The 1,153,433-nt window shown below is 36.7% G+C and overlaps 42 protein-coding genes and 6 long non-coding RNA genes across 73 annotated transcripts in view; 18 read left to right on the top strand and 30 right to left on the bottom strand.

Moving 5' to 3' along the window:
* Nucleotides 1-13,757, bottom strand: part of LOC126965160 (uncharacterized) — an 18,231-nt gene extending 4,474 nt beyond the window's left edge. The window contains exons 1-2 of the long non-coding RNA XR_007729482.1: nucleotides 13,550-13,757; nucleotides 4,997-5,164 (exon numbers count right to left, since the gene is read on the bottom strand). This is a non-coding gene — a long non-coding RNA (uncharacterized LOC126965160). The remainder of the gene's footprint in view (nucleotides 1-4,996; nucleotides 5,165-13,549) is intronic.
* A 2,807-nt stretch (nucleotides 13,758-16,564) lies between these two features.
* On the bottom strand, nucleotides 16,565-22,164 carry LOC126965141 (2-iminobutanoate/2-iminopropanoate deaminase-like). The gene is made up of 3 exons (XM_050808609.1): nucleotides 21,820-22,164; nucleotides 19,078-19,304; nucleotides 16,565-16,859 (listed from the first exon to the last, which is right to left on the bottom strand). The coding sequence occupies exons 1-3, from the start codon at nucleotides 21,897-21,899 to the stop codon at nucleotides 16,717-16,719; spliced, it is 450 nt and encodes a 149-aa protein (XP_050664566.1). The 5' UTR covers nucleotides 21,900-22,164; the 3' UTR covers nucleotides 16,565-16,716.
* A 4,642-nt stretch (nucleotides 22,165-26,806) lies between these two features.
* LOC126965107 (E3 ubiquitin-protein ligase rnf146) lies at nucleotides 26,807-42,349 on the bottom strand. Of its 3 annotated transcripts, XR_007729458.1 has the most exons (7): nucleotides 42,082-42,349; nucleotides 41,876-41,964; nucleotides 40,991-41,144; nucleotides 38,919-39,110; nucleotides 28,943-29,093; nucleotides 28,731-28,805; nucleotides 26,807-27,746 (listed from the first exon to the last, which is right to left on the bottom strand). XR_007729458.1 is itself a non-coding variant. In XM_050808572.1 (6 exons), exons 1-6 carry the CDS (start codon nucleotides 42,107-42,109, stop codon nucleotides 27,719-27,721), a joined length of 639 nt encoding a protein of 212 aa, XP_050664529.1. In that variant the 5' UTR covers nucleotides 42,110-42,339; the 3' UTR covers nucleotides 26,807-27,718. The 3 variants fall into 3 exon arrangements, 2 of the variants coding, with proteins under 2 accessions (XP_050664529.1, XP_050664528.1); XM_050808572.1 differs by lacking the exon at nucleotides 28,731-28,805 and having other exon boundaries at nucleotides 41,876-41,961; nucleotides 42,082-42,339; XM_050808571.1 differs by lacking the exon at nucleotides 28,731-28,805 and having other exon boundaries at nucleotides 42,082-42,338.
* Nucleotides 42,350-48,453: 6,104 nt separating this feature from the next.
* Nucleotides 48,454-49,289, bottom strand: LOC126965138 (gamma-aminobutyric acid receptor-associated protein). The gene has a single exon (XM_050808606.1). The coding sequence runs from the start codon at nucleotides 49,053-49,055 to the stop codon at nucleotides 48,702-48,704; it is 354 nt and encodes a 117-aa protein (XP_050664563.1). The 5' UTR covers nucleotides 49,056-49,289; the 3' UTR covers nucleotides 48,454-48,701.
* Nucleotides 49,290-49,546: 257 nt separating this feature from the next.
* LOC126965106 (clumping factor B-like) lies at nucleotides 49,547-57,578 on the top strand. Of its 2 annotated transcripts, none has more exons than XM_050808570.1 (4): nucleotides 49,547-49,792; nucleotides 50,021-50,257; nucleotides 50,948-51,112; nucleotides 57,321-57,578. In XM_050808570.1, the coding sequence occupies exons 1-4, from the start codon at nucleotides 49,679-49,681 to the stop codon at nucleotides 57,456-57,458; spliced, it is 654 nt and encodes a 217-aa protein (XP_050664527.1). In that variant the 5' UTR covers nucleotides 49,547-49,678; the 3' UTR covers nucleotides 57,459-57,578. The 2 variants fall into 2 exon arrangements, with proteins under 2 accessions (XP_050664527.1, XP_050664526.1); XM_050808569.1 differs by having other exon boundaries at nucleotides 49,555-49,795.
* A 3,871-nt stretch (nucleotides 57,579-61,449) lies between these two features.
* LOC126965045 (translation initiation factor IF-2-like) lies at nucleotides 61,450-93,047 on the bottom strand. The gene is made up of 11 exons (XM_050808481.1): nucleotides 92,952-93,047; nucleotides 87,971-88,057; nucleotides 86,393-86,516; nucleotides 83,075-83,208; nucleotides 78,940-79,068; nucleotides 76,554-76,677; nucleotides 75,900-75,999; nucleotides 72,110-72,261; nucleotides 68,946-69,046; nucleotides 63,441-63,549; nucleotides 61,450-62,022 (listed from the first exon to the last, which is right to left on the bottom strand). The coding sequence occupies exons 1-11, from the start codon at nucleotides 93,030-93,032 to the stop codon at nucleotides 61,943-61,945; spliced, it is 1,221 nt and encodes a 406-aa protein (XP_050664438.1). The 5' UTR covers nucleotides 93,033-93,047; the 3' UTR covers nucleotides 61,450-61,942.
* Nucleotides 64,725-67,905, bottom strand: LOC126964999 (zinc finger BED domain-containing protein 4-like). Its single transcript, XM_050808395.1, has 2 exons — nucleotides 67,101-67,905; nucleotides 64,725-66,534 (listed from the first exon to the last, which is right to left on the bottom strand). Exons 1-2 carry the CDS (start codon nucleotides 67,318-67,320, stop codon nucleotides 64,829-64,831), a joined length of 1,926 nt encoding a protein of 641 aa, XP_050664352.1. The 5' UTR covers nucleotides 67,321-67,905; the 3' UTR covers nucleotides 64,725-64,828.
* A 48,713-nt stretch (nucleotides 93,048-141,760) lies between the features above and the next one.
* On the top strand, nucleotides 141,761-143,925 carry LOC126965057 (uncharacterized). Its single transcript, XM_050808503.1, has 2 exons — nucleotides 141,761-142,047; nucleotides 143,006-143,925. The coding sequence occupies exons 1-2, from the start codon at nucleotides 141,761-141,763 to the stop codon at nucleotides 143,874-143,876; spliced, it is 1,158 nt and encodes a 385-aa protein (XP_050664460.1). The 3' UTR covers nucleotides 143,877-143,925.
* Nucleotides 143,926-151,145: 7,220 nt separating this feature from the next.
* Nucleotides 151,146-185,357, bottom strand: LOC126964949 (nucleoprotein TPR-like). Its single transcript, XM_050808283.1, has 14 exons — nucleotides 185,052-185,357; nucleotides 170,417-175,303; nucleotides 169,303-169,502; nucleotides 166,629-166,718; nucleotides 164,410-164,533; nucleotides 163,808-164,319; nucleotides 163,287-163,415; nucleotides 162,994-163,098; nucleotides 162,398-162,539; nucleotides 160,381-160,480; nucleotides 158,787-158,938; nucleotides 155,930-156,030; nucleotides 153,324-153,426; nucleotides 151,146-152,122 (listed from the first exon to the last, which is right to left on the bottom strand). The coding sequence occupies exons 1-14, from the start codon at nucleotides 185,212-185,214 to the stop codon at nucleotides 152,043-152,045; spliced, it is 6,888 nt and encodes a 2,295-aa protein (XP_050664240.1). The 5' UTR covers nucleotides 185,215-185,357; the 3' UTR covers nucleotides 151,146-152,042.
* Nucleotides 185,358-185,485: 128 nt separating this feature from the next.
* Nucleotides 185,486-187,340, top strand: LOC126965187 (uncharacterized). The gene is made up of 3 exons (XM_050808628.1): nucleotides 185,486-185,735; nucleotides 185,814-186,114; nucleotides 187,029-187,340. The coding sequence occupies exons 1-3, from the start codon at nucleotides 185,593-185,595 to the stop codon at nucleotides 187,338-187,340; spliced, it is 756 nt and encodes a 251-aa protein (XP_050664585.1). The 5' UTR covers nucleotides 185,486-185,592.
* Nucleotides 187,341-191,094: 3,754 nt separating this feature from the next.
* Nucleotides 191,095-207,753, top strand: LOC126965058 (cAMP-dependent protein kinase type I regulatory subunit). Of its 2 annotated transcripts, none has more exons than XM_050808504.1 (7): nucleotides 191,095-191,337; nucleotides 192,314-192,475; nucleotides 194,155-194,355; nucleotides 195,074-195,293; nucleotides 198,830-198,952; nucleotides 199,845-200,031; nucleotides 202,864-207,753. In XM_050808504.1, the coding sequence occupies exons 1-7, from the start codon at nucleotides 191,164-191,166 to the stop codon at nucleotides 202,946-202,948; spliced, it is 1,152 nt and encodes a 383-aa protein (XP_050664461.1). In that variant the 5' UTR covers nucleotides 191,095-191,163; the 3' UTR covers nucleotides 202,949-207,753. The 2 variants fall into 2 exon arrangements, with proteins under 2 accessions (XP_050664461.1, XP_050664462.1); XM_050808505.1 differs by lacking the exon at nucleotides 191,095-191,337 and adding an exon at nucleotides 191,512-191,675.
* A 905-nt stretch (nucleotides 207,754-208,658) lies between these two features.
* LOC126964958 (ATP-dependent DNA helicase Q4) lies at nucleotides 208,659-213,049 on the bottom strand. Its single transcript, XM_050808311.1, has one exon. It carries the CDS (start codon nucleotides 212,598-212,600, stop codon nucleotides 208,707-208,709), a length of 3,894 nt encoding a protein of 1,297 aa, XP_050664268.1. The 5' UTR covers nucleotides 212,601-213,049; the 3' UTR covers nucleotides 208,659-208,706.
* Nucleotides 213,050-218,988: 5,939 nt separating this feature from the next.
* Nucleotides 218,989-227,511, bottom strand: LOC126964975 (xylosyltransferase oxt). The gene is made up of 4 exons (XM_050808341.1): nucleotides 226,788-227,511; nucleotides 225,348-225,490; nucleotides 223,003-223,160; nucleotides 218,989-221,288 (listed from the first exon to the last, which is right to left on the bottom strand). Exons 1-4 carry the CDS (start codon nucleotides 227,378-227,380, stop codon nucleotides 219,483-219,485), a joined length of 2,700 nt encoding a protein of 899 aa, XP_050664298.1. The 5' UTR covers nucleotides 227,381-227,511; the 3' UTR covers nucleotides 218,989-219,482.
* Nucleotides 227,512-237,091: 9,580 nt separating this feature from the next.
* LOC126965012 (protein ecdysoneless homolog) lies at nucleotides 237,092-243,038 on the top strand. 2 transcript variants are annotated; one of them, XM_050808421.1, is made up of 3 exons: nucleotides 237,092-237,470; nucleotides 239,032-239,234; nucleotides 241,363-243,038. In XM_050808421.1, the coding sequence occupies exons 1-3, from the start codon at nucleotides 237,269-237,271 to the stop codon at nucleotides 242,614-242,616; spliced, it is 1,659 nt and encodes a 552-aa protein (XP_050664378.1). In that variant the 5' UTR covers nucleotides 237,092-237,268; the 3' UTR covers nucleotides 242,617-243,038. The 2 variants fall into 2 exon arrangements, with proteins under 2 accessions (XP_050664378.1, XP_050664379.1); XM_050808422.1 differs by having other exon boundaries at nucleotides 237,324-237,470; nucleotides 239,115-239,234.
* On the bottom strand, nucleotides 242,575-247,663 carry LOC126965091 (dehydrogenase/reductase SDR family member 4). Its single transcript, XM_050808554.1, has 7 exons — nucleotides 247,647-247,663; nucleotides 246,902-247,059; nucleotides 245,679-245,856; nucleotides 244,426-244,503; nucleotides 243,886-244,032; nucleotides 243,172-243,306; nucleotides 242,575-242,912 (listed from the first exon to the last, which is right to left on the bottom strand). Exons 2-7 carry the CDS (start codon nucleotides 247,027-247,029, stop codon nucleotides 242,742-242,744), a joined length of 837 nt encoding a protein of 278 aa, XP_050664511.1. The 5' UTR covers nucleotides 247,030-247,059; nucleotides 247,647-247,663; the 3' UTR covers nucleotides 242,575-242,741.
* Nucleotides 247,664-257,083: 9,420 nt separating this feature from the next.
* Nucleotides 257,084-262,772, bottom strand: LOC126965146 (THAP domain-containing protein 1-like). The gene is made up of 4 exons (XM_050808614.1): nucleotides 262,454-262,772; nucleotides 259,433-259,602; nucleotides 258,787-258,918; nucleotides 257,084-258,713 (listed from the first exon to the last, which is right to left on the bottom strand). The coding sequence occupies exons 1-4, from the start codon at nucleotides 262,513-262,515 to the stop codon at nucleotides 258,328-258,330; spliced, it is 750 nt and encodes a 249-aa protein (XP_050664571.1). The 5' UTR covers nucleotides 262,516-262,772; the 3' UTR covers nucleotides 257,084-258,327.
* Nucleotides 262,773-263,032: 260 nt separating this feature from the next.
* LOC126965099 (U6 snRNA phosphodiesterase 1) lies at nucleotides 263,033-270,921 on the top strand. The gene is made up of 5 exons (XM_050808563.1): nucleotides 263,033-263,355; nucleotides 263,432-263,574; nucleotides 267,006-267,189; nucleotides 269,626-269,788; nucleotides 270,739-270,921. The coding sequence occupies exons 1-5, from the start codon at nucleotides 263,282-263,284 to the stop codon at nucleotides 270,919-270,921; spliced, it is 747 nt and encodes a 248-aa protein (XP_050664520.1). The 5' UTR covers nucleotides 263,033-263,281.
* A 4-nt stretch (nucleotides 270,922-270,925) lies between these two features.
* Nucleotides 270,926-272,636, top strand: LOC126965020 (zinc finger CCCH domain-containing protein 3). Its single transcript, XM_050808439.1, has one exon. The coding sequence runs from the start codon at nucleotides 270,926-270,928 to the stop codon at nucleotides 272,468-272,470; it is 1,545 nt and encodes a 514-aa protein (XP_050664396.1). The 3' UTR covers nucleotides 272,471-272,636.
* A 2,114-nt stretch (nucleotides 272,637-274,750) lies between these two features.
* LOC126965026 (tether containing UBX domain for GLUT4) lies at nucleotides 274,751-286,642 on the bottom strand. Its single transcript, XM_050808449.1, has 8 exons — nucleotides 286,475-286,642; nucleotides 286,207-286,399; nucleotides 284,437-284,653; nucleotides 283,719-284,103; nucleotides 282,865-283,059; nucleotides 281,994-282,156; nucleotides 278,341-278,524; nucleotides 274,751-274,894 (listed from the first exon to the last, which is right to left on the bottom strand). Exons 1-8 carry the CDS (start codon nucleotides 286,553-286,555, stop codon nucleotides 274,795-274,797), a joined length of 1,518 nt encoding a protein of 505 aa, XP_050664406.1. The 5' UTR covers nucleotides 286,556-286,642; the 3' UTR covers nucleotides 274,751-274,794.
* A 2,909-nt stretch (nucleotides 286,643-289,551) lies between these two features.
* On the bottom strand, nucleotides 289,552-306,078 carry LOC126964967 (glutamate receptor ionotropic, NMDA 2B). Its single transcript, XM_050808325.1, has 16 exons — nucleotides 305,845-306,078; nucleotides 298,822-299,214; nucleotides 297,886-298,025; nucleotides 297,556-297,771; nucleotides 297,243-297,480; nucleotides 296,849-297,162; nucleotides 296,513-296,757; nucleotides 296,245-296,446; nucleotides 295,856-296,170; nucleotides 295,493-295,770; nucleotides 294,987-295,089; nucleotides 294,236-294,384; nucleotides 293,384-293,604; nucleotides 291,469-291,572; nucleotides 290,945-291,171; nucleotides 289,552-289,854 (listed from the first exon to the last, which is right to left on the bottom strand). Exons 2-16 carry the CDS (start codon nucleotides 299,198-299,200, stop codon nucleotides 289,818-289,820), a joined length of 3,168 nt encoding a protein of 1,055 aa, XP_050664282.1. The 5' UTR covers nucleotides 299,201-299,214; nucleotides 305,845-306,078; the 3' UTR covers nucleotides 289,552-289,817.
* Nucleotides 306,079-312,692: 6,614 nt separating this feature from the next.
* LOC126965037 (YTH domain-containing protein 1) lies at nucleotides 312,693-314,258 on the bottom strand. The gene has a single exon (XM_050808465.1). It carries the CDS (start codon nucleotides 314,071-314,073, stop codon nucleotides 312,751-312,753), a length of 1,323 nt encoding a protein of 440 aa, XP_050664422.1. The 5' UTR covers nucleotides 314,074-314,258; the 3' UTR covers nucleotides 312,693-312,750.
* A 2,935-nt stretch (nucleotides 314,259-317,193) lies between these two features.
* On the top strand, nucleotides 317,194-319,016 carry LOC126965067 (ganglioside-induced differentiation-associated protein 1). The gene is made up of 5 exons (XM_050808517.1): nucleotides 317,194-317,451; nucleotides 317,527-317,719; nucleotides 317,805-317,984; nucleotides 318,055-318,255; nucleotides 318,339-319,016. Exons 1-5 carry the CDS (start codon nucleotides 317,323-317,325, stop codon nucleotides 318,638-318,640), a joined length of 1,005 nt encoding a protein of 334 aa, XP_050664474.1. The 5' UTR covers nucleotides 317,194-317,322; the 3' UTR covers nucleotides 318,641-319,016.
* Nucleotides 319,017-319,113: 97 nt separating this feature from the next.
* LOC126965064 (acyl-coenzyme A diphosphatase FITM2) lies at nucleotides 319,114-320,593 on the bottom strand. Its single transcript, XM_050808510.1, has one exon. The coding sequence runs from the start codon at nucleotides 320,393-320,395 to the stop codon at nucleotides 319,307-319,309; it is 1,089 nt and encodes a 362-aa protein (XP_050664467.1). The 5' UTR covers nucleotides 320,396-320,593; the 3' UTR covers nucleotides 319,114-319,306.
* A 1,298-nt stretch (nucleotides 320,594-321,891) lies between these two features.
* On the bottom strand, nucleotides 321,892-323,435 carry LOC126965164 (uncharacterized). Its single transcript, XR_007729486.1, has 3 exons — nucleotides 323,272-323,435; nucleotides 322,792-322,907; nucleotides 321,892-322,127 (listed from the first exon to the last, which is right to left on the bottom strand). It is a non-coding gene; the product is annotated as an uncharacterized LOC126965164 (long non-coding RNA).
* An 11,959-nt stretch (nucleotides 323,436-335,394) lies between these two features.
* On the top strand, nucleotides 335,395-350,763 carry LOC126965074 (chromodomain-helicase-DNA-binding protein 1-like). The gene is made up of 6 exons (XM_050808527.1): nucleotides 335,395-335,943; nucleotides 336,644-336,787; nucleotides 337,951-338,085; nucleotides 338,974-339,120; nucleotides 344,361-344,485; nucleotides 345,601-350,763. The coding sequence occupies exons 1-6, from the start codon at nucleotides 335,560-335,562 to the stop codon at nucleotides 345,623-345,625; spliced, it is 960 nt and encodes a 319-aa protein (XP_050664484.1). The 5' UTR covers nucleotides 335,395-335,559; the 3' UTR covers nucleotides 345,626-350,763.
* A 2,365-nt stretch (nucleotides 350,764-353,128) lies between these two features.
* On the bottom strand, nucleotides 353,129-377,947 carry LOC126964961 (vacuolar protein sorting-associated protein 8 homolog). 4 transcript variants are annotated; one of them, XM_050808318.1, is made up of 10 exons: nucleotides 377,625-377,945; nucleotides 376,471-376,653; nucleotides 369,605-370,417; nucleotides 367,510-367,841; nucleotides 366,788-366,911; nucleotides 364,421-364,574; nucleotides 361,246-361,457; nucleotides 358,501-358,671; nucleotides 356,630-357,571; nucleotides 353,129-353,620 (listed from the first exon to the last, which is right to left on the bottom strand). In XM_050808318.1, exons 1-10 carry the CDS (start codon nucleotides 377,748-377,750, stop codon nucleotides 353,249-353,251), a joined length of 3,429 nt encoding a protein of 1,142 aa, XP_050664275.1. In that variant the 5' UTR covers nucleotides 377,751-377,945; the 3' UTR covers nucleotides 353,129-353,248. The 4 variants fall into 4 exon arrangements, with proteins under 4 accessions (XP_050664275.1, XP_050664276.1, XP_050664277.1 ...); XM_050808319.1 differs by having other exon boundaries at nucleotides 353,452-353,630; nucleotides 377,625-377,947; XM_050808320.1 differs by having other exon boundaries at nucleotides 353,452-353,620; nucleotides 357,073-357,571; nucleotides 377,625-377,947.
* Nucleotides 377,948-378,338: 391 nt separating this feature from the next.
* LOC126964964 (WASH complex subunit 5) lies at nucleotides 378,339-401,995 on the top strand. Its single transcript, XM_050808323.1, has 11 exons — nucleotides 378,339-378,613; nucleotides 378,690-378,792; nucleotides 378,875-379,066; nucleotides 380,268-380,479; nucleotides 384,630-386,047; nucleotides 386,774-387,033; nucleotides 389,587-389,714; nucleotides 391,197-391,598; nucleotides 393,116-393,342; nucleotides 399,592-399,742; nucleotides 401,763-401,995. The coding sequence occupies exons 1-11, from the start codon at nucleotides 378,489-378,491 to the stop codon at nucleotides 401,905-401,907; spliced, it is 3,363 nt and encodes a 1,120-aa protein (XP_050664280.1). The 5' UTR covers nucleotides 378,339-378,488; the 3' UTR covers nucleotides 401,908-401,995.
* On the bottom strand, nucleotides 401,114-404,932 carry LOC126965084 (leukocyte receptor cluster member 1 homolog). 2 transcript variants are annotated; one of them, XM_050808544.1, is made up of 3 exons: nucleotides 404,815-404,932; nucleotides 404,603-404,743; nucleotides 401,114-403,188 (listed from the first exon to the last, which is right to left on the bottom strand). In XM_050808544.1, exons 2-3 carry the CDS (start codon nucleotides 404,623-404,625, stop codon nucleotides 402,345-402,347), a joined length of 867 nt encoding a protein of 288 aa, XP_050664501.1. In that variant the 5' UTR covers nucleotides 404,626-404,743; nucleotides 404,815-404,932; the 3' UTR covers nucleotides 401,114-402,344. The 2 variants fall into 2 exon arrangements, with proteins under 2 accessions (XP_050664501.1, XP_050664500.1); XM_050808543.1 differs by having other exon boundaries at nucleotides 404,603-404,920.
* Nucleotides 404,933-414,288: 9,356 nt separating this feature from the next.
* On the top strand, nucleotides 414,289-434,900 carry LOC126964969 (golgin subfamily A member 6-like protein 22). Its single transcript, XM_050808332.1, has 5 exons — nucleotides 414,289-416,888; nucleotides 419,984-420,159; nucleotides 422,396-422,603; nucleotides 424,683-424,826; nucleotides 433,836-434,900. Exons 1-5 carry the CDS (start codon nucleotides 414,555-414,557, stop codon nucleotides 433,995-433,997), a joined length of 3,024 nt encoding a protein of 1,007 aa, XP_050664289.1. The 5' UTR covers nucleotides 414,289-414,554; the 3' UTR covers nucleotides 433,998-434,900.
* LOC126965100 (uncharacterized) lies at nucleotides 428,353-433,116 on the bottom strand. Its single transcript, XM_050808564.1, has 3 exons — nucleotides 432,622-433,116; nucleotides 431,201-431,380; nucleotides 428,353-428,863 (listed from the first exon to the last, which is right to left on the bottom strand). The coding sequence occupies exons 1-3, from the start codon at nucleotides 432,712-432,714 to the stop codon at nucleotides 428,420-428,422; spliced, it is 717 nt and encodes a 238-aa protein (XP_050664521.1). The 5' UTR covers nucleotides 432,715-433,116; the 3' UTR covers nucleotides 428,353-428,419.
* A 1,454-nt stretch (nucleotides 434,901-436,354) lies between the features above and the next one.
* LOC126965139 (chromosome transmission fidelity protein 8 homolog) lies at nucleotides 436,355-464,213 on the bottom strand. The gene is made up of 2 exons (XM_050808607.1): nucleotides 464,066-464,213; nucleotides 436,355-436,700 (listed from the first exon to the last, which is right to left on the bottom strand). Exons 1-2 carry the CDS (start codon nucleotides 464,083-464,085, stop codon nucleotides 436,379-436,381), a joined length of 342 nt encoding a protein of 113 aa, XP_050664564.1. The 5' UTR covers nucleotides 464,086-464,213; the 3' UTR covers nucleotides 436,355-436,378.
* On the bottom strand, nucleotides 436,551-464,210 carry LOC126964983 (general transcription and DNA repair factor IIH helicase subunit XPB). 4 transcript variants are annotated; one of them, XM_050808358.1, is made up of 16 exons: nucleotides 464,066-464,210; nucleotides 462,605-462,672; nucleotides 460,510-460,660; nucleotides 459,175-459,315; nucleotides 456,645-456,839; nucleotides 454,406-454,554; nucleotides 451,218-451,366; nucleotides 449,268-449,434; nucleotides 448,078-448,248; nucleotides 447,321-447,541; nucleotides 445,432-445,615; nucleotides 441,450-441,793; nucleotides 440,068-440,210; nucleotides 439,596-439,679; nucleotides 438,544-438,776; nucleotides 436,551-436,700 (listed from the first exon to the last, which is right to left on the bottom strand). In XM_050808358.1, the coding sequence occupies exons 2-15, from the start codon at nucleotides 462,660-462,662 to the stop codon at nucleotides 438,585-438,587; spliced, it is 2,349 nt and encodes a 782-aa protein (XP_050664315.1). In that variant the 5' UTR covers nucleotides 462,663-462,672; nucleotides 464,066-464,210; the 3' UTR covers nucleotides 436,551-436,700; nucleotides 438,544-438,584. The 4 variants fall into 4 exon arrangements, with proteins under 4 accessions (XP_050664315.1, XP_050664316.1, XP_050664319.1 ...); XM_050808359.1 differs by having other exon boundaries at nucleotides 436,562-436,700; nucleotides 438,570-438,776; XM_050808361.1 differs by lacking the exons at nucleotides 436,551-436,700; nucleotides 464,066-464,210 and adding an exon at nucleotides 463,372-463,389 and having other exon boundaries at nucleotides 438,551-438,776.
* Nucleotides 464,214-473,357: 9,144 nt separating the features above from the next.
* On the bottom strand, nucleotides 473,358-601,999 carry LOC126965095 (uncharacterized). 2 transcript variants are annotated; one of them, XM_050808558.1, is made up of 5 exons: nucleotides 601,871-601,999; nucleotides 521,033-521,148; nucleotides 486,286-486,391; nucleotides 480,649-480,829; nucleotides 478,690-479,097 (listed from the first exon to the last, which is right to left on the bottom strand). In XM_050808558.1, exons 2-5 carry the CDS (start codon nucleotides 521,103-521,105, stop codon nucleotides 478,831-478,833), a joined length of 627 nt encoding a protein of 208 aa, XP_050664515.1. In that variant the 5' UTR covers nucleotides 521,106-521,148; nucleotides 601,871-601,999; the 3' UTR covers nucleotides 478,690-478,830. The 2 variants fall into 2 exon arrangements, with proteins under 2 accessions (XP_050664514.1, XP_050664515.1); XM_050808557.1 differs by lacking the exons at nucleotides 521,033-521,148; nucleotides 601,871-601,999 and adding an exon at nucleotides 506,002-506,472 and having other exon boundaries at nucleotides 473,358-479,097; nucleotides 480,645-480,829.
* Nucleotides 602,000-602,293: 294 nt separating this feature from the next.
* LOC126965115 (uncharacterized) lies at nucleotides 602,294-798,254 on the top strand. The gene is made up of 5 exons (XM_050808580.1): nucleotides 602,294-602,788; nucleotides 792,237-792,343; nucleotides 794,751-794,867; nucleotides 796,356-796,494; nucleotides 798,107-798,254. Exons 1-5 carry the CDS (start codon nucleotides 602,715-602,717, stop codon nucleotides 798,240-798,242), a joined length of 573 nt encoding a protein of 190 aa, XP_050664537.1. The 5' UTR covers nucleotides 602,294-602,714; the 3' UTR covers nucleotides 798,243-798,254.
* Nucleotides 738,376-745,928, bottom strand: LOC126965167 (uncharacterized). 2 transcript variants are annotated; one of them, XR_007729489.1, is made up of 3 exons: nucleotides 745,851-745,928; nucleotides 742,749-742,948; nucleotides 738,376-738,885 (listed from the first exon to the last, which is right to left on the bottom strand). It is a non-coding gene; the product is annotated as an uncharacterized LOC126965167 (long non-coding RNA). The 2 variants fall into 2 exon arrangements; XR_007729490.1 differs by lacking the exon at nucleotides 738,376-738,885 and adding an exon at nucleotides 741,554-741,754.
* A 12,387-nt stretch (nucleotides 798,255-810,641) lies between the features above and the next one.
* LOC126964992 (U3 small nucleolar RNA-associated protein 4 homolog) lies at nucleotides 810,642-826,345 on the bottom strand. The gene is made up of 11 exons (XM_050808384.1): nucleotides 826,123-826,345; nucleotides 825,666-826,045; nucleotides 824,696-824,877; nucleotides 823,310-823,500; nucleotides 821,006-821,161; nucleotides 820,530-820,842; nucleotides 819,605-819,788; nucleotides 817,679-817,893; nucleotides 815,227-815,400; nucleotides 811,546-811,620; nucleotides 810,642-810,869 (listed from the first exon to the last, which is right to left on the bottom strand). Exons 1-11 carry the CDS (start codon nucleotides 826,221-826,223, stop codon nucleotides 810,750-810,752), a joined length of 2,091 nt encoding a protein of 696 aa, XP_050664341.1. The 5' UTR covers nucleotides 826,224-826,345; the 3' UTR covers nucleotides 810,642-810,749.
* A 2,587-nt stretch (nucleotides 826,346-828,932) lies between these two features.
* Nucleotides 828,933-830,434, top strand: LOC126965155 (uncharacterized). Of its 2 annotated transcripts, none has more exons than XR_007729474.1 (3): nucleotides 828,933-829,245; nucleotides 829,381-829,553; nucleotides 829,669-830,434. It is a non-coding gene; the product is annotated as an uncharacterized LOC126965155 (long non-coding RNA). The 2 variants fall into 2 exon arrangements; XR_007729475.1 differs by having other exon boundaries at nucleotides 828,934-829,245; nucleotides 829,408-829,553.
* Nucleotides 830,435-832,635: 2,201 nt separating this feature from the next.
* Nucleotides 832,636-848,765, top strand: LOC126965102 (type 1 phosphatidylinositol 4,5-bisphosphate 4-phosphatase). The gene is made up of 4 exons (XM_050808565.1): nucleotides 832,636-832,785; nucleotides 833,036-833,205; nucleotides 835,599-835,808; nucleotides 839,573-848,765. Exons 1-4 carry the CDS (start codon nucleotides 832,743-832,745, stop codon nucleotides 839,858-839,860), a joined length of 711 nt encoding a protein of 236 aa, XP_050664522.1. The 5' UTR covers nucleotides 832,636-832,742; the 3' UTR covers nucleotides 839,861-848,765.
* LOC126965113 (tubulin polymerization-promoting protein homolog) lies at nucleotides 848,753-880,832 on the bottom strand. Its single transcript, XM_050808578.1, has 4 exons — nucleotides 880,689-880,832; nucleotides 858,269-858,414; nucleotides 853,725-854,006; nucleotides 848,753-852,131 (listed from the first exon to the last, which is right to left on the bottom strand). The coding sequence occupies exons 2-4, from the start codon at nucleotides 858,404-858,406 to the stop codon at nucleotides 851,943-851,945; spliced, it is 609 nt and encodes a 202-aa protein (XP_050664535.1). The 5' UTR covers nucleotides 858,407-858,414; nucleotides 880,689-880,832; the 3' UTR covers nucleotides 848,753-851,942.
* Nucleotides 880,833-933,649: 52,817 nt separating this feature from the next.
* LOC126965152 (uncharacterized) lies at nucleotides 933,650-937,632 on the top strand. 3 transcript variants are annotated; one of them, XR_007729470.1, is made up of 6 exons: nucleotides 933,650-934,617; nucleotides 935,013-935,213; nucleotides 935,417-935,500; nucleotides 936,107-936,175; nucleotides 936,556-936,626; nucleotides 937,404-937,632. It is a non-coding gene; the product is annotated as an uncharacterized LOC126965152 (long non-coding RNA). The 3 variants fall into 3 exon arrangements; XR_007729469.1 differs by having other exon boundaries at nucleotides 933,656-934,613; XR_007729471.1 differs by lacking the exon at nucleotides 933,650-934,617 and adding an exon at nucleotides 934,657-934,942.
* A 14,319-nt stretch (nucleotides 937,633-951,951) lies between these two features.
* Nucleotides 951,952-958,466, bottom strand: LOC126965166 (uncharacterized). The gene is made up of 2 exons (XR_007729488.1): nucleotides 958,188-958,466; nucleotides 951,952-952,911 (listed from the first exon to the last, which is right to left on the bottom strand). It is a non-coding gene; the product is annotated as an uncharacterized LOC126965166 (long non-coding RNA).
* Nucleotides 958,467-959,594: 1,128 nt separating this feature from the next.
* On the top strand, nucleotides 959,595-1,053,402 carry LOC126965022 (RNA-binding protein Pasilla). 7 transcript variants are annotated; one of them, XM_050808442.1, is made up of 10 exons: nucleotides 959,604-959,748; nucleotides 959,824-960,032; nucleotides 960,404-960,466; nucleotides 998,849-998,995; nucleotides 1,017,709-1,017,863; nucleotides 1,030,012-1,030,165; nucleotides 1,035,856-1,036,025; nucleotides 1,042,313-1,042,661; nucleotides 1,048,466-1,048,615; nucleotides 1,048,771-1,053,402. In XM_050808442.1, exons 2-10 carry the CDS (start codon nucleotides 959,915-959,917, stop codon nucleotides 1,048,989-1,048,991), a joined length of 1,527 nt encoding a protein of 508 aa, XP_050664399.1. In that variant the 5' UTR covers nucleotides 959,604-959,748; nucleotides 959,824-959,914; the 3' UTR covers nucleotides 1,048,992-1,053,402. The 7 variants fall into 7 exon arrangements, 6 of the variants coding, with proteins under 6 accessions (XP_050664400.1, XP_050664398.1, XP_050664401.1 ...); XM_050808443.1 differs by having other exon boundaries at nucleotides 959,595-960,032; nucleotides 1,035,856-1,036,016; XM_050808441.1 differs by having other exon boundaries at nucleotides 959,595-960,032.
* An 886-nt stretch (nucleotides 1,053,403-1,054,288) lies between these two features.
* LOC126964988 (putative inactive tyrosine-protein kinase Wsck) lies at nucleotides 1,054,289-1,059,485 on the bottom strand. The gene has a single exon (XM_050808374.1). It carries the CDS (start codon nucleotides 1,059,168-1,059,170, stop codon nucleotides 1,056,987-1,056,989), a length of 2,184 nt encoding a protein of 727 aa, XP_050664331.1. The 5' UTR covers nucleotides 1,059,171-1,059,485; the 3' UTR covers nucleotides 1,054,289-1,056,986.
* Nucleotides 1,059,486-1,062,146: 2,661 nt separating this feature from the next.
* On the top strand, nucleotides 1,062,147-1,074,694 carry LOC126964981 (uncharacterized). The gene is made up of 5 exons (XM_050808356.1): nucleotides 1,062,147-1,062,323; nucleotides 1,062,430-1,064,151; nucleotides 1,065,620-1,065,766; nucleotides 1,066,315-1,066,521; nucleotides 1,072,017-1,074,694. Exons 1-5 carry the CDS (start codon nucleotides 1,062,302-1,062,304, stop codon nucleotides 1,072,379-1,072,381), a joined length of 2,463 nt encoding a protein of 820 aa, XP_050664313.1. The 5' UTR covers nucleotides 1,062,147-1,062,301; the 3' UTR covers nucleotides 1,072,382-1,074,694.
* A 3,780-nt stretch (nucleotides 1,074,695-1,078,474) lies between these two features.
* Nucleotides 1,078,475-1,093,750, bottom strand: LOC126965031 (hippocampus abundant transcript 1 protein). Its single transcript, XM_050808455.1, has one exon. It carries the CDS (start codon nucleotides 1,093,599-1,093,601, stop codon nucleotides 1,092,150-1,092,152), a length of 1,452 nt encoding a protein of 483 aa, XP_050664412.1. The 5' UTR covers nucleotides 1,093,602-1,093,750; the 3' UTR covers nucleotides 1,078,475-1,092,149.
* A 10,889-nt stretch (nucleotides 1,093,751-1,104,639) lies between these two features.
* Nucleotides 1,104,640-1,107,399, top strand: LOC126965129 (AP-2 complex subunit sigma). Its single transcript, XM_050808596.1, has 4 exons — nucleotides 1,104,640-1,104,761; nucleotides 1,104,831-1,104,980; nucleotides 1,105,072-1,105,245; nucleotides 1,105,417-1,107,399. The coding sequence occupies exons 1-4, from the start codon at nucleotides 1,104,759-1,104,761 to the stop codon at nucleotides 1,105,516-1,105,518; spliced, it is 429 nt and encodes a 142-aa protein (XP_050664553.1). The 5' UTR covers nucleotides 1,104,640-1,104,758; the 3' UTR covers nucleotides 1,105,519-1,107,399.
* Nucleotides 1,107,400-1,111,721: 4,322 nt separating this feature from the next.
* On the bottom strand, nucleotides 1,111,722-1,136,270 carry LOC126965011 (putative phospholipase B-like 2). 2 transcript variants are annotated; one of them, XM_050808420.1, is made up of 13 exons: nucleotides 1,136,186-1,136,270; nucleotides 1,126,444-1,126,572; nucleotides 1,125,457-1,125,571; nucleotides 1,124,356-1,124,450; nucleotides 1,123,399-1,123,557; nucleotides 1,121,974-1,122,094; nucleotides 1,120,209-1,120,313; nucleotides 1,119,474-1,119,580; nucleotides 1,118,453-1,118,569; nucleotides 1,114,794-1,114,953; nucleotides 1,113,830-1,113,977; nucleotides 1,113,160-1,113,304; nucleotides 1,111,722-1,111,922 (listed from the first exon to the last, which is right to left on the bottom strand). In XM_050808420.1, the coding sequence occupies exons 2-13, from the start codon at nucleotides 1,126,467-1,126,469 to the stop codon at nucleotides 1,111,826-1,111,828; spliced, it is 1,395 nt and encodes a 464-aa protein (XP_050664377.1). In that variant the 5' UTR covers nucleotides 1,126,470-1,126,572; nucleotides 1,136,186-1,136,270; the 3' UTR covers nucleotides 1,111,722-1,111,825. The 2 variants fall into 2 exon arrangements, with proteins under 2 accessions (XP_050664377.1, XP_050664376.1); XM_050808419.1 differs by lacking the exon at nucleotides 1,136,186-1,136,270 and adding an exon at nucleotides 1,126,677-1,127,138.
* Nucleotides 1,136,271-1,137,508: 1,238 nt separating this feature from the next.
* Nucleotides 1,137,509-1,152,599, bottom strand: LOC126965002 (uncharacterized). 2 transcript variants are annotated; one of them, XM_050808400.1, is made up of 7 exons: nucleotides 1,152,268-1,152,599; nucleotides 1,151,257-1,151,355; nucleotides 1,150,761-1,150,929; nucleotides 1,147,985-1,148,714; nucleotides 1,146,442-1,146,976; nucleotides 1,138,782-1,138,887; nucleotides 1,137,509-1,137,806 (listed from the first exon to the last, which is right to left on the bottom strand). In XM_050808400.1, exons 2-7 carry the CDS (start codon nucleotides 1,151,348-1,151,350, stop codon nucleotides 1,137,581-1,137,583), a joined length of 1,860 nt encoding a protein of 619 aa, XP_050664357.1. In that variant the 5' UTR covers nucleotides 1,151,351-1,151,355; nucleotides 1,152,268-1,152,599; the 3' UTR covers nucleotides 1,137,509-1,137,580. The 2 variants fall into 2 exon arrangements, with proteins under 2 accessions (XP_050664357.1, XP_050664356.1); XM_050808399.1 differs by having other exon boundaries at nucleotides 1,152,377-1,152,599.
* Nucleotides 1,152,600-1,153,433: the final 834 nt, after the last annotated feature.

Here is a 1,153,433-nt window from a genome sequence, read left to right as displayed (position 1 = left end):
TCTCACGTGAGATTGGATGATGGGGGAGGGGGTTGAATAAAATCTCACGATATCTCACCAGGGGGGGAGGCAGGGACAGAAAATTATTAAAAAAACACCTCACGTAATTATGGACGCCCCCTAAAGAATCATTAAGAGGAAAATTTAAAGAAATATACATTTTGAGTGTTGCATCTCAATATATTCTTGATAATGTTCTATCTGTTCATAAGTACATTAAGGAATTTGCTAGAAACTGTGACAATAAGGAACAAACATAAACTTGCTATGCCTACTACTCGGTTAAGCTGAGTTAGTAAGTATTTTATTGGGCGATGTATAAGCTTTGTGCTAAAACAAATGTGTTACTTAATTTAAAAGAATTGTTAAAAAACTTTTGTGTGGGACAGGTTATTATAACATAAATTATTTTCTTAATGATACCAGTGACTGGGAATTAAGCGGACATCCTCAGGCTCTTTAATTATAAATGTTTATTGTAACGATTTTACATTGTAATCCATATTTTTATTAAAAAAAATGCCCACTGTATTTTCGCCTGTTCTTCTCAGGTCTGAGGCAGACTATTTTGACTGGGTGGTAGGTTTTGACGTTCAATAAGTGATTTTGAATAAAAATATTTTAATTTTACGCAAATGAGTTTTTTATTATACTAGAGGGGGCGAGTCGCTCAACCGTAAAAACCACCGCCCGTGGGCACACTTGTCATTATTAGGTACTCTGGTACTAAGGATGCGTTGCCAGCATAAGATATGACAGTTCTCTCTTTTCTAAGTAATTAATTCTCTTTTCAGTAGTTAATTAGACATTAATTATTACGACCAGTTAACAGTTAGGTACCCTCTAACTAGTAGTAGGTGCTACTAATTATAAAGTACATTGAGCCCTATAAGGTAACCTCGAGCATATTTTATTTTATACATAAGCCAAAGTTGGCAATCAATAGGTATTTCGTGAGCTATAATAGAAAATAATTCACAAAACACGTTGAACACGAGGTTAGCGACCGAAGTGTTAATAGCCAACACACAATGGGCAGTTGTCGTTACCATTCCATATTAATTTTATTTTTGGGGTTATATTTGCCTAGACATAAACAGCAGGTAAATGACTTTGTTCACTCTCTCATAGCCCCGACGTTTTCATGTAGGTTTTTTAGACCTATAGCGTGCTAAGATAAGAGATTGAATTATAAAGAAATAGGCTAGAATAATGCTCTTTAATTTTATTTAGTCATAAACTTATAAACTTGTTAACATTATGTTAAAAAGATATATTAAAAAAAAATCCAAACAGGTACCTGAATGAATAGGTACATGAATGACATGAATAGATACCTATCAGGTACCTACCCAAGGGCGTGCTTATCATATAGGCGATTGAGAAGTGACTACCTTGTTGTGAACCTAAATAAATATAGCACTAGTGTTAAAGTTAATTTGGTTTCGTTATTTTATAACCAAACTCTTATTTAACACCCACTCATAAAAATTCTCCTTGCGCTAAATACTAAAAACCCACGGTAAGCAATCTTTTCATATTCCATAGCTCAACTACGACTACTTAGACCCACAGTGCCCTACCTTACTTTCTAGTAAATGCACGCCCCTGTACCTACCCATCTAATAATCACAGCATACAGATTCTGGGTTCTGTGTTAATAATGATGCCTTCAGGCCCTTCAGCGGACCTATGATTTCTTTAAATTCTGCTGGAAGTTATCCTGGGACATAGATACCCATCTACCTACATTCTGTCTAACTTTGACCCAGTTTCGAAAAAAAAATAGGTCTCAAATCGACATTTGTACTAATATAATAGACAAGTCGATATAAAAGCTCATTTAATCTGATTTATTGTTATAAGTACCTACCTATTACCAAATTTTAATAAAACTGGGTAGATAGAAAACCATGACATGGGTCCCACCTTCAAAAAAAGCGCGTACTCCTTCCTTAAAGGCCGGCAACGCTGTGTGTGATTCCTCTGGTGTTGCATGAGAATGTGGGCGGCGGTGATCAGTTAACACCAGGTGACCCGTACGCTCCTTTGCCTATCCTATAAAAAAAAACCAAACTAAAAGTAGAAAATTACCTTCAATAAGCTTAAATTAAGAATAAGTATCATAGTTAAAGAAGAGATTGTCTTATGTATGACGCGTGTATTCCTTCCTTTATGACTGATGTCATGCGCTCGACGTATTACTACATAGACACCAGGAGAACATAAATATGGTAGCGGTGATAGTAATGTCTTTCGTAGCGGTTGTAACCATGTGGCATCCGAGCAACATGTTCCAGGACTTCATATGCAATTTAGAGGTTTTATATAAATTTTGCATCGGATACAGCGATTCTGTTGATTGAGTTTTTGGACGTCTAATTAAATTTGAAAATCTGCAGCAGTCGCACAGTATCAACAACATCAAAAACAGATTACTATCAATTATGATACAGTATTCCAAAGATATATGGACCATAAAAATACCAAACTATTTATTTCATACTTTAGTTACCATAAGTCTCTTGTATTATTTATCGAAAATGTAAGCTCTGAGTCTGAATAAGTCTATGTAATATATACGAAAAAAAATCTAAAATAAGTAACAAACTTTGTATTACTATGATCATTATTAAAACCTACAATTATAGTCTTCCGAAATTTTACATTCGTTTCATTATCTTGATGCCAAAAGTTTTGAAGGTTTCACTTCTACCATGTCTTGCGTTTTATTATTAGATCAATCTATTGTTCAAGAGCTTTGTAATCTCTACCTAAGTACAATAGAAATATAATACATTCAAATAAAATTTGAAAACAAAATTTTATGCTCGATAAGGGACTTGTACCCGCGACCACTCGCGTTCCGTGTGAGCGCTCTTTCCAACTGAGCCGAGGTTTCGAGTGCCGCATCGTTCATAGAATTTTGTTTTCAAAAATTTTATTTGTGTAATTTAACCCAGAATTGAGGGTTATCACTTTAAAAACATAACAAATTGTTTAGGTATACTTAAGTTTTAGATTACTAATGCTGCACAGTTAAGTATTTCTCTAAAATATTGTAGTAGATAATTCGGTATAATATGTCAAAGTTCATTATTATACATAGATATGTATAGCTTTAATGAAAATATTCTAACACCTAAAGGCATTTACTTAGCAGACAATGAAGTAGTCACGCAACTGTGTTTCGTGCAATTTTACACCTTCACCTTCGGAGCATTGTAATTATGTTACTTTTAGACGACAACAAAGAAACATTTCATGAAAATGTCGCTTTTTACTCGACACACATTTATTACTGTGGCATTATACGGCAAGTTTGTGCTTAGTTCTTGCATATCTAAACATAACTTTAAAAATAGCGTCCTTTCTCCTCCACTTTCCATAAATTACTTTGTTCTTGATTTTTTTTAAATAGACGTTTCATTGTGATTTAATGGCTAGGTTTGTCGTTAAAAATCCTCAATTGTGAGCGATATTCATACGTTTTAATAAATAAGGCACTTTTTCTCACCTTTAACGCACAAAAGATAAAGAAAGTTTGGGGACATATTTTTTCAATGCTACATTAGGGCAATAGAGCTTGCAGGATACCTCTGCTGTTACACTTTTGTTACGCATTACCTATTAGGTATAGCGTTCCCGAAGGTTTCCATGTCGTATCGCATTTATTTGTACCTTTTTATTTATGGAAAAGGAGGACAAACGAGCGCACAGGTCACTTGATGTTAAGTGATCACATTTTCTTGCTACACCAGATGAATTACAGCAGCTTTGCCAGCCTTTAAGGAAGGTGTACGCGTTTTTTTGACCTACCCATGTCATATAGTCTCGGAAACACCGCACAAGGAAGCTCATTCCATAGCTCGTTTATACGTGGAAGAAAGTTCCAAGAAAACCGCACTGTGGAGGAACGCCACACATCCAGATGGTTGGGATGATATTCTAATTTGTGGCGTGTCGTTCAAAGGTGATATGGGCAGGAATCAGGTCAATCAGCTGTTCGGAACTCTTTTCGATATAAATGCGACACACCAATGAAGCGACCTAGCCCTTCACAGAGCAGCTCTGCGTAGCAGGCCGTCAAATGGTTTGAGCTATTATTTTTTATATTATGATATTGTTAATGAATAAATAATTATTTTTAAATCTTGTTTCATTATTTTATATTTCTTCATCTATTTATTACCTTCATTTGAAGAAGTTATTCAATGTAATTACTTTCTGCTTTAATAACAAAAAAGTAATATAAACTTACAAAAAGGTAATTTTAATTACTTACATGTTCCGATTCATGCTATAAATAACTTTTGTAAAATTGATTCCAGTTTTTTTTTTAAAACGAATTGTAGACAGTTAAATTATTAATTACATTGCTCTGATAAAGTTAATAATTAGTTTTATTAAAGGTAAGCGTATACTAATAAGAGCGAATAATTAACAATAAAAAAACAGGTATAGACAATGAATTTTTTTTACATCTCTATTAAGAAACGTATTAACTATTGATTAAAGTATTAAAAATATATATTATTTATATTTTATTGTTTAATATATTTTCCATGGGTAAAAAAATTCATATCTCTAGAAATATTTACTTTATCGTGAAAAGTTATACTTAGGACCTTTTTTATTTGTATTTTAATAAAGAATAATATAAAGTCCGTTCAAAATAACAATTCCTTGTAATTGTCTAAACAATTTCGATTTAAACAACATGGCACTTGGTTGCCTTATATTATGTTGGTTATATATTGTTGGTTTATATCACGAGAAGGGCATTTTGAAGAGGATCGCATAAAAAATTGAGGTGGAATAGTTTTTGGTACTCATGCGCCGATTTCTCCTCGACAAATAATTCCTTATAGTCAAAGCAGAATAAAGTCAATTATTTAGACTTTGACTAACACTTTATGTCATTAGGTTTGACAAGCCCAGGAGTTCGGGACTTCGATGTTTGACTATAAAATATATTTTGTATCTCATTCAATACCTTTTTCAAGCGATTCGGAGCTCACGCGGGAGTTCAACATGCCCTCATCGCCAGCTGTTTGTGAATTATCAATTAATTTGTCACAAATAGGAAGCACGTTCATCATGTCACTCTCTGTTACACCGTCAGCTTTTTTTTCTTCTTTTTCTGTGTTTGATTCTGCAGTTTCTGAAAATCAAATTGACAGTTATTAAAAAGAAAATGCAATTAAAAAGTATACGTAAAATTATTAAATTGATTGATCGCAAAATTAATGGTCAAATGTAGGTGGGGCCAAGATCACTGGTCATAATATATTCCTGGACTGATTTTGGATGTACCTACTCATAGGGGCCCAAGTGAAGAGTTGTCCAAATACAGATCTTGTGGTATTAAATGTATGATGGCGAAAGACAGCTGACGAACAAAAGAGAAGACAAACCTAAGATATATACAATAACAAAATTGCTTACACTTCTTAACATAGAAAAGAAATTAAATTTTATTTCATAAGAAACATTGTACTTAAGATGTTAACATAATATTATTGATAATCCAATATGTTTCGTCAATTGACATGCAAAATATGTTGATAGCATTTTCAATTTTTGGAACGAAGTTCCTTAAGATATTTTATGTTGTCAAACAAAAATAAAGAGACATATTTTGTTATTTTGATTGATAATTTGGATTACGATTTTTTTTATTTTACGTAATTTATTATTTCCTAAAATACTGAATTTCGTAAATACTTTCGTGTAGTTAATAAAAACTAATCTGCAAAATTTAAGAGAAAAACCAAGAAAACCTACATAAAATTGAACACATTTTTTTTACAAATTGTGTCGATTCTACATTAGCCGAAGGAACTTCGTTCCTACCTGGTGGTCCTACCCACGACACCACATCTTTTTTAAATAGAGGTCAATTAGAATCTAGGTGGCCGGCTCCAGAAACCGTCATGATACGCTTCTTCTGTCCAATAAATGAATGCCCTATGCTCACCGAGTTGGTCCATATGACCAATCCATATCGTAAAGCTGAAACCACGAATGCATGATATGCAATTAGCGCTGTTATATCACCTATTGTTTTTGATACGCGTTTGAGGACTAATACTGGCAGCTATTTCAGTCAACGGATCAGCCTAGCTATCCAACACGGAAATGCTGCCAGTATTCTTGGTACGCTTCCACGTAATGATAGTTTTAATTTTATGTAGTCATAGTATTGTAAATATAGTTATAATATTTGTTTTGTATGAATAAATATTACTTATTTACTTATTAGACTTATTTAAATGTTGATCTGATCACCAACCATCAATTCCGACGTAAAACAAAACTAATGGCTAAAACATTTCCGGCCTTACAAATAAACTTGGTATAAAGTTATAAGTATAACTGATGATAAACAAAGAAAATGCAAAATGTTTACATTATCGTTGACAACACTGTCAATACAATGATAATTCTGACGTTGTCCCAATGATAAGCTGCCTTGCAAATAAACGCGGGAAACGTTATACGTCCGAACAAACCAATCATAAGCAAAATGTCTATTTGTAAACATTTTACATATTCTTGGTTTATGCTTAGTTATAACTTTATGCCAATTTTATTTGTAAGGCCGTTCATGTCGGGCTGCTGCAATTACGTCTTTTTAAAGCCATGTTGCATAATGAAATTGAAACTGGTAATTACTTTTTAAATGGCTATAAATAGATACAGAACGAGCTGCACGGTTATTATGATGTGGGAATTGCTTTTTACCTTCTATATTGGTTTAGAATATTTTTGTTATCACTTTAATGCCACTGCTTGTGGCGGCGACGTGGGGCGGGTCATTCCCTTCCCTAAAATATGGTCGAGGGAGGCGATGGCTGGTCCATGCGTCATGCTCGTGAACGGGCGCTACTTGTGGTGGCTGAATGATCTTGCTACCGGAAGGTCTGCTTGATGTTTTTTTTTATTTCTTTTATTTGATTAAGTATTTTAAAATTAAGGTTATTATTAGAGATGAAACGGATAGCAGTTTGGCCAAATACCGGATACCGGATATTTGGCCAACCATATGGCCGAATAGCCGAATATCCGGCGGAACTTAGCCGTTTGGTGTATCGCACACACAAACACAGACTTGCGTAGGCGGAGCGCGAACTATCGAGTAGACTCGGTTAGATTCGGTTCTTTTCGTTAATGAACAAGTTAGCAACCTCTCAATGTAGAGAAATTTGTATTTATCCGCCATAATTTGCCTTTAGTGCAGTATGAGTACTAATTAATTAATTTTTTTCTATTACATTCATTTACTTTGGTGTGATTAAAAATTTACAACTAAAACTAATTATATTTCCTAAGTGATACTAAAACTAACTAAATAAAGCAAATAATTACTTAAAAATATTTTTTTTATACAGATTTTTTTTAATTCGACCTGATGCCTATCCGGCCGAATAATAGGTAGTTATCCGGTATTCGGCCGGATAGTGTTAAGGCCGCCGGATAGGCCGGATACCGGATAGTTACCGGATATCCGTTTCATCTCTAGTTATTATAGTATATTTTATTTAATAAAAGGCTAGCACCTTTATTTATTTCTATCTTATCTCAATAGTACTTGTGTTTATAATTATTAATTTACTTCATTTTGACTTGGTCGTGTAAGCCATTTAACTAGTTTTTGACGTTTGAGTATTTTTGTTGCATCACTTTGATTATATTGTAATTGAAATGATTTGTAAATTTAATTGAAAATAAGAACTTGCAATACCATTCTGTTTTGAAATGAGGAACCTTAGAGTTCCTTGCTCGTTCTTCTATAAGGATATCTGCCTTGCGAATGTTAGCTGTATGAAAAAATTACATATTTCAAGTGCTATGCAATTTACCTACGAAAAAAATGTTTGATTTCATTTGCTATTTGGTAATATGACTATGGATATAGTTTGGCTAGGACAATAATTGGATACTTTTATACCTAAATTTGTAAGAGTGTCAACCGCTATACATTGGAACTAGTGCCCGCCCCTCCCTCTCTTGCGGTTCTCCTGCCCGTGTATGCATGCCTGGTTAAGCATATGCAATGGTGGTTAACTAACTCTATGTAAAATGTTTCAATTTGAATAGCTTTTGATCCCAACCACCTAGAAACCCGAACTTTAAGCTTTGATTTTCAAGACTTTAAGCTTTGCTCATTAAATCCTTTCCAAAGATATATTATTAGGCTCTGTACCCACCTGGGAGATGCGGTTGATGAGGAATAAAATGCCATCTCTGTGCTTTATATGTATAGATTTCACGCGGGCAGTAAGGTTAATTTAATATCAGAGTATTTCTATCATCATTTTAGTTCTAATGATTTTGTAGAACCTTATACTTAGTTTAATTTATTGTCTAAGCAAGCATTAAGTTGTGTGAAATATTTAAATGCTACCTACGGAAATATAATACTTTTAAATATCATTGTCCGCTTCATTTTATTCAAACACAGGCTAAACGATCATACTGTTACAAGTGGACATTAATAATAGCCGTTAACTTACGCAATTTGCGTAGTCTTCAATTCTTTGTGTACAAGAAACTCAACGCCCATAATTTTAAATCAGTTAGAGTATTTTACAGTGGCTGTAATATGCATAACAAAGTTTGTAAGTTCTGCATCCAATATATATTCAAAGTTATATGCGTTTTAAATATCAAATAATTCATATATTTTTTTTTTTCATAAAATCTACATCACATAACATAACTTATTTGCTAAAGTATTGTATGACAAAACATGGGCCAACAGAGATTTTATATTATTTAGGCAAGACAAAATTCTTAAATAGCTTCCTAAAGATAAACTGAAACAAGAGAAACAAAGTGAGTACGTTTAACATTAAATTTTCTTCCGTGTGTGTGTGTGGGGTATGTGTGGGTATGTGGGGTTGTGGGGTATGTGTGGGTATGTGTATATCTTATGTGGGGCATTTGGGTATTATGATGAGAATTTTATAGACGGATATGTAATCACAACATTAGTTATTTTGACTATCGTAATTGTTTGATATTATATATTTAACATATTGGATGAAATATATAATATATAAATTGGATGTATCAACCTTTAGAGCTTGAATTCATTGTTTGTATAACGTTCACGAACATGATTAGATACAGTCATAATTTCTTATCTCATCAAACGAAAACAATGATTTATTAACGATAACAGGACGACCAGGCACCACAAGCAGCACCCATTCACGAGTTGCCGCATGGACCAGCCATAGTTCTCGACTCACATATTTATAAAATAGGACAGGATACGAAACAGCCGCAAGCCATTTTAGTGAGCATTACGGCATTATTATCAATTGTAATTTAAATAATATTTTACTTAACATTCTTATGCCATTAGTCGGCATCAGGTCGCGTGGCAAATGCTTGTTACCTCCACAAATTTCCTCCGCTGTAAGTCCCTGTGAATACTAATTAGTGTTGTAAACGTGCAGTATTACTGATGAGCTTTATATATCTGATTTAATATTTTAAGCGACTCTGAAGGAGGGAACCTCGCGATAAGAAAAAGTGGTATGTTAGGTAGACAACTGTGCCGTAAGTTATTACATGCGATACTGCTTCCGGCTTTCATGGCACTTAACATTTCCACGACAACGACAGCCGTGACATTCTCGGACTTAATGCAATTTTAATTATGCTAAAAACACTTAAATTAAAAAGGCATAAAAGGCATTTATTTTCTCAAAATTTATTACTTTAGAATTATTATTGATTTCATTTCTAATACACTGGATACCACTACTGCTTCGGAAACAAATGGCGATCTGAGAGTAAAAAAGCGGCGCACGAAACTCTTCCAGCATTCTTTTCCCAGATTTCAATATCTTTCCGGATCACCTAATGTCCCCATCTGAGCTATTATAGTGTTGTATATAGTGGCGAAATTTACTTTTTCTCGTTCTTCGTTTCTCATTAAAACACGGATAAAACTACATTGTTTTTTAAATTAAGACCTAGCTAGATCGTATTATCGCACCCGAAATCACCTGTATACTAAATTTTATGAAAATCGTTTGAGCCTTTTCCGAGATTCAGATGATATATAGTCAAAACAAAATAAGGGCCACTTGATTTTTTTGACCTCGTTAGCGATAATTTATTTTTTATGCATTCTTAAGTAGCTGATTATTTATCGTGGTGTTACCTTATTTCTTTACACACATTATTTTAGTATTCCACCTGCATAGTTGTTTAAAGTGGGTAGTTTTTGATAATTTATTGGAAACACTTGAGCCTACCCGATTTTAAGACGGATTTCAACTCAGTCAAATTGACGATTCTGTCAAAAACATTGTAAGTTTTGTTTAACGTCGTAGCTGAATTAACATTTTAAGAAAGTTATGCCGAGAATTCAACGTCATATGGACTTGCGTTCATCATTAATCAACCTTTAAACCTCAAGAATTCATGAGAATACTGTAAAAACGTGGTGGCCCTTACTTTGTATTGACAGCTATGCAACAAAAATACTCAATAGGGTAAGTTAAAGTTTTTTATTAGTTTAAAAAACCAAAAGAGTTACTTTAGTTTAATCCACACTCACAGGTAGATAAAAGCTATTATGGGGGCATTATATCAACATTACGAAAATATATCCACAATTAGCGCCCGTTCGCGAGCATGACGCGTGGACCAGCCATCGTTTCTATCACACATATTTAAGGGAAGGAAACAACTCGCCCCAAGGCGCCGTCACAATTCAAATTCAAATATTTTTATTCAAAATAGGATGTCACTCATTGAAAGTCAAAAACTACCACCCATTCTAAAATGAATGCCTCAGATCTGAGAGAAACGGGCGCAACAAACTCAGCGGGCTTTTATTTTTCATCGAAAAAATATGTTTACAAAGTAATATTGTACAATTAAAGTTATTATTTAATAGCCTGAGGGCGGTCACTCCATTCCCAATCTGTGGTATCATTAAGAAAGTCATTTATGTTATAGTAACCTTTACCACACAAATGTTTTTTAACAATTTGATTTGAATAACGTGATACTTTTGTTTTGAACATTTTCTGGGATCTTGTTGTAAAAGGATATACAACGCCCCACAAAAGACTTACTTACTCGACTTAGCCGAGTATTAGGCATTATAAGTTTATGGCTGTTCCCCTGGTGTTAACATTATGGTTATGACAGTTTCTAGAAAATTCTCTTATGTGCCTATGAACATATATCATCAAATGAAGAATGAACATACATATATCAAAATAATACAAAGAAGCTAGGCAATAATGAAGAAGAAAACTTCTAAATAAACACATGCTTTCTAACGGACATGCATATTATTTCAGTTATTTCTGTATTATAGGGCTTTTTTCCTGATTCATTTAGGAGAAATAATAATAAAAATAATTTTCCATAAAATTAAGACGAAGGACCAACAGAAATGTGCAACTATTGTTTATATAGATACTTAGGTACATGGAATAGACAGGTTTAATAAGATCTTGAATTAACCTTACGAAACATATTGTGTGTCTAACGGCCGTTCCCAATATTCAGTCTATCCTGTCTATATCAAGTAAGCTTGAGATAAAAATCGTAACTATCGTTGACTTTTCTGTCCCAGTAAACTTATCGACGGTAACTCACCATATACGACGATATATGGGACGACGTATAGCTTACTAGCGATAGAAGTTTGTACGGAAATTGTAATTCACGCGTCCCAATATAAGGCGATAAGAATGACTTATCGGGTATATTGGGACAGCTTCAGATTATTGACTGCTAATTACTGACAGTAGAAGGTAGTAATTTATCTCTATCTGTAGATAGTATATTGGGAACGGCCGTAAGTGCTTTATCAAATACATAATACATACCTACTCAAATTATCTACAAAACGTGTAGCCTTACCTGAAGAAAAAAACTCGCAGTAAGCCTATTGTTTAGTTACTCATGTGGTTTAAGATCGCCAAAAATAATCAAGTAAAAATTTATCTTATGCTCTGTACTTGTGATTTCAGATTTCGACAATAATAATTAATAATAGTATATTAAGTATTCAAATTTCATAGTGTATAATATATAAGATAAAGGAGTAAGTACGGAAACTATGCCTTTTTGTTTAGATATATACTTACGCGCGAATTGTGCGTTAGGGTTGTCCTCTCGTTTTTGTTAAATTAAAAAGTTTTTATTTAGTTTTAGCGCTCTCAGCTAGTAAGGCCTATTTTTTAACTACCTAGTTAGTGTTTGTTCATTATAGCATTGGGGTTGTCACTTTTAATTATAAAAAAAATGGAAAGGTTGGTTGTTACAGGTTTTTTACTAAAACGTTACATCGTAAAACACAACACGCACCATATTTCCTTCGACTCTACTTAAAATAGTCACTGATGTTGAATAAATAGTGGATATTTCACACGTTTCACAACAATAATAGCTTATTTTTATAGACGCAAATAAAAGAAAACAAAATATCTGTGCAGCACTGTCAAGTTTGTTTAGCACATCGGGTGTGCTGACTTTGAATAAACTGGCACGCATGGCGAAACAAAAAAACCTAATCACTTTATCTCATTTCTTTACATAAGACTCGCATAAGTTTTTCTTTTTCTCGTGTGAGTGAGACGGAAGTTATCATTTAGTCTAGTTACTTACTATACTTGTCTATGGTTTCTCTAATGATCCAATAATCGAAAATAATGTGATGAGTAGTTTTGGCAGTCCTGTCACGTTACTCGTTTATACATACTAACTGCGAAAATAAATCCCGACCTACATTAAATACTGTGCCCATTATTGAGGTAAATTTCTTAGAAAGTTTCTAACAAATTACGTGTTTGCGGTTCAAATAATGTTTTCGGTACTTCTTTTGGAAGGAATGTGATATAGATTAATATACTCGTAGACTCGAGAAAGCTTTAATGGAATAATTAAGATAAAAAAAAATCAATTTAGAGGTTAGGTACTTTGCATTTACGCGCCATTTTCTAATTAGCTTTTAACAGAAGGTTAAGCTAGCGTGATAGGTGCAAACGGTAGGTATGTATTTTTAGTGCGTAAGCAAATCAGAAGTTTGATAGCTTCGCTTGGAAAAATATAATATAGTTCACCTATTTTATAAACAAGTAATTAGGTGTCGTAGCACGCACAATAATGAGTATGTAGGGTTTGGGAATAATTTTCTAATACTTTACTGCAATTTTAGACTGTATAATATATATATTTTTTAAATTTTAGTAGGTATTATCGGCTAAATTGAATCGCGAGTTATTTTCCTGCCGAAATATTATACAAGTCGGTCGAAATTAGCTTGAACATACATTTCCTAAGTAACTGTTATCATTTTATTAGACACGGACAGTCAATCAATTGTCATACAATCTTTTTCATGGAAATATAAAATCAACTCATTTATGATTTTAAAAGAGTTAATTTTGTCGGCAGTACATACCTACTTAGTATTTGAGTTATAACAATAAACAATAATTTACCCATAATATAAGTTAACAACATTTAACTGTTTAAACAAGCAGTGGCACAGAAGTCGGAATACCTGTTGCGTTCGGTTGCAAGTCAGCGACGACGGGACCGCTGCTGTTGCAGCCCATGATGCATGGTTAAGCTGTCATTGAAACACAACCTGTGACGTAGAGGAACCGGCAGGAGGCCACGGCAGGAGGGCACGCCAGGAGGGCAGGCAATTGCAACCATCCACTCGCAAGCAGCACTCATACCAGACTGCGCACTTCACAGATTGTATCGCAAAGGTTTCACGGGAGGAGTTGCCCGCCAACTCGACCTCGCACCCCCTTCGCGTTTTTCAAATTAAACGAATGTAAAGCATTCTTCCACATTGACGTAATTACTTAGTTTAGGATTTGTTTTACAACCTTCATGAATAAATTCTTTGTTTGTAACGTAGTACTAATAATATCGAAATGCTAAAACCGTTTAGTGTTATTAATATCGTATTAACTACCTACATAAACGAAACAAAAAAGGTAGTATTTTGTTATTTTCACAGCATTATAGGTACGTAATTATACACTGGCCTTCAAAAGTAAGTATCACACTTTTAAAATTGGGATAACGTTTTAAGTTCACAAGATATACTTTCGAAATAAAAAGGACACCAAAGAGAATTTAATTTTGTACATAAATACTTTATAGTCGGTAACCTTCTTTTAAGAATTGGCTGAAAAAAAAACTTCAAAAACAAAACCATTTCTTTTTCAAAGTGGACGTTTCCGAATTACAATTTTACCATTCACATTTTTCTTTCTGTTTTAAATTTTTTCAAGATCGATGGGTCTTGTTTTAAAAATTTATGCTAAAAAGCACATAACGTTTATTTATCATGTCTCTTTCAGTTGAAGAATGTGCTAGGATCATGGCTTTTCTGGAACTAGGCATCAGTATGCGTCGCACTGCAAGAATGGTGGGTGTGACGGTACGAACGGTCCAGAAGGTAAAGCGAAGGCACGAAGAGACTGGACACCATCTGAGGAGACCTTGTAATGGCAGACCCAGGTGTACCAGTGCCCGAAAAGATCGTTATATTATTTCCACTGTGTTAAGAAATCGCCACCAAAATGCAGTTCAGCAACAGCTACTTCAGACCCGGAGGGACTACACGGACGGACTGGTGACAGTACAGTGAGAAGAAGATTTGCTGAAGCAAATTTGAAACCCCGAAGACCAGCGAGTGGCCCAAAACTCGAGAGACAGCATCGAGTAGTGAGACTGCGATATGCCCATGAACACATGCAGTGGGATGAAGAAGAATGGTCAAGAATTTTGTTTGCAGATGAGTCTCGATTCTCCCTTTACATTTCTGATGGAAGGCGAAGTGTTTACAGGCGACCTGGTGAGCGATACCTTCAAGCCTGCATCTCAGAAAGAGTCCAATACGGTGGAGGCAATGTACATGTATGGGCTGGCTTATCTTCAGAAGGTCGCACAGAGCTAGTAGCCATAGAAAATGGCACCCTCACTGGGCAAAGATATGCTCAAGAGATTCTCAATGAGTATGCAGGGCCGTATTTAGCAAATATGGGTGATGGATCGATGCTGATGCATGATAATGCCCGGCCACACACGGCCTGTATCGTACAAGAGTATATTCAGGAGGTCGGTATCAGCGTGATGGCTTGGCCATCAAGAAGTCCTGATCTCAACCCGATTGAACACGCCTGGGATGAGCTTGGGAGGCTAGTCAGAAATCGCAGACCACCACCTACTACCCTCAGGGCACTAAAGCAGGCCCTGGTAGAAGAATAGGAGAATATTCCCCAACATCGCCTCCGTTCAGTATGCCAAACCGGCTCGAGGAGGAGGAGGCAATACCAGTTATTAAAAATTAAACAACATGTAATACATTTTAGTTGAATTTTTTACACTAAACTAAAAATGTCAATTTTCATTGTTTTATCTTTTTTAAGTTAAAAATGTTACTAATGTATAATTTTAGTTTCTAAGAATTAAAGCCTATAAAATTTGCAACAAAACGTTTTTAATCTTAAATCTCTACCTTCTATAGTTAAGAAAAAAATTTAATTTGAAAAGTGTGATACTTACTTTTGCAGGCCAGTGTATTATTAAGGGGCAGTGGTGCTGATATTATTGATCCTGTCTTTTTCCTTCGTTTAACATGGGACCTCTCTTGAGAGGCAATTCTGAGAGTGATCTCAATTTAAAGACCCCAATTCATCGGTAACTTAATGCCCACTTCTAGGCAAAATAAATAAATAGTACATCTCGTAGGCACTGGAGTTCAATTTTATATAAAAACGAAAACTTATAGAAAAATGGATTATTTAGATGCTAAGACAGCTTGTCCTCAAGGCTTTTTGCTTTAAATATGCAGATCTCAGTAAAATGCTCATTTCATTACTTTTATTTAAGTACAACCACAGACGAATAAAAAAAGGACTCCGCGCCATGATATTAAGAAGTGAAGCAACATTACGCTAGCGTGCAGTTACGGGGAATACCAGATAACATACATTTGCTGCCTAGTTTGTTTTGGTCTTTGATTCCCTTTTGGTTCACGACACACACTTCTGACAACGTCCATACTTTCAGATCTTTTTGTTGCATTTGTACTGCAGGGAGAGACCACGGGATTACATGTTTGTGCTAGCCTAAAACCATCCTCCCTATTAACATTTTTAGGATGCTTTTTAATTTCTATAGCTTCTCTAACAAGCCGTGGGATGTATTGGCGTTCAGCAGAAATCACTCGTGGGTTTCGTTTGTACCGGCTTTAAGCAAGTGTTCGGCTATTGCAGATTTTTTAGGAACGTTATTGACTGCGTTGATGTGTTCCTTAACGCGTTGAGAAATAGCTCTTTTTGTTTGTCCGATATAAGAGCTTCCGCAGCTGCAGACGACAACCCTGATTCTGTTAAACTTTAAGCTTCGTCATCTTTTCAATGTAACTGTAAATGGTTGTAATAAGTTTTTGAATCACATCATTACACTCGCATAGGCAAAAAAAAAGCATTTATTTTCTGAAAATTGATTCCTTTAGAATTCCTCTTCATCTCCGACTATTAAAACAAAAACGCATATTCTATAAAGTTTTATTAAAACAACAAAAACATTAATACAAGCAAATCAACAAACTGAATTTGGATAAAAATATTATCAGCATTTTCCATGACGTTCTTGTAAATCAATGTCTAAAGACCTTGTTTGGTCTAACATTAACAATTACAATTAAACTTTGGAACAAGGACAGGGTCCGGCTTCAGCGATGACCAGATCGCCACTCAGTGCTATAGCTTCAATTTCGACTGCAGCTCCAAGGGGTAGCTTAGCTACCTGGTAAGTGGCCCTCGCAGGACAGTCTCTTGGGAAATCTGGAAAAGAACACGTAGGGGTATTAAGGTTGTTTCCGTTGACTCCATTGAGCATTAGTCAAAATAATGCAATGTCATGGGTTCGGTCCTTGTTGCGAATCTATATAACTATACATATATTTTAATATACAATCGCTTATGAAATGCTCGCAGAATACCTTTATTTATTTATGGATGATGTAGCTACTTTACTCAATAACTTTTGTTTTGTATTAATATAATGTAACGGAAAAGATTTGTAAAACGATGAAAAATGTAAATCTTGATTTAAAAGAGTGGCCATGAGTTTCTTGATACTTCTTCTCATTAGCTCAACCCTTTACGTTTTAAATTCAAAAATAAATAATGTAAACAAACGGACCGTTGCCGAGTTATATTGTCATAAATACGGCTGATTCGGGCTCTTCCGACGAATCATCTTTGTCTAATACAGACGACAGCGATTAGAATAGGATATCCAAAATTTGTATATTACCTATACTCAAATAAAAATGTTTTGAACCCCTGAAGCTTTGTTTACGTTCTTTATCTCATCTCGTTGGCCTTAGGCATAGGCCTGCGATAGCGCAGATGACACACTTTTCGAGTCTGCGGCACACAAAAAGTCTGTATTGCGCGCAAAATGTATTTGACAGATATTACACAGACTCGACGACGTACATTTGCGGTCATTTTGTCAGCAGAAGTGTCAAGAGCAGGATTGCCGATTGCAGTGTATTATTTCGTAATAAAGATATATGATTATTTCCGATCCTAGGTACCAATTTCGCAGTCCCACTATTATGTAAAATTTTAAATTCTTATAGCGTAGCTGATATTGACATATTTGATTCCTTAGCCAAATTCCACAAGACCATTTGCAGCATCATTGGTAATCTTTAATAATGTTATAATTTGAAAATTTAGAGTTTATTCCGCCCATTCTTCTCAGGTCTTAGGCATTCGTTTTGGAATGGGTGGTAGTTTTTGACTGTCAATAAGTGATGTCACATCCTATTTTGAATAAGAATATTTGAATTTGAATAATGATTGGCAATCGGCAGCTATTGGGTACCTGCCTACTTACTACCTTTGTCCCTGAAATGCAGTTCAGATAAAAAACTTCTCGCCGAGCTCAGTTTTCCTTTGACGTTAAGAAATCGGGCGGCCGGCGATTATTGATTTGTGTGCATTATTTAAAGTAAAACGAACGTCTTGGAAGTTGGTGTACATCGTGTTCAATGGGCTGCCCATAACGTGACGTTTTTGGAACGAAGTTCCTTATCGCGCATTGGGAAAGGGGGCTAGACGGAAAAAATTAAGACCAAAAGTTGTAACGACACTTTTTGCTATAGTTATAAGCCGTGCGACATGCGCGTGTTTCTCTGTCTGCCTCTCTCTCGCTCGAATCAACAACAAAATATAATATTACCATCGATGCAGTTTTTTCAAGACATTTAAATAAAATAGAATCCCAAACATGATTCCTACTTCAGTTACCACAAGCCAATTATTACAAAAATTGACCCTACTGATTAAGTTATTATTATTATAGTTATTACATTATATTTGTTAATAATAAACAAATATTATTATAACGTAAAAAAAATTATTACAAATCCTTCACTAATTAATCAAAAGGAACTTCGCTCCATCCGTTGACACCTCTTAAGTTTTTTAGCAACAAAACCCCCTGGTGGTGAGTGGTGAGGTTTTACACTAACCCGTCCAATCCCCGCAATGACTGAAGTGATATTCACAGGACTCTCAATGGCAGATAGCTTTTGTTACAGGTCCTAATTTACACTACTTTTATATAAGACTATGAAATAGGTTTCCGGCTATAGTATAAATCCAATAAAATTTGTATGTAGCGTATGAAAGATTTCCAAGTAAAAATCCCAGTTAATTTATAACAGTGGGAGGCTCCGTTGCCCAGGATACCGGCTATATTATAGGTACCACGACGGCTTTTTCTGCCGTGAAGCAGTAACGTGTAAGCATTATTGTTTCGGTCTGAAGGGCGCCGTGGCTAGTGAAATTACTGGGCAAATGAGACTTAACATCTTATGTCTCAAGGTGACGAGCGCAATTGTAGTGCCACTCAGAATTTTTGGGTTTTTCAAAAAACCTGAGCGGTACTACATTGTAATGAGCAAGGTATCAATTACTATCAGCTGAACGTCCTGCTCGTCTCATCGACATTGTGCGCTCGTCATTGATACGTTTAGAGACTCACATTCTGCATACACTTGATTGACAACTTGAAAGTCATCCATGTCGCGAAGGAGGATGGTGGTCTTGACGACGGCAGCGAGCGAGGAGCCTCCAGCCTCCAGGACGTGCTTCATGTTGTTCAGCACTTGTCGCGCCTCCGCCTCGGCGCCGCCGCAAACCAACTGCGCCTGCTGGTCAAGCCCCAACACGCCGGAGATGTACAGCGTGTGTCCTGTCAGTATGGCTTGGCTGCAACCAACAATCTCACTTTAGTTACCACCCTATACGCGTGGCTAATTAACAGTAGTAAAGCTCTGTTCAAACTGAGGCGAATAACGCGCGGGACGCGGGACGCGTTTTAGAGTAATTCACTCGCTCGCTAAGCCTCTCAAACTAACGCGACTTCCCGCGTGTCATGTTTGGTTCTTCAATGGAGTACATCATGCATTGTGAGATTAACCAATTCCGCCGGGCGTCCCGCTCTTGTTTCGCTTCAACTTGAGCGACTACTCGCGTCAATTTGAACACGTCCATACAAGTTAGCTGAAACAATCGGCGCGAGCGACTTCCGTCCCGGGTCCCGCGCGTTTTTCGCCTCAGTTTGAACAGAGCTTAAGAGGACGTGGTTCTGGTCAGTCTGCGCGCTTGCTCGAGTCTCCTGAACCGGTCCGCGATCTCGCTGTTTCTTGTCACAACTATACCTACCTTTGCGTATGTTACTAATAATTCTAATAATTAAAATTTTATTGATAAATGAATTGCTACCAAAAAGGCTTTCATAATGTAAATCCTCTTGACTTCGATTATAACTTTATATTTTCTTTATGTAACTTTATTGTAATAATTTCCTTTAATAAAATTTAAATGAGTCTTGGCACTTTAAAAAATATATAAGTATTTTAAAAATATTATTATATTTATTAACTAGGTTACACATACTAGCTAATAACGGCCGTTCCCAATATTCAGTCTATCTCCGGTTGTGGCCTACTTGAGATAAAAATCGTAACTATCGCTGACTTTTCTGTCCCAATAAACTAATCGACGGTAGCTCAACTTATCCGTACACGTTGTTTGTCAATGGGACGACGTATAGCTTACCAGCGATAGAAGTTTTTATGGAAATTGCAATTCAGGCGTCCCAATATAAGGCGATAAGAATGACTTATCGGGTATATTGGGACAGCTTCAGATTAATGGCAGCTAATTACTGACAGTAGAAGGTAGTAATTTATCTCTATCTGTAAATAGTATATTGGGAACGGCCATAACTATTGAGATATTTTATAGAATAGACTTAGATGCATAAACTTACAATATACTAGCGTACAGTCCACCTGACAACCCTATAATGCGTGACCGTGCCTTAGCTAGTTTAATATAAAAATTATTAAGGAGCTTATTCCATGCGTGGCTGACTGTTTATGGCTTGTCAATCATATCGGATACAGTAACAAAAGATTCGCTTTTTATGAAGAGGAGGATGATCGTTTGTCAAACGCACGGGTCACTTGATGTTAGGTAAGTGATCAACGCCACCCACACTGTCTTGCAACAACAAAGGAATCACAGTAGCCTTACCAGCCTTTTAGAAAGATGTTTTTTAAGGTATCGTCCCAGAAACACCACACAAGCGAGCTCATTCCACAGATTAGTTGTATGTAATAGAAGAAGAGTTAATTGAAAACCACATTGTGGAGAAATGCCAAACATCTAGATGGTGTCGATGATATCCTAATTTTGTGGCGTGTCATGCAAGTTGGAATTTAGCTGCAGGAATCAGGTCAAACAGCTCTTCGGAACACTCCCCGTGATAAATGCGGTAGAAGACACAATGAAGCGACGTCTCTATGCAACTCCTATCTAGCCGTACAACCAGCATTGGATCCCAAAAAATTCGAGCAGCTCCGCGTTGCACGCGGTCAAATGGTTGGAGCTGATACTGAGGTGCGCCAGACCAGAGATGACAGCAATACTCCATATAAGGCCCGACTTGCGCTTAGTACAGCGCTAGAATGTGTGCCGGCTTTAAGTATTGCCGTGCTCTATTTACGACACCTAGCTTCTTCGAAACCAACTTGGCTGTGCCTCCCAGACCGCGGAATCGGCAATCGCGCGAGAATTCGAGACCCAGTATTCTGATACTTGGTGAGGCATGAGAAATGGAGTTATTTTGTGTTTAACGCGCAAACTTAAGTCTTTTGGGGGTTAATTGGACAAGGTAAATTTTTTCGCGAACTTAGCTTAACTTTCCATACTTATCTTGCTATACCTCCATTTGAGATTTTCTTCTCTCTTGTAAACTTTGTTCGTTTTTAAGCTACTACTTATATTAAAAGTCTAGAGCATGTGTAAATAAAAGATATACTTAGATATTATATTTCAGCATGGTTTCTTTCGTGGTCGTAGTGTCGACACTAACTTATTGACTTTCACAAACATAGTATTAAATGCAATGAATGGTAATCATCAAGTTGACGTAGTATACACTGATTTTTCCAAGTGGTTTCATGCTTAAGTCAATAGCTTCATTTAAAAATGCTGTAACCATACATTTAAAAACTTGTAACCTTTAGAAAAATATTGTTACTTGTACCTACCTCACTAATTTTCATATCTGCATTGGCTGTTTTAAAAATTACGAATCTTTAGATTTAATATCCTATTTATGTAATCAATTTATGAATGTGACCGTTTGTTTCTATTGAATAAATAAATAAATTATGATTATGAGCAATGAATAATGATGTAAATATTTCAGTACCTGTAAGGTCCAACTGGTTTATATATTTCAGGAGAGGTGACAATAGTCTTAGTCACTTTATGAGCAACGGTGTCGGACATTTTAATTAACTATTTATTAACGACACGTTTATTCAGCTGCACGTTGAATTGAATTATAAATTATCGTTACGTCACAGATAAGGTCAAGAGTCCACGACAATTCGCTCGATAATAAAAGAAACAGTAAGTAATTATGATTAGGCAGTTACATCAACTCTGTTAGTTCCATTAAAAACGATTCTTATCAAGAACTTATTAAATGACTAATGTAAATTAAAGATATTATTATTCTTGATAATCATTTGAAAATCTTAATATTGCATTTGCAAGATGACACTAACTTTTTATTACAACAGCTTGTCAATCATAGATGTAGGTAGGTATTTTGTCAACTTAGTGTTTTTACTTTGACCATCAAAACATTAAATAGCACGCTTTTAGCAAGCTAGACTTGTATCTACCAATCTATAAGATATATCTACATATATCCTTAGGAGTTTTTGAAGCAAACCTTCTCTATGCACACCTGACTTGGGGAGTAAGCTGGTGAATGCGTGACGAGATCGTTACGAAAAGTGTGATCGGGATCGAGCGGAACCAAATCCCTATAAGGGATGGGACCAATACTGAATCTGAATGTGAAAATTATTTCAAAGAGTGGCAAAGAGAACTACATAAGATATTGAAGGGAGAACGAAAATATTGACTACAAACGCAATAGAAAAGTTAGCCAGTATAATCCAAACTTAAAAGTTTTACAACACACTGTAAAATCCGCCAAAATATGCTAAATAAAATATGCTTAGATAATTTATACGTCTAGATTCGAGATAGTATCTTGCTGTTAGACAACCAATAAAAACAGGCTGGGTCTAATACCTCATGTGTGTGACAAGCTTCGTCTTACACCCGCGATTTGTATGACACTTTGTGTTAACGTGCGTGAATTGCTCAAAATAGAGGTTAGCTCTAAACTCAATTTTTTGTTGATATTTTCACAGCTACAGTCTATCCACGGACGAGTAAAAAAAGAAGAACTCCGTGTCACTTTACATAGCAGTGAGACACCAAAACAAGCCGGTAAACGTGTAAATACATAGCCCCACGCAAACACACTAATACAAGCCGATCGGCCGCCATTATGAGATTTGCCATCGTCTGTGACAGATCAGTTTGCGTCGCAATAAAATATTTTAAAATGCCGTCGTGCGTTGTGAAAAAGTGTAAAAACAATACTATAAAAGTATTTATTTTATATTTGATTATTTAAAGGAGAAACAATTGTGTAACTGGTACACCCCGTAACCGCACACACACTAGCTTAAAGATGCTTCACCTGCGCACTTCACATATCACGGCGCGAAGTCCTTCTTTTTTATACAAGTCCGTGAGTCTATCTAGACGTTTAAAATGATCTAAGTTATGTAGTATTTACATTCTCTTAAGGGTTTTTTTAATGTAGATTTTTGACGCATTTACTCCATTTTGGGTAAATGCGTCTACTATGAATAACTTTCAAACAAAAAGTTTTTGAGGTTGAAACGATCTTTAGTAGCTCTTTTTAATTTCAGACTTCACGTAGTAAGTAGTAGGAAGGATACACGGGCATCAGCTGGTTGGCGAGGATTTTTGACTTCAAGGATTCCGGGACTAAGTGTTGTTGGAATGCATTTATGAGGTTGAGATGTTCATCATTCCGATTGCCTCATCACTTAGGTCCTCAAGTCGCGGTAATGGTGGTTTTTCCATTATGCGAGTACTCTCTGTTTGCTTCTTGGATTTCTTTTTTCCTTTGGCCTCTCGAGGCAGGGCTTGATTTGCCGAGGCCATGGGTATGGAGTCGTCTGCCGGCTCTGGATCGCCTCTTTCTGGGCGCAACAGCTCTTCATGGTTATTGCGGGTATCTTCAAAAAACTCACTGCGGGTAGTTTCATATTCCTCAACTTTTGCCTCGATTTGTGGGAGGGGCGGCGTGGGCGAGGCAACAGGTTTTCTGGAGCCGGTGCGCGTTACCGTGCTTGCCCGTCTGTTGCGAGCCTCTTTTTTGTGACCCAGCAGCTTGTGTTGCTTGCCGGGTGGGGTCCACTGCAGTTAACGCAGGTGGCGGGTTCCGTCAGTGGACGGCTGCAGTCTCTGGCTGGGTGCGGTCCGCCACATCGTACGCAAGCTTGCTGCCGATGGCAGCCGTGCGACGAGTGTCAGAAGCCCTGGCAACGGTGGCACTGTGCTGGCCCTTTCATCGAGCGCCACGGTTCTACCTTGATGCCCGCCATATTGAGTAATTCAGTTATCTCATATATGGCGGGGGTAATTTCAGGAGATCTCTTCAGGATTATAAAATATATACATCCTGGCCGGCCTCTTCTTGCTTGCACTCGCCGGCAGTACTCGGGACTGTACCCCCGTGAGCGCAAAGCGTCTTCAATTTCTGCTGGTTCAGTGTCGACCGGCAGGCCCCGAATCGCAAACTTAAGTCTGCGATCTGCCGGCAACGAGTAACTGAACCAGGGGAGCTTCACGATTTCCTCTTGGCTTGAGAGGTACTGCTGTACCACTCTGTACTTTGCTTCGTCCGCTGACAGGAAGCGAACCCCTTTGCCGAAAGGGCGGGCATTTGGGGCCTGACCCAACTTCTCGCGCAGGATCTTGAAGTGATGGATCCAGTTGGGCATTTCTTCAACCACCAGCGGCGGCATTCTTCCCTTTCGGGTGGTGGCGGCGGCCGTGGGGACAGTCTGCGTCTTCATTTGGTGGCCGGGAGACGGTACAACTGCGGCGAAGCTCGCAGTTGGGGATGCATTATGTGGTGGCATCTCAGGTGAGCTTGCCCGTATAAGGGTGTGCTCACCTGTTGATGAGTACTGGCTGCAGGTCGATGAAGGTGCGCTGTAGGTCTGCATCTCCTTGATCGTGATATCCTCTTGACTTGAGAGGTACTGCTGTACCACTCTGTACTCTGCTTCATCCGCTGGCAGGAAGCGGATCCCTCTGCTGTATGGACGGGCATTTGGGGCCCGACCCAACTTCTCGTGCAGGATCTTGAGGTGTTGGATCCATTTGGGCATTTCTTCAACCGTCAGCGGAGGCATTTTTTCCTTTCGGGTGGTGGTGGCGGCCGTGGGGCTGGTAGTGGCCGTGGGGGCAGTCTGCGTCTCTATTTGGCGGCCGGGAGACGATACAACTGCAGCGAAGCTCGCAGTTGGGGATGCATCTCTGCTGTGGCGGAATCTCAGGTGTGCTCGCCCGTATACTGGTGTGCTCATCTGTTGATGAGCGCTGGCTGCAGGTTGATGGAGGTGCGCTGCAGGTCTGCATCTCCTCGAGGATGCTCTCCACACTAATAGAGGAATAGCGGTCGTGAGCAGACGCGCATATTCCGCCTTAACACCCGCGACCTCGACCCCTAGACTAAAGCGCGCGACTACAAATTCGAGCATGCTCTGGCTAAACAACATAATGTTGTGTGCTAGGGTTTCGGTCTTGGGCTTCAGGGGAGCGCACTGTATGGTCTCGACGGGCGTGTCGTTGTGGGTCTGCTGGGGCGTCTTGTTGGGCGCAACGCGCGTTTTAGACGCGGCGGGCGCTCGCGGCGGTTCTGCGCTGATGTGCTGCGCGGAGGCGATCGGCGTCGTGTCCATCGGCGATTGGGGTCGCACGACGGACGGAATCTTTTTCTTTGACTCCTTCAAACCTTCTGACCTGTACTATTAACACTGACCTTTATAAATGCCACTGGACAGGCTGTTCCATATGTTTCACAGCAAATTTTTTGTGCCTATTTGTAGCGCCACTCGCGAGCGTCCAGAGAACTAATTTTGTCGTATAATACAAATGGCTGCGAAGGAACGTACAGTACTCTGAAATATTTTTGCATTTTGAATTAATTTCGCTCGTTTTCCGTGTTATTTATACTTCAAATCAACGTAATAAAGTACACAATTTTTTTTGGAAAATAAAAAGTTCTATAGTATTGTACGCTTTTCTCGGAGCCGTTTAAATTCTACGTCAAAACTAGTTCTCTGGAAGCTCGGGAGTGGCGCTTCAAATAGGCACAAAAAATTGCTGTCAAATATATGGAACAGTCTGTCCAGTGGTATATAAATTATAAACAGGTCAGTGAGATAGCCGATTTCATCCCCACCATCAAATTGCCAATATTATAAGGGCCTTGAGTAGACGCTTTAGGAAGGTCCCACTGCTAGTAACCGAGCCATAACCTCGCTAGATTAAAATAGGTCACAGACCACAGAGTATAATTATATAATACAGGGTAAAGGTATAGGTACTCTGTGGTCTTAAACACCAAAAAAAGAAAAACAATATTGATTATATTTATTTACAAAATTTAAGTTTCGCATTTTCGATTAATTTTGAAAGGTGTGGTTTACTGATGCTTATCTGATCATATTACAGCTAGAAACCTTTTGAATTGTCTCAACCTTAGCAGATTTAATTATAATTTGTTTTGTTCAATAACCTCAATTTTCAAGATAGTTCGTTCAAAATAGTTTTATATTGGTCTATTTTTATATCAAACCATTTCCGGATTAATGTATGTAATATTCTAAATATTTATTTCAGCAATGCAGAGAATATTTTCACTATCGAGGATATGGATTGGTGCATCAAGTTTAGCAACAAAGCCAATATCAGCTACCTACAGTGCAATACAGAATGTTATAGGTCCAGATAAGTTATTGTCTGTACAGTCACCTCTTCTCAATTTCGCTTGTAATCTAAAAGTACGGGGTAAGGTGAAGAGGCGCTGCAAGGCTTGTTATCTAGTTGCAAGAGATGGGCGCCTTTATAATATGTGTGCTGAACGTCCCAGGCACAAACAAGTTCTCCGAGCTCCTAAACCACTTAATACATGGATATTGACTCATGCCAGTCAAAGTAAAGTGAGGCCATGGTGAAGTGAGTGTTTTAATAGATTTAAGGTATTTTAGTAAATAAAATAGTGTTGAAATGTTTTAAATTTTTTTATTTAACATTATTATAAATTATTGTATTTAACAATACTCTAATACATATTTCAACAAATTTTAAACTAAAAGATGGCAATTTGAGACTGATGCTAATTTTGACCCAATGCAAAATTTTGGTTTGCACAACTTCAAATATCAATCTAACCTAATAAACATTCAAGAAGAAAAGCAATCAAAGGCATCATATAAAATTATGAATAACTTTACTGGTTGCTTGTTAATACGTAAATATTTGTAGAAACACAAAAATAAATTGAATATTAACCAATAAAGGGTTCCTAATTACAATTAGGACAACCTAGATTTCATAATAGTAACTAGAACTATCTGAAGCTTGTATTTAGTGAAAACATTTTGTCAAATAGATGCAAATAAATTCGAGCAGGCACTTACGATGCCACATAGGTACTTGCAGCACTGGGTACTACACTTACACCTCAACAATTCCAGGCTATAAAATCAAAATTCCTTGCTACACTAGGAAGATTACATTAGACTCATTTGCTATGCCCACTATACAGACTCCTTTAATCTGTAGGTATATTAACTACTATTACAATCTATGATAACTAAAATTATTATACATTTCTGGAATACAAGATTTTCAGGATTACAGCCAAATTATGTGGCACACAATGTGACAATAGAGAGCAATATATTTTTCTAAGCCTCTTAGTCACAAACCGCTGCTTGCATACGGCTTCGGGGTAACTGTGTGCAGCCTGCAAGCAAGACAGGTTACTGGGAGGCTCTAATAAGTAAGTTACATAAAGTGCATTAAATTAGTTGTAACAGCTGTTTTTTAATTGATTTCGCCCCCATTCATTTTATAAAAATACCCTTCATTAAACCGGCATGATACTATTGCACATCTTCTGCTGTCGCCTGAGATTATTGTTCTTCCTCTAAACTGACAAATCTGTTAAAAAAATAATTATATCAATTACACAAATATAATTTTAAGTTAAATATTACAGACACATAAAGTCGAAATAGTCTACAGATCAAAGTTCTGAATTTTTTAAGTCTTCACACATCCAAATGGAGATGATGATACTTTAAGTTTGTGCATGTGGTGCCAAGGTGGAATTGGGCAGCAAGGATCAGGGTAAACGTCAAAGAGACTCTACGCAGTGTCAAATGATTGAGCCGTTCAAAGTACTGGACTCGCAAACTATATCATTTGAGAAGCAAGGTCCACTTACATGCGGTCTAACTATTATTAAGAGTAGGCTGGTTGTATTCACAAGTACACTGGCGAAACTCGAATGAAGGACTTCTCCCTGTGCTATAAACGATTGAACACATTGCCGAAAGCCATATTGCTGGTGGCCAACTGGCGACCTATAAGTTTAAACTTACCCTGATTTTGGAGAGAAGGAAGTTATATTATAGCATATATTTTGGCCTGTAGCCGGACACATGGACAAAGGCAATCCTCAAGCCTAATTTTTAATATGGGTGGAATAAGCCAGTTAATATCGAAGTCAACTCAGGGGCACACATTCTTAGCACAATGGAGGAAATGCCATCTGCCCTCTCATATTCTTAACATTGACCGAAAACAAAACTCGTTGAGCAGTAACTCTATTTCAGGTGTTAGGCGACGGGTCATTGGTATTTTACAGCAAGGATGTCTGATAGGCAGTACAGTCATTTCAAGGAGGGTGTTGTTGGAGCAGAATATTCAAAGGGGATGGCATGTGGCTACCCAAGTCTGGGAACCACTCAAACTTTTCAGATAGGCCATACATCAATGCAAAAATAATAATAGTGAATAAAACATTAATGACCATATCTAGGCTAAATTCTTATCTATCTAATATGGTTTATAATAAAGAATAAGATAAAAAAAATTATAAAATAAGCCACTCTGCTTTTGATTTAAAGTTTCACTACTCACCTTAATTTATTTTCTTATAATTTTGTTTTGTTGCTTACGCAGACAGTACAAATTCAGTAGTGGTCTTAGTAGTTACTATAAATATTTATAAGTTGTTAGTTAATTCAGTCGTATTATATTAAAATTTCAAATTGATAGTTTTAATAAAATATTTGTATTAAAAGATGGCCATATTTCTTTCATTTATGTCAGAAATAACCATATTATTTTACCTCAGGCTATCAGAAATGGCATCTACATTATCCATGTTTTCTGGGCTACTGTCACTGTTGTTTGTTAAGTCGACTACATTGGTATTAGTGTCATCATCAATAACTATTATCTCTGCTGGTTTCGTACTCAATTTTCGAATTCCTGCAATTCCTGAAACAAAACATTTAGTAAATATTTAAATCCAAATAAATCGACACAAATGAACAGCTTCAAATTCAATTTACATAATTACTCCTATATAAAACATTTTGTTAAATATAAGATCATAATTATGCCTTGTTTTTAACCGACTTCAAAAAGAAGGATGTTATCAATTCGATCGGTAGGTATTTTTTTTATGTATGTACACCGATTCCTCTGAGATTTATGATTTACGTAATTTTTCTTTAGTTCGATGCAGAATAGATGCCGTTTGACCCAGTAGTTTTCATTGAATTAACATTTTTTATGAAAATTTTTGTTTACCTCAATGATGTTTTTTGTGTACATATATTATTATTATTTCATTATATATTATAATTATTAACTGACACTAAAAACAACGGCTACGACTTAAAACCTATCAATAGGTAGAACATATAAATAATAGTATTTTATTAATATTAAAGGTAAAAGTGAATTAAATTAAATTTTTTGTTATTTGGTACTTTTCAGTTTTTGAAGTCGGTTTTTTTAAACGTAGTTTTTTTATATTGATAACAAGCATCTATATACAAACATATATATTGACACGGGAGTGGGTCAGGGATTGGAAATAATACTCCGCTTATAGGAACGAGTCTTTATTTGCGTTCACTTTTTCTGAACTTGCACTTGCCGGTCTGCCGCTGTTCCTTTTGTGGGCGGCAGTACCTTCAACGCGTCATACTGCACCGAACACTAGGTCTCTTCTATCTTCTTCTTCTTGGAACACTTCCACTTTTCACTACTTCTTCTTTTCTTCTTCTTCTTTACACTTTCGAGTCAGAACTAGAACTGCCGTAGGCCACGCTTAGTACGGCTTATATACCCCCGGATCTGTTCCATTTTCAAAATGATTCCCCCATTCCATCTTTAAATTTAAATTGTACTAGAAAATTCTTTTAACTATTTTTATCCTGCTTACACATTTTCCATCCCTTTTTTCTGTTCGATTTGATCCTGAACTTACTAGAAATTTCCATTAACTTTACAAAACCCAAAAAATTCCATACACTGGTAGGTGTATCGAACCCGGGTCTACAGCGTCTAAATTAACACTTTTCCGCTGAGCTACGAACATTGCTGACGGAGCTGTTAAATTAACAATGTCTTGAAATTTGATAACTCTCGTCATATACTTCAAAGCGTTACTACGCAACACTACCCCCTCCCAAGACATGATCGTCCCGATCATCGTTGCTTCCGTAGTACTTAGCCACCCGATCGACATGTACGATTTTCGGGGGACTTCGAGGGGTACGCTGGATCCTGAGAGTCACATCATTTATACTTGTGATTACTTTGTATGGTCCCTCCCAACTTGGTTGGAGCTTCGGAGACTTCCCCTTTCGCCTTACAGGATTGTGTAACCAAATCAGGGTTCCCTCTTCAAAACTAGGAATTAATTAGCTCTTCGATCGTAGCGGGTCTTCATCCGTTCACTTGCCTTAAGCCCAGTTGTTCTAATTTCCTCGTAGATGTCAACCATCTTTTTCCGTAACTCATCCACATATTCTGTAATACTTTTCGGAGTATCCGGTGGACAGCCTGAGAGTAAATCAGCTGGCAATTTCAATTCCCTTCCAAAATTGGCGTACGCAGGAGTCACCGTTGTCGTCTCGTGTATTGCGCTTCTATACGACATAAGAAACAGTGGAATGTACTCATCCGAGTTATCCTGATGACTGTCCACTACTTTTGCCAGATGTCGCTCCAATGTTTGGTTAAACCTCTCCACCATCCCGTCCGATTGTGGATGATATGGCGTAGTTCTGGTCTTATGGATTCCCAAGATCTTGCAAACTTCTTGAAATACTTGTGACTCGAAGTTCCGCCCTTGGTCACTGTGTGTTAAACCTAAGTTTGTTGAAAACTAAGTTAGATTCAATTATGTTGTTCTTTCCACTACCGCTAGATGCCGCTAGCCTACCGCTAGCAGGTGCTAACATTGTTTTGCGTGATTTTGTATAGCAAACTGTTTGAGCGTTGATTAGGGAGATACAGTCCTTAATAGTGCAGTTTATTTTCAAAGTGTGTGTGTGAGTATACGGTTAACATTGGTCCTTCGAGCCGGATCTTTAACAGTGAGTACTAGTGAACTAAGACAAAAGTGAAGTGAATAAACTAATGACTTAGAACAATTATTATTGCGAATACTGGACATTGCATAAAATAGTTACTAAATTTCGTAAATTTGGACTTAGAAAATTTCGATTCAGTTTTAACTTAGAATTATTTGGTGTAATATTAACTTAGAAAAATATCGTTAATTTTTGGACTTAGAAAATTTCAATACAGTTTTAACTTAGAAAAATTTGGTTCAATTTTAACATCAAAAAAATTTGGACTTAGAAAATTTTGATTCAGTTTTAACTTAGACAATTTTAATTGGAACGAACTTTGAATTTAAAATTATTTAAGTTTTAATAAGACAAAATGAGTGATACATTGTTGGAAGAGCAAGGAATTTTGAGCAAACAAATACAAAGTTCCGTTTCTAATTTTAAAAAGACACCAAAAGAGAGATTTTCGTGGATATATATACAAACAAAACTAATTTTGTAATAAATCTAAATTTATTAGAAAAGAATTTTGCTAAGTTCTATGAAAATCATATACAAATATTACGGTACGGAGATAATGATGAATATATGGATTCTTATTTCGAAGTTGAGGATCTTTACGCAAGCACGAAAGAACTTATGAAAAGTAAACAAAAAGAATATAAATCATATAAAGATACTCCCGAAACGTCACAATTACAATCACAAACGCTAGTCACACCTGATACGCCAAGAATTAGACTACCTCCAATTAAGTTACCTATTTTTTCTGGGAATATTAAGACATTCACTGTCGAAACAAACACAAAATGCACGTACTGCACTAACAACCACTACATTTGTCACTGCACAGAATTTACACAATTGAATGTAGAACAGCGCAGAGAATTTGCTAAGAACAATGGCTTATGTTTTAACTGTTTGGTCAAGGGACACTCGATCAAGAATTGTAGACAGAGAACTTCGTGTAAAACTTGCAACCATAAGCACCACACATTATTACACGATGCGGCTTTTCACACTGCATCAGTAGAACTTGAATCACCACAAATCACTAGTATGAACGCTTCAACAAGTGGTAGACAAGTTCTTCTAGCAACAGCTCAAGTTCGAATTTTTGATAAAAATGGAAGTCTAATTACGCTAAGAGCACTCGTTGACCAAGTCTCACAAGCTACATTCATAACAGAGTCAGCTGTTCAACTTCTGGGCTTAAAGAAGATATCACTTGAAGCTAATGTCACAGGAATAGGAAATACTGCGCAAAAATCAAAGAAAATTGTTAAATTTAATATTCACTCACCACTTGATTCCATACCTATTAAGCACGTTACTGCTCACGTTATGAAGAAACTCACTTCGCTGTTGCCTACGAAAGCAATAAATATTACACAAATATCCGGCCTTACTTCTCTCAATTTATCAGACCCTCGCCTTCATGAACCGGGTCCTATCGATCTATTACTCGGCGCAGAAGTATATGCCTTTATTTTACTTGAAGGTTTAAAAAAATTTGAATCTCTTATCGCTCAAAATTCACGTTTAGGATGGTTAGTGTCAGGCACAACCAAGACAAAAACTGATCTATCCCCAAATACGATTACAGTTAACACTACACTCATCGAAATGGATCAGTTACTGAGGAAATTTTGGGAGATCGAAGAGGCCTCAACACAAGAAAAACCTTTAACGTTGTTAGATAAATATTGCGAGGAGCACTTTAAAGAAACACATAGTAGAAATGGAGAAGGTCGATATATAGTTCGACTACCCTTTAAAGAAGGTTATGAAGAAAGATTAGGAAATTCTTTTGAAATTGCAAAACAAAGATTGTTTCACATAGAGAAGAAATTTGCTAAGCAATCCACATTTCAAAAGGAGTACAAAGACTTTATGGATCAGTATCAATCACTTCATCACATGGAAGATATAAATCCTAGTGAAAACATAACACATCAGAAAGTATATTATCTACCTCATCATGCCGTCATTCGTGAATCTAGCAGTACAACAAAACTCCGAACAGTTTTTGATGGATCGGCTAAACTAATAAGCGGAACATCTTTGAATGATGAGTTGTTAGTAGGACCGCCACTTCAACAAGATTTAAGAAATGTCATACTACGATGGCGAACACATAAAATAGCGCTGATTGCCGACGTAAAACAAATGTATCGGCAAATATTAGTTTCTCGAAAGGATATTGATTATCAGCGCATTCTTTGGCGATCCTCCCCTACAACAGCTATACAAGAAAAACGTTTACTTACAGTTACTTATGGTACTTCATGTGCACCTTTCCTTGCTATTCGTACTCTGAAACAACTTGCACAAGATGAACGTGCTGATTTTCCTGATTTAGTTGAAATTATTGACAAACACTTTTATATCGATGACCTGTTGTCGGGTGCCAATAGCAAAGAACAAGCTTTAGAATTAAAAAATAGAATAACGAGACTTATGTCTAAGGGTAAGTTCGAAATGCACAAATGGGCATCAAACAGTCCTGAGGTTTTGTCAGACATTTCAGATTTACATAAAGCTAAAACTACTAGTATTGATATAACAATGGATGATACAATTAAAGCCTTAGGAGTTAAATGGGATTCTAATCATGATGTATTTGAATTAAATATTAAAATATCTGCAAAAAATTTACCTTTCACCAAAACCACAGTTCTGTCTGATATAGCTCGAGCTTTTGATCCATTAGGGTTTTTATGTCCTATTATTGTAACAGCAAAAATATTTTTGCAAAAACTATGGGTCACTGGTATTAGTTGGACTGATGAACTTCCATCTGATCTAGCCGCAGAATGGTCAAATTATAAATATCAATTATTGAGTATGAATACAATTCACGTAGATCGCTGGATTAAAACTCAGTTTGATGATTATGAGCGGATTGAAGTACATGGGTTTAGCGATGCTTCTACTTTACTTTCACTGAATCTAAAGCGTATGTGTCACTTCTTATAGCCAAGTCTAAAGTAGCCCCCGTGAAACAAGTATCTTTACCCCGGTTAGAATTGTGCGGAGCAGTTCTTTTATCAAAGTTAGTTGAAGGAGTAAAGAAAAGCTTAAATATTAATAATAATTCCCTTTATATGTGGACAGATTCTACGATTGTTTTGTCATGGTTACGTAAACTACCAAGTTCATGGAAAACTTTTGTGGCTAACCGCACTACAGAAATTTTGAATGTTACTAGTAGTGATCAGTGGCATCACATAAAGTCTATGGATAATCCTGCCGATTTAGCAACACGTGGTGTTCATCCAAATGATTTGAAAGATTGTCATATGTGGTGGCATGGACCACGGTTTTTACATAATTCAAAATTTATTCCTTTAATGACCAGTGATATTCCTGTTACTGATATAGAAAGTAAGCTACTTAATATTAATGTTCATGCTCATATTCAACAGAACGATGAAGTACTGGTTTTTTTAAATAGTTATTCTAAATTATCGAAACTTGTTAGAGTAACTGCTTACATATTTAGATTTATAAAAAGGTGTAAATATCGTTGTGAATGCAAGAGAACACCAGAAAAATTAGACTTATTTCCTCAATATTTGACAGTTACAGAATTAAGAAACGCTTTGAATGTTTGTATTCGTATTTCACAAAAGTTTCACTTTTCCGATGATATTCACAATCTGCGGAAAGAAGGCAAAATTTCTGAAACTAGTAAATTAAAATCTTTGACACCATATTTAGACCAGAATAATATTTTGCGTGTTTCTGGCCGTCTTCGTAATGCCAAAATTAAGTATGACACCCAATGTCCAATTGTCTTATCAGATAAATGTCATTTGGCCACACTGGTTGCGCGTGACGCTCAAATTCATGCATTACATGGTGGACCGCAATTAACTTTAAATATTGTTCGACAGAAATTTTGGATAATCGGTGCAAGAAATTTCATTAAAAGGACCCTTAGAAAATGTATCACTTGTTTTAAGTACTCTTCTGCACCTATTAATCAACTCATGGGTCAACTTCCTGTTTGTCGTGTAACTCCAGCAAAACCATTTCGCATTAGTGGTCTTGATTATGCTGGCCCTATTAATTTAAAGCTTTACCCCGGGAAATGTAAAAAAACCACTAAAGCATATATTTGTCTATTTATCTGTACTGTTAGTAAGGCGATTCATCTGGAATTAGTGACCGATCTTTCCAGCGCTGCATTCATTGCTGCTTTTCGGCGTTTTACCGCGAGACGTGGTCATTGTAGCGACCTCTGGTCCGATTGCGCCACTAATTTTATAGGTGCTTCTAAAGAGTTAGATATTATGTTTAAAAATCGAAAGTCAGAATCGATCGGAGAAATAGCTGAACTTTTAGCAAATGAAAAAACTAATTGGCATTTTATACCTCCGGGTTCACCACATTTTGGCGGTTTATGGGAAGCGGGCGTTAAATCTATCAAGGTTCATCTTAAACGCGTTATCGGTCAGACGCTATTGACTTTCGAAGAATATTCCACCTTATTATCGCAAGTGGAAGCTTGTGTTAACTCTCGTCCTTTATCACCTATAAGCGCCTCTATTGATGATGAACTTCCCATCACTCCTGGTCATTTTTTAATAGGAGAGGTTCCAGTCACGGTTACAGAAGGAAGTCTAGATAATATAAATATTTCTAGATTGGATCGTTGGCAGATGATTCAAAAACTTTTACAAAATTTATGGGCTCGTTGGAGCACTGAATATTTGGTAACCCTACAAAACCGATATAAATGGTCTAAGAAAAATTCAGAACCAGAAATTGGTTCTATTGTTTTAATTAAAGATGAAAGACTTCCTCCTGGGAAATGGCTGTTGGGTCGAATAATTGAGAAACATCCCGGAAAAGACGGATTAACTAGAGTAGTAACCCTTAAATTTAAGAACAACTTATTTAAGCGACCAGTCACCAAGATTTGCCTGTTACCTATAGATTAGTAATTAAGTTTTCTTGTTTATCATTCTTTAAGTTTTTATGTTTAGTTTTAGTTACCTCTATTTAAGGACATGTTGTCCTTGGAGGCCGATAATGTTAAACCTAAGTTTGTTGAAAACTAAGTTAGATTCAATTATGTTGTTCTTTCCACTACCGCTAGATGCCGCTAGCCTACCGCTAGCAGGTGCTAACATTGTTTTGCGTGATTTTGTATAGCAAACTGTTTGAGCGTTGATTAGGGAGATACAGTCCTTAATAGTGCAGTTTATTTTCAAAGTGTGTGTGTGAGTATACGGTTAACACTGTGCATCTCCAAAGGCACACCGAATCTGCAGAAAACTTCATTCACCAGCTTCGTCGCAACGGTAACTGCTTCTTGATTCGGTAGAGCAAATGCTTCCGGCCACTTCGTGAAATAATCCATCACCACCATTATGTAACGGTTTCTAGCTTTGGTGACTGGAAACGGTCCGGCTATATCCAGAGCTACTCTCTCCCACGGAGCCCCAACATTATACAATTTCATAGCTCCTCTGCTCCGGGTCTGAGGTCCTTTGACAGCTGCACAACTCTTGCATTTACGGCACCAGTCTTCCACATCATCACGGTAATGCAAGCAGTAAAATCGTTCTTTAATTTTTATGAGAGTTCTTCTTATTCCCAAATGTCCACCTGGAGAACCATCGTGATAAGCTCTCAGGATCTCGTTCACCTTCTCCCTGGGAACGACCAATTCCAGATGGCAATCCTTTCCTTGCGGGGTTTCCCATTTCCGGCAGAGCAGCCCGTCATGCATCACCAAACTGTTCCATTGTGCCCAGAGACTCTTAGTAGCCGTACTGTGTCTAGCCACTTTAGACCATTTTGGTTTAAGTGATCCACTTGCAAGCCAATGTAAAAGTGGTTGAAGATCCTTATCATTTTCCTGAGCTCTCATCATTGCATCGTTGCTCCAGTTCTCGTCGATCGAATCTGTTCTGATCAGCCGGATTATAAAATTATCTTTCTCCTCCTGACGAATGCAATGTTTGCATTCCATCGGACATGGTCTTCTAGATAACGCATCTGCATTTCCATGACTTTTTCCTTCTCTACTCTTGATTTGAAAAGTGGCTACTGGCAAGTCGATCTGGACCCTAAAGACAAGGATAAAACGGCTTTTTCAACCGGAAAAGGGTTATGGCAGTTCAAAACAATGCCCTTCGGATAAGGCTCTGCGTTCAGGTCGTAGTCCACTTTTGTGGGCGTGGGTTCGTATCCCACTTCTAACACCAATTGACACGGGAGTGGGTCAGGGATTGGAAATAATACTCCGCTTATAGGAATGAGTCTTTATTTGCGTTCACTTTTTCTGAACTTGCACTTGCCGGTCTGCCGCTGTTCCTTTTGTGGGCGGCAGTACCTTCAACGCGTCACACTGCACCGAACACTAGGTCTCTTCTATCTTCTTCTTCTTGGAACACTTCCACTTTTCACTACTTCTTCTTTTCTTCTTCTTTACACTTTCGAGTCAGAACTAGAACTGCCGTAGGCCACGCTTAGTACGGCTTATATACCCCCGGATCTGTTCCATTTTCAAAATGATTCCCCCATTCCATCTTTAAATTTAAATTGTACTAGAAAATTCTTTTAACTATTTTTATCCTGCTTACACATTTTCCATCCCTTTTTTTCTGTTCGATTTGATCCTGAACTTACTAGAAATTTCCATTAACTTTACAAAACCCAAAAAATTCCATACACTGGTAGGTGTATCGAACCCGGGTCTACAGCGTCTAAAGTAAACACTTTTCCGCTGAGCTACGAACATTGCTGACGGAGCTGTTGAAATTAAAAATGTCTTGGAGTTTGACAACTCTCGTCATATACTTCAAAGCGTTGCTACGCAACAATATATTTACTCATTTGCATGAAATATTTTATATAAAATGTTTTTTACTTTGAACACAATTATACAAATTGTATATAGATTTCGGATGGAGATCCTTCGATTTTTTCATGACAATAAGGAACGAGAAGAGCAGGATGTTCAGCAGTCAGTTTCAGTTCTACCACCTAACAATTCGAAATTGCGACCTTATGTGGTACATCCTAAGGTCGAGAATGCTTACTATAGCGGAAACAACGTGTTTACTTGTTCTTTTTAATGCTTCTCTGTTCCACATCATTGGAGAATAATGCTTAGGTATAAATAAAATGCAAGGCACACTTTTTGATTCGTTAGTGACTGACCAGTCGAATTGAACAGTCAGTGTGATATAACAAGCTATAGAACCGTGTGTTATTGGTATTGATGTGTAACAATTTTTTAGTAGTTAAATGACATGTAACATTATTAAATAATATATAAAAAAGTTATTATTATCCACGGACGAGTAAAAAATAAAGGACTCAGTGTCACACCTTGTCACCTTATAACAGTGAGGCACCAAAACAAGCCGGTAAACGTGTAAATACATAGCCCCACGCATATACTTACAGTAACACAAGCCGATCGACCGCCATTATGAGATTTACCACCGTCTGTGACAGATCAGTTTGCTTCGCAATAAAATGTTTTAAAATTGCCGTCGTGCGTTGTGAAAAAGTGTAAAAACAAATACTATAAAAGTATTTGTGGATAACTGATTATTTAAGGGAGAAAAAATTGTGTAACTGGTATACCCCGTAACCGCACACACACTAGCATAAAGGTGGTTCACTTGCTAATATCACGGCGCGGAGTCCTTCTTTTTTACTTGTCCGTGTTATTATCATGTAGATATGACATTCACAATCAATTTACCTTTAGTAGGAAGTTTGTTCGAGTCTCGTTTAACTTTTCGTTTTCGTCTTGGATCTGTTTGACGAAATTGATACATATTTGTAAAATCCACACAATATACTGATCCAGCAAGTAAAAGTTTACATTCGCTTTTTCCAGCGTTGTAATCTGCTTCGAGATCTTCATTGCTTCTCTCATCATACTTCCACCACCCTAACGACATTTTAATTAATTAATATTTATAAGGTACTTGCAACTTAGTTATATGATACTGTTTTATTGTTAGATGCTATCCACACTTTCAGATACACACTAGTTTTTAAAACTATATTCGATTTCAGACGGAAGACGTCCACTGCTGGACAAAGGCCAGGCCCAAAGATCGCCGTGACGATCGATCTTGCGTTGCCCTCATCCAGCATTCTCCTGCGATCTTGACCAGGTCGTCGGTCTTACGGTACGTGGTCGCCATTCGATCGTCCATCAAGCTATGTGCCCTACCCACTGCCACATCAGTTTTGCAATCATCTGGGCTACGACAATGAGCTTCCTCATAAAGCCCATAATTAGCGATCATGTCTGTTTTTTTTTTATGAAAATAAGGGAAGAGACGAGCAGGACGTTAAGCTGATGGTAATTGATACGCCCTACCCATTACAATGCAGTGCCGCTCAGGATGCTTGATAAACCCAAAAATTCTGAGGGGCACTACAATTCCGCTCGTCACCTTGAAACATAAGATTTTAAGTCTCACTTGCCCAGTGATTTACTACCTACGGCATCCTTCAGACCGAAACACAGTACTGTTTTCACATTACTGATTCACGGTAGAAATAGGTGCCATTGTGGTACCCAAAATCTAGCCGGCATCCTGTGCAAAGAATCCTCCCACTGGTGGTCTGTGTTCCGTATGTCGTCACAACTATATTATTTTGATTTAAATAATGTTTAGTTAGTAGAAGAAAGTGTCTTAAGCTCCTGATCACAATGTGTCTGCAAATTGCAAGGTAGAAATCTGTATGTATTAGACTTCTGTAATAGGTGTGGGAATGTAATTCAGATCAAGCAGAACATAGCACTTGATTACAGAATTGAGTAGCCGCCAGTTGAATGCTCTTAATTTTAATAAAAAATAATTTTGTAATATTATATATTTATGTATATAAAGGAAGGCCTAACTTAAAATAGATCAGGGGATATAAGGCTGGGATAGATTTGTGTGGAGTGCCGTATGTTCTACATTGCATTTACAACAGAAATATGTGACAATAGAAAAAGTTAAAATAAACAAACAGACAAAACCACAAACCAAAACAAAGTCATAACACAAGTATAAATAATCTGTGATTTCCTACAAGCCATTCTGTATCTCAATTACTATATTGTTTCACAACTCCATCATTTGAAACTAATTGACTGTATTTACTTTCAGACTAAGCATTTACGAACAATTTACATCATTTGTTTCTTAGAAAACAATGTAACAGAATCAATATGCTTTTCAACAAGGTGTCACATGTGTCATATGGATACTTAGCAGTTTTTTGTAGTTGTTTAAAATTTATCATTTAATGTTTGGTTCTAGAGAAATATCTTTTTAGATAGATATTTTAAACATATGTTGATTATTTTGTTGTTGTATTTTCTACATTATGTTACAATACAAGCAAAAAAAATATGATTATTACCACTCAAACTTGAGTTTTAATGAATTTACCCTCTCTTAATCAAAATTAGTTATAATTTCACGAAAAACATTCCAAACCATAAACATCACATTTTAAGGAATTTCTGTTTAAAGTTTAATAAATATTAGTGTATTCCATACATGTAGGTTAGGCTACTAAGTCATGTTATCATTTAAAGAGTGACAGTACAGTTGCCATTTTTTTGTCGGTCCATTGTCCGTCAGCTTAGTGTTCTTAACTCAATTTCGACATGATTGTGGTTTGGAACAATTTTCTAGAATTACATCCAATTATTCTTAAGAAGAACAAGCCAAATATTTCCTTTCAATATCTCTCTGAAGCTCGACTTAAGATTCTACTCCATATTATATAATGCAGTAGAATTCTAATTAATTTTATACAAACCATCTTTCCCTTCATAATACCACTGGTGGACACCAGCTTCTGCATGTGTTTCCTCTTCATCGCCCATTTCATTAACAAGTACAGGATTGTCTAAATAGTCTTCTGGAGTCTCTGTACGACACATAGGACACTTGTGACTTCGTATAATAACACCCTGAAAAATTCTATACTATATTATAATGATTTGCATCTATAACGAATATTGTTGTTATACTAAGGACAAATTATCATATTAAATAATTATTAAAACTTTCGTGAGTCATTATTAAATTATTTATTAATACGGCTTTACTCACATTTTTGGCAGTGTCGGCACCGACTAGTTTATATTTTTAATTATCATATTGCTACCACCATACCACTTATCATTATGTCATAGTATTTTATTATTTCGTTTAATAGTATTTACATTTGATCTTTTTTCATAAAAAATTGTTCAGTAGCTTGTAGACTAATCGTAATTGACGACCTGTATAGTCGAGTGGTTAGCGATCCTACCTACTAAGCTAGAGGTCCCGGGTTCGAATCCCAGTAAGGTGCAAGCATTTATATGATGAATATGGATGTTTGTTTCCGAGTCATGTATGTTTAAATGTATTTATGTATGTTTATATGAATTTATGTATGTTTAAGTAAGTATATTGTATTAAATATATCATTGTCTTGTAACCCATAACACAGGCTATATATGCTTAACTTGGGGCAAGATAATTTGTGTAAAAAGTGTGTCAATATTATTATTATTATTGTCATTAACACTGAGGCTTCATTTAATGTCCAATATGTGCTTGTAATTTAACACTACAGTGGTTCATTAATAGCTACAATAGTTGGACCATTAAATCAGTTTTTTAAAGTTTTAACATGCAATACTACAAAATTTACCTTAACACAGAGAAAACAAAATATATGGTCGCATGGGAGTTTTGCTGGATGATTCAATTTCTGCATACAAACTGCACAGTCTTGATCTGCTAATAGAAGAATTATAGAAATACATTAATGAGAAGACGATAATGTAGGTATATCGATGTAATAGTTTGACGAAAAATTGTTTTTCGTCAAACTATTAAACAATGGGGTAAACCTACCTATCGCATTCTTTGAATCCGATTCCATTGTAATTTGTAGTGTTGCTCTTTTCTGTATTTATCCCTATAGAGTGAGTGAGTCTTCCACCATTTTTATGATTATTAATAATTTAAATCAAAACAAAATTGAAATTGAAATTTTAAGCCAGCTGTTAATGAGTATTTCAAAGACTATAATAATATATAAGGAAGGAGTATTTTTTAATTTTTGTAGGTACTTAAGTAGGTAAACCGTAAACAGTGTAATATTTTTATTTTTTACGTTAGCAAAGAATATAAAATTGACGTTAGAATAAATTTATTTGGAGATTTTGGCTCGCACTTTCTGTGCATCCGCCAGCTTCAATTCCTTTTTTAAATTATTTAATAACTGTGTGTTTTCTTACATGTTCCACATTGAAGTGGTTTTATCTCTTTGGGTTTTATTTATTCTAACGAATCACCCTTTTTTATTAAGATTAGGGGAATGTAAATACACTTAAATCCTAGGACCTATTGTTCCCCCTGTTGCGCAAGCGCGCTTGCCCTCAACTCCCTGTATTATCGAGCCTACTAGCTAGGAAACGTGCCCTGCCCTTACTGTGCCGAAGTTTGAATTATATCCTCAAGACCTATTACTTTTACGAGACGTAGGATCCTCAGAGGGTTTAGAGATTTATTTTAGGGCAGGGCACGTCCTCTGCTTTGAGTAAAAGTACTTTAAGACACCCCAGCCTGATTCTAGCAATGGCCAGACCAGTAGGAATGGCCTGGTAGTAAGGACCAGTAACTGGCTGATTCCAATTCCTATTGATTCCTTAGGAAATTGCAGATAAGAGATTCTCTGACACCACAAAGGTTCTGGGCCTATGAAAGTAGATGATGCTCCATGTTTAGCTAGCCAGTCGCCTATCTCGTAAACTTCTTTGCTTTTGAGCCCTGGTATCCAGGCCAGGGTAATTTTGTTGCTCTGGCAGAGCATATCCAGTTTTCTTCTACATTCCCACACTAATCGTAGAGTTATTGTGTAGGACGTCAATGCCTTACAGCTGCTTGGCTATCGGACATTAAAACAAGGTCCTTGAATTGGTAATTCCTGTCGAGGTTATTTGTAGGCACCTGTCTATCGCATGTACCTCCGCCTGGTATATTGTTGATAATAATTTACCTGAGGCATTCAGGGTTTTTGATTGCTGGGCCTAAGACTCCAGCACTGGTACCGTCCTGGAGCCATCTGTACACCACTTAATGGTATGACTATCTATTTAGGTGCACCGTAGTATCGCAGTAGTCTTCCTTGTTGCTAAGAATTAGCCTGAATTTCCGCTAAAATCAAAATATTTGGGGAATTCTGTCATGCCGCATAAACAGGTGTGTGAGCACTTTGCCAGTATCTTAAGGTCACGCTGGCTCACATTTATGCCTGTTATAATCCCGCTATTTTTTATTCTGATTGTGGCCATCCTGGCGGCCGTTGTTACTGCTGCAGAGGTGGAAGATCTAACTGTGTATCACTGTGAAGCAGACGCTAGCCTTTGCAGTTTTGTAAGGCAGTTTCGCCGCTACGTTAGATGTCTTATTTGCCCACACCACACAACGTATGTGATAATGGGCCTAGCTACTAATAAATACATTTCACGAAGGAAGAATCCCAGAAGAGAGATAGCCCTCAGTTCCTTCCAGCTAAACTTTTGTAGACCATGAGTGCCCGGGTGTATTTAGATAACACCTCCTGCACGTGATTGCGGAAATTGAGATTGCTACCCAGGACCATTTTGAGCGTTTTCCATTCAAGTAATTTATCTACCATAATATGCTTGAAGTTAGTTTTCCTGCTATGCGTAAAGGGAACTTTGCACGTTTTAGAAACACTCAACTTCAGGTCTACATATTTTCATCTGATTACTATGGACCCTGACCACTATGACTAGTACATCGTTAGCATAGCGCATGTTATGCCTTACATTCAGTGAGGGAATGCAGCAGCCTATCAACGACATCTGTCCAGAACAGTAGGGTAGTTCAAATACACAAGAATTTTGTTGTTTGATATGGATGAGATAAACGAACTTTCAGCCTAGACTTTACTCCGGCAGTCATCGGCTAAATCCTGAGAATATATTATAAAGGGGAAATTGTCACCGTACACCACAGCTTCATTAGCAAGTGTGTCGGCTGTTTCATTGCCTATTATGCAACAGTATATACACAAAAATTATTGAAAGACCTTTTGGAGAACATTCGTGAACACTTCTAATGTTGCTCATTGGTATCACAGAACTTTAAGCGGGGCAGGCGCGCCTCAAATATGAGCGACGGCTAATATTTCACCGCAAATAGTTTCACCGGCTGACAGCCGAACATTTATTGTAATGACGTACGAAACCCCGCGAAAACGTTGAATTTTACCATCTTGCACTATAATAACGTGTCAAAAAAGAGGTCAATTCTGTGCCGGGAAAGGGTCTTTTCACCAGTAAGTGCAAAAACCTTCAAACACAAGTGATATTTGTAATTATTAAATATATCAAAATTCGTATCGATAAGGTTGTACCTAATTGTAAAGAATGTCCATATTAAGTATGTTTGTAATGTAAGTATCTAGTTTTGAGTCGGCGCTAAACCAGCAATTTGATTTATTACGTAAATTATGATGCGCGGCTGCGGCGGCACTGTTAGTTACTCTATTGGCATAAAATAGAAATACAGCATTAATTTCAATCGTTCACTATTCGTTCACGAATATTATCTATGGTTCCGAACTTCGTCGATGTGTCCGAAAACAAAATAGTGTAGGGTCATTACCGATACATCGTTTAGATTTCGTTCGTTTACGAAGTTTCGTTTTGGAGAACGAGAGTAGACACCTGAGCTGAAATAAGTGTCAAGAATGAAGAAACCCATTCATCGTTCTACAAATTATTTTACTGTGTACTAGAGTATATGATAAGTGATGCAACCAAAGTACTCAAACGTCAAACACACAATGCCTTAACTGCATTCAAATCTTCTTCTTGAATTGTCGGGGACTCAGTGCTCTGTGAACGGCTGGATCACTTGGCGTTGCGTAGAGACGTCGCTTCAATGTGTGACTTCTACCGCATTTATCACGGGGAGTGTTCCGAAGAGCTGTTTAACCTGGATCCTGCCGCTGAATTCCACCTTCGCACGACACGCCACTAGTTAGGATGTCATCCCCACCATCTGGATGTGTGGCGGTCCTCCACAGTGCGGTTTTCAAGGATCTTTCTTCCACGTACTACAAAGCTGTGGAATGAGCTTCCTTGTGCGGTGTTGGACGATACGACATGGGTACCTTCAAAAAAAGCGCGTACACCTGCCTTAAAGGCCGGCAACGCTTCTGTGATTCCTCTGGTTTTGCAAGAGAATGTGGGCGGCGGTGATTACTTAACACCAGGTAACGCTCGTTTGTCCTCCTATTCCATAAAAAAATTGGTTTAGCTATTACTGAGATTAGATTGTCTGTACCTACAGACAAATCAAAAAAAATATAAAAAATAATTGTTTTGAGTAAAGGCCGGCCATGTCATGGTCAGGATCCCGTGGCCGTCCACTGTTCTGGGCATTTTAATACGACAGCAAGCAAAACACACGGTATCCTGCAGGTAGATGGAGCCACAACCTGAGAGTTGAACAAGACATGCCAAAATTTACGAACCTTACGTTACTCGTACGGTTGGCTTAGTTGGTAAGAGCGCTTGGACGGAACCCGAGAGGTCGCGGGTTCGAGTCCCGCATCGTTCATAAATTTTGGTTACAAATTTAATTTGCATAATTAATCCCACATATGCTATTACTTTAGAAATAAGAAACTGTTTAGATTTGACATCTCAAGTCTATTTCCTAATAATATGTAATTATTGGGGTGAGCAGGTTATCAACTGAGAGATGGAGCCACCACCTGAGAGTTAAACAAGACATAGGTGCCAAGATTTACAAACCTTGCGTCACTCGAACGGTTGCCTCATTTGGTGAAGCGCTTAGACCGAACACGAGAGATCGCGGGTTTGAGTCCCACACCGTTCATAAATTTTGGTTACAAATTTAATTTGTACACGGTAGGTATCATTTAATAATGATATCTACCGTATTGTAACGTTTGTTGCTAATGCAACACAATCGTTATAGTAGGTACCCTTCACAAAGCCTATGATTATGTAAGAACGTGGTGTTCCCGGCATGTGCGTGCGACACAACCACCGCGCTCGGTAGATCTTCCCTGACTGGCTGTTCGACGCTCGCCCGACGCCCGGTTTCACCCGCACTCGCATCGCACGCCGATTACACCCGAGCTAAGACGAATACATAATCATCTTCGTACTACTCGTTTCTTCTGCTCAACGTAAAACTATAAATATATTTAAATTAAATTAATAGCTTTAATTTTAAAAACATGACACAGAGTTTCTAAAAATAGGCTCATCCAGCCACCACAAGTAGCGCCCGTTCAGCCAGCGCCTCCCTCAACCATAATAATTTACGGATGGAAACGACCCGCCTCCCAACTCTATTACCAGGGAAATCCTCATACAATTGCTTCAAATCCCAAGCCAACATAGGTACATAAGAACTTTTTTCATTGGGAGCCTCCAGTGTATATATATGAAAGTCTTGAGTATAAAAAAAATACACCCTTATGTCTCTTGCCCATCTTGTTTTGCCAGTAAGTACTTGGTAGTAAAGTTATACCTAGTCATCAACTTGGCATTCAAAGCGAACACAGCACTATTGAACTGCTGCATAGAGAATTATATGAGAACTTTAGGAACACCCTGGAGAGAGAGATAATATTGGTATTGTGTGTACAACAAGTTATTTACAAAGAAAGGCACACATGATATACAACCTAGCACCAGAGATGCAAAAATTCCGGCTTGCAAACTTAATATTCTAGCAATAGTTCTTGTAGATATCAGCTACTAAAAATACTTATACAACTTTGATGTGCATTATTTTCACCCAGAGAGTGAGTTAAAGCAGTCTGAGGAGATGTTTAAAAGCTAAATATTATGTATCATATCCTGTCAGTTCTCATAAAAGGAAAACAAATAGAATTATAGGTTTACCAGTGGAAGCAAGGTTATCTTACTCCAGAGAATGAGTTACAGCATTCTGAGTAGATGTTTCCACTGAGAAACACACTCTCTACATCAAAATAATCAGTTCTGATGAACTGAATGCAATACTAATTGCAGATTTACCCCAGTGGGAGGCAAGTTACAGAGAGGCAGAAAGAGAGTTACAGAGCTCATAGTCAATGTTTCACTCTCTACATCACATAATATGCTGTCAGTTAACATAAACTGACAACAAATCTGATTGCAAATTTACCAGTGGGAGGCTTCGTAACCCAGGGTACTGGCTAGGTGATTACCCCAACAGTTTTTTTGGTGTCGCAAGCACACTTGTGTTTTGGATTGAAGGGTGTAGTGGCTAGTGAAATAACTAGGTTATTTTTTCTTTTAAAAGGAGAATAATGTCCAATGGGTTACCTGATACTTAAACTAAGTGCTTTTGAATCTTCAAATCTCCCGTAATACTGAAGGAATCACAGTAGTAAGTGTTGTTAGCATCTTAGGAAAGTGTACACACCTTGCTAACCATGCTTATGAGACTTCAGGCGCCTCAAAGAGACAAGCATAATTCCAGTACCAACCAGTATTTTGTTGTTTGGTTTTACAACATTCCTTAGGGCAGGGACTATCATTTAACATCATTTGAACATCTGGCTCAATACATCTCATAAAATAAAACTTCTTAAAAAGCCTGCTGACTTAAAAAATAATCTCTGACTATTAGACCCCATTAAAATTTTTTATTTGCTTGCATAAATGCAAGAAAATTAAAAATTTTAAGATTGTTTAGGACCTGTCATTTTAAAGATAATAATATGGAACACAATAAACCACAACTGCACCACTAACACCGAGATGAACACTGAACAGAAGAATGTTGAATGTACCAATACTGAGCAATAAAAATTGTTAAATACATTTTTACATAAATAGAACCACACAATACTTTAAAAACCAACTCACTATATAACATGCTTTGTCTGTGGGGACAAAATTATATTATTATTTATTCATGAAACATACAATACTCATAATATTAAAAGATTTATATTTAATTTTATCTAGGTATGAACACATCATGGTTGCAGCCTTGCAACCTGTGGTGAAACTTCTTTCAAATTATTATTATTAGCAGACTGTTTATTATAGCACATTTCAATAAAACAATATTTTACATGTTCCAAGTTTAGTCATGCAATATTGTTTTATAGATATCAAGTCCCTAAGAGACAAATTTGAGATAGTAGCTTTGTTTTGCAATGACACTAACTGGAGCAGAAAAATGAAAAACAATTAAGATAATTTATTATTTATTCAAATATTATACATACTCAACTTAAATTTAATTTTTAAACAAGTGTGAACTAGTTTCTAAATATTAACATGAAATAATATGTCATATGTGAAATTTGCAAATTATTCTAATTTATCACCATTATTAAAAACAAAACAAACACCAATAATTATACATAAGCCTTAAATCTAATCTTGTATTATCATGAAAAAACAATACAAGTAATAAGTAGGTAATTGAAAATATACAAATCAATATCCATACACATTTTCATCAGAAAAAGCAATGTAAAGGAAAAAATCTTCGTCATGATGTTCCTGGTACAGAGATCCCATCGTAGCAGATGTTGGTGGGATTACATTATTAACAAAGAAAAATAATGCATCTTCAGGCCGCAAGTGAATCCTCTTCCTGATAAGAAAATAAAATTGTCCCACGGTCAAATCCGAGGGTACTAGGTACTTCCTTTTGTCGAGGTCTCCAAGTCTGGCCTTTGGGGCTTTCTCCACAATTACTGGTACTCTGTCAGGATACTTCCTGCGTATTTTCTCGCCCTCAGTCTTTCGTCTTTCAAATGAATGTTCTTCTTTGTATTGGAACTTCATCTTTACAGAAATTTACGCTAGTAGAGACCAAAATATGAAATTGCGACTTGTTTTTTGTTTTTGCGTTATTGTTCTAATTAATACACCAAAGATTGTCAAAAAACAAAGTTAATCAATGCAATGACGCACTTGCTGCCGTCATGTATACCAACAAAATATGACAGTTTACACTGACAGAGAGTATTTACTATTAGCTCTACTCTAGGCAACGACTATCGACTAATAAAAAAGATAAGGTAAGCAAACCAATAGTCTCGTATATGGAAGGTGTTCATCTAATAGTTTAATAGTAGTACCTATGCTATGACACTTCCTAATCCTTCCCCTATAATTTATATATATTTTTTTTATTAATTTATGACGGCTTTGGACACAAGTTCTTTAAGCTCTACTCGTTTTTTATATATCACAGAGTAAATATATTCCACGACCCAAATCTCAAACCCGAAGAAATACGAATGCAAACGAAGCGAGCTTTCGTTGATAGATTTCCGATGCTTTGAGATTTTGATAAACTTGTTGTCTTGTGTGACGTTTGTTAAAACTTGAGGTTTTGTGTAATGAGAAGTGTGGCGGTAGTTTGCTTATAATTTACAAGTTACTGTTGGTATCTGTAAAAGAAAATGCGTAAAAGGAAATCGCTCAAAAAAGGCGATGACGACTCAGGTTCTGAAGGTGGCGGTGAACCAGAAGAATTTCAAGACTCAGGAGAAGATTGGACGCCGGACGCTGACTCGGTTGTAAGCTTGTGTTCTTGTATATTTTTAAGAATTATTGGATTCAGTTTTGTATTTAACATAATCATAGATTATGAAAAGAATAAATTTTATTTTATATAACTAAGGGCATTGCTGTTTAATTTTAAGGACCTTTGGAGGTTAGGATGAAAACCTTGAACTTAAATATTAATTTTATCAAACGTATACATAATAATACGATTACTAGAAAGGGAAATATATTTTCAGAATGAACCATCAGTTCGAGGACGGAAACGGACTACAAAAGCTACACTGAACAATTCCAAGAAGAAACGTAAAAATTCAACATCTGATGAAAGTGAAGGTGAAGGAGAAGAAGATGAAGAAGGTGATGACGATGAAGCAGAGCTTGATGAAGAAGAAGGTTCTGATGATGAGAAAAATGGGTCTGATGGAAATAAATCGGATTCCAGTCAGTCTAAAGACATACCAAAGCACTTCCATGTATGTTTTTTTCATTTATTATACAGTGTAATATGAGAAAAAGAAATATGTTCAAGTCCATTGTACAGTTTTATGCTTGTTCATTGACATATTAATATCTCCAAATGTTTTAAGTTTTCTTAAATGTTAATTCCGCCAATATTTGTCCTTAAACAATTTGACATGTGTTTCGCCTCTGCAAGAGGCATCCCCAGGACATGTTGGCTCGCCAAAATCTGGCACGAGACTCATTGAGTCTTAAAACATTTGGATAGTTATGGATTTCTGCAAAGTAACACCTACTTCAATAAAATATTAGTATCTACTAGACTCACCCCTCAATGGTTTATATACATTTACATATGTCCACATGGAAATCATTTCCTTTTCCATGTCCTTAAGTGTTTTTTCACCTGTCATAATTTTGAATTATTATTCCTACTAAACTACATTTTAATGCATACAACAACATATCATGTCAAAGGTGGGCAACAAATCTTCAAGACTTCTGATAATGCATCTGTTCATAGACATTCACTTCAAATGTGCCCTAAATGGTGCGCTTGCCATATAGGAAAAAGCTAATGTAAAAAAGACTGAATTATAGAATTTATCATAATGATTTATGAATTTGTTTTGGATGTCTGTTATATGTATATCATTATTATTTTTCTTAAACATAATTTTAATTGATAACTATTTAATTTATAGAGTGGGAATTTTGTTCTACTAAAATCTGATGTAAAATGGGATGGTGACAAGATTACAACAAAATTAGATGAGCTTAACTTGTGGAAAATTGATGGAAAAGCATTGCTTCAAAAGTTTATTCCCATGGAATCTAATGGGAAGATCCTACATAAGTGTACATGTGTAGTAAGTATCTTAACATAATATAACAAAACTGTTAATATGTGGACTGGATCTGGACATCATTATACTTAATACACCAGGCTGCCAGATTTGTTACATCTGAATCTGAACCAGTGGGAGGCTCCTTTGCACAGGATGCCGGCTAGGTTATGGGTACCGCAATGGCGCCTATTTCTGCCATGAAGCAGTAATGTGTAAACATTACTGTGTTTCGGTCTGAAGGGCGCTGTAGCTAGTGAAATTACTGGGCAAATGAGACTTAACATCTTATGTCTCAAGGTGACGAGCGCAATTGTTGTGCCGCTCAGAATTTTTGGGTTTTTCAAGAATCCTGAGTGGCACTACATTGTAATGGGCAGGGCATATCAATTTCCATCAGCTGAACGTCATGCTCGTCTCGTTCCTTTTTTCATAAAAAAAAGAATAAGATTTGGGCATGTTGAGATTTCATTTACTCTTTGTTTATTTCCATTAATATCAGTTGTTCGTTTTTATTTGTAAAATTTATAATATTATACCTACCAAGTGATTAACACATGTTTTACAACTGATGAAATGATGATTATATAGTTAATAAATGAAATAATATGTAACTCACTTAACTGGTATTCTGGATAAAGAAACCCACCTGTTGAACTGTTTAAGGGGGGCTATTTGTAAGCTACCAGAAACATAGCTTTTTTGCAATTTATGAATAACATTGTGAATTGTGAATACTTTGTTCTATTGTGTGTATATACCATGGGAATCTAAATAATATATTGAACAACAAATAATCACCAGAAGTGGTATAGCCTCAAACATGTCACCTCTTAATGACAATTGTAACAGTGTAAGTGAAATATAGTAGATATAGATTATTTCAGTAAATCTATGTTGTGGAGACTTCCACAACGTGTAACTATATGTGTTTTCAACTACACTGCTGTTTTTAAATAAAATATATGATGTTTGTGGTCATTTACACTATGAGAATCTTAATTAATATGATTGCTGCCATTTTGCACAATTCACACAATATTCAGAGAGTTCTACATATATGCCTATACAGGCAACAGCTCGCTGGCTCACTAATACAAGGTTCTATGTTAATTTTAATGAATTTTAGTAATTGGACTTTGAAATTTTTGACTTTAGTAAAATGTATTTTATGGTAGCCTTAAGCTTATGTGACATTTTATATTGTAATTTAAGAGTATGAAAGGCTTTTATAATTTAAAATATTATTGAAATTAAAATAACATGGAACTTTGGAATAAAAAAAATATTTATTTAAAAACCAGAACTTAGAACATTGATCCTCTGAAATAATACAAAGATTAAATTATAAATTAGAAAATAAGGGATGAGACAAGCAGGGTGTTCAGCTGATGGTAATTGATACACCCTGCCCATTACAATGCAGTGCCCCTAAGGATTCTTGAAAAACTCCAAAAATTCAGAGCGGCACTACAACTGTGCTTGTCACCTTGAGACATAAAATGTTAATTCTCATTTGCCCAGTAATTTCACTAGATATGGCACCCTTCTGACCGAAACATAGTAATGCTAACACATTACTGCTTCATCTACAGGATCTACTTAGTTACTTACTTAGGACTGTTGATAACTTGCTGAACCCCAATATTTGCATAATAGGAAATTGACTTGACATGTCGGTCTTGCAATCCTTTACAATTTGTTATGTTATAAAGTGATAACCCTCACTTTTTTTCCCTCAATTATACAAAAATAAAATATGAAAACAAAATTGTATGAACAAACGGTTGGCTCAGTCTTATGTGCCTATGTACATACATACATGACATTATCAGGAATAGATTGAGAGGCAACAGTTAAGATTCTCTAGGATCTTAGGTTTTAAATATAAAATCAGAAAATCTTTTATGCCATAGTGACAAAGATTTCTGAACAGTATTGGATATTGAACACACATGCATTCTGCGATCTTTCCCAGGCATCAAAAATATAATGGATTAGCTCAACACCAACATCCGTTGTTGAAGCCAAATTGTTTATCATAGTAATAGTAATGCAAGTAGGTTTTTGGCTTAAAATAATTTTTATAAAAATTATGCTAAAGGTCGGCAAATTTTATATGTATTTTTTTAATTATATTAGTTTAGTATTAAGTTGTTTAGTCACATGAACTAATTAGATATAAATGATCATGTCTTAGTAGCATTAAAAAACAATATCTGTGAAGTAACTTTATTATTACAAAAAAGTAAGCTTATTTGGCCAAAATCAAACTAAAAGTAAATTTTATTATGCAATATTTAATAAAGTTAAAAGGTAAGGTAATAACTTATTTTTTGAATATTGCCTCCTAGTACTCCTTGTCTACTGTAGGCATCCATCTATACATAAGATAAAGATAGCCTTTATTTCTAGACATTAGTTATGTAGTAACATGTTTATTTTTTTTTTTTTTTTATTTGCTTTGCTTGTCCACTGACATAGGCCTCCTCTAGGACCTTCCAGTGCTCTCTCTCCCACGCTTCTCTACTCCAAACTGGTCCAGCAACCTTCTTTATGTCATCTTCCCACCTTAGTATCTGTCTGCCTCTCTTTCTCTTAGCATCTCTCGGGTACCAATGGATGAGTTTCTGTGACCACTTGTTTGGGCCTCTGATCATATGACCCGTCCATTTCCACTTAAGTTTTTTCACAGTTTTTGTTATGGGGATCACCTTTGTTTTTTCTCATATGTCCGTTAGTCTTTCTCTGTCCTTTAATTTTATGTCCAATAGGCTCCTCTGCATGGTGTTTTGGCATACTTCCAGTTTTCTCATATTTTTGCTTGTAAGGGGCCAGGTTTGGCATCCATACGACATACATGGTGTTATGCAGGTGTTTAAAATCTTGCCTTTTTCTAGTGCTGGAATCTCCTTACTTTTCATGATCTCCTTCAATGACCAGTAGCGTTTCCAAGAGTTACCAATCCTTTTATTGATCTCTTTATCCATTTGATCCGTTGGGGATTGTCTGGCCTAGATATTCATATTCATCCATATACTCTACGCTTGTACCTCTTAATTCCATTTGTCATGACTTTTGTTTTAGATGTATTCATTGTCAACCCAACTTTTGTGCTTTCCTCATCTAATTGTTTGATCATTTCATGTATCTCTGTGGGATTCTCACTCAATAGCACTATGTCATCTGAAAATCATAAATGATGTAGATATTCTCCATTTACGATAATACCTTTTCTTTCCCAGTTAAGAATTCTGAAGATCTGCTCTAATACTGCTGTAAATAGCTTTGGTGACAAAGGGCCCCCTTGCCTAACTCCTTTCTGTATCTCAAATTCTTCACCAATGGATTCCAATTTTATTCTTGCATTGCTGTTTTTGTATATTTGCTGTATTATATTAATATATTTTTGTTCTATACCTTGGGTTTTAAGTGCTTCCCAGATGCTGTGGTGTTTTAAGGAATCAAACGCTTTATTAAAGTCAATAAATGCTACATAATATATCTTTCTAAATTTATTATACTTCTCAATAATCTGCTTTAGTGTATGTATATGGTCCATGGTTGAATAGTTGCTTTGGAATCCCGCTTGCTCAATAGGTTGGTTTTCTTCAAGTATTCTGGTCATGTGTGCTAAGATTATTTTTGAAAATATTTTATATAAGTTAGGCATAAGGCTTATAGGTCTGTAGTTGTTCATCTGCTCCTTCTCTCCTTATTTATGTAGTAGGTTTTTATCTAATTGTAGTTGTTTTCCATTGCTTTGGTATCTCCTCAGATATTAATATATTATTGAAAATATCCACTACAGAGTCTAATGTGGCCTCTAGAGATGATTTTAATAATTCGTTCGTGATTCTATCCTGGCCTTCTCGTTTTTTTGGGATAACACAGCTATAACTACCTCTTGTTTCATTATGGGCGGAACATTTTGTACTGTTTTGTTTCCATCATTGGTGAATTTTATTGGATTGTCATCTTTATAGAGCTGTTGATAAAACTCTGTTGCAATATTAATTATATGTTTTCTTTTTGTTATAACGTTATTGTTGTTATTTTTTAGTTTTGGAATCCAGGTTAATGAGTCTCTTATTTCTCGAAGGGCTTTTTTCACCCCACCTGTTTTTTCTATATGAAATCTGATTCTGTCAGTTCTTATCATGTTTCTGTGTTTTCTTATGTTTTTGTTTATTTCTTTGCTGATGGACGCAATTTCTTTCTGATATGTTTTCCTATCTTCCAGTAGTTTTTTTCTGTTCGTCATAAGTTTCCTTGCTTGTTCTCCAATTTTGTCTTTTTTCTGTGGATTTGCTCTAAGTTTATTGCCCAGACTGATAAGCTATTCTTGTAAGGCCTCATATTTGTCCTGTACAGATTTCTTATTAATTAGTTTTTGTAGATTTTGTTTTGTTAACTCCATTATTTCTGCTGGTATCTCTTGTTTCAGGAAGTTAGTAGGTGTTATAGTTGGTCTAATTTTCTTTGTCCCAATATTAGCAAGTGCTCCACGTACCATTCTATGATTGGTATTGAAATTCATGTGGTTGATTGTTTCAACATCTTGAAAGGTTATCTATACATAGACCGTATATTATCTAATTAAGTCCTGCATAATACAGGTATTTTTGAGTTTTGGTACAGTCAAAAAATTTGTGTTTACATTACTTCGTGTTTTCTGGGGTCTTACATTAGCTACAGTGTTTGATTTTGCAGTATGTGATCATTTAACTCACTTCAAATTGTGACTTCGTAAATTGAAGCTCTGTCACTTTGGAAAAAGGAACCAGATAATATTTTAGCCTCGAACAGACTTCTTGAAAATTAAAGAAGTCATTGCTACTCGTTTGTATGATACAATAGGGTTTAGCTGAATTATGTCACTAGCTATATCATTTTCACTTCTTCCAGCAGTGTTCTCCTTCCTTGGTACAGGATAAAACATTATCTAGATCAAAGCTGGAATAATAATACTGGAATTGTACCATTTCTGTCTTCATCAAGATTTTTCTTTGCAGCCGCCTTTTCTAGTTTGTGCCTGTTTATCTTCTCTTGTAAATCTGATGTTAATTTATGTCCTTTTTTGTATTTTATATCAACCTCCTCACACAAAAAACATCTACCTTTTTTTGGTTTGTGGAAATATATATTGAAGTTATTGCAGAATATATGTCGGTAAACTTGTTCTATATATAACATAGAGTGTTGTTACACTACAAATAAATCAAAACCAAAATGAAATCGTTCTATGTTTAACATAGAACTTAGTTAATTCATTTGTAAATTAAAAACAACACAGTAAAATTGAATATTTTGTAATAAATGTGCTGCCATCCAGTGGTTTCACCTTTGCAAAAGTATAGCTAATGACACATAGAACCTTGTTGCATTAATAGTTAAAAAAAGTGCTAAAATTGTAACATAGAACCTCGAGGATTAACATTTCTAATATCTTATTTAAATTTCTTTGGGTACTTACACACACAAGTAATAATATAAAATTGGGGGCTTGGTCTGTCCTTTTATAACTCAAGAACTGCTTGATTGATATTGATGAAAATTGTTTAATATAGGTAATTGTAAAGGTTAAGATTTAAATGCAAATAAAATATTTGTTCTTATTATAAATGTAACATGATGCCAATAGAAGCGCGAATGGCTGTACATAATGGAGTGCTTGTCGCCACGTTAATGTATGGAAGTGAGAGTTGGGTATGGCAGAAGAAGCATAAAAGCAGAATTAACGCAGTTGAGATGCGATCACTGCGTAGTATGTGTGGGGTAAGACTGACAGATAGAATTCCGAATGCGGTAATACGAGCGCGCTATGGTTTGAAAGAGGATGTTGTGACAAGGACTGAAAAAGGAATGCTTAAATGGTTTGGACACGTGGAGCGAATGAGTGAAGAAAGAATGACGCATCAAATATATAAGGCAAGTGTGTGTGGGCAAGCCGGTCGCGGGAGACCTCGTAGAACATTCGTCGATCAAATTCCGAAGGTCCGAAGCACCCGCAACCGGCGAGCATGTATGAAAAGAGTAATGAATGTAGAGGAAGCGCGTGAGGTTTGTAAGGATTGAAGCAAATGGCATTCTATTGTCTCTGCCTACCCCGACGGGAACAAGGCGTGAGTATGTGTGTGTGTGTGTATAAATGTAATGTTGTCCACTAGTTTTAAATTTGGATATAGGTTAGATTTATAATATTGTATTAATGTTTATTATTTTCTTGCAGTATTCAGGATGGAATGTTGACAATCGTGATAATTACTATCCCATAACGGAAATACTAGACCGCAATCCTCCAACTGACTCAAAAGAGATATGTGTAGCATTAGATCTAAATGATCTTATTCAAGTTAAAGACAAGTGAATTAAATAATATTTGAACTAGTTAAGTCTAAATGTATCAAGATAAATTTGTTTGGCATTTCATTCCAGATTACAGTGTAATTCATTTTTTTTTAATGGGAAATAAATAATATTAAATTAATGGCTTATTTTATTTTTAAATCTAAATTGTCAATAATGAAACCTTCTTTTTGGTGCTATTAGAAAAAAAAGGTAAATTGAGTAGCTTATCAGATGGTCTTGGTTTCTTCAAATGATATGAACCTTTTTTATGTTTAAATTTGTTAAAGCAATTAAATCTGTATTATTGAGCTCATGTCCTTTGAACAACTATGGAGTAATGTAAGGGTAATATTTGGGGTATTCAACTATTTTTAATTTATTTTTATCCATCAGAGCGGATGATGGAAAGAGAAACAACCAGCAGTCCATGGACATCAGTAATGTCTATTGATATGTGCGCCTTTGAAATGGGTGTATGCACTAATAACAGTTTCCCCAAGTGGGTGTGCAATGTTGGAAGTTTCTAGTGAAACTTTTGTTATGGTATCCCAGATGTAAACAATGTTGACATTTGATATAATGTCTGGTGTTAAAATTGTGCTGGCAACTGTACCACTTCTCCCTGTAAATTATACAGAGTTATACATTTCTACACTTCGTTTTCGTGGTTTCCGAGGTTCTCGAGGGTGCAGAGAACGATTTTGTGATCATTTTTGAAATCCAAGAGGGCTGCTGCACACAATTGTTCTCAAGGATGCAGAGAACGATTTTGTGATCATATTTGCAATCCAAGATGGTCGCCGCACAAAATTATGATTTCAGCAATATGCATATCGAGTCCTAGGTTCTCGAGGGTGCAGAGAACAATTCTGTGATCATTTTTGAAATACAAGATGGCTGCCACACACAATTATGTTTTCAGCAATATGGATATCGTGTCCGAGGTTCTCGAGGTTGCAGAGAACAATTTTGGGATCATTTTTAGTCCGAGATGGCTGCCGTGCAAGATTATGATCACAAAAACATGGGTATCGTATCCGAGGTTCTCGACAGTGCAGAGAACGATTTTGGGATCATTTTTGAAAACGAAGATTAACTCACTTGTAGATTTATAATAATGTATCGATAAGCGAAATTAGCATGTAGTGTTTACCTTTAAATGATTTTGCATACCCTGCACATGTAATTTAAATTGTTAATTGTTTAAGAAATATTTTTATGTAAAATCGCTGGTAGACCAATAAATAAATAAAAACACACCACCAAGGAATTTGTCCATTGGAGAAGACTTGATCTCTGATAATTCATATGAATGTGATCTTTTTACTATGTGTCCCACCCACAGGAGATGGGGATGGCTGAAAACCAGCGCTGCATGAAAATATTTCAAGCAGCATAAGCTGAGCCTACTCCCTTTTGTCCTAATGTATGTTTATAAGCTGATATTGTATACTTAGATTAAGGGCAATAATCAAGGCAATTTTTTTATTATTATTATCAAATGTAAGATGCTAGTACTAGGTAGCGCCCACCCAGAAGTGTGAGTACGTATTAAAAGACATTTATTTTCTCAAAATTGATTCCTTTTGATGTCATTTCTAAAATACTAGATACTACTATTAGGTCAGGGAAAAGTCTTCACATGATATAGGTGTACTTGTAATAAAAGCTTTTTGGCTGTACTATTTGTATCTAGTTGCTATTGATGACATAAAAATGTTTCTATTTTGTTCTAATATTTCATTGATTTGTTTTTCTTTCAGCCAGAATGAGTGAATCTAATGAACAAATAAGATACTTTTTAAAATTTGCAACGAAAGTCGCGAAGATTTTTGGATATCATACTCATTTGGATGTGTGTTTTTTTTTTATGGAATAGGAGGACAAACGAGCGTACTGGTCACCTGGTGTTAAGTGATCACCGCCGCCCACATTCTCTTGCAACACCAGAGGAATCACAAGAGCGTTGCCGGCCTTTAAGGAAGGTGTACGCGCTTTTTTTGAAGGTACCCATGTCGTATCGTCCCGATGTGTGGTGTCACGTTTCTCCACAGGGCGGTATAAACGAACCAACCAAACTGTGCGATGTGCCCATGGCTAGACCGGCAACACCTGTAATTCCATATAGATGTAAAGCCATTCCTTTACAAGGTGTTTGTTCGAAGTAAATCTATCGAACAGCATTATATTACAAATATTGCTTAGTAAATACTATTAATTACTTATAACCATGTGTTGCCTTTAGTAAGGCAGTACGCGAGCAACCATTGATCGGTCCGGTCCTAGTTACCATTAACCATTTGTCTATAACCATTACAGGACTGCTCCGAGTAACCATTTTAACCAATTAGTAGTAGAGATCCGCGTACTCACAAGTAGAACCAATAATTATAGTTATTTAGCAAGTGTCATAGATTAATTTAGTATCTTAAGTAAATAAATACTTTTACCATAAAACCCATATATCTACCCCTAAGAGCACCCCTTTTCATGGTCCTTCGAGCCGGCTCGAATGTACCAACTTAATTATGCTTTTTGACTGATTCAGAAGTGTTATGACGAGCCCTTTATTCCAGTAGTTTGTGAGGTAACCTACATGCCTGACTATCAACGTTGTAGCAGGTTTGAACTCCGCTGGGTGCAAGGCGAGAACTTCACTATTTTCTCGCTGCTCTTCGTTGTACGGGGTTAAATAAAATTAGTGAATGGTATCAATGGTTTTCATTGGCATTGATATGCGGTGGCTTGAAGTTCAGTACTGTCTCGCCTTACTAAGTAGGTATACAAGCTTTTTAGATGCCAATTCGGCCTTCACTTCTGTGACCCCAGAACTAAATGTAACTCGACATATCGACGCGAGGATGTCTGTATTTGTATTCTACCTCTAGCAATTAAGGGTGTTAAGTGTTCTCATATCGAAGACACAAAGGAAGACTGTTAGCCCTCACACAAATCTTCCTACCTACTTTGTTCAGTTTAAACGTTAATTCGGTCCCATTCTCAATTCGACGTAGTTCCTGAAACACATTCAAAGCCACAAGCATCACATTTTAAGGAATTCGTGTTTAAAGTTTAATAAATATTAGTGTATTTATACATTGTGTCCCATACATGTGGGTTGGGCTACTAAGTCATGATGTCATATATAAAGAGTGACATGAGGGCTGCCATTTTTTGTCAGTCCGTTAATATGAATCACGTGACCAGTTTTGTGTTCTTAACTCAATTTCGACATGATTGTGGTTTGGAACGTTTTTCTGGAATTACGTCCAATTTTAGACACAAGTTTGTCCACAGAAGTGATATAGGTCACTATCACGCAGTCGGTTTAAAGTGGGAGCATGCACCGTTGATAACAACCTTGATGCTAAGTTGTGACCACCTATGAGTGAGAAATACAACATTTTCAGTTCAACAATCCTGACGGAAACCCTACGAGCAATCTGTAATCAGCTGGTGGGTGATGATCGGTTCTAAAACATTGCCGAGAAGAGGGTTGCGCTTGGACCGTGGCAGCGGAACCTAGCGGAGATCGTTTTAAAGATTTGATGTATCAAAGCAACAGAGGCCATTTCGAATATTTTATTTTCCAAGACCTCGATATTTTCCATCTTACCGAAAATAAATTTATTCTTAATGTTAAACATATATTATCCTTAATGTTAAATTATGATCCCATTCATAACAGCCCCTTGAAAAATTATCTCTTTAAAAAACCCAATCATACCCACACACATAAACTACACATGTCCCCACGAGCTCCTAGACAAACGCAAACCAAAATTTAATATGAGAAGGTACTATAATTTTTCTCTCTTTGCTATATCTATGTAGGCTATTATGAAGTTTTTTGTTTTGCCTTTATAATATAACATATCTGTCGGTCAATGTTTGGTATTATATTATCTAGCTAATAAGTGATGTGCTGTAGATTTCATGAAATACAAAAAAAGAAATATCTGTATATTGCCAATCGTGATGAGCATAAAGGAACTTAAATAAAATAAACATTATAATTATTACTGTTTACTTTTCATGTACCTTATAATATAAAACTTGTCATAAATCATACACGAGCGAATACACAATATTAAATCTTTACATCAAAATACTAAGATTACCTTCTGCGCTATTTATACTGTGGCATGTTGTCTATCTCTGGTGAATAACATTAAAAACATCTGATAAGGTATTTTAGTATATAATCATTCCTAATCCGTGGAAATCCAAAATTTTTATCAAGAGAAATGTTATCCAAACCGCCGTAATTAATTCAATGAAATATGTTTAATGTTTTTTATTACAGAAAATAACTATTTAAATGTTATACATATTAAAAAAAATATATAATTTCAATCAATGTTTAATGATTTTTATTAAAGAAATTCACTTTTTAAATGTAATATTCAAAATGTACATTTGATAAGTTTTATCACTTATTTCCAATACTTGAATATAACAACTTCATTTATTTTTTAATTTTTACAATCTGTATTGGTTTATTTAGAACCTCATATAGTTGTGAGACCTCCTCGGTGGTCGACCTCTGGCCCGTCCCCGGCCACGGAATCCACTCCCACTATCTGAAATGTTAAATCATGGAAAGTGAAAAGACTGTTGCTGAAGTAAAATAAGCTCGAGTATCAATATCTATTCCTACAGTAAATATATGAATATGAATTGCTATTAGAGTATATCAACTACCGACAGCCGTCTTCCCGAACAGATACGACTTAGGGACCTTCAAGAAAAAAGCATACTCCCACCTTAAAGGCCGGCAACGCATTTCTTGACACACCTGTTGTTGCAGATGTCCATGGGCGGTTGCCTCACCTCTCCCCATCCCGTGAGCCTCTTGCCCGATTGCCCTCTCTCATATAATAAAAAAAAGAGTGTGGTGCACCGCATACTACTCATAACGGTTAAAAGGCCGACAGAGCTACGCATAATTTTCGAGTACACATTAACTGACTATATTTTTAACGATATACTTAATATAGTAATATCAAATTAATACAAACACCCACACGTGCTGCTAACTACCATTTGTGCAAGTGTACGTAAAAGCCCGAAGTCTGTGCAGGCATATTATTGCAGTAACACGATAAAATATAACAAACTAGCTGACCCAACAGACGTTGTTCTGTATATAATTAATAAAATAATGTTTTTATATGAATCTGTCAATAATATATCATAACATCAAAAATTACTTCGTAAAATATGCACCCTGCTGTCGTAATGAAATTGTTTCACAGCAGAACTGTCAAACAGTGCATCAATAAATTCTCTCATAGAGATTATGTATGGACACATCAAAGGAAAAACAAATTTGTTGTTTTTATTTAATTTTGCAGCATTTCCCTATTTATTCACCTTTTAAACCTTCTCTGGACTTCCACAAATAATTCAAGACCTAAATTTGCCAAATCGGTCCAGCCGTTCTCGAGTTTTGGCGAGACTAACGAACAGCAATTCATTTTTATATATTTAGAATATAACAGAAACACGTGTTACTAATTAACATTTGTGCAAGTGCATGTAAAAAGCCTGCAGTCCTCAACCAGCATGTGTGCAGGCGTATTATTGCAGTAACATAATGAATTGTAACAAATAACAGAAATACGTGTTACTAATTAACATTTGTGCAAGTGCATGTAAAAAGCCTGCAGTCCTCAACCAGCATGTGTGCAGGCATATTATTGCAGTAACATAATGAATTGTAACAAATAACAGAAACACGTGTTACTAAGTAACATTTGTGCAAGTTTTTTTTTTAATAAAAAAAGGGACGATACGAGCAGGACGTTGAGCTGATGGTAATTAATACGCCCTACCCATAACAATGCAGTGCCGCCAGTCACCTTGAAACATAAGATTTTAAATCTTATTTGCCCACTAATGTTTACACATTACTGCTTCGTGGCAGAAATAGGCAAGTGTGTGTAAAAGGCCTGTATTATTTCACAAATGCGACAAACAAATGTTGCATGTAACGTACCGGCAGCGCGCATCCAACGCGTCTGCGGGTGAGAGGTGGCGGGAGACCGCGAGGGCCCTCGCCGTGGCGTAGAGCTAGCCTCCGCTTCTCGATCTTCCTCCTGCACCTGCTGCGAAAACAACAGCTAAACGTTTCACATCACATCTCTCATGTTTTCAAAGTGATAGATAGAAAGTGGTAGATTTTGACGTTCAATAAGTGATTATAAATCCTATTTTGAATAAAAATATTTGAATTTGATAACCCTATGTAGTGGGCTGGACATATAGCAGGATGTAGAGACAATAGATGGACCTCAGAGGCGACTATGTGAGAAGGGCCAATAGGAAAAAGGAAAATAGGAAGTCCTAGGAAAAGGTGGATAGAAGACATTCAAGCGACAGCAGGACACTTATGGAAAAAGATAACAATGGACAGAGAGGCATGGAACAAGCTGGAGGAGGCCTATACCCAAGAAGGGGTTCCAATCAATAATGATGATGACAGTACAGACAATAAAAATTATATATATATATATATATATATTTCTTATCTGTGTAAATAATGCTAACAATAAGTAATATTTATTATAATAGATGTAATCATAGATATAACTGTAATATAACTGTAAGAATGTAATTTAATAGTAGATTGGAAATAAATAGGTTTTATTATTATTATAATAACCCTATGTATATGCTTTTACAACAAGATCCCAGAAAATGTTCAAAACAAAAGTGTTACGTTATTCAAAAGAATTGTTAAAAAACGTTTGTGTGGTTACTGTAACATAAATGACTTTCTTAATGATACCACAGATTGGGAATGGAGTGACCGCCCTCAGGCTATTAAATAATAAGTTTAATTGTACAATATTACATTGTAAACATATTTATTCGATGAAAAAAAAAGCCCGCTGAGTTTGTTGCGCCCATTCTTCTCAGGTCTGAGGCATTCATTTTGGAATGGGTGGTAGTTTTTTGACTTTCAATAAGTGATGGCACATCCTATTTTGAATAAAAATATTTGAATTTGAATTTATGGCGATGTGTCACTCGAAGGGTTAGTTGGTTAGAGCACTGGCACGGAACGCCAGAGGTCGTGGGTTCGAGTCCCGCATCGTTCATAAAATTTTGTTTGTGTATTAATCAGGGATGTTGCAGATGCCGATATTTTCACATCCGCGGATACGGATGCGGATGCGGAGTTTAGCAGGCTCACATCCGCGGATGCAGATGCGGATGCGGATGTATAAGATATTATGTAAATAAAGTCTATCCATGAAGAATTAAAACAATGACAACGTAATTATTAACATTTTTATTGTAATCAAACATAATTAAGTACTTATTTTTATGTTAAAAATATAAGTCATGTATAATGTAACTGAACACCTTCTGTTTTTTATATCAGTAGTTGAATTTAAAAATAGGAGCATTATACTTGATGAAGAGTAGTATTGCCGCCTTTTCTGGTTCTAGTCTGTTACGCAGAGGTTCGTAAATTAATCCCGCGCTACTAAATAGTTGTTCGCTAGGAACACTGCCCGGTGGAGCAGATAAAAATCTTCGTACTATCGGCGATAATACCTTGAATTCCCCTCGATGTACACTCCACCAGTTTAAAGGATTTTCACTCACATTTATTCTTTTTTTAGTACGGTAAGCAAGTAACTCTTTTTTTAATACAGCTTCAACGCTACTATTTTCTGGCTCATCTTGACTTTCGTCTTCACTCGACGAATCTAACATCATAGCCAGGTCGTTTTTTAAGCATGGCTTTTTGTTGAAACCTGAAGTCCCTGGTCCTAGTTGTTCTGTTTCATTTTCCATGCAATCAGTTATTTTAGCCCTTTTGGCATTGGTATTAACTGATTCAAAATTGTCATTCTCAATATTTATCATTTTTAAAATGTCATCTTTAATCTTTTCTTCAGTCACCGGTGTGAAAAATTTGTGCTTATAGCGAGGATCTAAGTAGGTAGCGATGGTATATAAATTGTTTTCTCCCAAGCTAGAAAACTTTGTAGAAAGTTCGTTTTTCAAAGTCGTTACAGCCTGACGAATCGGATCAAACTCTTGCGATCTTGTTAAATATAAATAGTCATCAACTTTTTTTTCAAGCATTTGTATTATCGGTATCACAGATGAAATAAGAGCAGAAGAGCTGCTCAGTTCCCGTGTTGCTTCCTCAAAAGGTCCCAGTAATTGAATGAAACTTTCAATCATTTTCCATTCTTCTGGTAGAATAGGGTCAATTTCATTATCATTCATGTAAAGGCTCAGAGCATCCTTTATCTTTGAAAAACGCTCGAACATGTAGAATGTACTGTTCCATCGTGTTACACAATCTTGAAACACTTTCAGGTGCGGTTGATTCAGTCTGTCCTGAATTGATTGCAGTTGTTTCTGGGCAATGGTAGAGTGATTGAAATGGGTCGTAATTCTCTTACATTTTTGTTTTAGTATTTTTATGTTTTCTTGAGAACCTAAACAACTACGGATAGCCAGTTGTATCTTGTGAACAGTACAGTCTATATCATTTAATGCTGCTAATCGCGCGGCTCGTTTCATATTAGACCCTTCATCTCTGATTAGGCAATGCAGTTGTTGTTTTTTAATGTTCCATTCAGAAAGCATGTTACTGAATTTTTCAGCAACTATGTCACCAGTGTGACGGCCGTCAAATGTCTCACATTTCAATATTATCGATGATCTATCAAAGTTTTCTGCAATTCCATGGCAAGTCAGGCTAAGCAAAGAAGCGTTTGAGCTAGGATCCGACCAAATGTCAGACGTAAACGACATGTTATCAAAATTTTCGATTAATCCTTTAACTTTTTGAGCCACTTTGCTATATAATTCCTTGCATACAAAATCTGTAAAAAAATTGCGTCCCCTAAAGTTATATCTTGGTGCTAATTCTTGCATCAGTCTACGAAAACCTAGCCCTTCAACAAAATTAAACGGCAAATTTTGAAGTGCAATCATTTCTCCAATGAGTTTATCAATTTTTTTAGAATTCAAGTTATTGACGTCCCACTTCTTTTCTTTTAGAACCATTTCCTCTAATGAAAGTTGTTTCTTTGATTCTTGCAGAGGAGTGGTAACTTTATCTGAAAAATACACAAATAAATAAAAATTTTCGTTGTAAAAAACTATTTACTTAAAAGTAATTAAAAAGTGAGGACATTTTAAAACACCAGAAAACCTTTCTATCAAATGTCCAACTTATATTGCAAAAAATAAAAATAAAAGGAGTTTATTCCTTATAAATATTTATAAGAAGGAAGGATCCCTAATGTTTTCTGGCATTAACATTAAATATAGCGTGAAGCTAAACTACACTAAAAAGAAAAGGTACACTTTTTGATAGTGATAAAATTTTTGCAATCAGCCGAATAGTTTTTGAGTTAAGTAATTCACTATTCATATTTTAATATCATATTAAAAATATACATTTATGTACAGGTTGTTTTATTTTGAAACAATAAAAAAGTAGATAAATGAATTACATATATTAGTCTTTTTACAACTGACGTTTTATATGACAGCAAATAACTATAATATTGAGTGGAAACTTAGCCAATAAACCACAACTAAAACTATTCTTTTATTAAACTAACCAAACAATGCCTCAAGTAAATATTAATTAATTAAAACTATTAATTATGAAACTTACTTGCGTCAGATTTCATCTGTTGTAATTTTTTTTCTTTACTAATGTTCTCAAATGTAGAAAATTCTTCTGAGTGCATCGACTTAAGATGGTTTTTTAAAGACGACGTGGTGCGGCCCTTGCGAGAGTAGCTTTTTTTGCATATTTTACAATCAGCTTTATCCTGGTCTTCTTTATTTGGTTCAAAATAATCCCATACATTACTTTTGGTCGGTGGTGACATTGTTGACTAAATAGTTAGATAGATAAACTATCAATAACGGGAATCACACTGGAAAAATAACGAATTTCGTCATAAAACGATATTTTTTCCTACAATAAAACGTATTACCGGCGTAATATAATAGAAGTTACCCTGTGATCTTATGGATATTAGTCTTAAATAATATAAAGTTTTCTTGTAAACTCTTCTTATTTACACACTGTATCACAATAACATTAAAAATACCTATTTATCTTTATGATACGATAAGTAGTTCACTTTCACTTCACAACGCAAACAAACACGTATTTATTCACTTCCACTTGCAAGGAAAGGAACAAACAAATGATGCACTAGCGAAAACAAACAAACGTGTCGAATCTTGTCACTAATTTCTTCGCTCCCATTGGTTATTGTCACGTGCGACCGGCACGCGTCAATCACCGGCCCCGCCCAATTTCTTTCTTGTCGCTACTTGTATAATATTCGCATCCGCATGAACATTCGCATTGATTAATGCGGATGCGGAAGCAGATGCAGATGTCCAAAACAATGCGGATGTTCCGCATTTGCGGATGCAGATGCGAATGTTCGCAACATCCCTGGTATTAATCCTAGAAGTGAGAGTTATCACTTTAAAGACATAAAAATTTTTAGATTTACAAGAGCGACATTTCAAGTCGTAGGTTCGAGTCCCGCATCGTTCATTACATTTTATTTGTGTGTCACATTACTCAATAGAAAAGTATTATATGAGTAGAAGAATAGCACTTAATTAAAATAGTATTCAAATAAAATTTTAGAAACAATATTTTATGAACGACGTGAGACTCGAACCCACCACCTTCGCGTTCCGTGCGAGTGCTCTTCCGACTGAGCTAACCGTTTAGTGACGTACCGTCATAAAACCTTGTATGATTTATTCAACTCTCAGGTTGTGGCTTCACCTACAGGATCTACTTTACAGTTGATAACCTGCACAACCCCAATATTTGCATATTAGGAAAGTGACTTGAGGTGTCGCTCTTGCAAATCTAAACAATTTGTTATGTTTTTAAAGTGATACCACCCCACTTCTAGGATTAATACACAAATAAAATTTGAAAACAATATCGAACGGTTAGCTCAGTTGGAAGAGCATTCGCACGGAACGCGAGAGGTCGTGGGATCGAGTTCCGCATTCGTTCATAAAATTGTTTAGAAAAGTATTATAAATTGAAGATATTCTTGGGCATGTGTCCTCCACCTCCTTAGTCCTTTCATCTTCGTAACGGGTTGTCTTGCTGTTTTAAGTATCTTGAGAGCATACGGGATGACTAGTAAATTATGACATGACAGTCAGTAATATACTCTAATACTGATGAACTAACAGATGTCGCCTACACTGTTCACTTTATCGTTCAGTTACTGAATGAATCAACGAACCAATCGTGCTTCTATTAAACAAGTAAAAATAGTCCCGAATATACTCGAACAGTCTTCTTCGCGGGTCGGCCATTGCTACTCAATAATTCAACGAACATTCGAACATCCGACGTAGTTTACACCACTTCGATATTGAGCGCATTGACGTTTTCTGATTTGTTCTGTATTATATATGTATTATATAATATGTATAATATGTATTATATAAAAAAATTACACACCTGCTGGGGCGTAGTCGGTTCGCTTCCCTGCGAGCTGACTGCAGAGGCCTCTTCTACATTACGCGATTCTTCGCTATCACGAGATTCACCACTTTCGGCTTCTGAAGAATCGTTAAATTGGTTAAAAATTTAAGTTAAAGTTGCATATTAATTAATTAAGCATATAAAGTTGGAACGTTAACAACCTAATACAATCACAAAAACGGGATTAAAATAAATATAAGTAGTGTGACGGGTACGTACCTAATACAATCACAAAAACCGTATTAAAATAAATATAAGTAGTGTGACGGGTACGTACCTAATACAATCACAAAAACCGTATTAAAATAAATATAAGTAGTGTGACGGGTACGTACCTAATACAATCACAAAAACCGTATTAAAATAAATATAAGTAGTGTGACGGGTACGTACCTAATACAATCACAAAAACCGTATTAAAATAAATATAAGTAGTGTGACGGGTACGTACCTAATACAATCACAAAAACAGCATTAAAATAAATATAAGTAGTGTGACGGGTACTTACCTAATACAATCACAAAAACCGTATTAAAATAAATATAATTAGTGTGACGGGTTCGTACCTAATACAATCACAAAAACAGCATTAAAATAAATATAAGTAGTGTGACGGGTACGTACCTAATACAATCACAAAAACGGTATTAAAATAAATATAAGTCAAAGTCAAAAAAAATCTTTATTCACTGTATAACTTTATAAGTTATTTAGTGCAGGTCAGGATAAAGTACAAAAGTTACAATAGCATTCAAATGAGTATAACTATATTCATTCACAAAATTTAGAACATTAATTCCAACTATCTTTATCATTCAAATAATCTTTCACATTATAATCAATGATATTATAGTATTAAAAGAGGTAGATATGTCACTAGCGCGCCGAAAATCAATCGCCTAAATTATTAAATCGAAAACGGTACGCACGCGTTTGTTGTTGACAGAATTGCTTACAATTTGATATATGTACACCATTAAAATGCAGTCTTGTGTTATGGGAAGATGCAGTAATTACGAAAGTAAAAAGAAATCATAGATTTACATTCCACAGTTAAGAAATCATGAATTATAACATTTTATTTGATTTCATTAATTCTCTAACAAAATAAATATGACGCCATGACATCGCCGATCGCCGCCAAGCCGAGTCAAGCCGAATAGCGCAACGTGACTCGAGTCTCGAGTGCGGAAATACATTAACGTACAGAAATGGCGAAATATTGATGCTGTCTGTTTCGGGATGATCGAGGTAGTATATTCGCTGGCGATAATTGCATTTACTATCCTTCTTTGCTAACTGCAGAAGAATCAATGGATCATTTTCTGTTTCTCCCATTATCTTATTGTAATAAACCCTCAACAAAAATACATTCATCAATAATATAAGATACAAAAAATAATAATTGTAAATTTAAAACTTTGTGGGAGCCGTCGTTAGTAAAATTGTAAAAATGGCACCAATACTGTAAATAAATTTCGGTTTTGTTTTGTTATGTCTGTATGTTTTTCATTATTTAAAGTACAAATAATATATAAAATCAATCAATGACACTTTATTTACCTAATTTCGATGTAGTTTTAAGACTTTTACTACATGAACTCATGAATGAATCGTATTTCAGTCATAAATTACGGTGTACGGTAAAAAAATCATATCTGATGGATGATTCTGTATTTATCTATTCAAATACGAAGCAATTAGCAAATTAGATTTATCTCTTTTTCGCTTGCGATAATTGCATTTACTATCCTTCTTTGACATGTAATCGTAATGTAGTGTGCTATTGCAATGTTAAATTATTCATGTGTGCGTTAGCGTATTATATATAAACCCCGAGTGTTGTCTAGGTAACCAATATATACTTTTTAAATATCATTGATTATAATTAGATGTTAATTTATTTTTTACGATACATTTAAATTTTTTAATAGGTGATATTTTAATATCATCTGGGAGTTTATTATAAAATATAACACAATCCACTTTAAAAGATTTAGCAATTTTACGGAGCCTAGTAGATGGAGAATTGCGAGTTTATGTTTGTTTCGAGTACTGACATTATGTACATCACTATTCTTTTTAAATTTGCTACTATGTTAATGAGCGTATAGGAGGTTCTCGTATATGTACTGGCAGTGTACTGTCATAATATTAATTTCACTAAACTTTTCTCTCAATAAATGCCTTGAACGCATTTTATAGACTGCTCGAATTGCCCTTTTCTGCAGCACAAATATGCTGTCAATATCTGCAGCCGCACCCCACAATATAATTCGTAAGACATGACACTATGAAAGTAGCTGAAATATACAAGTCTAGCCGTTTCAACATCTATCAGCTGCCTATTTTTTTCTATCGCAAATACTGCAGTGCTAAGTCGATTACATAAGTTTTTCATATGAGCACCCCATTGTAGCTTAAAGTCTAATGTAATGCCTAGGAATGTTGTAGTTTCTACTACATCAAGTTTGTCATTATAAATTTTTATAGGTGTTTGTTGGTGCTCTATATTTGGAAGTGTAAACCTTATACATTTTGTTTTCCTTTCGTTTAAAAGTAAGTTATTAACATTAAACCAATTTACTACTTAAGCAATGTCGTCGTCAACCTGACAGATTTTTTTTTGCTTGCTTTTATTTTAAATAACAAAGATGTATCGCCAGCAAACAGTATAATATCATGTTTATTTTGAATAAGATATGGTAAATCATTGACGTAAACCAGGAACAAAAAAGGACCCAAAATTGAGCCCTGTGGTACACCCATTGATATGATAGAGCCAGTTGATCTTTTTCCATTAATGTCTACTCTTTGGATCCTATTACACAAGTACGATTTTATTAAATCTAGAGAAACATCTGTAACCCCATAGTGGTATTTTTTTTTAAGTAAGGTTTCATGATAGACGCAGTCGAATGCCTAGGATAAATCACAAATCACTCCTAACGCATCATATGAATCCTCCGAAGCATCCAAAATATTTCTTATTAACTCGATACTAGCATCTGTGGTTGAAAGACCTTGAGTAAAACCATATTGTTTATTATGCATGAGGTTATTATTGTAAAAATGGTTAATTAATTGCATTGACATATTTTTTTCGAAAATCTTGCTAATTAGTGTGACGGGTACGTACGCGAGTGGCCCTGCGCCGGCAGCGCGGCGGCCAGGTCGGCGTGCGTGTCGTGGTGCGCCGCCTCCGCGAACGTGAAGCGCGCGCCCGTCGCTCCCGAACCCTCCTCCGCCACGTTCGCGCCGCCCACCGGCGATACCACAGCTTCGCCGAACCTATCGCGAACATAATAGTACATAGGGAATGACGTCTAACAAAATATATTGTTGTGTTCTTTCCAGAACTTAACTTTAGTGCATTACTGCAGCGGCGAGCAAAAGACTGTACTTTCCCCGGGGCGTAAAAGAATAGGGGAGTCCCAGGCTCATGGGTGTCGTAAGAGGCGACTAAGGGCTTTTTAGAGAGAGTCACGCTGCCGTCTTATGACGTCAGCATAATCGGGCCAGACTCGTCCGGGTTAAGTACCACACTCGCACAGAATACCGGCGTGAAGTAGCGGCCTAGTGCCGCTATGTTTCGCATAGGTTAGTGTCGAGGACGGGAGGCCACCCCCCCCCCCCCCCCCAACAAAATATGAGAGCGGTCTTGAAAAAGAAATTACCCCAGGAGGGTACCGGCTCTGCCAGAGCCGGAGAATCCCTCCCCGAGCACTCTCGCTCGGGCTGCCCTTCGTATTCTGGGGAGGGTACAGAACCGCGCATGACCGAGGACAAACGAGGCAGTAACACCACGGCACCCCGCACCACGCTCAACGTGGACTTTTGCAATATCAGGGGAATTCACTCCAATTTAAACGCCGCCCACCACCACCTTGAGACGGCGCAGCCGGCTTTGTGTATCCTTACGGAGACGCAGATGTCTCGTAATAGCGATACGTCATATTAAACGTACCCCGAGTACAAAATTGAGCACAATTTTTTGCCTCATGCCGGGGTATGTGTGTACGTTGGGGAGGATATCTGCTGTCACCGTCTCGGCAATTTTGAGGGTAGGGACCTGTCTACTCTCTGGCTCCGCGTAGATTTAGCGGACCGCGTCCGCATCTATGCGTGTGTCTACAGGTCCCATAGTGGTAACGCAGAAACCGATCAACTCATGGGCTGCGTTCAAGCGGCAATTGACGACGTGCTTGCACAGATTCCCTCCGCTGTCGACGCCCCTCTCGGAACGTCCGACCATTGCGGTCGGGTTGCGGCGCTGGGCACAAAGGATCCGAACTGCAAAGCTCTTAAGAGGAAATATAACCGTGCCTCCAGATTTTTTAAGCGGATAATCGCCCGTGCGAAATCGAAGCACGTCGTCAAAATCGGCGAGCAGCTTTCCAATTACCCCACCGGAACACGCAAGTTCTGGTCGTTGTCGAAAGCTGCTCTTGGTAACCTCAACCAATCGTCCCTGCCGCCGTTGCACATGAGAAATGACACCCTGGCCCATACGGCAAAAGAGAAAGCTGACCTCCTTTGCGCTCTTTTTGCCTCCAACTCGACTCTTGACGACAACGGAAAAACACCGCCGACCATCCCGCGGTGTCAGAGCTGTATGCCTGAAGTACAGTTCAGACAGAAAACTGTCAGGCGAGCTCTGTTTTCGTTGGACGTCAGGAAGTCGAGCGGGCTGGATGGCTTTTCTCCAATCGTGTTTAGAACGTGTGCCCCTGAGTTAACGCCGGTGCTAACGCGTTTATTCCGGCACTCTTATTCCAAAGGCGTAGTTCCCTGACTCATGGAAGTCAGCCCTTGTCCATCCGATCATTTAGCCTCAGCCTATTGTTATTACCTCCCTGCTCTCCAAAATCATTGAGAGCATAATCAGCCGCCAGCTCTTGGTATATCTAGAAGGTCACAGTACGGCTTTCGCCATGGTCGGTCGGCTGGAGATCTTCTGGTATACCTAACACATAGATGGGCGGCGGCTATTGAAAGCAAGGGGGAAGGACGACGGAGCGGGTTGCTCGAACCCGAAGCCCGTGAATGCTGGAGTGCCCCAAGGCTGTGTGCTATCTCCCACGCTGTTTCTTCTGCATATCAATGATATGTTGGACACCTCCAACATAATGATGCCGTATACACGGGCCATGCAGGTCTCTCTCGGGAAATCGTCGACCAGTGCCGGGAGAAACTTGTGCCTTCTATCGAGTCCTCTCTTGAGAAGGTCGCGGAATGGGGTAAATTTAACCTTGTCCAATTTAACCCCCAGAAGACTCAAGTTTGCGCGTTTACCACTAAAAAAACCCCATTTGTCGCATCACCGCTCTTCGACAACACTTCCCTAAAAGCCTCGCCTAGTATCGGAATACTGGGTCTCGAAATCTCGAGCGATTGCCAATTTCGTGGCCATCTGGAGGGCAAAGCCAAATTGGCTTCGAAGAAGCTGGACATCATCAATAGAGCACGGCAATACTTCAAGCCGGCCCACATTCTAGCGCTCTACAAAGCGCAGGTCCGGCCACACATGGAGTATTGCTGTCATCTCTTGTCTGGCGCACCCCAGTATCAGCTCGATCCATTTGAGCGCGTGCAACGCAGAGCAGCTCGAATTGTCGGGGACCCAGAGCTCTGCGAACGGCTGGATCACTTGGCGTTGCGTAGAGACGTCGCTTCATTGTGTGTCTTCTACCGCATTTATCACGGGGAGTGTTCCGAAGAGCTGTTTAACCTGATTCCTGCCGCCGAATTCCACCTTCGCACGACTTGCCACAAGTTAAGATATCATCCCCACTATCTGGATGTGTGGCAGTCCTCCACAGTGCGGTTCAAGAAGCTTTCTTCCGCGTACTACAACGCTGTGGAATGAGCTTCCTTGTGCGGTGTTTCCGGGACGATACGACATGGGTACCTTCAAAAAAAGCGCGTACACCTTCCTTAAAGGCCGGCAACGCTCTTGTGATTCCTCTGGTGTTGTAAGAGAATGTGGGCGGCGGTGATCACTTAACACCAGGTGACCCGTACGCTCGTTTGTCCTCCTATTCCATAAAAAAAAGAGGCATGGATTGGACGAACGTGTAAATGAGGGTCGAGTCTTTACTTTTGATGCGGTGAAAATTTTTGAGTTGTTACACTTGTATCCATTTGATTGTCTTTTGAGCATTTAAGTCATGTGTTTTTTTTAAACGTTATGCTTCATTAAAATTGTGCATTTTAGCATTTAATAGATGAACCATAGCGTTATAGGCTTAGCGTTCTTGGCGAGTTCGCCGAAATAAGCTAAAAAAACGATGTTTCATTGAGTAAAACTGGAGCAATTTCGATTTATCTCCAAGAAGGTTGTCAAAATAATGTTCAAATTTTCAAGCACCGTTGAGTAAAATATACAAATCTACGATAAATATTCTAATACAAAAATACTTTTATGCAGGGTAGGTACGTAAACTCATCGCTATAAATCCGGCTCAAAGGACCATTATAATGCTTTATGTCGTGATACGGATCTCGTAAGAGTAGTATATTTTAGTGGACTGTATTCCAGTATGTTCGTAGCACTGGTTGATCTTGTACCTATTTATTTAATATAATATATATTCGGTATGCGGTGGTTAAAAAAGTCTTCACTCGTGTCTTGCTAGATGTATGTTGAATCAATCTACATTGGCTAATTACTTTTTCTCATATACGGTAATCGGTCTTTATGCACATGTCCTCTCTCCCCGCACGGCCCTCGCCAGATGCATTGTATCAGCCGCGGCAGTTGTGATGAACAAATAATACATGTTACTGATTGACATTAAAAACTTTGTCAACATATTGGCGTCATTGTACTATCGTAATAGAAAGTATTACAATAATTGGCACTGCAAAAAAGTTGTATATTTTGAAGATATTCTAAATAACTATAATATAGTTATAGTATCACATACCCGTCATTTCGTCTAGGAACATATAAAGTCGGCGTGGAAGGTACTATACTGTCGTCTCCGTCGTCAGCTCCGTTACCGCCAATCGATAGAGTGCCGCTTGCTAAAATAAAGATTGGAGTTATTTCTACATTCAAGTCAAAAACGCTACATGGCTACAATGGTTTATTGACTACTATTGTATAGAAGGTAAACGACTATTCGTTGCAAGCATTTTTCAAAGTTGATAATACTAAGTTAATACCGTCATATCAGTAGTGAATAATCAGAACCGTTCAAATCGGGTTTTTAAATATAAATTTCTTTACGGGCATTTAGCATGGGGATACCCGCATAACAGTCACACCAAAGAGATTTGCTAATGACCGCTGTATGTCCAATACCTACTTAAATCTCTTTGCCGTAACGCATTTGACGTTCTCCCGAAAGAATCATACAGCCGAAAAGTTTTCACATTGTGTGCACTATCTACGACAGACAGTTTTTCTTTTCTATAAACATTTTAACTGAAGCAAGCTTTTAATATAAGTATTAAATATATTATCACATATAAAATTTCAAGATGCTCCAGAAGACATTCATAAAAATATATGAATATAGCCCTGTATGGAATCGAAACTGGATCCTGAGTCAGAAGGAGATATGCAATGGACTCACGCTCCGTGCCGCTGCTGATGGCCTCTATCTGCTGTTGCTGCGCGGCTGGCTCACTGTCAGCAGCGCTGCCTGCTTCACCCGCCTCGCTCGCCTCACCCGCCTCGAGGGACTGAGCCGGGGAATCCTACATAAAATATTTATCACTGTAGATATATAGTCAAACAATTCTCATGACCCGTGGTTTTGCAGTTGTCCATGGGCGGTCTTCTGGTTTACACATCTCTCGCAGAACTTTGAAACATTTGTCACGATGAAACATTTCACGATTATGTTAGAAAATACTCCATATGTTTTTAAAAAAAACTTGTAAAATGGCATAAGCTCTAGCTATTTTAATAATTCAGACCGTAAAATAATTACAGTATGAAAAATTGTTAATGCTAAATAGGATAGAGTTAATACTTATAGCAATAATGATAAAGATGAAGTAGCTTGTGTTTTTGAGATGCCTTTTTTTTTTACTCCAACTAAAGCTAAATATCGGTGCTACTGGCTATGCGTCCTAGTTTCAACATTTTTAGTCAAAACTTTAAAATCTTAAAGTCATCGAAGATCTGTGGGGTATGTCAGTTAAAACGTTTTCATCAGTAATTGAAGTGGTTGTCCAACATTGAGCAAATATATTGAATACTTGTGTATGGGTGTCTTCCCCAACCTGATGAAACTTATTAGAATAATATAACATTATTTAAGTCAGGGACCACCGACCAACAACTACCTACAGCAATTCTACCTGTGTTTAGTAAAAATCTTTGAAAAACACTAATACTTAATCAATTGCTTTCACACCTTACGGTAAATAATCTACTACACCCCAATTAAATTGGCTTTACCAGGGGAAAGTCAACCATGGATAATGGAATGACACTTGTTAAAAATTTGTTTGACTCTTGGGAGTATTCCATTATGCAATAGCTATTTTCTGTCATCTTTCGAAGGCTTTTGATTGCGTCGATTTTAGTATCCTTTTATTGAAGCTTAAGTTTTATGGTCTTTGCAACAATTCTTTGAAATTAATGACTTCTTACATAAAGAGTCGTAAACAGTTGGTAGAGATTTGCGGTATACAATGAAAAGGCTCCAATGTAGAGATAGGTGTGCCACAAGGTTCGATCCTTGGCCCATTTCTCCTTTTAGTCTATATTAACTATCTTACATTTACGGTAGAGAAACTCGTGGATACATATAGTTTTAAATGGCACGGCATTTTTATTCAAACTAAAACGGAGAGGCTTTCAACAGACAAAGAACAGATCAGACAGTTGACTGATGTGGATACAGCTAGTTTGGTCTATTTTGCGTACTTCCATAGCATTACGTCATACAGTTTGTTATTGTTAAAAGCTATGAATATAATGTATGCAAGAAAAAATATTACTGAATTCAAGACGATTGTGGTTTGAATTCGTTTGATTCAAGAAGAAAAAATATTGTTGTTAAACTGTAAGTGCCGTTCAATAAGTTAGCTAGAGTTAAAGGCTCTTTCATAGGTTTTGGTATTCAATTTTACAACAAAATACCACAAGTATACTAGACTGACTTACTGAGAACAAATTCAAGAAATATATTAATGCTTCTTTGACAAAGAATGTTAATATTAATTAGATTATATAGAGGATAATAATGTGTGGTTGTTGTCTGGTTCTGTGCAGGCCACCTAAAATTGTATAATATCATATTAATTGGCTAAGTTGTTAAATGATTTAAATGCTGGACTGGGAGTTTTTCATCAGTTCTTGTCCCCATGTCAAAGCCTCTTTACGAACTTACGATGTAGCTTCATGAAGTGTTGTTGCAATAATTTATCGTCACTCTCTACGACAAATAAATACATTTCTATTTCTTATATATCTTCTTCTTCTCAATCGTTCACTCTTGTCAGAGTGGTTGTGGTTGCCAAGATGACGCAACATTAGTCGCCGTTAGTCTCCACAGTTATGGGTCGCACTGCCTCCCTCGCGATGCTCCTCCACTTTTGACGGTTTGCAGCATTGCGGGAGCACTCCACAACCGGGGGGTAAGGGGGAAATCGATGATAACATGTTATCGGCCCCAACTATCAACCTCACCTGCTCGTGGTACCCCCTGCTAGACAACAGACGAGGCTACGGCGACCGACCAATGGCGGTATATCCATACACCTGGCCAGGAAACTGGCTGGTAGAGGTTACAGTGACCTTGGAGTATAAATTACTCCAAAAATATTTGGCGCAGAAGGCAACGGAAAACCACTGCGGCTACTGTCCCATGAGAGCTGCAAAGATGAATATACAAGTCTTCTATATCTAGAAGGACTAAATGCTTCTTTTACTACAATAATTTGAAGTTTACCAAATCTTATATAAATAAAATTTCAGGATTGTTAAAAAATGTTTTTGTAACTCACTTGGTACATAGTTCCTGAGCATCGTTCATCATCTTCCTCGGAGTCAACCACAACCACTCCTTCGTCATCTTGATCACATCGCGACGACGTCGGTACCTGGTATTCAACTTCTTCTGACCTTTCGAATCCCTGGGAGTAAATACATATATGACATTATCATAAAATAAATAAAAACCAAATACCTTTTATTGATATTATAGTTACTCTTTACTCAAAGAATATATAGGAAAACTAGCTGACCCAGCAAACGTTGTATTGCCGATATTAAAATCGCGATACAAAAGTAATTGTTGTTCGTAGATGGGTGAAAATTTTGAAGTTGTATGTATTTTTTAATGCTGACTCATAATCAAACAAATTAAAAAAAAAATGTCGTGTGGACCACTTTTAACATTTAGGGGGATGAAAAATAGATGTTGGCCATCTTAGACCTACTCAATATGCTCACAAAATTTCATGAGAATCGGTCAAGCCGTTTCGGAGGAGTACGGGAACGAACATTGTGTCACGAGAATTTTATATATAAGATGTACATGTAAAAAATTATGTAATACTAGCAGACCCTGCTGATACTGTATTGCCATACAACGTTTGCTGGTATATAAAGCAATTAAAAAAAAAATCAATAATTAAAATTATACCAAATATATCGTACTACAATTATTGTATTCGATTGCCATCTTGCAACCCTATAGCGGTTTTGTGGATGCAACAGAATAATATGAAAATCGCGATACAATAATAGTTGGAGATCGTAGAAGAAGAAGTTTTATGTATTTTTCAATGTTGAATTATAGTAAAATAAAAATAAAAAAAATTGTCAAAAACATAAAAAAAATTTTTTGGGGTGGGTCACCCAGACCTATCTTCGGATGAGTTTGGTAACAAACACCGGGACACGAGAATTTAATACATATGATTACATTGCTTAGCTTAAACATTATTTTTCTACTCTTGTCACATTTGCTACTTTATCAACATACATGTTTCAAGTCTACTCGTATCTCTAATATATTTAGTTTAGTTCTAAATAATCAACGGAACTGCTAGGTCTGTTCTGAAAGTGACTGTTTATTTCCTGAAATAAATATTTTTTTTACTTTACTTTATTTGACAAACCAACAATATACCAAGGCTACTAAAGCTCTAGGCTTTATAATGAGAATTTTCGCTGATTTCAAAAAGGCAAAAACATTTAAAAATTTTTTGTGCTTACGTACGCAGCATCTTAGAATATGCACCACAAATTAGGAATCCATGTTATAAATATATATACAGAATAGAACGAATACAAATGAAATTTTTAAAATTTTTATGCTACCGATTACATGTCCCTTATAAATCTGGAGATTATTTAGACGTCTGCAAAAAATTTCACTTCTTACCTCTATCATACCGCCGTGAAATTGCGGTTATTTTGTTGCTTATAGCCATTACAACTAATAAAATAGATTGTCCAGATCTCTTATCGAAAAAATCTTTTTACACACCTTCAATTTTAGCCCGTAAATATGCTCCTATCTTTATATCCCCCGTCAGCACTAACTATCGTCAAAATTCATTCATCGTACGTCTCAGAAATAACTTCAACAAATTATCAAAACAATTAGATCTTGACTTATTCTGTAGCAGCCCTGATTTTATTAAGCGTCAATTAGGAAATGAGTTCTTTGGTCAATTTGGTGGTCGAGCTGTTAATATGTGATTAGATAATTAATTCATTAGTGTTAAGCTTTTGATTTGTATACGTAACTCTCACTTTGTTTTTGATTTTTATTTTACATAGCTACTCGCGGGAATCTGTAAATGGCTTTCTGTTATTTTATCACGTGACTATTGTAAAATATTCAGCTGTAGATTCTCCAACAATATAAATAAATATTCATGCACAAATGTAAAAATATCAACAAGGAGACATAAAACTAAAAGACACAATGCAAAAATATCAATAGCTGTAACATAGCTGTACATTTTAGAAATGAAATGAAATTAAATTTATTTATGAAATTTTATTTGCAGGAAACATTGTACTTAAGGTGTTAACAATATTATGGATAATCCAATATGTTTCGTCAATTGACATGCAAAATATGTTACAAAATTGTCTAAACACTAATCGTACTGTTATATTGAAACATGTCGGATTTCACAATGATATCAATAATATTTATAAAATGAAATTTTAAGATATTATAATATGAGACGTAAATAACTTTATAATTCATTTAGTACCTATGTATAATATTAACAAATTCAATGTCATAAAAGTATATTATATTACATATATTATTATCAAATAGACTAATTCATTTTGTATTGAAAAATTCATTTAAACTATAGAAGCACTTATTTGTTAACCACTGATGCAGTCTTCTTTTAAAAACTTTGAACGGTAAATCTTTCAATTCATTGGGCAATTTATTATATATTTTCACAGATAAAGATTTAGAGAAATACAAATTATTTAAAGTAGTGAAAAAAAGAATTTTAATTTCTACAAATTAGCTCCCTTACGCAGGCAGTCAGTGACATTACGACGAAAGTACGTTGACTTGGAATTCAGAGTTCAGAGTCACCTTAGGCGAAGAAAACAAAGATGTTTGGTTCCACTGCGAACGTCTGGATTCGCAAAAAGTCATTTTTCAGCTGCGGCGCCAAAGTTATTCAACAACCTCCCTCCGGGGGCAACTAATGTAATCCTATGTGCTCAAAACCCCTCTCGAAAAAAAAATTAAAGTTGGATATGAAGATATATTTGCTAGTCTGCTCTTTTGAAAAATTTTAATGTCTTTATGACAAGATTTACTATGTACAAGTAACTATACTTCAAACTTAATACAATAACACTGTTGCACTAATATTACTTATATTTTATATATATTATTCTTTTTTTATAACTTTTCTTATTGTTTCTTATATATGTATGATAATCCAAATAAAACTAATAACAATTAAGTTTAGTTAGGTAAATAATTCATAAGATTAAAATTTTAGATTAAATTTGAAAACTTTAATATTTTATTTTTTAACAATTAGGCCGAGGACTTTTGGACAGCCCTAGCACAGGCTTAGGTCTAATTGGGCTGCCAGTTGCAATCACCAGCCTTAAGTTTTAGTCTAATGCTTTGGCCTATAAATTATGGTGTAAATGGTTTTCACTTTTATAAGTCTCTAAATAAATAAAAAAATTAAATAAATTGAGTTCCTGATCATTTTGAGTACCCAAGTGTATTAATTTGGCGACAAATACGATTGATGCAGGAGTGATAAGGTAGGTTTTTACCAGTGGGAGGCTCCTTTGCACAGGAAGTCGGCTAGGTTATGGGTACCACAACGGCGCAATTTATTCCTGATAATACCGTGTATGTATGTACATAGGGCACATAAGACTGAGCCAACCGATTGTTCATACAATTTTATTTTTGTATAATTGAGGAAAAAAAGTGAGGGATATCACTTTATAACATAAAAAATTGTTAAGATTTGCAAGAGCGACATCTCAAGTCAATTTCCTATTATGCAAATATTGGGGTTCAGCAGGTTATCAACAGTCCTAAGTAAGTAACTAAGTAGATCCTGTAGATGAAGCAGTAATGTGTTAGCATTACTGTGTTTCGGTCTGCAGGGCGCCGTAGCTAGTGAAATTACTGGGCAAATGAGACTTAACATCTTATGTCTCAAAGTGACGAGCGCAATTGTAGTGCCGCTCAGAATTTTTGGGTTTCAAGAGTCCTGAGCGGCACTGTATTGTAATGGGTAAGGCGTGTCAATTACCATCAGCTGAACGTCCTGCTCGTCTCGTCCCTTAATTTCATAAATATATATATATATATATATATCTTGTAATAGATTTAATTTACGAGTATTTTGTTTTAATTTTTAAGTCTTGTTTTTGCCTATTGTAAATATCTATTATGAAATACTGTGAATACCTTTAAGTAATAGATATACTAGAAGAATGTTAATATTGTGTAAGCAAATGTCATGTATACCTATTGTTAGCGTTCCAATAAATAAATAAAAAAAAGATTAGTACAGCTACGATAAATTAAATTAAATTAACATAGAAAGTGTACATAACGTCTTAAAGAGGATGGTTTGAATAAAATGTTTGAAATAGTATAATGAGAGTTACCTCAACTCGAGTACGTTTCGCAGCAAGCGGTCTTGCTTGGAGACGTCGTTTCTGCGGTCGAGCGTCCGCCGGCTGAGACGTGCTCACGTTGGACGCCGCGCCCGGGCCACTCGCTGTACCACCCACAGTGCCCGCTGTAGATTACATTACAAAGTATAATAATAATAAATTCTTTATTGCCATACAAACCATTACAAATGAACAATTAGGATACGCGATGAAACAAAAGGCAAAAGGAAAAGGCTCAGATTCACCTGACATGGAATCATGGATTTATGTTGGAACTATAATGTTTTACCCAGCACAATAATGGACGGAATTCATGAAAAACGTTCAGACAAACCACATGTCGAAATTGAGCTAAGAAGACAAAACTGGTCACGTGATTCATATCAACGGACTGACAAAAAATGGCAGCCCTACTGTCACTCTTTAAATAACATCATGACTAAGTAGCCCAACCCACATGTATGGAATACACTTATATTTTATACTTTAAACACGAATTCCTTTAAGTGTAATGTTTGTGGCTTGGAACGTTTTTCAGGAACTACGTCCATTATGCCTATGATTTCATAAATAAACTAGGATGCCGCAGTCGCTCGTCGTACCGCTTCGCTGCGGCGTATATATAAGCGAAGCGAGGTAATCTAAGTATAATCTGTGTATAAAAACAAAACAAGATATGATCAATCTGCTCAATTTTTAAATAAATATAAGCAGCGCGTGCTAATTTAGAATAATTTGTAAATCATGTTTGTTTTTCATTATAATAATTGAATCAAGTCGAAATTTAAAACTCTGTCTCGACAATAACCTAGAAAAATTCGAAAGCTTTCTATGAGTTAATTTTTTTTAATCGGTCCAGAAATGGCCGAGAAACAATTTAACATAGAAATCAATTGGAGTCACCCTGTGGGAGCTCCGCTCAGCTTCGCTTCGGTCAATAAATAAAAAAAGCCTTTGACAACATTAACAACTTAAAACAACATTTCTTGAAATTAACTATAAATTAAATATTTATTACAACTACACTGGCCTTCAAAAGTAAGTATCACACTTTTAAATTTGGGATAACGTTTTAAGTTCACAAGATATACTTTCGAAATAAAAAGGACTCCAAAGAGAATTTAATTTTGTACATAAAAACTTTATAGTCGGTAACCTTCTTTTAAGAATTGGCTGAAAAAAAACTTCAAAAACAAAACCAATCCTTTTTCAGTGGACGTTTCCGAATTACAATTTTACCATTCACATTTTTCTTTCTGTTTTAAATTTTTTTCAAGATCGATGGGTCTTGTTTTGAAAATTTATGCTAAAAAGCACATAACATTTATTTATCATGCCTCTTTCAGTTGAAGAATGTGCTAGGATCATGGCTTTTCTGGAACTAGGCATCAGTATGCGTCGCACTGCAAGAATGGTGGGTGTGACGGTACGAACGGTCCAGAAGGTAAAGCGAAGGTACGAAGAGACTGGACACCATCTGAGGAGACCTTGTAATGGCAGACCTAGGTGTACCAGTGCCCGAGAAGATCGTTATATTATTTCCACTGTGTTAAGAAATCGCCACCAAAATGCAGTTGAAGTCCAGCAACAGCTACTTCAGACCCGGAGGGACTACATTAGTGACAGTACAGTGGGAAGAAGACTTGCTGAAGCAAATTTGAAACCCCGAAGACCAGCGAGTGGCCCAAAACTCGAGAGACAGCATCGAGTAGCGAGACTGCGATACGCCCATGAACACATGCAGTGGGACGAAGAAGAATGGTCAAGAATTTTGTTTGCAGATGAGTCTCGATTCTCCCTTTACACTACTGATGGAAGGCGAAGTGTTTACAGGCGACCTGGTGAGCGATACCTTCAAGCCTGCATCCCAGAAAGAGTCCAATACGGTGGAGGCAGTGTACATGTATGGGCTGGCATATCTTCAGAAGGTCGCACAAAGCTAGTAGCCATAGAAAATGGCACCCTCACTGGGCAAAGATATGCTCAAGAGATTCTCATTGAGTATGCAGGGCCGTATTTAGCAAATATGGGTGATGGATCGATGCTGATGCATGATAATGCCCGGCCACACACGGCTCATATCGTACAAGAGTATATTCAGGAGGTCGGTATCAGCGTGATGGCTTGGCCATCAAGAAGTCCTGATCTCAACCCGATTGAACATGCCTGGGATGAGCTTGGGAGGCTAGTCAGAAATCGCAGACCACCACCTACTACCCTCAGGGCACTAAAGCAGGCCCTGGTAGAAGAATGGGAGAATATTCCCCAACATTGGCTCCAAAACCTAGTGTTCAGTATGCCAAACCGGCTCGAAGCTGTAATCAGAGCTCGAGGAGGCAATACCAGTTATTAAAAATTAAATAACACGTAATACATTTTAGTTGAATTTTTTTACACTAAACTAAAAATGTCTATTTTCATTGTTTTATCTTTTTTAAGTTAAAAATTTTACTAATGTATAATTTTAGTTTCTAAGAATAAAACCCTATAAAATTTGCAATTAAACGTTTTTAATCTTAAATTTCTACCTTCTATAGTTAAGAAAAAAAATTAATTTGAAAAGTGTGATACTTAGTTTTGCAGGCCAGTGTATATTAACTATAATAAATAAATTAGGTAGTAGTTGCCTCTACGGCTAAGGCATCCCCTAAACCTTTCCAATACGCTCTATCTCTGACTCTTCTCATCCAGTCCGGTCCAACTCTTTGAGTAAAAATATCACTCCATCTTCTTTTTTGTCTCCCTCTTTCTCTAGAGCATAGTTTCTCAACCTTATTTTGCTCACCGCCCACTTTGAGAATATGTTATTCTAGAGTATTTTCATGTATTTTTTTGCCTTTTTAGACTATATTTTTCAATCTACCCACGCCCCATCTGCGCTAACTCAATGCCTCCTAATTTTCTCTTGGTCTTCTACTGCCCCCCCGAAAGTCTCAAACGCTTTTTTTTATAGAATAGGAGGACAAAAGAGCGTACGGGTCACCTGGTGTTAAGTGATCACCGCCGCCCACATTCTCTTGCAACACCAGAGGAATCACAAGAGCGTTGCCGGCCTTTAAGGAAGGTGTACGCGCTTTTTTTGAAGGTGCCCATGTCGTATCGTCCCGGAAACACCGCACAAGGAAGCTCATTCCACAGCTTTGTAGTACGAGGGAGAAAGCTTCTTGAAAACCGCACTGTGGAGGACCGCCACACATCCAAGGTGGGGATGATATCCAAACGCTACGTTATCGCCCACGTTGAGAACCTATGCTCTAGAGCCTTCCATTTCATAATAACATAATATAAGTGGTGTGTTCCATCACTCACCAGAGCCGGGCGCGGTGGGAGGTGGCTGCACCCCAGCCGCAGCGGAGGCGGGCGTGTTCGCCGCTCCGCTCGCTCCGCTAGTTCCGCTCGGCTGTTCGATGCGGGGCAATACTAGAGCCACCGCCTGAAATTGACAAATAGATCGCATTTAATTCTTTTATCTACACCCATGCTTTAAATCCTCTATTAAAGATTCTGAAACAATGATCACATTGATAAGATAGTTAATAAGATATAGGTTTTATTAAGCGAATTTCAAAGAATTTTAATAATATTAAGACTATTAAGATACTATATTGTACTTTTGTTAGAAGTAATCTGGAATATGCTTCACAAATTTGGAATCCTACATATAGTACGTATGTTGACCGTCTAGAAAGTGTTCAGATGCGATTTTTAAGATACTTTTATCTACACCCATGCTTTAAATCCTCAATTAAAGATTCTGAAACAGTTAACTTATTACCAACATTAAAACACCCAATGTTCTAATAACCATTACGTCATCCAAACGAGTGTTGTAATGTTGTACTGAATTTCATAACAACACTCGTATGTTTTTTTTCGATCCCTTCATGCGCAAAGAGTTTCAACAGACAGCCACATTCTTATTGCTCGATGCGTGGTATCTGTGTGAATTAAAAAAAAAAAGAACATTTTCGTTAACGAGCGTTCCACACTACCAGATCGTCGCGCGCCGTAAAATAAAAGTAGGTTATTCGAATGCCCGCCATTTTCATTTTTATTGTTTTGTTTACGAAAACTAGCGATTCAAGTTATGACAGCACACCGCCAGATATTTTAAGCGCTGCAATAATACTTAGTCTTAGTTTATTTGCATATAATCAGTAATGGATGATATTAGTTTACTACTAGGACTAGCTGTTTTAATGTTAGCAGTAAGCTGTTTCAGAATCTTTTAGAGGATTCATATTGTGGGTGTAGATAAAGTCTTATATGCAACTGTTGATAATTACGTATTAAAACACTCATGTGATACTATTATCACACTAGACTCCGCCTCGTGTGATAAACCCACATTCGTGTTTAAATACCCCTTATTACACAACAGTTGCATAAATAACTATTAAATGACAATAAGGTACGAGACGAGCAGGACGTTAAATACATTCACCAATTCGTACAATGCAGTCCCGCTCAGGACTCTTGAAAAGCCCCGAAAATTCTGTGAGAGGCTCCTTTGCACAGGAAGCCGGCTAGATTATGGGTTCCACAACGGCGCCTATTTCTGCCGTGAAGCAGTAATGTATAAGCATTACTGTGTTTCGGTCTGAAAGGCGCCGTAGCTAGTGAAATTACTGGGCAAATGAGGCTTAACATCTTATGTCTCAAGGTGACGAGCGCAATTGTAATGCCGCTCAGAATTTTTGGGTTTTTTGAGAATCCTGAGCGGCACTGCTTTGTAATGGGCATGGCGTATCAATTACCATCAGCTGAACGTCCTGCTCGTCTCATCCCTTATTATCATTAAAAAAATCTGTGCGACAATAGAATATTGAGCTCATCACCTTGGGACATAAGATGTTAAGTCCAGAAATCATTGATGTTTCTACAAACCTGCTGATGAGTTTGCGAAAGCGTTGCCGATTGCGTTGTGCTGTCGCTGGAACCCGCGCCACTCACATCTTCACTGGTGTCCAAATCCTAGAAAAAAAGTAAAAAAAACGTCAACTTAAATACAGTAGTCAAAATATTAATACAATTTTCGTGAAATTTAAATTCCCTGATAATTTGAACAACATACCTTAAATTTTGTCTCCCGACATATTGTTCGAAAAATCTATTTTGATATTATTCGAGGCTCTTTGCAGTACAAATGCTAACAACACATTTATTCGAAGCTTGTGTGAAGATTACAATAACTCATTAGGCAGCTTTCATAGAGTTTCGTTACCCATTTCAAAATATAAATCCAATATTGCTAAATACTTTTAATAATTTTTTTTTTCAGATAAGGGCCAAGTGTTTAAGGAATAAATCTTAGAAGACTTAATTGAAATCTATCCAGTGGTATTCCGTGATGCTCAAACAAATGAAAACCTTTATCCTTTTATTTATACAGGTTGGGGAATAAGCGAATGTGACAATAATTATTATTCTCGACCATTCTGGTCTTTGAATTTGAGCGCCCGACAGTCGACACCAAAAAATCGCCACTTTGATTAAGAAATTATAAATAAATGATCTAAATTGATTTTTCTTTAAGAAAAATATTTTAAAGCCACAATTCTTAAGGAATTTTTTTTTTTTTTATGGAATAGGAGAACAAACGAGCGTACGGGTCACCTGTTGTTAAGTGATCACCGCCGCCCACAATCTCTTGCAACACCAGAGGAATCACAGGAGCGTTGCCGGCCTTTAAGGAAGGTGTACGCGCTTTTTTTGAAGGTACCCATGTCGTATCGTCCCGGAAACACCGCACAAGGAAGCTCATTCCACAGCTTTGTAGTACGTGGAAGAAAGCTCCTTGAAAACCGCACTGTGGAGGACCGCCACACATCCAGATGGTGAGGATGATATCCTAACTTGTGGCGTGTCGTGCGAAGGTGGAATTCGGCGGCAGGAATCAGGTTAAACAGCTCTTCGGAACACTCCCCGTGATAAATGCGGCAGAAGACACACAATGAAGCGACGTCTCTACGCAACGCCAAGTGATCCAGCCGTTCACAGAGCACTGTGTCCCCGACAATTCGAGCTGCTCTGCGTTTCACGCAGTCAAATGGATCGAGCTGATACTGGGGTGCGCCAGACCAGAGATGACAGCAATACTCCATATGTGGCCGGACCTGCGCTTTGTAGAGCGCTAGTATGTGGGCCGGCTTGAAGTATTGCCGTGCTCTATTAATGACGCCCAGTTTCTTTGAAGCCAACTTGGCTTTGCCTTCCAGATGACCACGAAATTGGCAATCGCTCGAGATTTCGAGACCCAGTATTCCGATACTAGGCGAAGCTTTGAGGGAAGTGTTGTCGAAGAGCGGCGATACGACAAATGGGGTTTTTTTAGTGGTAAACGCGCAAACTTGAGTCTTCTGGGGGTTAAATTGGACAAGGTTCAATTATCCCCATTCCGCGACCTTCTCAAGAGAGGACTCGATAGAAGACACAAGTTTCTCCCGGCACTGGTCGACGATTTCCCGAGAGAGACCTGCATGGCCAGTGTATACGGCATCACCAGTGCTGTCGTCTGCATAGCAATGAATGTTGGAGGTGTCCAACATATCATTGATATGCAGAAGAAACAGCGTGGGAGACAGCACATAGCCTTGGGGCACTCCAGCATTCACGGGCTTCGGGTTCGAGCAATATCCGTCGACAACGACCTGTATGCTGCGCCCAGTGAGGAAGGTGGAGGTCCACTTGCACAAGCTCTCGGGAAGCCCAAATGATGGAAGTTAGGAGAGGAGCGCCTTGTGCCATACACGATCAAAGGCCTTCGCTATATCCAGGCTAACTGCCAGGCCTTCCCCCTTGCTTTCAATAGCCGCTGCCCATCTATGTGTTAGGTATACCAGAAGATCACCTGCCGACCGACCATGGCGAAACCCGTATTGTCGGTCGTTGATCAACTGGTGACCCTCTAGATATACCAAGAGCTGACGGCTAATAATGCTCTCCATGATTTTGGATAGCAGGGAGGTAATAGCAATAGGCCTGTAGTTTGCCGGATCCGAACTGTCTCCTTTTTTTTGGATCGGATGGACAAGGGCTGACTTCCATGAGTCAGGGACTACGACTTTAGAATAAGAGTGCCGGAATAAACGCGTTAGCACCGGCGTCAACTCAGGGGCACACGTTCTAAGCACGATTGGAGAAATGCCATCCGGCCCGCTCGACTTCCTGACGTCCAACGAAAACAGAGCTCGCCTAACAGTTTTCTGTCTGAACTGTACTTCAGGCATAGAGCTCTGACACCGCGGGATGGTCGGCGGTGTATTTCCGTTGTCGTCAAGAGACAAGTTGGAGGCGAAAAGAGTGCACAAAAGATCGGCTTTCTCTTTTGCCGTATGGGCCAGGGTGTCATTCCTCATGTGTAACGGCGGCATGGACGGCTGGCTGAAGTTACCAAGAGCAGCTTTCGACAGCGACCAGAACTTGCGTGTTCCGGTCGGGTTACTGGAAAGCTGCTCACCGATTTTGACGACGTGTTTTGACTTTGCACGGGCGATTTGCCGCTTAAAAAAAAAATAAACGCATAATATGTTAGAATCATATCTATCCATGGTTTGTTTAATCACTGGACAAGGTTATATCTCTTTTTACAACTCTTAATAAATAAGACAGATATATTCATACTATCTGAAATCAAAGCCACGTTACAAGCCCAACAGTGAGAATGAGAATACTAACTGTGTGAATAACTAAGGCTGCGGAGACGTGATAATTATCTATCACTGTATAACTCGAAGGAAAGCGCGATTCCACTACTCCGAGTAGTGGAGTGAGTATATTAAACGGTACAGAGACAGAGCTTCATACAACCACGTGTAATGGTTGCACTGCTACATTGATCCGGGCATGTATGATTGTCCAGTAGCCGCTTGTTGCATAGAAGCGGCGAAAACCGGTAAAAACCAGTTGACGATTGCACAGACAGTTGACAATAGCAGAGTTAGTGCGACACTCGTATTTATTTATTAATTGCAAGCTTGAATATTTTAACATAAAAAGTGGTATTATATTATAAATATATGTTTACTATACTGTTTGCATGATTAATGCGAAAAAAATAAAAATGTATCATGTTTAATTATCCCAAGACTACAATAGGTAAATAAATATTTGTTATTAATATTTGTATGATCCTATTGTTTATGGGAAGAGAGTACATCATGTTTTCACCATTTTATTGTTATTGCAAGGATTTGCTTAACATTTGTTTGTGGATTGGTTGGTATACACACTAAAGTACCCCTTTACTTGTATAATAAACTTGAATGGCTGGGGCAACGCAGTGCTAATAATATAAAGACCAGATCTGCCTCGCAGATATTAGCGGTGCCCCGGCATCATTCGCAGCGTTCAGGGGTAGTTTTCGATACAGTGCTACTAAGTGCTGGAATAATTTACCGCCACCATTAAGACTATTAAAAAATGTCCAAAATTTTAGATTGAAATATAAAAAAACTATTTTAGAATCATTATATAATAATTACTCTTGATGTGCAATGTATCTTATAAATTAACACAATTCTGTATTTTTATCATTATTTAATTATTCACCAATATATTTATATCTCATTTATAGCACTTAATGCCACCTTTATTAAATTATATACAGATACAGATTTAATATTATTACAATTATTTATTTATTTTTATTTTATTACACTACTTACTTTTATACCTACGCAAATTAATTTGCAATGGGAAGACTAAAAGAACTTTTTACTTCAAATGTCACGAGGGGCTGCTGAACACCAGTGTTGTGTTGGTGTCTTCTGCACTCACACAACAATATACTGAGTCAGCTCCTTTTAGCAGGGAATCACGCTCACACTGTTATTTTTATTTATTTATTTTTCATTTTTTATAATATTTGTTACGTTATTTAATTTAGTATTTTAAGATTTAATATTATAAATTATTGTTTTTTGTGTGAGGGTTTTTTATTGCTAATAAAGTGTGTTTCTATTCTATTTCTATTCTATATAACTATATAGGTGGGTTGGTATTTGTTAAGCCCACTTGTTACAAGGTCCCTAGGTCTTCAAATATTGTTATAAGTAACGTTTATAACACTTCCCGATATCTCATAGAGCTAAAATGTTGTCCACATACATAATTTTGTTTGCAATTCAATAACATGATATTATACATAATCTGCTGCTGCAGCCAGGATTATCTCTTCAATAGGAAACTCCTCAACGGTTATAATAGCACAGTCACGGAATTTTGTATGTAAATTATTTTTTTTTATATCTAATCACGTTTTTACTACGAACTGCTGCTGGTGGTTGCCATCTTACGAGGGATCTCCTTGCGAAGATGCGGAACATTGTATGTAACTTCAATTTTATTTTAAAAATAATAATATTTAGTGTTAATTCCGCCAATCTTTACAAAAATCACTTTGACGTGTATTTAGCCTCAACACGAGGCATCTTCAGGAGCTATTCTAGACATAAGCTGTAACGAGACTTCTATTAGTTTTCATAATTTCGATTTTTCTTTGTCAATTGAACCTTACGTTAAGACGGTAAGATATAATTTATATTAATAATGTTTATAATGTTAATGCGGACACTTTTAAGTAGCCATAACTTTTGTATGAAATCTTGTATCTAGGCTTATTTAATATCGATGATCAAACCGAATAAAACATGTTTTGTTTAATTTATCTTAACTTTTTATGACAACCCAAACAAAATATGTAACAATTTTGCCCGCTCTTAAGAAGCATAGTCTCTGTACCGTTTATTTACTCATTATACTCACTACAATTGCAAACTTGTTAGTAATTGCTAATTTTCTCCCCTCGGTGAACAAAGTATAAAACTATATATAAAGTAGGTAGGTTCAGTTGCATATGTTATCTTACCTGGGTAGACTCGGGCGGCGCGGGCGCGGCGGACGCAGCCACCGCGGCGCGAGTCAGCGGGCGGGAGGAGGAGGCGGGCATGTACTCGGTGGTGTGCGCGTCGTGCGGCGCTACACCTACATTATGTTACCTGGGTAGACTCGGGCGGCGCGGGCGCGGCGGACGCAGCCACCGCGGCGCGAGTCAGCGGGCGGGAGGAGGAGGCGGGCATGTACTCGGTGGTGTGCGCGTCGTGCGGCGCTACACCTACATTATGTTACCTGGGTAGACTCGGGCGGCGCGGGCGCGGCGGACGCAGCCACCGCGGCGCGAGTCAGCGGGCGGGAGGAGGAGGCGGGCATGTACTCGGTGGTGTGCGCGTCGTGCGGCGCTACACCTACATTATGTTACCTGGGTAGACTCGGGCGGCGCGGGCGCGGCGGACGCAGCCACCGCGGCGCGAGTCAGCGGGCGGGAGGAGGAGGCGGGCATGTACTCGGTGGTGTGCGCGTCGTGCGGCGCTACACCTACATTATGTTACCTGGGTAGACTCGGGCGGCGCGGGCGCGGCGGACGCAGCCACCGCGGCGCGAGTCAGCGGGCGGGAGGAGGAGGCGGGCATGTACTCGGTGGTGTGCGCGTCGTGCGGCGCTACACCTACATTATGTTACCTGGGTAGACTCGGGCGGCGCGGGCGCGGCGGACGCAGCCACCGCGGCGCGAGTCAGCGGGCGGGAGGAGGAGGCGGGCATGTACTCGGTGGTGTGCGCGTCGTGCGGCGCTACACCTACATTATGTTACCTGGGTAGACTCGGGCGGCGCGGGCGCGGCGGACGCAGCCACCGCGGCGCGAGTCAGCGGGCGGGAGGAGGAGGCGGGCATGTACTCGGTGGTGTGCGCGTCGTGCGGCGCTACACCTACATTATGTTACCTGGGTAGACTCGGGCGGCGCGGGCGCGGCGGACGCAGCCACCGCGGCGCGAGTCAGCGGGCGGGAGGAGGAGGCGGGCATGTACTCGGTGGTGTGCGCGTCGTGCGGCGCTACACCTACATTATGTTACCTGGGTAGACTCGGGCGGCGCGGGCGCGGCGGACGCAGCCACCGCGGCGCGAGTCAGCGGGCGGGAGGAGGAGGCGGGCATGTACTCGGTGGTGTGCGCGTCGTGCGGCGCTACACCTACATTATGTTACCTGGGTAGACTCGGGCGGCGCGGGCGCGGCGGACGCAGCCACCGCGGCGCGAGTCAGCGGGCGGGAGGAGGAGGCGGGCATGTACTCGGTGGTGTGCGCGTCGTGCGGCGCTACACCTACATTATGTTACCTGGGTAGACTCGGGCGGCGCGGGCGCGGCGGACGCAGCCACCGCGGCGCGAGTCAGCGGGCGGGAGGAGGAGGCGGGCATGTACTCGGTGGTGTGCGCGTCGTGCGGCGCTACACCTACATTATGTTACCTGGGTAGACTCGGGCGGCGCGGGCGCGGCGGACGCAGCCACCGCGGCGCGAGTCAGCGGGCGGGAGGAGGAGGCGGGCATGTACTCGGTGGTGTGCGCGTCGTGCGGCGCTACACCTACATTATGTTACCTGGGTAGACTCGGGCGGCGCGGGCGCGGCGGACGCAGCCACCGCGGCGCGAGTCAGCGGGCGGGAGGAGGAGGCGGGCATGTACTCGGTGGTGTGCGCGTCGTGCGGCGCCGTGGGGCCCACCTGCGCCATGGGCCGGATCGACGCCAGCGGCGTGTCGCCCCCGCGCCCCCTCGCCGACACGCTCTGCGGGGCTACATTCCGATTTATTCACTTTACATATTGACATATCACTACAGCCTCCATGCGTCCTTTTAGAGCTTAAATGGAACTTTATTGCTGTTACTTTTGACATTTATCTGACCGCCTGTAGCCTTCTAACTAAAAGAGCCACAGTTTTTGCAAATTCGTTCATTAATTCGAATATAAAATGAATATGATTGAATTAAATTTTAATACTATTTCATTGATGTACAATAAACAACTAAACTCGCCTATTAAGATATATCCGAGCAGCGTTGTATATACGTATACATTAACTTATATAGATAACATTGAAACATTCATTCAAATTATCAGATTATTTGGTGGCTGGCTCAGTGGTCGTAATATTTAGTCTATTTTGTTTACGCTCATTAGAAGTAGCAATACTACGTCACGCGCGAGACGGGCGCGAACACGAGAAAAGAACACTTTGTTTTCGCAATTGAAATTTTTAGCAAAATGTTTGAATACGTCGAATCAGTTACTCAATTGTTTTAATTTAATGGGGCAATTATCTGAAATACGACACTCTATCCTTTTTAAGTTTTGATATGCTGTTATTTGGACAGTTTTTCACTAAACACTTTGTCGTTGTAAAATAGAACTGACTTCTTTAGGCGAGGAGCACTTTTTTGGGATGGGTATAAAATATTAAACTCGCGTCAGGACACGTTGCCTGATCGCAAATTCGAAAGAAAGTCGTTGAAATTATGAATGAAAGATTTATATTTCTAACTAAATATAATCATACGGTCATTGGACCGGTGGTTGAATCATTGTGATTGAGCCGAAACACCGCGACGTCGAAGGATCGAATCCCAGACGTGAAATATTTTTACAGTTTATTATGGATGATAGCTGATTTTTCTAAGAGATAATCTTTTAATCTAAGATCTTTTAATCATTTTTTGTGTACGATTGCGCAATTAATGAATATTGTATTAAACCACATAAATGCTAGTACTTTTATACTAATAAAAAAGCGAAATTATTCCCTATAAATTCCAAAAAGCACAGTGTTAATGTTGAAGTTTTCACTTCTGCCGTCACTCCCGTAGTGCAACCCGTATTTTTTAGTGTGATTGTGAGTTTAGTCTTATATTGTACGTCAATGGACTAGTTGCACAAGATCACATATATTAATACTTACCAGCCATTGGTTTGATGTTCGCCGTCGGTGGTTCTGTAGTTGACTTTTCTATCATTATTTGCTGCTTTGATCCAGAGGCCTGACTAGCCAACTGTTTTTGCAGCAAAGTGACTTTTTGCATCAAGGCTTCGATTTCACTTTTTTTCTCAGCTTGAGCTTCCCCGTGTTCTTTTTCAAGACGTGCCAAGCGTCCTTCATATTGCGACTTAATCAACGCTAGCCGATCATCTTGATCATCTCGGTTGCTTTGCCCAACAGATTCAATCTTACTGCGTGCCTCTTCCAAGTCTCGACTAAGGGAACTCTTAATTTCAGTCAGTTGAACGATTTTTGATTTAGCATGCTTTAAAACTGCTTTAGCTTTCTCTTCTTTATCCGAGTTCGCGGTTCTAAGAACTTCTAACTCTTGTTTTAGTTGTTCATTATTAGTTTTTTCTAAATCTAGTTTCGTCTGAACTTCTTTTAGCTGTTCTTCTATTTGCTTATCGCTATTTGTCGCACAAGCTCCAGCAGTAGCAGAGTCACTCTCATGCTTTTTCTTCTCTTCTTCTATTGTTTTGACCAGTTCCTCATATTGTCCTTTGTATTTTTTTGCTATTTTACGTATTTGCATTTCTTTATTTCGTATGTCAGTAAGAAATGATTCTTTATTAGACAAATCTTCGGCCATTTTAGTTTTCGCGTCGTTAATAGATGTATTTTCAGTCTTTATTCTTGTCAGTTCTTCGGAAAGCCTTGCCATATCTTCTTTAATAATTCGGAGTTCTTCTCGAAGTTTGTTATTTTCATCTTTAAAACTGTTCTGTTGATGCAACATTGATTTATATTTCTCTTCCAATTTTCTTTTCTCAACTTCGATTGAACTGAGCGCTTCCTTAACTTTTTTATTGCTTTCCTTTTCATTAGTTAACATTTTAGCTAAAGTTTCTCGTTCATTCTGTAGGCGTTTCCAGTCTTCTGGGCTAGTTTTATTTGCACGTTCTACTAATGAATTAACTCTAGATCTCCAACGAGCACAATCACTTTTAAGAGATTTATTTTCTGTATCTAAAGCTTCATTCTTAGAGGTTAATTCATTAATTTTTTCATGCAATGGCGCTATTTCGTCTTGCAATGATTTAACTTGACTGGCAAATTCCTCTAAACGGGCAGACAGACTCGCCCTTTCGTCCCTCAAGAATCTATTGCTATCAGTTATAGCATTGAATGTATCTAGCTTTCTTAATATATCGGACTGTCTATCAGCAGTAGCCATTGTCATTTCAAACCGTTCCCTTTCTGATACTAAAGCCAATCTACATTCATCCAATTGCTTTTCATTTATTTCTAGTTGAGATTTCAGCCTATTTGTTTCAGCTTGTAATACACCAAACTTAGCCAAAAGAATATCTTTTTCCTTCCTTAAATAGTTGACAATTTGCAATAACTGTTCACAAGACTTCCCATCATCTTCACTAGCAGAAATATTTATGGTGAAGTCATTAGCAGACTCATTCATACTTTCTGAAAATGATCTAGACATACTACCTGATAGCTGTTTTCCCAATGCTTGTATTTGATCATGTAACAAAGTATTTTGATCACTAAGATCTTTTAAGCGCTGTACTATTTCTTCATTTTCTATAACTAAAACCTTTTCCTTTTCAATCAAAGCTGCTTTTTGCGTTTCAAGTTTTTGAATTACTCCATTCTTTAGGGCTACCATTTCACTCAGTTCATTCTGTACTCTAGATAAATCTTCTTTCACTTGTGACAATGTCTGTAAATCAGTAGAATGAAGCATTAACTCATGGCTATATTTCTCCTCCGATTTTCTAACTGCTTCTGAGAGATTATTAATTTCAGTACGAGCAAGATAAAGATCACGATGGCATGCTTCACATTTTGCTCTTGCATTCGTCAGTTCTTCTTTTGTAGCTGCAAGCTCATTTCTTAAAGAAACATTGACATTTGGATATTCCCCTTGAGCCTGTAGTGATATTTCAGCTTCAAGCTCAGCACATTTATCTTTCAACACATGCAATTGCTTAGCTTCGACTTCAAGCTTTGTGGTTGTTTCCAATTTATAGCTTTCATATTCTCTTTTTATGTTTTCAAGTTGTTTTTCGGTTTCTTCTGCAATATCACATTTCTGTTTAATTTGTTCTTTGGCTTTATTAAGCTGATCAAGTAATGAACTTCTTTCACCATTCATATCAGACAGTTTATTTTCAAGTTCCCTAATTTTTTTAATTGTGTCAAGGGTATCATCATTTGCCGGCGATAAAGCAGACTTGAGCTTCTTTACAAGGTCATCATTTAATTTATTTTTTTCATCTAAGCTATTTCTTAGTTGTTGAACCTCTATTCTTAATTTGTCAGCAGCATCTTTTTCATCTTGAAATCTGGTTTTAGCAGTTTCTGTTTGACGTTCAAGATGAGCAGATAGCTCTCTGAATTTATCTTGTTCTTCCTGTAATCTCTTTTTCAAGGCTGCACATTCCTTAGTGGTTGCATCCAGTCTTGATTCGATTTGCATGCGACTTTCTGCATCTTTTCTTTCTAAACTAACTTTTATTAGTTCTAGATTTTTTTGCAACATGCATTGCCCTTGCCTCTCTCTGTTCAACGCTTCCTTTTCAGTTTGAAGTCTCAGCTCAATATCTTTAAGTAATTTATTACTTGTCTTCAAATTTTCAATTTGTACCTCAGCAGCTGCTAGTTTTCCTTGAGTTGTTAATGTTGTGTCTCTCAATTGTTGCAAGGAAATTTCTTGCTTGGCGATAGTAGTATTATAGGCCTTATTTTTTTCTTCCAATATCGATATTTGTTTTTTGTATGTTGCAATATTCGTCTGTAAATTTTTTAAACGTTCATTGTTGTATTTTAATGTAGAAGCGCTCTTACTATTAGCTTCAGTTAGCTTTGCTATCTCCTTTCTCATACTTTCAGCCTGTTCAAATAGCATCCCCTCTGTTGTAATTTTCTCCTCTTTATATGATTTAAATTCTTCCTTCAACATTTCTAAATGTTTTTCTGTCTCTTTCAATTTAGTTTCTATTTCTACTTCATTATTTTCAATATTCTGTGATGTTGTTTTTTGAGTTATTTCCAAATAGGTTGGTATATCGCTTTTTAATCCAGGTTGTTCTGAGGCAGAGTCTTCAAGTCGTTTTCCTTTCATTTGATCATGATACAACTTTTTGAACATATCTCTTTGTCTGATAAGAGCATTAACCATTTTGGTTTGTTGATCTTGTGCTTCTGTCAATTGAACAACTTTTTGTTTCAAATTCTCAATTTTATCTTCAAATGAACCACATTGAAATTGCTCCTTTTGCTGTTCTAATTCTTCCTGCTTAGCAGATAGCTCTCTTATCATGGTTAGAAGTTTTTGATTATTACTTTGTAGCTCTTGGATATCTCTAAATGTTATTAGTGTTTTTGATATATTGCGAGAACTATCCAAATCAGTCGAGCCTGAAGTAGTACTCTGTGAAGTTTCATGATCACCATTAATGACAGTATCTCTGCTGTGTTCAATTTCCTTCAACAAGAAGCACACCTGTCTACCTAAGTCTGCTAATTCACCTTTAAGCTTGGTGTTTTCTCGATTATAGTGACTTGCAATCTTAGTTGTTTCACTATAATCATCTTTAAGTCTATTATATTCAATAGTTAAAGATTCAATTTGTTGAGACAAGGCATCCTTGCTTTCCATAGCTTCTAAATATTCAGCTTTTTCTTTCTTTAAAAGTGGTGCTTTTTCCTCAAGTTCTTGGGTTATGGAATCCATTGCAATATTGAGTTGTCTATTTTTTTCTTTTTCTTGAGCAAGTTCATCAGACATTTTTACTAGTTCTGAATAAATTTGTGTCAAGGACATTCCGGATTTAATAAGCCTACTTGTGGTAGCTGCAGAAGGTGCTAGATTGCTCAGAGCAGTTTCTAAATTTTGTGTGTTAGAAGCTTTTAGTAAATCATTGTTATGTTTTAATTCCGTCTCCAGGGAATTTATTTTTTCATTTTTCTTTCTTATTAATTCTTTCTGATCAAATTCTACTTGTTTATATATGGTTTCTAATTCACTATATTTTTCACTAGCTTCATTAAGTTGTTTTTGTAATTCTGCTATAGTTTCATTTAGCTCTTTTGTTTTCGCTTCAGAATCCTCATGCATTGTTTTAAACAAATCTGCTAATTTCGCTTTTGCGTCTAATTCCATTTTGTAGTTATCTGCCATCCTATTTTCAAAATCCTCCCGTTCTTTTAACCTGTGTGTTAATTTTTCAACTTGGTTGGTAAGATCTTTGTTTACTTTGTTGAGCTCGTTAATTTGATCTGTAGCAATATTTAATTGTTGATCTTTTGTGGCAAGCTGTGTTTCTAAATCTACAATCTTGCAAGTGTTGTTAAGTCGAACTGTTTCTAATTCAGATGTAAGCCTATTAACTTGCTCAGTTAAACTGTGAATTTGCGAATTTAATGAAGTCCTTTCCTGTTCTATTTGTTTCTCGCGATTCTGAAGTACATTTTCTTTACTTTTAATTTCATCTGCTAATGCCCACGCTTCACATTTAGAATCGATTGCAACACGCAATTGTTGAGAAAGTGACAATTCGCTCGCAGTTAGCCTTTCAATTTCCAAATTATGCCTGTCCACAACTCGTGCTAGATCATTTTTTTCATCCACTGCAGTATCTCTTGCACTTTTCATAGACATATACTCATTTTCCAAAACTATAACTTTGCTCTGTGAAATTTGAAGTTCTCCGGTAATTATATTAAGCTTATTTTCCAACTCACGAAGTGTCTCTTCAGAAAACAATAACTTTTTGGCAGCATCTTGATATTTAAGGTTGCTCTCTAAAGTGGTATCTTCTAAATTCTTGATTTTCTCATCTGTAATTGTTATTAACAAATAAAATATTTGTTTAAAACATAAATAATAAAGCTGTTTAATAACAATAATAATTTTGTATCACATAAAAAAACAGTTGATTAGGTATTTTCATATTTTATTAAAAGTTTTAACAAATAAAAATCAATACTATTATATACAATTTGTTATTTTAAAGTAATATCATTCACTTTAGATATTAATTATACAAATTAAATTTGTAGCAAAAATTTATGGACCATGCTGTCTCTCGGATTTCATCCCAGAGTTCTTACCAAGTGAGCCAATTGTATGATTGGATATTCATGTCTATTGTAGTGTACTATAACATTTCTAATGTAAAAAGAGACTGAAGACAGAGTTTGGGGAACCCTACATTGCATGTTGCATGCAAGCAAATGGTTCAGATTGATACTCTGTTGCATAATCTTGTTGGTTGCACCCGCAATACAATTAATTGCAAATGTGGTATTTATTTTGTTATGCCTTGAATTAACAATGTAGGTAGGTAATACCTAATACTTACACTGCATATAATTGATTTATATTTTTTAGCTCTACTTTTATACAGAAATAGTGAAACATCATTTAGGGCCTAAATGATGTTTCTCTATTATTGCATATCTGATTATTGCATAAACTTGATCGAGACAGGCAAGTGATCAAAATTTAGAAATTAAGAATACTGAAAATAGAAATGGGTAATGTTTTTAAGTATTGGCTTGCTTTAGATTGATTTAAGTTTAGAATTTAAAAAACAAGAAATTTTGATTATCTCTCCCAGTTTGGTGTGCCTTAGATCCATAAGTATCCTCTAATTTGTTATTTTAGCAGTAAATTTGATTTCATCCATCCACCTCTTCATAGGTATTCCTCCGGTCTCTTACCATTTTTTTCTTGTTGCTTGTCTGGACTATCTCCACTTCCTAGTACTATAAGAGAATATTATGAGCCTAGTATTGCTTTGATCCCAGATCTACTGATTTTTTCCCTAAATTTAGATCTATCATGAACCTCTTCATAACTTGTCAATGTTTCACAGCCATAATTTAGGCAAGTACATGGAGGTATGGTATGTTTTCTGGTTGATACTCATAGTTGGATTTTTGCTTTTTATAATTTATTTTAATTCCCAATATTTATTTCAACCATGTGCATCAATTTTTCAATTTCATTTTCCATTTGGTTGTTGGGGAAATATTATTTGGCTGAGGTGGGCTAATATAAGTAATATTAGCCCACCTCATATATATAACTCTGTTCTCTATTTACTGTCCATCTTCTGATATTTCTAGTTCCTATCTGTTTGTTATTAATTTTAGTTTTCTTTGAAACCAGCTCTAGGCCTTACTCCTTGCTCACCAGATATTAGCTCTCAGCATCATTCAAGTATTTAGGATTTTCTTCAAAAAGGATAATGTCATTTGCAAATCTTAAGTGGGTAAGGTATGATCCTATCTTTTAATCCATGCCCAATTGTGGGCCTACTGATTCTAGTATGACAAAGCTTATTTGCTTCCTTCATATTTTTGTAAACTCAGCCTTGACTGCTTGGTTTTTTTTATATGGAAAAGGTATACTTTATTTTGTCAAATGCTTTTATATAACCAATGATGGCTATGTACAAAGGTTTTTGGAATTTGTAATAATCTTGACAGTTAATAACTTCAACAGTGTGGATGATATTGATTGTACTGAAGTTCCGTCTGAAGCCAGGTTGTGCAGTTAATTATTTTTCATCAAGAGTCCCCGTTATACCCTCCAACATCTCTTTTGTAAAGACCTGGACACATTTGACTGTATAGTCACGACTGTGACTTGTTAATTCAAAAGTTACAAAAATACTTCAGAATTCATTGTATGACAAAACTGGTAAATCTACATAGTAGATACTTCGCGTTATTTAAGAAAACTCAAATACTTTTTAACAATAAAAGACATTACGGTTAATATCCAATTGTTTAAGATGAAAATTTGCCGAAAACTTACCGATCTGTGACTTGGTACTTTCAAATGAAGTTTTCGCTGCAAGGTATTCTTCACACTTCTGATTTATGTATTTGTTGATTTTTCCAGCAACATCGTTTGATACTTTCGAAATTTCCCTTTGAGAAAGAATAAGACTTATGTGGTTCCCATCGCCGGCTTCCATTTTATAGGAGTCTCTATCAAAGTTCACACTTAGAGACTAATTTAATTTTCATAAAATGTTCAAAAACACAAGTATTGTACATAATAAATTCCTATCATAAATATAAGAAATACACAGTTAAAGAGAGAAAATATAGTTTTAATTTTTAATAAAATTTACACTATAGCATAGCGTATTCAGTATAGACCATTTTTTTTTTTTATTTTTTTTAATATTAATTCGTTCTTTCGAACAGGCTATAGCCAGGGGCCTTACTGCCTTGTCGTTAGTATTTTCATTTCTTTGGTATTTATTATTTGTTTTACAAAAAGTCCAATCCAGTTTTCTCATTTCATCTTACATTATTTCCATTTTCCTTTTCCAATTATGTATATTCGATAGCGAATATTTATAGTAGTTTCTTTCATCAAATCCAATCCAGTCTTAAAGTCATCAGTTATTTTACCATTTCCGTTAATGTATAATTCTCTAAAGAATATTTTCCATGTTTTCCTTTTAGTAAGTCCAAATCCAGTAATATAGTCTCTAATAATTTTCCCCTTTTCTTAAAGTCAAATCCAGTGTAATTTGCATAACTTTTTAGAATAATACCTACCTATTTACATTATCTGTTCAGTTCGCGAATTGCGCTATGCTATTACTAGTTGTATATGTACAAGTTATAACGTATTTACATAATTATAAACAAATTTACAACGTATGTATCTACAAATTACAATGTATTTACAGTACTACATACAAATTTATACAAGGACATATAAGTTGATGTGTCCTTTAATAGATCTATTACTGAGAGCGGGATTATATTGGGTGCACCATATATTTCCAGTAGCTCATCCATCAGCACAAGGCGCTGTATGCCAAAGGACGAACAATCAAAAAAGATGTGATCCAGAGACTGATCTTGTTGCTTATTACAATGGTCACAAAAAGGAGAGGAGACAATTTTTTTGCGATGAAGATGAAAATTCAATCGATAGTGACCAATACGCATTCGTGTTATTGTAGTATAGAACTTTCTGTGAGCGTTATTTTTAAACTTACAAAACCAGGGTGTGCTATTAACGGGATTATCTAACAAAGTATACGAATGAGCCTTATTTTCAACTTCTGTACAATTGTACCAATATCTTCCCCAAAGAAGAGTCATACGCTGTTTTAGATTACTTATTATATCTGTATATGGTATGTTAATGTCTAGATCTTTGCAATCAGGATATAGGGATAGATCGGATATATTAATGATAGTTCTAGCTAGAAAATCAGCGCTTTCGTTTCCTGCTACTCCTATATGGGACGGGACCCAAACGAAATCCACTTTAATATCGATTAAACATAGTTCGAACCACAATTCCTTTATAGCAAAAATGATGTAATTGATGTTAGCACTCATTTTGTTATTTGACAAACTTTTTAACACACTCATACTATCACTAACTATTACCCACTTCTTATTAAGTTGATTTTGTTTCTTAATATGCTTTAAAGCAAAAAGAATAGCAACGGCTTCAGCAGTAAAAATACTGGCATATCTATTAATTTTAAAGCCAATACCCTTCCTAATTTCAGGAAGGTAGATTGCAAAAGAAACATTATTATTGTTTTTTGCGCCATCCGTATAAACAAATTTACAATTAGACCATTCTGACAATAATACATGAACCTCCTCTTTTGAAGTTAAATTTGGATCTATTACAACATTAATTGCAGAATATTTACATCGAAAAGAACCTGCATGGCAGGGAAGTATATCATTATTCCGATGAATATTTAAATCTTGTAGAAATTTAAAAAATGAAGAAAAATCTTGCAAGATAAACAACTGTCTCGGAAATGAAGACGATTGATAAGCAATAAGATTCTTAAGAAGATTGTTCGTCGGCAAGCTATAGAGCTTTAAAATAAATCTTTCTTTAAGATAACTAAATCTAATACACAAAGGAGGAAGGTTGGCCTCGATTTGCATAGCAGCTATTGGGCTAGTTTTAAGTGCACCCAATATTGTACGCATACATTTATTTTGTATTTTATCCAGACTATTAACAATTTTGCTGTCTGCGGCGAAACAATGAAAGCCATATTCAAAATGACTACGAATAAGCGATTTATACAAAATTAACAATATTTTAGGGTCCGCTCCCCACGACGTTGCACACAAAGATTTTAATACATTATAAGCTTTATTCGCTTTAATTATAACACTATCTGTATATTTTTTCCAAGAAAGTTTTGGAGTAAATGTTACACCTAGAAATTTTATGTCACATGAAATAGGCAGTGGAATGCCATTGTATAAAATGGGAGGTAATATGATGCGTTTACGACCAATCACAAAGACTTTTGATTTGGTTGGATTTACATTTAAATTAAGATAAGAAAAGTATTGATATAAATTTACAAGTGCTTTATTAATAGTAGCGGCTAAATTAATCAGATCAACTCCCGATACATAGACGACTAAGTCATCTGCATACTGTAGGTTTACTATATTTGGCCCCAAAATAAGGTTCAATCGTCTTATGTACATAATAAAAATTAAAGGAGACAATATTCCCCCCTGACAAACACCTAGAGAAGAAAGTCGTGGTCCATACAAATGTTTATTAAATTTTACATATACTTTTCTGTCAGTCAAAAAGGATTGCATCCAATTTATTATTTTACCTGGTATCCCTAACATTGATAACTCGTCACAAAGCACGGCAATATTTACACTATTGAAGGCACCTGAGATGTCAAAAAATACAGACAAAAGATATTGATTACTTGCTAAACATTGATGCGCATCAAGCTGTAACTGCGCTATACTCTCCCTAGAAGACCGACCTTTGCGAAAACCAAACTGATTATTAGGCAAAAGACAATTTTGTTCTATAAAGAACTCGAGACGTTGTTTTAGAAGCTGCTCAAATATCTTCCCAACACAAGACGTGAGAGCTATAGGTCTATAAGAGTCAGGTAACATTTTATTTTTGTCTGGCTTTAAAACTGGGATTAAACAGTCTGTTTTCCATTCTGCAGGAATAGTATTCTCCTTCCATAGGCGATTAAGATTATTTAAAAAGATGTTGAGACTGTGGCAATTAAGTTTTTTGAGTAAAATATATGGAATGGTATCAAGACCGAAAGATGTATCTCTTCTAGTAAATAAAGCGGATTTTAGTTCTTGTAAAGAAAAAGGCTCTATCAAATATTTATTACTATCATTAACAACATTTACATAGTTAGTTAACTCATTTGATACAAAGTCAGAAGTATACTTTTGTAGAAAATCTGGAATCCAACTATCATTCAACACACTGTCAGGAATGTAAGTTTTGTTAAATTTGCGCATGTATTTCCAAATTGAAGACAAAGGAGTACAACGATTAAATGAATTGCACAAGCCTATCCAGCTATTTCTTCTTTCACTTTTTAAGATAAGTTTTTTTAAAGCCCGCAATCTCTTAAACTCCACATAATTTTCATCAGTGGAGTTGTTTTTAAAATTAATGTAACCATTTTTAGCATTTAAAACTGCTTCTGTACACCTCTGATTCCACCAAGGTGACCAAGGATATTTAAAAGATTTTTGTGAACAAGAACTAGTAGCATTATTACTATTAGAACTTTTGGAAAACAGACAGCTAGGGATTGACTGCTTGGCAGCAGAAAGTAAAATATTACAAAAGGAATTAAAAGCATCTATTGAAGATAAAGTGTCAAATTTAACATCATCCAAATAAGAAACAACTAAGTTACTATACATATTCCAATTCACCTGCTTATAATTAGGGTGAGTGGGCAAATGTAGATTATTACATAATGTGTTTTGCAAACTAATACTATCACTACTTACTGCCATTTTTATTATTACAGGGAGATGATAACTACTGCCCAGAGGACTGTCAATAACTGACCAGTCACATAAAAGAGCCAAAGATGGAGTTACCAAAGTCAAGTCAAGAGCATTAGGACGCCAAGATGGAGATCCTATTGTGGTAGCTTGACCATTATTCAGAATAACAAGACCATTCTCATCTATAACCTCTAAAACATCTTTACCTCGAGGCAATGTATCAACACATCCCCACAACATGTGATGAGCATTGAAATCACCTGCAAATATCATTGGCTCTGGAATGGACTTAATTAAACTGTTTAAATTGTTTTTATTAAATGGAGGATTTGAATTGGAAGGACTGTAAAAACTCACAATACTCAGTTCTTTGTTATTAATTTTAATTTTAATGCAAACATTTTGTAGAGCACTATCATAATATGTATTTATGTTAAAAAATGTGATATTATTATGAATAAAAATTGCTACACCATTGTGTTTATTACCACAATCATTCCTTATTGTGTTATAGCCTTTTATTAAAAAATACTGATGTGGTTTTAACCAAGTTTCCGAAATTATAGCAATATGGATATGATTTTCATATAAAAACCTTGTAAAAATAAGCCTATTACTAATAATACTTTGAGCGTTCCACTGCACTATATTCAATGTATCCATAATAACAATTAACTAGGTGTCTTTTTTCTAAAAGTGTTATTCAGAATTTCCTTAATACTATTTGAATTTATAGTTAACTTATCTTTATTTGTACAAATTTGTAAAACTGCTTCAACCAAGAGGTTCATAAATTTGTCAGATTTTATAAGATTGCTCAGGTGTGTGTCAATATACTTTGAGTTTAATTGAGGGAAAGCAGATTCATTGAAGAGATCTGAGTATCTAACACTACGGGACTTCACTTTGTTTTCTTCAATTTTTTGTTTTTTCAGAGGACAGGTAGATGAGATAGCTATGTGATCTCCACCACAGTTGGCACATTTTGTTAAAGTTTTTGGACACATTTTAAAATTGTGATTGTCAGAACATATGGAACAAACTTCATTGTTTCTACAAAATTTAGCAATATGGCCAAATTTCATACAGCGTAGACACTGTTTAATAGGGGGTACATATACATTAACCTCATGCCTCCAGTGATCAAGTGTTACATACTCAGGTAACAACGTTGATGCAAATGTGACTGCAACAGTTTGCGTTGGAACAAAGGAGACAACACCCTGTGGGTCCTTTACTCGCCGCATGAACCTTCTCACAGCAATAACTTTTTTACTCGATGCAATTAATTGATGAATTTTTTTGTTGGAGTAATCAGTGGGAACAGAAGTAAGAACTCCAGTGACCTCCGTTTCAGAAGCCGGAATTGAGGCAACCATATCCAACTCGCTAAGTAACTTTTCATTTTTTAAAAATACATTCGCATTGTTAGGCAGGTCAAAGGTAACACCAACTTTAAAAGCATTAACGGACCTCAGGTGCAACACACCCGATACGCAATGCCTCCTGATTCCATTTGACAGACCCAACCTGTCCTTGTCTGATATTTTGACTTCACCCTGCTTGCGATTGAGAAATACAATAAATTCCTTCTTATTTGAATTTTCGTCGTATAACCTATAATAATTTGTCGCTCTATAAGGGGTATACTTCTCTTTATCCTTTCTTCTTACAATGAGACGTTCAGTCACCTCCGCGTCAGATACCGAGGATTCGGATAGGGGAAGTTCGTCTGCTGGTTCTGCGTCGCTCTGGCCGTTCTTCGGCCTTTTACCTGTACGCTTCCCCATGGCGATGGGGAAGCGCACTTAACAATTTATATATACAAAATTCGAATATTTATAAACCAGGATAAACAATTTACAAGTATGAAAAATATATGCACTATGAACAATAATTTAAACAATTTTTTTTTTGGATAAGCGCGCCTTCCTTCGTTCACTCGTTCCCGCCAAAAAAAACCTCAGTATAGACCAACTACCATAACACTTATCAAACGTCAAAGTCAAACACATACCTACACGGTACCTACACCACAGAACACTTTTACTCTAGACACACACAAAGACATAGCTAAGAGACATACTAGGTAAGGTATGCTCAGACTTTACTTACGTAAAACTTAGCTGAGTGTAAGCCTAGCATAATCTTACATTTCCATTTTATAGGCATTGGACAGCTGAAATTATGAAATTATTTGAATGCTGGTCATTCCCGTGTGGTCCCATTGCAATTTGGTCTAGGTCTAACAATGTAAGTATATCCACGAGAAAACCATAGAAGTCTTTAATTTGCTAGTATGTGCGCGACAAGTTTACGAATAAAGCAATATTTATTGGAAAGGATATACTTCTTAGGTAGTTTGATGAGAGTATGATTAGGTTCTGATTATAGAATCCATGGCAAAGTAACGGAACTCTTCAATTCTTTTAGGCAAATTAACGATACTCAGGCAAATATTTTTTACGCTATCCGAATATTTGAGTCACCTACCGTTACGTCGTTATAGTCAAGTAATTGTCGTGGCCGAAAAAGATGATCAATGGAACTCCTTAACGACATACAGTAAGGATGCGATCTGTGGCAGAATTTCTAACTGTCTGTAATCAAATTGCAGTGCGCTTATGTTCATTGCTGCATTATAAAATTTAGTAAATTTACATATATTTAGGTATACGTTTACATAGGCAAATAGTTAGTGGACTTCAGATTTACTTAAAAATTAGAAATTAACGAAAAACAACCGACTAAACACACTATTTCAAAACTATTTATTACTTTACTTTATATTTATTATATATTATGTGCACTAAAAAGTAAAAAAATAATTGCGTTTTCTTATACAATCTAATTAGTTTATTTATATTGTAGCTGTACCTACAACCAATAATATCAATTAATACAAATGTCTAATATCTAACTTGTAACGTAGCATTATAGATCGTAGAAATATTAATCATGCATAATAACTGTAATAAGCGTATGCCGAAAGATTCGCTCTGATAAGAACCATTTCATAATGCTGTACATCAAAGCATTAGTTTTAGAGCGAGATAGAACACATAATATTATTCTCAATTCTTATTGAATGAAACGTTTTACTATTGGTTAAAATGTAAGCTTTAGTATTGGTGCGTATTTTCTGAAATTGTAAATATTTTTAAGTAACAATTGTAATTGGGTAACTAGTTTTAAGAATTTGGTATATATATATATATATATATATATCATGTAACTTCAAATAAAAAATATCTTCCACATATTCCTCACAGTCAAGCAGTTGTTTTATTTAATCGCCAAACGCTCACTCTCTAAAATATAATTCTAGTTACAATAATTGTTATTTTTGGAGACGGTGTCAGCCACGGTAGGTTTAAAACCTATGTAGGTGAGATGTACTTGTGTTGCCCGTGCAACGTGACAGGGCGAAAGGCGAGGGTGGGGCCACGGCGGGAGGACACCGATTCCAAAAATAACAAAAATTGTAACTAGAATTAGTAATTAATTGGCTTATATAAGAATACCTTAATACATATTTTTTTTTACTTTATATTGGATATTATATCAATGATATTTAAAAGTATAGATATGTTACGCAGACAACATTCGGTGTTTGAAAATGATACACTAACGCACACATGAATAATTTCACATTGCAATAGCACACTACATCACAATTACACGTCAAAGAAGGATAGTAAATGCAATTATCGCAAGCGAAAAATAGATAACTCTAATTTGCTAATTGCTTCGTATTTGTATAGACAAAATACAGTTATATCATCAGATATGATTTTTTACCGTACACCGTGATTTATGCCTAAATTGCGATTCATTCATCAGTTCGTGTAGTAAAAGCTACAAAGAAGTAAAACTGCATTCAAATTAGGTAGATAATGTGTCATTGATTTCATAAAAAAAAAAATTAATATTGATTATAATATATAGCCACATTGATGATATTAATTATTTATACATAAAATAATAAAATACATACAGACACCAAAACAAAACCGAAAGGTATCTACAGTAAGGGTCCCATTTTCATCCATTTTTACAATTTTACTAACAAAGGCTCCCAAAAAGTTTTAAGATTACAATTATTATTTTTTGTATCTTATATTATTTATGAATGTCTTTTTGTTGAGGGTTTATTACAATAAGGTAATGGGAGAAGAAGAAAATGATCCATTGATTCTTCTGTAGTTAGTAAGGGATATAGTGAAAGGGACAGTGTTACTGAAAAAACTCCTACGTAAACAAATAGCACTCACTATCTACATCCGCTACCTACCCTAAAACTTGTTTTAGCAGTTTGATAGTTCAGCTACCTATATACGCACTTGTTTATTAAAAATTATTACTTCACTGCAACAATGACTTTTTTACATCATTTCCTAAAATATTCTACCTCGATCATCCCGCAACAGACAGCATCAATATTTTGTCATTTCTGTACGTTAATCTATGATCGGCTTGGTGGCGATCGGCGCTGTCATGGCAACATATTTATTTTGTTAGATAAATAATGAAATCAAATAAAATGTTATAATTCATGATTTCTTAACTGTGGTATGTAATGCTATGATTTTTTTCGTAATTAGTGCATCTTCTCATAACACAAGACGGCATTGTACCAATATATTGTAAGCAAGTCTGTCAACAACAAACGCGTGTGTACTGTTTTCGTATCGAGAGAACAAGTAAGACAAAAGGAACCAATTGACTCAATTTAGGCGATTGATTTTCGGCGCGCTAGTAACATATCTACCTCTTTTAATAATATGTGGTGATATTCAATTTCAAATTCAAGTATTTTTATTCAAAATAAGCTATGAAATCACTTATTTAGAGTCAAAAAGTACCACCCATTCGAAAAATGCCTCAGACTTGAGGAGAAAGCTCACAATAAACTCAGCGGGCTACTTTTTTCATAAGAATATCGTTACAATATTATGCGGTTTACCAGCTGCGATTTGATCTACAGACATTGCGCAGTCGAATGTACATGCGACCACTCCGGTATTGAAATCGCATTGTATTGCACGTCGCGTCGCGCTGCTGTAGCCGCATTACAGTTGCACTAGCCGGCTGGCCATTTAGATATAGCCAACCGGCCCGGCTAACCGCTGCGGTAAAACGCATAGCACTTATCACCGGCCTGAAATTTATTATTTAATAGCTTGAGGGCGGTCGCTACATTCCAAATCTGTGGTATCATTATGAAAGTTATTTACGATTTACTTTTTTTCCGTGTCGGCTGTCAAGCAGTAACGTTGCTATTGTCTTGTCCTTGAAATTTGAATTATTTAAAGTAACTAAATATAAAAAGAACTAGTATAAAGTGTAAATTTATATTATAATTACAACTGTAAATGTTATCCATTTGAAATAGTGTTTGTTTGTGTGTAAAAAAAGTGATTAAAGAATCCGGCAATCGATCAGCTGATGGAACTACCTTCAAGGTTTGAAAGTTAAAACGCTAACTAACTGTTTACGAATTTTGTTCCGTACTTTATTTTATTTTAATTACATTAATTATTTTTATTTGATTTTGAACACTTTATCAGGCCAATTTCACTAAATAAGGACAATTACTTCATAATGTTATTAAAAAATATAATAAATTCAGTGGAGTTTGCTTTAAAGTGCCATCTAGTGACACCTGAGATATCTAACTGATACGAAATCGACACGGGTAATCGTTGACCACATCACAATGACCAACAAATGCAACACGTGTGGAAAATTCTTCGCTAATACAGATGGCGCTAAATGCAACAAATGTAGCGAAACGTTTCACAAGCAATGCATGATGCGAAAACGAATAAGCAATGGATGTGCACTACATGTAAACCCAAGCCCTGCAGACCGGTACAGAAAGATCGCGTCAGAGACGAAGACCTGTACCTGGATTCGGAGCAGAAAGAGTCGTCCTCGCTTGTCCAGGAAATTAAATTACTTCGCACCGAGCTGACCGGCTTCAGACAGGACATGAGTCGAATATCGTTACTAGTCAACGAGTTCAGTTCGAGACTCGATAGTATCGAGACGCGACTTTCTCAGCTAGAGTTGAATTGCGCAGCAGTACAGGTAGATGATTATAGTGTGCAAAATCAAGAGCTTACTTGTACTTTAAATGAATTAAAAAAGAAATTGAATGATTCCGAGCAGGAAAAGTTATTGAATGACGTGGAGATTACAGGAATACCTGAGACCGGCAATGAAAAATTGACGCACATAGCAATTAAAATGGCTCAAAAGGTCGGCCTGGTCATTAACGATCGCGATATTGTTCATACGGCGCGGCGCGGTCCAAAGCGTCCGGTGGAAGAGGGGGGGACTGCACGGTCTCGTCCGCTTGTGGTCTGCCTGACTCGACGACACTTACGTGACGAATTGCTTCATGCTGCGCGGGTTAGGAGGGGAGCTGACACTAGCGGGACTGCAATAGGTGACCAGGCGCGACGTTTCTATATCAACGAACATCTAACGTACGAAAACCGGAAACTATTCCATCTTGCTCGTGAGCAGCTTGGCCGTAATAAAAACTGGCGTTTCGTCTGGACTAAAGGCGGACGAATTTTTGCTAGAAGAAATAGTACTTCCAAATCCTACCAAATCCGTTCGGAACAGGACTTAAAAAAGGATTTTGTCTAAAAAATTTATTGGTTCATACTGTGTCATAAATTATTTTTAAAAACGTTTTTGTATGGTTTTACATTAGTATATATACATTTAAAAACTTGTATACATTACACATATTATAGTACTTTAATCTATAAATACGCTGTTTATATATTGAAAAATAAATACATTTTTTTGTTATCTTTATTCGTATTTCATATTAAAAACGCACAAATTTTGAGATTCATTAATTGTAGCATTTACTATTTTATATTGTATTTTATTTTAAAACTATGTTCTGTATTTGAGTTAATTTTCTTCATTTATTATTGCATTAACTATAATTCGTTTTGGTTATTAATGAGTAAATATAATGTAGTAGTAGTCCTCGTTTCTTTTATAGAACTTCGTATGTTATGTTTACGAAATGAAAATGAAATCATTACGAACTATGACAGCAGCGCGCTCCGCAAAAGAAATATTCATTCGTTTAAATTAAATTTATTTAGTTTATTAATTAATCAAATTGAGTTAATTATTAAGTCGTATAAACTAACACAAAAGGGAAATAGTCATTTGCCTATCATATATGTTACACGTCTTGTCTCTTATATAGGTATGTATTGTGATTATTTTATTTTTATTTTTTATTGCCATTTTGTAGCATTACATCGTTTCGGTCATATATGTATTGCAATGGGTATATATTTTCATTATATAAATGGGTCCTAAGAGAATGAAGGTTGGTCTAATCAATCCTTGTCCACTGAGTACAGGACATGAAGACTTTGTGGCTGGGTTACTACGTAATGATTTAGACGTATTGGCTGTTAATGAGACTTGGTTAGGAATAGGAGAGGAAATGCGAGCTCCACGTATATCTGGATATCGCCTTCGTCACATTCCTCGTCCTTCAGAGGTTCGCAGTCGGGGTGGTGGAGTTGGATTTTATATTCGCCGGGAAATTAAGGCACATGTTATCAAGCATCCTATTGTAGCTTCAGTTGAGCAAATGTGGATAAGCATTCGCGTTAACTCCAGGAAAATAGCCATCGGTACAGCTTATCGCCCACCCTGGTTGTGTGCATATACATTTATAAATGCCCTATGTGATACCATCTCAACTCTATCACAGCATGACTACATTGTTCTACTCGGCGATTTTAATATTGATTTTCTAAAAGTAAATGAGGCAAAACTTCTGGCTCTGCGTGACCTCTTGGCCAGCTTTTCTCTTCAACAGTATGTTACTGAGCCCACTCACTTCACTACCCACAGTGATACCCTATTAGATTTTATCTGTACAGATGCAAATGTGTCACATGTTTGGGTCGATCACATTCCTTCTCTCAGTTCTCATGCATTTGTTGCGTGCGAACTTGATGTGCCCAAACCTAAACGTAAAATTAAACTTATTAAGTATAGACCCATCAAAGATATAGATCCAGCTCAGTTGCATAGCTGCATGTCATCTATTAACTGGAATGAGGACGTGCCGTCTGGTGTAAATGAGTTTGCTTCCGTTATTACCTCAAATTTGTTACAGGTTTTTAACACCATTGCACCAATTAAAATAGCTAGAATTAAGGAACATTGCTACCCCTGGGTCACATATAACATACGTTTAATGATGAAGCGACGTGACGAGGCTTATAAGAGGGCGCATTTAAGTAAACATCCTGGTCATTTGCTGTACTATAAGGATCTTAAGAAAGTTGTATCGAACGCATTAATATCAGAAAAACAGGCATATTTTAATTCATATATAAGCACTCATATAAATAACCCTAAAACTATGTGGAAACACATTAAACAAAACGTGATGTTTGAGAGTAAACATGACGAAATTCTTCCCCCCAACTTATGTGACCCAGAGAGGCTATAAACCAATATTTTTTAAACGTTCCAGGAGGAGAGGGTATATCTCGGACATACATAGATTCATTCAATATGAACAGATTCGGATCTTATTCTTTTACTATTCAACCTGTAACAGAGGTTGAAGTTGCAAATACCTTTCGAAAATTGCAGTCAAACGCAATTGGTCCCGATGGAGTCTCACTGAATATGCTGTTGTTATCTCTTCCTTATACACTAAGTCCACTTACCAAACTAATTAATAAATCAATTGCTTCAGATATATTTCCGGATATTTGGCGTAATGCACTAGTAAGGCCTATCCCCAAAAAAAACGACCCGCTCGAAATTAACGAATTACGACCCATTAGTATTTTGCCTTGTGCTCCCAAAATTTTGGAGAAGATTGTACATAGTCAACTTCTGACCTATTTAGAAAAAAACAATATTCTACCTACATTACAGTCAGGTTTTAGGAAGCAACACAGCACAACTACAGCCCTAATAAATGTTATAGACGATATACTTTCTTCACAAGATAAAGGGGAAGCTACTGTTATGGTTCTATTAGATTTTTCCTAAGCATTCGATTCCATTAATTTTGATCTTCTCTTAGCTAAATTGCGATTCTACGGCGTAGAAGAAAGAACTTTGCGGTGGTTTTCGAGCTACTTACGTGACAGACATCAATTCGTTGAAATTACTAACCATGACGGAAATGTGACCACTTCGCGGCCTCTCCCAATTAAAAAAGGGGTACCTCAGGGGTCTATCCTAGGTCCCTTATTATTTACTCTGTACACAGCGGACGTGGTTCAACATATCAAATATTGTAAATTTCATATGTTTGCTGATGACATACAAATTTACCTGTCTTTCAAGCCGTATGATAAGGAAGCCTTCAATACAATTACCTCAGACCTTAATCGGATCTTTGACTGGTCGAAATCCAATGGATTGCTATTAAATTCGAAAAAAACGAAATATATGGTTATAGGTACTCGGCATCAAGTTAAAAAAGTAGTAACTGGTAAACCCAACATTAAAATTAATAATGAACAAATAGAGAGGGTAACCGAGGTCCGAAATCTTGGCTTGCTCGTAGACGAAAACTTACGTTTCGAAAAATATATACTTCAGATTGTTCGTAGTTGCTTTTATAGACTGAAAGTACTATACCGAATCAGAAACTCAATAAAAAAAGACCTACGTGTACTCCTCTGTGAATCTTTGATTCTTTCCAAATTTAATTATATGGATGCAGCCATAGGTCCACGCTTATTGGAGCGTACTAAACGTCTCATACAACGTGTTCAAAACGCTTGTGCAAGATATTGTTTCTCCATTCCGCGGCGAGACCACGTTACCCCTTATTTAAATAGAGAGTCATTATTAAAAATGGGGAGTCGTATGAAATTGCACTTTGCTACCTTACTATTCGGTATAATAAAGAACGAAATCCCTATTTATCTATTTAAAAAGTTAAAATGGAGAAGTGATGCTAACATTCCACATAAGACCCGCGCTTCGCACGATTCTTTAAATATACCCATCTTCCACACAACCGCATTTCGTGGTAGCTTTCGCTACGCAGCCACTAAGTGTTGGAATAACCTGCCACCACCACTTCGAAATTTGCACTCAAAGGAATCTTTTAAGAATAACTACAAAAAGCTATTATTGCAAGAGCAAAAACTAAATTAAATACATCGACTGTAGTGAGGATGGGTATCATAATGGATATATTTTATCTATATAATATTAAATTACTCATGCATTTTTTATATATATTTTTATTATATACTTGTCTAGCTAGTGGGGATGTACGTAAATGCGTGTATACGCATCACTACTTGATCTAAATATTTTCTTTTCAGATTTATAAATTTATTAAATTCTGAGCTTTGTTTATTAGATAGAGGATACGATAAATATTTAAATATTATAATTATTTGTTTCACTCATTACTGCCAAAATAGCTTTCACGGAAAAAAAAAATATAGGAAGTTCATAATATCAGTGTTAGGAAAATACGTCCTAACGTTTGCTGAGAACTTTCCTTTTTGCGAATCGCGCTGCTGCCTGGTTTGTTATCATTCTACATAGTTAGTTTTAAAGCATTTATATATCTTTCTTTATTGTTTTTTAAACATTTGTATTGTTATTTTTCTTTTCTTTATACAATGTTAATTGTCATATCTATTGTACTTGTAAAAAATTTGGTGGCAATTTTTCGCAAATAAAAAATTTATTATTATTATTATTATATTATTATTATTATTATTATTATTAATATTATTATATAGTTACCTTTACAAAACCACACACGTATTTTATCAATTTTGAACATTTGGTGAGATCTTGTTGTAAAGGCATATAGTACATCACCCCACAAAATACTTACTAACTCGACTTAGCTTTGGATGATTAATCAAGTGGATTTGAAATACGCTTCCACTCGAAAGCGACAAACAACCCCATAACCTGAACCAGTTATAAAGCTTGATCTTTGTTCTGAGATATATAATTTGAACTAACTGATTTTGTTGAATAATGAAAATAATAAAAAAAATGGTTATTTCGATATTACAGACACTGCAATTTTATTTATATGTATAGATGTGGAATTTCGCATTTTGACGTAATATCCGATGATGAAATTCAGCTGCTGATATTAACCCGAACAACTCCTCTGAGCACTCCAAGTGATAAATAGGGTAGAAGATTTAGAGAGAGAACACACATCTCTACGCAACGCCAAAGAATCAAGCCGATCGGAGATAACTTGATCGTTGATGATTAGAGCCGCTTCACTAAGTACCTTTAAGACGTCGACATTTTAAGAGACCAATTTGGCCTTCTCTTCTAAGTGACCACGGAATTTAGCGTCGCTGGATATATCGATGCCGAGTATGTCGATACAGGCTTGTGCAGTTAGAGGAGTGATTTAGAATCAAGGGGATACGAAAAAGGGAGATCATCATTAGCGGTGAACGGAGAACCTATTGTGGAATTATTTATACCGTATAACTATACTACTATCATTATATTATAAATATATTAGTTAATGCCCTGTGCTGCCCCGGGGCGTGAAAAGAATAGGGTAGTCCCAGATCCAAGGGTGTCGTAAGAGGCGACTACGGGCTTTTTGAAAGTGGGAGAGTCACGCTGCTGTCTTATGGAGTCAGCACAATCGGGCCAGACTCGTCCGGGTTACTTACCACACTCGCACAGAATACCGGCGTGAAGTAGCGGCCTAGTGTCGCTATGTTTCGCATAGGTTAGTTTCGAGGACCGGAGGCCATTCCCCCCGCCCTTCTACCCCCACCCCCCAACAAAATATGAGAGCGGTATTTAAAGAGAAATTACCCCAGGAGGGTACCGGCTCTTGTAGAGCCAGAGAATCCCTCCCCGAGCATTCGCACTCAGGCTGCCCCTCGTATTCTGGGGAGGGCACAGTACCGCGTATATCACAGGACAAACAGGGCAGGAACACCACGGCACCCCGCTCCACGCTTAATGTGGACTTTTGTAACATCCGGGGAATTCACTCCAACTTAAACGCCGTCTACCACCACCTTGAGACGGCGCAGCCGGCCTTGTGTTTCCTTACGGAGACGCAGATATCTCGACCTAGCGATACGTCATATTTAACGTACCCCGGGTACAAAATTGAGCATAATTTCATGCCTCATGCCGGGGTATGTGTGTACGTTAGGGAGGATATCTGCTGTCGCCGTCTCGGCAATTTTGAGGGTAGGGGCCTGTCTACTCTCTGGCTCCGCGTAGATTTAGAGGACCGCGTCCGCATCTATGCGTGCTCATGGGCTGCATTCAAGCGGCATTTGATGACGTGCTTGCTCAGATCCCCTCCGCTGAAATCGTAGTCTTGGGTGATTTCAACGGGCACAATGCCGAATGGCTTTCATCACGTACCACAGACTACGCAGGGCGATCTGTGCATAATTTTGCATTGGCGTATGGTCTGTCCCAATTGGTTGTGTCGCCGACGCGGCTCCCGGATCTGGATAGCCACATGCCGTCCTTATTAGATCTTCTGCTGACTACACATCCCGATGGTTACCAGGTCTCTGTCGACGCCCCTCTCGGAACGTCCGACCATTGCCTGGTCAGGAGTGTAGTGCCTATCCGACGCCAACGTCGCAGACCACCAGCGAACCGCCGCGTTTGGCACTACAAGTCAGCAGATTGGGATAGGATGCGTTCCTTTTTTGCATCCTACCCTTGGGGCAGGGTTTGTTTCCCTTCGGATGATCCTAGTGCCTGCGCCGTTGCAGTAGCCGAAGTGATATTGCAGGGCATGGATATTTTTATACCAAGCTCTGTAGTACCGATCGGTGGCAGATCACAGCCCTGGTTCGATGCGTCAGTTAAAGCAGCACCTGACTGCAAAAAACAGGCATATCGAACTTGGGTTGCGGCGCTGGGCTCAAAGGATCCGAACTGCAAAGTTCTGAAGAGGAAATATAACCGTGCCTCCAGATTTTTTAAGCGGCAAATCGCCCGTGCGAAATCGAAGCACGTCGTCAAAATTGGCGAGCAGCTTTCCAGTTACCCGACCGGAACACGCAAGTTGTGGTCGTTGTCGAAAGCTGCTCTTGGTAACTTCAACCAGCCGTCCATGCCGCCGTTGCACATGAGGAATGACACCCTGGCCCATACGGCAAAAGAGAAAGCCGATCTCCTGTGCACTCTTTTTGCCTCCAACTCGACTCTTGACGACAACGGAAAAACACCGCCAACCATCCCGCGGTGTCAGAGCTCCATGCCTGAAGTACAGTTCCGACAGAAAACTGTTAGGCGAGCTCGTTTTCGTTGGACGTCAGGAAGTCGAGCGGGCCGGATGGCATTTCTCCAATCGTGCTTAGAACGTGTGCCCCTGAGTTGTCGCCGGTGCTAACGCGTTTATTCCGGCACTCTTATTCTAAAGGCGTTGTCCCTGACTCATGGAAGTCAGCCCTTGTCCATCCGATCCAAAAAAAGGAGACAGTTCGGATCCGGCAAACTACAGGCCTATTGCTATTACCTCCCTACTCTCCAAAATCATGGAGAGCATAATTAACCGCCAGCTCTTGGTATACCTTGAGGGTCACCAGTTGATCAACGACCGGCAGTACGGCTTTCGCCATGGTCGCTCGACTGGCGATCTTCTGGTATACCTAACACATAGATGGGCGGCGGCTATTGAAAGCAAGGGGGACGGCCTGGCAGTTGGTCTGGATATAGCGAAGGCCTTTGATCGTGTATGGCACAAGGCGCTCCTCGCAAAACTTCCATCATTTGGGCTTCCCGAGAGCTTATGCAAGTGGAACTCCAGCTTCCTCACTGGGCGCAGCATACAGGTCGTTGTTGACGGTTATTGCTCGAATCCCAAGCCCGTGAACGCTGGAGTGCCCCAAGGCTGTGTGCTATCTCCCACGCTGTTTCTTCTACATATCAATGATATGTTGGACGACGCCAACATGCATTGATATGCAGACGACAGCACTGGTGATGCCGTATACACGGGCCATGCAGATCTCTCTAGGGAACACGTCGACCAGTGCCGGGAGAAACTTGTGTCTTCTATCGAGTCCTCTCTCGAGAAGGTCGCGGAATGCGGTAAGTTGAACCTTGTCCAATTTAACCCCCAGAATACTCAAGTTTGCGCGTTTACCACTAAAGAAACCCCATTTGTCGTATCACCGCTCTTCGACAGCACTTCCCTTAAAGCCAAGCCTCACCTAATATCGGAATACTGGGTCTCGAAATCTCGAGCAATTGCCAATTCCGTGGCCATCTGGAGGGCAAAGCCAAACTGGCTTCGAAGAAACTGGGCGTCATAAATAGAGCACGGCAATACTTCAAGCCGGCCCACATTCTAGCGCTCTACAAAGCGCAGGTCCGGCCTCACATGGAGTATTGCTGTCATCTCTGGTCTGGCGCACCCCAGTATCAGCTCGATCCATTTGACCGCGTGCAACGCAGAGCAACTCGAATTGTCGGGGACCCAGTACTCTGTGAACGGCTGGATCACTTGGCGTTGCGTAGAGACGTCGCTTCAATGTGTGTCTTCTACCGCATTTATCACGGGGAGTGTTCCGAAGAGCTGTTCAACCTGATTCCTGCCGCCGAGTTACGATATCATCCCCACCATCTGGATATGTGGCGGTCCTCCACAGTGCGGTTTTCAAGGAGCTTTCTTCCTCGTACTACGAAGCTGTGGAATGACCTTCCTTGTGCGGTGTTTCCGGGACGATGCGACATGGGTACCTTCAAGAAAAGCGCGTACACCTTCCTTAAAGGCCGGCAACGCTCTTGTGATTCCTCTGGTGTTGCAGGAGAGTGTGGGTGGCGGTGATCACTTAACACCAGGTGACCCGTACGCTCGTTTGTCCTCCTATTCCATAAAAAAAAATATAATTTTGAGCTAATAATGGTATTTATTTATATAGGTAGGATAAAAGGGGGTAGTGGGGGTCACTTAAGCGAGAACTCAAATAAAATTCCAATTATAAACAAACTATTTATTGCATCCGCCTTTAAACATTATTTACTTTATTAACTATTATTAGAAATGATTTTCAGACACTTTGGCAATCAACTTTGGATATTATTAAAGTTTAAAAAAAACATGGTAGTCACCCTGGGGGAAATCGGAATCAAACAAAGTCTAGCAGATATCACAGACATAACCTTCAGATGAGTCCCACCCAGTGCATTCCGTGTGAGCCCATAGCCCACATGAGGTGCATCTGAACCACATCTCATTATTTCTTCCAAAATCGTTGCACACCAGGCATCTGTTTCCAGCATCTTCTGCGTCGTCATCTTCATCGTCCTGGCATAAGTTGTCAATGCCAACATCTTATACAGAAGTTTCGTTACTTCCCTGCAGTACCTGGCGCTTCACCTTTTCAGTGCCCTTCTTCTGTATTAATTTTTTCCCTGACCTTTACCTTTCCACCTCTTTTCTTTTTCCTTACTCCCTGCTTTCTTCATATTCTTATTTTCTTTTTGACGTTAAAATTGTAGCGTATTGCTTCTTTCGGCCCTTTCTTGTATTTATAATTTGTGTTTTCTCTGGCAACTTAATTAAATAATTAAAATTTGTTCTAATTTGTTCACTAATTTGTTTTGAAGTGCTCGGAATTTCGTTTGATGTGTTGGGAATCGTGCTAGTAGCTGCATGAGATTCATTGCAGTCTTGGATTGCAATTGTGTCAGATTGTAGAATTTCAGCAGCGATGAAACCATCTTCTGTGAATACTTCCGGATTAAATGGAACTATTCCAGTAGCTCTTATCCCCGATTCTCCTTTAACAATAGACGCAACGCAGAACAGTATTATAACCTGTAATCGCAAAATTTGCTGAGAATTTGGTAAAAAATCGTCTTGAATGGTTCATTGAAAATCGTGGAATACTACCCGAATCACAGTTTGGATTCAGGAAAGGTAGGAGCACTTTGGATAGTGTGGGTACAGCTATTGTAGTCTTTTTAGACTTGCAATCAGCTTATGATAATGTCAATCTGCATATACTTCAATATAAAATGAATAAACTTGCTTTTCCGGATATTCTAACAAACTTTATTATAAACCTTCTGTCGGGTAGAACAATAAAATTTGACCAATGACCACACAAGTCAAAGAAGACTTGTGTGGAAAGGACTTCCACAAGGATCTGTACTCAGTCCGATACTTTTTAACTTTTATACTCATGACTTGGAATCTTCACTTCCGAACTCTATTAGCATGCTTCAATATGCTGATGATTTGGTAATATATGCCATGGGTAACACATTTAGTTCATTATGTAGCCGAATATCAAATTCCTTAGATTGTTTAAAACTTTGGATGGATGGAAATGGTCTCAGCATTTCACGTCTTAAAAGTTCGGTAGTAATCTTCACGCGTCAACGTTTACATCCTCCAATTTCCATATTTTACAATAATCGTCGAATACCAACTAATAACCATGTCAAGTTTTTGGGAGTCGTTTTAGATTCAAAACTGATAGGAATGGCTCATTGTGAATACGTAGTTACTAAATGTGAAAAGCTTCTTAATTTAATGAGATGCCTCTCTGGTGTTTGGTAGGGTGCACATCCGTTTTCCCTGAAGCTAATTTACAATGCTACAGTACGTAGTATCCTTGATTACAGAACCTTCTTGTTAGAGCCCTGTAATTTAGCAGGTCTAAGAAAACTAGATTCTATCCAATCAAAAGCTATGAGAATAATAACTGGAGCCATGAAATCTAGTCCTTTGAATGCATTACAAGTAGAGTGTAACGAACCCCCGCTTTATTTAAGGCGCCAGTTTTTGTCTGATCGTCTATTTTTTCGTGTTTTGCAATTTTCAAATAGCCCCTTGATAAGCAAATTAAATTCTCTCACGGATCTCATTAAATCATCAAGTTATTGGAATAACAAGTCACTACTTTGTTTGGTAAAAAGTTATTTGAGGTATAAATCGATTCACTACCCGATACATCGATCTCCAAAGCTTGATTTATTTAAATGTAAATATGAAGCCTTATCTACCATTCCGACTGTTCATAAAGATTCATAGACTGTTGAAAAATATAATGCCAATAATTATTTTAATTCTGTTGTTCAAGAAACCTGGCCAGGATGGCATCATATTTATACCGATGCGTCAAAACACAAGTCAGAAGATTTTGTAGGAGTAGGAGTTTATCATGCCCAATATAATATTGTCCAAAAAATAAAATTGTAGCGTATTGCTTCTTTCGGCCCTTTCTTGTATTTATAATTTGTGTTTTCTCTGGCAACTTAATTAAATAATTAAAATTTGTTCTAATTTGTTCACTAATTTGTTTTGAAGTGCTCGGAATTTCGTTTGATGTGTTGGGAATCGTGCTAGTAGCTGCATGAGATTCATTGCAGTCTTGGATTGCAATTGTGTCAGATTGTAGAATTTCAGCAGCGATGAAACCATCTTCTGTGAATACTTCCGGATTAAATGGAACTATTCCAGTAGCTCTTATCCCCGATTCTCCTTTAACAATAGACGCAACGCAGAACAGTATTATAACCTGTAATCGCAAAATTTGCTGAGAATTTGGTAAAAAATCGTCTTGAATGGTTCATTGAAAATCGTGGAATACTACCCGAATCACAGTTTGGATTCAGGAAAGGTAGGAGCACTTTGGATAGTGTGGGTACAGCTATTGTAGTCTTTTTAGACTTGCAATCAGCTTATGATAATGTCAATCTGCATATACTTCAATATAAAATGAATAAACTTGCTTTTCCGGATATTCTAACAAACTTTATTATAAACCTTCTGTCGGGTAGAACAATAAAATTTGACCAATGACCACACAAGTCAAAGAAGACTTGTGTGGAAAGGACTTCCACAAGGATCTGTACTCAGTCCGATACTTTTTAACTTTTATACTCATGACTTGGAATCTTCACTTCCGAACTCTATTAGCATGCTTCAATATGCTGATGATTTGGTAATATATGCCATGGGTAACACATTTAGTTCATTATGTAGCCGAATATCAAATTCCTTAGATTGTTTAAAACTTTGGATGGATGGAAATGGTCTCAGCATTTCACGTCTTAAAAGTTCGGTAGTAATCTTCACGCGTCAACGTTTACATCCTCCAATTTCCATATTTTACAATAATCGTCGAATACCAACTAATAACCATGTCAAGTTTTTGGGAGTCGTTTTAGATTCAAAACTGATAGGAATGGCTCATTGTGAATACGTAGTTACTAAATGTGAAAAGCTTCTTAATTTAATGAGATGCCTCTCTGGTGTTTGGTAGGGTGCACATCCGTTTTCCCTGAAGCTAATTTACAATGCTACAGTACGTAGTATCCTTGATTACAGAACCTTCTTGTTAGAGCCCTGTAATTTAGCAGGTCTAAGAAAACTAGATTCTATCCAATCAAAAGCTATGAGAATAATAACTGGAGCCATGAAATCTAGTCCTTTGAATGCATTACAAGTAGAGTGTAACGAACCCCCGCTTTATTTAAGGCGCCAGTTTTTGTCTGATCGTCTATTTTTTCGTGTTTTGCAATTTTCAAATAGCCCCTTGATAAGCAAATTAAATTCTCTCACGGATCTCATTAAATCATCAAGTTATTGGAATAACAAGTCACTACTTTGTTTGGTAAAAAGTTATTTGAGGTATAAATCGATTCACTACCCGATACATCGATCTCCAAAGCTTGATTTATTTAAATGTAAATATGAAGCCTTATCTACCATTCCGACTGTTCATAAAGATTCATAGACTGTTGAAAAATATAATGCCAATAATTATTTTAATTCTGTTGTTCAAGAAACCTGGCCAGGATGGCATCATATTTATACCGATGCGTCAAAACACAAGTCAGAAGATTTTGTAGGAGTAGGAGTTTATCATGCCCAATATAATATTGTCCAAAAAATAAAATGCCCATCTAACACGTCAGTTTTTACTGCTGTCTTGGCATCGCCAAAGCATTAGAATATATTTTACTTTGTAAACTTAATAATACTTTAATTTTATGTGATTCCAAGAGTGCTTTACAGGCTCTTTTGCGATTTCCCTTCAAATCAAAACCACTTGTCCGGCGCACCTTGCAAGGTTTCATATTATAGATAGTCCACAATGTGAATGCGGACATGACTTTGAGGATCTGGATCACTTATTATTTTCCTGTCCTAAATATGACCGAACTTCCTTTTTAGATAGTTTGATACCCATCCGTGTCCCTTTCCCCACTTCTATAAAAACCCTCTAAAAAAAATTGTATATTATACTTTCTAGATATATTTATAGCAATAATATTAAATTGTAAATAATGTATTCATCTATTTTTTTATATATATTTATTTACCTTAACATTTATCTTATCAAATATCAAAATTCTCGTGTTGTACATTTTTGTAACGTGATTCGATTCCCTACCTTAAAATAAATAAAAACACTTTAAAGTAGAACATGCAAGAAAATTTGCAATGAGAATCAATGAAAGAAAACTTGAAGCTGGCGGATGCATGGAATGTGCGAGCCAAAGTCTCCAAAAAGGAGTGAATTAAAAAAAGAAGACCTCTATGACAAGTATTGAAGGAGTAACAAATACCTGCAGTACAAGAACAATATTTACTACTACACGCTGAGGTGAGCATAAAAATAAAAGCATAAAGGAAGTATACCATAGTTTATTCACTCTGAAATTCCTATCTCCATATGCAACTGAACTGCTATTGCACACTTAAAATGAATGGTTCTAGCTCAAAACGACAACCTAACTGAATGTTTTTATCAAATTAATAGATTTGGCTTTATGTTTAATATTAGGTTAGGTACCTATCTTCCTAGAACCATCACGGCATTTCCTAACATTTTGTATCTAAATAACAAAATGTTACTAAATCATGTAATCCATAAATAAAACTAGGTGATATTCAATTTCAAATTCAAAATAAGCTATGAAATCACTTATTTAAAGTCAAAAAGTAGTACCGATTCGAAAAATGCCTCAGACTTGAGGTGAACGGGCACAAGAAACTCAGCGGGTCACTTTTTTCATAAGAATATATAATATCGTTACAATATTATGCGGTATACAAGCTGCGATTCGATCTACAGACATGGCGCAGTCGAATGTATGCCGAGTATGTCGATACAGGCTTTGGCAGTTAGAGGAGTGATTTAGAATCAAGGGGATACGAAAAAGGGAGATCATCATTAGCGGTGAACGGAGAACCTATTGTGGAATTATTTATACCGTATAAATATACTACTATCATTATAATATATTATATTATAAATATATTAGTTAATGCCCTGTGCTGCCCCGGGGCGTAAAAAGAATAGGGTAGTCCCAGGTCCAAGGGTGTCGTAAGAGGCGACTACGGGCTTTTTGAAAGTGGGAGAGTCACGCTGCTGTCTTATGACGTCAGCACAATCGGGCCAGACTCGTCCGGGTTACTTACCACACTCGCACAGAATACCGGCGTGAAGTAGCGGCCTAGTGCCGCTATGTTTCGCATAGGTTAGTGTCGAGGACCGGAGGCCATTCCCCCAGTCCTTCTCCCCCCACCCCCCAACAAAATATGAGAGCGGTATTTAAAGAGACATTACCCCAGGAGGGTACCGGCTCTTGTAGAGCCGGAGAATCCCTCCCCGAGCATTCGCGCTCGGGCTGCCCCTCGTATTCTGGGGAGGGCACAGTACCGCGTATATCACAGGACAAACAGGGCAGCAACACCACGGCACCCCGCTTCACGCTTAATGTGGACTTTTGTAACATCCGGGGAATTCACTCCAACTTAAACGCCACCCACCACCACCTTGAGACGGCGCAGCCGGCCTTGTGTTTCCTTATGGAGACGCAGATATCTTGACCTAGCGATACGTCATATTTAACGTACCCTGGGTACAAAATTGAGCATAATTTCATGCCTCATGCCGGGGTATGTGTGTACGTTAGGGAGGATATCTGCTGTCGCCGTCTCAGCAATTTTGAGGGTAGGGGCCTGTCTACTCTCTGGCTCGGCGTAGATTTAGAGGACCGCGTCCGCATCTATGCGTGTGTCTACAGGTCCCATAGTGGTAACGCAGAAACGAATCACCTCATGGGCTGCGTTCAAGCGGCATTTGATGACGTGCTTGCTCAGATCCCCTCCGCTGAAATCGTAGTCTTGGGTGATTTCAACGGGCACAATGCCGAATGGCTTGGATCACGTACCACAGACTACGCAGGGCAATCTGTGTATAATTTTGCATTGGCGTATGGTCTGTCCCAATTGGTTGAGTCGCCGACGCGGCTCCTGGATGTGGCTAGCCACATGCCGTCCTTATTAGATCTTCTGCTGACTACACATCCAGATGGTTATCAGGTCTCTGTCGACGCCCCTCTCGGAACGTCCGACCATTGCCTGGTCAGGAGTGTAGTGCCTATCCGACGCCAACGTTGCAGACCACCAGCGACCCGCCGCGTTTGGCACTACAAGTCAGCAGATTGGGATAGGTTGCGTTCCTTTTTTGCATCCTAACCTTGGGGCAGGGTTTGTTTCCCTTCGGATGATCCCGTTGCAGTAACCGATGTGATACTGCAGGGCATGGATATTTTTATACCAAGCTCTGTAGTACCGATCGGTGGCAGATCACAGCCCTGGTTCGATGCGTCAGTTAAAGCAGCATCTGACTGCAAAAAACAGGCGTATTGAACTTGGGTTGCGGCGCTGGGCTCAAAGGATCCGAACTGCAAAGTTCTGAAGAGGAAATATAACCGTGCCTCCAGATTTTTTAAGCGGCAAATCGCCCCTGCGAAATCGAAGCACGTCGTCAAAATTGGCGAGCAGCTTTCCAGTTACCCGACCGGAACACGCAAGTTGTGGTCGTTGTCGAAAGCTGCTCTTGGTAACTTCAACCAGCCGTCCATGCCGCCGTTGCACCTGAGGAATGACATCCTGGCCCATACGGCAAAAGAGAAAGCCGATCTCCTGTGCACTCTTTTTGCCTCCAACTCGACTCTTGACGAAAACGGAAAAACACCGCCAACCATCCCGCGGTATCAGAGTTCCATGCCTGAAGTACAGTTCCGACAGAAAACTGTTAGGCGAGCTCTGTTTTCGTTGGACGTCAGGAAGTCGAGCGGGCCGGATGGTATTTCTCCAATCGTGCTTAGAACGTGTGCCCCTGAATTGACGCCAGTGCTAACGCGTTTATTCCGGCACTCTTACTCAAAAGGCGTAGTCCCTGACTCATGGAAGTCAGCCCTTGTCCATCCGATCCAAAAAAAGGAGACAGTTCGGATCCGGAAAAATACAGGCCTATTGCTATTACCACCCTACTCTCCAAAATCATGGAGAGCATAATTAACCGCCAGCTCTTGGATACCTTGAGGGTCACCAGTTGATCAACGACCGGCAGTACGGCTTTCGCCATGGTCGGTCGACTGGCGATCTTCTGGTATACCTAACACATAGATGGGCGGCGGCTATTGAAAGCAAGGGGTAAGGCCTGGCAGTTGGTCTGGATATAGCGAAGGCCTTTGATCGTGTATGGCACAAGGCGCTCCTCGCAAAACTTCCATCATTTGGGCTTCCCGAGAGCTTATGCAAGTGGAACTCCAGCTTCCTCACTGGGCGCAGCATACAGGTCGTTGTTGACGGTTATTGCTCGAATCCCAAGCCCGTGAACGCTGGAGTGCCCCAAGGCTGTGTGCTATCTCCCACGCTGTTTCTTCTGCATATCAATGATATGTTGGACACCGCCAACATGCATTGCTATGCAGACGACAGCACTGGTGATGCCGTATACACGGGCCATGCAGGTCTCTCTAGGGAAAACGTCGACCAGTGCCGGGAGAAACTTGTGTCTTCTATCGAGTTCTCTCTCGAGAAGGTCACAGAATGGGGTAAGTTGAACCTCATCCAATTTAACCCCCAGAAGACTCAAGTTTGCGCGTTTACCACTAAAGAAACCCCATTTGTCGTATCACCGCTCTTCGACAGCACTTCCCTTAAAGCCAAGCCTCGCCTAATATCGGAATACTGGGTCTCGAAATCTCGAGCAATTGCCAATTCCGTGGCCATCTGGAGGGCAAAGCCAAACTGGCTTGAAAGAAACTGGGCGTCATAAATAGAGCACGGCAATACTTTAAGCCGGCCCACATTATAGCGCTCTACAAAGCGCAGGTCCGGCCTCACATGGAGTATTGCTGTCATCTCTGGTCTGGCGCACCCCAGTATCAGCTCGATCCATTTGACCGCGTGCAACGCAGAGCAACTCAAATTGTCGGGGACCCAGTACTCTGTGAACGGCTGGATCACTTGGTGTTGCGTAGAGACGTCACTTCATTGTGTGTCTTCTACCGCATTTATCACGGGGAGGGTTCCGAAGAGCTGTTCAATCTGATTCCTGCCGCCGAATTTCACCTTCGCACGACACGCCACAAGTTACGATATCATCCCCACCATCTGGATGTGTGGCGGTCCTCCACAGTGCGGTTTTCAAGGAGCTTTCTTCCTCGTACTACGAAGCTGTGGAATGACCTTCCTTGTGCGGTGTTTCCGGGACGATACGACATGGGTACCTTCAATAAAAGCGCGTACACCTTCCTTAAAGGCCGGCAACGCTCTTGTGATTCCTCTGGTGTTGCAGGAGAGTGTGGGCGGCGGTGATCACTTAACACCAGGTGATCCGTACGCTCGTTAGTCCTCCTATTCCATAAAAAAAAATATAATTTTGAGCTAATAATGGTATTTATTTATGTAGGTAGGGTATTTATAATTTGTGTTTTCTCTGGCAACTTAATTAAATAATTAAAATTTATTCTAATTTGTTCACTAATTTGTTTTGTAGTACTCGGAATTTCGTTTGATGTGTTGGGAATCGTGCTAGTAGCTGCATGAGATTCATTGCAGTCTTGGATTGCAATTGTGTCAGATTGTAGAATTTCAGCAGCGATGAAATCATCTTCTGTGAATACTTCCGGATTAAATGGAACTATTCCAGTAGCTCTTATCCCCGATTCTCCTTTAACAATAGACGCAACGCGAAACAGTATTATAACCTGTAATCGCAAAATTTGCTGAGAATTTGGTAAAAAATCGTCTTGAATGGTTCATTGAAAATCGTGGAACTACCCGAATCACAGTTTGGAATCAGGAAAGGTAGGAGCACTTTGGATTGTGTGGGTACAGCTATTGCAGTCTTTTTAGACTTGCAATCAGCTTATGATAATGTCAATCTGCATATACTTCAATATAAAATGAATAAACTTGCTATTCCGGATATTCTAACAAACTTTATTATAAACCTTCTGTCAGGTAGAACAATAAAATTTGACTAACAACGGGATCAAAGTAGACTTGTGTGGAAAGGACTTCCACAAGGATCTGTACTCAGTCCGATACTTTTTAACTTATATACTCATGACTTGGAATCTTCACTTCCGAACTCTATTAGCATGCTTCAATATGCTGATGATTTGGTAATATATGCCATGGGTAACTCATTTAGTTCATTATGTAGCCGAATATCAAATTCCTTAGATTGTTTAAAACTTTGGATGGATGGAAATGGTCTCAGCATTTCACGTCTTATAAGTTCGGTAGTAATCTTCACGCGTCAACGTTTACATCCTCCAATTTCCATAATTTACGATAATCGTCGAATACCAACTAATAACCATGTCAAGTTTTTGGGAGTCGTTTTAGATTCAAAACTGATAGGAATGGCTCATTGTGAATACGTAGTTACTAAATGTGAAAAGCTTCTTAATTTAATGAGATGCCTCTCTGGTGTTTGGTGGGGTGCACATCCGTTTTCCCTGAGGCTAATTTACAATGATACAGTACGTAGTATCCTTGATTACAGAACCTTCTTGTTAGAGCCCTGTAATTTAGCAGGTCTAAGAAAACTAGATTCTATCCAATCAAAAGCTATGAAAATAATAACTGGAGCCATGAAATCTAGTCCTTTGAATGCATTACAAGTAGAGTATAACGAACCCTCGCTTTATTTAAGGCGCCAGATTTTGTCTGATCGTCTATTTTTTCGTGTTTTGCAATTTTCAAACAGCCCCTTAATAACAAAATTAAATTCTCTCACGGATCTCATTGAATCATCAAGTTATTGGAATAACAAGCCACTACCTTGTTTGGTAAAAAGTTATATGAGGTATAAATCGATTCACTACCCGATACATCGATCTCCAAAGCTTGATTTATTTAAATGTAAATATGAAGCCTTATCTACCATTCCGACTGTTCATTATCTTGCAAATATTGAAAAATATAATGCCAATAATTATTTTAATTCTGTTGTTCAAGAAACCTGGCCAGGATGGCATCATATTTATACCGATGCGTCAAAACACAAGTCAGAAGATTTTGTAGGAGTAGGAGTTTATCATGCCCAATATAATATTGTCCAAAAAATAAAATGCCCATCTAACACGTCAGTTTTTACTGCTGAATGTGTTGGCATCGCCAAAGCATTAGAATATGTTTAACTTTGTAAACTTAAAAATAGTTTAATTTTATGTGATTCCAAGAGTGCTTTACAGGCTCTTTTGCGATTTCCCTTCAAATCAAAATCATTTTTTCCTATTATAGCAGACATTAGAAGCAATCTTTACGAGTGTTCAACAAAAGGTCTTTCAGTCACTTTTGTTTGGATACCTAGCCACTGTGGCATAATAGGCAACGAAACAGCCGACATACCTACTTGCAAATGAAGCTGTGGTGTGTGTTGTGACAAATTCCCCTTTAAAATATATACTCAGGATTTAGCTGTTCTTTCTGGTCTTTATCTCAGGGCCTCCTGGGGTAAAGTCTGGGCGGAAAGGGGCCAATTTAAAGGCAAAAATTATTGCGAAATTCAACAAATAAATCTTAACAAGTCATGGTTCTCTGTCATTAAACTTGATAAAATCATTACCACCATATTGATAAGAATGCGCCTTGGACACACCACTTGTCCGGCCCACCTTGCAAGGTTTCATATTATAGATAGTCCACAATAAGAATGCGGACATGACTTTGACGATCTGGATCACTTATTATTTTCCTGTCCTAAATATGACCGAACTTCCTTTTTAGATAGTTTGATACCCATCCGTGTCCCTTTCCCCCTTCTATAAAAACTCTCTAAAAAATTGTATAGTATACTTTCTAGATATATTTATAGCAATAATATTAAATTGTAAATAATGTATTCATCTATTTTTTTATATATATTTATTTACCTTAACAATTATCTTAACCATATCAAATAACAAAATTGTCGTGTTGTACATTTTTGTAACGTGATTCGATTCCCTACCTTAAAATAACTAAAAACACTTTCAAATAGAACATACAAGAAAATTTGCAATGTGAATCAATGAAAGAAAACTTGAAGCTGGCGGATGCATGGAATGTGCGAGCCAAAGTCTCCAAAAAGGAGTGAATTAAAAAAAGAAGTCCTCTATGACAAGTATTGAAGGAGTAACAAATACATGCAGTACAAGAAAAATATTTACTACTACACGCTGAGGTGAGCATAAAAATAAAAGTATAAAGGAAGTATACCACAGTTTATTTAGTCAACAAACTACTTCCTCTGTAGTATTATTTAATAAACATGCCTCTATTGGGCAAAATTGTAAAATAATCGACATACAAGCCCCTATTGGGGAATGTATTAGTACTAATGTACAAAAATATAACAATTAAGATTTTTCTTCAATTAATTTAAATTAAGTTATTTGACAAGGGAGGACAACTCTTGCAATATCATACAAAATAGGCAACATTCACCAAATATAAATGTTACTGCTATAGATAATCATAATATAAAGCTCATAAATATTGTTCACCAGAATATACAAGGTATCTCAAGTAAGGAATTAGAAATTGAACTGTTTTTGAGCTGCTGTAATATAGATATATTATTTATTACAGAACATTGGCGTAAGAGTCATCAGCTCCAGTTTAGTTTTAGAGAACATAAAGTAGTCAGTTCGTTTTGTAGAAGTAGGGCAATACATGGAGGTTCCCTAATTATTATTAATAATAGATTAAAATGTAAAAATAGAAGAGATATTGTTAATCTCTCTATAGAACAACTAATTGAGATAGCTTGTATAGAACTAGAGCAATTTATTATTGTAAGTGTATACCGCCCCCCCACTGCATCATATGAACAATTCCAACATAGAATGGGGGAGGTACTATCAAAATTTAGCAAAACTAGCAAGTCAATTATAGTGTGTGGAGATTTTAATATAAACTTGCTTGAACCTTCGGCCAATTGTACTAGCCTTAAAAATTTATTTCAAAGTTTTAATTTGTTCAATGTATTTTGGGAACCTACTAGAATCACTTCTACAACAGCAACCTGTTTAGATAATATTTTTACAGATGTTACTATTACTAGTAAACTCATAATTAATAATCTTCAGTCCGACCATAGTGGGCAACTTATAAAAGTAAATACAAGATTGGACAATGTCAGACCAAAAAAGGTGACGATTATACCAGTTACGGGTAGCCGTCTTGAGAGGTTTAGAGAGAGCAACTCGAATTGTCGGGAACCCAGTACTCTGTGAACGGCTGGATCACTTGGTGTTGCGTAGAGACGTCACTTCATTGTGTGTCTTCTACCGCATTTATCACGGGGAGTGTTCCGAAGAGCTGTTCAATCTGATTCCTGCCGCCGAATTTCACCTTCGCACGACACGCCACAAGTTACGATATCATCCCCACCATCTGGATGTGTGGCGGTCCTCCACAGTGCGGTTTTCAAGGAGCTTTCTTCCTCGTACTACGAAGCTGTGGAATGAGCTTCCTTGTGCGGTGTTTCCGGGACGATACGACATGGGTACCTTCAAGAAAAGCGCGTACACCTTCCTTAAAGGCCGGCAACGCTCTTGTGATTCCTCTGGTGTTGCAGGAGAGTGTGGGCGGCGGTGATCACTTAACACCAGGTGACCCGTACGCTCGTTTGTCCTCCTATTCCATAAAAAAAAAAAATTTGAGCTAATAATGGTATTTATTTATGTAGGTAGGGTAAAAGGGGTTAGTGGGGGTCACTTAAGCGAGAACTCAAATAAAATTCCAATTATAAACAAACTATTTTTTGCATCCGCCTTTAAACATTATTTACTTAATTAACTATTATTAGAAATGATTTTCAGACACTTTGGCAATCAACTTTGGATATTATTAAAGTTTAAAAAAAAACATGGTAGTCACCCTGGGGGCAATCGGAATCAAACAAAGTCTAGCAGATATCACAGACATAACCTTCAGATGAGTCCCACCCAGTGCATTCCGCGTGAGCCCATAGCCCACATGAGGTGCATCTGAACCACATCTCATTGTTTCTTCCAAAATCGTTGCACACCAGGCATCTGTTTCCAGCATCTTCTGCGTCGTCATCTTCATCGTCCTGGCATAAGTTGTCAATGCCAACATCTGATACAGAAGTTTCGTTACTTCCCTGCAGTACCTGGCGCTTCACCTTTTCAGTGCCCTTCTTCTGTATTAATTTTTTCCCCGACCTTTACCTTTCCACCTCTTTTCTTTTTCCTTACTCCCTGCTTTCTTCATATTCTTATTTTCTTTTTGACTTTAAAATTGTATCGTATTGCTTCTTTCGGCCCTTTCTTGTATTTATAATTTGTGTTTTCTCTGGCAACTTAATTAAATAATTAAAATTTGTTCTAATTTGTTCACTAATTTGTTTTGAATGGAATGAAGGTATAAATCGATTCACTACCCGATACATCGATCTCCAAAGCTTGATTTATTTAAATGTAAATATGAAGCCTTATCTACCATTCCGACTGTTCATAAAGATTCATAGACTGTTGAAAAATATAATGCCAATAACTATTTTAATTCTGTTGTTCAAGAAACCTGGCCAGGATGGCATCATATTTATACCGATGCGTCAAAACACAAGTCAGAAGATTTTGTAGGAGTAGGAGTTTATCATGCCCAATATAATATTGTCCAAAAAATAAAATGTCCATCTAACACGTCAGTTTTTACTGCTGAATGTCTTGGCATCGCCAAAGCATTAGAATATGTTTTACTTTGTAAACTTAATACTACTTTAATTGTGTGTCTTCTACCGCATTTATCACGGGGAGTGTTCCGAAGAGCTGTTCAATATGATTCCTGCCGCCGAATTTCACCTTCGCACGACACGCCACAAGTGACGATAACATCAAAAATATAATTTTGAGCTAATAATGGTATTTATTTATGTAGGTAGGGTAAAAGGTAGGGTAAAAGTGGGGGTCACTTAAGCGAGAATTCAAATAAAATTCCAATTATAAACATACTATTTTGTGCATCCGCCTTTAAACATTATTTACTTAATTAACTATTATTATAAATGATTTTCAGACACTTTGGCAATCAACTTTGGATATAATTAAAGTTTAAAAAAAACATGGTAGTCACCCTGGGGGCAATCGGAATCAAACAAAGTCTAGCAGATATCACAGACATAACCTTCAGATGAGTCCCACCCAGTGCATTCCGCGTGAGCCTATAGCCCACATGAGGTGCATCTGAACCACATCTCATTGTTTCTTCCAAAATCGTTGCACACCAGGCATCTGTTTCCAGCATCAATTATTAAATCATCAAGTTATTGGAATAACAAGTCACTACTTTATTTGGTAAAAAGTTATTTGAGGTATAAATCGATTCACTACCCGATACATCGATCTCCAAACCTTGATTTATTTAAATGTAAATATAAAGCCTTATCTACCATTCCGACTGTTCATTATCTTGCAAATATTGAAAAATATAATGCCAATAATTATTTTAATTCTGTTGTTCAAGAAACCTGGCCAGGATGGCATCATATTTATACCGATGCGTCAAAACACAAGTCAGAAGATTTTGTAGGAGTAGGAGTTTATCATGCCCAATCAATAAAATGCCCATCTAACACGTCAGTTTTTACTGCTGAATGTCTTGGCATCGCCAAAGCATTAGAATATGTTTAACTTTGTAAACTTAAAAATAGTTTAATTTTATGTGATTCCAAGAGTGCTTTACAGGCTCTTTTGCGATTTCCCTTCAAATCAAAATCATTTTTTCCTATTATAGCAGACATTAGAAGCAATCTTTACGAGTGTTCAACAAAAGGTCTTTCAGTCACTTTTGTTTGGATACCTAGCCACTGTGGCATAATAGGCAACGAAACAGCCGACATACCTACTTACAAATGAAGCTATGGTGTGTGTTGTGACAAATTCCCCTTTAAAATATATACTCAGGATTTAGCTGTTCTTTCTGGTCTTTATCTCAGGGCCTCCTGGGGTAAAGTCTGGGCGGAAAGTGGCCAATTTAAAGGCAAAAATTATTGCGAAATTCAACAAATAAATCTTAACAAGTCATGGTTCTCTGTCATTAAACTTGATAAAATCATTACCACCATATTGATAAGAATGCGCCTTGGACACACCACTTGTCCGGCCCACCTTGCAAGGTTTCATATTATAGATAGTCCACAATAAGAATGCGGACATGACTTTGACGATCTGGATCACTTATTATTTTCCTGTCCTAAATATGACCGAACTTCCTTTTTAGATAGTTTGATACCCATCCGTGTCCCTTTCCCCCTTCTATAAAAACTCTCTAAAAAATTGTATAGTATACTTTCTAGATATATTTATAGCAATAATATTAAATTGTAAATAATGTATTCATCTATTTTTTTATATATATTTATTTACCTTAACAATTATCTTAACCATATCAAATATCAAAATTCTCGTGTTGTACATTTTTGTAACGTGATTCGATTCCCTACCTTAAAATAACTAAAAACACTTTCAAGTAGAACATACAAGAAAATTTGCAATGTGAATCAATGAAAGAAAACTTGAAGCTGGCGGATGCATGGAATGTGCGAGCCATGGTCTCCAAAAAGGAGTGAATTAAAAAAAGAAGTCCTCTATGACAAGTATTGAAGGAGTAACAAATACCTGCAGTACAAGAAAAATATTTACTACTACACGCTGAGGTGAGCATAAAAATAAAAGCATAAAGGAAGTATACCACAGTTTATTTAGTCAACAAACTACTTCCTCTGTAGTATTATTTAATAAACATGCCTCTATTGGGCAAAATTGTAAAATAATCGACATACAAGCCCCTATTGGGGAATGTATTAGTACTAATGTACAAAAATATAACAATGAAGATTTTTCTTCAATTAATTTAAATTAAGTTATTTGACAAGGGAGGACAACTCTTGCAATATCATACAAAATAGGCAACATTCACCAAATATAAATGTTACTGCTATAGATAATCATAGTATAAAGCTCATAAATATTGTTCACCAGAATATACAAGGTATCTCAAGTAAGGAATTAGAAATTGAACTGTTTTTGAGCTGCTGTAATATAGATATATTATGTATTACAGAACATTGGCGTAAGAGTCATCAGCTCCAGTTTAGTTTTAGAGAACATAAAGTAGTCAGTTCGTTTTGTAGAAGTAGGGCAATACATGGAGGTTCCCTAATTATTATTAATAATAGATTAAAATGTAAAAATAGAAGAGATATTGTTAATCTCTCTATATATCAACTAATTGAGATAGCTTGTATAGAACTAGAGCAATTTATTATTGTAAGTGTATACCGCCCCCCCACTGCATCATATGAACAATTCCAACATAGAATGGAGGAGGTACTATCAAAATTTAGCAAAACTAGCAAGTCAATTATAGTGTGTGGAGATTTTAATATAAACTTGCTTGAACCTTCGGCCAATTGTACTAGCCTTAAAAATTTATTTCAAAGTTTTAATTTGTTCAATGTATTTTGGGAACCTACTAGAATCACTTCTACAACAGTTACCTGTTTAGATAATATTTTTACAGATGTTACTATTACTAGTAAACTAAAAACTAAAATACAAGATTGGACAATGTCAGACCAAAAAAGGTGACGATTATACCAGTTACGGGTAGCCGTCTTGAGAGGTTTAGAAATAATTTGGTAAATACAATACCATTTTTACACTGTGGCGAAACTGCTAATTTTCACTACAACTTAGTCTTCAATTCCTTCTTTGAGGAATTTGACAGGATTTTTACTCCAGTAACGGTGACAGTAAACAACAAACATAGTTTTAATGATTGGGCAACAATGGGTATCCACAAAAGTCGTAAACGCTTATATGACTTTTATTACGAGAAACATTACAATAATAGTGAAGAATTTAAAATATATGTAAAAAATACTCCAAGCTCTTTAAAATAGTTTGTCATGAAGCGAAAACACGTTTCATTGCAGATAAAATTAAAAACAGTAATAATAAAGTAAAAGCGACTTGGAGTGTAATTAACAATGAAACTGGTAGATCGAATTGCCGTAACACCTCTATCTGTTTAAATATTAATACACGCGTTATAAATTCGGAAATAGAAATTGCAAATGAATTTGATAAATACTTCTCCGAAATCCCGATTGTCACGACCAAATACCTTAACTCTTCGCCAAAAGCAGCATATGATATGCTTAAATTACACGTACCAGTATCTTCTACTGACTTGAAATTCAAGTATGTTACAGGTAGCGATATAATAAAAATCTTCAAATTAATTAACCTAAAAAATACAAAAGACCTATGGGGCCATTCGACTAATATTGTTAAATACATACTTGACATTATAGCACCTGAATTAGCAATAATATTTAATGAATGCATAGATGAGGGTGTGTTCCCTGACCTTATGAAATACAGGAAAGTTATACCTTTGTTTAAATCGGGCAGTTCTTTTGACCCTGCTAATTTCAGACCTATTTCAGTGCTGCCTGTTTTTAGTAAAATTTTTGAAAAACTTTTGCTTCAACAGCTACAAATGCATTGTTGTAAATTAATGAACAAAAATCAGTTTGGTTTCACTAGGGGGACAACAATCAATGCGGGTACTAGACTCATTGAGCACATCTTTGACGCCTGGGAAGAGTCACAGGATGCATTGGGCATTTTTTGTGATTTGTCAAAAGCATTTGACTGCGTCCACCATGAAACTTTACTCCTAAAACTAAAGCATTATGGAGTGAAAAATAGAGCCCTAAATCTGTTAAAATCATATTTAAGCGAAAGAGTTCAGATAGTCGATGTAAATGGCAAACGGTCTTCGGGTAAACCTGTGGGAATAGGTGTTCCACAAGGTTCTATTCTCGGTCCTTTCTTGTTTCTTATATATATTAACGATCTACCGTTTGTGGTAGATGATAGCCATGAGATTGTATTGTTTGCTGATGATACTTCACTTATTTTTAAAGTGAAGCGACGTGCGGATATTGATGACGAGGTAAGCAATGCACTCTCAAAGATAGTACGTTGGTTTGAGACGAATAATCTGCACTTAAACAGTAAAAAAACAAAGTGTTTACGGTTCATTACACCAAACACAGCGGAGGTACAAACCAACGTACTTATAAATGACCAGAGATTGGAACTTGTGGACACTACGGTCTTCTTGGGTATCACGTTAGATAAAAAGCTTCAGTGGGGTCCACATATTACCCATCTAGCAGATAGACTCAGCTCTGCGGCATATGCAGTTAGAAAGATTAGAGAGTACACGAATGTTGCGACCGCTAGATTAGTGTACTTTAGTTATTTTCACAGCATCATGACGTACGGTATATTACTATGGGGTCATGCTGCTGACATTGATATAGTGTTTGCTCTGCAAAAGAGAGCTGTTCGTGCTATATATCAGCTTGGTTATAGACAGTCTCTCAAAGAAAAATTTAAAGAAATAAATATTATGACTGTTTATTGACAGTACATTTATGAAAATTTAATATATGTTCACAAAAATCGTCACCTTTTTGCTCTTAATAGTGATTTTCATTATAATAACACTAGAAATAAGGGATTGCTTGTAACTAATTCTAGTAGGCTTCATAAGATACATAATAGCTTTAAGGGTAAATGTATACACTTCTACAATAAAGTCCCAGCCACTGTTCAGGCATTATCTATAAATAAATTTAAATGTTTTATAAAGAAATGGCTCTGTCGTAAATCCTATTACTCCACTGCTGAATATCTAAATGATCGGACAGCCTGGGACTAGATTGTGATTATTTTATAGCGACTGTACAATATTGTATATTTTTATTGAAAAGAGCGCAGAAAAAAGAATGCTGGGAGAGTTTCTTGCGCCGCTTCTTCTCTCTCAGAGCGCCATTTGTTTCCGAAGCGGTAGTAGTATCTAGTAGTATAAGAAATGACATCAAAAAGAATTCTAAAGGAATCAATTTTGAGAAAATAAATGCCTTTTATGCCTTTTTATGCCTTTATTCACTCTGAAATTCTTATCTCCATATGCAACTGAACTGCTATTGCACACTTAAAATGAATGGTTCTAGCTCAAAACGACAACCTAACTGAATGTTTTTATCAAATTAATAGATTTGGTTTTATGTTTAATATTAGGTTAGGTACCTATCTTCCTAGAACCATCACGGCATTTCCTAACATTTTGTACCTAAATAACAAAATGTTACTAAATCATGTAATCCATAAATAAAACTAGGTGATATTCAATTTCAAATTCAAAATAAGCTATGAAATCACTGACTTAAAGTCAAAAAGTACCACCGATTCGAAAAATGCCTCAGACTTGAGGAGAACGGGCACAAGAAACTCAGCGGGCCACTTTTTTCATAAGAATATATAATATCGTTACAATATTATGCGGTTTACTAGCTGCGATTCGATCTACAGACATTGCGCAGTCGAATGTACATGCGACCACTCCGGTATTTAAATCGCATTGTCACGTCTGTACGTCGTGTAAGCACGCGGCGCACGCGGCTCATAGTGGCTGTAGCCGCATTAGTGTCGCCGCACACGAGCCACTCGCCACAGCCACAAACGCCGCCACGAGAAGCTATAAGCGGCTACAAAGGTAGCTGAAGCGCGCGACAGCCACTTGTGGCCGGTGGTCGACACTTGCGGTCGGTGGCTGCTACTTTTTTTAACCCTTACGTGCAGTATCATAATGGACTCTGACGAAGAAGGTTTAATTGCGCTACTTTTGATAAAAAGACGTCGTCGTAGAAGACGAAACCGTAGTTATTGGATACATCCAATTTTAACGAATGTACACAAATGCAACGAACATTTCGATAATCTTCTAAACCATCCTAAAAAGTTTTTCAAACATTTTCGTTTAAGCATAGGTACGTTTTGGGAACTACATGCTCTATTATATGCTGGATTAAAGCACCACGATACCAACATGCGGAAAAGCATCGCACCTGCGGAAAGACTAGCTATCACATTAAGGTAAGTGGAAATAATCACTAGCATAAAACTCCACAGAACACTATGATAAAATAATCTATACTTTATTTATAATCACTATGCATTGTTTTTTCTACTAGAGAATAGCTAGTTAACAAATAAAACACGTAGGTATTTGTATTTAGTTATTGTGTGTTTATTATAATTTGATATCACTCGTCATCATCACGGAACATGTCTTCGATAACAGAACTGTTGTCCATAGACTGGTCAGAATAATATGAATGAGTTGGAGAAGGCTGAATTATAGGTGAAGACGGGATAGATGTAGAAGCGTTTTCTGTAGAGTATGACATGTCAAGCATAGACTTGTCGGAATAATGTGAATGAAGTGGAGAAGGCTGGGCAGATGTAGAAGCTTTTTGTGTCTTTTTGTGTATGTTGGCATTTCCTGAAGAATAACCATAATATTGTGCCGAATAGGTTTCATAATTTTGATTATGAGTGTACTTTCTAATTAACTGTAATATTTCTGATTGAAAATCAAGTTTACAATTTTCGTCAATTTTTTTTACATGTGGAAGCAGCGACATCAGAAATTGCTTATCGGGGTCATTTTGGTCGCTTATTTGATCATGTTTACGTTTTAAATTTTCCGAAAGTGTTCTGAGAATTTCATTTTCTGATTTTTCGGCCCTTTTTATATTAATGTTTCTGTTTATTTTCGGGCGAGATGTTTCCGCATCATTAGTTGCATTAGTAACATCGGTAGGCGGTCTCACTTCTTTTAAGGAATTCAAGAACGATAGATGATTGAAATAAATGTACTGTTTACTGCTTGTTGCTGCCGAACCACTCGCAACGTTCTTGTTTTTTGCATTTTCTCTATTAAAACTGTCACGAAGACTCTTCCACTTCCTCTGTAATTTAGTTACTGTAACAAAAAAAAAAAAATTAATTTATTTAATTTATTTAAAAAAATATATATAATTTGTTTCAGGTATCTAGGAACTGGATGCTCGTTTGAGGATTTTGAACTCTCTTACCACCGTGGGGCCACTACAGCAAGGAAAATAGTACAAGAAACATGTCAACTAATTTGGAACTATTTAAAAGCCGTTTGTATTCCAGAACCGACCCAAGACATGTGGAAAGAAATTGCCAGCGGATTTCTTCAAAATACTAATTTTCCTAATTGTTTAGGCGCCATAGATGGGAAACATATAAGAATTATTCATCCATTCGATACCGGCTCCTTGTACTTTAACTATAAAAAATTTTTTTCAATAGTACTTCTTGCAACTTGCGACTCGAATTTACTTTTTACGTTCGTGGATGTTGGGGCATACGGTAAAGCATCCGATTCTACAATATTTAGAGAAAGTGAACTGTGTAATAAAATACACAGAAATACATTAAATATCCCCTCACCACGACAGGTCGGTAATCGACAACCATTGAACTATACATTTGTTGGTGATGAAGCATTTGGCCTCAGTGAAAATATGATGAGGCCATATGCTGGAAAATATTTGGACTTAGACAAAAAAGTTTTCAATTATAGGTTAAGCCGTGCCAGACGTTGCATTGAGTGTACCTTCGGCGTACTAGCAAACAAATGGAGAATATTACATCGCCCATTAAACACTTCTGTTCATTTCTCAGAAGACATTGTGAAAGCTTGTTGCATTTTGCACAACTTTATTCGCAAAAGGGATGGTTTCAATTTTCGGCACACTTTGAAAATAGTGGGACTCGAAAATATACAAAATACAGGCTGGCCAGTAACACGAGCGTCTACTGCAAGAGATACGTTAAAAGATTATTTTATGTATGAAGGAGCAATACCGTGGCAAGAAAATAGAATATAAATATATGGTTTTATATTATTTTATTAAACTTACCTTCAATGTTCTTTTCTTTGGCAGTTTTATTCGAAAAATCTCCCACAAACAATTCGCAGATTTCTTCCCAGGCCTTCACTTTTTCTCCTCTATTACTATAACTATCACTTTTTGAATCCCAAATCGCAGGACGGGATTGTATCTCTGATATAAATAATTCTATATCCATATTTATCTACATATATGAACTACAGACTACGTGCGTGCGTTACCGTCGACTTACACAGGTTAACTGAGGCAAGGGAGAGAGGGGCGCGGAATCGCGCGAGTGGCGTGTGGCGGCTTTTTGTGTCGGCGTTTAGTGGCCGGTGCGAGCCACAAGATGCAAGCTGCGACGATTTGTAGCGTGTGGCCGCCACCGGCGCCAACCGTGTGCGGCGAGTCCATATAAAATGTATGAAAATTACAGGAAATATGCCAGTGGCGGCGTTTTGTGGTTGTGGCCGGTGGCCCGTGTGCGGGAGCCCTTACAGTTGCGCTAGCCGGCTGGCCATTTAGATATAGCCAACCGGCCCGGCTAACCGCTGCGGTAAAACGCATAGCACTTATCACCGGCCTAAAATTTATTATTTAATAGCTTGAGGGCGGTCGCTCCATTCCAAATCTGTAGTATCATTATGAAAGTTATTTATGATATACCTTTACAAAACCACACACGTATTTTATCAATTTTGAACATTTGGTGAGATCTTGTTGTAAAGGCATATAGTATACACATCACCCCACAAAATACTTACTAACTCGACTTAGCTTTGGATGATTAATCAAGTGGATTTGAAATACGCTTCCACTCGAAAGCGACAAACAACCCCATAACCTGAACCAGTTATAAAGCTTGATCTTAGTTCTGAGATATATAATTTGAACTAACTGATTTTGTTGAATAATATTATCATATAACTAGCTGACCCGGCAAACGTCGTTTTGCCATATAAATTATTTTTAGAGCTAAACCGTTTCTTGGACATTGCAACATAACTTGTTTTTATACATTCCTTATTACATCTGCTAACTGCCAATAAAAGTCCCGTCAAATTCGGTCCAGCCATTCCAGAGATTAGCTGGAACAAACAGACAGACAAAAATTGTAAAAAATGTTATTTCGGTGTATGTACCGTATACATATACATATACATATAGTAAAAAATGGTTATTTCGATATTACAGACACTCCAATTTTATTTATATGTATAGATGTGGAATTTCGCATTTTGACGTAATATCCGATGATGAAATTCAGCTGCTGATATTAACCCGAACAACTCCTCTGAGCACTCCCCATGATAAATAGGGTAGAAGATTTAGAGAGAGAACACACATCTCTACGCAACGCCAAAGAATCAAGCCGATCGGAGATGACTTCATCGTTGATGATTACATCCGCTTCACCTCGACCTTTTAAGAGACCAATAAGTTGGCCTTCTCTTCTAAGTGACCACGGCATTGACCGTCGCTCGATATATCGGCGCCGAGTATGTCGATACGACACGATTTAGAATCAAGGGGATACGATAAAGGGAGAACATCATTAGCGGTGAACGCAGAACCTATTGTGGAATTATTTATACCGTATAGGTATACTACTATCATTATATTATACATATATTACTTAATTAATTATATTTTTAGCTAAAAATGGTATATATGTTACGTAAGGTTATGTTTTATTATTTCCGTACTGCTTTTACAGCCTTTTATCACCTTATATAATTAATTCAATTAAGCCTTAATTAAGATATCACGATGTCTACTCTCACTGTCTGTCTACTGTCATTCATGCAAAACTTACAAATTTATGATGATCACAACCACAACGGACGTCTTGGAAGGTTGTGACTAATATCCCAAACAGAAACTGAATAACTATATATTATACTAGCTGACCCGACAGACGCTGTTCTGTAGATAATAAAAAAATACTGCTTTATAGGAATTTTCGATAATATTTCAAAACATCAAGAATAATTTCGTAACGTATGCTCCCTGTTGTTATAATGAAATTGTTTCACAGCAGAACTGTCAAACCGTGCGTCAATAAATTCTCTCACAGAAAATATGCCCATACAAAACAAATAATGGAAATAAATATAATTATGGGTCCCAAATCGAAATAAAAACTATCCTATATATATATATATATATATATATATATATATATATATATATATATATAAATAATGAATTCAAATTAAAGATTGGTAAGAGAAACATAAAAACAGATTCTGAAATTGCAGAGAAGTTTTTTACTGATATGCAGGTCTCTACGTCAAAATATCTAAATTCCTCACCTATATCTGCAATGAAACTGCTGCAGAAAAACGTATCTTTATGTAATATAAACTTTAAATTTAAGCATGTTGATCGCATAGAGATTATTAAAACGTTTAGACTAATTAGCGTTAATAAAACTAAAGATCTCTGGGGAATCTCTGTTAACGTAGTGAAATCTGTAATAGAAATTGTAGCCACAGACTTAGCTTTTATTTTCAATAAGTGTGTAGATTGCGGTATATTTTCAAACCTAATGAAACAGAGCAAGATCACTCGTCTATTTAAGTCGGGAGATAAAGCTGAACCCACCAATTTTAGATCCATATCAGTACTACCAATCTTTAGCAAGATTTTCGAAAAAATTATGTTAACGCAATTAATTAACCATTTTTACAATAATAACCTCATGCATAATAAACAATATGGTTTTACTCAAGGTCTTTCAACCACAGATGCTAGTATCGAGTTAATAAGAAATATTTTGGATGCTTGGGAGGATTCATGTGATGCGTTAGGAGTGTTTTGTAATTTATCCAAGGCATTCGACTGCGTCCATCATGAAACCTTACTTCACTTTTACTCAAATTTCACCACTATGGGGTTAGAGATGTTTTTTTTTGAGATCCTTACTTGCACTAAATAACTTATAAAGTTTTACAGTGAATAAAGATTTTTTGACTTTGACTATATTAAGATAATTAACAACACATTTTATTTTTATCCATAATAGTTTTGTTTGTGATCTCAGATGTGCACGGTATTTTTCATTTGCGTAACACATCCCTATATATTCTTCAACCTATAATTTCAATAGACCGTTTTACTTAAATGCTCGCAAAATGATGCGTACACATCAATGATATTTAAAAGTATAGATAGGTTACGTAGACAACATTCGGTGTTTGAAAATGATACACTAACGCACACATGAATAATTTAACATTACAATAGCACACTACATTACGATTACACGTCAAAGAAGGATAGTAAATGCAATTATCGCAAGCGAAAAAGAGATAACTCTAATTTGCTAATTGCTTCGTATTTGAATAGAAAAATACATTTAATTCATCAGATATGATTTTTTACCGTACACTGTGATTTATGCCTAAATTACGATTCATTCATGAGTTCATGTAGTAAAAGCTATAAAGTAGTAAAACTGCATTGAACTTAGGTAGATAATGTGTCATTGATTTCATAAAAAAAATATTTATTATAATATATAGCCACATTGATGATATCAATTTATACATAAAATAATAAAAAATATACAGACACTAAAACAAAACCGAAAGGCTCTATCTACAGTAAGGGTCCCATTTTTACAATTTTACTAACGAGGGCTCCCAAAAAGTTTTAAGATTACAATTATTATTTTTTGTATCTTATATTATTTATGAATGTCTTTTTGTTGAGGGTTTATTACAATAAGGTAATGGGAGAAGAAGAAAATGATCCATTGATTCTTCTGTAGTTAGTAAGGGATATAGTGAAAGGGACAGTGTTACTGAAAAAACTCCTACGTAAACAAATAGCACTCACTATCTATATCCGCTACCTACCCTTAAACTTGTTTTAGTAGTTTGATACTGCAGCTAGGTAGCTGTGTAACTTGTTTATTAAAAATTATTACATTTCGTATTACATTCATTGCAACAACGACTTTTACATCATTTCCTAAAATATTTTACCTCGATCATCCCGCAACAGACAGCATCAATATTTTGTCATTTCTACGCGTTAATCTATGATCGGCTTGGCGGCGATCGGCGTTGTCATGGCGACATATTTATTTTGTTAGATGATGATGATGTCATGATTTCTTAACTGTGGTATGTAATTCTATGATTTTTAACTTTCGTAATTAGTGCATCTTCCCATAACACAAGACGGCATTTTAATGTTGTACCTATATCAAATTGTAAGCAATTCTGTCAAAAACAAACGCGTGTGTACCGTTTTCGTATCGAGAGAGCGACTACGACCAAATGAACCAATTGACTCAATTTAGGCGATTGATTTTCGGCTCGCTAGTGACATATCTACCTCTTTTAATACTATAATATCATTGGTACCTACACATCGGCTCAACGAACGCCAACAAATTGGGTTTGCCGGCCTTTATTAGTCCAGTTTGGACGACATAGCGAACGCCAACGATTGCTCGTTGTCGGATGCCGGAAGTGAATTACGAAGCGTGGCGGTAACATCAAAGGAATTGAACCATTTGATCGAATTCAGTGTGGGTGCAGGAAGTCGCTCAATTGAAGCAAGAGAGCATTAAGGAGCAAGGCTGGCCAGGTGCTCCGAGACGCTTTTATTAATAACTTTACTTATTATCATAATAAAAAACATTGTTTGCGTACAAAGTACACATGTCAGAAGTGAAACCTGCATGGTGCATGAACCTCTAAGCTGCATAATATGAATTCCTGGTACGTGTTGCTAGGATGACACATGATTCCAACCGCTATGAAGGACATTCCTACCACCACTAATATATATATAATAATATGTTCTCCTGGTGTCTATGTAGTAATACGTCGTGCGCTTGGAGTCTGAATATATTAAGGTATACTCGCGCCATACTTAAGACAATCTCTTTTTTAACTATGATCGCCTGGTACCAAAACATTGTATTATGCTTCCTATCTCATTATCTCCTCATGTTAAATATTATGAATTGATGTGACTGCTCTTTTCACTGTCGCTTTTTCGTTTCAACGATGATAAAGAAGTTTTCACTTCAATAGTATGCATATTTCTGTCTCATTATTTGCCGGCTTCATCCTACACATTTTTGTATTTGTGTCTCTTACCTGACATTTTCCGATTCGAAATCACAACGATTCTAAAGAAGTTTCACTTCAATAATCGTCAGCTTTAACCAGGCCAGCTGAACATAGCACACCGTGTTCCGCCCTGTTACCAAAACACTGCATATTGTTATCCTTATGAAACGTGAATACATGGCAGTTAACCTACGTTACGAGTTTCATACCAGTCTTTGATCAATTTGCTATAAATTAATTTCAAATGTTATTATTTATTATTATTAATAGTGCCTACATTATCAGTAGTATAATATCATTTTTAACCGGGCATTAACCAATAAGTGATTTGGAACTAACCAAGCAACATCAACGGAAGATATTTTATCTGACATCGTGTACTGGTTTAGCGCTAATAACCTATTGTTAAATAGCAAGAAAACTAAATACATTAAATTTACCGTAAAATGTCAAAAATGTAAATGCAAATGTTTTACTAAACGGAGAGGTGATAGAACCGGTGGAATCTGCTATATTTCTTGGCATAACTCTAGATTCTAAATTACAATGGGGAATATTGAAGGTTTGGCGAACAGACTTAGTTCTGCAGCATATGCGGTTAAAAAGATTAGACAATTAACTGATATAGATACGGCGCGACTAGTACACTTTAGTTATTTCCATAGTATTATGTCCTATGGTATATTGCTATGGGGCAACGCTGCCGATATTAATACAATTTTCATAAGTCCTAAAGAATCATTGAGAGCAAAATTCAAAGAAATTAACATCTTGACTGTTGCTTCTCAATATATTCTTGATAATGTAATGTATGTTCATAGGTACATAAGTGAATTTGCCAGAAACTGTCATAACCATAATGTTAACACCAGGAACAGACATAAACTTATGATGCTACTCGTACTACTACTCGGCTAAGTCGAGTTAGTAAGTCTTTTGTGGGGCGATGTATATGCTTTTACAACAAGATCCCAGAAAATGTTCAAAACAAAAGTATAACGTTATTCAAAAGAATTGTTAAAAACGTTTGTGTGGTAAAGGTTACTATAACATAAATGACTTTCTTAATGATACCACAGATTGGGAATGGAGTGACCGCCCTCAGGCTATTAAATAAGTTTAATTGTACAATATTACTTTGTAAACATATGTATTCGATGAAAAAAAAGGCCGCTGAGTTTGTTGCGCCCATTCTTCTCAGGTCTGAGGCGAATATTTTGGAATGGGTGGTAGTTTTTTGACTTTCAATAAGTGATGTCACATCCTATTTTGAATAAAAATATTTGAATTTGAACAACCATCAGTAAGTATTCAGTCTGAGAGATCTTGAATATTTGAAAGCCACCCGACTGGAACAGTTATTGCTCACTGCAAGTGGTAAAACTTTGACGAGTAATTCTTTATGATTGAATGTACAAAGGACGAAACCAAAAAGTCCAATGGGCAAAAACCAAGTCTCGCTTTTATCACGCGTTGACTTGAATAGAACATTTCTGTTACTGCTGACATTGAAAAAGTGTTCAGAGAGTGCTACTTCATGATAAAATGCAACCATTTCAAGCTAGCAAGTAGGCCCCCCACAAGATGGACCGACAATCTGGTCTAGATCGCCGGAATACGTTGGATGAGGCCAGCGCAGGACCGATAGTCGTGGAGATCTTTGGGGTAGGCCTTTGTCCAGCAGTGTAGATCATCCGGCTGATGATGAATTTTAAACAAAGCCATACCACTATTACTAAAATTACTAGCTAGCTGCAACACCTCGATTTGAGAGACGCAATATTTATTTAATTACGAATGCGGCCTGGATTTTATAATATACTTTGTAGATGTATAGGGGTAACTGACAGATTTTCAGGTCCTTTTCATCATGTTTCAAAATAATCTTTCTCTGACATAGAGCCCTATAGTAATCTAGAACTCCATGCCGAATGTATATTGACAATAATTAACGGAAATTATATGTCACAGAGCACAATAACCGAAAAGAAATTGTTTGACTTTGAATATTATACTTTCGAAGATACATCCGACCTGTTTAAACAACAAACATTGTTTTATTTAACAACATAATTCTACATTATCAACTAGCACTGAATTAGCTGCACCTACCGCCAGAAGTAACGAGAGTCGGATAATTTAAATTGAAAGGAGTGAAATAAAAAAAGAACAGAGCACAATTATTTATTATTTCTACGTAATACAATAAACTGGAAATGTTCAGAATTATTATAAATATTAAATCTTATACAATAAACAGTATAAACAGTAAATGACAACTTATTAATCAGACTACAAATAAGCAGTTACATTAAAATTATCTTTATCTAATTGATTATGAGATTTTGTCGCAGAATTTCTTTTTAGTATTCAGGATAAAATGACAATAGTTGAAATAGCTCATAAGTTTCTCATTTGATATTAAATGAATCACCTTACAGATCAACAAACTGTTAAAGGAGCTGGTCTATATCGTTGTGAAAGTCCAGGAACTCTTACAAAATCAGTAGTTTGAAAAAAAAAATTAGAAATAGTATGCATACTATGTAAATTATTTTTCGTTATGCCTCACTTACTATTGTTGGTGTTGCCATAATTCCGTTACAATGAGTAGAAAATAAATCAATAATCTATGGTAGTAAATATAATAATTATTAATAGATATTTACATTAAAAGTATTGGCAAAATTAAAGTATTACCTTTGTTGTTTAATTTATTATTGTATAAACAATTCTTGCTAATTACACGCAATCGCTAATGTGTAGCTTCGAAGATTATATTCAGGATTTTCATAAAAATGTTCTTGAGCCATCCTTTAAATCCCTCCAATTCGTTAATGATATTCAATTTCATAGGGCTTCCGATCAATCTTTGATAAACTTTAAAACACCAATCACTATTAAAGATTCCACATAAACTTCACAATATAAATCTAATTTGGATGATAAGTACGCCAATCAGATGAAACACTCCGTCGTCAATAAAAAATGATGAGCTTAACTAATCGATTACAATTCTTAGTAAATAGAAGTCTCTTAGGAAATATTCACATCTCGTAATAACTCATTAGAACCTCATGTAGTTGTGAGAGCGCCTTGGTGACCGCCCTCTGGGTCGTCCTCGACCGCGTAATCCACTCTCACTATCTGAAATAAAAATAAATATCCTCAATATGTTAGCAAATACAATACTTACAGTTATAACAACATTCGTTCTACTCTTTTTTTATGAAAATAAGGGCGCCCTACCCATTACAATGCAATGCCGCTCAGGATTATTGAAAAACCTGAAAATTCTGAGCGGCACTACAATTGCGCTCGTCACCTTGAGACATTAGATGTTAAGTCTCATTTGCCCAGTAATTTCACTAGCTACGGCGCCTTTCAGACCGAAACACAGCAATATTTACACATTACTGCTTGACGGCAGAAATAGGCGCCGTTGTAGTACCCATAATCTAGCCGGCTTCCTGTGCAAAGGAGCCTCCCATTGGTAAATTATTAAATATAAAAAATATTCTACTCTTTACAACCCTAAGCTATGTCTAGGTCAATATAGGTACTTGTATTGTAAAGTGAATGTTTTAGTTTGAGTGGTCGGGTCGATAAGGTATGTCTTAATAATTAGTTATTTATGCAACTGTTGTGTAATAAGGGGTATTAAAACACGAATGTGGATTTATCACACGAGGCTTAGAGTATCACATGAGTGTTTTAATACCTAATTATCAACAGTTGCATACAAGACTTTATCTACACCCATAATATGAATCCTCTAAAAGATTCTGGAACAGTTAGCTTACTGCTAACATTAAAAGTTAAAGCACCAGTCCTAGCAGTAACCTAATATCATTCATTACTGATTATATACAAATAAACTAAGTATTAATGAAACAATTAAGTATTTTAGTAGTTATTTACATTTTGTATAGTGCAATAATTAAAATTCACTCGAATATAATGTTCTTTTGCAGCGTTTAAAATGAATCGCTCAAAAATATCGAAGAAAAATGGCGGGGATTTGAATAACCTACTTTTTTTTACGGCGCGCGACGTTCTGGCAGTGTGGAACGCGCGTAAACGAAAATGTTCTTTTTTTGAAATTCATACAGATACCACGCATCGAGCAATAAGAATGTGGCTGTATGTTGAAACTCTTTGCGCATGAAGGGATCGAAAAAAACATAAGAGTGTTGTTATGAAATTCAGTACAATATTACAACACTCGTTTGGATGATGTAATGGTTATTAGACCATTGGGTGTTTTAATGTTGGCAATAAGCTAACTGTTTCAGAATCTTTAATAGAGGACTTAAAGCATGGGTGTAGATAAATGTTGTTAACTAACCTGCGGCACGCATCCACCGCGAGTGTGCGGGCGCGGGCGACGCCGGAGACGCACGCTGCGGCATCGAGCTAGCCTCCGCCTCGCGACCTTCCTCGGCTACCTCCTGCATTAAATACATATTGACATAATAGATTAATATTATTCATAGTTGTATGTGAAAAATGTAATCAAAGAAATGTCACCAAATACTATGTGTTGAAAAAAAAAACCAAAACCTTTCTTCTAATCTCATACTAAATGTATGGGAGTGTTTTATATCAAACTTTTGGATAATACTCGTTTGATTTTTAAAACGCTATTGATTTTATTTCATATCAGTTTAAAGTTTATAATAGTTACAAAATAATGGCCTGCGGGCCTACCATGAACTCTTATTACGATTCAATTGACGACCTAAAATGAACTGCTTTGCTGTTTCGTACCACGACGTTATTAGAGTTATCTAATTTAGGTTGACGTCAAATCAATTGACTGAATCGCAATGATGTCAATTGAATGTTAAAAATTATTTATTTAAAGAAAACCAACAGCTAATACAATTTCTTTAGAAACTTAAATAGTAACAGACAGCCAATTACAGGTTTTCACTAATAGAAGTAATATAAAAACCATTACAATAAAGATACTTTAAAAAAGATAACAAAAAACAATACTTTATTAAAAAAGTTGAGGGTTATGCACTGCTTTGCCTTGGAAATGCTTGTAGCAAAATATGTCAATATCTAATAATCAACTAACATCATTCACTGTTCTACACGCTGGCACCATATATGAGTTTTGCCTATAGTTGCTACTAACAGCAGGAACACCAAGAGGAGGGCTATATCTAAGAGATTTTTGAGGTACATTAAAATTAACTTTATACAGCAGATCTGGGCAATCAACATGATTGCTTATAATTTTTAACATAAATAAAAAGTCAGTTATATTTCGCCGTTCTTTAGGTGGTAAAAATGTGAAACTTTTTACACAAATCAACATAGTTGTTAGAATAGGATGGTACCTTAAATCTAAAACAAAGGTATCTTAAAAATCGCCTCTGAACACTTTCTAGACGGTCAACATATATGTAGGATATATGTAGGATTCCAAATTTGTGAAGCATATTCCAGATTACTTCTAACAAAAGTACAATATAGTATCTTAATAGTCTTAATATTATTAAAATTCTTTGAAATTCGCTTAATAAAACCTAATGCCTTTGAAGTCTTATTAACTATCTTATCAATGTGATCATTGAATAGCAACTTAGAGTCATGGTAAACTCCGAGATCCCTCGTACCATTGCATCTAGAGAGCATCTGACCTCTTAATGTGTAATTTGTTTGTAGGATGTTAATCTTACGGGTATATGTGACTACTGAACATTTTGATGTATAAAGTTCTAGTTTATTAATAAGACAATACTCCTCTAAGCGGTTGAGATCCTCCTGAAAGGCAATCATATCAAGGATAGATGTTATTGAAGAGAATATTTTCATATCATCAGCGAAGGAAAGTAAATTGGAAGACTTAAAACAGGAATCTATATCGCCTACATAGATAATAAAAAGAAGTGGACCAAGTAGTGCTCCCTGGGGAACACAACTAGGAACTGGAACCCTAATAGACATGTAGTTATTTATATAATGCAGCTTGAGAACGATTATCTATGTATGACGAGAACCACCGTAACAAGTCGCCCCGTATTCCCGACTGAGGTAGCTTACATATTGATGTATTGTAGTCAATGTTATCAAACGCCTTACTATAGTCGGTGTAGATTACATCTACTTGCATACCATTATCCATAGCGTCTGTAATAAAATTGTTGAGAAGTAAAAGATTAGAAACAGTAGATCTACCTTTCAGAAATCCATGTTGGAAGGGGCTAAAGGTGTTTTTTAAGTTAGCATACAATTGCTTATATATGATCCTCTCAAAGACTTTAGTGATGATGCAAAGTTTTGAAATTGGTCTATAATTCGTAATTTCAGACCGAGACCCTTTCTTATGTACTGGTGTAATAAATGCCGATTTCCGTAACTTAGGGACAGAGCCAGTAGAAAGTGATTTACTGAAAAGCATGGAGATAGGAAGAACAATAGTGGAAGAGCATTTTCTAAGAAAAAATGACGAAATGTAATAAGGGCATGGAGATTTAGTTATATCTAGCCTATCAAGTAATAATTTTATTTAATGCACATTAATATCAATATTTTGAATATCAGAATTAATATTTAAATCAGAACCAAGAGTCAAGTCTCCGTTATCTGATATATAATAAGAGGGTATGCTTCTATTGTTATGTGTCGTGGGGTTAAGAAATGTTGTTTGAAAGTATGTTGAGAACGCATTACAGATAGTTTTCCACTTGTTGTTCAGCTATTATTAATGAATGTCATTAGACTAGGCATACAATGAGATTGTGAACTACTTTTCACAAACCTCCAAAAATGTTTTGGATTTTTTATAATTGAATCCACAGTTAATTTCATATACTGTTCATAGGAAATACAATTTATCTTATTAAAAGTTGCTGGTAGGCCCTCTGGCCACACAATTTATTTTTAAACGTGATTATTTCCTTATACGCCAGAACACAAAGTAATTCTAAAATAACAGACCTGCTGGGGCGAAGACGGTTCGCTTCCCTGCGAGCTGACTGCAGCGGCCTCTTCTTCATTACGCGATTCTTCCCACTCATTAGATTCACCACTTTCAGCACCTGAAGAATTGTGTGAAATCGATTAAACAAAATACTTAAATTTAAATAACTTATACGAATTAATGTGTCCTGTGTCTCACAAGTTGCATGTACATTGTATGGCAGTATATAAGTAGTGTGACGGGTACGTACGCGCGTGGCCCTGCGCCGGCAGCGCGGCGGCCAGGTCGGCGTGCGTGTCGTGGTGCGCCGCCTCCTTCCTCCGCGAACGTGAGCCAAGTATCCTGTGTGTACTCTGTCTCACAAGTTGCATGTACATTGTATGGCAGTATATAAGTAGTGTGACGGGTACGTACGCGCGAGGCCCTGCGCCGGCAGCGCGGCGGCCAGGTCGGCGTGCGTGTCGTGGTGCGCCGCCTCCTTCCTCCGCGAACGTGAGCCAAGTATCCTGTGTGTACTGTGTCTCACAAGTTGCATGTACATTGTATGGCAGTATATAAGTAGTGTGACGGGTACGTACGCGCGTGGCCCTGCGCCGGCAGCGCGGCGGCCAGGTCGGCGTGCGTGTCGTGGTGCGCCGCCTCCTTCCTCCGCGAACGTGAGCCAAGTATCCTGTGTGTACTCTGTCTCACAAGTTGCATGTACATTGTATGGCAGTATATAAGTAGTGTGACGGGTACGTACGCGCGTGGCCCTGCGCCGGCAGCGCGGCGGCCAGGTCGGCGTGCGTGTCGTGGTGCGCCGCCTCCTTCCTCCGCGAACGTGAGCCAAGTATCCTGTGTGTACTGTGTCTCACAAGTTGCATGTACATTGTATGGCAGTATATAAGTAGTGTGACGGGTACGTACGCGCGTGGCCCTGCGCCGGCAGCGCGGCGGCCAGGTCGGCGTGCGTGTCGTGGTGCGCCGCCTCCTTCCTCCGCGAACGTGAGCCAAGTATCCTGTGTGTACTCTGTCTCACAAGTTGCATGTACATTGTATGGCAGTATATAAGTAGTGTGACGGGTACGTACGCGCGTGGCCCTGCGCCGGCAGCGCGGCGGCCAGGTCGGCGTGCGTGTCGTGGTGCGCCGCCTCCTTCCTCCGCGAACGTGAGCCAAGTATCCTGTGTGTACTGTGTCTCACAAGTTGCATGTACATTGTATGGCAGTATATAAGTAGTGTGACGGGTACGTACGCGCGTGGCCCTGCGCCGGCAGCGCGGCGGCCAGGTCGGCGTGCGTGTCGTGGTGCGCCGCCTCCTTCCTCCGCGAACGTGAGCCAAGTATCCTGTGTGTACTGTGTCTCACAAGTTGCATGTACATTGTATGGCAGTATATAAGTAGTGTGACGGGTACGTACGCGCGTGGCCCTGCGCCGGCAGCGCGGCGGCCAGGTCGGCGTGCGTGTCGTGGTGCGCCGCCTCCTTCCTCCGCGAACGTGAGCCAAGTATCCTGTGTGTACTGTGTCTCACAAGTTGCATGTACATTGTATGGCAGTATATAAGTAGTGTGACGGGTACGTACGCGCGTGGCCCTGCGCCGGCAGCGCGGCGGCCAGGTCGGCGTGCGTGTCGTGGTGCGCCGCCTCCTTCCTCCGCGAACGTGAGCCAAGTATCCTGTGTGTACTGTGTCTCACAAGTTGCATGTACATTGTATGGCAGAATATAAGTAGTGTGACGGGTACGTACGCGCGTGGCCCTGCGCCGGCAGCGCGGCGGCCAGGTCGGCGTGCGTGTCGTGGTGCGCCGCCTCCTTCCTCCGCGAACGTGAGCCAAGTATCCTGTGTGTACTGTGTCTCACAAGTTGCATGTACATTGTATGGCAGAATATAAGTAGTGTGACGGGTACGTACGCGCGTGGCCCTGCGCCGGCAGCGCGGCGGCCAGGTCGGCGTGCGTGTCGTGATGCGCCGCCTCCTTCCTCCGCGAACGTGAGCCAAGTATCCTGTGTGTACTGTGTCTCACAAGTTGCATGTACATTGTATGGCAGTATATAAGTAGTGTGACGGGTACGTACGCGCGTGGCCCTGCGCCGGCAGCGCGGCGGCCAGGTCGGCGTGCGTGTCGTGATGCGCCGCCTCCTTCCTCCGCGAACGTGAGCCAAGTATCCTGTGTGTACTGTGTCTCACAAGTTGCATGTACATTGTATGGCAGTATATAAGTAGTGTGACGGGTACGTACGCGCGTGGCCCTGCGCCGGCAGCGCGGCGGCCAGGTCGGCGTGCGTGTCGTGGTGCGCCGCCTCCTTCCTCCGCGAACATGAGCCAAGTATCCTGTGTGTACTGTGTCTCACAAGTTGCATGTACATTGTATGGCAGTATATAAGTAGTGTGACGGGTACGTACGCGCGTGGCCCTGCGCCGGCAGCGCGGCGGCCAGGTCGGCGTGCGTGTCGTGATGCGCCGCCTCCTTCCTCCGCGAACGTGAGCCAAGTATCCTGTGTGTACTGTGTCTCACAAGTTGCATGTACATTGTATGGCAGTATATAAGTAGTGTGACGGGTACGTACGCGCGTGGCCCTGCGCCGGCAGCGCGGCGGCCAGGTCGGCGTGCGTGTCGTGGTGCGCCGCCTCCTTCCTCCGCGAACGTGAGCCAAGTATCCTGTGTGTACTGTGTCTCACAAGTTGCATGTACATTGTATGGCAGTATATAAGTAGTGTGACGGGTACGTACGCGCGTGGCCCTGCGCCGGCAGCGCGGCGGCCAGGTCGGCGTGCGTGTCGTGATGCGCCGCCTCCTTCCTCCGCGAACGTGAGCCAAGTATCCTGTGTGTACTGTGTCTCACAAGTTGCATGTACATTGTATGGCAGTATATAAGTAGTGTGACGGGTACGTACGCGCGTGGCCCTGCGCCGGCAGCGCGGCGGCCAGGTCGGCGTGCGTGTCGTGGTGCGCCGCCTCCGCGAACGTGAAGCGCGCGCCGGTCGCTCCCGCGCCCTCCTCCGCAACGTTCGCGCCGCCCAACGGCGAAACGACAGCCTCTCCGAACCTGCCGCACAAAATACTGCATAGAGACTGACGCTATACAAATTATCTTTCTAAATACGCTAGCTGAACTGTTTTATGATTTTGTTTGCCTGTTAAAATGGACGCAGAACTGTCTGTACATAATTACGAGCCGCGCGGTGTGAAGTGCGGGTGCTTGAATATTTTCTCCGTATTTTTATTCAATTTATTGCGATTCAAATTTTAATAATTGTCTTAAAAGTAGTGTTTCATGTTAAATAAATATAAACCTTAAATATTACCTAAAAATTACAGTTGATAAGTGTATCTACAGTGATCTACGAACTAAACAAGTTCAAACAAATCTTATTCTGACAAACTCACTGAAACGCGTAAGAGACACGTCTTGCACAGCACTTAAGACATTTTTGCCACAAGCATGCTATGCAGCGATGACACGAGCAATTAGATCGTCGTAAACAAGGTATTATTCATAACAAGTTAATTACCTACATATTTTGTTCGGCTAAAAGATTGAATCTTGCGATTGAAACAATGAGTTCTTGTAGTGGTTGTAAGCAATCTGTCGGCCCTACTGAGAGGTTAACCTGCTCCTTGTGTCCTAACTACTACTACCATTATGAATGTATCGGTTTGTCGAAGAAGGATTTTTCGAAGTTATCTTCAAAAGCCAAGGCGGCTTGGAATTGCCCAGAGTGCAAGATGCCTTGGCCCTGCGTGACAGCTTATTCCGATAAGCGGACAAGCGGATTATATAATGAACTACAGGTCAATTTCTCTATTGTCCATTTTTGGTAAGGTTTTCGAATCACTGATATGTCCTTATCTTTCTTTTCATTTGAAATCTCTTTTAGTCCCTCAACAGCATGGTTTCCGCAATAAAATGTTAACCATAATAAATTTAACAGAATTTACAACTCGAGTAATCAATAATATAGACAAGGGACACCAAGTGGACGCTATATGGATGTTAGTAAAGCTTTCGATCGGGTCAACCACACAATTTTAATAAGTAAACTACATAACGCTGGCATTCAAAGAACTTTGCTGTCGTGGCTCTCGTCGTTTTTGTCGTACAGACAACTACAAGTTGTTGTTTGCGGTTATCAATCAGATCCATTCATGGCTCCATCTGGAGTCCCTCAGGGATCCCATCTAGGTCCTATATTATTTTTAGTATTTATTAACGACTTGTGTGACCATATAAAATCTTAAAATTTTGCGTTATTTGCCGACGACTTAAAGATTTTTAAAGCTATTCAAACACCGTTAGACTCAATTTCCCTTCAAAATGACTTAAAGAGTATTTCCCAATGGTCTATTAAAAATAAATTGCACCTTAATGTTAAAAAATTACAGAATATAAAATTTACAAAGTAAAAACTCTTTCTATCTCGTCCAAATAAGTAAAAATTTAAGATCTATTGTAACAGATTTGTAAGAATAAATTATCTTATCAAATACCCGTCGTTTCTCCTAGGAACATATAAAGTCGGCGTGGAAGGCACTATGCTGTCGTCTCCCTCGTCAGCTCCGTTACCGCCAATCGATAGAGTGCCGCTTGCTAAAATAAAGAAAGATCCTATTAGTAATTATAGTTAAACGACGTCACATACGATATTTTAAAGAGAATGTGTAACAAAATCTATAAAAATGTGTTTATATTACTATCACACACATTCACTTTCATATCACATGACACACCCAGAAGAGAACTGCACATGGAGGAGATGCAAATTTAATAAAAATTAAGATAAGACACCACGAGACATTAAACTATTATACTAAGGAGTTATATATCAATAAATTAGACAAAACAGTGTAGGTATGAGAAATTATTCACCTCTGCGACAACTATTTGAATCTGGTGGTGACTATAATGCCACACAACACTCATTCAGAACAGAACAGAAGCCGAACAGTTATGTCTGTGGTACTGGTATGCCCAGTAGCTTGTGGTTTTTTCGAGATCTATGCCCAAACATCAGTAAGTTGCTATTTTTATAACACATTTAGAGTAGGTATATGTCCAAGAGATAGTCATAGTTAATAGTATAATATTTGTTGAATAATATCGAGTAGAAATAGCCAAATTATTCAAAATACCTAAACGCTTACAGACGTGAATTGACTGCTTCCTTTTTCTATCTATTTTTATGGTTTATTATGTTTGGAATATGTTGAAATAACGTTATGTCTGTTGATCATCAATTTTATTGGTGTCTGTCGGCATGAATATGTCAAATTATTACTATAAAAGCATTACAGTTTTGTTTTAGAAAGCACAAGTTGATTATAAAACCATAAACACTAACAAATAAAACCAATTGTTTTCATTGAACATACTCATTTATTTTAAAATATAAGTATTTCAAATTTTAGTGCAAGGAAATTTGTACTTACTATTCTAAAATATTTCAATAGTTTATAGATAAAATTACTGAATTCATCCTAACTACAAGCATTTTTTTCTACATGTAAAATAATACGGGGGAAAGTCGGTCGAGGTAGCGCGAAGCCGTGTGCGGTACTAAAACGACATTCAGTTTAGAGAGTGATGGAACTCGACGGGATTGGAATTGCAGATGTTTACTTTACTTGCAGGTCAAGGTGCGAACATTCTTCTGATTCAAAGATTCTATCGAGAAACAAAGAATTTCAGGGGAGTTCCTGACATGATGCTGTAATAGGGAAATAGTGTGCAGTGGAACATAGGTGATCTTATACAGACACCAGTCCAGGGACGTGCATATCATATAGGCAATTAGGCGGTGCCTATCTCGTTATGAGCCTAAATAGATATAGCACTAGATCGTGTTAAAGTTAATTTACTACCTACGGTATGCAGTCTACAGATTGCATATACTAAGCAAGTAGCGTTTCATACAACTCATGTCGTACTGTCGCGCACCTACGACTATTTAGATCTGGTGCCTACCTTGCTAGAAAACTAATGCACGCCTCTGCACCAGTCAGGAAACAAAAGACTAGAAACATATACCGCGATGCGTGACACTATTTACTAGCACGGGAATATTGAGCTCACCAGTCTTAAATTATAAACTTCTTCATTCAACACCTACCTGTAACCTAATCAAACAATAATCGCCATTAATATTGTAAAAACAATTGAGCTTATCAAAATCTAACAGTAATGGCCATTAATAATGTAGATACAATTGATATTTTCAAACAAGGAATTTTTATATCAAAATGTGTGTCTCTCACATCATTATATGCAAAAAAAGGTTATCAGTGTCAGCTGTCAAATGTCAAATGTCATTTGGCATCCAAGTGCCAGCTGTCAAAAGTCACTTGGATTCCAAGTTTCAGCTGTCAAATGTCACTTGGCTCCCCTTCAATCCCAGTGGTTATTGCCCGGCCGTGACCAACAATATATCCGGGGCGAGCGACGATACCTCCAACATCCCCTTCATACCACCACTGGCAGCCATCAATAATCACAGAAAAAGGATCTTACGCTCCGTGCCGCTGCTAATGGCTTCTATTTGCTGGTGCTGCGCAGCGGGCTCGCTGTCTGGAGCACCCTCCACTTCGCCCACCTCACCCGCCTCGCCTGCTTCGTCCGCATCTCCTGCTTCAGGGGATTGCGCGGGAGAGTCCTAACAGCAACAATTCATTAACATTATACGATATGAAGAAAATTAATGGTAGGTCAACATAAGTCATATTTCAATGACTATGTCTATAAACAAAGTCGGGAGTATCAAAATAACTCTTGTAGCCGATCTGTTACTGAACATATTATCATGATTAACATCAAAAGTAAAACGTATTCAATGTGGTGCAATTTAAATAATAAGTTTTTAGTATAATTAAGTAACAAAAGTTATCATATACATAGTATTTTCTTGAGTAGCATTGTGTGCTGTTTGCAGCGGTGGCGTGTGTCAGGTCGTGTGCTTCCCTGAAATATGTACGAAGGGAACGATGGCTGGTCCATGCGTAATCTTGTGAACGAGCGCTACTTGTGGTGCCTGGTCGATCTGTTATATTTATTAAATCATTGTATTTGTTTGATGCGATTACCCATTCAATTCAAGTCCAATAAAATACCTGTCTGGTTGTATCTCCACTGTTCTCTCCTTCTACTTCCTCTTCCTCCTCTCCTGCTTCGTCATCTTGCTCTTCTTCAATGTCCTCATCATCTTCTTCGCCTTCCTACGTAACGAAAAAGAAAATTTCAGAAGATAGGTAATTGCAACATTTTAATCAATTTTTAATCTGTTTATCACACTATTCGATTTTTAGTTATCACTGCAGCTTCACATGATGCATATATTCCGAGCTGTAATCAGCTCTGAATACAACTCGAAAGTTAGAATTGTTTAAAGACATTAAAAACTCACTCGATACATAGTTCCTGAGCAGCGTTCATCATCTTCCTCAGAGTCAACCACAATAACACCTTCGTCATCTTGATCACATCGCGACGACGTGGGTACTTGGTATTCAACTTCTTCTGATCTCTCGAATCCCTGCATGATTGTTAATTAATATACACTTGTACCAGTTGATATTGCACCAAAAAATTTATGAGCAAATGCAGTTTACCACTAAGAAAATCACAATTGCCGTTTCATAACTCTTTGATAACACTCTTCTTAGTGTCTCACGTGATATCAGAGTAAAGGGTCTCAAAATTTGAAGTCATAAAGTTGAAGCTAAAACCAATCGGCCTTAAAGATTTCCCCAATTGCCGTCACTCTCCTTACAGACAGACAATACATTAAATTTCCGCTCTATAAAGCGCAGATACGGCCGCACATAGAAAATTGTTCCCATGCCTAGTCTCAGTGTTGTTATGTATCCATAACTGTTTATATTGTTATCAAATCAAATGCGTCAGAGGACATGTTGTGACAATTACCTCAACTCGTGTACGTTTCGCAGCAAGCGGTCTAGCTTGAAGGCGACGTTTCTGCGGGCGCGCGTCCGCCGGTGGATGCGATGTGCTGACACCAGGGGCCGGATGCGATGTGCTGACACCAGGGGCCGGATGCGATGTGCTGACACCTGGGGCTGGATGCGATGTGCTGACACCTGGGGCCGGATGCGACGTGCTGACCCCTGGGGCCGGGTGCGAAGTGCTGACTCCTGGGGCCGGGTGCGATGTGCTAACCCCGGCGGCTGGATGTGACGTGCTGACACCTGGGGCCGGGTGGGATGTGCTGACCCCCGGGACGGGATGTGACGTGCTGACCCCAGCGCCAGACTGTGACGCGCTGATTCCGGAAGCGGTGTGCGAGGTGGTGACAATGGGCGCCGGATGCGAAGTGCCCACAGCTGCGGTCGTGTGCGACGTGCTCACCGCCGCCGTCGGGTGTGACGTGCTCACGCTGGACGGGCCCGCGCCGCTCGCTGCACCGCCCACAGTGCTCGCTGTGGATTTAATTACAAAATGTAATGTTTTACCCAACACATATAATATAATAACATAATAAATAAGTGGTGTGTTCGTCCATCACTCACCAGAGCCGGGCGCGGTGGGAGGTGGCTGCACCCCAGCCGCAGCGGTGGCGGGCGTGTTCGCCGCTCCGCTCGCTCCGCTAGTTCCGCTCGGCTGTTCGATGCGGGGCAATACTAGAGCCACCGCCTGAAATATTCAAATTTTGTTTGTATGTTATATCAGTGAGTGAGCCTTTTAAGAATTGGTTGCGATTCGGCCAAATGTGTGGCCAAACAGTATGTCAAATGCCTCACAGCAAATTAATGTGTACTACGAGTCGTTTTAATAATTAAGACCCTGTTGCTCGGTCGTCATCGTACGGGTAACAAGAGCTGCCGAGGACAGGCATCACTAAAAACATTGCAACACCAACAAATCCTTACCTACCTTGTGCTCATTATTTATTTTTTTGGTATTAGTTAGTAAACGTTGCCTACGAAATTTGGTGATAGTAATAAATATTTACGCCACCGACGCTTTTTAGTTACGAAATGTCAAAAATGTTATAAAATTGTAAAATAGAGCATGATAATGTAGTAGTTACTACTTGAACAACTGCTTTATACAATAGTTCCAAAGAACGCAAAAGAATGACAATTACTACATGATATTAAGTGTTTAAGTCCAAGTTTATAAATATATTACTTATAGTACTACAAATCCCGATCAGTAGAAAGTTGCAATCATACGGTCCATTTCTAAATCAAGACAGCAATTTATATGGTAAATAGATAAAATTGTGAATTAAAAAAATATTATTACGAAGATGAAAACATACTGTCAAATTCTGATTATATAAATGTTCTGGAAAGAGACTGGAAAACAACCGTCTATTTTTTGATTATAACAAAGCATTCGATGTCCTGGATCACAATACATTTTTACAGACAGTGGATGACTGTGGTATAAGTCTTCTAACACGGAGCTGGTTCCAAAATTATCTTTTAAATAGGAAGATCCGCAATATGATTGCGGGGTTGACTGGTGAAGAGGCGGTGTCAATATGGTGTGCCTACCGGTTTCGTTTTTGGTGACGTAGAGTACGTAGTTAATGTTAAAAGTATATCAAATGTTAAGTTTACCTAGGTGACACAAAAATTAAAAACGGCTTAATGTAGAAAGTTGCCAATACTTTTATTGTTTTTCGAAGCATTCTCCGTTCCTCTGTATACATCGTCGCATTCGATGGAATCACTGAGAAAAGCAGTGGGCCCATTCTTCCTTAGGGGTCTCTTCTATGGCATTTTCGTACGCTTTCACCGCATCTTCAGGGCTCGTAAAGCGAATACCTCGAATTTTATCTTTAGTTCTTGGGAATAAATAAAAGTCGCAGGGCGCCAGGTCAGGACTGTATGGCGGATGACTCATTATCTCGACACCTGCGATAGTCAAATATTCAACAGTCCGTTTTGCGGAGTGCGCTGAAGCATTGTCGTGGTAAAGGAGGATCCTGATTCGAGGGCGCTGCTGCCGAATTTTTTCCAAGACAACAGGCTAACAGCGATTGACATACCAGTATGCAGTAACTGTCCTTCCATCTTCTAGCACAATTGCCGCGAAATGACCTTTCCGACCAAAGCATAAAGCAATCATCTTTTTTCCTCGACTTCTTCTTTTCTTTACCTTAGGTGGCCGATCCTCGAAAGCCACTGAGCCGATTTTCTTTTGGCTTGGTTCGTAGCAATATATCCAGCTTTCATCACCTGTCAATGCGATCGCACAGCACTGGTGTTATCTTCAGTAGTCGCTGTTAAAGGACGTCCATCACGCGGATCATCATTGAGATTGCTACGTCCACGCTTAAACTCGTTAAACCAATTGTTAATAGTGGCACGAGATGGGGCTTCATTATGAAATGCTTATCGCAGCCTATCATAGCTTTGTTGTTGAGTAAGCCCACAACGAAAGTCATAATAAATCATTGAACGAAAATTTTCTCGCGTTAGGTTCATTTTCATGTGTAACAAGAGTTTTAGATTTGCCGCCAATTCACAAAAACAAATGAATGCAATATACTACATTAGGCTACCAAAGAGATCTAAAATTGAAATGTGTTTGCTTTACGCATCAGAGGATGTATCAGAAATAAAAAAAATAACCCGAGGAATTTTTACACAATTGTAATATATTGCAAATTTTAATACCTAATGAACATAGAACAAAAAATAACAGTAATATTTCGTATTATTAACCTCGCCATGATAAAGTTTTCAGCTCCGTTTAAATGAATCTTTCTACAAACCTGCTGAGGAGTTTGCGAATGTGTTGTCGACTGCGTTGTGCTGTCACTGGAACCAGCACCGGCCATGCCTGCTTCACTGGTGTCCATATCCTGAAGGGACGAAGAAATGAAAACTGGACGAACTTCAAAATTATTTATACAAAATAAAACATGAGTTTAATAAAATAAATAGGCGAAAGTTTCCTCTCAAAGATTGACGAGCCATAACACTTAATACAGTCATATGCATTATGTAATCATCTTTATGGCAAAACTAGATGTAATGTGAGTTTGGATTAAAATCTATCTTGGTATTTAGTACTTGGCACATAAGTTGAAACGAAAGAAGACTTTCTTTTACTTTGATTATTTACACCATAGACCAAGTATAGTAACTAGACTAATTGATAGCTTCCGTCTCAATCACCCGAGAAAAAGAAAAACTTACGCGAGTCTTGTGTAAAGAAATGAGATAGAGTGATTAGATCTGTTGTTTCGCCATGCGTGCCGGTTTTTTCAAGGTCAGCACACCCAGTGTGCTAAACAAACTTGACAGCGATGCATAGATATTTTGTTTATTTGTGTCTATAAAATCAAGCTATTATTGTTGTGAAACGTGTGAAATATCCACTATTTATTCAACATCAGTGACAATTTTAAGTAGAATATAAATATAAATATGGTGGGATGTAGTGTTTTACGATGTAAAAGTGATAGTGAAAGAACACTTGTGTCATATTATGTACGCATATCTGTCTCATGTTGGCCACGCCAAACCGATGTCTAGTTACTATACTTGGTCTATGATTAACAACCATTGTGTTGGTGTTTGTTAATTGGACATTATATAGGTTAGACTCGATAGTGACCTGCGTACGCCAAGCTAAGCGAAAGATTCTCCTTCAAAAAATTATACTTGAGATTATGTGACCACTTGTATATTGCGTTTAAAATACTTTGACTTAAATAAATTAATTCATCATCATCAGCCGGAAGACGTTCACTGCTGGACAAAGGCACCCCCCTAAGATTTCCACGGCGATCGGTTCTACGCTGCCCTTATCCAACGTATTCCGGCGATCTTGACCAGATCGTCGGTCCATGTTGTGGGGCCTACCAACACTGCGTCTTCCGGCACGTGTTCGCCATTCGGGGACTTTACTGCCGCAACGGCCATCTCTCAGTCGAACTATGTTTCGCAATAATTTGGACTATGTTGGTAACTTTGGTTCTCCTACGGATCCGAGCATATCGCTCTCCATTGCCCTCTGAGCAACAATGAGCTTTCTCATAAGGCCCGTAGTTAGAGACCACATCTGCGTACCGTGAGTCATTACTGGCAACACACACTGGTTAAAAACCTTTGTCTTCAGACACTGTGATATTTGGAACGAGAAGATTTTACGGAGCTTCCCGAACGCTGCCCATCCGATTGAGTGACCTCCTTCGCGAAATTGGACCTGCTAACTGGATTTTGTCCGAGGTAGACGTACACGTCGACAATTTCGAGAGTACAGTTCCCAATTGTTATGCGAGTAGGTGTGACATGGACATTTGACGTTATCTTCGTCTTGTCCATGTTCATTTTGAGACCTACTCCTTGGGAAGCTGTATTGAGGCCATCGAGCATGTGGCTTAAATCTTCCATGGTCTCTGCCATGTTTACGTTATCGTCTGCGAATCGAAGGTGAGTGATGTATACGCCGTTGATGTTGATGCCGAGTCCGTTCCAGTCCAGAAGAAAAATAGTTTATTATCCACTGATTGCTCTTGGTGAGAGAATTACTGATCTGGATAGACTCGGGCGGCGCGGGCGCGGAAGCAGCAATATCGATAATCAAACCGAATAAAATATGTTTTGTTTAATTAATCTTAACTGTAATAGGTAACAATTTTGCCCGCTCTTAAGAAGCATAATCTCTGCACCGTTTATTTACTCATGTGACTCGTGTCCATTAAGTCGGTCTACAGACTACAATTACACACTCGTTAGTAATATCGAACTTTCTCCCCTCGGTGAATAAAGTATAAAACTATAATAAAGTAGGTAGGTTCGGTAGCATATGTAATTAAAGCACTATGGTAAAGAATTATCTTACCTGGGTAGACTCGGGCGGCGCTGGCGCGGCGGACGCAGCCACCGCGGCGCGAGTCAGCGGGCGGGAGGAGGAGGCGGGCATGTACTCGGTGGTATGCGCGTCGTGCGGCGCTACACCTACATTATGTTACCTGGGTAGACTCGGGCGGCGCGGGCGCGGCGGACGCAGCCACCGCGGCGCGAGTCAGCGGGCGGGAGGAGGAGGCGGGCATGTACTCGGTGGTGTGCGCGTCGTGCGGCGCTACACCTACATTATGTTACCTGGGTAGACTCGGGCGGCGCGGGCGCGGCGGACGCAGCCACCGCGGCGCGAGTCAGCGGGCGGGAGGAGGAGGCGGGCATGTACTCGGTGGTGTGCGCGTCGTGCGGCGCTACACCTACATTATGTTACCTGGGTAGACTCGGGCGGCGCGGGCGCGGCGGACGCAGCCACCGCGGCGCGAGTCAGCGGGCGGGAGGAGGAGGCGGGCATGTACTCGGTGGTGTGCGCGTCGTGCGGCGCTACACCTACATTATGTTACCTGGGTAGACTCGGGCGGCGCGGGCATGTACTCGGTGGTATGCGCGTCGTGCGGCGCTACACCTACATTATGTTACCTGGGTAGACTCGGGCGGCGCGGGCGCGGCGGACGCAGCCACCGCGGCGCGAGTCAGCGGGCGGGAGGAGGAGGCGGGCATGTACTCGGTGGTGTGCGCGTCGTGCGGCGCCGTGGGGCCCACCTGCGCCATGGGCCGGATCGACGCCAGCGGCGTGTCGCCCCCGCGCCCCCTCGCCGACACGCTCTGCGGGGCTACACCTACATTATGTTTCATTCACGTCACGTATCTTTTCAGCCTCCGTATAAACTGCTCAAAAAGGCTCAAATAGTACCCAACAAATCTATGTTGTATCTGCCTGTTTTAGTCCATTCAATCCCAAAAATATATTTAAGAAATCCGTTTACCAAAAATGTGTTAAGTATTTCACCACTCGCAACCCAACCAAATCCCTTGGCGTTGCGTAGAGACTTCGCCTCATAGTGTGTCTTCTACCACATTTATCACAGGGATTGTTCCGAAGAGTTGCTTGATCTGATTCCTGCCACACAATTCTAAGTTCGCGTGTGTGGCGTTCCTCTACGGGGCGGTTTCCAATTAACTTTTGTCCTACGGACAACCAAACTGGGGAATGAGCTGCCTTGTGCGGTGTTTCCACGACAATACGACATGGGTACCGTCAAAAAAACGCGTACATCTATCTTAAAGGCCGACAACGCTCCTATAAGTCCTCTGGTGATGCAAGAGTGTGTTCACTTAACATCAGCTGACCCGAACGCTCATTTGTCTTCATTCATTGTTTTGATTTTTTTGAGAATGAATTTGAATTGACCAACTGCTTCTTGTTACTTCTAACCCAATTTTTTATGTATAAACGAAAAACTAAATGCTATATTATTTTCATATTAATTTGTTATTACAATTGCAATTTTTTATGTTCCAATACATACTTTCGAAACATTTTTTTCTGAATCGAATAAGACATCGCTCATATTTTAAGGAGCTTTATCGAGTATTAAGAAGTTGTTGACTAGTCTAGACATTAAAGTTATAGTAGTTAATATAATTGACCGGGTAAAATATTGGTTGGTCAACTCAGATAACATATTAGGAGTACAATAGAATAAAAATGCAAATTTTATAATAGTAAAAGTAGTTGAAGTGTAAAACTTACCAGCCATTGGTTTGATGTTTGCCGTTGGTGGTTCGGAAGTAGACTTTTCTGCCGTAATTTGTTGCTTTGATACTGAAGCTTGACTGGCCAACTGTCTTTGCAACAAATTGACTTTTTGCATCAAAGCTTCGACTTCTCTACTTTTCTCGGCTTGCGCCTCCCCACGCTCCTTTTCTAGGCGTGACAAGCGTCCTTCATATTGCGATTTAATTAACGCTAGCCGAACATCTTGTTCATCTCGGTTACTTTGCTCAACAGATTCAATCTTACTGCGTGCCTCTTCCAGATCTCGACTAAGAGAATTTTTTATTTCAGTCAGTTGAACGATTTTCGATTTAGCATGCTTTAAAACTGCCTTAGCTTTCTCTTCTTTATCCAAATTCGCGGTTCTTAGAACTTCTAACTCTTGTTTTAGTTGATCGTTATTAGTTTTTTCTAATTCTAGTTTAGCCTGAACCTCTTTTAGCTGCTCTTCAATCTGTTTGACATTATTCGCCATAGCAACTTCCGCAGCAGCAGCATCACTTTCAAGTTTTTTCTTTTCTTCTTCTACTGTCTTGGCTAGTTCCTCGTATTGTCCTTTATATTTTTTAGCTATTTTACGTATTTGCATTTCTTTGTTTCGTATGTCAGTAAGAGATGCTTCCTTGCTAGACAAATCTTCGGTCATTTTAGTATTTGCATCGGTTATAGATGTATTTTCATTCTTTATTCTAGCCAGTTCTACTGAAAGCTTCTCCATTTCTTCTTTAATAACTCGTAGCTCTTCACGAAGCTTATTATTTTCTTCTATTAAATTATTCTGTTGATACGATATTGATGTATATTGTTCTTCCAATTTTATTTTCTCAATTTTAACTGCGCTGAGCTCTTCAGTAACTTTCCGATTGTTTTCTTTTTCGATAGTTAGCATTTTGGCTAAAGTTTCTCTTTCATTCTGTAGGCGTTTCCAATCTTCTGGACTAGTTTTATTGGCACGTTCTACTAAAGAATTTACTCTAGATCTCCACCGAGCACAGTCGGCCTTAAGGGATTTATTTTCAGATTGTAAAGTTTCATTCTTAGAAGTTAAATCACTAATTTTGTCTTGTAATGGCGTCATTTCATCCTCTAATATTTTAACTTGCTTGGTTAGGTCCTCTACACGAGCTGATAGACTAGCGCTTTCTTCTCTCAAGAATCTATTACTATCAGTAATGGCATTGAATGCTTCTAATTTCCTTAAAATATCGGACTGTTTGTCGACAGTCACCATTGTGACCTCAGACCGTTCCCTTTCTGCTGCTAAAGCTAACTTACTTTCATCTAATTGCTTTTCGTTTATTTCTAGCTGAGATTTTAACCTTCTCGTTTCAGCTTGTAACATTTCAAACTTAGCCATAACGATATCTTTCTCCTTTCGTAAGAATTTCACTATTTGGAATAATTGTTCAGAAGACCTTACGTCATCTTCATGAACAGAAATATTAATGTTGGAGTCATTGGCAGACTCATTTATGCTTTCAGAAAATGATTTAGATGTATGACTAACCGATAGCTGTGTCCCCAATGCTTGGATTTGATCATGTAACAAAGAATTCTGATCATTAAGATCTTTTAAGCGCTGTACTAATTCTTCATTTTCTTTAGCTAAAACTTTTTCCTTTTCAGCCCAAGCAGCTTCTTGAGTCTCTACTTTTTCTACTAATGAATTTTTTAGGGTTACCATTTCATTCAGTTCATTTTCTACTCTGGATAAATCTTCTTTCGCTTTAGATAGTAACTTTAGATCAGAGGAATGCAACATTAATTCATGGCTGTATTTATCCTCGGCTTTTTGAACGGCTTCTGATAGACTACTAATTTCAGTACGAGCAACATCGAGATCTTTACGGCATTCTTCGTAGTTTGCCTTGATATTCGTAAGTTCTTCTTTTGTAGCTTCAATTTCATTTCTCAAAGTATCATTAATATTTGAATATTCGCCATTCCCCTGTAGTGATATTTCTGCTTCAAGTTCGGCACACTTTTCTTCCAAAACTTGCAATTGCTTAGCATTACGTTCAAGCTTTGCATTTGTTTCCAATTTATAATTTTCATATTCCTTATTCAGGTTATTCAAATTATTTTCTGAATCTTCTGCAATATTACAATACTGCTTAATATGTTCATTGGCTTTATTAAGCTGATCAACATAAGAACTTATTTCATGATCCTTATCAGACAGTTTGATTTCAAGTTCCCGAATTTTTTTGGATGTGATAAGGGAATCATCCGTTACCGACCCCAAACCTGATTTGAGCTTTTCGGAAAGGTCCTCATTTAATTTAATTTTTTCAGAAATATTGATTTTTAATTGCTGTACCTCTGTTCTCAATATGTCAGCAGCATCCTTTTCTTCTTGCATCCTTGCTTTTGCGGTTTCTGTCTCACGTTCAAGATGGATAGACAGCTCTCTGAATCTATCCTGTTCTTCCTGTAATCTCCTTCTCAAAGCTGCACATTCACGAGTGGCTTCATCCAGCCTAGATTCTATTTTCATGCGATTATCTGCATCATTCTTTTCTAAACTAGCCTTTATTAATTCTAGGTTTTTAAGCAACACACTTTGCCCTTGCCTTTCTCTGTTCAACACTTCCTTTTCAGTTTGAAGTCTCAGCTCAGCATCTTTAAGTAATTTATTACTTGTTTTTAAATTTTGAATTTGCACCTCAGCTGCTTTTAGCTTTCCTTGGGTATTTAAGAACTCATCTCTTAAGTGTTGCAGAGAAACTTCATGTTTAGCAATCGTAGTATTGCAGGCTTCGTTCTTTTCTTCCAATGTTGATATTTGTTTTTTGTATGTTGTTATATTTGTCTGTAAAATTTTAATGCGTTCATCATTGTATTCTAATGTCGAAGCACTTTTACTATTAGCTGCAGTAAGCTTGACTATCTCCTGTCTCATGACTTCAGCCTGTTCAAGTAACATTTTCTCTGTTGCAGTTTTTTCCTGTTTATAAACTTTATATTCTTCCTTTAACATTTCCAAATGTTTTTCTGCCTCTTTCAATTTACCTTCAATCTTAGTAACTTCATTATTACTAACTTTCTGTCCTGTTGTCTCTTGAGTTATTTCTGCAGAGATTGATTCACTTCTTTCCAATCCTGATTGTTCTAAGAGTGACTCATCAAGGCGTTTACCTTTCATTTGATCATGATATAATTTCTTAAACATATCCCTTTGTCTTATAAGACCATTTATCATTTTAATCTGTCGATCTTGGGCTTCTGTTAATTCAACGACTCGTTGTTTCAAATTTTCGTATTTATTTTCAAGTGCACCACCTTCAAATTGTTCCCTTTGCTGTTCTAATTCTTCCTGCTTATCAGTTAGTTCTCTAATCATTCGAAGAAGTTTTTGATTGTTACTTTGAAGCTCTTGAATATCGCTAAATGTTACAAGAGTTTTTGATATCATACGAGAGCTATTTAAATCAGAAGAGCTTGTCGTATTGCTGTGAGAAGAATCATGATCACCATTTACAAGCCCCCCTCGGCTATATTCTATTTCTTTCAACAAAAAGCAAACTTGTCTACCTAAATCAGCCAATTCACCCTTGAGCTTAGTGTTTTCTCTGTTATAATGACTTGCAATCTTAGATGTTTCACTATAATCATCTCTAAGTCTATTGCACTCAATTGTAAGAGATTCAATTTGTTGCGACAATGCAGTATTAGTCTCCATAGCTTCAATATATTCAGTCTTTTCTTTCTTTAAAAGTGGTGCTTTTTCCTCAAGCTCCTGCACTATTGAATTGATCGCTAAATTCAACTGCCTATTTTCTTCCTTTTCTCGAGCAAGTTCATCTGAGATTTTTACAATTTGTGAATATATTTGTGTTAAAGTCATTCCAGATTTTATAAGCCTACTTGCAGCTGCAGCGGAAGGTGCCAACTCACTAACTGCAGCTTCTAGATTTTGAGCATGAGAAGCTTTTAATAAGTCATTTGCATGTTCCAATTCCGTCTTCAAAGAAGATATAATTTCATTTTTCTTCTCGATTAATTCTTCCTGATCTATTTCAGCTTGTTTGAATTTTGTTTCTAAATCACCATATTTTTCAGTAGCTTCATTTAGTAGTTTTTGTAATTCTAATATCCCCTCAGTTAGCTCTGTTGTTTTAGCTTCAGCATCATCATGCATTGATTTGAACAAGTCAGCTAATTTGGTTTTTGCTTCCAATTCCATTTTGTAGTTTTCAGCCATTTTGTTTTCTAACTCGCCCTGTTCTTTTAATCTGTGTGTTAGTTTCTCAACTCGGTTATTAAGCTTTTTGTTAATTTCGTTAAGCTCAGTTATTTGATCTTTAGCAATTTTAAGTTCCTGCACTTTTGCGGCAAGTTGAGTTTCTAAATTAACAACCCTGCTAGTGTTGTTCAGTCTAACAGTTTGTAATTCAGATGTAAGTCTATCAACTTCATCTGTTAAGCTGTTAATTCGTGAATTTAATGAAGCTCTCTCTTGTTCTATTTGCTTTTCACGATACTGGAGAGAATTTTCTTTGCTTTTTATTTCATCATTTAAGGCCCAAGCTTCACATTTTGCATCTATTGCTGCACGCAATTGTTTCGACAGTGATACTTCGTTTGCAGTTAGCCTTTCAATTTCCATGTTATACCTTTCTACAATTCGTGCTAGATCATTTTTTTCAGCAACTGCTGCATCTCTAGCACTTTTTAAGGAGATATTCTCATTTTCGATAACTATGACCCTATTTTGCGATTTTTGTAAGTCTGTGGTGATGATTTTGAGATTATCTTCCAACTTTGTAATAGTTTCTTCAGCGAGTAGTAATTTCTTTGTTGCGTCTTCATATTTTGAGGTAGTTTCTAAAAGAGTATCTTCAAATGTCTTGATTTTTTCATCTGCAATTAAGAAATTTGCAAAATTTAAAGTTACAACCAAAATAATCTATTACATACAAACATAATAAAACATTTTTCCTTAAAATATAATATTATACCAAACAAATGCCCTAGAGTGGGAAAAAAGAAAGATATAATTTATTCTATATGTGGACAATAACTGTTTACACTCCAGGCAGAATGAACACTATCAGTTATAATTTTTGTGTTATTGCATGGAAAATGAGAGATAAAGTGATATTAGTTTCAAGTATGATTGGTTCTTTTTTATTCTTATAAGCGTTCCCATTTGTATGTATGTGTGTGTTTGAAATGTTATTCTAATATTTGTATTCATGTGAGTATAAAATGTTTGAGTATGTTTTTCTAATTTTGACAAATACCTTGCTACAGCCCACCTATTTAGATACCCTAGATTACCTTCCTTGTGACCCAAATTAAGCGCATTAAGCATTAAAGAAGAAATATTACAATTAAGATTATTAAAAAAAAAAGGTTCGTTAAAAAATCAAGAACCCGGAATTATGCATTTGTATTTGAAGATGTCAAGAATCTGCGAAAATGTCCAACAAAGGAAGTTTTTTAGAACCATAGTTCTATCCTCAGGCAAGAAAACTACTGACATTGACATTTTCTTTCAAATCATTAATTATATTTAACACCTGAAATTTTTAGGGTGGAAAGTAATTATCAGAAATTGTAGACAAGAGGAAGTTAAAAGCAGTTACACTTGATATTCTTAATATGATAATGATAGAGGTACGATTTTCTGTCACTTACTGAGTAAACATTCTTTTAATAGTCAAATGATTAAGTGCTCAAACCATTTAATCCTCTAATTTTTTTATAATTAAATAACACCACAATGCTGTGCCCATAAAATTGTTGGCTGCAACATTTGAGCCATTTGCTTAATATAGACAGGTCAGCTGATTTAGAATTTTATAAACTCACTCCTAGATTCTCCAATCCACGAAGTCTTGTAAACCCGCCAACACTAATGGAGGTTATAGAACTATAGATGTTATCAATCAAATTACAGAACACGAAGGCAGTAGATACCAATGAACTCAGTGGAGAGATACTTTAATTCATGGGAGATCTTTTGGAAATTATTTGCAAGAATGTAGGAATCTCGATCTGCTCGCTGTACAAAAATAAAGGAAATCGCTCCGATTGGAATTCATATCATGTTATCACTTATCTCACTCTTATTATAATTAATTATAATTAAGCTTTTTTATTTCCATCTTTCCAATTAAGTAGGTGTTTAAAACAAACTTCATGTGGTTATTTTTTGTTAGTCGTTTTAGTAAATAGATTTTTAAAAAAAGTTAGTGGTAGTTTGTTTGTGTGTTAGTCTTTGATGGATCCCAAAGTCTGGGTGAAAGCCTCCTCCATTTTCTTCCACTTTTTCCTATTTTGGGCAGCATACATCCAATCTCTTCCAGCCACTTCTACAATGTCTTGAGACCACCGTTTCTTGGGCCTGCCCACTTTCCGCTTGCCGTGTGGTCCTGTCCATTTCGTTACTGTTTCCGTCCACCTTCCATCTCTGCACCTAGATATATGTCCAGCCCATTGCCACTTTAGTTTTAAGGCATGTTCCAGGGCATCAGGCAGTTTCGTCTTTTTTCTGATGTCTGTATTTCTAACCTTCTGAATTTTTCTTAGTTTTAGGATACTCCTTTCCATGGCGCGTTGGCATGTTGTTATCTTGTTTTTTGTTTTTTTGGTAAGTATCCATGTTTGGCATCCATATGTGAGACTTGGCAGGATACAAGTGTCCATAATTGTTTTTTTCAGGTGCAGTTCATACTCCCCTTTTAGAATTTCTTTCTGAGACCAAAATTTGTTCCATGAGATTTGAATTCTTCTATCTACTATGTTAAATGATATTTTCTTCCCGAGATATATGTAATCATTCACATATTCTATTTTGTTTCCTTCTACAGAGATAGGGTTTCAGATCCGTTCGTCATTAATTTGGTTTTGGTAGTATTCATTTGCAGTCCTACCTTTCTACTCTCTATGTCTAACTTTCGGATCATCTTCTCCAGTTTCTGTGCAGTTTTGGCAAAAAGGATTATGTCATCTGCAAATCTTAGATGATTCAGACTCTGGTTTCTTATAGAAAGGCCTTTGTTCTTCCAATCTACATTTTGAAATATTTCGTTTAGTACAGCTATAAATAGTTTGGGTGACAAAGGGTCTCCTTGTCTCACCCCTTTTTCTATTGAAAAGTATTCGCCAAAAGTTAAAAGGTTTCCGTCAGGGTGGTGATGTTCTTGCATACCTCACCCATAAATGGGAGTAAGCGGTTGAGTCGAAGGGAGAGGCGTTGGCGGTGAGTTTGGACATAGCGAAGGCCTTTGATCGGGTGTGGCATAAAGCGCTTATAGCGAAACTGCCATCTTATGGGCTTCCCGAGAAGTTGTGCAAATGGGTCACTAGCTTTTTGGCTGATCGGAGCATCAAGGTTGTTATCAACGGTGCATGCTCCGACTTAAAACCCATAAACGCTGGTGTCCCGCAAGGCTGCGTGCTATCCCCTACGCTGTTTCTTCTGCATATCAATGATATGCTGCAAATCAGCAATATTCATTGCTATGCAGACGACAGCACAAGGTATGCTTCCTACACCGGCCGTGCCAACATGTCCCGGGATAGCGTCGACGAGAACCGGAACAAACTTGTGTCTGAAATCGAGACTATGCTTTGAAAAGTCTCGGAATGGGGCCGACATAATTTAGTCTAATTCAACCCCAATAAGACACAAGTTTGTGCGTTCACCACTAAAAAGTCTCCCTTTGTCGTATCCCTCGATTCGAGATCACTCCTCTAACTGCCACAGCCTGTATTGGCATTCTTGGCGTCGATATATCGAGCGACGTTCAGTTCCGTGGTCACTTGGAAGAGAAGGCCAAACTGGCCTCTAAAAAGCTTGGTGTACTCAGTAAGGCAAGACAGTACTTCACTAAAAGCCACCGCCTGCAACTTTAAGGCGCAAATTCGGCCTCACATGGAGTACTGTTCTCACCTCTGGGCGGGTGCTCCCCAGTACCAGCTTCTTCCATTTGACCGCATACAACGAAGAGCGGCTCGAATCATCGACGATCAAGTCATCTCCGATCGGCTTGATTCTCTAGAGAGCAATGCTAGCATTGCGTAGAGATGTGGGTTATCTCTGCATCTTCTACCGCATTTATCACGGGGAGTGCTCAGAGGAGCTGTTCGGGTTGATTCCAGCGGCCGAATTCCACCACCGGACAATACGTGCAAAGTACCATCCGCATCACGTAGACGTCTGGCATTCCACAACCGCGCGTTTTGTTCGAAATTTCTTGCCTCGCACAGCCACTCTGTGGAATCAACTACCGGCAACGGTCTTCCCGAACAGATACGACTTAAGGACCTTCAAGAAAAGCATACTCCCACCTTAAAGGCCGGCAACGCATTTCTTGACACACCTGTTGTTGCGGATGTCCATGGGCGGTTGCCTCACCTCTCCCCATCCCGTGATCCTCTTGCCCGTTTGCCCCCTCTCATATAAAAAAAAAAAGTTTCTAGTTTAATTCTGCTTACGCTATTTGAGTACATGTATTGTAGTATGTGTATATATTTTTGGTTTATTTTGCAATTCTCTAGTGCTTTCCAAATTGAGTTGTGTGTTATGCTATCAAATACTTTTGAGTAATCTATAAATGCTGTGTATAGTATTTGGTTGTATTCTGTAAATTTTTCAATAACTTGTTCCAAAACATGCATATGGTCATTTGTAGAGAAACCAGATCTAAAACCCGCCTGCTCGATTGGTTGATTCATATCTATTGCAGGTGATATTCGGCTATTCAAGATTGATGCAAATAACTTGTAGATACTGTTTAATAAACTTATTGGTCTGTAATTTCCGATGTCTAATGGATTCCCTTTTTTATACAGTAAAATTATATTTGGGTTGCACCACTGATTGGGGACCTTTTCGCATTCAAGTACCACATTAAAAAGTTTCGCTAAGCTTGTTAGCAACATAGGTAAGGCTCCTACTTTTAAGGCCTCATTATAAATATTGTCTGGTCCTGGACTTTTTTCTGGTTTCAATTTCTTTGTATGTTTGATTATCTCATGTAACGAAATTTCTTCAAGCCCATCTTGATTTCCATCTGTTTGTGCAATGTTAGGGGAGAGTTCATCATTAGAGGGGTTTTCTGGTATTTCTTTATAAAGTTCTGTATAGAATTCTGTGGCATGCATTATGATGTCATATCTATTTTTTGTTTCTCCTTTAGTTTTCATTTTCTGAATCCAAATTTTGTTTGTGTTGAGTTCTTTGTATGCTCGTTTTGAGCTTCTGTATTGTAGAAGGTTATTTTGTATAATTATGAATCTGTGTTTTTTGTAGTCTTTCCTGATAGCTTTATTTGTTAGTTTAAATAGCTTTGTGAGCTCTCTTTTATCTTCCTTGGTTTTATTCTTTTTTAACAGATTTCTGTGTGTTGGTTAATAAATTTTAACATGTCTTCACTAAGTATCTCCTTTTTTCTATGGGTTTTCTTGTTGTTCATATTATACTTTAGACTTTTTGTTATGATTTCTTCTAATTTGTTATAATAGAGTTGTACATCTTTTGTGTCTCCGACTTCATTTAGTGATGTCATATTTTCTGTGAGATTTTTACATACATAGATTTTTCGCTATCTGTTTTTGGAGGATGAGGTAGAGATTTATATATTTTTCGGCTCTTTTTAGGTATTTTTATATTGAGTGTAGCTCTTAGTAATCTGTGGTCTGATGGGTATTTGACTCTATTTAATACTTCAATGTTTGTTACTAATTTTGGTTTGTTACTCAATATGAAATCAATTTCATTCTTTGTCTTTTTATGGGGTGAGATCCAAGTCCACCTGCGGCTTTCTTTATTTTTGAAATATGTGTTCATAATGCTTAGTTTGTATTCAGCTGCATAAATAAATAATAATAATAAATAATAAATTGTTTATTTCTTTAACAAAAAGTACTTAAAAACTAGGGGCAGGTGTTTCCCGTTAAGCTTATCGCCTGTGTTGGGAGTCACCGCTCTTTAACCTTTATTTATAACAAACAAAATTACATTATACTTAAGAGTTATTCATACATGTAAAAGTTAACTAATAAAAATATAATTTTGACCTTTTTTTTTTTACAATGCAAATTACACAAATGAAATAATATGTACTTTAAAACTATTTATGAAAGTTCTACCATTATACGTTACGTTACTACTATATATAAAATAGACATGATCAGAGAAAGGGGAAAGAAGGGAAATGAGTGTTTAGTGTGCAAGTGTGTGTGTGTGTGTGTGTGTGCGTGTGTGCGCGTGTGTGTGTGTATTTATATAAATATAATTGAAGCATACACAACTAGCTACTCAGCAACTGTTCTACCCAGTCATAGGATTTGGGTTCTAACCAGTTAGATGTAAGTTTTTTACATTCATATACGTTTTTTGAATATATCTGTAATTCTTTATTTATTAAATTATATAATTTGGCAGAGCGCTTATTGAACTGTCTATCAGCAAAAGTTGAGTTTGACTTAGGAACTACTGCCACAATGTCTTTTCTTCTTTTTTGCAGGATTTTAGGGTCATAAGCGAGGGATTTATGCTTTCTTGTAATAGTGTTTGTAATATATAGTTTTCTAATTGTTGGTATTTTAGTTTCTTTATATAAGCTATCCGTGGGAAATCTGCGTTTTTTAAAGTACATTGTTTTAATAAGATTACGTTGTGTTCGTTCAAGTTCAAGGAATTTTGTTTTAGTGGCCCCACCCCAGATCCATACCAGTTATACAATACGTTAGTACAGTTTGTACCAACGATGTATAGATCTCTTTCAGGAGATCTTTGTCTTCCAATTTGGGGCCAGCCGGCAGCCTCGGTACTACGTATCTTAATGATTTAAAAATCCAGGTTAGTTTTCTCAACCTCTGCATTATGTAGTCTATTTGTGGATGCCAAGAAAGTCTCTGATCCAATATGATACCGAGATATTTAGTTTGAAAAACTTTCTGAATGTTTGGGCAGTTACAATGTACGATATTAACGCAGTCGTGAATTTGTATTTTGAATTCTCTAGCAGCTTGGGCATCGTTATATAAACTGTAGCACATGTAGTTGGTCTTATCTGCATTTAGAGTAAGTAGGTTCATATTTAACCAAGTGTAAATTTCACACAAACCCACTTCAGTATATTTCCTTACACTGTCCCACGAGTCACCAGTGAATACTATCGCAGTGTCATCGGCATACGAGAAGATGTTTGCATTCTTGAGCTTCATATCACATAAGTCATTTATATATATTAAAAATAGGGTTGGGCCAAGAACGCTGCCCTGTGGTACGCCGTAAAAATTATGCATATTGTAGTAGTCTCTCTCCTCTGGAATTTCGCTTTCCATATCCATATTTTCCCATAGTTGGATGCTCGTGGGCTTTAGGTTTTCCGATTTTGGCATTAAAATCTCCGATTACTAGTACAATTTTACCAGCTAGATCATGGGCTGATGAAAGGTCAGAGTAGAATTTATTTATTTCTTTGTCATCTAAGCTGTCGGTTGGAGCGTATGCCTGTATCAGTGATATTGTTAGATCCTGGAATTTCAATTGTAACAGAGCTACTCTTTCAGATATACCGGCAAAATTGGCTATATTGTGTTTGTATTCCCTCTTTAATAGAAATCCTACTCCGTAGTGACCTTTAGCAGAGGCTCTGCTTTGTAGCAGAGAATGTATTCTTGGTGCTCTTCTATTTCACTTCCCATTTTTCGTATTTCGGCCAATCCAATAATATCATAATTTATTGTTTCGAGCGCATGGTTCAGTTCAAGTAGACGTTCTGTTGTTGCCAGTGATCTTACATTATAAGTACATATGTTTAGGTTGTTTTCTTTTTCAGGGAGTTTATGTTTTTCTGTTTGTGTATGTGTGTGTGTGTATCTTTCTTTGTTTATCATTATTAATATGTTTTGAGCTTTTTATATTGGTAAGATGTTGGTTTGGCAGTAGAGTATTTGGTTTGTTGTTTTGAATTATATTTACTGGAGGGTATTGGTCGTACTTCTCCTCGGTGACCGGCCGGCTTGAAGAAGGGTTCCGGTTCTTTCTGTCTTTTAGTTGCTATTGTTTTCTCGTTATGTTCAGCGAGTTGGATCTCGCTCGGTGTACTTGCTCCGTTTAATTAGTTTTATTTATTTTTGTTGGCGCAGTGCTTTGTTTATCGTCAGACTGAATGTTTACTTTCGGTGACGTTGATGGTGAGCGTTTTCTTTTTTCTATTGGTTTTTCTTTTATAATAAGTTTGTCGTATCGAATAAAGGCCTTTTTTCCATTTTTTATTTTCACCTGTTGTTGCATTTTAGCTCTTTTCTTTTATTTAGGACTTCTTTTGAGAAGTCTTCGCTAAAATAGGTGTTTTGTGGAAGAAATTTTTTGTTCTTGAACATTTCTATTTTGCGCCATTGTAGGGTAACAGTGATATGTATAGGTCTTATTTTCTTTTCAGTTGGTTTTCCAAGTCTACGGACACTGCTGATTTCCCATTTATCCCAATTATCAATACCACCTTTTTGGCTGGCTTCATTGAACACTTTTAAAACCAGGTCCAGAAGTTCTACAGGATGTTTTTCAGTTTCCGTAACTCCGTGGAGGATTATATTGTTTTTTCTAGAATCCCGGTCCAAGTTTTGTATTTTTGTTCTGAGGAGGTTAACTTCTTTTTTCAATTTTTGATTTTCTTCCAATATTGGTTTTAATTTTTCGTCGATAGTTGCAGAGACTTGAGTTGTGACGTTTTCTGTTATTCTTATGGTTTGTTTTTCGAATTGTTCTTCCATTTTTGGAAGGAGGTATAGATCTTATAGTTTGGGAAAAAGTGGCTGTGACATACTGACTGACGGACAGATAGACATGAACAGTTTTCTGATTTAAGTAACTGTGCTGCAATACTAAGAGCAGTGAGTTACTCTCAGTGCAATACAGAATCATGCAAATATTGTGATTATTAGAATCAGTATACTGTTCACAAAACATAACCATAATAGAAAAAAAAATCTCAGCATGATCAATCTATTTTATGTAACTTCAAAACTAGGGGAGGTTACTAGGTTTGTTGTGTTTCTATTTATATTTATATATATACATACATATATATATACATATATATATATATATTTTATATATATAATATTATATACTACTACTTGCCCAGATTACATCTGTGTGAATGCTATTAAGCAACAATATTACTATTCCTGCATCTAGACTCTAGAGTTAAGAGTTAGCCTACATGTTGTTTGTAAAATTTGATTTTGCTAATATTTGAATTAAATCTATTCAGTAGATTATTTCTTTTCCCTGGACATACATACAGACAAAACTAAATTTAACTACTTTTTTGGCTTTGGTATCGTTTGTACACAAGGCAAGTATTCTTTAAAAAATTTGAATTATTTCTTTGTTATATTTATTGTTATATAATTTATTCGAACAAACCAAAACTTATAACTACATTTACAATACTATGATTACATAAAATTAAAACTATCATTATGGGGATACCAAGAATACTGGATTCATATATAAATTTATGTTGTTATAGACATCCATTGTAGGTATACTAATTTGGAAAAGTATTCATGTGGGTTCTCAATATACCACAAGAAAGGTAATATAACAGACTTTAAAAGTAAAAATATTTAATTTTAAAACTTTATCTGTGTAAAATATGACAAGCCGTCAAAATGTGGTCAGCCTTAAAAATAATCTATAGCAGTCGATTTATAAATTCTTTTTTGTATTATCTATGATGTTTTAGTAACTATTCTATTACTAATTAGTAACTTTGAAGTATGTTTTAGTTATAAAAAATTACTATATTCATTAGTAATAATCGAATTGTAATCTGTAGGTAAATTTAAAAAAATTCATAAAATATGCATGACAGCCCTACTTTAAATGAAATTTGTTTAAATTATGCAGTATCTATTGACTATGTTATCTAACAAAGGGCTAGCTTGTTAAATAACAAAAGAATTGACCTTGTTTTTATAAACAAGGCAAAACACTTCAAAAGCAATCAATTTTATTGTGTAACCCGAGGCCATTGATCTTGGAGTCGGTAATGTGCGGCGGCTTAAGATCAGCCATGGTGCCATGTGCTTTCTGGCATAGGCCGCCCAACGGACGGGTTATTAAAGAAATGAATGAGTATTTATGGCAACTATTCAAATATTGATAGTTGTTTATTGTCTTTTTTTCCAAAGGTCAACAATTTGGTTGCTTCCATGCTTAATTACCATGATGGTGGGCATTAAGACCCTCTAAACACTTTACATTATGCCTAGGTATGTTAAAAATTGTTGATTGAAAGCATGAGTTGTTTCTTTTGTGCAACATTGTACAGAGTACAGATAGCATGTAGAAAAAACTTGCCCATGACTAACAAACCTGAAACAACTTCTAAAACGCAGACCCTAATGTATCAGAAATAATATCATAGTAAAAGTATGAGTGTCTACATTCCAATCAGTGCGTCCACTGAAAGCTTGTTCTGTATTCGAAATAAATGATTAGCGTGTTATTGGACTAAATTTTGAGATACGTTAGTGAATGGGCACATACATCGCTGTTTTGGATGAAACATAGACGCATAAAAAACCTTTTTTATAGTCGTATTGGATATAAAATAGAAATAGGCCGGTAACTTACCGAATTGACACTTCGTACTTTCAAGTAAAGCTTTGACGGTTAGATGTTCTCCGAACTCCTGATCGATGTATTTATTGATTTTTTCAGCAATTTCGTTCGGAATATTCACTAATTCAGTTTCAGACAAAATTAAACTTAGACCACTTTTATCACCCACTTCCATTTTAATTAATCATCAGTCCCTCAGTAAAGTAACAAGCTAACAACCATTGGGCATTGAACAAAGAATAAGTTGAGAATCAGAGAATCAAGATCTAACCAAAGACCGTCAGAACTCAGAGTCAGAAGTCAGATCAGGAACCAGTCAGCCCGATCAAACAAAGAGGATGTAAGTACTAGGCACACGATCAAAAAAGTGATCACCGACTACTGGTGCATTACAAACAATTGACAATTGCCTCTTACGCCGGATCCACACGCTGGTTGTTTGTCACAAACACCGCAAACAGCAAACAAAGTCCCAAACACCAACCACAATCACCCAACACAAACAGCCATCCACATGCTTGGCGAACGTTCATAACATTGCGAATCGGCAAACATGGCGGACGACGAGCTTGTGGCAGCTATTACTTTCGGGTTGACATATTTTTATTTTAAATTAAAGCAAGAGAGAGAAAAAAGAAAAAAAAGAAGAAAGCAAAGACGATTGTGGATGATTAAAATACATAGAAATCGTACAAGGTACTGCTTTATACCTATTATTTGGGCTTTAATTTGCCGTGTTATTTAATTTTACTTAAAAATTTTTATTCGTTTCAGACAATTTATAGAAAAAAAATTTAATGAGCTTCTTTACGAACCATCAGGGGAGTTTCATAACTTCTGCCGCATGAGTTTCACAGATTTTGAGTATTTGCTAGACAAAATTTCGAAACAAGATACGGACTTCAGGGAAGCTATACCAGCGAAATATCGTCTAGCAATAACACTAAGGTTTATCGCAAGTGGTGACACTTACAAAAGTTTACACTATTTATTCAAAGTGTCTCCCCAAGCAATATCAAAAATTATACCTGAAGTCTGCAAAGCAATTAATGATGTTCTAAGAAATGAAATAAAGGTGAGTTGTTGTTTATAAATTTTTATTTTTATTATCAATAATTTGAAATAAAAAATTAATTCATGAAAAATTAAGCCGATTAATCTATCTCAATTTTCACGATCAAAGTCTTCATAAGCTTTAATTAAAGGTTCATTTACACGGTTTGTTTCTGTTCTTTGGGAAATCAACTCATTGGATATTATTTGAATGGTAGGAGTAGAATTTGATGAGCCCGATTGGTTGAAATAAACGTGATTTTAAGAAGTGAATGGTTGGGGTGAATTGATTACCAATGGTAAATACTGTGACGTTTGGGCGGTTGATAGCTGGTTTGAACCTAAAACTAAAGTATTTGGCAAAGGTTCAGAATACGAGGTTTCGGAAGATGACGGTCGATATGGAGCCGATGGTGAATTATTTGGCAAAGGTTCGGAATATGATGTTTGGGAAGTTGATGGTCGTATTGGAATTGGTGAAGTTTTTGGTAATGGCACAGAATATGCCTGATAAGGGGCTGATTGGGGAGATGGGGTTTGTCGCTTAAAGACCCTGTCTTTAATTCTATTTATAAACAATGTGTCTATATTATACATAAATAGTTTCCTCTCATCCGGTGAAAGTTCACGCAGTTTTTTCGCTAGTAATTTTCCATAAAGTTCGCAGTCGTCGTCTTCTTTTGGTGGTGGTGGTGGATATTCCCTCTGTCTTTTGCTTAAAATATTGGTCAACTGTCCAAATGCAAACGACATTTGCCGTTCCGCTGTGTCGGTAGCTGGACGACGGCGCACTGGTTTTGGTGTAGGGAGAGGCTGTTCTAAATCTCTATTTTCAACAACTTCTACGTCCTCTATAGCTGCAGTTTCATTTTCTTCTGGCAATGCACTCTGAAATAAATAATTAATTTTCATTTACTTCATTTTGATTGTTTTCAGATGCCATCAACGGCTGATGCTTGGATGAATATAGAAAGAGGGCTTAGAAGAAAATTTCCACACTGTCTTGGTTCCATAGACGGCAAGCATATTAATATAGAAAGTCCACCTCATAGCGGAACTGAATATTTAAATTATAAGAAAACGTTCAGCATTGTTCTATTGGCATTAGTTGATGCCCACTACAAATTTATATTTGTTGACATAGGATCCCAAGGGAGGATTAGCGATGGTGGCGTCTTTAATAATTCATTACTGTGGAAAAAAATCTGTAAAAATGAAATTGAATATCCTTCGTGGATCGGACGTTAACGTTCCATATGTTTTCATAGGAGATGGTGCTTTTTTGCATTACTTACTTTGCATTGAGCATGCATGTTATGAAACCCTACCCAGGACAGCATAACATCGGTTCACCAAAAAGAATATTCAATCAATGTTTATCTAGAGCTCGGGTAGTAGTCGAAAACACATTTGGAGTTTTAGCTTCAGTGTTTCGTATTTACCGTCGTCCAATTTATTTAGACCCCATTACTGTATCAGAAATAACAATGACCTGTGTACTACTACATAACTTCCTTCAAAAAAAATTCCCCAGAGAGATATACCCCCCCAGGAACGTTTGATACGATTGACAGAAATGGTGAAATAATAACACGTGGATCTTGGCGAAAATACGAAGAGGAATATAATGCAATTCAGAACATGCCAAATGTACCCCGCAGGTCACCTATGCATGCCAAACAGATAAGGGAAGAATTTACGTTATATTTTTGTAATAGATTTACTTAGCATTCTACATTATTTAAAAATTATCCCTCAACATAGAAAGGATAGGTAATTAGTAAGTAGTAGGATAAGTAAGTAGTAGTAGCATTAAGTAAGTAGTAAGTAATATAAAAATGATAAGTAAGGTCACAGGATGTAACAAAAAGGTGCCAAAAGGTCATTCAAATATTAAATTAACCTTTTTAAGTTTTACTGCACCTTTTTGATACAGACTGTATAGCTATATTCTTGCGGCTCATACAGAAGACTTATTACGCTTTTTATCTGATTTGAAGTTAGAAACATTTTTTGGAAATTTCTGATAAAATATCCATTACCTTGTAATAAGAGTGGTAACATTATAATCGGGGCCCCACCCTCTACCAGATTTAACCACTTATAGCCCCTTCCGCCTGTCAAACGACACTTAAGCCAATCGTATTTTTTTTCGTAACTTTAGGATTTTTTTTTCTCGAAAATTATGAGGCTTCGCAATGTAATATTTTAGTACATCGTTCTACATGTCGAGCTCTATACAGAAAAAAATATCAGCTTCTAAATCGACGTCACGTCTTCTAGAGTGCTACCATTCTTGCAAATAGATAATCAAAACCTTATCTGATTAAATCTTTATATAAATGATAGTTTAAATTTAATTAAGAATGAATAAACCATAGTGAAAAATAGTCGTTTTACTTACTTCCTCTGAATTTACGTTATTTGAGCAAGTATATACCGGTCCTAAAAATGACTCCATCAGGTCATAAGCAAACCAGACCGGTGTATAAACATCATCGGATCCTGAAAAAATAAAATTAAAATAAAATTTATTCGCAAGGAATATAGCAAGGGTGTTTAGACAAATATTTATTGATTATTTAAACTTACCTGCACCGGACCGAATAGAATCTTTTTTTTGCTTCAAATGTCTGCGGAACGTAGCCATCAGTATTTCTTTTTTGGTCTTCAATTCCTTGACACTTTTATTCATTATAATGCTGAGGCGAGTCCATGCATCATTAACCTTTTGCCGATCTTTGTGATCGGCATCTTTGGGATTCCAGAGACATGGCTCATTTTGATAAGCCTCCAAAAATGTCAGAATCGTAGTTGCTAATCAATCAGACATTTTTTACGCTTTGCGCGCCAACGAAAAAGTGTAGCAAGAAAATACGTCCGCAAGCTCGCGCGCATTACTGAACGCTGCCAAACGTGTGGATACGTCGCAAACTGTTTGCCAAACATCCTTTGATCTGGCAAGAAAAACCGACACCGATGCCGAACACTGCCCATCACAAACACAAGCAGGTAAACAACGACAAACACCCATCACACGTCCCACACCCACCCACACGTCCGTGTTTGCTGTTTGCTGTTGGCTGTTTGCCATTGTTTGTCAAGCGTGTGGATGGGGCTTTAGAGACTGTTTTCCAATTACAGATTTACAGCACTAGAGCACATTATGCGGCATGGTCAACGTTGAGTGTTCCAACTACAGCAACGCTTCGCACAATCGAGCAATCTCAAAAGTACTGCTTAGTGCTTTTGCGTGATGAGTAGAAAAGATACCAACTCAGTGGCAAAAATTTAACGTGTGTTTTTTCTATAAGTTGGCATTGATCCAAATTTTTACTTTAAAAAATAATATAATAATAATAATTTTAAGAAATATTTACTATCGGCAATGACGTTCTATACATATAGACACCTCATACAAAATCAAAGCCGAAATATGGCACATCCCACAAAGTACACCATAATAACCTTCGACTGCTATGTCTATACATTTGTGCATTTACTCCAGTTGTTTAAAATATTAGTGGTCAATAGTCAGCAATGTAAACACTATTTCAGTTTCAGCTGCGTATTTTAAATTTAGAATCCGATTTGGACAGTGACATCAGTGGAGTAGCAGTTAGGTTTTTTATTAAGCCCAGACGAAAACGAGGGTTGCTATAAGTTTTACGTTCGTCAGTCTGTCCCTATTTTCCGATCAAGATCTGTTCAGTCGGAGGTTTTTTACATTTTTAAAAAAACGTAAATACTTTAGTGGTGAAATATAATTATGTGTATTTGTTTTGTAAATTTCTTCACTTATCTCTCTTGCTACCAACTGGCACCAATTTTCTTTCATTATCTCGGGTACGGGAAAGCTGAAAAATATTAGCTTTTACATATTTGCGATGTAAAGTATCGATTATCACTAGTTAATGATACTTCTCTGATAACGTGTAAATAGCACTAGTATGTAATTGTTCACGTTCTTGTAAGCCGTTCACATTACATAAAATACAATATTGCTAATCATTGTTCACAAGGCCTTTAAAAATTTTCTTACAAAAAAACAATGGACTTCAAAAACACTATTCCAAAACAATAGATATAATATGCTATATACTAAAAAGTAAAAAAATCATTGCGTATTTTTATGTAATCCAATAAATCAATTTAATTCTAGGAACGAGTATATTATATTATCAAAATTACCAAAATCGGTTCACCCAGTCGAAAGTTCTGAGATAGCAAACATAAAAAAACATACCGACGAATTTAGAAACTTCCTTTTTTGAAGTCGGTTAAAAAGAGCGACTCTATTGCTTATATTTCTGACTGTGTCCTTTTATCTGTCCCATTCTGACAAGCGGGTCTTGTCTGGGGACTTGTCAATAATTGTACCATATTTAAATAAAAAAATATTCGTTTTTATACAATAATTACTTATGCTTTTTGCATATCAATCTTATATAAATAAAATAACCTTACCGATGATAAGTCACACCATCTTATTTGAGTCGTTAATGTATTATTTAAGCAATTTTAGGAACTGAACATATTTATCAAAATGAAGAAGACAACATCTTATTTTCTTATTAGAACTGAACTTAGTACACACGCACTCTGCTGGTGCATTTTAAAACTAATTCATGTTCCAATTAAGGATCAGCACAGTCCGGCATTGTGTCGCATTATGCTCTGTAATTGGAAAACTACCAGAATCGTCATCATTATTTCAACCGGAAGACGTCCACTGCTGGACAAAGGCCTCCACGAAAGATCTTCACGACAATCGGTCCTGCTCTGCCCTCATCCAGCCTCTTCCGGCGATCTTGACCAGGACTCTTAGAATGATGTAGCGTTATTATTCTATGCAATTGACTAAACTTGAAGTAAACTAAAGGGAACAAATAGTATTATCTCAAACTGCAGTCGTCACTCGTCAGAGGGAAGTTACGCGCTCGCCGCGGCGCTCACAATCATATTCAGTAACCGAGCCATAATTCATAAAAAAATATCTTCACATAATAATTATTGTCTTGTGTTTATTGATAATACTACTATAAACTTTCTATATGATGTTTCGGTAATTATGAAAGAAAATATGGAATTATTGGAAGAAGAACAATGTTTACAACAGTGTGAAAATTATATTCAAAGTCATAATGTTCAGTTAATATTAAAAGACTGTATTGTACAACTTTGTTTAAATAAGCCTGAGAACCCTGTGACTTTTCTCCGTCAGTATTTTCAAAAACTCGAAAGAGTAAGTTATATCACAAGCCTCTCAATATTTAAGACAGAAAACCTCCATTAAATATGTTTTATAATATAATATCATAAATTAGGTTAATAAATGTTTGTCTACAATCGATCCTTCAGTTGACAGCTACGTATTTATAAATAGATATGTAAGATTCCTTTCGCTTTATTTAGATCATCAGTTTATGTATTTCGTTAAAACTAATTTTAATAACTACGTAGTGTGTCACATATGCGGAGGAGGCGATTCAGTTTTATGTATAAGTGCCGCGCGACTTTCTGTGAAGTACATGTCAAATATAATTGCATCATAAGTCTTTTAAATATTAATATTTAGCTATGGTAAGACTACATATTTCTTACAATCAATGCATTAACATATCACATAAAAATGTGTTTCCATGCTGAGATATATATAATAACTTCTCTATAATATTTGTTTCTAGAGTTTCACATTTGCTTATTCCAGCATTTGAAAGGTTTAACATCAAACTTATATTCATGAAATATGTTAACAAATTAATTTAATTTATAACTTTTAAGATAATAATTGACCTACAGCCCCGATGAGAAAGCTCATAGTCCCTCAGAGGGCAATGCAAATTGCTATGCTCTGAGCTTTCCTGCAAGATAAAATCAAAAAGTGGAGATCTCTAAGGCAAACCGTAGTAAACAACATAGCCAAACTGTTTGCATAACTGAAGTGGCAATAGGCAGGGTACAGAAAAGTCCTTGAATGGCAAGCAAATACCAGAAGATGGGGTGTTTGTAGGGATTTTTATGAGGGCAGTGCAGGACCGATTATCATGATATTTTGGGGGAGGTCTTGGTCCAGCAGTGGACATGTTCTGGCTGTGATGATGATGATAAGAGGATAATAATTTGACTTCTACAACTACTTTTAATATTAAGATATATCTGTAATATGACAATATACACATTTAATGAGTTTTCCATATCAATAATACTTATGAATACAGGAACAAGTAAAAGCTGCTGCTGCAGCTGCTGCCACTTCAGAAGGTGAAGCTGATGGAGAATTGTCTCCACTTCCAGTTCTAGGAGGGCAGTTGCCACGTAGACGTGGAGGAATAAGTGCTGAGCCAGTTACAGAAGAAGATGCAACTAGTTATGTTAAAAAGGTAAAGTTTTATCTGGGCTGTAATAGTAAGAAAACATACTGCATAAAATTTTCTGTACCTTTTACTGGAATAGGCGTTACTTTGCGGAAATCCATATTCATCCAAATGTTTTTTTAGAGTTAATTCCACCAATATTTGTCTTTAAACAAGAGTCTTGTGCCAGAGTTTGGTGAGTCAACATCTTCTCCTCTAATATTTTCAATAAAAAGTGAATCAAATTACTTGCAATCTCACAAGATATAAAAGCTATATTCAGTTCTCAGTGTAAAAGGTAGATAATATTACACAAATTATCGCAGCCACCTGCCGTCAAAACAGTTTAAACATAGCAAGTATAGGGTTTGCAGGCGATTCTAAGTGTATTTATATTAATGAGCACATCACTATTAATAACAAATATCTTCTGAAAGCAACAACGAACAATGCAAGTGTAACATCTTTTCAAAAAATAACATATTATTAAAAATATGTTTTTTTTATGAATTGTTTATGACAATAAGAGACGAGATGAGCAGGACGTTCAGCTGATGGTAATTGATACGCCCTACCCATTACACTGCAGTGCCTTTCAGGATTCTTGAAAAACCCAAACATTCTGAGCGGCACTACAATTGTGCTCATCACCTTGAGACATAAGATGTTAAGTCCCATTTGCCCACTAATTTCACTAGCTACGGTGCCCTTAAGACCGAAACACAGTAATGTTTACACATTACTGCATCACTGCAGAAATAGGTACCATTGTGGTAACCATAATCTAGCCGGCTTCCTGTGCAAAGGAGCCTCCCACTGGTATATAACATTGTATAATAACCAAAAGAAAAGAAACAAAATTACATATATTATGCTTTACATATTCATAAAGCAAACTTTATCTGTGGTGCTTTAGACAACCAGGCCAAACAGAATTGAAAGCAATCATAGAATTTAATGATTCAACTTTACTTAGATGATGTAAAAATTGGAAGTGGTATAATTAACTTATCACTTTAATAATATGTACTCACACAGAATAAGGAGTAAGTATGGTCACTGGATTACATAGGACCTATTTATGCTTCGTTCTCTATAGAGTTTCTTCTTCGTCGTAACACTCTTGACAGAGTGGTCGTGGTCATCACGAAGTGGAATCTTTTGGGGCAGATGTGATGCGCCCCACGAGACTTCGCCACTTTTCCCTGCTAGCCGACAGTCTTGTGCACTCATTCAATGGACCGCCCACAGCGGACTTAATTTGGTAGGTCCAACGCATGGGTGACCGTCCCCGCCCTCTGGTACCCTCCACTTTGCCCTGAACGACAAGGCGCTCAATGCATTCAGCCTCGTGCCGGGACCCGTGTCCGAAGAACTTAAGAATGCGACTCTGTATTAACACCGAAAGGCGTTGTTTTATGCCAAGTTCTTGGAGAATGTAGACGTTGGTGCGAAACTCGATCCATGAAACTCCTAGCATTCTCCTCCAGCACCACATCTCCAGAGCATTAGTTTTCTTTTTCTCGGCTTGTCGCAACGTCCACGTCTCTGCAGCATACAAAAAAATGGGAAAAACAAGTGTGGACGAGCCGGATTTTCGTGGCTTTTGTAATGTTTCTGTTCTTCCATATTTTTTTCAATCTGTCCATCGCAGCTCATGATATATAGAGTTAGGTTTATAAAATTAAACTGAAATAAATTTCTAGGTTGTGCCAAAGGACTACAAAACTATGGGTGCATTATCAAGGGCAATTGCATCAAATGTATTGTTTACACACTTGGATGAATCAGAGAGGGCGGATATGTTTGATGCCATGTTCCCAGTGCAGTGCCTAGTTGGAGAGAAGGTGATTCAGCAGGGTGACGAAGGCGACAACTTTTATATCATAGACTCAGGAGAAGTTGAGGTAATGAGGTTTTAACCATAAAATTCCTCTCTTCGCTATTAAACTATATACCATATTAAATAAAGTTTATCCGTTTTTTGTATTGTAAATTCAAATAATTTTAAAATCCCCTTTAGTTTAGTGATGCTTTAGTGTATAATTTATTTGTTTTTTTGATGTGATAAATTTTTATGTTTGTGTAATGTGAAATAAATATCTGTATATGTCTGTTATGGCCACGACTGGCTATATATTGCTTATTAGGACCCATGTGGTACAAATTACAAACCTATACAGATCATTGATGCACCTAAAGACTTTAGTAAATACATTACGATACTCGCAAAAGACGATGCTACTGTCGCATGTCAATAGAATACTCGAACATTGTACGAGGTGAGCGTATTACGAAAATCAAAGGAAATTTAATCATTTGCCTTTGCAAACACACCGCGTGTATGTATTTATTTATGTCGAATGTCTCCAGTCTTCACTGACGAAGAAGGACTTGCAGTACATAATAATCTCTTCTTATATATAAAGGCAATTTGTTTTTTATTTATATACATGGTTATTTTACGTTTTTTTTTTTGATTAATCAAAATCTGTTGTTCCGGCCGCCATTTTGCCGAGATTTGGAGACGCGATACGCGGGCGATATTCGTCACATGTATCGTAATGTGGGAAGGGCCTTAAGCTAATAGACAACGGTTGGTTGCATCTTATTGAAATTCCGTAGGTTTTAGTGAACGGGGAAGTTGTGACAACGATCGGCGAGGGCGGCAGTTTCGGTGAACTGGCGTTGATTTATGGAACACCCCGAGCAGCCACGGTTCGGGCGCGAACTCCGCTCAAGCTGTGGGGCCTTGACCGCGATTCTTACCGGCGAATTCTCATGGGCTCCACGATACGGAAACGGCGAATGTATGATGAGTTTTTGTCCAGAGTATCTATTCTTGGTAAGTTAAGATGAAACCCTTAAATACACACCTTTTATTTTTATCCAAAATCCTCAATATTATCGATAACATAGAACTACTTTATAAAATATGTTTCACCGTATCTTCGAGATATATATAATATAAAGGTATTTATCATTTAGCACACAGCTTATAAAATCCAATTTAGGACTGAACCCTCGGAGTATATTCAGTGATTTTCTTGCCTCACTTAAAAATAAAAAAATACTACATGTTGTCAGGTGTACAGAAAAGGACGAAGAGTCAATTTTATTCTGAGTTCCCAGGGTAGTTCGGTACGAATTTAAGGTTGAGTCCACATAAACGCTATAATATATATATCCGAAAGTAAGCTATGGAAGGAAAAACAATCATTCCATGGTAATCCGTAATCATTGGTGTTCATGTTCGCTTTTATAGGCGATGCTATACCTCAACTAGTGGGTATCGCTAAGCATATTTATCTACGCTTACATTCTGACCTTCATTATTGAAATACTGGACGGGACCAGCTTGTCCTTAATTAAGGTGCTATTTCTAAGTACAGACATTAATCTTCAAATAACCTTTAACCTGATTCCTGCCGCCGAATTCCACCTTCGCATGACACGCCACAAGTTAGGATATCATCCCCACCATCTGGATGTATGGCGGTCCTCCACAGTGCGCTTTTCAAGGAGCTTTCTTCCACGTACTAAAAAGCTGTGGAATGAGCTTCCTTGTGCGGTGTTTCCGGGACGATACGACATGGGTACCTTCAAAAAAAGCGCGTACACCTTCCTCAAAGGCCGGCAACGCTCCTTTGATTCCTCTGGTGTTGCAAGAGAATGTAGGCGGCGGTGATCACTTAACACCAGGTGACCCGTACGCTCGTTTGTCAGACAGTTTAACAGATATTGTTAAAAAATTTGAAACCGTTTTATACATACATGTAGATAGATTTTGAAGCTACAAAATGATTACCTTATATATATCTTGAGTATAAAACCTTACTTATCATGTGAATTAGATTTAGGTAAGTATCAAAATTACGATGTTTAAATTTAATTTGATACCAGCAGCCGAATTACACCACCGGACATTACTTACGTCAAAATGTTCTGTAGTCACATTTAGTAACTCGGTATCGATGAATCTATCTTGTGTAATGAGTTGTGAGTTACTGAGTAGCGAGTAGTGGCTCAACCGTGGCTCGCGTCGACTGTTGACGTCGACCGGCCCGGGTCGGTATGATTTTGATGCGATGGTGTTTTAAAACTACCCACTAGTATTATAATTTTTATAAAATATTTGTTTTAGAAATTAGAAATGTATATAAGCTATACTTACCTACTTAACCTGTTTAGATTACATTATATTTACTGTACGCTCTAAGATGCAATCAAGCTATGTACACTACTTAATCCTGTTACACATATCCTTAAGTCTTATTTGTAGGTTGCTTATGCTTGCTGTTGGTTATAGTTAACACTCCAGAGCCTTTTTGAACTACCACTTTTCCTTGCAGTTAAACAAGTTTTTTGGCATGGCATGACGCATTTTTTTAGTACAACTCTCAGAAAAGTTATTCTTATAGCTTGTACTTTTTTGTGTAGGTATACTTATTCAGATTAGTAATGAATAACGAGGAATGTAAGCATATAAACTGTTTTTCACCCAAGAATGTTGAAAATATTGGCTTTGTTACATAGATGGCGGCCGGAAGCCGTGAACTCAAATCGCTCAAGGTCGCTGGAATTTAATGTCGCCTTAAGTGGAAATTCCTTTATGAACAATAAAATATGTCTTAAACCAAAACAAAAAAATGCGCGAAGTTTCTTGATTCGCACAGCCACTTTATGGATTCGATTACCGGCTGAGCTTTTCCCGAACCGATACGACTCAGGAACCGACAAGCTTAAAGCATACTCCCACCTTTAAGGCCAGCAACGCATTTCTTGACCCCTGGTTTTGCGGTTGCCTCATCACTACCCAAAGAGTATAATAATATATAGGGAAAAGAGAGCCCTCTCTACGCATTATGAGCTGTCTATTTGAAAACTAGCGCCATCTGGAGATTGGCCCCGAAAATATCTATTTATAAACTCGAAATTATAAAATTCATTTTTAATGTTGTGACGCAATAAAATAAATAACTAAACTTTTTAATATAGATATTGCAATTTTTTACCATATTGAAATTGCGCGTAGAGTTAGTTATTTAATTTTGCCACAACATAGAACATAAAGGATAGATTTAGTAGTGTAAATATGCAAAATGGAACACGAGAGCTACATTCATGCGCTAACTCTAGAAGTAGCCACCATTTTATGACCAGTGGGCAGTGACACAATTAAAGAAAAGTTGAAAGGCTTCAAAGCGAGTGTAGCTGACAAAGCTTTCATTTTCGGGCCATCTAACAGATGGCACTACAGTCTTCTGAAAACGTCACTTTAAGGCGTCTGTCCCACCCCTGTCACTACCCATCACGTGGTCTTGCCTGTTTGTCCCCCACCTAGTAGTTATAATATTTATTTATTTTTATTATTGGAGAATCTACAGCTGAACACTTTACAAAAGATACCCGATAAAGTAACAGAAAGCCATTTATAGATTCTCACGGGAACAATGTGAGAGTTATGTACACGGATCAATTACTTATCTAAGTACATATTATTAGCTCGACCACCAAATTGACCAAAGAACTGATTTCCTAACTGACGCTTAATGTAATCAGAGCTGCTACAGAATAAGTCAAGATCGAATTATTTTGATACTTTGTTTTTTTTTTATGAAAATAAGGGACGAGACGAGCAGGACGTACAGGTGATGGTAATGGATACGTCCTACCCATTAGAATGCAGTGCCGCTCAGGATTCTTGAAAAACCCCAAAAATTCTGAGCGGCACTACAAGTGCGCTAGTCATTTTGAGACATAAGATGTTAGGTCTCATTTGCCCAGTAATTTCACTAGCTACGGCGCCCTTCAGACCGAAACACAGTAATGCTAACACATAATCTAGCCGGCATCCTGTGCAAAGGAACCTCCCACTGGTTATTAAAGGTTGTTACTGGTTAACTGGTTGTTAAATTTATTGCTGAATTTTGAAGATAGTTAGTGCTGACAGGGGATATAAAAATAGGAGCATATTTAAGAGTTAAAATTGAATATTATATCTTATCTTAATATATGTATATAAATTACGTGACACGTTATTTGTCCGCGATGGACTCCTAAACTAATGAACGGATTTTAATGGGGATTACTTCATGGAGTGCAGTTTGGTCCAACTTGAGAGATAGGATACTTTTTATTTCGATTTGGGACCCATAATTATTTTTATTTCCAATTTTATTTTGTATTGACATATTTTCTATGAGAGAATTTAGTGACGCACGGTTTGACAGTGCTGCTGTGAAACAATTTCATTATAGTTAACAACAGGGAGCATTCTTGATGTTTGAAAATATTATTGGCAAATTCCTATAAAACAGTTCTTTTTTTTATTATCTACAGAACAACGTCTGTCGGGTCAGCTAGTATATTATATTTCAGAAAGCCTGGAGAAATGGGAGCGTTTGACAGTGGCGGATGCTCTCGAGCCGGCGTCGTTCAATGACGGTGAGATCATCGTGAGGCAGGGCGAACCCGGGAACGACTTCTATATAATTGTTGAAGGTTAATACCATTTATTTATTATATACAGACACTTAATATACTATTTGGTCCCTGCACTAGGCATAGCCTGTCCTGTAGGCAGCCATTTTAAACGCAGACTTATGCCGAAGGCTTATTACAGTGTGGAATTGAATAGTTGTATATAATATTATAGTTGTTTTTTTAATGGATTTTATAATAATAATATTGACACACTTTTTACACAAATTATCTTGCCCCAAGTTAAGCATATACATATAGCCAGTGTTATGGGTTACAAGACAATGATATATTTAATACAATATACTTACTTAAACATACATAAATACATTTAAACATCCATATTCATTATATAAATGCTTGCACCTACCGGGATTCGAACCCGGGACCTCTAGCTTAGTAGGTAGGATCGCTAACCACTCGGCTATACAGGTATTTTATGGTTCAGCCTTGTATTTTTTTACTGGATTGCATTATTATTATAATATATTTAAACTTTTGTGTAAATAATCTGTAGGTAATACATACTGTATTTGAATTGTATTGTTGGTGACTGACGTTGACGAGCAATCTTTTGATTGTATGCCAATTTTTATTTTAATATTTTATGAAAATAGGGACAAGACGAGCAGGACATTCAGCTAATGGTAATTGATAAGCCCTACCCAGACCTACAGATTAAACTTAAAAATTCAGAGCGGCACTACAATTGCGCTCATCACCTTGAGAGATAAGATGTTAAGTGTCATTTGCCCAGTAATTTCACTAGCTACGGCGCCCTTCTAACTGCCTTAACACTTTACAGCTTCACGGCAGAAATAGGCGCCGTTGTGGTACCCATAATCTAGCCGGCATCCCGTGGAGAAGAGCCTGTATTAAAGACACAAGTAAATATGGCCACGTTATGTGTTAGGTACAGCGGTAGTGCTGCAACAGCGCGCGGGCCCGGGGGCGGGGTCGAGTGGGGGTGAGGCGGTGGAAGTGGGGCGACTCGGCCCCTCCGACTACTTCGGTGAGATAGCCCTCCTCTTGGACCGACCTCGGGCAGCCACAGTGCGAGCTGCAGGCCCGCTCAAGTGCGTCAAACTGGACCGCGCGAGGTACGACCACAGCATTTCATTATATTTTAATAGTTATTTATGCAAATGTTGTGTAATATGGGGTATTAAAACACGAATGTGGGTTTATCACACGAGGCGAAGCAGAGTGTGATAAGTAACTAGCGCTATCTAACGTTAACCAGTAAAAGATCCACTCAAAGATCAAAGACAACATGAAACCACCTACTCAATACTAGATGGCGTTGAAGGAACGACTGTGGAACTATATAGAAGTATAATCTTGAAACCGGGTACACGCACGAACTTTCTAGAATCATTGAAGGCGGTCGATCACATTCGCGCTCAGCGTAGCTAAAAAGCCGTAGGGGCGCAAGCCAGTTCAGTTCAGTTTGAGCTACCTTCGAGGCGACTACGAAGTGAAAACTAGTGATCAAGAGTGATACCAGTGAAACCTACGACTTGGCTACGACCTAGGACATCGTTAGTGCTTAGTGTTTGGACCTAGTGCTTTGTGTTGGACCTAGTGCTAATGAATAAAGTCTTCAAAAGAGTCAGCAGGTCTTTCTCTCCAAATCCTTCGAACTCTAACATGTAACAATAGTATCACATGAGTGTTTTAATACCTAATTATCATGCAATATGCATGCAAGACTTTATCTACAATCGTAATATGAATCCTCTATAAAAGATTCTGAAGCAGTTAGCTTACTGCTAACATTAAAAAAGCGAGTTCTTATAACCATGATATCATGCAAACGAGTATTATTATGAAAACGGATGATGTAATGTTGTACTGAATTTCATTACAACACTCGTTTGGATGATGTAATGGTTATTAGGACATTGGGTGTTTTAATGTTAGCAATAAGCTAACTGTTTTAGAATCTTTAATAGAAGATTTAAAGCATGGGTGAAGATAAAAGTTATTTATTTTATTGGTTCCCATACAACATACATGTATTAATAATTACAAAATAACGCTAGTTTAAGGGTATGTTCCAATATGCACTGCGTCACACTGTACAGTGTGACGTCAATTTAGTATACTGTGAAGCCGTTCCTTTATAGCCAGTTATACTGGTTACTATTTAAAACGGAACGCAATCCCGTATACTGTCAGCCGCATTTTTTGACGCAGCATCAAATGAGTGTATTAAAGTTTTCTAGTTCATTAAAAAAACTGTTGTTGGAGTATTGTCAAATGGTATTGTTTATAAAACGTTAGGCACTCGAGTGGTTTTGACTGATCACGTGATCAAAGTACTGCGAGTACCTTACGTCGAAAACGCCAGTGCTCATAGTAGAATATGGCGGCGATTTATGACGTCATATTAGGTACCGCGGCAGTATACTGGCAGTCCATAACGGAACGAATTTTTCTACAGTGATAGCACTGTGCAGTGCTCGCAGTGCATATCGGAACATCCCCTAAGTAAACCATGATTAACATATTCGTCAATTAAACGGAAACTGATGGCGTGTTATTTAACTTTAATAAATGTAGAATTATACAATACAATAAATATTTTTATGTTCCTATCACGACTTGGGCTTGGAAATACATGTAAGCTTGTTAACTAATAAAAAAACATATACATAAATTTAAAACACACAAACTAAAATTATATCCTAAATATTATCTGTCTTATTCATAATTACTTAACGGAGATTTAAAACGTCGCTAATATACGCTTGTTAACAAATGGTATTCATAATCGTATATTAGAGCTAAAACGCTCATTATCTCTTCGATAAAGCTGACGTGACTTATAGTAGCTAGGATCCTTCTGTAAACCTATTTTAAGCTCTCAAACGCAAAATAACATGGCCGACATCGATCAGCTGTCTCGTATTTGACGTTAAATAATGTGATAAATAGCTTCCCGCTCAAAGTTGTTGGATATCCGTCATAGATTGACTACCGACAGACTTCAAAACTTATTTTGACATCGACTTTTGACAACTGACAAACCATTGACATTGAAAAGTTGTCTGTTTCCATTGAAAGTTTCTCATTAAATTAGTTTAAATCTTGTTTTTTTGTGCGAAATGGCAACATTGCGTACTATAGAGACGCATAAGTTATGTTACATTATATAACGAATATGCATAAGGAATGTTATCGATCGTTCGATAGGCTTAAAACACGTTTTAACTAATATAGCTTTATACCTTCGAAAAGCGTTTTATTATGAATAAGGCAGTATAAGTATAACATACAATAAGGCAAAACTAATACAAATTTCAAAAAAAAATAAATATGAAGCACGTAAAGATAAGCTAAGTCTCTAACGGGCGCAGATTGTCTAAAACTAGGCGTCGAAAACTACAAAGACTATTAGATAAAATATCTATACAGTTATTGATATTTGTTAAGTCATTATATGAACAAGATAATCTTTTAACAGGTGCATTATATGATGTCCACAATCGAGAAGTTGGTACAAAGAGAGTCCTTACATTTCTAGTCCTACAAGGATTACAGTATAGAGAAAACATGGAAAAGTTATACGTCAAAGTTAAAGTTCTTTGTTTGCCAGAAACATTCACAAGTAAAGTGGTTACAAATTTAAGAGCACGCACATGTTTCGTCATGACAGACATGCAAATTTTTTTGTGGTTTCAAGATGTTCAGTCTCACTAGATAGACCAATAATTTTACTGGCTTCCTCCAAACCGAACCACAATATCGCTTGTACATTTTATTATTATTATTACATATACAGCTACACGCAGGCGCTGCTGTCGTGCCCACCAGACGGCATCTGAGTAATTTTTGTTTAGCTCAGCGAATGAAGTAATCCTTCTTACGAATGTACATAATTAATCACTTTTTTTTTAATAAATAAACATTATTGTTTTTTTTTTCAGATTCGAACGTGTGCTAGGATTATGCGCCGATATACTTAAACGTAATATAGCTCAATATAATAGTTTTGTCTCACTTTCTGTGTAGTGACATGTTGTACTACGATCCAGTAAGCAAGGTCTTCCTTCAGCAAATGTTTGACTCAACAAGATTTACAATATATTTATTATATAAAATGCCAATGTTCGTACGTATGTCCACGGCTTTCTCTATCATCCGCAACTTCGATCAAATTCCCGTTGGTATGGCAAATATCCCTCGGTCCCCTGGTGTGTCTAATAAGGGAGTTTGGTCGGGATGGGTGGAAGTGGGTGGTTGTGGGTGGCAAAAATGTGAAATTATATAAATCTGTCCTTCTCTAACTAATGTGAACTTCTGAAAATCTCGGGAATGATCTAGAAAGTTCTAAGACTTTCTGGAATGATCTAGAAAGTTCCAAAATGTGTACAATTGATGACATTGCTGCTAAAACGTTCTAGAAAATTCAAAAAATTTCTGTTTTATTGTATTTGTAATAAGATGAATAAAATTTAATTTATTTGATTTTAAAATTTGCCCAACGAAGCGGGCGGGAACGGCTAGTTTGTTTTTATAATTTTCAAACTACACAAATGAAATTGGAAAATAAAATTTATGATCGATGCGGCCTCGAAGCCGCGAGACATTTTATTTTTGCTGTTTAATAAATAACTACTAATATTATAAGTGTGAATGTAAGTTGTTTGTTACGCATTTACACCGGAGCTACTGAACCGATTTTAACCAAATATCATTATTTGGTGCAGCGATAGACTGGAGATTGGGAAAGGACATTTTATACCTGAAAAAATCCATGATTCCCGCGCGGCTTGTGGAAAACTGAAATTCACGTCGATGAGATATAACTATACCAATAGTAGGTTTAGTTTGCCATAGCAATCTTCCTCGAAATAAGATTCATATTATATGTTGGGAACGGGAGTGAAAACGGGAACCGGAACTGGAATAGGACATGGGATTCATATCTTATCGTAAATCTTCAATTCCAAACTTGCTTATTATTTTTAAAAACCCTTTATCTACGCGGACGAAGTCGCTGGTATCAGCTTGTATTATACTAAAATTATTTGTGTGAGTAAATAATGTCCGGTCAAACATTGTGGCGGAGAGAATAGGGGAACATTCATGTACTTAAATAACATTAGGACTTATACAACATTTTATCAATAAGTTATATAAACGGAGAAACGAATTATTTCTATATAATATATTTTGGCAGTTCAGAGAGTTAATGATTGCACGCATTTTGAACCATTCCATTGTGTATGAAAATTATTATCATGTCAAATATTTAATTGAATGTTCCTTATTATCACGCTACTCACGTTTTGTCGGAGCTGGTACTTACAGTTTCGGACTATTCCGTAGTCCTACATCAGGGTGAGTGTAGTGGGTTCGCGACAACTTCCCGTCTCTTACTGCCACTGCGAGGTGTTGCTGTCTAATTTTCGTACATTGCAAATGTGCTCGCATAGAATTTCGTAGACACCAGGGGTCTGCATGATATGAAGGGCAGAGCATGCCCTAAACTCCGACACGTCACATTATATTAGGTTCGATAGAGTGAAATTATTGGCTCGCGATAAAAACTTTGTGTCTCGCAAGCTGCTGGAAGCCATAGAAATCGAACGTCGACCTAATTTTAATAGAGACAAGGGTTGGGCTTAGCCACCTACATGGATACCAGTGTTACAAAACGCATCTCGCACTAAGACCCATAGTGCCAATAATCACGTAGTGGACATTGTGAGTACAGTGCACCCGTGGACACCAATAGTGATACACTGTCAGTGATACCGTGCTCGTCATCACCACCTGCGCCCCTTCAATGTCCAGCCGCGCTCTACGAGCACAAGTCCGCAGTATGAGACGAGACGTTATCGCGAACACACTACACTCACCCTGATGAAGGACCACCGAATGGTCCGAAACTAGTCGGTACCCACACCGATAAAACGTGAGTAAAGCCGTATTAGTAAATAAGTAAATAATGTCTCACGAAAGTTTTAATAATTTAATTGAATGTTCCTCATCAACGATGCGGATGTATGAGTGCTTCCCTAAACATTTTTTAAACTACCCACGAGTGCCACAGTAGGCTTTATTTATTAGGTTACATAATAATATAGAAGAGAGATTTATTTATCCACTTGACTCCTTTTGGATACTCCACTTCCTACCTAACGTTTTGATTAGAATGTGTATTTTCAAGCTTTTGCGATTAAATCATTTCTGTTATATATGAGCTTATGCATACAATTAACAGTTATATTTTATTGAGTTATTTTTTCTTTATTAGTAGTAATAAACGTATCGCTAAACTTTTTGGCACGTGAAGTCTTAATATGATAGAGCAGTATTGTCGATATTGCGCGCTCGCTCACTCATATCAGTCCTACAGAAATGCTGTCGAATGTAGATATAAAAACTGTTTTCATAATAGAAATATTTATGATTTTATGTGCCACACATTTTAGCAGTATGATTATAGTTAGATTCTTTGTTATTAATATTATGTTATAATAATATGAATGTTAAATAATTTTAAATGAAATGTTTAGTTAATTTAAGTATTAAATAGTACATTGTGATACAAGGGTGGAAAGTAGATTATTACCAACGAGCTCTCATTGACAAGCCCCAGCCGAAGGCGAGGGTTTTTAATGTCACTGGTCTATATTAACCTACACACCCGAATATCACTCAACTTTTTTCAAAACAGTTGTGGGAAATAGCGAAAAATAAATCAAAGAATTAAATAGGTATGTTTATTTCAATATACTTTCAGAAAATGGCGCGTTTTTACAACTGGACTTTTTTTTATAACGAAATTAGGTGATGGGATCGTACGCATTACAGCCAATTCTATTTTCGACAAATGTTACTGTGAAAATAATTAAGTTTTAATTGTTATCTGATTACATATAATAAACAAACATTTAAATTAATTTTGAAAATTTAATGCTAAGTCGTACGGTCTCATTCATTTTGCCTCGTAAAAAAACTATCCGATTTTTTTCTCTGTATGAACTTGCTACATTTTTTTTAAATTGACTTATAAATTTAAAAGTTAACTGTAAAAGCAAAGAGAATGTAAATACTACGGAATAAAAGGCGGGGCTGCCAAAGTAAAATGAAATTAACTATGAAACGTGCAGTTCGATTTGACAATAGTAATTACAATATGGCCACGAAGTATAATCCGGTTAAGTTTGAAAGCGAACAGTTGCTAAAAACGTAGTGGATTTCGGTTCTCTGTTTCTTACAAGATTATAGCCGTCATCTGTCAATCACTGCACGTTTCGATACAATCGAGTGATTCGTTTTTTTCTTAGAGAGTTTCGCGAGGCTGTGTAAAAGTTTGACCGAATTTGTCGCCATCATAATTATAGCCTCTGAAAGTTCATGTTTAACAATTAGGTACGCCATCTTTAACGACTGTATTAAAAATAAAATAATGTAATTGTATTATTAGTCTGGTGAGTGTAGATTGTGAGTGTTGCATAATTATTAACTTATTTGGAATCTAAAGCTAGCTGTTAGAAGTTTGTTCCCAAATTACAACTGTATTGCTAGACTGTAGATATATCTCCTCGTTCCCATCCAATCTTTAGACAAGTAAGGGGGAAAGTACGACGTTTTTGTGAGCCGTTGTTACCCCGCGTCAAGTAATTTGTCGCTTCAGGTGTTTCAGCGTGTACCTATTACTACTGCCTTTATAATACGATCGAATGTAAATATAAAGATGAAATAAGAAAATACCAGTGAACTGATGGTATATGAGAGAGGCAGTGGATCGATGCCTTGGAGATGTGGTGCTGGAGGCGTATGTTGAGGATACCTTGGACGGCCAAGCGAACAAATGTGACGATCCTCTCACACCTCAAGATAAAAACCCGTCTGTCCACGATATGCCACCAACGAATTGTTTCGTATTTTGGCCACATAATGCGAAGGGGATGATCGTAGTTGGGAACACAAATGGCAAGCGAGCCCGAGGCCGATCTCCTACCAGATGGACCGACCAAATAAAATTATCCAGGTCCCCGAGTTTAGCTCCGTCGTCAGGGCCGCGATGGAAACAAATAGGTCACTCATAGTCTAGACCACTTGTTGATGACCACGATCCTCGGTCATAAGGGAACGAACTAGAGAGAGAGATGGTATATGATCACCGCGGGTCATACTCTTGTAACACTAGACAAATCACAAGTGTTGCAGACCTCATAAACCGGCGAATAAACGTACATAATTCGAAAAAAAATTACGTGATGAATGTTGTCATCTGTTAAGTAAGCTAGGTCAAAACTAAGTATGCCGTAGCACAAATTAGGAGGTAAAAAATATTGTAGTTGGTAGAGCTTTTTTAGGCCATGATTATAAAGATTTTCAAGAACAGTTTTCAAGAAAAAAATTCGAACCTATTACGGGTAAATCATGTAAATGAAACGCTCTATCAACTACAACATTTTTTACCTCCTAATTTGTGCTACGGGAATCGGGATACTAAGTCCAACCCGAAAGCTAAAATAGTGGGAAACCGCTAGTTTGACTAATTTTGTGAAACATCTACAGTCTGGTCAAAACGAGATTAAGTTCAAACCCAACAACAAGTGTGGGGAAAATTATAAATAAAATCGAAGAAAATATTTTACAAATTTGTACCACCGCATGTAAACTGATTAGGACTCTTTGGAATATATTCCCGAACGGGTCACATTGACAGTATTGTCTTTTGGCAACAAGCGAATTATTATTCAGTTGTATTTGCAAATATATTCAGAGTTTACTTCATGTTTTGTTTCAACCTCATGCTTTTTAAAAGATTTATGAAAAGTCAGCAATAAATATCACAATCGAATTTCTTTTATTATCGTTTACCTATGTATAAGTTCTTAAGTGTCAGTTAACACTCTGTAAAGAAATGAAAACTTAGATTGTTGGGAGCCATCTTTCAATGTTCTATATCACTGGAGATTCCTCTAGCAATGCAAGGGGCATTGGCGGTCGTGGTCACTTAGCATCAGATGATCCAGGGCTCAGAGCTGTACCAAGTGTGGAATTATAGTCCGACAACTTGGTGCGCGACCGTCCCACGGGGTGACAGACGTAAGGTGGAGGGGACGGGGTACTAAAGATGTTATCTGGTAGAGAGTGGCATCGCGGGGAACGCGTGAGACTGCCGTACGGGGTGATAAAACCCCGCCACCGTCTGTCACCACGTGGGACGGTCGCGCACGTAGTTGTCGGACTATAGGTACTATTTACGACCCGATCTGATAGCGCTGCGGAGAGACGTCGCTTCAATGTGTCTTTTGCCGCACTAAGTGAGTGTTGCTAAGATCTGTTTGACCTGATTTCTACAGCAGAATTCCATCTTTGAACCCATCCTTACTACCAAAATCTATTTAGTTCTTCCACAGTTTCAAGGAATCTTACCTTCCACGAACTATGGAATGAATGAACTTGCTTGCACGAAACTCTGGTAACATCCAGTTCGATACGACATGCTTACCTACTTGAAAAAAAGTGTCCACTTTTCTAAAACACCAGCAAAGCGCCTGTGTGTGATCCCTTAAATGACGCAGGAAGATATATGTGGCGGTGATCACTTATCATCGTGTAATTAAAACCAAACCATACACACTTTTGTCGTCCAATTCGGTACCAAAATTATGAAAAGAACAAATCTTTTACTTCAAATGCGACAAACCTCTAAATACAAAAATATTCATTGCGTCCTTAAATAAAACATGGCTTATGGCTGCTGTTTTTATTACTGTATTCACAAGAACTAAATATAAGTTTACAATTTCATTTGAATTATTTGACGAGTTGCTATTTGGACTAGTTCATTAAAGTCTTCTGACAGATGGGAGCGCCAGTATCGGCAGCGGCCCCACACTAAAGCTGGGTAGTTTGGAGATGAAATTCCTTGAAATATTCTTGCAACACTACGTCCAGTAAAACTGCAATCTTTATATGTTGCAATTAATGCGCGAACATCTGATGTTACTTGTTCAACATTGATTGGTCTTTTCTCCAATACCATCATTTCAGCAACGGTTTCGGTTCGCTCGAAATAATTATCAATTACTTTTTTCAGTGCATCTGATTTTTCTTGTAGGACTTCTTCTGTAAAATTCATCCTCTCACAAGAATATGTACAAAGCTGTTTGAATGTGTTGTGTATTTCTTCTAGCTGATACAAAGCTCTCCTTTCTTGGTTTGTGACAAGTTTATGCAAATCATCCAGAACATTGTCCAGCTCTGTAGCACTTAGATCACCTGGTGCCTTAATTCTATAACCAAGTGTATGTAGCTCAACTTTCAAATTGGACCTTTTAGCAGCACCATTGTTTGTTATCCATTCTAAATTTTTAATATGGTATTTAGTCATTCCACTTTCCCAACCAATTGCAGCTGCAACTTCTATAATATTGAATTCTAATATGCTCTGCTTTGTCACATCATTGTTCTTCTTACCTTCTATTAAATACGCCATTGCAAGAGGAGGGCATGTCTTTGCAGCTTCTAAAATTTTGTTTGGACCTCCATAAGATGAGATTTTGCACATTGTGTAAGCATTGTTGAGTACTTTAATGTAATGTTTTTTATGCAGCTCCACATAGCACAAAAGTGTAGCTATGTTTTCAGATGGCAAGTCTAGTTCTTCAACTGTGCTGTCAATAGGGATACCTACTTCATGACCATTACATCTCGACAAGGGCATATTATCATTTGATTGTGGTGCACACTTGCAAGGAATAAAAACTTTTTGGAGAAGCTTTCTAATTATTGGTCTGTCTATAGAATTAGCATAAATGTGCTTTAGTAATTCATTTTTATCATTTTCAGCACTGCTCATTAAAAGATGACAATAAGCTGGCTTTCCATCTCTACCAGCTCTACCAACTTCTTGAACATAAGACTCGAAGCTTGGGGGCATGTTGTAATGAATAATGCATCTTATGTCTGACTTGTTTATACCCATACCGAAGGCCACAGTTGCTACAATAACTTTTAATGTTCCATCCATAAAATGTTTTTGAATTTTTTTACGCTGAGCTGCCGACATGCCAGCATGGTATGTTTCAGCAATGTAAGACATTCTTTTCCGCTTTTTACTTTTCTCTTCCATGTTCACTTTTCCTGGTTCTGATAAACATGATCTTATTATAGCCGCTACTCTTTCACATTCATTTCTTCTGATACAATATACTATTATTGAGCAGAATGAATAAATTTTGTCAGAAGTCAACAAAGCTATTAAGGCCTTATCTTTATCTTTTTCAATAGACATTGATAGATAAAGATTATTTGGTAATGATGGATTAGTCACAACACCACTCATTCCATCCGGGACCTTGATATGGTCAATGATACTTCCAATAGTTGTCTTACTAGCCGTTGCAGTCAAACCTAGTATGCACTTCACTTTTAATTTTTCCTGCAAAACTCTGCAGATCATTAAATAACTTGGTCTAAAATTATGGCTCCATTGAGAAACACAGTGTGCCTCGTCTATACATGCAAATGCAATTCTTGGCAAAGATTTAAAAAGTCCAGCAAATCCATTAGAATTATCCCCAGAAATAAGAGCTTCAGGGGAAATCAGTAATATGTTTATATGTCCCTCTTTGACTAAATCAATTATTTTCGTTCTCTGGGTGGGTGGTTGATTAGTATGTAAACATCCAGCTTTTAAAAATTCAGGCATACTCAGCACTTGATCTTCCATTAATGAAACAAGGGGAGATATTACTAATGTTATACACTTATAATGTTGGCTATAAATATATGCTGGTATTTGGTAACACAAAGATTTTCCACCACCAGTTGACAAAATCAACAGAGTTGATAAACCGGATAGTATACGTTTAATTGTAGTATCCTGTCCTGGTCTAAATGTGTTGTATCCAAACATCTGTAATACATTAAGAAGCTCTTCATGACTTGTATTTATTGGATTTACAGTGTTGTCATTGCCAGGATTTTCTGACAGCATCTTCATAAAAGTATCAGGTATTTTGCTTCCTTCATAGACACATGATTGTAGTTCATCTTCAACAAAAGTATTCTTTGTATTCTGATTGACTAAATTTTGCATCTCATCAAGGGTAGGTATGCTATTTTCATCAAAATCTTCAAGTGGTAATAAATTATTTTCTTTATGAGCTGTGCAGTAGCGGGCCATATGACCATGTAACCCACATTTAAAACAGGATATCTTTCCTGAATCTGGAAATTCCATTCCAGCATGAAGAGCTTTTTTATCCTTCCATAATTGTTTTTTGTATTTAGAATACTTAATCCCCTTCTTACCCCGTGCATAAACTTTTTTCTCTATATTAATTTTGACAAAGTTTTCATTCAAAGTACCACTTTCAATTTTCTTTTGCATTATACCTTCTAATTTGGTTCCTTCAGCTGAAACTTCCTTACTTTGAACTGTTCCTAATGTGTTTAAAATATCAGTAATATTAGAATGTCTTGGATTAACCTTCTCATCTACTCCAAAGGGTAAAAACTCAACCAAGTCCGGTGGTTTGCTCGATAAGTCGTTCAATTTATTAGGAACTTTGTCTTTTTTCAACTTCTTACTTTTTTTACCTGTTTGATTTTTATTATTAACACATATACTCTCCTGTGTGTTTTCTTTATGCCTTTCATCATTATTCATATTCCTATTCGGTATATTTAATTTACGTTTTTTCAGTGCTGGCTTTAACTTAGCCAACTGAATGTCATCATCGTCTGACTCACTGTTTTCAATAATATCAACCTGCTTATTATCAGACAATTTGCATGAAGGAATATTACTCAATCCAAACCTCTGGTGGTTATCATTGTGTTTACTACCTGTTTGTTCAACTTCCTTAAATTCAGGCTCATTTGAATGTGTTTCTAAGTTTTCAGAATGTTCAGTAGAAAAATTTATATTTCCTTTACTACTTCCAGTAGCTCTTTCAATCCAACCTACATCTATTTGTCGTAGTGTAGTATCTTTATATGAATTAGTTACACTTAATTGTCTATCAGTAGTCCTATTGCTTGCACAACTTATATAACTAATATTTAAGGACCCATTAGCAATAGTTTCATTACCCGAATCATTTGATTGAATCTCTTGTGACTTAACATCCACACATAGATCATTTGATGTATCATGAAAACTGCTGTCCTCAATTATGTTACTATCATTTTTCTTTTCTTGACTAAATTGTGATAAGTGCTTAGGTAGTGAGAGTTTTCTTGGATTTCTAAGTGAAAATGTTTTGCTTTTAAATAACTTTTTTGATAAGTTTTCAGTAAAGGTATTGCTTGGTGTTTTATTTTCTTTCATTTTTGCTGTTGTTAATAATGTGTCTAATTCTTGACCAGTTGGAAGATTGGGTAAGGTTTCTTGGGAAATCTTTTCAGGTGTGTTTTTAGAAGCCCATTCTAATAAATTGGGGGTTTCAGGAGATTTGAGGACCTCATCTTCAAAATCACATATTGACAAAGAGTTTTCAAGGGCTTCAGTTTTAAGCTGGAAATACTTTTTGTACGCATATTTAATACTTGCTGGAGCTTCCTTTATGTCAAACTTTGAAGGAATTCTCGAATGCTTATTTTTAAATTCTTTTTCCCATGTTTTTACTATTGATTTACATTTGAGATATGCTTTATCCTTTTTAATAGAATCAATTAAATCCATTTCACGTACAATGCAATTTATTTTATAAGCAAGAATCTTCACACACAATGAAAATACATATAATCTTCATACATGTAAATAATTTATATTAATTACTTGTCCAGAGGATTTTAATCTTTATTATTAGACCTATAGCGTAAGTTGATAACAAATATCGAAATTTATTACAAAGATGAATAAACTGTTGCTCTAGCACTTTAATTTTTCAAATCTACAAAATGGGTATATAATCCGACACTGCTAGATATTTTTTATTATAAATTCTTAAAAATTTTTTTAAATTATAACTTATGTCCTTTTTGGCAACAACTAACAATCTTACAGTACTTTTATATAAACTTGAAAGTTCAAAGTAACAATACCCAACTTAATTATTAGGTATGTAAAAACTTTGGAGTTCTACTTTCCGGTTCACAGAACACTGTGTTCCGGATACATTAAAAATACAGATTGTGAATATTAAATTAGGGGAAATTAGCTAGGACTTCTAATACCTAATCGCAATCGGTAACCTACTCTGTATAACTAAAAGTACTCTGTGCAACTGTATAAACCAAAGAGTAACGTACTATTTGAAAAAGTATTTATAGGACTATTTTAATATCTTATGCCTCAAAGTAACGACACGTGCAAGACGTACCTAGTACCTTCATACACCTTATGGTAAGTGATAAGCCCTACTCATTACAATGCAGTGCCGCTCTTGAAAAAACACAAAATTTTGAGCAGCATCGCAATTTTATGCTTGTCCTATTGAGGAAATGTAGCTTTAAAGCTACCGTTCGGCAGTCGGCACCCTTCTAACGCAAACACAAATTTGAATGTTGTGAAGGTTGCGGTTAAATCCAAAGTGCGTTTCACATTCAATAAAATTGTCACAATAGTTCCTGTTGGCTGTAACGTTTGTAAGTTATCTCTAATATATTATTTTATGGTTCCTTTTTCATTTTTTGTGTCCTGTCCCCTTTTCTAATGCATCACAATAAGCAGTATCTATCTATTTGAAGCCCATGATTTATCTTTGTTCGCGTGCAACGGCAATCAAACGGCGGCTTCTATTAATGAGGCTTTCAGTCACAAACCTGTATCTTAGGGCCCAATAGGAACTTATTGATAATTTTTCACTTGTGTTGGATGGTATGGTGATAGGACCTGTTTCCGCAGTTAAACCACTTAGTTGAGTCCATTTAGCGTGCAGCATTGGCCAGTTAGTCCAACCAGCCCAGCCCCCGCAAATTCCAGGATTAAGTACGTAAGCGACCGCTAGACAGCCTCTGCCGTAAGTCCGTTACGCCGATTTTGAAAAGGTGTTTGTTTAGTGATGTCTGACCCGTTAGGGTACCCACCATGATTCCGATGTCACGTCCGTTTAGGCCGATAAGTAAACGTGTCAGTTTGGGTGATAGTGCAGGTATCGCTTCTTTTGACTGTCTACAGCTCGAGACATTTATCCATAGGTTGTGAGAAAGCGTATCCATGAGCGCATTTGGCTGAAGGGCAGTGGCAATGAACCAGCCACTTGGGTTTGATGGGTTGGGTTGGATGTATAGTAGCCCTTTACACCATTTAGTATTATATTCTTGATGATTGCAGTCAACCTCCGTCACAATTGATGAGCCTTGTTTGTTTTTGACTCTAAATATGTCCTTGATTTCATTGGGTTGGATATAAACTGTCAAGGTGCCACAAGTAATAAGAACAAAGATCCTGGTGGGTCTCAGCCCTCGGGCTTGAATTGCTGCATCATAGACGTAAGTTGCAAAACTCCACAACACAACTTCAACCTTTTATAAATTATATAATATTTATATAATTTCGTAAATTCCATACCAAAAATAAATCCAAGAGATAAAACAATCATAGGTATAATGTTTGGTAATAATACTCATAATATTAGAAATAAGGACCTAATTAAAAATATAGAAAAACTAATTAATATTTGCAATAACACCAAATCCAAAGTGAAGATGTGTACATTCCCAGGAGCAAAATAGAAAAATATTTAAATTAAACAGAACTTTGTATAATGTGACATTCCACAATATCAAAACTTTAATTTTATTTCATATAAATAATTTCATTAATTATAAGCTGAAATTAACTAAGCGACGGCTGGCTACGTTAGATGCTTTTAATCAACACACTACTTGCTCTGTAGTGATATTTATTAAACATGCCCTAAATGGGCAAAATTGTAAAATAATTGACATACAAGCCTCTATTGGGAAAAATTGTAAAATAACTGACAAACAAGCTGTATTGGTGAATGTATTAGTACTAATGTACAAAAATATAACAATGAAGATTTTTCTTCAAATAATTTAAATTAAGTTATTCGACAAGGGAGGACAACTTTTGCAATATCATACCAAACAGGCAACAGGTAACTGTTACTACTAGAGATAATCATAATATAAAGCTCATAAAATATATTGTTCACCAGAATAAACAAGGTATCTCAAGTAAGGAATCAGAAATTGAACTGTTTTTGAGCTGCTGTAATATAGATATATTATGTATAACAGAACATTGGCGTAAAAGTCATCAGCTCCAGTTTAGTTTTAGAGAACATAAAGTAGTCAGTTCGTTTTGTAGAAGTAGGGCAATACATGGAGGTTCCCTAATTATTATTAATAATAGATTAAATGTAATTTTTTTTTATTTATCTAAGTCGGATCTGCAATCAGTCGCAAGACTATAAGCGGATGAGTTGGGTGAGTATGACGTTTAGACGAAGAGACCAGTGTCTCATCTGCCTTCCTATAACACATCCTTCCTTTTCAGCCTTTTCATCGCTCTGGGACGGATTAGGATATCATTAGCCAGGGTATTTGGGTGAACCGAGAGGCGATCAGCGTATTTCCTTTTGATTTTTCAATTTCCGACTGAACACTGGGAACGCCAAGATATTGATGGATCTCGTCATTTCTGGAAAACCATGGGGCACTTGTGATGGTACGCAGGATGTTGCTTTGCACACGTTGAATGAGCGTGATGTTGCTTTTGCTGGCAGAGCCCCACAGTGGAATTCCGTAGGTAGAGATGGGCTTCAATACAGCATTGTAGATTAGAAGCTTATTGTCAGTAGACAGGACAGAGTTTCTACCCATGAGCAAGTGAAGATTTCGGAACCTATGATTAATTTCATCCCGTTTCTTCTTTATTTGAGAAATCCAGGTGAATAAAGGTGTGTTTCCTGACCTCATGAAATACAGCAAAGTTATACCTTTGTTTAGATCGTGCAGTTCTTTTGACCTTGCTATTTTCAGACCTATTTCAGTGCTGCCTGTTTTTAGTAAAATTTTTGAAAAACTTTTGCTCCAACAGCTACAAATGCATTTTTGTAAAGTAATGAACAAAAATCGATTTGATTTCACTAGGGGCTTCTCAACAATTAATGCGGGTACTAGACTCATTGAGCACATCTTTGACGCCTGAAAAGAGTCACGGATGCATTGGGCATTTTTTGTGATTTGTCCAGAGCATTTGACTGCGTCCACCATGAAACTTTACACCTAAAACTAAAGCATTATGGAGTTATAAATAGAGCCCTAAATCTGTTAAAATCACATTTAAGCGAAAGAGTTCAGATAGTCGGTGTAAATGGCAAACGGTCTTCGGGTAAACCTGTGTCCTTTCTAGTTTCTTATGTATATTAATGATCTACCGTTTGTGGTAGATGATAACCATGAGATTGTATTGTTTGCTGATGATACTTCACTTATTTTTAAAGTGAAGCGATGTGCAGATATTAATGACGAGGTAAACAATGCACTCTCAAGGTGCGTTGGTTTGAAACGAATAATCTGCATTTAAACAGTATAAAAACAAAGTGTTAACGGTTCATTACACCAAACACAGCGGAGGTACAAACCATATTATAAATGACCAGAGATTGGAAGTTGTGGACACTAGGGTCTTCTTGAGTGTCACGTTAGATAAAAAGCTTCAGTGGGGTCCACATATTGCCATTAGAAAGATTAGAGAGTAGGTACACGAATGTTGCGACCGCTAGATTAGTGTACTTCAGTTATTTTCACAGCATCATGACGTACTTATGGTATTTTACTATGGGGTCATGCTGCTGACATTAATATAGTGTTTGCTCTGCAAAAGAGAGCTGAGGGCCTACCATGAACTTTTAATAAGCGATGCGAATCCGAAGCAGTTCAGTTTAGGTACCCAAACTGAATCACTAAAATTCGTACCATGAAGTGCCTTTTACTGAATGGCGTTTGGATCGCTTATGAAGAATGAACGAAATAAAATTGCGTTTCGAAACCTAAAATGATATGATTTTAGCGGTTTTTTTTGCGTAGAAAATACATTTTAAAATTGCGCAATTGCGTCAAATTATAAACCAGAAGGGCTTACCTTTTTTATACTAATTAAATAATAATAATGTCAATAAATTTAGTTCTTTGAATTACAAATTAAATGTTTTCTTATGTGTTTTCGTAAAAATAACGAGTTATGAACGCACCTGCATTGATGTTTGATTTGATAGAAAATAGAATACATTTATTTAATTCGTTCTTGCGAACAGGCCCGACATAGCCCCGGCCCTTACTGCCTCGTCTTTAGTATTTTCATTTTGTTTGTCAAAATCAATTTCAGGTTGTCAATTGAATCGCAATAAGAGTTCATGGTAGGCTCGCTGTTCGTGCTATATATCAGCTTGGTTATAGACAGTCTCTCAAAGAAAAATTTAAAGAAATAAATATTATGACTGTTCATTGTCAGTACATTTACGAAAATTTAATATACGTCGCCAAAAATCGTCAACGTTTTGCTCTTAATAGTGATTTTCATTATTAAAACACTAGAAATAAGGGATTGCTTGTAACTAATTCTAGTAGGCTTCATAAGATACATAATAGCTTTAAGGGTAAATGTATACACTTTTATAATAAAGTCCCAGCCACTGTTCAGGCATTATCTATAAATAAATTTAAATGTTTTATAAATCAATGTCTCTGTCCTATTAGTCCACAGCTGAATATCTACTAGGGACTAGATTGTGATTATTTTATAGCGATATAAATGACTGTACAGTATTGTATATTTTTACTGAAAAGAGCGTATGGGAGAAATGCTGGAGTTTCTTCTCTCTCAGAGCGCCATTTGTTTCCGAAGCGGTACTAGTATCTAGTATATTATTTATATAAATGATCTACCTAACCTTGTAGAAAAAAAACACAAGGTGGCGTTGTTTGCGGATGACACTTCACTTATATTCAAAGTGAAACGAAGTCACGTTTTGTATGACGAAGTAAACAATGCTCTATCTGACATCGTGTACTGGTTTAGCGCCAATAACTTATTGTTAAATAATCATAAAACCAAATATATTAAATTCACCGAGCCAAATGTCAAAAATGTAGATGCGAATATTTTATTAAATGGAGAGGTGGTAAAACCAGGGGAATCTGCTATATTTCTTGGCATTACTCTTGATTCCAAATTGCAGTGGGGCCCCCATATTGAGGGATCGGCGAATAGGCTGCAGCATATGCGGTTAAGAAAATTAGACGGTTAACTGACATAGATACGGCGAGATTAGTATACTTTAGTTATTTTCATAGTATTATGTCCTATGGTATATTGTTATGGGGCAGTGCGGCCGATATTAATACTATCTTTGTGCTGCAGAAGAGGGCTATTCGTGCGATTTATAACCTAGGTCCTAAAGAACCATTAAGAGAAAAATTTAAAGAAATTAACATTTTGACTGTTGCTTCTCAATACATTTTTGATAATGTTTTGTATGTTCATAAGCACATTGAGGAATTTTCTAGAAACTGTGACATTCATAATATTAACACGAGGAACAAACATAAACTTGTTATGCCTACTACTCGGTTGGGTAGAGTTAGTAAGTCTTTTGTTGGGCGATGTATATGCTTCTACAATATGATCCCAGAAAATGTACAAAACAAATGTGTTACGAAATTTAAAAGAATTGTTAAAAAACGTTTGTGTGGGAAAGGTTATTATAGCATAAACGATTTTCTTAATGACACCACGGACTGGGAATAAAGCGAACACCCTCAGGCTCTTTAATTATAAATGTTTATTGTACGATATTACATTGTAATCCATATTTTATATTAAAAAAAAGCCCGCCGAGTTTCTTGCGCCCATTCTTCTCAGGTCTGAGGCAGTCTCTTTTGAATGGGTGGTAGATTTTGACGTTCAATAAGTGATTATAAATCCTATTTTGAATAAAAATATTTGAATTTGAATTAGAAATGACATCAAAAGAATTCTAAACGAATAAATTTTGAGAAAATAAATGCCGTTTATATTGTTGACAATTTTAATTATTTTTCATTATGTTATTATTACGTTTCTGGACATATTTAAGGAGCCGCATAATAAGTAAACATTTATTAAAAATCATTTTATTGTAACAAACTATGTAACATGTACAGAAAACCTTACATTCGTATGGCTTTATATTATGAATTATACTATTCCACTATATTCAAAGATAAAATTTCAACATTCCTACCTAATAAATTTTTATTATTATAATAATATACAAATATTATTTGAAACAAAAACAAAAGGAAGTAAACTGGACCCTTAATACTGAAGTAAATTAAAACAAGATAAATTTAGGACCAGTTAAATTTTTTATTATTGCTTGTTCATCAAGTAATTTCAAATCTTAAATCACCCAGTTCAAGTTTGAGGACCAAGAACAAGGACTTTTAAACAGCTTGATAATTTAAGGATTTAATACAAATTTATTTGACTATTACTTAGTATTTACATCAGTCTTGAATGAAGTTGTTCAGTAAGTTAATTATTCAATAATACACATTGATCTCATCAATATTTGATACTATTTTTGTTTTACAAAAATGAAAGTTTATGTCATATTCTTTTTAAACGACCATTCCCTTTATCAAGAGTACCTAATGTACCTTTGGGATCAGGAGACTTCGAGCTCCATTCACTCAACTCACAGAATTCAAACTTATATTTACCACAAACCACTTTGTCATTCAATTGATTACTAGAAGCAACAACACAAGTACCTAAAATAGTATAAAACTCTGGACTCATACTATCTATCCATTCTCTTAGATCGTCTCCAGTTCTCATAGTGTTTGAGTGAGATATCTCACTATAATGTAACATTTGTTCCCGACTGGGCAGAAAGTTTTTACCTTTAGTATGGGTAAAATTCTTGTAAGAATTCTGTGATCCACTGTGTATTAGGTTTACCTCTTGGTGTGTTATTTCTTTATTAGAATAAAATTCTAAAGGTGTTATTAAAAACTTTGTGACTTCTAATAATTCGCTTTGATCAAATAGCGCCACTTTCCAAACACCAGGAAGAAGTGGATTTTTTATTGTTGGCTTAATGAAGTTTGTCAAGTTATTCTCGTCTCTGGAAATAACATTCACATCAGCAAGTACACCAGCCGGATCTAACCACAGTACAGAGAGATTTCCAGAAGCTTTAAATGCAGAAAATTCATACAGTAATATTGGTTCTGAGAAGGGACCAAGTATATCACCCAAATTTCTAAAGGTCATTTCTTTTTGGTCATATTCTGAACTGACTTTGAACTTTTGAATGAAGTCCAAATATGGTTTATCGGAACTCAATTCTATTACATTATTAGACTTATACCATGTTTCGAGAACAGCTTCTAAATTATTATTCAGAGCTACTTTATGTAGGATCAAATTCCCTTTATATACATCGGCATATTTGTAATTGTTTACTTCGATTATATCGCCTAACAGTATTTGGCAGTCTTCTGAAGCTAGTATTTTTGAACTGTGTCGTAAAATACTGCTTGCGTGTGTTAAAATTGTGTCGTCAGTGCTCGCCGTCAAGTCTTCAATGTCGTAAACGTTCTGCCAATAAGCTTCTAAATTCTTTATTAAGTAGTGATCATCAATTCCTATAAGTTGTTCAACTCTCGTAATGATTTCTTGGTTTATAATAGGCTCGAACTTTCTAGCGAAAAACAGTTGCCTATTTATTGTATTTTGAATTTTTGGCCAGTCCTCTGTTTTAAAGTCATTGGGTGAGCAACCGCACCAGTCCACCACGTGTTTGTACTGACATTTGCATCCCAATTTCCTCTTCCAATTAGTAACATGCAAATTATTATCGACATATGTGTTGCAAAATTTTGAATTCCTCAGAACAGTGTGGAAGTATGATTCGGCTGGTAGCAGAGTATGTTCAAAAACGACATCCAAGCCTCTGAGCAGTTCATCTTTATCACCAGTGACATAAGATACAAATTCGGGCGAAAGCGCGACCCAATCGCTGCCGCCGTCTATTGTTATTCCCCGCGGTAGTTTTCTCTCTCCGATCCGCCACATGTGAGTCTCGCATTCGACAAACGTTTTATCTAGCCCTTGCTTCTTTATAAATCTTTGCACCTCCCTTCCGTGCGATTTTACGAAATTTAAGCCTTTGTTATGATATAAAAATGTCTCTAACTCCTCCAATGACTTTATAGGAAAATCACTTTCACTAAGGTTTATAACATAGTCCCATTGCCAGCCTAACTCGAAGAAGTCCCTCATACAACTTAACAACATTTGAAGTAATGACGCTCCACCCCATATGGTTGAATATCGTAGTGGAGCTATTCTAATATTGTTGAAATTCCTCTGTAGCTTTAGTAACTTGCGATGCATGTAATTTTGACGCTAAAACAAAAACTATGTGCATAAATATCGCGTGAAGGATTTCTTATGACAGCATGTTTTAATCACTGAAGCATGGCAATCCCTACTTGGCATTCTAATTTCTAAATGTTTCAATCTATGTCATAAAAGGATATCTCGATCGATTTCTGTGAAGAAAGAAGACATTTCCAAAAAATTACAGTAGGGTTATCCATTATTGCAAAAAGTACCAAAATATTGATAATGTTATTCCACCTTCGCACGACACGCCACAAGTTAGGATATCATCCCCACCATCTGGATGTGTGGCGGTCCTCCACAATGCGGTTTTCAAGGAGCTTTCTTCCACGTACTACAAAGCTGTGGAAAGAGCTTCCTTATGCGGTGCTTCCGCGACGATACGACATGGGTACCTTCAAAAAAAGCGCATACTCCTTCCTTAAAGGCCGGCAACGCTCCTGTGATTCCTCTGGTGTTGCAAGAGATTGTGGGCGGCGGTGATCACTTAACACCAGGTGACCCGTACGCTCGCTTGTCCTGCTATTCCATAAAAAAAATGTTTTGCACTTTTTGTGTATGAGCAAGCCTGGGGTTCAATTTTAATCAAAAAGTTATAATAATAAGTCAAAGAAAAAAAAAATATATCAGACATCATAGGACATTAATTGTTAACACACAGTGAAAGTTGTTGGCCTGGAAACCACTATCTACTAAGATAAATAGAGCAAAGAATGTGGCATCTCATACTCTGACAGGAATTACAATTGGTTTGTAAGATTTTAGAAAATTTATTGAAGTAGGCGGAAATCCAAATTGTGGATATGCATTGTGGTATGTGGAAATCCATAATTATCCAAATGATTTGAGTTTTCTTTAGTGTTAATTCAACTCAGGAGTTCAGTCTCGTGCCAGATTTTGGCGAGTCAACACGTCCTGAGGATGCCTCGTGTAGAGGCGAAACACGTGTCGAATTGTTTAAAGACAAATATTGGCGGAATTAACACTAAACAAAACTCAAATCATTTGGATTGTAAGATTTTTGATATTGTTTAGCATAGGTACCAAAAATATTAATGATTTATTTTAGACATAAATGGAAATGCAAGGAAGGTTAGTGGGTATTCCCTTTAAGGTAAAGAGGATACTTCTACATTTGTGACGTGGGTAAGTCACCCGCCCAAATTTCATTCAGTCTGCCATGTGCTACAAACCAACATTGGCTTTTTAATGTGCAAGAAGATTGGCAATGGAAAGGTAATTGAAATAATCTAATAAGTTATAATATTTAAAAAATACTACAAGGCAATGGCGGTGCCATCATACAAGCCAAAAGCCCGGCTGGCCCTAGTAATTCTTCCGTGGAAACCGTGGCGACCGAGTATCGCACCGTCTCTTTCTAGCATGTTGGCTTCGTATGAGGCTTGCATATTGCTATCATTTCCCATACAAATTTGAATGAATAGATACGATACGTTGAAATTTTGTATGCACCAAAGAAGCTCGGCTTGCTTGCGTATGAAGTTCGTTGCGCTTGGCACTTGCTATAATTTAACATTGCGCGATGTTCATCTTTATTTTGAATATTCATGCAAAGTTGTTATTACGATTGTGGTTGGGAATTGTTGAAAATGATGTGCATTTTTTGTATTGGCCAACAACTGCCTGTGTTAGCTTGGCTCACCCTGTGATATAATCTTAGCCATGCCACTGTTTAAAAGAGTAGATTACGACTCACTTTGTCAACATGTATGTAAAAGTAATGCTTTGTTCTATATAACGCATTAATTAACCTGTGTACTTGTCTTATCGCTCTGCCATTTAATGTCAAAAGAAAAACAATTCTCACAGAATTGTCTCCTTTTTCACCAGTGATCGGAGTCTGAGGCAAAAATTCTGAAAAAAATAATTATTTGTATTTCATAACCATTTTGTCAAAGCTATCATAAATGCTTACTGAAAGTTTCTTTAGAATATTCCACCATTAGAATTTTCTTCAATACAATCACAGATACTTCGATAGCTACACACATACACTATTAGCTGAGCAACTTAGTAGATAACCATTCTTTTATATGAAGACTAGCTGACCCATAGAACGTTGTTTTGCCATATAAAGTATAATTCACGCGATAGTTTTATAAGTAATAAAATATTGCCTATATTATAGCCTGTACATCATTTTGTTCTATTTGTCAATAGTTTTTGCAGCGCACGCAAAAATAGGTTTTCGATTTTACACCTTGTGTTACAAAATAGCAATTTTATTACGGATCCCTAATTTAAAAAAAAAAACATAGCCTATAGCCTTCCTCGATAAATGGACTACCCAACACTGAAAGAATCATTCAAATCGGACCAGTAGTACCAGAGATTAGCGCGTTCAAACAAACAAACACTGCAGCTTTATAATATTGATGAAGAAGTGCAACACAAGTAAGATGAATTTGCGATACATTGCCACTAAGGATTCTTAATTGAACCCAAACTTCTGACAGGCAGCAATTGCATTTTTAACTTTGAGAAATAAGATATCAACTTGCAATACAGTTTTTAAAACTAGTGCGGAGGGTAGATTCAAATCTTTTTGTTGTACTAAACTTAATAATATCTCTTTTGTAACAGGCTTAGTAACTCAATCGGTATGTTTATTATATTAATAATAAGTGCAATTGTTTTTCTAGTGAATGTTTGCAGGTATGAAAGTTAAGTACCTTGTACCAGTAGAAGACCCAGAGAAAATTAATTATTATTATTATTTAATTAGATAAAAAATTATTAATTAGGGCATTGAGATGGCACAGATGGGGTGTGGGTAGATTAAAAAATATAGCCTAAAAAGGCAAAAAAATACACGAAAATACTCTAGAAAAAAACATATTCTTTTCCACTTTGGTCAGGTGAGCAAAATAAGGTTGAGAAACTATGGTATACAACCATATCTGATCAATATACAACTTATCACACAACAATTAAAAGACAAGTGCTAGTATGACTCCCACTATAAATAAACCAACATAGTTATCATATTTCATATTAATTACATCCAACATGAAGTATCTGATATGTTTTGATTTACAAAAGTTATACTTTTGTAAATCAAAACATAAAATATTGGGCCTTTAATGAATGAACTATGCATCAGACGGACAGATAGAATGACAACAAAGTGCTGTGTTAAAAACTCTTTTAATATTTCCGTTCCGGAAAACTCTGATAGAGGTATCAAGAGGTACTTGATAATGTTTTGTATGTTCATAAGCACATTGAGGATCTTTCTAGAAACTGTGACATTCATAATGTTAACACGAGGAACAAACATAAACTTGTTATGCCTACTACTCGGTTAGGTCGAGTTAGTAAGTCTTTTGTTGGGGGATGTATATGCTTCTACAATATGATCCCAGAAAATGTACAAAACAAATGTGTTACGAAATTTAAAAGAATTGTTAAAAAACGTTTGTGTGGGAAAGGTTATTATAGCATAAACAATTTTCTTAATGACTCCATGGACTGGGATTAAAGCGAACACCCACAGGCTCTTTAATATTAAATGTTTATTGTACGATATTACATTTTAATCCATATTTTATATAAAAAAAAAGCCCGTTGAGTTTCTTGCGCCCATTCTTCTCAGGTCTGAGGCAGTCTCTTTTGAATGGGTGGTAGATTTTGACGTTCAATAAGTGATTATAAATCCTATTTTGAATAAAAATATTTGAATTTGAATTTATGCTTAAGATACTCATGATTTCGGAGCTCGCACAGCATTCTGTCAATGATTATTATTTTATATATATCAATAGATTGCTTATAATAAGGATGATTTGACTGAATGTATCAGAAAGCAATTGAAACAAGCTATAAGGCTTGCAAAATAAACCATCTTATAAACAAAATAAGGATCAGTACTTGATGAGGGAATAGTGTGCCATATGGCACTCTCAGTTTTGCTGTCTGAAAAATCTAGTACCCTGGGGCACTGCTGATTTCGGAAGGTTAATAATCAGTTGGTAATGGTAGAAATATGGAGAGAACTCAAATGTTCCTCTATGTCAAAAAAAAAATTTTTTTTAAACTTACTGTCTAAGCCTGTCTCGTATATGTTCATAGTGAAGTATCCACCACATACTTTGTTTTGATCTCCAGGACATTTCATGTCACATGACTTTTCTGAGATTTTTGCATTTGAAGGCGGAGCAACATCGCCACAAAAACACTCTGTTCTAAAAACACATTTTCTCCATCAAGTAATCAGAATATAAGATATATTCAAAAACAATAAGGTTTACTTTCTGGAATGAACTCCCAGCTACATTATATCCAATGCAATTAGACTTGGAGACTGTCAAGTTGAGTGCATACTCTCAGCTTCAAGGCTATCAAGCATTTCTGACTTTTGGTGTCACGGAAATTCCAATGGATTATGGCGGTATACATTTCATATAAACCAGAGCTCTTGTCCCCTTTATTGTTAAAAAAAATGTAAATGTTTAAGAATATATTACTTACTAAAGCTTAATACTAATATATACTAAGGTTTAACCTGATTCACATTGACCTCACGACACGCCACAAATTATGATATCATCCCCACCATCTTGATGTGAGGCGGTCCTCCACAGTGCAGTTTTCAAGGAGCTTTCTTCCACATACTACAAAGCTGTGGAATGAGCTTCCTTGTGTGGTGTTTCCGGGACGATACGACATGGGTAACTTCAAAAAAAGCGCGTACACCTTCCTTAAAGGCCGGCAACTCTTGTGATTCCTCTGGTGTTGCAAGAGAATGTGGGTGGCGGTGATCACTTAACACCAGGTGACCCGTACGCTCGTTTGTCCTCCTATTCCATAAAAAAAAAGGTATCTTTATATATAGAAATCCAGTGTCCTGATGAAAGTTTCCAGTGAACTTCCAAATGGATTTTAATGAGGATTACTTCATGGAGTGCAGTTTAATTCAACTTAAGAGATAGGATAGTTTTTAATTCGATTCACGATCGAATTTTTGTATTGTATGGACATATTTTGTATGAATAATTAATTGACACACAGTTTGACTGCTGTGAAACAATTTAATTATAAAAAATAACTGGGATCTTCAAATTGAATGTGGGATTTATTGTTATCTCACACGCACAATTTCAGTTAATTAATAAAGTTTATACGATTAAATATTATATAGGTGACAAGTTTATTCTTTTTTTCCACAGTCAGGCATTCAAGTACTTTCATTCACTAACAACTTAAACTAAGTGTGGTGTTTCCAAAATATTTCTATATTGGTACCTAAAAAATCACAGTACAAACACTTGAAAGTAGCAAACCAACTGTGATTCCTCTACTGTTGTTAGATAGTGTTATTGTCACTGCTCATCAGGTGACTCACAAGGAAGTGTTAGTCAAATAACTGTGAACATAGTTTTTTCAAGCAAAAGCGAAAATAAGAACATATAAATAAAATATTTACAATGTAAGGGCAAAAAATTAATTATTATTATCAGATCGCTTCTAACTAGTACTTACCCATACTGAACACCTGCATAAGGCAATCCAGCTTGTAAGCAGATATCTAAACAAAATGTTGGTGTATTTGTAGTTGCATAGTTACCATAAAAACTTGACAACAATCTTAATTTTTTTTCATCCAGATAACATCCCAAATGTTTACCATATTTTCTGATATTAGATCGACATTTGTTTGTAAGTTGTTTTGGATAAAAATGACCTTCTACTATTTGACATGTTTTATTTACTAATACTTGTTTGCAGTACTGAGTTTTGGCTCTATGAATAGCTGAAATAGCTTCCTTGTTTGTTACATCGCACATTGGAACAAAATCTAATTCTTCTAGCCGCAAAGTCATGGCGAGTTTTTGTGCGTTATTTTTTGATGATTCTTCATCGTCTTCAAAAATTTGCCCTCCTTTTCTTGCAGAAACGTCGCTTATGTCAATGGATAAAGAAGATGTGTATCCACTCCGTCTTAGTAAATTGTCATGAATAGAAGGAAAATAAATTATCGATACGATTAGCTGTGCAAAAAATATTGCTAAAACAATTATAATTAATAATTTTGCATATCTATAAAATAGTTTTCTGATAGTGAGTGCCATCATACTAAATTATTATATTTCTTTTTCATTATCCTTTTTTTTGTGACTACTGACTAGCAAAAAAAAAATTCTAAGTTTGAACTTTGAATGAAATTATTTTGACGGTAAATTATAACAAGTCTAGAGAAATGCGCGCAATGCATAAATAAATTCTTTGCGGCAACTGACAACTTGACATCTGACAACTGTGGCCACTGGCCAAAGAATATATTAATTACAAATTACATACCTATTCAATGATGTTCTATACATATGGACATATCATTCGCAGTCTGATAACGGAACGGCAAAAGTGTGCTTATAGACAATTTAAGCACACTTTTCTCCTTAGTCGTGTGTCAACTGTGTATCAATCAACAAGCCTAGGTGTGATATAAAAAGTGCTTAAATAATACATGAACGACTCAAAAAAATATGGTGTGACTTATCATCGGTAAGGTTATTTTATTTATACAAGATTTATATACAGAAAGCGTAAGTAATTTAATAAAACAAATATTTTTCACTAAATATGGTACCATTATTGTCAAGTCCTCAGACAAGACTCGCTTGTCAGAATGGGACAGATGAAAGGACACAGTCAGAAATGAACACAGTAGAGTCGCTCTTTTTAACTGACTTCAAAAAAGGAGGAGGTTCTCAATTCATTGGTATGTTATTTTTATATTTTTTACCTCAGAACTTTCGACCGGGGAACCGATTATGATAATTCTTTTTTTATTTAAAAGCTGGTGCTTCCCGTGTGGTTGGCTTAAATTTTATATAAGTATGTGCGCAACAAATTTACGAATAACTCAATATAGCGCCAACTGATTTCGATAATTGTTTTTTCATTGGAAAGGATATACTTCAAAGGTTTTGTGTTTCTAAATAGTTTGGTTAGATTCTGCTTATGGTATCCATGACAAAGTAACGAAACTCTTCAATTCTTTGGAATAAATTAACGATACTAGACCGAATCTTTTTTATGTTATCCGGATATTTGAGTCGCCTACGGGTATGTCTTTATGGTCAAGTAATTGTCGTAGTAAAATATGATGATCAATGGAACTCCTTAACACTAAGGAATCTGTGGCAGAACTGTCTGTAATAAAAGTGCAGTGCGCTAACGTTCATTGCTGCATTGCAAAATTTAGTAGATCTACACAAATTTAGATAAATTATTAGTTAGTGTAGTTCAAATTAGATTAGATTAAAAAAACACTATTCCAAAACAATGGATATAATATACACTAAAAAGTTTAAAAATAAATGCGTATTTTTATACAATCTGATTAATAAATCTAATTCTAATAACGATTATTGTTATTGTTGGAGTTGGTATCAGCCAAGATAAGTTTGTAACTTAATGCATAGTTATAGGTGAGATGTGCTTGAGTCGCACGACTACGTTACTAGAATTAGATTTATTAATGAGATTGTATAGAAATACGCAATTATTTTTATACTTTTTAGTGTATATTATATCTATTTTTTTGGAATAGAGTTTTTGAAGTCTGTTGTTTTTTGTTAAAAAATTTTTAAAGACCTACTTAACAATGATTAGCAATATTCTATTTTATGTAATGTGAACGGCTTACGTGGACACTTACATACTAGTGCTATTTTAAAGCATATTTATATTATTTCACCACTAAAGGATTTAAGTTTTGGATTTAACCAAATTTTAAATTGGACAAGAAGCTGTCTTTGTATACAAATATATGTTGATATCCGCTTACACTACATATAACAAAAAGATACCCTGGAAAAGTTATCTAAGTCTAAAAGACAATTTTTTTAATTAAAATTAAATTTTATTTAATTCACGCAAGTTAACATTTAAATAACCAGTTTAACTAATTATTTTATGTATATAAAAAAATTATATTTAATTTTGAGTATTAGTTTTTCTCATTAAAGGTTACCTTAACTTACTAAATCTAAATCCCTTTAGAACGTAAAGGTGTAACAAATATAAACACAAGCCAATAAATAAACACAAGAACTTTCACCTTTATAATGTGAGTGTGATTTTTTATTAAAAACGTAAAAAACATCCGACTGGACAGATATTGATCGCAAAATAGGATGAGACGTAAAACTTATTGCAACCCTCTTTTTCGTCTGGGCTTAAAAAATACCTAACTGCTACTCCACTGATGTCACTATCCAAATCAGGTTCTAAATTCAAAATACGCAGCTGAAACAGCAATAGTGTTTACATTGCTGCCTATTCACCAATAATATTTTATAAAACTTGAGTAAACGCAGAAATGTATAGAAGGTTATTATGGTGTCATTTGTGGCATGTGCCATATTTCAGCTTTGATTTTGTATGATGTGCATTGTCTATTCAAATTCAAATATTTTTATTCAAAATAGGATGTGGTATATGCATAGAACGTCATTGTACCTATTACACAAACGAGAATAAGACTGTTGGCCACAGAATACATTTTTAATATACGGAACTTTTACGGAAATTCAGCTATCTCTAATGTTTGACGAGCAATGCTTCACATTCTAACCCCTCGTTTACACCACGGTATTATACACGTATTTGACAAGATTCATGCATATTACAAATATAAGTTGTATGCAATATTTGTATGAAACTTGTCTGATGAAATTGTTTGTCACCTGTTGTCTACATGTATATGATCTCATGTTTTATACTTGTAGGCTTCTAGCTAAACTTGATTAAGACTTGTCAGTGCAGAAGTTAATGAATTTGCCAACACAATTGACTACTGGTATAAACAAGAGAAAGTGAAAGTACTGCGGATCTTTGCTTCATGAGTGCAGTATACTTTCACATCATAAAAAAATAAGGAAATTAAAGAGAACCACGCAAGTACTGGTCGCGATCATTTTTGAGGAGACGACAGCAAGAAGGGGCCTATCCCTCCTTATTGAATGATATAAGAAAAAAAGACGGAAGTGGATTCAGAAATTATGTTAGAATGAGACCAGTAAATTTGGAGAATTTGCTTCAAAAGTTGCACCATACTTTTCTTAGCAGAATTCACAGTACCGAAATGCCATCACTCCAGCAGGGCAATTATTTTTTTATGGAAAAGGAAGACAAACGAGCGTACGCACGGATCACCTGGTGATACGTGAACACCGCCGCACACATTCTCTTGCAACACCAGAGGAATCACAGGAGCGTTGCCGGCCTTGAATGAAGGCATACGCGCTTTTTTTTGTTAGCTGTTTATTTGAGATTTCTAGTTACTGGTGACTCATAATGTCCTTTGTATCGGAAGCAAAATGTAGTGAATGCAAGATTGTATCAATTCGCAGTACAACTAAGTCAGTCAATGACATTTACCAGTGGGAGGCTAATTTGCGCAGGATGCCGACTAGGTTATGAGACCACAACGGCGCCTATTTCTTCTGTGAAGCAGTAATGTGTAAACATTACTGTGTTTCGCTCTGAAGGGCACCGTAGCTAGTGAAATTACTGGGCAAATGAGACTTAATATCTTTTGTCTCAAGATGATGAGCGCAATTGTTGTGCTGCTCAATTTCCATCAGCTGAACGTCATGCTCGTCTCGTCCCTTTTTTCATGAAAAGAATAATATGATTATTCATACAATGGACCGGGTGCAGGCTATTGCCGGGTTAACACTTGTCTTGTATAAACAAATTTGCAATAATCCTGTGTTAAATTTAATTACATGTTGAGATTTATAAAATCATTGACCAAAAGCCCACTTCTATTTGTGTGTTCCAGACAGTTGTCTATGTGCAAAAATACTTCGAAAAGTGTACTAGATAAAAGTATTTTATCTAGTTCCATGAGACTCAAGTATTCGAGTAATGTGGTGTAAGCAATAGCCATTTGAACGCGTGCAACGCAGAGTTGCTCGAATTGTCGGAGACCCAGTGCTCTGTAAACGGCTATATAACTTGGTGTTGCGTAGGGACGTCGGTGTATTGTTCGTTTTTCTACCGCATTTATCACAGGAAGTGTTCCGGAGAGCTGTTTGACTTGATTCCTGCCATTGAATTCCACCTTCGCACAGATTAGGATATCATCACCAAAATATATCCAGAACGCCACACATCCGTTTGGCATTCCTCCATTGTGCGATTTTCAAGGAACTTTTTTCCACGCGTGATAAAGCTGTAGAATGAGCTTGTGCATTTCCAGGATGATACGACATTCAAAAAAAGCGCGTACACGTCTACTTTTAAAGGACCGGCAACACTCGTGTGATTATTCTCTTCCATAAAAAAAATCAATGAGAAGATATAAAGTATGTCCAACAACTTGTTTATATTGTTTTGGTATATTATACCAAGTTTTAAATGAGTATAAGTAATGAATATGTTGTTTTTAATTAAGTACTTTACAATTTTATTGTTTTTTACTTTTAAAATGTAACCTTAAAACAGAACCTTAACATTGCAATATGATTATCATATGGTTCTCGTTTTTCGATTCGACTTTGACGTCATACTGCGCTTCAACCAATAGCATTTTTTTTATAGGACTTTTGTTAGGACCAGTAGTTTAACAAAAAAACCTATTTATAGTGTATGCGCTGGATCTAGGTGAAAATTTGAATTAGCCGGTGTAAGGAAAGACGAGAGGAGGACTTACCAGAGCAGCAGCGATTCTTCCACCACGTGCCGGGTCGCGAATTTCCCTCTTTAGTTTGTAGGCGTTTTCTTTGAGTGGCCACTCTTTCTTCCCGAATTCAATAATAATAAACAAGGGATCACAAGACACTTGATCACGAGATTACACGTAAGGAGACGAATTAATGAGTTATCACGGCGTTGACAAGTTCAATAAAAGTTCAATACTAATTAAGTAATTACTCCTCGTGGAACGCAACGATCAGCTGCGCTCGCGCTACTCTGTAAGTGGGAGGGAGAGGGTGCAGGTAGGAAAGAGAAGGAATTAGTGCAACTCTTTGTGCACCCAAAATATTTAATTTATTAATTAAACAATGCGGTAACTGTTTCACTATTTATAAAAACCCTTTAGGCATATTTGGCGTAAACAGATAGAATCAATAATAATAAAGATAAAAAAAATACTTGACCTAAATATAAGTTACATGCATACCCTTACATATATATTAGGCATACATTATGAGCATTTCTTTTAAATTACTGAATCTACCATATTATGTTCGGAAATTGAGCTCATGAGAAGAGCATACAAGAATTTCAGTGGCTAATTTTTTCAATCAAATAACAATGGCTGTAGTATACAAAACAAATTAATTTGTATGGTCCTGCATCCAATATATCAATCGTGTTTAAATAATATAAACTATTTCATAAAAAGTAATAAAGAATAAACTGTACAACTATACATTTTCATTGCATCAACCTTTAGAACTTGAATTCATGTTTCGTTTGTGTAAGGATGCTTCGTGATGATGATGATTGTTATTACTGTCATAATTAGTAATTTATTTATTTATTTTATTTTCTTCAGGAAACAAAAAGTACAACTTAATACACTTGAGAAATATAACTTAAAATATAAATCACTGACCAATAAAAGTTTCCACAATTAAATAGTATATAAAAAAATGCGAGCAAATTAATTACAATTTAAAAGAACTAATTTGTATTGAAAATAATAAATATTAATTAAATATATTGAATTGAAAATAATAAAATATCTACAGAAAATTATTGAGCATTCATTTTTAAGTTAAAAAAGAGATGCAATATTATTTAATACTAATGAGAATAAATTTAAACTAAGACATTTTCTTAATTTGTTCAATCAACTTCTGTAACGACCCTGAAAAGTAATCAATTGAACAGTATTCTTTGTTGAATACTAAACAAGAACGATGAATGAAGGCATTTTGTGCATAGTTAGTGCATGTAATATGTAAGTTAAATAAAGATTTAATTCGCGAAGATTGTCTTGGACATCGGAAATTAAGGCAATTTAAAAGAAGTCGAGAGTCAATAATATTATGAATTAATTTTAGCAGAAATGTTTGATCCTTTACCTTACGACGTTTTTCCACAGAGTTTAAGTTACAACAACGAACACATAGATCGATAGCGGAACACCTAAATTATAAATGCTTTAAGAATTTTATTTGAATTTTCTTTGTAATGAGGATTCCAAATAACTGAGCCGATTTCAAGTATAGAACGAAGAAATGCAATAAATAGAAGAATCAGGGTGATAATATGTTTTAAATCTTTACTAACTCTGAAAAAAAAACCAAGCATGCGATAAGCTTTTGCAGTCACACATCTATAGTGATGAATAAAGGTTAACGAGGACGAGGAGTCAAGGTGAACGCCAAATCTCTCACCTATAAAACATAATAATAAGATTTTCATTTAAAGTGTACTTGAATTTAATAGCTTTTTTTTTGCGAGAAAAAGAAGTTGTAAGAGATTATCATTGCAGTATTAACACAATTCATTCAAATCATCCTGTAGTAAGCTACAATCAGAAAGTTTACTTATTGTTTTATATATCTTCATATCATCAGCATAGAGAAGAATTGAAGAAAGTTTAAATACTGCATTAATATATAGATTAAATAAAAGGGGTCCAAGATGAGATCCTTGAGGAACGTAAGAAGTAACAGGTACGAACGTAGAGCAGTAACTTTAATTGTAACAGCCTGGCTTCGATCCCTGAGGTATAAAGTAAGCCAACGGTGGAGGTCGCCATGTGTATCGAGTTCATCAATTTTACGAATTAAGATTAGATGACAGGTTTTATCAAAAGCTTTTGAATAGTCGGTATACACAACATCCACCTGTAAGCCTTGATCCATTGCGGTATTTACCTGATGAACAAACTCACATAAGTTGGACTCCACAGATTTATTGCTAACGAAACCATGCTATTGAGGAATAATAATGGGTCGTAGAATAGGAAAAACACAATCTAAAAATATTTGAAATCATTTTTCAATATACTCGATTAGAAGAAAAACCCCGGTTAGGTTTATTGGAAAAAAATCTTTATATAGGCTAGATCTCCATTTTATCACTTTGAAAGTATATCCTAAAGAAGAACATATGCGAGTATAGTTTAAATCAAGAAGAAGAATAGGACGTTAAAACATTCTCTGAAAATATATTATATTTTAACGATTGATAAGGCTGTGTGGTCTATAACCTTGCCTGGCCTGGATGGACAAATCTAAAATAATAGACGAATTGATTTAAAAAAAGATCATTTTTATTATTATTGTTTGGCTTGATCCTTTTAGATTTCGCCAATGACGAGTGTATATTAATCAACTCTGCTATATATGGCTTCGTGAATAAACAAGGTCTTCAGAAATTTGTTACTGCTGAGATTATTCACCGCAAAGAACACTGGTGATGTATCTAAAACAAAAAAGGGAAACACAATATATACAAAGGGTTACTTGGTTAGTTAGCCATTGTGCAAGACAAAGCTATTGGACGATAGCTAGATGGGTCAGAGCTGGACTTGCCAGGTTTTAGAATGGGTATAATAATCTGTGTTCTCAATTCCTCTGGCGGGGTACCTGTTAAAAGTATATTGTTAAGAATGGATAAAAGTACCTGTTTTGCGGAGACGCTACTATTAGAGATGAAAGAATATGGAATCCCATCAATTCCTGGAAATGAGTCTCTAAGGCCCTTTAGTGCAATTGAGAGTCCTCCCAAGAAAAAGGTGATTCAAAATCATCAGGGGAATATAGAGGAAGAATGGGTGGGCAAAGTTCTTCCAAAGAAGGTAAAAAGGAGGGAGCTATTCTACAAGAGAATTGTTCAATCCAGTCCGACGGGTCGTTAGATGAAATGACAGGACTAGAAACAACAGAGTATCGATAGCATTTCATATTCTTCCAGACCTTAGAAGGGGGAGTAATAGGAGAGAGTTCCTTGCAGAAATGCGACCATCCAGATCTTTTCTTTTCTGACAAAAGTTTAGTGGTCTTGGCAGCAAGTCTCTGGTAAGAGATGTAATTCTCAAGACTCATAACCTTTGCGTAAGTGTCTTCAGCTTCTGAACGAATCTTACAGGCATCTGTGCATTTCGGATTGCACCAGGGAGGGGAAGAGATTTTCTTTTTAGAAAAATTCTTGAGAGAAATTGATTTATCCGCAGAGTCTAGAATAGCGTTTCTGAACAATACATAAGAGGAAAGGACATTGTCAGGTAATTGAAGGAATATTCAAGATTTCTTGATTTAAATAGAATCTGAATAGAGACCAATCAGCTTTGTAAATGTTGAATTTTAGGAGAGGAGGAAGAGTTGCAATAGGATTAGGATAAAGGGAGTCTGGAGTTAAGAGTAAGACAGTGAAATGATAACTACCATGAGTAGAAGAAAAGATGGACCAGGACAGCCTAGAAGCCAGAGAAGAAGAAGTTATTGAGAGATCAAGTGCAGTCTTTGGATTTTGGGATGGAGGGACTCTACGAGTAGGAGTCCCGTCTTTCAGAACACACAAATATAATTCATAACAAAGATCAAGGAAAGAAAATGAAATAGAGTCACAGTAATAACAGCCCCAAGAAATATGATGAATATTAAAGTCACCTAAAATAAGGATGGGTGAAGGAAGACTCATAATAATACATTTTAATTCAGAAAGGAGAGCAAGATTAGGGTAAGGAATGTAGATAGAAAGGAAAGAAATATTATTAGCTCTAATAGCAACGGCAAAAATGTCGTTACTGTGGGAAGAAATAGGAATTTAATTAAAAACGAGAAATATCAGCAAAAGATTTTCTCACTTGAGGGAATCTAACTGATGCTTCAGAATATGAAATATTCTCCTGAGACATAACTAATTTAATTGATTTCTGTCTTGAGTGTTCGGGGCATTTTGGGGCAGTGGCTTTATGATTTCCTGAGCACAAAAGGCAAATAGGGGTCAGAGAAGCACTTGTACAATCTATTCCGGCGTGTGGTTGAGCACAGGTGAAGCAACGTTCTTTTGAACGGCATTGCAAGAAATATGACCAAATCTGCAGCATTTGTTGCATTGGATGGTAGGTAGAAGTAGTAGTAGTAGTAGTCTGTACTGGTAATGAGGTGAATAAATAATACACTCTCTCTGGGAGCTTTTGCCCTATGAATGTTAGTACCACCGTTGGGGTTGGATACTGTTGTGATCCAAAAATGCATTCGCGGCATCAGCAGTTTTAAATTCAACAGACACTGGGTTTCGGCCTATGCGTTTAACACTATCCTTGACTACACCTTTAATCTCACTGTGGTGTAAGAAGTGTCCAAACTTAATTGGTCGAAGTATAGTGTTTGATGAAGGTTCACAGTCTTTACTCACGTGTACCAATAAAGGAGCAACATGCTGATTCGAATAACGTTTTCTATTTCCTTCATATACTGGCAAGGTATATATCGACTGTATGGATCCTATTGTTTGTTAAATAGAATTTTTATTTGTCAGTTGAAAAGAAGCGGGATCTACCTCACACTACCCATGGGGGATGGATGGTGGACTCCCTCAGGATCGGGGGGAGGGTCGCTACCAATCATATTTATACAAATGCAATACTTACAATAATTATACAGACAACACACTTATAAATAAACACTCAAATTACTAATTAGATAATCAACAGAAATTAAAATGCAGCAGACACACACGACAATTAATTAATAATTAGAAATTATTGCTATAAACAAATCAAACACTTGTTTCAAGCACTCACCCACCAAAAAAAAAAAGATCAATGTTTTGACTTCTGATTTGATGTTTTGATTTTTGAACATACTTGTGCTGTTGTGCTTCGATAGTTGTGTATGTGTAGGTAACTAGGGTTAGAATTTTGTTGGTACAGGAGTTTAAATTATAATTATTAATATTATTAATTATTTGTGAATGTTCAATCTAGAATAATATTTTGTGGTCACGTTGTGTTGGTACTTGTTATAGTGTAGTTTACAAAAATGAGGAAAAGTTCTTGTAATTCACTAAAATTTGACGACACCGTACATTGTACATTTTTTTCAAGCAATGCTTTGAATGAAAATGAGTGGAAAGAGCTAAGCAATTCAATAAATAACACTATAGCCTCACTATCTACAGATTATATTTGGAATAGAGACGAATTCAAAGTATACCTTCCTGTTTTTAGCAGCTGTACCAATGGTCAGTATTATATGCAGCTTTAGACATTAAACCTATACATTAATTTACTGCTACTATTTTATTTTAATTGATGACCCAGTTATGTATAAAAATACATGTTAAACTAAACTTTCTACTTTTATTACATGTCTTATCTCTCTAACAATAAACAGTCATGAATATATCAAGACACAGTAATACCACCGACAGATTTCTATTGATCACCCAAATCTTAATCAAAACTCATTTGTGTCTCTTTTACTTATGCTTTTACTTATTTTGAGGACAATAATAAGTCTAATAGTAAACTTCATAATACTAATTGAATGTAGTCTTTCTGCTTAACTATATCAAGGGATAGCACATTTTATGGCAATAGTAAGATGCACCTTTAAATAGATGGAAGAAAAGTTAATGTTATTTACTATAAGTATTTATTTAAAATATAAAATATGACAGGCTGGTAACCACCATAGATAAGATAAACATCTATCAATTTCTTTAAATCTTCATTATGTATCATAGTTTCGGCTAGATAAATAAATAAAAAAAAAACTAAACAACATATAAGGCTGCAGTTTGTATTAATTTTGGTAACTAAGAATGTAATGTTTACTGATTAATGATCACATTTATTTTGGGGGTGAAGCTACATGGTGTGTATTACTAAGTCAATTAAAGGAATTTCAATGTTTTAAGGTATTTGTTATTAAATTGAGTTGCATTCAATGGTGTCCACACTGTATTTGATGGTCAATTAATTTGTATGTATTTGTTTTTTTAATGAAATATAGTAAACAGACAAGCAATACACTCTCCTAATGGTAAATGATACACCCTTCTCACAATGAAGTTCCACTCAGGATTTTATTGAACCCAAAGTTTTGGAGTAACTTTGTGACATAAGATGTGTCCAGCCCAGTAATTTTACTAGCTACCTATAAGCAAGTTTCAAACTTAAACACATATACTGCATCATGTAATAATATGGCCCCATGGTGGGAGTCACCTAGGACCTAGTTGTTATCCTGTTTCTAATAAAACTCTAACTGGTAAAATTAACCTGTCCGTTCCGGGAAACTCAGATCGCGCAGTATGCCTCAAATTGGTATGATTTTGGTGTGCACATAGCATTCTGTCAATGTGTATTAATAGATTGCTCATAATTACTATGATTTTTAGTGAATGTATCTGAATGCTATTGAAACATAAAATAAACCATCTTATAAACAAAATAAGAGTCAGAGGTTGGTTAGGGAATAGTGTGTCATACAGCACTCTCAGTTTTATTGTATCTGAAAAATCAAGTGCCCTGGGGCGCTGCCAATTTTGGAAGGTTAATGTGTAAACCTTGGTGGTCACTCTGAGACATGAGATGTGTCCTATTAGCCCAGTAATTTCTCTAGCTATAGCAAGTTTCAAACTCAAACACATATACTGCTGCATGTAATATTATGGCCTGTGGGATCAACTATGGCTCCATCTAGTTGTCACCCTGTTTCTAAGAAACCTCCCACAGATAAAATTAATGTGTATGGTATATTTTTGATAAAAATTAATCTATTATTATTCTAATTTACAGAAACTCCAATGCATTTACTAAGTATAACATGTTTTGGTGATAATATAGAAGATGAATGGTTTATAATTTATCTTGTGCTACAGATATCTAAAATGCATGAGGATTTACTCATCCATGTTGAAGATAATGATGGATATTTTTTATTGATTGAAGCTGCAAATCACCTACCAAGCTGGTTAAATCCTGAAAGTGCTGAGAATCGGGTGAGTTTAATAATTTCTATGCCAAGTAGGTCACTTGATGGTAAATGAGTACTCTTACAATGTTTTGCAGCTTAACTCTAGCCTAGCCTAGTTACTCATGTTTTAGCAATCATAATTGAGAGCAGAAGTAGTTTGGTACACATAATCTCTAGATTGCTTTGAAATAAGTAATTCAGCTTACTTTCTATATCAATTTCTGCTGTTTGCAGTTGTGTAGTAGAAATCAAGTGTGTCCATATTATATATAACTTAATTATGATGATTAAATCATATATAATTGATGACTGCATGGATGGATGGTTTGTACTGATGTTATTTATAGATTATATACAGTAAAAGCTCTTTATTTTCGGGGTATATGTTCCTTAATTAATATGCTGTGAATACAGAAACCGTGTATATGGAATGGTAAATTATATGGGAGATGTTCCTAGGTGGCAAAATAAAAAATACAATATCAATTTTATTCAAGTTTTTGACCATATTAATTAATTATTATCATCAGAGTTCAGGCCAAGGTAATGGTTTAAAGAATTTTATAATTTTTTTCTAGCTTGGCTGTTTTTAAAGCTCCTTCAATTTGTTGTAATAAGGTGTATTTTTATTATTTACTAGCTGACCCGACAGACGTTGTTCTGTATATAATAACTAGAATAATGTTTTTTTTTTATGAATTTGTCAATAATATTTCATAACATCAAGAATTATTTCGTAAAATATGCACCCTGTTGTTGTTATGAAATTGTTTCAAACGTACGATTTATCAATCTACATATAGTTGGTTGTCAAATGTCAAAGATTATGGTTGCGAAATTTAATTTGTGACAAAACTTAAGATTTATCAATCTACATAAAAATAATGTTATCGATAGTTAACAACTTTAATGTACCAACTATAGTTAGTTAAAATTAAGTTTAAATTTATTTTTTACCTCCTGAGAAAGTTAGAAACAAATGTAAAAATTCTAATTAGTTATTCATTTGAAACTATTCTTTCAATTTGATTTCTGAACGACGGAGGACACTTCAAAGGAAAAACAAAATTATTGTTTTTATTTGATTAAGAGCATTTTCATATTTATTCCTTTTAAACGTTCCCTGGACTTTCACAAACAATTCAAGACCAAAATTAGCCAAATCGGTCCAGCCGTTCTCGAGTTTTAGCGAGACTAACGAACAGCAATTATTTTTTTTTATATACATATATAGATTATTCCATTTCACGACGCGTTTACAAAGGATTTTGGCTTGGATAACAATTGGAATCCTCAAAATCATGAGAACACGAATAAGGAGCTTTTACTGTAATGCATTTAGTAAGATACTGGCATATCAGCCAGGGAATCATTAAAGCAACATTTTACGTAAATAAATATGTAATAATATATTATGTTGAGTCACAATACACTGTAATGTTCTATTGTAAGCACATATTATATATAAATATATAATATTTAAAATATTATGAACCTACTAGCTAATGATTGCTATACAATTGAAAAGAATGACTTAAAATTTGATAACAAAATTTTATGAACTTTGCCGTACTCGAACCCGCGATGTCTCGCGTTCCAGCGCTCTTACCAACTGAGCCAACCGTTCGAGTGACGTATCGTTGATAAAATCTTGTATGCTTTGGTCAACTCTCGCACGGAACGCGAGAGGTCGCGGGTTCGGGACCCGCATCGTTCATAAAATTTTGTTTTCAAATTTAATTTGTGTAATTAATCCCAGAAGTGAGGGTTATTACTTTAGAAAACATAACAAAATAAGTTCATAGTGTTATAACTTGTATCATGGAACTCTTTGTTGTGACTCCCAACTGTCATTATCATAACTTTCAAAAACCAATGGAAGACCAGCAATGGTTTTCAAACCAGCAACATGCTGAGTTGGGACCATTTTTTTTAATCGTATATAATAGAAATGTTTAAGTCTTTTTGTTTTTTGCTTGTTTATCAATCTTAAGTTTATATTTATTTTTTATGTTATGTCTTTGTACAAAACTACTTACTTATATTATGTTTCAAAATAAAACTTTTTCTTTCTTTCTTTTCTTTCAAAAAATTAAAATATTTTTAAACTCATGACAAACACCTTCATAAAATGATGAATTTTTAATTTCCAGGTATTTATTTATCAAAATAATGTTCATATTATTCCACCTGATGTCAGCGACTTGGAGAAACAATTAAGCATAAGTGATGCCATACAATTCATATTTCGTAATCCTGAAACTACTAAAGCTGATATATTAATACAAGACTCAATTTGGAATAGAGTTAAAGAATACCCTGAAAAAATTCATAATAATTTGCATAAAGCTATTGTAAGAGTACCTGTAGATTTAGCAGCTATTCTAACATTGAAACCCTATTTAATATCACCAATAGTGAATGCATATTGCAATCATGATATTTTAGAAGAAAAGCTCTTTCGTAATGTGCCATTTAATGATTGTGTTCAAGTTCAGATAATATTTACGAAATATTTATATGCAATGCTTTTGAATTCAAAACCAGTTAAGAGTTTCAAATTATTTAAAAGCATTGATACAAACGATAAGAAAAATCAATTAGGATTAAAATTAACATGTGGGTTTAAAATAATTGAGAATCAGTCAACTAAAGACATATTTTCATCATCAGAATATTTAAAGTTTTTAAGTAGCCTTACTAAGAATGGGTATTTCAAAGATAACATTGAAGGTTCTAAGGACTATATGCAATTATTGGAAAAAGCTAAATCCTATTTTAGTAACATAGAGTGTCCAATAAATACCCAAGTTTGTCATGAAATAAGTGATTTAAAGTTGCTTGATGTGTTTGTTGATACAAAAAATAAAGTAATAAGCAACAGTAACTTAGATATGAGTGAAGATGATGATGATTGGTTAGATGTAAGCCCAGAACAAATCAATAACATCCTTAATACTAGATACGGCGAATCAGATAATATGGATGAAAGTAAATTAAAACCATCAAATCAGATTACATCAACACTAGCTGACTTTCTTAAAACAACTTCTGATTTTGAGGGAATTGAAAGACCAGTTGAAGATTTAGATGATGAAAATGATAAAATAGAATTTGATACTGAAGAATTTGCAGATTGTATAAATAGGTTTTTAAATATAGTAACATCAGATACAAAAGTTGATAGTGATTTTAGTGATGACTTCAGTGATGAAGATATTAGTCAAGATATTGATGACGAAGTTCTTTCAAGATTAAAAACGAACCTAAAAAGTGATAATGATTCAATAGTAGAGAATTTCGTTGATAGTATGAAGGAGGAGGGTATAACTGGGCCAACGAGCAATGTATTGAAAACAATCGGAATTAATAAAATGGATTTATTAGACTCTGACGATGATGAATAAAACTTTATCACTTACAACTAAGTGTCTTGTTTACAAATCAAAAACCCACATAATATTAAGAACAAAAATCCAGAACTCCCAAGTACCCTTTCCGATTTGATGAAAAATTTTCTGAAAAAAAAAAACTATAAGTGTGCATGCATTCCTCCAGCAACAACCAATGTTTCTCCAGTCATATATGCAGCATCATCTGATACTAGAAAAGCTACGGCCCCAGCGATTTCATCTGTTTTCCCAAACCTTTTCAAAGGCACATTAGACAAAGACTTCTCTTTTCCTATGTCTGAAGATGTTATCTGAAATGCAAATATGTTTGTTTTAGCATGATTTTGCAAAGGCAACTTTGGTTTTATCTGCAGTCTACGAGGTCAAGAAGTAGAGACACCGATATATCTAGAGAAATAAAAAGACTTAGGGATTTTTCTATGACTTATTATTTCTATAAATATATCAAGAAAAGTTGGAAAGATTTAATGGAAATGGCGAAGTACGCTCTTAAATATTATTTGAGAGGGTCATATTTTACGCATTTTATCACCTCACTTTGTGACTTACCGCTGAAGCAAATTTAGTTGCGACAATTCCAGGCGCTACACAATTAACTCTGATATTTTCGTGGGCTACTTCATTTGCTATTGCGTTAGTGAGACCAAGCAGGGTTGTTTTGCTGATGCTGTATGGTCCCAGGGGCTGAAAGATTAGATAAAAAGGTGCTTTTAATTGTAATATTCTTTTTTGAAGTGTTTAGTAAATATACCCCTATTCACAAGGGTTACAATGAAAATAAAGCAATACATGTTTCGGCATAAATTTATCAATCTCGTAAATGTACAATAAACAATACGCGTATGGTATTACCACAGGTAACTTCAGAAAACGCGATTGATGCCAGACGTGTGTAACTTTCTGGGGATAACAGTGAATGTTGAATTTTGTATTTGAACAGAATTCCGTTGAGTTTTTCAGCTTACATTGTAATAGTTTTTTATGATTATTTAATACCAGTGACAAGTACCTATGCGTTAAGATAATATAATATTATACACATTACATATTTGGATAACCTAGTTGTACTTGGTGTGAACGGACTGTGGACAGAACGGAAGTCGGCCTAACGTGTTTTCCCAAAGATGAGGCCTAGCGAGATCGATATTATTATCCCAAAATCCCTGTGGAGTAAATATTATTCAAATAATTAATAGAACCGACCACGATATGCGCATTATAAGTGTTATGTACCTATGTATATTTATGTTCATTTTGTCTTACCTCCATTGGTTGATAAGCGGCTATAGATGAAATGAAAACAATATTACCGCCGCCTCTTCTTAACAACTCTGGATAAGCCTCTTTAGCGAGTAACCATGAACATTTCACGTTGATTTCAAATATTTTATCCCAAACTTTTTCATCAGTCTGAAATTCATCGAATTTTCTTTAAAAAAAAGGCGCAAAAATCAAATATGATTATAGGTAAATTTCTCGCAATCAATGGGCTCAGTTTCGGTTCCCACCGGTTCGCCCAAATTGTTTTTGTTCGCCATACCTATTTGCAATTTTGTACTTGTAACATAGTAGGTATCTAGGTATGTTAATTTTTCCCTTGTCTAAGTACTTAAAACAAATTTTCAAAGTAATATTATGTCTTAGGCATATGCCATTTGGGTGGCCATCATGATGATATATTTGATTTTTTATATAAGCCACACAGTTACAGGTTCGTGTCGGTATAAAGATAACATAAACATTATCACGATTAACTATTTTATCTTTTATCTATAATGTGTGTGTTAAATGATGTTTCCTCACCTCCAATACAGGTGATACCGCAGGATTCACAGCGGCGTTAGACACAAGTATGTCGACGCCACCAAATTTACTTCGGGCCTGAAAATATCCTTTAAGGTTAATATTTATTTCACGCATAGGTCATATTACTATGACGGCTTTCAGTTAATTTAAATTATACGCAGAATGTTCTGGCATATGACAAACGAGCATACTTCGTCCGTGCTCTTCAGAGGAATCACAGGAGTGATGCCGGTCTTTATGGTGGGCATAGTCCTAAGGCGTAAAATACCGCGAGATGACCCCTTCAACTTACACACAGCACCCTTAATGTGAGACTTGTAGGTGGAATATCTCATGTGCTTGTACAACATCGGTACCCATAACATTCAAACGACAGTACAAGTGATTTTACAACTGTAACTAAAAAGAACGTAGTTCTAAACTATTGAATATGATAATTAGGCAAACACTCTCCGACAAGCATGTTACTTTGCAACACAATAGCACAGTATCATGGGGGACATAATAGGTACAAGACCTGACGGTTGGGTTTACTCAAGATCTATATAGGTATACGTATTAAGATGAAATGTTTGGATTCTTTTTTAATGCACAAACATGTAAGTTTTTTATAAATTGATAAATTAAATTCTTTTTTCATGTTACAAGCATCAGAATAATGGCGAACGACAAAATCCAGTATAAAACGGCTAAAGATATAATTTATTGTGCTATTTGTTTTATTTAAGTATAAATAAAAAATAATTCTATTAACATAATACCTACTTAAAATAATTATAAAGTACTAGCTGACACGACAGACGTTGTTCTGTACATAATAAATAAAATACTGTTTTTTTATGAATTTGTTTCATAACATCAAGAATTATTTCGTAAAATATGCTCCCTGTTGTTAAAATGAAATTGTTTCACAGCAGAACTATCAAACCATGCGTCAATAAATTCTCTCATAGAAAATATGTCCATACAAAACAAATATAAGGAATAAAAATAATTATGGCTCCCAAATCGAAATAAAACCTAGTCCGTCTCCTAAGTTGGACTAAACTGCACTCCATGAAGTAATTCCCATTAAAATCCGTTCATCAGCTTAGGAGTTCATTGGAAACAAACATCAGGACACTGGATCTATTTATATTAAGATGGCCGAACATGGATGGAGTATAATATGGACGAATTTCCACTTATGGGCGACCTCTAGTTATAGTTAATGGTAACCCTTTGTGAGTATTTATAATAATAATACTTACAACTTCGAATAATTTTTTTCTGTGGTCCGCATTGCCAACATGACAAACAACACCTTCAACTTGAATACCGTCGTTGCGTAAAGTTTCTGTCGCTTTCTTAACGTTGTCTTCCTTTCTGCTGCTAATTACAACTGACGCACCTTCGTTGCCAAGACGTTTTGCAATCGCATATCCAATCCTAAATGCAAGTAATCTGCTAAGTTCATATGGCTAATGACATTATAGTTTTAAGGGATCAGGCTGCTCAGAACTACCTTGAACTGTTTGAGAAAGAAGAAGCAACAAAATTTCGACTCGCACTTGGCTGTTTTAGGACATCAATGCCGTTTATATCCACAGAATATACTATATTTAAGGAATCTTCTTCATATTGCATGTATTCTCATCATGTGGAAAATACTCAAATTACATTTATATTGTAACTATAGGATAAATAAATTCTGACTTTTTAAATATCGTTATGCCAGGAGTGCATTTCAGCCTCAATCTGTGAAAGATTTCAGTGCTCCAATTTTTAATCAATTGGCTGGAACACGGAACACCAATCCAGCGAGACCGACCTACGCTCGTTGATGGCTAACATAAAAAGTATACCTATATATGGTATCTAAAGTCCAAACTCTGCGATTTTACCTAACTAGCTACTTAGTTACGTCAAACTAAATTTGCATAAACAATCTGGTTAGCTCCAATAAAAGCGATAATTGCCTTTAATCACATTGGGTGACTGACTGACGGCTGACTATCCAAGTTCCAACCCCGTGTGTTTATAAATATCCGTAAAAGTATATACGTACCTATTTTATTTCTTTTTAGTATTTTAAAGTAAAAAAAGGCCTTTGTAATATGTAAATTAACTATTACAGATGGCAGTCGGTAACTAGGTACTTAAGCCTACCCACTTAGGTTTTCTCATAACTTCTATCTAGTTACGATAGTATTTTCTATCACACAAAAATACCTAACATACTAAAATAATCATTTGGCATAATTTCGTACCATATTAAATAATAGACTTACAACGTACGTTATCATGCATAGGCAAAGCTGGTGATAAAACAATATCATCAGAATTATTAATATAAGTAATAACTATTCTTTACAACTTGTAATGTAATTATTATAAGTTTTAGTACTTCACCTACCTACTACAACAATCAACCTTACAAGGTAACGGTCAAAGGTTAAAATATTACCAGTACTTCTTATACCGTTGCACTTACCCATCTGTTGAGGCTGTAACAATTGCTACTTTTCCCTTCAATCTAGAACTGTGAAAGTTTTTAGCGTTCACTCTGTTCAACAGAATTTGAGGCATTTTAGTCTGCAGTGCCATTTTACAAGAATTCATATTCACTTACGCGTGCTTTGCACCACAGTTCTATACAAACTAAAACGATATTAATATAAGACGATAAAAATACCACCTAAGTTTACTGTTACTATACTATTGGTATCAAGATTGATACCGCGACTCGCTACCGCTAGATAAGGTGGTGTTTGTAATTGTAACTAAAATGAACATAATATTGTGAAGTTAAATCCATGTTTTATTGAATGCAATAGGCAGCACAATTATTTAAAACATATTCAGCGTGATTTTTCTATCTACTGAATCTTGTTTAGGATACCTAAGTAAATGTATTTTGTTATAATATTTAATTCATAATTCTAAACGATTAGCGAAGTAATTATGTAGGTTAGTGTTGTACCTATAGCTTGTATAGGTAACAAACAACTTGAAAGTTGGTCAGGGTGGTCGTTTTGCGCTTGTAGAGTGGAGACATAATCCACCTAAGTATTATAACAGTTCCCACGGTTGATCAATCTATAAAACATTATTTTTAGATTTTAGGTCCGAATAGTGCTTAGTCTTCATAACTGGGCATAAAAGAGACAAACTACACTTGATCACGGATTAAGTTTTAAGACGCCATGTGTCTTTTTAACAGGTTTTATGGACATAACTCTAACTGCAGCTGCATGCTATTATTGGCCTAGCCAGTCTACTGCAAGCGAAAGTTTCTGAGAAAATAGCGTTTGTAATTTGTATAGACGTGCATAATGCTTTGCCGCCATGTTGTCGTTACTCAGCTGTCAGTTGTCACCGTCCACTAGTTACGTGTCAGACAGCTTTCAAGGGCAAGTTGTAGTTCTATTTATTACGAGCATTGGTAACAAGACCATCAGCTCAAACCAAAATACAATTGAAGAATATTTAAATCATTTTTAAAGAAAAACCCCCGTTAGGTTTATGAGCTACAAAAATCTTAATGTAGGTTAGACCTCCATTTTTTTTATACTTCAAAATTCTTTCAACATCAACTTATAAATTCATATTATGTCAAAAAAAAATTCAGCGAAATAAATATAATACGACCAATCGAGCCGAAGTTCCCCAAGCTTTTTTCAATTTATTATTTAATACTCAGTTATGGCAATTGACATACTAAGGAAATACGCAAAGAGGATGTAAATACTGCGTATAAGCGGCACTGCCTCAGTAAAAATTTAAATTTAATTTAATATAAAGCGTACAAAGTTTGAAATAGTAGTAATAATGTATTTTATGATATAAAACCTAATAATGTATTTTATCTGAAAATAATAGTATTCATCTATATTTTTGTATCTATTTATTTACCTACATTTATCTTAACCATATCTTATCTCGTGCTGTAAGTACATTTTTGTAACGTGATTCATTTTAATCGTCCTTAAAATAAATAAAAACACTCACGTACTATAGTCTATTTATCGTTACTTATCAAAAATAGTAAACAAAGACTACCTTGAATGAATTTAAGTATTCTCGGACAATCACACATTTTAGATTTGTCTTCATCATTTATAACTATTTCAGGAACACGCACGCAATGAATAACACTAAAGCTATTAATTAATGTTTTACTTATATGCATTATTTTTGCTAAAATTGAAAAAATGACAGAGCATATTTTCACAGATAACATATCAACATAAGATTTTGACGTTTGGCTATAGAAATGGTACGTTTAGAATGAATTATCGAGAATGGAAACTGAATTTTTATTTTGTTTGGGGCTTGGCACCGACTTCAAATCTATCAATTGGTACCGCATACAAATAATAGTATGACTTAGCGAAGATTTAAAACATCGCTAATATACGCTTGTTAATAAATGGTATTCATAATCGCATCATATTAGAGCTAAAACGCTCATTATCTCTTCGATAAAGCTGACGTGACTTATAGTAGCTAGTACCTACCCTTCTATAAACCTATTATAAGCACTCGAACGCAAAAAAACATGGCCGACATCGATCAGCTGTTCGATAAATAATGTGATAGCTTCAAATGTTGGATAACCGTCATACAGTCCGTTCACAGTTATTTTAACTCTGACAGAAGTGATTATATGTTTTCTTTATGTTGGTGTTCCTGTCGAGTCGTTATGTGAAGTTCCTAGCGTTTTTCTTTCATATTTGTGATATTTCATCTGTTAGCATGCCGAAAATAATTCAAAGTAGCGGAAGAAATATTATACTATCGGTACATAATTTCTGTCACGTCAACTTTGATTTTCTCTCACCATAAATGTTAGACTGCTTTTTGTTGTTCTTCCGAGTACAGTAACTATCTTGTGATGTTTTTTGTATATTTTATTTTTATAGTAATATAATCAATCTTTTGCTTCAATTAGATATACAAGTTCTATGTCCTTTATATTTGTCTTTTTAATATATGATTTAATAATTTAATAATCATTGTCAATTAGTATAAGTCGCCTTGAGTGGTTTTAATTTGAATAAATAAATAATATAAATGCCAAGCTGACCTCTATTTTTTTAGTTAGAACTACAATTTTCGTTTGGTAGCATTTGATACGATTAGGTAAAAATGTAAATAGGAACATTATTGGTAAGAAATATCTGTCTACATATTATATCTTCTTCTTCGTCGTTACACTCTTGACAGAGCGATCGTGATCATCACGAAGTGGAATCTTTTGGGGCAGATGTGATGCGCCCCACGAGACTTCGCCACTTTTCCCTGCTGGCCGACAGTCTTGTGCACTCATTCAATAGACCTATTATATACACAGCTATTTTTAATTTAAAATAAAATAGGCTTTATATAATAAAACATTTTCCTGTTTCAGGAATATCTGAAAAAACCGTAAGCACCATAACTATAGAAGGCGAAGTTGCTTTATCCACTTTTCAATAAATTTCTACGCCTAGAAAAAAACGCATCCAAGAAATAAATTTATTTTGGATGATTTTGATCTATGTGCCGTTCGAAATAAAATTCTTGAAATGTAATACCGTCAGAAAGGAGGTACTGAGTTTGGAAAAACTCTAACCGCAGAGTTAAAAATTTATATAAATTGTCGTCGTACTACATTATGGAAAATTATACCTACCTACGAAAAAATGCTGTGCGAAACTCTATTTCACTATTTCTTGTGAGAAAGTGAAATATCGTGAAAAACGTTTGATAGCTATGAATGACAGGTAGCCTAAAACGCAAATAGATTACTTTATTTCCGATTAAGATAATCATCCGGATAAATATATTGTGGTTATTACTGTGTAACTAATACAATAACAAATGACAGCTTATAATTAATACACTAAACATGCTTTTTTAAGATATAAAGTACTCATAAATGGGTTGGTAATTCTTTGTTACTAGTTTAATACTTTTGATAAGCTTACACATATTTTTTGAGTTTTTTTCATATTGTAATTATTATCATTTCGTATCTTACTGAACAGTTTATTAAATTGGAACTTCGCTCCTGACGGAAATCTCCCGATAACTTAATTGTTTTTTTATTTTAAAATAATATTATTAGATATATAAAGGTATAGTCTTACATTAAGTAACAAAGCAAACGGAAATTAATATAGTAAGATAGGTATAAATAATATTATAATATAGGTATAATAATATTATGAGATAGGTATATTTTTTATCATCGGAATCCGAATAATAAAACTATTAAAATAACTTGTCGTATTATTTCTACTCTTCTACCCGATACTATTCATTCACTGCATAAAAACCATTAAGTTCAATTGTTCATGCGTACGATGATTCCCATCTGTACGAATTATCTCTCGGTACGAGCTGGTTATTAGGAAGTTAGGAAAAACAGACTATAATAATAAATATATCACACTGAAATAATTATTATTGAAAATTAACCGTTGAATAACAAAAATTTAAATTTGGTTAGCAAATTTCTGTAATGACTCCGAATATAAATTTAAATGCGTTCAACCGTCCCAATAACAAAATATCTTATTACAAACTTTACGTTCAAATCATTACATTGTAAGAAAAAAAATATCATCAGTACCGTAAAATTTAACTTGTTGTTTGAGGGAGTAATAGAAACTAAATATGGCAATATAACGCTCAGGTTAGGTAGCCTAACGGCTAGAGGTAAAATTTATTTATTTATTTCACACACATAGCAACTATAATTACAGGTATTACCTAATGCGACAGTTACAAACAAACAAGAATAACAAACACAGCAAACAACAAGCAAATCGAACTAAAACTAATCATACAATCAAACTACATTACATTACAAATAATATATCACACCAGAAATAGAAAAAACTTAACCATAACATACTACATATAACAATACCCTTGTGAGTTCACTCCACGTACACTAAAAAATGTCCACTTTGTTGTGGAGTTCATTTATATGGCGAAGGGCTCTAGTTAAAGGCGACTTTGCCAATACATTTGTTCTCGCCATCGGAATGGATAGTAGTGGCGGATGGAGGCGCCTCCACACGTACCGGTCCGGCACACGAAGGCTCAAGCAGCACAGAACTCCCGGGTTGTGCTCCTTCCCGCGCAACAACTTCACCACATATGCTGCTAGAAAAAAATCCCTACGGACTCTCAACTCAGTATACCCAACCATACCCAGCACAAACAGTGTCGGATACATAAGTGGGTAAAATGGGTATACTCCATATAACTTGAAGTATAGGTGCCTAACGAATTTGTTTTGGACACGCTCTAACATCAACCTGTATTTGTCCTCATAAGGGCCCCATATCGCCGAGTTGTACTCCAGACGACTCCTTACCAGTGCATTATAAAGTACCTTGACGGTAGTGATATTAGTGAACTCTTTAGAGTGTCTCAAAACAAATCCTAAATTTCTATAGGCCTTTTTGCAGGTTTTAATTATATGCTCTCTAAACATCAAGTCCGATGTAAGCAAGACACCCAGATCCTGTATCTGCTTCACGCGCTGCACTGTATCCGTGCCTATCTTGTAGTTATACAATATAGGTTTACTGGCTCGGGTTAAACTTAAGACACAACACTTAGCAGGATTGAAGTTCAATTTATTCTCCCTGCTCCAGTCTATCAATTTTGAGATGTCATCTTGTAGGTGGTCGCAATCCGATTTTACTCTTATTTGGAGGATTAACTTTACGTCATCTGCAAAAAGGAGACATTTGCTGTGCCTTAGGACCTCCGGCAGATCGTTTATCGTTATGATAAATTCAAGAGGTCCAAGGTTACTGCCTTGACTTACTACAGATCTCGTAAAGTAGGGCTCCGATTCGTATCCATTAAAGTCTACATACTGCTTTCTGTCTCTCATGTAAGAAGCCCAGAACTGTAATGTTTTTGGCGAGCAACCTACATCCGCTAATTTCCTCAGCAATACGTCATTGTCAACAGTGTCAAATGCTTTTCGGAAATCTAGGTAAACCACATCTACCTATTCCAGAGTCCATTGCTGGGACCAAATATGTCATCAGATTTAGGAGATTAGTGGCAGTGCTTCGGGCTGGACGAAACCCGTGTTGGGAGTCGCAAAATTGTGCTGACACTTGGGCGTACAGCTTGCGATGTATAGCTGACTCGAACACTTTTGCCGGCGTTGATAGGACTGCCACCGGTCTATACCCACTGACATCTGGTCCCGCTTTACCCTTCAGGACTGGAATAACTCTCGTGGTTTTCCATAATTCAGGGAATGTACTATATTTCACGCATGTGTTAAAAATGTATTGAAGAGGCTCAGCTAGTACCCTACTACAATCCTTAAACAAGAATGCTGGTATGCCATCCGGGCCTGCGGAACGCTTTGGTTTGAGGCGCACCAGAGCTTCACTCACTTCTGCCACAGTAAGCTCTTCTAAGTAGATGCGCGCGCTGCTAGCCCCGTAGCATGCCGCCGATCCTGCGTCCAAATGTGGCTTTTCGCAACTGTAAACACTTTCGAAGAACTGAGCAAATTGCAAAGCACTTTCTTCATTCGTGAGAAGTTTGCCATCTTTCAAAATTAATTGCTTACTCGATGACCCCCTTCTTGCTTTTATATATCCCCTAAAGGATTTCGGATCAGCGGAAAACTGACACTGAATTTTTTCCTTGTGTTGTTCATATGCCGCTTCAACTTCTTGTTTTACGGACTTTCTGTATAAAGAGAATTTATTGTAATCACTGAGTAATTTCGTCTTCTTATACCGCTTGTGTAGCATCGCCTTAGTTTTAATATTTTTATAATTTTAATAAATAACTGTGAACGCACTGTAGATTAACAACCGACAGACAACACTTTGATTTTTGAAGTTTGAAATTATTTTGACATCGACTTTTAACAACTGACAAATCATTGACATTGAAAAGATGTCAGTTTCCATTGACAGTTTCTCTTTAAATTAGTCAAAATCATGTTTTTTTTGTACGTAATGGCTGCTTTGCGTACTATAGAGACGTATTAGTTATGGGAGATTTATCTAACGAATATGAATAAAGAATTTTATCGAACGTTCGATAGGATTAAAACACGTTTTAACTAATATAGCTTTATACCTTCGAAAAGCGAGTTATTATGAATATGGCAGAAAAGGTTTGCATAAGAGGTGTATTAAATTAACTCTTTATTACGTTACTTTATACTTATATTATTTTGAAGTCGTTTTTTTTAAAAGTAGTATAGTAGTACTAGTATAGTTTATTTTTACTTTTTAGTGTCTGTAACAGGCTGTTCTGTAAACATTTCGTTGCTTTTTATTGTCATATATTGAATAGTAATTTTTTTAAGTAGCTTTGGGTAAGTCTACGAAAGATGCCGCACTTCTCGTAATATACATGTCAAGAAATGGGATGCCTACTAAGTCGAGTTAGTAAGTATTTTGTGGGGCGATGTATTTGCTTTTACAACAAGATCCCAGAAAACAAAAGTATTAGGTTATTCAAAAGAATTCTTTAAAAACGTTTGTGTGGTAAAGAATACTATAACATAGACGGCTTTCTTAATAATACTACAGATTGGAAATGGAGCGAACGCCCTCAGGCTATTAAATAATAAGTTTAACTGAACAATATACTACAATATACTATGTAAACTTATTATTTGATGAAAAAAAGATTCGCTGTGTTTGTTGCTCCCATTCTTCTCAGGTCTAAGGCATTCATTTTGGAATGGGTGGTAGTTCTTGACTTTCAATAAGTGATGTCACATCCTATTTTGTATAAAAATATTTGAATTTGAATACAATAACAAAATGACAGCATACAATTAATATACTAAACGAGCTTTTTTAAAATACAAAGTAGTAACTAATACCTGGGTTGATAATTATTTGATACGAGTTAAATACTTTTGATAAGCTTACGCGTATTTTTGAGTTATTTTAATTATTATCATTTCGTATCATACTGAACAGTTTATTAAATTGGAGAAACGAACTTCTTATTTGTTTTCTCTTTTAATTAATATTATAAGTTAGGCATATGCATAAAGATATATAATTGTATAGTCTTACATTAAATTACAAAGCGGATAGAAATCATTGGTTTGCTTTGCACAGAGTTTCCTAGTGAGCCATGCAGAGGAATTACTACATTAAAGGTGGCTCTTTTAGAGGCTCCTAACGGAAATATCCCGATCGCTTTTTTGCTTTTTTGTTTCAGTTATTTAATAATATTTCAAGATAGGTATAGTTTTTGTCATCGGAATCCGAATAAAATAACTTGTCGTACGAGTATTATCTCTATGCTTCTAACCGATACTTTTCATTCACTGTGTAGCTGTACCTACAACCAATAACATCAATTAATACAAATGTCTAATATATAACATGTAGCATTATAGATCGTAGAAATATAAATCGTGCATATTAACTGTAATAAGCGTATGCCGAAAGATTCGTTCTTTAAAGAACATATTATTTTATATACCGTAATATTAGCTCTTATAAGAACCATTTCATAATGCTGTACATCAAGTCATAGAATCATGCAGATCACCAGTAGTCATTTCATCGAAGTACAAGCATCGTCACGTTCTCTCGAAGACCACAGATATACTCACGTGATCAGTCATATGCTCCGCGTTACACAACCTCACAGCAAGGCCGAGCGTACTCTACTACAGCGCGTCGATCACTATTCATTCAATTTTAATCAATGAGCGACAGGAGTGGTCAGTGGGTGCTCGTTGACATCCGCCGATCGAGCATCGAGCGAGTTTACACAAGCGCTCGCTGGCCGGCTTACTGCGATAGCATTAGTTTTAGAGCGAGATAGAACACATAATATTATTCTCAATTCTTATTGAATGAAACGTTTAACTATTGGTCAAAATGTAAGCTTTAGTATTGGTGTGTAATTTCTCAACTTGTAAATATTTTTTAAGTAACAATTGTAATTGGTTAACTAGTTTTAAGGATCTTGTATATATATCGTGTAACTGAAGTAAAATATATCTTCCACATATTCCTCACAGTCTACATACTACTCAAGCAGTTGTTTTATTTAATCTCCAAACGCTCAGTCTCTAAATGTTCAATAGGTACAAGTTTCTTGCCTCTGTTAATGCTAGAAACCATACTAGAGCATCTTGGCAGGACGTTGCCAATATTTCAAATAGTTGTATTTTATACATGACACCATATTTCCTAGCACTTAATTTCAGTGGAAAGGTAAAAAATATCTGCCCTAGTTAAAAGGTCAGTCAGCGGTGCAGCGGAGGAAATAACTACAATTGATTACTAATTTAACTAACTTCCATAAAAGAGAGATAATTTGAAATAAATTCGGCATCCCGAGAAATTGTTCTTTCACGACGCTTTCGTAAATCGTCAGATTTTTTGGCTTGTTTTAATAAATAGATCATGCACAATTCACGAGCAGTCATTTTAAACAAAAATGTATTAACAAATATTCAAGTAGCATCTACATCAGTTTGTGTTTATTATGAGCGAATCGGCGAGGCGGTCGTCGAAGGCTAGGCGTATTTTGATTTGCGAATACCGATTGTCATAGAAGAAATGTCAAACTATTCAATCTTGGGTAGTTCTATAAATCTTCGTTGCGCTAGTGCTGCGTGAGCGAACTTAGTGAAAACGAAAGAAATTGTTGCCGCAGTGTCGACTAGAAGGTCGTGTTGCTTAGAGAATTGCACTGCTGAATAGTACAAGTTTATACGCTGGACTGCATATTCGCGATGGCAGTCATCCTTAATGATTTTCGCCATTTTGGCTCTGTTAGTTGAGTGAACGTCCATGGAACTAATATGAGGGATGCGACATGTTAATCGTTAAAAAAGTCATGACAAATTCTACATTTGCAGAAATTCACTTAAATACATTTAGATAATCTATACTTTATTAATATATTATAACTATATTTTAAAGAGAAAAAATTTGATTGTTTGTTTGTATTAAATGGCTCCCGAAAGTACTGGACTGATTTGAAAAATTCTTTTACCAGTAGTAAGCTAAATCATTCCTGAGGGATTATCGTAAAAATTAACATTAATTTAAGGAAGGTTCTTTAAAGGAAAATTTATTGATCGATTAGATAGACGGACGGCGCTCATAGATAACTTTTTGTCCCGGTATTCTTACAGATTCGAAAATTACGCGAGTGAAACCACGAGGTGCAGCTAATGTGAAATAAAGTTCTGCCATCTATATATATAAAAATGTATTGCTGTTCGTTAGTCTCGCTAAAACTCGAGAACGGCTGGACCGATTTGGCAAATTTAGGTCTTGAATTATTTGTGGAAGTCCAGAGGTTTAAGAGGTGAATAAATAGGAAAATGCTGCTAAATTAAGCACAAATAACAAATTTGATGTTCCTTTGATGTGTCTGTCGGTTTGACAGTTCTGCTGTGAAACAATTTCATTACGACAGCAGGGTGCATATTTTACGAAGATATTTTTGATGTTATGATATATTATTGACAAAATCATATAAAAACATTATTTTATTTATTATGTACAGAACAATGTCTGTCGGGTCAGCTAGTAATAAATAAATAGTTCTTAAAAATAAATAAATGTTATATTTCTGCCAAACAAGGAGGAACCATAATTCTTTTAGTTGGTGCATTAGGATGGTAAAGGACAAAAAAACAACATTCAAATATCTTACTTATTTTATTATTGCGAGCCCAAATAATTTGACGTGTTAAAAAAATGCGGACTTTGTTATATAAAATGAGTAATTTTTTGTAGCAGTATATAGTCTAATATCTATGTATTTTTAAATATTTTTTTTACAATATGAAAATGGCTCGTAAAATTATCAGCATGTAAGTTTTCCGTAAAATGATACTTTAAATCTGGAAATAATATTTTTGTCTTATTCATAATATATCTTAATACTTTTGCTGGTAATACAGGTGGAAAATTTTGCTCGATTAGAGGTTTACCATTATTATTTTTGCAAGCTTGGCGAAATATCAATAAACAAATATTTACCACACTTGTGGTACACAGGTAAGGCACAGTCCAACCTCCTGTCGATTTCTGAATAATGAGGGCTATACCACTTTTAAAACAGCATCTTGTGGTACAGATTCACAAGCCACAAAGCAGTCATCACACTTAATATTTTTACGAATGACTAATAAGAATACCAGCTATGTATACGACACACTGGTTTGAAGTCTCTTTTACGTTAGAGTTCAGAATATACCAAAATTGGTGTAAAAATACACTAGTTCATCTTGTAGAGAAGGAAATTCAATGTCTTCCAAGCAATATATTTTTAAAGTACGCACGTTTTCTGCTTCACTGTAAACATCTATGTCGAACTTATTAAGTTTGGCCACTTTTGAACCAGATGTGGTCAATCAATTGAATATCTAAATGATCGGATAGCCTGGGACTAGATTGTGATTATTTTATAGCGATAGAAATGACTGTACAATATTGTATATTTTTATTGAAAAGAGCGCAAAAAAAAAGAATGCTGGGAGAGTTCCTTGCGCCGCTTCTTCTCTCTCAGACCGCCATTTGTTTCCGAAGCGGTAGTAGTATCTAGTAGCATAAGAAATGACATCAAAAAGAATTCTAAAGGAATCAATTTTAAGAAAATAAAGGCCTTTTATGCCTTTTAATAGCTACGTCGTTGACTAAACCCTGACTTTACCCGTGGATGTACTAATTTCTACTATGTACTTACCGTTGGATTCGGGCACCAACCATCGCGGCTTCGAATAGCACAGAAAAACAATACAAGATGATCCTGGCTAAGCTTGTAAGTTAGTTTAATATTTGAGCACCGGTTTATCAGAATTAACATTTGTATCACAAATGTAAAGCACTGAAATAACACCGTTGAAAAACCCCAAAAATCCTGTTTTACGCCTTGAATCTACTAATAGTTTAATATCTTCTGACTTAATTGTAATCTAAAATCGTGATATTGATCTAACATGTTCACATAGGCATCATCAACCATTTTGTTTTTTTTTAGATTCGATATTATAGTTTTTAAAGAAGACACACGGCTCTTCAACATTTTAACGCGTCGTGATAAAATTTTCTCACGAGCACGTGATACACTGAGAGATCTTTTAACTCGCTCCATCGATTTTTTTGTAGACTCGGAAGTATTTTCATATCGGTGATCGTGTCTTATATTTGAACAAACTTCGGAGATAGTTCTGCATTGTATATTTTCATGGTGGTCATCCTGCTCAACTTTTATACGTACTAGAGGAATGATGTTAAGCGTCGTCTCAGGTTTGATTGTGGTTGCCTCTGTAAATAGTGAAAGAATATTTTAACTAGGAATCTTATCGCAAGGAAAAAATTTAACAGGTTTAATGTTTACCTTCAATAGCTGCAATATCTTGATGGACATCAATACTGCTTAATTTTCTTTTTTTAAGTCCTACCTTCTCAGGTACACACGGTGTTCTAGTAATCACATCTTCACGAATAGATGATGTGTTCCTAGTTGCTTCTATAAAAAGGAAAATATTTTATCAAGAAAACATATCCAATCACTCGAACTATGTAATGTAAAATTTGATAAGTAGCACCAATTTTAGTGTCATCATGATGGACATCAATACTAAATGTTTTTTGTCTCCAGATATAACCAATACACTTGGTTCGGAGGTGTCCATATTCTCAAATATTGATGATGTACTGCAATTTTTTGCGTCTGTCACAGCAAAAGTTTTATAAAGGAATAACTACATAATGTGAAAATTTAAAAAAAAAATAATACCACTTTCAAAAAGAGTAAAATTAAATCTGTATAAGTGGGGCTAACAAACACTGACTACTGTGCTTATATCATATTATATGGTTGAATTAAGAAACCACCTTTTTTGAAGTCGGTTTAAAACGTATATTCGAGAGGTAATGGTAAGTATATGTTATGATTTTGCCTATTACGAATTTTGATGAAAAATTAAGTTCAAAGCAGTAATAAATTGGTTAAAAAGATAAAATATGTTAATCATAGTCACCAATAAAAATTGTAGGTGAGCTTCCTTGTTGCAAAGATGTACGACTAGCATATCTCACAAAACAGTCTTCTGTAAAATGCTTACTACACAGAAGATCATTAGGTTTAAGACAATAATTTTCCATTTTCATATTTTGTAGCCATAACTGCTGATCTGAACCAGTGGGAAACCTAAAACAATAAAAAAAAATACAATAACAAATTACATCACAAGTGGAATGAGTAATTCTACTATACCAATGGCTGTCCCAGAAAGAATGGATAACCCTTGGACCCCGCACGGGACAGCTTCCCAGCGCTCAAAAAAAAATATCTAAAAAATAATTCCAAGTCATACCCAAAATATGATTTTTTTTAGAAAAAACCCTTTTTTTCACATTCATGTGCACAACACCCACAAAGTAATGAAATTTGTGGCGTTTTTTGTGTCATCTTATTCCTGATAGACTATACTACTAGAAATACATTAAACAATATAAGAAACTATGATACTTTTTTCAAAAACAAAATAAGAACTTGAGTTTTTGACATGAAATATGATACCAAAATAATTTTGGCATAGTTTGAGTGTTTCATGTAAAAAAATTATGAAAACGTATGTGGCCAGCTATTTAAAAAAAATGCGCAGTTCATACAGTCATCACGTTCAGCCATCATTTTATTTAATACCACTACGAAGTTATTGCTATTGAGATGCAAAAAGAGTAAATACGACTAAAGACAGAATATTGTAAAATGTTATTTTATCTTGTCTTAGACGGTAACATTGACAATAGCGTTCCACAAAAGGGTCCCTTTTTATTGTACTAGGGATGGTTACTATTTACTACCTGAGCATGGCCCAAGCCCATATGTTGTTTACACGAGACAACTATAGGTTGATTTTGTAGAGTATGAGCGAGTGAGAGAAAAGACTTTTTTTCGCTCGGTACACCGGTTTGGTCATTATCGGATCAGTTTCAGATACATAGCAAAAACATTTACTTAGTTCAGTTATTTAGTGCGTCTCTCGACTTGTTTGGTATCGCATGTGCGCATTCCTTTCGCATTTCTCCGTGAGTTTGAATCAGTGTTATAACGGGGGTTTCTAGCTATTTATTGGACTACTCGTTTTGCTTACTCATTTGGACTTTGTTTGGTAATTTAACGACGAGTTGGCTTGCATTTGGACTGATTCAGAATATAAAATATCAAAATGCCGCGGATTCAATATACGGCACAAGAATACGCCAACATGCACTTCATCTATGGTGAGTGCAGGAGCAACGCAAGTGCTGCTGCAGCCCTTTATTGAGAAAGATATCCTAATGCGCGTCATCCAGATAACCGTGTATTCGTGAGAGTTCACAGATGTTATTCGGAAGGCAGAATACCTAGCAGTGGCATTGGTGGTACGAGCTCCGGAAGACTAGCGAATACACAAGACATTGTGCTTGACGAAATTCATCAAGACCCGTCGACCTCTGTAAGAACAATATCACGGCGTACTGGAATCCCGAAAACTACCGTGCACCGTGTACTGAAATTAAATAAATATCATCCTTACCATATTAGACGCGTCCAAGCTCTGCATCCAAGAGATTACAATGCAAGATTGTTTTTTCGTCGACAAATGCTTGCAAAAATAGAAGAGATCCACAATTCTTTGGAAAAAATTTCCTTGGACAGAGATTTTCTATGGAGCGACGAATCAACTTTAAAAAAAGACAGATACTTTAATACGCATAATCTGCACAGCTGGCAACACTCGAATGCAAATTTAATGCTAGAAGAGAGGTCGCTATACCAGTTAAAAGTAAATTATTGGACTGGTATATTAAACAGGATAATTATTGGTCCTTTCGAACTGCCGGGAAATTTATCTTCTCATAGTTATTTAAATTTTTTGCAAGATGATCTCCCGAACTTAATGGAAGAAGTGCTTGAGGAGGTAAGGGAATCCCATTGGCTACAGAATGATGGCCGCCCTGCACATTATGGTACAAACGTCCGTGCTTATTTAAATGCCACGTATCCAAATAAATCGATTGGTCGTTTGGGTCCCATTTTGTGGCCTCCTCGATCCCCGGATTTAAACCCACTGGAATTTTTTTACTGGGGCTGTCTAAAGGAAAAAGTGTACTCGAAAACAATTTCAAATTTGGAGGAATTACGCAGCCGTATTCAAGAGGCCGTTTCAAAAATAAATGAACGACGCTATGCACGTTATCTTAGTAGAGCCTTTATTAGAAGATGTCGAGCGTGTATAAGAGTCGGTGGCAGACAATTTGAACACCTGTTGTGAATAAAGCTCGATTTATGGACACCCGATGTTTTTATTATTATTAAAATTTAATAACACTTATCTTTTATTTTTTAGTCGTATTTACTCTTTTTGCATCTCGATAGCAATAACTTCGTAGTGGTATTAAATAAAATGATGTACCATTTTGTATACTGTATGAACTGCGCATTTTTTTAAAATAGCTGGCCACTTATGTTTTCATACTTTTTTTTTACATGAAACACTCAAACTATGTCAAAATTATTTTGGTAACAAATGTAACATGTCTAAACAAAACGCCACAAATTTCATTACTTTGTGGGCGTTGTGCACATGAATGTGAAGTAAAGTAAAAAAAAACGTTTATTTTTTAAAAAAAAAACATATTTTGGGTATCACTTGGAATTATTTATTTTTTTCTGAGCGCTGGAGAGCTGTCCCGGATGGGTTTCAAGGATTATCCATTCTCTCTGGGACATCCTGTATATATAGCGAGAAGGATTAACAAACACACATACAAACATTCGGCTTTATAGTGAATATACACATACTCGAAACAAATTTATCGACATAATATTGTCGATAAGCAACTTTCACAACCCTATTAACATAAGCATTTATTATTTTATTAAGAATACTAGGAAATAGGACTTCAATGAAAAATACCTTATAATAAAAACGTTACTTCTAATTATTGTAAATAGTTAGAAGTACAGACATATTACATTAATAATAATTATTGTAATGAAATTTACTTACTTGTGGAAAGTTATTCCGTTTCCTTTTTGGTAGCGTATTTTACAACAAACGCATACACGCATGATAAATATCGCAAAATAAACCGAAAAATGCACAAAGTAAAGTGATTTCACGATTCACACAAATTTCACAAAAGTAGTCAAAGATGTGTCCAAACAACACGGCGGCCATTTGCACCAAATGACATTTGTAGTACCCAGGAGCAGGACCACAGAATACTATTACTCTAACGAGCCCATCAGTACAAAAAATATCTGTAATTTTGTGTAGAAGCAGCCCAGCGTACTTGTACTATTCGTCAGTGCCTTGTTAAATTACTAGTTAACTTTAGCACAGAATACTTACCCCTCGTTCACACCAAGAAACATGTCAAAAACTTGTTTGATAGAAGACTTGTCAAAACATAGTTATTTGTTTTAATCATGTATTGCAAATGTCTGAACAATACTTTCGTTCACACTGTGTTACCTACCAGTCTTTATACAAGTATAAAACACATTTACGTTCACATAATATGGGTCTGAGACATGTTTGATCCAGTCTGATACTTTGATAGCGTTCACACCAACATAAACATACATGTTGTATTGTTAATTTTATTGGAGTTTATGTTTAATAGATATTTAGAACAAGATTTATACTCTATCCATGGTACCTATCATAGACATAGAGTAACTTATTATTGGTAGGTTGTAGGTAGGTGGTTCAGGTCTTAATATTTTAATTTATTATTTTTTAATTCACAAGAAAACTAATACCTAATCAAATCAGTCAGAGAAAGAGAATAAAAGTATTATCTATGCATGAAAATATCGCTAAAGAATTTTCATGTCTGGTTTATCATATTTGTGCGACTACGGAGATTCCGAAGAAAGTGATACTGAAAATACAAAGCCCAAAAAGTACGTAAATTAGGTGTATTTATAAATAATATGAATTTTATTTTGTAATGTTTACCTTACTTTAATTACATTTCAGGGTTAAATTGCGTACACCTGATTTGTCCGGAGTGGCATTGATTCCGATTGAAAATCATGTTGATGACCCTGAATTACATGATGGGAGATATCGTACATTTCCTCATGTAAGGGGAAATTGGGCTAGTTACGCATATTTTAAATGTAAGTAATCTATGTATCTAAACATTAAATAGAAAACCATCTGTTTGTAATAAACTAACAGCTTTATACTAAGTAACTGCTGAATGCATGGAAATTGGAAACAATTTTTGTTATTCTAATCTTCGAAAATGGCATACAGCTCGTGTTGTTAGAAGTAAGTTAGAATGCTTTTATTTTCGAATATAAATTTGGGTTCAACACTATGAATAACAAAACCTATGAAATTTACACACACTTAAAGGCTATCTATCATGACCATTGCATCATCGTCTATCATCAATCAAGCCTCTTGTTTTATGATAAAAATAATGGATGTGTGTGATGATAGTGAAAAAACTGTGTGCATCTTTTTAAAACCCAAACACTTATAGCATAGAGCACACTAGAAGTTGAACAGAATTAAGAGCTAGAGAAGTCTTCTGTATCACAGTGTATATAACTGAATCTTTACAACACCCATTTATGATATTCACATATTGTGTGTATTTTTTATTTTTAAAAAGAATTGTTGAAAAATATTTGTATGGTAAAGGTTACTATAACATAAATGACTTTTTTAATGATTGGGAATAGAGTGACCACCCACAGGCTATTAAATAATAAATTTTACTGCACAATCTTACATTGTAATTATATTTTTATAGAAGAAAAAGAAGCCTGCTGTGTTTGTTGACCCTGTTCTTCTCAGTTCTGAGGCATCCTTTTGGAATTGGTGTTAGTTTTTGACTTTCTTTATTTTTGTATTACAAATAAGTGATATCATATCCTATTTTGAATAAAAATATTTGAATTTGCCAATTATATCTCATGTATCCTTATATATATTTATTTACATAGAAGTGTTGTCAGATTTTTTTGATAAAGTTCCAATTTGAAATAAGAATGTTAATATTATGAACTGAATATGCTACCAAAACATTAATCATACATATATAAATCTTGAGTTCAAAAATATCAGGTGTGATGGAAAAAGTATTATCTTGTAAGGTAAATTAACTCTTTCATATGCTCAAATTTTTCACTTTCTAAGACATTTCCTGGACCTTTACTCAAGTCCACTCAATGTCAATTTAGGAAAATGATTTCCATTGTAGCAAAAATATCCTTGACTTATACTCCAACAATGTATTTCCTTAGTACAAAGGCATTCCTGTACAGATGTCACATAATGGGAATAGAAGTTGCATTAGCTTGGATACCTAGCCATGTAGGGATAACTGGCAATGAAATTGCAGACTTGTGCGCTAAAGCGTCGATTCAGTCTGGAACATTAAAATTTAATTAGTATTTTCCTAGAGATCTACGCGCTATGTCTAAACCCTTTCTGGTTGATTTATGGAATGCTTTATGGCAAACCACAAAACAAACTAAAGGTAAATTCTATGGTTCTATCCAACCCTTTATCCCTTCTAAGCCCTGGTTCTTTCCTAAAAAAAACAGAATAAACTTTTCACTTCTGTCATCATACAACTTCGCTTGGGATTTGTCTGTTCCCCAGTATTTTTGGCTAAGATCCGGGTAAGGGACCATTCTATATGTGAATGTGGCCTTGAGGAAGGTACTCTTGAACATATTTTTTTCTATTGCCCTAAATTGTCAATTCCTTTATATGACCTTCTACCAAAGGATATCCCTTGCCCCATCAACATCCCTTTTCTTCTTACTTTATACCATTCCCCTTTCATAAAGATTCTTTACAAATTTATCTCCCGCAATAATATTAAATTGTAATTTCTATCCTCCATACTTTCTACGCTTCTATTAGGCACATATTCTCACTTACATTCACACATTTCTCCCTTAAACTTAGATTAGATACTAACAAGGTAGTTAATATTGTTGTGTTATGGGTGTTTATTACTAACCGTACTAACTCTTGTTGCCTATTCTTCAGTTCACAAAAAAACCACAGCTATATCAACCGAACATTTCCTTTTAAATCAGCTCTTAATATACTTCAATCAGCTAAATTAAAATAAAAAATCTCTCCACCTAGACATTGGCCGAATTGTCGACATTCAGTCGACGGAGCCAGTTATAAAAAAAGACCATAGATAGAATTACAATAAACTAGGGTCAAGCAAGACAAAGTGTGTGAGAGAAGTACATGTTTTATCAAGATAGAAAAGGAAAGTGAATATATAACTGTTACTGTAATCAGGAGCGTGCATTTCTAGCAAGGTAGGCACTGTAGATCACACTCAGATCATAGTCATAGTTTAGCCTTGGAATATGCAACCTGGAGATTGCTTACCATAGGTATTTAGTATCTAGCGTGAGGAAGCATTTTATGTGATGGTATTCAAACTTTGTATTAGCACTGTTCACTGTTTTTAGATCAAACCTTATAATTATTAAAGTTCGGATTTTAAAGATTATATTTTTTTGTAACAAATTACTGTAATAATAGAATTTAAAACATTTTAATTGACAACCTAGTACCGGTGCTACAACTTGGAATGCCTGTAATCGTGGTGAACTGACAACGTCACATTGGTGTTGTCAGTTGACTGTCTCTATTTTACATTTTAATATATTATTACAATTTAACAATGAGATTGATTATTAAATAAATCATGCAAATTAAATAAAATCAACCAAACATATAATATTAAATTAATTTAAATTATAAATATGTTGGTAACACTAACATTTGGTTATATAATAACGGAAGCAAATTAAACTAAATTAACTTTAACACTTTATTCATTTAGGTTCATAACGAGGTAGGCACTGCCTAATTGCCTATATGATATGCATGCCCATGACTGTGATCTATTTTGATAAACAAGTCATAAGCCTTAACACATTTGGTGTTAGCTTCACAGAATTTTGTATACTAAACCACTAGCTAACACACACATAGACAATTCAAATTTAGTCACACATACTCAGGCTGTCAGATCATCTATACAATACTAGGTATTTTAAGTCTTTGGCTGTGACCTAACTTAAGGAAGTTTTGTGGAAGATTCACAAGTCGGAACTATTTTTACTGTAGTTTATTTCTGTTTTCTACAATCAAATTATGGATTTGTTAAATCTTTCTTTAAAATTCAGACTTGTCTTGCTAACTTTGTGTTCATTAAAAATCAAAGAAGTAACAATAAAAACTAAATACGCAAAATTGTATTGATAAGCAATATGGTGGACAGCTGAATAGTATAATAGAAAGTGGAGCTATAGTAAAAAAGTGTGATGGAAGAAAGTAGCCATTAATTTATAAAAGGAAATGGTATTATGTTGCCACACAAGGAAGCTCATTCCACAGCTTTGCAGTACGAGGAAGAAAGCTCCTTGAAAACCGCACTGTGGAGGACCGCCACACAACCAGATGGTGGGGATGATATCCTAACTTGTGGCGTGTCGTGCGAAGGTGGAATGGTTCTTGGAGTGATGTAAAGTAATTGCATTTTTTTAATCTGTTCCAGATCCAAGGGAAACTAGTCTCCTAAACTTAATAGACAAGCTTCAGGTAGCTCTAGCATCAGTAGGCGAAGTAAGCCATAAATGTGACGATCTGCATATAAGTATTTCAAAAACAGTGGTCCTTAAGTATCATATGATAACAACATTTACAGAGTCTTTAAGAGAAGCATTTGCGAAATTTGAAAGGTATGTTTCATTATTCAATTTACATTGAGATTTCTCAAGAATAAATTATATTAATTAACTTTTGATATAAATTTTAGGTATAACTAACACTAATGAAATAAAAATCTTTATAATTTGTTATTTTTTAAAATGATAACCCTCACTTCTGGGATTAATTACACAAATTAAATTTAAACACCAAAATTTATGAATGATGCGGGACTCGAAACCGCGCCGTCTCGTGTTCTGTGCGAGCTCTCTTACACTGACCGAACCGTTCGAGTGGTGTAAAGTTTATAAATCTTGATATTATTTGCCCTGTACTTTTCCCGGGGCGTAAAAAGAATAGGGGAGTCCCAGGCCCATGGTTGTCGTAAGAGGCGACTAAGGGCTTTTTAGAAGTGGGAGAGTCACGCTGCCGTCTTTTGACGTTAGCACAATCGGGCCAGACTCGTCCGGGTTAATTACCACACTCGCACAGAATACCAGGGTGAAGTAGCGACCTAGTGCCGCTATGTTTCGCATAGGTTAGGTTAGAAAATCGGCGGGCAGCTTTCCAGTTACCCGACCGGAACACGCAAGTTCTGGTCGTTGTCGAAAGCTGCTCTTGGTAATTTCAGCCAGCCGTCCATGCCGCCGTTGCACATGAGGAATGACACCCTAGCCCATACGGCAAAAGAGAAAGCCGATCTCTTGTGCACTCTTTTCGCCTCCATCTCGACTCTTGACGACAACGGAAAAACACCGCCGACCATCCCGCGGTGTCAGAGCTCTGTGCCTGAAGTACAGTTCAGACAGAAAACTGTTAGGCGAGCTCTGTTTTCGTTGGACGTCAGGAAGTCGAGCGGGCCGGATGGCATTTCTCCAATCGTGCTTAGAACGTGTGCCCCTGAGTTGACGCCGGTGCTAACGCGTTTATTCCGGCACTCTTATTCTAAAGGCATAGTCCCTGACTCATGGAAGTCAGCCCTTGTCCATCCGATCCAAAAAAAGGATGAAATCCAAAATCATGATGAGCATAATTAGCCGTCAGCTCTTGGTATACCTAGAGGGTCACCAGTTGATCAACGACCGACAATACGGGTTTCGCCATGGTCGGTCGGCAGGTGATCTTCTGTATGACACAAGGCGCTCCTCTCCAAACTTCCATCATTTGTTCTTCCCGAGAGCTTGTGCAAGTGGACCTCCAGCTTCCTCACTGGGCGCAGCATACAGGTCGTTGTCGATGGATATTGCTCGAACCCGAAGCCCGTGAATGCTGGAGTGCCCCAAGGCTGTGTGCTGTCTCCCACGCAATTTCTTCTGCATATCAATGATATGTTGGTCACCTCCAACATTCATTGCTATGCAGACGACAGCACTGGTGATGCCGTAAACACGGGCCATGCAGGTCTCTCTCGGGAAATCGTCGACCAGTGCCGGGAGAAACTTGTGTCTTCTATCGAGTCCTCTCTTGAGAAGGTCGCGGAATGGGGAAAATTGAACCTTGTCCAATTTAACCTCCAGAAGACCCAAGTTTGTGAGTTTACCACTAAAAAAACCCCTTTTGTCGTATCACCGCTCTTCGACAACACTTCCCTCAAAGCCTCGCCTAGTATCGGAATACTGGGTCTCGAAATCTCGAGCGATTGTCAATTTAGTGGTCATCTGGAAGGCTAAGCCAAATTGGCTCCAAAGAAACTGGGCGTCATTAATAGAGCACGGCAATACTTCAAGCCGGCCCACATACTAGCGCTCTACAAAGCGCAGGTCCGGCCATGGAGTATTGCTGTCATCTCTGGTCTGGCGCACCCCAGTATCAGCTCGATCCATTTGACCGCGTGCAACGCAGAGCAGCTCGAATTGTCAGGGACCCAGTGATCTGTGAACGGCTGGATCACTTGGCGTTGCGTAGAGACGTCGCTTCATTGTGTGTCTTCTATCGCATTTATCACGGGGAGTCTTCCGAAGAGCTGTTTAACCTGATTCCTGCCGCCGAATTCCACCTTCGCACGACACGCCACAAGTTAGGATATCATCCTCACCATCTGGATGTGTGGCGGTCCTCCACAGTGCGGTTTTCAAGGAGCTTTCTTCCACGTACTACAAAGCTGTGGAATGAGCTTCCTTGTGCGGTGTTTCAGGGACGATACGACATGGGTACCTTCAAAAAAAGCGCGTACACCTTCCTTAAAGGCCGGCAACGCTCCTGTGATTTCTCTGGTGTTGCAAGAGATTGTGGGCGGCGGTGATCACTTAACAACAGGTGACCCGTACGCTCGTTTGTCCTCCTATTCCATAAAAAAAAATATGTCTTTGTTAAACTCTCAGGTGGTGGCTTCATCTACAGGATCGAGTCCCGCATCATTCATAAATTTTGTTTTTAAATCTAATTTGTGTAATAATCTTTATTTTAATTACATTCAAATTCAATTGTTTCACTATCATTGTTAAAGCTAATATATAAATTTTTTTCAGCTTTGAATTGAGTTTTGATTCCGTGGATGTATATGTAAATGAAGATAATTCAAGGACTTTCATAGCTCTGAAGGCAGATTTCTTTAGTAACAAATTTTTATTAAAAAGTACTCAAATAGTTGATGAAGTACTTGCTGCATTTTCACTGCCAAAATATTATGATGTAAGTGTGTTTTTCTTATAGAGTATATCAGCCTAGCGATTCCAAGAAAAAAGTGTTTCACTCGATTGTATGTAACATGCAGTAGGTATTTGATAGATTGACAGATGACGGCTGTAATCTTTTTAAAATTGTTGTCAGTCTCTCAAAGAAAAATTTAAAGAAATAAATATTATGACTGTTCATTGTCAGTACATTTATGAAAATTTAATATATGTTGATGAAAATCGTCACCTTTTTGGTCTTAATAGTGATTTTCATTACTATAACACTAGAAATAAGGGATTGCTTGTAACTAGTTCTAGTAGGCTTCATAAGATACATAATAGCTTTAAGGGTAAATGTATACAATTCTATAATAAGTCCCAGCCACTGTTCAGGCATTATCTATAAATAAATTTAAATGTTTTATAAAAAAATGGCTCTGTCGTAAATCCTATTACTCCACTGCTGAATATCTAAATGATTGGACTGCCTGGGACTAGATTGTGATTATTTTATAGCGATAGAAATGACTGTACAATATTGTATATTTTTTATAATGCTGGGAGAGTTTCTTGCGCCGCTTCTTATCTATCAGAGCGCCATTTGTTTCCGAAGCGCTAGTAGTATAAGAAATGACATCAAAAAGAATTCTAAAGGAATCAATTTTGAGAAAATAAATGCCTTTTATGCCTTTAAAAACGAAGATAGCCGAAATCCACTATGTATTAAGCAATAGTTCGCTTTCAAACTTAGCCGGATAATACTTCGCCACCAATCGCCATACTGTAATTACTACTATTTCAAACTTATGTCAAATCACTGCATGTTTCATACTTAACTTAAATTTTTACTCAAGCAGTCACATCTCTTATTACGTAGTAGTTATATCCTCTTTGGTGTATATGATAAATTGTTATTATTTCGAAAATTCTGTATGAGAAATTATAACAGAATTTTATTTTTTCCAGGATCCATCATTTCATATGAGTATAATATGGTTCAATGGTGATTGTAAACAAAAAATATTAGAACTAATAGAGAAGCTAAATAAAACTTTATCTAAACATACTGAAAATAATCGTGAAATTGTTTTGATACATAAAGTGCATTGCAAAATTGGAAATAAATATTTTCAGTTCCAATTAGATTGAAAAAATGGAGGGTAAATCAAGCAGTATAGTTTATATAAATCCAAATTATAAAAAGAAACCTGAGATTAGTGTTGCACCATTGAAACCAAGCAATTGTAGGATATATGTGAATCAAAATTTTCATGATCATAATAAAATATCAAATCAGGGGAAAATATTTGTAAACCCAAATTTTATAAAAGCTAAAAACTCAAATATTGAAGGTTATGTGAATAGTGACCATCATTATTCTGTAAATGAACACTTTGTGAACAATTATTATGACCATCACTGTTCAGCTAATACACATATAAATAGTAGTATGACTCATAGTATACCAAGTTTACAAGCTGCTAAAAGATACACAGAAAAAAATTGCACAGCAGGCTCAAGTTTTGAAGAAACTTATACTAAAACACCTATAATTTCCGGTGTTTCTTTACCCAAAAGCAATCTTGATATATCATGTCCAATATCGAAATCACGCTACAGTTTAGTGAGAAAGATACATTGCGAAGAAAATGTATCTACTGTTTTGTCTCATAGGCAAATAGATATGATACAAGCACCGAGTTTGAATTCTTCTGTAGTAATGACAAAACAAGCTTCACTTACCCCAATTTCTAAATCTAGATATAGTTTAGTCAGAAAGAAGCAGAGTGTTATATCATCAGCTACAGTTCAAACTAATTCTAGAATGATAAAAATTGGAAAGTATAAAACCATAAGTGTTGATAACGCAAAACAAACACATGTTACTGTCAAAGTACCTCAAAAGTTTACATGCTCCAAGAAGTTATATTTGAACTCACCTAGAAGTCTTGGCAATCAGCTTTCAACATCTCTGAACAGAAGTTTGTCAAGGAATTTGAAGAAATTTAATTTGTCAAGCGATCTTGGTAAAACATACTTGTCTAATAGGTTGAAGACTAGAGAAAATAAAGGCAAATTAAAATTAAATAACATACCTTGTCGTTTGTATACAAAGTATGGAAAGTGCTTAAGAAATTCCAATGGGAAATGCATATATGTTCATGATAAAAAGCATGTTTCATTATGTAGGAAGTTTTTAAAAGGCATATGTCATGATAAAAATTGTCCCCTATCACATGAAGTTTCTGTAAATAAAATGCCCACATGTTTCTTCTTTCTTAAAGGAATGTGTGTGAAAGACAACTGTCCCTACTTGCATGTTAAACTGAGTGAGAAAACAAAAATATGTCCAGATTTTGTAAGAGGTTACTGTGAAAAAGGCGACAAATGCTTACTAAGACATGTTTTGATCAAAAGTAGATCTGTATCTGAGGCACAAACAAAATTGTTAACTCCTAGTAAAGTGAGAAGAAAAGTGCTTATTAATAAAGCCATTACAAGAAAGCCATCTGAAAGACAGAACAAAAACGTAGTAAAGGATAATTCAAAATTAAAAGGTGAAGAAGACATTGAAGTAATAAATGAATGTGTTGAAGCTAGGTACTTTAAAGAAACTGTAAGTGAAGACACAAGCAGTGGGGCCATAAAACCAACAAGATGCAAGCTAGGTGATCTACCATCTTATATACACTTATGATTAGTTAACATTATTTGAATTTCAATATTCAGTGTTTGTAAGTTATTAGATATTTTTGATACCTCCTTACTTTTGTTATTAATTTTGTCTAAATACTAACATCAAAGTGTTATTTTTAAATGATAAATAAGAAAAATGGAAAGAATGTAATAAATAAACTTATTTATTTCTATGTTTTTACTTAAAATTAAATGACTATCGCTTATAACTCCTCTTTTTTTGGGGTTCCTATCTCTAAAAGATAACACTTCCTTGTCGATTTGTTAAGTCTCATTTTCTTACGAGATACCTTCTTGGTTGTATCCATCATGACTAATGATCACGGTTGGTGTTATCATATGGACACGAATGCACGCCTGCTATCAATTGTGATGCATCGCCCTCCTCACCATATCATAAAACGGTATCACATGATCTCTTGACTTCAATATTTCCAACAAAGATTAATCTCTCCAAAGATTCGCTTTCCTTCCTCATTAATAAAATTGCTTGCGTGCTGCCTGAAAATTGGGGATGCCTTTGATCTTTGAAAGTTTTTGAGCTGTCCACAGTAGTATCAGCATATTGTCTCTAGCACCACACCTCTAAAGCTGATAATAGCTGTTTCGCTATGTTGTTGATTGTCCATGTTTCGGGTCCCGTAAGTAAATCAGGAAAACTTTGAAATTACCTACAAAAGTAAGCTTTGTGGGCCATTTCACACTAAGCGGCTGGTCTTAACTAGGTCGTTGCCCTAACGTAGCGCGCACAGTTCAAGTAGTACACGGGTCCGTTGCCAGATCCCTGCGGCACTCCACACCGCATCTCTGTGTCCTCACTACACGTCGTGTCACCTATCCTCACGCGGTTTGAGGAAACATTTGTTTCTAGAGTATCAAAAGCTCTTTTAAAGTCAAACATTAATAAACACCAAATCTTTTATGTAGTCCTAAATATTTATTTATTTTGTCGGTAAATTTAGACAAAAGAGGGTTAGTAAGTATTTTTTTTTCCTTTTTGAATACATGTTAACATTCAGTCAGAACATTAACAATACTTTATTTTATTCTTCACTATAAGGAATTGTGATGGAAGTGGAACTCACAATGGAAGGAAAAGATGAAAAACCTCTAATTAGAAACCTTTTTGCACATTTCTTATGGATAGGATGAACAAGTACTTTTTTTAAATCGTTTAGAAATTCTAATTGTTCAACAGATAAGATGCGTATGAAAACCGGATTTTTTTTATCGCTCACTTTAGTATTACGACAAATGTCTACTCACATCTATCTTTTAAAATAGATAATAATTTCTGTCTAACCCGTTAACACAATATGTTTAATGAGATCAACAATTTCGCTAAATAATGTTTGAGTAAATTTATCACATATGTCTTTAGTACTTCATTGGTTTTGCACATTACCAATATCAAAAGATCTAAAGATAATTTATTTTTACTTAACAAACTAATAATGTTATCCCTTATTTTTTTTATAAGTTTCCAATACCTAGGTTTTAATTTTTCATCGGAGTCTCTACTGGGCTTAGAAATCACACATGTATTTAACCTATTATAGTATAATCTGTTTATTATTTTCTTAGGGATATAATTCTGCCATATTATAATGTGTACAATAGCGTAAATCCACAGAGTGTATTATATGTATGGAAGATATAGCGTACTGCTATTGAGCATTCCTCGACATCCAGCAGGCATGACATTATGGCCTCTTCTGCAAAATAAACACTTATCACCCAAACTCCTACTTTCAAATACTTGCTAAGGCGGATGTTTTAAGTTATAAAAGATGCTGATCTGAATTCTATACCTGTAAAGCAGGTGTCAGTAGTCCGTCCTGATGATACTGCGATTCTGGCAAGTAAACACCGCTTACAGACTTATTGCAAGTACTCAACGTCGCCTACACCAGAGGACAATCAGGAGCGTTGCTGGCCTCGTTATCTTCCTGTAAACAGCAAGAAAGTTCATTCTATTCTCTGGTAGTAGGTACTTGGAAACTGTGGGGGTGTCCACCTAGATACGACCGCAGTCCGCAACCCTCGCTCTACCACGTTGCCACGAAATTATCAAAAAAATTTCATTTTATATCATGAAAGAAAGATGCCACTTTCCTCAAAAAAAAAATAGTTTGTAATCCTTACCTTAGAAAATATAATTACGATGACACAATTACCTCTGTAAACAATGATCGCTTTGCTGACTATTTGGCCTCTTAGTATATTTTATAAGAAGTCCATTTCTAGTACATAATTATTTTTAAATAATTTACGATAGAAATAGTATTGCATAGTAACTTTATTATAAATAAACTTATAAAATTCTTATTTTTTAAACCACTTTGGCACTTTGCTCTGTTTTGATGAGGACGATGTTGCTTGTGAACTTCCAGTGTTATCATCTAGTTTTCGACGACTGGGCGCCCTGAGAAAATACAAATTATTAATTAATATCTACGAAAAACATTCATAAAACGAGCGGGCCCGATGGCATACCCCTGATAGTGCTGCGGACATATTGTGTTCCAGAATTGGCGACGCTCCTTACTCGTCATTTCCGGCTCTCCTACTCATCAGTCTCGATATTATGGGAGGCGGCTTTACTGCACCCTATCCCTAAGAAAGATGTGCAACTACTACCCCATTGCCATTAGCTCCCAAGTTAGGAGTCGATTATCAACCGCCATCCCTTGGGAAACCTAGAGGAGCTACAGCTCATTTCGCGATTGCCAGAACGGCTTCCGTCACGGTCGCTCAGCTGTTGATCTTGTATATGTCACCCATAAACAGGCGCAAGCGGTTAAGTTGAAGGGAGAGGCGTCGGCGGTGAGTTTGGGCATAGCGAAGGCCTTCAATCGGATGTGGCACGAAGCATGTTTAGTGAAACTGCCATCCTATGGGCTTCCTACATGTTGTGCAAATGGGTACTTAGCTTTATCGACTTCATGCTTCGACTTAAAACCAATCGCCGGTGTCCCACAAAGCTGCGTACTGTCCCCTACACTATTTTTTCTGAATTTATCCCCCGGGATACCATCGACAAAAATCGGAACAAACGGAATGGTGCCGGCAAAAGTTAGTCCTAAGTAGTACAGAAAATTTGTGCGTTCACCACAAAAAAATCTCCCTTTGATTCAGGATCAGTCCTCTAACAGCCATAGCCTGTATATCTCATGGGCTGCATTCAAACGGCAATTGACGACGTGCTTGCACAGATCCCCTCCGCTGAAATCGCAGTCTTGTGTGATTTCAGCGGACACAATGCCGAATGACTTGGTTCACGCACCACAGACTACGCAAGGCGAATTGTGCATAACTTTGCATTGGCGTATGGTTTGTCCCAATTGATTGAGTCACCAACGCGGCTCCCAGAAGTGGATAGCGACATTCCATCCTTACTAGATCTTCTGCTGAATACACATCCCGATAGTGACCAGGTCTCTGTCAACGCCCCTTTCAGAGCCTCCGACTATAGCCTGGTCAGCAGTGTAGTGCCTGTCCGACGGCCACGTCGCAGACCACCAGCGACCCGCCGCGTTTGGCGCTAGACACAAGTCAGCAGATTGGGATAAGATGCGTTCGTTTTTGGCATCCTACTCTTGGGGCAAGGTTGCAGTAGTTGAGTTGATACTGATCGGTGAGCACAGCCCTGGTTCGATGTGTCAGTTAAAGCAGCATATGACTGCAAAAACCAGGCATATCGACTGGGTTGCGGCGCTGGGCACAAAGGATCCGAACTGCATAGTTAGGAAATATGTGCCTTTAGATTTTTAAGCGGCAAATCGCCCGCGCAAAATTGAAGGACGTCGCCAAAATCGGCGAGCCGCTTTCTAGTTACCCGACTAGAACACGCAAGTTCTAGGCGTTGTCGTCAGCTGCTCTTGGTAACTTAAACCAGCCGTCCCTGCCGCCGCTGAGGATGGCAAAAGAGAAAGCAGATCTTCTATGAACTCTTTTCGCCTCCAGCTCGAATCGTGCTTAGAAGGTGTGCCCCTGAGTTGACGCCGGTGCTAACGCGTTTATTCCGACACTCACACTCAAAAGGCTTAGTCCCTGACTCGTGGAAGTTAGCCCTTGTCCATCTGATCCAAAAAAGGACAGAGTTCGGATCCAGCAAACTGCAGACCTATATCTATTACCTCCTTGCTCTCCAAAATCATGGAAAGCATAATGAACCGCCAGCTCTTGGTATACCTAGAGGGTCATCAGTTTATCAACGATCGACTGTACAGCCTTCGCCATGGTCGGTCGGCAAGCGATTTTCTAGTATACCAGTACATAGATGGGTGGCGGCTATCGAAAGCAAGGGAGAAGGCCTGGCAGTTAGCCTAAATATAGCGAAGGCCTTTGATCGTGTATGGCACAAGGCGCTTCTGTCAAAACTTCCATCATTTGGGCTTTCTGAGAGTTTATGCAAGTGTACCTCCACCTTCCTAACTGGGTGCAGCATACAGGCCGTTGTCGACGGTTATTGCTCGGACCTGAAACCCGTGAGGAGTGTCCCAAGGCTGTGTGCTATCTCCTACACTGTTTCTTCTGCATATCAATGATATGTTGGAAACCTTCAACATACATTGCTATGCAGACGACAGCATTGGTGATGCATTCCTCTCTTGAGAAGGTGGCCGAATGGGGTTAAATGAACCTTGTCTAATTTAAATCCCAGAAAACTCAAGTTTGCGCGTTTACCACTAAAAACAAAGCCCATTAGTCGTATCACTTCTCTTTAAGTCCTCCTTTAAAGCCTCGCCTAGTATCGGAATACTGGGTCTCAAAATGTCTAGCAATTGCCAATTTCGCGGTCATCTGGAAAAAGCGGAATTGCCTTTGAAGAAGCCAGCCGTCATAAATACAGCAGGCACACATTCTAGCGCTCTACAAAGCGCAGGTCCGGCCACATATGGAGTATTGCTGTCATCTCTTGTCTAGTATCCACTTTGTCTAGTGTTAGCTGTTTCGCCTGATTTTTGCTGCGGAATTCCACCTTCGCACATTCCACTTTGGGGCGTGCCCAAATCCTCACCATCTGGATGTGTGGCGTTCCTCCACAGTGCGGTTTGAAGGAACTTTCTTCCACGTACAACAAAGAATGAGTGTGGTACTAGTTTCCTTGTGGGGTGTTTCCGGAACGAAACGATATGGGTACCTTCAAAGAAATTGCGTACACCTTCCTTAAAGGCCGGCAACGCACCTGTGATTCCTCTTGTGTGGCAAGAGTATGTGGGCGGTGGTGATCACTTAAGACCAGTTGACTCATACGCTCGTTATTCCTTCTTTTTCATAAAAAAACAGCCTAGAAGTACTGCGGTTCTGAATACTGGAAGGGTCTATACACCATTACACGCTATTTTATATTATAATAATAATATTGACACACTCTTACACAAATTATCTTGCCCCAAACTAGGCATAGCCGGTACTATGCGTACAAGACAACGATTTATTTAGTACAATATGCTTACTTAAACATACATAAATACATATAAACATCCATGACTCGGAAACAAACATCCATATTCATCATAATATAAATGATTACACTTACCAGGATTCGAACCAGGGACCTCTGACTTAGTAGTCAGGGTCACTAACCATTCGGCTATATCGGTCGTCAATATATACTTCCTATATCTACATTCATGGATCATAGGTTTATATTTTATTTCGCCTAGGACTTACTTATTGAGATCTATAGAGAGATATAACCACAGTGTTTTAAGATAATTCATAAAGCTAATTTCTCTCATATTTTGTTTTTTGTATAAGGATGACAAGGTTCAAAGGTTAGCGGCGGGCTTATATGGGATAAATTAATAAAAAAACCTATGTATATAACATAAAATAGTCAAGTTATTCAAAGTACATAAATACCTGTATTTCGATGCTAAAATACTGGCCGCGTCACTCGACGTTTTTCGTGAATATATTTCTTGTTTTAAATATTGACTTCCAGAATTTTCTTCTAGCCATCTAAAATGCATATGAACACAAGGCACAAATTTCGCTTCTAATAATGTTGTTTTTGGATCTAAACTCTTCTTAAGCGGTGTGGAAACTGAAATTAAAGTGTCAGTAATAAGTATAATACTAATCATTGACAAACATTTTAGTGCATAATTAAATTACAATATTACAAAATATCGGGTTGGATGGCAAAGATATACGAATCATCCAGAATCTGTTCTGGAATCAACGAGTTACTTTTCGGGTTGATAATGAGGAGACCGCGGAAGTTGATATTAAAAGTTGTGTCAGACATGGCTGTATTTTATAACCTACGCTATTTAATTTGTACTCGGAAACCGTAATAGCCGAAGCAGTCGAGGACTTAGACTATGGAGTCAAAATAAATGGCCAGAACATAAATAATATAAGATATGCCGATGATACAGTCTTCATAGCATCATCTGCTAATGATCTTCAGAGACTTGCCACTCGAATAAATGAGTGCAGCGAAAGAGCTGCAGGCCTACCATGAACTCTTGTTGCGATTCAATTGACAACCTAAAATGAACTGCTTTGCTATTTCGTACCACGACGTGATTAGAGCTATCTAATTTAGGTTGACATCAAATCAACTGATTTAATCGCAATGGTGTCAATTGAATGTCAAAAATGATATCAACTGAATCGCAAACTGATTTAGTTCGTTCATTCATTCGTACCATGAGGTGTTATTTCAACCTAAACTGGATAGCTTATTTGTCAAAGTGACCGATTCGAAAAAAGTTGCTACTTCCTTAGAGGAAAGTGAATCGTGTTGTTAATAACTTTTAAAAAATAGTGAAAACATAGGAAAGAAAAATTTTATTGATTAAAGATGAGATGAGAATACTTTATTGGACTTTTTTGTAAAATAAATACCAAAAATGAAAATATTAAAGACGAGGCAGTAAGGGCCCGGGCTATTGACTGTTCGCAAGAACGAATTAAAAAAATGTACTCTGTGGTCCTGTCAAATCAAACATCAATGGAGGTGCATTCATATCTCGTTATTTTTACGAAAACACATAAGCAAACATTTAATTTGTAATTCAAAGAACTATATTTACTTATATTACTATTATTTAATAAGTATAAAAAGTAGTTTAATATTTTCTACACAAAACAAACCGCTAAAATCAAATCATTTAAGGTTTCGAAACGCAATTTTATTTTGTTCATTCTTCATAAGCGATCCAAACGCCATTCAGTAAAAGGCACTTCATGGTACGAATTTTAGTGATTCAGTTTCGGTACCTAAACTGAACTGCATCGGATGCGCATCGCTTATAAAAAGTTGATGGTAGGCCCCCTGGTCTTAGGATGTACACCTCAAAGACGAAACTCATGGTCATATCTTAGAAAGAAGTTGACGACTTTGATATTCTACTGTAATGTCAAAGTTGTCAATTTTTTTTTTTCTGTCGTCAGGCCATAAACTAGTAAGAGTGCGCAAATACAATAACAACTGGAATAACGACCACGAAATCAAGACCAGAATTGAAATGGCTCGAAGTCCCTTTAGTAAAATGAAAAAAGTACTGTAAAGTACCACAGGGGCAAACCTGTGGGGCGGACACGAATAAACTTATAAAAAGTTAGTTCTTTTGTTCACGAAAATTAAACAAGAAAATGTCCGTCTAACGGATTGACTATTGCACACCAGGACTAATCTATTGCACATCACAGTTTCACGTTTACACCTATCGATTTTAATTAAATTTTTACAACTTCAAAGGATGTTCAATTAAATTACCCGCTAGAACATACAAAATATATTTTTATCAAATAATAATATAACTTAATCACGTAAGTGTGACGTCACAAGTATTATAAGTATATTAGTGCCCACAACGGGGGTTCCGGGCTTGGGCAGATTTTAAATAACGTTGATGTGCTGCGATCACTGACCTCTACTATATACCACTGGACTGGCGGCTCTCAAAGTGTTTTAGTGCCCTGTTTGATATTCGCCATTTTGGCGCTGTTGGCCATATAGCGAGAGTCTGTGGTACTAAAACTAGTGATGACATCCCCAGCAAACATCAACAGATGGTGAGAAACGATTTACAAAAAAAATTGTGTATTTTATTACGTTGATTCTTGAAGTATAAATAACACGGAAAACGATCGGAATTAATTCAAAATGCAAAAATACTTCAGAGTATTGTACGGTCCTTCGCAGCCATTTGTATTTTACGTCAAAATTAGTTCTCTGGACGCTCGCGAGTGGCGCTTCAAATAAGCACAAAAAATTTGCTGTCAAATATATGTCTATCCAGTGGTATTTATACAGGTCCGTGACTGCGATACTTTGAGACATAAGATGTTAAGTGTCATTGACCCAGTAATTTCACTAGCTACGGCACCTTTCATACCGAAATATAATGATGATTTCACATTAGGCTAGGTTCATATTGCTGTGTTGAGGAGCAATATGGCGCATTTTCAGATAGTTCATCGTGTGGCGTCAAAACGTGTTTTAAAATGGAATCATCTGATACGGACAGTGCTTTTGATGAGGACATTCAATGCTATTAACGCTCCTATTGGCGACTCTTCTTAAAAAAGTGCTTTTGATGAGGACATTCAATGCTATTAACGCTACTATTGGCGACTCTTCTTAAAAAAAAAGTTATCGAAATCGGTTCACCCAGTCGAAAGTTCTGATGTAACAAACATCAAAAAAATACCGACGAATTGAGAGCCTCCTCGTTTTTTTGAAGTCGGTTAAAAAGAAAAATAAATACCGTGATGCATAAATTATTTACGTTTAGTGTCGTCATATGGTACTGTATATTGCCATACTAATTCGGTGACTTCATCGGACATTTTTATAAACTCGAACAAACCAAAAACATGCAATATATAGTTATGGAATGAACTGCATCCCTTGCAGTTACGCGTCGTAATGACATATTCACATTGTCAGCGTCTTGACTCTTGAGGCGCGACAGATCCCCCCCACCTCTCTGGTCCGACCGAGCGTCGAGCGAATTGACCGCGCCTACTAGTAATGTGAATCTAGTCGTAGGCAATAAACGTACCTACCCGATAGCGTTTTGGCGCGCACTGACACAGAAGTATGAACCTAGCTTTACTTTTTTTATGAAAATAAGGGACGAGACAAGCAGGACGTTCAGCTGATGGTAATTAATACGTCCTGCCCATTACAATGCAATGCCGCTCTGGATTCTTGAATAACCCCAATAATTCTAAGTACTACAAATGCGCTCGTTACCTAACATGTTAAGTCTCATTTGCCCAGTAATTTCACAAGTTACGGCGCCCTTCAGACCTAAACACAACAATTTTTACACATTACTGCTTCACGGCAGAAATAAGCGCCGTTGTGGTACCTATAATCTAGCTGGCATCCTGTGCAAAGGAGACTGGTAAATACTGGTACTGCTTGATGACAAAAAGGTGCCAAAGAAAGCTCCCACTTCTGATTAGATACTTACCTACAAAACCCTACCTTACCTTCAAAATATATCACACAACTGGTACCTACATTTCATAATATAAGACTATGTACTTACATATTTGAAACTGCTTATCCGGATCCTGCAGGTGAGTTCGCACAAAATTCTGTATATCTTGGATTGTGTCGCTCGGTGTGAAAACACCTTGCAGAATCATTCTGTCTGGAAATTGTACTCGGACAACGACATTTTTGTATGTCTTTAATGTTTCCTGGGACAGCTGAAATATATTTTTTTTACATTTTTTTTATGGAAAAGCAGGACAAACGAGCGTACGGATCACGCTTGGTGTTTAGTGATTACCTCCGCCCATATCCTCGTGCAACACCAGGGGAATCACAGGAGCGTTGCCGGCCTTTAAGCAAGATGTACGCGCTTTTTCGGAGGTGCCCATGTCGTATGTTATACAGATATCTTCTTATCATAAGAGCTTGCAACATAGTGCAAGGTAATTTCACTTGGTAGAAATGTTTCATTAATGAAGGACTGCAACTTTTGCCTTATAGTAACGCAATTGATGACTCTCGGAATAACGAAATTGGAAACCTTCGTTTGACTATGTTGTGGTCTTCCAACGCATACATTACTCTTTGCAACGAATGTAGGTAAAATTACGATTACATACTAATTTATAATATAGAAAAAACTGAGCTATTTTTAAGTTACCGTAGGTAGGTACAGTTTTAGGAAAGAAGACAACACTAATTTCGTCAGAACAGTCATGTGATAGAAAGAGAGGCAACTTCTAGGTGAATAAAAATGTAGGCCGCTAGAGTACCTATTTAATTAACTGATTTTGTAGAGACAGACTTCTGTACTTGAAACTATTATATTATATTCTTAACCTTAGCAAACACTTTCAAATCTTTTTTTAACAAGGTAAAACATTCAGAATGATATTTAACAAGTGAAAATTATAATTCAATACCTCACTGTTCAGTTCTGCCCTCTTCGACGTCGTCATAAGTGGCGTGTTTTCCATTTCCATTCGTTTTTGCTGCAGTTCATGGTATATTTTACGAACCTCCTCTATACTTAACTCGTAGAAATCGTCGGGTAGATCTGACAATTCATCTTGTGCTTCATCTGGTTGCATGAATGCTATTGCTTTTTGAGATCCAACCTAAACATTCCACATAATGTTTCAATGTCTTACAGTCTATTGTAATCATTGTGTTCAATCACGGACTAGTAAAACAAATAAGGACTCCGTCACCTTACATAACAGTGTAGCACCAAAACATGCCGATTAACGTGTAAATACATAGCCCCACGCACACACTTACACTACCACAGGCCGATAGGCGGCCATTATGACAATTGTCATTGTCTGTGACAGATCAGTTTGTGTCTCAATAAAATATTTTAAAAATGCCGTTGTGTGTTGTGAAAGTGTAAAAACGATACTATATAAGTATTTGTGGTCATATATGATTTATTAAAAATTATGTAACTAGTATCCCCCGTAACCGCACACACACTAGCATAACGGTGCTTCACTTGCTAATATCACGGAGCGAAGTCCTTCATTTTTTACTCGTCCGCGTGTTCAATATATCATTATTAAATCTTATTAACATTTATTAACAAAAACATTTTTTTCAATCCAAAAATTACCCAAACTTTATATGAATACTCCTGTAAATTTGATTTGTTTCTTGTGTTTCTTTGCTAATTTATGATAGCTGAAGGATTTTGAATTTGATTTTTTTATTCCTACTTAATTCAGACCTCCTTATAAAAATACAAAATGTATATTATGTATTATATTTTACTACTTACAAATGTCACTTCTTCTTCAATTCTAAGACGCCTTTCTAACTCCTCTTGTGTTTCATGTTTCTGGGTTTTTACACCAGGTTTTTCCTTAGGTGTGCTCTTATTTTCTGAATCCTTAACAACAGTGTGATCAGAACTACTATCTTTTATATGTATCCCATTATCTTTATTGATAACCCTTTGTTTCTCGTTCTTTATTATTGATGTTATTGTATCAAATTTGTTTTTATCAACTTCCATGTGAGCAACTTCTTTATCACTGGCTTCAGCTTTTTCAAGATTTGCAGAATAATTAGGTGTTTCAACATTACCTTCTTTATGTTCTCTCAATTCTATTTTATCCTTTTCTGGTTTAGAACTTCTATAAACTGAAGATACATTAGCTTGCCTGTAAAAATAATATTAGATATAGGCTTTAGAATTTATGATTTTTTACAATTAATAATTAATTAAAACATCCTGTCTAATAAACTTAATAATTTTACATGAGCTACACACAACTTAATTTGCATTGACATTAGATTCATTATTACAAACATTCACATTTATAGTACATAATATTAGTATATATTCCATATATTTATTTGCAATGAAAATTGACTCTTTTTGTATTAAGACAAAGTAATCAATCCAATACTAAATAAAGTTATGAAAATATATATCACACATTATCAAATGAGTTGCTTTTACTTTTCAATTAGCTCTTAAATTTATTACTTACATAGGTTCAGTTTTCTCCAATAGTCTCAGTATGGCTCGGCCAGCTATCAAACCTAATTGTCTCAGTGTTTTTTCTTTAAGAGCTGCAACACCTACCACCTCTTGTCTCATATATGTTACTGAGGGGTTTTTCAACTGAGAGAATTCATTTTCAGCCAAGGACACAATTATACTGTGGAGTGTTGTGTTGGGAGAAAAGTCTGCAGTCCTCCTATCACCTATTGCAATGCAATCATCCATTAATAACAAAATTCATATCATCTTGTTAATTAATTTTTTTCCCCCTCTATTATATCTGCAATCAGTCCCCAAACTATGACCAGATGTGTTGGACGTCTAGGATTTTGTCCGAAGAGGGGTCCATTGACCTTTCTTCCATTTAATTTAAGTTCAATTCGACTATGCTATTTCGCTTGAGTCTCTTTGGATGCTCTAAAGTTAGTAACTCCACTGCCAATGGGTTTGTGTGAATTGCTAGGCGATCCTTATAATTTGAAGAATATTGTTTAATTTCATCCTTTATAGTTTTAAATTTAAGTTCTTCATGAAGTTCTTTTTTAGGAACCATGGGGCATTTGATAGATTTCTAAGGATGCCATTTTGGGCTCTCTGTATTATTGCGATGTTGGAGTTGCATGCTGATCCCAAGAGCTGGATACCGTTAGTCCAGATTGGCTTTAGAACTACCTTGTATATAAGGAGCTTGTTAATTACTTTTAAAAAAGGTTGGTAAAGTTAAAAAATGATAACCTAATAATCTGTTTTAACATTTAAATTGTATTGACTTATTTATTGCACCGGCAACCTACCACATCATATGCATAAGTTGTTTAAGTGGCAAGCTGGTCAGTGAATATAATTTTTAATCATATTAAATGGGAAACCTAAATCTAAGTATAAAATGCAACTCCTTCATTTAAAAGGTAACCAACAATACCTGAATCTAGTCCAGTCAAAACTGTTGCAGGTGTTTCATACATTATACAGAATTATTTAAAAAAAAATTGGTACTTTGGCATAAGTACCATGTACGTACATATTATGCTGATAATTTATATATTATCTAAAATCTTTTTTATTTTGGTATCACAAATCCAACATTTTATATAAACACTAGCTGACCCAGCAAATGGTGTATTGCCGATATTAAAATCACCAGTGGGAGGCTCCTTTGCACAGGATGCCGGCTAGATTATGGGTACCACAACGGCGCCTATTTCTGCCGTGAAGCAGTAATGTTTAAGCATTACTGTGTTTCGGTCTGAAGGGCGCTGTAGCTAGTGAAATTACTGGGCAAATGAGACTTAACATCTTATGTCTCAAGGTGACGAGCGCAATTGTGGTGCCGCTCAGAAATCCTGAGCGGATCTGCATTGTAATGGGCAGGGCGTATCAATTACCATCAGCTGAACGTCCTGCTCGTCTCGTCCCTTATTATCATAAAAAAAAAATTGCGATACAAAATAAACTGTTGATCGTAGATGGGTGAAAATTGAAGTTGTATGTATTTTTAATGCTGACTCATAATCAAACTAATTTAATAAAAAAAGTCAAAAAAATTAATAAAGGAGGACGTGGACCACCCTTAACATTTAGGGGGATGTCAAATAGATGTTGTCCGATTCTCAGACCTACCCAATATGCACTCAAAATTTCATAAGAATCGGTCAAGCCGTTTCGAAGGAGTTTAACTACAAACACTGCGACATGAGAATTTTATATTATATTAGATGTAGGTGTAGATAACTGGAACAAAATTAATAAGAATTACCATCTTGCAACATCAGACCAACAGTCACATTGGCTTCAACTCTTTTCCGTTCAGCCTCAACCATCTCAAGTGTTGCTTTATTTGGTATATTGCAAAACCTAATAGTTGTAGTCAAATCAACTATGTGGTTGTGATGTTTCAAATCATAATCACCAGCTTCATATCCCTGCTTTTCACATACATCTTCCAATACCTAAATATACAAAATTTCGTAAAAAATCCACACAATGTTTTTTAAATTTTTCATTATAATATACTATTATCCGACCTGCAAAAAACTAGTATCTGGAGTGCAATGTACTTTAATTCTTCTTCCATTTGGAGCTAAAATTATTATATCTCTCGACATATTTGAGAAAAGTATAAACACAAATATTTATACGTTTATAAACAACAATGAATTGAGATTTTATAAGATTTACCGCTTGTCAAACCTACATAAATAAGTCAATAGAGAAATGTCAACTGTTACAAAACATATGATTTTGACAATACATTTTTTTTATAAAGATTTTATGGCCTGGTATGACAATTCAAATAAAGTCGTGTCATCATCATAATCAGCCGAAAGACATCCACTGCTAGTGAAAGGCCTCCGCCAAGAATCTCCAGCATGATCGGTCCTGTCCTGCCCTCATCCAACGTAATCCGGCGATGTTGACCAGATCGTCGGTCCATCTTGTAGGGGCGTCCTGCCAATACTGCGTCTTCCCATACTTTTCAGCCACACCAGCCCTATGTCTGTCGAATTTTGTGCCCTCCCCAGTGCCACTACAGTTTCGCAATCATTTTGGCTATGGTGACTTTGGTAATCCTACGGATCTCCTCATTTCTGATTCGATTTCGCAGGGAAACTCCGAGCGTAGCCCTTAAACCTACTTAAATGCTTGAAAACCTACTTACTTAAATAGATGAGCTTTCTCATCAGGGCCATAGTTAGCGACCACGTTTTGCGGACCAGAAGTCATGACTGGCAACACACACTGATTGAAAACACTGTGACACATAGACACTGTGGTATTTGGGACGAGAAGGTTTTACGGAGCTTCCCGAACGCTGCCAATTCGAGTTGGATTCGACGAGTGACCTCTTTCGCCAAATTGGACTTACCTTACCGGATTGATTGTCCAAGGTAAACGTACTCGTCAATAATTTCGAGAGTACAGTTCCCAATTGTTACGGGAGTAGGTGCTGCATGGCCACTTGACATCATCTTCGTCGCAGTCGGATAGGCTTCGAGACCTGATGCTGGATTAAATAAGTTTTACGAAGTGGCTGATTAAGACGTGTACGTAGATAAATCTTATGGTAGGTAATCTCTTTCTGTTATTCTATGCATCTCGATTCGAAACATCGTTTATAGTTTTCCAGCACATACCCATTAATTAATTGACTTTTAACGAAATAAACATTTTGACTGTTGCATCACTATATTATATTCCTGATAATGTTCTGTATGTTCATAAGCACATTAAGGAATTTGCTAGAAACTGAAATTACGTTTTATACCGAAATATGGCACATGCCACAATAATAAGCTTCGACTGCTATGTCTAGACATTTCTGCGTTTACTCCAATTTTTTAAGATATTATTGGTCAATAGGCAGCAATGCACTTTTTCAGTTTTAGTCGCGTATTTTGAATTTAGAACCTGATTTGGACAGTGAAAACAGTGGAGTAGCAGTTAGATATTTTTTTAAACCCAGACGAAAATTAGGGTTGCTCTAAGTTTTACGTTCGTCAGTCTGTTCCTATTTTCAGATCAAGATCTGTTCGGTCGGAGGTTTTTTACGTTTTTAATCAAAAATCACTTTCATATTACAATGGGGAAAGTTTGTATGTTTATTTATTGGCTTGTGTTTATATTTGTTATTTCTTTTCGTTCTAAATAGATTTGGATTTAATAAGTTAAGGTAACCTTTAATAAGAGAAATAAATACTCAAGTATAGTATTTTTATTCACATACAATAATTAGTTAAACTGTTTATTTAAATGTTAGGTCCCTTGAATTAAATAAAATTTGTCTTTTAGACTTAGGTATGTTTTTGGTATATGTAGTGTAAGCGGACATCAACATATGTATGTATGACAGGTTTTGTCAAATTTTAAATGTGGTTAAATCCAAAAAAGCTTTAGTGGTGAAATATAAATATGCTTATTCGGTTTGTTATTATTATATCTCTTATCTTCACATATCTCTTTTACTACCAACTGGCGCCAATTCTCTTTCATTATCTCGTGTACGGGAAAGCTGAAAAATATTAGCTTTTACATATTTGCTATATAAATAAGCAGCGATTATCACTAGGTAGCGATACTTCCGTGATAACGTGTAAAAAGCACTAGTATGTTCACGTTCTTGTAAGCCGTTCACATTACACAAAATACAATATTGCTAATCATTGTTCATAACGTAAGCGTATTGCAATATTATTACACTGTTAGAAAATCTGCCACAGATAAACCTTACTGTAAGTCGTTAAGGAGTTCCATTGATCATCATATATAATTTACTACGACAATTACTTGACCATAACGACGTTACGGTAGGTGACCTAAATATCCGGATAGCATAAAAAAGCTACGGTCTAGTATCGTTGATCCTAAGAGTTCAGTTACTTTGTCATGGTTCTGCTTATGCAGAACCTAGCCCAACTATCACCAAACTAGCTATGAAGTATATCCTTTCCAATAACAAAAGAACTATCGAAATCGGTTGGTGCGATATTCAGTTATTCGTAAATTTGTTGCGCACATAGTTGTAGCTAATTTAAGACTTTTATGGTTTTCTCATGGTTGCCATTGTCGGATCTGGACCAAGTCACCCAGTCGAAAGTTCTGTTACCTCGGACACATAAAAAATACATACTGATGAATGAGAACCTCCTCCTTTTTTGATGTCGGTTAAAAAGAGCGACTCTACTGTTTTCATTTCTGTGTCCTTTCATCTGTCTCATTCTGATTTCTGACAAGCGGGTCTTGTCTGGGGTCAATAATTGTAGCATATATTTTAATGAAAAAATATTCGTTTTTATTAAATTACTTATGATTTTTCATATCAATCTTATATAAAAATAACCTACCTACCTATGATAAGTCACACGATCTTTTTTTTGAGTTGTTAATGTATTATTTAAGCATTTTTTATAGCACACTTAGGCTTGTTGATTGAAACACGTTTAAGGAGAAAAGTATGCTTACATTGTCTTTACGCACACTTTAGCTGTTCCGTTATCAGACTGCGAATGGTATGTCCATATGTATAGAATGCCATTGAGAAACTGCAACTAGTATAAATAATATAAATAAATAAAATACTTTGGAGTGAAACAACAAAACAATATTGTCCAAAAAATATATTTTATTTTAGTAGACAACACAAGGACGCGCGCCCGAGGCCCAGCCTGCCCCGCGCGCTCGTCCGCAACAACACATCGCTATCTACAACGTTCATCCGATTTAATAATTGGAATATTTTATTTAATAATTACAACTTTATTTTATCTGTCCTTATTTTAACGTAAAATATATCAACTAATTTCGTCGTGTATATAACTTGGTGTAAGAACAGCCTTCAGGAATTGAAAAAAAAATGGCGCAATATGCACCTCACAGCACTGTTTCCATTTCTACTCTAGTCCGCTCCCTGAAACAATAAAGTATAACATTATTTATGTTATTCTCAACCTCTCACCGTGGGGCCCAGAGGCGCGGAGAATGTTCAAAATACTATCTTCGCGCCTCAATAAGGCTACTGGAAACCCAAGCGCTGGCAGCTTTTTCGGTCAAAGGATCAGCTTTGCTATCCAACGCGGTAATGCTGCCAGTATTCTTGGTACGCTTCCACGTAATGATAGTTTTAATTTTATGTAGTCATAGTATTGTAAATATAGTTATAAGATTTGTTTTGCTTAAATAATAAATAATATACATCTCAATTTACAATACTATTATTCATATAACAAATTTCTGCAAATCATGTTATTATCAGGACAGTAATTTCCAGAGTTTATTTATTGGGGGTAAAACTAACTTCTTACAAAACCAGAAAGTCCAACGTATCATAGAGCTACACACGTGTAACTTCCAAGTTATGGCAATCGAATTTAAAAACTACGCATTAGTCAGGAGGTGTCTAGATACGTAATCCATGACCAAGTATATTGATGTCTCTTTTATGCACAGTAAGAGATAACATTTAGAATATATTTTGTCTTCTTCGGCTCATAACGATATGTTAATTGTAATAGGTAATTTTGGGGTGGGGATGCTGAAGCAATATGATATATCTAGGTTTCCTGGTGTTTGAAAGAGAATAGACAGTAGTAATCTTCACCCTTTCCTCCTTTTTTATTGTTCTCTTCTCCACAAATCCTTTTATCAACTTCTCATATATCATGGGGGTGCTTGGAATGTAGGTCCTTTAGTTATCCGCCATTTTGTTTTTTAGATTTTTGGACACTTAGCTAATCATTGCATTACCGTCTATGATTAATGCTAAGGCATAACATATTTCAACAAGATCTGTTGAATATTTTTCATCATCCTTTCGACCTTTTTCATTGTTTTTCTTTAAGCTCTTTTATTTAATTCGTGGGGTGCTTGGAATGTAGTTATCTTTTGGTGTCCGCCATTTTGGTTTTTAGATTTTTTGTCTATACTAAACGCTAACGCAAAAATTACAAAATTCTGGTGAAAACAGCTGTTTTAAATTATAATAATATGCTTTGGTTAACCTGGCTCGTAAGTCGTCACAAGAGAGCGGTCTGTCAAGGTCGGGCAGCAGGTCTGCCGGCACTTGTAGGGTGCGCGGGTGCGTAGCGTCGTGGCGACCCGCGGCGTGCAGCGTGGCAGCTGACGCCAGTCTCCGTGGCGGCGCCTGCAGCCCGTGTGCCGCCAGCACCACGGCCAACTGCCGCGAGCGCGCCACCGCTGCGTCACGCTCGTGTTGAGCCCGCCAAATCTGGCAATTAATATTATCACGACTTAATATCAATATCCGGACGACCGAGCCTTGCTTGGATTTTTAAGAATGTACAAAACTTGAACAAAAAAACAAGTAATAGGACATCTGGATTCGAACCGAGGTTTTTAGCTTTCCGGATCACCCAATGTCCCATCTGACCTATTATAGTCTTGTATGTAGTGGCGAAATTTACCTTTGTATTCTAATGTTATTGTAGCTGTTGTAACAAACTTAGTTATATTCTATCAGAAGAGTGTGAATGAGTTTTACAATATAATGTATTTAAGGCCTTACCTGTGCAGCACAGACTGCTGATCGACAATGAGCACGTTTACCCAATCTATATCCATGGTCCGTAGTCGCTTCCATCACGGCATTTTGCATTGACAGTGACTGTCCTAGTGAACAAATATATTTTAGTGTAGTTTTGATAAGAAAATCAAATTTTAGGACTTTATCCATAACATTAAGCTTAAAGCAATATATATTATATTGGTCTCGTGATATCCGGTGGTGGTTTGAGAAAGAAGAAAAGTGTTGATAAATAACTATTACTTCATAGGTCAACTAGGTCAACTAGCACTGGCCAACACTACACGCAAAATGGACCCAATTAAGCGGTCTAATTGCGGAAACAGGAGCCCTTTACCAATACCAATAGGTCAACTAGCTATTACTACATACATAAGTTGCTAGAATATAAACCAAACGTTTCAATGCCTTTCCAGGTCAAAAGTCCCCTGAAAACGTAGGCTCGCTATTAATATTTGATAGGCATATTTTGCCCTGTCTGGGGGCGAAAAAATAATAGAGTAGTTCCAAGCCCAAGGGTATCGTAAGAGGTGACTTAGGGCTTTTAGAAGTGGCCGTGTCACGCTGGTGTCCTATGACGACAGCACGAAAGGGCCGGCCTCGTCCGGAATAAGTACCACTCCCGCACAGAAAACTGGCGTGAAGTACCGGCCTAGCGTCGGTATGTTTCGCAGGATAGTGTTGAGGACCGGAGCTCATCCCACCACCAAAATATGACAGCGGTCCTCAAAGAAATGTTACCCCAGGAGAGTACCGGTTCTGCTGGAGTCAGAGAATCCCTCCCCGAGCATTTTCATCACTGCAACCCACTACACGCCCATCAGGGGAATGCACTCCAATTTAAACGCCGTCCACGCAGATATCTCGACCGAGCGACACAGCATATTTTACTTGCCCCTGGTACAACCTTGAGTATATTTTATCGCATTTATCATATATACGGGGTATGTCTGTCCCTAGGGAGGATATCCGCTATCGCCATCTTGATAATTTTAAGGGTAGGGACCTCTCAACTCTTTTTTTTTATGGACTAGGAGGACAAACGAGCGTACGGGTCACCTGGTGTTAAGTGATCACCGCCGCCCACATTTTTTGCAATACCGGAGGAATCACAAGAGCGTTGCCGGCCTTTAAGGAAGGTGTACGCGCTTTTTTTGAAGGTACTCATGTTGTATCGTCCCGGAAACACCGCACAATGAAGCTCATTCCACAGCTTTGTAGTACGAAGAAAGAAGAAAGCTCCTTGAAAACCGCACTGTGGAGGACCGCCACACACTCTCTGGCTGCGTGAAGATTTTGAGGACCGCGTCCGCATCTATGCGTGTGTCTACAAGCGCAGCACAATGGTAACGCAGAAACGTTATTATTATTATCTCACGAGCTACGTTCAAACGGCAATTGACGACGTATTTGCACAGATCCCCTCCACTGAAATCATAGTCTTGGGTGATTTCAGCGGGCATACTGACGAATGGGTTGGGTTGCGCACGACGCAGGCCGGTCTGTGCATAATTTTGCTTTAGCATTTATTAAATCTTCTTCTGTCGGCACCATCACGATAGTTACCAGCTGGTGTCTGTTGATGATTTCGGAACGTCTGACCTTTGCCTGATTAAATTATGATTAAAACACTCAATCTCTCTTTATTCTCTTTCTCTCGTGCTACATAAGTCGATATTTTAAATATCCTATTAATACGTGTATATAGAATAATATATAGTGTAATATAGAATAATATGTTACTAAACTGGTTATTATAACAATAAACATGTATTGTCATCGTACTTGGTGATTACGGCTTGGAAATTACGTAATAGATTTGTTCAGTCGTTACATAGGTCGATAGACAGGTGAAAATATGAAAATTATAAATCGTGAAAAAATAATTCATATTTACCCATTGAGATGGAAACGAGTGTACAACAAGGATGTAGTTGAGACTTGACAATATGTTCCCGCGCGTAGCGGAAATACAAATGTTCACAGAACAGTATAGCAGCCGCCAATAATATACCAGCCATTAGAAGTAGGAATGCTGATAAAAACTGCTCCAAAGCCAACGGATCTGATGATTTGTGCTCTTGTTTATTGGGCTTACAGGTACCCGTCATCCAGTACCTGTAGAGATATATTAAAATAATTATTACAACGAGTAAAGCTTTGCCCGCATATAAAGCCAAGGACTGCCTCGCCACACATACTCTTCCGTTTCGTTCTACAGCTGTTTTGGCCGTTAGGTATATGATGTTGTCGCAGCCTAAATAGCTTAATGATTGAAAATAATAAATGTTAACTTATTCTTGACCGACTATAATAGGGGTATTTGTTAATGAGATGCCGAGTTGAACAAACATAAAAAAAATCGGTATTTTCAGTTAGATTTCACTTGGGTCATCACCATCTAGAAAGCGCGTACACACACCAACCATCTATGCTGTCTGTATTTTCTTATTAGCCTGTTTTACGGGCCCGGCTTCTTTTTCTGTTGGGCCCTTTCTAGCCTTGAAGATTTTACTCCTGTGATTTTTGTCGTTCCTAGCTCAGTTACTGCATCTTTTAGCTAATTCTTTATCACTGGTTGGTAATGACTACGGTCCTGTGATACGGTGCACTTACCATCGTGCACTAAACGTACAGTATAAAAACCTCTTCATTTAATTTTCATATATTTCAGGTAGGGTTAGTAAATAAATTAATAATAGCAAAAATGCTTGCTGTTCATTAAATGTATTTATACATAGTTATATACCTTCGTAATCGTTCTAGGTCTCCATTCGATCGCAGATCTAGCAATCTTTTGTTGAACATGCCGAGATATTTGGAGTTACGTGTAAACGCTAATCCATATCCAGACATTGCGTACCAAGCCCCTACAGTCAATAATCTGCAGTCCTCGTCCTAAAACAAAAAAATAATTTATATTTTAACTAAAAAGTATATAATATTGTTACCATTTAAACGCTGGGTGTCTATGACCGGTGTTCCTTGTTATGTTGTCAACATAATGGCGGATGGTATAGACAAAAATTGCCGCTTTTTGGATGGATAACGGAAATAGCATGGTGCCATGATGTAAAGTGGCATTGCTTGCCCATAACACTGAAAATAATGTGATCGTAATGCATCACAAAGCGACCTGTGATTATATTACTGTGCACCCTTAGATTTAAGTTAGTATGTCTGATAAGCCTGTAGGTAATTATACCAAAGTTAAGAAATATACAAATATTTTGACGTCTGGCATTCAACTACCACGTTTTTGGCAAAGAACTTCACGCATCGTACAGCCACTTTGTGGAATCCATTACCGGCTGCAGTCTTCCCGATACAACCATCTTTTGCCCCCTGGTTTTGGGGATGTCTATGGGCGGTTGATGTTGTTGCCCTACTGTTGATGGGATGTACGCTAGTTGTCTTGCCCGTTTCCCCTTCTTGTATAATAAAAGTAAAATAATGATTTATTCTATATTTAACTACAGATACTAAAATGTCAAACTAACCTGTGATACAAGATAGTCCAATACGGTACCATCATATATAAAAGCATCTAATTCCCCTGTTAAAATGCTTGTTACCCCTGCACTAACTGTACTTCGATTGTAGCTGAAAATATAATACTTTATCATTTTCTACTTCCAACTAGAGCCAGAATATTCTAGAATACAGATAATTTTTTTATAATATTCTAAGTCAAAAGGGAGTTGAACATTACTAGACAAAGATTTTTCTTATAAAACAATAGTTCTGATTAGAAATTTTGTGTTAATTAAGTATGAATGGCGACCACGTACCGGAAGACGCAGTGTTGGTAGGCCCCCCCCCACAAGATGGACCGAAAAACTGGTCGAGATTGCCGGAATACCGACCGATCGTCTTGGAAATCTTTGGGGGAGGCCTTTGTCCAGCAGTGGACGTCTTCCGGCTGCTGATGATGATGATGATGAACAAGTGTGCATGAATAATTAAACAACATTATATTTGACGTTGTCAATATTAATTAACTTACGAGGCCATGTAGGAGTGAGGCTCAGGGAAATATTTCTTCAGAGTCGCATCAGAATGTGACCAAGGCACCGTTCCAAATTTAAGGGGTGGTTGAAATGCTTTAGGCCGAGCAATCCGTGGGTCATCAATACCACTAAGTTCGTGAAATTCTTCTCTCGTTATCATGAAAGCTGCTAAATTCGCAGTGTAGATCGCAAGAAAGACTACTGCAAACATAGCCCACATGTTTGTCATAAATCGCGCAGTAAATCCACGTGGGGAATCAACATGAACGGATGCCTGAAAATATGTAATTACAGTACTTAACATAGACAAACACGTAAACCAATGAAATATAAAATAACACGCAAAAAAAGATAAATACCTGAAATAATACTGCCCAGACTATCCAATATGTTCGACATAAGGAAAATCTGTTCTGTGCACTAAGCGGTCCAAAAGAGCGATCAAGACCACCTGGTGAAAGCCACTCGAACATGAAAATACAAAATGTTGCCATCTGTATCGCAACGGCTCCCACAAGCATCCAAGAAGCAGTGTCGAATGGTTCAAGAAATGCTGTAGGTGATATGATACCTGTTCTCTTCGCTACTACGATGGCAATACCAGTCTCCATAAAAGGTACGCTAAAGTCCACCACCGCCTCCCTGTCTGAATTTATTACTAACGACGTCAGAACCTACAACGAAAAAATGTATTTAGAGCAAAAATTTTGAAGTGACTTATTGCTTTCTGGGAAATAATGACAACTACCATATCGGTCTTCTTGTTGACGAGCTCTGCTATCAGGCCATTCCATTTTCCGTCTTGAAATGTTCCCCACCGACCATCTTCGACACGTACTAACTCGTATGTAAATCCAAGCTGTTCAGCCAATTGTTGTAACAGGTCTATACAAAATCCGCTGCAGCATTGATATAGCGAACTGTTTCTATGAGCCGCTCCTGCTTCGATTCTGTAATGACAATATTCCAATAAGTTCTCATAATTAAATTATTAGCAAGTAATAATGAAAACTTACCCAACTACCTCCACCTCTGGTGCAATTCTACATATGACACCTCTATCCAAGGAACAGCGACCGCTGACTGGATCAGGGGGTGCTAAATTAATATAGGGCGGCTCTTCCAGAAATGTAATTCTCATGTGAAACTTTTCTGGCACACCTTGAGGTGGAGTGTGCAAGCCTCCTGGCCAAATTATATCTTTGATTGCCAAATGCTCTTTCGGATAAGAATTCCATGTCCCTATTTCTTCCCAAACAAGCTGAAAGAATTAAATGTTGCAAATTAGGGACTTTTTATGAATTATAACTTATCTGCCTCACTTAGAAATCTGAATGTATATGAGTGAGTACCTGATCACCTAAAGTTGGTCTCAAATTCATTATTTTTAATTCAGTTGCTCGCAATTCTCCATCAGGAGTGAATTCGATACTAGGCCTTCCTGTCTCGCTCTCTACACTCACATTACGTAAATGTCTATAAAATCTTTCTCCAGTGGACCATCTTGCTTCACCACTGTCTGCACCGTCACAAGACAGCCTGGTTCCCAAAGGGTAGCGTATGTTTTCAGGTTCCGATACATAAGATTCCACTCCATAAGCAAACACCTTTACGGCAGTGGCAATCTCAGATATGATCGACGAGCTCGATGTGTCAAAATGTACACCTGAATTAAATAAAAATAATAATAAATATTATAAGAAAATGACTACCATTTTCAAATAAGCTATTATTTATTTATCATACCAAGCATTCCAACTGGAAATTTGTTGGGTGGTTGCATGGAACCAAGAACGCTCTGTGTAACGATCCATACAAAACTTTCTCCAGTTAGATGTAGGTCTGCAGCCGTCGAGAGAATTTCAGCTGCTTCTTCCCTTGTTGCATACAAAAGCATCACCCGAGCCTCGCTTGTTACTAACTCATTGAGGTCAGCCGGCTTTTTCACAACCACAGCATTGAGGATGGTAAATTTAAAACGATCCTAGAAATATGTTTTTTGATTTATAATATATGGCGACTTTTAAAGTAGGTTTTTAACATTAGTAGTAGTACCTACTTGTAAGGAACTAACTCTCTCGCGTACTGCTTGAATGAAATCATCATGGCCGGCAATCGCAGATGTTACAACACTAAACTGATGCCACTTGTATCTCTCTAGTATGGACAGCATAGCTGCTGTCTGATGTTCTATGGTGGGAGCGAGTTGAAGTCTTAAAGACGCATGAGAAGCATGCTTTTCCAAACCACTATTATCAGCGTTCCACGCAATAACCTGATAACGAAATAAAATTTATCATGTATTGTCTAGTTACAGAAATAATTTTAACTTTGTCAGCGAAGAAAGTTATTGTGAGTTGAATGCATGCAGATAGATAAAAAGTTTTACCGGTATGCCTAGATATCCGGCTAACTGTAGAAAATATTGTGCAGAGGCAGTAGATCGCCCATATTGTTCATGATTCATAAGATAAAGTATGGCAGACACGTTGACTGCTAAAAATTCTTTACAGAGCGAGTCCAAGATAGCTGAAAGCATTAATTACATGTTAAGATAGGTTTATGTTATTACAGTGCAGATGGTGCAAGTTAAAATAGATAAGAGAAGTCTCGAGCAGCATACAATATTCATGAAACAAATATTAGAAGAGTTCCTAAAGCCTGGATACAGCTTTATGTATAACGTAAGATAATGGAAATACTAAAGTCCAATCTAAGCAAGAAGCACATCATAAAATATTGTGTAGACTATTTGGAAAACATGCTCAAATGTGCACTATATTTTATACAATGCTTATAATTATTTACAATCCTTAACATGATTACATGAAATTAAAACTATCACTTCGAGGAGGTGTACCAAGAATACTGGCAGCATTTTCGCGTTGGATAGCTAAGCAGATCCGTTGACCGAAATAGCTGCAGTAATAGCAGTATTGAGGCGCGGAGAATGCGCGCCTCAGGGCCCACAGGCCAAGTGTCTCGAGTCTCGACTTAGAACGGCACAAAGATGTAATACTCACTGAGACCGACATATTTACGACGTTTGCTGTCTTCGGCAGTGGAAGCAGCAGCCCTAGCAACTGAACTAGCTTGGACATAGGAAGGAGCCAGAGTATCTTTCGGCGCATAAGGAAAATCAGTGTTAATTTCATGCCATCATATCAAGTACAGTAAATATAGGTATATATTATGCGCTGTTTTGCTATGAATAAATGTTATCTATACAATTAAGTTAATTATATAGCCATAAAATAAACACTGTACTATTTTATCTGAGTATTTATTGCGTGTGTGTGAAGTGTAATAAGTACTCAAAACTTACACATCGGGCTTGGTGTCAGGCCTTGCATCGAGAGCGTTATATTGAGCCGCACTTGCGAGAACAGTTTCAATTTTCGCGGCAATTTAGAAAGCGCTGCCTTCTCGGCTCGAGTGTAATCACGTGCGCCAAATGCTTTGTGAGGCACAACGAGAGCGGCGGTGATGACAGAGGGTGCTCGAGGGGCCTGCGGCGGTGGAGTAGTGCGGGGCCGACGGAGACCGTCCACACCGAGTCGGACGCCTCCTCCTCGCGTGCCTTCCCTGCCAGTACCGCCGACCGTGCCGCCGCCGCCAATCTTGATGCCAGCCCCGCGTTCTGCCCCCGCTACCACCAACGCTACCAGCGCGGCCAAAGCCATCAGCGAAATACGCGCCTGCATCGCCACTTTTGATGCTGTAATTAATAAAAAATGTTCATAAAATGAAAACTACTGCCAAACTATGTAAAATTTTTATGGGATCAAATGGCATCTATTGCGCATCAAACTACAGAAGAATTACGTAAATCGTAAATCTCAGGGTAGTCGGCACATCGGTACATCCTTTTATGTCGCTTCGCTTATATCTTCCCAATTCGCAACATCTCACGATGTGGGCATTTAATACTTTTATTAAATAAGTAGGTAATTCTTTCATCAACTAGGTTTGATAGTATTTTCATTATTAACGCGAGGGTTACACATTAAAAAAAAACACTTTTAAAGGATACAACGCGTGTAATTGTAACTGTAATTGTTTTTACATTAGATTTTTGCATACAAATTACATTTATATTATTATTTTAGTTAACCCGACGTTTCAGTTTCAGGAGATCTGGAAAACACGCGTTTTAATCCTTTAATAGTGTTTTTTAAACTAGGTTTTAAATGAATTATTATTTATTAAAAATTATCAAATGCATAATATTACGATAAGAGATTAAAAGTAGCTATTGTAATCATTATAAGTTGTAATAACAAGTTAAATTTAAATCTTAGCTGACGACCCGCAAAATTGTTATCATCGTAGGCTGTGAAGCCATCGACGCAGTTTAATTGACTGTGTCTCTTTGAGAAAACGTATGTGTGAGTGACATTGTGTCCTCAGCACTCCTTAATTCGTTAGAGTATATATTCTTTGTCCTAAATTCAATGGACTTTCATAATTCATTAATATTAGGGCGGGCTTACACGTGCACAGAATGTTTGCTCTTCAAAATTCAACGTATAAAGAATGATGTAAATATGTTTTCGCATTCCTTTAAGGCGACACTAAATGCCAGCGACCTTGAGCGATATGAGTTCACGGCTGCCGGCCCACCATCTATGTAACAAAGCCAATATTTTCAAAATTCTTGGGTGGAAAACAGTTTATATGCTTACAATCCTCGTTATTCACTACTAATCTGAATAAATCAACCTACACAAAAAAGTACAAGCTATAAGAATAACTATTCTGAGAGAAGTACCAAAAAAATGCGTCACGCCATGCCAAAAAACTTGTTTAACTTCAAAGAAAAGTGGTAGTTCAAAAAGGCGCGGCAGTGTTAACTATAACCAACAGCAAGCACTAGCACTACCTACAAATAAGACTTAAGGATATGTGTAACAGGACTAAGTAGTGTTCATAGCTCGAAATGCTATATTTTCACCACAAAACTTGTCTAGAAACACCATGTTTGCGTGTTTTCTAGTTACTCTTCGCCTTAAACTTATAAATTCAAGATAAGACAAATCACAACTCTTACAATTATGTAAGAGTTTTAACATATTAAAGTTAAATCACCATTGATTAATTTTTTGCATGTTTTGTATTTATTAGGTAGGCTAGTTTTTAATAATAGTAAAGGAAATCTACTTATGTCAGATATATTTATTTGTTATTTGATATACCTATAATTAGGTACCCAACGCGGAATTGCTGCCAATATTCTTGGTACACTTCCACGTAATGATAGTTTTAATTGTATGTAGTCATAGTATTGTAAATATAGTTAAGTATAAAATTGTTTTGTTTGAATAATAAATACCAATATACCTATAACCTACCATATATTTTAATAGTAAAATTATATTTATATAGTAAAACTGTTTAAGACATCCCTATGTCCTTTTTAAATTCCCGCTAAGAAATTTGAAAATTTACAAATACTCGGAAAGTTATTAGATTGCCCCGTTTTTCGAAAATCGAGTTTTCATCAGATCTCGTCGATTTAAGGTCCTAGGAAGCTTCCCTGGCTATTCCCGCGATGGTGACCGTCCGTATGTATGTGTATGTGTGTGTATGTATGGATGTATGTAAACCTCTTATAACGGCTCGACCGATTTAGTCGCGGTTGGAGCCGTTTGAAAGGGCTTGACCAAACTTAGAATTTGAATACAATTTGGACCGATTCGGAACGGTAGATCTTAAGAAATCTGAAAAAAACCTAATATATATATATATATATTTCTTGTGTGCGTGTGTCACTGAACTCCTCCTAGACGTCTGGACCGATTTTGAGGATATTTTTGTGTGTTACAGTGAATTTGAGATTGGTGTGTGTCTTCAGGTGGATTCGAGAATGGTTTAGATTCACAATTAAACTACCTCCTAAACAGCTTAACCGATTTTGATGATTTTTTTGTTTGTTTCAGTGAATTTGAGATTGGTTTAGATTCTCAATTCCGTCCACATAATATAATTCTCCTGCTCATGTGTATGTTAGTGAACTCCTCCTAACCGGCTGTACCGATTTTTCAAATTTAAGACGTGTGTACAGGACAACGTCTGTTGGGTACACTAGCTATATATTTATTATAAACCAAACATTATTTGAGGCTTAAGAAACTGCGTCGAATGCCACCACGCCGCGTGAAAATCGGCTCATTTATTCAAAAATATTTGAAAATTGAGAAAATAGTGTTTTATTAAACTATTTAGAGACTTTTGAGCTCTTTGAGCTCAAAAACATAGAACAACTAACTCTTTGAGCTCGAGGAGTTCAAAACAACACAAATTATATTTTTCGTCTTAAGTACAATTTGAAGCGTTTAGGTATGGAATTAGCGGGAAGTTGCAGGGATGGTCTTTAGGGTCAACCGTCTTCCTATTTTTTTTTCTCATTTTATCAATGTCGTGTATGTTGATTTATCTGTATTTGTTTTCAAATAAATAAATATTCGCCTAAGACTTTTTGCACATAATGGCATGTGACTTACAGTGCTCCCATTCAGACTTAGAGCGCTTTTGCACTACATCCGATCCGTACCCGAGAAAAACGACTACTTCGGATCGTGTTTCACGGGTACGGATCGGATTTGGATCGGACGTAGTGTGAAAGCGCTCTTAGACGTGATATATCTAAGTCCCTATTATTTTATCCTCCTAAGTCTTTATTTTATGGAAGAGGAGGACAAACGAGCATACATACGGATCACCTGACGGTATATGATCACCACCGAACACACTTGTAACATCAGAGGATTTTGCCGATAACCGTAGCGTTCTACGTATCACGTATATAATATTAAGGCGAAGGGTTAGCAGAAAACACGCAAACAAGGTTTTACACAAGTTTTGTGGTGAAAAAGTAGCATTTGGAGCTATGAACACTACTTAATCCTGTTACACATATTCTTAAGTCTTATTTGTAGGTTGCTAATGCTTGCTGTTGGTTATAGTTAACACTCCACAGCCTTTTTGAACTACCACTTTTCTTTGCAGTTAAACAAGTTTCTTGGCATGGCATCACGCATTTTTTTAGTACTACTCTCAGAAAAGTTATTCTAATAGCTTGTATTTTTTTGTGTAGGTGAATTTATTCAAATTAGTAATGAATAACAAGGATTTTAAGCATAAAAACTGTTAAAACCTGTTAAATGTTACCTTTTCCACGCAAGAATTTTGAAAAGATTGGCTATGTTACATAGATGGCGGGCCGGCAGCCGTGAGCTCATGTCGCTCAAGGTCGCTGGCGTTTAGTGTCGCCTTAAAATAATGTCTTTAGGAGGCTGTTAAGGCTACCGTGGCGGTGTAGGTAGTGCGTCTTGAATATTTGCTGAAGCATCTATGGATGGTTTCCATGCCATCATTTATTGGGTTCAAATAATAAAGAAATATTGTAAAATGTAAAACGTTTAAGAAGAGCTGCATTGTTAGGGTCAATAAAAGGATTTTTTTCTGGGAAAAATTCAAACTTTTACTGGCATTGCCTTTTCGTTTGACGCCACACAGCTGACGCTAGCTCTACGCCATTGGACCGAGTTCAGGGCGATGACCTTAGTTTACTGGAAGATTAAATAAGTCAGTGGTCCACAAGATTTTTTTAAATATGAAAAAATATATTTATTTAATCAAAACAAATCTTATAACTATATTTACAATACTACGACTACATAAAATTAAAACTATCATTACGTGGAAGCGTACGAAAAGAATACTGGCAGCATTACCGCGTTGGATAGCAAGGCTGATCCGTTGACCGAAACAGCTGCCAGCGCTTGGGTTTCCAGTAGCCTTATTGAGGCGCGAAGATAGTATTTTGAACATTCTCCGCGCCTCTGGGCCCCACGGGCCACGTGTCTCGACACCAAACGGCACAAAGATGTATGACTCACTGAGAACAACATATTTGCGACGCTTGCTGTAATAATAATAAATGAAATGTTCTTTTTACTGTAGCATCTAAGGGGTTTTGATTTTTTATTATATTTTAGTAGTGTCTCCGCGTTCTACTTCATATCCGTGTGAATTATCGTACAGGATTTTGTTACACAGTAAGTAGTTACGTAATAGCAATATTGAAAGTAATGTTTTGTAAGTTCCAATTCCACTTTAAGTACTTACAGGGCTTGAAATTTATCTAAAGCATTATCGGGAATCGTGTCGTTTTTTATGAAGGTTGTAACAAGGAGAGTGTAAGTGTATAATTTACGTAAAGAGTTGGTTTATCAATTTCTTTTATACCTTATTATAATTGTTGGATTTATTATAAGATGGCAAAAATCATCACTAGAAATGATATCACAATATGCGCATGGGTGCGTCCCTGGTATCAATATTAGGTCCCTCATTGTTCCTAGTTTATATTAACAAAGTAAAGTTCTTAGATAAAAATAGAGTAAACAATTTCGACTTTTTCATAACTTGAACAATTTCTTGGTGCTATACAAATATTTTGTTAGTCAAAGCTAACAAAATATTTTATGATGTCTTTACTAAACTGTTCTTATGTTTAGGCATGGTACAAAACTACCATCATTTCAAATTTTAAGACTAGAAAAGCAAGAATTAATAATAGTGAAATTAAAGTAAAATAAATTTATAAATTATAAATTTGAGCAAAAAAACAACCGGCTTCAAAACAATAGCTATAATATGCACTAAAAAGTATAAAAATAATTGCGTATTTTTATACAATCTAATTAATTAATCTAATTCTTGTTATGACTATTGTTATTTTTGGAATCGGTGTCCTACCGCCGCGACCCGCTCTCGCCTCTCGCCTCCTCACGACTCAAGCACATCTCACCTATAACTATGCATGTAGTTACAAACCTATCTTGGATGACACCGACTCCAAAAATTACAATAATCTGAATAAGAATAAGATTAATTAATTAGATTGTATCATCATCATCATCAGCCGGAAAACGTCCACTGCTGGACAAAGGCCTCCCCCAAAAATTTCCACGACGATCGGTCCTGCGCTGCCCTCATCCAACGTATTCCGACGATCTTGAACAGATCGTCGGTCCATCTTGTGGGGGGCCTGCCAACATTGCGTCTTCCGGTACGTGGTCGCCATTCGAGGACTTTAGATTAGATTGTATAAAACGACGCAATTATTTTTATACTTTGGCCGAGTATCGTTAATTTGCTCCTAAGAATTGAAGAGTTCCGTTACTTTGTCATGAATTCCGTGATCAGAACCAAACCAAACTATCTATGAAGTATAACCTGTCCAATAAAAAAGAATCATCGAAATCGGTTGGCGCGATATTGAGTTATTCGTAAATTTATCATCCACTTTGCTATACGTATGTATAGCAAATTTAAGACTTTTATGGTATTCTCATGGATGTCATTGTCAGATCTGATCCAAATTACAATGGGACCAATCGAGAAGCAGCAGCAGCTTTCAAATAAAATAAAATTATGAAAATCAAACAATATAACAAACATAAATAAAAAAAACAAAAAACAGAAAAGAACATACCGACGAATTGAGAACCTCCTCCTTTTTCGAAGTCGGTTAAAAATCACGCTTTAATAGAAAACAAAATTAAATAGTCGATGATAATTTTCAATAAGTCGAAATTAGCAAAGGTGTGATAAACAAAAAAAAAATTTAGTATTTTATTATTGAAAAAAAGTGGGAGGCATTTTAAGATATTTTCAGAATGACTACAGTTTATACACAGAGTTTAAACAAGATCTGTCAATAAAGTAGTTCTAGCAATTTCCATCAAGAAGTCTCTTGTATTATTTTGTAATTTTATTTTGGTTTTCTATTAAACTGTGTTTTTTTATATTTATTTTTTATTCGTTCAGTATTAATTTTTTATTTGGATGGTTTGTAATATTAGATTCTCATAAACAAGGTATTGACAATCCCGTACCGCTGATCCTTTGGATTTAATTAAATATAATCATGTTTCCTAATTTTTATGGGTTTCAGATAGTTTTTTTTTAACCACGTCTTCTCCGGCCGTTTGAAATATTTTTATCAAATAAGTGCACCGTTTGCCGTTTAATAGTCTACTCAGTGTGACACACAGAGTAGAAAGTGGTACCTATTAATATTGTGTTAGTTAGTACCTGACGTTAAACGTTTTTATTATACTTACACATCATAGTTAATTATCAGTAAGTATAAGCATATTATAACAATATACACACCTATACATAAGTATATATTGTAGAGATATATATATATATTTATATAGGACATGTTATGTATATATCTTCCATTGATAGGTATTAGGTGGGACACATTACATACTCTATAGTATGTATATACCTCACTACTAGTGATGTTATCGAGTATCGACGTATCAAATACCTATAAGCGCGGACACCGATGGTGGCAGTGGCAGCGACGGCGGCGCGGCAGTTTCCTTTGATTTATCCACATTAAAACAGAAGGCAGCGGGATGACATAGGGTCGTTATGGGACGGACGATGGCTTGGCTCGGGAGGTCTCTGTGCTCGGCGGCGCGTGTTTACGTAAGCGCCACGCCCCGAGCCACGCGATGGCCGTATGGGGCGCGGCGCACTGTGCGTTATTGCACCCCCGGACGCCGAGCGCCAACTGACGCACCCTTTCCACTTCCCAAGGCTCTGCTCCTCACACCCTCACCGCGCAGTCAGCACAGCGCCTGCGTAACACCCCAACCCCCAACATGAATAATAACATTAAACTTACACTAAGCTAGGATGAACAGACAGGAAAAATCCTCGTAATGTAAGACAGGGCTATAAAGATCATTCTAGTTTATAAGATTAACGTCGATCCGACTGTTCTAATAAATGGAACATAGTTTTTCTTGATTCGCGCTGATTCACCTTCATTTATTTTTTGGGTCTTCGATTCTGTCGTGTTGGACATCTTCACCTGATAAGAAGCACTCTCAAAGCTTTAATGTATTCAGCTCAGCAAATACCTAAGCCATATCTATATATATCTAGACTAAATGATTTTTTAAGTACCTAGGTACATTAACTTCGAAAGAATAAAGTTTTGTTCATTTATTCAAAATAGAATTTCAAATCACTTATTGACCGCTAAAGTCTACCACCCATTCGGAAATATTATATGCCTCAGAAGTCAGATTTTAGAAGGACGGGCGCAGAAAACTCAGCGAGCCTGATAATATTATAATTGTAAACAAATATTAATTTTATATTACAAAGTAGAATAAATACTTTAATCTACAGCAAGCATTAGTATTAACTTATACATCTAAACGTTAAATAATAATTACTAACACGGACGAGTAAAAAAATAAGGACTCCGTGTCACCTTACATAACAGTGAGGCACCAAAACAAGCCGGTAAACGTGTAAATACATAGCCCCACGCATACACTTACACTAATACAAGCCGATCGGCCGCCGTTATGAGATTTGCCATCGTCTGTGATAGATCAGTTTGCCTCGCAATAAAATATTCTAAAAATGCCGTGGAGGGTTGTGAAAAAGTGTAAAAACAATAATATAAAAGTATTTATGGATATATGATTATTTAAGGGAGAAAAAACTGTGTAACTAGTATCCCCCGTAATCGCACACACTAGCATAACGGTGCTTCACTTGCTAATATCACGGCGCGGAGTCCTTCTTTTGTTACTAGTCCGTGATTACTAATAGGTACAAACATATAGGTCAATCTGTTTCATTTTATCTCTCAGGTTAACTTTTTATCAATATCGAATTGATAAAAAGATTGAAATATTCCTTATTGAATTTGTATAGGGAAAGGTGAATGATCATCCTAACCAAATATTTTTTATTTATTTTATATTCCTGAAGGTCTAACAAAGGACCATTTTGTACACCCCTGTATCCAAAATGATCCCTAGGGCGTGGAATCCACTATTCTCAATCCAAGAAATACTATACACGGGAATAAATCTATATATTAGTGACTACGTAACCATTTAACATATTTATTACAAAATAATTACTTACCATTATTATCTATGAATTGCTGCCATCTAATAGGAAGGTGATTTATGCCTTTGTGATAAAACTGTGGTGATCTAGATTCGACAAACTGTGTGAAAGCATTAAGTACTGCCTCCTGAGAAGAAAACTCTTTATCACGTAAAATATGTAAAAATAAAAATATGTATATGTAAAAATTGTCCAAATGACAAAAAAATGGTAGTGTCAAGGTCTGGCGAAAACGAAGGGTGACGAATGGTTTCTAATTGCAGTTCCTGTACAGTTAAAATGGTTTGTCGTACTGTATGAGGTCTCGCGTCATCATGGAGCAAAAATGGTTAAGATCGATTCATGACTCGGGGCTGTTTCACTGCTTGTTTTGCTATCATTGTTCGGAGTTCGGCACAGTAGACATCTGCCGTTATTGCTTCAACAGATCGGACAAAGCTATAAAGGCGTACCTACAAGGCATTTATTTTCTCAAAATTGATTCCTTTAGATGTCATTTCTAATATACTAGACACTACAACCGCTTCAGAAAGAAATGGCGCTCGGAGAGAAAAGAAGCGGCGCAAGAAAATGTATTGGTTATAATATAACCTTATATTATATAATAATGACTAGCTTATGCCCGCGACTTCGTCCGCGGTGATAAAGAGTTTTAGAAATAATAACTTTGGAATTGAAGATTATCTCATGTCCTATTCCAGTTCCGGCTCCCGTTTTCGCTCCCATTCCCAACATATTATATTAATCTTATTTCGAGGAAGATTGCTATGGCAAACTAACCGAGTCGACAGTCAGATAGGCAGACGGACGGACAGCGGAGTCTTAGTAATACTGTCCTGTTTTTGCCCTTTGGGAACGGAACCTTAACAAAAATTGAGGTGGGCACTCCATACCATACATGTAACCAAATGTCAAAAAAATCTATTTAACTCCCTATTTTTATAGCTCAAAAAGAAGTTTCCCCATACACACTTTGCACCCCTATTTAGCTTCTGCCTGCGACTCCGTCCACGTGGGTCTCGTTTAAATATTGTAGCGCCATACAAAACTCCACACCCCCATTTCATCCCCTTAGGGGATGATTTCCGGGATAAAAACTATCCTATTTCCTTCCCCGGGTCTCAAACTATCTCTATACTAAATTTCATCTAAACCTATTCATACAAACTTTGCACCCCTTTTTGGGTGAATATTTTCAAAACGCTGAAAGTCATTTTCTTGTATTGTAATAAGGAGTCCATACGCAAAGTTTCAAGTCTCTTACTTAAAATTTTACTCCATCCCCGGACAAACTTTCAACCCCCTTTTCGGGTGAATTTTTACAAAATGCTGAAATTCATTTTCTTGTATTGTAATAAGGAGTCCATACGCAAAGTTTCAAGTCTCTTACTTATAATTTTACTCCATCCCCATACAAACTTTGCACCCCTTTTAACTCCTTTAGGGGTGAATTTTTTTAAAATGCTGAAATTTATTTTCTTGTATTGTAATAAGGAGTTCAAACGCAAAGTATCAAGTCACTTACTTAAAACTTTCAACCTCCATTTCACCCCTTTTAGGGTGGAATTTTCAAAAATCCCTTCTTAGTGGATACTTGCGTAATGTAAACTACCTGTTGTGAAAAAATCAGCTTTCTAGGTTCAATGGTTTGGGCTGGGCGTTGATTTAAGTGAGTGAGTCAGTCAGTCAGGACCTTACGATACAACTGGGCACTGACTGGGAATGGAGCGAACACCCTCAATCTCTTTAAGCATAAAAGTTTATTGTAGATACGATATTAAATTGTAACCATATTTTTATGAAAAAATAATCAGCTGTGTTTCTTGAGCTCGTTCTTCTCAGGTCTGAGTCACATTATTTCGAACGGGTGGTAAGTAGTTTTTGACGTTCAATAAGTGATTTTAAATCCTTTTTTTAATAATAATATTTGAATTTGAATCTACTTAAAAATTCATTAACTACATCCAAGGAATTCTGCCGGGTGTACTTAAATGAATTAAGAATTTAGACAGACGGCTCCAAAATGGTTGCTGGAACTGGTGCCGGCATATCTTCTCAAATTAACTGAACATGCTCCATTTTCCAATTTGAGTACACACTCAAAGCAGCTTAGCAGCTTCCTTGATAGGTACACACCTATCAAGGAAGCTGCTAACGCAGTACTAAGGACAGTACATGGCCACAAAATCAAATTTCTCTCTGATAGTATGGCGGTACTAACAGCGTTGAGGAGCATCACCTACAACTCAGCGCTAGTATACAAATGTCATCAAATACTGGAACAAATTGCCTCTCACAACCGGGTAACTCTGCAATTGATAAAGAGACACAACGGCATGTTGGGTGATGATGCAGCGGATTGCAAGGCGGGCCTCAACAACCCAAGTTGCTGTTCCATTACCACTCCTGCCGCTGTCCTTCACCCAAATGCGCTCATGGATACGCTCTCTCATCCGCAAAATAGGGGCGCTGTAGTCGAGTTGCGGACACAACACCCGATGGATAAATGTCTCAAGCTGTAGACAGTCAAAAGAAACGATATCTGCACTATCGCCCAAACTGACACGTCGACTTATCAGCCTAAACAGACATGACATCCGAATCATAGTGGGCACCCTCACGGGTCACACATCACAGAACAAACACCTATTCAGGATCGGCTAACGGACAGTGCAGTGTTGTCTAGCGGACGACGAAAGGGTCACACACGTAATCCTGGAATGTGCCTGGGTGGAAAACCAACGGGCAGAAATCTAAGTGAATACGAGGTTGCTCCAAGTCTGCAAACACCCCAGGGAATGTTCTGAACTTCTGTAAGGAGCTGGGGTGTGCAATACAAATTCGCCTACCGAATTTGGGGTTGGTAAGGGTCTTATTTTATGGAGGTTTATCCCTCTTTCAATTGACTCTCATCTTACCCCGCGGAAATTCGTGGTAATTTGCGTTGGAACTAATACAACTTATGAAAAAAAATATAAAATTTAATAATATTATTTTTGTTTTTTGAAGTTATTTCAATCAATATTTATTATCACTACACCGTGATAGAAGCTAATCAGTGGACCACGACTTCCACCGGTTAGTACCAGTCTACCCTACCCCTAGATTGTTTTATAAAAGCCGCAGGTGCGGAGGTAGGGCAGCCTCCGCCCGCTTTAATTAGGCACGGGCAGCCTTGCGAGCATTAAGCATGGATTTCCGTGCCTAGTTACGTTAGGGCGGAGGGCCTGCCCTTCCCGCAGCGCCGGAGACACGCAGACCTGAATTAGTCTCAAAAACTTGTTGTGTATAATCATTGTTCAAAGGCAATTCTCAAATAGCTTGGAATTGGAAGGAGGGGCAACATATCCCTCCCCCTTCTTGCCCCTCCTCCACCTCTCAACCCTTAGATAAGGATGCGAATTTGTAATGCAGACCCAGGAACTGGGCTGGTTGGAGTAACTGACCAATACTGCACGCATAATGGACCCAAATAAGTGGCAACCTGGAAAAATCAGGTAATTATTCCATTACTTAAACCTGGTCAGAATCCATTTGAAACCACCAGTTACATTAGACCAATTGCTCTCTTTTGCTATTGCAACAGGTACAAAATCTATGATGAAACACTGACTTGATTGGTCCCTAAAACAACAATGTCCTTTCATTGGAAAGGGTGTTGGCCCAGTTCGGTTTCATAAAGGGTGAGTTCCCTAGAACACTTACCTATATACTTACAACTGACATTAAAATAGCACTCGTGAGAATAGATAAATTTTTGGGAGTTTTCCTTGATATAGAATATGCATAATATATCACTCTGCTCAGTAGAAAGCTGAACCAGCTGAGTATTCCTGTGATGTTATCTCACTTCATATCAAACATGTTAATGGAGAGAACAATCACCATTACAGACCAATCCTGCTAACTCCTTTCTAAGTAAGTTTGGAAAGGTTACTCCTAGGGTACCTCAAGGATCAGTCCTAGTCTACTCCCTTATTAACCTATGCAATATGCAAATGATACTGTAAATATATTCCTGACAAGTCTATACAAGATTCATCTAATTATTTAAAGTACACATTTGAATAACTTGCCAAATATTTATTGTCATATTATGAACTTCTAAGAGTAGAACTATTTAAACTTTTATTTAAAATTTATAATGTTAAATTGTCTGCTGTTAATAAGTTTCTGTTCAGTCTCTGTTGGGTATTTGGTTGGATCACAAATTATCAGGCATAAAGCATTTTGATTATGTCTGGCAGAAATGTGAGAAAAGGATTAATATCTTTAGCTCTTTATCTGCTTTTTGGTGGGAAGATCACCCCTTCCAAAAATTATTGTACAACTCCATAATTCACAGCCATATAGACTATGGCACAATTTTTTTGATCCCAGGAAATAAAGTAAGCTTGAACAATCTGAAAAAAATCAGGATAAATGTTTACTCATTATTGGCAGCTAGAAATCCAGCCTTTTAAATAGCATTCAATTTGAATGTGTAGAAGAACCTCCTCTACCATTTTGTTGACAATTTTTTCTTTAAACTAGCTGAATGTCAAGTGAATCACTTGATCCAAAAATTAGATCAATAGTTGCTTTATGGCCAAATGTACTTTTAATCAAAAAAAATAACAATTCTTATATTGAATGTGTGATGATTCGATTTAGGTCTCTGGTGATAATTAATCAGTATTTATTATTTTTTATATCAATTAAATATTAAATAATTGATATCAATAGATTATGATCACATAGTTAATATTATATTGTAATTTAGTTGGTTATTAAAGTGTAGCTAATATAGTGTGTAAATATATGTTTTACATTTTTGTGTGTAAAACCTAAAAATGTAACTTCCAAGTAGTAGATATACTTTGGCTTAATAAGGCTAAACAAAATATAAAACCCATTAAACATCACAAATATTGTATATATAAATAAATAGACGTACATGTCTATTAAATGTAATATCACAGTTTCACAGCCTTTAAGATTTATAGTATTTTACTTATTAGTTTCCAATTTGTGTGCCTAGCTAATGTAAATAATTATTGTTACGACTCAAAATTGAACCTATTATGGAGCCAAGTCTATCACTGATAATTTTCATATAACTCACTCAGACTAAGTCCGTATTTTGTATAACACTATTAACAAAATCGTACATAACATGTAACACATAGTTCAAGAATGTTCATCACAACACCAATTATTTTATTTATAGCTACTCATGTGTAATAAAGTTCAAAGTTCAATCACAAATATTTATTTAAACTTATTGAAATATACATCAGTGAAAAACAAGTGATTATCGGCGTTCTCTATATCTATGTGAGTCACGATCACGGCTACGACCATGAGAACGGTCTGATGTACGCCACAGAAATTCATCCACAGAACGTTCATATGACCTCTTGTCGTACACAAGCACTGACCGAGGATAATCAGCTAATTCATAGTACCGTGGTGGAGGGGGCGGTGGTGGTGGTAAGCCATCATATGTTGGAAGAGCAGTAGGGAAGCCTGGTGGTGCCACATATGGTAATGGAGGCAGCTGGTGATGCATTGATCTCATGTATTCTGCCACATAAGCTTCGGCTGCAGCTGAGCTATTGCCACTATAACTGTCACGCCCCCTCACAAACCAAGATGGTAGCCTGTCTCTCATGTATGGAGATGGAGATCGTCTCTTGTATGATGATCCTAGCCGGCTCCTTGGAGATGTGAAGATTTTACGTCTATTTCGGGATGAACTCAGACGGTTCCGATAACCAGAGCCCCTTGAAGACAAGGGTGCTCTGTAGGTCCTATAGCTCCCGCTGCTTTTCAGATAATTCTTTTTGGAGGATTCTTTTGACCTTCGTAATATGGGTGTCATCTCTATACCCTCATCCTCTTGAAAGAGCCTGCACAATTCTTCGGCAACTTTTGGCTCAATTTCTTGACCGTCCCGTCCAATTTTCACTGGCTTCCCCTCATTCCATGGATTGTACAAATGCAGTGTGCTGCTAAATGGAAGTTCTTTCCTACAGATCCAATCAACTTTGAAGACTCCATCAAGAACTTTAGCTGAGAGGCCAGGAGGTAATACCCAAGACACAGAAGGTACATCTCTACGGGATTCACTTGCTAATCTAGCGAAACCTGCAAATTTGCCACTCTCTTTTACTGAGAATATTAATAAAACATTTCGAGATTCCCTAAATGCTTGATTTAAATTTGCTTCATTTTGGGGTAAAGTGGACCAAACGCCTTTAGCTTTTGATAATGTTATATTTTCAGCATTGTTTGATTTTATCAAAAAGAAACGTGTATCTCTAAACAAGTAGTTCAACTTTGTCATATAGTCATAGGTCTTGACTTTAGCCTCGCCTAAAACCCGGCGTCGTTTTTTATCAATGGGAGAGCGACTCTCTGACTTGGTGCGCTTACGATTTCGTTTTTCCTTTGATTTAGAGCTTACTGTGCTAATACTCGGATGACTAGAACTAGATGAAGAACTAGATACTTCACTGCGAGTATCAAATGCGTCTTTAACAACTTCTTCAAGCTGTTTTAACTCTTCACCGATTTCATCGTCGACTTCTCCCAGCCCAAGATTAACAGCGTCAGTGTTGCTTGATGCCTCCATCTTTTTACGATAGCTTCAATCTGCACATACGGATTACATGCGGATACATTTAAAATAAGCTCAGGAGGATAGGTTTAACATGGAGTATCAATAATCAAAAAATCACTTTTTTTAAATATTTATAGAACAACTTTTTAATAAACAATATTGAAAAGAAGCTATTGTACTATCAAACAAAATATTAATTGACATTTGACAAATCGAACGAATTGAAATACATTTTTTTTTAGTATTATCTCGGAGTTTTTGGCTCGCACATTGCGTGCATTCGCCTTTCAGTTTTCTATTAGTCGAGTTCGCGATTTCAATAGGTAAATGTGCATTGTATGTTCTAGATTTTGACCTAGAAAAGTGGATGGAAGCCATAAAAAGACTTGATACAATAGGCCCTTAGACCAAAGCCCACACGCCTTTGCTAGCTGCGTAGTCTTCACAGGGTATGCTTATATCTCGTTTTCCTTCTCGTTGCATTGCAAAACACTGGTAAGATTTTGCACGCACATTGTGTTCAGGAGTTAATGGTTATTCGTACGTACGGTAAGGTACGTACGGCACCTGACGGTACATACAGTATAGGTACAGTGCCGTACCTCTCTTTTTCTGTATACAATGTGGCCCGGCATATAGAATAAAACTTTAGGAGTATATCTATAAACTATTTGAACGACGAAAATACCCCTTGAATGTGTTAAATTCCAAAACACTGCCAGTTTGCAGCTATTTTAATTTAATCTTAGCAAAATTCACCTTAATTTGTAAAACAACGGCGGTTTTAGTTCTACGTACTGTAGGGGCTCAATCTTGGTCTTATTTTAAAGGCAAAAGTGTAGAGTAACCTATAATAAAAAAAAATGCTGCCAAATAACTGTTTATCTGTGATTGCCGATGGGAGAAAGTTTATTTTTTATGGTATTTAAGCACATCTGGGCACTTTATTTTAAAATTGTGAGAACTACATCATCAACCCATTTTATTTACAAACCCTAAAAAACATAAGTGTTTAATGTACTTATTTAAATTATTTATTAATACAGCTTTACTTACGTTTCATCGGTGTCGGTAGCGACTACTTTCAGACCATTCACAATTAGTACAATTTTCCGCCCCCTGACGCAGATTGGTAGTCTTCTACGATCTCCTAAGGATCGGGACCCTCTGGAGAGCCCTGGCGTCAATGAAATTCAATGCGAGTGCGGCAAAAGCTACATTGGTGAAACGGGACGCTACATAAAAACCAGACTCACCGAGCACATCCAGAGTGTACGTAAGTTAGACAGAAACAGCTCGGCAGTGGCAGAGCACGCCCTCAACTCCGACACGTCACATTATATTAGGTTCGATAAGGTGAAAGCTCGCAATAAAAACTTTGTGTCTCGCAAGCTGCTGAAAGCCATAGAAATTGACCGTCAACCTAATTTTAATGGAGACAAGAGATGGGCTCTGCTACCAACTTGGAAACCTGTGTTACAAAACTCCTCTCGCAATTAGACCCATAGTGCCGATGATCATGTAGCGGACATTGTCAGTACATTTTGTGCACCCGTGGATACCGCGCACCGTGCTCATCATCACCACCAACGCCCCCGCCCTGTCCAGCCGCGCACTACGAGCACTACGAACCTACCACTCTCACCCTGATGATGGACCTCCGAATGGTCCGAATACCGACACCGATGAAACGTGTGTAAAGCTGTATAAATAAATAATTTAATAAAGACTCACGAATGTTTAATGTACTTTTAGAACGTCTTAATGTGGTCAATTAAATTTTAAATGTTAACCGCATTTAAAATTGAATTAGATAGTGACAAGACTGCTTCCATGTATTATATGCTTAGAATATTAACATTATATGCGTTCATAGACCTACGTTAATGACGCAAAGAATATATTTTGTAACGACGGGTCGTGCGCGAGTGAGCGTATAAAGGTCTAGTGGACATGATTTTTGGAGAGCCACGCGCAGCTTAGAGATAATTTCTCCTAGAAGGACTACCTCTTTTTGAAGTCAAACTTCTTTAGGCGCGACTTGGGGGTAACTCAGAATTTTTTTCTAACGGAAGTAATGCTCAGTACAAAGTCAATCGAAATATTTTTTTAAGCCGTTATAATTTAATGGTTTTAAAAAATATTTCAAATTGCTCAGTAATATTTTTTAAAATCTCCAAGTGTTTTTTTTTTGTTTATTTATTACTACTATTACATAATATAAAAAAATTCAGAAATTTTCTGACATTTGTTCTCGGTTTTTGTTTTTCGTTTCCACTATTAGGATAGGCAAAGGGTTCGAGCCCATACAGCCATATTTGTTAATATTGAATAACAACGTCATATTTATGTGTGCTAATAATAATATAACCTTCAATTTCTTATTATTAATTATTTTATGAATGAGTGAAAATCTTAAAATGTGGGAATGGACAATGAACTGAATTATAAATAATGAAAAAAATAATCAGTCAAATAAAATGGCGGTATTCCAGAAACATTTTACTCTCTCATCAATAAATAAGAATAAAAGAGAAAATCAAGAATCTGGTAATGATCTGACCTGTAAAAAGTGTATGTGTTTATATTCTGATGAATAATAATATCAAAGTATAACATTATATTATTCTTTGTAAAAAATATCACTTGATAAAATAATATTAATTATATTATATATTAATAAAGGCATTTTTTATTTTAGTAGAGAAAATGCCAACTTTGCTCAAAAGATGAAGTTATATCGTCAGCTTTTTGGAGAAAAAATATCGAACAATGCTCCTAGCTCTTCAGTAATACGTGAGTGCTTAGTTGGTAACACGGCTTTATTTATTGTAATATATTAATGCGTCTGTTAGCACGTTCAATCGCGCATAATCAATAAAGATGACACGTACACACTTTTTTAAGTTTATCGAAGCTTTATTTTTTAAATCCCTATTTTAAATTTTGCCTAATCGGTCTATTCTATTCTCCCTATTGTGGCCCACCGATGATCAATCTGCCAACTTTTTTTATCATAATAAAATGTACTCTGTGATTTCTGTGCAGGAAGTGTCGTTGATTTATTGTCTTTATTATCACCTGATTTTCTTCTGAATGTTGGTACTTTGATTGTTTTTGAATGAAAAAATTGAAATTTCTAGCTCTACTTTGTAATATTATGTAGTTTAGTTTGGATTGTTTCTAGTTTTAATTTAAATTTTCATAAGCATTCTAAGTTTTAATGTTAATTTCCATCTTGTTATTTTGGTGATATCCGAAATGCATCATTTGCAGAAATATTTGGAAAAATTACAATTCGGCAAAACAAATATTCGACCTTTAAGTAATAATGGATATAAAACAAACATATATCTTTACTGTAGTTATTACAGTTTTTACTCTCAAAAGGTAGTTGAATAATTAGTTTTTTCTATAGGTCCTTCGTTTATATTATGTTCTTATTAATAAATTACAAAATTTCAGGTTTTGATGGCACTTTATGAAAAGAACATTGAGTTTGAGCCCTTACTGATTGATATAACAAAAGGTGAACAATATTCGCCTTGGTTTATAGAAATCAACCCTCGTGGAGAAATCCCTGTTCTGAAAGTAAATAATGCCATCATACCTGATTCAACTAGGATTTTAGATTATTTGGAATTTTACTTAAATCAGGGTAACTAAGATAGTTATTAATATAATAAATATATTATGTATGTTATTATACTGAACTGTTCTATTAAATTATTAATATGTTTTAGATACACAACCCTTAATCAATGTATCTTCAGATACCAAAGTTTTGAAAAATATAAACAAGTTTCGGGAATTGATAGAGGCACTTCCTGCAGGACTTATAACTGTTGGATCATTTTATCATCCCAAACTTTGTGGAAGACCAAAATTGCCTTTTATTTTGCCAGTTAGAGAGGTTCTTAAAAGTAAGTGAAATTATACTCAGAATAATACTGTGACATAATAATATGTATTAACTTAACAAGTTATTTTAAGATGGTGACTTAAGTAGCTCAAAGAATTTACGCAAGTTGGCTAAGGAAAACCCAAAAGCTGAGAGGGTATTGTTGTATAAAGCTGAGATACAAGAAAAAAAACATGAAATTATTGCCAATGAAGAGGAGTACCTGAAGGTTTTAAACATTGTTGATGAAGTTTTAGCACAAGTTGAAGAACAACTGTCAAATCAGAGTGAAGGTAGTATATTATATTATTGCCACTATATTTTTGACATATTTGATAATTGCCAATGTTTATTTTCATCGGATCATCTATTCAAGGTAACTGGCTGTGTTGCGAGACATTTACAATAGCCGACATCAACTTGGCTATCTTATTGCAACGCTTATGGGAGTTAGGACTTGAAGGACGTTATTGGACAGGAGGAAAAAGGCCCTGTATTGAAAACTTTTTTAACCGTGTCAAAGAGCGTGATTCGTTCAAGAAAACTATTCCTAGTCTGCCTGTGCATATAAAAATGATTGTAACATCACAACCCCCTGCATACCTTGGTGCTGCAGGGGCCGTGTCTGTGGGAGTTGTACTTGCAATAGGATACATATTTAAAAAGCTGATTCATTGAATGACTTCTTTCCTTTTACTTAAGTAGCCCATATTAATTACAAAGATCAATAATTCACAGAATTTTTTGTAAAAATTTACAATATGAATATATTTTTATTAAATGTTATATTTTATCTTAATATTCAAGTGATAACTTATATATAGGTAAGACCATATAATGGAAACGATCAGTATTATTTTTGCTCCTTGCTTACTTTTTTTGAAGATTCAATTCAATGATAGTAATAATAATTATAACAACTTAAACATTCCCCATGTTAAATCAATGGCCTGAATTTGTCCGTGTTATTATTCTTCATTTGTATTGAATGTACTGAGTAAGTATTAAAATATTATTATAATATTTTTGAATTATATTAATTGTTAACAATAAATACTTATTTTTTTTTATTATCTCCTATTAATCCTGTTCTACATTTTTAATGTAACCCCTTTTAAGAACTCCAACTTAGCAACACAAGAAAAAAAATATTTTATAAAACAATAACTTTAATAAAAGTCAAAAACCATGTTAAATAAATCCTCACAAGTAATAAATAGCAAGATAATATACAACACTTGTGTTATGATTTGTTTTATAGCTATTTTAGTTAAGATATTCATCATCATACCATTAAACCCTTAAAAAACCAATCCATGACAAAAATAACAGGGAGAATAAGATCTATCTTCCATCTTCACTTGTTTCAATATTCTCTTGAGCTGTGTTAATTGGCATTCCCATGAAGTGCTTAGTGTTTGTCAAACTTGCTTTTCTTCTACTTGTATTAATTTGTACCACTTTCCCATTATTGTACTTAAATAGACCTTGGCCAGGCATATTAGGGAGAATACCTGGTATTGTATACCAAACTCTATATGTAACAAACCATGTTAGTATTGCAATTACACCACTAATGAATTTTTCAACCATTATATGATAGTATAGTATTGTCGACACAAGCATCACATCCCATAAAACTTGAAGACACGCAATTGCAATTATAAGAGCTCTTATGTATGGAGTAAACTTTTCATATGAGGTTCGTAGAATATCCATTTCCACAGGTTTAATGTTTTTCAATGGGTTCATACTAGGTGATTTATCATTTTGACTTCTTGAATAGGCTTCATCACGTATGTAGTCTTTTATTTTTTCCCAACCATTTATAGCTTTAGCCTCTTCTATTAATACTAAACTGGAATAAATTAATATAAAACAATGCCCAGATATATCAAATCCATTCCAAAAATGGCCATTCTTTAAGCATGTTACTTTATTATCAAATTTATTAGAGTTGCATCGACCATATTTTATTTCAATAACATTAAATATTGTTGTCCAGGTGTACCATGAAATAGTTGCAATTATCAATCTTGATAAGTGTGCTGTGATAATAGTATTCCTCTTTCCACAATTTATAACATAGGATGTTAACGAAACAAAGGGTACAGACAAAAGTAATGTCCAAAACCATCCTATTTTAACAAAATATTGGTTAAATACATTATCACTTCTAGAGAAATATGTTTTAGGAAAACTAAGAACGTCTGCAATAAGTGATAGCAAAAAGAGAGTTCCTAGATATAAAGCTATTTTTAAATTTGTGTCAAAGAACAACACCTTTTTACAAACGTGCACGATCATTAAAATTAGAACTTCGGTTATAGACGATTGTTCTCGTATCGGTTTTGTACCTTTATATTCAGTGTTTGATTCATTTTGAAACTTAAAATTCATTCGTGAGTTCTTAAATGAGCCTCTCGAGTTCATCCTCTAAATTAAAATAAAACTGGCACAAAATAAACAGAGGTACTAAGTAGCAACATGAGTCATGAATCTTTAAAGTAGTTTTCGACTTATTAATGTTAATTATTTTTTAATTTTGACGGCGTACAAATTAAAATAGGTCCGTAATACAATGATGAGCTATAAATAATAATTGGACTGAAGTCTCAACCAAAGTCCAAAACGAATAGAAATGTCAAGTGTCAACACCAACTAACAAAGAATAAATTGATTTGAAAAAAAAGCAGGGAACGTCAAGGAAACGAAGGTGTTTTTCGCAGAATTTTTATTTTTGGTTAAAAAAAAATTAAGAAGAGTATGGTAAACCATTGTACGGGTCATTTGATGTTAAGTGATCACCGCCAACCACATTTTCTTGCAAGATTTAAGCATTAGTATAGTGTATCAATGTAGTTTTATCTAGTGTACATACTAATATATTACATTTAGTGATTGGTTAGAGTCGGAGACCTCTAACAGTCCTGCAGGTTTATTGCGTATCTTTGTCAATATCAGTGACTAACCGACATTGGTTGTACACCGAACTTTGATGATACTAACAAGATCCCAAAGCCCACATTTCTATTGGAAGTATTAAGTACAAGCTAAATGACTTAGATAATATGTACATCTAGAGAGTGTCTAAAACAGGCCAAGAATATTAGTTTAGTGTACGTGAAGAGGTACGTCTTACACTCGCGATTTGTATGACACTTTGTGTTCGTGTGCGTGAATTGCTCAAAATAGAGGTTAGTTCTAAAGTATATTCTTTTCGACGTTTTCACAGTTACATATCATAGTCTATCTAGACGTTTAAATGATCTGAGGAAAATGACAAAGTTTTAATTAACTTTAATAATAATGGCACACTATAAGACAAATTCTTCACACAAAATCTCCATTTCTTGTGCACGCACAACGTGAAACAAAATCACCATGCTTTAGTGTAAGATAGAAACACTTATTATGTCGTATTCTCATCCTCTTTGGTAAACTCGACACAGGTTCTGTTCAAAAAAAAAATTAAAAACTTTTAAAGGTTAAAGTCAATGCACCTCATACAAAATCAAAGCCAAAATATGGCAAATGCCACAAATGACATCATAATAACCTTGGACTGCTATGTCTATACATTTCTGCGTTTACTCCAGTTTTTTAAAATTTTTTTGGTCAATAGCCAGCAATGTAAACACTATTTGGACAGTGACATCAGTGGAGTAGTATGTAGGTATTTTTTTAAACCCAGACGAAAAAGAGGGTTGCTATAAGTTTTACGTTCGTCAGTCTGTCCCTATTTTTGATCAAGATCTGTTCCGCCGGAAGTTTTTACGTTTTCAATAAAAAATCACACTCATATTTTAAAGGAGAAAGTTTGTATGTTTATTTATTGGCTTGTGTTTTTATGAGTTAAAGTGTAACCTTTAATGAGTGAAACTAATACTCAAAAATAATATTTTTATTTAAATGTTAAGTTCCTTGAATTAAATAAAATTTGTCTTTTAGACTTGGATATCTTTTCCAGGGTATCTTTTTGGTATATGTATATGTTGTATGGTATATGTTGCTTTTGTCAAATTTTAAATGTGTGTTAATCCAAAAAACTTAATTCCTTTAGTGGTGAAATATTACAAATATCCTTATATGGTTTGTAAATTTCTTCACGTCTCTTTCTACGAACTGGCGCCAATTCTCTTTCATTATCTCGTGTACGGGAAAGCTGAAAAATATTAGCTTTTACATAATTGCGATGTAAATAAGTATCAATTATCACTAGGTAACGATACTTCCGTGATAACGTGTAAAAAGCACTAATTGTTCATGTACACAAAACACATTACACAAAATACAATATTGCTAATCATAGTTCACTAGGCCTAATCTAAAAATAAAATTACCAAAAATAACAATAATCTTTACTAGAATTAGATTGTATAAAAATACGTAATTAATTTTTATACTTTTTAGTGCATATTATATCTATTGTTTTGGAATAGTGTTTTTGAAGTCGGTTGTTTTTTTGTTATTTTTCATTTAATTTTTAGATTTTTAGTGAATCTGAACTACACTTACTAATAATTTGTCTAAATTTGCAATCCAGCAATGAACGTAAGTGCATTGCAAATTTATTACAGACAGTTAGGAATTCTGATCGACAGATCGCATCGTTACTGTAAGTCGTTAAGGAGTTCCATTGATCATCATCATATTCGACTACGACAATTACTTGACCATAATGACTTTATGGTAGGTGTTTCAAATATCCGGATAGCATAAAAAAGATTCGGCCTAGAATCGTTTATTTGCTCCTAAGAATTGAAGATTTCCGTTACTTTGTTATGGATCCCATAAGCAGAACCTAACCAAACTATCACCAAACTTACGTGACGTTAGTATATCCTTTCCAATAAAAATAGAAGTAACAAAATCGGCTGGCGCGATATTGAGTTGTTACCATTGTCAGATCTGGACCAAATTGACGCCACACGGGAAGCACCAGCTTTCAAATAAAAAAAAAGAATTATCAAAATCGGTTCACGAAAGTTCTGAGGTAACAATCATAAAAACAACATAGCGACTAGCTGAGAACCTCCTCCTTTTTTGAAGTCGGTTAAAAGAGAATTATCATAATACCCACTCGAAAGTTCTGAGGTAACAAACATAAATAACATAACGATGAATAGAGAACCTCCTCCTTTTTTGAAGTCGGTTATAAAGAGCGACTCTATTGTTTTCATTTCTGACTGTGTCCTTTCATCTTTCCATTCTGACAAGTGTGACTTGTCAATAATACATATTGTATCATATTTAATGAAAAAATATTCGTCCGCTTTTTGCATTTCAATCTTATATAATAACCTTACCGATGACATTTCACACCATCTTTTGTTAAGTCGTTAATTATTTATTTAAGCACTTTTTATAGCACATGACTAAGGAGAAAGGTGTGCTTACATTGTCTTTATGCAAACTTTTGCCGTTCCGTTATCAGACTGCGAATGATATGTCCATATGTATAGGACGTCATTGGTCAAAATGGTAAACTTGAAGAGTTGTTTTAATTTATCGACACATTCATGATTATGGTTATCAATTATAATCAGATCAGAACACTATCGTTTTCCTGAACACTGCATTTAATTATAGAAAGACACTAAGTATTGGGCTAAAAGACAAAATAACAAAGAATGAAGAGTAGTTACTCTATTCTGATCTATCTCTAAGATGTAATAAGAATTGCAAAAACAGCAAACTCTATCGGGCAGGCCAGATATAAATGGTAACAGTAACGAAAGATGGAGCAGTATAACCACAACCTGGTACCCATTAGATTCGAGAGACCCATAGAGATGACATATTTAATTACAAAGGAGTACTTATATGTATAATTATGGTCCTGCACACCAAAGTATATTTTAAATATATATATCTCGGAGATTTATTTGGATTTAAAATCGGGCGTCACGGTGTTGGTATCCACCATGTTATTTAAGTCGATCACTGCGCACAACCGGCGCGGGCGCTAGCTTGAAGACGTCTGTGACTTCTCAATGAGCGCTCTACTGATGGACAATAATAACTAACTTCAATCACGTCACCGACAGTGACGTACACAGTGACAACTTCAAACACACTTTGAAAGATGACGTTCGCTATCAGTTCAGCCCAATACACAGAGTAGAATATAATTAACAGGCCATATTACTTTTATATTCTAATTCTCCGACACGGCCATTCTGCAATCCAACGCACTCTCGCGTTGATTTATCGACGTCAAGTCCAACCTAGACGCCACAGCGCATAGCACACAAGTAAAGCGTTTACAAACAGCTTTCAACCTCCCACAAAGCAAAGCGTAAAAGCTTTCAGCACGTCACAGCTCTGGCGTATAGCAAAGCGTTGGGGCTTTCAGCATTCCTCAGAGGCAGCACTTAAAACACGCTGCAAAGCGTTGCAGCTTTCAGCATCATCTGTTTAACGGAATCTAGAAAAGCGTCAAAGCTTTCAATATAACCCATCTCCGGGATTATACTAAAAATTCTAATCCACACCACCACAAGCGTGGCGCTCTTAGAAGTAAACGTGGACAAAACGACAGGCTTTCAATCCTTCACTCCACCATAGGTGTAGCGCTCTTAGAAGTAAACTTGGACAAAGCGACAGGCTTTCAATCCTACACCCCACCATAGGTGTAGCGCTCTTAGAAGTAAACTTGGACAAAGCGACAGGCTTTCAATCCTTCACCCCACCATAGGTGTAGCGCTCTTAGAAGTAAACTTGGACAAAGCGACAGGCTTTCAATCCTATACCCCACCAAAAGCGTGGAGCTCTAAGAAGTAAACTTGGACAAAGCCTTTCAATCCTAATATGACAAAGCGTAGAAGCTTTCAATCCTAATATGACAAAGTGTAGAAGCTTTCAATCTCCAATGCTACAAAATTATCAATAAAGAAAACCATATTTATTATTGATGCGAGGATAACTTTGTACTAAAACTAAGTTGCCTTCCGCAACGGATGAATTAAAGCCTTATCGGCATCGTATCGTACTTTATCTCTTTTTACTAGCTCGTCCATCCTATGTTCTGCTTCTCGTCTCATTTCTATTAAATCCTCTAGCTCTAGCATGAGCTAGCAATCGAATCGTGCGTTCACTTACTGCAGTCGATAACAGGTAAACCTTGGAACCTTCCTTGCTGACGCTTTTCGTCTTCATTTGATTCCACCGTTAACATATTCCAAGCTAAATAACTTCTGCCCGATATTATTTTGAAACAGTATTTCTCGAGAGCATCTGGCATAATAAGTTACTCATGGTACCAATTTTCTATAAAAACCGCTGCAGAACATTATTCGCTTGCAATAAGATTTCGATAGGTCTTATACGTTATGACTCATACTACCAAAATGAGTTCTCCAGGTGACCGATAGAGGCGACGTATAATTTTAGATACAAATCTTTACGAAGTTGCTTGTGAGTAGGATCACTGTAAGCTCGTGTTGGATATACTGATTATCGCGAAGAGTTTTATCTAGGTGGACTCCTATTACAGCCAATTTGCAACTGGATCGGTCTCTTACCAGTACTTCCAGACATTTTGCAATATAAGGCAAGTTTAACCTCAACTAGAACAGATTATAAGTTAAAACCGGCATTATCCGTTCAGACGGGCAGGTCCGGTACCCCGACAGGCTCCACTTGCTATTTCACGGAATTCAATGGACCACTGCGTACAAACACCTTGGAACTCTTGACCCGTGAAAGGAGTTCCTTGGTCAGAGATAATGTGCTTGTGTGTACCGAATATGTAAACGAAATATTGCAACGCTTAGCTAGCGGATCGCGTAGTTAAGTCCTTAGCAGCTGTTAAATAGCAGAATTCTATGAAAGTATCAATTACGTATTTCCGTCACTTGGAAGAGCATCCGTCAACTACGGCATACTTACCATCTGAGTACGAACTTACCCTGACCGTAAGATCATTGATCAAACTTCCTTTATTGTAGTTAGCTAGCATAAATCCGCATTATAAGACGGGACGTTATCGCGAACCCACTACACTTACTCTGATGAAAGACCTCCGAATGGTCCGAAACTAATTGGTACCCACACCGATAAAACGTGAGTAAAACCGTGCATGAAAATATCAGCTCACGGCAACGCACCACAATTTTCCGTAACTGTTGCACGTAACGCTTGGTAAAGCTAAAAATGCAGGTGCCAGTTAGTGGCACCACTGGGCAGTGACACACAGTTATCCAGGATCCATTACACTACGTCTCCAACACACACTCCCATTGCACAGACTGTCCACTGTCCACCACGACATAAGCATCGCTGTATCATGAAAATACTGCTCAAGGCCTCACGTGAAATCACACGCTTCAAAATCACGCAACTTCAGCATGGTTGTAAATGCGTTCCCGGGCGTCAAATATCCCAGGTATCGTGTAGCAGACGTCGCAGAAAACAAGTCGGATGTTTGCGAAGGCGATCCCACCGCTGCTCTCGGAGATTTATTTGGATTTAAAATCGGGCGTCACGGTGTTGGTATCCACCATGTTATTTAAATCTATCAGTGCACACGACAGGCGAGGGCGCTAGCTTGAAGACGACTGCGACTTCTCAATGAGCGCTCTACTGATGGACAATAATAACTAACTTCAATCACGTCACCGACAGTGACGTACACAGTGACAACTTCAAACACACTTTGAAAGATGACTTTCGCCATCAGTTCAGCCCAATATATATATATATATATATGGTGAAATAAATCTTTCAGCAATGATGTCTAATTCTAGTAAGTCCGCTGGTCTCTCTGGATATTTCAAGCCGTTAAAGGTTGCCAAAGACGGGATTTTGCCTTTTTCAACACCGACGTTGCAAGTCTTACACATCTTGACTTCACTAACGTTAGTAAAGCTCTAAAAAACAAAAAAATATCGTATGATAAATATAACTTCATAGTTAATAGTGTCAGGTACCTAATTATTAAAATCTGTGATCAGCGCCATCTATCGAAAACCGTTATGTTGTCGTATGGTACGGATGGTTACTGTAACTGTAATATATATATATATCACCAGATGAGCTTAAAATTCTTAAATTGTAACTATCAACTAAATGGTTGTCATTGAATAAACGAATTCCACTAGGACGTTCATCCGCTTCTACATCTGAACAGAACCTCGATTCAATCATTTGCAATTGCTGTTCATCCAATTAATCTCCATTAACAATCTTTGTCAACAGTGATGAAAATTCAGCATTTTCTGGTCGCATGACTTCATTCAATTCATAAAAAGCAATTCCTCTCCATAACTGCTGACCATCGATTCACTGGATTTTTTTGTTTCCAAATTGGAGTAGCTCTAACAGGTAGCAATTGCCTCAAATCGCCAATGAGAATTATGAGTAATCCACCAAAAGTAGAATTAAAATTGCCTGTTATTTCTTTTAGTCTTATATCAATTCGTTGTAACATTTCTGCCCCGATCATGCTGATTTCATCAATAAATATCATCTTGACTTACTTGATGAAATATCTACATATACCCTTGATCTCGGTCGATAATGGTGATTGTAAACTCGAAAGCGTGATTTTGAAAGCAGTGTGAACAGTCGTGCCTCCTATAGAAACTGCGGCCTTCCCTGTAGATGCACATGCAAGATAAGCGTTACAGTAACCATCCGTACCATACGACAACATAACGGTTTTCGATAGATGGCGCTGATCACAGATTTTAATAATTAGGTACCTGACACTATTAACTATGAAGTTATATTTATCATACGATATTTTTTTGTTTTTTAGAGCTTTACTAACGTTAGTGAAGTCAAGATGTGTAAGACTTGCAACGTCGGTGTTGAAAAAGGCAAAATCCCGTCTTTGGCAACCTTTAACGGCTTGAAATATCCAGAGAGACCAGCGGACTTACTAGAATTAGACATCATTGCTGAAAGATTTATTTCACCACGGCTTCCTTTTATGCAGATACGGATATTGCGGCATTTTAACGGTCATTTCGCTATAACCGGGCAAATAATTAATATACCTGTTTCAATTATCAAAATTGTTTGATGACAGATCTTTTAACATATCTGAACCAGATATGTTAACCATTGGGTTAACATATCTGGTTGAGACACCTTTATATAAGTACTAGCTGACCCGGCAAACGTTGTTTTGCCATATATAGTATAATTCACGCGATAGTTATATAAATAATAGCCTTTGTGTTATTCTGGTGTGCAAGCTATATTATTGTAAAGTTTCATCAAAACCCATTCAGTAGTTTTTGCGTTAAAGAAGTACAAAAATACATCCAGACATACAAACTTTCACATTTATAATATTAATAGGATTTTGATATTAAACTCGACCGCGGATGTTTATAAAACGGCAACCTTCGGAAAAATAGCGTAATTGTTTTAATCCTTTTATTCTTAACGTGGTAACGTCATACGCCCAGTTGATTATGTCAATAAGACAAACAGAGGAATCAGCAATTTGCAACACAAACTCGTTGAAATTATGCATGATAATCCAGACTTTGACGTTATAGCTGCAACCAAGAAACGACAGCGTACTTAATAGTGTTGAAATGTCAAGTCAAGAAGCTGCTTGGTTTTTATTACGGGAACCGATGTGCAAGACGTCGGTATCTGTTGATTACATACCGACTTATTGGCCACAACGAATTAGAAAAACTCTAAAAGAACTAGAACAACTTGATGATGATGATATACGCATATGGAAGGAGAATTATTGGTTTGACAAGTATGAAAAGAGACCCGTTGAACTTGATCACGTCACTCTAGCCCAGTTTGTTTCTCGGTATAATGTCACTGCTAACGGAAATGTTAAGCTACGGAAAATTCCCAAAGTTATAAGGTATCGAAATTATGATATGGGAAAAGAAATAACAGACTATAAGAGGGGAAATGGTTACTCTACATCTTCCTTTTAGGATTGAAGAACTTGATATTCTTTTAGACATGAAATTTCTACGTATTTTTGATGAAAATGAAGCAGTTAAAATGGAGCGACGAAATGAATTCGAATCTAATCTATATTTTGCTAAAACTATGAACATTTCCGCACGATAATGTTGGCAAGAAATTGAGCTCAACGAGTCACAGGATCATCGAAATCTGGTTAATGTAGAGGAAGTTCCTGATCCTTATCAACACCTTCTTCAAGATCCTAATTCAAGAATCAACGATGACGTAATAGCAGCGACGATGAATAAGCTCAGAGCAATATGGAAAAAAAAAGATAACTTGATGGAGACTCCAGAATTTCTCGAGTTAATGAGAAAATCAAACGCGAAGCAATTTCAGTTGGCACAGCATATTATATGGTTATTGAATTTCGAAAATCCATTTCCATTACAATTATTTTTGACTGGTCCTGCTGGATGCGGGAAAACCTTCTTCATTAAACTTATCATGGAAATTTGTAATCGATTTACTGATACGGATGGTTACTGTAACGCTTATCTTGCATGTGCATCTACAGGGAAGGCCGCAGTTTCTATAGGAGGCACGACTGTTCACACTGCTTTCAAAATCACGCTTTCGAGTTTACAATCACCATTATCGACCGAGATCAAGGGTATATGTAGATATTTCATCAAGTAAGTCAAGATGATATTTATTGATGAAATCAGCATGATCGGGGCAGAAATGTTACAACGAATTGATATAAGACTAAAAGAAATAACAGGCAATTTTAATTCTACTTTTGGTGGATTACTCATAATTCTCATTGGCGATTTGAGGCAATTGCTACCTGTTAGAGCTACTCCAATTTGGAAACAAAAAAATCCAGTGAATCGATGGTCAGCAGTTATGGAGAGGAATTGCTTTTTATGAATTGAATGAAGTCATGCGACCAGAAAATGCTGAATTTTCATCACTGTTGACAAAGATTGTTAATGGAGATTAATTGGATGAACAGCAATTGCAAATGATTGAATCGACGTTCTGTTCAGATGTAGAAGCGGATGAACGTCCTAGTGGAATTCGTTTATTCAATGACAACCATTTAGTTGATAGTTACAATTTAAGAATTTTAAGCTCATCTGGTGAAACATCAAATTCTATTGCTAATGATAAAATATTAACATGTGATGGTGATCGCGAAAAAGATAGGATTGCTACAGATAAGCTTCATAAGCTCAGTACTCATAAGCTAGTATCGATACAGGAGGTTTATCCTATGAAATTAATTTCGCTGTAGATAAGCCTTACATGATAACAACAATGTCACTGATGGTTTAGCCAACGGGGCGGTAGGTAAATTGTCATATGTTGAATTAGGTGCTCAAAATGAAGTACTGCGCGTTTGGCTTCTTTTTCGAAACGGAGTTGGTGTTTAAGCTCGTGGAAAAGTGGCTGGTTATGCGAACGCAAAAGGATTCAGTAGAGAATTCGTTCCTATCAACCGTAGATCTGCAACATTGCCTCTCAACCGAAATAAATTCATCTATGCGAAAAGAATTCATTTCCCACTCAAACCGGCATGCGCGTTGACAATTCATAAGTCGCAAGGCGGAACATTTGATGAAATTGTTTACAAATACAACAAAACACACTAACAACCTTCGGTCTACGTAGCCTTATCCAGAGTAACGTCTCAAGAAGGCCTTCATATTGTTTCTACAAATAACCGTCAACGTTTTTATCCTGTTAGACAATGCAACGAAACGATGCTTCTCTTACGCCAAGTTTGCAAGACTTTCTACTGTTCACCTTACTACAATTGATCGTATTATTCTCAATAAAATAAATGAAGGAGGTATGATTATCTTTTCGCTTATTTGCCAAAGTCTCCGGGCACATGCACGTGATCTCTGTGGTAACATTGTACAGAAAGCACATATTTTAATATTATCAGAACCTTGGCTTTGCAACGAGGTTTCGGTTTCAATTGAAAATTTCAAATGTATGTCACAGTATAGACGACCAGGTATTAATCGTGGGTGCGGGGTCAGCATTTATCAACATGTTAACGATTCACACCATGTGCTTAGTGGCAATGATACTTTCTTAAGAAATAGACGAGACGAGACGAGATAGATGTACTTTACCTAACGGTAAACACATTGTTATTGTAACAGTTTATATTTCTGTCAATCAAAAAGTTATCGATATAATAGATTTTATTCACGAGACATTGTTAGCTTATACTGAGAGTGGATCAAAACTGTTGAGAAAACAGTATCATTTACTTCCACTGTTGCTTAGCGGTGATTTTAACATTGATTTTAACAAAAATTACGGATTGAGATTTATACAGTTTTTAAAATTTGAATTTGATTTAGATATTGTTTCTGATAGAACAATGGGGACGACGAGATATGGTACAACCATTGATGCGGTGTTTTCACGATCTACCAACCTTCACGTGTCGTATTTTAGTTACCATAAACCTCTTGTCACGGTGATTAATAATGATGACAATATAGATCTATTTAATATTGAAAATGATAATAATAGTAAAGATAATAATAATAAAATAACATAAGTGAATCAATCTTCCTAATGATGTCATCATGTAAGATCTACTTAAATGTAAAATATTTGATATATAATATTTCGCCGAATCGTCGTAAAAAATTTAGTAAAATAAAAATATATATATTCTTTAAGAACTTTCATTAATGCGTTTATTTACCCTTACATATGATGTCGATCTTTTTTAATTAATACGCTTTTATTAGCTTCTGCTGTAACCGACTCCATTGGACTTGATTTTGTTTAGTACCTGTTCAAAGAAGATCGTTCTTGAGGAGTAAACTGCAGTCGTGCGTCGGAGCTGACACACACACTTTTTTTTATAATTTTCGTTGTCTTTACTCTTTTTGTAGGATTTCAGAAGGGCGCGATGTTTGTCATGACAGGATCTTCTTTTTGACACTATTGTTTTATGCTGCACTATTAGTACAGAGGCTCTTTTCCAGATGTTTTCAGTCGCAACAATATCACAAGTGGCCTGTAATAATTTTTTCGAAACGGAGTTGGTGTTAAAGCTCGTGGAAAAATGGCTGGTTATGCGAACGCAAAAGGAATCAGTAGAGAATTCGTTCCTATCAACCGTAGATCTACAACATTGCCTCTCAACCGAAATAAATCCATCCATGCGAAAAGAATTCATTTATATACACGTTAATAAATTTATTTATAAAAAATAATAAACGGTGTGAAGAGGTTAATTGGAAAGAGAAAGAAGCACGGTGATCTGTATTGCCTAGTAATGAGATGTTGAAAGCCTGCAGAAGTAAACCAGTTATCGACACTGAACCTAATACGCAATCGTGGCAATCTTAGACCTCCAAATCGATACAGAGATTTTGTGTGTAATATTTGTCATGCATAGTCCAAATCAGATCGACCTATAATAGAACCGACCACATACCAGCAAGCGATTGAAAGTGCTGAAGCTGACAAATGGCGTAAAGCAATGGAAAGCGAAATCAACTCTTTTAATGAAAATCAAACGTGGGATATGGTAGACCTACCCAAAGATAGGAAAGCGATCCCTTGTAAGTGGGTTTATAAGATCAAGACCAATCCTAATGGTATGGTTGATAAATATAAAGCACGTTTGGTAATAAAAGGTTACTCACAGAAGAAAGGACTGGATTATTATGAGACATTTAGTCCTGTAGCAAAGACGAGTACAATAAGAGCAGTTTTGAGTGTCGCTGCGCAAGAAAATCTAGATTTGTCACAATTCGACCGCGTTTCTATATGGAAAATTAAATGAAGAGATTTACATGAAGTCTCCTGAAGGCTATAATGATAAATCAGGTAAGGAATGCAAACTCAAAAGAAGTCTATATGGTATGAAGCAGGCTCCTCGGTGTTGGAACCATTGCATTACCGAATACATCCTAAAGATAGGATTTAAACAGTGTGAGAGTGATCCATGCCTCTTCGTAAGAAAAAGGATAGCAAGGATAAGAAACTGATCCTGGCGTTGTACATACACGATGGGTTGATCGCCTCAGTGAACCAGAAAGAGGCAGAAAGTATTTTATATCAATTTAAATAATAAAACAAGCGATTTAAATAACGACAAAATCTGCCTCATACTTTTTGGGGATAGAAATTGAAAGAAAACATGATGGATCAATTAAAATTGATCAAAAGAGTTATGCGAAGCGTCTCCTAGAGAGGTTTGCATGGACATGCAGAACTGCTGTGACACCGATAGTCAAAGACGCCACTTTACAAAAGAATGAGAAAGAAGCAGCTCCATTCCCTTATAGAGAAGCAGTTGGGGCACTTTCTTATTTAGCTTTTGGCATTAGACCAGACATAGCTTACGCTGTTAGTGTTGTCTCAAGAAAATTAGACAATCCTAATCCCGAAGATGTGGTGGGAGTGAAGAGGATCTTTCGCTACATAAAGGGACCATTGATTATGGTATAACATACCAATATTCCACTGCAACAAATAGATGCATTAAAAGCTATAGTGATGCAGACCATGGAGGAGATCTTACCACAGGGAAATCTACTTCTGGAATGGTCTGTATATTTTCAAAAGGAGCAATCACCTGGCAAAGCATGCGGCAAACTTCAGTTGCGATTTCCTCCACAGAGGCGGAGAAAGTGGCAGCCAGCAAAACGGCCAGAGAGATCATATGGCTCAAGAGAGTTCTTAAGTTTATGGTGATTGGGGATGTCTATGCAGAACTTCATCTAGACAATGAGTCTGCGATATTTTTAGCCCATGACCCACCTTATGAAAGGCCTCAGAGGACGAATCACATTCGGATACGACATTTCTTGGTACGCGAGTGTGTGACTATAGGAAGCCTTAAGGTCCTTAAAGTAGATCGCCGACTTCCTAACCAAGCCGCTATTCATGCCCCGGATAAAAAAGCTGAGCACTCTTATAGGATTAGCCTAGCCAAAAACGAGACGGGATGTTAAGAAAGCCTTTAGCCTACGCACCTTCTTGGTAAACGAACGATATAATTGTCAAATGTTTTTGTGTTGACATCTGTCTGAAAGAATTATGTTTCGATTCCGTATTTGTTTCATATTGTGATTATATTATAAATATATTATACTCGTGTTTACTTCCACATCAGTTCATTATTCGATAATAAATATTTCATTACATCACTGTAGGTTGGCAGCACATTTTTTGGTAATTCACAACCAACACCGAAGATATGCGACGAATAATTACTTCTTAAACTCATTGTACTATTTTGCACGTTATCCCTTGTCAAATCTAGCAAGATGACTAATTGCACAGTCATCGATGCGACGCAAACAACTCCCGAAACCCCCCTCTCGCCTCTGACCCCTGGACTCCCGACGAAACGCTCAGCCAATGTTACCTTATATGGTAAAACAATGCGCGATTGGTGGATCAAAAATATGACGCCATAGGCCACATAGTGTATCTTTTTTGTATTATTTCATTAGTGGTACTTGTTCATAAGTGACTAAAGGCATTTTTTACGAAAAATATTTTATTCTAAGCCATTTAAAATGTCAAGAAGGTATACCTATTTTTTCGCAAATATTGAAAACTTTGCATGCCATGCGGCAGTACTTCTAATAATATTTCGTATAAATGATAATATACAAAAGTGTAAGTAAGTGTCAGAGCACCTTTTGCGATACCCGCCACTTCAATATTCCACAAAAAAAAATACCCATACAAGTGCGCTCCACCCTATTCTCTATGCTTCGCTTTGCCTGTCCAGATGGACGAACAGAACCAAAAAAAAATTATGTTGATAATCTATTATTAAATTAGTAACAAATTTATTTTCGTAATAGAACGACGTTACCAATTAGTATTACTAATCCTGTTGTAATAAGTAGAGATAAAGAGACTCAAAGTCGAGAGTCGCTGACGGCTGTTTGCCATTGGGTTTGTGATTTACAAAAAATAATATAAATGATTAGTATTATTAAATATGCTAACACCTATATGGTATTTTAAAGAGAATTTGTACTTATTAAATTATATATTTTAGTTGTGTACCTAAGTCCAACACTCGTCATGAAAACAATATTCTTACATTATAATAAAGATATATGTACCAGTTTGTTGCAATTTATGTTTTATAACATAATTAAAGAAGTCAGATGCAACATTATTCACGACGCGTGAAAGCATAGTAGGTAGTAGGTACACTGCTGTGACTATATTTGTGCAAGCGAAAGCAGCGTGTCATGTACGCTACTGCCATACCAGTCAATTCGACCAAAGTGATTCAAGTTGACCCGACCAGCCATCGTATTTCGCTTGCTTTAATCTGCGTCGTCTCGCGTACACAATTAATTACTAAATCAGTAACTACTAATTTTTATAATCGAATGGTTTCAGTAGTATATCTCAGAATCGCCCACCGCTACATAAAAGTATGTTGTAACTTCTAAGTTCTAAGTATTCTGTGGTGGCGTCGTTTCGTTCGTTAAATCCATATATTATTATACTCTTTGGTTAAATGCAAACGATTTTTGGACGCATTCTGTTTTCTAGTGTTTTCCCTCCTTTTCATATTTCCAACTACTAATTAAGTGAAATTAAATTGGTGCGATATCGATTTGTTATTATTTTTGATAGTGACTGTATAAATTATCATTATTGTATACTTTCCGAAATTCAAAATGCGCAAAGTATCAAAAAATCGAGCAGACGACGACGTTGTGTCGTCGTCCACTAATGGATCCACATCGTTGGCTAATGAAGAGCAACAAGATGCTGAGCAATCCGGAACGGAACATGACAAATCAGAGTCGAAAGAAAATATTGATAGTGATCCGGGCAGTGATTCAGAATTTTTAAGTAATAAAAAGAATAATAAGGCTTCACAGAAACGTAAGTCTGGTCGAAATAGTAAAAAGGGGCCAGATTCTGAATTGCAAGAGGAGAAGGATGAGGATTCTGAAACCGATTCAAAAAAGGAGCAACAGAAGAAAAACAAAGGCAAATCTAAGAAGAAGAATGATAAGAGACAGAGTAAGAAGTCTGAGGACGAAGAAGAATATGAGGTACCAACATAAATAAACTTATTTTGAGATGGAATTGAATTTAGGTTCACAAGCACAGTACATAGACACCCAACTCATCAGATGAGATGTACAACTAATTTCAAATGTTATTATAATAAACTAAAAACAACATAATACTGGTGTGAATGTGCTATGTTTGTTGGTTAATTGCCATGTTAGAATTTATTTATTGAACCTATTGTCACACTATTTACTTCCACCCACAAAATACTCATTGATAAATTAATCTAAATACCTTCATACTTCAGGGTTAAGACTAATGTAGGGATTGATAAGACTAATGACTAGATAGCATAAGATTAATTACTTTCACTACTAGCTGAGTGTCATCAATTATACTTATTTTTTTTTAAATAAGTATAATTTTTGATGGCTGAAAGCTGTTTGCTTTGCCCCAAACTAAACAGATATCAAGAATTTACAATAATTTTTTTGAGATTATTCTATATTTCTTTGTACTTTCTATGTCAGTTAGATATTGTATATTATAGTTTTTAATATACCTGCAAAGTATTAAATTATAACAAATGGCCATATTTTCTAATTAATTGAATTAATTGCCTAGCTGGAGTTACTGGTTCAATTAATGATCTATGTTATTTTCAACTTAATACCACCACCATTGCTCTAGAGTAAAAGTTTTTGACATAAAATTTGATTGTGTCATTATTCTTTCTAGGTTGAGAGCATTGTAGACTCGAAAAAGATAAAAGGCAAATTGCATTACTTGATTCGTTGGAAGGGATATGGCGCTGACAATGATACATGGGAACCCTTTGACACCTTGTCCTGTCCAGATATTATAAGCAAATATAATGATGGGGTAAGTGCAAAAAATCATTTTAAAATTGAGATATTATGTAGGGATTTTTGTAGATTTGTTATTAGCACTCATAGCCTTATGTGTAATAATTTGTTCTATAAAGTAAAACAGCTTCACTAAAAATAACAAAGAGTGTATAAGTCCACCGACACTTGAGTAGTGAAGCGTCCTTATTAGCAGCAGTAGTCCAGCTGGGTTGTCTGTTAACCGACCCAATTAATGATCTATTGAGTATTTTTCTCAATACAAGCAAAAACGTAAACATATCGAGTGCATAATATGGTGTCGTCAAGTTCAAGTTTGAGAGGTTAAGGTGGATGTCAACTTAGCTATCCACATCATCAAGGCAAGGACAATATTTTTTTGTCAAACAAAACTTGAGTGTCTTACATTACACTAAAACTTGTCCAAAGCTAAAATTTTAATTTGGCTCATTTTATTGGCCAATGTTCTGGAAAGTTTTTAATAGAAAATAGTTAGAAGCCGTAGGCTCCCAATTTTATTTATTTTTTGATACCTTGAACCATTTTCATGAATTTAGCTTGAGCAGTTGAATCTTGAACTTAGGACTAATTCTAAACAAGTTCCGCATTGTCTAAACTATTCATAGTTTCTTATGTGGTTATTGCAACTGTAGTAAATAATTATCAACAGTAAAATTAACTAAGTGTTTAAAAAATTTAAAAACATGTCCTAAACCACAATTAGGTGAAAAAAGTGGATAAAAGGGGAAAAAATTATTATCTCCTAAACTACGCAAATTCGTAGAACATACAAAGGGGTGATTCGGATACTCATCACCATGAGGCTTTAAAATTTTAGCTTTGGACATCAACTTCTTGGCCACCCTGTATAAGCGGTTTGTGAGATAAAATAAGCTAGTGTAAATACAAAAATGTTTATTTGTTTTTGAATAGATATGAGTATAGTGTTTGTGAATAGTAGCAATCTGAATATGTGAGTTGTGTGCAGTGTTCGGTCTAATGGGCATCATTCTCAGCTCGGGGAGTGTGCTTGATCACTGAGTTAATAAATTTATTACGGCTCAGGAAAAAATAAATATGTTGCATTTATTATGTGTGTGTGTGTGTTGATATTGTCCACAAAATAATAATTTAATGTTAGTGTAAATACATTTCAAACTGTTCAGTTTGAACTTTCAGAAAGAAAATGAAGAGGAAGCAAAACCAAAAAAAGGTGGGAAAAAAAAAGGTGCCAAGCAAGAGAGTAAATCACCAAGAAAGAAAGCCAAAAATGAATGGGATAGTGAGGATGCTGATGAAAATGCAGAATATGAAGTAAGTTATGTAATTATTAAGGTTATTTTTGATGGAAAACAAACATGAGTATGTATCACCTGTTGTTGTCACCACATTGTCTTGCAACGTCAGAGGGATCACAGGAGAGTTGTTGGCCTTTATGGAACACACTTACACTGTGTGTTACACTTAGGGTATGTTCCGATATGCACTGCACAGTGCTATCACTGTAGAAAAATTTGTTCCGTTATGGACAGCTAGTATACTGCCGCAATACCCTAGAGAAATATATGCTGTGGTGAGCACTGGCGTTTTTGAGGTAAGGTATTCACAGTACTTTGATCATGTGATCAGTCAAAACCACTTGAGTGCCTAAAATATTTTTAATTTGACAGTACTCCAACAAAAGTTTTTTTAATGAACTAGAAAACTTTAATACACTCATTTGAATGCCAAGTCAAACTATATGTGCGGCTGACACTATACGGGATTGCGTTCCGTTTTTAATAGTAATCAGTATAACTGGCTATATAGGAACAACTTCACAGTATACTAAATTGATGTCACACTGTACAGTGGTTGCAGTGCATATCGGAACACACTGTACACACTTTATTTGAAAATACATATTTCATGTCATCAGGGTAAAACTGCATAAATAATAAAAATTCCATAGTTTGGTTGTATATGGAAGAAAGTTCCTTTGAAAACTGCTCTGTAGAGGAACACCAGATATCCAGCTGATGACAATGATATCCCAATTTTTGGTATTTCATCAGAATGTAGAATTTCGCTGCACTAAATAGGTCAATAAATGTGATATAAGAACAAAGTGATTACATTACAAAACACAACATTTTTACTTTTGAATTAACTTTCTAAAACCATCCTTTTTGAACAAATGATTTAAGTGCTCTATTGTTGCAGGTTGACCGTATTCTTGAGGTACACCATAAAAAGAATGGGGAACGCGAGTTTCTCATACACTGGAAAGGATGGTCACCTAAATTTGATTCTTGGGAACCAGAGAAGAACCTGAACTGTTCTGATTTGATTGAAAAATTCATGGACAAGGTAAATATACTTTTACACTCTACAAATAAACCTACCTGTATGATTAAGTACAGGTATAAATATATATATATATATTTTTTTATGATAATAAGGGACGAGACGAGCAGGACGTTCAGATGATGGTAATTGATACGCCCTGCCCATTACAATGCAGTGCCGCTCAGGATTTTTGAAAAACTCAAAAATTCTGAGCGGCACCACAATTGCGCTCGGCACCTTAAGACTAAGATGTTAAGTCTCATTTGCCCAGTAATTTCACTAGCTACGGCGCCCTTCAGACCGAAACACAGTAATGCTTACACATTACTCCTTCACGGCAGAAATAGGTGCCGTTGTGGTACCCAAAATCTAGCCGGCATCCGGTGCAAAGGAGCCTCCCACTGGTAAAATAATGCAGATATTTTAATAAAGTTCAATGTAAATAAGAAAGACCTCAATTGTTTTTGTTTTTAAAATAATAATAGTTTTGAAATTTTGCTTCAATAGTACTAATTCCTGACTGTAATTGGACGTAATTCCAGAAAAATGTTCCAAACCATATAATATATAATCATGTTGAGATTGAGTTAAGAACACAAAAATGGTCACATGATTCATATTAACGGACTGACAAACAATGGCAGCCCTACTGTCAATCTTTAAATGACATCATGACTCAGTAGCCCAACGCACATGTATGCTACACTAACATTTAATAACTATAAACACGAATACCTTAAAATGTGATGTTTGTGGCTTGGAATGTTTGTCAGTCCAATTATAAATACAACTCTAGTATTAATACAATAAAGTGTTATTCGTTTTTATCTCAGTAACCAACATTCAACCGTGAGCCTCACTTGATTCAACAAAATACTCCAATATATCAATGAATCATATTAATATGATCAAAAAATATTTTTTGCTTACGACACTGCATTCAGTCATAGGGCTGCAATGTGTTATAATGTCGCGCGAGCATTATCGTGTCGAGCGATATCACTCGTCTTCCTCGCGTCGTTTTCCTGTCACCATCAGCTGTTCAAGATTGCGACCCACTTTAACTAATAACTCTTGTAACTAATTCTAGTAGGCTTCATAAAATACATAATAGCTTTAAGGGTAAATGTATTCTTCTATAATAAAGTCCCAACCACTGTTCAGGCATTATATATATAAAAAAATGGCTCTGTCGTAAATCCTATTACTCCACTGCTGAATATCTAAATGATCGGACAGCCTGGGACTAGATTGTGGTTATTTTATAGCAATAGAAATGACTGTACAATATTGTAATATTTTTATTGTAAAGAGCGCAAAAAAAGAATGCTGGGAGAGTTTCTTGCGCCGCTTCTTCTCTCTCAGAGCGCCATTTGTTTCCGAATCGGTAGTAGTATCTAGTAGTTATTAGAAATGACATCAAAAAATAAATGCCTTTTACGAGTAATATGTCCGAAGAATTTCAATACATAGTGGAAAGTCTAATTTTGACATTAAGCTCTCTCAGAATAGACACGTCGGTGCGAATGGCGGTCCATGGAATCTGTAGCATTTTTCTACAGCTTCCACATTTCAAAAGCGTCTATTCGGTCTCCTTTAAAATGTCCGGGTCCACTCCACAGCTGAATATGGGGTAAACTAGCGAAGTCACCAATTTGGTTTTAGAATTTCGCGTGATGTTACGGTCTCTCCATATCTTATGCAACTGCCATCAATACATCTACATGTGATAAAATAAAATCGAGTGACGCGTCTGTCTGTTAGACCGCGATAAAGTTACTGCTGATAAAATTAATACGGTTTTCGCTAAATGTTAATTAATGTTTTGTGTATAATGTTCGAAATATGAGGTACAATAACAGATAACAAGATAAAACTATCCTCTAATAACAAGTACAGCATATTTTTATGATCCTGAGATCCAATTAAAATTGTACACATCATTCACCAAATACAGTAAAAAAAATAAAAAATTAATAAGTGGACACAATAGTAATTACAGTATAACGAAATTTAAGTTAAACATTAAATTATTTTACGTAAACTAGAAAGTTTTATAAAGAGTATTTTTAAAAATGTCTACATTTGTAAAGAATATATCAAAAACAGCACACACTTCGTTAAATTCTCTACAAATTCTCATAATCGGGTTGTTATGCGATACATTATTATTTGAGGAATTGATCGAAAATAAAGATGTCCGTAAAAATTACGCCTAAAGCCAAGCTTTTATCGAAATACCCGCTTAATCTCTTTGAGATATAACATAACAATGTATGAAGGGATTCTTTCTCTACTTTGAGTCTACAAAAACTTTCCAAATGAATATGTCTATCATTTCAGTATAAATTACTAAACCATTTCTAATTTCTAAGAATATGCTCACTTTTAATATGCTAATTGCACCTATAGCTATTAAAATGGATTCAGTACTAAGCCGTGCCAAATTAAATACGTTACTCATGGTTACTGCTTACGAAAAACAATTCAATTAGATATCATAATTATGTTAATAGAGATAGCTAATAAAAAACAAATACGCAAGAATATAAATTCCATCGGGCTGGCAATGACGCGGCCTGGAATTCGCTTGATGCCTCGTGTCACCCGCCTACTTTCAGGGGGTCTGCCCAAACGTGATCTGGAAAGGTCTCGAAACGTCGGTTAACTAATATAAAAATTATAATGTAACTTACGCAAAATCTAATTTTAAAAACAGTTACAATTACACGCGTTTTAAAAACTGTTTTATTTAAATGTGTAACACTCGCGTTAATCAAAGAAATATTTTGTACTAATTGTTTATTGATAAGCGGCCGTTTTCAATAACGTATCTCTAGTTACGGTTACATTGCTGTCACCGTTTAATGACAAGATCTTATCTATCCATAGTTATGTCCAATTTAGTTATAGTCCAATTCTTTATGTCGATAGGTTATTGAAATGTAGGTAAGCGTAAAAGGATCGATTTGTCTACCTCTAGTAAGTTAAACTAAGGATAGGTAGGTTATTGAAAACGGCTGTTAGTTGATTATACATAACATATTATACCTTTATCATTAATACTTATAACAGGTTTTTGTTATCGTTGAATTGTTTTGTAGTTAATACATTTAGTCAAGAGTTTGTTAGTCTTAGTAACTAGCGTAGCGAAACTCTAAGAAAAAAGTGATTCACTCAATTATATGAAACGTGCAATCATTGACAGATATAATAGACAATTATTGGCGGCTATAATCTTGTAAAAAAAGGAGATAGCCGAAATCTATTACGTTTTATGCAACCGTTCACTTTCAAAATTATCCGGATTATACTTCGTCGCCAATCGCCATACTGTAATTACTACTATTTCAAACTTCAACTCATCGCATGTTTCATGGTAAACTAAATTTCAATTTTTACATAGGCAGTCGCGCCTCGTATTACGTAGTATTTACATCCTCTTTGTTAGTAACGGAAATGATGAAGAATAGGATGTTCGTTTAATTAAATACTATACCAACAATACTGAGCAATAGGAGATATAATACTCTAAGTAGTGTAATAGTTATTTCTCTACACCCATGCTTTAAATCCTCTATTAAAGATTCTGAAACAGTTAGCTTATTGCCAACATTAAAACACCCAATGTTCTAATAACCATTACATCATCCAAACGAGTGTTGTAATGTTGTACTGAATTTCATAACAACACTCCTATTTTTTTTTTCAATCAATTCATGCTCCAAGAGTTTTAACATACAGCCACATTCTTATTGCTCGATGCGTGGTATCTGTATGAATTTCAAAAAAAGAACATTTTCGTTTACGCGCGTTCCACACTACCAGAACGTCACGCGCCGTAAAAAAAAAGTAGGTTATTCGAATCCCCGCCATTTTTCTTCGATATTTTTATTGTTTTGTTTACAAAAAATGAGCGATTCATTTTTAACGCTGCAAAAGAACATAATATGCAAGTGAATTTTAATTATTGCACTATACAAAATATAAATTACTACCAAAATAAATAATTATTTCATTAATAAGTACTTAGTTTATTTGTAGTAATGTATGATAGTAGGTTACTACTAGTACTGGCTGTTTTAATGTTAGCAGTAAGCTAACTGTTTCAGAATCTTTTAGAGGATTCATATTCTGGGTGTAGATAAAGTCTTGTACGCAACTGTTGATAATTAGGTATTAAAACACTCGTGTGATACTATTATCACACTCGGCTTATACCCCTTATTACGAATGTGGATTGATCTCACGAGGCTATTTGTGTTATCATAAAACTGTTGTGTAAAGTATTATTATTATTGAGTACAGTAGCTGCATCATCCACACACATCGTAAATAAATAAAGGTATTCTGTGAGCATTTTATTAGTGATTACAAATATAATATATATATATATATATATATTTGTTGTTATATATATATATATATATTTGTTGTTATATATATATATATAGAATCTGAAACCGAGTCTCCGGCAACAGGATCATCATCGCCTCCCTCGACCATATTTTAGGGAAGCGAACGGCCTGTCCCACGTCGCCGCCACAAGCAGTGACATTTAAGCGAGTATGATGAAAACTGTCACAAGAACTCAACCAAATAACAAAAATCAAGAATGTTCATTTACAATATATTCAACAACACTCACTAAACACCTCTCATAGAGGTGGTCATCTCGTGACAAGTGAGTTCGAAATTTTTGTGTCTCTCATACAATCGTGTAGAACGGGTTGATAATTTAAACGTACATAATAATTAATTAAAAGAAAATTAGGGTATAGTGTCCTCTTACAGCTCACAATAAGTAATGCATACTCGAACCTTGCGCTCCGGCTTATATAGGGCACGACTGTCTCCCGTGATGATGCTACTCACTGTTAGTTGGCACTGCCGTAGTGTCAACTCTGTTTAGGCAGATCATGACGTTGGTAGCACTTGTTAACATATCAAGTATTCAATATAATAATATTGCTGACAATCGTTACTTGTTATTCTCAATAGCAAATAGCCAGGTTTTCCCCGTTTCCTGGATTCCCCCCCCCCCCCCCCCCCCCCCAACCTCATGTATTAGTTTTTAGGCATAATAAAGTTGCATCCCTCAATACGTAGATAGGGTTGTAGAAATAAGTTTTCTGATACCTACATATATAAGGCTTAATTGTAAATTGCTTTAATAAGTAGATTTAAGTAAAATTGTATATATACTTTAATATCAAATATAGAAATTTGGAATTTAATTTTTTTTTTTCTTTACTTGTTAGGTGACATCTGCACGCTCCAAGGAGAGCCGTAGCCTCCGCGTGGCCCCGGAGTCCACGAGCCGCTTCACACTGCAGGACCCCACGTCCGGCCGCCGGCTGAGCAAGCGTCGGCCACAGAGCCAGAGGTAATTCACTGATATTTAAAGGAATGCCAAATCAGTTATCATTAGCCACAGTCTGAGTTTTTTTTAAATGAAAATAAGGGACGAGACGAGTAGGACGTCCAACTTCTGGTAATTGATACGCTCTGCCCATTACAATGCAGTGTGCCGCTCAGGATTCTTCAAAAACCCCAAAAACTCGGAGCAGCACTACAACTGTGCTCGTCACCTTGAGACAAGATTTTAAGTCGCCCAGTAATTTCACTAGCTACGGCACCCTTCAGACCGAAACACAGTAATGCTTACTCATTACTGCTTCACGGCAGAAATAGGTACCCAAAATCTAGCCGGCACCCTGTGCAAAGGAACCTCACTGGTTTAACAAGACATATCAAGATTTACGAAACATGCCTCACTCGAACGGTTACATCAGTTGGAAGCTTCTTTGAAATCGCACTGTAGAAGAACGCCACGTAAAAAGAGCCTATTGGTCGAACTGTTGGCATCAACCTTACATACCAAAGACGCATATTATAAGACAAACACTGTCAGATATATTACCATGTCATCCACCAAAACGGAAAGGAGATGTTATTTTGATAACCAATCAGATTTCGTTATTTACACATCTCCTCTCCGCTTAGCTTCGGTGGGAATGGATAAAGAAGAGAGGAGAGGAGATGTCTCATTTAAGAGCCGCGTCTAGGCGATTAAGCGACGCGGTGCCCATTTCTCCGCTGCCTTCGCGAAAGCGTTTGTTATAAACACAGCTCACATCACCTCACCGTTCTAGTGAAAATAACCTGACAGCTTCGCGGCTTATCTCTTCTCGTCTCCTCTCCTCTCTGCTTTGGTGGATACCGGGCCTGAGTGATATAAGATTTGTGTTCCTTAACACAAATCTTAACTCCACAGTAGCCAATAGCGATTGTTTATGATATGTTGTTATTGTTACCTGACCAATGAGCATTAATTTCATCTGATTACCTATCTGTTGCCCTGTGTTCGTCTGAAAACTAAACTATTAACAATAATTAGTCGCGAAAATATTAGAGTTTCGAGACATAGAGTTGAATGAAAGTCTTTTAATTTTGGCACATACAAAAGTTTGATAATAAACAATTGTTTTTTTTTTTCAGAGTGCGATATGATAATGCAGAATAATTCTTTTATTAATGGGCGTCTCAACGAGTCGGGCGCCGTTATATTTTGGATAGGCATAGATTTAGTTGATTATTGCGTTGTATTCATTACATGATTGGAATATAGATTCAACAAAACAATGTGTTGTATCTCTAGAATATTTTTTTTTGCTTTTATGTACTATGAGGGTTATAAAATAATGTATATGTGTGTGTACTCCCTGACCTCGTTGCTGCAAGTGGCATTATCTGATAAAAATGAAGTTCCTTCAAAATATCCGGACTGGTTGTTCGTCACTTCCAACTTAATGGCAATTTGTTTAGTTTGCGAGACTGATTTTCTCGACGTGCCTCGTGTGCAAGTTTATCGCGTTTCTAATTGATCTCTTCAAAATTTTGGGTTTAGTTGTACCACGTGCGGGGTCCAAATAATATAATTACAGCTAAATAAAGTTAACGAACGAAAAGAGTTAGAGTGCGTGTGAAACACTCAAGGCGAATGAAAGAGACAGGGGACTCTGCATACAAAGGCATTTACAGAGATAGACCAGCAATAACTTGGCCGCTAAGCTTGCAAAGCAAGACCAAAAGCGACAAAAATGTCGAATTGTACAAAAAATCTCACTACACTGACATTACCTATCTCCTAAATCATGTTTTTGTGTACAATGCTACCTAATCATTAGAGTCGTACAATATACAGTGCAGGGACACATTGCGTCACACCGCTTTTGGCGGGAAGCGATGTGATTGGTTAATTTTCATCGCGTCATGGACGCCACGCCCATATACCCTGCAAAAAATGGTTGACACGGACTTAATAGTAATAGATTGTTTTTTTGTCATATCACACTGTGATTGCAAAGAAACCTCTTTATACATAATTGCATCAAACTCGTTAACAAAACTTATAAAAAACTTATAAAATTAATTATTGAATATTTTCGACTATGACATTATTAATGTTGTATATTGGTATCGTGAAATGGTTTCTAGTGCGTTAATCCAATTTTTTTTATATAAAACGCTGTCCATAAATTATCATAACAACAGAGTGTTGAAGTAAACCTTTCCTGACTTTTTTGTCATTGTAATGTCTCCCATCATAAAGCTGGCCTTTTATGTTGTTTTTTATAAGACTGACGCAGGTAATGAACAACACCGTACATCTGTAGCATGTTGGTCGAGGTGTACACATGTTGCATATTATAAAATAATAATAGTAAAAGGGTATGAGTATATTATAGTTAATAAGATATATTATATATATACCCACAAAAAAATATTCTCAAGATTATATGAGTTCTTATTATATGTATGTGCATGCTGTTTCTGCGGTAGCGGAGTAATTCGTGTTTTAATAATATTTATACAATGCAAATTAACATTGAAGTGTTGTCTGTCTGTTGTATAAATATTATTAATTAAAGATTTATGCTTAGTTTTATGTTTCGTGCAATGTTTAACACAATTTCTGTTCATATAGTAGGTAGCGATCTATGTCGTCGTATTTTATACCGAGAAATTCAAAAAAGATTGTTTTTTTATCGTTACTTAGCCTGAAGCAATCGCGCGAGCCTATCTGCCTATGTCTATATAGTCCGAAGTTTGGGCAATTTTTTATGACAACTTATATGACCGCGTAAAAAAAAAAGAAAAAATCTTGTATCTCAAAGTGTATAATCTCACTATTACGATGTCGCACACAATTTTGGGCTCAAACAAGGATCATAAGCGGCACTGCATTGTAATAGGCAATCGCAAGTATCAGATGCATGTCGGCTTCTTTCGTCACTTTTTCAAATAAAAAAAAAAGTATGTGAACGACGTTGAACATTTCTTTAAAAGTTAATTTAAAGTGAGAGTAGAATTTTGTAAGATTTAGTGTAGATAACTGCCTAACTGTATTTTCTCTTGAAAAAAATATATCTTTACTGATTAAACAGTAAAATACTTCGGTGTTGATGTTTTGTCTACTAATAGAGAAAAAAATTTTATATTGCTTTTTGCAATATTAATATTATAATAATGTAGAAAAATAATATATTATAAATCTAGGCATATCTGCAGATGTAACATGCCGTTCCCAATATACTATCTACGGATAGTGACCAACTATTACCTTCAACTGTCAGTAATTAGCTGTCAATAATCTGAAGCTGTCCCAATATACCCAATAAGTTATTATTATCGGACTCGTGAATTGCAATTTTTATACAAACTTAAGCTATACGTCTTTCCATTGACAGACAGCGTGTACGGATAAAGTGAGTTACCATCGATAAGTTTATTGGGACAGAAAAGTTCAACGATAGTTACGTTTTTCTTATCTCAAGTAGGCCACAACCGGAGATCGACTGAATATTGGGAACGGCCGTTAGACACTAAATTATTTTACTGCCATAATTAAATGTTCAAATTAGTCAAATGTGACAATTTAACCGTTTTCATAGACGGGGATGAACACAAACGCTGCGCGATTGCTATTAGGCTTATCCTAGAATTTACGAAAGCTAACATAATATAGATTGTATCTTTGAATTAAGATATTTTAAAAACTAGTTATAAATTGAATCCTTATTGTGCACAATGGTTATGTATGTCTTGGAATACAATGTTTTTTTCTATTATTGATATGCAATCTACTGTAACGCTGATGTCTTCAACCATTCCAGCCTCAAATAGCCTTCACTAAAAAGCTACTTGAGGCTGACACCTGTCATCATTGATACAAGACGTCAATTACTTTGATCATTTATACGTACTAGATAGAGTCTCGTTCACATGGAAAACGTATTGGCAAAAGACTACACCCGTACGCTCGTTTGTCCTGCTATTCCATAAAATAAAAAAAAAGTTCTTCTCACGGACGAGTAAAAAAGGAAAGACTCCGCGCCGTGATATTAGCAACCTTTATGCTAGTGTGTGTGCGGTTACGGAGGATACTAGTTACACAATTTTTTCTCCCTTAAATAATCATATATGGCCACAAATACTTATATAGTATCGTTTTTACACTTTTTCACAACGCACGACGGCATTTTTAAAATATTTTATTGAGACGCAAACTGATCTGTCACAGACGATGACAATTCTCATAATGGCTGCCTATCGGCCTGTAATAGTGTAAGTGTGTGCGTGAGGCTGTGTATTTACACGTTTATCGGTTTGTTTTGGTGCTACACTGTTATGTAAGGTGACACAGAGTTCTTATTTTTTTTACTAGTCCGTGGTTCTTCTAAAGGGAAATACGATTTTCAATCCTGAATTCCTACTCGTCATTGGTTCTGCAATTTCAAAGATACACATAAACGTGTTACAAGTACAATCAGTAGATTAAGGCTAGGGCATACATGTACCTCCGTTCATCTGGCTAAGCTAGCTGCATATAAGAGACAGCTCTCTCTGTGAGTGTGGACTTGATGAATTAAGTCCCAATCACATCTTTTTCAGTTCTTCTTCTCTTTATGACCTCCTTCCTCTTTATATTCCTCGCCGTTCATTCATTAACCAAAATAATATAAAACTTTAGTTTGTTTGTCTTTTAACCCTTTGTATATATTGTGTGTATCTTTTTTGTTTTAGATACATCAAGAGTGTTTTTTGCGGTGAATGATCTGAGCAGTAACATATTTCTTAGTTTCTAGTGACCTTGTTCATCACTGACCTCCACTACATACCACTGGACAGGCGGTTGTCAAAGTGCTTTTGTGCTTCTTAGATATTCGCCATTTTGGCGCTGTTGGCCATAGCGAGAGTCTACGGTACTAAAACTAGTGATGACAACCTCGGCAAACATCGATAGATGGTGGGAAACTATTTACAAGAAAAAAATTGTGTACTTTATTAAGTTGATTCTTGAAATATAATTTAACACTTTATAGTAATGTTATAGGAGTTGAATTGGTATGCATATTATGTTCACATATATTGTGCTAATTGTATTATAGTGTATCTAGTTTATATATAATATTGGCTGTAGGTATGTTGGATTATGGGCTGGTGTATCGCTCACATATGTAACTATCCAATTATATACACGTGGGATTCTATAAATGGCTAGCTATGACTATTAAGATTGTTTTGTAATGTTATGAAAGCTGTTGAATCTCCTAATATATAATAAATAAATAAATAAACACGGAAAACGAACTAAATTAATTAAAAATGCAATAATACTTCAGAGTATTGTACGTTCCTTCGCAGCCACTTGTATTATACGTCAAAATTAATTCTCTAGACGCTCGCGAGTGGCGCTTCAAATAGGCACAAAAAATTTGCTGTCAAACATATGGAACAGCCTGTCCAGTGGTATTTATACAGGTCAGTGTTGTTTATTCACAAAGCCGAATATAGCAGAGTTGATTAAAATACACTCGTCATCGGCGTAATCTAAAAGGATACGCCATCAAGCCAAAGCATAATTAAAGTTTTGCGGTTAGACAACTGATAAAAACAAGCCAGGAATATTAGTTTAGTGTGCGTGACACGCTACGTCTTACACTCGCGATGTGTATGACACTGTGTTAGTGTGCGTGCATTGCTCAAAATAGAGGTTAGTTCTAAACTCAATTTTTGTCGACGTTTTCACAGCTGTCGTAGTCTATCTAGCCGTATAAATGATCTTAGGTCAATATTATTACAGTGGTAGTGGAAGGTACCTACAACCGCTAAGCACTAAGTTAGCTAAGTACCTATTGGCTTCGAGGGAGAGTGAAATATTATTAAGTTGGTTAGACTCTAATTGGAGAAGTAAAAACTTTATACATTTTTATTATTAAATTCTACCAAACGAATTCTTTATCTCCATTCGTGATATCGCGGCTTCATTTTCTGTGTGTCATTACCGTATCTTAATTCTTAGGTAGTAATAGTATGTAAATAGAATTAAGGACATTGAGTAATATAAAATAAATAATATCGCCATTTTTCCCAAGCCTTCATTTGAATTTATACATCACGTGTGAATGTTTTTGTGTTAGTTGTTCTGAAGGTTTAAAAACTGGTTTTAGTTGATTTTTACTCACTACGCACACAACACAAATTACATAAGATACATACAGTATGTTTGCTATAACAATATACCTAATTGTGGAAGGGAACGACAATCAACAGCAAATATTTTAATTATTTGATTATTAATTAATTATGATCCAATTATTAATGTTTTATTTCAAAACCCTACGGCCTAGACCACCCACGATGTCACTAAATATACCTCATGGTTATAGGTACCTACTATATAAATTCGGCATCATTTTCAGCCAGATCCGACCTTTTTAATAAAATCAGGAGGATTTTCACTTTTCGGTTCAAAATAGACTGTTTATGAGTTTATTCGAATGTTTGTTATATGTAGTTTATTAGTAGTATCTACCTAGTAGTGGCGGGTAAGTAATGAGTAAAGTTTTATCTATCTTCCACTTCCTAAATTTCACAGGAAGTAACTAATAAAATTTGTTTAATTAAAAAAATCTTTTTATAAGTCAAGAACAACCATCCATCCGAAATAATACGCCTCAGACCTGAGAAGAAAGGTCGCAAGAACAGCTCAGCAAACCAGTGGGAGGCTCCTTTGCACAGGCTGCCGGCTAGATTATGGGTACAACAACGGCGCCTGTTTCTGCCGTGAAGTAGTAATAATGTGTAAACATTACTGTGTTTCGGTCTGAAGGGCGCCGTAGCTAGTGAAATTACTGGGCAAATGAGACTTAACATCTTGTCTCAAGGTGACGAGCGCAGTTGTAGTGTCGCTCAGAATTTTTGGGTTTTTCAAGAATCCTGAGCGGCACTGTATTGTAATGGGCAGGGCGTATCAATTACCATCAGCTGAACTTCCTGCTCGTCTCGTCCCTTATTTTCATAAAAAAAAACTTAATACAAAATTTCAACCGCCGTTCTTTGCATATCAACATTTTTTTATTTAATTACACAGTATAGTTTTCAGACTTTTCTCTATACTTGTTGTGTAAGACGGTATTACTTGCCAATTTTCATAGTTCCAGGTCAACGGAAAATACCCTATACATTTTGATACTCTTGAGGGTAATTCAGTATTTCTGCATCAAGGCGTCACAACCATGTGGTATAAGACTTTACAGTAAGGATTGCTAAAAACGCCGCAGCAAAATTGAGAGCCATTTCGCGTCGTTATTCTACGCATGGTGCATGCTCTTCTTCGCCACCATTTGCAGATGCGAGTATATTGGCGGCAGGTTCAGAAGTGCATTTAGCATAGGGCCCTGTAGTTATAGCGCATGCAGATCTTTGGAGGATAACTTGGCAGTTACGGTCTTTATGGTACAATTCCTGCATCAGACGACAGAGCCATAAGACATGGTGGCATTAAGATGGCCATTTTAGACTATATACTTCAATTTTTACCCTTCATAAGGCCAGCTTTGCCTTTTGTACAATATTGTGCCCCAGATATGAAAAAACATAGAACTTTGACTGTCACCTCGTATCATTATCACTAGATCATCTGTGTTATTTTGAGTGTCATCAAAGATTTTGTCTTTTTCATAAAACATTAGTAAGTCTTTTATATTTGCGTGTAGATATTATACGTTTCAAATAAACATTCTTTCTTTATCCTCAAGTGGCAGAGCTCAAAACCAGTTAGACAGCGTAGAAGGCATTTATCATCGGAAAGTATAATTATATCTGACATTTTATCTACTAGATATGGAAGATCATTGATATAAACTAGAAATAAGAAAGGACCCAGAAAACAACCTTGAGGCACTCCCATTCAGGAACCTGCAGAAGTGACGCTTTTTGCTCCCGAGCGGACAGATACCTAGTTGCAAGTGACTGTCCAGCTTCCACACTGGGCGTACAGGTCGTTGTCGACGGTTATTGCTCGAACATCCATGAACGGTAGTTATCCAAGGCTGTGTGCTATCTTCTACACTATATCTGTGAAACATGTGTTAGGACGGGTATATTTTGTATCTCTTGCTATATTGTTCAGTACTTGTGATGTGTTTCTTGTTTCCTTGTAATAATAAATAAATACTATTTCTTGATATCAATGATATGTTGTATGCCTCCAACATAAATTGCTATGCAGTACTGGAGATGCCGTACACACTGACCACTCTCTCGGGAATGGACGCCCAGTGCCGGAAGAAACTTGTGTTTTTGTTCGTTGTCGAGTTCTCTCTTGAGAAGGTCGTGTAGGGGAAAAATTAACCTTTGCCAATTTCACCCCCAGAAGACTGAAGTTTGTGCATTTACAACTCAAATATCCCCATATGTCGTATCACCGCTCTTCGACAACACTTCCCTTAAAGCCTCGCCTAATATAGGATTTCTCGATTTATTGCCAATTCCGTGGTCGCCTGTAAGGCAAAGCAGAATTGGATGCGAAAAGGTTTAAGGCAATACTAAAAGCCCACATCTCATTTTTTGTTTGTTATCCTATTAATTTTATGGTATCGTTATAATTTCATCGCGACCAACGCGCTTATTGTTTTAGTTGAAAGTACCTATTACTATAACAGGAAATAAAACAAAATAATCATATAAGTAATTAGGCAAATTTATTACAGTACGTACATAGTTACATAAATACATATAAATAAGTATACATTTATATAATACAGAGTCCAGCCAATATGAGATCATGAAACATGGCATTCTACACCACACCCTCAAGATCAGGCCGGGGCGGAGCGACCACTTGCAGGCTATCGAGGGGGTTGTCGAGTTGTCGTGAATGTGGGAGGGATGGTGGCAAGTTGAGAATATTTGTTGGAAGCCGCTTCCCGCAGTGACATATCGGGTATACGTCACAGTCGGCGTGGTACGCTCTTGAGCAATGCGCCGTTCGGATTCCGACGCGAGAGTCCAGTTTCTCTCCACAGCGCACGCACGGCGCCCGCACTGCGACTCCCCGGCGAGCCTCCACGAGCGAACGCGCCAGGGCCTCGTGTGCTTCCACTCCAGCAATCCTCTTGGCGCACTCCCAAGCAGCTAGCCCGTTAGCTCCATCAGCCAATATCCTCCTCACCTGCAACAGTCTGAGCATGTTGAAAAACTCACAATTCCTTCGGATCAACTTTTGATATTCACTAATCGTCATCAAAAACACAGTGAAATATAGTAATTTTTAGCTAAAAGCCCATTCAAATGCCAGAAAAACAATTTATTGAATTAGGCATTATTTCGCGAAAGCCCATGATTATCCAAATGTTATCGCGTTAATACCGCTAAGATTTGTTAGACTACATGCAGAATGCAAACACTCTCATACTAGAGAGCCAAGACGTCCTGTGGATGCCTCGTGTAGAGGCGAATCACGTGTCGAATTGGTTGAAGTAGTTTGGTGCTCGTAGACTTAGAGCTTACTTAGACTTTGCTAGACTTTACTTATGTAAAACTTAGCTGAGTGTAAGCTTAGGATGGACTGGCTAGACCAAAGCAGCGATGGGCAGATGACATCGTCCAGGCGGTGGGGAGAAACTGGATCGATCAGGGCAAGGATAGGGAAATGTGGAAATCCTATACCCAAAATGGGGTCCATAACCAAAATTATATAAGAAAATTTGGACTTAAAAAGTAAAACTAACACTAGATTTTAAGAAATTTAAATTACGAATATTTGATTGTACAATTATAGTCATTTGGCAGCTAAAATTATGCTGAGCTTAAGTTAAGACAGTTCAATGCAAAAGTCGAGTTTGCGTTTTATCACACTCAGCTAAGTTTTACGTAACTAGTCTGAGCAAAGTATAAAAGTACGCTTTATAGATCTCAGCCTATATGTTGACTAACAAGTTTTGGCGAAGTTAACACTTGCGATACTTAACATTTACATGCCAGAAAAGCGTTGAGCACCATGAATTCTCCCGTAATGATACTTTGATGTAAGCAAGATGGTTGAAACCACAGAACAGAAGAAACAGCGGATTTAGTATATTTTGTTACCCTTCGACACCGTTTACAATGTACAAATTCAAGATTCAAGTGAGATAAATAAATCACAGTAGGGGAACATGTTTTCAGTAGGACAGTCTTTTAGATATCTATTTTTTATTTGACGAACTGTACTCAATCGATTTTTGTATATTTTGAAAGGTCAATTGTTTGAGAATTCACCACCAAAATATCAAAAATGTATATTGCATACTTACAAGTGTTTTAATAATTAAAACGAAAGAAGGGATTAATGGCCTAGGAATTCGGGGTAGGTAATTTATGGAAAATATAAATATGCTTAACTGAAACCGTTAGATTCGTTTAAATAACATGTTTAACAAAAAATAACACAATTCTGAACAAAATGAATATGAAAAATCTTTTTAACGTCGATAACACCAAACACCGGCTTAATGGTGGGAGGTGACTCCTTTCAAATTGAATAGTCAGTAGAATTTAGCATCGCGGGAATTTTTAAACCTAATGGTACCTAATTATTATATTGGACTAGAAATTTAATAAAAAAAAAATAATCAAATAAGTGTCCGCGCATGTACCTATCAAATTCAAATATTTTTATACAAAGAGAATATTATGAAATTGCTTATTGAAAGTCAAAAACCCATTCGGAAATGAATGTCTCAAACTTGAGAAAAATCGGCGCATGAAAATCAGCTGGCCAATTCTGTTTATCATTATTATTATTGTTTCAATAAAATTAATTAAATAGCTTGAGGGAGGCTTAATGACACCACTTAAGAAAGTGATCTGTTATACACACACCAAAAAAATCTAAGCAACATGCATGATATTACAAATTTACCATATTTTATACTCAAAGTGCATAGGTATGTAAACTTTTTTGTTATTGATGACATAATGGAATGTTGTAAAAAAAAATTGATTATGTTTTGTTTTTTTCATAAAATTAAATGAAAGGGAATGTGTTTGAATTTAAGAGCATTTTATTGCTACGTTTTAGTCTTGATTTTATAATTTTACCAACCATTTAAATAAAGTTAGCGACCAAATTAAATTGTTAGATATTCTTTACGTCATGGAGCGACGTCATTTGACGGCAAATGAAGTGCAAAGAGCTGTAGGAATGTTGCAAGCGGGAAGTAATCAATCTCAGGTATCTCGGCATTTTGGCATTCATAGAAGTGTTATTTGTCGTCTTTAGCAGCGCTACAATGCTGTTCAGCGGGTTCCCTTGTAACACCTGAAAACATCGCAGCTGTTCGAACTATTATATTACATGACCGTCATGTGACATACATACAAGCAGATTCAAGCCGTTATCAGAATCGGAATGAGTGCAATTCAGTCGATATTACATAACGAGCTGTGTGTAAGAAAGGTAATTTCCCGCTGGGTTCCCCACAATTTGTCCGAAGAGCAAAAGGCGGCTCGTGTAGATTGGTGCCGAAATACTCTGCAACGCTTCAACGGAGGGAAGTCAAATGCCGTTAAAAATTAAGTCTTACCGTTGTTGTTAGACCAACACAGGAATAAAAGTATACGACATATTTTATTGTGTGTGTGAGTGTTTTGTTAGTAAACCTACAATATATTCTATATTGACTGTTGTTTCTGTTCTGTGGTTGAAAAACGTCAAAAAGAAGTTGCTTTTTCATAGAATAGAAGAGAATACAAGCCTACATACAGATCACCTGATAGTCACCGCGGCTCATACACACAAGATAACATACACTTAACATTGTTTTATGAAAATAAGGGACGAGACGAGCAGTACGTTCAGCTGATGGTAATTGGTACGCCCTGCCCATCACAATGCAGTGCCGCTAAGGCTCAATTGCGCTCGCCACCTTCACAGCAGATTGCCGTGCTCAGAAGCGACCCACTGGTATAAAATACTCGCAGATAAAATCTGTTGTTTTCATTGTTTGAGGACATAAACACTGTTTCCCGGACTCGTATGTATGTATTTATGTTATCCAGAATTCGAAACAATTACTACACAGACTAGCTTGTAGGAGTGTACTCGTTCAGCGAATATCAAGTGGGGTGTTATAAAGCTGAATTCACAATGTACTGATGAAACTAACGAGAAACAGTCACCATGGAATATTATGCTCACCTGCACCGAGTTAACAGTTTTTGAAAGCAACTCCTCAAGCGGCAAATAAGCGAAGGCTTCGAAGACGAGCGCGGGCGGCACGGCGGGGAGGTGTCGCAGGAGCCGCGTCCACATCTCCTGGCCGTCGGCCCGCGGCACGGTGCCGCACACGCGCACGCAAAGTTCGCACGCCTCCATGGCGACACGCTCCTGGTCGTCTTCAGTGATCATGTTCAAGAGAGCGTCCAGTGCACCCTTGTAGTCTCCGGTCGCTTCCAAACAGATCGGTTCGGCGTCTTTCGGCCCCAGCTCTGTCACCAGCGCGAGAGCGTCTTCCGGTCTCACTAAGCCGGAGTGCTTGGTCAAGAAGTGTCTGACGTCAGCCGGTTCCGACACGCACAGGTGTCGCAGGTATACGGTGGCCGCCTCTCCCCTCAGCCGTCCCATATCTAGAAGACACTTACCGAACTGAAGGGCTCGCTCGTCTCTCAACACTCGCATTGTGTCCGCCACGGCCCCGCTCGACTGCTCGTCTGTGAGTAGCGCGGCCACGGCTCCCGGTCGCAATTCAATAATCTTCGGCAGGAAGTCGTGTAAACGCTTCCTAATGTCCGAACTAGAAATTATCGATTGAATGTACACGAAGAACTCGTCTATATCTTGTTGCGATGGTGATTCGATGTCGAAGAACTGCTTGATGGCTTCGTCGTGGCGATCAATCAGCGAGTCTACCTTCCACAGAATGCGTGGCCGTTCGATGTGGTTCCTGTAATCCGCGAAGAGTTGGTCCCTCTGATTGCGCATGCGCATTAAAATTCCAATCCAAGCGCGATCTGATTTTTCATTTTCTATAGACGCTACAAGATCTTGAATATTTTGAATAAGCTGTTGATCGAGAGGCAACGCCCCGTTTTGTAGTTGCCCTCCGAGGAATTCTATGATTTCCAGGGTTCTCTCTTGGTCCTAAAACAGTTGAGATGCTGGTGTTATAATTTATTAGGTGTTTACGAACTATTAGCTGGCGAGTGGGACAGATGGACAGTAATACGCTATGTACCGCGGCAAAGTTATTTCATTTTATACTTATTTTAGCGTACTTGTCATTTGTAGAATACGAAAATAACTGATTGAATTTATAAAGAATTAAATAAATAATAACTTTAATTTCTGACTTGTTTCTCATCTATTCTACTAATACGATACATAATAATACAATCAAGGGCTAACAGACCAAATTGTCACTCTCGACACAGCAAGATAGAAAAGGAAAACGAAGATATCGTTACTGTAACCGATTTTGATTCAAGTCGTAAACAGTCAGCCACGCTTGGAATTAACTCCTTAATATTTTGGGTTTGAAACTACTACCTTACACACACACTGACAAATCAAAATTGGTCACACAATATTGAGGTGTCAGGTCGTCTAAACGCTAATATATATTTTTTATGACAATAAGGGACGAGACGAGCAAGGCATTCTGTTTGATGGCAATTGATACACCCGAGACGTAAGATGTTAAGTCTCATTTGCCCAGTAATTTCACTAGCTACGGCGCCCTTCAGACCGAAACACAATAATGCTTACACATTACTGCTTCACGGCAGTAATAGGCGCCGCTGTGGTACCTATAATCTAGCCGGAATCCTGTGCAAAGGAGCCACCCACTGGTAAATACTGGTACTGCTTGATGACAGAAAAAGGCGCCGCTAACTGGCATAGTGGGCAAAGAAAGCTCCCACTTCTGATTACTTAGTTACCAATAAAACCCTATCTTACCTTCAAAATATATACACAGCTGGTACCTTCATTTCATAACATAAAACTGTGTATGGGGTATTCTATGTTGCTATAAGATTAGTATGTATTGTTTGTCTGATTGTGTTGTGTACCTGAGGGTCCCCGGAGGTGGTGGTGAAGGTCAGCAGGGCGCGAGCCACCCGCAACCTGTTCTGCTTGCCCAGCGGGCCGGCGAAGGGCGGCTCCCGGGAGCACTGCTCCAGCAGGCGCATGGCCGAGCTGACATCATGTTCCACCATCACGCGCAGCGGGGACTTGCCTTGCTGTTATCATTACGAAAATAGTATAAAATAATTTATTCAAGTAGGCGTTACTTTGCGGAAATTCATAATTATCATATTATTTGAGTTTTCTTTAGTGTTAATTCCTCCAATATGTTTTTAATCAATACGGCACGAGACTCGTCTCTAAAGACAAATATTGGCGGAATTAACACTCAAAAAAACTCAAATCATTTGGATGAAAATAGCTGTACGATTTACGTATTAGTTAATGAACTGCATTAGATCGCTACTAGATAGAGAATAAACTGTGATAATTTAAAGTATGACTTTATAAAATTACTGCTAAATTAAGTCTATATATGAGCTGATTTATGGCCATTTTCAATAACGTATCTCTAGTTACGGATAAATAGCTGACGCCGTTTAAAAACTATTAATTACACAAATAAAATTTGAAAAACTAAATTATATGCACGATGCGGGACTCGAACCCACGACCTCCGGCGTTCCGTGCCGGTGCTCTAACCAACAGCTAACTGTTCGAGTGACGTATCGTCATAAAATCTTGTATGCTTTGTTCAACTCTCAGGTTGTGGCTATCAATGGGTCCTGCGCTGCCCCTATTCAACGTGTTCGGGCGGTCTTGACCAAGTCCATTTATGGGGGGGCCTACCAACACTGCGTCTTCCGGTACGTGGACGGTGGTGTGTCAGTAAGTCTTTGCCATTCGAAGACTTACTGACACACCAGCAATCTGTCCGTCGAACTATGTGCCCTGCCCACTGCCACTTCACTCGCAATCATTGAGCTATGTTTCACCTACGTTGGTTCAGTATTGCATGATGGCAAGTCCAGACCAGTGCAAAACGCTCTTCGTTTTCCCTGCGAACTAGGTATGGGCTAAAACATCACTCCCACCGACTCACAAATCTCGCAATTGACATGAGCGCAAAATTAGCAAATCTGATTCGGAAACGAGTTGTTTGGTGACTAAGTGAGTGTAAAGCATAGTTTCTCAACCTTATTTTGCTCACCACCCACTTTGAAAATATGTTTTTTTCTAGAGTATTTTCGTGTATTTTTTTGCCTTCTTAGACTATATTTTTTAATCTACCCACGCCCCATCTGCGCCATCTCAATGCCCCCTAATTTTCTCTGGGGGCAGTAGAAACTGAGAACCTATGGTGTAAAGCAATAATTCAAATTTTCGCGTTTCTCGGCCCCACCTCTTTCGTTTGACTCGCCGCATCGCCAATGGCTGAAGCTATCTGCTATGGGACCGAGTTGATAGCCTTAGTTTAGTGTTAGAATAAATAGGTCCGAGCACTAAAGGTTTTTTCAACATTCAATATGAAATGTTACTTTAACTGTAGCGTTCAATCTTAGGGGCTTAATATAATGATCAAATGATACCTTTATTTGTCACGGTGTGTGATTGATGCATCCACTATAGCTACTCAATAACTCTTGTGGTTTTGTTTATAGTAATATTTTTTTTTCTTTTAATTTAAATTTCTTGCCACTTCTTGCCATCAAATTTCAACTTTTTCCGAAGCGGTGGCAAATGGTAAAGTGATAATCTAATTTAAACTTTAATAATCACACGTGTAATTTTTTCAGCTGAATAAATAAAGGAATTTAGATTTGATTTGAATAGGTTGAAGATTGTAATGGGCAGGGTGTATCAATTACTATCAGCTGTACGTCCCGCTCGTCTCGTCCCTTACTGTCATATCTGTATAATATACATAAAATTCTCGTGTCGCGGTGTTTGCAGTTAAAGTCTTCCAAAACGGCTTGACCGATTATCATGAAATTTTGTGTGCATATTGGGTAGGTCCGAGAACCGAACAACATAAATTTTTAATCCCCCTAAATATTAAGGGTAGTTTACTCCAAAATTTTATTTATTTGACATTTTTTTTTTAATTTCTTTAATTATGATTCAGCATTGAAAATACATACAACTTTACATTTTCACCCATCTACGATCAACGCTTACTTTTGTATCGCGATTTTAATATTATTCCAATCCATCCACAGACACGCAATAGAGTTGCAATATGGCAATCGAATACAATGATTATTGTGATACGATAAATTTTATGTATCTACGATATATTTGGTAGTTCTGAGAATTGGTCGTCATCTATTTTTATACCCTAAAAATTTTAATTAAGGATTTTTTTTATTACTTTATATGGCAATACAACGTTTGCTGGGTCAGCTAGTCTATATATATAAAAAAATTAATTGCTGTTCGTTAGTCTCGCTAAAACTCGAGAACGGTTGGACCGATTTGGCAAATTTAGGTCTTGAATTATTTGTGGAAGCCCAGAGAAGGTTTAAAAGGTGAATTAAATAAAAACAACAAATTTGTTTTTCCTTTGATGTGTCCATACATAATTCCTATGAGAGAATTTATTGACGCACGGTTTGGCAGTTCTGCTGTGAAACAATTTCATTACGACAATAGGGTGCATATTTTACAAAGTAATTCTTGATGTTATGATATATTATTGACAAATACATATAAAAACATTATTTTATTTATTATATTATACAGAACAACGTCTGTCGGGTCAACTAGTAAATAAATAAAAATAATGTTACGTTTTCGTGCAAGAGCGCTTGTAACGCGTCGTGGCGGGCAGAGGGGAGCGCATGCGCAGGCAGCGGCCGAGCGACTGGCGAGCGGCCGGCCAACGCGTCCGCGGCGCACAACACGAGCGCGGCGCCGGCGCATGCGCACGACTCCCCGCGCCGCACTCCGCACGCCGCGTCCACGTACCCCGTCAGCTCGCGCATGGCGCCGCTGCACCCGTCTGTCCAACACACACCCGTCACTACGCTAACCTAACCTTAAGGGTTTACATTAATACAATATTGCTAATTGCTATACCAGTGAGAGGCTCCTTTGCACAGGATACCGGCTAGATTATGGCTACCACAACGGCGCCTATTTCTGCCGTGTAGCAGTAATGTGTAAACATTACTGTGTTTCAGTCTGGAGGGCGCCGTAGCTAGTGAAATTACTGGGAAAATGAAACTTGACATCTTATGTCTAAATGGAAGGAGCACAGTTGTAGTGCCTCTCAGAATTTTCTGGTTTTTCAATAATCCTGAAGCGGCACTGCATTGTAATGGGCAGGGCGTCTCAATGTCCTTCAGCTGAACGTCCTGCTAATCTCGTCCCTGATTTTCATTAAAAAAAAACATCCATGACTCGGAAACAAACATCCATATTCATCCGCTGACTAGTAAAGAATAAGGACTCCGTGTCACCTTACATAACAGTGTAGCACCAAAACAGACCGATTAACGTGGAAATACATAGCCCCACGCACACACTTACTACTACAGGCCGACAGGCGACCATTATGACAATTGTCATCGTGTGTGACAGATCAGTTTGCGTCTCAATAATATATTTTAAAAATGTAGTCATGCGTTGTGAAAAAGTGTAAAAACGATACTATATAACTATTTGTAACTAGTATCCCCCGTAACCACACACACACTAACATAACGGTGCTTCACTGCTATTATCACGGCGCGGAGTCCTTCTTTTTTTACTCGTCCGTGTGTTCATCATATAAATTATTGCACCTACCGGGATTCGAACCCGGGACCTCTAAGACTTTGATTCTCGACAAATATTGGCGGAATTAACACTAAAGAAAACTCAAATCATTTGGATACTTATGGATTTCCGCAAATAACGCCTACCTCAATATTTTTTTTTCAAACTTAAACTAATTTTGCATTCCAGCCCAAAGGCAGACTTTGTTTCCCTTCCATCTATTTCTCATACCATGCTCTGGTTCAATAGGTAAGTAAACCGACAGTTGACTGCAAACAACAGGCGTATCTATTCTGGAATGAGTAACTGCGCTAACATAACCTTAAGGGTTTACATTAAAAAAAAATTGGTGACAGGTAACAGGGGGAAGTTGGTTCCTAAAATTTTCTGACGTTTGCGACATTCGTTTTTTTTTTGGTATCTTCGTCCATTAGTAGGATAGGCAATGGGTTCAAGCCCATACAGCCGTATTCATTATTTAATAATCAACTGTTAAAGCCATCGTAACAAGATTTTTACAATATTGTTCTTTCTACAAACGTAGAATAGCACGAGGAATAAATAATTTTAAGGATTTTTGCTTTGTTAGGCCAAAGAAGTATCACTTCTTGCGTGCATACATAAGCACACACACACTTTTTTTCTCTATTTCTTATTACATTGCCTGCTCGCAGATTTAGTTTATAACAGGGGCGTGCTATCACATAGGCAATTAAGCAGTGCCTACCTCGTTAAGAAACTAAATAAATAAAGTATTCTTTAACCAAACTTCTATTAATACAATACAACAGTATTGTATTCAATAGTATCTATCGAATATCTTATATATAACCCAGATTCTTCTATAATACTAAAAAATAAATCGTTGTTTATTTATTAATAATAATATCCTAGTGATGCTTGTTTTGCACACGGTACTAAAGTGTCGATGTAACGTCATCGACGTCAAGTCCAGAGATACCTAGGTAACACTGAAAATTTTTAGAAAATGAAAAACGGCTTAATGTAGAAAGTTGCCAATACTACTTCCTACACGTCGTCACATTCAATGGAACCACTGAGAAAAGCAGTGGGCCCATTCTTCCTCAGGGGTCTCTTCTATGGCATTTTCGTATCGCATCTTCAAGGCTCGTAAAGCGAATACCTCGAATTTTAACTTTAGTTCTTGGGAATAAATAAAAGTCGCGGGACGCCAGGTCAGGACTGTATGGCGGATGACTCATTATCTCGACACCTGCTATAGTCAAATATTCAACAGTCCGTTTTGCGGAGTGCGCTGAAGCATTGTCGTGGAGAAGAAGGATCCTGCTTCAAGGGCGCTGCTGTCGAATTTGTTCCAAGACAACAGGCAAACAGCGATTGACATACCAGACCGCAGTAACTGTCCTTCCATCTTTTAGCACAACTGTCGCGAAATGACTTTTCCGACCAAAGAATGAGGCAATCATCTTTTTTCCTTGATTTCTTCCTTTCTTTACCTTAGTTGGCCGATCCACGAAAAGAGACACCCACTGAGCTGATTAGCTTTTGGTTTCGGGTCCGTAGCAATATATCCAGCTTTCATCACCTGTTACGATGTCAAAAACAGCATTTGAGTCACCGCCGTTGAACTTATCTAACATTTGGCGACACCAGTCCATGCCAAAGGTGTTTTAATCGTCGGTTAAAGTATGGGGAATACATCTGTTACAAAGCTTCCTGACGCTTAAAATTTTCGTGTAATATTTTTTGCACTTGTCTCATACGAATGCCTAGGCTTGCCTATATGTATCTGCTGATAGGTCACTCTCTTATCTTCCTCTATCATACGTCGCACAGCACTGATGTAATCGTCCCTCACGCGGATCATCATTGAGATTGCTACGTCCAGGCTTAAACTCGTTAAACCAATTGTAAATAGTGGCACGAGATGGGGCTTCATTAAGAAATGCTAATCGCTGCCTATCATAGCTTTGTTGTTGACCGAAAATTTTCTCGCGTTAGGTTCATTTTCACGTGTAACAAGAGTTTTAGATTTGCCGCCAATTCCCTTAAACTAATGACAAATGAATGCAATATACCTACTACATTAGGTTACCAATGAGCTCTAAAATTGAAATTCAAAAAAAATTTTCATTGGCAATGTTTCTAACGGGCCAGTTCTGAACATTTTCAATGTTACCCACGTAATGTAACCGGGTAGTAAGTTTAATTGTGATGTGTTACCCAAAGCGGCTACTAAGGCCCCCACGCCGCGCCACAGTTTCCTCTGCCTCGTAAATATGCTGGCTCGGTGGACATTGATGGACGTCAACGGAAGCGAGGCCAACACTCGCTCCACCAAGTCTGGTTCCACGTCCGCCAATCTCTCAATTAAAGCCTGAAATAATAATAATAATATTGACACACTCTAACACAAATTATCTTGCCCCAAACTAGGCATAGCGCTGCTCTCATACAAAGTACCCCGGCGATCTTGACCAAAACGTCGGTCCATCTTGTGGGGGCTACCAACACTGCGTCTTCCGGTAAGTGGTCGCCATTTGAGGACTTTACTGCCCCAACGGCCATCTGTCCGTCGAACTATGTGCCCTGCCCACTGCCACTTCAGTTTCGCAATCATTTGGTCTATGTCGGTGACTTTGGTTCTCCTACGGATCTCCTCATTTCTGATTCGATCTCGCAGGGAAACTCCGAGCATAGCCCTCTCTATTGCCTTCTGAGTGACCATGAGGTTTCTCATAAGGCCCAAAGTAAGCGACCACGTCTGCGTACCCTAAGTCATCACTGACAACACACACTGGTTATATTATTAGAGATTCCCGCAAAAACAAATCCGCTCAAATGGGAAAAAAAGAAAGAAAATATATTTATTGACAAAAATGGATACATAAAAAATACAAAATTAGCAGCGCTTTCCGCACTAGGCAAGCCTGTATCGCGGAAAACAAGTGAACATACAAATACAACTAAGTAACAAAACCGGTTCATGAGTGAGCTTCAAATTAAATTTTTAAATGAATTCTGAAAATATTTGATAGAAGTAAAGTACTCCTTTCTAAAATTAATATAATATGTTATAAGTAACCATTATCTATGTGTTTAAGCACGTACAAAATACTTATTTATGATTTGAGTAGTGATCTGACAGAGTATGTGTGAGTGTGCGTGTGTGATGTGTTTGTGTGAGTGTGCGTTTTGAAAAATCTTAGTGGGTTATTTTAAGAAAGTTTTCGGTAGAGTCGTAGTCTAGGGAATGCAGTATATCCTTCGTTGCCTTTTTAAATTCATATTTAGACAAATTGCTAATATTTTGGAGCTTATTTACTTGACTAAATAAATAAGGAAAGGCAAATGCAGGAAAACGTTGAGCAAAACTGGTTTTTACAAGATAATGAGGGATTTTAATTCGTCTAGTATTATTTTGGGATAAAAAATTTGTCTGGAATGTTTTATGGTAGGAAGTTATGGCTTTTTGAATATATAATTGCCTGACCGTAAGAACCTTAGCCTCTTTGTATAGCGAGTAAGTAGGAAAACGGAAGCGTTTACGAAACATTACCTTTAAAACAGATCGTTGTGCCCGCTCTGCTTTTATAAGAGACGTTTTAGCAGCATTACCCCAAGAGGCAATGCAATAGAGGAGTAGAGATTGGCAAAGTGCGGTGTAAACTAGAAGTAATGTTTCCTTACTAGAACCATTCCGTAGAAGTTTCATAAAATGAATTGTTTTACGAATTCTTGACGAAATAGATTGTATTTGTTCAGAAAAAGTTAGTCTTTGGTCTAGGTATACACCTAGATTCCGAACAACATTAAGCCTATTCAGAGTAACACAAGAACATGGAATTATGTCATCAGGGCAGGTGTGAATTTTTAAGGAAAGATTTGGTGGAGGGGATGATGGCTGGGATTTATGGAAGCATACATAGTTGGTCTTGGAAATGTTTAAGGATAGTAAATTATGCTTTAGCCAGTTAGATATTTTGAGGATTTTGTTTTCAGCATTGCAGAACACATTTTGCCATGTTGAGGCTTGTAAGATTAGAGCTGTATCATCGGCATAGCCAATTATGTCAACGTCATCGCTATCTCTAAATAAGTCTAGCATGTCATTTACATAAATTAGGAAGAGTAGAGGTCCAAGAGCGCTTCCTTGGGGTACACCGAATTTTACAATAGATGTTGAGCTAGAGAAACCTTCAATTTTTATACAATGTTGACTATTTACAAAGTAGCTCGAGAACCAGTCCAAGGTGACACCCCTGATATCAAGCAGCTCGAGTTTCCGAAGGAGGATAGGGTGGGACACATTATCAAAGGCCTTGGAAAGGTCTAAGAAAACGCCTATGAGCACACTGGTATTATTGTTTTCATATTTCTTTTTAAATTCTACTAGGTCTGTATTAATAATTATTCTCTGTTATTGTTTACACATTATGTTGAAATTACTTATTTTGTTAAAGGTTCCTTTTTTAATGATATAAATTTCTACCTAATATGGCCTGCAGTGTTATTATGTTGCTAATAAAGTTTATTATTATTATCAACGACGGACGACTATTCGCTGATATAATGATGATAACCACGTACTTGGGTATAATCCGGCGTTGGCGGGTCATCTACGAAATCCCCTCGCACGGCCGCGTCCCCCAGTGCCTCGACCAGTGCTGTCTGCTGAGAACAATTCTCCCACAGCTGAGACCACAGTTCGTCACTGAAATTAGAACGGAAACATACTACAGAACCGTTATGCTGCAATCCTCGGAACTGATCTAACACAATTAAACATATCTTTCTCATTTCGGCCGAAAGTGCCGCCCGGTAAAGAAAGAGATAGAGGAACATGGCAACTGTTAGAGCAAACCTAAGGCTGATATGAATTATATAAAGTTAAATTATAAGCTAACAAGTTAATAAATAATAGCAAATTATATTTTCACCTCTCGAGCACGAAAAGGGCGCTATTGCTACGTGAAAACTGCGTGAGGCAAAGTGATTTAAATTTCGAACCCCACGGGACCATTAATCCGAGAATTACTCCGCGTTAAAAAAATAAATACCTAATGCGATTCGGTGCGTTCCGAAACTCATTTTAGCCTATTGTATTATCTCATTGTCACAAAAATTTATAATATGTTACCAATCGAAATTTAGATTTATAAATTTTACTATTGCCTTTTTAAAGACTTTATATTTAAAATAAACATTGTTAAATATTATCTTAATTACCTACATGAAGCTATCTGCACTATAGTTTGCCATAACAAAAAATTACACCAAAGAGAATAGACAATAACGGCGCAAGCACTCACCTTAATCCAAGCTTAATACAAATCTTCACAGCTTCATTAGCAACATTCTTGTTACATAATATATGGGGTTTCTCTATAAAAGTAGCTACAAATTCTCTTGCAACCATAACAGATTCAGTTCCCCGGGTCGAGCTTAGCAGTTTCAACGCTTCCAAATAATGACCAGAAGACATGAACATTTTAGATCTGGTTATAACATCTCGAAGCCGGACCCTCACGATGCCTTTTCGTCCAAGGATTGTTAATATGCCATCAACTATACAAGCGCCTGCCAGTGCTGTTTCGCCTGCCCTGCTCATGGCAAGTGAAACCCTTCCCTCTGTCCAGTGACCCTAAAATATATTACAATAGTTTTTTATTTAACAGGCGCCTTATAAAAATTTGTCTATCACTGAAATAGTTTCTGCAACAAAAAATATTCAGCGTGGCGCTAAAATGGCGTTGTTAAATACACGGCTAGAAATACTTAACCGTAATTATGAAAAAAAAAATATCTAAAAATTACAGAGCATAATTGAAATTTATAAATTTTCAAACAAACAAACAAACTATACTATATTTAGCAAACAAATTTTTTCAAGCTTTTATTGTAGGTTTAAGTTTTTTGGAAAACATTGTACCATCCACAAATACTTATATTTCTAATCAAACAGATTACTCCCTTACTGCCTTGACAAAAACTGTTTGCGATCGCATTACAGGCAGGCTTCGTCGGGCGGATTTGAACTCGAAAGACTTATTATGCGCTACCGAGTGCCATTGGCACTGCTTGTGATATTTTTATAGCGACAATGAGCCGAACCAGGTTTCACGTTTTATTGCGCGCCTTGCGATTTGAAATTTAAATACGCGCACCTAGAGTGATTTTATATTTGGCTGATTCTACTGTAGCGGCACCCTAATTTTTCGCTTTTTGATGGACACTGTATCATATGTACATAGATGATTCTCCTTGGTTGTGGGTACAACTGTACAAATGGAGGGTTCCATAGTAAAATACTATCGAAAATCGGGAATTTTCATTTGAGGACCCGCACTTATAGATTTAAGTAGGATAAGTTGAACAAAATTTCTTTTATCAGCTGTTTGTAGAGTCAACTGGATAAATTTACTGTCCTACGATATATTTTTGAATTTTTTGAAACATTCACACTTTATTTAGTAAAATCGCAGATACAACAAGAGGTTCTATTACTTAGTTCCGTGTTCGAATGTGTGAAACAATCTGAGTGGCGGAGAAAATAGTTGTACAGAAACTACTAGAAGAAGGTTCAGCTCGTGGCTTTGTAAAAGATGCAATATGTGTCCGTCAAAGAAGGATAAGAAAATTTTAACATCTTGCCAATATTGCAGAAAGACTTTATGTCGTAAACATACTATCTATTTTAGTAAAACGTATAAGAACTATCAAACCAAGTAGATAAGTAATCATTGTGGCCTAAGAAAAAAGACTGCATCTGTGATCTCATATGACATTGAAAAAGTCCAAGTTTATTGTTTTTTAGTTTATTTCGAATTAATGATTAAGACTGATTTTGCATGATTTGTTCTTAGAATATTGATGATTACTGTTATTTTTATTCATTAGTGCCAAAGAAATGATTAAATGCACCTCAGCTTGCAAGTAATTTTGATAGTTTTTTTTACATAAATAAAAATAAAGACTTAATAAGACGTTGTTTTGATCACTTTAATGTATAATGTCATAAAAAAAACTACTTATTCGATTGAATTCATATTAAAACCATATGAATTCATAATAAAACAATGGTTTTAATATGAATTCAATAAACTTACGGGTCTTTTCCACCCACGTGTGACTGTTTGTGTTCGAAAATGAGGTGCGAGTACTCGCGGGTTAGATGCCGCCATTTTAGCGCCACGCTGTATTAAATTCTACATAATTTCAAAACACACCATGACTTGAACAAAAACGAAAATTATTAATTACGCATTATTTTAACATCACTAAATTAGACCTTAACAAACTAGATTATACAATAATTATTATGAAGATAAATAATTAACAAAAGATAATGCAATTGCCATACCCAATTAAATAACACACAGCCATATTATGGCTAGGTAGACTAACCTTATAAAATGCAGATGCATATACTGGCTGTATATGGGAGAGATCCAATGGCTCATCAAATTGATCATCCATAATACTAATGCTCTCAGTAGAGTCAAATATTATCGCACTCAGAGGTGAGAGCCATCCCAAAAACATTGGCACTGTCTTCAACTCAACACGCTTTAGAGGTTGCAGGCTTATTGTTGTTCCAGTAAAAGATAACTTAAGCCATATCAAAAAATGTCCCCGAGCATAAACTAATATATCGCTTTTAGAGTCAAACCACTCAAGAACAGGCATCATGTGAGTTGGGCCCATTAGCTTCACTCCTGCAGCCTGACCGCCGCAAACAACAATTATACGGGTATGTGTCGCCAATGCCAAGATGCGAGCATCCTTTGCTGCCAAAGCAAGAACTTCTCCTCTTGAACCAGAGAATATACATGATACTTTTGTAGAACGTACACCCAAGGGTCTTGTAAATCTCATCAGCCACACAGATCCGCCTGTATCCAATAGGATACCACCGGTACCCGCCCATGTAACCTTCAAAGTACCCCAAATATCTCCACTAAATGTTATTTTACGCAAAACATCACCATGTTTACTTTCATACTGGTAAACAGGGCCTCGGGCGAAGCCTGCCAAAAGCCTACTGCCATCTTGGTTATATGCTAAACTGGCTATAGCTCCTAGGTCTGTATACTTATCCGACACCCATCTTAGAGTCTGGTCGTGAAATGACAGTATATGACCATGAGCTGTTCCTACAGTGAGTCTTCCATTAGTGCCAACACTAAGAGTTGTTGCAGGTCCAGCTGATGAACGTTCCTTAAATTGAAAAAAAAAAAATGATTCATAATTTAATTAAGAATAACTACAGCAACACTAGATACGCAACACTAATGCAGGGTATATGTTGCGGCACGTAAGTATAGCGCTGAAATTTTATTTTTTAGATTATTGCGCATATGTCAAACGTAAGGTATCCAGGGGGTGTTACTTCGCCCGTCGTATTCCATCCCCTATACCGATACGGCACTTCAAGTGTACAGTCACGTTCTGAATTGTATGGTTATTTACATTTTTTTTTGTTTATTGTTATGTTTGAGTTGGTCTGTTAAATACACAATAAACTCGCACATACACTCACGCACACACACACACACACATATTCTATTGTTGAGAATTTTTTTGAAACTCTGGCACGTAATTAACTTTGTATAGAAGTACTTAACACTGTAACATTAAATATTTTGTCAAAATACATATAATATTTGTGTTCGCAACAGTACCTACCCATACGCAGCTATCCTCCACTTTTCGCTTTTTGCACTAAATTAGTCATTACATTAAAATAATGCTATTAATATTATTTTACTATTAATTAATCTAAATATATATACTAAAATGTCCTGACTGACTGACTCACTCACTTAAATCACCCCCAGCCCAAACCGTTGAACCTAGAAATCTGATATTTTCACAACAGGTAGTATACATAACGCAAGTATCCACTAAGATGGAAATTTTGAAAATTCCACCCTTAAAGGGGTGAAATGGGGGTTGGAAGTTTGTATGGGGATGGAGTAAAATTTTAAGTAAGTGACTTGAAACTTTGCGTATGAATTCTTAATTACAATACAAGAAAATGAATTTCAGCATTTTGAAAAAAATCACCCCTAAAGGGGTTAAAATGGGGTGCAAAGTTTGTATGGGGATGGAGTAAAATTATAAGTAAGAGACTTGAAACTTTGCGTATGGACTCCTTACTACAAGAAAATAACATTCAGCGTTTTGAAAAAATTCACCCCTAAAGGGGTTAAAAAGGGGTGTAAAGTTTGTATGAACCGATTTAGTTGAAATTTGGTATAGAGATAGTTTGAGACCCTGGGAAGGACATAGGATAGTTTTTATCCCGTAAATCATCCCCTAAGGGGATGAAATGGGGGGTGTGGAGGTTTGTATGGCGCTACAATATTTCTCTCGGGGAAACTCTTTTTTTGAGCTATAAAAATAGGGGGTTTAATAGATTTTTTTGACATATGGTTACATGTATGGTATGGAGTGCCCACCTCAATTTTTTTTAGGGTTCCGTACCCAAAGGGCAAAAACGGGACAGTATTACTAAGACTCCGCTGTCCGTCCGTCTGCCTATCTGTCTGTCTGTCTGTCTATCTGACTGTCCGTCACCAGGCTCATGAACCGTGATAGTTAGAATGTTTAAATTTTCACAGATCCTTTTGCCGCTATAACAATAAATACTAAAAACAGAATAAAATAAATATTTAAGGTGGCTTCCATAAAACAAACGTGTTTTTTTGCCGTTTTTCTCGGTAGGGTCTATACGTTACATCCAAATAACACCGAGTGCTACCACCTACGCTTATTACTACATGAGGTTAGAGGGCCGACATCCTGCGAATATTTAAAAACTGTCAACGGTATCCTCCATCCAACATTTCAATTAGTGTGTAACACCCTTGGACTGCTAGAGGACGATAAACATTGGGACACAACTTTAAAAAAAGCTGCATTGTGCGATTCTCCTTTCAAGCTGCGCGAACTGTTCACAATAATGATAGGTTTTTGTCAACTTACTGATCCCTTAAGACTTTGGGAAAAATATAGGGACAGTTTTTCGGACGACATTAAACGGCAACTTGAAAGAGAATTGCAAAATGGTGCGGAGTTATTCATGAATGAGGTGTTTAACAGATGCTTGATATTGATCGAAGATGTAGTTTTAGCACAAGCTGGAAAACATTTGGATCAATTCGGTTTACCTAAACCAAAAAGATCCGCAGTAAACCTGGATAATCGCGAATAACGAGAGACAAATTATGACCCTTGCGCTCTGGGAGAGGTAGTATCGCATCACGAGGAATTATTGACAGACGAACAGGCAAATGTTTATCAACAAATTCTAGCCAGCATTGAAAGAGAGATTGGGGACATTTTTTTCTTAGATGCTCCTGGTGGCACTGGAATAACTTTTCTTATAAATTTAATATTAGCAAAAGTAAGAAATAACCGGGGCATCGCTTTGGCTGTCGGGTCGTCGGGAATGGCTGCCACACTACTGGAGGGAGGCAAAAATGCTCACACGGCTTTCAGGCTGCCTCTTGAATTACTTTCTTTACTTACAGACTTATTAAATCTTAATCATACTGAAACTCCATTGTGCAATATCCCAAAACAAAGCAACGCAGCACAAGTGTTGCGCGATTGCAAAATTATAGTTTGGGACGAAAGCACTATGTCGCACAAGTGGGCCTTTGAAGCGTTAAAAGACACAGAGAACAACTTCACGATGGGAGGGGTCACGGTTTTATTAGCGACTTTCGTCAGACTCTGCCCGTAGTACCGAGGGGAACTCGAACTGACGAAGTCAAAGCATGCATTAAGGCGTCAAATATTTGGCCCTTAATTAAAAAACTAAATATTACAAGAAACATGCGAGTGCATCTTAAGGGCGACGTGTGCGTCGGGGAATTCTCCGATATTTTGCTTAAAATAGGGAATGGAGAATATCCGATAACTGAGGGCAAAATTGTAATTCTACCAGAACTTGCGTCAGTTGTGCACACCGTTCAAGACCTAATAGCCCGAATTTACCCAGATGTCCAAAGCCTGCCCAATAAACCCATGGAGTGGTTGTGTGAACGAGCTATTCTGAGTCCTAAGAACGACCAAGCGTGTGTCATTAATGACACTTTTTTGAAGGCGTTCGAAGGCGCAGAACTTCAATACAACTCTGTGGACTCTGTAGTAAATACAAATGATGCTGTTCAGTATCCTGTGGAATTCTTGAATGCACTCAACCCGCCTGGACTACCAACTCATAAACTTGTCCTTAAAGTGGGTGCTCCAGTAATGTTACTGCGTAATCTGAACCCTCCCAAGTTGTACAACGGGACCAGGTTGCGTATAAAAGCGTTACATAACAATGTGGTAGAGGCCATTTTCACTGGTTGCGCTAGAGGTGAATCCATGTATATACCACGCATACCTCTAATACCATCTGACTAACCATTTGAATTTAAAAGGTTGCAGTTCCTCCTTAAGGTCTGTTTTGCAATGACCATTAATAACTCACAGGGTCAGTCGTTAAAAACGGCAGGGATTGACCTAAGGGGGGGACTGCTTCTCACACGGGCAGTAAGTTCGCCGAGCAGTTTGGTCATAATAGCACCTCAAGGCAGAACCACTATTGTAGTGTATAACAATATTGTTGTTTAAACAACAATAATATCAAGTATTTACAATATAGATTGTAATTTGTAATATCACTTTGTTGGTAAACTTCAGCACAATTCTACCACCATAGCGAAAATAGCGAATAAACCTTATTAATAAACCTGCCTGCTAGAGTCTGTCAAGCGAGTGGTATTATCGTTGTAAATAGCTACGATATAAACGAGTTCCACGTGGAAGTCGCGGGCAGAAGCTAGTTAAGGTTATATTTGTAAAGTGTGCGCGACAGTACCCATGCGCAGCTCTCCCCTCTACATTTCATTCAGCGCTAGACTTACGTGCCGCCACTTATACACTAGTATTGTTGGCCACGTGCATGTGGTGTCGCACCAGGATAGCACCACCCCATCTCCTCCCGTGGGTGTCGTAAGAGGCGACTAAGGGATTCAAATAACGGAGGATGGGCAGCAGCATCCTTCCGAGAAGCATCAACATCCACTGCGATCGCCAACCCGCCTGCCAAGCGTAGCGATTACGGCAGAAAACACACCAAAAAAATTAAAACAGACACTGAAAGGCCCCAGCCCCCGGCGGCCCCGCTCGTGGTTGCCACGGTAGCAGCCACATAAGCGACGGGAAAGGGGGTGCTAAGAATACCCAGATTCGGCAACGCTACCACCAAAGAATACTATTGGGCCTGGCAGCATATAATGACAAAACACTGCGGAGCGACGAGAAGTTGGAGGAACTGATGAAGCTCTGAGCAGGCTACGATGGGATGTCGTGGGGTTATCGGAGGTCCGAAGAAAGGGAGAGGATTCGGTAATCCAAAATTCCGGACACCTGTTCTACTTCCCAAGCCGACATCAACTGTCCCAGAGTGGTGTCGGGTTCCTCGTGCACAAGTCTCTCGTCAGCAACGTAACTGAGGTGGGGAGCGTGTCGAATAGGGTAGCGTAGCTAATACTCAGAATTACTCAACGATATTCGCTGAAGGTCATTCAGGGTTACGCTCCGACTTCCACACACTCAGACGAGGAGGTGGAGGCCGTTTATGAGGACATATCAACAGCCATTCACACTCCGAAGACCCACTTCAACGTTGTCATGAGAGACATCAAAAAACGCAAAACTGGGCAAACGTAGCGGCGATGACTTGAGAGTGGGGCAATTTGGTTATGGAAATCGGAACGCCCGAGGCCAGATGCTGGCTGGATCTCTTTCATATGATGAACTCCTTCTTCATGAAGCCAGAACAACGCAACCATTTGCGTACGCAACCACTTGGACCTGCCCCGACGGTGCCACCAAAAATGAGATTGATTTCATCATGTCGACCAAAAGACATATAATGATGTCTCTGTGATAATCACAGTGAAAACTGGGAGAGATCGCCGCATAGTAAGAGGCACATTGAATATCAATCCAAAACTGGAGCGGTCTCGACTGGTGAAGTCTACGCTCCGGCCTGCACCAATTGCAAAGCCGCTTCGAAGCTCTTCACCGCTGCATTGGGAGATATCTTTAAGCTTCTGGATTGGAACGGCCAGCCCGTTCAATCCGTGCATCAATATCAACGGCGAATACATTACTCACCTTCGATTTGCAGACGATATTGTAATCATGGCAGAGACCACGGAAGACTTAAGCCATATGCTCGATGGCCTCATAAAATATTCTCAAGGAGTAGGTCTCAAAATGAACCTGGACAAGACGAATATCATGTCTAATGCCCATGTCGCCTACGTAACAGTTGGGAACTGTAATCTCGAAATTGTTGACAAGTATGTCTACCTTGGACAAATAATCCCGTTGGGCAGGTCCAATTTTGAGAAAGAGGTCACTCGTCGAATCCAACTCGGATTGGCAGCGTTAGGTAAGCTCCATAAAATCTTCTCGTCCAAAATATCAGTGTCTGAAGACGAAGGTTTTTAATCAATGTGTGCTGCCACTGATGACATAAGAAACACAGATGTGGCTGAAGACGAAGGTTTTTAATCAATGTGTGCTGCCACTGATGACATACGAAACACAGATGTGGTTGCTAACTATGGGCTAATGAGGAAGCTCACTGTCGCGCAGCGGGCAATGGAGAGGGCTACGCTGGGAGTTTCCTTACGAGATCGAATCAGAAATGAGGAGATCCGTAGGAGCACCAACATAGCCAAAATTATTGCGAAACTGAAGTGGAAGTGGGCAGGGCACATAGTTTAACGGACAAGGCCGCTGGGGCAGTCAGGTCCTCAAATGGCCCTCATGTACCGGAAGATGTAGTGTTGTTGGGCCCACCACAAGATGGACCAATCAGAAGCAGTGTAGATGTGGGAAATAGAAAAATTATTTATGTGTATTTATAGGAATTTTTTTAAGAGCACCTAAGTATCTTTTGTTTCCAAAGTTGTGGTAGTACTTTAACTGACATTGAAAATTATAATTACTTAAGTAATCAAATTTGAAAAAATAAATATTATATACTCTGGATGAAAAATATTTCAGAACAAGGGAAATATTTTACAAATAAGAAAATATTCATTATACTTAGCCATCACCTCTAAGCAGCTCTAATGATGTCTTCAGTATGAAAATCACATTATTTAGATAAGATATACTAAAAAATATGACATCACAAAGATATGACAATCTATATAATATTATATGGTTTTTGGAATGGAAAGTGTTATTATTACCTCCGCTTGAGCAACTTGTTGGGAAACTGCTTGTAGAACTTCAATATGAAGGCCTGAGCATGTGGCTGGTTCATTATGTTTATTCTCAATACCATCCTCAGATATATCTAGCTGCTTACAGTTCAGAATCTCTTCCAGAGATGGAGCATCACTAGCTGGGAGTGCATACTCCACTTCATCCAACTATAATAGCAATAAAGTTAAAGTAATATTATAAATGTTCATGGTCCGCGATCATAGCTGTTAAACACCTTTATTTCATAATTTCCATCATATCAATATAGAAAACAACACACAGTAAAGTCTAGGCTAAGTAGCTAAGTCTAGATATTCTTACATCTCCCTCCCTCAAATATGTACTAAGCAATATAGAAAACAACACACAGTAAAGTCTAGGCTAAGTAAGTCTAGATATTCTTACATCTCCCTCCCTCAAATATTTGCTAAGCAATATAGAAAACAACACACAGTAAAGTCTAGGCTAAGTAAGTCTAGATATTCTTACATCTCCCTCCCTCAAATATGTGCTAAGCAATATAGAAAACAACACACAGTAAAGTCTAGGCTAAGTAAGTCTAGATATTCTTACATCTCCCTCCCTCAAATATGTTCTAAGGGAACTATGGCTGGTCCATGTGTCAACTTGTGAAAGGGTGCTGCTTGTGGTGCCAGGTCGAACTGTTATAGTTAGAGAATCATTGTATTTGTTGGATGCAATTACTAATTGTGGCAGTAATCACAACCATCATGTTTGCAAACTTTACACAAACAAGAGTTCATGCTCTAAAAGTTGATGCACCCAATATATGATTATTTATATTTATGTATTAAATTCTTTATTACTTTTCATAAAATAATTTATATTATTTAAACACAACTCATATATTAGATGCAGCACCTTACAAACTAATTTGTTATGTATGTTACAGCCATTGTAAAATACTCTATTTGATTGAAAAGAGTGGCTGTGGAGTTTCTTATATTATGTTCTTCTCACGAGCTCAACTTTTTACGAACATATGGTAAATTCAGTAATTTATAAGAAATATTTGTAGTGACGATTTAGAAGTGCCTATTTGAATAAAGTTTATTTGACTTCGACTAACAAGTAACAGTAAGACTTGGAATTAAGATTTATATTATGTTTTATTTACCTCTTCAAACTCTCCATACTGATAACTTGAAACAGACTCTATATCAGAATCTAATAATGATTGGATAGATGGGGTTTTAGACAAATGCATTTCAGATTGTCCTCCGGGCTCTCCTGATTTCATCATTTAATTTTGACTTATGAATTCAGTTTTTTCAAAGTTATTGGATAATTTACAAATTGTAAACATCAAGTAACTGTAAAATTTTCGCGAAACATATTTACTATGATTGTTTTGACGTTTTGACTACTGATTGTTTTATGTTTATTTTACTAGCTAGCGATCACACCAATCAGTAAACTACTACTATATTGATACCTAATTGAAATTGATTTTATTAGATTGATGAAATTTTTAAACAAAAACAAATACAGTTGACACTTGACGTTCTATCCTTTCTGTTGTGGCTTTTTGGCTTTGCGATAAGGCCACCACTATTTAGCCATGTTAGGAGGAGGTAGGTAAAGCGAAAGAGCGCGGGAAACGTCGGATCGAATTTTTATTTTTAATTTCATAATACCGAAGTGATACAGTGAAAATAGAAAAGTAAAAACATTAAACACTGCACTAAAGGTTTTTTTTACCTGGTATTATATTTAAGAAAAATTCTTGTAATTCAGCTGTCAGGTCACTGTTGAACGTAGTGGTTAAATTCTCTTTGGTCATCATTTCTGAATTCTGCCAGCTTGACAATGACGTCTTATTGTTTACATCACAGAATAGAAAATTCAAAATAATAAATAGAAAAGATAGGTCAAAACCCGAAACATTCTTTTGAAACTGTACCAATTAAAATATAATATAAACATTTTATTTTGCTGATCTAAACAGCAGCTGTACAAAGCTATAAATGTAATTTTCTGCATGATGAGGGTATTTTTGTCGGAAGATAATCTGTGTGCTCAAAATTTGTTGAAGATTGTGTCCCATGGAAATGCAATTTTAGCAGAAATTTTGAGGCTTAAGGATTATATACCCGTTGCATACTTGTAAGAACGATCAAAAATTCTTTATGTTATTTTTATGTTTAACAATTTTTTTATGCAAACATTAAAAACATTTCAGGTTTGATACCAAAGAAACACAACAAAAATATCAGGATGTTATATTGGATTTTAGTTATTTCAAAGTTTCAGACATATTAGAGAAAAAAATTTCTTCAAACTCAGTGAGTCCCATTGTTTTCTAAAATGCTCTATTAGTATTTAGTATATTGTCAATTTAATATACCTACAAAATTATATTCACAGAAACTTCATGATTTAGATGATGACCTCAGAGATAAGTACAGCGACTTAGTGACCAGGTTCTATTTACTATTTGAAAACATTTACCAATTTATTGTGGATCTAAATACATTTGTTGAACAATTAAATGAAGGTGCATTTATACAACAATCTATAGACACAGTTCTGAAGGATATAGAAGGAAAACAACTACTAGTAAGTACAAGATATAATGTGTAATAATAGATTGTTAACAACCACGGACAAGTAAAAAAAGAAGGACTCTGTGCCGTGATATTAGCAAGTGAAGCACTGTTATGCTATTGTGTGTGCAGTTACGGGGGATACTAGTTACACAATTTTTTCTCCCTTAAATAATCCTATATGGCAGAAAAAACTTATATAGTATCGTTTTTTCACAATGCACAACGCCATTTTAAATATTTTATAGAGACACAAACTGATCTGTCACATACTATGACAATTCTCATAATGGCCGTCTATCAGCCTGTAGTAAGTGTGTGCGTGGGGCTATGTATTTACACGTTAATTGGCTTGTTTTGGTGCTACACTGTTATGTAAGGTGACACTGAGTCCTTATTTTTTTTACTAATCCGTGTTAACAACATTAACTTCAATTCTAATATTTAAAATCTAGTTTACTCCTTAGTTTATTTTCTGTTACTGTCTTTTTGTTAAATAAAATGTAAATGTTAACACTATTCATGTAATAGCAGAAAAAATATTTTTATGATTTTTGTTTGTTTGCCACTAATCTCTGAAATCACTGGACTTGACAAGTCACTGGCAGATACAGTTGAATTAAGAATAAACTAACACTACTTTTGATTAAACCCAATCAGTTGCAAACAAAAAGTTTTGTTACATTATATTATAAGCCAGCAAAAGAATCTTCGCAAGTAAAGTTGTGAAACACCATTTATATTGGCTTACCAAAATTATAAATATTTTTATTTATATAAATAATATTTTATTCGAAATAGGTAAATGTTCTCCAAAATGTATACAATATTTTATATTTAAATACTACCTTTAGTTTACATTTTTAATAATATACTTTATACACCAAAAATGATGTCATATTCTCTTAATTAATAATAAATGTTCTTATAAATAATAAATCTAAAATTTTGTACCTCAATTTATTCAAATTTTTTATTAAATATGACACTGTTGTTTGTTCCCATAAAGCCTCTTCTTCTCACAAAAGTTTAGTTTTTTCAAAGATAACTAAGCTTGCATACATTTTCGATGTCCTTCTTTTCTATAACTGGGCAACAGTAACTTTTAAATGTCCTGTGTTTGTATTAGTGCAAGTGCATTAAAACCGGCTTAGCCTTTTCAATGTTTCGTAAAATAAGTATAATTCTTTAAACATTTATTTAATAATTTACAGTGTGAATCATTATACCTGTATGGGGCGATGCTACTGTTGTGTGACCTGTATATTCCCGGTGCTGTACGTGAAAGGCTTTTAGTGGCATTTTATAGATACAGCACTAATCAGTCGCAATCAAACATAGATGATGTGTGTAAGCTGCTAAGAGACACTGGTTATAACCAGTTACTTGGTAAAAGACCAGCATGCTATCCAGTGGAATATTTTGGGTATGGTTATTGTTAATATTTTGAACCATAATCAGGCCTGTCTCACTCCCCATGTAGGTATCGAAATCGTAAGTGGGTGCGGCGGCCCCTACAGAGTAGGCGAGTCAGTAAGGACTCACGAGCGAGCACTGACGCACGCACTTTATTGTCTCCTACTTCACAGTTCCGGTCGATATTAAAAAAATGGAATCCATATTAAAGGTCATTGCTATCCAAATTCATTTTTTAAGCTTCCTAAAGACGCTGAAAAAAAAGCTAATTTAAAGTTATTTTTATTATAAATTCATGATAGCTTCTTATTTACATTATAGTAAAAACTGAGCTATTTTTATAAGATCACATAAGGTAGGTACACTTTAAGGTAAAGAAGTCAACCCTAATTTTGTCAGAAGAGGTAAGTCACGAGATAGAAAGATAGGCAACTTCTAGGTGAATAAAAATTTAGTAGCGCTGTGCGATCTGAATTGCACCTTATTGGCTGCAAGAATCTCTATTTCTTTGATTGATTTTGCGGAGTGAGACTTCTTATTATATTCTTTGCCACAATCTATAAATAGGTATATTATATACTAAATATTAAGCTTGCTATAATTAATTAAAAAAAAATAATATTAAATAAAATTATGTATTTATAACTCTGTCTGTAGTCTGACGATAATTGTTTTTTTTTTAGTTTAATTTATTTAGAGCATTGGTAAAAAGACCATCAGCTCAAATCGAAATATAATAAAAGATGAATATTGAAATCATTTTTAAACATATCGATTACGAGAAAATCCCGCGTACCGTACCGTAGGTTAGACCTTGACCATAATAATGACAACATAAAAAATATTGGAAATCAAATTTGAAACGCGTCTGTTGAATTTACATTTTCTACTTTCGAGGTTAATTAAATTAAATTACAGGGTGGCGCAATAGAACGTGCATATTTAAAATATTGATTAAAAAATAAATACAAAAGGTATAGTTAAAAAAAAAATGAGGTATTATTAATAACATCGTCTAAATGATGACCCTCTCTACGACGACACTCCTCTAATCGCAAACGGAAGTTATTGAAAACTTTCTTCAGTAATGCTGGTGTAATTGCTGCCATTTCACCACGGATATTCTCCTTGAGCTGATCGATATTTTTCAGATTATTGCTGTAGACTTTGTTCTTGAGGTATCCCCACAAAAAAAAGTCAGGAGGCGTCACGTCTGGACTACGTGGGGGCCATGGGATATCACCTCTTTTCGAAATCAGTCTGCTAGGGAACATCTGTTTCACAACCGCCATGGAGTCATTTGATGTGTGACAGGTAGCTCCGTCTTGTTAAAACCAAGTCCTAGAATTCACTATTCTTGAATTTTCAAGCTCTGGAGCCAAAAATCCTTCCAACATCGCAACATAGCGTTCGGTATTAACAGTGACGTTTTGCCCCCGCGCATTTTCAAAGAAAAACGGTCCAATTATTCCTCTACCAGAGATTGCTGCCCATACTGTCACTTTAGGACTATGCAGTGGTTTCTGGTGCTTGAGTTTGGGATTCTCACTGTTCCAGTAACGACAATTTTGACGGTTCGTAACCCATTGATATGGAAGTGGGCCTCATCTGAGAAAAGGATATTGTCAAAATTGGAAAATCGATTAAGCATTTCATTAGCAAATGCGAGCCTTGCTCCGAAGTCAGACTCTTTCAATTCTTGTGTTAACTGCAAGTGCTGCTTGTAAGGATGCAGTTTAAGATCCAAGTTTAAAATTCGTTGCAAACTTCGTCTCAATAAGTGTAAGACAGACGATCTCTTGCGAGTAGACATTTGTGGATCTCCTCGTACAGACTGCATAACTCTCTCAATATTGTCGTCGGTCCTAGATGTTCTTGGACGACCTTTTGCTTGTGGTTTAAACGTTGAACCAGTCTCTTCAAAACGCTGTACCCATATTTTAATTAAATTAGCACTCGGAGCTTCACTAATTTGCCGTAGTCCATATTCAGAACGCCTAGTAACGATGTATGAACGAGAGTTCTCGTAAAATGCGCGCACGCAAAATGCGCGACGCTTCCCGTCGAAGTGACTCATAGTGATTAAAACTCCATGAGCCCGCCTACCCAACGATGCAGACTCCCCCCGCCCGCGCACTTTCTACCCCGCGAAAAAAGATGATGCAATATGCACGTTCTATTGCGCCACCCTGTATAACGGAATGGGTTGTTAACTTAGAATATTTAATATTCTAAGTATCTCGTATCTAAGTAAGTCGTATCTCTTCGTTGTATACGATCAAGTGAAAGGAACCCCGCGCAGAGGTGAGAACAGTACCTACCCCCGTAAGATAAAATATCATCAAAGTTGCACCTGTAGTGTACTTACGTAGAACTGTGTAATGTACTATTTTATTATTATATATTATGTCGTCATTTAGCCTGATAATATGTTGTCCCGACCTATTGTTATTACTGCAAATATGTTCAGTAGTTCACCCGCCGCCGGACCGAACCATTGTATCGCGCACTCGGTTGATCATTGTCGCAACTATAAAAAAATTTAATTGTCCAAATGAGGTAGCATGAAAGGCAAAGTTTAAACACTTATTTATAATATTTTATTTTTATTTTATTTTACATTTTTTAGAAAACTTACAGCTAGGTTAAAAAATATAAGTTACATACATAATTACAGAAGGACAATTAAAAGTTTTCACAGATAGGAATCGATATATGATGTGAGAGTTAAGTGGACAACAAATACGAAAATTATATAAAATGATAAAGAGACAAAAAAAAATTAACAAATTAACTCAAATTTACAATTACACCTAATTGAAAAAGTTCTCGATAAGGAGCTGTTTTACCTGCCTAATTGGAGTGGTGAACAAATCCAGGTCTAATAGCTTAGACAAGTCGTTGAAAGACCGACCAGCCCGCAGTAGATAACTATTTTGTCTATAATTAGTTCTAGCTCCGGGAACATGCAGGCGGCATGGTCTCCGGAGTGAAGCAAACGGAACCTGAAGACCAATGCGCGCGAGCAGTTCAGGACAGTCGACCGAACCCCTCGCTATATTCATTAAGTAAATGAGATCGGCTATACGTCTCCTCTTTTCCAATGGCAGAATATGGATTTTTGACAGCGCTGATTGTAGTTCGGAAGATATGCTTTTATTTTAAATTGAAGATGACGCAGAAACCGTTTTTATAACGCTTCAATACGTCTATTGTATATATTGTAGACGGGGTTCCACACTTGTGAGGCGTATTCTAAGTGACTTCTAACATATGCACAGTATAATATTTTTATGGCTTTAATGGATTTAAATTCTGAATACATACGTAAGATAAAACCTAAGGATTTCGATGCCTTACTTATGATCGAGTTAATATGATCGTCAAAAATTAATTTATTATCAAATACAATTCCTAGGTCGCGAATCGAGTGGACTCTTTTTAGAAACGAATATTTTAATCTATAATTGAATGTAATGGTAGTAGATTTTCTAGTATACGAAGTTATATAACATTTATTAACATTTAAATCTAATTTATTTTCTAAGCAATAATGTACAAATCTATCGAGATCATCCTGAAGGTGTTGTGTACATTCAAGTGATCTGATAGGAGATAGTATCTTCATATCGTCAGCATATAATAATATTTTTGAATTAAGAAAGCATGAAGAAATATCGTTTATAAATATATTAAAAAGAAGGGGACCTAGAAGTGATCCTTGAGGAACTCTTGATGGGATCAGGATTGTTGACGATGCGTAGCCTTGTAGTACTATACTATATATAATATAATAAATAAAATATAGATATAGACTATTTAAGATAAACATTTCCATTATACATTAGAAACGTGTAACTCCAACGGTTTTTGCGACGCACACCAGAATAGCTCGCAGACGTCAGATTTTTTTCCTAATTACTTGACACTTATCGTTATATTTTGGATAATTCACAGTAAGTATATCTTTATAAATGATACCCTATGTGTTATTCTGATGTGTATGCTATATTATTGAAAAGATTAATCAAAATCCATTCAATAGGTTTTGCGTTAAAGATGTCTACATTCTAACATAATATTAGTAGGATTATACATTCTCGGTAACAGAAACAATTATTTTAAGTACCTATAGACTTAATATTTAACATACTTTCCAGGCGAGTACCTGTGCACCCAGATTTTATTGAGAAAGTTGTAGCGAAGTTGCGATCAGAAGATATTTACAACCAGCTCCCTGTGTACACAATACCCGAACATCAAGCATCTGCACTGGCCGTTCAGTCCAGTATGTTAATTATTTGTCTCTTTTTTACGCCCCACTATCTTCATGGCGACATGACGAAGATGAGGGAAATTGTAGACAAATTCTTTCCATGTAACTGGATCATACCAGTTTATATGGGAGTAACTATGAATTTAATTGACTATTGGGACAATTTCAAGGCTGCTAAGACGTGCCTCAGCAATACATGTAATTCCAAATCAGTGAAGGAGATCTTTTCCAAAAGGGGAAATTCAGTGAAGCTCTTAATTAATAAGACACATCAACTGTTAAAAGAAGGAGCAATGACTGATGACTATGTGCTTGACAATATCAGTAAAGTTCTCAACCTTATATTAAATTCGAATCATGTGTTGCGGTGGTTAATACTACACAATACTGATGTTATTTTCTTTGATAACAATAAAAGAAGCAAACAGCTAAAAGAACTGGTAACAAAAGAATCGAATTATGACCCTGTACAAATACTGGAGTTACTTGTAAGTACAGCCGAGTTAGAATTGAAGACGAGGGAGTATCTTAAGAAGTTACTCGATAACAGAAATGAAAATTGGGGCAAAAATAAAGAGTTAGCCTTAGAAGGGTTGAATACTTTAGCCGATATATTCTCGGGTAACAAGATGTACACAAAAGTAGTTGAAAACGAACAACTGAAGTTGTGGTTCGCTAAAATCGCAAAACAAGTATCATCGCTTTCGGAACAAGTTAGTTCTAAATCAGTAAAGAAAGTGACGCAATTAATTCAAGCGCTGGACCAAGTTGAAGAATTCCATGGCATGAAAAGTACGTCCAGTGTGGTGCAGTTGCTTTTAGAAACAAAGGAAGCATTAAAAAATTGTCTGAGGGCTGCATCGCTCAAAGAAGATTCACTTGTAACCTTAGAAACTGTAGCAGATTTTAGTTATGCATGGTGCACTATAGATCTCTATACAGGACATATGCAGGAAAGTATTAAAGAAAACCCAGCAACCACTAGCAGATTAAGAGCGCTGTTTTTAAAACTAGCCAGTGCAATGGAAATTCCACTTTTGAGGATCAACCAAGCGCAGAGCGATGACTTAGTCTCGGTTTCACAGTATTACAGCAATGAACTTATCAAATACATTCAGAAAGTATTGCAAATAATACCTGAAATGGTTTTTAGAATAGTGGAAAAAATAATTGAACTGCAAACGTGGACTATTAAAGAAGTGCCAACGAGAATAGATAAAGAAAAATTGAAAGACTTTGCGCAGCTAGATCATAGAATGGAGGTTGCCAAGCTTACACACTCTGCATCAACATTTACCACTGGTAATAACTTTTTATTTATTTTAGTGTGTGGCCAATTTTTGTGTCAAATCCCCTGACAGTTACAATAATTCTGTCTTAACTCTGATTATTGTCATAATTATAAATGTCTTTAAGTTAACACGTACTGCGACCTAATTAATCATAACATCATAACTGTTTTATCTGTCGTAATTTGTATGTAGTCAAAATAGATTTATAAATATTCATCTTAAAGCTTAAAAAGTAAAATATTAACCCCCTTATTCATAATAGTCTGCTAAAAGTCTTTAAGTTAGCTTAAAGCATTGCTAATTCTCACTCTGTCTTCTTCTATTGACTTAAGTCAGAAGCAGAAAAAACACTCCTAAGCGGCTGTTTAAAGTTAGCGGACCATTATGAATAAGGGGGTAAGGAAATACGTCAAGACAAAAATTTCTATGTTATATCTTATTCCTGACACTGAACACCATATTATGGTGTTTTTGGCACCATTCTGTAAATCAATGGAGAAATGAATATTTTCTATTTATTTAATCAACTATTATGCGTCTTTTCTAATTATTCTTATACCAAACCTATATCAGAGGTCTTGGCGATGTATGCTCTTAGATTGAAAGTCCCGAAGGCATACTGATTCCGTATTGCAAATAAGGCGTTTTTAGAACGTTTGACATCAACATGAAATCCGTGATAACAAGGTACAATTGGTATTCTATCAATTTTACCCAAAGAATTAATATAATTCAGGTATCCTCGATATGAGATCAACATTAGTGGGTGTCATTAGAGTTGACCCAGCAGAATTGCTAGAAGAAGGGTTGTTGAAAGAATTGGATAACCACATAAGCAAAAAGTTCATAGAGTTTGTGGAGCCACAAGTGAAGAAGGCGAACAGTATAATACCTCGATTGCAAAAGTTAGCGGACAGCATGGAGGGATACAAGCGATCGTTGGAATATATCCAGGATTACATTAATATCCACGGACTCAGGATCTGGCAAAAGCAGGTAGGAAGAACTTAAATCTTTTTTTATGAGAAAAAGCATAGATAAGACATGCACTGTAGCGACATCTAATGCTGTTCAAACGTTTTGGATGTTTTACGGCCGTTCCCAATATACTATCTACAGATAGAGATAAATTACTACCTTCTACTGTCAGTAATTAGCTGTCATTAATCTGAAGCTGTCCCAATGTAACCGATAAGTCATTCTTATCGCCTTATGACGCGTGAATTTCAATTTCCATACAAACTTCTATCGCTGGTAAGCTATGCGTCGTCCCATTAACAGACAGCGTCTACGGATAAGGTGAGTTACTGTCGATAAGTTTATTGCGACAGAAAAGTCAACGATAGTTACGATTTTTATCTCAAGTAAGAGATAGACTGAATATTGGGAACGGCCGTTAGTTTACTTGTCCTCTATGCCAGATAGTGTTAGTTTCCATACGACTATTTTTTGCGCTTCTATGTTCTTCGATGTTTCGAGACGCGCGCGATACGCTCTGCCCATTTCAATGCAGAGCTAAGGATTATTAATTGAACCATATATTCAGGGCAGCATTGCAAACGCTCGTCACTTTGAGACATATAACGTTAAGTCTCTTTAATACTTCACTAGCTCAAATCGAAACACAATAATTATTGCACACAAGTACTTTACGGCAGAATAAAGTGTCGCTGTGATACTCACCTACCCGAATGAATTATTTTTGAAGTGAAACTTTTACGGATGAAACGCAATAAAATGTCACGAAAATGTGGGACGTTTTTGTTCAGGCAGAGGAGGGGAAGGACGTTTTTGTTCAAGGGAGAGGGCGATTGACACCGACGGCCGCTACGAGGGCTGCACTAAAAGTATCGGGAATGGAATATTTCCACTGTTCCTGTCATATTAAAATCTTTTTAATTGAAAACTCCTTGGTTTTAAAAATCGAATACCATACATTTATTTAAAAAACTTTTCGAACTTGTTTAGTCGTAGAGAAAATGGAATTGACTCGAGAAAATTCTAGAGCGATGATTTATTATGAATTTCGAAGTGGTTTAACACAAAAACAGTGTGTTGACCGGATGATTTCTGCATTTGGTGATGAAGCCCCATCCAAAACCACAATTTATCGCTGGTTTGCTGAATGTCAACGTGGACGTGTCAAGCTCGGTCGTCCAAAAACTGCAGTCACCAAAGAAAACGTTGATGCTGTATGTAAGATGATTGATAAAGATCGACATGTGACGTACCGCGAAATTCAGGCAACTTTAGACATTGGCATGAGTCAAATACAAATAATCTTGTATGAACAAGTAGGTGTAAAAAAGTTGTTTTCTCTGTGAAGAGCAAAAAGTGGCTCGCGTTACTTGGTGCGTCAGAACTCTTGAAAGATTCCACGCAAGATCCTCAAATGCTGTATACAACATCGTACCAGGTGACGAATCCTGGATATACGCGTACGAACCCGAAACAAAAAACCAGTCACGAGTTTGGGTGTTCGAAAATGAGTTCAAGCCAACAAAAATTGTTCGTTCACGGAGTGTTGCAAAAAAAATGGTGGCCACATTTGTCTCCAAAACCGGCCATGTTGCGACTTTTCCTCTTGAGAGACAAAGAACGGTTAATGCAGAATGGTATGCTAGTATTTGTTTGCCACAGGTCGTTTCTGAACTCCGTAAAGAGAACTGCAACCGCCGCATCATTCTCCATCACGACAATGCGAGTTCTCACACCGCGCACATAACAAAAGAGTTTTTAGAGCAAGAAAACATAGAATTATTAGACCATCCGCCGTACAGCCCCGACCTAAGCCCTAATGATTTCTATAGTTACCCTAAAATAAAGAATAAATTGTGTGGTCAGAGATGTTCATCACCTGAAGAAGCTGTGGAGCCTACAAAACGGCCATTTTGGAGACCCCAACTTCCGAATGGAATGGTTGCTTCAATTATTGGTTCAATTGCATGGAAAAATGTGTCAAATTTCGCGGAGAATACTTCGAAAAGCAATAAATACATTTTTCAATAGTACTGTTGTGTCACTTCCTTGATTCTCGAAATTTTCAGTGCCGCCCTCGTAGTAAGTAGATCTTCCCTACTAGCGTTGTATCGTGCAGGCTTAGCACGCGGCCACTAGTAAGTAGAAAGTCTTCCCTACAAGCGTTGTATCGTGCAGGTTTAGCGCGCGGCCGCCAGTAAGTAGAACATATTCTTGTTCAACAAGTTCTACTTGAAGTGAAACTTAATTATAATAACAAAATTTTAATTTCAAAGAAAATTTTTTTAAATAAAAAATTGTCAAAAACATTAGCTTTAGAGAACAGATTGTTATTTTAAGAAAATTTAAAAATTATAAGAGATTTAAAAATTATTTTACCAAAGAAGTTTCACTGCTAACATGTGTACTTTGTACGCACGCCATTTTTTTTGTTGGGTGCTCACTATGCAATTTGAAGGCGAAATAGGTCGTCTCCTGAAGTGTTCACCGCCATTATAGATAAATCACAAAGAACTGCTTATATAGTATAATAAGTACCCTAAATGCATAATTATTCGCTATTGTTGTCAGGTTTCAGCAATTATCAATGAAAATGTAGCGAAAGAAATAAGTATAAGAAGAGGTGTGGTACTACACGGCCCTTCAGCAGGTTTCATGGGGAGTCTGGCAAAACAAATTGCGCAGTTGACTGACGCCAGGTATGATGTATCTACATTTGTTTTATTTTTAATAAATTAACTGTTGTTTTTTGTACAAATCTTACTAGTAAAGTCACCTTTTTAGTAGATCTGATATTTCCAGGGCTTTTGATAGATTTTAAAATAAAATTTAGTACACCATAAAAATATAATAATAATATTTACACAAATTATCTTGCCCCAAATTAGGCATAGGTATAGCCTGTGTTATCGGTTGCAACACTACGGTATATTTAATACAATATACTTACTTAAACATACATAAATACATATAAACATCCATGACTCGGAAACAAACATCCATATTCATCATATAAATGCTTGCACCTACCGGGATTTGAAACTTAGTAGGTAGGATCGCTAACCACTCGGCTATACAGGTCGTCGATATAATATAATGATCTAGGTAGATTGGCAGGCTATGCAATATGAGTACATATATTTGAACCAGATCAACCATCCTTCGAAAACAGGCAAAAGAAAGAAATCGAGAAAGCCTGGAAAAGCTTCTGGTCCATGAAGAACTTTATAAAGGGAGATCTTTGCCTGTCAGTTAAACGCAAACTCGTTGACATGTGCATACTGCCCATCGTAACTTATGATGCACAGACATGGTCATTTATATATCAGAAGTCCAAACTCCAGCTTTGTCAGCGAGCAGTATTCTTGGAGTCAAGCTAAATCGATCACATTAGAAATACGAAATTGCGCTCCAGAACTGGCGTTGCTGATGTGGGAGAAAAAACCGCCAGGCTAAAGTGGAATTGGGCTGGGCATATATGCACAAAGACCGATGAGCACAGGTGGTCACGCATTGGCTGCATCAGGACGGGCAAAGACGTCGAGGCAGACCTCGAAAACGATGGCGTGACGATCTGGATGCCCATAATAAAACCTGGTCGGAGCTGGCACAGGATTGCGATAAATGGAGGAAAGCAGGGCAGGCCTTTGCCCAGACTGTAAAAAAATAGCACCATGCGCTGTTTTTGTAAAATATATCTTAGTTTGTGGCTCGTGGTGCGATGGTTGAATTCGGCGGCAGGAATTTTGTCAAATAGTTCTTCGGAATACTCCCCTTGATAAATGTGGTGGAAGATGTACAGCGAGGCTTTACAATGGCGATATTAAATGTAAACAAGGTTAGAAGTACTCAATCGAAATCATAAAAAAAGGTAGGTTAATTCTTTAACAAACAAATCATATATTTAGGAGGCAAAGTCTATTCACCCAAACGTAGTCGCAGAAGTCGGCACGAAGTGGGTGTCAGTGCCAACAATAACGCGCGGCTGGATTAGGCCAAAATATCACAAGTACCTTCCGCATTCACCCCTCAGACCCTATTTTTTTTACTGCGCATCTTGCAGTGGTGCGAACTAGATTGCCTAATGGTATACCTAGTCATCATCATGATTACTTAATGTGTAATTTTGGTGAAGATGTTTATTGTAATAAGATAATTATTTTCCTTTATATTAATTTCAGAGTGTGCGTGTATATCAATATATCTGCAGCATGGTTCGACGTGAAAACAAACGCAGAAATCGTTAATATAAAAACATTTTCAAAATTAAATGAAGCCATAGGCGTGGTGGGCCTTCACGGCCTAGATACTATATATGGGTATATGATAAAAAACCAACTTCAACAGATTCAAAGAATTCTTAACGACGGTCAAGAGAAGTTTGCAATAGTTGGCGCAACTGTGAATCTAAAGGAACTTGACCAAATTATACTGAAAAATCAGAAGAGCATTCAGAACGTAGCTGATGCGCTGGTTGTCATTGGTGAATTACAACTCTTGAGGAAACATATTGCATATCAATTGAATACCAGTTGTAAGTTTGACTCGGTGCAGCTGGAAGCTTCTCTGCGAACTATGAATGAGTAAGATTAATTACTTTTCTTATTGTCTATTTAACAAGAAAAATATATTTATTTCGGGATTTTCACAAAACAAACACTGTCTTTTGAGGTGACACATTTATTATATTATATACAGTTACGTACAGATTATACCATGATTTAATATTTATTATTATTACAATTTTTTTTTTTACACTACTTATTTTGATACCTACGCAAATTAATTTGCAATGGGAAGACTAAAAGAACTTTCTACTTCAAATGTCACCAGGGGCTACTGAAAACCAGTGTTGTGTTAGTGTCTTCTGCACATACACAACAATATACTGAGTCAGCTCCTTTTAGCAGGGAATCACGCTCACACTGTTTTTTTTTTATTTTTATTTATTTATTTTTAATTTTTTATAATATTTGTTACGTTATGTAATTTAGTATTCTAAGATTTAATTAATGTTGTAAATTATTGTTTTTTGTGTGAGGTTTTTTTAATGCTAATAGAGTGTGTTTCTATTCTATTCTATTCTAGCATTTTCTTTGATTAACGCGAGTTTTACACGTTTAAATAAAACGCATTCAAAGGATTAAAACGCGTGTAATATAAAATTATCTATTACGTGGCATCCAATCATCTTTAAATTAAAACCCAAAACTACACATACCAAAAGAGAAGAGGACACTGTCGGTAAATTTTGCCAAAAACCATCTGTCTACAGCAAATACCATCTCCGAGGCAATAAATGGCGCTAAACTATGACATATACTGTCTTGACTCATTTCATCCGCAGTCCCCAAACAGGATCTAAATACATACTACGTTATAAGAGGCGGTAATGCCTAAGTAAAAATTTAAATTTAGTTTAGTATGAAACGTGGAGTGGTTTGACATAAGTTTGTAAAGTAAATTACAGTATCGCGATTGACGACGAAGTATAATCCAGCTTAGTTTGAAAGCGAACAGTTCCTAAAAACGTGGTGGATATGGGCTATCTCCGTGTTTTACAAGATTATAGCCGTCATCTGTCAATCTATCAATGACTGCACTGCACGTTTCATACAATCGAGCGACTCACTTTCTTCTTAGAGAGTTTCGCTAGGCTGGCAGGCCCCCTGAACATGAGATCTGGAAAGGTCTTCAAACGTCGGGCTAACTAAAATAATAATAAAAATTGAACTTTTACGAAAAAATTGAATGTAAAAACACAGTTACAATTACAATCGTTTTATTCCTTTAAATGTGACACATTTAGATTTTTGTTTTTCAACTGCGGATGTATTTATCGGTGCTTTCATTGTCCTGGAAAACAAGGCATCGGGCAACTTATGCTGCCCTTGTATACGTTTATAGAACAAATGGTTGAGTAAGTTTTAGAAAGCGTATGTTTGATGTTCAGATCGATATATCGGGGGCTGATCACAGGGGGGTGTACCAAAAATGAGAGAGCTACGTAAAAAGTCAAATAAATTTTATTCAATTAGGGTGAGACTAAGAGATTTTAAATGTCACTTTAAATATTATTACTTATGATTTATATTTATAGATCATTATTATACGATTTGAAGAGATGTAACAATATTGAGTCTAAGGAAAGTACACTGGCATTGATGAGGGAATTGGACGAATACCTGGTGAGATCTGGGCTGTTTGAGCCATTCGAAAAGATATACGTAAGGAATGTTCCAGAATTTGGTGCTGTTCATATGGGAAACATGCTGGTCGTAATTCTAATTTCGCAGTTAGCAAAGTTGCAGCTATGTATGACGTCAGGTAATATATTACATCGTTGTACCGCCACGATAATGTTAATAATATCGACATACACATACTATCATGCTCTATACGAGGCTTATCATAATTTTCATAATTTCAGCCGCAAGACGTCCACTGCTGGACAAAGGCCTCCCCCAAAGATCGCCATGACGATCGGTCCTGCGTTGCCCTCATCCAACCGGCGATCTTGACCAGATCGTCGGTCCATCTTGTGGGGGCCTACCAACACTACGCCTTCCGGTACGTGGGTGCCATACGAGGGCCTTACTGCCCCAACGGCCATCTGTCCGTCGAGCTATGTGCCCTGCCCACTGCCACTTCAGTTCCGCAATCATTTGGGCTATTTCGGTGACTTTGGTTCTCCTACGGATCTCCTCGTTTCTGATTCGATCTCGTAGGGAAACTCCGAGCATTGCCCGCTTTTTTTTATGGAATATGAGTATATAATATATAATATGTATAATATGGAATAGGAGGACAAACGAGCGTACGGATCACCTGTTGTTAAGTGATCACCGCCGCCCACACTCTCTTGCAACACCAGAGGAATCACAAGAGCTCTACAACTTAAAAGGAAGGTGTACGTGCTTTTCTTGAAGGTACCCATGTCGTATCGTCCCGGAAACACCGCACAAGGAAGCTGATTCCACAGCTTCGTAGTACGAGGAAGAAAGCTCCTTGAAAACCGCACTGTGGAGGACCGCCTAACATCCAGATGGTGGTGATGATATCGTAACTTGTGGCGTGTCGTGCGAAGGTGAAATTCGGCGGCAGGAATCAGGTTGAACAGCTCTTCGGAACACTCCCCGTGATAAATGCGGTAGAAGATACACAGTGAAGCGACGTCTCTACGCAACGCCAAGTGATCCAGCCGTTCAAAGAGCGCTAGGTCCCCGACAATTCGAGCTGCTCTGCGTTGCACGCGGTCAAATAGATCGAGCGGATACTGGGGTGCGCCAGACCAGAGATGACAGCAATACTCCATGTGAGGCCGGACCTGCACTTTGTAGAGCGCTAGAATGTGGCCCGGCTTGAAGTATTGCCGTGCTCTATTTATGACGCCCAGTTTCTTCGAAGCCAATTTGGCTTTGCCCTCCAGATGGCCACGGAATTGGCAATCGCTCGAGATTTCAAGACCCAGCATTCCGATACTAGGCGAGGCTTTAAGGAAAGTGTTCTCGAAGAGCGGTGATACGGCAAATGGGGTTTTTTTAGTGGTAAACGCGCAAACTTGAGTCTTCTGGGGGTTTAATTGGACAAGGTTCAACTTACCCCATTCCGCGACCTACACGAGAGAGGACTCGATAGAAGACACAAGTTTCTCCCGGCACTGGTCGACGTTTTCCCGAGAGAGACCTGCATGGCCCGTGTATACGGCATCACCAGTCCTGCGTCACACCCTTGGGGCACTCCAGCGTTCACGGGCTTGGGATTCGAGCAATAACCGTCGACAACGACCTGTATGCTGCGCCCAGTGAGGAAGCTGGAGGTCCACTTGCATAAGCTCTCGGGAAGCCCAAATGATGGAAGTTTTGCGAGGAGCGCCTTGTGCCATACACGATCAAAGGCCTTCGCTATATCCAGGCTAACTGCCAGGCCTTCCCCCTTGCTTTCAATAGCAGCCGCCCATCTATGTGTTAGGTATACCAGAAGATCGCCAGTCGACCGACCATGGCGAAAGCCGTACTGCCGGTCGTTGATCAACTGGTGACCCTCAAGGTATGCCAAGAGCTGACTGTTAATTATGCTCTCCATGATTTTGGAGAGTAGGGAGGTAATAGCAATAGGCCTGTAGTTTGCCGGATCCGAACTGTCTCCTTTTTTGGGATCGGATGAACAAGGGCTGACTTCCATGAATCAGGGACTACGCCTTTTGAATAAGAGTGCCGGAATGAACGCGTTAGCACCGGCGTCAACTCAGGGGCACACGTTCTAAGCACGATTGGAGAAATGCCATCCGGCCCACTCGACTTCCTAACGTCCAACGAAAACAGAGCTCGAGCCTAACAGTTTTCTGTCGGAACTGTACTTCAGGCATGGAGCTCTGACACCGCGGGATGGTCGGCGGTGTTTTTCCGTTGTCGTCAAGATTCGAGTTGGAGGCAAAAAGAGTGCATAGGAGATCGGCTTTCTCTTTTGCCGTATGGGCCAGGGTGTCATTCCTCATGTGCAACGGCGGCATGGACGGCTGGTTGAAGTTACCAAGAGCAGCTTTCGACAACAACCAGAACTTGCGTGTTCCGGTCGGGTAACTGGAGAGCTGCTCGCCAATTTTGACGACGTGCTTGGATTTCGCACGGGCGATTTGCCGCTTAAAAAATCTGGAGGCACGGTTATATTTCCTCTTCAGAACTTTGCAGTTCGGATCTTTTGAGCCCAGCGCCGCAACCCATGTTCGATACGCCTGTTTTTTGCAGTCAGATGCTGCTTTAACTGACGCATCGAACCAGGGCTGTGATCTGCCACCGATCGGTACTACAGAGCTGGGTATAAAAATATCCATGCCATGCAGTATCACATCGGTTACTGCAACGGCGCTGGCATTGGGATCATCCGAAGGGAAACAAACCCTGCCCCAAGGGTAGGATGCAAAAAAGGAACGCAACCTATCCCAATCTGCTGACTTGTAGTGCCAAACGCGGCGGGTCGCTGGTGGTCTGCGACGTTGGCGTCGGTTAGGCACTACACTCCTGACCAGGCAATGGTCGGACGTTCCGAGAGGGGCGTCGACAGAGACCTGGTAACGATCTGGATGTGTAGTCAGCAGAAGATCTAGTAAGGACGGCATGTGGCTATCCACATCCGGGAGCCGCGTTGGCGACTCAACCAATTGGGACAGACCATACGCCAATGCAAAATTATGCACAGATCGCCCTGCGTAGTCTGAAGTACGTGATCCAAGCCATTCGGCATTGTACCCGTTGAAATCACCCAAGACTATGATTTCAGCGGAGGGGATCTGAGCAAGCACATCATCAAATGCCGCTTGAACGCAGCCCATGAGGTGATCCGTTTCTGCGTTACCACTATGGGACCTGTAGACACACGCATAGATGCGGACGCGGTCCTCTAAATAGACGCGGAGCCAGAGAGTAGACAGGTCCCTACCCTCAAAATTGCCGAGACGGCGACAGCAGATATCCTCCCTAACGTACACACATACCCCGGCATGAGGCATGAAATTATGCTCAATTTTGTACCCGGGGTACGTTAAATATGACGTTTCGCTAGGTCAAGATATCTGCGTCTCCGTAAGGAAACACAAGGCCGGCTGCGCCGTCTCAAGGTGGTGGTGGACGGCGTTTAAATTGGAGTGAATTCCCCTGATATTACAGAAGTCCACATTAAGCGTGGAGCGGGGTGCCGTGGTGTTGCTGCCCTGTTTGTCCTTAGATATGCGCGGTACTGTGCCCTCCTCAGAATACGAGGGGCAGCCCGAGCGAGAATGCTCGGGTAGGGATTCTCCGACTCTGGTAGAGCCGGTACCCTCCTAGGGTAATATATTTTTAAGGACCGCTCTCATATTTTTGTTGGGGATTGATGCGGAGGGGGAGGGGGGAGGGATGGCCTCCGGTCCTCGACACTAACCTATGCGAAACATAGCGGCACTAGGCCGCTAATTCACGCCGGTATTCTGTGCGAGTGTGGTAAGTAACCCGGACGAGTCTGGCACGATTGTGCTGACGTTATAAGACGGCAGCGTGACTCTCCCACTTTCAAATAATCCGCTGGCTAAATAATTGGCTAATCTGCTCTTACTTATGATAAAGTAGAAAGTCTTCTGATCAGACTGACATGACAAGCACACACAGTCTAAAAATGGAACCAAATTAAAGATCTAAATTCAAACCCACACACACTCACATACACACACACACAAACACAACACACACCGTTTAAAGACTTGTTTTAATTGTGCTATTGTAAAATTTGGTTTTTAATTATTTTTGTTTATTTCCATATTGTTTATCAAGTATTAAATATACGCTAAGGAAGTTGCGAGGTATTCCCAATACAAGTGTCCTAAGACAACCCACTGGAAAGTGTCAATCACTAAAATGTATATGCAATTTTTGAAATAGACGAAATTTATTTATATGATATTGTTTTTTAAAGAAAAAATCTTGCTACAAACTAGCATAGGTACAAGTCATTGATATCTAAATTTAATACTTACTTAAACATACATAAATAAGTAAACAACATTGACCCTGAAACGAACATCCATCTTAATATATATTATATATTTCTTTTGTGCGTCTGTTGTAACTGAATTCCTCCTAAACGGCTGGACCGATTTTAATGAAACTTTCTGTGTGTCTTCCAGTGGATTCGAGAATGGTTTAGATTCAGAATTGAACTACCTCCTAAACGGCTGGACCGATTTTGATGATTTTTTTGTGTGTTCAAGTGAATTTGAGATTGGTTTAGATTCTCAATTCCGTCCATATAATATAATTATCCAGCTCATTTGTATGTTAGTGAACTCCTCCTAACGGCTGGACCGATTTTTCAAATTTAAGACGTGTGCACAGGATGTCTGTCGGGTCCACCTGTATTCATATAAATAAAATGAACACTATAAGACTGCATTTAGTGCAGACTGCGTCAGCGGTGACCGTCGGTCGAGCGTAGCTTGATCACGATGATAGCATTACGAAGTCAAAGATTCTATTATTAGGTATAGAGCGTCAAATTGAAGGAGAATTTTGCACAATATATTCGAAAATGCCACGACACATAATTTTGCTTACGATGTGACACGCGCGTACGCACATTCGCTCGGTCAGCGTCGCACTGAACGCAATTATTTATCGCCATAGCGCGTCAGCGGACCGACGATTCACATCAGCGCTACGTAGCTGTACGCGCGTAACAATTCATCAGCGATGTACTGTACGCGATCATATGTTTATATATATATATAATATTCATTGTTATAGCTACGCTTGACCGACGTCAGCGCTGGCCGTCGGTCGATCGACCTACTGATATTCGGGACCTCTAGCTCAGTAGGCAAGGTCTGGGCTAAATTTACGTGCTTTGTAGGGTCTGGTACTCGAATTTTGTTATATTATGATCGAGTAACACTGCATAGAGCTAGTAGTATGCCGCTTAGTTTGTACGGACACGTAAAATAATTGATAATATTCAAAAAGGTTGTTGGTTTACCTACTTGTTATGATACTTTTGTAAGCATGCAATTAGTTGACTACAATCGACAGCATGTCATAGAACAATATACCATACTGTCTTCTTCTATTTTAAAGGTTTTTGTTTCTTTGTAAACATTCAATTTTTTTTTTGGTTTCTTTATCTGTATATATAATAAAGCAGTCAGGGAAAATAAAAACAGAATCCCATCACACATCACTATATTATGTACGGATTTTATAATTATACTATTTAACTTCCAAATATATACTCTCGTAATTATTTATCACTGCAGAATAATTAATTTAATCCCGAGCAAGACATTAAATACAATTCACCATCCCTCTCCTCTCCTCGCCCCTACCGCGTAAGTAGTACGCACATATTAAAGAGGTTATTAATTAATTAATTTTATTTTAATTAATTTATTTAAACTACGCTCGACCGAGCATCAGCGCTGACGAAGTCTGCACTAAGTAGAGGAGGGCCTTTACTCGCCTCACACTTCACACCACTATACTAGAGCCACCGCTCTCACACCCGCTCCTGACTTTACTTTACTTATAATGTAACGAGTATAACATATGTTTTTTTATGGAATAGGAGGACAAACGAGCGATCACCTGTTGTTAAGTGATCACCGCCGCCCACAATCTCTTGCAACACCAGAGGATTCACAGGAGCGTTGCCGGCCTTTAAGGAAGGTGTACGCGCTTTTATTTGTAGGTACCCATGTCGTATCGTACCGGAAACACCGCACAAGGAAGCTCATTCCACAGCTTTGTAGTACGTGGAAGAAAGCTCCTTGAAAACCGCAATGTGGAGGACCGCCACACATCCAGATAGTGGGGATGATATCCTAACTTGTGGCTTGTATGTATATGTATATGTGTTGTAACAAATAAAATAGGACTTTATATTATAACCGTATTGACTTAATTAATTAAAATTATAACTTCAGTATTTTGAGACTTTTAATAAATGCTTAGAATTCAATATGGCCATTGTCATCCAAAGGACCATATAAATTATAATATTAGGTATATATCTAAGTAGCTATGGTTTAACTAAATTGATGTGTTCATGTTTAAGGTGATCTAATTACGAAAAAGCCAGGGGAAAATATAGATGGCTTTCCGCTTATAATTGGAGTATATACTTTACTACGACAAAGTAAGACTGAAAATTTGGAAATATTTATAAACTTATTATGCAATTATGTCAAAGTTGCCAGTCTCAACAAGTAAGTTAAAAATTAGATTAATATATTTGCAATAACTTGGCTATTTATTTTGTACTTGTGATATTTCTGTTAGAAGCTATCAAGTTAGTACCTACGACTTCTTTTCGGCAATGCGCAGTGTGCGTTGCACGGACTAGTAAAAAAATAAGGACTCCGTGTCACCTTACATAACAGTGTAGCACCAAAACAAGCCGATTAACGTGTATATACATAGCCTCACGCACACACACTACTACAGGCCGATAGGCGGCCACTATGAGTATTCTCATCGTCTGTGATAGATCAGCTTGCGTCTCAATAAAATATTTTAAAAATGCCGTCGTGCGTTGTGAACAAATGTAAAAACGATACTATTTAAGTATTTTTGGCCATATAGGATTATTTAAGGGAGAAAAAAAGTGTAACTAGTATCCCCCGTAACCGCACACACACTAGCATAACAGTGCTTCACTTGCTAATATCACGGCGCGGAGTCCTTTTTTTACTCGTCCGTGGTGCGTTGTATCAATGTTTTTTTTACCTTAGTCATTGAATAATTGGACTTTGTTAAGCCTTTCTGCTTAACTACGTCCAATGACTCAAACTACACATAGGCACTTTTGAGTTAAAGGCATTTGAAGTTTCATCTCAAAATAATCTTCCATATTAATACCCAAAAAAAACAGTTTCCGTTTACATTTTAAAATAAGTTTTTCACTGTAAGACAGATTCGACCTTCAGGAGTACAATGGCATACCTAACTCTATTTTGACCAAAGTGTGGTTTGACTCCTTTCTGCTTAACTAAGTCCAATTTATTCAGATTTCAAGGACATTCAGAGGAAGCAGAACGCCAAAGCCATATTTCAAGCCCTAAGTAGGTATTGGGTGGTAGTTTTTGACGTAGGTGATTTCATATCCTATTTTGAATAAAAATATGTGAATTGTATGATATGCATAGGTCGTCATTAATATGTAATTGAACCAATTTAAAATTGTGTTAATTGGCTTCAAGCTGTAAAACTTTTTCAATGCATATCTTTTTTATATTTTCAGATTCAAATTCAAAAACACTTTATTCATGTAGGTCACGGAAATGACACTTATGAATGTCCAAAAAAAATATTCCATAAATAAATAAAATAATAATTACGAACTTCACCGCGATATAACATGGGGACAAGCCGCCATATTGGTGACATGAAGTGAAGGCATATACTTAAAATATCATCAACCAAAATTATCATTCGAAAAACTGTTAACTGTCCACAGCTGATGTCACACAAGTGAATGTGACAAGGTTACTGTTCTAACACAGGGTTATAGTGTTGCCATTCCAAAATGCTATTATAAACTACAAAGTTGTTCAAGGAAGATGATAAAAAAAGCACTATCATCATTTCATATATAGATTTTTTATTGGAACATGGATATTGACAATCTAATATCCAACCTTAATTGATAATTTATAATAGGGAAGTCTCTGACTTAGCCAAGACTGTATGTGATCTTACAAATGATTTAAGTTTTCTGTAGTGTTAATTCCGCAAATATTTGTTTTTAAAACAATTCTACACGTGTTTCGCCTCTACACGAGGCATCCTCAGGACGTGTTGTCTCAATGTGTTAGAGCAATTAGAAATAATAAAACACAAAAATAACATGTTTACATTGGTGAATGAACAAACAAATTTAGTCCCATCATCCCTTTGTTACGTGTCTCTTCTTGGGTATTACCCCAATCGTCACAACAGCCGACCAATCACAGCGCGTCATTTCATGGGACGAGGGTATAATTCTCTTCCTTCCGGCTCATTTGATTCAGTCTCGTGCCAGATTTTGGCGAGACAACACGTCCTGAGCATGCCTCGTGTAGAGGCGAAACACGTGTCAAATTGTTTTAAAAACAAATATTGGCGGAATTAACACTAAAGAAAACTCAAATCATTTGTATAATTATGGATTTCCGCAAAGTAACGCCTAATTCAATAAATTTTCCGTATGTGATCTAACAAGTAATATAACATTCATTTTTGTTACAGATTAAAATCAGCTGATGTGACACATGACAGTTCTCTTATTATAAGAACATTACAAATATTCTGTGAAACATTCAAGTACCCTTATGAAAAATTAGAAGATAAATTACCTTTAGTTCTTCTGACTCATACCTCTATGAAGCAATAATTTATCAATACATAAAATATTATTATAAAATGAAAGTTAATATTATATTACATTATTAATCAATAAATTAAATTATTTTTATACGTAACTAGTCTTATAATTAATAAATATAATAAATTTGAAAACAAAAATTTATGAATGGTGAGGGACTCTAACCCACATCCTCTCGTGTTCCGTACGAGCACTCTTACCACTGAACCAACCGTTCGAGTGATGTCTTGTATGCTTTGTTCAACTCTCAGGTTGTGGCTTCATCTACAGGATCTACTTTATTTCTTATATTTGCATATAAGAATATTGACTTAAGATGTTGCTCTTTCAAACCTAAACAATTTATGTTTTTTCAAAGTGATAACCCTCATTTCTGGGATTAATTACACAAATTATTATTTTAATCTTGTAACATACTTGTAAATACATACTACATAATATATCATTCATCTATAATTTTGCCGTGCCAACTCTGGGTTGAATTGAGAGTTATATTTAGGAATCATTTTAGTATCACTCTTTTCTCTCTCTTCCCTTAATGGTTCACCATTCAGTTTCCTTAAAAATATTTCTGTTTTGTACTTCTCCTGTTGCTCACGCTTTAACCTTGCTTCCCTGAGTTTTTGCAATTTCAATTCCTTATCCGAACTTTTGTTTTTAATACTTTTCTTTGGAATTATTTCAACATTTTTAATAGGCTTTTCCAGCTGATTTGAACAACTAGATAATTTGCCAACAGTAGTATGTGTTAAATGTCTAAATGAATTTAAGGGGTCATTTTTCTGTTTAGCCCTCCAATCTATTTCATTGTTTTTCTCGTCGAAGCTCTTTATCTTTGGCTTACCATCTGCATCTTTTAGTACTAATTTATCGTAAGTATCTTTTATATAGTCTGGACGGGAATGTCTGGATGACTCAGGTGGTACTTCATACCAATTCTTTTTTTGAAGTGCTTCATTGGTGTCTTGGCCCAAATAGGTAAGATAACCTATTTTCTTTTCATATTCCTCTTTTTTGTCTTTAACCTCTTTATCATGTTCTGCATTGGTTGTAGTTACAGCGTGTTCAATATCAGAAAACAAGTTAATATGTTCATTTGGTTTATCTTCATGTGAAACAGAAGGAATATTAAAGTGTTCTAACTTCTCCTTGCTTTTTTGTTTTAGGATGTTTAATCGTAGTTCCCGGTCTGCCTGATCTGTTCTTAATTGTTCCTGTCTAGCTTTTTCTGCTGCTTCTGCTTCATCTTTTCGTACCCTTGCGATGTTTTCTTTTGTCCGAACATGCCACCTAGTGTATTATCAAATATTACTAAAAACTTTCATCATTAAAAGAAATTACTTATGCATTACAAATACATTAATTTGAAGTGCAGTACATTCATACAAAAAAAACACAAAACAATTAATAACCAACTATCAATCATCAACACCTGTATTATAAATCTGATAGCCTCTTTAAATAACTTGCTCTGATATTCTAAATGCATGAGAACCTTCTGTTGTCTTAATAATCCCTACTAATATCCTAATATTTATTGGAATTAATAAAAGGTGTGAGGTACAGTATAAGAAGAATTTTATGTATGATCAATCAGAGATTCAATGCAGTTAAAAAACAGTACAAACATGCAATCAAAATCACCTGACCAATATCCCGAGATGTTTTTTTTAATAGAACAACTATCTGCAATTAGCATAATATTATACTATAAGCAGACAAGGGGTGCCAAATTCATTTATGTTGAGGTTTTCATCCAATACTCTAATCTAGCAAAAAATCTTACTTGCAGCTTTTTTTATAGAAGAGGATGGAAGAAGGAGGATGAAGATGAATACTGGATGGAGAAAGAAAGATGAATACTGGGATATGGGTCATCTGATGGTAAGTGCTCACTGCAGCCCATACTACCTTGTAACAACAGGGGAAATCACAAGAGTGATATATGTTAGAAATGCATCTACATATTCAACTTGATAACCATTAGAAATGTGACAAATCTAGGAAAAGTTTATTCACCCAGAAGACAAACGTATAGTGTTGAAGAAATTCAATCTTGTAACAAATGTCTACATACAACAACCATTGGCTTAAAAAGTAAAAGATCAATCAATCAAGCTAGCCAATCAGTCAGGTCATGACACTTTTACTTTCAACCACCAGAGAATTGTCCAACTGTATAACTTTGTGAACTTTCTCAAAGTGATTATGGAATGGTTATAAAGATGTCATGGAACATGCATAGACCAAAAACTTACATTACAAGACATTGAAATTAAATGTAACAAGACCATTATGAAGCCCTACCCCTTGAGCAGCAATTCAACACTATTTATTTACTGATAATAAACTACTGGTAACCAAACCATGAGAACTGCGTGTAACACTAATAATAATTATATTCAAGAACTTCGGAACTACATCCTAAAGCAAATAATAAATATTAAGCAATAAATTAAAAATACCAGACAGTGGTAATGGGCTTAAAAGACATAGTATCTTAGAACTAGATAGTTTAAGTACTGATTATTGAAACAGGTGTTCCTAATGGCTAACAGTTCTGCACATCAGTATTTTCTACAACACAACTGCTTTTAGTTAGGTAATAAATATGGGCGGCGGTGATTGCTTTACATCAGGTGTATCAAAAATAAGCAGTTATAAGAACAGTACCATAAAAAATAAACAGTAATATAAATAGTACCTTTTCTTCGGAAGAATATTCATTTTTGTAATGTATTATGTAGTATCACTTCGTATTTCCCTTTGCTCCTCTTTTTATCATAGTATAAGGAATTATGCAGCTATAAAAAAGTACAGGTTACAGTAAGGCTGAAAGAAAGGTCTGAAACCAACAATCGTGTGTAAACAACACCAGAACACAGTACTCAACACTATCAGTCTAGGAAAAAGGACCTCGGTTAGTAACTGATTCCTGGTTATAACTTATGAGTTAGAAAATCGACAGGTACAAATGGTATTTTAAATTTATTTAAAATATATATTTTCCAAGTAAATCCATACACTTTTTTTTTTTTTGCGCCATTTATTGGCCTGCACGGTTTGTGCGTCAGCCATACAAAAAGGTGAGGAAGTGTGTCATTGGATTGAGAATTGGAACGGAATTTCGAAAAGGATCAGGTAAATTTAGTATATAAGTACATAAATGGTTATAATTTTATATCGTTAAGAAAAATAAAACTAGCTAAAATTCTATATACATCAATATTTATATTAGATAAAAGGACAGAAATTGAAGTAGGAAAAGGAATTTTAATGTACAAAAGCGAGGAAATAAAAGCGGAACGGTCATGTCGCGGACAGGCAAAGAATATATGATTAAAATCCCCAACGTCATTGCCACACTCACATATATCACTAGGCAAAAGGTTAAGCCTTGCCAGATGCAAGGGAATGCATGCATGGCCCAGCCTCATACGAATAAGAGTCGAAGTGGTAGCTTTACCAAACGTCAGATTTGAAAACCACGGTTTAGGAGGTATATCCACCTGGATCGTGCTGTAATATCGACCTTTAGTCTGACTTGAAGAAAGCCACATGTGTCCAAGAGTTGAATAACTGGGATTTAGGAAGGAGGGCCAAATCACAACAAAAGTTTTGGTACGGAACCAGATCTCCGTCATTGACCGCAGCTTTGGCAAGGCTATCAGCCTTGGTATTGCCAAAGATTCCTGAGTGCCCCGGAATCCAAGCAAAGGAAACTGTGTAATTTTTGCTACAACATTGATACAGTAAATCACGACATGCAATAATGACTGGATGATTGTTACTGCTAAAAGGAAATCTGTCCAAGGCTTGTAGGGCACTTTTAGCGTCGGTAAAAATTATTGTGTTTTTTAATTTCATGATTAAAATGTATTCCAGAGACTTCAGCAGACCAAAACATTCTCCAGTAAATACTGAAGTCTCTGGAGGCAATTTTATTATCTGTACAATGCCAAACTGTTGATGAAAAATGCCAACTCCCACACACTTCTCAGGACCGGGTTTGGAAGAATCACTAAAAACTAAATGGCAATGTTTCCATCGGCTGTCACTGTCAATAATATCCATAAATTTGGCATTGGCAGAAGGATCTTGTTTACAAACACCAAAGTCAAACAAAATAGATGGATTTAAAATTAATGCATCATAGTTAACACAAAATATAGGAAGAAATTGTGATCTATGTGTTGGAGCTTGAAGAGCTAAGTATTTTTGGAGACTAACAATAAGGCATGGCGGCGATTTATGAGCCCAGTACGAATAATCCATACATTCCAACAGAGACCGTAACTTATAGTAAAGAGGATGAGTATAAACTTGAAATGCTCTAAACAGGAACCTGTCACAAAGAAATTGACGTCTGAGGTGCAGGGGGGCTTCAGAACATTCCACCTGCAAAGCGTTAATAGGGCTCGACCGCATAGCTCCCGCAATTATTCTCAGAGCCTTAGACTGGATAATGTCTAACTTATGGAGAGCTACTGCATTACAGGGTTCAAGTATAAATGTTCCATAGTCTAAAATGCTTCTTATTAGAGCATTATATAGAAGCTTTAGAGAGAAAGGATGGGCTCCCCACCAAACTCCAGAGAGACAACGCAGTATGTTTATAATCTTCTCACATTTGGCACTTATATAGTAGCAATGAGGGCTTCCTGTAAGTCTTGAGTCTAAAATTACCCCAAGAAATGTTGCTTCACTTTTAGTGGGAATTCTAATGTTATTATAAAATACAGATACTGCTGGAGGAAGTCTCATACGTGAGAATAAGACTATAATACTTTTAGGAACCGAAAGGCTTAAAGTGTTATTGTCAAGCCAGACTTTTAATAACTTAAGGGAATGTGTCATAGTATCAGACATGTTGTCTACAGAATCACCAGACACATAGAGGAGTAAATCATCTGCATATTGGAGTGTGTTAACTTTACCCTTAAGGGAGGCTTCCAGATCATGAGAATATATATTGTAAAGTAAAGGACTTAAAACTGAGCCCTGAGGTAAACCTTTCCAGGCAATACGGGATTGGTAGGAGTCTCCTGATATTACTTTAAGCATTCTACCAGAGAGAAGATTGATTGTGAAGCTTATAAAAATTTGTGGGATATTCAAATTAATCATTTTTTGTTTCAGAATTGAAAGGTTGACATTATCATAGGCTGCCGACACATCTAAGAATGCCGCTAACACAGATTTATTGTAAGAAAATGCCAATCTTAAGTCTGTCATAAAAATACTGAGACTATCCATTGTACTCCTGCCTTTCCTAAATCCAAACTGGTTTGGTGATAGTAACCCCTTACTCTCAATAAACCATTCTAGTCTAGTTTTAATTAAATGTTCAGAAATTTTGGACATAACTGGAGCTAATGCAATTGGTCTGTATGATGATGGATCATTAATCGGTTTGTTGGGCTTGTGTATTGGGATAACTTCATGGATTTTCCATGATGGAGGAATATTACCTGATGTTAAGATTGAATTAATTAAACTGAGAAAATAAGAAAGGCAGGAATCATTCAGGTTTTGAAAAAAGGAATATGGAATTCCATCACAACCAGGGGCTGAGTCCCTTAGTTTTGAAAGAACCCCTTTGAGTTCTGAAAGGCTAAAGGAAATGAATGAATTGCTACTATCATGCTGGGGGAGGAGAGAAAGCTGTGAGTTAGAAGACATATTATCTATAGATGGGACAAATGGTGGAGCTAATCTGTCAAGAAACAAATCAACTGTACTGCTATCCATAAGAGGAGACCTTGGAGGTTTAAAAGAGGATCTGAATCTACGAATATTTTGCCAAACTTCAGATGGAGAAATGTCTGGTGAAATTGAGGCACAAAAAGATTTCCAGCCATTGAATCTTTTTTGTTTTAATAATTTACGTGTTTTAGTTATAATATTACAAAGAACATTAAAATTTTGTGATGTAGAATTTTCTCTGTAATTTTTCTCAGCTATCGCAGCAGAACACTCACTGTCCCACCAAGGAGGTGATGGAATATACCCATTGCCATTATTATTTTTAATAGGAAAAACTTCCTCAGCAGCCTGTAGTAGGGCCTGTGTAAAAGCTTCATTACAAAGATGATTATTGCTATCATTTAGTGGAGGTATGGTTGATAAATTTTGTTGAACTTTATCTCTATATAATGACCAGTTAGCATCCTTAAGTTTATATTTTAACCGGGAAGGAGACTTTGACAACTTTTCGCTAATTTTTTGAGGAAATGATACAATTAGTGGAAAGTGATCACTTCCATATGAAGACGATAGAGGCCACCAGTTTAATGTAGGGGCAAGGGAGGGACTACACAGGGTTAGGTCTGGTGCACTAATACCCTCATGGGGCTGTGACCTTCTAGTAGAACAGCCAGAGTTTAGAAGGCATAAATTATTATCATCTAAGATGTCTAAGATTCTAGCCCCATAATGATCAGACTTAGAACTTCCCCACATAGAATGTTGTGCATTGAAATCTCCCATGACTAAAATAGGGCGCGGGAGTGAAGATAGAATGCTACAAATATCATCAAAGACTTCAGTGGAAGGGTGAGGTATATACATATTTACAAAACAAATATTATTTACACTAGCAGCAATAATGGAAAATTTATCACTGTGATTAGGGATGGGTATGTGGACAAAGGGCACACCTCCTCTAAGAATTAGTGCAACTCCACCATACCCATCTGTTCTGTCTTCTCTAAGACAGATATGTCCTGGAATTCTAAAATTGAATCCGGGACGAAGCCAAGTCTCTTGAAGAGAGACTGCAAATGGTTTGTAACTATTCAATAAATAAATTAGGTCACTTTTTTTACTATTAATACTCCGGCAATTCCACTGAATCACTAGGGACTGGTTTTGTGGATGGTCCTGACTGGCCATGATTTAAAAAACTTTTCAAAGTAGCAGCATCGTTGGACGGTATTTTAATTATATTAGATTGTGAAAGGTACTGAATGATAGAAATGATGAGATCCTTTGTTATTATTTCTGACAAATCATTGTAATTTTTGAGACAACCTGTAGAAAAGGAAGAAATGTTGCTGTAATCTTGGATAAGCTCTGCATGCGCTTTTTGATCATATCCCTTACTAGAATTTCTGGGACGAACTTTGGGTTTCAAGAATACTGTTTTCCTATATGACTGTGTGGGACTCTTAGAAAGGCTTGTTAAATTATTGGGGTTGGAATACGTAATAGTTGGACCAGTAGGGGCCGATGAAGCAGAAGCAAGAACGTCAGCATAAGATTTCGAAACTGGTGGATGGACTTTACTGGCTTCTGAATAAGATATAGAGTTTCTAGCCATTGTTTCCTTAATAGCTTTTTGTCTAGCATACTCCGGGCACTTTTTGTCGGTTGCGAAATGGGAACCAGAACATAAGATACAGACAGCATCATTCCTTTCAGTCTCACAGCTTATACCTGAGTGGTTGTCACCACATTTGTAACACCTTGGAGTGCCTCTGCATTGCATTTTGGTGTGACCAAAACGGCAACAATTAAAACATTGCAGCGTGGGGAAAATATAAAGCTCTACAGATAAGGAATTGAAACATATAAAGACCCTGGGAGGTAACACCTTCCCGTCAAAGGTTAAAACTACGGTCTCAGTTGGAATGAACTTGGGTGTCTCTCCATCATATACCTTTCGGTTTAATCTCCGAACTTTCAAAATGCTTCCACAGTTCTGCGGAAGCTCAATATTTTTACTATAATATCTTTCTCATCCCAGTCACATGGCACACCTCTCACAATTCCCATGCGGGTGATAGTGAAGGCCGGAATAAATGCTTTGTATTTATTAACATCAAGAGATTTGTGATCTAGAAATGTGTAAGCATCCTGAAATGTTTTAAATTGTAAAGACAACCTATTCCTTCCAATCTTTTTGATGCTTCCCTCTACAATGTTTTTTATCAAACTTTTTTTAAGGAAAAATCCAAATTGTACTGGGTGAATAGATCCGGTTTGATTTGGTAGTAAGATTTTTTGAACATGGACAACATAAGGCGCAGGGTCTGACGCGTGGTAAAGTGACCGAGCAGAACGAGGGTTACTTGTGATATTATTAGACTGAACAGCCTCATTATGGTGGATTTCGGTGTTTTTATCATTAGACTCAAGCATGTTAGGAATAACATTATCCTTCAAATCATTGGGAGAGTATTGGGAATCTGATGGACCCTTATATCTGTGATTTTTTCTCTTCCTTTGATTTCTATCTGAGATTCTCTTTCTTTTAATTGATTTCGTGTTTTCCGAACAGTCCGTATCTATAATTGAACTTTCCGTTTCCATTCCCGACGCATCTATTGTGACTACATGAGACACCTGGAGGGATGCCCCTCCAGGGTCTTCGGGCTCCAACATGGACGCCAAGAGAAAAATTCTATTTACATATAATACAATAAAATGACTTACCAGGTGAAGAGAAAAAAACTAAAACTATAAATAATAAACACTAACTACTTATATATACACCTTACAACTTAACTGATCCTATAATATCAAATTAATTTAACTTTCAAAAGTTTTGCCAAAAAAGGACGTCCGCCTACTTCTAAACTTCCCGCCTTTTTTTCATCCATACACTTATGGATTCTTATTATAATTTATATTGAGTAATGAGCATTGGACTTTTAGTGTTTTCAGTTTTAATATAAGATACTCTGTGGTTTTGACTTATAGAGATAACAAACCTATTATGGTATTTAGGTAGACTCAAACGACTCGACGAGTATAAATGTGTATAATGATTAATGGTACAGAACACTATTACTTACTAGGACTCTGAGCATTAATTTAAAGCCTGGAGAGCGCGCATTTTAATTGAACATTTTTTATGTAGTGGCACTCTTTCATGCAGTTAGCAGTGCGATAGAAAGAGACTACATACGGCAGTCGACTTCAATTCAAATCCACATGTAGCCTTTTTTTCCAGTAAGCTATCTAAGTAAGCACTATTGCTTGCCAATATAATATCGACAAAATACTACAAATAATGTAAGAATCATATTTTCACGTCTAAGTATGTGATACTAAATATTTATATTTACGACAGTTGAACCAGTAAGTAATTTACAAATAAATAAAATTAATTAATGTTTTGCATTTTAAGAGAGGTGATATATGTGTCTGTCTCTTTTCAGTACATTGCGTTTCACGTATGTTGGAAAAGTCAAGCCAATGCGGTATAGCTAAAATTATTCTGACTTCTTTGCTTTGAGTCTTTTTGAGTATATTTAATGGTTTATATATAGAAATTTTTTAAGGAAGAATATTATATTGTACTACAATAACCCATGTCTGGTGTAACGTAAAATAACGAAGGTATATCACCATTACATGTATTAAAACTGCACAGACTTATTATTATAGCAGCCTTAATTAGTGAAAAGTGATATACCGCTGTATCAATTAAGTTCCTTCTTTTGAACTATCGAGAAATTGTGCGACAATATCGAATTTCTTAAATTTCGACAAGTCGATTCTAAGTATGATTATAATGTGACAGTGCTATTCAATCTAGAGCTGTTTATGGGCCGCGAAATGTAGTACGTAGTTATGGAAACGTAAAATATATGAATATACCTATATAATATTATAGGTTCTTATAAGTAAATAACACCAACATCTTGGCAGAAATATCCAAGTTGCGGCCCGCCCTTAATTTATGATAGGTATATTTTGGTCGTCGTTATAATGATATCAGGAATATTTTTTTAACGTGTAACGGAAATATTGATTACTGGACTGCGCAAAAAGGATTTGTATGATTTTCGAGTACATGTATACAGGGCCCCTGAAAATCAGTTTCTTTAAAAAAAGGTCTAATGTTTATAATTCTATTTTTCTAAATACCGAGTTTAAATAGATTGAATAATAAAAGGTCTGGCTTAATGATAAAACGAAAAATATTTTCTTTCGCTGTTTACCGTTCTGACCTTACCTAACCCATATGATTTACCAACAATAGGGGCGTTAATGGCCACTAATCTACTCCCAAAGATTTCAATAAGGAGTATACCTAATATAACGGAATATACCTAATAAGAAGGAATCACAAAAAAATATTTTATTACACAAATATTAATAACATAGTAGCAATTACAAATTGTTATTGATATATTTTGTATACATATGTGTATTTAAATATAATACTAATTAATTAAATTAAATTAATAATCACCGCATGAACAATTCTATTATTTTTTTCATACTCCAAAAGTTGCCTTCAATTAATTCTCTTAAATCAATTTCGGTCAAAAAGACAGTTTCCAATTATACTTACTCAAAAAATGGGAATCTTGAATCTCAATAGTTTTAGCATGGTTATTAGAGTAATGGAAATTCCTGTGATTGGTCAGCTACTCATACAGGTTTCATTTAGTATTCTGAAATTTTCAGTCATACCTTGTGCACCACACTAAAATCTAAAATGTATGAGAGCTGGTCCAATACTCTTGAGTAACTTCTTAAAGTTCTCAAAACTTCTACGGGCCAATTTTATCTAGAACTCCAATCTGGAACCCCTCAAAAACCTTGGTTTCAAAATGGGTTCATAATAAAACAATTATCTCAACTTCTTATAAGCCGCTTACACTAAGCCATGCCTGTACTCCAGTTTTCCAGCTTGAAAAAGGGAATTTAAGATATTATAAGAAAATACTGAGAATTGTAGAAACTCAGCCAACTTAGGAAACATATACATACTCAAGGCTTGGTAGTCTAACTTGACACTAGCAAATTTGTGGAAAATTCTTCCACAGAAGCCACAGTAGGAAGAATAGAATAGAATGAATAAATACTTATTGTTTACGATTTCCGGCCGCTCACATTCAATAAACATTCTTTGACAAACTTAATCTTAGTATAATTTGCAATGAATATTTTAGATAAAGTTATAAAAGTAAATAAATAAGATTTTATTTGGAATTTTATTTTGGAACGTTTTAGTGACAGTTAATAATAATATATAATCAACATGAATGAAAACTCACAAAAAAGATGTAGGAACCAAAAAAAATGAAAGGGCCTATGGTTTGAACACCTTGAAGCCACATTTCAATAGACATATTAATGTGCATTCTTTCCGATGTAATCGTAAGATTATGTGGCGGCTTTTTACTCTATCATCAAAATTCTAGAATGTGTAGGCACCAACACAACCTTCTCATTTTTAACGCAAAGTGGAAATATACAGGTACTCGTAAGTAGACCTAGATCCTTTATGGGGCTATAGTATAGATCATTTCTGACTGATTTGACAGTGAAACTCCCAACCTAAATCCAATGGTTTTCAAGATAATCAAATTTTAGGTATTTTTCATAAAAAGTCCGTTTTGACCTCTGGTATGTTTGTTTATACGTTTTATTTTAGAAGATGAGTTGTTCTATCCATTTCAATTAAAAAAAAATACAGTTGCAGAATAAAATGAGTTGTGAAAGATGGAGAATAGTGAAAAATCAAAAAAAAAAAACCTAAGATGTGTTTTTCTTTAACAAATCTTTGGATACTTTAAAAAAATCTATGGAAGTCTTTTATTACAATGCCCGGAGAGGCTATCATCTATGTTTTTTGTAATGAAAACTGCCATTACCCTATAATGTTATACCTTTTTGGATAGCTGACAAAATGGAGATTTTTTAAGGTCATCTGCAAATAGACTTCCATTGATTTTTTTATGTATCCCTTTAAGAAAAACACATCTTAGGTTTTTTATTGTTTGATTTTTCACTATTCTCCATCTTTCACGACTCATTTTATTCTGCAACTGTATTTTTTTTAATTGAAATGGATAGAGCAATTCATCTTCTAAAATAAAACGTATAAACAAACATACCAGAGCCTCAGATTACAAAAAAGAGATACAACAAAAGGCAAAAAATGGACTATTTATGAAAAATACTTAAGGTGTTTCATAGTCAAATCAGTAAGAAAAAAAGTATAGCCCCATAAAGGATCTAGGTCGACATACGAGCTAACCCTGTATACTATGATGTCCAAATATCAATAGATGTTGTTTGTTTCGAGCAAAAAATAATGTAATATGCCGCCCTGTAATATGTTAGTTGAGTTAGTTTCTTAATCCATTCAAAAGTATAAATGTGACAAAATATTGTCCTTGTTTGTATAAAGGGTTATGCTGCTCTTAGCCCCTTGTCGATACCTCCCTCAAGCAAATTATATCCTCCAACTTACACTTTAGCCTTTAACTCTGATGTTGAGTAGTATTTATAAATTTTATTTTATGTCAATTTAAAATTGTAATGCAGCATTATTTTTTAACTAATAAAATACTGTTATTTTGGTATATCACAACTCCCGTCAATACTCTATGAGTTATGACATAAAAAAAAAACTATCCACGTTATGGCTGATCGCTGATCAAACGCTATATTTTGTGAAATCTAATTCGCCTCATTTTATAAAGTTTTCGTGTGTTGTGGTTAAATATTTTTAAGTTTAATAAAACTACTCACGGCTCGTTGCAATGTCTTGAATATAGTAATTATATTTAGTATGTATTTTAATATTGTGCGTGTCGGCACTTACGTCTATTTGATATTTTATCAACAACCAAGTTATAATAAATTAAACTTTTAAGTAGTTTTACGTGTATTTTATTGAGTCTGTTAAGATGGAAGTTGTTGATAGTCATACGAGCTTAAATGCAGGCACAGATGATGATAGAACTACTGTTGCTGAAGATTTTACGGCTGATGTTGATACGGATGTATGTCACAAACCAAACGGTGTCAACTGCGTTGTTATTAACGAGGTATCCGATGATCTCGCATGTGACAAAAACAATATTTCCGAAATGGTAGTGACGACAGATGCTGAAACAACTCAAGAATGTGAGGTTTTGGAAAGTAGTGATGTAAAAACAGAGGTAAATAAAACAGTTCCTTTACTTGATCAACAAAAATCTAATGATATTCATAAAAGTGAAAAGGAAAAGCCTGAAATGATACAAAAAGAGGATATTCACAAACTGGATGATAATGTTTCATCTTCCAAAGTAAATGTTTTACCAAACATAACTCGAAGTTCTAAGCCGTCTGAAAATACAACAGAATTAAGTGATGAAATTGAGGATATGGATTCGTCAATTGTACCAGATGTATCTCCTAAAGAAAATACATCAGTACCAGAGTCATCTGTAATATTACAAAGTACAGAGCCAACTACTTTAGATGAGGAAGTTCATTTCGAAACTGAAGTATTAATTGAAGAAAATGGCAATGATCTTGATGAGAATGCAGCTGATTCTTCCCATATTAATGAAGAAGTAAAATCATCTGCTAACAATATTTTAGGTGAACTGGGTCAGAATATTGAACTAAGTGAGGTCTTAACATCATCTGATGTTATTATAGATAATTCAGAAAATAACAACAGTGAAAAAAATGTAGAAGTATTTAATAAAGAAGAGTTGCTAGATATATTAGAAGGTAAAAATGTGGAACAATCTTCTCCTAAATTCAAACCTGATGAATTAACTGAAATAGTTAATAAAAAAGCTCTGGAACAAATCAGTATGCTCAAAAAAATAAGAAAAAGGAGGACAACACAAAAGGAATTGATGAAAATTATAGATGTAAAAACAAGTCTTATAAAGAAAAAAGAAACAGACCAAAAGTCAAAACAGAAAAGGAATGAAATTGATGCCAAAGGGAATGCTACATCCAAAAATAGTATTGATGCAGACAATCTTCATGAAAAAGAGAAAGTTGTTGTCCCAGAGCAAAGACAAGAAGAGAAGAGTATTGTAACTGCTTTAGTAATGGATTGGGATGATGATGAAGCTGATACAAATGATAAAACACATGTCACCACAGATAAACTGGTGAAAGATATCAATAAAGATGTTGCAAAAAAAGAACAGAACACACAAGAATCCACAGTTCGACCATCAGTAGATTCCAGTATGGAAGATGAATCAGCCACACATGTGAAGAGTGAGGATGAGGGTCCACCTCGTAGATTAGGCAGGGTTATAAAGAAAAAGGTTATTTTTGACCCAGATAATCCTGATACATTTACAAAATCAAAAACAATATCAAAAAGTAGAGACCAATACATTATTAAAGAACACCCAACAAAAAAAGTTAAACCAGAACTACTTCAGCAAAGAACCAAATCAAAAAGCCCAACATCTAAGTTACAATGGAAAAAACCATCTCCGAGAAATAGTAAGCAAAATAAAAGGTTATCAGAAGTTGATAAATTGTTAATGGATGAAGGTGCAGTAAACATGATATATCAGCTAACACCAGAAGCACCCAAAGGAAAAAAAAACGTCAAGACAAAAGCTGAATTTATAAAAAAATTACAGAGTTCTACACCTGAAGGTAAAGAAATGAAGTTTAGAGAACGGAAAAAAGAGATCAAACTTGAAGATGGCGAAGCCAGAAGGATTCTTAGTGGGAAACAAAGAACTTCACTGAGCAGTTCAGTAATGTCACCTTCAGTTAGTGAAGACTTTGAGAATCAAAGTGCAGATGATTCAATAATATATCGCCGACATTCCTCGAGTTCATACTCCAGCAGTTGCATGAGTCCAAGGCGGCTCAGTGATGTAGATGGGTCTATGATACCGCAAAATGTCAAAACTGCACATGTTACCGATTCCTCAAAGAATGCAATGGCAGAAGACACCCAAAAGAAATCTAAAGTTGATAAGCAATTCAACACTTCAGCAAATGAAAATGTTATCACTGACATAATAAATAAAGAAGAATGTCGTTCTATCAAAGAAAAGTTAAATTCACGGTTATCACAAGCCTTGAATAAAAGGAAGAGGGAGAGTATCAAATCTGATAAACCCCCCAAACAGAAAAAGAAGTCTCTTTCTGTTGAAGACTTGAATAACTCTGAATTAAATGAGTTAAAATTTGTGTCAATTAAAACAGAAAATAGGCTGGCAGAGGTTTCTATACAAAAAGCTGGAATGAAGAACTGTATTGAGGTATGTTAATTCCTTTATTCACTCCTTTTATAATAAATAATAATAATAGTTTATTTCACACCCTTGTTACATAGTACAGACACAGAATAAAATATATAATTAAAATAAAGTCAAAAATATAAATTACAAATAGAAACTAGGTTGCAATATCCACCCAGCATCAATACATTGCTGATAGCCTGTCAGACAGACTCCTGATAATGCCGTTATTACACATCTCAACCCTGGACATGAAAGATGCAATTCCTTTACGCTGAATAGAATTAAACGAATCAACCCTGGCCTCCGCGTTCATGTTATTGTAGGTGACTCGTATGCCATCATGCGACTTCTTGGAATAATTAGCCCAAAGCTGACCCGTGTAAAACGACTGGCAGAATGACTTGAAGAGAGTAATTCACACAAGGTGCTGACCAGTTAAACTTTCTCGCAATCATATTGCCCACCACACAAAGAGCCCTAAGGACGTAACAATGTGGCCAAGGTACTTGAAGCTGTCCACTATCTAGACAGATTGTCAGTTAATGCAAACTACAGGGGATATTCTGAGGCACCTCTCCCGATCTAAATATTATCATTTCTGTTTTATTTACATTATATGTAAGATTATGCTCTTTCACATATTGTGATGAGTTTTCGCAGGCCTTTTATCAAGGGGATGAGCAAAACCATATCATCAGCTAATAATAATAATGTTTACTGCTACTCAACATGTCAGATTAGTAAAATATTGCTTTTGGTATGTATAACACACAGTTTTAGATTTTTCAGTAGCGTGTGTTGTGTACCAGCAAGGGAACATGATATATTTATTTATTTATTTTATTTATTTAAAACATCACAAAATCCACAGAACTTAAAATAGGTTATAATAATACTATTTTGTAGGACTTACATCTAATAATAGATTTACAATATTTATAAAAAGACATGATATTTGTGCGTGTGGGGTTTGGTGAGAGTACGTGTGTGTGCATGTGTGTGTGTGTGTGTGTGTGTGTGTGTGTGTGTGTGTGTGTTTGTGAATTACTCTAAATTTAACCTTCCTTTAGATTTTTACTAACACTCCTTTTAAAGCAGCCTTTACTGTTATTAAAAAGTTCAGTACTGTTGAATTGCTTATTATAGTTGCATAGAGTGCGACAGATTACCGAATTTTCATAATAATTAGTATGACTCAGCGGGACTTGGAATAGAGGCGTGTGTCTAGTGCGAGCTGACGGCACTCGTAATTGTATGAATAGTTCAGTTAGCTCTGTACTGTCGATCCTACCATGAACTATGTTATGAAGGAAAGAGAGATCCAGAACCTTGCGCCTGTCCTCAAGTGTCATCATATTGTGAAACCTGCAAGATTCGGGGTAGTCCACATAATTGTGTTGTGCGCGATAGTTGATATGTTTTAAAAATTTTGCTTTATTGTTTTCAATTTCTTGGACATGTGTTATGTATCGTGGGTTCCATATATTGCTGCAATATTCAAGAATACTTCTAACGTAAGCATAATATAGTATTTTAATACATTTTATGTCTGAGAAAGGTTTACTGACGCGCAGAATAAATCCCAAATTTTAATATATTAATCGTAATATATATATATTAATCATTATTAATATATATTAATCATTATTAATATATTTAATTTGAAAATAGGGTCATCTCCACACTTATACACGTATCGGTCACACTTATACCCCTCATGCCTACAGTTGGGAAATAAATAAAAATAAATTTAATAGTTTTATTAAAAAATGGCTCTGTCGTAAATCCTACTACTCCACAAATGATAGCACAATATTGTATATTAAAAAGAGATTTAAAATAACTTATGCACATTTGCTTATTACTTTAACCCTTAGACCATTTATGTGTCTAGATGGACTATGACAGCTGTGAAAATGTAGAACAAAATTGATTTTAGAACTAACCTAACAGCTCCGAAGAGCTGTTTCACCTGATTCCTGCCGCCGAATTCCACATTCGCACAACACGCCATAAATTAGGATATCATCCCCACCATCTGGATGTGTGGCGGTCCTCCACAGTGCGGTTTTCAAGGAGCTTTCTTCCACATACTACAAAGCTGTGGAATGAGCTTCCCTGTGCAGTGTTTCCGGAACGATATGACATGGGTGCCTTCAAAATAAGCGCGTACAACTTCCTTAAAGGCCGGCAACGCTCCTGTGATTCCTCTGGTGTTGCAGAAGAATGTGGGCGGCGTTGATCACTTAACACCAGGTGACCCATACACTCGTTTGTCCTCCTATTCCATAAAAAAAAACTCTATTTTGAGAAATCCATATACAATTGCGACTGTAAGTCGTAGCTTGTCACACACACTAAACTAATATTCCTGGCCTGTTTATTCCTCAAAAACCTTGGTTCTCAAAATGTAGGATTCATAATAAAACAATAATCTCAACTATATGCTGCTTATGTTTAAACCATGCCTGCACTCCAGTCTTTCTAGCTAAACTTAGAATTAGGGATCATTCTCTATGTGATTGTGGCCTTGATGAGGGAAACATGGATCATTTATTCTTTAGTTGTCCCTTAATGCAATCTTCTCTGCACAATTATATACCCGCTGAAGTCACCCGCCCAACCTCCGTTAAATGTCTTCTCTCCATAGTTTACACTCCTTTTGTAAATATTTTGTGTAAATATATTTAAATAAATAAGATTAAGTTGTAAATATTATTTAGTACTTATATTAATTAATTATTTAAGTATTTCTATTTGTGTATATCGTATATAGTCTTACAAGCATGCATATTATTTGTTTCAGATATTATTAGAAAATTAAACTTTATGTAATGTGAACACCGATTATTACCTTTAAACTTAGAAGACACATACTCAAAGCTTGGTAGTCTAATCTAACGTGATTCTGGCAAATCTGTGGTATATCTTCCACAGATGCCACAGTAGGAAGAATAGAATAGAATAGAAGAGTCTCTATATAGATGTATAAATTTTCTAAGCTTTAACCAGTTAGGTTCCTAGGTGGCATTATTCAGTGTGACTTTTTTATTATGAATAATAGATTTGTTTGTGCCTATTTATGAATTATCAAAATCATGTTTCACTTTCAGACTTTGAAGGAGTTAGAAAAGGCTTTAAAGCAGATTGATGCCGATCCTGAGATCGCAGTGACACTGTTGTCATGTCAATGTGGAACTCTTTGCTCCAGTATTGACATGAGCGTATTATTAGAAGAAAACAAGGAAGTGAGAAGAAACAATGCCCATGACCTAGCCAATTCAGTTAGGTTTGTAGATACAAATTGTTGGTGAATGTACTAAGTTTTACATAAGTTTATATTTTTAGATGATGGATGTTACGAGTTAAGGTCTTATAAATTACTAGCTGACCCAGCAAACGTTGTATTGCCGATATTAAAATCGCGATACAAAAGTAACTGTTGATCGTAGATGGGTGAAAATCGGAAGTTGTATGTATTTTTTAATGCTGACTCATAATCAAAATTTAAATTTAAAAAAAAAATCGTGTAGGTGGTCTACACGATTTTTTTTTTAACATTTAGGGGGATGAAAAATAGATGTTGTCCAATTCTCGGACCTACCCAATATGCACTCAAATTTCATGAGAATCGGTCGAGCCGTTTCGGAGGAGTTCAAAGTTTAACACCATGACATGAGAATTTTATATATTAGGTTAATTAATTTATAAAGTTCTTATGATAAGATAGGTATGCTTCGAAGTCATAAATATTGTTTAGATGTCAGTCTTAGTTCTATTTCATTCATTATTAACATTGATTAAAATTACATAGTAGACGGTAATCACTGGTTCGCTCTGCACAGGGTTTCCTAGTGAGCCATCCAGAGGAATTTCAAATATTAAAAGTGCCTCTTTGTTTCTGTTTTTTGATTCTGAACCTGTAAATTTATATTAGGCATGAAGAACAATGTATGTAATTACACGGACTAGTAAAGAAAGAAGGACTCCGCTCCGTGATATTAGCAAGTGAAGCACCTTTATGCTAGTGTGTGTGCGGTTATGGGGTAAACCAGTTACACAATTTTTTCTCCCTTAAATAACCATATATCCACAAATACTTTTATATTATTCTTTTTCACGACGGCATTTTTAAAATATTTTATTGTGACGCAAACTGATCTGTCACAGACAATGGCAAATCTCATAATGGCGGCCGATGGGCCTGTATTAGTTTAAGTGTATGCGTGGGGCTGTGTATTTACACGTTTATCGGCTTGTTTTGGTGCCTCACTGTTATGTAAGGTGACACGGAGTCCTTATTTTTTTTACTTGTTTAGTTATAAAAAAATGTAATGAAATGTTGGGTATCAAGTTATTCAGCAGAAGATCCAATAAGGATGGCTTGTGGCTATCACTATTGCTCTTTTATGCTTACACATGATGTTCCATTTCCATAAAAAATAGGATCTTTTGATTTTAGAATCCGTTATGTTGTCTCACTCCGACACTGGTCAAATTTGGCACCTCAACATTGACAGGAAGTATTACATGTTCCTGTATTCGTTATAAATAATACCTGAGTTGTGAACTGATTAAGTTGGTTAGTTGGTAAGAGTGCCCAGAGGTAACATACAAGGGAATTAGATAAAATCAAGTCAATTTTCCATAATATCATTTCGGAACAACTGTAAGATATCTAGTAGCCGCGCGCAAGTGTAGGCACTGACACCTACTTCATGCAGTCTTATGCGACCATGTAAGGGTGATCAAAAAATTGTTTGCTAAATATATAATTTGTTTATTTCGATTATTTACTTTAAATTTTAGAATATTTACTTGTGTGTTCATTTAATATCGCCATTATAGAGCCACGCTGTATATTTTTTTTATGAAAATAAGGGACGAGACGATCAAGACGGTCAGCTGACGGTAACTGATACGCCTTGCCTTGCCCATTACAATGCAGTGCCGCTCAGGATTCTTGAAGAACCCAAAAATACTGAGCGGAACTACAATTGCGCTTGTCACATCTGCCCAGTAATTTCACTGGCTACAGAGACAAAAACACACACACACACATTACTGCTTCATGGCATAAATAGGCGCCGTTGTGGTACCCATAATCTAGCCGGCATCCTGTGCAAAGGAGCCTCCCACTGGTAAGTAAACAACGATTTACCAGTGGAAGCGTGGGATTTACCGTACCATAAGTAAACAACGATTTATTTTTGTGTTTTATAGATGACTAGCTGACCCAGCAAACGTTGTATTGCCATTTATAGTAATAAAAAAATTCAATAATTAAAATTTTTAGGGTATAAAAACAGATGACGATCGATTCCCAAACGTACCAATTATATCACACATAAAATTTATCGTACTACAATAATCATTATATTCGATTGCCATATTGCAACTTTATTGCGTGTCTGTGGATGGATTAGAATAATATTAAAATCCGTTCCCATAATCTAGCCGGCATCCTGTGCAAAAGAGCCTCCCATGTATTTATATATATCAACGGATTGAATCCATGATTTCAGTTCGCTGATGGGTGCCGTGTCGCGACACAGTAAGCTGGTGTGCGCGGGAGTGGAGGGAGCGTGCTATGGCCCCGCTCTGGGTGTGGTCGCGCTAGGTGACGTGGTGCTGGCTTCCGAGGGCGCCACCTTCTCCATGAGCCCCACCAAGCTGGTGCTACCAGGAGCCGCCGCCCTCACTGCACCACGCAGCGCCCTGCCTCAGCAGCTGGTGAGTGAATCATATTCCTCATTGACGGCCGTCTTCAATAACCTATCTATCCTTAGTTTAACTTAATAACGGCCGTTCCCAATATACTATGTACAGATAGAGATAAATTACTACCTTCCACTGTCAATAATCTGAAGCTGTCCCAATATACTCGTTAAGTCATTCTTTATCGTCTTATATTGGGACGCGGGAATTTCCATACAAATTTCTGACGCTGGTAAGCTATACGTCGTCCCATTGACGGACAGCGTGCACGGATAAGGTGAGTTACCGTCGATAAGTTTATTGGGACAGAAAAGTACGATTTTTATCTCAAGTAAGAGATAGACTGAATATTGGGAACGGCCGGAAAAGGGGGACAAATACTTACATTTCAATAACCTATCGACATAAAACATTGGACTAAAACCATATTGGACATAACTATGGATATAAGATCTTGTTATTAAACGGTGACAGCAATGTAACCGTAACTAGAGATACGATATTGAAAACTGCCGTAAGTGGACTGTATAAGTAGATGCTAATCTACCATATGTTCGGAAAAAGTAGAGTGAGAAGAACATACAATAAACTATATTATATGGAGGAAATCATTTAAAACACATGAGAACTGACTATATTGTATTCGAACGTGTAAGAGTACACACTAATTAGATAATTACAAATTACTGGAATCATTATAAAGTATTATACAATATTACTATCTGACCCAACAGACGTTGTTCTGTACATATTTAAATACTGTTTCTTTTGAATTTATTTACAGAAGAACAGTCAGACCGTGCGTCAATAAATTCTCTCATAAAAATATGTCCATACGAAACAAATAATGGAAATAAAAATAATTATGAGTCCCAAATCGAAATAAAAACGTTCTTATCTCTCATGTTATACAAGAAGAGGCAAAGACATAAGACTAAAGAGCAAATGGACTGTGGAAACAAAACGTAGAAACCACACACTCTTAAAGTACTCCAGGGAAGGAAATACCACTTCGTGAGTCACCCATGGGCAGAACAATGTTTCATAACGTATTCGATCAAAGATACAATATTCGACTTTCTGCAGAAGCAAAAGATTAATTCTGGTATCAATAAAGTCAGGCTATACACAGACGGATCCAAAAACCATTAGTGGTACTGGAAGTGGTGTCTTCTCGGATGACATCACATTAAACACAATCTTCCAGGTAGAATGTATTGGTATTACCAGAGCGGCACAAACAGTAGCAGCTAGACACAGACAACAGAGTCACCCTGCAATGGATTAAAGGACACAGTAATTCACTGGATAATGATAGTGCAGACGAACTAGCTAAAAGGGGATCTGAGGCTGTAGTATATGGACCGGACGTGGGTCCGGACCCATACCTCATGCCTAAATCAAAACATGGCTGCACACAGTAATTGAAGAAACCCACTTAAGACAATGGAGAAACAGCGAAGGATGAAGGAAAACAAAGAATGCAGTTGTGGTGGCATCTAAGAGATTTGCTCGCAACTTGACCAGACTACCCAGGGACAATGTACGCAAAATCATAGGTGTAACAATGCCACTGTCCCTTGAACAAGCATCTAATTCCCATGGGTGTGACAGACAGTCCTTTATGCAGGGGATGCATGGAGGCAGAAGAAATGCCATTGCATGTGCTTACAGAGTGCAACAGCATGACCAAACAAGGGCCACAAATTCTCCAATCTCCAGTATCGCGCCCGGATGAATGCAACAGTCTGAAAAGGCTATCTTTCTGGGACGGTCTGGGACGGTTGGAGTAAGATGATACTGAGGCGTACAATGGCCCAATCATGAGGCTTAGTGCGTAACAGCCCAGTCAAACTAACTATCTATCTATATATAAGTTAGACTAAACTGCTCTCCATGAAGTAATCCCAATTAAAATCGGTTCATTATTGGGACAGTTTTTCACTGAACATTTTGTCGTTGCGTGGCGTTGTATTCAAAGCGCGGTCAAAACACAACTGAACGAAGATCTGCCTAATAGACATAGACAGAGTTTTGTTTCAGACAATTTTTGAGCGGGATTGTGACATTTAACAATTGTTACTGTTGTTTCAGGTTAACGACTTAGTACTCTTTGGAAGGAGCATTTCAGCGTCGGAAGCACTGGCCGCAGGCCTTATCAGTCGCATGCTGTGGCCGGACCGGGTGGACGAGCAAGCAAGAACTATTGTCCGGGATATTGCACAACAGACGACACAGGTTAGTTGGTAAAAAATACTTCTCATGACGTATAAGAATTGATGGTGATCATGTGCCATTACAATATAGTGCCACTTAGGATTATTGATTGAACCTACATTTCTGAGAGGTGCCATGGTAGCCCTTGTCACCTGTTAATCTAAATATATATATTTCCACCTATATCTTGACTCACCGCTATATCTCTCGAACCAAAAGGTGTAAGACTTGAAATTTGAAAGGAATATTCCTTTCGCCGAGTAAAGGTTAGCTAAGAACGGATTTTAAGAAATTCCAACTACAAGGGGCATTGCAGGGGCGTTAATACATAATATATGGATTATTAAGAAATATGTCGTTGTTTTATTGTTTCTATTATGACCAGAACAAAGTCTGTGGGGTCAACTAGTAATATTATACGAGAGCAAAAAAATACGTCTTTTCGTTTACCATGATTGATTGACAAAAAGGAAAAGAAACTATAGACAAGTTTGTGCGTTCACCATTAAAAAGTCTCCCTTTGTCGTATTCCCTCGATTCGAGATTAAACCTCTAACCAGCCTAGCGAAACTCTCTAAGAAAAAAGCGATTCACTCGATTGCATGAAACGCGCAGTCATTGATAGATTGACAGATGACGGCTATAATCTTGTAAAACAACGGAGATAGCCGAAGCCCGAAATACACTACTCTTAAGGCAACTGTTCGCTTTAAAACAATCGCGATACTGTAATTACTACTATTTCAAACTCATGTTAAATCAGTGCACGTTTCATACTAAATTTCAATTTTTACTCAGGCAGTCCCACCACTTATTACGTAGTATCTATATTCTCTTTGCCTCTAACTGCCACATCCTGTATCGACATACTTGGCGTTGATATATCGAGCGACGTTCAGTTCCGTTTGGAAGAGAAGGCCAAACTGGCCTCTCAAAAGCTTGGTGTACTCAGTAAGGCGAGACAGTATTTCACTACAAGCCACCGCCTGCCACTATATAAGGCGCAAATTCGGCCTCACATGGAGTACTGTTCTCACCTCTGGGCGGGCGCTCCCCAGTACCAGCTTCTTCAACGACAAGTCATCTCCGATTGGCTTAATTCTTTGCAGTTGCGTAGAGATGTGGGTTCTCTCTGCATCTTCTACCGGATTTTTTACGGAAAGTGCTCAGAGGAGCTCAGGTTGTTCAGTTGTTGTTGCTTCAGGTTGATTTCAGCTGCCGAATTCCATCACCGGACATTACGTCAGAATGCTCGCTTTGCAATATTTTTCTTGCCTCGCACAGCCACTTTGTGGAATCTAACCGGCTGCTTTATTCTGGAACCTATACGACTAACGTCCGTTTTCAATAAACTATCTATTTTTTGTTTAACTTACTAGAGGTAGACAAATCTATCCTTTTACACTTACTTACATTTCAATAACCTATCGACATATAGCAATGGACTATAACTGTATTGGACATAACTATGGATAGATAAGATCTTGTCATTGGACGGTGACTGCAATGTATCCGTAACTAGAGATAATTATTGATAACGGCCGTTAGAGATCTTGAATAAAAGGCCGGTAACGCATCTACTGACACCTTTTGTTGCGGATGTCCATGGGCGGTTGCTCCATCTCTCCCCATCCCGTGAGCCTCTTGTACGTTGGCCCCATCTTATATAAAAAACAATAGACTAAAGATACACTACATACTAGATTTTTCTATGCTAAATATAAATATAGCCAAGACGAAATATTCAATTTGAGACATAAGATGTTAAGTTTCATTATAATAGTCATGTCACCAGCCACCGCTACAATTTCCATTAATACTGTAATAATGATTGTACTGGGCAGGGCGTATCATTTACCATTTGCTGAACGCCTTGCTCGGCTCGCTTCTTTTTTTCTTATAATAATAACATTTGCCGGAACATACAGGCAGGGGATATTCTAAATTGGCATCTTCATATACGATCGTTATATCTGTATTTAGTAAAAAGCTATATTTTTGTAGTAAACACAATTCAGTTTTATTTATATTTTATATTCAGATGCTATCGACTCTTGACTAACATGAATGCAACCAATTTTAACAAATTCTAATATGTACTGATTGTTTAATACAACTCTTGCTATAAAGTTAATTTTTCTCAAATATGGTATATTTTTTTGTAGATGTTATATAGTGTAGATATTAAGAATTAATTTCGCTAAGATTTGTTAGTCTACCGGCAGAATGAACCTTAAGCCGAACCGCACGGCTTACAGCTATTTGCCTAGAGATATGCCTTTTTCACTGAAGAATCGATGGGCCTATTTTGGGTTTAGGTTCATTTTGCAGCGGAATTAATACTTAAGAAAACTCATAGCATTTAGATAGTTAAGGTTTTCCACAAAATAAGGCCTAATTCAATAAAATTTTTGGTATATTTTGTCACAACTGGTTCAATAGCAAATATATTATAGTTACTTTTCAAATTAGCTTAGATGGGAAGATGATATAAAAAAAACCGCTCACATCAAGCAATTACCGATGTACAGGGTGGACCAAAAGTCCGTTTACATTTGAATCGGTTGCCGCGTCTAGCAGCGGCGGCGGAGGGGGGTGGAAGGGTTACGCATTGCAAGAGCGGCCAATGGGAATTTAGTATCATGGTGTCGTTTAGCGGTAGTCAACGTGCATTTTGTGTACGCGAGTACTATCGAAACAACGATTCTGCGACCTTAGCTCAACGAAAGTTTTGCAATAATTACAAGATACGACACAAAAAACAAGCTCCATCAGGTGTGTTAATTAAAAAATGGGTGCTCAAGTTTGAGAAGACGGGTTCAACAATGTATTTACGTCGATCTGGCCGGCCTAAAACGTCGAGGGACCCTGGAAACGTGGAGCGAGTAAAATCGTCTGTTCGTGACCAACCTGGACTATCAACTCGAAAGCGGTCTGCTGTCCTTAACGTGCCAAGATAATGATGTATTAAACCGCATTCTCAAGAAAGATTTAAGTCTTCATTCCTATAAAATCCAAATGGTGCAGGAATTAAGGCCTCAGGACCATGCCACTAGGTTGCAGTTTGCGAACCAAATGGTAGAGCGATTCACCAGTTTTACAAACATTTTTTTCTCAACAAGGCACACTTCCACCTAAATGGGCATGTGAATAGACAAAATTGTCGTTATTGGAGTGACACTATATCATGGTGATCAAAAACCCCTGCATTCCAGCCAACCAACCCAGTAACTCTTGACGAATTAAAGGATCGTATTCGCACAGAAATCCAAAACATCTCAACAGAAACATGTAAAGCTGTCATCGAAAATTTCCGCTCTAGATTGCAGCAATGCCAGAATAATGAAGGATTGCATATGGATGATGTGATTTTTAAGAAATAAATTCCCCTTTTGTTTACTATCGAAAACAATAAACAGTTTTGATCTACTGTAATTAGTTTTTTTTTAATCATCATTCCAATTATAAACGGACTTTTGGTCCACCCTGTATAAAAATCACCTCCGTAATAAAAAAAATATCGAGTTTAAATATAGGTTAGATTCAATTAGTTAGCAAGGAAACATTGTACTTAATTAAGGAATGTAAATAAAGTCTTTATTATTATTATTAAATTAGCTATAATCATAGTCTTGGTCGCTACTATTATAAGTTGACATTCGACAATGAGCCTTCCATCCTCTGCCGCGGTACATCAGCTCCGATATAATAGTGTGCGGGACACCCCCGTCGTGTACACAGATGTGTCTCTTGGGGCACAGACACGACTGGTAGAGCGCGAAGAAATCGTTGTCAACGTGACCGCAGAAGTCGCCGGTTTTGCACAGAGGCAGCGAGGAACATTGGTAGGAGAACATCGTGTTCTCATGGCTCTTCAGCTTCCAGTAGTTGGGGAGTCTGCATCGGCAGTTTAGAATAATCTTTGGCGGTGCCAGGTGCACGTTGTTGTGGTGCATCATCTCTATCTCGTCCGGATTCATTCGCTCCTGGTGCGTGTCGACGATCAGAGCCGTGTCGTTGTATGCGCACTCCGCTATCTCGCTCACGGGCTTGCAGAACTGAAATCATCGTAATGTGTTTGAAACTGCCGTTTTGTTTCTATAGGTATTAAGTTCATTTAAATCAGAGTGCCGAGTGTATGGCGTGATGTTTTCCTGTACTGTCAATAGATGGCGCTCTTTCGACGCCATACAAATCATAGTTAATTTTTACGCGATCGAATAGGTAAAAAATCTCACACTTGGCACTCAGAGCAAAATTGTTGTATTCGTTTCAAATAATTATTACAAATTAAAGTATTTTTATTCAAAATTGGATGTGATATTACTTAGTGAAAGTCAAAAAAGGACTCCGCGTCGTGATGTTAGCAAGTGAAGCACCTTTATGCTAGTTTGTGTGCGGTTACGGGGCATACCAGTTACACAATTTTTCTCCCTTAAATAATCATATGTCCACAAATACGGGATTGTGGACGGCGGAGATCACTTAACAACAGGTGACCCGTACGCTCGTTCGTCCTCCTATTCCATAAAAAAAATACTTTTATAGTATTGTTTTTACACTTTCACAACGCACGACGGCATTTTAATAATATTTTATTGCGACTCAAACTGTCACAGACGATGGCAAATGATAGCGGCCGATCCGCTTGTATTAGTGTAACTGTATGCGTGAGGCTATGTATTTACATGTTTACCGGCTTGTTTTGTTGCCTCACTGCATAGCAGGTAGAAGGTGACACGGAGTCCTTTTTTTACGCGTCCGTGACTATTTACAGTACTCTCGAAAAAGTTGAGCTTTAATAAAAAGAAGTGGCGAGAAACCTAATGCCATTCTTAATTATATTAGTATTTATTAATATTAATTAGTGATTAATAATAATCATTCTTTAAAACAATATTTACGGCTTCACCATTCTTCAAAATTTACATAAAGTGATACCACATGTGGCGTTCAGGCAGATGCTCTTGGGCGTCACGTGCGGGTATCAGTCGTCACGCCAGCATTAATGAAGTCATCCGCAGGGCATTTGCTGCTCTTAATATACCAGCCGTTTTATAGCTGAGTCCTGAAGGAATAACCCTGGTGGCTTGGGCACGGGATAGAGCGCTGTCCAAGTTAAGTCAGTTGGTGCTGGGACTGCTGCTTCGAATGCTGAAGACAGCAAACGTCGCAAATATGTCGGTCCCAGTGAGTCTTACACCTTTGTGCCGTTTGGTGTCGAGACACTTGGCCTGTGGGGTTCAGAGGCGTAGAGAATACAGCAGCTGGAAACGCATCTCTTTTAACTCAATCTATTTTCTTTTAAAAACAGCAAAAGAAAAAGTGGGTGTGTACTTATGTATGTATGTGGAAATCGTCGACCAGTGCCGGGAGAAACTTGTGTCTTCTATCGAGTCCTCTCTTGAGAAGGTCGCGGAATGGGGTAAATTGAACCTTGTCCAATTTAACCCCCAGAAGACTCAAGTTTGCGCGTTTACCACTAAAAAAACCCCATTTGTCGCATCACCGCTCTTCGACAACACTTCCCTAAAAGCCTCGCCTAGTATCGGAATACTGGGTCTCGAAATCTCGAGCGATTGCCAATTCCGTGGCCATCTGGAGGGCAAAGCCAAATTGGCTTCAAAGAAACTGGGCGTCATTAATAGAGCACGGCAATACTTCAAGCCGGCCCACATTCTAGCGCTGTACAAAGCGCAGGTCCGGCCACACATGGAGTATTGCTGTCATCTCTGGTCTGGCGCACCCCAGTATCAGCTCGATCCATTTGACCGCGTGCAACGCAGAGCAGCGCGAATTGTCGGAGACCCAGTACTCTGTGAACGGCTGGATCACTTGGCGTTGCGTAGAGACGTCGCTTCATTGTGTGTCTTCTACCGCATTTATCACGGGGAGTGTTCCGAAGAACTGTTTTACCTAATTCCTGCCGCCGAATTCCACCTTCGCACGACACGCCACAAGTTAGGATATCATCCTCATCATCTGGATGTGTGGCGGTCCTCCACAGTGCGGTTTTCAAGGAGCTTTCTTCCACGTACTACAACGCTGTGGAATGTACTTCCTTGTGCGGTACATTCAAAAAATTCGCGTCCATCTTCCTTAAAGGCCGGCAACGCTCCTGTGAGTCCTCTGGTGTTGCAAAAGAATGTGGGCGGTGGTGATCACTTAACACCAGGTGGCCCGTACGCTCGTTTGTCCTCCTTTTCCATAAAAAAAAGAAGAAACCAAAACAAAACGAATGTCGCAAACGTCAGAAATTTTTAGGAACCAGCTTCAACCTGTTACTTTTGTGTTACAGTGATGCGTGCGCATCTTATAATTTCATTTTCATCATTATTTCATAACGCGCCTAAAGAAGTATAACTTCAAAAAATTATCAGTGGTGTAGTATTGACCTGCAAATGTGCGCGGTTGTTAAGTTCGAGTAATCGTTGTTGGGGGGCGACTGTGTCACAGCGCTGGCGACGGGCGCAGCGACACAGCCGGAGTAGAGCACGGGGTCGCCAGTATCGTGGCAGCAACGCCGAGCAGACCTGACTCGCACCGCACCACGGGAGACCACGCTCACTCTCCTCCTGGAGAACACAGACCCTTATTACACCCGCAAATTGACGGCGGCTCAATTATCTTATCTCAATTATCTCTTACCTTTAAACGAGCAATTCTTGTATATATATAATCTGAATCTCGGAAACGGCCCATACGATTTTAATGAAATTTAGTATAAAGGTAGTTTCGGGGGCGAGAAATCGATCTAGCTAGGTCTCAATTTTAAAAAAGAAACAACTACAATAACATTAGAATACAAAGGTAAATTTCGCCACTATATACAAGGCTATAATATCTCAGATGGAACATTGGGTGATCCGGAAAGCAGAACACCCCCGTTCGAATCCAGATGTCCTATTAGTTTTTTTTGTTCTAGTTTTGTACATTCTTTAAAATCCGAGCTAGGCTCGGTCGTCCATATACTTATACTAATAGTACAGCCGTTTTATTCCGTACTGAAACAGTAGTATATGGGACTGACTACATAATGAAGGGCATTCAACACCAGTGAGGTTCACTTACATCACACGAGTGTTTTAATGCCCAATCATACTGATACAATGGTCAAGATCGCCGGAATACGTTGGATAAGGGCAGCGCAGGACCGATCATTAAAAAAAATACATGAAAAAAAATCAACCGTTTTACTAAAAAGCGAAGGGTTACCTTTTTAATCATCAAAGTCGGTTATAGTAACAATAGATTCCCTTTCTTTTTCTATCTTTACAGAGCTCTAGTGATGTTACGCACGCTTTGTTTATCTTTATGTTAGTATTAGCTTTTCCCCTCGACTTCGCGTTGAATTGTTACTTTGGGCAGTTTTTTATCTTTTATTATACTTTTCAAATGATACACATACAAACTGCTCTTTCCGCTGGCAGCGCTCTTCTATGATACAGAGCATATCCCTTGTCATTGTGGACAGTCTATCTTATAGTATAGTGATCTAGTCATCAGGGTCAGTAGTTTCCCTGTGAACTTTAATCTCCTATTTCATCCCCATGTTGGTCAAAGTTTCAAAAATGCTCGAACAAATGTTTATAAATCATTTCTTATCAAGTGCCTAAATACAAACTGCTATCCCCCATTTCAACCCCTCCATTTATTTTTTAGCAATCAAAGGTAGCCCATGTCCCTTTTTAAGCTCTATTCTATCTCTGTACTAAATTTTATCAAAATCGATTCTGTGGTTACGACGTGAAAGCGTAACAAACAATTGCAAATCTATGAAAAAAACAGTAAAATATACACAAAATGGTATACTTACTAAGCCGTAGTAGAACAAAACAGTTTCGTCGTTATGTTCGTCTCCTTGAAATGCTAACGTGATTGAAGATATTGCTAATAATTTGAGCAACATATTGTACAGTTTGCAGCGACTCGAAGAGAATATATCAATATTAAATATTGTAATAGGTACCCTACATACATAATTGGATTTCTTAATGTAGGTCACGACCTATATTGATAAGATTAAAGCCGGTCTACTTCTGATATTTTTATTTGTATATCAATTATTATAATAGTTATAAGACAATATATTATGTTATAGTTATTTATGAAACTGTTGTGTAATAAGGGGTATTAAAACACGAATGTGGGGTCACACTCGGCTTCGCCTTGTAATAGTATCACATGAGTGTTTTAATACTTAACTATCAACAGTTGCCTACAAGACCCAGTGCTCTGTGAACGGCTTGATCACTTGGCGTTGCGTAGAGACATCGCTTCATTGTGTGTCTTCTACCGCATTTATCATGTGGAGTGTACCGAAGAGCTGTTTCACCTGATTCCTGCCGCCGAATTCCACCTTAGCACGACACGCCACAAGTTAGGATACCATCCCCACCATCTGAATGTGTGGCGGTCCTCCACAGAGCGTCTTAATAATATGAATCCTCTATAAAAGATACTGAAACAGTTAGCTTACTGCTAACATTAAAAGAGCCACTCCTAGTAACCATAATATCATCCGAGTGTTATTATGTAAACGGATGATATTATGTTGTACTGAATTTCATTACAGCACTCGTTTGAATGATATTATGGTTATTAGGACATTGGGTGTTTTAATGTTGGCAATAAGCTAACTGTTTTAGAATCTTTAATAGAGGATTTTTTTTTGAGGAGATTTTAGCATGGGTTAGCAGGCATAACAAACAATTCAAAATTTGAGCAAAACAAAAAATTCAAAAGATATCAATTAAAGCAATATTGTGGCAATCTACTAGAATTCGAAATAAATTAATTTTTGTTTTGCGTTCTTCTAAATATGTGCTTGGGAAAACATACTGTTAAAAGTTAACCCCTTGTTAAGAGTGTAACCTAATATAATAAAATAGAGATTTTGTTTTTAAGAAACTAACATTCTTAAGTCCAAAATTTTGACAAGAAAACAACAGTTGAAAGGAAAACACATATACATATTAGTAATAATAATACAATAGGGTTTTGAGATAATAATTGTTTTTATTTTTTCAGTCAATCTTGTTGAAGAAACGCCTTATAAACTTGAACAAATCGAAGGCCACAGAGGAGACATTCCAGACCAGCCTGGAGTCTGAACGGGACCTCCTAGTCGAATATTGGACATCCGTGGAGGTACAGGAGTTGTTAAGGGCAGCCCTAGTAGACTCTGCCTAACCGACACCATATCATTTCATCAAACTTCCTTTTTCGAGGACCATTACAGACATCTACTGTATTTAAATTACGAACAGTTAATCACTTATATTCAAATCTGATGCATCATACATCTGCTATTCTTCTGTGTTTTTTTTTATAATCATAAATGTTTTTTAAGATTTATATTCGTAAGATTGCATTTGGGTCGTAATTATAAAATTTAAGTGATAGAAATTAAGTAGGGAATAATATATCGCATGCACACGTGTGTTTCACATTAATTACTATTCTTATAATAGAAGTTTATAAATTGTATGGATTAGACGTTAAGGAACATTTTATTAAAATATAAAATAAAATTGTTGATGTTAAACAAAAACAAATTGATCGCACGTTAACAAAAATTATATCTTTGATAAGTGTGTTAAACTGTTATAGCTTTAGTCTATGTCTCGGGTTTGTATGTGGGTAGTTTTAAAAAGTTGCAAGACTGCCGTTATAGATTTTGTATGTACAATGTTTCAAATGTTTGATGGAACAGCTGATAAAATTCTGGATAATGTTAAGAGTAAGGAAATAGTATATATTGTTTTGTTTTAGATGAAATTGTTTATTGTCACTGTTTTCGATTTGATGAGTTTATCGCGTAATTTTTATGTTCTTTTCAGCCAAAGTTATGCACTAATTTTACAAGACACTTCATATAGTTCGCATGTCACTAACAATTATTATCTCGTGCAATTATTCATTCCTTTCGACTTAGTTATCATCCAATAATAATTATGGTATAGAATTATTTCCTTTTCGAATACGATTAGGTTTATTTAGACTTATTTTGTTAGAATATATATTATACATTTAAGTATAGCAATAACTTATTTTATGTTCTTGTGGAAATAAAGTGCCTTTCTTAAGAACAAATCTTTCATTTGATTCAATATCATTTTTATTCATTAAGGTCCAAAGAAATGACACGAATGTCGAAAGTTATACTTTTTACCATTTACCACCTCGCCGGGATAGCTTCAGCTTGAATGATAATAAGAGGCAAGAAACTCATTGCCACTCTTTTAAATCAACATATCTACAGTTACATTATAGATGCATTAAAATACTCAAAACGTAATATTCAACGACTTAAAGTTGTAAAATAAAAAAAGCGTGTGTGTACTTATGTATGCACGCAAGAAGTTAGACTTCTTTGGCATAACAAAGCAGAAATCCTTCAAATTATTTATTTCTCCTGCTATTCTACGTTTGGAGAAAGAACAATATTGTAAAAATCTTGCAAAGATGGCTTTGACAATTAATTATTACATAACGAATACGGCTGTATGGTCTTGAACTTTTGCCTGTCCTGATAATGGACGAAGAAACCAAAAAAAAAAACAGTCAGAAAATATTAGGATCCAACTTCATCCTGACACTTGTGTTACAGTGATGCGCAAGCATCTTAAAATTTGTCTCTTCTAATATTTTATAGCGCGCCTAAATAATTAAAACTTCAAAGACAACAGTTAATGAGTACAGTAGATCAATTCAACACAAACTGTAAATAAATAATGGCATTATGGGTGAATGATATTAACGATTATAAAGATTATATATTAAATACATTAAATTCTAAACAAATTCACATACTAAGTAGCGCCCGTTCATAAGCATGACGTATGGACCAGCTATCGCCTCCCTATCCCTCGACCATATTTTTAGGGAAGGGGTTCCCTTTAACCCGCCGCATTATGAATATGAAATTCAGTTTACATAAAATTGGATACTAAAACATTGAATTTCATTTTATTGCATAATTTATAAACTTTCTTTTTGTATCAGAATCCAACATAAAACGTAATATAAACGGAATTGTATATTTTGTCGCAGCCATCAAGTCGAATTGGCCAAGTAGGGTTTTATGATATTTGAGTCTATAAAATAACTAACGAAATCATTAAAAGCAATGTTAAAATGGAAAGGTATAGTGACTAATGATATTTTTTTTGTGTTTAAAGTTAATCCAATCAATTATAAATAACAAGAGAATAAAAACAATTTAATATCAAAAATGCTGTCGCCATATTTTTATTTTGTAACTACTAGCGCTTCAGTGGAAAAAAGAAGTAAATTTGAATCACCTGCCTGCATATTTAAGCCGTCTCCAAACTAGATCCCAGCTTACAACACCATAATACATTCAAATGATTTTTAATTTCTGTCATTATTGTTGTTATCAAACGATTCTTCGTTGTTTAATCGGAGTTTATTTTAAACATTCTTACCACCCGGAAAATCTATTTCTTTTTTGGTTTGAATATAGTATATTAAGTTAAAACTAAATAATTAGGCCAGGGCCACTGAACGGAACAAAATAAAACAACTTTTTATACATATTTATAATTTAATCATACGCGTTCGGCGACATTTGATATTATTGGTTTGGGTCTAGATTTAAAAAGCAACTTCTTTTTAACGACAGCCTTCACCTGGTACCGCATTTCACCATCCTCTTCAACTTTCTCGAGCACCGCCATTGGCTGTTCCAGTTTTGTTTCTTTTCCATTTAGCACGTGATGACCTAATATGAGGACTGGATGTCGGTTTCTGGTGAAGTAGTGAAGATCACCGACCGTAGTAGGTCCGGATAAATTGTCTTTTTTCGTCTGTATGAGACCCTGTAGCTCCACTATCGCCCATTCCGGAACGCCCCCTTCAGACTTCGTTTTACTGCAATAATACCTTAGTATTTTTAAAAGTTCAACAGCGCATAAATGGAGAGTGGTATTTAAAATAAAGGCTCGGTTTAATTTAAATATATTTATTTATAATTTTAAATACATATAAATTACATTATTGAGAACCACCTGAAACAAAAATAAAATGGTGACGCTAGACAATATAAAACTATTTAAATATTTCATACTTAAATAAATCTCTGTTTCAAAAAATTTAAGTATTTCATTTTGTTACAAGGTTGAGTCTATAAATTTCCCTCCATATAACCAACTTCACTTTCGTAAGAATAATAAGATTAGACATCACTTTTTATCAAAAAAATAATAGTTTAAAAAAAAACTAAGGAACACGCTTTATATAAAATACAACTAAAAAATAGAAAATAAATTTAAATTGAAAATATTGTAACAAAATATTATATATTTCATTATAAAAAAAGCGTGGGATGTAGAAGAATTATTATTTTAATAATATCTTACAAAGCACCCTAATAATCCGAACCCGAATAATAATAACTCTTCTACATCCCACGCTTTTTTTTATAATGAAATATATAATATTTTTTTACACTATTTTCAATTTAAATTTATTTGCTATTTTTCTTTTTGTTCTTTAGTTTCTTTTTCTATTATTTATTTTTCATTTTTTAGTTAATTTTTATAGATTGAATGGAGGGATTTTAATATTTGCGAATAAAAATATTTTAGTTATATTGAATGATCACTTAATTCAGCTAGCCCGAGATCCCCAAACTAGCTCTTATAATAATTAGCTCAGTTAAATCACGCATTAATAATTTATAATGGAAATATAAATTCACCGCCATCTATTCGCTTCTAAACGAATTAGATACTTTAATTTTGTGGAACTGTCTTGACATGTCGCGCGTTTCCTTTGTAGTTTACAATAAATTACTAGATGGCGCTTATTAGTGATTTATTTATTTTAAAATTATATAAATTAACAAAAATCATATTTTGCAATTGAAAAATTGAATAATTTTATTTAGTAATCATCGGTCCTCGATAAATCTACAAAGTTTTAACGAAATCTAGCCGTTTAAAGTGGGTCAAAATCGCGCCCAAAGAAGTCGGTTACAAACATACAAGTGAAGCTAATATAAAGCGTGTAAAAATCAAATTGAGTTGAAAATGAAAAAATATTAAAGAATCGCTGACCCGCATGCTCGTTTTTCGAATCAGTCAAGTCAAGTTTTCGCGTGTGAAAGTAGTATTAACCAGGGTAATCCCAAGGATGCGCCGATTGCACCTTGACAAGTCGTTCGACAAATATTGTACGTGGTACGTAGACTATACTGAAAGTTTCTGGAGCGCCCATTATTATAAAAAGCAATCACGGTATTTGAAAATAGAACTATTGTCGAACCTATTACGCGGCAGTTTTCGTTCAGTTGTGTTTTGACCGCGCTTTGAATATAACGCCACGCATTGGCAAAGTGTTCAGTTAAAAAATGTCCAAATATAAATATCCTTTTTAAGTTTGTATATACAACTTAAAAAGGACGGAGTGTCGTATTTTAGGTAAGCGCCCCATTAAATTAACATAATTGTGTAACTGTTTCGGTCTGAAGGGCGCCGTAGCTACTAAAATTACTGGGCAAATGACTCATGCATCTTGTCTTAATGTGACGAGCGCAATTGTGGTGCCGCACAGAATTTTTGGCTTTTTCAATAATCGTGAACGGCATTGCAGTGAACGGGCATGACATATCAATTACCATCAGCTGAACGACCTGCACGTCTCGTCTCTTATTTAAAAAAAATATATATCTTAATATTATAATACAGAATATGGCCACTTAGTAAAGTTATACTTTCTGATTGGGCCGTTTGCTCGTACTGGTAGCGAGCGCGCTCAGTAGCGGAACTTCTTGAAGAGTGGATGCTTGTTGTGTTGTCCGCGGCGGTGCTCCAGGTAGAGGGCGTCATCAGCCCCCGCCAGCGAGGACAGAGTCCCTCCGCGTCGCGCCACTCCCGAGCCTCCTGCCACGCCTCCAGGCATGCCCTCTCGCTCCTCCTCGCAGTCCGTTTCGGATGCCGCTAGCACCTATAATAAATATTTTTGAAAGTACTACCACCCATTGGAAAAAGTATGCCTCAGACCAGAGAAGAACGGGCGCAACAAACTCAGCGGGCTTCTTTTTTTTTTACTTAAAAAAATATAATTTGCGTCGCGTCATTCCCAATGTGTGGTATTATTAAAAAAAAATCGTTTATGTTATTTAACCTTTACCATACAAACGTTTTTAACAATTAATATTTAACATCATTGATTAGTAGTTAGTATTCGGGTTCGAATCCCGGTAGGTGCAAGCATTTATATGATGAATATGGATGTTTGTTTCCGCGTAATGGATGTTTAAATGTATTTATGTATGTTTAAGTAAGTATATTGTATTAAATATATCGTTGTCCTGTAACCCATAACACAGGCTATATGTGCTTAACTTGGGGCAAGATAATTTGGTAAAAAATGTGTCAATATTATTATTATTATTATTATTATAGTAAGTAAAAACTAGTGCAGCACTGCCTTCAATATTTCTTTTTAGTTTTCGCAAATTTAAGCTGCATGTGTTCCGGTTTGAAGGGACCAAAAGATCTGAGTTAAGTTGGCTGCAGTAAGGCCTTGTCTATAGTACAAAATGACTTCTATGTGTAATTTTTAAATACAGCTAATGTTTGACATCTGCAATACGTGTAATGTGAGACGATACGATATCGGTAATACTGCCAACGTAGTGAGTACGTGATGACGTCACCACAATGTGTACAAAACCCGTCTAACATTATTTGGAGTATTTTTAATTCGCCTGTAAGACTATGTACGTTCTAAGTAATAAAATAGAATGAAACAATATCTCACTTGTTGCAACAACATCCCCTGTTCTTCCCGAGTCCCGTACATCAAGTCCGGTTCTTGCTCCATTCCTTTTAATTCCGTTATCACCTAAAATAGAACAGTTAATTATTAATTTTATACATTTGTTCTCATAATGTTGTGCCTAATGGCCTAATGGGCCTAGTGTTGTGGGCCGGGTCGTTACCCGAGTACCCTTTTACAAGCAATGAATATTAAGATGCCTGCTACGAGAACCAACCTTGAGTTTCTTGCTACAGCTCATTAGCTCCACCCTTTACAAAGTAGCGGTAGATTCAATAAGATTTTTTTCTTTTTTTGACATTCATAAGTGTCATTTCAGTGACCTACGTGAATAAACTGATTTTGATTTGATTTGAATAAGAAGAACGTGTGCGTATATGTGCAAAATAACGCGAAATACCTCTACTTACAATAAAAAGTTGAATATTTTCATTAATTTAGTAAAATACAATACCTTATAGCTGTAACCCTGATTCACCAAGAACCGCTGTCGTTTCCTGCTGTACGCCATCTCCAGAGTGTCTTGCGACACCAGCGTGTAAAAGAACGCGTTATATTCCTCGGCAATGGCTCCCTTCTTCGCTCGCAATATACGACCTACAAGAAATCATTTTTGTTTAGTTCTCAAAAACGTCAAAATAATATAGTTAAGCGCTTTAGATTAAGGATTGTTCTCCGCTGCATTTCAACTAGATACAGCAGGTGTAGTCGTAAAGTGCGGTAACTAATACTACGTGTGACGTTAAAGTGTCACATGTTCTGTTAAACTTTGCTAATAATTGAAACTAAAATAGCGCATGGCTGCGTAGTAAAACTTTGTAAAAAATAATACTACAAGAAATAAGAAAGACACTGTTACAAAATTTTAAAAATGCCATTGTGTGTCAAGATGCGACGCACACAAGCATCGAATATTTTCTGCAATAAAAAAGCTATTGTTCTTAGGTAGTGCGGTACCTAGTTGGAGCGCAGCGGACACCAATCCTTAATCTAAGTTAACCACCTTTATAGGTTTTATAACAGTTTCATATTTGGAATGACCAATTTATTCTGAGTGAAACAAGTGTGTGTGTGTCTGTGTGTGGGCAAGTCGGTAGCGAGAGACCTTCTTGGACATTTGTTGACAAAATTGGAGGCGTTTTGAAAAAAGAAAAGGTCCAAAAGTGGGAGATTTCTTTGCACAAGATGCGGGCTAGGTAGGCACCACAGCGGTGCCATTGTCTGCCATTAATAGATATTACTGGGCTAATGTTCATTAAAAACGTATGCCTTGAGCGCAATTGTGATGGCGCCAAATGGTGAAAAAAGAACGGAATCATACCGGACCATTTAGAGCACTTTATTAGTTAGTAAAAGTAAGATATATGAAAAGCAATTTGTAAATTTTTTCTATTTACTTTCATTTTTAGTAATACATATCTTTTAAGAGATTGATATACTGATTTTGAAATGTTGAAAAAGATGGTAAAATGATGGTCTTTTAAGAGATTGATATACTGATTTTGAAAGATTGATTGAGTCCATCAACAGAGTCCATTGGTTCAATAATACAGGATGTAATTTTATTTTAAATCATTCAACCGAATTCCATTAAAAGTTCAAGAAATTTAGAAAAAACTAAATATGCAGTTATTGGTTTCTTACAAATCTCGGGTTCCTTTCACGACTTTTTTATAATTCTTGTAGTTTCCTACTTGGCCATCACCGCCCTTCTCAGGAAACCACGTCGGTGTCGCAAACCCATAAGATTTTCCCCGTAGGTTTCCGTAAGTAACCCATAAGAAGTTAACGCTTCAATAATAAAATTTATTATTCTTTAGAAGGCGTATTACACACCCAATCGCTGCGCCTCCTGCCTCCTGGAACCACCATGGGATGAGATCTGTATGAGCACATTGGCCTCGGGCAGATCGAAGCTGGTGTCGGCGACCTTGCTCACGAAGATCGTGTTCACTTTGGGGTTGAACTTGAAGTTCTGCAGGATCTGGATCCTCTCACTTTGCGATGTGGGCCCGTAGATGTAGGGCTTGTTCATTTTGACGGCGTAGTGGCGAAGGGCGAACACATTGTCGGAGAACACGATGGTCTTGTCGCCGCGCCGCTCGTGGTAGCGCACCAGGAACTGACACGCGCGGAACTTGGACGGGTTCATCACGTATAGCAACATCTTTTTGTTGATTCTGTAATTTAATGTTTACTTTTATAAGTGCTCATAATTTTTTTTATTAATGTATTGAATTCATTTCTACCCGTTTCGCGTACCTGTGCACATGTGTTATTACAAAATTTAATATTTTATTAAATTTGTATATAAAAAACCATAATATAATAGTAAAACTAGGAAAAAAAATTGAACTACTTGTTACGAATTGTGATTAATTGTTATTATTACCAATTATGAGGTCGTAAAAACGTGTTATACGGGAGTATAACACATTTTCCTATAACGGGGAACCACTTTACCACGATATAGAGGCGGTTACCTGTATATTTATTTTCCATAGGGAGTGATAATAACATAACACATTGCACCAACACTTGGTAACATCTTTTAAGTTATTTATGCAACTGTTGTGTAATAAGGAGCATTATAACACGAATGTGGATAATAGTATCACATGAGTGTTTTAATACCTAATTATCAACAGTTGCATACAAGACATTAACTACACCCAGAATGTGAATCCTCTAAAAGATTCTAGAACAGTTAGCTTACTGCTAACATTAAAATACGTGTCCTAGTAGTAACCTAATATTATTCATTACCGATTATATACAAATAAACTAAGTATTAATGAAACAATTATTTATTTTAGTAGTAATTTACGTTTTGTATAGTGCAAGAATTAAAATTCACTCGAATATAATGTTCTTTTGCAGCGTTTAAAATTAATCGCTCATTTATTGTAAACAAAACAATAAAAATATCAAAGAAAAATGGCGGGGATTCGAATAACCTAATTTTTTTACGGCGTGCGACGTTCTGGTAGTGTGGAACGCGCGTAAACGTAAATGTTCTTTTTTTGAAATTCATACAGATACTACGCATTGAAACATCGTTGAAACTCTTTGCGCATGAAGGGATCGAAAAAAAAACACAGGAGTGTTGTTATGAAATTCAGTACAACATTACAACACTCGTTTGGATGATGTAATGGTTATTAGAACATTGGGTGTTTTAATGTTGGCAATAAGCTAACTGTTTCAGAATCTTTAATAGAGGATTTAAAGCATGGGTAACCATATAAAACCATATAACAACTTAGCCTACTTAATCTAACTATATCAACGAGACTATAGTAAGCCTACTTTGTCAAATTCAAATATTTTTATTCAAAATAGTATGTGACATCACTTCTTGAAAGTCAAAAACTACCTTCCATTCCAAAATGAATGCCTCAGACCTGAGAAGAACGGGCGCACCGAACTCAGCGGGCTTTTTTTTTCATCGAAAAAATATGTTTACAAAGTTTTTTTTTTTTTTTTTATTCAGGAACAAAACAGTCTTTTACAATAGTGAGTTACAAATATACATAAACTAGAAGATAAAACAGCTCCATAAATTAAATTCTAATTATGTTTACAATGGACAATAAAGCAAAACAAAAAACAACATATATTTTAAACCAAGTAATTTAGGTAAAAACTACAAAATTACAATGTACAAAACGAAAATTTAAACAGTTATAAGAGTATAGTTAAGAACAGGACACAACAACAATGATTTTATTAAGTATTTAGAGTTATTAATTTATTAAATTGAGTATAGTATCACCTACTATTTTCTTATATTTTAATAAATCAATTTCAGTAAGATGTTTATTGTACAAACTACAAGAGCGCCTCACAAATGTATTTCCTGCATAATTGCTTTTATAAGGTGATACATAAAATGTAATCTTAGAACGAGAGGAGATTCGCGGTGTTATAAATTTAATTAGATTTAACAAGGATACTGAGTCAAGCTTACTGTTAATAATTTTAAATAGAAAAATTTGATCGATATAATTTCTTCTGTTAATTAGTGGGAATATTCTGTGCCTTTGTAATATTGTACAATTAAACTTATTATTTAATAGCCTGAGAGCGGTCACTCCATTCCCAATCTGTGGTATCAGAGTAATGGGAAATGGTATAAGAATCTTTAATATATTTCTTGAATTTGTCCTCAGCGAGTATACTGTCCATATATATTCACTGAGGACAAATTCAAGGACAAATTCACTGAGGACTATACCAGTATACTGTCTGGTATTTTATTGTAAAATTAAATACCAAGACCCATGATGGAGCCCTCAAAGCTAGCTAACCTATTTACACGCATAGTCCTTGAATTGAATGAATTTAAATCACAACTTTTCTTGAATTCGGTAATATTTTTTTAGGATCCACATTGTATCCACATTTTATTCAACTTCATATTATCTTCATATATTATTGATAATGTAATGTATGTTCACAGGCACATAAGTAAATTTGCTAGAAACTGTCATAACCATAATGTTAACACCAGACAAACTTATAATGCCTACTACTCGGCTAAGTCGAGTTAGTAAATCTTTTGTGGAGCGATGTATATGCTTTTACAACAAGATCCCAGAAAATGTACAAAACAAAAGTATTACGATATTCAAAAGGATTGTTAAATAACGTTTGTGTGGTAAAGGTTACTATAACATAAATGACTCTCGTAATGATGCCACAGATTGGGAATGGAGCGACCTTAGGCTATTAAATAATAAGTTTAATTGTACAATATTACTTTGTAAACATATTTTTTCGATGAAAAAAAAGCCCGCCGAGTTTGTTGCGCTCGTTCTTCTCAGGTCGGAGGCATTCGTTTTGGAATGGGTGGTAGTTTTTGATTGTCAATAAGCGATGTCACATCCTATTTTGAATAAAAATATTTGAATTTGAATTTTAAGGAGCATTAATGTATTGTATCTGATTCTACAACAGAATTAGTAGAATGAATTGCGAGACAATAGTTTGTCAAATTTAATTTGTACCAAAATTCATGGGCTATGGAGGACTCTATCCCGCGCCTCTCCATCCGTTCGATTGACGCATCGACTGACATTTTGCTATGTCTTGTTGAAATAAGAAACTGTTTAGATTTGTAAATGGGACACTCAAGTCAATTCCATACTATGCAATTATTACACTATAGACGACCTGTATAGCCGAGTGGTTAGCGATCCTACCTACTAAGCTAGAGGTCCCGGGTTCGAATCCCGGTAGGTGCAAGCATTTATATGATGAATATGGATGTTTGTTTCCGAGTCATGGATGTTTAAATGTATTTATGTATCTTTATATGAATTAATGTATGTTTAAGTAAGCATATTGTATTAAATATATCGTTGTCTTGTAACCCATAACACAGGCTATGTATGCTTAACTTGGGGCAAGATAATTTATGTAAAAAGTGTGTCAATATTATTATTATTAGGGTCGAGTAGGTTTTCAACTGTAAAGTAGATCCTGTAGATGGAGCCACTACCTGAGAGTTTACCAAGATTTACGATACATGCGTCACTCGAACGGTTGGGTCAGTTGCTAAGAGTACTCAGACGAAATTCGGGAGGCGGCGATTCTAGTCATACATTTAATTTGTATAATTAATCGGAGAAGTTAGGGATATCGCTTCAAAATAGCAAAACCTAGGGATTGATCAGGTTGGTACGACCACTCGAACGGAATCCGGGACGCTGGTTCGAGTCTCGCATCATTCATAAATTTTTGTTACAATCCGGAACATTCACCGTGATAAATACGGTATTTTTTTGAGTGGTACGGTATATGTTGAGGTACCCACTTCTGCACCAGGTACTCCCGGTAGAACTCCGGCGTCATGGGGCACCACACCTCGGCGCACTGCACCCGCGCGATGTAGCCCGCCGCCTGCAGCTCCAGCCAGTTGGCCTCGTACAACTTGGGCCCGATGAGGAAGTTCAGGTCCGCGATCTTGTCGTCCTCGCGCAGCAGAGTGGCCGTCAGACCTGGCGGACACCTTCTATTACAACATTTATTATTATCAATTAACCAGTGGGAGGCTCCTTTGCACAGGATACCGGCTAGATTATGCAATGACGCCTTTTTAGGCCGTGAGGCAGTAATGTGTAAGCATTGTTGTGTTTCGGTCTGAAGGCCGCCATAACTAGTGACATTACTGGGCAAATGAGATTTAACATCTTATGTCTCAAGGTGACGGGCGCGATTGTAGTGCCGCTCAGAATATTTAGGGTTATTCAAGAATCCTGAGCGGCACTGAAATGTACGTCCTGCTCGTTTCATCCCATATTTTCATAAAAAATCAAGCACATCAAATTTCATCTCGAAAAATGTGTTGGTATTATACCAACGTAGCATTACGCTGAGTCAGCTCCTTTTAATAACAATAACTACTACACAGTACTTTTATATTAAGATAATTCCTATAATATTATACATATACTTGTTTTTTTTTTGTCATTTGTATTATTTTTATGTTATTAGTTCTTAATATTTTTTACCTCTGTATGTTCTTTTTTACTTTTATTATTCTGTGTGGTTTGCGTTTGCTATTAATAAAGTTTTCATTCATTCATTCATTCATTCAAAAATTAAAACACATTAGTCACATATTTTCAGTGATACCGTGCTCGTCATCACCATCCGCAGTATGAAACAGGATGTTATCGCGAACACACTACACTCACCCTGATGTAGGACCTCCGAATGGTCCGAAACTCCGTACCAACACCGATAAGCCGTGAGTAAAACCGTGTTATTATTTAAGGAATCTGAAGACGAGGGTGTTCAACCAGTGTGTGTTGCCAGTGATAACTTACGATACGCAGACGTAGTCGCTAAGTATGGGCCTGATGAGAAAGCTCATGGTCGCTCAGAAGGCAATGGAGAGGGCTATACCCGAAGTTTCCCTTCGAGACTGAATCAAAAATGAGGAGATCCGTAGGAAAACCAAATCCACCGACATAGCATTGGGTAGGGCACAGAGCTCGACGGACAAATGACCGTTGAGGCAGTAAAGTCCTCGAATGTCGACCACGTACCAGAAGACGCAGTGATGGTGGACACAAGATGGTCCGATGATCTGGTCAAGATCGCCGGAATACGTTGGATGAGGACCGATCGTAATGGAGATCTATGGTTGAAGCCATTATCCCGCAGTGAACGTCTTCCGTTTTATAAACGGGAAAGAGGCTCACAGAATGGGGAGAGGTGAATGCCAAACGTCAACGTGATGCGGATGGTATTTTGCACGTAATGTCCGGTGGTGGAATTTCGGCCGCTGGATACAATCCCAACAAATCCTCTGAGCACTCCGCGGGTTAATGCGGTAGAAGATGAAGAGAGAACCCACATCTCTACGCAACGCCAAAGAATCAAGTCACTCGGAGATGACTTGATCGTCGATGATTCGAGCCGCTCTTTGTTGTTGTATGCGGTCTAATGGAAGAAGCTGGTACTGGGGAGCACCCACCCAGAGGTGAGAACAGTACTCCATGTGAGGCCGAATTTGCGCCTTAGGTATATGGTTGCAGGCGGTGGCTTATAGTGAAGTATTGTCTCGCCTTACTGAGTACACCAAGCTTTTTAGAGGCCAGTTTGGCCTTCTCTTCCAAGTGACCACGGAACTGAACGTCGCTATATCTCACGAAAGTTTTTATAATTTAATCGAAATATTTCGATAACGTGTCATACCGAGCTTGGCATGCGAGTGCACGATGGTGAGCACCCGCCGGAACATCTTGGCGGGGATGGTGTGCACCTCATCCAGCACCACGAGGCCCCACTCCTGCGCCTGCAGCCACTTCATGGTCTGCTCGGCCTCCCACGAGCGCCGCTGCCCGTGCGTGATCATCGAGTACGTCGTCACCAGGATACCGGCGCCCATCGGCTTGTCTTTAGCCTCCGACGTGAACCTAAACCAATTTTATAAAAAATAAATATGTATGTACTCTGCTACACAGGTAAAAATAAAACTTCTTTACGACATATTATTTTTCTTGGCTTAAGAAAAAAATCTGTATTAATTTAAAGCTATTTTATTATCATATCATTTTATCACCTTCAAACTAATATATTACTCTTTAAGTTACTAAACTGAACTTTGATTAAAAAAAGAACATGGCGCGTAACCGAAAATCGTGACGATATTGCTATAAAATTTCTCTCATACGCCGATAGAGAAGTTTCACTTCAATTAATATTAAGTTACACACAGCTGATTCCAAAATACGAGAGAATGATATGGATTGTAGACAGTGATAAATCAAAACAAAATCACTTTACTTATACAGAACACTTATGGATGCCAAAAAAATTTTCTTTTTACCAGTGGGTACTTTGAAAAAGGTTGAGAAATATTTTTCTTCAGAAAACTATCCCATTTCTCAAGTTGGACTAAACTGCACTGCATGAAGTAATCCCCATTAGAATTCGTTCGTCAGCAATGTACCTGCAAATGGTGCTGTCATCGGCAGTGGACCAGCACTTGAACTGCTGCTTCCATTGCTCCACGGACACGCCCGAGTTGCAGAGCACCAACGCTCGCTTACGCACGGTGCAAACCGCCGTCACACCCACTAGCGACTTACCAGCCCCACAAGGCAGAACTATCACTCCAGACCTAAACATATACACAATAACTTTATTTTCTAATCGGCACACAAGAGAGTTACAACCACTGACCTGTATAAATACCACTAGAGAGGCTATTCCATATGTCTGACAGCAAATTTTTTGTGCCTATTTGAAACACCACTCGCGAGCGCCCAGAGAACTAATTTTGACGTATAATACAAATGGCTGCGAAGAAACGTACACTACTCTGAATTATTTTTACATTTTGAATTATTTTCGTGAGTTTTCCGTTTTTTTTATACTTCAGGAATCAACGTAATAAAGTACACATTTTTTTTTGTAAATAGTTTCCCACCATCTATCGACGTTTGCTAAAGTTATCACCACTACTTTTAGTACCGCAGACTCTCGCTACATACAGCGCCAAAATGGCGATGTCAAACAGGCACAAAAGCACTTGACAGCCAGTCGAGTGGTATAAAATAGGGGTCAGTAGTTACAACAAATACATTAACACAAAAACAAACAGTTGTAAAAAAAATCCGACAACCTGTTGCTCCATAGAGAAATATTACTTACTAGTGGGAGGCACCTTTGCACAGGATGCAGACTAGGTTATGGGTACCACAACAGCGCTCATTATGCCGTGAAGCAGTTATTTATAAGCATTAAGTGTTTCGGTCTGAAGGGCACCGTAGCTAATGAAATTACTGGAAAAATGAGTACACCTTCCTTAAAGGCCGGCAACGCTCCTGTGATTCCTCTAGTGTTGCAAGAGATTGTGGGCGGCGGTGATCACTTAACAACAGGTGACCCGTACGCTCGTTTGTCCTCCTATTCTATAAAAAAAAGACTTAACATGTTATGTCTCCAAGGTGACGAGCGCATTTATAGAGCCATTCAGAGTTTTAGGGATTTTCAAAAACCCTGAGCGGCACTAAATTGTAATGGGCAGGGCATATCAATTACCATCAGCTGAACGCTCTGCTCATCTCGTCCCTTATTGTCATTAAAAAAAAAACTATTTATCCACACAGGCCTGTCAAGTACTAAGTAGAAGCTCACCTGGCTCGACCGTTTCCAAACATCTTCCTCAGGCTTTTCTCTTGGTAAGGTCTCAGCACAGCCGTGGGCTTCAGGTCTATGTTGATGTCGGGATTCACAACGTCGTTTCGGAAGTCATATTCGGCCAACAATGGATACTCCAACTCTATACAGCGTTTTTGTATAACCTGTGTTACACAGCACCTGTTATTTTAGCAATGGGTGGCTTATGCCGGCTAGGTGGACTTTTTACTGCCGCTAAAGGTGCGTACAGACTGGTGAAACGTAACATGAAATATAACATTCGATCTTTTATTGCATGTTCGCTGCAAGCGTAGACGAATGCCGGCTAGATTGTAGGTACCTATTTCTGCCGTGAAGCAGTAATATGTAAACATTAGTGTTTCGGCGCTGAAGGGCGCCGTAGCTAGTGAAATTACTGGGCAAATGAGGCTAGACATCTTATGTCTCAAGGTGACGAGCACAGTTGCAGTGCCATTCAGAATTTTTTGGATTTTCAAGAATCCTGAGTGGCACTGAATTGTAATGGGCATGGCGTATCAATTACCATTAGCTGAATGTCCGGCTCGCCTCGTCCTTTATTTCCATAAAAAAATGTTACTCTTCCGTCATTGACATTAACTTTTGCGATTTCCTACTACGCATGTTGCTTAAGATTTTTTATATACTTAGTTTTCATTTTGAATATTAAAACAACCGTTTGCGCTGCTTTACCGCCCCATTGTGTTCGTTCGAAAAACTGACAAATCACGGGTAGGTCCGCGCGCGGCTTGTAATCCTCGTAGCGTGCACGTGAAATGCCCATTTTGCGCTCACAAGACGTCAGAACTATGAGAAATTGTTACAACCGTTACCTTTCATGATACATTGCAGCAATGTGTACGGCGAATTCTTTCATTGCATGATACGTTACTTTTGTTACGTTATGTTCGTTTCACCAATCTGTACGCATCTTAAGGCGTAATGTGCAAGCATAATATTTCGGTTTAATGGCGCCGCAGGAAGTAAAATTACTTGGCTAATGATACTTATCATCTTGTGTCTCATAGTGAAATGCCGATCAGAATTTTGGGTTTAATGTACTGAGCAAGGAATAGTTATTTATGCAACTGTTGTGTAATAAAGTGTATTAAAATACGAATTTGATAATAGTATCACATGAGTATTTTAATACCTAATTATCAACAGTTGCATACAAGACTTTATCTACACCCATAATATGAATCCTCTATAAAAGATTCTGAAACAGTTAAACAGCTTACTGCTAACATTAAAAAAGCCACTCCTAGTAACCGTAAAATCATCCAAAGGAGTGTTATTATAAAAACGGATGATATAATGTTATACTGAATTTCATTACAACACTCGTTTGGATGTTGTAATGGTTATTAGGAGGTTGGGTGTTTTAATGTTGGCAATATGGCATGGCTGTAGATAATATCGTTTACTATCTGAGGGCCAAGTGTGAGATTTTTTACCCATTCGATCGCGTAAAAATTAACTACGAGTTATGTACACAAATAAAATTTTATGAACGATGCGGGACTCGAACCCACGACCTCTCTCAGTTGAACAAAACATACAATTTTATGACGAAAAGTCACTCGAACGGTTAGGTCAGTTGGTTAGAGCACTGGCACGGAACGCCAGAGGTCGTGAGTTCGAGTCCCGCATCGTTCAAAAAATTTATTTTCCAAATTTTATTTGTGTATTAATCCTAGAAGTGAGGGTCATCACTTTAAAAAACAACAAATTACGAGTTATGTGTTTACATACTGCTGACTTTAGAGTGACGTCTGTGTTTGATATCTGCAACGAGTTCTTGAAGTCGGATTGAGATGTTGCGATTGATTTGCCCTATGTTAGACAGGCCACAGTCACAGATTAATTAAACTAATGTCCAAAAAACACGCGTTTCAATCAAAGAAAATACTATTAGTCATATATTACCTCAATTTTATCAGGATCGACCTCAAAAGCCACAGCCGAGTTAGCAGAAATGTCAGTCATCTCCTCGTCTTCGTCATCCTTGTCGAGCTGCTGGTAGAACTGGCTGATGTCCTCTGGTACGGCCACGTTCGTAGCTGGCTTATCTTCACCTGTGTGAGATCAATGTAGGGTCAACTTATTTGTAATCTATACTAATATTATAAAGCTGCAGTGTTTGCTTGTTTGTTTGAACGCGCTAATCTGTGGTACTACTGGTCCGATTTGAATGATTCTTTCAGTGTTGGGTAGTCCATTTATCGAGGAAGGCTATAGGCTATATTCAAAATTAGGGATCCGTAATAAAATTGCTATTTCGTAACACAAGGTGTAAAATCGAAAACCTATTTTTGCGTGCGCTGCAAAAACTATTGACAATAGAACAAAATGATGTACAGGCTATAATATAGGCAATATTTTATTACTTATAAAATTATCGCGTGAATTATACTTTATATGGCAAAACAACGTTTGCCGGGTCAGCTAGTCCATTATAAAGATTCATAGTATGTATAAGGCGTTTACCAGGTACCCATGATGGGTGCACTATCTACCTACGTCATGAAAACTTACTTAAATATGAAGAAGTTGAAACCGAATTCAACTAGATGGCGCTGATTTAGTCAAGTTATTGAAATCTATTGTCATGTCAACGACGGAAGTGGCGGATGTTGTTATTTTAAATTTTTAAGAATCAGTGACACTTCTTTTAAAATAAAGGTATTTTAGCCAACGGGCAGAAGACTGGAGGCTCATCATTATTTTTGTGATTTAATATCTATTCTATTCCTACATCCAATTTGTAGAATTGTGTCCTTTGTAAAAACGGGATTGGTGTCAAAAGATATCAAGTATATTTGATAATTTAAAGAGCTTCTGTTAGAAATTATTTTTATGCTGACTAGACGCCATTTTGGGTCTTTAATGTCCATATTGTTATTTGTGTTAACCTTTTGAACCAAATAAACCTTTTAATTATTAATATTATTTTCATCTAGCTGTGATTTTCTAAAATGTGAGCACTATAGAGCTATGTAACGGATGAATAGTTATTTCCTTGAAATTTTTAATGGCAGTGGTGGTTATGTATTAATTAAATATCTGTAAATAGTTTTATGTGTTATCATTTCATCGACGGGGTTAATCAAATTAATTACCAATTATATTGGAATATGTATTACTTAGGTTCAGGTTTTTAGGTAGGTATTTCAGTGAAGTAGGCTTTTACGTATATTATTAGGTGCAGTTATTCAATTGGTTTTAACAATAGTGGACTGCATTTTTTATCAGAATAACCCGGGACCAGTAGATACAAGTGGATGACAAGCGGTTTTATTAAGACAGTACTCAGTAAACTATAAAAGTTTGGGCTGATTTTGATATAGTTTGGCGAGGTAATTCGAGAAAGAAAGAATCTTATGTTACCGCAAAAGAGTATACAATGTCATGCTCTTAGATTATTTATCCGTCTAGATAGACTATGACAGCTGTGAAAACGTCGAAAAAAAATGAATTTAGAACTAACCTCTATTTTGAGCAATTCACGCACACTAACACAAAGTGTCATACAAATCGCGAGTGTAAGACGCACCTTGTCACGCACACTAAACTAATATTTCTGGCCTGTTTTTATCAGTTGTCTGCCAGCAAGAGACTATGTAGACGTATAAATTATCTAATGTAATGCTTTTGCTAAGCAAGTCCTTCCGACTTGGAAACATAGCGGTTGGAAATAAATTCTATTGATTGTACGTGGAAATAAGTTCATTGAGAACCACAATGTGCATGAACGAAGAATTCCGAAAGATATGATGCTATTTGAGTTTGTAGCATGCCCCGGGACTGATGGGAAGACCACCTTAGAATTTTCGAAATTGATTGACATTCGGTTCTATTAATTCTAGAAGGCTTCATAAGATACTTAATGTCTTGTGCGCTAACTTCATAACAACGTACTACACGTCTTCATCTGGTCTCATGCCGTTGCAATATGGCAACGTGAGCAAAGAGGAAGATAAGATTTATAAAAAAATGGCTGTGTCGGAAATCCTACTACTCCACACCTTAGTGATCTGACAGCCTGGCTAGATTGTGATTATTTTATAGCAATAATAATGACAATATTGTATATTTTTTTTAAAGAGCACAAAAAATAATGCTGGGAGAGTTTCTTGCGCCGCGGCCGCTTCATTTTCTTTTAGAGCGCCTTTTGTTTTCGAAGCGGTGGTAGTGTTAGAAGTGACTTCGAAAAAGCATTCTGAAGGAATCAATTTTGAGAAAATAAATGCCTTTTATTCCCGTGCATATAAATACGGGCAAGCAAGGTGAGCAACTCTTTCTTATGACAAGACTAGCTGACCAGACAGACGTTGTTCTGTGGATAATAAATAAAATACTGTTTTTTTGAGATTTTGTCAATAATATGAATTATTTCGTAAAATATGCTCCCTGTTATTAAATGTTGTTAATGAAATTGTTTCACAACAGAACCGTCAAACCGTGCGTCAATAAATTCTCTCATAGAAAATATGTCCTTTCAAAAGTATTGGATATAAAAATAATTATGGGTGACAAATCGAAATAAAAACTATCCTATCTCTCAAGTTGGACTAAACCGTACTCAATGAAGTACAAGACACATACACAGGTATTTAATTAATTTATAAAGTTAGTGCGGTGATTGCGCGAATCTCAATATGATGCGTGCGGCGGCGCAGCGGTGTCACTCAGCGGCACTTCGAAAGCAATAATGATCGTCCTTCGATTCACTTCGCGTAATTAGCGGATTTGAAGGCTTTTGCGAACGACTAGCGCCATCTCTGTGGCCTTGTACGCTGCCATTAGGAAATGGAATATAGAAGCGGCAAAGAGGATACTGAAGGAGGAGTAGGATAATAGGAAATAAATATATATAATATAAATACATATATTCCGCGCAACCAATCCCCATTAAAATCCGTTCATTACTTTAGGACTTCATTGGAAAAATATATATATATACAAGATAGATTTTAGCGATTCGTCGATATTATTGGATTTGTTAAAATGGTGTTTGTGTTAATTTTTGTGTGGCTTATTGAAGTAAATTAAATATTATCGGCCATTTTATTTTCAGAAATCAAAGAGCCCGACTTCGAAACAATATTACTTACCAATTTTAGTAGTCGCTGTAGCGGGTTTGTTTGGTAGTGCTGACGTTAGGAGTTCGTCGTCACCATCTCGTCTTAACCGACATTGCTGAACCACTGGGTCTCGGAGCAACTTCTGTAGAACTTCAACGTGCTTGCTTTCAACTAGATACCTAGAATATTGTTAAACGTTAGTAGTTTTTTTTAATGGAAGATTAAAACTAATGTGCGTACGGTTCACCGGTGACCTGAAAACACCGCGCATAGAAGCTCATTCCACAGTTAAGGAGTCCGTGCAAGAACCTTTCTCGAATACCACACTTCACACTAATTTATGCATATGCATATTATGAGACCTATGGCAAAACAGTAATGCCCCCTATAACCATGTATCCGAATAACGCGTTTTTAAAATACTCGATTTAAATTACCCATATAACGCGGGGATTTCCCACATTCATATTTCTGTACTGTGTTTACTGTACTGTCTACTGTGATTCATTAATATTATTACGAACAACGATGTCGTAAAAACGCGTTATATAGAGACCTATAACACGTTTTTTTTTATATCTATCACCTATAACGCGGAACCACTCTACCGCGTTATAGGTAAAGGCGCGCGAAAAGGGAGATTATCTGTATATTATTATGCGTCGCGTGATGTGTTAGTTGGGGGAAAGAAGATAAAAGACACACATTGAAGCGACGTTTTTATACAGCACCTATCTACCGGTACGAGCAGCAGAAACCATGGGATAATATTAAGTGGATTCTGGATAATTTAAAAGTATCCACTGGAAAACTGAGCTATGGTTGGTGGCCTGCTCCAGGGGCGTGCATACCATATAGGCAATTAGGCAGTGCCTACCTCGTTAAGAACCTAAACAGCTGTAGTGTTAAAGTTAATCTACTTTTATTTGGTTTCGTTATTCTATAACCAAACTTAGAATGACATAAACTAAAATAGGTACCTATTAGGTTTACAAAATGTACGGAAATTATATGCGAAACACGAACAACTTCAATAATTAGACCTCAAAACCTAGCGCTGTCGTACTAAAGAGCAACTATGACTGGTTAGATATACAGTGTGAGCAGGGGCGTGCATTAGTTTTCCAGTAAGGTAGGCACTGTGGATTTAACTAGTCGTAGTTGAGATTTGGAATATGAAACGATTGCTTACCGTAAGTATTTATTATCAAGTGTTAGGAAATTTTATTTATTAAACTAAATTAACTATAACACTAGTGCTATATTTATTTAGCTTCTTAACCAGGTAGGCACTGCCTAAATGCCTGTATGACATGCACGCCCCTGAGTGTGAGTGCCTACCTTTGCTAGAAAACCAATGCATGCCTCTGGCCTGTTCTTTCTCCTGTTCATATATAGTACCTATCTATAAATGTTCATAGCATAAGACAAATTAACATATTGAGAAATCGCTTCAAGCGATAGAAGTCCACTGCTGGACAAAGGCCTCCCCCAAACATCTCCACGACGATCAGTCTTGCGTAGCCCTCATCCAACCTATTCCTGCGATCTAGATCATTGGTAAATCTACGGCTGTTCCCAATATACTATCTACAGTTAGAGATAAATTACTACATTCTACAGTCAGTAATTAGCTGTCAATAATCTGAAGCTGTCCCAATATACCCGATAAGTCATTGTTATCGCCTTATATGGGACGCGTGGATTGCAATTTCCATACAAACTTCTATCGGTGGTAAGCTATACGTCGTCCTATTGTCAGACAGCGTGTACAGATAAGGTGAGTTACCGTCGATAAGTTTATTGGGACAGAAAAGTCAACGATAGTTACGATTTTTATCTCAAGTACCTAAGAGATAGACTGAATTTCGGGAACGGCCGTTAAACAGAAAAACCATGGATAAGTGGATTCTGGTTAATTTAAAAGTATCAGCTGGAAAACTAAGATTTCCTTGTAGCCTGTTCTTTCTCCCGTTTATATATATAGTACCTATCTATATATGTTCAAAGTATCAGACAAATTGACAAACCGATTGACGTCCACTGCTGGACAAAGGCCTCCCCCAAAGATCCCGATGACGATCGGTCCTGCGCTGCCCACATCCAACCTATTCCTGAGATCTATATCGTCGGTCCATCCGGGACCTACTAACACTACGTCTTCCGGTATGTGGGACGCCATTCGAAGACTTTACTGCCCCAATGGCTATGTGCCCAGCCAACTGCCACTGCTATGTCGGTGACTTCGATTATTAAGAAAAAAAATTACCTATTCTGCTTGAGTACCAGCTTCACCTTCCCATAGGACAGGGTACAAAGCTTGATAAACTCAATGATACCAGCTGGAACTGCACACTTGCTGAGTCGCTGGAGATACTCTATGATATCATTGGTCTGCAGCCCCACGGAGACGGCAGCGTATAAGCTGTAGGCCGTCAGCTTATATTCATGGATGTGTTGTGGTCTGAAAGTTTATAACTCATATAAAAGGACAGTTTCAGTGAATGTTGCCAAAACCCGTCCAACTACATTACCCAATTTACCAGTGGGGCTATTTGCACAGTGCACAGGGTGCCGGCAAGATTATGGGTATCACAACGGCGCCCATTTCTGCCGTGAATGAAGCATTATTGTGTTTCGGTCTGAAGGGCGCCTTAACATATTATATCTCAAGTAGACGAGCGCAATTGTAGTGCCGATTAGACTTTTTGGGGTTTTCAGGAATCCGAAGCGGCACTGCATTGTAATAGGCAGGATATTGAGTCCTTACTGATAAATTGTGAGCGCAATAATTGATAAAATACCATCAGCTGAACGTCCTGCCCGTCTCGTCCTTTACTGTCACAAAAAACCATCCCAAAGGCATAGTAAGCAAAAAATCAATAAGTAGAACATCTCCGCGATAAATAGGCGACACAAGTCACGAAGTGATCGCCGTCTGGGAAATGGCGGGTTGGGACTTCTGAGTTATCAAAACATAATAACTTAATAATAAAACAACTTTCTTTTTACATCTGCCCATTAATTAATTATACATCAGTAAAAATTTGTCAAAGTTAAATGAAATGTAATATTATTTTTATATGTTATTGTTTTCTGCTGGTCTTTACGTGTCTCTTATAGATTTGATGTTAGCGAAAGATCGGTCGAAGATTTGTTCGTAGATGTGAAGTCATCCCGACAACACTAATAGGAAAGATGTTCTAATTCTCGGCTACGTGTGCTACATGACGTACTTTTCCTTAGACAATATATTTCTTATCATTTTAAGAGCAACAATGACAATTACTGAGAGAAATTGTTCAGGCCCATAAAACCAGCCGCTAACACCACCGAACATTAAGTCAAAATGCGGAATCCCACCCGCGTCATGTTGATGTCTGGCAATCCAGATCCGCGCGTTTTATTATAAATCACTTCATGCCGGAAGACGTCCACTGCTGGACAAAGGACTCCCCCAAAGATTTCCACGACGATCGGTCTTGCGCTGCCCTCATCCAACGTATTCCAGCGATCTTGACTAGATCGTCGGTCCATCTTGTGGGGGGCCTACCAACACTGCGTCTTCCGGTACGTGGTCGCCATTCGAGGACTTTACTGCCCCAACGGCCATCCGTCCGTCGAACTATGTGCCCTGCCCACTACCACTTCAGTTTCGCAATCGTTTGGACTATGTCGATTACTTTTGTAATCCTACGGATCTCCTCATTCCTGATTCGATCTCGCAGGGAAACTTCGAGCATAGCCCTCTCCATTGGCCTCTGAGCGACCATTAGCTTTCTAAAAGGCCCATAGTTAGCGACCACGTCTGCGTACCTACCGTAAGTCATCACTGGCAACACACACTGGTTGAAAACCTTCGTCTTCAGACACTGCTGTATTTGGGACGAGAAGATTTTTCGGTGCTACGAGGGCTGCACTAAAAGTATCGGGAATGGAATATTTCCACTGTTTCTGTCATATTAAAATCTTTATACTGTATACAACATCGTATCAGGTGACGAATCCTGGATATACGCGTACGAACCCGAAACAAAAAACCAGTCACGAGTTTGGGTGTTCGAAAATGAGTTAAAGCCAACAAAAATTGTTCGTTCACGGAGTGTTGCAAAAAAAATGGTGGCCACGTTTGTCTCCAAAACCGGCCATTGAGGGACAAAGAACGGTTAATGCAGAATGATATGCCAGCATTTGTTTGCCACAGGTCGTTTCTGAACTCCGTAAAGACAACTGCAACCGCCGCATCATCCTCCATCACGACAATGCGAGTTCTCACACCGCTCAGATTAAATAGTTTTTAGAACAAGAAAACATTACAGACAGAATTATTAGACCATCCGCCGTACACCCGACCTAAGCCCTAATGATTTCTATACTTTCCTTAAAATAAAGAATAAATTGCGTGGTCAGAGATTTTCATCACCTGAAGAAGCTGTGGACGCCTACAAAACGGCCATTTTGGAGACCCCAACTCCCGAATGGAATGGTTGCTTCAATGATTGGTTCCATCGTATGGAAAAATGTGTCAAATTTCGCTAAGAATACTCCGTAAAGCAATAAATACATTTTTAAATAGTAATGTTGTGTCACTTCCTTGATTTCCGATACTTTTAGTGCAGCCCTCGTATATATAAATCACTTGAAAATACCTAATTCCTGGAATCATAATATTAAATCTCTCTCTTCATTGTTATTGCTGCTAATATTAAATATTTACCACTAAGCATGGTACCTCAGTCTCTTTTAAAACTTAACTAGCAAATAAATTTAATTAATTATATTATTAACATAAAAAATACCTGCAGACAGGTTCCGCTATTGCAATCAAAAAGTCGTGTGCATGTTTGTATACTGGAGAGAATGCCTCTAAAAATATGTGTCCATTTGGCGCAACCCATAGTGGTCGGCTTGCATTGTCCGGTTTTAGCTCCATTTGATTCCTGTTGAATTAAAATTTATATTATCGGCAACTAAACGTTAATTTTAAACCCCTCATCAGTTTAACAAAATCTTTGCTTGAAATTTTTGTCAAATAATCATACATGGTAACTCTCACACATGGCATAAGTAGGCGCCTTTTAGTGTGTAGTCAATTTTAATGGCACCAGAGACTGGGAAGGGTATAACCCTTGTACATAAATATATATGTAGTAACATATATTGTAACTAAATTAAGGAAAAAAAATAAGCCCGCTGATATTTTGTGCATGTTCTTCTCAGGTCATACTATTTCGAATGGGTGGTGGATTTTGATGTTCAAAAGGGATTTAAAATGCTATTTTGAATAAAAATATTTGAATTTTAATTGTGTATGTCTCAAAGTGACGGGAGCAATTGCTATTCCACTCAGAATTGTTTTTTCAATCAAGAATTCTGAGCGGCTCTGAATCGTGATAGTCAGGGCCTATCACGAACCATAATGTCTTGCTCATCTTTGAGATACAAACTAAAGCTGATACACATTTCATAACTCTTACACCTCATAACCCGCAATGCAAACAATTCAGTCAAACAACTGAGGTGAGCAGGTCGGGTATTGAATGGTCATTGGTCAGGTAATGATCACAACATAATGTATTGGATCACTCCTGGCTCTGGTTTTGTGTAAGATTCGTTCAAAAATTTATCTGAAAGATGAATTTCTGATATCAAATCAAACCCATTATATCCCTTTATATCAATGGGTATATAAGGTATATACTTGTACCTTTGTAACTTCAGCAGTATATATCTAATATATAAAATTCTCGTGTCATGGTGTTAAAATTTGAACTCCTCCAAAACGGCTTGACCAATTCTCATGAAATTTTGAGTGCATATTGGGTAGGTCTGAGAATCGGACAACATCTATTTTTCATCCCCCTAAAGGATTTAAAGGTTCTAAGAAGGTTAAGGGTGATCCACACGAAATTCTTTTTTTTTAATTTGTTTGATTATGAGTCAGCATTAAAAAATACTATAATAATAATACAATTTCAAATTTTCACTCATCCACAATCAACAGTTACTTTTGTATCGCGATTTTAATATCTGCAATACAATGTTTGCTGGGTCAGCTAGTATTCTATAATAGTCTATAACTATCATAAAGGTAAAAAAATAAGTGATGCATTAGATAAAACCACTATCCTAACCTATAATCTTTGGCCCCAAATTCATCCTCAGGTACTTGGTCATTCTTCTCAGCATCTTGCATGGCAGCAACAGGTACTCCAGTGTTCTCATTGTTGTCATCTTCTACGAGGTCTATTGTTATGTTATCCTCCTCAACTTTCTTTTTCTTTCCTAAATAGGATTAACATAATTTATAATAGTTAAATTTGCATTCCCATCATGTAATACAAAAGTTTAAAGTCATTTCTAAGGGATTCTCTAGAATTCAGATTAAAGATGGCTCTAATTGCCCTTTTATGCAAAACAAATATTGCTTCAATATCAGCTGCTTTCCCACCATGGCATAATTCCATAAGACATAATGCTATGGAAATAACTAAAAGAAATCAATCTCGCTGTGTTAGTATCAGTAAGATTTTTAATTCTTCTGATAGCAAAAGTAGCAGAACTGAGTTTATTTGAGATTGCCTCAATATGAGCGGCCAATTGTAGTTTTTCACCGAATACTATTCCAAGAAACGAAGTAGAATCTACAAGTTTTAAAGGTTCCAATAAAGGTTAATATAATATTATACTTTTGATTCTTTTTTTAAATTTGATAAGGAGAATTCAATACAATTTGTTTTACTGGCGTACTGTGACAATTTATTCACCCTGAACAATTTAGACATTTTTTCCAGGGACAGGTTCATTTTATCTAAATTCTGTGATTGTTTGTCAATATTATAAGCCAATGAAGTCTCATGTGCGAAAAGATTAATTTCACATTCTTTCGAACCTACAAATGGCAAATCATTAATGTTGATGAGGAATAAGAAAGGTCGAAGGATTGAACCCTGAGGCATGGCCATCCGGGTTACTGTAGCTCCTGATGAATGTTCATTAATTCTGGTTTCTAATAGATAGATCAATTGATTTGCTTTTTAAACCACAATAATTAAGTATATGGATAAGGATAGACTGATCTACGCAATCGAATGCATTAGAAAAATCACAGAATTTTCCTATAGCATTATCTGATTTCTCCAAAGCAATATGATCAATGGTATCAGATTTTGAACCATTCGTAAAACCAAATTGTTTAGGATGTAAGATGTTATTGTTAGAGAAATAGTTTAATAAGTGATTAATAATATTACTTTTAAAAATATTTTACTAATTGTAGGTACAACAGAAACTGGTCTATAATTGTTAATATTGGTAATAAAATAGTTAGGAAAGTGTACCTATGAATTTTTCTTGAAGTTAGGGTAATGGCAAATCAAATGAAATCAAGCTGATACTGGTGTGCACCAGACCAAAGATGAGAGCAATATCCCATTTTTGGTCAACCTGCGCTTTGAAGAGTGCTAGATGCTATCATGTCCCCCAGATGCTGGCATCTTTAATTGTGGAGCACACTGGTTCCAAGTATAAAAAAGCTGTCTTCTTTTTCTTATTCTTTTAAGCATGCCATCCTTTTTCATGATTTCAATATGTCAATGTGGTGAGTGGAATACTTTTGGGTTGTTTTGTGAGTATATTATATTACATACCCATATTAACACATCATTGGAAGAGACCAACTTCAACAACAAACTAACCGATGTTAAGTAATCACCAACATCCATGTTCTCCTGCAACACCAGAGGAATCACAGGTGTTGCCAGCCTATATAGGAGTGTTGCCTAGCCTTATTGTTACATAATGAACCATTTAAAATAATTAATCATCAAATATTTCACTATTTTGGCTATGTATAACTTAACCTATAAATAAAAAAATAACTGTGAATTGCTGGCATTTAATAGGATATGGTTTCCTGGTCAGTGGTCGCTTTTTTCTATAACTGTGGCCCTGCTTCCCATATCATTACCAGGACCCTTTAACAGTCTCTCTATCAAATAGAATATTTCATGATTCCATAATATCTATTTTGTGTGAAGTAAAGATTCCTAGCAACCTATAAATATCACCAACGCAAACTGATCCAGAATATCAGTTATTTTGGAGATATATATGACCACTTCTTTACTTTCTGACCTATATTACTGTTATACCTGTAGGAAAGCAGGTGGACAATTTATAAGTCCAAAGCTTAAACACTTTTATTAAAATTTAATCAATTTGTAATACCTGATCTATCAGCTCCGGCCTTTGAGTCATACTTCTTAAATTTCTTAGGTGGTCCCATTATTTATGTCCTAAAACAGTAAGTAAGTATAGAATAATATAACATTGTGATAAATTGTATAATATTATTGTATTAGCACTATTAACAGGATATTTCACATGATTTAAGTACATGGTTGGTTTCAAGAATAATGATAACTAAGGGACTACTGGAATTTCATTTCAAAGTTGTTAAAGTCAAAGGAAAACGGACACAGACATATAAAGTTTACTTATTTTTGAAATTAATTTTACATGTAGTTACTATAGTAATGTTAATGTAATATTTAAAGTTTCAACTGCAATGTGTAACTGCCCTATAGGGCTCATGATTACACAAAATAATTATTTATTAAATATCTTTTGAGAACAGTCACTTTTAGTTGTATCATAGAATATCTAATATAACCGAACCATAAATTTAACTTCTAAACACAGTTACTGACCATTTGTATGGATGTAAACAAAAGACTAGAAAGAAAATTTTGTCTTTGGCAGGCAACACAACTTCACATCCAATCTGGATGGGATTTCTAAGAATTTTTTACAAATAATTCTTTATAAACAGACAAACTCTGTTACATCCAAAGTCTTAAAAGGCGCATGAATTTTTATAGTGTGGTTTAAATTGAAGGGACTTAATATACAATTAATTGTGCTAATAGTCTTCAAAATGAATAAAGTTTTAAAAAATATATATGTAGGAATATGAAAACATGACAATTACTTACTGTAGCAAATAATAATTAAATTTGTAGATTTCAATTCACTAAAATATCAGAGTTAGACTTGTTTTTATAGAAAAACCATAAACATATTTGTATAGAATGTCTATTGTACCTTCTTGTAAATGTTTCTTCATACATTTTGAGATTAATTTATACCAAGGCTTGGAACCTGAAAAAAACTCTAACCATTTGATGTCAAAGGACCTACATTGAGAACACTTATTTCAGTTTAGTTTCGTTTTAAACTGAAATTTAATAATTTTGGTTATTTAAGTTCAAAAGGTTTTTTCCGTTGCCGAGTCATTTGTCACAGCACATGTGTTTAAATTTTAAAATAACTAAACAAGTGTGTAGTCAACATTTTGAAGGTATGTCTCGTTTTTACTCCTACAAACTGATCCAATTAATAAGAGTTATTAAGTTGATTTATGACATGATATTGTGTAGGATGTATTTATTTTATTTGTCCCTCATTTAAAAGAATAATTATGTGACAGACAACTGCTATAGATGATGATACAACCAGAATAATACATTAAATGAATGTTGATCAAGTTTAAATTGTGATTGAATTAGGTCTGCAAATGCAAAAAAGGAATAAATTAGTTACGTATTCCGTTCGGTTATGTTTGGAAAACATCAAGAATTAACTACTTACGCATTTTCCATTTGATTTACAAGCGATATTTTAACTTACCAATCAATATAAACAATCATAATATTTATGAGTCGCTCACAGCGCTGTTTTACACCTAGCAAGGTAGACAGTAGTAGACGATATTTGAATTACGAGGGCTTAAATTCAATCTAATAAGCACATTTAAATACGGGTTGCAGAAGCAAATATAAGCTATAGCCACTAGCCAGAAAATATATTTACTACAAAAAAGTTATAAAAAGTCGACAAACAAGTCTAAGATTTGTATTTTGTATTTTCAAATGACACTGACAAGGCGAAACTAGAAGTACATTGTGACATTTGTGATATGTGTGTTTCTTTTCTTTGGCACTGTACCTACAGTATCAGTATCAGCCAAATGTGAGTTGTGAACATACTTACTAAAGACAACCTGAAAGTCCGATAATGCCTGACCAATTTTGATTCAATTAATATGTGAGTTAGTTATTTCTATAACATTAAAAAAACTAGGAGGTTAATGCGATGTTTATTGTGTCGATGGTTGTATCAATAAATAAGTGACGAAAGGACTTTGGTTCAACGCGTGGTTGAGAGAGGTTGTTGAATTTAGGTTATTTTTTTGTTAACGCTGATTGTGGTGTTTGTGAATCTGAATTTTATTGTTAGTGTTGTTTTGGTGGTGGTATAACTATTTTAGGTAAGTATATGGTATTTTTCTAATTATAAGTGGAAGTGAGTATGGAGGAGCCGCCTTATGATAGGGGGGGGGATACCCCCAGACAAATCAAGAGCATTGAAAAGAACGGCAGAGTTGGAGATATCTAAACCTAATGACAAGAAGATAAGGACACCGGCAGAATCGATCCAATCAATTTATTCGAAACCTGGTTTTGACTCTGACTCTAACCTTAAATACTCTGATGTAGACAAAGGCCCATTCTCTTTATATGTCTCTAAAATTGAGCCAGATCCCCCGTCGGGATACGCATTCAAAATCCTTAAATTTGCACAATTCCTCCACAAAAATAATATAACCGGTATTAAAGAGGGAGGCATTAAGAAACTTGGCCGCAATAAGATCTCAGTTGATTTTATTTCAGCTGAAAAAGCTAACAAATTCTTAGACTTGGATATTCCAGAATGTATCAAATATTCTGCGTATATTCCGAAATTTCAAATATTTCGTATGGGGGTGGTCCGCGATATACCTACAGATTGGTCCCTCGAAGAACTTATTCAATGCATAGTGTTACCAGTAAAATGTGGAGAGGTAATTCGAGCGAGAAGGCTAAATGTTAAGGTTAGAAATTATGGCATTACCACATGGGTACCTTCCAACTCAGTGGTACTAACTTTTTTGGGTTACCGATAAAGTTTATTGCTACCATGCTTCTCTCCCAGTTTTCCTTTACCAGCTTCCCACGATTCAATGCCGTAACTGCTGCAGATTTGGACATATAGCCAAACAATGCAGATCTCAGCCACGATGTTATAAATGCGCTCAACCACAATCCGGAGATTCATGCACAACTAATGACTTGGAGGCTTCCTGCTTCCTTTGTCGAGGTGGAAGTCATCACCAGGTTTAATAAACCAAGACGACTTTATTCTGAGGTCTCTAGACCTCACCCCCCCTCCCCTAATACTCCTCAAACTTCTCAATTCCATCCAGCGACCTCCACTCCCCGCACTTCTTCAACATCTTACAAGAAGACATTCTTACTCCCAGCTAAACCTAAACCAGTTTTAGGGAAATCCTATGACCGCCAGGCTCACCAAAATATTATCTCCTCTCCCTCCTCTTCCCAGCCAAACGGTTGTGCCTTGCAGCTATTGCCATCCATAGAATCAACCCCTCTCCCCACTCCAAATGATAATCTTGCTGAACTACTTCTTTGCTCTCTTATTAATATGCTGTCCTAATTATCGGACGCCTCTCCGAACAATGTCTCTGCCCTGGTTGAACAGTTACTTGAAGTCCTTTCCCGCAATAATGGCTCCTATAGGTCTCCAAATTCTCCAATGGAATTGTAGAAGCATTCGCCGTCATAAACATGATTTGTCATATTTGATTAATCGACACAAATTGTCTATCCTTGCCATTTCGGAGACGTGGCTCATGCCTAGGTCCCATTTTAGGATTTCAGGCTTTTCTTGCCTCCGGGATGACAGGGACGATGGTTGGGCAGGTTGTGCACTGCTGATTAATACATGTATGACATTCTCCCAAATTATTGTGCCTATACATAATCCAGGTTTACATGTAGTAGCTGCCAGAGTTGCTAATATATCTTTTGTTTCTGTTTATATTCCTCACCCCAATTTTAACATCATTCTCGAACTAAATACTATCCTCTCCTCAATACCTAGCCCCATGGTGGTATTAGGTGATTTTAATTGCTGACACACCATCTGGGGTTCTCATTTTATTGAACCATCTTCCTCGTTCCTCTTAGATCTTCTTGATGACATAAATTTATGTATCCTCAATGATGGATCTGCCACTCGTAGAGTTTCCCCAGCACAAAATATCAGTGTGCCAGACCTTTCTCTTGCATCTCCATCTCTAGTCTCCCTCTTATCTTGGCTAGTGCTACCAAGTTCATTGGGTAGTTACCATTTTCCCATTATTATTTCTTATTCCCATCCATCTCCCCCCTTTTCTCCCTCCCAAACTCTCCTCAAATACCGAGTCGCCAATGCCAATTGGCATCAATTTTCATTGCTTATGGACTCAGAAAGTGACTCTTTTACAGAGATAACAACATCTAATTGTCTCCAGATGTATGAGAAGTTCATATCGTCAATTTTACAAGCTGCTAATGCTTCAATTCCATAAAAAATCCTGACCGAAAATTAACTTCTTCCCCTCCTTGGTGGGATGCTGAATCCGCCATGGTCCGCTCGCGAAATGAAGCTGAGAAAATATTCTCCACATCTTGTAGCATAGGTAGATTTTATTTCCTTTAAACAGATTTCTGCTCGTACATCAAGACTTCTTTCCAAAAAGAAATCCCTTGGATGGCGTCAATTCTGTGAATCCTTATCTCCTCGTTCCCCCCTTTCCCTCGTTTGGAAAAATATAAAAACGTATCGTAAGGGTTTCGACATGCAGGACATTTCAAACAATGACCCAAACTCTTTTATTAATGACTTCTTTTACCATCTAGCTCCTCCCTACGTCCCTGAATCTGATTGCCTTTTTACCCCCGATCCGATTTCTACCCTTTCCGACTCAGACAAAATGAACGATCCTTTTTCCTTCTCCGAACTAACATCTGTTCTTGATCACCTTCGTGATTCCTCTCCTGGCGCGGATGGTATACCTTATTCCTTCATTTGTAAATCCTCTACCACTAGCAAAAAAGTCCTTCTTAATATTCTCAATTCGTTCTACTCCTCCTGTGTAATCCCGAATTCTTGGAGAACACAAATTATTATACCCATCCTTAAACCTGGCAAGGACCCATTGGTTGCTTCCTCCTATCGTCCCATTGCTTTGTCGTCAGTTCTGGCCAAAATTATGGAAAATTTGGTAAAAAACAGATTAGAATGGATTATAGAAAATAAAAATCTCCTTTCTAATAGCCAATATGGCTTCAGGAAAGGTAAGGGTACGCTGGATAACCTAAGCATCCTTTCTTCTGAAATTCGTTTAGCATTTTCTAGAAGCGAGCTTGTTGTTGGGGTCTTTCTAGATGTCTCAGCGGCATATGACAACGTTCACCTTCCTCTACTCAAGCAGAAAATGCACCAGCTGAGTATTCCTGTTAGGTTGATCAATATCATTTGTAATATGTTAATGGGTCGCTCTATTTCCGTCCGCCTTCAAGGAACCCTCCTCCCACCTCGAACTGTCTGGAAGGGCCTCCCACAGGGTTCGGTGTTAAGTCCTATCCTATATAATATATATACTTCTGACCTAGCCCATACTGTTAGCCCATTCTGTAAAATTCTTCAATATGCTGATGATATAGCACTATACTCCATCTCATCTTCTTTTAACTATTCGTCATCTTGCTTAAATTCTGCTTTATATTATCTGAATCAATGGCTCTTAGACCACAACCTCACTCTTTCTGTTCCCAAATGTACTGCGGTTATTTTTTCCCGAAAACGTACTATACCGGTCGTAAATCTCTCAGTAGGTGATGAATCAGTCCCGTTTAAGGATAATGTTAAATTCCTAGGTCTTTTTCTTGACTCTAAGCTCTCCGGCATTCACCAGTTGAAGTACATTGTTAAGAAATGTGAGAGGGGTGTAAACGTTATGAGGGCCCTTTCGGGGGTACGCTGGGGTGCCCACCCATTTTGTCAAAAACTTTTATACAATGCTATCGTTCGTAGTCATTTTGATTACGGTAGCTTTCTACTTGAGTCGTGTAGCAAAATAGCCCTGTCCAAATTAGAAAAAATCCAGTCCAAATGCTTACGAATCATAACTGGTGCTATGAAATGTTCTCCCGTCAACGCTCTCCAAGTGGAGTGTGTAGACCCACCTCTTCACCTTCGCCGTCAGTACCTAGCCGATAGATTCCTAACTAACGTAATCCAATTTAGCGCACACCCCCTTCTTGATATCCTGCACTCTATGTCTCTAACTATTCAAACTTCTTTATATTGGTCTCATAAAGATCCGCCTCCGTTAATTAATTCTTATACTAAATTTAAAGCCTTTCTAGTTCCCATTTACCAATCCGCCTTATGCTCAGTCTTTGAAGTAGAATATCAGTCTCTCATTTTCCAACCTAAAATTTTCTTTGACTTTGGAATTACTAAACACTGCCCTGAAGCCAATAGAAAACTTAATTCTATTCTATCTTCTGATTGGTCTGATTGGGTGACGTTGTACACGGACGCATCCAAATTATCCGATAATAGCTGGGTCGGGTCTGCAGTTTGGATCCCTAAGTTCCGTATAATTCTAAATTACAAAAGTCCCCCGCAGAATTCCATCTTTACTGGCGAATCAATTTCCCTGTCAGAGGCGGTGTCATATGTTGAATCACATAAGATCAACAAGGCTTTAATCTTGTGTGACTCATTAAGCTGCTTGTTGGACCTAACAAAAAACCCTTTCAAATCTTCAAACAACTTCACAATTAATTTAAGAACGAAAGCATCTCTGTACAGATGTCACATAATGGGAATAGAAGTTGCATTAGCTTGGATACCTAGTCATCTAGGGATAACTGGCAATGAAATTGCAGACTCGTGCGCTAAAGACGCGATTCAGTCTGGAACATTAATTACTGTTTTCCTCGAGATCTACGCGCTATGTCTAAACACTTTCTGGCTGATTCATGGAATGCTTTATGGCAAATCACAAAACAAACTAAAGGTAAATTCTATGGTTCTATCCAACCCTTTATCCCCTCTAAGCCCTGGTTCTTTCCTCAAAAAAAAACAAAATAAACTTTTCACTTCTGCCATCATACGACTTCGCTTGGGATTTGTCTGTTCCCCAGTATTTTTGGCCAAGATCCGGGTAAGGGACCATTCTATAATTATGTGAATGTGGCCTTGAGGAAGGTACTCTTGAACATATTTTTTTCTATTGCCCTAAATTGTCAATTCCTTTATATGACCTTCTACCGAAGGATATCCCTCGCCCCATCAACATCCCTTTTTTTCTTACTTCATGCCATCCCCCTTTCATAAAGATTCTTTACAAATTTATCTCCCGCAATAATATTAAATTGTAATTTCTATCCTCCATACTGTCTACGCTTCTATTAGGCACATATTCCCACTTACATTCACACATTTCTCCCTTAAACTTAGATTAGATACTAACAGGGTAGTTAATATTGTTGTGTTATGGGTGTTTATTACTAACCGTACTAACTCTTGTTGCCTATACTTCAGTTCACAAAAAAACTTACTTACTTCAATCAGCTAAATTAAAATAAAAAATCTCTCCACCTTGACGTTGGCCGAATCGTCGACATTTAGTCGACGGAGCCAGTTATAAAAAAAAGTGACGAAAGAAAATTGAAGAAAACTTGAAGCTGGCTGAATATGCGTGTCAAGTCTCCAAAAAGGAGTGAAATAAAAAAAGAAGAAAATTGAAGCCTGAAGTTAAAGCAACCAACATTCAACATGGTACCTAAACTATTGAAAAAGTGCGGGAATGTTAGAAACATGGCGGATGTGGCGGATGTGTTTTTGATTTTTATTGATTGAGAAAGTAGAAAATTGTTTGTGTCAAAGAATTTAATAAGTAGTTAGTAGATATTTAAGTTAGTAGTTATTATTTTATATAGTATTTATTGAAAAAAAAATGTGCTATTATATCAATGAAGTATATGTATACAAATTAATTTGTAGGTTGAGTGTGTGATAATCAACGCGCGAGAAATTTTTATGGAAAATCACGTACTTAAAGTACTCGCTTGACGCATCAATACCGCACTATATTTGCAATATGTATAGAGTTTTTTAACGTTTAACTGAAATCCAGCTATTTAGGAGCAGTTTAGTGACATACACACTCACAGACGAATTATATATGTGTATATATTTATATATGACTAGCTGACCCAGCAAACGTTGTATTGCCATCATAGTTAAAGCTGTAGTTAATCCACTGAGTATAGGTAGCTAGAATAAAGTTCGTTTTTTACCTCCTGAGAAACAAAGATTCTAATTAGTTATTAATTTTTAACTTTTATTTTAATTTGATTTCTGAACGACGGGGGCACATCAAGGGAAAATCAAAATCGTTGTTTTTATTTAATTCCCAGCATTTTCATATTTATTCATCTTTTAAACCTTCTCTGGACTTCCACAAATAATTCAATACCAAAATTAGCCAAATCGATCCAGCCGTTTTCGAGTTTTTTTTTTCGGTTTTTAACGAACAGCAATTCATTTTTATATGTATATAGAATATATAAACATAATGATGATCTAATTAATATTTCTTAATCATTTTAAATACGTCACCAGATGTTGAGTTATCACAGCTGCCAACATTCTCTTGCAACACCAGAGAAATCGTCCAGTCATATTGTCCTACATACACCGTACAAGAAAACTCATTCCATAGCTTACTTGTACAAAACAAAATGAAAGAAAGTTCCTGGAAAACTGCACTGTAGAGGAACCCCAGATGGTGGGGATAATATCCTAATTTGTGGCGTGTCATACAAAGGTAGAATTCGGCGACAGGAATCAGGTCAAACAGCTTCAAAACTAACTATGATAAATGCGGTAGAAAGCACTCTCTACGCAACGCCAAGTGATTTCACCGTTCATAGAGCATTGGTAGCCCGACAATTCGAGCAACTCTGCGTTGCACGTGGTTCAAATGGTTCGAGCTGATACTCAGATTCGCCAGATCAGAGATGACAGCAACTGAGCTTTGGGTCGGCTTGAAGTATTAAGGCCGGAACGCATCAGCACGGCCCTGTGCAGCACTTAGTGCCAAAATATTATTTCAACGATTTTGTATGAAACATGAAACGAAACGCTGCACTGCACGTTGCGGCAGAGTTGCCTCCGAGAGAATATTTTAACGCGCAGTGGGATAGCAGGCGGCGCGTCGCTTCAGTATGCATACTGTTCATTGTTAAGTGTATATAGAATTTTGTCTTATAATTTAATTAATTTTAATAACTAAGTAAAAATAATTTAATTATTATTTTATTCATATATATATTGGATGCATACCCTTACAAACTAATTTATTTTGTATATTACAGCCATTGTAAAATATTGATTGAAAAAATTGGCCGTTGTACTTCTTGTGTGTTCTTTTCAACAGCTCTACGTTTTCCGAACATTATGGTAGATTCAGTAATTTAAAATAACAATTTATAGTGACGATTCAAAAGCGCTAAGTTTAAGCCTAATTGAATAAAGTTTATTAGACTTTGAAATCTTATTTTATTTTCTCTTCCATTAATAGGTTCTTCACAAAATAAAGGAATAATAACCAAATCCTCGTCAGTATCGCTCATCTTGTAATGTTGCTCGCACGTGAACTGCTATATACGAGTAAATGACACGAGCTGCCGCTTACTGCAGTTGTAGTGCTATAGGTACCGTCTAGCGACGCGCAGCGCAGCGCCGCTGTAATGCGTTCGGCCTTTACCGTGCTCTATTTATGTCGCCCAGTTCCAGTAAGTTTTTATAATAATTATTTGTACTTCGTTGGGTTGTACACGGCATTGGATTACGTGCAATCCAATATTGCCGATGCTACTTATGTAAGGAGCAATCTAAACCATAAACTTAGTACGTCTAGCGTTATAGACAAACATTCTCCTTATTTCGTCGAGACTAAATTTGCTATTTTATTATTATTTACTAGTTTTACAGATGTGTACAGTTTGACCAATCTGCGCAAAATTGGTCGACACACGTGACCGACTTTTTCATGATCTTGACATTTTCTTTACAACAAAAACAAAATTTAAAAAAATCAGTGAACGACATCTTAAGAAAATAGGATATGTTTTTTTTACGCTAACTCTTTTGTTTTAATGTTTTTAGAAATTATATACGACTACAAATAATGAATAGTTAAGATGAGCATAAGAACATTGTGCTTATTTACTTTTGTAAATAATTTAGTTTTAAAACTTCTAGTTTTGTCTTTCTTTCTTCTTATTCTATGTATATGACTTTAATTATTTGTAAACTTTATCATTCATTATGTATTAGATATAGGTTTTCACTAAAAGTTAATTTAAAGATGTAACTACTTTGAAATTGTAAAATGTATTGTGTGAACTGTTTGTTATCCCAAAGAAATAAAATTAAAATATCTTCATAGTCAATGAGACCCTTCGTTAGTATATGTCCGAGGTAACTAAACCGTATTTCAAGCACATCTATGCGAAATACCGGAATGATTATTTATATATATAACAACACAATCATTAGATTAGACAGAACACGACACTATTATATTTTCTTATTAATGTCCGTTAAAACACAGATCAATAACGATAAAAACACAATATTTTTTATGGAAAAAGAGCGTACGAGTCACCTGGTGTTAAGTGATAACATCCGCCCAAATTCTCTTGCAACACCAGAGAAATCACAGGAACGTTGGCGGCCTCTAAGGTGTACGCTACTAAAATTAAAACTCGGACCAATTTGACAGGAGACTAATGGACACTAAATTGTTTTAAAACGGTTTCATGGTCTTCATCTATTCAGTCTCTTTCTCAGCTCTAGTATGTTATGTAAGATTAGTTATATCACTTTCACACAGGGTTCGCTAATAAACTAAGTTTATGATCTAAACATAGCCTTGGTAATGACCAAGCGTGGTGTGATTATGGAATGGGTACTGTTGAATAACTAATAGAAGGAGGATGGCAATAAAATCAACTTTTACTGGTAGGTCATAATTTAATGCAGTTTTTTATTATTAATAATTTGCTTTTCTTTCACTTATTTATATAATGACAAATGGAATATTGTTATCTATATTTAATAATATCTACTCTGTGGCACTATTTTAAACAACTTTTATATTTTAATTATAGCATTTTGTACAACGACCGCTTTTACCACCGCTTATTGCATTACTATTTATATCAGCCAAATTGTATAAAGAAAATTTGTAAACAAACATTGACTATATATTAATTATTACTTTTTTTTATTATACATAACTAATTCAATACTGGATAATTTTGCGATGCTTATATAATTGTTATGTAGTATGGATATGCCATGACATTTCTTATTACATGATGATAATAATTGAATTTTATTTTAATTTTTGGCAGTTTTTTGTTTACAAACATTATTTTTCCAGTTTGAACTTAGTATAGGTATATATGATACTGTGAAGAAAACTGGACTGGCTGAACACATCAAAATAAATAGCTGACTTGAAATATAATTCTCAGTGTATTTTTGAATTCTTTAGGTATATTGGATGCTTGGATGGAGATAATGTTTATTTAATGCAAGTTCTGCTTCTCCAACTCAAGTTTAGTCAAGATATTTAATATGTGACCTGTCGAAGATGGCAATCGCTTGTCAAATTATAGGTAAGAATATGAATACTTCCACTGACCTCAATAATTATATCTTGCATATTTTTTTATTAAAACAATATCTTAGATAATTTATATGTCTAGGAAGAGCCTCTTGCTACTAGACAACCGATGAAAACAGGTCAGGAATATTAGTTTAGTGTGCGTGACACGCTACGTCTTACACTTGCGATTTGTATGACACTTTGTGTTAGTGTGCGAGCATTACTCAAAATAGAAGATAGTAGTGAACTCAATTTATTTCTACGTTTTCACAGCTGTATATCTATACCTAAAAATGATCTAAGATTTCAGTACACTATTTTGACATCACATTAAAGAAAATGTATGAATAATTATGAGGTGGTATACTGCAGAAATCCAAACTAATATAAATATTATGAATAAATATGATAAGTGTTAATTCTACTAAGTTTTGTAAGTCTATATGCAGAACGCAAAGGCTCCGAGTTAGGGTATTTAAGTTATCCTCCACCGAGGAATCAGATACCACTGAGCTGGAATGAGAGACTCGTTTCATAAGTTATCCATAGTTGGGCCAGTAAACAGTTCTTGAGGATGTCTCGTGTTAGAGCGAAACACGTGTCGAATTGGTTTCTGCTAGCTTTCACATTACCAACCAACCCGGTCGTTTCTTCGGAAGTTGCCAACCCTACTATATAATATAGTATCATACTGTATCAAAGGCCCCACTTTTCAAAAAAGTATATAGCAGGTGGAACTACTATATTTCAAAGGCTTCAAACTTAAAGCAATATAAGATACGATGCATATTTTAAAATTAAAAATTATTAAAAAAAAAAGTTAAAAGTAGAAAAAAAAATATTGTTTTTTTTTTTCTTAATTTTTTGTTATTTACCTATTATACATATTATATATTTTTGAGGGCAATAATTTAGAACTACTATTTTGACCGACAAAAAGTTGGTAACCCTATGTATAACCTATAACTCTAGGCCCGAGGGATGCATGCAGACTAACAAAACTTAGCGGCATTAAAACTACATATTTATAACATAAAAAAAAAACATATTATAGTACTGGAATAAGTACACTCACATTTCACAGTTGCAATTGCGATAAGCGCCAAAACGGTAAATTGAGGAATTTAAGTTCTAGCAGATCTGTGGTTTGTCTATATAAAACTCAGCTGTCATTTTAATGTCATTTGAATCAACAATGACAGATGAAATGATACGGTTATTTAGAATGTACAAAGAGGATGTAAATATTAAGTAATAACAGGCAGGACTGCCTGAGAAAAAATTGAAATTTAGTTTAAAATGAATCGTGTAGTGATTTGACATAAGTTTGAAATAGTAATTACAATATTGCGACGAATAATCCGGCTGAGTTTGAAAGCGAACAGAACATACAATCGCTTTTACTGATGCCAGTTAACATTTAGATGGGTCACATATTAGATACTTTGTACACAATTAGAGTTATTAACAAATATATTTACTTATATTAAATCGGAACACATTGTTTGTATACATAAAGTTTAATTTCGCTTGCAGTTAGCCGCCAATCACTCGTAATGCTCCGGCTTCTTCTGACACATGATTTGCTTAACACTTAAATACAAATCAATTTAGATTTCATGCTTAAACTATATAGAGCCTCTGCTAGATAACTGATGAAAACAGGCCAAGTTTATTACTTTAGGCTGGATTTAGTGTTCGACTAATGAGCGCTGACCGTGGTGTGTTTAGTGCTCAGCTGTCTTAATAGACTAATACAGCTGTGAGAACGTCAAAATTGAGTTTAGAACTAACCTCTATTTTGAGCAATTCACGCACACTAACACAAAGTGTAACAAATCGCGAGTGTAAGACGTAGCTTGTCACGCACACTTAACTAATATTGACCTGGCCTGTTTTTATCAGTTTTCTCACAGCAAAGTCAAAGTTTTTATTTGCGTAAACATGTTAGATTGATGTTACATAAATATTATTAAGAACATGTTTGCCACATGACGTCAAGAGACAATCTAGACGTATAAAAGATCAAAACAAATCCCATAGTCATTTTAAACAAATAATTTTAATAAAAGCCGGAGTATTACGATGAGCCAGAATCGATAAAACAAATATTTTCTATAAATATTATGTTATTATTAAATAAAACGCCAATATTGGCTGGATTTCGAATATAATAGACGAAACTTGTACGAATAAATAATGCCAATAAATAATTAAAGTCGTTTACAGAAGTAATTCTTAACAGTTTACACTAACTCATTCTACAGACGGTTCGAAATTGCTTTACAAATTGTACAACAAAATTATAATGTCATTAGTTTTAGCATTGTTAACAGCCAAAATATTTTGTGATGGAGTTGGTGCCTTGGATTAAGAATTGGTCTCCGCTGCGCTCCAACTAGATACCGCAGACGTAGTCGAAAAGTGCGGCAACTAATATCACTATGGGCGTACTCGAGTCAGTCTCGAACAATGTGACGTTGACGTGCCACATCTTCTGTTAAACTTTGCTAATAATTGAAACTAAAATGCCGGGTTGCGTAGTAAAACTTTGTAAAGATAATACTACAAGAAATAAGAAAGACACTGGGATCACATATCATGAGTAAGTATTTTGTATTTTTTTTTAATTTCAATGTAAAATAAAACGAAGAGTATGCTACAAATTTTTGAAAGATTCCATTGAGTGTCAAGATGTCACGCACACAAGCATCTAATAGTTGCCTTAATAATAAAGCTATTGTTCTTAGGTAATGCGGTATCTAGTTGGAGCGGAGCGGATATCAATCCTCAATTTAAGGTTGGTGCATTGTTTAATTTAAAAATAAAAATACAGGCACACTAACTTATTGATAGTCTATTGTGAAGAAAATAACTTAAATTCTTTTAAACAAGGAGTAAAATTAATTTGTGAATAATTTTTCTATAAATAAAGAATTAACTATACCTACCAATACACACCATGATAAGGTGTTGCAATGATTTCTAATATTTGTTCACCTCAAGAAGTAAACAAAAATAAATTCATACAATTTGTTTCAACGTTTATACATTTTCATACTATGGGAAAGCATTAGCACCAATATGCATTATATATATAATATCTAACATATATTCGAACCAGCAAGCAGGGTGAGATACCAGTCTTAGAATTAAACATCTCATAATAAATACATTCTTAGGGTATGTTCCGATATGCACTGCGAGCACTGCACAGTGCTATCACTGTAGAAAAATTCGTTCCGTTATGGACTGCCAGTATACTGCCGCGGTACCCTAGGGAAATATATGACGTCATAAATCGCCGCCATATTCTACTGTGAGCACTGGCGTTTTCGAGGTAAGGCACTCGCAGTACTTTGATCACGTGATCAGTCAAAACCACTCGAGTGCCTAACGTTTTATAAACAATACCTACAGTTTAATCCCAAATATTTATAATTTGACAGTACTTCAACAACAATTTTTTTTAATGAACTAGAAAACTTTAATACTCTCGTTTGAATGCTGCGTCAAAAAATGCAGCTGATAGTATACGGGATTGCGTTCCGTTTTAAATCGTAACCAGTGTAACTGTATAAAGGAACGGCTTCACAGTATACTAAATTGACGTCATACTGTACAGTGGTCGCAGTGCATATCGGAACATACCCTTATTTTAAAACTAAAACAACCAATATCATTTAAACAACGACTATTCCCTAATGAGTTTTATCTGCAGCGATAACATTACTCACTATTATCGATTATTGTCCGATACTTTAGGAGTCACAAGTTACTGCTGGTAGTGGTAGGATGGTAGGAGTGGTGGGGGTACCGTTAACCGTGAGCTTGTTACAAAACGAGCAGATAAAGCAAGTACAGTACGCATCGAAATAATTCAACATAAATATGGAATGTAGCAAACACTCATTTGTTCTGACCGTCGTTTTTTGGCGGTTGGTCATAATTATTTTACTCTACTATTACATAAATTAGACACAATATTTACAATAAAATAGTCACTATGCTCTGTAAATTAATATTCCTTGCCATAACTGTACTGATATGCATTATTTTATACAATATCGTAATTATAAATAAATATAAAAGTTGTTTAAACACAGATTAATAGCTGCTGGATAGAAATTAAACATTTAAATAGGTTACTTAGACATGAATGTGTACATTGCAGTCGGAGATACATTAGCATGCTATTGACTGACCCTTTCATAGTATTACACGATAACATTGAAGGTTCAAATCGATAGATTCATAAAATATTTATATTTTTAATTAATTGTTTCTATATGAATCAATTTTAGCTAAGACAACATGTTTTTCAATGTAGATTTTAAAGTGTTATATTTTTATTTCAGTCTTCGTTTTTTTTTAAACTCAAAGACAGCGCGAGGAATACAGACGCACACTATGCCATGCCATACACACCTATAACGCAGCAGCCAATTGCGGGCAGCGGAACCTCGTCTCGTGTCATACAACTTCAATAGAAACAATTACACCTATTTCTAAACCGATTAAAGTATCAAGACTAGTTACTCCTGGTGCGGCGCGGCTGTCGGCGCCGCGTCTCCCGCCTCACCGAACGGCCGGCTGTCAGATGTCAGCTGTCAGCTGTCACTGTCACACAACGAGCCCATCACATATCACAAAGTACGCGTTCGAGCGCGCGCCCGGCGGCCGCCACAGTCCCAAATAAATAAATTAGCAAGTCTATAATACTCCGGGACGCGCGTGCACACTGGCGAGTCTGAACGTCCCGATAATGGAATGTAAGCGTGATATGGTAGAGAGGTGCGGCGACGCGGGTGCGTCACGCGTCGGGGGGCGGCGCGCGGCGCGGCACCATGACGCAGGGCGGGGGCGCCGCGCGGGGCAGCAGCGCGGGAGGGGGGCGCGCGCCCATGCGGACCCACCACCGCGTGGCCTTCTGGAGGAGGCCGTCCTTCTTGGAGCCCCCCGGCCCCGCGGCGCCGCCCCGCCGCCCGCCCGGCGCGTCCACCGCGCCGGCCCATTCGGGCACGTCGCTCACGCATTTGTTGGGTGGAGGTTGAAAACTGCTTCTGGTCAGCTCGGCTTGCTGTAACATTAAAAATAAACAGCTTAGCAGCACGTTCCTAGATTGACATAAAAAAATGGAGTTTAATTTATATTTAAATACATTTAAAATTTAAATAACGCAATTGAAATAATTTTGAATTTATATAAATTATTTTCATTAAATTGGCTGAATGCATAGAAACCGTTGCCCTTTAAGAAAAAGAACGAGAATACTTCCACAGCAAAATTTTCTTTCTACATTTTATGATTGGTATATTACGCATAGAAAGAAACCACGTGCAAAATGTCATGGCAAGCACGCGGTTTGAGATGACATTTTTCCGTCTCTTGTTGCGTATACGACTTTTTAATACGACTGTAACGGAAAGTTCGCTTTTTTACACGCGTCTTGGAAACCAGAAACGACATACTGTTTTTTATAACAATTAGGGACTAGACGAGCACAGGACATTCAGCTTATACAGGTAATACAACGGTATTACAATGTAATGCCGCTCAGGATTCTTGAAAAACCCAATAATTCTGAGCGGCACTACAATTTGGCCAGTAATTTCAGGAGCTACCCGGCCCTTCAAACCGAAACAATAATGGCTACACATTACTGCTTCACGGCAGAAAAAGGCGCCATTGTAGTGCATAATCTAGCCGGCATCCTGTGCAAAAAATTCGTCTGCGAAGATGGTACGGGTTGGAGTCAAACACGAAGGTCGGAAACCTTCGTGTTTGACGTGTCCGGTCTAGGAGATGCGTTGCTAGTCTTTGAAGCGATAGCGAGCTTATAGAAACACGTGATGGTAGGTGATTGATTCTATAAAATGGCTTCTTTTTATGAAAGAGATCGCCATTTATTATATAAAACTTGGGCAAACAGGCAAGATGCTCACGTGATGAGGAGTGGTGAGGTAGCCGCCCAAGGAGGCCAAGCCAAAACCAGGGCAGTATAGATGCGTGGCCGGCATTTAAGGTGGGAGTATGCTCTTTTTCTTGAAGGTCCCTAAATCGTATCGGTTCAGGAAAACAGCAGACGGTAATTCCACGAAATGGCTGTACGCAGCAATTTTTTTGAAAAACGAGCGGTTGTGGAATGCCACACGTCAACGTTATGCGGGTGGTATTTAGCGAATAAAAGGGCGTTGCTGGTCTTTTTGAGGACAAAGTAAATTTTTTCGACTATGGGTCGACGATGGAAGACGTCTACTGCTAGACAAAAGCCTCCTCCAAAGATCTCCACGATTAGTCCGCTACGTGGTAGCCATTCGAGGACTTTATTGTCCCAACGGCCACCTATCCGTCAAACTATGTGCCCTACCCACTGCCACTTCAGTTTCGCAATCATTTGGTGGACTTTGGTTGCCCTACGAGTCTCATTTCTGATTCGATCTCGCAGGGAACTCTGAGCGGCCATGAGCTTTCGCATCAGGTCCATAGTCTGCGTACGGAAGTTATCACTGGCAACACACACTGGTTGAAAACCTTCGTTTTCAAACACTGTAGTATTGGTCACGAGAAGATTTTATTACTTCCCGAACCCGTTAAGATAGAGAATTGTAAAGAAGTAATACTTACGGACCTGATATGGGACTCGCAGCTGAAGATGCGCGTCCTGACCGTACTCTCCGTCTGGAAGCTGTATGCTGGGGGGAAGTCCCAGCCGCTCTGCTGCCGCGGCGGACCTCGCACGCGTCTCTTGCTCCACCATCTCCTGCAGGCGACCGACCATCGCCTGCAGCCTTTGCTGCTTCTCCCATTCCCTGTAATCATGTTAACATCACACTAAATCCATAAATTAGGATATCTACCCCACCATCTGGATGTGTGGCGGTCCTCCACTGTGCGCTTTTCAAGGAGTTTTCTTCCGTACTACAAAGCTGTGGAATGAGCTTCCTTGTGCGGTGTTTCCGGGACGATACGACATGGGTACCTTAAAAAAAAAGCGCGTACACACGCGATTCCTCTGGTGTTGCAAGAGAATGTGGGCGGCCGTGATCACTTAGCACCAGGTGACCCGTACGCTCGATTGTCCTCATTTTTCCATGAAAAAAAACACTATATAGTTTTGATTTTTATTATTATTTATTACCATTTTTATCTATTTACATTTAAATACAATACTTTAGTAGAAATAATTCTTAACGTGACTTGTAATAATTAAAGTGAGAAGAAGTGGCAGGAAACTTTGCAAATTATTTTAATCAAAATCTATTTGTTGCAACAACAAAACTCACACGTCATTGTCATGACTTACATTTAAAAACAAATATTATTTCCTATAAAATCTTTTAGTCTCTTGTGTGATATTTAATTATTCGTATAAAGATCTAAAATAAATGTTCGAAACCAAATTACCTACTTGGACTCTGCAATCTTATTTAAAGCCATTTACACTATGTTTTCCAATAATTTAAATAAAAAAATATACTGTTTTAGAAAGTTTTAATATTGAAATAAGCGCCCTCTATTGTTCGGTTGTCGTATCACTGCAGCTTGGCTTAGCTTTTATGATAGTTTTCTCTATGCCGTCTCGCTTCAGTAGCTTAAGATTATTGAGTAGCGAAAAACTTCACGTTGTATTTAGTGACCGTCGTGCTATCTCGGCGTATCCCAAACGTGCGAACGGGATAGCTATACTATTTGCCAGTGGAAGCTCCTTTCCACCGGATGCCGGCTAGATTATGGGTACCACAACGGCGCCTATTTCTGCCGTGAAGCAGTGTACATATTGCTGTGTTTAGGTCTGAAGGGTGCCCTAGCTAGTGAAATAACTGGGCAAACGAGACTTAACATCTTATGTCTCAAGGATACAAGCGCAATTATAGTGCCGCTCAGAATTTTTGGCTTTTCAAAAATCTTGAGCATTGCCCTTATTGTCATAAAAGAAGCGCGCACAACTTTCTAAAAAGGAGGCACCGCTCCTGTGATTCCTCTGGTACTGCAGGAGATCCAATAGCATCAGGCGACCCGTACGCTCGTTTGTCCTCCTATTTCATAAAAAAATAGCTTCCCCTTCTCAAACATTTAATTAAAACTTAATTGTTTAGACTACGGTTGTTATCGAGGCGACCTCTGAAAGATAAAACGTTGAAAACAACCTGCGATTGCAACATGTTAATACTCTACTTAGTGACTGTAACAACAAAGCAATTTTTTATGATAGGTATTTATTTTAATAACAGCATAATATCCACGTGACATAGATCCAAATAGTAATAATATAAAAAAATATAAATTATTAATTATATTTATACATACTGTATCACTGACACGTCATTAATTTTGTCCGTGTGACAAAAGCCCCTAATAATTTGGGGTCTAGATGAGGGATTCGCAACGTTTAAAGGCTTATTGGAGAGGTATTACTTGGTACTAGTGAGTATTCTAACACCCCTTTACAAGTCCACGAAGTATGAAAGATCCAAATTAATCATTAAAGGTTGACTCGGTGGGGTGCCGTAGATACAAAGACGATATTTTTGAGTATGAGAAAATAATCTATCTAAATAGATAAGTTTTGCCTATATTTATCTAAACAAATATTATAAAGAGGAAATATTTTATTTGTTTGTTTGCATGGAATAGGCTCCAAAACTACTAAACCGATTTAACAAATTCTTTCACTTTTGGGAAGCTACGCTATCCCCGGGTAACATAGGCTACATTAAAATATATTTTCACTCTCTATTCTTTCACGACTCTATTTTATTGTATGGATTGCAACCCTACTCCCTAGAATCATGACGACTCTATTTTATTGCATGGATCGCAACCCTACTCCCTAGGATCATGACGACTCTATTTTATTGCATGGATCGCAACCCTACTCCCTAGGATCATGACGACTCTATTTTATTGTATGGATTGCAACCCTACTCCCTAGGATCATGACGACTCTATTTTATTGTATGGATCGCAACCCTACTCCCTAGGATCATGACGACTCTATTTTATTGTATGGATTGCAACCCTACTCCCTAGGATCATGACGACTCTATTTTATTGTATGGATCGCAACCCTACTCCCTAGAATCAAGACGACGTAATGCATAATACTTATGTAACACTCTCAGCAAGGTGATGCACAAAAACTCGAACAAAGTAAATAAATCATAAAAAGTCTCAAATGAGTTAAGATTACGCAGATGCAGGCGCAGTAACCTTCACTCAATGTAAATAAATAAAAGTATTTATATGAGCCTGTGATTAAGGATTGGGGTCCGCTGCACTCTAACTAGATACCGCAGGCGTAGTCGCAAAGTGTGGCAACTAAATACTACGCCTGGCTCGCACCAATCTCGAACAATATGTGACATTGACGTGCCGCATGTTCTGTTAATCTTTTTTCTAATAATTGAAACTAAAATACCGGGTTGCGTAGTTAAACTTTGTAAAGATAATACTACAAGAAATAAAAAAAAACACTGGGAACACATATTATCATGCTTTTTAAGATATTATTAAAATAATAATTCTTCTACACCCCACGCTTTTTTTACAATAAAATATATTTTTTTTTACACTATTTTCAATTTAAATTTGTTTTCTATTTTTTAGTTGAATTTTATATAAAGCGTGCTTTTTAATTTTTTTAACTATTATTTATTTTTCATGTTTCAGTCAAATTAGTGTAATGTTCCTCGATAAATCTACAAAGTTTGAACGAAATATAGCCATTTAAAGTGCGTCAAAATTGCGCCCAAAGAAGTCAGTTTCAAACATACAAACATACAGGTGAAGCTAATATAAAGCGTATAAAAATACACTCAGGCAGAGATGAGTGTGTTTCTATATGTAGAAAGAAGCCTTTCGAGTGTGTCCCGTAACATTTGCTACTTTTACTACGAGGATCTAAAACTATAAAGGTAAGGTAAATTACGCAGAGCAGCTCGGATTGTCCGGGGACCTACTGCTCTGTGAACGACTGGATCACTTGGCGTTGCGTATAGACGTCGCTTCATTGTGTGTCTTCTACCGCATTTATCACGGGGAGTGTCCCGAAGAGCTGTTTAACCTGAATCCTGCCGCCGAATTCCACCTTCGCACGACACGCCACAAGTTAGGATATCAACCCCACCATCTGGATGTGTGGCGGTCTTCCACAGTGCGGTTTTCAAGGAGCTTTCTTCCTCGTACTACAAAGCTGTGGAATGAGCTTCCTTGTGCGGTGTTTCTGGGACGATACGACATGGGTACCTTCAAAAAAAGCCCGTACACCTTCCTTAAAGGCCGGCAACGCTCTTGTGATTCCTCTGGCGTTGCAAGAGAATGTGGGCGGCGGTGATCACTTAACACCAGGTGACCCGTACGTTCGTTTGTCTTCCTATTTCATAAAAAAAAATCTGGCAGTGCATTAAGCAGGCGTTGTGAGTAGGGTTGCCAACTTTTTCTGGAAGAGGTAGAGTATATATATGTATAAAGTGTTGCTTTATTTTATATCAAAAAATTACGATACGACGACCCATATAGCCGAATGGTTAGCGACCCTGACTACTAAGCTAGAGGTCCCGGGTGCGAATCCCGGTAGGTGCAATCATTAATATGATGAATATGGATGTTTGTTTCCGAGTCATGGATGTTTATATGTATTTATGTACGTTTAAGTAAGTATATTGTATTAAATATATCGTTGTCTTGTACCCATAGTACAGGCTATGCCTAGTTTGGGGCAAGATAGTTATATATTTATTTAGCGTGACGTAACCAAATGGCCCAACGGAAGACCAGCATTGGTTTTCAAACCAGCTAACATGCTGAGTTGGGACCATTTTTTGAATAGTATACTGAGTAGAAATGTTAGTCTTTTTCTTTTTTGCTTGCTTATCAACCTTAAGTTTATTTTTATTTATATCTTTTGTATTTCTACATACTTACTACTTATACGTTACAAAAAAATAAAAAAAATTTTCTTTCTTTCTATTTCTGATTTCACAGAGGGTAAATACATTAAAATCGGTCAAAATCGTCGTGGCTGCCGTTGAGAAACGCCCGAGTTTTATAGCTATGGGTCCCAACCAGTATATTGAAAGATTCTTGTGTTTTGTGATAGATATGTACAATAAAAAGATTTTAACAAAAAAACAACCGACCTCAAAAACACTACTCCAAAACAATAGATATAAGTATAAAAATAATTGCGTATTTTTATACAATCCAATTAATTAATCTAATTCTAGTTACGATTATTGTTATTTTTGGAATCGGTGTCCTTCCGCCGCGACCCGCTCTCGCCTCCTCACGACTCAAGCACATCTCACCTATAACTATGTATGTAGTCAAACCTATCTTGGATGACACCGACCCCTCCTTTTTTGAAGTCAGTTAAAAAAAGTCAGATTTTGTGAAGATTATTTGAGCGTACTCTATTAGTGTCAAAGGTTTTAGACCCTAAAATCTAAAATTTACGTTAAATAGAATCAAATAGTCTACTTTATCCAGTATCCACCAAAGCGGAGAGGAGAGGAGATGTATTTTGATAACCAATCCGATTTCGTTATTTACACATCTCCTCTCCGCTTAGCTTCGACGGAAATGGATCAAGCGGAGAGGAGAGGAGATGTCTCATTTGTGTCATATAGAATTTAGTGCCGCGTCACGAGCTCTTCTCTCCGTGCCTCGCACACCAGAAAGCGTTGCTATAAACACAGCTCACATCTCCTCTCCGCTCTGGTGGAAACAACCTGACAGCTTCGCGACTTATCTCTTCTCGTCTCCTCTCCACATTTTTTAAAATGAAAATACGGGGCGTTCAACTGATGGTAATTGATACGCCCTGCCCATTACAATGCAGTGCCGCTCAGGTTAGTTTCTTGAAAAGTCCAAAAATTCTGAGCGGCACTACGATTACGCTCGTTACCTTGACACATATGATGTTAAGTCTCATTTGCCCAGTAATATCACAAGCTACAGCGCCCTTCAGACCGAAACACAGTAATGCTTATAAATTACTGCTTCACGGCAGAATTAGCGCTGTTGTGGTAGCCATAACCTAGCCGGCATCCTGTGCAAAGGTGCCTCCCACTAGTAAGTAATATGTCTCTATGGACGGACAACAGGTTGCCGGAATTTTTTCTCTCAGGCCCTATGACACTTATTGTTGCCTGTCCTTTTTAACGGCTCTAAACCTTGAGTGCAATTTGAGGTGTTGTGTTGTGGTACCCATAATGTATACCGGGCCTTAGAGTACGGTTGACAGCCCTGGGTGTGAGGTACTTACAGTGCGGTGTGGTGATGTCGTAGCCGCGGCCCCCCCGGCGCTCCCAGCCGCTCCATTCCCGCGCACCCCGGCACTTGGACCGAGAGCATCTGTAAATCACAACACACTGCTCTCACTTATGCGGTTCTCTGTTAGCGAAGCTCACATACCTACTACCCGATTACATTAGATAGATAAGTGTACTTCAGTTATTTTCACAACATCATGACGTATGGTATTTTACTTAGGGGTCATGCTGGTGACATTGATATAGTGTTTGCTCTGAGAGACCTGTTCGTGCTATATATCAGCTTGGTTATAAACAGTCTCTCAAAGAAAAATTTAAATAAATAAATATTAGGACTGTTCATTGGCAGTACATTTATGAAATTTTAATATACGTTCACAAAAATCGTCAGGTTTTTGCTCTTAATAGTGATTTTCATTATTATAACACTAGAAATAAGGGATTGCTTGTAACTAATTCTAGTAGGCTTCATAAGATACATAATAGCTTTAAGAGTAAATACTTTTATAATAAAGTCCCAGCCACTGTTCAGGCGTTATCTATAAATAAATTTAAATGTTTCATAAAAAAATGTCTCCGTCGTAAATCCTATTACACCACAGCTGAATATCTAAATGTTCGGACAACCTGGGACTAGATTGTGATTATTTTATAGCGATAGAAATGACTGTACAATTTTGTATATTTCTATTGAAAAGAGCGCAAAAAAGAATGCTGGGATAGTTTCTCGCGTCGCTTCTTTTCTCTCAGAGCGCCATTTGTTTCCGAAGCGGTAGCGGCCCTTTTACACTATCTCTGGACCTCACGTCGGTGACGACACACCGTCGCTTTGGTACGGTGTGCAAAACAAGCATCTCTAGGATATTATTAATAATCAACAGTTTATTTCTCCAGTATTACTTATAGATTGATGTTGTGTTGTAACGCTGATTATTATTATAATAATAATGAGAAATCAATGAAAAAATATGATTTAAGTAAAAAGAGGTATTTATTTTTCTGCCAGTACTATTATAGCGACACAAAACAACAGAAACTACAGTCAAAGATAGCAGCAAAAAACAAAGCAGTGATAGCACGAAAATATCACGACATGTACCTAACGGTAATGAAACTGCAAGCCGTACTGACACAGCAGGACGAGCTTGAGGGGGTGAAAGGGGAACGGGAGGGTTCTTCACGTTCCAGCGAGGTGCAGAGATAATGTGACCTTATATAACAGAAGATGACCCAGCAAACGTTGTTGTCCTCCACAGTGCGGTTTTCAAGGAGATTTCTTCAACGTACTACAAAGCTGTGGAATGAACTTCCTTGTGTGGTGTTTCCGGGACGATACGACATGGGTACCTTCAAAAAAAGCTCGTACACCTTCCTTAAAGGCCGGCAACGCTCCTGTGCTCCTCTGGTGTTGCAAGAGAATGTGGGCGGCGGTGATCACTCAACACCAGGTGACCCGTTCGCTCGTTTGTCCTCCTTTTCCATTAAAAAAAAACGTTGTATTGTAATCATATAAATTAATAAAAATATTTTGGGTATAAAATGTAGATTATCACCTATTTTCAAACCTACTGAACATACATATAAAATTTCTTAACAACGGTCGAGCCGTTTCGGAGAAGTATAGCAACAAACACTGTGACACGTGAATTTTATATATATTACTAGCTGACCCGGCAAACGTTGTTTTGCCATATATATTATTTTTAAGGTTCGACTGTTTTTTTTCCGATGTACCTACAAATTCGATTATACATAGCATATTATATACGACTCTCGCAAAAAATGTGGCTTTCTGTAATTGATAACAAAATTTTTAAAATCGGTTCAGTGTTTCCAGAGATAAAGGCCGGCAACGCTCCTGCGAAACCTCTGGTGTTGCAAGAGAATGTGGGCGGCGGTGATCACTTAACACCAGTTGACCCTTACGCTCGTTAGTCCCAGTTTACCATAAAAAAAGATTAGCCTCTAGAAAATTGTGATAATGATTTTAAATGAATGAAAGTATTTTCTTAAGTAAGAAGGATTTATCTTTATATATATAATTCTTGCGTGCGTGTGTATGTCACTGAACTCCTCCTAGACGGCTGGACCGATTCTAATGAAACTTTCTGTGTGTATTCAGGTGGATTCGAGAATGGTTTAGATTCACAATTGAACTACCTCCTAAACGGCTGGACCGATTTTGATGATTTTTTTTGTGTGTTGCAGTGAATTTGAGATTGGTGTGTGTCTTCAGGTGGATTTGAGAATGATTTTGATTCACAATTGAACTACCTCCTAAACGGCTGGACCGATTTTGATGATTTGTTTGTGTGTTCCAGTGAATTTGAGATTGGTTTAGATTCTCAATTCCGTCCATATAGTGTATTTTAGAGGACTCCTTCTAACAGCTGGACCGATTTTTCAAATTAAAGACGTGTGTCCGAAATTTCCGACAGAACAACGTCTGTTGGGTCCACTAGTTTCAATATAAAAATTTGTTATGTATATTACAGCCATTGTATAATATTCTACTTAATTGTAAAGTGTGCCCGTTGAGTTTCTTATGTGTTCTTCTCACGAGCTCAACTATTTACGAACTTAAGATAAACTCAGTAATTTAAATGAAATAGTTGTAGTGACGATGACAATACTCAAAAGAGCTTAGTTGAAGCCTAATTGAATAAAGTTTATTTGAATAAATTTTTTATACAAGAGGAGGAAAAACGAGTAGGATAATGCTGAAATCCATAATTATCCAAATGTTTTGAGTTTTCTTTAGTGTTAATTATCTTTGGCGCAATTAGTGTTAATTATATTTGGCGCATGTCCTGATGATGCCTCGTGTAGAGACGAAACACGTGTCGAATTGTTTAAACGACAAATTTTAACGGCGGAATTAACACTAGGATAATGCTTTTAAACATAAGCTTAAACTTTAACTAGTTATGTAATGTATAACGGAATCTTTGAGACACGGATTTTCAAAATTTTAAAACGTCGGATTGAACTAAAAACTTTACACACCTACTAAGGATCGATGACAATATAATAATTTATATAGACTGTCCCATTTTTCTTACCAGGATCTTCAGGGTTGACGACTTTTTAGCCGACTTCATAAAATGAGGAGGTTCTCAATTCATCAGTATTTTTGTTTATGTTTGTTTCCTCAAAACTTACAACTGGGTGATAATTTTGATATAATTCTTTTTTTATTTGAAAGCTGGTGCTTCCCGTGTGGTACCATTGTAGCCAATTGTTCAGCCAAGCTAGGTTAGTACTACATACATAGTTATAGGTGAGATCTGCTTGAGTCGTGAGGAGAGGGGATGCGAGAGCGGGTCGCGGCGGAAGGACACCGATTCCAAAAATTACAATAATCGTAACTAGAATTAGATTAATTAATTAGATTGTATAAAAATACGCTATTATTTTTATACAGTGCATATTATATCTATTGCTTTGGAATAGTGTTTTTGAAGTCGGTTGTTTTTATGTTAATTTGTTTTTTTATGTGTAATACCAGGTGGTGTGTTTGTGCCAAAGAATATAGCGGGCGCTAATACATCGATTATTCGTTACTCCGACATTACCATAATTTTAAGATATCTTCTAGGACTAAATATATCTTCAAAATGACTCTACTTTTACTAATATATAATGTCAATAATACATTTATATATAACAAAGTATCAATCATCCTTTTTGCTTTTTTAAATATATAAAAAAAAATTGTTACATTTAATGTATAAAAGGCATTTATTTTCTCAAAATTTGATTCCTTTAGAATTATTTTTGATGTCATTTCTAACACTAGAACCGCTTCGGACACAAATGGCGCTCTGAGAGAGATGAAGCGGCACAAGAAACTCCACCAGCATTCTTTTTTCCGCTCTTTTCAATAAAATTTACAATATTGTACTGTCATTGTTATAAAATTATCATAATCTAGTCCCAGGATATCACGATCACTTAGATATTCAACTGTAGCAGGGTTTAACGACAGAGCCATTTTTTAATAAAACATTTAAATTTATTTATAGACTAGCTGACCCGGCAAACGTTGTTTTGCCATATAAAGTATAATTCACGCGATAGTTTTATAAGTAATAAAATATTATAGCCTGTACATCATTTTGTTCTATTGTCAATAGTTTTTGCAGCGCACGCAAAAATAGGTTTTCGATTTTACACCTTGTGTTACAAAATAGCAATTTTATTACGGATCCCTAATTTTGATTATAAATGGACTATAAATGGACTACCCAACACTGAAAGAATCATTCAAATCGGACCAGTAGTACCAGAGATTAGCGCGTTCAAACTAACAAACAAACAAACACTGCAGCTTTATAATATTAGTATAGATAATGCCTGAACAGTGGCTGTGACTTTATTATAAAAGTGTATACATTTACCCTTAAAGCTATTATGTATCTTATGAAGCCTACTAGAATTAGTTACAAGCAATCCCTCATCTCTAGTGTTACTATAATGAAAATCACTACTGAGAGCATAATTTGCCAATTTTTGTGAAGATATAATAAATGTACTGACAATGAACAGTCGTAATAATTATTTCTTTTGTTTTTTGTTTCAGTGCCTGTCTAATAACCAAGCTGATATATATCACTCTTTTCCATAACCAGAATATCTATACTAATATTATAAAGCTGCAGTGTTTGTTTGTTTGTTTGAACGCGCTAATCTCTGGTACTACTGGTCCGATTTGAATGATTCTTTCAGTGTTGGGTAGTCCATTTATCGAGGAAGGCTATAGGCTATGTTTTTTTTTCAAAATTAGGGATCCGTAATAAAATTGCTATTTTGTAACACAAGGTGTAAAATCGAAAACCTATTTTTGCGTGCGCTGCAAAAACTATTGGCAATAGAACAAAATGATGTACAGGCTATAATATGGGCAATATTTTATTACTTATAAAATTATCGCGTGAATTATACTTTATATGGCAAAACAACGTTTGCCGGGTCAGATAGTTCGGAATAAATGCTTTTTTAATTTGGTTTGGTTTTACTATGCTCCGACTTTCTTTACGTAAACCGTAGCTGTGTGTAAGTTTAGCATAATCTTTAATTTCGTTTTAATATCATTCATTTGACAGCTGATATTATACTTAGCTCAATCTAAGACAGCCCAATGCAAAAGTAAAGTTCGCGTTTTATCACACTCAGTAAAGTTTTACGTAAGTAAAGTCAGAGTATTCTCTATATATCTCAAGCCTTAGGTTCACGGGCATTGAGTTCTCTTTGAAAATATGTTTAAAAAAAAATAAAGTTTAAATGTTATATATTTGATAAAAATTCTATCAAATATATAAAATTCTCGTGTCGCGGTGTTTGTTACCAAACTCCTCCGAAACCGCTGGACTGAAGTTATGTAATTTTGTTCGCATATCGGGTAGGTCTGAGAATCGGCCAACATCTATTTTTGATACGCCTAAATGAAAAGGGTGACCCACCCCTTTATATTTATAACGGCCATTTTTTTTAATTATTTTGATTCAGCTTAAAAAATACATACAACTTCAAATTTTCACCCGTCTTCAATCAACACTTACACACACAGATACGCAATAGAGTTGCAAGATGTCAATCGAATATAATATTGTAGTACGATAAATTTTATGTATGACTAGCAGACCCGGCAAACGTTTTTTGCCATATAAATTATTTTTAAAGTTAGACCGTTTCTTGGACATTGCAAAATTACGTTATTTTTCTAAAATAAACGTAGCCTTAGTTACTCCTTATTACATCAGCTACCTGCCAGTAAAAGTCCCGTCAAAATCGGTCAAGCCATTTCAGAGATTAGCCGGAACAAACATACAGACAGACAAACATTGTAAAAAATGTTATTTTGGTGTATATACATACCGTATACATATTCATATACATCTAGTAAAAAACGGTTATTTCAATATTACAAACAGACCCTCCAATTTAATTATATCGTCGACCAGTGCCGGGCGAAACTTGTGTCTTCTATCGAGTCCTCTCTTGAGAAGGTCGCGGAATGGGGAAAATTGAACCTTGTCCAATTTAACCCCCAGAAGACTCAAGTTTGCGCGTTTACCACTAAAAAAACCCCATTCCTTGTGCGGTGTTTCTGGGTTGATACGACATGGGTACCTTCAAAAAAAGCGCGTACACCTTCCTTAAAGGCCGGCAATGCTCCTGTGATTCCTCTGGTGTTGCAAGAGATATTGGGCGCCGGTGATCACTTAACAACAGGTGACCTGTACGCTCATTTGTCCTCCTATACCATAAGAAAAAAAAAAATTGGTACGTCTGCGGATCGGTGGTCATTTTTAAACCCCAAAAATTTTAATAATTTTTTTATTACTTTATATGGCAATACAGTGTTTGCTGGGTCAGCAAGTTGTTCATAAAACCACTATTGTGTTTGTAAGATATTCGCTATGAATTATGATCTATAGCCATAACTTGACCTTTGACCCCGATGACTTAGTAATCGACTTTTGTTCGGACTCTGAAGGCACTTCTTCAGATAATCATTCTTTCTTACAAAATAATTAATACAATAAATTTACATTAACTTTTTTGACTTACTCGTGTAAGACATTGACTATTTGACGTTTGAGTGTGTCTGTTGCATCATTTTACATATTATATAGGAATAGAATATTGTAATTTGAAATGATTTGTAAATCGATGTACTTAAATGTAAATCTTGATATAAAAGAGTGGCAATGAGTTTCTTATTTTATTTTATTTTCATAGGGTGGCTAACAGCCGTCAATACAAAAACATATATCTACATGTTTATATATGGGCCAATTAAAAGCCTCCACAAATAGGTATTAAATAGTATTTTTTTTTACGTTTTTACAAATGCTTAAACTAATTAAAGGCATTACTATGTACTAGTTAACTACGCTTTTTTGCAATTTAAATTGACTTAAAGTATACATATATTATGTTGTCATTGTATTAGTTTTCTGTGACTTGCAAATAATTTTGTATAATATGTTTCTTAACAGTACCTAAACTGGAACAAAAAAGATCTATTTCGGATGATTTTAGTTTGTTAAAATTATACGAAGTACGTGGTATAAAGGAGTGTGATCTATAGTTTGTGCGCATGAGTGGAATATGGAGGAGATACTTTTTTCTAGAATGTTGGTACGGTATATTGAATTTTATTTTAGATAACAAGGTTGGACTGTCAATCTTGCCCTGAGCAATTTTCATAATAGTCGTAATATCAGCCATGGATCTACGGATTTCTTGCTACTTCTTCTCATTAGCTCAACCCTTTACGAAGTAACGGTAGATTCAATAAGAAAAATATATTTTTTTGACATTCATAAGTGTCATTTCCGTGACCTACGTGAATAAACTGATTTTGATTTGATTTGAATAAACCACGGCTAAATTATATTATAGGACAAAACATTTATTATAATAAAATTAGTTTGAAAATACTAAAAAACACGCTTTGGTTGAAAAGATAATGGTTGAAATTTAAAATTAACATCAATTCCTGCGTTATTGATGATAGATGAAAAAATTGTATAAATTAATAAAAAATTTATTTTGCAAATTGATAAATAGAATACGAACCTAATTTTACTACATTAATATATTGTCATCGGTCCACAATAAATCGAAGTCTGGCTGTTTAAAGTGGGTCAAAATCGCAACCAAATAAGTCGGTTAGAAACAAACATACATACAGGTGAAGCTAATAAAAAGCGTGTAAAAATAAATATTTTATTCAAAACTAGCTGACCCGACAGACGTTGTTCTGTATATAATAAAAAAATAATGTTTTTATATGAATTTGTCAATAATATATCATAACATCAAAAATTATTTCGTAAAATATGCACCCTGCTGTCGTAATGAAATTGTTTCACAGCAGAACTGTCAAACCGTGCGTCAATAAATTCTCTCATAGAAATTATGTATGGACACATCAAAGGAAAAACAAATTTGTTGTTTTTATTTAATTTAGCAGCATTTTCCTATGTATTCACCTTTTAAAACCTTCTCTGGACTTCCACAAATAATTCAAGACCAAAATTAGACAAATCGGTCCAGCCGTTCTCGAGTTTTAGCGAGACTAACGAACAGCAATTCATTTTTATATAAATAGATATCGTCACAATATACTATCCAACAGTAAAATTTATTATTAAATAACCTGACGGCGGTCGCTCCATTGCCAAAAAGTAGTATCATTACGAAAGTTATTAATGTTATAGTAACCTTTACCACACAAATGTTTTTTAACAACTCTTTTGTTTTTCGTAATACATTTTGTATTGATATTTTTCTGGGGTCATGTTATAAAAGGCCCATACATCGTCCAACAAAAGACTTACTAACTCGACTTAACCGGGTGGTAGGCATAACAAGTTCGTTAGTTTCTGGTGTTAACATTATGATTATAACAGTTTCCAGCAAATTTGCTAATGTGCATACGAACATACATATAACATAATAAAGAATATACAGGGTGTCCCACGACATAGAGGGAAGTAGCTTTAATATTTTAGATGTAACATTTTTCTGAAAGAAGACTATATTAAAAAAAAGCAAATTAAACTGCATTCATAGATTTTTTAACAATTGCCTGGTTGAACCGAGAATCGAACCGCTACACGAGTAAAAAAAATCCCTGTAGCTTTATCATATCCATCGAGAGGCTCACAAGAAAAATCACAAGACTTATTTTTTGCTACATAACATTTTCTTTATGAAAATAAGGGACGAGACGAGCAGGACGTTGATGGTAATTGATATGCCCTAGCCATTACTATGCAATGCCGCTCGGGATTATTGAAAAACCCATTAATTTTGGGCTGTAGGTACTATAATTGCGCTCGTCACCTTGAGACACAAGATGTTAAGTCTCATTTGCCAAGTAATTTCAGTAGCTTTGCCCAGTAATTTTAATAGCTGCAATTTAAGGTATTTTCCCTCCATGTGGCATAGCCATGGGAAAACTGGCAAATACTCGGGGGACGAATCACATCTGCCCCAAAAGATTTCATTTCGTGATGACCAAGACCGCTCTGCCAAGAGTTTAACGAAGAAGAAGAGCGGGGAAAACTGGCAAATGCTCGTGGGGTGAATCATATCTGCCCCAAATGATGTCACTTAGTGTTGACCAAGACCGCTCTGCCAAGAGTTTAACGAAGAAGAAGAGCGGGGAAAACTGGCAAATGCTCGTGGGGTGATCACATCTGCCCCAAATGATGTCACTTAGTGATGACCAAGACCGCTCTGCCAAGAGTTTAACGAAGAAGAAGAGCAGGGAAAACTGGCAAATACTCGTAGGGTGAATCACATCTGCCCCAAATGATGTCACTTAGTGATGACCAAGACCGCTCTGCCAAGAGTTTAACGAAGAAGAAGAGCAGGGAAAACTGGCAAATGCTCGGGGGACGAATCACATCTGCCCTAAAAGATTTCATTTCGTGATGACCAAGACCGCTCTGCCAAGGGTGTAACGAAGAAGAAGATATATCGCAGTGAGAACTAGTCCTAACCTATAGCTTTTGTTAAAGTCGTACAACCACGTCCTGTTAATTACCTTGAAAGGCGTTTCGATTATGTTATAACCAAAATAGAATTATAAATACGGGGACTAAGTAAAGCATGCGGTTTAAATATAGCTTCAGGTTTCATATTGATACTTGCATTTAAACTGACCTAAACATATGATTTATTACATATATATATAGCTGAGCAAAGTATTATTCATCTATATATATATATATATATATACATTCCACCTTCGCACGACACGCCACATATTAGTATATCATCCCCACCATCTGGATGTGTGGTGGTCCTCCACAGAGCGGTTTTCAAGGAGCTTTCTTCCTCGTACTACAAAGCTGTGGAATGAGCTTCCTTGTGCGGTGTTTCCGGGACGATACGACATGGGTACCTTCAAAAAAAGCGCGTACACCTTCGTTAAAGGCCGGCAACGCTCTTGTGATTCCTCTGATGTTGCAAGAGAATGTGGGCGGCGGTGATCACTTAACACCAGGTGACCCGTACGCTCGTTTGTCCTGCTACTCCATAGAAAAAAAAAGCGACGTCGTTCGCGTACGTATTTTTACACCTTGGATTACATTACTGGACTTTTAGTAGGGATCCCTAATTTTTTCAAAATCTAATATAGCCTATAAATCCCGGGGATAATGTAGCTCCCAACAGTGAAAGAATTATTCTAATCGATTCAGCGCGCGGAGCCTATTCAATGCAAACAAACAAACAATCAAATCTTTCCTCTTTATAATATTAGTATAGAAGTATAGATATATATATTAACAATATAATATTGTACAGTAAAACTTATTATTTAATAGCCTGAGGGCGGTCGCTCCATTCCCAATCTGTGGTCTCATTAAAAAAGTCATTTATGTTATAGTAATTAGTACGTACCTAATCGTTACCACACAAACGTTTTTTAACAATTCTTTTGAATTTCGTTATATTTGTTTTGAACATTTTCTGGGATCTTGTAAAAGCATATACATCGCCCCACAAAAGCCTCACTAACTTGACTTAGCCGAGTAGTAGGCATAAGAAGTTTATGTTTTTTTTAAATGAAAATAAGGGACGTGAAGTTCAGCTGATGGTAATTGATACGCCCTGCCCATTACAATGCAGTGCCACTCATTCAATTCTGAGCGGCACTACAAATGCGCTCGTCACCTTGAGATATAAAATGTCAAGTCTCATTTGCCTAGTAATTTCACTAGCTACGGCTTCAGACCGAAACAGTAATGTTTACACATTACTGCTTGACGGCAGAAATAGGCGCCGTTGTGGTACCCATAATCTAGCCGGCATCCGGTGCAAAGTAGCCTCCCACTAGTATGTCTGTTCCAGGTGTTAATGTGCATCTTTTCACCTTCATCCAATACAATTAATATTACTCTTTAAAAGACACGCTCATTGGCTGCCATTGATCGAGGAGACACAACAGGTAATAGTGGGATATTTTCATCAGTGCTCCGCCATGTCTATATTTACCGCACTATTTCCATCGAGCACACCATTGGTCAAGTATTAAAAACATTTCTGGAGATCCCGCGCTCGGGTCATACGACTGCTTTCGAAATTAGATTAAAGGAACATATTGCCGCATTTAGAAATAATCATCCCGAAAGATCACACTTCGCGAAACATTTAATTGACACAGGTCACTGGGAAATAGTAATAATTTTTCGTATTTTACATACATGTGGAAAAGGATTTCGCTTGAATGTGTTAGAGCAATTAGAAATAATAAAACACAAAATTAACATGTTTATATTGTTGAATGAACAAATAAATTTGGTCCCTTCACCATTGTTACGTATCTCTTCCGGGGGTAATACGTCACAACAGCCGACCACAGCGCGTCATTTCATGGGGTGAGGGTATAAAAAAGCGGTTTCCGGCTAAATGCATAATATATCATATATAAGAAAAAAATATATTAGAAACCTCAATATCATTTTTAAACACCTATCCATAGATCCACACGTATGGGTTTGATGAAAAAAATTTTTGAGTTTCAGTTCTAAGTATGGGGAACACCCAAAATTTATTGCTTTTTTTTTATTTTCTATTTTTGTGTAAAAATCTTAATGCGGTTCACAAAATACATCTACTTACAAAGTTTTAACAGTATAGTTCTTATAGTCTCGGAAAAAAGTGGCTGTGACATACAGACAGACACGACGAATGCTTAAGAGTTCCGTTTATGCCATTTGGCTACAGAACCTATGGAACCTACGAAAATTATGCTGAACTTAAGCAAGCCCTGAGACAGCCGTATGCAAAAGTCAAATTCACGTTTTACCACACTCAGCTAAGTTTTAAGTAAGTAAAATCTATGCAGTCTAAGTACGCTCTAAAGATACTGTGCTAATTCTTATAGACCAGCTGACAGCCTGGTCATTCGTGAACAATTTTTCTTTAAACCAGGTGAACTCATGGTTATTTATCCCTCTAATATAGAAAAGGCTACACTACAGAAAGGGTTAGAGGAAGAAGTTAATAAATAATAAAAATAATAGGGGGCTGATCATCATTACAACTAGGGGTGTCCCATCCGGCCATAGAAGGATGAAGTGTGTCAACGTCACAGATGGAGCTATAATATATAGCACTATAAACGAGCTATGCAAGGGATAAACGAGATGGTAAAATGGAAACTAACTAACGCCTTAAGATTTAAATGGCAATGGATTGGACATATATCGCGCTTGACTGATAATAGGTGGATACATAAAGCAACAACATGGGTGGGACCTGAAGAGAAAAGTAATGTTGGCAGACCAAATAGACTTAGATTTAGATCTTATTCAGAAGGATACGCTTGAGCAAAGATATAAGGCAATTGAATGTTCGATATCAAAAATTAAAATAATTAAGATAATCGTAGGTATAATTTCGCAAAGTCAATCGGCCTTATAAATAAAATTGGCATAAAGTTATAACTAATCATAAACCAAGAAAATGCAAAATGTTTACAAATAGACGTTTCGCTTACGATTGGTTTATTCGGACGTATAACGTTTCCCGCGTTTATTTTCAAGGCTGCTTATCATTCGAAAAACTTCAGAATTATCATTGTATTGACAGTTTTGTCATTGTCAACGGTATTGTAAACATTTTGCATATTCTTTGTTTATGATAAGTTATAACTTTATACTAAGTTTATTTGTAAGGCCGAAATTCATTCGTAATTTTTATTTCTAAGCGCTAATGTCATTAGTTGACAATCGTAGCCCTTCCTAACCCAAGAAAATGGTTGGTATTGGATTCCATACATACTTCTTAGGTTTGGTTTCCAGTGGTGAATTCGTCCAAGGTTATATATAATTCAGTGGCGTTACCGAGCTATGTCTTGCCATATAATATATATAGTAGTGAAGTTACAAAGTCAAGTAAAAGTAATAGTGCTGTGAATTACAGTATAGCGACTGTCTGTGGCAGCTTAAGGCGCGGACTGACTAGGATTGTAAACGCTACAACCAACCCTACAATACTTGTGTTGATCATGTGGCAAAGCTGCAAATAGGCATTTATTTTACTGATTTTCTTTTGTTTATTCAAAACTTACTTTTGAAATTGAAAAATTGTTCGGTTTAAGTTTTAGAAAAGTACTAATTCTATTAAATTCTTTAAAAAATAAAGTTGTTTTAGCTGAAAATTCGGAGATTTTTGACTCCAAAGTTTATTTTTGGGAAGCAACTTCTAAATTTTTTATTGGATATTTCAAATTACATATAAATACTAGCTGACCCAGCAAACGTTGTATTGTCGATATTAAAATCGCGATACAAAAGTAACTGATGATCGTAGATGGGTGAAAATTTGAAGTTGTATGTATTTTTTAAAGCTGACTCATAATCAAACAAATTTAAAACAAAATAAAAAAATAAATAAAAAAAAACCCTTAACATTTAGGGGGATGAAAAATAGATGTTGTCCGATTCTCAGACCTACCCAATATGCACTCTAAATTTCATGAGAATCGGTCAAGCCGTTTCGAAGGAGTTTAACTACAAACACCGCGACATGAGAATTTTATATATCAGATTCTATTCGGTTCAAAATTTTCTTTAAGTCCTTCTTTGTGCACTGTATTTTTTGCGTCGGAATATTTTCATTGCGTTATGTTGTAATCGACTCTCTAAGAAACCAATTTTTGTGGATATCGAGGTATGACCTTAATATGCAATAATCTATAGCGCTATATATTATAGCGGAGTCGGTGGAGGGCTTAACGATAATCTAACATTGTTATAATCGCACAGCGCCCATAGACACATAATTACACAAAAACACGTCATATTATATGAGCATAGTCTTGTAGCTTACTAAGAATAATAAACTTCACTTTTAGTACCGTCTTGTATACAGAATGTAGATCTTATATCTGTAAAGGTTATCAATTTGTGTCGCGTCTGTACTCGCTTTCGATAACGATCATAGAATGTATAATTGATATTTTGTAAATATTATAACCACAGATTACCAAATCACATGTAAAAAAGACGCTTCAAACTGTCTTCAAATTTTTTTTTTCTAAATGAAAATAAGGGACGTGACGAGCAGGACGTTCAGCTGATGGTAACTGATACTGTCCATTACAATGCAGTCCCGTTCAGGATTATTGAAAAACCCAAATACTCGAAGTGGCACTACAACTGCGCTCGTCACCTTGAGAGATAATATGTTAAGTCTCATTTGCCCATTAATTTCACTAGCTACGGCGCCCTTCAGACCGAAACCCAGTAATGCTTACACATTACTGCTTCCCGGCAGAAATAGGCGCCGTTGTGGCACCCATAATCTAGCCGGCATCCGGTGCAAAGGAGCCTCCCACTATTTATCAGACTGAATACATATTTTATATAATATACTTGAACGCATAGCAATAATAGTAAACCATTGACTAATTTCAAACAATTCACAATCTTATTAATAAATCTCCTCTACTACACGTTTACATTATCTATGGACCTGACGTCGATGACGTCACATCGTCGCTTTAGTACGGTGCGCAAAACAAGCATCACTAGGATATTATTATTATTAATAAATAAACAACGATTTATTTTATCCGTATTATTAATTCAAATCGGACAAAATTCGTGATTTTTGGTTTGCTGTTATATTAATGTAAATTTGTAACGTTTTAAATAAAGATATAAAAAAAAAACAAATTGATGCAAAGGTGATGTGATTCTGATTATTATTATAATTATGAAAAAACAATGAAAGAATCTGGTTTAACTACTAACAAAGAGTATTTATCTTCCTGACAGAACTATTAATAACAAAAGTCAAAACGTTGCAATTAAAATATCACAATATGTAACAGAATTGAATCTGCAAACCGTACTGATGCAATAGGACGAGCGCGAGGGGGTGAAAGGGGAACGGGAGGTGACGATCGAGAGAAAATGCCGCCGTGTAGTAATACTGTAGATCGCCCGGCCACCGCTACGATTCCTACATTATTACACATAATTCCCCTTCATTCATTTACGCATGTAGTATTTTTATGTTGTTTCGTTTATGTGGTTGGTGTATTATGTCCATAGACGAGGCAGAGTTTTTATAAAGTTCAATCATCAACAAATTTTCAGTCGGAAGACGTCGACTGCTGGACAAAGACCTCCCCCAATGATCGCCATGAAGATCGGTCCTGCAGTGCCCTCATCCAACCTATTCCGGCGATCATGACCAGATCGTAGGTCCATCATGTGGGGGGCCTACCAACACTACGTTGTCCGGTACGTAGGAGAACCAAAATCACTGGCATAGCCCAAATGATTGCGAAACTGAAGTGGTAGTGGGCAGGGCAAATGGCGAAAAGTTCAATAATAAGTAATTATTATGATTTTTGTTTGTTCAACTATTCTATATAATGTGGTTGTTCACACGTTTTTTTTTCACGCACAACAAACGTGGTAACCGATAGCTAGGGCCTTGTTCACACCATAGACAATACACCAACAACTTATAATCAACTTAGCGAAACTCTCTAAGAAAAAGCGATACACTCGATTGTGTGAAATTTGCAGTCATTGACAGATGACGACTATAATCTTGTAAAAACGGAGATAGCCGAAATCGACTACGTTTTAAGCAACTGTTCGCTTTTAAACTTAGCCGGATTATACTTCGTCGCCAACCGCCATCCTGTAATTAATACTACTTCAAACTTCTTTCAAATGACTGCACGTTTCAGACTAAACAAAAATTTAATTTTTACTTAGGCAGTCCTGCCTCTTATAACGTAGTATTTACATCCTCTTTGCGTCTCTCAGCTATCGCTCGCGGTCGTTCGCTACGTCTGGCCCCAGCCTAAGGAACGCCTTATCGATACAGTGGACTAGCAGTGAACGAACTTAAATTATATTTCAATAATTATTTGTTTTGTTTTTCGAATTTGTTATATATGCTAACGTTACTAAATATTTGTATCATAAGAGTTATTGATTTTAATAAATCATATTATATTAAGCAGATTTTCAGGTAATACAAGGTGTATTACTCAGTTTGCCTTAAGTTTTGATGGTTGTGGCTAAAGTCAGAAAATAGTAATCCAGTAATGTCTTACCCACATGCGCAGGCGCAGTCATATTCTCTCTTTCATAAAAATGAATTGTTAGTAACACATAATTATACATACTATTTGTAAAAAATACAAAAATAGGCAGCGATAGGTATGTTATGACAATAAAAACTAAAATTTATGTACCTACGTGGCTGAAACCGTGCGGCACAGTTAGTTAATTATTAATGAATAGGATCAATTGTTAGCGAGAGACAGATGTAGATGTTACGGTTAGTGAGAATGTACAAAGAGTATGTAAATACTACGTAATAAGAGGCGGGACTGCCTAAGAAAAAATTGAAATTGAGTTTAGTATGAAACGTGCAGTCATTTGACATTTGCTTAAAATGTAGTGGATTTCGGCCTTCTCTATATCTATATTTATTCTTAGAGAGTTTCGCTAGGCCGAGAATGTATAAGTCGAATAGAGGAAGGATAGGAATTAATTTATAATATGGATTTGAATATGAAATTGCCTCTTGTAAGAAATATAGGACAGATTATACAAATTCATTGACATCAGTTGACCAGTGTGCAAAATTTCAAATAATACCGACGTGTCCGAAGGGGGCGAAAGTGACGTTAAAAATAAACAATATGTTATGTTTTTAAAGTGATAACCCTCACTTCTAGGATTAATACACAAATAAAATTTGAAAAACACAATTTTATGAACGATGCGGTATTCGAACATACGACCTCCGGCATTCCGTGCCGGTGCTCTAACCAACTGAGCTAACCGTTCGAGTACCGCCTCGTTATAAAATTCTGTTTGCTTTGTTCAACTCTCAGATTGTGGCTTCATCTACAGGATCTACTTTACAGTTGATAACCTGCTCACGCACGTTAAAAATTCCTAGCTAATGAAAGTGGGACAGACTGTTTAAATTATTATATTGTCATCGGTCCTTAGTAGGTGTGTAAAGTGTTTAATTCAATCCGACGTTTCAATGTGGGTGAAAATCCAACGATATACGTACCGTTATACATTACATAACTAGACACAGGTCATGCTAATATAAGGCGTTTAACAATGTTTGATTTTTTAAATAAAAAATGACAATTTATAAATATTAATTAACTTTTTTTTCTTTTTTTTTGACTTACTCGTGTAAGCCTTTCAGTCTTTGACATTTGAGTATTTTTGTTGCGTCACTTTGCATATATTGTAATTGAAATGATTTGTAAAACAATTAAAATGTAAATCTTGACTTAAAAGAGTGCCAATGAGTTTCTTGCTACTTCTTCTCATTAGCTCAACCCTTTACGATGTAGCGGTAAATTCAATAAGAAACAATATTTATATTTTTTTTTGACATTCATAAGTGTCATTTCCGTGACCTACATGAATAAAGTGTTTTTGAATTTGATCGCTTATATTATTATGGTTGATTTATGTTCACTCCATCATCAAATTGAAGACGTATCCAAAAAGGTACCAGCTCACGAGCACCAAGACAAGACAGCTGGTATGAAAGGATAAGCGTTTATATAAAAATATACTCAACGATGTCTCTCTCTAAACAGAAACCAGATAGAATAAGAAAAACAATAACCGACCACTGAGGACATAACACGCATCATAATACCATAAGGCACATATATATGTTTTTTTTATGACGTAGTCCACGATCAAGTGTTTTTTGTCTCGTTCTGAAGTCAGAGGCAATACTAGATTACGATTAACTGTTTCAGACACCTTCTAGAATACGGGCCGGATAGAGGCACTCAGATAGGGATCTCGCGAAAATCCTAAGCGAATTCAGTGCTTTATTAATAAATATTGACAAACTTTCACAAAAAATATTTTGCTCCAAACTTGGCAATAGCCTACACTATGGTTGGAAGACAACGATATATTTAAAACTTAATTACATATAAATTCCACGGCTCAGAAACAATCATATTCATCATGTTTACACCTACCGGGATCCGAACCTCTAGCTCAGTAAGCAGTATCACTAAGCACTAAGCTATTTGGGTCATTTTGACATTATAAGTTCACGATATATGATTGCTTTTTGCTTAAACGCTTCAAAAATATCTTTGGCTAGGAATTACATCGGCTCCTAGCCAGTACCGACTTACGTAGTAGCTACGACCCTCCAACCCTCCGGGTCGTTAACATTTTACGCTTTACATTTACAGGAGCTGGCTGAACCTGAGCCATCTGGTAGGATACGAACTCTCAACGGATTACACTTAAGCCTCCACACCCAGAATCATTTTTAACTTAATAGAATCAGTTGATTTGGGGGAGATGCTGTAGCAAAGATGGCCAAAGAAACAACGGAAAAGGTTTGCAGTCTTCGCAGGGATAACTGTCCTCAGCAGACAAACAAATAACAGGGTTGATGCTAGTGGAGCTTGCCAGGGAAGTCTTTTAGGACTAAAGCAAATTGAGATTCGTAAGCTCACCCATCGGCTTTCACACACAGGGTCACTGTCTGTAGGCATGTTATTGTACTGCATTGGTAGACGTCTAATGCGTAATCCATGATTAAGTAACGAAATAAAATATTGAGATGCATCCTAGAATACGGATCAAAGTGAGCAATGATAATAATGAATGACTTGGAACAGACAAAAGAAAACAGCAAAATGTTGACTGATAAAGAATAAAACTCAGGAGCGGTTCGAATGGTTGCCCATGCAATAGTAATATTAGTTATTCTTCTGGTGGCCATTATAGTAGCACTGCTGGTGCTAAGCCAACTATTATTTCTAATTTTGCGTAATTATTAATTCATTAGTATTTTCACATTGCAAATACTAATTCATTCACTAACTCAATATTTTGTTTCTATTAACTACTAAATTACTCTACTAGGGTTAACAGCACTCTCACAGAGTTGTGCTATGAAATTAATATTTTTCTTAAAGTACCTATTTATTACTTAATAGGTATTAGCATTTAAATTTTATCATGCAGATGATCTCTATAGACTATAATTTGAGTTCTTGTACCTACTATTATAATAGTCTTTGGTTCTACACCGATTTTTAAAATAACGTAAGAGTTATGACATATCGTAAAAATAAATAAAGAAAATGAGTAGATTAATCTATATCTCTTAATGATAGGGCATAACGGCATTCTTTTTCATTTAATTATAGTTAATTTTTAAAAGCTTACAATTTTCTGTCTACCAAGTTGTTTTTCTTGTAAATCGAAAGATATATTTCCGAGAATTATTGTAGAGATCATTGAGTTGGCATGACAGGGCTATCACAAGAGGTGATTACGGAACTGTCTGTCATGAAAATTTATTTAAATTCACACAAACAACGTCTGGCGCGTCACGTTCCGCCGCTATCGGGCGGTTGTTATCACTTGGCAGTTGGCACGCCGCGGCTCGCGGCTCGAGTGCCAGACTCGCGAGTCTCGACGCAACGCCTTGCCGCAAGGCACGGCCCCGGGTTTCATCCGTCCTCGATCTCCTAGGCTCCTACCATAAGTTCAGACCACAGACAGATCCCAATTCAACACAACGACATTTATTTGAAATCATTTTAAGCAAAAGCAATTAAACTATTTCATTCTAAACGTAAATAGAACCCTGATAAATAAATTGAGGAACTAAATAATACTATAACTCACTATTTGGATCAGTGTTGTCCACAATGATATTGTATGTTTCTACAGATGATAGAGCCGTGTTGTATACTTGGTTCTTCGATGACACGACGTTGGAGTTAATTGTAAACGAATCGATCACACTATCATTGTTATAACGATCTTGATGGTTACACTGCCACACACTTTAACTTGGCTTGAAGCTTAAAATATTTAACAAAACAATCACAGGGCAATACACGGAGATTACAACACCCGTAAAGCGCTCTATAATATTTAACTATCATTCGCTAATAAATAAAATATGGTTTTACATGTAATAACACTATAAAAATAAATAATTTGTAAAACAAAGATAACATTTGAATTCCACTAACGCGAATTTAGTATGAGTGTTACTGAGCTTATCTTTCATATTGGCAGTAGCACGACTGCCATACAGCGAGTCTTGTTGTTCAATGACGCGCTCGCGGAGTGAGGTCGGCGACGGGCGCGGGAGAGGGAGGGCGCGCGGCGCGGCACACGGGCCCGGGGGGCGGAGGGGGGGGGGGGAGACGCTCGGTACGCGGCGGCGGCGACGAGCGACGAGCGACACTGCACCGGCTGGCTCGCGAGTCGCGGCTGCCCCGATATCCACGCACACACACGCGCTGTCTGCTCGTAAACACACCGTCTAGCCGCGCTGGTGTGCTCAATTGGAGCCGCGATGATACGAGCCGCTAAGTGTGCGTACTATGATAGTGTCCACAATCCACATGTGTACACACGCACACAGGTGTGCGGACCTCGACGCTCGCTACCGTCGTTTATGTATGTAATAGTACGCGATGACGCGTTTTGTCAGCTCGTGAGACGAGACGGTTGGCATTGCTCAATGATTGAGCTGCACTCGATAGCCGACAGCCGCACGTAACATCCAAAACATACTGACAAGTGTTTGCAATCACTGTTTTCACTAAGTAATGCCTAAGCAACGAGCACTACCCGTAGCTTGGCCGCATGAGTAACTAGGTACTCGCGTGTCTTGATAAAGCATCACCTATATTATGTATTTCGTAGGTAATATTACATCAGTCATCAATACCTATCTTCGACGATGCTTGCAAAAATGTCAGTTCTCTTGGTGATGTTTCTTTAATAAGTAGATAGGTACTTACCTAATGTAAATAAGGCTTAGGATCTTGAAGTTATCTAATAAATTCCTTAATAACAATAGTTTTTTATAGTATTTATTTATTTACAATTCTGTTACAATTTTTAAAATTACTTAAATAAAGCATGAAGTGAAGTATTTTATTTCATTAATTTATCAAAATCAAAACCTTTATAACATTAACATAATATTACAGTATTCGTAGATACTTTTGCTTCTTTGAAAGAAACAATATTTTATTGCACAAAAGTTCACTTTTCCATGTGTTTAGCGTGCGGAAAGATATTTCTTTCCGAACTAGATATTGTATTTGTTTTCCTCTTGCATAGGCATGTAGAGGTATGATTGATATTTTTTGTCCCTACGCAACGTCAAGTGATCCAGCCGTTCACAGAGCACTGGGTCCCCGACAAAACGAGCAGCTCTGCGTTGCACGCGGTCAAATGGATCGATCGGATACTGGGGTGCGCCAGACCAGAGATGACAGCAATACTCAATGTGTAGCCGGACCTGCGCTTCGAAGCTAATTTGACTTTGTTTTCCAGATGATCGCGGAAATGACAATCGCAAGAGATTTCGAGACCCAGTACTCGGATATTAGGCAAAGCATTAAGAGAAATGTTCTCGAAGAGCGGTGATTCGACAAATGAGAGTTTTTTTGTGGTAAGCGCGCAAACTTGAGTCTTGTGGGGGTTAAATTTTGCAAGGATCATTTTTGCCTATTCCGCGACCTTCTCAAGAGATCTCTCGTTAATATTCATGCAAGATTGGGATTAAGTCTAGTTACAATAGTTTTTGCGTTTTTGACTTTACCAGTTGCAGGCTCCTTTGCACAGGAAGCCGGCTAGATTATGGATACCACAACGGGGCCTTGTGCTGCCCAGTAATGTGTAAACATTACTGTGTTTCGGTCTGAAGGGCGCCGTAGCTAGTGAAATTACTGGGCAAATGAGACTTAACATCTTATGTCTAAAGGTGACGAGCGCAATTGTAGTGCCGCTCATAATTTTTGGGTTTTTCAAGAATGGGTGGAGCGTATAAATTACCGTTTGAGCTGAGCGTCCTGCTCGTCTCGTCCATTATTTTCATAAAAAAACATAGATACAGACAATCTGACAAACAAAAACATAAACGAGTGTGCTTTAGACCTCACGACTGAAGTAATTATAAAATTGTTCAAGACCGTAATGTTATTACGAAACATTCAAGAATTAACCGATAGCGTAATACTCTCGTCTCGCATTCAACAGCTTACTCCCCAAGTCAAGCATGGGTAAAGAAGTTTAACTTCAAAAATATTATAAAGTACATTTTTGAATTTAGTAGTCAAAGTCAAAGTCAGACAAACTTCATTCAATTTGGCTTAAACTAAGCTCTTTTGAATCGTCACTTTAACTATACTAATATTTCTTTAAAATTACTGAATCTACCATATTATGTTCGAAAAAGTAGAGCTCGTGAGAAGAATATACAAGAAAATCAACGGTCACTCTTTTCAATCAATAGAGTATTTTACAATAGCTGTAATATACAAAACAAATTAGTTTGTAATACGCTGCATTCAATATATGAATCGTGTTAGTTAAAAGCGTTTTAAATATAAACTATTTCATAAAAAGTTATAAAGAATAAACTGTATGAATATAAATTATCGAATATTGGATGTCACCTTACATAATAGTGAGGCACCAAAATAAGCCGGTAAGCGTGTAAATACATAGCCCCACGCACACACTTACACTAATACAAGCCGATCAGTTTGCGTCGAAATAAAATATTTTAAAAATGCCGTCGTGCGTTGTGAAAAAGTGTCGAAACAAGAATATAAAGTATTTGTAGATATATAATTATCTAAGGGAGAAAAAATTGTGTAACTGATACACCCCGTAACCGAACACACACTAGCATAAAGGTGCTTCACTTGCTAATATCACGGCGCGGAGTTCTTCTTTTTTTAGTAGTCCGTGATGTTTCGTAGTAAGGATGTTTCGTGAACATGATGGTCGTGATTACAGTCATAATTAGTAATTGGATCCAACAAATACATCTGATCTGGCACCACAAGCAGCACCCGTTCACGAATTGACACATGGACCAGCCATCGTTCCCTTCGCACATTTTTGAGGGATGAATAACCGTGTACACATGATATCTACAAAATTATAAAAAGAAGGCTCACAAAGCACGGACGATTCTATATAATTTTAAATAAACCAAAATGCGCTCCAACTAGATACCGCACTACCTAAGAACAATTGCTTTTTTATCACGGTAACTATTAGATGCTTGCGTGCGTTGTATCTTGACACTCAATGGCATCTTTCAAATATTTGTAAAATACGCTTCGTGTTATTTTACATTGAAATTAATAAAATACAAAATACTTACTGATGATATGTGATCCCAGTGTCTTTCTTATTTCTTGTAGTAGGTATATTTTATCAAAGTTTTGTGTAAAAGAACATGTGGCTTTTAAAAGCATATACATCGCACAAAAGGCTTAGGTACTTACTAAGTCGACGTAACCGAGCAGTGGCATAACAAGCTTACGTTTGTTCCTGGTCAACATTATGATTATCACAATTTCTAGAAAATTCGCTTATGTCATAACATTATCAAGAATATATAGAGAAGCAATTGTTAAAATGTGTATAAACCCGCTATTATATTATTTTTAAAACACCTAAGTATCGTGAACCAACACAACCACAGACAGTTAATATTTACGTAAACTAAAAACATAGACTCCATGGTCTAGTTAAGATATAGGCCATATGACGCGATGTATGAACATTGCCAGAACTACACAATATTATTGTGTCATTTAGGATCAGCATCGACTTTGTTTCTAATTCCACAATATTATAGTTCAGTCAAGGAGGCTCGAGTGCATTACTTTCTTATACCTTTATTTTGACTACACAATTTATTAATAAACAAGCACATACATGCACACAAACATTCACACTACTTACATACATACAAACAAAACTACATACACACATACTTCCACATTTACATTACACAATGCATAGCCGCACTCGCCGGCGAGTATGTTCTTCTCATGTTTTCATGTTTCATCTTTTCTCCTTCCTACAAGCACACCGCCGGTCCGAGGTTCGAGTCTCCTTCAAAGACGCCCCGCGACTGTTGTTGCGTAGTCTTTGCGGCCCACGTCCTATGTCGCTGTAAAAGCCTTCAGGGCTGACAGCATATAGGAGGTTTTTAGTCGGTAGGGTGTGTCCGCGTAAGCTGAGTCCGATATATGGGTCCCGTTTCGGGATTATCAATACGTAAATGTATTTTTCTCCTCTCCAATAAAAATACACAATTTATGATATAAAAATATACTTCCCGGACTCCGACAAGTAAAAAAAGAAGGACTCCGTGTCACCTTTCATAACAGTGAGGCACCAAAACAAGCCGGTAAACGTGTAAATACATATCCCCACGCACACACTTACACTAATACAAGCCGATCGGCCGCCATTATGAGATTTGCCATCGTCTGTGACATATCAGTTTGCGTCGCAATAAAATATTTTAAAAATGCCGTCGTGCATTGTGAAAAGGTGTCAGAACAATAATATAAAAGTATTTGTGGATATATGATTATTTAAGGGAGAAAAAATTGTGTAACTGATACACGAGCATAAAGGTGCTTCTCTTGCTATCACTATCATCATGGCGCGGAGTCCTTCTCTTTTTTACTAGTCTGTGTCCGGGAAGTATATTTTTAATTTTCAATGGTTTATCATATTAAGAGGAACTTTCCCCCGATACAGAAAGTAACGATAACCGTTACATTTAAATAAAACACCATTAAAGGATTCAAACGCGTGTAATTGTAACTGTTTTTTCATTAGATTTTTCGTAAAAGTTACATTTTTATTTTAGCTAACCCGACGTTTCAAGACTTTACCAGATCTCGTTTTCAGGGGGACTGCAGATGAAATGAGTCAAAGATAGTATTTGTCATTATGAAGTTTAGCGCCATTTATCTACTCGGAGGTGGTATTTGCTGTACACAGATGGTTTTTGGCAAACTTTACTGACAGTGTTCTCTTCTTTTTATACTCTTTATAATAGCTTCACTTGTATGTGGTATGTATGTTTGTAACTGACTCCTTTAGACGTGATTTTGACCCACTTTAGACGGCCAGGTAAATTATTGTATTGTCATCGGTCCTCGATGACAATACAATAATTTGATAAGATTATTCCATTATTCAATTTGCAAACTAAGATTTTTGTAAATTTATATAATTTTTATCTATAGTCGATATAGCAGAAATTGATGTTAAAAGTACTTAATAGTTTTAAAAATACTCTTTTATAGAAAATTTAACTAAAAAATGAATAGTAAATGATAGTTAAAAAAATGCTTTTTTTACATTAAAATATATATTTTTTTACACTACTTCAATTTAAATTTTTTAAATTTATTAAAATTATTTTCTATTTTTTGGTTGAATTTTATATAAAGCGTGCTTTTTAGTTTTTTTAAACTATTATTTATTTAGTATATATAGTTGTGGGTTTTCGGTTTAAATCTAATGTAAAAACAAAGATAATACTTTTTCTAGGCGGCGGTGATCATTTAACACCAGGTGACCCGTTCGCTCTAATTTGAATATGTTCAAATTCAAATTCAAATATTTTTATTCAAAATAGGATGTGACATCACTTATTGAAAGTCAATAACTAACACCCATTCCAAAATAAATGCCTCAGACCTGAAAAGAACGGGCGCAACAAACTCAGCGGGATTTTTTTTCATCGAAAAAAATATGTTTACAAAATAATATTGTACAATTAAACTTATTATTTAATAGCATGAGGGCGGTCGCTCCATTCCCAATCTGCGGTATCATTAAGAAAGTCATTTATGTTATTGTAACCTTTACCACACAAACGTTTTTCAACAATTCTTTTGAATAACGTAATACTTTTGTTTTGAACATTTACTGGGATCTTGTTTGTAAATGCATTTACATCGCCCCACAAAAGACTTTCTAACTCGACTTAGCCGAGTAGTAGGCATTATAAGTTTATGTCTGTTCCTGGTGTTAACATTATGGTTATGACAGTTTCTAGATGCTTCGAAAACTGTACAATGTAAAAACTTTTTAATATCACGTCTGTTCGAAGGAGCTTATATTGTATTTTACATAAACAGAGACTAAAATAACTTTGTTATATTTCTGGCATGTTACCTTAATACATCGTATTAAATTTCCTACATGTATTTTTATCATATCTATTTGAAAATAACTAGTTTATACATCTTAAATAGGGACATTATATGTTAAGGATATTATTATTAGAATAAGTTCCAAAGTTTTATATTACAACTAGCTGCCCCGACGGACGTCGTTCTGTAGATAATAAAAAAATACTGTTTTACAGGAAATTGCCAATAATTTTTCGAAAACATCAAGAATTATTTCGTAAAAATGCTCCCTGTTGTTATAATGAAATTGTTTCACAGCGGAACTGTCAAACCGTGCGTCAGAAAATTCTCTCATAGAAAATATGTCTAGACAAAACAAATATTGATAATTAAAAATAATTATGGGTCCCAAATCGAAATAAAAACTATACTATCACTCAAGTTGGACCAAACTGCACTCCATGAAGTAACACACATACATAAAATCACGCCTCTTTCCCGTAGGGGTAGGCAGAGACCATTTCTTTCCACTTGCTACGATCCTTACATACTTGTTTCGCTTCGTCCACTTTCATTATCGTTTTCATACATGCTCTCCGGTTTAGGGTATTCTTGACTTGGCCTTTTTTCAAGACGTCCCTGATTTGATCTTGAAACGTCCGCCTAGGTCTAACCCCTCCAACACTTTCATTCACACTGGCCTTATACACTTTCTTCGTCAATTGTTCTTCATTCATTCTCTCGACATGTCCAAAACATCTCAGCAATCCATGAAGTAATCCCCACTAAAATCTGTTCATTAGTTTAGGAGTCCATGGCGGATAAACAACGTGACACGTAATATATTAAGATTAACTGTAGGCTAACTAGGCTGTATGATATGAAGACCAAAGCGCGAGCAAAATTAAAAAAAAGTTTAAAAATGAATGACAGCATTATATTATTATTTTCTCCCGAAAAAAGATCCTTTATTTTATTGTCTTGTATTTTTTTATTATTACGACGATACCATTCTTTGCAAAAGTGCAAGAAGAGCCAAGTTTTTTAAAAAAATCTATACATTCCGAGGTACCGGTTTCTGTATATTTTGTAATGTTTTATAATTTTGTAATAAGAAATCTATTCTATTTTAGCATCAGATCCCAAAAAGACTAGAAGTATGAACCATAGCTTGAAATGACTTTGATAATAACTAAAGAGCGGTAAAATACTAATATTTAGTGAATAAATATTGCCTATTTATAACACCAATTTAGCTCCTTCAATTATAATTGTTGATTTTAACTAAACTTTGTAAGAACACTAACGGTTATGTCTTTAAAGCGAAGAGTAAGCAGAAAACACACAAAGAAGGTGTTTTTAGAAAAGTTTTGTGGTGAAAATATAGGATTTCGAGCTATGAACACTACTTAATCCTGTTACACATATCCTTAAGCCTTATTTGTAGGTTGCTAATGCTTGCTGTTGATTATAGTTAACACTCCAGAGCATTTTTGAACTACCACTTTTCTTTGCAGTTAAACAAGTTTTTGGCATGGCATGACGCATTTTTTTAGTACTACTCTCAGAAAAGTTATTCTTATAGCTTGTACTTTTTTGTGTAGGTACATTTATTCAGTTTTGTTATGAATAACAAGGATTGTAAGCACATAAACAATTTTCCACGCAAGAATTTTTTAAATATTGGCTTTGTAACATAGATGGGGCCAGCAGCCGTGAACTCATATCGCTCAAGGTCGCTGGCATTTAGTGCCGCCTTAAGTTTTTTTATTTATTTATTAGGTGGCTATGGATGGTAAGTTTTTCAGATTGTTGTGTCTTTAAGAAATCCAAGGGTTGCCGGTAAGCGATACACCTTATCTGTGTATGGGTTAGAAACCTCGTGGAAGAGTCAAAAGGTGCGCTGATGTGATCCTTCTGGAGTTGTAAAAAGAAAACTTTATATTATATGCAAATTTAGACAAATTTTTAAATTTTATGTACAGATATTTAGCGAGTATTGTATCATCATCTCAGCTGAAAAACATCCAGTGCTGGATTCCTCCAAAGATTTCTACTCATTTCCTCTGGAGATGATGATCTGTGCGATCTCCACGATACTTCACTACTAATAACACTACATAAAGCCTACTACTCGGTGAGTCGAGTAAGTAAGTCTTTTGTGGGGCGATGTATATGCATTTACAACAAGATCCCAGATAATGTTCAAAACAAATGTATTACGAAATACAAAAGAATTGTTAAAAAACGTTTGTGTGGTAAAGGTTATTAAAACATAAATTGCTTGCTTAATGATAACACAGATTGGGAATGGAGCGCCCGCCCTCAGGCTATTAAATAATAAGTTTAATTGTACGATATTACTTTGTTACCATTTAACCATTTTTATGAAAAAAAAAAAGCCCGCCGAGTTTGTTTCTTCTCAGGTCTGAGGCATTCTTTTGAAATGGGTGTTAGTGTTTTGACTGTCAATAAGTGATTTTATAACCTATCTATATATATAAAAATGAATTGCTGTTCGTTAGTCTCACTAAAACTCGAGAACGGCTGGACCGATTTGGCTAATTTTGCTCTCGAATTATTTGTGGAAGTCCATGAAGGTTTAAAAGGTGAATAAATATGAAAGTGTTCGGAATTGAATAAATACAACAATTTTGTTTTCCTTTGATGTGTCCACCGTCGTCCGATATTTGTTTTGTATGGACATATTTTCTATGAGAGAATTTGTTGACGCACGGTTTGACAGTTCTGCTGTAAAACAATTTCATTACAACAACAGGGAGCATATTTTACGAAATAATTCTTGATCTTATGGTATATTATTGACAAATTCATAAAAAACATTATTTTATTTATTACTAGCTGATACCCCGCGACGTGGTTCGCGTACGTATTTTTACACCTTGGGTTACATTACTGGACTTTTAGTAGGGATCCCTAATTTTTTTGAAAATGTTATACAGCCTATAACACTCGGGGATAATGTAGCTTCCCAACAGTGAAAGAATTATTCAAATCGGTTCAGTAGTTACGGAGCCTATTCAATGCAAACAAACAAACAATCAAATCTTTCCTCTTTATAATATTAGTATTATATATCTATACAGAACAACGTCGGGTCAACTAGCTTTGAATAAAAATTTTTGAGTTTGAATTTGAATAGGGTATGCAACTTATTCTGGTGATGCTGGCCAGATCGTCGTTACGGTACTTGGTCGCCAGTCGAGAACTTTGATTTGATTGATGCCCAACAGTCACCTGTCCTTCGAGCTATGTGCCGTTTCGCAATCATTTGGGCTATGTCGGTGATTGTGGTTCTATTACGGATCTCCTCATTCCTCACAGAGAAACTCCGAGCAAAGCCCTCTCGATTGCCCTCTGAGCGACCATGAGCTTTCTCACGAGGCCCATAGTTGGTGACCACGTCTGCGTTCCGTATGTCATCACTGGCAACACATTGTATTGTATATATAGATAAAAAACATTTTTTTATTTGGTTGAGTTCTTGTCACAGGCTTTGTCATGGCGGAGTCGTTCTTTTCCTTGGTCGAGGGAGGCGATGGCTGGTTCATGCGTCATGCTCGTGAACGGGCGCTACTTGTGGTGACTAGGTGATCCTGTTATACGAAACTCTGCTTTATGTTTTATATACCTAGTAACGTTGATGAGTAAATATAAATAAATATATTAAAAATATCCGGAGCGGCACTGCATTGTAATGGGCAGGGCGTATCAATTACCATAAGCTGAACGTCCTGCTCATTAATGAAAATAAGGGACGGGGAAGCTATATATATTTTTATAACCGCTACTGAAATGCTCGAATAATCTCTTTATTTATTTACAATATGTGTGAATTAATCCTTCTACTGTACTCAATAACTCTAGTGTTGTTATTAATTAATTTACACTATTTTTTGACTTATATTAGATTGAGGTTCGACTATTTTGTTGCATTATTTTATATAGTATATTGTAATTTAAATAAAACGTAACTATAGCGATGAATCTGTAAATGTTAATCTTAAAGAGTGCCAATGAGATTCTTTCCAAGTGGAAGTCTTCTCATCAAAGCTCAACCATTTCCGAAATGGTTATTGGTAAAAAGGCATAAAGGCATAAAAGGCATTTATTTTCTCAAAATTGATTCCTTTAGAATTATTTTTGATATAATTTCTAATAACTACTAGATACTACTACCGCTTCGGAAACAAATGGCGCTCTGAGAGAGAAGAAGCCGCGCAAGAAACTCTCCCAGCATTCTTTTTTTTGCGCTCTTTTCAATAAAAGTATACAATATTGTACAGTCATTTCTATCGCTATAAAATAATCACAATTTAGTTTTTTAGAGCCATTTTTTTTATAAAACATTTAAATTTATTTATAGATAATGCCTGAACAGTGGCTGGGACTTTATTATAGAATTGTATACATTTACCCTTAAAGCTATTATGTATCTTATGAAGCCTACTAGAATTAGTTATAAGCAATCCCTTATTTCTAGTGTTATAATAATGAAAATCACTATTAAGAGCAAAAAGGTGACGATTTTTGTGAACGTATATTAAATTTTCATAAATGTACTGACAATGAACAGTCATAATATTTATTTCGTAGAAAACCACCTTTTGACATTCATAAGTGCCATTTCCTTGACCTACATGAATAAAGTGATTTTGATTTGATTTACTCAAACATAATACAGATACTTTCCAATCGCACCCTACTCCAGTAAATTCTGTATCGGAAACAGGATGTCGGCAAAACATACAGTAATAGTAACCAGCTGTTTGGCGAACCTATACATTCTGTTCCTGATTACAATTAAATTTCTCGTTTAATTTAAATTAAAGTGGATCAATTTAAGTTACTTTAAAGTTAGATTCAAATAAAGTTTATTCAATTAGGCATAAATTAAGCGCTTTTGAATCGCCACTATAAATAGTTCTTTTAAATTACTGAATATGCCATAAGTTCGGAAAAAGTTGAGCTCGTGAGAAGAACATACAAGAAACTCAACAGCCACTCTTTTCAATCAAATAGAGTATTTACAATGGCAGTAATATAAATAATAAATTAGTTTGTATGGTGCTGCATCCAATATACGAATCGTATTTAAATTATATAAATTAATAGTTGATCCGACAGACGTAGTGCTGTAAATAATAACAAAAATACTGTTTCTTATGAATTTGTTAATAATGTTTCATAACATCAAGAATACTTTCGTAAAATATTATACTCCCTTTTGTTATAATGAAATGGTTTCATAGCAGAACTGTCAAACCGTGCGTCAATAAATTCTCTCATAGAAAATACTCCACAAAACAAATATTGGAAATAAAAATGATTATGGGTCCCAAATAGAAATAAAAACTATCCTATTACTCAAGTTGGACTAAACTGCACTCCATGAAGTAATCCCCATTAAAATCCGTTCATTAGTTTAAGAGTTCAATGGAAATAAACATCAGGACACTGGATTTATATATATTAAGATTATATTTCAAACTATTAAGTACATGAACAATCTCTGGAAAATACATTTTATTTTTGAACAAACAAGGCCTCGTCACAGCAGAGTGTTCTAGTTTGTTTACATTTCACCTGTCAAAACTGACAGCGTGATGCTAAAGTGCTAAGTAATTTTAATCCTAGATTATTGAAAGTGATGGGACCAGATTTAGTTTTATTTTTAACTAGCTGTTGCCCGCGAATTTATTTTATGTTTTTTTAAATTATGTAGCATTAAAATGATATGGATAAATATCGTTTTTGTGTAAACAGCTTTTAAATTACCGCTTTATAAATGCCATTTATTTTAAATATTAAAATGGACATAGTGTGTTATCCTAATACTCGAGACTCGGCGACTCAACTATTGCGTCACCTCACTCAATAGTTTTGTGTTCCCTAGATTGCTTGGCGGCTGTGTAAATCATTTGTATGTGTGCGTGTGTCGATTCGGGCGCTCTAGTATGAAGTTAAAGTATTCTTCTATTACTACATTGTGCCGTAAGAGGCGAGTAAGGGCTTTTTAAAACAAGGAGAGTCACGCTGCCGTCTTATGACATCAGCACAATCGGGCCAGACTCGTCCGGGTTACTTACCACACTCGCCAGAATACCGGCGTGAAATAGCGGCCTAGGGCCGCTATTTCCAAAACCAACCAAACTATGACAGCGGTACTTAAAGAGTTGCCCATCGCATTTTGGGGAAGGCACAGAACCGCGCATGTCAAAGGACAAACAGGGCAGTAACACCGCGGCACCCCGCGCCACGGTTAATATGGACTTTTGTAACATCAGGGGAAATCACTCCAATTTAAACACTGTGCCCCACCTCCTTGAGACGGCGCAGCCAGCCTTGTTGTTCCTTACGGAGACGCAGATATCTCTATACCTAGCGATACGTCATATTTAACGTACCCCGGGTACGAAATTGTGCATATTTTTGTTTGCCTCATGCCGGGGTATGTGTATGCGTTAGGGAGGATATCTGTTGTCGCCGTCTCGGCAATTTTTAGGGTAGGGACCTGTCTACTCTCTGGATCCACTTAGATTTAGAGGACCGCGTCCGCATCTATGCGTGTGTCTAAAGGTCCCATAGTGGTAACGCAGACACGGATAATCTCATGGGCTGCGTTCAAGCGGCGATTGACGACGTGCTTGCACTGGCGTATGGTTGAGTCGCGCTACAACGATTCTCCCGGATGTGCACAGCCACACGCCATCCTCATTGGATCTTTTGCTGACTACACATCCTGATAGTTACCAAATCTCTGTTTACGCCCCGCTCGGAACGTACGACCATTGCGTGGTCAGGAGTGTAGTGCCTATCTAACGCCCACGTCGCAGACCACCAGCGACCCGCCGCGATTGGCACTACAAGTCAGCAGACTGGGATTGGATGCGTTCCTTTTGCATCCTTGGGACAAGGTTTGTTTCCCTTCGGATGATCCCAGTACCTGCGCCGTTGCTGTAGCCGATGTGATACTGCAGGTCAAGGATTTTTTTATACCAAGCTCTGTAGTACCGATCGGTGGCTGATCACAGACTGGTTCGATGCGTCTGTCAAAGTAGCATCTGACTGCAAAAAACATGCGTATCAAAAAGGTTGCGGCGCTGGGCTCAAAAGATCCGAACTGCAAAGTTCTAAAGAGGAAATATGACTGTTCCTCCAGATTCTTTAAGCGGCAAATCGCCCGTGCGAAATTGAAGCACGTTGTCAAAGTCGGCGAGCAGCTATCCAGTTACCTGACTAGAGCACCCAAGTTCTGGTCGTTCTCGAAAGCTGCTCTTGGTAACTTCAACCAGCCGTCCCTGCCGCCGTTGCACATGAGGAATGACACCCTGGCCCATACGGCAAAAGAGAAAGCCGATCTCCTATGCACTCTTTTTGCCTCCAACTCGAATCTTGACGACAACGGAAAAACACCGCCGACCATCCCGCGGTGTCAGAGCTCTATGCCTGAAGTATAGTTCAGACAGAAAACTGTTCAGCGAGCTATCTTTTCGTTGGACGTCAGGAGGTCGAGTGGATGCCATTTCTCCAATCGTGCTTAGAACGTGTGCGCCTGAGTCGACACCGGTGCTAACGCGTTTATACCGGCACTTTTATTCAAAAGGCGTAGTATCTGACTTATGGAAGTCAGCCATTGTCCGTCCGATCCAAAAAAAGGAGACAGTTCGGATCCGGCAAACTACATGCCTATTGCTATTACCTCCCTGCTCTCCAAAATCATGGAGAGCATAATTAACCGCCAGCTCTTGGTATACCTAGAAGGTCACCTCCAACATACATTGCTATGCAGACGACAGCATTGCTGTTGCCGTATAAATGGGCCATGTCGGTCTCTCTCGGGAAATCGTCGACCAGTGCCGGGAGAAATTTGTGTCTTCTATCGAGTCTTCCTTGAGAAGATCACGAAATGGGGTAAATTGAACCTTGTCCAATTTGTCGTATCACCGCTCTTCGACAATACTTCCCTTAAAAACTCGTCTAGTATCGGAATACTGGGTCTCGAAATCTCCAGTGATTGCCAATTCCGTGGCAAAGCCAAATTGGCTTCGGAGAAGCTGGGCGTCATTAATAGACCACGGCAATACTTCAAGCCGGCCCACATTCTAGCGCTCTGCAAAGCACAGGTCCAGCCACACATTAAGTATTGCTGTCATCTCTGGTCTGGCGCACCCTATCAGCTCGATGCATTTGACCGCGTGCAACGCAGAGCAGCGCGAATTATCGGGGACTTTGCTTTGTGAATGGCTGAATCACTTGGCGTTGCGTAGGGACGTCGTTCATTGTGTGTCTTCTACCGTATTTATCACGGGGAGTGTTCCGAAGAGTTGTTTAACATGATTCCTGCCGCGAATTCCACCTTCGCACGACACGCCGCAAGTTAGAATGTCATCCCCATCATCTGGATGTGTGGCGGTCCTCCACAATGCAGTTTTGCTTTCTTCCACAAACTACAATGTTGTGGAATGAGTTTCCTTGTGCGGTGTTTCCGGGTCGACATGGGTACCTTCAAAAAAAGCGCGTACTTTAAAGGCCGGCAGCGCTCCTGTGATTCTTCTGGTGTTGCAAGAGAATGTGGTCCGCGGTGATTACTTCACACTAGGTGTACGCTCGTTTGTCCTCCTATTCCATAAAAAAAGTATAAAAAAGGGTAACTGGCGAATTATCAATTTCCAGTAGGCTTTAGGGAGTATTTCATGAGGACTTACGAGGCTTGGTGTAGCTGCGACGGTAGCGTGACGACGTCGGAGATGCGAGCGAGCGAGCACACCCGCGGTACATAGCAATGCTGCCCCGCCAACAAATGCGCCCGCCCACCACCAACCTGCAACATACAACCATAATTCGTTAACCCATTCATCAGAGGTCATACACTTGATCGTAGCTGACGGCAAACATTCAAAACAAACTTAGCAGTGTAGGCGCGGCTTAACCGAATGAGTATTTATCCCATACATAGAGTCACACTTACGCTCAAAAATTGTCTTAAGCAAAACTCTGCCTACGCGTCTTAGTCAGGGGTTTCGTCCAGTTGTGTGTCGATCGCGCTTTGAATACAACGCCACGCAAATAACAGCATATCCAAATTTAAGAAGGATGCAGTATCGTATCTCAACTATATTGGATATAACTATGGAAGATAATATCTTGTCATTACACGGTGCAATGTAACCGTAACTAGAGATACGTTATTGAAAACGGCCGTTAGTCGATTTCTTAAGTCTTTTGTTGTGTTATGTGTATGCTTTTACAACAAGATCCAAGAATGAAAAAGATTCAAAAGAAACAGTTTTACGAATTTCAAAACGATTGTTAAAAACGGTTATGTAGTAAAGTTTACTTTTACATAAAATATGACTTTCTTACGGCCGTTTTCAATAACCTATCTACCCTTACTTTACCTTACGGATACATAGCTGTCACCGTTTAATGACAAGATATTATCTATCCATAGTTATAGTCCAATGCTATCTGTCAATAGGTTATTGAATGTAAGTAAGCGTAATAGGATAGATTTCTGTACGTCTAGTAAGTTAAACTAAGGATAGATAGGATATTGAATATATGATACCACACAAGGGGAATGGAGCGACTGCCCTCAGGCTATTTAAATTATAAATGTTATTGTGACGAAATTCTATAAAAAAGCCCTCTGAGTTTCTTGTGCCCGTTCTTCTCACGTTTGTGGCATTAATTTTCGAATGGGTGTTAGTTTTAGCCGTTAAAAAGATATGAGTTTATTTACACGTTAAGAAAATTTTAACTTTGTATTAATAGTATGGTGACTTTATTGAGTGGTATATCCTGTCACATGTAAGGTAGGCATAGGTCTTTGCTACTGCGACTTATTTTGACCTCCCTAATGTGCCAGTAGAACCACTGATGAGTAGCAGTCCAACACGTGCCATTACAAGCTTCTTTGGGGCAGACATGTTATCAAACCATGCCCGTCGTGGTTCATTGCCTCACAGTTCCACAACTGCCAATTACTTTGCAAGGCATAGTGTGAGCAGAAAGACATTTGCCAGTTACTTTGCAAGGCACAGTATGAGCAGGACCAAATTTGCCAGTTACTTTGCAAGGCACAGTGTGAGCAGAACCATATATGCCAGTTACTTTGTAAAGCACAGTGTCAGCAGAACCATATTTGCCAGTTACTTTCCACGGCATAGTGTAAGGGTTTCCGATGTTGTTTCCCCAGTAACATCGTCTCACAGGCAGTACTGTGACCTTAGCCAGAATAACAGCGCAACGAATAGTTGTTGCACCTTCGTTACTGCATTTGACTCCAAGACCAATATGTCCATTCCTGTCGCCAATAGCTGCGAAGACATTGAAACGACTCCGCTGTCCGGCATGCTGTTTGTTTCTTTAACACATCATGGTTCATCGCAGAGCCGAGAAAACAGTCAATGTTTTCAAATTCCTTTATGGGCAAAGAGAACAGATAGATGCTTTTTTCTCTAGTCTGGTCCTCCTCCACGTCCATAACTTGCCGCGCTTGCCTTCGCCACCTTTATCACGAGAACCAAAGCCATCACGGGAACCATCAGGTCAACCGGCTGGTTTTCGACCGTCATTGTAGAATTGTAATCTTCAAAATGGCCTACGGTAATACGAATACGAATTGTTGAAAGAACAAAATGATAAATTTGAAATTAAATAGAGAACAAATATGTGGAATTTATTATTAATTTAATATAGTCAAATATATCAGATGTCAATGGAGAGGGCTATGCTTGGTTTTCCCTGCGAGATCAGATCAGAATTGAGGAGATCCGTAGGAGAACCAAAGTCGCTGACAAATCCCAATTGATTGCGAAACTAAAATGGCAGTGGGCACATAATTCGATGGACAGATGGCCGTTGGGGCAGTAAATCGAATGGAAACCATGTACCGGAAGACGCAGTATTGTTAGACATCCTACTCGTGGAGATCTATGAGGAAGGCCTTTGTCCAGCAGTGAACGTCTTACGGCTGATGATGATAATGATTTTTTGTATATAAGCCCTTAAATAATGAAAATAATACTAGAACACCCAACGCCAAGTAAATTAGCAGAATTCGAATACATACTATACGTACACATAACAGAGAAAGATAATACTTGTATGTATCAAGCCCAAATACCAGAAGCATTTTTTTCCACCAAGCCTCAATAATAATAGCGCCTCATTTGTTTACGAAATACTCCAGGAGCCAGTCGAATAAATGTAAATATACACGCTTATCCAAATTCAGCAATGAATCGATGATTTATTCAACAGTCAGCATATGATCGGTGTAATTTGCCAAGTGTATTCACCTTCAATTGTATTTTTATTCAAATTCTCGTAGCACGCATACTTCATTTTGAACGGGAAACAAGGCAAATAAATATTACACGTGTCGATGCTATAACGACATAGACGACCTGAGCGAGAGGTGAGGGCTATCGGATGCCACGTGTCCTGTTCGGAGCTACAGACTAGCTTGTGTTACAATGAAATGCATGTGTCGCTCTGAACGATTGATTCTTGGTATGAAAACCGCTTTAGGTGCGATTTTTTTATGAGAATCAAAGTTAAATATATTTTAAGGGCCATTCCCAATATACTATCTGCAGATAGAGATAAATTACTACCTTCTACTGACTGTAATTAGCTGTCAATAATCTGAAGCTGCCCCAATATACCCGATAAGTCATTCTAATCGCCTTATATTGGGACTCGTAAATTGCAATATCCAAACTTCTATCGCTAGTAAGCTATACGTCGTCCCATTGACAGACAGCGTGTACGGATAGGGTAAGTTACCGTCGATAAGTTTATTGGGACAGAAATGTCAACGATAGTAACGATTTTTATCTCAAGTAAGAGATAGACTGAATATTGGGAATGGCCGTAAATGTTCAGTGTTTGATAATTATATATTTATGAATTCGTTCATTGAATATTGAACAAAACAAACTTTATAAATACTTAGTCTGGCCATAAATACTGTTGCAATTAAAAATAAACAAAATATTACATTTGAATTTGGAATCTGTCATTTTTATATGATTGTTCATTGAGTTTTTTCATTTTGGCACCAAAACATTCACATCATTTTGCGATATTAAAAATTAAAATAGAGTGGGGTGATAAAGACAACCGAATCGCTGTGATTGCACAAAGTAGGTATGGAGCTAAATATAATTTTTAAAACTCTCCAAACGCTTGGTATTAGTAAAATGTTTGTGTACCGAGCTATTAATAGGTACAATGAGTCCTCCTCTGTTTGTGACAGAAAAAGATCTGGCCGTCCACGTAGAGTTCGTACGAAAAAGGTGGTCAAAGCAGTAAGGTAAAGAAAGGAAAAAATCCCGTCCGTTAGCAAAAGATTTTGATATCGGGAGATGAAGATAGCACCTAGAACAATTTCGCGTATCTTAAAAGATGACTTAGGACTGGCAGCCTATAAGAGACGTACTGGTCATTTCTTAAGTGGTAATAGTCTTTTCGTGGTAAAATCGAAACAACAAGTGTATCAAGATACCATTCTTGAGAAGGTAGTGATCCAGCAAGACTCAAGCACGAACTGACGTTACTTGGACATGAGAAGGAGCCAGAGATAATTATTTTACTTATGACTGTCAAAATGTACCTATACTGGAGTCTCGTGCCAGATTTTGGCGAGATAACACGTCCTGAGGATGCCTCGTGTAGAGGCGAAACACGTGTCGAATTGTTTAAAGACAAATATTGGCGGAATTAACACTAAAGAAAACTCAAATCATTTGTTATAATTATGGGTTTCCGCAAAGTAACGCCTACTTCAATAAATTTTCCAACGCCTCAGATCTGAGAAGAAAGGTTCCGAAAAATAAGTGTGTTTATACTATATGTGTAATAAAATTAAAAAATATTTCATTAAAACAACCTGGGGGCGGCCGCTACATTCCCAGATTGTTGCAATTTTTACCAATGTTTGTTAATATGGCATCAGATTACACATGTTTTTTTGGAAGAGAATGACAAAGGAGTGCAATGTAAAATGACCTTATGTTGAGTAAAACACAATAAAACTTGCTCGTTACTGCTTCACATAACTCTTTTTTTTATGAAAATAAGGGACGAGACGAGCAGGACGTTTAGCTGATGGTAATTGATACGCCATGCCCATTACAATGCAGTACCGCTTCGGATTTTTGAAAAACTTAAAAATTCTGAACACGGCACTACAGTTGCGCTCGTCACCCTGAGACATAAACGCTATTTTGTTTGTTTTTGTCAGTGTTTAATGTTAATGTTGTTATTTATTAAAGTGAAACTTTAATTTGCTTTTGGTAAACAACGACACAGCTAGTGAGTCCAAAAAACTGATCAACGAGGAAAAAGCAAATAATAGAGTTCAATTTGTTAGTTTCACTTTTACCGTGGTTTCATTCACACAATTCTTTTTCTATCTTATATTTTTTTTTGTTATTATGAACCCCCAACTGAATTACACATTTAAAAATTTTACATTATTTAAGTCTTACGTACTATATATTTATAGTAAATGCGTGGAATAAATGACTTATCATTAGTATTCACGGAAAAACCCTACCCAGGTCCCCACCCTGTGCAAAGATGCTTATAACTGTACTTAAATAATGCTTATGATCTTAAACTCTTTTTATTTCTTACGGCCTTGTCATGGCGCAATAGAGGTCACTATTAAAACAACGCAATTTAATTCCTTTGCATACGAGACACAAGACCTGTTTTAGAATGTACAGATGGCGTTACGATAATAAAAACCCGTTTCACGAAGAAAATAAAATCTTTATTGTCATTTATCGTAAACGTGTCAAATTAATAAATTGAGCTGCTGAGAAGTAACCTGGAGACCTCTTTAAGGAAGAGGAGGACAAACGAGGAATCACAGGAGCGTTGCGGGCCTTTAAGGAAGATGAAAGCGCTTTTTTTGAGGGTACCCATGTCGCATCCTCCCGGAAAACCATCAAAGAAGCTCATTCCACAGCTTGGTTGTGCGTGGAAGAAACCTCCTTGAAAACCGTACTGTGTAGAACCGCCACACATCCAGATGGGGGGTGCGAAGGTAGAATTCTTCGGTGAAACATCTCTTCGGAACTTTTTTACCAATGGGAGATTCCTTTGCACGGGATGCCGGCTAGATTATGGGGTACCACAACGGGGCGTATTTCTGCCGTGAAGCAGTAATGTGTGAGCATTACTGTGTTTTAGTCTGAAGGACTCGGTAGCTAGTGAAATTACTGGACAAATGAGACCTAACATCTTATGTCTCAAGGTGACGAGCGCAGTTGCAGTGCCACTCAGACTTTATAGGTTTTTCAAGAATCCTTAGCGGCGCTGCATTGTGATAGGCAGAGCGTATCAATAACTACAACTGAACGTCCTGCTCGTCTAATCCCTTATTGTCATAAAGAAAGGTGATTGGGATTCTAGTTGGTCATAGTACGTGAATGACATATACCGAGGATGTGTATTAGTACATTTTGATATTTTTTAAACTCACATAAAGTAATCACTAGAGTTCTAGACGCTGGCATTACTATTTCACATTTGCGTCGAGACTTAACCTTGTACCGAATCAACAGAACTGAGAAATTGTTGTCTATGAGACATGCATACTGATATTGCCGCGAAGAATACGAGTTTGAATAAGTGCTACTGTGATTCGCAAGAAAACACAAGTAGCTCACATGTAACAGAAGTGTTTTACGCGAAATTATCAGCAACGCATGAACCGGTTCGGATAAAATCAGACTCGCGATTACGACCGGATTGCCTTCTAACCGTCAAGGCATATTTACAACTTTTGATTGTGAATATCTTTTTTTATTAAAATACCTACGTATAAACAAAAACACGCTTAGATAGGAGTTGATAAAAAGTGTAAAGCCAACAAAAACATAACTTGTAAAAAAATACGTTGCGCATTTTTGAATATTTTGGAATGGTTAGGGAATAATTTCGCACGAATTGCTTTATTTTACACAATAAAAGTACTAAGCATTTATGTGGTCAAATATAATATTCATTTATTGCACTATCATACACAAATGATAATTTATATTACATTAAAAAGTTTATCTCTCAGAAAAATCCACTTTCATCCATAATTTCAGAACATCAACGAGCTGCAACAACTAATTTTAAGATGTGCATAAGCTAATAATGCCTACTTCTCGGCTAAGTCGAGTTAGCAAGTCTTTTGTGGGGCGATGTATATGCTTTTACAACAGGATCCCAGAAAATGTTCAAAAAAAAAGTATTACGTTATTCAAAAGAATTGTTAAAAAACGTTTGTGTGGTAAAGGTTACTATAACATAAATGACTTTCTTTATGATACCACAAATAGGGAATGGAGCGACCGCCCTCAGGTTATTAAAAAATAAGTTTAATTGTACAATGGTACTTTGTAAAAATATTTTTTGATGAAATGGGTGGTAGTTTTTTGACTTTCAATAAGTGATGTCATATCCTATTTTGAATAGAAATATTTGAATTTTAGTTTGAATTTGCATTGTGCGTGAACCTCTAAACTGCATAATATGAAGTCCTGGTACATGTTGCTAGGATGACACATGATTTCAACAGCTATGAAAGACATTACCACGGATTAGGGATGGATACTTACGTACATTACTATCATCCGTAGATAGAAGATTGACACCAGATTCGCTATTAGCGTTTGTAAATGAGATAGCAATAGTCTGTGACGTGTATTATATTTTCGTTCTGGATGATTTGTGCAACGTAATTTGGACAACAACGTCCCATATTTTAATATTAATTATTTATTTATCATTTTTATCTATACACATTTTTTTTAAATTTAATAAGTACACTTTAAACTTATTGATATATCTTGCCAAACTTTAACTGTTTGTTGGAAAGTTAATGCGCTGAAAATACATTTAATTATGTGTACTTAACTACTACTTACTTTAAACTAAACTATTAGGACTTAAAACTAAACATTATTAGAATTATTACTAATAGACAAAAAAAAAGATTTACCTTAGCTATCCTAAATAAGCGTATAGCGTTGTTGAGTATCATTGAACAACAGTTAGTGAGAGTTATTCGATGCTATTCAACAGCGCATTTTTAATTTTAAATTTAACTGCATTTTTATTTAGTTTGGGAAAACTCCTCAGCCACGCTATCTCGTTGTATATGACTGACACCACATATACATTAACCCCCTTATTCATAATAGTCTGCTAACTTAAAGCATTGCTAATTCTCACTCTGTCTTCTTCTATTGACCTAAGTCAGAATGAGAAAAAACACTCCTAAGCGGCTGTTTAAAGTTAGCGGACCATTATGAATAAGGGGGTTAGTCTTTTAGTCGTCACATAGATGCCGACTTAATCAGATACAGTTTAGAGTGAGAGGTTGAGGATTTTCCGCACAACGAAAACATATTTTGAACCTTCGAGACGAGTCTCTTTGCTATTGGAATGCTTAGGGAAACGATTATTCGCATAATAATATAGTTTATTCCACATCCCACAATATGTGACTTCCTCAGCTAGGTCTAAATACTAACTTTGACTTTGATCTTGAATTTGATCGACTCGAGTGTTACACATTTTTTTTAATTACAAGTTTCATGCAAATCTAAAAAAAGGGGCGAAATTTGTATGAAAATAGTTGGATGAAATTGTATGTGAACTATTAGTTGTATACATGTTTTATACTTGTTGTAGACTTGTAGCTAAACTGGTAGAATATAAGACACGTCAGTCCTGAAGTAAGATACGCCAGTCCTGACGTAGAATGAATATAGCTCAATTGACTTCTGCTAGGTAGTGGGAAGTGAAGTGAAGGTGCTGAGGAACTTTGCTTAATGAGTGCAGTATACTTGTACATCATACATAATGAAGCAACTTCAAGAAAAACATGCAAGTACTAGTCGCGATCATTTTTGAGAACATGACACCAAGAAGAGATCTATCGTTCCATATTGAATGATTTCAGAATAGAAGGCAGAAGTGGATTCAGAAATTTTGTTAGGATGACACCAGTAAATTAAAAAAGTTGCACCAAACATTTCTAAACAGAATACGCATTATCGAGACGCCATCTCTCCGACGGAGCAATTATTTTTTGGAGACGTACCTTGTCAAACAATCAAGTATTAAAACCGTGACGAGCGCAATTGTAGTTCTGCATAGAATTTTTGGGTTTATCAAGAATCCTGAGCAGTACTACTTCTCTCGTCTTTTCCCTTATTTTCATAAAAAAATATCATTGTTATGGACAGATGCCGCTTACCAGGGCCTCAGTTTCATCATATTTTGTTCTCGTAAAAAAAAAAAACAAAACACATTTACCAGGCGCACATAGTCAGGAAGTGTTTACAAAGAAATCGAAGGTTGCGGTCGAACTAAAGGGCCAAAACAAACTATATAAAACGGCCGCATGTACTCGACAAAAATTCGACATCGTTCGCTCAAGAATGCACGGCGTGGCTATATTTAGCTGCGAGAGGTGCGCGGGGACTTCGGCCACGTCTGGTGTCGGTCTGCTTGGCCTGCCCCTTACCGCCTGCCACTGCTGACCAAAATAGCTTCTCCAGTTGCCGATACCTGGCCACGTGGCTCAGGGGCTCACCTTATAGTAAATCTCATTAATGAACATTAAAATAAACTTTATTTTCACTTCGACCATTGAGATCCACATACTGAGACCATTACGGGTTATTTACAATCATTTGTATATTTTGGAGTGAAACTTCTTTATCGGCGTATGAGAGAAAGCAATAGCAATTTAGTCACGATTTTCGGTTACGCGCCATGTTGTTTATTTTATCAAAGTTCAGTATACTGACGTAAATAATAATATATTAGTTTAAAAATGATAAAATAAAAATACTTTATTCAAATTCCAGTGAATTTATAGTAAAAGTATGAGTGGATAAATAATTCGTTTGATAAATCCAACATGTGAGCGTGATTTTAATATTTCTTAAGCCTTCTCTACCCAATTTCTGTGAAGGTAAATAATAGAAAAATTATATGTTATAAAGAAAATTCACTTTTAACCTGTGTAATCTGGTACCCACAAATATATATTTTATTGTTACTAAAGTGAAACTATTATTACATCGTCTCAAACTTTCTCCTCTGTGTGTTGCATGTCGCGTGACGGTCGGGCGCCTATAGTTCGCAGCAGCTGACCGTGTAGTCTATAGACTATTACTCATTTGTGCCAGTGCTCCACGCTATTTTGTTTGTTTTTATCAGTGTTAAATATAAATGTTGTTTGTCAGTGTTTAATGTAAATATTGTTATTTTTTAGTTAAATGTCTATAATATGAAAAAAAAGTTTCACTTTTACCGTGGTTTCATAAAACCACACAATCCTTTTTTGTACTTCTAGTCGATATTACAATCCAATTACATGGATTATGGCCATGGTAGAAACTGTACAAATAGACACATAAATCAGTCTTAGAGCTGTTATCTAAATTGTATACTGTACTAGCTGACCCAGCAAACGTTACATAAATTATATATAACGTTGCCATATAGTTAATTAGTTAATTAGTAGTTATTAAAAAAATATGTACATTAAAATTTTTTGGTATAAAAAATAGATGACGACTGATTCTCAGACCTACCAAATATTATAATATCGTACTACCCACGGATTTGTGAATGCAACAGAATAATATAAAAATCGCGATACAAAATGTTGATGGTATGACGGGTAAAAATTTGAAGTTGTTTATATTTTTTAAAGCTGAATTATAATAAAAAAATATTTTTTTTGGGGGTGGGTTTACCCTTATCATTTAGGGTTACGAAAAATAGATGTTGGCTGATTCTCAGACCTACCCGATATTCACACAAATTTTCAAACAAATTGGTTTAGCCGTTCCGGAGGATTTTGGTAACAAACACCGGGACACGAGAATTTTATACATAAGATATAAAATACTCGAATAACATTGAAACACACAAATATGATTATTTCTTATAGAACATTTTATTTCCTTTTCTCTGATCCATCTGATTCTCTAGGGGTATTAAAACTTCGCCGGATATTCGTATTTTCTAAAAGTTTTCTAACTTACCAATCAAGAAAAAGTTCATATAGGTTTAAAATGTTTCTGGCAGGTTATAAAAGTACCGTGGTGCTTATAAAAGTTCGTTCCAAATTCAAATTGAAGACTGAGGCTGGTTTTTAAGGAAAACCGATTTTGTACTACAATTGTGGCGCGAATTGCTGAGATTTATTATCGGTTCTCAATAACTCTTAGTCGATAATAATGTCTGATTATTGATTGATATTTTCTTAGCGTTTTAGTACTGGCATCGTTATTTAGCGATCACTAAAATGGTGGACAAAATGATAAAGGTAGCAAAATTATTGCGTTGCTTGAGGAGGGTTGCAGTCAATGCTTCGTCAAAGGAATGAGACGAGCAGGGCGTTCAGGTGATGGTAATTGATACGCCCTGCCTATTGCAATGCAGTCCCACTGATGATTCATGAAACACCCTAAAAATCTGAGCGACACCACGACTGCGCTCTCATTTGCCCAGTATTTTCACCTTCAGACCGAAACACAATAATGCTTACCCGTTACTGCTTCATGGCAGAAAAAGGCGCCGTCGTGGTACCCATAATCTAGCCGGCATCCTGTGCAAAGGAGCCTCCCACTGGTGATAATGTACCACAAAAGGAATCACAGTTCAGATGGCGATTGTTTAGGTGAGTGTACGCTTTCCTTGAATGAGAAAACACAATACAAGGAATCAAATTTCACATATTCTTTGAACATGTAGAAGAGATCCTTGAAAATGGCCAGCGAGAATCAGCCGGTGGAGAACAGCCACACATTCAGGACCATCATCATTTAAGTCGCAAGACGTCCATTGCTGGACAACGGGTTCCCCCAAAGATCTCCACGATGATCAATCCTGCGCAACGTATTCCGGCGGTTTTGATCTTGTGGGGACTAACACTGCGTCTGCGGTACGTGGTCGCCATTCGAGGACTTTACTACCCTAACGCCCAACTCTCCGTCGAACTATATGCCCTGCCCACTAACCACTTCAGTTTCGTAATCAATTTAGGCTATTTATTCGGGATGAAGCTTACTGCGTGAAGAGTGATTTCAGAATTAGGCAGCAAAATCAAGTCAACTAATATTCGGAACACTCTCGTGATAAATTTGGTAGAGTATAAGATAATACAAATATTTGCTTCAAAGTCAAATTAACTTTATTTAATTAGACTCAAACTTATGAATCTTAAGCGCTTATGAATCGTTACTAAAAATATTTCTTTTAAATTACTAAATCTACCATATATTCGGAAAAGTAGAGCTCGTGAGAAGAACATACAAGAAACTCAACGGCCACTCTTATCTATACAATAGAGTATTTTACAATGGCTGTAATATACATAACATCTTAGTTTGTGCTGCATTCAATATATGAAATATTAAATCAAAAGACAATAATTAGAAATCTGTTGTTTATCTTTGCGCATATGGGTTGAAGGCTATTAATAGCGAACTATTTTAGTAAGAATCTCTGGGTGTGCAGTTTGACTAAATAGTCTGCAACTTATTAATACCTTATATAATATAATTAATTATATTATAATTATTTTTAACAATCTTATGTTATAAGTCTGCAACTTTCAGAGTCCAAACTGTATCTTTGTTTTTAACATTCTTATGTTCTAAAAGATGTTTTTATAATGAATTTCCTTGCAGATGTTTTCTACAAGCTGTTATGGAGTGAAATTTTGTCAAATATGGACATCATTAGAAATATATTGTACTAATAATTTCGTATATGGGCTGGATGCTATAAATTTCAAACTATTTTCGTACGAATCTCTAGGAGTGTATATCAGTCAGCAACTTTCACAGTATAAAATATATATTTATAAAAAACTTTAAGCATGTTTATGCAACATGTCCCAAATTTCGATAATTTTCTTTTGTACTAATTTAAAACTGCCACAGTTTTACTGTTTAGGTTTTTTTTATGAAAATTAGGGACGAGACGAGTAGGACGTTCAGCTGATGGTAATTGATGCGATCTGCCTATTACAACTACCGCTCAGGATTCTTGAAAAACCCCAAAGATTCTCGGGGCCTACTCCAAAAATCGATATTCGATAAATCGTGGTATTAGTCGTATCGAATCGTAGTCTTAGTTACATCGTAATCAATGTCGAAACGATGATTGAACGAAACATTATTCGATATTATCGGTCCTAACCCTACTCTAAGTTGAAAATGTCAGAGACGAATATTCGAATTTCACAAATAATCAAACGTCACTTTTACGATAATCTCAACGACACCTTCTAGGCTGTCGATGCTATTATCGTTTCAAGTTGTATAGATATATTTGCCATACAATGTACATACTTAATAAATATTATTGAAATAATTATATGTGATTTTCTATTCAACAGATTTTTTTTACTACTAAGTCATTTAAGTCATTTTGTTGATCGTTTATGCGTAGAAATAATGCAAATGGCCGCCTGAGAAATAGGAAGTCGACGAGAAGGGTTGAGTTACTTTTTTTTACATTTTATTATCCGCAAGTTTTGTATTATTTATTCAATTTTAAATGGACATATTATATTCGTTACATATTTTTTTAACATTTACATTATGTGTAAATAACACCAAATTGGTGGTGCAGAGTCTGGCATGGTCTGACATAGTTTAGGCGCTTAGCGCCTAAACTATGTTTTGACTTTTGACACTTAACAGCGACAGCACAGATAATGTTTAGGTTTGAACATATTTCATTCACACTAACATCGTAAAAAAATCAAAATATTAGTCTATGGTAACGATAGACGATAGGGAATTCGAATAGTAGAGTAGGATAGTTGCAATATATTCCGAGTATTATCGTATCGTTCCGAATGTATCGTTGTCGATTTTGCGAGTAGACCTCCTGAGCGGCACTACAACTTCGCTCGTCACATTGAGACATAAGATGTTAAGTCTCATTTGCCAAGTAATTTCACTAGCTACGGCGCCCTTCAGGTCGAATCACAGTAATGTTTACACATTACTGCTTCACGGTTCCTTATCTATACTAATATTATAAAGCTGCAGTGTTTGTTTGTTTGTTTGAACGCGCTAATCTCTGGTACTACTGGTCCGATTTGAATGATTCTTTCAGTGTTGGGTAGTCCATTTATCGAGGAAGGCTATAGTTTTTTCAAAATTAGGGATCCGTAATAAAATTGCTATTTTGTAACACAAGGTGTATAATCGAAAACCTATTTTTGCGTGCGCTGCAAAAACTATTGACAATAGAACAAAATGATGTACAGGCTATAATATAGGCAATATTTTATTACTTATAAAACTATCGCGTGAATTATACTTTATATGGCAAAACAACGTTTGCCGGGTCAGCTAGTAAGTATATAAAAGTAACAATATTTACATTTTTGTAGTCTTAGTAATTACGTAACAACTTAAAAATATTGTGTTTGTAGGAAGTTAAATGAGGTTTTTTTAAAAAACATCTATACTTCTTTATCGAACACAAAAAGAATGGTTCCTCAGAACAATTTTCTGTATATATTCTGTATTAGGAGTTCCCCATACTGTCCAAGTTAAATAAAACACACTCTATATAATTATGAAAGATAAATCGAAACGCATCGGCAATAAACTCGCCTGCAGCCCATATGTGACTCGTTACTAGTGGACGCAATCCACTAGTAAATAAATTGAAGAATATCAACGATTCGATTCGACTCCACTAGGCGTCGGTTGAGTACACACTACACACGGTCCATTATAGTAATATAATATTTTCTTTATTTAAATATTATAAAGCCGTGAAAAAGTGTGTGTTTTTCATACAATACTGAAGCCAAAAAGTACTTTATAGAATGTTTTTCTGTTTTCTTGTACATATATCCGGGAAAAACGCAATGATTGGACATATTCTTATGCATAACTAACTGCCGTTCCCAATATACTATCTACAGATAGAGATAAATTACTCCCATCTACTGTCAGTAATTAGCTGTCAATAATCTGAAGCTGTCCTAATATACCCGATAAGTCATTTTTATCGCCTTATATTGGGACGCGTGAATTGCATTTTCCATACAAACTTCTATCGCTGGTAAGGTATACGTGACACATAAACAGTGTGTACAGATAAGGTGAGTTACCGTTGCCGACAGTTGAACTGATCTTAAGCTAAATTGCATCCTTTACATCTTAGGACATCACTAAATTAAGTCTTTTTCTTTTATTTATTTTTATGACAATAAGGGGCGAGACGCGCAGGACGTTCAGCTGATGGTAATTGATAACCTCTGCCCATTACAATGCAGTGCCGCTAGGGATTCTTGAAAAACCCCCAAAAATTCTGAGCGGCACTACAACTGCGTTCGTCACCTTGAGACATAAGATGTTAAGTCTCACTTGCCCAGTAATTTCACTAGCTACGGCACCCTTCAGACTGAAGCACAGTATTGCTTTAGTTGTGGTACCCATAATCTAGCCGGCATCCTGTACAAAGGAGCCTCCCACTGGTAAAGTCTTCGTTAAATAGGAGAGTTTTCCATTATTTTGGCCAGTGCCACAACTGTCAACCGGGATAGAGTGATGTTTGATGATTCTATCTGTTAAATAATGAATATGCATAAAATGGTATCTACTTATAGCTGGAAATCACAAAGTTTCCTATCTAATTAATGCAATGCCACATTTTTCTTTACCACTTGTGGTGGCGACGTGGGACGGGTCGTTCCCTTCCCTAAAATATGGTTGAGGGAGGCGACGGTCCATGCGTTATGCTCGTGAACGGGCGCTACTTGTGGTGGTTGGATGATCCTCTCACCGGGAAGTGTGCTTCGTGTTTTATTTTCTTTTTTTTTAAAGATATGTATTTTTTATATATAGCAGCTAATAAAATGCGCGCATAATTCCTTTATTTTATTTAAGGTATATGTAGATTGATACATCTGCTGTATTGTACATTAAGTATGTACTCAATAACTATAACTATGTTTCTACTTATTACTTCACATTTTTTTGACTTACTCGTGTAAGGCATTTAGTAATTAACTTTTGAGTATTTTTGTCGCATCACTTTGCATACATTGTAATTGAAATTATTTGTAAATTTCATTGAAAATAAGAACTTGTAAAACCATTCTGTTTTGAATAGAAAAATTTTAGAGTTTCTTGCTCGTTCTTCTCTAAGGAAATCTGCCTTCCTAACGAGCTGTTGAAGAGATAACATATTTAAAGTGTAGGTAATGCAATTTACCTACGAAATAAAATAATTTACATTGATTGATTGATAATATCACCGTTCAGATATCTATGGTATCGCTTATTTTTATCTGTTAAGTCATTATGACTTTGCATAATATGAAACCTACGTAGATATATCAGAAAATTACGTCAATTATTGCTTTCCTAGATGTATTCTTTTTTAACCAACTTCAAAAGAGGTACTCAATTCGTCGGTATGTTTTTTTGTTTGTTACCTCAGAACTTTCGAAAGCTGGTGCTTCCCGTTTGGTCTCATTGCAATTTGGTCGAGATCTGACAATCGCATCCATAAGAAAGCCTTTAAGTCTTCAATTTGCTATAAGTATGTGCGCGTCAAATTACCTATACCTGGGGCACACTAAAAGTTTTGGACTTCTAGCTAATCGGAACTATTTGAATTTCGAATGATATATTTTAAGAAACGTTGCAACCTTCTTAGTAATAAAAAAATAATAATTGGCGGAAAATCATTTGCCTATTGTTTTTTTTTATCACACACCAAAGTTCTACGTCCGCAACGAAAATGGAATTAAGTCGAACAGATTTAGAGCGATGTTTTTTTATGATTTTAAAAGTTCTCTTTCTCTGCAAGACGCACCTTGAGAGAAAGAGAGAAGCACCTTGCTTGGGCACCGTAAGGCGATGGTTTGCTGATTTTGAGAGAGGTCGGGTTTCTTTACATGACGAATTTCGTGAACTGTGGGCGGCTTTCAACTGCCGAAAATAATGTTGCTACTGTTAAGCGGCTAATTGAAGAAAACCCGCGGATTACCTATGAGACAATTCGAGGACTATTGGGGATTGGTATGAGCCAAATTCATAAAATTTTACACGAAGAAATGAAATTTCTGTAACTTTGTTGTCGGTGGATCCCTCATGAACTGACAGCGGAGCAGAAGCGGGCTCGCGTGGAATGGTGCTCACAGATGCTAATGAAGTACGACAACGGACATTCTAATGCTGTTTATGACATTGTCACAAGAGACGAAACATGGATTTATTGTTTTGAACCCGAAAAAAAACAGCAATCTTGTGAAGGGTTGTTTGAAAATGAGAACAAGCCAACAAAAGTGAAGCAGGCGAGAAACGTTGGTAAAAAAATCATCTAATTTTTTCTCAGCTACGGGTCCTACCAATTCCGAAGAGGCTGTGATAGCGTTCAATTAGCACGTAGAAAAAATGCCTTCAGATCTGTTGGTCCTCCTGTTTTAAAAAATGATTCAATTGCATGAAAAAATCTTTAAAATGTAAAGAAGATTTTGGATAGCAATAAACATAATATTTTGGTTATAACATGTTGTTTTTTTTAGTTACGCAAAAGGTTTAGTGTGACCTACGTTCTATGTATCTATCAAACAATTTAAGCTAGCCTCATGAAATATAAGTGCATATGTGAGGAAAAGCGCGTTCACTTATTCTTGACTAAAAATTAAAATATCTAATAATTATTATTCGAATAATAATAAATTAAAATATAAAATTAATACATCAAAAATAACATGGCTGAATTAAATAGCAAAGCAGAGACATTGCATCAAAAAAAAAAAAAGTAATAGAAAGAATGAAAAAGTTTGACAATTGGACATCCACGCCATGCTTAATCTAACTTAACCTAAAAAGTAACCCTAACTGTATATAGTACATAACAACGCTAGTAGCGCCCTCATATACGAGTAAGTGCCTAATTCCACTTGAAGCGGTGTAGTCTACGCGCGGCTTTATAGTCCACGGCCCTGTCATTAAACACGTCGATAAGAAGTGCAGACTGAGTGATGACCTTCATCGATAAAACAACACTTTTTATTCATAGCTTCTCTAGGGCCGGCCGTCAATCAATTATCGATTGTTTTGCTCGAGGCCTTTAATTACAGACACTGTTGCAGACAGTCGCCGCCGTACCAATGATTAAAATAAATAAAAATCAATTATTTCGAGCAACAAAACTCCATTCCGAATTCTGGGTAATTTATATTTCAGTACATGTTTACTTAATTTTGATAATGCCAAGGTCTCGATGTTATTCTGAATGTTATCAAAGTAAGTTAAAATACTTTAAGTACCTACAACATGTTCACGATAAATAGGCGACACAAGTGAGAAAAGGCGTGTAGAGGGGGCATAACAGTAAGGGTTATCACTTTTGAGTTATTCATATTCAAATTGGAGTTAATATCAATCGTGTCTGACTGTTTTTATTATGAAAATAAGGGACGAGACGAGCAGGACGTTCAGTTGATGGTATTTGATACGCTCTGCCATTACAATGCATTGCCAGGATTCTTGAAAAACACAAAAATTCCGAGCGGCAATACATTAGCGATCGTCATCTCGAGACATAAGATGTTAAGTCTCATTTGCCCACGGCACTAATGCATCACGGCAGAAATAGACGCCGTTGTGGTACCCATTATCTAGCCGGCTTCCTGTGCAATGGAGCCTCCCACTGTTTGCGACTTGTCAAGCAAAGTCAGCTACAGCAAAAATAGTTTATCTCACTGTTTCTGTAGAGATCTATCTCGCACGCTTTCTTTATCTATAAGCCAGTATATTGTTAGTATAACTAGGTAGTTACATAATGTTTTATCTTGTAGATACTTAAAATAACTAATTTATATTGTTGCTATATTATCCTTCATATAAACACATTTTAAATTAAATTAATGATATTAATTATTATTAACCGACTTCCAAAAGGAGGAGGTTATCAGTTCGATCGGTATTTTTTTTTATGTATGTACACCGATTACTCTTAGATTTATGATCCGATTTACGTTCTTTTGTTTGATGCGAAATAGATACCATTTCGTCCCATAAAAAATAAACCACGTTTAAAAAAACCGACTTCAAAAACTGAAAAGTATCAAATAACTTAAAATTTAATTTAATACACCTCTTATGCAAACCTTTACCTTTAATATTAATAAAATACTATTATTTGTGTGTGGTACATATCGATAGCTTTGAAGTCGGTGCCAAGCCAAATGTAATAAAGGTACCTACACTCGCCACGCGTGACTTTGAGCGGGATAGCTTCGTCTAGAAAAAATAACCCAAGCGGACAGACACGCAAGTCCAGACAACCTAAATAAATACAGTAAGTAATTTTGTTTACAAAATAAAATTTAATATTATAAACAGCAAGCCATAAGCCCTAAAGGGCTTGGCACTGACTTAAAACCTATCAATAGGTAGCACATAATATAAATAACAGTATTTTATTAATATTAAAGGTAAAGGTTTGCATAAGAGGTGTATTAAATTAAATATTTAGTTATTTAATACTTTTCCGTTTTTGAAGTCGGTTTTTCTAAACGTAGTTTATTTTTTTGTATCTATGTATGGGTTTGCAAACAAAGAGTTCCTATATAATATTAAATATCAAAATGAAAAATGAAAAATACTAGGTAAAATAATACAAAACGAAATAATGAACATAGAATTTATATGATATTTGTCCCGTATCTTTCATTAAATGAAAGAATTAAAATGGCGGTTCAACCTACACAAGAATTTCTTTGCCGATAAACCTAGCAGGGTTTTTTTTGCAATCGAGTACATTCAAAAGTGATATTAGTATTCTTCTTTTACTATATTTAATGCTCTAAATAAATAAAATTAACTTATTCGTCCCATTGCAAATTGTATTTACGTTTCATTAAAACCAAGCACGCGGCAAAGCTAAGTAGGTAACCAGTGTAGTTTTTGTATCTTTATTTACAATGTTGCTATAAAACAAGGTTGAAACATCTGGAAAATACCTACGCATTTAAAAAGAAACAAAACATAACCTCAAACACAACAAGTTGGTATATTTTTATGCCACAGCGTATGTTCGAAATGCAAAGGAGTTTTTACCTTGGCCTTTGATCTTTATGGTAAGGTGACAGGAAGATAGTAACATAAGTATATATTTTCATATGATGATATGAATACTTGTTAATAAGCTATCGCCCACGGTATGTTCATTGTTTAACTCTGACCGTATAACATGACAACCTTGAATTTATTGGGTCCAACATTTATTTGAAGAGATATTAGAATAGTGATACTGTTAATAATTTGTAAAATATTTTTAGATTAAAGTCTTTCAATTCAAATATTTTTAAAATAGGATATATCACTTATTGAAAGTCAAAAACTACCATGTATTCGAAAAAGTATGCCTCAGACCTGAGAAAACTGGCGCAAGAAATTAAACGGGCTTCTTTTTTTATTAGCTTCACCAATATGAATGTTTGTAACCGGCTCATTTGGGCGCGATTTTGACCCACTTTAAACGGCCAGATTTCGTTCAAACTCCGTAGATTTATTGAGGACCGATGAAAATACATTTTATTTATTTATTTAAGCCTTAAAACTACTTTTAACTATTCAAAACTGTTATTCTAATATAAATTATAGTTTAAACTTCATCCCACTGCTGGGCGAAGGAAACTTTCTTCCCCAATATTTTGTCAGCTGTTGATCGGGTCGAGAGTACTCCTTCAAAGGCAATTAATTCTATGACAATACATTAATTAGATAAAATTATTCAATTTACAAAATATGATTTTTATTAATTTATATAATTTTTTCATCTATCGTCGATAACGCAGGAAGTGACGTTAATTTTAATTTTCAACCAAACCAACCAAAGCGTGTTATAATATTCAAAATACTAAGGGTCTAATGCCAAGTATGGCCGACTGTTTCCGACTTGTCAATCCAAATGGGTTACACTAGCTGTATCTCAGTTAGAATTGTTCTCTCTTACAATCTTTTGTTCATCTATAGTCTATACGCTGCTATATTGCATGTGTTTGGTCATTGCCGTGTTATTAGCATAAGCGAGGCATGAAATACAATAAGAGTCTGTTTTGAACCTACAATTAAAACTAGAAATAATCCCGAGACCGAGAAAAATGTTCTCCATTTGAATGTGGATTTGACCCCAAATCTCTCCCTCGAATTTCATTTTCATTACATTTTTTCTTAATTACAGTTATTTTTCTTATTTTTGATGTTGAAATTGCTTTAATTTTTTCTATTGTTAAAACATTTAATTTAACTAATTTAATTATCTGATTCGAAAATTTTATATTTTTTATTATTATATTATTATTAGGATTAGGATTTTAACTACAAATACTACTACAACAGAACATTCGGGCAGAATCAGGTAAGAATCATCGCCAGTAAATTATATATAATTATAAAAATTCACAGTCATTGCCGGATACGTTGAAAATCTAATAATATATTATTTTTTAGTAAGCGTTCGCGTAATAATTTGACAAAAACACAAAAACAGTAATCAAACTAAATTCATATTGAATTCTCGAAGCTCTAAGTCAAAAATATTCATTCCAGGGTCAATTGAATCAATTCCCTTTATCATCAATCGCTCTATAATTAAAACTAGTAGGAAAAGGACCGAATATGGAATACTTAAACAAATTTAAAAAAAAAATCAGTATAAGAGTGTGATTTTTGTCATTCTCATGGGTTATAATTAAAATGCAGTAACAGTCTAATATATAAAGTTCTCGTGTCATGGTGTTAAACTTTGAACGTTTTTTTGAGTGCATATTGGTCTGAGTGCAATCGGATGCATCTATTTTTCATCCCCCTAAATGTTAAGGGTGGTCCACGCCAATTTTTTTTATTTTTTTTGACATTTTTTTTTAAATTTTAATATCGGCAATACAACGTTTGCTGGGTCAGCTAGTCACTCATAAAAATTAATAATTAAATCAACAAATAATAAACACTTTCCGTAATTTCGAATGGTGAGCCAGAAGCTAAAGTTGAGAGTGAGATTGACTCTTACTATCCGATGTGAGTTTTATTTATTGAAGGTCCACCAACACAGAATACACAAGACAATTCATAAGATTGTAACATTAATTTCAAAAATTGTGTTCCTGCAATTACAGGTGAACACATCATGCACATAAACATACAAACGATTTAGTTCTTAATTATATTAAAGTAAATTGAAGTCCTATAACGCTAACATGTCAAAACAATATAAAAAGATAAATTAATTCTACAGATCATTACAAGCTACAATACAGTCACATCAATATAATCACTAAAATACAATATAGGTACAATATATCTTGTCAATGCGTTTTTTATTAAGTATATTTTTGAATGGGATTCGTTTGAAAATACTCTTATTGCGAAATAATGGAACGTGGTGGCAGTCTGATCTATTTCCCAGAACACAAACTTGTAGTCAACGGGGCAAGGCTACATCTTTCAGTCTACTTTACATTCAAATAGAAATAGGTTTGATAATGATGTAACCCGCCATGAATATATGAAGCTATACGAATACGAGATATTATGACTAGTTTTATTTCAAATTTGTATAATCTCGTAAATGTATTACCGTTGACGTTCGTCAGCTATTTAGTTATCGTAGGTGGACTTCCTTTACTCAATACATGGCACCGAACCTGAAAACTATGGCATTAAAAATATTCTGGGCTTGTGATGCAAATAATTCCTTCCCCCTAAATAGACAAGTATATATAAGTAAGTCAAGCAATGGCAACCGTCAAACAAATGATGGAGACTGCAATGTATGAGAGATCTAATTCGCATTCTGGCTTTATAACAATTCAGGACTGAATGTAACTACGGATATATTTTTTAACGTCTCTTCAACTGGCTCATTTCTTGAATTCGGGAAATATGACAGTGGTTGGAACGGTGTGACATCAAAATTACATATTATGAGATTTGCAACGCAGGACGTGCTTAGCCAAGAACTAAGGCTGTCGATTTCTTCTGTATGTACAACTTCTTTTAGTCAGACTAGACGAGATTCTACAGAGCGTGTTGCAGTCGTCAGAAATTGCTACATTTGCAAAGAACTCAAACGCAAGCAAAGAAAAACACGAAAAGTTTGCTGTATGCAGAAAACCAACTTATGATGAACATGCATGATGCAGTAACCCGTCCAACAAGTAACACCATTTGTAATTTTTATAGGAATAAAACATTTAAACAAATGTTAATTATTTCATTGTTGTATGAAATCACTAAATACTCTTTTCATGCTCATACAAAAATAGAAAGAGGTACCCGGGTACCTTGTTACTCAATTGTGACTTTAAAATATGTTTTGGTTTACACAAAACATTGTTAATAGTTAAGTGGGTCAAAACATTAAAAAATATATAATTTATAAATAGTTAAGAGCTCTAACGAAAGGTAGCTGTGACCTACAATGCCTAAAACATACTTTTCTTTAAATTTGTAAACGCTAAACGTACCCGGGTACCTCGTCACTCACAGAAGGGTTAAGTATAAGCACGGAACTGCTTAATATTTTTTTTTATATAAATAATATATTGCAATCTGTCTAGGAGGACATTCATCAATAGGTCATGAATTTATATATATCGGGCTTGTGCGATACTCGTCCATTGACAAGTACGCTTCATTAAAATCAATCTACAGTAGAAGATCCTGTGGGTTTTTCCTTTTTAACCTTCTTGTTATGGTAACACTCAGGAGGTGCCTTGCAAGTACATTTGGATGGTGCGAAATTCTTGTATTATAGGCTTTCATTTTGTCCGTTATTTCTTGCTTAACTGTTTTCAAGGTCATGATGCAATCTGTGGTTTGTGATATACCATGGTGCGTTAACTATCATTCTTAGCATCTTTGACTTGAAACCTTTGCAGGATCTCAATGTTTGAGTTTGCCGCCTTGCCTCACAGCTGCAATCCATAAGACCATATGGGTTTGATGACGCATTTCTAGAGAAGCAGCTTATTTGTAAGTGATAACTGTGACTTTTTGTTTGCTTAATATGTAGCAATTTATAACTATATAACCAACTTTAGCTTTTTATTAGCTTCACCTGTATGTTTGTTTGTTTGTAACCAACTCATTTGGGCGCGATTTGGACCCACTTTAAACGGCCAGATTTCGTTCAAACTTCGTAGATTTATCGAGGACTGATAACAATATATTATTGTGATAAAATTATTCCTTTTTTTCAATTTGCAAAATAAGATTTTTGTTTAATTATAAAATTTACATCTATCGTCTATAAGGCAGGAATTGATGTTAAATTTAAATTCCAACCAATCTAAAAAGGTTAAAGATTACCGAATGATGAAGACTGATGTATCTAATACGTAGGTCATACTAAAAGTTATGCGTAACTTAAAAAACAGCATGTTATAACGAAAATATTATGTTTATTGCTTTTCAAAATACCCTCCTTTACATTTTAAACATTTTTTCATGCGATCGAACCATTTTTTTAAACAGGAGGACCACAGATCTGAAGACATGTTTTCTACGTGCTGATTTGAACGCTATCACTGCCTCTTCGGAATTGGTAAAAGTGAAACCTCTCATTAAATCTTTGATTTTGGGGATCACTGGGTGCTAGGTCGGGGCTATGTGTAGGATGGGTGTCGAGTTGTACTTTTTCGGAAGCTAAAAATGGCTTAGTTTTGTTGGCCGTGTGTGATGAAGCGTTATCATGATGTAGGAGAACGCGGCTTTTCGGTCGTCTTTCGCGAACTTTTTTTAACACGCTGGGTAAACAAATGGTAGAATTCCACTCCGCATTAACACTCTTTTGATCTTCAAGTGGAATTGCGCAGATCGGACCCATAGCTGAGAAAAAAATGTGATAATTTTTTTACCGAAGTTTCTCGCCTGCATCACTTTTGTTGGCCTGTTATTATTTTCAAACAGCCATTCATAAGATTGATTTTTTTAGGGTTCAAAACAATAAATCCATGTTGTGTGTCCTGTGACAATGTCATAAACAGCATTAGAATATCCGTGGTCGTACTTCATTAGCATCTGCGAGCACCATTCCAGCTGTCAGTTCATGAGGGATCCAACGACAACAGAGTTTCCGAACCTTCAATTCTTCGTGTAAAATTTTCTGAATTTGGCTCAATAGTCCTCGAATTGTTTTAAATTCGTCATGTAAAGAAACCCGACCTCTCTCAAATTCAGCAAACCATCGTCTCACGGTGCTCAAGCAAGGTGCTACTCTGCCAAAAGCATTTTGAAGACGAGCGGCACAGTCTTGCGGACAGATCACATCTCTCTAAAATATTTTCGACTTAATTCCTTTTTCGTTGCGTACCTAAAACTTTGATGTGTGATAAAAAACAATTGACAAATGATTTTGTTAAATTGTTTTTTTTTATTACTAAGAAGGTTGCAACGTTTCAACAAATATAACATTCGAAATTCAAATAGTTCCGATTACAAATGAGTTTTTAATTCAACAATGCAAATAATAGTTCAAAAAATTAAAAAAACACGCTTTATAAATAAACCAAACTAAAAGTAGGAAATATTTTCTTTTTTTAATTCGGTTTTCTATACAAAGCGTATTTTTTAGTTTCTTTTTAACTACTATTTATTTTACGCTTATTTCTAGGTGAAAATATTCAATTTTATAATATTATGTACTTACATATTTCAACTAAAAAAGTAATGAAAATAGTAATATATATACTAGCTGACCCGACAGACGTTGTTCTGTACATAATAAATAAAATAAAAATACTGATCTTTTATGAATTTGTCAATAATATTTCATAGCATCAGGAATTATTTCGTAAAATATGCTCCCTATTGTTATAATGAAATTGTTTCACAGCAAAACTGTCAAACCGTGCGACAATAAATTCTCTCATAGAAAATATGTCCATACAAAACAAATATTTGAATTAAAAATAATTATGGGTCTCAAATCGAACTATCCTATCTCTCGAGTTGGACTAAACTGCACTCCATGAAGTAATCCCCATTAAAATCCGTTCATTAGTTTAGGAGTCCGTCGCGGACAAACAACGTGTCACGTAATTTTGATATATTAAGATATATATCCATCAATATATATATATATATATATATATATATATATATACATCAAGTTGTATAATATAGTGGGGAAGGTAACAGATAATGAAAGACGTGTAACCATGTAAGTTATCTGTACACTTAGATATATATTTTTTTAATTTTTGTATGTAATTTATGTATTAGTGTGCGATTCTTGGGTTTCCGAATAAATAAATAAATATATACTGTTGCGTCTTTATGTTGTTTCAGTATTAATATTTTACAACATTGAAAGTATTAAAGTAATGAGTACGCTAAACCGAAGTGTGGTTAATTAATATTCTTTTATGAATATACCCGTAGCACTTGAAGCCCATTGCGGAGGCAATGCGGGTTACTTAACAAAATGTTGGTGGTGATAGCTTCATCAAATAGTATGGGGTGGTCAGGGCCACCCGAGGGGGACTTCGCGACCTCTGTCTAGACGGAGTAATTAGGTATAGCCTGTTGGTAGGTATACCAGACACTTCCTACCCTAGGCGCCCCTATTACATCACTAATTAACAGCACTAGTAAAAAATAAGGACTCCGTGTCACCTTACATAATAGTGTAGCACCAAAACAAGCCGATTAACGTGTAAATACATAGCCCCACGCACACACTTACGCTACTACAGGCCGATAGGCGGCCATTATGAGAATTGTCATCGTCTGTGACAGATCAATTTGCGTCTCAATAAAATATTTAAAAAATGCCGTAGTACGTTGTGAATAAGTGTAAAAACGATACTATATAAGTATTTGTGGCCATATATGATTATTTAAGGAAGAAAAAATTGTGTAACTAGTATCCACCGTAACCGCAAACACACTAGCATAACGGTGCTTCACTTGCTAATATCACGGCGCGGAGTCCTTCATTTTTTACTCGTCCGTGATTAACAGCATAACACTTAAATCGTACACTTGAATCGTAAAAAGGATATGAGATAACCTTCACGCCGCATCAGGCCACAGGATCAGAATAATTTATGCTAAAATTATCGCCGTGTACGAAGGAGCTCTTGTATTTTGTCTCTTCTTGTTCATTGTACGTTATCGTGGCTCGTGTCCTCGAAACAGTACAATGACTGTTACATGCTTGTTTATCTCGCTTCTATTCTCATATAAATAGTTATCTGTTTGCTGAATATATTGTATTGACTGCGTTATCGACAATCGTATAGGCGTCTATACTTATAAAGGTATTATGACGTATGTGAGTTTTTTTTTATGGAATAGGAGGACAAACGAGCGTACGGGTCACCTGTTGTTATGTGATCACCGCCGCCCACAATCTCTTGCAACTCCAGAGGAATCACAGCCGGCCTTTAAGGAAGGTGTACGCGCTTTTTGTGAAGGTACCCATGTCGTATCGTCCCGGAAACATCGCACAAGGAAGCTCATTCCACAGCTTTGTAGTACGTGGAAGAAAGCTCCTTGAAAACCGCACTGTGGAAGACCGCCACACATCCAGATGGTGGGGATGATATCCTAACTTGTGGCGTGTCGTGCGAAGGTGGAAGTGTGATTTGCTTTGTGTAAATGTCTCGATACGATTTTCTGCTGGTGGACAAAATCGGACAGTGAAACGAATAATTACTGATTGCAACTTTTTTATAATCTTTAATGAGTACAGTGTCTATTGATAGTGAATTACATACGTTTTATGAGGCTCTGCGGTGTTAACTTGGTTTTATTTCGTTGATGTCCCGAACAAGTAACTTATTTATGATACAGGGTGACAAACGAGTGTACGGCATCTTTTTTATGATAATAAGGGACGAGCAGGACGTTCAGCTGATGGTAATTGATACGTCCTGCCCATTACAATACAGTGCCGCGCAGGATTCTTGAAAAACCCCAAAAATTCTGAGTGGCACTACAAATGCGCTCGTCACCTTGAGACATAAGATGTTAAGTATCATTTGCCCAGTAATTTCACTAGTTACAGCGCCCTTCAGACCGAAACACAGTAACACATTACTGCTTCACGGCAGAAATAGGCGCCGTTGTTGTAGCCATAATCTAGCCGGCATCCTGTTCCAAGGAGCCTCCCAATTATTTATATTCGTCACTAAAATAATATTCTAATCCTATTAAATATGAGACTCACGTGCTTCGTAGTGGTGAGTCAACTGTCCATAGATATCCGTAACACCAGGGAAGAGATGCGTGGCCGGCCCTTAATATGGGATTATGCCCTAAGTTTGAAGGTCCCTTAATCGGGACAACTGCAGCCGGTAATGGATTCCACAATTGGTAAGAAATTCCTCGTAAAAAGCGTAGTTGTGAAAGGCCAGGAGAAGGATTTGGCCGCTGGAATCAACCCAAACAGTTCCTCTGAGCACTCCCCTGATAAATGCGCGTAGAAGATGCAGAGAGAACATCTCTACGCAAGGCCAAAGAGACAAGCTAATCGGAGATGACTTGATCGCTGATTCGAGCCGCTTTTCATTGTATGCGGTCAAATGAAAGAAGCTTCTTATAATTAAAAAAAAAGTGTGTGTGTACTTATGTATGCACGCAAGTTATACTTCTTTGGCGTAACAAAGCAAAAATCATTAAAATAATTTATTCCTCGTGCTATTCTACGATTTTAGAAAGAACAAATTTGTAAAAATCTTGCAAAGATGGCTTTGACAGTTAATTATTAAATAATGAACACGGCTGTGGGCTTGGACCGCTTGCCTGTCCTAATAATGGAATGGAAACTAAAAAAAAAACGAATGACACAAACGTCAGAAAATTTTAGGAATCAGCTTCAATCTGTTACTTTTGTGTTATAGTGATGCGACTATGCGAACGCGCCTAAAGAAGTATAACTTAAACATGGCCGTTGTGGTACCCTTAATCTACTCGGCATCCGGTGCCGGTAAAATAAATAATTAAAAAAATATGACCGTTGTGGTATTATTCTAAATTGTTATTGGGGTTGTTTGTCAACGTCGTGTGTACGCTAGCTAACTCTCTCGGCTCTATAAATAAGTAACACGGTGTGCTTACTCGGGGAATTCTCGCCGCAAAGTCTTAGAGTACTTAACGAGAAGAGACTTTGTTCTTTAATGTTCATTATATTATTTATTATAAGCTTTCTGTAAACTATTTGAACCAAATTCTTAAAACTACAAAACTTAAGACATTTTTTTTATATTTTCTGGCTCCGTCGACTGAATGTCGATGATTCGGACAACGTCAAGGTGGAGAGATTATTTATTTTAATTTAGCTGATTGAATTGAAGTATATAAAGAGCCGATTTAAAAGGAAATTTTCGGTTGATTCTTTTTTGAACTGAAGAATAGGCAACAAGAGTTAGTACGGTTAGTAATAAACACCCATAATATTAACTACCTTTTTAGTATCTAATCTAAGTTTAAGGGAGAAATGTGTGAATGTAAGTGGGAATATGTGCTAGAAGCGTAGACAGTATGGAGGATATAAATTACAATTTAATATTATTGCGGGAGATAAATTAACGGAATCTTTATGAAAGGGGAATGGCATAAAGTAAGAAGAAAATTGATTAGAAGGAAAGACTTAGTATATATAACGGATATTAGCAGCGTCCTCTTAGTGTCATACAATGAAATATCTGTAAATGTCGTCTCCGGCCGGTAAATCATCTAAAATGTAGTTAGATACTGAGGTATAGAACGATCAATGCAATTACTATGTGTCGTGTTAACTTTATTATTTTAAAGTAAATTATATTCGTATCTGTAACGTAATTTTAAGAATGTTGGTAAAACTACACTATTTCTGTTCACACTTATCTGAATGTCTTGTAGTTTGTAAAAATACACACACACGGCCGAAAAAAAAAAGAAGGACTCCGTGTCACCTTGTCCAAGCCGGTAAACGTGTAAATACATAGCCCCACGCATACACTTACATTTATACAAGCCGATCGGCCGCCATTATGAGATTCGCCATCGTCTGTGACAGATCAGTTTGCGTTACAATAAAATATTTTAAAAATGCCGTCGTGCGTTATGAAAAAGTTTAAAAACAATACTTTAAAAGTATTTGTGGATATATGATTATTTAAAGGAGAAAAAATTGAGTAACTGGTATCCGTAACCGCACACACACTAGCATAAAGGTGCTTCACTTGCTAATATCACGGCGCAGAGTACTTCTTTTTTTACTAGTCCGTGTACACACACTCACACGTGAATTTCCTTTATTTTTATTTTGTACTATTATAGGGGAACTGGACCTCACGACACAGGGAATCCTAGTGTGAGGCCAGAATACTTGTAAAATTAAAGTTACTTACTTTGTACCAATGTATACTTTGTAACAGATATTTTGTAACAACTATGTAACTGATATGTTACCCCAATAAATATTCATTCAATAAATATCTAAACAAGAAGGTAAAAAATACCTATGTTACACTTATAAATGTTAATTTCTTGCGGGTATACTGTCCCCTTTATACAGTGTGGCAAAGAGGATGTAAATACTACGTAATAAGAGGCGGGGCTGCCTGAGTAAATATTGATATTCAGTTTAGTACGAAACGTGCAGTCATTTGAGATAAGTTTGAAATAGTAGTAATTACAGTATCGCGATTGGCGCCGAAGTATAAGCCGGCTAAGTTTGAAAGCGAACAGTTGCTTAAAACCTACTGGATTTCGGCTAACCCCGTTTTTTTTACAAGATTATAGCCGTCATGTGTCAATCTATCGAAGACTGCACGTTTCATACCATCGAGTGAATCTCTTTTTTCTTAGAGAGTTTCGCTAGGCTGCAACAACGGCGAAATTAAATAAACACATGGATGGAACTACTAACCTACTTATCGGGTATATTGGGACAGCTTCAGATTATTAACAGCTAATTACTGACAGTAGAAGGTAGTAATTTATCTCTATCTGTAGATAGTATATTGGGAACGGCCGTTAGGCGACATGTTTAGCTCGGCCATGTAGCTTCTAACTAAGATTACTATGAATGAGACGTATACATTACAATATCGCTAGTTACATAAAAAAATACGGGGAAATCGCGTTTAACAAACTTGTTTATCATTCAAATGATAAGATTGTCTGGCATTGACGAATTAAAATGAAAATAAAACATCTTTATTGAAATAGATACTACAAATTCTAATTCTAATATATTTTTAGTTAATTATATTTTTTTTTCTCATAATATTTATTTTAGTGCCACAATTAATTATATTATACTTTTAAAAATATGTCAGTTCAGCTCCAAACTTCACATAATGGGGTCACTGAAAATCAGTGTTGTGCTCATAATGTATGGACACAACTATAACTGAGTGGACTCCAGTTTTGGAAGACCACTGCCACATCAAGTTTTGCTTTTGTTCCTTTTGTATTAAGTTAAGTAAGTTAAGTATTAGATTAAGCATATATTTTGTTCTCTTTAACTTTTTTGTGTGAATGTGTCAGTTTTTCTTCCGAAATAAATTCATTTTCATTTCATTTCATTTCATTAATATTTTTATTCCATAAAAGATTTAAAATCACTTATTGAACGTCAAAACCCATTCGAAAAAGTTTACCATTAGAACAGACCTGGTAGAACGGGCGCAAGAATCTCATGGAAACTCTTCTTTTTATTAAATTTCTTTACAATATAATATCGTTCAAGAAAATTTATTATTAAATAAAGTTTTGCTTTTGTTTCTTTTCTATTAAGTAAGTTAAGTATTAGATTAAGCATATATTTTGTTCTCAGTAACTTTTTTGTGTGAATGTTTCAGTTTTTCTTCCATTCCCAAGTTATTGTAACGAACCTTCACCACACAAACTTTTAATAACAATTCTTTTGAATTTCGTAAAACATTTGTTTTGTATATTTTCAGAGATCATGTTGTAAAAGCATATTTATTGTCCAACAAAACTTACTAACTCGACTTAATCGAGTAGTAAATTTGAATTTAAATTCGAATTCAAATATTTTTTTTCAAATTGGATTTAAAATCACTTATTTAACGTGATAAACTACCACCCATTCAAAATTGTGTGCCTCCGACCTGAGAAAACGGACGCAAGAAACTCAGCGGGTTTTTTTTAAAAATATGTATTACAATGTAATATCTTACAATAAAAACTAATAATTAATTATCCAAGTCTGTGGTATCATTAAGAAAATCATTTATGTTATAATAACCTTTCCGACACAAACGTTTATTTACAATTCCTTTAAATTTCTTAACACATTAGTTTTGTACATTTTCTAGGATCATGTTTCTTATACATCACCCAATAAAAGAGTAGTAGGCATAACAAGTTTATGTTTGTTCCTCGTGTTAACATTATGATTGTCGCAGTTTCTAGTAAATTCCTTAATGCTTATAAAATATAGAACATTATCGAGAATATATTGAGATGCAACAGTTAAAAGTTTTGTTTGTTTAAATAGGTTAAAAGATGCCATAAAAATGCAGTTATTTCAATTTTAAGATAATTTATTGAAGTAGGCGTTAATTTGCGGAAATCCATAACCATCCAATTGTTTTAAGTTTTCTTTAGTGCTAATTCCGCCAATATATGTCTTACAATTCGACACGTGTTTCGCCTCTACACGAGTCATCCTCAGAACATTTTGACTCGCCAAACTCTGAGTTTGACGATATTGGCGAATATTGGCGGCATTAACACAAAAGAAAACTTAAAAAAGAAAGGATTGTGTGATTTTATGAAACCACGGTAAAAGTGAAACTTTTTTTCACATTATAGACAAAATAGCGTGGAGCACTGGCACAAATTAGTAATAAATAGTCTGTACACTACACGGTCAGCTGCTGCGAACTATAGGCGCCGTTCGACAGTCACGCGACATGCAACGCAAAGACGAAAGAGTTTGAGACGATGTAATAAAAGTTTCACTTTAAAACATTTGGATATTTCAATTTTATTTACACGTATAAATTATACAGGGTGTGATTTAAAAATAACTGCGGTTATTTGTCGCGCATGCGTAACACTCCTGCGTATAATCACCACAACATAGTAACAGAGACACTGCACGGAGCTGTCTCTGTCCCGCTGTGTGATATATTTACGTTGATATGATATTTATACCCGGGAGCTTATGTTCGTCATTTATTACACCGTTACGTCATCGAAACAACAAATACCTATTTACAAAACATTAACTGTAATAATAACCGAATAATATAACAAATGCTGTTTTTTTTTAAGTTATATGCACTTTGGCGCGAAACAAATACAGATACATCCTTAAGCATAAAGTAGATAAAGTAAAAATAGAAATATGGACAAGGATCTCTCCTTAGTTAGTTTCACTAAGTACACTTAATATTTAAATTTACACTTAAATTACACTTAGTTGCAGATAACCAGTTAATAAATAGATCTAACGTAATGCAGTTGTAGACATTATTACAATTAAAGTTACGTTAGTAAATAAGATTCGCTATTTTAGTTGTATGATTTAATAACACATATTGTAATGTTAATAAATATGAAAGACCTCAATCAATCCCGGATTAAGCTAACGCGGGGTCCGTAGCTAATTCTTTCAGAGAGCCCTTGGTCTATATTGGAAATAGTCTGTTACCGAGTGTCTGACGTGGATTGTCTTAGTTGTAAAAGTTTCACGTTTTTGTGACTACAAGTAAATTCAATAAACCACATCATAATCACGGACGAGTAAAAAAAGAAGGACTCCGTGTCACCTTACATAGCAGTGAGGCACCAAAACAAGCCGATAAACGTGTAAATACATAGCCCAACGCATACACTTACACTAATACAAGCCGATCGGCCGCCATTACGAGATTTGCCATCGTCTGTGACAGATCAGTTTGCGTCGCAATAAAATATTTTTAAAATGCCATCGTGCGTTGTGATCAAGTGTAGAAACAATACTATAAAAGTTTTGTGGATATATGATTATTTAAGGGAGAACAAATTGTGTAACTAGTATCCCCCGTAACCGCACACACACTAGCATAACGGTGCTTCGCTTGCTAATAATATCACGGCGCGGAGTCCTTCTTTTTTTACTAGTCCGTGATCATAATAAGTTTTATTTTAAAATTACGCTCAAGCAGAGATGAGTTTGAGAGAGATGGTTTAAATATGTGGGGCCCCCTTTTGCACGGGGCCCGTAGCAATTGCTTCTTTTACTACGAGGTTAATCCGGCACTGACCTAAATATAACAACGTATATGGTAAAAGAACCTGTTACTATGTATTACCTAGGATATTAAATACACTACCTGATGATCTTCTAGATCTAGAAAGAAAAAACTTCAAAGTAAAGCTAAAAAATAGTATATAGAAGCTAATACCAAGAATACCTATGATGTATATTTTTATATTACCACTATTTGTTATTAAGTAATGAAAATAATTATTGTAATGCTAACTTACCGCTCGCACATAAACCTTAGAGGTTTTGTTCATTAAATAAATAAATAAAAATCAGAGTGTATTTTTACGATGCGCGCGCATACCGACACGCCATTCCACCCTGACGTTAGTCAACTTGACCATTTGTTGGTACAAATGTACCATACTTCAGCTACGATAAGCCTCTTGTAACTCATAACAGCCTAGCGCAACTCTCTAAGAAAAAAGCGATTCACTCAATTGTTTGTCACGTGCAGTCGTTGATAGATTGACTACTCGTAGTCTTAGGAAACCGGTTTTGTTTAGCATCGATTCCAGTCACACTAACTACCGGAAAAATAGCGTTTTTCCTCGTTGCATGCGGCAGTTCAACAAGCTTACCCATGATGACCGTTTTGACCTCTTTACTTGTAGTCCTCGTGTAGCTAAGAATGTGCTTACCAAAGACAGTGTCCATGTAAGTCTAACATAAAAAAAGAGAAGCACTTAATCTCATGAGTTAGAACCTATTTTGTGTTACAGTATTGTTTGTGTTATATATTAATCTGAGCTTAAGCAATTTAAAAACATATGTGGAAGCTTGTAATTAGCATTTATTAATCTAATTTGTTGTGTAAAATTTGTAAAAATGGCTGTAAGTTTCCCAAATAAAATAAAATAAAAATGACGGCTATAATCTTATAAAAAACGGAGATAGCCGAAATCCACTTCGTTTTATGCAACTGTTCGCTTTCAATCTTGCTGGATTATACTTCACCGCCATACTGTAATTAATACTATTTCAAACTTGTGTCATATCACTGCACGTTTCATACTAAATTAAATTTAAATTCTAAGGCAGTCCTGCCTCTTATTACGTAGTAATTACATCCTCTTTGACTCATATGTCTAATGAACCACATATAAAAATAATTTAATGACTTTTAAATAAATGTTATTTAACTCAATTATGCGGTATTTTAATATTCTCATTGGTTGAATATAAAACCTTCTTTAATACAATATTATTCTTTCTTCAAACGTAAAATTGCACGAGGAATATTTTTTTAAGGATTTTTGTTTTGTCACGTCAAAGAAGTAGGTAGGTAGGGATAACTTATTGCGTGAGTACTGAGTAGATACACACACAAACACTTTTTTTTTCTCTTTCAGGAGACATCCTACATTCCTTTCAATTAAATCAAATCAAATTAATATCACTTTAACCATTTATGCTCGGAGTTTCCCGAATCAGAGATGAGGAGATCGGTAGGAGAACCAAAGCTCGGTTAAAAGATCATTTATTCTCATTAAAAACATTACAAACTGTCACTTACATGAGAACAATATTTATAAGCTACCGACATAGTCCAAATGATTGCGAAACTGAAGTGGCAGTGGACAGGGCACATAGTTCGATGGAAGGATGGCCGTTGGGGCAGTAAAGTCCTCGAATGGCGACCACGTACCGGAAGACGCAGTGTTGGTAGGCCCCCCACAAGATGGACCGACGATCTGGTCAAGATTGCCAGAATACGTTGGATGAGGGCAGCGCAGGGCCGATCGTCGCGGAAATCTTTGGGTGAGGCCTTTAGGTCCAGCAGTGGACGTCTTCCGGCTGATGATGATGATGATGATGAACCATTTATGTGGAAGAAATTACACTGATGAATGTCAAGAGTTCTATATATTATTTTTGACCAACAATTCGGAAAGGTTGAGGTTTTATAAGAAGTCGCAAAAAACTGTCACTCTTATAAGTCAATATTACAGATTCATCATTTCACAAATTATTTTTAGCACAATCTATGTATTAAGTGGTGCAATAAAAATATAAAAGGAGTAAAGTCTAAAAAACACGCTTGAGTTGAAAAGATATTGGTTGAAATTTAAAGTGAACATCAATTCCTGCCTCATCGACGATCGATGAAAAAATTATATAAACTAACAAAAATCTTATTTCGCAAATTGTAAAATGGAATAATTTCATCAATTTAATGTAATGCCATCGGTCCACGATAAATCTACGAAGTTTGAACGAAATCTGTCCGTTTCAAGTGGGCCAAAATCGCGCCCAAATGAGTCGGTTACAAACAAACATACATACAGGTGAAGCTTATAAAAAGCTTGTAAAAATAGTCACCGTCAAAAACTGGTGTATCGTTTTTACGTTACAACTCCATAATACCACGCGTTCCCGAGACATACAGTCTTGACAGACGGACAGACGGTCGGATGGATGGGCAGACAGCTGTGTTGCCCTATAAGGGTTCTCTTTTTAGGGTTCCGTAGCCAAATGGCAAAAAACGGATCCCTTATAGATTCGTCATGTCTGTCTCTCCTTTCGTATGTCACAGCCAGTTTTTCCCGAAACGAAAATTGGAAAATATGCCATAGGAACGAATGCTCACTGGTGCGCATAACTAAGCAATGTTTAGATATAGGTACAATGATTTTAACCCCCTCATGTCCCCCGCCAGTGAGATCCTAATTTTTAAATCAACGCATTCACGCGTTCAATGATACCACTCAACAGGAGTGCCGAGGCTTATATCAAATATGGAGACTTGCTGATGACACTCATGATGCTTGAAAAACCCAAAAATTCTGAGCCGCACTACAATAGCGCTAGTCACCTTGAGACATAAGATGTTAAGTCTTTTTTTCCCAGTAATTTCACTATCTACGGCGCCTTTCAGACCGAAACACAATAATGCTTACACATTAAACTGCTTCACGGCAGAAATAGGTATCGTTGTGGTACCAATAATCCAGCCGGCATTATGAGCAAAGGAGCCCCCCACTGGTGTAGCTGTCGGTATTTGTAAATAATAAATACCATTTTTCGTATCTCTGGATGTCCCTATGTTTATACTATTACACCAATTGGGAATGAAATAATGCAACGCATTGCCGAGTGTGTGTACATCGCACTCGAGTGAACTGCTCGTCAAACTGGATCTCAGATGTCACATCAAGTATATAACACCACTTTCATCTGTGCGTGGACGAAGCATATATAGCAATATACCTAATATCTAAAGGCCGTTCCCAATATTCAGTCCATCTCTTACTTGAGATAAAAATCGTAATTATCGTTGACTTTCTGTCCCAATAAACTTATCGACGGTAACTCACCTTATCCGTACACGCTGTCTGTCAATGGGACTACGTATAGCTTAACAGCGATAGAATTTATATGGAAATTGCTATTCACGCGTCCCAATATAAGGCGATAAGAGTGACTAATCGGGTATATTGGGACAGCTTCAGATTATGGACAGCTAATTACTGACTGTAGAAGGTAGTAATTTATCTCTATCTGTTGATAGTGTATTGGGAACAGCCGTAAATATACCCCAATTAATTTAAAGCAATATTTTATAGGCATATCGACAAATTAAGAAATTTAAAATGGCTTTTACATATCGCCAGTTTTCAGTTATCGCCAGATATAGTAAAATATATTAATTTTATGAAAATAAGGGACGAGACGAGCAGAACGTTCAGTTGATGGTAATTGATACACCCTACCCCTTACAATGCAGTGACGTTCAGGATTCTTGAAAAACACACAAATTCTGAGCAGCAATACAGTTGCGATTATTTATGATTTCAACGAATTTAGTTCCATGTGGCACAACAATTTCCGAAAGATGCCTACAAGTTGCTTGGCATTAGGGTTATCATTATAACCACCACGCATACGCATAGCCCCAGAAGAATTTTTCACCGCAGCCATCTTGGATTTAAAAAATGATCCCAAATTCATTCTCTGCACCCTCGAGAACCTCGGATACTATATCTATATTGTTGAAATCAATATTTTGCACGGCGGCCATCTTGGATTTCAAAAATAATTCCAAATTCGTTCTCTGCGCCCTCAACAACCTCGGATACGATATCCATATTGTTAAAATCATAATTTTGCACGGCGGCCATCCTGGATTTCAAAAATGATCCCAAATTCGTTCTCTGCACCCTAAAAAACCTCGGATATAGCTGGGAACGGCGCCTCTATCGTCTCGCTTTTTCGTTTCATCGAGTTTTAAAAAACAACGATTCTAATGAACTTCTTTACTTACACTTCAAAAATTGTTGCAACAATAATTAAATACGTGATGTTTTTATAAAATTTTTAAGTTATATTTTATTTCTTCTTTCTTTATTACATATAATCTAGTTTTTCTTACAATTTACTGTTATAGGGGAATGTCTATCCACTTGCAACATTATTTGGCTGTCGGTGTGGGTGTTGGCGATTGTAAGTACGTGATGCTCACGCACACATTAACTATAACGTTACTTCAATATTGACTGGAACTATGAATGAAACTATCGTTCTGAGCGTTGTTATTCTATGCTTATTATCAACACTACCTTAAAAATTTGATTTTTTACTATATTGTTATCAATATTTGTTGATTATATTCGTATAAAATCTATGCTTATATAAGCAACAATCTATGACAAGAGTCTTGATCCTGCAGACAAACTGTCCAAACAATTTTGCGGGGCTAACTACGGGGGTTAGCTTTATACTCTTTCTGTAAATGATAAAATAGTAAAAAAAAATTTGATTTATTAACTACAACAGGTCGACCGAGGTAGGTTAATTATTAAGTTATTAACTACCTTCCTTATATATATATATATATATATATCTTATGGAGTTAAAAAAGAAGATATCTCAAAGTGAAAGTCAAATAAACTTAAATTAAGCGCTTTTGAAAAGTCACTATAAATATTTTCTTTAATATTACCAAATTTACCAAATGTTCCGAAAAAGTTGATCTCTTGAGAAGAACATACAAGAAACTCAACGGCCACTCTTATCAATCAAATAGAGTATTTTTTGAATGACTATAATATACAAAACAAAGTAGTTTTTTATGGGCTGCATCTAATATATTATGAATGATTTTTAAATAATATACATTATTTCATAAAAAGTAATAAAGAATAAACTGTATAAATATAAATTAATGTATATTGGATGCATCAACCTTTAGAGCTTGAATTTAGTGTTTGTGTAAGGATGCTTCGTGAACATGTTGGTCGTAATTACTGTCATAATTAGTATTTGAATCCAACAAATACAATGATTTACTAACTAGGTATAACAGGTTGATCTGGCACCACAAGGAGCACCCATTCACAAGTTGACGCGTGGACCACCCATCGTTCCCTTCGCACATATCTGTCCCAGGGATAGTTGTGTCCAAGGGGTGTTCCTTTCCTCAACAGTGCGGTTTCATGTAACGTTCTTCCCTACTGTAACATCCGTTGCGGTTGCTATGCCACCGGCCGGTTTACATGACAAGAGTCATTTATGCGCGCGTGGAGTCATGCTCAACTCCCAATTGTTTTCGTTTTGTCGCGCGGGTTATTTCTGGCGTTAGATGAAACTCCGACCGCCTTGCGAGAACGACGCACCGACAAACACGACCACTACAGCAGCTACATGTTTTGATTCTTAAGAGAAGCGAACTGAGGCGGTTTTCAAACTTAAGAATTGTAAGGGCTATATTTCACACCATGGTTGCGCAACCAGTCGGAAAGCTACCAAACCAGACAGCATACAGACACCAGAGTCATGATGCGTCCGAGCTGGTCGTGCCACCTATTTAGTTGCGCTAATGCGGTCGAGACTATCCGTGCGATTACCAGTGGGAGGTTCCTTTGCACAGGATGCCGGCTAGATTATGGGAACCACAACGGCGCCTATTTCTGCCCTGAAGCAGTAATGTGTAAGCATTACTGTGTTTCGGTCTGAAGGGCGCCGTAGCTAGTGAAATTACTGGGCAAATGAAACTTAACATCTTGTCATGTCTCAAGGAAACGAGATACCGAAAGGCACTGCATTGTAATGGGTAGGTATCAATAACCATTAGTTGAACGTCCTGTTCTTCTCGTCTAGAAAAAGCGGTGCATAATTGATAATGTAAATCGGCAGACTAGATGGACAACTGATATAGTTTTAAAAAAAGGAATCTGAACAACATGGCCGACCCATTTTTGGGTGGGGCATTACTGTACATATTATATGTATCAAAAGCGTTTAAATAACAATGAATTATACCACTTGTTAAATTGAGTTATGACCTTGAATTGCACGGGCCAATTTTCGAATGACCCGAGTTAATCAAGGTCGTAGTAAGTATTTTAAAACGCATCCTAATGCGCAATCCATGATGAAGATTAAATAATGAATTGTTCGATAAGAATGAATTGTGAATCCTCAATTATTAACTACTGGCCAACCTTCCACATATATATGATATTATCTTTTAGCAGACAGTAATTAGGCATAGACATAAGATACAAATTATTGATTGAACAATAGATATCTATATAAATAAAAATGAATTGCTGTTCGTTAGTCTCGCTAAAACTCGAGAACGGCTGGATTGATTTAGCTAATTTTGGTCTTGAATTATTTGTGGAAGTCCAGGGAAGGTTTAAAATGTGAATAAATATGAAAATGTTCGGAATTAAATAAAAACAACAATTTTGTTTTTCCTTTGATGTGTGGACATATTTTCTATGAGAGAATTTATTGACGCACGGTTTGACAGTTCTGCTGTGAAACAATTTCATTACAACAACAGGGAGCATATTTTACTAAATAATTCTTGATGTTATGTTATATTATTGACAAATTAATAAAAAACATTATTTTATTTATTATATAAAGAACAACGTCTGTCGGGTCAACAAGTTGATTAATAATTTTAGGTTATATCTTACATTTAGATATATCATTTTTCTTCCACTTCTTAAGACTTACTTACGATTTGCTTTTTTCTTAGTTTTGTTACAATTATTAATAAGTTTCCATGATGTACGCCACTTCTTTCAGTGGGTCCCAAAAATACATGCATTCTCGCCATCCTCCTTTCTTACTATTATGTATTCCTGGTACCTTTATAAATCTATGATCTTTTCAGTTTGACCTTCATTGACGCAAAAACAACAACAATATTTAATGCGTTGACGTCAAATTTTATGCATTTTAATTAATTATATTCAAAGTTGAATAATCAATTGAGTATTGAACACATACCTAGTATTAATAATTGATAATGTTATATTATAACCTCACTGAACACGATATTTCTGGTATTGTTAATATATTTGTGTTACAAATGCGACGATTTATGTATTATTTCCGACTCCTTATTCGTTTTCAAACTTTCGTAACTTAAATTATAATTTTATTTATTAAATAAAACTGTCAGACGCCTCAACCTACATACGCGTCAACCTGAATTCAGTTTTGATATTTCGAAATTTGCCTGTGCCAAGTAAACTGTTCGCACACAAACAACATTTTGTTTATGGAGTAGGAGTACAAACGAGCGTACGGGTCGCCTGGTGTTAAGTGATCACCGCCGCCCACAATCTCTTGCAACACCAGAGGAATCACAGGAGCGTAGCCGGCCTTTAAACAAGGTGTACGCGCTTTTTTGAACGCACCCATGTCGTATCGTCCCGGAAACACCGCACAAGGAAGCTCATTCCACAGCGATGTAGTACGTGGAAGAAAGCTCCTTGAAAACCAAATTGTGGAGGACCGCCAAACATCCAGATGGTAGGGATGATATCCTAACATGTAGCGTGTCGTGCGAAGGTGGAATTCGGCGGCAGGAATCAGGTTAAACAGCTCTTCAGAACACTCCCCGTGATAAATGCGGTAGAAGACACACAATGAAGCGACATCTCTACGCATCGCCAAGTGATCCAGCCGTTCACAGAGCACAGGGTCGACAATTCGAGCTGCTCTGCGTTGCACGCGGTCAAATGGATCGAGCTGATACTGGGGTGCGCCAGACCAGAGATGACAGCAATACTCCATGTGTGGCCGGACCTGCGCTTTGTAGAGCGCTAGAATGTGGGCCGGCTTGAAGTATTGCCGTGCTCTATTAATGACGCCCAGCTTCTTCGTAGTCAATTTGGCTTTGCCCTCCAGATGGCCACGGAATTGCGTGCGACAAGTAAACTTTTCGCACTAAATGCACGCACGTAATTTTAAAATGGGCAAACGGCTCTATTTCATCCGCAACGACGAGCGCTAAGATACTACGTGTCCCGCTTGAGTAATACAATATATATACTATCTCAATACGATTGTACATTTTATTATTTTTGCCAAAATAATAAATCCTTGTCATCTATGATCATTTATTTATACGTCTAGATAGACTATAACAGCTGTTAAAACGTCGAAAATAATAGACTTTCGAACTAACCTCTATTTTGTGCAATTCACGCACACTAACACAGTGTCGTACAAATCGCAAGTGTAAGACGTAGCTTGTCACATACACTTAAGTATTAAGGCGCTATAGTCGTAAAAACTAACATTTTTGAAAATCCGTTTAAAATATTACGCTTCCATTTTTTTGACATGTTGATCTTCATTTCCTTATCTAAATTATGGTAGTTTCGTAAACAGGATTACGGAAAAAAAATCTCGATAGATTTATTTTTTTGAAAATAGGCTTTTTTATTTGAATTGTTTTATAATATCATAAAACTATGATCTATCTAGAGCTATCTACACAAAATTTATTTTATTCGATAGTTTATTAGTATTTATAAATTTTGTCTGGCCTGTTTTTATCAGTTTTCTTAGAGCAAGAGACTATCTCGACGTAAAAATTATCTTAGCTTAAGAGTGATAAGATAAAAATCGTAACTATCGTTGACTTTTGTATCCCAATAAACTTATCGACGGTAATTCACCTTATCCGTACACGCTGTCTATCAATAGGATGACGTATAGCCGTGACAAAGTGTGTGTTTTTCATACAATACTGAAGCCAGAAAGGACTTTATGGAATGTTTTACTGCTTTCTTGGACATATATCCGGAAAAAACGCAAAACTAATGAATTTATTTAATTCAAATTTGACATGAGTATGCATCACTAATGGCCGTTCCTAATTTTCAGTCTATCTCTTACTTGAGATAAAAATCGTTACTATCGTTGATTTTCTTTCCCAATAAACTTATCGACGGTAACTTTCAACTAAACCTTATCCGTACACGCTGCATGTCAATGGGACGACGTATAGCTTACCAGCGATAGAAGTTTGTATAGAAATTGCAATACACGCGTCCCAATATAAGGCGATAAGAATGACTTATCGGGTATATTGGGACAGATTCAGATTATTGACAGCTAATTACGTACAGTAGACGGTAGTAATTTATCTCTATCTGTAGATAGTATATTGGGAAAGGCCGTAAGAGTAAGTGACTCTTTCTAGACGCATAAATTATCTTAGCTTGTGAGTGAACTTGTAAGTGTAAACACTCACATACAAATAATTTATTCCTACAAAAAATAGGTTATAAATCTCAGGGGTAGAGCTCTCGGCAGCTGCGCAGAGTTGGTCGTTACTCCAGGCCGCGCCAGGGCGATAACCTGACGACCTACTTCCTCCCTGCGACCCTCCCTGTATAAGATATCTGACTTACATAAAGAGAGAGACAAATTGAGTAAATAAAAGGATATTTGTACTTTATGGCTAACGGCTAATTTATTTAGGGGAAAATTTAATGGGCTCGCGTCACCGAAATTCTCATGACGGACGTACGCCATAAATAAATAAGCAACTAAAAAAAAATTATTGAAGTAGGTGTTACTTTGCGGAAATCCATAATTATCCAGATGTTTTGAGTTTTCTTTAGTGTTAATTCCGCCAATATTAGTCTTTTAAACAATTCGACACGTGGTTTGCCTCTACACGAGGCATCCTCAGGACATGTTGACTCGTCAAAATCAAAATCGCTAAATTTTGATAAAAAATAACTAAATAATAACTATAAATATAGTTAGACACTTTTTGGTTGGGTGAAATCTCGTGATTCGCGTCACCGAAATGCTTAAAGCAGTATATCTTTAGCTATACAGCTGACAATGACGTCCTATACACATTTAAGAATATTTCATTCGCAGTCTGATAGCGGAACGGCAAAAGTGTGCTTAAAGACAATGTAAGACCACTTTTCTCCTAAGTCGTATGTCAACAGCAGTCACTGTCCGACTCAAATGTAATATAAATCAATGTTTTACATTGCTGTTCATTGACCAAGAATATTTTAAACAACTGGAGTAAATGCGGCAATGTATAGATTAAGCAGTCAATGCTTATAGTGTTAATTTTTAGCGTTTGTTTTATATACTACGTGACTTGTCTATATTATGTTTAGAACGTCATTGACCATAAATTTTAATGGGCAGATGCAGATTAGACAAATCAAGATGGACGATAAGAGTTACAGAATGGATATCATGGGAAGGCTCTTGACAAAGAGGGAAGCAAAAGAGGAGATGGGGCGAAATTTTTACTCAAAAGTTGTACCGGACTGGATGAGAAGACAGAGATAGAGCATATTGGAGAGATAAACGGAGGGGGCCTTAGCCGAAAATAAGGGACGAGACGAGCAGGACGTTCAGCTGATGGTAATTGATACGCCCTACCCATTACAATGCAGTGCCGCTCTGGATTCTTTAAAAACCCAAAAATTCTGAGCGGCACTACAATAATTGCGCTCGTCACCTTGAGACATTAGATGTTAAGTCTCATTTGCCCAGTAATTTTACTAGCTACGGCGCCCTTCCGACCGAAACACAGTAATTATTACACATTACTGCTTCACGGCAATATAGCGGCGAAATAGGTGCCTTTGTGGTACCCATAATCTAGCCGGCTTCCTGTGCAAAGGAACCTTCCACTGGTAAAACTTATACTTTTAAGACTTGTTAATTAATCTTACCGCATTTTTTTATAAAAATTATATAAAGTAGTAGAAATAAAGGCTTTTTTATTTAGAATCGTTGTGATTTGAAACTCAATGAAACGAAAAAGCGAGACGATAGCGACACAAACAGGTAAATGTATAGGTTTCAGCCGGCGAGTAAATGAGATAGCAGGCATTATACAGTGTTTTGGTACCAGGCGATCATAGTTGAAGAAGAGATTGTCTTATGTTTGACACGAGTATACCTTTATATATTCTGACGTCATGCGCTCGACGTATTACACCATAGATACCAGGAAAACATAAATATGCTAGCGGTGATAGTAATGTCTTTCATAGCGGTTGAAATCATGTGTCATGCTACCAACATGTACCAGGACTTCATATGCAGTTTAGACGTCTAATGTAAATTTTGCATCGGATACAGCGATTCCGTTGATTAAGTTTTTGGACGCCAAATTACATTTTTTTATTTTGTTTTTATGTAGGTATTTGAGGCATCCTTAAATCGCTAGAACTTATGCTGTATGCTTCGCCAGTAACATATCAATATATATTTATCTTTGTACTACATACCACATACCGGCTGTGTTTATTGTTTAAGTACTCATAACTATCGCACATGCTTCTAGACGCGCCTAATTTATTTGTTTTGCCGCTCCCTGGGACGCAACACACATAGTGCGAATAGAATAAATCTTATCTATATTTATTCATTGATTTAGGTCAAATATAAACAATAAGTTATACATTTTAACATTTACAACTTCGGAAAGGTTGGCTTTAATGCGAAGAAGACGTGGCAAGAAACTATACAGGCTGCTGTCGTTAAGTGTGACCAGGCGATTATTCCGTAACTATTACAGCACGAACTAGTAGAAAAATAAGGACTCCGTGTCACTTTACATAAAAGTGTAGCACCAAAACAAGCCGATTAACGTGTAAATACATAGCCCCACGCACACACTTACACTACTACAGGCCGATAGGCGGCCATTATGAGAATTGTCATCGTCTGTGACAGATCAGTTTGCGTCTCAATAAAATATTTAAAAAATGCCGTCGTGCGTTGTGAAAACGTGTAAAAACGATACTATATAAGTATTTGTGGCCATATATGATTATTTAAGGGAGAAAAAATTGTGTAACTAGTATCCCCCGTAACCACACACACACTAGCACAACGGTACTTCACTTGCTTTTTAATTTCAAATGCTTCTTTTTTTACTCGTCCGTGCTACTACAGATATCAAAAAACTTTAAATTGATATCGAAAATGTTATTGTATCGCACAACAATTTGTATTTACTAAGTAATAAATATTATTCAATTAAATGATAGTTTTATTACTCTTTTAGGTCAATAAACAGTTTTTTTTAATACCAGTAGGTACTAAGCTAATATAAGGAAACGCGTTTTGTTAAAAATTTCTAGCCTCGCACAGCCATTTTGTGTAATCAATAACCGGCTGTGGTTTTTCTGAACAGATACGACTTAGGGAGCTTCAAGAAAAAAGCATGCTCCCACCTTAAAGGCCGGCAACGCATTTCTTGGCACACCTGTTGTTGCGGATGTCCATGGGCGGTTGCCTCACCTCTCCCCATCCCGTGAGCTTATATAAAAAAAAACTATAACCTTTCTACTAATCTCATACTAAATGTATGGGTAAAAGTATTTGGCATCAAACTTTTGGATACTTCTCGCTTTTTTTAAATTAACGTATTTTGAATGTCAGTTTAAAGTGTTTTGATATTTGTAATAGTTATGAAATAATTGTCTGGACACACTTACGGCCGTTCCCAATACACTATCTACAGATAGAGATAAATTACTACATTCTACTGTCTTTAGCTGTTAATAATCTGAAGCTGTCCCATCCCACCCAGTCATCCTTAGCGCCTTACATTGGGATGCGTAAATTTGCAATTTTCATACAAACTTCTATCGCTGGTAAGCTATACGTCGTCCCATTAATAGACAGCGTGTACGGATAAGGTGAGTTACCCTCGATAAGTTTATTGTGACAGAAAAGTCAACGATAGTCACGATTTTTATCTCAAGTAAGAGATTGAGAGAGAGAGAGAGATACTGAATATTGGGAACTTCCGTTAAAGATTACATCCTGTATAAATAGAATCGTGTTCACAGTTAAAAATGTTTTAAATATCTCATATTTCATAAAATGTAACTGAGAATACACTGTATAAATATAAATTATCGTATATTGGATGCATCAACCTTTAGAGCTTGAATTTATTGTTTGTGTAAGGATGCTACGTGAACATGATGGTCGTGATTACTGTCATAATTAGTAATCGGATCCAACAAATACAATGATTTATTAACTATAACAGGTCGACCTGGCACCACAAGAAGCACCCGAGAGAGACCAGATACTGATTTGAGACAAGATAGTCTCATTAGACCAGTAATTTCACTAGCTACAGCGCCATTCCATTAAAAATACAATAATGCGCGTCAGATTACTACTATCAAACGCGCACGGCTACAAATACTAAATTTATCACACATTATCGAGCTGTCAGATCGTCTACATGGATCTATAGAAGAAGAACAAGCTCAAAGAGTTGACATGAATTAATATAATTTCGGTTTACAACAATAATTTACACCTGGTTCCTTTTCACAGGAAGCCGGCTAGATTATGGGTACCACAACGGCGCCTATTTCTGCCGTGAAGCAGTAATGTGTAAGCATAACTGTGTTTCAGTCTGAAGGGCGCCGTAGCTAGTGAAATTATTGGGCAAATGAGACTTAACATCTTAGGTCTCCAGGTGACGTATGCAATTGTAGTGCCGCTCAGAATTTTTGGTAATGGGTAGAGCGTATCAATTACCATCAGCTGAACGTCCTGCTCGTCTCGTCCCTTATTTTCATAAATAAAATATCGTTATATCAAAATACAGCAATCATTATTCAGTTTTGAGTTTGTTATCCTGTTATTGTTAAAGAATGCTCTTTATGAAGGTATCGGATCTCTTGTAATAATGTTTTCTCATAAAAAATACTTTTGAGCCCAAGATTCTTCATCTAAACTTTGTTTCGGTTTATTATGAAACAAATTTTTGAAAGAATTTCGCTTGCAAATAGCGAAAGTAAGGGAAATGTCAAAACTTGGCTTTGAAGGCCGCTCGATTGACAGATATTAGTCAGATGGACGGATAAGTTGACTTTGCATATTTTAACAGTGGCAGTCTTACTTGCACAGGTTCCAGTGGGAGGCTCCTTTACACAGGATGCCTGCTAAATTATGGGTACCACAACGGCGCCTTTTTCTGCCGTGAAGCAGTATTGTGTTTCGGTCTCAAGGGCGCCGTAGTTACGGAAATTACTGGGCAAATGAGACTATTAGCATGCCCAAATTTTAGCGCTTTACAAAGCGCAGGTCTGGCCACATATGGAATACTGCTGTCATCTCTGGTCTGGCGCACCCCAGTATCCGCTCGATCAGCTCGAGTTGTCGGGGACCCAGTGCTCTGTAAAAAGCGGTAAAGACGTCACTTCATAGTGTGCCTTCTACCACATTTATCACGAACACGAGGAGTGTTCCGAAGAGCTGTTTCACCTGATTCCTGCCGCCGAACTCCACCTTCGCACGACACGCCACAAAGTATATCCAGATGGTGGGGCATCTGGATGTGGGGCGGTCCTCCACAGTCCGGATTTCAAGAAAGCTTTCTTCCACGTCCTACAAAGCTTTGGAATGAACTTCCTTGTGCGGTGTTTCCGGGACGATACGACATGGGTACATTCAAAAAAAGCGCGTACACCTTCCTTCAAGGCTGGCCACGCTCATGTGATTCCTCTGGTGTTGCAAGAGAATGTGGGCGGCGGTGATCACTTAACACCAAGTGACCCGTAGGTATGTATATCCTTTCCAATAAAAAAGGAATCATCGAAATCGGTTCGTGGTTTTGTCATGGATGCCATTGTCAGATCTCGACCAAATTACAATACGACACGGGACGCACCAGCTTTCAAATAAAAAAAAGAATTATTAAAATCTGTTCACCCAGTCGAAAGTTTTGAGGTAACAAACATAAAAAAAATACCGACGAATTGAGAACCTCTTCCTTTTTTGAAGTCGGTTAAAAATATCAAATAGTTCATAAAGATAAATATAAAAATATAAACAATATTGACGACAAAGACCTAAATTTACCGAAGTTCGCATTATTTTATTGTTTGTGTCCGTTCACGAAACCGTGACCTTTAAAGAACATTAACATAATTTCATTGTCAAAGAAAGATAACGATAGATTTGATTAAACCAGTTTGAATTGACTTTGTTTCCATGTTATGTCATCAGTGAATGTACAAAGCGGCAACCGCACATTACTATCAAAGAGGATGTAAACACTACGTAAAAAGAGGCGGGGCGGTCGAACTAAAAATTGACATTTAGTTTAGAATGAAACATGCAGTGAGATTTGACGAAGGTTGAAATCTAATCAAAAAGCATAGCGAAACTCTCTAAGAAAAAAGCGATATAAAAGAAAAAAGGCTAAATAGATTGACAGATGACGGCTATAATCTTGTTAAAAACGGAAATAGCCGAAATCCACTACGTTTTAAGCAACTGTTCGCTTTCAAACTTAGCCGGATTATACTTCGTCGCCAATCGCTAGACTTTAATTACTACTATTTCAAACTTATGTCAAATCTCACTGCACGTTTTATACTAAATCACACACACTCTTTAGTTGATATAATATAACAGTAATTACAAAATGAGTATATTTATCTCAACGTGTCTATAAGTGGAAATATCTTTGAAACACAGTTTACTGTGAATTTTTTCTTACGCGGTGTTTCCAGGGCAATACAGCTTGGATAGCTATTTTCAGAAAAAAATTTTCGCGTACACCTGAAAAGTTGGCAACGCTGTGATCTTCGGCGTGGGGTTATGTATTTACTATTTACACGTTAATCGGCTTGTTTTGGTGCTAAACTGTTATATAAAGTGACACGGAGTCCTTATATTTTTACTAGTCCGTGCTTTTAATATGTTTAACGTTACTTGTTCCGGATTTAAGCAAAACTATATTAATTTTGTCATCTGTCGAAATCATGCTAGCTATATAGGACCTGCAATATACAGGTGTCCCAAAGTTATGGGACATGAAGGGAAAGTACCTTAAATATCGAAGATAGGCTATTTTACTGAAAGAAGACTTTATGTTATTTTTTAACGTTAGTAATTCTGCATTCAAAGATTTTCTAAAAATTACTTGACTTGTCTATAAACACCCCTACTCTTATGATGCCAATCGAAAGAATGGCCAAAAACTAATAACTCTTCTTGAGTAACATAGTGTTTTAAAAGAAAGGAACAACGTAAAATGAATGTTTTCCTGCTTGGATTGGTACGAATGGACCGATTAGATGGCCGGCCAGATCCCCGGACCTTACACCATTAGATTTCTTCTTTTGGGGATATGTGAAAGATATGCTATACAAAAAAACACACCAAAGTAGGGGTGTTTTTTTTTACATTTAAGTCGGTTCGATTCCCAGATGAGGCAAGTAATTTTTAGAAAATCTTTGAATGCAGAATTACTAACTTTTAAAAATAATATAAAGTCTTCTTTCAGTAAAATATCCTATCTTCGATATTTAAGGTACTTTCCCTTCATGTCCCATAACTTTGGAACATCCTGTATCACCAAGTAAATAATAAAATAAAAATTGCGTAATTGAGTGGCTTTTACAATTAAGCTATGATGAAACCGAGAAAATTATAAACTCAAAATTAATATAACTTTATACCTAAATTTAATTAAGAATATTTAATTATATCTATTTGCTTTATCTATTACTATTTAATTGTATATAGTCCTTATTTTAAGATAGGTATGCTTTAAGTAAGTTATTATAATATTGTTTAAGTGTCAGTCTTAGTTCTATTTCATTCATTTAACATTAAATAAAATTACATTGCAGACGGTAATCACTGGTGGGCTCTGCACAAGGTTTCCTAGTGAGCCATCTAGAGGAATTTAATATATATCACGGACGAGTAAAAAAATAAGGACTCCGTGTCACCTTACATAACAGTAGTTAAAAAACAAGCCGGTAAACGTGTAAATACATAGCCCCACGCATTCACTTACACTAGTACAAGCTGATCGGCTGCCATTATGAGATTTGCCATCGTCTGTGACAGATCAGTTTGCGTCTCAATAAAATATTTTAAAAATGCCGTCGTGCGTTGTGAAAAAGTGTAAAACCAAATACTATAAAAGTATTTGTGGATATATGATTATTTAAGGGAGAAAAAATTGTGTAACTGGTATACCCCGTAACCGCACACACACTAGCATAAAGGTGCTTCACTTGCTAATATCAGCGCGGAGTCCTTCTTTCTTTACTAGTCCGTGATATATAATATTAAAGGTGCCTCTTTGTTTCTGTTTTTGAGACTGAGACTGTTAATTTATATTAGGCATGAAGAACAATGTATGTAATTATAATAAATAATAAATAAATAAAATGAAATGAAATCTAAAATTAGAATTAATTATCATAGTATCTATATTAAGATTTCGCACAAAAAATTGAAAGCCACGAATATGTGATTTAATTTTTCGCATGTGTTTTAAAATATAATATAATTATTTTATTTTTATTAAATAGATACTTTTATTTTATATTTATATGTAAAATCTCAGCGGGATCTAGTCTTTGTTATAATTTAAGTTTATTTTTAATTGCCTTAATGCTTGCGTCATAAAATAATTTATGAAAACAATTTGTTAGTTTAAAGTGGTATTCCACACTACTGTGATTAATTATGCAAATTAAATTTGTAACCGAAATTTATGAACGATGCGGGACCAACCAACTGTGCCCTCAGGAGCTGAGAGTTCAGAGCTGTTCTTGAGAGGTTTAGTCTCCTGAGAAACTTTTAACAAACATTTTAAGGAAATCAAATGAAAATGACTTTGCTTATTTAGGTCTCGAAATGGACACTCATGAATGTCAAAAGTGTTTTTTTTTCATTTTACCAATTGAGGTACTATCTAAATTCTTTCAATGAGCCCTTGGTATATTATATACTGGAAATAGTCAGTTATCGAGTGTCTGACGTAGGTTGTCTCAGTAGGAAAAGTTGTAATGTTTCATGTTTTTGCCACATCAAGAAATTCAATATCTTGATAAGTTTCTCTCAAAAAATTATGCTCAGACAGAGATGAGTGGGACTTGCTGAACCCCTTTTGCGCGGGGCCCGTAGCAATTGCTATATGGCTTATCCAGCACTGGGCACTACCACCACTTGAGGTAACAAAATACACCAGATGATGTGGCAAGAAACTCATTGTCACTGCTTAAAGTAAACATTGACAGCTTGAATTACTTACGAGTAAATTAAATTACAATTATATAATGCAAAAAAAATGCTCAGACATCTACACTCTACTCAATGGCTTACAACGAGTAAGTAACAATAATGTTAATCAATAAATATAAACAAGAGTTATTGAGTTCTTAAATGAAAGCACATTTTATATATATGCTACATATAATCATATATATATAATATCCGGACGACCGAGCCTTGCTCGGATTTTTAAGAATGTACAAAACTTGAACAAAAAAAAACTAATAGGACATCTGGATTCGAACCGGGGCCTTCTGCTTTCCGGATCACCCAATGTCCCATCTGAGCTATAATAGTCTTGTATATAGTGGCGAAATTTACCTTTGTATTCTAATGTTATTGTAGCTGTTTCTCATTCAAACATGGATAAAACCATTTTTTTTAAATTGAAACCTAGCTAGATCGATTTATCACCCCCGAAATCCCCTGCATACTTAATTTTATGAAAATCGTTGGAGCCGTTTCCGAGATTCAGATTATATATATATATATATATATACAAGAATTGCTCGTTTAAAGATATAAGATATATATTAGCTTGGTTACAGACAGTAACTGAAAGAAAAATGTAAAGAAATAAATATTATGACTGTTCGTTGTCAGTACATTTATGAAAATTTAATATACGTTCACAAAAATCGTCACCTTTTTGCTCTAAATAGTGATTTTCATTATTATAACACTAGAAATAAGTTAAGCTTGTAACAAATTTCGCGCCATTTGTTTCCAAAGCCGTAGTAGTATTAGAAATGACATCAAAAATAATTGTAAAGGAATCAATTTTTAGAAAATAAATACCTTTTATGCCTTTTAACTCGAGAAAAGTCTAAAGTAAGAAGTTGCGGACAGATTCTGGTATTTTTTATATTTTACTACCTGCCCCGGCAGACGTTGTTCTGTAGATAATATAAAAAAATACTGTTTTATAGGAAATTACCAATAATATTTCAAAACATCAAGAATTATTTCGTGAAAAATGCTCCCTGTTGCTATAATGAAATTGTTTCACAGCGGAACTGTCAAACCGTGCGTCACTAAATTATCCCAAGGATATTTTGTCCATACAAAACAAATATTAAAATTATTATGTGTCCCAAATCGAAATAAAAACTATCCTATCTCTCAAGTTGGACTAAACTGCACTCCATGAAGTAATCCCCATTAAAATCCGTACATTAGTTTAGGAGTCCATCGCGGCATAAGAAGATTATTAAACGGTAATTCGTATCGAATTGTTACAGCATATTACGGCGACAGATATATGTGTATTGGGGTAACAGGGAACAGGCAACAAAGGATGGCCGGTATTGCCATCCCCCCCCCTCCGGCGACCTACCGGGTGGACGCAAGCGTGTGTCGAGCGGCGCGCCGCGATCGACGACCTGCGTCTCAAGGCCGCTGTTACACGTGGCACGGGCGACGCCGCCATAACAAACCTCACTCCCCCCCTCCGGCAGCCTCACCCCCCCACCAACGGGTGTCACCTGAAATATTTCCGCAGCTAATATCGGGAAAGGTAATTCGTAAGGATTCACGGAGCAATTTGATGACGTAATAATATACTTATTATAATTAAAGATGGAGTGAAATGTGTAGTTATCTTTTCGATATTTTATTAGTTGGTACAAATACAGCAGGCGAATTCTTAAACAAGTAAACGGAACTAAGTGTCCCGGGTTCGAACCCCGGTAAGTGCAAACGTTTTTATGATGACTATTAATGTTTGTGCCTGAGTCATGGATGTTTTTTAATTATATGTATCACTACATGTTATAAAACAAAGTCCTCCGTCGCGTCTGTCTGTCTGTCTGTTCGCGATAAACTCAAAAACTACTACACCGATTGTCGTGCTGTTTTCACCAACGGATAGCGTGATTCTCGAGGAAGGTTTTAGTATATAATTTGTTTTTTTTGTATATATTTTGCATACATTAACGATATTTCTTAGAGGTGTTGGCAAAAAATCAAAAAATCAGCCGTCTGGGAGCTTTCAACGCTGTCTAAACCAATTGAGGTATTATAATAAACAATTTAGGGTGGATTTGTGTATCTAACATAGTTCTACAGAAAAGTCCGCGAGGGCATAATATCTCTTACGGATACCATAATAAATCCATTTTAATATTTTAAAAATTTGTAATTACATATAAAATGGTTATGTTAAAACTTTTAATTAGTACATAATATAAAATCATTAATTTCCGGTGGCTTTACATTATTCCCGAATACTTAGGTGCATAATTTTTTTACATTGACAGAACAGGACTACCAGTGGGAGGCTCCTTTGCACAGGGTGCCGGCTAGATTATGGGTACCACAACGGCGCCTATTTCTGCTGTGAACCAGTAATGTGTAAACATTACTGTGTTTCGATCTGAAGGGCGCCGTAGCTAGTAAAATTACTGGGCAAATGAGACTTAACACCTTATGTCTCAAGGTGACGAGCGCAGTTGTTGTGCCGCTCAGAATTTTTGGGGTTTTTCAAGAATCCTGAGCGGCAATGCTTTGTAATGGGCAGGGCGTATCAATTACCATCAGCTGAACATCCTACTCGTCTCGTCCCTTATTTTCATAAAAAAACAGGGTCTGTTGGGTCAGCTAGTTTTCTTATATGTGAAAGTATAGTTATTGTTTTAAATATATTTTTATTATGGAATAGGAGGACAAACGAGCGTACGGGTCACCTGGTGTTAAGTGATCACCGCCGCCCACATTCTCTTGCAACACCAGAGGAATCACAAGAGCGTTGGCGGCCTTTAAGTAAGGTGTACGCGCTTTTTTTGAAGGTACCCATGTCGTATCATCCCGGAAACACCGCACAAGTAAGTTCATTCCACAGCTTTGTAGTACGTGGAAGAAAGCTCCTTGAAAACCGCACTGTGAGGACCGCCACACATCCAGATGTGGCGTGTCGTGCGAAGGTGGAACTCGGCGGCAGGAATCAGGTGAAACTGCTCTTCGGAACACTCACCGTGTTAAATGCGGTAGAAGACACACAATCAAGCGACATCTCTACGCCACGCCAAGTGTTCCAGCCGTTCACAGAGCACTGGGTCCCTGACAATTCGAGCTGCTCTGCGTTGCACGCGGTCTAATATATCGAGCTGATACTGAGGTGCGCCAGACCAGATATGACAGCAATACTCAATGTGTGGCCGGACCTGTACTTTGTAGAGCGCTAGAATGTGGGCCGGCTTAATGTAGTGCTGTCTATTAATGGCGCCCAGCTTCTTCGAAGCCACTTTACCCTCCAGATGACCACGGAAGTGGCAATCGCTCGAGATTTCGAGACCCAGTATTCCGATACTAGGCGCGGCTTTAAGGGAAGTTTTGTCGAAGAGCGGTGATACGACAAATGTGGATTTTTTTGTAGTAAACGCGCAAACTTAAGTCTTCTGTGGGTTAAATTGGACAAGGTTCAATTTACCCCATTCCGCGACCTTCTCAAGAGAGAAGAAATATTAGTCTGTGTACTGTTGTAAGTCAATTAAGAGAACATAACCAGAACTATAATGCATTAGATTTGATCAAAAGATTCAACATAATATGCAGATGTAAGTAAACCCGTTGATAATGTATCATAGGTCACATACAAATGTTCATAAATCTTGTCTGACTATAAATTGTAACTGAGAGATACGTTATCTTAACAAAACATATATTTAATTAAGTTCCAATTAATAAATCGATACATTTAAATATAATATGAAATGTCTGTTTGTATATTTGAAATAACAGACGTCTTTAATAAATAAATTTCAATGTTTTATAACAGAATGGCTCTGTCGTCTATCCTACTACTCCACAGCTGAATATCTAAGTGTAAGTCTTGGAAATAATGGTCAAGACGAGCAGGACGTTCAGCTGATGGAAATTGATACGCCCTACCCAATACAATGAAGTGCCGCTCAGGATTCTTGATGAAAAACCCAAAAATTCTGAGCGGCACTACAACTGCGCTCGTCACCTTGAGAAGTTGAGACATAAGAAGTTAAGTCCCATTTGCCCAGTAACTTCACTAGCTACGGCGCCCTTCAGACCGAAACACAGTAATGTTTACACATTACTGCTTCACGGCAGAAATAGGCTCCGTTGTGGTACCCATAATCTAGCCGGCTTCCTGTGCCTCCCACTGGTAAAGTGGTAATTCATCGGACAGCCTGGGATTAGATTATGATTATTTTATGGCAATCGCAATGACAGTACAATATTGTATATTTGATTAAAAAGAGCGCAAAAACAGAATGCTGGGAGAGTTTCTTGAGCCACTTCTCTCTCAGAGCGCCATTTGTTTCCGAAGCGGTAGTAGTAACTAATAGTAGTATTAGAAATGACATCAAAAATAATTCTAAAGGAATCAATTTTAAGAAAATAAAAGTAACGCTGTTACCCCAAAATCTAAAAAACCGCAAAATGTGATTAAAACTGACTGTTTGAAAGAAGCTCCGTCCTACTCCCGTAATTTGTATGGCACTTTGTGTTAGTGTATTGCTCAAGGTAGAGGGTAACTGTCAACCTCAATTTTTATTCGACGTTTCGACCGCACGGCACAGTTGAAAATTTAATTAGCAATCGCAATCAATCTATACTTGGATGCCGCAATCGCTCGTCGTACCGCTTCGCTGCGGCGTAATTTTGAGGGAAGCGAGATAAACTTAGTCTGTGTACAAAATCAAAACTAAATTGATCCAAACAAAATTAATAAAAATAATCTTTTGGAATTTGGGGCCATATTTAAACATGAGGAATAACCGCCTTATTTGTTCACATGAGAACTTCTTCTTTTTTTAAATAAATATTAATAGCGCGTGCTAATTTAGAATAATTTGTAAATCATGTTTGTTTTTAATTATAATAATTGAATCAAGTCGAAAAGTTACCTAGAAAATTTCGAAAGCTTTCTATGACTTCAAAAATTTTTAACATCGGTCCAAAAATGGCCGAGAAACAATTTAACACAGAAATCAATTGGAGTCACCCGGTATATATATATATTATATAGTATTATTATGGATCGTATTAGTAGAATAAATAATGTAAGATTATTATTTATATAATTCTAAATAAATCAAGTTATATATTTTCGTATGTGTGTAAATTTTCAAATTAATCCGAAGTATTGAGGCGATCAAAAATGTCGTACAAAGAGTACGTAACATACAAACAGACAAAGTTACATAGAGAAAGTGGGACAGACCGTTTAAATTATTATATTATCATAGGTTTTAAATAAGTGTGCAAAATTTCGTGTATTGTTATCGGTCCTTGGTAGGCGTGTTAAGTTTTTAATTCAATACTACATTTTAAAGTTGGTGAAAATCGCGTCCACAGATTCCGTTATAGATACATTACATAACTAGATAAAGTTTAACCTTATACATAGGTAACACTGAAAATGTTTAGAACTGGCCAGTTAGAAACATTGCTACTGAAAACTTTTCTTGAATTTCAATTTCAGAACTCTTTGGTAACCTTATGTAGTATATTGCATTCATTTGTCATTTGTTTTGTGAATTGGCGGCAAATCTAAAACTCTTGTTACACGTGAAAATGAACCTAACGCGAGAAAATTTTCGGTCAATGATTTATTATGACTTTCGTTGTGGGCTTACTAAACAAAAAAGCTATGAAAGGCTGCGATTAGCATTTCTTAATGAAGCCCCATCTCGTGCCACTATTTACAATTGGTTTAACGAGTTTAAGCGTGGATGTAGCAATCTCAATGATGATCCGCGTGAGGGGCGTCCTTTAACAGCGACTACTGAAGATAACATCAGTGCTGTGCGACGCATGATAGAGGAAGATAAGAGAGTGACCTATCAGCAGATACCGGCAAGCCTAGGCATGGGTATGAGTCAAGTTGCTGTCGCCAAATTAGATAAGTTCAACGGCGGTGACTGAAATGCTGTATTTGACATCGTCACAGGTGTTGAAAGCTGGATATATTGCTACAGCCCGAAACCAAAAGACAATCAGCTCAGGGGGTTTTTCCTTTCGAGGATCGGCCAACTAAGGTAAAGAAAGAAAGAAGTCAAGGAAAAAAGATGATTGCCTCATTCTTTGGTCGGAAAGGTCATTTCGCGACAGTTGTGCTAGAAGATGGAAGGACTGTTATTGCAGACTGGTATGTCAATCGCTGTTTGCCTGTTGTCTTGGAAAACTTTCGACAGCAGCGCCCCTGAAGCAGGATCCTCCTTCACCATAACAATGCTTCAGTGCACTCCGCAAAACGGACTGTTGAATATTTGACTATGGCAGGTGTCGAGATAATGAGTCACCTGCCATACAGTCCTGGTGCCCTGCGACTTTTATTTATTCGAAAAGAACTAAACATAAATTTCGAGGTATGCGCTTTACGAGCCCTGAAGATGCGTACGAAAATGCCATAGAAGAGACCCCTAAGGAAGAATGGGCCCACTGCTTTTCTCAGTGGTTCCATCGAATGCGACGATGTGTAGAGAGGAACGGAGTTAACTTCGAAAAACGATAAAAGTATTGGCAACTTTCTACATTAAGCCGTTTTTCATTTTCTAAACTTTTCAGTGTTACCTAGGCATATAAAGCGTGTTACAACAATACAACATATCTAAAAATAAACATATGATTCATGTATCACGTCAAAGCCATGTAAATTAGAAATATGAAATATTTCATAAAAAGTAATAAAATATAAATTATATATATTGGATGCATCGACCTTTAGAGCTTGAATTCATTATTTGCATAGAAATCTTAGCTTTATTATTAAGATTTCTTTGATTATTTTTGTAAGGATGTTAGCGTGTCGTGATTAAGTTGTCATAATTATTAGTAATCGGATTAAACAAATAGATTTTTTTTTTATGATGATAAAGAATGGGAGGTTAAGCTGATGGTAATTGATACGCCTGCCCATTACAGTGCCACTGAGGATTCTAGAAAAATACAAAAATTCTGAACGGCACTTCAGTTGCGCTCGTCACCTTGTGACATAAGATGTTAAGTCTCATTTGCCCAGTAATTTCACTAGCTACGGCGCCCTTTAGACCGAAACACAATAATGCTTACACATTACTTCTTCACGGCAGAAATAGGCGCCGTAATCTAGCTGGCATCCTGTGCAAAGGAGCCTCCCACTGGTAAATACATCATAGGCGATCATATCTGTCTTTTTCACGGCTAAACCCAACCAATTTTAATGGACTTAAAATGGATACTGTCTGTGTTACTTTAACCCGTTATTTTTAAGTATTTGTTGCAAGCGGCAGTGTTTTAATTCTTTGAATTTGCAAAATGGTGCAAGCATTTATATGATGAATATGTTTGTTTGTTTCCCAGTCATGGATGTTTATATGTATGTTTAAGTAAGTATATTGTAAAATATATCGTTGTCTTGCAACCCATAACACAGGCTATATATGCCTAATTTGGGGCAAGATAATTAGTGTAAAAAGTGTGTCAATATTATTATATTATACAATTATTACTAAAAAATGAAAGTAGTAGGCGAGAACTTGAGAAATCTTACTGTATTTTTTTAATTAGAGGCAAATAAACTGTTTTCAATTAGGCTTAAACTAATAGATTTTCACAATTTAGTTTCTTTTAAGTTAATCGTAATTAATACTAAAGATGCTTAAACTTCGCACAGTTTATCAGTAATTATTTATTCCCGCTTATCTATATCTATCCCGCTTATCTATATATCGCTTATTTTTATGGGAGAAGAGACGAGATGAGCGAGGTTGATCGAAGGATCGTTCACCTTGGGGTACCTACATGTCGATAACAAAGAAGCGCCGGTCAGGAGATATAAGATGTTAAGCCCTGCTTTCACCAGTGACACTTCAAACTGAGTTTAATAAGAGAAGAACGAACAAGAAACTGTAAGGTTGCTCTTTTCGAAACTGAATGATATTACAGATTCTTATTTTCAAATTAATTTCACAACTCATTTCAATTACAATATATGCAAAGTGATGCAACAAAATACACACACGTCAATTACTAAATGCCTTACACGAGTAATATATAAAAATGTAAATTAATAACGTAAAACATATTTATATTTATTGAGTACATACTTAAAGGACAATAAATAAAATAAAATAAAGGCATAGTATAATCACGGACTAGTTAAAAAATAAGGACTCCGTGTCACCTTACATAACAGTGTAGCACCAAAACAAGCCGATTAACGTGTAAATACATAGCCCCACGCACACACTTACACTACTATAGGCTGATAGGCGGCCATTATGAGAATTGTCATGGTCTGTGACAGATCAGTTTGCGTCTCAATAAAATATTATAAAAATTGCCGTCGTGCGTTGTGAAAAAGTGTAAAATAGATACTATATAAGTATTTGTGGCCATATATGATTATTTAATGGAGAAAAAATTGTGTAACTAGTATCCCCCGTAACCGCACTATAGCATAACGGTGCTTCACTTGCTAATATCACGGCGCGGAGTCCTTCTTTCTTTACTCGCCTGTGACTATAAAATAAAATCTTTGAATATAACTTGTTGTTATCTGTTGTCTGTAAGGAAATAAACTCGATATTATTACCATTTTGTTTACAATTAGCAAGTACCTACCTCTATTTAACCTTTCCGAGTCATGTCCTTATCAATTTATTTTATGTTTTGTCTACGGCTCGGAACGACCATTTACTATAATATCATTTTTTTATTAATTAAACGTGATTTGCTTATTGTGACTCTTATCTTAAATGGGTATCGTTTTTTTAAACGTATTTGGGTTTTACTGAAATTGATAATAATAAATAAAATATATATAATAAATAAAAAATATATATGTATGTTCTGGACTGGCTATTGTTAAACAATTTATTAAAAAAAATTACAACGAGGATGTAAATACTACGTAATAAAAGGCGGGAGTGCCTATGTTAAAAATTGAGTTTAGTATGAAACGTGCAGTCATTTGACATAAGTTTGAAATAGTATTAATTACAGTATGGCGATTGGTGACGAAGTATAATCTGGCTTAGTTTGAAAGCGAACACTTGCTTGAAACGTAGTGTATTTCAGCTGTCTCCGTTTTTTACAAGAACAAAGCTGTCATCTGTCAATTTATCAATGGTTGCACGTGTATAAAATGCACTTTTTTCTTAGAGGCTAGGCTAACAATTACACTATTTGTAAATGGAACACTCCCAGAGTAGGTCAGTTGAGTTTGTGTGATTGTCATTTGTTTTGACATTGCCGCATTGTTTGGAACATTGTGTGGCGGCAGTGAAAATTGCATTCAGTGAGTTTCATGAACTATTACGTCTATTTTACAATCTTTGCTTCCCAAAACTGAAAGTAAAAATAAATAACAAAAATGAAAATAAACAAAACTGGATAAGTCAAGGCTCAAAAAAAAGTTGTTTAAATAAACGTAAACTAAGATGTAAATACAATAAAAATAAAAATACTAGTAATAAAAATAGATATAAGACATTCTAATATTCTAAAAAAATGTATTGTGAATTCAAAAAAAAAAAATGAAAACATTAATTATATAAACAAACATGATAATAAATGTAGAGCCACATGGGCAGTAATTAAAAATGAAATACGAGACACAAACTGCAAAGGAAACATAGAGAAAATTAGAGTTAACATCACGACAATAACAAAACCCGTTGATATTGCTACTGCCTTTTACAATCACTACATTAATTTAACACATAAAACAACACAAAAAAGTATTAAAAAATCATCAAATATTGTGTGCCCATTTAAACTCAATGTTCCTAAAACCCATGACAAAAAATGATGTTAGACGAGAAATAATGTCTTTAACTAGCTCCAATTCTGTAGGTTATGATGAAATCAACACCAAAATTATTAGAGTGTGCTAATCAATTAACTGCCATTTTAACACATTTAATAAATACATCGTTTGACACGGGCATTTTTCCTGACGCCATGAAATATTCATTGGTTAAGTCATTATTTAAAAAAGGTGAAAAATGTAATATTAATAACTATCGTCCAATAACTTTGATACCCATATTGTCTAAGATATATGAAAAGTGCATGTACAGAAGATTAACCGACTATTGCGAAAAATTTCATATAATTAGCAACGAACAGTTTGGCTTTCAAAAAAATAAGTCCACTTCATTAGCGGTATTCACTCTTGTAAAGTCTATAGTTACAAGTATGAACAATCATATATATAGCAATCAAACTACTGGACAATTTTTTAATATCTCGAAAGCCTTCGACTTAGTCTCCCACAATCTGCTACTAGATAAGCTTGAATTAGTCGGTATCAGGGGTCCTACACTTCAGTGGATAGCATCATATCTTAGCAACAGGCAACAATGTGTCGTTATTGATAAAATAGATGACAATGGAGATATGGTCCCTTTCTTGTCCGAATACAAGCACAATAAATGTGGCGTTCCACAAGGAAGTGTGCTGGGTCCTATCCTATTCTTACTTACAGCGCCGCTCACGATTCTTGAAAAATACAAAAATTCTGAGTGGAACTACGATTGCGCTCGTTACCTTCAGACATAAGATTTTAAGTCTCATTTGCCCAGTAATTTCACTAGCTACGGCGCCCTTCAGACCGAAACACAGTAATGTTTACACATTACTGCTTCTCGGCAGAAATAGGCGCCGTTGTGGTACCCATAATCTAGCCGGCATCCGCTGCAAAGGAGCCTCCCACTGGTAAATGAAGACGTGATCATCTTTGTGTCGATTTCCGTGAAGGTCGCCAGTGGCTGTTACGGAAACTTCAACAACAATGGAAACTGATAAAAAAAAATGTCAACAAATTATTAGTACTGTAGTAGATATTGGAATGAGCGAAATGCATAATATGATGCACGTCGGTAGCTTTGCACGTGATAGATACCGGATGATTTAACTGATGACCAGATACGACTGTGTGAAGAGTGGGGCCGTAAAATACATAAAAAAAGTGTGTGTGTGTGTGTACTTATGTATGCACGCAAGAAGTTATACTCCTTTGGCCTAACAAAGCAGAAGTCAAGGATGATTTATTCCTCGTGCTATTCTACGTTTTTAGAAAGAACAATTTTGTAAAAAATCCTGCAAAGATGGCTTTGACAATTAATAATTAAATAATAAATACGGCTCTATGGGCTTGAACCCTTTGCCTATCCTAATAATGGTCGAAGAAATAAAAAAGAATAAGGAATGACGCAAACATCAGAAAATTTTAGGAACCAACTTCACCCTGTTACTTTTGTGTTATAGTGATGCGCGCTAAATTTCACTCATAATTTTTTCATAACGTGCCTAAAGAAATAACTTCAAAAACCTTGAGTAGGTGTAACTACCAATAGGATATCTGTCAGACAGTTCGGATTTCGAATTCATAATTTTTTTTATTCATTTAATAAAAGAGTAATACTTTAACGTTTGATGGCGAGTTTACGCTCTTATATGAAAAAAAAAATACTTTGTACAATGCTCAATATTGTATTATTTTTATTCTCACATTGAAATATTTTATAATTCATATTGTGTTTTAATTGATTATTACTTTCTCTACTCCTCCCAATGACACATAACGTCATTGACTCCTCCACTTTTATCTGTCATTTATACAGCCACGATCACTAATATAAGTACATACTTTATTGAGTCTTTCAATAAAATCTATACTCTTTGGCCTAAAAAACCATTGTTAACAGTATTTAAATGTCGCCAAAAATACACGGTTGTGTTGTTTGGCGCCACAGACAAATAAATCTTATTTATTTTTCATTTTTAGTCAAATTAGTGTAATGTCATCGGTCCTCGATAAATCTACGAAGTTTGAACGAAATCTAGCCGTTTAAAGTGGGTCAAAATCGCGCCCAAAGAAGTCGGTTACAAACATACAGGTGAAGCTAATATAAAGCGTATATAAAAATGAAACGACTCATGTATGTATACAATACATTTCCCGCCCATTTAAGCGGCAACTCGAAAAGTTGTGGTATTTGTTTGTTTATTAATAAATTAAACTACCAAGTCGTACAAAAAATATTGTATGCGATCACGGACTAGTAAAAAAAGAAGAACTCCGCGCCGTGATATTAGCAAGTGAGGCACCTTCAAGCTAGTGTGTGTGCTTACGAGGGATGCCAGTATCACAATTTTTTCTCCCTTAATAAGTCATACATGGCCACAATTACTTTTAACTTCGATTGTTTAAATTCTGATATATTGTTACCTAAAATAAAAATAAATGTCTCGGAGGCGTATATGAGTAAATAGATAAATTACGTTATAAAAATGTACTAATGTCTGTACTAACTTTTATTATTTTTAAAAATAAGCTAGTACCTACAGCTAGTACCTACAAAAAAATCATCCAGGAGCTGTAGTTCGTTTGTTTCCCACTGACTGTATAAAATAAGTAGATTTTAAGAAAAAAAAATGTGTGTTATGGTTATTTATTTGCAAAGTACGCATATAATCTAAGGGTCTTTAATTCTATTCTTGGTACAGCGTCATTTAGGAAAGACAAAATTACATTTCAAACTTTTTAGTTTCTTTATACTGATATTTCTTTATCCTAAAAATCGCGTTTTTGCTATTTATAATTGATCTTTATCGTGTACGAGTAAATACCAATAAAATAATAAAAATATTTGTGTGTGCGTAAGCCACACACGGTATACTCGTATGTGAAACTTCTGAAAAGTTCCTGATTAAAAATACTCATTGAAAAGTATTGAAAAAATAAACCATGCATTTTAAATGGTAACAGAGGTATCACCACAAAACCAGCTATATGTCCAATTATTTGATATATATATATTCACAAGCTTGGTTATGATCTAGTAAACGAGACATTATGTTACTCCAGTTCTTCTAAGTTATCTATAATGTAACTGTCACTTTTATTCTTATTTGCATCATCAGTCCGTGAAGATGGAGCAGTTGTATTATTATAAAAGAACACATCAAAATACTGGCGTTTTGTAGTGTTTCGTGTTCGTGTTCGTTAGCATACAGTGATCTCCCATACAATGATATACCCGCGTGATCTCGTACAAGACGAGGATAAAGAGTGACGTGTTTGCGCGCGACTCGGCTGATTGCCCTCCCTCTTCGGGGCTGATTGTCAGGGCCCGCGCAAAACGGCGACAAACACCGCACCTGATACCTGAGCTGACGGAAGTAGTAGGGATTCGCCGGTTCTGGCTCACAGTAGTAGGGATTCGCCGGTTCTGGCTCCTCGATTCTGGCTCACTTGCTCGTGATGCCTACTAAAAAAAAAAAAAAAGAAGTTTGGTGTCAAACTGGGGGTTTTGATGTATTTCCGAGCGATTGCGCTGATCCGTTTTTCGATATCTCTTATAGTTTCAAAGTTAGCATTTTAAATTAAACAGATCCATAATCATTAATAATCACTGGTCATTTAGCTAATGATTGGTGAGCGACTCAATGTCTAAATTTCCATGAACGTGATACAGGTAATTTACTAATTACCTCTATCACATTCGTTACTACGATTAAAAAGACAGTTTCTGTATTTATTATTTATTTTTAAAACATGATTTAAATAAAGTATATAATAAAACATCATTGCAGATTGTATCATTTTCAAAATATTTGATGAAATCATTCAAACTCTTCTTATTAAACTTAAAGTATAGATACATTATGCAGTACTCGCCACACACTGCGGTATATTCATTCTGTACTCTTGCAGTATTGTAGTTATACATTCTGCAATTCCTTTGTAAAAACATCAGCTGGAATCCCTGAGGTGGACGACCATATGAATCGAAGTATTGTCCAATACCCTGCTCATCAATGTGTATTGCAACCCAGTGAGTGCCTGGCTTATTATCACTATCTAAATTGCTGACAATATAACAGGGCGTTACAACATATATCGGCAATCGGTTTGCCGCGTAAACATTATTTTTAATACTGGGATCGATTTTGTTCAAATAATTCTGTATCTCGATTGTATTCATATTAGTTGAGAACAGGGTCTTGTCAGTTGCGAGGATTGAATAGTTATGTGGATCATAATAACATAAGCACTCAATAAATAAGGCTTTAATGTATCTTATTCATGTATTTAAAACTTATATGGTTACAATAAAACAAAATATCATTACAAGCGATTCAAATATAAATCTATGAACATTTGATGAAATTATATTTTCATCAATTTTATTATAATATAAAAGCTGATTGAAAACGAACTTTGTACCTACATACTTACGTAGTCATTAGTACAATCTGGAAATGTTGACTCCATTAAACTATCAATAATTGAACTTATCATTTAAGTGCCATTATGTTTCACCATAATAAAACAAAATATCATTTTATATACATATTTTTATTATATAAATTTATAAGGTAATCTAGTATTTAATCAACATAAAAAATACACAAGGATACAAACGATTCAAACATTAATTATTATATTCTAACTGCTGTAATCTACAGAAATATTACGATTTTTATCAATTTCAATAACATTATCGAATTCCGCATAAACAATACAGTTAATTGTTTGTGTAAGAGCTGATTCAAAACGAACTTCTAATCTTACACTACCATGTTTTATAAGATTCCAATGACTTGAAGAATTTGCTGATAAATCGGGTGTTAAGTCGAAGGCTAGCAAGCAAAACCCTTTGGCATATTGCTCTCTTGATACTCCATTGCCTTCATTTAGGAAATGTATACCTGTTCCTGAGAATAACGTATGATAGACCGTAGTAAAAATATTATTGTCAAACGATGGCTGTAAGGCTTTTGAAGGTATCTGTTGTCCATCTATGTATAAACAAAATGTATTAATATCATAATTTTCGAAATTGAATGGGTTTTTTGTGAGACTACCATTAAAGGATGCATTATTCACAAAACCGACTATACACCTTTTGGGTATTTGACCAAGGAATATGTTATCAAGGGTTTTCCCCTGAATGCCTGATGGTATAGTTAAAACTTTGACTTCTGCTCGCGTGATTGGATATTTTGCTGTGGTAGATGATAAAACTTTTTGATGTGCAAGTAGCACAGTTGGGTTGATTCGTGCTCTTCGAATAATAAGAGTTGCATCTGTAATAGACACTTTAAATTTATGGTCAGTTGATGAAGCCATGAGATTGAAATTTTCTCTAGAACGAACTAACTTTACGCACATGTCAACGCCATTAATCAAAAATTTTTCTTGGTTGAATAAATCTCCATGTAAATGTCCTATCATTTCTATTTCTTTGCTTTCACTAGCCAATTCTTGTCTTCTAATAAATCCTTTATTTTGTTCATCAGTTGCATCCATTTTTCCAGCTGTATCTTCATACCATAGACCACAAGTGAGATGAGATTCTTTTGCAGCAGGTGCATAATTCAATAGAGTTTCAATATAAGCTCGATATGCATATGTATTATTCGGTGGCGATACAAGTTTTTGATTTAAATATACATCAAGTTGACTGAAAAGTGTATGTAACCAATTATTAACTGGGGCCACAACTGTCGGTACTGTCAGTTTTGTATAATCTTGATTCAAAACTTTAGCTTTTATATGGAGTAAAGTATGGGATAAATCCACATAGTCATCACCTGCCCCAGGTACTTGAAATTCTATTGGTCCATCATCAGCAAGTGATGAAATGGGCTTATAATGAATCCATAGTCCACTTTCAATGCTAGTTTGAGTTGATGGTAATGCAAATAAATCCAATTCGGACTTAATGCATTCACAAGACTGACTATGTAAAAATGACATATTTAATCAGTAAATATATCTTTGATTTGTTTTTGATTCAATTTTAATTTCTTAATAGCTTTCGCTTTCGCAGTCAATGATGGAATGATCGCAGAACGACGTTTTCGTTTTGTTATATACCCAGATCCAAACATGTTGATATTATCTATTTTAGCATCAGCTTTTCGTTTCAAATTTGAGCTGACTTCTTTTAGACGAGTTTTTATTGAATCTTCCATGGGGCGTGCATTAACCATATCTGATAATATACCTACACCGGTACTTAATGCTTCTTTACCAATAGTTCGAACACCACTAGACAGTAGTGGTAAAATAGATCTAAACAGCCCCCCAAGAAAACTTCCGATTCCATGACCTCTTTGATACGGTGCTCCTTTATAAATAACTCCGATACCCGATCCGGCCTGGTGAGTATAATAGTGTTCATATGGACATGAAATATTATCACGTTTGCCGTACATTATAATTTTTGAAAGTGGAGTTTAATGCACACTGTTCCAAATTGGAATGGTATCTTTTGACCGGTGCTTGTTCTTATATCTATTTCAATTGTATCAAATTCTCTACGCATCACAGGTAGGTAATGGGGAGGAGAGAAAACGTGCATTTTGTACGCTCCATATATGTATTTTGAGGGATCCAATGGTATTATTCGTAAAAGGGGTGTCATAACATCTCCAACGATTTGAGGCTCCACTATGTCACAATAAACAAATAATTGAGACGGTAAACCCAAATGCAAATTAGCTGGACACTTTCCAAAATTTTTTTCAACGAGGTTCCTGTTTGGTTCGAACCCTAGTTGAAGACATAATTTAGGTGATAGAGTTACAGATTTTATGGATTCATCCGTTATCGTAGCAACTACAATCCTTGAAACCTCATCGCACTTAAATTTAATTTTTTCTCGAGTGTTATTCAGTGCCATCAAAATATGATTTATGTTATCGTAATTTGTGGCTGGAATATGTGTCTTGTAATAAACATATGACGGTTTACTTTCATCGGGTACTTGCATCAACTTTGTTATATAAATAATGTTTTCATGTTCTTGAACGGTGAACATAGTGCATGGGTACTGAAATTCTACTACTCCAACCCTCCATTCACCTTCTAGTATTGTTGGTTTTGGCAGTTTCGTAGAAAATAATGTTGTTGTATTATCAGGAAAATAATCCATAGAACTATTGCTTAGTAAAGTTAAATAAAAACTATCTTTATTCATATTTTTTTCAAAGTAGAAGCTAATATCCAGCTATTAAATTTATTTGGATAACCTCTCCACTTCACCAACAATTCTTTTCTGTTACCGGTATATCGAGAGCGTATTATTTTATCTATTTTGTATTTAGTAGTGGGGTCGAATATGATTTTTTGTAACTCTTTTTCATAAAAAGTACCAACTATCTCTTCGCCTTCTAAATCCTTTAAAGTAAATACTACAAACGGAGATCGGTGTATTATGGTAGATACGATGAATATTTCGTCACTCCAATTTGATTCATATCCTTTTTGGAAAATATGTTTATGTTTTGTTATTCTAACATAATCTCCAACGTGAATTCTTGGATTCACCATACTAATTGATGTTTTTATCTTACTTTCTCTATCATATAAATTTTGCCATACACTCATTATATTTGTATTATTAACATCACATGGACACATTTTTATACTAGAATGAAAACTATGATTATATGAATGCACTAGATCTTGTAAAACATCAATGTATTTATGAGTATTTTTGTGTGTAAAATAGCGCCACATTTTCGTTTTAAGAGTTCTCTGAAATCTTTCGACAATACTTGCTTTAATATCTGGATTATTGGTTGTATAATAATTTATGTTTTTTAATTTAAAATATTTTTGTACATATTTGGAAACAAATTCAGTTCCTTTGTCAGACTGTATATGTGTAGGTGTAGTATTAGCTTCAGCAAAAATACTTTCAAAGCATTCCTTAACTGTTTCAGAGTTTTTCTTTTTCATTGCTCGAACATACGCATATTTACTAAAGACATCAATAGCACAAAGTATGTATTTGAAACCATCATTATATTCAGAATAAGATCTCATATCACTTAAATCGGCCTGCCATAACTCATTAATATTAGACAAAATATATCTGTTACGAGAAAATTTTCTTTGAACAGGTTTATGTAATGTATATGTTTCTTGTGATTGTAACCACTTTAAGACACTATTTCTGTCCATTTTACCCTTCATTGCTTTTGACAATTTATCAATAGTGCTGTAGCCAGCAGGATGTGATGCATCATAATAAATTTTATTTATTTCTAATATGGGGTCCATTTTTCCCAGTCCGATCTTTTTTTTAGTTTCCCTGTGTACTTATTACTTGTTGGTGTAGAAAATTCCTCGTCAGGTACTGATTTAGATTCAACCTCTTTTAATTGCAAATGGTTTATAAAATCCACTCGCTTTGGGTTCCCGATATAAGTGAGTGGTACTTTTATTTCCTTTAAAGTTGTTGCGAATTTTTCCCAACCTATAGGTTCACTTTTCTGAAGAGCTCTCAAGGTATCACTCACCAAGTCCACAATATTACTCCCAGGTATTTTTTCATTATCTATAATCACGGTACCAGATTCATCCCAGCTTATTTTATTTTTATTCAAGGAAATCAAATTTAGTAAAAGTTCACCTTTTTTAGCATATGTTTTCGGTATTAGTTTCAGTATTTCAGAGCTCGTGTATATTTCCCCAATATTTTTGTTAACCTCCACTGATGTTTGAGAAGGAACTACATTTATTTTATTCACATCATGATTTATATAATCAGTATCGATTTCATTATGACCTTGATTAAAACCAATATGTGAATCATTATCATTTATAAGTGGTATGTGGTATGGTTGTCGATCCTCTTTGACGAAGTTTAGATATCTTTGAAGGGTTTGCAAATATAAAATACATTTCTTTCGATCTTCTATGTCACTGCTTAAGATATTTTGCATATCAGTATCTAATCGAGATCTTGGCGTATCATTTTCTTTGTGTTGTTTTAACTTCTCCAATAATGATGGTTCAATAAGTAACATTTTTTTAGCATTATCCATTTTCTTAAATAAATGAATTAATCAACCCACTTAGAATAGAACCCAATATTATCGGTAGAAATGAACCTCCTTTTTGTACAATTATATTTTTTCTAATTTTATTCGTACCTTTTCTTACCAATTTTCGAAGAATATTTTTATATTTCTTTAATTTAGATTTTTCTTTCTCGGCCAATTCAACGTTACCCCGCAGTACGTTATGAATACATTCACAAATGTAATTTATTTCTGTTTTATTACATGATTTTAATAAAGCTTTTTGATATTTTGGCTTCAGTTTATGTAGAGCAATTAACAAATCTTTATGCGTCTTTAAACGTCTATGCATCATTTATAAATGATCGAAATTTCTTGATTCTTACCATATTTAAACCCTTTTGTGGGTACATAAACAGTGCAATATCCATCGGATGGAAATATCTTTGTCTTAACGCGACACAATTCATTTGTTTCTTGTTTCAAATCAATCATTAAATAACCATGAGCTTCATTGGTAGCATCTCTGTAAGAATCTTCCAAATATTTCGGATTTTCAGGGAATACTTGACGAGATAAGTATCGAATTTGGGTTTTATCTCGAGGATTTTTGAAATATATTATATAACTTGAGTTGAGTGATATATCTCTTTGTCCTTTACCTTGATGAAACAAATTTTGAGATAAATAAAACACACTTAAGTTTCTATGATGACTTCCTTTCGTGAATATATCAACAATACGAGCATCTGATTCCCTCATCAGGTCATCAATTATTACAAGTTGAGGATTTTTTCCGTCAAACATAGATAAATCAGGTAAACCTTGACGATAATTAATGTGGTTGAGATTATATAAAGGCTGCATTTCATCAAAGCACCAGGTGATTTGGGTAAAATTTGCATCACAGATATCATTCAAAAATTTTATAAAATTATTTACGAAAACTGATTTTCCACATCCACTTGGACCAGCAACTATTGCAGTGAATGGATGATTGAAATGATGCATTATCTACTACGTCTATGTGTGTTAAGGTTTAGTATAGTAATGAAACAATCTGTTATTAAACCACCATTTATTTAAACAGAAAAATCTATAATTGAAACAATATACAGTACATCATGTTTTACTCCGCAACTTATACATCTAAATACAATAATCTCTCATTTGGTTTTTTAAAACTATAATAATTTATTCTTAAAATTTAATATAATATTTATTCTATTTTATGATGACCCCAAGCTAAGGTATCAATATTATTTGGTAAAATGTACCGTTTGGTATCATTAAATGACAGACTAGATTTATTTATTCTTTGAGTAAAAATATTATGCTTTATTGACTTAAATCTAAGCATTGAACAATATTCGTTCTTATTTTCAAATAAGCAAGTCTTATAATTTTCCATTTTCATATTCTTAGTAACACTTTTATTAACCCCCTTAGCTTTAGCTGTGAATTTTCCCTCAACATCTAATGCATACATTTTAGATCTAAGTCCTACAAATTCATTAAATATGTTACCATTGTTTTCATCTTTAAAGTAGCCTAACTTCTTTTTATTGAGTTTTGGATAGCCAAATATATTTTTTTCTGTATAGTCAGAGGTATCGAAACGCAAATGTAAATCAGGTTTTATATCTCTGTAAAAATCATCTGTAAAAATTTGATATATTAAACTATCAGTATCTGTGTACAATAATTTTAATTTGTTTTGAAACTTTTTAAACATATAGTTATAGTGAAAGTCGTACATTAGAGTTTTAGAAATATCCAATATACAAAATCCCAAATAAATCGGTTTATTATGGAACAATTTCGTCTTTCGTAATTGAACTGCAACCAAATTTTCATTAAAAATAGATAAACTATGGAATTCTGGCTTAGCAATTAAATCTTGTGCGCCTAGAATTTTACCCTGATTTTCCCAATGACTCAATAATTTTACATTTACTCTTTTTTCGATATTTTCCATTGTTTTTCCAAACACTGAGTTATTCATTAATTTATAAAAATCTTTTTCGAAATCAGATGTGGCTAGTTTACGCATGCTTGTATTTAAATCTATATAATATTGTAACCATGCGCATTGTTTGAATTTTAAAATTCTATGAATTTTTTGTAATTTTAAACCCATTGTCAGACATTGCTTTAAATTTCTGTAGTGAATCACATATTTAATTTTATTACGAAGGTTTGGAACTAATTTTATGTCTTTTGTATTACCAATACATATATTCTCGGGACATAAGGTTAGGTCAGAATGTAAATCATGCAGTTCAATAGGATATTCTAGATCTACTTCCAAAATAAAACCATATTCATAATCATCAGGGACATCAAAATTAGTTGTGACATCTACCCACTCAAAACCTCCTGTAGGAAGGAATTGAGACATGGCCCATCCGTAAAGGTTATTAGCATCAAGATAAGTTAAAAATGAGTTTGGCGTGTCTTTATCATATTCTCGCATATATTTGTTATTAGCTTTGGCATAACGATTGCTACATTGAGATACACCTCCTCGAATGCCCGATCTAATAAAAGCTATTTGTTCAAAGTCTTGAAGTAATTCTAATTTAATTTTTGTGCATTTTAACATAGCATCCCAACTTAACCCAGGTGCTGTATAATAATGAGCTGGATCTAGACCATATGTTTGCAAACATAAGGCTCGGAAATTTTCAAACACATCTGTTAAAAGTAAAACATCGGTTTTAAGATATAAATCAGAATAATCTGACATATTTTGACAATGAAAGTGTTGCCAAACATCCTTGGCATGTTCATAATCTTCATCGGAAATATGTGTGTCGGTTAATGTATTGTAAAATTTATCGCGACTAGGGAGTGCTGAAAGTTTTAAGGAATCATGTGATGACATAAATTCATATGGATAAATTCCTTTTTTTCTAAGACGTAAAAAATCATTATTATTTGGAAAATTATATTTTAATGTTTGAAATTGTTCTTCCTTCAAATTTTGAACAAGTTTGTCTAAACTACAAGGTAAAAATTTAAACGAATCAACGAATCTCAATTGAATTTTTTGATTATTTAATTTTATCGTTTTTGTGAAAGAAATGTACTTTTCTTTCGTTTGTGGAATAATATCAATTTCCCCTTCAATAGAATTTAATGCATGAACAATAAAATGAGAGTCATATTGACTAAGATTGTGTAAAAAAACTGGAATGTGATAGGGGATTCTAAACTTTGTCTTACATACTTCGTGTGCAACTCCTCTAAAATTTCCTGTATGCGAGTCAAAGTATAATGCACATTCACCATTTAAATTAGATTGACATATAAAGCAGTCTTTACATTGTGAAATAATTTCATTATCATTGGAAGTCAAAGGTTTTGGACTTATGACAAAATAATTTTTTGTGCAAATCACTTCTAAATCTTTATACAACTGATTCATAAAGACATGAGTACAATGAGGACCACTATATGTTTCATATTTTGATAAACTATCATCATATGAACATTTAATATAGTACCCAAAACTATAAACTTCGTGTTTGTGAACATTAGTTGTATAAGGTTTTGATGGATCGTTAAAGCATGTCTGAATTGGATTAAGGAAAGCTTCAAAATCCGCGTATATAACAAAGGGTATTTGTAACATCTTATTAAATTTATCAAATTTTAAGACATTGTTTGAAATTGGTTGTTCAAACCAATCTTTTAAAGTTTTTTCTGTATTAGGCAATTCCACTTTAATATGACAACAATCATTCAATTGATGAGCTGATAACTTATCATTTGTTGAGAAGTGTAAAAGACAACCGTCACAGATGTAGATTGCATGTTCATGGTTTGAAATTTGACCACTTACTAAACGCGATAGGTTTTTAATGTAGCAAAAATGATTAATTGTTCCGTGCGAAATAAATAATAAATTGATATGAACAATTTTCCGTGATTTTGTTAAATACAATGGACCAACTAATTCATGTACTTTCTTTTTACAATTGTATTCAAGACCAAAAACATTTACACTTAAATTATTTAACCTTTCTACTTTCCGTATATCTGTCATTTTAACAGGAAACGTAACTCCGTCAAAATTTAATTTATTTGAATATTTACTGTAAGATGAAACTCTCTGAGAGTTCTTAGTAACTGGATATAATGCAGAAAGCAAAGCCCATTTAAAGCATAAATCATCCGAGTTTTGTACATTTATAACACTTTTTTTTAATTTGATTTCTTTAGGTAATTCAATATATGATTTTCCACGTAATGGATTGAATTTGTTTATATTCATGTCTAATGCATTTATTTTCTTAAGACTCCAACCACTATCTTTTTTCTCAAATGTGCTAATTTTAGTCATCAACATATCACATAAGGACGAAAAGAAAAAATTTAAATCCTCACCCTGCATTACAGTATAACTACATGTTTGAAATTCAAATTCATTAGAAATATTTTTTGTTTCTTGAACAAAATTAGCGTGCAGAATAAAATTAACTTTAAAAATTGTAAGCAATCGAACAGATTCCTCAAATAGTGAAATAATTTCATTTTTAATAGAATTCAAAAACATTTCTGGTGTTTCGAATGTTTGTAATTGGTTGGATTTACTCTTTATTTTATATGAGATAATTCTATTACCAAAAGCCGATTCGTGTACTGTGACATTTTTTAAAGTACTATGTAATTGCATTACGTTATTCTTATGGAGGTTACTTCTAAGATGATTTGCATAATATCTTTTCCGTATTAAGATTTGACATAAAGAACAGTTCACCATTTCATCGTTCACACTGGTGAGCCCCGATGATGTGGATGGTTCCCCTTGTCTTCCTCTCTTTGTACTTGTATCATTGTCTTCACTGCCTTGTAATACTGCACTTCTTCTCTTAAAACCTCCTCCACTTTGTAGAACAGGTTGACTACAACATAAGTGAATGATATTAGCCACATTTCATCAATAATATAATACTAAATAATTTACAAAGAAAATAACTCACTTGATCATTTTTTCAACCTCATTACATACAAAGCAGAGTTCCATATCGTTATGTTTAATTTTCCAAATGATGAGAATATAATAATATTATTTGTATAAGAGAATAAATAAACTAATAACTAAACTGAACTAATATTTATGTATTTCTTCATAGCTACCTACTTATTGTTAAAATTATATTTCTTATAATTTTCTGTTTCTAAAATTTTCTTCGTAACATTGTATAAAATCTTTTTTATGTCCTTATAACTTTCATTATTGTCGATTGTATAATATTTTAATCTATAATCAGCGTATTTCCATTGTTCTTGTGCAGGCATGTTTTTTATTTTATTGAGATCATAGATTTCTATTTTAACCAAATGTGATGCATTTCTTCCGTCATCTGCATTAGTTGTAATGTAAATACTTCCATTCTCATGTGCTCTGGATATTGATGATGATATTTTCTTTTGTTTTGTTTTTTTCACTTCGAATAATGCATCTATATTTTCATTTGAGCTGGCCCTCTTCAAGGATTTAAGTTGAGGAACTTTTAATGAATCCTGACTATCTTCAGATAATGGATAGTAAAATGTTTTATATGTAGTTTCTTCCATTGTTGGGTTGAATGCATTCTACAACAACAATAAGACTGCTTTAGAATAGTATTATACATACATATCTTAATATAACAAATGATATTACTTTTTAATTTCAAAGTGAATAATAGATAAAACTTACCTCCATTGCAGCAAATCACTCAACAATTACACAACACACAAAATATATAATAATTTGACTGAATACGCCACTTCAATGATTATTTTTCTGAACAGTTCTAGCATTTTATACTAAAATATCGTAAAAGTAAATTTGTTTATGATTAGTACTGGTTTTTAAATATTGTGGTGAAACATAATGGCACTTAAATGATAAGTTCAATTATTGATAGTTTAATGGAGTCAACATTTCCAGATTGTACTAATGACTACGTAAGTATGTAGGTACAAAGTTCGTTTTCAATCAGCTTTTATATTATAATAAAATTGATGAAAATATAATTTCATCAAATGTTCATAGATTTATATTTGAATCGCTTGTAATGATATTTTGTTTTATTGTAACCATATAAGTTTTAAATACATGAATAAGATACATTAAAGCCTTATTTATTGAGTGCTTATGTTATTATGATCCACATAACTATTCAATCCTCGCAACTGACAAGACCCTGTTCTCAACTAATATGAATACAATCGAGATACAGAATTATTTGAACAAAATCGATCCCAGTATTAAAAATAATGTTTACGCGGCAAACCGATTGCCGATATATGTTGTAACGCCCTGTTATATTGTCAGCAATTTAGATAGTGATAATAAGCCAGGCACTCACTGGGTTGCAATACACATTGATGAGCAGGGTATTGGACAATACTTCGATTCATATGGTCGTCCACCTCAGGGATTCCAGCTGATGTTTTTACAAAGGAATTGCAGAATGTATAACTACAATACTGCAAGAGTACAGAATGAATATACCGCAGTGTGTGGCGAGTACTGCATAATGTATCTATACTTTAAGTTTAATAAGAAGAGTTTGAATGATTTCATCAAATATTTTGAAAATGATACAATCTGCAATGATGTTTTATTATATACTTTATTTAAATCATGTTTTAAAAATAAATAATAAATACAGAAACTGTCTTTTTAATCGTAGTAACGAATGTGATAGAGGTAATTAGTAAATTACCTGTATCACGTTCATGGAAATTTAGACATTGAGTCGCTCACCAATCATTAGCTAAATGACCAGTGATTATTAATGATTATGGATCTGTTTAATTTAAAATGCTAACTTTGAAACTATAAGAGATATCGAAAAACGGATCAGCGCAATCGCTCGGAAATACATCAAAACCCCCAGTTTGACACCAAACTTCTTTTTTTTTTTTTTTAGTAGGCATCACGAGCAAGTGAGCCAGAATCGAGGAGCCAGAACCGGCGAATCCCTACTACTGTGAGCCAGAACCGGCGAATCCCTACTACTGACGGAACAGGCGCTCCCTCAACTATAAAAAGATGACCACAAAGGGGGGCTCCGAGCTCTCCCAACAAATAAACCATAAAATGAAGAAGACGACAGCAGAGAGCAACCGCTCACACCCCCAATGACCCACCCGTTTCCACACCTGCTGCAGGGGACGAGAAGTCCCGATCAGCATTCCCCCACCGCGCCCCTGTGGGCGCGGCGAGAGAAGACCACGACGTGTATTCCTGTGAGTGCAGACTAAACAAACAACCTCATATAGCTCAATCATCACTCCAAGTGTGCCATCTGTCACGAAAAGGATGAAAGTCTTCGTCATATCTTCAGAAAATGGAGTGAACAATAGAGTTGTCTAAAATAAAAGGAGCCGCCATCTGGGAAGATAGGAACTGCCTACGGAATTCATTACAACCTCCTTCACCAGGATATTATCTGCTTCTTAGTATAAGAAGATTTGGGGAAGATGGTCATGCCGTTGTTGATTAGAGATACTATCTAGTCACACAATAAACATACAGAAATATACAATTTAACAAAAGATACAAATCATTGTAATATTATGATAAATATATACATAGATAATAATATATACCCAATCAAACATCAAAATATCTCATCTTAGATAATATACTATCTATATAAGATAAGAAAAAGAAGTATTTCGATCGTTTGAAGTGTAAAAAATATGAGGATATATTATGTTTATATCTCTTGATCTTGATTGTATAATATTAGATAATATATTTTTAAGGTCGAGCCAGTGAAACGTCGTCTTCACAATAAGCGCTTTATTAGAATTTACAATTACTTCTCATATTACTTCACTTAATGTACGAATATGGTATTAGAAGGCAACCATGCCAGGCGACTGTTGTAGCTCGACTGCAGGGGTGGGACAGACGCCTTAAAGTGACGTTTTCAGAAGACTGTAGTGCCATCTGTTAGTTGGCCCGAAAATGAAAGCTTTGTCAGCTGTCACTCGCCTTGAAACCTTTCAACTTTTCATTAATTGTGTCACTGCCGACTGGTCATAAAATGGCGGCTAGTTCTAGCGTTTGCGCATGTATGTAGCAGGTAGCTCTCGTGTTCCATTTTGCATATTTGCACTACTAAATCTATCCTTTATGTTCTATGTTGTGACAAAATTAAATAATTAACTCTACACGCAATTTCAACATGGTAAAAAATTGCAATACCTACATTAAAAAGTAGAGTTAGTTATTTAATTGCGTCACAACATTAAAAATGAATTTTATAATTTGGAGCTTATAATAGTTATTTTCGGGGCCAATCTCCAGATGGCGCTAGTTTTCAAATAAACAGCTCATAATGCGTTGAGAGGGCTCTCTTTTCCCTATATATTATTATACTCTTTGCTCGACTGGCTTGCTGATCGTTCGTGTTAAACACGTTAGTAACCGATTGACAACTTACTGAACAAAGAGGAGGTTAAGTTGTCAGGAGGCAGATTAGAGAGAACCAACATTGTCTATGGAATTAAAGTAAAGTAGACTTATGGTTTTAATATTTGTAACAATATAGAGTACTTCATTGAGTATCTATCTAAATAAATGAGAATGTAAGTTTGTATGTTCCCTAATAACTCCTTTATTTGATGATTTGTTGAAGCTCAAGGAAGGTTTACAAAATAAAATTTATATGGCAAAACAACGTTTGCCAGGTCAGCTAGTATCAAATAATAAATAAAATTCTAAGAATTATATCAGCGAACTCTGAGAAATTGTGTAAAAAAATGCTATACGTTGATAAGAAAACAACAAGATAGTATCAAGTGGTATATACGAATAAGGTATGACAGACTGTTTGGGCACGGCTACAACACTGTGTTGCAGCGTCGCATCGTAAAAATCTACGACGTCCGCCTAGCCCTAGGTATTAAGTAGAATAATTTAATAAAGAACATATGAGTAAAAGCTGTCTTTTTTTGAGTTTATTTTCTATTTCTAATAAATTATTTGAATTTGAAATCAAGTTGAATGACCAAGTCGTATTTGCGTTATTATAAAAATTTACGATGTTGTTTTTGTAAGTAAGTAATAATATAGTTATTTGGAATAAACACTACAAATAGAGGTAAACATTTATAAAATATAATAACAAGGAATATGAAAAACTTATCTAAATAATTACGAATATAATATAATGCCTAATCTACTTAAAACTAACATACGTTAGGAACCAAAGAAGAAATACTGAAGTAAGGCTTATTCTACATCAACATAATAAGGTGGTGCTTGCAGTGTTTTGTCCCAAAAGGTTTGCTTCTCAGAGTATTAGTTAGGTATACCGTATAACCACAGGTATAACCCAATACTGATTTTCAGTAGCTACCTTCACGAAGGCGGCTAACGCGATTACAGCCACAAGTGCTTTGCGATACGACGCCACAATCAAACGTCACTTTTACGATAATCTCAACGACACCTTCTAGGCTGTCGATGCTAATATCGTTTCAAGTTGTATAGATATATTTGCCATACAATATACATACTTAATAAATATTATTGAAATAATTATATGTGCTTTACTATTCAACAGGAATTTCTACTACTAAGTCATTTTGTTGATCGTTTATGCGTACAAATAATGCAAATGGCCGCCTGAGAAATAGGAAGTCGACGAGAAAGGTTGAGTTACTTTTTTTTTTACATTTTACTATCCGCGAGTTTTGTATTATTTATTCAATTTTAAATGATCATTCATTACATATTTTTTTTTAATATTTACATTATGTGTTAATGATACCAAATTGGTGGTGCAGAGTCTGGCATGGTCCTTAGCGCCTAAACTATGTTTTGACTTTTGACATTTAACAGTGACGTAGCACAGATAATGTTTAGGTTTGAACATATTTCATTCACGCTAACATCGTAAAAAAATCAAATTATTAGTCTATGGTAACGATAAGGAATTCGAACATTTGTTAGAGTAGGGTAGTTGCGATGTATTCGGGGTAATATCGTATCGTTCCGAATGTATCGTTGTCGATTTTGCGAGTAGACCTCCTGGCCCTATGGTGATAAATGTAACTGTGGTTGTTGATTGACTGACCGGTGTGCGTTGCGGCGTGCGGCGGCGGTTGCGGCGGAGCAGGTGTGGTCGTAGTATTGAGCGCCGTGGGGGCGCCGGTCGCGCGCGCGGGCGGCGGGGGCGCATGGTCGCCGGGGGGGCCGCGGGGCGCGGGGGGCGCGGGGGACGCACACAGCACGCCGAGCCGCAGCAGCGCCAGGCACCACCACCAGAGCACGGGGGCCAGCGCGCGGCCCGAGCACGCGGCCAGGGGTCTCGCCGCGACCGAAATATGCCGCGGGCGGTCGGACACTCGCGACGCGGACGAACACTCGCGACGCGGACGCAGCGCGCGCGCGGCCACTCGGCGACTGCGGCTCGGCGACCGACGCGCCCCGACCGCGTCCGAACACTATTTCGGGAGCGCCGCGCCGCCCGCCCGTCCGCTGCCAATTTTACGCGAAATTGCGGGCGGGCGGTGAGGCGATATGCCGCTGCGACGTCCGCACCATCAGCGGCCAGCGCTGTCCTGCTGCCTGTCCGCTCACGTGGCCTCCGCTCCTCATTGATGAGCCTCACGTCGATATCGCGGTCTTCTTATCGATCGCCCCGCTCGCCCGTCCACCACGTGCGCGCCTTTTTCACTGAAATTGGCGGTAAACGCGTAGTGGCCCGTGTCACAGACGCAATGTCGTGCATTGGCAAGGAACCCGAGTGTCGCACTATCTCACTGTCTCGCGCGCTGTGTTGTGAATTCTTATGCACGGTTTATATTTAGACGTGAAATTATTTCTGATATAGATACGTGTTTGACATTACGTTGAACTCTCATACGTGGGGATCCTCCACCTGAACAAGTGCTGTGTGGAAGATAAAGTTACTGAACATGTCTCGGGCAGACCACGGCCGGGCCACCATATATCTGATGTTGTATAAACATATTCTGTCAAAACACAACGAGTTAGTGTCAGCATTTGCTTCGTTAAGTTTCATATTTTTTATGTTTTCTTACGAAGAGTATAAATAGAGTCAATCTCTTGAAGGAAGTCCCATGGCATTAAATGGAAGTAATTAAGTATTGTTCTATTACGTGGATTGTCACATCAAGTAAAATAAGTATTAAATTTATCACTGAATTTTTAATGGTGTCAAAACATGCTAAGACCATAGACTGTAATATAATCACTAGGCTAGCAACATATCTTCCTCAAAATATGATTGCAGCGCCACGTCTGCGAGACTTCTTTCACGAAATGGACTCTAATGACTTAGTTCCTCGCCATTTTGGCAAAAAATATTGGTTCCTTTCCTGTGAATGTTTAGTGACGTAATAATACATGAACAGCGTTATTTTCAGGTCATAAACTTTAATTTTTACAATATTCCGATGATGCAGAGTATCAAAATTCATTTGATCAAATAAATTTAATAGAATATTTAAAGAAAAACTATTTCGCTTAGGTCAAAAAAGAAATATAGTGATTAGGCTACCCCAGGTATTTACGTTAGCAGAAGAAACTTAAATGATGCACCTATATTATGAGAAGACCATATGCACAGACCAGTTATTTGCAAACTATGTCAGAAAATATTCTGAAACGATTTGTAATGTTGCAGAAGCAAACTTCGTTAGCAATAAAATCAAAAAATCCGAGAATAAAATTAATACCACCCGGAGACGTTATTAACCAAGAAACTGGTAAAACATCCTTTTAAGATAGAGCTTTTGAAATTAATAGCAAAAAGGTTTAAACTGATGAAGCAGTTGCAAATACTACGGAGTAATTTTTCTTAGACATTCCTCCAAAATTATTCAAAGATTCTCTCGTCTCCTTTTACCAATCAGTTCGAGCCGAGGCTGCAAAACCGAAAACGTACTATTAACAGTATATATTATGACGATGACCATTGAGTACGACCGTTAGCAATAAAAATAGCCGGAATAAAACTAAGAAGGTGTAACGAATGAATCTTCATTATGAATGTATTTTTATAGCTCCTTATATCTAGGTCAGCCGCGGTAACTCTCACTATTAAAATACGCATATTTTCTCTCTTTATCCGTACTTTAAATAGAAAACTATATCGTCTAATGCTGTCAAAGTCGTTGATAATGAAAGATGTTAATAATTATCATAAGCTAGTTGATTCGGGAGGACTGTCTTTTGTATTAAAAAAACTAGGAAAACGGTTGACCCAAAAGGCCATCCCTGCAACGTCCCGCTAATTCTATACCTAAGCGCTTCAAATTGTACTTACGACGACTCCTCGAATTAAAAAGTTCAAAGAGTTAGCTATTCTATATTTTTGAGCTATTTATGAAAGAACTCGGAACATGCATTTGATCAGATATTCGATTTCAGAGTAATTTGAAAAAACCCTTCTGAAAATCATGTCTGATAGAAGTATAATAAAATACTATTTATTGAATTTTCAAACGGCAATAACTTTTGAATGAATGAACCGATTTAGCGCGGTTGAGGGCATTTTTGAGCATCATAAATAATCTTTGAGTATTTGATCGAACTCGAAATTTCGAAGTTATTTCGGAAAAACAATTTTTTCGATATTCTTTCGTATACGATAACTCACGAACGAATCAACCGATTTTGACCGGCTTGATGGCGATCGACGTGGGTTTTTGATGGCAAGAGCGGATTAGTTTTTGGAATTTTACGTCAAAAAATATTTTTGACTTTGACTTTCAATCGATCGGTTAATCCGTTTAAAAGTTACAAAAAAAAAACACATAGAATTTAAAAATAGAATAACGAAACGGAAATTTGAGTTAGGTTACGTACCTAAGCTTTTTAGTTTTATGAGAAAAAAATTTAAGACGAAATCTCAAAGAAATGTTTTAAAATGATTGAGAAATTTCTAAAAACTGTTACCACCAGGAATAAAACATAAACTTAATGTTTACTACTATATTAAGTCGAGTTAGTAAGTCTTTTATTGGGTAATATGCTTTTATATTATGATTCCAGAAAATGTACTATAATACAAGTGTGTTACGAAGTTTAAAAGAATTATTAAAAAATATATGTGTTAAGAGTTGCTTTCACATAAATGACTTTCTTAATGATACCACAAATAAATACCCTATTATTATTGTGTAACGAATTTTTCATTGAAAAAGAAGCCCGCTGTTTTTAAAGTTATACTTCTTTTGGCACGTTATGAAAAAATGATGAGAATACAATTTTAAGATGCGCACGCATCACTGTAACACAAAAGTAACAGGGTGAAATTGATTCCTAAAATGTTCTGACGCTTGCAACTTTTGTTATTTTTTTTTTGGTTTCTTCGTCCATTTATAGGCAAAGGGTTCAAGCCCAAACAGCCGTATTCGTTATTTAATCATTAATTGTCAAAGCCATCTTTACAAGTTTTTTACAATATTGTTCTTTCAACAAAAGTAGAATAGCACGAAGAATCAATAATTTTATGGCTTTTTGCTTTGATATGCCATAGAAGTATAACTTCTTGCGTGCACACATAAGTACACAAACACTTTTTTTTCATGTTGGAGACTTTGGAATTGGCTCAAAGGTGATTTAAATGATATTTCGATGTAAAAAATGAATTGAAATTTAAGTGGTCACTGTGTAACACTTGAGGACGCCCTGTTTTCTGAAGGTACCGATTCTAGAACCAGCGAAGCCTGATGAGAGAAGAGGGTTACGTTTAGGTTCATCATCATAACTTTAGCTGGAAGTCGACCACTGCTGGACAAAGGTCTCCCCCAGAGATCTCAACGACGTTCGGTCCTGCGCTGCCCTCATCCAGCGTATTCCGGTGACCTTGGGCAGATTATCGGTCCATCTTGTGGGGTCCATCAACACTGCGTCTTCCGTTACGCTCAGGTTACGTAAACAGAATTGTTCGAGTAATGCAATTGCACCTTGTCGTGACTAATTTTAAATATCAGTAGATTAGTAGCCAAGGAGAATTACTAGCTTCAAATCGAAACAGTAATTGTGTATTTTTATTATTATTAGGCAGAGTTTTTATTCAGTTGTGTTTCGACCGCGCTTTAAATACAACGCCACGCAATGACAAATTGTTCAGTGAAAAACTGTCAAAATACGAGTATATCCAAAGATAAAAAGGATAAAGTGTGGTATTTTATGTGAATGCCCCTTCAAATTAAGAAAATTGTGTAACTAATCTGTCGTTTTAAATCATTTTCCTGTGTAATTACATTTCTATTACTAAAACAAAATGTGCTTGCCTCGTGTTCGCGTTCGAGCTTCTAATGGGCGTCTACAATAGACTTTGATCATTACTGCCACGAAATAAAGTGTTAACTTGAATGAATATTTGAATGTTTTCCATAACTTAATGTTTACTATATATGTTTTATACAACGCGATTATATATAGACTAGGCGATTGGGTGGTCTAGTTGTTTATTGAAGGTCAATGGAAAACACATTTATGTGATGGAAGAACTTTGAGTTTTGAGTTTGATACCGGAAGACGCAGTGTTGGTAGGCCCCCCACAAGATGATCTGGTCAAAATCGCCGAAATGACCTGCACCAGCATACGTTAGATGACCTAACGTATGCTGGTGCAGGACCGATTCTCGTGAAGATCTTTGGGGGAGGCCTTTGTCCAGCAATGGACGTCTTCCGACTAATATGATGAACAATACCAGTCACTACTACGATCGAGACACAAATAAAACCAAAAAAAAAAAAATTAGCAAACGGTTAACCCTAAAAAAATTAAGAAAACGGTTAAACCACACACACGCACACACGCACAAACACACACACACACACACAGACGTACGGTAACCATCGCGGGAATAGTCAGGGAAGCTTCCTAGGACCTTAAAACGTCGAGATCTGATGCATACTCGATTTTCGAAGAACGGGGTAAACCCAATAACGTTCCGGTTTTTGAAAATTTTCAATCGGTAAGTTAAAAATGGAGGTAAACTGTATAGAGAGTGAGAGAAAGGAGGCTGGCTTCGTTCTCATCCATGCTCTGTGATGTTTGCTGGTTAAGAGGTGACAACGGTAGACACCTGGCGGATGATCAGTGATCTTTTTTTATGACAGTAAGTGACGAGACGAGCAGGACGTTCAGCTGATGGTAATTGATACGCCCTGCCCATTACAATGCCGTGCAGATTCTTGAGAAACCTATTATTTTTACCTATCTATTGGCAGTTATTCAGTTGTCGACCGACGCGGCGTGGCTTGAAGAGTAATTTAAATTGAGATAAAAATATATAATTGATGTAAATTGTTATTATCAACAATTTATCGTACTACAAAACTAATTATAATCGATTGCCGAATTGAACAACAAAATTTTTTAAATTATAGGTGTAAATTAATAAATAAAATAAATAAATCCTTTATTTTGCTAGAAAACATGTAACAATGGGTGTAAATAGTTTTAATGTATCAAAATTATGGGTGTAAATAGTTTTAATGTGCAAAATTATTATTAACAAAATTCTAGCTATTATTATAATTGATTTAACATAACTATATATTTTAAGCACTAATTGTTATATTAAGATCAATTTAAATTATAATAATTATTTTTAAATGTCATTATTTAAATACTAGAATTAATATATATTTTAAAGTCAATTTTATTTAATCTAATGTGTAAACATTTCATTTATGGAATAAAAACATTTATCTATAAGCCATGTAAAAAGATCCTTTTTAAATCGTTGGACGGGTAATACGCGTAAGCTTGGAGGGAGTTTATTAAATATTTATATACACATGACATAGCTACATTTTCCGTAGTATGTATTATGAAATATGTAAACATTGTAAAATCCAGAAAATGTAAACATGTCTCAAATCTCATACTGTAAAAGGGAAAAGTTCAGTGGTATGGAAACATCAGGGAGTTGTACTCTTTAAATTTTATATGAAGTTCATATTGAGTTAGTCGTGTGGTTTGTGTCACAGAGCTCAGCCGTTGCTAACCCAAGAAGGGTCAGTGCACCTCTGCATAAGAGCATGTGGCCAGTTGAACTCCCCCCCTTCCCCCCCTTAACGCCACCCTGTATTGCATCTCTGATAAGGCTCTGCTTCAATTCACGAGAGGTTGAGCAATTTTTTACGACCTGTGTGCTATAATATTAATAAACTTACAAATTTTATTTGTACCAAAATTTATCTACGATGCGATTATTTAATAAATGAATATAATATAACAATAAACAATTTAATAAATGAATATTTTTCCATAAATATTATTAAAGTCGTTGATTTTATTTTGCACTATTTAGATTGAATGAACCTTGGTTTGACCGTTCCAGCAAAATAGCCTGTAGCCGTAAGCAGGCTTGGGTAAATGCGGTGGTATCTAAGGATATGAATACCACCCAACTTAAACAATACTACAATCCTGTCTTCAGGTCCCTTAAAAGAGTTGTTGCTGACGTGAAGACGATCTCAGCGGATACTCCATAGGGAGTGCCGCTTGCCCCTCTCTCTCCCTAAGAGAAGGTCGCCTTCGGTGAAGGCTTAGATGGCACTTGCCCAAAGCCAATCTCAGGTGGTTTTTAGTGGGTAGGCACCTAGTTTTTACGTGAGTCCTACATAACCAACGCAGACTTAAGCTGCGTAGGTATACATGAGCATTCACCACCTCTTGTCGTTATCCCGGAGGGTAGCCCTTTCCCTTTGTTTGGGCCCAAAAAAAAATGTGAACACGAAGCACGTAGTCAAAATTGCCGAGAGACTTGCACGCCTTTCCTTGGCAACTCGTGCGTTCTGGACAGTTGCCAAGTCTCCAAAAAGGCGCTTTTTCGCCTCGGTCCCTACCCGTCTTTTCCGGCTCTCCTACTCAGGAAGGCAGCCTTAGTGCTCCCGATTCATGAGAAAGGTGTTCGCTCGGAACCATCCAACTATCGCCCCATTGCCTCCACTTTCTCCAAAGCTATGGAGTCAATTGCCAACTACCAGCTCTTGAGATACTTAGACGAGCATTGATCAGTGATTGCCAGAACGGTTTCCATCGGGATATGGTATTATGTATGAGATTCTTATCTCACCCATAAATGGGCGCAAGCTGGTGTAGCACAAAGACCTTATAATGAAACTGCCATCATATGGGCTTCATTAGAGGTTGTGCAGATGAGTCTTCTTGGTTGATCGGAGCATCGAGGTTAATGTCCACGGTGCATGCTCCAACTAAAAACCTTTGGCTGTGTGCAATCCCCTACATGTCAGTGATAGAAAATCAGAAATATTTATTGCTATGCAGATGACAGCGCAGGGTATGCTTCTTACACCGGGATACATCTCGGAGGAACGAAACAAATTTGTGTCTGAAATCGAGACCATGCTTTGTAAGTCTCAATATAGGGCCGGTAAAGACTTACTAACCGGGTTGTAGGCACAACCGATATAGATAAGCGAATGTTACCAAATGCAACTACAAAATCGCTCCTAGCTACAGTCTTGTGCTTCTGTTCGTGCTGGTTATTTTAAATTTTCATTAGCACACCCCCAGCTGGGATGTGCTCACAACTCTCTCTTCCCCCCCCCCCTCCCCCTCGACCCCCTCTTCGCGCGTCGCCGACACTAGATACAATTACATTTCGAACCAACTGCATTTTACACATTCATTCTAGTTTATTCGACAAATTAGAAATTCTTCTTTAAGCTCGAAGAATTTGGATATCTTTTTCCATTACAAGTTTACGCTTGGACTTTCGCGACTTCATTCATTGCTTTAGAGACACATATCGCATTCAGTTAGTGTTAAAATTAGATTTATTTATTTATTTATTCAATGAACAAAATTATCTTAATATATACAGGGTGGACCAAAAATCCATTTACATTTGAATCGGTTGCCGCGTCTAGCAGCGGCGGCGGAGGGGGGTGGAAGGGTTACGCATTGCAAGAGCGGCCAATGGGAATTTAGTACGTTGTTTAGCGGTAGTCAACGTGCATTTTGTGTACGCGAGTACTATCGAAACAACGATTCTGCGACCTTAGCTCAACGAAAGTTTTGCAATCATTACAAGATACGACACAAAAATCAAGCTCCATCAGGTGTGTTAATTAAAAAATGGGTGCTCAAGTTTGAGAAGACGGGTGCAACAATGGATTTACGTCGATCTGGCTGGCCTAGAACGTCGAGGGACCCCGAAAACGTGGAGCGAGTAAAATCGTCTGTTCGTGACCAACCTGGACTATCAACTCGAAAGCCGTCTGCTGTCCTTACGTGCCAAGATAATGATGTATTAAACCGTGTTCTCAAGAAATATTTAAGTCTACATTCCTATAAAATCCAAATGGTGCAGGAATTAAGGCCTCAGGACCATGCCACTAGGTTGCAGTTTGCGAACGAAATGGTAGAGCGATTCACCAGTTTTACAAACATTTTTTTCTCAACAAGGCACACTTCCACCTAAATGGGCACGTTAATAGACAAAATTGTTGTTATTGGAGTGACACTATGTCATGGTGATCAAAAACCCCTGCATTCCAGCCAACCAACCCAGTAACTCTTGACGAATTAAAGGATCGTATTCGCACAGAAATCCAAAACATCTCAACAGAAACATGTAAAGCTGTCATCGAAAATTTTCGCTCTAGATTGCAGCAATGCCAGAATAATGAAGGATTGCATATGGATGATGTGATTTTTGAAAAATTAATTCCCCTTTTGTTTACTATCGAAAACAATAAACAATTTTGATCTACTGTAATTAGTTTTTTTTAATCATCATTCCAATTATAAACGGACTTTTGGTCCACCCTGTATAATAATAAAGACATACTCGCAAAACCTCTAAGGTTGAAGATGAAGTTCTTATGCTAAGTATTCAATCAAATCATAACAAAACCGCTGGATTATTCAAGACATTTTATAATTCATCTTTTTTTAATTATTTTCTCACAGTTTTTAAAAATAGTCGACAATTAGAATAGAATTGAAAAACATTTATTCACCACAGGATAACATAACATATTGCAACAACATTTGGTAAACGTGATGAAGCTACATCAGTTCCTAAAGAGGCTTTGACATGGGGAGAAGAACTGATAAGAAACTCTCAGCCCATCTTTTACATACCAAAATTTTAGGTGGCCGTCGCAGAATCAGTCAAGAATCATGCATCATTATCTATTATACTTAAAAAATTCTCGTGTCCCGGTGTTTGTTACCAAACTCCAACGAAACGGCTGAACCGATTGTATGAAATTTTATGAGCATATCGGCCAACATCTATTTTAAATACCCCTAAATGATAATGGTGACCCACCACTAAATATATATTTTTTTGAGATTTTTCTTAATTTTATTATGATTTAGCATGGAAAAATACACACAACTTTAAATTTTCGCCCTTCTACGTTCTACAATTATTTTTGTATCGCGATTTTTAATGCTGCCAATTTCCGGCCTTTAGTGGTATCGGCTGGTTTTTTTTAATATAAGAGGGGAGAAAACAGGCAAGAGGCTCCCGTGATAGAGCGTGGTGAGGCAACTGCCCATGGACATCCGCAAGACCAGGGCTCAGGAGATGCCACCAGATGCTGCCGGCTTTAAGTGGTATCGGTTCAGGAAAACTGCAGCCGAAAATTGACTCCACAAAGTGGATGTGGGAGGCAAGAAGTTCCTTACAAAACAGGCGGTTGAAGAAGGTCCGGTGGTGGAATTTGGCTGCTGGTATCAACCCGTATGGAAAGGAATAATGAAAAGCGGCCAAGTGCGAGTGGGACACGCCCATGAAGGGTTCCGTAGCAGCAAGTAACAGAACATAAAAGTTCTTGTAACTTTGATGGATGTTTTAATAATAGTGTATTTTTTTTCAATTAAGTTATTGATAATACGATTTAAGACGTATTTAAAAAAACCACTTACTAGATCTCGATAATAAAAACTTAAAAAACTACTTACTATGATAATGTACATCATATTTATTTTTATTTTTATCATTCTCTTATTTTAGAACTTACAGGAGTGGGGGGGAGATTTTGCAACGTTGGAAGTGTCTCTCGCGCAAACTATTCAGTTAAGAAAAAAATGATATTAGAAACTTCAATATCATTTTGAAAGACCAATCCATAGAAGGATCCACGTATAATGTTTGATGAAAAAAAAATTTTGAGTTTCAGTTCCAAAAATTGGGCTCCATTTACTGTTTTTTTTTTCTAAATCTTAATGCGGGTCACAGAATACATGTACTTACCAAGTTTCAACAGTATAGTTCTTATAGTTTCGGAAAAAAGTCGCCGTGACATACGGACGTACGAACAGACAGACATGACGAATCGATAAGAGTTTCGTTTTTTGCCATTTGGCTACGGAACCCTTAAAAGGAATGAACAATCATTTATTCACTTTGGTCAAAATAATACTTATGAATGTCAAAGATTTTCCCAGCACTTCGGAAAAGTTGAGCTGTAATGAGAAGAAGTGTGCAACTCATTTCCACTCTTTTAAATCTTTACTTACAGTAATAAGTAGTATAATAACACCGCTGAGAGATAAATGTGGAAGAAGTGAATAGAATGTCTACCAGTGGGAGGCTCCTTTGCACAGAAAGCCGGCTAGATTATGGGTACCACAACGGCGCCTATTTCTGCCGTGAAGCAGTAATGTGTAAACATTAGGGAGATTACAGAAGGGCGCCGTAGCTAGTGAAATTACTGGGCAAATGAGACTTAAAATCTTATGTCTGAAGGTGACGAGCGCAATCGTAGTTCCACTCAGAATTTTTGTATTTTTCAAGAATCCTGAGTGGCACTGCACTGTTATGGGTAGGGTGTATCAATTACCATCAGCTTAACTTCCTGCTCGTCTCGTGCCTTATTTTAATAATAAAAAGGAAGATGAAGAGAAGGCACATCTCTACGCAACGCCAAAGAATCAAGTCGATTGGAGATGACTTGTTTATCGATGATAAATGCTTAATGTTTGCGTAATGTTTCTATACAATTTATTATGTTTTTAAAGTGAGAGTGAGGGTTATCACTTTAAAAACATAACAAATTGTTGAGATTTGCAAGATCGACATCTCAAGTTAATTTCCTAATATGCAAATACTGGGGTTGAGCAGGTTATCTACAGTAAAGTAGATCCTGTAGATGAAGCCACTACTTTTGAGTTGAACAAAGCATACAAGATTTAATAACGATTAGTCACTTGAACGATTAGCTCAGTTGGAAGAGCATTCGCACGGAACGCGAGAGGTCGTGGGTTCGAGTCCTGCATTCGTCATAAAATATTGTTATCAAATTTTATTCGTGTAATGTTTCTTAGATCAACAAAGGTAATGTGTTCAGTACATCTGTGCCACATTCTACGAGAAAGTGAACGTATCTCCCAGCGTTTGTAGTCCCAGAGTCTTTTGCTTTGTCTCGTGCACACTTCGTGGTTTTGTAGGACACTTTGTTATATAAATCAGGTTAATGTATGGCCTTATGATCTTATACAAGAGTACCTGGACGACCGAGCAAGGGCTCGGATTTTTAAGAACGTACAAAACTTGAACAAAAAAAACTCGTCTTCTGCTTTCTGGATGTCCCATCTGAGCTATATAGCCTTGTATATAGTGGCGAAATTTACCTTTGTATTCTAATGGTATTGTAGCAGTCTCTAATTAAAACACGGATAAAACAATTTTTTTTTAATTGAAACCTAGCTAGATCGATTTCTCGCCCTCGAAACTACCTGTATACTCAATTTCATCAAAAAAAATTATATTAGAGAATTGCTCGTTTAAAGATATACAGTGATTCGGGTTGTATTCTACGGTGTTGTCATATTTAGTAGTTTTTGTATGCTGTTGTAGGAAAAAACTTACAGGCATCTTAAATTGATTCACAAATAAAATTTGGAAAACAAATTTTTTTATGAACGATGCGGGATTTATTTGTGTATTAATCCTAGAAGTGAGCGTTATCACTTTAAAAACATAACATATTGTTTATCTTAAATTGATTATCTTATCGTGAGTTCCGTCAGACTGAACTCTTATTAAAGAGTTGTCCAGGCGAATTATAAATTCGATAGATGACCCAAGATCTGGCACGTAACTTTACTACAGAATAAGTTTGGCAATTCAAAGAGGCAACGTTGCCAGCTTCTTGGGCACTTTACCTGCAGATTGCGATTACCTTACACGATTACCTTAATGCTGTTTATCATGTATAATTTCACAGTTTTAATTTTATTGTTTAGTTACATAATTGTTTAATTTGCTTTGCTTTATTGAAAAATTCACAATTGTATAATTGTCAAAACCTGTCAGTATTGACAGGTTTGGTAAAAATTGATAATAAATGATCTAAATAATATTAATTTCTCTTTAATTTTCTTACATCGATATAAATATTGAAGACAGGATAACCCAAAATATGACTACGTATTCAATAGTTGATTTTTTAAGAGTTCAACTATGTTTTTTTTTGTTACGAAAATATTTTCCTGTTCGGGAAACGAAGCGATGCATCGGAAAAACTTTCTTTTGCAAAATTATCAATCAATCATGAGCATCTAAATCTAAAACAACTCTTGCATTACATATTTGTCCAACAACTGAATGCTTTATTGTTCATTTTATATCGAAAGTTAATGAGATATTTTTTCTTAGTAAATGTGATTTGTATTTAGTTATACTTAAATTTACTTCACAAAACTTAGCCAAACTGCCAAATTAGATTATAAAAACAGCATGTATCTGATAGTTTTGTATATTTTAATCATCGGCATACAAGAATTTAGATGTTTTTGTCATATTACAGATATCATTAATGTATATACAAGACAGAGAAGTGGGCCTTAGATTGTGCCCTGTGGGATACCAGAAGACAAATTACACATTTGCTGATAGCCTTCAACAAACCTCTTTGTGTTCTATCAATCTTTTCTAACATAAGCTACGTTAAAGAAGTTCGTCGCAAAAAAATAATTTATTTATATAAACTATATATAACATTTATTAGTACTTGAGAGACATGTCGTATTTCAAGAATGAAATATTCAGAAACTTAGCCTTTTGCTTATTTCATCATAAAAGTAAATAATTAGGATATAAGCTCCGAATTTAGAATTTAGAATTTTTATTGACTTATAATTTGACTCGTTGATGTCTTTTATACTGAATCAAACGAATTTTATTATATTCTGTTAATTTAATGTAATATAAATAAATAAGTAATTTAAAGAGTAATCGAGATTTTAAATACAATAAAAAATAAATCAGTAGGTATATTTTGCTATGCTTGTCTATACAGATCTAAGCATAATATTTCATAGGCGTTTGCCATTTCATCAATCAAATAATAAAATTATTTTTTTTTATTACTAAATCATCAGTACATTTTTAAAATATAGAGGCAACTTAACTTTTGAGGAATGAAAAAAAAGCAAATATTTTGTAAAGTATGGTAAACTTTATTAAATATATTTTGTCTTGCTATACGTGTTTCTACTTTTATTTATTTATTTATTTATTTATTGGTCTACCAGCGATTTTACATAAAAATATTTCTTAAACAATTAACAATTTAAATTACATGTGCAGGGTATGCAAAATCATTTAAAGGTAAACACTACATGCTAATTTCGCTTATCGATACATTATTACAAATCTAAAAGTGAGTTAAAAACTAAAACCGGTGAAAAAAAAAATATGAAAAATTTGACAGTCTGCAATAATCAATTGAGAATTGTTTAACAGATAGTTAGAAACAAATAATAAGCGTTTTAATTACATACAACTAAGTATAACAAAAATCTAAATCTAAGCTAAGAAATTATATAATAAAATAAAATACACTAATCTTTAATTAAAATATATAACCTATGTTATAACTAACAGAGCAAAGTAATCTATCACACTCATAACTGGCTGGCTAGATTGCTGATAACTAATTTACGAATAGTGTTAGGGGAATCAATATTTATATCAATTAACGAATCTACTATACAATATGTATATTTTATCACACATTTGACATGCGAAACCCTTTTCGAGGATAATGGTATTGGGTTGACAACATAATATACATATTTCAAGCAAGGCAAATAAATACCGCCAATTTCAAAGTAAAATATCGGATAAATAGGATTATATATTTACTAAAAAAACGATTCAAGAACTACGCGTGCTGGAACAGGAAGTCAAAGTCAAATTTATTAATTTAGAAGTTTATAATAGATATTATTGCAAATGAAAAAAAAAATAGTTTTAGCATCGGGACCATTTTTAACTTTCAGACATTGGTTTTAATTTGTAGTTAAATTAACGTTCTTAAAAAGAAACTTGGTATAAAGTTATAGCTGAGATTAAACCAAGAATATGCAAAATATTGACTATGTCGCTGTCAGCGCTGTTAAAACAATGATAATTCTGAAGTTTAAAAGCAGCCTTACAAATAAATTTTAAGTTTAATATGTGTATCATTATCTAAAAAGTCCTGTAAAAACACTGTTGAATCAATTTTATATCCCCAAGTCGTTGCAGTTCGGGAATACTACAGTAGTCTTACGGATCCAAGGTTATTCACAAATCAGAGGCATTTATTTCTCTTCCGAACTTGCTTGCAACGGAGTTATATGCCGGGCCGTCTCCTTCCATTAAACATGTATGAAGGAAACTAAGTTTATATGACTTTGACTTGGGACGGGTGGCAGATTCAGGCATCCGATAAGTGATTTTTAATGTGGGAGACAAAGTCCAAATTCGCTTATTAATCTTAAAATCAGCTCTAAACATTATGTGGTGGCATAGACATTGCGAAATACATATCAATACTGTTTGGAAGATTGATACATAGGCAATACGGCTTCCGCTGCGTACAAGTCTCTAAATTTCATAGTAGATATTTATCCTAAGGAAATATTTTTACTGAACCAATTTATAATTTACTCTGCATCTGATGAGCTGCTTTCTTGATCATAAAAAATCCAGGAGTGCCGGCAAAAGTGTGCACAAGTGAAAACTTGTAATGAACGTTCTGAATTTTTGAATATTTTGGAATGGTTAGGGAATAATTTCGCACGAATTGATTTATTTATCAGTACAAAAGTACTAGTACTAGCATTTAATATGTGGTTAAGAACAATATTCATTTATTGCGCTATCATAGACAAATATGACAATTTATATTACATAAAAAATTTAACACTTCAGAACCATTACGATCTTTCATAAAAATCAACTTTCTTCCATAATTTCAACGACTGTCTTACGAATTAACGATCAGGTCACGTGTCCTGACGCGAGTTTAACGTTTTATACCCATCCTAAGAAAAGTACTCAACACCGCTAAAGAAGTTTTCACTTCAAAGTAGCAATGCTTTGGCCCAAAAGTTATTTTGGTGAGCTTTGAGAGGGGAGTATGCTCTAGACTTAAAGGTCTCTAAGTCTTTCGATTCGGGAATACAAATCAAATCAAATCAAAATCTTCTTCTTCTTCTTCGACTTCTTGATGGCCAAGCCATCACGCTGATACCGACCTCCTGAATATACTCTTGTACGATATGAGCCGTGTGTGGCCGGGCATTATCATGCATCAGCATTGATCCATCACCCATATTTGCTAAATACGGCCCTGCATACTCATTGAGAATCTCTTGAGCATATCTTTGCCCAGTGAGGGTGCCATTTTCTATGGCTACTAGCTCTGTGCGACCTTCTGAAGATATGCCAGCCCATACATGTACACTGCCTCCACCGTATTGGACTCTTTCTGAGATGCAGGCTTGAAGGTATCGCTCACCAGGTCGCCTGTAAACACTTCGCCTTCCATCAGAAGTGTAAAGGGAGAATCGAGACTCATCTGCAAACAAAATTCTTGACCATTCTTCTTCATCCCACTGCATGTGTTCACGGGTGTATCGCACTCGATGGTCTTCGGGGTTTCAAATTTGCTTCAGCAAGTCTTCTTCTCATTGTACTGTCACTAATGTAGTCCCGGAGGGTCTGAAGTAGCTGTTGCTGGACTTCAACTGCATTTTGGTGGCGATTTCTTAACACAGTGGAAATAATATAACGATCTTCTCGGGCACTGGTACACCTGGGTCTGCCATTACAAGGTCTCAGATGGTGTCCAGTCTCTTCGTACCTTCGCTTTACCTTCTGGACCGTTCGTACCGTCACACCCACCATTCTTGCAGTGCGACGCATACTGATGCCTAGTTCCAGAAAAGCCATGATCCTAGCACATTCTTCAACTGAAAGAGGCATGATAAATAAATTTTATGTGCTTTTTAGCATAAATTTTTAAACAAGACAAACACAAAGAAAAATGTGAATGGTAAAATGTAATTCGGAAACGTCCACTTTGAAAAAGGAATGGTTTTGTTTTTGATTTTTTTTCAGCCAATTCTTAAAAGAAGTTTACCGACTATAAAGTTTTTATGTACAAAATTAAATTCTCTTTGGAGTCCTTTTTATTTCGAAAGTATATCTTGTGAACTTAAAACGTTATCCCAATTTTAAAAGTGTGATACTTACTTTTGAAGGCCAGTGTATATTATACTAGATATTTGATGTAATGTTTGGTGGTGGAATATGTGTGCTGGTATTAACCTGAAAACTACATTCATTGAATGGTATTTCTTGCGGCGGCGTCGTGTGCCGGGTCATCTCCTTCCCCCAAATATGTGCGAAGGGTACGATGGACCATGTATCTACTCCTGAACGGGAGCTGCTTGTGGTGCCAGGTCGACCTGTTATACTTAATAAATAATTGTATTTGTTGGAAACAATTACTAAATATGACAGTAATCACGACCATCATGTTCACGAAGCATCGTTACACAAACAATGAGTTGTAGCTCTAGAGGTTGATGCATCCAATATACGATAATTTATATTTATACAGTTTATTATTTATTACTTTTTATTATATAATTAATGTTATTTACACACGACTCATATATAAGATGGAGCACCTTACAAACTAATTTGTATACTGCAGCCATAATAAAATACTCTATTTAATTGAAGAGTGGCCGTTGAGTTTCTTGTATGTTCTTTTCACGGGCTCAACTTTTTGCAAACATAATATGGTAAATTCAGTAATTTAAAAGAATTATTTATAGCGAGGATTCAAAAGCGCTTACTTATTTATTCGGAAACCCAACAAACGCACATTAATTAACATAAACTATCTACAAAAAACGAAAATTATATCTAAGGGTACAGATAACTTACAGGGTTACACATAATTAATAAGCAGTTACCTTTCTTACCACATTATATAACTCGGGTTACAGTTAGTTGATAATGTTAGTAACATTAGATTAGAGTATATCAAAATATATATGTTAAGTTTAAAATTAAGTCCAGTACAATACAACAGTATTTACTTCTAATGAATTTTATTACATTTATATTATTATTATTATATTCTGTTGATATTCGCTCGATTGGAGAATTTCTATCGAGGTTTGTATTAGCTTTCATTGGTGCGAAAAAAAAAATTATGTGCGTGCAATGTACACGTATCAAAAGTAAAACCTGCAACCTCTAAACTGCATATGAAGTCCTGGTACCTGTTGCTAGAATGACACATGACTATCATAATTATGTTCTCCTGGTATCTATGTTGTACTAGTCGTGCGCATGACGTCAGAATATATTAACGTATACTGACGTCAGAATATATTAACGTATACTCACGTCATACATAAGACAATCTCTACTTCATCTGTGATCGCCTGGTACCAAGACACTGTATAATGCTTCCTAACTCATTTTCTCCCACGTTAAATCTCATGAATTTTATATGTCTGTCTCTATTAACTGTCGCTTTTTCGTTTCATCTACTTTTAAATCACAACGATGTCATAAAAGTTTTCACTTCAAAGGTATGTAGCGATACCCCTGCACATCTCAACGCAACGCTAATTCTACAAAAATCCACTTAATTGCTAATAAATGGTTTATTTAAACGTGTTTCGTTCGAAGCTATATTGTTTTGTATGCAACACGGGAGTGGAACAGACAATCAATTTTCGTTATCAGCAAGCATTCACAGAGCATCGACCCGGCGGCCTGCAACCGTACGCGACAGCTTCTGCAGACAGCACCAGCTTATCTCTTTGTTCGTCCATTTGTTTATGTCATACAGTTTTATAATAAAAATAATAATCTTATTTATTAATCTTATTATTCATAACCAATCCATCGAAAATACAATTGAAATTAAGATATAATACTTCAAGCCGGCCCACATTCTAGTACTCTACAAAGCGCAGGTTCGGCCACAGATGGAGTATTGCTGTCATCTCTGGTCTGGCGCACCCCAGTATCAGCTCGATCCATTAGACCGCGTGCAACGCAGAGCAGCTCGAATTGTCGGGGACCCAGTGCTCTGTGAACGGTTGGATCACTTGGCGTTGCGTAGAGACGTCGCTTCATTGTGTGTCTTCTACCGTAATAATCACGGAGAGTGTTCCGAAGAGCTGTTTAACTTGATTCCTGCCGCCGAATTCCACCTTCGATGACCACGACACGCCACAAGATAGGATATCATCCCCACCATCTGGATGTGTGGCGGTCCTCCACAGTGCGGTTTTCAAGGAGCTTTCTTCCTCGTACTACTAAGCTGTGGAATGAGCTTCCTTGTGCGGTGTTTCCGGGACGATACGACATGGGTACCTTCAAAAAAAGCGCGTACACCTTCCTTAAAGGCCGGCAACGCTCTTGTGATTCCTCTGGTGTTGCAAGATAATGTGGGCGGCGGTGATCACTTAATACCAGGCGACCCGTACGCTCGTTTATCCTCATATTCCATAAAAAAAAGATATAATTTAGAATTAAAATTACAATTACATTAATACTAATAATAAGATTCAAAAAAATAACATTAAATGAATTACAATTACTTATATTATGTGAAAATAAAAATTCATTTTAATTTTTATCAATATGGACGTCTTTTGTAAACATAATTATTATTAACATTGTTAGAGATAGTCATCAGTACTTCGTTATTAGAGCATCTCATTCGATCCCAAAAAGATGCAATTTATATATATTTGTAACACCGCAATATCTGGGAAGTTTATCATTATGTTGGACTCTTTGTGAACTTAAGGTCTTGTTTGCATAATTAGACTACAGTTGGCAGGCAATGAGTTTTAAATAGAGTTGTTTTCACCTTTTTGCTACACTTTGCAAACTATCATATTGCTACGTACCGAGAGTCCCCTTCACTCCCTCTCAATATCACAGTTGTCTTTCAGATATTGCGTCAAGGTACGACCTATATATTTATAAATTTTAGTTAATTTTATATATTTTTTATGAAAATTGGTTGGCTCTGCCCTAATTCGCATTGTAATCAATGTAGTGCCGCTCTGGATTGTTGAAAAACACAAAAATTTTGAGCGGTGATACAATTGTTCATGTCACCTTGAGACATAAGATGTTAAGTCTCATTTGCCCAGTAATTTATTCTTGTTAATATTTAATTATTATCTTTTAATATTTCTAGTTATTCTAGTTAGTATTTTGGTAGCAAAATAAAAAATAACTACCAATGTAACTTAGTTGACAGAAGAATTCTTACTTAACGACTTATCAGTTTAAAAAAAGGCAACAGTTGTAATTTTAAGGGTCATTCTCCGACCTGCCGAATATGCACAAAAAAAAATTAACAATCGGTTATACTGTTTCGGAGGAGTTTGGTAATAAACACTGTGACACGAGAATTTTTGATGTTAAATAATTCATCCTTTATAAAGACCATTGTCTCATATAATCTCAGGTGGTTATGAGTAATAATTTGGTGTTTGTCGTATTTTTAAGTAACAGAGTTGCACCCGAGTGATAACAAAAGATCTAAAAGATCACAAATCAAACCGTGGTAGGATTTAAAAAGAACAGCTGACTCAAAATGGATAAGAAAAAAGAATTGTTAAAAACGTTTGTGTGGTAAAGATTTCTATAACATTTATAACTTTCTTAACGATACCACAGATTGGGAATGTAGCGACCGCCTTCAGGCTATTAAATAATAAGTTTTATTGTACGATATTACATTGTAACCATATTATATATGAAAAAAAAGAAGCCCGGTGAATTTTTTGTGCCCGTTCTTCTCAGGTCTGAGGCATTCTTTTTCGAGTGGGTGGTAGTTTTTAACTTTCAATAAGAGATATCATATCCTATTTTGAATAAAAATATTCAAATATTTATCCATCCGTTTTCATCGGCACTCTTACAGCCAGAGACTCTATCTAGATGTTTAAATTATATAAGAATGATTGATTTCGATGCATTATTCAACTTAAATGGCATTCTTTATTAGATTTCATGTAGTGGCTATTGTGTAATAGTAAATGTATTATGTAAATATATATTCAAATTCAATATATATATATATAATTTACATAAATAGCCACTACATGAAATCTAATAAAGAATGCCATTTAAGTTGAATAATGCATCGAAATCAATCATTCTTATATAATTTAAACATCTAGATAGAGTCTCTGGCTGTAAGAGTGCCGATGAAAACAGGCCAGGAATATTAGTTTAGTGTGCGTAACAAGCTACGTCTTACACTCGCGATTTGTATGAAACTTTGTGTTAGTGTACGTGAATTTCTTAAAATAGAGTTTACTTTTAAAGTAAATTTTTTCGACGTTTTCACAGCTGTCAAGATACTTCTTAATGTGCGGTAAAATTTGATGCATAACCAATTTTGTTCTAACAAATAGCGTAATAAAAAAAAGAATTTTCTTTGATTTACGCGAGTGTTACATCAAACACTATTAAAGGATTAAAATCGTGTAATTGTAACTATGTTTTTTAATCAGATTTTTCGTAGCAGTTACATTTTAATTTTTATTTTAGTTAACCCGACGTTTCGAACGAGACATTTCCAGATCTCGATTTCTTGGGTCCCCGCTAAAAATGTAATTCACGCAAAAATCGAATGTAAAAACACAGTTACAATTACACGCGTTTTAATCCTAGAAAAGTGTTTACTTTGAACAAAAAGAATAACAAAAAACGTTAGAGTAAAACAGATACAAAGAGAATAAATAGTGCTAATTTACATTGGGTTTGCTCTCGCATAGTTGGCAACATTGTCCAGTGCAGCGCTAAGTGTTAGAGGTCAGGCTACACAGCGAGTCTGTGTGCGGTTAAATCGGGCGATGCACCTTGCGTCTGTGTGCGTGCCGGCGCAGGCTCCATAGCCCGTGCGTCTGAGGCCTGTCTAGACAGCCTCCCCCCCTGCACCTCCCACCCAACTAACAACTCCCTTTCACCACCCCTCGCGCTGTACTGACCGCGCTCAGCGCTGCACGTCGCGACAGCCTTTACTTCTTTCGCTATGCCACCTGGTGTGAAGGCGTCATTATTTAATTGTCTGCGGAGTATTAAACTATGGATATTCCATATAAAGTCCTAAACTTACGTGAAATTAAGATTTTTTAGCTCCACACAAATCTTTTTGATAGGTTTTTAACTAGATAAGGCATAATTCAATATAATCAGTACTTTATCATTTTGATTTATAAAAATAAATGAAAATCATTTTATTAAAAAGCTTTTTGTGCTTACTATTCATAGCTAAATTAATTTGTTTAAGTCTTTTTGTATAATATTGGAATTTATAAATTATTAACGTCGGAAAATCGTTTTTATTTGTTGCATTATAGGTGGTCAGCTGAAATATTCTTTAGCGACAAGTCTATCCTTAGTACTACCAACTTTGCAACACCAGACAAATCTCAGAAATCTCTATGTCGTAGTTCTACATGCTTTTTATAAAGTTGCCTATGTCACTTCGATATAATATTAAGTATATAAAAACAATAGCTTTATTGATTCCTTACATTATGACTACATTATTTATCTGTCGCAGAGAAGATCATCGAGTCACGAAGATATTTCGGTACTCGTCTTGGCTCGGGTGTAATCGGCTTGCGGTGCGAGTGCGGTCGAAATCAGGCGCCGAGCGAGCGCCGAGCAGGCAGTCAGAGGAGTATTATTGTTCTGTAGCAGTCAGGAAAGAACTATCGAGCGAGGCGGTTGTGTCACGAGCATGCCGGGAGCAATAAGCTCCTATTATTTTTTTCTTTATGAAAACAAGGGACGAGACGAACAGGACGTTCAGCTGATGGTAATTGATACGCCCTACCCATTACAATGCAGTGCCTCTCTGGAAAAACCCAAAAATTCTGAGCAGCACTACAATTGCGCTCGTCAGCTTCAGAAATAAGATGTTAAGTCTCATTTTCCCACTATTTTCAATAGCTACGGCACCCTTCAGACTGAAGCACAGTAATGCGCACACATTACTGCTTCACGCAGAAATAGGCGCCGTTGTGGTACCCATAATGTAGCCGGCATGCTGTACAAAGGAGCCTCCCACTGGTATTACATAATCATAAGGCTTTGTGAAGTGTTCCTACTATTACGATTGTAAAATATATTGCTAATAATGATACCGTGTGTTTTACTTGCTGTGCTGATCAACGCCCACAACAATGAACTACCACGTCGACCCTGACCATGTGACCGGCCTTACAACTGAACTCCTCCTAAACGGCTGGACCGATTTTAATGAAACCTTCTCTGTGTCTTTAGCTGGACCGATTTTGATGATTTTTTTGTGTGCCGCAGTGAATTTGAGATTGGCTTAGATTCTCAATTCCGTCCATATAATATAATTCTCCTGTTCATGTGTATGTTAGTGAACCCCTCCTTACAACGGCTGTATTCAGATTTAAGAAGTGTGTACAGGATGACGTCTGTCGGGTCCACTAGTTTATATATACATAGTATAATTAGTATTTTAATTAAATTAATAGTGTGACCAATTAACTATTATCATTACGTTACTTCATTTTCATTGCATTATTTTTATTTCTATATTATGTGCTATATTTATTATTAATAAATAACTATTGAGAATTGAAATTAACTTTTAAGGATATAATCATGCAAAATTATTAATTTATATCATTATTAATAACACACTTGTATACATTGCACATTATTTTAATTTCGTCTGTTAACATTATTTTTATGTTTGTTATTGACACACCCAACTCCTTACGCGGTGTTTCCAGGGTGATACAAAATGGATACCTTCCAAAAAGCGCGTACACTTTCCTTGCTTCAGGTTATTTTCAAACAGCATAACATATCCTTTCAATTTGAATTTTAGTGTTTTACGTACATCTATCTCATATAAGACTAGAGGCCTTGTAATATCTTTTCTCCTTATTTCAACGACAATTCTTTCTATTCTGGTTTGACAGACAAATTAATTTATAAGGTCAGGTCATAGATAAACTCATTTCATGTAAGTTTCGCTTTTTTTGTAATTGTCATACCCAAGAAGCATTTACGGCCGTTCCCAATATTCAGTCTATACTTGAAATAAAAATCGTAATCTGTCCCAATAAACTTATCGACGGTAACTCACCTTATCCGTACACGCTGTGTGTCAATGGAACAACATATAGCTTACCAGCGATAGAAGTTTGTATGGAAATTGTAATTCACGAGTCCCAATATAAGGCGATATATTGGGACACCTTCAGATTATTCACAGCTAATTACTTACAGTTCTCAGTTCAGATCTGTAGATAGTATATTGGCAACGGCCGTTAGTGTAAAAATATCTTTGAATCTCCATATATTTTGAACTAATTGTAATTAACGTGTAAATTTATTGTATTTATCATTGTACAAACATGTAAAAAACCACAGACATAGATCCAAGTAGATAACGCAACACCCTCTGTCTGTATGGAAACCAAGCGTGCCCTTTTTTTGGTACTTACTGTGACGTCGTTAAAAATGCCAATGCATCGATCCTAACGTTTAGCCACTCACCTCATCAATAGTTGACGTTTTCAGTACATCAATAGTCGGTATTGCTTATTACTAAAATCGGCAATATATTATAAATCATAATAAAAAATAAAATAAAACCGTCAAAGGAAGAGCATTACTCCTCTTTTTGTCGTCTATTTTGATCCATGTCTGTGAAAAAAACCAAGGACATCTACATACAATATTGTGAGAAACTCTCAACAATACCCATTCTTTAATACTGTTTATAAAGACATATTGTTTATAAGATTGTTGTGGACATATTCAGTTTGTTGTGTTATTTCAATCGAAATGAACAATGGAAGTGGTAGTATTTTTGTCTGACTATACTTACTTATCGAAGGCGACATGTACATGACACATTCTAGATATTTCCATATAAGAAATGATTTCAGGCAATCCGTTATTTCTAGTGTTAAAATAATGAAAACCAATATTTAGAGCAAAAAGGTGACGATTTTTGTGTAACTATATTAAGTTTTCATAAATATACTGGCACTGAACAGTCATAATATTTATTTCTTTAAATTTTTCTCGAGTGACTGTCTATAACCAAGCTGATATATAGCACAAACAGCTCTCTTTTGCAGAGCAAACACTATATCAATGTCAGAAGCATGACCCCATAGTATAATACCGTACGTCATGATGCTGTAAAAATAACTGAAGCATACTAATCTAGCGGTCGCAACATTCGTGTGCTCTCTAATCTCTCGCTGCGTATGCCGCAGAGCTGAGTCTATCTGCTAGTTAAGAAATATGTGGTTCCCACTGAAGCTTTTTATCTACTGTGATACCGTAGAAGACAGTGTCCACAAGTTCCAATCTCTGGTCATGTATAAGTACGTTGATTTGTACTTCCACTGTGTTTAGTGTAATAAACCGTTAACACTTGTTTTTTTTCCTGTTAAAGTGCAGATTATTCGTCTCAAACAATCGCACTCTCTTTGAGAGTGTATTGCTTACTTCATCATCAATATCTGCACGTCGCTTTACTTTAAAAATAAGTGAAGTATCATCTATATAGCAATCAATACAATCTTATGACTATCATCTACCACAAAAGTAAATCGTTAATATATATAAGAAACAAGAGAGGACCGAGAAGAGAAAGACTGGTTTTAAAATTTTGAAAAATTTTAGGAGTTAAGTGGACCCAGTCAAATGCTTTGGACAAATCACCAAAAATGCCTACTGCATTCTGTGACTCTTCCCGTCAAAGATGTGTCAATGAGCCTGCATTAATTGTTGATAAGCCCCTTGTGAAATTAAATTGATTATTATTCAAAAATTTACAAAAATGCATTTGTAGCAGCTGAAGCAAATGTTTTGCAAAAATTTAACTAAAAACAGGCATCACTGAAATAGGTCTAAAATTTTAAACTGATTTCAACTCATTTTTTTTTACTTAATTTAAAAAAAAAATATAAACAGATTATTTTAATCACTTTATATCTCTCTCCAGGGCCTTAGTGTGTGAATCTTTAGGGTGCCACAGGGAAGTGTTTTGGGTCCAACCCAATTATTAATTTATTTAAATGACCTCTGCAATATGAAGAAGATGCTCGTGTACTATCCTACGCTGATAATACTGCTATTGTCTTTAGTGAAAATTCTTGGAATGAGGTTCGAGCAAAAGCTGTAACAGGAGTAATATATGTTGGTAATTGGTTAAGTATGAATTTATTAACGCTTACTACATATTTCATCATATCGTAATCACTCTCTGCTAAGCCAGTGTAATGATTGTATTTATCGAAAGCCTGTGAGTGAACCCGCGGTAGCACAAATGTATGTGTAATAAATGAAGCGAGTTAATGCGCAACATTGTTTCCAGCAGCCAGCCAGCTACCGGTACTGCATCTATAAATAAACTCCATAGGTGAGTGTCATCGAAGACTCGCTCACCTGCCCAAGGCGCTTCACGGCTAGACAGTGTGAGCAAAACAGTGTGATTAATACGTTTTTTCTCGACGCCCGTCTTCGCTATAAATTCTCCGCAATATCTCGACTTTATTAAAAGAATCCTTTTATTCTCATTGGTCAAGCTGATCTCAGCTTTATTGATCGCTGTTACCTGTATTCCTATTTGTTACACAAAGGAAAGTTACTTATTACTTATATTATTAACTACTGATTAACCATTTATTTTATTTTTATCCAAATGTTTTGAGTTTTTTTTTGTGTTAATTCCCCCAATATATTTCTTTAAACAATTCGATTCAATTCAGTCTCGTGCCAGAGTTTGGCGAGTCGACATCTCCTGAGGATGCCTCTGGTAGAGGCGAATCACGTGTCGAATTGTTTAACGACAAATATTGGCGGAATTAACACTAGAGAAAACTCAAAACATTTGAATAATTATGGATTATGGCAAAGTAACACCTACTTCAATAAATTTTATTTAATTTTTATTACATTTTCCTGGAAAATCAATTTTTATTGTTACTGTAATCGATTTTGATTGACAGGTCGCTTAACTTTAGCTCCATTGTATTTTGAATATTAAACCCGCAATTAAACCACTAGCTGACGAACACATAGACAAATTAAAAGGCATAAAAAGGCATAAAAGGCGTTTATTTTCTCAAAATTGATTCCTTTAGAATTCTTTTTGATGTCATTTCTAATAACTACTTGATACTACTACCGCTTCGGAAACAAATGGCGCTCTGAGAGAGAAGAAGCGGCGCAAGAAACTCTCCCAGCATTCTTTTTTTGCGCTCTTTTCAATATATAGCACGAACATCTCTCATCATTTATAGAAAATGCCTGAACAGTGGCTGGGACTTTATTATAGAAGTGTATACATTTACAATTAACTGTTAACTAAAAGTTTAACTAAACTTTTAGTTAACACCTACTCATAAAATTATTATTTATTATATATTTATTTTTTTATTGGATGTATTTCAAGGGTAGTTTGATTTGAGTTTAGTGAGGTTCAGACTATGGGATCCATGGTAAAGTAACGGAACTCTTCAAATCTTATGAGCAAATTAACGATACTCGTCTGGATCTTTTAAATGCTATCCGGATATTTGAGTCACTTATTGTAACGTTGTTGTGGTCAAGTAATTGTTGTAGTCGAATATGATGATCAAGGGAACTCCTTAACGACTTAAGAGTAAGGTTGCGATCTGTGGCAGAATAAATATGTCTGTAATCAAATCGCGATGCGCTATGCATTAACAAATTAAAAAATAATAATTGCGTATTTTAAATAAAGCACTTTTAAATGATTAAAACGCGTGTAATTGTAACTGTTTTCACATTAGATTTTTGCGTAAAAGTTACATTTTTATTTTAGTCAACCCGACGTTTCAAGACCTTTCCAGATCTCGTTTTCAAGGGGAAGTGTTTTATTTAAATGTGTAACACTCGCATTAATGAAAGAAACTTTATTAATTAATTAATCTAATTATAGTTATAATATTATTATTATTTTTCTAGTTAGTGTCAGCTAAGGTAGGTTTATACCTACATATACATAGTAAAGGTGAGATGTGCTTGTATGACGAGGCGAGACGAGAGCGCGGGGTCGAGGCGGAAGGACACCGAATCCAAATTTAGAATAATTGTACCTAGAATTATAGTAATTAATTAGATTCTATAAGAATACGCAATTATTTTTTTACTTTTTAGTGCATACTATATATATAATTTTGGAATTATGTTTAGGGTTCCGTAGCCAAATGGCATGAAACGGATTCGTCATATCTGTATGTCAGTCCGTGTATGTCACAGCCATTTTTTTTCGAAAACTATAAGAACTATACTGTATAAACTTGGTAAGTAGATGTATTCTGTAAGCCGCATTAACATTTACACACAAAAATAGAAAAAAAAAATTGTGGGGTTCCCCGTACTTTTTAAAAAACGAAATTTTTTTCATCAAACCGATACGTGTGGTGTGTGGATAGGTCAAAGCTATATATTTTTTTTCTAAACTGAATAGTTTGCACTGGAGCCACGTCCAAAGTGGTAAAATGTCCCTCCCCCTCCCGTAATTTCTAAAATAAGAGAATGATAAAACTAAAACTAAATATATGATGTACATTACCATGCAAGTAAAGTTGAGTAGTTTTTTTTAATAAGTATGAATGATAAGATAAGAGCTCATTTGCACTGTATGATTTTGGGCAAGGATTTTTTGCCTTTTCCATTTAAATAATTTAATATCTTTTTCCTTTCTATAAAACTTTTATATTATGTTAGTTGCTGCTACGGAACCCTTCATGGGGAGTCCGACTAGCACTTGACCGCTGTTTTTGAAGTCGATTCTTTTTTTTTAAATTTTCATAGGATCGGTTTCTTTAGAAGTTTCTTTCTGGTATTATATTCTATTAGTGTTTTTGAGAAAACGCGAAGACTCCTTAAACTCTGTATCAAAATTAACATTTTAATTATGTTTAAATTAAATATCACTCAAAATAAAAACAGTGAATTTTTGGAGCATTTTTATCATCTAACGTTTTACTGTCGGCCATATCTGTTGCATTCGAGTTTACCTTGATAAAGAAAGTCTTTATTTTATGGTCAAATATAAACAAGATAGACAGATAGATAGACTTATTGCTGTGTTATAATTTCAATGCTATTAAGTTCTGTTAATGCTGTATGTAAGGATTTTCAATATCTGAGATTATTGTTATGAGATCTTTAAAAAATTGGAAGTAGTTCCTGAAAAATGTTCCAAGCCGCAAACATCACATTTTAAGGAATTCGTATTTAAAGTTTAATAAATATTAGTGTATTTTATACTTGTGGGTTGGGCTACTAAGTCATGATGTCCTTTAAAGAGTGACAGTAGGGCTGCCATTTTTTGTCAGTCTGTTAATATGAATCACGTGACCAGTTTTGTGTTCTTAACTCATTGTGGTTTGGAAGGTTTTTCTGGATGTAATAAAGTCCAATTAATTCAGTACTTGTCAGTTGGTACTTTCACTTTGGCTGTTGGCAGTTAATACGTAGTAGAAAAACAATTGCATTTTTTGACATAAATTATAATTTGACAGTTGACATAAGATGCAACAAACATTCACCATTGCGCCGATTGAGTATACATCATACAAGTACAAACTTAAAATTATACTTAAAAGTTTATAAGTTTTTTAGTAAAGTATTAATTTGTCGTTACGTCAATTTACTACCTAAAATAACTTTTATGTTTAAAATTATATTTAGCGTGACGTCACCAAATGGCCCAACGGAAGACCAGCGTTAGTTTTCACACCAGCAAACATGCTGAGTTGGGACCATTTTTGTAACGTATGTGTTCAGATTTTGTTTGTTTATAGTTTGTCTCCTTTGTAAGTTTTATTTTAAGTTATTTGTATATTAATGTGTATTGTGTAAGTGTAATTTGTATATTAGTGTTCATTTCATTTCATAATTGTAATTGTTTTCAGATTAATTAAATCGTAGACCTCTATCTGTACAAGTAATATAAAACTCACGGACTAGTAAAAAAATAAGGACACCGTGTCACCTTACATAACAGTGTAGCACCAAAACAAGCCGATTTACGTGTAAATACATAGCCCCACGCACACACTTACACTACTACAGGCCGATAGGCGGCCATTATGAGAATTATCATCGTCTGTGACAGATCAGTTTGCGTCTCAATAAAATATTTTAAAAATGCTGTCGTGCGTTGTGAAAAAGTGTAAAAACGATACTATATAAGTATTTGTGGCCATATATGATTATTTAAGGGAGAAAAAATTGTGTAACTGTAACCGCACACTAACTAGCATAACGGTGCTTCACTTGCTAATATCACGGCGTGGAGTCCTTCTTTTTTATTCGTCCGTGATAAAACTTTAACACGGATGTCGATGTATTCTAAATTGCCTCACGTACCCGCCCACAGTTTTTTCGTCTCGGCAAATATGTGAAAGCTAGCTCATGACCCGATGTCTAGACTTTATCATGCATCTAGCTATAGTCTGCGACCGTAAATGTCACACAAACTGGCTTTAGTCAGAACATTAGAATTAGAATTATTTCAGCCGAAAATCACACGATATGAATCGTATAAGGTTATTGAACAGAACATATTTCGGGAAAAAATCTACACACAATACGATTTTTTGAAGTTATACGCGTTATGAAAAAATGGTATGAGTGAAACTTTAACGCAAAAGTAACAGATCGAAGTTGGTTCCTAAAATTTTCTGTCGTTTGCGTCAATCGTTATTTTTTTTTGGTTTCTTCGTCCATTATAAGAACAGGCAAAGGGTTCAAGCACATACAGCTGTATTCATTATTTATTAATTAATTGTCAAAGCCATTGTTGCAAGATTATTACAAAATTGTTCTTTCTAAAAACGTAGAATAGCACGAGGAATAAATAATTTTAAGGATTTTTGCTTTGTTAGGCCAAAGAAGTATAACTTCTTACGTGCATACATAAGTACGCACACAATTTTTCTTAATACTTAGACTTATCGTCTTTGATACGAAAAAGATCTTTAGAGAGTACTTAGACTTTGCAAAGTCTTTACTTACCTACGTAAAACTTGATGTCATTTTTATAGTCAATATCCGGACGGCCGAGCCTTGCTCAGAGTTTTAAGAATGTACAAAACTTGAACAAAACATACTAATAGGACATCTGGATTCAAACCAGGGTCTTCAGCTTTCCGGATGTCCAATGTCCCATCGGAGCTATTACAGTCTTGTATATAGTGGTGAAATTTACCTTTGTATTCTAATGTTATTGTAGCTGTTTCTCATTAAAACAAAGATAAAACTACATTTTATAAAATTTAAACCTAGCTAGATCAATTTCTCACCCCCGAAAGTACCTGCATACTAAATTTCATAAAAATCGTTGGAGCCGTTTCCGAGATTCAGATTATATATATATACATGAATTGCTCGTTTAAAGATAAAGATTTAAGATTTTACAGAAGAAAGAAAGCTAAGGTAATATTTAAGTAATATTTTAGTGCTGCCTTGAGTAAATATTTTAACGAAAAACCGACTTCAAAAATACTATACCAAAATAATGGATATAATATGCACTAAAAATTCTTTTTTTATGAAAAAAAGGGCCGAAACGAGCAGGACGTTCAGCTGATGGTAATTAATACGCCCTGCCCATTACAATTCAGTGCCGCGCAGGATTCTCGAAAAACCCAAAAATTCTGAGCGCCACAACAACTGCGCTCGTCACCTTGAGACATAAGATGTTAAGCCCAGTAATTTCACTAGCTACGGCGCCCTTCAGACCGAAACACAGTAAAGTTTACACATTACTGCTTCACAGCAGTAATAGGGGCCGCTGTGGTACCCATAATCTAGCCGGCTTCCTGTATAATTATGTATATTGTTCAACTTAAATTTTGGTATACCATTAATTTATTTTGTGTAATAAATCCCGAAAGTCAGCGAAATTATCTTAAAAATAACAAATTGTTTATTTATATTTTATTGAGTATATTGTCTTGTACCCAGTTATAGTTCGAAGCAAGATAATTTGTGTAAAAGTGTGTCAATATTATTATTAAAATTCACGCTACTTATCTGTAAAAATTGGCCAAATCTAGAATGTTCCAAGCCCAAACCGCATCATAAAAACAGTTGCATTGACCGAGTATTGTAACCTGCGGAATAATCCAGCCGTTTATAAATATGGATGCACAGATTGTAAATATTAAATTTCTGTTACACGTGTCACGTATGCGGTAAGAGCAGGCAGGCATTAGCACGAAGCTATACAGCCACAAGGCACACAGGTCGGCCTCGCATTATAAATTCGTCTGTACTCTGTCTAGACAGCGGACTACTAATGCTTGCTTGACACGTAAGTCGCTAATTCATGACGAGTTCGAAGTGTTTTCAGTATATTGACTCATTTCCTGCATTATGTCACTATTGCTTCATAATGTACCTACCGTTGTACTATGAATATTATTGCGATGATTATGCACATGTTAGGGCGTATCACATTAGATTTAGGGTATGTTCCGATATGCACTGCGACCACTGTACAGAGTGACGTCAATTTAGTATACTGTGAAGCCGTTCCTTTATAGGCAGTTATACTGGTTACTATTTAAAACGGAACGCAATCCCGTATAGTGTCAGCTGCATTTTTTGACGCTGCATTCAAATGAGTGTATTAAAATTTTCTGGTTCATTAAAAATAACTGTTGTTGGAGTACTGTCAAATTAAAAATATTTTAATTAATATTTCAGGCAATCGAGTGGTTTTGACTGATCATTTGATCAAAGTACTGCGAGTACCTTACCTCGAAAATGCCAGTGCTCACAGAAGAATATGGCGGCGATTTATGACGTCATATATATCCCTAGGGTACTGCGGCAGTATACTGGCAGTCCATAACGGAACGATTTTTTCTACAGTGATAGCACTGTGCAGTGCTCGCAGTGCATATCGGAACATACCCTTAAAGTACAATACGACGGCGTCTCCTTCTCTCAAATATGTGCGAAGGTAGCGATGGCTGGTCCATGCGCCAACTAGTGAATGGGTGCTGCTTGTGGTACCAGGTCGACCTGTTATATTATAGTTACTATACCATTGTATTTGTTGGATGTAATAACTAATTGTGACAGTAATCACGACCGTTCTGTTCACGAAGCATTCTTACACAAACATTGAGTTCAAGCTCTAAAGGTTGTTGCATCCAATATACGATATATTTCATGAAATAATTTATATTATTTAAAGTACGCTTAGTTTATTAGAATAAATTTAATTTGACTTTGAATAGGCTTGGCTTTATCCCTTTTACGCATGCCTATATACCAGTGGGAGGCTCCTTTGCACAGGATGCCGGCTAGATTATGGGTACCACAACAGCACCTATTTCTGCCGTGAAGCAGTAATGTGTAAACATTATCGCGTTTCGGTCTGAAGGGCGCCGTAGCTAGTGAAATTATTGTGCAAATGAGACAACATCTTATGTCTCAAGGTGACGAACGCAATTGTAGTGCCGCTCATAATATTTGGATATTTCAGGAATCCTAAGCGGCACTGCATTGTAATGGGCAGGGCATATCAATTATCAGCTGAACGTCCTGCTCGTCTCGTCCCTTATTTTCATAAAAAAAAGTAGATAGCTAGTACCCACGCTTAATTGTAAAGCAATGTATCTAATAGACTAAACACATGATCGGATTTTGTACGGCCAAAGCAACGGATGCGGTCTGTTAGCGGACCATTTTCCATGGTATATCGCATTGTTCATCGCACAAAATTATTTTTATTACCGTCCGGAACGTACCAAGTACGATACGACGATACCAATTGGTGCGAGGCTCCCACTGGACTGTCAGATGGTCCGGCTGTACCAAATCTGACCATGTGTTTAGGAAATTAAATAGTTTTTTTATGGAAAAGGAGGAGAAACGAGTGTACGGGTTACCTATTGTTAAGTGATCACCGCCGCCCACATTCTCTTGCAACACCAGAGGAATCACAGGAGCGTTACCGGACGTTAAGGAGCACGCGCTTTTTTTGAAGGTACCCATGTCGTATCGTCCCGGAAACACCGAACAAGGAAGCTCATTCCTCAGCTTTGTAGTACGTGGAAGAAAGCTCCTTGAAAACCGCACTGTGTAGGACCGCCACACATCCAGATGATGGGGATGATATCCTAACTTGTGGCGTGTCGTGCGAACGTGGAATTCGGCGGCAGGATCATCAGGTGAAACAGCTCTTCGGAACTTCGGTATATATTTCAGTTTGTCATAAATCAATGGTAGAAGGTTCAATACAATTAACAATATGTTTATTTAAGATATATTTTTTTGATTGATTTATTTAGATACAAACACTTTATTGCATATTAATTATATATATAAGTAAACTAGTTGAACCGACAGACAGAAGTTTTGCATTTCTTTTTTTTTACATTCTTTATTTACAGTGGTTGGTACCCATATATGACCCGTTGTGGTCAACGGCGCCTATTTTTGCCGTGAAGCAGTAATGTGTAAGCATTACTGTGTTTCGGTCTGAAGGGCGCCGTAGCTAGTGGAATTACTGGGCAATTGAGACTTAACATCTTATGTCTCAAGGTGACGAGCGCAGTTGTAGTGGCGTTCAGATTTTTTGGGGTTTTTCAAGAATTCTGAGCAGCACTGCATTGTAATGGGCAGGGCGTATCAATTACCATCAGCTGAACGTCCTGCTCGTCTCGTCCCTTATTTTCATAAAAATATTTTCGTGGAAGCGAATTTGTTTCAAGTGAATGAAAAAAGGATTAAGTGATTGGTTCCTATTAAATACGACGATATGACTAAAACACGTTTGTGTATGCTGTAAAGGACAAAATGTGTAAAAGAGAACTGGCGTCCCTCTTTTGGGTACAAACCCTCCGCCGCCAGTGATTGAGGTTCAATTGTTCTTTTCTATCATTTGTGTCGTTGTTTTAAGTTCCTGTGATACTTTTAATTTGATTTGTCGTGGTGAGGTCGGCATACAATGATTCCCCTTTTAGAAATAAACAAAGAGGATGTAAATACTACGTAATAAGAGACGAGAATGCCTGAATAAAAACTGATATTTAGTATGAGACGTGCAGTCATTTGACATAAGTTTGAAATAGTACCTAGTAATTACAGTATGACGATTGGCGTCGAGGTATAATCCGGCTAAGTTTGAAAGCGAACAGTTGCTTATAACTTAGTGGAGTTCGGCTATATCCGTGTTTTACACGATTATAAAAGGCATAAAAGGCATTTATTTTCTCAAAATTGATTCCTTTAGAATTCTTTTTGATGTCATTTCTTATACTACTAGATACTACTACCGCTTCGGAAACAAATGGCGCTCTGAGAGAAAAGAAGCGGCGCAAGAAACTCTCCCAGCATTCTTGTTTTCATTCTATTTTTGCGCTCTTTTCAATAAAAATATACAATATTGTACAGTCATTTCTATCGCTATAAAATAATCACAATCTAGTCCCAGGCTGTCCGATCATTTAGATATTTAGCAGTGGAGTAATAGGATTTACGACAGAGCCATTTTTTTATAAAACATTTAAATTTATTTATAGATAATGCCTGAACAGTGGCTGGGACTTTATTGTAGAAGTGTATACATTTACCCTTAAAGCTATTATGTATCTTATGAAGCCTACTAGAATTAGTTACAAGCAATGCCTTATTTCTAGTGTTATAATAATGAAAATCACTATTAAGAGCAAAAAGGTGACGATTTTTGTGAACATATATTAAATTTTCATAAATGTACTGACAATGAACAGTCAAAATATTTATTTCTTTAATTTTTTTTTGAGAAACTGTCTATTACCAAGCTGATATATAGCACGAACAGCTCTCTTTTGCAGTGCAAACACTATAGAAGTCATCTGTCAATCAATCAACGACTGCACGTTTCATACAATCGAGTGAATCGCTTTTTTCTTAGAGAGTTTCGCTAGGCTGGAAATAAAACCCAATCCTTTACGTTCTTAATAGATGTTCGTTTTTTGTAATTCGGCAATTTTATTATACAGCCTGTATAATTTGTGTTCTCTTTAAGCGCCTCTCGAGTATTAATAAAATTTGCGCCGTAACTATATTATTTTATACGTCTGTCTGTTTGATACGCAATGAAGGACTGCAACTACGTAAAAGTATTGTGAACAAATTTACAAATAAATAACATATCTACAAATCTTAGGTAATAATATAATAAAAATGTAAAAATTAGGAATATTTTACTGTCATTAAATCATCTTTGTTTGTTAATAGGCAATATTATTATTAAAAAATTACTCATATGGCAACATTACCAAAATTTATGGCCATCGTTACCATAAATTAAAAAATATACATTTTTGACGATAATTTTATCCGTTTTTGTCAGCTATTTCTCGGCGCGGTGTCAAATCCCAATAAACAACTTAAAAAAATCGGCTTTGAGTTGCATTATGTTAAATTATTGCATGAATGACCCTATATGGAGATTATAAATGGCTAATCTATGCAAATGTTGGCATAAAACTGTCGCAACAAGAAGTGTGTCACTATTAATATGCGGAACGCATTTCGCGGTAGCTGAGTGCATGTAAACAAACATGGCGGGCATTATACATTAATTAAACACATTATGTGGTGGTTTTGCGGATGGCACGTCGTTGTTGCCATAAGCTGAAGATATCTACAGACAGATCTCTACTCCTTTTATGGTTAGGTTAGGGAAGCTACATGAATAATAAACGTAATAATTATGTGAAAGTTTCGAAGAATCCTTTTTTGGAAGTCAATCCGAAATAATCATTAGGACATGCTATATTTGAATAAATAAATTCTGTAGAAACATTAGCACTGATGTACGCCAAGTTTGTTAATTTAGAAACTATCACGGACTAGTGGAAAAATAAGTACTCCGTGTCACCTTACATAACAGTGTACCACCAAAACAAGCCGATTAACGTGTAAATACATAGCCCCACGCACACACTTACACTACTACATGCCGATAAGCGGCCATTATGAGAATTGTCATCGTCTGTGACAGATCAGTTTGCATATCAATAAAATATTTTAAAAATGCCGTCGTGCGTTGTGATAAAGTGTAAAAACGATACTTTATAAGTATCTGTGGCCATATATGATTATTTAAGGGAGAAACAATTGTGTAACTAGTATCCCCCGTAACCGCACACACACTAGCATAACGTTTGCTAATATCACGGCGCGGATTCCTTCTTTTTTACTCGTCCGTACAAATTATATTAAAATTTATTTATCTATTGAAACACCAACAATAGATACGATAAGATAAGATTCCATATAGTCTAGTATATCTATTAATTAAAGGCGCTCATAGTATTTCGTGATAGATATTTACAATAGGCAAAAACAAGACTTAAAAATTAAAACAAAAAAACTAGTAAATTGAATTAAACTTGTAGAAAATATGATTGAAATTAACAATTTAAGAATGTATATATAAGAAAATCAAATGACAATATTTATTTATTTTTGGGAAACAATCAGTATTTAAAACATTTACAAAAATACATATAAATATTGTTCGCACACCACTAAAGCTTCAACAAATATACATATGATGTGAGCAGTCAAAAAAGGGGATAAACCAAATAAAAAACTTACAAAACTTTAGACCAAAAAAAAGAAAAAAAAGGATTATTGCTAACTTAACAGGCAATAGCAATTTTCGTCTGAGATCCGCTATATAGTCGTTGAAGGGAACTAAATCAGCATCATTTAAAATTATGCATTTGTATGAGGAACAAATTCTATAGCAAGGTGTATTCCGTCCAATATTAGTTCTCGTAACCGGAATAAAAACCGCATAGAATGTTTTGTATTAATTATTATTAATATTAAATTAATTATTATTAAACAAATTGTATGGGTGAATTTGAGCTGTAATAATTATTTCTAGAAAAATCGTACATGTACTTGTAGATAGCAATAATGAGTCATCCATATCTGCAATAATTCGTGGATTTGCAAATTAAACAAGTTTGTGTCTCATTGGCGCCAATCTGTGACATTAAATTTATTTGATATGTGCACTAGCCTGTATAACTACCACTGGACAGGCTGTTCCATATGTTTGACAGCAAATTTTTTGTGCCTATTTGAGACGCCACTCGCGAGCGTCCAGAGAACTAATTTTGACGTATAACACAAATGACTGCGAAGGAACGTACGATACTCTGAAGTATTTTTGCAATTTGAATTAGCGCAATTACAACAGCGCCAAAATGGCGAATATCAAACAGGCACAAAAGCACTTTGACAGTCGCCAGTCGAGTGATATATAGTAGAGGTCAGTGGTTCTGTGACTAAGGCGCGTTCCGATTGTCAAATCAACTCTTGACACATCGTGTTCACAAGAGTATTAAACTCTGGAGCAACACTCTGGGTTTAACCCATAGCAAAACCCTAATACAAGCTTGAACACTGCAGATTGAACAAACACCATCTTAATCCTAGGCCTCAGAGATTGCAGAGCGTGTAGATTCTGTAACAGTGCCGATGAAAACCTGTTATACATCTTCTCTGAATGTGGTCCTTTAATGCGTAAACGTAAGCATCTCTTTCGGAAGTCCAATTCTTCAACCACTTGAGATAAGTCAGCTCCCTGCAATAGATATAAGAGTCATGAAAATAATCAATCTTAGGGGTGAGCTATAGTTAACAATAGCTAACAGAATAGATCATATTGGTCGCAGTGCTGAGCTGCACTGAACTGCACTGAACTGTACTAAAGTCGCTTTACGTTACCGCACCGAAAAATTCTGATCGCGCGCGGTATGTCACAGATCGGCGTGATTTTGGCGCTCGCGCAGCGTTCTGTCAATGCATATTATTTTACGTGTAACAATAGATTGCTTATAATATATATCTTATAAATAAAATAATGGTCAGAACTTGGTGAGGGAATAGTGTGCCGTATATAGCACTCTCGGTGTTGTTTTAACGAAAATACGGGAGGAGACGAGCAAGACGTTCTGCTGTTTCTTAGCGGCACTACAATTGCATTCGTCACCTTGAGATATTAGATGTTAAGTCTTATTTGCCGAGTAATTTCGCTAGGGCGCCCTTCCGACCGAAACACAGTAATCAAACACATTAAGCCGGCATCCTGTGCACTGGTTCTGGTGTTTCTGAAAAATCTAGTGCCCTGAGGCACTGCCGATTTTGGAAGGTTTATCAACCATAACCATATTATGTACACGTTCCAGACCTATGCTCTTAGTTCAACCGAACGTTCGGTTGACTCAACTAACTAGTTTCGAACTATTTTGACACTAGTTAACCATTTAAAAGTGATAGTTGGAAAACCCTTCGCTCATATGACTATTTGTGAATAATATTTTGATTGATGCTTACGCACTTTTTTCACTCCAAAGAGGATGTAAATACTATGTAATAAGATATAATAAGATAAAAATTGAAATTTAGTTTTGTATGAAACGTGCAGTGATTAAGTTTGAATTAGTAGTAATAGTATAATCTGGCTAAGTTTGAAAGCGAATAGTTGCTTAAAACGTAGTCAATTTCGGCTATCTCTGTTCTTTATAAGATTATAGCCGTCATCTGTCAATCTATCAATGTCTGCGCGTTTCATACAATCGAGTGAATCGCTTTTTTCTTAGAGAATTTCTCTAGGCTGTTTGACTTAATTTATTATCCAGACATAACGAACAACGGCGTTAGAAAGATAATTAAGAGAAGGAATGTCTATGGGCAAGTGAAAACTCTTTTGTTGCTGTATCTAGAAAAAAAATACAATTTAAATTCAAATGCCTCAGACCTGAGAAGAACGGGTGCAAGAAAATCAGGGGGCTTTTTTTAAATTCGTTACAATAATATCGTGCAATAAAAATGTATACAAAAATAATCAGAACAATAAATTTTAAGTAAAAATAAAGTTTTTAATATAATTTACCATAATCTATTTGTTGTGATCAAGACTGACTTCTCCACAAGATTATCTTTTGAACAACCGGCTAAAAAAATAGATCAGTATTAAAAATACATACCATAAAGCTAAAGGTTATTATGATTTGGGGATTTCAATGCACTTAAATCCTAGGATCTAGTGTGCCCCTTTCTGCCCTGAACTTAAAAGTTAAGGAGGAGAATCGAGGCTACTAGCTAGGATACGTGTTACTGTGCCGAGATTTAAATTATATCCTCGAGACCTATTACTTTTAAAAGGCGTAGGATCCTCAGAGGGTCCAGGCAGGGCACGTGCTCTGCTTTAAATAAAGGTGTTTAAAGACACCCCAGTCTGATTCTGGCAATGGCTTCGCATTCCAGAAGTATGTGTATGGGGTCTTCAGTGGCTTCGCAGCAGAATCTGCACAGGTTTGATTCACTGAGTCCCATTCTGGCGAGGTGCCCATTCAGCTTGCAATGGCCGGATAGGAACCCCGTGAAGGCTCTCAGTTGTGTCCTGTCCAAGCCTATGCATTTACCATAAAACTAAGAAAGATGTATTTAATATTTCCTATTTTAAAATCATAAGAAACTCTGTATCTTTTATTGCTGTACATTGGTGTAGATTATCATACCCCTTATTTTATTATTATCCATCGCATCAAAAATTTGTTATTTAAATAATAAAACTGTTAAATTTATGTATTATATTCTTTTTTTATTCTATTCGTATGCCCATCGTGTCATAGCATTTTACATTCTCAAAAATAAGGTCATTTTCACAAACTCTCGTTTACATAAATAGAATTTGGCATCGGCAATTTTGTGAGAAACTGAAATCACACCTTAAACGTCTATACTTCAGCATAAATTATTACTTATCCAGGATATGTAACTGATATTCAAATATTTTCGTACCCAAAATTCAGATTGCAGATAGCAAGTTAGCAGCCGCTTTTACTGTATAAAAGATTTTTTTTTATGGAAATGGAGGACAAACGTATCCGTAACCCGTACGCTACGGGTCACCTGGTGTTAAGTGATCACCGCCGCCCACATTCTCTTGTAATACCATAGGAATTACAGGAGCGTTGCCGGCCTCTAAGGAAGGTGCACGCGCTTAATTATTACTAAATTAATACTTATTTATCTATATTCGCTTCTAAATTAATAAAATAATGTAAGTATTCGCGCATGTGCATAAAATAATGTAAGTGTTGAGCCATTGGAGTTAAAAATGAAAGAAAAACGTATTTCTGAATGATTTTATTCTACGAAGTATAATCTTAAGAGATAGTATGTTATCCTATGTATTATCAAGTATTATAAGATTTTTTATAGCTAAGTTAATTATGATAAGTGATACATAATCGCTGTATGACGAGAATACGATAATCAGTGGATTTGCCAGTGGGAGACTCCTTTGCACAGAATGCCGGCTAGATTATGGGTACCACAACGGCGCCTATTTCTACTGTGAAGCAGTAATGTGGAAGCATGACTGTGTTTCGGTCTGAAGGGCGCCGTAGCTAGTGAAATTACTGGGCAAATGAGACTTAACATCTTATGTCTCATGCTGACGAGCGCAGTTGTAGTGCCGCTCAGAATTTTTGGGGTTTTTCAACAATCCTGAGCGGTACTGCATTGTAATGGGCAGGGCGTAGCTGGACGTCCTGCTCGTCTCGTCCCTTATTTTCATTTAAAAAAAATCATATTATTATTATTCTTGTTAACTATTATGATAGTAGATTAGATCTGAAGAAATAGACATATATTATCAGGGACTTTTCTGTAGGCCTGTAAAAGACACAATTCCACTATACATTATTTTGTTATATCTCAAAGGGTTTATACAGAGTTTCCGTCAAAAGCTTACGGCTTATTTTTTCGACACCTCCAACAAATTTCATTAATGTATACAAAAAATTAACAAATTACATACTAAAACCTTCCTCGAGAACCAAACTATCCATTGGTGAAAACAGCATGAAAGTCGGTGCAGTAGTGAAAAGGCATTTATTTTCTCAAAATTGATTCCTTCAGAATTCTTTTTGATGTTATTTCTAATATACTAGATACTACTACCGCTTCGGAAACAAATGGCGCTCTGAGAGCATTCCCCAGCATTCTTTTTATGCGCTATTTTTAATGAAATATACATTATTGTATTGTCATTGCTAATGATATAAAATAATCATAATCTAGTCCCAGGCTGTCGGATAATTTAGATATTTAGCTGTGGAGTAATAGGATTTACGACTGAGCCATTTTTTAATAAAATATTTAAATTTATTTATAGATATTGCCTGAACAGTGGCTGGGACTTAATTATAAAAGTGCATACATTTACCCTTAAAGCTATTATGTATCTTATGAAGCCTACTAGAATTTCAAAATGTATTTACAATGAATTCTCTCGACAAGAAGATATTCTGAATGTCAAGCCACAACGCAACCGCAAAAAATATCAGCTAGTTAATAAAATTCCACATAAATCACAAAATTAAGTGAAGCAGACTGGCGATGGTCGAACAAAGAGCGAGTCCCGGCTGTTTCCTGTTTATCTCGTCAAGCAGAGTCGGCTCCACGTGTGGTTATACTTACAAAGTGTCTGGCAGGTGCTATGTATGTAGGGTCTGGAGGCCGGTGCACCTTGTGGGGGAACTGGTCGACAGGGTTGGAAGGGGGAAATGCAGGGTGGCGGGAGGGGGGAAGTGATTGCGCCGGGTCTAGGCTCATCGACCTCACGGCGATCGCGCCTTGTATCGGCGCCCGCGCAGCGCAAAAAAGCGCCTAACCCAAATTTCGGTAGCCGTCTGGCGGATCATTCGCCGCGAGGAACGTGCGCGTATCATAATACGATATACGTAATCGAATCGTTCTATACAATTAATAATGCTAATGACGGTTTTTGTTCCTTTTATGTTAGACAAGTTTGCGCACAAATATTATTGAAGATTTGAATTATAAGTATTAGATGCCGGCTAGATTGTGGGTACCACAACGGTGCCTATTTCTGCCGTGAAGCAGTAATGTGTAAGCATTATTGTGTTTCGATCTGGGGCGCCGTAGCTGGAGAAATTACTGGGCAAATGAGACTTAACATCTTATGTCTCAAGGTGACAAGCGCAATTGTAGTGCCGCTCAGAAATTATGGGTTTTTCAAGAATCCTAAGCGGAATTGCATTGTAGGGCGTATAAATTACCATCACCTGAACGTCCTGCTCTTTTCGTCCCTTATTTTCATTATAAATATCCAATTCAAGTGTCTGGCAATATTTATGTTCACTTACGGCCGTTTTCAATTACCTATCTATCCTTAGTTTAACTTACTATAGGTAAGACAAATCTATCCTTTTATGCTTACTTACATTTCAATAACCTATCGACATAAAGCATTGGAGTATAACTATACTGGACATAATTATGGATAGATAAGATCTTGTCATTAATGCGATGACAGCAATGTATCCGTAACTAGAGATACGTTATCGAAAACGGCCTAGCTAATCGGAACTATTTGAATTTCGAATGTTATATTTTTTGAAACGTTGCAACCTTCTTAGTATTAAACAAAACAATTGGCGGGAAATCATTTGTAAATTGTTTTTTATCACACATCGAAGTTCTACGTACGCAACGAAAATGGAATAAAGTCGAACAGATTTTAGAGCGATGATTTGTTATGATTTTAAAAGTCCTCTCTCTCCCCAAGACTTTGCCGCTCGTCTTCAAAATGCTTTTGGGAGAGAAGCACCTTGCTTGAGCACCGTGAGGCGATGGATTGCTGAATTTGAGAGAGGTCGGGTTTCTTTACATGACGAATTTCGTGAAGGGCGGCCTTCAACTGCCGTCAACGAAAATAATGTAGCTACTGTTAAGCGGCTAATTGAAGAAAACCCGCGGATTACCTATGAGACAATTCGAGGACTATTGGGGATTGGTATGAGCCAAATTCAGAAAATTTTAGACAAAGAATGGAAAGTTCGAAAACTTTGTTATCGTTGGATCCCTCATGAACTGACAGCGGAGCAGAAGCAGGCTCGCGTGGAATGGTGCTCGAAGTACGACCAAGGACAATTTAATGCTGTTTATGGCATTGTCACAGGAGACGAAGCGTGGATTTATTGTTTTGAACACGAAAAAAAACAGCAATCTTGTGAATGGGTGTTTGAAAATGAGAAAAGGCCAACAAAAGTGAGGCAGACGAGAAACGTTTGTAAAAAAATTATCGCATTTTTTTTCTCAGCTACGATTCCCATCTGCGCAAATCCACTTGAAGATCAAAAGAGTGTTAATGCCGAGTGGTATTCTACCATTTGTTTAACCAGGGTGTTAAAAAAAGTTCGCGAAAGACGACCAAAAAGCCGCGTTCTCCTACATCATGACAGCGCTTCTTCACATACGGCCAACAAAACTAAGTCACTTTTAGCTTTCGAAAAAGTACAACTCGTCACCCATCCCGCACATAGCCCCGACCTAGCACCCTGTGATTTCTGTATTTTCCCCAAAATCAGAGATTTGATGAGAGGTTTCACTTCAAATTCAAATATTTTTATTCAAAATAGGATGTGAAATCACTTATTGAAAGTCAAAAAAACTACCAACCATTCCAAAGTGAATGCCTCAGGCCTAAGAAGAATGGGCGCAACAAACTCAGCGGGCTTTTTTTTTCATTAAAAATATGTTTTACAATAAAAGTAACACCTTTACCACACAAACGTTTTTTAACAATTCTTTTGAATAACGTAACACCTTTGTTTTGAACATTTTCTGGGATTTTGTTGTAAAAGCATATACATCGCTCCACTAAAGACTTACTAACTCGACTTAGCCGAGTAGTAGGCATCATCAGTTTATGTCTGTTCCTGGTGTTAACATTATGCTTATGACAGTTTCTGGCAAATTCACTTATGTGCCTATGAACATACATTACATTATCAAGAATATATTGAGAAGCATCAGTCAAGATGTTAATTTCTTTGAATTTTGCTCTCAATGATTCCCTAGGACCTAGGTTATAAATAGCGCGAATAGCCCTCTTCTGCAGCACAAATATTGTATTAATATCGGCAGCGTTGCACCATAGTAATATACCATAGGACATAATACTATGGAAATAACTAAAGTATACTAGTCGCGCCGTATCTATGTCAGTAAATTGTCTAATTTTTTTAACCGCGTATGCTGCAGAACTAAGTCTGTTCGCCTATCCTTCAATATGGGACAGGGGCATTCCTAAGAGGCAGTGATAGCGTTCAATCAGCATGTAGAAAACATGTCTTCAGATCTGTGGACCTCCTGTTTTAAAAAAATGGTTCGATCGCATGAAAAAATGTTTAAAATGTAAAGGAGAGTATTTTGATAAGCAATAAACATAATATTTTGGTTATAACATGTTGTTTTTTTAAGTTACGCAATACTCTTAGTGTGACCTACGTACAACATAAAGTTTAACATATCCGCTGTATGATGAGAATAATAGAACATTATTCTTGTTAATTAATAACAAAACAGCCGTTACAGTGTGATTTTTTCAGGATATACTAATCCAGAAGATATATAGAAAAAATATTTGCTCTTTCTTTATGAAAATACTTTTAGCATACATACATAAAAAAACTGAGTTAAGACTGGAATGTTTAATTCGAATATTTTGTTTTAAATTCAAATTCAAATATTTTTATTCAAAATAGGATGTGAAATCTCTTATTGAACTACCATCCATTCCAAAATGAATGCCTCAGACCTGAGCAGAACGGGCGCAACAAATTCTGTGGGCTTTTTCCCAATCTGTGGTATCAAGAAAGTCATTTATGTTATAGTAACCTTTACCACACAAACGTTTATAAACAATTCTTTTGAATAACGAGATACTTTTTTTTTGAACATTTTCTGGGTTCTTGTTGTAAAAGCATATACATCGCCCAACTAAAGACTTAATTACGTAGTAGGCATTATTAGTTTATGTCTGTTCCTGGTGTTAACATTATGGTTGTGACAGTTAAAATGTTATTTTATATTATAGGTTCTCGTGATCAAGGAAATCTCTTTCAAGTTAAAATTTCCGAGTGAGGAATTCAAAACGAAAAAACTTTGGGCGTTAACTTGTATACTCGCTTAGGACGTTCCAAAATTAGATCTCTGTTGTCGTAAAAAATAACAGCGTACCTTTGTAAAAAAATTAAAATTTCATCAAATACACTAATCTTACTACATACTAAACTTGATAAACTGGGCACTGCGAATTATAACATCCGTATTGGCGACATTATCGAACCTACGCAAGACAGACTAAATAAAAAAAAATCATGAAGGCGAGGTTAATAATACGAAATATAACTATTTCCTGTTTTATATTAGTAATAATATAAACATTGCATATTATAAATAACTGTGTAGAAATTACTTTACAACACGGGATTGAGCGCAGTATGTTAAAAATAAGAAAGCGAGATAATGACAAACATGAGAAAGAAAACAGAAATCGAAAGGGGTCATGAAACAGTTAAAAATCTAAAATGGCGTTGGAGAGTGCGTTTTGAGAAGTATAGAAGATAAATGGATAAAATATAATATTAAAAAGTGGTTATCCAAGATATGAAAAAAGAAATAGAGGAAGACAATCGATACGATGGAAAGAGGATTAAAAAAAATTGCGGGAGAAACTAATGAAGAAGAATAATTAATGAAGAGGGAAAATGAGGAAAGATCTGGAGTGCTAAGGCTTAGACTGATCTATAGAGCTAACTTAGACTTTACTTACGTAAAAATTAGCAGAGTGTGATAAAACGCGATGCATTGGACTGTCTTAGTATAAGCCCAGTATAATTTCGGGTGTAAATTGAATATAGAAACGTAATCAAAGATTACGTTAAGCTTAAACTCATGTAAGTTTTACGTGAGTAAAGTCTGAGCAATAAACACCAAGCGAAGAGACTAAAAGTGACGCTAAGAAATATGGAAAGAAACTTATTATGTATTAGACTAAAAGACAAAATAACAAAAAATGAAATACGGAAGAAAAAGTAAACTTAAAGACATAATACGAATCGCAAAAACTGCAAAATGGAATTGGGCAGGCCATGTATCAAGGGCTGTAACGAAAGATGGAGCAGTATAGCATCAAACTGGTACCCATTAGACGCCAAAAGAAGAAGAGGTAGACTTGGTACTAGATGAAGAGACGACCTAGTAAATTACGAAGGAGCTATCTGGTCACGCACAACATACAATAAGGACCAATAGAAAAAGAAGGGGGAGGCCTTTGCCCAGCAGTGGGATGATATATAAAAAATATTGTAAATAAATTAGTAATAGTTTTAATATTGTAATAGGCTTTCATAAATAATAAATAAATAAAGTCTGAGCAGAGTCTAAGTACGCTCTATAGATCTCGACCTTATTGGACAAGGGAGCGCTGACATAAACGAGAGAAATATATGTGTCGCAGTTATATTGTCAAAGACGTGATATTACAATTTCACAAGTGATTTTTTATTTATGGAGAACAAACGAGCGTACGGGTCACCTGGTGTTAAATGATAAACGCCGCCCACAATCTCTTGCAACACCAAAGGAATCACAGGAGCATTGCCGGCCTTTAAGGAAGGTGTACGCGAACTTTTTTTGAAGGTACCCATGTCGTATCGTCCCGGAAACACCGAACAAGGAAGTTCATTCACACAGCTTTGTAGAACGTGAAAGGAAGCTCCTCTTAAACCGCACTGTGGAGGACCGCCACACATCCCGATGGTGGGGATGATATCCTAACTTGTGGCGTGTCGTGCGAAGGTGGAATTCAGCGGCAGGAATCAGGAACAGGTTAAACAGCTCTTCGGAACACTTCCCGTGATAAATGCGGTAGAAGACACACAATGAAGCGACATTTCAACGCACCGCCAAGTGATCCAGCTGTTCACAGAGCACAGGGTCCCCGACAATTCGAGCGGCTCTACGAGTGATATTATAATTTAAAGCTAGATTTACAACCGATTTCATTTCTTACAATTTAACGGCCTGTTTTTAGTGACATTGTAATGCTGAAACATTACAATGTCACTAAAAACTAGTGATGACTATAGTGATGTACGGGGTTTATATTCAGTCTCGAATTTTAGAAAAAAAAATACAAAAATACATATTAATGACCAATACCTCCTTAGATCTCCTGCCTTGGTGAGCTCTGTTTAAATTTCATAGTATTGTATAAAACATCTAAGTACTTATTATTATTATTTTTTCTTCCTTATATATTTACACACATACGTTTTTTATTATTTTTGTTATTTCATTAATTATTTTAGTAACCTTTTTTTTTAAATCTATTTTTGTATAATATTTATTTTAGTTCAACGATTAATTATATTTTGCTTTTAAAATATGTCAGTTCAGTTCCAAACGTCACACAATGAGGTCACTGAAAATCAGTGTTGTGCTCATAATGTATGGACACAACTATAACTGAGTGGATTCCAGTTTGGGAAGACCACTGCCACATTAAGTTTTGCTTTTTTTTCTTTTGCATTAAGTAAGTTAAGTATTAGATTAAGCATATATTTTATTCTCATTAACTTTTTTGTGTGAATGTGTCAGTTTTTCTTCCAAAAAAAAATTCATTTTCATCTAGTGTATGTTTACGAGGCTGTCTCTGATTGGTCTGTTTCTTGTGTTTATTGTATAGACATATAAAAAATAATTTTTTGTTATATAAATTAGTGTAAACAACTAATTGTTTTCTTAGCGAATCAGCGCTTGTTCACAAGTAGGCCCCAAAAACAAATTTACACTGTTAATCACAACGACGAGTGCCCCCATTTGCAAAACAATATTTTGCAAATTGCGAATAAAAAAATTTTACCAATCAAAACGCTTGACGTCTTTCTTACCCTGCTAAATTCATTCGTGATATACCTAGATTTATTATAATATCAATAAAGTGTACCCATGAGTTTAAAATATCAATAAGCCCGGTCGTTAAGAGCGCAAAAAAGAATGCTGAGAGAGCCTCTTGCGTCGATTCTTCTCTCTAAAAAGCAACATTTGTTTCTCAAGCGGTGGTAGTGTTAAAAGTGACATCAAAGAAGAATTCTAAAGGAATAAATTTTGAAAAAATAAAATAATGCCTTTAAGCCTCTAATAGCCATAACATATACTAACCAAGTTGCTAGTTGTAGGTTTCCCAAAGATTATAAAATAAAAAAAATAGATTAAGCCTTATCAAAGCATATTACAAAATCAAATAACAACCACAATGCGTATATATTGTAAACGTAAAGGAATTTCGTTAACTTTGTTGTCAAGTCTAGTAATATAATGACGTAAGTCTAGTGTCTGAACTATTTAGGGTATGGAAGCCTTGAACTCCGCTTGAACCCGTGGTTGGTTGAACCTATGCGAGTTAAGTATATAATAGTCTGCCACAGAATCAGCTATAATTTAGTGCTATAAATGATAGCATAGGAAACGACCACAAACGGTAGCTATGCAGAAATGTGGCTAAGACATTACTGTTTACGAAAACTTCCATAGTTTATCAATATTGGATGAAATAAAACTGTCACGACCTGATGTGTTGTTGCATGTTCTTTGCGAAAGTAAAATTTTATACATAAAGTCAAAGTGAATAAACTAGCGACCGAAATTCACTGACGACGTTAGATCTTTGTGAAACAGATAAACAATCGATTGACGCTTTGTTCCTGGTTTGTATGGATAAGTCCAAGATTCATCATCTTTCACAATGTCGTGAACGCGCTAAGCTTTTGATTTACTGGTCAAGTCACGCTTCAACTCCACTTAGACCTGCTTCCAAGTTTTTTTGTTTGTGCACACCTACCTCGAAAGTGTCCTCATATAAACGGTATTCATGTCAACACTTCCCAAACCAATCTCTCCTCTATCTTATGTAATTGACTGCGCTTGAATTCGTTATACGAACGATATTCTTGGGACTTGCTTGGAATGCTATTTGAAATTATAGGCCACATTTGAAATTTGAAAAAAACGCTCCCTATTTCGATCTCAAATGGAAAATCAAACGCTGGTCTTTACTTTGACATAATCATAATTATAATCGACAGGCAGCCTGCATAAAACCTTTTTTTTGCAAGTTTTTCTAATCTGAGTAGCCTAGTATAGCGGTATATATTATAGCTAGGCATGTGACAGGTCTCAATGTTGATTGTGTCGGTGTGTCGGCCCGGCACCAGACAGGCGCTAGCGACTAGCGGCCTAGACTTCGCGACCTTCTAACTGCCCGTTAATCATTTACACAGGTGACTCCCATTTTCGTTATAGAACTGGACAAACGCAAGCGTTTTAATGCTTCTGTGATATCTTGGATATTAAAGTTAAAACGAACTTGTCGAGTGGTATACATGATATGTAAATACATTTCAGACTTGCACAATCATTTGTGAGTTTGATGTCTGCTGGGAAAATTCCATATTTTTCAGCATCCAAGTATCTTTTCTGCGGGACTTTATAATTAGTCTTATCGATAAATATCGACACGGATTACATAATGATGCGAATTTCTCAAAACGGATACCTTGAAGAAACTATCGTTCTATATCCCTATATGTTTTATATATTTGTAGTACAATACATATTTGTTGGCGGAGTTTTTCAAATAAATAAATAAACATATAAAATAAAATGCTTATATATAACTACATCAACAAGATTTAAATGATTAACAATTGATATGAAAACTTGTAGTAGAAATTACCACTATGAATAAGTGTAGCAAGAATACTGGCAGCATTTCCACGTTGGATAGCTAGGCTAATCCGTTGATCGAAATAGTTGCCAGCGCTTGGGTTACCAATAGCCCTATTGAGACGTGTAGATAGTACTTCATACATTCTCAGTAACTGGACCCTGCGGGGAAAGAGTCTCCACTTTAAGTGGCAAAAAACAGTAAGACTCACTCAGAAGAACATATTAATTGCTATGTTTGCTCTCTTCAGCAGTCGAAGCAGCAGCCCCAGCACCAATGAATTCACTTGGATGTGAGAAGAAGGCAGAGAACGTAAGTTGCATCTTACACCATCGCCCTTCCTAGTGCCTAATCCTCCAGGATCTTTCCATCGTGTCTTGCCATTGTAGTCTCTTCAAACCTCAAGTCCACTGGACTAATCACTAACATATATATAAGATCGTTAATGACCTTCTATCCATATAACTTAGCGAGTAGTTTGTCCGAGGTTCGAGTCTCCTTCCGAGACGCCCCGCCCTGGGGAGCTACATTTTCAGCCTACAAAACTGTTAGCACAGAGGAGGTATTATGTCGTTAGAGGGTGCTTACACCCAAGCCCGACTTATAGGCCCCATTTTGGAGTCTAAATTTATTTTCCGCTTCAAAAAAAAGCTTGCTATCTATTAAGAGCAGAAAATGCCCTACTGATGAAATTAAAAACGCGCGCTACATCGGCATTGATGTGGTTACTATTATTTTGTTCATAGCCGAAGTGATACCCATATTACCAAGTAGTAATAAAAGCAGTTAAGTTAACGCTTAACATCGTGACATGTCACTAAACCAGGCCGTCAAATTGTAAATAAATGACGACTTCATTTCTTACAATTGACAATGTACCGTTTATTTATAATATCACTAGTGAAATTGAAATACACGGCTATGATGATATCCCTGTGACGTATGTTTTACATAAAATCTATTGTATATGTCGCAGTTATTTTACCAGATCCGTGATATTACAATTTAACTAGTGATATTGTAATTTAACGATAGATTTTCAATCGATTTCATTTCTTACAATTTAACGTCCTGGTTATAGTGACATTGTAATGTCACTGTTACGCTATAGTGATATTGTAAGTCAATATATTTTGATAATTTTGCTGGTCGTTAGTTTATTAGGTCGTCTCTGATTGTTCTGTTTCTTGTATTTATTGTGTTGTCATTATTTTTATGTTATACATTAGTGTAATCAACTAATTTTTATCTAAGCGAATCAGCCTTTGTTCACTAGTAGATCTCAAAAACCAATTTACACTGTTAATCACAATGCACGAGCCGAGCGCAGCGTGCCGCGGCAGTGGCCTGCGAGTAAGATAGTTAAAAGCAACAGTTCACCAATAGATTTTTCTTTTATAATACGGACTCCTATAAAATATAATAAAAAATGTCATTTGAAATCACATTCAATATTTTGCATATTTCATTTGAAATCTATGCAATATGCATGCAAATACATTCACGAGATTTAATAACATACGGTCGGAATAGACTTGTTTGCATATGAGACGGTGTAACGGCTTGATATTTCAGTAGAAATGAAATGTTTTTTATTGAATTGGCGGAATGGACGGACGAATTAATATATTATTTTAATTGATTGTTTTTTAACACAAATTTATCATTTTTATTATTGTACTACTTACCTATGATGTGATGAATCGACGACGTTCAACAGAAACTCTCATATCTTATACCTTTAAACGAGTAATTCTTGATTATATATATAATCTGAATCTCGGAAACAGCTTAAATAATTTTTATGAAATTTAGTATACTTAGTTTAGGGGGCGAGAAATCCAACTAGCTAGGTTTAAAAAAATGTAGATTTATCCGTGTTTTAATGAGAAACAGCTACAATAACATTAGAATATAAAGGTAAATTTCGCCACTATATACAAGACTGTAATATGCTCAAGCCTATAATAGAATAGCTTAGCAAGACTATAATAGTTTTTTTTTGTTCAAGTTTTGTACATTCTTAAAAATCGGAGCAAGGCTTGGTCGTCCGGATGTTTGTCCATCAATTGATATACAATATTTTCGTGCAAATGTAAACCTAACCGTTTTTATGGTTTTAAAATAATTATGAGCAAAGTGGATCATCAATCAATTTTGTCGATGGTACTTTTGTACTACGTCACTTGTCAACATTACTTGCCATTTTCACTTAAGTTATTACTTCCGTCAGCGTTATGTGCGGAATCGCATCCTTTCCTCAATTGCGACAGGTGCGATCGCTGATCTATGCGTCAACTTGTAAATCAATAAAGGTATAATACCTAGTGTGTCTAGATTGATGCACCTATTGTACTCAATAGCTATTGTGTTTTCAACCCACTTCAAAAAGGAAGAGGTTCTCAATTCAATTGGTATTTTTTATCTATGTACACCGATCACACTGAGATTCGTAAACCGTTTAACGTGATTATTCTTTCGTTTGATGCGGAATAGTTGACATTTGGTCCTATAAAAATTTGACATAGTTTGGCACAGTAATTTTAATTTTTTTTTATGAAAATAAGGGACGAGACGGGAGGGACGTTCAGCTGATGGTAACTGATATGCCCTACCCATTACAATGCAGTGCCGCTCAGGATTCTTGAAAAACCCAAAAATTCTGAGCGGCACTACAATTGCGCTCGTCACCTTGGGACATAAGATGTTGTCTCATTTGCTCAGTAATTTCACTAGCTACGCCACCAATCAGACCGAAACACAGCCATGTTTACACATCACTGCTTCACGGCAGAAATAGGCGCCGTTGTGGTACCCATAATCTAGCCGGCATCCTGTGCAAAGTAGCCGGCTTTTAGCGGAGTAAATTATTTTATGTTCCCGTTTATTGGGATCTATATTGTTAAAGGCACACGGCACCTTTCGTAGACCTACCCGAAGCTACTTAAAAAATTACTATTTATACATATATGACAAAATAAGGCAAAGACATATAGTTTCCCTGATGTAATCGAGAAAATACCCACTGCAGCCACCTGCAGTAAAAAAACGCTTAAAAAACCGGCTTCAACAACTAAAAAGTATAAAATAACTTAACAAAGATTTCATTTAAAACACCTCTTTAATATTAATAATATATCTATTATTTGTATTGTACCTTTTGATAGTTTTGAAGTGTTTTGGAATGGCAATGGAGCAACCGCTCTCAGGCTATTTATATAATAATAATAATAATCATATAATATAACTATAAATTAAATGTCACTATGAAGTCATTGTGAAAAATGCTAGGATTTATGATGTGCACATCAAAACCATTCAAGAATTTAGATTCACTAATAGTTATATAAGCAACTGTTGTGTAATAAGGGGTATTAAAACACGAATTCGCCTCGTGTGATAATAGTATCACATGAGTGTTTTAATACCTAATTATCAACAGTTGCATACAAGACTTTATCTACACCCAGAATATGAATCCTCTAAAAGATTCTGGAACAGTTAGCTTACTCCTAACATTAAAACACCAGTCCTAGTAGTAACCTAATATCATTAATTACTGATTATATACAAATAAAATCTTATATCTTTAAACGAGCAATTCTTGTATATATATATATATATGTAATGTATGCAAGTCTTGTATATATATATATGTATGTAATGTAATGTAATATGTAAGGTTTCAATTTAAAAAAAAATTGTTTTATCCATGTTTGCATGAGAAACAGCTACAATAACATTAGAATACAAAGGTAAATTTCGCCACTATATACAAGACTATTATAGCTCAGATGGGACATTGGGTGTTCCGGAAAGCAGAAGACCCCGGTTCGAATCCAGAAGTCCTATTAGTTTTTTTTTTGTTCAAGTTTTGTACATTCTTAAAAATCCGAGCAAGGCTCGGTCGTCCGGATATTAAGTATTAATGAAACAATTATTTATTTTAGTAGTAATTTACATTTTGTATAGTGCAATAATTAAAATTCACTCGTATATAACGTTCTTTTGCAGCGTTTAAAATGAATCGCTTATTTTTTGTAAAAAAAAAACAATAAAAATATCGAAGAAAAATGGCGGGGATTCGAATAACCTACTTTTGTTTTACGGCGCGCGACGTTCTGATAGTGTGGAGCGCGCGTAAACGAAAATGTTCTTTTTTGAAATTCATACAGATACCACGCATCGAGCAATAAGAATGTGGCTGTATGTTGAAACTCTTTGCGCATGACGGGATAAAAAAAAACAGAGGAGTGTTGTTATGAAATTCAGTATAACATTACAACACTCTTTTGGGTGATGTAATGGTTATTAGAACATTAGGTGTTTTAATGTTGGCAATAAGCTAACTGTTTCAGAATCTTTAATAGAGGGTTTAAAGCGTGGGTGTAGATAAAGGTACTTTACACCTCACTAGTAAAAGCCGGAACGCATTAGAGCGGCGCGTCGCTTCACGTCGCTCGACGGTACCTACCTATCGCACTACAACTGCAGTAAGCGGCAGATCGCGTCATTTCTATAGTTGTTTGCGTGCGAGCAACATTACAAGATGAGCGATAGTGATAATATTCGGAATAAGAGCTCTTGAGAAGAACACACAAGAAACACAACGGCCACTCTTTTCAATCAATAGAGTGTTTTACAATCGCTATAATATACAAAATAAATTAGTTTGTATGGTATGGGTATGCAATGCATCCAATAAATTATGAATAAAATAAAATTAATAATTAATTAAATTAAAGTAATAAATTTACAATTTTTTTTATTTGGTTATTAAAATTAATTAAATTATAAGACATAATTCTATAAACTTAACGATTAACAGTATGCATACTGAAGCGACGCGCCGCTTGCTGTGTCGCACTGAGCGTCGCTGCACTGCGCGTCGCGTTGCTGCGCGTCAAATTATTCTCTCGGAGGCAACTCTGCCGCGACGCGCAGTGCAGCGCCGCTCTGGTGCGACATACTCCATACAAAATGGTTGAAATAATATTTTGACGCTTAGTCCCGCGCTAATGCGTTCCGGCCTTAAGACAGCAACTTGAGTACTGTTCCTCAGTCTGGGCACCCATTTACAAAGCTGACGAAGACAGTATGGAAACAATTCAAAGGCGCTTCATTAGACAATTAAGTAGCAAAATGGGATTGAGACGAGCCATACCTGAGTATGAGGACCGCTTGGTACATTTTAAATTTCAAAGTCTTAAATGCAGACGTGAAATTGTTGACATGACTACCCTACAATTGTACATGGGACTTTCAGCAATGACTTATTAATAGTATCAATACTAATATTATAAAGCTGCAGTGTTTGTTTGTTTGTTTGAACGCGCTAATCCCTGGTACTACTGGTCCGATTTGAATGATTCTTTCAGTGTGGGTAGTCCATTTATCGAGGAAGGCTATAGGCCATGTTTTTTTTTTCAAAATTAGGGATCCGTAATAAAATTGCTATTTTGTAACACAAGGTGTAAAATCGAAAACCTATTTTTGCGTGCGCTGCAAAAACTATTGACAATAGAACAAAATGATATACAGGCTATAATATAGGCAATATTTTATTACTTATAAAACTATCGCGTGAATTATACTTTATATGGCAAAACAACGTTTGCCGGGTCAGCTAGTCATTTTATAACTCGCAAACAAGCCACTCACAAACCTACAATTTTTGCAATACTGTTACAACAATGTCGCACATAATAATCCACTTTATCGTATGTGCCAATTATATAACGAGTTAAGTAGTCATAAAAATTGTGAGATCGACATATTTAGTCAAAGTTTGTATAATTTTAAAATAACAATTAAGAAACACCTTAACATACCCAAGTATTACTTGTATTTACATATTTTCAATGTGGATGTAAATAATATAACGTGTGTGTACAATAGTTAGATTTACAATTTTATAGTGATATTATATACAAAATTTTTAATATTTTCTGTTTCATAAGTTTATATTGTATTCGTTTTTGTACCTTAATTAAATAAATAAATATAGATATACTAGCTGACCCAGCAAACGTTGTATTGCCGATATTAAAATCGCGATACAAAAGTAACTGTTGGTCGTAGATGGGTGAAAATTTGAAGTTGTATATATTTTTTAATGCTGACTCATATTCAAACAAATTTAAAAAAAATGTCAAAAAAAAATCATGTGAACCACCCTTAACATTTAGGGTGATGAAAAATAGATGTTGTCTGATTCTCAGACCTACCCAATATGCACTCAAAATTTCATGAGAATCGGTCAAGCCGTTTCGAAGGAGTTTAACTACAAACACCGCGACATGAGAATTTTATATATTTGAAGTACTTTATTTTTAATATTTTCTGTTTCATATGTTTTACTTTGTATTCGTTTTTGTACCTAAATTAATAAATAAATATATAAGTAAGGATAGATAATAATATTGTAACGAAATTTGATTAAAAATTAAAAATTAAAAGCCCGCTGAGGTTCTTGCGCAAGTCCTTCTCAGGTCTATTGCATAAATTTTCAATGAAGTGACTTAAAATTTTATTTTGAAAAATAATGAACATGAATTTTTCTCTACATATTTTTTATGTTTTTAATATTCTCGCCAAAATAAATAAACAAACACAAAAATGATTATTAATTTTGATATAAATAAAACTTATATTTAGTACTTAATGTGAGGCAAACCTATATATCTACAGAAAATATCAACTAACATATTATTATTTTATCAGCAAGCAACCACTTAAATTGCGTCATCATATGACATCATACGCGCCCGGTTTAACCCACTTTGATAAATTTAATTTAAGTCAAGTTTTCGCAGATAAATATATTGTCATAGTCTGAGATCTCACTGCTTTATTCTGAAGTTATCTGTTTTTTATTTTATCAAACTAATTTTAAATGAATGTTGGGAGAGTATGCAATGTAGTACGATATCTTATCTTATATATAATATTCTCGTGTCACAATGTTAGTTACCTTACTCCTCCGAAACGGCTAAGGCAATTTGTTTGAAAATTTGTGTGTATATCGGGCCTTTTTCTGAGAATCGGCCAACATCAATTTTTCATACAACTAAATGATAAGGGTCACCCACTCCAAAATAATTTATTTCTATATTTTTTTGACAATTTTTTTTAATTTAATATGATTTAATATTAAAAAATACATAGAATTTCATATTTTTTGTCTACATTTTACAACTATTTTTTTATCGCGATTTTTATATAATTCTATTCCATCACAAATCCGTTATTACAAGCAGGGTTAGGTCTGAGATTCCGTTTCATCTATTTTTTTTTAAATTTCTTTAATGGCAATACAACATTTACTGGGTCAGCTAGTACACCTATAAAAACAACCTTATGTTGCGGTTGACTGTGACCTAGCAAATATGTCTTTTCAATTATGTTAGTAATTTCCTTTAAATTGACGCAAAATTGATTACAAAAACATATAGTTGAAATTTATATCAGTAAATGAATTATACTAAAATTAATTAAAGGTAGTTGCGGCTATTTTTTATAGGCAACCTATCGCTAATGCATTGCATACTCCGTCAACATCCATTTAAAGTTATTTTTATAAAAAAAAAATAAAAACAGATGGATGCAGAATCGTGCAGTGCGCTCTTGTACTATTATGAATAGGTACTTAAAAACTGTGATATTAAAATTAAATTTAAAAGAATCGACGGTGCAGTTTAACTTTTGAAAGCGCCGGTTCTGTCCTCAACCACTGAATGTGTTTTCCTCTTGTTCGCTCTTGTGTTTAATCTGGAGTTACAAGAGGGTCTGGGCCGCGGCAATCAGGTGATCACATACCATCAGGTGACCCGTATCAAATCAAATCAAATCAAATCAAATCAAATCAAATCAAATCAAATCAAATCAAATCAAATCAAATCAAATCAAATCAAATCAAATCAAATCAAATCAAATCAAATCAAATCAAATCAAATCAAAAATATTTTATTTCGTAGGTAAATTGCATTACACTTGAAATATGTCATTTTTTCATACAGCTCATTCGGAATGCAGGTTTCCTTAGAGAAGAACGAGCAAGAAACTCTAAGGTTGCTCTTTTCAAAACAGATTGGTATTACAGGTTCTTATTGTCAATTAAATTTACAAATGATTTCAATTACAATATTTGCAAAGTGATGCATCAGAATACTCAAACCTCAGTTACTAATTGCCTGGATTGCCTGCCTTGGATGCCTGGACTGGAATGCCTTACACACTTAAGTCAAAAAAATGTAAATTAATTAGTAAAAATAGAGATATATAGTTATTGATTACATACTTAAAGTACAATACAGCAGATGTATCAATCCATACATACCGTAAATAAAATAACGGCATTATGCGAGCATTTTATTAGCTATTTTATAAAAAAAATATATATCTAATAATATTAATTTAAGAAAATAAAAGAAAAAACATGAAGCCGATTTCCTCTTGAGAGGATGATCCAGCCACCACTAGTAGCGCCCGTTCACGAGCATGACCATATTTTTGGGAAGGAAACGACCCGCTCCACGTCGCCGCCACAAGCAGTAGCATTAACCGAGCATGACGATGCCTGGCATGAGAACTCTACCAAATAACAAATAACATATATAGCGATACTCACTAAAATGCCTTTACCTAAAATTATGTATGTATGTGTCGTATATATGCTCATGTACCTTCCATAAAAAATGCTACAAAACTCTTCCCCCTTATTCATAATGGTCCGATATACTGTAAACATATTCTGTTTTATTCATAATGACTTAGCGGAGATTTAAAACATCGCTAATATACGCTTGTTAAAACATGGTATTCATAATCGCATTTTAGAGCTAAAACGCTCATTATCTCTTCGATAAAGCTGACGTGACTTATAGCACCTAGGACCCTTCTATAAACCTATTTTAAGCACTCGAACGCAAATAAACACGGCCGACATCGATCAGCTGTTCGTTAAATAATGTGATAAATAGCTTCCCGCTCAAAGGTCTTGGATATCCGTCATAGATCGACAACCGACAGACTTCAAAACTTTGATTTTTGAAGTTTGAAGTTAATTTGACATTGACTTTTGACAACTGACAAACCATTGACATTGAAAAGATGTCTGTTTCCATTGACAGTTCCTCATTAAATTAGTTAAAATCATGTTTTTTTGTACGAAATGGCAACATTGCGTACTATAGAGACGTATTAGCTATGGGGGATTTATCTAACGTATATAAGGAATTTTATCGAACGTTCGGTAGGCTTAAAACACATTTTAACTAATATAGCTTTATGACCTTGAAAAGCGTTTTATTATAAATAAGGCAGTAAATATACAGGTTAAAATTTCAGTTAAATTTGGAACTTACAAATAATTGAAATTAACGATTAAAATGAGCGAGGATTTTTTTTTAAATTATTGTGAGTCTTGTTTTGAAAATTGGGTTTTGTTATTTATTTTTATAGTATTATTTTCAGTAAACTATTTCATTTCAATCCATTTCATGTAGCTTCTTTGAAATTGTCTGTGCTGTTGTCGAGGAGTTCCATACGACTAAATTGGTCAACTCTCTCAACTTTTTACGTTAGAAGAATTGAGTTGCGAGACTTGGCTTTCTAGCAAGTTATATTTTTGAGGGCATTTATATATCTTTTAGAATTATTATGTAGTACAGAATTAAGCAAAAAAATGTGTTTTTGAAGTTGTACTTCTTTAGGCGTGTTATAAAAAAATGATGAGGGTGAAATTTTTAGATGCGCGCGCATCACTGTAACACAAAAGTAAACAGGTTGAAGTTGGTTTCTAAAATTTTCTGACGCAATGACACATTTCATGCCGCCAAAGCATTCGTTGTTTTTTTTTTTGGTTTATTCGTTCATTATTAAGACAGGCAAAGGGTTCAAGCTCATACAACCGTATTCATTATTTAATAATTAATAATTGTCAAAGCCATGTTTGCAAAATTTTACAAAATTGTTCTTTCTAAAAACGTAGAATAGCACGAGGAATAAATCATTTTAATGATTTTTGCTTCGTTAGGCCAAAGAAGTATAACTTATGTGTGCATACATACATATACACACACTTTTTTAAGACAGTACTTACTGCCCGACACGTGTGTTAACATACGATAGGTGAGAAAGGATCTTAAGCCATTTTAGATTCCTTTCTCTATTGACATGGGTGATAGTGATCAACCAGCGCTTCATATATTTCTTTAAGAGACTTTTTTTTTGGGATTTTATGACCGGTAACTAAGACCTTTAAGTCAAGTCTTTTTTTTATTATCTAAATATATATACTTTTCATTTCACAGTTCACTTATCACTTCACTTTATTTTATATTGTTAGAATTGTATTCTTAATATATATATATACAATGGTTTATAACTTCTTTTGTCTCTTAATAATTGATCATGGAGTCACTGATTTCACTAGCCAGCACAAGTCTGTCAATCAGAAATGTTTGGCAGTCAAAAATAAGGTGGTCCATTGTCCCTTCATTTGAATTGCAATGTGGGCAAATTTTATTCTCAACAATACCCAATCTTGCAAGGTGTGACGGTGCAGTATTATGGCCAAAACGCAATCTATTTATCGTGGTAATAAAATCTCTGTTGCAATCCTTCAATTGATTATACCAGGGTCTGACAGGCATGTTTTCTTGTATGCAGCCATACCATTTTCCTTTATTATCTTGGTCTTTCTTCCACATGTCTAACCATAACTTTTGAATTTCTTGGTCAATATATTGGAGACAATCAGTCATAGGAATCTCTATAACATTTTTAACAATTAAGAGAGGTGTAGCAAAAAAAAACAAAGAGTAATGACTCCAATAATACTTCATGCAGTCGTATATTTTGATTTACAGTTTTCGTTATGGTTATTTAATTTAGAAGCCGTCAACCATTATAGTTTTTGCAAGTAATGGCTTTTATGACGCGTACATACTAATATATTCTAATAAGTTCGTATGAATTAATTGCTTCGCAGTTTATTCCACAATTTTTTTACCTAAAATGCACTGCATACCTAACCTTTTTTGTAAATGATTTACTTTTACACTTGAAAGCTATATTGTCAGCGAGTATACCAGACATGGACGGACAGTAACAAAGAAGATGTAAATATTACGTAACTAACTACTCAATGAACAATCATATAAAAATGACAGATTCCAAATTCAAATGTCATATTTTGTTTATTTTTAATTGTAACAGTATTTTGGCCAGACTAAGTATATGCATATGCATATGCCGACAATATATTGAAGAAAATTAATGTTACTTTTGATTCCAACCCATATTAGCTGTTATTGGTAAGGTTTAAGTCAAATTTAACGTTAACGGTAACGCTGACTTTAACATAGACTGCGAAATGTGTTGCAACATCTTATTTTTTGGCATATTTAAAGTTGAAAAGTGAAAAATCAAGTCAATATCGAATATTTATTTGAAACTTTTGATATGTCGCTCAGTAGACCGTAATTACCTATCTATCCTTAGTTTAACTTACTAGAGGTAGACAAATCTATCCTTTTACGCTTACCTACATTACAATAACCTATCGACATAAAGCATTATTGGACCATAACTACATTGGACATAACTATGAATAGATAAGATCTTGTCATTACACGGTAACAGTAATGTAACTAGAGTTACGTTATTGAAACCGGCCGTTAATCGGTTAGGGTTAACAGTTAAAGTTATGACCAAAGAGGATGTAAATACTACATAACTTAGCGGGATTGCCTAATAAAGTAAAAATTGAAATTTAGTTTAGTATGAAACTTTAGTATGAGAATTTCGTAAAGCTGACCTGTAAACATGGACAAAATGGAAAATGGAAAAAAAAATATTGCGCCCGTTCTTCTCAGGTCTCTCGCAGATCTCTTCGATTGGTAAATTAAGACATTCTAAAAGCGATTTGAAAATATTTCCTTTCAATTTTTAAATTTAAATAAAAATATTTATTTAAATTTGAGATTATTTACTGAACTCGTCACTTCCAATAAATCTGATAATATTTAAATTTATCCAAGTCATGCGTCACTCGGAGCATTTCTTTAATCTTAATTAATGTGTAATCTCTATTACTTTTTAAATGTCAAGACTAAAAGATGAAATCGTAACTTATAAAGTTGTGTCTTCCTTCAAAACCTGATCTTGTCAAAACTAAAATATGCGTCATAATTTCTATCATTTTTTATCTCTCGACTTAGTTCCGGTTCCATAACGCTTCTAAAACATTAATACCTAATACCACGGACTAGTAAAAAAATAAGGACTCCGTGTCACCTTACATAACAGTGTTGCACCAAAACAAGCCAATTTACGTGTAAATAAATAGCCCCACGCACACACTTACACTACTACAGGCCGATAGGCCATTATGAGAATTGTTATCGTCTTTGACAGATCAGTTTGCGTCTCAATAAAATATTTTAAAAATGCCGTCGTACGTTGTGAAAAAGAGTAAAAACGATACTATATAAGTATTTGTGGCCATACATTATTTAAGGAAGAAAAAATTGTTACTAGTATCCCCCGTAATCGCACACATACTAGCATAATAGTGCTTTACTTGCTAATATCACATTAAGAGTTTTGTTGCTACTGTCGGTCAAACTATCAAAATGACAGATCTTAAGAGGGGACGATAGCAGCGTTATTCCATACAAACCTATATTCCCCTTTTTTCTTCCTGGATAATGCTTCTAAAGAGGTGATGTATTGTCACAAAATCTAGGTATGCAAAAGCTATGTCCTTACGTCTTTTTATATGTTTTATAAAAAAAAATGACTCTTCAAACATCATAAAAAATGCCATTTTTACCGCCCTATTCAGACGAATACCACACCTACCTTAAAATTGTGAACGCATTTACGAATTGCTTGAGGCTCAGAAATTCTATCGTCTGAATGAGCAGTTGGTACTGAAGTCAAGTTTATAATGGAAAGGGCATAAATGAAATCAGATTTATTTAATTAGGTTAAAATATTATACTACTGAATGTCATAAGTTATTCATTTTACCATTAGGTACTTATTTACCACTTTTAAATAAATATCTACCTAAGGCCTTAGATAAAGCATTGCTCTCCGTTGTGCTCCAACTAGATAACACACTACCTAAAATCAATATCTTATTTATTACGGCAACTATTAGATTCTTGTGTGCGTGGCGTCTTGACACTCAATGGCATCTTTCAAATTTTGTAACATACTCTTCGTATTATTCACATTGAAATTAATACTCCGCTTATAGTTTTTATTCGCGTTCACTTTTCTGAACATGTACCTCGCCGGTCTGCCGCTGTTCTTCTTGTCGGCGGCGGTGCCTTTAAAGCATCACACCACACCGAACACTAAGCCTCTTCTATCTTCTTCCTCCTGGATCATTTTCCACTTTTCACTACTTCTTCTTTTCTTCTTCTTCTTTCCTTACATTTTTATGTCAGAACTAGAACTGGCGAAGGCATTTATTTTTGCGCCCAAACAAAGGGAAAGGGCTACCCTCCGGGATAACGACGGGAGGGAGGTGGTGAATGCTCATGCATACCAACGCAGCCTAAGTCTGCGTTGGTTATGTGGGACTCACGTGAAAACCTAGGTGCCTGCCCACTAAACACCACCTGCAGTTGGCTTTGGGCATGTGCCCTCTAAGCCTTCCTCGAAGGCGACCTTCTCTTGGGGAGAGAGATGCGCAAGCGGCACTCCCTGTGGAGTATCCGCTGAGATAGGCGAAGGCCACGCTTAGTACGGCTTATATACCCCCGGATCTGTTCTATTTTCAAAATTATTCTCCCATTCCATCATTAAATTTAAATTGTAGCAGAAGTTTCTTTTAACTATTTTTATCCTGCTTACACATTGTCCATCCTTTTTACTCTGTTCGATTTGATCTTGAACTTACTAGAAATTTCCATTAACTTTACAAAACCCCAAAATATTCCATACATTTATTGTTTGTATTTATGTATTATGGGATTATGCGCATTACATAAATATTTTGAAAATATATATTATATATATGTATAGTATATATATTATAGAAGCAGAGTTCCAGATGTCAGAAGCATCCAGCCACCAAAAGTAACTCCGGTTCACGAGCATGAGGCATGGACCAGCCATCACCTCCCTCGACCATATTTTAGGGAAAGAAAACTTAAAGACAAAATAAGAATCGCAAAAACTATAAAATGGATTTGGACAGGCCGTATCAAGGGCCAGTAACGAAAGATGGAACAGTATAGCATCAAACTGGTACCCATTAGATGCCAAAAGAAGAAGAAGTAGACCTGGTACAAGATGGAAAGATGATCTACTAAATTACGAATGGTCCCGCACAGCAAACAATAAGAACGAATGGCAGAAGCCTTTGCCCAGCAGTGGGATGATATATAAAATATTGTAAATTAATTAGTAAGAGTTTTTTATTGTTATAGACTTTAATAAATAAATAAATATAGGTAAGCTTTTTAATATATACATAATAGCTTTAAGGGTAAATGTATACACTTCTATAATAAAGTCCCAGCCACTGTTCAGGCATTATCTATACATAAATTTAAATGTTTTATAAAAAAATGGCTCTGTCGTAAATCCTATTACTCCACTGCTACCTAAATGATCGGACAGCCTGGGACTAGATTGTGATTATTTTATAGCGATAGAAATGACTGTACAATATTGTATATTTTTATTGAAAAGAGCGCAAAAAAAGAATGCTGGGAGAGTTTCTTGCGCCGCTTCTACTCTCTCAAAGCGCCATTTGTTTCCGAAGCGCCAGTAGTATCTAGTAGTTATTAGAAATGACATCAAAAAGAATTCTAAAGGAATCAATTTTGAGAAAAAAAAAAGCCTTTTATGCCCTTTAATAAGAAAATGATGACTCATTACAATTACCTATCGAAGCACGCTTACGTACAAATAAATTAAATTGAAAAATAAAACTAATAATTTGAAATTTCACCGCAGACTCGTTCGTAAAATGACACGAAGCTCGTTAATAACAACAAGAGTCTGCCAATTGCCTGTGTACAATTGTGTTACTGTTAAGAGGAAATACTAGGTGAAGCCTTGTGTAAATCAGTCAAGGATAGTAAAAATAGTATTCTAGTATTAACTTTGATTAACGCGAGTGTTACACATTTAAATAAAACACTTTTAAAGGATTAAAACGTTATTTTGGTAAATGAGAATAGATTTCTGCCAAGACTGATTTCCATAGAGAAGATGGTCTAAAATTATTTAACACCTGGGATAATCTCTAAATTAAAACTCATAACTACACATACTAAAAAAGAAGAGGACACTGTGAGTAAATTTTGCCAAAAACCATCTGTGTACAGCAAATACCACCTCCGAGTAGATAAATGGCGCTAAACTTCATAATGACAAATACTATCTTTGACTCATTTCATCTGCAGTCCCCCTGAAAACGAGATCTGGATAGGTCTTGAAACGTTAGGTTAACTAAAATAAAAATGTAACTTTACCCAAAAATCTAATGTTTATTAGTTAACTTATTTATTTATTAAATGATAATATTCAAATGTTAACAAAACCCTGCAAAACTGTTCTGACAATTTGACTGCAGGAATGAGTCTCTTTAAATATAGATATTTACAGTTTTATAAAATTAACTTAATAGTTTAAATACTAGTATTTTAAATGAAGATATTTACATTTTTTCATATACTTAACATTATACTTTTAATACTAGAATAACAATATTTAAGTACAATGGTTATGGAAGCGTGCTTAAAAAGTATTTTTTTAACTTAGTTTTAAGCCTAGATTTATTTGGCTCGAGGCGGATGACCATAGGCAAACTATTGAGTAAATTTGGTAAGCCTTTTTTTAAAGTTCTATCGCCATAATAATTTGCAACTTTGGGTACTTCTAGTTTACCAGATGACACCGACCTCGTGTTGTAGCTATGACTAGATTGCAATAATTGATTATGTTCCTGATTGTCATAGTTATTAACTGCCAAAAGGTACTTGTGTTTAACACTGACTGGTAAAATTTTGCATATTTTGAAAAGTTTGTGATAATCTCCTTTACAGCTATTTATAGTTTTGTTATTAACAAGCAGTTTCAAAAATCTCGTTTGCAATGACTCAAGTTTGTCAAGCCGTAACAATCAAGAGCATAACTCAGAATAGAATCTACTAAGGAAAAGCGTAAAAAACTTCTAATTATATTGGTGTTCTCGTAATTAACTATTTAACAACACTTTAACACCGCAGAATAATTAAATTAATCCCGAGCAAGACATTATCAAAGAGGATGTAATTACTACATAATAAGGGGCGGGACTGCCTAAGTAAAGATTGAAATTTAGTTTAGTATAAAACGAGCAGTCATCCGACATAAGTTTGAAATAGTAATAATTACAGTATGGCGATTGGCTACGAAATATAATCCGGCTAAGTTTGAAAGCAAACAGTTGCTTAAAACGTACTGGATTTCGGCTATCTCTGTTCTTTATAAGATTATAGCCGTCATCTGTCAATCTATTAAAAGCTGTACGTTTCATACAATCGAGTATATCGCTTTTTTCTTAGAGAGTTTGATGTCAGATGTCAGAAGTGAAAACTGCAATTTGCATGAAATTCCATACAGCTTATGAAGTCCTGGTATATGTTGCTAGGATGACACATGATTTAATATAACCGCTACCATATTTATGTTCTCCTGGTGACTATGTAGTGATACGTCGTGCGCATGACGTCAGAATATATTAAAGTATACTCGCATCATACATAAGACAATCTCTTTTTCAAATATGATCGCCTAGTATCAAAACACTATATCTTCCTCGAGGACGAGTAAAAAAAATTAAGACTCCGAGTCACCTGACATAACAGTGTAGCACCAAAACAAGCCGGGTAAATGTGTAAATACATAGCCCCAACGCACACACTTACACTAATACAAGCCGATCAGCCGCCATTATGAGATTTGCCATCGTCTGTAACATATCAGTTTGCGTCGCAATAAAATATTTAAAAATGCCGTCGTGCGTTGTGAAAAAGTGTAAAAACGATACTGTAAAAGTATTTGTGGCCATATATGATTATTTACGGGAGAAAAAATTGTGTAACTGGAATCCCCCGTAACCGCACACACACTAGCATAAAGGTGCTTCACTTGCTAATATCACGGCGCGGAGTCCTTCTTTTTTTACTCGTCCTCGTATCTTCCTATCTCATTTTCTCCCACGTTAAATCTTATGAATTTATGTGTCTGTCTCTTTTTTCATCATCATGGCCAATTTTAAACCAATATGAGATTCGGAAAATCTTAGATTTCACTTTCGAGAAATGTAAAATGTTGATAAATAGATATATCTAGATAAGTCTTGTCATACTTTACTGAACTAAGATTACCCAACCTAACCTAAGTAATGTGATAGAAACTGACCTATGCGTACGGGTAATTTTGAGCAATTCGACGTCAACTGTGCCCCTATTTTAGATATGGGGTAGACGGCTAACCTTGCCATCAAAAATCCTCGAGTGGATTAATCACCTGCAATGTTACCAATTACTTCAGGAAGATTCTTCGTTGAACCCCAGAACTTTCTACTGCAGAAAATAGTGTATGGCAGTCTCTTATGCTTACATGCAAGCCCTGTACAGGGCCGTGACACCTATATTAAATACTAGCTGATACCCGCGACTGCGTCCACGTAGATAAAGGGTTTTTAAAAATAATAAGCAAGTTTGGAGTTGAAGATTATCTCGTGTCCTATTCCAGCTCCGGTTCCCGTCTTCGCTCCCATTTTGCATATTTGAATCTTTGAATTTTTTTGAATTCATTGCTATGGCAAAGTAGGCCTACTGTTGGTATAGTTATAGCTCATCGACGTAAATTTCAGTTTTTTAATAATCCCGCGGGAACCTTGGATTTTTTCGGGATAAAATGTAGCCTATGTCCTTTCCCAAGCTCTAGTCTATCGCTGTACCAAATTTCATCAAAATTGGTCTAGTAGCTCCGGCGTGAAAGCGTGATAAACATACTTACATCCACATTTATAATATTAGTAGGGGCACTATCTATACTTGTTAAAAGTGCCGTGACCCGTTATCACACGAGTTATCTAACGTAACATTGGGCGTGTGAGTTTTACATGATCTATGATTAAAGCTCATGGCCTATGCATGATAGAGCTTCTGTCACCTATCTGGATCCAGTCAATTTCTTCCAGTATTTATCATGTCCTCCTTGGAATGCTTCCTTATGACTGACTTCATCCAGAGGGAAGGGTGTTAGTGTGCCGATTTATACCCTATCAATAGGTAGTACATATTTGTACAAATGATAGTATTTTATTAATATTAAAGGTGTAAGATTTGCATAAGAGGTTATACAATTAAATCTCTATTAAGTTATTTTATCCTTTTGAGTTTTTGAAGTCGGTTTTTTAAACGTAGTTTTTAAAGTGTTGTTAAAACTTTTATTACATCGTCTCAAACTTTTTCGCCTGTGTGTTGCATGTCGTGTGACGGTAGGGCGGCGCCTATAGTTCGCAGCAGATGACCGTGTAGCGTATAGACCAGGGGTGCTCAAGCTTGAACTGCTGGCGATCTACCTCAAAATTGTAAGACTACGATCGATCGGCTCTGATGTGATGAAATATGTGTGATGAAGGATTGTAATCTAGGTAGAGTGTCACGATGACATAGATATTAGTTTAGCGCAAAATATGCATTTTTTTAGTCAAGGTAAGTGTAGGTCTGCTCTTAAATGTCAATGAAAAAACTCATAATTATTATTCAAAATTGCAAGTTTATTGGTTCTTACAAAACAAACGCGTTCTAAAGTTCTAAGCTTAACTAAAGAGCGACTTTGGATGTTGAATCTGCATGACACTGCATGTCCTGAGCATATTTTTCATAAGAGGGTACGTAATTACCGACTTTAGTTTATTATACCGGAATTTTTTCTCGAGATCGACTCAAAAAGCACTCGCGATCGACCAGTCGATCCCGATCGACCGTTTGAGCACCCCTGGTATAGACTATTACTGATTTGTGTCAGTGCTCCACGCTATTTTGTTTGTTTTTGTCAGTGTTTCATGTAAATATTATTCCAAATACACGGTATAATATACCAAACCTAACATTTACTAGTTAAACCTGGGAACTCCAGAATGCGATGTTTTACAGTAACATAATATATACACAATACAAAGTAATAAACACTGGCCAGACAGACACGCCGAGATTGCACTCTATTCATTCTCGCTCTAATGTCTTGTTTGTACATTTGCATATACGAGACGAAGGTCATGACTCAATATTATTATGATTTTCAAGTCAATGTCGCGACAATTATACTAAGGTAACACTAAAAATGTTTATAAAATGAAAAACGGCTTAATGTAGAAAGTTGCCAATACTTTTATTGTTTTTCGAAGTAATCTCCGTTCCTCTCTACACATCGTCGCATTCGATGGAACCACTGAGAAAAGCAGTGGGCCCATTCTTCATTAGGGATCTCTTCTATGGCAATTTCGTACGCTTTTACCGCATCTTCAGGGCTCGTAAAGCGTACCTCGAACATTATCTTAAGAACAAATTCGCCAGGTCAGGATGACTCATTATCTACCATAGTCAAATATTCAACAGTCCGTTTTGCAGAGTGCGCTGAAGCATTGTCATGGTGAAGGAGGATACTGCTTCGAGGGCGCTACTGTCAAATTTATTCCAAGACAACAGGCAAACATCGATTGACATACCAGTCTGCAGTAACTGTCCTTCCATCTTCTAGCACAACTATCGCGAAATGACCTTCCCGATCAAAGAATGAGGCAATAATCTTATTTCTTTGACTTCTTCCAATCTTTCCGTTTACATTAGCAATGTTTCTAACTGGCCAGTTCTAAACATTTTCAGTGTTACCCACGTATACTATAACTGGCTGGCGAGGTAGACGTTGTTCTGTTCATAATAAAAATATTTTTTCTAGTGGAGTTTCGTTAAATCTGTTATTAGCTGACCTCTACTCAGTGATAAGAATATTTCTGCCAAATTTCAAGTCTCTACAACTTAAGGTTCCAGAGATATGGTGATCATTCAAAACATAGGTGGATTTCTCTAACATATACGAGTAGAAGATAGAACAAAAGATGTAAGACTTAGCGAAAAATTTACTTATCGTGTTCTGCCCCTGTTAGTGTCTTCCTAAAATTTCTCAAATCTTTTCAATTTGAAATTTAATCCGTATCTAATTACATCAACGTTCGTGACAAACAGACCTACTTTCACATTTATATTATTAGTCTGGATTTATATTACCACATTTCGATTTGATGTAAGAATATCCGGCTGCCCTGGATGTAAATATTATACAGGATAGAGACAAATGGATGCGGTTTCCAGTCACTACGGCCTTTAATTTGAGAATGAAAAATATTTAGAAATATCTATAAAAAACGGAGAAGAGACTCACCAGATGGAAGTGGTCAGGTAACCGCCCGTGGACATCAGCAACAACAGGTGTCAAGAGGTCCCTTAGTCGTATCGGTTCGGAAAAACAGCAGCCAGTGAATCCACAAAGTGGCTGTGCGAGACAAGAAATTTTTTGCAAAAGGAGCGGTTGTGGAATACCAGACATCAACGTGATGCGGATGGTATTTTGCATTTTGACGTAATGTCCGGTGGTGGAATTCGCCCGTTGGAATCAACCCGAACAGCTCCTCTGAGCACTCCCCGTGATAAATGCAGTAGAAGATCTAAAATAATAATAAATCTATCACTTTAAACCAAATAAAAGAAACAATGTACAATAATTTAAGTAACAAAACTTAAAAAATATTAAGTGTATATAAATGAAAACATTTTGAGGTTCTACAACTACGCGTGAAATAAAAGCGAAGATCGCAGACGAGGTTCCTAAGAGAGTATTGGCTAGGAACAGTATTTATCCAACTTAGGTAGTAACCCAATACCTACTGATATTATAAATGTGAATGTAACTTTGTTGATAAAGCTTTTACGCCGGAGCTACTGAACCCATTTTGATGAAATTTTTGCGAGATTTGTGAAAAACTGAAATTAATATGTTGGAAACGGGAGTGAAAACGGGAACCAGAACTGGAATAGGACACGAGATAATCTTCAATTCCAAACTTGCTTATTATTTTAAAGAACCATTTAAGAACCATTTCGCGGGAACAGCTAGTTATTACCAGCTGGTAGCTAGGAGGCATCCTCAGGATGCCTCGTGTAGAGGCGAAACACGTGTTGAATTGTTTGAAGACAAATATTTGTGGAATTAACACTCAAGAAAACTCAAAACATTTGGATCCCAAGTAGTTGCGTAATTCCGGTCTTCCGGAAGGCATCGAAGAAACTGGGGGTCATTATAACCTTAACAAACCTATGGCCCACGTTGTAGCACTCTACATAGCACAGGTCCAGCCACATATGGAGTATTTCTGTCTTGTCTGGTGCATCTTATTATCAGCTCAAACCATTTGAGCACGTACAACGTAAAGCTGCTCGAATTCTCGTGAATTCAGTGCTCTGTGAACGGCTGGATCACTTGGCGTTGCGTAGAGACGTCGCTTCATTGTGTGTCTTCTACTGCATTTATCACGGGGAGTGTTCCAAAGAGCTGTCTGTCAGCTTTCTGCCGTTGAACTTCATCTCAGCACGTCACGTCACATGCATGGATATCATTTCCACCATCCGGAGGTCTGGAGTTACTCTACAGTGCAGTATTCAAGGAACTCTCTTCCACGTACCCCCAAAATATGGAAAGAGCTTCCTCGTGTTTGTCTAGGACTGTATGAGATGGACACACAAAAACTGCGTACACTTTTCTAAAAGGCCAGCAAAGCTCCTGTGATTCCTCTGGTGCTGCAAGGGAACATTGTCGACGGTGATCACTAGCCATCAGATACCGCTCTACCATAATAAATAAAAGTGGAGGTTTTCAAAATGGTAATTAATTGCATGCTTCATATCCTAAACGTCAATCTTTTGAGATAAAGTGTTCATGGGATTTACATAGCAAGTGCTCTGAATTTGATTTATTTTATTAGTTAAGCATGTTTTTCTTCTAGACATACATCTTCTTTTTTTATTAAAATAAGGGACAAGACGAGTAGGACGTTAAGCTGATGGTAATTGATACGCCCTGCCCATTACAATGCAGTGCCGCTCAGGATTCTTGAAAAAACCCAAAAATTCTGAATGGCACTACAACTGCGCTCGTCACCTTGAGACATAAGATGTTAAGTCTCATTTGCCCAGTAATTTCACTAGCTACGGCGCCCTTCAGACCGAAACACAGTAATGCTTACACATTACTGTTTCACGGCAGAAAACGGCGCCGTTGTTTTACCCATAATCTAGCCGGCATCCTGTGCAATGGAGCCTCCCACTTCTGAACTGCAACCATGCAAACTGATCGATTATAAGCCTTCTTTTATCGGGCATATCTGACGTGCTCGAGTAAATTTCATAATTCCGTCTTGAGCTCCCCTATTATAATATAAAAATATATCATACATATTCACTCGCAATGTTATTCATTGTAATCATCGCGTCGCGTCATGTCTGCGTCGATTTTTTATCATTCATGCAAATGATAATGACTGTATATATTATTATTATAATAATGATTAGGTACAACAAAATTCCTAGCGGTCGTACTCGAACAAAGTTTATGAATAAAAACTACGATATTGAGGTTGTTTGATTAATAAAAAAGTAGTTTAAAAAAACTAAAAAACACGCTTTGTTTGAAAAGATAATAGTCGAAATTTAAAATGAATATCAATTCCTACCTTATCTACGATTGATGAAAAAATTATATAAATTAACAAAAATCTTATTTTGAAAATCTTTTTAAAAAGGCATAATTTAATCAAATTAATGTATTGTCATCGGTCCTCGATAAATCTACGAGGTTTGAACGAAATCTGGCCACATAAAGTGGGTCAAATTCGCACCCAAATTAGTCGGTTTCAAACAAACATACATACAGTCCTACAAATGATATTACCCCTGGAGGGTACCGGCTCTACCAGAGCCGGAGAATCCCTCCCCGAGCATTCGCGCTCGGGCTGCCCCTCGTATTCTGGGGAGGGCACAGTACCGCGCATTTCACAGGACAAACAGGGCAGCAACACCACGGAACCCCGCTCCACGCTTAATGTGGACTTTTGTAATATCAGGGGAATTCACTCCAATTTAAACGCCGTCCACCACCACCTTGAGACGGCGCGGCCGGCCTTGTTGTTCCTTACGGAGACGCAGATATCTCGACCTAGCGAGACGTCATATTTAACGTACCCGGGTACAAAATTGAGCATAATTTTTTGCCTCATGCCGGTGTATGTGTGTACGTTAGGGAGGATATCTGCTGTAGCCGTCTCGGCAATTTTGAGGGTAGGGAGGTGTCTACTCTCTAGTTCCGCGCAGATTTAGAGGACCGTCTGCATCTATGCGTGTGTCTACAGGTCCCATAGTGGTAACGCAGATACGGATCACCTCATGGGCTGCGTTCAAGCGACGTTTGATGACGTGCTTGCTCAGATCCCCTCCGCTGAAATCGTAGTCTTGGATGATTTCAACGGGCACAATGCCGAATGGCTAGGATCACGTACCACAGACTACGCAGGGCGATCATAATTTTGCACTCGCGTATGGTCCTTCCCAATTGGTTGGGTCGCCCACGTGGCTCCCTGATGTGGATAGCCACATGCCGTCCTTATTAGATCTTCTGCTGACTACACATCCCGATAGTTACCAGGTATCTGTGCTGATCTCTGATCTGACGCCCCTCTCGGAACGTCCGACCTTTGCCTGGTCAGGAGTGTAGTGCCTATCCGACGCCATCGTCGCAGACCACCAGCGATTTGCCACGTTTCGCACTACAAGTCAGCAGATTGGGATAGGATACGTTCCTTTTTTGCATCCTACCCTTGTAGCCGTGCCGGGAGAAACTTGTGTCTTCTATCGAGTCCTCTCTCAAGAAGGAAATTGAACCTTGTCCAATTTAACCCCCAGAAGACTCAAGTTTTCGCGTTTACTACTTAAAAAATCCCATTTGTCGTATCACCGCTCTTCGACAACACTTCCCTTAAAGCCTCGCCTAGTATCGAAATACTGGGTCTCGAAATCTTGACCGATTGCCAATTCCGTGGCCATCTGGAGGGCAAAGCCAAATTGGCTTCGAAGAAGCTGGGCGTCATTAATAGAGCACGGCAATACTTCAAGCCGGCCCACATTCTAGTGCTCTACAAGGCGCAGGTCCGGCCACACATGGAGTATTGCTATCATCTCTGGTCTGGCGCACCCCAGTATCAGCTCGATCCAATTGACCGCGTACAGCAGCTCGAAATGTCGGGGACCCATTGCTGTGTGAACGGCTGGTTCACTTGGCGATGCGTAGAGACGTCACTTCATTACGTATCTTCTACCGCATTTATCATGGGGAGTGTGCCGAAGAGCTGTTTAACCTGATTCCTGCCGGCGAATTCCACCTTCGCACGACACACCACAAGTTAGGATATCATCCCCACCATCTGGATGTGTGGCGGTCCTCCATAGTGCGGTTTTCAAGGAGCTTTCTTCCTCGTACTACAAAGCTGTGGAATGAGCTTCCTTGTGCGGTGTTTCCGGGACGATACAACATGGGTACCTTAAAAACAACCGCGTTCACTTTCCTTAAAGGCCGGCAACGCTCTAGTGATTCCTCTGGTGTTGCAAGAGAATGTGGGCGGCGGTGATCACTTAACACCAGGTGACCCGTACGCTCGTTTTTCCTCCTATTGCATAAAAAAAAGGCTATATGCCTAATCTGGGGCAAGATAATTTATGTAAGAGTGTGTCAATATTATATAGTATTTGTATTTTACCCGGACATACGTACAGAAAAAGAGTCGAATGCTTTATAAACTACAATTTTGGCTTGCGTATTGTTAAGATTAAAAAAAATATTATATTTATATTAAGTAATATCTTATGTGTTATTCATAGGAAAAACAGAGGCAATGAGAAACTCGAAGTTTTTGTAAGTACTTTAATTGACTTCAGAGCTCTGACGCACACTAAGCCTTAAAAAGAAAAGTTATCGCGAAGTTCTCGCGAAGTATTTTGAAACTCATTCCAACAAAAATTCTAAGCCTCGTTTGTAGCCGTTAAAATATCATTTCCATATTTAATATGAATTATTACTGTATACTCTCTGTACTACAAACATGAGTTTATTGGTAGAGTTTACCAGTGACGACCTGTATAGCCGAGTGGTTAGCGATCCTACCTACTAAGCTAGAGGTCCCAGGTTCGAATCCCGGTAGGTGCATGCATTTATATGATGAATATGGATGTTTGTTTCCGAGTCATGGATGTTTAAATGTATTTATGTATGTTTATATATATGTTTATATGAATTTATGTATGTTTAAGTAAGTATATTGTATTAAATATATCATTGTCTTGTAACCCATAACACAGGCTATATATTATGCTTAACTTGGGGCAAGATAATTTGTGTAAAAAGTGTGTCAATATTATTATTATTATTAGTGGGAGGCTTCTTTGTACAGGATGCCGGCTAGATTAGTAGTAGATTAGCTTGAGTTTCTTGTATGTTCTTCTCACGAGCTCAAATTTTTTGGGGTAAATATGGTGAATTCAGTAATTTAAAAGAAATATTTGCAGTGGCGATTCAAAAGCGCTTATTTTAAGCCCATTGGAATAAAGTTTATTGGATTTTAACTTTGATTATGAGTACTACAACGGCGCCTATTTCTGTCATGAAGCAGTAATGTGTAAGCATTATTGTGTTTCGGTCTGAAAGGCGCCGTAGCTAGTGAAATTAATGGGTAATTGAGACTTGATATCTTATGTCTCAAGGTGACGAGCGCATTATTATTGTAGTGAAAATTTTTGGGTTTTTCAAAAATACTGAGCGAGTTGATAGATTTTTGACCATTCTATTTTACTATTTATTAGATGTTATTTTAATAAGCATAAATATTAACAAGAGGATGAGAGTATACACGCTACTTCTTCTCACGCGAAATACAGGCATAGTATTGTGGCGGTCCTCCACAGTGCGGTGTTCAAGGAGCTTTCTTCCACGTACTACAAAGCTGTGGAATGAGCTTCCTTGTGCGGTGTTTCCGGGACGATACGACATGGGTACCTTCAAAAAAAGCGCGTACACCTTCCTTAAAGGCCGGCAACGCTCCTGTGATTCCTCTGGTGTTGCAAGAGATTGTGGGCGGCGGTGATCACCTAACAACAGGTGGCCCGTACGCTCGTTTGTCCTCCTATTCCATAAAAAAAAAAAGTATTTTTGCTGCTTATAACATCTACGCAGACGACGTCATATTAAGCAACTAGTTTTTTTATGATAATAAGGGACGAGACGAGCAAGACGTTCAGCTGATGGTAATTGATACGCCCTGCCCATTACAATGCAGTGCTCAGGATTCTTGAAAAACCCAAAAATTCTGAGCGGCACTACAACTGCGCTCGTCACCTTGAGACATAAGATGTCAAGTCTCATACTTTGCCCACTAATTGTACTAACTACGGCGCCCTTAAGACCTAAACACAGTAATGTTTACACATTACTTCTTCACGGCAGAAGTAGGCGCTGTTGTGGTACCCATAATCTAGCCGGCATCCTGTGCAAAGGAGCCTCCCACTGGTATAAAATATTAAGTAGAGATTTAAAGGAAGAAATATAGTAGTCTAATTATAAAGTATTTGTATTTACCCACCATACAAAAGTGTGTAGGTTATAACGAGTACAAGTTACAATAATATTCAAACGGCTTAGGGCGACGCCACACTTCGACGCATTTTAGATGTATGGAATCGGTGAGAAAAATAGGATTTAAAACTAGAATGCCGCAATCGCTCCTCGTACCGCTTCGCTGCGGCTTTTGAGCGAAGCAAGGTAGACTGAGTGTGTGTACAAAAACAAAACAAAATTAATTCAAACAAATACAATAAAAATAATCTTTTGGAATTTGGCGCCATATTTAAACATGGCTAATTAGCGCCTTATTTGGTCACATGAGAAACTTGTGCTGATTTGCAAGTTCAATAACTAAGAACCTGGCAGTCGAATCACTCTCGATTGATAGCAGTGTTACAATTAAAACTTATTGTGAATTGATCAATAGGCCTAATTTTTAAATAAATATAAATAGCGCGTGCTAATTTAACATTCATCTCAGCACTAACCTAGAAAACTTCGGAAGCTTTCTATGAGTTCAAAAATTTTGAAAATCGGTCCAGAAATGGCCGTGAAACAATTTAACACAGAAATCAATTGGAGTCACCCGGTGGGAGCTCCGCTTCGCTAGATAAATATTTTTTTATATATTTATTTATTCAATCCACCAGTGATAATTACATTAATACAAGCATCAATATAGTATTCATCTAAAGTTAAGTCTAAACGCATTATCTTATAAGGCTGATACAGTATGCAATTATTATGCAGCTTACAAATATTTGTATATGGTTTATTATAAATACGAATTGGGAGTAAGGAGAAGAGATAGAGTACAGATAAATAAGATAAAAGGGATAATTATCTCTTAATAAGGTTCAAAAAAGTTCAAAAAGTATACAGAAATGGCGCTGGACTGGACATATGTTGAGAGAAAAGAAAGAGAATTGGACCAAAAATATAACCGAATGGTACCCTAGAGAAAGCACACACAGAGGAAGAAAGACAAAGAGATGGGAAGATGATTTTAAGAAAGCAGCGGACCCAGAATGGTTACGTATAGCAAAAGATAGAGACAAGTAGAAAGCCTTAGAGAAGGCCTTGGTCACAAGAAAAGCTGTTGCGAGGGGAGAACAACCGAATGCCAACGATAGCACCTTGTTAGTTTAAGTTAATGATATTTTGTTACCTCTATTAAACTTTTAATATGTTTTGTTAATTAAGTTAAAAATAACAGCAATAAAGGCTTATTTTGTTTTATATTTATTTTATTTTATATTATACATATTATCAAATGAAGTACTCATACATAAATTAAAGAATGTATTAAATTATTACCGAAAAATAATAATAATAATACGAACAGAACTATCATTGCTAATAAGCCTGATATTGTGTTGGTAGATGGGTTAGAGCGTCGGGCATTTATTGTTGATATCACCGTTCCGTGTGATGATAACCTTGTCAAAGCTGAAATAGACAAATTGTCGAAGTACCTAGACCTAGCACACGAGGTTACTGACATGTGGGATGTTGATTCAACAATAATTGTCCCAATAGTCGTTTCCGTAAACGGTCTTGCAGCAAAGAGCCTCGACCATCATCTCAAGAGGCTCTCGCAGTTATTAAAACTGGGTCAGTTACAGAATGCAGTTGTTTTGGGAACGGCACGCATCGTGCGGAAGTTCCTCAGTCTGTCGTCCTAAGCACCGGCGGAATTGTCGTGAACCAACGCCATCGGGGCTCTAGAGCCTCGACCATCATCTCAAGAGGCTCTCGCAGTTATTAAAACTGGGTCAGTTACAGAATGCAGTTGTTTTGGGAACGGCACGCATCGTGCGGAAGTTCCTCAGTCTGTCGTCCTAAGCACCGGCGGAATTGTCGTGAACCAACGCCATCGGGGCTCTATTTTTTATATTCATATTTGTAATATTGTTTTTTTTGTAAATATGTTGTATATATAAATGTAGAAAATAATATGAAAGTATAATAAAGAGTATAATAATAATAACACGCGCGGGGAAAGAAAAATACCGTCGCCGGCGATATTTAAACGACCCGCGCCGCGCGTGCGCCGTCCCGTCTGTGACTCCGCTGCATATGCACAATCGCTCCATTTGCTCCAGAGTGTAGGATGTACAGAAAATCTCCTTTTCCTCTTTACGGTCGTAGCTTTTTCGTCATCTAAAGCAATAGCCAATTCTTCAATTGAAAACACCATCGTCATCAATCAAAATCGATCGAATTGTTTACAACACTTGCATAAAAAATACCGTCAGTGTTTAATAACGACACTATCGGGACGACAGAGCCTAGCTCGGAATTTTTAAGAAGGTACAAAACTTGAACAAAAAAAAAACTAATACGACATCTGGATTCGAACCGGAGTCTTCTGCTTTCCGGATCACCCAGTGTCCCATCTGAGTTATTATAGTCATGTATAATATAGTGGAGTAATAAATTTACCTTTTATAAATTTCTTCTTCGTTAAACACGGATAAAACTAATTTTTTTTAAATTGTAACCTAGCTAGATAGAAAAAGCGCGTACACCTTCATTAAGGGCCGGCAAGGCTCATGTAATTCCTCTGGTGTTGCAAGAGAAAGTGGGCGGCGGTGATCACTTAACACCAGATGACCCGTACGCTAGTTTGTCCTCATTTTCCATAAAAAAATAGATCGATTTCTCGCCCCGGAAACTACCTGTATAAAAATTTAATTAAAATCGTTCGAGCCGTTTGCAAGATGCAGATTATATATAAATATACAAGAATTGCTCGTTTAAAGATTTACGTTTAAACGCGCGCCGTCCCGTGCACTTTACCTATGCAGCGACTTTTAGTTAGGCGTGCGTCGTACCAACGTAGTGGTGTGTCCTTACCCTTACATCTTACAGCTCGTTCTACGCAAATTTGGGCATAGAAAAACCCGATATCTGGTTGCTTATCTTTTGTCTAACGAGACAAGCTTCAATTTGCAATCGCTTGTACAGTTTTTATGTGAGTTCATGAGCTGTACACACACCAGACAGACATAATGAAGCGGTGATCAAGTGCATTGCAAACTGGTTCTAGTGAAGTTCATTGTGCAGACACTACTCTAGTCTCAATATGAGTTATTCGCGCTATGAATTTAAAATAAGCTTTAACAACAAATTAACTACATTAATCACTTCGCTTAGTAGTTTATTACCCTCGTATATTATTCAAATCGTTTTTATTTTGTTTTCTAATTTATCTTTTTCGAATCATTTCTCGGATTGGATTTTGTAAGCTGAGTGTTTCTAATTTTCTTTATATTTTTACGATTGGTATATTGACACAGGACGTAGGGTAGGTTTCACAGCGGTGCCTTAGCCTAAGCACATGGTCGGATTTGGTACGGACGGTCCGGTAGGCGCCTCGTAACAATAATAATATTGTGCGATGGACAATTCAACATACCATCGAATATGGTCTGCTACCAGTCCTTACTGAGAGTTGAATAAGACATACCAAGATTTATAGTAAATGCGTTACTCGGACGGTTGGGTCAGTTGATAAGAGCGCTCGGATGAAATCAGAGAGGCACGGGTTCGAGTCCCACATCGTCCATACATTTTGGTAAAAAAAAAATATATTTAATGCTAGAAGTGAGGGATATTACCTAAAAATAACAAACTGTTTAAATCCAAAAGTAATCTCTCAAAATGATTTGAATATAAGTTATTAAACTTTTATCATAGCGGAACTTTAACATTTTAATTAATAGACGGGTATTCAAAACGAATTAAGCGCCAAGTGAGCAGACTGATGTACTATTAGTGTCAAGTGTCAATGTGTCAAGAGTTTCTAGCCGCCTCTGCAGTTCCGCCACGAGCAGGCTAGCGAAACTCTTTAAGAAAAAAGCGATTCACTCGATTGTATGAAACGTGCAGTCATTGACAGATTGACAGATGACGGCTGTAATCTTGTAATAACAGAGATAGCCGAAATCCACTTCGTTAAAAGCAACTGTTCTCTATCAAAATTAGCCGGATTATACTTCGTCGCCAATCGCCATACTGTAATTACTACTATTTCAAACTTATGTCAAATCACTGCACGTCTTATACTAAACTAAATTTCAATATTTACTTAGGCAGTCCCGTACCCAGTACGTAGTATTTACATCCTCTTTGGCCACGATCACGATTCATGCAATTGGATCGAAATATCGGCATCAAATTAATAAAATATAGACCGAGAGTACTCGTCATAATAAAAACAATTTGAATATAAGTATTACTGTAATTGTAATTTCCTTGAACAATATCTACGCATTTCAAGTTGATTTCGTTGCTTTACGAAAGGAAAGGCGGGCTGTCAAAACAGTTGGCTTTGACCCAATTGTTTTGACATTTTGTGATTCGGTTACAGTGCGCGTTTACCTATTACTCAGCAATTCATACTCAATGTTGCACAATTAACCTTGGACAATGTGGTAGACCCCGAATCCGTATGTATTCTGTGGTATCCGTCTGACTAATTGTTGGTGTAATCGCTGCCAAATCGAATTGGAGGCAAATTCACGATGACACTGGGGTGAACTGTGGTTTTAGTGTGATTTGCAATGCTGCATTCGTAGGATTTCTGCGCATCAATCAATGATGACATGACATTGAGAGCAGTCCAACTAATAAAGAAAAGTATTTTATTTCACCCGCCCTATTTTTAATGAAATTTGTTTTTTTATTAGTGCAACTAGCTGACCCGGCAAACGTTTTTTTGTACATACTATCACGAAAAAGTCTTTTTAATTCTAGAATAAAATTATTAATCTTTTTGTTCTAGTTCTTATAATAGGTGTGTAGGTTTTGCGTGAAGACGTAACAGACATACACACACACTCACAAACTTTCGCATTTATAATATTAGTAGGATAAATAAAAGTCTAGCATCCGTGCGGCATGAGAGGGATGGCTTATTTCGCGGAATAAAAACGTAATAAGTGCCAAATGCATTTTATGTCAATAACTCTTAGATTAAGGATTGATCTCCGCTGCGCTCCAACTAAATACCGCACTACTACAATATCTTTTTTATTACAGCAACTATTAGATGCTTGTGTGCGTGGCATCTTGACACTCAATGCCATCTTTCAAATTTTAAACGTGCGCTTAGTGTTATTTTACATTGAAATTAATAAAATACTAAATACTTATTGATGATAATATGTGATCCCAGTGTCTTTCTTATTTCTTGTAGTATTATTTTTACAAAGTTTTACTACGCAACCCGGCATTTTAGTTTCAATTATTATAGTTTAACAGAACATTTGGGCGTCGTATTAGTTGCCACACTTTGCGACTACTTCTGCAGTATCTAGTTGGAGCGCAGCGGAGAGCAATCCTTAATCTTATCAATAACTAATATTATATTTGTCTTAAAATAGCTAACGTCATATCTGGGGTCACAATAGTGATGTTATATATATCTTATTTCTGTTTACTCAATATTATACACATTGATTTATGAAAAAGAGGTAACTTACCAGTGGGAGGCACCTTTGCACAGGATGCCGGCTAGATTATGGGTACCACAACGGCGCCTATTTCAGCCATGAAGCAGTAATGTGTAAGCATTACAGTGTTTCGGTCTGAAGGACGCCGTAACTAGTGAAATTACCGGGCAAATGAGACTTGACAACTTATGTCTCAAAGTGACGAGTGCAGTTGTAGTGGGGATCAGAATTTTTGGGTTTTTCAAGAATCCAGAGTGGCACTGCATTGTAATGGACAGGACGTATCAATTACCATCAGCTAAACGTCCTTTTCGTCTCGCCCCTTAAAATAAAATAAACTGCGTTTTTTATATTACATCGAGTATTTTTTCAACCAACATCAATTCCTGCAATTATAATATATATAGAAAGCAATATTTTTTTTCTATATTTTGAATGTTTTTTTATATAGCCATATTTTTAACACGACAGATCACAGGAATAATCGCGGACTATTGCCACAAAGAAAACGGTTGACAATGACACGAGTCTCGTGCCAGATTTTGGCGAGACAACACGTCCTGAGGATGCCTCGTGTAGAGGCGAAACACGTGTCGAATTGTTTAAAGACAAATATTGGCGGAATTGACACTAAAGGAAACTTAAATCATTTGTATAATTATGGATTTCCGCAAAGTAACGCCTACTTCAATAAAAGTTGACAATGTGCTTAGTTTTTATGATTTGTTCCACAATTACTTATTCTTAAATATAATAGGATTGTCGCCTGTTTTAAACTTAGTTATCATCTTAATAATAATCATAAATTTCCCAGTCGGCCTTGCAGTACAAACATGATGACTTTAAAAAATAAATAAGTAAGCCTTTATTCAGGCAAAATAGGTACTTAAAATTTACATGCACGATTATTATGTCAATTTGATTAACTATATATTTAAAATAATAGTATTAATATTAATTTAGTGACTATATATTCAATAATTCAATAATTTTTGAATTAGTTCAATTATAATAATCTTTTTTTGTTTGTCTGTCTATTATAGACATATGCCTCCTCCAACTGCCTACATAGACTGTTACTGCTGTTATGGTCCATGTGCTGCCTAGAACTGCTTTAGTGTCGTCCATCCATCTTCTAAATGGTCTACCTTGGTTTCTTTTTCTGTCTTTCCGACACCATTTAGTTTTACACCATATCTCTCGTCCTCTTATAGTAGAGTTCATTCAAAAGTAATTATCATTAATTATTATAAACATTGTACATGTTAATAAATTATCGACAACTCTAAAATCCCTTCCAAAGTTATTTATTACACGCTTATTGTCTAGATCGCATGCTATTCAACCTTTTTGAAATAATAAAAAACAAAACTTGTTCTCAGAATAAGAACTTTTCACTAGAAATGAGTGTTTGTTTTCACAAGAGCAGTGATTGTTTGCAGTTGGCATGCATCGCATAAACACTAAACCAGCCTAGCAAAACTCTCTAAGAAAAATGTGATTGTATGAAACGTGCAGAAACTTATAGATTGACAGACGATACGTTTGAAAGCAACTGTTCGCTTTCAAACTTATGACAAATCACTGCATGTTTCATACCAAACTATTAACCAATTTTTAGTAAGGCAGTGCCGCATCTCATTACGTAGTCTTTACATCCTCTTTGCAATAAACAGTATGGTTTAATCCGAATCCAACCAAAGACAACAGAGAACAGATGCTCAATGAGATTATAATTTTCATCATAAGTCAAGCGACGCATAGTGTGGTTGTACATAAAATGAATCGGGGATTCCCGCAAAATTCCTGTTACGCCTCTGATCTTATATAAACAAAATGCGGATGACTAATCACTTTACATTTATTAACAGAATATTGCCGCCATTACTGTTTACTTGTCAAACCTGTCATGTGTCACTTTTGGAGATTACGAATGACACATTTGCATGTCCACTTACGGTTAACAGGTCGTCATCTAATGTGATTATTGATAATAATTATTGTTGTTAAGCCGTGTAATCCTATGTTAGTAAGGTCGTGAATATGTAACAACTTAAAGATGTAATAAAATAGTTATTATGCAGGGACATATTTAAAAATAAGTGGGAGGCCTCTTTGCACGGCTCGGTTCGTGAAATACCACTGACCTCCGACAAAAATATATCAGTCAATTCTTAGAACAACAAAACACAGATAATTGATATAATAAGGGTAGAATATAATATAATAATAATATAATAGAAGCAGTGGGAGGCTCCTTTGCACAGGATGCCAGCTAGATTATGGGTACCACAACGGCGCCTATTTCTGCCGTGAAGCAGTAATGTGTAAGCATTATCGTGTCGGTCTGAAGGGCGCCGTAGCTAGTGAAATTACTGGGCAAATGAGACGTAACATATTAAGTCACAAGGTGATGAGCGCAATAATTGTAATGCTGCTCAGAATTTTTGGGTTTTTCGATAATCCTGAGCGTTACTGCATTGTAATGAATAGGGCGTATCAATTGCCATCAGCTGAACGTACTGCACGTCTCATGCCTTTTTTTTTTCATAAAAAAATGCACCCTCGCCAAGGTAGAGTGGTGGGTCACCTTGTCGAAGAAGCGCCGTGATAGCTCTTTGAAATATTAAGTTGTGGTTGGCAGCTCAAGATCGCGGTGAAGATCTACGTTCCGACAATACCACGGGGCAACAGTGGACATGAATTTATTCTTATCTTAATTAAAAATTTCAAACAAACTTCATATATAAAATAATGTAAGTAGATACAAAATTCTACTCAATGTTATTATGACTGTTAGAAATGCATTTGATATGTTGTTATTATTCTGTGGTTTTATGCGTCATTGTCACTGTCATTTATCTTGTCAAATATATATGTAGTCGGCGTATTATTATTTATTATCGATTAGAATGTCTTCCTTGGTTAATTAAAATAAAATAAAGTTCTGTATTTCCAAATTAATATAGATATTGTTATACTAAAAAGGTGTATTATTTTAACAATGACTCCACAATAGCAAAACATTATATTTTATTCGCTATTACGTAATGAGTTTCCTGTTTTTGATTTATTTGTAGCGTTTAACAGTAATGACACCATTTTCTATTTTTAAATGAGTAAATATTTAAACCGCGAGGAATTTAGTTTATAAGCCTTTAAGCTTGATGTGTTTCTGTTGTAAAGGAGAGATAAGGCAGTTGTGTCTGTCACTGTTCATTATCTTTAACACTTACCGCAACACAGTGATAAGTCTTTGATAATGCAATGATAGCCTTATCAAAGCGAGACATGTTACGTAATAAATGTAAGTACGTATTGATAAACAAAACGCGGGAGAGGACATCTTTAAGGAGAAGAGTAAGCAGAAAACACGCAAACATGGTGTTTTTAGACAAGTTTTGTGGTGAAAGTATAGCATTTCGAGCTATGAACACTACTTAATCCTGTTACACATATCCTTAAGTCTTATTTGTACGTTGCTAATGCTTGCTGTTGGTTATAGTTAACACTGCTGAGCCTTATTGAACTACCACTTTTCTTTGAAGTTAAACAAGTTTTTTGGCATGGCGTGACGCATTTTTTTGGTACTTCTCTCAGAAAAGTTATTCTTATAGCTTGTACTTTTTTGTGTAGGTTCATTTATTCAGATTAGTAATGAATAACGAGGATTGTAAGCATATAAACTGTTTTCCACGCAAGAATTTAAAAAAAAAATATTGGCTTGTTACATAGATGGCGGGCCGGCAGCCGTGAACTTATATCGCTCAAGGTCGCTGGCATTTAGTGTCGCCTTAACGGAGGTAAAGCAAGATAGGAAAGAAAAGCGAATATATTGTAACTGTAACAAATTTTTATTGACAAGTCGTAAACAGTCAACCACGCTTGACATTAGCTGCTTTGTATTTTAAATATTAAAGCACTAGCTAACGCACCAGTGGGAGGCTCCTTTGCACAGGATGCCGGCTAGATTATGGGTATCACAACGGTGCCTATTTTTGGCGTGAAGCAGTAATGTATAAACATTACTGTGTTTCGGTCTGAAGAAAAATATATCAATCAATTCTTAGAACAACCAAACACATGTAATTGATTTAATAAGTGTAGAATTTAATATAATAATAATATAGAATATAATAATATATAATAAAACCAGTGGGAGGCTCCTTTGCACAGGATGCCAGCTAGATTTTGGGTACCACAACGGCGCCTATTTCCGCTATGAAGCAGTAATGTGTAAGCATTATTGTGTTTTGGTCTGAAGGGCGCCGTAGGTAGTGCAATTACAGGGCAAATGAGACTTAACATCTTATGTCTCAAGGTTACGAGCGCAATTGTAGTGCCGCTCAGAAGTTTTGGGTAATTTCATAAAAAAGAAATTGACAAAATTGGTCATGCATTCTAAACGAAGTTGCAAAAAAATACGAAATTTAAAAGGGTTATTAAAGTTTGTGTGGTAAACTTGGTTACTAAAGTTAAGGTTACTTAATTACTTAATCTCGAAATTGTTGACGAGTACGTCTACCTTGGAGAAATAATCCAGTTAGGCAGGTCCAATTTCGAGAAAGAGGTCACTTGTCGAATCCAACTCGGATGGGCAGCCAAAGTCCAAAATACCTCAGTGTCTAAGGACGAAGATTTTTAACCAGTGTGTGTTGCCAGTGGCATACAGAACGCACCCGTGGTCGCTATGGGCCTTATGAGGAAGCTCATGGTCATTCAGAGGGCAATGGAGAGGGCTATGCTCGGAGTTTCCCGAGATCGAATCAGAATTGAGGAGATCCGTACTAGAACCAAAGTTACCGACATAAACTGAAGTGGCAGTGGGCAGGTCACATAGCTCGACGGACAGATGGCCGTTGCGGCAGTAAAGTCCTTGAATGGCGACCACGTACCGGAAGACGTAGTGTTGGTAGGCCCCCAACATGATGGACCGACGATCTGGTCATGATCGCCGGAAAAGGTTGGATGAGAGCAGCGCAGGACCGATCGTCATGACGATCTTTGTCCAGCAGTGGACACCTTCCTAAAGTCGTCTTCTTAAAGTTTAATTTGAAATTGCCTCTGCAGAAAGTCTATATACCCAACTGCAAATCATCAACCATAGGTTCTCAACGTGGCAGATAACGCCCCCTTGTGGGCGTTAGAGACTTTCGGGGGGGCAGTAGAAGACCCAGAGAAAATTAGGGGGCATTGAGATGGCGCAGATGGGGCGTGGGTAGATTAAAAAATATAGTCTAAAAAGGCAAAAAAAATACACGAAAATACTCTAGAAAAAAACATATTCTCCAAAGTGGGCGGTGAGCAAAATAAGGTTGAGAAACTATGATATAGACGATTAGACAGCCTGGGACCAGATTGTGATTGTCTTTATCAGTAGTCATGTAATGATAATGTGCCTTTGTCTTGTTTTTTTTTTGTTATTCTAATCTTCTAAGTACATATGTTAGAAGTGAAACCTGCATTGTGCATGAACCTCTATACTGTATATGAAGTTCTGGTACATATTGCTAAGATGACACATAATTTTAACTGCTATGATAGACTATCCTAACATTTAATAGTTTTTAGTTGGAGTAGCTTAAGAACTAAATCATAATACAAGTGGCTATAAAATTACGGTAACTTAAACTTGGAATTTGTATTATTCGTATAATTAAGTTAAATATATTTACTTTCTCACTAAAAACATTAAGGTTGCATAGTTATATGTTTTATACATAAGGTTTCATATACATAACTACTTAAAATATTCTTCATCACAAAATACATATACACAGGTCAACGTTGTATAAAAAAAATATAATTTCCTTAAATACATTTACATTGAAGAACTTTTTCCAACATATTTTTTATATAAATAATTACGTAGACAATCCATATTTACGTAAAAGTGAATTGAAAATGTTGTCTAATCTGTTTGTTCCGGTTAATGTACGAAACAGATAGACCTACTTTCACTGGCAGATAGGTACCTCATTCTATAGGGTCTCACTTAGAATACTAATACCTATTGCGTGCATTACATTTACACCTATGATTTTTTTTATGAAAATTAGGGACGAGACGAGAAGGACGCCCCACCCAGTACAATGCAGTGCCGCTCAGGATTCTTGAAAAACCCAAATATTCTAAGCGGCACTACAATCGCGTTCGTCACCTTGAGACATAAACAATGTTAAGTTCATTTGCCCAGTAATTTCACTACCTACGGCGCCCTTCAGACCGAAAAACAGTAATGTTATTTATTAAATTACACTTATTTTCACTAAATGTATGGACATGTTTATTATCATAATTTTGGATACTTCTCGTATGATTTTTAAAAAGTACTTTCGATATCAGTTTAAAGTTTTTTTTGTATCTGTAATAATTGCGTGGTCACACTTAACGATTACAACCTGTATATAAATATTAACTCTCAGAAAAATGTGTTCATTATCAGGCCAAAATACAGCACAGGTTTAACAGTGGGAGACTCCTTTGTACAGGATGCCGGTTAGATTATGAGTACCACGACGGTGCGTATTTCTGGCCTGAAGCAGTAATGTGTAAGTAGTACTGTGTTTCGGTCTCAAGGGCGTCATAGCTAGTGAAATCACTGGGCAGTTGTAGTGCCGCTCAGAATGTTTGGGTTTTTAACCGACTTCAAGAAGGAGGAGGTTCTCAATTCGTTACCGGGCAAATGAGACTTGACATATGTCTCAAGGTGACGAGCGCAATTGTAGTGCCGCTCAGAATTTTTGGGTTTTCTAAGAATCCTGGGCAAGGCGTATCAATTTCCATCACCTGAACGTCCTGCTCATCTCAATCCCTAATTGTCATTAAAAAAAGGTAAGTACTGCCCAACAGGTCCTGTTGTTTGGGGTACATTGATGGTAGATTGTCGTGTATATGCACATCGAATACCATATTCGGTCAGTGTACACCCGTTGTTTACAGACGCGATATCGCGAGGCCGTGTGACGTAGCGTCTAGACGTCTGCCGTCCCCCGCGCCCCTCCAGCCGTGCCCCTCCCCTCTCGCGCCCGGCGTGCACTCCGGTTTATCAGTTCCAACGGTAATACTGCACCACAAAGCCTTGAACACACCAGCGACAGGTAGGTCACACGATGCAGAATGCAATAAAATTAATGCTATGAGGAAATTGGGCCGAATTACGCCATTTGCCACGTAACTTATATTTGAAATGTGTTTACCATTCCTAATTCATAGCCGTTTCGGTTTTTTGATGTGAAAAGATGTGAAAACTAACCGCCTTATTTATAAATACATTATTTTTAGAGCTAGACCGTTTCTTGGACATTGCAATATTACTTTATTTTTCAAAAATAAAAGAATTATTCTAAAACAAACGTAGCCTAAGTTACTTCATATTACATCAGCTACCTGCCAATAAATGTCCCGTCAAAATCGGTCCAGCCATTTCAGATTAGCTGGAACAAACAGACAGACAGACAAAAGTGTTAATTTGGTGTATGTGCCGTATATATATTAATTTATACTTGTAGTAAAAAACGGTTATTTCAATATTACATATGTGCGGAAAAAGTAGAGTTCGTGAGAAGAACATAGAAGAAACTCAACGGCCACTCCTTTCAATCAATAGAGTAGTTTACAATGGCTGTAATATATAAAACAACTTAGTTTGTAAGGTGCTGCATTCAATATTTAATGAATCATCTTTAAGTTAAAAAGCGTTTTAAATATCAAAATATTTTTCATTAAAAATAATAAAAACTAAGCTGTATAATTAATGTTAATAATTGTTTAATGGATTTTTTTATGACAATAAGAAATGAGACGAGCCGGATGATCAGCTGATGGTAGTTGATACGCCCTGACCATTAAAATGCAGTGCCGCTCAGGATTATTGAAAAACCTATAAACTGAGAGGCACTACAATTGCGCTCGTCACCTCGAGACATAAGATGTTAAGTCTCATATGCCCAGTAATTTCACTAGCTATGGCGCCCTTCAGACCGAAACACAATAGTGCTTACACATTACTGCTTCACGGCATAAATAGGCGCCGTTGTGGTACCCATAATCTTGCCGGCATCCTGTGCAAAGGAGCCTCCCACTGGTAAAAGTGCTTAAACTGGTATGGATGCTTGATGCGTCCAGAGTATAATATAAATTTATGGAGATATAATGAAATTATATTATAATAAAACCTAATTCTTTGATATATTATTACTTATTAAACTACTGAACCCAATTTTTTAATTTTTTTTATTTTTTATTTATTTATATAACCACACTACCATCCTACAGTACTATCCATCATTACAGGTTTAACCTAATGCGACAAAGTGATGAACAAATAAAGTTATAACAATACTATCATTGAAAAACATATTTCGTAAAAGAAAAACTTAATAAACTAGATAATATTACTCTAATTGATCACAAAATTAAGTCGGACAGTTGCCATACTTTGTTTTAGCAACGCATAGTTAATATTAACTACATCACATAAGCAGGAAATGTAAATACACAATTATGCGTTTAACTTACAACATATCTATAAAGTTACGTGTGAAATTTTCATGGAAAAGGAGACAAACGAGCGCACCGCGTTCCACATTCTCTTGCAATACCAGAGGAATCACAGGAGCGTTGCTGGCCTTTATGGAAGGTACGCGCTTTTTTTTGAAGGTACCTATGTCGTATCGTCCTGGGAACACCGTAAGGAAGCTCATTCCACAGCTTGTTGTGTGTGTCTCTAAAATAGCTGAAATGCCTGAACATAAATAAGCATTCATTGAGATAAATTGGTACAGTTGACACATTAGTTGGTGTATATACAAATTAAAATATCTGTTATAACATAACTATAAAAGTGTACCATATTAATTACTACAAAAATTCAACCTTACAATAATTTATCTTAATATTTTGACCGGTTCATAAAGATAAAAATTACTTGTTACCAGCGCCACCATACATCAGTAACTATGTTCGTGGTCATTTTGCCCTTTATATGTGTACAAAGTTTCATTTCACTTGGGCTATTGGTTTTCGAGTTTTAAGTGAACATACGTACACAAATACATTCTCTTTCATTCATATCTCTTTATTCGTCTCAGTTCTTGGCCGAAGCTTATCGCCTACAGCATTTATTCTTCTAGCCTCATTCCACCATCCCCTTACAATTTACGCAATCTTGCCTCTATTTTTTTTTATTACTTAACACCAACAAGACAAACACTAACAAAAGCATAATAATATTATTACAATAAATAATACATTCTAAGTGTTAACTTAGTTATAGGTGTTACACACATTTCAAAAACATAGACACAAACACAAAAATAGAATTAAATTGAATGCCAAAATTATCGGAATATTTACAGATTGAATTAAACATAAATGAATAAGAAGTCAATAATATTTTATAATAATTAAAACATGCATCATTTCCCAATTATAATATAAAACCCACCCCCAATACCACCACTTGGCTGTACGACCGTGAGCCTTTACCTCAATTTGCTTAAACCACGAACCATAACATGTCCTCGTATTTAATAATTTTTAAATAAAGAATGTAAAGGCCGTGACTCTTAGTTATCTGCAGCTGTCTGTGCTTTCCGCTTCAGGGATTTGCGTTAAGATAAAAAAGACGATTAACTTTTTAATCAACTCTCAGTTAGAGACGTGAGGAATCAAGATGGAATGATAGTTTATATTACGATTTTATAAGTTAATCTGTAAATTTGATTATTGATAATGACTCTCTTAATGCAGTCGTTTCTCAATAAACACAATATGGCACTGAGAGAGTAATTGTTTTTTTGGAAATGGAGGACAAACGAGTATAGATACGCTTGATGGTATGTGATCACCAAATCCTCTCTTGTTACACGAGAAGAATCATAAGAGCGTCGAATAAGCGTACTATGAACAGGAAAACCGAAAACACACCTGAGAAAATCCTGATGCGATTGGAACAAGCCAAGGACGAATTTCGGGTCCGTAACAACTTGACGTTCATGATCTGTGTAAGCCCTTTAAGAAGATAGGCTTAAAAATAAATGTTAAATTTACATTGCGATATAAATCTCAATATCTCTTTTACCGTGTTTACTTCAAAAACCTCGAAATTTCGTAATTATACTTACGAACATGCAGAGAGTGAAATTTAATATTGCGAAATGCGATAAATGAAAGCTAGACGGCTATCGGCTTGGAGTCAGACAGACATCCGCTGTATCACGGCGCCGTTTTTACACAGTATTCATTTTAATGACGAGCATATTATTTGATAATGATTATGGCTGTGATATTTTGTGTTTGGATTTTCGTTGCTTTACATTCCTGTTGTTGTAATTGTAAATGAAGTTGCGTTGAGAAGTAAAATTCTCAACATAATGCTGACAAGACACCATTATGGTTCTTTAATGTCCAAATTGTAATTAGTTATAAGATTTCTGTAAACTTTTTGAACCAAATAAACCATTTAAAAATAATTTAATACATAAATTGGCCTTTTAATTGTTTATAGGTTATTTATAACAGCTGGTATGACATAAGATAATATATGATCTTACTGTAGGTAACATATATAAGAGCTGTTTCATCTGATTCCTGCCGCCGAATTCCACCTTCGCATGACACGCCACAATTTAGGATATCATCCCTACCATCTGGATACCAGATCCATGAGAAAACCATAAGTTCACAGTGCGGTTTTCAAGAAGTTTTCTTCCACGTACTACAAAGCTGTGAAATGAACTTCCTTGTGCGGTGTTTCCGGGACGATACGATATAGGTACCTTCAAAAAGCGCGTACAAAGCTGCTGTTATTCCTCTGGTGTTGCAAGAGTATGTGGCGGTGATCACTTAGCACCATTTTACTATCGTAATTTGTTAAGTTAACTGTAAATAGGTTAGGTTATGACATAATTAATTATTATTAGTATTAAATCTATTATAATATGAAGATTATCAAGTTAATAAAAGTACACAACTTTGATAGACATACTGACTACAACATATTGCTTAAATGCAGCATGCCTGTTGATAAAGGCTTCATTACTGTCCATTGAACTCTGCCTCTCAGCTCGTCATGCATCTTATACCGTCTCTGAGGTGCTCTCTCAAAGCTGCTCCATATGTCTTGGGTGCTTCTCATCACCTGTCAATCTCCACTATACCAGCTAAAAAAAGCGATTCACTCGATTGTACGAAAAGTGCAGTCACTGATAGATTGACAGATGACGGCTATAATCTTGTAAAAAACGGAGATAGGCGAAATCCACTTCGATTTTAGCAACTGTTCGCTTTCAAACTTAGCCAGATTATACTTCGTCACCATTCGACATATTGTAATTACTAATATTTCAAACTTATGTCAAATCACTGCACGTTTCATACTAAACTAAATTTCAATTTTTACTTAGGCAGTCCCTTCCGCCTCTTATTACGTAGTATTTACACTTTAGTTACCTATATAGAAGTCTATTTTTATATTCATAGCAACACGTATTAGTTTTGTTATATTCTACCACTTTTTCTTTTTTTATAGATTTTGTGTCAAGCGCTAGTTTGTTTTACGCACTGAAGGTTCCGTGTAGTTTAAGTAAGCAGAACTTATATAAATCGATTTTACAGCTAAGTAAGTTTTCTCAATCATGCTTGGAAGTTTAAGCATTATTTGGAGATAAATCGAAATTGCTGTACGGGCCGAGTAGACGCACGCAGCGGCTGGCAAAATAATTTTATAAACTTGTATATAAATCCATACCTGTCGTGGTTTGGCGGCCAAATAAATCACATAGTAAACTCATATCACAGTAGACACGCGTAAAAGCGCGTACACCTTCCTTAAAGGCCGGCAACGCTCTTGTGATTCCTCTGGTGTTGCGAGAGAATGTGGGCGGCGGTGATCACTTAACACCAGGTGACCCGTACGCTAGTTTGTCCTTCTATTCCATAAAAAAAAAAAAAGAAAAAAAAGGCATATGTACATATGTCTACTGTGCTCATATGTGTCGTATAATTTAAAAATGGAACATTCTTTTTAGAAATATGGCAACTTATGGAGAAAAGTGAAGACAATAAATGTGATAAACTTACTTTAACGCCACCTAAAATTCAAGTGGCGGCAATACCCACTTATATATGAAAAAATATTATTATTTGAGAAAAGTATTAAACAAGCCTTGGTCACAACTAGGACGAACTAATGGACGAACGTGTAAATGTAAAATGGCCGATATGAAGCCAAAGTGCACATACGTAAGTCTCATTTGGTGGCCGGTGCAGTAGTTTCCAAAATTAATTATTAATTAAAAGAGTGACAGAATGGAGGGGTCCAGTGGGCAAAAGAAAGAAAGGGAGACCTTGCAACAGATGGGAGGATGAAATTAAACACACAGCGGGTCCAAACTGGATACAAATAGCGCAATCCAGAGAAAACTGGCTCAATTTGGAGGAGGCCTTTACCTGGAGAGGGCTTCTTGCAGAATAAAATGCATAAAAATTAATTACTTTTTATAAAAATACCATAATAATTAAATTAACTAACTACTTAATCATTTTCTTATTGATACTAACAAAACTAATCGACTTGTAAATAGCATTTCTGTAAAAAATAAAAGGCTTTTTTATTTTATTTATTTATAATAATAATAATACATAATAAAAAGAAGGTTTTTAACCAGTGTGTGTTGCCATTGATGACGTACGGAACGCAGACATGGTCACTAAATATGGACCTTATGAGGAAGCTCATTGTCGCTCAGAGGGCAATGGAGAGAGAAATGGATGAATGGTGTTTTTAACTTTATTAGTAATAGTATTAACTAGCTCAACACGCTACTAAAATATACTAATTGCCGTGCTAAGTATCGTCTAGACTAGAATGAGAGTGTTAGTGTAAAAATGCTATAAATAATTTCTTGGTCATATGTAGTGTTGTACTTTTAATTAGAACGCGCTGACTCAAGTCTGCCTGAAGGATTCTTATCTATTTTATATCTAGCATCTATTTGTTTTTTAATTGTATTTTGTTTTAATGGAAAAACGACAAAATATTCCACTTTACCTTGACTTATTGAAGTGAAAACTTCCTTAGCCGTGATGGGCACTTTTTGGTAGCGGAAAATGGGTGTGCGTTACCGACATGCTCATGACTGGCGCACGTGATAAGTAATTAATTTAAAATATGAATATGTAAAGTTATACACTTTTGGATAGGTGAAATGTCGTGAGTTCGCGTCACCGAAATGCTTATAGCAGTATATCTGTAGCTATACAGCTGACGTATTGTGCTGTGTATATCATAAAAGTGAAATTGAATAGGTTTAATGAAAAATTAAATGTGTATATACTGTGCATTGTTGAAATAATGTTTTTGTTTCATTAATAGTTTGATAAACGTTATGAAATTTCAAATTTTAATACTAAAAGAACATAATAGATTTTATATTCTAAGTTTTCACTTCTAACGGCAGTCTCTGCAACTGACATTTTTATATAAGAGGGGGCAAACGGGACGGGGTTACCTCATGTTAAAAATCATATATTTTCTTGCCATACCAGAAAAATCACAGGGGTGCTGCCGGCTTTATAAGAACCAAGCAACCTTTTTTGAAGGACCCATATCGTATTATTCTGGAAATACCGTGCATTTCATAATTTTATTATTTATTTATACTATTAATCATTTACAGAAAGAATCTTAAGCTAACATAGCCCCGCAAAACTGTTTGGACAGTTTGTCTGAAGGATCAAATCAAATCAAAAATGTTTTTTTGTCGTAGGTAAATTGCATAACACTTTAAATAGGTTATTTTTTTATACAGCTCGTTCGGAAGGCAGATTTCCTTAGAGAAGAACGAGCAATAAACTCTAAAATTGCTCTTTTCAAAACAGAATGGCTTTACAAGTTCTTATTTACAATTAAATTTACAAATCATTTCAATTAAACGTTGTGGATCGCTGGTGTCTTTGGAAGATAACCTGATCACCAGGATTCCACTTTTACGCACTGACATAAAGCCATCAATAATGAAATTATGGGGAAAAGGCTTTGTTTTTAATAACTATTTAGGTATTTTATATATTACTAGCTGACCCAGCAAACGTTGTATTGCCGATATTAAAATCGCTATACAAAAGTAACTGTTGATCGTAGATGTGTGAAAATTTGAAGTTGTATGTATTTTTTAACGCTGACTCATAATCAAACAAATTTTAAAAAAATGTCAAAAAAAATTAAAAAAAAAAAAATAGATGTTGTCCGATTCTCAGACCTACCCAATATGCACTTAAAATTTCATGAGAATCGGTCAAGCCGTTTCGGAGGAGTTCAAAGTTTAACACCATGACACGAGAATTTTATATATTAGATATAATAAGTAATATATAAATGGGTGTGTGAGTGTGCCAGAGCGTGTAAGAGGGTGCTAGTGTGCGTGGTCGCGTAAGATATGATTTTTTTTCTAAAGAAAAAAGCCGCTCTAGTTGCCCGGACGTTTCAGTAGATATAATATTAGAATTGTGAGAGGAGGAGAGGGTATAAATTGTTTCTCTTAAAGTTCTGTAATATTTTCTATTAAATTTTATAGTTAATTATTAAGATGTTAGCTTGTTTGGGAATTTTTAGTAGGTCATATTAGAATTTGTTATAATAAAATCCATTTTTATCTTGTTTCCTAGAATATAAAAATTGCAACAAAAACTTATAATATGGTTATACTGGTATATGCGGACGAAGTTGCGGGTAAAAGCTAGTTATAAATATATCCTGATGGGTATTTACGTTTATGTTACGAATTGTTTCAGCTTATAAGCTAGTTAATGCTCAGCTGAGTGCAAAACGATCCAGAGTACGCTCTTGTTGTTTGAGAGACGTTTCAATTACACGTATAAAACAATTGTTTCGCAACGGTATCTGGTGAACGTAGAGAAAATGGCGGACTTAAGCCAGGCTTACATTAGTACGCTTCGGCACGCAAGCTTTATAAATGATGAAAGAGGTTTTAAGATAAGCGATAGATTTTCAAATTTTATTTGTGTATAAATCCAAGAAGTGAGGGTTATTACTTTAAAAACACAATTGTTTAGATTTACAAGAGCGACATCTCAAGTCAATTATGCAAATATTGGGCTTAAGCAGGTCAAACAAAATCAACTGTAAAGGAGAGTTGAACAAAGCATACAAGATTTTATGACGATACGTCACTCGAAAGGTTAGCTCAGTTGGCAGAACACTCGCACGGAACGCGAGAGGTCTCGAATCGTTCCTAAAATTATGTTTTCAATTTTTATTTGTGTAAGCGATAGATTTCAATTGAGTCTTCTAAGTTTTATTCCTTAGACACTAGGCCCTTATCTAAAAAGAATATTATATCTTTAATATAAAAATTGATTGCCATATCTTCATTTAATATAAAGTTATTACAGTTTTGAGAAACAAATTTTTTATAAGCAATACGTAGGTATGTACGAAGTCAGTTTCAGCAAGAATATACCGTCATCATTAACATCATCAGCTGGAACAAAGAAGGATGACTTCCACTGATGGACAAAGGCTTCCTCCAAAGATTTCCACGACGATCGATCCTGCTTTGCCCTCATCCAATGTATACCGACGATATTGACCAGTTCGTCGGACCATCTTGTGGGGGGTCTACCAACACTGCGTCTTCCGGTACATTGTCGCCATTCGAGGACTTTACTGCCCCAACGGTATATTTATATGTATATACCAAACCCCATTATAAGTACCACAGTTATTTTAATTTATACGTACATGAGAATTTTTTATGAGGAAAAGTGACATGACGGCCAAAACTGTCACCAAATGGTAAGACATACTGCCATGCCCATTGCAATGCAGTGCCGCTTACGATTCAATCCAAAATCCATTTTTAGTGGCATCGTAATGGAGTTAGATCGGTCCAGCCGTTAGGAGGAGTTAACTAACATACGAGCAGGAGAATTATATTATATGGATGGGATTGAGAATCTAAACCTATCTCAAATTTACTGGAACACACAAAAAAAGCATCAAAATCGGTCCAGCCGTTTAGGAGGTAGTTCAATTGTAAATCTAAATCATTCTCGAATCCACCTGAAGACTTACAGAAAGTTTCATTAAAATCGATCCAACCACTTAGGAGGAGTTCAGTTGCAACAGACGCACAAAAGAAATATAAATAAATATTAAGATATATAATATTTTTTCAAAAAAAATATGCACGACTTACTTATCTAAGTGTTATGAGTTTTCTTCAGTGTTAATTCCGCTTAGACTTGTCTTTCACCAATTCAACACGGGTCGCCTCTACACGAGGAATCTTCAGGTGACGTTCAGGCGGAATAAGCACTCAAGAAAAACTCATAACATACTAACTTAGCTCTACTAGCTAAGTGAGATGAGTCATGTATAATATTCATGCATTTTTGAGATATCTGTAGTGGCGAAGAAGTCGTTCGCCTCCAGGCGCCAATGGATAGTTTATTTTATACCTAGGAAGCAACAACCAAGTTCACAAAACATTACTTACAACCTGAAGAAAACGGCAGAAAAAGTCGGGAAGTGAGCTTATATTTACTAATAAACTTGTTACGCCTACAACTCGGTTAAGTTTACCAGTGGGAAGCTCCTTTGCACAGGATGCCAGCCGACTAGATTGTAGGTACCACAATGGCGCCTATTTCTGCCGTGAAGCAGCAGTAGTGTGTAAATTTTATTGTATTTCGGTCCGAAGGGTGCCGCAGCTAGTGAAATTACATGGCAAATGAGACTTACATCTTATGTCTCAAGATGACGAGCGCAGTTGTAGTGCTGCTTATAATTTTGGGTATTTCAAGAATCCTGAGCGGCACTGCATAGTAATGGGCAGGGTGCATCAATTACCATCAGCTGAACGTCCTGCTCGTCTCATCCCTTAATGTAAAAAAACTTTGTTTGTGAATGTACATCTTGAGTAAGAAAGCAACTTGTATCATCAATTCCGTATGCGGCGCGTTGCGAATTCGTGTGCGTCAGCCTTAAGTCAGTCTGACGAATGACCTAGACAGATTTCGTTTATCAAGCCAAAACGGACCGGAGGCAATTACGCTTCACAATTAAACCATTCACCCACAAACTTAACTACCTACTTATTATTCTTAACATTTTCCAGCCTTAACGGGCATTTACTTTGAGTTTTTTTTTTTTAAACCGGCCAACGGGCAAGAGTTTCAAGTGATGTGAAGTGGCAATCACCCATATGCGTCACACCAGCCATTTTTTCAAAGACAAAGTCAAAGTTCTTTATTTTCCAGCAACATTCAAGTAAAGTTGTTACAAATATAAGAGTAGGCACATGTTTCGTCTTGACAGACATGCAATTATTTCAGTGGTTTCGTGTTATATTATTACTAGCTCACCCGACAGACGTTGTTCTGTTCATAATTTTAAAAAAACTCTTGCAGATGGAATTTTGGAAAATCCGTTCTTAGCTGACCTCTACTCGGTGAAAATAATATTCCTACCAAATAAGTCTTTAGCTCAAATGGTTCCAGAGATATCGTGATGAGTGACTATATAAGTGGAAATCTCTTATATTCATATAGATAAGCTAACACAATCAATAATTGCTTTTACATTTAATTTGACCAACGTAAAGCTATACCTAAAAGACCCTACCATATACAATTACGAAAATTAATGAAATTTTAAGAGATAATGTAGTAAAAATAATCACAAAAAATTATAGCGTTAAAAATAGTATTGGTGCCAGTTACCACTTCGTTTGATAATATTCGTTTATTGAGTAAAAACAATATTTTTTTAGTAGTGTTAATAATTTAAATTTAAATCTATTTAATACTGTCTCCTCTCTTATTTCTTTTGGTAATTTCTTTTTCAACCTTGATCTACCCAATGCTGAGTCTTTCTTGCATTTTAGACCATTTTATGCGGAGTTTTCCGCATCCAGTCCTTCCCAGCCGCTCGCATCAAATCGTCTCCCAATATTCCTGAACCCCTTTCGTGGTCTCCACTCCAACAACTTTTTACCCCATCTTCCATCGGACCTACGACAAACATCCCGACTTCCACTTCCTAGAGTTCCTTCATAAATCATTACGGGTAGGACGCACTGTTCGAACGTGCGGAGCTTGAGGTTTAAAAGTAATTGGTAATTTATTAAATATTTTTACAAACAGCATGACAGGTTTTTTGGAACAAACTGATTCTAATGTGGGGTACTTGAAGTACTCTTTAGTTGGGAGTATGCTCTGAGCTTAAACGTCCCTAAGTCGTATCGGTTCGAGAACACTACAGCCGGTAATGACTTCCACGAAGTGGTTGTGCGATGCAAGAAGTTTCCCGCAAAACTTTCGCCTTTCGCATTGTGACGTAATGGTGGTTCGGCTGGTGGTACCTGAACAATTCCTCTGAACACAGCCTGGATATATTAACCGTTGATATGAATATTTGTGTGCAAGATTAGCAATGGTAGTAGTATTTATCATTTCAGCCGGTAGATGTCTACACCTGGATAAAGGCCTCTCCCAAAGATCGCTATGATGGTCGGCCCTGCGCTGCCCTCATCCAACCTATTCCGGCGACCTTGACCCGATCATCGGTGCATATTGTGGGGGACCTACCAACACTACGGTCTTCCGGATTTTAATAATATTTGAAACAATTTAATATCTATTTAATTTAAGATCAGCCTAGCTATCCAACGCGGAAATGCTGCTAGTATTTTTTACCAGTCGGAGGGTACTTTGCACAGGAAGCCGGCTAGATTATGGGTACCACAACGGCGCCTATTTCTGCCGTGAAGCAGTAATATGTAAGCATTACTGTGTTTCGATCTGAAGGGCGCCGTAGCTAGTGAAATTAATGGGCAAATGAGACTTAACATCTTATGTCTCAAGGTGATGAGCGCAGTTGTAGTGCCGCTCAGAGTTTTTGGGGTTTTCAAGAATCCTGAGCGGCACTGCATTGTAATGAGCAGGGTGTATCAATTACCGTCCAGATCAGCTGAACGTCCTGCTCGTGGTCCCTTATTGTCATAAAAAAGAATAACATAATGAGCGGCATTTTGATAAGCATAAAAATAAAAAGTACAAGAAAAAAACAACTTAACAGTGAAGATGTTCAAACATTTAAAGAGAGAAAAGCATTTAGCGGAAGTGAACACGGTTACCTTTGACCTGAGCTGGCAACCGACAGGCAACCAGTGAATGACCTCTTGACGCACGAAATAGGGTCGTACATTTCCGTACATCTATTGATTCAATCCCACTTCTGAGAGCATTTTTCTCACGCGCCAGACCGTAACGTCTAGACGCACAAAGCACACTTACAATTACGCATATGTCTTGTTTTTTTTTTTTAATGTCATTACTCTCACGCAAGCCATAAGTTATTAATGATTGTTTAACTTATGTAGATATTAAGTTGCAAGCGAAATTGTGCTTTTTGCACTTAGATAAAAAGGTGCACATGTTTAATATAGAGAGATAATACATGAGAATATAATAAGTGTTTGTAGTAATATACTGTATAATGAAACAATTCTTATAAATATATTTACAATACTATGACTACATAAAATTTAAACTATCATTATGTGGAAGCGTACCAAGAATACTGGCAGCATTTCCGCGCTGTATAGCTAGGATGATCCGTTGACCGAAATAGCTGCCAACGCTTGAGTTTCCAGTAGCCTTATTGAGGCGCGAAGATAATATTTTGAACATTCTCCGCGCCTCTGGCCCCCACGGGCCAAGTATCTCAATACCAAACGGCACAAAAATGTATGACTCACTGAGACCAATATTTTTGCCACACTTGCTGTCTTAAATGTAATATAATTAGTAAAAGTCATAACAGAGTTACTATTTTCCTTGATTAACACGTTTATACTAGCAAACTCGTAAAAGCCAGTAGTTTAGGTTTTATTTCAATATAAAACTTAATATATTACAAATATTTAGTAATACAGCACTTCGCGCGATATATCGCACAGTGATTCGCCGCGTATCAATCAAGCAATATATTTTTTCAAATTCAAATTCAAATATTTTTATTCAAAATAGGATGTGAAATCACTTATTGAAAGTCAAAAAACTACCTCCCATTCCAAAACGAATGCCTCAGGCCTGAGAAGAATGGGCGCAACAAACTCAGCGGGCTTTTTTTTTCATCATAAATATGTTTTACAATTAAAGTAACATTTACAAAGTAACATTGTCATTGGCGGTCACTCCATTCCCAATCTGTGGTATCATTAAGAAAGTCATTTATGTTATAGTAACCTTTACCACACAAACGTTTTTTAACAATTCTTTTGAATAACGTAATACGTTTTGAACATTCTCTGGGATCCTGTTGTAAAAGCATATACATCGCCCCACAAAAGACTTGTTAACTCGACTTAGTCGAGTAGTAGGCATTATAAGCCTATGCCTGTTCCTGATGTTAACATTATGGTTATGCCAGTTTCTGGCAAATTCACCATGTGCCTATGAACATACATTACATTATCAAGAATATATTGAGAAGCAACAGTCAAGATGTTAATTTCTTTGAATTTTGCTCTCAATGAATCCTTAGGACCTAGGTTATAAATAGCGCGAATAGCCCTCTTCTGCAGCACAAATATTGTATTAATATCGGCAGTGCTGCCCCACAGCAATATACCATAGGACATAATACTATGGAAGTAACTAAAGCATACAAGTCGCGCCGTATCTATGTCAGTTAATTGTCTAACCTTTTTAACCGCGTATGCTGCAGAACTAAGTCTGTTCGCCAATTCTTCAATATGGGGGCCCCATTGTAATTTGGAATCCAGAGTAATGCCAAGAAATTTTGCAGATTCCACCGATTTTTTCACCTCTCCATTTAACAAAACACTTGCATCAACATTTTTGACATTTGGTACGGTAAATTTTATATATTTCGTTTTCTTGCTATTTAACAACAGGTTATTAGCGCTAAACCAGTACACGATGTCAGATAGAATATCGTTCACTTCGTCATACATAGCTTGGTTTCTTTTCAAACTGTAAATCTGCTTCTTAGTTCATTAAACACATTTTATTTTATCAGTTTATCATCAATTATCATATAAAACCGTATAGCGAGTACCCTTTAAAAGAGAACACCAGCTTTTAAAGGATTAAAGTCACTGAAGTCCACCTCCGCACGACACGCCACAAGTTAGGATATCATCCCTACCATCTGGATGTGTGGCGGTCCTCCACAGTGCGGTTTTCAAGGAACTTTCTTCCACGTACTGTGGAATGAGCTTCCTTATGCGGTGTTTCCGGGACGATACGACATGGGTACCTTCAAAAAAAGCGCGTACACCTTCCTTAAAGGTCGGCAACGCTCTTGTGATTCCTCTGGTGTTGCAAGAGAATGTGGGTGGCGGTGATCACTTAACACCAGGTGAACCGTACGGTCGTTTATCCTCCTATTTAATAAAAAAAAAAAAAACAAAAACTGAAAATTTTGTGATAAACTGCCATTCTTAGTGTAAGATTGAATCTCATAAACAGAAGTCTCGTTCATGAGACAGAAACATATGGGTTGTACTCCGGGAGTGCCGGCAGAATATTTGGGAATGGTTAGAAAATAATTTCGCACGAATTACTTTATTTATCAGCATATATGTGGTTAAGTATCATTTATTGCGCTATCGTTAACAACAATGACAATTTATATTACATGAAAACTTTAACACTTCAGAACTAATACAATTATATTACATTAATAAGTTTATCTCTCAGAAAAATCAACTTTCATCCATAATTTCATCGACAGTCTTACGAATTTTCGATCAGGTCACGTGTCCTGACGCGAGTTTAACATTATATACCCAGCGCAAGAAAAAAGCTCAAAGCCGCTATAGAAGTTTTCGCTTCAAAAATTGAAAATTCCATTAAGAAACCCCTTGAGAAAGCATTCCTCGGAAGTTTAAAAAAAAATGGCCGATTGATACACTCTTTACAAGATGGTGGAGAATTATAAGTAGTTCATATAGATATAGCCTAGTAAGTATTAGTTTTTAAATTAATGAACACATGCCATGTAGGGTAGGTAGGGTAGGTAGTAGGGTACATGTAGGGTTAACTATTTCTATACCCATCTAGAAATAGTTGAAAGGGGAAAAAGGGTGAGAACCTTCGAATCGAAAGTAAACCCAGAAACGTCCATATAAGAACGCTTTTGAAGTAAACATATAAGCAACCACTTTTGCGAAAACAAAGGACGCCTGCCTTGCAGAAGTTACTAAGCAAATTTTCTAGATTTTATAAAAAAAAATTAAAATAGGTAAAAAAAATAAATACTTCAAATAATTTTACCATTGGGGAGCTCCTTTGCACAGGATGCCGGCTAGATTATGGGAACCACAACGGTGCCTATTTCTGCCGTGAAGCAGTAATGTTTGAGCATTACTGTGTTTTCGGTCTGAAGGGTGCCGTAGCTAGTGAAATTACTGGGCAAATGAGACTTGACCATCTTATTTCTCAAGATGACGAGCGCAATTGTATTGCCTCTCAAAGTCTTTGGGTTTTTCAAGAAACCTGAGTGGCTTTGAATTGTAATGGGCAGGGCGTATTAATAACCATCAGCCGAACGTCCTGCTCGTCTTGTCCCTTTCTGTCATAAAATAAAACATAAAAATATTTACCATAACCATTTTTAAGATTGAAACCAGGTACAGAGGAAGTTCCTATTGAGAAGAAGTGCAGAAAAAGTGAAGCAATAATTGTTAAAATTATATTACGTTGTAATTGTTACGACGGGTACTCACGATATATATTTTATTAATTTGATGCATCAAGTTATACAAAAAAAAAATGTAATAGTACATTGTACAAGGGTGGAAAGTAGGTTATTGCAAGCCAGCTACCATTAACTTAGTTATTAATGTCACTTAACTTACACACCCGTGTATCACACGTTTTTCAATACAGATGTGAAAAAAATACGGGTTGCACTCCGGGAGTACAACAAGTGAAAACTTAAACATTAACGATATGCAATTTTGAATAATTTGGATTGTTAAGGAATAGTAGATTGTTAACCAATTTTTTTTAATTAGTTGTTTTTTACATAAAACTCTTCACAGCTGAAAGCAGTTCTAATTTTGAAGTTCATTATCCCTTAGGTGGGAAGTAATTTGTATACTCATACATTTTCCACCCAATCATAGGATCAAGACAACATTACTTTCCGAGTATGAGTAATGAAAATAATTTCTAAAGACCTTTTATACATCATGGAAGTTAAATTATTAAATTTCGCTAAAGATCTGTGCGTAAACTTAAAATTCACCTCATTAAAAGAGAAGTTTCCAAAACAATTATCTGAATACGCCACTGTGAAGGAATTTCAACCCTTACATGAGGAAAGACCTGGTAGCCTAAGAAAAAAGAGGATCAAAGCCATCGAACGCAAGCTTGCCAATCTGTCATTGACGAATAGAAGTCCTCCAGTGGGAGGCTCCTTTGCACAGGATGCCGGCTACATTATGGGTACCACAGCGGCGCCTATTTCTGCCGTGAAGCAGTAATGTGTAAGCATTAGTATGTATCGGTCTGAAGGGCGGTGTAGCTAGTGAAAATACTGGGCAAATGAGGCTTAACATCTTATGTCTCATGGTGACGAGCGCAATTATAGTAGTGCCGCTCAGAAATTTTTAGTTTCTCAAGGTTCCTGAGCGGCACTTCATTGTAATGGGCAAGGCGTATCAGTTACCATCAACTGAACGTCCTGCTCGTCTCGTCCCTTTTTTTCATAAAGAGTGCCGGCAAAGAACTGAAAACATGAACATGAACGTTGTGGATTTTTTAATATTTTGGAATGGTTAGGGAATAATTTCTCACGAATCGCTTTATTTATCAATATCAAGGTACCAGCATTTATGTGGTTAAACAGTAAAATAACAAAATATTTACGGTTCATTACACTAAACACAGCTGAGGTACAAACCAACGTACTTATAAATGACCAGTAATTGGAACTTGTGGATACTACGTTCTTCTGGGGTTATATATATATATATAACGTTAATTCATACGTTCTCAACGTGGGCGATAACGCCCCCTTGTGGGCGTTTGAGACTTTCGGGGGCAGTAGAAGACCCAGAAAAAATTAGGTGGCATTGAGATGGTGCAGATGGGGCGTGGGTAGATTAAAAAATATAGTCTAAAAAGGCAAAAAATACACGAAAATACTCTAGAAAAAAACATATTCTCAAAGTGGGCGGTGAGCAAAATAACTAGCAGATAGACTCAGCTCTGCGGCACATGCCGTTAGAAAGATTAGAGAGTACACGAATGTTGCGACCGATAGATTAGTGTACTTTAGTTATTTTCACAGCATCATTACATACGGTATATTACTATGGGGTCATGCTGCTGACATTGATATAGTGTTTGCACTGCAAAAGAGAGCTGTTCGTGCTATATATCAGCTTGGTTATAGACAGTCTCTCAAAGAAAAATTTAAAGAAATAAATATTATGACTGTTCATTGTCAGTACATTTATGAAAATTTAATATATGTTCACAAAAATCGACACCTTTTTGCTCTTAATAGTGATTTTCATTATTATAACACTAGAAATAAGGGATGGCTTGTAACTAATTCTAGTAGGCTTCATAAGATACATAATAAGCTTTAAGTGTATACACTTCTACAATAAAGTCCCAGAAATTTAAATGTTTTATTAAAAAATGTCTCTGTCGTAAATCCTATTACTCCACAGCTGAATATATATATAAGTGATCAGATAGCCTGGGACTAGATTATGATTTATAGCAATAGCAATGACTGTACAATATTGTATATTTTATTAAAAAAAAAAGAATGCTGGATAGTTTCTTGCGCCGCTTCTAGTCTCTCAGTTGCGGCACTGTGTCGCTGATGTCGGCAGTGTGCGTTTCGGCGTTGCGGCGTCGCGAAAAAGAGCGTTTTACTATCGTATGGTAGGGTAACCAGTTCCTCGTGATTTCTTATTGTGAATGGACGTGTCCCTGGCACGGATCGTCGTAAGAAACTTATTGCATATTTATTATTAAGAAGCCATTACTCTGTTCTAAATATACGATACAGAAGATACTGGATACATCCATTTAATAAGGCGATGGCGAGTACTTTTCTCGAGTATACAAAGCATTAAAAATAGACGAAAAACAATGTCAACGTCAGACATTTTAATTTGAAAACTGCTTCCGGGTTACGCATGTTGTTTGCAAGAGTGATAGAAACAAACTGAATCATTGGTTATGTGTTTCGGTCCTTAAGCTCTGTTCAAACTGAGGCGAATAACGCGCGGGCGCGGGTCGCATATTAGAGTAATTCGCTCGCTCGCTTAGCCTCTCAAACTGACGCGACTTCCCGCGTGTAATTTTTGGTTCTTCAGTGGAGAAACATCATGCATTGTGAGATCAAACAATCCCGTCGCGCGTCCCGCTCTTGTTTCGCTTCAACTCGAGCGACTACTCGCGTCAAATTGAACACGTCCATACAAGTTAGCTGACACAATCGGCGCGAGCGACTTCCGTCACGCGTCTCGCGCGTTATTCGCCTCAGTTTGAACAGAGCTTTAGTTTCCGAAGCGGTGGTAGCGTTAGAAATGACATAAAAAAGAATTGTAAAGAAATAAATTTTGAGAAACTAAATGCCTATTATAGACGGAAAAAGACATAAAAATGTCTTTTATAGACGGCTCGATAATGCATGACCAATTTTATTTGTCAATGTGTGTTTTAGCCTTTAGTTTAATTAAAGATTTAATTATCAAAATTCTAAGGAGCAAATATCAAAGGTGGCTGACTGTTTACGATTTGTCAATCAAAATCGGTTACAGTAAAAGTTGCCGCTCAGGATTTTTGAAAAGCCAAAAATTCTTAGCTGCACTTGATTTACGTTCGTCTCTTTGAGACTTATTGCCGTTCTCAATATACTTTCTACAGATAGAGATAAATTACTACCTTCTACTGTCAGTAATTAGCTGTCAATAATCTGAAGCTGTCCTAATATACCCGATAAGTCATTCTTAATACCTTATATTGGGACGCGTGAATTGCATTTCCCATACAAACTTCTATCGCTGGTAAGCTATACGTCGTCCCATTGACAGACAGCGTGTACAGATAAGGTGAATTACTGTCGATAAGATTATTGGGACAGAAAACTAAACGATAGTTACAATTTTTATCTTAAGTTAGAGATAAACTGAATATTGGGAACGGCCGCAGGTGTTAAGTCTCGTTTGCCCAGTAATTTCACTACCTACGGCGACATTCAGACCGAAACACAATAATGCTTACACATTAGTGCTTCTCGGCAAAAATAGACACCGTTGTGGTAGCCTTAATCTAGCCGGCATCCTGTGCAAAGTAGCCTCCTAATGGTAAATTAATAATAAACTACATTAATTAAAATTGAATTGTCTGAAAGGAAAGAAGATAAAACTTATACATTAAATAACACTCCAAAAAGTTTGCCACAATAAAAAGTTTTATTTAACTTTGTTAGCCATTGGCTTAAGAACTCGGCAAGTGTTTGGGACAATTTTATTTACTCAATATATTAGATGTGGCAACTGCACTCTAAAAATGATAGCGAAACAATACATTGCTCTTCGAAGTGAAATGAAATGAAATTTTCTTAGATAAAGGATTGGTCTCCGTTGCGCTCCAAATAGATACCGCAGGCGTAGTCGCAAAGTGCGGCAACTAATACTACGCCCAAGTGGGCGTACTAAAGCCAGTCTCGAACTATTTGTGACGTTGACGTGACACATGTTCTGTTAAACTTATAATAATTGAAATGATTTTCGTTTCAATTGTTTCGGGTTGCGTAGAACAACTAATACTACTTTGTAAAAATAATACTACAAGAAATAAGAAAGACACTGGGATCACATATCATCAGTAAGCATTTTGTATTTTATTAATTTCAATCTATATATATATATATATATATATATATATATATATATATATATAAAAGAGAATGTATGTTTGTATGTCCCCTAATAACTCCTAAACTATTCGACCGATCTCAATGAAATCTTTTGAAATAGATTCGTTGATCCCACCCACGCACTCACCCACGCATTTACCATATCTCTCGAACCGTTTATTGACAGAACAACGTATGTCGGGTCAGCTAGTGTAAAATAACACGAAGCGTATGTTACAAAATTTGAAAGATGCCATTGAGTATCAAGATGCCACGCACACAAGCATCTAATAGTTGCTGTAATAAAAAAGCTATTGTTAGGTAGTGCAATTTAAGATTTTTTTAAATTTAGATCAATCCTTAATCTAAATTTAAAAAAATCTTAAATTTTTATCCCCCCTTTACAGTTTTCAGAGTATCCATACATTGTTATCGTCCTATATTTTATAATACGCTTTCTTCATTAAAATTTCACTAAAATTAAGCTTAAATTTATTTAACGGAAATTCATTAACATCATGTGGGAGTTTATGAAAGTTGACATCTTTAGAATCGTTGTGGTTTGAAATATCAGCACTTCAAACTTTAACTTCCGTTGTTGTTCGTTGTACGTTGGTAATATATAGATATTCAAATTCAAATATTTTTATTCAAAATAGGATGTGACATCACTTATTGAAAGTCAAAAACTACCACCCATTCCAAAATGAATGCCTCAGACATGAGAAGAACGGGCGCAAAAAACTCAGCGGGCTTTTATTTTTCATCGAATAAGTATGTTTACAAAGCAATATTGTACAATTAAACATATTATTCAATAGCCTGAGGACGGTCACTCCATTCCCAATCTGTGGTATCATTAAGTCATTTATGTTATAGTAACCTTTACCACATAGATATAACTATATTAATAAAAAGGCATAAACGGCATTTATTTTCTCAAAACTGATTGCTTTAGAAATCTTTTTGATGTCATTTTTAATATACTAGCTATACTACTACCGCTTTGGAAACAAATGGCGCTCTGAGAGAGAAGAAGCGGCGCAAGAAACTCTCCTAGCATTCTATTTTTTGCGCTCGTTTCAATAAAAATGTACAATATTGTACAGTCATTTCTATCGCTATAAAATAATCATAATCTAGTCCCAGGCTGTCCGATCACTTAGATTTTTAGCTGTGGATTTACGACAGAGCCATTTTTTTATAAAACATTTAAATTTACTTATAGATAATGCCTGAACAGTGGCTGGGACCTTATTATAAAAGTACACTAACTCTTAAAGTTATTATGTAGCTTATATCTTAGTGAATAGAAATTCATACACGTCTTAAGATCACTGGCGTAAGATATAAAACTTAAGTTAGACTGGGTCATAGACCTCGAAAACAAATATAAAGTCTGCAACACAAACATTCTTTATTAATATAACTAATTAACTATAATTATACCGGATATACAAATAAGATGCCTTAATGTATTTCTTGCCAAGACGCAAATCTAAAGACTTAACGATTATGTTTTTATTATTATTTTCATCTATAAAATAAAGTATAATATAAAATAGCCTTTATTATTACTAGTGACTTAATTTTTCTTATAAATAAAACCCAGATTAGCTTAAATAGTAATTTGTCTCTCGACAAAGGCCTCCTCTAAAGACTTCCACCTTATTCGGTCTCTAGCTACTCTCATCCAGTTCGGTCCTGCTATCCTTTTTAAAATCGTCCTCCCACCTTCTAATCTGTCTACCTTTCCTTCGTTTCCCGTCTCTTGGATACCATTCTGTAACGGTTTTTGTCCATTTCTCTTTCTTTTCCCTCAGAATGTGTCCAGTCCATTTCCACTTTTGCTTTTGACAGAGCTTGTGTGCGTTTTTGAATTTTGTCTGACTCTATAGTCTGCTAACTTAAAGCATTGCTAATTCTCACTCTGTCTTCTTCTATTGACCTAAGTCAAAATGAGAAAAAACACTCCTAAGCGGCTGTTTAAAGTTAGCGGACCATTATGAATAAGGGGGTTAATGTTTTCTAACTTAACTTTGTCTCGTCTCCGAAATCCAATTGCGCTCCTTTCTATGGAGTTTTGGCACACTGCTTTTTCATCTAGAATATTATAAATGCAGTTTATAAAATGATAGTGCTGTTTCCTACTTTTAAGTTTGAAGTTACAATAGTCGGAGGGTCAGACTGAGTACTTATTCTCGCTGGATTGTGATGATAAAATTATTTTATAATACTTATAAATGCAGTAGACGGCCATTTTAAATACTTGTTCATGTTATACTTCTTTGGGCGAGTTATGAAAAAATGATGAGTGAAATTTTAAGATGCGCGCGCATTACTGTAAAGGGGTGACATTAGTTTTTTTTTTGGTTTCTTCGACCATTATTAGGATAGGCAAAGGGTTCAAGCAAGTACAGCCGTATTCGTTATTTAATAACTAAGCTGTCAAAGTCATTTTTGCAAGATTTTTACAATATTGTTCATTCTACAAACGTAGAAAAGCACGAGGAATAAATAATTTTAAGGACACAATCACTTATAACTAAAGGAGAACAGCAAGATAGAAAAGCGAATCTATTGTGACTGTAACCGATTTTTTTGACAAGTCGTAAACAGTCAGCCACGCTTGATTAGTATTTTTAATAATAAACTAGCTATCACACACATTGACAAATGGAAATTGGTCACGGATTATCTGGCTGTCAGTTGGTCTTTACGTTAGTATATTCTAAGGCTGGGTTCAATACATCTAACTGTATCAATAACAAATATATTATAGAACCGGTTAAGCAAATAATGTGTTGCACCATTGGTTTTTTTTTTATGAAAATAAGACACGAGCAGGACGTTCAGCTGATGGTAATTGGTTAGCTCTGCCCATTACAATGCAGTGCCGCTCAGGATTATTGAAAAACCCGAAAATTCTGAGCGGCACAAAAACTGCGCTCGTCACCCTGAGACATGAGATGTCTAGTCTCAATTGCACAGTAATTTCACTAGACACGGCGCGGCGCCCTTCAGACCGAAACACAGTAATGCTTACACACTACTGCTTCACGGCAGAAATAGGCACATTATGTCGTATCATCTTGGAAACACAGAACTAATAAACTAGATGGACTATGAGGTTAATCAATTACCCCCTTATTCATAATGGTCCGCTAACTTTAAACAGCCGCTAAGGAGTGTTTTTTCTCATTCTGACTTAGGTCAATAGAAGAAGACAGAGTGATAATTAGCAGTGCTTTAAGTTAGCAGACTATTATGAATAAGGCAGTTTGAATAAAATGGAAACAACTCTATTCAATAATCCAAATTGTTGCTTTTTTATGGTCCCTCAAAATATTCCCCGAAATACACTATTTCATACGCACTTAAAACCAAGTTCTGAAGACATTTTTACGCCACATCCCATTTTCACATGTTGTAATTATTCTTTGATATTGTATATGTAAGCAATTTGTTTTTTTTTAAGCGATAACCCTCACTTCTGGGATTAATTATGCAAATTAAATTTGACATCAAATTTTATGAACGATGCGGTACTTGAACCCGCGAAATAACAAATTATTTAGATTCGAAAGAGCGACATCTCAAGTCAATTTACTAATATGCAAATATCGGGGTTGAGCAGGCTGTCAACTGTAAAGTAGATCCTGTAGATGAAGCCACAACCTGAGAGATGAACAAGACATATCAATGTATGAACGTGACGTCACTCGAACGGTTGGATCAGTGGAAGAGCGCTCGCACGTATCGTTCATAAATTTTTGTTTTTAAATTTAATTTGCGTAATTGTATAATATGTATGTCAATCGCTCCACAAACATGCTATATCAAATATCGACAACACTTCATAAACATATAAGTACTAGCTGACCCGACAGACAGTTGTTCTGTGCAGAATAATAAAAAATCTGTTTTTTTTTATGTTATGAAATATTATTGACAATATTTCATAACATCTAGAACTATTTTGTAAAATATGCTCCCCGTTCTATATTATGTATAGAACGTCGTTGCTCCCCGTTGTTATAATGAAATTGTTTCACAGCAGAATTGTCAAACCGTGCGTCAATAAATTCCCTCGTAGAAAATATGTCCATACAAAAGAAATATTGGATTTAAAAATAATTATGGGTCTCAAATCGAAATAAAAACTATCCTATCTCTCAAGTTGGATCAAACTGCACTCCATGAAGTAATCCCCATTTAAATCCGTTCATTAGTTTAGGAGTCCATCGCGGACAAACAACGTGTCATGTAATTTATATCTCGGAGATTTATTTGGATTTAAAATCGGGCGTCACGGTGTTGGTATCCTCCATTTTGTTTAAGTCGCTCAGTGCGCACAACCGGCGCGGGCGCTAGCTTGAAGACGACTGCGACTTCTCAATGAGCGCTCTACTGATGGACAATAATAACTAACTTCAATCACGTCACCGATAGTGACAACTTCAAACACACTTTGAAAGATGACGTTCGCCATCAGTTCAGCCCAATACACAGAGTAGAATATAATCATACAGGCCATATTACTTTTATATTCTAATTCTCCGACATGTATACATTAAGTTATATACATATGTAAGTATATTGGTGCATGCTGATAATATCCCATATGATACATCGTTATCATCTCTGATAGGGACACTTGTTTATTTAATACTTCAACATGTCTGTCTAAACATTTGCGTCTAGATAAGTGTCTGCCAACTCAAAAGGCCATACCTGTTTGGTCCCAATCGCTTTATCTACCCACTTGACAAGTGCTACATATACTATCTTTTGGTAGATATATCTGTTGATATCTGTTGGTAGACACACATACACTATTTATTCAACGTATATTAGTATAGTATAGTATATTCGTACACGGTACAAACAATTGTTACTCTTAAAACCGTTCTCAATTATTTACATAATACTAGCTGACCAGAAAGACGTTGTTTTGTACATCTAATATATAAAATTAGCAAGTGAAGCACCGTTATGCTAGTGTGTTCGCGGTTACGGGGGATACTAGTTACACAATTTTTTCTCCCTTAAATAATCATTTATTGCCACAAATACTTAAAAAATATCTTTTTTATACTTCTTCACAACGCACGACGGCATTTTTAAAATATTTTATTGAGACGCAAACTGATCTGTCACAGACGATGATAATTCTTGACAATGGCCGCCTATCGGCCTGTAGTAGTGTAAGTGTGTGCTTGAGGCTATGTATTTAAACGTAAATCGGCTTGTTTTGGTGCTACACTGTTATGTAAGGTGTCACCTTATTGTTGTAATTTTGATTTTCAGGCTCTAGTAGAACATATTATCGAACTGCCAATATTGATTACAATAATACTTACAACTTTTTCAATATGTTCTATGGAAAACTTGTAATTTATAGGTTATGCCTTGAATGACATCATTGGATTAAATTTTAGTAAATCCTTATTTTAGACGTATCGTAAATTTTTAGGCAGTAACATGTGCTGTTGATGTGATTGTAATCGATCTAATGCCTAAAAATAAATACGTCATTCGTTGATTACTCAGCGTTTTTGTATTTATCGCCTCTATCGCACCGCTGTGGCACATTTACCGCACGGTCACCGCACGGCTGCCGCACGCGCTACGCATAACCGATGACTCATACCTGTCTGCTATTGTTTAGCGACCGCGCGCAAACACAACTGCAGACATACTAGCCTTACTTCATATTGACTGGAGTCTGGGCCATCTGATATATTAATCTTAATAAATATAATAATGGACACTAAATTGTTTCAAAACGTTTTCATGGTCTTCATCTTATCCATCTCTTTCTCACTCCTAGGATTTTACATAAAGATAGTTACCTCATCTTCACGCAGGCTTCATCTATTACGGTTGTATAATAAGTTTATGGTTTTCCCTACTTTTTGTTAATATACATGCAGAATTAAAATGAAATCTTTTCATAAGCTTTTGCGTTTTATACAGACATATATGCACATAAACGGACAAACAGACAAAAATTCTATAAAGTACTATTTTGGCATCGGTATTGCCTGTAGCACGCACAGCAAGTATTCTTTCAAATAAATATTCAATGTACAGTTATTACTTTGTTACGATTTTATTTATAAGTATTTAAATGCTATCCTAGATTAAGCTTCAGTGGGATTCACATATTGTACCTATCAGATAGACAAGATTAGAGAGTACACGAATATTGCTGCCGCTAGATTTGTGTCATTCAGTTATTTTCAGTTAGACAGTCGCTCAAAGAAAGATTTAAAGAAATAAATATTATGACTGTTTATTGTCAGTACATTTATTAAAATTTATTATACGTTCACAAAAATCGTCCCCTTTTTGCTCTTAATAGTGATTTTTATTATAAGAATAGAAATAAGGGATTGCTTGTAACTAATTCTAGTAGGCTTCATAGGATACATAATAGCTTTAAGGGTGAATGTATACACTTTTATAATAAAGCGTCAGCCACTATTCAGTGATTATCTATAAATAAATGTTTTATTAAAAAATGGCTCTGTCATAAATCCTACTACTCCACAGCTGAATATCTAAGTGATCCAACAGCGTCGGACTAGATTATAATTATTTTATAGCAATAGCAATGACATTGCAATATTGTATATTTCATTCAAAAAAGCGCAAAAAAAGAATGCTGGGAGAGTTTCTTGTGCCACTTCTTCTCTCTCAGAGAACCATTTGTTTCCGAAGCGGTAGTAGTGTCTAGTATATTAGAAATGACATTAAAGAGAATTCTAAAGGAATCAATTTTTAGAAAAAATAAATACCTCATATCCAGTTATTATGAAAGGCCCCTTTTATAGATATACACGGTAAGCTAGAGTCTGCCCTCGTGTCGGCTACGGAGCGGACAGACGGCGACCTTGTCTCGACACGGATTTACTCGTGCGTCACCGCCGCCGCCAAGCGACACTCGACTCAATTGTCACAAGCTACAAACACTATATTACCGTCATTTATATAACTAATTTCAAGTTCACTTAAAAGTAATGACGATTTCAAGGCCCAGCTAGGGGTCCCGGGTTCGAATTCCAGTAGATACAGACTTTTATATTTCATATGTATATATGTATACATTGTCTGGCCATAAATACTGTTACAATTAAAAATAAATAAAATATTACATTTGAATTTGGAATCTGTCATTTTTATATGATTGTTCATTGAGTTTTCTGATTTTGGCGCCAATACATTGTACAATATTTTGCGATATTAAAATGGAGTGTTGTGATTAAGTTTGTAAGTAGTGAACACCGTGTTCGATAACCAAGAATGGTTCTTCCAGCAAGACTAGGCGCCGGGTCATAAGCTCGGTCTACGTAGTCTTGGTTGGAAACGAACGTTTCGGACTTCATCAGAGCTGAAGACTGGCCGTCTAGTCCCGATCCTGCTTATCATTTATGGTCAGTTTTAGAGAGTACAGCTTGCTCTAAACGCCCTGATAATTTGGAGTCCCTAAAACAATCCGTACGGTTGGCAGTGATGAATTCTCCCATGGAATATGTAAGAACTATCTCATAATAATTATTTATAATACAAGCTGTCCCGGCAAACGTTGGTTTGCCTTATAAATTAGGTTTGCTTATCTCAGTTGTTTGAATTATTTGTATTACAAATATTTAATTATTTCCATTGCTATACCAGTGGGAGGCTCCTTTGCACAGAATGCCGTCTAGATTATGGGTACCACAACGGCGCTTATTTCTGCAGTGAAGCAGTAATGAGTAAACATTGCTGCGTTTCGGGCTGAACAGCGGTACGGAACGCCGGAGGTCGTGTGTTTCTTTAGTTGAATTGTTCCTACATGTAACAACCCAATCTAATACAGAACACGACACCATTATATTTTTTACTTAATATCTGTTATAACACAGTTTAATTACGATAAAAACACTAAAATTAAAACGCGGTCCATATTGACAGGAGACTAATGGACACTAATTTGTTTAAAAACGGTTTCACGGTCCATCTATTCCGTATCTTTCTCACAATTAGATTATTGTGTAAGAATAGTTATCTTACTCTCACACTGGGTTTGTCTAATACGCTTAAGTCTATCGTCTAAAGTGATATGCAGTGCCGTAGCTATCTACGGCAACATAATAATACTTACACATTCAAATTCAAATATTTTTATTCAAAATAGGATGTGACATCACTCATTGAAAGTCAAAAAACTACCACCCATTCCAAAAGGAATGCCTCAGACCTGAGAAGAATGGGCGCAACAAACTCAGCGGGCTTTTTTTTCATCGAATAAATATGTTTACAAAGTAATATTGTACAATTAAACTTATTATTTAATAGCCTGAGTGCGGTCACTCCATTCCCAATCTGTGGTATCATTGAGAAAGTCATTTATGTTATGCACAAAAATGTTTTTTAACAATTCTTTTGAATAACGTAATACTTTTGTTTTGAACATTTTCTGGGATCTTGTTGTTAAAGCAACATCGCCCCACAAAAGACTTACTAACTCGACTTAGCCGAGTAGTAGGCATCATCAGTTGATGTCTGTTCCTGGTGTTAACATTATGGCTATGACAGTTTCTGGCAAATTCACTTATGTGCCTATTACTGCTTCCGACCTGTCACCGGTGAAAAACCAGCTTATAGCCGGTTTTTTTACAAATATTTTTCTCGCTAGTTAAGGATTTGTCTGGGCGGTTTCACACAATAACAGTATCTGCTGTGTTATTAAATATACACGGAGTAAAGTTACTCCAAATTTAAAACTTTAATTCTCTTACCTTTGTCACTACAGAGTTGCATATCAGAGAGAAGTAATTTCAAACTTGGAGTTACTTTTTATTGCATTAATAATAAGACAGTGTTATAGCTTTTCTACCTGACCCAGCAAACGTTGTATTGCCATATAAAGCAATAATTAAAATTTTTAGGGTATAAAAATAGATGACGACCGATTCTCAGAACTACCAAATATATCATACATAAAATTTTTCGTACTACAATAATCATTATATTCGATTGCCATATTGCAACTCTATTGCGTATCTGTGGATGGATTAGAATAACATTAAAATTGCGATACAAAAGTAAGTGTTGATCGTAGATGGGGGAAAATTTGAAGTTGTATGTATTTTTTAATGCTGAATCATAATTAAATAAATTAAAAAAATCGATATGCACGCTAAGATCACGAAAATCGGTCGAGCCGTTTCAGGGGAGTTCAATTACGTACACCGTGACACGAGAATTTTATATATAAGATAGAATTTGTATACATCACAATTAAATCTATTCTCGATATTATAAAATTTAACTTATATAGCCGAGTGGTTAGTGACCTTGCCTACTAAGCTAGAGGTTCCGGGTTCTAATCCCGGTAGGTGCAATCATTTATATGATGAATATAGATGTTTGTTTCCGAGTCATGAATGTTTATATGTATTTATGTATGTTTTAATAACTATATCGTATTAAATATATCGTTGTCTTGCAACCCATAGCACAGCCTAATTTGGGGCAAGAATATTTGTGCAAAAGCGTGTTAATTATTGTGTCAATTACAAAATAAAACATTTTTAGAGACGGTGTGAATACCCCCTAAGTATTTAAAGTATGTCTATAGCCTTGTCCGCAATTTAATTAAGTTATAAATTATCACTGACGTGAAGTACAAGTCGTCAAACAGAATGAGTACTTGTGAACGCTCAAGGCGCGGCGAAGGCCTTAAGTGACACGAATTTTATAATAGGTCTTAGGACACACGCTGGATGCCAGACGTCTAGACGCACTGTCGCGTCTGGCTGAAGGCTCTTCAGGAAGGCCGAAATACCACCTCATGCCTCTCCCCCCCTCTCTCCCGACACCTCCCTGCACTCCTGTCGCGCCCACACCCTCTGGCATTACGCAATGACGCACCCAACACGAACTAAATTTAGTTTGCCGAAGTAATGAATGGGAAAGACTATTATGGTACCGACAGCATATAATATACTATAGTACAAGTACCGATAGCCTATTAATATTGTACTGGTACGATATTTTTATACGCATTAGACAATGACGTTCTATACATATAGACAACGCACGTCATACAAAATCAAAGTCGAAATATGGCACATGCCATAAATGACACCATAATAAGCTATTACATACATACAGCTATGTCTTTACATTATATATTAAATATTATTGGTCAATAGGCAGAAATATACAAACTTTTTCAGTTTAAGCGGGTTCTAAATTCAAAATACGTAATTTTGAATTTAGAACCCGATTTGAACTGTGATATCAGTGGAGTAGCATTTAGGTATTTTTTTAAGCCCAGACGAAAAAGAGGGTTTCTATAAGTTTTACGTTTGCCTGTCTCTCCCCCTTTTCTGATCAAGATCTGTTCAGTCGGAGGTTTTTTACGTTTTTAATAAAAAATCACACTCGTATTATGAAGAAGAAAGTTTGTGTGTTTATTTATTGTGAGTTTATTGTTACTCTTTAACGCTCTAAATGTATTTGGATTTAATAAGAGACACAAACACTCAAACATAATATTTTTATTTACATAAAATTATTCGGGATACAGGTTATTAAAATGTTAAGTTAATTAAATGAACTTAATTTGTTAAATTTTTTCCTGGTTACTTGTTGGCTTACACTATAAGCAGACACCAACATATCTTGTTATGATAGTTTTTGTCAAATTATAAAAATGGCTATTGAATAGCCAAATTTAGGCCTTTTGTATGTGTGTCTATTTGACTAAATTGAACAAATATATTGACTATCAAAAGAGATGTCAATACTTTTAAAGTTAAAAAAAGTTTTATCATAATTAATGAGTATGTATTTTTAAAAATTTAAATCTTTTAGTGGTGATATATAAATCAACCTCGAGGAAATGATTCGAGCAAATGTCACTCGAGTGGTTTGTAAAATTCTTCACATCTCTCTTTTGGTACCAACAGGCGCCAATTCTCTTTCACTATCTCGTGTACGGAAAGGATGAAAAAGATTAGCTTTTACAAATTTGCGGTGTAAAAAAGTATCAATTATCACTAGGTTATGAAACGTCTGTGATGCCTAATTTGAAATTGTTCACGTTGTTGTAAGCCGTTCATTTTCACTAGCAATGACTTTCTGTGCACAAAATACAATATTGTTCTAAGAGCCTTTAAAAAGTGACTCTATCGGCAATGACTTTCCGTGGACAAAATACAATATTGCTAATAATTGTTCACTGGGCCTTTAAAATAAGAGCGACTCTATAGTTTTCATTTCTGACTGTGTGCTTATCGCGTCCTTTCGTCTGTCTCATTCTGACAAGCGGGAGAGAAAGAAATGTGAATACTTGTCAATAATTGCACCATATTTAGTGAAAACTTAATCGTTTCACTAAATTATTTACGCTTTTTGCCAACCCATCTTAAATAAATAAAATTAACTTATCGGTGATAAGTCACACCATCTTTTTTTGCGTCGTTAACAGAGTAGTATTATTTGAGCACTTTTTTATAGCACACTTAGACTTGGTGATTGATACACGACTAAGGAGAAAAGTGTGCTTACATCATCTTTAAGCACACTTTTGAAGTTCCGCTATCAGACTGCGAATGATATGTCCATTTCATTCATAAATTTTCAAATAATTTAATAGAAATTTGGTTTCAGTTCTGTATTAGCGACATTTCAACGCGTTAAGAATACGTCATCAAGCATTTCTTGGGTTATATAATAATTTATTAATAATATATATACATTATATAATAATATTTATTGTGTTAAATTCATTTCCTAAAATCAAAATAGTCTGCCAACATTTCCCCTCAATATCGGTTCAGCCGTTTCGAAGATTAGTCATATAGATAGATTAGTTATGTACTTAAACATACATATGCACATACAGTTTTTTCTGTCTGTCAGACAATAGACTGCCAATAGAAGCGCGAATGGCTGTACATAATGGAGTGCTTGTCGCCATGTTAATGTATGGAAGTGAGAGTTGTGTATGGCAGAAGAAGCATAAAAGCAGAATTAACGCAGTTGAGATGCGATCACTGCGTAGTATGTGTGGGGTAAGACTTGACTGATAGAATTCCGAATGCGGTAATACGAGCGCGCTGTGGTTTGAAAGAGGATGTTGTGACAAGGACTGAAAAAGGAATGCTGAAATGGTTTGGACACGTGCAGCGAATGAGTGAAGAAAGAAAGCCTTATCAAATATATAAGGCAAGTGTGTGTGGGCAAGTCGGTCGCGGGAGACCTCGTAGAACATTCGTCGACCAAATTGGGGACGTTTTGAGAAAAGGAGAGGTCCGAAGCACCCGCAACCGGCGAGCATGTCTGGAAAGAGTAATGAATGTAGAGGAAGCGCGTGAGGTTTGTAAGGGTAGAAGCAAGTAGCATTCTATTGTCTCTGCCTACCCCGACGGGAACAAAGCGTGAGTGTGTATGTATGTATGTACATTTTTTTCATAATCATTTCATTTCAGCCGGAAAACGTCCACTGCTGGACAAAGGCCTGCCCTAATTATATATGTGGCCTACTAGAACTAATAGAGTAAATAAAGAGTGCGGACCTCCAAAAAATGAGTATCATTTATTTTATATCTTTAAAAAGGTATTTTTTTGTACTTTTTGCAGCACATAAAAATTTTTCAAGGTTTTTTAAAATTGTTTAAAAGAGTATTATATCATACTCTAATAGTGTTATAGATTATAGAGTACGGCTACATGATATAGAGTGCTCTATTTTAGAGTACGGTTGACAACCCTAATGTTACTCAGACTGTCTTAATTATAAACGCAATGTAAAGTTACTTCAAGTTTATAATTTCTTCTCCCTGTAGTGACAAATATTACAGGATTCCTGGTACACTTCTGATCATTTATTACTAACAAACTGTTAGGATCGTCCACAAGTTTGGATATCAGCCCCACCATCTGGATGTGTGGCGGTCCTCCACAGTGCGGTTTTCAAGGAGCTTTCTTCCACGTACTACAAAGCTGTGGAATGAGCTTCCTTATGCGGTGATTCCGCGACATGGGTACCTCCAAAAAAAGCGCGTACTCCTTCCTTAAAGGCCGGCAACGCTCCTGTGATTCCTCTGGTGTTGCAAGAGATTGTGGGCGGCGGTGATCACTTAACACCAGGTGACCCGTACGCTCGTTTGTCCTCCTATTCCATAAAAAAAATTCGTGAGTAGCTTCACTTTGACTAGACGCCCAACTTTTTTCCTTACAGTAATGTTGGTAAATGGTAGGTTACTAACGGTAGCAAGGATAAAATATGTTGATTTGACAAATTTTTAAAATTTATTACTAACCGAATTTTCCTTTGTTAATTATCGAGGTTGGTATCTAAATAACGTGAAAAAATATTTGTCCCCCTCTCGAACATGTATCATAAACAAGGTCATGAAAAATAATTACTAACCATCTGATTTTTTTTATTGAAAAATCAGCTTGTTAGTAATAAATGATGAGAAGTGTACCAGGGATTTTGTACTAAAAGGTAAGATTAAGACAAAAGGTTTTAAATTTGGAATAACATCGCGTTATTAATAAGACTGTTTTTTAATTTGCGGGCAGCCTTCTTTTCGCGGCATAGATGAAATTTAGTTCCATAAGAAGCGATATAGCGGGACATTCATTTTGTGTTACATAAAAAAAAGTACGTTTAATAAAACCGACTTTAAAAACTTAAAAGTATAAAATATGTTTTTTGATTTAATTTAATACACCTCTTATGCAAACTTATAACCTTTAATGTTAATAAAATCCTATTATTTGTAAATAAATCTCAACGTTCATAAATACCGATCGAATTAAGAACCTCCTTTTTTTTAAGTCGGTAAAAAAATATACTTCGTTCTATTTATACTGACGATAGACTTGTCTTATCGTAATCTATTCTGATAAGTCTAATCAAGGCTCAGACGTGATATAGACAGTACAGAAACATCAATTAAAAATTCCATTTTATTTATACACCACGAAATATTACTAAAATTCTTATCTGGCGATAATGACTGATTTAAGTGATTATAATGAATATCTATCTATCAGGGAAGTACACTAATCTGTATAAATACCACTGGCCAGGCCGTTCCATATGTTTGACAGCAAATGTATTGTGCCTATTTGAAGCGCCACTCACGAGCGTCCAGAGAACTAATTTTGACGTATAATAAAAAATGGCTGCGAAGGAACGTACAATACTCTGAAGTATTTTTTGTATTTTGAATTAATTTCGTTCGTTTTCTGTGTTATTTATACTTCAACAATCAACGTAATAAAGTACAATTTTTTTTTCGGAATAGTTTCACTATCTTTCGATATTTGCTGAGGTTGTCATCACTAGTTTTAGTACAGCAGACTCTCGCTACATGGCCAACAGCGCCAATATGGCGAATATCAAATTGGCCCAAAAGTGCTTTGACAGCCGCCAGCCCAGTGGTACATAGTAGAGGGCAGTGGGGAGGTATGTCGAAAAGATAGACTTACTATATACTAGTGTTTATACAAAGCGCGCAAGATAGAAAAGAATAGTGAACCTATAGTTACTGTAACTGATTCAGATTGAAAAGTCGAAAATAGTCATTGTCGCTCAGAGGGCAATGGAGATAACCATTGCCCTCTGAGCGACATTGCTCGGAGTTTCCCTGCGAGATCGGATCAGAAATGAGGAGATCCTTAGGAGAACTAAAGTCATAGCCGCATAGTGAAGTTGACAAGCCACATGTTCTGTTGAACTTTGCTGATAATTGAAACTAAAATGCAGGGTTGCGTTGTAAAACTTTGTAAAAATAATACTACAAGAAATAAGAAAGACACTCGGATCACATATCGTCAGTAAGTATTTTGTATTTTATAAATTTCAATGTAAAATAATTCGAAGCGTATGTTTGAAAATTTGAAAGATGCCATTGAGTGTCAAGATGCCACGCATACAAGCATCTAATAGTTATTGCATAAAAATGCTATTGTTCTTAGTGAGTGCAGTATCTCGTTGGAGCAGAGACCAAACCTTAATCTAACGGCCTTACAAATAAACTTGGTATAAGGTTATAACTAAGCATAAACAAAGAATATGCAAAATGTTTACAATATCGTTGACAACACTGTCAATACAATGATTATTCTGTGGTCTATGGACTTGTATCCCGTGCCACTAAATAAAAAAAAATGATAATTCTGAAGTTTTCTAAATGACAAGTAGCCCTGCAAATAAACGCGGGAAACGTTATATGTCCGAATAAACCAATCATAAGCGAAATGTCTATTTGTAACGCTTTTGCATTTTCTTGGTTTATTATTAGTTATAACTTTATGCCAATTATATTTGTAAGGCCGTAAGAGTTAATATTATTAACAGCATTCAGATGCATCACATAATATAGGTACAAAGCGTTTGTACATTGAAATAACAAATCACATGTAAACAATAAAATATAATAACTATTCAAGTTTCATTGACCCGTGCAGCGGAACTCGGCCATTGCACTTCGGGTTAGTTAAATAAACTGTTTTCTTATCGTATTATAATATTGTTTTAAATGAATCATTATTATACATGTTAAATTATTGAATAAGGCCAATAGCATTCGTTAACTGTCTGCGTGAACATTTGCGAATGCAAATATTATTATATTTACCTAAGGTAAGAGTTGAAAACACGAGAAGTTTCAATACCTGCATATTACCTTGCCTGACATATGGCTGCGAAACTTGGACCCTAATATTGAGAGCACCAGTGGGAGGTTACTTTGCACACGATGCCGGCTAGATTATGGGTACCACAACGGCGCCTATTTCTGCCGTGAATGAGTAATGTGTAAACTTTACTGTTTCGGTCTGAAGGGCGCCGTAGCTAGTTAAATTACTGGACAAATGAGACTTAAAATATTATGTTCCCATTTTTGCTCCCAACATATTTTATGAATCATATTTCGAGGACGATTGCTATGGCAAACTAAACCTACTATTGGTATAGTTAAGGCTCATCGACAAGAATTTCAGTTTTTCACAAATCCTGCAGGACCTTTCCCAAGCTCTAGTCTATCGCTGTACCAAATTTCATCAAAATCGGTTGAGTAGCTCCGGCGTAAAAGCGTAACAAAAAATCTTACATTCACATTTATAATGTTAATAAGGATAGTCGGTTACCGAGTGTCTGACGTGGATTATCGTAGTGGGAAAAGTTGTAATGTTTCACATTTTTGTAACAACAATTAGTAGGTAAATTCAATATATCGTTGATAATCCTGATGCATATTCTACAATGAATGCTTGGAATGCAGACGGATTTAGTGTGCAATACAGTAATTGCAGAAAAAGTTAAATAGGATTATCTGTGAAAAAATATTTTCACTCTATTGTATGAAACGTGCAGTTATTGATAGATTGAAAGATAACGACTATAATCTTGTAAAAAACATAGATAGCCGAAATCCACTACGTTTTAAGGAACTGTTCGCTTTCAAACTTAGTCGGATTATACTTCGTCGCCAATCGCCATACCGTAATTACTACTATTTCAAACTCATGTCAATTGACTGCACGTTTCATACTAAACTAAATTTCAATTTTAATTTTAAAGAAATACAATCATTAAATGTTTTAAAAAAAACGTTAAAACACCACATTTTGAAGGTTTTTCTCATAACTTATTTTGTTAGACCGCTTCCGGCTATGACCATGAACGAGACCTTAATAAACAAATACCCTCATAGCTGTCATTATAACAAAAAATAAAATAGTGTAGTTATTTCATTCATTACTGTAAACATTTATTTTATACGTTACCCACCTATTTCGTTATTAACGTATCTACCTAATTAGTATTTATTGTAACTCTGTGTAATTATTGTAACTTTAAATATAACGTCTTAAATTATGTATAGTATATAACGATTTGCCGCTCAATATATGTATCATGTTAGTTTAAGTATCTCAGTAAGTGAATTTGTATTCTTTTTGAGATAATAAATATTCTGAAATCAAATTTTTACCTAGGCAGTCACGCCTCTTATTACGTAGTATTTACATCGTCTATAGATCGCATGATCAGACGCTGGTAATAAAATAAAGGACAAAACCAATTCCTCTGTAGACGTCCGCATAGTTATAAAATTTAATGTACACGAATGATTTTTAATGTTTTATATTCATCAATATTGGATCTTTAAATATATATCAATAAAATTCTCAAAGAACTTGTCATTCCAACAAACTAAACACAAACGTTACTAATTATAGACACTTATGTATAAAATTAGTTATTACGTTTGCGAGTGTAATTGCTCATAAAAACCTACAGGCGCTTTAAAATAGCGAGGTTTCTTCTATTCGATTATTAATACGCAAACAAAACTTATTAATAACTAGCTGACCCAGCAAACGTTGTATTGCCATCATAGTTAACAATTGTAGTAAATCAGTTAAGTAACAAAGTTAAATAACTATAGGTAGCTAAAATTAAGATTGTTTTTTACCACCTGAGAAAGTTAGAAAGATACAAAGATTTTAATTAGTTATTCATTTTAAACTATTTTTTCAATTTGATTACTGACACATTAAAGAAAAAACAAAATTTTTGTTTTTATTTAATTCATATTAATTCACCTTTTAAGCCTTCTCTGGACTTCCACAAATAATTCAAGACCAAAATTTGCCAAATCGGTCCAGCCGTTATCGAGTTTTAGCGAGACTAACGAACAGCAATTAATTTTTATACATATATATAGATTATATATCTTTAAGCCATTTTATGGAAATACTGCGTTAATTATTATACATATCTACAAAAGTTATACATCTCTGCCCATTTAGACAGATTGTACTTATCACACCACTAACGTTAAGATATAAATGGTGTAGCTAAACCCGTGGTGTGGAGACGAGGAAAAAAACATTTTCCGTTCATAATCATTCGTTATCTAAACTATCGAGAATGTTGACATCATGTGAATAGAAAATGACACATCACTAATTATATCACATACCAACAGGGTGTAGTAAAACCCTTGATTGGTTTAACTAAACCCTTGGTTTGACAAATTGATGTGAAAACGAGTCGGGAGTCGTTTTTTTTTTAATAAAATAGTGAGTTAATGCAGTAAACTGATAATATGGTATTAATATTAGTAAGCATTGCCTGAATTAAATTCAGGTAATGTCCATCTTTTCACCGGTGGTATCACTCTTTATAGCAAAGGTAGTTGTTTACTTAAGGTAAGACAAAATGAAAAAAAAAAACAGTAAGAATATCTAATAATTTCTCTATAGACGTCGAATTTATTGTACACAAATGATTTTTGCTGTGTTATATTCGTGAATATTGGGCTCTTAATATTGCTATAAATAAAAAAGCGGCCAAGTGCGAGTCGGATTCGCCCATGAAGGGTTCCGTAGCAGCAAGTAAATTATGAAATTAAATGCTTTTTTTTTCATTTGAGTTGATTGAATGAAAGGTAAATTGGATCTCGTACAAACCAATTTAAGGTGAAAGTTTACATGGTAATGTACATGATGTACATAGACGACCTGTATAGCCGAGTGGTTAGCGATCCTACCTACTAAGCTAGAGGTCCCGGGTTCGAATCCCGATAGGTGCAAGCATTTATATGATGAATATGGATGTTTGTTTCCGAGTCATGGATGTTTAAATGTATTTATGTATGTTTATATGAATTTATGTATGTTTAAGTAAGTATATTCTATTAAATTAAAAGCAAGAGATATTTATCCGAGAAATACAAGAAACGGTGACAGACTGGTGATTGCACACAAATTTCATAATGCATCCTACGGAAAATGTAGCTATGTCATGCGTATAAAAATATTTAATAAACTCCCTCCAAGCTTAGGCGTATTACCCGTCCAACGATTTAAAAAGGATCTTTTAACATGGCTTATAGATAAATGTTTTTATTCCATAAATGAAATGTTGACACATTAGGTTAAATTAAATTGACTTTAAAATATATATTAATTCTAGTCTTTAAGTAATGACATTTAAAAATAATAATTATAATTTAAATTAACCTAAGTGCTTAAAATATAGAGTTTGTTAATCAATTATAATAATAACTAGAATTTTGTTAATAATAATTTTGCATGCCAGAAATGTCCGATAACATTGATACATTAAAACTACTTACACCCATTGTTACATGTTTTCTAGCAAAATAAAGAATTTATTTATTTATTTATTTATTTAAATATATCATTGTCTTGTAGCCCAAAACACAGGCTATATATGCTTAACTTGGGGCTAGATAATTTGTGTAAATAGTGTGTCTATATTATTATTATTACAGGTTATTATTATTATTATTATTATTATAGGTATTTTAGTTTTATCATTCTCTTATTTTAGAAGTTACAGGGAGGGGACACATACTACCACTTTGGAAGTGTCTCTCGCGCAAACTATTCAGTTTAGAAAAAAACGATATTAGAAACCATACGTATGAGTTTGATGAAAAAAATGTTTTGAGTTTCAGTTCAAAGTATGGGGAACCCCCAAAACTTTATGTTTTTTTTTTCTATATTTGTGTGAAAATCTTAATGCGGTTCACATAATACATCTACTTACCAAGCTTCAAGAGTGTCGTTCGGAATTTCGTAAAAGTGTTTGCCATTTGGCTACGGAACCCTAAAAACTCAAGGAAGTTGTCATTTCAACAGACTAGACGCAAACGATACTAAATGTACATTAGCAACAATGTAACAGTGACATATTTTGAGAAAATGTCATACACGGAAACGCATTCCTTTAAATATTATTTTAGAGTTAAGTAAATAAAACTTTAACCTCCTTATTCATAATAGTCTGCTAACTTAAAGCATTGCTTATTCTCACTCCTGCTTCTTCTATTGACCTAAGTCAAATGAGAAAAAACACTCCTAAGCTGCTGTTTAAAGTTAGCGCACCATTATGAATAAGGGGGTTAGACATCAGGATTTGAAAATATAAATAAAATAACAACCGACTTCAAAAACACTATTCCAAAACAATAGATACAATATGCACTAAAAAGTATAAAAATAATTGCATATTTTAATACAATCTAATTTATTAATCTAATTCTAGTTACGATTATTGTTATTTTTGGAATCGGTGTCGCTCTCGCCTCTCGCCTCCTCACGACTCAAGCACATCCCACCTATAACTATGACACCGACTCCAAAAATTACAATAATCTTAACTATAATTATTAGATTAATTATTTAGATTGTATCAAAATACGCAATTATTTTTATACTTTTTAGTGCATATTATATCTATTGTTTTAGAATAGTGTTTTTGAAGTCGGTTAATAAAGTGAATCCAAAGATATCAATAAAAACAAGTTTTGATATGGATATATGTTCCTAAAATAAGCATTTGCACGTTGCTTAAATCACATATCTACTGTGATATATATAATCTCATGTTCACTATTAATCTTAACAATTTATCTTAGATTAGGGATTGGCCTCCGCTGCGCTCCAACTAGACACCGCGGGCGTAGTCGCAAACTGCGGCAAGTAATACTTAGCCCAAGGGGTGTACTCGAGCCAGTCTCGAACAATGTGTGACGTTGTTGTTCTGTTGAACTTTGCTAATAATTGAAACTAAAATGCCGGGTTGCGTAGTAAAACTTTGTAAATAATACTATAAGAAATACACTGGGATCACATAATCATTAGTATTTTATTAATTTCAATGTAAAATAACACGAAGAGTATGTTACAAAATTTGAAAGATGCCATTGAGTGTCAAGATGCCACGCACACAAGCATCAAATAGATAATAAAGAAGCTATTGTTGTTAGGTAGTGCGGTATCTAGTTGGAGCGCAGCGGAGACCAATCCTCAATCTAAGCATTTTATGTGGTTTTTTTTCGAGACTGGCTCGAGTACGCCCACTTGGGCGTAGCATTAGTTGCCGCACTTTGCTAGTATCTATTTGGAGCGCAGCGGAGACCACGTTATCTCATGTGTGACTGCGGTTCCAAAAAAACTGTACATCAATCACATACTGTTTTAAAATTTATATAGAACATTCACAAATACTCAAAATAACAAGAAACACGGCAGACATCAAAAACAAATAAAAAAAGCGGCCAAGAGGGAGTCGCACTCGCCCATGAAGGGTTCCGTAGCATCAAATAATATAATATAAAAGTTCTTGAAGTTCATTGTAACTTTAATCGATGCTTAATAATAGTGTATTTTTTTTTTAATTAAAAAAAACTACTTACTAGATCTCGTTCAAACCAATTTTCGGTGGAAGTTTGCATGGTAGTGTACATCATATTTTTTTTTAGTTTTACCATTCTCTTATTTTAGAAGTTACCGGGGGTGCACATTTTACCACTTTGGATGTGTCTCTCGTGAAAAGTATTCAGTTAAGAAAACCTCAATATCATTTTTGAAGACCTATCCACAGATAGGTTACCCCACACGTATGTATGGGCTTGATGAAAAAAAAATGAGTTTTAATTCTAAGTGTTAATGTAATAGTAATGGGAACCCCCAAAATTTAACTATTTTTATGCAAAAATCTTAATGCGGTTCACAGAATACATCTACTTACCAAGTTTCAACAGTAAAGTTCTAATAGTTTCGGAAAAAAGTGGCTGTGATATGCGGACGGGCGGACAGACAGACAAACATGACGAATCTATAAGGCTTCTGTTTTTTGCCAATCCATAATACCAATCCATAATAATCTCAACTCAATTATGCTAACATTAAAACTCGGTACGGATAATTTAAAAGGGTCCAACGAAAAAACATTTAATGAGAGTTGCTTGCAATTTACATTATTCATGCAATTATTACAAGCGAATGTCCTGGTACGAGAGGACAAAGATCTGTAAAGGCTGACACCTTCAGGTGCCCTCAGGTGATTCAGCGTTTAGCACAATACCGAGACAACAATATGCCGAGTCAGATACAAAGAAAACTAAAATGGGCTGCACTATACTTTGGATTCAGCAAAGATAAACGTTTTATTCTACATAATATATCTACACCGCATATTTGATCATACTGGGTGGCCGAGAAGTTGACGACCAAAGCTAAAATTTGAATTTGGCTCATTTAATTGGCCAATTTTCTGGGAAGTTTTTAAAAATTTAAGCCATTTTTTTTGATACCTTGAACATTTTCATGAATTTAGCTGGAGCAGTTATCTTGAACTTACGACTCAATTCTAAACTAGTTCCGCATTGTCTAAACTATTAATAGTTTCTTATGTGGCTATTGCAACTGTAGTTAATAATTATCAACAATAATATTAACTAAAAGTGTTCAAAAAATTTGAAAAAAAGTCCTAAACCACAATTAGGTGAAAAAAGCGGATAAAAGGCGAAAAAAGTCGTGGAACATACATAGGGGTGATTCGGATACTCATCACCATGAAAATTTTAAATTTTAAAGGCTTTCAAATTTTAGCTTTGGACGTCAACTTCTCGGCCACCCACTTGAAACGTATTTTTCCTTTGCTTGCTACTTTAAAGAGACGAGACGAGCAGGACGTTCTGCTGATGGTAATTGATACGCCAGTTATTATTGAAAAAATCCAAAAATTGTGGTATAATATCATCTGCTATAATTGCCAAATTAAAATTACATTACCTACATCTTGCCCGGACATAAGTACACACGAATACACAGAACACAGTCATTTCTAGGATTAATATGTGTATTAATCCTAGAAGTGAGGGTTATCACTTTAAAAACATAACAAATTGTTTACACAAAAATAATCAAAAATGTATGAAATCGCTCAGGATTCTTGATAAATCCAAAAATTCTGAGCGGCACCACAACTGCGCTTGTCAACTTGAGACATAAGATATCAAGTCTCATGTTCCCAGGAATAACACTAGCTACGGCGCCCTTCAGGCCGAAACACAATAACGTTTACACATTACTGCTTCACGGCAGAAATAGGCGCCGTTGTGGTACCCATAATCTAGCCGGAATCCTGTGCAAAGGAGCCTCCAACTGGTAATATTCTTATGACAAAATGAAAATACAATTTCGTTAAATGTTTGATGCTATCCCCCTTATTCATAATAGTCTGCTAACTTAAAGCATTGCTAATTCTCACTCTGTCTTCTTCTATTGACCTAAGTCAGAATGAGAAAAAACACTCCTAAGCGGCTGTTTAAAGTTATAAAGTTATAAAGTTTATATATATACCGCATCTTTGAACGAACATTGGAACGTATATATTTTGCCTTTGCTTACATCTTAATAAATAAATATTTTGATAAATGATTTTAATAAATGATTTAAATATTCGTTTATTGTATTTTGGTTTGATTTGGCCTTGTTATAAATGCTCTAAATAAATAAAATAAACAATCAATGTAATTTGTCAAAAATGTGTCAAATGTCAATAACTGTTACTTGTCAATTATTTTATATAAACTAGTGGACCCGACAGACGTTGTCCTGTACACACGTCGTAAATTTGAAAAAATTGTCCAGCCGTTAGGAGGAGTTCACTAACATACACATGAGCAGGAGAATTGCAATTGAATTCCCTCGAACACACAAAAAAAATCATCAAAATCGGTCCAGCCGTTTAGGAGGTAGTTCGATTGTGAATCTAAACTATTCTCGAATCCACCTGAAGACACATAGAAAATTTCATTGAAATCGGTCCAGCCGTTTAGGCGGTGTTCAGTTACAACAGACGCACAAAAGAAATATATTTATTACTAGCTGACCCAGCAAACGTTGTATTGCCGATATTAAAATCGAGATACAAAAGTAACTGTTGATCGTAGATGGGTGAAAATTTGAAGTTGTATGTATTTTTTAATGCTGACTCATAATCAATTTTATAAGAACAAGTCAAAAAAATTAAAAAAAAAATTGGCGTGGACCAATTTTCTTAACATTTAGGGGGATGAAAAATAGATGATGTCCGATTCTCAGACCTACCCAATATGCACCCAAAATTTCATGAGAATAGGTCAAGTTGTTTCGAAGGAGTTTAACTACAAACACCTCGACTTGAGAATTTTATATTATATTAGATTAAGATAATAATCAGCAAGATATTGTCGCGTAGCAACGCTTCGACGTACATGAAGAGAGTTGTCAAACTTCATGTCTTACGTTCCGGACGTTTTTTCTCGGTTAGGGAAACCACTCCGCACCGGCATAAGGAACTTCGTTCCAAAAAATGCTGCCCATAGTAACTATCCCACGTGATCGAATTCGCTGGTAATAGCTAGTATATTATACAGATACCTGATATAATTGAGTAAACCTACTCAGTGATATTGGAAAAATCATTAAATACTCTTTTGCAAATGGACCTTTTTGTGCTATGAAATCTATTCAGCTGTATCATTGAATGCTTTCTAGGAGTCTATGGTTTTTGCCAATTACAACGCAATTACTAGAAGTTCACGGTAATTAAACTTACATTGTTGGTTTATGATTTTAAAATAATGCATTAATTCCCTTTGCTTTGTCGACAAGGCATTGCCTGCGACGGCGTCGTGTGCCGGATTGTCTCCTTCCCTCAAATATGTGCGAGTGGTGGTCCATGCGTCAGCTCGTGAACGGGTGCTGCTTGTGGTGAGATCACATGTTATCTATAGATATAAAAATGAATTGCTCTTCGTTGTAAAACTCGAGAATGGCTGGACCGACTTGGCTAATTTTGGTCTTAAATTAATTGTAGAAGTCCAGAGAAGATTTAAATGGTGAATAAATATGAAAATGCTCGGAATTAAATAAAAACAACGATTTTCATTTTCTTTTGATGTGTCCCCCGTCGTTCAGAAACAAAATTAAAATAATAGTTTAAAATGAATATAATTAATTAGAATTTTTATATCGTTCTAACTTTCTCAGGAGGTAAAAAATAAACTTAATTTTAACTCCCTACAGTTGGTAGATTAACTACAGTTGTTAACTATCTATCAGATTATTTTTATGTACATTGATAAATCCTTAGTTTTGGCACAAATTCAATTCCTGAAAGCTTTAAATTGATTCACAGACTGTATTATAAATGTGTGTGTCTGTCAATATCAAATTGAAAACTTTAAATAGCCAGTATTTCAGGAAAACTCTTTTTGTAAGTAAGCAACATCGTGTGTAATAAATCGAAAATAATTTTTTTAAGATTATTTTATACAAAAGTTTAGGTCTTTTATTTATCGATTGAGGCAGTACGAAGTCTGCCGGGTCACCTAGTAGTTAGTAAATCATTGTGTTTATTGGATGCAATTACAAATAATGACAGTAATCACGACCATCATGTTCACGAAGCATCCTTACACAAACAATAAATTCAAGCTCTAAAGGTTGATGCATCCAATATATGATAATTTATATTTATACATTTTATTATTTATTACTTTTACTAAATAATTTATATTACTTAAAGACGACTCATATATTGGATGCAGTACCTTACTAACTAATTTGCTATGTACAGGGTGGCGCAATAGAACGTGCATATTTAAAATATTGATTAAAAAATAAATACAAAAGGTATAGTTAAAATAAAACTGAGGTATTATTAATAACATCGTCTAAATGATGACCCTCTCTATGATGACACTCCTCTAATCGCAAACGGAAGTTATTAAAAACTTTCTTCAGTAATGCTGGTGTAATTGCTGCCATTTCACCACGGATATTCTCCTTGAGCTGATCGATGTTTTTCGGATTATTCCTGTAGACTTTGTTCTTGAGGTATCCCCACAAAAAAAAGTCAGGAGGCGTCACGTCTGGACTACGTGGGGGCCATGGGATATCACCTCTTTTCGAAATCAGTCTGCCAGGGAACATCTGTTTCACAACCGCCATGGAGTCATTTGATGTGTGACAGGTAGCTCCGTCTTGTTGAAACCAAGTCCTACAATTCACTATTCTTGAATTTTCAAGCTCTGGAGCCAAAAAACCTTCCAACATCGCAAAATAGCGTTCGGTATTAACAGTGACGTTTTGCCCCCGCGCATTTTCAAAGAAAAACGGTCCAATTATTCCTCTACCATAGATTGCTGCCCATACTGTCACTTTAGGACTATGCAGTGGTTTCTGGTGCTTGAGTTTGGGATTCTCACTGTTCCAGTAACGACAATTTTGACGGTTTACGAACCCATTGATATGGAAGTGGGCCTCATCTGAGAAAAGGATATTGTCAAAATTGGAAAATCGATTAAACATTTCATTAGCAAATGCGAGCCTTGCTCCGAAGTCAGACTCTTTCAATTCTTGTGTTAACTGCAGCTTGTAAGGATGCAGTTTAAGATCCAAGTTTAAAATTCGTTGCAAACTTCGTCTCGGTAAGTGTAAGACAGACGATCTTTTGCGAGTAGACATTTGTGGATCTCCTCGTACAGACTGCATAACTCTCTCAATATTGTCGTCGATCCTAGATGTTCTTGACGACCTTTTGCTTGTGGTTTAAACGTTGAACCAGTCTCTTCAAAACGCTGTACCCATATTTTAATTAAATTAGCACTCGGAGCTTCACTTATTTGCCGTAGTCCATATTCAGAACAATATAAACGCCTAGTAACGATGTATGAACGAGAGTTCTCGTAAAATGCGCGCACGCAAAATGCGCGACGTTTCCCGTCGAAGTGACTCATAGTGACTAAAACTCCATGAGCTCGCCTACCCAACGATGCAGACTCCCCCCGCCCGCGCACTTTCTACCCCGCGAAAAAAGATGATGCAATATGCACGTTCTATTGCGCCACCCTGTATATTGTAAAATACTCTATTTCATAAATCTATATAATCTTCTCACGAGCTCAACTTTTTACGAACATTTGTTAAATTCAGTAATTTAAAAGAAATGTTTGTAGTGACAATTCAAAAGTGCTTAGTTTAAGCCTAATTTGAATAAAGTCAATTTCACTTTGACAATAACATAACATATTTGTTTGAACTTATAAGACCATCTCAAATCCATATTAGTGCCACGTACTAGTAAAAAAATAAGGACTCCGTGTCAGTCTCATCCGTGTTAGATCAGTTTGCGTCGTATAAAAACAATAATACGGAACATAAAAAGTAATTGTGGCCATATATGACTATTTAAGGGAGAAAAAATTGTGATACTGGTATCCCTCGTAAGCATACACACACTAGCTAATATCACGGCGCGGAGTCCTTCTTTTTTTACTAGTCCGTGATAAGTGCCAATGGATCCCTTGAAATCCTGAGACAGATTGAAGATTATTTGTTTCTGCCTCAGCAACGCTTCTGTGATTCCTCTGGTGTTGCAAGAGAGTGTGGACTGATCAATCGAGCGCAGTTATATGGTGAATTTTGTAGTTTTTGTTTGTATAAGAATTATTTGATTTTATAACGATGCGACACTCGAACGGTTGGCTCAGTTGGTTAGAGCACCGGCACGGAACACCGGAGGTCATGGGTTCGAGTCCCGCATCGTTCATAAAATTTTGTTGTTTTTCAAATTTTATTTGTGTTATTTGGTTTTGTTTTATCAAATAATTCTGTTTTAGTGTGTAGAAAGCTAAATTCCCTATAGGATGACGTATTATTTATTCCAAAATAATTATCCAGTATGGAGCTAACTATGGGCCTGATCAGAAAGTTCAAGGTCGCTCAGAGGGCAATGGAGAGGGCTATGCTTTTAGTATCCCTGCAAGAAATGAGGATATCCGTGGGAGAACTAAAGGTACCGACATAGCCCAAATGATTGCTAAACTGAAGTGGCAGTGGGCGGGGCACAGAGTTCGACGGACAGATGGCCGTTGGGGCAGTAAAGTCCTCGAATGGCGACATGGCGACCACGTACCGGAAGACGCAGTTTTGGTAGACAAGATGGACCGACGATCTGGTCAAGATTGCCTAAGTATTCCGCTTTGGATGAGGTCAGCGCAGGACCGATCGTCGTGGAGATTTTTGGGGGAGGCCTTTGTCCAGCAGTGGACGTCTTCCGGCTAGCTGGAAATATGAAATTAAATTAGAATCACACTCAGAATTGTTTTTAACCAAGATATAAAACTGTACATTTAACAATTCTGCTTCAGTGTATAGTAAATAATATCTAGTTTCGAAAAAAAAATCATATTAGATAGTTCATAGAACAAAGTTTTGTTAAAAAAAAAAAAATTAATTAGGCGTTACTTTGCGGAAATCCATAATTATACAAATGATTTAAGTTTTCTTTAGTGTTAATTCCGCCAATATTTGTTTTTAAAACAATTCGACACGTGTTTCGCCTCAGACTTAGTCTCGTGCCAGATTTTGGCGAGACAACACGTCCTGAGGATGCCTCGTGTAGAGGCGAAACACGTGTCGAATTGTTTTAAAAACAAATATTGGCAGAATTAACACTAAAGAAAACTTAAATCATTTGTATAAGTTTTTGTTTGAAATTTTAACAACTTTAACAATTTTCATTTAATGTCCTATACTCTATACAGTCCTCTTATTGCTATTAAAATTCACCTGGCCAAACAGTTTTATCAGTTCTCTGCTCATCTAAAGTCTATATATGCTTTTCTAAGTTAAATTTGCTTAATAAGACTTTTAAACCTATTAACCACCTCCGCAATGTCTTTTGGAAGGTCATTGTAAACACTCTCACACGCAGACATGTATGTTTTAGACTTTGCTGAGTTGGAATAGTGGCTCTATAATATTTTATCTTTTTTTGGTGTGCTAAATGCACATGCATGTAATATGTATATGTCGGAGAATTAGAATATACAAGTAATATGGCCTGTATGATTATATTCTACTCTGTGTATTGGGCTGAACTGATGGCGAATGTCATCTTTCAAAGTGTATTTGAAGTTGTCACTATCGGTGACGTGATTGAAGTTAGTTATTATTGTCAATCAGTAGAGCGCTCATTGAGAAGTCGTCTTCAAGCTAGCGCCCGCGCCGGTTGTGCGCACTGATCGACTTAAAACAACATGGAGGATACCAACACCGTGAAGCGCGATTTTAAATCCAATTAAATCTCCGAGATAATCCAATTAAATAATAATGAATGCCAAATGGAGTGCCGTTTAGCTTCGGTTATACTACTTGTATGATTCTTAGTTCTGCTACGAAAACTTAATACTGAACCGATCGGAATATGTATATATAACGTCTAAGAAATAGTTTTGATGACAAAGACATTTAAAAAAATAAATAAGATTAATAAAATGTAATTTGTAGCTATATTTATTTGTTTTTGTCAAAATAAGTGAATCTAATGACGAACAATTGCGGTCGTAAGTGGTGGTCTAGTGAGTGTCTTGATCTGGTCCGACCAACGGGTGGGTGATCGTCCACGTGGTCTTTTGCTCTCCACCTTTCCTATGACTAACAGTTTGTCTAAATAATATAATAATAAACTGGGAAAGCAATGTGGCTGAAATACCCCAAGAACTTTAGATAGCGAATTGGGGACAATCTTGTGCCAATGCGAAGTTGTTCCTGGATAGACTTGTTTGTTCTCTGAGCCGTCCACAAATCAATCTTTTTCCTCACTGCCGCTCGGATCATCCACGCTTCAGAACTATAGAGGAAGATTGAGAAGACTAAAGTATTCATTAAGACTAAAGTAATCAACAAAAAGGTTGGTCTTTCATCACGGTAGCGGTAGACCACACACATCTTTAGCCACTCAGAAAAAATTAAGAGAGTTGAGTTAGGGTTTGCCTGGGAGATGCACCGCCATATTACCCTGACCTTGCCTTCATATTTCTATCTGTTCCGTTCTCTGAATTATTTTTATAATTCGGATTTAGATCTTATTTTTGATTAAAATAATTTCGATCTAGGGTTAAAGACCAACGATAAAACAGTCGATAACGTTTGTATGCAAAAGTGAATCGTGCAGTTATTTGAAATAAGGTTGAAATAGTAGGCCATTGGCGTCGAAATCAGGCTAAGTTTGAAAGCGAACAATTGCTTAGCGGCCATTTTCAATAACCTATCTATCCTTAGTTTAACTTACTAGAGGTAGACAAATCTATCCTTTTACCCTTACTTACATTTCATTAACCTATCGACATAAAAAATTGGACTATAACTATATTGGACATAACTATGGATAAATAAGATCTTGTCATTAAACGGTGATAGCAATGTACCCGTAACTAGAGATACGTTATTGAAAACGGCCGTTAAACGTAGTGGATTTCGACTATCTCCGTTTTTTACAAGATCATAGCCGTCATCTGTCAATCTATCAATGACTGCACCTTTCTTACAATCGAATGAATCACTTTTTTCTTGGAGAGTTTCGCTAGGCTGCTTCAATGCGCCAAAAGAGATATTCAATTAAACCTTATTATTAAATAAGCCTTCGCAAATGTTCTTGTTACTTCAGCAATCTTCCAAAGTTATATATTAAAATAGAAAATTGTATGCTACTTAGTATAAAATATTAACTTCGTCTCGAGTTATTTTTAATATTCGTAATGACTTTGTGAGGTTTTCATGTCAGACAGAACAGAGTTTGTTTCCAAGGCAATATTATCTAAGTGGGGCATAGAAAGGTGAAGTATGTACATGTGTATAGACGATATAACCTTCCCTTTGTTATAATATGCATCATGCAAACGATCAGATTAACATACGTACATTATTAAAAATACGTAGGATGCTATCAATATCTGACGCGCTCGAGGATGTCCATGCAACAGTTTTTTTTTACATATTTAAAAATCTATAGCCGCTTTCCCCACCGATGAAAAGGTATATATCATTTAACATTTTTTTCTTCTTATCATCTAAGCTTTGCAATCCGATAGGTCTCTACGACGCTCGACTAAATCCCCACTTAGCATCGTGGGCTCCCCTTCTATAATGACTGTGAAATAATATTTGAATTATTGAAAAGGTATTTATGATACATAATTCCCATTAACAACGTAATGTTAACCTTGTTGTCACTTATTAAAAAACTTAAAGTGACAAGGTTGTTTTTATTAATTACGTACTAACATAAGGATGGGTTGCATTAACTAACTTTAGCAATAACAAACATGTTAACGTACCGGTTAGGCAAAAAATGTGTTGCACCATTTGACAATTTTTAGATGACGTCATAACTTTAAAAGGCATAAAAGGAGTTTATCTTCTCAAATTCGATTCCTTTAAAATTATTTTTGATGTCATTTCTAATGTACTAGATACTACTACCGCATCGGAAACAAATGGCGCTTTAAGAGATAAGAAGTGGCGCAAGAAACTCTCCAAGCATTCTTTTTTTGCGCTCTTTTTAATAAAAATATACAGTATTGTACTGTAATTGCTATTGCTATAATATAATCATAATCTAGTCCCAGGCTGTCCGATCACTAACATATTCAGCTGTAGAGTAGGGGGTTTTACGACAGAGCCATTTTTTAATAAGACATTTAAATTTATTTATAGATAATGCCTCAACAGTGACTGGGACTTTATTATTAAAGTGTATACATTTACCCTTAGCTATTTATTATGTATCTGATGAAGCCTTAGTTACAAGCAATCCCTTATTTCTAGTGTTATAATAGTGAAAATCATCATTAAGAGATTAGAAGATATTTAAATTTAACAGTTCGTTGTTCGCCGGTTAAAGCTATTGTTAATGTTAAATAGCTAAATAACGACCTGTCAATTTCACTTTTTAACTATAACTATGCCACGATCGAGCAACACATTATGCGGCCTATGTTAAAGTCAGCGTTACTGTTAACGTTAAATTTGACTTAAACCTTAACTATAACAGCTAATATGATGCAACACAGCCCGAGTAATTTTATAATATTTAACGCCTAAAATTTAATGATAACAAAAATTTTATTGTACTATTTAATTACCCTTTTTGGAAGACGTATCATTGTATTGAGAATCCTTAGGTCTATTTGTTTATAATATTTAGCCAAATTACTAGTGTGTAGTAGACTTGTATTTTTCTTCTGCCGTGGCACTGTAATGTATTTACAGTATTCTTTTTATGGAAGAACAGGACAAAGGAGCTGTCACCTGATGTTAAGTGATCACCGCCACCCACATTCTCCTGCAACAGCAATGGAATCACAGGTTGGAACGCAAGCTAGTGATTCGAATTACTATAAAAAACATATAAAATTACATGAAAAAAAAAGCAGGAAAAGAGAAAAAAAGCAAAAGTCATAATAGAATAGCAACTATTCCGCCCTAACATGTACAAGTAATGTTGCAACCGGGAATTGAACCCGCGATCGCTCCACAAAAACACAAAACCAGAATAATGGTCTGCTCAGACAAATCTCCTTTTGATTACTACTTACAACCGCCTGTCTGGGTGTTGGGTTATTTCATAAACCGTAATAATACCTAAGAAATAGAGGTAGACCTGGTACTAGGTCGAGAGACGAGCTAGTAAATTACGAAGGAGTGATATGTGCAGGACACAGCAAACAATAAGGACGAATGGCAGAAGAAGGGGAGGCCTTTACCCAGCAGTGGGATGATATATAAATTAATTAGTAATAGTTTTATATTGTAATATGATTTAACAAATAATAAATAATTAGTACCTAAAGGTGCGTACACATTACCAGCGGCAAACCATCGAACATAGCCGCGCCATGTACACGCGAGCATTACCGCGCTCGAACGTGCTGCTCGCTGTCGATTTTTGAGGCCACATCAAAGGAGCTTCTGTCTTTTTGTTTTGATACTCGAAAAAGGTATTGCAGGCTAGTATAGGAGTCTCCAGATGCAAGAAATCTTAAAGTTATTGCTAGTTTGGTTTGTAAGAATGAACTGGTCTGTCTAGCCGCCGCGGGCTCTTCAAACTGCGCTGCATTTGCGTTCTACTAATTTTATATCAACATATTCGCTCGCGCGGAAAATTAACGTCAACTAGAATCAAACATGGTCTAACGCCTAATTTGTACGCACCCTAAGAGATGAAATTTTGACCGCTTATTGGCGGAAATAATATAAAACAAGATGGCGTTTTTAAAATAGTCGCCAAGCTAATGGTGAAAATGTTTTTTATTAATGTATTTATTAGCATCGCCAACACTATTATCGCCTACTAATTACACTAAATATTATTCTAAATAAATCTAAGTGTTATTGCACCTACAAGCAACGAACATATTATACAAAATATATGTGTATGTAACACATAAATTTGACATTTTAATTGTACAACACAAGAACTAATACTCATAAATGCAATTAAGTATAAAGTAATGTGGAAATTAATTAAAATTAACGAAACTCATTATAATAACAGCAAAACTAAGGTAGTAGAAAAAATTCATAATTTTTGTTGAACAGTAAATATTCTTGTATAGCAAAATATCTTTGAAAAAAGAAATCATCTATAAAGATTACACAATAAAATATATATCTTGTTGGGAACCTTTCGTTAGTAAGGCTGTTTCGCACTTAAGGCTGGGGACAGAGCCAACGGCCTTGAGGAATCGAGGATGCTACGTTACATCTATCGTACCAAATCGCCATATTTTTAATTCAGAATTAGAAGCGTTTTTAATTTATTACAAACATAATACAATTTTATTTACAAAAATAACAAAACTATGTCATGTTAAATAGTAATGGTGTACAATTAAATAATTTTCGTACAATTTCTATCTAGATTGAATGATTAGCATGGCTCCAACTGTAACAATTAGGGGTAATATATAAATAATGAATTTTCTTCTGATATTCTGTAGGTATTCAATTATTTTTTTGTAAAAATATAATAAAATTTATAAATAAAATATAATATAATAAAAGACGGTTCATACAAAATATAATTTTATCCAGAAACGGTTTCAACTATGCGCTATTATGGCGATTTCTTGGGATAACAGCCTTAAGCAGTTTTTAAGTAGGCTGTTAACAACTTAGATAATTAATACGTCTAGATAGATCCTCTTGTTGTTAGACAAAGCATGACAACAGACCCAGGTTTATTACTAGTTAGTTTGGGCGACGTGTAGCTACGGCTAATAGCCGACACACATGGTCGGATTTGTTCCGACCCAACCGTTGGACGGTCTCGACCATCATAAAAAATCTGGTAATAATAATAATATTTTGCGATGGACATTTTTTTTATGATTTTAAGGGACGAGACGAGCAGGACGTCCAGCTGATGGTAATTGATACGCCCTGCCCATCACAATGCAGTGCCGCTCAGGATTCTTGAAAAACCCCAAAAATTCTGAGCGGCACTACAACTGCGCTCGTCACCTTGAGACATAAGATGTTAAGTCTCATTTGCCCAGTAATGTCACTAGCTACGGCGCCCTTCAGACCGAAACACAGTAATGCTTACACATTACTGCTTCACGGTAGAAATAGGCGCCGCTGTGGTACCCATAATCATACCATCGAAAATGGTCCGCTACCGGACCGCGTCCGATGATTTGGCTAGACCAAATCCGACCATGTGTTTATAGCTTAACACTCGCGATAAAAAAATAGATCAAAAGAATTGTTAAAAAACGTTTGCGTGGGAAAGGTTACTATAACATGAACGATTTCCTTAATGACACCACAGACTGGGAATGAAGCGAACACCCTCAGGCTCTTAAATTATAAATGTTTATTGTACGATATCACACTGTAATCCATATTTTTATATAAAAAAAGCCCTCTGAGTGTCTTGCCCCCATTCTTCTCAGGTCTGAGGCAGTCTATTTTGAATGGGTGGTAGTTTTTGACGTTCAATAATTGATTTTGAATCCTATTTTGAATAAAAATATTTGAGTTTGAATTTGATATACAGTACATGTTACTTTGTTTTAGTGAACGTGTCTTGCTGAAAATAGAGGTTAACTGTACGCCGCTATTATTTTCAACGTGCTCACACTTGTCACAGTCTATCTAGACGTATAAATAATCAAATTTTTACTGAAAATCGTACAAAACAAAGGTTTGTTATTTAAACATTCATTATTAGCTCTACTCACCAGACCATTGTTAAAATACAATTTGAACAAAAACTAATTATCTCGCCATCGCTTAAATATTTATGAAGTAAACTACGTATATGGATATTCAAAAATAAATGAAGTAACATTGCGAATGATACAGGCGATAACATGACGGTGACCCGACGACCTTGCCGTGTCAGACCAAGGTCACGGCTAAAAACTCGGAAAAGTTGAGTACATTACCGATCGATTATCAACCCACTGTAGGTTATCTCCAGGGTTCTCCAAATTTGCTAATTCCATCATTTTTATTTTAGTTTATCGTTACAAAATTTCATTCAAATGCAATCGGAACTAATAACAACTTTTGAATTTGAAGAAATTTAGTTATTATTGTGTGTTGCATCATTTTACATATTATATTGTAATTGAAATGATTTGTAAATCGATGGAAGTGTAAATCTTGATATATAAGAGTGGCAATGAGTTTCTTGCTACTTCTTCTCATTAGCTCAACCCTTTACGAAGTAGCGGTAGATTCAGTAAGAAAAATATTTTTTTGTCATTCATAAGTGTCATTTCCGTGAACTACATGAATAAAGAGATTTTGATTTGATTTGATTTGATTTGATTTGATATATTTTTGACCGAATTCATAAAGGAGGAGGTTATCAATTCCATCGGTATTTTTTTTATGTATGTACACCGATTACTTTATACTATATACTAATTACTTTACCGAGATTTATGATCCGATTTACGTAATTAAAGCTATCCTGCTCAATGTCACGCGTGGCGAGTGTAGGTACTTACTTTTATATTTGGCTTGGCACCGACTTGAAACCTATCAATAGGTAGCACATATAAATAATAGCATTTTATTAATATTAAAGGTAAAGGTTTGCATAAGAGGTGTATTAAATTAAATTTTTAGTTATTTGATACTTTTCAGTTTTTGAAGTCGGTTGTTTTAAACGTAGTTTTTTTTATGTTTTTATGAGTGTACCAATTGTTAAAACTGACAGTAGCTGATTTTCCCGCGTAGATTTTTTGTTTGTGAAATCGATTGGAATGAAACATAAATTAAATGTTCAGCCTGCCACAATAAATCAGTGCTGCATTCAAATCGGTGTAGCTGTTTCTGATTGTGGCGTGCTGGAACAAACAGACAAAAAAAACGTGTGCGTCTCGAAACACCCGACAAAAGTGATAATTTCAACTGATCTAATTTAAACTATTTAATATTGAAATTGTTGAATTTTATGTATATTTATATAACAATGTAAGGAAAGGTTATTTATTAATAAAATCTTTTATTGATTATAAAATATATTTTATTCTTCGTTACAATTCTTGAATATATACCTACATTAGAATCCTATAAAAGAAACAATTGGCTTAAGGTGGCTATAGTAAATATCTTGCAAAGGCTGCTTTGACAATTAATTATTTAATATTAATGAATATGGCTGTACGGACTTGAACCCTTTGCCTGTCCTCATAATGAACGAAGGAACCAAAAATATAACGAATGTCGCAAATGTCAGAAAATTTATAAAAACCTTAATTTATAACAAAAGTAGTATTAAATATACAAACACACTTGGAGATTTTCAAGAATATTACTGAGACATTTGAAACAATTTCCTAAACCATTTTAAGGTAATAAATTATTACGATTTAAAATTGTATAAATTTATTTTTTTCTGACGGATGTAATGTCGCAAACTTAGGTCGCATAGGTAAAAATTTTTTTTTGTGAAAACTTTTATAAATGATTTAGTTCAAAGTAGTAAGTAGTTCTATAAAAAATCTTTAAATTATTGCGAGCGAGTAACGTATAGTAACGGTAGAGTGTTGAAGTTGTTACTCGCTCGCAATAATTTAAAGAAATTTTGGTAGTAGTCTACTACTACTACCAAAATTTCTTAGTAGTTGGATTCAAACGTTATAGGAATGCAGGGATTTTGATATTAATTATTTCTTTATGGAAAGGTCAATCAACTGCGCCAGAAGCGATTTTGGACCAGGTAAGTAAGATCAGAAATCTCTCGTCTTTTAACTAGTGGAAGAAGATGATGACGTTTACATTGCCTTTCATCATCATCAGCCGAATGAAGTCCACTGCTGGACAAAGGCCTGCCCCAAAGATTTCCACGATGATCGGTCCTGCGCTGCCCTCATCCAACGTATTCCTCAGGCGATCTTGACCATCTGCTGCGGTCCATCTTGTGGGAGGCCTACCGATTCACATTTCGCCCTTCGAGGACTTTACTGGCCCCATCGGCCATGTTTCCGTCGAACTATGTGCCCTGCCCACTGCCAATTCAGTTTCGCAATCACTTGGTCTATGTCGGTAACTTTGGTTCTCCTACGGATCTCCTCATTTCTGATTTGATCACATAGTCTTTATCTAAACAAAAATATTGACATCTAAATAAAGTTTACGTATCATGTGCATTTCTTACATATAAGCCACAGAACAGTAAACTATGCCAGCAAACATTAATAGTCGTTGAAGCGGCAGGACACAACAGCTAGCTGCTATAATGTAAGAAATCTCAAATGGTCACGGCAACCACACCTTCGTAACCTATCTTACTTAAAAATATACATCCTACCTACTTTACCTCAGCGGATACTTCATAGGGAGTGCCGCTTGCGCCCCTCTCTCCCCAAGAGAAGGTCGCTTTCGATGAAGGCTTAGAAGGCAACTGCCCAAAGCCAACCTCAGGTGGTATTTAGTGGGTAGGCACCTAGGTTTTACGTGAGTCTGAGAGTGAGATGTGGGACTCACGTCAGTGTATTATCCCGGAGGGTAGCCCTTTCCCTTTGTCTGGGCGCAAAAAAAAAACCTACCTACTTAAAAAGTGTCCAGAAGATATCTTCTAGATATATTTAGTTTTGACAATTTTTCATCATTCGAATTTATGTACAGTTATAAAGACTGGGTTAACATTCACTAATTTATAGTGTATGCGAATTTATACATCTACTTTTAACTTACAGAAGTACCTAAATCAAAATATTTGATGCGACATTGGTAATTCGGTGCAACACTTTACATACATCGTAGTTATCTTTTTTATGGAAATAAGGGACGAGACGAGCCGGACTTTCAGCTGCTGGTAATTGATACGTCCTGCCCATTACAATTCAGTGCAGCTCAGGATTCTTGAAAGACCCAAAAATTCTGTGCGGCACTACAACTGCGCTCGTCACCTTGAGACATAAGACGTCAAGTCTCATTTGCCCAGTAAATTCACAAGCTACGGCGCCTTTCAGACCGAAACACAGTAATGCTTACACATGCCTCACGGCAGAAATAGGCGCCGTTGTGGTACCCATAATCTAGCCGGCATCCTGTGCAAAGGAGCCTCCCACTAGTAAATAACGATATTATAATGTTAAATGCTGAAACTAATTAATTAAGTAATTATATAAATTAACAGCAGTGATAATTTCTTGTAACTATTTAAGGCTGAACTTTGTGTTCGTAAAAAATAAAAATAAAAATTGACCTCACTGAATAAATGATTATTCTTTCCTTCTGCATATTGTAGTATGTATACGTCACAGGGACCTGTATAAATACCACTGGACAGGCTGTTCCATATGTTTGACAGCAAACTTTTTGTGCCTATTTGAAGCGCCACTCACGAGCGTCCAGAGAACTAATTTTGACGTATAATACAAATGGCTGCGATGGAAGCGTACTCTGAAGTATTATTGTATTTTGAATTAGTTTCATTCGTTTTCCGTGTTATTTATACTTCAGAAATCAACGTAATAAAGTACACATTTTTTTTTATAAATAGTTTTCCTATCGATGTTTGTTTAGCTGATTTTGTCGTCACTAGTTTTAGTACCGCAGACTCTCGCTATATGCGCCGAAATGGCGAATATCAAACAGGCACAATAGTAGATTGTTAACCGAGGGTCGCAATAATCAATATCCGAGGTATTTAGACGGCTATAGTCCGAGTAGGAATTGTTTTTTTTACCCGTGTTAAACACTACTTTTCATTTCGAATATGAGGAAAATAAAAGTAGTTGTTTATATAAACTATTAATTGATAATATATAATAATATTAATAGTACCTATTTAAAATGAATTGTCAATCAATCAATCAATCAATCAATCGATCAAATTCTTCATTTGCGTATAAACATGGTATGTTACGATGGTATTATCTTACAGTTTCACATGTTGCGCCAGGCTGAACTAGGCGTGCAAATTAATTTAATACAGTAAATAGTATAAGGTAAATAACACGTAACAAGATTAGATGATACATGTCTATATGTCAGAAACAATAAATATTAATTATCATAATACTAAAAAATAATACAGAATTATTGACTCACATAATAATAAAATAATAATTTCAATAGTCAAATTAGGACAATTTACGTCGACTTTTTAAATTTTAAATATGGAACTCACCGCGCAAATGTTGCGGCTTATCGCTCAAAGAAGTTTGCGCTAAGTTCACACAGGCTGTTTAGAAAGTCACATGGCCGCAGACTTTGTAAATTATTTTTTTTCAATTTCTATTTTCAAAGTTCCTTCCGGCCCTTAGGTGGGAAGTAATTTGTATGAGTTTTTCCCTCTCTATGGAGGGAAGCAGCATTTTCCACCCAATAATCAGGTCAAAACAACATTACTTTCCGAGTATGAGATATGAAAAAGTACTTTGAGAGCCACCAGTCCAGTGGTAAATAGTAGAGGTCAGTGTACAAATGATTTTTTCTTTCTAACTAATTGGAACGCCGACAAAACTGCTTACGTGCAGGAGCGTGCATTGATTTTCCAGCAAGGTAAGCACTGTGGATCTAACTAGTCGTAGTTGAGGTTCGGAATATGAAACGATTGCTTATCGTAAGCACCTATAATCTAGCGTAAGGAAAAATTTTATTAGTGCGTGATTAATAGAAGTTTGGTAATAAAATAATGGAACCAAATCAACTTTAACACTAGTGCTATATTTATTACAGTGTATAACGATCTAGGCACTGCCTAATTATCCAAATGATTTGAGTTTTCTTTAGTATTAATTCCGCCAATATTTGTCTTTAAGCAATTTGACACGTGTTTTGCCTCTTCACGAGGCATCCTCAGGACGTGTTGTATCTTTTATACCCTAGTCCCATGAAATGGCGCGCTGCGATTGGTCGGCTGTTGTGACCCCCGGAAGAGATACGTAACAATGGTGAAGGGACCATATTTTTGTGTTTTATTATTTCTAATTGCTCTAACACGTTCAAGCGAAATCCTTTTTCACATGTATGTAAAATGTTAAAATTATTATTGTTTCCGAGTGAGTGACCGGTGTCAATTAAATGTTTCGCGATGAACACTAAAGATAACTCAAATCATTTGGATAATTATGGATTTCCGCAATTTCCACTGCCTAATTGCCAATATGATATTATGCACGCCCCTGCTTACGTCACTGCACGTAAGAATGCTAAAGCGATGCATCGTAATCAGAGTATGACAAAACAATTGTAGTATGTATAAGTCAGGTTGACCAACAATGATATGAGGTCGAGCGTCGGTCGAGCTCACCCACTGCGGTCGTCCGGAGGTCGCTGCGGTCGGCTCAAGGGCGTGTCGCTGCACTGTGCCCTTGCTCGGCGCTCCCAGACGAAACGGTAGATGCACCCTGCACTTGACTCACATAACTCAAACGAATTTATGTAATTTACGAGTTGTTACATCGTCGAACTAGCATACATCATTTAAAACGTAATAAATATACGTTGGTAAATGTAAATGTATGTGTCACACACAGGTTGGCTCAGTTGGTAACAGCGCTCGGACGGGACTCGAGAAGTCGCGGGTTCGAGTCCTGCATAGCTCATAAATTTTGGTTACAAATTTAATTTATACGTCTATTTCAAAGAGGATGTAAATATTACGTAACAAGAGATGGGACTGCCTAAGTAAAAATTGAAATTTAGTTAAGTATGAAACGTGCAGTGAGATTTGACATAAGTTTGCAATAGTAATTACAATTGGGCGACCAAGTATAATCCCGCTAACTTTGAAAGTGAACAGTTACTTCAAACGTAGTGAATATCGGCTATCTCCGTTTTTTTACAAGATTATAGCCGTTATTTGTATTTTGTATGTTTGTATGCAATGACTGCACGTTTCATACAATCGAGTGAATCGCTTTTTTCTTAGAGAGTTTCGCTAGGCTCTTATTAGCTTGGCTATTTATGAAACAGAATGGCAATGGTATCGTATGGTAAAGGGGCTCTTGTTTCCGCAATGAGAGCACTTAGTTGGGCCCATTTTGTGTGCAATATTGACCAGTCATTCCAACCAGCTCCTTCCAGAAGTTCAGAACGCTCCTGGGGTGTTAGACTTCTCGGAGCGACCTTGTATTTACTAAGGTTTATGTCTGATGGTTGGGCACTCCTGCACATTCCAGGATTAACTGAGTAACCGTTTTATCCTCAGCCAGACAGCCTCTTAACTTAGGACTGTCTGTTACGCCGACTATGAAAAGGTATCGCTTCTTTCGACTGTCTAAACCTTGAGACATTTACCTTTTCAGTGCCGGGAAACTCTGGTCGCGCGGTATGTCTCAGATCGGGGCGATTTTGGCGCTCGCGCAGCGTTCTGTCAATGCGTATTATTTTACGTGAAGCAATAGATTACTTGTAATTAGGATTATTTATAAGCTAATGAATATATAAGACCATGTAATAAAAATCTTATAAACAAAATAACGGCCAGAACTTGGTGAGGGAGTAGGGTGCCATACGGCACATTCGGATTTGGTGTATCTAAAAAATCTATATTTGGGAATGTTTATCCATCGGGTGTAGTGCTATATCACAAGTATGTTCATTTCTATGTAACAAAATTATTGAACGTGATTTTAAAACATCGGACTAAGACGACACTAAATGCCAGCGACCTTGAGCGATATGAGTTCACGGCTTCCGGCCCGCCATCTATGTAACAAAGCCAATATTTTCAAAATTCTTGCGTTGAAAACAGTTTAAACTTGTTTAACTGCAAGGAAAGGTGGTAGTTTAAAAAGGCTCTGGAGTGAAAACTATAACCAACAGCAAGCACTAGAAACCTTCAAATAAGACTTAAGTATATGTGTAACAGGATTAAGTAGTGTTCATAGCTCGAAATGCTATATTTTCACCAAAAAACTTGTATAAAAACACCTTGTTTGCATGTGTTCTGCTTACTCTTCGCCTTAAGGTGAAACATTACAATCTTATCAAAAACCGATGACCATGCAGTAATTTTAATAGTTTGTTTTACATTTTTAGGTTAGTATGTAGTAACGAGGATTTAATTCAATGGTTTTTTTAATAATCATTTATTAAAAACTTTTACTTTGTTTTACAAATTAACATACTTCAATGATATCTACCTATACAATGTCAATATGTATAGGTACGTATACTTAGATATTTTAGAAGAATTTTCAAGATTTATTCGGTTTTCGGATTTGAAATTTCAGTTACGCGCCATTTTGTTTTTTTTTATCAATGTTCAGTATAGTGACGTAATAGTTATTTATGCAACTGTTGTGTAATAAGGGGTGTTAAAACACGAATGTGGATAATACGAATGGTGATAATAGTATCACATGAGTGTTTTAATACCTAATTATCAACAGTTGCATACAAGACTTTATCTACACCCAGAATATGAATCCTCTAAAAGGTTCTGAAACGGTTAGCTTAATGCTAACATTTAAACACCAGTCCTAGTAGTAGCCTAATATCATTAATTACTGATTGATACAAATAAACTAAGTATTAATGTATCAATTATTTATTTTAGTAGTAATTTACATTTTATATAGTGCAATAATTAAAATTCACTCGAATATTCAGCGTTTAAAATGAATCGCTCATTTTTGTAAACAAAACAATAAAAATATCGAAGAAAAATGGCGGGGATTCTTATTCGAATCCTACTTTTTTTTAGGGCGCGCGACGTTCTGGTAGTGTGGTACGCGCATAAACGAAAATGTTCTTTTTTCAAAATTGATACAGATAACACGCATCGAGCAATAAGAATGTGGCTGAATTGAAACTCTTTGCGCATGAAGGGATCGAAAAAAAAACATAGGCGTGTTGTAATGAAATTCAGTACAACATTACAACACTCGTTTGGATGATGTAATGGTTATTAGAACATTGGGTGTTTTAATGTTGGCAATAAGCTAACTGTTTCAGAATCTTTAATAGAGGATTTAAAGCATTGGTGTAGATGAAGAATAATACATTAGTTTGAAAGTGATAACATAAAAATACTTATTTGTATGCATGTACTAATAAAATAGCTTTAACTTTATATCGAATTTTTTTTCTAAGCCTTATTCTACCACATTGTTTATTTTATAAACAAGTTTTACTTTTTAAATATGTACACACATATTTGTAATTTATAAAAATGTTTGTACCTTAACGTACCTATGTGTTATTTTTTATACAACCTTCATAAATTCAAATTCAAATTCAAAATCAAATATTTTTATTCAAAATAGGATGTGACATCACTTATTGAAAGTCAAAAAACTACCACTCATTCCAAAATGAATGCCTCAGACCTGAGAAGAATGGGCGCAACAAACTCAGCGGGCTTTTTTTTTTCATCGAATAAATATGTTTACAAAGTAATATTGTACAATTAAACTTATTATTTAATAGCCTGAGGGCGGTCACTCCATTCCCAATCTGTGGTATCATTAAGAAAGTCATTTATGTTATAGTAACCTTTACCACACAAACGTTTAAACTTAATATTTATTTAAAAACATGTACATATTCGAAGTCAGCAAAAGTAATATTTATATTATGATTCGTATCTTAATAAGATAAATTGATCATACCTTGGTAGGTATGATCAATTTATCTATATAGAACCCAACGTTTATATAAGCATCTAAACACAAATAAATCTGAATATTTATATTTCTTTTGTGCGTCTGTTGTAACTGAACTCCTTCTAAACGGCTGAACCGATTTTGATGATTTTTTGCGTGTTCCAGTGAATTTGAGATTGGTTTAGATTCTCAATTCCGTCCATATAATATAATTCTCCTGCTCATGAGTATGTTAGTGAACTCCTCCTAACGGCTGGACCGATTTTTCAAATTTAAGACGTGTGTACAAGACAACGTCTTTCGGGTCCACTAGTCATTATGTAAATATAAATAAACATATATGTTGCAGCTAGGGCTGCCAACTAGATCGAATATAATATTTTTGAATTCAGTACGCAAAAATATTGTAGATAGAGAATTAATACATAAAAAACTATTTTTACAACTAACTAAAATATCTTTAATGTATATTTTTTATCGCTCTGAGCTTCCATTGATAGGTTTTATTCTTAAGGAACCCTTCGTTACAATCATTATGGTCTAGATACAGAACTCTATTAACTCTGCTTTTATCAGGCTCCAATACTGGCTCTATTACGCCCATCTTTCCAATTTGTTCATCGCAGAAAATATGAAATAAGTCATGAAAAACAAATGGCGCTCTGAGAGAGAAGAAGTGGCGCAAGAAACTCTCCTATAAAATTATAGGCTCTTGCTATAAGATAATCATAATCTAGTCCCAGGCTGTAAGATCACTTAGATATTCAGCTGTGGAGTAGTAGGATTTACGACTGAGCCATTTTTTAATAAAACATTTACATTTATTTGGGGGCGTCCATAAATTACGTAAGGTGTTTTTTTTTTGAAATTTCTGTCCCTCCCTCCCCCCTAGTGAGATGTCGTGAGATTTAATTGAACCCCTTCCCCCATGTTCCAATCTCACGTGAGATTTTTCAAAATGGGGGTTTCTTACGTAAACGCGTTGGATTGTTATTGTAAAAAGAAATAAAAAAATTGATTCGTGTTTTTATTTACTAGTTAAGACTAGTAATCAATATTGCTGAGAGTTATAAGTGTAATAAAAATTTAACAATAGAATACTTAAGTACTTAAATTGTAACTACTGTGATTAAAAATAGAATATCTACTCTAATGCAGTCCATGGAGAATTATGGACGGTCTCAAGAAAGACAATTAGAACCAACATGTCCATAACATCTTGTAATAACTGTATTAATTGAAAGTAATTGTTGTTTTCTTTTTAAATATTATGTAATTTAATTATAAGCGGCTTCACACACAGATAAGCTTCCTAAAGTTTAAGTGTGTGTTATTATATTGTAAGCTATAACTATATTGTATTTTAAATAAATATTCTAAAAAAAAAATATGATAAAATGGATCAAAATAGTATATATTTTTTTTGTTTCAATCAGAAAAAAATTGAGCAATATTTGCCGAGACCCCCCCTCTCTCCAACGTAAGATTAGATGAGATTTGACTCAAACCCCTCCCCCCCTTAAACATCTCACGTAATTTATGGACGCCCCCTTTGTAGATAATGACTGAATAGTGGCTGGGATTCATTATAGAAGTGTATACATTAACCCTTAGTTATAAATTTACCCTTAAAGCGCCCTTAATGCGCTCAGTATGCTCATAAAATATAGTAGTTTCGCCTATAATATTATACTTTTACAATAATAGTAGGTAGACCTTAATAATAATAATTAAAAATATTGACACACTCTTACACAAATTATCTTACCCAAACTAGGTATAGCCTGTACTATGAGTACAAGATAACGATATATATAATACAATATACTTACTTAAACATACATAAATACAAATAAACATCCACGACTCTGAAAAAACATTCAAATTCATGATATTGTCGCGTAGCAACGCTTTGACGTATATGACGAGAAATGTCAAACGTCATATCGTGCAGCAATGTACATGACGAGAGTTGTCAAACTTCAAGACATTGATAATTTCCACAGCTCCGTCAGCAATACTCGTAGCTCTAGCGTAAAAGTGTTTACTTTAGACGCTGTAGAACCGGGTTCGATACACCTACCAGTGTATGGAATTTTTTGGGATTTGTAAAGTTAATAGAAATTTCTAGTAAGTTAAGGATCAAATCGAACAGAAAAAAAGTGATGGAAAATGTGTAAGCAGGATAAAAATAGTTAAAAGAATTTTCTAGTACAATTTAAACTTAAAGATGGAATGAGAGAATCATTTTGAAAATAGAACAGATCCGGGGGTATATAAGCCGTACTAAGCGTGGCCTACGGCAGTTCTAGTTCTGACTCGAAAGTGTAAAGAAGAAGAAGAAGAAGAAAAGAAGAAGTAGTGAAAAGTGAAAGTGTTCCAAGAAGAAGAAGATGGAAGAGACTTAGTGTTCGGTGCGGTGTGACGCGTTGAAGGTACCGCCGCCCACAAGCGGAACAGCGGCAGACCGGCGAAGTGCAAGTTCGGAAAAAAGTGAACGCAAATAAAGAGTCGTTCCTATAAGCAGAGTATTATTTCCAATCCCTGACCCACTCTCGTGTCAATATAAATGATTGCACCTACCGGGATTCGAACCCAGGACCTCCTAGCTCAGTAGGCAGGGACTAACCACTGTCGTCAAATAGTAGGATACTATATTATAAAGTACGGTTGGCAACCCTAGTTGCACCTTGTAACATTCTTGTCTCGTTCAATTCGTGTTACGCAATCGAGTTCAGTGTTCAGGATGAAACTATTTTCATTGTCTCTCCCAGACAGCCAGGCGGTCGGTTAATAATTGTGCCAAACAATAATAGATAATGTACGCCTCTAGACATTTAAATACGCTTAATTACTTAAAACTCTTCTAGATGAGAGAATATATTTAATTAGTGAAAATATTTAATTAAATCTATTAGTTTTATTGATCGTTGATATACCATTTAGGGTTCACTTAGTTCAAGGTTAGGCTCTTAGATAATTTAAACGTCTAGATTGTTTTTTATTTGACGACTCGTATAGCCCAGTGGTTAGTATACTTAGCTAGAGGTCCCGGGGTCTAAATCGTTTTTTTTTAATGAAAATAAGGGACAACGAGCAGGACGTTCAGCTGATGGTAATTGAGACGCCCTACCCATTACAATGTAGTGCCGCTAAGGATTCTTGAAAAACACAAAAGTTCTGAGTGGCAATACATATATACAAGTCATAAGATGTTAAGATGGGCAAATGAGACGCCCAGTAATTTCACTAGCTACGGCGCCCTTCAGACTGAAACACAGTAATGCTTTCACATTACTGCTTCACTGCAGAAATTGGCGCCGTTGTGGTACCAATATACCAGCCGACATCCTGTGCAAAGGAGCCTCCCACTGGTGATTTGATGACCCCATCATCAGCCGGTAGGTATATCTACTGCTGGACAAAGGGCTCCCCCAAAGACCTCCACGACGATCGGTCCTGCGCGGCCCTCATCCAACATATTGGGGCAATCTTGACCAGATCGTCGATCCATCTTTTGGGGGGCCTACGAACACTGTGTCTACTGGTACGTGGTCGCCATTCAAAGACTTTTCTAACCCACCGGCCATCTGTCCGTCGAACTATGTGCCCTGCCCACTGTCACTTAAGATTCGCAATCATTTGGACTATGTCGGTGACTTTGGTTCTCCTATGGATCTCTTCATTTCTGATTTGATCTCGCAGGAAAACTCCGAGCATAGCCCTCTCCATTGCCCTCTGAGCGACCATGAGCTCTCTTACAGGCCCATAGTTAGCGACCACGTCTGCGTACCTACCCATCCAAGTCATCACTGGCAACACACACTGGTTGAAATACTTCGTCTTCAGACAGAGCTTCAGACGAGTGACCTCTTTCACGAAATTGGATGAGTGATATTGATGCCTAGTCCGTTCCTGTCCAGAAGCTTAAAACATGTTCCAACGCAGCGTTGAACAGCTGCGATATGACATCGCCTTGTCTGACTCCCCGCTGCAATCGGATAGGCTTCGAGATCTGATCCTGGAGACGGACTGATTCCGTGGCGGTTCCATACAAACACTTCAGCGCTTCGATATATCGGTAATCAATGGGGTTCCTCTAGAGAGACTGAAGCACCGGCCAGGTCTTGACCGAATCAAAGGCTTTCTCTTATTCCACGAAGGCCAAGCCTTGTGGTCTATGGTGCTATAGCCTTTCCGGATTCCGGCTTGTTCGGGAGGCTGGAAGTGTGCACGAGACGATTTATGATAACCAGATAATATTATGATAATTATATACATGGCTCAGAAGTGATATGGGCATAGGCCCATTACATGGGAATCATTTGAAGAACTATAGAGTTCTTCAAAAGCATTTTATCGCCTTTTTTGAAGAATAGCACCACTATGCTTCTGTGCCATGCTTGCGGAAGACGGAATTCTAGAGGATCTTAAGTACAAGAGCACCACCAGCTCTCAGAGGCTCGGCTATAATCCAATCATCACCCGGCGCCTTGTAGTTTTTAAGCAGATTAAGGCCACACTAATCTCGTACAGGCTGACGTCTGGGATATCTTCGGTATAGTGTCAGGTTAATTTGGCTCTTGGGTCTTCAGCCTTGTTGGTAACTGGTGTCCATGCAGTCGTGTATAACTGTCCGTAGAATTTCTCAAATTCTCTCAAAAGTTTGGGATTAGCCGAAACGTCTTGCATGCATTTATATGATGAATATGGATGTTTGTTTCCGAGTCACGGATGTTTAAATGTATTTATGTGTGTTTAAGTAAGTATATTGTATTAAATGTTATCGTTGTCTTGCAACCCATAACACAGGCTATATGTGCTTAATTTGAGGCAAGATAATTTGTGTAAATAGTGTGTCAATATTTATTTATTTATTTATTTATAAAGATATGGTTTCAATTATGCGATCTTTTGGCGATTTCTTGGGATAAGCCATAAGTAATAATTACAAAACTTAACCACTAAAATATTTACATGTCAACGCGAAATATGTTTCTCCTAAATTTGTAACATATTTACCCTTGCAAATAAACTTTGACTACGTAAATAAATGAGGGCTACCTACTTTGCAGTAGAAATCAAGGCTTGCTTAGAAACGTGATTAGAACATAAATTGTTGTTTTACAATTCTGTCATGTCCAAAACAAAACAACACATGTACTTACTATATACGGGCTTAGCACTTAAATCAAACCAAACACGTCCGTAAATTGATGTCGACGCCTTTTTGAACCTTCACAAATTTAATTCACAATAAGTTTCAATACTTTGTATGCACTCGCACACAATAACTATTCAGATTTATTGAGGATCGCTGCATCTGTAATCGGCGTACGGTCGATCACCCTGAATTATTAATGTGTCGTAATGAAACATAAAAGGGGCAAGCCGATTTCGAAAAATAATTGCCTGCGACGCTTGTAGCGGAAGAAATATGATTAATTATTTGTGAATTCTCCATAGCATACGCAACGGACTGTTCGATATATGAAATATTTAGCCACAATTTTAAAGATAATAAAGATTAAGTTCCAAAATTATGAATATGCTTGAATGTGAATGATATGGTTATATACAATATATATATATATATATATATATATATACACGAAGAAAAGAAACCTCATCTGCTGGACAAAGGTCTCCCCCAAAGGTCTCCACGATGATCGGTCCTGCGCTGCCCTCATCCCACGTATTCCTTAACCAGATCCTCGGTCTATTTTGGGGGCGGCTTACCAACACTGCGTCTTCCGGTTCGTGGTCGCCATTTGATGACTTTTCTGCCCCCCGCTACATCCGTCCGTCGAACTATGTGCCCTGCCCACTGCCACTTCAGTTTCGCATTCATTCAAATATAATATTTTTATTCAAAATAGGATTTAAAATCACTTCATGAACGTCAAAAACTACCACCCATTCTAAAGAGACTGCCTCAGACCTGAGAAGAATGGGCGCAAGAAACTCAGCGGGCTTTTTTTTTAAATAATTTATGGATTACAATGTGATATCGAACAATAAACATTTATAATTAAAGCCTGAGGGTGTTCGCTTTATTCCCAGTCCATGGTGTCATTAAGAAAATCGTTTATGCTATAATAACCTTTCCCACACAAATGTTTTTTAACAATTCTTTTAAATTTCGTAACACATTTGTTTTGTACATTTCTGGGATCATATTGTAGAAGCATATACATCGCCCAACAAAAGACTTACTAACTCGACCCAACCGAGTAGTAGGCATAACGAGTTTATGTTTGTTCCTCGTGTTAACATTATGACTGCACAGTTTCTAGAGAATTCCTCAATGTGCTTATGAACATACAGAACATTATCAAAAATGTATTGAGAAGCAACAGTCAAAATGTTTATTTCTTTAAATTTTTCTCTTAATGATTCTCTAGGACCTAGGTTATAAATCGCGCGAATAGCCCTCTTCTGCAGCACAAAGATGGTATTAATAACAGCCGCACTGCCCCATAACAATATACCATAGGACATAATACTATGAAAATAACTAAAGTATACTAATTTCGCCGTATCTATGTCAGTTAACCGTCTAATTTTCTTAACCGCATATGCTGCAGAACTAAGCCTATTCGCCAATCCTTCAATATGGGGGCCCCACTGTAATTTGGAATCAAGAGTAATGCCAAGAAATACAGCAGATTCCACTGGTTTTACCACCTGTCCATTTAATAAAATATTCGCATCTGCATTTTTGACAATTGGCGCGGTGAATTTAATATATATATTTTTATGACTATTTAACAATAAGTTATTGGCGCTAAACCAGTACACGATGTCAGATAGAGCATTGTTTACTTCGTCATATAAAACTTGGCTTCGTTTCACTTTGAATATAAGTGAAGTGTCATCCGCAAACAATACCACCTTGTGTTTTTTTTCTGCAAGGTTAGGTAGATCATTTATATAAATTAGGAAGAGGAAGGGTCCAAGAATAGACCCTTGTGGTACCGAGAGGAGTCCCAGGAGATCTCCTGCCATTCACCTCGACCCTCTGAATCCTATTATTTAAATATGAGATCAGAAGATCGAGTGCAGATCCTCTTATAACAGGTATACCATAGTGACATAGCTTCCTGACCAGCGTTGAATGTTGAACACAATCAAAAGCCTTAGATAAATCACAGAAGATATCAAGTGCATTCTGTGATTCCTCCCAGGCCTCAAAAAAATTTCTGATGAGTTCAACCATAATGTTAGCAAAGCCAAATTGTTTTATATGAAGTAACTTTGTCGGGCTATGTCGGTGACTTTGGTTCTCCTACAGATCTCTTAATTTCTGATTCGATCTCGCAGTGCAACTCCGAGTATAGATCTCTCCATAGCCCTCTGAGCGACCATGAGCTTTCTCATCAGGCCCATAGTTAGCGACCACGTCTGCGTACCGTAAGTTATCACTGATAACACACACTGATTGAAAACCCTCGTCTTCAGACACTGCGGTATTTGGGACGAGAAGATTTTACGGATTTTTTTTGGGTAAAATACATAGATCACAAGCACAGAAAATTTTACAAATATATAAAAATACAGTGACGGATAATTGATGAAAATTATTTTAGTTTTAATTTAATATTTCAATCATGAAATTGGACGGTCATGCCTTTAGCTACTTTGGAAAGAATACACAATATTTAAATCGTTTATTAATTAATATTTCAAAATAATAAAACTAAGTTCTGAATGGGATAAATTACGTAATTTAAATCAATTAGCATATTATATTAAAGGTTGAATATTAATATTGATATATCTAACTTAGGTTTGTGGGTGGAAAGTCACCCTTAAGGTTGGGGGGGTTTGGGGAGGTTGTGGAGTGACGAGACGTCGAGGTGACCTGACTGCGTCCAAGGTGAAGGCCACACGGCCCGCCTACGAAATTCATATATACCTAGGTAGACATATTGCATTGTTACGAAGTAGTCTATTGTAAACTCTTTTAAAGGTCTCTAAAGGTGACTTCATCCGACCGTACATTTCAAGAGTCTTTTGTTCACAGATTTCGTAATCTTGGGATGTACTTTAATTTTTGAGGATCTTGAGCGTAAAGAGACTATAAGAATAAGTCGCCATATTACTATAAAATAAACATATGTTTCTACACTATTTTTTTCTTTCTTTTCAATTTAGAGTTTGTAAATTTGTTGTTATATAATGATATTGTTATTTTTTATTAATAATTATAATATATGTAAGTAGTTTTTACAAAAATTTACGTTTATAATAATTTAATTCTTTTTCTTTATATGGAAATTGCAATTCACGCGTCCCAATATAAGGCGATAAGAATGACTTATCGGTAATATTGGGACAGCTTCAGATTATTGACAGCTAATTACTGACAGTAGACGGTAGTAATTTATCTCTTTGTATATTGGGAACGGCCGTAAGACGTTGTCAGCTGTCATAGTCTATCTAGACGTATAAATGATTTAAGATAAAATAAATTTACAAAACAAAAATGCAGTAAATTTTAAACAGTGGCAATTAGTTTCTTGCAAATTTTTATTAAAGTACCTGGCTACAAGGCATGAACAGCCAAGCTGGAAGTCATCGTTTTGGACTTTATAAGAGCTCAAAACTGACCCTCGTCCAGTTCAGATCTGAAACCCCCGAACTACAAATATTGGTCGGTTTATCGAAGATATTGCCTCTAAATGACACGCCAACATCTCTTAAGAAATCTCTAGAACAAGTAGTGACCCAATTTCCCATTCTGTTTTTAATAGCTTTTTTCATGCTCTCTTTAATAGCTTACAACATACAAAAACTCACTACTACTCTACTGAAGCTAAACAATAATAATTTTTGTAATAATACAAGTATAACATTACTAAGTAACGATTTTTTTCTAACACCAAATCCTCTTTCATCATCATCATTCCAGCCGGAAGATGTCCACTGCTGGACAAAGACCTTCCCCAAAGATCGCCATGACGATCGGTCCTGCGCTGCCCTCATCCAACCTATTCCGGCGGTCCTGACCAGAACGTCGGTCCATCTTGTGGGGGCCTTACCAACACTACGTCTTCCGGTACGTGGTCACTATTCGAGGACATAAATCCTCTTTACAGGATTTAAAATAGAACTAAAGTCATTACAGTTGAAACTCGATTAGCCGGACTAATTGTTAGAGGCATTCGGATAATCGAAAGTATGAAGAAAAGTGGGCTTTGTGCGTTTGTAGTACACAATATTGTGTTTATTAAAAACAATAAATAAATATCAATGAAAATCAATGTTTATTAAGAAGTTAATTATAGACACATTATCCAACATATGATATATATATATACTTACTAGCTGACCCGGCAAACGTTGTTTTGCCATATAAAGTATAATTCACGCGATAGTTTTATAAGTAATAAAATATTGCCTATATTATAGCCTGTACATCATTTTGTTCTATTGTCAATAGTTTTTGCAGCGCACGCAAAAATAGGTTTCCGATTTTACACCTTGTGTTACAAAATAGCAATTTTATGACGGATCCCTAATTTTGAAAAAAAAACATAGCCTATGGCCTTCCTCGATAAATGGACTACCCAACACTGAAAGAATCATTCAAATCGGACCAGTAGTACCAGAGATTAGCGCGTTCAAACAAACAAACACTACAGCTTTATATATTAAGTATAGATTTAAGTACATTCATATTTTCTTGGATTCCATCTGTACATAGTAATAATATGGACTAAATTATGTACTGCAGCCTTAATTATGTAATAAATTTTTGTTTTGTATTATATATACGTATAATTTGTTTACATAATGTAAATTTTGTAATTTACATTTGGTAATTATGAAAGTTTAATTTAGTTTAAGATATTTAGTAATTTTTTATGACAATTAGGGACAAGACGAGCAGGGCGTTTAGCTGATGGAATTTAATACGCCCTGCCCATAACAATGTGGCGCTCAGGTTTTTGAAATTTTGAAAAATTCTGAGCAGCACTACAATTGTGCTCATCACCTTGAAACATTAGATGTTTTCTCATTTGCTACGGCGCCCTTCAGACCGAAACACAATAATGCTTACACATCACTGCTTCACGGCAGAAATAGGCGTCGTTGTGGTACCCATAATCTAGCCGGCATCCTGTGCAAAGGAGCCTCCAACATTGGACGTAATTCCAGGAAAACGTTCCAAACCACAATCATGTCGAAATTGAGTTAAAACAAAACTTGTCACGTGATTCATATTAACAGACTGACATAAAATGGCAGCCCTACTGTGACTATTTAACTAACATCATGACTTAGTAGCCCAACCGAAATATGTATACACTAATATTTATTAAACTTTAAACACGAATTCCTTTAAATGTGATGTTTGTGGCATGGAACGTTTTTAAGGTACTACGTCCAATTGTCATTTGATGTAAGCCACTATTTCTTCATTCTCTCTTTCTTCTCTCCCAGAAAATGTACAAAACAAATGTGTTACGAAATTTAAAAGAATTGTTAAAAAACGTTTGTGTGGGAAAGGTTATTATAGCATACACGATTTTCTTAATGACACCACGGACTGGGAATAAAGCGAACACCCTCAGGCTCTTTAATTATAAATGTTTATTGTACGATATTACATTGTAATCCAAATTTTATATTTAAAAAAAAACCCGCTGAGTTTCTTGCGCCCATTCTTCTCAGGTCTGAGGCAGTCTGTTTTGAATGGGTGGTAGATTTTGACGTTCAATAAGTGATTTTAAATCCTATTTTGAATAAAAATATTTGAATACTGTATCAGAATATTCAGGGCTTATCTGGCAAAGATTAAGAAATAGAATTATTTTTAAATAATACTTTGTTTTGTGTCACAGAGCTTTGTATTAAATTAAAGAGTTTCCATTTACCAAAAAAAAACTGCGTTTAATAAAACTGACTTATAATAATAAATAATAACTAAAAATTAAATTTAATACACCTCTTGTGCAAACCTTTACCTTTAATATTAATAAAATACTATTATTTATATGTGCGACCTATTGATAGGTTTATATAAATATTTAAATATATGAATTTGAAATCATCCAGGTAGACAAAAATTTTCATATAAATGTCCATAAAGTGAAAACTACTGGGCCAAACTATGTAAAATTTTTATGTGACCAAATTGCATCTAATTTGCATCGAACAAAAGAAGAATTACGTAAATCGGATCATAAATCTCAGACTAATCGGTGTACATACATAAAAAAAATACCGATCGAATTGATAACCTCCTCCTTTTTGAAGTCGGTTAATTAATAGTTACAAAATTGTTAGCAGATTTTCTAGACAAAATGTAATTCCTGGTAGTTCATTGATAATTGCCAAGGACACTAAAGTATAAAGAGAGAAAAGACATTGACCATTGAACGCCTTATAGATTTACTAGCTGACCCGACAGACGTTGTTCTGTAGATAATAAAAAAAAAATACTGACTAATAGGAATTTGCCAATAATATTTCAAAACATCAAAAAATATTTCGTAAAAAATGCTCCCTGTTGTTATAATGAAATTGTTTCACAGCGGAGCTGTCAAACGGTGCGTCACTAAATTCTCTCATAGAAAATATGTCCATACAAAACAAATATTGAAAATAAAAATAATTATGGGTACCAAATCAAAATAAAAACTATCCTATCTCTCAAGTTGGACTAAACTGCACTCCATGAAGTGATCCCCATTAAAATCCATTCATTAGTTTAGGAGTCCATCGCGGACAAACAACGTGTCACGTAATTTATATATATTAAGATTATGTATAACTGGAGCATCTTATTGTAGTACATGTTTATAGACCACCATATAGTGATTACAAATTAAAATTAATTATATATATAACGCGGCTTTCTATTGCTAAAAGAATTTTCAAAATCAGTTCAGTAGATCCAGGGATTACCCCCTACAACCTCACAAACTCACAATCTTATACCTGTTTATAATTGTAATGAATTTATGATTATTTATTATTTTTTTACAAATTAGTCGGTTAAATCAAGTCTATTTTTATTATTTATATATAATTTATAATTCTCTATCCGATGATTGTAGTTGATTCATGTTTTAATCGATATTAGTAAGTTGTTCGATTCGAAATGCCGTTATGTGGGTAGTCTATGAAAAACTAAAGGTATAAAAATTTGGCATTCTCATCGAGCGTCTAGTCGGAGACAGACGTCGAATTAAGCTGTTCTATTGTTAGTAATTGAGTAAGAAGTATAAGTAAGAAATAAGCAAAAGTTGTTGTCACGAAGCAAGCAGATTTATTATACACCAGTAACTTGATTGTGGGAATTCGTCACATAATATACCGATTACCCTACATACAAAAAAATATATAAAATATTTTTTTTTCTTTAGCAAGTATGTACATATATCAATACTCATGATTGGAGCCTCCTTTTAAGCACTATAGTGCCTGTTTTAGAAGACTTCGCTCTTCCATAGCTTATTTATATTTATTACATTACTAGCTGCCCAGACAGACGTTGTTCTGTAGATAATAATAATAAAAAAAATACTATTTTATAGGAATTTGCCAATAATATTTAAAAACATCAAGAACTATTTCGTAAAAAATGCTCACTGTTGTTATAATGAAATTGTTTCACAGCAGAACAGCTGTCAAAACGTGCGTCACTGAATTCTCTCATAGAAAATATGTCCATACAAAACAAATATTGAAAATAAAATATTTATAGGTCCCAAATCGAAATAAAAACTATCCTATCTCTCAAGTTGGACCAAACTGCACTCTATGAAGTAGTCCCCATTAAAATCCGTTGATTAGTTTAGGAGTCCATCGAGGACAAACAACGTGTCACGTAATTTATATATATTAAGAAGATTTACAGACAATCAAATTCTTATTACTAAGAAGTATATCTAAAAAGTATGTATACTAAGAAATGAGGTGTATGTGTGCATTGGGTGTGTTGTGAGTGATAAGTAAAGTGTGAGAGGTATTATAAAGTGTGTGTGAGTCAATGTGTATGTGTGATCAAATGAATGAATCTTGTATAAGTATGTCTATAATGAAATGTTTGTGTTACTGTTAAATTAATATGATTGTGTTAAAAGTTCTTCAGTTTCTGTATAAGTACTCATGCTCTAAATATTGAAGGCTTATATTTTTATAGCCCCAAGCGCCTTGTCATTACGTATACGGGTATTCCCAATCTCTGTCTACAGCAGAAACCAATAATCAATGGATACGTGTTTCAGTGTGGATTTGCCGACGGAAATGAGCGCTTCCTTCGCGCTATCGGCCGGCACTTTTGTTAAATTAAAATGGATGAGGTTTAAAGTGGTGAGCTCGTAACTAACAGTTGGCGGCGTCGCATCTCCCCCCCGCCCCTCTCCTCCCACCCCGCTGTTACACTAATCTGACGCGCAACAAAAAATAGGACGACGCGTGAGGTCTCTTTAACCAATTGCGTTCTGCTGTTGACACAAATTTGTGATTTAAGTCTTTTCGTACCGTCGTGAGGTTATATCAAAGAGTATAATAATATGTAGGGAAAAGAGAGCCCTCTCTACGCATTATGATATGTCTATTTGAAAACTAGCGCCATCTGGAGATTGACCTCGACAATAACTGCATATAAGCTCCAAATTATAAAATTTATTTGTAATGTTGTGACGCAATTAAATAACTAACTCTACTTTTCAATGTAGGTATTGCAATTTTTTACCATGTTGAAATTGCGCGTAGAGTTTTTATTAAATTTTGTCACAACATAGAACATCAAGGATAGATTTAGTAGTGCAAATATGGAAAATGGAACACGAGAGCTATATACATGCGCAAACGCTACAAGTAGCCGCCATTTTATGACCAGAGGGCAGTGACACAATTATAGAAAAGATGAAAGGTTTCAAAGCGAGTGACAGCTGACAAAGCTTTCATTTTCGGGCCAACTAACAGATGGCACTACAGTCTTCTGAAAATGTCACTATAAGGCGTCTGTCCCACCCCTGGGTTATATACATCCTCACCAAGGGGGGAGAATAGATATGTTTTACCCTGTATTAGGATTATTAGTCAAACACTCTGACCCTCTGAGAGTCATATATACCCATACAAATTATTTAAGTTTTCTTTAGTGTTAATTCCGCCAATATTTGTCTTTAAAACAATTCGACACGTGTTTCGCCTCTACACGAGGCATCCTCAGGACGTGTTGTCTCGCCAAAATCTGGCACGAGACACTGTGTCTCGTGCCAGATTTTAGAAGAGAATTAACACTAAAGAAAACTTAAATAATTTGTATAATTATGGATTTCCGCAAAGTAACGCCTTATTCAATAAATTTTCATATATACCCATAAATGTGTTTCTTCCCAGTTGTCTGTATGTTTCCTCACAATGTTTTCCTTCATCGTGATAGCGTCAAATAAATGTATGATTCGCCACAGAAGGCTTGCCGACGGGGTTATGACGTCACATTGAATGGTTAGAGACATAATACACTAGAAGCTAATCAAATCAAATCAAAATCACTTTATTCATGTAGGTCACGAAAATGACACTTATGAATGTTAAAAAAAAAATCTTATTGAATCTACTGCTACTTCGTAAAGGGTTAAGCTAATGAGAAGAAATAGCAAGAAACTCATGACCACTCTTTTAAATCAAGATTTACATTTTCATCGTTTTTCTAATTATTTCAATTACAATATAATATGTAAAGTGATGCAACAAACATACTCAAACGTCAAATAGTCAATGCCTTGCACGAGTAAGTCAAAAGAGTAAATGTAAATTAAAATGATTGAATATAGTAGCTTTATCATCCATACACACCGCAAATAAATAAAAGTATTCGCTGAGCATTTTATAAGCGATTATAATATATATAGTAACTTAAGAATCTGAAGCAGAGCCTCCGGCAACAGGATCATAATGCCACCAAGCATGACGCTCGAGCCAACCATCACCTCCCTCAACCATATTTTAGGGAAAGGGATGACCCGTCCCATGTCGCTGCCACAAGCAGTGACATCGCAACTCAAAAAATTCAGATCAAGTACTCTCACGTCCTTCTTGATCTTGACCTTCGAGAGACTGTGTTACATGGAAATAGGACATTTGTCCAATTGTCCAATTTGTCCAAAGCTAAATAGATTCTTCGAGTAACATCTCGCGTAGGGAAAAGTTTACCACGTAATCAATGAAGTTTATTTTCTAATCACTTTTGACAAAACTTATATTTCGAGCATTATTACACAAATAAAATTTGAAAACAAAATTTTATGAACGATGCGGGACTCCAACCCGCGGCCTCTCGCGTTCCGTGTGAGCGCTCTTTCCAACTGAGCCAACAGTTCGAGTGACATATCGTTGATAAAATCTTGACATGTCTTGTTGAACTCTCAGGTTGTGGCTTCATCTACAGGATCTACAGTTGCCTGCTCAACCCCAATATTTACATATTACGAAATTGACTTGAGATGTCGCACTTTCGACTACGTCTGTCGTATTCATCTAGTAATTTTATATATTGCAATAATTTGAGATAGTTTCTAGCGGCGTTTTTACATTAAGTATTAAAAAAAAATTAGCATTAGCATTTTCGTTCATGGACATGACACGGTCATTAAAAGCAGCGGACCGGCAGAGAATTCACGCCTTCGAAATGGTGTTGGCGCCGCCTGCTCAGGATTCCTTGGGCAACTCACCGCACAAATGTCTCTGTCTTAAAAGACTTGGATTCAAAAATATTAGCGGATTTCTCAGGTTTCATCATCATCAGCCAGAAGACGTCCACTGCTAGACAAAGGCCTCTCCCAAAGATCTCCACGACGACCTGTCCTGCGGTGTCCTCGTCCAATGTATTCCGGCAATCTTGACCAGATCGTCGGTCCATCTTGTCTTAGTCGGGGAGCCTACCAACAAGGCGTCTTCCGGTACGTGGTCGCCATGTATGTACGTCAAGCTATTTACTCTGCCCACTGCCACTTCAGTCTTGGAATCATTTGGGCTATATCGCCGACTTTGGTTCTCCTGACGATCTCCTCATTTCTGATTCGATTTCGCAAGGAAACTCCGAGTATAGCTCTCTCCATTGCCCTCTAAGCGACAATGAGCTTCCTCATAAATAACGTATGAGGAAGTTCTCAGGTTTGCCTACAGAGAATTCTGAAATATTTCCGGCACATTGCTCGCAGAAGCAAAGTCTCGAAAGACTGATGGTAACGGGAAAGGTACAGGGGAAAATACCGAGAGGCCGAAGTCCTAAGAGATGGTTGGATCAGATATCCGGAAATCTGGATATCCCTGTCAACGTAGCCCTGCATCAGGCCACCGACCGTAACCAATGGAGGCGTGCTGTTGACAGCCTACGAAGTCACAATCCTCAGCAGTGAGGGGACGACGAAGAAGAAGCATTTTCGTGGCTGAGTTTTTTATTGAAATAAGTACCAACCCTTGAATAAATAAACTCAACTATTAATATACCAGTGGGAGGCTCCTTTGCACAGAATGCCGGCTAGAGTATGGGTACCACAACGGCGTCTATTATCGCCGTGAAGCACTAATGTATAGGCATTACTGTGTTTGATTTGGTCTGAAGGGCGCCGTAGCTAGTGAAATTACAGGGCAAATGAGACTTAACATCGTATGTCTCAAGTTGTTCAAGTTGTAGTGCCGCTCATAATTTTTGGGGTTATTCAAGAATCCTGAGCGGCAGTGCATTGTAATGGGCAGGGCGTATCAATTACCATCAGCTGAACGCCTGCTCGTCGCGTCCCTTATTTTCGTAAATAAAAATACTGTATAGTTAGCAAAGAATTTCAATTATTTGTTTGAAAGTAATAGGACGCTTCTAATTAAGAGAACTTTCAACTGAATCCAATCTACTGCAAATAGTATTAATGTTAGCTCTAATACGTCTGAAACATTCATTGAAACGAACGACATAAAGGTTAATAAAAGTTTACATTGTATTGCGCTTCGGCTATTCAAAATGGCCGTCTAGGTAGGTATATAAATTTCCATAACGCAATCTGTCTAGAGTCTAGACTGTAGGTACAAAGCGTTCGGAACGTGCTGTGCTATTGGAGACAGTCTGGAGGTGAACAAATAGGTTGGGTTAGAGCGCTGCACTTTTAACTCTGAAGTGTACTTGGAGACATTATGCACTCGTCTGCTAAGCCGTTTATCAGCTAGATTGAGATATACGATGCCACTAAGTAGATAGTGGAGTAAATGGGTTTTTATTAAACTTAAATCTGATTCAGTTTATTTATTTTTCTAAATGACTTAGGCATATGTATTGGATTAGTGGGCACTTAGTGACGCGATTCGCGTCAGCGACATGCTCATGACTGGCGCACGCGATAATTAAATAATAAACATATATACAATATGTTATGTTTTTAAAGTATAACCACACTTTTAGGATTAATACACAAATAAAATTTGAAAAACAAAATTTTATGAACGATGCGGGTTTCGAACCCACGACCTCCGGCGTTCCGTGCCGGTGCTCTAACCAACTGAGCTAACCGTTCGAGTACCGCCTCTCAACGTTCAACTCTCAGGTTGTGGTAGTTACACACTTTTTGGATAGGTGAAATCTCGTGAGTTCGTGTCACCGAAATGCTTACAGCGGTATATCTGTAGCTATACAGCTGACGTATTGTGCAACATTAGTGCTGTGTTTATGCTGTGATTTAGTAAAAGTTCAATTTACTATGCATGCATGAAATAGTGTATTTGTTTAATTAATATATGATTGAAAATATATTTTTTTAAATAAATTGAAATTAATAATTCAATTGTCTTTAAACATTATGAAATTTCAAATTTTAATATAAAAAGTTCTAAGTTTTACTTCTATTGGCGGTCTCTATAAAGTGACAATTTTTTTGAAGTGAAAACATCTTTCAGCGCGGTACGCATATTTTTAGATGAGATAAAATCTCTGGACTCGCGACACCGTTACGAGACGTAGCTATAGTGTGTGGATATATGCATGTACATATAGCAGACCGCGAACACGTCTAGATAAATAAAATGTAGATATATTATCTAATATATAAAATTTTCATGTCGCGGTGTTTGTAGTTAATCTCCTTCGAAACGGGTTGACCGATTCTCATGAAATTGTGCATATTGGTCTGAGAATCGGACAACATCTATTTTTCATCCCCCTAAATGTTAAGGGTGGTTCAGGCCAAACTTATTTTTTTACATTTTTTTTTAATTTGTTTGATTATGAGTCAGCATTAAAAAATACATACAACTTCAAATTTTCACCTATCTACGGTCAACAGTTACTTTTGTATCGCGATTTTAATATCGGCAATACAACGTTTGCTGGGTCAGCTAGTATTTATATATTATTTAAATAAAATTTTTGTATTTCCTATTTTAGTTACCACGAACCTATAGTTTCTATTTTAGATTGTAATAATTTTAATGACAATACAAGAGTTGTCGAAATTGTTAACGATGATTCATAAAAGAATATGAAATGTATTTTAAAGTTTCTAATAATTAATAAAATACAATTCATAGCCCAATAACCATAGTACCCATCTAAAAAATGTCTAACGCGCCAAAATAAGTATTCGCTTCTGTCGGCACTCCCGGAGTGCAACGCGTATTTTTTTTTATAAATATAAGACAAACGGGAAAGAGGGAAACAGACTGATGGGAAGTGGAGAGGCAAATATTATGACTGTTCATTCGCAGTACATGTATGAAAATTTAATATATGTTCACAAAAATCGTCACCTTTTTGCTCTTAATAGTGATTTTCATTATTATAACACTAAAAAATAAGGGATTGCTTGTAACTAATTCTAGTAGGCTTCATAAGAAACATAATAGCTTTAAGGGTAAATGTATACACTTCTATAATAAAGTCCCAGCCACTGTTCAGGCATTATCTATAAATAAATTTAAATGTTTTATAAAAAAATGGCTCTGTCGTAAATCCTATTACTCCGCTGCTGAATATCTAAATGATCGGACAGCCTGGGACTAGATTGTGATTATTTTATAGCGATAGAAATGATTGTAAAATATTTTATATCTTTATTGAAAAGAGCGCAAAAAAAAGAATGCTGGGAGAGTTTCTTGCGCCGCTTCTTCTCTCTCAGAGCGCCATTTGTTTCCGAAGCGGTAGTAGTATCTAGTAGTTATTAGAAATGACATCAAAAATAATTCTAAAGGAATCAATTTTGAGAAAATAAATGCCGTTTATGCCGATTAACCGCCCATGGACATTCTCACCACCAGGGGCCAAAAGATGCGTTACCGGCCATTAATTTGGAAGTATGTTCTAGGCTTGTTGTCCCTAAGTCGTATCGGTTCGGGAAAACTGCCAAATTAAAATTAGGTCTGATACAGTTTATTTTTGAATGCAAACGAATCTATTGTGACTGTAACCGATTTTGATTGACAAGTCGTCAACATTCAGCCACGCTTGGCATAATTAAGCTCTTTAGTTTTTTTTTTTAATTAAATTTAGGGACGAGGCGAGCAGGACGTTCCGATGATGGTAATTGATAAGCCCTGCCCATTACAATACAGTACGGCTCAGGATTATTGAAAAACCAGAATAAGTCTGAGCGGAACTACAATTACGCTCGTCACCTTGAGACGTAAGATGTTAACTCTCATTTGCCTAGTAATTTCACTAGCTGCGGCGCCCTTCAGACCGAAACACAATAATGTTCACACATTATTGCTTCACAGCAGAAATAGGCGCCGTTGTGGTATCGATAATCTAGTCGGCATCCTGTTCAAAGGAGCCTCCCACTGGTAAAAGTAGTATGGTAGTATTTCAAATATTAAACCACTACCTAACGCACATACTGACAAATCAAAATTACTTATGCAATATCGAGCTGTCCAGGTCGTCTCTACGCTAGTATTAATAATAATACAAGTTTATGTCGGTTTATGTATCTCGCGTTTTAAAATTATACCAGGCGAACAAAATTGACGAAGAGATGGATGGATGACTCTGTTTATACCTAGTCTTGCCAGAATTACAGAAACAAAGAAAAAAAATTCTATTGCAAATAACATTTATTACTTTTACAGTGTGTTAGTTTAATACATAAATGTAAAACAATTTAAAACATAAAAAAATGTTCGAAGTGGCTGCAATACAGTCCTTTAAACGTTAAGGCCAGTTATCAATAGAAGCATAAAAGGCTTGTTCCTTTAGAATTCTTTTTGATGTCATATTTTTCAATATACTAGATACTACTACCGCTTCGGAAACAAGCGACGCAAGAAACTCTCTAAGCATTCTTTTTTTGCGCTCTTTTCAATAAAAATGAAGCACGGACTCTTTCCATGGGAAAATTCTTCACTGCCAATCGTTCGTATTGTTTTAGGGGCTCTAAATTAACATGGCGTTTAGAGCAAGCCGTACTCTCTAAAACTGACCATAAATCATAATCGAGCGCATTACGGCCCACATTCTCTTGCATCACCACAAGAATCACAGGAGAGTTGCCGGCCTTTAAGGAAGGTGTACGCGCTTTTTTTGAAGGTACCCATGTCGTAGCGTCCTGGAAACACCGCACAAGGAAGTTCGTTTCACAGCTTTGTAGTACGTGGAAGAAAGCTCCTTGAAAACCGCACTGTGGAGGACCGCCACACATCCAGATGGTGGAGTTCATGACGAAATGTACTAGGAATTCATATTCAGTTCAGAAGCTTATTGACAAAGTTTAGACAGATGTCATAGTCTACAGTTTGCTCTATAGTATAGTATAGTCTGCAGTAACTCTCCTTCCATCTTCTAGCACAACTGTCGCGAAATGATCTTTCCGACCAAAGAATGAGGCAATCATCTTTTTTCCTTGACTTCTTCCTTTCCTAAGGTAAACCTTAGTTGGCCGATCATCGAAAAGAAACACCTACTGAGCTGATTGTCTTTTTGTTTCGGGTTCGTAGCAATATATCCAGCTTTTATCACCTGTGACTATGTCAAATACAGCATTTGAGTCACCGTCGTTGAACTTATGTAGCATTTGGCGACACCAGTCAATGCGAAGGTGTTTCTGGACGTCGCGTCGGTTGAAGTATGGAGAATGAATTTGGTACAAAGCTCCCTGACGCCTAAATGTTCGTGTTATATTTTTGAACTTGACTCATACCAATGCCTAGGCTTGCCCGTATCTGCTGATAGGTCACTCTCTTATCTTCTTCTATTATGCGTCGCACAGCACTGATGTTATCTTCAGTAGTCATAGTACATGAATAAAGTGATTTTGATTTGTTTTTATTTGACTGAAATTTTAATATATAAATAAATTAACTATTTTCTATATTTTTATATACTTAACATTTTCAATATATAATTAATACAATATATATTGCAAATTAATCACCATAATTATTGTTATTCTAAACTGTTGGTAACTTCTTCTCTAACTAAATAAAGGCACTTTATAAACAACATAATGTAAGTAGCCTGACCCCTCAAACATTGTATTGCCATATAAATTAATAAAAAAAAATTGGAAAAAAACTTTTTGGGATATGAAAAATGGATGTTGGCTCAGACCTACCCGATATGCACAAGATTTCATACAAATCGGTTGAGCCATTTCGGAGGAGTTTGGTAACAAACATCGCGAGAATTTGATATATTAGACTAGCTGAAAAATTTTGTATTAAAAATAGATGTTGTCTAATTCTCAGACCTACCCGATGTGCATACTAAATTTCGTACACATTGGTTCGGCCGGTTTGGAGGAATTTAATAACAAACACCGCGACACGAGAATCTTATATCTTTAAACGAGCAATTCTTGTATATATATATGTCGCAGGGATATGTAAAAAACAGTGATTTGGTGAAATCTCGGAGGATGTTAAAATAACAACACGGTTTTATCATTTCTCGAAACATATCTAGTGATTTGACCAAATGCCAGAGTTGGTTCCGTGAAATAACAAAAAGTCTTTTCTTTGGTATTTATAAGGTTTATTTGGTAAGACTTATTAATATATTTATGCCTAACATAATTTGGTAAGGATTTAGTATCATGTCACAGGTGGAGGGGGGTGAAAGGGGAAGGGAGATATCCTCTGTCCCCCGGGCTCACTCCTCCATTCCCATGAAAAGGTAAGGCACCAGTCTCTTGAAAATCAAATAAATGTAACCTAACGTCAAAACAGATAAAAGTAAAAAGGGCCCACATTATTTAAAAAAAAACCCCTTCCACCTAACCTGTTCGGGTCGGGGTATGACTCAAGTCTCATGCTCGCATTTACATCCTAAGTTCTTCTAGTCGCGTCTCTCATCGTCATTTTACGGAACCAACCCTGCCATTTGATAAAATCACTAGATTTGTATAGAGAAATGATAAAATCGTGTTGTTCTTACATATTCCGTGATTTAATCAAATCACTTAGGGAATTGACTAAATCTCTGTTATTATCATTTCCCTGCGACATATATAATATGAATCTCGGAAACGGCTCCAACGATTTTAATGAAATTTAGTATACAGGTAGTTTCGGGGACGAGAAATCGATCTAGCTAGGTTTCAATTTAAAAAAAATGTATATTTATCCGTGTTTTAATGAGAAACTGCTACAATAACATTAGAATACAAAGGTAAATTTCGCCACTATATACAAGACTATCATAGCTCAGATGGGACATTCGGTGATCCGGAAAGCAGAAGACCCCTGTTGGAATCCAGATGTCCTATTAGTTTTTTTTGTTCAAGTTTTGTACCTTCCTAAAAATCCGAGCAAGGCTCGGTCGTCCAGGTTTTATATAATATAAGTTAAACAGGATTATTCTTAATTATCCAAAATAACCAAAATTAGCCAAAATGGTCCTGCCGTTCTCGAGTTTTAGCACTAGAGACTAACGAACAGCAATTCAATTTTATATTTTTTATTTTATTTCTTAGGTATAACAAACACTTCACACAATACAGTTTACAATTTCAAAGTACAGTAGATATTAAATTAATTTCTAGTGAGAACCCACACCGTTATCCATAGGTTAATTTTATAGTTACTAGTATCTAAAACATGATGAATAAAAAAGTTTAACATTAATTAAAGTAATGTTTGTATGTATATACAAAAAGAGGACAGAAATACAAAATTTGACGTTTTAAAACTAAATTATTTACAAAATTACATTACATTTAAACAAAAGAGTTACCTGATAAAATTTAACGTAAAAAAATACTATATAATATATAGATTTTAGGTCCGTCTGTAGAAATGATAAAAGTATAAAAGGCGTTAGGCTGCTGTCGTAAAGCCGGTGTTTGTCTAGTCGGGTCTAGACCACAGGGTGGAGCACGTTACCGTCTGGAGGTTATTTGAAGGCCTTATGCAATATGTTCGCTCGCCGACACGGTTATTTCATACAATTTTGTAATCGCTGAATCGAATCGACTGAGTGTTAGATTTATGGCTTCGTTGTACGTAATTAGGGATTTCTACAAATATTTAATATAAGTTCTATAGAACTTCTGTAAGCGAAAATTCAAGAAGCCAAAAGGTTGTGTCAGAGAGATTTTGGTATACTAGCTGACCCAGCAAACGTTGCATTGCCGATATTATAATTGCGATACAAAAGTAACTGTTCATCGTAGATCGGTGAAAATTTGAAGTTGTATGTATTTTTTAATGCTGTCTCATAATCAAACAAATTAAAAAAAAAGTGTCAATAAAATAAAAAATGAATTTGGCGTGGACCATCCTTAACATTCAGGGGGATGAAAAATAGATGTTGTCCGATTCTCAGACCTACCCAATATGCACTCAAAATTTCATGAGAATCGGTCAAGCCGTTTCGAAGGAGTTAACTACAAAGTTAACTACAAACACCGCGACATGAGAATTTTATATATTAGATATATAAATAACCCTATGTAGTTAACCAACCTGACAATTCCCGAATGTGAAATTTCAAAGTTAAATCATCTAAACTTTAAAATCTAACTAACGATAAATGGCGATACTGGGCGATAACCAGTGACCCTGCCTACTGAGCTAGAGGTCCCGGGTTCGAAGTCAAGTAGTTGCAAACATATTTATATGATGAATGATATGGATGTTTGTTATCGAGTCAGGGATATCTATGAGTATTTTTTAATTTTTCTAGTAAGTATATCGTATTTAATGTCAAATCATTTAGTTATTGTGTTGCAGGTTACTATAGGTGCTTATGCCTAGTTTGGGGCAAGATAATTTGTGTAAATGTGTGTCAATATCACAATTATTAATGTTAATGGCAGCTATTTCAACGGATCAGCCTTGCTATCCAACGCGGTAATGCTGCCAGTATTCTTGGTACGCTTCCACGTAATGATACTTTTAATTTTATGTAGTCATAGTATTGTAAATATAGTTATAAGATTTGTTTTGATTAATGTTAATTGTGCTGTCATAACGGTGAAATTTTCGAAGCAACATTCACAACGCTGTTGTCAAAAAACGTAAACCAGGAGGTCTATTACCAAAATCGAAAGCCGAAGTTTCGGTCCGTAACGAAAGAACGACGAACCTCAAATTGTGCGGATTTCGATTCAGAACCATAGACATAACCATTTGGGAATAAGGTAAACAAAAAGTAAACGAAAAACAAAATGTCTAATCGCAAACTTCGTATCGATCTTCGAATCCAAAACACTTTTTTAATAGGAAAATGAACGATCCGTCAACCAAAACTTCGTATTTCGATTTTGGTAATAGCGCTCCAGGAACTTCTTATATGTATTATTAAGGAAAATCACCTAGGGATGTAAGTGCTTACCTTAATACCCTCGTAGAGTATTATTGCAAACATGTTTTGTAAAGGAGATTGTCGAGAAACATTTGACGTAAAACAACAAATTTTGATCGAAAACCAACAAATACTTGACGCACGGCCCTGCGTCAAATATAGGAAATTAGGCAGTGCCTACCTCGAATATGAACCTAAATAAATATAGCACTAGTATTTTAATTCTATATATATATTCTATATAGTAGTTCAATTCGTTCTGTTATTTTGTAACCAAACTCTTAGTTAACAGCCACTCATAAAATTTTCCTTACGTTAGGTACTAAATACTTATGTTAAGCAATATTTTCATTTTCCAAAGCTCAACTACGACTAGTTAGATCCACAGTAACAGTACTACTAGTCAGCAGTCAATACTACTACAGCACAGACTAGTTAGATCAACCTTACTAGAAAACTAATGCACGCCCCTCATTTGACGTAGGTATCCTACTAATATTATAAATGTGAAAGTTTGTATGTCTGGATGTATGTTTGTACTCCTTTAAAGCAAAAACTACTGAATGGATTTTGATGAAACTTAACAATAATATAGCTTACACACCAGAATAACACATAGGCTATAATTTTGAAAACTATAATGTTCCATTCCGAAAAGAAAAATAATTTAAAAACATTGCAAGGTTGATGAATAAATAAAAAACTTTCTCTCTTTTTAATCTCTGGATCTACTGAAACGATTTTAAAATTTTTCTTACACATAGAGAGCCACATTTTTTGTGAATGTCTTATAATAATAAGAATATAAGAATAATATTATATTAATCCGAAAAATGAAAAGACTTTTTCGTGGTCGTGGTTGTCGGCTTTAAGTAAGTCTGAGAATAAACGGTCAAACACTATAAATAATTCATATGGCAAAACAATGTTTGCCGGGTCAGCTAGTAAGTATATAAATGATTATAATATTTTATCATACTTAATATAATATGTAGATATAATGATATGTAGGTACATATGTCTACTGTGTCATAGGTCTACAATTAAGAAGTACCTACTGTATTGATACATGAGCGAATCCGCCATTTTCGAACAATTTTAAATACAAGTGACATTTTAATTAGTGATGCCCATCTTTAGTTTTTTATCGATAACTTCCTGTTTCGTAATGTATAATTTAGTAATGCTTAAACTCTAAACCAACTTATCAAATTTAATATTTTTCATAATCAGCCAGCAATATAGCCTGTATTTTATTATCAATAACATTAAAGATCACTATGACAAAAGCAATAACGTACTCAAAGGTTAATGTAACGAGTAATTATAGGGCGTCTTACATCATAAAACAGCCTTATGTAGTCATCGAGGTAACCATAATAGGATTGTTTGTAACATGAGTTGTGGACATCTGTAGTCAACTCACTTAGTTTTGTCTAAGCGTTTGCAGCAGTTGCACACGCATTTGAGTGCTGGGTTTTGTTTAAAATATTATGCCTTTGTGTGTATGTGTTTTATGACTATAAGGGACGAGACGAGCAGGACGTTTATCTGATGGTAATTGATACGCCCTGCCCATTACAATGCAGTGGCGTTCAGGATTCTTGCAAACTCAAAAATTCTTTCGGCACCACAGCTGCACTCGTCTCCTTAAGACGCAAGATGTTAAGTCTCGTTTGCCCAGTAATTTCACTAGCTACGGCGCCCTTCAGATCGAAACACATTAATGAACACATTACTACTTCACGGCAGAAATAGGCGCCGTTATGGTACCCATAATCTAGCCCGCAGCCTGTAGGAGAGCTTCCCACTGGTAAGGGTGCTGTTTTAAGATGTCAAGGTGCTGTTTTGTTAACTCCTACAACACAACGCTGGTAAAATTACTGGGCAAATGAGCGGCATTGCATTGTAATGGGCAGGGCGTATCAATTACCATCAGCTTAACGTCCTGCCCGTCTCATCCCTTATTTCCATAAAAAAAAAAACAAATAAAAGACAAGGAGTGACCACGAGTAAATTTAATGTAATGTTATCTTATGTTGATAGAAATTTTTAATTTATAAGATCAAATGTAGACATAAACAGAGATATTTTGCATAATTGATTTTGTTTGCATTAATTAAAATGAAAACAGCTTTTACTATTTTTCTTTGAAAGTCCGTGATTGCCTTCTGGGCATATTATAATGAAAGGATTGTCAGTATCATTAATTAGCGTTGCAAATGATGAAAATAACTTAAGGTATCTGTCCATAAACGAAGCGATACTATACCGTTTTGCATTTTTAAATTTAAACAATATGTTATGTTTTTAAAGTGACTACCCTCACTTTTAGGATTAATACACAAAATAAAATTTGAAAAATAAAATTTTATGAACGATGCGGGATTCGAACCCACGACCTCCGGAGTTCCGTGCCGGTGCTGTAACCAACTGAGCTAACGCCGGAGGTCATGGGTTCGAATCCCGCATCGTTCATAAAATTTTGTTTTTCAAATTTTATGTTGTGTATTTTTAACTTTGTTGTATTTGTTTGATGCGATTACTAATTATGACAGTAATTTTTTGACTTTGACTTTCTTAATGATACTACAGATTGGGAATGGACCGACCGCCCTGAGGCTATTAAATAATAAGTTTAATTGTACAGTATTACTTTGTAAACATATTTTTTCGATGAAAAAAAAAGCCCGCTTTGTTTGTTGCGCCCGTTCTTCTTAGGTTTGAGGCATTCATTGTGGAATGGTTTTTGACTTTCAATAAATGATGTCACATCCTATTTTAAATAAATATATTTGAGTTTGAATCACGACCATCATGTTCACGAAGCATCCTCACACAGACAATAAATTCAAGCTCATACTGTGTTATTATTAAACGCGTATTAAAGTTACTATGCATTAAATACACGGTAATTTTTATTTATTCAGTTTATATTTTATTACTTTTTATGTAATATAATCCTAATGCACATTAATCTTTATACGTAAATAACGTAATAAATATTTGATTAATTGATAACATCACTAGCAAAGGTAAAAAAGACATCACCTGTAATGAATAACTTTATTCTAGGTATTCCACTTTTGACCTTTGCTATATTTTGTTTTAACTTTACATAAGATATAAATAGATAATAGATAAATAGTATTCATTCTATGAACATTTTTTATGAAAATTTTTTTTTACTAGATATTATTGTTTTTTTGTATGGCTTTTTTAGGAGTTTGATTCAGGTTGATTATATATATTATAATTATTAACTGACACTAAAAGCAAGAAATGAAAAAACCGACTTCAAAAACTGAAAAGTATCAAATAACTACAAATTTAATTGAATACACCTTTACCTTTAATATAAATAAAATACTATTATTTGTGTGTGCTACATATGAATAATAGTATTTTAGCCAAATGTAATAGTAAGAACCTACACTCGCCACGTGTGACTTTGAGCGGGATAGCTTCCTCTAGAACAAAACAACCCAAGCGGACAGACACGCGTGGCCAGATAACCTTATTAATTACAGTAAGTAAGCTATTTATAATATTAATTTTTATTTTGTTTAGGGCTTGGCTCCGACTTAAAACCTATCAATAGGTAGCACATAATATAAATAATACACTGGCCTGCAAAAGTAAGTATCACACTTTTCAAAAAAATTTTTTTTCTTAACTTTTTTTTTGTTTAAGATTAAAAACGTTTTGTTGCAAATTTTATAGGCTTCAATTCTTAGAAACTAAAATTATACATTAGTAACATTTTTAACTTAAAAAAGATAAAAAAATGAAAATAGACATTTTTAGTTAGAGCTCTGAAATCATACTGAAATCTAGGTTTCGGAGCCGATGTTGGGGAATATTCTCCCATTCTTCTACCAGGGCCTGCTTTAGTGCCCTGAGGGTAGTAGGTGGTGGTCTGCGATTTCTGACTAGCCTCCCAAGCTCATCCCAGGCGTGTTCAATCGGGTTGAGATCAGGACTTCTTGATGGCCAAGCCATCACGCTGATACCGACCTCCTGAATATACTCTTGTACGATATGAGCCGTGTGTGGCCGGGCATTATCATGCATCAGCATCGATCCATCACCCATATTTGCTAAATACGGCCCTGCATACTCATTGTGAATTTCTTGAGCATATCTTTGCTCAGTGAGGGTGCCATTTTCTATGGCTACTAGCTCTGTGCGACCTTCTGAAGATATGCCAGCCCATACATGTACACTGCCTCCACCGTATTGGACTCTTTCTGAGATGCAGGCTTGAAGGTATCGCTCACCAGGTCGCCTGTAAACACTTCGCCTTCCATCAGAAGTGTAAATGGAGAATCGAGACTCATCTGCAAACAAAATTCTTGACCATTCTTCTTCATCCCACTGCATGTGTTCACGGGCGTATCGCAGTCTCGCTACTCGATGTTGTCTCTCGAGTTTTGGGCCACTCGCTCGTCTTCGTGGTTTCAAATTTGCTACAGCAAGTCTTCTTCTCACTATACTATCACTAATGTAGTCCCTCCGGGTCTGAAGTAGCTGTTGCTGGACTTCAACTGCATTTTGGTGGCGATTTCTTAACACAGTGGAAATAATATAACGATCTTCTCGGGCACTGGTACACCTGGGTCTGCCATTACAAGGTCTCCTCAGATGGTGTCCAGTCTTTTCGTACCTTCGCTATACCTTCTGGACCGTTCGTACCTTCACACCCACCATTCTTGCAGTGCGACGCATACTGATGCCTAGTTCCAGAAAAGCCATGATCCTAGCACATTCTTCAACTGAAAGAGGCATGATAAATGAATGTTATGTGCTTTTTAGCATAAATTTTTAAAACAAGACCCATCGATCTTGAAAAAAATTTAAAACAGAAAGAAAAATGTGAATGGTAAAATTGTAATTCGGAAACGTCCACTTTGAAAAAGGAATGGTTTTGTTTTTGAAGTTTTTTTTCAGCCAATTCTTAAAAGAAGGTTACCGACTATAAAGTTTTTATGTACAAAATTAAATTCTCTTTGGAGTCCTTTTTATTTCGAAAGTATATCTTGTGAACTTAAAACGTTATCCCAATTTTAAAAGTGTGATACTTACTTTTGAAGGCCAGTGTAGTATATTATTAATATTAAAGGTAAAGGTGTATTAAATAAAATTTTTAGTTATTTGATACATTTCAGTTTTTGAAGTCGGTTTTTTTAAACGTAGTATTTTTTTATATTATATCTGTTAATGTTGCGTCTCATCCTTTTTTATTAATACGAGCTATATTTAAAGCTATAGCTTGTGAATGGTGAACAATCCTTACGATAAGCCCTACAGCGGGCCCTCTGCACTGTGTTTAGATTCAACCCCACCCGTTAGCCGATACCCTATAATTATGCACTACCCTGTAACTAAATGTCAATCACGGATCTATGTTATCATCGACATTCGTATAACTACCAGTTAGTCTAGGGGCTTGCAACATGAAAGGAGAGTCAAAGAAAGGTCTTAATTACTTTCTTCTCGTTACTAATATTATTTTATAAATAGAAACTTAGTTTGTATACGTGCTGGCATATAGTTGGATTGAGATGAATCTATGCTAGCTTATTTCTCTTTTTTTTTTTATGGAATAGGAGGACAAACGAGCGTACGGGTCACCTGGTGTTAAGTGATCACCGCCGCCCACACTCTCCTGCAACATCAGAGGAATCACAAGAGCGTTGCCGGCCTTTAAGGAAGGTGTACGCGCTTTTCTTGAAGGTACCCATGTCGTATCGTCCCGGAAACACCGCACACGGAAGCTCATTCCACAGCTTCGTGGTACGAGGAAGAAAGCTCCTTGAAAACCGCACTGTGGAGGACGGCCACACATCCAGATGGTGCGGATGAAATCCTAACTTGTGGCGTGTCGTGCGAAGGTGGAATTCGGCGGCAGGAATCAGGTTGAACAGCTCTTCGGAACACTCCCCGTGATAGATGCAGTAGAAAACACACAATGAAGCGACATCTCTACGCAACGCCAAATGATCCAGCCGTTCACAGAGTACTGGGTTCCCGACAATTCAAACTGGTCTGCGTTGCACGCGGTCAAATGGATCGAGCTGACACTGGGGTGCGCCAGACCAGAGATGACAGCAATACTCCATGTGAGGCCGGACCTGCGCTTTGTAGAGCGCTAGAATGTGGGCCGGCTTGAAGTATTGCCGTGATCTATTTATGACGCCCAGTTTCTTTGAAGCCAGTTTGGCTTTGCCCTCCAGATGGCCACGGAATTGGCAATTGCTCGAGATTTCGAGACCCAGTATTCCGATACTAGGCGAGGCTTTAAGGGAAGTGTTCTCGAAGAGCGGTGATACGGCAAATGGGGTTTTTTTAGTGGTAAACGCGCAAACTTGAGTCTTCTGGGGGTTAAATTGGACAAGGTTCAACTTACCCCATTCCGCGACCTTCTCGAGAGAGGACTCGATAGAAGACACAAGTTTCTCCCGGCACTGGTCGACGTTTTCCCGAGAGAGACCTGCATGGCCCGTGTATACGGCATCACCAGTGCTGTCGTCTGCATAGCAATGCATGTTGGCGGTGTCCAACATATCATTGATATGCAGAAGAAACAGCGTGGGAGATAGCAAACAGCCTTGGGGAACTCCAGCGTTCACGGGCTTGGGATTCGAGCAATAACCGTCGATAACGACCTGTATGCTGCGCCCAGTGAGGAAGCTGGAGGTCCACTTGCATAAGCTCTCGGGAAGCCCAAATGATGGAAGTTTTGCGAGGAGCGCCTTGTGCCATACACGATCAAAGGCCTTCGCTATATCCAGACCAACTGCCAGGCCTTCCCCCTTGCTTTCAATAGCCGCCGCCCATCTATGTGTTAGGTATACCAGAAGATCGCCAGTCGACCGACCATTGCGAAAGCCGTACTGCCGGTCGTTGATCAACTGGTGACCCTCAAGGTATACCAAGAGCTGGCGGTTAATTATGCTCTCCATGATTTTGGAGAGTAGGGAGGTAATCGCAATAGGCCTGTAGTTTGCCGGATCCGAACTGTCTCCTTTTTTTGGGATCGGATGGACAAGGGCTGACTTCCATGAATCAGGGACTACGCCTTTTGAATAAGAGTGCCGGAATAAACGCGTTAGCACCGGCGTCAACTCAGGGGCACACGTTCTAAGCATGATTGGAGAAATGCCATCCGGCCCGCTCGACTTCCTGACGTCCAACGAAAACAGAGCTCGCCTAACAGTTTTCTGTCGGAACTGTACGTCAGGCATGGAGCTCTGACACCGCGGGATGGTCGGCGGTGTTTTTCCGTTGTCGTCAAGAGTCGAGTTGGAGGCAAAAAGAGTGCACAGGAGATCGGCTTTCTCTTTTGCCGTATGGGCCAGGGTGTCATTCCTCATGTGCAACGGCGGCATGGAATAATTACTCTCTCTCTCTCTCTCTCTCTCTCCACTACTAGAGGATAACCGCCTATTTCTGCTGTGAAGCAGTCATGTGTAGACATTACTGTGTTTCAGTCTGAAGGGCGCCGTAGCTAGTGAAATTACTGGGCAAATGAGACTTAACATCTAATTTCTCAAGGGGACGAGCGCAATTGTAGGGCCGCTCAGAATCAGGCCGCTTTGGGTTTTTCAAGAATCCTGAGCGGCAGTGCATTGTAATGCGGCAGGGCGTATCAATTAGCATCAGCTGAACGTCCTCCTCGTCTCGTCCCTTTTTTTTATAAAAAAAATGCAATAATTTTTAATCATCACGTTATTGTTATATGACTTGGGTGTCTCAGTTAGTTTTGTTCAGTGTGAAATAACGGAAGTAGGTGTGTTCTCACAGACCCAAGTTTAGTAAATTTTATCTAATTTGTAACTGATTCCGAGAGACGCAAAAAAGAGTTACCTTATATATATATATATTTCGAGTTATGGTCGATGTGAAAACTCGGAAATACAAGTGTTGCCATGTGATCCAGCTAATTCGGCTTTTCGCCCCAAAATCCACCCAGTGGAAAATTGCATCCAAATCGTTAGTGCCGAATCTCGAAGAATTTCTTGTTTAAAATAAGTAATAATAATATTGACACACTTTTACACAAATTATCTATAATTCAAACAAAACAAATTTTATAACTATATTTAGATACAATTCTATGACTACATAAAATTAAAACTATCATTACGTGGAAGCGTACCAAGAATACTAGCAGCATTTCCGCGTTTCAGTTTTCAGCAAGGCTGATCCGTTGACCGAAATATATGCCAGCGCTTGGGTTTCCAGTAGACTTATTGAGGCGCAAAGATAGTATTTTGAACTTTCTCCGCACCTCTGGACCACGGGGTCATAAAATTATCTTGCCCCAAATTAGGCATAGCCTGTGCTATGGGTTGCAAGACAACAATATATTTAATACAATATACTTATTATATAGTCATATAAATGTTGGAACCTAAGACCTCTAGCTAATTAGGTAGGGTCGCTAAACACTCGGCTATATAGGTCGTCATCAAAACATTATATGAGATAAAATAAAGAAGTTTCAAGCAAGCAAAGAAAATTTTAATTAAATAGTTTTTTCTCAGACACATTTCTTACTCTCAATTCATAACAATCATAAAGAAAATAATCATAACAGCATCATACAGATGTATTCGGTGTAAGTTAAATAAATATAGTAGGTACACTATATGTCTAGACGTGGGGGCGGAAAGGTGTTGGATCCTTGTAGGCGCGAGCCGGGCCGCCTGGCGACCCTTTAACTTCCCAACGAAACTGGGTCAACTATACTATGTATGTGCGTGTTCAATATTGTAGGATGCTTTTATACGATTTCAATTTTACATTTCATATAAAAGTACGCTTCAGATTAATAAAATAACAATAATTTAAAGAGATAAGTATTGACCATATATTTATGAACGTTCACAGGAATGTTAACTCACTTATGTTGGTCTCAGTGAGTCATACAACTTTGTGCCATTTGATGTCGAGACACATAGCCCGTGGGGCCCAGAGGCGCGGTGAATGTTCGAAATACTATCTTCGCGCCTCAATATATACGATTTTTTTTACTGCTGAGCAACATTTTAACAGCATATTGGCCGACTTTAGTGATGGTTTGGTGGTTGTTAGCTAACAATGAGTGACTGGGCCATATTATGCTCAAAAAGGAGACAAAACCCCGACACAGGTGTATTAAGATATGATTCTTGAGAAGGTGGCTAAACCGTTTAGCAATAAAATTCCATAGTAATAATCTAAATTCCACACAGTTCAGGACAGTTCCAAAAAGTATGTATAAATGCTATATAAATTGGAGTCCCTAAAAAATTTTTAACAGTAGGAGGCTTCTTTGCACAGGATGCCGGCTAGATTATGAGTACCACAAGTGCGCCTATTTCTGCGGTGATGCGTAAATATTACTGTGTTTCGGTCTGAAGGGCGCCGTAGCTAGTGAAATTACTGGGCAAATGAGAGTTAACATCTTACGTCTCAAGGTAACGAGCGCAATTGTACTGCCGCTCAGATTTTTTCAAAGATTCCTGAGCGGCACTATTAAGTAATGGGCAGGGCGTATTAATTACCATCTTCTGAACGTCCTGGCTCGTCTCGTCCCTTATTTTCACAAAGAAATCCATTAAAATCATTGAGGAATTTCCCGTGAAGTAAATGCGTATTGCAATAATTAATAATAGGCCCTAAACGCGTAAAGGTTTATATTTTTATATATACAATAGAAAAAAATAACGTGAATATTTTAATATCTATTTCTTTTTATTATGTAATGATACATAATAGCTTTAAGGGTAAATGTATACACTTTTATAATAAAGTCCCAGCCATTGTTCAGGCATTACCTATCTATAGATAGGTATATTGTGTTAAAAAATTGCTCTGTCGTAAATCCTACCTTTCCACAGTTGAATATCTAAGTGATCGGACAGCCTGGGAGTAGATTATGATTTTTTTATAGCAATATCAATGACAGTATAATATTATTTTATTAAAAAGAGCGCAAATAAAGAGTGCTGGGAGAGTTTCTTGCGCCGCGGCCGCTTCTTTCACCATTTGTTTCCGAAGCGGTAGTATCTAGTATATCAGAAATGACATCAAAAATAATTCTAAACGAATGAATTTTGAGAAAATAAATGCCTTTTTATTTGTAAAAATATTCCACAACCCCAGCGGAGTGCTATAGATACGTTCTACACTAGCAGGTTAGAACAATCGTCAAACTGTTGCATTTTAGATCCAAAGGGAATATAATGTAATGGAGGTTTGATCGATTGCACGCTAACAACGTCTTAGTTCAATAGACTGACAGTGAGAGTTTAAAGAAATCAGATAATATTAATTTAAATACTTCTTGTTTGTTACCAAGAACAATATTCGATATGGAAATATCAAATCAAAAAACTGCGGGAGTTAACGTTCAGAAGGAACCTGCAATCGATCCTGTTAAGGCGGAAAGTATATTGTGAGAATCGCTTTTATTATTATTTGCTAGGTAATAAAAACAAAGCTGCTAATATTTCTGCTGCTTGCTGCTAATCTTTTGTCTAATTTTAATAATTCTAATAATGTTTAGTTGTAAGTCCTAATAGTTTAGATTAAAGTAAGTAGTAGTTAAGTATGTACACATATTTAATTTTTTTTAAGCGCATTAACTTGCCAACAAACTGTTAAAGTTTGGCAAGATATATTAATAAGTTAAAAGTGTACTTATTTAATTTAAAATAAAATTTAAAAAAAACTTTTGGAAAAGTCAGTAATAATAATTGACAAAGTTGTATCCTGAAGTTGGATAGTCCCACAAGATAAGTCCACAAGTTAGTCCCACAAGATGGACTGACGATCTGGTCAAGATCGCCGCAATACGTTGGATGAGGGCAGTGCAGGGCCGATCGTGGTGGAAATCTTTGGGGGAAGCCTTTGTCCAGCAGTGGACGTATTCCGGCTGATGATGTGATCCTGGAGTCAAGACTTCTGGGCATTTAGTTACTTTTTCCACTCTCTCCTTTGCCCCGTGCTTCCCCGGCGCAGGGGTGTCCCAGGTCCAAGCTTTTCGATGTGGGAGAGTCACGCTGCCGTCTTCTGACGACAGCACGAACGGGCCAGATTCGTCCCCATCACATCATACATTATCAACGACACAGAAAACCGACGTGACACAGTGGCCTAGCGCCTTTTTGTTCCACATAGGTTTTAGTGTGGTGGACCGGAGCCTATCCCACAATATGGCAGCTGTCCTCAAAGTGATTTAAGGAGAGTAGTATCCCTTCTAGTGCCTGTGATGTTGCAGTGGCCGATGTGATACTACAGGGCATGGATGTTTTCACATTAAGATCTGTACCGGTCGGTGGCAGATCACGGCCCTGGTGATGCGTCAGTTATAGCACAAGCTGACTCCAAAAAACAGGCGTACTATACTAGGGTTGTACCCTGAGATAAACATTTATATGAAACGAAAATTTTAATCTTTTCCCGGTACTTTTTTGACAGAGGAGTACATAATGTTTTTTAATGAAATTTATAAATCTTGTATGCTTTGTTCAACTCTCATGTAATCCCAGAAGTGAGGTTTACTTTAAAACATAAAAAATTGTTAAGTACATAATGATTTTGTACCTCTATGTATATCTTATTAAATATATCATTGTACCCATAGTTACAGGCTTTTGTTTGTCCGCGATGGAACGGATTTTAATGGGGATTACGTCATCAAGTGTAGTTTAGTCCAACTTGAGAGATCGAATAGTTTTTATTTCGATTTGGGACCCATAATTATTTTTGTTATCAATATTTGTTTTGTATGGACATATTTTGTATGAGAAGATTTAATGACGCACGGTTTGACAGTTCCGCTGTGAAACAATTTCATTATAACAACAGGGAATTTTACGAAATATACTTGATGTTTTGAAATATCTTTGGCAAATTCCTATATTTATTTATTTTTATTTTATTACACTATAAATTAAGAAAAACGAAAAAGAAAATATAATATTTAGTTAATCCCTTTGATACCTACCTACACAAATTAATAACAATGGGAAGACTAATGCAACTGTATACTCCAAATGTCACGAGGGGCTGCTGAAAACCAGTGTTGTGTTGGTGTCTTCTACACTGACTAACAATATACTGAGTCAGCTCCTTTAAGCAGGGAATCACGCTCACTGTTATTTTTAATCTTTATAATATTCTTACGGTATTTAATTTAGTATTTTAAGATTTTAATTAATATTGTAAATTGTTGTGTTTTTGTGTGAGTATTTTTTGTATGCTAATAAAGTGTTTCTATTCTATTCTATAAAACAGTATTTTTTTATTATCTACAGAACAACGTCTGTCGAGTCAGCTAGTATAATAGAAAAAATATCCAGTCCGCCATCAAGTGTCTATCATAAGTTCTATCTCTCTTATGCACCGCTATCAAGACAGAGGTAAAACACAATTAATCTCGGATATTTATAGAGAAACTTTCGTAAATCGGACTTTTAATTATATTAGCTGAACCAGCAAACGTTGTTTTGCCAGCAATTATTTCTAGTGTTCGATTATTTATTCTCCAACTATGCAAATATTCACCTCTACTACCAAGAAAAAGTATTTTAATTTTTCGGGTTAATTATACGAGATATAATATATTCAAAATTTTGATATAAAACACTTTAAGTATGAGCTTTTTAAAAAGCTATTTATGTCGTTTTCGTAACATCCTTTTGATATCAGTTTAAAGTTTTCTAATATCTGTAATAGTTGCAAAATATTCGCCTGGTTACACATAACGATTACATCCTGTATATTATAGATGTAGGTATTGATTTCAGAGCGTCCCTAACAAAGAAACAGAAAACTGCAGCTCGTTTGTGGCATCAGAGATGGGGCTTCTACAAGAGCTTGCATGAAATACAAGAAGAAGAAGCTCAAAGAATAGGTTGGCACCAAATATATTAACATTCTTAAAATGTAATTGCTTTTAATGATACCACAGATTGAGAATGGAGCAACCGCCCTCAGGCTATTTAATAATAAATTTTATTGTACAGAATTATATTAAAACGAAATTTTATTTAAAAAAAAAAGAAGATGCCCTCTGAGTTTCTTGCGCGTGAACCTAACGTCTCAAAGACCTGAGCTCCTATCAATGCGCGAGGATTATAGTAATGTTACCATATTATTATTTCATTTGAGCTCTCAACATTTTCCCGGTCTGATATCAGGAGCTCCTCCTAAGCCCACCCAAAACCAAAAGCTACTACAGCATTCCGAAAACTAACTTATTAACACTACGTCTTCAGGTCGTGGTCGGTGTGTGTTCGCTATTCGAGGACTTTACTGCAGCAATGCTGACTTATTTATCTTCACACTAATACATAACATAGTAGACAGAAAGGGAATGCTCACAGGTTGATACCAGCAACCGAATTCCACCACGGGACATTACGTTAAATTGCGGAATTCCCCCAGAATCATGTTGACGTCAACAGCTTATTTTGCCAGAAATTTCTTGCCTCGCACAGCCACTTTGTCGAATCAATTACCTACCCTAATGGAAAGGAAGTATTCTGTGTCAGCCAAATTAAATTTTTCCATTTACCGTTGTCGAAATTGTATTGCTGTAGGCTTCTATTTGCGGCCTATTTGATTAAGTGTAGGGATGTGGGTTCTATCTGCGTCTTCTACCGCATTTTTTTTAAATGAAAATAAGGGACGACACGAGCAGGAAGTTCAGCTGATGGTAATTGATACGCCCGGCCCATTACAATGCAGTGTCGCTCAGGACTCTTGAATAACCCCAAAAATTCTGAACGGCACTACAACTGCGCTCGTCACCTTTAGATATAAGATGTTAAGTCTCATTTGCCCAGTAATTTCACTAGCTACGGCGCCTTTCAGACCGAAACAGTGTAACTGCTTCACGGCAGAAATAGGCGCCGTTGTGGAACCCATAATCTAGCCGGCATCCTGTGCAAAGGAGCCTCCCATTGGTAAAATAATCACTCGTATATCACGGGGATTGTCCACGTCCTTACGTCAAAATGCAAAATTCCACCCGTTGTGGGTGTTGACGTCTGGCGTTCTACAACCGCGAGTTTTGCGAGAAACTTATTGCCTCGTACAGCTACTTTGTAGGATCAATAAGAAGCTGCAGAATTCGCGAACCGATACGACTAACGGCCATTCCCAATATCTATCTCCGGTTGTGGCTTCTTGAGATTAAAATCGTAACTATCGTTGACTTTTCAGTTCCAATAAACTTATCGACGGTAGCTCATCTTATCCGTAATATTGTCTGTCAATGGAACGACGTATAGCTTACCAGGGAGAGAAGTTTGTATGGCAATTGCAACAGTGAACTGGCGATAAGAATGACTTATCGAGTGTATTGGGACAGCTTCACATTCCACCTTCGAACGACACGCCACAAGTTAGGATATAATCCCCACCATCTGGATGTGTGGCGGTCCTCCACAGTGCGGTTTTCAAGGAGCTTTCTTCCACGTACCACAAAGCTGTGGAATGAACTTCCTTGTGCCGTGTTTCCGGGACGATACGACATGGGTACCTTGAAAAAAAGCGCGTACACCTTCCTTAAAGGCCGGCAACGCTCCTGTGATTCCTCTGGTGTTGCAAGAGATTGTGAGCGGTGGTGATCACTTAACAACAAACCCGTACGCTCGTTTGTCCTCCTATTCAATAAAAAAAAGCTTCAGATTATTGACAACTAATTACTGACAGTAGAAGGTAGTACTTTATATCTATCTGTAGATAGTACGTATATTGGGAACGGCCGTTAGGGTCCTTTAGGCTTAGAACATACTCAAAACATAAAGACGCCACTATTGACTCCTGGTATCACAGATGTGCGTTTGTCTCACTACGTGCATCACGTGAGTCTATTATTGCACGTTTGCCTCTGTCATCATCACTAAAAAAAGGCTCTGTCGTAAATGCTACTACTCCACAGCTGAATATCTAAGTGATCCGACAGCCTGGGAATAGATTATGATTATTTTATAGGAATTTCAATGACAGTACAATATTGTATATTTTATTAAAATGAGCGCAAAAAAAGAATGCTGGGAGAGTTTCTTGCGCCACATCTTCTCTCTCAGAGCGCCATTTGTTTCCGAAACGGTGGTAAAGGAATCAATTTTGACAAAATACATACCTTTTATATAAAAAAAGGAAATACCCCCAAGCGTCAGTTCCTTATATTTTTTCGGCGCTTCTAATATTCATTGATCTGTATAGCTCTTCTCTGAATGATTTCGGCAGATCTCGCAAATCGAATGAATTTTTAATAGACTGAATAATAACTAATGATTATTTTATTGAAGGCTTTAATTTAGAAGAATATCGAGCTGCAGTTAGATCAGTGAACTGTAAACCGCCGCAGCCAAAGGATTCGGTCTACATTGAATCTTCACCGAAACCAATACCGACCACAAGTTCTGGTAACATTTTTGTACTTTTTTTTATGGAATAGGAGGACAAACGAGCGTACACCTGGTGTTAAGTAATCACCGCCGCCCACATTCTCTTGCAACACCAGAGGAATCACAAGAGCGTTGCCGGCCTTTAAGGAAGGTACCCATGTCGTATCGTCCCGGAAACACCGCACAAGGAGCTCATTCCACAGCTTTGTAGTACGTGGAAGAAGGCTCCTTGAAAACCGCACTGTGGAGGACCGCCACACATCCAGATGGTGGGGATGATAACCTAACTTGTGGCGTGTCGTGCGAAGGTGTACTTAATTATCAGGGTTTATACTCCTTTAGAATTACTTATTTTACAAATTTAATTTTAAAAGATATAAAGTCTCAGTTATGTATGTAATTCTAGCTACGTCGCTCTTTAAACAAAGACGAAATATTGCTTGCATATTACTGCTAGACGACAGAAATTAAATTAAATTGAAGTACCCACCTAGCCGGCTTCCTATGCAAAGCCTCCCACTGGTGATAAATTTCCTAAAACTTTTTTTTTTTTTTTATGAAAATAATGGACGAGACGAGCGGGGCGTTCAGCTCATTATAATTGATTCGCTGAGCCCATTACAATGCAGTGCCACTCAGGATTCTTGAAAAATCCAAAAATTCTGAGCGGCACTACAATTGCGCTCGTCACCTTGAGACAAAAGATGTTAAGTCTCATTTGCCCAGTAATTTCACTAGCTACGGCGCCCTTCAGACCGAAACGCATAAATTTTTACACGTTACTGCTGCCGTTAAATAGGCGCCGTTGTGGTACCCATAATCTAGCCGGCATCCTGTGCAAAGGAGCCTCTCACTGGTGGTGGTGCGGTGTCTGTTTTTCAGGAACAAGAAGTGTAGTAGAATATATAAATAAAATACCTACAGATAGCGCGCCAGTTGAATGCAGTCGGGGCCTGAGGTAAAGAAAGGGAGCATCTCCCCCCGCTGTCCGCACGCCTCGCCTACCGCGCCTGCAGTGTAGTGCTGTGCCATCGACGACAGTTATACGATAACTAACCGTGTTATCGCGTTAATAATAAAGTTGCGATCCCAAGTTATTTTTTGATTTTATTATTCACTGATCTGAATTCATCCGTGGAATGTTCCGTTCGAAAAAAAACGAGTTTTTATTCATCACCAAGCACGAGAAAAGGCGAAAAATGTTTATGATATATGTGTTGAAGAAAGGCAGAACAAAAATTTGAGTTTTAATTATTGGGTTAAAATTGTAAACTTAAATTTATCGACACACTCAAGTATATCGTCATCAATTATCATTAGATCACAGCACTATCACATTCCTGAACTCTGCATTTAATTCACGCGTTATCTGTATTTCTTATTCACAGTTCTGTAAATTTAAAAGAAAATTGGTACAACTCTTAACCCAGTTTCAGTAGCCGGGTAAGCTCTTTCAAGGACTCGTTTAGACTAATAAAAATTAAACGAAGCAATGTATTTCTTCAGGTATGGTTGGTTACCGCGCGAACTGTGCATTGGAGAAATACGGAAGAATTGTAAAAACTTCGCGAGATTACCCACTACGCCCCCCTCTTGCCCCAGGACAGATATATGACCCCTACAAACAAACAATGATTTTCCTTGGGTAAGACTAGGAATACAATTGATATATTAATTTGAACAATATAATGCAGTTATGTAGTCAATGAAAAGCGCAAAGCACCCATTGCATGACTGAAAGCATTCTAATTGAGACGCAATTTTTTTTCAAAAGGATGTACTGGTCCGTCGCCCACATTCTCTTGCAACACCGGAGGTATCACAGGAGCGTTTCCGGCCCTTAAGGAAGGTGTATCCGCTTTTTTCGATGTCGTTTCGTCCCAGAAACACCGCACAAGAAAGTTCATTCTAAAGCTTTGTAGTACGTGGAAGAAAGTTTCTTGAAAACCGCAGCGTGGAGGACCACCACACATTCAGATGGTGGGGATGATATCCTAACTTGTGGCGTGTCGTGCGAAGGTGGAATTCGGCGGCAGGAGTCAGGTAAAACAGCTCTTCAGAACACTCCCCGTTATAAATGCGGTAGAAGACACACAATGAAGCGACGCTTCTACGCAACGCCAAGTGATCCAGCCGTTCACAGAGCATTGAGTCAGATAGATCGAGCTGTGGTTCGCCAGACCAGAGATGACAGCAATACTCCATGTGTGGCCTGCGCTTTGTACAGCGCTAGAATATGGGACGGCTTGAAGTATTGCCGTGCTCTATTAATGACATCCAGCTCCTTCGAAGCCAATTTGCCTTTGCCCTCCATCTAAGACCTTTGACTATGTTCAACATTCAACGGTGGTCAGCAAGCTATGTCATTATGGCATAAAAGGAACTGCGCTAGATCTTCTGATTTCATATCTAAACAATAGAATTGGTCATAGGTCGAAATGAATTGCAGGAGATCTCCTGGGACTCTTCTTAGTATGGGGATACCACAAGGGTCTATTCTTGGACCGTTTCTCTTCCTTATCTATATAAATGATTTTCCTAATATATAGAAAAAAAATATAAGATAGTGTTGTTTGCGGACGACACTTCACTGATATTCAAAGTGAAGAGAAATCAAGTTAGGTATGACGAAGTAAACGATATTCTATCTCACATCGTTTACTAGTTTAGCGCTAATAACATATATTAATTAAATAGCAAGAAAACGAAATATATAAAATTTACCGTACCAAAGGTCAAAAATGTGAATACGACTGTTTTGTTAAACGGAGAGGTGATAAAACCGGTGGAATCTGCTATATTTCTTGGCATTACTCTGGATTCCAAATTACAATGGCGCCCCCATATTGAGTAATTCGCTAATAGGCTTGGTTCTGCGGCATACGCAGTTAAAAAGATTGGACAATTAACCGACGTAGAAACGTCGCGACTAGTTTACTTTAGTTATTTTCATAGTATTAAGTCCTATGGCATATTGCTATGGGGCAATGCTGCCGATATCAATACCATCTTTCTGCTGCAGAAGAGGTTCGCGCTATTTATAACCTGACCTAGGTTGATGACCATTGAGAGAAAAATTTAAAGAAACAAACATCTTGACTGTTGCCTCTCAATATGTTCTTGATAATTTTATGTATGTACATACGCACATATGTGATGCTTGTTTTGCACACCGTAGGTCCAGAGATAATGTAACCTGGTTGTACAAATATATTTTCGTCGAGGTGTCGCTAACAGTAACTTTATTTTGACTGCAGAAGTGTTGACGGCGATCCAGTATCGTACAAGTTGCCGACAGCTACGTGTGACGTCACTGATGACATGTGGGCGCGCCCGCAGCAACTCAACGTCACCCCGTTTGAAGTACTTGAAAGATGTTTTCATGATGCGTAACGTAATTATATACTTCCCTAAAATTTAAGAATCTTATTAATTTTTGTATGTATTAACAATAAATCGAAATTTCTTAGTTATTGTTTATTTTCCAAGCACATTGTAATATGCGTGAATTTTATTCAACAGTCACTTTATAGTAAAATATAACTTAAAAATTTCAAATAAGTGTAATGTTATCTAAACTGCACAATACCGCATTGAGCAATTTGCGACAAGCAATATAACGACCTCGCTATCCCAAAAACAACACGCACGGCGTGTTAAGGCGCTGAAGTGTCCGATTTTTTGTAAACACAACGTTTGTGTAAACAAGGCAGCACTCAGACAGTCGTTAAACCACAAACGTTGTGTTTCAGCACCCAGTGTGTTAAAGCATAATCTTTGATTTTTTTCTTATAGTCCATAATTCCTCAACCTTATTTTGCTCACCGCCCACTTTGAAAATATGTTTTTTTCTAGAGTATTTTCGTGTACTTTTTTGCCTTTTTAAGACTATATTTTTTTATCTACCCACGCCCCATATGCGCCATCTCAATGCCCCCTAATTTTCTCTGGGTCTTCTACTGCCCCCCCGAAAGTCTCAAACGCCCACAAGGGGGCGTTATCGCCCACGTTGAGAGCCTATTATAGTCATTTGAATGAATGAATGAATGAATGAAAACTTTATTAATAACAAACACAAACCACACAGAATAATACAACTAAAAAAGACTTAGAGGTAAAAAAATAATAATTAAAAACTTATACTTAGCATAAAAATATACAAATGATAAAAAAAAAATGAAACAAATGTATGCATAATATTATAGTGAATATCTTAATTTAAAAGTACTGTGTAGCAGTCATTGTTATCAAAAGGAACTGACTCAGCGTCATGCTGCATTGGAATAATACCAACACAGCGCTGATTTTCAGCAGCCCCCAGGTGACCCATTGAGTAACTATTAATGTTAAAAAATAAATTTAGTTTTATTAAAGGTTCCATCATATTATTTTTAAAGATGATAATTTGAAATTAGCTTCTACTTGTTCAGAATATTACATAAATATACATACATACATAAATATTAAAATAACAGCAATTTTAGAAATATTTGCAGAAACAAACTAAAACTTCGATCCCATTATGTATTATTAATAAGATAAATCTTATAATGTAGGACTTATGCACATAATTTGTAAGCAGATACTTAATAATTTAAATAGACGTAAGGATGAGATTTTTAACTTTTTTCTGGAAAGTTCCAACAGTCTTCAGATTGCGAAACGGTGGTGGTATATCATTCCAGCACTTGGTGGCACTGTACCTAAAACTTCCTCTAAAAGAGGCGGAATGATGGAGTGGGACTGACAGGACATTGAATGCGAACCTTGTTTCAAAATTTAACTGGCTGCGCTGACCTAGCCATTCCAATTTACTATATAAATATTTTGGCGTTTTTGTCTTAATAATACCAAAAAGAAGCGTGGCTAAATGAAGTCGTCTACGAGCATCCATATTTAAAATATTTGCTTCTTTGAGGTATGGAGAAATGTGTTGTCGGGCCCGTATGTCCCAGCAAAAACGAGCACATGCATTTTGTACTCTTTGTATTGACTTTCTTGTTCTGCCAAGCAGCCTCGGACCATACACTGTATCGGTATAGTTAAACTTGGATAGAACAAGAGCCTCACAAAGACGTATGCGCAATTCTGTGGTTATAAATGGTCTAATTTGGTACAAAACTTTTAATCTATAAAAACTGTTGGAAATGACTTTATTTATATGCTTCTCAAATCTTAAAGATTCATCCATTATCAACCCAAGATTGCGAACTTCTTGTACGCGTTCGATATCCTTATCATTAATGAGTAGTCTTACATTGAATTCATTAATTAACTCTAAGCCGTTACAATTGCCGAAGATCATAAATTTTGTTTTATTCGGGTTCAATCAGTGAGTTTTTTTCAGACCACATGAATATTTCATGAAGATCAGCATTTATAATATCTATTGCCTGTTGGGCTTCGTGTGGCGAAAAAGAAAAATATAGCTGTATATCATCAGCGTAGATTTGATAATTGCAGTGTTTAATTTTTTTAATTATGTCTGCAATATATATAATAAAAATAAGAGGCCCTAAAATAGAGCCCTGAGGAACTCCCCTCGTTATAGTGTCACGTTCTGAAAATTTTGTGTTACCCTGCTCATCTATCACTGAGACCGTCTGTGTTCTATTAGTGAGATAGCTTTCAAACCACTTAATACTATTTTCACTAAAACCATAGTACGCTAGCTTGGAAAGTAGGAGATTTATATTTAAAGTTTCAAAAGCACGTGAAAAATCAAGAAGTATTAAAATTGTTACTTTTTTCTCCTCTTGCGCTGCTAAAATATTATCTACTACGTCAATGAGGGCCGTAGTTGTGCTTCGCTGTTTTCTGAAACCGGATTGGTGATCCGGTAGTATATTTTGAGCTTCTAAGTAACTCATCAATTGCTTATGCACAATTTTTTCTATAATTTTTGAAGGACAGGGAAGTATACTAATTGGTCTTAGGTCGGAAAAATTGCGTGGTAGGTCATTTTTTGGCAGAGGACGAATCAAGGCATGTCGCCAAAGGTCGGGAAAAGTATTAGTTTTGAAAGAAGTGTTAATAATGTGTGTTAGTATGGTTAAAGTCTGTGATAGCGTGAGGAGCAGCATGTCTAGGGAAATGTCATCAATACCAATAGCGTTCGACTTGAGCTCTTTTATAGCCATAAGAGTAGAATTTTCGTCAACAGTCATAAAGTCAAAAGTAGAGTTACCGAAACGGTGAAACTCAAAATACGTAAGGGTTGATAATGTTACTAGATTAGTTCCAGGGATATTCAAAAAGTGAGAATTAATTTTATTTGGATCATTTAAGTGGGGCGGTAATGGGTTGTGTTCTTTTGATTTTATGCGAATATTATGTTTTATGTGTTTCCACATTTTTTGAGGATTATTAATATTAGAGTTAATGTACGTATTGAAATACACTTGCTTTTCCCTATGCAAAGCCTGAGGAACATACCGTTTTAATTCCTTATAGAATTGTATATGTGACTCAAGTTTTGTTTGTTTTGCTAATTTTTGTGCATCATCACGACGTTTCATTATTAATTTAATGTTATAAGTAATCCATGGATATTGGGCTTCTTTAATATGTATATTTTTTTTTGGCGCGTAAAAATCGAACAAATTTATAATATAATATGTCAGCAAAGATACAATTTCATTTACATTAGTTAATAATAATAATTTTTTCCAGATAATATTGTTCAGCGAATAAATGAAATTAATTGAATCAATGTCTTTAATAGGTCTGCATACAATATGTTTAGGTTGTGTTTTATTTTTTGGTATATTTAATGTACACGTTATAAATGCGTGACTACTAAGTGACTCTATGTAGTCTACCCCTATACTCTCTAAACGAAGCGTTTTATTTGTACAGACTAAATCTAGAAGGGATTCTGAATGTGACGTAAAATGTGTTGGTTGCGTTACATGTTGCACTAAACCAAACGCTGTTATAAAGTTTTCAAACTTTTTATAACTTAAACTGGTTTTGTTTAAGCCATCGATATTAAAATCGCCTAATATAATTAAATGCTCACACCATACAAATGAGCCAACAGCTTCTGTGAGTGTATTTAGAAATAAATCGACATCCAACCATGGTGGCCGATATGCTGTACCTAGGACACATGTTTTTCCTCGCAATTTAAGTTTGACCCACATTTGTTCTACTATACATGTTTGAGGCGGTAACAAAACCTGTACTCCTATATTTTTTTTTATAAAAAACCCAACTCCTCCCCCGCGCGAGCGAACGGCAGGCGGGCGCGGAACATGAAGCAGTCTGTAGCCAGCTGGTGCTGGCGCGCGCCCCTCCTCCCCCGCGCGCAGCCAGGTCTCGTTTATGGCCAACAAATCCACACCGTGTCGCTGCACTGCTACGAGAAACTCGTCATGTTTCGTTCCTAACGAGCCAGGGTTAAGAAGTCCAATTTTTATTTTATCACTATATAACACTTTTCGAAAGGTTATTTTGCAAGTAGGATTGGAATATGAAGTCATATTTAAGTATGGTGATGTTGCAGTATAAAGAAATAATAATAATATATAAAATAATGCAATAATAATAATATGCACATTTTCTTTGTGCAACATAACAATATGTTCTATTGCTATTTATTAAATAATAATAATGTAAAATATTATTTGCTGCAAATATTAGAGATACATTAAATCCACCACACAGTACTTTTAAAAATAACACCAAATGTGATCTAAGCAGATGTACAACTATGATGTCGCCTACGTGATATATGCAAATAATTGTTGACACACAGAAATAATAAAAGAAATTACAATGAGGCCGACAGTATATACGAAATAATAAACAAATAAAACAATAACTAAAAACAGCGATAAAATCAAAAAATAATACAATATCTCTATTTATCTTTTGCAATGAGCAGTATTTAGCAAAACTATCTAAAATTTTATAACACAATATATAGAAATATCTTAAAAAATGTCTTATTAAACTTACAAGGTTATTGAAGTAATGAGTAAGGATATATTTTTTACCAAAATAATATAGTACGTATAAATATGTTAGAAAGTTGTAGTTACTAATATTTAAGAACAAAACAGAACAATTAGTCATGATAGAAGTTGAAATATATAACTCCAACGATATTAGAGAGCAAAAACCTTTGTTAGGTCCTCCTCAGAACCAATGGTATAAGTTTTTGATGTGCTGTCCCTTCTGGCATGGATGCGCCCGTCCCGTGTCCAGACAAAGCGCCAATTTTTCTCACGGACCATTTTCTCTCTCACTAAATGAAACAATCTACGATTTGAGTATGTTAAATGTTCGTTTACGTAAAACCGTCGTGGCTGATCGCCTATTGTCGTTCCCGAGGTGTCAGCTCCGCGACGAACTCGGGCTGCGTGTAGTAGTTCGTTTCTGAGATTGCGCCGCGCTAGACGGACTACAATGGGCCGCGGCCGCACGGCCTGCCCGTCCGTACCCGCGTCCGCTCGCACTATTGCTCCTTTGTCCGCTACCGCTGCTGGCCGTGAGCGGTTCCCTCTCCGGTGCACACTTACAATTTCCCGTTCGTCTAAGTTGAGACCTATTTTTTGAGATAACGTTATAACCACGTGTAGAAGGTTTTTCCCTCCCATCTCCGTTACGCCAGTTATCTCAACATCATTCTGCAATTTCTCCTGCTCTGACTCGTTTATTTGTTTTTGAAGTGCAAGTATAGTGTCATTGAGATCCTTATTTCTCTTATGAGTCGTGTCCTCAAGTTCTGAAACTCTGTACTCTATTGCGTCCAACCTCGCGCTAAAGTCAGAGACGAGTGAAGATATTCTGTTCATTTCGTATCTGAAACCAGACAACTCTGTTCGGAGAAGACGTATTTCCTCAACGAGAGAGGAGCTGCCCGATTCCTCCAAGTCCAAAGATTGAAAGACATCGTTGTGTTTTTTTTTGTGCATGTCGTGCACGTCCATTTATTATTTTTTTTCGCGTCTGGACTTGTATGACTACACTGTTTGTGACATAAAGCAGAGCACTTGCAGCATTTAGCGCCATCTGCCGACGCGTAGAATTTGCCACATACAGGACACTTGTTCGTCATATCGATGTCGGACAATTTATATTAGCAGAAACAAACTATGCTTCACTAGATGGCAGTATAATAAATTTGTCTTATATGAATGTGATTAGAAGTTTTCGAAAATGATTTAGCGGTAGAAAAAAGTTCAATATTACCGATAAGATGACAAGAATATTACTCACAGATAGATCAATTAAATAAATAAAAGTATTTTCCTCAGACTATTAAAATAAGTCTGTTGACGAGTTGTTGAGGGTACACGTAAATACCGCACGTAACAAAAAACAGCTGTTCATAAATTTGCTCACTGTTTTTACTATTTTTTACACAACTCAGTTAACAATTAAAACAAAAACACTCCACTGTATGCCTTGAATACTTGTTCAACTATTGCACTTGTTTTACTTTTAAACAAAACACTTGTTCTATTATATTTCAATTAATTTGTTTTAAGGAACTATGTAACTGTCACTCTAACGGATCACGGATCACAAGATGCCTTCCATTTGACATCTAAAATTATACTTAACTGCAGACAGCCCAATGCAAAAGTAAAGTTCGCGTTTTATCACACTCAGCTAAGTTTTACGAAAAGTCCAAGTACGCTCTATAGATCTCAGCCTTACATACTGTGATCTATGGGTCGACGCCAGTTTTCCTATTGTCGACCCTATTGCCTTTAGCATAGGGCGCTTTATTATATCGAGCCACACACTCAATGAACTTACTCAAATACTACTTTGTGACGTACTACGTCAATTATACATTCACCTAATTCTACTTCTTGCACAACACAGAAATAAAAACCATTGTTATTATGAAAATTTATTGAAGTAGGCGTTACTTTGCAGAAATCCATAATTATACAAATGATTTAAGTTTTCTTTAGAGTTAATTCCGACAATATTTCAGTCTCGTGCCAGATTTAGGCGAGACAACACGTCCTGAGGATGCCTCGTGTAGAGGAGAAACACGTGTCGAATTGTTTAAAAACAAAAATTGTTAATTTATGTTAAGACAGATTTTATTTATATGACAATAAGGGATCAGACGAGCAGGATTTTCAGCTAATGGTAATTGATACATTCTGGCCATTACAATGCAGAGCCGCTCAGGATTCTTGAAAAACCCAAAAATTCTCCACCGTCACCTTGTGACATAAGATGTTAAGTCACATTTGGCCAGTAATTTCACTAGCTACGGCGCCCTTCAGACAACAACTCATTACTGCTTGTTGTGGTACCCATAATCCTGGCCTGTTTTCATCGGTTGTCTAACAACGGGAGACTATATAGACGTTCAAACTATCTAAGGGTAACTGAGCACTTGCACTAAATGGGTGTCCTTGGCCATTATCATCATAAGTGAAATTGCTAGAAACGGTCATAACCATAATGTTAACACCAGGAACAGACATAGACTTATAATGCCTACTACGAGTTACAGTAACGCAGCGCGTGCGTACCGTCACGTTATTCAATCGTATTATTTTAATAAATCAGTAACAGTGTTTAAAGTTGTTTATCAGGAGTGAATTTTTAGTCATATCAATTTTTATGATCATATCTAACAAATAACACTTAAATATTTGCATTAGTTACAGTGACTCGCTAAAATAACAATATTTTGCACATTAAATTCATCGCCGAACAGGTTTAGTGAGTGATACAAAGTATTCGCCTGAGTGACTCATAATTCACAGCGCATAACTAGTGTCTTCATACCTACAATCGGATTCTACAAAATAGATTAAACATGCTGTGTAACAATTGTAATATTGCGTTGATACCTGAAGAAACAATAAAATGTGTGGCCTGCCAGGAAACGTGTCATTACGCATGTTTTGGAATAAAAGATACCGATTACAAAAAGATGCTGCCTATGAATAAAGCTAAGTGGAAATGTAATAACTGCAAATCAAAAAAAAAGGGAAGTAATTTAATAATAAGTCCTATTACAAACACCATTCCTGAGAGTAGTTTTCAGTCTATTTCAGCTCAAAACACCGATTTAAAGTCTATGCTTGCTCACTTTGACGATAGATTTAATAGTTTAAATTCTACAATAGAATCATTTAAATGTTTCTTTACTGATGAATTTCGTAAGCTTTCTGAAACAGTAAGTTCATGGTCTTCAAAAATTACTACTATGGAGTCATGCATAAATACCATCGTAGACCGTATAAATGATTTAGATAAGGAGGTCTCTAAAGTTAACAGCTATCAAATCGAATTAAATGATTTAAAGCAAAAAATTAATGAACTATCAGAAGGCACCTTAAGAAACGACCAGTGGGTTCGGCGGTCGAATATTCAGATTAACGGCATCCCACACAAAAAAAGCGAAAACTTAATTCAAATTGTTCAAAGTTTAGCGTCAAAAAGTGGTTACTGCTTAAATCCAGATACGGACATAGATTTCGTGACCAGAGTGGCAATTAAGAATGACTCGGTAGAAAATAAACCCCGCCCAATTATATTAAAAATGCAGGCACGATATAAAAAGGATGACTTTCTTTCATCACTAAGGAAAATAAAAAATTTAAAAGCTTCCGACCTTGGATATGCCGGTGTTAATACTCCAATATATGCTAATGATCACCTATCAACCTATAATAAATCTCTTCTAAATGAGGCTAGACGAAGAGCAAAGCAGAAAGGCTTCATGTATTGCTGGGTCCGTAACTGTACGATCATGGTTCGGAAAACTAGCAGCTCACCGGTTATTCATATAAGTTCTAGTGAATGTTTAAAGAAAATCACATAAGTGCTACCATACTAAACTCATACATGTTTGTCTTTGCTTTGATATTAATGACTTTTAAAATTATTTATAGATATTATAGTTTTAATTGTAGTTGCTGTTTTTGCAAGCTTTATAATGTGGTTGGTTCTGCGAGGGAATGTTTCTATAAGCTAGTTATTTTATTATTTATTATAAGTGCTTTTATTTATTGCTATACAATTTTGTGGTGTATGTTTTTAAACTTATTTTGTAGAAAACTGTTTGAACAAATTTTGGATCGAATTATTACTTATGATTACTATTTATTAATGCTTCTTCTAACTTAGTATGGCTCTAACTATATTTTACCAAAACGTTAGGGGATTACGCACCAAAACAAAACAATTTTATTTGAATCTTTTGAATATGAATTATGATATAGTTTGTTTGAGCGAAACATGGTTGTCAGAAGGATTTTTCAATGAAGAATTTTTTGACTCGCGATATAGTGTATACCGAAATGATCGTGATTACAAGCGTCTAGGAGTGACTATGGGTGGGGGTACACTGATTGCTGTACGTCGTAGTTGTGTTACTGTAGACATGCGTCACTCTTACGTGCCTCCATGTTTGCCTGATGCGGACATTACTTCTCTGGACCTACTTTTGGAAAAGTATACAACCCGAAAAAAGTTAAGGGTTTTCTGCTGTTATTTTCCACAAAACACACAACAAAGTAACTCTCAAGCTACATTTTTTGAATATTTATCTGATCTAGTAATTAAATTCCCAAATGATAAATTCATAGTATTAGGAGACTTCAATGTTAAGGATGCAACATGGCTGCATGTTCCCGGAGGACATATTACCATTGTAAACACTTCTTATAATAATTTAGTTAATCAGCTATTTGCATTTATGACATTTACAGGATTTAAGCAGTATAATAATATTTACAACAATAATAATAGACTATTAGATCTTGTTTTATCTAATACTATTTGTGTGGTCAATAGAACAAAACCATTAGCATTGCCAGAAGACGGTCATCATCCATCCTTAGTGGTGAAGGTTGAGAGTGAAAAAAATAACATGTACTTACGAGCACCGACTCGTGTTGTTCGTTGTTATCACAACGCCGACTACAATGCAGTTAATGATGAATTATCAAAAATTGACTGGGTTGAAGAGCTCTCATCAGAAGATATAACATGTGCCGTAGGAAAATTTTATTTTATACTTAACCATATTATAGATCGAATTGTCCCTACAAAACTAGTGCATGAAAATGATAAGTTTCCGTCGTGGTACTCTAGATCTTTAATAAAGTTAATTAAGAAAAAACTGAAAGCTCATAAAAAATGGAAAATATACGGAAGATCTAGTGATTATGATAGGTTCTCGGAATTACGCCGTGAAACAAAACGTTTAGAAGCAGAATGCTATGATTTATTTATTAATAAGGCCGAAAATAATATTTATAACAATTCTAAAAAATTCTGGGCATTTGTAAAATCTAAGCGAAGTAGTAATTGCATTCCAGACTGTATGTACTATGATGATGATACTGGATCAGACGGTGAAATGATAGCTAATATGTTTAACACATTCTTTAGCTCCGTTTTTACAGCCGATTCTAATTCTAGATGTAGCCATGATAACTTACCATTAAGCTATACTCAAACTTTTGCGAGAACAATAGACATTACACGTGAAAAGGTAGAAAAGTACTTGTTAAAACTTGACCCAACCAAAGGAAGTGGTCCCGATCATTTACACCCAATTTTACTGAAGGCATGTAGTAGACAAATTTCAATACCTTTAGATATACTCTTTAGGAAATCATTACATTCAGGTAGTTTACCATCAATATGGAAAATGTCTTTAATTGTTCCCATTTTTAAAAGTGGTGACAGACATAATATTAAAAACTATCGTGGGATTTCAAAGATATCGGTCATCCCAAAATTATTTGAAAAAATTATCTATGACACTTTATTTCCTTTATTACGACCACTAATTATTCCACAGCAACATGGATTTGTAAATAAACGCTCGACGGAAACTAACCTTTGCGAATTTCTAGATGAAGTAATGGATGCCTTAAACAATGGATTCCAGGTAGACACAATTTATACCGACTATTCAAAGGCGTTCGATAAAATTTCGCATGCTCGACTATTATTTAAACTTGAGCGTATCGGTATTCAAGGAGATCTTCTAAGATGGCTGGAGTCGTATCTCCGTAACAGAACACAAGCGGTAGCTGTTAAAGGATTTATTTCTAGTTTTGTCCCTGTTACATCGGGCGTTCCTCAGGGCTCTCACCTTGGCCCATTGTTATTTAACATATTTATTAATGATGTTTTGCAATCTTTTCAAAATTCTAATATTTTACTTTATGCGGATGACACCAAAATATTTAAAATAATAAAAGAAAAACAGGACTGTGTTGACCTACAAAGCGATTTAATTGAGTTAGGAAACTATTGTTCCGCTAATGACTTATACCTCAATGTTGACAAATGCTGTATGATAACATTTTCGAGGAAAAAAATGCCAATTTTCTTCAAATATAAAATAAACAATAAACCCCTTAAAAGGGTGTCAGAAATAAAAGACCTTGGGGTAACGCTAGATTCGGCTCTCTTATTTGAAAATCATATAGACAATATGACAGCAAAAGCTTATAAAATGCTTGGTTTTATATTCAGACAGGGAAATGACTTCAAAAATATTCATACTTTTAATCTTTTATATAATGCTTATGTCAGACCATATTTAGAATATGCCTCGACTGCTTGGAACCCACGTTATACAAAATATATAGATGCTATAGAAAGTGTACAAAATAAATTTATTAAAAGATTAAATTATAAGTTTCAAAATTGTAATACTCCTAAATTTAATTACCTATCTTTACAACAGCGTAGAGAATACAGAGATCAAGTTTTCCTTTTCAAAATATTACATGACTTAATTGATTCCAATCGTATTTTAAGTAACATTAAACTTAACTGTCCAAAACATTATACACGTTCTATAGATACATTCTTTATCCCTGTTCGTAGAACTAATTATACTAGCAATTGTTTTATTATAAGAGCATGCAACACTTATAATAATAATTATAGTCACTTAGACATTTTTCATAGCAGCTATCCAACTTTTACTAAAAAAATTAAAGAATATCTTAAACATTCTTAAAATATGTCCAACCGATAAATTTGATAAATTTTGTTTCATTTGTATTTTTGTTTACTTTTTTCGCCTTATGTTTAATTGTATATAAAATCGTTATATTTTGTATTATATTCACTCCTACTTTGTTTATATTTAAGTGGAAACTTTATTGGCTTGTGTAATATAAATTATGTGTTACAATGTGTATATAACTTAAGCTGTTTGTTTTCCAATAAATAAATAAATAAATAAATAAATAAATAAATACTCGGCTAAGTCGAGTTAGTAAGTCTTTTGTGGGGCGCATCATCATGTATATTTTTTACAACAAGATCCCAGAAAATGTTCAAAACAAAAGTATTACGTTATTCAAAAGAATTCTAAAATGACATTCTTAATGATACCACAGATTGGGAATGGAGCGACCGCCCTCAGGCTATTAAATATATTTTTTTTCTTTTTTCTTTTCCCTCTTTATTGCACTTGTCGCGATCTGTTGGTAATTTCCAACAATGAGCAACACTTTTGCCAGCTTTTAAATAATAAGTTTAATTGTACAATATTACTTTGTAAACCTATTTTCTCGATGGCAAAAACACGCCCGCTGAGTTTGTTGCGCCCTTTCTTCTCAGGTCTGAGGCATTCTATTTCAATCAATCAATCGATCAAATTCTTTATTTGCGTATAAACATGGTATGTTACAATGGTATAATCTTACAGTTTCACATGTTGCGCCAGGCCTAGTAGTAGTTTTGGAAGGGGTGGTATTTTTTGACTTTCAATAAGTGATGTCACATCCTATTTTGAATAAAAATAATTGAATTTGAAGAAAAGGCAATAAAAATATTTAAATGGATTAATATTTATTTTTATCTTCGTACACAATATAGTTTATTGTATATAAAATAACAAAGATAGAACTTGTACTCTTTATAGTAAATTATGCTAACTTATTCCATGTTATGTTTCTTTTTCGCCATTATTGGCGGTAGTTGTGAAACAATATTCTCCGGGAGTATCTCCACTGCGACTGCCTCGTCATCGCCAATCCAATGGAAGCCAGCCAAGTACTGTAGATAAAATAATTTATAACGTTTTTATTAGATTTATCAAATAGTTTCAGATAGTTTAGATAGAGATATTTCAAATAGTTTGTAATACATAATGGTCTATTGGCTGTGTATTATCTGTGGCATGTCAATTTAAGTTATACTGTTTCGCGGACGTGTTTACTGTATAATAATAACGGACTTTTATTCTAAATTACAAGGGAAAATAGCACATCCTGATAAAATGACAAAATAAGGAGGGAAATCAAATAAATTCGTGTGGATTTCGTCGATGGGCCATATTTTTTTTTAATGAAAATTCTATTCCAGTTTCGGTTCCCGTTTTCGCTCTCGTTCCCGACATATTATATGAATCTTATTTCGAGGACTATTGCTATGGCAAACTAAACCTATTATTGGTGTAGTTATAGCTCATTGACGTAAATTTCAGTTTTTCACAAATCCCGCGGGAACTATGGATTTTTCCGGGATAAAAATGTACCCAATGGTATTTCCCAAGCTCTAGTTTATCGCTGTACCAAATTTCATCAATATCGATCCAGTGGCCCCGGCGTAAAAGCGTAACAAACAAACTTACATTCACGTTTATAATATTAGTAGGGTTTCTAATCAATATTTAAAAGGGTAAACGACATAATACTATCTACCCATAATTTTTATTAAACTTTGAACTCACTTTCATAGGAATCACTTTGAGCTGTACGCGTTTACTTTGATTCTGCTTCTTTTTCGGCGACGGCTCTATTTGTTCCTAAAATAAATTAAAATTTACAATGAATTACACAATAACATGTATTTGTGTTGAGTCTTAGTGCCTAAAATAATGGCGTAAATGTAAGCAAAGTTAAAAATGTCAAAGAGTATTCAACAAAGAAAAACATTTATTTCACAAAACACTCACAGGATATACTTAATATAAAAAGATAATAGTTATTTATGCAACTGTTGTGTAATAAGGGGTATTAAAACACGAATGTGGATTTAACGAAGGTGGCAAAACAATAAAAATATCGAAGAAAAATGGCGGGGATTCGAATAACCTACTTTTTTTTTACAGCGCGCGGCGTTCTGGTAGTGAGGAACGCGCGTAAGCGATACCACGCATCGAGCAATAAGAATGTGGCTGTATGTTGAAACTCTTTGCGCATGAAAGGGATCGAAAAAAAACATAGGAGTGTTGTTATGAAATTCAGTACAACATTACAACACTCGTTTGGATGATGTAATGGTTATTAGAACATTGGGTGTTATAATGTTGGCAATAAGCTAACAGTTTCAGAATCTTTAATAGAGGATTTAAAGCATGGGTGTAGATAAAAGTACAAAACAAACCAAAAAAGAACGTAATTAAATAGTAATTGATTTAAAATTAGAGAGTTACTGTGCAGTGCAAGAAATGGATCATCGACTCAGGATTATCTGTGACACGGCCGTGGCAATGACACAGCAATGATTTTCAGCGGTGCCCGTTTAACTTTGGAGATACAGTGCGCTCGCCATATAATAAATAATAAGACATAAATATTAATATAAGTCACAATATAAAAAAGTCGATAATAATATAATTAGATGTTTTAAAATAAAAAGTAGTATTAAAAGAAGCGTATATCTATAATATTGGACTACACCTATATTTTCACCACCAATGCAACCAAAGCTGATCTTGTTTTTGTCTTTCTAAGAATCGTGACTTACATTTCCGACGAAAATTTTCGTTCGTAATTCACGAAGAGGAGGTGGAATATGCAGTATTTAAATAGCATATAACCAAAAGTTATGTTATCTATTACTCAATACGTTATGTTTTTTAAAGTGATAACCCTCACTTCTAGGATTAATACACAAATAAAATTTGAAAAACAAAATTGTTGAGCAGGTTATCAACTGTAAAGTAGATCCTGTAGATGAAGCCACAACCTGAGAGTGGAACAAAGCTAACAAGATTTTATAACGAGGCGTTACTCGAACGGTTAGCTCAGTTGGTTAGAGCACCGGCACGGAACGCCGGAGTTCGTGGGTTCGAGTCCCGCATCGTTCATAAAATTTTGTTTTTCAAATTTTATTTGTGTATTTATTACTCATATAGAGGGTAGAGTAAAAGGAGTATCATCTCTTAAGGGAGAAAAGTTGAAAAAGTGTCTAGCTTATATGTAGTAAATAACAGTTTAATAAGCTTCCACAGTGGCGCTGGTGTAGGCACAGGGTATGGTATGAAGTATGGTAAATGTAGCAATTGTAAATGAATTGAAGTATGCCGAGTTAAAAAATTAATATTATTATCGACTGAAGTAGTTAAATAGTGAAAATTTACAACAACTGTACAAAATAATGTAGTAAATATAACCTTAAAGAGTTATTATGAGAAAGCGTATAGCTAGAGTTATATTTGGCGCTTCTTCTTTTAAGATTTACCCTGATGCTACTGTGGCGCCATTTAATGCATTTTGACGGACACTTCTTCATAGACACATATGATTCTCCTTGCCCACCATAATTACGCAATGCATGGACACACAACGAATAGAAGGCGGAAGGGTGGACAAACGGACCTGTCGGCGCATGCGCTTACGTAAAAGGTGGAGATCTGTCAAATCAATTGTGAATTGCAAGAAATATGTCAATGATTTGCATTGTTTTTTTATAAAACAGTGGCAATATGCTCTGTGTCGAAATGCATCATAACCAACTAAGGTAGCGTGCCGGTACTGATAAACATGGCACATTGCACTGTGCCTAAGACTATTAAATTAACTTTTATAATTGAATTGAATAATTATACTGGTGTGCACTAGTTTTTAATTACCAGTGGCGGGGTGAATATAGCGCTGGCCCAGGAACAGGATTTATGAATAAAATTGTATGAATACACAGTAGCAATACGGAAAATTGTCAATTATTTGGTATGTTCGTGGGATACATTATAAAGTTTTTAACGTCTATAAAGCTAGAAAGGTCAAACCGGCAGAATCACTCGTTTTTTAGATCTAAATTAGTGCTAAATTAGCAGTGCTGAAAACAGATATTTGGTGCTGTGATATGCGGATTAAAAATGAGAACACAGCTAACTTTTGATTAAGCCAGCAGTGTACCGTTCACGACCGCGTTATGATACAGTTGCAGTGGAATACGCATGAGCGAATAATTTAGTGCTTAATTAGTGCTGCTATTGTAGCGGAGGATTTTTGAAAAATATATATTTTTTATTTTCCAAATCAACTACTGCTAGTATAACGACACCAGCAGGCCTAAGAGCTAGAAGAACACCTTAAAACGGGAACTGATGTAATTGAAAGACGTGACGTCTTAATCGTTAAGTGCTCAATTAGTGCTGTCGTAGTAGTAAACGATTTTTGAAAAATATTTTTATTTTATTTTATTTTTTCAAATCAACTTCCGACAATATAATGACTTCAGCAGTCTTAATCCTTGACAATACTGGCAGCACTAATGGAGCACCAAATGGTGGCGTATTTTAATCGTTAAGACTGCTATCGTTATTATATTAGCCGTAGCTGATTTGGAAAAAAAAATATGTTTTTGAAAAATCCTTTACAATACTGGCAGCACTAATTAAGCACTAAATTATTCGCTCATGCGTATTCCGCTGCAACTGTATCACAACGCGGTCGTGAACGGTACACACTGCTGGCCTTATCAAAAGTTAGCTGTGTTATCATTTTTAATCCGCATATCTCAGCACCAAATATCTGTTTTCAACACTAAATTAGCACAAAATTTTGATCTTAAAAACGAGTGATTCTGCCGATTTGACCTTTCTAGCTTTACAGACGTGATTTTTTCCTCGTGTATGTATTCAGTTCCAGTAACTGCTAAATAAATTTACAATTCTCGGTAATTTTAAAATAGCAGTTTAAATATTATCACTGTTCTTTATTTACTTATTTGTTCACTTAACACGGTCCATCACCGTTTAAAGAATTGTGATTTAAAAAAAACCCCTGACTTCGGTCCAATGGCGTAAATCTAGCATCAGCTGCGTGGCGCGGCAACTCAAACGAATAAGGCGGGCGATGTTTATCATTAATAAAAAACTTATAAAAAACTTTCGTTTTTCCCACCCTTAGCACAGTAGGTACATGAATGAAATGAGTGTGTGGGCGGGGAAAAATTACAATGGCCGCAGGCAGAGGTGTCCAAACTTTAATAATTGGGTACTTTTTTATGTGCTTATATCCTGAAAATCAATATTTATTTGTTCTCACGAATCAAGATTCTACAGGATTTTTTAACATCCTGTAGAAGTCACCTGCGAGGAAACACGTTAAACGCGGCTATGTCACTTCTAGTAACGTTTTATTAAGATTTCTATACATATAAATAATCTAAATTCTTTTACCTTATCATGTTTGTCCATGACCCACAGCGATGTCTCGTCATTGAAGACGAGCGCATTTCTCCGCGGATGTGCGCACACACTGTTAACGGCCATCTTGCGGTTCATCCACGCAGCAGGAAGCGGTGTAGGCGGCCACCCCGTGAATTTTTGACTCTCCAAATCATATTCCACTATCTGAAACACAACACAAAATATAAATTGCGGAATAAAACTGCCGACTAACTGACGACGCACGAGTTGAATGCAGAGTGCAGTAATGCGATAGTGCTGTGACCTAATTATATCATGATTGTGTCGATAAATTTAAGTTTACCATTTTAACCTAATAATTTAATCTCAAATTTTGGTCTGCCTTTCTTCAACACACATGTCTAAAACATTTTTCGTCATTTCTCGTGCTTGGCAATAAATTAAAACTCGTTTTTTCAGAACGGATCCTGATGGACTCCAATCACTCATTATTAAAATCAAAACAATAACACGGGAAGATCGCAACTTCTGTATTTACGCGATAACACGGTAGGTATTACACCTTCGCACGACACGCCACAAGTTAGGTTATCATCCCCACCATCTGGATGTGTGGCGGTCCTCCACAGTGCGGTTTTCAAGGAGCTTTCTTCCACGTACTACAAAGCTGTGGAATGAACTTCCTTGTGCGGTGTTTCCGGGACGATACGACATGGGTACCTTCAAAAAAAGCGCATACATCTTCCTTAAAGGCTGGAAACGCTCCTGTGATTCCTCTGGTGTTGCAAGAGAATGTGGGCGGAAGTGATCACTTAACAAGAGGTGACCCGTACGCTCGTTTGTCCTCCTATTCCATAAAAAAAAAGCATACGATAACTGTCAAAGACGGCACAGCACTACACGGTCTACAAGCCACGTCTGCATTCAACTCGCGTGCTATATGATTCCCTAATCGATAAACCTTGGAGACCATGACCATGCTATGAGCACACTCTAAAGGCCGCCAATGCTCCACCACGAGTGTTGCAGATCTTCGGTTTTCAGATGCTATTTTAGTGAGCATGACATATTATTTTTCTACATTTACCAGTGGGAGGCTCCTGTGCACAGGATGCCGGCTAGATTATGGGTACCACAACGGCGCGTATTTCTACAGTGAAGCAGTAATGTGTAAGCATTAATGTGTTTCGGTCTGAAGGGCGCCGTAGCTAGTTAAATTACTGGGCAATGGGACTTAACATCTTATGTCTCAAGGTGACGAGCGCAGTTGTAGTGCCGCTCAGAATTTTTGGGGTTTTTCAAGAATCCTGAGCGGCGCTGCATTGTAATGGGCAGGGCGTATCAATTACCATCAGCTGGACGTTCTGCCCGTCTCGTCCCTTATTATCATAAAAAAAAATGCAACAACACTTGGTAAACGTCATGAAGCTATATCGTTTCGTAAAGCGGCTTTGATATGGGGAGAAGAAGTGATAAGAAACTGCCAGCTCATCTTTTAAATCATAAGCCAACTTTGCCTACTTAACATAAAAATATATACAATTTTAGGTGGCCTGCGCAGAACCAGACAATCACGCCAACAAAAAAAAAGTGCGTTAAAAACAAGATAATATCACACAAATAAAATTTTATGAACGATGCGGGACTCGAACCACGACCTCTCGCGTTCCGTGCGAGCGCTCTTACCAACCGAGCCAACCGTTCGAGTGACGTATCGTTGTTAAAATCCTGTACGCTTTGTTCAACTCTCAGGTTTGGCTTCATTCACAGGATCTACAGTTGATAACCTGATCACCACCAATATTTGCATATGAGGAAATAGACTTGAGATGTCGCTCTTGCTAATCTAGACAATATGTTACACGAAACGCAAATTTTGTTTTTCAAATTTTATTTGTGTAATTAAACTCTGAAGTGAGGGTTATCACTTTATTTTATTTATTTGTTTGTTTATTATTATTTAGATAGTTACACCAACAACACGTCATTATACAATTAAAATTTTAGCAAGTACATAAGGGATAGGTAGTACAATATGATATGTCTTTACAGGTGTAAACAACATTTACATTTTATTTTTATGATAATAAGGGACGAGACGAGCAGGACGTACGTTGATAATTGATACGCCATGCCCATTACAATGCAATGCCGCTCAGGATTCTCAAAAAACCCAAATATTCTGAGCGGCACTACAATTGCGCTCGTCAACTTGAGACATAGGATGTTAAGCCTCATTTCCCCAGTAATTTCACTAGCTACGGCGCCCTTCAGACCGAAACACAGTAATGCTTACAGATTACTGCTTCACGGCAGAAATAGGCGCCGTTGTGGTACCCATAATCTAGCCGGCTTCCTGTGCAAAGGAGCCTCCCACTGGTTGTTACAATAGTGCAAATACAAACATAATAAAATTAAAGAAATGAAGAGTTAAACTTTAAAACATAACAAATTGTTTAAAATAATATCAATAAAAACTCACCCTTTGATCGACATACACAACGGTCAACTTATCTTGATGTACGGCTAGTGCACTTGGGATACATTTGTATTTCGGCAAATTCAGGACATATTTGAATTTGACACTTTGCCGTAACCACACCGCAATATCACCTTTCGCATCAGATACCACCAAATAAACGCCTCGCGGTGTTGCCTTTGACAGTATTAAATGCAGAGCGGTCCTGTCCCGCAGATCTAAAAAGATTTGTACAATAAACATTTGGATTTAAGGAAATAGAAAAATATTTATTTGCAACAACCACAATATAATATATATGCTTGCCACCTCGCCTGATAATAATACAGAACAAACATACACCAGTGGGAGGCTCCTTTGTACAGGAAGCCAGTGCACCACAACGGTGCCTATTTCTGCCGTGAAGCAGTCATGTGTAAGCATTACTGTGTTTCGGTCTGGAGAGCGCCGTAGCTAGTGAATTACTGGGCAAATGAGACATAACATCTTATTTCTCAAGGTGACGAGCGCAACTGTAGTGCCGCTTAGAATTTTTGGGTCTTTTAAGAATCCTCACTGCATTGTAATGAGCAGGGCGTATCAATTACCATCAGCTGAACGTCCGGCTCGACTCGCCCCATACTTTCATTTAAAAAAAATATATATATGTAAGAATGTAAGTGACAAATTGGTCAAACTTCAGCATTATGCTTGTTATTGATCAGCACTGATTACTATCGCAACCAGCGCTGATCTTTCAGTGGGACCAACATATGACGCACACACACGAATGCCTTAAGTAGCGCACGCCCACTAAGACAGTATTTTTGTGGAGATAGATATGAAATGGAATGAATGAAATTATTTTATTTGCAAGAAACCTTGTACTTAAGATGTTAGCATAATATCATTATAGAGTTGTCTCCATGATCGCTATTGGCCCAGAATACTAACTTCCCTTTTCCCGCCCGACCTTTGTGGGCCCCTCCCAGAAAAAAAAAATTGAATAACCTTTAATGTGCAATATGATACACTATGACAGAATTGTCACGAATCAAACAATTCATTTTATCCTTTTAGGGTTCCGCATCCAAATGACAAAAAACGGAACCCTTATAGATTCATCATGTCTGTCTGTCTGTCCGTCCATATGCCACTTTTTTCCGAAATTATAAGAACTATTCTGTTGAAACTTGTTAAATACATGTATTCTGTAAGCCGCACTAAGATTTACATACAAAAATTATTCCCATACTTAGAACTAAAACTCAAAAATTGTTTTTCATACAACCCATACGTCCATAGTTATGGATGGGTCTGCAAAAATGATATTAAAATTTCTAATATCATTTTTTTCGAAACTGAATAGTTTACAAAAGAGACACTTCCAAAGTGGTAAAAATATCCCCCCCCCCCCCCCCCCCGTTCACTTCGTAAATAAGAGATGTTAAACTAAAAAAATATATGATGTACATTACCATGCAAACTTCCACCGAAAATTGGTTTGAACGAGATCTAGTAAGTAGTTTTCTTTAATACGTCATAAATCATAACCCTACAAGGACTTTTATGTTATGTTCTGTTTCTGTCACACTTTATGGTACAAATGATTTGAGTGTTCTTTAGTGGTAATTCCGCCAATATTTGTCTTTAAACAATTCGACACGAGACTGGCCGCCAGTCTCATGCCAGATTTTGGCGAGACAACACGTTCTGAGAATGCCTCGTGCAGAGGCGAAACACGTGTCGAATTGTTTAAAGACAAATATTGGCGGAATCAACACTAAAGAAAACTCAAATCATTTGTATACTTATGGATTTCCGCAAAGTAACGCCTACTTCAATAAACACTTTATGGTGTTTTTTCTCATTAAATACTGCGATTATTCTATACTCCAACCTGCTTCAAGAAGACAACAATAAAAAATATCTCTCGCATACAATACATACTTTTCTCTGTTGATATTTTCTGTACCAGCGTGGCGCCTGCATCAGTATCCACCTGCATAACATACAGCTCACCCGCATAATGGGCGACCATTGTTCTAGAATCGTCTGTGAAAGCGACTCGATCGCAGTACGGCAAACCATTTATCAGCACTTTACGCAATGATATATTACGTGGATCTTCATCCTAGAATACAAAGATTATTTTAATACTTGGATATCATCCCCACCATCTGGATGCGTGGCGGTCCTCCACAGTGCGGTTTCCAAGGAGCTTTCTTCCACGTACTACAAAGCTGTGCAATGAACTTCATTATGCGGTGTTTCCGGGACGATATGACATGGGTACCTTCAAAAAAGCGCGTACACCTTCCTTAAAGACCGGCAACGCTCCTGTGATTTCGCTGGTGTTGCAAGAGAATGTGGGCGGCGGTGATTACTTAACAATACATAACAGTACATCACATAATGCGAAATTTTTATTAATCACTGTCTTCGCCATATTCTAGATACCTCAACCCAGAAAATCTCAAACAAAATTCTGCTGAAACATTGCAATGAGATTCCGTTCTACTAACAAGTAACACATGAAGTTAATCTGATCATATACCGCGGCAAACCGTAGATTGCAATTTTTTTTTATGAAAAAACGGGACGAGACGAGCAGGACGTACAGCTGATGATAATTGATACGCCCTGCCCATTACAATGCAGTGCCGCTCCGAATTCTTGAAAAATCCAAATATTCTGCTACTATGCGTGTGTCACTTTGAGACAAGATGTTAAGCCTCATTTGCCCAGTAATTTCACTAGCTATAGCGTCCTTCAGACTGAAAAAATAATCTAGCCAGCATCCTGTGCAAAGGAGCCTCCCACTGGTGTCGTAAATAGTAAGCCTTCTTTGTGAAAAACTTTCATATGTACATACCAACTTCAGCATTCTAACATGACTGTCAGTAGAATAAATAATTAACTCCCCACTCGGTGAGATATCACAACATTTTATATCCTTTTTCCCTTTAGCATGAATAGAAGTCAATTTGAGTGGTTCCTCGGTTAGTTTCAATGTTCTCCTTTCGTTGCATTCCATTTGTGGCATCAACGGTAAGTCTGTGTCTTGTTCTAAAGAGCTGCTATTGTTTTGAATTACGTCTTTTATATTTAAAATATTTAGGACGGCTTTCCCTCTCTCATCCTTTGCATAGGCTCCCAATTTCCACACCTCCAAGTAATTTTTGTACCTGCCACATGGAAATAAAAATCAATAAGGGGTTGAAGTATCTGTTAAAGTTTTCTTCGTTGTGAATCATTAATTTTTATTCAAGAACTAATCACAGCCAAGCCCTGGAACAACTCAAATTATGTGTAAAGTAAAGATGATGATATCCTAATAAACTATTCTACCTCAATAAGAGTAGCCTCCTTTGTGGACAAATCAATGTTCTCGGAGATGGTATCATCGGAGGTATTCTCATGACTCTTTTGGGTGGAAAACTTGATAATGTTAAGTATCCATCTTCTCCTACTGATATGAGTCTCTCATCATTCAAAGCCAGGCCTCTGGAACCAACATTCTCTTATTTAAATTAGGTCAAAAAGAAAGTAAAATATTACAGAGCATTGATCTTATAACATAGTAGGCTCTGAGTGCTGATGTGAGTGTTATACATTTAAATAAAACAGATTTTAAAGGATTACAGTTAGGATTAGTTACAATTACATACAGTGTAATTGTAACTAATCGTAACATCCAAACATAGTTACAATTACACTGAATGTAATTGTTACTATGTTTTTACATTACATTTTGCGTCAATATCATTTTTATTATTTGCTAGCACATTTTCAGTACGATTTATTCCTCTGATATGCTAACAATTCCCGCGCGCCCGCAGAAGCTACCTGCTGAGCTGTTTTAGCGCCTAACCCGACGCCGGCCACTTGAGACGCTATAGCCACTTGTGTTTACAATAGTCGCCCTATCACTATGCGGTTTATGTTACGGGTTGCTAGATAAACAAGCAATGTTATTGTTTTGTGTGCAAAAACCTGGTAGATTCGTGCTGTGATATCGCCGCTCTTTAAGAGTTAGAGAGTGAGTACGAGAAATTGTGACTATTTTACTAAACGCGTCAAAATAAAAATATTACAATTGAATTCCTTGTATTATTTTAACTATAGTGGACACGTTATAATATGATCTTATGATTTCTTGCAAAAAATATTTTTTTTCTCTATAAAACAATTTCACAAAATATATGTATGTTCCCGTTGTTTGGTAAAGAAAAATGACAACCTCGGTAGCATAGTACTATAGAAAAATTTGAAGCGTATCTTTGTGTATTATGGTAGGTTAATCCTATAAAAGTGTTTTATTTAAATCACAACAAATTGCAAGGAATTACTACTGTGGATAAAAGTACTATTTTCTTAATGTCATATTTCCTTTCTTTCCTATTAGGCATCTATAGGTTAAATTTTTGATGTTACAGAGATGTTTTTCTTTTGAATCTTACTAATATTATAAATGTGAAAGTTTGTATGTGTGGATGTATGTTTGAACTACTTTAACGCAAACACCACTGAATGGATTTTGATGAAACTTTGCAATAATATAGCTTACACACCAGAATAACATATAGGCTATAATTTATAAAAATATTGTGTGAATTATCTATACATATAAATATAATTGGAGTGTCTGTTTGTAATATTGAAATAACCGTGTTTTACTAAATGTATATTATGAATACATATACAGTACATACACCAAAATAACATTTTTTACAATTTTTGTCTGTCTGTCCGTCTGTATGTTCCGGATAATCCGGAACATACAGGCAGATTGGCAGGTAGTTGATGTAATAAGGAGTAACTTAGGCTACATTTATTTTAGACAAATAAAGCAATGTCCAAGAAACATTCTAACTCTAAAAATAATTTGTATGGTAAAACAACGTTTGCCAGGTCACCTAGTATTTTCAATATTCCTTAAAAGTTAAAACTCACTATAAATGGTACTATTAGATTGCTTAACCTAAGAACTGAGTGGAAACTAGTTACAATCAAATAAAATCAATAAAAAAATTTAATATACAATATATACCAAATGTATAGTCCGGAATGAACAGAAGTTATTGTAAGAAGAAGTGAGTTTAATTTGAAACGTATCACTATATTTTTTATGGTAATAAGGGGCGAGATGAGCAGGACATTCAGCTGATGGCAATTGATACATCCTGCCCATTACAATGCAGTGCCGCTCAGGATTCTTGATAAACCCAAATATTCTGAGTGGCACTACAACTGCGCTAAGTAATTTCACTAGCTATCTAACTAACAGTAATGCATATACAGTAGTGATATGCACCGGCATAATCAGGTTGGAAATACATAAATTATATGATTTGTGTTAGCTACTGGGGCAGCATTATGATAACATAATTGTAGCAATGTACCATGGGTACCTTAAAAAGAAGCGCGTACACCTTCCTTAAAGGCTGGCAACGCTTCTGTGACTCCTCTAGTGTTGCAAGAGATTGTGGGTGGCGGTGATCACTTAACAACAGGTGACCCGTACGCTTGTTTGGCCTCCTATTCCATAAAATAATTATGTTATCCATTAATTAAATTAATTTAAATTATTACATTAATGTTCTAGTAAATTTTATCATCTTTTATGGTATTGTAACACAAAATCTTTCTTACCTAACATCATGTTCGTGTATATTTCTTTGAACATTTTTAACCCATTGGGACGAAGCTTGCTTTTCGACTGTCTTACTGACTTTCATGAACATTGTTATGATGGGATCCACACCGCTACAATACAAACTCTGCTCGTCATCTGATATCACTAGAGATAGAACATCAGCTTTGTGAGTGGCATAGGTTTCAATCTGTAATTTAAATTTTACTAACTAACAGCATGTATATTCGTTTCAGGTATAATAATAAATTAAAACTGTTTTCAATCTGGGCACCAATCATTACCAAGATCACTTGAAAATTTGTTAACACCAATCAAATAACACACTTGAAGCTGGTGGTCTACTGAAATGTGACATTGGCTGAGTGCCCCTTCCACAGAAGGGACAGTAGAAAGAAATAGAATACACATATGGCCTAACAAATAAAATTGGCATGAGGTTATAACTAATCATAAACCAAGAAAATGCAAAATGTTTACAAATAGACATTTTGCTTTGGATTGGTTTATTCATATAACATTTCCCGCGTTTATTTACAAGGCTGCTTGTCATTTAGAATACTTCAGAATTATCATTGTATTGACAGTGTTGTCAACGATATTGTAAACATTTTGCATATTCTTAGTTATAACTTTAAACCAAGATTGAACCATTTATTTGTAGGGCGGATAATGTTTTATTTATATTTAAGATAGCTTGAATATACTTTATACATCAAATTAATAAGTAAACATTTATTGTGTTACAATTATAAGTTCTTTAAAGCTCTGATACTTTCTAGTAGCCTTTCCGTGCCGGGAAACTTTCTGTGCGGTATGACACAGTGTTTTGTAAATATGTATAAATTTACATGTAGCTTTAGATTGCTTATTATTAGGATAATTTGAGTGAAGGTATCAGAAAACTAAACAAGACAAAATCAAACAAGTGGTCACAGAAACTCACCCATTGGTACCCGAGAGATGCTAAGAAAGAGAAGCAGACAGATACTAACTAGAGTGGGAAGATGACATAAAGGTTTCTGGACCAGTTTGGAGTAGAGAAGCGTGGGATAGAGAGCACTGGAAGGTCCTAGAGGAGGCCTATGTCAGTGGACAAGCTAGACACATAGTTAAAAAATAGAGGAAATAAAAAAATAAACATGTTACTACATAACTAATGTCTAGAAATAAAGGCTATCTTTATCTTTATCTGAAAGCTATAAGACTATGCAAAATAAACCATCTTATAAACAAAATAAGGATCAGAACTTAGTGAGGGAATGGTGTGCCAAATGGCACTCTCGGTTTTGGTGTATCCGAAAAATCTGGTGCCCTGCCGATTTGGGAAGGTTAAAAAGAGCTTTGATTATCAACTGAGTCATGAACATACATAATTATAATACCTGATCTCCCATAACACCATCCCAAAAGGTGAGCCTGCCATGACTATCCCCAGAGATAATAGTATTGTCGGACAATATTCCAACACACCATACAATTACTTCTTTCCCCCTTCTGCTACATGATATCCTACAGGTGGCTTGACCATTATGAACATTCCATACTCTTATATTGTCAATTGAACCTGAAAATACAAGGAAATTTTCAACTAAGTTTGCCCCTCTTACATAAAAAATAAATAAATATTAAGCTTACTTTTTTTTATGACAATATGAAGTAAGAGACGAGATGAACAGGGCATTCAGGTGATGGTAATTGATGCACCCTGCCCATTACAATGCAATGCCACTCAGGATTCTTGAAAAATTCTAAGCAGTACTACAATTGCACTTGTCACCTTGAGACATAAGATGTAAGGTCTCAGTAATATCACTAGCTATAGGGACCCTTCTAACCTAAACACAATAATTATTATAGCTGCCCAATTTTGAAACACAGTAATAGACATATTTTTCAATATGGATTTATTAGCATTCATATTAATAGTTGTGGGAAAATAATTCTATTGGCATTATAAAATATTTACTTTTGTCCCTTACTGTGTTTTAAAATTGGGCAGCCTGTTACTGCTTTTCACCACAAATAGGTACAATTGTGGTACCCATAATCTAGCTGGCATCCTGTGCAAAGCCTCCCACTGGTGAGATTCATAAGGGTGCAGCAAACTTAAGGACATGTGAAGCAGCCCATTGGCAAGAGCTAGTGGAGACATGGCTGAGGTCAATCTTCACACACTAGTCATAGCTGCCAGATATTTTTCTGTTCAAAAATTAATGTACTATGTGATTCCTCTGGTGTTTAAGAGAATGTGGGTGTTGGTGATCACTTAATACCAGGTGACCAGTATGCTAGTTTGTCCTACTTGTCCATAAAAAAATAAAAAAAATCTATAAATCTTATTTGTTATCTTACCTGTCACTAGCATATTTCCTGTTTTATCAAATTTACAACAAAGTATCCTGCCTTCCTGTTTATCAAAAAGCTTTTTATATACAATATCATTGTTTTCTACTGAATAAAGATTCAAATATCCCTGTTCTGTGCCTATAGCAACTAATGTGTTCTCTTCGCTTACATCAAGACACCAAGCTTCATAGCCAGTAAGAATAACACTATTTTTAATACAGAGTTTCTCGAGATCCCACTCAATAAGTGCACCTCCCAAACCAGTTGACAACAGTCTTTCATTTACCCAACCAAGGGCCTCCACGGACGAGTTTTCCAATCCAGGTATAAATTTGATAAGATAGGGCGCATGTGTTAGATCCCATATTTCTATAGATGCATCTTTTCTAAATTAAACAAAAAAAAATTATTATCTTATGAACATTGTTTGCACTTTTTAGATTATAATATAAACGTATCATACCTTGATAAAGCTAGAAGTTTACTCTTTTTCTCATATGATATACAATTAATACCTTTAGGTTCAGGGTTGTAATAACGGATTCTGTGGATTTTGGTTTCCATTTTATAAATCAAAACTTATTATGCTATTTTCATAATACAATAAATGCATACCTAATTGCAATTTATTTTATTAAACTATTTTGAATTTTCATGCAAGCACGTTGGCCCAAAAGTCAAAACAATACTGCAAAGAGGATGTAAATACACCTACATAGTTCAAACTTCAACTGTTCACTTTCTGTGGGTTCTTTTTTTTTCCTTCTTTTGGCAATAACGTTTACTTTTTGCCAATAACGTAAATTAAAAGATTGGGAAACTAAGTTAAAAAGGATACGGAACACGGGAAAGGATCAGATAAGAAAAAGAGGATTGAAACGGATATTAAAAATTTCATAAATATACATATATACTTGCTACTTACACAACATTACAAATATTTAAACTTTGATATGATTCTGAAGAATGAAAGATGACAATATTTTATAAAATTTACATGGATACATAATTAGACAGGATATACAGGTAGGAAAAGGAACATTAAGAGATATTAGATCATTCAGGAATGAGGAGCGGTCGTATAGAGAACATGAAAAGAAAATGTGATCTAGATCACATTTATCGGATTCACATTCACACATGTCAGTAGATACAATGCCTAATCTATTAAGATGAACAGGAGTGCAAACATGACCCAAACGCATTCTTATGATAGAAGAACATACTAACTTATTGCATTTGGCACGGAAAAACCATGGTTTAAATGAAATAAGTGGCTGAAGGTTAAAATATTTCCTGCCTTTTGATTGACCAGTTTCAGTCCAAAGTCTATTCCAACAATCCTGAAGGTGAACTATAGGAAGAGCACCTAGATCCTGGCAAAAAACTTTATAAGGGAAAATGTCGCCATCGACCACGGCTTCATTAGCTAGTTGGTCTGCTTTTATATTACCAGGAATGTCGCTATGGCTGGGGATCCATACAAACAACACAGAAAGACAAAAGTGATTGCATTTATTTAATAGATTTCTTATTTCTATGACAACAGAAGAAATGTTTTTTGATTTAAATGGGTACCTATTGAGAGACTCTAAGGCACTTTTTGAATCAGAGAAAATTATTGTTTTTGGAAATTTAAATAGAATAATATATTCAATAGCCTTAAAAATACCATAACATTCCCCAGTAAACACCGATGTTTCCGGAGGAAGTTTAATTTTCTGTGATATTTTAAATTGAGCGTGATAGACACCTACACCAACGGGATCCGAGGAGGAATGTTTAGACGCGTCTGTGTAAATATGATGGTAATCAACCCAAACAGTATTTTTTAGAAGATTAAACGAAAAATTTGTACTAATATCGTGCTTATTTAAATCTGAGTTAAAATTAATTTCTGGAAGCACCATTAATGCTTCAAAGCTAGTACTGAAAAGAGGATAATTAATGGATCGATGAATAGGAGCTTTTATGTTGATAAATTTCTTAAAACTATTGATTAGACAAGGTGGTTTTTTATTTGACCAATATGCAGATGAATCTATATAATGAGAAAGTTTCTGAAGTTTGTTATAAAGAGAGTGGTTAAGAAACTGAAAAGATCGGAACATAAATTTGTCTGCTAAATATTGACGACGTAGATGTAGTGGAGGATCACCACATTCTACTTGAAGAGCATTGATAGGACTTGACCGCATAGCACCAGAAACTACTCGTAAAGCTTTGGACTGTATGAGATCTAGTTTTTTAAATGCCTTAACACTACCAGGCTCCAGCAAGAATGTACCATAATCTAATATACTTCTTATAAGAGCATTATATAACAATTTCATGCAAAAAGGGTGCGCACCCCACCAAACACCTGACAGACATCTTAAAATATTAAGAGTACGCTCACATTTAGCATTTAGGTAATCACAATGTGGGATACCAGTTAGTTTCGAATCTAAGACAATTCCCAAAAACTTAACATTATCTTTAATCTGATAACCCTCATAAAATATAGAAATAGGAGGAGGAGTTCTTGATCTCGTGAATAAAACTATTGTACTTTTTTCAGGTGATAGATCAAGGCCATTTAAGTCCAACCAAGTTTTTAAATTTATCAGTGGTTGTGTTATAGAAGAACTAGCTTTTTCAATAGAAATATCAAGACAGTAAATTAATAGATCATCAGCATACTGAAGAACATTTACACAATTAAGTGATGATTTTAAATCGTGTGTATAAATATTATACAATATTGGGCTAAGTACTGATCCCTGGGGGAGGCCCTTTGAAACAAGTCGAGTAATTGACTTCCCATCATCTAGCTTCAGGATTATGTATCTTTCGGAAAGCATGTTTATGATAAAATTTGTTAATAGCAGAGGTATATTAAGTTGTAAAAGCTTACTCTTTAAAATACTTACTACGACATTATCATAGGCACAATTTATATCTAAGAACGCAGCTATTACTGATTTATTATTTGAAAATGATAATTGAATATCAGAAATGAATATACTTAAGCTATCAATAGTACTTTTCCCACGTCTGAAACCGAATTGGGATTCACATAATAGACCGTTATGCTCAACAAACCATTCTAAACGATTTTTTATAAGATGTTCTGTAATTTTCATCAAAACAGAAGAAAGTGCGATTGGGCGATAGGCAGAATGGTCTGAAGAACACCTATTAGGTTTCAGTACGGGAATTATTTCTTGACGTTTCCACGTGGAGGGGATGTTACCAGATGTCACTATTGAATTTATAAGAGATAAATAATTAAATAAAGCATCATCATCTAAATGAGAGATAAAGGAATACGGAATACCGTCCAGTCCTGGAGCAGAATCCTTAACATGAGACAATACACCTTTTAGTTCAGTGAGAGAAAATATACTGTTTAAACCAAAACAGTTATCATTATTTATATTTATTACAGGGTAACCAATTATTAAGTCTTTAGGAACGAAAGGTGGAGCCAATTTATCTAAAAAGCTATTAACTAAATGAAAAGGGATTGATTTTGGAGATGAATCTTTGTATGCAGATCTAAACCTTCTTATATTTTGCCATACAAGAGATGGTTTGACATCAGGTGATATTGAATAGCAGAAATTTTTCCAGCCATCAAATTTCTTTTTCTTTAGAAATTTTGAAGTTTCTGACATACTCTTTGTAAGAATTTCAAAATTCTCATTAGTGGAACATTGACAGTAGTATGTAATTTCAGCATATTTTCTTCTCTTTACTGCCTCAGTACATTCGTTATCCCACCAAGGAGGAGAAGGAATAAAACCCAAAGAGCTATTTTTACTTGGAAATATCTCATTGGCAACCTCAATAAAGATTCTTGCTAAAGAATCTGCACACTGCGATTCTGTACCTGGATTAATTTTTGGAAGTGTAATAATTTTGTTTTTTTATTAGATCTTTATATAAATCCCAATCAACATCATTAAGCTTATATTTTAAACGAGGAGAATAAGTTTTATGTAATACTTTATTGTTATTATTGCAGGTTGGAAATGATAATAATAGTGGGAAGTGATCACTACCAAAAGTAGATCGTAATGGATCCCAGGACAAAGAAGAAGCAAGATTAGGTGTAGTGACTGTTAAATCTGGAGCACTTGGGCCCTCGTCAGGATGAGAACGTCGTGTAGGACGACCATCATTTAATATACACAAATTCACTGAATCAAATATATCTATTAATGTGTTACCATAACTATTAGAAGATAAGTAACCCCAGGATTCATGGCGATAGTTAAAATCACCAAGGATCATAAAAGGCTTCGGAAGAATGGAAATAATATCTTTAATTTCATTTAAGATTGCAGAAGAAGGATGAGGTATATAAATAGATACATAACAGATATTTTCAACTAAAGCAGCAATAATAGAAAAATCATTACTGTGAGAAGGAATAGAGAAGAGAGAAAAGGAAAGAGGGTGTTTCACAAGCATGGCTACTCCGCCATGCCCATCCACACGATCTTCTCTGAGACATGAATAACCACGAATCTTAAACAAAGATCCTGGTTTCAACCATGTCTCTTGAAGAGCACAGATATAAGGTTTATATTTATTTAATAAATAAATAAGATCACTTTTTTTAGGAGTGATGCTTTGACAATTCCATTGAAGAACTTTGTCCATTATTTGGTTTATAAATTTGAGTAATTGCAGAAACTAATAAGGCAGCGTTGGACGGTGAAAATTCATTCGATTGACTAAGAGATTTTATAAGAGAAATAATTAAATCAATTACTGAGGATTCCAAAGGATTTTCATTTTCTTTGTTAATTAATGCACATCCATTAGAGGGTTGGGGAATATTAAAATCCCTTAAAATTTCTTGGTGAGCAGATTTGTCATATCCTTTGCTAAGTGTAGGTGGAGGCTTTGGTTTAACACAAACAGTTTTTTTATATGAAGTATTGTTTATAGTTTTAGGTGTTGAATGTTGATGCTGGGTTGGAAAAGTATTAGGAGTGATGTTAGGTGATGAGAGTAATGTATCTGCATATGAAATTCGAGAGACAAATGGATGTATCTTTGAAGCTTCTGAATAGGAAATACAGTTTTTAGCCATTGATTCCTTTATAGCTCTTTGTCTTTCATATTCTAAACATTTTTTATCAGTTGCAATATGGGAACCTTTACATAAACAACAAGATATAAAATCATCTTGAACAGAGCAGTTATCACCACTATGTCCTTGACCACATCTAAAACATCTTGGTTTAGATCTGCATTGAGATTTCACATGACCAAACCGACAACAATTGTAGCATTGAATAGTAGGATATATATACAAGTCTACAGTAAGAGAAGTGTAGCACATATATACTCGTTTAGGCAAAAACTGTCCATCAAAAGTAAATACCACAGACTCAGTATATTTAAGATGGTTTTGTCCATCAATCATCATCTTTCGTTTTATTCTCCTAATTTTTATGATTGGACCACAGCCAATAGGAACAGAAACATTATCTTTTATTTCCTCTTCAGACCACTCAGCTGGTACTCCTCTGACTATTCCTATTCTACTCACAGAAAATGATGGAATAAAAGCCTTATATTTTTCATTTTCCAAATTTTTGTTTTCAACAAAGTCATTTGCATCTTGGTACTTAGAAAAAGAAATAGATAACCTATTCCGGCCTATCCTTTTTAAACTTCCATTCACAATATTTTTAATAGAATTTCTTTTGAGAAAACGACCAAATGTAACTGGATGTAAAGTAACATTATCATCGGGAGATGAATACTGTTTCTGAATGTGTACAACAAAAGGAGCAGCATCTAATGAGTTATATAACAGCCTTGCAACAGGGGGCTGTGGCTGTTGTGGAGTGTCTGTGTTATTTTTTTGTATGGTCTCTACTACTATAGAAGAATTATTGCAGGAATCGACTTTGGAAAGAATTTGTTTGTCACTAATGTCTACACATTTGCAATCACTTTCCTTAATATCCTTTTTATCACCACGGTGTTTTCGTCGTCTTTTATTACAGTGTCTGCATATTCTGGGTCGAGCTGACACTCTTTTACGGCCACTAGATGTCTGAGACACAGAACCATCTGTATCCATCGTGCTACCTTCGTCATTATTAGATATTGTCACTACATGACCTATATCAGGGGCTGTCCCCCCAGGATCATCCGGGGGGTCCATCATATCATATAAAAGTGAAGAAGAAGAAGAAGAAGACTTACCAATAGGATGAAATTTACACAAATTAACACTTTAATAAAAACTAACTACTAAAATATATACAAATTACAACTTATCTGATCAAAATATCTAAATATTTACATGAAATTTAAAAATAAAATGAAAAATTATTAAAATTACGTGCGACCGATCTTAAGTTTCCCGCCCTTTTTTTTCTTTCTGTGGGTTCTGTGACTTCTGTGGTCAAAACCAAAGAGAACTTAAACGTGCAGTCAAAACTGAAGTCAATTCAAAAGCACAATGAATTTCCAAACTATGGATCTGTCGGGTTGGTCACTGGTGTCACAATAAAAATAATATCGTGTTACTGTGTTAGCCAATGTTACTTTGTCAAAAATAACTTAATTTTTTTAAATATTTTATCAAATGTGTCATTATTTTAGCAAGGACAGAATGTCCATATTTAAGGTTGTAGTTTCTTGTGTGAGCTTGTGCAGTGGTCTTGTTGTGATGTTTACATGTGAATACATTATAATATTTTTATATTTTTTTTCGAAATTCAGTTACTTTTCTGCTACTTTGTCCCAAATTAATAAATATCATTCATTTATCCTTATATAATTAGTGTGAGACAATTCAACTGACAATATTTCTATACCAAAACTACACGTTAAGTTAAATCAGATCCAAAATTTTATTAATCATTGGAGAGCATTGACAATCTCGTTACCAGGCCATAAACTAAAAAAAAATGGCATTATTTTATTGGCAATTGAAATTGACATTGACAAATTTACTTTGGTAGTTTTTTGTGCGACTCTATTAGTTTTAAAACAATTTATGTGTTTTATTTTCAGTGATCAAACTAATAATTATTTAATATTAATTGATCTGCTAATAGTCTAATAATAATGGGTGATAGTCAAAATGAAAATCAACCTTTGTTGCGGGATGGTGAGTTAATAATACATTCTTAAACTATAATATTTTGTTATGACAACCGATGATTCAACTAAATTTATTGTTTTTTGTTGCTAAACATTACAGTACAGTGTTTAGAATGATTTCAAGCATTATATCTAACCATTGACTCGTTGATATTGTGTAATCCTTTTATGCGTAATGGTAATAGAAGACCTGTTATTGTAATAAGCTAGTTACGTAGGTATAGATATCACGCAAGGTTGTGGTTTCTTGTTACCAGAGGAGGAGAATGTCAGCACTATCTCGCCGATCGGACCTGATGAGCTACCGCCGCCCTATCAGCAAGCAGGCATGCCGATGGTTGCGTGCCGCGTCTGTCAGGCTATGATAGATATATCTGGTAAAAGGGAACAGCATGTTGTAAAATGTTCTGACTGCAATGAAGCTACAGTAAGTACAAATAATGCATTGTAGTTATATCTCATCCTCTAATATATCCTCAAACATACATTACATCTAAAATACCTATAACTGTAATTATTAATGTTATTATAATCATGAATGATTTAAGTACTTATTAGTTTGTAAATACAAGAATTAAATAACTCGAAAGTTGAAACAATCTCTAGTTTATTTAAGTTTTTGAAATGATATTCAGGATAATGTATGTACATACAAATTTGACCCAAAAAAAAAAAAGATTTTTACATAAAGGCTTTATGAAAAATATAGTTATCCTGTTATGATGCACATCCATTGACAGTACAGATGGCACACATCTAAAATAAATAAGTATGAATTTCATTATAACTTACACTACAGATAATAAATTTAAAAAGAATGATGGTTGAATTCAACTTCTCTAGAATGTCCTATATCATCATATTGATGCTAGGGCCTAAGATTTCTGATAAAATTGATGTGAAATTAATTTTAGGGCATTATTTTCATTGTTTTTTCCCACTTACTTATTATAAGCCTTTTAGGGCTTCTACTAAGAAACTTTAGTGATTTATGGTAAGCTTCCAATATTTTGATATTCTTAAGAAGTGTGTGCTACCTTTTAAAAAGTGTTGTAATGGAAGAGAAAGCCAACTTTTTAGCTATTAAATTCATTTCTAATAAGTTTGGGTGTCTTTTATTTCTTTCTATATAATATCTTTTTGATAGATATTTATAAATTAAATTATTAGCCGTGTTTCCGGGACGATACAACATGGGTACCTTCAAAAAAAGTGCATACACCTTCCTTAATGTCCGGCAACTCTCTTGTGATTCCTTTGGTGTTGCAAGAGTATGTGGGTGGCGGTGATCACTTAACACCAGGTACATTAATTTGTCCTCCTATTCCATAAAAAAACTGTGGTATTTGTAAATATGTTGCATTCTATATAGAAAACTAATTAAAATAGCAACATTAGATTAGGGATTGGTATATTAGATACTTCACTACCTAAGAACATAAGCGTTTTTATTAGGGCAACTATTAGATGCTTGTGTGTTTGGATCTTGATACTCAATGGCATCTTTCAAATTTTTTATGTATGCTTCCTGTTATTTTACATTGAAATTAATAAAATACAAAATACTTACTGATAATATGTGATCCCAGTGTCTTTCTTATTTCTTGTAGTATTATTTTTACTACACAACCCAGCATTTTAGTTTCAATTATTAAAAAGTTTAGTGGAACGTGTCGCACTCATATTTCTAGCTCGAGTACGCCCACTTGCGCGTAGTATTAGTTGCCACACTTTGCGACTACGCCTGCGGTATCGAGTTGGATCGCAGCGGAGACCAATCTCTAATTTAAGATAATAATAATAATAATAATACTTTTTATTTCATTTTCTTTTACACTCACTGCAAATAACTTAAATTACTAAATGTACAATATTTATTACATAATACCAATTATTTTCATCTTTCTATCGCTAATTGTAACAATACATTGAACATTGAAAATTTGGTTTTGCAGTGATATTAAAAGACCTCTGACCCCGAAACTAGTTAAAACTGTATCTTCGGAGTCAGAGATGAAGATAGCATCTTTATTTTTAATCAAGAACTATATAACTACAAAATATTTAAAATACAGTATTTACCAGTTGGAGGCTTCCTTGCACAGGATGCCTACTAGATTACGGGTACCACAACGGCGCCTATTTCTGCCGTCAAGCAGTAATGTGTAAACATTACCGTGTTTCGGTCTGTAGGGTGCCGTAGCTAGTGAAATTACAGGGCGAATGAGACTTAACAACTTATGTCTCAAGTCAACTTATGTGACAAGTGCATTTGTAGTGCCGCTCAGAATTTTTGTGTTTTCAAGAATCCTGAGCGGCACTGCATTGTAATGGGTATGGCGTATCAATTACCATCAGCTAAACGTCCTGGTATTTGTATATACATCAACTTTACAATCGTATTAGTGGTAAACATCATTTGTACTATCATTTTGTATACATTACTTATCTAATTGACAATTCAACAAAGTAAAATTATAACACTCTTTTACTTTTTTTTATGACACTAAGGGACGAGACGAGCAGGACGTTCAGTTGTTGGTAATTGATGCGCCCTGCCAATGGGCAGCCACTGAGCGGCACGGCATGGTAATGACCATGCAGTGCCGCTCAGGTTTCTTGAAAAATCCAAAAATTCTGAGCGGCAATTGTTAAGTCTCGTTTGCCCAGTATTCGCGGTTGTGGTACCCATTATCTAGCCGCCATCCTGTGCAAAGGGGCCTCCAAAATTAACGGCAAACTATCACTACACTACATTGCAGCACCAAAACTCCTTCTGCAGAACTTCGAGGTGCTCATATATCATATAATATATTTCAGCCCATCAGGAATGCACCACCTGGCAAGAAATATGTTCGTTGCCCCTGCAACTGCTTGCTCATCTGCAAGTCGTCATCACAGCGCATTGCTTGCCCCCGCGCTAACTGCAAGAGGATCATAAACCTGGCTCCATCACCTGTCACTCCTCCAGTGCCTACTCTGCCTGGTATGCGAAGGGTCATCTGTGGACATTGCCAGGATACCTTCTTGGTTTGTTGAATGTTTACTTCATACTGAAGGATTGGCGAATAGACTTAGTTCTGCAGCATACGCGGTTATAAAGATTAGACAATTAACTGACTTAGATACGGCGCGACTTGTATACTTTAGTTATTTCCATAGTATTATGTCCTATGGTATATTGCTATGGGGCAACGCTGCCGATATTAATACAATATTTGTGCTGCAGAAGAGGGCTATTCGCACCATTTATAACATAGGTCTTAAAGAATCATTGAGAGCAAAATTCAAAGAAATTAACTTCTTGACTGTTGCATCTCAATATATTATTGACAATGTTACGAATGTTTACAGGCACTTATGTGAATTTGATAGAAACTGTCATAACCATAGTGTTAACACAAGAACAGACATAAACTTGTAATGCCTACTATTCGGCAAGTCGAGTTAGTAAGTCTTTTGTGGGGCGATGTATATGCTTTTACAACAAGATCCAAGAAAATGTTCAAAACTAAAGTATTACGCTATTCAAAAGAATTGTTAAAAAACATTTGTGTGATAAAAACGAGGGCGGCACTGAAAATTTCGGGAATCAAGGAAGTGACACAACATTGCTATTTAAAAATGTATTTATTGCTTTTCGAAGTATTCTCTGCGAAATTTGACACATTTTTCCATACGATGGAACCAATCATTGAAGCAACCATTCCATTCGGAAGTTGGGGTCTCCAAATTGGCCGTTTTGTAGTCGTCCACAGCTTCTTCAGGTGATGAAAATCTCGAACCACGCCATTTATTCTTTATTTTAGGGAAAGTATAGAAATCATTAGGGCTTAGGTCGGGGCTGTACGGCGGATGGTCTAATAATTCTATGTTTTCTTGCTCTAAAAACTCTTTTGTTCTGTGCGTGGTGTGAGAACTCGCATTGTCGTGATGGAGGATGTTGCGGCGGTTGCAGTTCTGTCTACGGAGTTCAGAAACGAACTGTGGTAAACAAATGCTAGCATACTATTCTGCATTAACCGTTCTTTGTCCCTCAAGAGGAATAGTCGCAACATGGCCGGTTTTGGAGACAAACGTAGCCACCATTAAAAAAAAAAAAAGGCATTTATTTTCTCAAAATTGATTCCTTTAGAATTCTTTTTGATGTCATTTCTTATACTACTAGATACTACTACCGCTTCGGAAACAAACGGCGCTCTGAGAGAGAAGAAGCGGCGCAAGAAACTCTCCAGCATTCTTTTTTTTTTGCGCTCTTTTCAATAAAAGTATACAATATTGTACAGTTGCTATAAAATAATCACAATCTAGTCCCAGGCTGTCCGATCATTTAGATATTCAGCAGTGGAGTAATAGGATTTAGGATTTTTAATGCAACAACTCCGTGAACGAACAATTTTTGTTGGCTTTAACTCATTTTCGAACACCCAAACTCGTGACTGGTTTTTTGTTTCGGGTTCGTACGCATATATCCAGGATTCGTCACCTGAGACGATGTTGTATACAGCATTTGAGGATCCTGTCTGGAATCTTTCGAGAGTTCTGACGCACCAAGTAAAGCGAGCCGCTTTTTGCTCTTCACACGCATTTGCTATGCGGTATCCATCGGGAAAACAACTTTTTTACACCTAATTGTTCATGCAAGATTATTTGTATTTGACTCATGCCAATGTCTAAAGTTGCCTGAATTTCGTGGTATGTCACATGTCGATCTTCCTCAATCAGCTTACGCACAGCATCAACGTTTTCTTTGGTGACTGCAGTTTTTGGACGACCTTGACGGGGATCTTCACTGAGCTTGACACGTCCACGTTGAAATTCAGCAAACCAGCGATAAATCGTGGTTTTGGATGGGGCTTCACCACCAAATGCAGAAATCATCCGGTCAACACACTGTTTTTGTGTTAAACCACTTCGAAAGTCATAATAAATCATCGCTCTAGAATTTTCTCGAGTCAATTCCATTTTCTCAGCGACTAAACAAGTTTGACAAGACCTTGTGACAAGACCTTGTGACAAGACCGAGAATCTTTTTTTAAATAAATAAATGGTATTCGATTTTTAAATCCAAGGAGTTTTCAATTAAAAAGATTTTAATATGACAGGAACAGTGGAAATATTCCATTCCCGATACTTTTAGTGCAGCCTATGTATAACATAAATGACTTTCTTAATGATACCACAGATTGGGTTGGAGCGACCACCCTTAAACTATTAAATAATAAGTTTAATTGTACAATATTACTTTGTCAACATATTTTTTTGATTAAAACAAACGCTGAGTTTGTTGTGTCCATTCTTCTCAGGTCTGAGGCATTCGTTTTGGGATGGGTGGTAGTTTTTGACTTTCAATAAGTGATGTCACATCCTATTTTGAATAAAAATATTTGAATTTGAATATATGTTAGTATGTAATCAGCTGATGTTACTTATAACATTAGTAATTATTAATTTAAATCTAATCTTGTAAGTTTATCTTAAAAAATAGCTATTGCCTCACAAGCCTCTTGGTTTCGTCTGTATTCTAATAATAACTAATTATTGTCCTCCATATTCCTTTACATATCTCTATAAAAAATGGCCTGCTAATATATTATCATATTTGTAAACAGTTTTTTTTTTTATGGAATAGGAGGACAAACGAGTCACCTGGTGTTAAATGATCACCGCCGCCCACACTCTCCTGCAACACCAGAGGAATCACAAGAGCGTTGCCGGCCTTTAAGGAAGGTGTACGGGCTTTTCTTGAAGGTACCCATGTTGTATCGTCCCGGAAACACCGCACAAGGAAGCTCATTCCACAGCTTCGTGGTACGAGGAAGAAAGCTCCTTGAAAACCGCACTGTGGAGGACCGCCACACATCCAGATGGTGGGGATGAAATCCTAACTATAAAAAAAAATATATATATCCTAAAAATATTTGTGGTTTAAAATTTTGCGCTGATCTTCTATTCAAATTAATATTTGTATATAAGATAAATTACGTACACAACATGCACATTACACATACATTTGGATAAAATTTAAATGCAACTTAAAGTTTAGACACGGCCAAGAAAATGCAAAAATGTGAACCCAAAAATCGTACGTTTGAATTAGGCCAAATGAAAATATGAATTTTTATCCATACTGTCCACACATTATTAGTGTCATCAGCCGGAAGACGTCCACTGCTGGACGAAGGCCTCCCTCAAAGATTTTCCGATGATCGGTCCTGCGCTGCCCTCATTCAACGTATTCCGGCGATCCATCTTGTAGGGAGCCTACCAACACTACGTCTTCCGGTACGTGGTCGCCATTCGAGGACTTATTATACTGCCCCAACGGTTATCTATGCACACTTGCTCATACACACACATATACACATACACACACACACACACACACACACTCAGACATCCTGTTTGTATAATTTTTTTTTATATTTTTAGACCTAATTTGTGATCCCTAGTTTTTGGTACTGTTAATTTTAATTGATATGGAAGAGCGTGGCCTTCTGGTACAGGTGTTTCTCACTTAATAGAAGGTCACATCCACTATTATGTTTGTACCATTTTTGTTACAGAAATAAATATTTTTTCATTTTTTTTTCATTTTCATCTATCCGTCGAACTATGTGCCCTACCCACTGCCACTTAATTTCGCAATGATTTGGGCTATGTCGGTAACTTTGGTTCTCCTACGGATCTCCTCATATCTGATTCGATCTCGCAGGGAAACTCCGAGCATAGCGCTCTCCATTATTTGAATAATTAATAATAAACGTATGTTAATGCATAATTATTGATTTCAGTATCAAATATTAAAGAAAGCGCCCGTACGATGCCCACATTGCCGCAAGGTTTCCTCAGTCGGCAAGGTGAAGAACAAGCGGGGGGTCATGTTTGGAGTACTGGCGGTTATAGTATTCGCCATCGCCCTCGGAGTGACCCTCGGTACCTTGTCCGCCGCGAAGACCCACGGAGGCGGCGTTTACGTGGCTTACGTCGGCGCCTTCATCCTCGCACTACTCCTCGGCAGCCGGTCCATCTACTACTTCACCATGAAGGAGAGCAAATACGAACTCGAGCCCGGAATGTAAGCGATCAGTTGTGATAATACGAATAGAATGTAAAAATATATACGTGAATATCTCGATTCCATATTTAACATAGGCTTATATGATATAAGTACCTAATCTTTATAAATGATATTCTGTTTACATATACTCTTCTGATTGACTTACGGCCGTTCCCAATATACTACAGATACAGATAAATTACTACCGATACTAAGGCGATAAGTCATTCTTATCGCCTTATATTGGGACGCGTGAATTGCAATTTCCATACAAACTTCTATCGCTGGTAAGCTATATGTCGTCCCATTGACAGACAGCGTGTACGGATAAGGTGAGTTATCGTCGACAAGTTAAGGGACTACGCGCACTTATTCAGCTCCATTCGCGTTTCGGTGAACGATTTTGGTCGCACTTATACAGCTCTGCTTTTATCAGCCGCGTACGGAACTTTAAATCACGTCTGCACGCTAATCTTTGCGTGCATAATGATTACGTCAAATCAATGCAGGTACAATACAGGTCGCAACTTGTCGACAAGGAGTCGCGAACCATCGGCGGCGGAACAGCGCCGAACGCTCTCTATAGCATTCGCATAAAAAAAACACATTTATCCTCATTTTATGCTAGTTTGCCGCGAAAGCAGAATGGACGCGGAAAGCTGAGTCGACGCGTACACGTCTCGATACAAAATTGTTGTTTTCTATGGACAAAAGCTGAATAAGTGCGCGTAGTCCCTTATTGGGACAGAAGTAACAATAGTTACGATTTTTATCTCAAGTAAGAGATAGACTGAATATTGGGAACGGCCGATAAAGGTGCGTGCACATTACGCGCGGCAAACCATCGGACATAGGACATATAGCATTCCAATTAGGCTAAAACTAAGCTCTTTTGAATAGTCACTACAAATATTTCTTTTAATTTACTGAATTTACCATAAGTTCGTAAAAAGTTGAGCTCGCGAGAAGAATATACAAAACTCAACGGCCACTCTTTTCAATCAAATGGAGAATTTTATAATGGCTGTAATATAACAAATTTGAGGAGTTTTATTGTGCATTAATGGACTTTCTGTTGTTCGCTCGCAGTTGGGACGCTGTAGTTTTGATGAATTGGCTCTCGCGGCGAATATGAAATTGATTTTTTTGATACTCCAAAGAGGTATTGCAGGCAGGGGCCGTGCATTGGTTTTCTATAAAGGATGCCACTCTAGATTTCAACAGTGGTAGTTGCGCTTTAGTTGGACTACTACTAGATTTTGATATCTAAATATTGAAGTTGTGTATCGAATCTGGAGACTGCCTACCGTAGGTATTTAGGTTCTATAAATAATAAAGCCTTTTATTTAACAAAAAACAAACAATACAATATCTTATATCTAACTTATATAAAATCCAGGTCTTCTCTCTTCTTCTTCTTAAAATCAGTCTTAAGCTGTTTACCAATTGGCATAGGATTCCTCCAACCTTTTCCACTCCTTTCTGTACTTGGCAACTCCAGGTAACTCCTGCAAATTTGGCAAGGTCGTCCTCCCAACTTTGGCGGGGTCTTCCCCTGTTTCTTATGCCATTCCTAGGAGTTTTCTCATTTTTAGGGTCTAGCCTAAGGAAAAAATTTACGAGTGGGTGTTCAATAAAAGTTTGGTTATAAATAACGGAAACAAATTAAACTAAATCAACTTTAATACTAGTTCATTTATGTAGGTTTTTAACGAGGTAGGCACTGCCTAATTGCCTATATGGTATGCACGCGGTAGGCACAAATGAGACTTAACATCTTATGTCTCAAGGTGACGAGCGCAATTGTAGTGCCGCTCAGAACTTTACGATTTTTTCGACATTGTTATGGGTAGGGCGCATCAATTACCATATGAGCTGAACGTCCTGCTCGTCTAGTCCCTTATTTTCATTAAAAAAAGACGCCCCTGATTGCAGGCTGGTATAGGAGTCTCCAGGTGTCAGAAATCTTAAAGTTATTGCTAATTTGGTTTGCAAGAATGAATTGATCACGCCACCGCGGGCTGGTCGAGCTGGGTCGGCGTTCTACTAAATTTAAATCAACATATTGGCTCGCGGGGCAAATGAACGTCAACTCGGCTTAAACATGGGCTCGTGTCTGCTGCGCGTAATGTGTACTCACCCTTACCTACAGTAGGTATAATTAATAATATATGTTCTGTAGCTATCATTCCTATTTTTTATGTATTTTTTTTTGTTATTATTAATCTAAATTTGATGAAATTATTGTGGAGCTTCTAGTAGAACTTGTGCTGTTCCTACTGAACTCCTGAATTCTTGACACTTAGGGATATACTTCACTGGTACACCACGGTGGCGCGACTGGTTAAGGTTACTTTCGTAAGCTACCATACAGACACCGGAGTCATCTGGCTGGATCACTTGACGTTGCGTAAAGACGTCGCTTCATTGTGTGTCTTCTACCGCATTTATCACGGGGAGTGTTCCAAAGCTGTTTCACCAGATTCCTGCCATCAAATTCAACCTTCGCACGACACGCCACAAGGTAGGATATCATCCCCACCATCTGGATTGGCAGTCCACCACAGTGCGGTTTTCGAGGGACTTTCCTCCACCTACTACAAAGCTGTGGAATGAGCTTCCGTGTGCGGTGTTTCCGGGACCTGATACGTACCTTCAACGCGTTACCAACGCACCTGTGATTCCTCTGGTGTTGCAAGAGAATGTGGGCGGCGGTGATCACTTAACACCAGCTGATCACTGAAAGAGACACCAGGTGTGTAACTCCCTATAGAGCTCCATATATTTTGTTGATAGCAGCGACTGATTGCGCCACCGTGTCCCGGTGAAATATATATAGCCCTTAGTGCCTTACCACACGTGCCGGAAAAACGCTCAATATTTTTAATACTCGCCGGTGTTCAGCCGGTATCGGAGACCCGGCACGTATGAAATGGCACTTACTGACTGAAGATAATTATGTAACTACTAATATGTTTTAATCTTATTAGAATATTCACTTTACGAGCGAAAAAAAAGCGAATTTGCGATTGGTCTCTGCATAAGCTGACACGGTCTTGTTTACGCGTCAGCCATTTTAAAAACTTGTGGCTTTATGCCACCGCTGTTGTCATATATGACTGCTTTGATTGCTAGGACCAATATATCCGAAAATTTTCAAAGTCAAATATACTTTATTCAAATAGTCTTACTATGTTTGTAAAAAGTTGAGCTCGTGAGAAGAACATATAAGAAACTCAACGGCCACTCTTTTCCATTAGAGTATTTTACAATGGCTGTAATAACACAACAAATTAGTTTGTAAGGTGCTACATCCAATATATGAGTATGAGTCGTGTTTAAATAATATAAATTATTTCATGAAAAGTAATAAAGAATTAAATGTATAAATATAAATGATCGTATATTGGATGCATCAACCTTTAGAGCTTGAACTCATTGTTTGTAAGGATGCTACGTGAACATTTTGATGGATTATCTTTTAATTTGTGTACAGGACTCCTGTCACTGTGAAAAATATCTAATTTATTATATGGAATGTTAATTTTTATAGGAATACACAAAATGTAACACCTAATAAATACGTCATATACTTAATAGCAAGCTGACTCTTCATACGGGCAGAAAATTATCGATAAAACTCAACGGAAATTGTCCTCGAAATAACCGCGTCGTGTCGATAAATGGGGGCGCTTTTGTCGTTCCGGCGCGGTTTATTGTTTTTGAAATATCTTTAGAGTAACACTATAAGCATTAAATATACTTAAAACACACGTTAGAAGTTGTTGCTTGACTATGTATTTAAATATAGTAATACAATGAAAAATTTGTTATCATAAATAATTAGTTTGTGTTTTTACCTGAGTGCAGTCACTAAGGTCTGATAGTAACGCCATCTATTGGCTTGTTATATGAAGCCGAATGATCGCTGGTCTAGTTTCTTACGGCCGATCCCAATATACTATATACAGATAGAGATAAATTACTACCTTCTACTGTCAGTAATCAGCTGTCAATAATCCCAATATACTCGATAAGTCATTCTTATCGCCAGTTCACTGTTGCAATTTCCATACAATCTTCTATCGCTGGTAAGCTATACAGCTTGTACGGATAACGGCCGTTTTCAATAACTTCTATTATTCTATCTTTAGTTTAACTTACGGATACACAGCTGTCACCGTTATAAAGAGAAGATCTTATCTATCCATAGTTATGTTCAATATAGTTATAGTCCAATGCTATCTGTCAATAGGTTATTGAAATGTAAAGTAGTGTAAAGTAGGCGTAAAAGGATAGATTTGTCTACCTCTAGTAAGTTAAACTAAGGATAAATTGGTTTTTGAAAACGGCCGTAATTTGAGTTATCGTCGATAAGTTTATTGGGATAGTTACGATTTTTATCTCAAGTAAGCCACAACTCGAGATAGACTGAATATTGGGAATGGCCGTAAATGTCTTTGTTTGTAACCATCGCAGTTTTACAACTCCTATTCAGAGCTCTCCAAACTGTTTTATGTTAACTTCGGTATTTACTGAAACAGGGTAAATTGGACACATAATTAAGCTCTGTTCAAACTGAGGCGAATAACGCGCGGGACGCGTGACGGAAGTCGCTCGCGCCGATTGTGTCAGCTAACTTGTATGGACGTGTTCAATTTGACGCGGGTAGTCGCTCGAGTTGAAGCGAAACAAGAGCGGGACGCGCGACGGGATTGTTTGATCTCACAATGCATGATGTTTCTCCACTGAAGAACCAAAAATAACACGCGGGAAGTCGCGTCAGTTTGAGAGGCTAAGCGAGCGAGCGAATTACTCTAAAACGCGTGCGTTATTCGTCTCAGTTTGAACAGACCTTTATTTATCACTATCATGGACTTTTAATATATTTGGAGAGTTATATAGTCAATGTGTTTGATTCGTAAATCGCAGATGGGTTAATTATAGATATAATACGAATTATAATTGGTCAACGATTTCAACTCGCGATTGGCTCATATTGAGTGAACTATCATGTGTTTATATAGACAATTGACCCAGCAAACGTTGTGTTGCCATATAAAGTAATAAAAAAAAAGAAAATTTTTGGGTTATAAAAATAGATGACGACCGATTCTCGGACATACCAAATATATTGTAGGTACATAAAGTTTGTCGTAGGACCATAATTGTATTTGATTGTCAAGTTGTATGTACTTTCTAATGCTGAATCATAATAAAATAAAAATAAAAAAGATTGTCAAAGCAATGAAAAAAATATTTTGGGGTGGGTCACCGTTCTCATTTAGATCATACTTTCTCAACCTTATTTTGCTCACCTGGGCGGTGAGCTTTGAGAATATTTTTTTTTCTAGAACCGTCCATCTTAATTTTACTTAGCATCTGTCGCGAATTTAAAACAGCTATTGCCACGATTATATTTAAACGTAAGATATTATATTATAGTATATAGTATTATATTATAGCCCCCCCGAAAATCTCAAACGCCCACAAGGGGGCGTTATCGTCCATGTTGAGAACCTATGATTTAGATGTATCAAAATAGATGTTGGCCGATTGGCCGAAAATTTCATACAAATCTACAAAAAAGTTTGGCAACAAACACCGCGACACGGACATTAGACAAGAAAAAAAAAATCTTGTTACTCACGAAACTAAACCCCAATGCGCAGCTAAATTTTTTTATATGTCACGAAGCAGGAATTTCGGTCATTGAACTGTTACCGCCAGTGGGTTTCTCTCGCGTATAATGTTTGTTACGTCTCGCTCACATAGGTAAATTTCCGGTCAGTTTCTGATTTAGTAACAGTTCTGTGGTCGTACTCTACAAACTGAAGCCATTTTGCTTCAGGAATGTTTCTCACATTATTATATATAAATTAATTTATAAAATTAATAGAGAAATTTAGTCTTTTAGGTTACAGTTGCGAATGAGATTAAAAGAATTATATAATGTATTTATTTAAATGAGAGTTATAAGGGAATGAGCCGTTGGTCTGCCTGGTGTTAAACGAGACCATGTATCTATTAACGCATTGCAAAACGATGTATAGTGTAGTGTAGCGTGGTACCATTGATTTATATGACGGATTTTTATAACTAATTGTTATTTAAATCATAGTAAAAAGAACTCTTTTTATGGCAAAATCCAAATGTGAAATACATCGTACAATATTTTTTTTTATAATCAGATAAATGTATTGTGTATTAGATGTCTCTTTTATACACTGTTATACAGAATTAAATGACAGTATATGAACATGGATCATTGACATAGGATTACCATACTCTAAAATAGAGTACATATTATACTCTGGGTATGTTCCGATATGCACTGCGACCACTGTACAGTGTGACGTCAATTAGGATACTGTATAGCCGTTCCTTTATAGCCAGTTATACTGGTTACTATTTAAAACGGAACGCAATCCCGTATACTGTCAGCCGCATTTTTTGACGCAGCATTCAAATTAGTGTATTAAAGTTTTCCAGTTCATTAAAAAAAACTGTCAAATTAAAAATATTTGGGATTAAACTGTAGGTATTGTTTATAAAACTCATAAGCACTCGAGTGGTTTTGACTGATCACGTGGTCAAAGTACTGCGAGTACCTTACCTCGAAAACGCCAGTGCTCACAGTAGAATATGGCGGCGATTTATGACGTCATATAATATTTCCCTAGGGTACTGCGGCAGTATACTGGTAGTCCATAACGGAACGAATTTTTCTACAGTGATAGCACTGTGCAGTGGTCGCAGTGCTCGCAGTGCATATCGGAACGTAACCTCTATGTCATGTACATGTCAGTACATACAACTACTCTTTTATACATTTACAAATCTGAGTTCTTGGCATAATATGCTAGTTATTAACACAAAATTAAAAAGAGAAATAATTTTTATGGTACTAATGAACTCGGGTGTTTCTGAACGCAGTCACAATCAGTTATGTCAAAATATAATGTCAACATGACAGCTTGTTGAAGGAAAAAATGTTTTTGAAGTTATACTTCTTTAGGCGCGTTATGTAAAAATTATGAGAGTGAAATTCTAAGATGCGCGCATCAATGTAACACAGAAGTAACAGGGTGAAGTTGGTTCATAAAATTTTCTGACGTTTGCGTCATTCGTTTTTTTTTTGTTTCTTGGTCCATTATTAGGACAGGCAAAGGGTTCAAGCCCGTACAGCCGTTATTCATTATTTAATAATTAATGGTCAAAGCCATCTTTGGAAGACAAAATTGTTCTTTCTAAAAACGTAGAAAAGTACGAGGAATAAAATATCATATTAATGATTTTTGCTTCGTTAGGCCAAAGAAGTATAACTTATTGCGTGCATACATAAGTACCTACACACACACTTTTTTTCAAATTTAAATGAATGATACTCTTTTTACTCTGTCGGTACTCTTTATTTACTCTCTCTGAAATCAGATATACTCAACATTTGGCAGCTGGAAAACGGGCCTAAAAGTCGGTACGCTTTCAGCTGTATGGTATTATTCTTCTTCTTCTTAATTCTGGGATTAATTATAGTGTCTCTCCCGGGGTACGTCCCAGCGCTCTAACTAACTAAGCCAATCGTGGATGCCGATGTAGAGGTATACATTGTATGTGTCATAATTTCATGACTTCATTCGACTGTGATTTGTCTCGTCATAATTATTTCTGGCGGAATTGGAAAATGTATTCAATCTTAGATAATTTATACGTCTAGACAGAGCCTCTTGCTGCTAGACAACTGATGAAAACAGGCCAGGTGACAAGCTATGTGTTACACTAGCGATTTGTATGTTATCACTTAGTGTTTTTTTATGGAAAGGCGGATAAACGAGCGTACGGGTTACCTGGTGTTAAGTTATCACCGTCACTCTTGCAACACTAGAGGAATCACAGGAGCGTTGCCGGCCTTTCAGCTTTGTAGAAATAAAAAGAAAGCTCCTTGAAAGCGCACTGTGGAGGACCGCAACACATCCAGATGGTGGGGATGATATCCTTACTTGTGGCGTGTCGTGCGAAAGTGGAATTCGGCGGTAGGAATCAGGTGAAGCATTTTATGCGTGCATTGCTCAAAATAGAGGTTAACTGTCACCCTCAATATTTTTTTTTCGAATTTTCAACATTTTCACAACTCTCATAGTCTATCTAGACGTATACAGGATCTAAGTATTCAATAATAGGTTCCATCAGCTCTGGTCTCGTAACCTTAATATAAAAAACAAATATTTTATATAATAAGTCCATTGTGTAGGACTACTACCTACTGGACAAATTATTATAGTATCGATTCTTTTCTTTTGTATTATACTCAAAAATAGTTTGAAAGTATCATTTAGTATTGATATCACATTTAATCAATTATGTTTATTGTATAGGATTAGTATTTACTCGTTAATTAATTACATGCCTTTATAGTTTTCATACAAGTTATGTGTTTAGCTTTTAAGAAAAGTAATTGGTATCTCTAATTTATGCAACAATTAAAAAATTAAAAAAAATCTTGAGTCAATTCCCTAATATGCAAATATTGGGGTTGAGCAGGTTATCAACTATAAAGTAGATGCTGCAGTTGAAGCCACAACCTGAGAGTTGAACATGACATACAAGATTTATCAACGATAAGTCACTCGAACGGTTGGCTCAGTGGAAGAGCGCTCGCAAGGAACGCGAGAGGTCGCGGTTTCGAGGCCCGCATCGTTAATAAATTTTGTTTTCCAATTTATTTTGTGTAAGTGATACATACCTACATTCATAATAATATTGTGTTTAATCGGATTATTTTTACTGTTTATTTTGGATCTAAATCTGTATTTAATAATTGTAAACGACAGTCGGCTTCAAGTATTTTTGAAGATCTGTTAAAATAAATTAAAGATTTATGTATTTATTTGTTTCTTGGTTGAAATGAAAATGCTTATAAACTTTAAGGTGTTTTATTTTACCGATAATTATATATTAGATACATTAAAAAAAAGTATAACCTACAAGTGATGTAAACGCTAAATTAATACATATTACATTAAATTATACATTGTACATTAAGGTCTTGGATCGCTTGACAAGTCGAAAGGTAAGAAAATAATTTATAAAATGTCATTCTTAGATTAGGAATGGTCTCTGCTACGCTCCAACTAGATACCGCAGGCGTAGTCGCAGAGTGTGGCAACTACTACTACGCTCAAATGGGCGTACTCGAGCCAGTCTGGAACAATGTGTGACGTTGACGTGCCACATGTTCTGTTAAACTTTGCTAATAATTGAAACCAAAATGCCGGGTTGCGTAGTATATATTTATTAAAATAATACTACAGCAAAATAAGAAAGACACTGGGATCTCATATTTCAATGACAAATGAAAATAATACGAAGAGCACGGACGATTACAAAAAGATTGTCTCCGCACCGTGACATAAGAAAGTAAAGCACCTTTATGCTAGTGTGTGTGCGTGGGGCTTTGTATTTACACCTTTACCGGCTTGTTTTGGTACTTCACTGTTATGTAAGGTGACACGGAGTCCTTCTTTTTTTACTCGTCCGTGACGAACAGTAGATAAGTTACAAAATTTAAAAGATGCCATTGAGTGTCAAGATGCCACGCACACACGCATCTTTACAAATAGCCAATATACACTACAATATAAAGTTGCCGCAATGAAAAAGCTATTGTTCTCAGGTAGTACGGTATCTAGTTGGAGCGCAGCGGAGTCTAATTCTTAATCTAAGGCCTTACTCTCATGCCTTAAATTATTACTGAAATTTATTCTAAAACTACATACGACTAGATCAAAAAATAGTACATGGAGATTTTTTAAATATAACATTATAATTGTGATTCAATCACTGATACCTACAGTATTTGATTACAAAAGAGGAATGATATAAGATATAGATACTAATACTTTAATAAGGGACGAATTATAGAAAAGACATTAACGTACGATTAGCAACTTGACTCAATCACACACAATAATTGTCTGAAGCAGAACTCTGCCAACGCGTCTATTAGGCAGAGTTTTTGTTCAGTTATGTTTCGACCGCGCTTTGAATACAACGCCACGCAATGACAAAGTGTTCACTGAAAAACTGTCCAAGTAACAGCATATCAAAACTGAAAAAGGATGGACTGTCGTATTTAAGGTAAGTATCCTTTTAAACATAATTGACTAACTTGACGTTTTTAATCATTTTGCTAAATACATTTCAGTGGCTAAATTATTTTTAGCAATTTTTCATATGTTCTTGCCTCGTGTTCGCGTCCGAGCTTCTTATGAGCGTCTACAATTTAAACATTACTACATCGATATAAGAAGTTAATTTGAATGATGTTTTAATGTTATCTGTATAAGTTAATGTATACGTATATACTACATCGCTCGGGCATTTTTGATGACCCTTCTAGGAGTCTAGTTGTTTATGGTACGTCAACGACAGCAGATTAAAAGTAGGTCAAAATGCCTACAGGTATACAGCAGTTTTCTTCAAACCCACAAGATACGCTTCCGCTTGATATAATGGGTGTCACAGACGGCTATGATCTCTAAAGCAGTCATTAATTTTAAACTCAGTGTATTCGTGTATAAAGCAATTCACATTAGACCAATACAAACTGAACGCAGACATACCTCAGCCTAGCGAAACTCTCTAAGAAAAAACCGATTGTATGAAACATACAGTCATTGATAGATTGACAGATGACGGCTATAATCTTGTAAAAAACGGAGATAGGCGAAATCCACTACGTCGTAAGCAACTTATCGCTTTCAAACTTAGCCGGACTATATTACTATTTGAAACTTATGTCAAATGACTGCACGTTTCATACTAAATTAAATTTCAATTTTTACTTCGGCTTTCCCGCCTCTTATTACGTCGTCGTAGTCGTATTTACATCCTCTTTGACATAGTCAACCGTGATAGGGATCAAGAGATGCGTTACCAGCTTGGTGGGGGGTGGAGGTGGGAGCATGTTCTATGCTTGAAGGTCCCTGGAGCCCTATTACCAAAATCGAAATATGAAATTTCGGTTGACGGATCGTTCATTTTGCCATTACGAAAGTATTTCGGATCCGAAGTTCACGATTACCTTTATTCCCAAATTCACGTGACATCTACTTTTTCGTTATTTGACATTATTATGATCGTAACAATAACTTCACCTTTTATGGTTAAGTCTATGGTTCCGTAACGAAATCCGTCCGCAATATTCGGATCCGATGTACTTTGGTAATAGGATTTAATTTGAAGATCGTCGTTCTTTCGTTTCGGTCCGAAACTTCGGCTGTCGATTTTGGTAATAGGCCTCCTGAGTCGTATCGGTTCGCAAAAACTGCAGGCGGTAATTGATTCCGCAAAATGTCTGTGCGAGACAAGAAGTTCCTCGCAAATGGAAGGAACCAGTACGAGGCTCCTCTTCACAGGATGCCAACTGCATAATGGGAACCAAAACGGCGCCGATTTCTGCCGTGAAGCAGTAATATGTATTACTGTGTTTCGGTCTGAAGGGCGCCGTAGCTGGTGAAATTACTGGCCACATGAGACTTAACATCTTATGTCTCAAGTTGACGAGCGCAATTGTAGTGCCACACAGAATTTTTGGGTTTTTCAAGAATCCTGAGCGGCACTGCATTGTTATGGGTAGGGCGTATTAATTACCATCAGCTGAACGTCCTGCTCGTCTCGTCCCTTATTTTCATAAATAAATAAAAAAAAGGTCTGTCGAGTCAGCTAGTATGAAAATATATCTTGCTAGCTGTTAAGTAACAATATATTATCATCGCCGTCTGTGACGCGCCTTAGACCATGGAAATTAATAGACTCCAATGATATTAAATTTTGATTAATAAGGTATAGATAGGAGAGCGAAAGTAAAGCTAGGTTTTCACTATAGAAACCAAGTGTAAGTTAACGATTGTTCACTCAATGAGCCTGATAGTAAATGAGTACATACTGAATGTTCTAATTGTATCTTGGTTACATTTCGTATCTCATTTGTGTGATAAATATCATTAAACTTGTTCTCATTTTGTTGCCTGCCTATATTAATGATTATATAGCCTATATAAATAACTAATTATGGAAGTTATGAAAGAAGACATTTGTTGCATTTACTGCGGCTTCCCATACGTGTCCTTGTGTTGGTAACCCGTGACGTAGCCAGAGCCGTCGACCAGGTCCTTCCTGCCTGCTATTCCCTTGCCTTTGCCTGTCTCGTCGAATCTCTGTTTGTGGGAGCCAGTGTACTTTGACGTGTCTGTCAATCTGTCAACAGTTGCAGCGGCCGGGGACTTTGTGAGCTGAAATAATATAAGATTTAATAATTAGGTCTAATCGATTACTCGGGATTTGCGTCACATGTTCAGTAGGTCTATTACCAAAATCGACAGCCGAAGTTTCGGTCTGAAACGAAAGAACGACGAACTTCAAATTAAATCCTATAACGAAAGTACTTCGGATCCGAATCGTGCGGACGGATATCGTTTCGGAACCATAGACATAATTTAATTTGGGTAATAAGGTAGGGCTTGATAAGGTAAACGAAAGACAAAATGTCTAATCGCGAACTTCGTTTCGATCGAACACTTTCCTAACTGGAAAATGTACGATCTGTCAACCGAAACTTCGTATATCGATTTTCGTAATAGGGCCCAGATGTCAGGACGTATCGGCTAGGGTTGCCAGTTTGTAGTATTCTAAAATATATCATTGTACTTAAGGTACGCTCACTCTAAAAAAATATTATCACATAAACTAATTGGCACAAGTCAGGCATCCGCATTATAAGTAATAAATATATTATCTATGCGACAAGTTTTTATGAATATTTGTAGGGTGATGATTTTCAAGTTTAAATACACTAGTTTTCAGTTTACGAAGCTTCAGCAGCCTGAGGATCCAAATAATCCTTAAAAGGACTGGTGCAGAAGGCAAGTGGAAACCACTGCAACCAATTTTCCCAATAAAGTCATCATGGAAGTACTATCGGAGAGATCACGAAAGTCATGCAAGCCGCCTAGCAACCGGCGCGGCGCCGCTTTGCTTCTGGGGAGGCGGTGGGAAATATGATACCGGCCACAGGTCAGAAGGAGACCAGGCTCCTCATGGAAATTCAGTTACTGGAATATGTGTTAAACTGCGAGAAATTCAAACCAGTAGGGAAAAGTGGCATGAGCTCGTGGGGCGAATCACATCTGCCCCAAAAGATGTGACTTCGTGATGACCACGACAGCTCTGCCAAGAGTGTCGCAAAGAAGAAGATATGAGAAAAGGTATCGTTTTCTTATCAATGCCAAAATATAAATTAATGGAAGGTTCAAAGATTAATGCGGTGAAAGGCATTGATAATAAGTGTAATTTGGTAGCATGAAGGTTAGGAAGGTGAGACAGCTGCTGCTGTGGTAGGTAACTACGAAGTAAGCCAGGACCTTTGTAAGACGATTAGTACTCGTATGTTGTAGAGTGAGAATCGGAGCTCCAAATTAAGCTTAGCCAAGCTAATTTTCATCGAAATTTATTTGCAAGAAACAGGAGACGAAGTGGTAGAGGAGGCACGACGGAGGATACGCGCGACTTGAGTGAAAAATGAATGTTGTATTTGACAGATAGATGAAGGATGAAGTATGATTGACAGAGTAGGTAAGTGGAGTAATATTAGAGTAATTGTTTGATAGGTTTAGGTGTATGGCTCGATATAATAATAAAATTAAATTTAATCCAGTCGACGATAGGAAATCTGGCGTCGACAAGTATATTTTATAATTGTGTATAAATTACTCTGGTAAATTTTGCTCTGACTGGAGTAGACTTTACTCGAAGGAGCATTACGTAGCCGAGCTTGAGAGGAATTTTCACTTATATATATAGATAACATGATTCTTTCGTAAACTTACATGACTCGTTAATCCTGGCTGACCACAAGTCGTTAACTTCTTCTTGATATCTTCGAGCTCCACTTTCTTGTTTTTAGCAAGGTCCTCGAGGAATTTCTGGTAATCATCGACGCCCACCTTCAAGGATTTGAGTTTCTTAAAATAAATTCCAGTATCCGTTGTCGTTATTTTCTTGCCGTCGATAACTTTAGCTTGTTTCATCCATTTATCGCTCTGTGATAGAGTGATTTGCTTTCCATCAGACTTAGGATCACCGAACTTTGAGAACATCTTGAATGCATCCTGGAATCATGGTAAGATTTTGGGTTATAGCACAAAAATATGTGTTTGTGTGTGTGTTACAGAAGGTAAAACCAGTTATTTAACGATATTTAATAGTATAATAAAATTCCAGGGATTTTTAGGAGATCGGCTCCATTAGGTGTGAGTAGAGTAGGTAGGTAACATTATGTAAAGTGCTACACCTAAAGTGATGACACAGCAAAAAATAGGACGAACGATATCTATCAACATTTTTACCACCGTGTTTGCTTACGTAAGCAATTTTACCATTTAGTACTGTAGGTACCTTTCACTGTTTCGGAGATCTGTGAGATAAAATGTCGAGATTTTGATCTATTTTCCTGATTTTGTCCAACATTGATATTAGCTAAGCGTTTTGAAGTCTTAATACCTAATTTGTTGCGGCACTGCATTGTTATGCCCTGTACTTTTCCCGGGGCGTAAAAATAATAGGGGAGTCCCAGGCCCATGGGTGTCGTAAGAGGCGACTAAGGGCTTTTTAGAAGTGGGAGAGTCACGCTGCCGTCTTTTGACGTCAGCACAATCGGGCCAGACTCGTCCGGGTTAATTACCACACTCGCACAGAATACCGGCGTGAAGTAGCGGCCTAGTGCCGCTATGTTTCGCATAGGTTAGTGTCGAAGACTGGTGGCCATCCCCCCCCCCCCTCCACCCGAATATGACAGCGGTACTAAAAAAGATTTTACCCCAGGAGGGTACCGGCTCTACCAGAGTTGGAGAATCCCTCCCCGGGGACTCTAGCTCGGGCTGCCCTTCGTATTCTGGGGAGGGCACAGAACCGCGCATGACCAAGGACAAACGAGGCAGTATCACCACGGCACCCCGCTCCACACTCAACGTGGACTTTTGCAATATCAGGGGAATTCACTCCAATTTAAACGCCGTCTACCACCACCTTGAGACGGCGCAGCCGGCCTTGTGTTTCCTTACTGAGACGCAGATATCTCGACCTAGCGATACGTCATATTTAACGTACCCCGGGTACAAAATTGAGCACAATTTTTTGCCTCATGCCGGGGTATGTGTGTACGTTAGGGAGGATATCTGCTGTCGCCGTCTCGGCAATTTTGACGGTAGGGACCTATCCACTCTCTGGCTCCGCGTAGATTTAGAGGACCGCGTCCGCATCTATGCGTGTGTCTACAGGTCCCATATTGGTAACGCAGAAACCGATCATCTCATGGGCTGCGTTCAAGCGGCAATTGACGACGTACTTGCACAGATCCCCTCCGCTGAAATCGTAGTCTTGGGTGATTTCAACGGGCACAATGCCGAATGGCTTGGATCACGTACCACAGACTACGCAGGGCGATCTGTGCATAATTTTGCATTGGCGTATGGTCTGTCCCAATTGGTTGAGCGCGGCTCCCGGATGTGGATAGCCACATGCCGTCCTTATTGAATCTTCTGCTGACTACACATCCCGATGGTTACCAGGTCTTTGACGACGCCCCTCTCGGAACGTCCGACCATTGCCTGGTCAGGAGTGTAGTGCCTATCCGACGCCAACGTCGCAGACCACCAGCGACCCGCCGCGTTTGGCACTACAAGTCAGCAGATTGGGATAGGATGCGTTCCTTTTTTGCATCCTACCCTTGGGGCAGGGTTTGTTTCCCTTCGGATGATCCTAGTGCCTGCGCCGTTGCAGTAGCTAAACTCTGTAGTACCCATCGGTGGCAGATCACAGCCCTGGTTCGATGCGTCAGTTAAAGCAGCATCTGACTGCAAAAAACAGGCGTATCGAGCTTGGGTTGCGGCGTTGGGCACAAAGGATCCGAACTGCATAGTTCTTAAGAGGAAATACAACCGTGCCTCCAGATTTTTTAAGCGGCAAATCGCCCGTGCAAAATCAAAACACGTCGTCAAAATCGGCGAGCAGCTTTCCGCCGGAGCGACTACAAAGCGCAGGTCCGGCCACACATGGAGTATTGCTGTCATCTCTGGTCTGGCGCACCCCAGTATCAGCTCGATCCATTTGACCGCGTGCAACGCAGAGCAGCTCGAATTGTCGGGGACCCAGTGCTCTGTGAACGGCTGGATCACTTGGCGTTGCGTAGAGACGGCGCTTCATTGTGTGTCTTCTACCGCATTTATCACGGGGAGTGTTCTGCCGCCGAATTCCACCTTCGCACGACACGCTACAACTTAGGATATCATCCCCACCATCTGGATGTTTGGCGGTCCTCCACAATTTGGTTTTCAAGGAGCTTTCTTCCACGTACTACAAAGCTGTGGAATGAGCTTCCTTGTGCGGTGTTTCAGGGACGATACGACATGGGTACCTTCAAAAAAAGCGCGTACACCTTCCTTAAAGGCCGGCAACGCTCCTGTGATTCCTCTGGTATTGCAAGAGATTGTGGGCGGCGGTGATCACTTAACAACAGGTGACCCGTACGCTCGTTTGTCCTCCTATTCCTATATATCTCCTAATATCTCTATCTATATCTACTAATATTAAGAAATTTAATTCTCTAAGACTAGGGTATTAAATGAAACAATGTATTCCGGAAAAATAAATTAATATACATTTACTTAAATCAAATGTTTAAAAAACCAACGCTATCCGCAGCCCAACTGAGTGGACAGCATCGATTCATCACCCTACCCCCCATAGGAATTCGCGTCTCTCATCAAACTCGTAAAACAAAAAAAGATGTGGTGTCGTGGGACACCAGGTAGGAACGAAAATCCTTCGGCTAATGTAGAATCGACACAATTTGTAAAAAAAAATATTTTCAACTCCTCCAATCCCGCCGTAAGGAACTTCGTTCCAAAAAATCGTATCAAAATAAAATACATAAGACCTAAAATATTAGTAATTAATAAAGCAGCTTACAAATTTGTGAACTTTTTAGTTGTTCGTTTTGTAAAACCTCAATTGGAAAAATGGTCTCTATGTTAATATTTAAGTCGCCCTCTCCGTATTTATAGTCGCTCACTAACGGCCGTTTTCAATAACCTATCTATCCTTCCTTATCTTTCCATAGTTATGTCCAATATAGTTATAGTCCAATGCTATATGTATGTAGGTTATTGAAATGTAAGTAAGCGTAAAAGGATAGATTTGTCTACGTCTAGTAAGTTAAACTAAGGATAGACAGGTTATTGAAAACGATCGTTAGTAATTTAGCGCACGGCTAGAATTTTAATATCTATGGATGGATCAGTCGCAACCCACTTTTTGGCAGCTCGTTCTGGATTTTATTATTAATCAATATCCGTCGTTAGTTCAGTTAATTTTTCACTTATTCAAATTCATACCGCTTAAGTTATTAAAACAGTAGGTATCTCATCATCAGTCACTCAGTTTTTTGAAGCGAAAACTTCTTTTAGCGCGGTACGCGGTACGCATATTTTAAGATAAAAAAAATTATAACACAAGTCACAGACTATTGCTATCTCATTTACATACTCTATCCATCTTCTATCTACGGGTGATAGTAATGTATGTAAGTATCCATTCCTTCTCTGTGGTAATTAATGTCTTTCAAAGCGGTTGAAATCATGTGTCATCCTAGCAACATGTACCAGGACTTCATATGCAGTTTAGAGGTTCATGTAGAGTGCACATCTTAAAATTATTATGCAAGTGCTGACCCGTTCTTGTTGTTCGTTGGTGTTCTGTTATGATGACGGATGAAAGTTGATTTTTCTGAGAGATAAACTTTTTAATGTAAAATTATTGTAATAGTTCTGAATTGGGAAATATTTATACAAATAAATTAAAAAATAAATTTTAATATAAATTGACATATGATTCGAGAATAGATACACGTTGTCTCTATTCTCGAATATTTTATTTAACCACATAAATGCTAGTACTTTTTATTCTGAAAAAACAAATCTTATAACTATATTTACAATACTATAACTACATAAAATTCAAACTATCATTACGTGGAAGCGTACCTAAAATACTGGCAGCATTTCCGCGTTGGATAGCTAGGCTGATCCGTTGAAATTCTGATAAATAAAGCAATTGGTGCTAAATTATTTCCCAATATATAAAAATGTAAAACGTTAATGTTCTAGTTTTCACTTCTGTCGGCACTCCCGGAGTGCAACCCGTATTTTCTTTATTCGATCCTTTTATAATTCCCCATTTAAAACTATAAGTAGGTGGCAATGACATAGAACGTCATTGGTAGGTCATGGTTTTGATTGTACATCTAGTGTTGGTAAGCCTTTTTTATAATGACTAACTAATGGCGACCTCTAGCATATTATAAACATGACAGTACCTTAAACGGGATAGCATTGTCCTCATTCTTGGCAGGCGTTCCGTTGGCTGCTCCCGCATCGCCCCCGTTTTCCAGCTTCACGTCCTTAACCTGTTGCGTCACCTGTTCCACCGCTTCGTGGGCTTGCTCGGCCGACATCGTGTACTCTGTAAAACCTTCAAATATTAGGACTTTTCTTACAGAGAAGAGATTATCAAGAGCATAGACTTACGATATACTAGCGTAGATTAAATTTGTAACCAAGATTAATGAACGATGCGGGTCTCAAAGCCGCGACCTCTCGGGTTCCGTCCCAGCGCTTTTACCAATTGATTCAACCGTTCGAGTGACGTATGGTTCGTAAATCTTGGAATATCTTGTTCAAGTCTCAGGTACAGTTGGAAGAGCGCTCGGACTTAACCCGAGAGGTCGCGAGTTCGAGTTATAAATTTAATTTAATTAATCCCAGAAGTGAGATATAAAATTTCAAAAATAACAAATTGTTTACTAGCGTAGAGACGAACAATGCGTGCGAAAGAGAAGCACAGTATCTCTAACGGATACACCAAGATAGAAAAGGAAAGTGTATCTATTCCTAGAGCGCTTTCGCACTACGGCCGATCCGAATCGGCGAATCCGATCCGTATTCGTGAAAATACGGCCCGAAGCGGTCGAAGAACTATTTCTATGATAGATTACGCACTAGATCTGCTTGATGTGTTTTTTATTATTATTATTTCCTTTAAAGTTAAAGTTATTATATATTTTATTTTATGAAATGCTCACGTAATTCCTCTATTTATTTACGGTATGTGTGGATTGATGCATCTACTATACTCAATAACTCTTGTGTAAAATTAATACTTATAAAGTATTAATTTTCTTTTTTTTCTTTTTTTGACTCGTGTAAGCCTTTCAGTTTTTGACATTTGAGTATTTTTGTTGTGTCATATTGCATATATTGTTATTGAAATGATTTGTAAAACAATTAAAATGTAAATCTTGACTTAAAAGAGTGGCAATGAGTTTCTTGCTACTTCTTCTCATTAGCTCAACCCTTTACGAAGTAGCGGTAAATTCAATAAGGAACAATATTTTTTTTGACATTCATAAGCGTCATTTCCGTGACCTACATAAATAAAGTATATTTGAATTTGAAAAAGAACCGGCTTCCGTCAACCGATACAAATAGTTCTATTCTGACTACATAGCCGTAAACCGCGCTTGGTTCCTTTATATTTTAAATATTGAACACTTAGATAATTTTATGACCCTACGAGAAAGTGAGAAGAAAAAGATCAACGCTCTTGAGATGTGGTGCTCGAGAAGAATGCTCGGTATATCGTGGACGGAATTCCGAACCATTGAGTCAATGATTCTTCGGGAGCTCGGCATCAAACAGAGACTGTCTGCTACAGCTGGTAGTACGAGCAGTCTTCTCACTTTCTTCGGGCATGTATCGGGACGTGGAAGCGACTCCATAGAACGCTTAATAGTGCAGGGTAAAGTCGAGGGCACTAGACCAAGAGGCAGGTCCCCGATGAGGTGGACGGATCAAGTGAGGCAAGCTGTCGACGGTACTCTGCATGAATGCACGAGAAGAGCGGCAGTTCGCGACGAGTGGCGTCGCATTGTGATACAGGCCACTAACCTCGACGTGACGACCACGACCACTCTGACAAGAGTGTAAAGCCGAAGAAGAAGAGATAATTTATACGCCCAGATAGAGTCTCTTGCTGTTAGACAACCGATGAAAACAGGCCAGGTTTATTACTTTAAGTGCGTGACCAGCTACGTCTTACACTAACGATCTATGGTCATGAGTCGGTGTGACTCGTTCTCTAAACATATGGCGATGGCTGGTCCACGCGCCATTCTCATAAACTGGCGTCTGTTGGCGTGATTGGTTGATTCGGTCATCGCAGGCATTTGTTACCAGAATTCTTGTTTGTTTCTTGTCTAATTTGTGGATAGTTTGATCCTTTACTCATAACTCTTATTATTTTTGAAGTGAAAAATTATTTAATTTCACTGAGCATTTTATTTTTTCGGCATTGAATAATACGCTCGTTCGAGTAAAGTTGGCTCGAATCTACTAAGAGAGCGTGATAAAGGTTACTATAACATAAATAATTTTTACCGATACTACAACTTGGGAAAGGAGTGACCACCCAAGAGAAGGACAAACGAGCGTACGAGTCACCTGATGTTTAGTGATCATCGCCGCCCACATTCTCTTGTGATACCAAAGGAATCACAGGAGCATTGCCGAAATTTTAATAAGGATGTACCTACGCGCTTTTTTTGAGTACCCATGTCTTACCGTCAGCAAGCTCATACCACAGCTTGGTTGTACGTGGAAGAAAGTTAATTGAAAACCACATTTTAAAAGTTGATATAAGTGCCGACAATAATCAAACCATATTATTCATATCTCTATTAATCCGTATTCCATTAAATGATATTTTATTAAAGACCGTTTGAATAGCTGATATACTTTTTAAATTATTAAAATCGGACATTCTATTGAAAAGATATAACGAATTAAAAAAATGTCAATCTAAAAGAAAATAATGCAATAATAAAATAATAACTAAGTGAAATAAAATTAATATGTAGGTAGTCCTACCTACAGCCTTTCCCAATATTCAGTCTATCTCTTACTTGAGATAAAAATCGTAACTATCGTTGACTTTTCTGTCCCAATAAGCTTATCGACGGTAACTCACCTTATCCGTACACGCTGTCTGTCAATGGGACGACGTATAACACACCAGCGATAGAAGCTTGTATGGAAATTCACGCGTCTCAATATAAGGCGATAAGAATGACTTATCGGGTATATTGGGACAGCTTCAGATTATTGACAGATAATTACTGACAGTAGAAGGTAGTAATTTATCTCTATCCGTTAATATACTCTCTAGTATATTGGGAACGGCCGTTAGTAGACTTTCCTCTACCACGAGATAGGTATGTACGCGAGTGAAACCGCAGGACATTGCTAGTAGCTAATATTTAAATACTAACTGAAGTTCTAAACACCAATTCATATTTTTCGACGACCATTTTAAGCTATGCAGTAGATAGTTAACGTTTCATACATAAACTAATACATAAACCTAGTCAAGGTGATTCATAATTGCGTATGAACATGATGTCATTTGCAAGTTCTATGTTTACGATGGTATATATAGGTACATATAGCCTACCACAATAACTTGAAGCATTCGTGTTATATCGCTAAAGGCTAAAATTGGCAATTACATCACCGACCTTGCGAAACGTATATCCGTAAATATCAGCTGAGATTCTCGCGCGATAGACAGTAAGGTAAACCTATTTTTACTGATACCTACCTAATAGTGCAATTCGCACTTCTCTTTTTGAGGATTTCGTAGTGTTTATCATTATTATTTCAATAAAATGATGTATTTTAGGAAAATGGTTTGTTTGTATAATTCACATGCTTATGATATTGTGTGTTTTCTATCGCATTTATCACGGGGAGTGTTGCGAAGAGCTGTTTGACCCGATTTCCTCCGCCGGATTACACCTTCGCACGACACCACACCCGGTTTTCAAGGAACTTTCTCCAACGTAAAACCAAGCTGTGGAATGAACTTCCTTATGCGGTGTTTCCAGGACGATACAGTAGGTACCTTCAGAAAACGTACACTTTTCTGAACGATCGGCAATGCTCCTGTGTTACCTCTGGTGTTGCTACAGAATGTAGGTGGCGGTGATCACTTAACATCGCTGCCCCACTCTTTCATAAATCACAAAACACTTTCGCATATTTTGTTAACCAATTCTAAGATGGTTTAACAGCAAGGAAAAATTTACAAGAAATTTTATTTACATTTAAGCGTACCCTCTATTTGTTTTTTCATGGTCTATTAACTATATTTTGACGGGAAACGATACAGGCAGTAACTTATTTATTCCAGCTATGTAATCCTTTTTTCTAGATGCATCTAAAATCTCTTGATATAAAAGAGTGGCAATGAGTTTCTTGCTACTTCTTCTCATTAGCTCAACCCATTTACGAAGTAGCGGTAGATTCATTAAGAAAAATATTTTTTTGACATTCATAGGTGTCATTTCCGTGACCTACATGAATAAAGTTATTTTGATTTTGTAATAAAATAGTAATGCATTTCTAAGTATGTACCTATGTATGTTTCACTTGAAAGGACATGCGAATCCGCTTCTAGGTTTATTGAAACCCTTAGCTTAGCATTGTACCTACAAAGTATACACAGCACGTAAGTTGCTTAAAATCTCCCCTTGGTAAACTATCTAGGTTCTATTGTCTGATTACAGGGGTTCTCCTCTCTTTCTCCGAAACGAAACTTCGTAAACGAACGAAATTTGAACGAAGTATTGGTAGTGACCCTACTCTATTTTGTTTCGGACACATCGAAGTTCGAACCATAGACAATATTCATGAACGAATTGTGAACGATTGAAATGAACTTTACTTTTATCCAACTAATTCTAAAGAGAGAGAAGAGAAGAGAGAAGAGTTCTATTACATGCCAACGATGAGTAGTAACTAATGACAACCAAAATTATCTGTATTACACACGCAATGGAAACATGTTTACTTGAATTCTGTAAAAATAGTTTAGGTTTAGAAATTCAAAATGTCAAACAATGACGTTCGGGAACAATACTTCGGAACGAATGGAACCGAAGTAGGAAACACTCGAAACTTCGATCGAATCTTCGTTTTTCGTTGAATAAGAGAATACTTACAGTTCGAAAATGTGTGTAAAACACGGTTATTAAGAGTCTGCAAATAATCTAATCTATTAAAAATTTTATGCAACGGTGACAAGTACGTATGAAAATGAAACTCATGAAATAGGTGTTACGGTATTTGTAACGCAATCGAAACGCTGACGTCTGTTCACATCCTCACCAATCTACATAAACAAACTATAATGAGGTTAGATTGCGAAGAACACTTGGGTGTAGGAAACAGCTATTAGATACCTTATAAAAATAAAGTAGTAGTGGGCGACAAAAGCAATTTCTACTTATTACATACCTGAGAAAAACTAGTGCTGGGGCTACCTACTGTTTCGACTGTCTATGTCGTAATATGTCAGTCTCAGTGATTCTTACATTGTTTGTGCCGTTTGATGTAGAGACACTTGGCCCGTGGGGCCCAGAGGCGCGGAGAATGTACTAAGTACCTACTATCAACCTACACGCCTTAATAGGGCTACTGGAAACCCGAGTGCTGGCAGCTATTTCGCTCAACGGATCAGGCTAGCTGTTCAACGCGGAAATGCTGGCAGTATTGTTGGTACAATTCCCCGTAATTATAGTTTTAAATTAATGTTATTATATTATTGTAAGTATAGTTTTTTATGACAGTAAGGGACGAGACGAGAAGAACTTTCAGCTTATGGTAATTGATACCCCTGCCCATTACAATGCAGTGTCGCTCAGGATTCTTGATGAGTCCAATAATTCTGAGTGACACTACAACTGCACTCGTCACCTTGAGACATAAGATAAGTTAATAAAGTTAAGTCTCATTTGTCGAGTAATTTCACTAGCTACAGCGCCCTTCAAACCGAAACACAGTAGGTACCTAATGCTTACACATTACTGGTTCACGGCAGAAATAGGCGCCGTTGTGGTACCCATAATCTAGCCGAATTCCTGTACAAAGGAGCCCACTGGTTAAGTTGTAAGTTTTGTTTTATTTAAATAAATAATCTTTATCAAATGTATTATTTAAATAGCCAGATGGCAGTCGCTCCAATCCCAATATATTCCTGGGAAACCGTCAAGCCAAGTGCTAGATAATAATGAAAATTTCCATCGTTATCAATGTAGGTACTTATGTACAAAAGCAAATAAAATTAATTCTAAATAGGTAAAAAGGATTTCCGTTTGCGATTGATAACATACAGGTTTTTAATGATTCAGCATACACGTACCTATGTACCTAAGATACAATAATTATTTATTTACTTTATTACCTATTCGTATCCCTCATACTTCTCTTTCAAGCGCCATCTGTTTTAGATTTATGGTACTGTGTTTTTTTTTAATGAAAATAAGGGACGAGACGAACAGGACGTACAGCTGATGGTAATGGATACGCCTTGCCCATTACAATGCAGTGCCGCTCAGGATTCTTAAAAACCCCAAAAATTCTGAGTGGCACTACAACTAATAGTAATTTCACTAGCTACGGCGCCCCTCAGACCGAAACACAGTAATGCTAACACATTACTGCTTCACGGTAGAAATAGGCGCCGTTGTGGTACCCTTAATCTAGCCGGCATCCTGTGCAAAGTAGCCTCCCACTGGTATGGTGTACCACATGACGTCTATTCTAGAATCTTTTGAAGAAATAAATTTGATAAATTAAACTATTTCGTGATTACCACGGACTAGTAAAAAATAAGGACTCCATGTCACCTTACATAACAGTGTAGCACCAAAACAAGCCGATTAACGTGTAAATACATAGCCCAACGCACACACTTACGCTACTACAGGCCGATAGGCGACCATTATGAGAATTTTTATCGTCTGTGACAGATCAGTTTGCGTCTCAATAAAATATTTCAAAAATACCGTCGTGCGTTGTGAAAAAGTGTAAAAACGAAACCATAATATAAGTATTTGTGGCCATATATGATTATTTGAGGGAGAAAAAATTGTGTAACTAGTATACCCCGTAACCGCACACACACTAGCATAACGGTGCTTCACTTGCTAATATCACGGCGCGGAGTCCTTCTTCTTTTACTCGTCCGTGGTGCTTACAAATAAAGGATTCATGGATTTCGATATGTGCCGACTAGCAGCCGATTTCTACATTTAATCGCAATCCTAAAATGACTTTCGGAGTTTATTATTTTCATCCATTTCCATCCAACGGTTTGCGATACCCTTTTTTGTACTTTAATTATGTTTGTAAACGTTACCAATCTGAGATTTCCTGGTAAGAGTTATTTAATCAAAAAAAACAGACAATGATAGAAGATCTATACGAGGAAAGCAAGGAAGTTGGACTCATAATGAACATGGAAAACACCAAAGTATTAAAATCAAAAACTTTTAACAGCAGTATCTCTCAAAGAAAAATTTTAAGAAATAAATATTATGACTATTCATTGTCATGAAAATTTAATATACGTTCACAAAAATCGTCACCTTTTTGCTCTTAATAGTGATTTCCATTATTATAACACTAGAAATAAGGGATTGCCTGTAACTAATTCTAGTAGGCTTCATAAGATACATAACAGCTTTAAGGGTAAATGTATACACTTTTATAATAAAGTCCCAGCCACTGTTCAGGCATTATCTATAAATAACTTTAAATGTTTTATAAAAAAAATGGCTCTGTCGTAAATCCTATTACTCCACAGCTGAATATCTAAGTGATCGGACAGCCTAGGTTTAGATTATGATTATTTTATAGCGATAGAAATGACACTATAATATATATTTATTGAAAAGAGCGCAAAAAAAGAATGCTGGGAGAGTTTCTTGCGCCGCTTCTTCTCCATCAGAGCGCCATTTGATTCTGAAGCGGTAGTAGTATCTAGTATATTAGAAATTAGATCAAAAGGAATGCTAAAGGAATCAATTTTGAGAAAATAAATGCCTTATATGCCTTTTAGTATCTTTTTCGCTTACATAATATGGCTGCCAAACCTGGGCGTTCAATAAATACCAAACGAAGAGTATTAAAAATTACTAAGTATTACGAGTAAAAGACAAACCCCCTTATTCATAATGGTCCGCTAACTTTAAACAGCCGCTAAGGAGTGTTTTTTCTCATTCTGACTTAGGTCAATAGAAGAAGACAGAGTGAGAATTAGCTTGTCTTAAGTTATTATTGACTATTATGAATAAGGGGGAAAATATAATAAGGAAATTGAAATCAATTTCAATATCCAATCGTAATCTGTGTAGGGTTCGGTCCGATTTATGGCGAGAGAAAAAATTTTCAAATACATCGACACCCCCATGACTTAAATAGGTAACACTATTTATATAAAATTAATTACAAATAGATAATATCATGAAATTCGCAGTTGACAGGTAAGCCCAAAACTCTGACTCTGACGTGCAAGTCTTTGTGTGACCTGTCAAATCGATAAGACGCCTTGATAACTTTGAAGTCTAAATTTAATATATTTAAAAAAATAAAATTGTAGGGCGTCACATATTGTCTACCTTCAGTAGGTACACTGTCTACATTTGACTGTTATTTTGTACGAGTATTAATGTGACTTGGAATAAAAAGACTTTGAATTTAAATTACTAGTAATTTTATAACAAGGTCGTACGTCATAGAGAAAATATTTGCCGTGATTAAAACGATACACAAAAGTGTAAAATTTTCCATTACACAAAATGCCAAATCATTTTTCATTATTATATTGTACTCTGTTGTCATTATTAGTCCTTGATAGACATCAATTAACAAAAGCTTGAATTGATTCTTGAAGAATTAATTCTTCAAGAATCAATTCAACTTTTTGACTAGCCAAACGTGCAAGCGACGAAACTCGAAGTTTGACTGTAACATATCAAGTAATGGCCGAACTTACGTAATACTTTACTATGGAATTGTAGTTCTATTATCGTACATAGATACTCTGTTTGGGATAGGGAAGTTACGTGGTCTGATTTCAAATGTATGATTCAATGTATATAAGTTTTAATCTGGTCACTAGCATTCAAATTTAGGTCACCACTGTTACGAAATTTAAATACATTCGCTATTATATAATATTGGCTCATTCATACCAAAATAGACAGCGTAGGTAAGCAAAAAATGAGGCAAAAACACAAATAATACAAACACATACAAATAAAAGCTTTTGTTAATTGATGTCTATCAAGGACTAATAATGACAACAGAGTACAATATAATAATGAAAAATGATTTGGCATTTTGTGTAATGGAAAATTTTACACTTTTGTGTATCGTTTTAATCACGGCAAATATTTTCTCTATGACGTACGACCTTGTTATAAAATTACTAGTAATTTAAATTCAAAGTCTTTTTATTCCAAGTCACATTAATACTCGTACAAAATAACAGTCAAATGTAGACAGTGTACCTACTGAAGGTAGACAATATGTGACGCCCTACAATTTTATTTTTTTAAATATATTAAATTTAGACTTCAAAGTTATCAAGGCGTCTTATCGATTTGACAGGTCACACAAAGACTTGCACGTCAGAGTCAGAGTTTTGGGCTTACCTGTCAACTGCGAATTTCATGATATTATCTATTTGTAATTAATTTTATATAAATAGTGTTACCTATTTAAGTCATGGGGGTGTCGATGTATTTGAAAATTTTTTCTCTCGCCATAAATCGGACCGAACCCTACACAGATTACGATTGGATATTGAAATTGATTTCAATTTCCTTATTATATTTTCCCCCTTATTCATAATAGTCAATAATAACTTAAGACAAGCTAATTCTCACTCTGTCTTCTTCTATTGACCTAAGTCAGAATGAGAAAAAACACTCCTTAGCGGCTGTTTAAAGTTAGCGGACCATTATGAATAAGGGGGTTTGTCTTTTACTCGTAATACTTAGTAATTTTTAATACTCTTCGTTTGGTATTTATTGAACGCCCAGGTTTGGCAGCCATATTATGTAAGCGAAAAAGATACTAAAAGGCATATAAGGCATTTATTTTCTCAAAATTGATTCCTTTAGCATTCCTTTTGATCTAATTTCTAATATACTAGATACTACTACCGCTTCAGAATCAAATGGCGCTCTGATGGAGAAGAAGCGGCGCAAGAAACTCTCCCAGCATTCTTTTTTTGCGCTCTTTTCAATAAATATATATTATAGTGTCATTTCTATCGCTATAAAATAATCATAATCTAAACCTAGGCTGTCCGATCACTTAGATATTCAGCTGTGGAGTAATAGGATTTACGACAGAGCCATTTTTTTTATAAAACATTTAAAGTTATTTATAGATAATGCCTGAACAGTGGCTGGGACTTTATTATAAAAGTGTATACATTTACCCTTAAAGCTGTTATGTATCTTATGAAGCCTACTAGAATTAGTTACAGGCAATCCCTTATTTCTAGTGTTATAATAATGGAAATCACTATTAAGAGCAAAAAGGTGACGATTTTTGTGAACGTATATTAAATTTTCATGATAATGAATAGTCATAATATTTATTTCTTAAAATTTTTCTTTGAGAGATACTGCTGTTAAAAGTTTTTGATTTTAATACTTTGGTGTTTTCCATGTTCATTATGAGTCCAACTTCCTTGCTTTCCTCGTATAGATCTTCTATCATTGTCTGTTTTTTTTTGATTAAATAACTCTTACCAGGAAATCTCAGATTGGTAACGTTTACAAACATAATTAAAGTACAAAAAAGGGTATCGCAAACCGTTGGATGGAAATGGATGAAAATAATAAACTCCGAAAGTCATTTTAGGATTGCGATTAAATGTAGAAATCGGCTGCTAGTCGGCACATATCGAAATCCATGAATCCTTTATTTGTAAGCACCACGGACGAGTAAAAGAAGAAGGACTCCGCGCCGTGATATTAGCAAGTGAAGCACCGTTATGCTAGTGTGTGTGCGGTTACGGGGTATACTAGTTACACAATTTTTTCTCCCTCAAATAATCATATATGGCCACAAATACTTATATTATGGTTTCGTTTTTACACTTTTTCACAACGCACGACGGTATTTTTGAAATATTTTATTGAGACGCAAACTGATCTGTCACAGACGATAAAAATTCTCATAATGGTCGCCTATCGGCCTGTAGTAGCGTAAGTGTGTGCGTTGGGCTATGTATTTACACGTTAATCGGCTTGTTTTGGTGCTACACTGTTATGTAAGGTGACATGGAGTCCTTATTTTTTACTAGTCCGTGGTAATCACGAAATAGTTTAATTTATCAAATTTATTTCTTCAAAAGATTCTAGAATAGACGTCATGTGGTACACCATACCAGTGGGAGGCTACTTTGCACAGGATGCCGGCTAGATTAAGGGTACCACATCGGCGCCTATTTCTACCGTGAAGCAGTAATGTGTTAGCATTACTGTGTTTCGGTCTGAGGGGCGCCGTAGCTAGTGAAATTACTATTAGTTGTAGTGCCACTCAGAATTTTTGGGGTTTTTAAGAATCCTGAGCGGCACTGCATTGTAATGGGCAAGGCGTATCCATTACCATCAGCTGTACGTCCTGTTCGTCTCGTCCCTTATTTTCATTAAAAAAAAACACAGTACCATAAATCTAAAACAGATGGCGCTTGAAAGAGAAGTATGAGGGATACGAATAGGTAATAAAGTAAATAAATAATTATTGTATCTTAGGTACATAGGTACGTGTATGCTGAATCATTAAAAACCTGTATGTTATCAATCGCAAACGGAAATCCTTTTTACCTATTTAGAATTAATTTTATTTGCTTTTGTACATAAGTACCTACATTGATAACGATGGAAATTTTCATTATTATCTAGCACTTGGCTTGACGGTTTCCCAGGAATATATTGGGATTGGAGCGACTGCCATCTGGCTATTCAAATAATACATTTGATAAAGATTCTTTATTTAAATAAAACAAAACTTACAACTTAACCAGTGGGCTCCTTTGTACAGGAATTCGGCTAGATTATGGTGACCACAACGGCGCCTATTTCTGCCGTGAACCAGTAATGTGTAAGCATTAGGTACCTACTGTGTTTCGGTTTGAAGGGCGCTGTAGCTAGTGAAATTACTCGACAAATGAGACTTAACTTTATTAACTTATCTTATGTCTCAAGGTGACGAGTGCAGTTGTAGTGTCACTCAGAATTATTGGACTCATCAAGAATCCTGAGCGACACTGCATTGTAATGGGCAGGGGTATCAATTACCATAAGCTGAAAGTTCTTCTCGTCTCGTCCCTTACTGTCATAAAAAACTATACTTACAATAATATAATAACATTAATTTAAAACTATAATTACGGGGAATTGTACCAACAATACTGCCAGCATTTCCGCGTTGAACAGCTAGCCTGATCCGTTGAGCGAAATAGCTGCCAGCACTCGGGTTTCCAGTAGCCCTATTAAGGCGTGTAGGTTGATAGTAGGTACTTAGTACATTCTCCGCGCCTCTGGGCCCCACGGGCCAAGTGTCTCTACATCAAACGGCACAAACAATGTAAGAATCACTGAGACTGACATATTACGACATAGACAGTCGAAACAGTAGGTAGCCCCAGCACTAGTTTTTCTCAGGTATGTAATAAGTAGAAATTGCTTTTGTCGCCCACTACTACTTTATTTTTATAAGGTATCTAATAGCTGTTTCCTACACCCAAGTGTTCTTCGCAATCTAACCTCATTATAGTTTGTTTATGTAGATTGGTGAGGATGTGAACAGACGTCAGCGTTTCGATTGCGTTACAAATACCGTAACACCTATTTCATGAGTTTCATTTTCATACGTACTTGTCACCGTTGCATAAAATTTTTAATAGATTAGATTATTTGCAGACTCTTAATAACCGTGTTTTACACACATTTTCGAACTGTAAGTATTCTCTTATTCAACGAAAAACGAAGATTCGATCGAAGTTTCGAGTGTTTCCTACTTCGGTTCCATTCGTTCCGAAGTATTGTTCCCGAACGTCATTGTTTGACATTTTGAATTTCTAAACCTAAACTATTTTTACAGAATTCAAGTAAACATGTTTCCATTGCGTGTGTAATACAGATAATTTTGGTTGTCATTAGTTACTACTCATCGTTGGCATGTAATAGAACTCTTCTCTCTTCTCTTCTCTCTCTTTAGAATTAGTTGGATAAAAGTAAAGTTCATTTCAATCGTTCACAATTCGTTCATGAATATTGTCTATGGTTCGAACTTCGATGTGTCCGAAACAAAATAGAGTAGGGTCACTACCAATACTTCGTTCAAATTTCGTTTTTTTTGGCGTTTTGAATTTCGGCGTTTGACTAGCCTTATAGTATTCGATGTAATATATTCGTTAGGCAATGACAGTTTGACAGAAGCGATAGATCTTGGAACTTTAAAAACATGTTGAATTTCGGCGTTTCACTGTTCCAATCTGTCTCTCCTAGTATTCGACATAATATATCCGATATTCAAAGACCGAAATACTATTGCCTTGGACTTTAAATATGGCTCCTTTTCAGACCTGAGGTTTAACTTGCCAGATCTAGAAGCGACAGAGCTTCGAACTTTAAAAAACATATTGAATTTCGGCGTTTGACTGTTCCAATCGGTCTCTAATAGTATTCGACAAAATAAATTCATTAGTCAAAGACAGTAATACTATTGGCTTGGACTTTAAATATGGCTTCTTTTCAGACCTGAGGTTTGACGTGCCAAATCTCGAAGCGACAGAGCTTCGATGTTTGCTGTTCTAGTCAGACTTTCCTAGTATTCGACATAATATAATCGTTATTCAAAGAGCGAAATACTATTGGCTTGGACTTTGAATATGGATTCTGTTGACACTTGAGGTTTGACGTGCCAAAGCTAGGAGCGACAGAGCCTCGAACTTTAAAGACATGTTGAATTTCAGCGATTAACTGTTAAAAGCGGTCTCTCCTAGTATTCGACATAATATATTCGTTACTCAAAGACCGAAGTACTATTGGGTTGGACTTTGAATATGGCTTCTTTTCAGACCTGAGGTTTGACGTCCTAAATCTCGAACCGACGGAGCTTCGAAGTTTGAATAACATGTCGAATTGCAGCGTTTAAATGTTGACATCGGTTTCTCCTAAGCAATAGACATAAGTTCATTAGTCAAGGACCGCTATACTATATTCGCTTGGTCTTCGAATAAGTCCACTTTCCCGACCTGTGGTTTGACGATCCATATCTACATGCCAAGGAGCTTCGAAGTTTGACTATAACATAAACATATATTTTAATCCTCGCTTAAACATATCTCATTAGCGAATAGCAGTTTTATACCATAAAATATTACCATCTTTATTAATGTCTCTGCCTGTATTATTTATAATGATGATGTAATTAGTATTTTTTCCGTTACTTCGAATACTGAGGTGATTCGCAATTTAAATTATTTAATTAGTTTTTAATACATATATATACATGCCTATACACACACATATATATATATATATATATATATATATATATATATATATATATATATATATATATATATATATATATATATAATTTCCCAATAATAAACAAAACATCAATAATTATTTCCATTAAGAAATGTTTTATGTTATTAACCTTTATTTAACAATTCTTTTGAATATCGTTTTGTTTTGAACATTTTCTGGGATCTTGTTGTAAAAGCATATACATCGCCCCACGAAAACGTTACTAACTCGACTTGCCGAGTCGTAGTCATTATAAATTTATGTTTGTTCCTGGTGTTAACATTATGTTTATGACAATTTCTAGCAAATTCACTTATGTGCCTGTGTACATACATTACATTATCGAGAAGTTTTCTGTGGGTACAGAACCCACAACTTATTGTTCATGCGGCCACGTATAGGTACTCTATTAATTCGATCCACAAATAAACTAATTACGCGGGCACGTAGATACTAAAATAAAAATTAATTATAAAACTAGGTTGTATCCCCGGGGAGTATAGCAGGATTGTGTATTATGTTATGTATGATAATAATAATATTGACACACTTTTCACAAATTATCTTGCCCCAAATTAGGCATAGCCTGTGCTATGGATTGCAAGACAACGATATATTTAATACGATATACTTACTTAAACATACATAAATACATATGAACATCATATCCATTATATAAATGATAACTCTTAACGGGATTCGAACCCGGGATCTCTAGCTGAGTAGGTAGGGTCGCTAACCACTGGGCTATACATGTTTGAAGGTATATTTTCTGCTTTTTGTAATTTCTATATTATCTATCGTGTGTCACGTTGATATGCTAATGTTATAGATTCACTGCCCACTGTCCATAAAACAAGATCTTGAGAAATACTCTTAGTTAAGTTTTTAAGACCAAACGACCGACAAACAAACATTCTTAAGTTTTATTATTGGTTCGCGAGCAACGACTGTTTGATATTAGTCTTACATAATTTAAACACCTAGATAGAGTCTCCTGCTGTTAGGCAACGAATAACAACAGGCCAGGTTTGTTACTTTAGTATGCATGACAAGGTACACTTTCACTCGCGATTTGTTAGTCACTTTGTCTTAGTGTGCGGGCGTTGCTGAAAATAGAGGGCAACAGTTCGCCTCTATTTTTACAACGTGATCACAGCTGTGATATTATATCTAGACATTTTAATTATCTTAGATATTAGTATAGAAAACGCCAACCTCTCCTGTATTATAAGCAGGAAGGAAAGGAAACTTTCCTTATAACGTATAGTCGCTAAAAAGATCCCAAACATTATGTAAATTGCTTGTTTACTATCAGATAATTGCTCTCACAATAGCGGGAAACGTGACAAGTGAAAACTATGGCGGCAAAAGAATGACATACGAGATTAGTGTCAACGTCTCCTCAAGACGTCGAGCTAAGCTTCGTGTGAATCTTTGAAAGAGAGGCTTTGTTCTTTGAAGATTATGTTATTAACACGTGCGGACATCGAAGAGTATACACAGCCCGAAAATGCATGACCAATTTTAATATCTCAGTGTGTGCGTTAGTCAATGGTTTAATTGTAGCTTTAATACAAAGAGGATGTAAATACTACGTAATAAATGGCGGGACTGACTCAGTAAGACATTAAATTAAATTTAGTATGAAACGTGCAGTCATTTGACATGAGTTTGAAATACTAGTAATTACAGTATCGCGATTGGCGACTTAGAATAATATGGCTAAGTTTGAAAGCGAACGGTTCCTTAAAACGTAGTGGATTTCGGCCATCTATCGGATATCTGCCAATCTATCAATGACTGCACGTTTTAGACAATCGTGTGAACCCCTTTTAACTGAGAGAGTTGCGCTAGGCTGGTTTAATATTTAAAATACTAAGGATGGGTTGCATCATATTAGCTGTTAAAGTTAAGGTTTAAGTCAAATTTAAAGTTAACAGTAACGCTGAGTTTACCACAGGCTGAACAACATGTGTTGCACCATCGTATTCCTTGGCAAAGTTAAAGTTAAAAAGCGAAATATCAAGTCTACATAGAATATTTATTTGAAACTTTAGACAGGTCGCTATTTAACATTAACTTTAACTGGCGAAGTTTGGACAGTTAGGGTTAACAGTTAAAGTTATGAAGTCGTTAACAAGTTAGTTGGTGCAACCCAGTCTTAGAATATAATGCCAAAAGTGGCTGATTCCTTACGATATGTAAGTCAATATCGGTTATATTCACAATAGATTCACATTCCTCTTCTTTCTTGCTGTACCTCCGTTAGATGCTCATCTCCCTCGCACGCATCGATTGTCTACGCACTAGTATATCGTAAGTATGATTTAAGGCGAAGAGTAAGCAGAAAACACGCAAACATGGTGTTTTTAGACAAGTTTTGTGGTGAAAGTATAGCATTTCGAGCTATGAACACTACTTAATCCTGTTACACATATCCTTATATAACTGATGATGCCTACTACTCGGCTAAGTCGAGTTAGTAAATCTTTTGGGGGGCGATATATATGCTTTTACAACAAGATCCCAGAAAATGTTCAAAACAAAGGTGTTACGCCTGAGGCATTCACTTTGGAATGGGTGGTAGTTTTTTTTGACTTTCAATAAGTGATTGCACATCCTATTTTGAATAAAAATATTTGAATTTGAATTTGAACTTAAGTCTTATTTGTAGGCTAATAAAAAATAAAATTGCTAATACTTGCTGCTGGTTATAGTTAACACTGCCGAGCCTTTTTGAACTACCACTTTTTTTTTAAGTTAAACAAGTTTTTTGGCATAGCGTGACGCATTTTTTTGGTACTTCTCTCAGAAAAGTTATTCTTATAGCTTGTACTTTTTTGTGTAGGTTCATTTATTCAGATTAGTAGTGAATAACGAGGATTGTAAGCATATAAACTGTCTTCCACGCAAGAAATTTGAAAATATTGGCTTTCTTACATAGATGGCGGGCCGGCAGCCGTGAACTTATATCGCTCAAGGTTTTGGCAAGGCATTAAGTACCGCCTTAATCTAGTGTCCATAGTTTTTAATTAAAAATTACAAGTTGCACTCCGGGAGTGTCGATAGAAGTAAAAACTTATATTGGCGTGTTAGACATATTATTCTAGATGGGTACCTACTAGGGTTATTGGGTTATGAATAGCATTTTATTTATAAATTGTATTTTATTAATTACTAGCTGACTCAGCAAACGTTGTATTGCCGATATTAAAATCGCGATACAAAAGTAACTGTTGATCGTAGATGGGTGAAAATTTGAAGTTGTATGTATTTTTTTATGCTGACTCATAATCAAACAAATTAAAAAAAAATAATTTGCCGTGGACTACCCTTAACACTAAGGGGGATGAAAAATAGATGTTGTCCGATTCTCAGACCTACCCAATATGCACTCAAAATTTCATGAGAATCGGTCAAGCCGTTTCGAAGGAGTTTAACTACAAACACCGCGACATGAGCATTTTATATATGAGAAGATTACAAATTTCAAAATACATTCACTTATTACAATTTAAAATAGAAACTATAGGTTCATGGTAACTAAAATAGGAAATGAAAAATTTTTATTCGATTTATCTGTACATCTATACCGACATATAAATAAAATTGGAGTGTCTGTTTGTAATATTTAAATAACCTTTTTTTACTACATGTATATGAAGATACTATGTACACAAACATAACATTTTTTACAATTTTTGTCTGTCAGTCTGTTTGTTCCGGCTAACCTCAGAAATTACTGCACCGATTTTGACAGGACTTTCTTTGGCAGGTAGCTGATGTAATAAGGAGTAGCTTAAGCTACATTTATTTTGGAAAAATTCTTTTATTTTAGAATAATAAAGTAATGTTGCAATGTCCAAGAAACGGTCTAACTCTAAAAATTATTTATATATGGCAAAACAACATTTGCCGAGTCGGCTAGTAGATAATAATATATCTACATCTCATTTATCTAGACGTGTTCGCGGTCTGCAATATGTGCATGCATATATCCACACACTATACCTGCGTCTCGTAACGGTGTCGCGAGTCCAGAGATTTATCTCATCTAAAAATATGCGTACCGCGTTAAAAGAGGTTTTCACTTCAAAAAAATTGGCAGTTGTAGAGACTGCCAATAGAAGTGAATACTTAGAACTTTTAGTATTAAATTTTGAAATTTCTTAATGCTTAAAAACAATTAAATTATTAATATCAATTTATTTTTAAAACTTATTTTGATTTATGTATGTATTTATCAAACAAAAACACTATTCCAACAACGCACAGTATATAAACATTGAACTTTTCACTAAATCCATTCAATTTCACTTATAAGATATACACAGCACTAATGTTGCACAATACGTCAGCTGTATAGCTACAGGTATACTGCTATAAGTATTTCGATGACGCGATCTTACGCGATTTCTTCCATTCAAAAAGTATCTAACTATTTAAATTGATATTTATTATTTTAATTATTTATTGATCGCGTGCGGTATAAGCATGTCGGTGACACGAACCGATCAGATTTTCCCTTAACAAATAATGCCCAACGCAGCTAAAGAAGTTTTCAATCCAAGAAATTGGAATTATGTTGTGTATGTTTATAGAAGATGCGTTATAACAATCTTATTATATATAATTCTTTTGTGAGTTTGTTGTTACTGAACTCCTCCTTAACGGCTGGACCGATTTTGATGATTTTTTGTGTGTTCCAGTGAATTTGAGATTTGTTTAGATTCTCAATTCCGTCCATATAATATAATTCTCCTGCTCATGTGTATGTTAGTGAACTCCTCCTAACGGCTGGACCGATTTTTCATATTTAGGACGTGTGTACAGGACAACGTCTGTCGGGTCCACTAGTGTTTTATAAATCTGCGAAATCGGTATGCCCGTGTATGCATATGTAGGTAGGCTACTGTTTACTTGACAGATTAGACACGTCTTTACATAATACAACCTTGTACTTGTTCTGTTACCACAGGTATTAGTGCCAATTTTATTCATTTACATAAAATCTATTTAGTATGAATATTCAAAGGCAAAGAGCAAACTGATCAGCATTTTTTAACCTTACTGCGACCACGGAAGATTGACAGATTTTAGATAGATTATTTTTATAGAGAAACTAGTTGACCCAGCAAACGTTGTATTGCCGATATTAAAATCGCGATACAAAAGTAACTGTTGATCGTAGATGGGTGAAAATTTGAAGTTGTATGTATTTTTTAATGCTGACCCATAATCAAACAAATTTAAAAAAAATTACAAAAAAATAAAAAAATAAATCGTACCACCCTTAACATTTATGGGGATGAAAAATATATGTTGTCCGATTCTCAGACCTACCCAATATGCACTCAAAATTTCATGAGAATCGGTCAAGCCGTTTCGGAGGAGTTCAAAGTTTAACACCATGACACGAGAATTTTATATATGAGATGCAGAGAGCTAAAATATTACGTTGGAAAACGTAATATTAGGTATTTTGGAAAACCAACTGTGTGGTTTTATAAAACCACGATCCAAGTGAAAATTTTATTCAAATTCTAATAACAATATTATAAATAAAAATTAAATTTAAATATAGTTTACTTTACTTAATCATAAAATAAATATATAATGTAATAAACAACCTTTGTCAGGTGTGGGGTTCCAACCCACGCTTGGGAACCAGAGGTTAAATTTGGCTCGTTAGAAACTCGGCCAAAAAAAAATTTCATCTCTGCTCCGCGACCAGCTGTAATGGGACATGCTAAAGATGGACGAAAAAATTTGAGGCTTGTAGTAGAGTTTCACTTTAAAATAGCTATCTGTTATCAATAAATTTCAAAATAAATAAACTCCAATTTAGTACTAACCTATGTAGAGACATAGAGTTTGAAATAGTCCCTTATGTAGTAGTAGGTAATAAATCTTTGTTAACCTCAAACAAAATAGATATTATGACCACCGGCTGAGGCTTAAACCGCAGATATTAGACATATAATATCTTAAAGTCAAGACACAATATCTGAAGTAGATTAATATATTAAGCATTTAGCGGTGTATATAGAAAGATACATTTACATTTTGACTGTTAAAAGGCATAAAAGGCATTTATTTTCTCAAAATTTATTGTTTTAGAATTCTTTTTGGTGTCATTTCTAATAACTACTAGGTACTACTACCGCTTCGGAAACAAATGTCGTTCTGAGAGAGAAGACGCGGCGCAAGAAACTCTCCCAGCATTCTTTTTTTTGCGCTCTTTTCAATAAAAATATACTGTATTGTACAGTCATTTCTATCGCTATAAAATAATCACAATCTAGTCCCAGGCTGTCCGATCATTTAGATATTCAGCAGTGGAGTAATAGGATTTACGACAGAGCCATTTTTTTCATTATAATGCCTGAACAGTGGCTGGGACTTTATTATAGAAGTGTATACATTTACCCTTAAAGCTATTATGTATCTTATGAAGCATACAAGAATTAGTTACAAGCAATCCCTTATTTCGAGTGTTATAATAATGAAAATCACTATTAAGAGCATAAAGTTGACGATTTTTGTGTTGCTTCTCAATACAATTTTGGTTATGTTCTATATATTCATAAGCACATTGAGGAATTTTTCAGAAACTGTGACATTCATAATGTTAACACGAGGAACAAACATATACTTGTTATGCCTACTACTCGGTTGGGTTGGGTTAGTAAGTCTTTTGTTGGGCGATGTATATGCTTCTACAATATGATCCCAGAAAATGTACAAAACAAATGTGTTACGAAATTTAAAAGAATTTTAAAAAAACGTTTGTGTGGGAAAGGTTACTATAGCATAAACGATTTTCTTAATGACGCCACGGACTGGGAATAAAGCGAACACCCTCAGGCTCTTTAATTATAAATGTTTATTGTACGATATCACATTGTAATCAATATCTTTATACTTAAAAAAAAGACCGCTGAGTTTCTTGCGCCCATTCTTCTCAGGTCTGAGGCAGTCTCTTTTGAAAGCGTGGTGTGAAAACTGTTGACGTTCAATAAGTGATTTGGAATCCTATTTAGAATTTGAATTTGATAGGTAAAAACCAGAGCAGACGATAGTCGTTGAGATTCTTGTATGTTGTTCTCACGAGCTCAACTTTTTCAGAATATTATATTGAAAATTTAGAAGAAATATTTATAGTGACTGTTCAAAAGCGCTTAGTTTAAGCCTAAAACGAGAACATCGTTTAACATTAAAAAAAACCTTGATAGCATACAATGTTTTCTTATAATGGTCGATGTGTGACCCCCCCTTAAGCCACAACAAAATATCACCGTAAAGTTAAATTTGATTACAAAACCAATATATTATGTATGACTCTCCTAACTCGTACAAAAACAAACAAATAATAGAGACCTTACTACCTCTAGTTACGGCATCACCTTGAGTACTATCTGCTAATCGAAAATTACATATAATATAAACAAACATATTAACTATTATATATTTGAAGGACAATGCAATGAAGTGTGAACATAATCTAATCAATGCATAATTTTCATCAACGTATTCTGTTATCACACACCTAATCACTTATTAAAATTTACGATATGATATTTCGCGGTTGTAAACATGAAAACGGATTGTTATTGTCGCTATTTTTAATCCCCCATTTCCTGATTCTTTCGTCATTCCCACTTCAATGTCTGGCTCAAGTGTACCTCGCGAATGATGTTAATATTACAACTCCCTATTCGTCTAGCGCGTTCTCAATATACGTTCTTGAAAAAGGCTACAATTAGTTTTTAAAATAACTTAATCATTTCAAATAGATTTGTTAATGATTTTCCTGGTTACTGGATTGTACCCATGTGAACAGTGACGCATCTGCATTAGCACAAAATACAGATAATCAAATAAAACAAAAGGAAAATATACATTATGATCAACAATCCAGTAAGTAACTATGTATTCACTTTGTTTATCTAATAGCTGATAAATTATGCATTGTATTTTAATTTACCAAGCATATTACGACAGGCGATAATTCGCATTATTTATAAAGTCAAAATATATAAAAAAAAGTAGTAGAGTTGCAAGTAAAATTGCTGTAGATTCAACACCATTCACTTTATCCAGTTCTCCATAAACTAGGGCAGTCCTCATTTTGAATGGTGCAGAAAAATTATTCCAGACGAATTTACAAAATCTGATCACATTGCGATTGAATTAAAATATGATTTAATATATAAAAGCTTCATGTTTAGGCAAAAATATATTGAGGATATGTACATATATAAAATAGACTCACATAAAATTTATAGGGATGAGATCACCTGCCTTCACGGAGTACAACAGAACGTGTTCTATGTATGGCTAGAGCAACACTGTTTTGTTGACAAGCCACTAGATTGAGCGCGTAGCAGTCACTATCTGAGCATGCGCAGTACGTGGCTCTAGCCTCCCTCCGAATTTTCTCTCAAATCTCCGATTTCCATCAGCTACGAGATGGCAGAGATGTCTTTGTGTTGGTTTTATTACCCTAAATATTAAACACGGCTATTCTTACTTACCTTACATTTCTCTGTATTATTTCTTCATAATAATATGCACAATATTGAGTAAATACTGAACATTACCGCTTATATATTTTTTGCTGTCTAGGGGGTGGTGGGACATATTGATGCACAAAAATTGAACCTCATTTTAATGGAAATAAAGCATCATATTGTAATATTTATTTTGACGTGTACATTGCCTAATGTGTCAGTCGAAATGACCGCTAAAAAAACATTTTTGCATCAATCTTCCGAGGGTCCGAATCCATCCATCGTCAGAATCCATCTTTATAATAAAGAATTAGGTACTCTTTACGATCCAAGGAAAGAATCGTACAAAAGTGCTTTTTTGCAGACATTGGCAGCTAGCCGACTAACAACTGAATCTAACTTACTTAAGCACTTGTTTATTAAAATAAACTCTAATAAAAAAAGGACTCGGTCCAATTCTTGTGTATGTTTCTATCAAGACTTTTGAAGTAAAATTTCAATAGGCGGGACTTGGGGGTAACTTATCATTTTTTTCTGAAGGAAAGTACAAAAGTCAATTGAAATTATTTTTTAAGCCGTTATAATTTGATTGTTTTAAAATATATTTCAAATTGCATTGTAATATTTATTAAAATTCTCCAAGTGTTTTTATTGTTTATTTATTACTAGTATTGCAATAAATAATATATAAGTTTTCAGGAATTTTCTGACATTCGTTAATTCGTCTTATTTATATGTGCTCATAATATTATAAAAATAACCTTCAATTTCTTATTATCAATTATTTTATTAATGAGTGAAAATTTTAAAATGTACGAATGGACAATCAACTGAATTATAAATAGAATATATTATAATAAAAATAATAATGAGTTAAATAAAATGGCGAAATCCCAGGAACATTTATTCTTTCATCAATAAATAAGAATAAAAGAGAAAATCAAGAACCCATAATGACCTGAACTGTAAAAAGTGTAAGTGTTTATATTCTGATGAATAATAATATCAAAATATAACATTATATTATCATTCTTTGTAAAATATAAAATCTCACTTGATAAAATAATATTAATAATTTTATTATTAATAAAGGCATTTTTTATTTTAGGTAGAGAAAATCCCAACTTTGCTCAAAAGATGAAGTTATATCATCAGTTTTTCCGAGAAAAAAAATAGCAAAATATCTAACAATGCTCCTAGCTCTTCAGTAATACGTGAGTGCTTTGTTGGTAACACGGCTTTATTTAATGTAATATATTAATGCGTCTGTTAATTATTCCTAATGTTAATTATTATTCAGTTTTACTTCAATCGCGCGTAAAGATTACACGCACACACTTTTTTTTTATGTCAAAGATGCACCTCCATCTTGTCGTCCTGTTATGGATAAAATGGACTCAATTTACGAAAAAGAAACAACTTTCGCATAAGTACTTATCGATTGGCAATTCTTATTTAATCAAAACAAATCTTATAACTATATTTACAATACTACGACTACATAAAATTAAAAGTATCATTACGTGGAAGCGTACCAAGAATACTGGCAGCTTGGGTTTCCAGTAGCCTTATTGAGGCGCGAAGATAGTATTTTGAACATTCTCCGCGCCTCTGGTCCCCACGGGCCAAGTACGTAAGTACTTATCGTAATTATAATATAATATAATGTAATCGTAGGTATTAGGTAATTAAAGTAAGTAAAAGTTAGAGGGATAGCTATCAGCTAATTAAAGACTTACTTCATCATTATAATGGAAAAAAACTTAAACACTTCTAATGCTAATAGTGCCAACTTTTAATTTCTTACTGAAATTAATAGGTAATAAGTACTATATGGATAGTTCAGAAGAACTGAATTGCTGTGTGGGCATTATTTTTGTAGATATCATCAATATCAGCATTAAATAAATAATTATGTAGAACCGTGTTATAATTCATGCTCACTAAAATGCCATTGCTTGCAGCGGAGTCGTCTCCTTCCCTCAAATATGTGCAAAAGAAACGATGGCTGGTCCATGCTTCAACTCGTGAAGGGGTGCTGCTTGTGGTGCCAGATAATAGTTAATAAATCATTGTATTTGTTGGATGCGATTACTAAATTATGAAAGTAATTACGTTCACCATCATGTTCACGAAGTATCCTTACACAAACAATGAATTCAAGCACTAAAGGTTAATGCAGTATGTAAGTTTATATTTTTATAGTTTATTCTTTATTACTTTTTATGATATATTTGATATTTAAAACGCTTTTAACTTTGAACGCGGTTCATGTATTCTAATAAGCAACAATAAAGCTTACAAACAAATTTGTTGTGTATATTACAGCAATTGTAAAATACTATAATATTGATTGTAGAGTGGCCGTTAAGTTTCGTGTATGTTCTTCTCACGAGCTCTACTTTTTCAAACATATGGTAGAAGAAATATTTTGACAATTCAAAAGCAGTATTCGTTTTATTTCTAACTCCTTTTGTATCTCACATTAGTTATAGTAGAGGTGAGGTGAAATTTGTTAAACAAAATAGAACAACATGAAATAGGTTGCTTTGAGCGGTGTTTTTATAAAAGGTATTTAAGACTTCTCGTACATTTTACCTTAGTGAATAAAAATTTTTGTCCTTTTATATTAATAAAAGTCGGAAAGTGTTACTCTGTCATAAATCCTGCATTCACCGTGGTTTGGCGGGGGATATAATTACAATTATTTTTATGACACACTTCAGCCATAGTAGATTAAGCGAAACTCCTTAAAAATGTTATTTTCCAGCAAGCCTCCTTGTCACAAGGCACTACCAAAGCCTGACAAAAAGCCCACATTCCGGGACTTTATAGGAGCTGAATATAGACCTTCCCTGGATCACAAATTATGAGAACCTCGAGAACCTCGGACACGATATCCATATAGCTGAAAACATAATTTTGAGCGGCGGCCATCTTCGATTTCAAAAATGATCACAAAATCGTTCTATGCACTCTCAAGAACCTCGGATACGACACCCATATTTTTGTGATCATAATCTTGCACGGCGGCCATCTTGTATTTGAAAAATGATCACAAAATCGTTCTATGCACTCTCAAGAACCTCGGATACGACACCCATATTTTTGTGATCATAATCTTGCACGGCGGCCACCTTGTATTTGAAAAATAATCACAAAATCGTTCTCAGCACCTTCGAAAAACTCGGATACGATACCCATAATGTAGTTATCATACTTTTGAGCGGCGGCCATCTTGGATTTGAAAACTGATCACAAAATCGTTTTCTTCACCCTCGAGAACCTCGGGTACGATATCCATATTGCTGAAATCATATATTTGCGCGGCGGCCATCTTGGATGAGAAAAATGATTACAAAATCGTTCTATGCACTCTCAAGAACCTCGGATACGACACCCATATTTTTGTGATCATAATCTTGCACGGCGGCCATCTTGTATTTGAAAAATAATCACAAAATCGTTCTCAGCACCCTCGAAAAACTCGGATACGATACCCATAATGTAGTTATCATACTTTTGAGCGGTGGCCATCTTGGATTTGAAAACTGATCACAAAATCGTTTTCTGCGCCCTCGAGAACCTAGGATACGATACCCATAATCTAGTTATCATACTTTTGAGCGGCGGCCATTTCGGATTTAATAATGATCCCAAAATTGTTTTCTGCACCCTCGAGAACCTCGGACACGATATCCATATTGCTGAAAACATAATGGTATGCGGCAGCCCTTTTGGATTTCTAAAATGATCGAAGAATTGTTCTCTGCACCCTCGAGACCCTCGCACACGATATCCATATTGCTAAAATCATAATTTTGTGCGGCGGCCATCTTGGATTTGAAAAATAATCACCAAATTGTTCTCAGCACCCTCGAGAACCTCGAATACGATACCCATAATGTAGTTATCATACTTTTGAGCGGCGGCCATCTTGGATTTGAAAACTGATCACAAAATCGTTCTCTGCTCCCTCGAGAACCTAGGATACGATATCCATAATCTAGTTATCATACTTTTGAGCGGCGGCCATCTCGGATTTAAAAATGATCCCCAAATTCTTTTCTGCACCCTCGAGAACCTCGGACAAGATATCCATATTGCTGAAAACATAATTTAGTGCGGCGGCCATCTTGGATTAGAAAAATGATCACAAAATCGTTCTCAGCACCCTCGAGAACCTCGGATACGATACCCATATTTTTGTGATCATAATCTTGCACGGCGACCATCTTGTATTTGAAAAATAATCACAAAGTCGTTCTCAGCACCCTCGAAAAACTCGGATACGATACCCATAATGTAGTTATCATACTTTTGAGCGGCGGCCATCTTGGATTTGAAAACTGATCACAAAATCGTTTTCTGCACCCTTTAGAACCTCGGGTACGATATCCATATTGCTGAAATCATAATTTTGTGCGGCGGCCATCTTGGATGAGAAAAATGATTACAAAATCGTTCTCAGCACACTCGAGAACCTCGGATACGATACCCATAATGTAGTTAAAATACTTTTGAAAGTCGGCCATCTTGTATTTGAAAACTGATCACAAAATCGTTCTCTGCACCCTCGAGAACCTAGGATACGATACCCGAAATCTAGTATTCATACTTTTGAGCGGCGGCCATCTCGGATTTAAAAATGATCCCAAAATTGTTTTCTGCACCCTAGAGAACCTCGGACACGATATCCATATTGCTGAAAACATAATGGTTTGCGGCAGCCCTCTTGGATTTCTAAAATGATCGCAGAATTCTTCTCTGCACCCTCGAGAACCTCGGACACGATATCCATATTGCTAAAATCATAATTTTGTGCGGCGGCTATCTTGAATTTAAAAAGTAATCACCAAATTGTTCTCAGCACCCTCGAGAACCTCGGATACGATAACCTAATGTAGTTATCATACTTTTGAGCGGCGGCCACCTTGGATTTGAAAACTGATCGCAAAATCGTTCTCTGCACTCTCGAGAACCTAGGATACGATATCCATAATCTAGTTATCATACTTTTGAGCGGCGGCCATCTCGGATTTAAAAAAGATCCCCAAATTGTTTTCTGCACCCTCGAGAACCTCGGACACGATATCCATATTGCTGAAAACATAATTTAGTGCGGCGGCCATCTTGGATTAGAAAAATGATCACAAAATCCTTCTCAGCACCCTCGAGAACCTCGGATACGATACCCGTATTTTTGTGATCATAATCTTGCACATCGGCCATCTTGTATTTGAAAAATAATCACAAAATCGTTCTCAGCACCCTCGAAAAACTCGGATACGATACCCATAATGTAGTTATCATACTTTTGAGCGGCGGCCATCTTGGATTTGAAAACTGATCACATAATCGTTTTCTTCACCCTCGAGAACCTCGGGTACGATATCCATATTGCTGAAATCATAATTTTGTGCGGCGGCCATCTTGGATGAGAAAAATGATTACAAAATCGTTCTCTGCACCCTCGAGAACCTAGGATACGATACCCATAATCTAGTTATCATACTTTTGAGCGGCGGCCATCTCGGATTTAAAAATAATCCCAAAATTGTTTTCTGCACCCTCGAGAACCTCGGACACAATATCCATATAGCTGAAAACATAATTTTGAGCGGCGGCCATCTTGGATTTCAAAAATGATCACAAAATCGTTCTATGCACTCTCAAGAACCTCGGATACGACACCCATATTTTTGTGATCATAATCTTGCACGGCGGCCACCTTGTATTTGAAAAATAATCACAAAATCGTTCTCAGCACCTTCGAAAAACTCGGATACGATACCCATAATGTAGTTATCATACTTTTGAGCGGCGGCCATCTTGGATTTGAAAACTGATCACATAATCGATTTCTTCACCCTCGAGAACCTCGGGTACGATATCCATATTGCTGAAATCATATATTTGCGCGGCGGCCATCTTGGATGAGAAAAATGATTACAAAATCGTTCTATGCACTCTCAAGAACCTCGGATACGACACCCATATTTTTGTGATCATAATCTTGCACGGCGGCCATCTTGTGTTTGAAAAATAATCACAAAATCGTTCTCAGCACCCTCGAAAAACTCGGATACGATACCCATAATGTAGTTATCATACTTTTGAGCGGTGGCCATCTTGGATTTGAAAACTGATCACAAAATCGTTTTCTGCGCCCTCGAGAACCTAGGATACGATACCCATAATCTAGTTATCATACTTTTGAGCGGCGGCCATTTCGGATTTAATAATGATCCCAAAATTGTTTTCTGCACCCTCGAGAACCTCGGACACGATATCCATATTTTTGTGATCATAATCTTGCACGGCGACCATCTTGTATTTGAAAAATAATCACAAAGTCGTTCTCAGCACCCTCGAAAAACTCGGATACGATACCCATAATGTAGTTATCATACTTTTGAGCGGCAGCCATCTTGGATTTGAAAACTGATCACAAAATCGTTTTCTGTACCCTTTAGAACCTCGGGTACGATATCCATATTGCTGAAATCATAATTTTGTGCGGCAGCCATCTTGGATGAGAAAAATGATTACAAAATCGTTCTCAGCACACTCTAGAACCTCGGATACGATACCCATAATGTAGTTAAAATACTTTTGAAAGTCGGCCATCTTGTATTTGAAAACTGATCACAAAATCGTTCTCTGCACCCTCGAGAACCTAGGATACGATACCCGAAATCTAGTATTCATACTTTTGAGCGGCGGCCATCTTGGATTAGAAAAATGATCACAAAATCGTTCTCAGCACCCTCGAGAACCTCGGATACGATACCCATATTTTTGTGATCATAATCTTGCACGGCAGCCATCTTGGATTTGAAAAATGATCACAAAATCGTTCTCTGCACCCTCGAGAACCTCGGATACGATACCCATAATGTAGTTATCATACTTTTGAGCGGCGGCCATCTTGGATTTGAATACTGATCACAAAATCGTTATCTGCACCCTCGAAAAATTCGGATACGATACCCATAATCTAGTTATCATACTTTTGAGTGGCGGCCATCTCGGATTTAAAAATTATCCCAAAATTGTTTTCTGCACCCTCGAGAACCTCGGACACGATATCCATATTGCTGAAAACATAATGGTTTGCGGCAGCCCTCTTGGATTTGAAAACTGATCACAAAATCGTTTTCTGCACCCTCGAGAACCTCGGGTACGATATCCATATTGCTGAAATCATAATTTTGTGCGGCGGCCATCGTGGATGAGAAAAATGATTACAAAATCGTTCTCAGCACCCTCGAGAACCTCGGATACGATACCCATAATGTAGTTAAAATTCTTTTGAGCGTCGGCCATCTTGGATTTCTAAAATGATCACAAAATCGTTCTGCGCACTCTCGAGAACCTCGGATACGATACCCATATTTTTGTGATCATAATCTTGCACGGCGGCCATCTTGTATTTGAAAAATAATCACAAAGTCGTTATCAGCACCCTCGAAAAACTCGGATACGATACCCATAATGTAGTTATCATACTTTTGAGCGGCGGCCATCTTGGATTTGAAAACTGATCACAAAATCGTTTTCTGCACCCTCGAGAACCTCGGGTACGATATCCATATTGCTGAAATCATAATTTTGTGCGGCGGCCATCTTGGATGAGAAAAATGATTACAAAATCGTTCTCAGCACCCTCGAGAACCTCGGATACGATACCCATAATGTAGTTAAAATACTTTTGAGCGTCGGCCATCTTGTATTTGAAAACTGATCACAAAATCGTTCTCTGCACCCTCGAGAACCTAGGATACGATACCCAAAATCTTGTATTCATACTTTTGAGCGGCGGCCATCTCGGATTTAAAAATGATCCCAAAATTGTTTTCTGCACCCTCGAGAACCTCGGACACGATATCCATATAGCTGAAAACATAATTTTGAGCGGCGGCCATCTTGGATTTAAAAAATGATCACAAAATCGTTCTATGCACTCTCAAGAACCTCGGATACGACACCCATATTTTTGTGATCATAATCTTGCACGGCAGCCATTTTGGATTTGAAAAATTATCTCCAAATCGTTCTTTACACCCTCGAGAATCTTGGATAAGATACCCATAATGTAGTTATCATAATTTTGAGCGGTGGCCATCTTGGATTTCTAAAATGCTCACAAAATCGTTCTGTGCACTCTCGAGAACCTCGGATACGATACCCATATTTTTGTGATCATAATCTTGCACGGCGGCCATTTTGGATTTGAAAAATGATCACAAAATCGTTCTCAGCACCCTCGAAAAACTAGGATACGATACCCACAATGTAGTTATCATTTTTTTGAGCGACGGCCATCTTGGATTTGAAAAATTATCTCCAATTCGTTCTCTATACCCTCGAGAACCTCGAATACGATACCCATAATGTAGTTATCATACTTTTGAGCGGCGGCCATCTTGGATTTGAATACTGATCACAAAATCGTTCTCTGCACCCTCGAAAAACTCGGATACGATACCCATAATCTAGTTATCATACTTTTGAGCGGCGGCCATCTCGGATTTAAAAATTATCCCAAAATGTTTTCTGCACCTTCGAGAACCTCGGACACGATATCCATATTGCTGAAAACATAATGGATTGCGGCAGCCCTCTTGGATTTCTAAAATGATCGCAGAATTCTTCTCTGCACCCTCGAGAACCTCGGACACGATATCCATATTGCTTAAATCATAAATTTTGTGCGGCGGCCATCTTGGATTTAAAAAATAATCACCAAATTGTTCTCAGCACCCTCGAGAACCTCGGATACGATACCCATAATGTAGTTATCATACTTTTGAGCGGCGATTATCTTGGATTTGAAAACTGATCATAAAATCGTTTTCTGCACCCTCGAGAACCTCGGGTACGATATCCATATTGCTGAAATCATAATTTTGTGCGGCGGCCATCTTGGATGAGAAAAATGATTACAAAATCGTTCTCAGCACACTCGAGAACCTCGGATACGATACCCATAATGTAGTTAAAATACTTTTGAGTGTCGGCCATCTTGTATTTGAAAACTGATCACAAAATCATTCCCTGCACCCTCGAGAACCTAGGACACGATACCCAAAACCTAGTATTCATACTTTTGAGCGACGGCCATCTCGGATTTAAAATTGATCCCAAAATTGTTTTCTGCATCCTCGAGAACCTCGGACACGATATCCATATAGCTGAAAACATAATTTTGAGCGGCGGCCATCTTGGATTTCAATAATGATCCAGAATCGTTCTATGCAATCTCAAGAACCTCGGATACGACACCCATATTTTTGTGATCATAATCTTGCACGGCAGCCATCTTGTATTTGAAAAATAATCACAAAATCGTTCTCAGCACCCTCAAGAACCTCGGATACGATACCCATAACATAGTTAAAATACTTTTGAGCGTCGGCCATCTTGTATTTGAAAACTGATCACAAAATCGTTCTCTGCACCCTCGAGAACCTAGGATACGATACCCATAATCTAGTTATCATACTTTTGAGCGGCGGCCATCTTGGATTAAAAAATGATCACAAAATCGTTCTCAGCACCCTCGAGAACCTCGGATACGATACCCATATTTTTGTGATCATAATCTTGCACGGCAGCCATCTTGGATTTGAAAAATGATCACAAAATCGTTCTCTGCACCCTCGAGAACCTCGGATACGATACCCATAATGTAGTTATCATACTTTTGAGCGGCGGCCATCTTGGATTTGAATACTGATCACAAAATCGTTATCTGCACCCTCGAAAAATTCGGATACGATACCCATAATCTAGTTATCATACTTTTGAGTGGCGGCCATCTCGGATTTAAAAATTATCCCAAAATTGTTTTCTGCACCCTCGAGAACCTCGGACACGATATCCATATTGCTGAAAACATAATGGTTTGCGGCAGCCCTCTTGGATTTGAAAACTGATCACAAAATCGTTTTCTGCACCCTCGAGAACCTCGGGTACGATATCCATATTGCTGAAATCATAATTTTGTGCGGCGGCCATCGTGGATGAGAAAAATGATTACAAAATCGTTCTCAGCACCCTCGAGAACCTCGGATACGATACCCATAATGTAGTTAAAATTCTTTTGAGCGTCGGCCATCTTGGATTTCTAAAATGATCACAAAATCGTTCTGTGCACTCTCGAGAACCTCGGATACGATACCCATATTTTTGTGATCATAATCTTGCACACCGGCCATTTTGGATTTGAAAAATGATCACAAAATCGTTCTCAGCACACTCGAAAAACTCGGATACGATACCCATAATGTAGTTATCATACTTTTGAGCGGCGGCCATCTTGGATTTGAATACTGATCACAAAATCGTTCTCTGCACCCTCGAAAAACTCGGATACGATACCCATAATCTAGTTATCATACTTTTGAGCGGCGGCCATCTCGGATTTAAAAATTATCCCAAAATTGTTTTCTGCACACTCGAGAACCTCGGACACGATATCCATATTGCTGAAAACATAATGGTTTGCGGCAGCCCTTTTGGATTTCTAAAATGATCGAAGAATTGTTCTCTGCACCCTCGAGACCCACGCACACGATATCCATATTGGTAAAATCAAAATTTTGTGCGGCGGCCATCTTGGATTTGAAAAATAATCACCAAATCGTTCTCAGCACCCTCGAGAACCTCGAATACGATACCCATAATGTAGTTATCATTCTTTTGAGCGGCGGCCATCTTGGATTTGAAAACTGATCACAAAATAGTTCTCTGCATCCTCGAGAACCTAGGATACGATATCCATAATCTAGTTATCATACTTTTGAGCGGCGGCCATCTCGGATTTAAAAATGATCCCCAAATTCTTTTCTGCACCCTCGAGAACCTCGGACAAGATATCCATATTGCTGAAAACATAATTTAGTGCGGCGGCCATCTTGGATTAGAAAAATGATCAACAAATCGTTCTCAGCACCCTCGAGAACCTCGGATACGATACCCATATTTTTGTGATCATAATCTTGCACGGCGGCCATCTTGTATTTGAAAAATAATCACAAAGTCGTTATCAGCACCCTCGAAAAACTCGGATACGATACCCATAATGTAGTTATCATACTTTTGAGCGGCGGCCATCTTGGATTTGAAAACTGATCACAAAATCGTTTTCTGCACCCTCGAGAACCTCGGGTACGATATCCATATTGCTGAAATCATAATTTTGTGCGGCGGCCATCTTGGATGAGAAAAATGATTACAAAATCGTTCTCAGCACCCTCGAGAACCTCGGATACGATACCCATAATGTAGTTAAAATACTTTTGAGCGTCGGCCATCTTGTATTAGAAAACTGATCACAAAATCGTTCTCTGCACCCTCGAGAACCTAGGATACGATACCCAAAATCTTTTATTCATACTTTTGAGTGGCGGCCATCTCGGATTTAAAAATGATCCCAAAATTGTTTTCTGCACCCTCGAGAACCTCGGACACAATATCCATATAGCTGAAAACGTAATTTTGAGCGGCGGCCATCTTGGATTTAAAAAATGATCACAAAATCGTTCTATGCACTCTCAAGAACCTCGGATACGACACCCATATTTTTGTGATCATAATCTTGCACGGCAGCCATTTTGTATTTGAAAACTGATCACAAAATCGTTCTCTGCACCCTCGAGAACCTAGGATACGATACCCATAATCTAGTTATCATACTTTTGAGCGGCGGCCATCTTGGATTTGAATACTGATCACAAAATCGTTATCTGCACCCTCGAAAAATTCGGATACGATACCCATAATCTAGTTATCATACTTTTGAGTGGCGGCCATCTCGGATTTAAAAATTATCCCAAAATTGTTTTCTGCACCCTCGAGAACCTCGGACACGATATCCATATTGCTGAAAACATAATGGTTTGCGGCAACCCTCTTGGATTTGAAAACTGATCACAAAATCGTTTTCTGCACCCTCGAGAACCTCGGGTACGATATCCATATTGCTGAAATCATAATTTTGTGCGGCGGCCATCGTGGATGAGAAAAATGATTACAAAATCGTTCTCAGCACCCTCGAGAACCTCGGATACGATACCCATAATGTAGTTAAAATTCTTTTGAGCGTCGGCCATCTTGGATTTCTAAAATGATCACAAAATCGTTCTGTGCACTCTCGAGAACCTCGGATACGATACCCATATTTTTGTGATCATAATCTTGCACACCGGCCATTTTGGATTTGAAAAATGATCACAAAATCGTTCTCAGCACACTCGAAAAACTCGGATACGATACCCATAATGTAGTTATCATACTTTTGAGCGGCGGCCATCTTGGATTTGAATACTGATCACAAAATCGTTCTCTGCACCCTCGAAAAACTCGGATACGATACCCATAATCTAGTTATCATACTTTTGAGCGGCGGCCATCTCGGATTTAAAAATTATCCCAAAATTGTTTTCTGCACCCTCGAGAACCTCGGACACGATATCCATATTGCTGAAAACATAATGGTTTGCGGCAGCCCTTTTGGATTTCTAAAATGATCGAAGAATTGTTCTCTGCACCCTCGAGACCCACGCACACGATATCCATATTGGTAAAATCAAAATTTTGTGCGGCGGCCATCTTGGATTTGAAAAATAATCACCAAATCGTTCTTAGCACCCTCGAGAACCTCGAATACGATACCCATAATGTAGTTATCATTCTTTTGAGCGGCGGCCATCTTGGATTTGAAAACTGATCACAAAATCGTTCTCTGCACCCTCGAGAACCTAGGATACGATATCCATAATCTAGTTATCATACTTTTGAGCGGCGGCCATCTCAGATTTAAAAATGATCCCCAAATTCTTTTCTGCACCCTCGAGAACCTCGGACAAGATATCCATATTGCTGAAAACATAATTTAGTGCGGCGGCCATCTTGGATTAGAAAAATGATCAACAAATCGTTCTCAGCACCCTCGAGAACCTCGGATACGATACCCATATTTTTGTGATCATAATCTTGCACGGCGGCCATCTTGTATTTGAAAAATAATCACAAAGTCGTTATCAGCACCCTCGAAAAACTCGGATACGATACCCATAATGTAGTTATCATACTTTTGAGCGGCGGCCATCTTGGATTTGAAAACTGATCACAAAATCGTTTTCTGCACCCTCGAGAACCTCGGGTACGATATCCATATTGCTGAAATCATAATTTTGTGCGGCGGCCATCTTGGATGAGAAAAATGATTACAAAATCGTTCTCAGCACCCTCGAGAACCTCGGATACGATACCCATAATGTAGTTAAAATACTTTTGAGCGTCGGCCATCTTGTATTAGAAAACTGATCACAAAATCGTTCTCTGCACCCTCGAGAACCTAGGATACGATACCCAAAATCTTGTATTCATACTTTTGAGTGGCGGCCATCTCGGATTTAAAAATGATCCCAAAATTGTTTTCTGCACCCTCGAGAACCTCGGACACAATATCCATATAGCTGAAAACGTAATTTTGAGCGGCGGCCATCTTGGATTTAAAAAATGATCACAAAATCGTTCTATGCACTCTCAAGAACCTCGGATACGACACCCATATTTTTGTGATCATAATCTTGCACGGCAGCCATTTTGGATTTGAAAAATTATCTCCAAATCAATCTCTACCCCCTCGAGAATCTTGGATAAGATACCCATAATGTAGTTATCATAATTTTGAGCGGTGGCCATCTTGGATTTCTAAAATGATCACAAAATCGTTCTGTGCACTCTCGAGAACCTCGGATACGATACCCATATTTTTGTGATCATAATCTTGCACGGCGGCCATCTTGTATTTGAAAAATAATCACAAAGTCGTTATCAGCACCCTCGAAAAACTCGGATACGATACCCACAATGTAGTTATCATTTTTTTGAGCGACGGCCATCTTGGATTTGAAAAATTATCTCCAATTCGTTCTCTACACCCTCCAGAACCTCGAATACGATACCCATAATGTAGTTATCATACTTTTGAGCGGCGGCCATCTTGGATTTGAATACTGATCACAAAATCGTTCTCTGCACCCTCGAAAAACTCGGATACGATACCCATAATCTAGTTATCATACTTTTGAGCGGCGGCCATCTCGGATTTAAAAATTATCCCAAAATATTTTCTGCACATTCGAGAACCTCGGACACGATATCCATATTGCTGAAGACATTATGGTTTGCGGCAGCCCTCTTGGATTTCTAAAATGATCGCAGAATTCTTCTCTGCACCCTCGAGAACCTCGGACACGATATCCATATTGCTTAAATCATAAATTTTGTGCGGCGGCCATCTTGGATTTAAAAAATAATCACCAAATTGTTCTCAGCACCCTCGAAAAACTCGGATACGATACCCATAATGTAGTTATCATAATTTTGAGCGGTGGCCATCTTGGATTTCTAAAATTATCACAAAATCGTTCTGTGCACTCTCGAGAACCTCGGATACGATACCCATATTTTTGTGATCTTAATCTTGCACGGCGGCCATTTTGGATTTGAAAAATGATCACAAAATCGTTCTCAGCACACTCGAAAAACTCGGATACGATACCCATAATGTAGTTATCATACTTTTGAGCGGCGGCCATCTTGGATTTGAATACTGATCACAAAATCGTTCTCTGCACCCTCGAAAAACTCGGATACGATACCCATAATCTAGTTATCATACTTTTGAGCGGCGGCCATCTCGGATTTAAAAATTATCCCAAAATTGTTTTCTGCACCCTCGAGAACCTCGGACACGATATCCATATTGCTGAAAACATAATGGTTTGCGGCAGCCCTTTTGGATTTCTAAAATGATCGAAGAATTGTTCTCTGCACCCTCGAGACCCACGCACACGATATCCATATTGGTAAAATCATAATTTTGTGCGGCGGCCATCTTGGATTTGAAAAATAATCACCAAATCGTTCTCAGCACCCTCGAGAACCTCGAATACGATACCCATAAAGTAGTTATCATTCTTTTGAGCGGCGGCCATCTTGGATTTGAAAACTGATCACAAAATCGTTCTCTGCACCCTCGAGAACCTAGGATACGATATCCATAATCTAGTTATCATACATTTGAGCGGCGGCCATCTCGGATTTAAAAATGATCCCCAAATTCTTTTCTGCACCCTCGAGAACCTCGGACAAGATATCCATATTGCTGAAAACATAATTTAGTGCGGCGGCCATCTTGGATTAGAAAAATGATCAACAAATCGTTCTCAGCACCCTCGAGAACCTCGGATACGATACCCATATTTTTGTGATCATAATCTTGCACGGCGGCCATCTTGTATTTGAAAAATAATCACAAAGTCGTAATCAGCACCCTCGAAAAACTCGGATACGATACCCATAATGTAGTTATCATACTTTTGAGCGGCGGCCATCTTGGATTTGAAAACTGATCACAAAATCGTTTTCTGCACCCTCGAGAACCTCGGGTACGATATCCATATTGCTGAAATCATAATTTTGTGCGGCGGCCATCTTGGATGAGAAAAATGATTACAAAATCGTTCTCAGCACCCTCGAGAACCTCGGATACGATACCCATAATGTAGTTAAAATACTTTTGAGCGTCGGCCATCTTGTATTTGAAAACTGATCACAAAATCGTTCTCTGCACCCTCGAGAACCTAGGATACGATACCCAAAATCTTGTATTCATACTTTTGAGTGGCGGCCATCTAGGATTTAAAAATGATCCCAAAATTGTTTTCTGCACCCTCGAGAACCTCGGACACAATATCCATATAGCTGAAAACGTAATTTTGAGCGGCGGCCATCTTGGATTTAAAAAATGATCACAAAATCGTTCTATGCACTCTCAAGAACCTCGGATACGACACCCATATTTTTGTGATCATAATCTTGCACGGCAGCCATTTTGGATTTGAAAAATTATCTCCAAATCAATCTCTACCCCCTCGAGAATCTTGGATAAGATACCCATAATGTAGTTATCATAATTTTGAGCGGTGGCCATCTTGGATTTCTAAAATGATCACAAAATCGTTCTGTGCACTCTCGAGAACCTCGGATACGATATCCATATTTTTGTGATCATAATCTTGCACGGCGGCCATTTTGGATTTGAAAAATGATCACAAAATCGTTCTCAGCACCCTCGAAAAACTCGGATACGATACCCACAATGTAGTTATCATTTTTTTGAGCGACGGCCATCTTGGATTTGAAAAATTATCTCCAATTCGTTCTCTACACCCTCGAGAACCTCGAATACGATACCCATAATGTAGTTATCATACTTTTGAGCGGCGGCCATCTTGGATTTGAATACTGATCACAAAATCGTTCTCTGCACCCTCGAAAAACTCGGATACGATACCCATAATCTAGTTATCATACTTTTGAGCGGCGGCCATCTCGGATTTAAAAATTATCCCAAAATGTTTTCTGCACCTTCGAGAACCTCGGACACGATATCCATATTGCTGAAGACATAATGGTTTGCGGCAGCCCTCTTGGATTTCTAAAATGATCGCAGAATTCTTCTCTGCACCCTCGAGAACTTCGGACACGATATCCATATTGCTTAAATCATAAATTTTGTGCGGCGGCCATCTTCGATTTAAAAAATAATCACCAAATTGTTCTCAGCACCCTCGAAAAACTCGGATACGATACCCATAATGTAGTTATCATAATTTTGAGCGGTGGCCATCTTGGATTTCTAAAATGATCACAAAATCGTTCTGTGCACTCTCGAGAACCTCGGATACGATACCCATATTTTTGTGATCTTAATCTTGCACGGCGGCCATTTTGGATTTGAAAAATGATCACAAAATCGTTCTCAGCACCCTCGAAAAACTCGGATACGATACCCACAATGTAGTTATCATTTTTTTGAGCGACGGCCATCTTGGATTTGAAACATTATCTCCAATTCGTTCTCTACACCCTCGAGAACCTCGGATACGATACCCATAACGTAGTTATCATACTTTTGAGCGGCGGCCATCTTGGATTTGAATACTGATCACAAAATCGTACTCTGCACCCTCGAAAAACTCAGATACGATACCCATAATCTAGTTATCATTCTTTTGAGCGGCGGCCATCTCGGATTTAAAAATTATCCCAAAATGTTTTCTGCACCTTCGAGAACCTCGGACATGATATCCATATTGCTGAAAACATTATGGTTTGCGGCAGCCCTCTTGGATTTCTAAAATGATCGCAGAATTCTTCTCTGCACCCTCGAGAACCTCGGACACGATATCCATATTGCTAAAATCATAATTTTGTGCGGCGGCCATCTTGGATTTAAAAAATAATCACCAAATTGTTCTCAGCACCCTCGAGAACCTCGGATACGATACCCATAATGTAGTTATCATACTTTTGAGAGGCGGCCATCTTGGATTTGAAAACTGATCACAAAATCGTTCGCTGCACCCTCGAGAACCTAGGATACGATATCCATAATCTAGTTACCATACTTTTGAGCGGCGGCCATCTCGGATTTAAAAATGATCCCCAAATTGTTTTCTGCACCCTCTAGAACCTCGGACACGATATCCATATTGCTGAAAACATAATTTAGTGCGGCGGCCATCTTGGATTTGAAAAATGATCACAAAATTGTTCTCAGCACCCTCGAAAAACTCGGATACGATACCCATAATGTAGTTATCATTTTTTTGAGAGGCGGCCATCTTGGATTTGAAAAATTATCTCCATATCGTTCTCTACACCCTCGAGAATCTCGGAAACGATATGCATATCGCTAATATCATAATTTTGATCGACGGCCATCTTGGATTTCAAAAATGATCACAAAATCGTTTTCAGCACCCTTTGAGATCCTCGGATACGATACCCATATTTTTGTGATCATTATCTTGCACGGCGGCCGTTTTGGATTTGAAAAATGATCACAAAATCGTTCTCAGCACCCTCGAAAACTCGGAAACGATATCCATATCGCTAATATCATAATTTTGAGCGACGGCCATCTTGGATTTGAAAAATTATCTCCAAATCGTTCTCTACACCCTCGAGAATCTCGGAAACGATATCCATATCGCTAATATCATAATTTTGAGCGACGGCTATCATGGATGAGAAAAATGATTACAAAATCGTTCTCAGAACCCTCGAGAACCTCGGATACGATACCCATAATGTAGTTTAAGTACTTTTGAGCGTCGGCCATCTTGTATTTGAAAACTGATCACAAAATCGTTCTCTGCATCCTCGAGAACCTAGGAAACGAAACCCATAATCTAGTTATCATACTTTTGAGCGGCGGCCATCTCGGATTTAAAAATGATCCCAAAATTGTTTTCTGCACCCTCGAGAACCTCGGACACGATATCCATATAGCTGAAAACATAATTTTGAGCGGCGGCCATCTTGGATTTCAAAAATGATCACAAAATCGTTCTATGCACTCTCAAGAACCTCGGATACGACACCCATATTTTTGTGATCATAATCTTGCACGGCAGCCATTTTGGATTTGAAAAATTATCTCCAAATCAATCTCTACACCCTCGAGAATCTTGGATAAGATACCCATAATGTAGTTATCATAATTTTGAGCGGTGGCCATCTTGGATTTCTAAAATGATCACAAAATCGTTCTGTGCACTCTCGAGAACCTAGGAAACGAAACCCATAATCTAGTTATCATACTTTTGAGCGGCGGCCATCTCGGATTTAAAAATGATCCCAAAATTGTTTTCTGCACCCTCGAGAACCTCGGACACGATATCCATATAGCTGAAAACATAATTTTGAGCGGCGGCCATCTTGGATTTCAAAAATGATCACAAAATCGTTCTATGCACTCTCAAGAACCTCGGATACGACACCCATATTTTTGTGATCATAATCTTGCACGGCGGCAATCTTGTATTTCAAAAATGATTACAAAATCGTTCTCAGCACCCTCGAGAACCTCGGATACGATACCCATAATGTAGTTAAAATACTTTTGAGCGTCGGCCATCTTGTATTAGAAAACTGATCACAAAATCGTTCTCTGCACCCTCGAGAACCTAGGATACGATACCCAAAATCTTGTATTCATACTTTTGAGTGGCGGCCATCTCGGATTTAAAAATGATCCCAAAATTGTTTTCTGCACCCTCGAGAACCTCGGACACAATATCCATATAGCTGAAAACGTAATTTTGAGCGGCGGCCATCTTGGATTTAAAAAATGATCACAAAATCGTTCTATGCACTCTCAAGAACCTCGGATACGACACCCATATTTTTGTGATCATAATCTTGCACGGCAGCCATTTTGGATTTGAAAAATTATCTCCAAATCAATCTCTACCCCCTCGAGAATCTTGGATAAGATACCCATAATGTAGTTATCATAATTTTGAGCGGTGGCCATCTTGGATTTCTAAAATGATCACAAAATCGTTCTGTGCACTCTCGAGAACCTCGGATACGATACCCATATTTTTGTGATCATAATCTTGCACGGCGGCCATCTTGTATTTGAAAAATAATCACAAAGTCGTTATCAGCACCCTCGAAAAACTCGGATACGATACCCACAATGTAGTTATCATTTTTTTGAGCGACGGCCATCTTGGATTTGAAAAATTATCTCCAATTCGTTCTCTACACCCTCCAGAACCTCGAATACGATACCCATAATGTAGTTATCATACTTTTGAGCGGCGGCCATCTTGGATTTGAATACTGATCACAAAATCGTTCTCTGCACCCTCGAAAAACTCGGATACGATACCCATAATCTAGTTATCATACTTTTGAGCGGCGGCCATCTCGGATTTAAAAATTATCCCAAAATATTTTCTGCACATTCGAGAACCTCGGACACGATATCCATATTGCTGAAGACATTATGGTTTGCGGCAGCCCTCTTGGATTTCTAAAATGATCGCAGAATTCTTCTCTGCACCCTCGAGAACCTCGGACACGATATCCATATTGCTTAAATCATAAATTTTGTGCGGCGGCCATCTTGGATTTAAAAAATAATCACCAAATTGTTCTCAGCACCCTCGAAAAACTCGGATACGATACCCATAATGTAGTTATCATAATTTTGAGCGGTGGCCATCTTGGATTTCTAAAATTATCACAAAATCGTTCTGTGCACTCTCGAGAACCTCGGATACGATACCCATATTTTTGTGATCTTAATCTTGCACGGCGGCCATTTTGGATTTGAAAAATGATCACAAAATCGTTCTCAGCACACTCGAAAAACTCGGATACGATACCCATAATGTAGTTATCATACTTTTGAGCGGCGGCCATCTTGGATTTGAATACTGATCACAAAATCGTTCTCTGCACCCTCGAAAAACTCGGATACGATACCCATAATCTAGTTATCATACTTTTGAGCGGCGGCCATCTCGGATTTAAAAATTATCCCAAAATTGTTTTCTGCACCCTCGAGAACCTCGGACACGATATCCATATTGCTGAAAACATAATGGTTTGCGGCAGCCCTTTTGGATTTCTAAAATGATCGAAGAATTGTTCTCTGCACCCTCGAGACCCACGCACACGATATCCATATTGGTAAAATCATAATTTTGTGCGGCGGCCATCTTGGATTTGAAAAATAATCACCAAATCGTTCTCAGCACCCTCGAGAACCTCGAATACGATACCCATAAAGTAGTTATCATTCTTTTGAGCGGCGGCCATCTTGGATTTGAAAACTGATCACAAAATCGTTCTCTGCACCCTCGAGAACCTAGGATACGATATCCATAATCTAGTTATCATACATTTGAGCGGCGGCCATCTCGGATTTAAAAATGATCCCCAAATTCTTTTCTGCACCCTCGAGAACCTCGGACAAGATATCCATATTGCTGAAAACATAATTTAGTGCGGCGGCCATCTTGGATTAGAAAAATGATCAACAAATCGTTCTCAGCACCCTCGAGAACCTCGGATACGATACCCATATTTTTGTGATCATAATCTTGCACGGCGGCCATCTTGTATTTGAAAAATAATCACAAAGTCGTAATCAGCACCCTCGAAAAACTCGGATACGATACCCATAATGTAGTTATCATACTTTTGAGCGGCGGCCATCTTGGATTTGAAAACTGATCACAAAATCGTTTTCTGCACCCTCGAGAACCTCGGGTACGATATCCATATTGCTGAAATCATAATTTTGTGCGGCGGCCATCTTGGATGAGAAAAATGATTACAAAATCGTTCTCAGCACCCTCGAGAACCTCGGATACGATACCCATAATGTAGTTAAAATACTTTTGAGCGTCGGCCATCTTGTATTTGAAAACTGATCACAAAATCGTTCTCTGCACCCTCGAGAACCTAGGATACGATACCCAAAATCTTGTATTCATACTTTTGAGTGGCGGCCATCTAGGATTTAAAAATGATCCCAAAATTGTTTTCTGCACCCTCGAGAACCTCGGACACAATATCCATATAGCTGAAAACGTAATTTTGAGCGGCGGCCATCTTGGATTTAAAAAATGATCACAAAATCGTTCTATGCACTCTCAAGAACCTCGGATACGACACCCATATTTTTGTGATCATAATCTTGCACGGCAGCCATTTTGGATTTGAAAAATTATCTCCAAATCAATCTCTACCCCCTCGAGAATCTTGGATAAGATACCCATAATGTAGTTATCATAATTTTGAGCGGTGGCCATCTTGGATTTCTAAAATGATCACAAAATCGTTCTGTGCACTCTCGAGAACCTCGGATACGATATCCATATTTTTGTGATCATAATCTTGCACGGCGGCCATTTTGGATTTGAAAAATGATCACAAAATCGTTCTCAGCACCCTCGAAAAACTCGGATACGATACCCACAATGTAGTTATCATTTTTTTGAGCGACGGCCATCTTGGATTTGAAAAATTATCTCCAATTCGTTCTCTACACCCTCGAGAACCTCGAATACGATACCCATAATGTAGTTATCATACTTTTGAGCGGCGGCCATCTTGGATTTGAATACTGATCACAAAATCGTTCTCTGCACCCTCGAAAAACTCGGATACGATACCCATAATCTAGTTATCATACTTTTGAGCGGCGGCCATCTCGGATTTAAAAATTATCCCAAAATGTTTTCTGCACCTTCGAGAACCTCGGACACGATATCCATATTGCTGAAGACATAATGGTTTGCGGCAGCCCTCTTGGATTTCTAAAATGATCGCAGAATTCTTCTCTGCACCCTCGAGAACTTCGGACACGATATCCATATTGCTTAAATCATAAATTTTGTGCGGCGGCCATCTTCGATTTAAAAAATAATCACCAAATTGTTCTCAGCACCCTCGAAAAACTCGGATACGATACCCATAATGTAGTTATCATAATTTTGAGCGGTGGCCATCTTGGATTTCTAAAATGATCACAAAATCGTTCTGTGCACTCTCGAGAACCTCGGATACGATACCCATATTTTTGTGATCTTAATCTTGCACGGCGGCCATTTTGGATTTGAAAAATGATCACAAAATCGTTCTCAGCACCCTCGAAAAACTCGGATACGATACCCACAATGTAGTTATCATTTTTTTGAGCGACGGCCATCTTGGATTTGAAACATTATCTCCAATTCGTTCTCTACACCCTCGAGAACCTCGGATACGATACCCATAACGTAGTTATCATACTTTTGAGCGGCGGCCATCTTGGATTTGAATACTGATCACAAAATCGTACTCTGCACCCTCGAAAAACTCAGATACGATACCCATAATCTAGTTATCATTCTTTTGAGCGGCGGCCATCTCGGATTTAAAAATTATCCCAAAATGTTTTCTGCACCTTCGAGAACCTCGGACATGATATCCATATTGCTGAAAACATTATGGTTTGCGGCAGCCCTCTTGGATTTCTAAAATGATCGCAGAATTCTTCTCTGCACCCTCGAGAACCTCGGACACGATATCCATATTGCTAAAATCATAATTTTGTGCGGCGGCCATCTTGGATTTAAAAAATAATCACCAAATTGTTCTCAGCACCCTCGAGAACCTCGGATACGATACCCATAATGTAGTTATCATACTTTTGAGAGGCGGCCATCTTGGATTTGAAAACTGATCACAAAATCGTTCGCTGCACCCTCGAGAACCTAGGATACGATATCCATAATCTAGTTACCATACTTTTGAGCGGCGGCCATCTCGGATTTAAAAATGATCCCCAAATTGTTTTCTGCACCCTCTAGAACCTCGGACACGATATCCATATTGCTGAAAACATAATTTAGTGCGGCGGCCATCTTGGATTTGAAAAATGATCACAAAATTGTTCTCAGCACCCTCGAAAAACTCGGATACGATACCCATAATGTAGTTATCATTTTTTTGAGAGGCGGCCATCTTGGATTTGAAAAATTATCTCCATATCGTTCTCTACACCCTCGAGAATCTCGGAAACGATATGCATATCGCTAATATCATAATTTTGATCGACGGCCATCTTGGATTTCAAAAATGATCACAAAATCGTTTTCAGCACCCTTTGAGATCCTCGGATACGATACCCATATTTTTGTGATCATTATCTTGCACGGCGGCCGTTTTGGATTTGAAAAATGATCACAAAATCGTTCTCAGCACCCTCGAAAACTCGGAAACGATATCCATATCGCTAATATCATAATTTTGAGCGACGGCCATCTTGGATTTGAAAAATTATCTCCAAATCGTTCTCTACACCCTCGAGAATCTCGGAAACGATATCCATATCGCTAATATCATAATTTTGAGCGACGGCTATCATGGATGAGAAAAATGATTACAAAATCGTTCTCAGAACCCTCGAGAACCTCGGATACGATACCCATAATGTAGTTTAAGTACTTTTGAGCGTCGGCCATCTTGTATTTGAAAACTGATCACAAAATCGTTCTCTGCATCCTCGAGAACCTAGGAAACGAAACCCATAATCTAGTTATCATACTTTTGAGCGGCGGCCATCTCGGATTTAAAAATGATCCCAAAATTGTTTTCTGCACCCTCGAGAACCTCGGACACGATATCCATATAGCTGAAAACATAATTTTGAGCGGCGGCCATCTTGGATTTCAAAAATGATCACAAAATCGTTCTATGCACTCTCAAGAACCTCGGATACGACACCCATATTTTTGTGATCATAATCTTGCACGGCAGCCATTTTGGATTTGAAAAATTATCTCCAAATCAATCTCTACACCCTCGAGAATCTTGGATAAGATACCCATAATGTAGTTATCATAATTTTGAGCGGTGGCCATCTTGGATTTCTAAAATGATCACAAAATCGTTCTGTGCACTCTCGAGAACCTAGGAAACGAAACCCATAATCTAGTTATCATACTTTTGAGCGGCGGCCATCTCGGATTTAAAAATGATCCCAAAATTGTTTTCTGCACCCTCGAGAACCTCGGACACGATATCCATATAGCTGAAAACATAATTTTGAGCGGCGGCCATCTTGGATTTCAAAAATGATCACAAAATCGTTCTATGCACTCTCAAGAACCTCGGATACGACACCCATATTTTTGTGATCATAATCTTGCACGGCGGCAATCTTGTATTTCAAAAATGATTACAAAATCGTTCTCAGCACCCTCGAGAACCTCGGATACGATACCCATAATGTAGTTTAAATACTTTTGAGCGTCAGCCATCTTGTATTTGAAAACTGATCACAAAATCGTTCTCTGCACCCTGGAGAACCTAGGATACGATACCCATAATCTAGTTATCATACTTTTGAGCGGCGGCCATCTCGGATTTAAAAATGATCCCAAAATTGTTTTCTGCACCCTCGAGAACCTCGGACACGATACCCATAATCTAGTTATCATACTTTTGAGCGGCGGCCATCTCGGATTTGAAAAATGATCATTAAATCGTTCTCTGCACCCTCGAGAACCTCGGATACGATACCCATAATCTAGTTATCATACTTTTAAACGGCGGCCATCTCGGGTTTAAAAATGATCCCAAAATTGTTTTCTGCACCCTCGCGAACCTCGGACACGCTATCCATATTGCTGAAAACATAATGGTTTGCGGCAGCCCTCTTGGATTTCTAAAATGATCGCAGAATTTTTCTCTGCACCGTCGAGAACCTCGCACACGATATCCATATTGCTGAAAACATAATGTTGTGCGGCGGCCATCTTGGATTAAAAAAATGATCACAAAATCGTTCTCAGCACCCTTGAGAATCTCGGATACGATATCCATAATATAGTTTTCATACTTTTGAGCGGCGGCCATCTTGGAATTGAAAAATGATCACAAAATCGTTCTCTGCACTCTCAAGAATCTCGGATACGATACCCATATTTTTGTGATCATAATCTTGCACGGCAGCCCTCTTGGATTTGAAAAAATGATCACAAAATCGTTCTCAGCACCCTCGAGAACCTCGGATACGATACCCATAATGTAGTTATCATAATTTTAAGCGGCGGCCATCTCGTATTTAAAAATGATCCCAAAATTGTTTTCTGCACCCTCGAGAACCTCGGACACGATATCTATTTTGCTAAAATCATAATTTTGTGCGGCGGCCATCTTGGATTTGAAAAATGGTCATTTAATCGTTCTCTGCACCCTCGAGAACCTCGGACACGATACCCATAATCTAGTTATCATACTTTTAAACGGCGGCCATCTCGGGTTTAAAAATGAACCCAAAATTGTTTTCTGCACCCTCGCGAACCTCGGACACGCTATCCATATTGCTGAAAACATCATGGTTTGCGGCAGCCCTCTTGGATTTCTAAAATGATCGCAGAATTTTTCTCTGCACCCTCGAGAACCTCGCACACGATATCCATATTGCTGAAAACATAATTTTGTGCGGCGGCCATCTTGGATTAGAAAAATTATCACAAAATAGTTCTCAGCACCTTTGAGAACCTCGGATACGATACCCATAATCTTGTTATCATACTTTTAAACGGCGGCCATCTCGGGTTTAAAAATGTTCCCAAAATTGTTTTCTGCACCCTCGAGAACCTCGGACACGATATCCATATTGCTAAAATCATAATTTTGTGCGGCGGCCATCTTGGATTTGAAAAATGATCATTAAATTGTTCTCTGCACCCTCGAGAACCTCGGACACGATATCCATATTGCTGAAAACATAATTTTGTGCGGCGGCCATCTTGGATTAGAAAAATTATCATATGTGGGGTTGAAGTGTGTGAATTAGTCCTGGTACACAGTAGATGATATAAATAATTAGCCCGAATTAGCTTCAGATAAGTTTATGTATATATAATTAACACTTAACACCACAATATGATACAGGTATGTAGTTAACACTATATAGAATAGAAGGTACACTAAACAAGAAATGAGAAGTAGTTAAACTAGGGGTAACGTAAGTAAACGAGAAGCGTTAGCGAAAGCAAAGGTAACGTGTGCGTGCGTCGAAGGTTCGGGGCGCACTGTCTTCGGGTGCCGGCTGCCGGTGCGTCGCTAGTCGCTGTACTGCATTCCTTTGTCCCATTGTTCTCGATGCTACCGCAGGCCTTCACAGCAGACGACACGATGCATCAAGTCTTAAATTAATCGGTACGACAAATGTGGCAAAGTAATTATTATATGTGGTGGATAATGTACGTATAGTATATAGTGTTATTATAATCTGTACTTATATATTATTATAGTAAATATGTAGATGTTTAATATATAATAATGTTCTTGATATATATTTTATGTTCATAAATATAATAAGATAGATAGGCTATATATTTTCATATACTATTATTATAAGTTTGATAATATACATATCGCCACAATACTCCCCCCCAGAGACCGTCCTAGGACGGGCGATAATAGTTTGGAAATTTAACTTGTCTTCCAGAGCGTGTTTTGATACCGCTGTTTTCTTTCATTTCGGCTTCAGATCCTATTCGTTTCGAGTCGCCGTCAGGGGTAAGTATGTAAGCGGGTTTTAACCTTTCTATGGAAACTGTCTGTGTTTTATCATTTATTCTTAATTTGTAGACTTTATCACTTCTTTCTAGAACTTCATACGGTCCCGTATATGCTGGCTGTAGTGATCCTCTCACGGTGTCGTCTCTGACGTAAACACGGCTTGCGTGAGGTAAGTCTTTGAAGACGAATATATTTCTTTTGCAGTGCCTTGACGCTGGTTGAGGACGGATTTTACCCATCATCATGCGTAAACGTGCTGCATAGTCTGTAATGTCCGTTGTTGTGTTCCAGCTAGCAGATTCAAGAAAGTCTCCGGGTAGTCTAAGTGTTTCTCCGTATAACATTTCAGATGGTGTGGCATGGATGTCTTCTTTATACGTGTTTCTGATGCCGAGGAGTACAAATGGAAGACTTTCGGTCCAGTTCTGACTTTCGTGGCACATAATAGCTGTTTTTAGCTGTCGGTGTAGCCTTTCTACCATCCCGTTGCTGGCTGGATGGTATGCCGTAGTTCTGATACGTCGAAATCCTGCAAGTTCTCCGAGTTGTTTTAGAAGTGCCGATTCAAATTGTTTTCCTCTGTCTGTGATTACTTCTAACGGGCAACCATAGCGAGCTATCCAGTTTGATATAAGTGCCTTTGCCACAGTTTCCGCTGAAATGTCCTGAAGAGGTGTTGCCTCTGGCCACCGTGAGAACCTGTCTACGGCGGTGAGACAGTAGCGATATCCTCCAGAGATGGGCATAGGTCCAATCAAATCGATATGCACATGCTGGAATCTAGCTCGAGGTAATTTGAATGTACCGAGTGCTGGAGATATGTGTCGTGTGACTTTTGTACGTTGACATAAATGACAACATTTGGCCCATTCACGGCAATCCTTATTGACGCTTGGCCACACATAGCGTTCTGTCACTAATTTGGCGGTCGAGTTTGCGCCTGGATGGCTTAGTGAATGGATGCTACTGAACACCTGGTGTCTAACTTCCTTTGGCACATATGGTCGTGGTAGCTGCGTACTGTGGTCACAATAGAGTTCGGTTCGTGTTCCAGGTATGGTAACTTTCTGGAGTTTGAGGGATGTTTCGCTGTTAAGTAAACTTTGTAATTCAGGATCAGTCAATTGCAACCTCGCGAGTTTGACAAGGTCTACAGGCTGAACTATCTCCTCGATCCTTGAAAGGGTATCGGCCACAATGTTATTTTTTCCTGAGATGTGCTTTATATCCGTGGTAAATTGTGACACGAAGTCTAGATGGCGGAACTGTCGTGGAGAACATTTATCTTTACGCACATGGAAGGCAAAACAAAGCGGTTTATGGTCGGTAAATACCGTGAAATGTCTTGCCTCTACGAAGTGTCGGAAATGTTTGATTGCTTCGTATATGGCCAGGAGTTCCCTGTCGTAAGGAGAATATTTTTTCTGTTGTGGGTTCAACTTACGACTAAAGAACGCAATTGGCTGCCATTCATCTTGTTTCAGCTGTTGCAGAACTCCACCGATTGCAGTGTCGGATGCGTCCGTTACTAGTGCCAACTTGGCATCTGAATCCGGGTGAGCAAGTAGTGCTGCATGACAAAGACTTTCTTTGCAGTTTTTGAAGGCACGTAGGGTTTCTCCTGAGATGTTCACTGGATGGTTACCCTTGACTGAATCGGTTAGTAGGCTGTTCAATGGCGCCTGAGTTTCCGCTGCGTTTCTGATGAAACGTCGGTAATAGTTCATCATGCCAAGGAAACGTCTAAGTTCTTTTACAGTCTGTGGTATAGGGAAATCCTTGATTGCTTGGACTTTACTCTCTAGTGGTTTGACGCCATCTGCTGATACTGTGCAACCGAGAAAAGTTACTTGTGCTGCGCCAAATACGCATTTTGATACGTTGATTACTAGACCGTAATCCTGTAGTCTTTGAAATATCAGACGCAGATGTTCCAGGTGCCGCTCCTCATTTTCCGAGAATATCAGGAAATCGTCGATGAATGAGAAGGTGAAATCGAAATCTCTGGTCATTTCATCCACGAATCTTTGGAATGTTTGGCCCGCATTTCGTAGACCAAAAGTCATATATGGGAATTCGAACATTCCGAAGGGTGTCGTGATTGCCGTTTTTGGTATATCCTCTGTATTAACGGGGATATAGTGGTATGCTTTGACTAAGTCGATCGTTGAGAATATTTTGCTGCCGGAAATGCTGTGCGTGAAATCTTGGATGTGCCGGATGGGGTATCGATCTGGAATTGTCCTCGCATTTAGCATCCGGTAGTCTCCACATGGTCTCCAGCCATTATCTTTTTTCGGAGTTAGGTGTAATGGTGAGCACCATGGACTTTCTGATGGTCGTGCGATTCCTCTAGCGATCATCTCGGCGAATTCTTGTTTTGCGATTTTGAGTTTGTCAGGTGCAAGTCTTCTTGGAGTGCAGTAGACCGGTGGACCGGGTGTAGTCCTTATGTGGTGTACCGTGTTATGATGGATTTTTTGTTTAATGCCTGACGGTCGAGTTATCTCCGGGAATTCTCGAAGAAGGTTTAGGTATTTCGTGTCACCGACGAGTGTCTTCACAGAAGAAATAGCATCAGCTATTGGAGCAGGTGCTGCTTTTGTCGTGAGTGTCGTGGTGTTATCAACGAGGCGGCGATTTCGGCAATCTACCATTAAGTTGTAGAAAGACAGGAAATCTACGCCTATTATTGCCTTGTTGACGTCTGCTACTACGAACTGCCATTTGAATGCACGACGAAGACCTAGATTTAGCTCCAAATTCGTGGATCCATAGGTAGCGATTGTGCTTCCGTTCGCTGCGTACAGTTCATATGTTGTTCTTGGTCGGCTTGTTTTGATGGCAGATCGAGGAAAAACGCAGAGGTCACTGCCTGTATCGACCAAAAACTGCACTTTTGTTCGTCTGTCCGTGATAAATAAGCGACCAGTTGAACCAGGGCAATCATTCGTCGCTATTAATGACCGCCTCTCGCGTTTCCCTGCTGGTAATCGCAAGGCTTCTGGCAGTTTCTTGCCTTTTCACCATATTTGTGGTGATAAATGCAGACAGGAAACTTTCTGTAGTTTGATTGCGATCGCTTGCCGCTTCTGCTGCGTTGGTTTACTCGGTGTCTTGAGCGAGATCGAGGTGCGTCTCTTGTGGAGAGCGCTTTTACTTGTCGACTCAGCTCGGCAACTTCTCTTGAAAGTTGTTCCAGTCTTGAGGAAGAAGCGACGTCTACAGGGGCTACTTGTGGTGTAGGAGGAACTAGCTCGTGAACTTTGTCAGCTAATTCAGCAAGAGCTTGGAGTGATGACTCTGGTTGGCATGCCACGACGGTTTGCAAGTTGGTTGGGAGCCGGCTTGTCCATACAGTTTTAATAAAATCGTCTGGTATGTTCAGTCCTGCTAGATGCTTTAGGTGCCGTAAGAACTGAGAAGGGCGTCTGTCTCCAAGTTCTTCGTGCATTAATAGCTGGGTCATCTCTTTTTCTCGCGATGCCGAGAGCCTCTTGATGAGTTCAGTTTTGAGTGTCTCGTATTTCCCTTTCGATGGCGGATTAACAAGAATATCTTTCACTTCGGAGGCGTATCGATGTTCCAGTTGGGCACTCACATAGTAATACTTTGTATCGTCGTCTTTTATTCCGGAGAGGGCAAAGCTCCCTTCGATTTGAGCAAACCATACAGCTGGTTCGTCCGCCCAAAATGGTGGTAACCGAACTCCGACCCGATTAATGTCGGATGGTGTAAAGTTCCCACTGGTTGCGTCCGCAAATGTTTCTTTGCCTGGTTGCGCCATTTTGTTCACTACTTTATCTTTTCACTTACTTGAATTAAGTCCTTATCGGGGTCACCAATGTGGGGTTGAAGTGTGTGAATTAGTCCTGGTACACAGTAGATGATATAAATAATTAGCCCGAATTAGCTTCAGATAAGTTTATGTATATATAATTAACACTTAACACCACAATATGATACAGGTATGTAGTTAACACTATATAGAATAGAAGGTACACTAAACAAGAAATGAGAAGTAGTTAAACTAGGGGTAACGTAAGTAAACGAGAAGCGTTAGCGAAAGCAAAGGTAACGTGTGCGTGCGTCGAAGGTTCGGGGCGCACTGTCTTCGGGTGCCGGCTGCCGGTGCGTCGCTAGTCGCTGTACTGCATTCCTTTGTCCCATTGTTCTCGATGCTACCGCAGGCCTTCACAGCAGACGACACGATGCATCAAGTCTTAAATTAATCGGTACGACAAATGTGGCAAAGTAATTATTATATGTGGTGGATAATGTACGTATAGTATATAGTGTTATTATAATCTGTACTTATATATTATTATAGTAAATATGTAGATGTTTAATATATAATAATGTTCTTGATATATATTTTATGTTCATAAATATAATAAGATAGATAGGCTATATATTTTCATATACTATTATTATAAGTTTGATAATATACATATCGCCACACATAAAATAGTTCTCAGCACCCTTGAGAACCTCGGATACGATATCCATAATATAGTTATCATACTTTTGAGCGGCGGCCATCTTGGATTTGAAAAATGATCACAAAATCGTTCTCTGCACTCTCAAGAATCTCGGATACGTACCCATATTTTTGTGTTCATAATCTTGCACGGCAGCCCTCTTGGATTTGAAAAATGATCACAAAATCGTTCTCAGCACCCTTGAAAACCTCGGATACGATACCCATAATGTAGTTATCATAATTTTGAGCGGCGGCCATCTTGGATTTAATATTGATCCCAAAATTGTTTTCTCGAGAACCTCGGATACGATACCCATATTTTTGTGATCATAATCTTGCACGGCGGCCATCTTGGATTTGAAAATTGATCACAAAATCGTTCTCAGCACCCTCGAAAAACTCGGATACGATACCCATAATGTAGTTATCATACTTTTGAGCGGCGGCCATCTTGGATTTGAAAACTGATCTCAAAATCGTTCTCTGCACCCTTGAGAACCTCGGATACGATACCCATAATCTAGTTATCATACTTTTGAGCGGTGGCCATCTTGGATTTCAAAAATGATCACAAAATCGTTCACAGCACCCTCGAGAACCTTGGATACGATACCCATAATGTAGTTAACATACTTTTAAGCGGCGGCTATTTTCAATTTGAAAAATGATCACAAAATCGTTCTCTGCATCCTCGAGAACCTCTGATACGATACCCATAATGTTGTTATCATAAATTTGAGCGGTGGCCATCTTGGATTTGAAAAATGATCATAAAATCGTTCTCTGCAACCTCGAGAACCTCGGATACGATACCCATAATATAGTTATCATACTTTTGAGCGGCGGCCATCTTGGATTTGAAAAATGATCACAAAATCGTTCTCTGCACTCTCAAGAATCTCGGATACGATACCCATATTTTTGTGATCATAATCTTGCACGGCAGCCCTCTTGGATTTGAAAAATGATCACAAAATCGTTCTCTGCACCCTCGAGAACCTCGGATACGATACGAATAATCTAGTTATCATACTTTTGAGCGGCGACCATCTCGGATTTAAAGATGATCCCAAAATTGTTTTCTGCTCCCTCGAGAACCTCGGACACGATATCCATATTGCTGAAAACATAATGGTTTGCGGCAGCCCTCTTGGATTTCTAAAATGATCGCAGAAGTTTTCTTTGCACCCTCGAGAACCTCGGACACGATATCCATATTGCTGAATGTTTTCAGTTTATATATAAAATTATGTTTAATTTTGTGCGGCAGCCATCTTGGACTAGAAAAATGATCACAAAATTGTTCTCAGCACCCTTGAGAACCTCGGATACGATATCCATCATAATATAGTTATCATACTTTTGAGCGGCGGCCATCTTGGATTTGAAAAATGATCACAAAATCGTTCTCTGCACACTCGAGAACCTCGGATACGATACCCATAATGTAGTTATCATAATTTTGAGCAGCGGCCATCTTGGATTTCAGAAATGATCACAAAATCGTTCTTTGCACTCTCAAGAATCTCGGATACGATACCCATATTTTTGTGATCATAATCTTTTACGGCGGCCATCTCGGATTTAAAAATGATCCCAAAATTGTTTTCTGCACCCTGGAGAAACTTGGACACGATATCCATATTGCTGAAATCATAATTTTGTGCGGCGGCCATCTTGGATTTAAATAATGATCACCAAATCGTTCTCTGCACCCTCGAGAACCTCGGATACGATACCCATAATCTAGTTATCATACTTTTGAGCGGCGGCCATCTCGGATTTAAAATGATCCCAAAATTGTTTTCTGCACCTTTGAGAACCTCGGACACGATATCCATATTGCTGAAAACATAATTTTGTGCGTCGGCCATCTTGGATTAGAAAAATGATCACAAAATCGTTCTCAACACCCTTGAGAACCTCGGATACGATATCCATAATATAGTTATCATACTTTTGAGCGGCGGCCATCTTGGATTTGAAAAATGATCACAAAATCGTTTTCTGCACTCTCAAGAATCTCGGATACGATACACATATTTTTGTTTTCATAATCTTGCACGGCAGCCTTCTTGGATTTGAAAAATGATAACATAATCGTTCTCAGCACCCTGGAGAACCTCGGATACGATACCCATAATGTAGTTATCATAATTTTGAGCAACGGCCATCTTGGATTTAAAAATGATCCCAAAATTGTTTTCTACAACCTCGAGAACGTCGGATACGATACCCATTTTTTGTGATCATAATCTTGCACGGTGGCCATCTAGGATTTGAAAAATGATCACAAAATCGTTCTCAGCACCCTCGAAAAACTCGGATACGATACCCATAATGTAGTTATCATACTTTTGAGCGGCGGCCATCTTGGATTTGAAAACTGATCACAGAATCGTTCTCTGCACCCTCGAGCACCTCGGATACGATACCCATAATGTAGTTAACATAATTTTGAGCGGCGGCCATCTAGGATTTCAGAAATGATCACAAAATCGTTCTGTGCACTCTCGAGAACCTCGGATACGATAATATATTTTTGTGATCATAATCTTGCACGGCGGCCATCTCGGATTTAAAAATGATCCCAAAATTGTTTTCTGCACCCTCGAGAACCTCGGACACGATATCCATATTGCTGAAAACATAATTTAGTGCGGCGGCCATCTTGGATTTGAAAAATGATCACAAAATCGTTCTCTGCACCCTCGAGAACCTCGGATACGATACCCATATTTTTGTGATCATAATCTTGCACGGCGGCCATCTTGGATTATAAAAATGATCACAAAATCGTTCTCTGCACTCTCGAGAACCTCGAATACGATACCCATATATTTGTGATCATAACCTTGCGCGGCGGCCATCTTGGATTTGAAAAATAATCACAAAATCTTTCTCAGCACCCTCGAGAACCTCGGATATGATACCCATAATGTAGTTATCATACTTTTGAGCGGCGGCCATCTTGGATTTGAGTACTGATCACAAAATCAATCTCTGCACCCTCGAAAAACTCGGATACGATACCCATAATCTAGTTATCATACTTTTGAGCGGCGGACATCTCGGATTTAAAAATTATCCCAAATTGTTTTTTGCACCCTCGAGAACCTCGGACACAATATCCATATTGCTGAAAACATAATATAGTGCGGCGGCCATCTTGGATATAAAAAATGATCACAAAATCGTTCTAGGCACCCTCGAGAACCTCGGCTACGATACCCATATTTTTGTGATCATAATCTTGCACGGCGGCCATCTTGTATTTGAAAAATAATCACAAAATCGTTCTCAGCACCCTCGAAAAACTCGGTTACGATACCCATAATGTATTTATCATACTTTTGAGCGGCGGCCATCTTGGATTTGAAAACTGATCAAAAAATCGTTTTCTGCACCCTCGAGAACCTCGGGTACGATATCCATATTGCTGAAATCATAATTTTGTGCGGCGGCCATCTTGGATGAGAAAAATGATTACAAAATCGTTCTCAGCACCCTCGAGAACCTCGGATACGATACCCATAATGTAGTTTAAATACTTTTGAGCGTCGGCCATCTTGTATTTGAAAACTGATCACAAAATCGTTCTCTGCACCCTGGAGAACCTAGGATACGATACCCATAATCTAGTTATCATACTTTTGAGCGGCGGCCATCTCGGATTTAAAAATGATCCCAAAATTGTTTTCTGCACCCTCGAGAACCTCGGACACGATACCAATAATCTAGTTATCATACTTTTGAGCGGCGGCTATCTCGGATTTGAAAAATGATCATTAAATCGTTCTCTGCACCCTCGAGAACCTCGGATACGATACCCATAATCTAGTTATCATACTTTTAAACGGCGGCCATCTCGGGTTTAAAAATGATCCCAAAATTGTTTTCTGCACCCTCGCGAACCTCGGACACGCTATCCATATTGCTGAAAACATAATGGTTTGCGGCAGCCCTCTTGGATTTCTAAAATGATCGCAGAATTTTTCTCTGCACCTTCGAGAACCTCGCACACGATATCCATATTGCTGAAAACATAATTTTGTGCGGCGGCCATCTTGGATTAAAAAAATGATCACAAAATCGTTCTCAGCACCCTTGAGAACCTCGGATACGATATCCATAATATAGTTTTCATACTTTTGAGCGGCGGCCATCTTGGAATTGAAAAATGATCACAAAATCGTTCTCTGCACTCTCAAGAATCTCGGATACGATACCCATATTTTTGTGATCATAATCTTGCACGGCAGCCCTCTTGGATTTGAAAAAATGATCACAAAATCGTTCTCAGCACCCTCGAGAACCTCGGATACGATACCCATAATGTAGTTATCATAATTTTAAGCGGCGGCCATCTCGTATTTAAAAATGATCCCAAAATTGTTTTCTGCACCCTCGAGAACCTCGGACACGATATCTATTTTGCTAAAATCATAATTTTGTGCGGCGGCCATCTTGGATTTGAAAAATGGTCATTTAATCGTTCTCTGCACCCTCGAGAACCTCGGATACGATACCCATAATCTAGTTATCATAATTTAAAACGGCGGCCATCTCGGGTTTTAAAAATGAACCCAAAATTGTTTTCTGCACCCTCGCGAACCTCGGACACGCTATCCATATTGCTGAAAACATCATGGTTTGCGGCAGCCCTCTTGGATTTCTAAAATGATCGCAGAATTTTTCTCTGCTCCCTCGAGAACCTCGCACACGATATCCATATTGCTGAAAACATAATTTTGTGCGGCGGCCATCTTGGATTAGAAAAATTATCACAAAATAGTTCTCAGCACCTTTGAGAACCTCGGATACGATACCCATAATCTAGTTATCATACTTTTAAACGGCGGCCATCTCGGGTTTAAAAATGATCCCAAAATTTTTTTTCTGCACCCTCGAGAACCTCGGACACGATATCCATATTGCTAAAATCATAATTTTGTGCGGCGGCCATCTTGGATTTGAAAAATGATCATTAAATTGTTCTCTGCACCCTCGAGAACCTCGGACACGATATCCATATTGCTGAAAACATAATTTTGTGCGGCGGCCATCTTGGAATAGAAAAATTATCATAAAATAGTTCTCAGCACCCTTGGGAACCTCGGATACGTACCCATATTTTTGTGATCATAATCTTGCACGGCAGCCCTCTTGGATTTGAAAAAATGATCACAAAATCGTTCTCAGCACCCTCGAGAACCTCGGATACGATACCCATAATGTAGTTATCATAATTTTAAGCGGCGGCCATCTCGTATTTAAAAATGATCCCAAAATTGTTTTCTGCACCCTCGAGAACCTCGGACACGATATCTTTTTTGCTAAAATCATAATTTTGTGCGGCGGCCATCTTGGATTTGAAAAATGGTCATTTAATCGTTCTCTGCACCCTCGAGAACCTCGGATACGATACCCATATTTTTGTGATCATAATCTTGCACGGCGGCCATCTTTGATTTGAAAAATGATCACAAAATCGTTCTCTGCACCCTCGAGAACCTCGGATATGATACCCATAATGTAGTTATCATACTTTTGAGCGGCGGCCATCTTGGATTTGAATACTGATCACAAAATCGTTCTCTGCACCCTCGAAAAACTAGTATACGATACCCATAATCTGGTTATCATACTTTTGAGCGGCGGCCATCTCGGATTTAAAAATTATCCCAAAATATTTTCTGCACCCTCGAGAACCTCGGACACGATATCCATATTGCTGAAAACATAATGGTTTGCGGCAGCCCTCTTGGATTTCTAAAATGATCGCATTCTTCTCTGCACCCTCGAGAACCTCGGACACGATATCCATATTGCTTAAATCATAATTTTGTGCGGCAACCATCTTGGATTAAAAAATAATCACCAAATTGTTCTCAGCACCCTCGAGAACCTCGGATACGATACCCATAATGTAGTTATCATACTTTTGAGCGGCGGCCATCTTGGATTTGAAAACTGATCACAAAATCGTTCTCTGCACCCTCGAGAACCTAGGATACGATATCCATAATCTAGTTATCATACTCTTGAGCGGCGGCCATCTCGGATTTAAAAATGATCCCCAAATTGTTTTCTGCACCCTCGAGAACCTCGGACACGATATCCATATTGCTGAAAACATAATTTAGTGCGGCGGCCATCTTGGATTTGAAAAATGATCACAAAATCGTTCTCTGCACCTTCGAGAACCTCGCACACGATATCCATATTGCTGAAAACATAATATAGTGCGGCGGCCATCTTGGATATAAAAAATGATCACAAAATCGTTCTCAGCACCCTTGAGAACCTCGGATACGATATCCATAATATAGTTTTCATACTTTTGAGCGGCGGCCATCTTGGAATTGAAAAATGATCACAAAATCGTTCTCTGCACTCTCAAGAATCTCGGATACGATACCCATATTTTTGTGATCATAATCTTGCACGGCAGCCCTCTTGGATTTGAAAAAATGATCACAAAATCGTTCTCAGCACCCTCGAGAACCTCGGATACGATACCCATAATGTAGTTATCATAATTTTAAGCGGCGGCCATCTCGTATTTAAAAATGATCCCAAAATTGTTTTCTGCACCCTCGAGAACCTCGGACACGATATCTATTTTGCTAAAATCATAATTTTGTGCGGCGGCCATCTTGGATTTGAAAAATGGTCATTTAATCGTTCTCAGCACCCTCGAAAAACTCGGTTACGATACCCATAATGTATTTATCATACTTTTGAGCGGCGGCCATCTTGGATTTGAAAACTGATCAAAAAATCGTTTTCTGCACCCTCGAGAACCTCGGGTACGATATCCATATTGCTGAAATCATAATTTTGTGCGGCGGCCATCTTGGATGAGAAAAATGATTACAAAATCGTTCTCAGCACCCTCGAGAACCTCGGATACGATACCCATAATGTAGTTTAAATACTTTTGAGCGTCGGCCATCTTGTATTTGAAAACTGATCACAAAATCGTTCTCTGCACCCTGGAGAACCTAGGATACGATACCCATAATCTAGTTATCATACTTTTGAGCGGCGGCCATCTCGGATTTAAAAATGATCCCAAAATTGTTTTCTGCACCCTCGAGAACCTCGGACACGATACCCATAATCTAGTTATCATACTTTTGAGCGGCGGCTATCTCGGATTTGAAAAATGATCATTAAATCGTTCTCTGCACCCTCGAGAACCTCGGATACGATACCCATAATCTAGTTATCATACTTTTAAACGGCGGCCATCTCGGGTTTAAAAATGATCCGAAAATTGTTTTCTGCACCCTCGCGAACCTCGGACACGCTATCCATATTGCTGAAAACATAATGGTTTGCGGCAGCCCTCTTGGATTTCTAAAATGATCGCAGAATTTTTCTCTGCACCTTCGAGAACCTCGCACACGATATCCATATTGCTGAAAACATAATATAGTGCGGCGGCCATCTTGGATATAAAAAATGATCACAAAATCGTTCTCAGCACCCTTGAGAACCTCGGATACGATATCCATAATATAGTTTTCATACTTTTGAGCGGCGGCCATCTTGGAATTGAAAAATGATCACAAAATCGTTCTCTGCACTCTCAAGAATCTCGGATACGATACCCATATTTTTGTGATCATAATCTTGCACGGCAGCCCTCTTGGATTTGAAAAAATGATCACAAAATCGTTCTCAGCACCCTCGAGAACCTCGGATACGATACCCATAATGTAGTTATCATAAATTTAAGCGGCGGCCATCTCGTATTTAAAAATGATCCCAAAATTGTTTTCTGCACCCTCGAGAACCTCGGACACGATATCTATTTTGCTAAAATCATAATTTTGTGCGGCGGCCATCTTGGATTTGAAAAATGGTCATTTAATCGTTCTCTGCACCCTCGAGAACCTCGGATACGATACCCATAATCTAGTTATCATAATTTTAAACGGCGGCCATCTCGGGTTTTAAAAATGAACCCAAAATTGTTTTCTGCACCCTCGCGAACCTCGGACACGCTATCCATATTGCTGAAAACATCATGGTTTGCGGCAGCCCTCTTGGATTTCTAAAATGATCGCAGAATTTTTCTCTGCTCCCTCGAGAACCTCGCACACGATATCCATATTGCTGAAAACATAATTTTGTGCGGCGGCCATCTTGGATTAGAAAAATTATCACAAAATAGTTCTCAGCACCTTTGAGAACCTCGGATACGATACCCATAATCTAGTTATCATACTTTTAAACGGCGGCCATCTCGGGTTTAAAAATGATCCCAAAATTGTTTTCTGCACCCTCGAGAACCTCGGACACGATATCCATATTGCTAAAATCATAATTTTGTGCGGCGGCCATCTTGGATTTGAAAAATGATCATTAAATTGTTCTCTGCACCCTCGAGAACCTCGGACACGATATCCATATTGCTGAAAACATAATTTTGTGCGGCGGCCATCTTGGATTAGAAAAATTATCATAAAATAGTTCTCAGCACCCTTGAGAACCTCGGATACGTACCCATATTTTTGTGATCATAATCTTGCACGGCAGCCCTCTTGGATTTGAAAAAATGATCACAAAATCGTTCTCAGCACCCTCGAGAACCTCGGATACGATACCCATAATGTAGTTATCATAATTTTAAGCGGCGGCCATCTCGTATTTAAAAATGATCCCAAAATTGTTTTCTGCACCCTCGAGAACCTCGGACACGATATCTTTTTTGCTAAAATCATAATTTTGTGCGGCGGCCATCTTGGATTTGAAAAATGGTCATTTAATCGTTCTCTGCACCCTCGAGAACCTCGGATACGATACCCATATTTTTGTGATCATAATCTTGCACGGCGGCCATCTTTGATTTGAAAAATGATCACAAAATCGTTCTCTGCACCCTCGAGAACCTCGGATATGATACCCATAATGTAGTTATCATACTTTTGAGCGGCGGCCATCTTGGATTTGAATACTGATCACAAAATCGTTCTCTGCACCCTCGAAAAACTAGTATACGATACCCATAATCTGGTTATCATACTTTTGAGCGGCGGCCATCTCGGATTTAAAAATTATCCCAAAATATTTTCTGCACCCTCGAGAACCTCGGACACGATATCCATATTGCTGAAAACATAATGGTTTGCGGCAGCCCTCTTGGATTTCTAAAATGATCGCATTCTTCTCTGCACCCTCGAGAACCTCGGACACGATATCCATATTGCTTAAATCATAATTTTGTGCGGCAACCATCTTGGATTAAAAAATAATCACCAAATTGTTCTCAGCACCCTCGAGAACCTCGGATACGATACCCATAATGTAGTTATCATACTTTTGAGCGGCGGCCATCTTGGATTTGAAAACTGATCACAAAATCGTTCTCTGCACCCTCGAGAACCTAGGATACGATATCCATAATCTAGTTATCATACTCTTGAGCGGCGGCCATCTCGGATTTAAAAATGATCCCCAAATTGTTTTCTGCACCCTCGAGAACCTCGGACACGATATCCATATTGCTGAAAACATAATTTAGTGCGGCGGCCATCTTGGATTTGAAAAATGATCACAAAATCGTTCTCTGCACCCTCGAGAACCTCGGATACGATACCCATATTTTTGTGATCATAATCTTGCACGGCGGCCATCTTGGATTATAAAAATGATCACAAAATCGTTCTCTGCACTCTCGAGAACCTCGAATACGATACCCATATATTTGTGATCATAACCTTGCGCGGCGGCCATCTTGGATTTGAAAAATAATCACAAAATCTTTCTCAGCACCCTCGAGAACCTCGGATATGATACCCATAATGTAGTTATCATACTTTTGAGCGGCGGCCATCTTGGATTTGAGTACTGATCACAAAATCGTTCTCTGCACCCTCGAAAAACTCGGATACGATACCCATAATCTAGTTATCATACTTTTGAGCGGCGGACATCTCGGATTTAAAAATTATCCCAAATTGTTTTTTGCACCCTCGAGAACCTCGGACACAATATCCATATTGCTGAAAACATAATTTAGTGCGGCGGCCATCTTGGATATAAAAAATGATCACAAAATCGTTCTAGGCACCCTCGAGAACCTCGGCTACGATACCCATATTTTTGTGATCATAATCTTGCACGGCGGCCATCTTGTATTTGAAAAATGGTCATTTAATCGTTCTCAGCACCCTCGAAAAACTCGGTTACGATACCCATAATGTATTTATCATACTTTTGAGCGGCGGCCATCTTGGATTTGAAAACTGATCAAAAAATCGTTTTCTGCACCCTCGAGAACCTCGGGTACGATATCCATATTGCTGAAATCATAATTTTGTGCGGCGGCCATCTTGGATGAGAAAAATGATTACAAAATCGTTCTCAGCACCCTCGAGAACCTCGGATACGATACCCATAATGTAGTTTAAATACTTTTGAGCGTCGGCCATCTTGTATTTGAAAACTGATCACAAAATCGTTCTCTGCACCCTGGAGAACCTAGGATACGATACCCATAATCTAGTTATCATACTTTTGAGCGGCGGCCATCTCGGATTTAAAAATGATCCCAAAATTGTTTTCTGCACCCTCGAGAACCTAGGATACGATACCCATAATCTAGTTATCATACTTTTGAGCGGCGGCTATCTCGGATTTGAAAAATGATCATTAAATCGTTCTCTGCACCCTCGAGAACCTCGGATACGATACCCATAATCTAGTTATCATACTTTTAAACGGCGGCCATCTCGGGTTTAAAAATGATCCGAAAATTGTTTTCTGCACCCTCGCGAACCTCGGACACGCTATCCATATTGCTGAAAACATAATGGTTTGCGGCAGCCCTCTTGGATTTCTAAAATGATCGCAGAATTTTTCTCTGCACCTTCGAGAACCTCGCACACGATATCCATATTGCTGAAAACATAATTTTGTGCGGCGGCCATCTTGGATTAAAAAAATGATCACAAAATCGTTCTCAGCACCCTTGAGAACCTCGGATACGATATCCATAATATAGTTTTCATACTTTTGAGCGGCGGCCAACTTGGAATTGAAAAATGATCACAAAATCGTTCTCTGCACTCTCAAGAATCTCGGATACGATACCCATATTTTTGTGATCATAATCTTGCACGGCAGCCCTCTTGGATTTGAAAAAATGATCACAAAATCGTTCTCAGCACCCTCGAGAACCTCGGATACGATACCCATAATGTAGTTATCATAATTTTAAGCGGCGGCCATCTCGTATTTAAAAATGATCCCAAAATTGTTTTCTGCACCCTCGAGAACCTCGGACACGATATCTATTTTGCTAAAATCATAATTTTGTGCGGCGGCCATCTTGGATTTGAAAAATGGTCATTTAATCGTTCTCTGCACCCTCGAGAACCTCGGATACGATACCCATAATCTAGTTATCATAATTTTAAACGGCGGCCATCTCGGGTTTTAAAAATGAACCCAAAATTGTTTTCTGCACCCTCGCGAACCTCGGACACGCAATCCATATTGCTGAAAACATCATGGTTTGCGGCAGCCCTCTTGGATTTCTAAAATGATCGCAGAATTTTTCTCTGCTCCCTCGAGAACCTCGCACACGATATCCATATTGCTGAAAACATAATTTTGTGCGGCGGCCATCTTGGATTAGAAAAATTATCACAAAATAGTTCTCAGCACCTTTGAGAACCTCGGATACGATACCCATAATCTAGTTATCATACTTTTAAACGGCGGCCATCTCGGGTTTAAAAATGATCCCAAAATTGTTTTCTGCACCCTCGAGAACCTCGGACACGATATCCATATTGCTAAAATCATAATTTTGTGCGGCGGCCATCTTGGATTTGAAAAATGATCATTAAATTGTTCTCTGCACCCTCGAGAACCTCGGACACGATATCCATATTGCTGAAAACATAATTTTGTGCGGCGGCCATCTTGGATTAGAAAAATTATCATAAAATAGTTCTCAGCACCCTTGAGAACCTCGGATACGTACCCGTATTTTTGTGATCATAATCTTGCACGGCAGCCCTCTTGGATTTGAAAAATGATCACAAAATCGTTCTCAGCACCCTTGAAAACCTCGGATACGATACCCATAATGTAGTTATCATAATTTTGAGCGGCGGCCATCTTGGATTTAATATTGATCCCAAAATTGTTTTCTGCAACCTCGAGAACCTCGGATACGATACCCATATTTTTGTGATCATAATCTTGCACGGCGGCCATCTTGGATTTGAAAAATGATCACAAAATCGTTCTCAGCACCCTCAAAAAACTCGGATACGATACCCATAATGTAGTTATTATATTTTTGAGCGGTGGCCATCTTGGATTTGAAAATTGATCACAAAATCGTTCTCAGCACCCTCGAAAAACTCGGATACGATACCCATAATGTAGTTATCATACTTTTGAGCGGCGGCCATCTTGGATTTGAAAACTGATCTCAAAATCGTTCTCTGCACCCTTGAGAACCTCGGATACGATACCCATAATCTAGTTATCATACTTTTGAACGGTGGCCATCTTGGATTTCAAAAATGATCACAAAATCGTTCACAGCACCCTCGAGAACCTTGGATACGATACCCATAATGTAGTTAACATACTTTTAAGCGGCGGCTATTTTCAATTTGAAAAATTATCACAAAATCGTTCTCTGCATCCTCGAGAACCTCTGATACAATACCCATAATGTTGTTATCATAAATTTGAGCGGTGGCCATCTTGGATTTGAAAAATGATCACAAAATCGTTCTCTGCAACCTCGAGAACCTCGGATACGATACCCATAATATAGTTATCATACTTTTGAGCGGCGGCCATCTTGGATTTGAAAAATGATCACAAAATCGTTCTCTGCACTCTCAAGAATCTCGGATACGATACCCATATTTTTGTGATCATAATCTTGCACGGCAGCCCTCTTGGATTTGAAAAATGATCACAAAATCGTTCTCTGCACCCTCGAGAACCTCGGATACGATACGAATAATCTAGTTATCATACTTTTGAGCGGCGACCATCTCGGATTTAAAAATTATCCCAAAATGTTTTCTGCACCCTCGAGAACCTCGGACACGATATCCATATTGCTGAAAACATAATGGTTTGCGGCAGCCCTCTTGGATTTCTAAAATGATCGCAGAATTCTTCTCAGCACCCTCGAGAACCTCGGACACGATATCCATATTGCTAAAATCATAATTTTGTGCGGCAGCCATCTTGGATTTAAAAAATAATCACCAAATTGTTCTCAGCACCCTCGAGAACCTCGGATACGATACCCATAATGTAGTTATCATACTTTTGAGCGGCGGCCATCTTGGATTTGAAAACTGATCACAAAATCGTTCTCTGCACCCTCGAGAACCTAGGATACGATATCCATAATCTAGTTATCATACTTTTGAGCGGCGGCCATCTCGGATTTAAAAATGATCCCCAAATTGTTTTTTGCACCCTCGAGAACCTCGGACACAATATCCATATTGCTGAAAACATAATTTAGTGCGGCGGCCATCTTGGATATAAAAAATGATCACAAAATCATTCTAGGCACCCTCGAGAACCTCGGCTACGATACCCATATTTTTGTGATCATAATCTTGCACGGCGGCCATCTTGTATTTAAAAAATATTCACAAAATCGTTCTCAGCACCCTCGAAAAACTCGGTTACGATACCCATAATGTATTTATCATACTTTTGAGCGGCGGCCATCTTGGATTTGAAAACTGATCAAAAAATCGTTTTCTGCACCCTCGAGAACCTCGGATACGATACCCATAATGTAGTTTAAATACTTTTGAGCGTCAGCCATCTTGTATTTGAAAACTGATCACAAAATCGTTCTCTGCACCCTGGAGAACCTAGGATACGATACCCATAATCTAGTTATCATACTTTTGAGCGGCGGCCATCTCGGATTTAAAAATGATCCCAAAATTGTTTTCTGCACCCTCGAGAACCTCGGACACGATACCCATAATCTAGTTATCATACTTTTGAGCGGCGGCCATCTCGGATTTGAAAAATGATCATTAAATCGTTCTCTGCACCCTCGAGAACCTCGGATACGATACCCATAATCTAGTTATCATACTTTTAAACGGCGGCCATCTCGGGTTTAAAAATGATCCCAAAATTGTTTTCTGCACCCTCGCGAACCTCGGACACGCTATCCATATTGCTGAAAACATAATGGTTTGCGGCAGCCCTCTTGGATTTCTAAAATGATCGCAGAATTTTTCTCTGCACCGTCGAGAACCTCGCACACGATATCCATATTGCTGAAAACATAATGTTGTGCGGCGGCCATCTTGGATTAAAAAAATGATCACAAAATCGTTCTCAGCACCCTTGAGAACCTCGGATACGATATCCATAATATAGTTTTCATACTTTTGAGCGGCGGCCATCTTGGAATTGAAAAATGATCACAAAATCGTTCTCTGCACTCTCAAGAATCTCGGATACGATACCCATATTTTTGTGATCATAATCTTGCACGGCAGCCCTCTTGGATTTGAAAAAATGATCACAAAATCGTTCTCAGCACCCTCGAGAACCTCGGATACGATACCCATAATGTAGTTATCATAATTTTAAGCGGCGGCCATCTCGTATTTAAAAATGATCCCAAAATTGTTTTCTGCACCCTCGAGAACCTCGGACACGATATCTATTTTGCTAAAATCATAATTTTGTGCGGCGGCCATCTTGGATTATAAAAATGGTCATTTAATCTTTCTCTGCACCCTCGAGAACCTCGGACACGATACCCATAATCTAGTTATCATACTTTTAAACGGCGGCCATCTCGGGTTTAAAAATGAACCCAAAATTGTTTTCTGCACCCTCGCGAACCTCGGACACGCTATCCATATTGCTGAAAACATCATGGTTTGCGGCAGCCCTCTTGGATTTCTAAAATGATCGCAGAATTTTTCTCTGCACCCTCGAGAACCTCGCACACGATATCCATATTGCTGAAAACATAATTTTGTGCGGCGGCCATCTTGGATTAGAAAAATTATCACAAAATAGTTCTCAGCACCTTTGAGAACCTCGGATACGATACTCATAATCTTGTTATCATACTTTTAAACGGCGGCCATCTCGGGTTTAAAAATGATCCCAAAATTGTTTTCTGCACCCTCGAGAACCTCGGACACGATATCCATATTGCTAAAATCATAATTTTGTGCGGCGGCCATCTTGGATTTGAAAAATGATCATTAAATTGTTCTCTGCACCCTCGAGAACCTCGGACACGATATCCATATTGCTGAAAACATAATTTTGTGCGGCGGCCATCTTGGATTAGAAAAATTATCATAAAATAGTTCTCAGCACCCTTGAGAACCTCGGATACGATATCCATAATATAGTTATCATACTTTTGAGCGGCGGCCATCTTGGATTTGAAAAATGATCACAAAATCGTTCTCTGCACTCTCAAGAATCTCGGATACGTACCCATATTTTTGTGTTCATAATCTTGCACGGCAGCCCTCTTGGATTTGAAAAATGATCACAAAATCGTTCTCAGCACCCTTGAAAACCTCGGATACGATACCCATAATGTAGTTATCATAATTTTGAGCGGCGGCCATCTTGGATTTAATATTGATCCCAAAATTGTTTTCTCGAGAACCTCGGATACGATACACATATTTTTGTGATCATAATCTTGCACGGCGGCCATCTTGGATTTGAAAATTGATCACAAAATCGTTCTCAGCACCCTCGAAAAACTCGGATACGATACCCATAATGTAGTTATCATACTTTTGAGCGGCGGCCATCTTGGATTTGAAAACTGATCTCAAAATCGTTCTCTGCACCCTTGAGAACCTCGGATACGATACCCATAATCTAGTTATCATACTTTTGAGCGGTGGCCATCTTGGATTTCAAAAATGATCACAAAATCGTTCACAGCACCCTCGAGAACCTTGGATACGATACCCATTATGTAGTTAACATACTTTTAAGCGGCGGCTATTTTCAATTTGAAAAATGATCACAAAATCGTTCTCTGCATCCTCGAGAACCTCTGATACGATACCCATAATGTTGTTATCATAAATTTGAGCGGTGGCCATCTTGGATTTGAAAAATGATCATAAAATCGTTCTCTGCAACCTCGAGAACCTCGGATACGATACCCATAATATAGTTATCATACTTTTGAGCGGCGGCCATCTTGGATTTGAAAAATGATCACAAAATCGTTCTCTGCACTCTCAAGAATCTCGGATACGATACCCATATTTTTGTGATCATAATCTTGCACGGCAGCCCTCTTGGATTTGAAAAATGATCACAAAATCGTTCTCTGCACCCTCGAGAACCTCGGATACGATACGAATAATCTAGTTATCATACTTTTGAGCGGCGACCATCTCGGATTTAAAAATGATCCCAAAATTGTTTTCTGCTCCCTCGAGAACCTCGGACACGATATCCATATTGCTGAAAACATAATGGTTTGCGGCAGCCCTCTTGGATTTCTAAAATGATCGCAGAAGTTTTCTTTGCACCCTCGAGAACCTCGGACACGATATCCATATTGCTGAATGTTTTCAGTTTATATATAAAATTATGTTTAATTTTGTGCGGCAGCCATCTTGGACTAGAAAAATGATCACAAAATTGTTCTCAGCACCCTTGAGAACCTCGGATACGATATCCATCATAATATAGTTATCATACTTTTGAGCGGCGGCCATCTTGGATTAGAAAAATTATCACAAAATCGTTCTCTGCACACTCGAGAACCTCGGATACGATACCCATAATGTAGTTATCATAATTTTGAGCAGCGGCCATCTTGGATTTCAGAAATGATCACAAAATCGTTCTTTGCACTCTCAAGAATCTCGGATACGATACCCATATTTTTGTGATCATAATCTTTTACGGCGGCCATCTCGGATTTAAAAATGATCCCAAAATTGTTTTCTGCACCCTGGAGAAACTTGGACACGATATCCATATTGCTGAAATCATAATTTTGTGCGGCGGCCATCTTGGATTTAAATAATGATCACCAAATCGTTCTCTGCACCCTCGAGAACCTCGGATACGATACCCATAATCTAGTTATCATACTTTTGAGCGGCGGCCATCTCGGATTTAAAATGATCCCAAAATTGTTTTCTGCACCTTTGAGAACCTCGGACACGATATCCATATTGCTGAAAACATAATTTTGTGCGGCGGCCATCTTGGATTAGAAAAATGATCACAAAATCGTTCTCAACACCCTTGAGAACCTCGGATACGATATCCATAATATAGTTATCATACTTTTGAGCGGCGGCCATCTTGGATTTGAAAAATGATCACAAAATCGTTTTCTGCACTCTCAAGAATCTCGGATACGATACACATATTTTTGTTTTCATAATCTTGCACGGCAGCCTTCTTGGATTTGAAAAATGATAACATAATCGTTCTCAGCACCCTGGAGAACCTCGGATACGATACCCATAATGTAGTTATCATAATTTTGAACGGCGGCCATCTTGGATTTAAAAATGATCCCAAAATTGTTTTCTACAACCTCGAGAACGTCGGATACGATACCCATATTTTTGTGATCATAATCTTGCACGGTGGCCATCTAGGATTTGAAAAATGATCACAAAATCGTTCTCAGCACCCTCGAAAAACTCGGATACGATACCCATAATGTAGTTATCATACTTTTGAGCGGCGGCCATCTTGGATTTGAAAACTGATCACAGAATCGTTCTCTGCACCCTCGAGCACCTCGGATACGATACCCATAATGTAGTTAACATAATTTTGAGCGGCGGCCATCTAGGATTTCAGAAATGATCACAAAATCGTTCTGTGCACTCTCGAGAACCTCGGATACGATAATATATTTTTGTGATCATAATCTTGCACGGCGGCCATCTCGGATTTAAAAATGATCCCAAAATTGTTTGCTGCACCCTCGAGAACCTTGGACACGATATCCATATTGCTGAAATCATAATTATGTGCGGCGGCCATCTTGGATTTGAAAAATGATCACCAAATCGTTCTCTGCACCCTAGAGAACCTCGTATACGATACCCATAATCTAGTTATCATACTTTTGAGCGGCGGCCATCTCGGATTTAAAAATGATCCCAAAATTGTTTTCTGCACCCTCGAGAACCTCGGACACGATATCCATATTGCTGAAAACATAATGGTTTGCGGCAGCCCTCTTGGATTTCTAAAATGATCGCAGAATTCTTCTCTGCACCCTCGAGAACCTCAGATACGATATCCATATTGCTGAAATCATAATTCTGTTCGGCGGCCATCTTGGATGAGAAAAATGATAACAAAATCGTTCTCAGCACCCTTGAGAACCTCGGATACGATATCCATAATATAGTTATCATACTTTTGAGCGGCGGCCATCCTGGAATTGAAAAATGATCACAAAATCGTTCTCTGCACTCTCAAGAATCTCGGATACGATACCCATATTTTTGTGATCATAATCTTGCACGGCAGCCCTCTTGGATTTGAAAAAATGATCACAAAATCGTTCTCAATACCCTCGAGAACCTCGGATACGATACCCATATTTTCCGATATATTTTTATAAAATCATTAAATTTAATATTCCAGTATCTGGGTGACTTTTTAAGGCCATAGGTTGATTTTCTAAGTTTACAAATTTTGTTATTTGGTAACCTCATACAAACTGTCTCTTTTATATCCCGTAAAGGAATGCTTCCGTTACGTCCATTTGGTACACTGGTTCTTGTTTTTGCATGGCCACTGCCATCATGGTCCAATATGTTGCTATCTAGGGAACGGGGCATAAGTATTGCTGTCACAATTTTTGTGTTCAAAACCTCTTGCCACAAGTCTTGCTTTATATATGTTCTTGCCTTCTATTTCTTTAATCTTGAATACCCACTTTTTTTTTTCTTTTTTTTATTTATTTATATTACATATACCGATATAAAACTAGGACAAATTACCATCTAAAAAAAAACACAAAGGTTAACAACTAATGCTAATAACACTTAATAATACGTCACAACTCAACAACAACTTATGCTATAAATTAAATGAACACAGTGAAAATATTTTAAAAGACTTAAAAACGAATAAATATAACTTATAAATATGACTTAGCAGGTTCAAATTCTCTTAGCTGCTATAATTTATGTAATAGGTAATCCTTTATTCTATAATTAATGTTTTTAGTATTTAAATTTTGCCGCTCACTGAAGGGCAGCTCATTTAGCAAGCGAGGTTTTAGGTAATCGGCAGTTCGTTCGCCGTACACGTTGCAGGCCCGGAGAATCGACAACCGGTTCTGAGTTATGGCTCTTGTTTGTATAGGGTGTTCTATCTTTTCCAATCTTATTTTTTCATTAAAAAAGTATTGGCTCAATAGCATTTGCTTAACTTTATGATAAATGGGCAAGATATTGCAATGTTTAAATATTTCATTTTCGTTTTGTTTTAATTTTCGAAACATATTTGCAGATAATGTATTTTTTAAAACTTTTAATTGAAGATTGTATATTTGCTTCAGATATGAGGAATATGTACGGCCATAGCTTGTTAGGCCATATTGAATATAGGATTCCGCTAATGAATTATAAAGCATAATTTTTACTTTAAAGGGAATTCTATTTTTTAATATTTTTATATTTCCTAGGAACTGGCGTAACTTATTGCTAATATGTTCGATGTGGTAGCTCCAGTTGAATTTTGAATCAATTATTAGGCCAAGGTATTTATGTGTATCCACTATATCAATTGCAGGACACCTACAGGTTCCTAGCCCATGCAGACAGTTATGATTGTGTGAAATTATAGATTTTGGTGAAGGGTGCTTGATGTAGGGTGATTTGATAATCATGAGCTTAGTTTTACTAATGTTTAGTACTAAACCAGCATCATGACACCATTTAGTTATCGTGTCCAAGTCAGACTGAAGATCTTCACATGCTCTATGGATATCTTTACTTGACACAATAAAGCAAGTGTCATCACTTGCTGGTAACTATTTCATGTCCATCTGGTACTTCTGAGACTTCTTGCCAGGTATTGTTTTCCTAATAGCCTCTTTCCATTTCTCTTGGTCTGGTCTTTTCATTGCCTCCTCATATGTTGTTGGTTCTTCACATGACATGCAGAGGATGTAGTCAGCAGCTTGTAGCCTTTGTCTAGTGCTGCACTCATAGAAATTTACCTTAAGGTCTGGTACATGTAGAACGTTATGCAGTGTAGTAGGTATAAATTTTCCTCCATTGTATGCTATCAAGTTGATATCACCATGTCCCAATGCTTTGATCACTGAACCTTCTCCGATTATGACATATTTGGGAACTTGAAATGCACTGTAGGTTGAGAAAATGTGTTTGTCCTTGCACATGTGCTCTGAGGCACCACTGTCAAGATACCAATTCTCACTGTCAGGTTGTCCAGCTAATAATGCACTAATAATTACCATTACATAATGATTACCATTCCATCAGGTATGCCTCCTTTGGCCTGTTTTATTCTTGTTACTACGTCTTCGACTTTCGCGATGTACGTTGTTACATTTTCATTTGATTCGAGCTTCATGTCGAAAAATTTTTGCTGTAGAAGATGTAGTGATATTTCAGAATTTTGTTCATAAACAGTAGTTAGTTTATTCCACATTTCTCTAGCCGTTTCACAGTTTTGTATGTGAATCATTACGGATGGTGTCATTCGGGTTACTAGAATGCCTTGGGCCTTCGCGTCAGCTTGCAGCCATTTTGTTTTCACTCCTGCCGCTGTTGGGCAGGTCTCACCGACAGCGTGGAACACGTTATGTGCTTTTAGCAACACTTTTATTTGAAATTTCCATGTCAGCCGGTTTTGTACTCCTTCCAGCCGAACGCTACTTGTTGAAGCAAATGTATTTGTTCCGAACACCTTGGACTCATCATGCTGTATTGTATTTTTCGCTTTTGACTGTTCTGATTGCTGCTCTTCCGCTGTTGATCTGTTTCCGGTCCTAGGTTAGGACGCTGGGCCCATAATCATTTGCAGGGTTTCGACTTTCGGCCCTAACCAAGTAGGAGAAAACAACTTTAAACTAATAATTATGTATTTTATTCATTTCAGCAAGAATTACTTGATTACAAACTCACATTGTTTCTGTACCAGATCAGGGGTGGGACACTGGACAGTCGCCTTATAGTGACGTTTTCAGAAAACTGTAGTGCCATCTGTTAGTTAGCCCCAAAATTAAAGCTTTGTCAGCTGCAGCGTTCGGAACCGTACGATAATTATCGTACACATACGATAATTTTGTGCCTACGTACGATGTACGATAGCATATTATTATCGTACGCAGATTGTACGATAATTTCTATCATGATGCAAAATTTGAGAATTTATATTGATAGTCTAAATCGCAGTAGCATGATTTTATTTTGTCCAATAAAATCTTGGGAAAATACCGGGAAATACAAGTTCTCTATTCCTATTGATCCTTACGATCCGCTCTACTAAGTTTCACCACTGCCGATACTGTAACTTTATCCAGCGCCTGCTGTACACGCTTTCTTATTGGTTAGTATAGCATCTACCAATGCGAACAAGAGAATATAAGTTCGGTATTTCGATTATGTTCACACTTCATATGTATCGTATATTTTCGTGTAGAAAAGTTGGCAGTTATTTCGTTATATTATTATGATTATATGTCTGTATTCGCTCTGACAAACGGAATTATTCAAATTAAGTGAAGAAAGAAGTACTTGCATGCATATCAATATTACAATTTATATGATTTATTTATCTTTAAAAGACATTATCCTAAAAAATACGATAATTTCGATCCATGTACGATAATTTTTACTCCTCTGGTACGATAGTCAGTCCACTTCAAGTTGTTAACGCTGGTCAGCTGTCACTTGCTTTGAAACCTGCCCACTGGTCATAAAATGGCGGCTACTTCTAGCGTTTGCACTTTGCGCATGTATGTAGCTCTCGTGTTCCATTTTGCATATTTTTGGTATTGAAATCGAAGTGTAAGTGCGTCGAGTCGAGCCTTGTGTTCTACCGCCTTGCTGTTGCGAATTCACTCCAAAAATCTCCTTATTCTGTGAATTTCTACTTTTTGTGACAGAGACACTTTTGTTTGTGGAATTTATGAACTTTGGTGTAATGCCGAGACTTAGACGTGCTTTCGGTTGTGCGCTCCGTGGTAAGTAAATTATTCTCTTAAATCTTAACAGTATAGTTTATTGACTAATCTTGTGATAAATAAAGTATCATATAAGGTTTGTTCTACTCTCAGGTTCTACTACCGGTCCGTAGATTGAATTTGCAATCATGGTTAAAACTATTGTAAACATACCGGTTTTCTGTATCTCTCCAATCCCTCAAATCACCTTGTCAGACTTCAGACTCCCCCTGACTTATATGGTTTAATAATAATTGACAGCTGTGCTGGCTTCTGACACCATTTTTATCAAGAGAAAAGTCAATATATGAGTCCAAAATCTAATACTAGCCATTGGGTCATAACACTAGGTTATCACAATTTGTCTGATGGCTTTAATAGTCACTCAATTTATTAAATAATGTTATTTATTATTTTCAGAGATTCCAATGCATCATTTCCCAGATGCTGTCAAATTCCTGAGCATTTTAAAACTTGGGTCAGTCTTGTTGGTGGAAACCCTTAAACATCTGATTTTGAATGTTATAAGAAGAAGAGAATTTGTGATACACACTTTTCTGACAGACAGAAATCGTAATCAATGGCTAAGCACATTGGCAGTTCCGAAGCTTCATCTGCTTGGTAAGTCCCCTAATTTAACACATATTGAGTTAATATTCAATTCTATTCCTTATTCTGTCAGATTTAGTCACACCACTAAGAATCTTTTTGAAGGTTGTGATTACAAAATTCAATGGTTGCATTTCTAGCTGAAACTGGTTCATTATATATGATAATCATTAAATAATGAAACATAACCTTGACATATTCACATTAATTTTCAGGAAAACTACAGAGTCAAGTAATCTTAGGACAAGCTTCATCTACACAACATTTACTGCCTACAATAATACAGCAAGACTGGTCAGGTAAATAATTTTTAAAACTTATTTATAATGTCATAAAGGTTACTATAACATAAGTGACATTCTTAATGATACCACAGAAATGGCATGGAGCGGCCACCCTCAGGGTATTAAATAATAAATTTTATTGTATGATTAAACATTGTCACCATATTTTTATGCAAAAAAAAGAAGCCTGCTGAGTATCTTATGCCCTTACTTCTCAGGTCTGAGGTATACTTTTTCCAATAGGTAGTATTGACTTTCTGTAAGTGATATTATATCCTATTTTGAATCAGTCAAAGGGCATTGACAATTTGATTTTGTCCTGCTTTTAATCCCATGTCTTTTATGTATCTTCTTAAAATTATTGATATTTATGGACATACACATACAAAATTTTGATGTATTTCTTGGTTGTAATTTTAAAATCTTGGGCCCATAAAATGTTATTGATTGAAAATCCCACATTTGATCTTGATCTTAATGTCATGTTTTCATATAATATAGTCTTCATAATTTTATTTCAGTTACATAAGATTTTACAAATCACAATAAAAGTTCTCCGGTTCTCTGTGGCATACAAATAATAAATAATCATTAATCTATTATTATATTTATTATTTACAGAGCCATATGTGAGCAACTTTATTTTAGAAAAAGCATGAACTTCAACAACATTCCAACCTGTGGCTGCAGGTAAAATTCACATATTTTTTTCAATTTTGTTTTGAACACATACCAAAATATAATATAATATATTTCTATCTATTATACACAACTAAACCATAAATAAAAACAAAATTTTAAATTTTGTGAGTAGTGTCGGTATGTCTTTTTTTCTACAATGGTTTTGTTTGACAGCTTATTTCAACTTGTGAATAAATTTGAACTCTAGACTCTTAAGAAATGCTGCCCTGGATCTACATTTTCTGAGTGCTACTTCATTATGATTTGATTTTTGGTTTTATTTTTATTTTTCTCCATTATCGTCTGATTGAAATGATTTGAAAAGTATAGTTAAAATTCACTCTGACAAAGTGGGCAGCAAACTACATAAGCATTATTTCCAATTTCAGATGCATCTCAAGGTGCTTGATGCTGGAACATAATAGTTTTATTAGCAAGCCTAAAAGAACAGCTGGAAAAGGTATTAATATTATTATACTAATATTACAAATGGGAAAGATTCTGATTTCTTTTGAAATGAAATTATTGTTTTTATACTTTTTTATCCCAAAAGTGCTGAATAAATTTGTATGAAATTTGGCATAGTTTATGATCTTTTGTCTAGGTGGACAAAGGAGTTCCCTCTCATAGTCCCGGAGATGGGGACAAAAATCAGCAAGATTCTTGTAATGGCCCATCATTTATTTTGTAGTATGTGAGTCAGCAAAGTTAGGGAGTGACAATGGCGGGCTTTGCTGTAATATTACAACACTCATAAGAAATTAAACATAATAAGAAATTCGAAAGGTCTTTATTTAACAAACATTAACCATAAATGTGACAGTAATTTTATAACAGCAGATTAATGCATGACATGACATAAGACTATTGAGACAAATGTCTTTTTTGATGAAGGCTGCATTGGTACCTGCAGGATTGAGAACAGCTAATGTCCGTGTGGGAATGAAATTTTGAATATATTTTTATTCATTACAAGCTGACCCGACAGATGTCGTGCTGTACATATTAAATTCTTCTTCTTATCAAAACCTTTACTGGACTTCCACAAAAAATTCAAGACCGAAATTAGCCAAATCGATCCAGCCATTCTCAAGTTTTAGCAAGACTAACGAACAGCAATTCATTTTTATATATATAGACTTTAAGACTGAATCCCTTTTCATATTGTCCATTTATTTAATACCATATAATACATATATTATACTATACAATTTGAAAATTAAACATTCATTCACAGATCTAATAGTTCCACAGCGCAAAAAGATCAAGCATCTTCAAGCAGAAATATCGCGCTTGCGAAAAAAAGGACAATCTTTCAAAGCAAGGTTAAAAGGTGGTGCAGATCGATCAATCGAATTTTGTCAGGAAAATTAACATACCTATGTGGGTGAAGACGAAACAAAAACAGCTGCCCAACAATATTATGATAAACATAAACATTATAAAAATAAAAAATAATATACAAACATTGCTTTTTATTTCTCCCACCCAATTACTTCAATTACTCATACCAACACAACTAAATCCTATCCTTTATGTTCTATGTTGTGGCAAAATTAAATAACTACTCTACGCGCAATTTCAACATGGTAAAAAATTGCAATACCTACATTAAAAAGTAGGGTTAGTTATTTAATTGCGTCACAACATTAAAAATGAATTTCATAATTTCGAGCTAATATATAGTTATTTTCGGGGCCAATATCCACATGGCGCTAGTTTTCAAATATTCAGCATCACAGCTCATAATGCGTAGAGAGGGCTCTCTTTTCCCTATATAGGCTCATCAAACTTAGCCCCCCAAAAAAAAATTTTTTTCTCTTTTTGAATTTTCAATATCGCATATCGTTAGTTCGTAGTTTGTTCTTAATTGTTCGCTATAAATAATTGTTTGTTCTTTTGTTGTTTATTTAAAAACATACCCTTTAGTTAGCCCCCGCAATCAAAGTTATTAATATTTTTCTCTCAATATTAGTTTGTAAATACACATTGACGTTTGTTCTTTAGTGAATTATGTTTGTTCTAACATTTAATTGCTTTTTTTTTGTTAAATTAATAATTTTTAATTACCTTAATACAAATTTGCAAAAACTTGCATTGCGCATGCGTCGCCTTTGCGTTCAAGGCGGTCAAATTACTTGTCACATTTTTGTGAGATTGTGTTTGACTGTAAATTTAAATAAATATATTATTTATTATTATCTATATATATTATATAATGATTTTTATTGATGAAACTCTTCAGTGGTTTAACTGAATTTGGAGTATGTGAAAAAAATAAAAAGTATAGTTTTTGTTTCCTTGGGAACACGTGGATCTACAATTTTTTAATTAAAACTTTGAGGTTAGTTTTAATTTACTGTAAGTATAACAAAAAAAATTTAATTTATAAATGAAATATAAATCAAATATTATCTTTACTATAATTGTATTAGAAGTGTGGAAACAACTTTATTCACTAGTAAATCAGTATATACCTTTACTTATGTTTAATTGTTTAAAAATCATAATAATAGTTCCACAATTCTTTGAACAACGATAATTAACATCTACGACAAGATAGTTGAATTATAAAATTAATCATTATTTATTACTTTTTTTCAGTGGGAGAATTTGATTGGAAACGATTCAGATTTTTTTTAAATAATAACGATGTTTCGATCGTTAACTACAATGTCATACATTAATCGACTAATTAATAATTAACGACGTATAATTCTTACAAACAATCATTATTGGTGGTCCATGTTTCAAAGTTAACCTCTTGGAAACTTTTGTTTATGTTGAATCGAACAAAAAATTTAATCGAATTTGAATTCATAAAAATCAATTTATTTAACAAGAAAATCAATGTTTCTTGTAATTTCCCGCTAAGAAAATTGAAAAATACACTCAAAATATTGTTGACTGATAATAATTTATCCAAGAATTTTATATACAAGATTTGTATTAGTTAAAATTCATAATAATTTTTAGCTTATAAATCACAATTGTTTATAACGATATACTTATATTAAAAATATATCCTATAACTTCAATTTAATGACTGTGCTTGTCATTATAATTTTCAAAAAGACCGCGCTAAAAGTCTAAACGTAAAGTTGACGCATGCGCAGTGCAAGTATTTAGAATACAAATATTCAAGTAATTAAAAATATATAATTAATTAAAAAATAAACAACGTCAAATGGGAACAAACGTTTGTTATACATGAACAATCATAAGCAGAGGTTTATTGACCCGTATTGTTAAAAAATATTAAAATAGGGGGGGCTAACTTAAGGGCACATTTTTAATAATTTTTTTTTAAATAAATAAATCGAGAACAAACAAATGTTTATAGAGAACAATCAAGAACAAATGGCGAACTAATGATGTAATAAAAAAAAATTAAAAAGTAAAAAAAAAATCTGGGGGGCTAACTTTCGTGAGCTCCCTATATATTATTATACTCTTTGCCAAAGATAATAAAAATTCAGTGCTGCCAACTTAAAAATTACTGTTGTTTTATTTTTTTTACAAAATAAAATGATAGAGGATTTCATATTTTGTTTCATTACGGAAAAATTAGTGAATAGATTTCAATTAAGTTTTATTCCTTAGAGAGTTGGGCCTTTTCTAAATAAAAATATTGCGATAACTTCATTTAAATATTATATTTAAGTTATTAAAGTTTCAATAAACAACATCACGCGGACGAAATCACGAGTATCAGGTTGTAGCTGTACCTGTACCGTGCATAATAACTGTAATAAGCGTATGCCGAAAGATTCGTTCTGACAAGAACATTTTATTTTATATAACGTACTATTAGCTCTGATAAGAACATTTTATTTTGTATAACGTAATATTAGCTCTGATAAGAACCATTTCATAATGCTGTACATCAACTCATAGAATCATACAGATCACCAGTTTAGTCATCTCAGTGAAGTTTCAAGCATCGTACTTTCTCTCGACGATCGCAGATATACTCACGTGATCAGTTATATGCTCCGCGTTACATAACCGCACAGCAAGGCCGAGCGTCCTCGAATGAAGCGTCGGGACTCGGGGGTCGATCGCTATTCATGCAATTTAATCAATGAGCAACAGCCGTAGGTGCGGAATGCTCATTGACATCGTATGATCGAGGTTCGACGCGAGTTTACACAAACTGCGATAGCATTAGTTTTAGAGCGTGATAGAACACATAATATTATTCTCAAATCTTATTGAATGAAACGTTTTACTATTGGTTAAAATGTAAGCTCTAGCATTGGTGTGTATTTTCTGAACTTGTAAATATTTTTAAGTAACGATTGTAATTGGGTAACTAGTTTTAAGGATTTTGTATATATATCGTGTAACCTTTTAATAAATCATATCTTCCATATATCTTCCACATATTCCTCACAGTCAAGTAGTTGTTTTATTTAATCGCCAAACGCTCAGTCTCTAAAGTTGTGACCCCGAACAAAAACGCCGACGGAAGCCAGGAACCCGAACAAGAACGCCGACGGAAGGAAGCAAGAAACCCGAACAAGAACGCCGCAGGAAGGAAGCCAGAACAGAATACACCGAACCTCTGCCCGGCTACACATTGAAGAACAGCTTCACCAGCTCGCCGAAACGACGAATTCCTGTTCGACGAATCTCTGCTCGAGGAATATCAACCCGACGAAGAAATGGAAGACACAAACCAGTCTCAGCCACTCCCAGCGCCAACCGCGACAGAAATCTCCACCATTTCAATGTCGATGCGCATACCACCATTTTGACGGGAAAATCCGCGATTGTGGTATCACAGCTTTGAAGCCGCCACCGATGATCTCAAGAGGAGTCAAGCCCAGCTGACACAGATGGTGCTCGTCCAATTAGAAAAGGCTGACATCGAACAAATCTCCGACATCCTATTTAACATACCTAGAGACAAACAATATTCAGCAATCAAGGAACGTCTCATATCGGTGTATGAAGAATCCGACAGCTCCAGAAGTTCCAGAAGCTACTCGCCGAGATGGAGCTTGGAGACCAGAAGCCTTACAGCTACTGCGACGCATGCGTAACCTTGCAAGGGACAAGGTTACCGACTCCACCCTCCGCATGATGTGGAGTAAGCTGCTGCCAGCCCACGTCCGCTCCGTGCTCGCCGTCAGCGAGTCATTCAGCGCGAAGTCCACGCTGGAGGAACTAGCGTTGCTTGCTGACACGATGATGGAGCAAATCCAGGAGGTAGCAGCCGTCTCCAGCCAGCCGCCAGCCGTCTCCAGCCAGCCACCAGCCGTCTCCAGCCTGCCACCAGCCGTCTCCAGCCAGCCACCAGCATCAGGTCCAGAATCATCGACGTCAAATCAGGTAGATCACACACAATTCCTTATTAACGAGATACGAAAACTATCACTAGAAGTCGCCGAACTCAAGTCAAGGCCATCTCAACACTATCATCGCCACCGATTTCGCTCGTCATCTCGAAATAGAACTTCGTCACAACACCGTTCCCGCACACTCAATAGCTCACCAACACTTTACTGCTATTACCATCGCCGATTTGGTAGTGAAGCACGACGTTGTACTACGCCCTGCAGCTTTAAGAAAGAGCCAACGGAAAACTAGAACGGACGCTAGCTGCGGCGGAATCCGGCGTCCTTCACACTTCATACCGCCTTTTTGTCACAGACAAGAAAACAAAGATGTCATTCTTAGTAGATACCGGTGCTAATATATCCGTCCTACCAAGAAAACTAGGCCTGAAAGCAACGCCCCTACCATTTAAATTGTACGCTGCAAACAACACAACAATTTCAACTTATGGTGAGAAAACATTAGAACTCGATCTCAACCTCCGTCGACCATACAAGTGGAAGTTTATTGTAGCTGACGTCACGAAACCAATATTAGGTGCCGATTTTCTCAACCACCATCAACTTATCGTAGACTTAAAAAATCGAAGATTAATTGATGCCGTCACAAGTCTTAAAATCAACGCGCCAATAATGTCAACGACCTCACCCACAAACCCGATCGTTATCCAGTGCCGAGAGTCAAGGACTTCACCCATCATCTGTCTGGCAAAACAATATTTTCCACAATCGACCTCAACCGCGCTTACCAAGAATTGAAGACCAGGGAACAGGACATAGAGAAAACAGCTATCATCACACCAATGGGTTTATTCGAATTTCCTCGCATGTGTCCTGGTCTGAAGAATGCGGGACAAACATTTTAGCGATTTATTCACGAAGTGCTCCGTGGATTAGACTACGTTTTCCCATTCATCGACGATTTGCTCATAGCCTCAGCAAACGAGACTGAGCATCGCGATCACCTAAGAACAGTTCTTAGAAGATTGGAAGAAAACGGTATCACTATCAACCCCGCGAAGTGTAACTTAGGCAAAACGGAAGTCAAATTTGGATACATCGTATCAAAAAACGGTATACAGCCACCAGAAGAGAATATTAAAGCCATTACCGAATATTCAAAACCGAAAACTATTGAAGATTTAAGACGATTTCTAGGCATGTTAAATTTCTATCGGGACCACATACCGAATGCTGCATCAATACGAGCTCCGCTAAACGCTTACCTACACCATGTCAAGAAACGTGATAAAACAATAATTGAATGGACCGACGAAGCATCACAATCATTCGAAGAGTGCAAGAAGAGTCCAAAGCTACCTTACTCGCTCACCCATCACATGATGCCCCTATCGCAATATTCTGCGATGCATCTGACAATGCAGTAGGTGCAGTCCTACAACAATACATCGAAAATAATTGGCAACTACTCGGTTACTTCTCAAAGAAATTCTCAGAGGCGGAGAAGAAATACTCAGCGTATGACAGAGAACTCTCAGCCGTCTATAAGTCAGTGAAACATTTCCGTATGATGTATGAAGAACGTGAATTAATTATATTCACAGACCACAAACCCCTCACATTCGCTATGAATAAAACAAATACTGCAAACGAAACGCCACGCCGAACGCGCCAATTATTATTCATCAGTGAATTCACAACCGATATTCGACACATCAGTGGAAAAAACAATATTATTGCCGACGCATTAAGTCGAATAGAAACAATAACAGTGTCACCTACGATCGACTACAGCGAATTATCAATCGCACAAGAGAGAGACAGCAGCATAACACAACTCATTCAACAACCAAACTTAACCTTCAAGAAAATAAATGTACCTAACACGAACCTAGAATTATATTGCGAAACATCAACAAGTCATATACGTCCTTACATACCTACAGAATTCCGCAAACAAATTTTTAATAGTGTACATAATATTACTCACCCAGGAATACGAACATCACGTAAATTAATATCTCAAAAATTCTTTTGGCCATCAATGAGTATCGACATCGGGAAGTGGAGTAAAATAAATTGTCAGAAAAGTAAAATACAACGCCACACAGTCAGCAAAATTCAATGTTTTGACGCAAGCGATCGTTTTCAGCATATACACATAGATATTGTTGGACCTCTACCTACCTCTGCTCAAGGACATCGTTATCTGATAACAATGATCGACAGACATACTGGTTGGCCTGAGGCAATCCCTAGCGACAATATTACAGCAGAGACAATTGCAGATATCATATACAATCACTGGATCTCAAGAGTTGGATGCCCAGCAACACTAACAAGCGATCAAGGTCGACAATTCGAAAGCTCTCTGTTTACCAACCTCATGAAAACTATGGGAGTTAAACGGATACGAAGTACTAGCTATAACCCAAAGAGTAACGGAAAGGTAGAACGCTTTCATCGTTGCTTGAAGACAGCCCTTCGTTCAAGGTTAACGAACACCTGTGCATGGGTCAATGAACTACCAACCGTATTATTAGGCATGCGCAACATACGGCTATAACCTTCGTCTACCAAGTGATTTCTTCGACATAAACACACATACATCATCTACCTCATTGGATCATACCTACGTTGATAAGTTACGTACCCATATCGCAGCTAATAAACCACACTCACCTACTTCACATCGTTATAACAAACACATATTTGTTCATCAAGACTTACATACATGCAGTCATGTGTTTATAAGAATAGATTCAGTAAAACCACCATTACAAACACCATATGAAGGACCGTACCGTGTTATCAGGTCGACAAACAAACATATCGATCGACCGTTTAAAACCTGCATATTTATGCAATGAAACTGAAGAAAACAATACACTATATTCATTACCTTTACCTGTACAAGTTACCCAAAACCTTACCGATAACATACCTGAAAAACATACCACCAATACCCGAAATACCACATTACCAGACCCTACGAACAACTTGACGTCCCAGCCTATCAAAATGTCAAGGACAGGACAGGCCGACACATCAAGTTGCCGGTGCGTTTCACTTGAAGGGGACTCCTGTAGCTGTACCTACAACCAATAATATCAATTAATACAAATGTCTAATATCTAACTTGTAACGTAGCATTATAGATCGTAGAAGTAGTAATGGTGCATAACAACTGTAATAAGCGTATGCCGAAAGATTCGTTCTGACAAGAACATTTTATTTTATATAACGTAGTATTAGCTCTGATGAGAACATTTTATTTTGTATAACGTAATATTAGCTCTGATAAGAACCATTTCATAATGCTGTACATCAACTCATAGAATCATACAGATCACCAGTTTAGTCATCTCAGTGAAGTTTCAAGCATCGTACTTTCTCTCGACGATCGCAGATATACTCACGTGATCAGTCATATGCTCCGCGTTACACAACCGCCCAGCGAGGCCGAGCGTCCTCGAATGAAGCGTCGGGACTCGGGGTTTTTTTTTTGAGAGGAGGAAATACTGTTACTTATTTACGCCCCGGAACGGGGCGTAATATGTCGGACTCGAGTGTCCGCGTAAGCAGACACCCCATACCGACTAAAACCTCCTCTGTGCTGTTAGCAGCCCTGGCTTTCACAGCGAAGTAGGACGTGGGCCGTGGAGGCCGCAAAGACTACGCAACAACAGTCGCGGGGCGTCTCCTAAGGAGACTCGAACCTCAGACCGGCTGTGTGCTTGTGGGAAGGAGAGAGAATGAAAATGAAAATGAAGATGAAGATGAAATGAAATGAAGATGAAAAGATGAGAAGAACACACTCGCGGGCGAGTGTGGTGATGTTTAGTGTAATGTATGTAAGTGTGTGTGTATGTGTTTATGATTGTATGAATGTATGTTTGTATGTGTGTAAGTAGTGTAAATGTTAGTGTGCATGTATGTTTGTGTTTGTGTCTGTTTGTGGAGTGTGTTTGTGATTGTGTAAGTGGTGTATGTCAGTGCGAAGGCGGTGTGTGCGTGTCTGTGTCGGTGTTTGTGTGGGTGTCGCGTTCGCGATGGTGATGTCGTCAACCGGGTCTACCGTTACGTGTCTGGGACGTCTTATTGGGTTGAGACTATGGTGAAGGGGGGTGTACCCGCATGCCTTCCTAACCAAGATGTTGGGATGGTTAGGCGCCTTGTCAAAGAAGCGTCGCGAGATCTCTTTAGTGTTGAGCTATCGTCGGAAGCTCTAGGTCGCGGTGAAGGTCAACGTTTCGGATGAACCACGGGGCTCCGGTTGCCATGCGCGTGAATTTATTTTGAACTACTTGCAAACGACGTAAGTAGCTCGGTCGGGTGTGCGCGAAAACGACGCTTGCGTATGACAGTAAGGGCCGTACGATGGTTTTGTACAGCGTCACTTTGTGTTTGAGGGGAAGTTTGCTTCGCCCACACACAAGTGGATAAAGGCGACTGAGGACAAATCGGGCTCTATTGCATACCGTATCAATATGTTTCTTGAAGTTCATATTGCTGTTGAACGTGACTCCTAAGCATTTGTAATCCTTCACCCACGGTATGGGTGTTTCATAAGCGCGGATGCTATTCGCGTTACCGAAGAGTACCGCTGCACTCTTGGTGGGGTTCACTTCAATCAGCCATTTTCTGAACCAGTTGCCTAGTTCATCGACGGCGGCTTGAAGCACTTTAATGTTCTTGCTCAAGGTTGAGCGGTTGGAGCCAAAATAGAGTGCCGTGTCGTCAAACTTGGGAATGTCGCTCGTGAAGAGCGAGAAAAGAGTGGGAGAGAGGACCGAACCCTGTGGCACGCCAGACCTCATGGGTCTGGGTGAGGATAGGGTGCCCTCTACTCGATATCGGAAGGAGCGATCAGTAAGATAGGCTCGTATGATGCGCACGAGCCTGTCTGGCACCCCCAGTTGATACAGCTTGAATACTAAGCCGTTGTGCCATACCTTGTCGAAGGCCTTCGCGACATCGAAAAACACGGCTGCCGTGGTAGCGTAAATTGACGCCGTATGAGAATGTACTCGGTGAGTCGGTGAGCCTGCTGGGGACACGAGTGAGCGGTTCTGAATCCGAACTGTATGTCGGGTATCAGGTTAAGCTCCGCGATGTAATGATTAAGACGCGCGAGAATTAATCTTTCGTAAAGTTTCCCGATCGAGTTAATTAAGCTAATAGGCCTTTGCTACTCGGATTAGCTTTAGGTTTATTGGGTTTTGGGATACAGGCATCCTTCCATTGTTCGGGGAACGCGCTATTAGACAATAGAATATTAAAAATGGTAACCAATAGAGTAATAAGAGTCGAGGGTAGGATTTTAAGAACCCTATTGTTTATAGTGTCGGGCCCCGGGGCCTTCTTGGAGTGAAGCTCCTTAATGATTAGCTTCACCTCTTCGTAAGAGGTGGGTTTTATTACATCGCCTGAAGGGCTCAGAGCGGAGCGACGTTCAACTTCATGATCAACTTCGTCAACGTGTGTCGGGTCGGCTGCTGCATTTGGAGAGCACTGACTCTCGAGACTATCGGCGAGGCATTCAGCCTTCTCATTGACATCGAGCGCCGGCTGCAGTCCCGGTCTGTCCAAAGGAGGCATGACAGTGGGCGGCTCCTGTATGAACGCGCGAGGCAGCTTCCAGAAAGCCACATGTGATGGCTAAAGGTTGCCGAGCAAGCGGTCCCAACGTTCGCCGCGGAGTTCCGCGATACGTTCCCGTACCACCCGCTGTAGGTAGTGGAGGTGGCGCCTATTCTCGATCGACGGATACCTATCGTAAAGTCTAGTGGCTCTGTGCTTCTGTGTGAGTAAGTTCCTGACCTCTGGAGGCAGGTTTAGGCGATGCGGCTGCATCGTCGGAACCTGCCTGGAGCAGGCCTTGATCCTATTCTGTATATGTGACGTCACATGAGAGATAGCACTGTGAGCCGTGTCGACCGAGTCGATGACGTCCGGTATAAGGTCAAGGTCGTCGGACTTGATAGACTCGACATCCTTTTCCAGCCGTTGCCAGTCGATCACTGTTTTCGTCGGTGGTTGAAAGTTAACCGGTGGGCCTAGATTTAGGACGACGGGCAGGTGGTCTGACTCTAATTCGTGAAAAACCTCGATTGAATTTACATTGAGCGTTACGTTCTTAAGTAACGCAACGTCTAGAATGTCGGGTCGGTGCGCGACGTTATCCGGATAACGTATTGGTTCGTCAGGTGCTATTACTGAAAAGTTCAGCGTGTCTGTCAGCGAATCTAATAAGATTCCGTTTCTATTTGTGGCTCTACTGTTCCAGCTGGAGTGTTTGGCGTTAAGATCGCCGCCCACTATGACTGCGGCCCCGTGGCCGAGTAATGCTTCTATATCTGTGTCTAATACTTGTTTGTTGGGCGGAAGATAAGCTGAAATAACAGTGATCGGCTGGTGATTCGCCATACTGACTCGGATGGCACAGGCCTCGATGTTAATGAGGACCGGAGGATCTATAGGTATACAGTGTAGAGACCTTTTAAAATAAATGAGGGTACCGCCCATACGGGTGGTGCGATCATTTCTGACTAAGTTGTAATTAGCGATACGCGGATCGCGTATACGTGGTGTTAGAAATGTCTCTTGCACTAAGAATAGGTCTAATTGATGTTCGTGAGCGAACTCCTTCAACAAGTCTAGTTGAGGCTTAAGGCCTTGGGCGTTAAAATACGCTATACGGAGCGTATGTGGTTTAACCCGTCCGCTTACGTAATTAGGCATCGCGAATGTTTTTATACTTTCGCCCTATATCGGTGAGGGCACGGAATATTTTGGCGTTGTCTGCCATAACTTGCAGGAGCGACGGTGGGTCGTCCCGGACAGCCTCGAGCCTGCTGGCCAGGGCTGTGATTTCATCTATGTCGAACAGCTCGGACAGTTCGAACATGAAGGCAAAGGCGCTGCCGCCTTGGTTACCTGTTGCCGCGGACGCGGGCGCCGGTGGCCTCGGTCGCGGGACCGACGCCGCCGGGCGGGACGCTAGCGGTGGCCGGAGGGGCGCGGGGGCCGCGAGAGTAGCCTCTGTGGCAGCGTTGGCAGCCGGAGGAGACCTCGCCCAGGCGTTAACCTTAGGAGGCGGCGCAGGTTTGAAGGTCGGAGTGAACTCCACCTTCTCTGCTCTGCCTTGCGGCTGGCGGCGCCCTGGGTGACGCTTGTGTTTGGGTGCCTTGGGACACCCGCGATAGCTCGCGGGGTGCCCCTTCTCCCCGCACAAGACGCAGGCCGGGGGCTCCGCGCATTGCGCTGGTCGAGGGCACTCCGGCGTGCCATGTTTGCCGAGGCACTTCACACACCTCGGGGTGTGTTCACAGTTCCGTGCCGAGTGCCCGTAAAACTGGCATCTGTGACACTGACCGGGCCCCCCGCGGTTGCGAGGAGCTTCGGCCCGGATGCCCTGAAGGGAACAAACCGATTTTATATTAAAAATTTCCTTTCCCTCTTGCGTGAGGTCGAGGACGACGAGAACCATGTTAAATGGTTGTTTGTTGTTGGTGCCGCGCATACGGTGCACCTCGTGTGCAGGGTAACCTTGCTCTTTGAGGTCCGACAGAATGTCGGCCTCGTCTAACTCTCTCGGGACGTTCCTAATAACGACCCTCAGACGCTTCTCCTCAGGCAGGGCGTACGTGTGGAAACCCACACTCAGCTCTCTAAGAAGAGATGTCAAGGCGCGGTGGTCCGCTACCTCTTTGGTCTCTAATTTGATAAGAGATTGGTACGCCCTCGCCTGGAAGGAGAGCGTCTTTGGGATCCTATTTTTGATCACCAACCAGCGGCCTCGGTCTCCTATAAAAATAGGGGGCGGGCGCTTGGTCGGAGGCGGTACGCGGGCTTTAGCGGGCGCGGGAGTGGAGATAGTCGTGGCCGCGGCTTTCTTGGCGGGCGTGCCATCGACAGAAGGCGATTCGCGACCGCGCTTCTTTTTACGGCTCACGGTGGTGAAGCCGTCCGTGTCCGACGCGACACTCTCCGCTCTCGACGGTAGAGCGGTTTCCGTCTGGGCCGGTGAAGCACTGGAAGCCTGAGGGGCTTCCGTGCAGTCAGGAGTGATCGCGGGGACCTTAGGGGTCGCCTGCGCGTCAAAGTAAGCCTGAAGGACAGGCGGGCGGGCTGATCGGGTGATCACTTTCCGTGGTTTTACCGAAGCTACGGAGCTTGCGTCGGAGTCATTACCTAATTCCATTTCGGATTCCCCGTCGGAACCCGAAAAGTCAGATGACGAGTTATATTTTTTGGATTTCGCTCTAAAAGCCAGATCCACTGTCTAATCTATTGTTTCCTTAATTAGCGGAGCGATCTTTTCCGTGAATAACCTATCTAGTAGGGCGCTTAGAAGGCCCTCGTCGGCAACCATTGGTGAAGCCATGGTTGTCATATTTACTAACTAGGTTGAGCGGGCAACAACCCCCGCTGCCCGAGTCAGGCAGAGGGGGAAAATAATAATTAAATGGACAACTATAGTTAAGTTGTATACTTGCACATTAATAAATAATATTAATAATAATAAAGTATGCAAAATTAAAAGAAATTAATAATAATAATTAAGCCTAAGACTTAGCTTTGCTGGATGTAGACTGGCTGGGCCGGAACCCCGATGCACGCTGTGCAAGCCCCCGCAGAGAAGACACACACGGCACGAACTGCAACTCACAAACACACACGATTAGCGTGCAGAATCGCGAAACACAGCACAGGTGCTAACCAACACGATCGTAAAACCGGGTAATTAACACAGATAATAACTAAGCTACGTTCCGCGAAGGAACGTAACAGGTGCGAGACTCAAAGAGTCCCGAACAATAGCGCGCGATAACAATAGCTAGCCCAGGTGGCCTGAGCAGATAGTGCGATAACGCAGGTAATAAAAATATTCGAAGGAGGACAGATAACGCAGCACGTGTGCTCGCGTTGCCTGCCTGAATCGAACTCTCGGGACTCGGGGGTCGATCGCTATTCATGCAATTTTAATCAATGAGCAACAGCCGTAGGTGCGGAATGCTCATTGACATCGTATGATCGAGGTTCGACGCGAGTTTACACAAACTGCGATAGCATTAGTTTTAGAGCGTGATAGAACACATAATATTATTCTCAAATCTTATTGAATGAAACGTTTTACTATTGGTTAAAATGTAAGCTCTAGCATTGGTGTGTATTTTCTGAACTTGTAAATATTTTTAAGTAACGATTGTAATTGGGTAACTAGTTTTAAGGATTTTGTATATATATCGTGTAACCTTTTAATAAATCATATCTTCCATATATCTTCCACATATTCCTCACAGTCAAGTAGTTGTTTTATTTAATCGCCAAACGCTCAGTCTCTAAAAGGTAGTTTAGGATATATGTAATAATATCACATAATTGATAAAAACTGTCACATTGTCTATGTGACTGAAAAAGCGCGGGAACTCTTGAGTGCTTAGGGCGGTCTTTTTAACTATAAAATTAAATTTTTCTATTATATCGTATATAATCCTCATAATTTTGAAAAGTATCTAAGTATTTGAATATGTTTATCATTTAATTTGTTTAGTATAAGTAAAAGTCTATATATTTAGTGATTTAGGTTTGTGCTAAGAGATGTCGAAAAGGCGGAAAAAAACCAAGCCGGAACGAGATAAAGGTAAGTCTATTTTAGATTCCAACTCCGAAAGTAGCGAATACTCAGATTCGCGAGTTCGAGTTTTGGAAGACCACGAGGACTTTTATTTGCCATATAGGATGGCCGACTATTGTCGCCGATATCCGGAAGACGCAGGTGCCGGTCATGAATTTAGTCTTCATAGAGAGTGTCACTGAACAGCCACTTGGTAATCGTGACATGCTAACTCTTAGTAGCTACTTATCGCGCTTCATTAAAGGCATTAAATATCTTAAGAAACTCAACAAATATAAGATAGTAGTATTTGAACGAACCAATTTGGCTAATACATTCCTAGACAACACGACATTTTTAAGGGAACAAAATATTAAGGCGTCCACCCCAGCTGGTGCCACTGAATTGTCTGGAGTGATTTCCTCCGTACCCATTGATATGTCGAACAAAAAAAAATTCGAATCTTTGTCAAGTACAAAAAAAAATATTTCTGTTCGGCGTATAATGAAAAAAAAACAAATCCGATAATGGTTTTATATTACAACCTACACAGGCAGTCATTATTACTTTTGCGTCATCTACTTCACTCCCAGATTACGTTCACTTAATGATGTGGCGTCTACCAGTGCGACCTTATGTGCCGCCAGTTAAGCAGTGTTTCCGATGCCTTAGGTTTGACCACTTGGCTAAATTCTGTAAGAATGCTCAGCGTTGCTCAATCTGCACTGAAAATCATTCATATAAATAATGTACTATACCTATTGACAAAGCAGTATGTGTGCACTGTAAAGGTAACCATCTTGCAGTATCAGGTCAATGCCCTATAAAACAAAAAAGATATTGGATAGTAAAAATAAAAGTAAAACACCATTATCAGATTTATTTAAACATCCAACAAACTTTCCATCACTCAATAAGACAGAGAACACACAAGACATCATTAATTTAATTTTATCCAATCCAGCAGCAATGAACCTAATCACAGAATCAATAATAAAAGTCATTACACTAAATAAAACACAGAATCAAAGCATTAGCTCACACGCAATTAGTTCAGCTATTAAAGATACCATACAAATTAAAAATAAAACGTCACATTCAACTGTCACAAACTTAACATAGTACAGTGGAATGCTCAAAGTCTGTTGAGTAACAGACTTGAGCTTCAAAACCTACTTTATGAGCAGGACATACACATAGCACTTATATCAGAAACTTGGCTTAAACCAAATATACAGTTTTCTATCAGAGGTTATACAATAAGAAATGATTGTGGTAATGATCACAATGGTGTAGCAATTTTTGTTAGAAATGGCATTTATTTTCAAAAGTTAGAAACATTTTCTGATAACTCCTTGCAAAATGTAGCAATCAAAATTAAATACAAACAAAAAGACATCTCAATTGTTAGCTTTTATAGTCCTGGCCCCAGTGTACCTAACTTTTACAAATCTAAATTTAATAGACTGTTGCATAGTATTCCAAAACCACTAATAATTGCTGGTGATTTTAATGCTCACCATACCATTTGGGGTTGTAATAGAACCAATTCTAGAGGTAGAGACATCATGGATGTAATGGACGATAATGACTTAATGCTCTTAAATAATGATCAACCAACTACTGTGGGTACTAATTCTTGGAGACCAAATGGACTAGATCTAACAATAGTATCATCTTCATTATTCCTGTGCTGTGAATGGCAAGTTCATCAGGACTCTTTGGGCAGCTATCACTTGCCTACAATCACAAAATTTTCCATGGTAGTGTCGGAAACTGAATCTTCTTCAATTCCATCCAACATTCCTCCACACAGTAATCTGAAAATAGTAAATTGGGACCATTATGAGAACTTAGTAAATGACTTGTTAAAACAATTTGATATAAGTAATTGTAATCTACAGAAGTCTTACAATAACTTCTGTTCCATAATTCTTAGAGCAGTAGAAAATTCAGTACCTAAAACCAACTACCACTGTAACAATATTACTAATCTACCTAAAAGAAAGCGACAACTTCCCTGGTGGAATGGGCAATGTACTAAAGTGGTAGAAGATTGCAAACAGGCTTATCTGTTATTCAAATCAAATTGCAATATCCAAAACTACATTCATTTTAAGCAAGCTCAAGCAAAGAAAAAATGTATATTAAGACTTGAACGTCGTAAATCCTGGACAGATTTTTGCTCCACCATAAATAGGTTAACACCAATGAAACAGATTTGGACAAAAATGAGGAAATTTAAGAACTTATATTCTAATAATAATTGTTTCTCTAGCAATAATTGGATATCCAACTTTTTACACAAATAAACTCCAGATACAGTACCAAATTTGACAATTATTCACAATAATCATCCTTTAAATAGCACCAACTCTTTTATGATTGCCCCTTTTACTATTGAAGAGTTAAAAGCTGGTCTATCATCAAGAAAGGACTCTGCATGCGGTTTGGATTGGCTCTCCTATAAAATGTTTAAACTCCTAAACTCTTCTAACTTAAATAAGTTTCTAAAAATATTAAATCTCCTATGGAAGAACTCCACTATTCCAGAACAATGGAAAACAGACTGTCTAAATCCAATTTTAAAGCATGGGAAAGATTCTAGTTCAGCTGATTCATATCTTCCTATCACACTTCATATAAGCTCGTGTCTTGGTAAAATTTTTGAACAATTAATAAAACAGAGATTAATATTTTATATTGAAAGTAACAACCTCTTAACTAATAATCAATTAGGATTTCGATGTGGTAGTTCTGCTTGTGAGAGTATACGGCATTTATGTCTTGACATCCATAGTGCCCAGATTGACAGTAAGATATTGGCTGGTGTTTTTTTGGATGTTGTAGGAGCATTTAGCCAAAATCGGAAAACCTAAAGCCCACGAGCATCCAACTATGGGAAAATATGGATATGGAAAGCGAAATTCCAGAGGAGAGAGACTACTACAATATGCAGCTGAATACAAACTAAGCATTATGAACACATATTTCAAAAAGAAAGAAAGCCGCAGGTGGACTTGGATCTCACCCGATAAAAAGACAAAGAATGAAATTGATTTCATATTGAGTAACAAACCAAAATTAGTAACAAACGTTGAAGTATTAAATAGAGTCCAGAGAATACCCATCAGACCACAGATTACTAAGAGCTACACTCTATATAAAAATACCTAAAAAGAGCCGAAAAACATATAAATCTCTACCTCATCCTCCAAAAACAGAAAGCGAAAAATCTATGTATGTAAAAAATCTCACAGAAAATATGACATCACTAAATGAAGTCGGAGACACAAAAGTGTGCAACTCTATTATAACAAATTAGAAGAAGTCATAACAAAAAGTCTAAAGTATAATATGAACAACAAGAAAACCCATAGCAAAAAGAAGATACTTTGTGAAGACACATTAAAATTAATTAACCAACACACAGAAAAACTGTTAAAAAATAATAAAACCAAGGAAGATAAAAGAGAACTCACAAAGCTATTTAAACTAACAAATAAAGCTATCAGGAAAGACTCCAAAAAACACAGTTTCATAATTATACAAAATAACCTTCTACAATACAGAAGCTCAAAACGAGCATATAAAGAACTCAACACAAACAAAAATTGGATTCAGAAAATCAAAACTAAAGAAGGAGAAACAAAAAATAGATATGACATCATAATACATGCCACAGAATTCTATTCAGAACTTTATAAAAAAATACCAGAAAACCCCTCTAATGATGAACTCTCCCCTAACATTGCACAAACAGATGGAAATCAAGATGGGCTTGAAGAAATTTCGTTACATGAGATAATCAAACATATAAAGAAATTGAAACCAGAAAAAAGTCCAGGACCAGGCAATATTTATAATGAGGCCTTAAAAGTAGGAGCACCTATGTTGCTAACAAGCTTAGCGAAACTTTTTAACATGGTACTTGAATGCGAAAAGGTCCCCAATCAGTGGTGCAACTCAGATATAATTCTACTGTATAAAAAAGGGAATCCATTAGACATCGGAAATTACAGACCAATAAGTTTATTAAACAGTATCTACAAGTTATTTGCATCAATCTTGAATAGCCGAATATCACCTGCAATAGATATGAATCAACCAATCGAGCAGGCGGGTTTTAGATCTGGTTTCTCTACAAATGACCATATGCATGTATTGGAACAAGTTATTGAAAAATTTACAGAACACAACCAAGTACTATACACAGCATTTATAGATTACTCAAAAGCATTTGATAGCATAACACACAACTCAATTTGGAAAGCACTAGAGAATTGCAAAATAAACCAAAAATATATACACATACTACAATACATCAACTCAAATAGCGTAAGCAGAATTAAACTAGAAACTTTTGGCGAATACTTTTCAATAGAAAAAGGGGTGAGACAAGGAGACCCTTTGTCACCCAACCTATTTATAGCTGTACTAAACGAAATATTTCAAAATGTAGATTGGAAGAACAAAGGCCTTCCTATAAGAAACCAGAGTCTGAATCATCTAAGATTTGCAGATGACATAATCCTTTTTGCCAAAACTGCACAGGAACTGGAGAAGATGATCCGAGAGTTAGACATAGAGAGTAGAAAGGTAGGACTGCAAATGAATACTACCGAAACCAAATTAATGACGAACGGATCTGAAACCCCTATATCTGTAGAAGGAAACAAAATCGAATATGTGAAGGATTACATATATCTCGGGAAGAAAATATCATTTAACATAAATAATAACGAAGAAGTAGATAGAAGAATTCAAATCTCATGGAACAAATTTTGGTCTCGGAAAGAAATTCTAAAAGGGGAGTATGAACTGCACCTGAAAAAAACAATTATGGACACTTGTATCCTGCCAAGTCAATATGGGTGCCAAACATGGATATTTACCAAAAAACAAGATAACAACATGCCAACGCGCCATGGAAAGGAGTATCCTAAAACTAAGAAAAATTCAGAAGGTTAGAAATACAGACATCAGAAAAAAGACGAAACTGCCTGATGCCCTGGAACATGCCTTAAAACTAAAGTGGCAATGGGCTGGACATATATCTAGGTGCAGAGACACGGCAAGCAGAAAGTGGGCAGGCCCAAGAAACAGTGGTCTCGGGACATTGTAGAAGTGGCTGGAAGAGATTGGATGTATGCTGCCCAAAATAGGAAAAAGTGGAAGGAAATGGAGGAGGCTTTCACCCAGACTTTGGGATCCATCAAAGACAACAACAAAAAAACTACCACTAACTTTTTTTAAAAAATCTATTTACTAAAACAACTAACAAAAAATAACCACATGAAGTTTGTTTTATACACCTACTTAATTGGAAAGATGGAAATAAAAAAGCTTAATTATTAATTATTAGGAGCATTTAATAATGTTGATTTAGAACAATTATCATCCATTCTTCTATCCTTAAATGTCCCTGAAAAAATAGTTAGTTGGATATTCAATTTCTTGCATGGTCGTAAACTTTAACATAGAGTCAATAACCAATTAATAGGTCCTCGATATTCATATGGAGGTGTATCACAGGGCGGAATTGTGAGTCCATTGCTCTTTATAATCTACATAAATCAAATAAATATTGTTTTGGGTAATAGAGTTTCTAACCTCCAATTTGCTGATGATCTAGTAGTGTATAGTTCAGGACTTAATTTATCAAATGTTGTGTTAGATCTTAATGTAGCACTCAAAAAATTGGAGCTTTATTTTCAATATCTTAGTCTTGAGGTCAGTATTGACAAAAGCAAAGTAGTAATATTTTCAAAGCATTCTATAAGAATCAGAGATGCAAAAATATATTATGGTACTCAGGAAATTTCAATAGATAATTCAATAAAGTTTTTAGGAGTTACGTTTTTAAGTAATTTTAGATGGCACAAATATGTTGAAATATTAGAAAATCGAGCATTAAAGGCCTGCAATATTCTGAAATCATTAGCTGGTACATATTGGGGTGCAGACCCACACATCTTGCTAACACTATATAAGTCATTAGTCCGTAGCCATTTTGAGTATGCCTTCTTTTGCTATGGTGGAGTAATTACATTAGTGTATAAATTAGAAAAAATACAAAATAAATGCTTAAGGATCATAACAGGTCTACTCCTATTATATCATTACAAGTAGAATGTAATATTCACCCACTAGCTCTTAGATTCAAATATCTACAAACAAAATTCTTTCTCAAATTAACTTCATCCACTCCTATTAAAGATACAGGACTATATTAACCGAACTGACAATAATTCCTATTATCAAGTAGAAGGCATCTCTGATTTGTTACATTTTTCTTGTGATCATAATCTATTTTCTAGTATTCTTTGGCCATGTTATTTAAATTCTTATAATTTAAAATATACACCTATTAAAATAATTATTAATGACTCATTAAAATATAAGGAATATAATAGGAATATAAGTATATAGTATGCTGTCAGAGTGGCAAAATTATAACCAACTTTGTACTGATGGATCTAAGAGTAATGCTGCTGTCTCTATGGCAGTTTATGACATACAACTGCGGAGTGGGTTTGGTCATAGGTTAAATACCTTGGCTAGTATATACACAGCAGAATGTGCTGCCATATATGCTGCTCTAGAATATATTGGAGAACTCATATAATAATTGGATCGTTATAACAGATAGCATGAGTGTTTTAAAAGCTTTACAATATCCTAAATGTAATGTTATTAGTAATAATATTATGTAATGTTATTAATAATAATAATATAATTATTTTAATTATATTATTATTATTAACTAATTTCATCATTTACAATATTAGAGACAAATATCAATGCTTATCCCTAACAAAAGATATTGTTTTATTCTGGATTCCTTCACACATAGGCGTGGAAGGAAATGAACAAGCTAATTATCTTGCTAAATCTATTGTGAATAGTAATCAGATACATACTGCTTTGAACATTCCCATACCACACACAGATCCACTGTCTCATTTTAAAGGTACATTCTTGCAAGACTTTCAGAATTATTGGCAACAAGTTGTTCAAACAAAGGCCAAATGGTTAGCCGACATTAAAAACGAAATCTCTCCTCCCTGGTTTGTTAAAAAGAAAAAATACTTACACAGAAAATTTTACACGACAATTTGTCGGTTACGTCTGGGACATTCTCGTAGTGGTGCTCATTTATTTAGGATCGGTGTTTTAGATACTCCAACTTGTCAATTCTGTAATTTATCCATCCAAACTCTTGATCACATTTTCTTTGACTGTCCCCAATATAATCTTCAAAGATTTACATTGATAGACTGCCTCTTGGATATTTATAAGAATGCTGAAGACATCCCGCGCTCACTTCAGCAGTTATTGAAAACTTATGACTGCTTCGTGCCGCTTTACAAATTTATAGATTAAACGGTAGGTGAAATTTGAATATACGGCTTGGCTTTTGACACAATCCCTTACACAGACGTAAAACATATTCGTCCATAAATTAAAAAAAAAGAAAAATTCAAATTCAAAATTTCTATATTTGGTATTAAATTATATATACAAAATTATTTAAATCTACTTATTAAAGCAATTTACAATTAAGCCTTATAGTTATCAGAAAACTTATTTCTACAACCCTATCTACGTATTGAGGGATAAAACTTTATTATGCTTAAAAAACTAATACATGAGGTTTGTGGGGGGGGGGAATCCAGGAAACTGGGAAAACCTAGCTATTTGCTATTGATATAACGTAATATTAACCTATCACTTAACCTAACTTAAGACTAATGACTAGAACTTAAAAACTAAGGTAAATAAATACATAGATATGTATACATACATATATAATATATAAATAAAAGAGGGGTGGGGGGGGGGATCTTGGGAAAGGGAAGGAGGGAGAGGGACCTCGTCCATAAATTATTATTGGACTTGTGTTTATAATGTAAATTTTAATGTATAAATGTAAATATTATATTTATAATTATAAGTACCTTAAATTAGTTTCATATTATCTTATAATTATATTCAACTAATATTCATCATTATTACTTATAATTCATGTATAATATATTTCTTAGAACGTATATGAGATTTATATTTTAGTATTATATCATAAAAGTTTAATATTAAAAGTAAGGGGCTAAGATTGATCTTCTTTGGAACAAGAATATTATCAATAAAAGGCTTGGCTTCGGCCTTTCATGCGAACCTATATGTATAAGAAGAAAACGAAACATGAAGAACACGAAATACTACTTTTATGGGAAATTGTACTATTTATGTTTGAAGATGAAGATTATATAAATACTTAGCTTGACTTTGAACAACCTGTGTAACGTGAAGAATAGAAAAATAAAAATGAAGACTTGGCTGTATGGGCTTTTGACCCCTTTGCCTGTCCAGATGGACGAATAGAACCAAAAAAAAAAATGTCTATGTGACTCTGTGGTGAAAAATCAAAATCAGCTGTTAGTTGTCAAAGTCAATTGCATCAACAATGTGCAGAACTGACAAGCGGAACATTCGCATAACGCAGATAAGTTCACGGTGACCATGCGCCAAACATAACACGGGACCGCAGCGCAGTATCGACATTCAAGTTTCAACAAACGTTGACTTACATTTAGACGTAATATCTATTTGTAGTGTCATTTCCCTTATTTATTAATTTAATATTTAAATTATTCGTAGGTTGACCGTTGAACATTTTTTTGTTGTATTATTTAAGTGTTATATGTATTTTATGATTTAATAATGTACAGTGCCGCATCCGTGTACAAATTCTGAAAGAATTACGTAATGGGAATTATGCTAGAGAGGCTTAGAGTTTTACCCTGAAAAGTGAAATTCAACATGGCTGCTGACACGGGTATGGATACTTGCCCTAGTCCGGAAATTACGGATTCAAGAAAACGTCCACTCGACGGGGACTCAGAGAATGGCGATATCAAGAGATCGCACTTCAGCTCAGGTAAGTTGACATGTTTATTTACAATTACGTTCTTTATTTTTGCGTATTTAACATTGACATCGCGAGATATTGTTATACTATACAGCTACAAGATTCTTATCAGAATATTACATTGCTCTTATCAGTTTGACCTATTTATTGATAACAGTCATTTTGAGGACTTTAAATAAGTTATTTAAATGTCGAAATCTCGTTTCGATAAGGCCATAATATTATTCAAAGCATATAAATTATGTATGTAACCCTTGATAAGCAAATTTAAAAGTAACTGATGATTTTATGTAGCGTTATCAATACTAAGTATATATAATCTAGTTGTACTAAAATATTTGTAATGAATGCAATGTTAAAAGAGCGTCGTTATTTTTTAGTTCAAGACTTGGTGACGGCATTGCCTTTGGCTAACGGCCATGGCAATATAACGTCTCATTTCGGTGAGTCGTACAAAGAAATTAATATCTTTCATCGGCTTATGGTTGTTGGTTGCGCGCATGCCGCACGCGCGCTCCTCCAATGCTCATCCTACGCTGCTCAAGCTCAACTCTCCTCACCTCTCACTTATTACCTATCACTTATTACCTATCACATAACTTTTATATGACTATTCACATATCATTGTTTTTTCAATGGATATACTCAATCTATTCATTATTGTGTCGGATTTTATGACATAAATGTCAAGCAAAAGTTGCTTGCATGATGTATAATGGCCCAATTAAGAGGCTAATTGGGTAAACACCTGTAAAAGATGACCCGTAAAAACAAGATGTAAAGCTGTTGCTATAAATTAGGTGAGTTAAATCTGTTATATATATAATATATATTAGGCAGTACTGTAGTTGTTTCTTTCTACAGTCTCTTAACTATAAAATAAATATAAGTACTTATTTACATAACATATATGTGAGTACAATTTCACATGTATATGTTTATTTAATTATGTAAAGAATCTAAATTGTGGTGATAAATGACTAAGGCAGCCCAGATTAGCTAAGGCTAGTAGCAAATGTGATAATCTGAGTGGCTTTGGTGAGCTGGCAGCGTAGGTAGAGTGGGGCGTCAGTCTCCATCGCACAGTAAACATTGCCTTATTGTTGTGAGCCTGTATGTAGCCTCACACCGACCCACTCATGGCTTGGTCGTTCCATCGTTGGTGTGATCATCACCTTAATGTATTACTATTTGGTTCATTCACAAATCTTCTCTGAGTATCTCTCCACATCTGATCGCTTTTATTTGCTTTATTTATTTGAACTTCATCTTGACTAACGTAATGAATACTTAACATTATTTGCATAAAAAATTCATAGAGTTTTCTTTTAATATTCACAGTATTTAGGAACATAATATCTAGATTGGCACATTCATAATCATTCTTTTCAAAATTTATTTAATTAGGTTAAGAATCTTACAATCTTAACAGATGACAATGATCTTTTATTGATTCTAATGATGGGCGATGATTGACAAGGTTATTCAGAATAGAGTGTATTGTGTGAGTGATTGAATGTATAATAAATAGTCAAGGTTGGCCAGGTTTAGTTGGTTTGTCTTTAACATTTTCTATGTTTATATATATCAGTATTTTACAAATGTGTATTTTAACTCTTGGTGGTGTTTAAATTGTTTAATGCTCTACTTTAAAATGAAATGGTTTACTTATTGTTCTGTTGTAAATTTGTTTTCATTGTTCGAATTGTAATGAGTCCGTTTCCCGCACTGCGCGCCTCCAGTTTGCTCAAAATTGGGACATGACCTGATTTCAATTTCCTAGTGCAGGTTACTTGTACGAGTGCTGCATCTTACGGAGCCTGGTGCTCAAGGTCTTTACAGAGGCGTACGAACGATTTACGTTAATGATGGTTTTTGTTTATAATAATTGCAGGCTTTATTTGAGTTTTAATCGAGCGGCGGCTTTACTTTTTGCAAATACACTTGGCTGCTTTGAAATATGATTTCCGTGAAATATTAAACCTGAACCGCGTAATTATGTTCGCATTTATTGTGAAATAAACCAATAGGTAAGTGACGCAATGTTATTATTATTTGAAACCGTGTGTTGAATTAATAATAAAAAAGCGGTCAAGTGAGAGTCGGACAATTAACATAATATAAAAGTTATATAGAAAGGAAAATGATATTAAATTATTTAAATGGAAAAGGCAATATGTTTGCTCCAAATCATACAGTGCAAATGAGCTCTCATCACTTATACATATTAAAAGAAAACTACTTACTAGATCTCGTTGAAACCAATTTTCAGTGGAAGTTTGCAGGGCATAATGTACATCATATATTTTTTTTTAGTTTTATCAATAGATACTTGCTTTAGAAATAACAGGGGGGACACATTTTATCACTTTGGACGTGTATTTCGCGCATAATATTCAGTTTAGAAAAAAATGATATTAGAAATTTCAATATTATTTTTGAAGACCTATCCATTGATAGGTATATTAATAGTACCCGTATAGGCTTGATGCATGAAATTATTTTAGTTTCAATTCTAAGAATCGGGAAACCCCCAAATTTTATTGTTTTTTCTTATTTTTGTGTGAAAATGTTATAATGCGGTTCACAGAATACATCTTACCAAGTTTCAACAGTACAGTTCTAATAGTTTTGGAATAAAGTGGCTGTGACATACACGGACTGACAGACAGACATGACGAACCTATAAGGGTTCCGTTTTTTTTCCATTTGGCTACTGAACCCTAAAATATACCAAAAAATGTAAAAATGCAGTTATGCGGCAGCACGAAGTTTTCATAGAGTTGTATCCGGGTGACCCACATAAAACTACTGCAGCTGTTGTCGAGCGGTATGCGTGTTCTCTAACCTCCAAAATTAAATCTTCATTCTGACTTTTGTAAGTGTTGTTCATGATCATAATGTTTTCATTACATAATTGATATTTTATTTATCACTAGATGACCCGGCAAACGTTGTTTTGGCATATAAAGTATAAATCACGCGATAGTTTTATAAATAATAGCCTGTGTTATTCTGGTGTGTAAGCTATATTATTGTAAAGTTTCATCAAAATCCATTCAGTAGTTTTTGCGTTAAAGAAGTTCAAACATACATCCAGACATACAAACTTTCACATTTATAATATTATAATAGGATGGGTGTGATTGATTGAAATCATTTGCGGTCTGCGAAAAATCTCTTAAAAACAAGTCTCGAGAAAAACATATGAAACTAGATTCTTGTGATCTAGTATTGTACTTATTTTTTATTAATTCATTGTAACTATTGATTGAGAGCAATTTCACTGTAAATACGGTCCAACATGAATACCGTGAGCAAAGTACGCACTACAAAGCTGTGGAATGAGCTTCCTCGTGCGGTGTTTCCGGGACGATACGACATGGGTACCTTCAAGAAAAGCGCGTACACCTTCCTTAAAGGCCGGCAACGCTCTTGTGATACCTCTGATGTTGCAAGAGAATGTGGGTGGCGGTGATCACTTAAAACCAGGTGACCTGTACGCTCGTTTGTCCTCCTATTCCATAAAAAAAAAACTGAAATACGAGCCCAATAGTTTGGCGCCTTCGTTAACATGTCGGAAACATTTTAGACAAAACAAAACTTTCAGATTTGAAACAGTCCCACTCATAAACAATTGGCCTATGTTCTATTACAAATAATTTAGCCACTGCTCTATCAAACCTGTTGTATGAAGTTTTTTGTTGATTAACCTACAATCACAAACAAAATATTTTCTGTCGCGACAAATTGTTCTTTTTTAAAGTGATAATTAAGTAATTACACAAATTAAATTTGAAAACAAAATTTATTAACGATGCGGGACTCGAATCCTCACTTGCGAACGCTCTTACCAAGGAGCCAACCGTTCGAGTGACGTATCATTGATAAATCTTGTATGCTTTGTTCAACTCTCAGGCTGTGGCTTCATCTATAGGATCTACTTTACAGTTGATAAAAACCTGCTCAACCCCAATATTTGCATATTAGGATATTGACTTGAGATGTCGCTCTTTCAAATGTAAACAATTTGTTATTTGTGTCGCGGTCAAATATGACTGCGTTGTTGGCAGCGACGATCGGAGCGAGTGAAGGAGTGTGGGGGTGTAATGATTGCGGACCATATTTGTATAGTATATGTAGACCATATAATTCGAGTTATTTTACCAGTGGGAGGCTCCTTGGCACATAATGCCGGTTAGATAATGGGTACCACAACGTCGCATATTTCGGCCGTGAAGCAGTAATGTGTAAGCATTGGAGGGCGCTGTAGCTAGTGAAATTACTGGGCAAATGAGACTTAACATCTTATATCTCAAGGTGACGAGCGCAGTTGTAGTGCCGCTCAGCTGAACGTCCTGCGCGCCTCGTCCCTTATTTACATAAAAAAAATTGTAAAGTAAGAATCTATAATACAAATATAATTTAAATGGAAATCAATTTTTATGCGACCTATTTCGCTTCTTTTGGTAGCACATATATGCGCATATATGCAATCAAACTTAATAAGTTAAAAATGAGACAAGAACGTATTCCTGAATGATTTATAATATGTAGTTATAAAATTTTATAGTATTTGTATAAACAGCTTTTACATTACCGCATTATATTTGCCAATTGTTTTAAGTATTAAAATGGAAATAGTATGTTATCGTTAAGAGGTGACATATGTCATTGCGGACTTTTCTGTAGACCGATATAAGATAGACAATTCCACCATACATTATATTGTTAGGTATATCTCGATGGGTTTGGACAGCGTTGGGCTTATTTTTACCGCCAACTCAAACAAATATCGTTAATGTAAACACAAATGTAGACAAAAACTTCTTCTTCCAGTGTTGTTGCAAAATGTTATGGTATTGTCACTCCCTATGGTAAATAAATATATATTTCTATTCTATTATATTCACTTGTCCGTCCTGTCTTTTTGTACGCACAATATTATACAGTTCCAATTTATTATTTTTTTCTCTGTCTTTGTCGCTGTATTGTTAAGGTGTTCAAAAATAACTTTTCAATTATTTAAATTGTAAATTTTTATTCATTTCGAAAATTTATTATTATTTGACTACTTTGACCATGTCATTAAAAGTTTTGTTAAAAATAACACATTGCTGAAACGGAAGAGCGGAGCCACCGATCACTAGCTGCTGTCTGCTGTAGGGTAACATAGGTTATGTTATGAGTAATACACTCATGCGGGAAATGTAGTATCCTGACTCTCGCTGTTGCGGTTGAAAAATAGCCGTTTGCCCATTTTAAAGTTACGCGTGAGTTTTTTCGTAAATGAAACTGTTGTTTGAGTACGTAAAGTTTACTTGTCGCACGCAAACTCAAGCGAATGACCGCAATCGCTTCGCTTGTGCGTTCAATTTCGCATTCTGGGCAATCGACAACGTGTCCCACGAGTTGCACAATATACTATTAAAATACTTATAAATTAATTAATAAATTATTATTAATAATCTCAAACGTACAAAGTAATGAAAGAAGGAAAATTGTGATGTAACGATAATATCTAGCAAGCGCGGTAGACGCAGCCACCGCATTGCGGGCTTTTGTGCAGAGTTATCAAGACACGCTTACTGCCTTAAGTGGATGTATGTGGCTTCCGCTTAGAAGTTTGTTTGTGAAATAGTTAATAAATAGTAGTTATGGTATTAGTTACGAAAAACAACAATAATTCAAATTCAGCAAAGCAATGGTAATGGTCTTCAATTAATACAAATTAATAGTTAATTTCCTTACCTGCAATAGTAACGATATTTTGTGTATTTTATTGTGTTATAATCCGTACAACTAAAAAATATGTAATTATTATTATGTTAATATGTTCCAATGCTATAATAAAATGTAAGAAAACGAGCCGGACAGCACAATTATGAATAATAATCTACGGGTGTTCAGTGTGCTAAGTTGCTAACGCTACTTAAAGGACGACGCGGACGGCGCGGTGGGGAAAGCGGAGAGGTGGGAGGGGTCGCTTCTCAACGTAGGCAAAGAATATATGTAATAGTACAAGTAGGTACAGAAGTCTCACTCCGCTAAATCAATTAAAGAAACAGTGACTCTTGTCGCCAAACAATAAGATGCACAGCGCTATTAATCTACATTTTTATTCACCTAGAAGTTGCCTATCTTTCTATCGCGTGACTCTTACCTCTTCTGACGACATTAGGGTTGTCTTCTTCACTTAAAACTATACCTACCCACTACAAGGTCATTATAAAAATAGCACAGTTTTTTAATATAAATAGGTATGCAATCGAATTTAAAATTAAATCAAAATTTTTTCATTGTTAAACCGACATTAGTTACAGATAGTAATGTATACGTTGAAAGACCACCACATAGTCAAACTTACTTAGTATACTTATTATAGGGAAATAAATAGGAAGGTAGCTATCATGAATGGTAGTTTCATTATAATAATAATCAATTTAAATTAGATTTTTCAGCGTCTGAAGCTTAAAAAATTTAAATTTGAATCGCAATGACCTTTAATATGCTTGCTATGCTAATGATCGTTTGGACCGGTGAAGTAGGTGCGTCACTGCACGCTCGTGAATCCCTACTGAATAGCCCCGTTTTGATTTCGATACCTATGCCGGGATTGAGACAGGCCTGATTCAGACGGTATAGATAAGAACATGCTGTTGTCGCCAGTCGGTCCTGGACACGGCACAAACACGAGCGACGATCAGTAAATCACTAACACCGTTGCATAACAAGTGGTTGAAAAACGAAAGTGCGCGATCTATGTGTACCTACATTACATGGTCGCGTGACGCGTCGTACACGTGTCTCGAATATGAATTCTGTTTAAATTAGTAGATAAACTGTTTGGTCGATGTAACGGTCGGATAAGACTTGTATGGTGACTTCGTTCTGTTAGCTCCGAAGACGTGGGAGATGTTGAAAGCTGTATTGCATAAATAATCGTGCAAATTTGAGAAGAAGAATTAATGAGTTTTAAAACTTAGAATGAGTAATATCCCATCCCATCTACAATAAATTAGTCACGTCGTGATCTGTTAGTATTTATTGCACCGCGATGGGAGAAGTTCTCGCAAAGTGTGGAGATTGAAGGTGCTCGAAAAAAACTACGTTTGTTTCTATAATAGTTAACAAATTTTAAGTGTCCTACGACGGCAAGTGGCCAACTCGTGGCCACACTTTATTTTTTCTATTTGTTTCATAAAGAAAATTTTTTGAGTTTCAGTTCTAAGTATGGGAGGAACCCCCAAAATTTATTGATTTTTTTCTATTTTTGTATAAAATCTTAATGTGTTTTATAAAAATTAAACCAAGTTTCAACGGTATAGTTCTTATAATTTCGGAAAAAAGTGGCTGCGACATACGGTCGAACGGACATGACGAATGCATAAGGGTTGTGTTTTTTGCCACGGCAGGCTACGGAACCCTAAAAAGGCTACACTCTAAATTGTAAAATATATCTTGTATGACATTATCTCAGAACGAAGTGCCTGTACGCTTCTATTGGATAAACCAATTCATGAATACGATTGTTGTCCGACGATTGTCTCTAACTAGTAACACATAGGCTACATACAAAGGCTCAAAGCCAATTGTAATCCTATTATCCTATTAATATTATAAATGTGAAAGTTTGTATGTCTGGATGTATGTTTGAACTTCTTTCACGCAAAAACTACTGATTGTATTTTGATAAAACTTTAAAATAATATAGCTTACACACCAGAATAACACATAGGCTATTTATTATTTATAAAACTATCGCGTGAATTATACTTTATATGGCAAAACAACGTTTGCCGGGTCAGCCAGTTAAATGATAATATATTGAATTAGGCGTTTTTTGCGGAAATCCATAATTATTCAAATGTTGTGAGCCGTCTTGAGTGTAAGACTCGTCGTCAATCATTTCGACACGTGTTGAGTCTCGTGCCAGAATATTGCGGGTCAACATCTCCTGAGGATGCCTCGTGTAGAGGCGAAATACTTTTCGAATTGATTGAAAACAAATTTTAGCGGAATTTACACTACAGAAGGCTCACAAGATTTGAATGTAATTAAATGAACTAAGTTGAATAACATTATGCTAAAAATACGAGATAATATAAAACTGTGAACCTCTACGACTGGATTTAGTCAACAGAAGGATGGAGAGAGGAGAGAGGGGGAGCGGGCTCCGGGGTACACAACGTAAACATTGGTACAAGACGACTATTTGATATTGTAACTCGGCGGGAATCTGAGTACTCTGCCACCATTTTAATTAATTACATTTGTCAAGATACTACTTTCGTTGGCAACATTTTAAATAAATTATATTTTTGGTTTGTACATGATACCAGGGGCGTGCATTGGTTTTATAGCAAGGTACGGGCTGTAGATTTAACTAGTCGTAGTTGCGCTTTAGTCCGACAGAACCAGGTTTCGAGGTCCAAATATTGAAGTTGCTTACCAAATATACAATCTGAAAACAGCCTACCGTAGGTATTTAGTATCTAGCGTCGATCGTCATGCTCGTCTCGTCCCTTATTATCATAAAAAAATGTTTGCATTATGGTTATAACAGTTTTATAGATAATTCACTTATGTACTTACATAACATTATCAAGCATATTATTGAGATTTGAGAGGCAATAGCTAAAATGTTTATTTCCTTAAATTTTGCTCTCAATGATTTTTTAGGTCCTAGGTTAGAAATAACGCGAATAGCCCTCTTCTGAAACACAAAGATGATATGGATATGGTAAATTTTATTTAACTACTTACGTATCGTCTCGTTTTCTTCCTACTTAACATTAACCACCTGTCAAATAGTAGAATAATTGTAGGTACATTAAGGTGTGGCGTAGGTTCCAGTATCAAATCCAGTATACCTACATTAGAAATGTTCACAGATGCCATCCCATGCATTATACATTGTAAAACAACCGCATATCTGCTATTAAAGCTATGGTAAAGTTAGAAAACGCAAGAGCCAAAAATGAATGTGCAATTCAATGAAAATTTATTGATCCTATTTGGCTTCAAACCAAGACCGCAGCGTGGGCTGAACACACAGCTCGTGCTTACCATTAACTGCATTATCTCAGTGTTACTTGAATCTAAGATGTTGTTTTTTAAACTACCATCTGGTTTGGAAAAGGCGGTGCATACTAGTTATAACCAGAATTGTTAATAACATTACTAGTGATCTGTCTGTGGAGTACCACATCTATGCATATAATATCTTAATATATATAAACACAGTGTCCTGATGTTTGTTCCCAGTGAACTCCTAAATTACTAATGAACGGATTATAATGGGGATTACTTCATGGAGTGTAGTTGAGTCCAACTTGAGAGATCAGATAGTTTTTATTTCGATTTGGGATCCATAATTATTTTTATTTTCAATATTTGTTTTGTATGGACATACGTATATTTTCTATGGGAGAATTTAGTGACGCACGGATTAATAGTTATGCTATCAAATAATTTCATTATAACAACAGGGAGCATATTTTACGAAATAATTATTGATGTTAAGAAATATAATTGCCAAATTAAAAAAAGATTATTTTATTCACTATGTACAGAACGTCTGTCGGGTCAGCTAGTATTATATATATAATGAAATCGTAATCGTGCTGTTGTCTGTAAATCAGGTATTTAAAAAAAAAATTATACATTTTTACTTACATTACATAAAGATTTACTTTGCGTTTGTGCAGGATACCATCATCGTTTTAGTCTGCCCAGTGCTAATACTATAACTCTATTCCTGCATTGACTGTCTTCAATAATATTATTAACATTGCATAATCAAATCTACATCTCCGCTTACTTGCTCTCATCATATGAATATCAGGTAGGTCTGACAGACGGACGTGATTGGTTTGTGAATTTAACCAATAATACCAAACATTTATTATCAAACTAACAATACCCTCAGTCGAATCTTGGTTGATGTTCTATGTAAGATACAAGGTTTCGTAACCGAAGTGTAGCCAAGGGTACATCTCATAAGACCGGTTCTTCACCACTACAAACGCTAAAACGAACATCAGTTCCATACAGTGTATTGTAGCCTGTATCTGTAAGCGAATCTTTATTTCCCGCAGGTATTATCATTAGGTTAAATCATGTCATGTATTATATTATATTATTTCATTATATTAGACTTTGGTAGTCTAAACTGTTATTATAAAGTGGAAACATTTGTGATTTTTGTATGTATGTTTTCACATAAAAACTAATGGACTAATTTAAAAAATTCTCATTCACCATTAGAAAGCTGCATTTTTACTGACTGGCAAAAAAATAGGGATTCCTAATAAAATGTTGTACATTATTATAGAACGTATCAATATCTACAAAAAAGTCTGTGATACAATGACGTGGCCAACTACTGTAGTTACGTCACTTATTACAAATTTTTTACATTTTAAAAGTTCATATAAGTTTCAATCAAACCATTTTATTCATACCTCTTCATATATCCTTATTCCATTAAAATATTTTATTAAAGATCGTTTCAATACCTGTAAAATACTCTTTAAATTATTAAAATCGGATACTCCATTTAAAAGAACTAACGAATTTAAAAATGTGAATCTAAAGAAAATAATGCAATAATAAAATAATAACTTAAGTGAAATAAAACTTATTTTGTTTTAAAAAATAAATCTATAGGCCGACTTAGTAGAATTTCCACTACCACGAGATCGGAATCTAAGCGAGTGAAACCGTGGTGCATTGCTAGTAAAGTATTACGTCATTGGTTCGAATCCCGGTAGGTGCAAGCACTTATATGATGAATATGGATGTATGTTTCCGAGTAATGGATGTTTATCTGTATTAATGTATGTTAAGTAAGTATATTGTATTAGATATATCGTTGTCTTGTACCTATAGTACAGGCTACGCCTAGTACGGGCAAGATAATTTGTGTCAATATTATTATTGGTTTTCGTCAAAGCTGACAGGAGCCTACTTTACGCCTCTGAAATGTTTAAAAATTATTATAAACAGTGAATAAGTTAACCCGCTTAATAAACGTTCGTTAATGCCATACAATTTAGATAAGCAGTGTTTCAACGACAGTCAAAGTCGGTTAGGCAACCGTTCACTGCGAAAAGGGCTGAGCCAAGAGATTTAATTTGGGGACACGATGGCCAGCCGTGAGGGCTCGGAAGTGCTTCCCCCTCGTAAATACGTTTATTGGCTTGAACTCGTTCTGGAACTGGATAAGGATCTCTTAAAATGTATGGACATTGCGGCACGTTTTTGGGAGTTAAAGGAAAATATATAATACTAGCTGATGCCTCCGACTTCGCGTAGATAAAGGGTTTTAAAAATAATAAGCAAGTTTGAAATAGAAGATTATCTCATCTCCTATTCCAGTTCCGGTTCCCATTTTCGCTCACGTTCCCAACATATTATATGAATTTCAATTCGAGGAAGATTGCTTTGGCAAACTAAACCTACTATTGCTATAGTTATAGCTCATCGGCGTGATATTCACTTTTTCACAAATCCCGCGGGAGCCATGGATTTTTCCGGAATAAAATGTAGCCTATGCCCTTTCCCAAGCTTTAGTCTATCGCTGTACAAAATTTCATCAGAATCGGTTCAGTAGCTCCGGAGTGAAAGCGTTACAAACAAATTTACATTAACATTTATAATATTAGTAGGGAAGTAGAGATTATTATAGTGTTAATAGAAACATGCGAAGTCTCCAAGAAAGTACTGCGCTGATCGACAGAATTCATTTAGAATAATGCACTTTAACTATCGAAGGCTAACAAACTAAGCAAAAACATTTTTTTTTTCTTATAAAAAATAAAAAAATTGCATTTCAAAAGGCGATGGGTTTACCTAGTTAATATTTGACATTAGACTCGGACAAGTATATATATATATATATATCTTCTTAATATATATAAATTACGTGTCACGTTGTTTGTCCGCGATGGACTCCTAAAGTAATAAACGAATTCTCATGGAGATTACTTCATGGAGTGCAGTTTAGTCCAACTTGAGAGATAGGATAGTTTTTATTTAGATTTGGGACCCATAAGTATTTTTATTTTCAATATTTGTTTTGTATGGACATATTTTCTATGAGAGAATTTAGTGACGCACGTTTTGACAGTTCCGCTGTGAAACAATTTCATTATAACAACAGGGAGCATTTTTTACGAAATATTTCTTGATGTTTTGAAATATTATCGGCAAATTCCTATAAAACAGTATTTTTTTAGTATCTATAAAACGTGTGTCGGGTCAGCTAGTATATATATATATATATATATATATAATCTGAATCTCGGAAACAATATTTTAATGAAATTAAGTATACAGGTAGTTTCGGGGGCGAGAAATCGATCTAGCTTCAATTTTAAAAAATGTACAACATTAGAATACAAAGGTAAATTTCGCCACTATAGAGAAGACTATAATAGCTCAGATGGGACATTCGGTGATCCGGAAAGCAGATGACCCCGGTTCGAATCCAGATGTCCTATTAGTTTATTTTTTGTTCAAGTGTTGTAAAATCCGTGCAAATCTCGTCCAGGTACCTATTTAATTATTTAGGCTCTATAAATTTATTACAGAAACTAAAAGCATAGTCAATAGCTTATATTATCACCTATAAGTTATAACGCAAGTATATTTGCCCTCATTCCGAATCTCTGGCGCTATTTTCGTACCACATCATTTATCATATATTCGATACCGTTCCCATTTTTACTTCAATAAAATTAGTTCATCCGATATGTGGATGATAGCCAATAGGTTTAAAAGAATTAAGCTTGCCTTATCATCAGCGAACTAGTTAAAATATGGAGGATAGTAATAATTTTATTAACTATCAAAACTCAACAAGTGCAATATTATTTTGACGTTTGAATTATTTACTTACATTTTAATATATTGGCTTTTGTCGTTCGTACGAAAATTATTCAGTCATTATGTTGACAATGAATGAAAACTACATAATTTTATAATTTCTGAATTGCGGTGGGTAATCGTAGCATCTGTGGACCTCCGCTTCCTCACTGGGCGCAGCATACAGGTCGTTGTCAACGGTTATTGCTCGAATCCCAAGCCCGTGAACGCTGGAGTGCCCCAAGGCTGTGTGCTATCTCTGATATGTTGGACACCTCCAACATACATTGCCATGCAGACGACAGCACTGGTGATGCCGTATACACGGGCCATGCAGGTCTCTCTCGGGAAATCGTCGACCAGCGCCTGGAGAAACTTTTGTCTTCTATCGAGTCCTCTCTCGAGAAGGTCGCGGAATGGGGTAGGTTGAACCTTGTCCAATTTAACCCCCAGAAGACTCAAGTTTGCGCGTTTACCACTAAAAAAACCCCATTTGCCGTTTCACCGGTCTTCGACGACACTTCCCTTAAAGCCTCGCCTAGTATCGGAATACTGGGTCTCGAAATCTCGAGCGATTGCGAATTCCGTGGCCACCTGGAAGGCAAAGCCAAATTGGCTTCCAAGAAGCTGGGGGTCATTAATAGAGCACGGCAATACTTCAGGCCGTCCCACATTCTAACGCTGTACAAAGCGCAAGTCCGGCCACATATGGAGTATTGTTGTCATCTTTGGTCTGGCGCACCCCCGTATCATCTCGATCCATTAGACCGCGTACAACGCAGAGCAGCTCGAATTGTCGGGGACCCAGTGCTCTGTGAACGGCTGGATCTCTTGGCGTTGCGTAGAGACGTCGCTTCATTGTGTGTCTTCTACGGAAGAGCTGTTTAACCTGATTCCTGCCGCGGAATTTCACCTTCGCACGACACGCCACAAGTTAGGATATCATCCTCGCCATCTGGATGTGTGGCGGTCCTCCACAGTGCGGTTTTCAAGGAGCTTTCTTCCTCGTACTACAAAGCTGTGGAATGAGCTTCCTTGTGTATTCGGGACGATACAACATGGGTGCATTCAAAAAAAGCGCGTACACCTTCCTTAAAGGCCGGCAACGCTCTTGTGATTCCTCTGGTGTTGCAAGAGAATGTGGACGGCTGTGATTACTTAACACCAGGTGACCCGTACGCTCGTTTGTAAAAAAAAAACTTTTTTTTTTCTTTATTGATTTAAGGGCTTTTATACGTATGTACATGTCAGCCCCATTATAATCTAAGTACGTTAAATAAACAAAATTGTTAACTTAACAAACTAAGAAAAAATTAATAAAAGGAAAAGCAAGTTATACCTACAGTGTTAAACAAATAAGACTTATGGATTCAAACAGACTTATGGCATCCTTAGATGCAGGACGGGCAAGTATATTTACAAACATGCCCGTATCAAATCTGTTCAAACCCATAAGTCGTACAATTTTGTCTCTACTAGACTGAAATCGGACACATTCATTTAATAAGTGCTCAACATCCTCGATTCCACATGAAGCATATAAAGGTGACTCCGCAAATTTCATCAAATCGTAGCATCTTACGATACAAAAGTCGCATCTACGAAACATCGCTTATTGAAAGGAAACTTCTTTAGAATGGTTGTGATTTGAAACTCGATGAAACGAAAAAGTGAGACAATAGAGATACAAACAGGTAAATGTATAGGATTCAGCCGGCGAGAGATTGAGACAGGCACATGAATTCATAAGATTTAAACGTGGGAGAAAATGAGATAGGAAGCATTATACAGTGTTTTGGTACCAGGCGATCGTAGTTGAAGAAGAGATTGTCTGATGTATGACGCGAGTATATCTTAATATATCCTGACGTAATGCGCACGACGTTTTACTACATAGACACCAGAAGAACATAAATATGGTAGCGGTGATAGTAATGTCTTTCATAGCGGTTGAAATCCTGTGTCATCCTAACATGTACCAGGACCTCATATGCAGTTTAGAGGTTCATGTACAATGCACATCTTAAAATTATTATACAAGTGCTGTCCCGTTGTTCGTTGGTGTTCGTGGTTCTCTTTGTGCTCTGCTTCGTACCCCCTCCCCTCGTGTTTACCAAGGCAAACTCTCAGTTTGTTTGGGCCTCAGCGTTGTGTGTTAATACGTGTTTGTGCGCGCATGCGTAGTACAAAGCTTGAGGAAAGGCATCACAACAACCGTAGTGTTTGGTATAAGTGTAGGTATTATAAAGATATTTCATCATTTTTATTATCTATATAGAAAGAATAGATATCTCAAAATTCTTCATCAATTTGAAGGTTTCACTTCTTCCACGTGTGAATTGCACACATGCCCTGTGCTGCCTCGGGGCGTAAAAAGAATAGGGTAGTCCCAGGTCCAAGGGTGTCGTAAGAGGCGACTACGGGCTTTTTGAAAGTGGGAGAGTCACGCTGCTGCCTTATGACGTCAGCACAATCGGGCCAGACTCGTCCGGGTTACTTACCACACTCGCACAGAATACCGGCGTGAAGTAGCGGCCTAGTGCCGCAATGTTTCGCATAGGTTAGTGTCGAGGACCGGAGGCCATTCCCCCCCGTCCTTCCCCCCCCCCCCCCAACAAAATATGAGAGCGGTCCTAAAAAATAAATTACCCCAGGAGGGTACCGGCTCTTGTAGAGCCGGAGAATCCCTCCCCGAGCATTCGCGCTCGGGCTGCCCCTCGTATTCTGGGGAGGGCACAGTACCGCGTATGTCACAGGACAAACAGGGCAGCAACACCACGGCACCCCGCTCCACGCTTAATGTGGACTTTTGTAACATCCGGGGAATTCACTCCAACTTAAACGCCGTCCACCACCACCTTGAGACGGCGCAGCCGGCCTTGTGTTTCCTTACGGAGACGCAGATATCTCGACCTAGCGATACGTCATATTAAACGTGCCCCGGGTACAAAATTGAGCATAATTTCATGCCTCATGCCGGGGTATGTGTGTACGTTAGGGAGGATATCTGCTGTCGCCGTCTCGGCAATTTTGAGGGTAGGGGCCTGTCTACTCTCTGGCTCCGCGTAGATTTAGAGGACCGCGTCCGCATCTATGCGTGTGTCTACAGGTCCCATAGTGGTAACGCAGAAACGGATCACCTCATGGGCTGCGTTCAAGCGGCATTTGATGACGTGCTTGCTCAGATCCCCTCCGCTGAAATCGTAGTCTTGGGTGATTTCAACGGGCACAATGCCGAATGGCTTGGATCACGTACCACAGACTACGCAGGGCGATCTGTGCATAATTTTGCATTGGCGTATGGTCTGTCCCAATTGGTTGAGTCGCCGACGCGGCTCCCGGATGTGGATAGCCATATGCCGTCCTTATTAGATCTTCTGCTGACTACACATCCCGATGGTTACCAGGTCTCTGTCGACGCCCCTCTCGGAACGTCTGACCATTGCCTGGTCAGGAGTGTAGTGCCTATCCGACGCCAACGTCGCAGACCACCAGCGACCCGCCGCGTTTGGCACTACAAGTCAGCAGATTGGGATAGGATGCGTTCCTTTTTTGCATCCTACCCTTGGGGCAGGGTTTGTTTCCTTTCAGATGATCCTAGTGCCTGCGCCGTTGCAGTAGCCGATGTGATACTGCAGGGCATGGATATTTTTATACCAAGCTCTGTAGTACCGATCGGTGGCAGATCACAGCCCTGGTTCGATGCGTCAGTTAAAGCAGCATCTGACTGCAAAAAACAGGCGTATCGAACTTGGGTTGCGGCGCTGGGCTCAAAGGATCCGAACTGCAAAGTTCTGAAGAGAAAATATAACCGTGCCTCCGGATTTTTTAAGCGGCAAATCGCCCGTGCGAAATCGAAGCACGTCGTCAAAATTGGCGAGCAGCTTTCCAGTTACCCGACCGGAACACGCAAGTTCTAGTCGTTGTCGAAAGCTGCTCTTGGTAACTTCAACCAGCCGTCCATGCCGCCGTTGCACATGAGGAATGACACCCTGGCCCATACGGCAAAAGAGAAAGCCGATCTCCTGTGCACTCTTTTTTCCTCCAACTCGACTCTTGACGACAACGGAAAAACACCGCCGACCATCCCGCGGTGTCAGAGCTCCATGCCTGAAGTACAGTTCCGACAGAAAACTGTTAGGCGAGCTCTGTTTTCGTTGGACGTCAGGAAGTCGAGCGGGCCGGATGGCATTTCTCCAATCGTGCTTAGAACGTGTGCCCCTGAGTTGACGCCGGTGCTAACGCGTTTATTCCGGCACTCTTATTCAAAAGGCGTAGTCCCTGATTCATGGAAGTCAGCCCTTGTCTATCCGATCCCAAAAAAAGGAGACAGTTCGGATCCGGCAAACTACAGGCCTATTGCTATTACCTCCCTACTCTCCAAAATTATGGAGAGCATAATTAACCGCCAGCTCTTGGTATACCTTGAGGGTCACCAGTTGATCAACGACCGGCAGTACGGCTTTCGCCATGGTCGGTCGACTGGCGATCTTCTGGTATACCTAACACACAGATGGGCGGCGGCTATTGAAAGCAAGGGGGAAGGCCTGGCAGTTGGTCTGGATATAGCGAAGGCCTTTGATCGTGTATGGCACAAGGCGCTCCTCGCAAAACTTCCATCATTTGGGCTTCCCGAGAGCTTATGCAAGTGGACCTCCAGCTTCCTCACTGGGCGCAGCATACAGGTCGTTATCGACGGTTATTGCTCGAATCCCAAGCCCGTGAACGCTGGAGTGCCCCAAGGCTGTGTGCTATCTCCCACGCTGTTTCTTCTGCATATCAATGATATGTTGGACACCGCCAACATGCATTGCTATGCAGACGACAGCACTGGTGATGCCGTATACACGGGCCATGCAGGTCTCTCTCGGGAAAACGTCGACCAGTGCCGGGTGAAACTTGTGTCTTCTATCGAGTCCTCTCTCGAGAAGGTCGCGGAATGGGGTAAGTTGAACCTTGTCCAATTTAACCCCCAGAAGACTCAAGTTTGCGCGTTTACCACTAAAAAAACCCCATTTGCCGTATCACCGCTCTTCGAGAACACTTCCCTTAAAGCGATTGCCAATTCCGTGGCCATCTGGAGGGCAAAGCCAAATTGGCTTCGAAGAAACTGGGTGTCATAAATTGAGCACGGCAATACTTCAAGCCGGCCCACATTCTAGCGCTCTACAAAGCGCAGGTCCGCCCTCACATGGAGTATTGCTGTCATCTCTGGTCTGGTGCACCCCAGTATCAGCTCGATCCATTTGACCGCGTGCAACGCAGAGCGGCTCAAATTGTCGGGGACCTAGCGCTCTGTGAACGGCTGGATCACTTGGCGTTGCGTAGAGACGTCGCTTCATTGTGTGTCTTCTACCGCATTTATCACGGGGAGTGTTCCGAAGAGCTGTTCAACCTGATTCCTGCCGCCGAATTTCACCTTCGCACGACACGCCACAAGTTACGATATCATCCCCACCATCTGGATGTGTGGCGATCCTCCACAGTGCGGTTTTCAAGGAGCTTTCTTCCTCGTACCACGAAGCTGTGGAATGAGCTTCCTTGTGCGGTGTTTCCGGGACGATACGACATGGGTACCTTCAAGAAAAGCGCGTACACCTTCCTTAAAGGCCGGCAACGCTCTTGTGATTCCTCTGGTGTTGCAGGAGAATGTGGGCGGCGGTGATCACTTAACACCAGGTGACCCGTACGCTCGTTTTGTCCTCCTATTCCATAAAAAAAAAAAAATGTTTTTTTAGTCTCAAAACAGTATCAAAAGTATGTCCAGCCAAAAATCTTGTGTTATTATTATATCCGGACTGGCTACTTTATAAGAAGTAATCGTATGTAAATAGTGTAATGTCAACGGTCCTTGGAACTTGTGCAAGTTTTATAGTACCTAAATTGAATGTCTTGAAGGTAGTGAATGTTGCGTTACCTAGATGCATGTCAAGCTATTAAATGCGGGTAAAACCCATTTTCAATATTACAAACAAACACTCCAATTTATATGTACAGATTTCTCACAAAAAGTTTATTTTAAAATCCCTTGTTTTAGAAGCGAAAAGGCAACCCGCAAAACCGCTCTCTAAAATAATATTTTAGTACGAAACGAGAATATAAAAAATGTTTTATAAACCTTTGCATTGTTTCAGAATTCTGTACACATTTTGTGGTCAGCGAAAATTTATACCATTGTGTTTTTTTATGTATATTTCATTTGCTTTGGAAACACCTATTATGAAATTCTCCTCCGAAACGGCTGAACTGATTTGTAAATTTTGTGTGCATATTGGGTATCTCTGAGAATCGGCCAACTTCTATATTTCATACCCCTAAATGATAAGGGTGACCCACCCCTAAATATTTTTTATTTTATTATGATGCAGAATTGAAAAATACATACAACTTCAAATTTTCCATGTCCTGCCTGTCTACGATGTACAATAATTTTTGTATTGCGATTTTTATATAATGCTGTTCCATCCACAAAACCGCTATAGGGTTGCAAGATGGCAATCAAATACAATAATTTTTGTACGATATTTGGTAGGTCTTAGAATTGGTCGTCATCTATTTTTTTTACCCCATTTTTTATTTTTTATTATTACTTTATATATGGCAAATACAGCGTTTGCTGGGTCAGCTAGTAATAATATAACATGCATAAGGAAAGCTTGTGGTAAGATAATATAGCGTTGTCTTTTCTATTTTTAACAATTGAAACAGAATTAATGCTGTGCACGCTCGAGAAACAAATTATAATTGGTGTAGTATTAGTAGAGGTACCTCATGAATGGGAGGCTCGTGAGGTGCTGTGGCAGGTTTCGTCAATGCATTGCTTGTGGCAGCATCGAGGAGCAGCAACTTCCGTTTTTTTTTGCTAAAAGCATTGAACTAATAACCCATGGACGCCAAAGAAAGGACGTAGTACAATACAGCTATTTTCATACTACGCCAACCAGTATGAGTATGAAAACTCATATAAGGACATCATATCAAAATACTTTTCGTCAATATTTACGTTACTTTAGTAGGTATGTTATTACGCACCTAGGGAGATAAGTAGGTCTTTCTTACCCGCGGAGTATTGACAATCGCGGATGGCAATGTCCTACTTATCTCACGTGGTGCGTATACGATATTTTCCCTCGTGCCAGGTACTAAAAGCGAGCTTTTCACCGAGGTGGGAAAAAAACATATTATTGAGTAATAGGAGCGGGCGTGTGGCCATCGTGCGAAGGTGTGCGAGGGTGCGAGGGTGGCCGCTGCAGATCCAAACAACATGACAGATTCTGCGAAAAGTATTGCGCAAAGCAGTTACATTGAAGCGGTGTGTGATTCATGCAGCTATATATTATATGAAACAATAAACACCGAAAGGTAAGTAGTGCCTCTCGCGAACAATAGCGCCATGAATGAAATGGAAATGAGCGAGAGAGTGTAGATACATGCCACACAAGGACAACGCGATGAACTCTGTGTCACTTACAAATTTTAAATTAACTTAATTTTAATTCAAGCATTTTTGGTATTTATGAGATTTGTATCGCTAGTTTGATATTATTATTGCCGCACGTGCAGGCAGCATACTTAAAACAATTTCATCATATATCATTTTAAAATTATTAAAACCTTAGAGTCCCCTTTAGCTTTGTCCCCTACAAAGGAGCGGACGGGTTACCTGATGTTTTTTTAAGGTAAACACATCATCGAGACCAACAACTAACTATATTATATTGTGACCAAGACATAATAAAATCCACCATGATTTTGTGTGTTCGTTGTTAGATACCCTATGTCTTGTTTATTTAAAGTAAACGGTAAATACAACACAATAATTATTTTGAACATGTCACAGCGTCCGCGTCATTATCTGATTGTAATTCAATAATCGATCGATATCGAGTAACTCAACTAAACAAAGAACGTGGATAATGGTGCGGCTTTCACACTAGTGACACACAGCCAGTTGTATTCTTAAGGATTATTTTTTGAAAAAAAATAAATGTAATTTTATGTCTTTTTAAAATATGAGACCAACTTCCAATAACCTCAGCGATGTTTAAATAAGATTTCGTCATCATATTTATTCAAAATCTAAGTAAGGTCAAACCATTTCGAATGGCGCCAACCGCGATGTAATCAGTGTAGCCGTTCAAATGTTATGAAAGGTTACATTTACATACATACACACACACACACAGTTTTAAATTTTCGTTTGGTCGGTTTACAAGCGGGACTATGTCGACCTCTCTGAGGACACCGGGACAGACTGCCAGAAAGTGGGACGCCATGTATGTACGTATGTATGCCATGCCATACAAACTGGTGAAATATGTAAGTAGGTTACATCCATTTGTTAGTGGACGGTACCGGATCCGCGTTAGGAAATGTGACCTAAAAGGGGCGTTTGATTGACTGAAGGTCCGATCCTCAATAATAAGCTTGGATGACTAAATTTAGGATACAGCAGATAATGTTTTGGTGATACTTTCACAAGAACAATACCCCTTAATAGACGGGCACTATTTACAGCTAGCAACAGAATCTTCATTGTAAATGATATACTCTAATGCTTACATACAGTACCTACATTAATGAAAATGTAATGTACGTTCACAAAAATCGTCATCTTTTTGCTCTTAATAGTGTTTTTCGTTATTATAACACAAGAAATAATAGCTACAAGCTTGCTTGATTAACTAATTCTAGTAGGCTTCATAAGTTACATAATAGTTTTAAGGGTAAATGTATACATTTACATTATTATAAAGTCCCAGCCACTGTTCAGACATTATCTATAAATAAATTTAAATGTTTAATGTAATTATAAAATGGTGCTGTCGTAAATCCTACTACTCCACAGCTGAATATCCAAGTGATCCGACAGCTTGGGCCTAGATTGTGATTATTTTATAGCAATGACAATACAATATTGTATATTTGATTAAAAAGAGCGTGTAAAGAAATATGTAGGTATCTCTCACCAGTCCACACGTGTATGTCTCCTGGCGGGCTGCTCCGAGAGCGAGCGAACACATCACAGCAATATTAGTTTCTTGGCATCAGCATGTTGAGTTGTTTCGGCACGTGCCCTCCGCCAGTCACTGCATTGCGACAAACGGCCCTCCACCTGATAAAACTGCAGTGTTTATTTATACCTCACACCTTATTTAGAGAGAGCCGTATTTATTCTCCGTTAGATGTTTGTAAAAACGTAATATAATAATTATTAATAATAATGTTGACACACTTTTTCACAAATTATCTCGCCCCAAACTATTAATACAATATACTTACTTAAACGTACATAAATACAGATAAACATCCATTACTCGGAAACAAACATCTATATTCATCATATAAATGATTGTACCTACCGCGATTCGAACCCGGGACCTCTAGCTTAGTAGTCAAGGTCACTAACCATTCTATATAATATTTTGCTATAAGACCCATATATTGCTATATGGGTCGTCAAATAAAACCTCAAACATTACAAAATGCATACAGTTTAAGAGTCGACCTTAAGTTGCTTAGCTTGGATGGTTATCTCGTCAATTACGAAATATTCCGATTCTTCCTTTAATTAACTAATTAATTAGCAAAGGTCTTTCTGAACCGGTTGTAATAAAGTATTTAATTGATTAAAACTGCATAATGTGGCTTGAATAATAAAATTACTTGGTTCTTTGTCCGAGTTATTTTAAGTACGATATCATGTTTGAGAATATTATAGTCTTTAATACGACTATCGTTTGCAAAATATCATCTACAATATACTCTTGAAATATCATCTATAAATTTTCATCTGAGAGCTGTCTTTCTGTTTTAATAAAAACGTCGTATGGATAGTCGAATCATAGATTAGGTAATGTTTTATAATAAGAATCATTGATATTATAGTATTAAAAGAGGTAGATATGTCACTAGCGCGCCGAAAATCAATCACCTAAAGTGAGTCAATTGGTTCCTTTGGTCGTAGTCACTCTCTCGATACGAAAACGGTACACACGCGTTTGTTGTTGACAGAATTGCTTACAATTTGATATTGGTACAACATTTAAAAGCCGTCTTGTGTTATGGGAAGATGCACTAATTACGAAAGTAAAAAAAAAGCATACAATTACATACCACAGTTAAGAAATCATGAATTATATCGTTTTATTTGATTTCATTATTTATCTAACAATATAAATATGTTGCCATAACAACGCCGATCACTGCCAAGCTGATCATAGAATAACGTACAGAAATGACAAAATATTGATGCGGGATGATCGAGGTAGAATATTTAAGGAAATGATGTAAAAAAGTCATTGTTGCAGTGAATGTAATAATTTTTAATAAACAAGTGCGTATATAGGTAGCTGAACTATCAAACTACTAAAACAAGTTTTAGGGTAGGTAGCGGATGTAGACAGTGAGTGCTATTTGTTTACGTAGGAGTTTTTTCAGTATAACCCTTGCTAACTGCAGAAGAATCAATGGATCATTTTTTTCTTCTCCCCATTACCTTATTGTAATAAACCCTCAAACTACAAGACATTCATAAATAATATTAGATACAAAAAATAATAATTGTAATCTTAACTTTTTGGGAGCAGTTGTTAGTAAAATTGTAGAAATGGGACCCTTACTGTAGATACCTTTCGGTTTTGTTTTGGTGTCTGTATGTTTTTTTATTATTTTAAATATAAATAATTAATATCATCAATGTGGCTATATATTATTTAAATGCAATTATAATTTCAATGCAGTTTTACTACTTTATAGTTTTTACTATATGAACTCATGAATGAATCGTAATTTAGGCATAAATCACGGTGTACGGTAAAAAATCATATCTGATGAATTAACTGTATTTTCTGTATACAGATACGAAGCAATTAGCAAATTAGAGTTCTCTTTTTCGCTTGCGATAATTGCATTTACTATCCTTCTTTGACGTGTAATTGTAATGTATTGTGCTATTGCAATGTTAAATTATTCATGTGTGCGTTAGTGTATCATTTTCAAACACCGAATGTTGTCTACGTAACCTATCTATACTTTTAAATATCATTGATAAGAATGCAAACATCTATATAAAACCAGACAGAGAAAGAGATGATAATTGGCCTTTTTTGAAAGCCTTACTAATAATATTATAAATTTGAATTTGTAAGTTTGTTTATTTTGATTTTGATAAAATTTAGTACAGAGGTAGACTAGAGCTTGAAATAGGACACAGGCAACCTTCAACTGCAAAAATAAATAAATGGAGGTGTGGAAATAGGGGATGGCAGTTTGTATGGAAATTCGTCATTATCAAAGATAAATCCATGAAAACTTGTATTTAGGTACTTGATAAGAAATAATTTATTTAAGACTTAAACGTTATAAACGAGGAATAAATATTAAGAAAAAAAAAACTTTTGTAACAAAATATAAATTATATCTTAATTTATATAAGTGCAGTGTCCTGATGTTTGTTTAAATAGAATATGTATATTCTTGTTGATTATAACATTAAGTGGTACAAGTACATAATATGGCAATAATAACAGAGTATCTTAATAATATAGAGGACTTTAAGCGTACAATGAATGACATAGTTAACACACGGAATTACATCAATAATTCATTAATCTTGTACTTACACTCTTAACACAATAATTGAAGTGAGCCCTCTGCGCTGGGATATTACTTAGTCTCTGCGACGTGGGCGAAGGTGTGTTGTGTCCACTGAACATTCTACCAATGGGTATTTTTTTGAAATCACATAAGGGACGAGAGATTAACGGATGTTGAGCTGATGGTAATCGATACGCCCTGCCCATTACAATGCAGTGTCGCTCAAGATTATTGAAAAACCCAAAAATTCTGAGCGGTTCTACAAACCCGCTCGTTACCTTGAGACATAAGATGTGGTACCTACTCATAATCTAGCCGGCATCCTGTGCAATGGAGCCTCCCACAGGTATGATATTCGCGGGGTTCTAAACTAAGACTAGTAAGTAGATAAATAAAGTCGGTGAAACCTTATAATAAAGAAGCCTTTATTCATTGCTAATGCAATATCGACATATCTGTCACAGGCCGCTAGTAATTAATACTACCATCAAACAAATCAAAAATCGTGGCACGAAAACACATTCAGAAATGAAGAGGAATATACTCTTATGAAATGTGTCGGTGGCGTAGAAGGAAATGGCAGCTTTAATTTAATGTCGATTTTAAAGATTGGATTCAAGAAGCCGAGATGAATGGATCTACGGTCCGCAATCACGCCGCATTGAGGCGGAGGCGGTGCGGGGATGTCGAGCGCAATGCAGCATCTGTAGTAGATTCAGTGAATGAGTTGGCTGTTACCATTACCAAAGAATATCTAATAGTACAAGTACAGAAGTCTCACTCCGCAGAATCAATTAGAGAAATATGTCTCTTGCGGCCAAACAATAAGGTATAATTCAGGTCGCACAGCGCTATTAACCTACATTTTTATTCACCTAGAAGTTTCCTCTCTTTCTATCGCGTGACTCTTACCTCGTCTGGCGACATTAGGGTTAACTTTTAGACCTAAAACTGTAGTTCAGTTTTTCTATAATATAAATACGTAATCGTAATTTTAAATCAATATTACATCGTTGTCAAACCTACATTAGTTGCAGATAGAATTGTATGCGTTGGAAGGCCACGACATAGTCAAACCTACTAAGTATAGGAAATAAATAGGTAGCTATCATGTAAGGTAATTTCATAACAATATTAGTCAATATCATGATATATAAGTAATGAGTGTACAGCGCATATTATTTTGTTAATATAAGTAGTGTTACTTAAAAAGTTGTTGAGCATTGTTCTTATTGCACTTTATATTTTTTCTGAAAGTACGGGTTTGGTACAACTTCTTTCCATATCCGTTTTCGACTATGAGCACAACCTTACAATAGTTTCTGGATTTCTGGACCTTGTTATAAAAAAAATTTATTATTATTGATAGATTGTAAGTGTTGTTTAACTGCTCCTGTTAAAAATGTGATCTAATTGCATTCATATATTGTATATAGGTACGTGATTCTCGACCTCTTCAAAATGCAATATTTAAAATATACACAAAAACCGATGGCAATTCAATTAATTGTGACTCTTTTTTTATTTTATTTAAATGTTTTATTAAACCTTCTGCACAGCTGAATAGCTAAGTGACTAGATTATAATAGTTTTATAGCGATAGAAATGACTGTACAATATTGTATATTTTTAATGAAAAGAGCGCAAAAAAGAATGCTGGGAGAGTTTCTTGCGCCGCTTCTTCTCTCTCAGAGCGCCGGTTGTTTCCGAAGCGGTAGTAGTGTCTAGTATATTAGAAATGATATCAAAAATAATATTCATAGTTTTATTATCTGTATGTCACGTGACCGAAAACCCGGTCCACCATGTTGTGACGTCACTATAGCAGAAACAATATGATTTTAGCAACACACTATGAAAGATCATTATTATAGTTATACAAGTCAGTAAGAACTGTACTACTGGACATTTGACGTTTCTTCACAATCTATGGCACGACTATTTTTCGCTTAAATTAAAAAAAAATTTTTTAGCAAATAGATGAATTATTTTGAGGAATTAAAAATACCAGTTGGCTATGGAATCTTTATGATCATTTTTGAATATATTTAAAAAAATCGAAGAATAGCCTATTGCGTAGAAATTGCTTTGGTAATATTATTTCTGACTTACCGCGTTCCCTTAAGCCAGTGGTTCCCAACCTTTTCTTGGCCATGGACCACGATATACAAGAAAAATAAACTGAATCAATCCGAAAATAAACTTTAACCAAAAAGAAAAATTTCAAAATTGCATTGCAATTGTATTGTATTCTTAAGGCGTCCAGGAAGAGTCTTCGAAGCTAACGCCTGACGGTGGATGATACAATAACTTGTTGTTGCCTTAGGATTCTTCTGTTTTACTAACCTTGCCAGACCAGAGCCTGATCCCAACTTTGCTGGCCAGAGCATCCATACAGACACGACCGAGTTTCTCCCACCTAATGTTATGTTTCTGAAAATATTCCGATATTGTGTTCATTACGTCGATACCTTTTCAAGTTGTTTGCAGTTCTCGTGGAATCAATAATTCTTTACAATGTGCAGCGTGCACCTATTGAAATTAGTTCGCGGTCCGCGGACTATATTGTGACTCCTGCGGACAACTGCCGTAGGCGAACCGTGCAGTGAATATGACAGCTCATTCTCATTAAAGCCCCCCCATGGGAAGCTGTCGGCACAGCTAAATAAGTTTTGACTTCAATTATTTCGTTATTATGTTCGTACGCCAAACACACTACATCTGATTCGGTGCGATCTTGGACCAATTACAATAATTCTGAAATTCTGCTTCTATGTTTTTGCCAATTTCATCATGTCGTAATTGAACTAACGTTCCTAATAGTCGGTGGCCAGTGCCTTGACATTTAGCATGAAGTGTGTTGCAACCGAATTACGTAAATTTATCATTACCTACGCATATTAATGAACGTCGAAAAATTAATCCCGTTTTTTTGTAATTATTAAGAATAGGAATAATGAAATTTATATTATGATACCGTGTTGCAAGGAAGTGTTATCAACTCTCACGTAGTTTTTTAACAGAATTTTTATAAATTCTGTTAAAAAACTACGTAAATAAATATTATATATAGTATAAACGAAAATTTTATTTTGCAAATTGAAAAATGGAATAATTTTATCAAATTACTGTATTGTCATCGGTCCTCGATAAATCTATGAAGTTTTTGAAAACGAAATCTGGCCGTTTAAAGTGGGTCGAAATCTATATTACTTCAATTTACAAATACTACAACCTCCCAGTTATCCTTACATAAACCGTGGTATTCGGAGTTAATAGTTGCAGGTAAAGTTGCGACCTCAGAGCGCTTTCGCACTACGTCCGATCCGTACTCATGAAAACAGGGTCGGAAGTATTCGTAGAACTATTTCTATGGTAGTTTACGCACTGTATCCGGCTTCTGTCAACCGTTACAAATAGTTCTACAACTACACCAGACCGTATTTTCACGGGTACGGATCGGATTCGGACGCAGTGCGAAAGCGCTCTAATAGTTTCAAAGTATCAGTGAAGTCGCTCGTAGTGGCCACGCAATAGCTGCAGTGACGTCACTCACGGGAGACTTGCCAGAATATCTAGCTATTCGCAGTTTATAAATGGGTCGAAGTAAAAATAAAATTCATACTATCAACAATATTATTGAGAGTTTATCGTATTCGTGTTATATTTGATACGCCTGAATTGTTCCGGCGATGGTAGTTAATCCGTAAATTTGCGAGTGTTATATCGATTAATAATTTGATAGAGATACGGGTTAATATATACCAGTGGGGGGCTCCTTTGCACAGGATGCGGGCTAGATTATGTGTACCACAACGGCGACTATTTCTCCCGTGAAGCAGTAATGTGTAAGCATTATTTGTTTCGGCCTGAATTGCACCGCAACTAGTAAAAGTACTGGGCAAATTAGACTTAGCATCTTATGTCTCGTGGTGACGAGCGCAATTATTGTAGTGCCGCTCAGAATTTTTGGGCTTTTCAATAATCCTGAATGGCACTGCATTGTAATGGGCAGGGTAGATACACAGAAAATAGATTTTTCCAAATGAGTTGATACTTAAGATGAGGTGTCCGCTTAGCAGAAGCCGATAGTAGGCATAAAAATGTGCTGATGTTATAGAATAAAAACTATTTACATGAACATGTTGCTTCTCCACAAAAATATTTTATACCTCCTACAACAAAAACATTACACTCAGATATCTACCATATCTTATCAAGAACTCCAATTTAGTATGAGATATTCTGATTGGACGAAATGAAATAATTAGATAGTGTCGTGGCTCGGAAGAGTTATGCTCCAAATATTAGTTAATGCCACAATCAGAGAAGGAATAAATAAAATGACACGTAGAATTGTAATAGTTGTTTGGTATATACTTATAGTATTATCATATGTTTTGAAATAAGAAAACAACCATTATACAGATTCTTAATTTATACAATTTAACTAAACGTAATATATCTTATTATTATTCCATGTTAACTTTCATTATCATGGGTAACTTTCATTTATTTTATTCGCCCTATCCTTTCTTACTAGTAAATACTGTATCACAAAAGAATACTATTATATTACTCATGCGGGAAAAGTATTATCTTGGCTAGGGCTTCCAATCTCGAAATTGCGGGATCCCGCGCCATTTTCCAATCCCGCGTGACGCGGGATTATGTACGCGTGATCCGCGGGATTTTCGGGACTGAAAAAAAGCGCCCACAAGTGTGGAAGCAGAAAGGGCATTTTCTGCTGTAGGCTATATTGCGTCTCAAATACGCAGTAATTTAGCAAACGACAGTTTGGACATGTTGTGTTCCCAAGGAGGGAAACCTTTTCACTTGAAATTAAAAACTGAAAAACTTAATACTTAAGTTATAATTTATCAGTTTAAAAAGTGTTTTTTTTTTCGGTTATTTTTTTAATTTCTTTGTGTATTTTTTGGAAAACGATTCGTTTTGTTTTGATTTGTTTTTATTCAGAATTTGTTATTTTTTTTTTGTGAAAATAAACGGTTTAATTTGATTGATCTCATTTTAATAGTAATATGTACGTTAATAAACGTGGAGTTGATTAATTCATTGTTTTATTTGCCTTAAATGTGCATATTTTAAATATGCGGGATCCCGCAAATACCGAGATCCCGCGGGATTGAAAATTCGTAGTCCCGCAAATACCGAGATTAAATTCAGGCCGCGGGATTGGAAGCCCTAATCTTGGCGTACGCTGTTGATGTTGGTTGAAAAAGAGCCGTAAAAATTACGTGTGTTATTTTTAGTAAATGAGACTATTGTTTGAGTGCGAAAAGTTTACTTGTCACACGCTTCGCTCGTGCGTTCAACGTCGCTTTCGTGGGCTATCGACAACTTGCCGCACGAGTTGCACAATATACTATTCCTCGTCCTAAGATCAGCGATACTTTACGCACATGAGTAAATAAAATTTTATTTAGTTTAGGTGCGTGCAGATGAAATTAACAAAATACAAAAACTGTAGGTACTAGATTGTGTTGAAATTCAATCAAGGATTAATGATTCCTGTACCCGATGGGAAGGATGCGCTAGTGGTGGCTGGTCAAAGGTGAATGTTCAGTGTCTTTGTAGCCCAATGATATTATTGAATATTTATTATTTATTTTGCATGATCTGTGATTTATAATTTTTATTAAGTTTATTGTAAAGGTTGTGTATCTATATGTGAAGCTTTACCAACATCGTAAATCAAATCGTTATTTCATTTCTAAGTCGAGGTTTTTATAGGTTTCATGCTTTAATATTTAAATTTAACAAGCTTTTGCTTTTACAAATTCGTTGCCAACCAAAACTGTTCCAGACCTTCAATTCTTAGTAGAACATTTGAGGTAAATTTATTTTTTCTTACTCATTGCATACCACCCACCACTGGAGTTGCCGTATGGTATACGCCCCTCAGGAGAATATTAGAAGAATCCAAATATTTTGTGCATCATCTATCTATTGAAGTACTATGCGACAGTAACTCACAATTATTATACCTTACCAGTCGTGAAACATCTCTAGGTTGTTGTGATACAAAGAAATTCAGATAAACGATAGAGTATTCGCCAAACGTCCATTTAATTGACGTCTATGTTAATCATGGTTTACTTAAACTAGCGTTATTTTGTAATCATTAATACATGTATGTTGTTTGGGAACCAATAAGTAAATAAAAACGAATACGCAAAACTAACATAATATAAACGACATAAGAGGGCGGCACTAAAAATTTCGGGAATCAAGGAAGTGACACAACATTACTATTAAAAAAATGTATTTATTGCTTTTCGAAGTATTCTCAGAGAAATTTGACATATTTTTCCATACGATGGAAAATCCAATCATTGAAGCAACCATTCCATTCGGAAGTTGGGGTCTCCAAAATGGCCGTTTTGTAGGCGTCCACAGCTTCTTCAAGTGATGAAAAACTGACCACGCAATTTATTCTTTATTCTAGGGAAAATATAGAAATCATTAGGGCTTAGGTCGGGGCTGTACGGCGGATGGTCTAATAATTCTATGTTGCTCTCAATCTTTTCTCTCTCGCTCTTGCTCTAAAAACTCTTTTGTTCTGTGCGCGGTGTGAGAACTCGCATTGTCGTGATGGAGGATGATGCGGCGGTTGCAGTTCTCTTTACGTAGTTCAGAAACGACCTGTGGCAAACAAATGCTAGCATACCATTCTGTATTAACCATTCTTTGTCCCTCAAGAGGAATAGTCGCAACATGGCCGGTTTTGGAGACAAACGTGGCCACCATTTTTCTTGCAATACTCCGTGAACGAACAATTTTTGTTGGCTTTAACTCATTTTCGAACACCCAAACTCGTGACTGGTTTTTTGTTTCGGGTTCGTACGCGTATATCCAGGATTCGTCACCTGATACGATGTTATATACAGCATTTGAGGATCCTGCGTGGAATCTTTCGAGAGTTCTGATACACCAAGTAACGCGAGCTGCTTTTTGCTCTTCACAGAGCAAATGCGGTATACATCGGTAAAACAACTTTTTTACACCTAATTGTTCATGCAAGATTATTTGTATTTGACTCATTCCAATGTCTAAAGTTGCCTGAATTTCGCGGTATGTCACATGTCGATCTTCCTCAATCAGCTTTCGCACAGCATCAACGTTTTCTTTGGTGACTGCAGTTTTTGGACGACCTTGACGGGGATCATCACTGAGCTTGACACGTTCACGTTGAAATTCAGCAAACCAGCGATAAATTGTGGTTTTGGATGGGGCTTCATCACCAAATGCAGAAGTCATATCCGGTCAACACACTGTTTCTGTGTTAAACCACTTCGAAAGTAATAACATAATAAATCATCGCTCTAGAATTTTCTCGAGTCAATTCCATTTTATCAACGACTAAACAAGTTTGAAAAGACCTTGTGACAAGACCGAGAATCTTTTTTTTAAATAAATAAATAGTATTCGATTTTTAAAACTAAGGAGTTTTTAATTAAAAAGATTTTAATATGACAGGAACAGTGGAAATATTCCATTCCCGATACTTTTAGTGCAGCCCGTAATATATAGACAACCTGTATAGCCGTTATGGATGTTTATATGTATGTTTAAGTAAGTATATTGTATTAAATATATCGTTGTCTTCTTTTATCTTGCCCCAAATTAGGCATATATAGTATATATGCTTAATTTGGAGCAAGATAATTTGTGTAAAAAGTGTGTTGATATTATTATTATTATAAAGACCCTCACGTCAATGGCGCTGTACTAAAGTTGTCATACATAGTTTTTGTGGTGATCTTGCAGCGTTTATTGTCTTATAAAAGTATATAGAGACGTACTCTGGTGCAGCACAAAAGGTGTGTTTGAATGTCCGTCAACGCACGACAAAAGCCAGTTATAGAATCGGAAGTGAGTCCCCATTGGTATCGGGGTCAGGCCCGCCTACCTCGTACCTATCTACTTAATTGAAACACACTGAATGTGAGCGCTCTGGTGCTATTTCGTCCCATTTGTATTGTTATCATCTGTTTGCAGTTCTCGTCTTTTGTTATAAATTTTATTATAAATTTGAATGAAGGCATAGGCCAACGAAGTATGTGCTGGGAAGCTTGCTCCGATTATGAAAAGCAAGTTTACTGGCATACCTTACTATTACTAGGTTGGTACTAAATATACCTAATAATTGAGAGCAAAATTTAAAGAAATTAACATCTTGAGTTGCTTCTTAGTATATTCTTAATAATGTAATGTACAACATAGGAACAGGTGAATTTGCTAGAAACTGTCATAACCATAGTGTTAATACAAGAAACAGACATAAACTTACGGCTAAGTCAAGTTAGTAAGTCTTTTGTGGGGCGACGTATACATATTAGGTTTTAAAAAGGCATAAAAAGGCATTTATTTTCTCAAAATTGATTTCTTTAGAATTCTTTTTGATGTCATTTCTTATACTACTAGATACTACTACCGCTTCGGAAACAAATGGCACTCTGAGAGAGAAGAAGCGGCGCAAGAAACTCTCCAGCATTCTTTTTTTTTTGCGCTCTTTTCAATAAAAGTATACAATATTGTACAGTTGCTATAAAATAATCACAATCTAGTCCCAGGCTGTCCGATCATTTAGATATTCAGCAGTGGAGTAATAGGATTTACGACAGAGCCATTTTTTTATAAAAAGATTTTACAACAAGATCCCAGAAAATGTTCAAAACAAAAGTATTACGTAATTCAAAAGAATTGTTAAAAAAGTTTGTGTGGTTAAGTTACTATAACATAAATGACTTTCTCAATGACACCACAGATTGGGAATTGAGCGACCGCCCTCAGGGTGTTAAATAATGAGTTTAATTGTACGATATTACTTTGTAAACATATTGAGAGTTTGTTGCACTTGTCTTCTCAAGTCTGAGGCATTTTTTTTTGGAATGTGTGGTAGTTTTTGACTTTCAATAAGCGATTTCACATCCTAATTTGAACAAATATATTTGAATCTGAATAAATTTATTGCCCTTTTATTCCAACTATTAGAGCACTATCATAGCTAAAAATTGTTACATAAGTATATATTATCTCATAAAATTAGCTATTATTATACTATCGAAATTAGTTTCCACTGAGCTTATATCATCAATAAAGAAATTTATAAATTAAATATTACTCACAGACATCTTCTAGACACTTCCATCATATATATTGTTGTGTTAGGAATGTCTCGATTAAAATTAATCAATTAAGGTGCAGCGAAGTATTCGAATAATATTTATAATAATGTTTGTTAAACTGTTGTCTTCCTTTTAGTCAAATGTTATTAGGACAATAGTTCGAAACCCAAAATAGGTTATATAAGCTGTTGATGATGTTATGAATAAGACTATTAAATTAAATACAATATCTCATACAGTGCAAACATTACAGCAGATAAATAAATCTTATTTCCAAGGTTGCACTAAGCAGTAAACAAAGACACGTTTACGAATATCATTGTGTTTATTAGTTGAATCTGTCGCGCACATATCTGTACTCTATATCAACTATTTCTCTCCACTGGAATTATTTAGAAGCTTTTTTAGTTAGTAGAAAATGCACTGTGGATGCCCTCTGCCCCAGCTAGGGGTTACAGGAAGTTAACCACACAGAAATAACTTTTTAAGCGGCAAATCGCCCGTGCGAAATCGAAGCACGTCGTCAAAATTGGCGAGCAGCTTTCCAGCTACTCGACTGGGACACGCAAGTTCTGGTCGTTGTCGAAAGCTGCTCTTGGTAACTTCAACCAGCCGTCCATGCCGCCGTTGCACATGGGGAATGACACCCTGGCCCATACGGCAAAAGAGAAAGCCGGTCTCCTATGCACTCTTTTTGCCTCCAACTCGACTCTTGACGACAACGGAAAAACACCGCCGACCATCCCGCGGTGTCAGAGCTCCATGCCTGAAGTACAGTTCCGACAGAAGACTGTTAGGCGAGCTCTGTTTTCGTTGGACGTCAGGAAGTCGAGCGGGCCGGATGGCATTTCTCCAATCGTGCTTAGAACGTGTGCCCCTGAGTTGACGCCGGTGCTAACGTGTTTATTCCGGCACTCTAATTCAAAAGGCGTAGTCCCTGATTCATGGAAGTCAGCCCTTGTCCATCCGATCCCAAAAAAAGGAGACAGTTTGGATCCGGCAAACTACAGGCCTATTGCTATTACCTCCCTACTCTCCAAAATCATGGAGAGCATTATTAACCGCCAGCTCTTGGTATACCTTGAGGGTCACCAGTTGATCAACGACCGGCAGTACGGCTTTCGCCATGGTCGGTCGACTGGCGATCTTCTGGTATACCTAACACATAGATGGGCGGCGGCTAGTGAAAGCAAGGGGCAAGGCCTGGCAGTTGGTCTGGATATAGCGAAGGCCTTTGATCGTGTGTGGCACAAGGCGCTCCTCGCAAAACTTCCATCGTTTGGGCTTCCCGAGAGCTTATGCAAGTGGACCTCCAGCTTCCTCACTGGGCGCAGCATACAGGTCGTTGTCGACGGTTATTGCTCGAATCCCAAACCCGTGAACGCTGGAGTGCCCCAAGGCTGTGTGCTATCTCCCACGCTGTTTATTCTGCATATCAATGATATGTTGGACACCGCCAACATGCATTGCTATGCAGACGACAGCATTGGTGATGCCGTATACACGGGCCATGCAGGTCTCTCTCGGGAAAACGTCGAGCAGTGCCGGGAGAAACTTGTGTCTTCTATCGAGTCCTCTCTCGAGAAGGTCGCGGAATGGGGTAAAATGAACCTTGTCCAATTTAACCCCCAGAAGACTCAAGTTTGCGCGTTTACCACTAAAAAAACCCCATTTGCCGTATCACCGCTCTTCGAGAACACTTCCCTTAAAGCGATTGCCAATTCCGTGGCCATCTGGAGGGCAAAGCCAAATTGGCTTCGAAGAAACTGGGTGTCATAAATTGAGCACGGCAATACTTCAAGCCGGCCCACATTCTAGCGCTCTACAAAGCGCAGGTCCGCCCTCACATGGAGTATTGCTGTCATCTCTGGTCTGGTGCACCCCAGTATCAGCTCGATCCATTTGACCGCGTGCAACGCAGAGCGGCTCAAATTGTCGGGGACCTAGCGCTCTGTGAACGGCTGGATCACTTGGCGTTGCGTAGAGACGTCGCTTCATTGTGTGTCTTCTACCGCATTTATCACGGGGAGTGTTCCGAAGAGCTGTTCAACCTGATTCCTGCCGCCGAATTTCACCTTCGCACGACACGCCACAAGTTACGATATCTGGATGTGTGGCGGTCCTCCACAGTGCGGTTTTCAAGGAGCTTTCTTCCTTGCACTACGAAGCTGTGGAATGAGCTTCCTTGTGCGGTGTTTCCGGGACGATACGACATGGGTACCTTCAAGAAAAGCGCGTACACCTTCCTTAAAGGCCGGCAACGCTCCTTTGATTCCTCTGGTGTTGCAAGAGAGTGTGGGCGGTGGTGATCACTTAACACCAGGTGACCCGCACGCTCGTTTGTCCTCCTATTCCATAAAAAAAAAGTTTTGCGAAAAACGTTTTTAAGTTTGAAGCCCTGGCTACTATTTAAAAATATCTGATTACTAACGAGTAAAATTACCATCGTTCGAATTTAAAATATCTCTCCGAATTTTTTGGCGAGATAAATTGAGTTATCGTATCTCATAGAAAAATAATCTGCGTCGGGAACATTTTTGTGCGACGATTTTTTATGATTTTAAATATGGCCTTAAACCATACGAGTCTTTGATCGACTTCAAACGGCGTTTATGGATGAGAGCAGCTATTTACCATTGACGTAACGAAATTAAGCGGGGTCGTCTATCGTTGGGGAATGAAGAAAGACATGGTCGTTCTTCGATGGCTATTACCGAGAAAAATGTGCTAGTACTGGAAAACTTAATTCAAGAAAACATACGAACTACGTACGTAAAATTCAGCATATATTGCAGATTAGATCGTGAAGCGTTCACAAAATTCTACACGCGCCCGCGTACTCAGCACTTAAAACATGGGACGTTCTGAAAACCACATCGGTTAAAGTCACGGGTCACCCTCCCTACAGTCCTGATCTAGCACCGTGAGCCTTCTTTGAAAGAGACCCGGTTTTCGACGCCGGTAGATGCGCTAAAAGCGTTTGAAAATGCCGTAAAAGAGGTATCTGCCGCAGACTAGAAAAAACTGTTTCGAAAACTGGTTGAGACGCATGAGACTTTTCTAAGAGGCTGCTAAAATATTTATTAAAATTATTGTACCCATGTTATAAAAATAAAAAACCTTTTATTTCTTGCTTAAATCTAGTACAATTTTTCAAAAAGACAATGTGCATGCAAAGTTGTTAGTATATACAATTTATTTAGCTTATTTTAATGCATTTAAAAAGAACGTTAAAAAAATATAAGGTTAAGGTCAAGGTGTGAAGTGTGTTTTAAAAATATTAGTAAGGTATCTACGTAACACAACTTGGTATAAAAAATAATATATAAATAACGTGATATATAGATACTTAGATAAATGTTAGATTGAAATTAAAAATATTAATATTAAAAAAAAAAGTACCCATGTTAGGAGATTTTATTGTTTCACAAAACTTTTTGAGTGGCGCTCGAATATGATAATATTATAAGTTCTCGATATGCTTTGAAATCCCCTTTCTCTATAAGTATGGTTCCATAGTAAACAACCGTTACGTCTTTGACATTTCCGGCCGTACATCAGCGGCTATTACTATTAGACAATTTTAATTAATATTAGTGCTAGCTAATTTGCTATTATATGCGTATTTTAAGTACGCTTGTTGTTTATCTTTCTTGTTTGTCATTTGATGGTATGTGATCAGCGCGACCCATACTTTCTTCATTAAAATGTATTTCTGTCTTTAGATAGATCTCTATTGAATATTGATGGCGTTGGAAAATATTAAATTATAACCTTTACGTTGGTTGTTAGTTCGCCGCGAACCGCAATAGCAAAACTCCGTTAAATCTGTTTACACTTAAGCAACGTATCGTGTTTGAAATCTCGCTATGTCTGTGAAATCCTACAATAATTTTTAATCTCTATTTCCTATAATTCATGATCAGATAAAGGTGGCGCAGGGATCCATTGTTGTTGGGGTTGCCTTGCCTTTGGAGAGACCTATTCTGCAGTGGAGGTCTTTGGGCTGATGATAATGATGATCTTATCACTGTTTGAGATTTATAATTTAATTTCCCTGTCTCTAATATATTCACCTGTTAATGAGCTGTAGCGAGAGACTCTGAAAATGCTTTTGAAGTGGATGTTCCGTGTCTTTACAGGGTTGCAATAGACTCTTGTTGGTAAGAATGGGGCTTCTCGTGATTTCAGTTTGTTGATAAGGGTTTCCATTTTTAAAGGTCTAATATTATTCGTTAATGCAATATTCTACAACTGAATTATAGTTCGTGTGCCATTTCACTACAGTCATATAATATCATATTTGTCGATGTGTAGCTCTACTGTATCACCACGTTTATAAGTTACACCAGTACTAAGGTTTGTTTGTTCTTTTGAATTCCGTGTTAGTATTGGGATTCTCGCTCTTTGTTGCATTGTGGCTCTTGGACATTTGGTATATCTATCTACCAGTTATATAAACCCGTTACATTTGTTGCCGCTATCGATGTATCATTATATATAAACATTCACCGATGTAACTTACTTTGGTAGTTCTACTGTATCAACTCGCACAAAACTTGCATGTTAACTGTTATATTTCATATTATTATCATCTCAATCAATGTGTTTTGTGTATCAGAAGAAGTATCGATGTTTCTATCGGAAATAATATCAATATTTTATTTGTTCTCTACATTAGTGACTGCTTTAAGAATCAAGTAAGCTAATCAATAAAATCTCAATCCACTTGTTTATTACGTAATAACGCAACAATTTAAATCTCTTCTAACTTTTGCTACTAAGGTCACCATACGAACTGCGTCATGAGCTTCTCATGCAAACAGTCTGACCACATTGTATGACCACACTTCACAGAATCATAGTTAATATGCTTATAATCTTTAACTCACTGTTGACATCTGGATCTGGTGTAGCATTACCATACCACTTCTTTCTGCATCATTATGGTTACTGTGTTATTGAGCTATTTAAAGTTTGCTATTACATATCCCATCATTAGCTGGTCCACTATGGAAATCGATTAATAGACGATATTTAAACTTTGTTACACTATAACTTTACGATATAAAATAATAGCTTCCAAGTAATGTTTCATGTCATATTTTTGCATTTCATATTTCGATTGTCGTCGTAGCCAGCTAAGCTCAGTAGCACAGTAATTGAACTGGAAGGATGTTATTAAATAGTTGGATTGTTTGGCAGCCGTGGAGCCAACATACCACTTCAAAGTTCTGGTCCCCTCGATGGTGGCCGGTGCCATCATCGGAAAGGGTGGCGAGACCATTGCCCAGCTACAGAAGGACACCGGTGCCAGGGTCAAGATGTCCAAATCACACGATTTCTATCCAGGTAAGTCTTGAATTACTTTAATCTCAGATCACAGACTTGAATTTCAAAACTGTCGTGGTGATGCCGTAAATGAAGGGCACGCACGAGTTATGCAATTTTATGTTAGCTTGCATTTATGATATTATTAAATTCTAAACTACTAATACAACTCTTAAAGTTAGCCACTCGTCTCCAACAGGTCTGGTATTCTTTCACTCAACATCAGAAGTGATAAGATGAACTGAGAGAAACAATAAGATGAACTGATGAGAAGGAAGATGAACTATTTATACGAGTGGAAAATAAGTAGACAACGTAATTCATTTATTGATATTAAAACAAAAATAAACATTTTTTGATTCAAAAAAACTGTTGATAAAAAGAGTAATAAATTACTGAAAATAATATCGACTAATTATCTTGCTAGTTCTTCTAGAAATGAAAGAATGTTTAAAGCAAATGTAATATTGCAACGATACTATAAAGACGTGGCCCTGTGAAGCTTCTATTAAATTAATACACTGAACATAATTGCCAACTTTTGGAATCACTTGAGATGACAGATATGATGATAGAGATCGAAGCTCTATGTAGAGAGTCCATACATTGCCAATGCGTACGACACTATCAAATCATCTTATCTCCACATTTTTCCGTAGCAGGAGCAATTATTATTCTGAGTAATTTACCACTCAAACCTATCTGTTAAATGGACTCTAATTTGTGAGACCCATGAACCCCCTGAAAATGTAGAACAAATGATGGAACGACGAATTTGGGCACGGATTGTTGGAGCGCCGTGTATTGACCTAGTTGGGTCAGGATTGAAGTGGGCGCCCTAAAGACTCTTTGTTTGAAAAGCCTACTTTAGCTTATACAGCCTTGAGGTTTGCCTCGTAGGTCGCCTTTGTGGCACAATCAGTCGGTCGGAACACTGCTGTAATATGGCGTTAGTAAATATTACTCTTGGTTTATCAATAGTTTCAATTACCGTTTAATATCTTACTGTCGCGTTATAGTAAGCTTAGTTTCACTGTCTCGTATAATTTTTTTGAGAAATAAAGTACTTAGGGGCGAAAGAAATCTCCTTAACAACATAACTTTTTGTATCGCGGGAATTCTTTCGTATTTCCTCAAAATGCTATTTGTTAAACGAATCTGTATAGAAATTTGAAAGCTGGTCAAGTTTTTTAAGGTTTTTAGAGTATCTTCACGATCATTTTCATAAAGAACTATAACAATGGAGTAAATTATTGATACCAATCAAAATATCTGCTTGAACCTCTTGCTTTTCACTGTAGCCTCTAAAGTATTAGCAAGTTTGGTTGTACAACTGGCAGCCATAATCCGCGCAGTGTGTTACATCATTCAAATAGTATTGTGTATCGTGAGTTAGGTGTGAGGTGTTAGGTGTGTCAAGGTTGCGGCGGCTATTTACACAACCGCCGCAGCCTCGCTGGTTAGATCATGTTATTCTCTTTATATTATAATATTTTACATCGCTGTCAAATTCCCTAGCCACATGAGGTGGATGACGTCACCCAGGTGTTAGCATCAATGCAACTCTCATTACTAAACTTGCTATGTGTTCCTTTGCGTCTGTTTATTTTTCTTTTTTGAGTATTTTTAAATCATTGAAGGTTGTAATTGCATTTTTTACGTCTTTATCGATTCTCTTATTAGATAGTTTAGGTAGTTGCCGGAAAGTTATATGAGTGTAGTTAGAGGTGACGGTATACCAGTGTCGTGTCAATACAGTTTCCGGTCAATGTGAAAACGGCCTTCGTAAATGGAACATCCATATTTAAATCGCTGGCCGAGGACTTAGCTACTTATTTTAATATGATTGGGAAATCAACGGTTTTGCTGTTTTGTGGGATATGTTTTCACAATATCAGTTTTTTTCAAAATTTTAAAACAACGGTGTGTACTGTCTAAAGTGCCCCCTTCTTCAACGTAATAAATTGCGTACACGTACGGGTGAATCTCTATCTAGTACTATTAAGTATAAATAACTATATGAATGTGCGAAGCTATATTTCATGGATCGCGTCTATATTGACCATCAGAAATGTTACCTATATAAATAATCGAACATGCAAAGCGCTAGTTATTGAACATTATTATACCGTTGAGGCCGATTGCAAAGGTAGTTGACGTCATAGTTTGCGATTATCAAGCTAATTTAAAAGTAAATTGTAATGGACTTCGGACGGTTAATAATTATGCTATTTCGCCTTACATTTGCTGCAACTATACATTACTTATTTTAATCACCTTATCCGGTTTCTTGCGTTCTATATTTTGAAGCAAAATTGTGGAGCCGGTTAAAAATACTTAAATGCAGATTTTGAGGTTGCACTCAATAGTCGAGTGGCTGTCTCTCTTATAATTCTGCTCGGCCGAGCACAGGGCCTGTTTGTAAAGCATTGCCTGGTTCGGTTCCACACTGAGCTTTATTCTGAAATAAAACTAAATTATGTGAAAAACGACTTCTTCTAAATTGTTCTTTCTCACCTATATTCTCATATATATCTGTATCATTAATACTATCTATATTCTTAAATAGCACCATTACTCCTATTTTATGAGATATAACGTATTTTGATTAAAAAGAAAGGCTTCAAAAATGAGATACTGTCCTTGCCCTCATCTGCACATAGAACTTTCCATACAAAAAGACAATTTTTTATATTTGATAAAAAATACCTGATAAATTTGTAATAAAACTTCGTTTAATATTTTTTAAGAACTTTATTAATCGAAGCAGCTAATTAAAAAACCAAATTCAAACAATTATTTTCTTTTTACGAAATAAAATTATTCAAAAGTTGGCAGACCCCGACAAAAATACATCATATTAGCTAGTAGAAAACTCGAAAGAGATTTTAGTCTTCCTTTTTTGTTTGAGATGTTCCTGGTGGTACTACCTTTTTAGTTGAGAATAGAAGTTTGTCTTATTTTCAGACGCACAGTGCAGTAAACGCTCCTTATTCGCGGCTAAAGATTTATTTATTCGCAGATCTGATCGGTACTTACATAATAATAAAAGGAATTCCAATAGATATCCAACCAAATCAGCTAGAGGATATACAACTTATGAAGTATTTAATGCAGACGAAACTGCACTGTTTTGGAAGAGAACCTCAAATAAAACATAAAAAGTTTCGAAAAGCGAAAAATCTGCTCCTGGATTTAAGGCAGCATAGCGTACGATAGAGTTACACTGCTGCTATTTTCTATTGCATCTGGAGATTGTATCATTAAACCACTGACGCTTTACATATCGGTAAGTCCTTGTGCTTTAACACACGGCGGCTTTGCTTCAACCTATGGACCAAGGAATAATCCAGCCTTTAAGCTCTATTACCATAAGCGAAACTTCAAAATCATATTGGATAATATGGAACGTGATCCTGATATGAATGTCGTGGAATGCTGGAAGAAATTTAACATAGCAAAATGTATCGTTAACTTAAAGAATAATTGGAAGAGCTGAAACCATACACATTGAAATCTTGCTGGAAAAAATGTGACCTGCTCTGACTGCGGAAAATGACAAAGAATCTGATGAAATTCAAAATTTTACTGCAAACATAGTCGAAATTGCATATATAATGGGACGAGAAGGGTTCGAACTCAGAAAATAAATTACATTGAATATTTTAGAATCTTGATGTACTTGCTTAACATTGGCAATATTTAACCACAGCGTTGTTGATATATTTTTTTTTGCGCGGCGTGTCAACATTGATAAACATTAAAAAATTATCTAAAATTTAATGACAAAAATGGACTGCACATTTTTTTCCTCAATTTAAAACTTTATTTATTAGGAACTTTGCAAGTTTTCTCTTAGGAATTGCTATATACGTTGGGGAAACAAGGGACCCCTTTTTACATGTCTACTAAAAATTAAACCTCTTCTTACATCCTTAATTACGTCTTCTACGCTGCTACAGTAAAACATATATTTGTTTAGTGCTTCATTAATTTATCAACGATTGACTGGAATTATGTTAAAATTAGTAATAACAAGACCTTGCATTCCGACCTTTGTCGTCATCACTTTGTGTAATTTGCATCTAAGATAGATGTCACATTAAATATTCTGCACCTGTAATTGATTTATCACGAATATTACTAAATCATATTTAATCGGTATTCTACTTAAACGTACATCGGTGACGTTGGATGTTAAAATTTAATTCGCCCGCGAAACCCGACCTCTCAGCTTGTGAGACGAACCTACAATCAGGATCAGCAGTTCCTGAACCTGGCGACAATACAAAAGGAGGTTTTTTAAGGCCCCTAAGTCTGAATAGAACTGAAAAGAAGATATTTCAAAGTAAATAAATGTTTCACAAACACTCATTAGCTATTCACAAGGTAATTACCTAAATACATAATTATAAAAACGTTCATTACTCATAATTACTTTAAAACTCAAGTAAAAATAATTACTCTTTAAAGTTTAAAGGCATTATTCGTTTTGATGATATGCAAAATGAACACGAGGAGGCGATAGTGTACAATATGGTTCACCGCGTCACCCATCTAGTACCCGGAGGGTGGTTGGTGGAGGGTTGCGGGAACAATGCGGGCTGGAGTTGCTCTAAAGAGATTGCTTCAGTCCGAGGCGGGTGGCTTCAAGGAGAAATCTGCCAAGATTTATAAGTATCACTCTTTTGATCGGATGACACGTTCCGCAATATCGGGTCTTTGTGATATGAGCCAATTCATTGAGATGTTTGAAGAGTTTTCATTTGTGCGCCGTGCAGTTTACTAGACATATTCAAAGATATATAAAGGTTTTTAGAGTTAGAAGTAGGAAACTATCGTTTTGAACTGAATTTTTTTTGTAAGGTAAAATATATTTATTTGAAGTACTGTCCCTCGTTTTCTAAACATTTCTGACATATCACGGAGAGGTCATTTTGTATAGCTTCTTGAGTTTTTCGAATCGTTTGAGGTCTTGCGTTATCACGGAACAGGTGAAGATCGGTTGATGGGCCGCGTTAAACAGTTAATATTGAATATACTATCAATCGAAGTTTCCTCTACGGAAACGGTTACACTAATACGTTCGGTGCGTTCATTAGCTATATCTGTTTTAGCTGCGTTAGTTCAACGCCAGAACTCATATTCATAATCACTCTAATTTTCAATCTTTTAAATAAGTACAATGGGGTTTTATATTTATATAAAGTAGCCACTACGCCAACACGGCGACAAATCTCTTCATCCAAAAGAAAACAACATTATTTTTTTTTTATGAAAATAAGGGAGGAGACGAGCAGGACGTTCAGCTGATGGTAATGGATACGCCCTGCCAATTTGCGCAATTGCGCTCGTCACCTTGAGACCTAAGATGTTAAGTCTCATTTACCCAGAAATTTCACTAGTTACGGCGCCCTTCAGTCCGAAACAAATTGATGCTTACACTTTATACATTCATAACACATTACTGCTTCACGGCAGAAATATGCGCCGCTGTGGTACCCATAATCGAGCCTGCATCCTGTGCAAAGAAGCCTCCCACTGGTAATAAACATTATTAATTCTAAAGATGAAAATGTAAGTGTTCTCGAGTGAGACGTTTTGGGATTCAGTTAACAATAAGCTTCATAATATATTTTATTAATATCTAGGTTAGTCCGCCAGCTTTTAATGACGAAGACAGTTCCATGATGGAAACAAAGGAGGCTGTGCGGAGGTGGCGGCGGGGGCGCAATTAATTCCGCCGCTCTATTGAGGGCGTCTGAATTTTTTAAACCGGCGCGTTGTTTTCTTGATTGTGGATAACAATGTCTTTTTTACTCCTTTCGCATTGTGAAATATCAAGTTGCTGCGCTAGGGAAAGTTGAGACACGGCACTAATTAATTCTCGTTTAGAAATTGAATTCAACTAATTCAGCTATAATTTACTTTTTGAAAATTGAATTGAATTCGGCGTTATTTTGCGAAACTCCATGATTATTGAAACCTCGAAACCTCCTGAAAAGGGTGCCTCGTGTAGAGGCGAAACTCATGTCGAATTGATAGAAGACGAATCTTAGCGGAATTTACACTTACACAGAAGGCTTTTACTTTTTCGCAACATTATCCTGGTGTAGTACTGATTAACGGTTGAAGTAGCGAATGAATATTTCTTTATATTATATAATTAAACTAGGTGACCCGGCAAACGTTGTTTTGCCATATCAAGTACAATTCTCGCGATAGTTTTATAAATAATAAGCCTATGTGTTATATTATTGTAAAGTTTCATCAAAATCCATTCAGTAGTTTTGCGTTAAAGAAGTACAAACATACATCCAGACATACAAACTTTCACATTTATAATATTAATAGGATAATAGGATATTTGAGAAGTTTTTAATTATTGTATTTTAATTTTGTGAACGTGTCAAGGTGTTAGATGCGACAAGGTAACATTACGTTGTAGGAGACAGCGCCCTCTCTCACAATGTGACGAGTGGCCGGTAGCGAGTTGGCGACTAGTGACTACTAGCGCTGCGGTAAAGCTCTTTCGCTATCTATGTCAAGTTTAATACGACCTCTCGATCTAACCGTGAGACTCGCATGGCTTCTCATGTAATGTGTTTCAGCTGGTTTATTTATGGTAACATAAAGTCACTGAACAACATTACTGCATTAATTTAGTTCACAAGTAATTGTATTATTAATTGTTATTTTAATTGAAATACTTTCTACTCTATAATTTAAAAATAATGATATTGACACACTGTTGGTATTGGTACAACACAACGATATATTTAATACAAGATACTTACTTAAACATACATAGATACATATAAACATCCATGGCCCGGAAACAAACATTCATATACATCATATAAATGAAAGCACCTACCGGGATTCGAACCCGGGACCTCTAGCTCAGTAGGCAGGATCACTAACCACTGAGCTATAGGGGTCGTCTATATATTTAAATAATAAGTTGTTTATTTAGTGAACAGGTGTTACGAGAGTTATTGTCTGGAAGACTATCGAATCAGCTCATTGTGAGTATCAGGTGCTTGCTTGGTGGAGAGCCCGTCTTGCGTGTTGTACCCGAGGCAACCGAAGAGAGACGCCGTCGGTTACAAGTAATGATACTAACCCAGTTTCCGCTAATAGGAAACACATAAATAACTTATGCATTTTTTCCAGCGTGAGGGAATAAATAGGTTACGTCGTAGGGATTCCATACACACGAGTATCAAGCTCACTACGCACAAGGGTACAACTGTAAAGCAGTCGTTTTATTTTCACGCTGCTGAAATCACACACAATCGCGCGGTGCGTGGGCATAAATTAATAATAACTATATTTTTTAATATGAATTGTTTAAAAAAAATTGGAAAAAGTGACAGATTGATAATTATGATGAATAAAATATATTTCTTTTCTCTTCATAAGGGCCAAACAAATTTTTAGTTACTTTTACTACATGGTCGAGGAATGTAATGCTTTTGGGTGCAAATGTCCTTCATTGACTTATGTCTACTTATTAGCTTACCATTAATGTGGTATTGATAGGTAATTGGAGGTAGCATTGAAAAAGTGACTACAAAATATTTTGGGGGTTTAAATTCCATTTTGTTGTCCACTCTCCATCGATAAATAGCATCTATGTCACCATGAATAACTTAGTGCGCATAGAAGTTTCTAGCGATTGTGAGACATCGGCGTGTTGTAGCTGGTGCACACGGAACAGGTTCCTCGTACTGCTAGTGGTGATGCTGGCTCAAGGACCCGTGCGGCTTAATCATGCGTCATGCATGATGTCATGCTAATATAAATAACGCAATATTTACTATGTTGTTGCCCTTTGGAAGTCTTAAATCATTATTAAGTGGCGAGGCGCTCTGAAGGATTAAACTTATGATAGCATTAAGGCTGCCCATCCGACAGTAAAAAAAATGGACTAAGTTAATAACAGAATGGTACCCAAGAGATGGCAAAAGAAATAGAGGCAGACAAAGAAGAAGATGGGAAGATGACCTCAAGAAGGTGGCTGCTCCGGTATGGACCCGTTTAGCGAGAGACAGGAATACGTGGAAATCTTTAGAGGAGGCCTTTGTCGATAGACAAGCTGTCCTACACAAACATCCAGTTGCCGATAGTTCAAATAATAGAATAGGCTGCTCAACGAATTGTATTTACGAGTAAGTTATTCCCGCGCACTGACACTCAAAACTCAAAAACCAACCTATACTTTACGGTTGCTTCTTTACGTTTAACTAACCTTACCTAACTGAGGCCGTAGATGGCTAAATGTATGACTTTGAGTTACATTATGGTTATTTGAAACTTATGATGTATGAAGGAAATTAATGAATTTATTTTATTTATTTATTATATACAGACACTTTATCACATAATATTACATTATATTTGGTCCCTACACTAGGCGTAGCCTGTCCTGTAAGCAACCAATTTACATCCTAAGGTTAACAATATGAACCGAAAGGTCAAAAAGTGCACTCTGTTTATGTGTGTGTGTGTGTGTGTGTATGTGTGTGTGTGTGTGTGTGAGGGTGGGTGTGAGTGAGTGTGAGTATCTGATTAATCATGTTACAAAGTATTAACATTATATGAGTCTATCACTTTAAGAATAGCTTCCATGTCTGCATAAGAGAGTGTGTGTAACCATCTCTGTATTTTAAATTTGACCTGATGGACCGAGCAATTTTTAATAGAACATTTCAAATTTACCTTGTTGTATATATATGTATGTAAGAATGGGCTAAATCTACTTGCAAATGTTGTATTTATTATTGGTGTTGGAATCTTGTACGAACGGCTATCTAGTAGGTTTTTATAATTCGGCAAATTCAAGACCTCCTTATGCATGCTTGTCATAATACGCAAGATAAATGTACCTCGGACAGAAAGAAGTTCTAAGTTTTTATATAGTTTATGTGTTGGGTATCTAATAGGTTTTTTAAAAATCACTTTAAGGACAGCTCTCTGTACTTATATATAAACTAATTCGTGCCAAATCATTTCTTAACCATTTCAAAATATTCAAAAATGCACAACGTCAATATTCAAGTTTTCACTTTAGCCGGCACTCCCGGAAAGCAACCCGTTATTTTTTTAATTATTATAATTGTATTACAAGTTCACTATTTATGAATAAACGATAGATTAAACATATTATATTTACTCTTAGTATTAATATAAAAACTCTTTCAAAGTTAGAAATTACCTTAAAGTTGTTCAAATAAAGTCATTTAAACATTTGAGTAAAACGATTCCTTATATTACGTGGATAAATTTTTCGAAGAAAGCTTCCGCAAAAAGTTTCAAAACGACAAAAATATAATACTCTCCACGGTCCAAATATATGCAAATGTTACAAAAACATCATCAGATCTAGATGAAAATAAATCATAGTCAAGATTTGAGTGTGGGACGTGTCTCTAGCTGGCTCGTTCAATGGCCCTGACCTAAATGTAGCGACTAGCGCGGCGTTCATCTTGACACGCTTCGCTTACTAGTGTGAAGTATCTCTCTTGAGCTGCAGCCTCGTCGCTGAACCGCACAAGAGTTTTAAAATTCTAAATTAAAGGCCAGGTGCACTTTAGAATGGGATGATGCATATTTGCCGTACAATAAATTATTGTACTCGGATATTATCGGACTGTTCATTCATTGTCAGTACATTTATGAAAATTTCATATACGTTCACAAAAATCATAAATTTTTTGCTCTTAATAGTGGTTTTCATTATTATAACACTAGAAATAAGGGATTGCTTGTAACTAATTGTAGTTGGGCTTCATAACATACATAACAGCTTTAAGGGTAATTGCAATTCCCAATATTATCATCTAATAATCTATATAATCTCTTATAATTGAGATAAAAATCGTAAGTATCGTTGACTTTTCTGTCCCAATAAACTTATTAACTCACCTTATCCGTACACGCTGTCTGTCAAAGGGACGACGTACTAGCGATAGAAGTTTGTATGGAAATTGCAATTCACGCGTCCCGATATAAGGCAATAAGAATGACTTATCGGGTATATTGATACCCGCTAAGTCAATAGTAATAATTTATTGCAATAATCTGAAGCTATCCCAATGGATAGCTTCAGATTATTGACAGCTAATTACACTTTAATTACAGTAGAAGGTAGTAATTTATCTCTATCTATAAATAGTAACTAAGAAAAAATATATAGTAACGGCCGTAAATGTTTACACTTTTATAATAAAGTCCCAGCCACTGTTCAGGCATTATCTATAAATAAAATTAAATGTTTTATTAAAAAATGGCTCTATCGTTAATCCTTTTACTCGACATATGAATATCTAAGTGATCGGACAGCCTGGGACTAGATTATGAATATTTTATAGCAATAGCGATGACAGTACAATATTGTATATTTTTTATTAAAAAGAGCGCTTCTTCTCTCTCAGAGCGCCATTTGTTTCCGAAGCAATAGTTCTAAAGGAATCAATTTTGAGAAAATAAATGCCTTTTATGTATTAGTGACCCTGAAATTTCAAATACCTATCTTCTTCTTCAGGTACCTCTCCATGACTTATTCTATATATTCTTATATTTTCTGTGGCGTTTTGTCACGCTTTAAAAATAGTGGTAGTTTTATAAATTTTTAGGGGTAGTTTAAATTAATTCCTGCAGTTTTCAATGAATATGTCTCTAGTTTTATTGAACCGTTGGCAGAATATTGAATTAAATTATGAAATTTTGCAAAATGAACAATCGACAAATGTCACTAGTGCCGTTTGTAACGCAAAAAGTTTAAAGAGTAGGAAATCCACCATAATGTGCTATTATTGGTCAGCTGAGCTGATGTTATGCAACGTCCACTCTACACATTCGCCCTGCGACCTTGCTGCGGAGTGCGGAATACAGACCCGCCGAGCAAGTTTGATATTTCACTGGTAATTTTAGCTCATATTGGATTGAATGCGGGTCATTAACACTTGGTACGGCTCCAACGTTGCTGTCATCTGGAGCACTCGGCCAAGACATTCGACGCTGTATCGGTTACGGTGCAGGTTGTGTGTCCCTCAACAGTTCGACTCCACTTGACAATGGCGTGCATCCCATATAGGCAATTAGGCAGTGCCTACCTCGTTATGAACCTGACTATATATAGCTCTAGTGTTAAAGTTAATTTAATTTGGTTCCGTTATTTTATTACCCACTCATAACATTTTTCCTTACTTGCTAGATACTAAATACCTACGGTAAGCAATCTTTGCTTATTCCATAGCTCACCTACGACTAGTTATATCCACAGTGCCTACCTTCCTGGAAAACTAATGCACGCCCCTGCGACATCTCTTTCTATCTCTCCGAAGCTAATCACGATAATTTATAATTTAAATAATCAATACCTCAGCTTAATGATTCGCAGGCTATACAGTGAATTATATATTGTGCTGCCCATCACTAAGTAGCTAATCAATACTGTATCTGCAAAATAAACGTGTATTCAGATCAAACATAATATTATATAGGCATCGTTAAATTTTAATAACGTTTAATATGTTCTAAACTGGTACAATTAATTTGTACTATTACAGTAATTAGGTCAAGAACATGCATATTTATAGAAGCGGTTCGTCCACTGTTTGAGAGGAAACTAAATGGTGATAACAAACGTAAAAGGTAAATTCGCTGCTAGTGTGTAGTGACGGAGGATGTAGGCGGTGGTAATTACTGACCACCAGTACCTACTTGTGACAGCAGGGTTGCTCTAACAGATTTGCATACAGGTTTTTTATGGAAGAGGGCTGTAATCAATAACTGTAATGATAGCGGCTAGGACTATTAACGTTGGACGATGACCTTCACTTGAATGGAGCTGTTTGTGTCTCAATCAGTTATTCAGATTCACACATTCGGATTCGCGGACCTCGTCTGGTTGACTAGCCTTCCCTTCGGCTTGTTTTGTTACGCGTGCATAATCAATCAAATCAGTCCAAATAGTTTTGGCTCAACTGATAGATGTTAGCATCTATCAGTTAGTTATCTAGGTGTTAGCAGCCGATTTTTTGTTAGATTGGGGAGTAATTTGCCAACTATTAAAGATACTATGTGTATCAGGGAAGAAGTATCACTCACAAACACGTCCAAATATACCGTAAAATAGAAACAGCCAAGTTTGAGTGTTGATAAATATCATGACGTGTACAATCAAATAACTTGTTGTTTAGATTCGATTGGATTCGTTATTATCGTTAGTCGACAAGTGGGAGACTCCTTTGCACCGGATGACGGCTAGATTTTGGGTGGAAACTGGTACTCAACGCAAAGGCGCCTATTTCCGCCGTGAGCAGTATGTAAGCATTACTGTGTTTCGGTCTGAAGGGCGCCGTGGCTAGTGAAATTACAGGGCAAATGAGACTTGACATCTTATGTCAGAATTTTTGAGTTCTTTGAGATAACAATGGGCGCTGCATTGTAATGGGCTGGGCGTTTCAATTAGGAACGAACGTCGTGCTCGTCTCGTCCCTTATTTTAATTTAAAAAAAAGCGGACACTGCAGCTCTCAACAAACACGTTCAACTCTTATTAGTTATTAGTATTACGTTGTTCGCTACATTACACTTAGCGGCGTGCTGCGTCCGCGTCGTGCCACACAATGGCGCGTCAAGGTCGCCTCTCATTACTTGTGTTATCCAATTATGCTGCGCCGCGCTGTTGACTCGCTGTTGCACTTCTCACGATTGCATCACATGATTCTCAGCTAATGTTCAAACCAATTAACATCATCGTTACCTGCCTTGGCTTTTGAAATGTATTCAACAGTATAACTAGTAAAATCAGGAGGAATACAATAACATTTGTTTGTCAAAAGGTAGCAGTTTTACGGCCGTTCCCAATATTCAGTCTATCTCCGGTTATGGTGTACTGGAGATAAAAATAACGTAACTATCGTTGAATTTTCTATCCGAATAAAATTATCGACGGTAACTCACCTTATCCGTACACCTCGTCTGTCAATGGGCTATAGCTTACCAGCGATATAAAGTTTGTATGGAAATTGCAATTCACGCGTCCCAATATAAGGCGATAAGAATGACTTATCGGGTATATTGGGACAGCTTCAGATTATTGACAGCTAATTACTGACAGTTTTGTTTGACAGACTTTTCCGTTTCCGGTTGTCTAATTGGTAACATCATAGTTGTGCAGCTCCTGTTTATATAGTATTCAAAAAAATAGTTACAGTCACTTTTTATATTACGAGACCACAAAATATAAATTAAGGTGCAGTGAGTGTTGTGGAAATATATATTTCATATATAAATGCCCTGGATATTGAAATTTGTTCAAACGCAGCTCCAAAAAGAGATATCTCTACGTATATATAAAAGATGGACAGTAAATTTCAACTTTTATTTGAAAAAATGAAAAATGAAATGCAAAAACAAACAACAGAACTGACAGACTCCATAACTAAAACAATAATGGAAAGAATGGATGAAAGCCTACAACCTATCATAGCAGAAAATAAAATCTTAAAAATTAAGTTAGAAAATCTTGAGAAAGAGATAGAAACACTGAAAAGGGGACAAACAAAACAATTTAATTGAAGAAAAGATTTAATTGAAGATTGAAGGAAGATGAAAAATCTACTCAAGATCTAATACATAAAGTGAAAAATATCTTGAAATCAGAACTAAATATAAATTTCGATGAAAGTGAGGTAAATAAAATTTTTCGTATTGGAAAGGAAAAGTTAAATAACAAACCAAGGCCAATTATATTTTCTTTTGTGAATGAATGGAAGAAAAAAGAAGTAATGAAAATGAAGAAAAACCTCAAAGATATATATATTGCGGAAGATTATACTAAAGAAGTTCTGGAAAAAAGGAGAATGCTGCAACCACAATTAATTGAGGAGAGGAAAAAAGGAAATATTGCATATATAAAGCTTGACAAACTAATAATAAAAGGAAAACATATTAACACAACCAACGATAAAAGAAAAAGAGATAATATATCAGTATCACCACAAAATAGTACACATATAAAGAAACATCAAATTTTAAAGCCCACAAACACCAACTCAGTAAATGCGTATAATATGATGAAGATCAGATCTAATTCTCTTCCCTCCACAATAAAAACTAACAAACTATAACAATTAACTATCGGTAAACGGAAAACCCAACAACCTAGTTATATAAAGGACAACATAAGAACAAAACATCACCCTCCCCCAAGCCCAATGGTCCTCGTGGGGGAAAATGACCACGACCCTCCAAAGATTAAAAATAAAATTCACACGAAGAAGAAAACAAATGATTTTCATATAGTAACTATCAACTGTCGATCGCTTAGAACCCCTGAAAAACTTCAAGAACTGGAAATGGCGCTCGCACAAATTAAATGGGATATTATCGGACTTAGTGAAACGAGAAAATTGGGAGAAAGTATAGAAGATCATGGAACATACATATTACACTATATAGGAGAAACGCTGGGGTTGTACGGAGTCGGATTCATGGTGAAAAGAAAAATGGTAAACAATATAGAAGAACTCAGAGGAATCTCAGAACGTATTGCTATTCTTAAAAATAAAGATAACCGTCAAAAAATAACAGAAATTAGCAAACAGATTAGTGAACAACTTAGGAAAGAAAGAAAAACTAAACATTCAAATACGATGAAAGTTTATATAGAAAAAACAGGTGGAATTAAAAAGGCACTAAAGGAAATTAACCACAAAAAAGACTGGATACCAAATATTAAAAACAAAGACGGTAAAACTAGTAGCAATAGACACGATATATTAAAAATTGCTACCTAATATTATAAAAATTTATACAAAAGTGATAAAATTCGAAAAACTACAAAAGAATGCATTGCGCTGACAGACGAAGAGCAAATACCTGAAATATTAAAGGATGAAACTATAAAAGCTATTAGGACACAAAAGTTCGATAAGGCACCAAGACCAGATTTCGTTACAAATGAACTACTAAAAACCACATTACCAGTGATCGCTCCAAAACTAACAGATATATTTAACGAGATTCTCAGAACGGAAATTATTCCAGAGGAGTGGACCAAATCGACTACTACATAAAAAAGGAGACAAGACAAATACATCAAATTATAGACCAATCAGCTTAATGTCCAATGTTTACAAAGTGTTTTCCAAAATAATATTATCTAGAATAGCCAATACCCTTGACGAAAATCAGCCTAAGGAGCAAGCTGGATTTCGTAGAAATTTTTCAACTATAGACCACATCCACACCCTTCGACAAATACTACAAAAATTTAAAGAATTTAAGAAAACCTACTTTATCGGATTTGTTGATTTTAACAAAGCATTCGATACCTTAAAACATGAATTTATCTGGGATGCATTACATTTTCAAGGAATACAAACAAAATACATTCGAATCCTGAAAAACGTTTACAAAAAGAGTACTGCACAAATAAAGTTTGAACCTACAGGTGAAGAGTTTGACATTGAAAGAGGTGTTCGCCAGGGAGACCCTATCTCACCTAAACTGTTTTCAGCCGTCCTAGAAATGGTATTCAGGAATCTGAATTGGTCAAAGAAAGGACTAAATATAAATGGCGAAAATCTGAATCATCTACGTTTTGCTGATGACTTAATCGTATTTTCTGATAGCCCAGAAACTTTAAATAGAATGTTACAGGAGTTAGCGGATGAGAGTATTAAGGCAGGCCTTTCAATGAATTTAACAAAAACAAAAATAATGACAAATTCTGCACAAACAGTGCAAATAACAGTTAATAACGAGCAAATAGAATACGTTCAGGAATATATATACTTAGGGCAGTTAATATCTAATGAAGAATGTATGCAAAAAGAAATAGAAAGAAGAATAGTTAATACGTGGAAACGATACTGGTCACTTAATTCAGTTATGAAGAATAAAGAAATGCCTATGAAAGACAAAAGGAAAGTATTTAATACGTGTATACTACCATGCTTATTGTACAGTTGTCAGACATGGGCATTGACAGAGCAACTAGCCAACAAAATTAAAATTTGTCAGAATGGAATAGAAAGAAGCACAATAGGAGTAAAAAGAAAGGATCGTGTGAAATTAAAAGCAATTAAAAAGAAGATAAATTTTAGGAATGCATACAAAACATTCAAACAATTAAAATGGAAATGGACAGGTCATATGATAAGAGAAAAGACAGAGAAATGGGCAAGACTAATAACTGAATGGCAACCACTAGATAGCAAAAGAAATAGAGGTAGACAGCCTATGAGATGGGAAGACGACATCAAGAAAATAGCGGGGCAACTATGGACTCGTATAGCAAAAGATAGGACAGAATGGAAATCTTTGGAGGAGGCCTATGTCGGAAGACAAGCTGTACCACAGTAAAAACCGTTTGCCGATAGCATTTAGAGGCACTTTTTTACTATTTTAGTACCTAGTATGTAAAATTTGTACAAATCGGAAACGGCCGTAAATCATCTATAATGAATTAATTACCCTTGTCAACAAATAAAGATCTTGGTTAAATCTCTCCGTGAAGAATTCCATATCGTATCAAATTAATTTCCGTACCAAACTGTCCGAACTAATATTAACTTTGATTGAAGTGATTCTTAATAATAGGTGAATTTATTCCATTTCATTATTGCGACCGAGATTGTTCTTCGAGCTCGTGTCTGTAATTGGGGTACATGTAATAAATAATACGTACACTGAAAATAAGGGACGAGACGAGCATTGCGTTCAGCTGATGGTAGTTGATACACCCTGCCCATAACAATGCAGTGCCACTCAGGATTCTTGAAAAACCCCAAAAATTCTGAGCGGCACTACAACTGTGCTCGTCACCTTGATACATAAGATGTTAAGTCTCATTTGCCCAGTAATTTCACTAGCTACGGCACCCTTTAGACCGAAACACAGTAATGCTTTCACATTACTGCTTCACGGCACCGTTGCGGTACCCATAATCTAGCCGGCATCCTGTGTATAGGAGCCTCCCACTGGTAAAATGAACAAATGAAGGAGGCAAGCTAACATTAGTTTAAATTTGTGTAATATTATAATTGACGACGAGTGAATGTCGCGGCGGGCGTTCCCTGTCGAGATCAGCGGCGGTGGTCGCTCGCCAAGTGTTTCGAGATAACCGATTGTGAAACACGCCCCTAACGACCCACGCCGCTCGGCCTATTTTTACTACAGTTCAATTTATCATAAGGAAACGATGACCAGAATTAATGGTGCTTAATATGCAATTCTCAACACTACTACGACTGATCTGATTGTAAGAAACCAAGTAGTCCAAAGACTCCACTCTTACAGGTACCTTGGATGCATCGTAAACGACCAGTGTGACCACAGCGTCAAAATCAAGTGCCGGGTAGAGCAGGCGCGTAACGCTTTTCTGAAGCTAAGCCATCTTCTCTACAATCGATCGTTGAAGATATCTAACAGAGTGCGGTTAGCACGTTGCTATGTGTTTTCGGTTCTTTTGTACGGTGTGGAATCATAGACTTTACCCCATAATATGAGCAAACGCTTACAGGCCTTTGAAATGTGGGTGTACAGAAGAATTCTGAAGATATCGTGGACGGATAGAATATCGAATGAAAGAGTTTTGCAGATGATGAACAAAAAGGTAGAGATCTTAAATACTGTCAAGAAACGCAAGCTGCAGTACTTTTATCATAGAATACTTCATGATAAATACGACCTGCTCAAACTCATCATGCAAGGGAAAATCCCAGGAAAGCGTCCACCCTTACTAAGGCGTACTTCGTAGCTTAAGAATCTCCGGACTTAGAACAGGATCCCTGTTCCGAGCTGCTGTGTCAAAGATAAAAATAGCACTAATGATAGCCGACCTCCGGTAGGAGATGGCAGGTCAAGAAGAAGAATACGCATTTGTTAATTGAAATATTTTGTACACCACTTTTTTTAATTACTATCAAAAATAGGTCGGGCTGTTTTAGGGTAGGAGGTAGGTAGTTAAGGAGAACCTACATAATATTATATGCAGTCAGTAGTCAGTATTATATCCGATCAGGTTTTACACTACACTACACTGCACTAGTTACTGAAACAACTATTATTATATACTTAAGTAAAAAAGTCCTGCCTAAATGTATGGACATAATGATTCATGAAAGTGTATCAATGTAAGAATCCTACCGCGACCGTTGGCGGGTGAGTACGAGCGATTTGCGAGCGCGCGCGCAGTGTTCTGTCAATGACTATTATTTTACGTGTAGATTGCTTATAATCAGACTCATTAGAGTGAATGTATCAGAAAGCTATTTAAACAAGCTATAAGACCTTGCAAAATAAGCCATATTATAAATAAAATAAGGGTCAGAACTTAGTGAGGGAATAGTGTGCCGTACGGCACTTCCGATATTGGTGTATCTGAAAAATCTAGTGCCCTGAGGCACTCACCGTTTTCGGAAGGTTAATACTGTGTTTTTTAATTTCGTAGAGTAGGCTTTATGAACATTGACTTTGCCAAGTTACCCTTGTAAACAATAAGTCAGTGTTTTGTTGTTCTGGTTGAATATAATCAACTATGTATAAAAATATGTAAATAGATTGATTGAAAAGCTGGTTGATTTGCCAAAATGTAATCCTAATATTGACTCGGTATAGGTTCTGATGTTAGTTTTTAGATACACTATAATATATTTAATAGTCGTTTTATGTCTTTAGCAAATTATTTAAATGTCCTTATTTGAATATCTCCAGGTACAACAGAAAGGGCATGCCTGATAACGGGTTCCGTGGAAGGCATCATGGTGGTGCTGGACTTCATCATGGAAAAGATCAAGGAGAAGCCGGAGCTGGTGAAACCGTTCCCCGAGGCCGTTGACGCGAAGATGCCACAAGATCGGGACAAACAGGTGCGTGGAACATCTTGCGGCGTGGTAGATTGGCAATTTAGAAAAAAATGTAAAAGGTCCGCTTCTTCAGCAGATTGTGATTTTATTAGAGCCACGGGGAGGTACATTACCTAATATAATATAAAATTCTCGTGTCCCGGTGTTTGTTACGAAAATCCTCCGAAGCGGCTTAACCGATTTGTATGCAATTTTGTGTGCATATCGGGTAGGTTTGAGAATCGGCCAACATCTATTTTTCATACCCCTTAATGATAATCAACGATAAATGACCCAACCCTATTTATTTGAAATTCAAGATAGGATATATCTTGATTAAAAATAAAATTTTCAATCAATTTGTGCTTCGTACAATTCACAATTTGTATCATAAATCACTGCGCGGACATGACCTCGAGGTTCCTGCCCCGTTACTGGGCGCGGGTCCTACAACAATTCAAGAATCTTAACATTGAACACAATTTCATTAAATTTTCTAATAATTCTGATATAAGTAATTCTTGAGTGTTGAGTACAGTAAATGCATCAATTATCAACTCACACACACTGATAATAAAAACATATTATTATGTCAACATTATGAAGATACAGTACACAAGTATAAAGTTTACTATATTATTTCAATGTGCGTTCTCTCAGTGGGCTGCGACCGTTATTTCAACCCGTGACAGACGCGTCGAGTCCCACGTCAGCGCGGGTTATCAGCCAACCCCATCGAGCTCGAATTCGCCGCTTTCGTGATCCAGATAAGAGGCCTCATCAATCTCCTTTACGTAGAAAGAGACTAAATAGGGCGATGAGCTCAGCAGTAATGTGTAAACATTACTGTGTTTCGGTCTGAAGGGCGCCGTAGCTAGTGAAGTTACTGGGCAAATGAGACTTGACATCTTATGTCTCAAGATGACAAGCCCAATTGTTGTGCCGCGCAGAATTTTTTCAAGATTCTTGAGCGGCACTCCATTTTAATGGGCAGGGCGTATCAATTACCATCAGCTAAATGTCCTGCTCGTCTCGTCCCTTATTTTCATAAATAAAATTATGCGCTACATTTTTTAGAATAATTGGGTTTTTTTTATTTTTGGTGGTTGTTCACAATTGAGGGTTCGAATGTCAGTTACCCAGTCTTGATGGTGACGAGATGAGCAAGTAGGTTCTCCAAGTCCCTCTTGAGAATGTAATCCTCATACTAACAAACACAAATAGTGGTGGCCAGTACTGCACGTAGTCTCCATCCAGCTGGCATCGTTTCCAAAGGTTATCGTGTTAGAGCGGGCCGCCGCCAGCCGTCACAGAACTTTATAAACAACAAGTCATGTGATATGTGCGGTGTGCCTATACACGGAGCTCTGCGACACATAGAAACCCATATTATGATAAGAATTTGATAAGGAGAACATTAACAACCATAAACATTGTCTTGAGGTTTAATAATTTATAAAAAGATGGAATATTCCGTTTACTTTGAACATAAGTGTTAGTTAGTGCAGCGTGTCGAGGCGTCACGTGTTTTCGCGCGTGACCCCCGCGGCCCGACGCCGATTGCAACGCGAGTGACAAGTGCTGTTTCACTTGATTCCTACCGCCGAATATACACCTTCACACAACACGTCACAAATTAGGATATCATCCTCACCATCTGGATGTGTCCTCCACAGTGCTGTTTTCGAGGAGCTTTCTTCCTCGTACTACAAAGATGTGGAATGCGCATCCTTGTGTGGTGTTTCCTGGACGATACGACATGGGTACCTTAAAAAAAGCGCATACACCTTCCTTAAAAGCCGGCAACGCTTTTGTGATTCCTTTGTTGTTGCAAGAGAATGTGGGCGGCGGTGATCACTTAAGACCAGGTGACCCGTACGCTCGTTTGTACTCCTTTTGCATAAAAAAAGCGCATTGGAAATAATCTTTGATAATCCCGATTGGCCTGAGCACATATAAGGATGTACGTAAAGATCCACCCGTCATTAACTCACTGCAGTTTTTGTTTTGGGAACTGCTGAATTCACAGACCTCTACTTATACCACTTGACAGGCGGCTGTCAAAGTGCTTTTGTGCCTGTTTGGCTCTGTTGGCCATGTAGCGAGAGTCTGCAGTAATAAAACTAGTGATGACAACCTCAGCAAACATCGATAGATGGTGGGAAACTATAAAAAAAATTGTGTACTTAATAACGTTGATTCGTGAAGGATAAATAACACGGAAAACGAACGAAATTAATTCAAAATGCAAAAATAGTACAGAGTATTGTACGTTCCTTCACAGCCATTTGTATTATACGTCAATATTTGTTCTCTGGACGCTCGCGAGTGGCGCTTCAAATAGGCACAAAAAATTTGCTTTGAAACATAATATGGAACAGCCTGTCCAGTGGTATTTATACACGTCAGTGGCAGAATTGGTTGATTATTCGACACTCGTTGAGTTTTCTCCCAATGTTCGGCGACAGCCTGACTGGTTACCGCCACAAATAGGTCTCCTTTAAACCGTATGTTTACATGCTCGGTGTGGCTTCGACGTTGATATTACAATACGGACGGTCATGGATTGATGGGGACAAGGTCCACGGAGGATACTTGATAATATTATATAATTTAATCCTAACAATGAAAAAAAAAATACACTCGTTTATTGTACGTGTTTAAAAATTATAACTTTTACGGCATTTTATGTAGTATTTTCTTTAATTAACGCGAGTGTTACACATTTAAATAAAACACAAGGATTAAAACAAAATTTAAAGGATTAAAACGCGTGTAATTGTAACTGTGTTTTAGCATTAGATTTTTGAGTCAAAGTTACATTTTTATTTTAGTTAACCCGACGTTTCAAGACCTTTCCAGATCTCGTTTTCAGGAGGCGGCAGATGAAGTGAGTCAAAGATAGTATTTGTCATAGTTGTCATTATGAAGTTTAGCGCCATTTATTGCCTCGGAGGTGGTATATGATATAGACAGATGGTTTTTGGTAAAATTAACTGACAGTGTCCTCTCCTTTTTTGGCATGTGTAGTTGTGGGTTTTAATTTAGAGATTATTGGATCCCAGGTGTTAGATAATGTTAGACCGTCTTCCCTATTTGAAATTTATAATTACATTTTATGTGTTTCCTGGTTGGGAGTTGTTGGAGAAGAGTGTGTAGTCAGCAGCGGCTCGTTCTCTTTAGCGCATAACACATTCAATTCAAATTCAAATATTTTTATTCAAAATAGGATTCAAAATTACTTGTTGAACGTCAAAAACTACCACCCATTCAAAATAGACTGCCTCAGACTTGAGAAGAACGGGCGCAAGAAACTCAGCGGGCTTTTTTAATATTAAAATATGGATTAGAATGTAATATCGTTCAATAAACATTTATATTTAAAGAGTCTGAGTGTGTTCGATTCATTCCCAGTCTGGGGTGTCATTAACAAACGTTTTTTAACAATTCTTTTAAATCTCGTAACACATTAGTTTTGTACATTTTGTAAATACAAGTGTATGAAACAATAAATTGATAAATGCCATTTCGGTTCATAAATGATAGTAGTCGCGAGAACGTGATAATAATAATAATTATGTTGCGTGTAGAGTGCTCGGTATGAATGTTATCATAGTTGTTGATACGGCAGGCGGTTGTGGTGTGCGGCCGCTGCACACACACACACACACACACACACACACATGCACACACGACCACTCGATATTAAGTTACACGTTGTGTTGTCACTTGTCATTGAGTCGAGTGTTCATTTGCACAACTATATACTAATTTTCTGACCTTGCACTTCTTTATGCACTCATCCAACCGACACATGTTGGGCTGCCTTGGTTTTTACTTCTAAGTGTCAAGACCGCCGTCTGTTACGTGAAGTATCTCGGATCGACTTCTAGTAATTAATTCTCGTACTACAGATTCACTAGTAACGTCTTAGCTTGCATCCATTTCATTGATTACTTATGTCTTAAAATGACGCAGTTGTAGTGCCGCTCAGAATTTTTGGGGTTTTTTAAGAATCGTGAGCGGCACTGCAGTGTAATGGGCAGGGCGTATCAATTACCATCAGCTGAACGTCCTGCTGGTCTAAAAAAAACTTACATCACATTACTTTGTGAACAGTAGGTACTATTTGGCCCGTGGCAATTAATTTATTAAAAATTGCGACCGCCCCAATAGTAATTTCCCCACAAAAGACTTAAAGCCCCAATAGTGAGAGACCAGCTACCCCGAACTGTATTCAATCACTTTACAAAACCATAGGTTTTTCTTGAGCGATATATCACGTGGTAATGGTATATACATATATATATATACATGGTATTGTTGAGACGGCTGTGTTTTTTTAAATAAATCCAGTCACTGTTGAAGGCACTTGTTGGTAGACACAATGGGTATATTATAATATCGCCCCCACCACCCCAGGCAAGGTTCCTTGATACTTTATATAATTATGTATAATTCATGACATTGGCGGCGGATTTGCTATTGTTACTTGATAATCCGCGCCGAGGGTATATTCCATACAGCGGTGGATTAGGTTTAATATCATTAAGAGCTGCGAGCTCATTGATAGCATGAATTATGAATTACAACTGCTGTGTCATAAATTGAGTCGCAAACAATTTAGCTCATCAATTATTGTACGCAGCAAGCTGGCAAATGACGATCGTGCGGACTTTGATAAAGTAATAATTATTATCTTTGGCAACTTTATAAATACACAAATAAAATTTTGAAGTGAGGGTTATCACTTTAAAAACAACAAATTTATTGGATTTGTAAGAGCGACATCTGAAGTCAATTTCCTAATATGCAAATATTGGGGTTATCAACTGTAAACTAGATCCTGTAGATGAAGCCACAACCTGAGAGTTGAACAAAGCATACAAGATTTTATGACGATACGTCACTCGAACGGTTAGGTCAGTTGGAAGAGCACTCGCACGGAACGCGAGGGTTCGAGTGCCGTATCGTTCATAAAATTTTGGTTTTCAAATTTTATTAGCGTATTAATCCCAGAAGTAAGGTTATCACTAAACATAACAAATAGTTAACTTAATAAATGATAATTACTGTTCTATTGTATTATGTTTTAAATTACCTTAGTCAGGTTTCCTACAAAAATATAACAATATCACGCATAATTTAACTAATACCTATTAGGTTCTATTTCACCACATTTTAAGAGTAAAGATAAAAGACCCAGACCAGACTGGGTGTGGACTTATGTTCTCAACTAGTCATCATTTTTAAAGCACTATTTATATTTATTATTAGCACATGTGGACACGTATAGCGTGTGTTCGTGTAGCACACGTATGTATGTAGGTATGTCTCCCACTGAACCGGAAGTGAAATCGCATGAAACTTGGATCAGACTGATCTGAGCTATAGTTGGATATAATATATTTAGTTTGATTTATAAGCTCTTAGCCTCACCAATGCAAAATAATGAGCGTGTGGCAAGGCCGTATAATTCTGACAAAATAGGTAGGTATTTATTAACAGGTAAAAAGCTAGATTACTGTTACTGTTACTGAAACATCAGACTTCAAAACGTCTGAATGTGTGAGGAACTCCTTGTGCGGCATACATAATAAAAATACCACACACCTATCAATTACTTACGAGTTTGAGTATATCATAAATTGAATTGAACCCCAAAACAGCTCCCCTATCTTCTTCAATATATATAATGAAAATGGTCTTTGTTTGAGGCTCTTTCACGATGATGATCGTATCGACATGAAACTACCACCATTCTATGCGAAATTTATCCTAGCTGGTTTATGGCTATTTATTTTTTTATTGTTTTAATTTATTTCATTTTAAAATTCGTCCAGCGAAGCGGGCGGTAACGGCTAGTTATTATATAAAATTGTGATCCCAAAAATCATTAAAAAGATATATAGGTATGTAGAAAACGAACAGCATGTCGTTTACTTAGTTTAAAGCTTCATACTTGAAAAATTTAATTTTTCAATGAGAATGAAAATCACAAATCATATATAACGCGAATAATCGGCAAAAGAAAATGTGATTAGACATGGTCCTCGTGTAAATGGGATTGGTTTGGCAGTGAACGACATTAGTCTCCGTCGCCATTCGTGCCTCCAGCCTTATCTAGTTCACCCTTGTCGTCTATTATGCTTACTGTCACGATTGAATTACAACAAGCTTTGTGCAACTTTCTTCTGTGTGACGTTACACGCTAGACTATTTAGATGTATGTAATGTGTTGACGTGGTTGCCAAAGAGTGAACATTACCTTGCAATTCGTCCTCTGAAAGTAATTGTAAATCACTAGTTATTTAACGCCATTGCATCGACTGCTGCAATAAACATAAGCATCAAGTGACACCGAACATTTTGGTAAATAGACACTGTGAAAATTGCAAGTAAATACATAATTATCAACATTATTTTATACTCCATTATTTTGAGGTTATAAGAAAATAACTAAAATTAGTGAATCATACGTCAGTAACATTGACATTCCATTGAAGTTCAGACGGACGTCATTGCACAGAGTGACAATAACAACAAACGTCAAAAGAGGTCAGTGTTGCCAGTGACAAAAAATAAAATAGTAATTAAATTAAAATGGAGGGACAATTCAAAATACTTTTTGACCAAATGAAAATAGAGATGGAAAAGCAAACAAATATAATATTCGAAAAAATTGACGAAAAACTAGAACCACTAATAAATGAAAACAAAATTTTGAAACATAAAATAGAAATATTAGAAAAAAAAGTTGAGTATATCGAAAAAGAAAAAAGGTCAACAAAAACAAGACAAAAAACAATGTCCTGTATTTTGGGTTGGAAGAGTAAAGGAAAAAAGAAGAAGAGTCTTCTTCTGAGTTGCTCCAGAGAGTCGAAGACATTTTAAGTAAGATTTAAAAATTATCGTGGAAACAAGCGATGTATCCAAAATTCACCGCATAGGTTCTATCAAAGAAAACAAAATAAGACCGGTTCTCATTACTTTTGCAAACAACTGGAAGAGAAGCGAGATATTAAAAATGAAAAAGGACCTGAAAGATGGCTACATCACTGAAGATTTTCCTAAAGAAGTACTAGAAAAAATAAGGGAATTAAAGCCGAAACTAATAGAGGAACGTGCGAAAGGAAACACCGCATACATTAAATACGATCAATTAGTAGTGAAGGAAGGGGCCCTAATCAATGAAAAGAGAAAAAGAGACCAATTAACCTCGCCGGACAATCAAAATCAAGCTAAAAAGACGACAGTAACCAACAGTTCTATAATAAAGGAAAATAGAAAAAACGCATTCGATTTGATGAGACCAAGGTCAAGCTCAATTACTAATTTTTCATATAACTCTAAGTAGCAACTAAACATTAGCAACCAGAGACAGGACGACCCCAATCCGGCTGGTCACCGTGGGGTTGCACGACTTCCACCCGAGATATGACTGAGTTAATGCAAAAGAAAGGTAGGTTGGTAGGAAAACAAACAAAGACGAAATTCTTAGGTGAGTACAGTTGTGGCTACAGAAACGACAACGGGCAAAGACTCATAGATTTTTCCTTTGCTTATAATTAAAAAATAATGAACAGTTTCTTCAAAAAGCGAAAGTCGAGAAAGTGGACATGGCTTGCACCGAATGGTAGAGATACAAATGAAATTGATTTTATATTAACAAGAGAAAAACATATATTTAATGACATTGAAGTAGTTAATAAGTTAAATTTCAATACAGATCATAGAATGGTAAGAGAAGTTATACAAGAAATCAAGAAAACATATTATATTTTCTAACACAAAAAGTACAATAACATCACCGATACCACAAATAATATTTAATGATCTAGAGACAACATTAAATGAAACAAAAGACGCTAAAACAGTGCAGGAAAAATATAATCTTCTGGAAAATAAACTTATAAACATAAGCAAATTGAATACAAAAAAAGTGAAGAAAAATAAGTTAGGAAAAGAAACGTTAAAACTGATGAGAGAAATAAAATGTTAGGCAAAAGAAAAGATAACAAACAAAACATAGCATGTATTAGTAAGAAAATTCAAGGAACGATTAGAAAACATAAAAAAACAGAAAGACTGAAAGTTTTGAAGGATCAAATAGAAAAAACTTGTGGAATTATGAAAGGTCTAAAACAATTAAAAGAAGATACCCAACATGAAAACTAAAAATAAGAAGAAAAACGAAAAAATTACAACAAAGAGACTATCAATAGCGAAAGTAGCGACAGATTTTTACAAAAACTTATATACGGAGACAGACATAATAACACAAGAAGAAGATAAGGAAGCTTACGATGAAGAAAAAGAAACACCTTGTATACTAGAATCTGAAGTCGTAAAGGCTATAACATCACAAAAAAGCGGAAAAGCTTCTGGAGAGGTTAAAATATCTAACGAACTTCTAAAACAGTCCTTACCTGCGATATCCAGATATATGACCCATCTTTTCAACGAAATAGTGGCAATTAAAAAAATATTGACTCAATGGACGAAATCAACCATTGTCCTGTTACACAAAAAAGGTGACAAAAATGAAATAAATAATTATAGACCTATAAGCCTCATGTCGAATCTATACAAGGTGTTCAAAAATAATACTCGGGCGAATATTTTGATATTCGCCCGAGTATTATTTGCCGCCGCACCTGGAAGAAAACCAACCGAGGGAGCAAGCTGGATTTCGTGCCGACTATTCTACCATCGACCATATCCATGTTGTAAGCAAGTAACTGAAAAGCGCAATGAATACGGACAACTGTATTATATGGCATTAGTCGATTACAATAAGGCTTTCGATTCGCTGAGTCACACTTATATCTGGAAAACGCTAGAAAACCAAGGTATAAAAGGAAAATATATAAAAATCATAAAAGAAACCTTTAGAAAAAGATAAGAAAGAGAAAGAAAAGATTTACTAAAACACCACAGCAACAGTCCAACTTGAGCAACAAGGTGAATAATTTAGAGTTCAAAAAGGCGTAAGGAAAATATATTCAAGAATTTAAACTGGGGAAATTTTGGAATCAACATTAATGGATTGAACCTAAATCATTTAAGATTTGCCGACGATATAGTCATTTTTGCTGAGAAACCGTGCATACTACAAACTATGTTGCAACAATTCGATTTTGAAAGCAGGAAAGCAGGTTTATCAATGAACCCAACTAAGACTAAATTAATGACAAATGCCGCAAAGGAAGTTGTAGAATATGTAGATGAATATATATATTTAGGACAAATAATTTCAATAAAAGACCAGTATTCTAAGGAAATAGATAGAAGAATAAGCAACACTTGGAAAAAGCAAATTATATAATACATGTATTCTACCATGTCTTACTGATGGATGTCAAACTTGGCCTGCGACAAGCAAAACAACCAAAAATTAGCAGTTTGTCAACGCAACATGGAAAGAAGTATGCTTAACATGAGACTACGAGATCGATGGACAACTGCAAAAGTAAGGAAAAGAACAAAAGTCAGTGACGTGTTACGAAAAATAAGAAAACTTAAATGGAACTGGACTGGACATATAATGAGGATGAACAAAGAGAAATAATAATAATAATAATAATAATAATAATAATAAAATCTTTTATTTGCAGCTAAAAAATGTGTAATTAACAAAAGTAAACTTACCAAAACAAAATATATTACAGCTTAAAATTAAAATGAAACTTAAACATAATAGAAATAAAAGAAGCTCAAACATCAGCTGCAAAAAGGCACAAGCTCGGCATATGCTGACACACATCATCTTCCGATCTTCCGCTTGAACCATTCTGTGACCTTGAAGCTGTCCCAATACGAATGTACGCTATGATTTTTATAATTTTTAAATTTGTTGTGAATTATACGTTTTCATTTGCGACTTTCTCGGTGTAACCAGTATCGAACTGATGGTTGCTTGCTCTGTGGTCTTTTAGCGTCCTCAAGCGTCAACCAACTGTCTAGGTGATAGGTGACACTGTCAACTGTCAAAATAATTACAGGACTTCTAGAGCCACATTATATCAACAAACAATTATTGTCAACTAATATGTTATTCATTTTATATTGTGCATTAGGCTTACAATTTTGAACTAAAAAATACCTACGACATTATTTTGCAGTGTAATACAATCAAAACCAAAATGATAATAAAAATACTAGCACCATACAAAGAATAAGTACCTACTAGATAAATATATTATTAAAATGAACTATGATTAGAGATAGACGAAAATAGATAATTAGTTCGGTTGCCAATCGAATCACTTATTAATTTAAGAGGGAAGATAGTATAGTACTAAAGAGACAAGAGCAATCTGAATCTAACCTATATTACACTCATATCTTGAGCCAAGGTCTCTTGTGGTCTTTGCTCCTGTAAAAGAAATTGTCTTAATTTCGTTTTATATAAGGATAGACTTTTTAAATTTCTAATAGGCGGTGGGATGTCATTCCAACATTTGGATGCTGAGAAACGAAAGCTCCCTCTAAATGACGCCGATCGATGCTTCTCAATAACCATCTGAACAGAACACTGCCGTGACCCACACGACCTAAGACTAGCCGTTCTAGATAGTTTGTCATAAAGGTATTTTGGCTTCTCGAACTTCAATACACCAAAAAGAAGACAAGCTAAATGAAGTTTTCGCCGATGTTTCATTTTTAACATTGAATGCTCATTCAAGAAAGGGGTGACATGGACTAAGGATGTAATAGAGTGGTATCCGAGGAATGGGAAAAGAAAACAAGGAGGTCAAATCAAGACATGGGAAGATGATTTACCAAAGGGATGGAGAAGGTTAGCCAGAGATAGAGAGACGTGGAAACAAGTGGGGGAGGCCTATGTCGACAGACAACCTGACCAACTACAGCGAATTGGTTGCTAATAATATAAATATTTTTTTTAGTAAATAATATGTAACATATTTTTAAGTATAGCATATAAGTTGAAAATGTGTAAAGGTCAGCGAATAAAGGCTTTTATTATTATTATAATGTGTTGACGACATATTTTCGGTTCTGGTGTATTTCCTCTCCTCTTTAATGGTGTTTTTTTTAACTTTCAGGAGAGTAAATTGTCACCGGATCTCTACAGCCTATCGAAACTCTAAGAAAAAAGCGATTCGCTCGATTGTATAAAACGTGCAGTCATTGATAGAGTGAAAGATGATAGCTATAATCTTGTAAATAACTTAGAATCATTTTAATACTATAATTTCAAACTTATGTCAAATGACTGCGCACGTTTCATACTAAACTAAACTTCAATTTTTACTTAGGCAGACCCGCCTCTTAGTACGCAGTATTTACATCCTCTTTGGATCTCGCTGTTTTCTTAATAGGGGATGTTATACATGTACATATTCATCTAACATTCTCGTGGCACGAGGTGACCCTCCCATACACGAATGTTCAATGATTGGATAACTTTTCAGTTATCCAATTATTGTATATATGATATGTATGTATGGATATGTATTTATAAATAGTTACTTTCGTAACTGCTTTTTTAATACTTATTATGTGTATTCTTATTATATGTATAATATCTAAACGAGAAACTCATGATTTTTCATATGTATTTCAGCATCTATCAAAATCTTACGTATCTCAGAATCGGCTGTACGATTGGAAAGAACCGATCCACCTACGTCAACTAAAGTGGTTTTTTATTTTTATGATTAAATTCCAGTTTTACTAAATGAGTTCACAGATACCTTAAAATGAAGCCACTGCGTGCTAAAGGTTGTTTGTAGTATGGCAAGAGAGCATAGTCGATGGTGATAGACTAGACTACCAGTGGGAGGCTCCTTTGCACAGGATGCCGGCTAGATAATGGGCACCACAACGGCGCCTTTTTCTGCCGTGAAGCAGTAATGTGTAAACATTACTGTGTTTCGGTCTGAAGGGCGCCGTAGCTAGTGAAATTACTAGGCAAATGAGACTTTACATCTTATGTCTCAAGCTGACGGGCACAATTGTAGTGCCGCTCAGAATTTTGGGTTTTTCAAAAATCCTGAGCGGCACTGCATTATAATAATTTTTATAAAAAAAAAATACTCTTTGTTCTTTATATAAAATACTGTGACTGGACTCTGGAGTATGAATGTCCCGATTATTACTATTATAATGTTCAAGGTATTAAATTTTTGTTGCTTTGCTATTTCAGGTTAAAATCTTGGTGCCAAACTCGACAGCGGGCATGATCATCGGCAAGGGAGGCAACTACATCAAACAGATTAAGGAGCAGAGTGGCAGCTACGTCCAGATCTCGCAGAAGGCCAAGGAGCTGTCGCTGCAGGAGCGGTGCATCACCGTTGTCGGTGAGTTTTTTTTTAATTATTATGAAAATAACGTTAAGGACTGTTAACGTTAACGATAAATACTGGTCTGGCGCACCCCAGTCTCAGCTCGATCAATTTGACCGCGTGCAACGCAGAGCAGCTAGAATTGTCGGGGACCCAGTGCTCTGTGAACGGCTGGATCACTTGGCGTTGCGTAGAGACGTCGCTTCATTGTGTGTCTTCTACCGCATTTATCACGGGGAGTGTTCCGAAGAGCTGTTTAACCTGATTCCTGCCGCCGAATTCCACCTTCGCACGACACGCCACAAGTTAGGATATCATCCCCACCATCTGGATGTGTGGCGGTCCTCCACAGTGCGGTTTTCAAGGAGCTTTCTTCCACGTACTACAAAGCTGTGGAATGAGCTTCCTTATGCGGTGTTTCCGGGCCGGTACGACATGGGTACCTTCAAAAAAAGCGCGTACATCTTCCTTAAAGGCCGGCAACGCTCCTGTGATTCCTCTGGTGTTGCAAGAGATTGTGGGCGGCGGTGATCACTTAACAACAGGTGACCCGTACGCTCTTTTGTCCTCCTATTCCATAAAAAAAAATGCACGGTCAGCTAATGGTAATTGATACGTCCTACCCATGACAATGCAGTGCCGCTCAAGATTCTTGAAAAACCCAAAAATTCTGAGCGGCACTTTAATTGGGTTCGTCACCTTGAGACATAAGATGTTAAGTCTCATTTGGCCAGTAATTTCACTAGCTAGGCGCCCTTCAGACCGAAACACAGTAATGTTTACACATTACTGCTTCACGGCAGAAATAGGCGCCGTTGTGGTACCCACAATCTAGTCGGCTTCCTGTACAAAGGAGCCCCTCTGGTAAAATATCCCAGTGGTGGCTCATTGGGGAATGTGTCGTTGCTTATGGTCCCATCCCGATCGTTCACTAGAGAGAAGAAACACTCTGACCGTCGTTTAACAATATTGTAGACCATATTATTTGGTGTTCATATGCTGCCACATTTTTTTTTATATAAGAGGGGGCAAATGGCCAAGAGGCTCATGAAATAGCAAGAGGTGAGGCAACCCCCCATGGATATCCGCAACAACAGGTCAGGAAATGCGTTGCCGGCTTTTATGGTGGAAGTATGCTTTTTTATTGAAGATCCCTAAGTCGTATCTGTTCGGCAAAACCACAGCCGGTAATTAATTCTCATTCACAAATTGGCTGTGCGAGGCAAGAAATTTCTTGCAAAATACGAGCTCTCTTACCAACTGAGCCAACCGTTCGAGTGACGTATCGTTGATAAAATCTTGTATGCTTTGTTCAACTCTCAAGTTGTGGCTGAACGGCACGGAACGCGAGAGGTCGCGGGTTCGAGTCCCGCATCGTTCATAAAATTTTGTTTTCAAATTTTGTGTATTTAATCCCAGAAGTGAGGGTTATCACTTAAACATAACTAATTGTTTAGATCTGCCTTTTTTTGTTGATAATCTGTTCAACTCCATTAATAGCTAATTAAGAACTATTAAGCCAAAACTATATAATTGCGAAACTGAAGTGGCAGTGGGCAGGGCACATAGTTCGACGGACAGATCGCCGTCGGGGCAGTAAAGTCCTCGAATGGCGACCATGTACCGGAAGACCCAGTGTTGGTAGGACCCCCACAACATGGATAGACGATCTGGTCAAGATCACCGGAATACGTTGGATGAGGGCAGCGCAGGACCGATCGTGGTGGAAACTTTGGGGGAGGCCTTTGTCCAGCAGTAGACGTCTTCCGGCTAGTGATGATGATGAAGCCAAAACTGGAGAGTTTAAAAAAATAGACCAAGAATATAAATATATAGAACATGCGTTATTGAACAGTTGGCTTAGCTGTTAGCTCTGTTAACACAACGGTCGAGAGCGCGGCGTAATTCCGCCATATACGCCATAGTTTGTCGTACCAATTTCATTTGTATACTTTGAGTAAATGTTTGAACATCCAACATAATATATATAATATAACTATATTTCAAACTAAATACAGTAACACTGTTGCACTAATTTTTTTTAACTTTACTTATTTTTTCATGTATTTTAATGTTTATATATATGATTATCCAAAGAAAACTAATTATAATTAAATTTAGTTGGGTACATAATTCATAAAATTAAAATTTTAGATTAAATTAGAAAACTTTAATATTTTTTACAATTTGACCTAGGATATTAATTGGTGCAATAATCACAAGCCTTAAGTTTCAGTCTAATGCTTTGGTCTTTAAATTATCGTGTGGTGTTCACTTTTTTTAAACTCTTAATAAATAAATATAAATGTTTTATAAAACCACGGTAAAAGTGAAACCTTTTTTCACATTATACACATTTAACTAAAAACTTTTGGAATAACATTTACATTAACACACACACACACAAAATCACGCCTCTTTCCCGTAGGGGTAGGCAGAGACCACTTCTTTCCACTTGCTACGATCCTTACATACTTGTTTCGCTTCGTCCACTTTCATTATTCCTTTCATACATGCTCTCACATTTAGGGTACTCTTGACCTGGCCCTTTTTCAAGACGTCCCTGATTTGATCTTGAAACGTCGGCCTAGGTCTACCCCTTCCAACACTTTCATTCACTCTGGCCTTATACACTTTCTTCGTCAATCGTTCTTCATTCATTCTCTCGACATGTCCAAACCATCTCAGCATACCTTTCTCGATTTTTGTCACAACATCTTCTTTCAGACCACAACGTTTCCTTATCTCACTATTTCTAATCCTGTCACTCAGTTTAACTCCTATCATACTCCTCAACGCTCTCATCTCAACTGCATTTATTCTGCTTTCATGTTTCTTCTGCCATACCCAACTTTCACTTCCGTACATGAGTGTTGGAACCAACACCCCCTCATGCACAGCCAAACGAGCCTTATTAGACACCTTCTGCCTGCTCATAAAGGAGTGCAAAGCTCCATTCACCATGTTTCCTGCATTCACTCTTCTTTCAATATCACTCTCATACTTTCCATCTCTTGTAAATTTAGAACCCAGATACACAAACTCATTCACCTGTTCAATTTTTTCATCTCCAATCATGATATTGCAGTCTGTCACTACCTCATCTCTTTCAAGCACCATCACTTTCGTCTTCTTTACATTCATCTTCATTCCCTTTTTACCAAAAGCTCCATTCATAGCAGTTACCATCTCCTGCAACTCCTCGGCCGAAGATGCAAGTAACACTTGGTCATCAGCATAGAGAAAACATTTGACGAGTAACTCATTCATTCTCAACCCACTTTCATTCTCTTTTAAATCTGTCAAGCAATTGTTCATGAACAGATTAACAGCCACGGTGACGCTACACATCCCTAACACCTTTTTCGATATTAAACCATTCAGTGTATACCCCGTTTATCTTTACACAAGCACTAGAATCTCTATAAAGAGATTGCAATTCTCGTATAAGGACACTGCTCGCACCGTTCGCAGACAATGCTGACCACAATTTATTCCTCACCACTCTATCATATAGGCCTTTTCTAGATCCACGAACGTGCAATAGACCTTATTGTTTTTGGCCAAAAACTTTTCGGCTAACCGCAAGGAAAAGACCTGATCCGTACATCCCATTACCTTTCTAAATCCCGCTTGCGCGTCCCATACTTTTTCGTCTGTTTCATTCAGAACTCTTTCAATCAACACTTTTGCATACAATTTACCGACGACGCTGAGAAGGCTTATACCGCGGTAATTTCTGCAGTCCTGTCGTGACCCTTTTCCCTTATGCAATGGCACGATTACAGCTTTCACCAGTCTCCTGGTACTTGCCCAATTCGCCAGCACAAATTGAAGAGGCGGTACAGCTGGCTAGCCACTATGCCCTGATCAGCCCTCAGCATTTCGACGGTAATCCTGTTATACCTTGCAGCTTTACCTAATCTCATACTTTTCAATGCTTTCACTGTGTCATCCATGCTTATCTCACATTCATCAACATTTATATTAGTTTCAATAGATGCTGCCGGATGTTGTTCATGCACTTCCTCTCTTTCAAACAAACTTTCAAAATACTCTTTCCATCTCTTTAGCACACATTCTTGACCACTTATATTGCTCCCATCTTGACTCCTGATTATACTGAGCTTCGAGGTAGAAGTTTTTCCTCTGGCTGTTTTCATGGATTTCCAGAAGAACTTGATGTTTGACTGGAAATCTTCAGTGAGCCTCCTATCAAAATCATCCTTTCGTTCTTCTTTCTTTCTAGACACAAGTGCTTTCGCTGCTGATTTCAATCTCTTATACTTCGTTCTTGTTTCCTTTATCTCGTCATCCGTTGCCTTTTGAACTTTTTGGTTAGCTTTTGTTGCTAACCAATCCACCACGCTTTCTTCTTTTCTTGCACCGCCATTTGTACCTCTTTATCCATCCACATTATAGTTCTTTCTTCCTTTCCTTCTTTTAGCTACCCCGCATACCTCAACAGCAACATTCACGACCCCTTTCTTAAATGTCTCCCACAAATCTTCAATCACACCTATCTCTTCTATGCCTTTAAAACTTTCTTTAAGTTTTCTACATATTCGTCTTCCCTTTCTTTTCTTGTAGATTTTCCACTTTTACTCTGTCCAAAACAATCGTTGGCTCAGCTCGTCGGTGTCGCCAACGTTTAAAAAAAATGCCACGCATTCGGGCTATGACCAGGAAGTGGTCTGTGTCGAGGCCTACACCGCGGTATGCCCGAGCATCTAGCACTTTCTTCCTCAGTCTTTCATCCACAATTACAAAATCAATCATACTTCTAGACTCACCCTCATCTCTTGTATACAAATGGATCTTTTTGTGGTTAAACATTGTGTTGGCCACGCAAAGATTCCATTCCAAGCATACTTCAAGCAGGCTTTTCCCATTTTAATTCACTCTCTCGTCCCCAAACGTACCCAGAACTCCTTCATACCCATCACGCTTTACTCCAACCCACCCATTAAAATCCCCTAACATCACGATCCGTTCATTTTCTCCGCATTTATTCAAGACAAGACCGCGAATGAGTCCCACTTTTAACCTAATCCAGAGGAGTCTTGGGCTAACACATTCATAGAGCATGATCACACATTCTACTATTCGAGCGGAAAGAATCACACCAACTCCCTGACAGCCTCGGTTGGTTTGGGGGACTCCGGACCAGTATGCCGTGTAGGGACCATGAACCGTGGTGTCATATCCTTTCCTCTTCGTTTCATTCACGCACAGAATATCTATGGATCGTTCATCCATCATATAGCCATGCATCCATCCGCGCGGCAGACGTTAGATTGGCGGAGAGGGTAGGAATAGGGAAAGGGAATGATAGGTGGTGTGAAAAGGAAGATTGGTAAGTTAAAGTGGGAAATAGGAAATGTAGGATTTTACCGCCCAGGAGGGCAAGGATTAGTACAGTAATAGGTTGGGGAGCCGGGGTCGCATACCTGTATACTATACCACAACTTCCGGACGATTAAGTTGGGATGAGTATCCCATGACATATTTACATTAAACACTGACAAAAACAAACAAAATAGCGTGGAGCACTGACACAAATGAGTAATGGTGTATTCACTACACGGTCAGCTGCTGCGAACTATAGGCGCCGTCCGACCGTCACGCAACATGCAACACACAGACGAAAAAGTTTGAGACGATGTAATAAAATTTTCATTTTAAAAATATGTTTAATGTTGAAGGCGACAAGGAGAACAACAAGAAGGCGTGCATGATGATCCTGCAGAAGGTGGTGGACGACCCGCAGTCGGGCTCGTGTCCCAACGTGTCGTACGCGGACGTGGCCGGGCCCGTCGCCAACTACAACCCCACGGGCTCGCCCTACGCCGTCGCCACGCCCGAGGTGACGGAGGTGACACGCGACATGTTGGCATTACACCGCGACCCGTCCACAACGACCGCGAGCACACATTGCGCCAGATATAAAGCTTTATTCATAAGCCCGCTTCGCTGGGTGCATTTTAAAAGGAAGTAAATTAAATTTTATTAATCTTATTACAAATACAATAAGTAGCTATAAAATATCAAGGATAAATTTCGCATCGAATGGTGGTATTGTAATGTCGATACGATCAGTGGTTTAGGCGTGATTGAGCCTCATACAAAGACCTTTTTCATCTATCTTATATATATATAATGACATGAAACTACCACAATTCGATGTGAAATTTATCCTAGATGGTTTATGGCTTACTTTTATAATTCCAACGTTCCTTCATTAATTTATTTCCTTTTACACTTCGCCCAGCGAAGCAAGCCGAAACAGCTAGTATCTACATAATATAATGTAATAACCTTATCTAGAACATGGTCGATAGTTTATCAAACCAAAAAAAATAATAGTAGGATGAATAGCATTAGAAAAGTAAGAATATAACTGTAATTAAAAAGGAACAATAATTTGCTGGCCGTCTGAGGTCGGAAACTGTGGGGTCCCTCCCCACAGTTTAAGGGTAGAAAACGTTTTATCTCGATTTCCTGCAAAACTACTTAATTTTTTTCCACTACTACAAGTCCTATAGTTTTGACGAAAATTGAGATAAACCAGACCGCCCGTAAATTATTCAACGTTTCATTTTTATTATATATTCTTCATTTTGCTATGGGTTTCATTATACTATTATTTTTTTTGCACTTTTTATCATTTTCAAAGCCTTCAATCCCACGTCAAGTCAAATAATATTCTGTTTCGGAGTGTAGTTAACTAAAAATAATTTAACAAAAGAAACTTGTTTGCGGATCAAACAGACCTCAAACAGGCCACTCCCTCACTTGACAGTCACAAACAATTAGCAGAAAACTATGTAATGTGTAGCACACCGCACCGCGTTGCGGTATCCGAACGCAAGTCGCGCGACGTTGTGGATGAACGTTATTTTTTAAATTTTAGTATTTAAGGTTTTGTATTAAGTCTGAATAAACTGACAAAGTACATTAGTAACCGAGCTGGTCCTCTATACATCAGCTTATAATAAAAGTCATTTATTTTCTCAAAATTGAGTCCGTTTGAATTCTTTTTGATGTCATTTCTAATATACTAGATACTACTACCGCTTCGGAAACAAATGGTGCTCTGAGATATTATGCGTTTTTTTGCGCTTTTTTTAAGCAATTATACAATATTTTATTGTCATTGCTAATTGATATAAAATAATCATAATCTAGCCCCAGGCTGTTGGATCACTTAGATATTCAGCTGTGGAATAATAGGATTTATGACACAGCCATTTTTTAGTAAAACATTTAAATTTATTTATAGATAATGCCTGAACAGTGCCTGGGATTTGACTATAAAAGTGTATACATTTACCCTTAAAGCTATAATGTATCTTATTTATACATATAAATAAAATTGGAGTGTCTGTTTGTAATATCCGTTTTTTACTAAATAAATATATCGGAGATCTGAGGGTATATTACTCAGATAATGTAATCAATGAATAATTGACAAGGAAAGAACCTCTGTATAGTTTTTAAAAGGTGTGACGTCATTACTGTTGACATCACAATTGCTATCTTTCTCTTTCTTCTAAAGAAGACTACACGAGTAGGTATTTTATTACTTTCGTTTATTCAACGGGCAGCGTACGACGGCCCGAGCACGACTGATCCAAGTGTCGACCGTGCGGCTGTATTTATAGGACCCGGCGCACGTGCTTCTCCACGTGTTTTGAAATGCGGCCGTATTTATGGGGCTCGGTGCACGTGCACGTGTTTTCAATTCATGTTGTTTTTACAATAATTTCACATCACAATGTAATTAAAGGATATATTATGAACAAATTTTAACTAAAACTAATTGTTCTCGTTTTTATAATAGGTGTGTTGTAGTATTTGCGCCGATAGGGCCATTCTGACAGGCGGTGCGCGCTCTGCTGGTGCAGAGCGTGCAGAGAGTGTCTGCCTGGTTGGTATTTGTAAGTTGTAGTGGATTCTTATAGATTCTCGCTAGTTCTTATCGACTGTTATTGTAACCGTAGGTTGTCGAAGGTTCTCGTAGAGTTCTCGAAGATTCTCGTAGAGGATTGAGAGTTCACGTAGATTTCTCAAAGATGGTCTTAGATAATTGGGAGGTTCTCGGATATTCTCGTAGAGAATTGGTAGTTTTTCGCAGAGTTCTCGGAGATTCTCGTAGAGGATTCGGAGGTTCTCGCAGAATCCTCGCAGATTCTTGTAGGTTCTTATTGACCTGCAAGTATATAAAGTTGTATGAGGCTTTTCAGAGGTTCTCGAAGAGTTCTCGGAGGGTCTCGTAGATTAATAAAAGGTTATCATCAGGATGTTTTGAATTATATAGAATAAAACTGTTCACATTGTGTATTCATCAAGAGTCCGTGGTAAGCACAAGTGTGCAATGTGATTAGGTCAGAGGTAACACGCTCCAGACACTCGTATGGATCTGTGGTGTGTACGTGTCTAATCACAATTCCACAAGGCTTCCCAACGGTATCTCCACGGTTCTCTTATGGATACATCATGGGTCCGTGGTTATCCAAGTTTATGACATGATTAGCTCAGAGGTACCACGCTCCAGATATTCATACGGATCTGTGGCGTCTAAGAGTATACTCACGATTCCACAAGGCGTCCCAACGGTATCTCTGATGGATACATCAAGCATCACAAATGTATGACGTTGTTAGCCTGAGCTACCACCGCCAGAGGTACCACGTTTCAGGCACTTTTCTCGTAGGACTCCCTTGTGGATTTATAAAAGATATTAGTCTGGTTGTTTTGAATTATTGAATATAGGTACTTCCCTTTACTCTGATTATCCTCACACTGAGTCTTAGTGTGGCTGCAGTGACAGCCTTTCTCATATGATTGATGGAATGGGCTGGGTGTGTTGTGCAATAGGATCTCGGTGAGTAGGTAATTCATTTTCCGCCGAAACGGTCAACTGTTCACCAGTTTGAGGTGCCAGACGGATTAAAAATTAGTGCATCATACAGTCAGTTGCAACCACAACATAACTCCAACGCAACCGCACCGTGAGACTAAAATTCCTAATTTCAGCTACGTTACCCACGCTGATTGACTGCCATCATTGCAATCGGCCAAGATTAATGCCAAGCTCGAAGAGACCATGACGCAACCGTGCCCTTCTACAAAATTATCTCGTCTTCCTTCTATAACAATAATAATGTTACACGGCACATGGGCACGCCCTTTAAGTTATTAAATTTCATACGAGCACTGTGCTCCTCAATTGTAACAAAATTAAAATTTCTCACGTCACTAAACGTTGCCGTGACAAACCATCAGAACATACCAAAGTATGCGCGTCTATCAGGATACCACGCAAATAAGCATGTACAGGTGCCATTCTGCAGCACCACGAGCTGACACCATACTGCATCGTCAAGAGCGGATTCCGCGATGGAAAATGCGCCTCACGATCCTCCGCTATAGACGCTATGCATCACGCCAGGCTATGCAGCAAATGCAGTTGCCACTTCCTAGCACCTCGAGACAGTGACACCATTGGATCCATTAAACATGAAAATAACAAAAAAAAAATAAACTTATTTCATAAAATGCAATGGTCATCGTAAACGCCATGTAATTTAACATACTTGAGAGCGTCTTATGTAGCTTTTAAGATTCTTGAAGAATGGTCGCGCAACACAAACTTACAGCTAATCCGTCAAAGACGGAGCTAATACTATTCACAAACAAACGCAGCCTTGGTAATCTTACATTACCAAAGCTGTTCAACACCGAACTAAGCCTTACTAAATAAGTTAAATACCTAAGGGTCATACTGGATAGTAAGTTGCTTTGGAACAAACACCTTGAACACAAGCTGGAAAAAGCGTGCATCATCTTTTGGCAGTGCAGAAGACTCATAGGCAAAACCTGGGGTCTTGCTCCAAAGAAATGCAGATGGCTCTATACAGCAGTCATCAGATCAATTATCTCCTATGGAGCAATAGCTTAGTGGCCCAGGACAGAGCTTGTGACATTACAAACCAAGCTGCAGCGTTTCCAGCGGCTGGCTTGCACAGCCATAACAGGATGCATGCGCACCACGCCTACTTCCGCCCTTGAAACCATCCTGGGGCTAACACCACTCGACATACACTTTCAACAAGAAGCGACAATGGTGACTACGTCTAAAGCTGTTGGGTGTATGGAAGAATGAAGACTGCCTAACAGATAATCTCTGGAATAGGGTAACAAAGGACTATCCACTCTGTGAGGCACCATGCGACAAGATACCTAAAACACATGCTTTTCATAAGAACTATCACATACAGCTATGAGAGAAAGATGCTGACCAGTCAGGTGTAAATGAATTAAGAATTTACACAGACGGCTCGAAAATGGCTACTGAAACTGGTGCCAGAAGATGCCGATCTTCTCACAGGAACTGAACATACACACTTCCATACCCTTGGGCACACACAACTTCATCTTCCAATGTGAGTGTGTAGCCGTCAAAGAAGCCGCCAGCGCAATATTAAGAAGAAAAGTACATGGCCACAGAATCAGAATTCTTTCTGACCTACAACTCAGCACTAATACACGAGTGCCACCAAACACTGGAACAAGTTGTCTCTTATAACCGGGTAACTCTGCAATGGATCAAGGGACATAGCGGTTCGTTGGGAAATAATGCAGCGGATGAGCTTGCAAGGCGGGCATCGGCAAATCTAGTGACTGGTCCATTGCCACTTTTGCCACGGCCCTTCAGCTAAATGCGCTCATGGATACGCTCTCTCACCAACGACCTACACAACACCCGATGGATGAATGTCTCAAGCTGTAGACAGTCGAAGGAGGCGATACCTGCACAAACTGACACGTAGACTTATCAGCCTCAACAGACATAACATCCGTATAATGGTGGGCACCCTAACGGGTCACACATCACTAAACAAACATCTTTTCACAATCGGCGTAACGGACAGTCCTAAGTGCAGAGGCTGTCTGGCCGAAGAAGAAACGGTCACTCACGTAATAAGGAGCTGGGCTGGTTGGAGTAACTGGCCATTACTGCACGCAAAATGGACCCATGCTAGTGGTTTTATTGCGGAAACAGGAGCTCCTATACCATACCATACCATCGTGTCATGTTCCGTTATCTTGTTCGGTCCAGCCCTCATGCGAATACTGCGCAAGGTATTATGTAACATTACACGTCGTTCTACACTACGCATTGCAGCGCACTCGTTCCAGTCAAATTAAGTAGACTTGAATCCTTTATCTTCACTTCGGTAGACAAAGCACATAGGTGCACCGACATTTTTTGGATCGTCTCCATCATTTTTGCATCAAGAAATGACTTGGTATCCCTCCCATCTGATTTCCATAATATGGGTATGCTTGCAGTCCTTGTGACCCTGCTTCCAATGGCGTATTGTTATCTACCAACGGTCCCTTCTGCTGGATGATGGTTGGTCGCAGTTGATCAGTTCGTATTCCACTTCTGATGTTACTCATTACTTACTACACTTCTGAGATTACTCAAATAATGTAATCAATGAATAATTGACGAGGAAAGAACCTCTGTATTGTTTTTAAAAGGTGTAACGTCATTACTGTTGACATCACAATTGCTGTCTTGCTTAAGATTACTCATTGGTTCTTGTAAAGAAGACTACACGAGTAGGTATTTTATTACTTTCGTTTATTCAACGGACAGCGTTACGACGTCCCAGAGAGGTCCGTACCGTACGACGGCCCGAGCACGACTGACCCAAGTGTCGACCGTGCGGCTGTATTTATAGGATCCGGCGCACGTGCTACTCCACGTGTTTTGAAATGCGGTCGTATTTATGGAGCTCGGTGCACGTGCACGTGTTTTCAATTCATGTTGTTTTTACAATAATTTCTCGTTTTTATAATAGGTGTGTTGTAGTACTTGCGCCGATATATATGAATATGTATACGGTACTTAAACCAAAATTTTTTTTTTACAATTTTTGTCGGTCTGTCTATTTGTTCCGGTTAGAATAGGCTTGAAATAGTTAGACCGATTTTGACGGGACTTTTATTGGCAGGTAGCCGTTGTAATAAGGAGTGACTATGTTTTAGAAATCTTGCAATGCCACGATACGGTCCAACTCTACAAATAATGTATATGGCAAAACAACGTTCGCCGGGTCAGCTAGTAATATGCGTGGGGTGTCGCAGGGGCACGCGCTCGGAAGCGTGTCTGGCGGCGTGGGCTCCGTGCTCATGAACGGCGGCGGGCTGGGCGCGCTGTCGCTGCAGCTGTCGCTGGCGCCGCCGGGCACGCCGCCGCCCGCGCCGCTCACGCCGCACACGCTGGAGCACGTGAAGGCGGCGCTGCGCCAGGCGGGCTACTCCGACGGCGCCGTGTCGGAGGTGGGCGCCGCGCTCGCGCTGCTCGTGAAGCACGGCGTGCTGGGGCTGGCTCTGCCCGCGCTGCCGCCGCCCGCGCCGCTGTCGGCCGCCTACTTCCCGCTCTCCGCGCAGGACTCCTCCGCCGTCTTCGGCCCGCTGTCGCAGGTCTCGCTCGGTGAGTGGACTCTAGTCCGTTAGCGCGACAAATACTGCACTATATTATCCTTCTGACACAGAGTCCTCTCACACTCGACTGTTTTGCTTAATCGATCACTAAACATAATATTTTTACCGGTGGGAGACTCCTTTGCGCAGGATGCCGGCTAGATTATGGGAACCACGACTGCCGTGAAGCAGTAATGGGTAAACATTACTTTGTTTCGGTCCGAAGGGCGCCGTAGCTAGTGAAATTACTGGGCAAATGAAACTTAACATCTTACGTCTCAAGGTGACGAGCGCAATAGTAGTGCCGTTCAGAGTTTTTGGGTTTTTCAAAAATCCTGAACGGTACTGCATTGTAATGGGCATGACGTACTAATTACTGAATAAATAACCTGAACGTCCTGCTCGTCTCTTATTTTCATAAAAAAAGTTTAAAATGAGGTAAATGTGATGAAAAGAAAAATCGACAAAGCCCGCAAACAATTATACAATGAATAGTTATGTTAATAGTACAATACTCACGTAATACTTATTAAAACACAATTGTTTCTGAGACATAAGCCAGTTTTAACATTTATCTTTCCGTTCCTTTTTTGCATCCTACCCTTGAGGCAGGGTTTGTTTCCCTTTGGACGATCCTAGTGCCTGTGCCGTTGCAGTAGCCGATGCGATACTGCAGGGCATGGATATTTTTATACACAGCCCTGGTTCGATGCGTCAGTTAAAGCAGCATCTGACTTCAAAAAACAGGCGTATCGAACTTGGGTTGCGGCGCTGGGCTCAAAGGATCGGAGGAAATATAACCGTGCCTCCACATTTTTTAAGCGGCAACTCGCCCGTGCGAATTCGAAGCACGTCGTCAAAATTGGCGAGCAGCTTTCCAACGCAAGTTCTGGTCGTTGTCGAAAGCTGCTCTTGGTAACTTCAACCAGCCTTCCATGCCGCCGTTGCACATGAGGAATGACATCCTGGCCCATACGGCAAAAGAGAAAGCCGATCTCCTGTGCACTCTTTTTGGCTCCAACTCCTCGACTCTTGACGACAACGGAAAAACACCGCCGACCATCCCGCGGTGTTAGAGCTCCATGCATGAAGTACAGTTCAGACAGAAAACTATTCGGCGAGCTCTATTTTCGTTGGACGTCAGGAAGTCGAGCGGGCCGGATGGCATTTCTCCAATCGTGCTTAGAACGTGTGCCCCTGAGTTGACGCCGGTGCTAACGCGTTTATTTCGGCACTCTTATTTAAAAGGCGTAGTCCCTGATTCATGGAAGTCAGCCCTTGTCCATCCGATCCCAAAAAAAGGAGACAGTTCGGATCCGGCAAACTACAGGCCTACCGCTATTACCTCCCTACTCTCCAAAATCATGGAGAGCATAATTAACCGCCAGCTCGTGGTATACCTTGAGGGTCACCAGTTGATCAACGACCGGCAGTACGGCTTTCGCCATGGTCGGTCTACTGGCGATCTTCTGGTATACCTAACACATAGATGGGCGGCGGCTATTGAAAGCAAGGGGGAAGGCCTGGCAGTTAGCCTGGATATAGCGAAGGCCTTTGATCGTGTATGGCACAAGGCGCTCCTCGCAAAACTTCCATCATTTGGGCTTCCCGAGAACTTATGCAAGTGGACCTCCAGCTACCTCACTGAGCGCAGCATACAGGTCGTTGTCGACGGTTATTGCTCGAATCCCAAGCCCGTGAATGCTGGAGTGCCGCAAGGCTGTGTGCTCAAGTTTGCGCGTTTACCACTAAAAAAACCCCATTTGCCGTATCACCGCTCTTCGAGAACACAACCCTTAAAGCCTCGCCTAGTATCGGAATACTGGGTCTCTAAATCTCGAGCGATTGCCAATTCCGTGGCCATCTGGAGGGCAAAGCCATATTGGCTTCGAAGAAACTGGGCGTCATAAATAGAGCACGGCAATACTTCAAGCCGGCCCACATTCTAGCACTCCGCGCAGGTCCGGCCACACATGGAGTATTGCTGTCATCGCTGGTCTGGCGCACCCCAGTATCAGCTCGATCCATTTGACCGCGTGCATCGCAGAGCAGCTCGAATTGTCGGGGACCTAGCGCTCTGTGAACGGCTGGATCACTCGGCGTTGCGTAGAGACGTCGCTTCATTGTGTGTCTTCTACCGCATTTATCACGGGGAGTGTTCCGAAGAGCTGTTTAACCTGATTCCTGCCGCCGAAATTCACCTTCGCACGACACGCGCCACAAGTTAGGATATCATCCCCACCATCTGGATGTGTGGCGGCCCTCCACAGTGCGGTTTTCAAGGAGCTTTCTTCCTCGTACTACGAAGCTGTGGAATGAGCTTCCTTGTGCGGTGTTTCCGGGACGATACGACATGGGTACCTTCAAGAAAAGCGCGTACACCTTCCTTAAAGGCCGGCAACGCTCTTGTGATTCCTCTGGTGTTGCTTTTTTAGAGAATGTGGGTGGCGGTGATCACTTAACACCAGGTGACCCGTATGCTCGTTTGTCCTCCTATTCCATAAAAAAAAATATACACCCATGCTTTAAACCCTCCATTAAAGATTCGGAAACAGCTTATTACCAACATTAAAAAACCCAATGTCGTAATAACCATTACATCATCCAAACGAGTGTTGTAATGTTGTACTGTATTTCATAACAACACTCCTTGGTTTTTTTTTCGATTCCTTCATGCGCAAAGAGTTTCAACAAACAGCTACATTCTTATTGCTCGATGCATGCATAGAACGTGGCGCGCCGTAAAAAAAAGTAGGTTATTTGAAACCCCGCCATTTTTCTTGAAAAAATGAGCGATTCAAGTTTTGACAGCACACCGCCGGATATTTTAAACGCTGCAAAAGAACATAATATTCAAGTTAATTTTAATATATATTATATTGCACTATACAAAATGTAAATTACTACTAAAATTCCTTCATTAATACTTAGTTTATTTGTATATAATCAGTAATGGATGATATTAGATTACTACTACGACTGGCTGTTTTAATGTTAGCAGTAAGCTAACTGTTTCAGAATCTTTTTGAGGATTCATATTCTGGGTTTAGATAAAGTCTTGTATGCAACTGTTGATAATTAGGTATTAACTCTCCCCCTCATTACACAACAGCTGCATAAATAACTAATAAACACTTTGTACCTAGGTATGTGCACAACTTGATGTTGATATAATGTTACATAAATTGAATCCTATCCTATTAACAACAGACATAATTATCAGATGAACACCATTTTTAAATGTTGCATGATCTCTGTTATATTTGTGTTGGTAATGCTGATTGAACACATTACATCCTCTTTAGTCCTTATCGCGCATCCCATTACGTACATATTTCTTTTGTAGCCTAACGTATTTCATATCCATTTGTTTCATCATTGTATTTATCTTAAACGGTCTTGTGATGAAAGGTAGCTACCGTCTACGGTGTTCGCTTTATTCAGATAAAGGGACGCCGAATTTATTTTTCATTTCTGTATTTTAATTTTGTAAAATTTTGCTTATGTACCAGTGTCGGGAAACAGCGTGTGCCGTGAACATGTGTCGCTGCTATATTATTTCTACGATAGCAATAAATATATACCCACCTTTGCAAAAAAAACGAGCACCTTACAGTCTTCGGCGTAATTTGACAATTTTGTCAAATTTGGCAATAATTTTAGTTTGTCATTGGCATAAACGACTAGAAATTTGTCATTGTTAATGAGAATATACTTTTTTACACCGTGTTAAAATGGACATGTTTATTAACGAGTATAACTTCCGCTTGCAGAGATTTCAAGTAACGATTGCATGACGACTTTTGATGGTGTCCTATGGAATGTGTCGAGATAGAGAACACATGTCGAGATCACACGTTTTAGCTCCCTGATGTTTGTGGAAGCAGTACCCAGTCTTATTTTCCATTTTGAGAGTCCCGGACGTGCTCAAAATGGGGTAAAGGTCGGGGCTCCACGCTGGTCAATCCAACCGACGAATACTGATGGGTGGGTCCAAGCATTATAGTTCATGTAAGAATCGTACGACACTCATCACAGTCGGTGCGGGTTGTGCTTGTTGAAAATTTAAATGATAATTGAAATTGCAAATGATTTCTCAAAACTTAACGGACCCTCCACCATTAAGGGTAATTCTTCAAAACTGGCCTTTCGACGTCGGACGTCGATCCTCTCCATTTATATAAATTGGTTCCTCATCAGAGAAGAGTACAGATGCTGCTTCAGATATGCTCATAATAAATAACAATATAAATAATAATATAACTCCTAGCGAACCTCAATCAACCAATCCGGTGCTCATGGAGTAACTTAGGGGCCCGCGTTGATCGTCGACTGGATCGGCGTCTCCCAGAACCTTGCCTTCTCTGAACGGAACCTGTCTCTTGGTATCGAGTCCAGGTTTGCCGCCGCCATACGTAACACTGGCTACAGCCCTCTCCCAGCAGCGCTATAATTTTACTTGCTGTTATTGATTTTTCGACCATTACAATCTACACGAAAGTCACGAACTGAAAAATACATTTTTTTTTTAATTTTTAAAAGCAAAAGTTCTCATTTGGAATTAACTTTTTTCATGCTCATGGGTATGAGGGGGTTATTATATTATTAAAGGGTTTTAAAAAGTGTCAGTTACATAGTTATTAAAACCTCTTTAGATCTTAATTATTACCAATAATGTTTTTTTGCAAAGGAGTGTACATTGCTATAGGAGAGTAACTATCAACTGTCTGACGAGTAATCTGACTTTTTAAAGATTAAAATACTGTCTAAATGACTAATGAACATCGTTTTAAAGTCTTTGTTCTTCTTCGTGTGTTGTTAGCACTACTATTCCTCTGTATAGCTTGTGACGTTTGAGTTGTTCACATGGGCGTCGCCTATCGCTATTCGATTATCTGGTGGCTGCAAGTTCACGGCACATCTTAGAAGGAACAACTTGCAAGTGATCATCGTAACCGACACTCGTTCCGGATAGCGCCTCTCTGTTGCTTTGTCGAAAACGGAAAAACACTCAATTGAGAGATTTGATATCTCCGTTCTACTCGCTTCATTGAACTCTTAAAGTGACGTTGCCGCACTTACCGTGAACAGAAAAGCGTTATCTATTTTTTTTTTTTTTTGTTAAGCCGCGATTATAACTATTATTTTTCTCAATTATTTTCAGTATTCAATCAGTAGAATCAGTGGCAAGTTTTTCCTTCTCCCATAAAAGTACCATCGGATCCGCAACACAGCGCTGCCGAGTTGTATTCGTAGTGTTTCCAGTTCGCAACAAAATTCGTACCAAATTCTACCATTCGGGCCATGCTAATGGACATTATTTTGCACACGCATACTTTATATTTTTATCATTACATTAACAGCAAATGTAGATGCTATATTTTCAATTTATACGCTTTGCTATTTTTGTATTTTAAATGTTTGTAGTAAAATCCCTTTAACTCTTTCTATATATATTTGTTTGTATAGTTTGTATCCCGCGAGACGTGTGAGTGTTTTGATAGCCGATAGGGACCTAACTTTACATTAGCATGCCCCAACTGGCCTCGACAAAATTATTTATTCTAAGTACAGCAAGTAGCAGCACTTGCTACATTGTGTTAATTGACGTTTGGGTTGAATTGGCTGTCGCGGGGGTGGGGGGTAGGAGGGGAGCGAGCGAGACGGAAGCGCTGTGTGCGAGAGGGATAGCGCTGACGGGTCGCTCTCTGCAGCGCGAAACGTTCTACTGTAAGCATAGAGCTGGGCGGGGGAGGGGGAGGGGGAGGGACAATTAGAACGTTTCGCGTTTGTATCGAGGCGCTTGACCCGCAGCGGTGGCGCCCATCTCGCTGGGGGGCGGCGCGGGCGCATTCCCCGGGGCTTCACTACTGCCGCTGTCCAAGTCGCCGACGCCCGCCGACGCGGGTGCCAAGGACTCCAAGAACGTCGAGATCGCCGAGGTCATCGTCGGGGCTATACTCGGTAAGTGGCAAACTCATCCTGCTATTCTATTATCTATGAAAAATGCGAGAACAGAATAATAAAGCTGTAAAGATAACATTAAAGTCTGTAACGTGACCAAGCTATAAACGGTAGCTACAATAGACGAGGTACAGTGTAGTAACGTGACGCCGCAGGTCCCGGCGGTCGCAGCCTGGTGGAGATCCAGCAGATGTCGGGAGCCAGCATCCAGATCAGCAAGAAGGGCACGTTCGCACCCGGCACGCGGAACCGGATCGTCACCATCAGCGGCACGCAGGGAGCCATCTCCTCCGCGCACTTCCTCATCGAGCAGAAGATTCACGAGGAGGAGCTCAAGCGCACGCGTCACCCGGCCATCTCCACGCTCATGCAGTGAGGTCCCCCGTCCGAGCAGGCTAGCCACCGTTGACAACCTGAATGCTGAATTGTGCAATATTTGAATGAAACCAGCAGAGCCTGAGCTCAGAGCTCGTGTACAAACGGTGTCTGGCCTGTTCCGAATGCGCGCTATCTGCTCGCCTGTCTGTATCCCCACGCCTCACACACACTACGCCCATTCAGTGAGGCTCAAACACACAAACAAATAATGGCATACAAATCTACAATGTATTTAGATTGTTAAAATTTTGCGTTTGTTATATTTAAACTATTATACGTTTCAGTTATTTCTTTATGATGTTATTGCTGTAATTCATCGAAAACCAAATCTGAATGTTAATGAAGGTTTTGGTGTAAAATTTTGACCTAAGGTATATTTTGACGACTTAAATGTTGTTGTAAAAAACTTGTTGATCGACTAGTGATGTGGTGGAATATTAATTTGCTAGACGTTTTTATATGTACGTCCACGTTGTTGTTGAATATTGCCCTATGAAGTTTGTCGTTCATCGAATTACGAGCTAAGTTAGCGTAAGTGTTTCGTGTGCGAGGCGTGAGCTCCACAACGCCGTCTAGTCACGCGACGCGGTCGCCCCCCGCAGCCGCGGGCGCGAGTTACCTGCCTTTAGTTACGTCACATTGTCTTCACGTACCGAAATTCACGCAGCTCCCGAGGCGGAACCGAACGGGTCCTCCGTCGTAGAACGAGGTGTTTGTTATATGTGGTCGCAATATTAAAGTACCCTCGGATATTAAATATGTCAACGATTCGGGGATCCTGCCGGAGTCCGATCGGCATATTATATTTACACATAGTCAAAATAATATATATATAACGTATTATCTACATAAATTGATTTATGCGTGTACTTGTCATAATTTAGTGTTGAAGGTTTTATTGATACATTTTGTCCGCATAGCGGTCACTTATTGTTGTTATATGCGATTGTGATATCTTGTTTGTCACCTGCCATCTATCATCTGTCACTACTCCATGCACATGTTCAACGTTACGTTTCACCGCCTTTTGTTCGGTGTTGATTTCATTGTAAATGTTACCATTCGTAGGTTATATTTTGTTGATATATTTACTATTTAGTGTTGAGATAGTTTAAGTGACGATTTATCGTGTCGGGCCCGCCCCGCGCTTATAATAACCAAAGTAGTAATTTTTAATTTTTTGACATAAATAAATGAATATTCAATTTTTAATTATAAATAATGTGCAATGCAATAAAGTACGTCGTATATATTATTTTTATTTGATGTTTATTTTTTTATATTTTGTCGTGACGCTAATGAATAAGCTGAATTGTTTTTGTATTCATTCCTGATCACTCGCTGTTGAAGATCTTTATTTTTTATACGTTTATAAAATTATTATTTTTTGTTTTTATTGTTTACGTCGCGCAGTGTCGGTCTAAATTATCGTCGTTACGGTTTATCGTTAAGTACAATTAAAATATTATAATAGCTCATGTCCAATAAATAGTAGATGAATGGATTATATTTAAAGGTTTTAATGCAGATTTCTATATATTCAATATAAAGGACAATATGAAAATATTATTTACAGTTAGTGGGTAACGCTGTATCGTTGTGAGCCGCGGCGGATAGAATAAGTTGTTCGTTTTACCTCACGAGTGCCATCGCTAGGACATCCCCGCCCCATCGTCATACCAGAGAGGCCCACGCCCGCACCGGACGGGAATCAAGTACAAAACGTTATATTTACAGAGTCGGCAGATGTTATGTATGTATGTAGTTGTTGTCTCCGACCGGACTGGCCAGCGACGTGCCGCACGGGCGCGCCGTGGCCAGTGTGGACTGGAGTCATGTAGGTAGAGCATCTCGCGTAGTCGCATTCGAGTAGCTAGTGGTAGTTTTAATCCAACAATTAATTATAATTAACTAGTTAGAGCTAATCTCTTGTATTTCGTCTGTTTCCCAGTCTCACTGATCTGAGGGTAGTTATGGATTTTGTCGTCAATTAAGTGTGAGCGCTCGCGACGGTGAGTTGTGTCGGTTTGTCGTAGCGAGTGAGTCGCGGGCGCCGCCGTAGAGGTTCGGAGCGCCAGTCGCCTCGACTATCTACAAGCTCAATTTATCTCGTGTAGTCTACTTTTAAGCGGCAACGTCAATTATAAGACAGATTCAATTATGATAATAATGTCGGCGAATTTAGTGTGATGCGATATCTCGCGAGCGAAACATTAGTATGCCGTTGTCGCGCTGAATTCGCGGGACAATCTTGGCTTTTGACTTTATACACACGACAATTTCCTATCGAATATCAATTTTAAAAAATTCTCTTTCTCTTTCCTCTTGATTTGTTCTTTACATTGTATCAAAGTGAATGTCGAGTGCATTCCATCATTATCCAAGACATATTTCGTTATTAGTCGTTGGTATATATAGTACGTCTAGTCCCTACTACTACCTTACAAAGGTTAGTGCCGATTTTCAAAAACTACCCGCAGATGTGTCGGAAATAAAAAAAACACTGTAAAGAACATTTCGGTTAATAAATAAGTAAAAGTAGTTAGTTTATTGAAATAAATTACGAAAAAGCAATGGGGCTGTTCAAATATTATTATAATGTTCTCGGAAGTAATGTTGTTGTTATAAAGTTGTTACAATATTTGAGAGTATATTACTTGGATAACTGATTTTTATGCGCGGTAACTGTACCTGTAGTAAATTGTATCGTGTGGAGAGATGATAAATTGCGGAACGACAGGCCTCGTGTGTCCGGTGCTGCTCGAGAGTGTAGTGCTCCCCACCTTCGAATGTCTACGAAGAGCTGTTGGTGGCGTATAGCAATATAACAAAGGTCAATAACTTATATTAGATTCGAGCAGTGGACGCGCGTGCGCTCCGTGCTACTGTTTCTGTGATACTGTCTTGTAACGACCCGTAGCTGGTAGCAACCCCAACCCTGGCCGCCCATTAGCCCCTCTTTGATGCTAGTAGCGACAATTCCACCATTCTGGTAGCTAATGGCGATACGATTTGATTGACTCTTTTTCAAGATCCTAATTAAAATTATAATTGATAAAATTGCCCTGGAATTAATTCAATTTGAATTGAAAAATTCCATGTTTGCCTTGTTGTTCCATAAGTTTTAATACAAATAAATGTCCTCCGTGTAAAACAAATAATTAAGAATGAATTTTAAATTTGAATTGAGTTTCAATCGGATCCGGTCGTTTTTATGCATCGGTCGCGTTGTGTTCACACGTACATTTACGTTTCAGAACTCTCCCCGTCTCTTTCTCACCCGTACGTAGTTCGGCAGTCCGCACTATTCATGCCCGGCCCCTCAAGATAGTTATCGCTGTTACGATTTTAAAATATTTCGATGTATTAGTATAAGGTAGCTAGTTTACATTGGTCATTCATAATAAATTGACAATCGGACGGACGGTCTCCCGCGTGTCGGCCGCGACCGCCATGTAGACCGAATCCTACTTTTAATTTTAATAGCCAATTGTTGTTAAATTTGTTGATAGAGCGGTTTATTGTAATTAATGTTTAAGTAGAGATATCGGGAAATAGGAATGGAGCACCCCGCCCGCCCCGCAGGGAAGCGCGGCGTGTGTCGGAACATGGCTGTGCTAACTCAACATTATTTGAATCACCTTCACCGCGGCGCGCGAACCCTCGGCTGCGCACACGGCCCGTACTACTGTATGTATATAATTGCATAACATTTTCATTTGCGTTTATCTCCTTGCTCATCGTCATCAATTTATTAAAGACTGAGAAATCAACTCGCGCCTGACATTGACACGAACGCGTCCCACTCGTCGAGCGGCTGGGAGTTATTGTAATATATTGTTTGTCATTAACAAATTATCACTCGAGGTCATGGCCGTGTGCGACCTTCCCGCCCCCCCGCGCGCCGCACCCTCGTCTCATCAACCTTTACACATGTTGAGATTGAAAATGTTAAACTAATTCTAATGAGTTGTAACTTGTTGCGTATTATAAGAAGCACGTGGCTCCCGCCGCGTTATTGTATATGGTGTGTTGGTATCGCTCGTTGATTGTACACTTTCCACGATGGAATCAATAATATTTTATTATATTTTTATTTTATTCGTTATCTCGGTTTACTGTAAACGGGTCTGCAAATGTTAATGTACGAGAATACAATTTTTAATATATTATTATTGTAGATAAGTTTCCCATGCAATGTTTTTGAATTATAAATTCGCTAATTTAGTCAGAGTTACATATTTTATTGTTTAGTTGTTTGAGAGATATCAAAGTGTTTTTAAAATGTTGTAAGATTGGGGTCGAAATGGTTTCATTGTCTTAGAGTTACGAGCTGGACACCAATGTAAGGGTACCTAGAACATTGTCTGTAATTATTATATTAACATTAATAAATGCAAAACAAATTATTGTATGTTTTATTTATGATCGCGTGCGAGAGACGGACGCGAATTATGCTGTACTTACGTATGCGATAGAAAGATGAAGTGTTCGTGTCACCTGGAGCGTACCGTAAGTGATCACTGCCGCGGTGGGCTGCCACTGGTGCGAGTGGGCTCTTGCATCTGGAATTATCCGGTTTTAATTACGTGGTGAACGCCACGAATTCAGATACCGATATATACTGGTATTTGTTTGAAGGGTGTGGTGCTCTGGTGAATTGCGACGGATGACCAATCTCCACGATTGACGCGAATGATGACGCACAGTGAAGGAAATTCTACGCAATGCCAAGAGATCGAGACGTCCAAGGTGGTAAAGGTGTCTGTCGTAGAAGTCAACGATTAAAATATAGTAGTAATTATAGTATATAAGTGGCTCAAAGGTTAGGGCGGCCACGTGCTGTTGCAAATATCTACAAAAGTTGTTGGTGCTTTTAAATATTGCTACCTTAACCTATAGCTGCACAGCCGTGTTTATTTATTTTGTTGTTAGTTCTGCTTGACTGGTTTATAATCCTGCCGCGTAGGCGGCATTTGTGTCGCTGGCTGCAGTGAAACGCCGCAGCATCTGTGGAATTGCGGCGGCTAATAATGCTGCCGCCGCGGTGTGTGTGAAAACTCCCTAAGTACAGTGAAAAATAAATAAACTCATATTCTTGTCCCGTCTCAAACTCTAGTCGGTACCCACACCGGTAAAACATGAGTAAAGGCGTGGTTACTAAATAAACTGATATTGTTTGTTAACAGAACCGACACAATACCCTCAGCCCAAATCAACATTTTGTAACAGTTCCTATTAGCGAGAACGAGGTATAATATAACATAAAGGTTTCATTAAAATAAATAAAGACAATAAGTTTAAATTCATTTATTGTTATAGTTTAAATACAAAGTGTAAAAAGTAATTTATCAGATTCGTAATGGACGGATAGATCTACATAATACTTAAGTTCTACATAATACTTAAGTACACTTTAAACGGAATATTAAATAACACTAGGGCTTGTAACTTCCTGGTCTTGAAAGATGTGGATGTTGGTTATCAACCACGTAGGAACCATCGGCTCTTGTTTGTCCACACTATAAATATTATGGCGACGTGTTATCATAAAAAAAGTAAAACTTTAATTTTTAATTATGAAATATGTTAGTAGTTAAAGAATATTTTGCTTTAAATTTAAGATACATTATAAGTATTTGTTAGTGTTGAGTATACTGATAAGACAAACTAAATCATTTATTACAAATCATTGAAAATATCACAAGACCAAATAAATATATACGTATGTGTATAAAAACTAATACCTATAACTAATAAAAAAACTATTATATTATTGTCTGTTAAAATGAATCTGTCAAATAATATTAAATAGTAAAGGGGTGCTACAAGGAGCGGGCGCCCGCATACCATCGACAAAATTGATTCATGACCCACTTTCCTGATAATTATTTTAATATTAAATAAAATCAGTAAGGTTCTCTTCGCTATCGTGCAAGTTGGACTTTGGTCGAGCGTACCCTTACGCGCTGACCATGTTGCGTGTAGTGCTCAGCTGACAGCAAATATGATGCGAACAAAATTAAATCCATTCGTAACCTCTTTGATATGTCCGTACTACTTACGCAGCATAATTTTCGATTACAATGTTACGAACGCACGTTAGTCGGTCACCGTCGCACCGAACGCACTAATTTATCGCCAAAGCGCTTCAGCGGACCAACGAGTTGGCCGAACATTCTCGTTAGCGCGACGTAGCTGTACGCGCGTAGGAATTCCTCAGCGCTGGTCTATACGCGAACTTATCTTTTCTCATTTTTAGCTACGCTCAATCGACGTCAGCGTGCAAATGCAGCCTAACGTGGGTCACGATTAAGTTTTGTGGATAATACTGTTTCGAATTTTGTCAACCTTAACGGGAGAACTTTTAGATACCACATTAGGAAAATTTATATTATATAAATAATTACTATTCACGAAAAGACATGAAATTAGCTATCAATATCATGATATCATGATCATAGACTGTAGGTTAAAAAAGTACAGGTAAATATAAAGTGGTCTTCAGGATTACCAAAATTAGAGTTGCACAGGGTTCTGTTGTAGGACCCTTTCTATTTCTTATTCATATTACTTCTTAATATCTTCTGATCATCTATCTTGCTAATCATAAATCTTGGAATAATATTATTTATCACTAATTTATAAAAATACTTATTATTGGTATAGAGACTTTTACTTAAAATTTACTTTACTAAATGTTAAGCGATTGCTGAACATTGTACAACTTATAGTGGTTGTAGCTGTATTCCTAGGAATAATGTTAGATGCTAATTTGAAGCCTTTATTTCGACAATTTATTAAAGAGGCTTAGTTCTGCAGTATACACCGTAAAAATATTCTTACTATACTATTATTGGGCTGCACACCAGACATCCATTTGAGGCACCACTTTTAGTGCTCCCGCATATTTGAGGGCGAATAGGCACACCTAATACACATATTAGCAGCTAATATGCGACTCTACTATGTGGTGTCATAAATATATGTTTGGTGTGCAGCCCAGCTGACAGTGAAGCTTAGTTGCATGCAGTTGCTTAATTGGCATAAAACTGTGAAATCCCGTTAATTCTAGTAAATAAATTAAATTCTATAGTTACACAATAATTAAAATAATTCATGTCTTATCAATCATGTAATGATTATTGCCACACTGTCAATTCTTTACAATTTATAAAAGGATAAATTGCATGAAGTACATTCAAACTGTTTTTGTGTCAGTTGATTATAGATCAACTGACGCAAAAAATATACAAGAAACAATAGACAAATATACAAGAGATTGATAAATATGATCACATACAAATTAAAATAAACTATTCAATTAGAAATAACATTCTTTGGATCATTTAGTATTAGCTTTCCATTACCTTAATAATTAATTGTACCTGTACACTAAAACATTTTTAGAGACTTTTAGTGGTGATTTTCACAAAATTTAATGCTTTTTAATTTCATAATATTTCACATCATTAAAAATAAATAAAACCCTAATTCTCTAAGTTTTCTGAGTAAAAACAATAATGCATTTTATGTGCAATTGGATACTTAACTGTTTTTCACAGGACAATCTTAATACTATTTTTCACTACTTTCAAAGTAACTTTCTAACAATATACATATATAAAGCATCCTTCATTACCTTTAAAGCGAAAAACAAAATGGGATTGCTCTTTTCACACATTTAATAATCAATAATTTTCCAATCAAGTAGTCAACTGAACTGTCACATTAGATATATGAGTATTATGAGATCAAATTAAAATTATGTTGTAGTATTAGAATGAAATATTTAAAAAAAATTGGCTACTCAAGAAATGACACCTTGTAGTGGAAAATAGACTTGAAAGATATTCATAATACTTTCTTATAATTAAGTACTCAATAATATCAAGTAAAGTTACATATTTAAGATACATAATATCAGTATTAATTAATATCAGATCTCAATTTAAATTAAGTATTAATGAAAAAATAAAATTTAATAGTTATGTTATGAGATTAATTCATGCTCAGGTATATGTGGTTCATATTTGAAACCATTGAAGTAGGTGAAACTTAGGCACCTTGTGGCAGGTCCGTCTACAAATGGGGTCAACTTACTGTGAAGTTCTGCAAAATTTGGCCTCTCATCAGGGTCAATCTGCCAACACTGAAGGCAAAATTGGAACAGCTCGTCCCCCACATAGGTGGGCTGTGAAGGGCGCATACCTCGTAACACCCTCACAGCAACATCCTTACTAGATGTTTGTCCATAGGGAGTAGCACCAATAGTAAAAACCTCCCACATTAGGCATCCAAATGACCAGACATCCGCTTTAGGGTTGAATCTTGTTTGTCGCAAGATTTCATGAGCATTCCACCTTGTGTAATCAGGAGTAGAGTGAAGGGGCCTCACATGTGACAAACCGAAGCCAGACACCTTAACCTGACCATTATCACTAACCACAATATTACGACAACACAACCTTTTGTGTATGATTTTTTTACTGTGTAAGTATTCCATACCACTTATTATTTTACAGCACATTTCAATTACTGTGTTCTCAGCTAATAGACAAAACTTATTGTTCTGGAGGTCTCTGTATCGACTCTGTAAGAGCATCTCTTTTAAGGAAGTTTGAATGTTGTGCAATACAACAAACAGTGTTGTGTTTGTCTCACAGATTCCTATAAGAGTGATGACATTACTATGTTCACTAGTTTTAATTAATAAATCCAATTCCTGAAGCATCAATTTTCTGTCTGTTTTATCCAACTCACTATCAGAAATAACTTGTATTATACCTGGTGTCTGGGCACTGTGCTGACGAACTGTACCCCTCATGCACTTTCCATAACTACCAACCCCTACAACATTTGATATATCAATATCAATCAGATTTCTTGGTATATTCCAAAGCTTTCTCTTTAAATTACTGTAGTAATCTACTCTGTCCTCTTCATCCTGAAGAAAGCCCGAGTTCTCTATCTCTAAACATGGCTCACTTAGACTCAATGGCATGGACTGAGATCCTCTCTGTAGACGGGAAAGATGTATCTGTTTTCTGAGGATAATAATGACACCAATGCCAATTAATAATAAAACAACACCAATGGCAATACCTGCTCCTAGAGCTACAACAAGAGGTGAAACAACTTCTGGTTCATTTATATTCAATATTATCTTTTTGGTTGCCTCAGCATACCTTACTTTTTTGACATGGTTCTTTTCACTAACCACACCTAGAGAAACATCAATATCATTAGTCAATGGGAGTGGTGCATTATAAAAACCATTATAGGTTCTCCTGTCCCCAATTATAAAATCATTTTTAATATCTTCAGGGTCTAATTCAGCTGTTATATAGTATGAAAGTCCCTGATCCTGGGCATATGAATAATTGCCAAGATTCTCCAAAATGAATCCCTGTTGTAATAACTCAATTGATACTACAATTCTGTACATAGATATAGGGCCATTAACATTTCTAGCCTGAGGAACATGTACCAGCATTTTATCTCCAGGTCTCTTTATCACATCTATATCAGGAGGACTTGGGTCAGGAGTACCTATAACTGTTTCTGCAGTGACTACAATAGCAGCACCCTCTTCATCAAAATTGATAGCAGCCACTGATATATTGTATACAGAACCTGGCTGCAGGTTTGGTAACTCTGTCTGTAGTGTACTATTTTGTGTATGCCATTCCAGTGGCAGTAAGGTATAATCAGCAAATGTTTCCAGTACAACAGCACGAATTACATAACCAGTGATTTTAGTATATGCTTTTGGAGGAGTCCATTGAAGACGAATTGTAGTTTCAGTTAAATTGTACACATCTAACGTCATTGGCGGGCCCGGTGCCATAATTTCTGTATCATAAACACTGGCAACCTTTTCTCCACCACATTTCTGAGATTCGTTTTTTGGACACGGCGTGCTACACGTTTCTAAGTCAATTTTAAACTGCCCTGGGGAATTCCCGCAATAGCAAGTAGATTCGTTTCCAATAAGAGCGTATCTATAATAGACTTGCTCACAAGCTAGCAAACACACATCGACTGATTGCCCTGTGTGAGTATTAAGTACATCCTGAGGTAATGAGTAGCACCCAATATAATCACCACGGTCTGTTATAACACACTTGGAAAATAGTAGCATTAATGTAACAGTAAGAACCAGGAACAGCTTCATTGTATTTAACGTTCAGACGTACACTTGCGTCTTAGTCATACGCCGACATAAATTATTATGAATTAAATTATATGTTTGTGAACAAGTCCAACATACATTTACCCATCAATGGTTTAGTAAAATCGTGAATTTTTATTACTGCACATTTCATTTTAATCAAGAAACATAAAATACGAACTACAAAAACTAAGAATTAGGTATAAATTATGTGCTCAAAACCAAAATATGACAAAGTCAAAACAAACTCTTTGGTCAAAACCCGGAATATTTATTTTTCCGATTTCCACTCCTTTTTGCAGATTTTGGCTCGCATATTCCAAGCATCTGCCAGCTTCAAGTATTTTTTCATGATTTATTTCAGATTGGAAGTTTTCTTGCACGTTCTACTTCCAAGTGTTTTTATTTATTCCAAGGTAGGGAAATGAATCGCGTTAAAAGATGTACAACTCTATAATTTTTTTATATTTGATATGGTTCAGATTAATGTGGTAAAAAAATCAGATGAAAACTATTATTCACAAGTAAAATACATAAGGTAGGTACTAAACAATGCTTACAATTTAATACTATTGCTATTTGTATATTTTGAAAGTATACTATATACACAGACATATAAACTATTTAATATAGGATCAACAGAATTCAGAAGGGTTTTTATAGATGTAAAGGACGCTGATGGATATCAAACTATCTCAAAAGGGGGCTCGGTCGTATTTAGGGCAAGAAAAAAAAATCATGTCCGCATTCACATTTTGAACTATCTATAATATGAAATCTTGCAAGGTGGGCTGGCAAGTGATAATATGTCTAAGGCGCATTCTCATCAATATGGTGGTACCTAATGATTTATTCAAGTTTAATGACACAGAACCATGACTTGTTAGGAATTATTTGTTGAATTTCAAAATAATGTCTGCCTTTAAATTGGCTACTTTCTGCCTTGACTTTATCCCAGGAGTCCCTGTAATATATAAATACATAAACCAGGAAGAGCAGATAAATCCTGAGTATGTATCTTAAGCGGGAATTTCTCCCCACACACCACAGCCTCATTTGCAAGTGTGTCGGCTGTTTACTTGCCTATTATGCCACGGTGGCTAGGTATCCTGAAAAAAGTGACTGAAAGAATATTTGTTGAATACTCGTAAAGACTCCTAGTCTGTTAAATTTGAGCCTTCCTACATTACTAATATTATCTATGCTTCCTGCCTACCGGCAATAGATAATTCTAACTATAAATTTATAAAATAAGCTTAGATATTATAGCCTAGCGAAACTCTATGAGAAAAAAGCAATTCACGCGATTGTTTGAATCGTGCAGTGATTGATAGATTGACAGATGACGGCTATAATCTTGTAAAAACGGAGATAGCCAAATACACTACACTATAAGCAACTGTTCGGTTTCAAACTTAGCCGGATTATAATAATACTGTAATTACTACTATTTCAAATTTATGTCAAATGACTGCACGTTTCATACTAAACTAAATTTCAATTTTTAATAGGGCAAACCCACCTCCACGTGGTATTTATAATCCTCCTTAGTTGTAGTTGATAAGTCATACATGTTGGACACGTTTTACCCGGCCCAATTCAACGTATTGTTATTAAAATTATATAGAATGAGATTATGAATAACGGGCTATTAGATATTTCATTAGTAAAAGATGCATAATATATAGAATTTACCTAGAAAAATATATTTTCTTCGACTTGTTATTATTTTCTAGATGTCCAAATGATGGTTTTGAAAAACATAAATTGGTCGTATTATGTCAGGCTTAAAAGCTTAACATGACATAATTTGTTTTGCACATATAAGTAGGAAGGTAAATACTTCTTCGAAAGGATACAACAGTCTGAAAAAATAATTAATTGTTTGTGAATAATGAGGGAACAATTTTATTTATTGTTGTCTTTGCAAATACCAGTGTATCAATACCTATTGTTCTATTCCATGTCTTTTCTGTTGGCATATCCGCATACTCTATGATTCAGTAGACTACTTCAAATAATAATCGTCTAAGTATGTGTATCGTAAAAGCACATCTTGATTGATTACAATACATATTATAAACTGTTTAAAGGTACTCGGTTCCTTGTCACTCTATTAAAGGTATTTTATTTAGTATTTTCTTTGATTAACGCGAGTGTTACACATTTAAAGGATTAAAACAATGTAAAAACAGTTACAATTACACGCTTTTTAATCCCTTAAATGTGTTTTATTTGTCACTCACATAAGGGTTAAGCAACGATGATGTTCTAAGTGTACCTGTGAGTTTTATAGATTAGCTTTGCCTTTCCATCTTGCTGTATTTCCGTTAGATATTGATGAGATGTTCTTCTCTCACACGCTGTGTTTTTCTATATCGTATTTCCTATGCGCAACCCCCTAATGGTACGCGATTGTGAAAAAGAAGAAGTCCGCCCAAAGTAAGTTGACAACGTGAACAGCTACATTAATCGCCTACCTGTCAACATAATATTTTGACTGATCGACTTGACTTCTTGTGTTACTACTATGGCGCAAAACGAAGATAAGGATTGTTGAGTCAGGCCTGGCTAATCACACCCCCTTCCCTTTTCAGTTAACCCAGGCCAATTTTAGCTAGTTGAAGCCTAGGCTCATTATTAAAATATACTTTGGGTGAAGCGGCGCAGAACAAGATAAGATTTTAAATAGGTATTACTTTAAATGGAAGAATTATGGTAATCAGACTTATGGATCCAAGACTGTTCACTAAAACTCCACCTATATTTGGAGTATTCTTTTTTCACCAAGCAAGATTTATATAAAAATATATTATTGGGAATATACATCATACTTTGAATGACTGGTTATCATTCGGCTGTATACAGTTCTGACTATTGCCTGTCGAAATACTCGAACATGAAAAAACAACTTTGGCAGTTGGCAGTTTGTTGCTTGCACTATGCATAAATTCAAAATTCAAATTGTTTGATAGGTAGTATCGTTAATTCCGAATTCGGCTCCTACCGTATACGCTGATTTGGTAAACTTTTTATTTATACCCCACTCAAAACTGATAAACATTAGTTTTCAACACTTTTAGCTACAGTCTACTTAGTAATCGTAGTAACTGTTTATCTAATGCTTTTCTACAATGTCTACACGGTCGGGAAAACGTAAGCACAATATTATAATATTTATCTCGTTAGAGTATATATTATTTGGTCCTAGTAAAAACCTTATTTTTCGACCCGGTACTTATTTTGTTGTAAATAATTTTAGGTATTCATATTGAAGATGAACACAATATAGAAACAGACATAAAGAATGCAGTTCAAAGAAAAACTCGCAGTAAAAAGCCAAAGGATAATGATACTGAGAATATCGATGGTGTGTCCAAAAGAAAGCACTATGTGAAATATCCATCCGAAGAGGACGCGGATATTCCTGAAAACCCACCAGAAATTGAATCTCGAAAGTCTCGACGGCACACTCTAAAAGAGTTAAATACTGTTGATAGTCTCAGCGTCCTAAATCCAATAAGAAACACACGCAAAACGAGGGCGGAAGGGACGGAGACACCAGCAAACGATTCAACTGAAACTGACAAGAAAAAAAAGAAGAAAAAAGTGAAAGTTTCACAAATAGAACCAGAAGACACAAATAAAGTAAAGAAGAAAAAAAACAATAAGAAGAAAAAAGGCAAGTCTGGTTCTGTAAATACTGAGTGCTTAGAGACTGGTATGTTGCATGATAGAAGTAACATATCAGTTGAATCCTTCCATAGTGCTGCAGGCAGCATTCATGAGGCAGATACTGACAGATCTGGAGTAGAAGTTGCTAATGGTGGAAGAGAATTAAGGAATATTCAATATTTTGAACCACAAGGAAGTTCTAACACTGACACTCTTATCTCAACCAAACCTGGTGAGCAGGTGATCGCTGATAATCAAATTTCAAACATTGATAAGGTATTCAAAAATAAGACAAGGTCACAAACCATAAAGGACAAAACATCCTTAGGACCTCTAGATGTCTCCACTTCACCAAAGCAAAGTAAGACTAGTGTGAAACTAGATAAAAAGAAAAGAAAAAAATTATTGCAATTAGAGACATCAAATGATGCTCATAACACAGCAAACGAACCAAAAGTGAATACAACATTTGATGAAAGTAATAATTGCCTCAAATTAGATATTAAGAATTCTACTTATGATAAAATTGATTTGGAATCAAACAGCATTGTGTGTAGAAGCAAAAGAAATAACTCTATGGCTAACATCAATAAGAAAAGCTCATCACCTAATAATCATTCACTCAACCAAACACAATCCTCCGCACATTTGGTTGATTCTCATAATGTTTCAATAACGACACTGAATAACACATGTGATAGAACTAACAAAAAAAGTAGTCCTCAAGTGAACACAACATTTGAGATGGAAAAGAATGAAATATTAAATTCAACATTTGATAAGCCTCTAGCAGATTCTTCTCGATCTTCTTTAATTAGTTCAGATGCCTCTAATGCCACATATGACAAACCTAATGATTCACATATCAGTGTAACTAGTGATCTTTCCCATACAGAAGATGTTGCAAACATAAATCCTGTTTTAATAGAAAGTAGCACTGATGAGTCACAGATGTTTCCTGGTATCAATATAGTTCCCCCAACCCCCATGAAACGGGAAGATACTTTCACAAAAGAAGGCTTGACTGAAGATAAGAATACACCTAAAAACCAGTCTGCAGCATCTCCGGGACGGACACCATTTCCTGCCTCCAAAAGCTCTTCTAAAGATAAGAGCATGCTGAATGTTACAAGATCTATAGAGAAGTCCAGAAAGTCATGGGCACTGGACCAGGATATTGCCCCAAAAAGCACTAAAGTAATGTTTTGCAGTCCTGTGAACACTCCTATGATTGTCAATCCCCAAAAACGTAAGGTTATCAAATCTAACTTGAAAGGATCTAACAAAAGCTTTGTGTTTGATGAGAGTGGTAAGATTAATTAATTTATATTATTTTATTTGTATTTTTGTTCTATAACAGCTTGGATAAACAAATTAAATTTGTCAACTGCAATCAATAGAGAAAATAAGAATAGTGCTGATGGAATATTTTTAATTTTACTCTACTTAGTAAATTAAGAAGTTCTTATTAGCCCAAGGCTAGATTGCAATTACAATGATAAAACTTAAGGTTTTTAAAAAAACAATGCTATTATGATATTATATTTACTTTCATTGTATTGACATATTTTTTTTTAATTACTTTAATATTATAGAAACAAAAGTGGTCACTGCTATCTAACTAAAAAAGCCTTATCAGCAGAGTATCAATCAAATCAAAATATATTTATTTTCTCTCCCACTAAAAACTAACAATACACAGTTTATTAAAATCTATATTGATACATTGTTATAATTGTGAGAGACCGGTGCTTGAAATAGGTAACAAATACCTGTGCTACAAGTCATCAATATATTATTACAGTGTCTACAAATTTACAGTCCCTGTATTTTTTTCTAGATTAATTAGTAACATCTAGTAATCTTAATACAACTGTGATAGACCTAACCCTTATGTATCAATCAATACAGTCTCAACAAAAAAAAATACTGTATGCAAAAAATATTTAAAAAAAGAAATATGTCAAAATGAACAAGTTTATAAGCATACAGCATTTTTATTGAAAATCCCAAATGGTTTATTTTTTATAGTTTATTTGTTTCGGACACCTCCGACAAATATCATCAAATAAAACAAATATGTGTACAAAATGTTAACAAATAATATACTTTTACCTTCCTCGATCCACACATCACTATCCATGGTAGAAAAATCATATATATTGGTGCAGTAGATTTGAGTTTATTGCAAACAGACAGATGTGTTGGAGGACTTTATTATATGTAGTGATTATGTTGCTGTTGACATTCCAAAATCAAAATCCTGCAAGTCTCAAAAATAAACTATGTAACAACACAGACTAGTAAAAAAATAAGGACTCCATGTCACCTTACATAACAGTGTAAGCACCAAAACAAGCCGATTAATGTGTAAATACATAGCCCCATGAACACACTTACTCTATGACAAATCAGTTTGTGTCTCAATAAAATATTTTAAAAATTGTGTCGTATGTTGTGAGAAAGTGTAAAAACAATAACATTATTACAAGTATTTGTGGATATATGATTATTTAAGGGAGTAAAAATTGTGTAACTGGTATACTCCGTAACCGCACACACACTAGCATAAAGGTGGTTCACTTGCTAATATCACTGCGCGGAGCCCTTCTTTTTTACTAGTCCATGTGTAACAAATAATTTGAGTTTATTACAATAATTTGTAGTAGTTTCTTAATGAAAATAATCTATTTTTCTAATACTAATAATCATTTCTAATATAAATAACTGATTATTGTTTGACATTATGATTGAAACCAGTATGTTTTGTTCCCCAGTTTCCTCCATATGCAGTCCATTAACCCGCAAGAGATCTCTAACTCACAATGGTGTAGACCGGCTCCATTCTAAGCGCAAGCGACTCACTGATGATCAGCAGTACTCCATTGACAGACTTTCTCGGCCGAGGACTACAAGTGCCTCAGGTCTGTAAACAATATATTCTGTACAGTTTTTTGTGGATTACCTACATAAATGTATTTTTTTGAAGTTATTTTAACTTACCAGAACACATCTGCTCATAGTCAGAAAGACTGATCGCAAAATTAGGAACAAACAAAAAAAAGTTAGTTTTATTAGGAGTGAATTTTTATGATGATTGCTAACAGACAAAAATATTAGACAATTTACGTTCTTACGTTACTTATTTATTTATTAGTCAATTTAATATTTTGCAAAAATATTGAATGCACAGAATGGCAAATTCGACAATTGTATTATTTACCTATGTATGGATAGATGGGTACTTATGTAGTTATAATAATTGACCAGTACTTGTTACTTGTAAATAAAATTTGATTTAATGGTACGCCTATATGGCTTTGTGTACGTACATATGGAACAACAGGGTTTTTGTTACATGGTATATAGACACAGAGCCTACTGGGATGCCAGTAGCCATTCCTTAAGAAGAAAAAATAAGGTAAAGTATTAACAAAGAATAATGGAGATAATGACTGCTTCCGAATTCCAGCCAAGCTCGAGGAAGCCAAAAGGCAAACCCAGCAACTGACCCCGAGTAAAACCCAGGACAACCGGCGCAAACTGCCCAACTTCGCTGCTCTGCATCAGAAGCAGTTCGACAAGATGGAGTCGCTGGGCGAATGTCAGGAGAGGAAGGCCCGGCGAGCTCGACAGATGCTGACGCCGGCCGCGGTCAATCTCACTGAGAGGGTCAAAGGTGAGACTTATCTGAGTCGGACTACTGCAGCCTGGGAATAGAACAAACATGTTGTATCATGTCGTTATAACTAATAATAATATAATATAGACACAGTTTTACATAAATTAACTATCTGTTGACATACGATCTCCGATATTTTGAGTACCAGCTGCTTCTTATACTTACGTGTATACCCATAGTACAACATTTATTTTAGTCTACAATATTTATGTTAAGCCGGCAGGGTCTAATGTCACTAACTTAAAGTACCACCATTCCTCCCATGACAGTCTGGTTGCTCTTGATATTGTTCATTGTGTGTGATAAAGTGCTTCTGTTGCTCTTTTATGACATTACATTAAACGGGACATTCATCCAACACCAATCAACCAAACCGGCTGCAAGATTCCTTCGCAATAATCGCTCTTCCTAATATTATTTATTTTACTTAATATTAACAATTGATTTGCACTTACATACTAGTTCTAGGTTGGTTATTCTAATTAGGTACATTTAAAAAAAGAAAAAATTAAATAACTTTTATCTTATTTCCAGAAATTATACAATGTAAATAATTATAATGTTATAAGTGTGAAATTACAAAAATAAAAATAAGAATTAATAAGACCTAAACGTGTCGTGAAAATTGTCAATATGATGATCGTTGATATCGTTAAAAGTTGTAGATATTCTATTAAAATTCTATTTAATATAACTGATTCAATTTAGGTCATGAAGCAAACATTTCAATTGGTAGTTTAATAACTGAGTTCGCCATTTGACCTCCACTAAGCTGCAGCCAGGAATTGAGCAGATTATTTAAAGCTACAAGCAAGGCTCAATAGCCTTGCATATCAATGATAAAGACTACAAAAACCACAGGAACAAAATAATTGAGACTAGTCTAAAAGAATACAGAAGCACAAAAAAAGCCGAACAAATAAGTAAGTAGCCGTATAAGAAACTGACCACGCACAAAAACTGGATTACAAACTTAAAAAACAAAATCAGAAGAAACCATGACTAGACCAGACATATAATATAAACATTGCCACAAATTTCTATAAGCAATTATATGAAAAATCATCAAACTCAGCATATTGTACCACTAATATTGATAAAACAATGGGATATCATCCAGACAGAAGCTCCCCAGCGCCAGTGAATATTACGGAAATCACATCCTAAAACTCAAGACAGATAAAAGTCCTGGTCCCGACGGTATACAAAACGAAGCCTTGAAAACTGGAGCTGCCCTGCTAGCCCACCCACTTACATACCTACTCAACAAAATTCTTGACAACGGTAAGGTAAGTTCTCTACAAGAAGGGAGATCCCCGAGATATAGCTAACTATCGCCCTATAAGCCTTTTATCATGTGTGTATAAACTGTTCACGTCAATCTTACAAAGCCGATTAAGTCCGGCAATCGATAAGCTCTAGCCAATAGAACAAGCGGGATTTCGGTCCCGATTTTCAACAACGGACCACATACAAGTAATGCAACAAGTGTTAGAGAAATACAAGGAGTTCAACAGGCCACTATATATCGCTTTTGTCGATTTTGCCAAAGCATTTGACACGATTTCCCATGACTCTATTTGGGAAGCTCTGTATAAATGTCAAATAGACGAAAAGTATATACGAGTGCTAAGAGCATCTACAAGGGAAGCGTAAGCCAAGTCAAACTAGAGACACGAGGCCCAGATATACCGATTAGCAGAGGAGTGCGACAAGGAGACCCCTATCACCCAATTTATTCATAATAGTAATGCAACACATCTTCGATAATCTCAACTGGCAGTGGGAAGGGATCAAAATAAATCGAAATCAACTTACCTCAGATTCGCGGATGATATTGTTTTATTTGCAGAAACAAGTAAGGGCTTAGAAAAAATGTTAAATTCTTTGAACCCAAAAAGCGAAGAAGTAGGTCTTCAAATGAATGAAATAAAAACCAAACTATTGACAAACAGCCACACAAACATAATCAACTTGAACGGAAAGCCGCTTGAATATTTCAAAAACTACATATAGGCAATTATCATTCGAAGACAAAAACGAAGAACAAGGTCGAGCGCCGTATTAACATGAGCTGGAAAAAGTTCTGGTCCCTGAAAGAAATCCTAAAAGGAGAATTTCCCCTCCACCTAAAGAAAACCGTTTTAGATACCTGTGTTTATCTTACTCTCACATACGGATGCCAAACGTGGACGTATAATACAAAAATTAAAACTAAACTTGTCTCATGCCAGAAAGCAATGGAAAAGAGCGTACTAAAAATAAAAAGAACACATAAAGTAAAAAGTGAAGGGATACAACGAAAAACAAAGATTGTAGATGCCTTACATATTACGCTTTGAAACAAAAGTGGAAGTGGGCTGGACATATAGCAAGATGTAGAGACAATAGATGGACCTCAGAGGCAACTATGTTGGAAGAGCCAATAAGAAAAAGGAGAATAGGACGTCCTAGGAAAAGGTGGATAGAAGACATTCAAGCGACAGCAGGATACTTATGGAAAAAGATAGCAATGGACAGAGAGGCATGGAACAAGCTGGAGGAGGCCTAAGAAGGGGTTCCAATCAATAATGATGAAGACAGTACAGAATAACAGTCATTAATACAAATAAAAATTATATATGTATTTTTTTTCTTATCTATGTAAATAATGCTAACAGTAAGTAAAAGTATTAGTAGATTGGAAATAAATAGGTTTTATTATTATTATAAGCTCCAGCTATTCCAGAGGAAGCTACTGCAACAGCTATTATTCATGATATTAGTCCCTAAAAGCTACTTGTCCTTGCCGCCGCTGCACATGAGGAATGACACCCTGACCCATACGGCAAAAGAGAAATCATCTGTGCGCTCTTTTTGCCTCCAACTCGACTGTTGACGACAACGGAAAAACACCGCCGACTCCCGCGGTGTCAGAGCTCTATGCCTGAAGTACAGTTCAGACAGAAAGCTGTTCGGCGAGCTTTGTTTTCGTTGGACGTAGGAAGTCGAGCGGGCCGGATGGCATTCTCAATTTGTGCTTAGAACGTGTGCCCCTGAGTTGCAGCCTGCGTAGTCCCTGACTCATGGAAGGCACCCTTGTCCATCCAATCCAAAACAAAGGAGACAGTTCGGATACAGCAAACTACAGGCCTATAGCTATTACCTCCCTGCTCTCCAAAATCATGGAGAGCATAATTAACCGCCAGCTCTTGGTACACCTAGAAGGTTACCAGCTGTTGATCAATGATACACATGTTCCCAATAACTACAATAATCATTTGTTGGGCCTTCCATACATAGTGGCTTCCCCGATTTCATGCCCATGTTTGATTTTATCTTCGACCGATTCCATATTCCACTGTTATCCCTTATTTCAAACCCTTCAAGGCTTTTCTAATTTCTTGCGATAAATCCGATGATTTAATAGATGAGATAATAATAATTTTATCAAAATCGGTTATGTGGTTTATGTGTGAAGCGAAAGATAAACAGTTACTTTCGCATTTATAATATTTTTAGTGGAATTAGTAGTGATAAAATTTATAGGTATCGTCAAAGTAAAATCAAAAATCTAATAGATGAATATATTATAAAAATCAATTTTTGCTATATAAAACTCAAGGTTTATGTGAAGGTTAATATGGTTATAGGACAGAAACTTCCTACAGGCAGTATAGGACTGGGACTACGATAGTTTCTGAACTTGACTATTATATTATAGGACTTGACCCTTGACTCTCCTTTGTCCACTACGATCCATTGATGGATCTTTTTCCACTTTTATGTCCACTTTGATCCAATAATCAAGACTGTTGTATATAATGTACTTTTATACACATTGAGTGTCAAAAAATACATTATTAGGACATTAGTACACTGAGTTATTAAAAAAATATATTCAAACTGTAATGTATTTAAATAATTCTTATATACAAGTTTTTTTTTTGGAGGCAGGAGCGGCAGGAGGACACCCTATACAAAAATAACAATAATCGTAACTAGATTTTGATTAATTCATTAGATTGTATAACAATTATGTTGCTTTCTTGTTTAAATATTTTCTTATTTTAACTAACTTTTCTAATTATTATTAGCAATGAACTTAGCACATTTCAATTTGATTACAGATAGTTAAAAATTCTGCCACAGTTCGCAACCTTAGTATATTACAAGTAACAACATCAAACTACCTTTTGAGTATATCCTTTCTAATATAAAAAGAATAACCGAAATCGTTTGGCGTGATATTTTTTAATTTTTCTAAAAGATACATCAACAGTACACATATTATAACAATTACATAACACTATCTAGGAAATTAATTTACTGATGCGAGTGCCAATATCAGATGTACACAACATTCACAGTTGCTGCTGTGACAATTATTAATTATTACATACTTATTTATTATTACTAACTATGAACTAATTACCAATATAATTTAAAATAAAATTAAATAACAATTTAAAGTTGATTATAGACTTTTAAGTTACATAAGTTTAATTATTACATATAAAAGGAAAAAGATATTTATTTATTTATTTCTATAAATACCGAGTTTTTTTTTATTTATTGTAAAGTTTCCGAAGATTATGTTAAAATTCCTGTAGACTATATTAGAAAATATGTCTATGTTCACTATTTCTTTATTTATCTTATTGTACTGCCTAAGCAGTCGTGGTACTGGTGAAAATGAGCCTAAGTTTGTTCGATAGCATGGTATATCAAAAATACACGAATTAGCTTTACGAGGCATGTTGTGAGGGACGTATATTTTAACAGCTTCTAATAAGTTAGGACAGTAAATAATACCATTTATTAATTTATATAAGAAAACTAAACCTTAATTATTACGTCGTTCATAAAGGGTGTTCAACTTAAAAAAAAATCTTCTGTCACTATAAGAGCTTCTGTGGGATACCCTGATATACCCTGAGCACTGTATGCTAAATATTTAGTAAATCTCCTTTGTATGGTTTCCAGTCTTTGAGAGTGAATGCTATAGCTTGGGCTCCAGACTATGCAAGCATATTCTAAAATACTTTCAAGTAGAGTATTATATTCAATTATTCGTCCATTTATCGCGCACACACTTAATGCAAATTTAAGACATTTATGATTTTCTTATAGATGCTATTGTCATATCTAGATCTAGGGGAAATGAGACTTAAAATTTGTCTCAAGGAGACGAGCTCAATTGTAGTGCCGTTTAGAACTTTTTGGGTTTTCCAAGAATCCTGAGCGGTACTGCATTGTTATGGGTGGGGCGTATAATGATTGATGGTAATTGTACGATCAGCTGAATGTCCTGTTCGTGTCGTCCCTTATTGTCATAAAAAAGAGGTATTCCAAAGCTTCCACCTTCGCTTTACCTGAGCGTTCGAATAACACCATTATAATATTTGTACATGTATTGACATTTCTTGAAATATCTCTATATATTCATTATGATGCGTACGACGATGTAGTTAGTGCTTCAAATTAAAGCTATTATTGCTGCTCTATTTCAGATAAGAAGATAGACGTACGACAAATGGATTTAAAAAAGAGCACCCCAAAGATAAAACTACCTACACTGGAGTCTATTAATCCAGGTTACACGCGGTTCGGTTTCAAAATGCACACCGAAGGCAATCCGTTTCTCAATTCAGCCAGACCTGAAGTGAAGAAGCCGAACGGAAATACCAGGGCCACACCGCTGCCGTCCCTTGCCGGCGCTACGGGGAGGAAAGAGATAGCGAGACAGACTGTGATGAGAGAGAAATCACTTACAAAAAGAAGAAATGCGGATAGAGAGGAGAATAGAACCATCATTAAAGGTGTCCGCACTAACAGACGGTTTGACTTGCAAATGAAAATGAGGAATATTAACTGACTTACTTTATGACATTGTTTGAGCCTAGGCTTGACTAGAGTTCATTTACACCAGTTAATAAAAAAATACTTATAGATAGGAATACATATTATTTGCACGAAATAAATGTAACAATGTAGGTTATAAATAATAATATGGTCATTATTAGATTAAATATAAAAGACACCCAAAGTGGTATCTAAATTTGAAATAATCAAGTGTGAAACAAATTTCAGAAAAACGCAACGAATTTTGGAAACGGCCATTGTTCAGTAGGTATGTTACTTACTTCAGATTAAAATATATTTCTAGATCTTTGTACAGTATGTAAAAAGAAAATAATGTTTCATAAATACTTCATTATTTTTCATAACATCATCTCATCATCAGCCGGAAGACGTCCACTGAAGGACAAAGGCCTCCCCCCAAAAGATCTCCACGAGGATCGATCCCGCGCTCCCCTCATCCAACGTATTCCGGTGACCAGATCGTCGGTCAAGACAATAGTGGGGGGCTTACTAACTCTGCGTCTTCCGGTACATGGTCGGCCTCCAGCCATCTGTCCGTCGAACTGTTGGCCCGCTACCACTTCAGTTTCGCAATCATTTGGGCTATTTCGGTGACTTTGGTTCTCCTACGGATCTCGTAATTTCTGATTCGATCTCGCAGGGAAACTCCGAGCGTAGCCCTCTCCATTGCCGTCTGAGCGACCATGAGGTTTCTCATCAGGCCCATAGTTAGCGACCACGTCTGTGTACCGTAAGTTCTCCTGGCAACACACACTGGTTGAAAACCTTTAATATCTATTTTATTTTAATGGTGAATCCCATTCTATATTTAATAGTAATCTTAAATTGACGATCCGAATTTTATATTAATCCATATCCTACTTTGGTATTTCAATAACCTAAAATATATTTTATAATAATAATATTAATTATAAAATAAAAAAATATTTTAGTGATCTCTATTGGGCCATCTGTGACATGACTTTTTATAATTATTATAAGCTTGTTTTTTGTATGAATGTGACAGATAAGCGTTCTGTATACTTTATGCAAATGGTAAATAAGTGTGTGTCATATTAACGTCTTCGTCACTATTAGGTACGTCACATAAATAGTGACTTGTCCCTTATCTCAACGCGCGGGTATCACTCAACACGTCTGAGACTGACTGACTGAGACACACTTGCCGCGGTGTGTACATAATGCTTGAACCATCATACAACGCTATATTTCTAAGAATTAAGAGAGACGGTTAAGTATTAATTAAACTATTAAAATATTGACACACTTTCACACAAATTAACTTGCCCCAAACTTGGCAAAGCATACACAAGCTACTTATCAACATAATACTTGCTGTACAAAGATCTGTCCTTGAAACTAACTTTACAATTCATGTTCGTAATATATGTATTAGCAACAGAGCTTTTATAATAAAAGTCAACTTGCGGTTAACCGTTTGCCGATTGGACATAGTATGATCTCCCTTGACGACAACCAATCAAATTTTGCCTCCTTGCACTAAAATAGTTTGAGTTTTGTATGGCAGAGGTCACCTGATGTTAAGTGATCACCGCCGCCCACATTCTCATGGAACACCAGATCACAGTTTTTTTTAAAGATAGGTCATATCGTATCGTCCTGGAAACACTGCGAAAAGAAGCTCATTCTATTGTTTGATGTGGTTAAAGCACGTCCTTTGATTTCTTCTTTCTTGGAAGGTGGATCGAGGCTGACTGGTGAATGGAATTGACTCAGGGTGGAAGGGAATGTATAGGGTAGGGTAGGTTTAGTGGGCAGGTGTCATGCGAGCAATAGCCTTCCAAATCCGAAACATTTTTGGCGAGACTTTCAAATGACATTGTTGAATGCCCATCGCAACTTGTTGTGAACCTGTGTCATTTTCTTTTGTGCCACTTTGGATTATTGCATTCAAATGTAAAATGCGAAAGAGAGTTTGTATTAAATAACTTATTGTATTTGTTATACCGGGCGACTTATTATTATTATTAGAAATCATGTTTTTGTTGCATTCTATATATCTATGGAATTATTTTACCATGACTTATAAGTTGTGTATTGTTTTATATTCATCAAATATATTATGTAATTCAGATCTTTAATCACACAATTTCGTATGAAAATTATTAAAGATACAGAAGAATAAAAGAACTTCTTCTTAACACTCCACCGTCACCCATATGGGGATTATTTTAGAATTCATTAATATAATTTTATTAGTTTTACAGTAATTTAATTGATGTAAACGACATAAGAATGTAGTTTGTAAACCATTTTATTAATAAAGTTTTTATATTAACTCTTAGAGAGATTTTAATTTAAATTGACAATACGACTTAGATATTTATACGTCTAGATAGTCTCTTGCTGTAAGACAATTGATAAAAACGGGCCAAGAATATTAGTTTAGTGTGCGTGACAAGCTACGTGTTACGTGCGTGAATTGGACAAAATAGAGGTTAGTTCTAAACACATTTTTTTTCGACTATTTCACAGCTGTCATATTCTATCTAGAGGTATAAATTATCTAAGCAACACGATTAGAGATTAGTGATTGGACTTCAGAGAGTATAAATTTAGTTTTATTATTTTGTACAAAAAAAAATCTGTGCCTATTTAAATTTGGAATTTATAAAGACATACAAATATAGTTTCTGCGCTGTTGACTTGTTGTTAAAAATATATAATTTTATTAAGATTCTGTCTGCCTCTAGTAGGTACAGGATGATTGGCGGCAGATTTATGATTTCAAAATTAAATAAAAATAATAACTATTTGATATAACGTTTTAATCTAAATATTGAACGACAGAATAAGAATGCGGATTAAAATTTTTGAAGATTGTCATCCAAATGTCTTCCGTCAAGTTGCAAACACAGTTCAAAACAGAGCGTTGTGTTTCGCGCCACACGCTGGTAAACTTGGTTCAATTGTGCTCATTTCCCGTCGAATGTTTTCTTTTCAGTTAAGAGTAAAGTAAAGTCATCGAATCTCAGGCCGGGTGTGCAGTTGCACTATTCTGTTGGAACCACGTGTGGGATGAGAACGATGGGTGAGCTTGCAGGTTCAGCAAAAAGAAATCTCCGTAATGATGCGTGGATAATTCTCACTGTTGATATTTGGCGCCTGGCCCCGAGCATTTTCGAAAAAATATGGTGGATAAGGCGCCAGGTGTCAGTTAGCCTGCTGCAATGACATGGTATTTTGGTGTTTCAGTCGAGGGTTATGGGATCTACGAGACCAGTAACAGCAGTATTGCCTGTTAACGTGCCCGTTTAAATGGAAATGAGCCTCGTCGTTCCAAAAAATGGAATTCACAGTTCGAAAACGCTCCAACATCGTTTCACAATTTTTTTTTTGTGTCAAACATAGTGACTTTCAGTTTTTGAACGATTTAAATTATGATTGAATGGAACTTTAGATCCTTTTTTAAAATTTCATGGATAATCGCTTTGGGAGTTCCAGTAAGGCTGCCCTTTTCCGTATAGAAAGTCGTGGATTTTCACGTAAACTCCCACCAGTTTATTTATTTATTTCAGTTCAATGTTTTTGGGAGTCCTTGAAGATCGACTGGGCCCTGGCCGTTGGGTGTTCATAGCATGCAGTTCCGCGGACCCATGAACGAATGGAATATCACACTTGGTCCGTCACTTATCCGTCGAATACCGAAGTGTGAACAATATTGTCGAAGAGCAATTACGTACGAAGTACGAGTTACTCTTGAAAAATGCCTCGCGCGATGATCACTTATAATTCAAGAAAAATTGTGATCAGAATTCATTCAGTTCAAGAAGAAAGAATACTCGTAAACTTTACGGGCTACGGGCTATGTAATAGGATAGCTAGAGTTAAGCTGGGCTTAGCAATATTGTTGTTTTATGATTTAAAAGATGTGCTTGGAGTCTCGTATTAGTTCTTCTCCCCATGTCAAAACCCCTTTACTAAATGCTGCAGCTTCATAACGTTGACCAAGTGCAGTTGTTGCAATTTGTCATGATATCACTCCCTATGGTAAATATATTTCTATTATATTCTATAAATTAGATAAAGCTAGGCATAAAATTCCTATAGTTCTTCAAAAGAACGAAGAAAGCGTTGAATATTTACTTTTATTATTTATCAGGATCATTATTATTATTCTTATCAGGTGATCCATAAACACAGTTCTCAAATCTCAGAAAAAAGGTTACACGATATCTTACATTTGGTCGCCAGTGAAAGCTTTAGTGATATCATAATATCAAAACTGAATATTATATTGGTCTCGGGCAGTAATTACCACCAACCTGAAAAAAATGTAGAGAAAATCATTAGCTAGAAGTTTGAAGGCGTTTCAAATTGACAGTTAAGTTTATTATAATTGTACCTACTTATATTAATACTTTAACGGCCTTACAATTAAAATTGGCATAAAGTTATAACTAATCATAAACCAAGAAAATGTAAAATGTTTACAAATAGACATTATTTTGCACAGTTTATTAAGGCAGCTTGTCATTCGGAAAACTTCAGAATTATCATTGTGTTGACAGTGTTGTCACCCATATTGTAAACATTTAGTATATTCTTTGTTTATGCTTAGTTATAACTATACCAAGTTTATTTGTAAGGCCGTAAAATATTCACAGAGTGTTGCTCACACACGCTCAAAACTATTTATGGTTACAATTAGAAATTAAAATAATATCAAATGGGCGCCAGCTGTCAAAATATAATATGAAACCATTTCCATTGAATAATAATATTGTCTGTTGAATAGACCAAAAGGCGTGGCAGGTAATGAACAGTTTTAGAGTTAAGTTGTTGTAAGAGCTAAGAAGTTCTTAGGTTTGGTGAAATAAATAGTAATAACCAATGCGATATATCTACATATATTATCTTACATCTAAGATTTCGTGGTCAAGGAACTTTGTTTACCGAAATCACGAGATCGAATTCTTCAGCTTCTTTTTTTTTAATTGATTTTGTACTGCTTCAAAGCCCAGCATTGTTCATATAGCCGGCCACTAACATTAGTGTAGGTAGCTACCGCCTGATGATTCCATAAATTAGCAAAATCTTGATATTGTGGGACGGTAGCGGTCTGATTATTTAATATTTGTAGGTAGTGATTGCCAGGTCTGAGAGTGGTTCTAAGTTCAATTGTTAGTTGAATGTTTAATACCTATAAATAAACACAAAGTACACACATCAACATTCAACTTTATGTTAGGATGTGTCCTTAATAACTTCATCCCTCAAAACCTATTTGGAGTCCAAAAATGAGTTGTCTGCAAAAATGTATATATCTGGTTGCCTCTTTCGAAATTTCAAATAAAAATCACTTAATTCATGTTGGTCCATATTTTTATTACTACGGAATAACAGGTATGAATGCTCTCTATGAATGCCTTTTATTGGGCTTAAATTTTCCGAACATTTACCATTGTAGTGTGTATTTAAAAAAATTACACATAATGGTAAAGTAGAGATTTCAACGAACAGAAAACACACCAACTTTTTGAAAAAAGCTGATATTTTGATGGATTAATTATCGATTGAAAATAAGGGTTCTGTATTGATTTATGAATCAAAATAAGGTGAAAAAATAAATATTTCAATTCAAATAAATTAGTGTATTTGAGACATAAAAAAGTAACTTTTCAGCAAACTCTGTATTTTTTTTTTGTAACAAAAATAAAAAACCAAAAACTTGGTTATTTGAATTTTACACATAAATTTTGAGATTATGTGAAAAAAGTGTGAAAACAAAAATTTTAACTGCCATTTAACTTTTTTCCATAGGCCTTGCAGTTTTGCCGGAAATCGAGATTAACCGTTTTTTACCCTTAAACAACCCCCTTTTCCACTTTAGATCAGATCAGACCTCAGATCGTCTGCAATTTACTTTTGTTATATTCTCTTCCATTTCCAAAGGGTTTCATCCTACTATTATTGTTTTTGGTTTCAATAATTATCGACACTGGTCTAATTAGTCAATTAGTGACATTTACCAGTAGGTTCCCCATTATTTTTAAAACACTCAATTTAACTAAATTAAATACTTGTGGGTGGTTTCGATGAAGTACTTACAATAAAACACCAATTAGCTACATACATTTATTAATTTTCAACAAAGAGGCAACATAGGTAATATTGAGTTTCGTATTAATAATTGTCACATTTACGTTGTCAAATTTAGACTGCTAGATTATAACAATGTTTCGATTGAAGTATAAAAATACTATACAATAACTGACAATATTTACCAAAAATCTTAATCTGTAAGGAAAATTTTGATATAAGTAACTACTAACCACAAAAGTTGATTTAAAAAAAAACCTGTATCAAATCCAAAATAACATTTAATATTATTTTTATCTAGCAGTTTAAATTTGTAACGAATAGCAAACCCCGTTGCTTGTTACTTAAATATTTACAAAACTGTTAGGTAGGTATCTATTAACATTTAGGTACATTATTTCACCGTGGGATAACTCAAGAAGCAGTTAGTGCTAAAATAATTTGTATTATCGTCGACGGTAATTTTACCATATCACATAATCCATTCACAGATAATCTTTGTACTTACTAAATAAAAAATATTTGAAGGAAAATAAATACCTCACTCTAGAAATGCAGAATTTCGTCTTATAATATACAGGTTATTTACTATTTACAATAATATTTTCCCCGCATTAAGTTGACAATTTTAAAAGTTCCCATATAAAATAGGTTAAGTATTATATTCTATTTTTAAGAAGGGTTTTGGCGAGAAATCATTATAGAGTGCAAAATATAGTTTAATACCTTATATGTACAGACAATCTTTCATTGTAGTTACGGAAGTAAGCTCCCGACAAATGTTTACATTTTACTTTCTGTAACTTATATTTTAGCGTTGCCCAAAGAAAAAAATAGGAAATTATTATTAACTAATAACTGCAGAACGCTAATTGAGATCTTCAATGACAATATAGCGTGACAATGTTTTCAAGGTATTTTTATGAAACGACCAGCAACGCTTGTATTACACTTATTTAAAAAGGCGGATAATTAGCTACCTCCGTAGAAAGGGGTGTTAAGGATTTGTGGGATAACAAGGGAAATCACAACAGAGCTTATTCAAAGCTCACTATAAAATAGTATTTAAATAAGGATTTACGGCTATAGGAGGAGTAATATTTTTAAATATACTTGGTAATATTTTGTTTTATGCACTATCAACACTAAGTATCCACGCCACGAATAATACAAAAAAACTTTGTCAAAGTTAAGCGCCATAAAGCACCGGTTTTTTATGTGTTATTTGATTTCATAGCAAAAGTACATTTGTTTTGGGTAATAATTTAAGAAGGAAACTGTCGCTGAATCAAAGAGTCTTAAGAGAAACCACAAAAGATAAATTATATGTATTTGCCGATTAACATCTGTAATACTTTAAAAATATCAACTGAAAAGAATGTATTTTAAGGGAAAGTCAGGAATTCATTAAATTTAAGCTGACGGAGTAAATCTATTAAAATATAATCAGGTCCTAAGAAGAAAGATACATTTGGTTTAAAACTTTCTAATCGTCCCTGTTTACCCCGTTTTACTAATAGTAATATATATATACAGTAATGACAAATATTTGGCCAAGAAATAATCTTCTATCAGAGAAGTAGGAACAAAACAATCCCAATGAGTACTTCAACTGTGCAGAAAATTAGTTTTGTTTCCCTTTCACGATTTTTTCTTCTTATATCATGTGAACATAAGTGTATATATATATTGGGCAAAATTCGTCTCAAAATGAATGCAATTAACAGCTAAAGTAATGCTTATTACTTAAAATACGAATGGATTTGACAGCGCAGTTCAGTGAAAATAAGCAATAATGGGCTATTTATGTAATCAACGCCAGGGTTTATTTTGTAACGCTAGAATAAGACAAGTTAGTATTATAAAGTATATTTAACACAGTTAATCATTTTGTTTGTATAAATTTGCGCCACTAATAAAGGCTTCTCGCCTCTGAGCTTTAGAACTCTAAGACTTACTTACAGCCTGAAATCGAATTCTAATATTATATTAGTAAAAATATAATTTTTTCTAAGAAAAACTAATTAAAATAATAATGAAAAATGTCACAAATATTATTTAATGAATATTTGTTTTGATACTCGTTAACCTCGTCGAAGGGTATCTCCCCTATTCCGTTTGTAAGATGCAAAACTCAAACTTACATAATTACCAATAATTCGTTTAACACAGCTTGAGAACAAGCACATCGGTTATACTATACACTTAAAATCTAAAACATTAAATCTATTTTGATATTAGATAAATAACTATTTAGGTGTTAATACAATGGGCTAATGTTTATTACATCCACATAGTTCTCGCGACGCCCGCGGCCAACATAAATAAAATGTCAACAACCCAACACTTATCAAATTAAACAAACTTATTAACTTAACTATTTTACAAATGTATTTACATTTAAATCAGTATTTCTTATAAGTAATTAAATATAATCTGTATTATTATTATACTTGTAAACATTTAGTTTGAGCTACATCTAAACCAGTTAATGTAGCTATTTTTTTATAAAAATATATTTTTTGACAAAGCATCAACTAAAAGCTTTTGTTTTGTTTGTACTTGTATTCCAAAAGTTAACTCCAAGCAATAATTTTGACATAAGCGTCAAATATAAGTTAACTATTATTTTTGTCTATCAGGCAAACAACTACTTGATTGATAAAAAAGTATCAAATAAAAAAAAGCAATAACATTAACACTCAACCATTCACATAATAAAGTAGTACATACCTATTTTTCGCGTGTAACACAATAACTTAGGCCAAAAACATTTTACTTAAATTATTAATTATAACTGAATACGGTTACAATGTTTTATATCGACTCACGTTTTTAATAATCAGCAAATCGATAAAGGAAGATTAATCTGTATTATATCGTACTGAATTTATGTTATTTTATTGACATCATAACGACTGTAAATATGTATTGTAGGTAAGTATACAAACACCGCGTAAAGCAGGAATGATGTACTGTTGTTACAAAAGCCAGGAATCATGTATTACTTTTTTAAATACACAAACACTTCACATCACTGGCCTGTATAAATACCACTGGACATGCTGATCCTTATGTGTGACAGCAAATTTTTTGTGCCTATTTGGAGCGCCACTCGCGAGCGTCCTGGGAACTAATTTTGACGTCTAATACAAATGGCTGCGAACGATACCAAAGCTGAGGAGCCTACAATACTCTGACGTATTTTTGCATTTTGATTTAATTTCGTTGGTTTTCCGTGTTATTTATACTTCAAGAATCAATGTATTTAAGTACACTTTTTTTGTAAATAGTTTCCCACCATCTATCGATGTTTGCTGAGGTTGTCATCACTAGTTTTAGTACTGCAGACTCTCGCTAACAGCGCCAAACTGGCGAATATAAAAATACATAACAGCACTTTGACAGCCGCCAGTCCAGTGCTGTCTGCCATGTCTGTCGTAGAAGTCATTATTAGCTCTGAGCAATGATGCAGATGACACGGGTACTGATAGCGTGCTTTGAATGATATGAAAATGGTTGAGCTTACATCTCCCCAATGAGGGTAGTGCGGTTAGACTATTTATAAGAGATCTCACAAATACTTCAATCTATATAAATGAATCTACTTCAATCTAGCCATTTCGACCACTATGGATATATAATTTGTTTTGCTTTTCCGAATTTGTTGATTCGAAATCAAAACAGATATTATATAGGTAGTCTTTACGTACAGAATCAATTAAATAATGGAATACCATCAAAGTCTTATCATTATTATAAAATTTATATCTATATTAAAAGGGTTTATTATATCAGACTACCGGTGTCATTCCATAACTTGTTCTATGTTTTATTTTATACATCTTGAATCAGATTAAGTATAATTATTTAAAGTTATTGGAATAAAAATATATTAAAAGGGTATATATAATTTCATTGAACAAATAGATTCTTAGTAATAAATATATATTTTATGTATTATAGATTCCATATTGATAAAGACTATAATAAATAGATTAACTTTTAGTATCGAAATGTAACGTGAGATTAACAGAATTTATTATTGATTATTTATTCAATTGAAACTGTTCACAAGGTTAGCTATGAATTTTAAATTGCTCTCAATAACTACTTTTGAGTGTAGTTATGAAGGGATGGCAAATAAAAATTATAATAACAGAATATATTGTGGAAGGAGCTTTAATTTTTAATCACTATTCGGATGGAAACCCACAAAAAAAGAATTCAGTATCTTAATTTAGTACTGTAAGAATACGTGGGTAGATAATAGGAAACTGCAACTCTTTGTAAGACTATTGTCCAAAATGGAGTCACGAATCTCCGCTGACGTCATGGCCACGTCATAGATTTGCTTTTAATAATTGCTCACGAGTGAACAATTGTTATAATTTGCAATTCACTGATATGTCTGACTATTAAATGATAGCATTACATCACAAATCAAGAAAGCTGAGCTTAATGAGAGACTAGACAGTGCTTTAAGGCAGTAGTAATACTAAAGGCTTTAGACTACAGTCGTTGGAAATAACAAAACAGTTAGTCTTTAAAATGTTATTTTCGTCAATAAATGAACGCTTGCGTGCATATACTACATTCGGTAATTATGGCCTATATAGTTAAATAATTAATTCAATTCACTCAACAGGAAAGCAGCACTATTCCAACACGATCTCTTTCACTGACTCGATCGAGCTTAAACCTCTGTCAGAATAGCTTACAACTGTTCATGGTAAAAGCTTGAAGTACTTCTCGCATCATAAGTCATTAGCCCACCCCACGCTCTACGATGGTGCATTTTGAAGGAAGATTCCAAAACAAGTTGATATTTCGTTGAAATAGGCAATATTCTTTGTTTTCAAATAAATATCAACACTTTTTTGCTATGATTTATTCTGACTTTGAAATCCTTGTGCCACCTTGCCCCCATAATACATTCCTGTTATTGTCAGGTCATAAGAAATATGAGGCCGCTAGCCGATAATGACACACAAATACATAATAAAACGTTGACATGTATTTATCTTGCTCCTAGGAGCGCTTACTTCTTACACGAGGTAAACAATTGATTTGCAACGTCTTATGCATCAAATTTCCGTTGATAATTCCCATATACATGCTTTGGGCAATACGGACGTGAAGCGTAACCATAAACTTATTACATTACATTACCGTAGAATACGAACCCTGTGTGAAAGGGAGATAATATCCTCACATAAAAAAACTAGGTGTGACAAAGAAACGGAATAGATGAAGACTATGAAATCGTTTTGAAACAATTTAGTGTCCATTAGTCTCCTGTCAAATCGGACCGTGTTTTAATTTTAAAAATCTGATTACCTATTATGATGAACATACATACATGAAACTTGAAACTTTACTCCTAAAACTAAAACATTATGGAGTGAAAAATAGAGCCCTAAATCTGTTAAAATTCAGTTCAGATAGTCGATGTAAATGGCAAACGGTCTTAGGGTAAACCTGTGGGAATAGGTGTTCCACAGGGTTCTATTCTCGGCCCTTTCTTGTTTCTTATATATAAAAACGATCTACCGTTTGTGGTAGATGATAGCCATGAGATTGTATTGTTTGTTGATGATACTTCACTTATTTTTAAAGTGAAGCGGCGTGCGGATATTGATGACGAGGTAAGCAATGCACTCTCAAAGATAGTGCGTTGGTTTGAAACGAATAATCTGCACTTAAACAGTAAAAAAACAAAGTGTTTACGGTTCATTACACCAAACATAGCGGAGATACAAACCAACGTACTTATAAATGACCAGAGATTGGAACTTGTGGACACTACGGTCTTCTTGGGTATCACGTTAGATAAAAAGCTTCAGTGGGGTCCACATATTACCCATCTAGCAGATAGACTCAGCTCTGCGGCATATGCAGTTAGAAAGATTAGAGAGTACACGAATGTTGCGACCGCTAGATTAGTGTACTTTAGTTATTTTCACAGCATCATGACGTACAGTATATTACTATGGGGTCATGCTGCTGACATTGATATAGTGTTTGCACTGCAAAAGAGAGCTGTTCGTGTATATATCAGCTTGGTTTTAGACAGTCTCTCAAAGAAAAATTTAAAGAAATAAATATTATGACTTATCATTGTCAGTACATTTATGAAAATTTAATATATGTTCACAAAAATCGTCACCTTTTTGCTCTTAATAGTGATTTTCATTATTACAACACTAGAAATAAGGGATTGCTTGTAACTAATTCTAGTAGGCTTCATAAGATACATAATAGCTTTAAGGGTAAATGTATACACTTCTACAATAAAGTCCCAGCCACTGTTCAGGCATTATCTATAAATAAATTTAAATGTTTTATAAAAAAATGGCTCTGTCGTAAATGCTATTACTCCACTGCTGAATATCTAAATGATCGGACAGCCTGGGACTAGATTGTGATTATTTTATAGCGATAGAAATGACTGTACAATATTGTATATTTTTTATTGAAAAGAGCGCAAAAAAAAGAATGCTGGGAGAGTTTCTTGCGCCGCTTCTTCTCTCTCAGAGCGCCATTTGTTTCCGAAGCGGTAGTAGTGAGAAAATAAATGCCTTTTATGCCTTTACAGCACCTTCTTCTTTCCAGCAAAGGAAAGAATAGGTACCGACAACCTCACGCCTGCTTGGTTGCGTTGATTCAGAGAAACTTATTTCGTGATTTTAATAGCTCTAAACAAAGTATAATTTATTTTAAATTATGTACTTTTGTATTTAGAGTCCATGAAAACTGCTCTATTAAGGCTGGGGACCGAGCAGATAGCCTAGGAATCGTTCGGAGCCAGGCTACCTCATACGCACAAGATCGCCATAGTTTTAATTCAAAATAAGAAGTATCTTTAATTTATTACAAGCATTATACAATTTTCTTTACAAAACTTTGTCATGTTAAATAGTGTTGGTGTACAATTAATAAATTTTCATACAATTTTTACCTAAATTGAATAATTAGCATTGCTCCAACTGTAAAGTAAGGGGTAGTTTGGTGATTTTTTTGCACTGTCTATAAAAAAAATAAATGTAAAGAAAAAATGTATTTTCTTCTCATATTCTGTCGATATATCATTATTTTTTGTAAAAATATAAGCTTTATATAAACTGCCAAGAAATTGTTACAAATTATGCACTATTTTGGCGATTGCTTGGGATAGTAGCCTTAAATAAGTATTTTATTAAAACAACAATGCTAGCACTGTACTGGCTCCCGACAGATAATGGTGCCCCTTTGGTACCACCACCACCCATCACGACTGCATCCTGTGCACAGGAGCCTCCCACTGGTAACTTTAGTTATTAATACAGACAAAGCGACATTAGTCATAATGTGTAATACTGGTATTATACTGTATTCGTCATAAGCTTCCATTGATAATATTATCACGTCGTAAACATTATCATATTTTACAAAAACAATTTTCAATAATCAATATTTTGCGCTGTAATATTGAAGCCAATGACTTTCAAAAATAAAAGTGCTAAACCTCTCACGGCATTGAGCCTGTTATAAAGGCTTGCATCGAAATAACACAGGTTTGTGCCCTGTACATATATCTACATGGCAATTTTTTGTGGAAGGCAAATGAAGTTATCAGAAACGTTCATATGTCTACTAGCATACGTTGACAGGACACGGTGCGTACAAGTATTGAAACATGGCCGGTTTTATAATTTAGTGTCACCTCCGATAACTTGTGAACAACAGTTAAGAACATGCGGGACGCATGTTGAAACTGTGAAAATAACCAAATCGTAATTTTCACAGTTTGCATACGAGTTACGATAATAAGTTACTTACGGCCGTTCCCAATATACTATCTACAGATAGAGACAAATTACTACCTTCTACTGTCAGTAATTAGCTGTCAATAATCTGAAGCTGTCCCAATATACCCGATAAGTATTTCTTATCGCCTTATATTGGGACGCGTGAATTGCAATTTACATACAAACTTTATATCGCTGGTAAGCTATACGTCATTCCATTGACAGTCAGCGTGCACGGATATACCGTCGATAAGTTTATTGGGATAGAAAAGTCAACGATAGTTAAGATTTTTATCACAAGTAAGAGAAAGACGAATATTGGGAACGGCCGTTAAGTTACCGTACCCGGTCAAGTTGATCGTCACTTTGAGCCCACCAAGTTACAATTTTTTTTTGTTAATTGATACTTACGGGATCTCTGACTAGCTGTGCTACGCGATAATATTATAATATAGCAAACGTCAACTTTCGTAATTATAATCAGATATTATTTACTAGCTGACCCGGCAAACGTTGTTTTGCCATATAAAGTATAATTCACGCGATAGTTTTATAAGTAATAAAATATTGCCTATATTATAGCCTGTACATCATTTTGTTCTATTGTCAATAGTTTTTGCAGCGCACGCAAAAATAGGTTTTCGATTTTACACCTTGAGTTACAAAATAGCAATTTTATTACGGATCCCTAATTTTGAAAAAAAAACATATATATACAGCCTATAGCATAGGACTACCCAACACTGAAAGAATCATTCAAATCGGACCAGTAGTACCAGAGATTAGCGCGTTCAAATAAACAAACAAACACTGCAGCTTTATAATATTAGTATAGATTATAAATATACACAGCGGATCTTATATATATTTATTTATTACAGCTTTGACATTACAATGACTAAATAAAATAATGGTCTCACAATACCATCAAGATGGTTTGTCTGTGGAATCTGACCTTTCTTTATTATAACATTTAGTAACTTAAATAGATGTAAAGTTATGGAGTTTTATTTATAAACGTGTAGGTGAAAATTTTTATACAACATTATTTAGCATTACTAAGAACTCTTATTATTTAAATGTTGATATATTATAATCATCTAAAATTGCCTAATCATTCTGCATTTTGTTTTGGTTTGCTGAATTCAGTTGTGCCATGTATAGTATTGATAGGTACGAATGTTTTACATAACCATTTAAATCGAATCTTTGCTGATAAACGATGACTATATTGAAAGACCGATGCCGATGAAAACGAACGGGCGTTTAGTGAATTTCATCACCACATGAACACCAAGACACTTCATTTTCGATGCTTCATTGAAGGACCGAAAATCAAAGCAAAAATCAACAGTCTAATTTAATCTCCAACGTATTTTGCCTTGTTCTTTAATAAACTATCTGCTAGTTGGGCATATCCGGACACCACTGAAGCTATTTATCTAACGTGATACCCAAAAATACCGTAGTGTTCACAAGTTCCAATCTCTGGTCATTTATAAGTACGTTGGTTTGTTTGTACCTCAGCTGTATTTGGTATAGCTGACTTGCAATGATATAAAGGGACTGGGAACTGGGAGAGTTTCTTGCGCCGCTTCTTCTCTCTCAGAGCGCCATTTGTTTCCGAAGCGGTAGTAGTATAAGAAATGACATCAAAAAGAATTCTAAAGGAATCAATTTTGAGAAAATAAATACCTTTTATGCCTTTTAATATAGATAAATACTCGTCTTTAAACCAATAACACAGCACATGTGGTATCTGGAACCATGCCAATATCACTCAAACTTTTCCATACGAGCACGATAGCACAATGTACATTATAAATAATTCGAATGTTTCTTATTTTCCCCATACTTATTTTAATTTTGGATCTGAATCAGTACGGATCGGTATTCTTAAATTTCTTTCAGACGTGCCTATATTTTATGTCCATATGTACTGGAGTGGTAGATCATTGCCGCGACGTAATGCCTTCTACTTTTTTTTAAATATATAATTATTTTGTGAATATTTGTGATATTGAATAATTGTGAAATATATAATTATTCTTATTTCATTATAATTTACAATACACCTGTAGATTTATACAGGCTCTACGGAACAACCTCGCCATAATTAAAAATATTTTCAACGCGATAATTTGATTTGCATGTGTCGTATTAAATGTTTTATTACTTATAGTGTAATTAATGATCTTGTATCGACTGGCAGGCTACTGCAGCACTGCATACAGCCGCCGCGAGTAACACGCTCATTTCCCGCGCAATTCGGGTCAATGTCAATGTTTTGTTATGTATTGAGTTAAATAACAGACATTGCTCACATACCTTACATTCTTCTCTTTTGGATGAACTTGATTTATTTGAGAATGACGTTGTTGCGTTATTTTTTCGTCAAATAAAAAGATAAAATTGGTTTCTGCTTTAGCATAAGTAAAGGATTCAAAAGTTCGATGCACATTTAATACGATCTGAGACCTATGATTTTAATCACTATCGTGATCAATTTAATTAAGCAAACGTAAAGAGTTTCGCGTGTGATTAAATAACAGATATTGTTTTATCATGATAACCTCTATAGCAGGAAAACTTATTATTCTTAACAATAATCTAGTTGAGGAATTTCCGAATATTCATTCTATTTCGACAATAAAAACCAGTTATATTACACAATCATTGACAGCCTTTAGAACATCTAATATGTAGTTTGGAACAAGGACATTACACAATTGATGTCAAACAGATCATCTGCATATAATATTGATAATAATAAAAAAGGGGCCAAATATGAGTCGGACTCGCCCATGAATTCCCATGGGTTCCGTAGCAGCAAATAACACAAGAAAAAAAGTTTATATACAAAGGAAAATTATTGAAATGGAAAAGGCAAAAAATCTCAAAATCATACAGTGCAAATGAGCTCTCATCATTTATACGTATTAACAAAACTAATTACTAGATCATGTTCACACGATTCACGTACATCATATTTTTTTTTAGTTTTACCATTCTCTTATTTTAGAAGTTGTTTGTCATTTTACCACTTTGGAGGTGTCTTTTGCGCAAACTATTCAGTTTAGAAAATAATGATGTAGAAACTTCAATATCATTTTTGAAGACTTAAATGCGGTTCACAGAATACATCTTGTTACCAAGTTTCAATAGTATAGTTTTTTTTATGAAATAGGACAAACAAGTGTCAAGTCACCTGTTGTTAAGTGATCACCGTCGCCCACATTCTCTTGCACCACCAGAGGAATCACAGGAGCGTTGCATAGTTAATTAATTATAGTTAGTTAATAACTTATAGTTTTGGACAAAAGTGGCTATGACATGCACAGACAGACATGATGAATCTATAAGTTTTCCGTTTTTTGCCATTTGGCTATGGAACCCTAATAATGAGTTGTAGCATATGGAACTGACAAATACAATTAAAAAAGCAACAAGACAAACAGTACACAAAGAAAGAGACAAAAATATGGGTTGTTGTGCTAAGCACTGATTACCAAGTTTGGTAGAGAAAAGCCAAAAAAAAAAATGCTTTAGTCACAACACTACAAAGCTGCCAAATAAAAGCTGGAAGTGCAGAAATAAAACAAATAGTTTCATACAAAACTATGTTGTGTGATAGAATCTGAAAGAATAGCACCAAAAACTCTATAACAAATGTATAACTGTTTTATTTCCAACAGTGTTATCAAACACTCCATTCAAGTTAATTCTGTTGAACAGCAAATATAACATGATAGCAATATACAACTGCATGTAATAAACAGGTAATAAAAAATAATTCACATTTTTAGACAATAAAACAAAACTAACTAATAATTCCATCAAAGTAGACTTCTGCCATTTTTCTAGCATGTAGTAATAAAACTTTAGGAGTAATAACTATAAACTATTTCATCTGTGAAAATATCCCATATAGGGGATCGATTCCAAAACCCTACCAGCCCTTTTATTAATATCTTATCAAAATTCACCTAAATTTGTGACAAAACAGCAGATTAAGTTCTGCATACTGTAGGGGCTCAATGTAAGTCTTTTTAAAAGGCAAAGGTCTAAAGCAACTAATACTATAAAAAAAGCTGTCAAATAACTGCTTTTAAACATTCTCACAAAAAAACTGTTATTTGACAGCTTTTTTGTGATTGCTGAAGGGAGAATGTTTATTTTTTAGCACATCCATAAATTTGGAGGTACTAATATAAATTATTGTCATAGTGTCATGTCTTACGGAATTATATTGTGGGGTAGGGCTGCAGATATTGAAAACAAATTTGTGCTGCATAAAAGAGCAATTCAAGCAGTCTATAAAATGTGTTCAAGGGATTCATTGAGAGAAAAGTTTAGTGAAATAAATATTATGACAGTACACTGCCAGTACATATACGAGCACCTCCTATACACCCATAAAAATATTAGCCAAATTAAAAAGAATAGTGATGTACACAGTGTCAATACTCGAAACAAACATAAACTCGCAATTCCATCTACTAGGCTCCGTAAAATTGCTAAATCTTTTAAGGTGGATTGTGTTGTATTTAATAATAAACTCCCAAATGAAATTAAAATGTTACCTATAAAAAAATTTAAATGTATCGTAAAAAATAAATTAACATCTAAGGCCTATTATAGCGTGAAAGATTATTTGAATGATAAAGATAGTTGGAATTAATGTTCTAAATTTTGTTAATGAATATTGTGTTACTCATTTGAATGCTATTGTAACTTTTGTACTTCATCCTGGCTTGCACTAAATAACTTATAAAGTTTTACAGTGAATAAAGATTTTTTGACTTTGACTTTGACTATTAAATTTGAATATTTAATCCTAGATGTGAGGGATATCACTCAAAAATAATCTTTATACTAAATTTCTTTGCTAATCTTAGTAATTTTGTTAGTTAATTTTTTAAAATATAAATGTGATTAGACCATTGTAGGATGAAGGAGGTAGCTATCACCTAAAAAAGGATCATGAGCCTCCAAAGGTAATCCTGAATGAATTGTTTGCTTCATTAAAGGACAAAAATTGAGATGGGCAGGACATTTATTGAGAATGGATGACTACAGAGATGTAAATATTCTCTTAGATTGGACTCCTCATCAACCACAGCCAAGGGGAAGGCTGAAATTTAACAGTTTTGGTAAACATAACTTTCACAGAGTGTTAAGAAGACAACTGGGGGGTAACAAAAGATTTGTTTTAAGGAATAGGATATGCAAGTCATAGGTCATTTTGATGTTAAATGAAAACCTATTTACTATTTATTTTGAAGACCCATATAAAGAGAAATAAGGTCAACAAGTTATAATAATAATTAACTCAATTTAAATAATTAGTAGTAACTAAAAGTATATTTGTATTTCTATTAATACTTTTTTGGGATGTGATGAGTCAAGTGCAGTGGTGATCAGTAACATTACATCAGAAAATAATTAATGATTACATCTAATAATACAGTATTGGAGTTTAAACACAATTGCTCAAATAAATAAATAAATCTTGAATTATATGGAAAATTAAATTGTAAATAATACTGAAGAATATTTCAAATTTTAACCACACTCTATACCTTATTATCTATTTGTAAATAAGGTAAGTAGAAGATATAAGCTCAAATTATGAATATAGTGATTACTAATGATTTCAAATGATTTATTGTAACACTTCTTTGCACCCCGAGCATTGGAGAATCATTGAAGAACAGTCATTAAATAGCTATAAAAAATAACAGTGACACATAAATAGATGGATATCGGAATGTAGTCTATACTGTCATAGAAATAACTCACATTTATCACTGAGTTTGCTTTGGTACTTTGCTAAATGCATTCTTCCTTCCCCACTCTCAGCCGGAGAACTTAAACACTGGCAGCTCTGCCAGCTTTGGCCGCTAGCTAGAGGGCAGCTGACTCAGGTGCCATCAGAGGGGACAGAGGTCCAGCAACTCGGCGTCCATGTTCCATTTCAAACCGTAAATCAGGGGGAGATCGGCGGACAGTTGGAGTCCCATCCTCAGGCAAAAATGCCGCCACAAGCAATGCACATATAACTAATAGTGCTCCCAACACAAAAGGTGGTCCAGGTACCATTCTTATGTATTTATCATCATCTGGATGGCCTTCAATTCCTGTGACTGCATGTTCTTCATTCAAATCAACATGAAACAGGTAGAATATTACACCAAACATGGCAGGACCAAGACCATTGCAGAGCCCTCTCACTCCAGTCACCATGCCCTGCACTACGCCTTGTCTATCAGCTCGACTATTCACAGACACATATGCACTAATAGCTGGGTAGGTGAGGGAGCCCAGAGCAGCCAGCACACCTGCAGCCCACATCATCCATGTTCTGCTTCCAAATCCATACCACATCAGTTGCAGCATCTCAAACAATAGTCCAACCATTATAGTATGCTTTGCTCCCAAATTCTTCATAAGGAACCCTAAAACTACTTGTACAGCAATGCTAAGTACCCCCACAATTGCAATAAATATGGCCACCTGCACCACACCAAATCCCATCACTAGTTTCAAATACACAAATATACAAGAATACTGGCCAGCTTCAGGAAGATATGATAAGAACACTGCCACACACAACATGAGCACTGTACGGTCTGCACCAACTTTTCTCAGTGCTGCAAATGGATCGGCCTGCTCCCAACTTATAGCAGGACCCCAGCCACTAGGACGGACCTTCTCAGGGAGGCTTTCAGGTACTGCAACCATAATAAAGAATACGTCGAGAACAGCGACAGCCGTAGCGAAGGCAACAACCAGCGCCTCGCCATACAAGTCCATCAGATAAGCACCAAGGGCAGGTGATATCACCATGCTGGCTGCAAAAGTCGCGGACACTAGGCCGTACGCTCGAGAGCGCTCTGCTTCTGTGGTGACGTCGGCCACGTACGCGAACACTATCGAGAAGGTCACAGCAAACACTCCGCTAATACTGATCATGGCAAAGAACCACCACGTATTGATTGTCATCAGCGGTATTGGGGCACACGTAAAGAATACAGTCACTAGGAGGAAAAATTTTCTTCCCCACACGTCGGATAGTGCTCCAATCAGCGGTGCAGACAGAAATGATAATATTCCTTTTATGCCCATGATGAGGCCGTTCATTAAAAATGTATGATCCGGGAATGTTGCATTTAATACTGATATTATGGGCATCGTTAACAAACCCCATGCGAAGAATTCCAAAAATATCACGACCAGAGCGTGGAATACAGAAGGCTCACCGATGCCCGTCATTGTCATAATCCCGTCTTTCATAACAGTTTTTCTATTTCGTATCACCATTTCTACTTCAGTTTTTGTTGTCTTCGTGGGCGTCATTTACGATTTTATAAAATGTTGATCCTATTGAACTAATAATTACATATTGAAAACTTAAATATTATCTATATTTTCTACATTGAAATACACTTGAAAACTTCGTCGGGGCAACATCAAAACTGCGATGAGTGATCAACACAACTGATAGTTTCAAAAGTCACTTTTTCTCTAAAAGTCATTGTCAAAACTCAAAAGTACACACAAGTATTTTTTTTCTTTTTCAGACCATCCATGAAAAAGGGGTAACTAGTTGGAGATCTTGAGAAGGTATACTTGAAAGAAGAAATAAATAAAAACGGATTTGGAAAATTAATTCACATTAATTTAGTGTTAAATAAATATATACAGTTATGTATTAGGATTACTAAGCAAAACATAATGATAAAAGACTAAACTTGTAAATTAAACACTCAAATATAAATAAAAAATATACAATTGTGATATTTATTTTCAATTTAGAGATGTGAAGAGTAAAAAAAGAACTATACTTCATTTTGTGATACACATAAAATTACCCCACAAGATGTAACCAGACAAACATTATTATGTACGTATGTGTAATGTAAGATGTTTAATGTGGTGCCTGCAAGTTAACCATTTTTTTCAAAATATATTATAAGCAGACCCCCCGTTATTGTACCGAGTAAGCCTATAAAAAGAGCGCGGTCGGACTGCCTCGTTTACTTGCTTGGACGCTCTTGGTGAGGACAGCATTTTCATTTAAATATCTTTAAATTGTACTTGTGAATTGTACTTGTTGATTGGATACTTTAATAAATAACTATTTGTAATACTAATTGCTCAGTTAGATAAATTATACTTTGATTCCATAATATAAGGTTTGATTGTTACCGTTGTTATTTAAAGTTATTTCTATTGTTTGCGCTAAAATCAGAAGTGTGATAAAAAATTCAAGCCCACATAATTGGATTAAACGTAGACTAACTAATTAGATTTCAAACAACAAGTAATTCAAGTGGTATTTAATTGTGTCAATTTTATTATTGAGGGTACTTCGAAAATAATATTTTTGTGTTTCTCGTTTTTGTAAGTTTTGATAATGGTGCGAGATTCATCTCGCGACCGTTCTCGTTTACGTGGAAATGGCTCACGTGTTTGCAATCCGTCGCGGACCCGCGTTAGTAACGTGCGTGGTAATACTAAAAGATTGCGATGGTATTCGTTTAGCTCCAACTCAGACAGTGACAGCGTATATCGCCTTCGTAATCGTCGCAGTTCACGGCATTACGTTTCGCACCGTTATCATCGTAATCGCGTTGATACCAACTATTCGACAGATGAGTCGTCGTCGTCGTCATCGTCGTGACAACCGTAACCGTAGTAGTGAGGGTCATACTCCAACGCAACGTTTAACTACTCCGATACCGGCTGTGGTAGCGACTGCGAACGGTCACGAAGCTTTATTGTTACCCGCCCGTGAGATGCTAAACACGTCCAATAACAATTTAGAGCAACCTACTCGGAAAATAAAGACCGTGCTACGGAATCTCTTACTCACACCTCTGAGGCTTCTACATTTGCGCAAGCGCTTATCGAAGCGGTGAGAACGGTTCAAACATCGCGTTCATGTCACTATTGTTGCGTAGCAACCCTTCGAAGTATATGACGAGAGTTGTCAAAATTCAAGATATTGTTAATTTCAACAGCTCCGTCAGCAGTACTCGTAGCTCAGCGGAAAAGTGTTTACTTTAGACGCTGTAGACCCGGGTTCGATACACCAACCAGTGTATGGATTTTTTTGGGTTTTGTAAAGTTAAAGGAAATTTCTAGTAAGTTCAGGATCAAATCGAACAGAAAAAAGGGATGGAAAATGTGTAAGCAGGATAAAAATAGTTAAAAGAATTTTCTAGTACAATTTAAATTTAAAGATGGAATGGGAGAATCATTTTGAAAATAGAACGGATCCGGGGGTATATAAGCCGTACTAAGCGTGGCCTACGGCAGTTCTAGTTCTGACTCGAAATTGTAAAGAAGAAGAAGAAGAAAAGAAGAAGTAGTGAAAAGTGGAAGTGTTCTAAGAAGAAGAAGACAGAAGAGAAGTAGTGTTCGGTGCAGTGTGACGCGTTGAAGGTACCGCCGCCCACAAGAGGAACAGCGGCAGACCGGCGAAGTGCAAGTTCAGAAAAAGTGAACGCAAATAAAGACTCGTTCCTATAAGCGGAGTATTATTTCCAATCCCTGACCCACTCCCGTGTCACTATTTTGTTTCAAACTTTGATACTAAGGTAAATAATATAGACGCCTGGTGTGAGGAAGTTGATCGCGCTAGAGCTATTAACGGATGGTCAGAGCACGAGTGCGTTTCACGTGTGGCAAACTGCTTGAAGGGTGATGCCAAAGTATGGTTGAGTGAGAGGATCACAAATGATAGGACTTGGTCAAATTTCAAAAGAGAGTTCAAACCTATTTGCCCAAGTAAATTAGATTATTCTTATATTCTATACGACACCATGATTATGACATCGGATAGCTACGCTACCTATGCCGAGTATGCATGTCGTACTTTGCTGCGTTTGAGAGTTGTACAGTGCCTGAGTGACACTTAACAGGATTTGTCACTCCAGAGGACCATTTTGAATATTAAAAAATGCCATTTGGGTTGGCCAACTCTCCGATCGTTTATCAAAGAATTATCAATGATACATTGCGTGAACATATTAATGAGGGGAGGACTTTAGTATACTGTGATGACGTACTTTTGCTAAGCAACTCAGTGATAGGGGGTACCGAATTACTTGACAGAGTTCTAGGGACTCTAACAAGTGCTGGTTTTTCTGTAAATCTTCGAAAGTGCTCTTCGGAAGTTGAATACCTAGGCAGAGTAGTTAGTAAGGGTCAGGTTAGGCCGAGCCCTCGAAAGGTCGACGCTGTGGTCAAAACAAGCCCACCTAGGAACGTCAAACAAGTCCGGCAACTACTAGGCTTGGTCGGGTATTTTCGGCGGTACATAAGTAGCTACACCTCAAAAACGGCTCCCATTACTCACCTTACTAAGAAAGGATCCGAATTCAAATGGACACCGGCACTTGAGTCCATCCGTCAGGATATAATCAAGCACCTAACTAGTGAGCCCGTGCTTGTAATCATTAACCCTGAGCTTCCCACGGAAGTTCACACGGATGCCAGTAGTATTGGCTATGGAGCAGTTTTATTACAAGTGCACCCATCAAGAAGCACGTGGTGGCATACTTTAGTAAAGTTACTCAAAGCGCGGAAAGCAAATATCATTCGTACGAACTCGAAACGCTAGAAGTCGTGCGGGCACATCAAACCTTTCGCCATTACCTCGTGGGAATAAAATTCACCATAGTCACTGACTGCAACCCACTGAAGGCTACTAAACGTAAGAAGGATATACTACCTAGTTGCAAGATGGTGGATCTACCTGCAAGATTATCCAAGTCGAAATCCGGTCACCACGTATGTTAATCAGATTCATAAACCGCGCAATTGGGTGCACACCGCTCAAGCGGCTGACGAGGAAACACGTGAATTACTTCAAAAGTTACAGGACGGTATCCTCGATCCAAATACATATGTTGAACGAAATTACCTGCTCTACTATCGTTACACACCGGTGGGAGAACAGCCGCGCCTTCTATGCTATATTCCTAATGGACACAGTTTAAGTCTTCTAAGGATATTTCACGACGAGCACGAACACATAGGTGTTGATAAAGCATTAGATCTTATCCTTAAGCATTTCTGGTTTCCTGGCCTTAAGCCGTTTGTCACTATGTATGATATGCCTAATAGGCATATCGAAGAAACGTGTTCCTCGAGCACCACTACAAAACATCAGTTCATGGGAGAAACTTGACTTACCGTTCGACACGATCCACGTTGACACACTGAGTCCACTGCCCTCTTCTGGAGGATACAGGTTCGTTCTAGTTATAGTTGACAGTTTTAGTAAATACTGTATGTTGCAATCTACATAGGCTGCACTAAAAGTATCGGGAATGGAATATTTCCACTGTTCCTGTCACATTAAAATCTTTTTTGTTGAAAACTCCTTGGTTTTAAAAATCGAATACCATTTATTTATTTAAAAAAAGATTCTCGGTCTTATCACAAGGTCTTCTCAAACTTGTTTAGGCGTTGAGAAAATGGAATTGACTCGAGAAAATTCTGGAGCGATGATTTATTATGACTTTCGAAGTGGTTTAACTTAAAAACAGTGTTTTGACCGGTTGATTTTTGCATTTGGCGATGAAGCCCCATCTAAAACCACAATTTATCGCTGGTTTGCTGAATTTGAACGTGGACGTGTCAAGCTCAGTGATGATCCCCGCCAAGGTCGTCCAAAAACTGCAGTCACCAAAGAAAACGTTGATGCTGTGCGTAAGCTGATTGAGGAAGATCGACATCTGACATACCGAGAAATTCAGGCAACTTTAGACATTGGCATGAGTCAAATACAAATAATCTTGCGTGAACAATTAGCTGTAAAAAAGTTGTTTTCCCGATGGATACCGCATTTGCTCTGTGAAGAGCAAAAAGCAGCTCGCGTTACCTGGTGCGTCAGAACTATCGAAAGATTCCACGCAGGATCGTCAAATGCTGTATACAACATCGTATCAGGCGACGAATCCTGGATATACGCGTACGAACCCGAGACAAAAAATCCAGTCAAGAGTTTGGGTGTTCGAAAATGAGTTAAAGCCAACAAAAATTGTTCGTTCACGGAGTGTTGCAAAAAAAATGGTGGCCACGTTTTTCTCCAAAACCGGCCATGTTGCGACTATTCCTCTTGAGGGACTAAGAACGGTTAATGCAGAATGGTATGCTAGTACTTGTTTGCCACAGGTCGTTTCTGAACTCCGTACAGAGAACTGCAACCACCGCATCACCCTCCATCACGACAATGCGAGTCGAAAACGATAATTTTAGTTAAAATTAGTTCTTAATTTATCCTGTAATTACATTGTGATGTGAAATTATTGTAAAAACAACATGAATTGAAATCACGAGCACGTGCGCCGGGTCCTATAAATACAGACCGCACGATCGACACTAGAGTCCACACTCCACAAACAGACACAAACACAAACATACATGCACACAAACATTTACACTACTTACATACATACAAACATACATACATACAATCATTAACACATACATACACACTTAATTACATTACACAAAACATCACCACACTCGCCGGCGAGTGTGTTCTTCTCACCTTTTCATCTTTCATCATCATTTCATCTTAATTTTCATTCTCTCTCCTTTCCACAAGCACACAGCCGGTCTAAGGTTCGAGTCTCCTTAGGAGACGCCCCGCGACTGTTGTTGCGTAGTCTTTGCGGCCTCCACGGCCCACGTCCTACTTCGCTGTGAAAGCCAGGGCTGCTAACAGCACAGAAGAGGCTTTAGTCGGTATGGGGCGTCCGCTTACGCGGACACTCCAGTCCGTTACCGTTACTGTTACGTATTTACGCCCCGTTCCGGAGTATTTCCTCCTCTCAAAAAAAAAACAAAAAAAAAAAAAAGACACTAGAGTCAGTCGTGCTCGGGCTGTCGTACGGTACGGACTTCTCTGGGACGTCGTAACGCTGCCCGTTGAATAAACGAAAGTAATAAAATATCTACTCGTGTAGTTTTCTTTAGAAGAACCAATGAGTGATCTTCAACAAGATAGCAATTGTGATGTCAACAGTAATGACGTCACACCTTTTAAAAACAATACAGAGGTTCTTTCCTCGTCATATACTTTCCCTAAAATAAAGAATAAATTGCGTGGTCAGAGATTTTCATCACCTGAAGAAGCTGTGGACCCCAACTTCCGAATGGAATGGTTGCTTCAATGATTGGTTCCATCGTATGAAAAAATGTGTCAAATTTCACGCAGAATACTTCGAAAAGCAATAAAAACATTTTTAAATAGTAATGTTGTGTCACTCTCTTGATTCCCGAAATTTTCAGTGCCGCCTTCGTATAACTCGACAACATGCTGATCCACTGAAGAAGGCAATTTTGCAGTTGATATCATTATTCGGTGTACCAAGACTTATGGTCACTGATAAAGGCCGTATGTTTGAGTCAATGGAGTTTGTTGAGTGGGTAAATGATATGGGTTGTGATATTCACTACATAGCATCATTCCAATGGACAGGTTGAACGCTACATGCGCACTGTAATTAATATGATAAGGATTTCTATCCTTGTCATATTAAAACAGTGCGCATTAAACCTTCTGCAAACTATAAAAACATTATGGAAGTTACAACTAGTTATCAATATAACTAAGGACAAAACAACGCAGACCTCACCACTTGCAGCCATGCAGCTATGCAGCCCTGGAGAATCCGTCCCTAGGCGTCCACAATTAGGGCCTGTACCTAACAGTGGTTGCCCAGGCTGCCCCGCGTATTCTGGAGGGGGCAAATCTGCGCTGACTCGGGGCAAACAGAGCAGGTGGCTCAAACCACCCTCCTCCACACTCGCTGTGGACTTTTGCAACATCAGGGGGCTTCGCTCAAATTTAAATGCCGTCCACTTTTACCTGGAGACGGCGAAGCCGGCCCTGCTCTTTTTAACCGAGACACAGATATCCTCCCTGGCTGATTCATCTTACCTTTCCTACCCGGGGTATAATTTGGAACACTCCTTTATACCACGGGCTGGCGTGTGCGTTTACGTCAGGGAGGATGTCTGTTCTCGACGCCTGAGTTTTCTTGAAGGACAGGACCTATCCATCATCTGGCTGCGTGTAGACTGCGATGACCATCCGCGAATCTACGCATGCCTGTATAGTTCCCATAGCGGTAACGCAGAGACTGACCGGCTCCTCGAACACATCCAAATGGCTACAGATTCCGTGATGGAGCAGATCCCCACTGCAGAGATCGTGTTTCTTGGCGATTTTAACGCCCACCACGCCGAATGGCTAGGCTCACGTACCACCGATCATGCAGGGAGATCTGTTCACGACTTCGCCTTAGCATATGGTCTGACGCAATTGGTTATTGCGCCAACGCGAATCCCAGATGTGCAAGATCATACACCTTCACTGTTGGACCTTCTGTTGACCTCACATCCGGACGGCTACCTAGTTTCCGTTGACCCTCCTCTGGGATCGTCGGACCACTGCCTGATCCGGAGCACCGTGCCGATCACGCGCCTAACACGGCCCCGCTTCTTAGGCTGTCGCCGCGTGTGGCACTATAGGTCAGCAGAGTGGGACGAGATGCGGTGCTTTTTTGCATCCTACCCGTGGAGGCAGATCTGTTTTTCGCTGGGAGATCCAGATGCCGCTGCTGACGCTGTTGCTGATGTGGTACTGCAAGGTATGGAACTCTTCATTCCATCCTCCTCTGTGCCTATCGGTGGCAGGTCCCAACCATGGTTTGACCGCTCCTGCAAAATGGCCTCTCGCCGAAAGCAGGAGTGCTATCAGCTATCTAACTTAAAAAAAACTTCAATCATGCCTCCAGGTCCTTCAAAAGAGTTATTGCTGACGCGAAGTCGAAGCACATTGGCAGAATTGGCGAGAGACTTGCACGCCTTCCCTCGGGAACTCGTGCGTTCTGGTCGCTCGCCAAGGCTGTCCAAGGAAACTTCTGCCTGCCAGCCATTCCGCCACTGCATAGGGATGATGACCCGCTGGCCCATGACGCGAAAGAGAAAGCTGATCTCCTGGGCTCCCTCTTCGCGTCCAACTCGACTCTGGATGGCCAAGGTGCACCACCACCGCATATTCCGCGGTGCAATTCATATATGCTGGAGGTAAAAATCCGGCATAGTGCCGTGCTTAAGGCGCTTCTCACCTTGGACATTCACAAATCGAGCGGGCTCGATGGCATTCCCCCGATAGTGCTGCGGACATGTGCTCCAAAACTGGCACCGGTCCTTACCCGTCTTTTCCGGCTCTCCTACTCATCAGGCGAAGTCCCGAAATTATGGAAGGTGGCTTTAGTGCACCCGATCCCTAAGAAAGGTGTACGCTCAGATCCGTCCAACTACCGCCCAATCGCCATTACCTCCATTTTCTCCAAAGTAATGGAGTCGATCATCAACCGCCAGCTCTTGGGATACCTAGAGGGGCACCAGCTGATCAGTGACTGCCAATACGGTTTCCGTCAGGGTCGCTCAGCTGGTGATCTTCTTGCATACCTCACCCATAAATGGGCGCAAGCGGTTGAGTCGAAGGGAGAGGCGTTGGCAGTGAGTTTGGACATAGCGAAGGCCTTCGATCGGGTGTGGCATAAAGCGCTTATAGCGAAACTGCCATCCTATGGGCTTCCCGAGAAGTTGTGCAAATGGGTCACTAGCTATTTGGCTGATCGGAGCATCAAGGTTGTTATCAACGGTGCATGCTCCGACTTAAAACCCATAAACGCTGGTGTCCCGCAAGGCTGCGTGCTATCCCCTACGCTGTTTCTTCTGCATATCAATGATATGCTGCAAATCAGCAATATTCATTGCTATGCAGACGACAGCACAGGGTATGCTTCCTACACCGGCCGTGCCAACATGTCCCGGGATAGCGTCGACGAGAACCGGAACAAACTTGTGTCTGAAATCGAGACTATGCTTTGCAAAGTCTCGGAATGGGGCCGACATAATTTAGTCCAATTCAACCCCAAGAAGACACAAGTTTGTGCGTTCACCACTAAAAAGTCTCCCTTTGTCGTATCCCCTCGATTCGAGATCACTCCTCTAACTACCACAGCCTGTATTGGCATACTTGGCGTCGATATATTGAGCGACGTTCAGTTCCGTGGTCACTTGGAAGAGAAGGCCAAACTGGCCTCTAAAAAGCTTGGTGTACTCAGTAAGGCGAGACAGTACTTCACTAAAAGCCACCGCCTGCAACTTTATAAGGTGCAAATTCGGCCTCACATGGAGTACTGTTCTCACCTCTGGGCGGGTGCTCCCCAGTACCAGCTTCTTCCATTTGACCGCATACAACGAAGAGCTGCTCGAATCATCGACGATCAAGTCATCTCCGATCGGTTTGATTCTCTAGCATTGCGTAGAGATGTAGGTTCTCTCTGCATCTTCTACCGCATTTATCACGGGGAGTGCCCAGAGGAGCTGTTCGGGTTGATTCCAGCGGCCGAATTCCACCATCGGACATTACGTGCAAAGTACCATCCGCATCACGTAGACGTCTGGCATTCCACAACCGCGCGTTTTGTTCGAAATTTCTTGCCTCGCACAGCCACTTTGTGGAATCAACTACCGCCAGCGGTCTTCCCGAACAGATACGACTTAGGGACCTTCAAGAAAAAAGCATAATCCCTTCTTATGCAACGCATTTCTTGACACACCTGTTGTTGCGGATGTCCATGGGCGGTTGCCTCACCTCTCCCCATCCCGTGAGCCTCTTGCCCGTTTGCCCCCTCTCATATAAAAAAAAAACTTTACCTTCTCATAGGCACCGAGGCAACGACACCAGTGATCCGCGCGTTAGTGTGTCATGTAGTCATTGATGACTCGCCAATAAATCAAGCAGCACTTAGAGAAGTCATGAGAAGCAGGGCTCGTCGAATTCTTGATGAAAATAGTCGAAGGCAGCCGCCTCGCCAGCTTAACATTGGTGACTTTGTATTTGTTATAAAGACTTCTCAGTCCACAGGAAAGCTTGATTCCAGCATGCGGGGTCCTTACAGGGTCGTGACCATCCTGCCCAGTGGAAGGTATGAACTGTAGCTCCTAAGTGGTGACTACGGAAAGACGATACAAGCTGCGGCTTAGTATATATATGGTGCCTTGGCGGGGTGAATGGTGTCCCGAGGCATGTGCTGCGTTCTTGCATTGTAAGTATCAAAGACTGTAGTAACTCTACTAGTCAGTCTTGAGCATTGCCAATTGTCAAGTTGCTCGTGGTGAATATTATCGCCGGTTTTGGCTTAAAAATGCGTTGATATTGTGTCCCAAGTCCCTCTGACGTCGGCAACAACTGTCGAGTCGTTGGAACGTTGGTACCAGGATCAAGTCGCATTGACGTAAGGGAGTCAAGACGTGTGAGCGTCGGTCTCACCACCGAGTTGTTCACAGCGTTGACCATTTGTATATGACAATTAAGCGTTAACATAATGTGTTAAGTCGCTATTTCAGTACAGTATGATTTGGATAATCCAAGGCTAGTTTTATATTTAAAGCAAAACAGTACCTAATCAATGGTGTGTGATTTCAGGTGAAGCAGACGATTTAGAACCCACTCGATCATTGACACCTAGTGAAGCCAATTCACATGCTGAAGGCGAGACTCCGGAAATCCCACTTGAAGTTGGTTTGTCCATGCCCATGCTGGATTAGGACATCAGCGTGCTCCAGCTTCGTGGACGATCCACCATCAGGAGAGGCCCTATAAGCAGACCCCCCCTTATTGTACCGAATAAGCGAATAACAAGAGCGCGTTCGGACTGGCTCGTTTACTTGCTTGGTGAGGACAGTTCGGATTACTCGGTACACATGAGCCATTTTCATTTAAATATCTTTAAATTGTACTTGTGAATTACTTTTTGATTGAATACTTTATTAAATAACTATTTGTAATACTAATAGCTCCGTTTCATAAATTATACTTTGAATCCATAGTTTAAGGTTTGATTGTTACCGTTGTTTTTTTTTAAGTTGTTTCTTTTGTTTGCGCTAAATATATATTATTTTCATATTACCTTGACCTGGATATATTATATCTTTTTCACTTTTCGCAAGAACCTTGTTAAATTCAAATATTAAACTTCAAAAAATTATTTACCCTGCTTGTGTTATAATTACAACAACATCTTTGGTTAAAATAAAGCAGAATGTTGGGTGTAATACCTACAGTTCTATTACACTAGCTGTAAAATTAATAAAGCGTAAGTATAGATAAATAATGTCAATCGAATCAAATAAAGTTGACTGACTGACTGAATGATTGTGAATGGGACGTTAAAACTCTAAAAACGAGCAATCAATAATCACCAAACTAAAACTTATAGGGAAAGTTCCCTATATATTATTATACTCTTTGGGGCGAATGCATGGAACGTGAAAGCCAATAATCCTTGGCAGTGGGAAAAAAACTGAAATGTCAATTGGAAATTGCAATTGGCCCGACGATATCCGAATTCCGAAAGCAAAATAAAAAGAGGCGTAAACCGTTCATAAATCTAATTATTACAATAATTTAAAATGGTTAGGTATAAAACTTACAATTCTTAATTATTCCCCATCTTTTTTTTACTAACGACAAATCTATTGCAGATTCGCTTCATTTTAATACAAAACCGCGCTGGTAAAACTCGGTTGGCAAAATGGTATATGAACTTCGATGATGATGAAAAACAGAAACTAATAGAAGAAGTACATGCTGTCGTGACAGTACGAGACGCTAAACATACAAATTTTGTTGAGGTACTTACTGCTCATTTTTTTTCGAAGAAAATAATATTGATTAGTGAAACTGTTTACTAGACATAATATTGAATCAAAATTTAATTTTCAGTTCAGAAACTTCAAAATTGTTTATAGACGATATGCTGGCCTCTACTTCTGTATATGTGTGGATGTAAATGACAATAACTTATGCTATTTAGAAGCTATACACAATTTTGTTGAAGTCCTTAATGAATACTTCCACAATGTTTGTGAATTGGATCTGGTATTTAATTTTTATAAAGTGAGTATATTTTAAATTAGCAGTTTAGGAATAATTAATATTTAATAATTGGAACATCACACCCCACTAAGCAATGTTGACTTGTTAATTCAAAGTGAACAATTTGTTTTAATTGGTATAATTTTTACTAAAATATAAAATACAAAATACTAACTTTTTTTTTAATTTTAGGTGTACACTGTTGTGGATGAAATGTTTTTGGCTGGTGAGATAAGAGAAACATCCCAGACTAAAGTTCTAAAACAACTTCTTATGTTGAATTCTTTAGAGTAAATCATTAATTATTGGATACTACTACCACATTTGTAACAAATCATCTAGTATTACTGTTATGTCTAGCAATATTTAGTGTAGAAAATTGTTGAAAAAAGATTGTCAAGTTATGATTATGTTCAATCTTGGAGAGCTTTAGATGTTTCTTGTATAGTTATGTGGAGTCGGTGCCCAGTGCACTGTGCGGGAAAAAAGGCAAGTGTTTCCAGACCTTTCATTGTATCAACATTATGAAATCTCATTAATTCTAAGTATTGCTGAATGAAATTCTAACAATTTACAGAAATGTTGAAGTTGCTCTATGTATATCATTTTTGGGTCTACTAAAGTAACCAGTACCTATAATATTTTCTATTTGTCTTCTCTGAGTTTTATATTGAGTGTGTCCTCAAATGTAATGGTCAAAATATAATATGTAAATGTCATACTTCACAGGGAGCATTCACCTGTAATTTTATGTTACAGATTCCATGTCAAATTTAATGTTCCATTACAGGCCATTCCATCTACAGGTGTGATGTAACACTCGAAGTTGAATCTAAAATGTTATATTACAGGTGAATGCACGGTGGGGCAGCACCATTCCAAAAAGGTTTCTATCGGGAAAGTGTAAAAACTGTTTCTTTTATCTACATTTTATTTAATGTATTTATTATTATTATAAATATTTCATAAATAAATAGTGTCAGGTTTGGCAAAAACATATTATAACATTTCTTAAAATGTAATTCCTGCCTTTAAAATGTAATATTGTATGATACAGTAAAAATAGAAACTGCAGGTACAAAATATTTGCTTAGCCTGATTCACAAATAGAGATTTATGGATCTTAAGACATTGTATAGTCTTGTATTAATGTTAAATCATATTATTTGTTACTTATTTTTACTTTTATTGTGCTTTACATTATTTGGATTATGATAAATGAAATACTTGAATGATATTGCTTTTTGATAGATTTTTGTTAGTTTACACACAATAATATTTGAATATATGAAGCCCTTAAACTGCAACGGGAGATTGTTAATTGCAAAATATCAATCATATACATTTTTTATAGTTATCTACATTATTTGTAGACTTAAGACACTCATTGGTAATCCTGATAATACCTCTAACAGTGGGTTACATAGGCCATGTGGACCCATAAACCACTTGTCTTCAAAAAACTTAAACTGAGTCAAGCGATAACTCCTCAGTTCTGAAATTTAAACAACTTTTTGATATCGAGCTTGAGTCTGGCTCTTGAGTTTGCTCAGAGCCTCTTCTTGCATAATATTTTTTCTAAACATACAGATGTCATTAACGAATGAAACCTGGGATATTTTTAAAAGACAAAATTCTAATTATTTTCAAATATGTAGAATTGTATTGTTTATCATTTGTGCTAGAAATGTTATTATGAAAATAATTCCAAGATTTAAAACTGTAACAATTCAATTGCAGAAAATTTATTGAAGTAGGTGTTACTTTGCGGAAATCCATGATTATTCAAATGTTTTGAGTTTTCTTTTCTTTAGTGTTAATTCCGCCAATTCTTCATCTTAAAACAATTCGACACGTGTTTCGCCTCTACACAAGGCATCCTTAGGACATGTTGACTCACCAAACTAAGTAGTTCGGTATCAAATTGTTTTAAGACAAATATTGAATTAACTCTAAAGAAAACTCAAAACCATTTCGATAATTCAATTGTATTAAACTCATTCCAATTGCTTGTGTTTTTTTAGTTAGATCTATACTAACTGTAGTCAAATAGTTTTATTTATGTTTCAACCATCTATTGATGAGAAAACTATTGTAAACACATAAAATTTATTTAAATATTAGAGTAATCTTATATATGTGTGCAACATTAAAATAAAGCAATTATTATTACCATTTCAAGTTTCTTTTATTTGAACCATTGATATTTACTTGGTAAATTTTTCAAATAATATTATTCCCATCCTCCCACCGGGTGACTCCAATTGATTTCTGTGTTAAATTTTTTCCCGGCCATTTCGGGACCGATTTTAAAAAGTTTTAAACTAATAGAAAGCTTTCGAAATTTACTAGGTTATTTTCGAGACAGAAATTTGAATTTCGACTTGATTCAATTATTATAATGAATTAGCATAACTTTCTCATGTGCAATGTTAGATACAAAATGTCTCGCGTTTGCCTGATTTTCTTATAATGTTGATATTGTTCAAAATGTTAAGTATGGCCAGATGTATGTTCTGGCAAATATCCAAAGTGGATCGACTGCCAGTTTCTTCTCGTTATTGAATTTGCAAATCAGCACAAGTTTCTCATGTGACCAAATAAGGCGCTAATTCCTCATGTTTAAATATGGCGCTAAATTCCAAAAGATTCTTTTAATCGTTTTTGTTTGATTAATTTTGTTTTGTTTTTGTACGTGGACTTAGTTTAGCTCGCTTCGCTCAAATATACACCGCAGCGAAGCGGTACGACGAGCGACTGCGGCATCCTAGTATGTTAAATTATTACTATATAGGTAATGGTAGGTATTTCTAGAGGTACCTGACGTACCTAAGTAAATGTGTTTATAAATAATTATAAAATGAGAATTTACGTTTTTTAGTTAGGAACAAACGAGTCAAAAATTGGTTAGTGCGTCATGACTCAGTGGTGTTCGAAAGTGTCGTGAGTTGAAATAATAACAGTGCCGTCTAGAGACTCCCGAAACAAGCTTTATGGTTTATAGTATAAAAAGTAGGAAGTAAGCGTTACAAAAATTAATAAAAAAAGGCGTGAGAGAGAAATTTTTGCAAAATCCGAATTGTCTTTTCCGACTCTTTCTTTACTCTCGATCTTTGTTGAGAATGAGAATATTTTACACTCTCCATATTTCATTTACTATTAGTGTACAAAATTATATTCAAATTCAAATATTTTTATTCAAAATAGGATTTAAAATCACTTATTGAACGTCAAAAACTACCACCCATTCAAAAGACTGCCTCAGACCTGAGAAGAATGGGCGCAAAAAACTCAGCGGGCTTTTTTTTATATAAATTTATAATTAAACAAAAAACATTTATAATTAAAGAGCCTGAGGGTGTTCGCTTTATTCCCAGTCCGCGGTGTCATTAAGAAAATCGTTTATGCTATAATAACCTTTCCCACACAAACGTTTTTTAACAATTCTTTTAAATTTCGTCACACATTTGTTTTGTACATTTTCTAGGATCATATTGTAGAAGCATATACATCGCCCAACAAAAGACTTACTAACTCGACCCAACCGAGTAGTAGGCATAACAAGTTTATGTTTGTTCCTCGTGCTAACATTATGAATGTCACAGTTTCTAGAAAATTCCTCAATGTGCTTATGAACATACAGAACATTATCAAAAATGTATTGAGAAGCATTAGTCAAAATGTTTATTTCTTTAAATTTTTCTCTTAATGATTCTTTAGGACCTAGGTTATAAATCGCGCGAATAGCCCTCTTCTGCAGCACAAAGATAGTATTAATATCGGCTGCACTGCCCCATAACAATATACCATAGGACATAATACTATGAAAATAACTAAAGTATACTAATCTCGCCGTATATGCTGCAGAACTAAGCCTATCCGCCAATCCTTCAGTATGGGGGCCCCACTGCAATTTGGAATCAAGAGTAATGCCAAGAAATACAGCAGATCCCACTGGTTTTACCACCTCTCCATTTAATAAAATATTCGCATCTACATTTTTGACATTTGGCGCGGTGAATTTAATATATTTGGTTTTATGACTATTTAACAATAAGTTATTGGCACTAAACCAATACACGATATCAGATAGAGCATTGTAATTACTTCGTCATTTAAAACTTGGCTTCGTTTCACTTTGAATACAAGTGAAGTGTCATCCGCAAACAATACCACCTTGTGATTTTTTTCTACAAGGTTAGGAAGATCATTTATATAAATTAGGAAGAGGAAGGGTCCAAGAATAGACCCTTGTGGTACCCCCATACCGAAAGGAGTCCCAGGAGATCTCCTGCCATTCTTAAATTTTACTTAGAGTCGGCAACACTGAAACAGGGCGATAGTTATTCGGGTCAGAAGTGAGTCCCGATTTAAATATTGGTGTAATTTTACTATACTTCAGAAGGTCAGGAAACACGTCATGTTCAATACAGCTATTAAAAACTAGTGCTAGATATGGTGCTATGACGTCAATAACAGAACTTATTATTTTTACAGATATGCCCCATATATCAGCAGTTTTTTTCATTTCTAAGGATCTGAAAGTTTTAATTATTTCTGCTGGGCTAACAACACTGAACTTGAAATTTTGTTTACAATCCTTAACATTTTCCAAAAAAATTGACTCAGCAACACTGGTGGAGGAGACAAGGGTGCTTGAGATGCAAACTGCATCCTGCTCAGATTAGATTTTTGTATTGTTTATTATTAGATTATATTCAAACTTGCAGTCTTTCGCTCTTCCAGATTCCCAGTTAATAACTTTCCAAGTCATTTTTATTTTATTTGAAGCGTTTTTAATTATCTCTCTAATATGGATTGACTTAGCAATAGTACATACTTTCTCAAAATAATTTTGAATATTTTTTCACATATACAAGGAAAGATACATCATGATTACATGATGATCTCTCACTATATAGTTCATATAACCGTTGTCTGCTCCTATGAATACCAGCTGTTGCCCAGTTGTTAAATGACAAGAGACCACCCGAGTTGACTGTCTTTGAAGTAAATATATGTAGAAGTAAACTCTGTTTTAATTATTTTAAATAACTTACCATACATCTCATTTGCAGTACTGTTATAATTCAAATACAAGTTTGATAGTTTTTCCGAAACATTGCCTCTATATTTCTCCATTTGCCTATTGTTTACCGGAACAAACATAAACTTTTTAGTTGAAGTACATTTGTGGTCTGAGCTCAGTTTACTAATTATTGATTGAGAAATAGGTTTATAATTAGTAAAAATATTATCAATACAGCTTTTAGAGGTGCTGGTTACTCTAGTAGGTTCTAAGAAAATATTTGATAAATTATATGATTTAAGCAAAGATTTGAATCTAATACTTGTGGTGGATTTTTCTAATAAGTTAATATTAAAGTCACCACAAATCATAATATATTTCTTAGATTCTGATAATTAAATTAATTTATTATAGTCTAATAACATGCGTTCGCTGCTTATAACATAATAAAATTACGGTAAATTTCACAATTCTAGTTTTATAAAACTAATGGTAACTGTTTGGTGGTCTCAGCATGGTGTTATTCTCTATAGCTTTCTCCGATCTAGTCAAGCAATAACGGTAGATGTCTACGGTGCCAAACTCCGAACAATAATAGCAAAACTAGCAGTGAAACAGCCCCGACTCATGAATCGATCTTCACCATTATTTCTCCATAATAACACGAGACCTCATACAGCACGAGAAACAGTTTTAACTGTTTAGGAACTGCAATTAGAAACCATTCGTCACCCTCCGTATTCGCCAGACCTTGCTCCAACGGACAACCATTTTTTTCATGATTTGGACAATTTCCTACGTGATATAAAGTTTCCTTCTCAGGAGACAGTACAAAATGCTTTTACACAGTTTGTCGAATCTATGTATATTACTACAGTTCTATCCCAAAGGCATAAATAACCTTCTATTAGATGGCAGCAATGTATAGATAATAATGGTAATTATTTTGATTAAATTAATATGTTAAATTAAAAAACAACTAATTTAAATTCTTAAGTAAATTCGGCAATTTCATACTTTAACCCTTAATATTTGAATCAGGAGTTCTGTGAAAGCAAATAACCTAACATTTCGCTTTTAGAAGTTCAACTCCACAGCATTCAAAAACTTTTTCTTAGGCTAACTCGTTGCAAGCAGGCAGTGTGTTATATTATATATATAAATTCAACTGAGTTATTAAATAGGATGCAAACTCTACCTCTTTTTGTCTGGAAATGGATGATGCAAGCCTGTAACTTTTTAAAATTATATTTGTTTAATCTCATAACTTTACAAATTCATCGTGAGAACCTGCCTTCATCATCGGACGTGGTCGTTCCCGATCCATCCAAAAATCACGCGATAATTAATCGAATATTAATTTCAAATATCATTGTCATATTATTAGTTATAGTTAGTATTATCACAACATGAAGTCGTGAAACTGGATTCAGGATTCAGGATAACGTGGCGAAATAAATAACAGATTAAAAAAAAGTAAGTATTTATTAATTCAGTCTGTATTGGAGTACGATCTAGGACAAACTATTTACACATATTCTTTAAGTATAATAAAGTAAGATATCTGGCTGTCTATCCCCACTCCCAGTGGTGTATGAGTGGTGGGAACACCCACAAGTCCGGGTGGCCTTCGTGCGATATTTGAGGTTCCAGATCAAATTTACTCCACCTGGTGACAGTTGCAATTCATGTTATTATATATATAATAAGTAATTATATATTACAAATCAAATAATATATTTACCACAGGCAAGCTGCCACATAATGGTTTTAATCCAAATAAATAATCCTAAGGCTTAGTGTACGTTGCGCGTTAAGAACCCGATTGTGGACTTAAGGACTGTATTTCTCATCTATCTGTGAAAACTAAAAACCGTTTCGACGAGGTTGAGGTCACTTGGAGCGAAACAGCTTTCATTAATTATTAATATCAATGTGAGAATTTCAAAAAAATCAATTTTGACAAAAAAATAATGCCTTTTTGCCCTTTAATGCTAGCAGCATATAACTTGGTGTGTCGATTATTATTATATGCAGAACTAGGGCAGTTTGCTTGGGTAGGAGCGTGTAGCCCCGGACTCTACTAAAATGGGGTAAGAACAGAGGACAGATGTTTTACGAGCCGATCCCTGTTTCGATGAAACTGTGAAGCGGGGATGGCTGCTTGCCGCGGGTATAGGATCTCTGGATTCATTTTAGATCTTTGCTTAAAGCTGTGAGCAATCTTTCTCCTGTCGGAAACGTACCGAGAGCGGGTACTAGTTTTAAAGATATCTCGTCTCGCCTCTCGCGTCAAGACCAGTATCATGTGATTAAGTGATTGGGAATGTATTGTTTTGACATTATTTGGTGAACGTGGCAATGAGTATCACGCTACTTCTCGAGATAAACCTCTCCAGAGTTGTTGTAGACGGTAAGCTGTACAAGTTTGACATTTGTTAATTTCGTACCATTCGCCATATAATTGTGGCGGTCCTCTACAGTGCGGTTTTCAAGGAGCATTCTTCCACGTACCACAAAGTTGTGGAATGGGTTTCCTTTCCGGGACGATACAAAATCGGTATCTTCAAGAAAAGCGCGTACTCCTGTGATTCCTCCAGGTTTGCAAGATAATGTGGGCAGCGGTGATCACTTAACACCAGGTAACCCGTACGCTCGCTTATCCTCCTTTTCCTAAAAAAAACGGTGATCACTTAACACCAGGTAACCCGTACGCTCGCTTATCCTCCTTTTCCTAAAAAAAACTGAACTATCAAACTCATAATCTGGATGTCGTGATAGTCCATCGCCTTCCTTGTTTTAAAAATCGCACCATAGGCTATAGACGGCTGTGATTACTTACCATTACGATTATACTATAAAAATTCAGAGGTGAAGTAATAGATTATTTTTGACTTTTAGCTAACTGAAAGGGTGGTATCCCCCTGGAGATGTTGTGTGTGGGCCCGGCCACGCCGAGGAAGCGGAAACTCCTGCTGAGCTCGGAGTCGGTGACCTTGGCGTCGGTGGAGCCGTGGCTGCGGTGGCCCAGTGCGCGGAACGGATACGTGCCTGCATACACACACATGTTCATTTTATACAACTCTGAAAGAGCTTTTAAGTATTGATGTGTGTGGGCCGAAAAGGCATTAATATATTTTCGACGACCTGTATAGCAGAGTGGTTAGCGACCCTACCTATTAAGCTATAGGTCCCGGGTTCGAATCCCGGTAGGTGCAAGCATTTATACGATGAATATGGATGTTTGTTTCCCAGTCATGGATGTATATATGTATTTATGAATGTTTAAGTAAGTATATTGTATTAAATATATCGTTGTCTTGTAACCCATAACACAGGCTATAATATGCTTAATTTGGGGCATTATAATTTGTGTAAAAGTGTGTCAATATTATTATTATTATATTTCGGGCAAATATGCGGGCGGTAAGGTCGATTACTATACTTGGATGTATTGACATTACATTCTCGTAGGAATCAGTGACAGTCTCTCTTCCCTTAGTAAATGTGATATTTTTCGCAGTCTCAAATCACTTCCACTTCGCCCCTTCCCTACACGCAGTAAGTAATGCTCACCGTTGGCGGGGTTAAGGTCGTTCCTGGCAGAGATGGCGTTGCAGGCGCTGTAGGGCGGGCGGCAGGCGGCACAGCGCGCCAGGGGGTCGCGCGTGTAGTCGTTGTAGCGCATGACGAGCAACGTGGCGCGCAGGCTCACAGCGGCCGGCTGAGGACAACGAGCCGGTACAGGGGAGGGTTAAGGACAACATGCTCCTGTCACCGAGGATACTGCTTTTGTTTGTAATAACAAGTTTAAAGCTGTATAAAATTATTTCGAGTGTTGATAAAATGATACAAACTTTAGCTATTTACAATGTGTGCAGATTGACACAACTACTGTACATACCTGCTCGTAACTCTTTTATGTTTTTTTTTACTTTACTTTTGCCTTTTCAAGTAAATCGTAACAGAAAAAGGAATGAGTTAATATTGAAAGATGATGATTGGGATGACGCTAACTTAACACATTCGAATACAAGACAATAATTAGTGGGGACCAGTGGGAGACTCCTTTGCACAGGATGCCGGCTAGATTATGGGTACCACAACGGCGCCTATTTCTGCCGTGAAGCAGTAATGTGTAAGCATTACTATTTCGGTCTGAAGGGCGCCGTAGCTAGTGAAATTACTGGGCAAATGAGACTTAACATGTTATGTCTCAAGGTGACGAGCGTTGAGAAGTTGTGGTGCCGCTCAGAATATTTGGGGTTTTTCAAGAATCTTGAGCGGCACTGCATTGTAATGGGCAGGGCGTATCAATTACCATCAGCTGAACGTCCTGCTCGTCTCGTCCCTCCTTACTTTCATAAAAAAACAATAATAAAAGATCTCTTTGCTCATTGATACAATACATATAGCTACTTCACAATCGGTTATGCGGATGACCTTGCTATACTAGTGACAGAGAAATTTATAAGAACAGAATGTGAAGACAACTTGTCTGTTAATCTTAATCCGTTAATATTAGTATTGATTGTGTGACCTGCAGCAGGTGGAACATCTTGGCGCGCGGGTTGGTGTGGTAGCCGAACCAGTCGCCGAAGGTGGCCACGCGTTCGTTGCCACCACTCAGGTTGAACACGCGCGGGAAGAACGCGATGTTGTACGACGGGAAGTATGTGGTCGCTTTCAGGTGCTCCGTGCTGTAATACATTATAGTAATATTAATCGTTGGTAAGGTAACGTTAAACCCACGGACTAGTAAAAAAAGAAGGACTCCGCGCCGTGATATTAGCAAGTGAAGCACCTTTATGCTAGTGTGTGTGCGGTTAAGGGGTATACCAGATACACAATTTTTTAAATAATCTCGCTTAAATAATCAAATATCCACAAATACTTTTATGTAACTGATTTTACACTTTTTCATTTTTAAAATATTTTATTGAGACACACAAACTGATCTGTCACAGACAATGACAATTCTCATAATGGCCGCCTATTGGCCTGTAATAGTGTAAGTGTGTGCGTGGGGCTATGTATTTACACGTTAATCGGCTTGTTTTGGTGTTATGTAAGGTGACAGGGAGTCCTTATTTTTTTACTAGTCCGTGGTTAAACCATGCCGCCAATTCCTGGGTAGTTTGGTTCGGATCGGCTTCCACCATCTCTTTCAATTGATTGTTATTCACCTGTGTGGGCGGTCTTCCACGTGGTTCGTTCTACATAAGTACCATGTGAAAAGAGTTTCACTCAAAAATTTCAAACCATGAAGGTTCTATGTCAATTCGAAGTACCTATAACAATCAAACGGCAACCCCTTATATTATATTTAGGGATCCGTTCCCACAGGAGACAACCAGGATCCCAGGATTAAGACTTTCTGTCCATCTGTTCGACTGTCTCAACAGACTGCATGTATCTTATAAACAGCAGTAGCTGATAATATATTGAGACAATGATGATTAGCACTGCCCCTATAACAAATAATATAAATTCAAAAATGGCCGCAATGCAAATAAAAAAAAAATGTTTCTCTTACTAAATTAACACTTATATGCACTCTTTACTGAAGATTTAGCAAATAGTGACTATAAGCTGTTCGCGGAGAAATAAATTCTCACCTGAACATATAACCTGACCATAAGCGTGCATTCCATATATGCCAATAGGCATAGCCTACCTACCATATTTACTAAATTCCAGTGTCGCGATTCTGGCGGAAATACGATTTGTTTACAGAAATTAGGTACCTACGTATCGTTTTGCACAATTTTCGTTCGTATCTATACTAATATTATAAAGCTGCAGTGTTTGTTTGTTTGAACGCGCTAATCTCTGGTACTACTGGTCCGATTTGAATGATTCTTTCAGTGTTGGGTAGTCCATTCATCGAGGAAGGCTATAGGCTATGTTTTTTTTTTTCAAAATTGGGGATCCGTAATAAAATTGCTATTTTGTAACACAAGGTGCAAAATCGAAAACCTATTTTTGCGTGCGCTGCAAAAACTATTGACAATAGAACAAAATGATGTACAGGCTATAATATAGGCAATATTTTATTACTTATAAAACTATCGCGTGAATTATACTTTATATGGCAAAACAACGTTTGCCGGGCAGCTAGTATAAAATAAAAATTGTTTGTCTTAATGGACCAATACCAAATATTAGTTTAACTCAACAAAAAGGTAAAACTATGAGATATTTCAATACCAAGTATTACGAAAAATACACTTGGCTAGCGGGATGCCGCCATCCCAATTTGTTGTTCTACTTGACCTGCTGTTTATTTTCTACAACGAAGACTGTGTGGAACGATACTGGTTACGGTAATTTGACAAATCTTGCTAAAAACACGATCAATCTGACAGGACGGCAGAAAAATGTTGATAACTTAACTTATATTTATCCTTATAACAGGAACTATTTTTTTAAATATTAATCGCAACTCCCGACTAGTTAGGCTTACAGTGCCTACCGCGCTGGAAAACCAATGCACGCCCCTTAACCTGACTGAACAATAACTATGTTGAAGAAACAAAGGACCTTCTGTAGTCTGTAATCGTCAAACAGAAGACCGGACCGGGTAATGCTTATATGGTTTGACATGGGGCGTTAAATGGAAGGCAAAAGTAATAACTAGAAGGCTAACTAATAAACTATAGTGACTTGTGGCTGTGTTTAATGACACAACAACTCCAATCAAGTAACCTGCAAAAGCTCAACAGTACGCTCTTCCTCATCAACGTTAGTTTTGGAAACTGAAAGTCGGGAAGCAACGCTCATGAATGAGAGCCTAGCGAAACTCTAAGAAAAAAGCGATTGGATAAAACTAGCAGTGATTGATAGATATGATACGCCCGAGATGTGTAAAACGATTTATTGCATCGATAATAATATAACTTATTCCGGCAACGCACTACGGGGCCCCGGGGACAACTGAAGCGCGACATAGACATTTTTGCTTGCGTCGACAGTTGTACCCACTGACCTCTATGTACTATTTACTACTGGACTGGCGGCTGTCAAAGTGCTTTTGTGCCTGTTTGATATTCGCCATTTAGGCGCTGTTGGCCATGTAGCGAGAATCTGCGGTACTAAAACTAGTGATGAAAACTTCAGCTAAACAACAATCGAAAGGAAAATTATTTACAAAAAAAACTGTGTACTTATTCGTTCCTTCGCAGCCATTTGTATTATACGTCAAAATTAGTTCTCTGGACGCTCGCGAGTAGCACTTCAAATAGGCACAAAATTGCTGTCAAACACATGGAACAGCCTGTCCAGTGGTATTTATACAGGTCAGTGATTGTACCCCACTTAGGTAATCCCGCCTCTTATAACATAGTATTTACATCCTCTTTGATGATAATACCATCTTTGTGCTGCAGAAGAGGGCTATTCGCGCTATTTATAACCTAGGTCCTAAATAATCATAGAGAGAAAAATTTGAAGAAATAAACATTTTGACTGTTGCATCTCAATATATTCTTGATAATGTTCATAAGAACATTAAGGAATTTGCTAGAAACTGCGACAGTCATAATGTTAACACGAGGAACAAACACAAACTTGTTATGCCTACTACTCGGTTAAGTCGATTATTGGGCGATGTATGCATATATACATATTTTACAATATGATCCCAGAAAGTGTACAAAACAAATGTGCTACAAAATTTAAAAGAATTGTTGAAAAGCGTTTGTGTGGGCATGGTTATTATAACATAAATGATTTTCTTAATGATACGACAGACTGGGAATGGAGCGAACACCCTCAGGCTCTTTAATTATAATGTACTCTACATTTTTATAAAAAAAAATCCCGCTCGCGCCCAGTCGCCAAAAAGTTTCTTGGGCCCGTTCTTGTCAGGTCTGAGGCAGTCTATTTTGAATGGGTGGTTTTGACGTTCAATAAGTGATTCGAACTGAAGGGTGCCGTAGCTAATGAAATTACTGGGCAAATGAGACTTGACTTCTTATGTCTCAAGGTGACGAGCGCAGATGTAGTGCCACTCAGAATTTTTGGGTTTTTCAATAATCCTGAGCAGCATATACTACATAATACCATCAGCTGAATGTCCTGCTCGTCTCGTCCCTTATTTTCATAAAAAAACCTAGATACTAATAATCTAGTCGGCATCCTGAGCAAAGGAACCTCCCACTGGTAGATAGGGCATGATACAGCCAGTAGGATACGCACAGGTCGGCCGCTTCCGTGTAGCCGGGCAGCTGTTCCAGCACCCACAGCAGGCCCGGCTCCACCCTGCCAGCCTCGTAGCCCCTGCGTGCCTTGAACTTCTTGTAGTCTACGATGTACCTGGAATCATACTTACTGTACCAGTTGTCATTTATGGAGGGGCGAGGGGTCATAGTCATAGTGGTTATAGGTAAGTCGTCATCGCCACCCAAGCTCTCTTTAAACACCACAAGAAACCGCAGGAGCGTTGCCACTTATCCGGTATCCAGCCGGATTCCGGATAGTAAAATTTCAAAGAATTCTCATAATTTTACACAAGATTTTGTAATGGGCAGGGCGTATCAATTACCATCAACTGAACGTCCTGCTCGTCTTGTCCCTTATTTTCATAAAAAAAAAGACAAATCATACCACAATAACTTATGGGCACCGTTTAATTTTTTAATTATTGAACGTCAAAATTTTTTTTTTTTATATTAGTTTATCGTTATTAGTTTAGCTCTCAAAACTAACAAGTGGCAAATTGTGGTGAACGAATGCCTTTTCCGCATTTTCTGGTAAAAGGCGACTTCGCTTGACTACCAGTAGGTACCAGACCAGCTTCTAAGAATATCATTTCCTGCCAGGTGTTGAAAGATAAAGCAAACCTTGACAACTGTGGATACTGACTCAAATTAACTGACCACCAAATATATGAGTCGTGATTGCGATCGATTCGAGATGTCTTTAAGAAAAAGCCAATCTCCTTAGCAATTGGATTTTAAGTCTACTATTATTCGTTGCCACTTTTCAAAAAGTTTGAGCTGCACATGTGAAGTTGGATCTAGTTTCATCTTGGATCTCGTTCACCGCGCCTATATTCAAATAAAACTGAACGCGTTACACAACGCGATAAAGGGTTGAATATCCGGTATCCACATAGGCGATGTAAGAGACATAACCTGATTCACATTCATAGTTCGCATATTATAAACGTTCAGCAGTGTAAGATACATAATGCGTACTGTTATTACGAGCCACTCACCACTGGTTGTTGTAAGTGCCGCTATTGTGTCTGGCGAATAGGTCGACCCACTCTTCACCGCTCCGAGACAGCCTCGTAGCGACCATCGCTCGCATAAACTCCAGGATCTAGAGACAGACATATAAATTATAACATAACAAGTGGACTGTGGCCCTGTCACTAACGAGAGATTGTATCCAGAACCCCTGTTTTAATAGATAAGGTGTGATAGTTTTTATAATTAGTACAAAATTAACACTATATATTGCCTAATAAAAAATATAAGTCTAAGGAAACGAATGAGTATTTGTAGCATCAATAAATATAGAACTAATAACTGTAAGTATATTTGCTTATATTAGAGATCTACATGATCTAAATGTACGATCCAAGAGACACATTTTACCACTTTGGAAGTGTCTCTCGCGTATACTATTCAGTTAAGAAAAAAAAATATAAGAAATCTCAATATCATTGAAGACCTATCCATAGATACCCCCCACAGGTATGGGTAGAATGAAAAAATTCACCACCCAAAATTTATTGGTTTTTTTTTCTATTTGTATGTAAAAATGTTAATGCGGTTCACAGAATACGTCTACTTACCAAGTTTCAACAGAATAGTTCTTATAGTTTTGGAAAAAAGTTGCTGTGACATACACGGACAGACAGACAGACACGACGAATCCATAAGGGTTCCGTTTTTTGCCATTTCGCTACGGAACCCTAAAAATGTAAGTCGTGTGGCGTACCTACCTGTCCGTCCGGCCGAACGTTCTCGAAGAGTGATCTGTTGCTATTGCCGATCGTGGTCTCCGCGGCCACCAGACCGGCCGACGTGATATACCAGTCGTCTGTGGACTAATAAATCATCAATCGTTTTATGTTTAATACACAAATATTACACCTTTTGGCTGAGTGATTAGTGGTTCTCACCTCTGCTAGGGTCTGTTCAGCTTGGTGCAATAGTTTGTATGTTAAATATGAAACTTATATGTATGTATGTTCTCTTTTTTAATCTCCGACGCATCTATATAAGGAGTGCTATAAGTTTGAATTTATGAAAAGTAAATAATTCTGTTATTGTCTCAATTAACTAGGTATTCTACAATGCTTAATTTAAAATTATTAAAAGATACAATGCTTAATTTAAAATTATTTAAAGAATTAAAAATTAAACAGTTTTTGTTACATCATCAGAAACAGGAGGAAACACTGAGACATGACACCAGTACTTTATAAAAGTATTTTACCTAATATATTTTTACTTATTACAATGTACAAGAATAGGTGCTCACCAAATATTGTTTAATTCCTATCTCCATTATCTTTTTAATTCAAAACATAAACTCTTAATTCTAATTAGATCTTTAAATATATAATTTAGGCACTTGTCAGTTATTTATACTTGGCTGTTAGCAGTTTTAACTTTTATGAAGAATAATGTTGATTGTTATACATTTGCATTTTTTAGTTTTTTTTTTGGGATAAATTATAATTGACAGTTGACGTAACAAGCAACGAACAGAAATTATCTATTTATTTACATGCGGCCACTGAGTATACAAGTAGAACGTTCTAACTCATTCATTGCCCATCGTTATTTATAATCAGATCGAAACACTTAAAAAATTAATTTATGTAAGTTTATAAGATTTAGTTTTTATACCACGTTACTTTTAGTTTCCTACCAGTAAAAAGTTCTGCTTTTAATTTATATATAAATATTTTTCGTGACGTCACAAAATGGCCCAACGGAAGACCAGCGTTGGTTTTCAAACCAGCAACATGCTGAGTTGGGACCATTTTTTGAATCGTATATAAATAATAGAAATTTTTCAGTCTTTTTGTTTTTTGCTTGTTTATCAATCTTAAGTTTATATTTATTTTTTATGTTGTCTTTGTATACTACTTACTTATACGTTTCAAAATAAAAAAATGTCTTTCTTTCTAATTTTATGGTAAGTAAAAATTTGTGAAAAAGCTCGTGGTCGCTGAGAGGGCAATGGAGAGGGCTATGCTTGGAGTTACCTGCGGGATCGAATAAGAAGTTAGGAGATCCGTAGCACAACCAAAGTCACCGACATAGCCAAAATGATTGCGAAACTGAATTGGCAGTTAGCGGGGCACATAGTTCGACGTACAGATGGACGGTGCGGCAGAAAAGACCTCAAATTGCGACTACAAACTGAGAGACGCAGTGTATGAAACACGACCCCCCACAAGATGTACCGATGATGTGGTCAAGATCGCCGGAATACGTTGGATGAGGGCAGCGCAGGATAGATCGTCGTGGAGATCTTTGGAGGAGGCCTTTGTCGAGCAGTGGACGTCTTCCGGCTGATGATGAAAAACTAGTGATGTGTAAACGAACATATATATGAAACCTTAATTAAATATATTATATTATTTACTCTAGAATCATACTAAATGTTAGATTTTTTTCGCATTCGTTTTACATATTTTTCAATATGAAATATTTTTGCACGAACAAACTTTTTTTAATTTTCCTACCCTTTACCTGAACGAAAGCAGGATATGAGGTGAAGGACATCTTCCTGCCCGGAATAAGTACGTCAACATTGGGAGTGATGCGATAGTTCAACATGTACATCTTCTGAAACCGCAGCATGGACTGGTAGCTGAAATATAGTGATTGGTAAGGGCGACCGATATGTTAGGCACCAGATGCTAATAAACTTTCACAACATTTACCAGTGGGAGGCTCTTTGCACAAGATGCCGGCTAGATTATGGGTACCACAACGGCGCCTATTTCTGCCGTGAAGCAAACGTGTAGACATTACTGTGTTTCGGACTGAAGCGCTCCGTAGCTAGTGAAATTACTGGGAAAATGAGACTTAACATCTTATGTCTCAAGGTAACGAAATTTTGAGTTTTTCATTAATCCTGAGCGGTACTGCATTGTATCAATTACCATCAGCTGAACATTAATATGATTATTTTGATAAAAAAAACAACAATTTCGCTGAACTAACATTTAATACGCGCGACCAAAAGGCTCTTGACAGACGGACAACGAAGTTATCCTACAAGGGTTCCCCATCCGACCAGCAACTCTATTACTAACATTCCACTGCCCGTCGGAGTGTAGCTATCTCATTGATAGAATAATAGCAAACACAATCAAAAATCAAGATGTCGAACTTCAAAACGGCCAACCTGATATTATTTACATACATTTGAGGCTGTTTGACGGTTCGGGCCTTCTGACAACCAGTGTTGCTATTTATAACTGCAACAAATGCTGATGAAGGTCCTATTCGGCATAACTCAATAGACACACCATATTTATGTTCAAAATTGTATCTTATGTTACACCGACACTTCTCGTACGGCGTGCGCGCTCGTACGATTTAAGGCACGGCTATTGGCTAGTACTTTGTGACAAGCCTTGTACAACAAACAAAGGCAAACTAAAGGTCTTCCTTCACTTTCACTCGTCTCGCCACATATTATCTTTCTCTTTCGTTCCATGGCTTATGTTTTCGCCTAATTCGTTACATATGGACCTGGCCGAGACAATCGTTGGCGGCCGTGCAGTGGCAGTATTAAGTTTTTATAAAAAAAATGTATAAACGTAGAAACTTAAAAAAAGAGGTCGCTTTTGAATTCCGTAAGTAGTTGCTATTGTAAATTGTTAATTTATTTTATTTTTATTTACTTATAAAATAATGTTTATGTCTTTTTTTGTTTATTTGTGTTGTATATTTAAATAATAATTTATGGGGAGCACGTGCTGTAGTAAAATTGTAAAAACGTTGGCCGAATGTGTAAAGGTACAAAGGGAGTCCATCTACACGGCCTATTAGATATATCTTGTAAGGAATTTCAACAGAACCTTTCAATGTGAGTTTAGAAGAAACTCAAAAAATTAAGCATGTTACCGCTGAAATAATGTAGTGAAGGAGTAAAAGTAATGCTACCTGTTCCATGTGACTTGTGAGGTGAACAGCTCAGATAAGTCCGGCAGCAGCTTGACGAGTCCGCTGCAGTGGTCACCGAACAGCAGACCCTCTGGGGTCTCTTTGGGCATCGACAGCGCGAACGCCAAGTCGTCCAGATCACCCAGCATATTAATCCATCTAAGATGACAGAGCACGAGATTTAATCTTGAGACTTAAAGGAAGCAATCGGGAAAGAAGCTCACCTGATAGAGAGTGAACAAGCAGCCCACCCGGGGCCACGCCTGCAACACCAGAGGTCAAGAGACATGATGCCGATCTTAAAGGTGAAAGTATGCTCGAAGCTTGAAGGACTCCAAGTCGTAGGTATCGGTTCGGGAAAACAGCAGTCGGCAGTTCATTCTACAAAATGGCTGTGCAAGGCAAATCTTATTTCACATTGCACCTACGAATTGTTTTTAATACCTCAGGTCATGGTAAGCAATCACCGATATCAGATATTTATTTCATTCATATTTCATGGCCTGACAATTTAACATGCTCAATATAATCCTACTTAAATAAGAACCGAAATTACTCTGTGTCAAATCAAAATATAATTTAACACCTAGAATGCAAAGCAATAGAATAATAAATTTTATCACAATTTATTCTAAAACACTGTTACAGCCATTATTTAGTACTGGATAACAAAATATCATAAGTAAAAGTTAAGTTTAGTACACTTGTAATTTTGATTTTAATAAAACTTTACAAGAAAATATTTATCACCCGTTGCAAAAAAATTATAAAGGGTGTTTATGTTATTTGTTGTTGAACAGTTTTGCATACTTGCTACTTAGTTTATCTGGTATTGAGGTGAATGGCATTACCCCCTATTAAGCCTTACACCCATGTGAATCTGTTTTGAAAGCTCATTTGATTCCAGTCAAAACCAGATATTAAATGGAATGGAAATGCTGATAGTAAAATACTTACAATATATCTCTGATGGTGAGCCACTGATACGCGTGAGCGGTGGCCTGGTTGTACCCGGCAGATAGTCCTTCCAATTGAATGTTGAATAATTTCAGCTAAAAAAATATACTTCATAGCAGTGATAGCACCAAAAAAAAAAAATTATAAATACCTTCAAATAAAAACGGAATATGAACAAGAGACAATAAATGAACCTTGTAACTTACAATACACTATTAGCATAACAGAATGTTTAAATTTATTGATAACTTATATCGTTTATACATCTAGATAGACTATGACTGCTGTAAAAAAGTCGAAAAAAATAGACTAGAACTAACCTCTATTTTGAGCAATGCACATACACTAACACAAAGTGTCATACAAATCGCGAGTTTAAGACATAGCTTGTCACACACACTAAACTAAGAGCAAGAGACTATGTAGACATATGAATTATCTAATATTGATACTATATTTTTATTGTGCATTTCACACAGGTATTAAGAAAGGAATTATTATAATGTTTAAATCAAAGCATGATATATATATTAGAAGATTATGTATAAGTAATAAGAAAAGTATATATAAGACATAATGTAGGTCAAAAGCTTACATATTTCAACCAAAAGTAAAGTATTCAATACATGCATCCTACCAGTCTTAGTAATAATTAGTATATGGAATTGAAATGGACTCTGACAAAAAACATAATGAATAAACTATCCATATATCAGTGTGCCATGGAAAGTAAGGAATAGCAGCATCAGATTCATGACAAAAGTTCAGGATATAACCCGGAAACTAAGAATACAAAAGTGGAATTGGGCAGGACATAATATGGTTAGAGGAACAGACAAATGGAGTTAATTAGTCACCCAGTGGTACCGAAGGAATGAAAAAGAAAAAGAGGCAGACCACAGAGTAGAATGGAATGGAATGACAATACAAGACAGGTGGCACGGACAACCTAGGGTAGAGTAGCCACAGAAAGGCAGGAATCGAGAAGATTGGAGGACTGGTCATGCAGATATAGAGAAAACATGATATATGCTTATAATAAAATATCCAAATAAAAGGCTAATATCATATAATAAGTCAAAAGTATGTAAGTCCACAAACCTGGTACCAGTATGGGTCATTAAAGTTGTCCTCAATCATCTGTTTCATATAATTCTGGTTGATATCAACATATTGCTCAATCAGACCACAAACATCGGCCTTTCCATAACAATACCTGAAATAAAGGCTCTTATGATACACAGATATATTATTATAGAGGACAGATATAATATATGTATTTCTATGGTAAAAGGCTTGCATTGCTCACAAGCACTATTGGAAATTCATGATATATTAGCGCTAATATAGATTTGCTCCGTAAAAAATAAGCTCTTCAGCCTAATTGTATCAAGAGCCAAGATTGCTAAGACTTATTAGTCCTTATTGCTGGCTACATATCCTGATTGTTACTAGATTTCCGGGGCATCCAACCAGTGCCTGGTCAGGAGTGCCACCCATCTCATAGAACACCAGTGAACAGCAGCATTCGGCACTATAATTGAACACACTGAATAGGATGCATTCCTTTCTAGCATTATGCAGAACACCCTTGGGGTAGGGTTAGGTTCCCTTTAGATGATCCCAGTGCCTATGCTGTTGAATTGTGATACAACATGGATATTTTCATACCAAGTTCTTTCACTGTGGTACATTAGAACCCTGGTTTGTTGTGTTAATTAAAGCCGCAGTTGACTGCAAAAAAGAGGCAAATCTTGCTTGGCATACTTTTCCTAAAAAAAAAGAATGGAACAGAAGAAAACTCTTGAGGAGGGATTATCAGACACTGGCACTCAGTAAATGCTGCTGCTATGTGTAGCAAGAATCTTCCACATCAAAATATCACAGTTGTTATTTTGCTAACTAGGTATAGATGAATAATATCATGTTATATCATTTTAACAAGAATTTTATAAAATAAATTATTAAAAGCAACTCTTAATAAAATATTATTAAAATAATCTAAGTCAAAATAATTTGGCATAAAGAATAATTTGAAACATCCAAAAACTAAGCCCCATCAAAACTTCTTGATTATAGGATCCATACCCTTTCAGCATGTTCTCCCAGTGCATCCATATTAGGTCTCTGGTGAGGAAGCCCTCTAGGAAACCAGCAGCATATGCCTGCTTTTCATCACAGGAATCAGGTGAAGTGTGAAGCTCTAAATAGGCCCACCTGAAATTATACACTCCATAACACTCTGTTCTTCGGTGTAATTTTGAAATAGGAATACAAGATCATAGTTAAAATATTTTTTAAAGATATACTTTCATAGTTACCCAGTTCCATTTATGTCGTTAGTGTAGGTAGCGCGAGCAACGTTCACAGGCGGTATTTCACTATAGTTATCAATTACAGTTATCACGGGCTTGTCGGTCCATTTTACATACGCATATTTACATTCACAAACAGCTGCCCCCAACAGAACGACCGCAATAAAGTTTATTCTTCGGAAATACATTTCTATCAATCCTATATGTACGGCCTTAATAATAATTGCATTATTGAGTTTTTACTCTCTACTCAATTACATAAATATATATGTAATTAATAATTGTAATAGGAACTTATAAGTTAGAACATTTATCAATATAAATTTGAAATCAGCACACAAAGTAATTAGTAAACACCAAAAGCAAAGAGAATTTATACTCTACGTTCAATCAAAAGCACAAATCAAAATAAACAAAAATCAAAACAAAATACTTTTTGTTTTTGAGATTTTATGACCTGGTAACTAAGTCCAGAAAATCAAAGGTACACCATAGACCAATGAGGTACACAAAGCACCCACTGACCTGTATAAATAACACTGGACAGGCTGTTCCATATGTTTGACAGCAAACTTTTTGTGCCTATTTGAAGAGCCATTCGCGAGCGTGCAGAGAACGAATTTTGACGTATAATTATTATATTATACTATTATAGAAACGGCTGAGAAGGAACGTACAGTACGCTGAAGAATTTTTGCATTTTGAATTAATTTCGGTCGTATTACGTGTTATTTATACTTCAGAAATCAACGTAATAAAGTATACAATTCCCACCATCAAATGATGTTTGCTAACGTTGACATCACTAGTTTTAGTACCGCAGACACTCGCTACATGGCCAACAGCGCCAAAATGGCGAATATCAAACAGGCACAAACGAAAGTCAGTGAAAGTACCATTGATTTTCTTTTTCAATATTCGTCCTTGCGAACTGAAATAGCCAGGGGCCTTACTGCCCTGTAAATGGTATGACCATTAATCTCTTGTAAGCTAGGATGACGTATCAACTAAATTTTCCATGCACGAAAAAAACAAACAAAAAACACACTCGAAAGTGACACACAGTCTATAGCCCGGATCATGATCAAGAAAAGCATCACTTATCTACTTCAAAAATTTTATTAAAATATAATGCAAAATATCCATTTCTGACTTCACATAGTCATTTATTTATTTATTTATTCGGAAACCCAACAATCGCACACTAATACATAAATGACATACAAAAATAAAAAATATATATATCTAAGTGTACAGATAACTTACAGGGTTACACATCTTTCATTATCTGTTACCTTCCCGACCATACTATACAACTTGCTTAAAGTTAAATATTATGTTAGTAAAATTACAGTTTATCTAAATATTATGTTAAAATTAAAATTAAGTCTAATACAAAACAACAGCATTTAAATCTTATTAATTTTAGTACATTTATTTATAAATGTTGTAAACCCATCTGCACCAATGTCCAAGTCTGGTATTTTTTTTAGGTACTCATTATATTCTCTTGCCATTCGCTCGATTGGAGAATTTTTACCCAGGTTTGTATTTACTTTCATTAGTGCAAAAAATGGACTTTCGCTTCGAGGGGCACATCGAGGTACATAAATACAGAATGTCGTCAGCAAGTCTGGGCTATCAATTAAGTTGTGAAACAGTTTATGTAAGAACTTTAAGTCTAACAATTTACGCCTCTCTTCCAAACTCTGTATTTAAAAAGAACTCAAGCCGACTACAGTAGCTGTCCAGTATTCTGGGTCTATGAAATTTATAAGCTAAATATCGTAAGATTTTTTTTTGGATACTTTCTATTCTTTTGATGTGGATATTGTAGCACGGGGACCAGACTTGACAACAATACTCGAGCTTGCTTCGTACAAGGCTATTAAATAGTGTGATAAGAGTAGCTGGTTACTTGAATTGCTTTCCTTGTCGCATCACAAACCCTAGTGTATTGAGTGCAGAATTTGCAATTTTATCTATGTGACTGACAAACCGTAAATCTTTGTCAATTGTAATACCTAAATCTCTGATTTCATCAGTAGTTTTTAATGTTATATTGTCAATCTTATATTGGCAAGCCCGTTGATATTTTTTTTTCTTGAAAATGTTATTGAGAAGCATTTGTCAGTATTAAGAGACATTTTATTATACTTACACCATTTCGTAAAGTTATTAATGTCATCTTGTAGTAAATTACAATCATTTTCACTAACTATCGTTCGGAATATTTTTAAATCATCGGCAAATAGAAATATCTTGCAGTTCTGGATAACATTAGGAATATCATTAATAAATAAATTGAAAAACAACGGACCTAGGTTTGAGCCTTGAGGTACGCCAGATGTTGCAATGTAAGGGTCAGACTGCCATCCATCCAAAACAACTTTTGCTGGTCTATTGTACAAATAGGACTGACACCATGCCAAGAGTGGATTTGAGATTCCAAATTTATTTAATTTATTAATAAGAATGTGGTGATCTACCTTGTCAAACGCCTACCCAGTCATTATGATAACCTAAGGAATGTCTGGGTCAAAGTGTAGTATACCCATAAAGTTTCACCGTGTATCAACGCTGATTTCAGTGAATTTATCTGAAAGCTAGTGAAACAAACAATTATTTTATTTGTAGTTTTATTTTATTTTACACAAACCTTTCTTTCGACAAAAGTTGAAAAACAGTTAAATATAAGTATTTTGGAATAAGCGAGGATTTTCAAGGAAAACAATTGGTTTCGTTTAAAAGTGCTTATAATTTTATAACCAACTTTATTTGGTCTTTCTTTTCACCAAACTTAAATTTACATGCGTCATACAATGATATTATAATATTAAAAGAGGTAGATATGTCACTAGCGCGCTGAAAATCAATCGAGTCAATTGGTTCCTTTTGTCGTAGTCGCTCTCTCGATACGAAAACGGTACACACGCGTTTGTTGTTGCCGTCTTGTATTATGGGAAGATGCAATAATTACGAAAGTAAGAAGAATCATAGAATTACATACTACATTTAAGAAATCATGAATTATAACATTTTATTTGATTTTATTATTTATCTAACAAAATAAATATGTTGCCATGACAACGCCGATCGCCGCCGAGCCGATCATAGATTACGGTACAGAAATTACAAAATATTGATGCTGTCTGTTGCAAAAAAGTCATTGTTGCAGTGAATGTAATAATTTTTAATAAACAAGTGCGTATATAGGTAGCTGAACTATCAAACCACTAAAACAAGTTTTAGGGTATGTTCGTTGAACATACTATTGAGATAGCCTGTATAGAGCTTGAGGAGCTTGTTGTAATGAGTGTATACAGACCACCAGCTGCATCATATGACATTTTTGAAAAAATTATGGATGAAGTATTATTTAAAATAAGTAGTAAAAATATTCTTGTTTGTGGAGATTTTAATGTCAACTTATTAGTTGAATCCGGCCTGAGCATTAAGCTAATATCCCTATTTCGATGCTATAATCTAGTCAGAAAAATAATTAATTGTCTTTCAGTGATTGGGCGACGGTGGGAATACATATTAGCAGGAGGAAATTATACTCACTTTATGAGGAAAAATTGTATAATCACTCAGAAAGATTTGCTAACTATGTAAAAAATTATTCAAAGATATCTAAACGCTCATGTACCTTAGCAAAATCAATGTATATAAGTAATAAAATTAAAAATAGTTAAGATAAAATAAAATCAACATAGCAAGTAATAAACAGTGAGACTGGAAGAAACAAACCTCGCAACTTAAATTTTAGTTTAAAAATAAATGATAAAATCTTGGATACAGACCAAGATGTTGCGGATGCTTTTGAAAGATTTTTTGCTGATATTCCAGTTTCCACCACCAAGGCCCTAAAGCCTCACTTGCCACTCATCTGCCACTCTTGCTGTATCTATAATTATGTCTAATGTAAATTAATGTAAAATAGAGTTCAAATTCACTCATGCTACTTACAATGATGTAATGAAAGCCTTTAAATCAGTAGAATTGAAAAAGGTTGCTGATCTTGATGGCTTTTCCGTTAAAATAATTCACTCCATAGCTGATTGTATTGCTCCATACTTGGTTGTCATATTTAACTTATGTGTTGACAATGGTGTGTTTCCTGATTTGATGAAACAGAGTAAAGTCATTCCATTATTCAAAGCCGGTAGTTCTTCTGACTCCACAAATTTTAGACCAATATCTATTCTACCGACGCTAAGTAAAATATTTGAAAAGCTTATTTTACAACAATTGCTTAATCATTTTTATGGTAACAATTTAATGAGCACTAAACAATTTGGTTTTTCAAGGGGTCGCTCGATCACAGATGCTGGTTTGAGCTTATTCAGCAAATTTTTGAAGCCTGGGATAATTGTCAGGATGCCGTTGGTATTTTCTGTGATTTATCCAAGGCATTTGACTGTGTTCATCATGAAATCTTAATCAGAAAACTACATCATTATTGTATCAAGGGAGAAGCACTTGGCCTTCTGAAGTCTTATTTGGGCAACAGGTTTCAGATGGTTGAAGTGAATAGTAAGAGGTCAGCTGGATCTCCCATTACCATGGGCGTTCCGCAGGGTTCGATTCTGGGGCCATTCCTATTCCTTGTATATATAAATGATTTACCATACTTTGTACAAAATAAGCATGAGATAGTATTGTTTGCAAATGATACTTCTTTACTTTTTAAACTACATAGACAGCATACTGCTTTTGATGACGTGAACAATGCTATCTCCAAAGTAGTGGAATGGTTCACTACGAATAATCTCCTTCTTAATGAAAAAAAAAACCGAATGTATTAAATTTTCCCTGCCTAATGTTAGACAGGTTGACACAAATATTGTAGTAAAAGACGATGAGTTGAAATCTGTAGATACAACCGTATTTTTAGGGATTACCTTAGATACCAAACTTCAGTGGGGTCCTCATATTATGAATTTGGCGAAAAAGCTTAGTTCTGCAGCATACGCAGTTAAAAAAATTCGGCAACTTACGGATGAAAATACCGCGAGGTTGGTCTACTTCAGCTATTTTCATAGTCTGATGACATACGGTATTTTACTTTGGAGACATGCTGCCGATGTTAACACCATTTTCACACTGCAGAAGCGAGCTATTCGTGCCATCTATAAATTAGGACCAAGAGTGTCACTAAGGGAAAAATTTAAGGAAATAAAAGTTTTGACTTTGACATCGTAATACATATATGAAAACCTTGTTTATGTAAAAAAAATCGTTTAAAAAAAATTTGTGACACTCATAATGTCAATACTAGAAATAGGGATAGGCTTGCTGTTCATGTAAGTCGACTCCAAAAAGTCACAAATTCATTCAGAGGTCTGTGTATACGTTTTTATAATAAGGTCCCTATTGACATTCAGAACTTACCTTTAAATGAATATAAATCAGTGCTAAAGACAAAAGGGTACTATAAAATATCTGAATATCTGGATCTAAAGAACCCTTGGGACTGAGCTGCTGGGCTGTTACATGTCTGTCTTAGTTTGATAAATGTCATTATAGTTATATAATTTAAATATTAATATTGTTTTTGTTTTTTAATCAATTTTAATAATCATTATCATGAGTTATGTAATTTGAAACAAAATTGTAAGTAGAGGCATTTAGTAAGTATTGCATAATATGTAGATGAACTTGAATTGTTTTGTTATTGGGTAGATTTCTCGTGACAGGTATCGTCATGCTCGCTTAAATGCCTCTGCGTGTGGCGGCGACGTGAACAAAGTTAAAGTTATTATATATTTTATTTTATGAAATGCTCACATAATGCCTCTATTTATTTACGGTATGTGTGGATTGATGCATCTACTATACGCAATAACTCTTGTGTTTATAAGTATTAATTTACTTTTTTTTCTTTTTTTGACTCATGTAAGCCTTTAAGTTTTTGACATTTAAGTATTTTTGTTGCGTCACTTTGCATATATTGTAATTGAAATGATTTGTAAAACAACTAAAATGTAAATCTTGACTTAAAAGAGTGGCAATAAGTTTCTTGCTACTTCTTCTCATTAGCTCAACCATTTACGAAGTATCGGTAAATTCAATAAGAAACATTTTTATATTTTTTTTTGACATTCATAAGTGTCATTTCTGTGACCTACATGAATAAAGTGTTTTTGAATTTGAATTTGAATCTCGAAGTAAATCCATCAAACAGCATTATATTATAAATATTGCTTAGTAGTTAAAATTAATTGTTATTAAACCATGTGTTGCCTTTAGTAAGCCAGTACGCGGGTGACCATTGATCGGGCCGGTTACCATTGTAATGCATAGTATCCTGTAACCTTTACCAAAGCGGTGGCCAAAAGTATCTCTGACCAATACTTTTATCATAAAACCAATATATATATCTACCCTAAGTGCACCCCTTTCCAGGGTAGGTAGCGGATGTAGACAGTGAGTGCTATTTGTAGCAGTTTTTTCAGTATATCCCTTGCTAACTGCAGAAGAATCAATGGATCATTTTTTTCTTCTCCCCATTACCTTATTGTAATAAACCCTCAACAAAAAGACATTCATAAATAATATAAGATACAAAAAATAATAATTGTAATCTTAAAACTTTTTAGGAGCATTCGTTAGTTAAATTATAAAAATGAGACCTGTATGTTTTTTATTATTTTATGTATAAATATTTGATATCATCAATGTGGCTATATATTATAATCAATATTAAATATTTTTTTTATAATGTCAATGACACATTATCTACTTAATTACAGTTTCACTACTTTATAGCTTTTACTACATGAACTCATGAAGAATCGTAATTTAGGCACGGTGTACGGTAAAATATCATATCTGATGAATTGTATTTTCTCTATACAAATACGAAGCAATTAGCAAATTAGAGCTATTTCTTTTTCGCTTGCGATAATTGCATTTACTATCCTTCTTTGACGTGTAATTGTAATGTAGTGTGCTATTGCAATGTTAAATTATTCATGTGTGCGTTAGTGTATCATTATCAAACACCGAATGTTGTATACGTAACCTATCTATACTTTTAAATATCATTGGCGTCATATGAAATTTTTCAATGACATTCTATACATGTAGAGTATAGACAATGCACCTCATACAAAATCAAAGCCGAAATATGGCACATGCCACAAATGACATCATAATAACCTTCGACTGCTGTGTCCATACATTTCTGCGTTTACTCCAGTTTTTTAAAATTTTATTGGTCAATCGGCAGCAATGGAAACACTATTTCAGTTTCAGCTTCATATTTTGAATTTAGAAACCGGGTTAGACAATGACATCAGTGGAGTAGCAATTAGGTATTTTTTAAACCGAGACGAAAAAGAGGGTTGCTATTGCTAAGTTGAACGTTCGGCATTCTGTCGCTATTTTCAAATCAAGATCTGTTCAGTCGGAGGTATTTTACGTTTTTAATCAAAAATCACACTATATTATAAAGGGGAAAGTTTGTGTGTTTATTTATTGGCTTGTGTTTATATTTGTTACTTCTTTACGTTCTAAAGGAATTTGGATTTAACAAGTAAAGGTTTCCTTTAATGAGATAAACTAATACACAAATATAATATTTTAGCCGGTTTGAGGATTTTAAACGACTTGTTTCAAAATAGAATTTATTACACTATAGCACACACAGAAGAATTGACAGTATTACGATTGAAGCACAGATATACATATATATACTTAATGACTAGTATTAAACGAAACACACCAAAAATTAAGATTAGAAGACTCGATATAAAATTGTATAAGGCAACATAGGTCTTGCGTCGTTCATTATGGGAGACATACTAATTATGCCTTTCAATACACGTTAACCACAAACCCGTATGCATTCGCAGTTAGAAACAGATGTTTGCTTGCATTAATCGTTATATAAAATTGTGTCCGCTGAGGTTGTTTGTGTGTTGACAATATATTTATTGAGTATGAAAATAATTAAAATATGTTTATAAAGTTAAAGTAATATACGATATGAATATTTTATACAATAATAGGTTATATGATTAAAGTTAATTTAGTTTTATGTTATTAAAATATCTTTAAATTTATTTATTAATATTAATTTTGTTTTTTACATAGTTTCACTACAATATTTTTATGTAGATAAAATAATAAGTTAAACTGGTCATTTAAATGTTAAGTTCCTTGAATTGAATAAAATTTGTCTTTAAGACATATATCTTTTCCAGGGTATCTTTTTCGTAGGACAGCTTTTGTCAAATTTTAAATGTGGTTAAATCCAAAAAACTTAAATCCTTTAGTGGTGAAATATAAATATGCTTATTTGGGTAGTGAATTTCTTCACATCTCTTTCTTGCTACTAACTGGCGGCAATTATCTTTCAATATCTCGTGTACGGGAAAGGTGAAAAATATTCGCTTTTACATATTTGCGATGTAAAAAACCATCAATTATTATCACTAGGTAACGATACTACCGTGATTGTAATTATTGTTGACATGTAAATAGCACTAGTATGTAATTGTTCACGTATTGTAAGCCGTTCACTTTACACATAATACAATATTGCTAATCATTGTTCACTAGGCCTTTAAAAAAAATTAACAAAAAACAATCGACTCCAAAAATAACAATAATCGTTAATAGAATTAGATTTTATAAAATGCGTAATTATTTTTATAATTTTTAGTGCATATTAATGTATTGTTTCGGAATAGTGTTTTTGAAGTCGGTTGTTTTTTTTAGATTTTTAGTGAATCTGTACTACACTAACTAATTATCTGTCTAATTTTGTCTACTAAATTTTGCAATGCAGCAATGAACGTAAGCGCTTTGCAATTTTATTAAAGACAGTTAGAAATTCTGCCACAGATCGCACTCTTACTGTAAGTCGTTAAGGTGTCCCATTGATCATCATCATATTCGACTACGACAATTACTTGACCATAACGACGTTACGGGTGGGTACCTCAAGTATATATATACCGATATCATAAAAAAGATTCGGCCTAGAATCGTTACTTTACTCTTAAGAATTGAAGACTTCCGTTACTTTGTTATGGATCCCATAAGCAGAACCTAACTAAACTACCTTTGACGTTCATCCTTTTCTATAAAAAAAGAATTATCGCAATCGCGATATTGAGTTATTCGTAAATTTGTTGCGCACATCCTTGTAGCACATTTAAGACTTTTATGGTTTTCTCATGGTTGCCATTGTCAGATCTGGACCAATTTGCTATGACTTATCAAAATAGGTTCACCCAGTCCAAACTTCTGAGGTAACAAACATATAAAACATACCGATGAATTGAGACCCTCCTCCTTTTTTGAAGTCGGTTCAAAAGAGCGACTCTATTGTTTTCATTTCTGACTGTTTCCTTTCATCTGTCCCATTCTGACAAGCGGGTCTTGTCCGGAGACTTGTCAATAATATTGTACCATATAGCGTTTACGTTTACCAAATATTCGTTTTACTAAATTACTTCTGCTTTTTGCATATCAATCTTACATAAATAAAATAACCTTACCGATGATAAGTCACACCATCTTTTTCTGAATCGTTAATGCATTATTTAGGTAAGCACTTTTTATAGCACACTTAGGCTTGTTGATTCACACACAGCTGACACACGACTAAGGAGAAAAAGTGAGCTTAAATTGTCTTTAAACACACTTTTGCCGTTCCGTTACCAGACTGCGAATGATATGACCATATGTATAGAATGTCATTGAAATTTTTTGTTGAAAATTACTTGCGTCGACAGAAACCCTTGACCTTGAAGTGCGAGATCGCTTGTATACGATATAAAACATAACTTTGCTTTGATTGGAAAAAATAACTACTGAACTATATTGTGCGAAATATTTCAAGTCTAATTTATATCAACAAATACTAAGTATACTTATATCATACTATATATTTATATAATATGATGTCTCGCATAACATAAGTGTGTTATAACAATAGCAACTCATTGAATATTGGGTATAAATCAAAAACATACAAAAACGGTACTCACGGAAATAAACATACAAGTTTCAACAGTCAACAACTCTCTTCAATGCCATCTAGTCGTTAAGAGTCCCAGAGTACCATTGTATACACTTTAGATTAAATGATATTTAAATATACTTACCATATGTAAATAATACCACTAAAGCAAAGAATATATTATATTCTTTGCGTTAAATCACCTATTTATACACAAGAAAGTAATAGATATAAGTATCTATAGTTTTAAAATTAGGTCTTGTAATAGATTTTTCTTAATTAGGTTAATATACACATATATATATATATATACGTGTGTATATGTATTATACAATACAAGAAACAAAGCAGATAATGCCCACTTCAGGGCTAAGTAAACTCGAGATAATATTATATTCGGATATTCCTTTAAATTGCTCTATGGCTAAAAACATTTTATGATTTAAAAAAAAATCAAAATATATTAAATTCTCTGCAAGTCAAATTACATCCAAATGATAACTTTTTATTATCTCAAGTGCATTGTTTCTCATCTTTATAACAATGCAGTACTTATCATAAAACTTGAACGGGTTTGTCAAAATATTAAAAACCTCGGGGTTGTCATTGTCAAAACAAACTATGAAATTAAATTTCTCGCGCGGTACGAGTATTTCCAAGAAACTCAACTACCTCTGGTGTTGCTAAATAACGTGGGCGTCAGTTATCACTTATCAAAGAAATGATACGTACTTAAATTTATCATTTTGTGCGTTAACAATCGAAAATTATATACCTAGTTAAAATTTTTGGCATCAAATATAATTTTCGTGGTTGACTTCGGCACTTATATATACCATTTTACAAAAAAAAATACAAGTACTAAAAAAAACATTTAATCAACTAGAATTTTTATCATCAGCTGTCAATATCTATATCTCTATAATCTGTATCAAGTCGCCGACACTTGCATGCCAATCTCCCCGCACCTGTAGTTAACCTCCCGCATCAGGTATGGCGTGCGCTCGTGCATTGGCGCCTCCTTCCATTCGTTGACGTTGAACGCGACCGTTATGTATCCTTGTTTCTCCAGTATGTCTATGATAAGACGGAAGGTTCCGCGCAAACGGTTACTGTTCATTGAGAAACAACCGTAGTTGAAGTTCATTATGCATACGCTGAAAATATTTAACTTATTGTGTAAATCTCATTACAAAATGGTTGCTCGCACGGAAGAGCGTGGACTTTGGCATAGATGAAGTATGTATTAAGGAAAAAGTAGGTGCAATAAGCTACATACGCAATTAGCAGACTTAACAATCGTTATCCAGTCGGAGCGTTGCGTAAATAAATTATAGAAGGAACAAATGAGGACGGATGAGGTATAGGCATATTTGTTTTTACATAAAATTAAAATATATTATAATGAACATTGAAATAATGACAAAAGGTAATCGTTTAAAACTTATCTGACATCAACAATAGTTTTGATATGATTTCATGCATGTGCCGTGGCATTTTTGACAAGACATTTTCATACTAAGCTCTGTAGACCCTGACGGTTTTAGATGTCAGACCTGGTTCAATACGTCAGTTTATGCAGCAGAAAACAACAGGCGTATAGATTCTAGAGAAAAAGAGGCGCTTGACAACAAGAATCCGGCGAGCGATTTTTATCCGTCGGAAAGCTGACCTAAGTAATTTCAGCTAATTATACCCGCAGTTTATCTCGATGCCTGAATAAGGGTGTACTTGAATAATAATTACTACCGCCAAAAACTAGCGCAGCAACAGGTCCGGCAACATATAGAGTACTTATTGCTTTTATCTAAATCTGCTTGAATCATCTGCCTATTCATCAAAATGAAGTCATTCAAGTCCAGTTAGTATTTTTTTACGAGATAGCTTCAATATATGATACCTGCCTACAAATTAGACTATAATCTCTATTATCTCCTCCAATACCTCAAAAAACAGTTTTTCCGATTTTCTTGAGTTCCGAAAATATAATGAAAATAATTAAACAGAGTGATTATCTATTAGCAGATTAATGTTGTGTGATTGATGATATCATCGTTATTTCGTAATCACTGTTTGATGATTTTGAGATACTCATCATAAATTTGTAGTTTGTAGTAATAGGAGATACTGACACAACACATCCGGGCGGAATGTTGAGGTCCTCAATCGGCACCCTGCGGTCGCTGCTCAAGGCCGGCAGGCTTATGGGGTGGCCGCTCCGCAGGCAGATCACCGCGTCTGAAACATACATCTAAATGTTATAGCCTTGGAATTAGTTTACAATGTTGGGTTAGATAAATACCTAATGCCTAACAGCAAAAGTATAATAAATCAACTAGAATCAGATCACTGTGGACAACTTATTAGTTTTGATTGGCCGACAAAGAAAACTATAACTAAAGACATCACTGTTGTACCAATTACACAGGGCCGTCTGAATTTGTTTAAATCTTACCTATTTAATAAATTGCAAGTAATGCCTTTAGAGGAAAATAACCCCAATGTTTTATATAATATTTTTTTTAATTTATTTAATACTGAATTTAAAAAAATATTTACATCGAAGACCATTACAATTAATACTAATACCAAATTTAGTGAATGGGCTACAACTGGAATTCATAAGAGTAGAATGAGGCTCTATAGCCTCTATGATGAAAAAACTTTCAACCATAATCCACTCTTTCTGGAATATGTAAAAAAATATTCAAAAACATTTAAAAATGTTTGTCAAGCGGCAAAATCTTTATACTTAAGAAATAAAATAAGACATTCTAACGTACAACATAAAATTAAAACTACTTGGAAAATTATTAATAATGAAACTGGTAAAAAAAAGATCAAAACTCTGAGTTTAATCTAAATATTAATAATGTAATTGTAAAATCAAACTTAGATGTTGCTAGAGCTTTTGAAAATTTCTTTACCAATGTTCCCATATCTACCACTAAACATTTAAACTTATGTCCAACCAGGGCAATATCATTACTTTCTGCAAATGTTACTAAATGTTCAAATAATTTCCAATTTAAGTATCATTAATATCTCGGATATTATAAAGTCATTTAAAGAGATTAATGTTAAAAAGACAGCTGACCTCTGGGGTATATCTGTTAAAGTAATAGGCTCTCTGATTGATATATTAGCGCCTGATCTAGCCCTAATATTTAACAAATGTATAGACTGTGGCACATTTCCAGACCCCATGAAGCATAGCAAAATAATACCTTTATTCAAGTCGGGTTGCTCATCAGATCCCTCTAATTATAGGCCTATTTCAATTTTGCCTACCCTGAGTAAAATATTGACTATTATTGAATATTGATTGTTGACGCAGGTGTTGCATTAATGGAACATATTTTTAGTGCTTGGGAGGATTCACAAGATTCTTTAGGAATCTTTTGCGACCTTTCTAAAGCGTTTGATTGCGTCCAACATGAAATTCTAATCAGGAAATTGAAATTGCAACACTATGGCATAAGAGGAAGTGCATTAAATTTATTAATCTCATATTTGAATAACAGGATACAGTATGTTGAAGTTAATAGTGTAAGGTCTTCAGGCTCCGTGTTAGGAATGGGTGTCCCGCAGGGTTCAATTCTCGGACCATTTCTGTTTTTAGTTTATATCAATGACCTACCCTCTCTTATAAAGAACACACACGATATAGTATTGTTTGCGGATGATACATCACTATTACTTAAAGTTAATCGACATGCAACTACTATTGAACATGTAAATAATGCTATTTCTAAGGTAGAACAATGGTTCAAAGTAAACAATCTTCTGTTGAATGGTAAGAAAACGAAATGCTTAAAATTCATATTACCAAATGTAAAAAAGATTAACACACATATTAAATTAAATGGAGAAATATTGGATCTTGTAAATAAGACAGTGTTCTTGGGTATAACTCTAGATGAGAAGCTTCAGTGGGGTGACCATATATCTGCCTTAGCAAACAGATTAAGCTCTGCAGCATCTGCGGTTAAGAAGATAAGAGAACTGACTGACATAGATACGGCCAGAATAGTATATTTTAGTTACTTCCACAGCATTATGAGCTATGGTATCCTTTTATGGGGTAATGCTGCTGAGATCGATATTTGTGCTGCAGAAGAGAGCCTTTAGAGCCATTTATAACATGGGGTCTAGAATTTCGTTAAAGAATAAGTTTAAAGAAATAGGTATTAAGACAGTGGCCTCACAATACATTTACGAGAATTTGATGTTTGTACAAAAGAATAAAAGTAAGTTCACAAAACTAAGTGACTTACATAGATTAATACTAGAAATAGGGGTAGACTTGCTATGCCTGCCACAAGACTCCATAAAGTCAGTAATTCTTTTAGGTGTCAGTGTGTTCGCATCTATAATAAACTCCCCGAACATATAGCAAATATGTCTATAAATAAATTCAAAGCCTTCACAAAAAGTAAATTAAGCAGCAAAGGCTATTACAATATCCAAGATTATTTAAATGATAACGCAGCCTGGAATTGAATTGATCTACTTAAGTGTGATTTGTTTTATGTGATTTTAATTGTTTGATGTTATTTATATTACTTATTTGATTTTAATTTTATCTGATATTATTTATTTATTATTATGAAATTTAGTGTATGACTGAACTTAAGCCATTGTAAATCAATGTTATGAGTTCAATAAACGTTTTGATTTGATTTGATTTAATGTTAACTATACAAAACAGTTCATGCAAAAATACTTAGGCTGGCCATAAATACTGTTATAATTAAAAATAGACAAAATATTACATTTGGACTTGAATTTGGAATCTCTCATTTTTATATAATTATTCAATGAGTTTTCTCATTTTGGCGCCAATACATTGTACAATATTTTGCGATATTAAAATGGAGTGGGGTGATAAAGAGAACCGAATCGCTGTGATTGCAATTTGCATTACACAAAGTAGGTATGGAGCCAAATGCAATTTATAAAACTCGCCATACGCTTGGTATAAGTAAAAATCTTTCTTTACCGGGCTAGTAATAGGTACAATGACACCTCCTCTGTTTGTGACAGAAAAAGATCTGGAGGTCTACTCGCAAAATCGACAACGATACATTCGGAACGATACGATTATACTCCGAATATATCGCAACTATCCTACTCTAACAAATGTTCGAATTCCTTACCGTTTATCATTACCATAGACTAATATTTTGTTTTTTTTTACGATATTAGTGTGAATGAAATATGTTCAAACCTAAACATTATCTGTGCTATGTCGCTGTTAAGTGTCAAATGCCAAAACATAGTTTAGTCGCTAAGGACCATGCCAGACTCTGCACCACATATTTGGTATCATTTACACATAACTAATGTATTTTTTTTTATGAATAGGAGGACAAGCGAGCGTACGGGTCACCTGGTGTTAAGTGATCACCGCCGCCCACATTATCTTGCAACACCAGAGGAATCACAAGAGCGTTGCCGGCCTTTAAGTAAGGTGTACGCGCTTTTTTTGAAGGTATCCATGTCGTATCGTCCCGGAAACACTGCACAAGGAAGCTCATTCCACAGCTTAGTAGTACGAGGAACAAAGCTCCTTAAAAACCGCACTGTGGAGGACCGCCACACATCCAGATGGTGCGGATAATATCCTAATTTATTGCGTGTCGTGCGAAGGTGGAATTCGGCGGCAAAAATCAGGTTAAACAGCTCTTCGGAACACGTGATAAATGCGGTAGAAGACACACAATGAAGCGACGTCTCTACGTAACGCCAAGTAATCCAGCCGTTCACAGAACACTGGGTCCCCGACAGTTCGAGCTGCTCTGCGTTGCACGCGGTCAAATGAATCAAGCTACTGATACTGATACTGGGGTGCGCCAGACCAGAGATGACAGCAATACTCCATGTGTGGCCGGACCTGCGCTTTGTAGAGCGCTAGGATGTGGGCCGGCTTGAAGTATTGCCGTGCTCTATTAATGACACCCAGCCTCTTCGAAGCCAATTTAGCTTTACCCTCCAGATGGCCACGGAATTGGCAATCGCTCGAGATTTCTAAACACAGTATTCCGATACTAGGCGAGGCTTTCAGGGAAGTGTTGTCGAAGAGTGGTGGTACGGCAAATGGGGTTTTTTTTAGTGGTAAACGCGCAAACTTGAGTCTTCTGGGGTTTAAATTGGACAAGGTTCAATTTACCCCTTTCCACGACATTTTCGAGAGAGGACTCGATAGAAGACACAAGTTTCTCCCGGCACTGGTCGACGATTTCCCAAGAGAGACCTGCATGGCCCGTGTATGTCAATAGCCGCCGCCCATCTATGTGTTAGGTATACCAGAAGATCGCCAGTCGACCGACCATGGCGAAAGCCGTACTGCCGGTCGTTGATCAACTGGTGACCCTCAAGGTATACCGAGAGCTGGCGGTTAATTATGCTCTCCATAATTTTGGAAAGCAGGGAAGTAATCGCTATAGGCCTGTAGTTTGCCGGATCCTAACTGTCTCCTTTTTTTTTGGATCGGATGGGCAAGGGCTGACTTCCATGAGTCAGGGACTACGCCTTTTGAATAAGAGTGCCGGAATAAACGCGTTAGCACCGGCGTCAACTAAGGGGCACACGTTCTAAGCACGATTGGAGAAATGCCATCCGGCCCGCTCGACTTCCTGACGTCCAACGAAAACAGAGCTCGCCGAACAGTTTTTTGTCTGAACTGTACTTCAGGCATGGAGCTCTGACACCGCGGGATGGTCAGCGGTGTTTTTCCGTTGTCGTCAAGAGTCGAGTTGGAGACAAAAAGAGTGCGCAGGAGATCGGCTTTCTCTTTTGCCGTATGGGCCAGGGTGTCATTCCTCATGTGCAACGGCGGCATGGACGGCTGGTTGAAGATACCAAGAGCAGCTTTCGACAACGACCAGAACTTGCGTGTTCCGGTCGGGTAACTGGAAAGCTGCTCGCCAATTTCGACGACGTGCTTCAATAACGCACGGGCGATTTGCCGCTGAAAAAATTTGGAGGCACGGTTATATTTCCTCTTCAGAACTTTGCAGTTCGGATCCTTTGAGACCAGCGCCGCAACCCAAGTTCGATACGCCTGTTTTTTGCAGTCAGATGCTGCTTCAACTGACGCATCGAACCAGGGCTGTGATCTGCCACCGATCGGTACTACAGAGCTTGGTATAAAAATATCCATTCCCTGCAGTATCACATCGGCTACTGCAACGGCACAGGCACTACAATCATACGAAGGGAAACAAACCTTGCCCCAAGGGTAGGATGCAAAAAAGGAACGCCAATCTGCTGACTTGTAGTGCCAAACGCGGCGGGTCGCTGGTGGCCTGCGACGTTGGCGTCGGATAGGCACTACACTCCTGACTAGGCAATGGTCGGCTGGTCAGGCGTCGACAGTGACCTGGTAACTATCGGGATGTGTAGTCACCAGAAGATCTAATAAGGACGGCATGTGGCTGTCCACATCCGGGAGCCGCGTTGGCGACTCAACCAATTGGGACAGACCACTATACACAGATCGCCCTGCGTAGTCTGTGGTACGTGATCCAAGCCGTTCGGCATTATGCATGTTCAAATCACCCAAGACTAAGATTTCAGCGGAGGGGGGATCTGTGCAAGCACGTCATCAAATGCCGCTTGAACGCAGCCCATGAGGTGATCCGTTTCTGCGTTACCACTATGGGACCTGTAGACACACGCATAGATGCGGACGCGGTCCTCTAAATCTACGCGGAGCCAGAGAGTAGACAGGTCCCTACCCTCAAAATTGCCGAGACGGCGACAGCAGATATCCTCCCTAATGTACACACATACCCCGGCATGAGGCAAAAAATTATGCTCAATTTTGTATCCGGGGTACGTTAAATATGACGTATCGCTAGGTCTATCGCTATCTGCGTCTCCGTAAGCAAACACAAGGCCGGCTGCGCCGTCTCAAGGCGGTGGTGGACGGCGTTTAAATTAGAGTGAATACCCCTGATGTTATAGAAGTCCACATTAAGCGTGGAGCGGGGCGCCGTGGTGTTGCTGCCCTGTTTGTCCTGTGAAATGCGCGGTACTGTGCCCTCCCCAGAATACGAGGGGCAGCCCGAGCGTGAATGCTCGGGGAGGGATTCTCCTGGGGTAATACCTTTTTAAAGACCGCTCTCATATTTTGTTGGGGGGTGATGGGATGGAGTCCGATCCTCGACACTATCCTATGCGAAACATAGCAGTAGGCCGCTACTTCACGCCGGTATTCTGTGCGAGTGTGGTAAGTAACCCGGACGATTCTGGCCCGATTGTGTTGACGTCATAAGACGGCAGCGTGACTCTCCCGTAGTCGCCTCTTACGGCACCCTTGGGCTAGGGACTACTCTATTCTTTTTACGCCCCGGGGAAGCACAGGCAACATTTAAAAAAATATGTAATGAATATAATATGACCATTTAAAATTGAATAAATAATACAAAACTTGCGGATAATAAAATGTAAAAAAAAGTAACCCTTCTCGTCGACTTCCTATTTCTCAGGCGGCCATTTGAATTATTTCTACGCATAAACGATCAACAAAATGACTTAGTAGTAAAAAAATCCTGTTGAATAGTAAATCACATATAATTATTTAAATAATATTAAGTATGTATATTGTACGGCAAATATATCCATACAACTTGAAACGATAATAGCATCGACAGCCTACAAGATGTCGTTGAGATTATCGTAAAAGTGACGTTTTTTTATTTGTGAAATTCGAATATTCGTCTCTGATATTTTCAACTAAGAGTTGGGTTAGGACTGATAATATCGAATAATGTTTCGTTCGTTCAATCATAGTTTCGACATTGATTACGATGTAACTAAGAGTACGATTCTACACGACTAATGCCACGACTTATCGAATATCGACTTTAGGAGTAGGCCCCTGGCCGTCCACGAATGTTCGTACGAAAAAGGTGGTCAAAGCAGTAAGGGAAGGAATTCGAAGAAATCCTGTCCGAAAGCAAAAGATTTTATCTCGGGAGATGAAAAAAGCGCCTAGAACCATGTCGCGTATTTAAAAGATGACTAAGGACTTGCAGCCTACAAGAGATGTACTGGTCATTTCTTAAGTGATAATTTAAAAAAGAATAGAGTGTTCAAATTTAAACAACTAATGAAGAGGTACGCAAATGGAGTCCCAGAAAATTTTTGTTTACGGATGAGATTTTTTTTACAATTGAGCAACATTTTAACAAAAAAAATGACCGTATTTATGCTCAAAGCTCTAAGAAAGCTTACCAATTAGTCGACAGAGGGCAACGTGGGCAATATCCGACTTCAGTTATGGTTTGGTGGGGTATTAGCTATGAAGGAGTGGCGTCATACTTTGGGAAACAGGTATTAAGATATCGGCACAAGTGTATCAAGATACCATTCTCAGCTCTGAAGACTGGGCGTCGTCTAGTCCCCAACTTAATTTACTGGATTATGATTAATGGTAAGTTTTAGAGAGTACTGCTAGCTCTAAGCGCCATGATAATTTGGAGTCCCTAAAACAATTCGTACGATTGGCATTGAAGAATTTTCCCATGGAAAGAGTGCGTGCTTCTATTGATAACTGGCCTCAACGTTTAAAGAACTGTATTGCAGCCAATGTACACCACTTCGAATAAACTTTTTATATTTATGTATTAAACTAACACATTGTAAAAGTAATAGATGTTATTTACAATAGATTTTTTTTTCTTTGTTGCGTATTTATGGCAAGACTAGGCATTACTATTGATAAAGTTATGAGGCCCGCTATGAGTAACAATTCGTGTTATTTATATTTTCTAAACTACGTACCAGCAATAAAACCATTTGGCAGCATCACATTCCTGACCACGTACTCCGGTCTGCCCAAACCCTTGACCAGATACTTCTCCAGCTCTTCACTGATCCCATGCACCGGGAAACAAACCTTGGCCTGCGCCATAATCTCAGCGGGCAAGCTATAGCCGTCACTATGGAACGTCTTGACCGCCTCGTTGAGTGTCAACAGCTGAATCAAATCCAACGTGTTATTGTCTCTTGCCAGATATTTCTCCAGGAACTGTTTAGAGAACACTTTACTGAGAAGCTTGTCGTCATAGACGCCGAGTGACGCCAACTCCAGACATACTTTCGTCCACGGTAAGGAAGCGCTGTCCACTTGCAGGATCGGATTCTGACATATTTGTTGTTTGATCTCGTCCCAGACGGTCGAGTCAGGAGTGTAGTTGTTGTTGGAGAGGCAGTTTATGAAGCCGAACAGATTATTGGTGCGGGCGTTGGCTAAAGTTTCTGGATTCATAGCCGCTTGGTTGCACAGGTGTTCCACTAGGCCTAAATGTGTATGGGCCTGTAAATAGATATACATAGGTACATATGAAAATATTTTGATCCCTTGTATTTAATTTGTCCTACCTACATGTATTACAAACACACACACACACACATATTGTTAGTTTATTTTTTACTTTCTTTTAAATTTAGTATTGATAAATTTGTAGTTATTTAATTAAATCGGTATTGTACAGTATCTTTAAAATAGATATATATATATTTAGATCCCACAATACAGTCTTCGACTAGTGTGGCGATTCAATGACAATCACAATGTAGTCATATATATATATAAGCTTGTAAAATGTTTAAACTTAGAGTAATTTTATGACAATGCATATGTAAAAAGATCGATTTAAATTAATAATTCTTATTCTTCTTATATATAGCCTTATAGTCTTTTAAGTTGTTGCCAGATTATCAATTAGACAAAAATTATCGATATAAATCAATTTTCCAATGGTGATTTGTTTCCTTCAATCACCCAACTGATGCTCGGCCTGTCCAACGTTATTATTAATAAATAAGGCAAATTGGAGAAGGATAGAAATGTTAGGAAAGACCTACCTAGGAGTACATTATAATATCGTTATTTAAGTTCCGCGTCAATCTGTGTTAAATATCCTTTTGATATCAAAATACAGATGGGTGACAAGAGAACCGTCTCAATGTGATAGTTATGGACCAAAATGCAATTCTTGAATCTCTTCATACCTTTTGTATAACTGTATTGGTATTATTAGCCTATTGATAGGTACAACGAAATTCTGTTTTTGACAAAAAAGATTTGACCGAAAGTCGATTAAATCAATGAGGGAAATTAGTTGAAATAATGTTGTCCAAAAACAGAAGGTAGTGGAAGAGACTCGCGCTAAGCATTAACCGTGGTAAAACCAAAGCAATCTCTAAAGATTCTAAGGTACGTAAAAAGGGACGAGAAAATTTGGTGCTTTCAGGATGAGATGATATGGATATCCTAGTTAAGAGCGAGTGAGTTTTATTGTTATATGTGTATTATACTCACAATCCGTGACAGTATCCGTGCAATAAGCAGACCCTTCTCAAACGGCAATTCAGTTTTTATCACATAACCGGCAATGGCATCCATTAACTGTTGGTGGTAATACTCCGGGTGCTTCTCCAATATCCTGCCCTTCAACTTGGCAGCGGTCCGCAGAACGTCTTCGTACCTCAACTTATCCACTTGCTGTGTTAATATATCGCAGCAGATATGTAACAGTTGTACTCTAGTAGGATATACATGTTCCGTGCAATTTGTATCGCACAACGACCAAATCACCGACTTGGCAACGTAAGCATCAATCGCTTGGTCGTGCAGTAAGAGTCCGGTTACTATGTTGTTGATGCATCTGTCGGGAAGGTCGTGGAAGCATGCGTACATCAACATGTCTCTTAAAAGAGGCAAGTCTTGATGGTCGAGCTCCAGTGGAAGATGAATTTGAAATGCCAGCGGTAAAGCTAACCTCAAGGCGTCCACTAAATGATTTTTGCTATCAAACTGAGCTAACAAAAAGTCTAGGAACATTATTTGTCTAATACTGATCATGTTTATATTGCATCTTATTAATTGCAACAGCGTCTGAACGAGAAGTGAGTCCACGGGGACCTTAAGGTAGGATAGGACTTTCACTGCTTCAATTGTTTCATTGACATCAAGAGCTCTGGCATGCTTTTTGAAATTTTGACAGAGCACCCCAAAACTGGGATCTTTGGTTATAGCTTCTGGATCATGGCTGTAAATCATATTTACCGTTAAAAATATCCGTAGTGGGGCCAGCTAGGAAGAAAATGGTCGGACAATACGTGTGATAAGCGGAATGATAACGCCATGCACTTGTAAAGCTAGAAGACACAGTTACCTGTGTAGCGATGAACTATCGATATAGAATCGTTAATGATGGAAATTTAGGGTGATTTTAAAATTATTATTTGAATAAAAGTATTTGAATTTTCGTAAAATATACATATTTAATTTATATAATTAATCCCAGAAGTGAAGGATATAATAATACTTTAAAAATAACAAATTGTTTAGATTTGAAAGAGCGATATTTCAAGTCAATTTCCTAACATGCAATTATTGGGGTTGAGCAGGTTATCAACTGTAAAGTAGATCCTGTAGCCGGAGTCACAACCTGAGAGTTTAACAAGATATACGGTCCACCAAATTTACGACCCATGCGTATTCGAACGGTTGGCTTAGTTGGAAAGTGCACTCGGACGTAACACGAGAGGTCGCGTGTTCGAGTCCCGTATCGTTCATAAATTTTGGCTATAAATTTACTTTATATATTTTTCGGTTTTCAAGCAGCTTTCTTCCATGTTACTGTAAAGCTGTGGAATGAGCTTCCTTGTGCCCTGTTTCCAGATAGATACGACATTTAAAAAAAAGCGCGTACACCTTCTTTAAGGGCCAGCAACGCTCCTATGATTCCTCTGGTGTTGCAGAAAGAAAGTAAAATTATCAAGAAACTCATCGCCACTCTGTTAAATCTATTTTTAGAGTTTCAACATTTTACATTATACTTTATACAATGTATGTAAGTTGATGCACTAAAATTACTCAAAATTACTCCCCTTTATTATCTTATACCTTTAAACAAGCTTTTCTTGTATATATATATATATATTCTGAATCTTGGAAACGGCTTAAACAATTTTAATGTAATTTAGTATACAGGTAGTTTCGGGGGCGAGAAATCGATCTAGCTACGTTTCAATTTTAAAAAATGAAGTTTTATCCGTGTTTAATGAGAAACAGCTACAATAACTTTAGAATACAAAGATAAATTTCGCCACTATATACAAGACTATTATTGTTGTAATGTTTAGTGAGTGTTGTTGAATATATTTTAGATGAATATTCTTGTTTTTTGTTATTTGGTTGAGTTCCTGCGACAGTTTTCATCAAGCTCACTTAAATGTCACTGCTTGTGGCGGCGACGTGGGACGGGTCGTCCCCTTCCCTAAAATATGGTTGAGGGAGGCGATGGCTGGCTCATGCGTCATGCTCGTGAACGGGCACTGCTTGTGGTGGCGGGATGATCCTGTTGCCGGGGACTTGGTTTCAGATTCTTAAAAGTTATTGTGTATATATATATATATGTATGTATGGATATATACATGTTTATTTATTTATAATCGCTTATAAAATGCTCACAGAATACCTTTATTGATTTATGGTGTATGTGGATGATGCAGCAACTGTACTCAATAACTTTTGTATTAATTTACATTTATTTTTTTGACTTACTCGTGTAAGACATTGACTATTTGACGTTTGAGTGTGTTTGTTGCATCATTTTACATTTTACATATTATATTGTAATTGAAATGATCTGTAAACCTTGATATAAAAGAGTGGCAATGAGTTTCTTGCTACTTCTTCTCATTAGCTCAACCCTTTACAAAGTAGCGGTAGATTCAATAAGAAAAATATTTAATTTTTTTTGACATTCATAAGTGTCATTTTCGTGACCTATTTGAATAAACTGATTTTGATTTGATTTGAATAGTTGTTGCATATAAGTTGAGCTTATGCTCAGATTGACATTGGGTGACCTGGAAAGCAGAAGACCCCGGTTTGAATCCAGATGTCCAATTAGTTTTTTTTGTTCAAGTTTTGTACATTTTTAAAAATACGAGCAAGACTCTGTCGGCCTGACGAGAAGATGTAGAGAACCTACACTACACCTACCTAGAAAACCCATAGAATCAAGACAATCAATTGATTTGAGCCATTCTTTGTTGTATGCATAAAGCATACGAAAAAAACAAACCTATGAGATTTCTGTAGTTCAAACAATGTCTTTAACGCTTGCAGCATGTGCCTGTGAGTCAGATAACCAATGTTGGCCTGGACAGCTGCTAGGACATCCTCTATACTCGGGGCTGACTTTATACTGAGCATCAGGGTCTCTGCACTTCTTGATACAGTCATCTCTGAAACTAAATAAGAAACCTATCTTTAGATTAAATCAACAATTCATTTACATTAACAAAATAAAAGCATAAGTTGTATTCATTACCTGACAATAATGTGTGCTTTAACATTATTGATATAAAATGAACCCCCAAAAAATTGCCTAGTCTCAAATATTGTCAGTGTAAAAGTTAGAATACGAGAAGTATTGAAACAACAGTAACTATATATACCAATAATAATTAAAACATTCAAAATAATGTGACTGCAAAACAGTGATTTAGAGAAGTATAATAAGAGTGTAATAAATGAAGAAAAAAATCCAATATAATATGTTATAACATCACACTTACTACTAGAAGACAGGCTTGTTGACCTTAGTGCAGAATTGTTCAGTGGTCGGTTTCTGAGGACATTTCTCCAAACACTTTTCAACAAAAGTGTCATTATCCCTGAAATTTACAATACTATGTTAAATTTATCACAAGATGCAACAAAATTGTGGAAGATCAATAATTAAGTCTGATAGGAAAATGTTGACTACAGATGTACATCCGTAATAGTGATGCATTCTTATTAAAAATATATATTATGTTCAATATATGTTTGCAAGAGCTGAAAGTTAATTATATATGATATATAAAATTGCTCTACATATGCTGAAGAAAGTAGTTGATATGACTGCGGTGTTAGCAGCATATCATGTGTATGTAGACAGCACTCTGAGATATGGGATACTATTCTGGGGTAATGCTCCAGGGATTTATGAAGTATTCAAAGCTCAAAAGAAATGTATCAGATCTGTCTGCTCACTAAAAGCAACCGAATTATGTAAACCTCACTTTACTAAATTAAATATTCTTAGCATGCCATCAATATATATTTATGAAGTAGCAGTTATGGTAAAGAATAATATCAATTAATATGAAACACTAATTTCGAAACGAAACGACAACAAATTACGACCTTTGAAGTCCAGAACAGAGTTGTATCGAAACAGCATCTTTTGCATGGGACCAACAATTTACAACAAAATAACCTGACAATATTAATATTGTCAGGTTAGTAGAATATATAGTCAAGTAGAATATATTTCGCGCTTAAGCGCGAAAATATATTCTACTTTAAAAAGTCTCTCAAATCTTACTTAATAAATAAGCATACTACTCATTAAAAGATTTTCTTGACAATAAAATAGTAAATAATAAAAATTAACTTCGACTGAACTTATAATTATATATAGAACTGATATTATAATTGTTACAGAAATTAAAACGTGAACTATGTATTTCTCTATAAGTTTGCATGCCTTGTGGGTTAGGATAAGAGCACTTGTTAATTATAAGCCAACAACATATTATTACCTTATCTTGCAAATAAAGATGATTTGATTTGATTTAATAAATTGAATTAGGGCCTTGCGATGATCAATGTCTAGGCATTAGTTCCATTTAATAAAAAGTTATTACTCACACAATTTGAAATTACTTCAATGAAGATAAAAGAATCAATCTTTAGTATGTAAAGGTGAATTCATGAATGCTTTTCAAATATCCTAATAAATGTTTTTCACATTAAAAATTAAATACTACTTTAATAAATTTGTAGAAATATTTAATAACGATAGAAAACAAAAGTGGAATTCTTTTTGAGTCTGCTATTTTATTTTGGCATACCGCATAGGTACTTTAATCTAACATCTACTGCTGGTGCTGTCAAAATCAGCTGTTTTGATAAACAAAGTATTAGAACTATTTGTAGGTATATTTTGAAGTTTAAGTTTGTAGCATAGAATATATAATTTGTAAAAAATATATATATATTTGTAAAAAACATATACATATTTTGTAAATGAGGTGTATAGTAGCTCACATTCTAGGCTGACGATAAATGTAGAAATTAATGCAAATTGTCCCGTATAATATTATATTGAAATATTTTTATCAATATTTCGTACCCAACAATATTGCACTAGGTACCTATATACTTATTACGATTACTATGCAGGAGGACTGAGGAGTTACGTTCCTTATAGCGTAAGCTAGCGTAGTCTCAAGAATAGCATTCTGATTTCTGATAGATGTCTGATTCTGAAACGATAGAGTAATCGTGTTCTGAAGACGTCTCTGACAAAATTTAAGTAATCCGATCCGGTAATAAATTTAATATTGAGGTGCCGCCCGTCCATCTGAACGGAAACAAAAAATGACACACCAAACTGTTTATTATTTTTTTCATAATATAAGTATTTTTGTATAAATTTAACATGTTATATTGAACTGAGGATTGAGGAATTCTCTAGAAACTGTGACATTCATAATGTTAACACGAGGAACAAACATAAACTTGTTATGCCTACTACTCGGTTGGGTCGAGTTAGTAAGTCTTTTGTTGGGCGATGTATATGCTTCTACAATATGATCCTAGAAAATGTACAAAACAAATGTGTGACGAAATTTAAAAGAATTGTTAAAAAACGTTTGTGTGGGAAAGGTTATTATAGCATAAACGATTTTCTTAATGACACCGC

The sequence above is a fragment of the Leptidea sinapis genome, chromosome 6 (genome assembly GCF_905404315.1).
Source record: "Leptidea sinapis chromosome 6, ilLepSina1.1, whole genome shotgun sequence".
Taxonomy (NCBI): Eukaryota; Metazoa; Arthropoda; class Insecta; order Lepidoptera; family Pieridae; genus Leptidea; species Leptidea sinapis.
This window is presented reverse-complemented; position numbering and strand designations above follow the sequence as displayed.

Bases quoted from the DNA above. Each gene is read 5' to 3' on its own strand.
- LOC126965141 (XM_050808609.1), bottom strand. From the start codon at position 21,899: ATGTCCGACACCGTTGCTCATAAAGTGACTAAGACTATTGTCACCTCT. The intron at 19,305-21,819 runs GTACTGAAATAT...TGTTGGTTGCAG, and splicing joins AAACCAGTTGGACCTTACAG to CCAAGCCATACTGACAGGAC. The intron at 16,860-19,077 runs GTGAGTCTCTAA...GTTCTTTTCCAG, and splicing joins CAATCAAGTGTATGCAGAAT to ATTTCCCAAGAGACTGTCCT.
- LOC126965107 (XM_050808571.1), bottom strand. From the start codon at position 42,109: ATGGAATCGGATTCAAAGAATGCGATAG. The intron at 41,145-41,875 runs GTAAATTTTGTA...AGAATTTTTCAG, and splicing joins TTTGTTTTCTCTGTGTTAAG to GGTGTTATTATACGAAGTCA. The intron at 39,111-40,990 runs GTTTGTATAAAA...AAATGTCGTTAG, and splicing joins GTATTATGAAGGGAAAGATG to GGTGGTGGAAGTATGATGAG.
- LOC126965138 (XM_050808606.1), bottom strand. From the start codon at position 49,055: ATGAAGTTCCAATACAAAGAAGAACATTCATTTGAAAGACGAAAGACT.
- LOC126965106 (XM_050808569.1), top strand. From the start codon at position 49,679: ATGCGTAAAAGGAAATCGCTCAAAAAAGGCGATGACGACTCAGGTTCT. The intron at 50,258-50,947 runs GTATGTTTTTTT...TTTAATTTATAG, and splicing joins ACATACCAAAGCACTTCCAT to AGTGGGAATTTTGTTCTACT. The intron at 51,113-57,320 runs GTAAGTATCTTA...ATTTTCTTGCAG, and splicing joins TACATAAGTGTACATGTGTA to TATTCAGGATGGAATGTTGA.
- LOC126964999 (XM_050808395.1), bottom strand. From the start codon at position 67,320: ATGTCACCACCGACCAAAAGTAATGTATGGGATTATTTTGAACCAAAT. The intron at 66,535-67,100 runs GTAAGTTTCATA...TGTATTTTTCAG, and splicing joins ACAGATGAAATCTGACGCAA to ATAAAGTTACCACTCCTCTG.
- LOC126965045 (XM_050808481.1), bottom strand. From the start codon at position 93,032: ATGCCCGCCTCCTCCTCCCGCCCGCTGACTCGCGCCGCGGTGGCTGCG. The intron at 76,000-76,553 runs GTGAGTCCATTG...TCTTTATTTTAG, and splicing joins CATCAGCAGCGGCACGGAGC to CAAGCGGCACTCTATCGATT. The intron at 62,023-63,440 runs GTACGTTACATG...TTAACATTTCAG, and splicing joins GCGTTGGATGCGCGCTGCCG to ATAGTGGGAGTGGATTCCGT.
- LOC126965057 (XM_050808503.1), top strand. From the start codon at position 141,761: ATGGACTCTGACGAAGAAGGTTTAATTGCGCTACTTTTGATAAAAAGA. The intron at 142,048-143,005 runs GTAAGTGGAAAT...AATTTGTTTCAG, and splicing joins AGACTAGCTATCACATTAAG to GTATCTAGGAACTGGATGCT.
- LOC126964949 (XM_050808283.1), bottom strand. From the start codon at position 185,214: ATGGAAGTGGGTGATAAAAGTGGTCTAAGTTTAATTTTGTCTGAAACT. The intron at 164,534-166,628 runs GTTTGTAGAAAG...TGAATATTTCAG, and splicing joins ATTCGCAAACTCCTCAGCAG to GCGGTGGCTCTAGTATTGCC. The intron at 163,099-163,286 runs GTGAGTTTTTAA...TTCGTTACGTAG, and splicing joins GCTCAGGAACTATGTATCGA to GAAGGCGAAGAAGATGATGA.
- LOC126965187 (XM_050808628.1), top strand. From the start codon at position 185,593: ATGGCGGACGACGAGCTTGTGGCAGCTATTACTTTCGGGTTGACATAT. The intron at 185,736-185,813 runs GTACTGCTTTAT...TATTCGTTTCAG, and splicing joins ATACATAGAAATCGTACAAG to ACAATTTATAGAAAAAAAAT. The intron at 186,115-187,028 runs GTGAGTTGTTGT...GATTGTTTTCAG, and splicing joins TTCTAAGAAATGAAATAAAG to ATGCCATCAACGGCTGATGC.
- LOC126965058 (XM_050808504.1), top strand. From the start codon at position 191,164: ATGAAAGAAAATATGGAATTATTGGAAGAAGAACAATGTTTACAACAG. The intron at 195,294-198,829 runs GTAAGTTAAGAT...ATTATATTTCAG, and splicing joins GTCCAGAGTATCTATTCTTG to AAAGCCTGGAGAAATGGGAG. The intron at 198,953-199,844 runs GTTAATACCATT...GTTATGTGTTAG, and splicing joins CTTCTATATAATTGTTGAAG to GTACAGCGGTAGTGCTGCAA.
- LOC126964958 (XM_050808311.1), bottom strand. From the start codon at position 212,600: ATGGATTTAATTGATTCTATTAAAAAGGATAAAGCATATCTCAAATGT.
- LOC126964975 (XM_050808341.1), bottom strand. From the start codon at position 227,380: ATGATGGCACTCACTATCAGAAAACTATTTTATAGATATGCAAAATTA. The intron at 225,491-226,787 runs GTAAGTACTAGT...ATGTGTTTTTAG, and splicing joins TATGCAGGTGTTCAGTATGG to AACAGAGTGTTTTTGTGGCG. The intron at 223,161-225,347 runs GTAAGTTTAAAA...TATTTTTTTCAG, and splicing joins ATACGAGACAGGCTTAGACA to AATTTTTGCCTCAGACTCCG.
- LOC126965012 (XM_050808421.1), top strand. From the start codon at position 237,269: ATGAGGAAAAGTTCTTGTAATTCACTAAAATTTGACGACACCGTACAT. The intron at 237,471-239,031 runs GTCAGTATTATA...TCTAATTTACAG, and splicing joins TTTTAGCAGCTGTACCAATG to AAACTCCAATGCATTTACTA. The intron at 239,235-241,362 runs GTGAGTTTAATA...TTTAATTTCCAG, and splicing joins CTGAAAGTGCTGAGAATCGG to GTATTTATTTATCAAAATAA.
- LOC126965091 (XM_050808554.1), bottom strand. From the start codon at position 247,029: ATGAATTCTTGTAAAATGGCACTGCAGACTAAAATGCCTCAAATTCTG. The intron at 244,033-244,425 runs GTGAGGAAACAT...GATGAATTTCAG, and splicing joins CGGTATCACCTGTATTGGAG to ACTGATGAAAAAGTTTGGGA. The intron at 242,913-243,171 runs GTAAGTCACAAA...TTTGCATTTCAG, and splicing joins CAACTAAATTTGCTTCAGCG to ATAACATCTTCAGACATAGG.
- LOC126965146 (XM_050808614.1), bottom strand. From the start codon at position 262,515: ATGCGTGTATGCGTTTGTTGTAAAATACGCTACCAAAAAGGAAACGGA. The intron at 258,919-259,432 runs GTGACTATGATT...TCCTTTTTATAG, and splicing joins CTCACCTACAATTTTTATTG to AAGCAACTAGGAACACATCA. The intron at 258,714-258,786 runs GTAAACATTAAA...CACTATTTACAG, and splicing joins AGATATTGCAGCTATTGAAG to AGGCAACCACAATCAAACCT.
- LOC126965099 (XM_050808563.1), top strand. From the start codon at position 263,282: ATGTCTGGTTTATCATATTTGTGCGACTACGGAGATTCCGAAGAAAGT. The intron at 267,190-269,625 runs GTATGTTTCATT...AATTTTTTTCAG, and splicing joins GCATTTGCGAAATTTGAAAG to CTTTGAATTGAGTTTTGATT. The intron at 269,789-270,738 runs GTAAGTGTGTTT...TATTTTTTCCAG, and splicing joins CACTGCCAAAATATTATGAT to GATCCATCATTTCATATGAG.
- LOC126965020 (XM_050808439.1), top strand. From the start codon at position 270,926: ATGGAGGGTAAATCAAGCAGTATAGTTTATATAAATCCAAATTATAAA.
- LOC126965026 (XM_050808449.1), bottom strand. From the start codon at position 286,555: ATGTCGAGAGATATAATAATTTTAGCTCCAAATGGAAGAAGAATTAAA. The intron at 284,104-284,436 runs GTAAGTAATAAA...TTATTTTTACAG, and splicing joins TTGGAGAAAACTGAACCTAT to GCAAGCTAATGTATCTTCAG. The intron at 274,895-278,340 runs GTATTTATGTAC...GTATTTTCTCAG, and splicing joins ATTTTAGCATCGAAATACAG to GGCGCCCAGTCGTCGAAAAC.
- LOC126964967 (XM_050808325.1), bottom strand. From the start codon at position 299,200: ATGCAGGCGCGTATTTCGCTGATGGCTTTGGCCGCGCTGGTAGCGTTG. The intron at 295,771-295,855 runs GTATTTATCTTT...ACATATTTTCAG, and splicing joins TCTGGGCAGTATTATTTCAG to GCATCCGTTCATGTTGATTC. The intron at 294,385-294,986 runs GTTAGTTTGACA...TTTTTGTTTTAG, and splicing joins TGGACTATCTTGTATCACAG to GACGAGGACTGCAGATTATT.
- LOC126965037 (XM_050808465.1), bottom strand. From the start codon at position 314,073: ATGGAGGCATCAAGCAACACTGACGCTGTTAATCTTGGGCTGGGAGAA.
- LOC126965067 (XM_050808517.1), top strand. From the start codon at position 317,323: ATGCATCATTTGCAGAAATATTTGGAAAAATTACAATTCGGCAAAACA. The intron at 317,720-317,804 runs GTAACTAAGATA...AATATGTTTTAG, and splicing joins GGAATTTTACTTAAATCAGG to ATACACAACCCTTAATCAAT. The intron at 318,256-318,338 runs GTAGTATATTAT...CATCTATTCAAG, and splicing joins ACTGTCAAATCAGAGTGAAG to GTAACTGGCTGTGTTGCGAG.
- LOC126965064 (XM_050808510.1), bottom strand. From the start codon at position 320,395: ATGAACTCGAGAGGCTCATTTAAGAACTCACGAATGAATTTTAAGTTT.
- LOC126965074 (XM_050808527.1), top strand. From the start codon at position 335,560: ATGCGCAAAGTATCAAAAAATCGAGCAGACGACGACGTTGTGTCGTCG. The intron at 335,944-336,643 runs GTACCAACATAA...TATTCTTTCTAG, and splicing joins AGGACGAAGAAGAATATGAG to GTTGAGAGCATTGTAGACTC. The intron at 339,121-344,360 runs GTAAATATACTT...TTTACTTGTTAG, and splicing joins TTGAAAAATTCATGGACAAG to GTGACATCTGCACGCTCCAA.
- LOC126964961 (XM_050808318.1), bottom strand. From the start codon at position 377,750: ATGATGAAATCAGGAGAGCCCGGAGGACAATCTGAAATGCATTTGTCT. The intron at 370,418-376,470 runs GTAATAATAACA...TTTCAATTTAAG, and splicing joins AACAAGTTGCTCAAGCGGAG to GAACGTTCATCAGCTGGACC. The intron at 366,912-367,509 runs GTGAGTGCTTGC...TTCTAATTTCAG, and splicing joins TGTATTAAGCTTGGATTAAG to TGACGAACTGTGGTCTCAGC.
- LOC126964964 (XM_050808323.1), top strand. From the start codon at position 378,489: ATGATGAGGGTATTTTTGTCGGAAGATAATCTGTGTGCTCAAAATTTG. The intron at 386,048-386,773 runs GTAATAACTTTT...AATATAATTCAG, and splicing joins TGCATCAACATTTACCACTG to GTATCCTCGATATGAGATCA. The intron at 393,343-399,591 runs GTAATATATTAC...TTCATGTTTAAG, and splicing joins GCAGCTATGTATGACGTCAG to GTGATCTAATTACGAAAAAG.
- LOC126965084 (XM_050808544.1), bottom strand. From the start codon at position 404,625: ATGAATATTCTTCCGAAGAAAAG. The intron at 403,189-404,602 runs GTACTATTTATA...ATAATACACTAG, and splicing joins AATATTCTTCCGAAGAAAAG to GTGGCATGTTCGGACAAAAG.
- LOC126964969 (XM_050808332.1), top strand. From the start codon at position 414,555: ATGGAAGTTGTTGATAGTCATACGAGCTTAAATGCAGGCACAGATGAT. The intron at 420,160-422,395 runs GTTTGTAGATAC...CCATGATTTCAG, and splicing joins GACCTAGCCAATTCAGTTAG to TTCGCTGATGGGTGCCGTGT. The intron at 422,604-424,682 runs GTGAGTGAATCA...CTGTTGTTTCAG, and splicing joins GCGCCCTGCCTCAGCAGCTG to GTTAACGACTTAGTACTCTT.
- LOC126965100 (XM_050808564.1), bottom strand. From the start codon at position 432,714: ATGTTGCTCAAATTATTAGCAATATCTTCAATCACGTTAGCATTTCAA. The intron at 431,381-432,621 runs GTAAGTATACCA...TGTGTTCTCCAG, and splicing joins TTTTGTTCTACTACGGCTTA to GAGGAGAGTGAGCGTGGTCT. The intron at 428,864-431,200 runs GTCAATACTACA...CGATGATTTCAG, and splicing joins ACAACCGCGCACATTTGCAG to TTCTGCAAGCCCGTGAGCGA.
- LOC126964983 (XM_050808358.1), bottom strand. From the start codon at position 462,662: ATGGGACCACCTAAGAAATTTAAGAAGTATGACTCAAAGGCCGGAGCT. The intron at 440,211-441,449 runs GTGTGTAATACG...GATTTCTTGTAG, and splicing joins GCAGGAGGCGCAGCGATTGG to GTCGTATATTGCGAGCGAAG. The intron at 439,680-440,067 runs GTATTGTATTTT...GTTCTATTTTAG, and splicing joins ATCAGGGTTACAGCTATAAG to GTGATAACGGAATTAAAAGG.
- LOC126965139 (XM_050808607.1), bottom strand. From the start codon at position 464,085: ATGATTGTTTATATTGATTG. The intron at 436,701-464,065 runs GTAAGTTAAAAT...GTATTATTGCAG, and splicing joins ATGATTGTTTATATTGATTG to TAAAACGAAGTCTGAAGGGG.
- LOC126965095 (XM_050808557.1), bottom strand. The intron at 480,830-486,285 runs GTAAGTACCTCA...ACATGATTACAG, and splicing joins CGACATCACCACACCGCACT to GGAATGGGAGAAGCAGCAAA. The intron at 479,098-480,644 runs GTAAGTATTACT...TTAATGTTACAG, and splicing joins GCGAGTCCCATATCAGGTCC to CAAGCCGAGCTGACCAGAAG.
- LOC126965115 (XM_050808580.1), top strand. From the start codon at position 602,715: ATGTCTCGGGCAGACCACGGCCGGGCCACCATATATCTGATGTTGTAT. The intron at 602,789-792,236 runs GTTAGTGTCAGC...TATTGATTTCAG, and splicing joins ATTCTGTCAAAACACAACGA to AGCGTCCCTAACAAAGAAAC. The intron at 794,868-796,355 runs GTAACATTTTTG...GTATTTCTTCAG, and splicing joins AATACCGACCACAAGTTCTG to GTATGGTTGGTTACCGCGCG.
- LOC126964992 (XM_050808384.1), bottom strand. From the start codon at position 826,223: ATGGAAACCAAAATCCACAGAATCCGTTATTACAACCCTGAACCTAAA. The intron at 820,843-821,005 runs GTAGAATAGTTT...TCCATGTGGCAG, and splicing joins AGGAGGCTACTCTTATTGAG to GTACAAAAATTACTTGGAGG. The intron at 811,621-815,226 runs GTAAAAGAATTT...AATTTATTTTAG, and splicing joins TCATGGACAAACATGATAAG to GAACAAATAGAGCCGTCGCC.
- LOC126965102 (XM_050808565.1), top strand. From the start codon at position 832,743: ATGGGTGATAGTCAAAATGAAAATCAACCTTTGTTGCGGGATG. The intron at 832,786-833,035 runs GTGAGTTAATAA...TCTTGTTACCAG, and splicing joins TCAACCTTTGTTGCGGGATG to AGGAGGAGAATGTCAGCACT. The intron at 833,206-835,598 runs GTAAGTACAAAT...AATATATTTCAG, and splicing joins CTGACTGCAATGAAGCTACA to CCCATCAGGAATGCACCACC.
- LOC126965113 (XM_050808578.1), bottom strand. From the start codon at position 858,406: ATGTCGGCCGAGCAAGCCCACGAAGCGGTGGAACAGGTGACGCAACAG. The intron at 854,007-858,268 runs GTACTGTCATGT...CCATGATTCCAG, and splicing joins ACAATGCTATCCCGTTTAAG to GATGCATTCAAGATGTTCTC. The intron at 852,132-853,724 runs GTAAGTTTACGA...ATATTATTTCAG, and splicing joins AGCCAGGATTAACGAGTCAT to CTCACAAAGTCCCCGGCCGC.
- LOC126965022 (XM_050808441.1), top strand. From the start codon at position 959,915: ATGGCTGCTGACACGGGTATGGATACTTGCCCTAGTCCGGAAATTACG. The intron at 998,996-1,017,708 runs GTAAGTCTTGAA...GAATATCTCCAG, and splicing joins ATCACACGATTTCTATCCAG to GTACAACAGAAAGGGCATGC. The intron at 1,017,864-1,030,011 runs GTGCGTGGAACA...TTGCTATTTCAG, and splicing joins CACAAGATCGGGACAAACAG to GTTAAAATCTTGGTGCCAAA.
- LOC126964988 (XM_050808374.1), bottom strand. From the start codon at position 1,059,170: ATGAAGCTGTTCCTGGTTCTTACTGTTACATTAATGCTACTATTTTCC.
- LOC126964981 (XM_050808356.1), top strand. From the start codon at position 1,062,302: ATGTCTACACGGTCGGGAAAAC. The intron at 1,062,324-1,062,429 runs GTAAGCACAATA...AAATAATTTTAG, and splicing joins GTCTACACGGTCGGGAAAAC to GTATTCATATTGAAGATGAA. The intron at 1,064,152-1,065,619 runs GTAAGATTAATT...TTTGTTCCCCAG, and splicing joins CTTTGTGTTTGATGAGAGTG to TTTCCTCCATATGCAGTCCA.
- LOC126965031 (XM_050808455.1), bottom strand. From the start codon at position 1,093,601: ATGACGCCCACGAAGACAACAAAAACTGAAGTAGAAATGGTGATACGA.
- LOC126965129 (XM_050808596.1), top strand. The intron at 1,104,981-1,105,071 runs GTACTTACTGCT...TTTAATTTTCAG, and splicing joins AACATACAAATTTTGTTGAG to TTCAGAAACTTCAAAATTGT. The intron at 1,105,246-1,105,416 runs GTGAGTATATTT...TTTTAATTTTAG, and splicing joins TGGTATTTAATTTTTATAAA to GTGTACACTGTTGTGGATGA.
- LOC126965011 (XM_050808419.1), bottom strand. From the start codon at position 1,126,858: ATGTATTTCCGAAGAATAAACTTTATTGCGGTCGTTCTGTTGGGGGCA. The intron at 1,118,570-1,119,473 runs GTGAGTGGCTCG...GTATGATTCCAG, and splicing joins GGCACTTACAACAACCAGTG to GTACATCGTAGACTACAAGA. The intron at 1,113,305-1,113,829 runs GTGAGCATTACT...GTGTGTATGCAG, and splicing joins CGACCTTAACCCCGCCAACG to GCACGTATCCGTTCCGCGCA.
- LOC126965002 (XM_050808400.1), bottom strand. From the start codon at position 1,151,350: ATGACACTTTTGTTGAAAAGTGTTTGGAGAAATGTCCTCAGAAACCGA. The intron at 1,148,715-1,150,760 runs GTTTGTTTTTTT...TATGATTTACAG, and splicing joins GAACTACAGAAATCTCATAG to CCATGATCCAGAAGCTATAA. The intron at 1,138,888-1,146,441 runs GTACGTAGTTTA...TGTATGTTTCAG, and splicing joins GCCAAATGGTTTTATTGCTG to ACGCGGTGATCTGCCTGCGG.